Raw genomic sequence first — 1,113,387 nt, forward strand, 5'->3', positions numbered from 1 at the left:
GCTCCTTGTGAAGAGCCAGCAGTTCAGGTTTCACCATCAAAGCTCTTTGCCTCCTCTTAGCATGCTCTGTGCGTCTGGGCCAGACACCAGTCTGTCTGCAGCCCGTTCACACCAGACTCGGGCAGGAAGGAGCTGGAGCACAGCCACCTTAGCTCAGCGCTCACCTCAGGGGCACTAGCCCCGCCTCCGCCACATCCCAGACCCCTGCTCCGGGATGTCTCAGGTCTTTGTCCCACAGTAGGAGAGGAAAAGCAGCCCAGAGGATCCCATAAGAAACCCGTGGTGCAGACAGAACAGCTGATGCTGGGTTCCAGCTCGGGCCTTGCCACTTCCTGACCACGTGGCCGACAGGTCACCTGTACCCTGTATCTGTCCAAAGGAACACAGTTCCCTTCCCTCAATGGCTTGCCCTGGGAAGATGGAATGACAACCCAGGCAGGGCATTTAGCACACAGCAGAGACATTTAGCACGCACGTGCCAGGTCTTTCTGGGGGACCTTGATTCTATGTTACTGTCCACAAAACGTACAGAGTCCCTCCTCTATGCTGGGTCTGGAGACACCAAGGAAGTACAAGTGGTGGCCTTTGGTATCGAGGGCAAGGCCTCAAGTACTGCTTGGAAAGACAAACAGAGCAATGCCCAGGGCCCCAGGGCTGCAAGGAGCCAAAATCTACTACACTGGCCTAAGCCAAGGCGGTAGTGACCAGCCCAGGAGGAGGCCCATGGTGCCCAACGCAGGTGCAGCCCAGCCTCAGAGGGCCAGCCCGGCAGCCCCTGTTCCTCCTCTGTGCTTCCCATCCCGGCAGCCCCTGTTCCTCCTCTGCACTTCCCACAGGCCCCGTGGTGCCTGAGCTGATGTCTCCCCCCGCGTCTCCGGCTGCTGGTTCCCAGCCTGACCACCATCTCAACCCTAATGTTCCAGGGCTTTCTCTTCCCATCTGCATCCCCGCCGGCAGCTCCCTGCAGCCTTTCTCTGTGCTTAGCTCTGTCGCTGGTCAGTCACTTCAAGCTCCAGCCACATAGTTCCAGCAGCCACCTAGAGGTGTCTATGTGGAGGTCCTATACTTACGTTGGCCTGAGCACATGCCGAGCAGAATGAACCATCCTATCTGAAGCCCTAAACGGCTCCTCCTCCTCCAACCCTCCCATCTCTGGGATAGCTCCACCATCTCCCCCTAGAGTTACCCACGCCCCCACCTGGAGCCCTTTGGAATCGCTCCATCTGCAGCTGGACAGTTCTGTCATCTAACTGTTTTCAAACCCGGCCACTATATTCTCTTGTTGCTGCTGTGGTGTTAGTTCTGGCCTCAAGCCCTCTCATTTGGATCGCAGCATCAGCCTCCTAGCCACACCTGCCTCCCACATCACCCTGTCCCGTCATTCATCCCCCACACAGCCCAGATCCAGCCAACAGGACTCCTCCACTTACTCTGCCCTCATTACCCTAGGAATGAATGTTGAGTCCCCACGATTCTGTACCCCTCCCTCCTGCGCCTGGCTCACCTCCCACCGATGCCCCTGCTGAATTATTTGCAGTTCCCCAGACCCTTACCTCTCATATGCCTCCCTACCTTTGCACATGCTATTCCCTCTGCCTAGAATGCTTTTCCCCCATTTTTCTACCTGGAAAACTCCTACTCATCCTTCAAGACCCTGTTCCTGCACCTCCTCTGTGATGTCCATCCTGATGTCTTAGAGGCAAAGGTAACCAATGATTCTCCCGTTCAAGCTGCCTGTGCCATGCACAGGGGACCACATGTCGCTGCATTGCAGCCACCTGTACCTCTCATTAGATTATGTGCTCCTGGAAGAAGGGGTCCATGTCTCTTTTTTTTTTTTTTTTTTTTTTGAGATAGAGTCTCACTCTGTCGCCTAGGCTGGAGTGCAGTGGCGCAATCTCGGCTCACTGCAACCTCCGCCTCCCGGGTTCAAGCGATTCTTCTGCCTCATCTTCCCAAGTAGCTGGGACTACAGGCACCCACCACCACACCTGGCTAATTTTTGTATTTTTAGTAGAGACGGGGTTTCACCATATTGGCCAGGCTGGCCTCAAACCCCTGACCTGGTGATCCACCTGCCTCGGCCTCCCAAAGTGCTGGGATTATAGGCATGAGCCACCACGTCCAGCCCCATGTCTCATTTATTATGCCCTCCTCCACCATTGTATACCCAGAGTGCCTAGAAAAATGGTGGACATCAGCAAATTCTCTCTGGATGAATTCCTTAGAGTGGATGAAGTAGACAGATGAACTAGACTCAATTGCTGAGGAGCCCTAGAAGGACAGACACCACCAATACAGGGCCCGTGATGCCCAGCGGCAGGCCTCCCTAGACACGCCCTGATGCTGGTCCCAGAGAGATCAGACAAGGGTATGAAAGCTGAGCCTTGTCTGGTTCATCTCCGAAGCTGTAGGACCCAACACAGGGCCTGGCTGCAAGCTGGCATCAGTCCATGGTGATGATGGTGGGACAGGAAGGTGAACTGCCACGGGCTGCTGTGTCTCTTTCTAGAACCCAGCTCTGGGGGATGTCAGAGAAAGGGAGGAGGTGGATGGGTCACAAGACCCAACACTAAAATGGCCAGGGGCTTGGATCTCAGGGACTGGAGAACTTCAGAGATAAGTTGATTCCAAACTAGATATGGATAATGCACATAAAAAAAATTAGGAGCATGGCTTGCTTCATGAACATGGGCATCAGAAGCCTCAATAAAGTCTTTTTTTTTTTTTTTGAGACGGAGTTTATCTCTTGTCGCCTAGGCTGGAGTGCATTGGCGTGATCTCGGCTCACTGCATGCAACCTCCGCCTCCTGGGTTTAAGCAATTCTGCAGCCTCAGCCTCCTGAGTAGCTGGGATTTCAGGTGCCTGCCACCTCATCTGGCTAATTTTGTATTTTTAGTAGAGATTTACCATGTTGGCCAGGCTGTTCTCGAACTCCTGACCTCAGGTGATCCACCCGCCTTGGCCTCCCAAAGTGCTGGGATTACAAGCATGAGCCACTATGCCTGGCCAAGAAGCCTCAATAAAGTCTTGAGCAGAGTGAAAGGTGGTCGGGTGCCTAGACCACAGATGGCAGAGGTCAGTTTTCTGGCTATGCCCATTCATCCCTCCCACGTTGCCCTAGGTGGGTCATTTTCATCCATTTGCAGGTTGGGGAGGGGTGTCAGCAGAGGGCAGCACAGGTGGGCAGCTGCCTGGCCCTGAGCTCCCCTCCTCCCCTCGCCCCACACCTTGGGTCATGTTGCTGCAGAGACGCAGGTCTTGGGAATGGTGGTGCGGGAGCAGAGGTCTGGGAAGGCCCTGAGGGCTGGAGTCCTGATGGGGAGGGCACATGGGCAGAGGTTGGCACAGGTTGGAACACCCAAGACACATCCATCCCCAGCTCCTCATCCTTCTCTGGAGCGGACACAGGGTTCTCAACTTCAGCTGCACATTAGAACCTTCCGAGAGTGGGTTAGAATTCCTGTGCCCAGACCCACACCCAGACCAATCAAACAAGAATCTCTCTCTACAGGAGGGACCAAGGAGTCAGTAGTGTTCAAGCTTCCCAGGTGATTTCAATGTGCAGCTGAGAGTAAGAACTCAATTCTGGCCGGACTCGGTGGCTCACGCCTGTAATCCCAGCACTTTGGGAAGCTGAAGCGGGTGGATCATGAGGTCAGGAGTTCAAGACCAGCCTGGCCAAGATGGTGAAACCCCATCTCTACTAAAAATACAAAAATTAGCCAGGCGCAGTGGCAGGTGCCTGTAATCCCAGCTACTCGGGAGGCTGAGGCAGGAGAATTGCTTGAACCCAGGAGGCAGAGGTTGCGGTGAGCCGAGATTGCGCCACTGTACTCTAGCCTGGGCAACAGAGCAAGACTCCATCCAAAGAAAAAAAAAAAAAACTCAGTTCTGAGCTTTCACCACTTCCCCGGTTACATGTTACCAGCCAGTGGAGCTGAGTCCCAGGGAACTATGAATTCCCAGGGGCAGGTGGAAGAACAGACATCAGAAGAGCTCATCCACCAAGGGAAGACAAGAAGCTGAGCAACCCACACCAGCAGAAGCAGAAGTCATAGACCAGCCAGAGCATGAGTTAAATATAAACAAAAGGCATCCTCCAATAGATGTGGGAGGACACTGGAAACATTGCGCAGGGAGAAGTTGTTTGGAATAAGAGCCTGTCAGTTTTGAAATACTGACAGACCTAGAGAGACAAAAACAGATAAGCCAGTAATTGCACTTGAAGATTTTAACACACCTCTCTCAGAAACTGTAGTCAAATTGCCAAAATATGAGCAAAGATATAAATTGTTTGAATAACCTGATTAACAAGCAGAGAACTTTCAACCTGGCATAGATCCCATATCCTTTCAGAATCAACTAAGAACTAAGCCACTAAACAAACCTCAATAAATTCCAAAGAGCCAACATCATATCTAAAACCATCTCTGATCATACAATGAAAAAATAAGAAATGTAAAGCAAAATGATAGCTTTTTAAAACCACACATGATTGGAAAATGCACTACAATTAAATAAGAGGAAGCCATAAGGGAAATTATTAACATCTTGGAGGAAAATAATAATGAAATCACTACATATCAAAATTTGTGGGAGGCCAAGCATAGTGGTTCACATGTAGTGTAATCCCAGTACTCCGGGAGGCCAAGGCAGGAGGATCACTTGAGGCCAGGAGTTTGAGACCAACCTGGGCAACATAGTGAGATCCTGTCTCTACAAAAAAATTAAAAAAAAAAAAAAATAGCCAGGCATGGTGGTGTGCTCCTGTAGTCCCAGCTACTTGGAAGGCTGAGGCAGGAGGACTGTTTAAGCCCAGGAGTTTCAAGTTACAGTGAGCTATGATTGCACCACTGCACTCCACTTGCCTGGATGACAGAAACCCCATCTCTAAAAAATAAAAATAAAAAAATTATGGGACATGATTGAAGCGGTAGAGACAATGAAATTTACAGTTTAAATTTATCCAAAAGCAAGAAAGATTGAACATAAACAAGCTATGCTTTTAACTGAAGAAGATAGGAAAAGAGCAACAAGTAAATGCAAAGAAATAGGAAATAATGATAAAAAGAATTGATGAAATCAAGCAAACAGAAATTATGAACAAAGTCAAAATTTCGTTCTTTGAAAAGACAAAGAGACAAACTTCAGACAAGGAGAGAGAATAGGAAATAAGAATTAAAAGATAACTGCAGATACAACAGTTAACAAGAATATTATTAGTAACCATGTATTAATTACCAAATATGTGGAAAAATATAAAATGTCAAAATTGGTATAAGAAAACTAAACACCCTGGCACAGTGGCTCACACCTGTAATCCCGGCACTTTGGGAGGCTGAGGTGGGTGGATCACCTGAGGTTGGGAGTTCGAGACCAGCTTGACCAACATGGAGAAACCCCGTCTCTACTAAAAATACAAAATTAGCTGGGCGTGGTGGCACATGCCTGTAATCCCAGCTACTCGGGAGGCTAAGGCAGGAGAATCGCTTGAACCTGGGAGGCAGAGGTTGTGGTAAGCCAAGATCGCGACATTGCACTCCAGCCTGGGCAACAAGAGCGAAACTCCATCTCAAAAAAAAAAAAAAAAAAAAAAACACATAGTCCAATTTTCAATCTTTTCCTTTATGATCGTTCTTTCTGTGTCTCGTTTAAAAATCTTTGCCTATCCTCCCAAACCCTTTAAAAAAAAAGTCTGGCTTTTTTTCCTGCCAGTACCTTCCCTGGAAGATGAGTGAGGAAGGGTTTCTGGAGGAGGCAAGGTATTCCCTGAGCTCTAGAGGGGGCTGGACTGGGATGTGTTTCCCAGGGATGGTAAGCAAATGTCAAGGGGGGAGGTATTTCATTGTTCACTGGGCATCAGCAAACGTTTATGGAGGACAGCAGGGGTAGCTTTATGTGTGTCATCACCACAGTCCTGAAGTTAGGGATGCCCCATTTAGCAGATAAGGAAACTGAGGCTCCAGAGAGTGCTCAGAAGCACACAGTCAGACAGGGGCACCTCAGGGCCTCCAGCCCAGGCATGTCCAACTCCAGGCTCCTGGCGCGGCCTGGATTATGCACACCTGGAAGGAGGTGTCCTGTCCTGTGGGGTCAAGGTGAGGATGGCTCATGAGGTCAGACAGGCCCAGTTCAGGGCCCAGCTTAGTCACCTCCCTTGATGTGCCCCTGGGGCTCTGGGATAACAGCAGCCAGCAGCAACCAGGGCTTTCTGGAGGAGGAATTGAGCAAACCCATTACATACTTGGCCTGGGGCAAGGCACACGGCAGGCGTGGGGGATGCAGCAGAAGGCGTTTGGCCACGGGGAAGCCCCACCAGGCCCCTCCAGGCGCAGGAAAGGGGGACTGAGGGTCTGAGGTCGTGTGAGCTGCCTCCTCCTACCTGTCCCCTGGCGTTGTGCAGAGACTCAGCAGCACGCTTGCAATCTGCTTCCAGGCTGAGCACCCGCCCCAGTTCGCTCAAGAGAGCTTCCCGCTGGGGAAGAGGGATGATGTGGGGCCAGGTCTCCAGCACCCCACCTCACTGACTGGGGGGCGCTCCCTAGGGTGGGTCCTGGTAGGGGCCGAGACCACCTCACCTCCTGCAGGCCCAGGAAGAGGCACTTCGCAGCGAGGCAAAGCCCCTTGGAGTCCCATTGCCCAGCGAGAGGGCCCCAGGAGGTCTCTGGCTTGCTTCCTCCCCTGGAACCCGAGGGTCCTGGCACCTCCCTTTCTAGGTTGCGGGGCAGGGTGGACCTCCAGAGCCGCCGTGCACGAGGCCCCTCCTACCGTGCCGCCCGCCCGGGACCCCGCCCTGGGCCCCGCCCCTAAACACGGGTTCGCACGCAGTCTGGCCGCGCGGGGGCGCTCGGCTCCCCAGCCCTCGCTGGGCCCTGCGGGAACGCCCCGGCCGCGCGCTGGGGATGCTCGGACCTCAGCAAACGCGAGGCAGAGCTCCGCGGACTGGCCGCAAATCAATCCCTTGCTACCCACGTGTGTTTGGAAAGAGGCTCGCCCGCTGCGCGAGTCCCCGCCGCGCCCCGCCGGGCTCCCACCCCCTGTGGCGTCCGGACCGCGTGGACCCGGGGTGGCTCCCATAGACTGCGGGGCCCGGCCCAGCCGCACTCGCCTTGCTCGGGAATGCGGGTCGGCTGGAGAGGCCCGAGCAAGCCCCCCAGCTCCACCCGCCCTTAAAGGGTTGGCTTGGGCAGTCACATCAGGAGCCTCAACATTCGCATCCGGAAAATGGGGAGGTCAACATTTCCTCCTTTAAAAGGTTTCTGAGAAATTTAAAGATGTATCACTATTGCCCAGCTTCCAGGCCTTAGGCAAGCCACCTGCACCCCTCCCTGAGCCTCAATTTCCCCTGCTGTAAAATGGGGATAAGAAAAGTCCTCCCCTCAGAGGGCCATTGTATAATAAGATGAGCTTGGCCCACGCTGCTGGGCACCCCCTGAGCTCTCGGTAAATGGAGCTATTGGGGTTATGCCCGCTCAGCAGAGGCCCCACCTGAAGTCCCAAGCCTGTGCCCCAAATCCCACGGGTTGTCATTTAGGGACCCAGGCCCCCCAGTTTGGGAGCTGGTGGCTTAGAGTGGGTGCTCCCTCTGGTCCCTGGCTGGAGTGGGGGACTCTCTGTGCAGCCACAGGTATCTGGGCAGGAGGCTTGGCGGCAGTGCCCCTCGCCTGGCTGCCCTTCAGGGCCCGCTCTGGTTGAGTCACACGGCAAAAACACTCCGCTTTTTGACACCATCCAGAAAATGAAAATGTCCCAGGCGCCTAATCCTTCCCCTCCTTTTGGCAACTTAAACTGCCCTGAAACACAGCCAACATATTGAACGCAGTGTGAGCGTCCACGCCAGAGTGTAGGCCTCCCGCAAAGCCAGCCTTGGGGACTCGTGGAGCAAAGCCTCGTTCCTCTGTCAGACTCTGCCTTGCTAGGTATGGAGTGACCCTGGCCCCCACCAGCCGGCATCTCAGCCGCCTTCAAACCCGCCGACCTGAGGGGCACGCCAGGAACTCTGACTTCCTTCCCAGCCAGGGCTGTGCCGCCCCCGCTCCCCCCCAGAAAAATATTTGAAATGGTCTTTGACTGAAATGAGATTAATCCTCAGTTCCCTGACAGTGTCTTTGGGCATGTGTTTTTATAACCTCCCTTTCAAATGAGAACCATTTGTCGCCGGGAAGCTGGGGAGGCCCTGCCCCAACTGCTGGGCCAGACATCACCGGCACCTGATTGAATGTCACGGACAGTGCGAGGGGTCAGGGCTGAGGTGAGGGCCATGTACTCAGGGCCAACTGTCCTCTGCTGGTCTCTGGCTGGGTCCCCATCTCCAGCCAGTGGCGTAAACTAGAGGATATGAATTCCAACCTGGATTCCCTCTACCACCACAATATGCCCTTGAGCCGGTGGCTTTGCCTCTCTGAGCCTCAGTTTTCTCATCTGTAAAATGGGAGAGATGATGGTCCCATCACCCAGGTGATGGACACAGCCTAGTGCCTGAAGACAATCCACCCTTGATGTTTGACAAGGCTTTTGAACATAACCTCAGCTCCCTCAGAACTCCTGGTGGGAGGGCAGAGTACCCCCAGGCTGGGGCCTTCCAAAGGCTGCAAACGTTCATCCTAAATGTGGTTCGAGTCTCCTACTTTTCCAGACTTGCCCCTAAATGAGAGGCCATCTCTGCAAAGAAGCCGAGTTTCTGATGCTTGCCTAGGGAGAGAGCTGTGCGTAGAGGTGCCACCATGCAGGCTAATTAACTCTCAGCCCTGGCTCGGTGGCCTCCTATCCCGCCACAATCCCCCGCCACCCCCACCACTACAGGTCCTGTTTGAAGTCTGCAACACCCCCTCTCCCCCCTCCCCTTCCTGCCGTCCCTGCTTGCTGAAGCAACTACAGCCCCTTAGGGCTCAGCTGGGAGGGATTTATTGGAGAATTTCAATCATGGGGTCTTGGCTCAAACTTGTTGCTTCCTCAAAAATCTCCCCAGAAGTTAGCTACATGTGAAACTGAGGCATGAAGGAAGGACTCGGATGATCTCAGGGTTCGGAACTCCACTTGGGCCTGTCAGAGAATTCATAGACCCTCACTTGGAGGAAGAGAGCACAGAACAGCAAGAAAGATGCAGGTTCCTGGGACGATGTGGAGGTACCGGGCTTGGTTCACTTTTAAGGAGCTGCTTAGAAATAGTGTTTCAGCTTTGACCACCACTCCCGCCCCCAACCACGACACTTGAGTGCAGGTGTCTGATCTCTGCGGTGTAAGCCCGCTATTGGTCTTAGGGTGGGAAAGTGTGGGATGAAATCCAGGTTGAGAGTCCTGAACGGTAGAATGAGGGACCAAAGCCACGCTGATGTGTCATTTTTCTTAAACTGTGTGGCTTCTCTCCCCAAAGGCATTCCCTGGGCAGCTTTCAGGCTAAGGAGCCCACGCCCTTCCACGGGAGCCCAGCCAAGAAGGGCCCGGGACAGAGGCTCCATGCATGTTTTATTTTCCTCCCTCTCTGGGCAGGGCTGACTCATTCCATTTCTCAGAACGATCTTTGCAATGATGGATAAGCTGAGGCCCCAAATGCCTTGGCTCTGGAGAGAAAAACCATCTTTCGCAGTTTCACATAAGCCTCCCACTTCTTTCTTAACAAGTGCAGAAAGCGGCACAAACAGAAATACCGGGGGCTCCCATGACCAAGGAGATGACTACATCAGGCTGCAGGGCTCAGGAATAGGAACTAGCCGGCCGTGCGGCCCCAGGGCGAGGTGTCCGATTCCCTCCCAGGGTGCTCAGCCAACTGCGCTTTGAAGCCGTGGCTGAGGCTGCCGCACTGGGGAGGAGTGGGACCAGGGGCCGGGCCTCCCCTGCACGATGTCCACAGATTCCCCGAGATAAAGGAACCGCAGCTTCATCCAACTTGTGCTGAATCGCTCTTTTCAAAAGCCCTTTCAGATGGTTTCACTTCTCTGCCCGCTTTGTTGAAAGATGTAAAAATTTCAAACCACCACAAAGTAAACATTTCAAAACCCTCTCTTTTCAAAATCAGTCACATTTTCAAAAATCTCTTGAATTCCATCCCCTGCGCCCCACTTCTTTTGCTGTCTTTGGAGTGTTTTTCATTAATTTAGAAGCAGTCCAGGTAAAGCTGGTGTTTTCGAGCCGTGTTTTAACGGGCGGGAAGTAGCTTTGTTATTTAGTAGATGTATTAGATAAGTCGATGTCTTGTCAAAATCAAGCAGGTTTTCTTTATTAGGGTGAAATCGTAATGAACTCATCTGCTTCTAATATTTATAAAGAGAAGAGAGGCCATTAATTCTACTGCTTGTGAATAAAACCATCTGTGATTTCTTTCCATTTGATGGGTTTTGGTTTTACTATACATTTTTCACAAATAAGCACAGAGATTTTTTGGTGAAAATGTCACATTCAGAATCTCATAAAGAAAGAATGCAAAGAGGGGAAAACTAAATGTTTTGTTAGCTAAGTAATTTCTCACCTTGCAGAGTGGGGAACACTTGAGCCAACGTTAGCACATTAGGTGATAGAATGGTCGTTCCCCGCTAATGCAATCTATGACGTGTGACAAGGCAAACCTCGCCCGTTTTGAAGTTTGTTTTCCTTCGGGAATTACACAGTTCGTTTAACCTAATCTGTCCTGACACTTGAATTATAATATTATGAGCTTCTTCAGGGAAGTAAAACAGTAGTTGCCTGCTTAAAAGCAAAGCAGAAGTTAATAAAGTGGGCAAAATGTCAAGGAAAAAGGGCTAATCGAATCATGGTGTCATTCTCTAGAGAAAATATAGTCAAGTTGTATTTTTTTTTCCAGTGGAAATCTTGGACGCCTAATGACATATTTCTGTCCAGGAAGAAATTTGAACTCTGAAGCCGAACTTGATTAAACCCCAAACCGAGAGACCTTGCCCAATGGGACCACTCCAGGACGTTGACTTCTGGGTGTCGGAGCTTAATTAAAATATTCATCCAGCTGCTCTCCACTCGCCAAGGGGGCCCAGAGGAATTAAACCAATAAGCTTAATTCTATTAGTTCACCTGCCTGTGTACATAGAGATGCGGAAGACCATTTACTGATTCAGAAAAAAATCATCAGACCCACCCTATAAATTCAGCGTCGGCAGCCGTCACTGCAACAGCAACACGGTCCCCCCAGCAAACGTAACATTCAGCAATCTCGACTCCTGTCTCCGAACACACACAGCTATTTTTAAGACTCTTCCAAGAAAACCAAAACGCTAAACGGGTGAATATAAGGATTGATGTGCGCGCGTGTGTATGTTATGATTTATGTGTCGTTTATAATAACATGTAACATTTACTTTGTGCCACAATGCCGAGCCTTTCTCATTCGTGTCTCAAGGAAACTGTCACTTCCACTCTAAAAAGGCAATACTATCATTACCCCCACTTGACAGATGAGAAAACTGAGTCTCCGTGAGATGAAATGACTTGAAGCCCAGAATTCTCAGACCACAGAGTCGGCTGAGCATTTAACCCCTAGTAATGAGGGCTCTACTGAAATCTGGATCTTTGTTTTACATTTGAATTGATGTCCTGTCTGCCATGCACACACCTAGTATAACATTTGGAAGGTACAGAAACTATAAAGTGAAAAGTCAGCCTCACATCATCCCCACCTCAGCTGCCTGTTCCCTCCCCTGGCAGCCACCGCAGACAATTTGTCTCTCCTTCTCCAGTGGAGGCTTATACCAGCCAATGTGGCTATGTCTCTTTTCGTAAAAACAGATATGGAGCACAACAGGTACGCTGTTCTGCAGCTTGCTTTTTTCATTTAATAATATATCTTGGGAGAGTTCTCCATCTTGTTCCTTTGAAGACTACATGTCGTTCCATTCAATAGAAGGAGCACATTGGCCCCTATGGAATTGTCCATATTCAACCATTTTTGACCAGCAAAAAAAAAAAAAAAGGCAATTTCACATGAATTCTGCCTATATACCATAATTGTTTACCGAATCTCCTATGATGGGCATTTGTTTAGGTGGTTTCACATCTTCTGCCCTTATAAACAGTGCCGTGATGAGTATCATTTGCACACACCAGTGGGTAATATCTGTAGGATAAATTCCTAGAAGTACCACTGCCTCTGTAACCCTGGGTAAGTCAAGTTCCTTACCTTAACCCCGAGTGTGAAACGAAGCGGCCGCATTAGATGATTTCTGGAAGCCCCTGGCAGGCCCTATTGTTCTGCAAAACTGCATTTCTCACATTTGTAATTCTATATCATAGCTAGAGATTACTCACCACGACCTTGTGAATATAACCACAGCTCAAGCTCAGGGTCCCCCAAATCACTGTAGAAACAAATGTTTTCCACCAAACACTAACTAACTCCCTGCTGGCCATATTTGTCAACCAGAGAATGAGACATTTCCTGGTGATCAATACAAATGAAATAGAAATCTATCCTGGGTGGCGGCGGCAAGACTTGGTTTTTAATAAGGGAACCTCCAGAGGATATTGCATTCCTATGACAACGGCCGACAGACCTTGATTTTTAGTGTCAGAAGCTGTTTAATGCAAAGGTCTGTGGCCGGGGCCTGGCCAGGCGGTGGGTGGGGGGATTCGGGCTGGAACCAAGTTGGTCCTGAAAGGCTGGTGCAGAAGCCTGCCTGCCACCCCAGCCCACTGCCCATCCACAGCCTGCTGTGGGCCACCTGTTCACGAAGGCAGCCACATTTGCCAGCTGGGCTACGGTGGAACCGGCCAGGCCAGACAGCTAGCCAAAGATGATCCGTAGCCACAGATCTGGTTATTTATGGCTTGCCCGTGGTCCCCAGTGACCGGGCAGCTCTCGGATGACAGCAGTTCATCTTAAACGAGACCAGGTACTTGGGCAGAGGTGGCAGGGAGCACAAACAACCATACTGACAGTCTCTTTTCTGGCTGTAAATTTATCTGGTAACGGAGTGACTCGGAGACACCCTGCATTACTTGCGGTTTGTGAAGTCTTGAGAAGGGTTAGCTACAAACTGCCCGAGACAAACTAGGATATTCTGAAAACACAATTCTCGCCCAAACAGCCGAGACAATTCTGGGTTCCATCTCTTGATTCTTCTGCCTCTTTTAAAATTATCTGCCGATACAGACCAGGGCTGGGAAAGATGGCAGAAACAGGAAAACAGCTGGCATGGAAAGGAGATGGGATCGGCAGTGATTTATTTCCAGCGATGTGATATTTTAGGTTATTGTTGTTGTTATGTGTGTGCAATAAATCATATTTTAAAGTATCTGTTAATAGAGTGTTTTATTCTCAAGGAATAATTCTTTTTTAAAAAATTATTTCAAGTGGGTGGGTTGTTTCTTGAAGTTGAATCCTCAGGTTTTATCAAGAGATGTGACAATGAGAACATGACAAGAAGTGTTTCCACTGGGAATTTCGCTACTTAGAAAAGGTCTTGTCCTCATAAAAAAAAAGTAGAAGAAAAACAAGAAAGGGAGCCTTAGAAGGTTATTGCTTAAAATACTTTGTTTGAATATACGTAAATGTATTTAGGCCTTTGGCTTTTTAACCACCAAATTCATGTTTAGGAATTTTAAGCACCACAATGAGCTTTCTCTCCGAGTTTCCAAAGGCAGCTCTCAAAATCATGTCTACCAAAGCCTTTAAAATCAGGTACAGAGGTCCCCCGAGGAAGGTCTTGGGGAATGATTACAACATTCCTCTGTGCGACACGGTAACACCCGACCCGGCTCGTGTGCACTCTCGGACCCTCTGTTGAAAGCAACTGACTAGGCTGTGGCTTAAAACTAATCTTGTCCTCGGCTCCCTGGCAAGAGGTCAGCAGACGAGTCATCCAGAAGATGATCCCCAGCCAGATCTGAAGGGCTCTGACAATATAACAAGTTGTAAAAGGGCAGGGGAAGGAGGAGAGAGAAAGAAAGAAAAAGAATAAAGGCAAAATTAATTTTCACAATTAAGTATATTCTTTTTTTTTCCATGTAGTTAATTTCCAGCCGCTCACGTTTATTGCACATTAATTATGCATACAGCTTTTGTGCAACTTAAAAAGTGAGGAATGTGATCCTTATTCTTTTATGGAGGCTGTGGCTGCCGTGCCGGAGGCCTCCGCGGCTTCGGGTCAGAGGGGCAGGAGCTGAGTCCCCCTCTGCGAGCAGCCAGTGGCGGGGCCACCTCACCCCCAGCCAGTGCCAGGGATCTTGGATTCCCCCACCCCGACTTTCTTAAAAGTGTTTCCTACAGCAGGGGTGGTGATCGGGGGCCGAGGGAGCCTGGACGATTGGCTGGATGTGTTTCTGGGCCGAATCTTGGGGGAAGGACCCTGAACTAACCCCTCACCAGCCTCTCCGTCAGCTTGCCCTGGCCAGTATCGGTGTTCAAGCCCACTGGCCCAGGCCTGGGTGTGAAAACAGTAATGTGATGAACCAGGCCTTGGCTGGGAGGCATTGGGGGCACATGTCGTTCCTCCAAGCCCCTCTGTGTGCCACAGGATGCCAAAGAGGTGGGAATATTAACTAGGCTGCGAGATGCTGCCCCCAGTCCCAGCCTCAGCTTCCTGATGACCCCCTAAAGGCCTCAGGAAGGGCTGGGCAGGTGGCCCATCTGCTAACATGCTGTGTGACACTAGACCAGTGCCACAGCCTCTCTGTGCCTTCTCCGAATCTGCATGGAAGTTCCTCTGGACACCAGCAGGCCCATGCGTCTCTCTCTGGGAGGGCTACTTGCACCTGACCCCCCTGCATCCAGCTCAGAACCCGCCAAAGAGGACCCTCCTATGTAAACAGATGTTAGGGTTCCCCACTTGGCCCATCCACAGCGTGGGGTGCAGACAGCCCCTTCACCAGCTGCCCAGACTTCAGCCTACAGCACAGACCCAGGAACCGGAGACCCCTCATCCCATCCACAGAGAGACCCTATGGGACTCCAGCACAGTTGTCCACATTGGACCAGGACCCTTGAGCTCTGCTCAGTGCTAGGCTCCCTGTGCCCCCGGGAGCATGCTCTTCCTCCTCAGCCCAGGAGCCAGATCACTTCTTCAGGACAGAGCTCCCACCTGAGCCAGGCTGGGTGATTTCCTATGCAGATCCTAAGCAGACAGAGTTGGGACCCTAACCCAGCCTCGCTGCCCCCACTGCTGTGGGCACTTTGGCTAAGGTGGCTCCCCATCTCTGGTCCAGTTCCTCATCTGAAAATGGGATTCAGAATTGGACACAGAGTTGGGTGGAGCATTGTCTCCGAAGCACCCAGCCCAGTCTGAGTGCCCAGGAAATGGCCTGAGGGGTGGGCACAGAGGCCCATTTTACAGTTGGGGAAACAGATTTTTCAGAGGCAAGGTGCCCTGCGCAGCCTGGAAGTGACAGGGCCAGATGTGTGAAGGCTCCTGGTGTTGTCCTGGGTCCCGCCACCGTCAGCCCACCAGGGTTTAGAACCTAACCCCTGCTCCATCCACTGATGATGGAGACGAGAAGTTAGAAGAGGAAGCTCACGCAACCGGTCCCCCTCTCCCGTGGGGCGGCTTTTGTGGCAGGCTTCCTGAGCCTTCCACACCAAATAAGTGGACGCTCCCAGTCCGAGCTCCCCATGTTCACAACCACAAACCAGCCACCGGGCATCAGCTTCAGAAACAAAGACTGCAGCGAGCAGAGCCAAGTTCCCTCCCACCAGCCAGGCCCTGCAGCCGTAACAGATCCCACCACAGCCAGCAGGCAGAGCTTCATAACCAGGGACCTGACGACAGCCCTGGCCGCCACCCCAACCCCTGACCCAACCGTGGGAGGGGGGCAGGGACCTGGGCCACCTCCTTTTCTGTCTTTTTTTTTTTTTTTTTTTAAATAAAAACTGTTCTCCCAATGGTCCTGCTGGCATAAACTGTAAAACATCTCTCCCGTTCTCTTCTGGAATCCTGCAGTCACTCGAGGACAAACTTCAAAAATAAAATTGTCATCATAAAGAAATCAACCGAGCATAATAATAAACAACATGTTTAACATTTATTACTCTGTGTTCTGACAAACTAAAATGTGAAAACATGCCAAAATTTGGCTTTCATAAAACAATTTCTCATCAAGTTCTTTCCTTTGACAGAATGCCTCTGTTTCCATTCCTAGCTGGTGAGATCTGCTTCAAACATGGTAGCATTTCCAGAAATGGGTCTTGGGTTTGAGACTTGCATGATCCCCAAAGCATCTCTCTGGCTCCATTAGATTTCCTCTGATTGACAATATTCTCTCCTAGTGACAATATTCTGGCTTTCCTAGTCAACAGTAGTGAGCAGTCGGGTCACACAGGGACAGGGTGGGTGTCACCATCATTCAGAAACAGGAGACCTTACAAGGCAGCCAGTCACGGGCACCAGAACCCCGCTTTTTTTTCTCACTGTGGCAAAATACAGACCATGTAACATTCACCTGCTTAACCATATTTAAAAGTACAGTTTGGTGGTATTAAGTACCTTCACGTTGTTGTACAATCATCACCCCATTCATTTCTAGAACTCATTTCATCTTGCAAAACCGAAACTCTGTCCCCACTAAATAAGAATGCCCCACTCCTCCGTCCCCCAGCCCTTGGCAATCTCCATTCCATTTTCTGCCTCTATGAACTTGACTTCTGTAGATGCCTCATATAACTGGATTCGTTCTGCATTGTCTTTTTGTAACTGGCTTATTTCACTTAGTATAACATCCTCCAGGTTCACCGTGTTGTAGCATGTGTTGTAATTTCGCCCCTTTTTAAGGCTGAATAATATTCTGTTCTGAAAGCCCTAACATTACACAGAGCACAGACCCATATTCTGACATGAGAACACCCCAGATCTGCTCTTAGGACATCCATACATGCACCAAAATGCACCCTTGTCCCCTCCAGTCTCTGTGCACATATGAGGACCACCCTCCTGGACCTGTGAGATCCTCAGTTACACCCACAGATAAATGCAGTCACCCTACAGCCTCCATCTGCAGCTCTCACCTGGGCATGCCCCCACGTACACCCCCCATCAGAAGGAGTTGTGGGAGATATTGCAGATTCTTGGGGACATCATAGCTGGAAGATCCAGGGACCCATCTCAGCCCTGGGTCGAGGTGGGGGGATTTTGGCACTTGAACTCCTCCGCTGTCCCTGTCTCTAGGTCCCCTCCACAGGGTAAAGAAAAGGGTTGCTCAGCACTTGGGAAGGCCCCACATCTCCCCACCCAAGCTTAGCTTCCGTGACCCCAAAGGGAGCTGAGGACTTGATCGGGGGGAACCCCAATCAGCCCAGGTCTCACAGAGATTCGAGCCCAGATCCAATCTGCCTGCCAAGCCCCACCCCCCTCTCCTCCGGACGGGGCAGAACTGGAAAAACAGGACCTTCTATGCCCAGGAGCATGAAGGGGGACCCAGGGGTGGCCTCTGGCCTGGGACGTGTTCCCTGTGCACATCCCGAGCACCTACCTGAGCACTACTAGCGTGGTGCTCTGCTCCCCTGAAGATCTCAAACTTTGGAATGGGAGTGTCATTCCATCTTCCTCCAGCTGCCCCTCAGGGGGACCAAGCTCAAAGAAAGCTTTGCGAACAGTAATACAACACAGTACCTCCTCATCTAACAAACGTCTCAACGCTTATGCCTTGACTAATTCTCGAAATCCTTCCCTCTCAAATCACTGTTAATTTTTTTCAGATGATAATGGTGTTGTGGTTAGAGAATATCCTCATTCTTAGAAATGCACACGGAAGTATTTAGGGATGATGCCTGGAACTTATTTTCAAACTTACAGCAAAAAATACATAGCTCTAGAGATGTATCTACACAGACAGATAAAGTAAGCGTGTGACGTGGTTACGTGTCAGCTCTAGGAGGGGCTCTGAGAGTGTTCCTTGTTCTTCCTTCAACTCTTCTGTATGTTTAGATATTTTCATCATACAAATTTGGGAGGAAAAGCCCCTCGCCCTCATCATGCCTGTCCTTTGATTACCCCCTCTCCCTCTGCACGCTGTCATCATGAAGTGACCAGGAATTCCAAGAGGATTTGTCAATGGTAGGACGTGGAAAGAATGTTCTGCCGGGTACACAGGCAGGAATATGCAACTTCCTTCCTCCCAGCAGAGGCGTCGTGTGGCTCAGCCCCGAGCTGCTGAAGGAGCTCTTTAGGACGGGAGCATGAAGCTGCTCCAGGGTGGCTTCCCCACCACACGCCATCCCCAGGGACCTAGAGAGAAACAGGAGGGCTGTCCCCAGACACTGAACAAGAAGGTCTGTCCCCAGCCCTCTCTCTTCAGGGCCTAGCTGTGCTCTGCGGTGTCCCAAACAGCGGTGAAATGTGTGGCACAGAATCCATTGCTCATCAGAACCAGAAACTGGCTGGGTGAGGTGGCTTATGCCAGTAATCCCAGCACTTTAGGAGGCCGAGAAGGGTGGATCACTGGAGGTCAGGAGTTCGAGACCAGCCTGACCAATATGGTAAAACCCCGTCTCTACTAAAAACACAAAAATTAGCCAGGTGTGGTGGCATGTGCCTGTAGTCCCAGCTACTCAGGAGACTGAGGCAGGAGAATCACGTGAACACAGGAGGCAGAGGTTGCAGTGAGCCAAAACCATGACACTATACTCCAGCCTGGGTGAGAGAGCGAGACTCTTTCTCAAAAGAAAAAAAAAAAAAAAAGAACCAGAAACCCTTCCATGAATGCAGGACCATACCTCTTTCACTCTTGCTGTCTCCCCAGCACCACCCATGGCCTGACACACAGTGGGCACTCGGAGTAAATGAAAGCTTACAGCCAATGTTCTCTCTTTTACAAGTTAGAACAAATTTCAGGTCATTCCTCATAGCCTGCCAACTTTAGAGATAAGAGGTGAACAGCCTGCAGTGAGTGGGACCGCGGCCACCCCTGCCGCCTGACCTGGGCGGCTGCAGCTGGGGATGAGCGAGCCGTAGCCGTGAGGAGGCTGAGGAGCCTGGCGGAAAAGCCTCAGGAGTTGGAGGCTGGGATGAGAGCAGGCCAGAGCCAGGGTGTTCTGGAGCTGCCTTTGACCCTAGGACAACTTCCAAGTGAGGACCCTGGGACTGGGACCAGGCAGCCTCTCCCTGGCCGTTCAATGTCTGCCGGCCAGGAAGGAGGGACTCCCCGGACCAGGAGGAAGCACCGGAGAGGGTGTTTGTTTTAACCATCGGAGATCAAAGACAAGTCCTACCGGGCTTGTGGTCCTCCTGGGGTAGCCAGGCCCTTTCCTCTCCTCCTGCCCCAGAGTGGCTAACTCCACACCCCCTCTTCCTTCCAGAGCTGCTGCTCAGGACAGCCAGGGCTCAGGGAGACCTCTGGACACTGCATCCTTCCAGGGCAAAGAGAATGAGGTAGGGATAGGTGTCCAGAGACCTTAGAGCTGAGGCCTTGCTGACTTTATGGCTGTGACCTCACAGAGAGCCCAGTCATGGGTAAGAGAAATGAGAGAGGGATGGTACAGCTAGAAAACTGCCACGTCCAGGGGGTCAGCTAAGGCTCCCCCACCTTCAGGAAGGCCAGTGGTTGAGAGCAGGACCCAGGGATGACAGATTCGGTCCGATTTTGCCTCTGATCAGTGAGCCACCTAGTTCTCGGAGCCTCTGTTTGCTCTTCTGGAAAAGGGGCACACGGGTGCTACTGCCATGAATAGCATTTGTCAAATACTTGGCTCAGAGCCTGACGCAGAGTGAGTGCTCCGTGAGCAGCCAGCGTTCTTGTCATCAGTGTTGTTAGCCTGTGTGCCCTCATGATGTGAGGGACCTCCTGGCTGCTGCGATTTGCTGAGATGCATTTAAGGTTTTGCTTCTACGGGGGGACCAGCAGAACCTGCGTGACGGGCAAGTGGGTCTGGATATCAAGCCCTGCAAAGTGACCTGGGCCAGTGACACCCCCACAGGGCCTGCCATCTCCCTGCCCCACGCGCCCGGGTGCCCCAGGAGGTGGGCTGGTCTCTTTCGCCCAAGGACAGAGGCCGGCGACTTTGTCCCTGCAAGAGCAAAACCACCACAGGGTTCAAAGGAAAAGAGGAAAACCCAGTAACTCGTCCCAGACGGTCTGTCCGCTTTATCAAAGCTGATTTCAGGGAGCAAAGTTCCCACCAGGAGAGGCCACAGCCTCATTAGAGAGTTCTGGGAATGATGAAAAGCCAGGCCGCCGTGCACATCCCTGAGACAATTAGGCCTTGTCCCTCTGCCTTCAAAGGCAATCTCACTGTCTCCGCGCGTGTGTGCGCACGTGAGAGGGTATGACAGTATCTCCGTGTGTCTCTCTTCTTCCTCTTAGTATTTCTTTTTGGCTCTCCCTGTCTTTTTCTGTTCTCTGTCTTTTCCATCTATCCTTTAACCCCTCTCGGTACCCAGGCACTCTGCATGTTTGAGATGATCCCTCTTCTGCCCACTGGGTACCTAGATGTCTAGATGTCCTAGACCAGACAAAACCTGCCCCAGGGGACCTCTCCTTCATGTCCTCAGAGGAGGCCCCAGACACTGCCCCCCGCCACCAGACACCCAGCTTAGCCAGAAGATGGGAATGGTGCAATCACTTCCACGGATTCCTTCCTCTGAACTCTAATTCTCCCTATCATGAGGACAGAATGCAAACTATTCCCCCACAGCAAACTCTGGTTTCCGGATGCCTCTGCGGGATGCAGCAGGGTCTGAGCGGAGATTCTTCTTCAAATCCCGACTAGCAGCCTCCCCCCACCCCCAACCCTATGGAATGTTTCTTACCCACGGCAGGAGTTATAAGCAAGGCAGTAACACATTCCTCCACACCCCGGACGCTGCCAGAGCCTTAGGTTGAGAGGCGTTCTACTGTCCAGAGACACAGACCCATTTCGGGGATGCTACCCCAAACCGATCCACGCCCCAAATGCACGCAACGCAGGCCCGCCCAGGACTGCCCATGCTGCCAGCACCCTGGCCCCTGGCACCATGAAACGTTCCTAGAACAGACAACACCATGTGTGAGATGCAGATTCTCAGATCAGGCAATTATTGGAGGGGATCGGCCTGTTCCTTTAAGTGAGAAGGCAAATTCTACATACTTGTTTTTGTCATAACACCAGAGGAAGCGGGCGCAATATTTTCGAAATTAGAAACAGCCTTGGGTCTCTGCCCCTCGCTGATGGTACTCAGGTATTAATCCATTAAGGCAATCAAAAGAGCTTAAATAAAAGTCTGAAGCCTGCAATATACATGTCAATGAACAAGCGGTAAAACTTCCTGAAAAGGTGATTTCAAAGCCATATTGCCCACGCTTGGCAAATTGCATATTTAATTATTTTGTCAGTCCCTTTTTCTCCTCTAATCTTTGGAGAAAATGCCTTTGACCATGCGAAACCAGTTAGGATAATTAAGGTACGATGGAATTAGGTGTCGGCTGATTTCTCAGAAAGATGCCATCCTCTAACCTGGTATGAGATGTGTGCAGGCCCCAGCAGGCAGACGGCATTGTAATGTCTCCCCTTCTATAGAAAGATCAAAGGTCTTTTGCCCCTTTCAAGATGTTTGTAGAATTTGTTTCCCAATTATCCCACATTTGCGCGCTGGGACATCCTAGTTAACTCTTTGATGGCACCTCTGGAATTGGGCAGTAATTGACATCAAGCCGCACCTCCCGGCTCCAGGCTGCGGGCTGAGATTTCGATCTTGGGTCTGTGTTCAGAGAGGGAAGAGGATGAACACGAGATATAAATGGGGTGCAGGTTTAGGTTTTTCGTCCCTTTGGTTCCAGCCCCACTCTGCACTCAGTGACTGGGACTCCCCTCATCGGTTCAGACTTGGTGAGCACTGGGAAACTCCTCCCGCTCTGATTCTGGTGTCAACTGGGCCTCAGATTTGGCCTTTGCAAAATTTTACCATTTTAAAGGCAAAGCCTGAATGCCTTTGAAGACCATTCTGGAAAGCAAATATATTGAATACATGATTTTCCCACAGAAGAATGTTTCTCCTGGTCCGGGAAGATGTTTAAAAAAAAAAAAAAGAGCCATCAAATATTTGGGAAAAGTAAGAAAAAGTGGTCAAGATTTGAAGTTCTAGTTATGGCATTTTTTTTAAAGCCCATCCATCTGCACACTGATAGTTATGGCATTTTGAAACTAAATGGGATTAGAATAGCACACCGAGGTAGAAGGTCAAATGTTAAAATATTTTAAAGAAAATCTCATATAAAGACTTTTTCTAGTGTGTATTTTATTTACTTTTCATGTTTCCTTTTTTCATGTTCTGTTGATCTTTCTTGACTCTGCAAATATTTTTTCCTGATTGCTTCGTTCAAACAATTTGTCTTCAACATCTTTGTTTTAGCTTAAGAAAGAGTTGCAAAGAGAGAAAGAAAGAAAAAGAAAAGGCTACTGAATCTCTTTATAGGCAAATACAATGACTTCCTTGGAAATAATTTTTTGAAAAAGCTCTCAACAATTTGAAAAATGAAATACCACTGATCCAGGGAACCATATTGCCAAGGCTACTCCAGGAAATTTCTCTGATATTTTGTCTTATTCTGTCCATTTTAACCCTTAAAAATTCACCTGTGTCTTACACGTTTTAAATTGAGGCGATGAGGCCCCAGAGGCATCCGAAGGAAAAGTTTCCCTTATAATGACTCCTGTTTTCCGTATTCTTCCAAGAGAAACCGGAGATCACAGAGGCTGCCTGCCGGCACTGCTACGTTCTCTGCAAACAGCAAACTCGAAAATGCCGTATTTCCCCGATAAATAATTCCTATTCTAAGGGATTCCACCCCCCATTCCAAGTCCCATCCAAAAATATATATTGAAAGAAAACAAAATCACAAGGAAACACATTTTCTACTCTTTGCAGCAGAAAAGGGCTGGTAACGGCTTTTTGGTGTCTGCATAAGCTGAGAGCAAGTGGCTCTAACCTGGGTTTCTGCGGCCAGAGAAGGGGCCTGGAAGGTTCTCCCTGTGAGGAGATGGGGCAGCCCTACTGGGATGCTGCGTAGGATTGCCAGATTTAGCAAATAAAAATACAGGACATCCCATTAAATTTGAATTTCCAATGAACCAGGAATACATATATATATTTTATATATATATATATATATATATTTTTTTTTTTTTTTTTTTCTGAGACGGAATCTCACTCTGTTGCCTAGGCTGGAGTACAGTGGCATGATCATGGCTCACTGCAACCTCCTGGGGTCAAGCGATTCTCCTGCCTCAGGCTCCCAAATAGCTGGGATTACAGGCACCCGCTAACACACCTAATTTTTGTATTTTTAGTAGAGACAGGGTTTCACCATTTTGACCAGGCTGATCTCGAACTCCTGACCTCAGGTAATCCCCCTGCCTCGGCCTCTCAAAGTTCTGGGATCACAGGTGTGAACCACCACGCCCAACCAGGAATAATTATTTTTTTTAAGCATAAGTATGTCCCAAAGGTTGTGTGGGACATACTTATACTAAAAACTTATTCCTGGTTCATATGAAATTCACCTGCCCTGGTGTATGCTATCTGGCAACCCTAGCCTTGGGTTCCAAACAAGGTCCAGCAGGCTGAACAGGGACATCCCAGTTTTCCCACCTCAAAGCAAAATTGAGTCCATGAAGAAAAGAGTGCTTTGTGCTGGGCTGGGAACAATGCTTGCCTGGCCACACGAGCTTGCTGTGTGACAAACTCGTCCCATCTCCTCTCTGAACCCCAGTTTTCCCATCTGTGAATTGGGGGTTGGGTGAGATCTGAGGACTGCAGGAGGAGGGAAGGAAGCATCCCAGCTCTGGCAGCCCCGAGCAAGTCTTTCTGGGTCTCACCGACTCCTCTCTGTGCAAGTCTCCCAGATTACTGACCCCGTCCCTGCTTTATGATAAAGAAGCTCAGGATCCAAGGGAGGAGTGCCTGGCTGGGTCACCCAACAAGCACGCAGACAAAAACACTCAGAAATTTCAGTTGGATTTTTTTGTTAAGCACCAAACTGTTCACTGCAGGGAGAATCGGGACTTTGCAGGTTTCCTTGATGTTTGCTTTACAGTTTACTACTGTGTGTTTTGATGACCTGGGGTAGAGGATAAATTTTTAGGAACTTTGGCCATTCAAAGTCGGGACTTGTGGGCCTGGCTCTCCCCAGCCAGCTTGGGTCCAGGCCTCTGAGATGTGGGGTTTCCCAGACCTCTCACTTCCTGCATTGAGCTTGGGGAAATGGCCTCAGAGGCTCCTATGAGACCTCAGACTGCCGGCCCTACTGGGGTGGCCTAGCCCCTGCTCCACATGGCAGGGCTGGGCGGGCACAGGGGTTTACTAATTCAGATCGTGTTCTCAGAGGAGAATACCACTTCTCAAGGGAGTGTCCCCGTTCCCGCTGCACACAAACCACATCCCTGCCCCAGGTGCTGGTATTGCCCTCCTAGCCAAAACTCAGTTAGGGGCTGCCATCCTGTTTCTTACAGCTCCTCAGAGGATGGTTCTCCTACTGTCCCAGCCCCAACCCCTCCTTCAGCCGGTTCTTCTTCCTATCCTCCTCGACTCCCTCCTGCTGCAGGAGGAATCTTTTTGGTCCTGCTGGGCCTCCAGGGAGACAGGGAACAGCTGGTCAGCATCTGGTGCTCTCCATTAGCCAGGGCCCCTGCCCCCTGGGCCTTCCGCTCCCCGGGCAGAATAATCCTGCTTCCTCTAACCTTTCGGCTGGGTCCCGTGCTCCGGGGCTTTCATCATGTCCTTCATACCTCTGAAGCCACTCCAGGCTCCCTGGCCCTCCTGTGGCTTCTGTTGGGCCCGGCCAGGCGGGCCAGCCAGGGCGGGGGCAGAGGGCGAATGACCCTCTCCCCTCCCAGCCCAGAGAAGCGGGGGGTGCGGGCAGCCATGTCTGGGGAAGGAGGCAGATGTCACAGCTGTGCCAGGTTCCTCCTACTGCAGGGTGAGCCTGAGCTCGTCTTCTGGAAAATGCGGACTGATACCCCTTCTCCAAGGTTTGATAAGAGGATGCCATGTGGTGGTATGGGTAGAGCCCCCTGCCTCTGTTCCAGGCCACCCTGAACTTCTCTTCCCCCATTGGATGACCTTGGATAAATGACCTCACTTCTCAAACCTCAGCTTTTTCACCTGTAAAGGGGTAGTTAGGAAGATTCTAGAGATAAGGTCCTAATGAGCCTGGCCCTGACCCACAGCAAGAGCTGTGCGGGGCTCGTATTTTCAGCGACATTATCGCTGTTTTATTATTAGTCATCCCAGGCCAGGAATGTGCACGCCCAGGGGCTCAGCTGTCCGGCTTTGCTCGACCCTAGAGTCCTGGATTCTGAGCCTGTTGGTTTCCGCTGCAGCCTGCTCCTACCTAGGGAAGGAGGGGCCTGTAAACACGGCCGAGTTAGCTCTTCCTCCTCAACACTTCCAAAATCCATTTGGGGATCTCCTCTTTCCAGAAGCTTCCGAGGCCCCAGTTAGATGTCTCTGCCAGCCACAGGGGCACAGGAGGGCTAAATCCAGTGGCCCTCTCCCTTCTCTCCCTAGCTTGGGTTCCTTTGTGCCACTCCATGAGCAGAGTGTGTGTGCCCCAAGCCGACATGAGCACCTACAGATGAGGCCTGGTGGGCTGAACCATCCACACTCAGCATTTAGACTTGAATGAAAACCAAGCTCACAGAAGCTCCAGCCACTATCCTGGCCTCAGGTCACGTCCCTCAGAGACCCACCACTGTGAAGGTGTCCCAGAAATGCCAGTTGTCTTTTGTCCAAAGATAGCATAAGCTGTCTTTGATTTAGAAGGGATCATCCCATCCCAGCACCCGGTTCTCAGAGGCACCTCATTCTGGAAAGAGCTGCAGAGGCCATCTTGTTGGTCTCCTGCTACTGACCTGGGCCGTCTCCCATCCTCCTCCCCGCAGGCCTCTGTGAACCCCCAGACCCCAAGTCTTGCTCTGCAGCTCACGGGGCTAGGAATGGGCCCTTGGTGGCATCCACGACTCCCCCCTGCCACAAAGCACATCTGCACAGACACCCAGCACGCACCTCACGATTCACTTGGTGATAAAAATTGGAAAGAATCCCAAAGAGAGAGATTTCCATTAAATGCAAACTTCTAATTATTCCTTTAGTCATCTTTTTTCTAGTGACTGAGCTACAATGTATTTTCCTAGCAATTGTTTTTAACATCTCAAAAACTGCCCTTAAGATATGCAAAACACACGCACTTAAGAGAGGCAAGTTCCCTTTTCCCTCTATCTCAGTTATTAAGAAAATAGGAAGTTAAATTTGTTCATAATCACATGTCCGCAGCAGATCATAACAGGGGTCACGACTCCAAAATGAACAAGGAAAGAAAACTAAGAAATAAAAAAGAGAACGCCTTGGCGTGTTTGCGATTCCTGCCAGGGTGTGTAGGTTTAACGGTGGGATTTTCCTGGCATCAAACAGCAGTGAGCCCCAGGCTCCCCACAAGGAGTTCAGAGTCGGACCTTACCTGCGGGCGTCCCGAGGCGCAGGCCGGGCTCAGGAGCTGACCGTGCCAGGGCTGGACCACAGAAGGTGAAGGCGCGGTGCATGGAGGCCCTTTGTGGACAGGTGCATGGGCCCATCTCTCTCCGAGGCGCTACCTGCGGTTTACTGGACGTTTATTAGAAGCTCACACAATATCATGAAGCACCTGCAGGCAATAAAATCCCTTACATGTGTGAGGCCTTGAGGAAATTAACGGCTCCTCCCTGGGGATGCATATTTTGTGAAGATGTTTATTGCAGATGAAGCGCTCCCGGGGCGGGACATTAACAAGTTGTAGAGTGATAAAAGGATTTTTATCCTTTCTCAGTGACAGAAGTAGGAAGAAGGCTTTAACGGAATCTATAAAAGACCTACTTCCTAATGAATTTTCTTAACTCTTTATTAATGGGGCTGGCTGTGTGGAGTCGGGGTCCGTGGTGTGCTGCCCCGTTGGACAAGGTGGGGATGGAGCGGGAGAAGGGGCGCGGGGCCCGTGCTGGATCTAGAGCCCATGAGAGGGCTCCGAGTGAGAATCCCAGGCCCGGAAGTCCATCCGTGAGTCTGCTCCAGTGATAAAGGCACTGCCCCTGGAAACTCATTTGGAGGGCCCTCGGGGTGATGGAGTGAGTCAGGCCAAAAGGCAGGTTCCGAGCCCCACTTTTTAACCCCCTGTGTCCTGCTCCAGCCTGCAGGCCATTACTGAGATGAAAGCCGGGAGAATGCCTTTGGACCACGACTGCGGAATCTAATTGAATTATATGAACGCAGTTAAACGTCTGCTTCAGAGAGGCAGGGCTCACTTTCAAGATTGGATGCCTCAGGAGTTAATGGGCTATTTGAACAATATAGGCCGAGAGCCGAACACAGGTGGGCTGTGTTAATAACTTTATTTAGACTTGCTTTTTTTTTCCCTTTGAGGCGCACAAGCCTTCCATTAATGCATTCATTAGAGTTTATGGGCAGGCTCTGGTTTTCTCCTAATGACACTGTCCAGACCCGGCTCCCAGCTAATTGAGGCCAGCTGCCCGGCTGCCCCGCCCCAGCCTCAGGACCCGGTGTCACCAGGATTAGCTATGGGGCTGGGGCTGGAGCAGTGGGGGAGGAGTCCTGCTTGCCCTCTCCAGTAGGTACAGGAGGGGAGGGGCTGAGGGACACCCCAGCACCACTCAGGCTGGTGAAGGAGCCCAGATGGGTGGGCTGCCATCCCCACGCCCCTTGGGACAGCCTCTGCCACAACCACTGTGGCCCCCTCCTGGTCCTCCTCCCCTTTGCAGTCACACTGATGTTCCAAGAGACCAATCCAACCCTGTCACACCCTGCTGAACAGCCCGCTGTGGCTCCCCACTGCCCTCAGAAGAAAACGCAGACTCTGTCTCTCCATCCAGCATTCTTCTCAAGGGCTCCAGCCTCCTCTCTCGCCTGGTCCTGGTTCCAGATGCATCCCCACCTCCCTCCTCTCTTTGTTGTGGGCCAACAGCCAGCAATGCCTCACCTTAACCCACATGGACCCACCCTCTCCCAAACCTACAAGGCCCAGTTCAAATGCATCCTCCTCCAGGAAGCCTTCTTTTTCTGCCTGAATTGGAATCCTATGAATGTGTGTATGTCTTATTGTTTGCCTCTCCTTCCACTAGGCCATGAATACCTCGAGGGCAGGATCGAGGAGTTTGTTATTAGTATTAAAATAACAATAACACAGCTGGGCATGGTGACTCACGCTGTAATCCCAGAACTTTGGGAGGCTGAGGCGGGCAGATCACTTGAGGTCAGGAGTTCGAGACCAGCCTAGCCAACATAGTGAAACCCCATCTCTACTAAAAACACAAAAATTAGCCAGGCGTGGTGGCAGGCTTCTGTAGTCCTAGCCATTCAGGAGCCTGAGGCAGGAGAATCGCTTGAACCCAGGAGGTGGAGGTTGCATTAAGCCGAGATTGCACCACTACACTCCAGCCTGGGGGACAGAGAGAGACTCCGTCTCAAAAATGAATAAAATAAAAATAACAATAATACACTAGTGGTCAGGGCCCCACTTATGAAGCGGAGGTTGCAGTGAGCTGAGATTGCACCACTACACTCCAGCCTGGGCGACAGTGAGACTGCATCTCAAAAATGAATAAAATAAAAATAACAATAATACACTAGTGGTCAGGTCTCCACTTATGAAGCATTTACTATATGCCAGTTGCTTTATAAGCATTGGCTTATTAAACCGCCACAGCACGCGGAAGGGACGTTTTATTGTCCCCATTTCACAGGTGAGGAAACTGGTGCTCAGGGACAGAACATTACTTGCTCAAGGACACCCGGCTCTACCACTTACCAGCCGGGTGACCTCCCTTCCCCTCCCTGATGACTGCGTCTGTGTGTCTGTATCGTGAGATTGTAGCGGTGGAGTGTGGGCATCGGTCCATGTCAGTTTGCAAGAGCTGCTGGTTACATTTTCAAGAATTAATGTTACAAGCTGGTTGTTAAACACAGCCTTTGTTAAACATTTAAATTATGTAAACTTAAATAAATGATATTCAAATCAAAGGTAATAAACACTCCAAACTCATCCATTCCTATACGTTTACTTCATTTTCCTATCGTCTATGCCCTTGAGCTCATGTCTACTGTATCTGTGTTGGAAATGCCATGTGGTGGCAGCTGTGGCACATCTGTGCCTAACTCCACATGCAGTAACATCATGTTCATAGCTTGAAATCAGCCATAGTAGGAGTATTTACACCATAGACATGGTCAAACTCCACAAATCAGGGCTTTTTTCCTCCAGAGAGCAGGTTGTGAGACGTGTAGCAGCACGTCACCGGGTTATAGAGAAACGCCAAGAAAGAACTCCACCCACAGCTCTGAGCACAGTGCCAGGTACACACTAAGCACTCAATAAAAGTTTGTTTTGATGAAGATTATAAGAGTGATGATGACAACCATGCCAGTGACGTCATGCTCCCCATATCCCCACCCCCAAACCACTCCTACCAGTCCAGGCCTCTATCCTGAGCTCCAGAGCCCCATGGCCCAGCTTCCTAGACACTCAGAATCTCCCCCTGGAGGGCCCCTGGGTCAGAGAATGGCATCTTCATCCCCCACGGCCCCGCCAGCAGCCCAGGCAGCCATCTTGCCTCCTCCACCATTTCTTGTCCGCACTGGGGTCATTCCCTCTCACTGTCACCCATCTCACTCCCTCCCTCCAGCCTGCCCTCCTCCAGATGCCACAATCCCCAAGCATGAGTCTGACCCTGTTACCCTTCCCTGGGTCCTGGTCACCTATGGAAGGTCCGGGCTCCTCAGCCATCATCTGAGGCTCTGCCCGGCCTCCTGCTGCTGCCTAGGAGTACACAGCTCCATCGCCTGCCCATGCCTCGGGTGCACTCTGCCCCAGCCACGCCAAACTGTTCACATGGATGGACAGCATTCTTCCAGATGCTATTCCAGGTACTGGGGCTACAGGGTGGACAAGACAAAATCCTTGTTCTCTTGAAGTTTTCATTTTAGTAGGTTAAAACAAATTTTAATTTAAAAAGCAGCGTGTGTGTGTGTGCATTGTGTGTGTCTAGTATCAGGTGGCATTGTTATTAGGTTGGTGCAAAAGTAATGCGTTTTTTGCCATTAAAAGTAATGTCAAAAAACTCAATTACTTTTGCACCAACCTAATAGCATGGAGAAAAATAAGCAGGATAAAGACCAAGACAGTCACCGTGGGAGTTGCTGTGTTATATGTGAGTCAAGAACAACTTTATTCATTGGTGACCTTTGGGCAGAGACCTGAAGAAAGGGACGGTGTGGATCTCCAGGCAGAAAGAACAGCCAGTGCAAAGGCCCCGAGCTGAGACTGTTTTTCTATCTAAGGAAGAGCAATGGCTGGAATGGAGTGACCAGGTAAATTCAGAGAAACACAGGGGCCAGATTGTGTAGGGTGTGATTGTTCATGCTTAGGACTTTGGAATTTATCTGGAGTGAGCTAAGAAGCCATTAGTGGGTTTTCAGCAGGGGAGTGATGTGACAGACACATTTCAAAAGCTTCACTCTGGCTGCCGTGCTGATTTGGAAGTCCTGGGCAGACCCCAGGACACAGGCTGGGAGGTAGCTACAATTATCTTCCAATGAGAGATGACGATTCTTCTTTCTGGTCTTTGGCTCATGGTATCCCCTTATCCTAGAATGACCCCCCACTTCTCCTCATTATATAAGACTAAATCCAGGCTCACCTCCTCCAGGGAGCCACCTCTGATCTCTCCTACCCAGGTTGGGTCAGGTGGCCTCCTGTGTGCTCCCATAGGCCCAAGCACGCCCCTCTCACTGCACTGCAAGGCCTGTTTACCCACCTGGTTCCCCAATAGCCAGAGAGCAACTTGAGGACAGAGGCTGGGAATCTCTGTCTCCAGGACCAGCACATGATCAGGCACAGAAGAGATGCTCAGAGAGGCCGGGGGCGGTGGCTCATGCCTATAATCCCAGCACTTTGGGAGGCCAAGGCGGGTGGATCACTTGAAGTCAGGAGTTCAAGACCAGTCTGGCCAACTAAGTGAAACCCCATCTCTACTAAAAATAATAATGAAAAAACATAGCCAGGCATGGTGGCATGCACCTGTAATCCCAGCTACTCGGGAGGCTGAAACACAAGAATTGCTTGAATCTGGGAGGCGGAAATTGCAGTGAGCTGAGATCACAGCACTGCACTCCAGCCTGGGCGACAGAGTGAGACTCCATCTCAAACAACAAGCAAACAACAACAACAACAACAGCAAAAGAAACAAAAGATGCTCAGTGAACATGTGTTGACATGAGCTAAAAGATACAGTGATATTTTCAGAGTGAATGTCCTTCCACAAACACTTGTCAAAGGTAAGCTTCTACAGGGTGCCAGAGATTCCATCCCAAACAAAACAAACATGGTCCCTGCTCTTGTGACTCTCCCACTCTAGGGTTGGGAACTTCCAGAAGCTAAGGGTGGACAGGGTAGCAAAAGAGTGGTGAAGAATAGTAAGAGCTGAGGCAGAGTAAATCATGCTGTACCTTTAATGTCATGCTAGAGAAGTTGCAATTTATCCTGTGATCACTGAGAAACTGTTGAAAGCACGTGGCATAGTCAAATGTTTTTAAAAGATGACCCTAAAATGGCACCAGGCCCAGATGATTCTATCAGTTCTCTCAAAGAATAGTGTACATGTAATTTATACTTTTCCAAAGATGAGAAGTTTCACTTATAATTTTGTGAGTTTAGTACAAATCTAATCCCATAACCCAACAAAGACAGCTTTATAAACCCCCTAGATGACTAATCTCATCTGTAAACAGCAATGAGGAAACACCAAATCAAACGCTATCATAGAGAAAGTAGCAAAACATTAAAAATATTGACTGGGCACAGTGGCTCATGCCTATAATCCCAGCACTTTGAGAAGCTGAGGTGGGCGGATCGCTCGAGCCCAGGAGTTCAAGACCAGCCTGGGCTACATGGCAAAACCCTGTCTCTACAAAAAATACAAAAATTAACCAGGCGTGGTAGCGTGCACCTGTAATCCCAGCTATTTGGGAGGCTAAGGTGGGAGGATTGCTTGAGCCCAGGAGGTCAAGGATGTAGTGAGCTGTGATCATGCCACTGCACTTCAGCCTGGATGACAGAGTGAGACCCCATCTCAAAAGAAAAAGAAAAAAAAACATTAAAAATCTAATACACTATTCTAGGAATACAGGTTCAGATGAGGAAAGTCTGTTATCCATCTCGCTTAATGCCCATTCTCAATCTAAATATTATGCAGACTTTGTACTTAAGAGTAAATGCCAGCCGGGCATGGTGGCCACACCTGTAATCCCAGCACTTTGGGAGGCTGAGATGGGCGGATCACTTGAGGTCAGGAGTTCGAGACCAGCCTGGCCAACATGGTGAAACCCCATCTGTACTAAAAATACACAAATTAGCTGGACATAGTAGTACACACCTGTTGTCCCAGGTACTCGGGAGGCTGAGGCAGGAGAATCACTTGAACCCGGGAGGTGGAGGCTGCAGTGAACTGAGATTGTGCCACTGCACTCCAGCCTGGGCAACAAGAGGGAGACTCTGTCTCAAAAAAAAAAAAAAAAAAAAAAAAAAAAGAGTGAACATCGTGGCAGGTATATGAACCAGACCTGGCTACTGAGGAGGATGCCTGTGTGACACAGCATTGCCCCAGGTATGCTGGATGCTGGCGCACTGTCCTTCTCCTTTTGTCCTCATGACACAAACACATTTACATATGGCAGTCCCCCTTTATCCTTGGAGGATAAAGTCCAAGCCACCCAGTGGATGCCTGGAACCTCAGACAGTTCCAAACCCTAGTTGTACTATTTTTTTTTTCCTATACATACATACTTAGGATAGAGTTTAATTTACAAATCAAGCACAGTACACTTGCACTTGGGGGCCATTATTAAGTAAATAAGGGTGACTTAAACACAAGCATTGTGAAATCACTACATTGATCTGATAACTGAGACAGCTACTAAGTGACTAGCGGGCAGGTAGTAAAGGCAGGTAGCGGAAGCTATGTGGATCTGCTGGACCAAGAGATAATTCACATCCCGGGTGGGAAAGAACAGCATGGCACGAGGTTTCATTATGCAACTGAGAAACTTAGGAATTTGGCCGGGCACGGTGTCTCACATCTGTAATCCCAGCACTTTGGGAGGCCAACGTGGACGGATCACCTGAGGCCAGGAATTCAAGACCAGCCTGGCCAACATGGCGAAACTCTGTCTCTACCGAAAATACAAAAATTAGCCTGGCATGGTGGTGCATGCCTGTAATTCAGCTACTCGGGAGGCTGAGGCAGGATGGGAGACAGAGGTTGCAGTGAGCCAAGATCACGCCACTGCACTCCAGCCTGGGCGACAGAGTGAGACTCCATCTCAACAAACAAACAAACTAACTAAATAAATAAAACTTAGGAATGGTTTATTTCTGGAATTTTCCATTTAATATTTTTGAACCACAGTTGACCATGGGTAACTGAAACCACAGAAAGCAAAACTGTGGCTAAGGAGAAGCTGCTGTCCTCGTCTGGTTATGGCCACCCCTGGGTGTAGAGGGTGGTCCTCAGCCACACAGGAGGTTTTGCTGGTTCCAGGACCATAGACTGTAACCCACCAGCTCAGATACTCATGACAGACAGTGACCTAGTAGGAAGTACAATATTGGAAAAATAAGTATTGCTACTTTCAGATGAAGATGTCATTTGTCTGTAAAATCCAAAATAATCATTTAGAAATTATTAAGACTAAAAAAGGGGTTTGGCAAAATGGCTAGTAGTTCGAAAAATAGAAATAAGTAAGTTTTCTATATTTTAATAACAAGCAGTTTGAAAATATAATGGGGAAATCCCACTTATAAAGGCCATTAAAAAGTATTCAATGGGCCAGGCACAGTGGCTCATGCCTGTAATCCCAACACTTTGGGAGGCTGAGGTGGGCAGATGGCTTGAGCCCAGGAGTTCAAGACCAGACTGGGCAACATAAGGAGACCCTATCTATACAAAAAACTTAAAAAATTAGCCACGCATGGTGGTGCACGCCTGTGGTCTCAGCTACTTGGGAGGCTGAGGTAGGAGGATCTCTTGAGCCCAGAAGGTTGAGGCTGCAGTGAGTCATGATCACACCACTGCACTCCAGCCTGGGCATCAGAGCAAAACCCTGTCTCAAAAAAAAAAAAAAAAAAGTTCTAAATGCATAACCAGAAATGTACAGGACCTATAAGACTAACACTAAAAAACTTTACTGAGGGATATAGAAAAACTTTCTTTTTTTTTTTTTTTTGAGACAGAGTCTTGCCCTGTCGCCCAGGCTGGAGTGCAGTGGTGTGATACAGCTCACTGCAGCCTCCACCTCCCGGGTTCAAGTGATTCTCCTGCCTCAGCCTCCTGAGTAGCTGGGATTACAGGCGAGCGCCACCACGCCCAGCTAATTTTTGTATTTTTGGTAGAGACGGGGTTTCACCATATTGGCCAGGCTGGTCTTGAACTCCTGACCTAGTGATCCGCCCGCCTCGGCCTCCCAAAGTGCAGGCATGAGCCATCGCACCTGGCCTAGAAAAGCTTTTAAATCACTGGGGAGAAGTTTTCTAAAACTGAGCATTTTTCTGCTATGAGAAGATTGATTAGTATAAAAATGTCCATCTTCTCCAAAGTAATGAACAAATTTAACACCAGTGCAAACGAAATATCAGTGGAATTTTATTTTTCAACTTAAATAATTCTAAAGTTCATCTGGAAATACAAATGTATTAGAATTACCAATACTTTTTTGAAAAGAAGGATTAATAAGAAGTTTGCCTATAAGATAACAAAACATATTATAAAGCTATAGAAATTAAATCAGGAAGACACTGATAGAGAAAGAGACAAATGTGTCAATAAGAAAGACCTGACCAGGCACGGTGGCTCACACCTGTAATCCCAGCACTTTGGGAGGCCAAGGCAGGCAGATCACCTGAGGTCAGGAGTTTGAAACCAGCCTGGCCAACATGGTGAAACCCGTCTCTACTAAAAATACAAAAATTAGCCAGGCGCAGTGATGGGTGCCTGTAATCCCAGCTACTTGGGAGGCTGAGGCAGGAGAATCACTTGAACCCAGGAGGTAGAGGTTTCAGTGAGCCGAGATTGCGCCATTGTACTTTAGCCTGAGCGACAGAGTGAGACTCCATCTCAAAATTAAAAAAAATCAAAAAAGATAGACCCAAAGACAATGGAAAATAAAGGATAGATTTCAACTCAATAGGGAAATAATAGAATGCTTAATAAACAATGTAGAAATCAGGGGAAGCATTGGGAAAAATAAAGTTAAATCCCTACCTTATGTGAAAATAAATTCCAGATAAAGATGTAAGTTTTTAGGGGGATTTTTTTAATTGCCAGAAGAAAATATTGGTGAATAGTTATACAATATTGAGTGTGGGAAAGATATTTCTAAATATTACTCGAAAAACAAAAACAAGAAAAAAGTTTTAATTGCTATGTTTACATTATTAAATTATAAGTATTAAATAATATTTTTATTATTTTTACATACAACTATTACATATTTGGCATATTAAAATATTACAGTGAGCAAACTAGAACAGAGAAATTCTAAATTGAGGAGAGGAAAGGTATTTGCTAGATATATGGCAGAAAAAAGTGATTATATTTACATATAGATATCTCTTACCAACCTAAAATTTAGTACTAATTTGACAGAGGTAGTTCACAAAAGAGGAAATAAAAATGATCCATATGTGGCCAGGCGCGGTGGCTCATGCCTATAATCTCAGCACTTTGGGAGGCGGAGGCGGGCGGATCACTTGAGGTCAGGAGTTCTAGACCAGCCTGACCAACATGGTAAAACCCCATCTCTACTAAAAGTACAAAAAGTAGCCTGGTGTGGTGGTGCATGCCTGTAGTCCCAGCTACTCGGGAGGCTGAGCCAGGAGAATGGCTTGAACCCGGGAAGCAGAGGTTGCAGTGAGCTGAGATCACGCCACTACACTCCAGCCTGAGTGACAGAGCCAGACTCCATCTAAAAAAAAAAAAAAAAAAAAAATCCATTAAGTGTAAGAAAAGATGCCCAACCTCACAAATAATCAAAGAAAGGCAAATTAATACACAAAGATAGTATGTTTTGCTTATCAAACTGATCAAGATTCAAAAAAATGCTAACACCCAGTGCTAGTGAGTTTGTGAGGAAAGAGGCACTCTCACACACTGCTGGCAGTGGAGTAAATTGGTGCAGCCTCCTGGAAGAGGCATCATACATGAACAGCCCTTAAAATACTCAGACCCTCTGACCCAGCATTTCCACCTCTTGGAACATATTGTGGAGAAATAAATAAGATACATGCACAAAAGAATTCAATGAAGCACCGTTTATAAATAGGCAAAGAATTGGATACAAGCTAAACATTTAGGGAAATGGTTAAATTGTTGCACACCCATCTAAACAGTATTAAAAAGAATGAGGGGGAAGAATCTCTGGGTGCTGACCTGAGCGATCTCCAGACTATAGTTGGGTAAGAAAAGAAAATGCCAACACTACGTATAGCATGTTTGAAGCTGTGAAATATACTTACAGATATTTATGTTCATAAAAATTCTGAAAACATGCCCAAAACGTTACCTTGTGGAGAATATAGCTTTTTGTGTTTTTGAGGTTTTATATGGTGCTTGTATTATTATTTATTTTAAAATGTTAAAACAAAAAAGTTATGCTATGTATGTACATTTATTTTCACATTGGAGACCTGTCAAAAATAATCAGTTAACTAAATAGTGCAAATAATATGATGCCATCTTTAAAAAGAAAAAGAAAAAGAAAGAAAGAAAGAATATAGGCCAGGCGCTGTGGCTCATGCCTGTAATCCCAGCACTTTGGGAGGCCCAGGGGGGCAGATCGCCTGAGGTCAAGAGTTTGAGACCAGCCTGGGAAACATAGTGAAACCCCATCTCTACTAAAAATACAAAAATTAGCTGAGCATGGTGGCACGCGCCTGTAATCCCAGCTACTCGGGATCTGAGGCAGGAGAATCACTTGAACTCGGGAGGTGGAGGTTGTAGTGAGCAGAGATCATGCCACCACACTCCAGCCCAGCGACAGAGCAAGACTCCGTCTCAAAAAAATAAAATAAAATAGAAATAAATATACACACGAATGTCTATGTGTATGTGTATATTTCTCACCTGTACCTGGCTTATCCATTGCCCCATTCCACTCTTGCACACAAAGTTGGGGCATAATAAATATTTGTTGGATACGTTTAAGTGCATATTTCTGGAGTACACACATTCATATCTCAAACGATGCTGGTCCCTAGGTGAGAAGATTATGGATGGTTTTTATATTTTTCTATTTGTTGTTTTCCCTAAAGTTTCCCTAATAAATATGTATCATGTGTCTTACTTTCCTGTTTCCATTATAAAAAAAAAAAAGAAACATTATTTCTCTATGAAATGGATGAGTAATGAACTGGTTAACAGGCTGTGAGGTTGAGGGTCTGGTGACATTGTGGAGGTTGGGGGGCCACCGTCTGCCCAGAACATGCCCCCACTGAAGACCCCTTCTCGAGTCCTTCCCTACTGTTCTCTTGCCCATTCTGAACAATAGCAGACTTGCCTGGAAGCTTATGAAAAACACTCATTGCCAGGCCCTAGCCCAGGATGGCTGACTCCCTGGAGGTGGCCGTGGGCACTGTGGTCTGAAGATCCAAAGTCATATTTCACCCGTCTCCCTTGAACCCTATGCCCCCCGACTAAGCGTCTCACTCTTCCTGGAACAGGCCTGGCCCCTTGCACCTTGGCACGGCAGCTCCCCAGTCTGGGGCACCCTCCCCACTTTGCCCCCCAACACATTTCTACCCGTGGTCACCAACCCCAGGTGTGTCTTCAGAGACACACTCACACCCCCGTAAACAAGGGGGTCTGGAAATAGCCTGCCACTGTCCCGCACTTCAAATCCTGGGGTCTTCAGATCAACTCCTCACCCTGCCTGGACTCCCATCACCCTCCCAGCTCTATTCTCGGCCGATCTCCTGTGGCCCTAAAGCTGCAACTGGTGCTCCGAGTCCATTCTGGGGACAGGATGCTGGAGGGGAACACTCTAGAACCACCCCCTCTTACAGATGTGGTTCCTGATGCCCAGGGAGGCTGGTGCTACCCTGACCACACCCTCACACCCTGCAACTGCTGGTTCTCAAAGGATTCTTACACATTAATAAGAAATCGTCACGCACCCATTAGAATAATGCCAGTCCTCCCTGCTCCCCTAAGAAGTGCATGGCTGGAGGCTTCCAAATCTGCCCAGAGCCTCAGCTCACCCAGGAGCCCCATCTTGGAATCTGGGGAGGAGGAGTCCTGGCTTGGTCCTGGCCCTCAAACTCGGGCTTTCCTCCTTGCCCTTCGCCTGATGCCCTGCATGAAGGGTCTCAAAACCTCTCAACCTCTTAGCATCCTCCTCATCACGCCTCACTCCCAGCAGGTGAGGGCTGAGGCCTGGATGTCCTGAAGACAGAAGTCCAGGTGAAAGAGTGACATTTCCTTTGACAATTGCCCTCCCCAGAGGAGGGGTGACTGAAGGGCCCTGCATGGCTTGTCCTGGACATGCCTCTTTGCAAACCCACAGCTCCCTGGAGCATGGCTGTCTGCCCCTCGTTTTCCCATCTCTACGAGACACCCCCTACCCCCAGTCTCAGCCATCCATGTGGGAGGTGGGAGGGTGCCCTGCAGTGGCCATGGCCAGAGAACACTCCAGGGGGACATGGTTGGTCCTCCTTGGACGTGAACCTACATCAGCACAGGTGTCCCTGGGGTGGGTTTGGTATCTGATTCCTCCTGAGACTCCAGCTTCTGCCCCTGCTGAACGTGGGGTGAGAGTGAAGGGAAGATTGAGGGAGAGGGCAAAGGGATGCGGTAGTGCCAAGGTGAGCCTGTGTCTTGAGTGAAGAGGCCCCATCCAAGGCCTGGCCTCTGCTGAAGTCTGGCTCCTCAGACGTGTGCCCTCAGGCAAACCCCCAACCTGTCTGCACCTCAGTTTCTTCCTCTGTGAAGGGAGCATAGGGATGGTGTATTAGTCTCTTCTCATGTTCTGATAAAGACATACCTGAAACTGGACAATTTACAAAAAAAGAGAGGTTTAATGGACTTATAGTTCCACATGGCTAGGGAGGCCTCACAATCATGGTGGAAGGTAAGGAGGAGCAAGTCACATCTTATATGGATGGCAGCAGGCAAAGCAGGAGAGAGCGTGTGCAGGGAAACTCCCCCTTATAAAACCATCAGGTCTTGGCCAGGTGCAGTGGCTCACGCCTGTAATCCCAGCACTTTGGGAGACCGAGGTGGGTGGATCATGAGGTCAGGAGATCGAGACCATCCTGGCTAACATGGCAAAACCCCGTCTCTACTAAAAATACAAAAAATTAGCCAGGCGTGGTGGTGGGTGCCTGTAGTCCCAGCTACTCCGGAGGCTGAGGCAGGAGAGTGGCAGGAACCCAGGAGGCAGAGCTTGCAGTGAGCCGAGATAGTGCCACTGCACTCCAGCCTGGGCGACAGAGTGAGACTCCATCTCAAAAACAAAACAAAACCAAAAAAACCCCATCAGGTCTTGCGAGACTTGTTCACTATCACAAGAACAGCACAGGAAAGACCTGCTCCCATGATTCAATTACCTCCCACCAGGTCCCTCCCATGACACATGGGAATTTGAGATTTGGGTGGGGCACAGCCAAACCATATCAGGTGGTGTCTGCGTCGCTGGGTTGCTGCGTGAGTTAAGCAGGAATGTCCATGGAAATATGCAACCTGTGCTGGCCCTGGGCGAGTGCTCAGTGCACAGGAGCACCCCTTCCCACCCATCCTTTCCTCCTCCCTCCCCTCCTGCCTTCCCTTGGTCATCTTTTATAATTATAGCAATAATATCCAGTAGCTGTAGCAGTAGTTTGCAGTCTCTGAAGCCCACTTGGGGTCCTCTCTCTTGGCCCCTGCCCTGGAGGCCTTCCCTAGGAGCCTGCTGGGCTGGGAGGGTGGGAATGGTCTGGAACACAGCGGCCCTGGCACTGAGCTCTGGAGATGATGGAAGAAGATACTCAGAGTTTGGTAGGAGACAGAGAATTGAATGGAAGGGAGGATGGTCTAGGCCCGGGTGGGGCAGCTGCTAAGCCCCATGTACCTTGGTTTCCCCGTCCCTGGTCCCTGTGGCAGAATCTTGCTGCCTGCCCTCTGTGCCATGCCCCCTTCAGCTGAGCCATGCAGAGAGGGGACCCCACCAGGGCCCTCCTGTCCTCCCCTTGGCCCCTCCTCTACCCTCATCCCTCCCCACCCAGAGCCAGCCTGCTCCCCTCACCAAGGTGGCCAGTGTCTTCAGGTGAGACTCTCCATGGCATCTTAGGGCCCCAAACAGAAGTCCATCCCTTCACCCCATCACAGGGCCCACCTGCAGCCTGTCACTGGCCACCTCCCCTCGTCCCTGGCCCTTGCTGTCCCACCCAGGCTCTGTCCCCTCTCCTCTCCTACCAAAGCTTCCACAGCCTCCCAGTTCCAATGTGCACCTGGGTCCTGTCTAGAGGTAGGGGCCAGCTGGGTCTGTCTAGAAATAATTTCTAGTCATGTGAATTCTTACATATTTTAAGTAATTAAATTTGAAATCTATTGCAACATGTTCTAGGGTGAGGTGGGTGCTGGAGAAGAAGGCAAAGGGGAAAGGTTCAGCCCAGGCCTCGCTGTCTGGTCCGGGGGAGCTGAAGCCTAAGCTTCTGTTTCCTTCTATTAGGCTGTGATGGGCTCAGGTAATCGACACTCCAGAGGCCAGGAGAACAGATGTGTTGAGTAGAGGTACTTCTAGGATGTGGGCACACAGTGGACTGGTGGGCAGGGCGGGGGTGATGAGCTGGCGTGGAACCCAGCCCTTCCCTGGACCAGATGTCTCTAATGTGCAGGTGGGGAAACCGAGGCACAGACAAGGCGAGTCACTGGCCTGCCACACAGCTCAGGAGCCGGACTTCGGCAGAGACCAGGCCTTGGATAGGGCCACCTCACCCAAGGCACAGGCTCACCTCTGCACCACTGCATCCCTTTGCCCTCTTGCTCAATCTTCCCTTCACTGTCACCCACATTCAGCAGGGGCGGGCGCTGGAGTCTCAGGAGGAATCAGATGCCAAACCCACCCCAGGGATGCCTGTGCTGATGTAGAGTCACGTCCAAGGGGGACCAACCATGCCCCCCTTGACCGTTCTCTGGCCGTGCCCACTGCAGGGCACGCTCCCACCTCCCACATGGGTGCTGAGCCTGGGGGTAGGGGGTGTCTGGTAGAGATGGGAAAACCAGGGGCAGACAGCCATGCTCCAGGAAGCTGTGGGTTTGCAAAGCAGTGTCCAGGGCAAGCCACGCAGACCCCAGGGCCCTTCAGCCACCCCTCCCCAGCCAATGTCCCCCTTTCCTCTGGCCTTCCTGTCACCAGGACATCCAGGGCTCAGCCCTTACCTGCTGGGAGTGAGATGTGGCAAGGAGAAGGCTGAGAGGGTAGGAGGTTTTGAGACCCTCCATGCAGGGGGTCAGGGGAAGGGCCAAGTTCAAGGGCCAGGACCAGACTCCTGGACTGCTAAGACGTAAAGGTGGGACAGGAGCCCCTGTCCCGAGTCAGGCTGGCTTGTCTCCATTCATTCATTCAGTCAGTCAGTTAGTCATCAGACATCCCTTGATCCCCGCAGTCTGCCCAGCTCTGGGCTGGGGACTCATATATAAATGGCAGTGGGTGGGAGGAACACTTAGGGCCGGGGCTTAGGACAAGTCAAAATCCTTGAACAAGGGATGCAGCAGAGGAAATGTCCTCTGCCACCCTTTTCATCAGATTCAGACTCTGAGCAGAGCCAGAGACCTGCCCATTCCACAGGCACCAGAGTTGGCAGCCCAGCCTCCAGGTAGGTGCATGGGGTGGGGGCAGTGGCTGGCAGGAGGTGGGCAGCTGCTCTGGGGGAGGTGTGGGTGCCAGGCAGAGGGTGCACACCCACAAACAAAGAGGCACACCATCACGCACTGCAGGGATTGGGAGCGAGGGGTGGGGTGGGGTGGGGGCAGCAGCTGCCTCTCCGGCCTCCCAGTCCCTCTCTTGCTGAGCGATGAGCAGGGCCGATAGCAGTGGATGTTGGGCCAGCCGAGGGGGCTCACTGCCCCCCCCACAAGAGTTCTTTATCGGCAGGATGCGCCGTTGCCAGGGAGCTGGCTTCAGGCCCTGCTCTAGCCGTTGCTGGGAGGATTATCAGAAAGATTTGAGTCTTTTTAATTAAATCCAAGCGAATGCAATTCTGTGCCTGCACGGAGAAGCCCATTCAGGATCCTGTCACTGCCTCCGATAGCTTTGTCTCAAAGTCCCTGCTATCAGGCCACCAATCTGGCCACGAGGCGGCTGCCCCCATCCCCAGCCTGACAGCGGTGGGTACCTGGGGAGCCAACACATAGGAGGTCCCTTCTGCCCTGCTGGGTGCTGGCCTCAGAACTCCAGGGAAACTTTGCCAGGGGCCAGGCCAGAAAGTCGCAACCCTTCACTCAGCTTTAAAAGTTGGTCTTACCAGCCACAGCACCCAAGCACACGCCCTTTGAGCTTTCACGGGGTGCCAGGTGTTGTGCCCTGGCTCATGGATTCCTCAGGCTGCAACCCTATAGGGAAGCTCCTACTACCATCCCCACTTTACAGATTTGAGAAAACAGAGCCCTAGAGGGACAAATTCACTTAGCCAGGTCCACACAGGTAGTAAGTGGCAGAACTAGGATTTAAACTGAAGTCTTTCTGATTCCAAAGTCTCCACTCTTAATTCCACTCTTTTTTTTTTTTTTTTTTTTTGAGACAGTCTCACTCTGTCACCCAGGCTGGAATGTGGTGGTGCAATCTTGGCTCACTGCAACCTGCAACCTCCGCCTCTTGGGTTCAAGCAATTCTCCTGCCTCAGCCTCCCAAGTAGCTGGGATTACAGGTGCCCGCCATCACGCCTAATTTTTGTACTTTTAGTAGAAACAGGGTTTCGCCATGTTGGCCAGGCTGATCTTGAACTACTGACCTCAGGTGATCCACCCTCCTCAGCCTCTCAAACTACTGGGATTACAGGCATGAGCCACTGTGCCTAGCTTTAATTCCACTCTTAAAGTATCCATGTCTACTAGTTTGAGGGCCAGCTTGGGCCTCCCCAACCATTCCAGCCACCCTCTCACCAAGGCCCCCAGGCTCCATCCAGCAGTCCCACCACTAGCGGTCATCACTCCAACCATAACAACAGCCAGTACGTTCCAAGTACCCACCAGGTGCCAGGTACCTTTCCCCTTGCCTTGTTCAGGCCTCACTTAGCCTCCGGAGGCGGCATCAGCCTCTGCCCCATTCCTGGATGCAGAAACAGAAGCTCTGAGAGGGCTGAGTCAGTTGCCCAACATCACAAAGTCAGGGACAGGTGCCCCCTCCCAGGTTTTCCTGGTTCAAAGCTGGCATTCCCGGCCTCTCTTGTCCCATAGGAGGCAAAAGCCCGTGCCTGGCACAGCCTGGGAATGGGAGGCAAGTCAGGGTCAGGGCTCAGGGGCTCGGAGTTGGTTCATGCTGCGGCCAGAGGACAAAATTAACTCGATAAATAACATAGATATGGCAGGGGGCGGGGTGCGCTCCTTTTAGAAAACTCGGCAGCTCCGGGCACCCATGCCTGTGTGCAGGCTTTATGGAGCTAAGTTTTCATCGCAGGCCCCACATCCTGGCCGCAGCCTTCCTGCAGAGGAGGACACGTGTTCTTTTTAATTAAACCTGTCTGTTATCACGGCAGATTGCTACGAAGGGAGGCCCGTTAGCGGCGCGGCAGCTACTGGGAAACCGCTTGCCACACTGGACACATGGGCCCTGAAACTCTCGACGGGGCCAGCATCCCTGACCCTTCCCCTGCCCCTGCCCCTGCCCCTGCTGCAACACCAGCGAGGAGCTCTGGGCAGGGCCTCTCACGCCCAGCCCCACTATGCACCAGAAGACACCTGCCACCCAGAGCTCCTACTAAGCAGGGGAGCCTCGCACCCCAGGAACACAGCTCTGGGGACAGAGAAACCTGGATGGGATCCTGGCTCAGCCACTTGATGGCAATGTGGTCCCAGGACAGTACCTCAGCTCTTTGGTAATGATGAGGCACAGCTTACGTACACCAACACACCCTGCTTCATGTACACAATCCAACGACCTCCACAAAGGCTCACGAAGTAGGGACTGTTGTCGTCCTCATTTTACAGATAGGGAAACTGAGGCTCAGGAACAACTGACCGGGTTACACCGCTTGAACATAGCTGAGCTAGGATTTCAATGGACCACAGGCTCAGCTTCCCTAGCTAGGAAACAGAGATAATGGTCTTCACCTGGGAACGTGGGTGGGGGTGGGGAAATTATTAATAAATAAGGCAGTGAAGGGCATGGAGTGAGCGTCCATAAATGGCTGCAATTTTTATATGAACGTTGTAATTTAAGCATATGACTGGCCCTTAGCCCCATTTTCCAGATGATGAAACTGAGGCTCGGCCCTCATAGTCCCCTGTAATCCCCCCTCCTATATCACCCCACACCTGGCCATGCCAGCAGCCTCCCCACCACCTTTCCTAATCTTTTGCCTGTCTCTTCTCCACTGGGCACCAGAACAACTTCTCATTCTCTCATCAAAATAATGTGGATTTGGACCCAGCACAGTTGCCATGCCTGTAATCCCAGCACTTTTGGAGGCCGAGGTGGGAGGATTGCTTGAGGCCAGGAGTTCGAGACCAGCCTGGGCAACATGGCAAAACTCCATCTCTACAAAAAATTTAAAAATTAGCTGGGCATGGTGGTGTGTACTTGTAGTCCCAGCTACTCAGGAGGCTGAGGTGGGAGGATTTCTTGAGCCTGGGAGGTCGAGGCTGCAGTAAGCAGTGATCTCCAGCCTGGATGACAGAGGGAGACCCTGCCTCAAAAATAACAAGGCTGGGCACGGTGGCTCACGCCTGTAATCCCAGCACTCTGGGAGGCCGAGGAGGGCGGATCACCTGAGGTCGGGAGTTCAAGACCAGCCTGACCAACATGGAGAAACCCTGTCTCTACTAAAACTACAAAATTAGCCAGGCGTGGTGGCACATGCCTGTAAGTCCAGCTACTTGGAAGGCTGAGGCAGGAGAATCGCTTGAACCCGAGAGGTGGAGGTTGTGGTGAGCAGAGATCATGCCATTGCACTCCAGCCTGGGCCACAAGAGCGAGACTCTGTCTCAAATAATAATAATAATAATGTGGATTTGGTTTTTAGTTAATTATAAAATAAAAGCAGCGTAAGCACATTAATGGACAGAAGATGATAAAAAGAACATAGAGCCCAGGGGCGGTGGCTCACGCCTGTAATCCCAGCACTTTGGGAGGCCAAGGTGGGCGGAGCACTTGAGCTCAGGAGTTCAAGACCAGCCTGGCCAACATGGTGAAACCCTGTCTGTACTAAAAATACAAAAATTAGCCAGGCGTGGTGGCAGGCGCCTGTATTCCCAGCTACTTGGGAGGCTGAGGCAGGAGAATCGCTTGAATCCGGGAGGCAGAGGTTGCAGTGAGCTGAGATCCCACCATTGCACTCCAGTCTGGGTGACAGAGCAAGATTCTGTCTCAAAAAAAAAAAGAACATGGAAATCACCCACAATGCATTATTATTATCTATTGGGGTTCATTTCTTTCTGTCTTTTCCCTGTTCACCCATTCATTCATTCACTGAGTATAGACTGAGTGAGCTCCTACATGTGCCAGGCCCTGTACATGGTGCTGGGGAAGCTGTGGTGGACAAGACTGACCTGGTCCCAACCCTCGGGAGCCTGATGCTGATGGGAGAGATGGATACTAAACAGGCAAGCACATGGGCGATATTGAACCCCACATATAACTGCCACACTGCTCACTCAATGGCCTTCAACAGGGGCACTGACCCAGCTGGGATCAGGGAAGGCTCCTGGGGGAAGTGTCATTACATCTGAGCCTGGAGAGGCATTGATTTTGTCTGCACATCTATATACCTCTGAGGTTGGAGATATTTTTCTAGAACTTCTGGCCATGTCTCTCCTCGGTGCTTGTTACAGCCTCAGGGCACCTGCACTTTGCTGCCCCTCGAACCCTTCCTATACCTCCGCTCCTTGCAGTGGCTGTGTCCACTGTCTAGGATGCCCTCCCCTCTCTTCCTGGGCCTGTTGATGAACTTCTATTCATCCTTCAAAGCCCAGAGTGCTTGTCTCCTCCCCTCTCCTCACAGGAAGTCTTCCCAAATGCCCATCCTAGAATGGCAGGGTTAGTCACTCTTCTTTTTCAATCCCTCAAAACTTTTTTGTTTTTTTGAGACAGAGTTTCACTCCTGTCACCCAGGCTGGAGTGCAGTGGCGCAATCCTGGCTCACTACAACCTCCACTTCCCAGGATCCTACCTCAGCCTCCTGAGTAGCTGGGATTATGGGCACGTGCCACCATGCCTGGCTAATTCTTTTGTATTTTTAGTACAGATGGGGTTTCACCATGTTGACCAGGCTAGTCTCGAACTCCTGACCTCAAGTGATCCACCCGCCTCGGCCTCCCACAGTGCTGGGATTACAGGCATGAACCACTGCTCCCGGCCGTTCAATCCCCCAAAACTTTTGACTATAGCTGGGTTGTGTCTCTCCCACTGGTCTGGGCCTCCAGGGTCCAGCTCAGGGCACTGCCCCTTAGAGTGGGCAATGAGGGAGGATGACCTTTTCCATGGGGTGCCCTGGGATACTACAGGGCTATAAAACCAGCTTCATTTGGCTTGGCAGTGAGGCCTTGTCGTTAGCTCTGGCTCCCATCTGCCTCCAGGGGCATGACAGCCACTGCCTGTAGCTGGGAGGTGGCAGGCTGCATCGTGCATGCTCCTGAACCCTAACTTGCTCCAGGTAGGGGTGGAGTGGCTACACCACCGAGGCCCTTCCCTTCCCCTTGTGCCTGGCTTCACCCGTGTCAGGCCTGCTACTCCCCCAGGCGGGAGGGAGTGTGCAGCAGCCTGGGCACTTTGGTGCCCCCGTCCTCAGTGGCGAGGGTCTAGGTGAATTGAGCTCCATATGGGAGACAGGTCACTCTAATGGCCTAAATTTAATAGCTTCACATATTTGACCAGTAACCGTGTGGTCCCCTCCCACCCTGAGTCTTCCCCCACCATGTGGCTTTCTTTGACCAACAGGATGTTTGCAGATGTGACACAAACAGAGGTTTGGGCATTGCCAGCCAACTCCACTTGCCCCTGCAGCACTAGGATCACTCGCTTTGCCCATCTCATCATGGGCCAATGTCTAGGCAACCTGCTGGAGGATGTGGGGGATATGAGGAGCAAAGCCAAGGTGCCTGGCTAAGGCTGCCCACAACCAGCCAGTCCCCAGCCAAACTGCCGGCTGACCACACATGCCTGTGTGAGCCCAGCCAAGATCAGCCAAACCCATAGACACATAAGATACGATGCATGGTTAGCTTGAATCCACTAAGTTTTAGAATTGTTACCCAGCAATAGCTGACTGATGCACTCCATACCTGTGGTGGCACACAATACAGCCATTGAAAAGAATGAGGCATCAGGAGGCTCAGGTGAGAGGACCACTTGAGCCCAGGAGGTCGAGGCTGCAGTGAACTATGATGGCACCACTGCTCTCCAGCCTGGGCAAAAGAGCAAGACCTTGTCTCTAAAAAAACAAAAATAAAATAAAATAAAAATTTTAAAAGAATGAGGCAGCCCTTTATGTTCTGACGTGGAAAAGTTCCCGGGATATATTAAGATAAAGAAGTTGGCCAGCCATGGTGGCTCATGCCTGTAATCCCAGCACTTTGGGAGGCCGAGGTGGGCAGATCACAAGGTCCAGAGTTCAAGACCAGCCTGACCAACATGGTGAACCCCCATCTCTACTAAAAATACAAAAAAATTAGCCGGGCATGTTGGCACGCACCTGTAATCCCAGCTACTCAGTAGGCTGAGGCAGGAGAATCGCTTGAACCTGGGAGGCGGAGGTTGCAGCGAGCCGAGATTGCACCATTGCACTCCAGCCTGAGCCACAAGAGGGAGACTCCATCAAAAAAAAAAAAAAAGGAAGAAGAAGAAGTAAGGTGCAGGCCAGGCATGGTGGCTCACATCTGTAATCCCAGCACTTTGGAAGGCCGAGGCTGGCAGATCACTTGAGGTCAGGAGTTCAAGACCAGCCTGGCCAACATGGTGAAACCCCGTCCCTACTAAAAAAATAGAAAAATTAGCCGGGTGTGGTGGCTCTCGCTTGTAATCCCAGCTACTCGGGAGGCTAAGGCAGGAGAATCACTTGAACCTGGGAGACAGAGGCTGCAGTGAGCCTAGATGGCACCACTGCACTCCAGCCTGGGCGACAAGAGAGAGACTCCGTCTCAAAAAGAAAAAAGTAAGGTGCAGGTATTGTCCACAGAATGCTACCATTTATATGGAAGAAAAAAAAAGAAATAGCAGGTATTTGCAATCTGTAGACTCTCTCTGGAAATCTCTAAGTCCCCGGTATCAGTGGTTGCTTCTTGGGAGGGGGCCAGGGACCTGTGGACAACAGGGGAATGAAAGAGAGGAAGACAGACCCTTCAAAGCGTTATTATCTTATTTTATACCACTTTTGAATTCTGTACCACATGCTTTTTATAATAGGATTTTTTTTTTTTTTTTTTTGAGAAGGAGTCTCACTCTGTCACCCAGGCTGGAGTGCAGTGGCACAATCTCACCTCACTGCAAGCTCCGCCTCCCGGGTTCACGCCATTCTCCTGCCTCAGCCTCCCGAGTAGCTGGGACTACAGGCGCCAGCCACCACGCCCGGCTAATTTTTTGTGTTTTTAGTAGAGACAGGGTTTCACCGTGTTAGCCAGGATGGTCTCGATTTCCTCACCTCATGATCCACCCGTCTCGGCCTCCCAAAGTGCTGGGATTACAGGCATGAGCCACCGCGCCCGGCCTATAATAGGATTTTAAAAATAGATAACATTTAGGAAATAAATAACCTGTTTTTCCAATATAATGGTTTTACTATTTTTCTTTGGTGTAAAGCTTTGTTATCTATTCACCTGTGTTCAGATCCCAGCCCCACCACTTCCTGGCTCTGGGCCTTGGCAAGGGGCTTCTCCCCAGGAGCCCCAGGTTGGCAGCCCTAGGGGAATGAGAATGACATGCGTTCAGTGCCCGGCACGTGGCGTGTGCTCCCCCGTTCTGATGGCCGCCCGCACACTCCGTTCAGCCTGGAGCCCTTCTCCCCCTGGCGTGGGCCGGGACCACTTCTGGCTTCAGCTGGGACCTTCTCTCCCCTTAGGAGTGGTCCTGACCAGCTCTGACCCCAGGCTTGGCCAGGAAGTCCCCCCATGGAGAAGGGACCTGGGAATAGCGGGCCCCAAAGAAGGAGTCCTCCTCTGAGGCTCAAGTCCCGGCAGCCCCCATCTCTCTGCCGGCATCTGAGGCCCATGTGTGCGCTCTGCTGGCCAGGGGTTTGGCTTCCTTGTTTTATGACTCCCTAATCCTCACTTGGCAGAGAGGAAGTGGTGGGCCCGCCCGGCCGCGCAGAGAGTGGCCAGAGGATCGGCAAAGGAAAGATTCATGGACCATCAGAAGGGCCCTTTGCCTCTGAGGCCGCCCCAGCCCTTCACGTGGAGATAAATCACAGGCAGCAGGGGAAGATAAAAGGTGCGGGGATGCAGGCCCTGTCTTACGAGAAGAAATGTGCTCAGGGGACGTTTCCCTGAACTCCTGCAGAGCTGGACTGCTGACGTCTCCACGGGCCTCCTGACTCGGACTGGAGGGGACTCGAGTCCACTCCTTGTCTTCTCCATCCCATTGACTTTACAAGGCCCATCCCTTCAGGCCCCTAGCATGGTACTGACCTTGAGATGACCCTGAGACCCGTTCCTCACACTTCTTCCTCCGATCCAAAAGATCTGGCTTGGAGGGCACGGGACCTGTGTGGTCACACAGACCCTGGAACTCAGAAGGGTCCTGCCCCGGCTTAATACTCTCCTGTCATTGTGTTGAAATTCTTAGTAATTTTGGAGCGGACGTTCCCACACTTCATTTTGCTCTGGGTCCTGCCTGGCCAGGAGTGGCTTTGGGCATCTAGGTGCCCGTACATCCTCTCCAGCAGGCGCCTACCAGGCACAGTTTGCACATCTCCAGCAACGAGGAGCTCACCTCCTCCTGGGCAGCCCCCCAAGTCCACTATACAGCAACAGAAGCTTGGAGGCCCTATCTCATGGTGGTGACGGGAATGGGTCCCAGGTCACCTTCCAGTCCTGGTGCCCCACTGGCTATGTAACCTGGGGCATGTTATGGCACCTATTTCCGGTCTGCAGAATGAGACTAATATTAGGGCTGTTGTGAGAATGAAACAATGTATTTGGCTTAATTTTGTGCTTAATCAATGATAGCTGTTTTTGTATTTTACTAGAAAAGTCTACCTTCTATCAGATTGGGATCCTCAGGCCTGGCCAGTGGTTAGGGGGAGAAGGTACAAAAAGATGCATAACCACCACCACCACCCACAACCACCACCCCCACCCCCCATTCCCCCCCCCCCCCCCGCCCGCAACACACACAGCCAGAAGCTCCCCCTCTCTTGCCAACCCTGAAGGTCAAACCTGGGCACTTCACCTGGCCGCCACCCTTCAGGTGCCTTGTTCTCTGCTGCCATCTGCTGGCTGGAATGGGGCACTGCATCACAGCTGGCACCAGGCTTCATTTGTCCGGTTAGAAGAGGATCAAATAAATCTGCAAGTGTTTTCTGAGGAACTGCCTGGGCATTGAGGATTTGTCAGTAAACACAAAAGACAAAGTTCCTGCCCTCTTGGAGCTGACATTTCTGTGGGAGACATGGATAATAAGCAAGAAATCCAATCGTGATTTCTGCTAGTAACAAGTACAATTAAAAGAAGAAAAAATTCAGACAGTGGAGAATGGCACTGGTGGACGGTAGGATAAAGTTTGTTCTGGGGCAGGGTCAGGAGAGAACAGGCTGAATGGTGGTCAGGTGGGACAGGAGAGCTCTGCTATCCAGCCAGTCCCACCAGCCCGGCTGCCCGCCCCCCGCTGCTGCGATCTTTGTGACAACTGTGGGCAACTCCCTCTGCTGACCAGGACCTCAGTTTTCTTATCTGGAACACAGGGAGAATCACAGCCACTTCTCAAATTAGTACTGTTGTTTGGATTTAATGGGATCCTGGAGGGGGAAACGTTTTGTGAAGTGTATTGTTCTCGTGAATTATACACTTCGTGTTGTTAGCTGATGCTTGCTATGCACTTAACAGTGCAGAAACTCTGTTAAGCCCTTCTGTGGGTTACCTCACTGAGTCCTTAGGGGCACTGTCCTTGGGGACAGAAGCCTGGCAGCAATGAGGACCGAGGGCCTTACCCTCCTCCAGGATAGCAGCCTGCCTTTCCACTCCCAGTCACCTCCATCCACCCTCCAGTCTTCACCCTGGGGTGAGACGGACCCATGAACAGGACAAGGAATGGATGAATGGATGAATACATGGGTGAATGAGTAAACAGCAAAAAAAAAAAAAAAAAAAAAAAAAGAAACCCCGTCTCTACTAAAAAAATAAGGCCGAGCACAGTAGCTCAAACCTGTAATCCCAGCACTTTGGGAGGCCAAGGTGGCCGAATCACTTGAGGTCAGGAGTTCGAGACCAGCCTAGCCAACAAGACGGAACCCTGTCTCTACTAAAAAAATACAAAAAAAAAGTATTTTTTTAATGATAAGTTGTACTTTATTAAAATTTAAAACTTCTGCTCTGCAAAAGACACTGTTTAGGGAATGAAAAGACAAGCCAGACTTCAATAAAATATTTGCAAAACTTATATCTGAAAAAGTACTGGCATATAAAATACACAAAAAAACTCTTAAAACTCAACACACGAGAAAACAAACAGCCCAGTTTAAAAATGGGCAAAAGACCTGAAGAGACACCTGACCAAATAAGGTATAGAGTTGGCAAACAAGCATACGAAAAGAGGCTGAACCTACCTCATTAGGAAACTGCAACTGAAACAAGACACCACTACACATCTATCAGAATGGCCAAAATACACAATACTGACAACATCAAATGCTGGTGAGGATGCAGAGCATTGGAAACTCTCATTCACTGCTGGTGGGAATACAAAATTATACAGTCACTTTGGAAGACAGTTTGGCAGTTTCTTATAAAACGAAACATACTCTTACCACGTGATCCAGCAATCACACTCCTTGTTGTTTACCCAAATGAGTTGAAAACCTGTTCACACAAAAACCTGCACGTGGGTATTTATAGCAGCTTTATTCGTAATTGCCAAAAGTTGGAAGAAACCAAGATGTCCTTCAGTGGGTGATCAGATAAATAAAATATGGTATATCCAGACAATGGAATATTATTCTGCAATAAAAAGAAATGAGCTATCAAATCATGAAAAGACAGGGAGAAATCTTCAATGCATATTGCTAAGTGGAAGAAGCCAATGTGAAAAAGGCTACATCCTGTAGGATTTCAACTATATATCATTCTAGAAATGACTAAACTGTGGAGATAGGCAAAAGATCAATGGTTGCCAAGGATTGGGGTTGGGGGATAGAAAAGGAAAGGATTGGCCGGGCGCAGTGGCTCAAGCCTGTAATCCCAGCACTTTGGGAGGCCGAGGTGGGCGGATCACAAGGTCAGGAGATTGAGACCATCCTGGCTAACACGGTGAAACCCCGTCTCTACTAAAAATACAAAAAATTAGCCAGGCATGTTGGCGGCCGCCTGTAGTCCCAGCTGCCCGGGAGGCTGAGGCAGGAGAATGGCGTGAACTTGGGAGGCGGAGCTTGCAGTGAGCCGAGATCACGCCACTGCACTCCAGCCTGGGCGACAGAGCAAGACTCCGTCTCAAAAAAAAAAAAAAAAAAAAAAAGGAAAGGAAAGGATTAACAGGTGGAGCACTGGGGGCTTTTAGGGAAGTGGAACAATTCTTTATGATACTATCATGATGGATACATGTCATTATACACTTGTCAAAACCCATAGAATTGCAACACAGAGTAAATTCTAATGTAAACTATGGACTTTAGTTAATAATGTATCAACATTGGCTTATCAAATGTAACAATGTACAGCACTAATGCAAGATGTTAATTAATAAAAGGGAAGCAAAGCATATGGGAACTCTCTGTGTTTTCCATTCAATTTTTCTGTAAACCTAAAACTGCTCTAAAAAATGAAGTCAATTAATTTTTTAAAATACACACTAGCAACAACAACAAAAACTAGCAACAAACACACATCACAAGGCTGGACGCAGTGGCTCACACCTGCAATCCCAGCACTTTGGGAGGCCAAGGAAGGTGGATCACCTGAGGTCGGGAGTTCGAGACCAGCCTGACCAACACGGAGAATCCCCATCTCTACTGAAAATACAAAATTAGCCAGGCGTGGTAGCGCACGCCTACAGTCCCAGCCACTCGGGAGGCTGAGGCAGGAGAATCGCTTGAATCTGGGAGGCGGAGGTTGTGGTGAGCTGAGATCATGCCATTGCACTCCAGCCTGGACAACAAGAGCGAAACTCTATCTCAAAAAAAAAAAAAAAAAAAAAATCACAGGGCAAAAATGAGATTAGGGGCCTGACACTCAAATACTTCATCAGTGACACACATTGATTTGACTCATAATAACTAGAAAATAAATATTTTAAGCAGTTAACAGCAAATTAAAAAAAAAAACCTGAAATGACCAATGTTGGTGTGACAAAGAACACCAGGTGTACATATTCATTGCTGCTCATCTTTTAGAGTAATATGATGCACCTAATAAGGGATCTGAATGGATGTGGCTCACATGCATGGTGAATGGAGTTAGCTATAGTAGCATTGGAGGGGAGTACGTGTTTTGTGTTTCCTACAACTTAGTTCAGCTGGATGAAATATTCCTAGTGTTTCTTGCAGACAAAATCATGCATAAGAAAATGGGAAATTCGAGTAATGCTCAAATTTTCCCAAATGAATAAGTTAATTAATTGTGCCAGAGCAAATTTTGTTTTCAAAGCAGGCATTATCACACAACCGACTCTAGCATTAAAAGGCTTATTAAAACAACAGCCTTTGATTTCTTTCATCAATGTCTTATTGTTTTCAGTGTGCAGGTCTTTCACCTCCTTGGTGAAACTTATTCCTAAGCATTTTCTTTTTTTGCCCTCTATTGTAAATGGGATTGACTCTTGATTTCTTTTCAGATAGTTTGTTGTTAGTATACAGAAATGCTACTGATTCTTGTGCATTGATTTTGTATCCTGCAACTTTGTTTGTTTATTAGTTCTAACAGTTTTAAAAATTGTATTTTTATAGAGAGAAGGGCTGCCCTCACATCCAGCAGACTGTGGGCTCCCATACCAGAGAAACATCATCTGTTGAGCACGACTCTCCCAGGCCAAACCATCCTTGGGATGCGAGGTGAGTTCCTGCGTCCTTTCTCCTCCCCTGTGTGACCGAGACATGCTGCCTACTCCATCTGTGTCTCTGTTTTCTCATCTTTAAAGTGGGGAGAACAGGCAGGATGGCCGGAGGCTTGTGAAATAACAGACGGGAAAGGGTTGTGTAAACTGCGAAGTGTGGTGCACGCACAGCCCCAGTTGTCATTGCCATTGATTGAGCACCTCCTAGTCCGCAGCGCCGTGCTAAGCATTTCTCATACATTTTCTCCTTCTCACCCTCACAACCCTGAAAGTGACCAGCTTGTCCCAGTTTGCCTGGAACTTTCCAAGTTTTAGCACTGAAAACCCCATATCCTGGGAAATCCCTTAGTTCTGGGCAAACCTTTAAAGTGAGAATATTTTCTCCATTTTTCAGCTGAGGAAACTGAGGCTCAGAGTTTCGCTTATCCAGGGTCCCACAGCAGAGAAAGGGCCCAGGTGTGTGGGCTCCAGAGCTATCATCTAGGTAAGGCACGTGGCTGGTTCCCGTGGACAGTGGGAGCCATAGAAAGTTCAGGGCAGTGGCAGGCTCATGTCCAGGAGGTCACTCCCCACCCCAGGCAACCCTGTATTGTCTAGCCATGGAGGTATCAGCCAACAATGCACTGCAGAGAAAGACAATCTGAATGAACAGAAGAATCTGCCAGGGATCCTCCCTTCTTTGTTTAGGTTTCAACTTTGCAGATGCAAATGCTTCAAATAAGTTCAGTGTGGGCTCTGGGACCAAGATACTCAGACTCCATTTGCTTCCAAGTGGCCTGTAGATCTTGTCCCCAGAACCCCTGGTGGGCGTGCTCACAGTTTTAGAGGCCTGAGGGTCCCTGGCAGAGCAGGAAGGGACCACATGCGTTCCTGGGAGGCTGGGCCAGGGATAGGAATGCTCACACTCGGGGCCAGACAGGTTGGGGCAAAGCCTAGTCTGGAGCTTCTGTTGTCAGCCACAGTCCATTGAATGCTCAGTAAGCAAGCCTGTAGAATGCTCTGAATGCTCACTGTGGCTCGGTTGGAAAGGCCTTGTTATACCCATTTCACAGATAGGTAAGCTAAGGCTGAGAAGGAGTATGACTTGCCCCAGGTCACCCAGTGGAAGTACCTGAGCTAGATCAGATAAGGGACCCTCAGCCTTCAAGCCCCACTGTTGGCCTCTATACCCTGCTGCCCGCAGACTCGTGGAGTGACCCGGGCATGTCTGCCCTACACATCTTGGCGGCTTATCTGGAAGACGGGCATAAGAGTCTATACCTCCCAATGGGTTAAAAGGAGTCCAGAGATACTGTTTATAAAGCATTCGGGAGCAATCAGGCTCATGGCAATGAAAAGGATTGGTAAGTCATTCTCATTAATACCCTATGAAGGTGATCTTCATATTCAAGTTCATGATCGTTGCTATGTTTTTGCTGCTGCGGTGCCTGCAATGTCTGGGAGCAAGAGGAGCTATTGATTGAGTACTTACGATGTGCCAGATTCTTTACGTGCATTAACTCATTAGTTCTCACTGCCAGCCTGAGACAGGCACCATTACCAGCCTCAGTATGCAGGTGTGGACACCGAGACCCAGAGAAGGCGCTCGCCATGATCACTTAGCTACTAAATGGTAAGGCTGGGACTTGAAGCCACACAGGCTGGGGCTACATGGGGAGATTGATTCCATGGGATAGAGGCCCCCGGGGGCAGCCGGGACCCCTGGGACTCCTGGCTTTGGTGAGGGGCAGGGAGCTGGGGAGTTCTTGGTGCCCTGAGGTGCCATGGACACCCGAATTGGCCCACTCTTAGCTCCCTTTGGCATTCCTATCTGTTTTCTCTGTAAAGTAGGACGTGAAGCCCCCAAGGAAACCAGGATGCCGAGGTGGAGGATGGATGGGGGCCGGGGTGGGAGAGAGCCACGTTAGCCGAGTGGCCAGGATAGCCTTGCTGAAGGCTGACACTGAAGCCAAGCCCTGCAGCATGCAAGGGAGTTCGACTAGTGAGGAGTCGGCTGGGTGTTCCAGGCAGACAGTGCACCTTGCCCCCAAGCCTGTTTCCCTCTCTGTACAGAGGCAAGGAAAGTGGAATTGTCTCTGTCCTCAGGGAGACCACAGACTAAAGTGGGGCAGAATCCAGACAGCTGGGACTCAGGCAAAAGCCAGGGACACACTTGGCTGGGCAAGCTCAGAGGAGTCGGCATTGACTTTTCTGGGAAGGTCTGGGAGGGCCAGGAAGGCTGCCTGGATGAGGGGACCTGGGAACCCAGCCTCAGGGAGCAGCAGGGGTGGGCTGGGGACCCTGGGAAGCCTGAGGGCTGGGACAGGGCCCTCCTAGGACTATAGCCTATGTCTCCAGTTGAGGGAAGGAGGGACCGATGGGTCTAGGATCCAGGGTGTGGGGCACGCAGCAGGCAGCAGGCAGGGTCCTAACCCACTGCTCTGAACTTTTACCCTGGATGGGTAGGGAAGAAATGCAGCCGGATAGCAGGGGAGGACGGAGGCGATGGCCAGCGGGGCAGGGAGAGTAGGGAAGGGCCACAGATGGGAAGCAGGTGGGGGGGTGGGAGGCTGGAGACAGATGAGGCCTGGACAGGGAGGAAACAGAAAACAAGATGAGAGATAAGATTTCAAAGGCGTCAGACAGTGGCATGGCAGCCGCAGAGCAGGGAGCAGCAACCAGGGCGGGGGAAGGGCAGGGCTGAGGGACCTGGGGAGGGACCAGGGACAGCTCAGGTCAGGCCCCCCCAGAGCCCGACCTGCTGTGTCCCCAGGCACTGTCCCGCTGTATCTGTAGTGCTGTCCTGTCACCAGCCACTGTCCAGCCATGTCCCCAGCCACAGACCCCTGTGCCCTGACCCAGTCTGGTTGAAACTCATGCCTGCTGTTTAGGGGTATGCCTAGTATGTCCCCTGGGTCCTCAGCCAGTGTTTGGCTGATCCCAACCTCTCCCCATGTGTGTCCCGCAGTACTGGCCAGCCTGTCCTTGCCCAGGGACAGTGCTTCTGGCTCCCAGTGCGCAGCGTCCCTGTGCAGTGGGAGGGGAAGTCCAGGTGCACCTAGTTGGGCAGGCTGTGGTGTGGCGGCTTGCCCCAGCCTCCACATTTCAGCAGTAGATAGAACTCGAAGAGAGTAGCCCTGGAGAAATCCATGCCCAGTGGAGTCCCAGGGAGCATTTAGAGGCCCCCTCTAGCTGGGGATCTGGATGTCACTCCCAGACCACCCAGCCTCCTGTGCATGCCTTATCGTAGATGGCCTGCAGGTGGCTCTGGGGACACAGGGACATTCAGAGCCTGCTGTGGCCCCTGACCTGCAGACATCAGCCCAAACCCTCCCACCTCTACCTGCACTGCAGATGCTGGCCCTAGGCGGCCGGGTGGACCCCCAGCTCCACCTCCTACTGCAGAGGCGTTGGCAAGATGTTCGGGTCTCAGGAGCTCGAGTGTCAAGTCAATGGTGGTGCCTGCATCCCATGGGTTGATGTTAAGAATGATGATGGCATGGTCCGCAGTTGGACCTCATTCGATTGGCATATGCCCACCCCCCAACCCCACCATCTCCACAGCTCTACTGGGAATAATGGAGTCTGAAGGACCCAACTGGAGGGTAAGACCAGTGGCATCAGGAACCCAGGGAGGTCTGTGCCCTATGGCCTGGGTTGAAAAACAAGGGTCCAAGCAGCGCTCTTTCTCCCCTTGAGCCAATTTGCAGCCGACCGGCGCTGAGTCTTCAGGGAAATGGGCACCAACCAGCGCGAGGTCCAGAGGCAGGACCACTCTGGACTTTGGGTAACTGTGGGGAGCGTGATGCAGGAAGCGTGCCCAGTGCATGGAGTGGGTTGAGAGTTAAATCTTTGCCAGTGAATCCAAGGTAGTCATGAGTTTTGTTTCTGCGGCAAGTACAACTTGTGCCCAAGAAAATGAGTGCCAAGCTGCGGGTGCAGGAGCATGCAGGCATTCATTGAGCACTTCCATTCCTTGCCATGCACCTGGCACTGTTCCAGGGACACAGCAGTGAGCAACAGAGACCAACATCCCTGCCCTCGTGGAACTCATGTTCCAGGAAAGTGGGGGATGGAGACAGGCAGTGCACAACATTAATAAGCAGTAGGTTAGATGGTGCTGGGTGCTCCAGAGAAAAACAGAGCAGGAAAGGAGGGTAGGGAATGCTGGGGTGGGAATCACTAAGAGGTTACAAATAGGGTGGCCAACGGGAAGTGCCGCCACACAGACATCTCGGGGAGGAGATTTCCAGGCAGCGGGCACAGCAAGTGCAAATGTCCTGAGTACGGTGCCTGCCCAGCACATCCAGGGAAGGAGGCACTGGAGCAGAGCGAGCTCAGAGACCAGTGCAGGTCAGGTCACACGGGGCTTTGCAGATGGTCATGGGACTTCTACTCTCAGTGCACTGGGGCCATGAGCAGAAGTAGGATGTGTGTTGACTTGAACTCTAAGAGACAGAAGCAGAGAAGCCAGTCATGAGCCGTTGCTGTCTCTTCAGGCAGAAGGTGATGGCAATTCGGACCTGGATAGAAGGGAAGTGTCAGGGTGTAGGGCATGCTCTGCAGCTGGAGGTCCTTTGAGAGTCTTGGGGCCCATCAGGCCGGCGTGGGTGGTCTGCCTGCAGCCTCCGACATCAGGGCCAATGGAGCAGCATCCAGAATCTGGAGGCAGCTGGACCGGGGTGTGAATCTAGCCCCTCTACTTCCCAGCGGGCAACCCGGGACAACCCAGTCTGAAACACCTTTAGGATAAAAATCTATGCTCTGTGATATGGGACTGGGAGGGCTTAATCCTCCTCTTTTCTGTGTGTTAGAGCACTTTATTTTGGTTAATGTTTATTGGGTACATATTATTTGCCAGTCATTCTGCCAAACACTTTACATACATTATCTTATGTCATTCTTACTCTAAATTTAACCTTACCCTTGGTCATTTAAATAATAATCTCCATAAAACAGACCCCTGGCCGTGAGGTGCACACTGAGGATGTGTGTGTGGCTCCTCCCTCCATGAGGGTACCAGGACCCGCTGAAAGTCATGGGGTGTGGAATACCACTCAACAGGAAAAAGTAACCAAGTACTGATGATGCCACAGCTTGAATGACTCTCTAGTGAATAATGCTAAGTGAAAAAAGCCAATCCCAAAAGCTCACATATTATGATTGCACTTATATGACATTTTTGAAGTGACAGCATTTTATTTTATTTTTTTATTTTTTATTTTTTATTTTGAGACAGGGTCTCCCTCTGTCACTCAGGCTGGAGTGCAGTGGCGTGATCTTGGCTCACTGCAACTTCTGCCTCCCAGTTTCAAGCAATTCTCCCACTTCAGCCTCTTGAGGTTGGGACTATAGGCATGAACCACCACACCCAGCTAATTTATTTTAATTTTTTTGGTAGAGACAGGGTTTCACCATGTTGGCCAGTCTGGTCTTAAACTCCTGACCTCAAGTGATCCACCTGCTTCAGCCTCCCAAGGTGCTGGGATTTACAGGCGTGAGTCATCGCACCTGGCCAGAAATGACATTTTAGAAAATAATAGATTGGTGGTTTCCAGACATCAGAAGTGGCAGCGTGGGCATACAGGAGGAGGTGGATGTAGCTACAAAAACACCATGAGGGATCCTTGTGGTGATGGAACTGTATCTTAACTGTGGTGGATACACGAACCTACACATGAGACACACAGAACTCTCAGTCTCTCTCTCTCTCTCTCACACACACACACACACACACACACGAATGAGTACAAGTAAAATAGGGGAATCTGAATAAACCCTGTGGCTTGTATCAAGTCAGTTTCCTGGTGGTGATATTGTACCATAGTTTGCAAGATGTTACCGTTGGAGCGAAGCTGGGTAAAGGGCTGTATTAGTCAGTGTTTCCAGAGAAACAAAACCAATAGGATCTCCATATATAAATATACAGAAAGATTTATTATGAGGGATTGGCTCACACAATCTGGAGGCTGAGAAGTCCCACATCTGTCATCTGCAAGCTGGAGAACCAGGAAAGCTGGTGGTGTGGTTCCAGTCCAAGCTGGAAGACCCAAGAACCAAGGGACTGATGGTGTAAGCCCCAATCCAAATCCAAAGGCTCAGGCATGAGGAGCGTCCTTGTCCAAAGGCAAGAGGAGATGAATGTCCCTGTTCCAGAAGAGAGAGCAAACTCTGTCTTCTTCTGCTGTGTTGTTCTATTCAATCCCTCAGCAGACTGCATGGTCCCCTCCCACATGGGTGAGAATGATGTCCTTTCAAATGCTATTCCTTTTCAGAAACTCCCTCACAGAAACACCCAGAAATAATGTTTTGCCAGCTACCTGGGCATCCCTTAGCCCAGTCAAGCTGATGCACAAAATTAACCGTCATAAGTCCACCCCTTGTCAACAAGACATCCATAGGCATCTTCTGAAGCCATATTTAATCTCCAAATAAAAACATTAATAAGTCTATGGTTCCACTGAACACGATACAACTATCCTGTGTACAATGAAAATGCTCTAATCCCTTCCCCAGAAAAGGAGATAAAGTCCTTGAGTGGTGTTTACTCCTCTCCTCATATCCTGTAACTTCAATAGTATGATGTGAAACTAACAATACTTAAATAGTGATACAAAGTCAATAAATCTTATGTTACATGATAAGGGAATAAGAGAGGAAAGAAAACAAAGATATTTGTTTAATATATGCATAAAAACACAAATGTATTCATATCCAAAGAAGGAGGAAATCCTCATGACAATTACAGTTCTTATTTCTCTAACTGGTCATGTGGTTAAACTGGCATTAATAACTACCATCTTCTGCCAGGCACGGTGGCTCACGCCTGTAATCCCAGCCCTTTGGGAGGCTGAGGTGGGAAGATCACCTGAGGTCAGGAGTTTGAGACCAGCCTGGCCAACATGGTGAAACCCCATTTCTACTAAAAATACAAAAATTACCCAAGCGTGGTGGCACATGCCTGTAATCCCAGCTACTCGGGGGGCTGAGGCAGAATTGCTTGAACCCAGGAGGTGCAGGTTGCGGTGAGCTGAGATCGTGCCATTGCACTCCAGGCTGGGCAACAAGAGTGAAATTCCATCTCAGAAAACTACCATCTTCTACTACCTGTTCCATACAACCTTTGCCTTCAGAAAGCATCTCAGCTGGTCATGGTTTTTTACCTGGCGGGGTGACCCAAAGCTTCATTCCTGAAGGATCTGGGCCATTCATAGTCCAATAGATTGGACTATTGTCATTTTCCATTGACCTTAATCACAAGACATGGTAATACTAAGAGAAGGGGTCTCCTGCATCCCAGATATACTCTTTTCTACCTCCATTGTGGAGCAGCAGCCCAGTGTCCCCTTGGTGACCTGGATCAATCACCCCAGCCAACACCATAGCTCATTTCTTTCCCTGTTGACCCAGAGGCACAAGGAGCCCAAAGTAGCTGGATGGCATCTTAACTTCCAGTTCAATGGAATAGTTGTGTTTCCCAGTGGAAGCACTCCTCCCTCTGGAATTAAGACCTTTAGGCCAACAGAGCATAAAGTCTTGGGAAAAGGAAACAAAGTTTTGCTGATGAGTCACTAGGAGTAATGGTGAGTGGTGCCACTCCCACTTCCACTCCTTGATTCTTGGAACTGGAAATGCTAGCTATGGGAGAATAGGACCATATATTAGGCACTGGTTCAAAACATATCCAGCCTTCTGGAGAACCTTGCCCCAGCCCTGCAAGCTATTGCCACCTAGCTGGTGCTGTAACTGAGTCTTCAAAAGGCCATTCCACTGTCCATCAAACCAGCTGCTTCAGGACAGTGGGGATCATGGTAAGACCAGTGAATTCCATCAGCAGGGGTCCATTGCACTTCTACCAGTTCCTTGGTAGAGGCAATGCTGTGTGGAATACCATGACCGTGGATAAGGCACTCTGTTAAGTTCATGGATGGTGGTTTTGGCAGAAGCATTGCCTGCAGGAAAGGCAAATCTATATCCAGAGTAAATGTCTGCTTCAGTATAGACAGAACACTGCCCCTTCCATAATGGAAGCTGTCCAGTGTAATTAACCTGCCACCAAGTAGCTGGCTATTCACCCTGGGGAATGGTGTCATCTCAGGGGCTCAGTGTTAGTCTCTGCTGCTGACAGGTTGGGCACTCAGAAGTGGCCATACCAGATCAGTCTTGTTGAGCAGAAATCCATGTTTCTGAGCCCATGCGTAACTTCCATCACTGCCACCATGGCAACTTTGTTCATGAGCCCATCGGATGATGACAGGGGTGGCTGGGGAAAGAGGCTGACTGGTATCCACAGAACAGGTCATCCTCTCCACTTGACCTCCTCTGCTGAGGTCACCCTTTGGTGAGCGTTCACATGGGATGCAAATATCGTCACACTTTTTTCCCAGTTAGAGGTCTGTCCACATACCTCTTTCCCAAATTTATTTGTCACCAGTGCCCCAATTGTGTTTCTTCCGAGTCCCTGATGATCCAATCAAACCACTGGCTATAGCCCATGAATTGGTTTACAATCGCAGATCTGGCCATTTCTCTGTCCAAGCAAAGTGCACAACTGGTGCACTGCCTGAAGTTCTGCCCACTGAGAAGATTTTCCTTGACCACTGTCCTTAAGGGATGTCCCAGGGAGGGGCTGTACCTACTTTCTGGTGATACCACATGTTGTGAAGATCAGCTATAAATTAGGCCAGGGTCTTCTGTTTCTCTCTCAACTGATCATAAGAAGTCCCCATAAGCCATAGGTGCAGGTTGGTAGAGAGAAGGCAGTGTGGCAGGAGTGGGAACCAAGGGCATTTGGGCCACTTCTTCATGTAACTTATTTGTGCCTTCAGGGCCTGCCTGGGTCTGACTGTGTATATACCACTTTCATTTGATGATGGGGCACTGCTGTGCATATCCAACTTTATGACTTGGTGGTCAGATAACACCCAGTTCATGAAGGGCAGCTCAGGGGTCGCATGGTCACTTGGTGGACCCTGGTCAAATGTCTAGGGACCACCCAAAGCTTAGTTTTTACTAAGGCCCAGTACCAGGCCAAGAGCTATCTTTCAAAACAGAGTCAGTCTCTGCAGATAATGGCAGAGCCTTGCTCCAAAATCCCAAAGGCCTGTGGAGCAAATCACCCATGGGGCCCTACCGAAGGCTCCAAACAGCATCCCTGCCATTCATTGACACCTGGAGCACCATTGGATCTGCTGAGTCGTATGGGCGAGGTGGCAAAGTAGCTTGCACAGCACCCTGGACCTGTTGCAGAGCCTTCACCTGTTCTGGGCCCCACTCAAACTAGCAGCTTTTGGGACACTCAGTAAATGGACTGGAGCAAAACATCCAAATGAGGAATATGTTGCCTTCAAAATCTAAAGAGGCCCACTAGACATTGTGCCTCTTTCTTGGTTGTAGGAGGGGCCAGTTCCAACAACTTTTTGCCTGAGAAGAAATATCTCAACAGGTCCCACACCACCGGACCCCTAGAAATTGCACTGAGGTAGAAGGCCCCCAAATTGTAGTCATATTTATTTCCCAGCCTCCGACACTCTTAACAATAAATCTAGAGTAGTTACTACTTCTTGCTCACTAGGTCCAATCAGCCTAATGTCATCAATGTATGGACCAGTGTATCTTGTGGAAAGAAAAAGTGATAGAGATCCCTGTGAGTTCATTATAACCTAGAGCCGGAGAGTTGGTAGACCCCTGAGACAGGATAGTGAAGGTGTATTGCTGGCCTCACCAGCTGAAGACAAACTGCTTCTGGTGGGCTTTATGGACAGAGATGGAGAAAAAAAGCATTTTCCAGATCAATAGCTGCATACCAGGTGCCAAGGGATGTGTTAATTTGCTCAAGAAATGAAACGACATCTGGTACAGCAGCTGCAATCAGAGTTGCCACTTAGTTAAGCTTACAATAATCCACTGTCATTCTCCAGGATCCATCTGTCTTCTGCACATGCCAAATAAAAGAGTTGAAAGGGGATGAGCAGGAATTACCCCCCCTGCATCTTTTAAGTCCTTGATGGCGGCACTGACATCTGCAATCCCTTCAGAAATACAGTGTTGCTTTTGATTTACCATTTTTGTAGGTAGAGCAGTTCCAATGGCTTCCACTTGACCTTTCCCACCATAATGGTCCTCAACTTCACGGGTCAGGAAGCCACTGTGGGCATTCTACCAGCTGCTAGTATGTCTGTTCCAATTATGCATCTGGAGCTGGGAGAAGAGCCACAGGATGGATTTGGGGACCCACTGGACCTACTGTAAGATAGACCTGAACTAAAGTTCTATTGCTCGCCTGACCTCCATAAGCCCCTGCTCTAACTGGAGGGCCACAGTGACATGTGAGGTCTCCCAGTGACAGTGTCAGTTCAGAGACGGTATCCAGTAGTCCCTGAAAAATCTGATTATTTCCTTTTTTCCAATGCACAGTTACTCTGGTAAAAAGGCTGTAGGTCCCTTTGGGGAAGGCTAGGAGAGAGGTTAACGGTATAAATTTGGGGTTGTGTACATAAATTTGGGGTTGTGTACCAGGGTCCTTCCCCAGAGGGACCCAGCCTCCCTTATTCAGGCTGTTCTGAGTATATAAACTGGCTGAGTGTATAAATCTGGGAACTGATCAAAGAGTCATGACCCGCTGTTTTTATGATGTGAGTAAGACTTTTGTTCACTTGACCCAGAACTTTTCTTCTTATATGAATCTAGTAAGAATTTAGTGTGTTTCCCATCCATTTCATTTCTAGGAGAACCATGATGAACCAGCCAATGCCATAGGCCTGTGGAGTCAGACTATTCTGATAGTTGCTTTGACTCTGCTGCCCATCACAGTAACCACGCCCACCTCACCTTTGGCAGTTGAGTGCTGCCACTCGGCCCCTGCCACCCCAGGATCCAGTTGCTCCCACTGCATTAGGTTTTCCAATTGAGTGGCTGTGGTTCCCACTGTAAGGTGTGGCCTGCAAAGAACAGTGATCACAGAACCTTTCAAAGACACTGGGGGTTCCCTCACAAATTTATTTCTCCAAGGGGTGGTGAAAGGTATTATCTTTGTCTGTTTCTGCTGCTATAACAAAATACTAGCGAGTAGGGTAGTTTGTAAACAATAGAAACTTATTTCTCTTAGCTCTGGAGGCTGGGAAGTCCAAGAGCAAGGCACTGGAAGGACTGGTGTCTGGTGAGGGCTGCTTTCTGCTTCCAAGATGATGTCTTGTTGCTGTATCCTCTGGAGGGGAAGAATGCTGGTCCTGACATGGTGAAAGTGGGAAGGGCAACAAGAACCTAAGCTAGTTCCCCCAGCCCTTTGATAAGGCACTAATCCATTCATGAGGACAGAGCCTTCATGGCTTGATCACTTCCCAAAAGGCCCCAATTCTTAATACCACCATAATAGGGATTAAGTTTCTACATAAATTTTGGAAGGAACATAAACATTCAAACTATAACAGGTATATCCTAGACTCTCCCAGTGTAGATAAGTAGGTCTTAAATGACAAATACACTCTAGCATTCCCATCTCCCTACAACTGTGACTTTCTTTTTTTTTTTTTTTTTTTTTTCCTGAGACAGAGTCTTGCTCCATTGCCCAGGCTGGAGTGCAGTGGCACAGTCTCAGCTCACTGCAACCTCTGCCTCTCAGGTTCAATTGATTCTCCTGACTCAGCCTCCCGAGTAGCTGGGATTACAAGTGCATGCCACCACACCCAGCTAATTTTTGTATTTTTTTAGTAGAGACGGGGTTTCACCATGTTGGCCAGGCTGGTCTCGAGCTCCTGACCTCAGGTGATCTTCCTGCCTTGGCCTCCCAAAGTGCTGGGATTACAGGCATGAGTCACTGTGCCCGGCCAAGACTCTGAATTTCTTCCTCTACATTAAGCCAAAGAAGGTCAGGCATTTCAAGTTCACTCACAGTAGGTCATCTTTTGGTCCATGTTTCAGCTAAGTAACCAAACAAACTGTAAGAGCCCTTTCTAACTCCCCAAGCTGCAACATTAAATGCAGAATCTCAGCTTTAGTGAGCCCATGTTAATAAATGCTGCCTGATCCAACTTTATGTTCCTTCCATCATTAGCTCATACCTTTGATATCCATCCCCATACATGTTCCCCAGATTTCTACTTGTCTAAATTAGAAAACTCAAGTAGTTCTTTTGGAATGTAGCATACTTCATACTTGAGTCTAGTTACAGGTCTAGAAGCAAAGAGGGGTAGTGGGGATGGTATTGTCTTGCAGAGCAACTGCCTAAGGAGGCCATTATCATTTCCACCAGCAATGTAGGGTGAATCCCCTCAGACAGAGGTAGAGCAGCCAACACCAGTGTGGCTAGAGAGGCTGATACCACTGGGGATGAGGATGCCACTGTCCCTAGAGGTGGGGAGGCCATCATTGCTAGGGGTGGAAAGCCAACTTCACTGGGGGTAGGGAGGTCAACGTGGCTAGGGGTAGGGAGACTTCTTCCACTGGCAAAGAAGACTCGAGAATTTGAGAGGCTCAATGTCCTCAGGTTCACCACAGCCTTCCCACATGTCCCCATCCCAACACAGGATCCCATTCTTTCCCAACCAATGCCCTCACTTTAATAGTAAACTCCCTTCAAGGCTGGGAGTTCGATTGGTGCAGTAATTCAGCCAATTACAGGATAACGTTCTGCATTTGATTTTCAGCAATTTCAGCACTATGGCTGCAGGAGGTGAGGTTCTCATTTAGGACACAGTTAGAAGCTCTTATGTCTTTTATGCAGCTCTTGGGCTGGGAATTCAAATCCCTGAGCTCATCCTTTTCTTTCACACTTTGTCCTGCAACATTAGGAGCAGGGAATCAACATCATTATATTCCTTATTTTTCCAAAAATATTTGCAAGTATCATATACAGAGTCACCTAGCTCCTTGCTTCTTGTAAGTGGTTGATTGGGATATTTTGTGTATCTCCATAAACAGTTCTCAGTGCTCTCTCTACTACTAGAAATAGAGTCATTACCATCTTTAAGTGTAATTGGGTTAGAGAGACAATTTCAGAAACCTCAGAACCAATTTAGAAAACCCATCCTTAAAATTCTGTTCCTTGGCCAGGTGCGGTAGCTCACGCCTGTAATCTCAGCACTTTGGGAGGCCAAGGCGGGCGGATCACGAGGTCAGGAGATGGAGACCATCCTGGCTAAAATGGTGAAACCCCGTCTCTACTAAAAATACAAAAAAATTAGCTGGGCGTGGTGGCGGGCACCTGTAGTCCCAGCTACTTGGGAGGCTGTTGCAGGAGAATGGCGTGAACCTGGAAGGCGGAGCTTGCAGTGAGCCGAGATCGGCTCACTGTTCCTCTAGAATCACTTTGTTCCAAAATGGAACTGCTTTGTATCTTTTTTTATTTTTTATTTATATTTATTTATTTATTTATTTATTTTTGAGATAGAGTCTCACTCTGTTGGCCAGGCTAGAATGTGTGATCTCAGCTCACTGCAACCTCCGCCCCTGGGTTCAAGTGATTCTCCTGCCTCAGCCTCCCGAGTAGCTGGATTATAAGTGCCTGCCACCACACCCGGCTAATTTTTTTTTTTTTTTTTTTTTTGTATTTTTAGTAGAGATGTGGTTTCGCCATTTGGACCAGGCTGGTCTGGAAATCCTGGCCTCAGGTGATCCTCCCACCTTGTCCTCCCAAAGTGCTGGGATTATAGGGGTGACCCACCACTGCTGGCCTGTTTTGTATCTTGACTATGGTGGTGGATGCACAAACCTACACATGTGATACACAGAACTAAAGATACACACACACACACACACACAAATGAGTGCAAGTAAAATAAGGGAATCCGAATAAGCTCTGTGGATTATATCAATGTCAATTTCCTGTGGTGGATAGTGTACCATAGTTTTGCAAGATTGAGGGAAACTGAGTAAAAGGTATATTATTTCTTACAACCGCATGTGAATCTACGGTTATCTCAAAATATTAGGTTGGTGCAAAAATAATTGCTGTTTTTGCCATTGCTTTTATGGCAAAAACCACAATTACTTTTGCACTAGCCTAATAAAATGTTAAAATTTTTTTTAAAGGCACAGGATGTCCACCAATGATGATGCCTCAGCTGTTGACACCAGCAGACTCCTGGGTAAGTGATTGGCCAATGGGCCAGTTGTTCACTAAGACTCTTCCAGTTATGACAATAGAAATATGCCATCCAAATATACAAAATAAGCTGTGCTTCTAGTCTCTAGAGCTGTACTGTCAAACAGTACAGTCACTAGCCACATTGTAGCTATCGAACACTTGAAATCTGGCCAGTCCTAATTGACGTGTGCTGTTAGTGTAAAACACACACCAGATTTCAAACACATAGTGAAAATGAAACAATATAAAATAGCACTTTTTTTTATATTGACTACATATTAAAGTGATAACACTTTGGATATATTGGATTAAACTCTCTCTCTCTCTCTCTCTCTCTATATATATATATATATATATTTTTTTTTTTTTTTTTTTTTTTTTTCTTGAGATGGAGTTTCTCTCTTGTTGACCAGGCTGGAGTGCAGTGGCGCAATCTTGGCTCACTGCAACCTCTGCCTCCCGGGTTCAAGCGATTCTTCTGCCTCAGCCTCCTGAATAGCTGGGATTACAGGCATCTACCACCATGCTCTGCTAATTTTTTGTGTTTTTAGTAGAGACGGGGTTTCATCATGTTGGCCGGGTTGGTCTCAAACTCCTGACCTCAGGTGATCCACCCGCCTCAGCCTCCCAAAGTGCTGAGGTTACAGGCGTGAGCTACCGCACCCAGCCAATAATATATTTTATTAAAATGAATCTCACCTGTTTTTTTCTGAATGTGGCTCCAAGAAATTTAAAATTACGTATACTTTCTATATTTCTGCTGGACAGCACTGCTCTAGAGTAACAACAAGCATCTATAATCATCTACGATCATCATCAAATCATTAAGGTCCCAACCAGAATGCACCCCTGGTCTTTGTCTGATTTCCTAAGAACCACCTCCTATTGGCTCTGACGCTACAGAATCCAAAGTTGGCTCTGTGTAGGCATCTGAAACCTGCTAGGCTCACATGGCTTGGTCCCAGGTCACCCCAAAGGTCAAGAAATGACCAATTGATCAGGCGTGGTGGCTCATGCCTGTAATCCCAGTACTTTGGGAGGCTGAGGGAAGAGAACTGCTCGAACCCAGGAGTTTGAGATCAGCCTGAGCAACATTGTAAAACCCCATATTCACTAAAAATTAAAAATTAGCTGGGTATGGTAGCACCTGTAGTCCCAGCTACTCAGGAGGCTGAGGCAGGAGGATTGCTTGAGCCCAGAGGGTCGAGGCTACAGTGAGCCATGATCATGCCACTGTATTCCAGCCTGGGCAACAGAGCAACACTGTCTCAAAAAAAGAAAAAGAAAGAAAAGAAAAAAGAAATGACCAATAGCTAGGTGTGGTAGCTTGTGCCTGTAATCCCAGCTACTCAGAAGGCTGAGGAGGGAGGACTGCTTGAGACCAGGAATTTGAGACTAGCCTAGGCAATATAGCAAGACCCCATCTCTAAAAAAAAAAAAACCTAAATAAATGTTTTAAAAGAAATGATGGATAAAAGCCATAACCACAGTGTTCTTTCTGGAAGATTTCCTCATAGGTGGCTCAGAGGGTCAGGCACAAGCCTCGTTCCCTCTCATCTTGGGTCCCAGCCCAAATGGCACCTCATCAGTGAGCTGTTTTGGACACTCTTGAGCATTCTGGATGCCAACAAGATCTTCTGCCTGTTCCAGTCTTTGTGTCTGTTGTGGCGCACGGTTCTGCAGAGGATCCAGCCGGCTCCATGCAGAGGCCACAGGACAGTGCCTCCGTCGGGTGGGGCCCATGCTCCTCTCACCTCCTGCCTTGGAGCTAACCATGGGACACTGCACAGTAGAACCCACTCTGAGGTCACAAGTATGCAGCCTCGACATTCTAGAAGAGTTAACTTTTTGTTTTGTTTTGTTTTGTTTGAGACAGAGTCTCACTCTGTCGCCGAGGCTGCAGTGCCGTGGCGCGATCTCAGCTCACTGCAGCTTCCACCTCCCAGGCAATTCTCGTGCCTCAGTGTCCCAAGTAGCTGGGACTACAGGCGCATGCCACCACACCCAGCTAATGTTTTGTATTTTTAGTAGAGACGGGTTTTTGCCATGTTGCCCAGGCCAGTCTTGAACTCTTGAGCTCAGGCAATCCATCCATCTCGGCCTCCCAACGTGCGAGGATTACAGGCATGAGCCACCACACCCGGCCAAGAAGAGTTAACTTTTGATCATGAGGGGCTGGTGCCAGTGGACAATGCTTCCGCACCTTCCCCCAGATTGGACGGTACTGAGATGTCCTTCACACAACACCACAGCTTGTCCTGTGGGACTGAGCAGCCAGTTGTCCCTAGATGCAGTGGCCAGCTTGATGCCACATCCCCTTCACATAGAGATGGGGTTTCACCATGTTGGCTAGGCTGGTCTCAAACTCCTGACCTCAGGCAATCTGCCCACCTCCTTTCCCAATACACTCTCCCTGAAATCACACACCCCGTGAAGTGCCTGCACTCACACCTTTGCCTCAGGCCCTGCTTTCTGGGGAGCCCAGGCTAAGCAGAGGCTCTCCCAGGCCGCCTGCTCCCAGCCCCAGCCCCAGCCCCCATTTCCCCATCTCAGCACCTGGCTCACTTTTTTGGCTGGGTCTTTTATGCTCCTAAGGATCTTGTTCATTTGTTCGTTGGCTTCTGTTTTCCTCTCTGCCCAACTAGACTGCAGGCTTCTTGAGGGCTCCATCCCCAATGTCTGAAACCCAGCCTGGTGTGAACTTGGTGCGCAGTAAGTATTTGTTAAAGCCCTGACCACAGTGCCCAGTCCTCTCACAACATTAGACTGAGCCACCCAGCTTCTCTGTTTATCAGCTGGGATCAGACATATTTAGAAGAGATAAACTAATAAGGTGACAAGTCTTTATTCTGGGGAGAGAAGCTGCTCTTTCTAAAACGAGGATATGGCCTGGCATAGTGGCTCATGCCTACAATCCCAGCATTTTGGGAGGCAGAGGCAGGAGGATTGCTTGAGCTCAGAAGTTCGAGACCAGCCTGGGCAACATAAAATAAAAAATAAAAAAATTACCCAGGGGTGGTGGCAAATACATGTAGTCTCAGCTACTTGGGAGGCTGAGGTGGGAGGATCACTTGAGCCCAGGTAGGTGAGGCTGCAGTGAGCCAAGATAGTGCCACTACACTCCAGCCTGGGCGAGAGAGCAAGACCTCATCTCAAAATATATATATATTCAAAAATTGGCCAAGTGCAGTGGCTCACACTTGTAATGCCAGCACTTTGGGAGGCCAAGGCAGGTGGATCACCTGAGGTCAGGAGTTCAAGCTCAGCCTGGCCAACATGGTTAAACCATGTCTCTACTAAAAATACAAAAAATGGCTGGGTGCAGTGGCTCACGCCTATAATCCCAGAACTTTGGGAGGCCGAGGCAGGCAGATTGCCTGAGGTCAGGAGTTTGAGACCAGCCTAGCCAACATGGTGAAACCCCATCTCTACTAAAAATACAAAAATTAGCCAGGTGTGGTGGCGTGTGCCTGTAGTCCCAGCTACTCAGGAGGCTGAGGCAGAAGAATCACTTGAACCCAGGGGGTGGAGGTTGCAGTGAGCCGAGATTGCACCACTGCACTGCAGCCTGGGTGACAGAGCAAGACTCCATCTCAAAAACATAAGAAATAAAAAATAAATAAAAATAAAAATACAAAAAAAAAATTAGCCAGGCACGGTGGTGCATACCTGTAGTCTCAGCTACTTGGGAGGCTGAGGTGGGAGGATCACTTGAGCCCAGGTAGTTGAGGCTGCAGTGAGCCAAGATAGCGTCACTGTACTCCAGCCTGGGCGACACAGCAAGACCCCATCTCAAAATAAATAAATAAATAAATAAATAAGTAAGTAAATATTTTAAAATTGGCCAAGCGCAGTGGCTCACACTTGCAATCCCAGCACTTTGGGAGGCCAAGGTGGGTAGATCACCTGACATCAGGAGTTCAAGACAGCCTGGCCAACATAGTGAAGCCACATCTCTACTAAAAATACAAAAAAAATTTAGCCAGGCATGGTGGTGTGCGCCTGTAATCCCAGCTACTCGGGAGGCTGAGGCAGGAGAATCACCTGAACCCAGGAGATGGAGGTTGCAGTGAGCCAAGATCGTGCCACTGCACTACAGCCTGGGCTACAGAGCAAGACTCCATCTAAAAATAAAAATAATAAATAATAAATAATAAAACTAGGATGTTACCGTTTTGGATCCACCCAGGTAGAAGCTTGCCCTTAAAGATGGTGAAGGTGAACAGAGAAGCACGTATTGAAATTCACCAGTCATCGAGCAGTATGAGCAATCCACGAGCAAATCTTCCTCCCCAGGAGCTTTGATTGCTTTGAACTTTTTAATCAACTGGGCAATCCCAGGAAGAATTCCCAGGCCCCAAGAGCAGGCTGGGGGTGTTGAGGACATGGGCTTTCTTTTGCAAAATGGGAAAGGCTTTCCTTTGCAAAGTGCCTCTCAGGCACTAAGCAGGTGCTGAGCTTCCACAATCTCATTCACCAACCCCACACTGTGGGTCTCTCTGGGGTTGGGGCAGGGATTAAATAAGATAGTGCAAATAGAGTGCCTGGCATGTACATTATCATCATCATCATCTTCATTATTGTTGCCATCTCTGACCCTGAACATTCATTGTCAGACCAAAGAGGCAAGCCCTGATCTTCCTACACAGACCACATCTGCTCCAGAAAGAGTGCACCTAGAATAGCAGCTATCATCCCAGGGCAGTGTTAGCCCCCAAGGCACATCTGGCAATGTCTGGAGGCATTTTTGGTTGTCACAACTGGAGGGAGCGTGCCACTGGCATGTAATAGGTAGAGGCCAGGGACACTTAATCATAAACGCAACGATAGCCCTTCACAAGAAAGAATTAATCAGTCCCAAATGTCAACAGAAACCCTGGTTTAGAAGGTGCAGAGTATGTAAGAAATGTGCCCTCAGCCCCCAAGGGTGTTGTCAGGGCAGTGTGGTGGGGGACCCCAGCAGCCCTAAGCATGACTCCTAGACCCCCTTACCGTGGCTGTATATCCTGGACAAGTGAAATTTCACCTCTGAGCCTCAACTGCTCGACTATAAAATGGGGCCAATGACACCCACCTCTTCAGGGTGCAAGAGGATTAAATGAAGTCATATGTATAAGGGATTTAACTCAGTTCTTTGCAGTCAGAGCTCAAGCAATGGGAAATGTACTGGGTTGAATGACATCTCCCCAAAACTCACATCCACCTGGAATCTCAGAATGTGACTTCATTTGGAAATAGGGTCTTTGGCAGATGTAATTAGTTAAGCTAAAATGAGGTCATACTGGATTAGGGTGGGCCCCAAATTCAAAAACTCATGTCTTTATAAGAGAAAGGAGGAGATTCAGACACAGAGACACACACACAGGGAGCGCACCACGTGACCACAGAGGTGGAGATCGGAGTGATAAGGCCACAAGCCGAGAAACACCAAGGGCTGCCAGCAACTCCCAGAAACCGGGAGAAAGGCATGGAACCGATTCTGTCTTGGAGCCTTAGAAGCAACCAACCCTGCTGTCCCTTTTATTTTGGACTTCTGGCCACCAGGAACGGAGAGTAATTTCTGTTGTCTTAAGCCACCCAGTTTGTGGTACTTTTCATGGCAGTCCTAACAAACTAGGATGAGGGCTGTGGCCATACGATGACTGTCATTACAGTGATCTGTGGCATACCCAGTGGGCATCTCTACAGCACACAGAGGTCTCCATACCCTGAGAGTACTGGCAGGTGTTTGCCCTCCCACTTGCTGCACAGAGCCCTAACACCCATGGTGTACCTGCACCTCGGCACTTTCTCCACGGATGTTGGAGAATGTCTACATCTCCAGGCACCTGGTTGATGTTTATCTACATTCTCTGGAGCTCACGAGGGACCCCTAGGGCCTATGGGATTTGCCTATGATAAGCCATCCTCACTACCAGTATCTGCCACCCCTAGACGTGTCCAGGGTGCCAGCAGCACAGAGAGCGTACCCACAGCACTGCCAGTGTACTGACAGCAGCTCCGCAAGTGTGTCTAAGGAAAGGTGAGCCTCCTGGAGGACTCGCACAGCACACAGCAAGCCTGCGCACACTGTAGATATGAAGAGAACACCGGGGGTGACCCCGTGGAAGGTACCAGTGACCCACAAACCTCATCCTTGGGAAGCAGATGGTGTTTAGAGCACGGAGTGGACCTGTGGAGTGCAGGCTGTGTCTACAGCACATGGTGGCTGCCTGCAGCCCCGGATCACACCCGTGGCCCTGAGAGGATGTCCGCTCCACAGAAATGGCTCTCCGGAACTCCAAGTAGCTATGGCACATGGAAAGCAGAGAAGGAGGAAAATCCATTTGGGGCCAAGAGCTCTGTCTGAACTTTGTCCTTTTCTCAAGCAAAAGAAAATATTATTTCACCCTCTAAAGAGCCACACATAATAACAGGCGAAATGTCAAGACCAATGTTGATATAAACCCCCAAGGAAAACAAACATCTCCGTACCTTCTCCGCCGCCTCCCCACCTCACCCTGCTCGGCTAGTTTAAACAGATCCAGCGGTGGGCAGCGGGGAGGCGGGGAAGCGGGAAAGCCTGCCTGGCTCCCAGAGCTGTGAGAGAGGCCGCTTCGAGTTCAGGACGCTCCGAGTTCACCTACACTGGGAATGCGTAGGTGAGCCTGGCCTGGGAAGGACACACAGAGTAGACCCACAGTTAAGAGATCGGCCCAATGCAAATCCCAGCGTCACTCACTGGCTGTGTGACCTTGGGCAAAAAGCCTGAGCTCTCTGAACCTGAGTGTCCTCATCAGCAATTATCCTCTGGCCAGCCAGATCTCCCTGGGGGTGGTGAAAGGCTGGGGGTGGGCCATGCAGGGAGGCACTGAGGCTGTGTGACTGCATGAATGAGCAATTCCTGAGCACCCACTAGGTGCCCCCTACGGGTCCAGCTACTCCATTGAATCTACCTCATTGAATCCACACAGCTCTGCAGGTGTAAATTATCATTCTTAATTTGCAAGAGGAGAAACAGGTTCAGAGAAGTGAAGGAAATTATTCAAGGCCACACAGCTGGGAAGAAGGGTGAAAGGGCTGATTTTTTTTTTTTTTTTTTTTTCTGAGACAGGGTCTCGCTGTATGGCTGAGGCTGGAGTGCAGTGGTGCAATCATAGCTCACTGCAGACTTGAACTCCTGGGCTCAAGTGATCCTCCTGCCTCAGCCTCCAGAGTAGAGATTTAAAGCCAGTCCTGTCTGGCTCCAAAAGCCTCAGGCGAGGTTGACCTCAATTCATCCAGGACACTGGAAGCCGGGTTCTAGTTCCAGAGTTCACAGAACTCTGCTCCCCAGGATGTGTGTTGGAGAGGAGTGTGTTGAGTGATACTGCCCAGGAGACCCCAAGTTTGGCTCTGGCTTGAAGCCTCAACTGACCAGCCCTTGGCTATTGGTCTTTCCAGCCCCACCCAAGGGGCCCTTCAAACTTTCAGTTCAGTTGTTTCTTTTTGAGATGGAGCCTCACTCTGTCATCCAGGCTGGAGTGCAGTGGCGTGATCTCAGCTCACTACAACCTCTGCCTTCCGGGTTCAAGCGATTCTTCTGCCTCAGCCTCCTGAGTAGCTGGGACTACAGGCGTGTGCCACCATGCCCAGCTAATTTTTGTTTTTTTAGTAGAGACGGGGTTTCACCAAGTTGGCCAGGCTGGTCTTGAACTCCTGACTTCAGGTGATCCACACGCCTCAGCCTCCCAAAGTACCAGAACTACAGGCATGAGCCACCACACCTGGCCCTTTTTGTGTGTGTGTGTGTGTGTGAAGGGAATTCAACAAATATTTTTTGAGCTTTTCCTCCACGCCAACCCCTGAGCTGAGCACAAAAAGACCCAGAATGAAATTCTCCCTGAGTCCTACCTTCAAGAAACTTTCAGTTCAGTGGGGGGCAGGGGCAGCAGACAGACATGACAAGACTATTACAATATCATAAATACTCACTTTAATGGGTGCCTGTATAAGCTCTGAAAAGACCAGAGGAGAAGGGGCCCTGAGTCTCCCAGGGGGAATCAAAGGCAGGTGGCATTTGCATGAAGACTTGAGGAGGGACAGCAGTCGGCCTGGATGGCCAGAGAGGAAGGGTATTGGAGACAGAAGGAGAGGCTCACATAAAAGTACAAGGCCTAAAGGCCAGGCACAGTGGCTCATGCCTGTAATCCCATCACTTTTGGAAGCCGAGGCGGGTGGATCACTTAAGGTCAGGAGTTTGAGACCAGCCTGGCCAACACGGTGAAACCCAGTCTCTATTAAAAATGCAAAAATTAGCGGGTGTGGTGGTGCATGCCTGTGAACCCACCTACTCAGGAGGCTGAGGCAGGAGAATCACTTGAACCCAGGAGGTGGAGGTTGCAACGAGCCGAGATTTCACCACTGTACTCCAGCCAGAGCAACAGAGCAAGACTCTGTCTCAAAAAAAAAAAAAAAAAAGCAAGAGGCATGAAAGCCTGGAGTGTCAGGGGATCTGCACATAGCTCATTCTGCTATGGAGCATCAGAGACTGGCAAGAGAGGTTAATGAACTGATCCAAGATGCCCCAGTGAGAAAGTAGGATTGAGAAGTGGCAGGGGCCAGATTACGATGGGCTTTATTGAGGTGGGTTTTTTTGTGAGAGCGACAAGGAGCCACAAAAGGGATGTGGCAAGATAACACTTGCCTTTGAGAAAGGTCACTCTGTGCCCAGCAGGGAGCAGAACTTGAAGGGGGATGGTTAGAGATGGGAGACCAGAAAGGAGCTAAAAGAATATGGCAGCCAGAATGAGGGTGCTGACGAGGGGTGTCCCAAGATACACAGGTTGAATGGACAGGACTTGGCACCAGACCTGGAGGAGGAGTGGAAAATGGAGAAGAAGGGGAGGAAGTCTGCAGCACGCTCCAGCGTCACACCTGGCTGGTGGCTGACGGTGATGCCTCCCAGGGAGATGGGGGCCCATGAGGAGGCCTGACGGGGAGAAGGCCACCGGGGCCTGGGGAGTGTCCCAGTGAGGACACCAGGAGGCAGCTGGCCATGGAGGTTGGGTTTGAATGCTGGGGGACACCAGTATGGGGACACAGAGCAAAAGAAGAAATGCCAAAATGTAGCTGGAGAAGGAGGAGCCAGGCGGTGGGTCGTAAGCCAGGGAAGAGAAATGTTAAGGGTTTAGGATGAAGCCAAAAAGCCTGGCAAAGGGACCAGACAACTCGCAGGGTGGGAGCAGCCGAGCCAGCCGCCGTTTCAGGTGACAGATGGTAGCAAGCTGCTGAGAGGTGGGGGCGGTGAGGAGGTGGACAAGGGCAGGAGCTGTACACCCCTCTTTTAAAGGCTGGGCAGGAAATGGAAAGAGAGATGGAAGACAGTAGCTAGCAGGAGGCTTGGAGTCCAGGGAGGGTTTTCATTTCCAAATGGGAGACATGAAGAGCTGCTGTGATTCAGAAGTTCAAGTCTGAGTCAGGTTACTGGAGGCAGGGAGGTCCCTGTGGAGGACATCGGGTTGAGGTCTGGAGGCCACTGGGGATGGTGGAGCTTCCACATTGAGACTGGAGGAGAGAAGCTATGAGTGAGAGGGTCAACCTAGACAAGGCGGAGGGAGGCATGATGTGAAGTGAGGCTGGGGGACATCAGCCCCCGGTCGTGGGGGGTCCCCAAGGGCAGGCTGAGGCGTCTGGCCAGGCAGCAGATAGGTGGAAGGTAGATGAGCTTCAGATCCAGACCAACCTGGGTTTGTATCCCACTCGCCAGCTGTGTGACCCCGAATGGTGCCCTCACCTCACCGTTCCCTCATCCCTGACACCAGGAGGGCAGTGGTCCCTGCCCCACGGGAACAAACTCACGAAAGGCATTCAGCGCAGGATCCAGCGAGCAGAAGACCTCGATAAATGTTAGCAAATAAGAATAATAAATACTGAGGGGCTATCGAAGGGTTTTTGAAGCCGGGAAGTGACAAGGTCAAATCTGTATTTTAGAAAGACCTCGCTGGAGGAGGAGGTAGCCTTGGGGAGAAACTAAAAGGTCGTGCCCTTCTTGAGGTATTTCTCTGAAGTCTGTGGGAAGTTTGTAGTGTCAGGTTAAGGATTTTATTGGTTCCATGTTTGGGTTTTGATTCGGCCGTCTCCTTGGGTCCTCCTGCATAGACAGACGCTGGTCTAACTGGTATGTTCATCATTGACCTGGCAAGTCCGGCTCGGTGAGTTGGACACAACAGGGCTTCGAGGTGTATTTCAGTCATGAAATAAACTGATGGGAAAAGTAAATCCAGAAAAATCAATAAATAACATGGAGGGTGGATTTTGGGGAAGGACCTGGACCAGGGCTGGCAGGGCTCAGAGTGAGAGGCAGTGGGCCCCCCAGGAGGGCTGGGGGTGATTCCTTGAGAAATCCGGAGCTGTTCCTCAGGGGCAGCCAGCAGGAATGATTCAGACATGACCGGCCCTCCTCTCCCATCCCTCACAGATTCAGCAGAAAAAGCTTCCACTCAGAAAGGCATTGATACATCTTATTGGAGATTCCTGGGGCCCACGATGAGCCCAAGGTCTTGGGACTGGGTGAAATAGAAGAATGGCAGTAATAACAATAACATTAGCAACAGTAATAATAATAACATTAGCAACGGTTATCGTTGAGTTCTTACTGTATGCCAGCCCTGTGATGAAACAAATACTATTAATAGCCCCGTTTCACAGAGGAGGAGTCTGTGGCTCAGAGAATTACACTGTTTGCCCAAGGCCTCAGCTTAGGTTACAGCCTCTGTCTTGGAAAAGCCACCTACGCTCTGGTCCATCCTGCTCCAGGGACCCTGGCCCGCTTGGAGCTCTGGGCAGCACTTTCTCCGTGAAGCCTCAGGGAGAGTGAATTTCTCTGCTTGTAACTCAGGCACAAAGTAGGAAGAGCCCCAGGAGCAGGTAGCTTCCCTTTCAGCACTCTGCTAACCTGCTGTGTGACCCTGGGCAAGTGGCTTCCCTTCTCTGAACCTTGGCTGCCTCTTTTGCAGGCAAGTACGGCCCAGTGTCTAGTCCCCAGGACTGTCTTTTAGGTTCCACTGGCTCCTGCCTGTCTTTGGCCTAGCACATAGTAGGCACTCCACGGAGGCCCAAGCCCGCTTCCCAGGGCTTCCCTCTCCGGGCCGATTATCTCCATGGAATCCACACTGTGAAAATAAACATGAACTCAAGTGGCCCCGGTCTCCGTGGCAGCCAAGGGGAAGCTCGGTCCCCAGCCCGTGTCTGTTCTAGGCAAGAACAAAAGTTTCCCTGTGAAGTTGCCCCCACCCCCGCTTCCCTTCTGGAACCAGCTGGGATGGGGGTGGGGGATGGAGGGGGCCAGGCCTGGAGCGTGGTGAGCTCAGCTGCCTGTCAAAACCCAGCCCCAGACCAACACCACCCTGCTGAGGCAGGTAGGTGGAGGGCTCCGGGCTCAGGAGCCTTGGGGGCAGGAAGTTGGGCCTGGGGGCAGGATTTGCGGGCTCTAGGGTGGCACTAGGGATGGAGGATGCAGGGATTAGAGGCCAGGGATGCGGAGAGGGGCAGCGCCTGGTTATCCTTGCACAAAGTGCCACAGGGCCCATTCATCTATCTTACACCCCTTTACCCACCAGCCTCCCCGTGCAGAGCCTGACAGATGCCAGATTTGGGGAGCTGGTGAGAAGTGAGCTGGGCCTGGAGGACATGGCAGAACCAGCACGAAACTTGGTATATCAGGGAGGAATGGGCTCAAACTCCGGCTCCGTCATTATTTGTTGGGGACTTGGGCAGGTCGGGGCCCCCTGAGTCTCCATTTCTGCATCTGTCATGGAATGGACGATCTGGCCAAGGACTGGGCAGCCTACTGGGGTCGAACATGAGGCACAGCAACAGGGGGCTCAGACACGTGCCAGCCTAGGAGGACAAGAGAGCTGGGTGACAAGGCAGGGTTCTGAGGAGGAGCAGAGAGCCCCTGAAAAAGGATCTTCCCCAGGAGAAGAGAGCCAGCAACAGTGAGTTGGGTTCAGCCCAGGCTGGGGAGCTGAGGGCAGTGTGGACACAAGGTGGTGCTCTGCGGGGCAGATGGCAGTCTTGACGGCAGTGTGGACACAGGTCTCCTAACGACGTGGAGAGAAGAGGGGCTATGCAGAAGGAAGCCCCGTTTCTCTAAACTATAGCCCTTCGTGTGCCCAAGCTGTCCTGCTGTGGGGCCCCCTAACCAAGCGTAAGCCAGTGACCTTGCCGTTTCCTGCAAGGTCATCAGAGCACAGGAAGTCCACAGGGAGGAGCAGCTCCACGTGGACAGCGGGCCAAGGGGAGCCGTGCGGATTAGTGGCAGCCATCATGACAGAAGCAGCATCGCTTGTCCCTAAGAGGCCAAGGAGGCTCAGAGGCAGCCAGAAGCTGCGAGTTCTGGCATGACCAGTGGTGGTGGTGGTGAACTTTGTTTGGCAGTGCAATGGCAGCATTGGTGAGGGAGGATAGAGGGGGTGTAAAATGCAACCAGAACTTACGTGAAAACCTCAATCACACTGTTTAAAAAAACTGACTTAATGATGGCTCATCACCAGAAGATAGAAATATGGTTGATTTTTGTATATGGCAACCTCACTAAATTTGCCTATTAATTCTAGTTGCTTTTTTGTAGGTTACGATGGATTTTCTACCTAGATAAGCATGTCATTTGGAAATAAACGCAATTTTACTTTTTCCTTTCAAAATCAAGTGGCAACCAGGACTCATCTATGGGTGCATGTTGTCTACCCGCTGGGGTCACCCTGAAACACCTGGAAGAATGAGGCTCTGCAAGGAGCTAGGTCTCCTGACTGGAGAGGCAGATGTTCAGAGCGAGCCAGATCCAGCTTGCTGTCCTCACAGGCTGTTGATGTCAGAGTTCTGGCAATCGCAGTCCCTCCTGTGCTGGGTGATCACAGAACTCATGACGTCAGAGCTGTGAAAGTGTCTGAAGTGGAACAAGATTTAAAGCCCACAGGGCGGGGCTCTCTACTTTCTGTGAAAGACATTTAAATTCTTAATAATGTACTTTATTCAAATATTAAACATTTCAATAAAAATTACACTGTAGGTTTTTCCATCTTTAAAACTTTCAGATTCAGCAATCCTACCCTTAGAAACTTATTATTAGACAATTATAAAATCTGGCAAGCAATGGTTCACATCTGTAATCCCAGCACTCTGGGAGACTGAGACTGGAGGATCACTTGAGCCCAGGAGTTCAAGACCAGCCTGGGTAACACAGTGAGACCTCATCTCCACAAAAAAAATTTAAAAACTATCTGAGCGTAGTGGCATGCACCTGTAGTCCTAGCTACTCAGGAGGCTGAGGCAGGAGGATTGCTTGAGCCCAGGAGTTCAAGTTGCAGAAGGCCACAATTGCACCACTGTACTCCAGCCTGGGCAACAGAGCGAGACTGTGTCTCCAAAAAAAAAAAAATGTAAATATATATATAAAATCCGCAAAGATATAGATTGATGATGAGAATGCCATCACAAAGTTATTTGTACAAAAATAATTTAGAGATCATCTGAAGAGCCAACGAAAACATGGAATGCTATGCAGCCATTATGAATGGCTGTGCTGTACAGATATATCTTTATAATGTGCTTGATTTATATCCAAATGAAACAGGCTACAGAACAGTATTACAGAGTATTCCTATTTTGGCACTTACATAAATACACATATATAGGAAAATGTCTGGAATAAAAATATTTCAAAATACTTACCTACCCCTAAAAGGTGAGATTAAGAATAACCTGAGCCAGGCATGGTGGCTCACACCTGTAATCTCAGCACCTTGGGAGGCCAAGACATGAAGATCGTTTGAGACCAGCCTGGGCAATACAGTAAGACCTTGTCTCTACAAAAAATAATAATTAAAAATAAATTAGCCAGACATGTTGGTGCATGCCTATGGTCCCAGCCACTTGGGAGGCTGAGATGGGAAGATCCCTTGAGCCTGGGAGTTCAAGGCTGCAGTGAGCCATGATCACGCCACTGCACTCTAGCCTGGGTGACAGAGCAAGACCCTGTCTCAAAAGAAAATAAAAATAAAAAATAAAGCAATGTTTTTCCTGATTGCCTTTTTGTTTTATCTGCACTTTCTTGTTTTTCTACAGTTAAATTTATAACAACGATACAAACAACTCCCATTTATTAAGCACTTACTTTGTGCCAAGGGCGTTGTGTATTGAGGGCTTTAGATTTATATGTTTCCTTGTCTACTCCTTTTAACTCTAGGAAATACATGCTATTGTTTTATCAGCCAGGACTGTTTCAGCTGAAAGTGACAGAATACCCAATTCAAACTGGCTTAAGCAAAGAAAAAAAATTCATTAGCTTGTATCAATAGAAAATCATGATCAGCTTCATGCAGGGGCTCAAAACTTATGCACATACTGTGGGTTCTCTTGGTTCTACCTCCTCTATTGCAGCTCCATTCTCAGACAACCAGTCCCACTTGGGAGCAAGATGGCTTTGTAGCAGTTCCTCTAACATCCTCTGACCTCCAAGGCCATGGCAAAGAAGTGTTTCAAGCAAAAGCCTGGAGATTCCTGCTATTGGACTGGCTTGAGTCACATGACCATCCACAGACGAATCTCTGCGGTCAGATGCTGGAGTATTCTGATGGGCTTAAGCCTGGGTCACATGCCCCACTCAGAGTCCAGGAATGAATCATGATTCAGGGTGGGAGAGAATTGGTTCTCCCAAAGGAAAAGCAAAATCATGGTAATGGATGCTAGATGGGGGAAAATAAAGCCATCCACAATTGTGATCTCCAACTTACTGATGAGGAAACTGATAAGCTCGGAGATGGGAAATTGTTTGTTCAAAGTCAAATAAATAGCTTGGTGCAGTGGCTCACGCCTGTAATCCCAGCACTTTGGGAGGCTGAGGTGGGTGGATCACTTCAGCTCAGGAGTTCGAGACCAGCCTGGGCATCATGACGAGACCCTGTCTCTACCAAAAATACAAAACAACTAGCCAAGCGTGGTGGCACATGCCATCTGTGGTCCCAGCTACTCGGGAGGCTGAGATGGGAGGATGGCTTGAGCCTGGGAAGTCAAGGCTGCGGTGAGCCATGATTGGGCCACTGCACTCCACCCTGGGCAACACAGTGAGACCCTGTGTTGCAAAAAAAATTAAGTAAGAGGGCTGGGATTTGAACCCATGTTGTCCAACTCCAAAGACGATAAACTTATTTATGATGTGATCTTGCCTCCCCTGATTATTTGTACAGTAATCACATCGTAATTAATGTAATCATGTCATAAATGAACTTGTTAACAAATAAAATAAAATCATAAGCCTCTGTCAGTGGAATTGTGGTGCATGGCTGCTTAAGGTGCAGGTGGGGTCAGGGCATGCTTGAGACACCCATGCCCAGTGCCTCCAGGCAAGATGATGGCAGCCATCCAGATACTTCATAAGGCCTGGATTATCTTCCCATCAAGACAAGCTGCCAAGAGCAGCCCTGACACCAGCGAATGGCAAGCGCAGCTCAGGAAACAAGAGCAGAAGCTCCAAACACACAAGTTGTCATAATAATAGCTGATATTTATGGGTGGCTTATGTGTTAGGCACTGTGCTATTGATTCCTCATGACTGCCTGCAGAGGTGGGTACAGCAGCTGCCCTGAGTTACAGATGAGGGATCTAGAGCCCACAGAGTGAAGTCCCTTGCCAAGGTCACAAGACCATCTCAGGTGCAGCAGGACTTAGGTGGAGGTCCGACTCCAGAGCCAGCCCTTAATCACATGCTCTAATGACTGTATGATAGTTCCTCTCTGCAGCCAAGAGGAAATTCTAGTAGTACCTGCAAAGATCGGAACTGCAGAAAGCGGTTGTGCTGATAATACAACTCCTAGTATTAAAGGGTCCAAGTAAGACTGATCCCCCCAGGCTGATGTCTTCGTCGAATTTCCCTGGCGTTTGCTGGGGAAGGATTGTGTAATCGAGACTGAGGCACAGCATGCAGCCTCAAAACCTGCTATTCTTCCCATTGTGATTTCAGCCTTAATCTTGAGTTTATAAGTATTTTATGTGGTGAAGAATGTCATCACTGGCAAAAAATAAATCCAACCTCTAAGTAGACGCTTAGCTTTAAAGGGATATTCGCTTAGGAAAATGGTCATGATGCATTGTTAGAGATTTTTTTCATTGCAAACAACAAAGCTATGTAGATGGTATGATCCAAATTTTTTTCTTAAAGGATGTTTATGCAGAAAAAGAACCAAAATAAGCCCAGGCACAGTGGCTCACACCTGTAATCCCAGCACTTTGGGAGGCCGAAGCGGGCTGATCACTTGAGGTCAGGAGTTCGAGACCAGCCTGGCTAACATGGTGAAGCCCCATCTCTACTAAAAATACAAAAAATTTGCTGGGCATGGTGGTGTGTGCCTGTAATCCCAGCTACTCAGGAGGCTGAGGAAGAAGAATCCCTTGAACCCGGAAGACGGAGGTTGCAATGAGCTGAGATTGTGCCATTGCACTCCAGCCTGGGTGACAGAGCAAGACTCCCTCTCAAATAAATAAATAAATAAATAAATATTAAAAAATAAAAAACGAAAAGACTAACTCTGGGGGCTGATATTATGGATTATTTTTATTTTCTCATTTGTGCTTTTCTATGCTTTCCAATTTTTCTAAAATGAAGTATATTGTATTCATAATTTAAATGTTATTAAAATTTTTTACAAAGGTTTGCTAGTTTCAGAGGCACTAGACTTCCATTAACAACTTCAAGCTTTGTTGTTGTTTTTTTAACTTTATTTATTTACTTATTCATTCAACAAACATCCGCTGATTTCAGCTGTGCTGGCTGGGCTGTCGCCCAGTGCGGATCAGATGCAGATTCCTTTGAGGAGCTGCCTTGCAGTAGGTGGGCAGACAGACAGTCCCATACTACAGTTGTCTGCTCAGACAGGATGACCCCATTAGATGTGAGCTCCAGGAGGACAGGACCCTCTGTGGGTCATCTCTGTATCCTAGTACCTAGGATGGGGTCTGAAACAGTTAGGTGCTGCAGAAGTATTTATGAACGAGTAAGTGAAATCAGGGAGACACTTGTTCAAATCCCAGCTCATTGAGTCCCAGTTTCCTCTTCTACAAAAACCAGAGATAATACCTATCCCATGGGGTTGTTTGAAAGTCCAATTAACAATGCCTTGGCCAGGCGCAGTGGCTCACTCCTGTAATTCCAGCACTTTAGGAGGCCAAGGCAGGCAGATCACTTGAGGTCAGCAGTGTGATACCAGCCTGGCCAACATGGTGGAATCCTGTCTCTACAAAAAATACAAAAATTAGCCAGGTGTGGTGGCACACTCCTGTAATCCCAGCTACTTGGGAGGCTGAGGCACAAGAATTGCTTAAGCCCAGGAGGCGGAGGTGGCAGTGAGCCGAGATTGTGCCACTGCACTGCAGCCTGGGCAACAGAGAGAGACTCTGTCTCCAAACAGAACAAAACAAAACAAAATGAAACAAAACAAAAGCAATGCCTACAAATAGTAATAGACCCTTGACAAAAAGCAGAAATAACTTGTTTCAAATTGGGTAGATGATGATGACGTGCAAAGTCTGAGGTCAGGCCTTCCTCTGCAAGCATCAGGAGCTTGACTAGAAAAAAATTTGGTTTATAATTTGGGAGAAGAGTATGTAGCTTATACTCCCATTTCTCTAAGAAAAGTAGAGGCATTAACTTTTAAAATGGAAGAATAAAACAAAGACTTGAAGCAGCAACATTTCTCTAAAGGGAGAGGAAGGAAACAAGGTGGAGGGGGAGACAGATCCTTCATAATATTTCTTGTTTTGTAGACCTGACTTGGAAACCAGGCAAATATTTAATATAATCACATGTGAAATGCTTGGAAAAGAAATTTCAAATATCAAAAGCAGAACAAACGCAAAAGGCTAACTTATGGCAAGTTGGTGACATCACCACACAACAGAAGAATTACCCCAGGTCACTAAAACGCAGTCGTTTTGACTGTCCCTCCCTAATAAGACATTCCCTAAAGAAAAAGCAAAAATAAAGACATAAACTACAAAAGAAAAAAAATAATAATCATACTGTTGGAGCGCTGTGGTCTGCATGTTTGTGCCACCCCAAAATTCCTATGTTGAAACCTAATCTGATGTGGTATTAACAGGTGGGGCCTTTAGGAGGTGATGAGGTCATAAAGACTCTGCCCTCGTGAATCAGATTAGTGCCCTTCCGGGGGAGCTTATTCATCCCTTTGCCTTTGCCCTTGCACCATGTCAGGACAGAGCTAGAAGGCGCCATCTTTGTTTTTTGTTTTTGTTTGGTTTTGGTTTTGTTTTTTGGAGACAAGATCTCATTCTGTTGCCCAGGCTGGAGTGCAGTGGTGCGATGTCAGCTCACTGGAACTTCCACCTCCCGGGCTCAAGCGATTCTTGTGCCTCAGCCTCCTGAGTAGCTGGGATTACAGGTGTGCACAACCATGCTGGGCTGATTTTTGTGTGTGTTTTTTTAACTAGAGATGGGGTTTCACCATGTTGCCCAGGCTGGTCTCAAATTCCTGACCTCAAGTGATCCGCCTGCTTCAGCCTCCCAAAGTGCTGGAATTACAGGCGCGAGCCAAGGTGCCCAGCCAAAGGCGCCATCTTTGAAGCAGAGAGCAAATCCTCACCAGACACCAAATCTGCTGGGCCTTGATCTTGGACTTCCAGCCTCCAGAACTGTGAGCAATAAGTTTTTGTTGTTTATAAATTATCCAGTCTAAGGTATTTTGTTACAGCTGCCCGGATGGACTAAGACATGATAGTACTGGCATTCTTATCTGAGAGTGTGAAGTGGGTCAGACTCAACAGATGAGTTTATCTTTCACTGGGAACTGAAAAGAAAGGGCATTTCTCATGGGAGAAAGAACAGACAAGGCTAAGTAAAAACATGGTAATCCTGAATTTAAATTAGAAGTGTCAATATGAACTTATGATTTTTTAAGCACATTAGTAGACTTTATTTTTTTAGCAGTTTTAGGTTTACAGAAAAATTCAGCAGAAAATAGAGAGTTCCCGTATATCCCTTCATTTCCCCAACCCCCTCCCAGTTTCCCCTGTTGTGAACATCTTTCATTAATGGAGTGCTCTTTTTTAAAGATCAGACCAGTGACATTGCATAATGGCATACATTTGTTACAACTGATACATCAATAATGAAACATTGACTAAAGTCCATAGTTTACATTCAAATTCACTCTTGATTTACATTCTATGGGTTGGAACAAATGTATAATGACATATATCCACTATTATAATATCATACAGAGTAGTTTCACTAATCCCGTGTGCCCCCTGTCCAGCCCTCCCTCCCCCAAACACTTGGAATCTATGGATCTTTTACTGTCTTGATAGTGTTGCCTTTTTGTATAGTTAGAATCATCTGTGTAGCCTTTATAGACTGGCTTCTTCCACCCAACAATATGCATTTAAAGTTCTCCTGTGTCTTTTCATTGCTTGGTAACTCTTCCTTTTAAGCGCTGCATAATATTCCATTGTCTGGATGTACCACAGTTTGTTTACCCAGTCACCTATTGAAGAACATCTTGCTGCTTCCAAGTTTTGGTAATCATAATTTGTGATGCATTTTACCTTTTAAAAAAATGTATTTCTGAGCTCTATTCACTCAAAATGCCCAGAAACAATGACCAACCCAATAGTAATGAGCATTGCATAAAACAAGATCGTGCTTTCTAAATAATATTCCTTACTCAAAGGAGCCAGGACTCCTTAGACAGATGGCTGATTCCAGGTTTGGGGCAGAAAGTGTACAAGATGAGTCTGGGGCACCTTGCTGTTCCAGAAAGCAAGGAAGCCATCAAAGCCAATTGGGGTCAAAGACATCAGGAACCAATCCAAAGAGGTTCTCTCTGGCTGAATAGGATCATTTGAACATCAATAAGAATAAGAATCACAGGGGACTGAAACACATCAAATAGCATTCAGTCCCTATATTCATAATGATACTCTTTTTTTTGAGAGAGGTTGGGGGGTGGGGTCTCATTCTGTTGCCCAGGCTGGAGTGCAGTGGCGCAGTGGCGTGATTTTGGCTCACTGCAGCCTGGACCTCTGGGCTCAAGTAATCCTCCTACCTCAGCTCCCCAGGTAGCTGGGACTACAGGTAGGTGCCCCACAGCTAATTTTTGTATTTTCTGTAGAGACAGGTTCTTGCCAGCCCAGGCTGGTCCTGAACTCCTGGGCTCAAGTGATCCTCCCGCCTCAGCCTCCCAAAGTGCCGAGATTACAGGTGTAAATCACCAAGCTCGGCCCCATAATGATACTTTTTTAAAAATCAATTTTTAAAAACCCTCTTAGGATGCTAGGAAACAAACTCATTATTTGAAAACCGTTAAAGAACTAAGTCTTGCATTGTCTATAGTGTATAAACTGAAAGAGAGCATAATGTGCCTTGGGGTAAATAGTTAATGAGGAGACGCCCTTTTTCAAGTATTCCAGCTAATAAATGAAGAAGGAACATAGAATTAGAGCACCAAATTAGCTGGGTGTGGTGGCACATGCCTGTAGTCCCAGCTACTTGGGAGGCTGAGGCGAGAGGATCACTTGAGCCCAGGAGATTCAGGCTGCAGTGAGCCAAGATTGCACACTGCATTCCAGGCAAGGCAACAGAACAAAACCTGTCTAAAAAAAAAAAAAAAAGCATCATCATTTTGCAATCCTTAATGAAATAGTGAATCTAGGCAGTGAACACCCACAACTACAAACTTCACCCAAAAAAAGAGATCACAAGACATTATGGGCCTCCTGACAAAAGGACACAGCACAATACCTCCTATGAAGTATTGCTGCCAAAAATCGAACCTGAATCTGATCAAGTCTCTAGATCTAATTACAGGAAATTCCGAAGACAGAGGAACATGTTAAAGGACCCCACAGGAATACAAGCAGCAAAATCCAGATTGGGGGAAATGCTGCTGGACAAACAATGGGTTTCTTCCACAAATATTAATAAATGGCAAGAGTGGAGAGGTGGAGAGACAGAGACAGAGATGTGGGGAGAGAGAAACCGTAGATTAAAAGAGACTTAAAACATACATGGCCTTTTTAATAAGATATACAAAACATGTATGAGACAATCAGGGAAATTGTAGACGCTGACTAGATCAATTTGATGATAATTTTTCCAGGAGTGATAATGGCATTATGGCTATTATAACCTTTTAAAGAATCCCTTATCTTTTAGAAATATATACCAAAATAGTCATGGTTGAAATGTTACGGTGTCTAGGATTTGCTTTAAAATAACCCAATGAGATAAGGGTATTGGGGTGGGAAGTAGAGGAAACAAGATTGGGCATGAGTTGTCACTCTGAGGCTGAGTAACCGGTGCATTATTCTACTGTTATACATGTTTGAAATATTCCATGATAAAAAAAAAAAAAAACCTTACCAGAAATAAACATTTTGGAAAGCTCCTTTTCCAAAACAAAGGCAGAGGCAACCAGGATTTCTTGTGCCTCAGATGTTTTTATGTTGTCACCATTGTGTGTAACATGTGGCCAGAGTGAGCAGCAGCTTTCTTCCCAGTATTCTTTCCTTTCTTCCAAGTATGTTGGTGAGTTGGTTCTAAACTGCCTGAGAAGGGGTGAGGAGGAGCCACATGCGATGTGCCTTCATTGGATCAGCCTGCATCCCAGGAAGGACCACCAACCATGGAGCAGAGGGAACAAAGCTGGGTCTGGGCCCCAGCACTGCAGCTGACTTGGCAGGTTCAAGGTAGGAGCACTGCAGACCCAGCTACCTGGGCAGGCTTCTCTCTGGGTCTAGGGTACTCACAGCAGGCATAAATCTTATAGATAAAAGCAGAGTCGTGTGATGATTAAGAGCTTGCTACTTGGGAGGCTTAGGCGAGAGGATCACTTGAGCCCAGGAATTCAAGGCCAGCCTGGGCAACACAGCAAGACTCCATGTCCATAAAAAGAAATAAACAAATAGGCCAGGCACAGTAGCTTATGCCTGTAATCCCAGCACTTTAGGAGGCTGAGGTGGGCGGATCACCTGAGGTCAGGCGTTCAAGACCAGCCTGGCCAACATGGTAAAAACCCGTCTCTACTAAAAATACAAAAATTAGGCGGGCATGGTGATGGGCACCCGTAATCCCAGCTACATGGGAGGCTAAGGCAGGAGAATCACTTGAACCTGGGAGGCAGAGGTTGTAGTGAGCCAAGATCACGCCACCACACTCCAGCCTAGGTGACGGGGCAAGACTCCATCTCAAAAACAAACAAATAAACAAACAAACAAGAGCCTGGGCTCTGAGAGACATGGGTTCAAATTCCAGATCTACCCATCAGAACTTGTGTGGCCGGTGGGCATGTGCCTTTACCTGCCTGAGCCTCAATTTCCCCACTTGTAGATTGGGAACAGTATGAGTGTATTAGTCTGTTTTCACACTGCTATAAAGAAATACCTGAGACTGGATAATTTTTAAACAAAAGAGGTTTAATTGACTCACAGTTCCTTATGGCTGAGGAGGCCTCAGGAAACTTACAATCATGGTGGAAGGCGAAGGGGAGGCAGTCACCTTCACCACAAGGCGGCAGGAGAGAGAGAGTGAGGGAGGAACTTCCAAACACATATAAAACCATCAGATCTCCTGAGAACTCACTCACTATCATGAGAACAGCATGGGGGAAACTACCCCCATGATCCAGTCACCTCCCTCCCTTGACACGTAGGGATTACAGGCCCCTCACTCGACCCGTGGTGATTACAACTGGAGATGAGATTTGGGAGGGGACAGAGAGCCAAACCATATCAATGAGAATCTTCCTTATCAGGCTGTTGTGTGGATTCAGTGTGAGAGTATGTGTGAAGCACTGAGCTCAGTGCCAGGCTGGAGTGATACCCAACATATGGTGATTATTTCTACTGCTGTTATTTTTATCATTGTTAGGCCTAGCCAGAATATAAAGCAGGGCTTTTCCCCAAAAATTATTCCTTAGATTTGACCGCTTAGAGAGTATGCTGTATTATGGGACACATTCCCAGTTACTTCATTTTGACCAATAGAATGCTATTTGGGAAAGATGCATTAGCCTGAAATGGCCTCACTAGATGCTCATTTTGGATGCTAATAGCAGTAACCTGACAAATGGGCTAAAAGAAAGATAAGGTAATTTTGTTGTAGCTTTAGAATTTCTCCAGGGAGTGTGGTCTCCTGCACACAGGGGATGGATATTGTTGCAAACAAGCCTTTTACTGCCCATTTTGTAACACAATAAAAAAGGTGTGCAGATTATGAATTTATACTTACCAGAAGAATAAAAGTAACCTAGTAGCCTAATGTTCAGCAAACAGTTATTTTTGGCTTGGGATAATTTTAGCACCGTGTAAGAATTTGTAACGAACAACTTGGAGAACTGGAGACAGGTGCGCTAGAAAATGATGGACATCTCAAAAAGTGGCCTGGTAATGACAAAGGACACAGATTCAAAAATGCAGGTAGAGGCTGGGCAAGGTGACTCACACCTGTAATCCCAGCACGTTGGGAGGATGAAGCCAGCAGATTGCTTGAGCCCAGAAGTTCAAGACCAGCCTGGGCAACATGACAAAACTCTGTCTCGACTAAAAATACAAAAATTAGCCAGTGTGGTGGCACTCGCCTGTAGTCCCAGCTACTCTGGAGGCTGAGGTGGGATGATTGCTTGAGCCCAGGAGATCAAGGCTGCAGTGAGCCAAGATTGCACCACTGCACTCAAGCCTGGGAGACAGAGTAAGACCCTGTTACACAGACACACACATGCACACAGTTGGTAGAGCACAAGCAACAAACGAAAAAATAAATTGGACTTTGTCAAAATGTAAAATTTCTGTGCGTCAAAAGATACAATCAACAAAGTGAAATGGTAACCCGTGAAATGTTAACCCATGAAATGAGAGAAAACATTGGCAAACCATATACGTGATGAGGAGTTAATATCCAGAATATATAAAGAACTCCTACAACTCAATCACAAAAAAACAAACAACCCAATTAAAGAATGGAGAAAGGGGACCGGGCACGGTGGTTCATGCCTGTAATCCCAGCACTTTGGGAGGCTGAGGTGGGCAGATCACCTGAGGTCAGGAGTTCGAGACCTGCCTGGCCAACTTGGTAAAACCCCGTTTCTACTAAAAATACAAAAATTAGCCAGACGTGGTGGTGCATGGTTGTAATCCCAGCTACTCCAGAGGCTGAGGCAGGAGAATTGGCTTGAACCTGGGAGGCAGAGGTTGCAGTGAGCCAAGATCGTGCCACTGCCCTCCAGTCCGGGCAACAGAGCAGGGCTCCATCTCAAAATAAATAAATAAATAAAGAATGGGGAAAGGGCTTGGATAGATATGCTTCCAAAGAAGATATACAAATGGCCAATAAGAACATAAAAAAGATGTTCAACTTCACTAATCATTAGGGAAATGCAAATCAAAACCACAATGAGATACCACCTCATACCCACTAGGATGGCTACTATCAAAAAAAAACAAAAAACAAAAAACAAAAAAACAGAATGTGGAGAAATTGGAACCCTGTGCACTATTGAAAGGAATATAAAATGGTGCAACCAGTATGGAAAACAGTACGGCAGTTACTTAAAAAACTTGAAAATTGAATTACTATAGGTCTAGCAAACCACTTCTGGGTATATACACAAGATAACTGAAGGCAGGGACTCAAAGAGGTATTTGCACACCCATGTTCACTGCAGCATTATTCACAATAATGAAGCAACAGAAGCAACTCAAGGGTCCACTGGCAGATGAGTGAATAAACAAAATGTGAGATATATATACATAATACACTATTATTCAGCCTTAAAAAGGAGGGAAATTCTGATACATGCTACAACATGGATGACCCTTGAAGACATTATGTTAGGTGAAATAAGTCAGTCACACATGCACAAATATGTACAATTCCACCTCCATGAGGTACCTAAGAGTAGTCAAATGCAGAGACAGAAAAAGCAGAATGGTGGCTGCCAGGGACTAGGGTCAGGGGAGGACACTGGGGAGTTATTCTTTAATGCATACAGTTTGTTTTACAAAATGAAAAGAGTACTGGAGAGAAATGGTGGTGATGGTTGTATAACAACAGGAATGTACTTACTGTCACTGAACTGTACACATACAAATGGTGAAGATGGTAAATTTCATGTTATGTATACTCCACCAAAATTAAAAGATAATAACAAAAAAATGCAGGTGAAGGGTTTGAAATTAAATTGTTTCAGAAACTGCAAGAAAAGGCAATATTTAAGGCCGGGTGTGATGGCTCTCGTCTGTAATTCCAGCACTTTGGGAGGCTGAGGCAGGCAGATCGCTTGAGACCGGGAGTTCGAGACCAGCCTGGACAAAATGGTGAAACCCTGTCTCTACTAAAAATACAAAATATTAGCCAGGTGTGGTGGCGGGTGCCTGTAATCCCAGCTACTCTGGAGGCTGAGGCAGGAGAATCGCTTGAACCCAGGAGGCAGAGGTTGCAGTGAGCTGAGATCATGCTGCTGCACTCCTGCCTGGCGACAGAATGAGACTGTCTCAAAAAAAAAAAAAAGAAAGAAAGAAAAAGAAAAAGAAAAAGAAAATCCAATGTTTATATATATGATCTTATTTTAAACCTATTTTTCAGATTACTGCTATAAACATCCAAAATTACAAAAAAAAATGTAATTTTGCAAGTAGTACCAAACTCGTAAATTTAATATTTTAAGTAGGTATGTGACAGTTTCATTGTCTTGAGTTTTTGAGGGTTTTTATATACTTAAATTGGCCAGAAAATACTTGGGGTTTTTTGTTTTGTTTTCAGTGACAAGGTCTTGCTCTGTTGCCCAGCCTGGAGTGCAGTGGTAACCTCAAACTCCTGGCCTCAAGCGATCCTCCCACTTAAGCCTCTTGAGTAGCTAAGACTATAGATACATGCTCCCATGCCTGGCTAACTTCTAAATTTTTTGTAGAGATGAGGTCTTTCTATGTTTCCCAGGCTGGTCTCAAACTCCTGGCCTCAAGCTATCCTCCTAGCTCGGTCTTTCAAAGTGCTGGGATTACAGACATGAGCCACTGTGCCCAGTCCTGCTGGGTGGGGGGTGGTAATCTTTCAATTACGAAAATACAAAGGTACCTCCTATTGCTTCTGGCATATTTAGGGCATGTATGGAATCATCTCCCATCACCACCAAGCTCTCCCGCAGACACCCTTGGCTCTCTCAGGAAGTCCTGGACTGTTCTGGGGTCCACACAGATGAGAATCCAGAGCTCAGGGCTCCAAGATTCTCACAAAGCTTTCTTTCCTCTCCAATAGGGCACTTCCTAAACGAAGAGAATATCTACTGTTTAAAAAGCTTGTATTTTGTTGCCCCCTCATTTTTTTTTCCGAGACAGGGTTTCGCCATGTTGCCCAGGCTGGCCTTGAACTGCATTCAAAAGATCCTCCCACCTCAGCCTCCTAAGTAGCTGGGACTACAGGCATAAGTCACCATGCCAGGCTCTGTTGCACTTGTTAATATTCTTTTATTCAAAAGTTAAGAGGTGGCTGGGTGCAATGGCTCAAGCCTGTAATCCCAGCCTTTGGGAGGCCGAGGCAGACAGATCACTTGAGGTCATGAGTTCGAGACCAGCCTGGCCACGATGGCAAAACCTCATCTCTACTAATAATACAAAAATTAGCTGAGCGTGGTTGTGCATGCCCACAATCCCAGCTACTTGGGAGGCCCAGGTACAAAAATCACTTGAGCCCAGGAGGCGGAGGTTGCAGTGAACTGAGATGGCACCACTGCACTCCAGCCTGGGCAACAGATGGAGGCTCTGTCTCTAAATAAATAAATAAATGGGAAGAGCTGCTCAAAGAAATGGTAGAAAACATATTTTTTTAAAAGCTCTTGTACTCCCATATCCTGAAAATGCAGTTTTCCTTTGGCAGAGTCTCCTCGGGACTGTCACCTTACAATTGCCCCCACAATGGGCCCCAGTGGGAAGCTGGCCTGTTGTTTTTTGCCTTGAGTCTTTGGCTGATCTACGTGGGAAAGGCATATCCCCAGCTACAGAGCCAGCACAACGTGGACTATGTCATATTCAAGGGTATATGTCCCTTCTCCGTCTCATAGATCCCCTTCTACTTCCTTGACACTGAAGGGCAACCTCCCCGTCACTCCTTTCTCATTGTTCCTGGGTTTCTCTCTGAGACTGCGAGGGCGTAGAATGAGGAATGAAAAAGACATGCAACCCCATCTCACCATGAAGGAGAATCACAATTACGGGTTGCTGAGAACATGTAAGTGGTAGCTCGAAGCTAGCTTGGGAGGTAAAGGAAGGCTTCCAGGAGGAGGTGACCTTTCCATTGAGACAGAAAGGATGAATAGGAATAAGCTAGGAAGAGGGAGTGAAGAGGGCTTTCCAGGTGAAGGGAATGACCCATTCAAAGCCTGGAGGCAGGACAGAGTATGAGCAGCTTGAGAAACAGAAATCAGGCCGATGTGCTCGGCGCTCAGCGTAGCACGGACAGCCGAGGGGAGGGAGGAAGAGACGAGGCCAGGGAGAGGCCACGGGGAGGATTCTAGACTTGGAGGCTTTTCCTGGGTTTGGAAAAGCCCAAATTGCCGAGCTCTTCCAGGGAGAATAACTCAACTGGGCAGATTGTGTGAGCTGGAGCGGAGGTGGAGGTCAGGACGCCAAGATGGAATTTTTTGGCTTTTCTGCACACTGGGGACAGTTGCAGGGCTGTCTAGATCCCACAGAGCTCAACAATATGCCTGACTCACCACCCCTCTGAGGCTGCCCAGCCCACAGGTGACAGTGTCAGGGCTGCGGCCACCCGCCTGGTTCTGCCACTCAGCGACCTTGGACAAGGCCCTCCTACCCACAAGTCTCTTTATTCGTACAATTGTAATGACAGTTATGTCCCAGGCTTACTCTAGGATTCCATGAGATCATTCTAGGTCAGAGGCTTTATTAATAAAGGTTATTATTATTACTATTACTGTCGTTGTTGATGTTTGCAGCCTGGCCCAACTCCTGGGCACTGCTTTGTCCGCTGGTTGCTGGTTCTGTTTCAGGGACAGACACTAGCAAGGCGCAGGGCTGGCATGTTCGCTTTTTTGCGTACATGCGAATCTTGCATTCAGAAGAGCCCCTCCTTCCACAGAGGGTCCAGCGGGGTTGCTTGGGGGACACATTCCAGAAAGAATAACTCTGTGTAACATGAAACCCTGAATCTGGAAACACAGCCTCTATGGGAAATTGGAGGATAAGTTCTGGTCCATGGACCGCCCAACCTCATTCCATACAAAAGGGATATTGAAACCCAAAGGCCTCATCCCTTGGCCTCCAGACTATGGTCTCACCCCTCACCACGGCCTGAAAGATCTTCCTAAAAACCAAACTTGACCGGGACACTGCCCTGTTTCAACTCTTCCATAGCTCCTACTCAGGATCCCCCTGAGGATCAGGTCTACACCCCTCATTGTGACCTGCGATGCCCTGTGGTCAGGCCACTGTCCATACCTGCAGCCACACCGGAGCCTGCTCTGACCCAGCCACATGGGCCTCCAGCGGATCAAGTTCTTTCCTGCTTCAGGACCTCTGCACATCCATGAGCCCTCTTCCCACTCCAACAGGCGACTGCTAATTCTTCCAGATTCAAAAGTCTACGGACTTTGTTAAACTTCCAAATAATAACAGAAAGTAGGCCGGGCATGGTGGCTCACACCTGTAATTCCAGCACTTTGGGAGGCCAAGCTGGATGGATCACCTGAGGTCAGGAGTTCAAGACCAGCCTGGCCAACATGGCAAAACCCCGTCTCTACTGAAAATACAAAAATTAGCCAGGCGTGCTGGCAGGTGCCTGTAATGTCGGCTAATGGAGAGGCTGAGGCAGGAGAATCACTTGAATCTGGGAGGTGGAGGTTGCAATGAGCTGAGATCATGCCATTGCACTCCAGCCTGGATAACAGAGTGAGACTCTGTCTCAAAAATCTAAATAAATAGATAGATATATAAATAAATAAATAAAAGAAAGCAGTAATATTATCCCCACTTTCCAGATAAGCAGACTGAGGCCATCCACCTCAGGCCTGGAGTCTAGCTGGCCTGACTTGAGGTTTAGTTGCAGGAGCCACTTGCAAAATCACCAAGCACCTGGTCACAGCTTCATGACCACGGAAGAGTGGAGGTCACTCAAGAAGAGAGGCAGGTCAAGGAGAACAGGACCAGGGTAGCACAGTGTCACGGCATGGAAGCCATTCTCAACGCATTCAAAATCCAGTTCAGCCACTCAGACGCTGTGGTCTAAGGCAGGACATTCAACCTCTCTGAACCTCAGTTTTCTCATCTGTAAAATGGGGCTAATAATAATACAAACCTCGCAGGTACATTGTGAGTATTGGGGAATGACAGATGAAGTGTCTGGCCCGTGGTGGACACTCAGTGCATGGCATGATGCCACCTTCCCTTGACGCACCTGGGGAGGCTGCACCAGTCCAGACCAGCCTAGCCCAGACTAGACTTGCATCACCCAAGGTTAGGCAGCCAGGGCCTGGGAACCATCCCTGCCCTGTTTTCTGTTTGGGGCTTTGTGTTTCCCAGCGTTTCCTTTGGAAAAAGTCCAGCTTCCTCCCCACTGGAAAGAGGCAGGAGGGGACTGTTCACGCCTGGGTCTGGATGCCCGAGGGAGCCTTGTGGGGAGATGACAAGAGCCTGGGGTTTGGAGTCAGGCCAGTCGGGTTTGAATCCAGGATCTGACCTTTACAACACTGTGTGGCCCTGGGCAAGTGACTTCACCTCTCTGAGGTGCCAATTTCCTCACCTGTTTAAGGTCTCATGATCTCTGCCTCAAAGGGTACTGGATGCAGATGGAGGGGTGGGGTGAGAGAAGGTTCTGGATGCAGTTCCCCACTGTACATCCAGTGATTCCTTTTGGGGATAGGCTGAAGACCAGGGGAGGAGCCAAAGGTTGACAGCTGGAGTGACCAAGACAAATGCTCCCTGGAAAACGGAATCCAGCGGGTGTCCTGCCTGGGATGGAGGTGGGAGAGACAAATTTAGGTCCAGCTTGTCAGCATGCTGCTAGAATGAGGGTCCAAAGTGATCAGACCTCTGATTATTCAGGAGAAAAATCCACGCAAAATTTTCATGCAAAATCTCATGATTAAAGTATGGTAAGGAGTATATAGGATGATTCCATTTATAGAAAATTCAAAACAGGCAAAACCAAGATAGTGGTTTCCTTCAAGGGAGGTGGGTGGTGCCTGGGAGGGAACATGAAGAAGGATTTTGGGAAGCCAGCAACATTCTCTCTCTTAATCTGGGTGTTGGTGGCATGGACATATCCTCTTTGTAATCCTATGCTTCGTGCACTTTTCTACTGTGTATTATACTTCAATAAAAATGCTAGAATAATTTTAAAGCAAATAAATCAAGGCTGCAGTGCTGGGAGGAGAGACTACCTATAGGGGCCAAGCTGAACACATCTGCAGGCTGCCTTCTGACTCTGGGCTGGGGACGTGAGGCAGGCATGGGTGCTCTTGGCCCCTGACACCCTTAGGGGGCAGGTGCTTCCTCAGCCACACAGGAGGAACGCCCATCCTGCCCCACCCTGCTGCCTTGTCCAGAGAGGGCTGGACAGCCACAGCTCCTCTCAGCCAGATCTGCTGCGCTCACATTCTAGAGAAACAGACAAGTTCTGTCACTTAAATGATAAGGTCCCCCCAAAACTCACCCTTATTTATTATAAATTTTACTTTACCAAGAATGCCCAGAGGACAGTAACCAAAAGGCAGACTCAGGCCGGGTGTGGTGGCTCACGCCTGTAATCCCAGCACTTTGGGAGGCCGAGGTAGGCGGATCACCTGAGGTCAGGTGTTCGAGACCAGCCTGACGAATATGGTGAAACCCCGACTCTACTAAATACACAAAAAAATTAGCCAGGCATGGTGGCGGGTGCCTATAATCCCAGCTACCTGGGAGACTGAGGTGGGAGAATCGCTTGAACCTGGGAGGAGGAGGTTGCAGTGAGCCGCGATCTCACCACTGCACTCCAGCCTGGTTGACTGAGCGAGACTCTGTCTTAAGAAAAAAAAGCAAAAGAGGCAGATCCAGTTATGTTTCAAAAAAAAGGCTTCCTAGAATCTGGATTTCACCAAGCCCACCTGCCAGCCTTGATCACCCCCATGAGGTAAACCCAAAGGCTACAAACTCAACTGGTAGCATCACTGGTGCCCAGGAGCCCCTGACATCACAGGGGTCATGGCTGGCAGTGGAATTGCCCCAGCTCCACCCCTCTGCCTGGTCCAGAAGTCTTGGTTTTATTTTTCTTTTCTTTTCTGAGGGCCAACAGGAGATGCACACACCTCCTACATAAAGTGGTACTAACTAAAACAAATGCACATCAAATGCATGTATTTGCACAAACACTCATAAAAACTTTACCAGACACCAAATAATTATAGGAAGGGGCGAACCTTCAATCCGCCGAGCCACAGCATTTTGAAGTGGATTTAAGATAAAGATCAAATAGGATGGGCACTGGCCCCAGCCTCATATCGGGCCCCCTTCCCCAGACACAGGCCCGTGAGATAGAGACCAAGGAACTTTCTGGGTTTTGTGACTCTGTGTCCAATTCATAGAAAATGTCTTTCTGTGAGTTATTCTTAGTGTCTTAATGTGGCTTTTATGGTTTCAAATACGATCCTGGGCCTTCTCTGATCTCACTCTGGTCCTCAGCTGGGGAAGCTCCCGGTTCCAGACAGGCTGCAGAAATAATCCAGCCCATCCATTTGGCAAGAAAGCCAAAGATTCTTGAAGAAAATAAATTTTAAAATATGTGACACCTTGAGAATCCCACATGGTTGCTTTTGATGTAATGGGCTAACACCCCTAATTCTGTTTCCCCGCCAGGGTCCAGCTCTGAGCAGCTACTCGCAGGCCCAGGGTCTAGAGCAGGGCCAGTGGCAAAGGCTGTGCCGGCTGTGCCAGGCCTCTGGGCACTGCCTGGAGGTCTCCTATGCCCAGCCCACACCTGCCTGGAGATAAGCTTCACCTGCCCTGGAGGAAGGTACACAGGTGAGCCCAGGGGGTCTGTTTGCCCTCAAGTCCTGGTTGGAGGAGAAGGAGGGAGCTGTGATTTCCCAAAGTCTTGGTAGCAAGGCCCCTCTTCCATCCAATTATTATGATTACTTGAGACGGAGTCTTTCTCTGTCACCCAGGCTGGAGTGCAGTGGTGCAATTTTGGCTCACTGCAACCTCCACCTCCCAGATTCAAGCGGTTCTCCTGCCTCAGCTTCCCAAGTAGCTAGGATTACAGACACGTGCCACCATGCCCAGCTAATTTTTGCGTTTTTAGTAAAGATGGGGTTTCACCATGTTGGCCAGGCTGGTCTTGAACTCCTGACCTTGTGATCCACCGGTCTCAGCCTCCCAAAGTGTCCATCCAATTATTTACCAAATATGTATAGAGGCCTGGTAGGTGCTGGGTGTTGTGGTGAGCACTTAACGTTTCAGCCTCTCCACAACCCTTTGGGACAGATGAGGAAGCTGAGGTACAGAGAGTAGGGCAGGACCTTCCTGAGGTCCCATGGCCAGATCCTGAACCAGATCTGGGTGGCTCCCCAAGACCTGCTCTTGACCACTCCCAGCCACTGCGAGACCTCAGCACTGGGCCACCCCGCCAGGGCACCGTCTCCCTCAAAGCTCCAGTCCCGAGAGCTGACAGCAGCCTGGGCTCTAAGGGAGCACAGTCTCCTGACCCAATGTGGAGGAATCCCATGACTAAAGACCCAGATCTTGTGCTGGAAAGTCATGGGTCTGTGGCCAGAGCCCCACTGAAGGGGAACCTACAGGAAGGACTTAGGGGCTTTGCTGGGGCTGGCTGTCTCCCCGCTGCACACAGACACACACACTTGTATGCAGCCTCAGAGCCCCAGCTCTGCCTCACCAGCAAATTCTGCCACAAATCCTGTCTCCCTGCAGCCCCTCTCCCATTAGGCTGAAAACCCCAATGGGAGAGAGAACCAGTTCCCAGCCCTGATTCAAAGGACCCCAGCTGGGCTCCGTCCCTTCACTCCTCTGTGTGGGCCTCCACCTGGGTTCAAGGTCGCTGTGAGGTCTCCCACCGGCACAGCAAGACCACAGACATTTGCACCGCGCTGCGGAAAGGTGGCTGTGTTACTCTGTGACGATCACACATGGCCATCTCTAGCTGAGAAGGGGCCTGACCCTTTGGCCCATGTGCCCTGGGGTCCAGCCCCTCTGGGGTCCAAAAAGCATAACATGGTCACTGCTGGCTGGAAAGTTTCCAGCACTCAGTCTCTGGGTGTTCCCGCTCCACTTCCGGAGTCAGTGTGGTTCTCCCAGGACCCTAGACCCGGGGCCACCTCCCAGGAATATCAGCCCCCAACCTGGCCCACTGCTTGGGACGGCTCTTGTCCCCCCAGTCTGGCCGCCTCTCAAGGATCTGAGGCTCGGCAGGGCTGATGGCGCCGGGACAGCGTGGGACGGCCCAGGCTCTCTGCAGCCCTGGCTCTCCGGGCAGAGTGGAATAGAGACATTCGCAGCTCCTGGTCCTTGCCTTCCCACTCCTCCGAACCCGGCCAGGACTGCACCCTGCGCTGCCCTAGATCCGTGCCTCCAGCTAGGATGGTAAACTGAGAGGGGGCAGTGCGGCTCTGGCTCTGGTCAGAAGCACAAAACAGTCCAGACAGCCCGGGGCGGGATGGACAGGGCTGGGTGGGGTGGGGGAGTGCAGCTCATAGAGCCGTGCTCCAGGGATGCAGGTAGCGCAGAGGAGAGGGTGTAAGGCCCTAAGAAGAGGAGCAGGGGGGACTAGGGCGGGGCTCAATGGAGCTGGGGCGTCCGCAGACTGGAAGGAGCAGGGACCCCCGCTCCAGAGCCTCCCTTTCCATTCTCGCTTCTTCCAGTGATTCCGAGCCGCCGACTCAGTCTTTCCCCCAGGTAGAGAGAATCTGAGGCTGTTTCTGCGCTGAAATCCGAGCGGGAGAGCATCCCGGAGCCGCCTGCGTGGAGCGAGCGGCCCCCGCGTCGTGGGCCAGAGGCGCCCGGGAGAATCTGCGGGTCACGGATCGCACCCGCAGGGGCCTGGCGAAGCAAGGTGCCGTTCGCCGCCTGCGGGCAGGAGCCAGCTCTGGGCCTCAGCCCCTGCTGTGCCGTCCAGTCGGCCGCTTATTCGGCAAGGGTAGCGGTGGAGAGGCGCGGGAACCCCGATTGTGCTGGAGAGATCTGGGGCCTCTGCGCGTCTGCGTGCGAGACGGACCCGAGACCGGCCAACTCAGCTGGGAGCACGGGACACGAGGAGTGAGGACAAAGGGCAAGGAACGGGGTCTATAGGGAAGGGGTGTGTGTGTGTCTGTGTGTGTGTGTGTGTGTGTGTGTGTGTGTAGGGGGAATGAATGGACAGCGGGGAAGGCATGCAGAGGGGCCCAAGGGGTGTGGACTCAGCAGCCCCACCCCAGACCAGAGAAGGCAGCCAGGCTCTGGCGTCCACCAAGCCAGCGCCCCTACCTCGGCACGGGCCGTATCGCGGCAGACCGCCCTATATCCGCCTTGGTGGCGTGGGATATGACTGGCAGGAGCGCGGAAGAGGCGCTGAGAATGCATGCGCCCCAGGACAGACCAGACGCGGCACGGAGGGGGGACTTCCCACAAGTCCTCCTGCCTTGAGACCAGGCCTTCGAGTGGTCCGGGGAATGCGCCTCTGGGCACAGCCAGCGGCCCCAGACCGGCACTGGACGCCAATCCGAGTTAGAGAAGGCTAGGAGGCCGGGTCGCAGGGGCCCTCATTCAGCCAAGGAGGGGGAAAGGAGAGCTGTAGGGTAGGAGAGGCCAGGCACAGGGAAGGTGGGGAGGGGATGGAGCCCTGCGCCAGGAGTTGGGGGTGCAGGGCCTGTGACAAGAGTGCACCCTGAAGGAGAGGGAGAGGGTCTGGGCCTGGAACGAGGACTCTCGCCTGCAGGCAGTCGCCCAGCCCCGGTTGCAGGGACGGACCGCGGCCAGCAGAGGGCAGAAAGTGCCTGGTCCGCCCGCCGGCCCCGAGCCCGGCTCCACGCCTCGGGGCTCTGGCTCTGTGCGCCGAAGCCTTGCCCGCCTGGCTTCTCCCTGCAGCAGCCGCGCCCCCGCCCCAGATGCCCGGAGAAGGCGGCTCAGGCCCAGCCCAACTTCGCGGGTCCAGGCCTGGGGTTTCCAGGTCAAGCAAAGAGGGGACCGAGATGTGGGAGAGAAACTCCACATTTACTGTCCACACTCCCCGACCTAGCCACACAAAGGCGCCTAGAAATACACGAAGGCACAAAGCCCCTCACCACACACACACACACACACACACACGCTAGGAGACACGCGAGCACACAGAAGCATTCAGAACCCCGGAGATACGCACAGATACGCAAAGGTGACAGAGACACCCATACAGAAATGGATCGCAGACACAATACAGAGGCTGAGACATGCACAAAGACTTAGGCTCCCGCATGAAGTGATGCGGACACACACCCCAGACACAGGCACGAAGGACTCACACATTCATATACACACAGGTGCAGGGGACTCAGACACAGATCCACAGATTCACCTCTGGGAGTCTGGAAGGTTGCAGGGACACACATACCGTGTGTGCAGAGCCAAGGAGCACACGGAGGCAAGAGCCGCAGAGGCGGGGGCCCGACACGCACAGACACACACAGATACCCACCGACACACACGCAGGTAGGGTGGGACGGGAGCCTCTAATCCTCCACAAAGCCGGGCCCCTCCGCGGGGCCCCGCGGCGCAGGGGGCCACTTCTGACCAAGCCTCCTGCAGGTTCCAAATCCGATCCGCTCTTTCGCCTCCAGCGAGGTCAGGGGACCCGCCCCCCATGCCCTCCGCCCCCGCCCGGCTCCGCGCCGCTGCCTCGCTCCGGGAGGGGCCGGGGCCGCCCCGCAGCGGATCGCGGGGGGGTCAGCCCGCCGCTACCCCGGGCAGCACCCGCCCCCCTGCTCCCCGGTGAGCCGCGCGTCGGTGGGGACCACGGGCCAGAGACAGCCAGTCCGACGCTGTGGCCTCTCGCACCGGACGCGGGTGCCAGGCCCGGCTGGCGCGGGAGTCGGCAGCTCCATCTTGCCAGCTTTCGCGTCCCGTTGCCGAGGTCCACTTTGCCCAGGCTGGCTAAAGCACTGTCCTTGATCCGCGCGTCCCAGGGACCCCTGGCCGGGCACCCGACCCGCCAAAGGACCTCGATCTTGGCAGCCAACCTAATTTCTTCAGAGCCGCTACCCTGGGGCCACCACTCCCTCCTAGCGCACCTCACTGCAAACCCTAGGAGGCCCGGGTCTTGCCCACTGCTCCTGCCCCTGCCCGGGGACCCCTTTTCCAGCCTTAGTTGTCCTCTAAACTCTCGGTCGCCTGAACCCAGGCCTGACCTTCCTTGTCGGCCCAATGTCCCCCATTCTCGATCCCGGGGCCCCAACCTCCCATCGGCTCAGTCCCCCGCCCAATCTCTGCCAGGCCCGGAGCTTTCCCAGACCCCTCACCCACACTCCAGGCTCACTCCCCGTTCCTGGGCCTGGGCCCCCCTTGCAGGAGTCCAGGGCCAGCCGTCCTCGCCTTCTGCCCGCCCCCGTCCTTCGTTCCTGGGAGCCGGCCCTCTCCGCGGACAAAGCCGCCCCGAGCAGGCGCCGCCGCCCGGGGGACACCGACTCAGCCCCCGCGACCTACCTCGGCCGACAGTCGGGGGTTCCCGAGCGGCCACTCCCGGCCGGCGCCGTCCCCTGGCTGAGCCGCCGCGCTCCCCGCCGTCCGCGCAGTCTGGCCTCGCTCGGGGCCACTCCTCGTAGCGCTGGAGCTTTACAAAATATTAATAATAAAGAAGGCAGGGGAGAAAAAAGAAAGCCTTCGCTCCCCAACTCCCAAATCAATTTTTCAAGGGGGTGGAGCAGAGGGATTTGTTTCGAAGGCGATCAAAACTTCTGCGAGGGGCCCGCGGGGCGGCCGGCCGGGCCGGGGCGCCGGGGCCTGCGCTCGGGGCCAGGCGCGGCGCGGGGCGCAGGCCGGGGGCGCGGAGCCCCGGGGCGCGCGGGGGGGCGGGACGGCACTATTTGACGTGGAGCCGGCGGCGCATCCCGGCGCAGGGATACCGGCCGCGGGGTTCAAATGTCAGGAAGTTTCGGGAGGTGAGGCGGCACGTATCCCTCCGCCGCCAGCCCCAGCTCTAAACCCAGCGGCTCAGCGGGCGCACCATGGCACTGGAGTAGCGCGGGGAGCGCGCCCGGAGCCCCGCGGCCCGCTGCGCCCCGCCCGGGACCCCGCTGCGCCGCGCGCGCCCCCCCCCCGGCCCGCGGGGCCGCCCCTGCACCCCCACACCCTCCCCCGCCCGCCGCCGCCGCCACCGCCACCGCCGCCGCCGCCGCCTCCTCCCCGCGGCTCCGTCTGCAGCCGCCGCCGCCGGGCTCCGGGACTGACAAGCAGGTGACAGAGGAGCCGGCGCGCGTGGCTGCAAGTGTCCGGGAGAGCGCGGCGCGGGCTGCAGCCGCCCCGGCCCGCCCGCACGACGCCGGGGCCCGGGGCCAGCGCGTCGCCGCTCCACGATCGCTGGGGGCCGGCGCAACCCCTGCCCTGCGGGGGCCGCGCCTCCCCGGTTCCAGGGCCGCGGCGGCGGAGAGCGGGTGGACGGGCGGGCGGGCGAGCAGCCTGGCCGGCGGGGTCCGCAGCGCGCCCCGCGTCCCATGGATATAGCAACAGGTCCCGAGTCGCTGGAGAGGTGCTTCCCTCGCGGGCAAACGGACTGCGCCAAGATGTTGGACGGCATCAAGATGGAGGAGCACGCCCTGCGCCCCGGGCCCGCCACTCTGGGGGTGCTGCTGGGTGAGTGCGGGGTCGGAACGCCCGAGTGGTCACGGGCGTGGGATGGGACGTCGTCCGGCTGTGGACACGGGCGTCCGGGCCAACGGATAAAGGAAATGGGTTTGCAGGACATGGGGAGGAGGCAGAGACAGGACTCCTGGAGTGAGCGCCAGAGGGCCGCAAGTACGCCTCCGGCAGGCGTCCTGAGGGGACAGGACAGCTCCAGTCGCCACCTACCATCCTTTCCAGGCCTAGGTTCTAGAGCTGCCACTCCGGTGTGGTAGGTGGCGGGTGGCAGGGGTGATAGAGGACCTAGCAATCACCTTGGCGAGCTTGGGAGAGGCGCAAGGTCACCTGGGGTGGGGGAGATTCTAAGAGAAAAACGTCTCCCTGGTCACTCAAACCACAGATTTTGGGGAGATCGGGGATAGAAGACCACGAACGCCACCGTGGGGCGTGTCAGCCAGCGAGCGCCCCAGCCTCACCTCGCCTGTCTTGGTCCCAGCCGGCCACCCTGCGCCGTGCTCGTTGTCATTTGTCTTAACACGGAGCGCAGATTCTCCGGAGAAGGGGAGAGCACAGCGCCGAGCCAGGGCTCGAGGCCCGCGGCCTCTCCACGCCGGAGCCCGAGGACTGGGACGGACTAGCCGGGGCCGCCCGGCCCCTGGCGCGGCGGTCCGGGGAGCGCAGGCGGTGATCCCGGGCGGCCCGAGCCCTCGGGACCGGGGGCTGTGGGCCCGGTGCGACCGGAACGCCGGGGCTGGGCCGGGCGGCGTTGACGGCCGGGCTTTCGCCCTGTGCGCTACAGGCTCCGACTGCCCGCATCCCGCCGTCTGCGAGGGCTGCCAGCGGCCCATCTCCGACCGCTTCCTGATGCGAGTCAACGAGTCGTCCTGGCACGAGGAGTGTTTGCAGTGCGCGGCGTGTCAGCAAGCCCTCACCACCAGCTGCTACTTCCGGGATCGGAAACTGTACTGCAAACAAGACTACCAACAGTAAGCGCTTCTCGTCCTCCTTCCCCGCCACCGCCCGGCACTCGAGCCCGGTCAGCCCCCTGCCGGGCCCGCTCGGCGCCCGCTCTGCCGCCGGCTCTGTGCGCGGCTGGGCCGGGCAGCTCCAAGGGTTCCGAGAGCTGCGTGTTTTGGGGCTGGGGCGGACCAGCCCAGCCCAGCCGGCACTGATGGGGTCCTGGGAGCCTCCGGACGGCCCCCAGTTGCCATCCGTTGTCCCGGAATCCTGCGCTGGGCCAGCCGAGGGATTTGGTGCCTGGGTCCTGGGATATAGGGTCTGGCGCTGCGGAGGCCTGAATTGGGAACCCAAAATTGATTTCCAAAGGAAAACGATGTTTTAGGGAGCCAGGCCTGGCGGACTGCTTCAAGGGCCTGGTGTGTGGGGGTTTGGGATTCCTGGAGCCTGGAGCCAGGAACCAGGAGGTGGAGTGCTGGGACACTGAACGGCCTGAGCGGCAAGGGAGGCCCCCTTTCTGCCAGGCTCCCTGCTGCACTTTTAGTCCCTGATGGAGAGAAAAGAATGTCCATATTCCCCAAACCGTTCCATGCGGGAATTTTGCACTTGCAGTTTTCTTTGGTTGGAGAAGCATTCTAGGAAGAGGACCTTAAAAGGTGGGAAGTTACAATTTGGGGCTCCCAATGGGAGTGAGGAGCTGACTGAGTCAGCCCTCCCCACAAGGCCTCCTTTCTGGTAGGGTGTATTGAGGAGGGGGATGGCCCGCTCTGCCCTGGTATAACCCAAACCTCAGGGCTGAGGCCAGAGATGTGCGTTGAGCCCTTCTTGCTAACTAGTTTTTAGCTGAGACTGGATTCGTATGGCCGGGGTTGGGGACAGATAACAGGACATGCAGGCTTTTTCTTTTGACCTCCTGGGTTTTCTGCCTGGCACTGCAATTGGGAGGGAGGCAGTGAGGAGCCACAACTGAAAGAGGGGTGTGGGGATCCCCAAAGCTCTGTTGCAGACACAGTGGGTGCCTACGAAAACTTTAGTGATGCCAGAAAACCATCCTGGATGAGGGGGCAGAGCGGGTAGGCTGCTTAGGTGGTTTGGTGCTCAGAGAGGGCTGTGTATGCCCAAGCCTCCAGGGAAGGAAAAGGAAAAGCTGGGCTGCTGGTGCCTCGTGGTGAGTGCAACCTACCTGCTCTGCCCAGGGATTGTCCCCAATCCAGGGTCTAGTGGAAAGCAGTGCAGCCCAACTGTTTAACTGAGGCCTGGAAATAGTGCAGGCCAGAGCCCTAGAGAAGGCATCGGATTCTACCCCAAAAGGCTCTGGCTGTGCCTGGTGGTCTGGGGGCTGAGCCTGAGCTGCTTTTTGCACCTAGCTCTTTCTTCCGGCTGAGGGATCTTTGGGTAGGGATTGGCGTCCATTCAGAGGTTCAGCTGTTTTGCTGGTCCCAGAGTGCAGCTGAGGCCTTCCTCTCAGTAGGAAGCACCCCAGATTTAGGCACACTGCCCTAGGTCAGCTTTGTGCTGTGCTCTGTACTAATATGATTCTAGTTCCAGGAGAGGGAGAGGCCAGTCCATTCAGTCGCAGCCCAAGCATAGAGCAGCACAAATTGAATGGGGAAAATAGTTTGGGGTAGATGTGGCTGTGGGCTCTGGGCTGGCTAGAGGAGCCCCTCTGTAGGGTGCACCAGCCTCTAGCCCCCTCCCTACCATGCCCTGCACCCCTGGCCTCACTCTGCTTGCCTGATCCCGAGCTCTGGCAGTGCCACTTACACCCAGTTTAGCCACCAGCCTTGACGACAACACGTGGGGGAAGGGGGCCCAGGAAACTAGAACTGGCCTCCAAATCATTTGCACAGCTTAAAAAAAAGAAAAAAAAAACTTTTTAATATATTGAAAAGACTTATGAATCGCTTGTACATATTCTGCCCTCCCCCCACTCCCCATAATTATTTACGGAGCTTCTCTTTAAAGAAAAGAAAGGATAACCACTGGTTCTTCAGGCACAGCATGGCAAAGTCATGAAATTTCAGCTGGATGTTGCCTTAGAGATGAGCGGCTCACCCCCTCGTCTTACAAAACAATTAAACGTTAAGCATTTGCGACTGCTTTGTCCAAAGTATATTTGTTTTAAAAAGAAAAGGAAAGAGTCACCTAAGAGCCAGCTTCTTCAGTGCAGTCCGGTGTGTTGGGAATGATTTTTGGCACAGGGCAAATCTCAGGTCCGAAGACCTCACTCAGTCTGGATCCTGTGGGGCTGAAGCCTGGGGTGGGGAGTGCATTATTCTAGCTGTGGACAGTTCACTCCTCCTCCCTCATTCCATTTTTTCCAATAACGCCAATTAGGTATCTGCGTTAGGCCGGCCGGCAGGATGTGCTGGGGGTGGGGGGTGGGGTGGTTGTTATCAAGACAATCTTGGGGACAAATACCCAGTGAGTCGTTTCACAGGGAGATGGAGCGCCGCTCCAGGCAGGCAGCAGCCACTGGAAAGGGATGTTCTTTGCACAATAAAAATTTTTTTATCCACATTTCTTTTTTTCTTTGAGAATTGCAGATGCATATTTATTTCATCTGTGCGTAAATGTTTTTCGGACAGGAATCCAAGCAAGCGGGCGCAGAATCGTGCCTTCTTGATTTTGTCGAGTCTGTGCGTCAGCGGTATTAGGAAATTAACAATCCCCCCACCAAACACAACTTCTGAAAAATGTGTCCTCACCCCTGGCTGAGTTGCAGGGCTCCGTCCTTAAAAAGAGGTTGCCATTTTTAGTAAATGTCTCTTCCTCCTTTCGATTTGTTCTCAAAGATCCCAGACACCCAGAAGTGCCAAGTTGTCTTACGCACCACGGGGGTGATTAATTGACACTGGGACACATTGAGCCGAATTTGATAAAAATCGTCTTGTACATCCTTGGCGGGCAGAGCAGAGCGCCGGTCGCGGAGTTTGGGCATTTTCACTCAACTCCAAAAGTCTCTTTTTTCCCCATGTGTGATTTTTGGGGGCTCCTTCAAAAAAAAGAAAAAGCAGCCTATTCGGACAGAAAACCAGTTAGGAAACGGAGAGGAAACGCAGCCTCCCCCAAATCGGGAGCACCTCTCAGCGTCCTCCACCGGAGAACAAATGAAAAATAAGGCACGTTCCCCCCTCCCATGTTTTTTTCTTGGCGCCTTGGCCGAATAGAATTATGTAACTCTTTTCTTGCCGTCTGTCGCTCGTCTGGAAAGGGTTTTTATCCTGAAGAGGTGGAGAATTCCTGGAGGAGGCTCCGGAAGGGGGGAGGGTCGGTGGGAGAGTCCAAAAATCTGTCACAAAATGGAGTCTAATCGCTTGTAAGACAGCTCCCAGGTTTGGCGACCCGAGACCCGCTGGGGTGCAAGCGGGCGCCTTTGTGCACGGCGAGACGCGGGGCTCCGGCCCGGGCCGCGCTCCTACCTCGGCGGCGGGGCCGCGGCGCCCTTCCGCCCGCAGGGCCTGCCCAGGCGGCCAAGCCTCTCGGCGGCACAGACTGCCAGGGCTCCGCCGGGCCCGCCGGGGGCCCTTTGGGCTCGCCTGTCCAGGTAGGATGTGCCTACGTTGGCAGAAGAGAAGCATCGAGGCTTTGATTGAGTTTCACAAAAAGCCCTCTTGAGTCCTGGGGTGAGTTTTTAAAAAATTTCCCCCAGCTGGCTGTGGCTCCAGTGGCCCAACCGCTCTGCCCTGCACATTCCTTTCCTTGGAAGTGTTTACCCCGGGAAAGACCTTCTTGGGAGGCTCACCTCTCCCCCCACACTCCCCATCCAGCTCCCGCGTTCGGGTGTAGCCCAGCGGGAGAGCAGTGAGGCTCCGGCCTTCTCTGGCTACTTCTTCTCCCAGCCTGGAAGGCCTCCCATAGGCCCTCCTGCAGGGTGCCAGTCTCAAGCAGCACCCCTTCCCCAGTGTGTACCCCAACCAGCGAGCCCCCCTGCCCCAACCATCAAACTCACTCAGGGCTGCAGAGCGCCTGTCCTGGAAACTGTCTGCTTGGGAGGAGGAGCCAGGACTTTGCCTTACAAAAAGCTTTCTATGGTGCTGTCTCTGGGGGCTGAGGCCCAAAGGGCTCACCCTGGCAGCCCAAGTCTGGGGACCCTCTGGCCCTTTGGAGGGTACCTCTCCATTTAACCCCAGCACCTTGGCTGTGTGCAAGACGGGAAGCACAGGCCTTCCTGAGGCTGCAGTCCCCTGCTGCTGAACGGAGGCATTATTCACAGTGACTCCTGGCTCACCCTCGACTCCCCGGGCGCTGGGCTGGTGTGGCCTTATTTGTTTGCCCTATTTTTCTTGAGTGGGGGAGGCAGGCTGGGAGGATCTCCTCTAGGGTATGTGATTGGTGACTGTCAACTCTTTCCTGCCCTGTCCATTGGAGCCAGGCTTAGAGACCACACGGCCCTGGCAACTACCTGATCGTTCTCTGTGAAGTGGGGACTTATTCTGCTGGGGGCAAGTATTCTTATAAGGACTTGAGATAAGGTGCCCCAGAGGACCTGGCATCTTGCCTGGCTTGTTATTAATAGTCTGGAAGTTACTGCTGTTACTCTTCTCACCATGAGCATGGCAGGGAATACCTTGTCTCCAAGGACACACACCACACTGCCAACAGGTTCTATACCCAGGTTCCATGGTACACAGGGTTTACCATGAGCCTCTCCATGCAGGGAGGATGAGGAGCACCCTGGGGAAGCCATTGCCTTTCCCTTCGTAGGACACTGTGTAAGTCTTGCCTTCCTCAGCCATGAAAAGAGCTTTAGACTCGGAGTCAGACCTGAGTTCACCTCCCAGCCCCAAGTCTTAGCAGCTGTGTGATCTTCGCTAAGTGGTTGCCCATCTCTGAGCCGGGGCCTCATCAACAAACTGGGGGTGATGATGTGACTTTGCGGGGTGGTTGTGAGGGTTACACAGGCATCTGGTGGAACTTTAATAAATATTCCATTCTCTGGGGGATCCGTTATCCTCTCCTGCGCCTCAAGAGAGGTGAAAAACCTGATTGTGTGGGTGCGCACACATGCCAACTGCATTATCAGAAAGGGCCGCAACAGGGTGGCCAGCTGTGCTGGGCTCTTTCTCCTTTCAGGGCAGATGGAGGGTGGCCGGGTGTGCTGTGCTCTTTCTCCTTGGGGGTAGATGGAGGGTGGCCGGGTATGCTGTGCTCTTTCTCCTTGGGGGCAGACAGAGGGTGGCCGGGTGTGCTGGCTCTTTTTCCTTTGGCGGCAAACAGAGGGTGGTCCAGAGCAACGGTATTTCCACCAGGAAACAATTGGCATCTCCAGGGCCTGCATATACCTTGGAAAAGCTTAATGATTCATATTTGAAGAACTGTTTGTACTTACTGTTTTGTGATTGAAGCCACAGAAAATAAAGCTCAGCCAATGGAGAAGGGGGTAGGTGGAGGAGAGGTCCGGGGGATTTGTCTATTTCTCAGAAGGAAGATGAGGTTTAAAAGGTGGAGAAACACCATTCCAGGAACTCAGAAGGCCCCTCCAACTCAGGCTCTGTGGCCTTGTGAGGTTTCCACCCATGGGTGGCTGGCGATGCTTCTCCAAGGAGCCGCCTTTGTCCTGCGGCTCTGGAGTTTCTAAAAAATAAAGAAAAGGAAGAGGAAAAAAACCAGTCCTACACTGGCATCAGTTAGGCTGAAGGATGGAGGCTACTCTCACCGACATGAGTTATAACTTCCAATTTGTTGGACACCACAGTCAAGCCTCAGCCAGGGGAGAGAGGAAGGGAGGGATAGTCTACTCATCCAAGGAGCCGCGTGTGAGCTGTCAGTCATTTGGGGGTGCCCGAGGACCCAGGGCCCTTAGCTCTCTGGCTGACCCAGCCGGAAGTTCCTCCAGCCCTCTCCAGCTAGGTTCTGTGCTGATGGCAGCAAAGAGCAAAACCAAAATTATATATATTTATTGCCACTGTAGTCAGAAGCGGAGAGACGGTGGTAGTGAGAGAGGGCTAAGGCTGAAAACCATATTTGAAAAAGTTGATTCACGAAGGTAGAGGAAGCAAAGTGGCAGACGTTTGCCATTTCATCAACCGGCTGGTGTTCTCCATTCATGTCATAAATGTCTCCTGTCATTTGATGCCAAAAGCAACATGATTTGGTTCCCCGGTGGCCTATAGGGTTTTTCTCTCTCTCTCTCCCCCTTATTTTTTTTTTTTTTTTGCAGTAAATGTTTATTTGTTAATAATATACTTTAAACAGCCTAGCCTTGACCTCAAGTCTCCTGAAGCATCCATCTTCTCTCAGAAAAATGTTTCAAAGTTTGTGTAATTTTAGGGGGAAGGTGTAACTGACGGGGCAGTGAAGGGCCTGTGTTTGCTTTAACTACTGCTGCGGTGAGGAGTGGTGGGGCATAAGGGGCCACTGTGCTCGGAATGGCAACTTTCTTGGGTTTCAGGCCGGCTGACAGCACTTCCTCTCTGCCCTTTACCTTTGCTTCGCCTGATCAGTACAAATAAATTTCCGCGTGGGCCCTTCCTTTGTTATTCCCTGGATAATATTGTATCCATTTCTGCTCAGCATCTTGACTGGCAGCCGCTGGACCTGCCCTGCTGACCTTGGGGCCCCAAAGGGAGGATGAGGGGCTGGGGATCTGGGGATGTGTGGGTACATTTGTGGGGAGGCTTTGTCTCAATTGGGAGCTTGGCTCGGACCAGCCCTGGACGAATGTCCTGGCTGATGGCAGAGCACCTGGCTGGCCTTGGCATTTGGTGAACTGGGGGGAAGTGTTGCTGAAGGAAAAACCCGGTTCCTGGAGCCTGGTTCCAGAAGAAACAAAGATGTTTGCTTCCTGGCCGGGCCAGTGCTGTGAGAGAGGCTTCCCCGGGAACTGTGGGGAGGTGGCTAGCTGGGGAAGGTTGTGACAGCCACCTAGAGCAACAGCGATGCCCACTGGGGCTGGCAGGAATGAGGAGGCCACCGAGCTGCTGGGTAGCTGAAGATGAGCTGAGCATGCTGAGACACAGGGCCGCCAGGGGTCCCTCCCCCAAGCACCTCCCCGGGAGCTTCAGCAGCAGTGATGGGAGGGGAGGAGCAGCACTGTGTTGGGATGGGACAAGTTGGGTGTGACTGCTGTTCCCCCTTCTCCCGCCTCCTGCCTTCCATGGGGACTCTGTGACTCTTGTCATGTGACTCCTGGATTGCCATAGTACTGGGCTGTTGGGTGTGGGCGCCAGACCAGGACTGAGCTGCCCAGGCCTTTGGGGTTACAGAGGATCAAGGTGCTCTGGGGTGACCTCCTCTAAATGGAGGGGTCCTGGGTGGGGAACATTTTCTCAAAGGAAGAGCAAGCTTGTTGGCAGTTACAGAATGGGGATCCAGAATGTCTCCATCTCCCAAGTGACAAAGGCCAAGAGCCTTTAGGGAAGGACTGGCAGCTCTTCCTGAGCCTCAGTTCCCTTCTCTGTGAAAAGGGGGTAGTAATTCCAATCTTACAGGGTTGCTCTGAGAATAAAGTGGAACAAACCCAGATGCCAGCCAGTGTTGGGCATGCAGTCAATGTATGTTTTCTTCCTTCCCGCTGGGAAATGAGCCGAAGGCAGCCCCGTCTGGCAGGAATGCATTGTCTGTCCTGCGTGGGAGGCCCAGAAAGTGCAGCCTCCTGAACAGGCCTCCCAGAGGGGTCTTGCCCACCCTTCTGTTCCTCACCCAGGTTGGGAGCCTGTGTTTTTATTTTTTTTCCTTTGAAAAGGGCATGGGGCCGGTCTGGATGCCAGACGCTGCTCCTCGGAGCCAAGGCCAGCCTGTGGATGGGCCCTCATTACTACTGAGACACGTAGGTCCCATTTTTTCCAAGAGACTCCTGAGCATGGTCAGTGTAGATGTCACCTTGCAGGAGCAGAGCCTTACTGAACAGGGAGGCAGCCCGCAGTAGTGTCTCTAGAAGGGCAAGGCATTGGCGTTTGTTGAGCCCCTGTGAAGTTCACTCTCTGTACCGTCCCAACCCTGTGGTTAGGGGAGGAAACTGAGGCTGAGCAGCTTGAACAACTTCCCCCAGGCCCAGAGTTACTCTGTAGCAGATTTTTCCCGGTCCAGAGTTACCCTGTAGCAGATTTCCCCCCAGGCGGGTCCAACTCCCAAAGCCGGAAGGGTTCTCTAAGTCCTCCTATACCGACCTTCCGGAAGGTGCGGGCTCTACACTGTTGCTAATCTCCCCCAGAACGCCCAGCCTGGGAGGGGTGGGGAGGGGGAGTCGCTACCCGAGGGCTGGGAGGCAGGGTGTCACTGACCTCCTCTGCGCGGATTGCCCCCTGTAGGGCCAGCCCTGGCCAGAGAAAGAAAAAGGTTAGAATAATTGCCTTCCCCTGGGCGGGAGAGCTTCCTTCGATGTCCGGGGACATGCGGATGGGGCGGCTTTAAGCGGCCTCCACCCGCGCACCCCTCCAGGCCCACCTCTCAGCGGTTCGTGCACCATGTTCTTTCCTGGGAGTGGGATGACACCATGCATAGGCTCCTGGGCTCCGCAGCCGAGCCGCGGGCGCCAGCGGCGGTTGATGAATTTCGGTGTCACCAGGGGTTTAGCCCGGATTTGGGAACCGCGCGCTCTAATACGCGCACACGGTCCTGCCCTTTCTAAAGCGCAGCCCTTTCACCCGGCCGCTGATTTATGGAGGAATTCGATCCTGGGACGCGCTGGGCTGAAGCCCGGAGTCCAGGGCCCTGCAGCAGCCTTCGGGCTTCTCAGCGTTTCGGGACCCTTGGTGGCTCGGGGGCTGGGGTCGGGGTGCCCCGCCAGGTGGGGCCTTATGCTGTCCAGAAAGAGCCAGTGATTCTCCTTGGAGCCACTGCAGGCTCCCGCTGGAGGGAGTAAGACTGGCGGGGAGAGTTGGCATTTTCATTCCTTGTTGAGCACAACCCTCGCCCCTCCCCAAGCCCTCCCGCCTACCCCCTCGGGCTGGCCAAAAGCAGCAAGTTCGGGAGGTTTGTTTATTGAGAGAACAGAAAATTAGGGGTTGCGGGGGAGAATCTAAGACCCTTTTCCCGCCTGAGAAATGTGCAAAGTCCCTCAGCTCCTGGAGGCAACGAGGCGGCCCGAAAGCCGAGTTCCCGGCGCGGATGCTAGGGCCGACCCCAGCCCCCTCCCTCCTGCGCCCCAGCCCGAGGGCGGCGAGTGGCGGGTTTTTTGTTTTTTGTTGTTTTTTTTTTTTGGATTTGGTTTGCAGGGGGGAAATGTGGTTGTATCAATCCACAAATATTTACTCTTAACAGACTTGTATCTGTGGAGATTTCGAACAAAGACAGTTTAGGGGGATTACAAAAACCCTAAACCCCGTTTTTCTCCCGGACTTGGTGCTTTAAATGCCAATTATAGGCGAGCCATATCCAACAGCAACGGGGAAAGGCGAGCAGGCTCCTGGGAGGGAGGTGGGGGGCGAGTCCGGCCATTAAATGTAACTTTTCATTATGAAAAGGATTTCACCGGTTTTATCTTCTAATAAGATTATGTCACGAACACAAGTACCTAGGATGGTGCTGAGTGACAGGGCTCTGTCGTTTAATCAGAGGCTGTGCCGCTCAAACTGCGGGGCCCTTTGTCCCACGGAGTGAACGACGGAAACTTGCCGTCCTAATCCCCTTATTCATGTCAAGCACAGAAAAGAAGCCGAGCACCTTACAACCGTGTCCCCTCCACCCCTTCCGAGGACGGCGGGAAGAGGGGGCTCCGGCCCCGTAGCCCCCTGACGCTTTTCGTTTCCGAGAGCGCTTGGGCCTCAGGAGCCGGAGCGTTGCCGCGGGGGCGGGGGAAGGGGTGGTTTTGCGGGTGCCTTAATTGGCAGCGTCTGGAAAATGGGGACAATGACCCCACGACTAGAGGATGAATGGGGGGAGGGTTAGTGGGATATTTTTGCCTCCTCTGACCGAGAGCACGGGTCCTGCTCTGTCCCCTCTTCCCAGGAAAGGTGGCACTCTGGGTGCACACCCACCACCCCCATTAAAGCGGGATTGACCAGAAGAGAGAGGCCGAATGGAGATGCCAGGCTGGGGCCCTCAGCGGGGCAGATTTCGTTGGATCCCTGGGACTAATGTCGCAGCACTCGCACTCCTGCAGGTCTCCAGGGTTGGCCATTCCCGGCTGCATGCTCGGCCCCTTTCTTCCAAGGGCGAATTCCTTTGTTCGACCCCCACGGAAACCCTCTTCTCCGCCAGGACCGTGGCGCCTTTCTCGCCACCTCCGCCGCCGCCGCCACCACCCTAGTCCCACCGTTTGCAGGGCTTTCTTGCGGTGCCCTGGCCGCGGAGACCCAGCCCTGTCTGCCGACTGGCCCTTCGACGTCGCCGCCGTGCCTGAGCCCCGCTGCCTGCTCGGACAAGCAGAACTCCGGCAGGCGCAGCGGGCGCCGAGGCTCGGGCTTTAGCCGCGGCGCTCGCCTCGGCGCAGTGGGGAGCCGCGGGCGTCGGAGAAGCAGCCGCGCTGTTCCGGGTCGCTGCGCCGGCTGAAAAAACCAAAAGCAAAACCAACACCCAGAAACGAAGCCTGCGTGCCCCCGGGGGCTCCGTTTTTCTCCCCTCATGGACATGGCGGTGGGGAGCTCGTGGGGTTTCAGCCCAAAGGCTCCAGTCAGCGGAACCGGAGGGGGACTTCGGAGGAATTAGTCTCTGATGTCCCGGCTCCTTGGCCTCCTATTAGAGCTCGTAGAGGATCCGCTCTGGAGTCCCCGTGCGCCCTGGCAGAGGTCGGGGACGCCAGAGTGCACGCAGCCTCCTGCGCGCCGAGCCCAGGCTCTGGGCGCAGGGAGGATCGGGCTGAGAGCAGGGTGTCACCTCGTAAAAGCGACAGGCAAGGGCTGTTTTATGGAGAGGGAGAAGGAGCAGGAAGTGATGCTTCCATCTCTGACAGCATAGGGACCGGGAGCTCCGATGGAGGAAACCCTTTCCGGGCAGGATGAGTTAGAGGGATAGGGCAGGGCCGGGGACCATGGGATTCGCTGCCATTAAGTATGGGACGGGCAGGCGAGAGCGGGAAAGGGGACCGATGGAGCCAGAAGCCCTGAGCTCACCTCCCGCCCGTCCTCTCCTGGAGCCCCCTCTGCAATCCCGGCTCAGTCGGCAACCGGCCCTTCCTTCCAGGTCAGGGGTGGGGGAGAGACTTTCTCCCTCGAAACACTTGATACCAACTTTGTTTTTTTGGCAAGAAAAATAAGCCTTGTTTGGAAAGGGGTGGGTGGGGGGCGTCGAGCGAGCGAGGGAAGGAGCGAGGAGGCGGCAGCGGAGCAAACTCTGCGGATTAGGTTTCAGCGCCTCCGCCCCACCCCCAGCCCCGCGGCAGTGATTTGTGTGCGGGGGTCTGTGACCCTGCGAGCATCAAACGGCCCGCGGGAACCGGCCGAGTTCAGAGGGACAGTGGGCCGAAGGGCGGCCTAAGACAACGCAGATGGTTCCTATCAGCCCGGCTGGGCCCGCAGCGTCCACCCGTCCGTCCGGGCTCCTCTGCAGGGAAGAGGCCTTGGTCTTGGGGGAGTCCCCCGCCTGAGCATTGATAAGGGTCTGGACGCAACAGCCCACGCCCAGTCGGCCCCCAGTGGAAAGGAGGCCTCGGAGACTGGTGTCAGAGGGTTCCTTGGCCAGGATGTCCTGACCTCACTGGGCTCAGGAGGAGCCTGATGTGCCTGATCACCAGAGTGGCCTCTGAGTAGGGACCAGCAGGAAGAGAGACCCTCCGGTCTCCTCCCCGTGGCCGGATTACCCTGTCCCTGCCCTGCAGGCAGCTGAGGCTCATCCACGACATAGTGCCCCTCCCCCAGGGACCGTTCTTCCCTTTTTTGTTCAGAGAGGTGCCCTGCCCTGCCCTCAGCCTGCTTGCTTCTGACTTCATTGATTCTATGCAGTGACAGAATGCCCTGCTTCTTCCTGCCAGCTGGAGCCCTTCTGCTTGGCTTGAGCTAACTTTGAGGGACTCTTCTATTTTCTCCCTCCTGTCCCTAAGGGAAAGCAGAGAAGGAGGCTCACTCATGCCTTGGCCCAGAGCCTTGCCTTGGTGCTGGGAGCCCTGCTTGGTCAGGGTGGGAGGGGCTCTTCTCCCACCAGCCCTGGCCTCTGAGCCTGCTCCCCTTCTTTCCCCAGAGCTGGAGCAGGGCTGTCAACCTCAGCAGTCCCAGGCCTCCCTGGCCTGATTTCCAGGGCCTGGCCGCCTGCGTGGCCTCCAGTGACCACAGTTGAGTGCAGCAGGGCTGCAGTCACAGGGACGTTGGGCTGCTTTAGGATATCCCGGCTAAAGGGCTCTTCAGGATCCCAGTAGAAATGGGAAAACCAAGGTCCAAGTGCAGCTAGGACTTGTCCTGTTGTAGCAGAGCAGAGGCAGAAATCCCAAGCTGCCCGCTACCAGGCTTGGGGGCTGTGTGGCAACTCCACAGTCCTTTTGAGAACCCTCGCCCAGACTGGCTTTAACACTGGCCAACTCCGTCTTCCCTGGGCCCAGGTCTCAGGGATGGGAAGGTTCTTCAATCCCAGCTCTTTAAGAGGGGGTGACAGGGGGACCTGGACAATGAAATGATTTTGAGAGTTTTCTGGATAACACGGGGCCACGTGGCTTGGGAATTCTGTCTACTAAACTGGGACCTTGGGGGACAAAAGCCAGGTGAGGACAGTGCCACATCCCACCATCTTTCTTGTCTCTGACTCCCAGACACCCTGGGCTTGGCCCTTCCTGTCTATAGTGGGTCATGGGGAGGCCAGAGGCCTGGCTGGGGACTCAAAGGGCCAGTGGGCTGCTAGGACCTCTCGAGACTCCATCTCCCAGGGTCCCTGCCTCAGGGGAGCAGCCGGCTGGGTCATCTGTGCACGGAAGACACATCTGTCCTCCACATGTTGCAGGCCGAGCAGAGGACATGTGGTTTGGGTTGTGTTATCTTAATCATATTTATTAGCCAATCCTGGGGGAAGAAAGAGTTTGATATTGTTATGATTCGGAAAAGGTCCCCAAATCTACAAGGCGACAGATCAGGAGAGGCCGCCAGCAACAGCCAGGTCTCAGCTGGGTTCAGGACATGGCTTTGGAAGTTCTTTGGGTTGTTTTAGTGCGATGGAATCTCTATGCTGCGAAACAACACTTACCGCTTTCATTTTCCCAAACAGAGATCTGAAGTGAAATTAATTACCCCGCCTTGACTGATAGTTGTTCTGTTGGAGTATGGTTCTAATCCTTATTAACATTCTCTAAAGTCAGGCATGAAATATGACTTTTATACCACACTCTTTGGCATATGTTTTTCTTTTCCAGGATATTTTTCAGGGTATCTCTAAGCCTCACGGCTGTTCATTATTTTTGCCATAGGTCTAAAGTTGCCATCCCCAAAGCCAGTCCCGCACAGAGCACAGCCAAGTGGGGAGGGGGGTGTGGGAGGAATGACACATCTCTGCTTGTGACGCAAATTGCTTCTGATTATAGAGCGTTGAATATTTTTCTCCATCGTGTTTTTATTAAAAACTCCAGCATATTTACACTTGATGGTGTCTTCAATTAGGTTAAAAAAAAAAAGAGCAGGGGTTCCCCTTTCTATAGCAGTATGTAAGGAAAATAGTTATGACCACAAAATTACCATCCAAACCTGGTTCTAGTAAAGCCAGCCCTGCTTTGACAAGACCAGCAGGCTGGGTGCTTTTTTTCTAAGCGTTCCAGCTGCTAGGGAAACAGACCAGAGAGGAAGCCCACAGAAGCCTCCATTCTGCACGGTACTTGGGGCACCTCTCAGGACCTAACACTTCCCAAGTTTGTGAGCCTCAGAAGGAAGCCCAGCTGCATGGGGCTTTCTGACAGGCGGGGCAGACCTGGAGCGTGCACGACAGCAGCAGCAATAATAACGCCAGCTGATGCTTGTTTAGCACTTGTGGTCCATCAGGCACTGCTCTCAGCACTTTCCATTCCTTAATGACACTATGACATGGCTTCCATTATTATTTTCATTTTCAGGTAAGACAACCGAGGCACAGAGAAGTTAAGTAACTTGCCCAAGGTCACACAGCTAGTAAATGGAACCCAGGCATTGTGTCACGAGAAAACTTTCAGCAGCCTTTTGGGAGGATGGAGTCTGGCCTCTGGCTGGGGTTGGTGCCCTGGTGGTGGGCTGGTACTGCAACTCAATGTTGTTTGTTGAAGAAATGGCTCCTAATGAATGGCCAGTGTTCATTTCATGCTGCTTGTGGTAAGGCTTTGATGGGGATTCACTCACTGAATCTTCTTACTGCTCTGGGGGCAGGTTTTATTAATATTATTTCCCATTTTGCCAACATCGAAGCTTGACTTGGGTGCAGTGATTTCCCCAAGGTGGCAAGCTGATGATTGCCAGCTTCAGATGGCACCCTAGATCTTGATGAGACTTCCTAAAAGCACTATGGTTGGCCGGGCGCAGTGGCTCATGCCTGTAATCCCAGCACTTTGGGAGACCGAGGCGGGCAGATCACGAGGTCAGGAGATCGAGACCATCCTGGTTAACACGGTGAAACCCCGTCTCCACTAAAAATACAAAAAAATTAGCTGGGCCTCATGGCAGGCACCTGTAGTCCCAGCTACTTGGGAGGCTGAGGCAGGAGAATGGCATGAACCCAGGAAGGCGGAGCTTGCAGTGAGCCGAGATTGCGCCACTGCACTCCAGCCTGGGGGACAGAGCAAGACTCCGTCTCAAAAAAAAAAAAAAAAAAAAAAAGCACTATTGTTTGCCTGTTTCCAGGTGACAGAATTGGGGCTCAGAGGGGTGAAGCCACACACCTAGGGCCACACAGCCAGTCAGGGGCTGTGCAGCACACAGTCAGCATCTGCAGGTGCCACAACCTGCCCTTGGAACGACTTCTCAGCTCCTGGGAACCCAGACTTGGGGGAGCACCTGCACTGAGCCTTCTCAGTGGATCTGACTTGGCCTGAACAACTCTCCTGGCAGTAGGCAGGGCACATTTCAGCACTGGGGGGAGGGTTGTTATCTGTGACCTGTCTGGTGCCAAACAGGCATGGCGTCATCCCTTCCGAGCCCCGTTTTACAGAGGAGGAAACTAAAGCACAGAGAACCTAAGTGTCTTGCCCTAGGTCACACAGCTAGTGAGCAGCTGATGGGAACCACACTCAGGTGGCCTGTCTTTGGGGCGGTGCCTCTCAGAGAGAGGCTCTGAATCATCATCTTCGTCATCAGTGTTGTCAGCTTTATGCATGACCACCCCTGAGTGCCTTCTGAGTACTTTACAAATACATAGTGAAAGCAGCGAGATTCAGAGAGGGAAGGTGATTTTCCAAGGATTACACCACAGGGTGGGGCCGGCCAGGGTCTGCCCTCCTGCCCAGGATAGTGGAAGTCCATCCCATGGATGGGAGTGTGGCCAGCCCTCACAGGGCCACCTTTACCCCTGCAGTGCCTTCCTGGCTCCGGGCTGCCGGTGCAGCAATTCAGGGCAGGCGTTGTCTGGCCTTTGAAGGGACGGCTGTCTGAGTGTGTCACTTTGAACTGCAAAGGGGCCTGTGGTGAGGGCTCGGCCCCCTCCCACGTGCCCTCGCCTGCCCGCTCCTCCAGCTCTGGTTCTAGTCGGCAGGCCTGGAGCCGAAGGGGCGGGCAGGGCAGCGGCCCCCCTGTGGGATGTCAGCCTGATAAGTGAGCAGCGACAGACCCCTGGAGGAGGATGGAGCTGGCCGCCCACTGGTTGGGCTGTCCCACGTGGCAAGAGTTCAGGCCAGTCCCCGAGGTGCCATCCTCCCACAGACATGCCCTTACGGCTGCAGAGAAACATCTGCCTGAACGTCAAAAGGTTTAAATTAAAATAACAGTAATGATAGTAATAATAATGATTTGTAAAAGGAAACATCTTGCCTTGGGGCACAGGGAGTATCAGGGACCCAACCCTGTGTTCTGCTTGGGGAGTCCTTGTGGCAGGAGGTCAGGAAGAAGAGGTATTAGGTAAGAGACCTAATGCCTATTAGGTCTGGGCTGCTGATTCCCAGGAGTCCAGCTGGGGGCCTTTTGAGTTGCTCAGCTTCCTAGCTCAGCTAGGCCGGGATGGGGCAGGCCTATCCTGCCCTCAGAGAGCTCCCAGGCTAAGTGGGTGGGTGGGGTGAGGTGGGGGTAGGGGCGAGGGCAGAGTTGAGCAGAAATCAGGCCAGCACAGTCCCTGTGCCTGCAGTCATTGGCTCTTGGATTTTGTGACCCCAGAACTGATTCCTTGGGAGGCCGAGAACTTAACCAGATTTTTCACCAGTGCTTTGGAACCTCAGGTTTTACCACTTCCCGCTGTGTGACCTTAGGTTAGAGGCTTTAACTTCTCTGTGCCTCAGTTTCTTCAGAGTTTACTAAGGACCAGATCCCTGCCTCCGGGTAAGGATGATTCACAGAGGGAGCAGATGCCAGTCATCTTTAGGTGAGTGGTTCCTGCCGATTTTATTACTGATGCTCCCACAGTCCTTTGTGCTGGGCCTCAAAGGGGGCCGCCTTTGACCATATGTATTGGGTATCAGCTAGAAAAGGGAATGGTAGGTGCTCAGTTCGTACTGAAAGTATAAGGGTCTAGAGCTGGGCTGGACTCTGGGCTTGGCCTCTTTCTAGCTGTGTGACCTTTGACAAATTCCTTAGCTTCTCAGAGCCTCCACTCCCTTGCCAGCAAAATGCACGTAAAGAACCTACCTTCCAGCTTGTGGGGAGAGCGAGATGAGATGCTGTGTTCAAAGAGCCATACCAGTCCATGGGAGCCGTTTTTCTTAGAGGGAAGAGTTGTGGGCAGGGGCCTCGTTAGTCACACAAGAAGGCAGCAAGAGTGTGTGCCATCTTACCCCAGGCAGGTGTCCGTGAGATGGGAGGCTGCAGCTTGGGGGAGGGCATTCCAGGAGGGGGCCCTGGCAGCAGGAATATTAGGGGTTAAATGGGTGGGCTGGGACAGTGGGTCTGGCGGAGGGGCTGCCAAGGGGCTGCTGGGACTGGAGGCTGCAGAGCAGGGCAGGAACCTGTAACTGTGCTCTGGTGTTTGGATTTTATCCTGTGGGCAGGAGGGAGCCATTGAAGGTTATTGGACAGGGGAGTGACAGGAACTGGAGAGGCACTTTATGGAGCTGATGCTGGCAACATGTGCCTGGGATTAGCCAGGTGGGAGGAGACTATTGCCACCTTGGAGGTGAGGGTAGTCGCGGGAACCAGAGAGGGAACAGAGCACACGGAGGGTCACAGAGGCCTGGGGCTTGGAGCTGGGGTTGCTGGAACCCCAGGTACTCACTCAGCTGCCTGGCTGAGGCCTTGGGGTCCTGAGCACTCTGGGCTGGTCCCAGCAGGGGTGACCCACTTAGCTGGGTCCCTGGAAGAGCCGGCTTGACCTGCCATTGGGCCCCACACCCAGAAGGGCCCTTAGCTTAGTTTAATGCTCTGCTGTCACACTCTTGAAATTCTTAATTTTTGAACAAGTGGCCCTGCCCCTGCCTTTTCATTCTGTGCTGAGCCCTGTAGGCGAGCCCCCAGCTCACCTGCCATTCCCACATGTCTCAGACACTTGCCCACATCAAGGTCTTGCTCAGGCTGTGGTGGTTGCCCAGGAGGCGTCCCCTGGCCTCCATCATCCTTTCTTCTGGAAAACTCCCCCTACTCCCAAGGCCTGGCACAAGAGTCACCGGTTTCATGGAGTCTCTCTGGCTCGGAGCCCCACCCCCATCCTCCAGGCTTGGATCTGTCCTGCAGCACTTGTTAGCCATGCAGAATCCTAGATCTGTGAAGGAACGCGAACTCTCGAGGTGAAGCCCATGAGTCCACATTTCCAGATGGCCCCTGGGGGAAGCCTTGCCTGCTGAGGTATGAGAACCTCTGCCCAGGGCACCTCCGAGCCTGGCACAGGGCCTGATAATTGGTAGGTGCATCTGTGTGTCATGTCATTGTGAATGAATGAATGAACTGTGGTTACCTGTCCATCTTGATGGATGAAGCTCCCTGGGCCTAGTTCATTGCCTGGCATGGGTGGGTGGGTTGCAGCAAGTCTGGCTGCACAGGACAACTGGGGGGACACCTTGCCAATCCTGGGGACTGGCTGGGGCAGGGTTCTTCTCCTTCTTCCTGAAACGTCGGGACATGGGGGCCGGGCTGGGGGATGGAAGGGCAAAATTAGTACCGTCTGGGAGACGGGAAGTGAGCAGAGGCCACGGAGTCCACCAGCACATCCTCCCTGTAGCTCTCCCCTCCTCCGAAAGGACTGCCCACTCCTGACATGGTTATACAGCACGCACATAATTATACAGCATGATGGAAGAAGAGGGTTTGATTGTTATTTCCAGAGCCTTTACCCTGTGCAGCCACTGATTTAAGGATCGCATTATTTCATTCAACCGTAAGCCTCATAGTCTGTGAGGCAGAGTCTGTTATTATCCCCATTTCAGCGATACGGAGACTGAGGCACAGAAAGGGGTAGTCGGCAGTCCAAATTCACACAGCTTTGTGTGACCCCTCTGCCAGCTGGCCTCCGAGATGCCTCGTTCCCCCTGTGGCTCCCGCTTTTGATGCCTCAGGGATACACCTGGCACAGTAGGTACTCAGAGAATGTTTGGGGAAGGCAGGAGGGAGGGAAGAAGGAAGCCCAGCTCACTCATCCAATCGGAAGGACCCCTGCTCCAGGCAGGACTGGAATGACGCCAGGACTCCAAATGAGCAAGATAGTCCCAGCCTGGCCTGCCTGGGATGAGGAGCGGGCAGGGAAACCCAGAGGAGAAGCACCGACTCTGGCAGGATGGGGCATGTGAGGGCACCTGGAAGGCACTGTGGTGAAGCCGAGACTGGAAAGCCTCCTTGCCCAGCAGTGACGGGGGCGCCATGGAGAGGCCTCACTGGGCAGGTCTCTGAAGACAGCGTCAGTTTCATACAGGCATTCCAGAAATACATGTGGAACTTCCTCCCTCCACGCCCTGTGTGGGTATTAGGGAGGCATGGGGAAGAAAACGCTCCAGGTCCTGCCCTCGGCTGCCACCATGGTGCTGAACAGGGTGAGTCTAGCCAAGGGACGGCAGATGCCAGGAGCAGACCTGGTGCACAGTAGGTGTTCAGGGACTGTCCCCATGGAGATTTTCAGTTACCCACCTCCTGCATTAGCCTCTGGTGCCAGGTTCTGCACCCCCCCCCCCAATGCCACATCCATGAGCCACTATCTTGAGTCCTTTGACCTCTCTGAGCCTGAAGTTAGTCATCTATAAAATGGGTACAGCTATTCCTACTGTCCAGGTTGTTGTAGGGATTAATTTTGTAGTGATCAATCCAGGGGAAGGTCCTGCTGCGGGCGTAGCTGGAAGAAGGGGTGCTGCCTGGAGAGGTGGGAGAGCTTTTACCAGGCAGGTGACATTTGGATTCACAAAAGGGGAGGAGGAGGGCTTTGCAGGTGTGGGGTACAGTGTGGGCCAAAGCCCAGAGACATGGAAGCCCGTGGCCTGTTAGAAGCACAGGGCTCCCCTCTCCTTCCCCTCTCTTCTCTGCCCCTGGCTGTCCTCTCACCCTCAAGCCGGTGCCAGAGTGTGGCTCTGCAGATTTGCTTCTAAGCCCTAGCACCTGCTGCATGCCAGCCAGGCACAAGCACCATATGAAGCCTCCTGACATGCCTGGGAGACAGGTGTTACTGTCATTCCCATTTCACAGATGAGGGGACTGACATCTAAAACCCAGAGGCCACTTACCCAGGGCCACACGGCTGGGGAGCGTCACCACCAGGTCTCACTCCAGCTCCTGCTCACCCTTCCCCCAGCCCTCCCACTCCTCTTCTAGTCAGCTACTTGCCCCCACTCACTCATTGCCCACACAGGGAGCAGGCCCGGGGCTTACACAAAGGCAAGGGAGGTAGACCGCTAGGACTTGGAAGACTGAGAACAGCTCCATAGAGGAGGCGGGCACGAGAAGCTTCTGCAAAACCAGTTGCAATCGGAGGAGATGCTATGGCGAGGGCACTCCAGGCTGAGGGCACTGCCTGGGCAAAGGCATGGAGGCTGACAAGCCCAGCCACGCTGATGATTGATGTCACAGCACAGCCACACACATGACCTTTGAGATTCAGGGGAATAACTGTTTCGGAGGAGGCTAGCGGTCTCAACCTTGGTTCCATCACTTTCTGCCACTTACCCTGTTTTTTTCACCTGTAAAATTGTTATTCTAAAAACCCAAATCAGGGGTTCCAGCAAACGAGGAAATGATAGCTGCTAGATGATTAGTAGCCAAGTCTCACCAAATTGCAGCTCAAGAAACTGGGGCTCTGAGAGGTTAAGTTACTGCTCCGAGGCCACCCAGCTGGGGAGTGAGTTGTTTGGATTAGGGCCTGACTAAATAGCACCAAGGACTGAACATCTTAGGTGTCATGGGCTGTGGCCTCTCAAAGGAAAGGAGGGGAGGGCCTGAGGCTTAACTGAACACTTGCAGGCTGAGCCAGAACCTGCCCTGTGGGCTGCCAGCCCTTCAGGGGTGTGCAGGGAGAGGCATCCCACTCTCGTGGCCCACGGACCAGCACTGGGAATGAGTGATGGGAGTGGCAGCCACTTCCTGCTAGAAGACAGCCCAATGAGTTCCCTGGGTGTCCTTCACACTGGAGCCCTCCCCTCTATGACCCTTTTGGACCCAAGCCTTCTGCAGGCCCCACTCTCACTTAGGAGCTAGGACCCCACAAGCAGCTTCCTCCCTTCCTCCTTTCTGATATTTGCTGAGAGGCTGCTGTGTGCCTTGTCCTGGGTACTAAAGACACAAGGCAGACACAGCCCTCCCCAGTGGCAGTAGCTTGTAAAGGCCCTGATGGAGGGAACACAGGGCATTGTGGTCCCAGAGGATAGGGCTCCTCACCCAGACTTAGGGGATGGAAGAGGGCTTCCTGGAGGGAGAGCTGTTGAAGCTGAGAGCAGAGGAATTATCCAGGGAAAGAGGGCAGGAGAGCAGGTTTCAGGCAAAGATCAGCATGCACAAGGGCCTGGAGAGGTCAGGTCACAAAAGGTCTTGAAGTCTGTGCTAGAGAGTCTGGCCTTTACTGCAGGACCCCTGGAAGCCATGAAAGGGTTCTAAGCAGGGGGGTGTCATGTCAGATTTGAGGTTGGAACATGCACTCTGGCTGCTGTGTGGATTGCAAGGGGAGGTGGGGGGCCAGAGAAGAGAGTGGATGGAGGCTGTGGACACAGGGAGGGGGCGCTGCAAGGTAGTGTTCAAGTGTGTGCGCCCTAGTGCACTTGACTGCAAGTACACGTGTGCGTAGGTGTGTAAAGGGGGTGTCAGGGACTTGAGCTGAATGAGAGCCCCACCTTGTCCTCTAGGTCAGGGCTGTCACCCAGCATCCAGCACAGGGAATGGCCCATGGTAGACACTCAGTGAATATGTGCAGTTCGGATCTCGGTGGGCACCAGGCATCCATGGCTGTGTGTGAGTGCATGCAGGCACAGGTATGTGCGAGTGTGTCTCTAGAGATGTATGTGCACATAACAAGTGGTGAGGTGGCATCTCTCTGGCCATCCTCCCTGGGTGGGACCCAGGAAGCCTTGGGCAAGAGGGTAGGCAGCTGTTGGCCTGGTCTGGACTGGCCCAGCCTGGCATAGACACCTTGCACCCAGCCAGAGGCCACCAGCATAAGCTCTGCTTAGCTTTCGTGCCAGTGCTATCAGTCAGGGAGTTATCGCTGCTGCAAGCATACCTGCCTTACTCACTGCAGCTGAGCTGATCACAGGCAGTGGTGGGCAGTGGCACTGTGCTCTGGAACCGGCAGCATCTGGAGAGGCAGGCTCAGCTCCTCCTTGGGGACTCTGGCTTATTCTTCTGAATTCAGATGCCAGAGCATACGGCAGGGGCGGCGCCTGTGTCGGTGTGTGTGTGTCAGTGTGTGTGTCCCTGTGTGTGCTGTGGGTATGTCCCTGAGCCTGTACGTCACCCTCTGTGCCTATGGCTGAGGGTGCCCGCCTGTCACTTTGTGAGCACAGCTCAGGGTGCCCTGTATCTGTGTGCACTGGTGCAGTCAGGTGTGTGCATATGCATTTGTGTGTGGGAGGGGTTGTGGGTGATTCTGTGGTGTGTGGCATCCAGGCTCATCCTGAGGATGCTGTGTGAGTCTGGGTGTCCGTGTGGTGTTGGCCATTGTGAGCTAATGTGTCAGGGCATGAGAAGGGTGTGCACCTGTGTCACTGTGGGCCCTGTGGGTGTGATGTATGGATGCGGGCTGGGTGTGACAGGCAGAGCAGCAGATGGCCAATCCTGGCCTGTGACGTCCATGACCAAGGCTCCGAGAGCCAGCCCAGGTTTCGGCGGGAATTTCCTCTCACCTCTATCACGTGCAGGGGAGGGTGGGGTAATGATGGGTGACTGGCTTCAGGGACTGTGGTGCCTGTCCTCCCACCGCTCTCTGTACTGGGAACAGTACAGTATCCTCCCCTCCTCTCTGTCTTCTCAGGAACTTGGCCCGGCTGTAGCCTCAGGGCCAAAGGGATGGACACCCAGGGCCCCCTCCCACCATGGGCCCTAAACCCGGAGAGGAGGCACAAACCCCACTCCTCCCCCTCCGCAGCCCTGCCTGGGGACCTGCTTTGGCCCATGGCAGGCGGCCTTGTCCAGGCTGGGATCTCAGGGTCTGGAAGCGCCCAGGATGCCTGGGGAAGCATGGGGAGAGGGGGCAGCAGTTCCAGGGCAGGGGGCAGGTTCCCAAAGCCTGAGGAGCTCCCGGCCCAGGTGAGCCCCTCTCTGCTGGTGTCCCTGGCAGGTGGGTCTCGACAGGAATGCTCCGGTGGGGGTGCCCCGCTGCTGTGCCCTCCCAGGTGCGCCTGCCCATCTCTCCCAACAGGTGTGCCCTGACAGGTGTGCCCGGATGGAGTTTCCCTGGGAGGAGCAAGGTGAACGACGGGGCCTCCAGGGCTCCCTAGGACTCCTTGCAGCCTCTGCACCACCCTGCAGCCCAGGAGGCCAGTGCCCTCCCGGCTGCCACTGGCTGCCCTGCCCGCGGCCCTGCCACCCTGGGGAGCTGACCCCGACCCCACCCGGCTCCCCACGTCCCAGCTCGGGGGCTCACAAAGGGAGAGAAGGGAAGAGCAAAATCGCAGAGATTTGTCTTGTCTGGGGCTGACAGCGGAGCGAGTGATTGCCAGGCCCGCTTGGCAGTTTTTAATCATTTTATCTCTGTTCTCGGCTCTCCGGGGAGACAGCCAGTGCTTAGCAGTCTGCTCAGAAAGACCTCGGGGCGCGTGGCGCAGCGGCGGCTCGGAGCTCCCATTATTAGCTGTGCTCTTCGGAGCGCGCTCCGATCTCTCCCGGGGGAGCCGGTGAAAAATTAACACGGGCCGGCGGCGCGGGCGCCCGATGTAACTGTAATTACTCCATTGATATTCCTCACACAATAGCGCTGTCATCAGTCATTTACATAAACTTTCTCTCCCCAGGACGGGCGGAGGTGCCTAATCCTATTGGGCGCTTCCACTGCATGCATTATACATGGCAGCTCCTAGGTGCGGACGGAGGGAGGGGCGGATCGCCGGGCTCTAGGTGAGGAGGGAGGCAAGGAGGGAGGGAATAATTGGGAAGGAGAATTGGAGAGGAGGAGAGAGAAGGGGGAGGAGAGGAGGAAAGGGGAGGGGAAAGGAGAGTTGGGAAGGAGAATTGGAGAGGAGAGAAGAGGCTGGTAGGAGAGGAGGGGAGGGGAGGGGAAGGAAGGGAATAATTGGACAGGAGAAAAGGAGAGGAAAGAGAGGAGGGGAAGGAGAGACAGTGAGGCAGGGGCAGAGCCAGAAGCTGTCTCCAGAGGGTGGGGCCCCTAGATGGGCTGGAGCCCAGTGGGGCTGGGGTCCCGCTTTGCCAGGTGAGGGTCCCTCTGCATCCTGGGGCCAGTCCCTGAGGGCTCGGTAATGGGGCTCCCAGCCAGCCTGCCCCTCCATCATCTGTCTGGCCTGGAGCACGTGAATCTGATTCTCCAGGGGCCTCGAACAAAGCCCGGCCCATGCCCCACCCCTCTACCCGCCTGGAGGGTCTCACCCTAAGCTCCACTGGGCTCGGGCTGGAGGCTCTTCAGCTGCTAAGGAGTTAAAACCTCCCTGGAAATTACCCTGTAACGACCTAATTAAAGACTTCGGGCCACCTACTCTGGGGTGAAAGCTAATAACACACGCCCAACAATAATAATCCCAGCGGAGCCCCCCTGTTATTGCCGCAGCCTGGCCCCTTCCCACCAACCGCGGCTGACAGTCTCCCCTGGCCCTGCCTGTGCAAGCTGTTAGTGACTGGGGAGGGGCAGAGGAGGGCTCAGGATGGGACCAAGGGGAAAGGCCCAGGATAGTCAAATTTCCGTTGCTGAATATTTAATGAGGCCCGCGCGGTTTATTTGGTTGGCCTGTCGATTTTTATTCTTCTGTCAATAGCTTCTCATATGTGGGGCTGTGATGATCTTTAGCAGGGCCTCTCCAGGGACGGCTGCCACTAAATGCAATTATGGATTTTATACCTCAATGTGTTTGATATTTCCACTGATCTAATTTGCAGCCTGGTAGTTTATTGTTTGGCATTTTAATGGCGCTCAAATGCTATGGGAAATTTGATTTCTTTTTATAATTCCTCCTTAATGCAGTTAATGCGGGTGGCGGGATGGCCCAGATTTTAGAGCCCAATGTATAGAAAGAAGAAGGGAGGAGGAAAAAAAGAGAACACCCCATTGTATATATTTAAAGATGTGTCCATTGAAGAGGGAGCCCTTTGGGCCCTGGGTCCCAGATGTCTGCTGCTTCCGGAGCGGGGACCTCTGAGGGCTGGCCTGGTGTGGGGGTGCTGGTGGTGGTACCAAGGTTCAGGCAGAGGGGCCAGCAGGCAGCCCTGTGCCTCAGGTATCCTGAGCTCTGTACCCTGTAGGCCTTGTTATGGGACCCCTCCAAGTGGCTTCAGGTGACTGTCCTACCCGGTCTGGGCAGCTGCAGAGCCAAGAAGGCCAGTCCTTCCACTGGCACCAGTTTTTGTGTCCTGTATCTGAGGGCAGGGGCTGCACCAGTCCTGGGCCTTTGAGGATGGGGGTGATTCTGTGACATGCCTGTCATGTATGTGACAAGTCCTTGTGGGGTCTCACCATGTTCACCAGATGTGTCCTCTTCCCAAGTTCTCAGGCCAGGGGTATCTCTGCCTCTGTACCCACCTGCACCTCTCCTTCTTGTCCTGGCCTCCTTGGGAAGGGTAGGTGTGGGAACATGGCCAGGATAGGCCAGGGCTGATCACTATCCCAGAGCTCGGTTCCAGGCTGTGTTGGTCCTTTTTTCAGGCTGGACTGAGGGCAGACAGGATGCTGGCGTCCTAGAACAAGCTGGAGGCTCCCACCTCTTCAGGCAGTTCCCCCAAGCTAAGCTTCCTGCTTTCCTGACAGTGAGTCCGCAGCCTGGGTGGCCAGCCAGGGGTGGCCTTCTGCCCTCAGATAGCAGGGTGGGGTCAGAGGGGACAGTCGTAGAGCCATATAGCAGGACAGCTCGGGCCGGACTACCAGCAATTGTTCTGGATTTTTTTTTTTTTTTTTTTGAGATGGAGTCTCGCTCTGTCGCCCAGGCTGGAGTACAGTGGCACGATGTCGGCTCACTCTGCAAGCTCCGCCTCCTGGGTTCACGCCATTCTCCTGCCTTAGTCTCCCGAGTAGCTGGGACTACGGGCGCCCGCCACCTCGCCCGGCTAATTTTTTGTATTTTTAGTAGAGACAGGGTTTCACCGTGTTAGCCAGGATGGTCTCGATCTCCTGACCTCGTGATCTGCCTGCCTCGGCCTCCCAAAGTGCTGGGATTACAGGCATGAGCTACCGCGCCTGGCCTGTTCTGGACTTTCTAAAACAGCCTCTGGGGAAAAGGAGTTGAGAGGGACTCCGGAAGCACTTCCAAGTGACCTGCCTGGAAGTGACCAGGGGAAATGGTCCAGGACAAGTACACCGAGTTTCTCCACGAGGCACAGAGCTGGGCAGGCAGCCCGGCATGGGGCCATGTGGAAGGAGCTGTGGGAAACAGCCTTGGGCCTTCTGGGGAGGTCTGTGCAGGCTTCTCTGGCCTGTAGGCCCCGAGTTCTGGTCTGGAAGGTCCCCTTTCCTGGAGCACAGGGGAGCCTGAAGTCCAGGCCTCTGAGATTATAGTCATAATTAAAGCTGCCATTGACTGAACACTCTCTGCATGCTGAGCACTGTACTAAGTGCCTTGCAAGCATCATCTCTCTGCGTCCTCAGGAAGCATAGGTACCATCAGTATCCTCATCTTATGGAGGCACAGACTGAGGCTCTGAGAGTTTTATGTCACCTGCCTGAGGTCATAGCTAATAGCAGGAACAGGACATGAACCCATGTCTGCATATCTTCATGGGCCCTGCACTTAGCCATGGTGCCTGATAGTATGGTCTTCTCGGGCCTGAGCTGGGCTGGGCTGGGTTAGGTGACCACCCCCACCCAGCTGGGTTCCTCCCTGTCTTGCCTCCTCCCGCTTCTGTTCAGCAGCTCAAGTTTCTGTCCTTGAGCCAGTCTCTCCCCCAGAACCCACCACGCTGCTTGCTGAGCTGCACTGGGGAGGCTCTTTCTTCAAGGGGACTCTCTTCTCCCTCCTCCTGGGGGATTCCAGTCTCACCATCTCTCCCAGGTTTCTGCTGGATCCAATCCACCTTCCCACACAGCTGCTGTCCACAGCACCAGCCCCATCCCAGCCTCTTGCCACTCACGCATGAGCAGTTGTGGTCACAGCTGATGTGCCCTTATCCCGGCGAGGCCCTGGGCAGAGCACTTCACCCACATTCTCTCAGAACTCTGTGAGATAGGGACCAGCTTATCCCCATTTTACAGATGACGCAACAGCCTCAGAGCAAACCCATTCCTGCTGGGGTTCTAGCTAAGACTCACAGCTTCCCCCAACAACCCCTTCGAAGCCCCCACCTGGAACAGTTCTTCCACCCCACAGCTCTGTGGTGTGTCTCGTGGCACCTAATGCCAAGGCAGTTTGTGCTCATATGTGTGTCCCTGGCCAGCCTAGGAGGCTGGAGCTGGGTCTGTCCTGCTCGCAGTCTGCCTGCTGCTGCTACAACAGGGCCTGGCACACCCGGGCCTGGGAAAGATTCCTAAGCACGCAGCTGGCTGAGCAGACCAGTGAGTGCATATGTGTGCGTGAGTGAGTGAAGTCCCCAGAGCCTGTGTCTCAAACCTCTCCTCACAGCCATTCCAAGATCTCCTGGCCCTTTCCAGACAGATTGCAGCCCTGATGCCAGGGCTTCAGGTGCTTCACCGTCTTTCTTCCACCCGCCCTGGGTGCTATCACCAGAGCTTCAGCGCCACCCGCACTCCCACTTCCCCTGTCTACACTGTTTCTTCCAGCAAGAATGCTTTTTTCCTTCTCTTCACTGGGCGAACTCTGCTTCTCCCAGGTCATCCCCTGAAGAGCCACCCCAGTTGCCTGGAGGGGCTGGCCCTGCCTCCTCTGGGCACCCCCAGCTGTCCCAGCCCTTGTCATGTGGCTTTGCCACCGTCTCCCTCACTGCATGGGTGTTCCCGGAGGGTGGGTCTCTACTGCCATAACATACACACTGGGGAGGGTCTGCTGAGTGAATGGAGTGAAACAAGGGGGAAGAAACGCTTCTGTTGATCATCTCAGATCATTCTCCTTGTCTTGGAGGCATGAGACAGACTGGCTTTCTGCTCATTCAGAAATTCCCACCCTGGGGTGGAAGGGAAAATGGACTGAAACCCCGTCAGCCCTGGGTGTGGACAGGGACCCCGTCCAGGGATGATGGATCTGCAGCCCGGGAAATCGGGAATCGGCCTCACCCTGTGTCTGGGTGTTAAGTGGACTGCGCTGTCTTCCCACCCCCAGTCAGTGAAATCAGACCTGAATAATCTGATGTTCCACTTAGGAAAGAAAACAGGATTCCCCAGCCTGGGAGGAGCTGAGGCTGCAGTGGGCAGGGGGACAGCTTGCTGGTGTCAGTATGAGCCATCAGGGGCCTGATAAGATCTTCACAGCTTGTTATCCCGGGTCAGGCTGACTTGTGTGCACAGCTGGGGGCTCAGGGTGGAGGCTGGGGGGCAGTTCTCCAGGTAGCTGGATCAGCTCTCAGTAACCTGCCTGTGGTGGGGTGAAGAGCTGGGTACTTTAGAGACAGCTGCAGGAGGAACTGGGGGTCTCAGGGCCTCTGTCTGCCCCTGGGAGCGCCAACTCTCTTTGAGGCTCAAGTGCACCTTTGATAGAGCCAGCAGAACAGATGAATGGGGATGGCATGGTGCAGTGGGTCATGCAGACTCAGCAGTGTGACCCTGGCTCAGTCACTGCCCGCTGTGTGTCCTTGGGCAAGTCACAAAACCTCTCTGAACCTCTGTTGCCTCCTCTCTAACTGGGGAGCACAATCTCTACTCCCCTGGATTGTTGACAAGATTTATCTTGTCAACAGCTAAAGTGATATCCTGTTTGTCCCTGACATAGCTGAGCAGCTCAGCAAATTAGGTGTACATAGCAATCATTCATTATCCCAGCTGGGACACTTTTGGAGCGAAAGAGGATGTCATTAGTAATTATGCTGGGACCACAGGTATAAGCCAGGACTGTCCTGAGCATCCTGGGATCTCTGGTCACCTATCAGTACAGGGCCACAGGGTGTGTCCATGGACTCCCTTGTCTTTCCCCAGTACTTGTTGGTGGTTGAAGGGCTCCTGGGGTCTTAAAAAGGAATTAACTCGAATCAATGCTGTATAACTTTTATAGAGCACTTCTTGCGTGTCAGGCACTGTGTTTTCTCATTGAATTGTCACAGTAGCCCTACCAGGTAGACGCCACTTTTATGCCCACTTTGCACATGAGGAAACTGAGGCTCAGGGTCAAGTGACTTGCCAAGGTCTCACAGCCAGAAAGTGGCAGAACGAGAAGCAGGTCTGGCCAGCTCTGCCATGGGAGTGTCAGTCACTGGCCCGCACTGCCCAGCAGCAGAGAGGAGAAGAGGCCCGGCTGATAAAGGCCATCTGGAGGCCAGGTGGGAGTCATCTCACCCTGCCAGGTAACGGGGCTGGTGGGCCCGCGCTGGTCTCTCCGGGTCCTCGGTGTCCTGCGCCCCCACTGGGGGGCATCTGCAGAAGTCATTTCCCAGGCTGGAGAGTCTCCCCCATCAGCTCAGCAGCTGTCAGGATTAAAGAATGAGATGAGGAGAGAAATCCATAAAGTGCGAGTTTGGAAAAACCTGTTTGTTGGGTGAGCTATTGATCGACCGACCGGTCCTTCCCAAGTCAGTATTTAAGCTTTAATGGCCAACAGAGGATGGTGGGGTCAGGCTCAGAAGAGGGAGGGGGAAAATTCACTCTCTCCCACCCTATTCTTCTCCCGCATAACTGGCTCCCTTCTCCAGGATGGGGGTAGGGAGTGCCCGCCCTTCCTGCAGTCTTAGGACAGTTATCTTTGGGGATCAATTGTTCCCTAGTCTCAGGCTCCTTGTTTCATTCTGCAAAGCCCCATGGCCCCCTGCATTGTGGGATTATAGAGTGAAATGCTCAGAGTGGTCCCTCCATGAAACAGGGCTCGGGGAAGAGAATGGCTTTGCCTTCCAGCTCGGCCGAGTGAGAACTCTACTTTGCCACTTCCTGGCCGTGTCACTGCCCTTCCCTGAGCCTCGGCTTCCCTGTCTGTAAAATGGGACCACCACCCTCGCAGGGTATGTAGTCGGGGGTTGAAGCTGAGGGAAGTTCCTGGCTGCAGCTTCCTTAGGCGGGAGCTGGTGGAAACAGGCGTGTTTCACCTGGGATTCTCTCAACCAAGACAGGCCCTTTCAGCAATTCTGTTGAGTTCCTCAGAATCCCTGCCAAGCGCTGACAAGGACGGAGGGCCTGGGGGCTTCTCCTGCCCTCCCAGCCCACCTGCTGTCAGTCTGCCCTGATAGAGCCCCCACCCTATGGAGGCACTCGGCTCCTCTGTCCCACCTGGCCCAGCGGCATAGGCGTCCTGCCGCGCTGCGTTGTTCCAGCTCGCTTTGAATCGCGTTCATCTGGCTGGGTTCCCCCCCTACCACCCCCCACCACCCCACTGGAGGTCCATGTGGAAGAGCATCGCTCAGACCAGGGATCTCACCTCCCAGAGACCACCTCTCCCACACCAGATGGGCACCTTTCTCCAGAACTCTGCGCTTGATCCCTGGCAGACCCCTTCACTGGCATCTCCCCTGGGTCCAGTCAGCCCTGTGGAGGGACACAGGGAGGACTCAGACCCGGAGCCTGTCCTTGGGGAGCACCCAGTCTTGTCAGTCTTGTGAGGGAGACATACATGGGATCCCAAATCCCTGCTGTATGTATCCCTGCCCTCGGGCCAGGCAGGGAGCAGGGCCATCTCTAACCCACACCTTCTTGCAAGGGACATCGTTCCCAAGCTGAGCACAGACTGAATTTCAACCTACTCACCCCTCTGAGGAGCATCTTGTTCAGTGAACAGCCTATACAACCACATAGGGCAGCCTGCTGGGGGAACAAGATCCTCAGAGGAGAAGTCAACAGTGTAGATCCCTTAAGTCAGAGATGGTGCTGGCAAGGCTGAGGGTGGAAGAACTGCCCTCCAGGAGCCTTGAGCACACAAGGAGGGAGGACAGGGGGTGATGTCTCTGCAGAACCATTCCAGGAGGAGCTAGCGAGGAAGTGGGCTTTGTCCTCGGAATTCATGGATTCCATGTTTAAGAGTTGGAGTTGACTCTCGAGTCCAAAGGGAGCCACAGGGGATTTCCAGCAAGAGAGCTCTGGAACCCCAGCTGCTTTGTGGAGGATGGGGTTGGGGAGAAGCCACTGAGGGAGGGAGGTCAGGGAAACAGCCCCACCGTGCCCCTGAGATAGAAGTCCAGTACGGCCTGCTCTGGCTCTCAGAACATGCTTGGTACCATATCTGCCACCTAGTAGGCACTCGAGAAATACTTCCTGAGCTGATTATTAAACCAGGGGAAAGGGTTAGAATCCTAGCTCACTTCTCCTCATTTGAGGCCTGAGATCTCTGCCTTTTTGGCAGTGTGATCAAGGGCAGAATGTTGGGCTAAACTCTGTTCCTCCTCTCAGAAAACCTCTTTTTGCTCTATGGTGATATGAAGTGACATGTCAGGGTAAAACATGGATGACAAGAGGGAAGTCTGGGTGTCTAAAACAGCAGGAAGGTGTGCTAACCCCTCCCACTCTCATTTATCCGTCCACCTACCTCCTCATCCAGCCACCTACCCGTCCATCCATCTACCTACCCATCCACCCATCTACCTACCCATCCACCCATCTATCCGCTTATCCGCCTACCTGTCCATCAATCTACCCGTCCGTCCATCCGTCCATCCATCCATCCATCCAGCCCTCCCTCCGTCTTTCCATCCATGCAGTAGTCACTCAGGATCCACTTCATACAGACCCCATGTTAGGCAAATAAAGATACAGTGAAACCTACAGGCATCACCTGCCCTCGGGGGCCCACAGTCCAGGGGAGAGGTTGACTGTCCAGGTGGCCAGGTGCAGCCTGCCCCTCTCCTGTGGGGCCAGAGCCAGGTTGCGCCCCTGTAAGATGAGCCCCTCAGCCCCTGGGTTCTACTTCTGGTGGATGAGCAGAGTCTGCCAGAGACTGTGTTCCCAGAACCAGACTCTTGGTCCAGTCAGCAAATCTTTGTCAAGCTCCTGCCCTGTGCAGACCCTGCCCTTTCACTGAGACACAGCAGACAAGGTTCCTGTTCATACTCACCCTCTGCTCCTTGTGCTGGCTCTGGGATCACCAAGGTACATCGAACAACCGGCTCCTAACACTGAGGTCCCAGTCTAACAAGGGGGTAGGGGAGTGGAACACACAATGTGATAGGTGCTCTAGTGTTAAGGTTCAAGGGGTCGTTAAAAGGAAAGACTAACACATTTTGCTTTGGTAGATCAGGAAAGGTCTTATGTAAGAGGAAATAAATGGGATCACTCTTGATCAAATATCCTTTTAAAAATTATTACAAAAGCAATATGGCGCACGCCTGTTCCCAGCTACTCAGGAGAGTGAGGCTGGCGGATCGCTTGAGCCCAGGAGTTCAAGTCTGCAGTGTGCTATGGTAGCACCTGTGAATAGCCACTGTACTCCAACCTGAGCAAGAGTGAGACTCCATCTCAAGAAAAAAAAAATGCTAGGAAAAATTCAAATAATACAGACTGTATAAGCAAAGAAATGAAAGATCCTTCCCCCTACTCCAACCAAGCCCAGTCCTTAAAGATAAACTCCCTTAGAAGATGGAATAACTTCCTCTGGACATTGTTTGACACATTTACATTCTGTTCTACATGCATAACTTTGGGACATGCCGGGACCGTGCTGCACATGCTTTTTGGCAGCTTGCATTTTTCACTTGCCCGTTCCTTTCACCTTGGCGCCTTCAACTCCTCACTGTGCACCGCCACAGCGTTCATTTAACTAGTCCCCTGATGATGGACAGTGGGGTTTGCATCCTGGCCTTTTGACCCCTTGACTTTCACTCAAATCTGCCTGGTTTAAGAATGGTCAGTGGCTCAGGTTGCTGAAGTGTTGTGTGCTTCAGGGGGAGATCTGTGACCCAGCAGTTCCTTCCAGGAAGCCATGCAGGGAGGACTCTTGGAACTGATGGCTCCTGCACAGGGCAGTGTGGAACCCTGGCCCAAGCATGAGGTTGCTAGCTTCTTGGGGAAGCCCAGGGATGTTAGCGCAACCCCAGGCCCAACTCCGCAAGCCCACACTGTGTCCTTTGGGAAATCCGAAGCCTCAAGAGCAGCCAGCCTGGGGCAGTTCCAGGCATGGACTGGGTGAGTTCACAGGGACACAGACCTCTCTCCCCAGAGATCCGACATCTGCCCCCAACCCTCCATCCTCCTGTCCCCAGGGAGCTGCCGTCTGTGCCCTCCCACTCTGCTCTTCTGACCCTGGCAGCTCCCTGGGTGATGGGAAAGGCAGCTTTCCAGCTTGTGACCCTGACTCTATGCACAATGCATTTTTATTTTTTCAGCACGTTGTGAAATTCATAACACCCAGTAATGACTTCCTCACTGAACTGGGAAAAGGGAAGGGGGGAAAAAAGGGCCTAGAAGAAAAATGAACCATGGTAGGTGTGGACTCCATTTGTAACAATATGGAAATTGATTGTTTAGTCAGAGGAATATTTTGTAGTTTGCTTAGCTGTGCTCGGCACTAATAGCCGGGAACATTAGTGAACCCAGGGAATGAGTTATGGGCGCATTAAGGAGGCTTCGAGGCTCCCTGGCCTCCCTCGAAGGCAGGTCCCAGCCCTGCGGGTCTGCCCACCCTGGCACTGGCTCCTTCCTGCCCTGGGAGAACCAGGCCAGGCTCTGTGCTAGAGAAAAATGCAAGCACCATCTTGATGGAGTGCTGGGGGCAGGACCCGGCTTCAAATCTCAACTCCTCCCTCCTGTGAGCTGTGGTACCCAGGGCAGGTGACTTGGCTTCTCCCAGTCTTGATTTTCTCATCTGTAAAATGGTGTTAATTATCCATCTCAGGAGGCATGAGAGGACTGGGGACGATCATTAATATAAAGCAAGGAGCACAGAGATTGGGCATGTTGGTGGCACAGCAAGCTGGATGGATAGATTGATGGACAGGTGCATGGGTGATGACTCTTCAGGTGAAGATGAGGGCTGGAATCTGGGGGATGCTGGGCTGTCCGTTGGAGGCACCAGGGGTGGCAAGGCTGCCTAGGACCATAGAGGTTACCAGGACTGAAGGGGCTGTGACAGTAGGGATTGGAAGTTGGGACCAGGTAATCGGGTGGAGGGAGGCAATGGCTTGCAGCCTTCTCTGCATGTGGGCAACTCCCAGAGGCAGAGCTCCACCCGGATCAGGCCGTGCCGCACGGGAAGCTCTGCTGGTCCTTTAGAAGCAGCATGATCTGAAGTCATGGTCCTCACACCCGCCCATCCGGAACCTGGCCTGCTTGCCTGCTTCCGGTCTTGGTGAGAGGCACCTACCATCTTCCCAGGTTCTTAGGTCTAAGCTACCTGTGTCTTCCTTGGTGCTCCCTCTCCCTCACCTACAGGCTGACCATTTGACCCCCTGACCATCACTCAAATCTGCCCCCTTCTCTCCATCCCCTTCGCCTCCCCTATCCCAGGCCTCCCCATCCCTCCTCTGAACAACTGCATTGGCCTCCTCCTGGCCTCGCTGCCTGCTGTCTGCCTTCCCGGCCCTGAAGTCAGAGTGAACTTTTTTAATATCTGACCCTGTCACTCACTTGCTTAAAAGCCTTCCATGCTCTTATCACCCTTTCAGGGACTCAGGACCTCTAGGAATCTTCCAGAGGCATCTCTTCTGCTTTTCCTCCCTGCGTCCTCCCAGCCCCGTCCCTTGTGTGCTGTAGAACCAGAGTTCTCCAACTCAAGCAGCCCTCGGAATCCCCTGGCAAGCCTGGTCAACTATGGATTGCCACCCCTACTTTCCCAGAGTTTCTGATTTAGTGAGTCTGGGCTGGGGCCCAAGAATTTGTATATCTAACAAGATCCCAGGTAATGCTGAGGCCACTGATGGGGGAACCTCATCTTGAGAACCTCTGTTGTTTTATTTTTATTTTTTTGAGACAGGTTCTTGCTCTGTCCCCCAGGCTGGAGTGCAGTGGTGCAGTCTTGGCTCACTGCCATCTCTGCCTCTTGGGCTCAAGTGATCCTCCCCATCTCAGCCTCCCAAGTAGCTGGGACTACGGGCATATGCCACCACGCCTGGCTAATTTTTGTATTTTTTTGTAGAGACCAGGTTTCACCATGTTTCCCAGGCTAGTCTCAAACTCCTGAGCTCAAGCGATCCGCCCGCCTTGGCCTCCCGAAGTGCTGGGATTACAGGTGTGAGCCACCGAGCCTGGCAGAGAACCACTGGTGCAAGCACAACAAATTTTGTGCTGTTCTCAAACATCAGTTTCATCCCTGCTTGCAAAGCTTGGCACCTGCTGTGCCTGCTGTTGAGAATGTTCCTTCTTCCCCTTCTCAGCTTTGTGAGCCCCTGTTCATCCTCTCCTACATCCCCCAGCAGAGGCAGCAGCCAGGAGCCCCTCTGTTCAGCAGCCTTTTATCTCTGTTTGTCCCACATACTGGGGACTCCTGAGCCCACTGAGGAGGGCTGGGCATAGGAGACTTCAGGTAAGGAGCTTCCTGCCCTGCCCCGAAGTCAGCGGCATGTCCTGGCACGTCAAGCAAGGGACTTGGCCGCCAGGGATGTGGGCCATTTGTAGGGTCACAGACCTCGGTCGTCTTTTCTAGGGACCAGAGGGAGCAGAGGCCTCTGGGAAGCCGAGACCAGAGCCGCAGCTCTGACCGGTCAGCTGAGAGGCAGGCGGGAGCTTCGAGGGGGCAGCCTTGTTTTGTTTTAATCACGGGTGAGATGCTGATGTGGCCCTCCCTGGGGACGATAAAGGGGAGGCCAGCCCCACGGGCGGTGGAGGCGCTTCTGCAAACAGCGAGGGAAATCCGAGTCAGCAGCTGCCAGGGAGAAGGGCCAGTTGTCCTGGAAAGAGGATGTTAATGACACCGGGAGGGCAGTGGGAAAGCCCCAGGCAGGCCTGGTGGCCCCCTCACTCCTGGCCTCTTGGCACTGCCCACCGCTCAGGCCAGCCCCTCTCCCTTCCTGAGGCCAGTGTGGCCGGGGCAGGCAGGAGCCCGCTAGGAGCCTCCGAGCAGCTGGAAGTTGTTGGCCGCAGCAAAACTTGCCGCGCATCCTTTCCGTGGGTGCCCTGGGCGGCCCTCTGCGAGCAGGGAAACTGCTCGCCATACCTATTTTAAACACCAGTGTAATGGTTTATGGCCCATAGAGGGATAATTACGGAGTGCAGAACCCAGCTTTTATGGCCCCTCCTCCCCAGGGCGCACTTAGAGAACAGTATGTGTCATGTAGCCAATTTAGATAATGATTCTGATAAAGATAAACGGAATTGTTTATTATAAGTAATTGGGTCTGCTAAGGCCCAGATGAGGCGGTGATGGGGAAGGACTCCTAGGATGTGGGGACATGGGGACAGGGCCTGGATGGGGCTCCAGGGTGGAGGAGAAGGGCCTTCCCCCCTCTCCCTTCCCATCTCTCTCTGTCTCTGTCTCTGTCTCTCTCTCTCTCCCTCCTTCTCTCCTCGCTGGGGCTGACTGATCCTCCTCCATCCTGGGCAGAGGCTGCTCCTGGGCATAAATAAATCATGGGGTTTTCTGTTGAGTCAGCTGAGTGGGGGAGGCACCTGGAAGGAGGGGCTGAGGGGTGGCTCCAAGCTGCCCCGGGCAGGGCAGCCTGGCCTATCTGTCCCCAGACCCCCAGGGCTGCCATCCTCCTCAGCAGGCAGCTGGCAGGTGCAGGGGGTGGGGCACAGGGGGCGGGGGTCAGCCCAGAGCTGAGACTGCAGGGTTGTCTCAAGGGGACAGTGGCCTCCTGTTGGGGGTCTTTGTGAAGGATAAACAAAACGAAGGCCCTTGGAGCCCACCTTCTCCTCCCCCCGCCCCCCTCCCAACAACACACACACCTGAGACCTCTAATTACGCCTTAGCCCCAGGCAGGGCCGTGGGAACGCTGCCCTGTAACCCACTGCCTGACCCCTCTCCCCTGGGCCCCGCTCCTCTCCTGAGGCCGACTCAGTTCTCACTGCAGGGAGGAGAGGGGTCCCACAGACCCAGATTGACGAACATGGGGTGCTCAGAAATTAGAGCCTCTGAGAACAGGGTCCCTGTCCCCAGCATCTCTGAGATGAGGATCCCACAGACCAGGGTCTGAGCTGCGAGTTCAACAGGCGGGGTCTGCTCTGAGGAATCCAACAAACTGGTGAGTCCCCTTTGAGTAGGACCCTACAAGCCAGGGTCCTAGGTGGAGGATCCCACAATCTAGTTTGAACGGGGACCCTACAAGCCAGGGCCATCGAGACAAAAAAAACCCAAACCGAACCACAAGCCTCGGTAGTGGCCAGAGATGGGGGGGCCTGCCTGCGGTGGGATACTCCAAGGCTTGGGGGTCCCAACAGCCAGGAACCTTGAGGCAGGGTCCTCACAACAGAGATCCAGTGGCCCCTCAGACCCAGGTGGAGGGGCCCGGCTTGGCTGCCTGAGGCTGCAGCTCTCCTGATTGAAACCCAAACCGGAGGAGCTGCCTGTCACGGTGCCTGTGATCCTGTGATCCGAGGCATGATTGAGAGGGGGTGCGGTGGGAGGGGGCTGCAGGCCCCCAGGCAGCCCCTATGTGGAGCAGCAGGAGTCTGAGGAGGAGAAAGAGGTGGGGATTTTCTCTTTCTTCCAGGCCTGCTTATCTGATCACAGAGGAGGGAAGGGCTCCTGTTCAAAGGCAGTCTCCTTATCAGCTGGGGGTTTGTTTGGAACGATAACTGCACCTGGCAGGGAAGCCTTCCTGCAGGTGGGGGTGCGGCCGCCTGGGCGGGGCTGGCTTCAGGGTGTGTGTGTCCACGCGGGAACGTGGCTACCGCTAATGCTACGTGAGTGTGCACCCCATGGTCTTTGTGTGTGCAGGTCTGTCCTCCGTGTGTGCACGTCTCCAAGCCAGTTTGTGCTCCCACCTGTGCGTGACTGTGTGTGTGTGTGTGGGTGGGCACAGAGTACATCTGCCCTCGGCACAGGAAAAAGAAGGGACTCAGATCTGGGCCTGTACTGGACTGGGCACTGCTTGGCGTCCATCATGGTGGGGGTCCCTGCCAATCCCACGCATATCCTGTCTCCAGAGTGAAGTACCTGGAGCCTGTGGGAACAAGGGGATGGGTCAGGAGCAGAGGTAGTGACATCACAGTTCACTTGTGGGCACAGCAGGGACAATGGGGAAGAGGCTCCATGGATTCTGAGGTGTAGCCCCAGGGGGTGTTGATGGAGAAGAAAAGAGCCTGTGGAGAGGCCAAGGCACGGGCCAGATCAGGGGAGCAGGAGGGGCCAGCTGACGGCTGGGCAAGACTGAAAACAAACCCAGCAAAAGGGCCCAGGGTTGCCTGAAGATAGGAACAGAGCGGGGCCTGGGTCTTTTTGTGCTAGGAGCTGATTTAGCTTAAAACCCATCCCCCATCCCAAACCCAAACCCATTCCCCTCTGTGTTTTGTTTTGTTTCAAGTAGTTGCTTTTTTTTTTTTTTTTTTTTTTGAGACAAGGTCTCACTTGGTCACCCGGGCTGGAGTGCAGTGGCACAATCACAGCTCTCTGCAGCCTTGACCTGCCAGGCTGAAGCAATTCTCCTACCTCAGCTCCCCTCGATGAGCTGGGACTACAGGTGAGTGCTACCACACCCACTAATTTTTTGTATTTTTTTTGTAGAGATGGGGTTTTGCCATGTTGCTCAACCTGGTCTCCAACTTCTGGGCTCAATTGCTCTGCCCGCCTTGACCTCCCGAAGTGTTGGGATTACAGGCTTGACCCACCATGCCTGGCCCTAAGTAGATGCTTTTTAATTCAGCTTTTTATTTTGAGATAATTGTAGATTCATAGGCAATTGCAAAAAATAATAGGGAGGTCCCTGTACCCTTTGCCCAGTCTTGCACTGCTGCGGGACAACATCACAGCTAGGACGTCCACATCAACACACAGCCAACTGCACTTAGACTTCTCCAGTGTTGCATGTGTTTGTGCATGGAGTTCTCTGCAAATTTATCACGTGAACATTCCTGGATCTGCCCCCACAGGATCCCTCCTGTTGCCCTTTCATGACCACACTCGGCTCCCTCCCGCCTTTCATCCCCAGCCCCCTGGGTTGTGTTGTGTTGTTTTGTTATTTAATCTTATTTAATGGCACCTCCACCTCCCAGGCCCCCAAGCTGAACATTAGGACATTGTCTTGGTATCTCTCATCTTTACTCCCCACCCCCTGCATCAGGCCAATGGTTGTCCATCCAGGCCTAGACATTCACCCTAGTAATCATTTCTGGAACTCTCGCCTTCTCTCCATTGGACCTGGATTCCCAGCCCCCAGGCTTGGTCTTGCCAACCCACCCAGCACTCACTGCCATACCCCGATCCCCTACAGCTCCACCATTCTTAGGATAAGAATGTGGAATATGCCAATGCTGGGGCCCTACTCATCCCACCAGTCTCCACTCTGTGTTTGTTCCAGCCCTTCTGAGCCACTCCCAAGATGCCAGACTGTCCTGGCAGTGCCCACCCGGGCTTCCTCCTTTTGGGCAGCTCCTGCCCTTGGCGCAGGTTTCAGCTGAATATCCTATCCCGGGAGCCTTCCCTGACACTCTGCTCAGGGTTGCTGCCCCCTGGCTGGGCTCCCACAGACCCCCATGCCTCCCCCACTCCAGCCCTGATTTCACGTATTGTCATGGTCTGTTTACTCAGCAGCCTTCCCCAGAGAGAGCAAATAACTTGGAGGCAGAGACTGTGTCTGGTTTAGTGTGGTGAGCCTGTCTATGAGGTGGGGAATGGGCACCTGAATCTAGTTTGTGTGAATGATGAACTGGTAGGTTGGTGGTAGGTACCAGGTCAGCCTGGCATGCCCACTTAGGGTGGAGGCAGCCAGCCAGGGGCTGGAGCAGGTAGAAGGAGGGACTGTTTGCTTCTCTCTTGCCCAAACTGTAGCCACACATCCCAGAATGGAGCCTTTCCTATGTGCCCTCTGTCTTCTCCCAGTGACTCCACTGCCGAGGTCTGAGCACCTGGCTCTAGAGAAGGAAATGAGGAGCAAATGCTGAGTGCCTGCCGGATGCCAGACTCTGAGCATGCCACAGAGAGCCGGGTGGGCCCATGAGAAGAGGAGAGGGTAGGCTCAGTATCGCTCATCTCTACTCCCCACCCCCTGTATCAGGCCAATGGTTGGCCATCCAGGCCTACACATTCACCCTGCTAATCATTTCTGGAACTCTCCCCTTCTCTCCACTGGACCTGGGCTCCCAGCCCCCAGGCTTGGTCCTGCCAACCTACCCAGCACTCACTGCCATACTCCCATCCCCGACAGTTGTGACATCCAGTCCTGGGTCTGTTGCTTCCTGTTGTGACCTGGGGCAAGTCCCTTTACCCTGTGAAATGGGGCGGTGGTGTTAGGATCTTCCTCATGCACTCCTGGGAGGAGCAAAGGAAGAGGTGATGGGAGTGAATGTGACGAAGACTTGTGCTTTTGCCATGGGATAATCAACTTTTTGGAGGTGCCCAAAGATGCCCTGGCCTGGGGCCACTGTCAGGAGGTTGTCCGCAGCTCAGCCCTGACCACTGCTTGGCTCTGGAGGCCTTGTGAGCCTTGCCCCTCACCCAATGTGGTAGCCCCCTTCGATGGGGGCATCTGAGGTCCTGGCTGCCCTAGACCACCCCTCTAGCACTGGAGGCAGTGGCAGGTGCTGGAGGAGGATGCTGGTGGGGGTGAGGGAGCTGGCCAGGGACACCTGCCCAGCACAGAGGAATTCTGTCTCAAGAGGGAAGACAAACAGACGGGAAGGGGAGCTTTAAGGTGACCGTGTCGTGGAGTGGAATCCCGGCTTTGTCCCCTACTAGCTGAGAGGCCCTCCACGACGTAAGCAGCAAGGAGGGAGAGGTTTCTCCTGTCTTGTTCATGGATGTATTCTTAGCACCCAGAGCAATGCCTGGCACATAGTAGGGGCTAAAAGAAATGCTTGTTGAATGAATGAATCAACCTTGGGTGAATCACTTTGCTAAGCTTCCCTTGGAAATGGAGATACAATGATGCTGTTTGTTTTGTTTTAGGTATTGTTTTTATAACATAAAATTTCACATAACATAAAATTCACCATTTCGAAGTGTACAATTCAGTGGTTTTTAGTATGCTCACAAAGTTGAGTGCTGCTGTTTTGATCATTGAAAGTAGTGCCTGGCTCACAGCTGCGCCATGGATATCGGGTTGTCTTTTCGTTTATGATGCACACCTGCTACTTCCCAAAAGGGTATAGATAGCTTCCAAGAGGAGGCGAAGAGTCAGTCAGGTTCTCAAAAATAAAAGCAGAGGATCAAATCCCTAGAGTGTACTGGGGAAGTATGTCAAATGCCCAGGCCAATCTCCACTGAAGTAGAGGATTAAATTGAACTCTGAGCATCCTAGCAGCCCAGATGGAAGGAAAAATGGGATGAGAGAGAGAATTTACATTGTCTGACCACAGGAGGCTGATGAGTTCATTGGGAGAATTTTTTTTTTTTAACCAAATTTATTTTTTGCAGTTTCCTTAGATGAGGAATGGAAAACAGACAGGTGTCAATGAGCACCTCTGTTGAAGTGAAATATTAAACAAGATCTTCAGGCTGGATGCAGTAGCTCACACCTGTAATCCCAGCACTTTGAGAGGCCAAGGCAGGCAGATCACTTGAGCTCAGGAGTTCAAGACCAGCCTGGGCAACATAGTGAGATCTGGTCTCAGATAGATGATAGATAGATAGATAGATGGATGGATGGATGGATGGATAGATAGATGGATAGATAGATGATAGATAGATGATAGATAGATAGGATAGATAGATAGATGATAGATAGATAGATGATAGATAGATGATAGATAGATAGATAGGATAGATGGATAGATAGGATAGATAGATAGATAGATAGATAGATAGATAGATAGATAGGATAGATAGATAAGATAGATTAGATAGATAGATAGATTAGATAGATTAGATAGATAGATTAGATAGATAGATAGATAGATAGATAGATACATAAATAGATAGATACATAGATACATAGATAGATACATAGATAGATAGATCTTCAGAGGCCATCTCCCCAGGCTCATGGTTTCAGACAGACTAGGACAAAGGCCTCAGAAGCCACCTGGAGGAGGCATTTCTGAAGGCCACTGTACCGAGGAAGGAAGGGATGTGATGCCTCAGGGAACTCTTGGGACATGGGGAGAGGTGGGAGCCTAGCTGGAGGGCGGTGGCGTGTTCCTCCTGCCCATCCCTCAAGCCTTCATGCTCTCAGCAGGTGAGAGCTGAGTTCTCTGAAATATGAGTCTAAAACAGTTAGACTGCAAGGTTTCTCAGGCTCAGCAGGTTGATGTGGTGGGTCAGCTCATGCTTTGTTGCGGGAGGCTGTCCTATGCATGTAGGGTGTTCAGCAGCATCTCAGCTGCCACTCACAGGATGCCACTGGCACCGCATCCCCCAGTCCCTGGCCATCAAAAATGTCTCCAGACATGGCTGAATGCCCCTTGAGGCAAAATCACCTCTAATTGAGAAGCACTGAGTAGGGAAAGACACCAGGCCCTCTGACCTTCTATGTGCCAGACCCCCAAACCTCCCTCTACCCCAGATCTGGCTTTTTCCTATCGCCTGATGAAAGAAGGATTCACACTCTTAGGGGTGGCCCTGGTCACCTAACACTTCCCTGGCCCTACTGCCACCTTTTAAGCAGTACTCGTGCAATTTTTCACTATTTTATTGCATTATGTTCTGAGATTTTGAAAAAGTAAAATAAGTGAGAACTGGGCAAAATAAAAGCACTACTACTAGTAAGAAGAAACATTCTTCCCACAAAGGTAGACATCACCAGCTTGGCAAAGTGAACATAAGACTGTCTGATGGTGAAGAGAAATAATGACATTTAAACACATAAATATGGTAGAGCATAAAATGCCGGCAAGTATCTTTCTTGGTCAGGTGTCTGATATGACGCACAAAATACATGAAATAGGCAAAGCGTATTTGAGAATCTGACCATACTTTCAGTTCTCTGCAAGCAGAACTCTGCTTATATGCAAGTCTGCTCCCCAATGGTGACATGTTTCCAGGATCACCTTATCCTTGGGAGCAGGGGATGCCTGCCTGCATCTGGGGTCAGGACTGGGGTTGGGGGGAGAAGATCCACAGACTTTGGATCCCAGAAGCCTCCTCAGGGAGGCTGGCTTGGCATCCTCACCACAGAGCCCTTGCCATTTCCACAGGGGCACGCATGCCCTGACTCTGCAGCTCCCAGGCCAGAGTTTTGGAAGTGGGAGAATCTTGATGCATCCATTCATTCATTCAGGCAAGCATTCGGCCACTAGTGAGGATTTGCTTATGCGCCAGCCAGCGTATGAGATGAAGAACCTACCAAGAGAAGTCAAGGAACCGCAGGGAGCTCCCAGTTTTGTGAGATCACCTAGGGCTGTCCATTTCTGTGATGCAGGATGTTCCCTGCATGAGGGCACCCAGCCTAGGAGTGAGTTGGGGACTGGACCTGGCACAGTCCTTTGTCTGGCCAGAAGAAGGGGTGCCTGCCTCACTTAGCAGCACAGTCCAGTGTGGGCTAGCCGTCCAGTGATCAGAGTTTGCAGAAGAGGATGGACAAGAGGCCCTACTTAGGTCCTTGCTTGGGGGAATAAGCAGTGGGACGGGGAGGTCTTAGAAGAGGGGCCAAGGGACCTGAGTGGGAACAACCAAGCCGGAGACTCCTGGGTATGAAGGGCAGAGAGGGAATCCCCAGCCAAGTGCAGAGGTCAGGGGTCTGTGTCTGGGGAATGTGGGGGCTGGGTTGTAGGAGTGGGACAGGGCAGGAGGGGGTGAGTCTGCAAAGGGTACCAAATGTCAGGCTTGGGGTTTGGAGAAAGGGAGTCAAGGCTCTAAAATGAGGGAGGGACTTACTAGCTCTGGATCCCTTTGGCCAGGGTGTGGGGAGCAGGTAACAGCAAGCCAGGCTCAAATTCGGCTGGCCCTCCCCCAGGCTGCCAGGCCCGGGGCACCCCTCCTGCTGACCCCCTGCCCTCCCTGCCGCCTGCCAGCCCCCTCCCTCTGGTCCACATTCCCAGCTCCTGATTAGATTTGGGAAGGACTAATTAGATATAATTCATTATCCTCAAAAATGAGATCAGAAATCAGGAGCTCTCCTCAGAAGAAGGTGGCCTCGCCCCTCATCCATCATGCCTCTAAGTAACCAATTTAAAGGCAGGCGGCCGCACGCGGCAGCGTTATTACCTTGTCATAAATAGTTAGGGGAAGGCCCCCGAACGAGGCAGCTTTATAAATGGCTTTTATCACATTAGTTTGCAGTTATTTGTCATCCACTTTGCTTAAGATAAATGCTGAACAAATAATCAAATTATCAAGCCAAAACCTGCGAAAGTCATTTGCATTAATTGCAGAAGGAGAGACCGGGGGTTCAAATTCAGAAAGCCCCCTTGCCCGTATCAGGCCTGGTTTGCTGTGGAGGGAAGGACGACTTCCTGGGGACATGAGAAGTCCATACTGGAGGCGAGAGGCACCCAGAGGCCCCACATAGGATGGGGCAGGCCTGATCCAAGGCTGGGATACAGGGTGGGAGGGACCCTTCAGGGGGCCGAGAGGCGGGTGTTCTGGGGCTGGGGTCTGCCGAGGTATCCTCTCCTTCATGCACGCACAGAGAGGCATGCAGACACATGCAGACGCTCAGACGCACTCACAGGCACACTTCTCACTGTCTGTTGCTGGGAGCCGGGGCCTTTTGTCTAGCCCCAGAAGGGCCCTGTCACAGGCCTGAATGGGCCCCCTTCCCCCATAGAGAGTGACAGCTTCAGGCAACTCATGCCCCAAGCCTGTCTAGTTCTTGTCCTGGCCACCAGTGCTGGGCAGGTGGTGAGGAGGGTCCCAGGCCTGGGCAGAACATGTCCAGGGGCACTGCTGACCCTCTCCCAGCTGGGCTGGGAAGGCTCCCTCCAGCAGCGGCCCCTTAGTGGAGAATGGCAATTTCACACTGTCCCCAGGAGGCTGTCCTGTGCTCCAGCTGGGCCAGGGCTAGGTCGGCCCTGCAGGTCCCCATCCCTCCTCATCCCAGTAGGGCGGGCATGGCCCATCCAGCCTCTCTACACACTCTCAGGCCAGGGCCTCTGCTGGCTCTGATGATGCTGGCTTAGCTTCAGAGGTGGTCCTGTGTGGGGGTGCCTACACTGGCCTTAGAGATTGTCCTGTATGTGTGTCTATACTGGCCTTAGAGATTGTCCTGTGTGTGTGTCTATACTAGCCTTAGAGATTGTCCTGTGTGTGTGTCTATACTAGCCTTAGAGATTGTCCTGTGTGGGGGTGTCTACACTGGCCTTAGAGATTATCCTATCTGGGGGTGCCTACACTGGCCTTAGAGATTGTCCTGTGTGTTTGTCTACATTAGCCTTAGAGATTGTCCTATGTGGGAATGTCTACACTGGCTTCAGAGGTTATCTTGTGTGTGTGTCTACACAGGCCTTGGAGATTGTCCTGTGTGGGGGTGTCTGCACTGGCCTTAGAGATTGTCCTATCTGGGGTGCCTACACTGGTCTTAGAGATTGTCCTGTGTGTTTGTCTACACTAGCCTTAGAGATTGTCCTGTGTGGGAGTGTCTACACTGGGTTCAGAGGTTATCTTGTGTGTGTGTCTACACTGGCCTTACAGATTGTCCTGTGTGGGGGTGTCTATACTGGCTTCAAAGGTTGTCCTGTGTGTGTCTACACTGGCCTTAGAAATTGTCCTGTGTGGGGGGTGTCTACACTGGCCTTAGAGATTGTCCTATCTGGGGGCACCTACACTGGCCTTAGAGATTGTCCTGTGTGAGGGTGTCTACAATGGCCTTAGAGATTGTTCCGTGTGGGGGTGTACACTGGCTTCAGAGGTTGTCCTGTGTGGGGGTGTCTACACTGGCCTTAGAGATTGTCCCGTATAGGGGTGTCTACACTGGCTTCAGAGGTTGTCCTATGTGTGTGTCTACACTGGCCTTATAGTTTGTCCTGGTGTGGCCAAGGCAATGTAAGCTTTCTGTCGTCCGTGTACAACTGCTTGGAGCTGCCCAAGAAGTGACTTCTAAGGCCAGTGTAAATAGTATAGCAATGAATGTGGATGCTGCAGCCAGGTGGCCTGGGGTCAAACCCCACCTCAACTACTGTGAGACTTTAGAGAAGACACTTACCCTCTTTGTGCCCCAGTTTTCTCATCTGTAAACTGGAGTTAGTAGCAGTAGCCACCTCCACTGGTCACTGTGAGAGTTAACTGAGTTAACATTGTAAAAGGCTTGTATCAAAGCCTAGAACATGGTAAACCCATAGAACAGCTTGGAATCCATGTGAGGGGGATTGCAAAGGCCGATGTGAACCCTTGGGGTGCTCTCCACTGAACTCTACTATTTATCTGCCCCTTCCTTCACCTAACAACAGTATTCCCTGAGCCCTTAGCGTGGCTGTGGTGGCAGCTCCAACCAAGCCAGTTGAAGTCAATGCCTGCTGTGGTTCTTGGGTTGGACTCAACACAAATGATGAAAGAGGCAGTGACAGGGCATTTTGGGAGACGCCATGATAGGGCACCCACAGGCGGCTGCTGGAGAGTCAGAACAGGAGTGCTCAACCAGTCAAGGGACCCCACAGAGGATGTCCCTACAAAAGCAACGTCTAAACTAAGAGCTGGGATCTGGGATGGGTAAGAGGTAGCCAGGGGAAGAAGAATGGAAATTTGGAAAACATCTCACATGGGACAGCCTCACACAGGGCAGCCTCTAACCATAGTAGACACGCCCACACACAGGACAACCTCTGAGGCCAGTGTGGATGCCCTGACACAGGGCGACCCCTCAAGCCAATGTGGACACCCCACGCAGGGTGACCTCTCAGGCCAGCGTGGACGCCTCATGCCTGGCCCCCTTCAAGGCCCTGTTGGCTTCTCTCCAGGAACTCTGTCGGGGCCAGAGTGGGTTTCTGAGCAGTAGGACAGACTAGGCAGCCAGGATGGTGCAGCTGCTCTGGGTATGGTGGGCGGAGGGCCACTGTGGGAGGCACAGAGGCTGAGCCGAAGCACATGGTCGCTGTCTGTTTGTGGGGCAGCAGGAGCAGGTTTAATGGGCCAACCCCGGAGGCCATGGAGAGGCGGCTTTCAGAGGAACCCTAGACAAGGGAGGCCCCTCCCTCCTGCCCCAACTGCCCTAGCTCAGCTGGGCCACCAGGAGCCTGGGGCTCTGTGGAGCTCTGTGGGGCCCCGCCCACCCCTCCCCACCTGCCAGTCTGCAGTGTGGCTGCGGCCCGAGTTGAGCAGGCACCTGAGAATGCCAGGCCCCAGTGGGAGGGGCTTGTCCTGCCCCTCTCTATCCTTGGAGCCCTGAGGGTTCCCTGCAAGGTGTGGCCGCTGCAGAGGGGAGGGGGACACCTGGCCAGGCCTGCAGCACCCCCTAGCCCAGTGGCCCCTGCAGCCCTCAGCCGCCTCAATCAGTCATCTCCCTACCCTCTGAACAGCTGGTGCTTCCAGGGAAATTACCTAATGAATCAACAATGCAGGGATTGTGGAGGCGGAACTGCAGCAGGAAGGGGCCTTTCTCCCGTGCTAGGCCCACTAGGCACGGGACACCTGCGGGGCAGCCGAGCCCCCTGCACCCCTCCCCCACCCAGTGCCCTGCAGGATAAAGAAAGCTGGAGTCAGACAGACACAGGGCTGCTGCTCCCAGTCCCTGCTTTGCTGTTTGCCCGCTGTGTGTCCTTATGCAAGTGTCTTCACCTCTCTGGGCTTCAGGTTTCTCATCTGTACAAATGGGGTTAATATGGTGCCTTGTACTTGGAGGCTGTGCTGATTAAGAGTAGTGGCCCCTGTGTGGTGCTTAGCACGAGCCTGGGGCAAGTGACTGCTCAGTACATGGTGGCTTAATAATAATAATGATTATCATTACTATACCTTCTCAGGAGACATTCATTTGTGTATAGTTCCCAGTGATCCTTGTCAGGGAATTCCCTTTGAGCCTCAATTTCCTTGGCTGTAAAGTGGGGCCAGGATCTGTTTGCTTGAGGGTAGTGGCAGGGACTGGTTCCTGCCCCTGGAGACCTCCTGGCTCCCAGCCCAGTCTGGGAGAGCAGCCCTGAGAATTCTGCAGAACCAGTTCCCTGGTCTAGCCATGGGAGGCTCCCACGCCCTGCCCTCGGGAGGAAGGAGGCCTGCTCCCAGGGTGGGCACAGGGGCCCAGAGAGGTATGGGTGGAAGTGTGGGCTGGGCTGGGAGCCGGTGGGCGGCCTGTTGGAGCAGGCCCCAAGCTGGGCACAGAGGGCCCATTGTTGCTGGGCTCAGCCAGGCCAGGCCCACAAGAGCGGCCACCGCTGCCGGGATTCAAGAAGTGTCTAGACAGGGCAGCCCCAGGCCCTGGCCTAAGCTTCCTCCAGGTGGGGCTGTGCCACCGGGGACAGATAGGGAGCCTGGTGCCCTCAGCTCAAATGGGACCCGACAGACAGAGAAGACTGGTGCAGAGGCAGGACTACCCGTCAGGAAGACAGACAAACACAATCCAAACACACTGCTGGCAAGGAGGGTGGCGTTGGCAGTGGTGACTCACTTGGGATCTGGAGAGGAGCTTGGACCTGGGAGTCAGAAAACTCTGGGTTCCAGTCCTGGCTCTATTGCTGTGCAACCCAGGGCAAGCGAATATCCCTCTCTGAGCCTTACTGACCTCAGCTGAACAACCTAAGGCTTAAGAATTTTGAGGCTGGTGCAGTGGCTCACACCTGTAATCACAGCATTTTGGGAGGTTGAGGCGGGCGGATTACTTGAGGTCAGGAGTTCGAGACCAGCCTGCCCAACATGGTGAAACCCCATCTCTACTAAAACCACAAAGAATTAGCGAGGCATGGTGCATGCCTGTAGTCCCAGCTACTCGGGAGGCTGAGGCAGGAGAATCACTTAAACCAGGAGGCAGAGGTTGCAGTGAGCTGAGAACACACCACTGCACTCCAACCTAGGCGACAAGGCAAGACTCTTTCTCAAAAAAAAAAAAAAAAAAGAAAAAAGAATTTTGAGAGCAGAGGGACTTGGGTTCAAATCCCAGCTCTGCCACTTCCACAGTTGTGTGACCTTGGCAAGGAATTTGACCTCTTTGAGCCTCAGTTTTCTCATTTATAAAATGCGGATAATAGTAACCCTTGTCTCTAAATGAGATAAACACATACGATGTTTGGAGTAGTGCCTGGCACCTAATGAGTGTGCAGTAAACATTAACGCCTGCCTCCATTGTTATCACCATTTCAATTTGTTTTGGTTGACACCAGGCTTGTGGATCGCTTGCCAGGCAGTGTCTGGCACATAGTCAACACACGGTACTTGAGAATGCTTTTCCCAAGAAAAGCTTGGCCCTTGCCCTCTCCTTGGCCTTGGTTGCCCTGCTTGGGAAATGGGCTCATCCAGACCAGGCCACCCATGGGGCGGGGCAGCAGGCCAGGCTGTCTTTGGGGAATCCCAGGGCCTCTCTGCCTCCCAGTGTGGGGCTATTTTTAGCCAGGCGGGTAGGAATTGCTGCTCTTATCTCTGCCTGGTATTTTTGGCACATCTTGACTGCCAGGGCTCCTCTGCCCTCCCATGCCAGCTGCACCCACGGAGCCCAAGTCTGAGTCCTGTGCCAGGCTCTTGTCTCCCAACCCCAGCCCAGGGGATACCAGGTGGAGGATGCCTGTCCAGCCAGCCCTCGTCTGCCTCCAGCCACTTCCAGGCCACCCACAGCTGGCCCCAGGTCTGAGGCTGTGGGGGGGGTCTCACATCTGTAAAGGGGAGCCGCACCATACTCCCCTCCCCCCATGCTCTGTGTAGTTTCCATGGCGTGAGCACAAATCCCCCAGCCCTGCACAGAGGAGCCTTGTTTGTTTTGCCCGCATAACTTGGAGACCAAATCACAGGCCCAGGCCCCCCAAGTTACCCCCGCAGCGCAGCCCAGCCCAATCCCCCACCCAAACAGACAGTCAGCCCCAGGGATGGGGGGGAGGCAGTATACCCCTTCCCCTTGAACCAGGCCAAGCAAGGGGCCCTGTGGGCAAGAAGCCAAGAGGCGTCACCTCCAAGTCCCTTCCCTGCTGGGAGTCTCACTCCCCTTGTCTATAGAATGGGAACATGTCACAGAGATAGCGCATGGCCCGTACTAGGTGCTTAATAAATGCACAAGTTGGCCGGGCGCAGTGGCTCAACGCCTGTAATCCCAGCACTTTGGGAGGCTGAGGCGGGCAGATCACGAGGTCAGGAGTGCAAGACCAGCCTGACCAACATGGTGAAACCCCGTCTCTACTAAAAAAATACAAAAATTAGCTGGGTGTGGTGGTGCGCGCCTGTAATCCCACCTACTTAGGAGGCTGAGGCAGGAGAATCGCTTGAACCTGGGAGGCGGAGGTTGCAGTGAGCCAAGATCATGCCATTGCAGTCCAGCCTGGGCGACAGAGAGACTCCGTCTCGAAAAAAATAAATAAATGCACACGTTGTGCAAGTATTTCCTGACCTCGACCAAAGTAATTCAGCTTCCTGAGCCTCAGTTTCTCTACCTACGAAGTTGGGATGAAGGTATCTCTCTCATTGGAGGGGCTGAAGCATTAAACATAGGGATGCCTGTACCGTCCTTAGCGCTGTGCTTGTGTTGGGCAAGTGTCCATTCAGTCCATTCAGGAATTGCTTGTCTTCTTCCTGCCAGTGCTGCTGTTCTTGTTAGTTTTATTATTATTATCCCCAGGTGGAGGTGGAGTGTTCCTCCATGCCTTCGCGCCTCTCTGGCTTCCTCCAGCTCCCTGGAGCTAGCTGCCGGCTGAGCCGGTCCCCCTCCTCCACGGTCCATCGTAACCTGATTTGGGGGGAGGGGCGGTGCAGCCTGGCACGGCCATTGTTGGGCCTCCCCCTGGAGCCGGGGCTGGGGCGGCGGGGGCGGGGCTGCCAGCTGTGCAGTGACATTCCGCAGCCCTGCTAACTGCTGCTCCTGACTCTGGTGGCTAAATTGAGTCTCGGTTTCCTTAAAATGACTATTTATTGCTTTAATGCAGTATTGAGTATTTACTGAGTGTTGGAGAAAAGGCTCGCCCAGTTTGGAGCTCGGCGGCCGCCGGCCAGGGGGGCTGCTCCGGGAGGGTGAGTCTGGAGGAGGCGGGAGGCTCCTCTTACCAGAGAAACAAAAGCGCCTCCGGTGTTCCTTGTGCTGGGCTGCAGGGGCGGGGTTGCCCTGTCTCTGATCTGGACCACTCCTTCCCCTGGGTGGTGTGTCTTTGGAAGGAGGGGCTCACAGGACACCTTCCCACCCGCTTCACCAGCCGTGGAGAATCGCTGGCCTTTGAACAGAGTAGGCACCAGCTGCCCCCTACCAACCCCCCGGGTAGCCCGCTACCTCGGTGGGGCCAGCCCATGCCAGCCCGGGGCAGCTCAGCTGTGTCCCCCTGCATGGAGACCTCCCCACAGCCCCAACAAGGCCAGCGTGGGCCCTCCCCGAGGGCTACACCATTGTCTCCAGGGTGAATGCAGATGCTGACCAGAACCCAGCAGGCAGCATGCGCGGAGAGGCTGAGATGTGCTGGTGAACAAAGATCCGAGGAGGAGGGCTCTTATCACAGCTCCCACGCAGAGGTTCCCAAGCCAGGCGCTGTGCCGAGGCGCTTTGCCCTGTGCCTCAGTAACCCTCAGAACAACCTACCAGGCAGCTTCTATGGCCGGCCTATTTTACAGATGGGAAAACTGAGGTTTGAGAGATTTGCTGAGAGGCACAGACGGGTCTGAACCCAGCTCTGGTGCTCTGCTCACCACCTCCTGGGGGCAGCCCGCTGGAAGATGCTGGGAGCAGGCAGGCTCCCTGAAGGAAGTGCCCATCGAATCCAGCCTGGAAGGATGAAAAGCATTCAGCTGACAGCCCTGGAAGGGCAGGGGGCAGGCCCAGGAGAGGGGACAGGGAGAGCCAAGGCGCAGAGTTGAGGGCACAGACCTCAGGGTCCAGAGCAGCTGAGCCAGGTGATGGAGGCTGATGGCATTAGGGAGAGCCTGCCCTGTTGTGGCTGGAGCTGCAGATCCATTTCTGGAAAGAGGAAAGGGAGGCAGGAAGAGAGAAAGAGGGTGGAAAAGTAAGTGAGGGCAAAGAAAGGAAATTGAGGGCAAAAGGAAGAAGGGAAGTGTGAAAAACAGGTTGTTAAAATAATAGCAATGCTAATAATAACCTCGCTGGCACCATTCTACGTGCTTTACGTACGCGTGTTCTATGTGCTGTATGCTGAGAACACACTGGGTAGTCAGGGCTGCCCCGTCCTGTTGCGTGTAAGTGGAGAGACTCTGAAGACTTCTGAGCAGGCCGTGATGCAGTTTGATTTTCATTCTGAAAGAGACAGGAGACAGCAGAGGGGACAAGGAGGCCTGGGCAGGGCAGGTGTACAGGGATGAGGGCCTGCAGAGGGGCCCTGTGGGAAGAATGCGAGAGGAAGAGGCCTGGGCGAAGGGTTCAAGGTTTCTTCTCTCTCAGCCCTGGGAGAACAGTCATTTCCAGAAGAGCTGGTCAGAGGGAACTGAGCTTAGGGGGAAATGACAAATTGGTCTTTTTTTTCTTCTCTGTATTTCTTATAGATTTTTTCTTTTTTGTATTACAAAATCGTTGTCGCTCGTTGTAAAATAAATTCAGGCAAAGCAGAAGTCAAACAAAATGGGACAGTCTTCATCCGTTCCCCCACCCCTTTCCCAGAGGTGGTCAGTTGACGGATGGGTAACGTTCCAGGCCTTTCCTACAGCATAGGAGCATGTTCTGTGCACATCCACTTGGTTTTCCTTTTGACAGGATCCATATTTCCTCTAAACTGCTCTGCTCTGTACTGGCTTGTCCCACTTAGCAACACGCTGAGAACACCTGCGCACATCAGTACACGCAGATTTGCTGTATCTTGCAGCCACGACGTTAACAGTCCAGGTAATGGGTGAACTTTGATTTATGAACCCATTTCCCTACTGACAGCCCTTTGGGCAGCAGCCAGTGCTTTGCTGTCACACACACCATATATCAGTGAGCATCCTGGTACATATATCTTTGTGCACATGTGCCGCATGACGGGAGCTGGAGTGTAAACACACTGGGCGGTGCTGCCTTGGGGGCATCCACAGAGCAGGCCAGGAAGCAGGCCAGTAAAGGGGTCTGGATCCGCAGAGAGGCTGGGAGCTAGAGGGAGGGGCCAGTGCTATAGATCTGGAGGTGGTGGTTTGAGAGCTTTTGGCATTAAGTGACACTCAAAGCCATAAGAGAACAAGAACCCTGAGGGTCCTGGCATTTAAGAGCAGGTGGAGAACTAGGAACCCACAAGTCTCTGGGGAGAGACCAAGACCGTGTGCCTTCAGAGAGTTTCCAGAAGAAAGGGATGGCCAAAGGTGGCCAGTGGCAGAGGGCAGTGTGTGCTTAGTTGTCCAGCCCCTGGCACAGTGCCTGGCCCATAGTAGCTGCTCAGTAAGCAAGGGCCAGTTAAATAAATCAATCAATGAACGAGACGCTTGGGTCTGGAAGGTGTTGTTTGTTTTCAGCTGAGTGGTAGCTTAGGGAAAGCGGAGGCAGCTGAAAGCAGGTTGATTGAGGAAGGAAGTGCAGGTGATGATGTGGTCACACTGGGTGTGGACAGAGCAGGGCTGGCCAGGGAAGGTGAGAGGGGGGCAGGTTGAGGGACTAAAGGAGCTGAGTGTCCTGGCAGGTTAGGAAACGCAGGGCAGAAGAAGAGCTGCTGGGGAAGTACTTTGGTGTTTGGGGCTCAGGGACAGACACTCTTACTGAGACCAGGGGTCTGCAGAGACCTCAGCATTTCAGGGAAAGATCCCTCTGGGTTGGAAAGGGTGGCTGAGTCAGGCTGCGTCACTTCCTGAGGACAGTCTTGGCCACTCAGCGCTTGCTGTCTCATCACACCTTCACCAGAATGCTGCAGAGGCAGATCATAACCTCCCATTTTACAGACAAGGAAATTGAGGCTCTGGAGGTGGAGTCACGGGCCCAAGGTCACAAAGCTAAGACACAAATACAGAAGCAGGATTTTATTATTATCATTATTATTATTATTATTATTTTGAGATGGAGTCTCGCTCTGTCACCCAGGCTGGAGTGCAGTGGCACCATCTCAGCTCACTGAAACCTCTGTCTTCTGAGTTCAAGCAATTCTCTGCCTCAGCCTCCTGAGTAGCTGGGATTACAGGCGTGCACCACCACACCCAGCTAATTTTTGTATTTTTAGTAGAGACGGGGTTTCACCATGTTGGCCAGGCTGTTCTCCAACTCCTGACCTCAGGTGATCCACCCACCTCAGCCTCCCAAAGTGCTAGGATTACAGGCATGAGCCACCATGCCTGGCCCAGAAGCAGAATTTAAATCCACATCTTTCAGACCCCAAAGAGGCCCCACTCACGTCTTGTCCCCCTAACCCCACATCCCCCAGGCCCTCCTGGGTGGTGCTTGGCAGGGGATGATAGACAGGCAGGGAGAGGGGCCTTCTGGAACCTGGCTCTTTGTATCCACAATTGGGAAAAGCATGCTGCACTTGCCCTTCGTTACGCCATCAAGAATGCTTGACTGGGTGAGGAAACTGAGTCACGGCCAGACTCGTTTGCTGTTTAGAAATGGACACGGAAGCAGCAGCAGGCCTGGAGTCCAACCCTGCCAAGGGGCTCTCTGGCAGCTTGAGCCCTGAGCAGTCCTGGACCTCGAGGGTGGAGGGCAAGGGGACGAGAGGAAGATTGTAGCTGGCATGAGCAGGAATGCAGAAGGGCATTCCATGCGGCGAGGGTGCACCTGAGAGGGCATGGACTACCTGGATGGTGAGGCTGAAACAAGGCCTGGCCGCGAGGGTGGAGACAGAGATGAGGGCTCCTGTAGATATGAGGACTCCTGGCGGATGAGGCCTGGGGCGGGAGCCCTGGCCTCACCACCAACCAGTCTCAGACTGTGGGTGGGTCACTGCCCTCTCTGCCTGGGCCTCCCTGGACTTCTGAGAAAAGAGTTTCCTTCAGGTCTGCATTGTGTATTTGTATGAGCGCATGTGTGTGTGTTCACGTGTGTCTGGGTGTGTCCCTGGGCACCTGCAGCCTGCTTGGGCATCTATGTGGGCCTGGGGGTCTTCGTTTTGATGCGTCTTGTTTGTCCAGCATCTCATGTTCACGTGTGTGAGTGTATACCTGGGGCTTTTGTCTCCTCTGGGTATGTCTGTGCACACTGTGTGTGACCCCAGGTGCCTGTGTGTATGTCTGTATATGGCAGTATGTTTCTCTGTGTAAGTAGGTGCCATTCTGGTCACCTCATATGTATGCACATGTGTTAAGGTGTGTGTCCATGGGATGAGGGCTGGGGTCACTTGTCTCTAGGGCAGGGCAGAAAAGGAGGTCATCAGAGCCCAAAGTTCCTCAGGATCTGGGCAGTCCGCTCCTCTGCCCTTCCCCCAGGATGGCCCCCAGGTACTCCCCGGGCCTCGAGGCAGGACAGGAACCACAGTGGCCATGGTTAGAAGTGGAGGGGGCAGGAGAGAAATGAAGCCTTCTGAGGAGGCTGAGGGCAGGGCTCCTGGGCAGAGGATTGGTGACAACTAGGGGCGAGGTCACCCAACAGACAGCGAGGAGACCCCCTTCGTGGCAACTTTTCCAGAAACCTGGCACTGGGAGGGCCCTAACCCAAATCCCAGTTCCCAAGAGAGTCCCGGCGTGTGCCTCAATCTCCCAGAATATACCAGCTGGGCCCCCAGAGCAGTCACCTGACGCTGGGTCTGAGTGACCCCCTCCAAGGGGCAGAGCCCTGAAACAGCCCCCATAGCCGCCTCCCATGGCCAGACATGTACATACATGAGTGGAGGCGGCAGACCTCCCCACAGGTGGACACGTGTGCATGTGCATGTACAAATGCATCAGCAGTTGTGCATGTGTGTAAATGTGTGAGCACACTCAGCAGCCTGTAGATAGAGTTGTGCACATACGCATCCTTGGTGCGTATGAGTGTGCACGTGAGTGTATGTGGCCAGTATGTGTGCATATGGGTGCAGACGCGCTCAGATTTGCTGGCATATTGTGCTGGCATATGTGGGCATGTGTAAACGGCAGGCTTGGGCGGATGCAGATGGACAGGTAGGTGTGAGTAGGTAGACACGCTTGAGTACACGTATGCACACATATTGTCAACATACACATATGTATTGGCAGGCATGTGTGAGTGGACACGGGTGAGGGCCTAGACTGTTGGCACATGCAATACAGGTGTGCACACATACGTGGTACCTGGGTGCTGTGGGTGGCAGTACAGTCAGTCCTCCCTCACCCTCTTGGATAGGTTCTTGGAAAGTGTGACATTAAGCGAAACCACAGACAGCACGTCCTCAAATAACGTTTCCATATAACAAGGATGAAAAAAGTTTATTTCATTATATGGTGTTTCTCTTAAAGTCGCAGTTTCCAAGAACCCATCCACAAGGGTAAGTGAAGACTTACTGTGCGTGTCACAGGCGAATTATCATGCGTGTGGGTGTAGCTGTGGGTAGGCATGAAGATTGGGAGCCCAGCACACACAGACCTCCCACGCTAGCTGCCACCGCTGTGGTTGTCTGGAGGGGAGTGCAGGACAGATACACAGCCAGGGGCCATCCCAGGTGGCAGAGAAGGGGGCAAGAGAACCATCAGCTGGGGCAGCTCCCCTACTCTTCAGAGTTTGGCACCCGGGCACAGCCCCATGCCCAGCTCACCAGCCGTTGGCAGGAATTCAATCCCACCCCAGTAAACCCAGCTCTGCTTCGCCACCGCCGAGCTCTGAGCTGGGGGGAGGGAACCCCGCTCGGAAATCGGTCATAAATTTCTTGAGATGCTTTAATTTTTTAAAAGCCCCACGTAGATGCTTTGCATTGTGAAAACCCACAAATATCAGCTAAATGAGGTGCGCCAGCAGAAGGCCCGCCAGGCCCACAGCCCTCCCCTCCCGGCAGCTGGGCCTGGGCTCAGCTGGGGCCCCTGGCCTGGCCAGCCAGGGCCGAGGGGCCCATCTTTGTTCCTAGCAGAGCTCAGACTGCAGAGTGGCTGGGTAAATAGTCGCCGCAGTAATCGCAGGCTGATTCCAACTAATTAAATCCTGCGCCAAGAGCCCACTCCAGCCAGTATCCCGAGAGGCCGCAAAAACACAGACACCCCAGACGAGGCACTGCTCCAGGCCGGCTCTGGCTCTCTAATCCTGTATCTTTTGAAAGATAGGCGCGCCCCGGGATGAGGGGTCAGCGGGCCTGCCCTGTGCCGAGCGGTGGAATTTTTCAATAACCAGCAGCTGGGTCACCAGGCACACAAAGGCAGTGTAATATCCTGTGGGCTTACTCGGGGAGAGAGAGTGAGCCAGCTCCCTCCAGGCCAGGGCAGCGGCACCCCACAGCCCAGGCCCCCAGCGGCCCATAGGCCACTTGGCCAGGCCTCCACTCCGCTCCCTCCAGAGGGGCAGAGAGGGAATCAAGGTCGGCAGTCTCCACCACCCCCTTCTCCTGGACTGGGGCTTCCAAGTAAATTCATCTTCCTTATTAAAAACCAGCCTTGATGCTCCCGGGCCCCAGCTGTGGCCGTGATGGGACCTGCCTGGGGCAGGGCTGCTGGGGCCGGGCTCCTTCCAGGGGGTCAGTGGATGCTCCTCACATAGGGAGGCCACACTGCAAGGAGTGAAGGTCTCCAGCTCTGGAGTCGGAAGGACCGGCTTCAAATCCCTTGGGCCTGTCTGCTGGAGGCCATCCTGGCTGGCCCAGTACTGGCTGGTGACCTTGAGCAAGGCACTCAGTTGTACCCTCTGTGGAATGGGATCATGAGTTACAGTTATTAGAGGGACTGAATGAGAGCCAGTGTCTGGCAGCTCCCCCTGCTTTAGTTTTTCCCACGGAATAATGGAGATCAGGGGCCTCCCTCACAGGCTCTAGGTGAGGCAGGGTTTGTGCCCATGCGGGGCTCACACACTGTAGAGAGCTGTCCTTGGCGGGACCTGTGCAGCACATGTGAGAGTGATTAGAAGCTGCAGAGACTCCGTTTATTTTATTTTATTTTATTTTTTTTCCCAGAGAAACAATAGTTGCCCCTCTCCCGAGTCTGGAATGCTTTACACCCCGGGTCTGGGACCCCTCATTTAAATTGGCTGCGAAGGGACAGGCACTGTGAGCCTGGGAGGGGGTTGTTAGGGATGGAAAGCCGGGGCCCAGGAATTTACAATCCGTTACTTGAGGGATGTCCTGCCTCCCTCTCGCCCCATTCAGGCCTTCTCAGACCCAGCATGTGCCGTAAAGATGTCACATGGGGTGCGGGGGACTGAGGAACAGTCCAGGGCCTGTCCTTAGGGAGGGGGGCCTGTCCTTAGGGAGGGGGGCGCACACAGCCCAGGACAGAGTCCTGGCTGCACCATGTCCTGGCCAGCGGAGCCTGGCAGGAGCTTCCCTCCCAGAGGCACTGGTAAGCGGGAGCGTTGGCTTTTATCGCTTGCTGGCCCCAGTGATGCCAGAAGTGAGGCCAGGGACGTGCCCAGGCACATGGCACTGGCACAGGACTTGGTCAGAACGGTGCACCTCTCGCCGCCCACCTGTGGACTCCTCGCCCACACAAAGCAAGAGGCTCTTTTCGGCTTTTGCCCAACCACATGCTGACCTGTCTCTTACTGGGGGCTCTGGCACTTTGTAGCTGTAAAGCTTGGCACAAGGCTCAGTTTTCTCATCTGAGAAATGGGAAGACTCATTCTTCTTGCCTTCCAGGGTCAAGAGGAGATGAGAACTCCAGGAGCTCTGGCCAGAGCCTGGCTCATAGTAGGTATCCATGCTGGGGTCTGGGGGAGCCCCAGACACCACAGGGAGCCCCTCCCTAGGGAAAGGGCATTGAGGGGACCTGTCAGAGTGAATGGGGAGCCACCCACAGAGGGTAGGGAGGGCTCTGCGTGCTGCTGGCTGGACTTTCTGGGCGTCTGACACACCAGGCCCCACAAACAACTCTGCACCAGAGAGCTGGGCAGATCTGAGAGCCACACAGGAGGCCGATGGGGTCAAGCTCAGGGACCAGTGTAGAAAGAGGCTAACCCAGGGCTCCCTCAGGCAGGGGGAGAAGGTAGCTTTTGGCACCATCAGGGAGATGGAGATGGACAAGGGGAGACAGATTTGGGGCCAAACAATGAGGCCAGGGGGGTTTTGAGGGGATGGTTCCCCAGGCACCCAGCTTCACCGGGTCCCCAGGCTCTGAGACACTCCACCTCCGCTCTGGGCAGAGAGGGGGCATCGGAGGCATGGCTAGGGGCCAGCACTGTACTCCCTGGGCGCCTCACCTCCTCCCCGACTCCTGGAGACTCCCAGCCCTTGTCTGGGAGATGAGCATTTAGGAATTTGCTTGTGCAGGGGTGGTGGGAGGGGCAGGGATGGAGGGCGCATCCCCATGGGGAGATTGGATGGAAATGGCCTGCCAGTGTGTGTGTGAGTGTGCGCCTGTGGCGGCAGCAGAGTAAACAGCCGCTGCCCTGTCCTCTCTGTGGCCGTGGCCAGGTACACAGGCCTGTTTGGACAGCTGCCTTGTCTGTCCGTCTGTTTGGGAGATGGGGGCTGATAGATGGGGATGGGCAGACTGTTAACCCCTCGTTGCCTGCACTGCTATGTGCTTCCTGCCTCATCCATGGGGTACGAGGCAGCCAGAAGGTGGTCCTGGCTGTGCCCCCAGCTCCTCTCTAGGCGGGGCACCTCTAGTTCTGAGTCAGGGACAGAGTGAGGAGGGCTCCAGGGCATCAAGAGCTTGCTCCTCCCCCCACCAAGGGAGCCAAGGACAGAGAAGAAGGGGGTCTTCCCCAGTGGTGACTAGGGGCAGAATATGTCTCTGAGTGTCTGGAGCCCTCCTCACTCCAACACCGTGCCCTGCGGAAACTCCTCTTCCTTTATTAAAAAGTCACTGCCAGGCTTTCTCAGGGCTGCTCCTCTTTAGGAACGCCTGCTCCACTTTGGGTGTGGGGTGGAAGAGGTTGGGGGGGCGTTCAGGGACACCAACAACAGGCCCCTGCTGAGTGTGAACAAACAGAGATGGGGCCTGGGGCCACCTGTGGGGCAGCTGAGCTCCATCTGTCTCCTCTTGGGCATCAGAGAGCCTGGTGTGGGGAGATCTCTGACCCAAAGATGAACGGATGCTGTGCTGGCAGTCAGTGCAGTGAGCCGGGTGACTGCCTGCCTGGCATCTCCACGTGGTCCCCCATCTGCCACCCTGTGCTCCCATCTCAGGCAGGGCTCCCCCATCCACGTCCACCAGGCACCTGACAGGGCCAAGGGAGCCACCCCAGTTTTCCCATTCAACCCCAAAGCCCCTGTCCACTTCAGGAACTCCCTACATGGCTCTCTGGTAACCCACCCCCTCTCCCACTCCAGGACCCCAGCCAGGACCCGCTGTGCCTCTCACCTGCCAGGCACCAGCCTGGACCCTCTTAGTGAGTCTCCGCACAAATGATCTTTAAAAAATGTAAATCACTCAAGCCACTCCCTACTTAAAACCTTTCAATGACTTCCCGTGGCTCTTGAGATTAAGACAAAAATCCTTTAAATGGCCCAGAAGGCCATCAACAGGGCATGGGTGAAATAAATTAGGGTTTGCCCTGTAATAAAGGATCAGGCAGCTGTAAAATCAGGTGCTCTTGTCCCGACGTAGAGTCGTCTCCAATTATGGGGTGGGGTTGGCGGTTGTAGAGCATATTAGTGTTTGTATAAAAAAGAAAGTGGACAAAAATCCCAATCAGTCCTCATTACCAAAACAAAACAAAACCCCCCAAAATACACCCAAAACCAGGCTGGGGAGGGGAATGACAGATGCACTCGGCTTGGTGTATGTGGGCTTGTGTATGTGTGATACGTATCTGGAGGAGGGTCAAATGTAAGACCTGGATTGCCTCTAGGGAGGGGACTGATGGCTACGCATGGGGTAGAGGAGGATGCAGAGAACACCCTTTTGTATTTGAACATTTCAGTATTAAATTATGGAATGCATTCCCTCTTCAAAAACAAATTCAATTATTTTTAAGATAAAAAATGTTCAGTAGATAGTGTGTAAGACCCTGCACACTCAGGCAGGCTCCTGCACTCCCCAGCTTCCTCTTACTCCAGGCACCTGCCTCTCCCTTGCAACCCTCTGCACCTTTTATTTCTCATTGATTCTCCTTGTTTCTCAGGACCTTTGCACACAGTGTTTCTCTCCTACCTGGCCTCTCCGTCACCTCCCATCCTTGCCTGGCTGATCGTCCTCCTCTCCCCGTCTCAGCCCAAATCTCTGTCTTCCGAAAAGTGGCCTTCTCTGACTCGCTCCCCACCACAGTCCCCAGGATGGGCTGTCTCCCAGCGGCTTATTCGCTGCTATCCCCAGCACCCAGCACCGCACCTGGCACACAGTAAGCACCGCATCAGTATTTGGGGGAATGGATGAACTGGCAGGAAGAGGAGGATACCCTGGGAACTCCATGCCATGGGGCTTGGGAAGTGCCCACCTGGCCTTTGAAGGATGAGAAGCATTTTGCCAAACTCACAGTGGGACAGTATTCCAAGTAGAGCGCGGACAAGGTGCAAAGACCAGGCGGCTGGCTTTCTCTAGCAACCTGTCTGCCACCCTAGTTCTTCCATGACCAAACTGGGTATATTGAACAAGTTACCTCCCCTCTCTGAGCCTCAGTTTGCTCATCAGCAAAATGGGGGTGTTGGCAGAGACCTTTCAGACCTCTCGGAGTTGCCAGGGGTGGGGTCCGCAGATCCCATAGGGAGGGCTTGCGCACAGTTGGCGCTGGGTAAATGCTGGGAGAACTGCTGCGGGCGAGGGGAAAGGGTTAAAACTAGGCGCTTTTTAATTGTCAAATGACTGCGGGCGATTAGCACTGGCAGCTTCCTCAATAATCGCTCTTCTCTGTACCTGCTGGGAGCTTAATTAAAAAACAAAGAGGCTCAATTTAAAGGCCATTACTATGCTAATGCGGCCGGGCGGGCGGTGATTAAGCGGCTCAGGCAGGCAGCGGGCGGCTGGGGCGGGGCGTGGGGCGATCAGTTACCCACTAAATGGGCGGGCGGTGTACCCTGCCTGTCCCAAAGGCCGAGCCCCAACCTGCCTCGCCTGCCCTTTGCCCGTCCCCAGCCAGAGTGCAGGAGACCCAGGGATGTGGTCCCCTAGATTCTATTCTCCATCCCTAGGAGAAGGTCTCTATCTCTGGCAGGAAATGAGTGGCACCCACACTTTCATATACCTCCTTTTAATTCCCGCTCCTGCCCCCTTCTCTCTGGGCTCCCCTGGGCTCAGCATGGAGTCCTGCTCCTCTCTGGCACCCCCTTCTCAGGATATTCTCTCAGGCCTCTGTAGATGACTCAGCCAGGGGACTCATCTTGCCCACCCACTACTGCTGTGTCTCCACAAACAGGCCATTGGCTAGAAGCAGGTATCAGGCTCCCAAACCTTGGGTCATTTGCTTCCCAGTCCCCAACTACCTTCCCAACCTCCCAAACTCTAGGGAGAGTGTGGTGGTTACCAGCCCAGCTGACCTGGGGCCCCAGCTCTGCATTTCACCAGCTGGGTGACCTGTGTAAGGAGGAGACTCCTACCTCCAGTAGTGGTCACGAGGCGTCGGTGAGGCCCCTGAGTGTGAAGCTCTGAGCACAGGGCTGGGCTGGTTCCCGTGAGTGTAATGTCTAGTAGGAGCGTCTGCCAGCTTTATTCACAGCCTGGGTTCAAACACTCGAGCAGGAGCATAGGGCACGTACTCAAGGGCATTTCGGGGAGGAGGAAGCTTAGTCCAGATCTCAGGAGAGAGACTGGGTAGTAAGGCCCTCCATGACTGGGCTAACAAAGTTGGTGCTATCTCTGGCTGCATTAAGAGGAGCATAGGATGGGAAATAAGGGAGGAGATGGTTGGTCTGCCCTCTGGAGGGGAGAGCTACTGGACTACATGCCTCAAGGGCTTATATGGACAAACTCAGGCTCATTCAGAGGGTGACTAGAATGTGGAGAAACTGCTGGGCATGGTGGCTCACGCCTGTAATCCCAGCACTTTGGGAGGCCAAGGCAGGTAGATCACTTGAGGTCGGGAGTTTGAGACCAGCCTGGCCAACATGGTGAAACCCTATCTCTACTGAAAATACAAAAAATTAGCCGGGTGTGGTGGCCTGCGCCTGTAATCCCAGCTACTTGGGAGGCTGAGACAGGAGAATCGCTTGAATCCGGGAGGTAGAACTTGCAGTGAGCCAGGATCATGCCATTGCACCCCAGCCTGGGCTACAGAGCAAGACTTTGTCTCAAAAAAAAAAAAAAAAAAAAAGACTGCGGAGAAGCTGCCACAGGAGCCTAACCAAGAAAGGGAGATGTCACTGTCTTTGAGTCTCTGAAGGGCAAGAAGGAGCTCACTTAGTCTGTGGGGCCCTAGCTGAAGCTGGGCATTTGAACCCAACATATGACACCCCCCACATCTGTCTCGACCCCATGCTTTTTACCCTGAGCATGTTTTTATCACCTGCCTGGTAAAATTTGTAGTAATAAACTTTGGTAATTTTGTTAACATTGAAAACCATCCATCCTGATCCTGGGGAAAATTTAACTTGGTAAAATAATCCATACAAAATATAACTGACAACGGTGAGACGACCACAGTAAGATGTGTCACTGGCCACAAATTAACCAAAGAGTCCATCAGCAGGATCCAATACAGGCAAAAACCTGATGCTAGAGAAAAGCTTTATGGAAAATTTTTCATGAAAAATAATTATCTCAATGAAAATAATTTTAGGGAAATAATGGGGAAAGTAGAAAATTATTTGACTGTCCTAGAAAGAAAACTGATTTAAAAAATTGCTTTAATGGAGTTTGTTCCAGAAAACACTTGCTCAAAGAAAGTTTATTAGTGTTGTTATTACAGCCCTAATTAAAATGCTATGGTCTATGTACAGCAGTCCAAAATCCCTAAAGTCATAATGGTGGGGTCAAAATATCAGCTGGGTCAGCCACTTGGACACTCTAGTGGTACCCTGGAGATCTGACACTCCGCTCGCATGGAATACCTGCTTTCCCATTCTACCAGGAGCCCCCGAAGACTGTGACCCTGCTGATTCCCCATCACCTAGCACAGAGCTTAGTCATGGTGGCTGCTTGCTAGTGCCTACAGAATAGACAAATCATATAGTGAAAGTTTCAGCCCTTTCAGGAGGAACTGAGTCACTACATGGGGTTTGGCACAGAACAAGTAGCTAAGTATTTGTTGGACGGATGGAGGTATGGATGTTTGTATGGGTAGATGGTGGAGAGGGTGGATGTAGCTAAGTATTTGTGAGCCAGATGGAGGCATGGATGTTTGTATGGGTAGCTGGTTGAGAGGGTGGATGGATGGAGGATGGGTAATATATGGGTGGTGGATGGATGGGTAAGTGGAAGGATAGATGCATGCACACGTGGATGTTTGTATGGGTGGATAGATGGTTGAAGGGGTGGGTGGATGGGGGACAGGTGGATAGATGGGTAGGCAGATGGGCAGATGAGTGGATGTATGGGTGGATGGATGCATGGATGGATGGGTGGATAAATGGATGATTTTATGAGAACAAGAGAGGTATGACCTATCCTCCTTAGCCCAACATGCAAGGTGTCCAGCCTGACCTTTCCTTCTCGCCCACACTCCAGCCTGACCCACTATCTTCCTAACCCTGAAAATGGCCTCCATTTCCTTCATGCCATTGCTGTTTTTCAACTTCTCCCTCCCAGAATGGGCTCTCTGCTTTTCCACCTCTACGCAGAGCCTGACTCTGGCCTCAGACACACACATTGCCATCCCCCAGCCCCAACACTTCCCCCATTGGAATCCTCTGAACTCTTCGAAGGCTCCAGAAAATCCTTCCTGCCCCACCACTCTGCCCTCCACCTGGCTGAGTTTGAGTGTCTTCAGACTGCCATGAAGCCCCCACCCCTTACTGGGCACCTGGCTCTGGGCCTAGCCTATTCTGGCCATGCAGGGCCCCTGAGAGAAATCCAAAGGCCTCTGCCTCCCGTGGCCCGGGGTTTCTCACCTTCCACGTGCGTTGTCAGCCCTCTGGACTGTGGGCGCCATCATCCCCCCCATAACCCTGGTGCCCCCAGCCCAGGCCAGAGGCCCAGCAACTCCGTGCTGATGAAGCAAGTGCAGAGTTGTTTTGGGAGGTGGCCAGGGCAGATGAGGTTAAAGCAGGAAAGGGCTTCAAGAACAGGGAGGCCCAGGAAGCCAAGCACAGAGACTGGGAGGATGAGCAGCAGCTGGGAGGCCCAGTGTGCCAGGCTCAAACCCCAGCTCAAACACTAAGCAGCTGTGTACCCTCTCCAAGCAGCACCTTCCTCTCTAGCAAAGAGAGTGATGATGCCTACCTCGCAGGGGTCTTATAGAGGAGGAGCCCATGGACAAATAAAGCCCAGAGCCTGCTATGTGGGAAACAGTCAATACATCTTAGTAAGCAATAATAACGATAATAATGAATGTTGGATTTGGCAACCAGGAGCTGGCGACCTCAGTGAGAATGGGGGAAGGTACCTGGGACTAGCTCAAACGCTTTGATGAGCAGGTGGGAGTCAGACCAGGAGAGGGCCTGACTCATAGTAGGTGCCAGGTAAACGTTAGATGAATGGGTGAATCACCAAATCATCAAAGGTATTGAATTCACTAGTGAAGGGGCAGAAAGAAGGGGGAAGAGGGTGAACTCAAAGGTCATGAAGTAGTACAGGTAAAGCCCTTCGCACAGCGCCTGGTGCATCATAGCTCACAGCCTCCCTGATGCCCGGTTGGTCCAGGACTTCCTGCGGCTCTTCTAGCCTGGACTAGAGTCCCAAGTTCAGCCAGAAACGATGCAGGGAAGGATGGTCAGAGGGATGTGATGCTCCACCTCCTACCTGCACCTGACCTGTCTCGCCAATGGCAGGAGGGCTCCTACCTGTCACCAGGTAAGGTCTGGTCCCCACAGGAGCCTCAATATCCCCACCACCCATCGGAAGTCAGATCCCCAAAGGTGGGAAACCAGTTGTCAGATGCCAAGCCACATGGACACGGCTGTCCACCCTGTAGCAGTGTGTCTCTGTTAAGTGTATCTGTGTGATTATATCTCTGGGTGTGTCTCCATCCTGGCAGCCCCCACATAGCATCTCCAGTCTGTGCCTCTCCCTGAACTCCAACCTCACACAAGCAGCTGCCCCTGGACCTATCTGTCCACATGGCTGCCTAGAAGGCAGCTCAGACCTAACACATCCAGGGCTGCCCTCCCCGTTCTTCCCCTGCCTCCCCACAGATGCCATGTCCTCTAGTGGCAACTCCGTCATTCCAGATGCTCAGCTAGGAGATCTGGGACTCATCCCCGATGCCGTCCTTTCTCTCGTGTCCTCTCAGGCCCCTGTCTGCCTTCACAAGGCTTCTCCTGCCCTCCTGGCTCTGAGCCGACACCTTCACTGTGCTAACTTCCCAAAGCCACTCCCTGCTTCTCCCTCTAACCCGGTTCCCCCCTACAGGTGCCTAAGGAATCTGGTTAAAATGCCAATCAGAGGCGGACACAGTGGCTCACGCCTGTAATCCCAACACTTTGGGAGGCTGAGGTGGGTGGATCATTTGAGGTTAGGAGTTCGTGACCAGCCTGGCCAACATAGTGAAACCCCGTCTGTACTGAAAATACAAAAATTAGCCGAGTGTGGTGGCAGGTGCCTGTAATCCTACTTGGGAGGCTGAGGCAGGAGAATTGCTTGAACCCGGGAGGCAGAGGTTGCAGTGAGCCAAGATGACGCCACTGCACTCCAGCCTGGGCGACAGAGCGAGACGCCGTCTCAAAAAAAAAATAAATAATAAATAAATTAATTAATTAAATAAAATAAAATGCCAATCAGATCACGGCCCCCCCCCACCCTTCCCAGGGTCCCTATCTCATGTGTTATGTCCCCTTTGCCCCCCAGCTCTACCTGCACCTTGTCCCCATCACTCATCTGCTCCAGCCACGCCCCAGATACTTGCAGATACTTGGTCCCCAGGGCCTTTTTTTTTTTTTTCTTTTTTTTTTTTTTGATAGAGATGGGCTTTGGCCATTTTGCCGAGGCTGGTCTCAAACACCTGGGCTCAAGCAATCTACAAGCCTTGGCCTTCCAAAGTGCTGGGATTACAGGGGTCAGCCACAGAGCCCAGCCTCCCCAGGACCTTTGCACTGACTGCTCCCTCTGCAAGGAGCCACTTCCCCCGATATTGTAGATAACCATCCCCCAGGTGTCTGCTGGAATGTGTGTCTCATTCTTGCCTCTGACTGTCCCTTCTAAAGCTGCAGCCCCATCTTGCTTCCCTGTCTTCACTCTTCTTTGCCTTGTAGTCACCATTCGTCATACTCTGTATGAAATGGATTTATCTACATGTTAAAATAGATGAGTTTTACTGTCCTTCTGCCTGTGAGAATGTCCTCCACCGGTAAGAAGGAACTGGGGGTGGGGGCATTGGGAGGGGTTCTCTCTCTTCTCACTGCTTAGCCCTGCCTCCAGACAGCGCGGCCCGCACATAGTAGACGCTAAAGAAATATTTGTGGGGCCATGTGCGGTGGCTCACGCCTGTAATCCCAATGCTTTGAGAGCCCGAGGTGGGGGGATCACGAGGTCAGGAGATCGAGACCAGCCTGGCCAACATGGTGAAACCCCGTCTCTACTAAAAATACAAATATTAGCTGGGCGCGGTGGCGCCTGCCTGTAGTCCCAGCTACTCGGGAGGGTGAGGTAGGTGAATCGCTTGAACCCGGGAGGCGGAGGTTGCAATGAGCCGAGATCGCGCCACTGCACTCCAGCCTGGGTGACAGAGCGGCACTCTGTCTCAAAAAAAAAAAAAAAAAGAAAAGAAAAGAAATATTTGTGGAATCGCCAAATGTGCATGTGGGCCTCCCTGGCCAGGCTGGCCTGGGATGGCTCCCCGGGCTCCCGGCTGTGCCCGTCCCTCCCTGTCCCTGGCCCGTGACCTCCAGCCCCGGCTGGGGGCTCCCGACAGCGCCCCCGGCGCGGATCAAAGGGCCGAGGGGCCGGCGGCCCCGCACAGCTGCGTCTGCGCCCGGGCCGCAGGAAGCGCAGGGGCAGCCCTCGCTGCAGGCCCGGCCCCGACGCGGCGAGGAGACCTGGGGAGGCCGGGAGGCTGGGAGAGGCCCCGCGAGGCCCGCAGAGCGCGCCCGTCTCGCCGCGCATTCCAGCCGCTTGATTGACGCGCGTACCGGGGCCCCCGCCCGCGGCTCCTGCCGCCGCCCGCCCAGCCCGCGGACGCCGCATCAAAGCAGATGTTTGCAGCTGGTTTGAGTTGGATCCCCATCAACAGGCCCTTTTTTGTCTCAAAATAAAAAACAGCTCCGCCCGGAATGATAAGGACGCGGCAGGCACGTGGGGGAGATGTCAGCGAGTCCGGCAGGGAGGAGGCCGGGCGGCTCCCTCTCTAAGTGACAGGCTGACTCTAGCAGCAGCAGCCGTGACCCCCAGAGTGTCTAGGGTCCTGTCGCCTAGCTCCTGTGAACTGCAGCTCATCCTTCAGCCGGCATCATCAGAGCCCACACCCGCCCACAATCCTAACCTCAGCCACCACACTGAGCGCTTACTGTCCGACATGCTCTACAGCCTGCCATCCTAGGCACCTCGCCACCAGCCTAGGAAGGAGGTGTGACACAGGGAGGTCGATACATTATGATGATTACCCATAAGGTGGGAATTGGGATCACCATCTTTCAAATGGGAAAACCAGTTCAGAGAGCTTGTCCCAAGTCAGGCAGCTAGGAAGTGGCAGAGCCCGGATTCAAATCCATTCCTTCTGCTCCAGAACCAGGTTCTTAGGTATTGTGTTATGTCACCTTTTCCAGGAAGTCCCCAGATAGACTCTTGGTGCTCTCTGTGCCTCTCTGCTTGCCCAGCATGCCCCAGTACCCCATCCAAGCATCTGTCCTACGGGATGAGATTCTAACCCCATGCCCCAAGTCCATGAGCCCAGCCCAGAGTCAGCCTCCATGGGTGTTTGCTGGGTGAATGTGAGAGGGTGTAGCCGGTGGGAACAGAAGGGCTGCAGTTGCAGGGGCCAAACCTCGTGGTCCCCATGGAGGGAGGAGGGTATTTCCAGCAGTGGTTGCTACAGGGGCCGTGGGCTTGGGCATGGAGAGGCCCTGAAGGAAACCAGCCTAGAATCTGCCTGGTCCCCAGTGCGGGGCATACCTATAGAGGGACAGACAGACAGACAGGGAGAGCACAGACCCAACAGTGCAATCACGGGGCTTCAGACAAAAGTGGGAGTTGGGGAAGAGAAAGTTCCAGAGACTTAGACTGGGGAGGAGAAGACAGCACACACCTATTGAGATCCCTCCTGTGCCAGACGCTGGGCCATGCCTTCCCACACGGGTTAAAATCACCGGATTCTCAATTACCCAGGGAGGGACAGGTCAAACCCCCATTTGACAGAACAGGAATCTGAGGCTTGGAGAAGGGATGTGAATCACCCGAGGCTGTGCAGCTGGTGATGGAGGTGTGGGAGCCACACCTGAAGATGGAGTGGGGGCTGACAGAGCTCTTGAGTGAGCAGGGGAAGGAAGGGACACAGGACAGAGGATCTGATTGGCTCCCCTTGAGTCAGATGTCCAGGCCTGGTCCAATCACTTCCGGTCACAAGAGTCACTTAGTACAAACATGGTACCCCCTGGGGTCTTTCCCTTGGTACAGGGGATGAGGGTGCTTTTGGGGTGGGGGACTCCCAGCCCTGCAGGAGGCATGCATGGAACTCCACTGATACAAATTTAACAAACTGGACCCAAGTTGTGTCGTTGTGAAGCGGCTGGGGGCGGGAGGGCAAGTTCACTTACCTTGATACCTGGTGGCAGTTTCAGACCCCTAGGAGCAGAATACCTGGTGTTTTCTTGTGCTACCTGGCTGCCCATTTCGTTTCACACAAGGTTGTTCATTCATTTGACAAACACTAACCACCTCCTCCCTGCCAGTAAATTAGACCCAGTGTCTGATTTCTGGGTTGGTAGGGACCTCAGACGCACAAATAACTGGAGAGTGGCTGGGATTCTGGGTGTCAGAGAAGGCTTCACAGAGGAGGTGACACTTGAATTGGGTCTTCAGGGATGAAGAGGAGTTTAGCAAGAAGCAAAGGAAGGAGGCAGAGAAGCCAGGCCTTGGAAGCAGATGGAATTTTAAGCACTAAGGAGGCAAGAAGGGACTTGCTATGTTCAGGGAGTAGCGAGAAGCCTGGCCACAAGAGCTGGGTGTCACGGGGTGGGTGGGGCCTTGAGTGCCACAGCGAGGTCTTTGGGCTTATCCTGACATTTTGGAGTACTCTTGGATGTTCAGAAATGAAGAGGGTTTGTAATCTAACTTGATGAGGAGGCAAGACCAAACTTTGGGTGTCTCTCTCCTAACCTTCTGCTTTCTCTCTGAAGTGGGAGGTGGCAGTGTCCTGGACAAAGGCTGGGAGTTGCCCTAAGCTGTGGCAGAGGGGCTGGACAGGGTTGCCTTGAGGAGTGGAAGAGGCCTACTGAGAGTAGAGAGACCTGAGTGGAGTGTGAAGTGTGAATTGTTCTGAGAACCCAAGGAAGAGCCACATAAACTGTAAAGGGCAGTGACGGGGTGTAGGAATGGCACCCTCAGAGGGGGGTCGGAGATCTTGACTCAGCAAGGGTGGTAAGCAGGAAGTCCTGGAGAGTTGATAACAGTGATCATGATCACCGTTTATTGAGCCCAGCCCTGTAAGGCAGCCTCTGTCATCATCCCCATTGGACAGATGGGGACAGAGGCTCAAGAGAAGGGACTTGTGCAAGATTCCAGTGCTAGGAAGTGATAGAGCTGGGATTCCAAGCCCAGTGCATGCTGTCTGGACCCTAAGATCTGGGCATGAAGACCTGCTTGGAGAAGCTGGAGTGCTCCCAGGACATTAGGAAGCCAATGTTATTGGACGTGAAAGAATCAGCCATACCCTGTGTGTCTCTGCAGCTGCCAGTGATTTAAGTCGAGACCATCCTGGCTGACACGGTGAAACCCCGTCTCTACTAAAAAATGCAAAAAATTAGCCGGGTGTGGTGGCGGGCGCCTGTAGTCCCAGCTACTCGGGAGGCTGAGGCAGGAGAACAGCGTGAACCTGGGAGGCGGAGCTTGTAGTAAGCCGAGATCGTACCACTGCACTCCAGCCTGGGCGACAGAGAGAGACTCCATCTCAAAAAAAAAAAAAAAGAAAGAAAGAAATTAATCAGATTAGTAATCCATGTTCAAATGCTCCTGAAAAAATTGGCTTTCAGAGTTCTGTTTATTAGCCTTATGAGTTTAATAAATTGAGCATTAAACAAATAAACCCATAAAAACTCAGAGGATATGGAGATATCTTCTCACAGCCTGGGACTCTTCAAAGGAGGGACATCCCTGAAAATGGAATTTCTTACTCCATAATATCAGATGATCCCATGGTGGAGAAAAATGTGTTTGGAAGTGGGGGAGGTGTGTATGGCCGCCCCCCCACCTTCTGGAGGCCGGGCTGATGCTGAGTAATAAGAACTTGAGGTGAATCGGGCCCCAAGTCTCAGGAACAGACAGACACAGGCACGGTACCCGGGGCCCAGGGTAAGGGCAGCTTATGAGCAAAGGCACACGGAGATGCACAGAGCAGGGAGGGAGTATCTGGAGTATCTGGTGATGCTGCTGTGTGACCTTAAGAGTGACCTGGCCTCTGCACCTTTCTGTGCTCGTCTGTAAAATGGGAATGGAAACAGCATCTTCCTTTGAGGGTTCTGTGAGGATTGAATGAGGTGATGCAGGTAGCTGATAACTGAGCATTATTAGTCCTCAATAATGTTCTGAGACTGATAACGGAGCCAGGAGTGCTCTGTCCAGATCAGGCCAAACAAGCTAGAAGGGCTGGCCGGAACCCGGGGTGGTGGTGAGAAGGAGGCACAGCGGGGCCCTGTAAACCCAGTCAGCGTCAGGGAGGCTGCCCGCAGGAATCATGGAGACTCTAGCAAGGGTGAGCAACAAAGGCATTTTGGGCACACACCGAACAAAAGAAATGTGGGGTACCTGGAGTAACTTCTTCATGCCAGCGTGGTGCCGAGGGCTTTAAATGCATCCAGCCCCTGCCAACAACCCCATGGTCAGGGATGATCATTCCCATTTTTTTTTATTTTTTATATATTTTTTGAGACTGAGTCTCTCTCTGTCACCCAGGCTGGAATGCAGTGGTGCAGTCTCGGCTCACCGAGACTCACCTCACCGAGTTGCGGCTCACCGCAACCTCCGCCTCCCAGGTTCAAGCGATTCTCTTGCCTCAACCTCCGGAGTAGCTAGGATTACAGGTGTGTGCCACCATACCCCGCTAATTTTTTGTATTTTTAGTAGAGACGGGGTTTCACCATGTTGGCCAGGCTGGTTTTGAACTCCTAACCTGAAGTGGTCTGCCCGCCTCGGCCTCCCAAAATGCTGGGATTACAGGCGTGAGCTACCACGCCGGCGTGATCATTCCCATTTTATAGATGAAGAATTTGAGGCTCAGAGAGGTCAAATTCCTTGCCTAAAGCCGCACAGCGAGGAAGTTATGGAGGTCGTGCCCGCCACACCTGCTGCTTTACACTGACAACTCGCTACATCTTCATGCTGAGATGCAGGCAGTGTTGTCCAACCCATTGTACAGATAAGTGAGCTGAGGCTCGAGAAGACAAATTACTTGCCCAGTCACCAGCTAGCAAGTGGTGGGACAAGGCATGGAACTCAAGTCCATGTGATTCCAATGCCACCTGTCTGTGGCTGGGCCTGCTTCTCAGTGGCTGGCTCCATAGTCCTCCGTGGTGGGAGGCACGAAGAGAGGGGGAATGGGGGCTCACAGAGAAGAGGGGACCCCGCTGGTATCTCCAACCCCTCCCACACACGCCATTAGTCGCTCTCACCCCAGCACAGTAGACAAAGGCAGCCCCATAATTGGGAGTGAGTATTTCATGCATCCCCCCCGATGTTTTATTGGGTGGAGAGATGCTTGGAGACCAAACGGATGGCGCATTCTGTTTATAAAGTATGCGCAGTTTGTTTTATTTCCCGAGTTTTTGCAATCTAGATAACAGATGATGCCCTGAGTGGCTGGCGCTGCCTCTGTAATGGCGGCACCGAGCCTTTGGAGAAGTATTAATAATAGATTGTGTTGATGAGTTTGGAGAAAGTAGCAATCGACCCCCTGCTGCCAAGGCATTAGCGCGGCTGTTCTGAACACAGCCAGCACTGTGGCTTTGACTGCAAATGCAGGTCACCAGCCCTGCTGCCTCCTCCCCAGCCTAAGAAGATTTCCTCTCCGGGAGTCACCGAAGGTGTGCTGACCCTGGCCTGGGACCCTGGGACCCTGGCCCTCCCATGCTAGCAGCAACATGGCCAGTGTCTGTCCACTCAGAGGCTACAGAGGTCAGGCTGCAGACCTTAGTGTGGCCACTAGGTCAGGTGGAGTGTGGGGAGGGGACAGAGGGGCAGTGGGGGTTGGGGGAGGACCACCCTCCATGTCAGAGCACCGGGTTCTACAAACCCAGGCTCCTTCCTCAGCCCCTCGGTAGAGCTGGACAGCCGGCCAGATGCCTAGGGCCTCTGCCTAAAGCTGTCACTGACAGTTGGGTAGGTTGTGCCCTGAACAAGGGGATTCAGCCAGAGGGCCAAATTACAGCCAAAATCCAGCCCACATTCCCCTTACAGAGCCATGCCCTGCAGGCTGGTGGGGTCCAGCATGCCCGCAGCAGAGCCTGGCCTCAGCCTCAGCTCACCCCAGGCCTTTACTCACCTACTCTGTAAACACTCACGGAGGCCCCCTTGAGGATCAGATGAGGCCAGGTCCTGTCTCATGGAACCCTGGTGGAGATGGTAGAGTTGGGCACCAACAGGGACGTGCATTGTCATTCTGCTGTGATACCCATGTACTGAGTTACATGCTCAGCATCCTCGAATCCTGACAACAGCCTTCAGGAAGGACTTGACATCTCCATTTTTACAGGAGTAAACTGAGGCTGGGGGAAGCTCAGGGGAGCATAGAGGAGACCACCTCCCCAAGACTGGGGCATCAGAGAAGGCTTCCCAGAGGAGGTGGCATTGGAGTTGGGCATTGCAGGATGAGTAGGAGCCTGCCGGGTAGAATAGAGGTGGGTGGCAGGGGTTGCTGGGGGTGCCCCCTGCTGAGTGCTCTGGCCAGCGCCCAGGCAGCATGCAGAGCTCAAAGCGAACCTGCCCACTTCGCCCCACCAGCTCGCCGTGGGCAGTTCTGATGGCAGCTCCAGGAAGGGAGGCAGGCGAGTGCCTCCCATTTATGGCCATTTCTGTTCCAGAACCGATTAGTAGAGAATTGCAGCAGTAATCTGTGCCCGTGATGGCGGGCCATAAAGAGGGATGGGATGTGCACAGCGCTCCCAAGGTGGTGCCCGCAGACATGGCCCGGGGACGCCGGGAATGAAAAATGGTTTTAATTCCCTCCCAGCAGCAATAATTTGATTCTTCATAAATTTTTCCATCAAAGTGTTGTTGAGCTGAGTTCCCACAGAGCAGGACACGTGACAGGGTGGAGGAGTGTCGGGAGGAGCGGTCAGCAGACACAGCAGAGGAGGGGCCGTGCTGCCCAGCCCTCCTGCTAGTGCTGGCCAGGGCCCGGAGACTCCCCCACCCCCACCACCCGCCCTCGTTTGTCCGCAGAGATGATGCGAGATGGGAGATGGAATCACGTTGTCATGTGGAAGCTGGATTAGGCCCAGCCTGGGAGTTGCCTCCAGCATTTATTACCCATGCGACCCTGAGCAAGCAACTCTGCCTCTTAGCACCTCAATTTCCTCATCTCTAAAATGGGGTTAATGTTTGTTCTCTTCTTACAGGGTTGTTGCAAGGATTAAATGCATCTCTGCACATAAGATGCTTAGAGCAGGGCTGGTACTCTATACGTGCTCAGTGAATATCTGTTCATGATGGAGATGCGTAAGCTGAGATGGAGGGATGGGAAGGTGTTAGCCAAGCCAAAGGACAGAGAAAGATGTATGGAAAGGTTGCCATGATAGTGCTCTGGAGAAACTGCAGGCTGTTCTTTGGGGCTGCAGCCTGGGGAAGCAGAGGATAGAGAGGGAAGAGGCGGGATCATGAAGGGCCTTGAGTGCCAGCCTCAGGAGCTCGGATGGTCTCCTAAGGGCACTAGGGAGCCATGGAAGAGTCTAGAGCAGGGAAGCAGCTTGACCCGATTTGTATTTTAGAAAGATCCCCCTGGCTCCTGTGTGTGTGTGACGGCTCCTGTGTGGGCTGGGGTTTGAAGGATTGAAGGGGCCAGGAGCCCAGAGAGTGGACCAGGCAGTTGCTGGGGCAGGAGAGGAGGGGCCCAGGCTGGGCAGTGGGTTGGGCGGGGCTGGGAATTGCTTGGATGTGTTGGTGAGGGAGGATCAGAGGAGAGGCAGACCAGGGAGCTGAGGGAGAAAGGATCCTTTCCAGACAGGGGCTGACCTGGCCCCCAGAGAAAGTTTGAGTGGACCCTGCACACTGCCCTCTAGTGGCCACCATGTCTATGAGCTGGAAGGGCCCTGAGCTGCCACGCCCGGGACAGGTGACTCTAGGCAGGATGCCAGCGCCCACCCCAGGGCCACTGGGGGCCTGTAGGCAGAAGAATAGGGCTGCAGGGCCCTTCTGCTGTCTGGCCCGGTGCCCAAGGAGGGCCTCTCCCTCCCACCTGGGCCTGAGGGCCAGGGTGGCAAGAGGGAGAGGCCCTCGGCGGGAGTGGCCTCTGGGAGGGACTTCTGAGCACAGCCAACACGCCCACTTTGTGCACCCGCAGGCTCTTCGCGGCCAAGTGCAGTGGCTGCATGGAGAAGATCGCCCCCACTGAGTTCGTGATGCGGGCGCTGGAGTGCGTGTACCACCTGGGCTGCTTCTGCTGCTGCGTGTGTGAGCGGCAGCTACGCAAGGGCGACGAGTTCGTGCTCAAGGAGGGCCAGCTGCTGTGCAAGGGTGACTACGAGAAGGAGAAGGACCTGCTCAGCTCCGTGAGCCCCGACGAGTCCGACTCTGGTGAGGCCTGGCCTGAGCTGGGGGCAGGCCTCAGGGACGGGGGTTGCTGGGGTGTCCTGGAGGGGAGTCCCAGCTGGAGAAGCCACCTCCTGCTTCCAGGCCCCGAGCTGCACACAGATGATACATGCATATCCAGTTGCACACGTGCACTGACGTGTCCACCTGTGTGCACATGACACGAACATGCATCCCCCCAGGCACACTACCCCTGAGACCGACGCATCCATACATATAAACATATGTGTGATTACATGTGTACACACAGGCACATAAAATGCATGCAGGAATACCCCTACCCTGAGTATGGATACATGTACACGTATGTGGAGATATGTATTCACATACCCGGGAATGCAAAAGCCACACCCAGGTACACACACACAAGTGTACACACTTAAGCATACATACACATACACACATGACACAGCACACTTGTGCACTAAACACCGATCCACATGGCTGCACATGTTTGTCCACATGCTCACATGTACTGTGGATTGTGCTTGTGTGCACACACACACACCTCTTGTTCTCTGACCCACCCCCCTTACCCTCTCTGCCTTGATGGCCCCCTGCCAACCTGCAGCCCAGCTCCACAGGGGTCTTCACCAGCACCCGGTCCACAGGCTGGGGATGCCTGAGAGGCAGGGATCTGATGTGCCCTCCCCTTCTCAGCCCCCTGGAGCCTTCAGCAGTGAGAAGCAAACAGCCTCGAGCCAGCCTCTGTTTCCCAGCTGAGGGGAGGGGGCTGGGCCCTCTGTGCTGGAGGGAAAGACCCCATTTCCCAGGGAGAAGGACCCTCCCTACTCTGCTCTAGCCCCCAAAAGGACGAGGCCAATTGGAAGCCCTCCTGGCGGACAGGGCAAGCCCAGCCAGGAGTGAGCTTTAAGGAGGGAAAGCCCAGGAGGTGGCTTTGGTCCTTGTTCTTCCTGGGAACAGTGGGGAAGGACTGGAGCAGGAGGCATGGAGAGGAGGTGTCCCGGTCTGCCAGGCCCCATGGGTAACCTGGAGCCCTCCGGCAACAGGATCTGCCACATGGGAAGAGTTTTCCATGGCCAGGGCCTGCGTGGAGGCAGTGAGCCCGCCACCATCTGTCCCTACCCATCCCTGGGCAGGGCACCGCTGCAGCCAGCTCCATGGCTGCCAGCTGCCTGGACTCCTGAGGAAGAGCAGAGGCTAGCAAGCCCCAGCAGAGGGGGTCTCAGTGGGAGGAGATCACCCGCCTCACACTCCAAGAACAGGACTGAAGAAAGGAGACCAGCCCGGGGGGCAGCGGGAGGCCCTGTGGTGGCTGGAGAGGCTTGGTCATCCATCTGGGGCTGCTGGCATTTCTGAGACCCAAACCTGGGGTGGGGAAGTGCCGTGTGTGCATGATGGGTGTGGCCGTAGCACTGGGTGAATGCACATGCTTCCGCACGCTGTGTGTGTCTGTCCAGATGCACGCATGCGTGTACGTTCCTGCCGGTGAGCATGGGCCCATGTGTGTGAATACGCCTGTCGGTTGCATGTGCGAGGGCCTTTGTGGGCTCATGTGTATGTGGCAGCAGGTGAGTGTGCATCTTACGAGTGTGTGCGTGCATATGCTGTGGTCAGAAGCACTCTTGTGTGAATATCTGCGGCGTGTGTCTTTGCTTGCACACTTTCGTGTATGTCCACACAGCCATGTGCACAACCGTGTGTGCACCTGTGTGCCTGTTCCCCAAGTGGGCCTGCCTTCCTGAATGTATGTGCAGCCACATGTACATGTGTGCACGCCTGTGCTGTGGTTGTCCGAAGCGCACCTGTGTGAGTTCCTGTGCAGGTGTACCTGTGGCCCAGGATGAGGAAGTGAGGCGTGTGTGCTGGGGAAGGGACTCGCAGGGTACAGCAGGCAGGAGATGAGGGCCCAGATGAGGCGGGGCCCGTGGGCCAGGGGAGGGAAGGAGACCTTATCCTGGGGTACTGGGGAGCCACGGCAGGTGTCAACAGAGGGGACAGGCTCCTGTCGGGCAGCAGGTTGCCTAAGGGGACAAGGCTGAGGCCCAGGCTGCCCCCGCCGCTTCCTCACAGGCCGGGTTGTGTCCCCCACAGTGAAGAGCGAGGATGAAGATGGGGACATGAAGCCGGCCAAGGGCCAGGGCAGCCAGAGCAAGGGCAGCGGGGATGACGGGAAGGACCCGCGGAGGCCCAAGCGACCCCGGACCATCCTCACCACGCAGCAGCGAAGAGCCTTCAAGGCCTCCTTCGAGGTCTCGTCCAAGCCTTGCCGAAAGGTGAGGGGCAGCCGGGGGGCGGGGCTGAGGCTGATGCCCGCACACCCACTGCCTTTCTGGAGACCACCCCCTGCTCCTGGGGGTAGGGACATCCCTCCATCCTCCATCTCTCCGCACATCCCATCACACCCCTAAACCCACCATCTCCCAGTTGCTGCCCCTGGAGGGCCTGACCTGTTCCACTCTCTCTGGGCCAGGTCCGAGAGACACTGGCAGCTGAGACGGGCCTCAGTGTGCGCGTGGTCCAGGTCTGGTTTCAGAACCAAAGAGCAAAGGTAAGAGGCCACCCCCCACCCCCACTGGCCCCGGGTAGGGTGGGACTAGAGGGAGCAGCCAGAAGACTATGGTCCAGGGGGTGTGGGGCTGGCTGTGCCTGGGGGCAAGGGGCAGCACCGGCCTGAACTGCGCTCTCCCTGCAGATGAAGAAGCTGGCGCGGCGGCACCAGCAGCAGCAGGAGCAGCAGAACTCCCAGCGGCTGGGCCAGGGTGAGCCGGGGCTGGGGCCGGGTCTGGGCCAGGGTGAGCCGGGGCCGGGGCTGGGCCAGGGTGAGCCAGGGCCAGGGCCGGGCCAGGATGAGCCGAGACCGGGGCCGGGGCCAGGGCCGGGGCATGGCCTGGGCCAGGGTGAGCTGGGGCAGGGGCGGGGGCTGGGACCGGGGCTGCACCTGTCCCAGGGCTAGGGACAAAGGGGCCTGGGATGTTTCTTTTAACAAAACTTCTGAAAAGCCTTCCACCAAGGCCATCAGATCCCGGGGAACTTCTGCTTTAAAACCACTGAGACATAGAGAAGCCATGGGGACTAGGGGACCCAGGGAGGAGAGACGGCAGAGTGGTGGCCTGGAGGATTGGCAGAATTTCTGCAATCAAAACAGCAACAGTCTACTCACACTGCGTGCAGACACGGGTCTCAGCCTTCAGCACACCCCATCTCACCCTGTCCTCATAAGTCACTGCAAGGAAGGGTATTGCCATGTCCCATTTCACAGATGAGGAACTGAGGCACTGCCTGGGATCCCTCAGCCAGTAAGGCGCAAAGCTGGACCTCAGCCCCAAGCCTGGAGCTCAAGCCTGTACCTTTAACAGGATGACACTACCCCACTGCTGGAATTCTGCAGACAGAGCTTGTCAGGGCGTGAAGGTCCTGCGGAGTCAGGAGGGACTAGTTTCAGGGGCATGAGTCAGGCCCCCTCATCACTGGGCTTTACCAAAAATCGTGTTTCCACATCAGAATCTCGAGCCAGGGCTGGTCTCCTGGGCCTTCAAGGCCATGAGGGAAGAGCAGGGAGTTCCCTGGGACTGCTGAAGCAGGGGGGGGACAGAGCTGCCTGCACCCTGGTGAGAGGGAGGCTTCTGGGCAGGTGCCAGGGCACCAATGGGCAGGTATCAGGGCACTGGGGGCCAGGCCAGTGTCCCAGGCTGGACTCGGCTTCTAAGGACACAGCCTTAGCGCCTGCTGCTTTCTCGCTTCTCTCTCTGCCCCTCCTGGGGCTGCAGTCACTGCCTCTGGTCTCCCAGCCAGGTCCTGGGCTGTGTCTCACCCCTCAGTGTTCCCAGCTACTTCCTGGAGACAGCCTCCCTGAGAAGGTCCCACAGTCCCCCCAGCTCATCCCAACCCATGCCGTATCCTCCATCCTGCCTCCCTCTACCCCACCCCCACACACACATGGCATGCCCTGCTCCTCCCCACCCTTCTCTACAAATGGCACCACTGTCCGCCCTGTCCGAGCCAGGAATCAGGAGTCACCTCTGACCTCCCCCATCCCACGCTGCTGATCCACTGAGGTGCCAAGTTGGGGAGTGAAGTCTTCTCATGTCTCTCCAACCCTCCTAGGAGCTGTCTCTCCCACAGCCACCTTGACAGAGACCCCACCCTTCCTCTGGCTTCCTCACCCACTGGCCCCAGCCTTGGTCTCCTCCTCCAGCTTTTCTCACCCTCATCTACCAAACCCTCCCACGGCTCCCAGCGGCCTCGGGGACCCCCACCCAGCTCGGCGCCCCAGGGCTCCCCATGACCTGTGGTCCCTCTCAGCTGGTCTCCCCCACACCGACCTCTCTCTCTGGCTCTTGGCCCCGCGTGCTGCACCCTCACTTACCCGGCAGTCTGTCTCCTCCATGCCTTGACCGCCCCTCAGCCTGGCTTGCCTCCCCTGCTCTGGCCTGTCGAGCCCCTGCTGGTTGTTTAAGTCACATCGGGGTGGGGGCCCTTTCCTCCAGGAAGTCTTCCCGGGGCCTTTTTGGCCTGGGTTTGGGACCTTGGCGCTCCCAGATGCAGGGCAGAATCACTATTGCCTGTGTGGGGTCTGCCTCCTCCCTGGATCTCCTGGAGGGGCGGGTGGTGAGAGGAAAGAAGATGGGGAGGGGAGGACTCTGGCTGTTGGTAAGCTGAGTCTGGAGGAGGAGCTGGAGTGTGCACCTGGGGAAGGGGCTGGGGAGTCAGTGTCTGGACAGCTTCAGCCAGAGTGGGGTGCCTGGGGAGTCCCAAGGAGGTCGGAAGGGGAGGCTGCTGGGGTGTAGCTGGGAGGGCGTGGGCCAGGCCAGTGGGTGAAGGCTCACTGTGCCCCCAGAGGTCCTGTCCAGCCGCATGGAGGGCATGATGGCCTCCTACACGCCACTGGCCCCACCGCAGCAGCAGATCGTGGCCATGGAACAGAGCCCCTATGGCAGCAGCGACCCCTTCCAGCAGGGCCTCACGCCGCCCCAAATGCCAGGTGACCACATGAACCCCTATGGTAAGCCGCCCTACCCCCACCCACCTGCCCCAGCACAGCCCCTGCTCCCTGCCAGGCCAGGCAGGCCTGGGGCCAGGACAGCCACCTGCTACCCTAGGGTTCAGGCAGCATGGCCAGCACAGCCCTCCTGCCTCCTGCTGACAGGAAGCGCCCCGGCCCTTCTTGGCCGGCACTAGCCAGCAGGCCACCCTGTCTCTCCATAGCCTACAGGGCAAACAGGGCCCCCAGGAGCCCCAGCCTGTACCCCGGTCCTGACACCCCTTCTGCTCCCCAGGGAATGACTCCATCTTCCACGACATCGACAGCGATACCTCCTTAACCAGCCTCAGCGACTGCTTCCTCGGCTCCTCAGACGTGGGCTCCCTGCAGGCCCGCGTGGGGAACCCCATCGACCGGCTCTACTCCATGCAGAGTTCCTACTTCGCCTCCTGAGAGCCAGCCGGGCGCACGGACGCTTGGGCAGGGGTCTGGGGGGGACCGCCAGCCTCTGCGGCCAGCCTGGCCACCCCCGCCCTGCTCTCCGCACAGCTCTCCGCACAGACTACAGACAGCCATACGGTGCCCTCCCCTCGGCCGGCTGGGCCTGACCACTGTGCCCGTTGGGTACAGCCAGACCGGTAGATGGGCACAGCCTGGACAGGGGCTGTGTCCTGCCCACAGAGACCTTGTCATCCCCAGGGACCCAGAGCTCTCGGACGGCCACTCGCCTCCCAGCCCCACCTCGGCCTCCATCGCCTCTTCCCCATCTCTTTTTTGGGAAGCTTAAATTCTCTCTATTTTTTTAAATGTCCTCTCTGTGTCCATGGCCCTCCCCGCAAGCCCCAGGACAATGGTGTCATGAGGCAGTGACCTGAGAAGCGTGTGTACCTGTGCCCCAGCGAGGGCAGGGGTGGCCCCTGGGGGCAGGCCCACTGCCTGGAACCACACCCCCCTCAGCCTGAGTCTGGAGCAGCAGTGGGGAGGGGCCTGAGGGGGAGGCACTGTCAGGAGGCGGGCTCGGAGCCTGACCCTGGGCAGGCGCAGAGGGACAGAGAGGCACGTGCAGACACATGCACACTCGCAGACAAACCCACGCAAACACACACACAGCTGTGTGGGGACACCAGAAGGGACAGGGATGCTCAGTGGGTCTGTCCTGCCTTGTCAGAAAGGGAAAAGGAGGCCAGGCAGGGGACCCCCCCACTTCTTAAGAGCAATTGGAGAGGGAGGAAGGGGAGAGGAAGAGGCGAGCTTGAAGCATTGGACCCAGTTGTATCCCAGCCTGGGCCCAGATGCGGGCTGCCTGGGCAGGGAGGGCAGCCCTAGGCCCCACCAACTCTAGAGGCAGATGGAGCCCCCAGAACCAGGTAGCATTGGGCCAGACGGCAGAGCCTCCACGTGGTCAGGGACTTCAGAAGCACCTGCTGGGCACCCCATCTGCAATGTGGTCCTCTCCCCAGCCACCTCTGCCTCCCCTCACATACCTCCGGTGACAAGGAGCTCACTAGGTCAGCGAGCCCAAGGCAGCTGTGCCGTCCTGCATCCCAGAGCCAGGCTTCCCCAGCTCTCCCTCTTAACACTGTCCCCCAGCAGGCCTCCAGCTGTCCCTCTAAAAGTGTGGGGCAGGTATCACTTCACCTTCCCACTGATGTCAGCTGGCCAGAAGTGAGCAGGCATATCACCTCTCCTGCTGTGGCACCCTGCCTCTGTTAATGTGGCCGAAAGACAGTGATTTGGCCGAATGACCTTAGAGATTCACCCTGCCCTGCTGTAACTAAATCCCCGGGCCCCACACACAAGTGACAGCTAAGCCACATCTCTTCTCTGTGTATATGCAGGATGGGGGCACTTACTGTTTTGTTTTGTTTTTTGAGACGGAGTTTTGCTCTTGTTGCCCAGGCTGGAGTGCAATGGCATGATCTCGGCTCACCGCAACCTCCATCTCCCAGGTTCAAGCGATTCTCCTGCCTCAGCCTCCCTAGTAGCTGAGATTACAGGCATGTGCCACCACACCCAGCTAGTTTTGTATTTTTAGTAGCAACGGGGTTTCTCCATGTTGGTCAGGCTGGTCTTGAACCCCCGACCTCAGGTGATCTGCCCGCCTTGGCCTCCCAAAGTGCTGGGATTACAGGCATGAACCACCACGCCCAGCCTGCACTTACTGTTTAGACTGAGTGAGGGACCGTGACCTCTTTCCTCTTCCATTCCTTCTTACTCGATTCATTCCAGCCTGTGGAATTTCTCTGCACCCTGATTCAGTGGCCACTGCTCTACTCTCTCCCAGCACATCTGCCCAGTGAGGAGTGTCTTACCTTGGTGTCTTACCTGAGGTGTGTGGACCAGGGTGGCCTCTCCCTGTTTGACATTGGCCCATTCATCCATCCTCTTTGGGGGACACATTCCAATTGCATTTCCTGCCCCCTTCCCCCAGGGCAATTGCAGAAGATTGTGTCCGGCGCCCTGCTGGAAGCCAGGTGCACTAGATCCATCCCCAGCCCCAGTCTGCTCAACTCTATCCCTGTCAGAGCAAGGAGGCTGGGCTGCTGGGGCCTGACTGGTGAGCCCATCCTGTCCCCTGGTGATCACTGTGTCCCCTTGTTCTGGTGCTCACAACCCTGCCTTTAACTCTGAAGTCAAGCCCTAGGCCACCACCCTAAAGTCTGCCTGGTCCAACCTTTGAGCAAGTAAGGATGATGAATGTCCCTTTTCCACCTTTGGGGCCCTCTGCCTGGATCTCTGGAATCCTCTAAGTTCAACCTGTTCTGTGGTTTTGCTTCCCTGTTTGTTGGGGAAATCAGTCCCCCCAGAGTGTCCTGGGCCAACCTCCTCGCTTGACATGCGGGGCTCCTTGCCATGACATGGCTCGTGTCACCCATCGGGCCCCAGCAGCCAGCTGGCCCTTCTGCAGCTCTTCTTACAAACAGCCTCTCCAAGGACCTCAGTTGATGTCCTGGTCCTTCTGCCGCCTCAGCCCACTAGGGTCCGTGACACCATGGGTCCCTTGAGCAGCAGCTGCACTGGCTTCTGAAGAGACACCCCTCTTTCTCCTTTTGCACATGCACCATCTGAATCGTGCCAGGGACATTCTGGGCAGATTCAGGGGCAGACACCCTATCCCCCAGGAGACCTGGCCCTTCTCACTCAGACCCGATACGTTGGAAGGGACATCAGAAGCGGTCATCTCATCTGCCCCTTATTTTATAGTTGGAAACCCTGAGGCAAGAGAGGGAAACAGGCCTGTCCAAGGTCCGGGTTAGTGACAGAGCTGAGCTGAGAACAGGGACGTTGTGCCCCGTTGTCCCCTGTGGTTTGTGAATGACTTCCAGGTCAGGGGGTCACAACTTGTTCTTAGTAAACTTGCCAGCTGTTGGGGTCACATCTTCCCCTTCTGGGGCCTCACAAGTCCCCGAATCCATCCGGAACCCCATGCCAGGAGCTGGTCTAGGGACAGCACGCTTGTGACCCACAGACTGTTAAAGCCAGAAGGGACCTCAGAGAGCCCCTTATGCTGGAGGCGCCCTGTCAGCTGTGGCTAAGGGCCCCTTGCTCTATGCTGTGCCTTGCTGCCCACAGGCTCCCAGACACCAGCGCCCACTCCGCCCAGCCCCGGACTGGGTGTGGCTCACAGATGAACGAGATGCAGGGCCTGCCTTGAGGGGTCTCTCCTAGAAGGAAAGCCAGACTCTCCGGCCCAGCCAGAGAGTCCAGACATGGCAGGGACCCATTTCTCAGATGAGGAGCCTGAGGCTCAGAGAAGGGAGGCGATGTGTTCAGGGCCACCCAGCAGAAGCCTGCGGGGCCGGGCAACCCTCTCCCACTTTATGGGAGGAGCTGCAGCCTTAGCTGGGAGCTGGGCGGGGAGTAGCCAGGACCACCCCTCGCCCCTGCCATGACATGGAACCTTCATCACTAAGGGGGCTGGAGTGGGGAGAGGGAGATAACTCTGGTCTCCAGAGCAAAAGAGAATGAGAGGTGAGCAGGGGGAGTCTTGGCAAAACGCCGAGTTCCACTTCCCTGCTGGGGAAGTCAAGGCTCAGAAAGAGGAAAGAATCGCCCCAGGTAACACAGGGCAGAGGAGGGACAAGAAGCTGGGCATGGCCCCAGCCAGAGCCTCATCCGCCTACTCCGTGAAGCCTGCCAGGTACTCTGCTATCCTGGGAAACGCACAGGGAGGCCACACAGAGACACTGCTCGCAAGGGTCAGACCAAGGTGCCAGCACAGCCTGGAAAGAGCTCAGAAAGGGGGTTGGTGCACGTGGCTGGGCATCTTAGGAGGCTTCCTGAGGGTGGGTAAAGGTGGGAAGGCCCTGGCGCTGCATCAGATGAGCAGGGCCCAGCAGGGACAAGCCTCTTCTCCTTTGGGAAGCCCTGCAGCCTCCTAGCAAGAGGCTGCCTCCCCACTCTGCCCCCATCTGAATGCCCTTTTCATGTCGCACACAGGGAGCCTCGGGAAGGAGGATTGCCTGATGCCTGCCTGGCTCCATCCTTGAGCTCTGGGCACCACCTAGGGTGAGGGAGAGCCTGCAGCTCTGGGGCTAAGTCTGCCCTGGGGGAAAAGGGCTCCATGCTCGCACGCACATGCTCGCACACACACACTCACACCTGGACGCACACGGAGGCTTGCGGACCCATACTCACAGGCACATGTGGCCTGGGGACTGGGGGAGCAGGAAAGACCTCTCCAACATTTGGCCCTTGGAAGGTACGATTGTCAATGAGCCTCTGCTGGTTCCCCCGACCCCACCTGGGGGTCCCATGGGAGCCCAGCCCAGCCAGGTGTGGGGATGGGCCACCGGCCATTCCTGTTTTCCTTGTACAGACAGACTCTCACTGCCCACCCGCCATCCCCAGACACATTTTATTTAATAACTTGTCATTGTTAAATTATTTATTAGCGTTTACCACACCACCACCCCCCACCCTGCCCTCCACGCTCACCTTCCACCTCTTCCCACAACAGCAGAAAATGGAAACAACAACAACAAAAAGATGAGACATCAGTATATTTGTAAATAAACCGACCTGTACACTCCTGTGGTGCTTCTCCTTGGTGGGCAGGGCCCGGGTGGAGGAAGGGGCTGCCCTGGGCCTGGGCCGGTCTTTGCACGTGACATTAGCAGATTTGTTGATGGCCACCAGGGACAGCAGGTCAGGAGGCAGGAGGGCTTGAGGTCCCTATTCTTGCCCAACCCTCCTGTGATTCTCTTCTCTTCCACCCTTGTCTCATCCCAACCCCGAGCCATCTCCAACCTTGAAAGAAACGCGTTCACCCCATCTTCATTTCACTCTATCCCGTTCTCCAACACTTTCATTCATTCAATCAACCAGTATTTGTGAAGGCCCCTTAAGTGCCAGCCACCAGGCTGAGAACTGGGGATTGGCTATCCCTGCTTCGAGGAGATCAACAGTGTGATATGAGCTCAGTTGACGTACAAAGAAACCCTGTTGCCTGGGTACCCAACCTCGTCTGGAGGGTGGAGCATCGCGGAAGGCTTCCTGGAAGAAGCTACATATTAAGCTGAGATCTGAAGTTACCTGGCATCAGGAGGACTGAGAGTGAGAAGGGGTGTCTGAGAGCATTCCAGGCTTGTCCAAAACCTCAGAGGCAGGCAAAATCTTGTGAATCTCCTAAACTGCAAGAACAGCAAAGTTTGAGGGCAGGGCCAGACCATTCAGGGCCTTGCTGCCAAATAGAGAATAGATCCGATTAGATCAAGGTGACTGGATGGAAGCAGGGAGGTCAGTTGGGTCACCAGGTGAGAGCTGACGATGGCTTTGACTAGGGTGGCAGTCTCCGGGGCAGATCCCGGAGATATTGGTGAAGGGGGAATCCAGGCAGCATCTAGGTCCCTGGATCACCGAGACGGGGGCACAGGAGGCACAGGGAGTGGGGAGATGTGTGGTCTGGGCATGTGAGCTTAGGGTCTCCCAGGCATCCAAGTGGAGATGTCCTGGGCCAGGGCTGGGCCAGGGCTGGGCCTCAGAGTGACCAGACGGGATGCTGAGCACCCGGGTCTTCAACCAGGTGGCTGGCCACTGAGGCATGGGATGGATGAGTTCCCCAGAGGAGTATGGCATGGGAGGAGGAAGAAGCTGAAGCCAAACCCTGAGGAATCGTGAGGACTTGGGATGGGATGTGGCTGTGGGGTCTCCAGAGATGGTGGCAGGGATGGGGAGTATGGTGGTGATGGCAGAGACTCGAGGGAATTTGGTTTCCAAGGTGCATTCCTTGAAATTCTCAGGGTGTGTGTGCATGTGTGGACATGTGTGTGTCTATGGAATAGCTCTGTGGGCCGGTTTGCCTGGATATGTCCTGCATGAAGCTGGGGGTCTGCAGGTGTCAGGCCATCGTGCGTGGCTGTGTCTCCTGGCGAGGCCGCATGTCTCTGCACCTGGAGACACGTGTCCCCGATGTGGCAATGTGCTGGTGGAGATGTTTGCATACCCCACACGGCGTCATTGCCTATCTTTGCGTGTCTGCATCTGGGAGGCCTCTGGGCCTCCTGTCCACAGACCTGACGTCCCAGTGTTCTCTCCCTTCCGCCAGCCTTCTGGTTTCTCCCTGGCCTCCTCTCCCCACACCTGTGGCGGGGACCATCCGAAGGCCACCTCTCATCTCTGGATGCCCTCGGGCACCAGCGCCCCCTAGGGGCAGGCCCCACCCTGCACCCTCTTCTGGGCTCGCCATTCACAGCCCGCCCTGGGCAGTTCCAGCTGCCTCCGGAGTCTAACGACTTGGAGGACCTCCGGTTCATGTCCTCCTCTACACTCCAACAACCCCAAGAGGCAGGTCCCCATGTTTCCGAAGGGAAAACCCAGGCTTGGAAGGCGAAAGCGACCAGCCCAGTGCAGCAAAGCTAGCAAGGGACAGCCGAACCAGGGTTCGAACCCAGGTGCAGTTGCAAACTCATGGCCTGGCCACCACCCCAGTTGCCTCCCCAAGACCAGACTCTCTGGCCCTGCGATCCGGTCCTCCAGGTCAGGCCCAGGACCCAGGAGCAAGGAAACTCCTGCCTTCAGAGTGCCTCACTGAGGCTCAGAGAAATCAAGTCGCTCAGCCCATACTGCACAGCACAGAGGCACGATTAATGGGGCTTTCTGTCCAAGCCACAGGCCAGGCTCATGTGAGGAGCCCTCTAAGCTCCACCCTCGCCCATAATGGACTGACAGCTCTCTTGCCTACAGCAACCATTTAAAATCCTGTCACTAAAAAATGTGGGGTGAGGGGTGAAGGGGAGGAGCTGTGCTAATCCGTCTCTCCCTTGTCACCTGCCTGTCTTCTTCCCCTAGCCCAGAAGGAAAAGGCATGGGTTGGCAGAGAAAATGTAGGCTGAGTCCCGGGGAATAAGCGGTCACCCTCTGAACCCCGTTTCTGGGAGCAGATTTTTAATTTTGACTCTGTCACCCAGGCTGGAGTGCAGTGGTGCAATCATAGCTCACTCTAGACCTCAGACTCCTGGGCTTAAGCAGTCCTCCAACCCAAGCCTCCTGAGTAGCTGGAGCTACAGGCACACGTCACCATACCCAGCTAATTTTTTAAGTTTTTCTGTAGACACGGAGTCTCTGTTGCCTACGCTGGTCCTGAACTCCTGGTCTCAAGCAATCTTCCCGCCTTGGCTTCCCAAAGCACTGGGATTATAGGTGCGAGCCGCTGTGCCCAGCCCAGGGGCCAGTGTTAAACAGGATGAACACTAGTGGAATGCCTGCCCCTGCCAGTCTCAGACTTTGGGCCATTGGCCCTCACAACAACTCAGAACAGCTCCTGGCCCATTGCACAGATAGGAAAACTGAGGCTTGGAGAGTAACTTGGTTCCGGAATGATTCCTCCCAGGAATTGGAGGTTTCGGCCATGGATCCTGTGGAGTTGAGAAACGAGAGAACACAGGCAAGGAACATGACTCTGAGGTCACCCTACAAAAACTTATCTTCAATGATTCTGAGAGCCCCCAGTCCTGCCTCTGGAACCCCTCACTGCTGCCGGCCCCTGTCGCGCACCCCAGATTGGAGAAGGTGAGGTATGTGCAGCAGCTGTACAGATTGACAATCAGCCTGGACAGACGGGCATATGGGGGACGGTCAGGAGGAGAGCCACCGCATAGGGCCATGCAATCCCTAGCATCATGTGAGTGGCACCCTGGATGCAGGCAGTGCAGTGGCAGGTCAAAGCCTGGCCTGCAGGGTGGTCAGCTGGTGGAGAGGCAGAGCATTGGGAGAAGGCTGCTGGGTTCCCCTCAGTTCCTCATCAGCAGGGAAGGGAGCACTCGGGGAGCGCTCCCACGCACCTGACACTGGCTGAGCCTCCTGTGTCCTGCCTCACTGACACTTCACAGCCCTGGGGGCAAATGATGTCCATTTGGGAGACGAGGACACGGCCCTCCAACCCCCATTCCTCCCAGGACTCCCTGTCCTCCAGCTGCCACTGGTCTGCCCCAGAAGCCCCCTTTGGCATGAGTTTCCCCTGACTCTATGCCAGGCAGACCTTGACCCCAGGCATTGATGGACACGGGGACTCTGTTCATGGCTTTGACTTCAGAGCAACCCCTGCAGCCTGACAGAAGGGAGACCTGCCCTGGGCTGCTTCTTGCTTTGCCCTTCAGCCCTAGCTTGGCAGACCCTTCCCAGACCCAGCCCACCTGGGCGGAGCCTAAGAAGGAGTTAGGAGAAAGACTTACAGGACTCAACGAGTGGCAGGCTGATGGCTGTGCCTGTTAAAGCAGAGAAAGCCTCCTAAAGGAGGGACGTTCAGGCTGAGCCTGCAAAGATGAGTCAGCGTGCGTGTGGTGAGAGGAGGCGGGTAGGTGGAGCACAGGCTCAGAGGTGGGAGCTGCAGAAGTCTGGGGCAGCAGGGCACAGCCAGCTTGGATTCACAGTCTGAAGGCTGGAGGTGGCAGAAGGTGAGAGCCCCAGCACTACCACGCTGGGCATGCCAGGGTCAGTCAGGTCCTTGGCAGCAAGAGACACTTAACATGTCACAGCTTGTTCTTTGATTTAGCAGGGAATAAAATGAGCACACTACGAGATACTGGAAATGCAAAGGAGTGTATCTATTCTCAAACATACCTATTCGTGGCCTAAAGAGGAATGACAAAAACCTCTTTACCCACTTACTAGACAAAGAAAATGTATATTTTTAATTCCTTAGAGTCCTGGGTGTTCCCCCACCATAGTCTCAAGAGCCTTCATTTCTTCACTGGGAAAACTGATCCCAATAGCTCAGCCACAGCACAGAAAGCTCAGAATCTCGTGGGAACGGGCCCAAGGGAAAGCGGCCCCTGGTGTATCTTCCCTCTGCATCGAACATGCAGGTGGCTTGCTGTGAGGAGCACTCCACTTTCACTCGTCGCCCCCAATCCCCCTCCCCGTATCAAATCTTGGGGCGCTTTGCTGTTAAATCCCTAGAACAGACCAGAAGCGCGTTTGAATTTCGCTACAAACCTGCAGTCACCCGTCAGGCCACGAGGTGGCGATCCGGAGTCAGTCAGGTGTAGCCCACGTGGCCGGCGGAGCGCTGAGGGGCGGCGGGGACTGCGGGGGCTCCTGATCGTGGCCAAAGAAGGCAGGAGCGAGGACGCCGCCTCCGCAGAGGCTTCTGTGAGCCCCGCACTACGTGGGCGCTGCTCACCGAGGACACCGCGGGTTCCCCACGCAACCCTGAGTGGATGGAAGCGCGCATTCCCATTTCACAGCACAGGAGAGCGGGCTCAGAGATGTTAAGGAGACTGCCTGAGGCCACACAGCTGGGAAGCGGCAGGCTGGGGTCTGAACCAGGGCTGGGGCAGTGCAGAGACACATGAGGAGGAAAATAGAGGGAGATAGGCAGGGAAAAACCAAAAACGATAGCAACCGCTTTGGAGCCTTGTTATGCCTGACCCACGCACTCCTCACGCCGACCCGTGCGGCGGGGACTGTTGTCACCCCGTTTTATTGCTGGAGATGGTGAGGATCAGGAAGGCTAAAAGCCTGGGGGGCGCTGCTTACCCGCAGCACCCTGGCCCCTGCCTACGGCGCTTACCCGCAGCTCCCCGAGCCCAGAGGGAGGGCCATGAGGAGGAAGTAGGGGACAGCTGAGCAGCCACCCCGCTACCTCCCACCCCCATCCCCTGAGCTGCCACCTCCCATCCCCACCCGCAGCCCCAGCCCAGCCGGCCTCTTTTCCCTCGAGCAGGGTCAGCAGGCTTAGGCCCTCCCCAGGCCCCAGGCCAGCTTCCCCTTCCCCAGGACCGCCTCCAGGCACATGAGGGGGTCTCCCCGACCAGAGCGAGGCTCATCCATCCAGGGGATGAGCCGTCCCCTGTGGATACCTCCAGAGCAGGTGGATACCTCCTTTAGGCCAGGGAAGCTTCTGCCAGCTTTGTTTCCTGTGACACCAGCCTTCCCTGCCCAATCTCTGAGCTGATGGGCAGCTGTCAGGGGAACAGATACTTGAGCCTCCCGGAACCACAGGGGCCGCGCCAGAGGCGGCATCGAGGCCTGGGCAGTGGGAGCTTGTGCCTGCCAGTCCGCCAGCTCTGAGCCTGGTGGTCAGAGCACCCCATTCCCTGTGACCCGTCCAAAGCTGAAGTCGGGGTCCCTTCTTGGATCATAGTGCAGAGATGCTCTCAGCCATGTTCCCCACCACGCGGGGGAGCCCTAGAGCTCACGGCCAATTCACAGGCAGAAGGAAAAGAGTCAGAGAGAGGGGCGGCCCCAAGGCTTCAGTTTATGGAGGCATTAAAGGGCTAACAAATAAATGGTCAATAAAGCTAGTTTGAGTCTCTGTCACTTCTCACCAAAGAGTCCGGATTAAACCCCACACCATCTCACAGAGTTTTGGGGTGAATAAATGAGATATTTTTAAGTTTCTGGTATAAAAATCAGTGCTCAAAAAAAAAAACAAAAGTAGTAGCTAAAATGTTTCTCAACAGAGCACAATGACTGTCTTTGCACTTTCTCCTTCACATTTCACAACATCACTCCGTCTCACTTACACACACATGGTCTGCGAAAACTCTACACCTCACCTGTGCACGGATTTTGAGCTGGTATTTAAGAGGAGGCATTACTTTGGAGACATTTTTTCTGCAAATTGCATCCAACAGGATATTGTCAAGAGATTTCCTGGGAACAAATGAAAATGATGATTTTTGATGTAAAATACGCAATGGACAACATATATCATCGCTGCAACAGAGGTTCCTGCTATCACAGCCCTCGTGGTCACCAGCACCTGCCTGGTGTGGGGTCTCCTCTGGTCCCCCTCACACACACAGAGCAGGGACAGCTGTGATTTACCCACAGCTGGAACTTGAGTCTGTGCCTCAGGGACAGGCAGCGGGGTACTTCATATGCAACAGAGTTCAATTGAAAAAGTGAATTATTGGCGCTGAGTTACTAATAAGCAAATAATCAGTTTATACCCATCACAAAAATGTCCACAAACAGAGTGATTGTGACAAGGACAGAAAACTGCAATCATGCTCTGCAAAAAAGAAGTGAAGCTGCAATTCTGCAAGAAGGCAACTCATTGCATTTGATCTTTTTGCTTATAAAATGCCCTGCCAACACCTAGTAATAGTGGTAATAACGAAGATGACCACAACGATAATAGCTGCTGGACTTTGAGTACTTATCATGATGGGTCAGTGCTTCAGACATTATCTTTTTTTTTTTTTTTTTTGTTTTTTTAGACAGAGTCTCGCTCTGTCACCCAGGCTGGAGTGCAGTGGTGCAATCTCAGCTCACTGCAGCCTCCGCCTCCCACGTTCAAGTGATTCTCCTGCCTCAGCCTCCCAAGTAGATGCGATTACAGGCGAACGCCGTCACAACGGCTAATTTGGTATTTTTTGGTAGAGACGGGGCTTTTGCCATGTTGGCCAGGCTGGTCTCAAATTCCTGACCTCAAGTGATCCACTTGCCTCGGCCTCCCAAACTGCTGGGATTGCAGGCATGAGCCACCGCGGCTGGCCCAGGCATTATCTCATTCAATTCTCACTCAGAGTTTTATTATTATCCCTGTTCCATAGATGAAGACACCAAAGTTCTGAGGGGTGAAAGGGCTTGTTCAAGTTCACAGAGCCGGTGGACAGCAGTTCCTGAGAGCAGGTTACCAGCGTAAACAAGCCACTCTGCCTGGAAGAAAAGCCGGGACAGACCCAGACAGGAAGAGCCCCAAATTTTCTGCAACTATGCCATTCTGAGGGGTGGGGCAGTCTTCACCAACCCAGGCTCTAAGCCAAGGAGTGCCTTGGAGTGGCCTGAGGGTCAGGGGTAAAGGCCTCTTTACAGTGAGGACTCAGCGGCAGGGCTGGGAGGTGTGGCCCCTCCTAAGCTGTTCCCTGGGCACCAGCCAGCAGGTTGGTTCAGACATGATAAGACAAGAAGAACAGGGAAGAGGGAGACCGATGGCCAGAGAGCCACACTCCTTCTCTTGGCCCATCCCAGCCCCAAACAGGAACAATCTGGGCTCCCTACATCCTTGCCTTGTGCTGTTCAGAGAGGAAGGGCAGAGCTCAGACTGGTCAGCAGCTTGCTAAGGTCACATAACCAAGCACAGATATGAAATGCTTTACAGAGTTGGAAGGGAAGGGAAGAGAATGGGTTCACTTTTTACAGAATAAAGGCCCTTCAGGAGAAGGCATTGGGTAGCGTAGAAGCCTAGAAAGTTGGTGAACAGCTGGGCATGGTGGCTCATGCCTTTAATCCCAGCACTTTTGGGAGGCTGAGACAGGTGGATCGCCTGAGCTCAGGAGTTCGAGACCAACCTGGGCAACATGGAAAAACCCCACCTCTACCAAAAATACAAAAAATTAGCAAAGTGTGGTGGCATGCACCTGTGGTCCCAGCTACTCGGGAGGCTGAGGCAGGAAAATCACTTGAGCCAGGGAGGCGGAGGTTGCAATAAACAGAGATCATGCCACTGCACTTCAACCTAGGTGCCAGAGAAAGACCCCATCTCAAAAAAAAAAAAAAAAATTGGCCAACAGTAGGCAGGTGATATGGTTTGGTTGTGTCCCCACCCAAATCTCATCTTGAATTATACCTCCCTTAATCTCCACGTGTCATGGGAGGGACCCAGTGGGAGGTGATTGAATCATGGCGGGGTGGGGGTGGTTTCCGGTGCTGTTCTTGTGATAGTGAGTAAGTCTCTTTAGATCTGATGGTTTTATAAAAGGCAGTTTCCCTGCACAGGTTCTCTTGCCTGCTGCCATGTAAGACGTACCCTTGCTCCTTCACTTTCCACCACGATTGTGAGGCCTCCCCAGCCATATGGAACTATGACTCCATTAAACCCCTTTTTCTTTATAAATGACCCAGTCTCCAGTATGTATTTACTAACAGTATGAGAACCAACTAATACAGCAGGTCAGGAGAAGCAGGAAGGAGCAGGGATCATCCCATGGGGAGGCCAGATATAGGAACAGATATAGGAGCTGGAATTGGGAGGCTGGACAAGGCCAGACTGGGACCACTAGGGAGCCTGGCCATACTCCTTGGCCCCTTTCCAAATCACTGGAGAAGGTAGAAGCCTGTCCCAGTGTTCACGTAACCAGTCAGCACAGATAGGAAGATGCTCAAAGCCAGGACTCCTCAGGCCAGGACGCTGCTCAGGAGGGATGTCTTACCACTGAGCCGGAAAATATGAAGACAAACTATTGTGATTTTTTTCCTGGAGTTTTTGCAAACAACACAGCAGCTACATATATATATATGTATATATACATGTATATATGTATACACACACACATATATATACACACACACATATATACACACACATACATATATATGTAGCTGCTGATACATATGTAGCTGCTGTGTTGTTTGATACAACAAAATGTATGATTGTTTTATGTTCCTTGGGGAAGGATGTATCTTTCTTCATTAAATATTGTCCCTCTTTGTTCTGTTAAATGCTTTTGGCCTTGAATTCCACTTTGATAATATTGTTGATACTCCTATATTATTTTTTTGTTTACCTTAATCTACTATAGCTTTGTCTTTGTCCAGCCCTTTATTTAACAATCTTTCTTTGCCTTTTTTTTTTATTTCTTATCTTTTTTTAAAAAAAGAAAAGCAGCACAATACTGGAGTTTCTTTTCACTGTGTTATATTTGATACATACACGAAGAAAATATATAATTGATGTAAGTTATTAAGCATAATAAAATGCATACCTATGCCAACGCCAACCATAGGAACTAGAATATTGCCAAAACCATTGAGGCTTCCTGAGTATTCCACTCCATCCCATCTTCCTATCTCACCCCTGAAGATAATCACTATCTTATGTTGTATGTTTATCAATGGGTTGTTTTTATTTATTTATTTCTTCTTCTTCTTCTTCTTATTATTATTATTTTGAGACAGAGTCTCACTCCGTCCCTTAGGCTGGAGTACAGTAAGGCAATTACAGCTCACTGCAGCCTTGAACTCCTGGGCTCACATTATTCTCTCACCTGAGCTTCCCAAGTAGCTGGGACTACAGGTGCACACCCCTGCACTCAGCTAATTTTTTCTTTTTATTTTTCTGTGGAGATGGGGTCTCCCTATATTGCCCAGAGTGGTCTTTAACTTCTGGGCTCCAGTGATCCTCCCACCTGAGCCTCCCAAAGTTCTGGGATTACAGGTGTGAGTCACCGTGCCTGGCCAGTTGCCTTGCTTTTTAAAAAATAACTTCTGATCCCCTAATTATATATTGTTCAGTTTTGCTTGTTTTTGAGCTTCATATGAGTGATATCAGATATGTGCAGTCTTCTGCTAATTTCTTTTTTCCCTCAAGATTGTTTCTAGCATGCACCCACATTGCTGCATTTTCATCGCCACCATTCACTAAGCTATATATTAACGACATTCCATTTGTTTTTGTTGTTGTATTTTGTTTTTGTTTTTGAGACAGAGTCTCTCTCTGTCACCCAGACTGGAGTGCAGGGGCGCAATCTCGGCTCATGAGAATTTATTTTTTGGGTAGAGATGAAGGAAGGATCCAATGTCCTATTTTTCCATGTGGATAACAAATGATCCCAGCACCCTACATTGAATAGTCTAGCCTTTCCTGGCAATCTGAAATACCAATCCCGTGATATGTCAGGTTTCCATCAGTGTGTTTATTACTGTCACATTGTTCTGTTGATCTATTCCTGTGCCAGTCCCACATAGTCTTAACTACTAACATTTTATAATGTCTCTATTGCACTTAGAACCGGTTCTTCCACCATTTCTTCTTCAGGAGTGTACAGCTACTCTTGAGCTTTTTCTCTTCCGTATAGGTTTTAGAAAGTTTGTAAAGTATCTTGAAAAATTCGATTGGGATTTTGATTGACATTGTAATCACTCTTTTGATCAATATCGGGATAATTGATAAAATTATGGACAATTTTAGTCTTTCCCCCCTTGAAAAGAATAAATCCCCCATTTATTTAGGTCTTCTTTAACTTTTTTTTTTTCTTTTTTTTGAGATGGAGTTTCGCTCTTGTTGCCCAGGCTGGAGTGCAGTGGCGCAACCTAAGCTCGCTGCAACCTCCACCTTGTGGCTTCAAGCGATTCTCCTGCCGCAGCCTCCCGAGTAACTGGGATTACAGGTGTGTGCCACCACACCTGGCTACTTTTGTATTTTTAGTAGAGATGAGGTTTCACCATGTTGGTCAGGCTGGTCTCAAACTCCTGACCTCAAGTGATCCACATGCCTCGGCCTCCCAAAGTGCTGGGATTACAGGTGTGAGCCACCATGCCAGGCTCTTTAATTTTTTAACAAAGTTGTATCATTTTCTGTATCAGGTCTTGCACATCTTTTATTAGACTTATTTTTAGATTCCTTTCTGTCTGTTGCTATTTTAAATATTGTCTTTTCCTGGATTGTTTACTTTTATAAAGAAGTATGGAGAAAAGCAATTCAGTTTTGAATATTGGTCTTATATCATGCCACCTTGATTAACTCCTTCATTAATTCTAATAACTCTCAGTAGATTACTTTGGATTTTTCTATGTAGATAATCATATAATCTGGAAGTGATGATAGTTTTGTTTCTTTCTAATCATTATACCTTTTCTTTCTTTCTTTTGTTTTAAACACCTTGGCTAGAACTTCCAATAAAATGTTGATTAGGTAGCTATCAATTGGGATCCTTGCCTTGTTCTATTAAGGGGAATGTTTTTTACTTTTTTTTTTTTTTTTTCTTTTTTGAGACGTAGTCTTGTTCTGTCACCTAGGCTGGAGTACAGTGGCCCATCTCTGCTCACTGCAAGCTCCGCCTCCCGGGTTCCTGCCATTCTCCTGCCTCAGCCTCCCGAGTAGCTGGGATTACAGGAGCCTGCCACCACGCCCGGCTAATTTTTTGTATTTTTTTTAGTAAAGACGGGGTTTCACCGTGTTAGCCAGGATGGTCTCAATCCCCTGAACTCGTGATCCGCCCGCCTTGGCCTCCCAAAGTGCTGGGATTACAGGCTTGAGCCACCAGGCCCGGCCTGTTTTTTACTTTTTACTACTAGGTGTGATTTTGCTAAATTTTGCAACTTAAAAAAAATTCCCTTGTATTCCTAGTGAGATAAAAATTTTAATCATGAAAGGATATTGATTTTTATTAAATGCATTTTTGCACAGATTTTCTCCTTCAACCCACTGTCACTGCATATATTTACACATTTCATGTACATAAAAATAGTATTATATGACATATAGCATGATATTCTAATGTGTAATATAATGTTATATATATAATATATAAGCCATATTTCTGATATTAATATGATGTTAATATATAATATGTATTAATGTTTAACTACCCTCGCATCCATAGTATAAACCCAGTTTGGCCATACATTTTAAAGTGTTTTGTTGTATTCAGTTTTCTACTATTCTTTCGTGATCTTTGCACCTAGGTACATGCATGAGGTTGTTCTGGTTTGGGTGATAAGGTTATATTGGTTTTACAAAGCGAGCTGATGAGTGTTCCCTCATTTTTTTCCTCTAGAAGAGTCTACATAAAATTATAATATCTGGCCAGGCGCGGTGGCTCACGCCTGTAATCCCAGCATTTTGGGAGGCCGAGGCAGGCAGCTCACGAGGTCAGGAGATCGAGACTACGGTGAAACCCCGTCTCTACTAAAAATACAAAAAATTAGCTGGGCGTGGTGGCGGGCACCTGTAGTCCCAGCTACTCAGGAGGTTGAGGCAGGAGAATGGCGTGAACCCGGGAAGCGGAGCTTGCAGTGAGCTGAGATCGTGCCACTGCACTCCAGCCTGGGTGACAGAGCAAGACTCCGTCTCAAAAAAAAAAAATTATAATATTATAATATCTAATCCTTGAATGTTTAAAATCATTTGGGCTTTGTGTTTGTTTGTTTGTTTTTTAACCTTTTTTTGTGTGTGTGAAACAGAGTTTCATTCTGTCACCCAGGCTGGAGTACAGAGGGGCGATCTCAGCTCACTGCAACCTCCACCTCCTGGGTTCAAGCGATTTTCCTGCCTCAGCCCCCCAAGTAGCTGGGACCACAAGTCTGCATCACCACGCCTGGCTAAATTTTGTATTTTTAGCAGAGATGGGGTTTCACCATGTTGGCCAGGCTGGTCTGGAGCCCCTGGCCTCAAGTGACCCATCTGCCTCGGCTTCCCAAAATGCTGGGATTACAGGTGTGAGCCACCATGCCTGGCCAGTGCTTGGTGTTTTCTATGTAAAAAATTTTCTATGTAAAAAATATTTTAACTACCACCTCAATTATGTTTAATGGTTATGAGACTATCCAGGATTTTTATTTCTTCTTGAGTCAGTTTCAGTAAGTTATGTGTTTCAAATAATTTATCCATTTTGCCTGTTTTTAAAGGTATTAATACATCTTTTTCATAGTTTTTGTTACTCCTTTTACTTTTTAAAAAATTGATGGTGGCCAGGGCATGTGGTGGTTTACACCTGTAATCCCTGCTCTTTAGGAGCCTAAGCTAGGGGGATCACTTGAGGCCAGGAGTTCGAGACCAGCCTGGGCAACACATGGACAAAAAATTAGCCGGGCATTGTGGTGGGTGCCTGTAATCCCAGCTACTTGGGAGGCTGAGGCGGGAGAATCACTTGAGCCCGGGAGGCAGAGGTTGCAGTGAGCCGAGATGGCACCACTGCACTCCAGTCTGGGCAACAAAAGCGAAACTCGGTCTCAAAAAAAAAAAATTTCCATGTGATGTTTTTCGTATTTATAAACATATAGGAATTTTTTTATTTGTTGTTTTGTCTTTAACTTTTAACTTAGTTGCATTGTGAGTCACAGAAACATGACCTCTATACTAGTTATTACAATTTGTTCAGAATTACATTATGTTATTTTTGTTGTTGTTATTGTTGTTTTAGTAGAGACGGGGTTTTATCACGTTGGCCAGGCTGGTCTCGAACTCCCGACCTCGTGATCCACTTGCCTCTGCCTCCCAAAGTGCTGGGATTACAGATGTGAGCCACAGTGCCCAGCTGAGAATTACATTATGTCCTATGACCACAATATGTAGTCACTTTTTATAAATTCCCTATGTGTTCATGAATACATTTGTATTCTCTAATTGTTGGATTTAGGATTTTATTTGTATCCATTTGTTCAAGTTTGTTAATTATGTAGTTTTAACCTTATATATCTTTCTTAATTTTTACTTCGAAATATCAATAATTAGAAGAAATATGTTGAACTCTTTCATAGTAATTGTAGATTTATCAATTTTGCTCTGTGGTTCTATCCCTTGCAGCTTCGTATATTTTGAGGCTACTTTATTAGTTGAATTGTTATATTTTCCAGGTGCACTAAAACTTTTATCATTATCAGGAACTTTCTTTATCTCTTATAATAATATTGACCTTAATGACTATTTTTTGATACTAATAAAGCCACTCTTATTTTGATTGGTATTTTTCTGATATACCCCTTTGAATATCTTTATTTTCAGCTTTTCAGCGTCCTTGCATTTTAGGAGTGGCTCTTGTAGGCAATCTATACTGAATTTTTAAAATCTTACATCTGGTAATCCTCTTTTTTTTTTTAACTAAGGAGTTTAGTAGCACATCTACATTTCCTAAAAACTAGTGATAAATGTGGACTTGCATTTGCCATCCAACTTTGTGCTTTCTTTTTAATTCACCCATCTTTTTCATAGTTTTTGTTACTCCTTTTACTTTTTAAAAAATTGATGGTGGCCAGGGGCGTGTGGTGGTTTACACCTGTAATCCCTGCTCTTTAGGAGCCTAAGCTGGGGAGATCACTTGAGGCCAGGAGTTCGAGACCAGCCTGGGCAACACAGGGACACCCTGTGTTTTTTAAAATTTTTAAAAATTTTAAAAAATTAGCTGGGTGTGCACCTGTAGTCCTAGCTACTCAGGAGGCTAAGGCAGGAAGATTCCTTAAACACATGAGTTCAAGTTAATAAAGAGCTATGATTGTGTTACGGTACTCCAGCCTGGGTGACAGAGGAAAAAGAGAAAAGAATAGAAAAGAAAAGAGAAAAGGAAGGAAGGAAGGAGGAAGGAAGGAAAGAAGGAAAGAAGGAAGGAGAGAAAGAGAGAGAGACAGAGAGAGGAAGGAAGGAAGGAAGGAGGGAGGGAGGGAGGGAAGGAGGGAAGGAAGGGAGAGAGAGAGAAAACGAAGGTAAGGGAAGGGAGGAAGGAAGGAGTTAAAATTAATATAAAAAAGGAAAAAAGATTGATGGTTTTCTCTCTTTTATTCCACTTATTCCTGTACATATTTGGTAGTTTCATACTCCTTTCCTATTCTTCTAGTAATTACCCTGGAAATTTTGCCTTGCACACTTAAAAAATTCTCAAGTTAATAATTATCTTACCCTCCTGAATAATGCAAGGTGCTTAAAGTGTATTAACTCCAATCATGCCTTCCAACTTGCATACAACTGATAACCAGTATTTGAGTTCTGCCCTTTTTTGTCCACAAAGTAGACATTATTATTACTGTTGAAACTATTTTATACAGACAATTTTTGCTTAGATTTACCTACATGTTTGCCAACTCTTTTGTCATCATTTCTTCCTGTATGTTAGAATTACTGTTGGGGATCATTTTCCTTTCATTTCCTTTAGTAAAAGTCTAACAGTGGTAAATTCCCTCAGTTTTGGTTCATATGAAGATAACATTATTTTGTTCTCATTCTTTAAAGATGGTTACACTGGTTAGGTGTGGTTGTTCACACCCAGCACTTTGGGAGGCCAAGGCAGGAGGATCACTTGAACCCAGGAGTTGGAGACCAGCCTGGGCAACATGGCAATACCCCGTCTCTACAGAAAATTAAAAAATTAGCCAGCCATGGTGGTGTGCACCTGTAGTCCCAGCTACTAGGGAGGCTGAAGAGGGAGGATCACCTGAGCCTGGGAGGTGGAGGTTGCAGTGAGCCAAGATCACTCCACTGCACTCCAGCCTGGGTGACAAAGTGGGATTCTGTTTCGAAAAAAAAAAAAAAGATAGTTATATTGAGTGTACAAGTTTAGTGTAGGGAAAAGAAAGAGAGATCAGACTGTTACTGTGTCTATGTAGAAAGGAAAGACATAAGAGACTCCATTTTGCAAAAGACCTGTACTTTAAACAGCTGCTTTGCTGAGATGTTGTTAATTTGTAGCTTTGCCACAGCCACTTTGACCCAGCCTAGAGCTCACAAAAACATGTGTTGTATGAAATCAGGGTTTAAGGGATCTAGGGCTGTGCAGGATGTGCCTTGTTAACAAAATGTTTACAAGCAGTATACTTGGTAAAAGTCATCGCCATTCTCTAGTCTCAATAAACCAGGGGCACAATGCACTGCGGAAAGCCTCAGGGACCTCTGCCCTTGAAAGCGGGGTATTGTCCAAGGTTTCTCCCCATGTGATAGTCTGAAATATGGCCTCGTGGGATGAGAAAGACCTGACCGTCCCCCAGCCCAACACCCGTAAAGGGTCTGTGCTGAGGTGGATTAGTAAAAGAGGAAAGCCTCTTGAAGTTGAGATAGATGAAGGCCACTGTCTCCTGCCTGCTCCTGGGAACTGAATGTCTCTGTATAAAACCCAATTGTACATTTGTTCAATTCAGGGATGAGAGTAAAACCGCCCTATGGTGGGAGGCGAGACATGTTTGCAGCAATGCTGCCTTGTTATTCTTTACTCCACTGAGATGTTTGGGTGGAGAGAAACATACATCTAGCGTACGTGCACGTCCGTCATAGTACCTTCCCTTGAACTTCATTATGACATAGATTCTGTTGCTCACATGTTTATTGCTGACCTTCTCCTTTTTATCACCCTGCCCTCCTACTACATTAGTTTTTGCTGAAATAATGAAGATAATAATCAATAAAAACTGAGGGAACTCAGAGACCGGTGCCGGTGCAGGTCCTTGGTATGCTGAGTGCCGGTCCCCTGGGCCCACTGCTGTTTCTCTATACTTTGTGTCTTATTTCTTTTCTCAGTCTCTCGTCCCACCCGACTAGAAATACCCACAGGTGTGGAAAGGGGCAGGCCACCCCTTCAGTTTAGGATGATAATTACTTTGTCTTAGGACTCCAAAGATATTTTTCCATTTCTTAGGGATTTCCATGGTGGCTGTTGATAAGCCACTAGTATTTTGTTTTATTTATTTATTTATTTATTTATTTATCTTGAAGTCAGAGTCTCATTCTGTCACCCAGGCTGGAGTGCAGTGGCACAATCTCTGCTTACTGCAACCTCTGCCTCCCGGGTTCAAGCAATTCTCCTGACTCAGCCTCCTGAGTAACTGGGATCACAGGCACGCACCACCACACCCAGCTAATTTGTTTGTATTTTTAGTACAGACGGGGTTTCACTATGTTGGCTAGGCTGGTCTTGAAGTCCTGACCTCAAGTGTCCGCCTGCCTCAGCCTCAGTTACTAATATTTTAAATGTCATTCTTTTGCAGCCAACTTGTTTCTTTTCTCTGATAGATTCTGAGGTCTTCTCTTACCTTTTGGTCTTCCTCAAGTTTATTACAATGTGCCTAGGTGTGAATTCATGTTTCTTATAAGTTCTGAAAAGTTCTCAGCCATTATCTCTTTGAATGTTACCTCACATTTGCTGTCTCTATTCTTTCCTGTGGGTCTTAGTTATATAGCAGAGCTTCTCATCTTTCCCTCCCCTCTCTCCTAAGTTATATAGCTTAGTTGTAGAGCAGACCTTCTCATCTTTCCCTCCCCTCTCTCCTAAGCATCTTTCGTATTTTTCCTTTTTCTGTGTTGCAAATTATGCAGAAATAGGTACTTTTGTAGATCCATTTTCTATTCGGTTGGTGCAAAATTAATTGTGGTATTGGCCATTACTTTTAATGGCTAAAATCGCAATTACTTTTGCACCAACCTAATAATTCATAATTATCTTTTCAGCTGCGTGCAATCTGCTATTTAATCATCTGATGAGATTTTTGTATCATCAATTATAACTTTCATTTATGCAAGTTCTATTTTAGTTTATTTTCCAATCTTCCTGGACATTTTTGATAGGTTTGTATTCTGCATTCAGAGTGTGTGTGTGTGTGTGTGTGTGTGTGTGTGTGTTTGAATTCATCTTGCATTTCTTTAAATATTTTCTACATAATTATGTTATTTTCTGTATTTGGTCATTGCAACAGCTGAAGTATTAAAGGGGTATGTCTACGCATATTGTTTTATTTGCTGACTCTCACTCATAGCAGCTTGTTTCCGTGTAGTTTGGTGACCACTGATTGTGAGTTCATATTTTGTTGAACTTAATCTGTGGGAATCCTGAGGGCCTACACTGGACTTACATTCCTACTGAGGCATTTGCATTCGCTTCTGCCAGGAGCCAAGGGGCTGCTATTAACCTGGGAGGACTTTAGCCACCTTTAAGTGACTCTGGCACAAGGCAGGAGTCTCAAGTGCTCTCACCTTGCCTCTGCCCTAGACTTAATTTGCCTATTGCAGTGCTTATTTCATCATTTAGCTCCATTTTCTTGTTTCCCTGTTAGTCAACGCTCCATGCTTTAGCTTCAGTTCCCCACTGTCTTGCCATGCTTTTCTTGGCAGAGGACATTTAGTCCTTAGAGATTTCCATTACTCTCTAGGAAGTCCAGCAATGCATTAAAATAATGGTTTTTTATTTGTTTTGTTTTCGTGATTCTTGGGTTTTTTTTTTTTTTTTTTTTTTTGAGTGGAGTTTCTCTCTTGTTGCCCAGGCTAGAGTGCAGTGGCGCGATCTCAGCTCACTGCAACCTCCATCTCTGGGGTTCAAGCGATTCTCCTGCCTCAGCCTCCCGAGTAGCTGGGATTACAGGTGTCCGCCACCACACCCAGATAATTTTTGTATTTTTTTTTTTTTAGTAGAGATGAAGTTTCACCATGTTGGCCAGGCTGGTCTTGAACTCCTGACCTCAGGTGATTTGCCTGCCTCGGCCTCCCAAAGTGCTGGGATTACAGGCGTGAGCTACTGCACCCGGCCTTGTTTTTGTAATTCATGCAGAATCCAGTTATATTTTCATGGGGTGACCTTTGAGAGCCCTAATCCACAATCTTGCCAAAAGTAGAAATTCCATGGTGCTACTGGGATCCCCATTTTACAGATCAAAAACCGAGGCTCATAAAATCAAATATCTTGCGGGAGACCACACAACACTCAGGCTGAGTGTTTAACCAGAGGCTGATGCTCCCCAAATAAGAGGAAATGTATTTTCAGGATTGCAGCCTTGGCCAATGCTCTGGGATAAACCCACAAACTTCTGCTAAGGAAGGAATGAGGAGACCCAACCCAGCCCAGAGTGGGCAGGCCCCAGGCACCCAGCACCAGCTCAGCCAGTCTGCATGGGGCACTCCGCCTGCATCTCCTCCCACCCTGGGAAAGAGCCAGCAGCTCTTCCGGCACTTGGGTTTCCATGGCAACCAGTCACCCTGTGCGATGAGATGCAAAAGCCACAGGCAGTGAGTGGAACATTCCTGAATCCGAAGCCCTCATTACAGGTGGGTCTCCTGCAGCCTTGGGGACAGTGTGAGGGAGGCTCAGAGGAGAAAGAATTTGTGTGAAGGGGTCATGTTCAAACTAACCACAATACTACTTGCTAGCCCCTTTCTTTTTGCCTATACCCCAGTTATGATGGCCCCAGAGTCCCAGGTCCAGGAAAGTCCAGAAACAGGCTGGAGTCAGCCTGCTGCTAGGTCCCACACAATACCAGCTCTGCCTTTTTCATTCAACAACAGTCCCTTCATGCCTCCTCCGGCCAGGCCCTCAGGATCCTCTGACAGATGAGGGTCCCTGCCTGCGGTGAGTTATCTGGCTAGTGCAAGACTCAGACAGGCCCTAAAAGCCAATTACAACCAGGGGACAAGGGAGCACAGAGGCCATGAGAGCACAGAAGAGCGAGTGCTCCCTGCAAGGAGGCTTCCCAAAGCAAAGATATTTGAGCCAAGCCGCAAAAAAATTAGCATGGTAGAAAAGGGAGGGAAGGGCCAGGCGCGGTGGCTCAGGCCTGTAATCCCAGCACTTTGGGAGTCCAAGGCAGGCAAATCACAAGGTCAGGGGTTCAAGAACAGCCTGGCCAACATATAATGACATCTCATTTCTACTAAAAATACAAAAATTAGCTGGGCATAGTGGCGGGCGCCTGTAATCCCAGCTACTCGGGAGGCTGAGGCAGGAGAATCGCTTGAACCTGGCAGATGGAGGTTGCAGTGAGCCGAGATTGCGCCACTGCACTCCATCCCGGGTGACAGAGTGAGACTCTGTCTAAAAAAAAAAAAAAAAGAAAGAAAAGAAAAGGGAGGGAAGGTCATTACAGGCAGAAGGAAGCACAACGCGGTGGGCTCAGAGGAACGAAACAGCAGTGACTTTAGTAAAACAAGGGGAGGGAAGCAGAAAAGGTGACCACAGAGAGGAGCCACAACGGAGCTTGTAGGACACTGCTGTGAACTTGGGCTTTATCCCGGAAGGAGTGGGCAGCCTTAAAAGGTTTTAGGAGAGTGTGACATGGCCTTATTGTCTTCAAAGCATTGAGGATGGATAGGAGCCAGGGAACCCAGCAAAGGGCCCCTTGCAATAATGCAGAAGACAGATCACAGTAACCAACATAAAGGGTGTAGCTGCCGGGATATGAAAGGAAGGGGCGGATTTGGCTGGGTGCCATGGCTCACGCCTGTAATTGCAGCATTTTGGGAGGCCGAAGCGAGTAGATTGCTTGAGGCCAGGAGTTTGAGACCAGCCTGGCCAACATGGTGAAATTCCATCTCTACTAAAAATACAGAAAAAATTAGCCGGGCATGGTGGCGCATGCCTGTGATCCCAGCTACTCAGGAGGCTGAGACATGAGAATCACAGGAACCCAGGAGGCGGAGCCAAGATCGGGCCATTGAACTCCAGCTTGGACAACAGAGCCAGACCCCGTCTCAAAAAAAAAACGGGGCGGCAGACTGGAGAGATGTTTAGAAGGACAGAGCAGCTGGACTTGGTGAGATATTGGGGCAAAAAGGATGATAGCATCAACCTGAGAGGGGACACAGGAGCAGGGAGGGACTAGGGTAGGGGTGGCCATTCAGGCCCCTGCTGGGTCATGTGAAAGTGACCAGTTTTCCTCATACAGATGCTGGGGCTGACCTCCCTGGAGTGTGATATCCAGGACGTTTTCTCTCCAGGTCAATAGAGAAAAAGAATGTTCCAGAGCCTTCTTCAACCTGGAGGCTTCTGGCAGGTTCCAGTCACTCTGTGGGCAGTACCAGTTGCAATCTTGCCCCCGGGCCCCACCCACTCTGCACTGCACCAGCCCTGGCATCCCAAAGCCTCTGCAGGGGGCACCCCAGGCACCTCCAGGCCACTGGCCCCTGCATCTTCCGGAGCAGTGGAACCAAATTTCTGTTCCAGGTACTTCTGTTCCGTGTCGCGTTTCCTTGTTCTGGTTACATGCGTGTCACAAAGTTATGTCTGTGGCAGCTTGCTGTGTAGCCTGGGGCTGAATTAATAAGGAGTACGTTGTAGAGGAATCAAGTTAATGACTGCAACTCTAAGACAGGTGGCATGGGAGTCAGACAGAACCAAGTTCAAATCCTGACTTATTGGCTCTGTGTCTTCGGGCAGTGACTCCTCAGACCCTCCGTGCCCTCTGCTCACCCTTCCTCCTCTCTCACCCCTTTACGGTTCACAGCCCCTCTTCCCTCAGGCCCCTCTTGTTCACACTTATCTCCTTTTCATGTCCCCCTCTCCTCCTTCGACCGCACCCCCAGGCCACACACCTCTCACGCCCACACCTAGGGCAGGTTCTCCACTGTCTCCAGATTGATACTGGTCAGTCACCTCAGGGTTCTGAAGGAAGAGCGCTGGGGCCCAGAGGCCACCCCATGCCCCTCCCTTTGCCTCCAACCCCCAGCCTGGTCTCCAGGCAGGTGCCAGCCCGGGTCGGCCTCGGGGACCTGGCTGGCCTCCCTGGCTCGACTGGAATACTCCGCCCTGACGCAGGTCTTGGGGACACCGATCTGTCCCCAGGGGAAGTTGAGGGTGGCGGTGGCAACTGGGCTTCCAGGCTGGCCCGTATTTCTGCTCCTCTGACTCCCTCCCCCAGCAGTCCCCTCCCACTGCCCACCCCGCTGCGCTCCCCGGGAGCAGGGGAGAGGCGTGGCCCGAGACGGAGCCCAGAAAGGGGGCGGGGCCGGACTGAGACGTTCCGAGGCCAGCCCCGCCCCCTGGGCCCGACAGCCCAGACCCCCTCCGGGAAGGCCCGGGGAACCAGAGCAGGGCACAGGCCGGGCGCCCCTCGGAGTTCGGACGCCCCGGGCCTGACCCGCGCCCGGCCTGGTGGGGCCACCCCTCGGCCGGGGAGGCTCCCAGAGCCAGCACCCGCTTCCTCCCCAGGGCGGGGCCCGGCGGCCACGGGCCAAGCGCCGTAAAATTTAAAGAGGTGAGAGAGACACTTCGCAGAAACCTCAGCGGCGCGGGGAAATGAAATAAGGCCTCCCCCCGGGGCGCCCGGCCCCGCCCGCGCTGCCCAGGCCCCGGGTCATCCTGGAGGGTCCAGGTGCGGGCCCCGCGCACAGCAGCCTCTCCCCGGGCGCGCGAGGCCCCTCTCCCTTCCCAGCGCTGCCCCAGGCACTCGGGGATCGGGACTCAGCCAACGGCCCCAGTCCCAGGCGGAGGCCGAGCTGGCCCGAGAAGCTCTCCCCCTCCAGGGCAAAGAGCGTCCCCTCCCCCACGTGGAAAAGCAAACCCAGACCCCCCTGCCCCACTAAAAACTTGTCCCTCTCCTTTCTCGGTGTCCATGGTGGGTCTGGTTCCCGCCGCTCCCTCCCTCCCCGCACAGTCTGAGACCCCCCCGGGCCACCCCGTCGATCCCAGGTGATGGATGGAGCCTTCAGGGAGCCCGCGCGGGCGGGCTAGGCTCGGGCGGAAATGAAGAGGATAAGATCTGCGAGCAGAGCCGCCTGACACCGTGATATCCGCCTGGCTCGCTGCGCTCCGGGTGATGGATGGGGCGGAGCTCCCCACCCCCCAGCCCCGGAACCTGGCGCCCCTCCCAGAAACACCGCCCCGCTGCCACAAACGCGGCCGCCGGACTCCCAGCCACCGGCGCACTCACGCGGCGCCCCCCACGCATCAGCCTGGCGCGCACGAAGGGAACCGTTCCTCTTCCCAGTCCCCTGGCGCTCGCACCAGGACTGCCCTTAGCGCACACCACACCTTACCCACTCGCCCATCACACAGCCTCTTCCGCGTACGCACATACACATGCATGCAAGCTGCACGCCACCCCTCCCGCCCCCCAAACGTGTTCTTTCCTGAGTCTTGGAGCCACTCAGGAAGAGGGTGTGACTACAGTGAAACTCAGCCCTGGGCGGGGGTCTTGGGACAGGGAGCGGAAGAGCAATTGCTAATTGTGCTCAGCATCTTGTTCGGCCACTGAGCAGGTCGGGCTTGGCATGGACCACGGCAGCTGAGGCGCCAGGACTGTCCGAGCAGGCCTCACCATCAGTGTTACCATGGTTACCATCTTCCTAGCATTATCACTCAGCGACATCATCGTTACCATGGTTACAGGCACTGCATCTCCCTCTTCCGCGTTGCTGCCATTTGATTCCCATCACCATTACCATTCATTCATTCACTCATTCGTGTATCACTCATCCCCTCAATTTATTCATCAGCTGGGGGTACAGAGATAAGTCAGTCAGTCCCCACCTTTGAGAGCGCATAGCTGAAATAGGGGAGGGAGAGAGGTAAGCAGCCAAGAGCCTGGTGCATTCTGTAGAGCCCTGAGGAACAATGAGGCCTTGCCACATAGAGGGCACCAGGCAGGAAGGACCACAGTAAGAAGAAAGGCATGCAGCTGTCAACAGCATCATCGCCACCACGGGGTGCTCCATGTGCTTGGAGGAGAGTACACTCTCTGGGGCGGGCAGGCAGGGCAGTCATGGGCAGGCAGTAAGGAGAGGAAACCGGTTTGGGCCACACCATGAAAGTTTAATGACCCAAGGTTCCTGTGGCACAGTGATTAAGAGCCAGCCTTAGGGAGTCTGAATGAAGGAACTGGACTTGAATCCTGACTTTGCCACCCCCTGGCTTAGGGACTTTGGGCAAGTCATTTCTGCACAGTGTCTGGCACTTTGGAAGTGCTCTGGAAGTCATTGTTTTCATTACTATTCTTTTTCCTAGAGGCCACACTTTTGGCCTCTAGGAAAGCTCAGGTTCCTCTCTTCCCTAACCTACCGCTAAGCCACACCCCTGAGGAGCCAACGTGGGTGGTTATGGCCAAGGGTATTACTGGAGGGTGAATTCTGGGAGTGGAGCTTTCCTAGAACCAGTCCACCTGTGTGTGCCCTCTCCTTTGTTTCCGTGTGGCTGCAGGCTGGAGGACCAGGGATTGTCTGTCATAAGGAAGGAGTTCCTACCCCTGCATATGCTAGGCAGGTAAAGGCTTGTTCCCACTTACCTGAGCCAGGGATTCAACACCATGATTGGAACCCAGGGCCTTAGGTGATTGTTCTTTATCCAGAGTTTCCATCAGAACCACTGCTGGATTTTTTTTTTTTTTTTTTAAATATGTGTGCCTGGCGGCCTGGAAAACATAGTGAGACATTGTCTCTACTGAAAATAAAATAAAATAAAATAAATTAGCAGGACGTAGTGGTACATACCTGTAGTCCCAGCTACTTGGAAGGCTGAGGCAGGAGGATCTCTTGAGCCATAAGGCCGAGGCTGCAGTGAGCTGTGATTGCGCCACTGCACTACAGCCTGGGTGATAGAGCAAGACCCCGTCTCAAGAAAAAAAGAAAAAAGATTTGTGCCTTATTATATCTATCTGATTGTGCCTTCCTTGTCTCTTTTTATTACCTTCTTCATGCCTACTGACTCAGAATTGACTACGGTTTTTTGTTTTTGTTTTCTTTTTGCTTTCTTGAGACGGAGTTTTGCTCTTGTTGCCCAGGCTGGAGTGCAATGGCTTGATCTCAGCTCACCGCAACCTCCGCCTCCTGGGTTCAAGCGATTCTCCTGCCTCAGCCTTTCCTGAGTAGCTGGGATTACAGGCATACACCATGACACCCGGCTAATTTTGTATTTTTAGTAGAGATGGGGTTTCTCCATGTTGGTCAAGCTGGTCTCAAACTCCCGACCTCAGGTGATCCTCCTGCCTCAGCCTCCCAAAGTGCTGGGATTACAGGCATGAGCCACCACGCTCAGCCAACTACTGTTCTTAACTGGTGTTTATTCTGCCTGTTCTCATGTTTACACTTTTACTATAAAGGTACCTGTAAAAACGTAGCATTATTTTGTGTATTTACATAAGTTGTTATAAACTATCATGTATATATTTACCTGAACAGAATCATTCCCAACTTTTCACTAAACATTATTTTCTAGGATTTGTCCACATTGATATATGTAGCTTTTGTTCATTCCTTTTATCTGATGATAAGTAGCCCATTGTACAAAAAGACCTAAATTTCTTTATTTACCCCGCTGTTTGTAGACATACAGACTGTTTTCTGGTTTTGTTGCAATTACAAATGATCATCCTAATGCATGTCTATTTGTGTATTACAGCAAAATGGCTCTGGCACATACACTAAGGAGTGGAATTGCTGGGTGCCGGGGTGTGTATATTGTCAAATTGTATTTCCAAATTGCTCTCCAAAGTTGTTGCCCTAATTTACCCTGCCACCAGCAGTGCACAAATCTTCATTTCTCCACGTCCTTACTAATAGTTGCTACTGCCAGACTTTTAAATTTTTGCCCATTTGAAGGATGTGATATGATATCTTGTTAATCTTTTAAATGTGGGGGTCTTCACCCAATTATGAATGAAGCTGAGCATCTTTTCATTTGTTATGGGAAATTCCTATTTTCTCCTTTTCGTATTTGCTGTTCACACCCTTTGTCTGCTTTTCTGCTGGTTGTTTGTCTTTATCTTATTGGACTGAAGAAGTTGTTTACATAAACTGAGTATAAATCCTTTACATTTTTTATTGTGAAAATATTTTCTCCCACTTTGTGGTTTTAAAATACTTTTGAAGAGTGTTATTTCAAATTTTATTTCATTTTTAGATGACAAAAATAACCGTATATATTATATATTTATGGGGTACAATGTGATGTTTTGATATATGTTTACATTGTGGAATGATCAAAGCAAGCTAATTAACAAATCCATCACTGCACATTCTTAGTTTTTCATGGTCAAAACATATAAAATAAACTCAGTAATTTTGATAAATTTTTTCTGTACTTCAATGGATGTAAAAACTTTTTTAAATTTAGGATGCCTTTATATATAATGGTTTTGGCACAAGGATAGGGAAATAAAACAATAGAACAGAATGAAGAGTCAAATTTATCAGTCTTCAGAGTTGGTGCTTTTCTTCCTCCCTTCCTCCCTCTTTCCTTCCTTTCTTCCCTTCTCTCCTTCCTTTCTCCTTTTATTTCTTCCTTCCTTCCTTCTTTCCTTCTGTCCTTTCCTCTTTCCTTCCTTCCTTCTTTCTTTCCAATACTTAAGAAATTTTTCCCTAAACAAGACCATGAGATATTCTTTAATAATTTCTTCTATTTTATTTTTTATTTGTATTTATTTATTTTTTGAGATGGAGTCTCGCTCCGTCACCCAGGCTGGAGTGCAGTGGTACAATCTCAGCCTACTGCAAACTCTGCCTCCCAGTTTCCAGCGATTCTCCTGCCCCAGCCTCCCGAGTAGCTGGGACTACAGGCACACGCCACCACACCCAGCTAATTTTTGTATTTTTAGTCAAGATGGAGTTTCATCATGTTGGTCAGGCTGGTCTCAAACTCCTGACCTCAGGTGATTCACCCGCCTCGGCCTCCCAAAGTGCTGGGATTACAGGCATGAGCCACCTCACCCAGCTGATTTCTTCTATTTTAAATGCTTTGATTTTTTTTTTTTTTTTTTGCATTTAGGCCTTCAATCACCTAGAATTTATTTCTATATATGATATTATTTCTATATTATATATTATTTTATATTGGCTTTCATATTGATAGCCAATTCTTTCAGCAGTATGTATTACATGGTTCCCCACTTCTGCACTGATTAGTGAAGCTGTCACGGGTATATACAGAGTTTTCTCTGACATATGAAAGTCAGTTTCTGGGCTCTGCTTTTTGTTCTATTGATCTGCTTGTTTATCCTTTGCCCCACCCACACAGTTTTAATGACTGTATCCATATAAGAAATCTTGATGGTGGGCAGATGCAACAGAGACTGGTTAGCTCTTCACTACACCTATTCCCTCTTGTTCTTGGTACCACAACTGGGCTCCATCTCACAAGCTCTCTTGTAAGTAGATGTGGCCACTTAAGTGAGTTCTGACCACTGATGTGAATGGAAACAACATACACCATCTCTAGGCATTGCCTATAAAATCTCCCATGCATGACCCTTCATCCTCTTTCTCTTCCCACTACCTTGATGCAAACAAGCATGATGACCTTGAAAGACGGGATCCCGGAATGGAAGAAGCCTGAGTCTCCAAACTGCTACATAAAGAAAGCTGCCCGCTGAAAAGAAACATCCATTTTGGATTTTACACCCCCTGGAAATAAATTATTATTATTATTTTCTTATTTTTTTATTTTTTTATTTTTTTGGATGGAGTCTTGCTCTGTTGCCAGGCTAGAGTGCAGTGGCGCAATCTCAGCTCACTGCAACCTCCGTCTCCTGGGTTCAAGCAATTCTCCTGCCTCAGGCTCCCGAGTAGCTGGGACTACAGGTGCATGCCACCATGTCCAGCTAATGTTTGTATTTTTAGCAGAGTTGGGGTTTCACCATGTTGGCCAGGATGGTCTCGATATCTTGACCTCGTGATCCACCCACCTTGGCCTCCCAAAGTGCTGGGATTACAGGCGTGAGCCACCGTGCCTGGCCTAGAAATGAACTTTTATTATGCTTGAGCCTGAAATATGTTGAGATTTGTTTGTTTCAGCGGCTAGTGTTACCCTAATACAGCATGGCTAAGTATGTACCTACCCTCCCCCTTGTTCCTCCTCTTTAAAATTGTCTCGACTGTTCTTGGCTCTTATCTTCACAGGAATTTTAAGATCAATTGACAGACTTTCTTAAAAAAAAAAAAGCTTGCTATGTCTTTGGTTGGAATTCCATTTAATTTCTATATTAATTTGTGGGGACTTACTATTCTTATAATACTGAGTCTTTTCATTCATCAACACAGTCCACTTACTTAGATATTAATTATTAAATGTTATTAGATTTGGTTTGATTCAATATTATTAGATTAATATTTATAATTTATTTATATATAGGTCTGTGTATCTTCTATTACATTTAATTATAGTTATGTGGATTTTGTTGCCATTGTAAATTAAATATTTTTCTTTTTTACATTTTATGTCTTAATTGGTTTCTGCTGTTGTATAGAAACCCAATTGATTTTGAACATTTATCTTGTATCTAGCAACCTTGCTAAATTCTCTTCTTAATTCTAATACATTTTGTAAATTTTCAATGTAGAGAATCATATCAAAGATGCTTCCACTTGCTATTCCTTTTGCCTGGAACTCACTTATCCTAGATATCTGTATAGTTCATTTCTTCACAACCTTCAATTATCACAACCTGTTCAAATATCATTTAATCAGTCAGGCCTTCCTTGACCTCCTGTATAAAGTAATACACATGCATACAGTGCTCTTTATTCCATTATTCTACATTATTTTTCTTCTTAGGACTGATATAAATTTTTCGCTTATTTTTGCTTGCTTCCTGCACTAGAATGTAATTTAGTGCAGAAAATTTTTCTGTTTTACTTACTTCTGCATCTCCCAGTGCTTATTTCAATAGATCATTTTTAAATGAATAATATCAAATGTATTATTTCCTTTCCTATCCCTAATCCTGATTCTTCTTCAGTACAAAATCAAAGGGGTTGCTTCTAAGATTTCACCACTTACATTCTTTGCAATAGGTTCACTTTATCTGGTTAAAACATTTTCTTTAATATCAGCTTTGCTATGAATATAGTTTTTCTATAAATATGTAGTTTTCTAAGAATTTAAAATATTTTATTATCATTGCAAATGATTTTTCTCCATCTATTGATATTAAAAATTATTTTTATTTTTAATCTGTTAACGTAGTGAATTGAACCAATAGATTTACTAGTAGTTAGCTATTCTTGTGTTCCTGGGATAAATTCAATTTAGTCTTGGTGTATTTTCAGTGTAAGATTTAAGGTTCATTTTGCCAACATTTTTAAAGGATTTTTACATCTATGTTCATAAGTAAGATTGGCCTGTCATTTTTATTTCTCTTACTGTTTCTTCTAAATCAGATATCAAGGTTATCTTAGCCACAGTATAGATGGATGTGAGGGTTCATTCTCTTTCTATTCATGAAGCCGTTTAAATAAGACAGGAGTTACCTGTTTCTTGAAATTTTGGTAAAGCTCACCTAAAAATAAATCCAAGTTCTGAGGTTTTTTTTTTTTTTGAAACACAGTCTCACTCTGTCACCCAGGCTGGAGTACAGTGGTGTAATCACAGCTCACTGCAACCTCAATCTCCTGAGTTCAAGCAATCCTCCCACCTCAGCCTCCTGAGTAGCTGGGACTACAGGTGTGTACCACCATGCTTGGCTAATTTTTGTATTTTTAGTACAGACGGGGTTTCACCATGTTGGCCAGGCTGGTCTGGAACTCCTAACCTCAAGCAATCCACCCACCTTGGCCTCCCAAAGTGCTGTCTTTACAGGCCTGAGCCACAGTGTCTGGCCGGCCATGAGGTTTTAATTGTAGGTCAAATTCTTAAGTGTTATATAACTGGTTATAAATCTACTTGAATTTTCTATTTTTTCCCAAAGCTGGTATTGATCATTTTTTAGATTTCTAAGAAAGGTTTTATTTCATACAATTTTTTTTTCTTTTTTTTTGACAGAGTCTCACTCTGTCACCCAGGCTGGAGTGCAGTGGTGCAATCTCGGCTCACTGCAACATCTACCTCTCGGGTTCAAGTGATTCTTCTGTCTCAGCCTCCCAAGTAGCTGGGATTACAGGCATGCACCACTATGCCCAGCTAATTTTTGTTTTTTGGTAGAGATAGGGTTTCACCATGTTGGCCAGGCTAGTCTCGAACTCCTGATCTCAGGCGATCCAGCCACCTAGGCCTCCCAAAGTGCTGGGATTACAGGTGTGAGCCACCTTGTCTGGCCTTCATACACGTTTTTAAATGACTTGGCAAAGAGTCAAAGTAGTCCCTTATGGGCACAGCGTGGTGGCTCAGACCTGTAATCCCAGCTACTAGGGAGGCTGAAGCAGGAGAATCACTTGAACCCAGGAAGCGGAGGTTGCAGTGAGCCGAGATTGCACCATTACACTCCAGCCTGGGCAACAGAGCAAGACTCCGTCTCAAAAACACACACATATACACACACACACCACAAAAACAATAACAAAGTAGTCCCTTATGATCCTTTTCATCTTTACCGTATACATCCCTTTGAAAAAAATTCTCTCTTTTTTTCTTCATTAAATTTGCTAGAGGTTGTCCGTTTTACTAGTCTTCTCAGAGAACTAATTTTTTACTTTGGTGGTAATTTCTGTTGCTTCTTTGTTTTCTAGTTCATTTCTCTGTCTTCTTGAGTTGAAAATTTGGTTCAATTGTTGTTGGTCATCTTGTTTTTTCTAATACAGGTATTTAAGGCTATAATGTTCTAAGTTCCACTTTGGCAGAAACCCACACATTTTCTTATGTAGAGCTTTTATTGTTCTTCAGTGGTAAATATTTGTAAATTTTTGTAAGGGATGTTATAGTTCCTTTTTTAACCCACTAACTATTTACAGATAGTCCTGCACTCTAGTTAGCCTTTTATAATTAAATCCTAATTTCATGAGGTCTGCATGATAGTGCTTCTTGGTTACTTTTTTTTCTTCATTTATGTGTTAGAATGGGTTGATTTTTACAAACATTCCACATATTCAGGAAGAGAATGTATATGCTCCATTTGCTACATTCAGAATTCTACATGGATTCTTTACATTAGCTTAATTCTGTTATTTAGTGTTCTATATCTTCTTTATCTTTACTAGTTTTTTTTTTCATATTCCCTCTGCTAAAAAGTGTTAAAATCTCCTAGTATAATTGAGGATCTGTCCATTTCTGCTTAATGCATTTCAGGCTACATCAAGTTCAGTTTTATATGTTCTTGGGAAGTTCTTCTTATAATTAATTACCACCCACTTTTCTTAATAGTTCTCTTTTCCCTGAAGTTTGTTTACAATTAACATTGCTATACCAGCTCTCTTTCTGTTACTATCTACTTACTGTTTGTCTCTTTCCATACATTTACTACAACCCATGTCATTCTTGTAGATGTGTCTCTTGTAAAGAGTACTTATAGCTGATTTTTTTTTTTTTTTTTTTTTTGAGATGGAGTTTCACTCTTGTTGCCCAGGCTGGAGTGCAATGGCATGCTCTCAGCTCACCACAACCTCTACCTCCCAGGTTCAAGGGATTCTCCTGCCCCAGCCTCCCGAGTAGCTAGGATTATAGGCATGCGCCACCACATCCAGCTAATTTTTGTATTCTCAGTAGAGACAGGGTTTATCCATATTGGTCAGGCTGGTCTCGAACTCCCTACCTCAGGTGATCCACCCGCCTCGGCCTCCCAAAGTGCTGGGATTACAGGCGTGAACCACTTCACCTGGCCTTATAGCTGAATTTTTAAACCAATCCGAAAATCTCTGTCTTTCGGTGGGTGGATTTAATTTGTTCATATTTACTGTGACTATTATTTTATTTAGAACTATTTATAACATCTTATTTATGTCTGCATGGGTCTCTCCACTATACTTTTCTTTGTCCCTTATTTCTTTTTTTCTGTCATCCATTGAATTAATCATTTCCCCTTTTCCCCTATTGGTTCATAAATTATATATTCTATTTATATTATTTGAATAGTTATCCTTAAATTTTAACATAATTGACATAACAAAGCCAAGAGATAATAATCGGTATCTCCGTAATAATATGAGGACTGATATTTAATTCATGTGTCAGCCCCATCATCCATATCTTTATTGCCTAGCTTTTAGTTTCACCTTACTCTTTTTTTTTTTTTTTTTTTTTTGAGACAGTCTCCCGCTGTGTCGCCCAGGCTGGAGTGCGGTGGCGCGATCTCAGCTCACTGCAAGCTCCGCCTCCCAGATTCACGCCATTCTCCTGCTTCAGCCTCCCGAGAAGCTGGGACTATGGGCCCCCGCCACCGCGCCCGGCTAATTTTTTTGTATTTTTAGTAGAGACGGGATAGTTTCACCTTATTCTTTACTCTCCCATTAGTTAGTTATGTTTTAGAGCTAAGGCTTACCATATTTTATCAAACCTGAGATTTCAGCAATTGTAAGAAACGCTATTATTTTATGGTCCCCTAAGAAAAAAAGGGGGTGACATCAGCAAAAATGGCAGAGTAAGGTCTTCTGAAAGTTCCTTCCTTCATAAAAGCAATGAAAACACTGGCAACAATTGTCAGAAACAACTCTTACAGAACTCTGAAAATTAACCAAAGGCTTGCAGCAATCTGGGAGTATTAAAAAAAAAAAAAAAAAAAAAAAAAAGCCAACAGCTAAATCTCAGTAAGAACAGCGAGCTCTGTGGCATTTTAACTTTTCCTATTTCCACATCCCCATCCCCAGCTCTCCAGTAGCCTTTTAACTGCAATTACAGTAAAAATCAACAGTCTGGTAACCAGTGGAAGGAACAGAAGTGGTTGGAGCAGTTCAAAGTCCCATTCCCAGAGAATTGTCATTATTTGACTTGTCTGGTGGTTCCACGGAAGATCCCACTTAGAAAGCTGTCTTTATTCCACCTGATTCAGAGCTCACCCAGTGAAAACAACTTTTCTTCAGGCCCATATGCCCAAAACATTAGAGGCAATTGTTGAACATTGGGTGCCAGAGGCTGCCGGAGCTGTTGGGGCAAGCAAGAAGCCGAGCAAAAAGCTTAAAAGGAAAATCTGGGGAGTGAGATGACAATGGGGGGCCTTTTAAAAGCTCCGACGTATCCCAGGGAATCAAAAAAGCTAGACACATCTGTAGGGCTGTGCACATGCTCTGAAAAGATGTGGGAAGGCCTTAAACTGTCACCTCTGGCTAACCTTGAAGCTCTGTGTCAGCAGGAAGTGAAGGCAAAAGCGGAGTTGTACGCTGCCTGTTTGGATGTTGAAGGCATGCCCCAAAACACAGATATACACAAATATAGCCCCTCAAAGAGACTTAGGGACTTATTGGTCCTAGGCATTTAAGAAAATGTCGACCAGGCACGGTGGCTCACGCCTGTAATCCCAGCAATTTGGGAGGCCGAGGCGGGTGGATCACGCAGTCAGGAGATCGAGACCATCCTGGCCAACATGGTGAAACCCCATCTCTACTAAAAATACAAAAGTTACCTGGGCGTGCTGGTGCGTGCCTATAGTCCCAGGTACTTGGGAGGCTGAGGCAGGAGGTTCACTTGAACCCGGGAGGCAGAGGTTACAGTGAACCGAGATCGTGCCACTGCACTCCAGTCTGGCGACAAAGCGAGATTCCATCTCAAAAAGAAAAGAAAAGAAAAGAAAAGAAAAGAAAAGAAAATGTCCGTCCAGCTGTTACCTGGCCCACTAAGGTAACAAATCAGAGATTTCAGTAGCCACACATGACAAGGAATATGTCACAGTAGCCACACATGACAAAGAATATAGACCTTGCAGAATTTGTTCAGAAAAGTCACTAAACAAACAACAAAAAGCTACCACAAAGACAAACCTTGGGGGCAGAAAGGAGAGGAGGAATTGGATTTCCAGAATTGCCACATTAAATTATTTGAAATGGCCAATTTTCAACACAAAATTGAGACATGCCAAAAAAAAAAAAAAAAGCGAGAAAATATGACCCACAAACAGCAAAAAAGCAATAAATTGAAACTGTACCTGTGGAAACCCAGACATTGAATTTATGAGGAAAGCAACTTATATCAGCTATTTTAAGTGTGTTCAAAGAACTAAGAGGAACCAAATCTAAAAACTAAAGTGAAGTATAAAAATAATGTCTTATTAAGTAAAGAATGTCAATATCAATAAAGAGATAGAAATTATAGGAAAGGGCTGTGCAGTATGACTCATGCCTGTAATCCCAGCATTTTGGGAGGCCAAGACAGGAGTATCACTTGAGGTCAGGAGTTTGAGACCAGCCTGGCCAACATGGTGAAATCCTGTCTCTGCTAAAAATACAAAGATTAGCTAGGCATGATGGCACATACCTGTAATCCCAGCCACTCGGGATGCTGACACAGGAGAATCACTTGAACCCAGGAGGCAGAGGTTGCAGTGAGCCAAGATCGTGCCACTGCACTCCAGCCTAGGTGACAGAACAAGACTCCTTCTCAAAAAAAGAAAGAAATTATAGGAAAGAACCAAATAGAATAGTCAAAAAGTAAAATAACAGAAGTAAAAAATTTACTAGAGGGGCTCAATGCGGATTTGAACAAGTGGAAGAAAGAATCAATACACTTGAAGATAGGTCAATTGAGATTCTCTAGTATGAGAAACAGAACAAAGTGAAAAAAAAAATGAAGAAAAATGGACAAAGCCTCAGAGACCTCCAGGACATTATCAAGCAAACCAACATATGTAAAATGGGAGTTCTAGGAGAGGAGTAAGAAAGGGGCAGAAATAATATCTGAAGAAATAATGGCTCCAAAATTTCTGAATTTGATTAAAAATGTTAATCTACAAATCCAAAAACTCCATGAACTCCAAGTCAGATAAAATCAAAGAGATCCACACCTAGACACATTATAAACTATTAAAAGACTATGACAAAGAAAGAATCTTAAAAACATCAGAAGTAGACTCAGCATGGTAGCTTACGTCTGTAATCCTAGCACTTTGAGAGGCCAAGGTGAGAGAATCACGTGAGGCCGGATTTTGAGACCAGCCTGAGCCACATGGCAAGACCCTGTCCCTACAAAAAAATTTAAAATTAGCTGGGCCTGGTGTCCCATGCCTGTAGTTCTAGCTGCTTGGGAGGTCAAAGCAGGAGGATTGCTTGAGCTCAGGAGGTCAAGATTATAGTGAGCTATGATCATGCCACTGCACTCCAGCCTGGGAGACAGAGCGAGACTCTGTCTCAAAACAAAACAAAACAAAAAGTAAAGTGACTCACTACAGACAAGGATCCATAATAAGATTAACAGCTGATTTCTCATCAGAAACCATGGAGGCCAGAAGACAGTGAGATGACATATCAAAGTACTGAAAGAAAAAAACCAAGTCAACCAAGAATTTTATATCTAGCAAAGTTATCCTTCAAAAATGAAGGAAAAATTAAAACATTCCCTCATAAAGAAAAATATCCTAGACAATTTATTACTAGTAGGTCTGCTATAACCCTACAAGAAATAACTAAAGGAAGTCCCTCCAATGAAAGGACTGAAATGAAAGGACACTAAGCAACAATTCCAATCTGCATGAAGAAATAAAAATCACTGGTAAAAGTAACAACGTAGGTAAATATTAAAAAATAGTATAAATGTATTTTTTTGTTTGTAACATTTTTCTCCTATATGATTTAAAAGACAACTGAATAAAGCAATAATTTTAAATCTGTGCTGATGGACACTCAATGTATAGAGATGTAATTTGTATGAAAATAATAGCACAAAGAAGGGGAAGGGGATGGAGATATGTAGGAATAAAATTTTTGTATGCCATTGTAGTCGTATTAATACAAACTAGATTGTTATAAGTTAAAATGTTAATTATAATCCCTAGAGCAATCACTAAGAAAATAAATCAAGTAAGTTTAAGAATGACAAGAGAATGAAATGATACACTGGAAAAATATATTTAACACAAAATAAGGAAGTAATAGAGGAATAGAAGAACAAAAAAGTCATAGGACCTATATAAAACAAATAGCAAAATGGTAGATTTAAATACTACGTTATCAGTAATTACATTAAATGTAAGTGGATTGAGCACTCCAATTAAAAGACAGAGATTGGGAGAACCATTTATTTAAAAAAAAGATCCAACTATATACCATCTATAAGAGACAAACTTTAGATTTAAACATACAAATAGATTGATAGTATAATAAAGGATGGAAAAATACATACCATACCAACATTAACCAGAAGAGAACTAGAGTAGCTATCCTAATATTAGACAAAATAGACTATAAGACAAAAATTGTTACTAGAGACAAACGGCATTATATAATAAGAAAGGGGACAATCCTTCAAGGAGATGTCACAATTACAAACATGTATCAACCTAATAGCAGAGTCCTAAAATACATGAAACAAAACCAGACAGAATCGAAAGGAGAAATAGACAATCCAACATTCATAGTTGGAGACTTTAGTACCCACATTCAATAATAGTTAGAACATCTACATAGAAGAACAACAAAGAAATAAAGACTTGAAAAATACTATATGCCAACTAGACCTAACACACATCAATAGAACACTTCATCCAACAATAGAAAAGTACACATTCTTCTCAGGTAACCAAGAAGTCTCAACAAATCAAAAATATTGGAATCAGCCAGGTGCAGTGGCTCACGCCTATAATCCCAGCACTTTGGGAGGCTGAGGCAGGCAGATCACTTGAGGTCAGGAGTTCAAGACCAGCCTGGCCAACATGGTGAAACCTCTTCTCTACTAAGAATACAAAAATTAGCATGGCATGGTGGTGCACACTTGTAATTCAGCTACTCAGGAGGCTGAAGCAGGAGAATCACTTGAAACTGGGAGGCAAAGTTTGCAGTGAGCCAAGGTCACGCCACTGCACTCCAGGCTGGGTGACAGAGAGAGACTGTGTCTCAAAAAAAAAAAGTATCTATATATATATACACATATATATACATATATATACGTATATATACATATATACACATATATACATATATACACATATATATACATATATACACATATATATACATATATATATACATATATGAATCATACAAAGTATCTCTTCTCCAACCACAATGAAATGAAATTATGAATCAATAACAGAAGAAAATTTGGAAAATTTGCAATGGAATTTCAACAGCACATTGGTCCTAAATAACCAATGGAACAAAGAAGAACTCAAAAGAAAAATTAGAAAATACTTTGAGATGAAGTAAAATAAAAACACAGCATACCAAACTTAGCTAAAACAGTGCTAAGAGGGAAATTTATAGAGGTCAATGCATGTTTTTAAAAAGAATGACCTCAAATCAAGAACCTAAGCTTCCACCTTAAGAAACTAGAAAAAAAATCAAACTAAACCTCCAAAAAAGCAGAAAGAAAAAAATAATAAAGATTAAGATGGAAATAAATGTGATAAAGAATAGAAAAACAACAAAGAAAAATCAACAAAATCAAACGTTGTTTCTTTAAAGGATCAACAAAATTGACAATCCTTTAGCAGACTGACCAAGAAAAGAAAGGATTCAATTATTAAAATCAGAAATAAAAAAAGAAGAAAATGTTACTGATCTTATAGAAACAAAAAGGAATATAAGGGAATACTATGAACAAATTAAATAACCTACATGAAATGGATAAATTTTTAGAAAGACACAAACTACTGAAACTAATTTAAAAATTGAATGTCTGAATAGACCTATAACAAACAAAGGGATCAAATTAGAAATAAAAAACTTTCCACGAATAAAAGCCTAGGACCAGACGGCTTCACTGGTGAACTCTACCAAATGTTTGAAGAAGAATTTATACCAATCCTTTACAAACTCTTCCAAAAAACAGAAGATGAAATGTTACCATGCATTCTATGAAGCCAGTATTATCTTGATACCGAGACACCGACAAAGAAATCACACAAAAAGAAAAGTACAGAACAATATCCCTTATGAATATACACATTAAAGTTCTTAACAAAATATTAGCAAACCAAATCCACTAACATTTAAAAAGGAGTATACACTATGACCAAATGGAATTTATCTCAGGAATACAAGGTTGGTTCAACATAAGAAAGTCAAACAATGCAACGTACCATACTAATAGAATAAAGGATAAAAGCCACATGATCAATAAATGTAGAAAAGCATTTTACAAGAGTGAGATTAACCAAACTCTGATGCAGTGCTTCAATTTTACACTTACTGAAAGCTTTTTAAAAACACCTATTAGAAGATTTATTTTGACATAGATGTTTATCATATATTACTCTCATGAATATATGAGGAAAATATAAGTGAAATCAATGAATTCCTAAAACTTTTCACATTCAGAGTACAACTCTTCTGAAGAATTGGTCAATATATATGTATATTCATATATTCATATCAAAGTATGGAAGGAATACTAAAAAATACAGCAGTCCTTATTTCTGCAATGGGTGACATAGTTATCGTAAGTTTTTTAAATTTCCTTCTTTCAACCACCTATTTCATAGTCCCTTTGCACTCATCAGGCACTCAATTGGTTGTGGTTCCTTGCCTTCTGGATTGACCCAAGCTTTCATTCTGAAGGTCTGTGCCACTAGCAGCCTTGTCTCTATTGGGATGTGGTGGTTCTTCATTAACCTTTATTCCAGGACATGAGACTACCAACAGTACCCCCAAAAGACTTCCTGTATTCCACACATACTCCTCCCTGCCCTTATTATAGAAATCCAAATTCAGGACTGATTTCTGGATCAATCAACCTAAACAGTACAATAAATCCTTCATTGCCTGTTAGTTCATTGGTGTGAAGAGCCCACTGTGGCCAGCTGGCAAACTCAACTTCCAATTTAATGAAACCACATCTATACCCACTAATGAGAGCATTCCTCCCTTCGGAACCAACACCTCTAAACCAGCAGAGCCCCAAGTGTCAGGGACATGAAACAAAAATTTTGCTAGTGAACCACTGGGGTAAAAGTGAAAAGGGGCACTCTCATTTCCACCTATTGATTTCAGGACCTGAATCCTGTTTATGGAACAAATGAGACCACATATTGGTCACAATGATTCAGAGTATATACTGTATCTTAGAAGATTCTGCCTTAGCCCTACAAGATGTTGCCACACACCTGGTGTCATAATTGAGTCTTCCAAAAGCCATATCATTGTTTTATCAGGCCAGCTGCCACAGAGTAATGGGGAACCCGATAAGCCCAGTGAATTCCGTGAGCCAGGAGCCTTCTGCCACACTTACTCATTTTCTGTAAAATGAGTTTTCTCTGGTTAGAAGTGATGTTGTGCAGAATGCAATGACTGTGGATAAGGCTGTTGCCATAGTTTGGATATGCTTTGTTTGTCCCCACAAAATCTCATGTTGATATTTGATCCCCAAAGTTGGAGATTGGGCCTAAATAGGAGATGTTCAGGTCATGGGAGTAGATCCCTCATGAATAGATTAATGTCCTCCTCACGGGTTAGGAGCGAGTGATTTCTCACTCTATTTGTTCCTATGAGAGCTGATCATTAAAAAGAGCCTGGAACTTCTCCTGCCCTCTTGCTTCCTCTCTCGCCATGCTCTCTGCAAATATGGCTCCCTTTCACCTTCTGCCATGAGTAGAAGCAAACTGAAGCCCTCACCACAACAAGATGCTGGCACCATGCTTCCTCTATAGCCTGCAAAACCATGAGCCAAATAAACCTCTCTTCTTTGTAAATTACCCAGTCTCCGGTAGTATTCCTTTATAGCAACACAACACAGACTAAGCTGGCTGTGGATGGTGATTTTGAAAGAAGCATGTGAGCAGAGAAAGCAAATCCACATCCAGAGTATCTATTCCAGTGGCAACAAAGTGCTGCCCCCTTTATGCTGTAAGTAGCCCATATAACCAAACTGCCATCACATGGGGGAATGGGCCCCCCACTGGAGCCTGTGGGGAATGGGGCCATCTTGGGGGCTCAGTGTTGGTCTCTGCTGCTGGCAGGTCAGGCACACAGCAGTGACTGTGGCCAGATCAGCTTTGTTAAGTGGAAGTCCATGTTGCTGAGCCCATGAATAACCTCCATCCCTGCCTACATAGCCACTTAGTTCATCATCCCATACAGGAGTAACTGGGGAGAGAGGTTGACTGGGATCCAGAGAATGGGGCATCCTGTCCACCTGAGTGTTATGATTCTTCTCTGCTAAAGTTGCTCTTTGACGAGCATTTGCATGGACACAAATATCTTCACACCATGTGACAATTTATGTTTATTCACATATCTCTTCCCCAGATCTCTTTGTCATCAACTATCCAATCTTGTTCTTTCCAAGTCCCTGACCATCCAACCAAACCATTAGCCACCTCCTGCAATTAATTTTTATTAATCACTGCAGATCTATACCTCTTGCCAGCTCTCCTTCCAGGAGAAATGAACAATAAGGTGCACTGCTCAGCTCTCCACTGGGAGGACTTCCCATTCCTACTGCTCTTCGGAACCACCCCAGAGTGCGGTTTAGTACTACAGTGGTCCACCTATAGATTGTTCCAGCCTGTCTTGCAGAACCATTTATTTTCCAGTCCAAATGTTTTCTTTCTCAGTTAACTGGTCACTGGGAAACTTCTCATGACTGCACAGGTACAGACTGAAAAGAAGGAGGTAAAGTAGGAGAACCAGGAGTCACTTGTGCCTTTCAGATCCACTCAAGCCCAACCTAGTACAAAACACCTCTGCTTGCTGAGGGATTGATGGGATATGATGATGTGGATACTGCAGAGTTGTCTGCGGGCCCACCAGGCACACAGTGAAGTTGACACAAGCCAAAACTCCATTAATCACCCAATTGCCATAATCCCCTTCTTTCATTGGTTCACCATGTCATTTTGGGTCCCCAAGCATGCAGTGATCTCCAAAAGTCTGGTTCTTTCCCCCTCCCCAGTGTATAGTCACCCTGGGAAATGGCTGCTGGTCCTTTTAGGAAAGTCTAGGAGGAAGAGTCATGATGTATTGAAAAAGTTGCAGTACACACTTTTGGCAGTAGCATTCCTTGTGTTGATTCAAGTCAGACTTCCATTCACCAGACCTAGAGCTTTTTTGCTTATCCGAATCAAGCAAGACTTTAATAATCAACTACCAATGCTAAAGCATTCTTCAGATCAGACCATTCTGGATACTGCTTTGGCTTTGCTGTCCATTATGGGAATCATGCCCACCTTGTCTCTGTTAAGTGCTACCACTTGGTCCCTGCTACCCCAGGATCCCATCATCCTTATTGAATCCAGAGAGCTCAGTTTCATGGCTCATGGCCTCATTTCCCACTGTAATTCCTCTCTTGGAGAGAACTGATACTATGGAACTCTTCAGAGTTGCTGAGAGTCCCCTCATCAATACCAATGCATTGCTTTTTCTTTTCTTTTCTTTTCCTTTCTTTTTTCTGAGACAAGATCTCATTTTGTCACTTGATCATCAAGCTCATTGCAGCCTTGAATTCCTGGGCTCAAGTGATCTTCCTGCCTCAGCCTCCTGAGTAGCTGGGACTACAGGCATGTGCCACCATGGCCAGTTCAGTTTTTTTGTAGAGGTGGGGTTTCACTATGTTACCCAGGCTGGTCTTGAACTCCTGGCTTTAAGCAATTCTCCTGCCTCAGCCTCCCAAAGTGCTGGGATTACAGGAGTGAGCCACTGCACCCGGCCTTGTTTCTAAAACCCTTGGTGAGCATATTATTTCCTAAAACTAATTATTGGTGAGCTAATTATCTCCTAAAGCCTTGATAAGCATAAACTTAGGGCCCTCCTGGGAGACATGGAGAGGGGGTGGGTGAGTAGGACATAAACTATGAATCTCTTCCAGCTTTCTGTCCCTAAGTTTTGGATATCTCCCTCTATAGTATATCAAGGAAGTCATGAAATTTCATCCTCATTCAGTATGGTCCTTATATGGATCCAGGTTTCAATCAACCAACTGAGCAACTGTTAGAGTACCTCTCAGCCACTCAAACTACTGCAATAAATCTAGAGTCTTCACTTATACATTCATATCAATAAATTCAGCCAGATTCTACACCATATTGCTCCCACCAAAATCTGACAGTTAGGGTCCATTCCCATGTTGATACAAGTTGGAGACACCTTATAATTCTTTTCTGTATGTACAATGCCTCCTCATGAGTCACACTTTGTGCTTGATCCCATGAAGCTTACTGGGTGTTGAGTCTGGTTATAGTTCTAGAAGCAATGGGTGTGTATACGGGGTGGGGGTGGTGTAGGTCCTGAGGAAGATGGCCATTCGCCTGTAGGAGTATCACCTCAGGAGAGGCCATTAGAGATTTTCCAGGCAAGTGGTGAGTAAACTCCCCAGAGGGAGAGGAAGGGATGCTTCCACTGACAAAAAGCTTAGTGGGATTGGGAGTTCAATGTTCTTATCTTCATCGGAATCTTCCCAGATACCCCCACTCCAAATTTTAGGGTCCCACTCCTTCTCAATCAATGACCTCTAACTTTAATATGAGACTTTCCAAGGTTGTAAATTCAATCAGCATCATAATTTAGCTACCCAAGGGATTAGATTTAGAGTTTGGTTTTTAGAAATCAACCTGCAGCTCCAGGAGGTGAAGTTTTTTATTTTCAGAGCAGACGGAGGTGCTTCTTGATTGTTTACCCATTTCTTCATCTGAGAATTTAAAGCCCTGAACTCATCATCATCTTCTCCAAATTTTCCAGTGCACTTAGAAGCAAACAACCGGTCGGGCGCAGTGGCTTATGCCTGCAATCCCAACACTTTGGGAGATTGAGGTGGGCGGATCATGAGGTCAGGAGATTGAGACCATCCTGGCTAACACAATGAAACCTCGACTCTACTAAAAATAGAAAAAATGAGCCAGGCATGGTGGCACGCGCCTGTAGTCCCAGCTACTCGGGAGGCTGAGGCAGGAGAATCACTTGAACCCAGCAGGCAGAGGTTGCAGTGAGCTGAGATTGCGCCACTGCACTCCAGTCTGGTGACAGAGCGAGACTCCGTCTAAAAAAATAAATAAAGAAAATAAAGAAGCAACCAACCAACCACTGAATCCAATCCCTGAATCCTTGTACCATTTATTTCCACCAAAATGTTCTATGGCAGTAGTTACTTGGTCAAAGAAAGTCATGCCTTCTGTAGGCCTTGATGCCAAGGGTCTAAAGATGATAATTTAATAGCTCTTCTCCAGCACATTCCATCAATCACCGGCATCCCCTTTACTCCTAAAAGCAGTATCCTTAATGCCTCTATATCTACTCGATGGAAGAACCAAACCACATTCCCATCCTTAACATTCTCTTCCCTGGAAAGCATCATTAGTATCAATAACTGTATCAGTCAGGGTTTGGTTAGGGAAGCAAAGCCACTGTGAGTGTTACAGGATACAGATTTATTAGAGATTAGGCCTGAACAATGTGGGAAGTGAAAGTCATGGGGGACTTGGAGGATCACAGGCAAAGTCACTAAGTCATCCTCCTCCTGATGCATTGGAGGCTCGGCTGGAATCGAAACCAAACACATCGAGCCACTAAAAATGGGACTGCAAAGGGGTCATTGCAGGGAGGTCCATGGGATGCTGTTGCCTCTTGGTAGCACCTCCTCTGTGACTCCATAGTTAAGCATCTTGTAGGGGACACGGAGCTGCTCCTGGTGAACAAGAAGAGCTGGTTGCGGAACAGAGAACAAGGAAGACAGGTTGGGACCCACCCAGCACCTCAGCATCTGTCTGTTACCATACTCGACCACAGTGACAATCAGGGAACCATGGCAACTCCTGCACTTCTTCCAGCCACCTCCTGTCTTGGTCAAGTGTCCCCTGGAAGGAGATTCTGGGAGCGGTAGTTCATAGCTTAACCAAGCTGGCACTAGAACATTGCAGTACAGGGAATATAATGGCTTTAGAGCTCATAAACTTGCAAGTTATTATTTCAGATGCCGATTGAGACTAGATTGCTCTGTCAAAGCATTCTCCAAATGGCATGGAGAGAGAATCTGATGGTCTCAGCTTGGGTCCTGTGTCCACCACTTGTTTAATCAGCTATGCCCAAGGGACATATGTCACATTAGGACCTGTGGCCCTCCCCTGAGAATCAAAAGGGAGTTGGTTCACAGCCCTCAACTGGTATTGTGTAAAATCAAGGACTTTGCTAGAATTTTTGTTTGTTGGTTGGTTGCTTGGTTGGTTTTAGAGACAGAGTTTCACTCTGTTGCCCAGGCTAGAGTACAGTGGCATGATCATAGCTCACTGCAGCCTCAAACTCCTAGGCTTAAGCGACCCTGCTGCCTCAGCTTTCCAAATGGCTAGGATTACAGGTGTGTGCTACCACACATGCCCAGGTTTTTAAAATTATTTTTTGTAGAGATGGAGTCTCATTATGTTGCCCAGACTAGTCTCAAACTCCTGGCCACAAGTGATCCTCCTGCCTCAGCCTCCCAAAGCATTGGGATTACAAGCATGAGCCACACACCCAGCCGGAATTGAGAACTTTGGAGAGCTGCTTACTAATGTGAGGTACCCTGATCACAAAAGAAAGTAGAGGCTGCATAGAAGGAGCTCAAGCTCCACTCTGGGTGCCAGGATGGCAGCAACCAAAGGGAAAATGGAAATCTTCAAAAGATTTTCCCCATGGGCCAGGCACTGAGTTAGCTTCGGAACCAACACAATATCAGCTTTTGTGGAACTTACAAATTAGAAGGTTTTAAGTAGTTGGAGCCTGGCACACAAAAGAAGGGATCAGAAAAGACACTGAGCTTGTTGGTGCCAGGAGACAAGTAGCTTTTCCCATCAACAGGCCCAACAATCCCCTGTGGCATGCTCATTGGGACAACCACCGCCCCCTGCACTGTCACCTGAGAAGCTTACGTGTACAAGCAAAAAAGATTTCCTAAACATCTGTTGCCATGCTAGGAGATTATTCTGTCTTCTTTTAGGTGATGGTCAGTTAGGTGGGGCCACAGCAGGGGACATAGGAGAGGCTCAAGAAAAGAAAGTTTATTACTCTCACAGCTCCTGGAAAGACAGAATCACTGCAGGAGGTTGAGTGCCCTTATCAAGGGTCAGGGTGAAGTGTACAAGAAAAGGTGCAAGGGAATTTCATTGGTGGATTTGAATGTTACCCGGTCAGTCAGGGAGGACAGGAGCCTGCCCTATCACACGGGTCACCTGACAGGGTGCTTTCTGCGCCTGTTTGTGGAGATGTGGAGGCAACAGGAAAAAATATAAAGTTTTTAAAATATGCAATACAGGCCAGGCACAGTGGGTCACGCTTGCAATCCCAACACTTAGGGAGGCCAATGCGGGCGGATCACCTGAGATCGGGAGTTCGAGACCAGCTTGGCCAATACGGTGAAACTCCGTCTCTACTAAAAACACAAAAATTAGCCGGACATGGTAGCGGGTGCCTGTAATCCCAGCTACTGAGGAGGCTAAGGCGGAGAATCACTTGAACCCTGGAGGTGGAGATGGCAGCGAGCCAAGATCGCGCACCACTGCACTCCAGCCTGGGTGTCAGAGCGAGACTCCGTCTCAAAAAAAAAAATTAAAGAAAAGAAAAAAAAGTAATACAGAGATGGAGCAAGGGCCTGGGAGAACGTGCAAAAGAGGAAGATGCTGGAAAAACTAAATCAACACAGTGGTTTTGTGTCCGGAATTGGTGGGTTCTTGGTCTCACTGACTTCAAGAATGAAGCGGTGGACCCCCCAGTGAGTGTTACAGCTCTTAAGGTGGCGCCTCCAGAGTTTGTTCCTTCTGATGTTCGGATGTATTCGGAGTTTCTTCCTTCTGGTGGGTTTGTAGTCTCGCTGGCTCAGGAATGAAGCTGCAGACCTTCGCCGTGAGTGTTACAGCTCTTAAGGCAGCGCCTCTGGAGTTGTTCCTTCCTCCCGGTGGGCTCGTGGGTTCACTGGCTTCAGGAGTGAAGCTGCAGATCTTCACCGTGAGTGTTACAGCTCATAAAAGCAGCCTAGACCCAAAGAGTGAGCAGTAGCAAGATTTATTGCAAAGAGCGAAAGAACAAAGCTTCCACGGTGTGGAAAGTGACCCAAGCGGGTTGCCAATGCTGGCTCTGGCAGCCTGCTTTTATTCTCTTATCTGGCCCCACCCACATCCTGCTGATTGGTAGAGCCAAGAGGCCTGTTTTGACAGGGCGCTGATTGGTGCGTTTACAATCCCTGAGCTACATGCAAAGGTTCTCTACGTCCCCATCAGATTAGTTAGATACAGAGTTTCCACACACAGGTTCTCCAAGGCCCCACCAGAGCAGCTAGATACAGTGTCGATTGGAGCACTCACAAACCTTGAGCTAAACACAGGGTGCTGATTGGTGTGTTTACAAACCTTGAGCTAGATACGGAGTGCCAATTGGTGTGTTTACAATCCCTGAGCTAGACATAAAGGTTCTCCAAGGCCCCACCAGAGCAGCTAGATACAGTGTCGACTGGTGCACTCACAAACCTTGAGCTAAACACAGGGAGCTGATTGGTGTGTTTACAAACCTTGAGCTAGATACAGAGTGCCGATTGGTGTGTTTACAATCCCTGAGCTAGATATAAAGACTCTCCACGTCCTCACCAGACTCAGGAGCCCAGCTGGCTTCACCTAGTGGATCCCGCACCGGGGCTGCAGGTGGAGCTGCCTGCCAGTCCCGCGCCGTGCGCTTGCACTCCTCAGCCCTTGGGTGGTCGATGGGACTGGGCGCCTTGGAGCAGGGGGCGGCGCTCGTCGGGGAGGCTCGGGCTGCACAGGAACCCATGGAGGCGGGGGAAGGCTCAGGCATGGTGGGCTGCAGTCCCGAGGCCTGCCCCGCGGGAAGGCAGCTAAGGCCCGGCGAGAAATCGAGAGCAGCGCCGGTGGGCTGGCACTGCTGGGAGACCCAGTACACCCTCCGCAGCTGCTGGCCCAGGTGCTAAGTCCCTTATCGCCCGGAGCCAGCAGGGCCGGCCGGCTGCTCTGAGTGCGGGGCCCGCCAAGCCCACGCCCACCCGGAACTCCAGCTGGCCCGCAAGCGCCGCACGCAACCCCGGTGCCCGCTCTCGCCTCTCCCTCCACACCTCCCTGCAAGCTGAGGGAGTGGGCTCTGGCCTTGGCCAGCCCAGAAAGGGGCTCCCACAGTGCAGCAGTGGGCTGAAGGGCTCCTCAAGTGCCGCCAAAGTGGTCGCCCGGGCAGAGGAGGCGCCGAGAGAGAGCGAGGGCTGTGAGGACTGCCAGCACGCTGTCACCTCTCAGTTTGAAATCAGTGAAACATGCTCAGGGTCTTCTTTTTTCCCTCTCTCCCTCTCTTCCACTTGCCTTTCTTTCCTTCCTTCCTTCTTTCCTTCCTTCCTTCCTCCCTGTTCCCCTCTCCAGGAGAGATAAGGAGGGCAGTCTGCAGCTCAGTGGTTAGCCGTTATATATTACTGGTCACATATTTTACACTCGGCAGCATGAAAAAAGGGCATAAAACTGCAATTAAATGTCTGAACTGTTGCTATTTTGGAAATTAAAACAGCCTACATTATCCTCGGTGCAACTCCGATTACTGACTCAGTGCTGAGGAGCAGTTATTCCCACCACTTTAACCGACTTCTTTCCCATAAAAACCCGTTGTTAATGGGTCCCCGGGGACCTCTGAAAATAACAAGATCTGTAATAAAGAAATTAATAACATGCAGAGCAGGCCACAGCTAAAAAGCTTTTTAGAATACATTAATGGTTCTGTTCTGAATGAGGAATACTTGTACCCAAATTCCTCCCTCCTGTGTTTGATTTCTGGTTGATGCCAGGGATGGGGGAAGGGGACTTTTTGGCTGCAGTGGCAGTGGGAGGGTGGTCCCCAGTGGTGGGGGGAGTCACCACTCCCCAGTGTCAGCCTCCCTGCAGACAAGGGAGGTGGCAGTCCGGAATGCTGCCCCGCCTCTGCCGTCTCTTCCCTCTGCCTCTCCTTAGTCCTCATGATTTCTCTCTGTCTCCTCTTCCTCTGTCTCTGTCACTTTCTGTTGCCATCTATTTCGTCTTTCTCATTATGCTTTCTCCTTCTTCCTGTCCTTTTTTCTTCCCCGCCCCCACCCACCACCGCGCTCTCTCCTCTCTCCTCTTTCTCTTCCTTTCTGTTTCTTCCTATCTCAGTCTGTCTTTCTTTATGTCTCATCTCTCTCTCCATTGATGTCTCTGCATTTGTGTGTCTTTCTTCGTCCTTCTCTGTCTCACTGTATTCTGTTTTCTCTCTCTTCATTTTACATTCTTTTTTTTTTTTTTGAGATGGGGTCTCAAAAAAAATGGTGACAGATGAGACTCTGTCACCCAGACTGGAGTGCAGTGGCGCGATCTCAGCTCACTGCAAACTCTGCCTCCCAGGTTCAAGCAATCCTCCCACCTCAGCCTCCCACGTAGCTGGGTCAACAGACGCACCACCGTGCTTGGCTGATTTTATTTTATTTTATTTTTGTATTTCAGGTGGAGACAGAGTTTCGTGTTGTCCAGGCTGGTCTCGTACTCCTGGGCTCAAGTGCTGTGCCTGCCTCAGCCTCTCAAAGTGTTGGGATTAGAGGTATGAGACACAGCACCTGGCCTTCATTTCACATTCTGTCCTTCCCTTAGTTTCTCTGTCTGCACTTCAATGCTTCTCTTTTTGCATTTCTGTCTCTTTCTGCTGCTATGTCCCTGATACATACATATGTATGTATACACACATGTATGTGTATGTATGTTTATATATTTGTACATATCACATATATTGTATGTGAGCTTTCTCCTCACCCTTTCTCAATCACCCTCCTCCCACATCTTGGTCCCCTCCTACCCGTCTGTCTGGCCTCATCTCCCCCTCGCTTTTCTGCCTCTTCAAGTTTGAAAGTCATATATTCTATATCTGTTATTTTATTGGTTATCTTTCAACTTTTTTGCCCTTATATTTTTTATTTTTATTTTTATTTTTTATTTTTTAATTTTTTTTTTGAGACAGAATCTTGCTCTGTCACCCAGGCTGGTGTGCAGTGGTGCGATCTTGGCTTACTGCAGCCTTTGCCTCCTGGGTTCAAGCAATTCTCCTGCCTCAGCCTGAGTAGCTGGGACTATAGGCATGCGCCACCACACCCAGCTAATTTTTGTATTTTTTTAGTAGAGACAGGGTTTCACTATGTTGGTCAGGATTATCTTGATCTCCTGACCTCGTGATCCGCCCATATTGGCCTCCCAAAGTGCTGGGATTACAGGCATGAGCCACTGTGCCCAGCCAGATTCTTTTTTATAAATGCCTATTTGTATTGTTCCATAAATGGGGTTCCCTCCTTTATCTCTGTGATCACAACTATCCTTAGTTCAAAGTTCTTTTTTTTTTTTTCGAGGTGGAGTCTCACCCTGTTGCCCAGGCTGGAGTGCAGTGGCGCGATCTCAGCTCACTGCAACCTCTGCCTCCCGGGTTCAAGCGCATCTCCTGTCTCAGCCTCCTGAGTAGCTGAGATTATAGGTGCATGCCACCACACCCAGCTAATTTTTTTTTTTTTTTTTTTTTTTTGAGACAGAGTCTCGCTCTGTCACCCAGGCTGGAGTGCAGTGGCACGATCTCAGCTCACTGCAAGCTCTGCCTCCCAGGTTCACACCATTCTCCTGCCTCAGCCTCCCACATAGCTGGGACTACAGGCGCCCTCTACCACCCCCGGCTAATTTTTTTTGTGTTTTTTAGTAGAGATGGGGTTTCACCATGTTAGCCAGGATGGTCTCGATCTCCTGACCTCGTGATCCGCCTGCCTTGGCCTCCCAAAGTGCTGGGATTACAGGCGTGAGCCACTGCGCCCAGCCAATTTTTTTATTTTTAGAAGAGACGTGGTTTCACCATGTTGGCCAAGCTGGTCTGGAACTCCTGACCTCAAGTGATCCATCTGCCTCGGCCTCCCCAAGTGCTGGGACAAAGTCCTTTTCTGATTGCTCACTCATCTGTTTCCTTGGATGTGTCCCCCACCTGTTGAGCTCACTGTTGCTCTTCACTCTTGGTACCACTGGCACCCTGGGTGTTGGCCGATTCTCAGTTGACACTCACTTTGGAGAAGAGCCCCCAACATATGCTATGGTGGCACAGCCTCCTTCCTGCTGTGACTTTAGCTGCTTCCTTCTTTTAGGGATTCTTTTTCTATTATTTTTATTATTTCTATTATTTTTCTATTTCTATTGCTCAGAACATTCTCTTTTTGTTTTTGAGTACACTTTTGTTTTCATCAACTTACTTTATAAATCTTGTCCTACCATTTCTAGGGTTTAATGAAAGATGGCAGGATTTTTGTGCTCACTTAGTCTCTGCCAGGAAAGCAGATTGCCTGGCCCCTGGGAGTTGAGTGTTTAGCCAAAGTGTCACCCCAAGGCTCGTGCAGACCAGGAGTCTTTGGTGCAGTTCCATCCTCACCTTTATTAATCAGTACCCAGAGTCCAGGAAGGAGCAGCCACAGCTTAGGTAAGGTCGTGATGAACCCCAAGAGACATCCTCAGGACAGCAGAGCATCCCCAGGCAGCGACGCTTCTTCCATCTGCTCCTCTTAGTCTTCTTGTTTCTGTTGTTTTTTCCTCTTCCTCCAGCCCCAGCACCTCTTCCCTGTATTAGTTAAAACTCTGAGGGCCGAGCACGGTGGTTCATGCCTGTAATTCCAGCACTCTGGGAGGCTGAGGCAGGCAGATCATGAGGTCAGGAGATCGAGACCATCCTGGCTAACACGGTGAAACCCCGTCTCTACTAAAAAATACAAAAAATTAGCCGGGCATGGTGGCAGGCGCCTGTAGTCCCAGCTACTCAGGAGGCTGAGGCAGGAGAATGGCATGAACCTGGGAGGTGAAGCTTGCAGTGAGCCGAGATTGCGCCACTGCACTGTAGCCTAGGTGACAGAGTGAGACTCCGTCTCAAAAAAAAAAACAAAAAAACAAAAAAACAAAAAATCTTCTGAGTTATTGTGATTCAAAAAAAAAAAAAACACACACACACACACACAACCTACTAGCTTAAGCAAAAAAGGGGATTTATTGCAAGAATCCTAGAGAAGAAAATAGTGAACAACCCACAGGGGTGTGGCTGAACCTCAATCCCTGGATCCCGGGAGTGGAGTGCTGTGTGTGGGCTTCTCTCCATCTCTGCTCATCCCACCTCTCTGCATACCGCTTAACCCTCCACTCCCACTATACAGCAACTTCCCCTACCCCTCAGCCCATATGTCCACAGGACAGGACCCCTGTCCACCAAGGGCTCCAGAGTTGGCCATGTTACAGCCCGGGCCATCAGGAGAGCCTGATTCAACCCTCACTAGATCCAAGATCCTAAATCCAGGGAAAGAAATCACTGGCTCAGCTTGAGACACTGGCCATGGTAGACATGGAGATCTACCACTTATATCCCCCTTCAAGGAAGAACTTGCTGCCCTACTGCAAGGAGGGGAGTTAGCTGCCAAGCCCTAACTATTCATTCTTTCGGGTCTACCTCAGCTTCGCAGCCAAGGTCATTCTCTTCTTGGGGTGGTCTCAACCAATGACTGTGCAAGACTGTGGTGGATGGGCCCAATACAGGACTCCTCCAACTGGTGATCACTGCTCTCTGGAGCTCTCCACTGGGCGGGCACAGCCTACGTCAGTTTGCATCACCATCTCATGGCTCCTATGCCCATTCCCACTTCCTCCTCCTTTCTCCTTTCACAGGCGTACTTCTCAACAAACTGTTTGCATTCCTAACTCTTTCTCAGTTCCTGCTTCCCTAAGAACACAATCTACACACAGCCCACCCCTTGGCCATCCTCTGAGCGTATGGGATCAGGCTGACATTGCACAAAATAGCTGCTCTCATGGAGATGCATGCTTGGAAAGGGGACATTACCCTGAAAAAGAAGTGCCCAGAACACGCCTTCTCCTGCCCCTCCAGGTCTAGATTTTTATTTATTTTTATTTTTATTTTGGGACAGAGTCTCGCTCTGTCGCCCAGGCTGGAGTGCAGTGGTGCGATCTCAGCTCACTGCAACCTCCGCCTCCCAAGTTCAAGCAACTCTGCCTCAGCCTCGCGAGTAGCTGGGATTACAGGCACTCACCACCATGCCCAGCTAAATTTTTTTGTATTTTTGGTAGAAACGGGCTTTCACCATCTTGGCCAGGCTGGTCTTGAACTCCTGACCTGATCCACCCGCCTCGGCCTCCTGAAGTGCTGGGATTACAGGCGTGAGCCACCATGCCCAGCCTGTTTTGGGTATTTTACCACAATTTCTCCATGTACTCACCAACACCTGCTATTTTCTGGGGTTGTTTGATAACAGCTATCCTAATGAGTGTGAGGTGGCAGGTCTGAATTTTTTAATTGATACAGAATAGTTGTACATATTTATGGAGTATATGTGATGTGTCGATACATGCATACAATGTGTATTGTATGCATGATATCCATCACCTTGAACATTTATCTTTTTTTGTATTGGAAATATGGAACAAACCTAAGTGTCCATCAACAGGTCAATGGATTTTTATTGGGATGGGGGCCCAGCCATCCCCACTGACAGGGCAAGCCTTGGTGTCATGCCGGCTCTGATGAGCTGCCAAGATTACCCTCAGGACCAAGGCACTCACTCAGCTTCCAGAAGTGTCACCTGCTGACAGCTTATAACTAAACTCCTCCCTCCCTGGGAGTTGCCCTTGGCTGGAAGGACCTGCCTCCTCCAAGTTTACATTCCTTTCCTCAGGATGACACACGCTTAGTGGCTGGTCAGTGCAGAGGAGGCCCAGCTTCAACTTAGAGTATCTCTGAAGAGCCCTCCCAGCTTCAAAGCTCCTGGCACAATCAGCTGATGTCTCTGCTGTTCCTACCTGGCAGTTCACCTTCACCCTCTGCCCAATCCTGCTTCCCTTGCTCTGGCTCTTGGGAGCAGGAACGACAAGATAAAGTCATGTGACAGTCTCCCCAAGGGATTCTAGCACAAATCTAAATTTGAGGACCACCGTACTTAACACTGGAGCAGTTCCAGCTAGACTCATTGGAGCCCCTGACTACAGGGAGGTTAGCCGCAGCAGCATTTGAGGCCCCAACCTGACACCTGTGGTCTCTGAACTTCGTCTGGGGAACATATACTCCTCCCATTCCCTGGGAGGCACCAACTGACTCTTGTCTATGCTTTGGTTCCCTGAGGACCTCCACCTGCACCTTGATCACCAGGAGCTTCAAGGGACAAACATTCCTCACCCAGACACTGACCTTCAATCTTGGCCCCCACGGGTTGGTCCTTTGCACACTCCATGCTGTGATTCTTGCTGGGATCCCATGAGGAATGCCCTGCCCACTGCTGGGTCCAGCTCAACTGACCTCCTTCATGAAGTCTTTTCTGATGCCTCTCACCACCACCCCACACAGCTAGACTAGACTGGGCACTCTTTGAGGGCAGAGCTTAGGTTGGATTCTCCTCAATACTGTCAGTGCCCAGCAAGCACCGGGCCCAAAGCAGGCATGTGAATATTACCTGCAAGGGACAGGCCTGGCTTGGCCCCAACAGGATTTGTCTGATCTTGTCCCAGTATTGACTAGACTTCAAGGAGGTATTGGTTCTATTGAAGGTGAAACTGCTCCTGCTGCCTGAATCCCAGGGGCCTGCTTCTGTCCAGGCATGTCTGCCTACCAGCCAAGGTGGAAGAGTCCTAGGTAGCTGGGCCAGGCCCAAAGTAAACCTCAGAGTGCAAGGAGGTGCTCACCCTGCACCTGCATACTTCTGGGAGTGAGCACCTTCTTATATTTTGCTCCCTGGGAAGCTGCTTTATAACAATAACAATAACAGCCACACGGGGCTGGGCACAGTGGCTCACACCTGTAATCTCAGCACTTTGGGTGGATCATCTGAAGTCAGGAGTTCGAGACCAGCCTGGCCAACATGGTGAAACCCTGTCTCTACTAAAAAAATACCAAAATTAGCCAGGGGTGGTGGTGGGCGCCTGTAATCCCAGCTATTCCGGAGAGTGAGGCAGGAAAATCTCTTGAACCTGGGAGGCAGAAGTTGCAGTGAGCCGTGATTGCGTCATTGCACTCCAGCCTGGGAGACAGAGCAAAACTCTGTCTCAAAAAAAAAAAAAAAAACACAAGGCGGGGGATCATCTGAGGTCGGGAATTCGAGACCAGCCTGACCAACATGGAGAAACCCTGTCTAAACTAAAAATACAAAAATTAGCCAGGCGTGGTGGCACAGCCCTGTAATCCCAGTTACTAGGGAGGCTGAGGCAGGAGAATCGCTTGAACTCGGGAGGTGGAGGTTGCAGTGAACCCAGGAGGCGGAGGTTGTGGTGAGCTGAGATCGCGCCATTGCACTCCAGCCTGGGCAACAAGAGCGAAACCCTGTCTCAAAAACAAACAGACAAACAAAACAAAAACAGCCACATGTGATCATGATATCTGGGAAGCAGGTACTATGTTTGGGGCTCTGAGCCACTTGCATTGCAGTAAGTCTAATCCACTCTACACCCCAATGAGATGGGAACTTAGACATCTCCATTTTATAAATGAGGACACAAGGCCCAGAGAGGTAAGTGACTGCCAAGCTGACACACAGATTTGCTCCCAGCCCAGCCTGGCACAGTCATCCTGACCCTGGGGAGGAAGCCATTTCCCTCCACGGAGCTCCATCGTGTTCCCCCAACACCCCTAGACTGTTCCCTCCTCTGAGTCTTTGCACAGGCTATGCCAGGCACCAAGTGAAGTCATCTGGTGCCACGCTGCCCTGAGTCCTTGCAACTGCCCTGTGCAGTGGGTGCTATGGTGCTCCTCATTTTAGAGGTGAAGAAACTGAGTCTCATGGAGGGATGGCGGCTCACCATTGGCCACCCAGGGTGTCGGGGGCAGAGCTGGGAAGAGTTCTCTTCTCCTGCCTCCCCACGGGACTCCTCTGTGAGACCTTCCACCAACCCTCACCTCATCAGGTATTTATGGTTTTGCCCGTAAAAGGACAAGCCACCCTGATAAGATAGAAACGTTTTATGGGGCAACAAAAATATAGATAAAATTTTATAGTGCAAATCAGGGGGAGGAAAGTATTAAGTTCCAAAAACACCTTTAAATTTTAAACAGCCCCCACTGCAGGGTCCCTGGAGCCAAACTTAAGTAATGGATCAGAAAAAGGATAAATCTCCCTGGTCCCCTGTGTGACTGGGGGAGAGGCCTGATCGACAAGCAGACAGCAAAGGTGGGGTGCGGGTGGCGGCCAATGCAGTGCCGGGCCCTGGCGGGCCGCAGTGCGGGCACAGAGCCTCGTCTTTATTGTACTTATAAAATATACATGGCCCTTTATTGAATTGCCTGCTGTCGAAATCTGCAAGAACGTTATTGCCTTTTACTGTCCTGGAGAGAAGCAGAGCAGCAACATCTGTGTAATTTCATAAGATGCAGGAGCCATAAATCTGATTGTGCCGGATATAAGATCGATCGTAAAAAATCACGCATTGAACATGGGGGCTGTTGGGAAGCAGCAGGGGCAGGAGCAGCTTGGGGGGCCCGTTCCGAACCCCGCACCGCAATTCCGGTGGGTGCTGGCCGGCAGGTGCTTTGGAGGAGCAGGGCCTGCTCTGTGGGGCCCTGGGCCTCTGAGGGAAGGGACGCTGTGTCGAGTCAAAACCTTCCCCAAGCTCTGGGGAGACCCACCCACCCAGAGAGAAGCAAGAACCGGAAGGGGACCCAGAAGCCCCTGTCCTTGGTATAGAAGAGAGACGGGCAGCTGTAGACACAGACACACACACCCACTCGCTCACAGGCACCCCTGTGTCAGGGACAGCCCAGGGACACAAAGGCACAAAGGAGACACACCCCCCTTTCACCTCCACCCACTGTGCCCCAGCGGCCTGATTCTTCCTGTCTGTCAAAACTTGCTTCATATCTTCAATTAAAAACTCAGTGATATGGGGCTGGGTGTGGTGGCTCATGCCTGTAATCCTAGCACTTTGGGAGGCTGAGGCCGGCAGATCACTTGAGGTCAGAAGTTCAAGACCAGCCTGACCAACATGGTGAAACTCCATCTCTACTAAAAATACAAAAATTAGCCGGGCATGGTGGTGCACACTTATAATCCCAGTTACTCAGGAGGCTGAGACAGGAGAATCACTTGAACTCTGGAGGTGGAGGTTGCAGTGAGCCGAAATGGTGCCACTGCACTCTAGCCTGGGCGACAGAGCAAGACCATCTCAAAAAAAATTTTTTTAATAAAAATAAAAAATTAAAAACCTCAGTGATGTTGAATACACCTATTGATATTTGGGGGTAGAGACAACCAATAAAACCCCTCTCTTTCCCTCTGAACTTGGAAGCAATGGGAAAGAAGTCACAAAGACAGGTGAAATACCAGCTGGGTGACTGATGAAGCAGATTGGAGAACATGGCTTCCTGAGCCACCCAGTGGGCTTCCTCATGCTCCTCCTGGACTGAATTTGCCTCTTCCACTCACATGCTCCCCATGCATGGGCAGAGGCTTCTGGGGCTGCCTACAGTACCCCTGTCATGAACAGGCAGCAGGCACCCTCCCTGCAGGCAGGCCAATGGGTCAAGAGAGCCCCACAGGGACTGGGAGGGGCAGCTCAGTTCCTACTCCCAAATGCACGGTCAAGTCTCACCTCCCTTGGGGCGGAATCAGTGAGGGATGCAGAGAAAAGTCAGGAGTATTCCTCATGGAAGTATGAGTCCTCCTAGCAACAAGGGGAGCTCCATCCCTGGCCTCTCTCCTGAGATGAAGTCCCAAGAAACTCATCAGAAAATGTGAGAAAATGGGAAAGGTTTGCACAACACCTCTCTGTCCTCTGAATGCCTGTAAATTACTTTTTCCTCTTAATCACAACTGCCCTTGCCCTAAAGTTGTGTGAGAAGAGTGAATTTTTAAAGGGCAGGAAAATGATACCGAGAAAGCAATTGGTTGCTGCCAAGGAGATGGTTTTCCAGCAGCACTGGATTCGTTCTTTGTTGCTGCGTGACAAATTACCCCAAAACATAGGGGCCTGAAACAAAAGCATTTGTTATATCATGGCTTCTTGTAGGTCTGGACTCCTACAAGGTGTGGCTTAGCTGGGTCCTCTGCTCCGAGGTCTCTCAGAGACTGCAATTAAGGTGTTGGCTTGGGCTGCGGTCATCCTAAGGCTAACTGGAGAAGGATCTGCTTCCAAACTCACTTATGTGGTTGTTGGCAGAATTCAGTTCCTCGTGGGATGTTGGCCAGAGGCGCCCTTAGTCCCACCTTACATAAGCCTTTCTCATATGACAGCTGGCATCGCAAAGCACCCAAGCTGAGAAGGCAATAAAGAGGGGATGGCAGCAAGCCAAGTCTTTTGTGACCTAGTTCCAGGCATGACGTCTCATCACTTTTGCCATCTTCTATTCATTAGAAAGAGGTCACTCCCAAGGGGAGGTGAACACCCAAGGGCATGAATATCAGAATGTGAGGTCATTAGGAACCAAGTCAGAAGCTGCCTATTTGCAAGCACTCTTTCTTTTCTTTTATTTTTTATTATTATTTTTTTTTTGAGATGGAAGTCTCGCTCTATCACCCGGGCTGGAGTGCAGTGGCTAGATCTCAGCTCACTGCAACCTCTGCCTCCCGGGTTCAAGTGATTCTCCTGCCTCAGCCTCCTGAGTAGCTAGGACTACAGGTGCGTGCCACCACGCCCAATCAATTTTTGTATTTCTCTCTTTTTTTTTTTTTTTTTTTTTTAGATGGAGTTTCACTCTTGTTGCCCAGGCTGGAGTGCAATGGTGTGATCTTGGCTCACCACAACCTCTGCTTCCTGGGTTTAAGCTATTCTCCTGCCTCAGCTTCCTGAGTATCTGGGATTACAAGCGTGCACCAACATGCCCAGCTAATTTTTTGTGTTTTTAGTAGAGACGGGGTTTCTCCATGTTGGTCAGGGTGGTCTCGAACTCCCAACCTCAGGTGATCCTCCCGCCTTGGCCTTCCGAAGTGCTGGGATTACAAGTGTAAGCCACCGCACCCGGACTAATTTTTGTATTTTAGTAGAGATGGGTTTCACCATGTTGGCCAGGATGGTCTCCATCTCTTGACCTCATCATCTGCCCACCTCAGCCTCCCAAAGTGCTGGGATTACAGGCGTGAGCCACTGCACCAGGCCCTTTTTTTCTCCTTTGAGACAGAATCTCTCTGTTGCCCAGGCTGGAGTGCAGTGGCACAATCTTGGCTCACTGCAGCCTTGTCCTCCAGTGCTCAATTGATCCTCCCACCTCAGCCTCCTGAGTAGCTGGGACTACAGGTGTGTGCCACCACACTCAGCTAATTTTTCTTCTTCTTTTTTTTTTGGAAAGACAGGGTCTCGTTATGTTGCCCTTAGGCTGGTCTCAAACTCCTGAGCTCAAGCAATCCACCTGCCTCAGCCTCGCAAAACGCTGGGATTATAGGTGTCAGCCACCGCACTTTGCCTAAGCACTCTTCCTAGGAGCTCCTCTTCTCCAGCCACAACCAGGACCCAGAAGGATCCCTAAAATTTGTGTTTCGAAGCAGACTACAATGAGAAGGCAGGCATGGTGGTGTCAGACTGATAAGCGCAGCCAGGGACTATGACCAGGACAAGGACTGTGGCCCTAAATTCAACCATGGGATTCTTTACATGAAGGCCTCAGACCTACAATTGGGGTAGATGGTATAGCACACTGTTCTTGTCCAATCAATCAGCCATTGCCAATCTTACTTACCCTTGCCACCATCCACTATAGGCCAGAAAGCTGTTATTCTTTTTCCCAGGCTCTTTTGCAACAGGGATAGCCATGAGATCCAGTTTTGACAATGAAATGTAAGTATTCCAGGTGGCTTCTGGGTAAGAAGCAGCTAGTGTCATCTGCCTTTCCTCTATCCTGCCAGGGACAGAGACATGCTGTCTGGAGTGGTAACAGCTACCTTGTAACCATAAAAAAAGTGAGTGCAAGTTGACAGTCATGAGGAGAGAGAGGCCCACCTGCTAAGAATATTGAGTTAGAAAGAGAGAAAGGGTTTTTTTGGTTTTTTGTTTTGTTTTTGATCTTGGCTCACTGCAACCTCTGCCTCCTGGGTTCAAGTCATTCTCCTGCCTCAGCCTCCTGAGTAGCTAGGATTACAGGCGCCTGCCACCACGTCTGGCTAATTTTTGTGTTTCTAGTAGAGACAGGGTTTCCCCATGTTGGCCAGGCTGGTCTCAAAGATCTCAGGTGATCCGCCCACCTCGGCCTCCTAAAGTGCTGGGATCACAGGCATGAGCCACTGCACCCAGCTGAAAGAGAGAAAGAGCTTTGAAGGCATGAGGAGAGGGTCAACCACCATAAGCAACCACCTTTCTCCATATTTTTACATGAGAAAATAAGTTATTTGAGCCAACGTGCGTTGGGTTTTCTGTTATCTACACAGCCCAACACAATCTCTATCCGACCAATAATGGTAACCAATTGGGGAAAATGCAGCTTTGAAAATGGGTCTCACCCTCTGTGATGCAACACATTGCACCAGTGTACAAAGTTTTTAAAAGAAATGCCCTCCAATTTGGCAGGAGTGTGGGGAAACAATCATTCTTATGTACTGCTGGTGGAAGCATAAATTGGTTTAGCCTTATTAGAGAGTAATTTGGCTATATCTATTACACTATAAAATGCAGAAACTCTGACCTAGAAGCTTTAGCTCTATAAATCTATCTTAAAGAAATAATCACATGCATGTATAACGTGATAAGCATAAGAATGTTTACTGTAGCATTGCTTATAATGGCAAAAATTGGAAGCAACCTATATTTCCATCAGCAGGCCCACAGTTAAATAAGTTATGGTTGATGCCTATGTCACCTAGTATAGTGGGCACTAGCCACATATGGCTACTGAGCACTTAAAGTGTGGTTAGTCCAGGGCCAAGCATGGTGACTCATGCCTGTCATCTCAGCACTTTGGGAGGCCAAGGTGGGAAGACTGTTTGAAGCCAGGAGTTGGAGACCAGCCTGGGTAACAAAGTGAGACACCATCTCTACAAAAAAATTAAAAAAAAAAAATTAGTCAGGTACCCTGTAATCCCAGTTACTTGGGAAATTGAAGCATGAGGATCGCTTGGGCCCAGGAGTTTGAGGCTGCAGTGAGCTATAATTTTGTCACTGCATGCTAGCCTAGGCAACAGAGCAAGATCCCATCCCTTAAGAAAAAAAAAAATAGCTATTCCAAATTGAGATGAGCTGTAAGTGTAAAACATATGCTAGATTTCAAAGACTTAATATTCTGAAAGAATGTAAATTATGTCATTAATAATTGTATATTGTTTACATGTTGTAATTGTAATTTATTGGACACAGTGAGTTAAGTAAAATATATTACTAAAATTAATTCCACTTGTTTCATTGAATTTTTTTCAACGTGGCTATGAGAAAATTAAAATTACATGTGAGACTCACATTATATTTCTGTTAGACAGTGGCGTTTTAAACACAAACAGAAGAGTACTCAGGCTTTAAAAGGGTGAGGTAGGCCAGGCACAGTGTTTCATGCCTGTAATCCCAGCACTTGGGGAGGCTGAGGTGGGCGGATCATGAGTTCAGGAGTTTGAGACCAGCCTGGCCAATATGGTGAAACCCCGTCTCTACTAAATATACAAAAATTAGCCAGGCGTGGTGGCGTATGCCTGTAATCCCAGCTACTTGGGAGGCTGAGGCAGGAGAATTGTTTGAACCCAGGAGGCGGAGGTTGCAGTGAGCCGAGATCGTGCCACTGCACTCCAGCCTGGGCGGCACAGTGAGACTCTGTCTCAAAAAAATAATAAATAAATAAAAAGGGGGGTGCTGAGGTAGATATGAATGTGCACTTAGCAAAATGCCCACAATATGACTCAGTTAACAACACATTTATAGAACTTAAGAATTTTAAGAATTAGTATGATTCCGATTTTGGAAAAGAAAAAAAGTGAGTGTTGTGTGCATCGACAAAGTTGTTTTTTGTTTTTTTGTTTTGTTTTGTTTTGTTTTTTTCAGACAGAGTCTTGCTCTGTCACCCACGCTGGAGTGCAGTGGTTTGATCTCAGCTCACTGCAACCTCCACTTCCTGGGTTCAAGCAATCCTCCTACCTCAGCCTCCTGAGTAGCAGGGGCTACAGACGTGCATCACCACACCCAGCTCACTTTTGTATTTTTGTAGAGATGGGGTTTTGCCATGTTGCCGAGGCTAGTCTCAAATTCCTGAGCTCAAGCGATCCACCTGCCTTGGCCTCCCAAAGCGCTGGGATTAGAGTTGTGTGCTACTGTGCCCCGTCCAAAGTTCTTAAAGGACATACTAAACTGCTAACAGTAGCTACCTTGGAGTGGGCTCAAGGAATCACTTTTCATTTTTTGCACGTCTGTTAACGTATTTCTTGTGTAACTGAAATGATTTTTAATAGGAAAGAGAGAGGAGTAACAGCAGCAAAACAGCGGCTGCTGCATTTTAATCACAGAAACTTGCACATTAGAAACCGGGTTTCTGTAAATACAGAGGGGCCAGTCCGGGAAGAGAAGAACTACAGAGAAGGCACCCAGACAAGGGGACCGTGCCAGGGGACAGCAGCTCAAAGGAGGCTGTCAGCCAGGGTTGAGACGCCACACTTGCGCAGCATCCTGGCGGCACTGCACTGCCCTGCTGTTCAGCTTCAGCGCCCCGGCCCTACTGCTTGTTAAATATTTTGAATCTCCTCCCTGACCTCTAGGGACCCATGGCTGGACGCCACCACCAAGCCCTCTTGAGAGGGACACAAGATATGAGTTTTCTAAGGGCTGCTGTTTAGTAATGCTGCGTGTAGTTCACCCACTTCACTGGGTGACAGACAAAACAGACAAAACAGGCTATTGACAAGGAAAGGAATAAAAAATTGGCAGCGGATATCAAATTTACCATACTAAGTGTGAGAGAGAAAATATCTTTTACAGAGTTCTGGAACTAAAAGGATTCTGATGCTAGAATTATTTTTATTTTTTTATTCGATGCTAGAATTCTTTTTTTTTTTTTTTTTTTTTTTTTTTTTGAGACGGAGTCTTGCTGTGTTGCCCAGGCTGGAGTGCAGTGGTGCGATCTCTGCTCACTGCAAGCTCCGCCTCCCGGGTTCATGCCATTCTACTGCCTCAGCCTCCGGAGTAGCTGGGACTACAGGCGCCCGCCACCATGCCCGGCTAACTTGTATTTTCGGTAGAGACGGGGTATGGTCATGTCCGCCAGGCTGGTCTCCAACTCCTGACCTCAGGTGATCCACCCGCCTCAGCCTCCCAAAGAGCTGGGATTACAGGCGTGAGCCACCATGCCCGGCCTGTAAAGGACAACTCTTATTTGAAGAGCAAGAGAGAGGTTATAGGCACCGCTTAATTTTTGACATTGATAGAACCATAATTTTAAATATGTTAAAATTTTATATCAATAAAACTAGTAGAAAAGCATATATCGTTACCCAAAAAGGGGGAAAGAAAAAGAAGAAAGATCAACGCCCTACAGTACAAGCCAATAAGGAAAAAAAAAAAAGCAAACCACACAACAGTGAAAGAAACAGAAATGTAACCCAAGGGGTGAAAAACAAGATCATACTGTTGCATCCAGAGGGAAAACTCAATTATTAACTGGAAAAATTTTTTTAATGTTAAATTATATTAAAAAACAAAGATTCTCAGATTAAATAGAACAGAAAAACTACTTCCAGTTATTTCCTGATGAGTAACAAACCACTCCAAAACTTAAAACAACAATGAACTGTTATTTCTCATGATTTTGTAGCTCTGGGATGCCAGCATGGCTTGAAGGGCATCTTTTGTTCCACAGGGCATGGGCTGGGCTCACTCATTAAGCTCCATCCTGCGGGCGGCTGGGCTGAGCAGTCCAAGATTTTGCTCACATGGTGCCTCCGTGCTCCTGCACTGTGGCTTCTCTTTCTCCAAGCCCGCCTCACAGTTTAATATTCCAGCCTGAGCTTCCTTAAAGTATTGCTGCTGGTTTCCCCAACACAACCTGAAGTCACCTGACTGCTTAAAGGCTAGGTCCAGAACTGACATCATATCACTTCCTCTGCTTGCTATTGGTCAAGGCAAGACACAAGGCCACCCGTATTGGAGGAGAGGAGAAACAGACCCCACCTCCTAATGGGCAGAGGCATCAGGCACGAGATAGGCACAGGAAGGATTTATGGTGGCTATCTTTTGGAGACTGTCTACCTCAATTATGCTTTACAAGGGATTCCCTCCAAAGTTAAATAATTATGAAAAATCTAAAATAAATATATTCCAGGGAAATCCAAATAGAAGAAAGAGAGTGTGGCAGTGTTCATATTTTCAAAAGTGTAATTCAAGGGAAGGAAAGTGTTAAATGGAACTGAGGGATTTTTTTTTCTTTTTTTTTGAGACAGACTCTTGCTCTGTCGCACAGGCTGGAGTGCAGTGGCACGAATTTGGCTCACTGCAACCTCTGCCTCCTGGGTTCAAGCAATTCTCCTGCCTCAGCCTCCTGAGTAGCTGGGGTTATGGGCGCACACCACCACGGCTGGCTAATTTTTATATTTTAGTAGAGATGGGGGTGGGTCTCACCATATTGGCCAGACTGGTCTCGAACTCCTGACCTCAGGTGAGCCACCCGCCTCAGCCTCCCAAAGTGCTGGGATTACAGCCGTGAGCCACCATTCCTGGCTGGGATTTTTTTAATAATTGTATTGATAAAACACCCAATCATCAAGAAAATATAATAGACATTTGTCTAACACTTACATGAATAATTTCATTTAATCTCATAACAATTATGTGAGGTAAATGCTATCTTTTTTGCCCCATGTAACAGATGAGGAAACTAAAGCTTAGAAAGATTATGTAATTACTCCACCCCTACATATTTTGTAAGGGGAAGAACCAAGATTTGAACCCATGTACCCTAACACCAGAGTTCGTGCTTTCGTTTTTTGTTTTTGAGACAGGGTCTAACTCTGATTCCCAGGCTGAAGTGCAGCCTCGACCTCCTGGGCTCAAGTATCCTCCTACCTCAGCTTCCTGAGTAGCTGGGACTACAAATGCAAGCCACTGCTCCTGACTAATTTTTTTTTTTTTTTTTGTAGAAACAGGGTTTCAAACTCCTGGGCTTAAGCGATCCTCCTGCCTCCTCCTCCCAAAGCATTGGGATTACAGGCATGAGCCACCTCGCAGGGCCCAGAGTTTGTGCTCAATCACTGAGTGGCTGATTAATCATGAATCTGAATCAGACAGATACATGGGCAGAAATACTGAAAAGAATATACAAAGCAAAAAGCAAAAATTGAGGCTGGGCGTGGTGGCTCACGCCTGTAATCTCAGCACTTTGGGAGGCCGAGGCGGCCAGATCACCCGAGGTCGGGAGTTTGAGACCAGCCTGACCAACATGGAGAAATCTCGTCCCTACTGAAAATACAAAATTAGCCACGTGTGGTGGTGCATGCCTGTAATCCCAGCTACTGGGGAGGCTGAGGCAGGAGAATTGCTGGAACCCAGGAAGCGGAGGTTGCAGTGGGCCGAGATTGTGCCATTGCACTCCAGCCTGGGCAACAAGAGCAAAACTCCATTTCAAAAAAAAAGCAAAAATTGAAAAACTAGGAGAATTTTACAAAAGCATGCAGAGTGGGAGATTTTAAAACACCTGACTCAAAATTTAACAGGTCAGATATTTTTAAAATCATGAAGACAATCTAAATAATAAAATTAACAAGATTGTTTTAATATATCTAGGTAGAATTTGAACAGGGAATTCCTTTTTTTTCCAATGCTCACAGAACATATAAACAAATTGATTAAGTAATGAGTTTCAAAGTAAACCTTGATAAATTCCAAACAGTAGAAACTACACAGGCAATTTCAACAAATCAATAATAAAAAGACAAATGACCAAATAGAAAAATGGGCAAAGGATTGAAAGGGACTTTTTTACAAATGAGGGTATACAAATGGCCAAAAATATATAAAAAGATGCTCCAACTTCACTAGTAAACATAGAACATGAAATCAAATCAACAAATACTATTTCTCTTCACCCAAAAGATTGGGGAAAAAATAGAAAGTTGGATATCTGTTGTTGGTAAGAAAATAAAGAGAAGATTTTTTAGAGTTCTAGTGTAATGTAAATTGACATGCCATTTTAAAGAACAATTTAGGGCCAGGCGCAGTGGTCACACCTGCAATGCCAGCACTTTGGAAGGCCGAGGTGGGCAGATTATCTGAGGTCAGGAGTTCGAGACCAGCCTGACCAACATGGTGAAACCCCATCTCTACTAAAAATACAAAAAATTAGCTGGGCCTGGTGGCAGGTGCCTGTAGTCCCAGCTACTGGGAGGCTGAGACACGAGAATCACTTGAACCTGGGAGGCAGAGGTTTCAGTGAGCCAAGATCACACCACAGCACTCCAGCCTGGGCAACAGAGTGAGACTCCATCTCAAACAAACAAAAATAGGCCAGGCACGGTGGCTCACACCTGCAATCCCAGTACTTTGGGAGGCCAAGGCAGGGGGGTCACCTGAGGTCAGGAGTTCAATACCAGCTTGACCAACATGGTGAAACCCCGTCTCTACTAAAAATACAAAAATTAGCCTGGCGCGGTGTCGTGCTCCTGTAATCCCAGCTACTCGGGAGGCTGAGGCAGGAGAATCGCTTGAACCCAGGAGGCAGAGGTTGCAGTGAGCTGAGATCGTGCCACTGCACTCCAGCCTGTGTGATGGAGCGAGACTCCGTCTCAAGAATACATAAATAATACGTAAATACATAAATAAAATAAAGAACAATTTAGAAGTATGCATTAATAGCTTAAGCATATGTAACTATGTCACACACCAATTCAATTTGTAAATTCTACACCAGAGTTCTGATGCTGGCCAAGGCAATGTGCTCCACCACAACCTCTCTGTCCCACTGACTGCCAACTAAAAGATCTGGACAAAATACAAAAAGCACTGCCTGAGGATTCAGGAAATAACAAGTAGATTGGCAAGAGGGGCAAAAACTTGAAGAAAGACCCTAATGGGGTGAGTTTCCAGGGTTGTGTTCCTCTTTTATCACCCAGCTTTGACCCGAGGGTGGCCCAGATCTGGAACTGTGTAGCAGGTGCAGGCAACAAAATCTCCAAGAGAAACCCATCTTCCTGAATGGAGAATTGGAAAAGGGGCCTCTTGTGAGTTACAGAGTGTAGGGTATCTTTTTTTCTCTTTTCTCTCTTTCTACCTGTCCTAAGGTGAGCCAGTCAGAAAGCTACACTATGGTGGCAGGGGTGGTGGCACAGACACCCAAAACCCCCAAAGAAAACCCATCTTTCTTGCCAGATGAACCAGGAATAGGGAGTGTGAGGGGGGAATCCCCCTTGCTTTTTCTCTTTCTTTTCTCTCTTTGCATTACCCTGAGGGCAGCCAAAGCCATGTGGAGCTATACAATAGATTATCTAGTTTTAGCCACCTGTGCTATTGCAGAAGCCAGAAGACTGGTCTAAACACACCAATTAAAAGACAACACTGGCTGGGTGCGGTGGCTCATGCCTGCAATCCCAGCACTTTGAGAGGCTGAAGTGGGTGGATCTCTGTTTTGTTGTTGTTGTTGTTGTTGTTTTTTGAGACGGAGTCTCGCTCTGTCGCCCAGGCTGGAGTGCAGTGGTGTAATTGGCTCACTGCAAGCTCCGCCTCCCAGGTTCACGCCATTCTCCTGCCTCAGCCTCCCAAGTAGCTGGGACTACAGGCTCCCGCCACCATGCCCGACTAATTTTATTCTTTGTATTTTTAGTAAAGACAGGGTTTCACCGTGGTCTTGATCTCCTGACCTGGTGATCCGCCCGCCTCAGCCTCCCAAAGTGCTGGGATTACAGGTGTGAGCCACTGCACCCGGCCTGTAGGTGGATCTCTTGAGGCCAGGAGTTCAAGTCCAGCCTGGCCAACATGGCGAAACTGCATCTCTACTAAAAATACAAAAATTAGTCAAGCATGGTCATGCATGCCTGTAGTCCCATCTACTTGGGAGGCTGAGGCACGAGAACCACTTGAACCCGGGAGGTGGAGGTTGCAGTGAGCCAAGATTGTGCCACTGCACTCCAGCCTGGGTGATAGAAGAAGACTTTGTCTAAAAAAAAAAAAAAAAAAAGACAACATTGTCAGATTGGATTGAACACACATATATACACATTTACACAAGGCCCAACTACATGCTGTCTACATAAAACCCACCTTAATATAATTACATAGATAGATTAAAAGTAAAATGATAGAAAAGGTTAAACCATATAAATACTGATCAAAAGACAGCTGGAGTGGCTATATTAATATCAGACAAAGTAGACTTCAAAACAAGCAATATTACCAGTGACAAAGAGAGATATTACATAATAATAAAAAGGTTAAGGCTAGGTCCAGTGGCTCATGCCTGTAATTCCAACAGTTTGGGAGGCTGAAGTGGTTGGATCTTTTGAGCCCGGGAGTTCAAGACCAACCTGGCCAACATGGTGAAACCCTGTCTCTACCAAAAATACAAAAATTAGCCAGGTGTGGTGGCGTGCGCCTGTAATTCCAGCTACTCGAGAGGCTGAGGCAGGAGACTCTCTTGAACCCAGGAGGCAGGAGGTTGCAGTGAGGCGAGATGGTGCCACTGCACTCCAGCCTGGGTGACAGAGCAAGACTCTGTCTCAAAAAAAAAAAAAACGTTAATTCACCAAGAAGACAGAAAAATCCTAAAGGTTTATGCATATAACAACAGAGCTTTAAGAAGCATGAAGCAAAAACGGATAGAACTCAAATGAGAAATAGAGAAATCCACTATTATAATTGGTGAGTTAAACACTCCAATAGAAAAAATAAACAAAAATTAGCAGGGATATGGAGGATCTGAACATCACTCTCAACCAGTGTGGCCTAACTGAACATTCATAGAACACTCCATTCAACAACAGCAGCATATACATTCTTTCAAGTGTGCGTAAAACATCATAAGATAAACTGTATTCTGGGCTATAAAACAAACCTTAACACTTGTAAAAGAATAGAGAGAATATAATGTCCTCTGACCATAATGTAATTAAACCAAAAACCAATAACAGGAAGCTATCTTTTAAAATCCTCAAATATTTTGGAATTAAATAACATGCTTCTAAGTAACCCGTGGCTCAAAAACAAAGTCTCAAGGGAAATTTAGAAAATGTTTTGGGCCAGGCATGATGGCTCACGCCTGTATTCCCATCACTTTGGGAGGCCATGGCAGGAAGATCACTTGAGGTCAGGAATTTGAGACCAGCCTGGCCAACATGGCGAAACCCTGTCTCTACTAAAAATTCAAAAATTAGCGGGTGTGGTTGCACACCCCTGTAATCCCGGCTATTTGGGAGGCTGAGACAGGAGAATTGCTTGAACCCGGGAGGTAGAGGTTGCAGTGAGCTGAGATCGAGATTGTGCCACTGCACTCCAGCCTGGGGGACAGAGCAAGACTCCATCTCAAAAAAAGAAAATATTTTGAATTTAGTGAAAATAAAAATACTACATATAAAATTTTGTGGGAAAATTGTGGTTGCCAGGGACTGCAGGAAAGGTGAAATAGGGAGTTGCTGTGCAATGGGTATAGAGTTTCAGTCATGCAAGATGAAAAAGTTCTAGAGATATGTTATCCAACAATGGTTAGCAATACTGTACTATTTTATGTATATATAAAAATTTGTTAATACTATAGATCTTAAGCTATGTGGGTGTCTTTAAAAATTTCTTCCCTTCTCGGCTGGGTGCAGTGGCTCGTGCCTGTAATCCCAGCACTTTGGGAGGCCGAGGCGGGCGGATCACAAGGTCAGGAGATCGAGACCATCCTGGCTAACATGGTGAAACCCCGTCTCTACTAAAAATACAATAAATTAGCTGGGCATGGTGACGGGCACCTGTAATCCCAGCTACTCAGGAGGCTGAGGCAGGAGAATGGCATAAACACGGGAGGTGGAGCTTGCAGTGAGCCTAAATCACGCCACTGCACTCCAGCCTGGGCGACAGAGCAAGACTCCGCCTTAAAAAAAAAAAATTTCTTCCCTTCTCTTCTGATACATACGTGTTTTATTACAATAAAAAAGTTGTGAGATGCAGCTAAAACATTGCCTAGAGGGAAATTCATAGCATTAAGTGCTCATATTAGAAAACTAAAGAAAGGTAGCAGACTGGGTAGCATGGCTCATGCCTGTAATCTTAGCATTTTGAAAGGCAAAGGTGGACAAATTGCTTGAGACCAAGAGTTTGAGACCAGCCTGGGCAACATGGCAAAAGTCCATCTGTACAAAAAAATACAAAAATTAGCCAGGCGTGGTAGCACACATCTGTGATCCCAGCTACTTGGGAGGCTGGGGCAGGAGCCTGTGCCCAGGGAGGTCGAGGCTGCAGCGAGCTGTGTTCAGGCCACTGCACTCCAACCTAGGTGACAGAGAGAGACCCTGTCTCAAAAAAAGAGAGAAAGGTATCAAATGGAATATACAAGCTTCCATCTTGCGATATTAGATAAAGACCAAATTAAACTCAAAACAAAAAGGAAGAAAAGTATTATAAGCATAAATCAATGAAATCAAGAACAGAAAAGCAATAGAGATAATCAATAAAATAAAAAGCTGGGCTGGGCACAGTGGCTCACGCCTGTAATCCCAACACTTTGAGAGGCCAAGGCGGGTGGATCATGAGGTCAGGAGTTCAAGACCAGCCTGGCCAAGATGGTGAAACCCCGTCTCTACTAAAAATACAAAAAAAAATCAGCTGGGCATGGTGGTAGATGCCTGTAATCCCAGCTACTCAGGAGGCTGAGGCAGAGAATTGCTTGAACCCAGGAGGCGGAGGTTGCAGTGCGCCAAGATCACGCCACTGCACTCCAGCCTGGGCGACAGAGTAAGACTCCATCTCAAATTAATTAATTAATTAATTAAAATAAAAAGCTGGTTCTTTTTTTTTTTTACATGGAGTCTCACTCTGTCGCCCAGGCTGGAGTGCAGTGACGTGATCTCAGCTCACTGCAAGCTCCGCCTCCTGGGTTCACGCCATTCTCCTGACTCAGCCTCCCTAGTAGCTGGGACTACAGGCACCTGCCACCACGCCTGGCTAATTTTTTGTATTTTTAGTAGAGACAGAGTTTCACTGTGTTAGCCAAGATGGTCTCGATCTCCTGACCTCGTGATCCGCCCGCCTCAGCCTCCCAAAGTGCTGGGATTACAGGTGTGAGCCACCCTGCCTGGCCAAAGCTGGTTCTTTCAAAAGATCAATAATATCAAAAATAACCCAGGGGTTATTTTTACTCATACTTACTCTATGACCTTAAATGATTTTATTAACAAAGAAGAAAGATTACAAATAAAGAAACCAAGCATTCTTCTCAAAAAGTTAGAAGAAGAAAAATTAAAAAGTAGAAAGAACAAATTAATATAAAAGTAGAAACATAAAAGTAGAACTTGCCTAGGTTTAAATTCCAGCTCCACATTTATTAGCTGTGTGCCCTTAGACAAGTCACTTACTAATTTTGTGATTCAATTCCCTCATTTGTAAAATTAGATAATGGTAGTCCCTAACTCATAAAGTTGTTATGAAGATTGAGTTAGTATAGCTTAGAACAGGGCTTGGAACAGAGTAAACACATCATAAATATTTGCTATTATATTTCGCTACTTCTGCTACTATTACATTTTTTATAATTCTGATGAAGAAATGAAAAGAAATAAAACACAAAAATACATCATGAGTAAGATGAGATCTTTTTTCCCTTTTCTTTTTTTCTTTTCTTTTTTCTTTCCTTTTGTAGAGATGGGGTCTCACTCTGCTGCCCAAGCTGGTCTCAAACTTTTGGCCTCAAGTGATCCTCCTGCCTCAGCCTCCCAAAGCACTGGGATTACAGACATGAGCCATAGCACCCAGCCCTAAGATTATATCTTTAAAAGAGAGGGAAAGATACAGAGATTTTTTTAAAATCATAAGTAAAACTATGTTTTTTTATTCTAATAAATCTGAGCTTCTCTAGGTAGACGGAATAATTACTTCAGCAAAATATAAATGACCCAAATTGACTCAATCGTGAGAAACCAGAAATGATTAATAATGTAACAAGTTTAAGGTAAATTGTTAAAGGCCCCAGGCCAGATGGTTTTACAGATGAAGTAGCAAACATTTGACAAACAGATATTGCCTAAATTCCTTAAAAAGTTTTTGAAGTACTAAAAAGCACTAAAATATATGGAAAATTTTCTATCTGTTTAATGAATATTGGATAATCCTGACACCAAAACAAAACAAAGCACAAAAAAAAGAAAACTTTGTTGAAAAATTTCACCTACATGCAAAAATTCTAAAAAATATGTGAGCAAACAGAATTGATTAAAAAGAGTGGCACACTATTATCAGATTTATTCCTGGAAGCAAAGGGTAAGGTTGGTTTCACTCCAGAGCGCGGGTTTTGGAGGTAAACTGCCAGGTGTTGAATCTGGCTTCACTACTCACTAGGATCTAGCTGGGTAACCTGGGTAAGTGATATAACCTCTCTATGGTTGTTTTCCTGTTTGTAAAGTGGAAATAATAATACCTAATTCAAAGGGATGGGAGGAGCAAATTTAAATTATTCATTTGAAGAACTTAGTTACGTATTTGGTACATAGCACTCAACAAGTGTTAGCTGTAAGTATTCATTTAAAAAATAATTTCAAGGCCAGGCACGGTGGCTCATGCCTGTAATCCCAGCATTTTGGGAGGCCGAGGCAGGCAGATCACTTGAGGTCAAGAGTTTGAGACCAGCCCAGACAACATGGCAAACCCCCATCTCTACAAAAATAAATAAATAAATAAATAAAAATAAAAACGAGTAAGGTATGGTAGTTCACACCTGTAATCCCAGCTACTTGGGAGACTGAGGTAGGAGAATCACTTGAGCTTAGGAGGCGGAGGTTGCAGTGAGCCAAGATCATGCCACTACACTCCAGCCTAGGCGACAGAGTGAGACTCCGTCTGAAATAAATAAATAAATAGGCTGGGCACAGTGGTTCACACCTGTAATCCCAGCACTTTGGGAGGCCGAGGTGAATGGATCACCCAAGGTCAGGAGTTTGAGACCAGCCTAGCCAACACGGTGAAACCCTGTCTCTACTAAATATACAAAAATTAGCCAGGCATGGTGGTGCATGCCTGTAATCCCAGCTACTAGGGGGGCTGAGGCAGGAGGATCGCTTGAACCTGGGAGGCAGAGGTTGCAGTGAGCCGAGATTGCGCCACTGCACTCCAGCCTGGGCGACAGAATAGAGCGAGACTCCGTCTCAGAAAAAAAATGAAAAATAAAAAATAAAAACAAAAATAATAATAAATAAATAAATATATAATTCCAAACCCCCTTTATAATGCAATTGGAAATTGGCTTGAGTTCTTCACCCAGCCCAAGTTCTCAAACCGGAATCAACTAAATTTCTCCGTTTCTGAGTGGGGAGAGTGGAGGGATATGGAGAGGAAGGCAAGACAGGGCAGGAAACTCAGATTCAGGGAGCAGGGACCACAGGGTGAGTCCCTGTGTTCCTGGATTCTTCCACGCCAATCTCCGTATATTGGTTTGACAAAATTAGTACCAAATTACCTAGGGGACTGTGGAATTGCCGCTCCTATCCTAGAAGTCTTAGCCAGCCAGTCTTAGCCAGGGCACATCATGTAAATGTCAGTGGTTAAATTAGCTCAAGACATGTTACTCAGAATCTTCCCCATGGATATTTAAGTCATAGCAGCAAACAACCACCAGGAGACAGCAATCTGCCGCTGAAGCAGGGGCACATCAGATGCCACAAACAGACAGACCCTGGGAGCGCGGGGCCTGCTGGCTGCTGGGGCTTCCTCTGCCACATGCAATTCTCTGATCCTGTGGGACATTTTGAACCACACAGGATGCATTGTGGTGGGGTTTCACTATACTAATTTAAAAGAGGAATATTGGCCGGGTGTGGTGGCTCACGCCTATGATCCCAATAGTTTGGGAGGCCAAAGCAGGTGGATGGCTTGAGGTCAGGAGTTCAAGACCAGCCTGGCAACATGGTGAAACCCCATCTCTAGTAAAATACAAAAAAATTAGCCAGGCGTGGTGGCGGGCACCTGTAATCCCAGCCACTCAGGAGGCTGAAGCAGGAGAATCGCTTGAACTCTGGAAGCAGAGGTTGCAGTGAGCAGAGAACGTACCACTGCACTCCAGCCTGGGCAACAGAGCAAGACTCTGTCTCCAAAAAAATCAATCAATCAATAGAAGAGGAAAATTACTGACCATTTCCATAGACATTTAACAACCATTTGATCAAATTGACTTATATTTCTAACTTAAAAAAAAAAAACTCTCAGTAAACCAGGAATTGAAGAAAATAGTCTTACCACTGTAGAAAGTACTTGTCTATTCACCCAACAATTCTTTTTCCAGAAATCACAGCAAACATCATACTTCGAGGTGAATTCTTAGAACAGCAGTTCCAGTACTGCCCTGTAGAACACTACTTAACAGGAGATGTTGAACAAGAAGGGCACATCATGTAAATGTCAGTGGTTAAATTAGCTCAAGACATGTTACTTAGTATATCTCCTTCTTCCACATCTGCAAGGCAAGTCAATGTCAAATTTTCTGATTACTTTTAAAGTAAAGAAACAAATTTGTCTTTGTTTAACACAGTATATTCCAAAGTTATTTGGACCCAGAACACTTTTTGTCCTCAATACTACTATTAGCATCCTCTGATCTGTATTCTTCAAATGACAGTTTTGGAAATATCACATTAGGGTCTTTCTATTCAAGGTAGCAACATTTCAAGGGTGTCTGCTATCACAACTGTCATTTGTCTTTATTCTAGAGGTGCTAGCCACGTGAATAAGATAACCCATGGCATGGCAGAGACAAAATTCTCATTATTTATAGATGATGTGTTTGCTCACCCTGAGAAGTCGAAAGAATAAACTGAAAACCTATAAGAACTAATCACAGCATTGACTATAGAGGCTGACACAAGGTGATAAATATATCAAGATCAATGCCTGTTCTCTACGCCAGCAATAACAGGTTCGAATGCATCAGGGGAACAAAAAAAGAACGCGTTTAGCAAAATAGTGTGCAAAGATATACTCGGGAGTTGGATGAAAGGCATTAAAACAAGATTTGAATCAATAGAGAAATTGATCTTGTTCTTGAACTGTATTGTAAAAGTGTCAATCCTCCCTCAAATAATCTATAAATTTGATGTGATTTCAGTGAAAATCTCCACCGGAATTTTTTTATCTTGAGAGATTGATTCTTTTTTTTTTTTTTTTTTTGAGATGGAGTCTCACTCTGTCACCCAGGCTGGAGTGCAGTGGTGCAATCTTGGCTCACTGCAAGCTGTGCCTCCTGGGTTCACGCCATTCTCCTGCCTCAGCCTCCCGAGTAGCTAGGACTACAGGCGCCCGCCACCACGCCTGGCTAATTTTTTTGTATTTTTAGTAGAGATGGGGTTTCACCTTGTTCGCCAGGATGGTCTCGATCTCCTGACCTCGTGACCCGCCCGTCTCGGCCTCCCAAAGTGCTGGGGTTACAGGTGTGAGCCACCGCGCCCAGCCGAGAGACTGATTCTATAGTTCACCTGGTGCAACGGTTGCACAGAATAGTCAAGAAATTCAGGAAGTAAAAGGAGAGTCATGGGGGGCTTGCCTTACAAAGTTAAATACTATAACACTAAACTAAAATGCTGGTGGACAATATGGCAAATAGACCAAGACAGCTTTCAAAAAGGGCACAGAAATCAAACAGCCATGTTTCTGTGGGGGCCTTAGGAGGTGCAAAGAGTAGAAACCCATTCAGGTTAGTTTAATCAAAAACAGGGACTTTGGGAGAATGTTAGATTATCTCACAGAATCCAAGGAAAAACTGGACAGCCAGACTCCAGAGTGGGCAGGAACCCGGGCCACGCTGAGGTGTCAGCAACACAAGCGTGTGTCCCTCAGGGGACGAGTCTCTGTCCTGTGGTCCCTGTGTCCATCTCCTCTCTTTCCATCTGTGTTTCATTTCAAACCTCAGGCTGTTGATCTGGCTCTCCCCAGCCCAGCTGGTTCATCCCTGATCCCATTAGATACGGTCCGGGGTTCAGGAACTTTCCTCTGGATGGAGAGAAGCATGAAGGTGCCTCCTTAACCACACTTGTTCTCTTCCTAGACACTTTCAAACTCCACTTGGAGAAAATGAACACAGGGTCTCCCCCGACTAACCTGACCCTTCTCCAGGGGTTCTGTATTTCAGAAGATGCCACCATACAACCGGTTGGCCAAGCCAGAAGCCAGAGGCCCCCAGCCCCCTGGTTCTCCCCATCCCATGTGTCCAACTGGCCACCAAGTTCAATTGATTTTAGTTCCAAAATATTTCTAGAATCTGTCCACATTTGTCCGTCTCCACTACTGTTACCCTAGTTTAAGGAATTGTCCTATTTCACCTGGACCATTTCAATAGCCTTTTGGTAGGCACTTTTGCCGTCTGCCAACATTTGCTACATGACAATAGCAATCTCTGCTCACCCCTCAGAGCTCAGCTCCTGGAACCACAGTTCTGATGTCTGTAATTATAATTTTGCCTTTTACAGGATACCACATAAGTGAACTCTATAGTATGTGACCTTTTGAGTCTGGCTACTTTCACTTAGTCATCATATAATAATGTAATGTTTGCCTTCCCTGCCACCATGTGGGCTCTGCGGAGTGAGGGACCATGTCTGACTCGGTAGCCGCTGTCACCCTAGTTTAGCATGGCATCTCTCATCCTTTTTTTCACTATTCTTCCTCTAAGGAGAAAATTTAATTTTAATTTAAATTATCCCGAATGAGAGAAATTAATTAAGTAATTAGAATGCATCAAGCTCTGCCCTTCTATGCCAAATCTTATTCCATTAGAACTAAGGGGTAAGATTTGGTATAGAAGGGCGGAGCTTTGGAAGTGTTTCAGCTCAGGCTGCTGTAACAAATTACCATAGACTGGATGGCTTAAACAACATTTATTTCTTACAGTTATGGAGCTGGGAAGTCCAAGATCAAGGTATCTGGTGAGGGTCCAATTCCTCTTGCAGACAGCTGTCTTCTCACTGTGCCCTCACGTGGCAGAGAGGAGAGAGAGATCCAGTATCTCCTCCTGTTTTGTTTGTTTGTTGCTTGTTTTTTTGAGATGGAGTCTCACTCTGTCAACCAGGCTGGAGTGCCGTGGCGCCATCTCAGCTCACTGCAACCTCTGCCTCCTGGATTCAAGCCGTTCTCCTGCCTCAGCCTCACAAATAGCTGGGATTACAGGCGTGCACCACCACTCCCAGCTAATTTTTGTATTTTTAGTAGAGACGGGATTTTACCATGTTGGCCAGGCTGGTCTCCAACTCCTGACCTCAGGTGATCCACCCGCCTCAGCCTCCCAAAGTGCTGGGATTACAGGCGTGAGCCACCGCACTCAGCCTCTTCCTGTTTTTATAAGGCATTAATCCTGTAATGAGGGCCCTACCCTCATGACCTAATCTAATCTTAATTACCTCCCCACACCCTCTTTTCAGGGTTACCTTAGCAAAGAGCAGGTAGCATGAGAAGCAAAGATACCACAGGGCAGATGCCCAGAGAACAATAGCCCTGAAGGATGCCTGACATGAAGAAGATGGATCACTGAGAAATTAACCATTACTGAAGCATTCACGTTTAGGTTGTGGCCAACTTTTTGTTGTTGCTGTTAGCTGTTTTGCCTTATTTTGTTTTTGCTAGGATAAACACTGCTGCCACGAATATCTTTGTGTAGACAGCCTTTCCTGTGTGTAGGATTATTTTCTCAGGATAGATTCTTAGAAGTGGATTAACTGGGTTAAAGGGTAACACCATTTGTGACTACTGATGTATTTGGCTATGTTGGCTTCCAAAAGGTTATCCATGTGCCCTCCTGTCACCAAAGTATGTGAGTGTGCTGTCATCAGTACAGGCAGTCTTGAGTCTTCTTTTTTTTTTTCTTTCTTTTTTTGGAGACAGAGTCTCGCCCTGTCACCCAGGCTGGAGTACAGCGGGACTATCTCGGCTCACTGCAACCTCCGCCTCCCGGGTTCAAGCGATTCTCCTGCCTCAGCCTCCCAAGTAGCTGGGATTACAGGCCCCTGCCACAATGCCTGACTAATTTTTGTATTTTTAGTAGAGATGGGGTTTCACCATGTTAGCCAGGCTGGTCTCAAGCTCCTGACCTCAGGTGATCCACCACCTCGGCCTCCCAAAATGCTGGGATTACAGGCGTGCAGGCATGAGCCACCGTGCCCAGCCAGCCTTGCTCTTTTTAATCTGTGCTAATTTGATAGGCAAGGAAAAAAGGAAGAAGGGAGGGCGAGAAGGAGGGAAGGAAGGAGGGAAGGAGGGAAGGAGGAAAGGAAGGAAGGAAGGAAGGAAGGAAGGAAGGAAGGAAAGGGAGAGAAAGGAAAGAAGGAAGGAAGGAAGGAAGGAAGGAAGGAAGGAAGGAAGGAAGGAAGGAAAGGGAGAGAAAGGAAAGAAGGAAGGAGAGGAAGGGTGGGCAGGCTGGAGGAAGAGAAAAACAGGCAGGTGAATGGAATCCACAGGAATTGGTGACTGGAGGTGGAGCATGACAGAAGCAGAGAATTCAAGGGTGGGTCTCAGCTTGTCCACTTAGGCACCTGGGATAGACAATTAGAAGGGAGGCTTGACATGAAGGTGCTGAGTTTGGTTCTGGTCTGTGGGTTTGAGGAACCTGTGAGGCATCTGGAGAGTCAGATGTCGATCAATGGACCAATTGTGTCTGCAGATTGGAGGCTCAGGAGAGAGTGCTGCGCTCTAGGAGGGAAGGGCTGCAGTAATAGCTCCTGACCCTGAGGTGGAGGGAGCATCGAGGAAAGTTTCTGGGATGCCAGGGTCCTGTGTCCCATCCTCTCCACTCACCTCGGATTTCAGCTACAGCTGCTGTGGACAGTTCCACACAAACGCAGACTCCTCCATGCTAACAATGTCACCTCCAGCAAACTCCATGTGTCTCTCCCTTGCTCCAACACCATGGCTGTGTGCTCAGCCTGTATTCCAGTGAGACCTGGAAACGCAGGGAGTGGGTGCCCCGGGACATCCAGCTGCCCATCCTCTTGGCAGACCATTCCTGGAGGCTTCTGTACCCTTCACAGTGGCCCTGGAGGAGTGGGGACCCTGCTATAGAAGCTGCGACCTCAGCCAGGCATCCTTACCCCGACTTTTTCTCCTTCCTTCCCTCATTCTCCTTTCCGTCACCCTGCATCCTAGGATCGCATCCCAAGTAAACTGCCTGCACCCAAGCCTTTGTCTCAGGCTGTGCCAGTGGGATGCTGGAGGAGCAGCTGACTGTGCCTTCCCCCTGCCCCATCACAGAAGAAACAGATGCAGTTGACTTGCCCACACCCCACTGCCAGCTTTCCCTCCCTTTCAGTGTCTGCAAGGCAGATGTGTCCCTGGGCAGGGTGTTTGTTTCTTGCTAGGGCCAGCTCTTTTTCAGAGAGATGAGCAGCAGGAAAAACACTTGGTCTGGGCTAGGCACAGTGCCTCACGCCTGTAATCCCAGCACTTTAGGATGCCAAGGCGAGTGGATCACTTGAGGTCAGGAGTTCAAGACCAGCCTGGCCAACATGGTGAAACCCTGTCTCTACTAAAAGTACAAAAAAAAATTAGCCGGGGATTGTGGCACATGCCTGTAATCCCAGCTACTCGGGAGGCTGAGGTAGGAGAATCGCTTGAATCCAGGAAGCAGAGGTTGCAATGAGCCAAGATCAAGCCACTGCACTCCAGCCTAGGCGACAGAGCAAGACTCCATCTCAAAAAAAAAAAAAAAAAAAAAAAAAGAAAGAAAGAAAAAGATAAAAGAAAAGAAGACAGGATTAGGGAGGGGGTTCCTTTCGCATGCAGACCCAGGTTTATCTGCACACATTCCTGGAATCCTGACCCCAAGCCATCTTCACGGAGCCCAGGTTTTTTGTTTTTTGTTTTTGTTTTGTTTTGTTTTGAGACAGAGTCTCCCTCTGTCACCCAGGCTGGAGTGCAGTGGCACGATCTTGGCTCACTGCAACCTCCGCCTCCCGGGTTCAAGAGATTCTCCTGCCTCAGCCTTCCAAGTAGCTGGGACTACAGGCACTTGCCACCATGCCCGGCTAATTTTTGTATTTTTAGTAGAGACAGGGGTTTCACCATATTGGCCAAGCTGGTTTCGAACTCCTGACCTTGTGATCCTCCTGCCTCGGCCTCCCAAAGTGCTGGGATTACAGGGGTGAGCCAACGCACCTGGCCAGAGCCCGGGTCTTTGGTCTCCTTCCTGGAGGATGTTCGCTCCCCCTCCTGGGAGCTGGGGGAGGGCGAAAAATGGACCGCAGGCTTCCAAATTCCAGGGAGAAGCTCTCCTGGCTGGGAATCAATGCCTGGATCTTCTTCCCGCATCTCTGTTGACCCCAGAACTGGGGAGCAGGGCCCCTCTCAAGCCCAGGGGGACACTGCAACATCCCCTGAAGATCTGTCTCCACCCCCACCTCGCAGGCTCAGGCTGCTCACCTGTCCTGGGCCAGCTGCAGCAGCACCACCTCCAGGCCATCCCAGAGAAATGTATTTTCAGAACCCCACAGTGTGCCTGGACGACCTGGTTGGACTGGGAGGCAGGTGACAGGGGCCGGGTTGACACTGCAAGCCGGTGGCCTGCGGAAGCTCACCTCACCTCTCTGAGCCCCTGTAAAATGGGTATGTAACACCTCAAGGTGGGGCTGTGAGGATACAGTGAGACAGCCACACTACACACCTGGAATGCGCCTGGCCCAGCAGGAGCCCAGTAACCAATTCTGATACAGTTTGATGACGTATTTGTTGGCCTAGTTTGCAAAATCCCCAAACATCCAACCATTTCTGAGCCTTATAAAAAGCTCATCAAAGTCCTCACCCCTCCCCCACTTCTTTTCTTTGTCACTTTGGACCTCAGATGCTTGGAACTAGGTCAATCAGGACCGTCAGCTCAGCTCACAATCACTAGAGACCACACGTGGGTCCTCTGGTGTGTTTCTTTTGTTTTTGATTCTTTCACCCACTTTCTCCCACCCACTCCTGTCTCTCTCCCCTCTCCCACAGGCAAACATTGTTCTGTCGTCAATGTGTGTGTGTCCATGAAATCATGGATTGCAGCATTCATAAGTAGCATTTGCAGGACTTTTTGTCTGGCATTACATTTTTACCATCTTCCAGAGCTAAAGCACATCAATCTCATTTATTCCATGGAGCTGCGGCATGCGGTTTCATTACTTGCCTATGTTACCGGTAACCTACCCATTCCTTTACAAGTGGACACTTCGGTTGTTTCCATCCCTTGGCCAGTAAAAATAAATGCTTTCAGGAGGAATATCCTCAGGTAAGTGTCTTTGTCTACTTGTGTGCAAGTTGCTCTAGGGCTTGTGCCTGGAAGTGGAATTGCCTGGGCATGGGTTGCGTACTCTCAACAGTGGCCACATCAGTTCACTGTCCTGCCAGGACCAGAGTTTCTGCGTCCCCGTGTCTTCACCAGCATGAGCCTATCTGATGAGGATCAAATGAGCTTCTCAACACCTCTCTCTCTCTTTTTATTTATTTATTTATATTTATTTATTTATTTATTTTTTGAGACAGAGTCTTGCTCTGTCGCCCAGACTGGAGTGCAGTGGCATGATCTCGGCTCACTGCAACCTCTACCTCCCGGGTTCAAGCAATTCTCCTGCCTCAACCTCCCGAGTAGCGGGGATTACAGGCATGTACCACCATGCCTGGCTAATTTTTATACTTTTTAGTAGAGATGGGGGGGTTTCACCCTGTTGGCCAGGCTGGTCTCGATCTCCTGACCTTGTGATCTGCCCGCCTCGGCCTCCCGAAGTGCTGGGATTACAGGCATGGTCCACCGTGCCCAGCCTCGGTTGTCTTTTTTTTTTTTTTTTTTTTTTTTTTGAGATGGAGTCTCGCTCTGTCGCCCAGGCTGGAGTGCACTGGCGCAATCTTGGCTCACTGCAACCTCCACCTCCTAGGTTCAAGAGATTCTCCTGCTCAGACTCTCAGGTAGCTGGGACTACAGGCACGTGCCACAACACTTGGCTAATTTTTTGTATTTTTAGTAGAGACGGAGTTTCACCGTGTTAGCCAGGATGGTCTCCATCTCCCGACCTCATGACCTGCCTGCCTCAGCCTCCCAAAGTGCTTGGGATTACAGGCGTGAGCCACCGCCCCCGGCCTTTGTTATCTTTGAACACAAGTGGCTCCAATTGCTGATGCACCTCCTCATGCCCCATCATAACATCCATCTACTGTGCTCTGTTAGGGAGGTGACACGTACACTAACTTGGCTATAGCCAGCTGGACAAGGGATGGTGCGTAGGTCTAAAGACAAACCAAGGTGCATGGCTAGTCCCAAGATGGCCCCTCAAACTCCACTCACACAGAAGGTGCCAATCAACTCATCAAAAAGCAAATGCATCAGCCTGGACAACATCGCAAAACCCGTCTCTACAAAAAATACAAAAATTTAGCTGAGTGTAGTGGCACGCACCCATATCCCAGCTGATTCGCTTGGAGGGGTGACACAGGAGGATTGCTTGAGCCCTGTGAGGTCGAGGCTGCATTGAGCCAAGATAATGCCACTGCACTCCAGCCTGGGTGACAAAGTGAGACCCTGTCTCCAAACAACAACAACAACAAACACACACACACAAAAAACAAAAATCAAATGCAGTTTGCTTGCTCACCACCTCTCTTCAGGAAGTCGAAACGTGCAACAAAAAACAGGAATGTGGTTGATTTGGTTTGGGCTCCTGTCCTGAGCCCCTGTTTGCAATCTTCTTGGTTGTCTATGAGACAGGAGGAGGGGCTGCAGTATACGATAAACTAGGGCCTAAGACTGGGCCCTGTCCCCTTCAAGCTCCAAATCCCTGGTGCTTTTGCATATAGGCTTTCAGAGTCATAAGCTCTGGAGTCAGAATATCCTGGGTTCAAATCTCATCTTAGCCACCTGGCAGAGCTGTTGTAAATGACAAGCACTCAGTAAATGCGAAGAGCTTAGCAGGGCTCCAGGCACATACTAAGCCTCGAAAGTGGCAATCTATTACCATTAACAACCCATAACATAAGAGGTATATTCTCCACCTTATGAATAATAAAAGTGATTCCCAGAGAGGCTGAGTAGCTTGCAGGAAAACAGAATTCAAACCCAGGTTTGGGCCAGGCACGGTGGCTGATGCCTGTAATCCCAGCACTTCGGGAGGCCAAGGTGGGTGGATCACTTGAGGTCAGGAGTTTAAGACCAGCCTGGCCAACATGGTGAAACCCCATCTCTACTAAAAATACAAAGATTAGCCAGGCGTGGTGGTGCTCACCTGTAATCCCAGCTATTCAGGAGGCTGAGGCAGGAGAAGTGCTTGAACCCAGGAGGCAGGGCTGCAGTGAGCCAAGAGGCCACCACTGCACTCCAGCCTGGGTGACAGAGCAAGACTCCATCACAAAACAAAACAAAACAAAAAACAAAAACAACAAAAGGCCAGGCGTGGTGGCTCATGCCTGTAATCCCAGCACTTTGGGAGGCCGAGGTGGGCGAATCATGAGGTCAGGAGTTCAAGACCAGCCTGACCATTTTTAGTCTCTACTAAAAATACAAAAATTAGCCGGGTGTGGTGGCGGATGCCTGTAATCCCACCTACTCAGGAGGCTGAGGCAGGAGAATCATTTGAACCTGGGAGGCGGAGGTTGCAGTGAGCCGAGATTGCGCCATTGCACTCCAGCCTAGGCGACAGGGTGAGACTCCATCTCAAAAAAGAACAAAAAAAGCAAACAAACAAACAAAAAAACAGGTCTATGGGTCTGGCCCCTCTATTTGTTCTCGCTGCCTGACTTCATTGACTTCATCCCCTGCCAGGAGCTGGACTGAGTCGAGTACTAGATGCCTTCACAGAGCTCCAGGTCCTGGTCTTAGGGTGGGAGACCAGGCCTCCTTAGCAGGGGTCCCTCAGGGAGTGGGAGGACCAGGGCAAGCCTGGATCCAGGCAGGGCTACAAAAGGCTCCCAGGTGATGGGGAAGGGGGCTGCCTGGTCCTTCTCCAAGCACATTTAGAACCAACCCAAGGGAAACCCCGATTCTGCCAGTGCCGGCACGCCTGGGGCATAAGCATCGGAGATATTAAATATTAAACACGTCGGCTGCCTTCCAAGCTTGGTAATTAAAACTCTTATTTTATATTTTACACAGGATGGACGGGCAGGTCACAGACCGCTCTTAGAGGTTTCATAGTTCCTTGTTCACATATGAAGTGGCTTTTCCGAGGAAAACCTCCTCTCACTTGGGACTCTCGTGCCCTATTTATAAAGTGATTTCCTGGGAGGGAGGCCAGGGAGTGGAGATCGGGGAGGTCTCCGGGCTGTAAGGCCCCAACCAGGAATCCCAGCAGGGTCTCGGGCTTTCTTTCTGCTTCTCCAAAATGGGCCTAGGTTCCCAGGAGACAGCCGAGGGCTCCTCGCCCCTGCTGGAAGGGCAGCCTGGGAGCTGGAGTTGGCAAAAGGGAGGGGACGGGAGGAGCCCCGGGGAGGGGGCGTCTTCCCTTAGCTTTCAGCGCCATCTGCTGGCCGTGCGCTAAACTGCCGCTCCCCCGGAGGCCAGCTAGAGACCAATTTTGAGTTCTGAGCAGGGAGAGAGAGGAGGGGTTCCAGGACAGTCAGGCCTGGAGATTCCAGAAACATTCCAAAAACACAGTTTAGGCTTTTAAATTGTTCACTCAGTCATTCTCCCAGGGTCTAGGGAGAAATCGGACTCAGACACGGATCTCTGGGGACCTACCCCAGCATGATAACCTGGGTGTGCCTGGGGCTCATGGGGGCCTGGGGATCAGGGAGGCCCCTCACCTGCATTCACTGTGTGCCAAGCACTGGCCTACATCACTGGCATTTGTTGTATCACTACAGGTGCGGTGATCTTGCTGCCGTGCTCATTTGACAGATGAAAACACTCAGGCTGTGAGAGAACCCCAAAGCCAGAGGATTCCCTTGATCACTCCCCACCATGGCCAACATGGTGAAATCCTGTTTCTACTAAAAATACAAAAATTAGCCGGCCGTGGTGGCAGGCACCCGTAATCCCACCTACTTGGGAGGCTGAGGCAGGAGAATTGCTTGAACCCAGGAGGCGAAGTTTGCAGTGAGCCAAGATCGCACCACTGCACTCCAGCCTGGGCGACAGAGCAAGACTCCATCTCAAAAAACAAAACAAAAACAAAGAAAGAATGAGAGAGAGAGAGAGAGAGAGAGAGGAGAAAGCAAGCAAGCCAGTGTGAGGGAAAAGGGGTGAGAATGGGGAGGGCCTGAGATAAGACTGCAACAGAAGGTCCAGGGCTACTGGATTTGAACCTGCCACTTTAGAGCATGGGGCTCCATGGAGAGATGAGAGGTAGGGAGGAACACGAGCAGATTTGTGGGGTTTTGGGGGTTTTTGTTTTGTTTTTTGAGATGGAGTCTCGTTGTGTCGCACAGGCTGCAGTGCAGTGGTGCAATCTTGGCTCACCGCAAGCTCCGCCTCCCGGGTTCACGCCATCCTCCTGCCTCAGCCTCCCGAGTAGCTGGGACTACAGGCCTCCCGCCACCACGCCCAGCTAATTTTTTGTATTTTTAGTAGAGACGGGGTTTCACCGTATTAACCAGGATGGTCTAGATCTCCTGACCTCATGATCCGCCCGCCTCGGCCTCCCAAAGTGCTGGGATTTGTGTTTTGAAAATAACCCTCGGGCTGTACGGTGAAGCATCGCAGTGTAGGGAGTAGGGTGGGGGAAGGCTGGAGTCAGGGAACCCAATTTGGAAGCCGCTGTAGTCAGGTGAGAGAGGATGGGGTTGGGGGAGGGGGCCTGAACTAGGGCAGAGGAGACAGGAGTGGAGATAGTGGATGGATGTGGAGATTGAAGCTGGAAATAGAGCCCAAGAAGTACCCGTGGCTCTCATTTCCGCAAAACTGGACACCTGGAGGTGACATTCACTAAAATGAGGCCCACACTTCTTCCACCACATCTCACTGGCCAAGAGCAGTCAAGGGTGGGAGCATTCTCCACCTTTGGTGGGAAAGACCATGAAGTTACAACAGCAAAGGGTGCACATGCAGGGGGACTGAAGAATCAGGGCCAGTGACGCAGTTTTTTGTTTGTTTGTTTTTTGTTTTGAGACAGAGTCTTGCTCTTGTTGCCCAGGCTGGAGTACAGTGGCACGATCTCGGCTCACTGCAACCTCCGCCTCCCAGGTTCAAGCAATTCTCCTGCCCTCAGCCTCCTGAGTAGTAGGACTACAGGTGTGCACCACCACAGCCTGCTAATTTTTTTTGTTTTTATTTTTAGTAGAAACGGGGTTTCACCATGTTGGCCAGGCTGGTCTCGAATTCCTGACCTCAAGTGATCTGCCCTCCTCGGCCTCCCAAAGTCCTGGGATTACAGGTGTGAGCCACTGTGCCCAGCCAGGTGTCCAGAGAGAAAATGATTGATGTTTGAGAAGCCACCTTCCCCTTCCACACCCTTGCCCTGGTAAAGGAGAAGGAGTCTTGCTTGCTGATTCAGCTCTTGGCCGCCCTTCTCTTGTGGGGATTCTGGGTGAATGGTGAATCTCACATAAACAAGCTAGAGGTTAATCTATGTAAAAAAGACTTGAGAGTGAGGGCAGGTTAGGGAGAGAAAAGCTGCTTGGGCAAGGAAAAAGAGTACTGCCTGGCTCCCAGCAGCAACATGGGCCTTATTCCAGCCCTTCCTAAGGCCTTGCCAAATTCCCAGCATTAGTTCCTTTTAATAAGCCATCAGAGGAGACTAGGCTGGGAGTGATGAGACTTGGCATACATTTTTTTTAGAACACTCTGGCTAAGAATAGCTGAGAGGTTCTCAAGGGCAACAGGTAGGAGGGGTCAGGCCATCCTTATCACAATGCTCTAGTCATTAAAACAGTGTGGTTTCAGCACAAGGACAGATACAAAGACCAATAGAGGGGAAGGTAGAACCCAGAAGCAGACCCTCAAACACACAGGCACATGATCCATGACAGAGGGGGCCCACAGAGCACTAGGGGACAGAGAGAGTCTTCAATAAGTAATTTTGGGACGAAATTGAATACCCATGTGGAAAACATGAAATGGACCTCCACCTCCACCATATGCAGCAACACCCATTCCCTGCAGGTCTCCCGGAGGGTCTGGAACCAGGAACTGGAGAGCTATCGGAACCGTGGCAGCTCCTCCGTCCCCAGCCCACTTTTCCTCCTCCCCTCCTGATGTTTACAGAATGCATTTTAGACACTGGGCACTGTGCTAACGGCTTCTTTGCATTCTCATTGAGTCTCCACAACATTCTTCTGAGGCCAGTATGATGACCCCATTTTACAGCCGAGGAAACTGAGGCTCAGCGATTGAGTCATTTTCCCAAGGGTATATAAATTATAGGATGTGGGGATGGGATTTGAACCCAAATAGGCCAGTTCCAGAGCCTACTGTGTTACAGCACCTGATATGTTTCAGCTGTGTCCCCACCCAAATCTCAACTTGAATTGTACCTCCCAGAATTCCCACATGTTGTGGGAGGGACCCAGGGGGAGGTAATTGAATCATGCAGGCCGGTCTTTCCCGTGCTAGTCTCGTGAAGGTGAATAAGTCTCATGAGATCTGATGGGTTTATCAGGGCTTTCCACTTTTACTTCTTCCTCATTTTCTCTTGCCGCTGCCATGTAAGAAGTGCCTTTCACCTCCCACAGTGATCCTGAGGCCTCCCCAGCCATGTGGAACTGTAAGTCCAATTAAACCTCTTTTTCTTCCCAGTCTCGGGTATGTCTTTGTCAGCAGCGTGAAAATGGATGAATACAGCACCCCTTCTGGAAACAGAAGTTCAGTGTGATAGTGGTCTGTGGTATTGGGGTGGGGGGCTTGTGGTGTGGAGGCTGGAAGTGAAGGAGTGGGGTAGGAGGAGCGCCCGGAGAGGGGGGTAGAAGCAGACGATCGAGGGCGTAGAACACCAACCAGGAAGTTTCCCCTCTTTCTTCAGATAGGAGAGAGTGGGAGGATTGGAAAGTGGGAGAGTCACTCTGACTCCTCCACTGCAATTCCCCTCATCACCACTTAGAATATCCCAGGACCCCAAGCCAGCAGTTCTGCAAGAAGGCTGTTAAGACACAGGCCGCTTCCTGCCAGCCTTCTTCCTTGTCTCTTAGGCCTTAGAAGTGGCCCAGTTACATCTTCCCCTCTGTCATGCCAGAATCTGGCCTCACTGGATGCCGCATCAGGGTGAAGTGGAGAACCAGGAGGTAGGCTAGCCAAAGCAGTTAGAATGTTTCAGTTGTGAAAAAAAAAAAAAAGGCCGGGCACAGTGGCTCACGCCTGTAATCCCAGCACTTTGGGAGGCCGAGGAGGGCAGATCGCAAGGTCAGGAGATCGAGACCATCCTGGCTAACACGGTGAAACCCCATCTCTACTGAAAATACAAAAAATTAGCCTGGCGTGGTGGCAGGCGCCTGTAGTCCCAGCTACTCGGGAGGCTGAGGCAGGAGAATGGCGTGAACCCAGGAGGCAGAGCTTGCAGTGAGCCGAGATCGTGCCACTGCACTCCAGCCTGGGCAACAGAGTGAAATTCTGTCTCAATAAATAAATAAATAAATAAATAGATAAATAGATAAATAAATAAATAAATGCAGAAACCTACTTGGATTGGCTAATGCCCTAAAGTGAGAATTTGATATTTCAAACATCGAAAATTTGAAATGCCACTAGGGCCTAGGAGGACCTGGAATCAGGAATTAGAGATCCAATGGGAAATGAGAGGCTCCTCTTCTTCATCCCAAGCCCCACTTCTTTCTTTTTTTTTTTAATTTTTTTTTTTTTTGAGACAGGGTCTCACTCTGTTGCCCAGGCTGGAGTGCAGTGGTGCAATCTCAGCTCATAGCAACCCCCGCCTCCTGGGTTCAAGTGATTCTCCTGCCTCAGTCTTGCAAGTAGCTGGGATTATAGGTGCCCACCACCATGCCCGGCTAATTTTTGTATTTTTAGTAGAGATGGGGTTTTGTCATGTGGGTCAGGCTGGTCTCGAACTCCTGACCTCACGTGATCTGCCCGCCTTGGCCTCCCAAAGTGCTGGGATTATAGGAGTGAGCCACCGCACCTGGCCCTCCTTATTTTCTTAACAAGGGTTCCTGTGGTCACTTCTCTCTGACGTTCCTGCAGTCCTCTGCCTCTCCAGCCACCTGTGTGCAGATGAGCCCCACATCTCTGGTTCTAGCCTGGTCTGCTCTGGAATCTCACACCAAAACACCTCCTGAACATGGCCATTAGGATATTCCACTAGCTCCTCAAACTCAGCATGTCCCAAACTCAACTCAGCCCGCTCCCCTGAACCTGGTCTTCTTATGTTCCTCTGCAGTGGGTGTATGATAGTGCCACTATGATAGTTGAGCCAGTAACCAATGCCAAAAATCAGAAAGTTGCCCTGGACAACTGCCCCCTCACTCCCACATTCACTATTCAGCAAGACCGGTTAGTTCTTTCTCTTAAATGACCTTCAAATCTGCCCTTTCCTCTAAGTTTCCACAGCCACTGCCTTAAACATCTTTCACATGGACAACTGCTGTAGCTTCCTTACAGATCTCTCCCACTTCAGTCTTAAAATACAAAGTAGGTGTGCCACTCCTCTGTTTAAAACCCTTCCGTTACTAGGCTAAAGATAGATAATGGTTCAGTGGGATAGAATTGAGAGCCCAGAAATAAGCCCACACATTTACAGTAAATGGATTTTCAACAGGGGTACCACAACGATTCAGTGGAAGGAAGTTTAGACTTTTCAACAAATGGTGCTGGGACAACTGTATATCCACATGCAAAAGAATGAAGTTGGACCCCTACCTCACACTGTAAACAAAAATTAACTTAAAATTGATTGAAGATCTAAATGTAAGGGCTAAAACTATACAACTTTTAGGAAAAAAGGTAGATGTAAATCTTTGTGACTCTGGATTAGGTAATAGTTTCTCATATATAACATCAAAGCACAACCAGCCAAAGGAAAAATGGATAAATTGGACTTCATCAAAACTTTTAAAATTTGTTCTTCAAAGGACAGTATTGAGAAAGTGAAAATGTCTGCACATCATATATATAAGGGTCTAGTATCCAGAATATATAAGGAAATATTATGATTCAACAATAAAAACACAAATGAAACTAAATTTTAAATGCTCAAAAGATCTGAATAGATATTTCTACAAAGAAAATATACACATGGCCAAAAAGCTCATAAAACGATGCAAAATGTAATTAGTTACTAGAGAACTGCAAATCAAAACCACCAATTGGTGGGGCATGATGGCTCATGCCTATAAACCCAGCACTTTGGGAGGCTGAGATGGGAGGATTGCTTAAGGCAAGGAGTTTGAGACCAGCCTGGGAAACATAGCAAGACCCCAACTCTACAAAAAAAAAATTGTTTAATTAAACAAAATAAAACAAAACCACAATGAGATACATTACACCCACTAGGGTGGCTATAACAAAAAAGACAGGCAGTAGCAAGTGTTGGAGAGGATGTGGAGAAATCAGAAATTTTGTGTTAATATATTGCTGGTGAGAATGAAAACTGGAATAGCCACTATGGAAAGCAGTTCGGCAGTGCCTCAAAAAGTTAAACATACTGTTATCATATGACCCAGGAATTTCACATCTAGGTATATGCCCAAGAGCTCTGAAAACTTATGATGTCCACACAAAAATTCATACATGAATTTTCATAGCAGCATTATTTATAATAGCCAAAATGTGGAAACGATCCAAATGCCTGGGATATTCTTCAGTTCTGAAAAGGAAGTACTGATACATGTGACAACAGGGATAAATCTTAGAAATATGCTAAGTGAAAGAAGCCAGACACAAAAGGCCACATACTGAATGCTTCTATTTATATGAAATGTCCAGAACAGGCAAATCTGAAGAGAAAATAGATTCATGGTTTCCAGCAGCTCGAGGGAGGGAAGAATGGGAAGTGATTGGGTGCAGGATTTCTTTTGGAATGATGACAATGTTCTGGATTAGAGAGTGGTGATGGTTGTACAACTCTATGAATATGCTAAAAATCACTGAATTGTATACTTTAAAAGGGTGAAGCTTGTGGTATGTGAAATCATGTATCAATCTTAAAAAAATAAAACCTTCACTGGCTCCACTGACCCCGAGGACCTTTCATGGTCTAGCCCCTGCCTACCCCTCCAGCCTCATCCCATGCTAGTCCTTCTGTTGATCACTTTGCTCAGAGGAGCAGATCATTAGGATTTTTCTTGAGATTGTGGTTGATGGGTAAGCAGTTTTTCTGTCTGTTGCCTGAATCTAAATGTGTCAGCTGCAATAGCACCTGACTAAGCAAAACCAAGGCTGCTGCTTGATCTCCACCTTCCTGACTCATACAAATTTCTCTTGAAACAAAACCTGACACAGAACCACACAGGGAAAGGCATCCTGGGACATGAAGTTCCAGCTTAGCTAAACGGACATAGTACCAAGCCACCCGGGCTCTTCTCACATACTATTTCCCTGCCCAGAGCCCGGTCCCCACTTCTGTTTTCAGCCACACATTCCTACTCCTTCTTCAAATCTCAGCTACCCTCAGGAAAGCTCTCTGGCCCTTGCTCTATTCCTGGACCGGCCCCTCCTCCGATCTTCCCTGGCCCACTTTATGAGGTCCAGGATGTCCAGTTGAGGAGGTTGTACATGACTCCAAGAGCACAGTTCACACTCCTAGTCATCAGAGTCATCACACACATCCTTAACGTGAATTTCTCCACCAATGGTAGTAAAGTGACTAACGCTTAGGGCATTTCTTTCTTTCTTTCTTCCTTCCTTCCTTTCTTTCTTTCTTTCTTGACAGAGTCTCGCTCTGTCGCCCAGGCTGGAGTGCAGTGGCACAATCTCAGCTCACTGCAAGCTCCGCCTCCCAGGTTCACGCCATTCTCCTGCCTCAGTCTCCTGAGTAGCTGGGAGTGCAGGCGCCCGCCACCACACCCGGCTAATTTTTTGTATTTTTAGTAGAGATGGGGTTTCACCGTGTTAGCCAGGATGGTCTTGATCTCCTGACCTTGTGATCCGCCCACCTCAGCCTCCCAAAGTGCTGGGATTACAGGCGTGAGCCACTGTGCCCAGCCCACTTGTGGCATATTTTTCTAACACAGGTGCTCATAGGCGGTCCTGGGGCTGACCGTAGTCCTTTTGTTTCAGGGGAAGGAGGTACCTGGGCACCAGGCTGTTTCCCTTCCTAGACTGTGGGCCCCATATGTCAAGAACCATGTCAGAACAGCTCGATAGGGGGTTCCCAGCATTTAGCCTAGGGGCTGGTACACAGCAGACACTTGATGTCCATAAAACAAAGGAATGAGTGGATGTCTGGAGGATGAGAGAGGAGTGGCAGGAGAGAGGGCAGGAAGATGGGTGGGTTGGGGGCTTCAGGAACTAGGCTAGAGGCAGAAAGATGAGACAGTACAGAGAGGTAGCTCGGAGTGTGGATTCAGGAGCTGGACCCTCATCCCCATCACTTACCAGCTGTGTGACCTTCAGTGAGTTACTTCACCTCTCTGTGCCTTAATTTGTTGATCTGTAAAAATAGAGCTAAAAATAGCACCTCCCTTGAGGGATTGTAAGACAATTCACTGGGCTAATATTTGCAAAAGATGTAGATAGCAGTACACAAATGTTCATTAAACAAAGAAATACATACATGCATGCATACATAAACAAACACATGAATGAATAAATATAATAAAAAGATGAATAAATTTGTTTCTCTTTCAAAGCCAGGACAAAATGCAGCAGAAGGTGGTACTGGGGTTCCCTATTCGAGTGGTAGGAAGGCAGTGTAGTGCTTTGACTCTGAAAATACATAGGTTTAAGAGCATCAAGACAAATGCCCCAGCTGGCAAGAACCTCTAGACGAGAGGGTATTGCATTAGCATACTGTTAGTTAAGGAGTTATAGCTCTTAGGATACCAGCTTCTGCACAATAAAATGATTTTTAAAACATTTTTAAAACCCGATTAAAACATAATGCTCTGTGTAGTTACTGCCACAAAATGTTTTGTTTGCAAATTACAGCCTAGTGGATTTAATTTACTTTCTGCTGACACCCGTATTAGACATGATGGACCAGGCAAGCACAGCAAGGCTGCAGGCTGCGGAACAGCATTGCACGAATTGGAGCTTGCGGCTCCACCGCGGAGCATCTGTGGAGGACGTGGCATGGCCAGGCCTCTCCACTCCCACCACTAGGTCCTAAGGGTCTTACTAATGGCCTGTCACTATGGTCCTTCCCATAGGATCTCTGCACCATGGAGGGTTTGGGGCTTGGCAGGACACTGTACACTGAAGACAGAGACTGAAAAGGTGATCCAGGGCCAAGTTCAGCCACCTCATTGTTTGCCTGGCTCACACCAAGATTTCAAAAAATCTGAGCCAACTTTTTTTTTTTTTTCAGTGCAGTGGTGCAATCTCAGCTCACTGCAATCTCTGCCTCCCGGGTTCAAGCGATTCCCCTGCCTCAGCCTTCCAAGTAGCTGGGATTACAAGCATGTGCCACCACGCCTGGCTAATTTTTGTATTTTTAGTAGAAATGGGGTTTCACCATGTTGGCCAGCCTGGACTCAAACTCCTGACCTCAGGCGATCCACCCACCTCGGCCTCCAAAAGTGCTGGAATTATAGGCATGAGCCACTGTGCCCGGCCTGAGCCAACATTTAAAAATCAGGAGGTACAGGCTGGGTGTGGTGGCACATGCCTGTAATCCCAGCTACTCGGGAGGCTGAGGCAGGCAAATTGCTTGAGCCTAGGAGGCGGAGGTTGCGGTGAGCCGAGATTGTGCCACTGTAGTCCTGTCTGGGCGACAGAGTGAGACCCTGTCTCAAAAAGGAAAGAAAAACAAAATCAGGAGGTACTACTTTAAAAATCTTGATGTTTTGCTACTCTTGAAAAAGTGGGAAGAACGGGCAACACTGGGCTGTCATTGTCATGGCAACAAAAGGCTGGAGTACGAGCGGTCACGTGTTTTCTGTTTGTCACACTCTCTACCCTTCCCTACCACCGCCTCAGGAATCTGAGATGCACTGAAGTCCTATTTGCTGGTCCATGTGAGCTGTTGTTTTTTCTCTGGGTGGAGAAGTATTTCCAGACTCCATAGATATCATTCCAGTACCAGCAGGAAACAGATGACACATTCAAGTTGAGTAATTGAGGAGAGTTTAGCAATGAGATTATTTACAAATGTATAAACAGGGATTAAGAAAAGCAACAGGGAAGGAATGATTTAGCACCCTGGGGCTAGGAACACTGGGGACTGTTGCCACCCTAAATTTGAAGCGGTGCAGAGAGGGAACCTGGAGAGAGAGAGCTACTGACGGAGCTGAGGCTGGATCAAGGGCTGTGGCCAGCCCACGGGGACTCCACGGGAAGGGAGCCCGGAAAATGATTTTTTAAATGTACTCCTCCTTCCCTCCGGTCTCCCATGGGGATCCCAGGGGCCACACCAGCTGGAAGCTAGCAGACAGAAGAGTCCATATGAATCAGCCCCCCAGACACAGACTTGGGGTAGGGAGGCAGAGAGGATCTGAGGCAAGAGCCAAATGGAAGACAGCCAGCCTATCACATGTCCTTCAGAAGTGGCAGGATGGCCAGGCGTGGTGGCTCACACCTGTAATCCCAGCACTTTGGGAGGCCAAGGTGGGTGCATCACTTGAGGTCAGGAGTTTAAGACCAGCCTGTCTAACATGGTGAAACCCTGTCTCTACGAGAATCACTTGAACCTGGGAGGAGGAGGTTGCAGTGAGCTGAGATTGCACCACTACACTCCAGCCTGGACAACAGAGCAAGATGCCATCTCAAAAAAAAAAAAAAAGAAAAATGGCAGGACAAAAAAATACACATAGAGGAGCCAATATCTAAGGACAAATGAGAGTGCATAGCTTTGTGTGGATGTTAAGAATATGCATCCTGGCCGGGCACGGTGACTCACACCTATAATCCCAGCACTTTGGGAGGCCAAGGCAGGCAGATCACGAGGTCAGGAGATTGAGACCATCCTGGCTAACATAGTGAAACCCTGTCTCTACTAAAAATACAAAAAATTAGCTGGGCATGGTGGCACGCACCTGTAGTCCCAGCTACTTGGGAGGCTGAGGCAGAAGAATCGCCTGAACCCGGGAGGTGGAGGTTGCAGTGAGCGGAGATCACGCCGCTGTACTCCAGCCTGGGCAACAGAGCAAGACTCCGTCTCGGAAAAAAAAAAAGAATATGTATCCTTATACAGTTAATGCGCAAATGTCTACTGTTCTCATTTGCATCACCGACTTTGCCTCTTGGGAAAGCTTGCCTCCCCTTGACCCCCTCATGTCCCCTCTCACCCCACCACACCATGTTTTTGTGCTGTTTCCTCTTTGGGAAATGGATGGGACTTTCCATCTTCAAATGGAAATAGCATTAGAGGATCCTACCCCTCCGCCCCTCTGTGTCCTCTGAGAGGACAGGTGACAGCTCAGACACTGGCCTCCCCTGGACCTGCCCTCATCAACAGCTTGTCCCTTGTTTCTGTTCCCGATGTCAAATAGTATTTCAGCAAGTCAGAGCATCCCTGCTCCAGGAGGAGGGCTCTCCTACAGCCAGGAGAGAAGTTCTGTTCTGGATGCTGGGTGTCGTGGCTCACGCCTGTAATCTCTGCACTTTGGGAGGCCAAGGCGGATGGATCACTTGAGTGCCGGAGTTTGAGACCAGCCTGGGCCACACAGGGAAACCCCATGTTTGTATTTTTGTTTTTACAAAAAATTCGCTGGGAAGGTGGTGGCATACCTAGCTACTCAAGGGGCTGAGGTGGGAGGATCACCTGAGCTGGGGAGGTCAAGGCTACAGTGAGCCATGATTGTGCCATTGCACTCCAGCCTGGGTGACAGAGTAAGACTCTGTCTCAAAAAACGAAAAAAGAAAAGAAAAGAGAAAAGAAGTTCAGTTCCGGGAGCGGGGAAGGAAGAGTCAGTAGCCCCATTTTGGCCCCAGGTTCCAGTTGCATTCTCCAATTTAGATCTACCAGGAATAAAGCTGAAGCCACCGTCTCTATTTGATCTCAATCCCTTATGCCCTGTATTGAGACTCCCTAGCATGACACCCCATCCTGTGTTTGAGGAATTCCCCATTCTCTGAAACTTGGAGAGAGGCGGAACCTACGCCCCACTGTAGAAGCCCAAAGGGCCAGTTTGTTGCTTCCTCGGCCTCCCTTGCACCAGGGAGCAGACGCTGGGCCAGGGTCAGCCAACCAGAGGACTCTGACTCGGCAGCTAGTGGCACATGAAGGCAGTGGTGGCAGCAAGATCTGCTTCCAAAGTAGCAGGGGCAGCGCAGTGCAGACTGGAGGGGACAGGGGATCCAGTTGGCAGCAGCAACCGCACTGGCAACAGTGGTGGCCATGGTGGTGGCAGCAGTGATCTGGCCACCCCAGTTCTGTGGCCTGATTGTGGGTGCGGCTTGGCTGCATAGTCACAGAGCTCGATTTTCCAGCCCTCTTGGGAATCAGATCCTTTTAGTGAATTCTTTTTCTACTGTAATCAGCCAGACTCCATTTCTGTTCCGTGCAGCTTAGAACGTCTACCCAGACATGTGCACACATGTCCCCAAAGCCAGAACCCTGGAAAAAAGAGTGGGTGAGTCCTCCAACCACTCCCCCAAGCAACCACCTCACAGCCTGTGTATCAGTTAAGGCTGTCTTGATTGTAAAGAAATGAAAACAAAAACAAAATTGCAAACTGATGAGCAATGAAGGAAATGTGTTGGTTCACCTGGGTCTGGTCAGGTGAAGCTGGATCCAGATTCTCACCAAGACACTGACTTTTCCCTACCTGTGTTTTATGTCTTTCTTGCTGTCAACTTCATTTCCAGCCCCCTCACACAGGCTCCTGCAACTCCAGCCTCTCTCCTTACAGAAACAAAATAGCTGCAATGGTTCCTGACCTCACATCCTCCCACACCATCCAACAAAAGGGTGTCTCCTCCAGCAGCTCCCCACAACTCCTGGGGTGTCCAGCTGGTCCCACAGCCTGAAGCAGAGCTGCCCAGTTGAGCCCAGCTTAAACCAGCCAGCCCTTAAGTGATCTGCAGACACACGAATGAGAATAGGTAATTACTGTTGTAAGCCACTGAACCTTGCGGTGGATTGTTTTGTAATAACAGTGGGCGGACACAGTCATCGGTGCTGAAACTGGGAGTCTGCCATAATAAAAACCTCAAATATGAGGCATTGGGTTTGGGACCAGGCAATAAGCAACAAGGAAATATTTACAGGGGGCTGGAAAGTGGTGAGAAAACTTATAGGAAACAGGAAAAGGTAGCCTGTGTTAAGTAGTGGGAAACATTTAGTAAAACTCCTGTGTATGAAGATTTGAATGAGAAAAAATGTATCTAATGAAGTTTTAGAGTTGGGAGAAGACATTTAGAGGCAAAATGTCAAAAGTAGGACTTTCTTGGCGGGCCACAGTGGCTCAGGCCTGTAATCCCAGCACTTTGGGAGGACGAGGCAGGTGGATCACCTGAGGTCAGGAGTTCGAGACCAGCCTGGCCAACATGGTGAAACCCCGTCTCTACTAAAAATATAAAAATTGGTCAGGCATGGTGGCACGGCCTGTGGTCCCAGCTACTCAGGAGACTGATGCAGGAGAATTGCTTGAATCTGGGAGACGGACGTTGCAGTGAGCTGAGATCATGCCACTGCACTCCAGCCTGGGCAACAGAGAGAGACTCTGTCTCAAAAAAAAAAAAAAAAAAAAAAAAAAAAAAAAAAAAAAAAGTAGGACTTTCTTGGTGTTAGATAAATTTGAAAAGACACCACTATAAGAAAGAGATGTGCTCAGAAAAGAAATGGCCAATTTCACAAGCAATAATTAGGGAGAATATGGAGTCCAGAAATTGCTAGGTTGGAAAAATAAAAATAATGTCCAACCTCTCCAGACAGTAAAAGATTCTTATATCAAGGCCAGGCGTGGTGGCTCACGCCTGTAATTCCAGCACTTTGGGAGGTTGAGGCGGGTGGATCACGAGGTCAGGAGATCAAGACCATCCTGGCTAACACAGTGAAACCCCAGCTCTACTAAAAAACAAACAAACAAACAAACAAACAAAAACAAGATTCTTATATCAAAATACAATTTAGGGACAAAAATTAAATCAAGGGCATGGATCCATTCAGCTGACAAAAAAGGCTTCTAGAAAGATTAAGAGGTATTAAGGGTATGGTCCCACAAAATTTTAATACCCCTAAAGTGCCAGTAAGTACATTGAGTCTATAAAAAGAAGCACATGTTGAGAAAAATTATAAGTATACCTTTGTCATATGAAGTTGACTGGAATCAAATACATAGAAAATCTACAATGTCTTTGAGGGCTATGTACTGCCAAAAGTGCCACCAGTCTGGATGGAAAGAGGGCAGAGATCTCCCCAACTTTCTTCCTTTTTTTTTTTTTGAGAGGGAGTCTCACTCTGTCACCACTCAGGCTGGAGTGCAGTGGCGCAATCTCAGCTGACCACAACCTCCGCCTCCCAGATTTAAACGACTCTTTTGCCTCAGCCTCCTGAGTAGCTGGGACTACAGGCACACACCATGGCACATGCCTGGCTAATTTTTGTATTTTTAGTAGAGACGGGGTGTCACCATATTAGCCAGGCTGGTCTCGAACTCCTGACCTCGTAATCTGCCCGCCTTGGCCTCCCAAAGTGCTGGGATTACAGGCGTGAGCCACTGCGCCCAGCTGAGATCTCCCCAACCCTCTCTGAGAATGGAGCAACCTGAGAAAGCTGATCAGCCACAAAAAAAAAGTGCATATTTTTCAATGCTATCTTCAAGACATGCTTCAGAATTAAGCAAGGGAGTTGTTGCAAAAGGAAGGATTTCCAAAAGGGCAGAACCAACAGCTGTAGAGAATTGACTGAGGAGCTACTCTCAAGGAGAAATCAAGGGCCTTAATCCCAACATAGTGAGACCTGGCAATATTTGTCCACTGGGATTTTGGAATTGCTATTGACCAGTGACTGACTACTATGTGCCTCCCATTCTTAACTATTTTCAAATGAGAGTGTTTACTGCAGTTATATTATTCCTATTCTATCACTGTGTGAGGCTGAGAAGGCAGACAACTTGTCTTTCTAGTTCGTAGATGTTTTAGAACGCAGAGGAGCCACATCCAGATCCCATGTAGATCACAAGACTCTGAACTTTGATCCTTATGAGGATTTTAAGTCTGGATAAGATTTCAGAAGGTCTTGGGATTGAGGTGAATGTGCTTTGCATGCGGGAGGAATTTGAACAATTGTAAGATGGTGACTCTGGTCAATTGGTTTATTGTTCCCAATCCTTCACCCCTGCCGGTGTACATGCCGGTTTTCATATGACTTTTTAGTTTCTCCCTCAAAAGGTGAAGTGCACTTCCTGCCCTTGACTTTGGGCTATCATGTGACTTGCACTGGCCAAAAGAATATTAGCAAATAAGACATCCACGAAGGTTTAAAATGTGCTTGCGGAGTAGGGCTTTCTCTTTAGCCCCTTTGACATCATCAAGAGATGAGCTTTTCCTGGGTAGCTGCTGTCCCTTTAGCCTGGACCTGCCTAAATGAATACATGTAGAGAAGACTTGGCCCTCAAACTGCAGAGAGAAAAGCCAAGCTCCGCCAGAGATGCAGTTTAAAGCAGAGGATGGACAAATTATTGTTTTAATCCACTAAGTTTGCAGTTATTATTTAGCAATAGCTAACTCTACACTTGCCTCTTGCCGCTGCAGTATGCTGTCAAACTGATTGGTTTATCAGTTGGAAACATATCTGGCTGCAAACAAAAGAAAATCCTCAAAACAGTGGCTTAAATAGGAGGTCTGTTTATTCTCTCTTCTCTAGATAGATAATACATACAGAGAGATTTACAGAGATATCTTTGAGAGATACTCTCTACGATCTATGATATATATATCTCAAAGATATCTTTAAATCTTTCTCTATATTATATATATCTTATCAATTTTGCCTGAGATCTGTCAGGTTTTTTTTGTTGTTGTTGTTTGTTTGTTTCTTTGTTTTAGAGACGGAGTCTCCCTCTGTCGCCCAGGCTGGAGTGCAGTGGCACCATCTCGGCTCACTGCAAGCTCCGCCTTCTGGGTTCACGCCATTCTCCTGCCTCAGCCTCCGGAGTAGCTGGGTCTACAGGCGCCCACCACCACGCCCAGCTAATTTTTCTGTAGTTTTAGTAGAGATGGGGTTTCACCGTGTTAGCCAGGATGGTCTTGATCTCCTGACCTCGTGATCTGCCCGCCTCGGCCTCCCAAAGTGCTGGAATTACAGTCGTGAGCCACCACGCCCGGCCCCTGATCTGTCAGTTTTATTAGTCAATTCAAAAACCTAACTTTGGGCTTTATTGGTCTTCCTTATGGTATCTCTGTTTTCTAATTAATATACAAACTTACCTTTTCCTTTCCTATGTCTTTCCTTTCACTTTCCTTGAGTTTACTTTGTTTCATTTTTCTAACCTTTCAAGTGATTAACTCATTAACTTAGAACTTTCTTCTTTTATCATAATTGTTGGATATAAATTTCCCTCTTAAAACTTTTTTTGCTGACAACACAGATTTGGAAGGTAGTGTTTTTATAATCATTCAATTATAAATATTTCAAAATTTTCATTAGAATCTCTTTTTTAACCTGTTACTTATTTTTCTTTCTTTCTCTTTTTTCCCCTGAGACAGAGTCTTGCTCTGTGGCACAGGCTGGAGTGCCATGGCATGATTTTGGCTCACTGCAACCTCTGCCTCCCGGATGCAAGCGATTCTCCTGCCTCAGCCTCCCGAGTAGCTGGGATTACAGACAGGCATGCACCACCATGCCTGGCTAATTTTTGTATTTTTAGTAAAGACGGGGTTTCACCATATTGGCCAGGCTGGTCTCAAACTCCTGACCTCGTGATCCACCCACCTCGGCCTCCTAAAGTGCTGGGATTACAGGCATGAGCCACCACGCCCAACCACCTGTTACTTCTTTTCTTTTCTTTTCTTTTTTCTTTTCTTTCCTTTTCTTTTCTTTTCTTTCTTTCCTTCTTCTCTTTCTTTCTTTCTTTTTTCTCTTTCTCTTTCTTTCTTTCATTCTTTACCTGTTACTTATTTTCATGTGTGTTGTTAAGTGTCCAAATAGAGACTATTTTGACTGTATTATTTTGTCATCAATTCCTTACTGAATTCCACTGAGGTAAGGGACATAACCCAGGTGATTTTATTTCTTTGAAAATTGTTTGGGTTTGCTTTATGGCCTAGCACACAATTTTTATAACTGTTCTAAACATGTCATATAATAAAATGATGTACATTATCCAGTTCTTCTGTGCAGAGTTCTACCTATATCCCCTCTCAGTCTGTTTGTGCCGCTGTAACAAAATACCTGAGACTGGGTAATTTATAAAACAGCATCCATTTATTGCTCACAGTTATGGAAGCTGGAAGGTCCATAACTGTGAGCAATTTATTGATCAAGGTACCAGCATGTTTTGTGTCTGGTGAGGGCCCAGCCTCTACTTCCAAGATGGCAGGCACCCTGAAAGCTGAGTCCTCCAGAGGGGAGGACAGTGGTGTCCTCACATGGTGGGAGGGATGGAAGGGGCAGAAAGGGCAGAAAAAAAACAGGGTGAACAGCTCCCATGCAGTTCTTTTATAAGGTCATTAATCCCATTCATGAGGGTGGGTTCCCTTATGACTAATCACCTTCCCAAGGGCCCCACCTCCTATATTATCACCTTGGAGATTAGGTTTCAACATGCAAATATTGAAGGGACACATACACTGAAACCATAGCAAATAATGAGTTGCATAATTTCCATATGAAAGTGAATGTCTATTTCTTCTTATAGTTCTATCAATATTTATACAATAGTTTGAAGCTATATATATAGATACATATATATTATATATGTGTATATACTATATATATATATTTGAAATGGAGTTTCACTCTTGCTGCCCATGCTGGAGTGCAATGGCACGATCTCGGCTCACTGCAATCTCCATCTCCCGGGTTCGAGTGATTCTCCTACCTCAGCCTCCCAAGTAGCTGGGATTACAGGCGTGCACCACCATGGTTGGCTAATTTTTGTATTTTTAGTAGAGACGGGGTTTCGCCACATTGACCAGGCTGGTCTTGAACTCCTGACCTCATGTGATCCACCCACCTCGGCCTCCCAAAGCGTTGGGATTACAGGAGTGAGCCACTGCACCCAGCCTGAAGCTATATTTTTATATGGATACAATTTAGAAGTATTATGTCCTCCTGGTGAGCTGAACCTTTTCTCATTATAAATCACCTATTTGTATTACCCATCTTTTGCTAAGTTAGGCCATAGTAACAGCATGATAGCATGAATCATGCACTCGCTCTTAAAGTGCCCACCTGGAAATGATGCATGTTTTATAATACATTAGCGAGGCCGGGCGCAGCGGCTCATTCCTGTAATTCCAGCAGTTTGGGAGGCCAAGGTGGGTGGATCACCTGAAGTCAGGAGTTCGAGACCAGCCTGACCAACATGGAGAAACCCCATCTCTACTAAAAGTATAAAATTAGCTGGGTGTGGTGGCACAAGCCTGTAATTCCAGCTACTTGGGAGGCTGAGGTAGGAGAATCACTTGACCCTAGAAGGCGGAGGTTGTGGTGAGCCGAGATTGTGCCACTGCACTCCAGCCTGGCAACAAGAGCGGAACTCCATCTCAAAAAATAATAATAATACATTAGTGAAAGAAAGCTACCTGAACACATCTACCTTCAAAAATTTCTGCAGCTTACAATAACGGTTAATTTCTCACTTATGTTATATGACTTATGTGTGTCATTTGTGGCACTATCCATTCTTCATTCTATATTCTCTTCATCCAGGGACCCAGGCAGGAAGAATAATCAATCCCATCCGGGACATGCTCTTCTTGTGGCAGAGGGAGAGAGCAATGGTTCTGAAAGCTGTGCTCAGGAGTGCACGCATAACCTCCACTCACATTTCAGTGACCAAGCCTGATATCCATGGGATGGGAAGTAAAGCCTCTCACAGGAACAGCCACCAAATTATTGAAAACAACAATATAAGCTACCACATATTTCTAGAAATGCTTTTTTTTTTTTTTTTTTTTTTTTTTTTTTTTTTTGAGACGGCGTCTCACTTTGTTGCCCAGGCTGGAGCGCAGTGACACAATCTCGGCTCACTGCAAGCTCCTCTTCCTGGGTTCACACCATTCTCCTGCCTCAGCCTCCCGAGTAGCTGGGACTACAGGCACCCACCACCATGACCAGCTAATGTTTTTATTTTTAGTAGTGACGGGGTTTCACCATGGTAGCCAGAATGGTCTCGATCTCCTGACCTCATGATCCGCCCACCTCGGCCTCCCAAAGTGCTGGGATTACAGGCATGAGCCACTGTGCCCGGCCGAAATGCTTTTTGTTTTAGAGTCTATTTATCCAATGTTTTTTGGTTTTTGAGACTGAATCTCATTCTGGTGCCCAGGCTGGATGGAGTGCAGTGACGTGAACATAGCCCACTGCAGCCTCAAACTCCTGGGCTCAAGCGATTCTCCTGACTCAGCCTTCTGAGTACCTAGGACTACAGGTGTCACCACACTGGCTTTTTTTTTTTTTTTTTTTTTTTGAGATAGGGTCTTACTCTGTTGCCCAAGCTGGAATGCAGTGGTGCAATCATGGCACACTGTGGCCTTGACCTCCTGGGCTCAAGTAATCCTCCCACCTCAGCCTCTCGAGTAGCTGGGGCCACAGATGTGTGCCACCACACCTGGCTAATTTTTTTTTTTTTATTTTTTGAAGAGAGAGCATCTTACTATGTTGCTCTCTCAAGCTGAATGTTTTTATTTTTTATAGAGACAAGGTTTCACTATATTGCCCAGGCTGGTTTCAAACTTCTGGCCTCGAGTGATCCTCTCACTTTGGCCTCCCAAAGAGCTGGGATTAGGGGTATGAGCTGCCATACCCATCCTTATTTATCCAATGTTAATATAATTTAACCAGTTAATATAATGTAACCAGCACAGAATCTCTTTTGCCATTCTTTTACTTCGATTTTTCTTTTTTTCCTTTTCTTTCTTTTTTTCTCTTTCTTTGAGACAGGTCTCACTCTGTTGCCCAGGCTCGAGTGCAGTGGCGTGGTCATAGCCCACTGCAGCCTTAACCTCCTGGGCTCAGGTGAGCCTCCCACCTCAGCCTCCCAAGTAGCTGGGATTACAGGTGTGCACCACCACACCATTTTTTGTAGAGATGGGGTTTCACCATGTTGCCTTGGCTAGTCTTAAACACCTGGGCTCAAGTGATCCACCTGCTTCCCAAAGTGCTAGGATTACAGGCGGGAGCCATCATGCCTGGCCTGAAATTTTCTTTAGGTTTGTGTTTTAAACAGTGTATAGCTTGATTTTTTTTTAATCTCATGTTTCCACTTCATCCTCCCAAGTAGCTGGGATTACAGACGCCCACCACCACGGTTGGCTAATTTTTTTGTTTTTGTTTTTGTTTTGAGACAGAGTCTTGCTCTGTCACAAGGCTGGAGTTCAGTGGCACAATATTGGCTCGCTGCAGCCTCTGCCCCCGCCCCAGGTTCCAGAGATTCTCCTGCCTCCGCCTCCTGGGTAGCTGGGATTACAGGAGCACACCACCACGCCTGGCTAATTTTTGTATTTTTAATAGAGATGGGGTTTCGTCATGTTGGCCAGGCTGGTCTCGAACTCCTTTCCTCGGGTGATCTGCCCACCTCAGCCTCCCAAAGTGCTGGGATTATAGGCGTGAGCTGCCACACCCGGCTGCCCGGCAATTTTTCAAGAGTTTCTTGGTATTCACTTGTGCTTTTAGCCCCTTTGTTTTTCTAAGCATGCTTGTTTTATATTCCGGTTCTAAAATATCTAATATCTAAAGCCGGTGTGGATCCACCTCTACTGCTTGTCTTCTCTGCTTATTTCCTCAGGGGGTTTGTGGTTTCTGGTTGTGAGTTCATATTTATTTAGAACCCTATCTGTGGGAATTCTTTGAAACCTGGGTTGCCAGTGAGTTCTTCCAGAGAAGATCTGTGTTTGTTTTGGCCAAATACTGTAGGCACCACCTACCCAGGTTCATTTCAAATTAAAGTGATTGTGGGCTTTTGAACTATGCAAATTATGTGTCCATTTGATAGCCAGACTTTTTGGCCATGAATCCTCCAGGGGAATGTTTTCCCCTTCTGCTCAGAACCAAGGCACAGAGAGACATCTTTAATTGCTGCCCACCTCTGTATGGCAGATTTTTTCCACCATAGTTTATCCTTGACCTGAGGACATATTTCTTCTTGAGTCACAACCTGATGTTGCAATTTGACTCTTATCCTGCCTGCACCCAGGTGAACGCTCCTATAGCTGGTAGCAGTATCAGTGTTTACCTATCTCCAGAGATAATTTTGAAAATATTTGTCAGTACAGGACATGCACAAATGGATCGGAACAGATGCAGACTGTACCTCTGCATAATTTCTGAACAGCAACTGTTTCACTTCCTAGGCTTGTGTTCTTGTTTTCCTCCTAGCTTCAGATAATTTTCCTGACTTTTTTTGCAAGTGTATCCATGCGTTTAAGAGGGTATTCTAAATATTTCTTCTAGCAATTTTATATATTTTGTTGTAGTAATATTTGGAAATATATAGTCCTCAATATTGCCAGAAATAAAGTCCAAGTAAGAAGTTTATTTGGCTCATGCAACAAAACACTTAAGGGTGTCCAAAGCTGGAACTGTGGCCTAATGTCATATGAGACCTAGGTTCTCTCAATCTTCCTGCTTTGCCAGCCTTAGCATTTACTTACCACTTCATAGGTACATGATGGCAGTTGAACTTCCAAACTTCAGGTCTGCTTAGAGGCAGGAATAAAAGTGGCAAAACACTTAAAGAGTATACTCAACTAGGCTGGGCGCAGTTGCTCACGCCTGTAATCCCAGCACTTTGGGAGGCTTAGGCGGGTGGATCATGAGGTCAGGAGTTCGAGACCAGCCTGGCCAAGATGGTGAAACCCCATCTCTACTAAAAATACAAAAATTAGCCAGGCATGGTGGCGTGCACCTGTAGTCTCAGCTACTCGGGAGGCTAAGGCAGGAGAATCGTTTGAACCTGGGAGGCGGAGGTTGCAGTGAGCCAAGATTGCGCCACTGCATTCCAGCCTGGGCAACAGAGCAAGAATTCGTCTCCAAAAAAGAAAAAAAAAAAAAAAAAAACAAGGCGGGGGAGCTGGAGCATACATGTTTGAAGTAGAATCTTTGACAAGCTGTTCTGCATCCATTCCCATTTCTGTGCTTCCATATTTGTTTTCTTTCATTTTGTTTTCTAGAAAAAAAATTTTTTTTTGGTAGAATTCTCTAGGAAAGCTACACTCCTGTGTCCTAGGGCCCAACAACAAGCAAGACAGGCATAACAGCTGGGAAACCAATCAGCTTAAACTGAGACAGACAATATCAAACGGGCATGTCAGGCCCCACGAGAACATCCACCCTAAATCCAGAAGGCATTATGACCACATCTCTTCAGCTGCCTGGATTTCAGGTATAAATTAGTTCTTCTACAAAGAGAGCACTTGGTCTGTAAACGGGTCCAAAGGTAAGAGTCCCACTGCTAAAGACCTATCTCTCTTCTACACTAACATGGTGGGGCAGTGGGGAAGAAAGGGGCGAGAAGAGGTATGGAGGGTTTTGGGAGGGAGTGGGAGAATTGGAGGCTAGAGAGATCGTTTCTGTCCCACCATCTGTGTGACCCCAGTGCCCAGCACAATGCAGCCCACGGAAAGGCACGGTCCTTTCATTGAACATTTACTGAGCATCTACTACATGCCAAAAAGCGGGATGGGTGCTGTGAAGGCAGAAACGGATTTGGAGATAATCTCCGCCAGGCAAACTGAGGTCAAGGTTTTCGTTCGTTTGTTTAGAGACGAGACGGAGAAGGTCAAGGTGTTTTTGTTTGTTTTGTTGTTGTTGTTTAAGAGTCTTGCTCTGTGCCCAGGCTGGAGTGCAGTGGCGTGATCTCGGCTCACTGCAACCTCTGCCTCCCGGGTTCGGGCAATTCTCCTGTCTCAGCTTCCCAAGTAGCTGGGATTACAGGCGCGCGCAACCACGCTCAGCTAATTTTTGTATGTTTTGTAGAGACAGGGTTTCACCATGTTGGCCAGGATGGTCTCGAACTCCTAGCCTCAAGCGATCATCCCCTCTCGGCCTCCCAAAGTGCTGGGATTACAGAAGTGGGCTACCGCGCCTGGCCTATGTCAAGGTTTCAAGAAGGTTTAGAACTCGGTATCTGCTCCCCTATTTTCAACAGCGTAGTCAGTCCCTAAAATTGACCCGCTCCAGACTGTACTGCGCAGGCGCCCACTACCTCCGCGCTCTTTCCCGACGCCCAGCTCCGACGATAAGTCCCGCATGCGCACTCCGCTTTCTCTCTGACGCACCCCCGGAAGCACTGTCAGGTTCGGGGGGCGGGACCGGGAAGCGTTTCCGGGGGCTGAAGGCACAGGCTGAATCTGTTGCGGCAGCGGAGGCTAGAACAGGCCTGCGCCGGCAGCAGAGAGGATCTCTTGGGCGGGGGATGTGAGCGCTGAGCCCTTGGCAGGTACTGCGTGGCCAGGACCACGGGCGGCAAGGGTAGGGGAGGAGAAGTCGGTGGGGGAGTTAAGGGCTCCTCTGCAGGCCCCGACGCTCGCGCCGCTGGCCCCGCCAGGCCCATTCCGTGGACCGGCATACCAAAGCCCCGCGCGGGAGGTTGGGGTCCCGGCGCCCCAGCTCCGAATCCCGCAGTCTTCTGCCCACACGGCGCGCAGACCGCGATACCAAGGCCTTTGGGGCAGCTTCTCGCCCAAGGTCACCCTCGCGGCGGCGGAACTCCGCCGGCCACGGCGCTTAGAGATCCCGCCCCCGTCCGTCCGCTGGCCTTTCGGGGCGTAGGGTGGGCGCGGCTTGACGGCCTCGGGTTCGAGCCACCAATGCCTGAGGCCTGAAGAGCCGAGCTGGGAGAAAGACTGCGCCTGGACTTCGCTGATCTGTTTAAGTAAAACATTCAGCAACCCCTGTTGCTGTCTCTGTCACCTGTTGTAACCTGCCCTTTTTGTCTTTCAGCTAGGTCACTGTCAACCTGATATTTCTCTCCACTTTGTCTTTGTCGGGGTATCTGGATCCTGTTTTATGTCTGTCTCCACCTTGCTTCTGTGTCTGTTCACCCTGTCTCTGCCACTCAGCCCTTACTCTAATTCAGGGCCTGTCAGTCTGGCTTTTTGGCCATCTGTCTGTTTCTCTCTTTCTGCCAACTTTGTTTTTGCCTCTTGTCTCTCTTTCCTGAGTTTGTCTGGGTGGGGCAGGGCTGCCCAGACCTCTGAGCCATGGAAGGTGACTCATGACCCCGTGAAGCTCCCTGCACTGGTGACACTCTGAGTGACTCGACCGCAGTTTGGCCTCAGCTCTGACAGGTGTCGCCCAACATAAGTGTCAGAGTGCAGGAGAGCCTGTCAGGGAGACAGGAGGCCCATTTTAGGGCCAGAGCAGCTTGATGAGTCCTCTCCTTTTCTCGCCTGTGGTTTTTCAGGCCTGTACAGCTTCCCAAATCCCTTCGCTCCATCCACTCACCACGGGATGGTCTCCAGGGATCTCTGGAGCCTGCTCTTTGAGTTACAGCTGTTTAACAGGCCTGTCTACAGGCTAAGAAAGGATCAGACTGAGGTCTCTGGAGCTACTGGAACAGTAGCAGTGTTTCTGGGATAACTGCATGCTTAGTTCAGAGATTGTGTCAGCATTTTCAGTCAAATTATAAGAAACCTAATAATTGGGAATTTATTGTTTGCTTTACAAAAGTACCACGGGAGAAATAAACCACACACAAAAGGACAATGTTGTTTGAGAGCACTTAAATGAAGTACCTAGAATAAACCAATTAAGAGACGGAAAGTAGAATAGTTTACCAGGGGCTGGGGAGAGGAGTTATTGCTTAATGTTACAGAACAGAGTTTTGGGGGATGATGAATAAGGTCTGGAAATGGGTTGTGATGATTGCACAACATTGTGAGTGTACTTCACTGAATTTCAGGACTCTTAAAAATACTTAAAATTGTTAAATCTTAAAGTTTTATGTATATTTTATACAATACAAAAAACAAAAACAGTATTCATTAGAGACTCCTGAAATCAATAAGCTCCTTTTACATGTAATTTTTCAAAATTCATTCTGTAGTTGTTAGGAACACAGTTGAACCTGTGTTTATTGATTCCTACTCTCTTTACAGCAGTGGGTACAGCTGAGGTTCTTAGAAAAGTTTAGTTAAATGAATTTGGTTAAAATCTTTCTCAGGCTTTCTACTTACCTTCTGCCCTGGCTGTCCTCCCTCTGCCTTTCTTGGAATCAGTGCAAGAATCTGCTCCTAAGTAGGATACTTGATAATTATGCTTTTCACAGGAAGAAAACTCATAAGGTTGAAAAATAGCCCTTTTATTATAATGCAAAATTATGTGTTATTTCTTGAGTTTTGTTATAGGGGATGCCTTTGTGGTTTTTTCGTTTTTTAAAATCTCTTATTTAAGCTGTCTATTTACCTTTAAGGTAGTTTATCAAGCTTTCTAATAAGATATCACAACTGAATTACTACTTTATTTAATTGAATCCTAGATGCTGTTATTTCATGTACCACCAAGGAAGAGAGAAACCCTGCTAATTAAACTATGGCTTAATACACTCTTACCGTTTAGACTTTTTATTATTGAAAACACTTTTAGACTTAGACACTAAAACATGGTATCAATGCCTATTCTAATGCTTATATACAAAGGAAAAATAAGAATACATTGGTTAAAGTGTTCATTAAACTTAACATTCCAAGTTCTACTCTTCTGTGCTCTTTTCAATTCAGAGTGTGTCCATATTTTTTCTAGAGTGTCATCCTTTGTGTCATCAAGAACATTGATGAGGACCTCAGCAGTTCTCTATCATTGTCTCAGGCAGTGACAGCTATTAAAACTGCCACCTGGTGATCACATTCTGATTTCAGGAATTTTAAAATGTGAAAAAATGCATGTCTGAAAATTAATTGAAGAGTATCATTTTCATGAACTTTTCTTTTTTTTTCCTTTGTTTTTGTTTTTGTTTTGTTTTGTTTTTTTGAGATGGAGTCTCGCCCTGTCACCCAGGCTAGAGTACAGTGGTGCAATCTCGGCTCACTGCAACCTCCACCTCCTGGGTTCAAGCGATTCTCCTGCTTCAGCGTCCTGAGTAGCTGGGATTACAGGCGCCTGCCACCACACACAGCTAATTTTTGTATTTTTAGTAGAGACAGAGTTTCACCATGTTGGCCAGACTGGTCTCAAACTCCTGACTTCAAATGATCCACCTGCCTTGGCCTCCCAAAGTGCTGGAATTACAGGTGTGAGCCACTGTGCTGGGCCTGAACTTTTCCTTTTCACTCTATTTATATTTGCAGTTAGAATAGGGGCTTTTGTCTTATTTGTAACATATCGAGGAAAAAATATTTTTTAAAATTTGTCGATATGTTGTTAATTTCTTGAAATGAGTGCTGTTTCTGCCTTCTGCTTTCTTGATTTCAGCTTCTTATCCTGAATTGTAATGCACATGAGGGTACAGTTAAAAACATTTCCTTGGCTTTATTGAAATTCGATGGAAGGATGATCGATAAATGGGGGGTTAGTTTCTAGAACGTTACCTTCTCTTTTGAATCTCAGAGAGTTTGCTGTAATAGAATGTTTGTCCTGGAAGTTTTTAAGTAAAACGTTCAGCCGTGGCTTAAAATTGAAGGGAGTCATGAATCAAACTTCATAAAGCAGGTGGCTTGTTTTTTTAAAAAACGTCTTAAGATAGTTTTTACTAAGTTATTTGGCTAAAGTGTTCTAATTAGGAAAAAAATGGAAGAATACTGATTGACAATGGTCAGGAGACCAATAGCACTCTTCCAAAGGATATATTAATTCTGCAAAATTACATAGTCATTGACCATGTTTTCTAGTTTTAATGAATATGCAACAGTAATGGATGAGAGGTATATGGGAATTATGCACTGTCTTTTCAATTTTTTTGAAAATTTAAAATTATTACAAAATAAGTTTGTTTTTTAAAAAAATACAAAAGCAGGAGCTACGAAGTTGCAGAATGGAATTTAATACAACCAAAAATGCCAGTCTTGATTAGTTTTCTTTCTGCCACTAATGTACATCTCTAGTGTTTATTAGCAAATACATATGTACATAGCATCTCTTTCACATTTTCACTGTTACTCTTCCTTCCAGAAGTCAATGTGATTTTAATTTGAAGCAAAACTGAAATGGGTTCTTCTTCCTCATTCTATTCATATTGCTTTTCGATGGCCATGGCATAAGGAACTTTATCCCAGGAATACAGCTTTGCATTAGGTAAGCTATAAACTTGCTCATGATACCATTTTTAAAATTGCTTACTGTAATTTCTCTTTTAGCAGAAATAATAATGTATTTTGTTAAGATTTTTAATTCCTCTAGACCAGAAGATTCTTCCTTCTCTTCTGAAGCGATGTTAGACCTTCTAAGGCCCACCAATGCCATACTTTGCACTGATAGAACATTTAATGTCAGATAAATTTTTCTGCCAAGTGATTTTTTTTTTTTTAACTTAGAAAAATGTTAGATTTGGAGTTATACTGCTGTTTGAATCCTGACATGCCATTTCTGAGATGTGTAACCACCAGCAGGTCTTTTAATTTGAGCTTCACTTTACTCATATTTCAAAAGGATGCAATGATACAGGAGTGTTGCACAATGCAGGTTTACATAGTGTGCTTTGTGAACTCTAAAGCATTTCACTAAAGAGTAGGCATAGGGTATTGGTATTTTTGTACATTTGTGCCAGGCTTTAAATTTACTGAAGCAACATTTACTATGTTTAAATATGCTTTCTATAGTAAGCATGCAAGTTACCATATGCTCTGATTAAAGAAATCTCTGAAGGACTTCACAATAAGTAGCTGGTGGATCTGCTTCCCTATTATATTGCTGTCATCTGTGTTTTTAGGATGTTTAATCGGTGTTTATATCACGTATAAAATTTGACTTAGAGTTCCTCAGCTGAATAATAAATAGTGGCTGTTATTAAACTCATCAGAGTTGGAAGGAATCTTGAAGGTCATCTAGTTCAGGATTTCTTCAGTATGTTGCCCTTCATCTGCGTTTAAAAAAGCCAATAGCTTTTAAGAAGCATAGTGGAACAGGCTGGCATCGGTGTGTTAGTTTTAGAACTGTTGCTATTGGATTAAAAAAATAAAATGCATGTGCAAAGTGACATAAAACTGCTGGTATCTTTTTTTGTTTGTTTGTTTTGTTTTTTTTGTTTTTTTTGTTTTTTTGAGACAGAGTCTCGCTTTGTCGCCCAGGCTGGAGTGCAGTGTCGGGATGTCAGCTCACTGCAACCTCCGCCTCCCAGGCTCAAGGAGTTCTCTGCCTCAGCCTCCAGAGTAGCTGGGATTACAGGTGCCGGCCACCCTACCCGGCCAATTTTTTTGTATTTTTAGTAGAGATGGGGTTTCACCATCTTGGCCAGGCTGGTCTTGAACTCCTGACCTTGTGATCCACGGTCCTTAGCCTCCCAAAGTGCTGGGATTACAGACGTGAGCCACCGCGCCCGGCCCACTAACTGCTGGTATCTTATTAAGGTTTTTTGTTTGTTTGTTTGTTTTTGAGATGGAGTCTCACTCTTGTTGCCCAGGCTGGAGTGCAGTGGCAGAATCTCTGCTCACTGCAACCTCTGCCTCCCAGGTTCAAGAGATTTTACTTCCTCAGCCTCCTGAGTAGCTGGGATTACAGGCGTCTGCCAGCATGCCCAGCTAATTTTGTATTTTTAGTAGAGACAGGGTTTTGCCTTGTTGGCTAGGCCAGTCTCAAACTCCTGACCACAGGTGATCCACCGCCTTGTGCTCCCAAAGTGCTGGGATTACAGGCATGAGCCACTGTGCCCAGCTGTCTTTTTTTTTTTTTTTTTTTTTTTTGAGATGGGGTCTCGCTCTCTCACCCAGGCTGGAGTGCGTGGCGAGATCTCGGCTCAGTGCGACCTCTGTCTCCCGGGTTCAAGTGATTCTCCTGCCTCAGCCTCCCGGGTAGCTGGGACTACAGGCGTGGGCCACCATGCACAGCTAATTTTTTTTTGTATTTTTAGTAGAGAAGGGGTTTCACCATGTTGGCCAGGATGGTCTCCATCTTTTGACCTGGTGATCCGCCCACCTCGGCCTCCCAAAGTACTGGGATTACAGGCGTGAGCCACCATGCCTGGCTTGGGCCATCTTAAGTCTAAGGATGGTCAGCGTGCTAAAGTTTGTGAATGCATTGTATATAATAAAATTATTTAGATTATTTGTGAAAATGATATTCACATTTACTTTCCATACTCTCAAACTATAATGATATTCACAGCCAGGCACGGTGGCTCACGCCTGTAATCCCAGCACTTTGGGAGGCCGAGGTGGGCGGATCACCTGAGGGTCAGGAGTTCGAGACCAACCTGGCCAACATGGTGAAACCCCATCTCTACTAAAAACACAAAAATTAGCTGGGCGTGGTGTCACGCACCTGTGGTCCCAGCTACTCAGGAGGGTGAGGCAGGAGAATCGCTTGAACCTGGGAGGCGGAGGTTGCAGTGAGCTGAAGTGGCGCCACTGCCCTCCAGCCTGGGCGACAGAGAGACTCCATCTCAAAAAAAAAGAAAAAATTATATTCACCTTTTCTTTCCACCTCTTAAGCTATAGTGGGCCTGAACAAGTACTTTGGATTTAAATCTCAATTTTACTGCTTACCAGTTATATGACCTTAAGTTGCTTAGCTTTTTTGTCTATCTCCAATTCTGTACAATGGAAGTAAAAAATACCTATTGAGTGGGTTGCTGTGAAGATTAAGTGAGACAGAACATATAAAGTGCTTTGCATAGACTTTGTACAATGTCTGTATCAAGCAGTTTATATATTTGTATATGTATGTCATAAATAGTAGTTGCTGTTATTTCCTATTAATGATGACATTTTCCTAGTCACTCAGTCATGAAATTCAAAGTTGGCATTGGTACATCAGTTTGCCTTGCATTACTCTTTATTTTATTTATTTCTATTTTTTTGGGATGGAGTCTCACTCTGTCGCCCAGGCTGGAGTGCAGTGGGGTAATCTCGGCTCACTGCAACCTCCGCCTCCTGGGTTCAAGTGATTATTCTGCCTCGGCCTCCCGAGTAGCTGGGACTACAGGCACCCACCACCACACCCAGCTAATTTTTGTGTTTTTAGTAGAGACGGGGTTTCACCATATTAGTCAGGCTGGTCTCGAACTCCCGACCTTGTGATCCACCCGCCTCGGCCTCCTGAAGTGCTGGGATTACCGGCGTGAGCCACCGCACCCGGCCACATTACTCTTTTTTAAACAGCTTTACAGAGGCATAATTCATAAGTAATAAAGAGGTTTTTTTTTTTTAGTATATTCACAGATTTGTATACCCATCACCACAATCTAATTTTAGAACTTTTGTCTCCCCTCAAAGAAACCCAATTAGCAGTTGCTCCCCATTTCTTCTACCCATAGCCACGAATCTACTTTCTGTCTCTATGGATTTGTCTCTTCTGGATATTTCATGTAAATGGAGTCATACAAGATACGGCCTTTTGTGTCCGACATCTTTCATTTAGCATAACGTTTTCAAGTGCCGGCCGTGTTGTCACATCTATCAGTATTTCATTCTTTTTTATTGCCAAACATCCTGTTCTAAGGATATATCCTGTTTGTTTATCCAGTCATAAGTTGATGGAGCTTATGATGGTTTTCACTTTTTGGCTTTGAAGAATAATGCAGTTATGAACATTCATGTACAAGTTTTAGTGTGGACATCATATGTTTTCATTTTTCTTGGGTATGTACCTAGGAGAATTGTTGGATTACTTGGTAACTCTATGTTTAACTTCCTGAGGTGCTGTCACACTGTTTTCCACAGTAGCTGTACCATTTTACATGCCCACCAGCAATGTATGGGGGTTCTAATCCCTACGCATCCTCACCAACACTTGTTATTGTCTGTCTTACTTTTCACAGCCATTTTAGTGAGTGAAAAGGGATGTTTTGTAGTTTTGATTTGCATTTTTCTAATTACTAATGATGTTGAGTGGTTTTCATATGCTTATTGGTTATTTGTATATCTTCTTTGGAGAAATGTCTCTTCAGATCCTTTATCTGTTTTTCAGTTGGGTTACTTATCTTTTTATTATTGAGTCGTAAGAGTTCTTGAGGTATTCAGGATGCAAGTCACTCATTAGTTACGTGATCTGCAAATAGATTCTCCCATTCTGTGGGTTGTGTTGTGTTCACTTTCTTGATGGTATCATTTGTACCTTGTACTACTGTTGTATCTTCCTGCTGACCAGTTCTGTCAGTCTCATCAATGCCACCCCTTTTCCATACCCACTGTTACTTTTTTTTTTTTTTTTTTTTTTTGAGATGTAGTTTTGCTCCTGTTGCCCAGGCTGGAGTGCAGTGGCATGATCTCGGCTCACTGCAACCTCCGCCTCCCAGGTTCAAGCAGTTCTGCTGTCTCAGCCTCCCGAGTAGCTGGGATTACAGGTGTGTGCCACCACGCCCGGCTAACTTTGTATTTTTAGTAGAGACAGGGTTTCACCATGTTGGCCAGGCTGGTCTGGAGCTCCTGACTTCGAGTGATCCATGTGCCTCAGTCTCCCAAAGTGCTGGGATAAAAGATGTGAGCCACCGTGCCCGGCCCCACTGTTACTTTTATTACTACCTAGACTATACTTGTTGAAGTCTTATAATTAGCTTCTACTTCAGACTTTCTCCTGCTTTAGTCCTTCAGCAGATCAACCTTCCTTAACCATGCCTCACAACACGTCACTTAGAAGTTTTCAATGCTGCCCCAATGCAGACGTCTCATTCGGCTTTTTCTAGATTTATCTCCCATCACTCATTGTCACTCGTAGAAGGAAGCACAAGTAATGCTGTGCGTGTCACCAGGGTTAGTCTTGAGTGGAAGAGAGCCGAGGGAGATCTGAAATGGCTTTCTGATGGTAATTTCACCATAATCTAGGATCTTGCCGTTAGTGTGATTGGACCAATAACTCAGTGTCTTCAACATATCATACTTATGATGTACCAAACCCACAAGAGATTAAAGTATACAAACCAGAATGCCATGTGATTTATAATTTTTCTTTCTATGTTAATAAATGAGATTGGCTTGTAGGGTTTTTTTTGTTGTTGGCCAATTTTGATACCAGAGTTTTATATAAAATTTATGAATTTTCTCCTACCCTATTGCCTTGTCCTCTTCTCCCCCTCTACTTTTAACATTTCTAGTTTTATCATATTGTGTAATCCATTGTATAGTCACGTGTAATCAAATATGCCCTGTGCATTTCCGCTTTGGGGAATTTATTGATGTTCTCTGTAGCCACGTATATTATCATTTTTGTAAATGTCCTACAGACATTAGAAAAAGAGTATTATTTGTTGAGTATATAGGTATTGCATTAAATTAGCTTTATTGATAGCTGTCTAAACCTATAGATTCTTGTCCTTTGCCTACTTGATTTATTAAGAATTAAAGAGGGATACTTGTATTTCCTGCTACAATTACACTTCTGTTACTGTTGCCTTATTTTCTAACATTGTACTCTGACACATAAAAGTTCACAGAGTAAACTTCATTGTGAATTATAGGTTTCATCAGTTAACAATAAACTTTCATCCTATCTGATGATTTTTACATTGAAATTTACTTTGATATTAGTATTGTGTTGCTTGACTTTTGTTTTGCCTTTTTTTTTTTTTTTTTACTTTTGACCTTTTTGGTGATAAATTCTTTCCACTTTTCTATGTCTGAAAAAGTATTTTGGGCCGGGCGCGGTGGCTCATGCCTGTAATCCCAGCACTTTGGGAGGCCGAGGTGGGTAGATCACGAGGTCAGGAGATTGAGACCATCCTGGCTAATACAGTGAAACCCTGTCTCTACTAAAAATACAAAAAATTAGCCGGGCATAGTGGTGGGCGCCTGTAGTCCCAGCTACTTGGGAGGCCGAGGCAGGAGAATGGCGTGAACCCAGGAGGCGGAGCTTGCACTGAGCTGAGATTGCACCACTGCACTCCAACCTGGGCAACAGAGCAAGACTCTGTCTTAAAAAAAAAGAAAGAAAGAAAGAAAAAGTATTTTGCCTTCATTTTGAAGATATTTTCATGGGTATAGAATTCTAAGTTGACAGGCCTTTCCACCCCTCCCCTACCTTAATTTCAGTATTTTAAAATGGTCTCCTGTCTCGCATTGCTTCTGAGGTTCTCTGTACACAAGGGGCCTTTTTTTGGTCTGGCTGCTTTTAAGATTTTCTCCACTGATTTTAAGTGATTTGATTATGATGTGCCTTGCTGTAGTTTTTTTCATGTTTCTTGTGCTTGGAGTTTGTTGAGCTGCTTAGGTCTGTGAGTTCGTAGTTTTCATAAAATTTGAAAAAGTTTTGGCTGTTGTTTTCACATATGTATAAAATGTGTGTGTGTGTATTGTTTATATATATATAGTTTTCAATATATAAAACTATATATATATATATATATATATATATATTGTTTTCATGTGTCTCATAGCTTATCACATAAAACTTTTTGTCTTCCCCACGACAATCATGTCTACATTAGGTATCTGGAAGTTGCCTCACAGCTCACTGATACTCTGTTCCCTTTTTATTTGCCTTTTTTTTTCCTCTGTATGTTTTATTTTGGGTAAGTTTTTGTTGCCATGTTTTCAAGCTCACTAATGTTCTGCAGTGTCAATTCTGTTGTTATTCTCATCTCAATGTATGCTTGTTTTTTAAATCTCTAGATGTTTTATTTGGGTCTCTGGCTCTCTTTTTTTTTTTTTTTTTTCAATAGTTTCCCTGTCTCTACCTAACATGCTTAATCTTTCCTCTACTTTCTTGAAAATATAGAATATAGAATTGTCTACCAGTTGTATAAATCTCCTGTCATTTCTGGATCTGTTTCTGTTGATCGATTCCCACCCCCATCTCAGTATCCTGGGTTATATTTTCCTAGTTCTTGGCATGCCTGGTGATGTTTAAATTTGATGTCAGATATGAGTTTTACCTTGTTCGGTGCTGGATATTTTTGTATTATGTAAATGTTCTCAAGTTTCATTCTGGAACATAATTAAGTTGGAAACAGTTTGATCCTTCTGAGGCTTGTTTTTAAGCTTTGTTTGGCAGGACCAGAACTGCATTTTGTGTGGAATTAATTTGTCCCCACTACTGAGGTAAGGCTTTTCTGAATACTCAAGGTTTTCCACTCAGGACGGTTTTCTTCAATTAAATTTATTTTTTATTATTTCACGTTCTCTGGTTCTTTCTCTCAAGGACATTAATGGGCTATACATTGATCTCTCTTCTCTGTTCTCCTGCTTTATCATCTTCTCTCTCACTGTTTTCATTTTCCTGTATTTTAGTAGAAGGTCCCCAAAGTGCCTTCCACATTATCGATTCCATTTTTTTACTGCTATAATTCTGCTGCTTATCGCCTGTGTAAATTTCTGCTCTATATTAGTTTCCTGATACCCTATCATTAATTCAGTCTGCCCTTTTTTTCATATCATTCTACTGTTTTGTCTCATCTTCCTTATACTTTATTCAGAGACTGTGTTTTCATGAAGTTTGTGAAAAACATTTTAAAAATTGTTTAAAATGTACTCTTTGTCTATTTCTTGCCATTTTTTTCTTTTTGATATTCTGGAATATATCCACAGACCTGTGTTGGTTTTATTTTGTTTAATTCTTGAGAGGGAAACATTCTGTTCAGGTCTGAAATTTGCTTTTGGGTCCCTTGCTGTATACCTGAATATTGTTAGAATCAGCTCTTAGTTCTTAAGCTAGAGGTAGGGCCGAACCACATTGACATCTGGGATTAGTTGAGTGGGGCTGGAGCGGTAGGCCTTAAGCACTGTCTGGGGAGCTTGAGCTCTGTGTACTTTCTTTGCAGTTGGTGAAATTGGGATACTAGGACCCGCTGTTGTCTTTGGCCCAACTGGCAAATGATGGCTATGCCTTTACCTCCTTCCTGGGGCTACGGAGCCCCACCCCCTTATGTTAATATTTTTTCGTTCTGCCGAGGCAATGTGCAACCTTTGGTATCCTAATACCACCCACCTCTGAGTTTTGCCAGTCTGCAGGACCTGTCTGTCCTTGGCTTTTAGCTCTGGGACTCCAAGTGAAAGAGTGTTACTGATCCTGTCAGAATTGCTTGGAATAGGAAGTGGAGTTTCAGGCCAGTGTTTCCCTTCAACTTGGCCCCATTTCCACTATATCTTTTTTTTTTTTTTTTTTTTTTGAGACAAAGTCTTTCTCTGTCACCCAGGCTGGAGTGCAGTGGTGGCAGTCACACAGCTCACTGCAGCCTCGACCTCCCCTGCTCAAGAGATTTCCCCTCTTCAGCCTCCTAAGTAGCTAGGATGTCAGGTGCATGCCACCATGCCTGGCTAATTTTTGTATATTTGTAGAGATGGGGTCTTGCTATGTTGTCCAGGCTGGTCTTGAATTCCTGGGCTCAAGTGATCTGCCCACCTCAGCCTCCCAAAGTGCTGGGATTACAGGCATGAGCCACCATGCCCAGCTGGACTGTGACATTTCTTGATTGTCTTTGAAGTCCCCCATAATACATTGAATATAATGTTCCATGAAGTTTTTGTTTTTTTTTTTTGAGACGGAGTCTCGCTCTGTCACCCAGACTGGAGTGCAGTGGCGCGATCGCAGCTCCCTGCAAGCTCTGCCTCCCAGGTTCACGCCATTCTCCTGCCTCAGCCTCCCGAGTAGCTGCGACTACAGGTGCCTGCCACCACGCCCGGCTAATTATTTTGTATTTTTAGTAGAGACGGGGTTTTGCTGTGTTAGTCAGGATGGTCTCGATCTCCTGACCTTGTGATCCGCCTACCTCGGCCTCCCAAAGTTCTGGGATTACAGGCGTGAGCCACTGCGCCTGGCCCCATGAGGTTTTTTAGTGAGCTAATTAATTACTTCAATGACATCATCTAAATAACTGAAACAACAGCTATGCTCTCAGTATAGGTCACAATTGCCTATGAGTTTGTAATAGGAAAACCTGTAGAATAGCGTGTTGCAGGTCAGAGAATATGGAGAAATGCCATATTCACCCAAAGTTAAGGGCAAGGATTTTTGATAGGGCTTGGTTTGAATCTGTGTATTGCTTTGGGTAGTATTGTTATCTTAACAATATTATGTCTTCCAATCCATAAACAACATGGGATTCTATTTATTTGTGCCTTTAATTTATTTCAGCGGTGTTTTGTAGTTTTTTTCTTTTTCTTTTTTTTTTTTTTTTTTTCCTTTTTGGACAGAATCTCCCTCTGTCACCCAGGCTGGACTACAGTGGTGGGATCACAGCTCACTTTAGCCTAAAACTCTTGGACTCAAATGGTCCTCTTGCCTCAGTCTCCCAAGTAGCTGGGACTACAGCTGTGCACCGCTATGCCTGGCTAATTAAAAAAATATATGTATATATTTAGAAACAAGATCTTGCTGTGTCATCCAGGCTGGATTCAAACTTCTGGCCTCAAGTGATCCTCCCAAGTAGCTGGGATTGCAGATGAGAGCCACCACACATGGCCGTTGTGTAGAGACAGGGTTTTACCATACTGCCCAGACTGATCTCAAACTCCTGAGCCCAAGCAATCCACCCACCTCGGCCTCCCAAATTGCTAGGGTTACAGGCATGAGCCACCACACCCAGCTTCTTGAGTGTTTTTGTCACAAAAGGGTGCTGAATTTTGTCAGATGCTTTTTCTATATCAGTTGAGATGATATGTGTTTTATGTGTTTTTTTGTCTTCATTCTGTTAATGTGCTGTGTTACATTGATTGATTTCATATGTTGAACTATCCTTGCATTCCAGGAAGAAATCCCATTTGCTGGTAGTGTATAATTTTTTTAATATGCCACTTAATTTGGTTTGGTAGTATTTTGTTGATATTTACTCCAGTGTTCATAAGGGATATTGGTCTATAGTTTTTGTGTAGTGTTTTTGTCTGCCTTTCATATCAGAGGGCACTCCTGATCTTATAGAATGAGTTAGGAAGTGGTCCTTCCCCTTCAGTGTTTTAGAAAAGTTTGAGAAGGATTGGTGTCAGTTCTTTAAATGTTTGTTAGAATTTACCAGTGAAGACATCAGGTTAGGATCTTTTCTTTATTGAGTCAATGTCCTTGACAGTTATAGGCCTTTAAGGGTATTGTTTAATTTCCACATATTTATTAGTTTTTCAGTTTTCTCTCTTATTGATTGCCACATTCATTTCATTGTGGTTAGAAAAATACTTTGTATTTTTAAAAAGACTCAGTCTTGTTAAGTGTATTAAGACTTGTTTATGGTCTAACACATGATCTATCCTGGAGAATGTCCTCTGTGCACTTGGTGGCTGACGTGTCCTATACAGGCATACCTCATTTTGTGCTTCATGGATATTGCATTTTTTTTTTAAACAAATAGATAGTCTGTGGCAACTCTGCATTAAGGAAGTCTATCAGCATCATTTTTCCTGTTGACTTGTTTACTTTGTGTTTCTGTGTCATATTTTGGCAGTTCTTGCAATATTTCAGAACTTTTCATTATTACATCTGTTATGGTGATCTTTGATCAGTAATTTTTTGATGTTACTATTGTAATTGTTTTGAGGCACCACAAGCCACACCCATAAGGGACAGCAAACTTAGTCAATAAATGTGTGTTCTGACTACTCCACTGACCCACCATTCCCCCATCTTTCCCCCTCTGTTCAGGCCCCCCTATTACCTCATACACAACCACTTGAAATTAGGCCAATTAATAAACCTACAATGGCCTGGTGTTTAAGTGAAAGGAAGAGTCATATGCTTCTTACTTGAAATCAAAAGCTAGAAATGACTAAGCTTAGTGAGGAAGGCATATCAAAAGCAAACATAAGCCAAAAGTTAGACTTCTTGCTCTAAACAGCCAAATTGTGAATGCAAAGGAAAAGTGCTACTCTAATGAACACATGAATGATAAGAAAGTGGCAGCCTTAATGCTGATATGGAGAAAGTTTTAGTGGTCTGGATGGAAGATCATACCAACCACAACATTCCTTTAAGCCAAAGCCGTCAGAAGAAGACCCTAACTCTCTTCATTTCTCTGAAGGCTGTGAGAGAGGTGAGGAAACTGCAGAAGAAAAGTTTGAAGCTAGCAGAGGTTGGTTTATGAGGTTTAAGGAAAGGAATGTCTCCATAATGTAAAAGTGCAAGGTGAAGCAGCAAGTGCTAATGTAGAAACTATAGCAAGCTATCTAGAAAATCCAGCTAAGATAATTGGTAAAGATGGCTGCACTAAACCACAGATTTTCAATGTAGATGAAAAAGCCTTCTATTGGAAGGAGATGCCATCTATGACTTCCATAGCTAGAGAGAAGACAATGCCTGGCTTCAAAAGACAGGCTATAACTCTCTCATTAGGGGCTAATGCAGCTGGTAACTTTAAGTTGAGGCCACTGCTCAGGTACCATTCCCAAAATCCTAGGGCCCTTAAGACTTAGGCTAAGTATACTCTGCCTGTGCTCTATAGATGGCACAGTGAAAGCTTGGAGACAGCCTGATTACAGAATGCTTTACTGAATATTTTAAGCCCACTGTTGAGACCTACTGCTCAGAAAAAGATTCTTTACAAAACATTACTGCTCATTGAGAAGGCACTTGGTCACCCAAGAGCTCTGATGGAGATATACAAGGACATTAGTATTGTTTTCATGCCTGCTAATACAACGTCCATTCTGCAGCCCATGGAGCAAGGAGTAATTTCAATTTTCAAGTCTTATTATTTAAGAAATACATTTTGAGCCAGGTGCAGCAGCTCACACCTGTAATCCTAGCACTTTGGGAGGTCAAGGCAGGTGGATTGCTTAAGCCTAGGGGTCCAAGACCAACCTGAGCAGCATACAAAACCCTATCTATACCGAAAATGCAAAAAATTAGCGAAGCATGGTGTCATGCACTTGTAGTCCCACCTACCCAGGAGGCAGAGGTGGGAGCATCACCTGAGCCAGAGAGTCGAGGCTTCAGTGAGCCACAGTCGCACCACTGCACTGCAGGCTGGGTGACAAAGTGAGACCCCCATCTCAAAAAAAAAAAAAAAAAAAAAAGGATATTTTGTAAGGCTATAGCTACTATAGCTGCTGCTGATAGTGATTCTTCTGACACTCTGATGGATCTCTGGGCAAAGTAAATTGAAAATGTTTTGGAGGCAGCACAGTAGCTCATACCTGTAACTCCCAGCACTTTGGGAGGCCAAGGTGGGTGAATCACTTGAGGTCAGGAGTTTGAGACCAGCCTAGCCAACATGGTGAAACCCTGTCTCTACTAAAAAAATACAAAAATTAGTGTGGTGGCGTGGTGTTACATGCCTGTAATCCCAGCTACTCGAGAGGCTGAGGCAGGAGAATTGCTTGAAGGCGGGTGGCAGAGGTTGCAGTGAGCTGGAATCGCGCCACTGCACTCCAGCCTGGGCAACAGGGCAAGACTCTGTCTTTCAAAAAAAAAAGAAAAAAACACAAAAAAAAGTTTTAGAAAGGATTCACTATTCTAGATGCCATTAAGAACATTTGTGATTGGTGGGAGGAAATGAAAATATCAGCATTAACAGAAGTTGATTCCAACCCTCATGGATGACTTTGAGGGGCTCAAGACTTGAGTGGAGGAATTAATTGGAAATGTAGCAGAAATAGTAAGAAATAGAATTAGAAGTGGATCCTGAAGATGGGACTGAATTATTGCAAAGCCATGATAAAACTTGAGTGGATGAGAAGTTGCTTCTTACGGATGAGCAAAGAAAGTGATTTCTTGAAATGGACTCTACTCCTGGTGAAGATGGTGTGAACATATTGACAACAAAGGATTTAGAGTAAGTTTTTCTAACCTGTGGCCCAGGACAGCTTTGAATGTGACCCAACACAAATTTGTAACCTTTCCTAAAACATGAGATTTTTTTTTTTTTTTTTTTTTTTTTGAGACAGAGTTTCTCTCTTGTCGCCCAGGCTGGAGTGCAATGTCACGATCTTGGCTCACTGCAACCTCCATCTCCCAGGTTCAAGCAATTCTCTTGCCTTAGCCTCCCAAGCGATTACAGTCGCCCACCACCACACCCGGCTAATTTTTGTATTTTTAGTAGAGACAGGGTTTCACCATGTTGGCCAGGCTGGTCTCGAACTCCTGACCTCAGGTGCTTGCCCGCCTTGGCCTCCCAAAATGCGGGGTTACAGGTGTGAGCCACCATGCCCGGCCGAGGTTTTTTATTTTTTAAAGCTCATCTGCTATGGTTAGTGTTAGTGTGTTTTATGTGCAGTCCAGTTCTTCCACTGTGGCTCAGAGAAGCCAAAAAATTGGACACCCCTGATTTAGAATATAAACTTTATTGATAAAGCATCAGCAGGATTTAAAAAGATTGACTCAAATTTTGTGAAAGAAGTTCTGTGGGCAAAATGTTATCAAACAGCATTGCATGCTACAGAGAAATCTTCTGTGAAAGAATCAATTGATGTGGCAAACTTCACTGTTGTCTTATTTTAAGAAATTGGCAGGCCAGGCACGGTGGTTCATGCTTGTAGTTCTAGCACTTTGGCAGGCTGAGGCAGGCGGATTGCTTGAGCCCAGGAGCTCAAGACCATCCTGGGCAACATGGTGAGACCCTGTCTACAAAAAATACAAAAATTAGCTGAACATGGTGATGCTTGCCTGTAGCTCCTTGGGAGGCTGAGGCAGGAGAATTGCTTGAGCCCAGGAGGTCCAGGCTGCAGTGAACCGTGATCACATCACTGCATTTCATCCTGGGCAACAGAGCGAGACCCTATCTTGGGAAACAAAAAAGAAAGAAATTGCTACAGCCACCCTACCCTTCAGCAGTCACCACCCTGATCAGTCAGCAGCCATCCATTCAAGGTAAGACCCTCTACCAGCAAAGGGATTACAACTGGCTGAAGGCTCAGATGATTGTTAGCATTTTTTTAGCAATAAAGTATTTTTAAATTAAGGTGAGTACATTGGTTTTTTTTTTAGACATAATGCTATTGCACACTTAATAGACTACAGTATGGTGTAAGCATTACTTTTATATGCACTGGGATACCAAAATTTATGTGGCTCACTTTATTATGCTGTTTGCTTTGTTGCGGTGTTCTTGAACTGAACCGACAATATCTCTGAGGTATGCCTGTATATGTCTTTATAGCAGGCTTAACTGGTTTATAATGTTGTTCAAGTCTTCTATTTCCTTATAGATCTTCTGTCTGCTTTTTTCTATCAATTCTTGAAAGTGGGGTATTGGAGTCTCCACCTATTATTATAGAACTGTCTATTTCTTCCTTCAATTTTATCCACTTTTACTTCGTATATTTTAGAGTTATTTTGCTAGGTGTGTATATGTTTATAATTGTTATATTTTCTTGATAGATTGAACCTTTTTACTCAACATGATAATTCTTTGTCTCTTGTAACCTTTTTTGACTTAAAATCGATCATTTCTAATAATATAGCCATCTCAGGCCATTTTTTGTTGCGCTTACCTGGAATATCTTTTTTCATCCTTTTGCTTTCAGCCTCTTTGTGTCATTATATCTAAAGTGAGTCTCATGCTCACCTTGGCAGCACATACACTAAAGTGAGTCTCTTGTAGACTGCATGTAGATGAGTCGTTTTTAATCCAGTTACTGACAAGGAAAGATTCACTTTACAATTTAGCTATTTGTTTTCTGGATGTCTTACATGTTTTTTATTCCTCAGTTCTTCAATTATTGCCCCCATCCTACTTTTTATTATTTAGGGGTTTTGGGTTTGTTTGGCAGTAAACCATTTTGATTCTCTTCTTTTTGTGTATGTTTTTAGTTATTTTCTTAGTAGTTACTTTGGGGTTTGCAATTAACATTTTAAACTTTTAACAACTTACCTTGAATAGTACCAAATTAGGTTTAGTACAGTCACAGCAAAGTTATCTCCTGTCCCTTCACCTTCATGTTGTCATTGTCACTGATTATATCTTTATATATTGTATAATATGTATATTAACATAAATTTATAATTATTGTTTTATGCATTCATTAGCCTTTTAAATCATATAGAAACAAAAGAATTATAAACCAAAAGTACAACAATGATGGCTTTTTTTTTTTTGAGACAGAGTCTCACTCTGTTGCCCAGGCTGGAGTGCAGTGGCGCGATCTCCGCTCACTGCAACCTCCACCTCCTGGGTTCGAGCAATTCTACTGCCTCAGCCTCCTGAGTAACTGAGATTACAGGTGCGCACCACCACGTCTGGCTGATTTTTGTTTTTTTAGTAGAAATGGGGTTTCACCGTGTTGACCAGGCTGATCACAACTTCTGACTCAAATGATCCACCTGCCTTGGCCTTCCAAAGTGCTGGGATTATAGGCATGAGCCACTGAGCCCAACCAGTGGTGACTTATATATTTACCTAAGTAGTTAACCTTTACCAGCGATCTTTGCTTTTTTATATGGCTTTTAATTGTCTAGTGTTCTTTTATCTCAGCCTGAAGGACCCCTTTAGCATTTCTTGTAGAGCAAGTCTACAGGTAGTGAACATCTTTAGCTTTTGTTTCTCTGGGAATGTCTTAGTTTCTCCTTCATTCTTGAAAGGATACTTTTGCCAGATCTTAATTGACAGATTTCTTTTTTTAAGCGCTTTAAATAGATTGTCCTGCTGCCTATGGCCTCCATATGGTTTCTGCTTATGGTTTCTGATGAAAAATTAGCTGTTAATTTTAGTGAGGATCTCTTTTACGTGACTAGGAGCTTCTCTCTTGCAGCTTTCAAGATTCTCTATGGCTTTGGCTCTTTCTACAATTTGACTATAATGTGTGTTTATCCTGCCTAGAGTTTGTTGAGCTTCTTGAATGTGTAGATTCAAATCTTTTATCAGTTTTTAGAAGTGTTTGACCATTATATATTTCTTCAAATTGTTTTTCAGCCCTTTTCTGTGCCTCTACTTCTGGAACTCCCATGATATGTATGATGGTGTCCCACAGGCACCTCAGGTTGTATTTATTTTTCTTTTGTTGTTGTTGTTGTTTTTGAGACAGGGTCTCACTCTGTCACCTAGGCTGGAGTATAGTGACGTGAACATGGCTCACTGCAGCCTCAACCTCCTGTACTCAAGCGATCCTCCCACCTCAGCCTCTTGTATAGCTGGGACTATAGATGCATGCCACCATGCCTGGCTATTGTATTTTGGGTAGAGACAGGTTCTCACTATGTTGCCCAGGCTGGTCTCGAACTCCTGGGCTCAAGCGATCCTCCCACCTCAGCCTCCCAGAGTGCTGGGATTACAGGCATGAGCGACTGTGCCCAGCCCATTTTTCTTCATTCTTCTTTCTTTCTGCTCCTCAACTGGATTTTATTTACCTTATCTTTGAGTTTGTTGATTTTTTTTTCCTTCTGCCTGCTCAAGCATGCCATTGAACTCCCTCTTATGAACAAGTAATTTCAGCTTGTATTAGTTTGCCAGGGCTACGGTAACAAAATACTACAGGCTGGGTGGCTTAAACAATGGAAATGTATTTTCTCACAGTTCTGGAAGTGGGCAGTCTGTGATCAAGATGTTAGCAGGTTTGGGTTCTTCTGTGGCCTTCTTCCTCAGCTTGCAGACGGCCTCCTTCTCATTGGGCCCATACAGAGTCTTTTCTTTGTGCTTGTGCATACCTAGTGTCTCTGTGTGTGTCCAAATCTCACCTTATAGGGACGCCCATCATACTGTGTTAGGGCACATCTAAATGGCCTCATTTAGGTTAATCACCTCCTAAAGGTTCTACTTGTAAATATAGCCAGACTCTGTGGTACAGGGCATTACAGCTTCAGTGTGTGAACTGAGGGGCAGCAGGGGAAATGCATTTCAGCCCGTAATGCATCGTTGCACTTTTCAGCTCCAGCTTTTTCCATTTGGTTTCTTTTTATAATTTTTTTTTTTTTGAGATGGAGCATCACTCTGTCGCCCAGGCTGAAGTGCAGTGGTGCCATCTCAGCTCACTGCAACCTCCCGCTTCCTGGGCTCAAGCGATTCTCATGCCTCAGCCTCCTGGGTAGCTGGGACTACAGGCTCGTGCCACCATGCCCGGCCAATTTTTTTTTTTTTTTTTGAGACGAAGTTTCGCTCTTGTTGCCCAGGCTGGAGTGCAGTGGAGCAATCTTGGCTCACTGCAACCTCCACCTCCCAGGTTCAAGCAATTCTCTTGCCTCAGTCTCCCAAGTAGCTGGTATTACAGGCGCCCACCACCACGCCCAGCTTATTTTTGTATTTTTAGTAGAGATGGGGTTTCACCATGTTGAAGACTGTTTTGGAACTCCTGACCTCAGGTGATCCACCCATCTCGGCCTCCCAAAGTTCTGGGATTACAGGCATGAGCCACCATGCCCGGCCCATGCGCAGCCAAGTTTTATATTTTCTGTAGAGATGGAGTTTCACTATGTTGGCCAGGCTGGTCTCGAACTCCTGACCTCAAGTGATCCGCCCACCTTGACCTTCCAAAGTGCTGAGATTACAGGCGTGAGCCACCACTCCTGGCCCCCCCTGCCTTTTTGTTTTTTGTTTTTTGTTTTTTTTTAGACGGAATCTCACTTCGTTTCCCAGGCTGGAGTGCGGTGGCACGTTCTCAGCTCACTGCAAGCTCCACCTCCTGGGTTCACGCCATTCTCCCACCTCAGCCTCCCCAGTAGCTGGGACTACAGGCGCCCGCCACCATGCCTGGCTAATTTTTTGTATTTTTTAGTAGAGACAGGGTTTCACCGTGTTAGCCAGGAGGGTCTCGATCTCCTGACCTCGTGATCCTCACACCTCGGCTTACCAAAGTGCTGGGATTACAGGCGTGAGCCACCGCGCCCAGCCTCCTGGCCCCTTTTTATAGTTTCTGTCTCCTTATTGACATCGTTCTCCTGATTTTCTTTATTCATCATTTTCTTTTGTTCTTTGAGCATATTTAAAACAGTGGATTTAACCTCTGAGACTTGTGATTCTAGTGTTCGTGTTTCCGCAGGGACAGTTTCTAATTCTTTTTCCTGTGAATGTACTGTATATTCCTTTTTCTTTGTATGCTTTTACTTTCTTGTTGAGAACTGGACATTTGGAGTATGATATTGTGGTAACTCTGGAAATCAGATTCTCCGCCTCCTCAGGGATTGCTTTTGTGACTTGGTGAGGTTAGTTTTCTGTTTGCACAATGACTTTTCCTGTTTTGTAAAGTCTGTATTCCTTGTTGCATGTAGTTGCTCAAGTTTTTTTTTCTCTTATACATGCAGCCAGCCTGTGACCAGGTAGATTTCCTTAAATGTCTGGATCTGTGTGTGTGCGTGTATAGATGTAGGTGTAGGTGTTTTAAATCTTGTGGTAGGTGCCACCAGGGAAACCACTGCAGCCTGAGGGGGCCAAAACAAAGCTGAGCGGGTTTGCCAGACTGGCCAAAATGCACAACCACACATTTTTGGAGGACAAGGTCCTTCCTCCACCCCCCTCCTCTTGTATGAGCCAGCTGCGGTGGGAACACAGGCCACCTTCCTGCAGGCTGTGTGTGGCAGGGCTGCGGAATGGGGATTTATGCACACTGATCTCTTCTGAGCTTCAGCAGCCTCCCTTCATCCAGCACTCTCTTAGTTGCTGTGAGTGTCTGATCTGCTTCCAGAGTCCTGAAATCATGATTTTGATCATTTTTTCAGCTTCCTGACTGTATTGGTGGAGGAACCAACCCATGGAGCTTCTGACTCCACCATTTTCCATAACCTCCCTTGTGGCATTTATTTTTTTAGAACTGATTTTAAATGTATTATTCTCAGTCATTTAGAATTCCACCACACAGGCTGGGCGAGGTGGCTCACACCTGTAATTCCAGCACTTTGGGAGGCTGAGGTAGGCAGATTACCTGAGGTCGGGAGTTGGAGATCAGCCTGACCAACATGGAGAAACCCCGTCTCTACTAAAAAAAAAAAAAACCACAAAATTAGCCGGGAGTGGTGGCGCATGCCTGTAATCCCAGCTACTTGGGAGGCTGAGTCAGGAGAATCGCTTGAACCTGGGAGGCGGATCGTGCCATTGCACTCCAGCCTGGGCAACAAGAGCAAAACTCCGTCTCAAAACAAACAAAAAAAAAGAATTCCGCAACAGATACTTGAACTTTATGAAGAAACATAGGTTATTTGACAAACAGTGTTAGAAAAATAGGCTAGCCATTTTGGAGGAAAAAGGGCTGGGTCCCAACCTTACTCTTCATGCCAAAATAAACTCCCATGTATTAAAGGTTTTATTTATTTATTTATTTATTTTATTTATTTTGAGACGGAGTCTCGCTCTGTCGCCCAGGCTAGAGCCCAGGCTAGAGTGCAGTGGCGTGATCTCGGCTCACTGTAAGCTCTGCCTCCCAGGTTCTGGCCATTCTCCTGCCTCAGCCTCCTGAGTAGCTGGGACTACAGGCATCCGCCACCGCGCCCGGCTATTTTTTTGTAGTTTTAGTAGAGACAGGGTTTCACCGTGTTAGCCAGGATGGTCTCTATCTCCTGACCTCACGATCCGCCTGCCTGGGCCTCCCAAAGTGCTGGGATTACAGGTGTAAGCCACTATGCCCGGCCTTCATTTTTATTTTCAAAAATAATTTTGGGCCAGATGCAATGGCTTACACCTGTAATCCCAGCACTTTGGGAGGCCGAGGCGGGAGGATTGCTTGAGCCCAGGAGTTTCAGACCAGCCTGGGCAACACAGTGAGACCCCACCTCTAAAAAAAAAAAAATTAATAATATAATTTTGGAGGTGTGAATGCCCTCCTATATCTGACACAAACCCTGGAGCAAAGAGTAAAAGCAGAGTACTTATTTTATGTAAATTTCATCTTAGCAAAAAAATCTATAGAATCAGCTAACTGAAAAAAAAAAATCGCAACATAGGATAAAGTTAACTTCCTGAATTTACAAAAAGCCCCACAGATCAATAAGATTAATTGCCCAATTTATTTGAAGCAAGGATGTGACTGATTTATAAGAACAAACCACAAATGACCAGTAAACTAAGTACAGAGTGCCAGCCGCATTCATAATTAAGGAAATGCAAATCAGAACAGGAATGAATCATGTTACTTAGGAGATAGACAGACTTTATTTTTCTTGTTAAATGATATCCAGTCTTGGTAAGAGTGTGCTAAGTAGACACCGTCATTGATTGTTGGTGAGGGTGTGACTTGGTGCAGGCTTTCTGGCAAGTAGTTTGGTAATATATATCAGAAAAATTTTTTAAAACATTAGCCAGGCATGTTGGCATGCCTATAGTCCCAGCTACTTGAGAGGCTGAGGCAGAAGGATTGCTTGATGACCCAAGAGTTCAAGGCTGTGTCAAATGCACAGCCCTTTAACCCAGCAATTCCACCGGTGGAAATTAAGCTATAAATATTTCCAAAGGTATGCAAGATAGTTATGCAAAAATATCTATTATAGCATTGCTTGTGATTTTAAAACCCCTGCCAACTGAAATTCTGTAAGAGGAGAACTGCTTAAATTACGATACATCCATATAATGGAAAGCTATGTGGCCATTAAACAGAATGAGTTAGCTCTTTTTGTGCTAATGTGGGAAGATCTCCAAGATATATTAAGTGACAAAAGCTAAGTGTAGAATAAAATGTAGGTAATGAACGCAGTTGAGTAGGGATTTTTAAAGGATGTATATGATTTATTCTGATATATGCACAGAGAAGTTTCTAGAAATATAAACAGGAATTTAATGGTGATTTCCTTTGGGGGAGACTAGGAATAAATGATGGAGAGATTTTTTTTTTACACCTTTCTATAAATTTTTTTTACATGTGCATGTGTTATCCCACACCCCCTTTTTCAAATAGCTAAAAGCAAAATTCTACAGTGGTGAGATCTAGCAGAGAATCTGTTCACCCAGATGTAGTTTCCAGAATTTACATACTTTTAGTCTACTCATTTATATAGTCAACTTTTCTTTTTGAAATTACGAATACCTAAATCATTTATTTCATGATCTATTTTTGTTTTAAATTACTATGAAATATTTTAAGATGTATAAAACGATAAATTAATACTTCACTCTAAAAACACAGTCTTTTAAAATTATTAGTGCCTGATCTGCCATTTTTGGCATCTTAGAGGAGGCCGAGTGATGTGATAAGAAAAATCACATGACTTTAGAGTCATCCAGACCTGGATTCACATCTCAACTTAATAAAAACTAGCTTTTAACCTTGGGAAAGTTACTTAAAATAGCTGAACTTCAGACGATCAAGCCCTACATTTGCAGAGTAATTATAAAGATTAAGTGAAAAAAAGGTATCAGTCCCTAACATATCATAATTACTCAAGAAACCTTCACTTCTTCTCTTGTCATCTCTCCCTATCCCTCGAAGATGACTTTCAGCCTTTGGGTTATCTGGCTCTTTTATATCATACTTAGAAAACTTGGGGCTGGGCACGGTGGCTCACGCCTGTCATTCCAGCACTTTGGGAGGCCAGGCGGGCAGATCGCTTGAGTTCAGGAATTCGAGACCAGCCTGGACAACGTGGCAAAACCCTGTCTCTGCAAAAAATACAAAAATTAGCTGGATGTGGTGGTGCATGCCTGAAGTCCCAGCTACTCAGGAGGCTGAGATGGGAGGATCACCTGAGCCTGGGAGTTTGAGACTGCAGTGAGCTGTGATCACACCACTGTACTCCAGCCTGGGTGACAAGAGTGAGACTCTGTCTCAAAAAAACAAAAGAACACTTGGTAATTTAGCAATGTTTGGATATAGTATCAGAGCAAGGTGACATATAGCAGTGATAAATCGTTTGGGTGGGTTTTTTTTTTTTGCTTTAATTACAGAATTTGGGGGAATTACAGAGTATGGGCAGGATCTCTAGCACAGCTCATCTTGTGTGCCATTGTTAGGAATTGTTTCTAATGCTTGACTTACCCTACAGAATATATTTACAGTAGCAACACAGGCAATGCCTTATTCTTCGTTGTAACTGTCTTCTGATCGACTCTGTTCAGTAGCAGGGACTTACTATCCTCTTTGGTCTATAACTCTTTAGACAGTTTGGAGATCACCAGATAAGAAGCATACCTCACCTTGCAGTTTCATTCAGTTTCATATCCTCAGAAGCTCTTAAAGGGCTAAAATTCTGGCAGCAGCTGGAGAAATCTGCATTGCTCAGGGCCTGAGTGACTGTGCCCCTTTAGTGCTGAAAGACCAAAGGTGCAGTTGTCCTGTCCTCACTGCTCAAGCCCCTAGGCCCCTCACTCCCTGACTGTACTCTAGTCTAATGGTCTCCTTTCAGTTCCTTGCAATTGCCAAATGCATTCCTGCCTCAGAGCCTTTGCATATGCTTTTCCTTGTTCCCACCATTCTGTTCTCCCACCCTCACCACAACCTGTCAAATATCAGTTAAATCTGAAGCTTAAAAGTTCTATCATTTTGAGCTGGGCATAGTGGTGCATACCCATAGACCCAGCTACACAAGAGGCTGAGGTGAGAGGATCACCTGAGCCCAGGAGTTCGAGACTACAGTAGCTATGATGGTGCCACTACACTCCAGCCTGGGTAAAAGAGTGAGACCTCATCTCTTTAAAAAAAAATTCTGCCAGGAGCGGTGGTTCATGCCTATAATCCCAACACTTTAGGAGGCTGAGGCAGTTGGATCACTTGAAGCCAGGAATTCAAGACAAACCTGGGCAAAAAGTGAGACCCCTGTCTCTACAAAAAAAAAAAAAAAATTAATTTTTTAAAAAAACTAGCTGGGCAGCTGGCGCGGTGGCTCACACCTGTAATCCCAGCACTTTGGGCGGCTGAGGTGGGCAGATCATGAGGTCAGGAGTTCGAGACCAGCCTGGCCAACATAGTGAAACCCCATCTCTACTAAAAATACAAAAAAAAAAAAAAAAGTTAACCAGGTGTAGTGGCGGGCACCTGTAATCCCAGCTTACTTGGGAGGCTGAGGCAGGAGAATCACTCGAACCGGAAGATGGAGGTGGCAGTGAGCCGAGATCACGCCATTGCACTCCAGGCTGGGCAACAAGAGCAAAACTTTATCTCAAAAAAAAAAAAACTAGCTGGTCATGGTGGCATGTACATATAGTCCCAGCTACTCAGGAGGCTGAGGCAGGATGATAACTTGATTACCCGAGAGTTTAAGACTGCAGTGAACTATGATTGTGCCACTGCACTCCAGCCTGGGCAACAGAGCAAGACCCCATCTCATTTTTTAAAAATTATATTATTTGAATGGGTATCTTGTTTGTTTTAACTGTAAATATTTACAGTACTTGGTTTTACTTAGGAGATTTGTATAGCTTACAAATCTTGTCACTATGGATTCAGTTCTTTTACCCACAGACACAGAGCCAAAATCAGGAGTTCCACAAGGAGCGGTGGTGAGTCGTGCCTTTGGCAAACTCGCACCTGCAAGCTTTGCTCTAGGGATTGACTCCCCCACCCAGTGGGGCCCATAGACTAGAGGACTTTGTGGAACTTTGGAACTTGTCTTAACGATGGAGGAGGGGATAAAATAAGTTTATCTTTGGGCTGGAATTTGTATTAATTTTTCTTTCTCTTGTAGCACCGAACAAGATTTGTGATGAAATGGAGCCTGGAACAAACTCTTTTCGGGTAGAATTTCCTGATTTTTCCAGCACCATTCTACAGAAACTGAACCAGCAGCGCCAGCAAGGACAATTATGTGATGTCTCCATTGTTGTCCAAGGCCACATTTTCCGGGCACACAAAGCCGTTCTTGCTGCCAGTTCACCCTACTTTTGTGACCAGGTACTCCTGAAAAACAGCAGGAGAATTGTTTTGCCTGATGTGATGAACCCAAGAGTGTTTGAGAACATTCTCCTATCTAGTTATACAGGACGTCTAGTAATGCCCGCCCCAGAAATTGTTAGTTACTTGACAGCGGCAAGCTTCCTCCAGATGTGGCATGTGGTAGACAAATGCACTGAAGTTTTAGAGGGAAACCCTACAGTCCTTTGTCAGAAGCTAAATCATGGCAGTGACCACCAGTCACCAAGCAGCAGTAGTTATAATGGCCTGGTAGAGAGCTTTGAGCTGGGCTCCGGGGGTCATACTGATTTTCCCAAAGCCCAAGAACTGAGGGATGGTGAAAATGAAGAGGAGAGCACCAAAGACGAGCTGTCATCCCAGCTCACCGAGCACGAATACCTGCCCAGCAACTCATCCACAGAGCATGACCGCCTGAGCACGGAAATGGCAAGCCAGGACGGGGAGGAGGGCGCCAGCGACAGCGCGGAGTTCCACTACACCCGGCCCATGTACAGCAAGCCCAGCATCATGGCTCACAAACGCTGGATCCACGTGAAGCCCGAGCGCTTAGAACAGGCTTGCGAGGGCATGGATGTGCACGCGACCTACGACGAGCACCAGGTCACAGAGTCCATCAACACCGTGCAGACAGAGCACACGGTCCAGCCTTCGGGAGTGGAGGAGGACTTCCACATCGGGGAGAAGAAAGTGGAAGCTGAGTTTGATGAACAGGCTGATGAAAGCAATTATGATGAGCAGGTGGATTTCTATGGCTCTTCCATGGAAGAGTTTTCCGGAGAGAGGTCAGATGGGAATCTAATTGGGCACAGACAGGAGGCTGCCCTCGCAGCAGGCTACAGTGAGAATATTGAAATGGTAACAGGGATTAAAGAAGAAGCTTCCCACTTAGGATTCTCAGCCACCGACAAGCTGTATCCTTGTCAGTGTGGGAAAAGTTTCACTCACAAGAGTCAGAGAGATCGGCACATGAGCATGCACCTCGGTCTTCGGCCTTACGGCTGTGGTGTCTGCGGTAAGAAATTCAAAATGAAGCACCATCTTGTGGGCCACATGAAAATTCACACGGGCATAAAGCCGTATGAGTGTAATATCTGTGCAAAGAGGTTTATGTGGAGGGACAGTTTCCACCGGCATGTGACTTCTTGTACCAAGTCCTACGAAGCTGCAAAGGCTGAGCAGAATACAACTGAGGCTAACTAAAAATAGGATCTGGCCCTTGAGTGGCATGCACAAAAATAAACTATGGTAATTAATGCAAATCTGGGCACAGATGATGCGTGCTACTTGCTATTATGAGAGAAGCTTAAAAAAAAAAGGAAGATATTTCTGAAAGACCAGCTCTAAGTAGGCCAATTAAAAAAATCTAATTCCTCAAATGTGTGTGTTTCAGTCCTGGCCTGGAATGGGTAATGGGGTGAGTTAACCCACCGCCCAGCTGGCAAGGGAAACCTTCTGACCGGTTGTGATTGAAACAGGTGGACAGAGACACCTGCACTTGGAACTGGACTCCACTCTCCAGTTCCGTTTCGGGTGGCAGCAGCTTTGGATCACTCATTTTTACAAGGTCATGCTGAAATTTTATTTTGCTCTTGCTATAGATACTTAGGTAATGTGGATTTGTTTTGGTAGCTATTTCACTGAAGGAAGTGTTACTTATATAAAAGCTACAAATAATGTGATTCCTAGGATGAGAAATTGGTTAACAGAGCTCTGTTGTCTGGTTTTATTCTTTCTAAAGGATATTTTAACTAAAACTATGGAGATGCTAAGAGAGTGACTTTCTAAATATGAAACAGATAACTTACGGTACAAGGCTGACATAGTGCCCTTGTCAGTTTCTGTAAGATGCTACTACTGTCACAAGGTGTTTCAGACTCTTGATAGGGCAGCGTTTTGTATTTTAGTTCTTACATTGAGTTTGGACAATTGTATCTAATTGTAATTCTCTAGGGTGCCAGAGATTGGCATTTCTCATTGGTTTGCTTTCCCAAATCCTGTTTGGTTAATTGTAGCCTCTATGCAGTGGGGTCTGCTCTGTGGCTGGTAGACACCAAGCTGCTGTGACTGACCACGGTACCACGGGCCGCCGCAGCCCCTGCTCTGTCTTAGATTATGGTGCTTTACAAAGAGGGTGGTCCATGACCACACTTAGTGAGAAGGAGCCACAAGTTGTGGCTGAGAGTTCCCTGTGAACTTGAGTAGTTCATAGAGTGCTAAGGTGACACTCCACCAACCAAAGTGAGAGGGCAGATAGGCAGGATTCTATGAGTGGTTATACTTAAGGGGGAAAAAACTGCCCAAGAAGAATCTTGAAAATACACTCTTTCAAGGTGGGGGAGATACTCTTTAGAGGGTACACTGAGCTAATACTGCCAGTTCTTTATGAGCGCTGGAATGTGTTTGTAAAAGGAGTCCTAAGTTTAGCAAGGTAGTCTACAGAATCATGCTCCCACATTATAGATAAAGCTGCTTAAACTTACAAGTCCACAAAGCTACGCCGACCAGAAAAAAAATTAAAAAAAACAAGAAAAGCAACTATTCTGAGACCTTTTCTGCCCATCAGTTAGATGATTTAGGTTAAAAAGAAAGGCATATTACACATGCTTTTAAGCTGTGTAATATACCTGAGGTTATCACCAGGGTAGGACAGGGTGCTACTACTATGTCATCTTTTCCACAATCGTACTGGGTTATTTACTTCTAAATAGAAACTTTTTTTCCTTAAAATAGAAATAATTTTTCTTGGATTTGGGGTGAAATTTTATTTGAATAGTTTGGCTTTGCTGTAATGTAATAGACATTGCTGGCAATGGCCTCTGATCTCAAGCTCCTAACACCAGGGTGTTTACTTGTTGAACATTTTCTGGAAAGAGGAAAGAAAATACTTATTTACCAGTTAACTCTTGTAAGCAAGATTACAAACAGGGATTTATTCACAACACTGTATCATTCTCGATATATAAAAAGCACTTTGTATTTAAAACTTTATTATAAATATATATATATTGTTTTTTTTTAAACCTAGAAACTAGATATTACCTCTTGGTTGTTTGCCACATTAATAGCTTCTCTTAGTATTGAAACGTTACTGGTTAGCAGTCTTTTCTCTGTGTACCTGACACGCGTATACAGAGGGGACTGTACAGTCAAGCCTATTGTCTCCTTTTCTTTCACTCATGGTAGAGGCCAGTGGGTTTTAGGTATGATCCTAGCCATTATATTTGAGGAGAAATTGTTCTATTACTCCTACTAATTTCAGTACTAAGGTGGTGATGCCATTTTGTTCTGCCAAAAACTGATCACCCTCTCCCATGGTATTAGCAGAGCATTTTCTGCCTGTTTGGAAGGTTCGATGTCCCGTTTCTCATTGAAGACTATTTACATGATCATTAGGACATTGCGGGAGAAGAGTCTGAGAGGTAAAAATACAGATATTCTGGGAGAGTCGTGGTCCTTCAGTTCTGCTGAAATCAGCATAGTGCCCTTGTCATGAGGAAGAGTTTCTGTTCAGCCAAGAGTGGTGGCACGCTTGGGTGGTAGTTTTGGAAGCAGTCAGTTGTGCTAGGACTTATTTAATATGTTGTGAAGAGAAGAGTGTCTTCTTGAAAGCCTTATGTGTCCATCAGCTACTAAATGTAGAACTTAAGTAAGTTGCTCACATCTGTTCTTTTAAGTTTTTTGTGGTATTTGAGGTTTTGGCAAAAATTGGGATTTTTTTTTATCAGGCAGCCAGAGCCTGTGAGGTGGTAGGGTGTCTGAAATGCTGGCCGTGTTCAGAGAGGCAGGAGAAGGGGATTGCTTTCATTTGAATATTAAAAGTGAATTTTTTGTAAACTCTGGTTTTTACCTTTTTTTCATCCCCACCTTGGGTTGAAGGAATAGTCTCTTCTCTTCACCTCAATATAGCTTTAGAAAATCTTTATCCTTCCTAATGAGTTTGGATAGTTGTGGGTAACATTGTTCAAACAATCTTTCAGGGATCACATCAATGGCCTACAACCAAGCTATTTGTCCCCTACTTTGAGTCTTAACTGTGGTTTTTCTTCAGTCCCCGTGGGAAAGGGCTTCAAGGCACCATCAGTGGTATTTAATATTCATACTTGGGGCCAGGCACGGTGGCTCACGCCTGTAATCCCAGCACTTTGGGAGGCCAAGATGGGTGGATCATCTGAGGTCCTGTTCATGACCAGCATGACCAACATAGTGAAACCCCATTTCTACTAAAAATACAAAAATTAGCTGGGCGTGGTGGTACACACCTGTAATCCCAGCTACTCAGGAGGCGGAGGCAGGAGAATCACTTGAACCTGGGAGGCGGAGGTTGCAGTGAGCCACGATTGCACCACCACACTCCAGCCTGCGCGACAGAGCGAGACTGTCTCAAAAAAAAAAAATTAATACTTATACCACGCTTTTACCTTTAGATACACACATTACAGTAATCCACGTGGTGAAGTGCATGTCACCGTTAACTAAGGAAGGACTGCGGTAACTTACCCTGCAGGACTGTGGGTTGCCTGCAGGCGCTCCAGGGCCCCAGCCTGTTGATTCCGACTTCTAGGTCTCATCTTCCTCTGGTCCCTTTTGGCCACTACTTTAAAAGCTTGCCCAAAAGGATCCCCTCCATTCTAGTGGGCATTTGCTGAACTAACCCGCCCCTAAGGCTGGCTTCTGACCACCAGGGAAAGCTGCTTAGCCTCCGGGGCTCCCTCCTTGAGAGGCTCACACACCCCCAAGCTGCTGTGGAAGTGAATTTGAGACGGAGCAGAAGCTGCAAAGCTGTGCTTTCCCTGGGGAAGGGGATGTGTTGCAGCCTCCTGGGTGGGCGTGGAGAGGGCGCCATCACAACGAGTCCAGGTTTTTGCTTTTGGAAGGTCTCTGATAATTTAGGGATGCTGGAAACCAGCACCGTGTTATCCCCAGTCCCTTCCGTGCCACCAGTTTTGTGATTTAGGTTGCTTTAGTGGGTGACTAACTTTTGTTCGTGAAACCAGGGTTTGTTTGGGGTTTTTTTCTTTGCTACTTACATATTTAAAGGTACAAGTTTCTTATTTCAAATCTCTACTGATAGTGCCCTATGGGGAAATGCTGGAACACATTTTGCAAATGTGACTTTTTTTTTTTCAATTTTTGCTTGAAGCCTGTGTTATGTTAGTTGCTGCTGCCTTCTTTCCTTTTATGAGGTTCCCAATGTTTCGTCCAGAAAAGTACTTTATTTATGCAAGTCAGGTGACTCTTAGGCCACAAAACCATTTGATGATAAACAGATTATCATTAGGTGCATATCTTATTGATATTTTGTGAAATGTTATGCCTATGTTGCAAAAGTTGAATAGTTTTGTCTTTATATATTGCTGTCTTCAGTGTACAGCATGATTTTACTTAATTGAATGTTAATGTTTAATATTTTCTTCTTATAGAAGAGATCATGCTCTTTTGTATGACATGTTTTAATAAATGTTATCTGTCAACTTTGTAAAAGTTTTGTTTTTCACTATGAGTAGATGACCACATCTTGTTTGACTCTGGGTTTTGTCACCTGAGAATACAGTTATATGGTGGTGTTTTCGTAAGTAAATGCCAAATAATCTGATCCAATGGGCAGTGAGTGACTGCCAGGCAGGCATTTATAGTAATATTTTAGACCCCCACTGGCCCCATCGGGTACTTGGGGTGTGCTAGAGGCTCTCTGTGTGCCCCTCTGGGTCCCCTTCCTGCTATGCACTTCTCTCCAGGAAGCTGGCCACTGTGGACCTGTCCTGGCTTCCGGTCAGAATCCAGAGACACTCTGGATGGAGCCTGGCAGAAGAGAAAACAGAGAAGTCAGGGAATTCATTCCCCTGGCTCCCTCCCGCCAGCTGTGGGTTGGCGGTGGCTGGGCTCCTCTGCCAAGGCCCACAAGTCCTGTCAGGCAACTTCTGGGGTTTAGTAGCCACACCCTCCCCTTGTCCCCTCAAGCCAGTCTCAGTCCTGACTCCCTGCTTTTGCCAGGCCTTGGGTACATCACTGTCCTCATTGGAGTCTCTTAAGCCTGCCCACACCCTTTGTAAATAGTCCCTTTATGAAACTCTTCTTGGTCACTCCATCTGAGTGTACCATCTGTCTCCTGCCAGGGCCCTGGCTGATAGCTTAGGTGTCCTCATTTTACCAGTGAGCCAACTGTGATTCAGAAAAGGTAAGTAAGGTACCAAAGGTCGTCCAGCACCCAGAGCGGAGCTGGGCTTCTCTGCATGGTCCACGGCTGGCACGCTGGGCGGTGGGTTTCTCCACTGCCCTCTCATGCCTCCACACACTTTAGTGGTCGTTGGGTCTTTGCTTCGTGTCACTTTGCCCTCTCCTAGCCCTACAACCATGCCCTCGAGAAGCAACAGCGGTGCTCCTTCAAAGGCTGCAAGCGCCGGGTATTTCCTAACAACAGCTCATTACCAGAGACACTGCTTGTTTTAGACCAAACTCAACCACCTTCCCACACAAACCTTCTGTTACCACTGTTTGTTGTGAGGTTCTTCCCCCTCCCCATTGCTGATTTTGAAGCCAACTACAGATTGCCTCAGCTAGCTTAACCATTCTCTGTATGGGGAAGAAGTCATCCAGAAAAAACACTTCTAGCCTTTATTTGAGGCAGGGCTTGTCCATCCTGACCAAGGACAAGTAGCTCAGCCCCTGCAGCATGGTGACCTCTCTGACCCCCACTTTCAGCCCTGCAGAGGACCCCACTGAGGCCCTGGTTAACCAGCCCTGCACACCTGGGAAGCAGGTGTCCCCACTGCACGTGCCTTTCCTCGGGGTGGAGGCCGGTGGGGTTGAAGGAGAGCAGCGCTGCGGTTCTTGTGAGGAGAAAGAAGATGGAGTGGTTCCTTTGTGTTTGGGAACAGAAGGGGGTGGGATGTGAGGGGTGTCACCCACATGGAGCATTTAACACCTGTGCGGTTATTTTGATTCCATCACACTCAGCTCAGGGACTGCTACTTCTCACCAAACCACCGAAGCATTCCTTGAGACAGTCCCCATCCCTGGGCATCTTGGAGGGTGCAGGGCTCTAGAATTTGCCCAGTCAGTGGACCAGTTAGCAGGTCATTGGAAATGAGGTAAGCTTGAACTTGCTGTAACAGTCTGTTATTCCGTAAATGATGTAAAATATGTTCTTTCTCAGTGCAGATAAGTGAAGGATAAGAACGCTGTACCCTTGGTTCCAACTCTTAGGTTCTTTTTAAGAAAATGTTCTACGTTTAAAGTTCAGTGAGTGAAGATGGGTGCGAATAACATTTTTTTCCTTTAACAAGGAAACAGAAAGTGAAGTAGTGGTGGGGAGAGGAGTCTTGGGGACTTTTTCTGAACTGGTTTGACTTGTTTGAATCAAAACCAAACAATTTGCTGGGTGCACTGGCTCACGCTTGTAATCCCAGCACTTTGGGAGGCTGAGGTGGGCAGATCACCTGAGGTCAGGAGTTCGAGACCAGCCTGGCCAACATGGTGAAACCCCGTCTCTACTAAAAATACAAAATTAGCCGAGTGTGGTGGCACATGCCTGTAATCCCAGCTACTCAGGAGGCTGAGGCAGGAGAATTGCTTCACCCAGGAGGTAGGGGTTGCAGTGAGCTGAGATTGCACCACTGCACTCCAGCCTGGGCGACAGATACTCTGTCTCAAAAGAAAAAAAAATTTTTGATTTTAAAATATTGTACCACTTTTAATTTCTTCCAAATAAGCCAAAGTTTAGCATTGCAAGTAGCTTGATGGAATTACAGGAAGAGTCACCATTGTCCTTTGAGGGACTTTGTGGGCTCTATAAAAAAAGATAATTCATAAGCAAGATTGTAGGTAAATACATATTATTTTTTAAAAATGGCTTTTTAGTTAGACTACAGTGATTATGAGATCTATTTTTTCCCCTCATTCCAAAATAAGAAACCAATACAAAAGCCATTAAATGTATTTATAACTTAATAAGATACTATATTACCCCCCAGAGTATTCCGGTCTGCTTAGTGCAACAGCTAACCTTTGTCAACGGAAGCTAAAGGCTTGCCTGTAGAACTGCCACCGTCTTGTTAATTTGGGGTTAGCAATGCTGTGATAAAATCTCACTTATTAGGATTCTCGGGAAAGATCCTCAACTGCACAGCGCTCCACTCAGGATAGAGGGATGCCAATGCTGTAAATGCTGCTAGAATTCCTTCAGGATCTGGCTTAGCTAGAAATTCTAGGCTTTAACATGACAGCGAAGTGACCTTCAGCCAAACTAGAAAGGACTCATTTTTGCTTCACATAGAGCATGTCATATTGTGTGAAATCTCTTTTGTCATTCATAATATGAAGAATATAAGCGAATTTTTCTTGGAGAGAAATTTTTTTTTACTGCAGTTCTATATATTTATTGGACTCTGAACACCCACTCAACTCACTAAACGCCATGCCGACTTTAATAGATATAAGAAAAATTGGGATTATGGAGTAAAAATAACAGCTCTAAGTGAAGATCCACTACATGCTTAACATGTGTTAAGAACGTAACTTGGATTAACTCATTTATAACAACCATGAAGGAGAATTTCCTTCCAGGCCTCATGTAGTGGAAAAGGGTTACAGCCTCCTATTCTGTTGGTGAGATGTTTTTCTTCTTCAGGGAAACCCCTCTGTAAGGCCTTCCTCCTGGGCCAGCAGGGATGTCTATGTCTGGAGTGAGATGCAGACAGTTGTCCCTCTCAGGGCACCAAGGCCAGCTTCTGATGCTGGGAGCAAGGACCTAAGTAGGCCAGGCTGTCCTACTGATACCTGTAGGTGGCAGGTGACTCGCTGGATCCCCCTCAGGCTCTTGCACTGGGCTCTCTGAGGAGAAATAGAGACTCCACCCCCAGACTGTGGTCTAGGCCTGGCACCAGCAGCTAACCCTACTTGAACCCTCAGGTTTAGGAAATACATGTAGAAATTAACCCCAGGAATACAAAGTCCAGTGGTTTTCAAACTAGTGGAAAAGCTTCATCAAGGCCTACTCCAAGGAATGGGCGGGTAAAAGGATCATTGACCCCTCCCCATCCGCTCCCGACCAGAGCAGTTTTAAAAAAGTTCACGTGCCACAGTGACCAAAGGGCTCACTCCTTGCTAGCATTTACATTTCCCCGGGGCCCACTGTGTTCTGCAGCGTTCTAAACGCTTTCCATGGATTAAGACTTCACCCGACACCAACCCTGCCAGGTAGGTGCCATTGCCGTCCCTATCTAACAGGAGAACACTAACTTTCACAGATGTAAGAAACCCAGGCAGCCGGTGCCCTGGGCCCCACTGAGCTAGCTACACGTGCCCTGTTGCTATCTTGTGACTGCCGGCCCAAGGGCCCAGAACGTCAGAGGAAACCCCACTCTGCCTGCTGGTGCCCTAGAGAGGGGTTCTAAAGGCCAAGGGCTTATCTGGGCCCCTGACCATTGCCCTAGTGTTTATCTCCAAGAGACTGTGGGTCTCAACACCAGCAGAACCTGCTTATCTCCACGTTGTTGGGCCCCAAGCTGGCCTGCCCTATTCCCATTTGCTCTGGGACAGCCACTCCCTCACAGCAGCCTCCACTCCACACGTAGTCTTCTGCCCTTAACTGCTCCAAGGCCTCCTCCTAAGCAGATCTGATGCCATCATCTCCCATGTGAGGTCTGCCTGACAGGATCTCAGCTCCTCAGTTTGACCTCCAAGGCCCTTCCAGATCTGACACCAGCCCCCTTGTTGGTTCTGTTCTCTGCTCCCCACTTGGGACCTGGCTATTCTCCTAAGGCTTCTCTTGGCTCTTTCATGATGATTCTGCCTTGAATATTCCCTCCTCCTCTTTTCTATTCACTCCCCTCTGACTTTTCCCCTCCTGGGTGAGCTCCTTTCTATTGTTCTAGGCTCTGCAAAAATCATTGCCAAGACACCTTCCCTGAGCATCCCACCCAGCTGCTTAGCACTCAGTAATCCCATTTCAATTTTTTTTTTTTTTGAGATGGAGAGTCTCCCTCTGTCCCCCAGGCTGGAGTGCAGTGGCATGATCTTGACTCACTGCTACCTCCACCACCTGCATTCCAGCGATTCTGCTACCTCAGCCTCCCGAGTAGCTGGGACTACAGACGCCTCCCACTACGCCTGGTTAATTTTTGTATTTTTAGTGGAGACAGGGTCTCACCATGTTGGCCAGGCTGGTCTTAGAAGTCCTGACCTCAAGTGATCCACCCACCTCGGCCTCCCAAAGTGCTGGGATTACAGGGGTGAACCAGCACTCCTGGCCCCATTTCATTTTGAACTTGGCTCTGCTGTGGCACTTGTCACTTGGTAATTTTGTATATACCATCCATCTTCACTCCCCTCCCCGCCACACACACCCACATGTCCCCTGCTAGACAGCAGGCTCCTCCGAAACAGGAACTATGACTTCATTGTCTGTCCGTTCCTGGCACAGTCCTGTTCCACACTCAATCAATACTGCTGATTTTTTTTTTTTTTTTAATGAATGCAGATTCACTGTTGAGTCTTATCTACCAGTTACAGCCATGAACTTTTTGCTTCCAAGATCTTAGGAAGTACAGGCACACGACAATGTTACGAAGTGCCCTCTTCCAACTGAATGTCACCTAAGTGTTGCCAAAATTGCCTGTTACCTGAGAATTCTGAGATAAGTATGGGTCTTCTTTTCTAAACCAAATGAAAGATTTTGTATCTCAGCAGACACTTAGCTGAAATACTGGACACTGGTTTATGTAAGTCAGGCAGAAGAAGGCAGTGGGATTGATCAGAAAAGGGTTTCTGGTAGAGTCAGCGTGTGTCAAGAGAATGACAGTTGGCAACTAGCTTTGGAGGTAGAACAAATGGAATTTACACATTCTCTATTACATATACCAGAACTATAGTTATAAAAAGTGACTAATTTTGTTGTTAATTTCTGCTGGGAAGCTCGTTCTAGAAGGGCATATTTTCAGTGAGGTTTTGGCACAATCTAAAGCAGATGGTTACATGTTATTTGGTGCTTCATCTAATACTGAAATTTGTGGCAATTGATTAAGGACCGAAAGTTGCTTTTGGACAACTTTCAAATTGTGATTTCACCAGTCTGAGCTTTAAGTAACAGTAGCACGTTGTAGTCAGGAAACACAGAATATGGGCTAGATAACTTAGGAGGTTATACGTAAGAAAAAACTGTTTCGTGTGAATCAGCTCTGAAGGGTATGGCGTGAGCCTGTTCAGACCACCCAAAGTTAGAAAGGGCAGGAGTGAAGTCTGTGACTCACACAGGGAGCTCTGCCAAGGAGGTGCCATGCAGTTCTGCTGGCAGGGGCTTCAGAAGCATCTTAGGACAACTGTTTCCAATCTTTTCAAGTACTGTAGAAGGATGGATATTTATTTATTTATTTATGAATGAAACAGAGTCTTACTCTGTCGCCCAGGCTGGAGTGCAGTGGCATGATCTCGGCTCACTGTAACCTCTGCCTCCTGGGTTCAAGCAATTCTCGTGCCTCAGCCTCCCGAGTAGCTGGGATTACAGGTGTGCACCACCATGACTGGCTTTTGTGTGTGTGTGTGTGTGTGTGTGTGTGTGTGTGTGTGTGTGTGTGTGTGTTTTTAGTAGAGACAGAGTTTCACCATGTTGCCCAGGCTGGTCTCGAACTCCTTGAGCTCAGGCAATCCACCCGCCTCAGCCTCCCAAAGTGCTGGGATTACAGGCTTGAGCCACCGTGCCCGGCCTGTTTTGGACATTAGAAAATTTTGCAGAGCATCCCCTCCACCACATAATAGTTGGTCAAGAAAAATTCAAAATCACAAAACTATTATGAATTTGGTAATGCTTAATGCATTTACCTTTATTCTTCAAAAAAATGTACAATTGATGCCTGTAATCCCAGCACTTTGGGAGGCTGAGGCGGACAGATCACCTGAGGTCCGGAGTTCAAGACCAGCCTGACCAACATGGAGAAACTCTGTCTCTACTAAAAATACAAAAAATTAGCTGGGCATGGTGGCACACGCCTGTAATCCCAGCTACTCAGGAGGCTGAGGCAGGAGAATCGCTTGAACCCAGGAGGCGGAGACTGTGGTGAGCTGAGATCACGCCATTGCACTCCAGCCTGGGCAATGAGAGTGAAACTCCATCTCAAAAAAAAAAAAAAAAAAAAATTGATAAGTAGTAGTGCAAATATATGGGAGACCTCAAAAGTAGCTTTATATCCTTCCAGAGTCTGTTCTTTGGCTTAGTCATTCACTCCTTTATTTACCAAAGATTTATTGACCATCAGTTTTGACTCTGGGCTGGGTCTACAATGGTGATTACCTGTCTTCAGGGGTTGTGAAAATCACTCCAGTACACAAAGTAGATAGGTCCTTTGCTGTCTGTGTCTCATAATTGGCTAAACCTTATGAATCCAGACCTATAAATAAAATTTAACGATCAACTTAAGGAGAAAAATTCTCAAACAAGGCTAACTGTGCTTGGTAACTAGGATGCTTTTTTTTTTTTTGAGACAGAGTCTCACTCTGTTGCCCAGGCTGGAGTGCAGTGGTGCGATCTCAGCTCAGTGCAACCTCTGCCTCCTGGGTTCAAGCAATTCTTCTGCCTCATCCTCCCTAGTAGCTGGGATTACAGGCATGCGCCACCATGCCTGGCTAATTTTTGTATTTTTAGTGGAGACGGGGTTTCACCATGTTGGCCAGGCTGGTCTCGAACCCCTGACCTCGTGATCCACCCACCTCAGCCTCCCAAAGTGCTGGGATTACAGGCATGAGCCACCATGCCCAGCCTAACTGGGACACTCTTAACTGTGAATATGGTCCAAGCTACTGAGCTTAATTGATCTGTAGGACAAGACCAAAGTTAAGGCCACTTCTTGTAATAGCTGTGTAGCTACCTTCAATCACATCTCCTTTGCTGGGCGCTTTCAGTTAACTCATAACTTATCACCTGACTTTGAAAAGGGGCAAAACTTCTCCATCAAAGATTTCTATTTCTGCCTCCTAGGCTTTTCCCATTCCCCTTTTTGAGCAGAACCTTTTTCTTATGTTTCACCTGCCATAGTTCAGCACGTCGACTTCACAAGGGCAGCATGGAAGCTGTAGAATAAATCAGACCCTCAGACAGCACTATCCATCTAGTAGGCAGAGTCATGCTTTCAAAAAACCATAAGAGCCTAATGCTGTGTGCTGTTCTAAGCACTGGAGATACAGCAGTAAATAAAATAGATTTTTTAAATCTGTGCTATCCTGGAGTTCACATTCTAAAGACAGATAAGAGTGGTCCCTCTCCAATGCTAATGAGAAGTACCACGGACTCTCATGTAGGAACGGAATACCTAGGAAAGATGCAGGAAGAATGGGTGGAATTCTGACCTTGGGAAATGTGGATTGGAGTGAAGAAGAGGCCATCCACTGCCAACACCAAAGTATGAAGAAAGGTACGGAGGTGGGAAAGTGTGGAGGTAGCTGTGGAAATACAGTAGGAAAGGTAGGTTGAGGGCCATATTGTTACCATAGTAATGGATATCAATTTCTGAGCATTTACTTATGCCAGGCTGTGTGCTACCTTCCGGATGTGTAATCTCATTAGGTCCATACTACAACCCAGCTTGACAGGTGAGGGGAAACTGAGGCTGAGACAGGTTAAGTGACGGAGCTGGAATTCTGAACTAGGTCGTCTGACGCTAGCACCCCAGCTCACAATGATGACACCGCATTGCTGCACAAGGTCACGAAGGGCTGCAGATCCCAGGCTGAGGAGTGGTGGACTTGATTTCATAGGAGCTCATCAGAGCTGCCAGGAAGATTAGCCTGAATGATAGGATCTAGGACGTGGTGTGTGTGCTGCATTCCCTACGTGGGCTGAGTGACTAATAATAGGCTTACCAAGATGGTCTCCTGGGTGTGGAACAGGTGCCCGGAGGGAGGAGCCACCAGGAGCCCAGGTAGGTCAAGTTCAAAGTCAGTGATGAAATGAGGCAAACCCAACTCCTAGTAGCCTAATGGGGGGCTGTTGTTAGCCTAAGTAGGGCCATCTGAGAACAAGGATTACAGAGGCTCCTAAACCTGGTTTTCTTCCACGGGACTTTTGCCTCTGGCAGTGGTCATGCAACCTTCCAGTCACGTATGCCAGCCAAACTCCAATGAGCAATTCCTTTCATATAATCACGCATTGCTCCACCAGTGTCCTCAGGATGAGCCATGCTCATGCCCTCCTTTCCATGAGGCTCACGCAGGGAAGGGCAGCTGGCAGGGAATGTCAAGAACCCCATCCCACACACATACTTCAGAGGTCCAGTCCTTCATACCGGGAAGGTGGCTGTCCCCGCCCATCCTCATTGTCTCTCACCTGGATGATTGCTCCAGCCTGGCCTCCCTGCTCCACATCATCCTACATATTACTAGCTGCCTCACTTTTTGAAAACCTCATGCTGCCAGGCTGCTCAGAAACCTCCATGGGTTTCCCAGTTCCTGCCAAAGCATACCTACTGTAGACCTATGCCTAGTCCAGACCATAGGCTTAGACTTTCTTTCTGGTTTGTTTCCTCCCCCACTTCTGCATCCTACTTACTCTACTCTCCAGCCAAATCTCATATTCCTTGAACGTTCCCCTGTATCCGGATGTAGGCGTTGCTAATGCTGTACCCATTGGGATGCCCCCTTTGTCCTCTCTCCTCGTGCTAGAATCCTACCTATTAGGCAAAGCTTTTTTTTTTTTTTGAGATGGAGTCTTGCTCTGTCGCCCAGGCTGGAGTGCAGTGGCGTGATCTCAGCTCACTGCAGCCTCCGCCATCCAGATTCACAAGATTCTCCTGCCTCAGCCTCTCGAGTAGCTGGGACTACAGGCACGTGCCACGACACCCAGTTAATTTTTTGTATTTTTAGTAGAGACAGGGTTTCACCATGTTGGCCAGGCTGTTCTTGAACTCCTGACCTCAGGTGATCCATCCGCCTTGGCCTCCCAGAGTGTTGGGATTACAGGTGTGAGCCACCGCGCCCGGCCTGTTTTTTGTTTTTTGACAGGGTCTTGCTCTGTCCCCCAGGCTGGAGTGCAGTGGCACCATCTCTGCTCACTGCAGCCTCCACCTCCTAGGTTCAAGTTATTCTTGTGTCTCCTCCTAAGTAACTGGAACTACAGGCGCGTGCCACCACACCCGGCTAATTTTTTTGTATTTTTAGTACAGACGGGGTTTTGCCATGTTGGCCAGGCTGGTCTTGAACTCCTGGCCTCTAGCATTCCACCTGCCTTGGCCTCCCAAAGTGCTGGGATTACAGGCATGAGCCACTGTGCTCAGCCTAGGCAAGGCTATTTCTAATGCCTACTCCTCTAAGAAACTTCCGATTTTCTAGCACAGCATCATCTGTCTTTCCTTAGAACCCCATAAAGTTTAGGTCGTGTCCTGCACACAGGCATCATTTAGAGCATATTTCTAGTTCTGTGAGGACCAGAGGGCTGTGAGATCAGCTTGCTTCTGTGTTCTTTACAACCTAGGGCCTGGCCCCCAACAGGTGCTTGTTCAGCTGAGGTCACAACGGTCTCCTACAGTCTTGAGACAGGCTTGGGAGTGGCACTAGCAGGGTGAGAGACTGGGGAGACCAAAATACTCCCTGAGATCCAGAGATACCCAATTCCTGTTCTGGTGAGGGCTACAAATATACGAAACTGCACCCTTACTGGTTGTGCTGCCTCTTGTAAATTCAATCATCCAGTAAATACATATGTTTCATTACCAGCCACTCCCAAGCCAGGCAGGACCTGCTTCAGAAATTACTGGGTGTTGGCCGGGCGCGGTGGCTAACACCTGTAATCTCAGCACTTTGGGAGGCCCAGGCGGGTGGATCATGAGGTCAGGAGATCGAGACTATCCTGGCTAACACGGTGAAACCCTGTCTCTAATAAAAATACAAAAAAATTAGCCAGGTGTGGTGGCGGGCACCTGTAGTCCCAGCTTCTTGGGAGGCTGAGGCAGGGGAACGGCGTGAACCCAGGAGGCAGAGCTTGCAGTGAGCCGAGATCATGCCACCGCACTCCAGCCTGGGAGACAGAACGAGACTCTGTCTCAAAAAAAAAAAAAAAGAAAAAGAAAAGAAATTACTGGGTGTCACAGGTCAGCTTTGTCACATTCAAGTTTCTCCCCTCTTCGGGACTGAACTGTGCTGAGCTACAAAGAAGCTCCTGCAGCTCCTCCACCAGCCTGGCCTGCGAGCATCTGTCACAGCTGGCTTGTGGTGCCTGGGATCAGGAACTGGTCACTGTTCACAAGCCAGAATAGTCTGACCGGGCCGTATGACAGCCACCCTCTACCCCTAGCTGAGCTGCTTCTGCACCTCCTGGTCTCTGCACCCTCTCTGCAAATGGAGACCCATGGTCATTCAGGCTGGATTTTTTTTTGGAACTTAGAAAAATGACTAGCTTGGCTGACTTTAAAAACACAGTCTCTTGTTCTTTGAGTCATCTTATCAGGGTCACAAACCTCCCTTTCAGAAGTCTGGACCCCAAATTGCCTCCCTCTACCTTGGGCAGGATGAAAGTCAACTTGTTATTCTACCGAATGCCTGGGAGGCAGCTTGTCCTGTGATCAGAGTTGGGGGGTTGGGGGGATTCTGCTGGGTGGAAGGGCAGCCTCCTTTGTGGTTGGCAGCCCCTCCCCAAATATGACCCTTATCTGCTCCAGGCAAAATTGTTACATGCTCTTACAGATTTTCGCCTGTAACAGCTGCACCTTCCAGCAGCTACTGACCCCTGGCCTCCACCGGGGGTAATGATACGCAACTTGCACAGACAGTGATCCAAGGAAGAGGCCCTGGTTAAGCATTCCCACCACCCCCCGCCCCCCACCCTTATTCACTAGAAAAGGAAGGTTTTCTCTTGGTAGAGTTTAATGACCCCTATGGACACAGGAGAACTGGGCTGAATGCACCATTCTTTCCATCGCACTATTAGTTTAAACTTAAAGAAATTTACACAAAAGCCTGCATTATCATTGTGTGATTCAGTCATGGACCTCAGGATTTCCTGCTGGCCACGTGCACTTTTTTTTTTAGTAACTGAAGTATGATCAAGCATAAAAGCACAAATCATAAATGTACAACTCGATGAATTTTCACAAAATGAATGTGCCCATGTCACCAAGTATCTAGATTAAAAAATATGGAGCTCAAAATTTCCCTCATTCTTCTTTCCAAGGGTAACCTATCCTGACTAGTAGCACTATAGAGTAGTTTCGCCTGTCTTTGAACTCAGTATAAATGGGATCGTAGTGGCCGGGTGCGGTGGGTCACATCTGTAATCCCAGCATTTGGGCAGGCTGAGGTGGGAGGATTGCTTGAGCCCAAGAGTTTGAGACCAACCTGGACAACATAGGGAGACCCAGTCTCTATAAAATAACATAAAAAAATTTTTTTGTGGCCAGGCGTGGTGGCTTATGCCTGTAATCCCAGCACTTTGGGAGGCCGAGGAGGGCAGAGAGTAGCTGGGACTACAGGCACCTGCCACAAGGCCTGGCTAATTTTTTTTTTTTTTTTTAGTAGAGACAGGGTTTCACCGTATTAGCCAGGATGGTCTCAATCTCCTGACCTCGTGATCTGCCCACCTCGTCCTCCCAAACTGCTGGGATTACAGGCGTGAGCCACCACGCCCGGCCTCTGCTGAAGAAGTTTAACGGGAAGAGGAATCCAAAAGCCAAGATAATCAGCAAACATGAAGAAATGCTCCATCCATTTTACTGAAAAGAATCGCTGTCCAGGCCGGGCACGGTGGCTCACGGCTGTAATCCCAGCACTTTGGGAGGCCGAGGCAGGTGGATCACGAGGTCAGGAGATCGAGACCATCCTGGCTAACACCGTGAAATCCCATCTCTACTAAAACTACAAAAAATTAGCCAGGCGTGGTGGCGGGCGCCTGTAGTCCCAGCTACATGGGATGCTGAGGCAGGAGAATGGTGTGAATCTGGGAGGCGGAGCTTGCAGTGAGCCGAGATCGTGCCACTGCACTCCAGCCTGGGCAACAGAGCGAGACTCTGTCTCAAAGTAAATAAATAATAAAAAGAATCGCTGTCCCACAAGTGGGTTTCTGGAACATATTGTTGGTACAAGAGCGATGATGGAGGAGAGGTTGTTGCAGGTGACTCTCCCACTGGGAGAGAGAACGAGGTCAGTTACACCCAGCTCTCCTGGGGTTTCGCTGTTGGTCATCTCTTACAAGTGGACTCTGCCTGTTTGTCAACTGTATGGAAAGGCAAGGTGAGCAGCAGTTTTGAGAGGATGTTGGCATAAGGACCCAGGAAGGCTGGCATGGTGGGAGATGGTCTGCCTACAGGCAGGGTGGTTGGAATGCTGCCTAATCCGGAAGGTGCTAGGAATCTGTGTTCCCTGGTTCCGAGCCATCTCATCCTAGCGGGAGCCTGACCTCTTTTTGTCCTTCCTTTGTTCCTTATTTTAAAACATTTATTGAGCACTTGCCTGTGCCCAGCTTGGTGCTATGCTCAGGGACCATAATGGGAAATAAGACAGTCCCTGCCCTCAAATCGCAGGATGCCCGTGACAATAGGAGATGCTGGTAACTTCTAAGAACCACGAGAGAGCAAGACAAGGTCCCTGTTGTGAAGCTGCTTGTGCCTGACAGTCAGCAGATGTCCAGGCTCAGTGTGATATTTCCCAGGTAAGTTGGGCGTGATAGAGAAGCTGCAGGAAAATAAGACCTCATCTCAACAAACCCCAACGTGGATGTAAGAACTACTATCTATTGCATGTTTATCACATACTAGGCACTTTGTAAAGCACTGTACAATTGTTATCTCCTAGGACTACTCCCAACAACCCTGTGGGATCAAACAATTATCTCCATTCTATAGATGAGGAAACAGAAGCTCAGAAAAGCATCTTCTTTGTTCAGTGAGTTTTGACAATGGAAACTGTCTTTAATTTATTGCTTGACCAGAAGTTGAGCCACCCCTAACTAGACTTCAGGTCTGAAAGTTCTGTTGAAGAGAATGGGTGCAGGTTACCCACTTATCTGAATGTCCTATGAGTACTAGAGGCAGGTTATAGGGAGAGTCTTTTAGTATATTTTTGTCAGCCAAGCCAGGCTTCTGGGCTTGGAAATTAAAAACCTGCTTTGGTTCCAGCCAGGAGGAGGGATTGAAGCAGAGATACTGAGATTCTCTCTGTGCAAAAAAAAGTCATCTGGATGAATTTAACCTACTGACTAGTTTGGCAGTGAGCACCAAGGTTTCTGGAAGTTCTAAAAGCTACTCTCAGGGAGAAAAACGGTATCTTGCAAGCCAGAGAATTAGAAATAAAGGAAGAGCCAAGATACCTCAGTCTTCCTGAGTCTTGATTGACAAGGAAGACATCCTTCCCTTTGAACAGAGACAGCTCTTCAGGCTATGAGGTGGAAGGGAGGGAGAGAGCAGATCGGTTGAAGAGTTTTCTCATTAAGTGGCCAGAGGCAAAGATTCCACAGAGCTAAGCTCCATGATGAAAGGGGAGCCCAGAATGACAGCAAGTCAGGGGTGGAGTGGGGGAGGGGGAGGCTTGAAGGAGGGCAGGGGGAAACAAAGCCAGGGTGCACCTCCACACCGTGCTGCTCCCTCACTGCCCCCTGCATTGCTACCATCTGCTCTGCCCCTCATATGCCAACAGCTCCTATTGACCCACCACCAACTAAGTGCAATGTTCTGCAGACCACTTTACCTCTGCTCTCTCCTGGGATTCTTCTAAGAACGAGCTGGGACAGGTACTGTGACGATGCCCATTTTACAGAGGAGAAACCTGAGGTTCAGAGAGTCTGATTAACTTGCCCAAAGGCTCATGGTTTTTACCACGTGTGCCCAATCTTGGAAATGCAGTGAAAGAAGTCAACTGCCCAGTAACAGCGGAAGCACTGAATGTGAAAACAAGGCCAGTGAAGCTCTGGGCCAGGGATGGGGAGCAGGACTAGAGAGCTGGAACCAGGAGACAAAGGGGATCCAGGAGCTGATGAGGAGCAGATCCCAAAGGAGCCAGAAGAAGAGGACTGATGAGAGCAGGACAAGTAAACAGTCCTCAAGTAAACCCCGGGTCAACATCAGCAGAGAGGAAGATGGTGAGGAAGGCAGGTAATGGTACCGGGGTCCCTGCTCCCCTGACATCCGTGAGTCTCTTCTTGTTTCATAGAGTAAGGCAAGACTAGAAGAAAAGTAAGAATTCCAACTAGTATTAAAACACCCTCACTGGTAATGTATTTCTTCTCCCATTCCCCTTTCCCAGTTTATTTTTCCCATACCCCTTCTCACCATCTAGCATATCACACACGGTTACTCTATGCCTCTCCTTCCCATGAAAGCATGAGATAGCATGTAAACTTAAGAGTATGGACTTTTTCCCCTATCTAGTTTTTTTTTTTTTTTTTTTTGGTGAGACAGAGTCTTGCTCTGTTGCCCAGTCTGGAGTGCAATGGCGCAATCTCTGCTCACTGCAACCTCCGCCTCTCACGTTCAAGCGATTCTCCTGCCTCAGCCTCCCAAGTTGCTGAGATTACAGGCGTGTGCTACCATGCCAGGGTAATTGTTGCATTTTTAGTAGAGACGGGGTTTCACCATGTTGGCCAGGCTGGTCTCCAACTCCTGACCTCAGGTGGTCCGCCTGCCTTGGCCTCCCAAAGTGCTAGGATTTACAGGTGTGAGCCACTGCACTGGCCTCCTGTGTCTACTTCTATATTCACATTCCTTCTAGAGCAATGCTTGGCACTTAGTAAGAGTTCAATAAATATTTGTTGAATGAATAAGTATGCAACAGTAGTTTTCATGACAGGCTCTCCCTGGCACCGTGGGCCTCCCTTGTGCAGCTGGGTCTGTGTGCATCATGGTAATCTCACCTGATTGGGACTCCTTCATTGACTATTTCACAGCCTGAACAAGCAAGGCAAGGATGCATGGGGACTGTAGGAAGCAGAGTTAAAACAGATGCTGAGTACTCTGTTCATGCTCAGCCAGGAAGAAAGGCAAAAGTCAAAAAAGCAAGGTCAGCCAGGTGCGGTGGCTCACACCTGTAATCCCAGCACTTTGGGAGGCCAAGGCGAGCAGATCACCTGAGGTCAGGAGTTCGAGACCACCCTGGCCAACATGATAAAATCCGGTCTCTACTAAAAATAGAAAAATTTACCAGGCATGGTAGTGCATGCCTGTAATCCCAGCTATTCGGGAGGCTGAGGCATGAGACTTGCTTGAACCTGGGAGGTGGAGGTTGCAGTGAACCAAGATTGCACCACTGCACTCCAGCCTGGGCAACAGAGTGAGACTCTGTCTCAAAAAAAAAAAAAAAAAAGCAAGGTCATGGTGATGGTGAATAAATGTGTACATTGCTCAAGACTCATCATACCTCATTAAAGTTTATTAAAAGAAAAAAAGCAAAGACAGACTCTCCCTCCTCCACAGTGCTTGGGACAATGATCTCATAGCCCCCTGGGATTTTTATCCCCAGAGGGCTCCTCTCCATTCTGATTCTCTTGTAAGGAGGAAGGGAATAAAGGACTAGCAGAAGAAAAAAAAAAAAAAAAAGGAAAGAGATTAAAGAGAGACTCCCTCCCCTCCTACTCTCCAGATCCTCACATTTGAAATCTTTAGTGAGGTCTTCAAGCAATCAGATTCCGTAACTTTTATTTTTAAATAGCTCTCAACTCTGAAGAAAGCCCTGAAGTCATGTCTAAGGTCAGTGGAACTATTTGCTCTAGGGAAATTTACTTAGAGGAAAAGGTTCCATCTTCCCAGGTATCTATTTAAAAAGCCTTGGTCATCAAAGTCATCCTGCAAAGCCCTCTGACTTCTGAGTGAAGGCGAGCAATGTTTCTGGTCTCATGTTTGATGGACAGGATGTTGGCTTTAGATTAAACACATGTGGCGGCGTGAATGCTCTTCACGTGCGGTTGGCTCCCTTCACTGAAATCCAGGGTGTGCTCAGCAGGTTTCCGCCTGGTTTCTAACACTTATAGCACAAAGTCACCTCTTTAAACCAGGCTAGATCTTTGAAGATGTCTTCACTTTTCTGACTGCCTGTGAGAAAATGCAATGTGAGTTACATCAGTCCACCCTGAGACATAGATTTCAAGAATGCCATTGATTCTGAGCTATACTCTGGATGTAATGACTGCTTTTGGGGCAAAAAACACACAACCATATTAAATATATGCATTGATTGTAAGTTGTCCTCTGATTCCAGAACAGAAATTCAGTGACATTAGTCCCTGTTTTCAGATGAGTAAGAAAAAGTAAAAAAGATTAAGTGATGTACCCAAGGCAACTTTAAAGACCCCTCCATTCTCTTAACCAGCACACAACACTGCCTACCACGGTACTGTGAGTGTGGTTATGAAACTTTGCAATTAATGGCTCTGATGAAAATTGAGAGGCAATTGCACTGTGTTGAAAAAGTGGGTCCTGTTGAAGGCACCCTTTTTGACCAGGTAGGTGTGTCCTCTGCAGGAACTGGGGTGGAGAGGTCCATGCAGATTTCTTGAAAATCTTTTTTTTTTTTTTTTTTTTTTGAGATGGGGTCTCACTCTGTCACCCAGGTTGGAGTGCAGTGGCACGATCTTGGCTCACTGCAACCTCCACCTCCCAGGTTCAAACGATTCTCCTGCCTCAGCCTCCTGAGTAGCTGGAACTACAGGCGCATGCCACCACACCCAGCTAATTTTTGTATTTTTAGTAGACACGGGGTTTCACCGTGTTAGCCGGATGGTCTCGATCTCCTGACCTCGTGATCCCCCCCTCTTGGCCTCCCAAAGTGCTGGGATTACAGGTGTGAGCCACCGCACCTGGCCTGAAAATCCAGTTTTCTAATGAGGATTCCCTAAAAATGTGGAAGGCATTTCTCTCTCTTCTCACCTATTATCCTTATGGGTCAAGGGAAGCTTCCAGGTAGGGGCTGGTTAGGACCAAGAAAGCATTTACAGTGAGGGGAGAACCAGTCTTAAGGCGTGATACAGGTAAAAGGGGAAGAGAAATGGGGCTTCAGTCTCTTCATTCATTCATTCATTCAGCAAACATTGTTGCCCATTCAGTACCAGGTTCTCTGTAAGGTGCAGGGAAAATGGAACAATAAAGCAGTCCTTGCCCTCAGGGAACATAGACTTAGAAGAAAAACAGGTAGCCTCTCATTTTCTGTTAATCCAAAAAATATTTATTAAGTATCAAGCACTGAAGAAATAGCAGGGAAGAAGTCAGACAAGTTCTCATCCTCATGGAGTTTACGGGCTAGTGGTAGGAGACGCACAGCTATTAAACACATAATTGTACAGGTAATTAATTACCATTGTGATTGTTACAAAGAAGTGCAGAGTGCCAGGAGAGTCAGTTAAAAGTGCTGGAGAACCATCGGGAAACCAGGAGGGCGCAGACCAGGAAGAAAATTACAGAGGGGAAGAACTCCAGAGGCAGCACCTGGGCCCAGTGGGTGTCAGCAGGGCTCAGGTCAGAGAGAGGCAGGACCCGCATGGAAGCTGAACAGGGGAGACAGGCGGAGAGTAGAGAGCAAGTCATCTCTGCAGGAAATGAGGAGTGGCCTCATGGAAATGGGTGGTGGCTCTTGAGACCATCCTTTCTCCCTTTCTTTCCTCCCTTTCCTTCCTTCCCTTCCTCCTTTCCTTTTTCCTTTCCTTTCTTCCTTTCCTTTCCTTTCTTTTTTTTTTTTTTTGAGACAGGGTCTTACTCCGTTGCCCAAGCTGGAATGCAGCGGTGCCATCACAGCTTACTGCAGCCTCAATCTCCCAGGCTCAAGTGATCTTCCCACCTCCCACCTCAGCATCCCAGAGTAGCTAAGACTGTAGGTGCACACCACCACGCCTGGCTAATTTTTGTAGAGAAGGGGTCTTGCCATGTTGCCAAGGCTGGTCTTGAGCTCCTGTGCTCAAGCAATGCTCCCACCTCAGCCTCCCAAAGTGCTAGAATTACAGGCATGAGCCACTGCACCCAGCCTTCCCTTGCTTTCTTGCTGATCAAAAATATTTATTGAGTATGCCATTATGAAAACATTAAATTATTATCTTATTTGCCCACTGAGGTAGGTACCATCCCCGTTGCTACACAGATGAGGAGGCCAAGGCTCAGTAGGGTCAAATGTCTTGCCCCATCTCAGGTCACAGAGGTCTTGTGCAGCTGAGCTGGGGTTTAGACCTGGATCCGCCTCATTGCCTAGCCACAGGATTCTCTACTGCCCAGTCTTGATCATGGAAAGGAAGCTCTTCAAATCACACCCCTCAGCCTCACCATCATCTAACAGGTGAAGAAGAGAAGCTCCGAGGGGTAAACCAACTACCTGGTCCCCATTGCAAAGGCGGTGAGTGTCTGAGGGTTCTCCAAGGAAGTGCTCTCCCTGACCCAGGAGGAATGTTCACCCTCCTCTGCAGAGGCAACCAGGTAGAAGGAACCCTGACCTACTGGAATGATCTGGAAGTCAGTGGACATCTTGGGACTGTTTGGAGAGACAGGCTCCCCCTTCGACGGTACTGTTCAGGTAGTGAGGCAGGTGGCAGGGACACACTAGTGGGTCCTGGTTAGAGGAGGAAGAATGAGGAAACCCTAAATAATTCATATATTTTGTTTAAGGGAGACACATGAGTTACGTGTGTGTATAAAGACTAACAGGTGCCAACAGTCAACAGGTTTTGCCAAACTCTGAGGATTGCCAGGTGGACCAGAGCCAAGTCCTGCAGCTGGACTTCTGGCAGAAAGGGTCCCTTGTGGAGGCCAGAAGGAGAAGTTGGGACCAGTTATAACCTGGCTATCTTGGCTCTCCAAGTGCTCAGGAATTTGGAATCAATGAGAAGCGGAGATTCAGGCCGTATCTGTCCAAGGAGGGGGAGAAGAGGAAAGAATGGGAAGGGAATTAACTTTTATGGCAGACTCACACATGCAAGCACTTCACAGCACCTCAATTAACACATGACACGGTGAGGAGGCTGGAGATGTGTTTTAGCCATGTGCTGTGGAAGAAGAGAAGGCAGAACACAAGTATTGGTAAGCTATCAGCCATCACCCTCACATAGGCTGACCCCCATGATGGGAAGCCCCACACCTTTTTTTTTTTAAGAGAGGGTCTTACACTGATGCCCAGGCTGGAGTGCAGTGTGGTGATCACGGCTCACTGCAGCCTTGACCTCCAGGGCTCACGCGATCCTCCACCTCAGCCTCCCAAGTAGCTGAGACCACAGGCACGTGGCACCACACTCAGCTTTTTTTTTTTTTTTCTCTTTTGTAGAGATGAGGTTTCACTATATTGCCCAGGCTGGTCTCAAACTCCTGGGCTCAAGTGATCCTCCTGTCTCAACCTCCCAAAGTGTTTGGGATTACAGGCATGAGCCACCCCACCTGGCCAGAAAACCCCTTCTTAACTGTGGATTGAAGGGCAACCCCAAACTTCAACAAAATGTGAATTGGCTCATTTCACAAATGCTGCTGGGGAAAATGGGTAACTGTGGAATAAATTAAAATGAGACTTGTACATCACTCCCTAGACTTCTTGATTTCAAGGGAGCTAATGAGTTAAATCATTTAAAACTGCCACAAAGATTATGGGAAAACAGAAACACATATGCACCTCAACTGTGGAGGAGTGACAGTTTTTTAACTAAAATTAGTAGAGACCATGACAATCAGCTAAACAACAAGAACAAAAAAAGCAAGGGGTTGGAAAAATATATAAATGATGAGTTTGGTGACCCAGTTAGGTGGGAGAGTAAATATAAACTATGAGGGAAATACCCAGCATCCAATGGACACACAGATGGCCAACAACTTTGAGACACTTGGCAGAGGAGGGTCAAAAACTCAGGAACTATTTTAGTCTTTATAGTCCTTAATAACATGCAAATATTGTGTCACAGCCAAGAAGACCATAACTCTTACCAACGAATTTAGCAAAAATCAGTTAAAATGATGAGGCCCAAGGCTGATCTGTAGGAAAAACTCTGGGCATAAGAATCAGCTCAGTAGTCCGGAGGAAACCTGACAAGATGATGTATTCCTGTGCCCTGGGTGCACACATATCTCACCCTTGGGGACAGATCTCAAGAAAACAACTCAAGTGCAATAGCAATTCAAGAGTGAGACTACCTGTCTGCCCAGATGCCTGCAGTTATAGGCGGGTTGCCTAAAATCCTATGCTTGGATGTTCTGTTGCTATAAGAAGGCAGAGAGACAAGGGAGTTCATCCCAAGTCTGCCATTTACTAGCTGTGTGACTTTGGATAAGTCACTCAACCTCTCTGAGCCTCAGTTCCCTCTTGTATTAAAATGGGAATAGATCGCCACCTCCTTAGGTTGTGTTAAATGAGGTCATGGCTGTCAAGTGTCTACACAGTGCCCTGCATGGAGTGTTTGACAAAGGGTAGCTGTTGTTATTGGAGGATGACCACTGGACAGATCCTGGAGAGACAGTTCCTGCTTGCAAAGGATGAAGTAACATCAGGAAGTCTCAGCAGCTTTCTATCCTGAAGAGGAGCTGGTATCTTTGCCTCCTAGTTTATTTTTATTACAAAGCCAGAAAAAGGAAAATAAACCTCTGCCACAACTACTGACTCCACCAAAATGCAAAGGGAAGCTCTTCAAAGAGTGTTACATTGGTCTAAAGCTGAGAGGAAAATGCTGGGTGAGGCTCCCACTCCCACCCAACGGTTTGAAGATTGGGGTGTCCCCAAGGGTCTGGAAATGCACATTTTTTGAGGCATGCTGTGTGACATGGGTTTTATAACAGTGAGTTGGGAATTTTCACCTCCGTTTTGTTTTGTTTTTGAGACAGGGTCTTGCTCTTTCACCACTGCTAAAGTACAGTGACACGATCATGGCTCATCACAGCCTCGACCTCCCGGACTCAAGTGACCCTCCCACCTCAGCCTCCCCAATAGCTTGAACTACGGGCATATGCTACCAAGCCTGGCTAAGTTTTAAAAATTTAGATGGGGCCTCCCTATGTTGCCCAGGCTGGTCTCAAACTCCTAGGATCAAGTGTTCCTCCCGCCTCGCCCTCCCAAAGTGCTGGGATTACAGGCGGGAGCCACCTCCGTTTTGAGAGAGAGAAAACTTGCCCAAGGTCATAAGTCAAGAGACCCCCTATGACAGGTCCCCAGAGCCCTGCTGCTAACCACTGCACCTTGCTGCCTTCAGCTGCCCTGCCAGGAGCAGCTCGGGTGCGTGGCAAGCGCCTGAAGAGATGCAGGAGGGAGGGTCTTGGAAGGGAGGGCTGGGCTGGGGGCAGGCCCCCCAGTGCTGGGAGTGTCGAGGGTCCTGGGCTGTCTCCCACCCGTTCGATTCCGGGAGCCCCTGAAACGCGCCCCACTGCACCGCCCTCCTCCCGCCAGCAGGGGGCGCCGAGGAGAGCGCGGGCTGAAGGCAGAGCCGACGCCGCTCCCCGGAGTCGGGACTCCGGGGTCCAGACCAAGGCTGCCGCTCGCCCGCGGCGAGGCTCTGGGACGACAACCGGGCGGGACTCAGGACTCCGGGCCCTGGCGAGAGGTCCGCCGCGTAGCACCGCCACCCCGGTCGGCCCCTGCCCGGAAGCGCGGGCGCCCAGGGGGCGGGGCCGGGAAGCGCTTCCGGGGGCGGGGGGCGCGGGCTGGGGCGGCAGCCGGAGCGGCGGGGACGGGCCTGGCGCCGGCGGCGGCGGAGGGGGCGCCGCGGGCGGGCGATGTGAGCGCGGCGCTCTGGGCAGGTGAGGCACGCTGGCCGGGGGCGGCGAGCAGCGGGCTAGGCGCGGGCGGGGCGGGCGGGGCGGGGGGCAGTCCCCGGGCCGCTGTCCGGCTCCCTCTGGGCGCGGCGGGGCGGGAGCCTCCGCGCCTGGTCAGTCCCGCGGGCAGGCGGCCGGCGCGGGCGGGAGCCGAGGCCGGGCGGGGTCCGGAGGCCCCGGGCACCTGCTGGGGTCAGGCGCGCGCCCCCGAGGGACCAACTGTGCTCGGTCCTGGAGTCCCGGTGCCGCTGGCCCGGCTGAGGGTCGCGTTCGGGCAGCTGCCCTGGGCTCCCAGCCTCAGCCCGGGGTGTTTCGGGATCCCCAGCTTCCGGGCCCCTAGCCCTGGGGGCGCTCCCTTTTGTACGGGGAGGGAGGGCAGATGGTTGAGTTCCCTGGAGAGCCGGCCGGGCCAGGGGTCGGCCCTTCGGGTGGCTGCCAGGGAGCCGCTGCCTCACGCCACCGCCTTCCTCCAGGTAAACAGGCGGCGGCGACGGGTTGCGCTTGGCCCCAGACGTCTCCATGGTCACTCGCGCTCAGTTGGTCCTGCCATTGCGGAGGGCTGGGCTGGGGCTGACCGGGGGTGTAAACAGTGCCCTTCTAGGCCAAGTGGCTGTGCTTTCAGGGCGGCACTCGTCTGGGAGTCTCTGTCTTGAGGCCTTCCGCAAGCCCCTTCCATGCTAGGACTCAGTTTCCCAATGTGATCATTGAGGGTTTCATTTAACTCTCTAAGAACCCTTCTGGCTCTGCCATTCCATGTATGTCTCAAATTGGAAGGGCCGTCCTTGATTCAAAATACTGGACAGTTTCGCTGAAGACTTTGTCAGTGTGGACTTTTTAAGCCACTTACTGCATTTCGTTTCAGACAGGCTTTAAAATGATTTCAAGAAGCGTTTTCTAAACCTCACCTTAATCCTCATTCATCCCTTGCTTTTGTCCCTAGTAGTAGTTAATCACATTCCGCCGAGTTTTTGCATGCAGAATTTTTTGTTGTTTATATTTGCCCATTTTCTCTTTGTTCCCTAGTCCAGGCCCTCTTTGCTTCACATCTGGATTATTGCAACAGCTTCTTAGCTGGTAGCTGACTCCAGAGGTTCCCCCCTCCCCCATCCTTCCTTTATGCTAAAGCCAAACTTACTATAGGAAGTCAAAAAATAGTTGAGTGCTTGCTTGCTTATTAAATGGCAAGACGCTGTTCCATGTGGTGGGAAAGTAGTAGAAGGCACACTTACAGTCTCCAAGCAGCTTTACACAGGATGCTGAGACATTACTTATGAAAAGGTAATTTTGATGAGACAAGGCTGTGTGCTGTAGAATTAAGAAGGAGAGATGGAGGTCACTGTAGGCCGAGTGGTTAGGGAGGGTTTAGTGAGGGGGCGGGATTTGAGCCGGGTGTTAAAGGATGAGTAGCGTTCAGATAGGAAAAGAGGAATCAGGCCCAGTGATCCTATGGAGTTAGTGAATAGACCAGTCTCCTGGCAGAGAAGGTTCATATAGGAGGGAAGTAGGAGGAGAGGTGGGCCGCGGCTAGTTCCTCAACTCAAACACTAGGTCAAAGTTGAAACTACTGAAGGCATTGGTGAAGACGCTAGAGGCCAGGAGATCAGTTAAGAGGCCACGGCAGTTATACCACTGTTCAAAGCTGAGTAGTGGCCTCTTGCCTGCCACGGTGTGTCCAGCCACCGCCCACCCTGTCTTTTCAAGACTCTCCGTGGTTTCGCCCCACCCCACCTACCTGAACCTTATTCTCTGCTTCTCCAAGTCTGTCGCCTGCAGAACTGAGTTAGTTACGGCTTCTTGGGCTTTGCTTCCGTTGTTCCCTCTTCTGAAGCACTGGCCTCCTTTTTCTTTTCTGTGCAAATTCTCCATTTCACTTCCTTCAAGCCCCTGCTGCAGATATACTTCCTCCAGAGGGTGTTCCCTGACTTCCCTGCCCCCATGGCTTTGTGGCACTCGGATTCAGCACTTGTTCCTTGGCTGTTGAACTTGTTCTTGTCCCAACTGGAGTGGGAGTTCTTTTAAGGGCATTGTGTCTTAATACTCCTCTCAGAGCCCTTATAGTATCTAATACTGGGGCTGGACTTCTATAATAGGTACTCAAATACTTCCTGATTTTTGTTGGTAAACAACTTTTTGTTTTGTTTTGTAATTTGCCTTTTTTTTTTTTTTTTTAAGGAGAATCTGTTTTTATCAGCTTTCTGTGTCATATATAAGTGATATGTAATGCTACCATTCAAGGTGGATGTTTTCAGCTTGCTCTCTTAGGGTGCAGAAAGCACAAAACGAATCTTTGAAACTTTAAAACGTTTCCCTCTGATCATGGGAAAAGGTAAAAGTCATGTGATTCTTCATTCGGAGGCTATGGGGAAAGAACAGCCGCTTTGGAATCAGAGACCTGGGTTTGAATCCTAGCAAGTCTACTTACCAGCTCTGTGAAGTTGAGCAATTTATCTAATGCCTCTGAGCCTCCGTTTCTTATTTGCAGTGTGGAGGATAATAAAATCCAATGAACTGTAAACGAAAATGGAACGAAGTAGAAAAATGTGCAGCACCTAGTAACTGCTTAGTACATTTTCATTATTGTTATTGTCATTATTGGGTGTACATTGATCAAGGTGGAGAAATGATAAGCTGCCAAACTGTGTACCTACTGAGTTTTGGATTTCTGCACCTCTGTGTCCCCCCACTTTTGCCTTCCATTTGAAGCACTTGTCTAAAATGTCAGTACCATGAATCTAGTTACGTTTTATTCCCATTAATGTTCATGTTACTTTAGTTTAAATTCTGCTTAATGTTTTTCAAACTTCTTAATTGTGTCTATTTAATGTTTTGTAGCTGACAAACTGCTGAATTTAGCTTAGTGAAGGTCAACTGAACGCAGTTAAATTTCTAATGGTTATTTTCTGGTTGATGTTGATGGCAAGGAAAACCTCATGGAAGAATGCAAGTCAAGGTGAGCTTTTCTAATCCTTTTGTCATAAGAGGCAGGACTTAATGTATTTTCCAGGACCAGTGCCCCTGAAATGCTAGCCAGCAGTAAGCAGATAAGATGCTGTGCCTTACTATTTTTTAGTTATTTGCCTTAAGAAAGCTTATTCTTTTATCTGAAACAAATCCTCTCAATTAATGATTAAAACATGAAACATCTTTTTGCCTACTTCACTGACAGAAGTAAAAATAATGGACATTTTGCAAAGAAATGACTGCAAACCACTTGAAGTACAACATATTGTGACCCCTTAATCATCACAGTGTCAGACCCAGCCTGACTTTGTCTGTGTGGTGGAACATCCTTAAATGAGAATTCTCTTTCTACTCGGAGTTGATCAGTAAGAATCCAGCACCAATAAAAATCCTGCATCTCACCAGTATGCCTGGATTAAAATCTTACTCTTATAAGAGATAAGAGTTCTGAGTCTGAGACTGACAAATCTAGGTCCAAATCCTGGCTCAGCCAGTCATTAGCTGAGTGACCTTGGGTAAGTTTCTCAGCCTCTCTGAGTTTGCTTCCTCGTCTGTAGAATGGGGATAACTGCAGCCTCTTAGTGTCGTCTAGAGCTTACTTACCATACTGTACACAGTAGGAGCCTACTGACTGTTAGTCCTTGTCATTGCTAGTAAAATTAAAGAGGCCATTCCTCTCCTGCTTGTAAAGCTCAGAAGAAGCTTCTGATGATGTTTTGCATTGACTAAAAGACAAATCGCACCCTCTTGGAATTAGTGTATCTGAGCAGACCTGGAGAATGTTAACGCCTTGGTAGGAAATGTAACAGTTTGGATAAAAATGTTCTTTCAGGCTCACATGAATTAATGCAGTAAGAACTCTAAACTTGTTTTCTTTTAAATTAGGATGAGTGCTTCATGAATATCCATCACAGAATGCCATTTTATTTATTTTTTTTTCTTGCATTGGGTTTCAGTAGCACCAGAATGTTTCACACAGCCCTGGTGTTATTTGACTGCTGCTTTCTAAAAGATTAGATTGTAGCTCATGACAGCTCAATTTTGGTTTTAATCTAGACCCAGGCAGAAATACCTAGAAAAGTTATTTTTATATAGTTGTTACTTCTGTTACCATGCCTTTTGTCTGCAGTGCTTCAATCTGTGGTCTTTTTAATGACTTTGTATGAAAATGAAAATTAGGGATCTTCAGGTTTCCAGTGACTGCCAGAGAAAGCCTAGTTTGAGCTGTGTCTCAGGTATCAGCAAATGACTGAAGCCGGCAGGTGCAAATCTGGGTTTGGAATCATGAGCATCTTGATTGAGAATAATGGGTACCTCCTGGTGCCTTAAACAACTTCCAAATTTGTAACTTTCCTTTCTTTTCTTGGAAGTGTAACTGGATATTTTTAAACAAAGTGTAGCATCTTGTGGAGCAAATTAGACTGTTTATGGGTTAGGTTGGAATAAGCCACCTTGCTAGATTTTGCTGTTGGCAGAGATGATCCCACATCTCTGGGGTCTCCAGAAGGAAAAGTTCAGAGCTGAGGGTGCGGCTGTAGTGGCAGTCCATGGATCTTGAGCCACCAGCTTGTTTTAGTTGACATGTACTGAGAGCCTCTCTGCCCCAGACACACTGCTGGGCTCTGGGCACGCAGTCCCTGCCCTCGGAGAGCTCACCACCAGGAGTGGAAGCTCAGCAGTGAGGAGTCTTACAGAATCAGCACATTTCTAATTGTTCAGCTTTTACATTTTTACTTTTGTTCTGGTTGTTGATATGTGGAGACAGTTCCAAGGCTTTATCCAAGAAAGTTGTAGAGGAGATTTTAAGGCCCAGGTGGGTGTTTTGTCCAGATGACATCTGAGAGTCCCTTCTTATTTTTAGGCTCTCTGCAGAATGGGTCAGCAGTGTGAGAGGATGTCATTAGTTTTCCATTGTTTCCTTTCCTCACAGCTTAACAGAATATGTGGTGCAGAATTTTACTTAAAGATACTAGCCAATGGGGCCGGGCGCAGTAGCTCATTCCTGTAATCCCAGCACTTTGGGAGGCTGAGGCAGGCGGATCCCTTGAGGCCAGGAGTTCGAGACCAGACTGGTCAACATGGTAAAACCCTGTCTCTACTAAAAACACAAAAATTAGCTGAACGTGGTGGCACATGCCTGTAATCCCAGCTACTCAGGAGGCTGAGGCATGAGAATCACTTGAACCTGGGTGGCGGAGGTTACAGTGAGCAGAGATCGCACCACTGCACTCCAGCCTGTGCACAGAGCAAGACTGTCTCAAAACAAAACAAAAACAAAACTAGTCAGTGGAAAGGCTTGAGGAGAGGGCTAGGTGAGGATGTTACCCCTTTCATCAGGTGCTGTGTTTCCATTCCTCTTTTCTAGGAGCAAACACCCTTTCTATTCTCAGCCTTCTCTTTTTTTTTTTCCCTCCCTGAGTAACCTCATTTTACCAAAACGATCCTCAGTCAGTACATGGTCACTCCCAAATCAGTATCTTCGGGTCTAATATTTCTCTCTAGCTCCAGCCCCGTATTTCCCACGGCCCCGTATTTCCCACGACCCCGTGAAAAACCTGAGCCCAGCTTGTCCTGGCTGAGCTACGTGGCCTCCGAGTAGACACCATGCCTCAGTCTCCAGGTGCTGCCGCCAGAATTCTGTTTGAGTTCTCTGAGTATTCAAGGCCCTCCACCTTCCGACTGCGGCCTTCTCCTTCCATGGCCTTCCCTGTCCCTGAGCTGGGGCCACTGCATGCTGCCTGCTCTACCCCAGACGCTGTCTGTTTGCACTCCCCTGTGCCCTGTTCCTGCTTTTCCTTCTGTCTGGAGTGTTCTTTTTTTTCCCTTTGAAATGCAAGGCCCTGTTCAAAAATATCTTCCTCCATGAAGTTTTCCTTTGTTCTATTTTGATTTTTTAAAAATCTTTTTGGTCAAAAGTAATCAGCCTTGTATTGTTCCTTGTAGTTCTTTGTTTCTGCCTCTATAACTGTCTGCTTGATGTAATAATTATCCATTTGCAGCCCATCTTTCTCCTCTAGATTCCTTGGTTTAAAAAATTATATATTTGTAGGTACTAACCTACATGTCTTAAAAAAAAAAACTTGTAGTGAGAATGATACAGTTATGTGATTTTTTAAATGCAAAGGTATAAAATAAAGTCTGTTTCCCTTCCCTCTCCTTAGTCCTTCCCCACAGTGACCACCATTAATAGTACCACATGGTTCCTTCCAAAATGGATACCGCAAGCAACATAATATAATTCCTTTACAAAATGTACATGAAGGGAATGACATATATGCATACATATTAGTCTACATCTTGCTGTTTTTGGCTAAATCTTAGCACTCCTTCCATATCAAAGCATACAGATCTACCCACTCTTCTTAATAGCTGCGTAGTATTTCATTGTTGATTATATTTTTTGAAACCAGTTTCCTTTGGGGGTTCTTTTTTTTTTTTTTTTTTTTTTTGCTATAGCAAAGAAAAATTCTTAGTGGTCATTCTCATATGTCTCTCCTACACTTTTGTAGGTCCTATATATTAGTAGGCTTAATTCCACCCCGTTATTTGTGGACCAAAAGGTAAATGCCTTTTACATTTTGATAGATATTACCAAATTATTCATTCCTCAGGACTATACTTGCCAGCTCTTTCAAACTGTGTGCAAGGCTGATGGGTTAAAAATGGTATCTCATTATTTTTTCTTTTTGTATTTCAAACGTCTTTAATCAGAAGTAAATTTTAGCATCTTTGCTTCTTTTTTTGTCGTTTTTCTTTTTTTTTTTTTTTTGAGCTGTTTGTATCCTTTGCCCATTCTCCCATAGGGGTTTTTTTGTGTATGTCACCTAATTTGATTTATAAATTAAGGAATTTGGAAAGTAGTTCTTTGTCAAATATGCATATATTTTTCCTCAGTATATCATTTATCTTTTGGCTTTTGGGGAAAAGGGGTATTTTTTTTTTGTCATATACTTTTATGTTGTCGAATGTATTTGTCTTTGCCTCTGTGGCGTCTGAGATTTATGTCATGCTTGGAAAGGCCTTTATGTCAGTATTATAAATAAATTCACCCATGTTTTCTTTCTTTTTTTTTTTTTTTTTTGGTGATAAGTCTTTTTAAAATATTGGCATAGGAATAGAATGGCATTAAATGGAAAGTAATAAGATCCTCCATACATTCCTTGGTGCTTTATAAGAAATTGGTTAACATGTGACACCTTTGAAAATTCAAAGGAGCTGTGTTTGCCATTGGTGGGCCATGGTATTTTATGTGACCCTCTAATGTTACATATAAGGGCAGTTATTGCCTTTTTGCCTCTTTTACTAACTCAGTGAGGGTGGGGAGCTGAATGGAAGAGCAGGGGCTTGAGTTACTGGTTTCTGTTCACCCTTCTCAGCTTCAGCCGTGAATGTGACATGATGGTCGCTTGCTTTTCCTGTCTTTGTCGAGTGGCTTTTTGTTCTTAAGCCCCTTTGGGTAAAATGCGTTAACCTGGATTGGGGGGTGTCTCTCCCTTGTGTGTTGTTGCAGAGCAGCCTCTTGCTGTCCTGATGCATGGGCGCAGTGATGGATTCTGTAGCTTTTTTGAGTGGGATCTTGCGAAGATGTCAAGCAGCATTACTTACCAAGCCTGTCGTCATATGGTCTCGCATCAGACCTTAATTTTCTTTTCAGCGCATCCATGCCTGCTTATTTCCAGAGCCCCCGCTTTGGCTTTGGACTTTAGGTCTGTGGGAGGAGTGTCCCAGGATGGCTCGTGCGGTCATTTCCAGGCAGTGCCGCTCTCCCTGTGGCTTGTACCCACAGTGCCTCACTGTGTGAGTGGCCTCCTGCTCTGGTTGCCCAGCCGGCCATCACTCCGCAGCGTGTGTTCATTTCTCCCAAAGCTGCTTGCCTTCAGCTGTGCTCACCTTTGCAGTGTGGCTTCCGTGTCTGCCGTCCTCTGGTGCTTTCAGACTTGGCTTCGTCACTGCTTGGTCAGTCCTGGAGGGCCCCTCACAGTTTGCTGTTGCTTTCAGGGCGCCGGTCTCAATGCTGCTTTGAATTCTGTTGAACTTGGGCTGAACCATGTGTCTTCTTGGCAGCATCTGCTCTCTGTGACTTTCACCTTCAAACACCAAAAGGACCGGTTTACTTGAGCCCTAGATCTGTGGTTTCTGATTAATTGAGGCTTTCGCATGTAAAGATAGCTTTTTATTTAAAGCAAGTAGAGTGAGCCAGGGTCCGGGGCTCTGAGGAGGAAAGGGGGATCAAAGCTGTGAATATGAAGGGCATGATACACGGTGGCTGCGGGGCCCACCTGGAACATTTTTCTCCTCATAACCCTTCTGCCAGTGATTCTGGTCTAGAAAAGAGGGAGATTTTGCTCCACAAAGAGGGTGCTTCACTAAACTCCTACAGCTGAAATTGCTTGGTCACAGCGAATATGCAGATGTAATCTTGATGGATATTACTAAAATGCCCTCATTTGCCCTTCTCTATTCTGGGCAGCAATAGGGAGGATGTTTGCCCACCCCCACCCCCCGCCCCATCTCCATCCCTTTCCTTGACACTGTCCTAGGGCAGGAATGTAACACAGGGCAAGCTCGCTAGGAATAAGGGGTTGTTGTATAGGGGCCTAGATGCGCACACTTCAGAAGGGTCCTGGGAAAGTCAGCTGCTTGGATCCTTGGTTTCCTCATCTTTAAAATGGGAGCAATAGTACCTGCCTTAAGGGGCAGGTTGGGAGGATTCAGAGACATACTGCATCCTAAGCCTTATTTACGACATGCCTGGCATGTATCACACATTCAATAAAAGCTGGTCACGGATGGTGATGGTGGTGGAGTGACTCTACCAAGTAAAGGGGGAAGGCTGAGGGGTGTGGCAGCAGGGGCAGTCATCCCCTTTTACAGTAGCCCAGGCTGGTGTGGGGGCAGGTGGGTGCCTGGAAGTAGGAGAATGTCGGTCCTGCCCACATCAGAGGTTATCCTTCCCAGAAGCTACCTGGGAGACCAGTGGTGGCCTTGTGTGGTCACAGCAGAGGCTGTGTGTGAGGTGAAAGCTATTCCACAGGTGTGAAATTATTCTCTTTCTTTTTAAGAAAGTAAGAATTCGGAAGTAAGAAATTAAAGAAATTGAAAGAGCAGAAAGATTGTCTTTCCATTGATTGAATGAACAGAAGAGACCTGTGAAGAAGTTGAGGAGGTGACAATTTTGAACTTACCAAAAAACCATTTCAACAAAGTTCTATACGTGTGTATTTTTTAAAAGAAGTATTTCATATTCTTTTTCCAGTGTAGTTTTTACAAACAAAAACAAAATTTTTGTTAAAATACGTATTGATACTGAAAATAAATCCAGCTTGTATGTGCTTGTTTTTTAAATTAAAATAATAGCAGTGTAAATGTCTAATTTGGGTGTGGTTTTTTTGCCTAGAATAATGTGACAGAAACACCTATGATTAATCTCCTGAATTAAAGAGTTCTGGTTCTGATGGTTTCAGTGAGTGGAATAATCAAATTCATTATTGTTTTCTGAGGCAGCTGCAAACTTAATCTAAATGAAAAACTAATATAAATCACTACTCTGCATTATCAAAAATGAATTCCATTCCCATCTCTCTCTGAGTGGGGAGGAATCTGCATTAAGCCTCTATCAAACTGCAAGACTGGGACTTGTATTCATCTTTGAATTCCCTTTGGTTTTCTGTATGTAAGAGATTGATATTGAGTGAATATTTCCTATAAATGTAGGAAAAATAATTTAAATTCCCAGTCAGTGTGCCATTTAGTGATTGCAATTAAATCTAATACTTGCAGCGCATGACAAAAGGCTAATTTCCTTAATTTGCGAAGAGCTCTGACAAATCAATAAAAAAGGCAAATAAGGGCAAAGGATATGAGTAGGCAGTTCAAAGACAAACTTAGACAAATTGCCATTAAACATGAGAAAAGATATCAACCTCATTTATAATTAAACAAATGCAGCCGGGCGCAGTGGCTCATGCCTGTAATCCCAGCACTTTGGGAGGCCAAGGTGGGTGGATCACCTGAGGTCGGGAGTTCAAGAACAGCCTGGCCAACATGGCGAAATCCTGTCTCTACTAAAAATACAAAAATTAGCCAAGCGTGGTGGCTTACACCTGTGGTCTGAGCTACTAGGGAGGCTGAGGCAGGAGAATCGCTTGAGCCTGGGAGGCAGAGGTTGCCTTGAGTGGAGGTTGCACCATTGCACTCCAGCCTGGGCCACAGAGCGAGACTCTGTCTCAAAAAAAAAAAAAAAAGCAGCGCATCAAAACAATGAGGTACATCTTTCACCTATCAGTTTGGCTGAAAAAGTGAAAAGGTTCCATACCCATTGCTGGCAGCTATGGGGAAGGAGGCCCTTCCCTGTGAACAGATAATTGCTGCTACCTCTTAGAGGGTAATTTGGCATTATCAACTGAAATGAAAAATTTACCACAATTCTGCTAGAAGTTGAGGCTACAGATTTACTTACCTAAGAAAGCCAAGATGTAACTGAGGTGTGTGTGTGTGGAGTGGGGGTGACAGTCTGTGTTTGTAATGGCTATCTTAGTATCAACTGGGAACTGGTTAAGTACGTTGTGATATAGCCATCCATGGAATACTATGAAGTTAGACAAAAATAGGTCAGTGTGTATGTGCTGCTATGGAAAGATTTTTTTTCTTTTTTTTTTTTTTTTTTGAGACGGAGTCTCGCTCTGTCGCCAGGCTGGAGGGCAGTGGTGTGATCTCAGCTCACTGCAACCTCCGCCTCCCAGGTTCAAGCAATTCTTCCTCAGCCTCCCGAGTAGCTGGAATTACAGGTGCGTGCCACCACACCCAGCTAATTTTTGTATTTTTAGTAATCTTGATCTCTTGACCACGTGATCCACCCACCTCGGCCTCCCAAAGTGCTGAGATTATAGGTGGAAAGATTTTAAGGTATATTAAATAAATCTCTTTAAAGTAGGGTACAGAACAGTTTATGCTGATAGATGTTGAAAATTTTCTCTGAAAGAATACCCCAAAACTCCCGCCAGTGATTATCTTTGGGAAGAGGGGCTGGGGGAAAGTTTTATTATTTCTGTTCTATGATCTGAAGTTCTACCATATGCATATATTTTATTTTAAAGATAAAATTAATTAAAAATTGGCCGGGTGCAGTGGCTAATGTCTGTAATTCCAGGACTTCGGGATGCTGAGGTGGGAGGATCCCTTGAGGCCAAGAATTTGAGACCAGCCTGGGCAACATAGTGAGACCCTGTCTCTACAAATTTTTTTTTTTTTTTTTTGAGATGGAGATTCGCTCTTGTTGCCCAGGCTGGAGTGCAATGGCACGATCTCAGCTCACTGCAACCTCCGCCTCCTGGGTTCAAGCGATACTCAGCCTCCCGAGTAGCTGGGATTACAGACGCCCGCCACCATGCCCGCCTAATTTTTTTTTGTATTTTTAGTAGAGACGGGGTTTTGCCGTGTTGTCCAGGCTGGTCTCAACCTCCCGACCTGAGGTGCTCCGCCCTCCTCAGCCTCCCAGAGTGCTGGGATTACAGGCGTGAGCCACCGCGCCCGACCTACAAAAAATTTTTTTAAAAGCTGGGCATGGTGATGCGTGCCTATAGTCTATAGGGAGCTATAGCTATAGGGAGGATAGGGAGCCCAAGCTATAGGGAGGATAGCTTGGGCCTAGGAGGTTGAGGCTGCAGTGATCCAAGATTGTGCCACTGTACTCCAGCCTGGGTGACAGAGTGAGATCCTGTCTCTAAGAAAAAAAAGTAATTCAAAATTGATCTAACTTAGGTGTAGGCCCACTGACATTCCACGCAAGGGAGAAAATCAAGAGCTTCAAGAAACCAGTGAGTAGCCCATGTTGTAAAGCTGCCAGTACAGAGGGATAGAGGATCACATTTGAACTTGAATTGTGCCTACCTAAGAGGCTCTGACCTCCTCTATCCTGGGATCACTGGACCTGATAAATCCACACATGGAGTGTAGAACTTGTGATCGATGATGAGTTTCTCTTCCTTTAGTCTGGTCATATGGCTCAGACTGAAATTAACTGTAAGTTCACTATGTGCCAGTCATTTAGAAGCTTCTTGTTCAAGAGTGTGGCTTGTTAGCAGCTCTAGGGGGGAATCTTTGAATCTCATTGTCACTGTGGAAAGGAAGTGTTAATGTAAGGGAGAGGAGAGCAAAGCACTTCCTTTCTCATATTGCAGAAAAATGGAATCCCACTCTTAGGTGTTAATCATGGCATTCCATTTTTCTCAGTGATTATCTTTCAAGTGTAGTTCTCCACCTTTCTTCTGAGACGTAGATAAGAAAAAAACCACACAGGAGGAGGAAGCCTCATTGGGAAGCCGCTTTCAGTTGTACATTCTATTTCAGAAATGCTCTGTTGCACTCCTTTCTGTACTGGTTTTTGCCCTGCAGTCTACACCTTTAAAAAGCCTGAACCCACCTTCCTTTTGTCCTTGCATTCCAAAAGTCACTATTTACACACCCTGTGTCATGAGAATGCTATGATGAGTAGGTAACATTTGCCTATTTGTTAGGTGCCAGCTGAGTTGCATTTTTATAAGTTTTGCCAATTTGAGAAAGAAGTATTTTGTCTCATGTTTATGCATTTATTTATTTTTGAGACAGTGTCTCACTCTATCACCCAGGCTGGAGGGTAGTGGCACAATCTCAGCTCATTGTAACCTTGGCCTTCAGTACTCGAGCCATGCTCCCACCTCAGCCCCCCAAGTACCTGGGACTACAGGTGCTCACCATCTTGCCCGACTAATTTTTGTATTTTTAGTAGAGACAGGGTTTCACCATGTTGGCCAGGCTGGTCTCGAACTCCTGACCTCAAGTGATACGCCTAACTCGGCCTCCCAAAGTGCTGGGATTACAGGCATGAACCACTGTGCCTGGCCTCATATTGATGTTCGTTTACTGATGAAGTTAAGCATTTTTTTTTTCTTTTCTTTTTTTGAGACGGAGTCTTGCTGTGTCGCCCAGGCTGGAGTGCAATGGCGTGATCTTGACTCACTGCAACCTCCGCCTCCCGGGTTCAAGCGATTCTCCTGCCTCAGCCTCCCGAGTAGCTGGAATTACAGGCTCCCGCCGCCATGCCCAGCTGATTTTTGTATTTTTCGTAGAGACAGGGTTGCACCAGGTTGGTCAGGCTGTTCTCGAACTCCTGACCTCAGGTGATTTCACCCGCCTCAGCCTCCCAAAGTGCTGAGATTACAGGTGTGAGCCACTGTGCCCGGCCTAAGCATTTCATTTTTTCTCTACATGTAAAGGCGATTTTTATTTCTTTTTAAAAGCCTCTGTTCATACATAGTCACGTTTTTCAGTTGTTACATTTGGCTTTTATTGATTTGTGAGAGACTCTGCTGTGTATGTTCTTTTTTTTGAGACGGAATCTTGCTGTCTTCTAGGCTGGAATGCAGTGGCGCGATCTTGGCTCACTGCAAGCTCTGTCCTCCAGGTTCACGCCATTCTCCTGCCTCAGTCTCCTGAGTAGCTGGGACTACAGGCACCCGCCACCACGCCCGGCTAATTTTTTTTTTTTTTTTTTGGTATTTTTAGTAGCGACGGGGTTTCACTGTGTTCGCCAGGATGGTCTCAATGTCCTAACCTGGTGATCTGCCCAACTCGGCCTCCCAAAGTGCTGGGATTACATGCGTGAGCCACCGCGCCCGGCCTCTGCTGTGTGTGTTCTAAGTATTTTTTATTGTTTTCTACCTCGGTGTTTTGTTTTGTTTTGTTTTGTTTTGTTTTTTGCTAAAAAGCATTTTTTAGATATATAAAAGTTGTATTTCTTCTGTAGTTAAACCTACGTTTCTTCTGGTATCTTTGTGTGCTTAGAAAAACCTCTAGAGGTTATTTTGGAGTATGCTGTGAAGAAGGATCTAAATTTATTATTAATTCAAATTCTCTAAGCAGCATCTGTTTCAGTAATTCTCCCCTTTTTACTTACTTGAAATGGCCCATGAGGCCATCTCAGTCTGATTTCTACCTTGAAAACCTCACGTGGCTTCTGTCCTACCCCTTGCGCCTTGTTCCAGCTGTGCACACACTTCCAGCACGTCCTTCCTCCCCAACCCTTTGTACGTGTGATTCCTTCTGTCTGGACAGTTTCCCGCAGCACCCCGATACCCACATGTTATCTGACTAACCTTTAGTTGTCCTTTAGTTCTTATTTAAAATAGCAGTTGTTCACGTAGGCTTCTCTGACCACTCCCCCATCATGAAAGATCTCATAGCTTTTATCATGATTTATGATGAGAGAATTAAAACTCTGATGGATCCCTAGTGCCTGACACTTAATACATACTTAGCCGTTGAATTATAGCCCAGTCATACATTTTGACATCTATAAGTTTGGTTGTATTTGTCTATTTCTAAAATTTCTTTAGTATTCTAAATTTGCACTATCCAGTTTGGTGGCCACTGACCACATGCGACTATTGAACGCATGGAATGTGGTTAGTCCAAACCGAGCCGTGCTGTGTGTAAAATACACATCAGATTTCAGAGACTTAGTGTGAAAAGAATGTAAAATGTCTCAACTTTCTGATATTGATTACATGCTGCAGTGAGGTATTGGGTTATATAAAATATTACTACAATTTATTTAACCTTTAAAAAATGTAACTACTAGAAAGCATTAAATTACACATGCAGTGTCTTATATTTATGTTGGACCACAATGTTCTAGATGAATTTTAAAATCATTTTTTCAGGTTTCTAAGAAAAGATTTCATCGGGCTATGTTATATTTATAAATTAATTTTGGGGGAGAGTGTCTCTCTTTACGGTATTGAATCATCCTGCCAGAAACATGTTCTCTCTCTCTTCATTTATACAGGCTTTTGTCCATATTAAAATGAGTTGTATTTTTCTTGTTGACCCTGTTTTTTGCTTATCTTCCTCCACCCCTAGGTATTTTCTGGTTCCTGTTGCTATATTGTTGGTTGCACCTTATTGTCATTATCTTACCTGTTTTTTATGTATAATTTTTTGAAACCCTCTACTTAGTAGATGCTGATTCTGACATTTTCCAAGTGATTCTCTTGGGTTTTCTATGTAAATAATCTGCATATTATATCTGCATGTAATAGTAATTTTGTCTCCTTTTTAATGGCTACTTGCCTTAATGTTGCTTTGGCTAGAAGTTCTAAAATAATGTTAAGTGAGAGTCGTGATGGCAGATAACCTTGTATGTCTTCCCAGGCATTGATGGGAATGACTGTACTAAAGTTTTACCAAAGTGTGCTCAAGGGAACACTCATTCTTGGGAATATTAATATGTCTACCTTGAGAGAACAGTTCCACCATTAAATGAGTTTGCGAACTGCTGAGTTAAGCAGGATTCTTGTCCGCAGGACTTTTCTGATGGGATATTGTGCTAATGTGTGTTTTAATCCCTAGGAGGTGAGGATATTGGGGCTAGCTGTTGGGCTTGCGTTCTACTAAATGCATTTTGGGAAATGCAGACATCATGTTTCTTTTTTTTTTTTTTCCTTCCTTCCTTCCCCCCTTCCCTCCTTCCCCCGTTCCCCCCTTTCCCCCTTCCCCGCTTTCCCCCTTCCCTCCTTCCCCTTCCTTCCTTCCTTCTTTTCCCTGTTAAGTATACCAACATATGCAGTGTTTCCTTTTTAAGGATGATGTTGCTATTGGTTTGTAGTAGATACACTTTACTGTATTAAGAAAGTATTGTTCTGTTTCTAGCCTATTGAGTATTTTTGCCTTACTCTGAAAGGGCATTTAACTTTTTTTCACGTGCATTTTTGACATAGTATTGATTTGGTCATATGGGTTTTCTCCTGTACTTATTGATGTTGCAAATTATATTCGTCTATTTCTGAACATGTAGACATCCTTATATTTGTGAAACAGCTGTTCTTGGTCATAATATATTATTTTAATAGGTTGTATTTGCTAGCATTTCTGTTAGGACTTTAAAATCTATTTATTTAGATGAAGTAGACAGTTTTCTTCTTTCTGCTATTTGTCATCTTCTGGTATCAGATTTGTGCCATATGAACTGAGATGCTTTAAATGTTTTTACATGCATCTAGAACAGTGTGAACGGCCTGAAGATCATTTGTGCCTTGGCACTTCTGTTTCTTATTTAGTTCTGCCAATTTATGTTATCCTAAAAATATGTTCATTTCATACAGATTTCAAATTGATTTCAATCATAAATCTAGGATAAATAAGGGCACAGTATTCCTCTTCGACTAAAATGTTTTAACTCAAATTTTGATGTGATAAAAAAAAATTCGGACATGATCTAGGCACATTTAACTGATCCTTTCCTGTGAGAGTTTTAGATTTAGTTGCACGTTGTCTTGTCTTGAAATTTAAAAATTCTGTCTGTGATTATGTGCTGTTTTTCTGTATTGGTTATTTTCCTACTGTCTTTGGGCATCATTTGTTTTTCCTTTTCTGACCTCCTGAGCTCAGTCATTTCACTTGTTTTTAGTATTTATTGTTTAATGATAAAAACTCTTAAGGCACTGACTTTTCCTGTTACAGCTTTTCGTTGTTTTTTTTTTTTTTCAAAACTCCCAACATTTCATTTTGAAAAACTTCAAACAGAAAAGGTGAGAAAATTTCACAATAAGTGCCCAGATATCCACCACGTAGACTCTACAATTGTTAACATTTTACTGTGTTTGCTTTATCACATATCTGTCCATCTCTTTTTTGGAGATACATTCTCAAGTAAGTTGAAGACATGAGTAAACTTCACTCCTAAACCCAGATTTTACGTGTTTTCTCATTGTCTAAGTAGTTTTATTCCATTTAGATTTTTTTCTGATCTATTACTTAGGAGGTGTTTACATTTCTGTTGGTCAGGTTTTAAAATATAATTGTTAGATCTGGTTTTGTTGTGTTTCCGTCAGAGGATGGAGCTGGGGCTATATATACTTAAGTAGTTCTGAGCAGTCTGGTGCTGCAGATTTTAGGCCACAGGAAGGAAACCTGTTGTAGGTGTGCCGCAGCTGTGAGCGCTAGTAGAAGGTGATTCCTTTTGATGTGTCCATCACCCTTTCACTCTTGCTGTCTAAAATAACTACTGTTTAAAAACACTGTCTTGGCAGAGCGCGGTGGCTCACGCCTGTTATCTCAGCACTTTGAGAGGCCATGGCAGGCAGATCACTTGAGGTCAGGAGTTCGAGACCAGCCTGGCCAACATGGTGAAACCCCATCTCTACTGAAAATACAAAAACTAGTTGGGTGTGGTGGTGCACGCCTGTAGTCCAGCTACTCAGGAGGCTGAGGCAGGAGAATCGCTTGAACCCAGGAGGCAGATGTTGCAGTGAGCCAAGATCATGCCATTGCACTCCGGACGACAGAGCAAGACTCCATCTGTAAAAATAAAATAAAAATAAATAAAGTAAAATATTGTCTAAAATAACTCTTCACTGGTCGGGTGTGGCAGCTCACACTTGCAATCCTAGCACTTTGGGAAGCTGAGGCGGGAGGATCACGAGCTCAGGAGTTCAAGACCAGCCTGGGCAACATAATGAGACCTCATCTCTAATAAAAAATAGTAATAATAGGCCGGTGTGGTGACTCTTGCCTGTAATCCCAGCACTTTGGGAGGCCGAGGGGAGCAGATCACCTGAAGTCAGGAGTTCGAGACCAGCCTGGACAACATGGTGAAATCCCGTCTCTTCTAAAAATACAAAAATTAACTGGGCATGGTAGCGCATGCCTGTAATCCCAGCTATTCAGGAGGCTGAGGCATGAGAATTGGTTGAACCTAGGAGGCAGAGGTTTCAGTGAGCCGAGATCACGCCGCTGCACTCCAGCCTGTGCGACAGAGCAAGATTCTGTCTCCAAAAAAAAAAAAAAAGTAATAATAACTCTTCACTGAAGGAGACTGAGCATAGTAAGTCTCAGCCGAAGCAACCCAACCCAAAAGAGATATAAAGGTGTACAGAGCTGAAGAGCAAACACACAAATCAAGACAATAATACTGAAAAGGGTTTAGCTCCATTTATTGTATCCAGTGTGCTACAGAGTTGAAAAATACCAATCAGAAAGACACAAGTAAGGCAGAACATGTTTAGACGAATTTAGTTTTGTTTTTGTTTTTTTTTTTTTTTTTTTTGAGAAGGAGTCTCACTCTGTCCCCTAGGCTGGGGTGCAGTGGTGTGCTCTCGGCTCACTGCAACCTCCGCCTTCTGAGGTCAAGCGATTCCCCTGCTGCAGCCTCCCAAGTAGCTGGAATTACAGGTGCACACCACACCAGGCTAATTTTTGTCTTTTTGGTACAGATGGGGTTTTACCATGTTGGCCAGGTTGGTTTCAAACTCCTGACCTCAAGTGATCCGCCTGCCTCGGCCTCCCAAAGTGCTGGGATTATAGGTGTAAGCCACTGCGCCTGGCCTGAATTTAGTTATTTTTCACAAAGTACTTCAAACCCTCAAAAGTACTTGAAATGGGGAAATATTTTTCCTAAAAGGAGACCAATTTCTCAGTCAGAGCCAAAATAGTTCTACTATGTGTAAAATATTTTACTTTTGATCAAGATGAATATTAGGCAATTATGACACTAGGCTAATTGATCATTAGTTTATTTGGCTTTAGGTGAATTAACCAAAACATGAAAGACTAAAACACTGGGAAGAATGCTTCAGGTAGATTTTAGGAGGTATGATAGCCACAATGGTATTGTCATTGTAAGCTTGTGTTTATGCCACTTGTACTTAGTGAGGAGTCATTGGTGAATGATGCAAACTCTCTCTCTCCGCAGAGTACGCTTCATGTCAGTAGAAATGGACAGCAGCAGTTTTATTCAGTTTGATGTGCCCGAGTACAGCAGCACCGTTCTGAGCCAGCTAAACGAACTCCGCCTGCAGGGGAAACTATGTGACATCATTGTACACATTCAGGGTCAGCCATTCCGAGCCCACAAAGCAGTCCTTGCTGCCAGCTCCCCATATTTCCGGGACCATTCAGCGTTAAGTACCATGAGTGGCTTGTCAATATCAGTGATTAAAAATCCCAATGTGTTTGAGCAGTTGCTTTCTTTTTGTTACACTGGAAGAATGTCCTTGCAGCTGAAGGATGTTGTCAGTTTTCTGACTGCAGCCAGCTTTCTTCAGATGCAGTGTGTCATTGACAAGTGCACGCAGATCCTAGAGAGCATCCATTCCAAAATCAGCGTTGGAGATGTTGACTCTGTTACCGTCGGTGCTGAAGAGAATCCCGAGAGTCGAAACGGAGTGAAAGACAGCAGCTTCTTTGCCAACCCAGTGGAGATCTCTCCTCCATATTGCTCTCAGGGACGGCAGCCCACCGCAAGCAGTGACCTCCGGATGGAGACGACCCCCAGCAAAGCTTTGCGCAGCCGCTTACAGGAGGAGGGGCACTCAGACCGCGGGAGCAGTGGGAGCGTTTCTGAATATGAGATTCAGATAGAGGGAGACCATGAGCAAGGAGACCTATTGGTGAGGGAGAGCCAGATCACCGAGGTGAAAGTGAAGATGGAGAAGTCCGACCGGCCCAGCTGTTCCGACAGCTCCTCCCTGGGTGACGATGGGTACCACACTGAGATGGTTGATGGGGAACAAGTTGTGGCAGTGAATGTGGGCTCCTATGGTTCTGTGCTCCAGCACGCATACTCCTATTCCCAAGCAGCCTCACAGCCAACCAACGTATCAGAAGCTTTTGGAAGTTTGAGTAATTCCAGCCCATCCAGGTCCATGCTGAGCTGTTTCCGAGGAGGGCGTGCCCGCCAGAAGCGGGCTTTGTCTGTCCACCTGCATAGTGACCTGCAGGGCCTGGTGCAGGGCTCTGACAGTGAAGCCATGATGAACAACCCCGGGTATGAGAGCAGTCCCCGGGAGAGGAGTGCGAGAGGGCATTGGTACCCGTACAATGAGAGGTTGATCTGTATTTACTGTGGAAAGTCCTTCAACCAGAAAGGAAGCCTTGACAGGCACATGCGACTCCATATGGGAATCACCCCCTTTGTGTGCAAGTTCTGTGGGAAGAAGTACACACGGAAGGACCAACTGGAGTACCACATCCGGGGCCATACAGATGATAAACCATTCCGCTGTGAGATCTGCGGGAAGTGCTTTCCATTCCAAGGTACCCTCAACCAGCACCTGCGGAAAAACCACCCAGGCGTTGCTGAAGTCAGGAGTCGCATTGAGTCCCCCGAGAGAACAGATGTGTACGTGGAACAGAAACTAGAAAATGACGCATCAGCCTCAGAGATGGGCCTAGATTCCCGGATGGAAATTCACACAGTGTCTGATGCTCCTGATTAAGATGGTAAAGAAGTGCACCCAAACAAAGCACATTAATCAATGCATATTTGTGATTTGCTTTGTTGTAATCTTTGGTTTTCCCAACCATCTGGAAATCTCTTGGTCTCTTGGCAGTTTTTCTAAAGTTTCTGGATGGAACACTTCGTTGTGTTTATCCTTTCCCCTGCTCTCCCTCCCCGAAGGAGCTCAAAGCATGAAGGGCAACGCATCCAGGGAAAACACAGGCTGACAGTATTCCTCTTTGGCTGAACTCTTAATCCAAAATCTGCCAGTGATTTAGCTATGCCAACTGGTTGACCCTCCATTCTCTGCCAAGAGGCATACTCTCTCTCATTGTGAGCGCTGGCAGCAGCGCCCTTCCACGGAGGGAGATTAGGATGCCGTCAGCTGATACAAATGGGTAACCTTTTCTAATTTAAAATTCCTTTTAGGGGGTAGTTAGACAATTTATATATATATATAATAAAACTATTATTATATATATAGTATATATACATTCTCAAATTTGATTTTATTCTGGTTGAGGTGAATGTAAGAGGAATATATAATTTAATACAATGTGAACAGGGCTTCTGAGTCTGTCTCATCCCTACCTAATATGTTAGGGTTTTGCCCCTTCATTTCCCTTACAAAAGAATGTTAGTAGGTTTATATTAATCATTGTGTCCAAAAGCAAGCAAAGCAAATCACAGTGTTCACAGCTCTGCTTCATAACAAATACATAAACCAAATGCCATAAAATTTCTTCAACTCTAGTTGGAAACCGTTTGGAATTTTTGTTAGTTGTCCAGCAGGTAAGCTGGATGACCTGTGGTGCTGACCTTTTTACATAGTGTAGTGTTATATTAGCCAACCCCAAAGGAGCAGTGGTTTTCAAGGTTTTTACTGGCCTACAAATCTACCTTCATTCCGTACTGTAGAAACATACATACCAGGTAACTAGATCGAATCACTCTCTATCATGAGTTAGTACTCACTCGCACTTAAGGAAAGGGATTTGTAGTTCTGTCTACAAAATTCTCCAAGCAGTGTTGTGGTTTGTTTTTGTTTTTGGTTTTTTTCTTTCTCTTTTCAAACAGCCAGTTCAGGTGCACAGCAACTTTTTCTACATGCAGTTCCCAGGGAAACTGCAGAACTTAGAATTTGTACTTTTTGTAAAGCTATACTTTATGGGAATTGCAAGCAATATATCTATCTTAGTATTGTGTGTGCTAATGAGAGCCTCAGTGGCTCCCCCACTCTCTCAGTGTTTCCTGCTTAAAGAACCAACAGTTTAAAAGCCCTCTAAGATACTCTGTGTGTCACCAAATCTGTGTGTCACCATTTTTTGGTCATGTGGTGCTATTTTTGTTAAGTGTCTTTTTAGGTCAGTATAGTTGTAGAAAATGTGAAATCTGATGGTAATAATGAATTATAATTGTTATCCTCTCTTGAGTTCATTGCTTGAAAAGAGACCTCAAAAGCATGTGCTGGCAAACACGTTACCGTATGAAAAGATACCTGAGTACTATTTGAATAATGTTTTATTAGTACTTTCGGAAATGTCTTCAGTTCTGTATTGTGTTCACATACACAAACAGGCTTTACAAGATTGCTTCGGTACTGTAAACTCTGGCAGAGAGTGATTTTGTAGGCGGTTTGGTGGTGAGTCTGTGCTGCAGGCTGCCTGTGGGATGTCAGCCTTCTGGTATCTGCCTGAGAACCTGGGCTCTGAGACGCACAACCAGTGCACCTCCATAGGAGAACAGTGCAGCCACCTAAAAGAAAAACGAACGAAGGACCAACCTCAGAGGCTAGAAGTTAAAGGAATACAGAATTAGATGTTTGCTGGTTTTCTGTGCTTTTTTGGCTCCTAAAATACCAATGGTGGATTTGTTTTTGTTTTTGTTTTTTGTTTTGAGAAAAAAAAAAGTCATTCAAGCCCTTTGTGTGTAATAGCCCCCAGGGGTGGCAGCTGTGCAGTCGCATCTCTTTAGCACACAGGATCTGTTCACGTGTGAACTGCTGCGCTACACATCAGTGTTAACTCCCTACAGATTACACTCTAATCCCGCTGCTCCCGAGGAGCAGCTTTGCTAAATCGGGTATATAGTATATGCCTTTTTCCTCGTCAAACTGCCTAAGTAGGGGTTCGTTCTCTCCCTGAAGCACTTGTTCAACTCCTGTTAAAGCCGCGTGCCTCAAGGGGAGGCTGGACCCCAAGTGTTTACCCACTTAAATATGTTCTGGGGTTTCAGGTAAATGTTTGTGGTTTTTTTTTTCCTTACATGAATAAATTTGGTTTTGATTTTTTTTAATTGAATGCAAAAAATTTGTGTTGTGATACAAATTAAATTTGTGACAAGAAATGCCCAAATCCAAGGACATAAGAGGTGAAGCTCAGGGAAGGAACCTCCTTTTCACTCAGGCTTGGGGCCTTCAGCAAGGTCTCCAGAGCATTCCGTGGTATGAGAGACAGTGAGGAGGGAGGGCACCTGGCGCGGGCACCTCCAGCGTCCTGGCTCTTGGCATGTCCGTCTTAACCTTATTTACATGGAGTTCTTTGTATTTGTGAATCTGTTTAACTGGTTTGAGTTTACCAAAGAGTGACTTATCCAAAATTGTCTTTGACAAAAATATCCATTGCTTTGATTGTACAGTTCAGGTTCAAACATTGTAATGGGACTGTTAAGGGGCAGAAAATTGATTGAGTTTCTCTCTAAGAATCATGATTCCACATTTTGCAAGTTCCACTTGCTCCCATTCGTGTTGCTAACACTTTACCCTTTCCACTGCTCGCAGTGTTAAGAATGAATTCTCAAGCCATAACACAGTACTGTAAAGTTCCGCAGGGCTTCGAGGGAGGCAGCGCGTAGGCCAGCACGGAGCTGTGTAGCCTCTCTGAGCGTTCGCACTGTCATGCTTCCCAGGGGTGTGACTGGTGAGAGATTAACTCCATTCAGATTGGGCAGCAGCAATTAATTGTGCCTTGCCGCATGAGGATGTGTCAGGAGGATTAACATGACCACAGAACCGAAACATTCTCTCCCTGAAGTTCACTTCACGTCTCCGCAGACGAAGTACGCTGTGTAACTCCTTAGAGCAACTCTTTTTGGAAAGCAAAGTCCCTATTTCTGTACAGTTTTAGGTTAGGTGTTTCATTTATAACAGATGCAGAAATCAATTAAGATAAAGTGATATGTGAAGAAATCTTTTACAGTAAAATATATCCTGAATTCATATAGGCTTGTTCATAATTGAGTCTCTTCTTGAGCTACCTTTTCAATATTAGACAATGTGAAGACAGTGACAGCGTCCTTTTCTAGAGATATTTAGCCTGTTATTACAAACTGTGAAGACAAAGAATTTTATACTTTTACTAATGTTTGTGGTTTTAAACAGTTATTTTCATTCTAATCAGTTCTCTACCCTCTAATTTCTACTAAAGCTGTAAATACATTTAGAAATTATATTTGTAAATACAGTATATGGAGACAAGTTAATTTTTTGGTCAGTGGAAAAAGCCTCCCAACCAATTGGCCCTGCCTTGGCAGTTGTGTTTTTTGTTGTTGTTGTTTTTTAGTTTAGTTTTTTTTTTTTTTTAAACAGCAGAAAGGATACTGTCGGTTCACTGTTGAGCAGAATATACTGTAGAACGAAAATGATAATTTTTAAATCTTCCAGAGCATGAGTAAATGTCTTTTCTAATGATAGCAAATATAACCAACTCTTTGTTTTTCCCTTAGCCCGGACCATATAGGCCTGCATATTTTGTGTGTGGTTTTGTTTTTATTTTCGTTCTTACAGCCTAGACCCTAGGAAGAATTTGCAGGAACACAAAACAAGGGCTGGGGGGAAAATCATCTACGTGAATGAGCTTTACTTTAAAGAGATCAATGTATTTTATTTTATCAACTTTTTCTCTTAGTTACTGTGATTTTTGTTGTTGTTGTCCTCGTTATTGTTAAATTCTGTAATGGTTTCCTGTGAAGCCTCCACTGAAAGGGACTCAAATATGCAACACCTAAACTATTTTCCAAGGGCACATGCCCCTTGAATGGTGCTTCTAGACTGGTCAGGGTTATTTATTAAATTTTATATATGAAAGTATTGGGGAATTATGTAAATTCTTTATATGAAACTATCTAGTTCATAAATCATAGATTTCATATTACTCAGTGCAACTGAACTAAAAGTTCAGAAAAGTCATTCACATTGTTCCAAATTTGTAATGGTTGTCACATGTCACATGCATCTTTTTCAGTAAGTGCCAGAGTGTTCCCACTGTTTCTGCCCAGTGCTTGACTTCTCGGCCCAGAAGAGAACCTGCTTTCTCTGGTTTCCTTCCTGGGTCTGGCACAGACAGGGCTATTGTAGTTCTTGATCAAGTCCTGGAGTCAGCCTTGCCTGGCTCTCCTTGTAGCAGATTCAGTCCACAGACCTCTTGCTGCCCCTCAGTGACAAGTATGCTGTGAATTCAACCTTTGGACTTGCTGCCCAAGCCTTTGGTTGCTGCCCTGACTATTGTAAGAGGTAAACTTACCTGGTTTGTTTGAGAATGACCATTTTCCTAATGTGAAAACCATCTCTCTCACCACTTTTATTAGTAGGGCTAACATTTTTTTCCGTTATAAATGGTTGAGCAATTTGAATGACTTAACACAGTGTCATTATCTTGCAATATAAACTGGTAACCTCACAACTCCACACTTCATCACCATATGAAGTAAATGAAGCTAGCTAAGCGGATGCTGTATCAACTAGTAACTTGCCATTAAGGATTATTTTATAGCATGAATTTAAGACTATTTATTCAAATGATATTTTACTCTTGTATTCACTTTGTTTTAGATTTGTGACATGAATATTTCAGTGCTGCTTAATTTTGTTCTGAATTCTTGTTTCTTGCTTGTAAATGGCTTTTTTATGGTATAAATAAAGTCAATGGACATTGCTGTTTGTAAATAAAAATGCTGCTAGAGCAAATGTGCTTTGGTCTCCCTCTGCGTGGCCCCCCTGAGCTTCGGTGAGTGTCACTGGCTCTGACAAACATCTGCAGTGTCAGTTTCTGTAATCACTGTTTTTGAAAGGTGAGGGTTTCCTAAGAAGCTCTTGTGCCACTATTGTGCTTGAAAAGGAGAGAAAGAAGTGAGTGTATTTCTGACCTCTTGTGTGGCAACTGCATTATCGGCCTCGGTCTGCACCCAGGCACCCCCAGAATGAATCGCTGGTGAATCCCTGCCCCTCGTGCCTGCAGAGAATATCTCTTGCTCAGTTGTCCACAAAGTGTAGGGTTGTACAGGCTCTTCTGTCTCCACTCAGCCAGTTAACTCCCCCTCCTCCTCCAGGTTCCAGCCCTGGGGCCCCTCTTGCCGCCAGCAGCCCTCCAGGTCAGGCCCCTCTAACATAGCATTTGTTGAACTGTGTTCCTGCTCTTTGGAGCCCCTATTTCAGTTTGTAATTGGGTATTCATTAGCAAGATGATTCAGTTAGTATTTCTCCCTCTAACCTGGAGGCTCCCTGACAGCAGGGAGAAAACTCTTTTCTCTCCCTCGAGTATCCTTAGCACAGGACCTGGCACCACAGTAGGCACTCGGCAGTGTTTGTTGAGTGAATGGGCTAATGCGTGTCTCCCAAAGGGTCGCACAAGGCAGTGTGGCTGGGATGCAGGCAAGATTGACCTCAGCTCCTGTGGGTCTGCGAGGTGACCTGCTCCTTACCCGTAAGTAAGGGCTGCTGTTAAAGCACATTCTCACCAGGCCTCATCTAGGGTGAGATGGGCAGTGAGATGGTGCACAGCAGGAAAGGTACGTACAGGAACCAGCCTCACCTGCTAGCTGGGGGCCCGGGGATTCCCGAGGGAGGCAAGGGAATGATGGAGAAAGTGCATGGGTTGGCATAACTGAAGGTCTGGCTGTCATCCCTGCCTTTGTGACTTTTAGCAAGCCACTTGCCTTCGTTAGCCCCAGTTTGACTCTGGTGACTCTGAAATGTGAGGCAGTGGCTTCTGATGAATTTGCTTACTCCCTAAGGCCGGAAAAGTAGCCCCACATCAAGAAACGGGCGAGCTTCTTCTCCAGCAGGGTTCGAGGAATAGCCCAAGGGGGTGGGGTCCTGGAAAGAGGAGCATCAACTGAGGCCAACGCACTGAGTCGGAGCAGATGTTGTGTAGACCACACTGAACTGCATTGCTGGCAAAGGCCATTGGCAGCCGTTGGCTCATCTTTCATTTGTCCTGATGTCAGACCTATCTTTACTCTGGTTTCTTCCAATTATAATTCATACAATTGTTGGCCAAGCCTGGGTGGCTTCAGGGATGTTTGTGAATATTATAATGTCATAGCACAACCACTAATCCGCAATTGTCTGCTAGTCTTCACCTCTGTTTCCTGGACTATTTCCCTCAAGCTCCTCAATCCTCAGTGGCTGTTTTTTTGGTTTTTTTTTTTTCCTGAGACAGGGTCTTGCTCTGTCACCCGGGCTGGAGTGCAGTAGTGCGGTCACAGCTCTCTGCAGCCTCCACCTCCGGGGCTCAAGCAATCCTTCCACTTCAACCTCTTGAGTAGCTGAGACTACAGGTGCACGCCACCATGTCTAATTTTTAATTATCGTAGAAATGGGGTGTCATTATATTGCCCAAGCTGGTCTCAAACTCCTGGGCTCAAGTGATCCTCCTGCCTTGGCCTCCCAAAGTGTTGGGATTATAGGTGTGAGCCACCTTGCCTAATTTTTTTTTTTTTTTTTTTTTTTTTGAGACAGAGTCTCACTGTATCACCCAGGCTGGAGTGCAGTGGCGCAATCTCAGCTCACTGCAAATTCTGCCTCCCGGGTTCATGCCATTCTCCTGCCTCAGCCTCCTGAGTAGCTGGGACTACAGGTGCCCACCACCACACCCGGCTAATTTTTTGTATTTTTAGTAGAGATGGGGTTTCACCGTGTTAGCCAGGATGGTCTCAATCTCCTGACCTCATGATCCGCCTGCTTCGGCCTCCCAAAGTGCTGGGATTACAGGCGTGAGCCACCACGCCCAGCCTGACTAATTTTTAATTTTCGTAGAGATGGGGTCTTGCTATGTTGCCCAAGCTGATCTCAAACTCCTGGGCTCAAGCAATCCTCCTGCCTTGGCCTCCCAAAGTGTTGGGATTATAGGTGTGAGCCACCTTGCCTGGCTCAATGGCACTTACTAAACATCTCCTATGAGGTTTTCCTTTGGTTTTTCACAGCAGACCTACCTTGCACATCTTTTGTCAGCATATAGGGCTCACAACTTCAGAACACAAAAGAAATGGCAGAGAGGCGACGGTGAAGGAGAGGCATTACAGACCCACGTCAACTTGGGATCATGCGTGGACCCTGTGCTGTGTGGTTGCTGTGCTTTGCCTGGCCAAAGAAGTACAATAAAGCTCACTGCTCTAGCACTCACTGGTGCCTGCAGCACTGGTGTATGAGTGTTTTATTTTTTGAGACAAGATCTCACTCTGTCATTCAGGCTGGAGTGCAGTGGCATGATTGTAGCTCACTGCAGCCTTGACCTCCCTGGCTCAATTGATCCTCCCACCTCAGCCTCCCAAGTAGCTGGGAGTGTGGGCACGGACGACCTCGCCTCGCTAATGTTTTCATTTTTTTGTAGAGACAGGGTTTTGCCATGTTGCCTAGGCTGGTCTTGAACTCCTGTGCTCAAGTGATCCTCCCACCTCAGCCTCCCAAGTAGCTGGGAGTGTGGGCACGGACGACCTCGCCTCGCTAATGTTTTCATTTTTTTGTAGGGACGGGGTTTTGCCATGTTGCCTAGGCTGGTCTTGAACTCCTGTGCTCAGTTGATCCTCCCACCTCAGCCTCCCAAGTAGCTGGGAGTGTGGGCACGGACGACCTCGCCTCGCTAATGTTTTCATTTTTTTGTAGAGACAGGGTTTTGCCATGTTGCCTAGGCTGGTCTTGAACTCCTGTGCTCAAGTGATCCTCCCACCTCAGCCTCCCAAGTAGCTGGGAGTGTGGGCACGGACGACCTCGCCTCGCTAATGTTTTCATTTTTTTGTAGGGACAGGGTTTTGCCGTGTTGCCTAGGCTGGTCTTGAACTCCTGTGCTCAGTTGATCCTCCCACCTCAGCCTCCCAAGTAGCTGGGAGTGTGGGCACGGACGACCTCGCCTCGCTAATGTTTTCATTTTTTTGTAGAGACAGGGTTTTGCCATGTTGCCTAGGCTGGTCTTGAACTCCTGTGCTCAAGTGATCCTCCTACCTCAGCCTCCCAAAGTGCCCTGCCTATGTGTGTATTTTAGGTGTACAAATGAGAGTGAAGGTCATTTTGAATTCTGTTCCCTTTCCCAGAGTGCTAGAAGTAGAAGGGGAAGACCTTTGCAGTTTCCTAACAGTGGGAGAAGGACCTCATGGGTGAGCTACTACCTGGCCTGCCAGTACTGGGGCTCCTATAGTCATCCATGTTAAGTAATCTCCAGTTATGGAAACCAGCTGCCTCCCAAGGGACTCTGTAAATTTGACAGCTTTCGATGAGCCCCAAATCAGCCTCCCTGGTGCTTGCACCCCTGCTCTCTGTTCTATTCCATGGGACCACAGTGTGTTTTAAATCTTCAGTGATGGCTGGGCACGCTGGCTCACACCTGTAATCCCAGCACTTTTGGAGGCCGAGGCAGGCGGATCACAAGGTCAAGAGATCAAGACCATCCTGGCCAACATGGTGAAACCCCATCTCTACTACAAATACAAAAATTAGCTGGCGTGGTGGCGTGCGCCTGTAGTCCCAGCTACTCAGGAGGCTGAGGCAGGACGCTTGAACCAGGGAGGCGGAGGTTGCAGCGAGCCGAGATTGCGCCCCTGTACTCCAGCCTGGCGACAGAGCGAGACTCCATCTAAAAAAACAAAAACAAAAACAAACAAAACAATCTTCAGTGACAATATCCACTCTGTCTAGCCCTCTCTTTGGGCTTCCCTAGGCAAAATGTGTCTCTGGGCTATCGCCTTTTCCCTGGAGTCCAGGCTGTGGGGACAGATTTGCCCTTTCTCTCTGCCCACCGCCCGCCTCCAGTAGGGACCTGTTTCCAACAGAATTTTCTTGGAACCAAGGTGGCGGAACCCATAACTTGGAGGAACACTTCTTTGGCCAGCAAATTACTTTTATGTGACTGTTATTTTAACTAGCCTGTCTCTGCCAGATGATCTGTTCATCACACATCTGGGGCCCAGGTGCTGTTTTCAGGGGTTTTTCTAAATCCTTTTTTCCCTCTTCAGCCCATTCCCTCTCTCCCCTTCCCTCTCCAGATATTCAGGTGAGAATCAGAAGCCAGCCATCACCTTTACTTTGAGAGATCTGGGCTCTGAGCGTCTTGCATCCGAATTTCCCCCAGGCCTCTCATGCCATCCATTCCCTTTGAGAGCTTCCTCCCGCTTTGATCACTGATTCCGCCCGCTCTCCAGGGTGCTCTGGCTTCCTCAGGGAGCTGGGTCTCAGATCCCAGGCGCTGGTGCCACCTCAGGGTGGCACCAAGGCTGGGAAAAGGGTTTCCTGCCTTGCTTGGTTATCACCTTTGCAGAGGGAAGGCACTTGGGCCAGTTGCTAGTCTCACCCTCCTCCTCTTTGCCCTTTCATCACAGTGGCTTTTCCACATTCTGGCCTCTCTCTCTCCTTCTTACCCACTGTGCCCTGGTCAGGCTGGTGGTAAAATGGGAATGTTATTAGGTTCAATAGCTAAACTACTAGTTCCCTTCTTTTCCTCCACTGTGTGTCCCTCCCCCGACCTTCCCCCAGAACGGGCCTCCAGGAACCTCCTGCCACCAGGTTCTGTTGAAAGGCCCCACTTCCGACCGTGGTCAGCGGATGGCCAGCTGCAGGCCCTGTGAGTATTAAAGCCTTCCACCATGAAGATAAAGCCGCAACTCTCTGTGATTGTACTCGTGGAAGTGGTTCCCAGGCCAGCACCCCTACAAAGTGTCAGGCATTATCTGAATAGAATGGTCTGGCCCAGCTGGAAAGGGTTGAGTCGTTCCCTTCCTGGGGGCTCTGTGTGGAAGATAAGGTCCACAGAACCTCATCAACTGCCCCCACAGGGCTGGCAAAGGCCTGGCAACCCCAAGAGATCTCAAGAGGGCAGAGGATTCAGGAACAGGGTATTCTGTACCTGGGACTTGCCCTGGGCACAAAGATGGCCATTCGCTTGGGTCCTGGAGGGCAGAACACAGGGAGAGCCAGTGCATACCTCCTGCAAGTGGAGGCCTCAGCCTAGGGCTGAGATTGCCTGGGGCTAGTTTGGAGGTCCCTTGAGAACTTATATCCTGCTGGAGGGAGGAGGGACCAGAAGAGGCCTAGTCTGAGGGAGGAGGCTCCGCTAGGTGAAGAGAGAACAGGACTGTGAAACAAAATTCTGGTGAATTAAACTGTTAATTACAGAAAAATGAAGACATAAACTAGTTTTTGAAACATTTTATTTATTTATTTATTTTTTTATTTTTTGAGATGGAGTCTTGCTCTGTCGCTCTGTCTGGGGTGCAGTGGCGCGATCTCGGCTCGCTGAAACTTCCACCTCCTGGGTTCAAGCGATTCTCCTGCCTCAGCTTCCCGAATCGCTGGGACTATAGGAGTGCACCACCACACCAGGCTAATTTTTGTATTTTTAATAGAGACGGGGTCTCACCATATTGGCCGGATGGTCTTGATCTCCTGACCTCGTGATCCACCTGCCTCAGTCTCCCAAAGTGCCGGGATTACAGGCGTGAGCCACAGCGCCCGGCCTATTTTTTATTTTTATTTTTTGGAGATGGAATCTTGCTTTGTCACCCAGGCTGGAGTGCAGTGGCATGATCTCGGCTCACTGCAACCTCCACCTCCCCGGTTCAAGCAATTCTCCTGCCGCAGCCTCCTGAGTAGCTGGGACTAGAGGCATGCACCACCATGCCTGGCCAATTTTTTTTTTTTTTGTATTTTTAGTAGAGGCGGGGTTTCACCATGTTGGCCAGGTTGGTCTCGAACTCCTAACCTTTTGATCTGCCCACTTTGGCCTCCCAAAGTGCTGGGATTACAGGCGTGAGTCACTGCTCCCGGCCTAGTTTTTTATTTATTTATTTTATTTATTTTATTTTTTTAAAGGAGTTGAAGATTTACTTGCCTTTGCAGTAGGGAAGATATTAAGGATAAGACCAAAAAGAAGAAATCCTAAGGGGAAAAATAGATTTGACTATATACAATGTAAAATGTGTTTAGTAAAAGCAAAACAAAAAAACCCACATAATTGAAATGTAAACTACACATTTAAGAAAAAAAAACTTTGCGACTTATAGAACAAAGAGCTTGTAAAATTAATAAGAAAAAAGATGACTACTCCCATTTAAAAGGGGAAAGAACATGAAGCAATCCGCAAAAGAAATACTGAAGGCTAATACATGTAATCCATGGTAAAGATGTTTTACCTCACTAGAAAACAAAGCAACAATGAAAGCCAGTTTTCCTACCCATTCAGTTGGCAATACCCAGCATTGACAAGGGTAGGGGAAAATGGGACATTCATATCCTGCTGTTGGAAATATAAGCTGGTGTAACGAGTTCTGGAAGGTAATTTCGTATCATGTTTCAAAATTGTAAATGTATCACTCCCTTGATATAGCAGTACTACTTTTAAGAATTCAATCTAGGAAGATACTCTAAGTAACTGAAGATGTACAAATTTATTCATCCTAGTGTTGATTATAATATTGAAAACTTGGAAACCACTATAATGTCTATCTATAAATCTGGTACATTCCTACAATGCTATAGTAGGGAGTCATTAAAAATAATGTTGTAAGCTCGGCACGTGGCTCATGTCTGTAATCCCAGCACTTTGTGAGACCGTGGTTGGAGGATCACTTGAACCCAGGAGTTTGAGACCAGCCTGGGCAACATAGCAAGACCCCATCTCTACAATTAATAATAATGATAATAAAAGGACTTATACATGTGTAAATAAACTTGTATGGCATGGGGAAATATCCATGATGCACTGTTGAGTGTGGAAAAGCAACTTAAAAAAGAACCTGTGTTGTGTGAGACTGTTTAAGTCAAAGCATACACATGTGGTCAGGTGCAGTGGCTTATGCCTGTGATCCCAGCACTTTGGGGGGCCAAGGTGCATGGATTACTTGAGGTCAAGATTTCAAGACCAGCCTGGCCAACGTGGTGAAACACTATCTCTACTAAAAATACAAAAATTAGCCGGGCGTGGTGGTGCACACCTGTAGTCCCAGCTACTCTGGAGGCTGAGGCAGGAGAATCACTTGAACCAGGGAGTCAGAGGTTGCAGTGAGCCGAGATCGCACCACTGCGCTCCAGCCTGGTGACAGAGTGAGACTCCATCTCAAAAAAATAAAAAATAAAAAATAAAGTATACACATGTATATGCAAGATATGATGTTATATTACATAATGTATAAATAATGGTCTCTATATTTGATACCTATGGATATCTATTTTTTTTCTTTTGGAGACCGAGTCTCGCTCTGTTGCCCACGCTGGAGTGCAGTGGAGTGATCTCAACTCACTGCAACCTCTGCCTCCCAGGTTCAAGTGATTCTACTGCCTCACCCTCCTGAGTAGCTGGGATTACAGGCACGCACCACCACACATGGATCGTTTTCGTATTTTTAGTAGAGACGGGGTTTCACATTGTTGGCCAGGCTGGTCTCAAACTCCTGACATCAGATGATCCACCTGCCTTGGCCTCCCAAAATGCTGGCATTACAGGTGTGAGCCACTGCTCCCGGCGTATAGATATCTATCTTTATTGAATGAGATAATGAGATAGTATATTTCATGAGACAAAATGTAGTAAATACTTTGTAAATGCTGGCAATTGGGAAATGAGGGTGGATAGGGTGGTTGGAGCCAGATATTAAGGTGTATTTTATTTCAAGCTGAGAAATTTGGATTTTACCCTGTGGCCATGGGGAGGCAGTAGAACTCAATTCAACGAACATTTATGGAGTGTCTACTGTAGAAATGTCTAAGTTAAAAAGGTCTTTTTATGGAGAATATTGCTGCAGAGAATACCATTTGCATCAAGGGAAGGTCAATAAATTGGCTCTCCAAGGTAGATTGCCTTGGGAACTTCATCAGGGTCTGGGGCTAGTCCTCAGCCTTGTAGACCTAGAAATCTATCTTTGAGACACAGGGAAAGTGGATCTGAATCTGTCACTGACTTATAGTCACTACATGTAAAACTGACATGCAGAATTAGAATGCCACCATGTTAAATTTCAGAGACCTAGTAGAATGCAATAATCAGACATATTGCCACATTATTTTCAGCCACTTCTAGCAATACTAACATGGATGACTGCCATTTCTTAGACGTTTAATGAGCGCTGGACAATATACTAAGCACTTTGGTTTTTTTGTTGTTTTTTTTTGAGATTGAGTCTCGCTCTGTCGCCCAGGCTGGAGTACAGTGGTGTGATCTCGGCTCACTGCAACCTCCACCTCCTGGGTTCAAGTGATTCTCCTGCCTCAGCCTCCTAAGTAGCTGGGATTATGCCACCACCAATGCCCAGCTAATTTTTGTATTTTTAGTAGAGACAGGGTTTCACTATGTTGTCTAGTCTAGTCTCGAAATCCTGACCTCAAGTGATCCACCTGCCTTGGCCTCCCAAAATGCTGGGATTACAGGCATGAGCCACTGTGCCTGGCCAAACAATATACTAAGCACTTTTCATGCATTATTTCCTTGCATCCTCAGAACAACTCTGTGAGGTAGATACTATTATTATATTCATTTTACAGAAGTGGAAACTGAGACTTCTGGAGATTCAGTTGATCAGGGTTGTACAATATTGAGGTGGTGTGAAGTGGGATGTGCCTTCATAGCTTGCCCTACTTTAGGCTGTATATGTCAATCATGTCCCAAACCTGTGCTAAGCCTTAGGGACACAGTAGTGAGCAAAGCTGACAGCCCAGCCCTCATGGAAGCTTCGAGTTTAGCAGTGGAGAAACATCAGTCACATTAATCACATGGCCAGAATAGCACATAATCACAAAATGCAATGAAGAAAAGGTCGAGGGAACCAGGAGAGCCTATGGCAGGAGGATCTGACCCCATGTGGGAGCCACAGGAAGTGACACTTGAGAGAAACCTGATGGTGAGTAAGTTACTAGGTAAGGGGGATGGCAGGGAAGGAAAAGCATTTCAAACAGAGGGAACAGCACGTGCAAGGGCCTTGAGGCTGGAAGAATCCTGACATATACAAGGAACCGAAAAAGGCCAAAGTGGCTGGAGCACAGGAGAGTGGCCCTAGATGACACACACAGAGGGCCCGTTCCTGGTGTTCAGCTCTGCATTTCCAGTGTGAACCTTGGTGACCCTCTTAATGCTTCTGTGACCAAGCAACCTGCCTTCTTTTTTTTTTTTTTTTTTTTTTTTTTTTTCCCGAGACGGAGTCTTACTCTCTCGCCTAGGCTGGAGTGCAGTGGTGCAATCATGGCTCACTGCGGCCTCACCCTCCAGGGCTCAATCAATCCTCCCAGCTTGCCCTCCCAAGTAGCTGGGACTACAGGTGCACACCACCACACCTGGCTAATTTTTATATTTTTTGTAGAGTTGGGGTCTTGCTTTGTTGCCCAGACTGGTCTTCACCTCCTTGGCTCAAGCAATCTGCCCACCTTGGCCTCCCAAAGTGCTGGGATTACAGGTGTGAGCCACCACACCTGGCTGATTTCTTTTTTTTTCTTTTTTTTTGAGACGGAGTCTCACTCTGTCGCCCAGGCTGGAGTGCAGTGGCATGATCTCGGCTCACTGCAAGCTCTGCCTCCCAGGTTCACGCCATTCTCCTGCCTCAGCCTCCCAAGTAGCTGGGACTACAGGCACCCACCACCACGCCCGGCTAATTTTTTGTATTTTTAGTAGAGACAGGGTTTCATCATGTTAGCCAGGATGGTCTCGATCTCCTGACCTCGTGATCCGCCTGCCTCGGCCTCCCAAAGCGCTAGGATTACAGGCGTGAGCCACCGCACCCGGCCACACCTGGCTGATTTCTTTCTCTTGCCTAGGCTCTGGCTGGTCTCTTCAAGACAGGACTCTGGGACTGGTTTGGTTGTTCTCCTGGTCTTGAATGCACTGCTGCCTCACTTGCCAATGGGAAAGCGCAAGTCGGAAACGCACAGCATATAGCAGCATCATGACTCATGAAATGATCCTCTGAAGTCGATTTTGATGAAATGTGGCTGCCACTTTTACTGATAGGCAGGAATACTAACTTCAAGGGCTGAGAAAGGAATGGCTTTCTCTGACTGCACTAGAGCACTTACAGAAAGAAAATGAGAAGCTTCAGGCTCGAGTCATAGTTAGAGAATCCACGGGCTTTTATGGTGGGTCTGAGTGCATCTCTTCTTTCTTGAGTGTGGGTCAACCTCAGTGAAAACCAGACCCAAACTTTGTGGGCTGCAGAATTAAAATATTAGTTGAACTCACAGCCTTGCCACATTTCTCATGAAAAATTTAGGGCATTGATTTAGAAAGATTGGAAGCCCGAGATCCTGAGAGGGGCATCCAGGCAGACTCAGATAAATCTGAGAATCCCCAAACCCCTGAGTGTCTCTGAGCCTCCTTCCCTTCTGTGGGAGGGACACAGCTTGCCTTCTCATGTCTGAGAGGAAAATTCCTTCCTTGCTTGAAGGCCAGCAATCATCTCACCTGGGACAGTGGCCTTGTATGGAGGTGTCCATTCTCTCCAAGACCCACTCCATCTACCACTTAATCACCCCTACAGTTGTATCTAGCATCAGATTTCAGCATGCTTCAGAATACAAAGTGTGACCTGGAAGAAGATAGTAAATACTACAAAATGATCTTGCCATTTATTGAAATAATTTTGCCATTTATATCACAAAAACCTAAGGAGTGTGTTTGGCAGTGGTTAGACCAAGGAGGACAGAATGCAACACTGGACAGGGCTGAATTTATTTATATGGGTGCTCCGACCGGAGAGCCTGGATTCATTGTGCCAGCTCATGCAGCTAGAAGTGGCACAGTTTGCCAGGTTGCTTGACTGAAACATGGATTCACTGAGGATGATGGGACTCATAGTGACAAAAGTCAAGTGGCAGGCAGCCTTTAAAAACCAGGCAGAGGCTGGGCGCGGTGGTTCACACCTGTAAACCCAGCACTTTGGGAAGTCGACATGGGCGGATCACCTGAGGTCAGGAGTTCGAGACCAGCCTGGCCAACATGGTAAAACCCGATCTCTACTAAAAACACACAAAAAAAGGCTGGGTGTGGTGGCTCATGCCTGTAATCCCAGCACTTTGGGAGGCTGAGGCAGGTGGATCACCTGAGGTCAGGAGTTCGAGACCAGCCTAACATGGTGAAACCTCGTCTCTACTAAAAATACAAAAATTAGCCGGGTGTAGTGGCAGTGCCTGTAATCCCAGCTACTCAGGAGGCTGAGGCAGGAGAATAGCTCGAACCTGGGAGGTGGAGGTTGCAGTGAGCCGAGATCGCACCATTGCACTCCAGCCTGGGGTACAGGGTGAGGCTCCGTCTCAAAAAAAAAAAAAAAAAAAAAACAAAAAACCACACACAAAATTAGCCAGGAGTGGTGGAGCACACCTGTAGTCCCAGCTACTCAGGAGGCTGAGGTAGTAGAATCACTTGAACCTGGGAGGCAGAGGTTGCAGTGAGCTGAGATTGCACCACTGCACTCCAGCCTGGGCGACAGAGGAAGACTCCATTAAAAAAAAAAATACCAGACAGAAGGTGGGCATAACGACCACCATGGGCAGCAAGAACGCAGTGGCAATCAGAATGTTATGACCTATAGGGAATCTCATGGGTGGTTAATTAATCATGGTATCTCCAGGGATGAAACAGGTAGCCTACTGAAGTATTATTTGATTCATCATTATAATAGAGAATATTTCTAATTGTAGAAACCCAACTTGGCCTGGCGCAGTGGCTCATGCCTGTAATCCCAGCACTTTGGGAGGCCGAGGCAGGTGGATCATGAGGTCAGAAGTTCAAGACCAGCCTGGCCAAGATGGTGAAACCCCCGTCTCTACTAAAAATACAAAAAATTAGTTGAGTGTGTTGGCACACGCCTGTAATCCCAGCTACTTTGGAGGCTGAGGCAGAGAATTGCTTAAACCTGGAGGGGCAGAGGTTGCAGTGAGCCGAGATCGCGCCACTGCACTCCAGCCTGGGGGACAGAGCGAGACTCTGTCTCAAAAAAGAAAAAAAAAAAAAGAGATCAAGACCATCCTGGCCAACATGGTGAAACCCCGTCTCCACTAAAAATACAAAAATCAGCTGGGCCTGGTGGCACGAGCCTGTAGTCCCAGCTACTCGGGAGGCTGAGGCAGGAGAATCGCTTGAACCGAAGAGGTGGAGGTTGCAGTGAGCCGAGATCACGCCACTGTACTCCAGCCTGGCGACAGAGCGAGACTCCATCTCAAAAAAAAAAAACCCAACTTAAGTGCCCATAATGGGAAGTTGTAACTTTTCACCCAGTTCTGGACCTAAGCCAGTTCATATCCCTAGAGCCCCATAGTGGAAAGGAGATCAGGTTTCCTTGAGAAAGGATTCTGCAGTACTGGCACCCGAGGTACCTGTAACTATTTACTAAAGTGACTGTGCATCTTTTGAGGAGTACTAGATACTGGCTCTGTCTTGGTCTGTTCAGGCTGCTATAACAAAATACCATAGACTGGGTGGCTTATAAACAACAGAAATTTATTTCTCACTGTTCTGGAGGCTGGGAAGTCCAAGATCAAGGTGCTGGCAGATTCGATGTTGGGTGAGGGCCTGTTTCTCATAGACAGCCATCTTCTCACTAACTTTATGTGGTGAAAGAGGCAAGGCATCTCTCTGGGGGTCTCTTTTATAATGACACTAATCCCATTCGTGAGGGCAAGGCCCTCACGACCTAATCACCTGCCAACGGCCTTCCAAATGCCATCACCTTGGGGGTTAAGATTTCAGCATATGGCTGGACACAGTGGCTCACGTCTGTAATCCTAGCACTTTGGGAGGCCGAGGCGGGCAGATTGCCTGAGCTCAGGAGTTCAAGACCAGCCTGGGCAACATGGTGAAACCCCATCTCTGCTAAAATACAAAAAAAAGTTAGCTGAGCCTGGTGGCATGCGCCTATAGTCCCAGCTACTCAGGAGGCTGAGGCAGGAGAATCACTTGAACCCGGGAGGCGGAGGTTGCAGTGAGCGGAGATCATGCCACTGCACTCCAGCACTCCAGCCTGGGTGACAGAGCAAGACTCCGCCTCCAAAAAAAAAAAAATTCAGCATATGAGGCCAGGCACGATGGCTCATGCCTGTAATCCCAGCACTTTGGGAGGTCGAGGCAGGCGAATTACTTGAGGTCAGGAGTTCGAGTCCAGCCTGGCCAAAATGGAGAAACCCCATCTCTACTAAAAGTATGAAAATTAGCTGGGCATGCTGGCATGCACCTGTAATCCCAGCTACTCGGGAGGCTGAGGCATGAGGATCACTTGAACCCTGGAGGCAGAGGTTGCAGTGAGCAAAGATTGCACCTCTGCACTCCAGGGTGACAGACTGAGACTCTTTCCGCACCACCCCCCCCAAAAAAATGGCCAGGCGAGGTGGCTAATGCCTGTAATCTCAGCACTTTGGGAGGCTGAGACAGGTGGATCACTTGAGGTTAGGAGTTTGAGACCAGCCTGGCCAACAAGGTGAAACCCTGTCTCTACTAAAAATACAAAAATTAGCTGGGCATGGTGGTGGGCACCTGTAATGCCAGCTACTCAGGAGGCTAAGGCAGGAGAATCACTTGAACCCGGGAAGCGGAGGTTGCAATGAGCTGAGATTGCGCCACTGCACTCCAGCCTGGGTGACAGAGTGAGACTCCATCATACACATACAAAAAAATACAAAAAAAAAAAGATTTCAGCATATGAATTTTGGGGGAACATTAACATTTAGTCTGTTGCAGGGTCTAAATAGATGATGATAATTTCTGCTACACAAAGTACCACTGTGGTCCACGTGTCACAAACTAGGGGTTTATGGTGAGTAGGTAAAAAAAATGGAGTTTTGGCCAAAGTCTGTCCCACTGTGGGCCCGGCAGATCCATAGACCACCTATGGTCATTTCCGCAGTTCTCGAATGTATGATTGGAATAGACATACTCAATAACTGGCAGAACCCCCACATTGACTCCCTGATCTGTGGAGTGAAGCTTGTTAATGGTAGGTAGAGCCCAGTAGAAGCCCTTGGAATTTCCCTTCTTTACTAGGATACTTAACCAAAAGTAATACCATTTCCCCACAGAGAATTGCAGAGAATGACATTAAAGACTTGAAATACATTGAAATACATGGGGATGGTAATTCCTGTCTCATTCCCATTTAATTTACCTGTTTGAACTGTACAAAAGGGATAATCTTGGAGAATATCTGTGGATTAGATGTACTGTGGTCTATTTCTACTCATACTTCTGACACCAAATGCATGTTTGTTTGTTTTTTTTTCCATACCAACAACCAATTCTCCAACTTTCTAGACACCAGCTGGGTGTCCAGTGATTTGATTCTATTCCAACACTAACTACTTGGAGTTAGTGCAGACCCCACAGGTTAAGGGTACAGTCCCACAATACTGCCCCTACTCCACATGTCCATCACAAGTCTGGGCCTCCCACACCTCTGACCAATCAGCTAGCAACTGGAGATTCCCACAATCCCCTTCTCATGTTTGACAATTTCCTAGAATAGCTCACAGAACTCAGAAAGGCGCTTTGCTTACTAATACTGCCTTAATGTAAAGTATACAACTCAGGGACAGCCAAATGGAGGAGAACGGGGTAAGGGATGTGGGAATGTTCCTGTAACCGAGCCGGGTCCAGCTGCATTTTCTTGTGGCACAATAACAAGAAGCAGACAAACTAAGAAAGAAGGGAACTTATTGCTGTAACCGGGTACAGGGAGAAGGCTGGAGATAATTCCACCAGACCAACTCAAAGTGTTACAATTTTCTTAGTGCTTATACAGGTTGGGGTTATGTGCCTATGTGCAGTATAGCATTTGCCTAAGTCTATAGGTAACTAATTTTGTTTCAACTAGGTCAGAGGCCAAAAAAATGATTGCTATGTCCAATTAAGGGGCCTCAGTACCTTCAAGACCTGTCTACTGTGGTACCGGAGTGATTATTTTTGTCTTATCTCATTAACAGCTTGGTCCAGAGAGCTGTCTTAGACGGTCCAATAAATCTATTCACACAGCTGCCTCTGCTACCTTGACTCGTCTCGGATTTCGTCGACCTGAGACGGGTCCTGGCACTAGGAATGGAAGTCTGTCTCCATTATTTTGGCTTGCTCCAAGTTAGGGAGAAGCCCATGCAAGGCTCCTACTGACCATATGTTTCATGTCTAGCTTTGATGTCTGGGCACTGATTCCCCTAGGTTTAATTATTTGCTCAATGTTAAGGCAGCTCTGTGGAAATTTGTCTGTGTAACTGGAGTGCTATGCAGCCTGTCAGTTTATGTGATTGTCAAGGAGAATTGTCCTGCCACAGGAAGGCCTGCTCTCTCTGGGCACACCAGCCTCCCAGCACCTTGATGTGTTCAACCTAGAAGCTCTCTGAAGCCCACAGTTTAGGGGACTTTATGGAGGTTTTATTGCATAGGCATGATTGATTACGTCATTGGCCACTGGTGATTGAAGTCAATCTCCAGCCCTTCGCTCCTGTCTGGAGGTTGAGGGTCAGGGCTGAATGTTCCAACCCTCTAATTACAAGATTGGTTCCTCAGGCAATTAGCTCCCAACCCTGATGCTATCTAGGGGCCCACCAAGGGTCATCTCATTAGCATAAACACAGGTATGGTTGAAAGGAGCTTATTATGAATAACAGAAGATGCTCCTCTCACCTCTATCACTCAGGAAATTACAAAGATTTTAGGAGCTCTGTGCCAGGAACCAGGATGAAGACCAAATATATGTTTTGTATTATGTTGCAGTATCTCAAGATGGTTACTTCAATTGCAGCTACTCTCCCAGATATGGAATCTATTGGAGCAAATCAGCATAGTCCTTGGTACTTGGTATGCAGATAGTGATTTATAAAAAAGTCCTTTTACTTTTTCTTTTTTTTTTTTTTTTTGAGACAGAGTCTCACTCTGTCATCCAGGCTGGAGTGCAGTGGCACGATCTCGGCTCACTGCAACCTCCACCTCCCAGGTTCAAGCGATTCTCCTGCCTCAGCCTCCTGAGTAGCTGGGATTGCAGGTGTGTGCCACCACACCCGGCTAATTTTTGTATTTTTAGTAGAGACAGGTTTCACCTTGTTGGTCAGGCTGGTCTCAAACTCCTGACCTCGTGATCCGCTTGCCTCGGCCTCCCAAAGTGCTGGGATTACAGGTGTGAGCCACTATGCCCGGTCAAAAAGTTCTTTTTCTTTATGCAAAATTGCAGGGACCACCTAACATAGTCAACATAGTCAACTTTATACCTTTTTCATCTCGCCTCAGGGCTTCCTCAGTTCTCTTGCCCTCTTTCATAATCTAGTCCACAGAGATCTTGATTGTCTTGATATCCCATAGAACGTCACATTGGTTGACTACATTGATAAATCGTGTACTGGTGTCAAGCATACATGATAAAGCAAGGTCAAGGCCAAGGTGTGATTGATAACTGATAAAGTTACAATGAGCCACTTTTAGATTGTTTGTTACTCAGCAAAAAGAAGAATAGCTCATGGGGAGTCAATATCTTTGGCAACTAAGAAGCTGATACTAGGCTGCAGCTAAGCAGTTTGCAGGACTGATTGTGCAGCTCTATCTATTCTGAGGGGTTGAACTGGGAAGTGTCATACCTCATCAGAACCTGGGAGCAATAAGAAACTGTCTCATGATAACCTCCTAGGGAAGATAGGAAGGTAAGTCTTCACAAGCTTTCCATCTTCTTGTGTTCCAGGAGGATTTCGAGGCATTCTTCCAAGATTCAGGTAAGCTGCCATTCAAGCTTTTTTTTTTTTTTTTTTTTTTGAGACAGAATCTTGCTCTGTCACCAGGCTGGAGTGCAGTGCCACGATCTCAGCTCACTGCAACCTCTGCCTCCTGGGTTCAAGCAATTCCCCTGCCTCAGCCTCCCAAGTAGCTGGGACTACAGGCATGCGCCACCATACCCGGCTCATTTTTTGTAGTTTAGTAGAGACAGGGCTTCTCTATGTTATCCAGGCTGGTCTCGATCGCCTGACCTCGTGATCCACCCACCTCAGCCTCCCAAAGTGCTGGGATTACAGGCGTGAGCCACTGTGCCCGGCTGCAATTCAAGCTTTTAATGCACAGCCTCTGTGGATAAGTGCAAGCTGCCAGAGTGCCATGGAGGAGCCATTCCCCTACAACTGGATTACAGGGCAGGAAATAGCAAGTGTTCAGATGTCTTAGAAAGACACATGTGAGCCAAAGAGTGGGAAATAAACCCCCGAAAGATTCAGGAGCCCACGACCTCAATGAAGTTCCTGAGGATCCAGGGGTTTGGGAGAATGTTGGGATATTCCTTCTAACGTGAAATAAGAATGTTTCACCATACACTGCTTATCATTAAAAAGAAACACAATGCTTGGTGAGACTTTTTGGATTTTGGATACAACATATATTATATTTGAGTCAGCTGCTCTGACCCAGTTACCAATAACCTGTTGAGCTGCTGGTTTTGAGTGGGACCTATAGCAAGAGCTTAAGGTCTGGAGAAATCCAGACTGCAGTGCAAGGTTTTCTGCCACTTGGGCCTTATGACTAAGTAGATTCTTTGATGCTCCAAGTGTGTATGGTTAATAGGAGTGCTCCATGGAGCCTCTGCCAAGCCCCCAATAGTAGGATGCAGACCTCTGCAAAGTCATACCCTTGTCTGTAGACAAGTTTCTCCTTTTGAGAAACATCTCATGTCTTGCTACTGAGCCCTTGTTGAAATTGAACACCCAATGCAGGAAGTGAGTGACTATGTGACTGAACTGCTCATCAAGCATTGAGTATTATCTCATCCACCAAGCCGTAAGGTTGAGCATGGGCAGCAGCAATCCATCATCAAGTGGAAATGGTGTGGCTGGGCGCGGTGGCTCATGTCTATAATCCCAACACTTTGGGAGGCTGAGGCGGGCAGATCACGAGGTCAGGAGTTCGAGACTACTCTGGCCAACATGGTGAAACCCCCTCTCTACTAAAAATACAAAAATTAGCCAGGCGTGGTGGCGCGTGCCTGTAATCCCAGCTACCTGGAGGCTGAGGCAGGAGAATCACTGGAACCCAAGAGGTGGAGGCTGCAGTGAGCCGAGATCTCATCACTGCACTCCAGCCTGGGCTACAGAGCGAGACTCGGTCTCAAACAAACAAGCAAACAAACAAACAAAAACACATACACACACACACATGAAACTCACACCCAACAGCACTATAACTTATGCCTGAATGAAGCTTTATCTAACTCATATATGTTCTCAGTAAGGTCCCGCCACAGCCGGCTTGTGCTCAGGAACACCAGACAGCATTTCAGCGCTATACCTGGGGCCACTTTAATCAGTGCAATCACCCAGGAAAAGCACATAAATATGAAAAATATAGCACTAAATAGATGGAGAAAGGATATTTATTTATAGTACACGAGGAAACAAGAAGACAGAGTGTTGTTTGACCTCAGCCGGGAATGTATATATCGACCGACTCAAATTTTTACTGCTCTGGGCGTGTCCATGAATGACCACAAAAGTGCTGCAAGTATTCATTCTGGGATACAAATAAATTGTAGTGAGCAGGCTAATTCACAAATATGGAACTGGAATCCATGAATAATGAGGATCAACCGTATGTCTGTTTCAGCATGCCTACTTCTGCCATCTGCCAGGGTAGAGGAAGATGGTAGAGAATTTCCACTTCACTGAGAATTGGCCATTGTTTTTGCCAGGCTTCTGAGAGCCACTCCAATAGCTGGATTCCTCACTGGGGTATTAAATCCCTTGTGCTGACCGGGCGTGGTGGCTCACGCCTGTAATCCTAGCACTTTGGGAGGCCGAAGTGGGTGGATCACTTGAGGTCAGGAGTTTGAGACCAGCCTGGCCAACATGGTGAAAACCCATCTCTTAAAAAAAAAGAAAATTAGCTGGGTGTGGAGGTGTGTGCCTTGTAGTCCCAGCTACTCGGTAGGCTGAGGCAGGAGAATCGCTTGAACCCAGGAGGCAGAGGTTGCAGTGAGCCGAGATTGCAGCACTGCACTCCAGCCTGGGCGACAGAGCGAGACCCTTGTCTCAAATAAATAAATAAATCCCTTGTCCAGAGAAAGTGTCCCTAAGTGAATATTTCTTGCTTATCCAATCTCACATTCCAGCTTCCCTGATCAAGTACCCGCCAAATCCAGTCCCAGGGGTACTCCCCTGGCTTGTGCCAGTACAAACTGGTTAATTTTTGCGATTTAGGGAGGGGATCTCTGTTCTCCCTTGTTTGGTCCAGTCTATCCCCAGTCAGGTTACTTTGGGATTTAATTCTAGTTTCCAGCCTGGCAGCCAGGATTGGAAGTGGGGGCAGCACCCACGGGGGCATGTGTTGCCTGTGGCAGAAGAGCCTCTGTAGCATCTTCCAGCACAGCAATAGCTCCAGTCCTAACTCAGCTTGGGAAGCCCAGAGAGGCCTGGGGTACCTCTCATGTAGTCAACATCCTCAGGGATACCCATCCTGATGTCCTTACCCCATGTTTTAGAATCCTTGGTTTACCCCACCAGGGGATCCTGACCTTCACACAATAGACCTTCCTTGCCTGAATATTCAAACATCTCTGGGGCTCTAGAGTGTGGCTTAGCTCTTCCGCCTGCAACTGAATTGTGTCTGTCCTTCACCACCACAGGTGATAAGAGCCTTTTTATAAGCTACCATCCAAGCTCTCTGGTTCTGATGCTTAGCCCTTAACTGCCCCTGAACAGCTCTCAGTCTCTGCTTATCCTTCTGCAACACAGCCAGTCAACTAACTTCCTCTGTCTTTGTCCACATTATTCTCCCTATATTTTTCAGACTCTGGAAAATATGTGCCCAGCACAGCATTCTCCTCCGTGGGGGTCTTTTCCCAGGTTGCTGTCAGTGAAATCTTCAGCATGTGAGCCACCACCTTGTTCCAGGGACTATCTGTGCTCCAGCAGGAGGGTATTCTCTGTGCCTATTGAGCAGTGGGTGAATCATCCCAAATCCACATCTCACCACCTATTTTCACTGCCTATTCCTGGGGCTTCTTGTGTCTGTCCAGGTTCACTAAGGAGCAGGTGCCATAAGAGAATTAAACATGCAAGGATTGGCCAGGTGTGGTGGCTCACGCCTGTAATCCCAGCACTTTGGGAGGCCAAGGCGGGCAGATCACGAGGTCAGGAGTTCGAGACTAGCCTGACCAATATGGGGAAACCCCGTCTCTACTAAAAATACAAAAATTAGCCGGGCATGGCAGCGCACGCCTGTAGTCCCACCTATTCAGGAGGCAGAGGCAGGAGAATCGCTTGAACCCGGGAGGCGGAGGTTGCAGTGAGCTGAGATCGCACCACTGTACTCTAGCTGGGGAGACAGAGTGAGACTCTGTCTCAAAAATCCAAAAAAAAGGGCAAGGATTTTATCAGGGGGAAATGGTTGAGAGAGCCATCAGACTGTGAATCAAGTCTGACCTCAAGTAAAGGAGGGAGGGAAGGGAGTGTGTGAAAGCATCCCATACTACCACACAGTCTAACAAAGCGTCAGCAAGGCTGTTGGGCTGTCTTTGAGCCAAAGATTATCTATCACCAGAGGACTCCGGTTGTCACCCGGGGCCAGGCCTGCCTTAGTATTCCTGCCATGGCCAGTTGTTGGGTGCAGCCCATGGGTAACATGGCTTTGGTGCCAATGCTTTGATGGATTTCAGAGTGCAGAAGCTGAGCCCTTGGTCAAATAACCTCCCTATAGTTGGAAGTCTGCCAGGGGCATACTCATGGTCACTACGGGATTAACTCACTTTTCCTCAGGAGCACCCTGTAAGATAGGTACTCTGGATATTATCTTCTCAGAAATGAGAAAACCGAGGCATAAAGAGCTTTGGACATTTGTCCAAGGCCACATAGATGGGAAGTGGAAAAGCCAAGATTGTTTCCTAGAACTGACCAAATTCAAAATTTTACTCTCAGTCCCTATTCTTCCACCTCCTTCCTGCTTCCCATATTGATGGCTGCTTTCCCTGACGCCCCTTGGTGGCACCTCACCATTGTACCTGTGTGCACAGGAAAAGCACCTGTGTCCCTAATGACAGTGCTCTTTCCTGCACCCTATTTTCTGTCTTCTGATGCCCCCAGAGATACCAGCCGCCAGGATCTGGAGGATACTTTATTCCAGAATCCTTATAACACCTGGGTGTTCATGGCCTCTGAGCAGGAGCTACCTCTTAGGCAACAGAAAAGAGTGGGTTATGGCCTGTATTAGTTATCTTTTGCTATGTAACAATTTTATCCCAAATGTGGCAGCTTAAAATAACACACATTTATTATCTCAATGTTTCTATGGGTTAGGGACAGCTTCGCTAGGCCCTCTTCTTCAGAGTCTCACAGGCTATAATCAAGGTGTTGGCTGTGGCTGCAGTCACATCTGAGGCTCAACAGGTGAAGGATCTGCTTCTGAGCTCACGTGATTATTGGCAGCATTCTGTTCCTTTCAGGCTGCTGGGCTGAGGGCCCCAAATTCTTTCTTTCTTTTTTTTTTTTTTGAGACGGAGTCTCACTCTGTTGCCTAGGCTGGAGTGCAGTGGCACAATCTTGGCTCACTGCAACCTCTGCCTCCTGGGTTCGAGCGATTCTCCTGACTCAGCCTCCTGAGTAGCTGGGATTACAGGCATGTGCCACAATGCCCGGCTTATTTTGTAGTTTTAGTAGAGTTGGGGTTTCACCATGTTGGTCAGGCTGGTCTCGAACTTCTGACCTCATGATCTGCCCGCCTCGGCCTCCCAAAGTGCTGGGATTACAGGTGTGAGCCACCGTGCTCAGCCAAAGTCCCCCCCAGTTCCCTGCTGGCTGTTGGCTGGAGCCTGCCCTCCGTTCCTTGCTGCGTGGTCTTCTCTATAGGGCAGCTCACAGCATGGCGGCTTAGATATTCAAGGCCAGCAAGAGAGTCTCCTAGCAAGATGGGTTACAGTTTTCTGTAATGCAATCACATACCTCCTAAAGCCTTTGGCTCATTCTATTGGCTAGGAGCAAGTCAGGTCCTGCCCACACAAGGGCAGGGACATAATGAGGTGGGCATTATGGGGGCACCTTAGAGTCTGTCTGCCACACCTTCCTTATGGGTCAGCATCTCTAATGAGAACAACTCCTTGAACCTTCCCAAGTTTGGCTCTCCATGAAGTATAAGTTTGTGCGAAGACAGCTGGGTTGAGGCTGGACCCTTGGTGATTTCTCCAGTCCTCCTTTCCTCCTGTGGTTCAAAAGTGCCTTTCCCTCATTGAGAGCGACTCAAACACATCAGATACTATGAATGTGCCCATTTCACCAACACATCACACTTTGACAGTGAACTCTAGTGGGCACAGCTAAGATCCTCTTCACATCCTGTTACACATATTTAAGCATGGGAATGATGGGATTGACCAGACTTTACAATAACTTCATTTTATTTATTTATTTATTTTTTGAGATGGAGTCTCGCTGTATTGCCCAGGCTGGAGTGCAGTGGTGTGTGATCTTGGCTCACTGCAGCCTCCACCTCCTGGGTTCAAGTGATTCTCCTGCCTCAGCCTCCCAAGTAGCTGGGACTACAGGCGTGTACCACTGTACCCAGCTAATTTTTGTATTTTTAGTAGAGACAGGGTTTTGCCATGTTGGGCAGGCTGGTTTCAAACTTCTGACCTCAGGTGATCTGCCCGCCTCGGCCTCCCAAAGTGCTGGAATTACAGGTGTGAGCCACTGCACCTGGCCAACAATAACTTTAAAAAATAGCTTTATTGGCCAGGTGTGGTAGCTCACACCTATAATCCCAGTACTTTAGGAGGCTGAGGCGGGCAGATCACGAGGTCAGGAGATCGAGACCACCCTGGCCCTGTCTCTACTAAAAATACAAAACATTAGCCAGGTGTGGTGGCAGCACCTGTAGCCCCAGCTACTTGGGAGGCTGAGGCAGGAGAATCACTTGAACCCGGGAGGCGGAGGTTGCAGTGAGCTGAGATTGTGCCACCTCACTCCAGCCTGGGCAACAGAGTGAGACTCCGTCTCAAAAAAAAAAAAAAAAAGCTTTATTGAGATATAATTAACCCACTTAGAATGTATAATTCGGCCAGACACGGTGGCTCATGCCTGTAATCCCAGCATTTTGGGAGGCCGAGGCGGGCAGATCACTTGAGGTCAGGAGTTCAGAACCAGACTGCCAACAAGGTGAAACCCCGTCTCTACAAAAATACAGAAATTAGCCAGGTGTGGTGGCATACACCTGCAGTCCCAGCTACTCAGGAGGCTGAGGCAGAAGAATTGATCGAACCCAGGAGGCAGAAGCTGCAGTGAGCTGAGATCGTGCCACTGCACTCCAGCCTGGACAACAGAGTGAGACTGTTTCAAAAAAAAAAAAAAAAGAGAGAGAAAAAAAGAAAAAAAAAGAGCGAGAGTATAATTCAATGGCTTTTAGTATATTCAGAGTTTTACAACCATCACCACAATTAATTTTAGAACACTTTCATCCTCTTCCAAAGAAACTCCTAAGTTGTTGCCCCTAAATCCTCCTCCCCTTCAGCCTTAGACAGCCAATTTGTCTACCCTCCATCTCTATAGATTTGCTTATTATGGACATTTCATATAAAAGGGATCATATAATATGTGGTCTAGCTTCTTTCGCTTAGCATATTTTCAAGGTTCATTCATGTCGTAGCATGCATCAGTACTTCATTTCCTTTTACATTCCATTGTATAGACAAACCATATTTTATTTATCTATTCATCACTTGATAGACATTTGGGTTATTCACATCTTTTGATATTGTGAATAATGCTGCCATGAACATCTGTGTACAAGTTTTTGTGCAGACATATTGTTTCCATTTTTTCTTGGGTGATACGTAGGAGTGGAATGATTGAGTCATATGCTAACTCTATGTTTTCTAAAGTGGTTGTACCATTTTATATTTCCACCAGCAGTGTATAAGGGTTCCATTCTCTCTCTCTCTTTTTTTTTTTTTTTTTTTGAGACAGAGTTTCACTCTTGTCCTCCAGACTGGAGTGCAGTGGTGCGATCTCAGCTCACTGCAACCTCCACTTCCCAGGTTCAAGTGATTTTCTTGCCTCAGCCTCCTGAGTAGCTGGGATTATAGCCACCTGCCACCACACCCAGCTAATTTTTTTGTATTTTTAGTAGGGATGGGGTTTCACCATGTTGGCCAGGCTGGTCTTGAACTCCTGACCTCAGGTGATCCACCCGCCTTGGGAGACAGGCGTGAGCCACCACACCCAGCCAAGGGTTCTATTCTCTTCACCTTCTCACCAACACTTGTTATTTCTATCTTATTTGTTGTAGCCATCCTGATGGGTGTGAAGTGGTATCTCCTTGTGGTTTTGATTTGCATTTTCCTAATGGCTAATGATATTGAGCACTTTTTCATGTGCTTGTTAACCACTGTGTATCTTCCTTGGAGAAATGTCTATTCAGATCCTTCTCTCTCTCTCTCTTTCTCAGACTGCACTTGGCTTTATTGCTTTAAGAACCCTATTATTTCTCGCTTATCACCATCTAAACTTTTCTGTCTTCTTTAACGTTGAACTCCCTTCTTCCTTGCTTCATTTTACTCCCATAGCACTTTTCTCTATCTAGCCTACTACTGTAAATATTGATTTTAATAGCTGCCTTACCCCACTAGAATGTCAACTCCACGAGGACAAGAATTTTTTTCTCTTTTATTTACTGCTGTTTTCTCAGCATTTACAGTAGCACTTGGTGCATAGCAGAGAACCATTAGATATTTGTGGAAAGAATGAATACATCCTTCTGGAAGCATCAAGAATCAATATTAAATGACCTTTTCTCATTTTAAAATTGGGTTTACAATAACTTCTAATATATCACAAAAGAATCTGTGTTCATTAAAAAAACTTAGAAAGTATGCATAAGCATAATAAAAGTATAGGTGCCATTTAGCAAGCGTACATTGCGCACACTTCTGTGCTTGCCCAAAGTCACACAGGTAAATATAATAGTAGCCAATGTTTACTGAGGTCCTGTTAGGTGCCAGGCACTCTTCCATGTATCATCTCATTAATTCCTGCCAACAGCCTGTCTAAAGAGGTTGCTACTTTTATCATTCTCATCTTTCAATAAAGAAACCGAGGCAGGTTGGGCGCAGTGGCTCACGCCTGTAATCCCAGCACTTTGGGAGGCCAAGGTAGGCAGATCACCTGAGGTCAGGAGTTTGTGACCAACCTGGCTAGCATGGTGAAAACCCATCTCTACTAAAATACAAAAATTAGCTGAGCGTGGTGTGTCTGGCGTCTGTAATCCCAGCTACTCGGGAGGCTGAGGCAGGAGAATTGCTTGAACCTGGGAGACGGAGGTTGCAGTGAGCCAAGATCGTGCCACTGCACTCCAGCCTGGGCAACAGAGCAAGACTCCGTCTCAAAAAAAAAAAAAAAGAAAAGAAACGGAGGCACATAGATATGCTAAGTAACTTGCTCACATGCACACAGCTTGCTGGTGGCAGAGCCAGGGCAGAACCATTGCACTACACTGTCTCTTGTTCTCTCTTTTTCCTTTTTTCTTTCTTTCTTTTTTTTTGGGGGGGGGGACGAAGTCTTGCTCTGTCGCCCAGGCTGGAGTGCAGTGGCGCGATCTCAGCTCACTGCAAGCACCGCCTCCCGAGTTCACGCCATTCTCCTGCCTCAGCCTCCCGAGTAGCTGGGACTACAGGCGTCCGCACCATGCCCGGCTAATTTTTTGTATTTTTAGTAGAGACAGCGTTTCACCATATTAGCCAGGATGGTCTCTCTCTCTCTCTCTTTTCTGAGACAGGGTCTCGGTCTGTCATCCAGGCTGGAGTGCAGTGGCGCCATCACTTGAGGCTCACTGCAGCCTTGACCTCCCGGGCTCAAGTGATCCTCCCATCTCACTCTCCTGAGTAGCTGGGACTACAGGCTGCGCCACCACGCCTCGCTAATTTTTGTATTGTTATTAGAGACAGGGTCTGGCCATGTTGCCCAGGCTGGTCTCACACTTCTGAACTCAAGCAATCCTCCCGCTCTGGCTTCCCAAAGTGCTGGGATTACAGGCATGAGCCACCTCACCAGGCTCTTGTTCTCTTTATGCAAAATAATTAAGCACCTTCTTTGATGATTACCGTTTTCTTAATACAAAATAGCAGAAACTTCTCCCAGAGGTCTTTTAAGACACAGGTGGTTTAACTTCTACTGACTCTATTTATTTTCTTTTTTGTTTCTTTTTTCCTTTCATAAGCTTTGGGAAGCATAGTAACCAATCATTCCATATTCATTCATATTACTGCAAAATTACTTTGAAGACTGTCAAAATGATGTTCTATTTGCCCAAGAATCTTTCGGAGTAGGGCAGGTCATAGTACCTCCTCTCTGTGGGAAGCAGAACAGAGTTTTGCTGTGGTTACTAGATTTCCAGGGCTTCACGACCTGGCTTCAATTGTCTTTGCAATTTATTATCCCTGCGACTTTAGCCAAATGACTTAACCTCTGTGCCCACCTCACCGTGCCTGGCACAGAGTAAAGATGTGGGAGCAGAGAGACAGGATCCGGGCTCATTCCCTAGCTTTGCGCCTGTGGGGTCTTGGGCAAGTCCCTTCACCTCGTTGGGCCTAACTCTGCCCAGCTGTAAAATGGATGAGACCCCAGGATCTCCGAGGTTTCTTCTGGCTCTGACGTTCTGGGCTCTGTGCCTACCTCCCAGCTGTGAAGAATGGGCATTAAGGCGATGTCTCGCTCACAAAACCATTTTTGTTGAAAACGATAAATCCCAGGTAGGGATTTAGGGGGGATATTGGGTGAGGCCTGGACGGCCGTGTGGGGAATGAGATGCGCGGCTATTTCTAGGCAGGGGATGGGCGTGGCGGGCGGCGGGCCGGGTGTGCTGGCAGCGCAGCATCCCTGCGGGCGGAGAGGGCGTCTGCAGATGAGCTCGGAGGCCAAGGCCCGGGAGGACCGCGGATGCAGCGGCTGCGCACTGGTACGACCAGCCAGCCGATTTGCGTGTCTCCGCCCCTGCAACGAGCTGGTTGGGGGGCTGTTCTGGTGCCGCGCGCCGATTGGATGAGCGGCCCGCCGCTCAGGCCCTGGAGCGGAGGGTTCCTACTGCGGCTGGGCACCGGCTCCGCTCCCGCGTCTGCCCGCGCTCCAGCTGCGCCCGGCCTGGCCCCGGCCCGGCACGGCGCGGCCCCGGCCTCCGAGCGAAGGCGCCGCTGCCGCTGGGCCGCTCCCAGGGCCATGAGGAAGCGGCGGCAGCCACCGCGGCCCGCGTCAAGGTGACCGGCCGGGACTGCGGCGGCGGGGAGAGCGGCGGTGAGAGGCGCGGCCGACGGGGCGGGGCGGGGCGGGCCCTGAGGCCGGGCCTGAGGGAGCTGCAGGTGTGGGGGGCGGGACCCCGAGGGCCGCCGGAGCCGGGGAGGGGCCTCGGTGCGGGAGGCGGGGCCGGGGCCGTGCCTGCGGGTGCCGGGCGCCGAGGCCTGGCCGGGGTCCGGGGGTTCTGGGGTCCGGGGCCGGGGGCGCGCTGGTCCCCGGGAGCGTGAAGGACGGCGGGGAAGAGGCGCGGGCGCGGGGGGCGGGGCCGGGGGGGCAGTTGGGCGGGGCGCCGCGGCTGCAGGTGCGGGGGGCGGGGCCGGCGGGGCTGCCGTGGGCGGGGCTGCGGGGTGCGACCCGCGCGCCGGACCCGGGGAAAGCACAGGTGCCGGGGGCGGGGCCCGGGGACCTGCAGCGGCGGGGGGCGGGGCCCGGGTGGCTGCGGTGCGGAAGCAGGGCCCCAGGTGAGGAGCGGGCGAGGGTGGGTGGTCGCCCGAGAAGGAAAGGCCGCCCTCTCCGCTGCCCAGGGGGGTTGGGTGGGAGCGCGCGCTTTGGGCTCCTTGCGGATTCTGGGGGCATCCGGGGCTGCCGCTAGAAGGGCCGTCCGTGCCTGCCTGTGCTTCTGCTGACTCGGGCTTGGAGCTCAGCTGCCCTGGTTACTGGCCGGTTGCCTCCCCTATGCTACGCCGCGCCCTAAGTGGGGCGCGCTGTTTTTCGCACCTCAGGGGCTTTCCTGTTGCTGTTGAAGGGGCATGCCAGGATGCGGGGGGCGGGGGGTTGGTTGTCATTGGATGATCGGCTGTTGAAAAATGTGTGTGCTTGAAGAGTAGTGTGAGGCTTGGAGGGGTCCTGGCTTGCTGGTTACTGGTACCAGAAGCTGCTATAGATCTCAGCAGTGCGTCTCAAAAAGACTGAAATGGCAGCCTGGTAAATGGTGAGAGCAGGGATGAGAATTCAGAAGCTTTTGACTATGCTACCTGGGAGAGTTTTTCACCTGTTTCCTTCGTTGCAAAATGAGCATGTTAGTACCTGCCTGTGTGCCTCCCAGGGGCCTGGTGAGGATAGGATGAAACAGTGCCTACTGAGCAAATCGCTGGATAAAGTTATGAGTTTCCTTTTTCTTGTGCCGATGGGCAGGTTGGATTCAGGGACTGGAGAGTCTAAAGAAGAGAGGGTTTGTTTCTAGTTAAGAGGTGAGACTAGACCACTGTCTTTTCGCAGTTTGGGATGAGATTTTGTTGGGAGTTCCCAAAAGACTCAGCTGTGTCTTGGATCGTGACTGCTTCTCCCTGCGAGGCCTCTGAGGGAGCTGCTGCAACGCAGGGAGCAGTGGCAAGTGGAAGCAGAAGAACATTTGTTTGCTGACCTTTAGACCCCAACCCCGGTGAGGACTCTGAGCTGGAACATAAAGCTCAGGCCTGAGGCTATGGAAGTCCCTCTGCCCCCATCCAAGTGCAGACCCCGATTTTATCACATTCCAAGAGGGTCGGGCGCCGTGGCTCACGCTTATAATCCCAGCACTTTGGGAAGCCGAGGCGGGTGGATCATTTGAGGTCAGGAGTCCGAGACCAGCCTGGCCAACATGGTGAAACCCCGTCTCTACTAAAAATACAAAAATTAGCTGGGCATGGTGGCGGGCACCTGTAATCTCAGCTACTCAGGAGGCTGAGGCAGGAGAATTGCTTGAACCTGGGAGGTGGAGGTTGCAGTGAGTGGAGATCGTGCCACTGCACTTCACCCTGGGCGATGGAGTGATACTCTTCCATCTCAAAACACACAAAAGTCCCAAAAAGAAGACCCCCAAAAGAAGGCAATGCCCGACTCCACTGTGTACCCACAGGGGCGGGGAGAAGGAAGCGGGATGACAGGGCTTTTTCTGAATTTCAGAAGAGTGTTGTATACCCATATATGTGACCTTTCAAAGCCCAGTGCCTCTGCTCACTGGTAGTTGACCAGTCCAAACTGTAATGCCTCATACCTTCGTTGCATGGACAGAAGTGAAGGTAGGTGGAGGCTTCTCTGCTAACCTACATTTTTTTTTTTTTCACTGTAGAAGCTGCGGGACTTTTAGGGGCCAGAAACCATGGTGCTGGCCTCCCTCATTACCACTAGTTGGTGCAGTGGTGACCCAGTAGCATTGAGGGGATTAGGCCCTTAGTGGTGCCTGTGCTTGTGTGGCAGGTCCCAGAGGATCTAGAAGCAGCATGTGAGAGTTCTCCCACTCTGTCTTGGCAGAAGCGGTGTTAATGGCTCTCAGAGATTGCTGCTGTCTGAGTGACCATCATGGTCTTTGGGTTAGAAGGAAAGCTCAAACTTGGTGGCAAAGAAGACCTAGACCATGTATTGAATAATGAGGGGATTAGCAACATTCAGGGTCGAGAGAAAGACTTCATTAATGAAAAATACTGCATTTGAGGCTCTGTGATATGGCCCACCTCTTGAAATGGATTTTCCTTTTCAGTATGGAGGGCAAGAGCTCTGACTTGGAAGTCAGTCAGGTCTGTTTGAAACCACAGGCTGCCACCTCCTGCTGAGTGAACCAGCACTACTTCCTTAGCTTCACAGAGCTTTGGTTTCTTTATTTGTAAAGCCAGGATAACCATGCCCACCTTGTGAGGTTGTTCTGAAGAATAAATGAGACAGGAGGGGAGAAGGCACCTGATCCACCTGGTTAGGGTCCTGTTCTGTCTCTCACTGCCTGCCCATCTTTCAACACAAGCCACTCAGAACAGCATGTAACATGCAAGGAGAGCAGGACAGGGACTTCTGAGGCCTCTATTTCTTATATAACCTTGAACAAATCCCTTCCTGTGTCCAGACCTTGGGTTTCTTAGCTGAGTGAGGAGGGTGTTAGACTATGTGATCACCAAGAGTCCTTCCAGCTCTAGCCTTCTGGTTGGCATGCCGTCATATTTTCTTCAAAGGCAGGAGGGAGGAAACTAATGACCTGTTGTTTAGTTCTTCTTTTAAAAACATCTGTCTAGCACCTTGCCTGGCACTTAGTAGGTGCTCACTGAATGCTTGTTGAAAGAACAGATGAAGGACTTTAACTGGAAAGAAGGTGTGGCAAGTTGTCCCTGCTGCTTTTATGCATATAGTTTCTGTACCTTTAACATACATTTTATTTATTGCACAAAAATATTGTAACATTAGTACAATTAGTGAACTTCAACGTAAAAGACAAAAGTTGTTGCATGGTTCCATTTCATCACACATTAAGTTCATTCAATTTTTGTTCGTAAACATACATAATTCTTCTTGGTTGCAATTGTATGTATGTAAGCATTTGGGAAAGGCCCAGTAATAAGTCGTTTCTTTGAATATCGTTTAAAACTTTTTTTTTTTTTTTTAAAGAGACAGGGTCTCCCTCTGTTAGCCAGATTGGAGTGCAGTGGCACAGTCACGGCTCACTGCAGCCTTGACCTCCCAGGCTCAAATGATCCTCCCACCGTAGCCTCCCAAGTACTGCGCCACAACACCTGGCTAATTTTTAAAGTTTTTGTAGAGATGGGAGTCTCACTATGTTGCCCAGGCTGGTCTCGAACTCCTGGGCTCAAGTGATCCTCCCATTGGCCTCCCAAAGTGCTGAGATTACAGGCGTGAGCCACCACGTCTAGCAAATATAGTTTTTATTTTATATTTTGAGGAGGTAAAAAAAATCACACATGGATTTTTTTTTTTTTTTTTGAGACAGAGTTTCACTCTTGTTGCCCAGGCTGGAGTGCAATGGCGCGATCTCGGCTCACAGCAACCTCTGCCTCCCAGGTTCAAGCCATTCTCCTGCCTCAGCCTCCAGAGTAGCTGGGATTACAGGCATGCCCCACCACGCCCAGCTAATTTTGTATTTTTAGTAGAGGGGGTTTCTCCATGTTGGTCAGGCTGCTCTTGAACTCCGGACCTCAGGTGATCCGCCCGCCTCGGCCTCCCGAAGTGCTGGGATTACAGGCGTGAGCCACCGCACCGGGCCCACACATGGATTTTTTTTAAGGAGAGTGGGGGCATAAGTTGTGTCTTTCTTGCCTCAGGTTGACAGTTCCTAGTCCTTTTCCCTAGAGGCAGCCACTGTTACCAGTTTCTTGTTTATTATATATTCTTTCTCTTACACAAATAATAGCATTTTATACATACTGATTACTGCTTCCTGTATCCACTTGATTTACTTTGGACATTGTTCTAACATTGGAAAATGTGTCAGTATGTACAGTTCCTTCTTAATGAATGTTTTTGACTGATATAAGCATAATTTTGTACCTCCACCCCCCACGCCCCAATGATCTTTACTCAGTATTGGTTAGCAGTCATTGTTTAGAAGACTAATAAGAGACATCCTTTGTCCTAGGAAAAAAAGTGGCCTTGGTCCCAGTGAACAGTAGATTAAAGGGCAATCCATGTATCTGGATGCAAGGCAGAGTACAGAAAGAGAAAGGAAAAGAGATTTGTTCACTGGTAATTGAGAACTGATTTTCCATTCAGGCCTTGATTCAAAGTCCAGCTCTGTCACTTACTGGCTGTGTGACTTGGAACAATTTACCTAATCTGTCTGCATCTTAGTTTCCGTATCTGTAAAATAGATAAAGATAATAGTATCTGTTTTTGGGGGTTTTTGTGCAGAGGAAGTGAGATCATGCAATGCAAAGTACATACAGCAATAGCAGGTCATAGTAGGTGCTTAAGAAGGATGAGCTGCTATGTTATTAATAATCTGAAATAGATTCTATTCTTTGTGAGCAGATATCTACTGGACAGTTAAGGGTGAGCCATGGAGAATACCTAAAGTCCTTGCCTTCGAGGTGCTCATATGCTGTGTGTGGAGATCGGCACACAAGCCATTGATTACCAAACAGTATAGTGGGCCAGGTGGTGGGAGGCAGGCATTGTGTGAGGTCACAGAGGCAGGGAACAGTGACTTCTCCCTGGGGTGATTTGGAATGCCTCCTCAGCTCAAATTTTCCCTCCTTTGTGAAACCTACTTAATTTTTCCAGGCACCCTCCTATTTGTACTCCCTTGACTCTCATTCTGTGTGTACCTGGATCAGAGCAGACGTCATGTTATTGCATGTGTGGCTTTTTGCCTGTGTCTCTACTCTGCATAAGGAAAGTCTGCTTTCTTTGCTGCTGGGTCTCCAGAGCTTGACACAGGGTAGGTAGGCTCTTGTTGAACAGTGTGATGGACCTATGCTTAGACAAATCATACTACTAAGTGGTGGCAAATTCTTATTTATACGTCACCAGGTCTCTGGTGAAACCCATTCTCTGGACTCTACTTCACTCCCCAAATATTTGAGTGCTGACTCTGAGACAGGCATGTGCTGTGCTATATGCTGGCTGTAGGCTTTGGGTATGGCTGATGATGCTTGTCCTAAAAAGTCTTAGGGATGGGGAAGAAGGAAATATTTGTTGCAGATGCTGAAAGTCAAGATGAGGAAGCAGAAAAACGGACAAGTCTGGAATGAGCTGCTCATACTTGCTGAAACTCACCTCTCCTTTCAGCAGAAGTATGGCTGCTCTCCCTTGCCTCGGGCTGGGGTTGTGGAGGAGTAGGGCAAAGGAGCTGAGTAGGTGGCTCATAGATTTTAACTCGGGGGAAGAGTTGGTTGGATTGGCTTCTGTGAGGAGTGTTTCTGGGCCTCCTTTTGTAGCAGAGAGTAAACTTGACTTTCTTCAGGTGGGCATTCATTAATCTGCCTTGCTGGGCTCTTGCTTTGGGCTAAACCTTGTACTGGATGCTGGACACATGCAGATGAAGCTTTGTCCCTGCCCTTTGGGATCTCACAGTCAGTGGAGAAGTCACCCACAAACAGAAGGTGACTGAAGGCGATTGGCCATAACAGAGAACCTCTCGCGAAGTGGCCAAGCAGTATCAGGCTCGGGGCCAGGCAGACCCGGGATCATATCCTTCCTCTGTCACAGACAACCTGTGTGACCATGGGCAGGTGTCTTCCCAGCTCTGAGACTTGGTTTACTGATTTGGTAAAGTGGGGATAGCAGTATTACCTAACTTAGGGCTGTTGAAGATTTCAGTGAAATAATGCAGTGCAGTATTTAGCACAGTGCCTGCCAGGAAGCTAATGCTTACAGAGTGCTCACTATTGTAATTATACGTGGTGCTGTGGGAGAACCAAGAAGCACCTCTTGAGCTGTTTCTCAGAGTCCTAGTGATAGTGTCGTGGTCATGGTGAAAGTTAGGTATTGAATGTGAAGGTCAAGTCATCTGAGAAATTAACTCTGAAGTCACCAAGCGCTCAAGGAGTCCTCAGGACCTTCCTCACCAGCCCTGTGGCTGATACTATGGCTCCAGGGCTATAGGCTTGTCTGTATTTCCTCCCCACTTTCTGCATGAGCTCTTCTGAAAGATACATTTCACCTATCATCATTGTGAACACCTTTTCTTTGTCTGAGTACCTGCACTGATCAATTCCATGACTTCTCCCCAAGGAGAGGCATGAGTTGTACTTGTCTCGCCTGTGCTTGCTGAGGAGCACAGAGACCTGAAGACCCAGAACAGCAAATCATTCCTTGGTTTTTCTGTAGAGCTTTCAAATCTGTCATGTTCTTTTTTGCAGGAGATTTATCTCCTGAGCGTCAGAGAGGCAGATAGGGCAGTGCTTAAAACACAGACTCTGGAGTTGGGACACAAACAGATGTGGGTTTGTGTCCTGACACCATCACTCACAAGCCAAGTGGCTTTGAGCAAATGACTATACCTCTGTTTCCTCATCGATACAAGAGGTGAGATAGTACGCGCCTTTGTGTGGTTCGTACAGGGTTTCAGGGAGATGCTACAGAATAGGGCTTAGCAGAGGGCTTGCACATTGTGAACACCCAGGAAATGGGAGCTAGAATAGTGTCCTCTTTTCACCCAGGGTTATAAGATTTTTAGGATGCTTTTCTCAGGGTATTAATGTATTGCCTATGGAAGTTATATGAGTTACTGCACAAGCAATGTGTTAAAACACACATGTACTTGGTGATGGGGGGTTGGGAAGCATGTCCAAGGTGGCAGGTAGAACTCTTCCTGCGTTGGGATTGCAGAGGCAAGCCTCAGCTCCCACAAAGACATAGGGTACTGGTAAGGGAGAGGACGGAGCCATTCTGGGCGCCTTTGTCTCAGGCCCATTTAGGAACTGGGGGCTGCTTCTCGAGTTCTTTCTGTTTAATCATTCCATTATTCCGTGTAAATGATTGGTCTTTAATATAAACCAATAATGCAACGTGATACTTTCCTTCTTCGGGGTTTAAATATTTATATTTTAAGGTTAAGTCAATTTTTGAGTAATCAGAAGAAAGTTTAAATGTTTGGCCTCGACATTCATAGGTTTCTTTTAAAATCATCTGAGATGAAAGGAAGAATAGGGAATGTATTTAAGTCCATGTTTATTGGATACAGTAATTATCACCCACTGTTGTATAAGCCTGATAACTAGGGCAAGGGAAGTTTGTGCTTTTGGCATATTTCTGAATAATTAAATATTGATGGAAAACAAGTTAATAGATTCAAGACAATTTGCTGTGTCTTTCTCTGGCATAAAGTTCGTTATGTGGAATTACAGAGAGGATTAGTCCTCTGTGCAGCTGTTTATTTTTTCCTTCTAGGCACCATATCTCTAACACTTTCAGTCCACTAGCATTTGTAGATTGCTCTCCTACTGGGCTCCTACAGCTCTCTCACTGTGTGCCCTGCCGTAGCATACAGTACAATTGTGCCCACCAGTGACTCCCTCATGACCTTTCTCTGGACTTTACAGAGTGAGAGTCCACATTTGTTCTTGCATATTCAGGGCCTACCCCAGGGCTGGTACAAGGCAGCCAGAATGGTCTGAGCATGCCATTCTCTTTGCTTAAAAGCCTCCAGTGGCTTCTAATTTCTGTCAGAAAAAGACCAAATCATTAGCATGGCCGGTGAGGTGTAAGAATATGCTTTCTAGGGTAATTGCTGGATATGTCTGTCTCCCCTGGTGCAGTACAGTCCCATCAGGTCATGGGCCATGGCTGTTTTGCCCACCAGCAGGTCCTCAGTGCCTAGCCTAGCATGCAGCCTGTAGTAGATGCTCTGTAAATGTTTGTTGGATGAACAAATGGAGTAAATAGTGGGCTCCCAGTGACTGATCTGAATCTATAAAATGAGAAGGTTGTTAGATCTGAGGTTCTGTCCATTATACAATATCTCAACACTTTACAACACTTAAAAAGGTCTCTTCACACTTTTTATTCCAGCCTTATGTTGATTCTGCAGGTAAGTAGGACAGGTTTTGATGTGCGTAGAAGACAATGGAAGCTTAGAGAGGTTAAACACATTGCCCAAGATGTAGCTATGAGAGAAGCTGAGGGTCCTAATGCCTCAAGTGCCTCTTCTGATGCTCCTGGCTGCCTCAAGGTGTGGCTTCTGACACAGTCATTGTAGAAGTCACAGGTGAGATAAGGCAACAGGGCTTCATTGGAAAAAGGTACTTATAATAATTTTTCTTGGTTTTAGATATTTCAGTTTCCTGATAATTCAATTTGAGGAGTTGAATTAAATTTGGAATGATGGGTTTAAGGTCTTGTTTCATGCTTATGGGTCAGAAAATACTGAACTTTCCTGTAAATGGCTAAAGTATAGTAATTATTGGTACCTGTGATGATTAGTTTGTAACTAGGGTTAAAATTTGTGTTCTTGTTGAGGAGACACAGTCTTGCTGAGTCACCTGGGCTGGAGTGCAGTGGCTATTCACAGGTGCGATTATAGCACACTACAGCCTTCAACTCATGGCCTCAAGTGATCCTCCTGCCTCAGCCTCCCAAGTAGCTCCCAAGTGCTACTACACCTGGCTGACAAGCTTTTTTGATAAGATCAGAAGTTACTTGCTGATTGATATGTAGCATCCTTTGCTGTTTTCAGAAGATACTTGTTGTTTCATTTAGTTTATTTCTTTAATGTATCTCTGGCTATATCTGCTATGGGACACTTTGTCAATGAGCATCACTATGGCCTTTGTGCTTATCACATATAGTGTCCATCTATCCTGATGGTTACCAATCATTGAGTCTACTCTTTCCACTTTCCAGATGAGGGTGGAGGCTTTGCTAGAGTTTCATACTCAGGTGCCCTGATTCCCCACCTGACAAAGCCCATGAACTCGAACATGTCCATATGCATGTAACAGTTTCTCAACAGCTGCCTGCAGTTCATGTACTGCTGCTAATAAACCATGCCCATGGTGAAGCATTTATCTCAGATGAAAGTGTCTGCTTCAGGGGCCTTTGTTGACTCTGCAGTGTGACTGTATAGGAAAAGGATGCAAACTTGACTTAGCACACAGCTCCAATATCTAGTCCAGCGTTGGTAGTTAGTTAAGAAAAGACAGTGCCTGTTGTGGTCTGTTAACACAATAATCATTTCAAGGGGTTCTTGAGGACTAAGAGATTCTTGGAACCTAGTTTTATCAACATAGCCAGTAGTACTTGTTGAACAGAGAAGCAGCCTTGTATATAGAAAGATAATGAATATGAAGTCAGAATGCCAAATGTGTCCATTTGCTTTGAGACTCCCACTTTCCATGTAAACAGGAATATCTTTGGTGTTCATGCATCCTTTTTCAGTAGGAAAGCCCCAGTTTTAATATCTGAGATTGTGTTATGAGGCTTAAGTCAGAACAAAGAGAGCTGGCTGATTATAAAGGATTGTACCAATAACTGAAGGTAGCCTTATTCCTTATTCTTCCCTGTCCTCCATAACTACTTGCCTACTAGCCCATCTGGCCATCCATCCATCCATCCAGTTCTTGTCCAGGGTCTACTGAGTGCCAGTGCTATGCCAAGTGTGAGGCCACAGTGGTAAAAAAAAAAAAAAAAGACAGGCCGGGCGTGGTGGCTCACGCCTGTAATCCCAGCACTTTGGGAGGCCAAGGCAGGCGGATCACCTGAGGTCGGGAATTCGAGACTAGCCTGACCAACATGGAGAAACCCCGCCTCTACTAAAAGTACAAAAAATTAGCTGGGCATGGTGGCGCGTGCCTCTAATCCCAGCTACTGAGGAGGCTGAGGCAGGAGAATCACTTTAACCTGAGAGGCGGAGGTTGCAGTGAGCCGAGATCGCACCATTGCACTCCAGCCTGGGAAGCAAGAGTGAAACTCCATCTCAAAAATAAATAAATAAATAATTAAAAATAAAAATACAGATCTGGTCCTTGCTGTCCTTTAGCTTACAGTCTAGTAGTAAGGTTAAATAACAAAAATAATAACAAGTACATAAAAAAGTAATTACATGGGCTGGGTGTGGTGGCTCACACCTCTAATCCCAGCACTTTGGGAGGCCAAGGCAGGCAGATCACTCAAGGTCAGGAGTTCAAGACCAGCTTGGCCAACATGGTGAAACCCCCTCTTCACTAAAAATACAAAAAGTTAGCGGGGCATGGTGGTATGTGCCTTTAATCCCAGCTACTTGGGAGGCCTAGGCAGGAGAATCACTGGAACCTGGGGGGCAGAGGTTGCAGTGAGCTGAGATGGCACCACTGCACTCAGGCCCTGGGAGACAGAGTGAGACTCTGTCTCAAAAAAAAGAAAAAAAAAATTACAGTGCATAGTGTTGTGCACCTATAGTCCCAGCTACTCAGAAGGCTAAGGCAGGAAGATTGCTTGAGTCCCAGAGTTGAGTCTAGCTTGGGCAATGTAATGAGACCAGCCTGGGCAACATAGACGCTATCTCTAAAAAAAAAAAAAATTATTATTATAGCACTGATGTCTGCAAAAGAGGAGTATAAGGTGCTAACAGACCATACATTTAATGGCTTTCCTGCTAGGGGAGTCAGAGACAGCTTACCAGAGGAAGGGGCCTTTAAGCTGACACCTGAAAGATGAATTGAAGCTAGCTAGGTGGAGAGGTGGCAGTTGCATCTGCCATCATCCTAGCTGGGGAAGGAGCATGGAGGACTCCAGATGTACTGGGGAGCCAGCATGGCTAAAGCACTGACAGCAAGGGAGAGACCAGTGTTCATGTTCTGGTCATGGCCTTGTTTCCCTGGACTGTGCCAGAAATAATGGACAAATTATGTAGCTGCTGACTCATTTTTCGTAACTCCCCAGCTGTCACCAAAAGCATCTATTACTGAAACATTACCTGTGGTTTCCAATATAGCAGTTGGCCTTATTTTTATTGCTTTAGAGATTGGTTGCTTCCTTTGCTTCTTGAAGGTGTGGAAGCAAATACTTGGACCTCATTAGTGGTTTTCAATCATTAAGTAAACATTTACTAAGCATGTAATAGGGCTTGACACTGCAGACCCTGCCCTCCGGAGCACCAAGACTTGATAGATAGAAGTAAATACATAATGATAATACAGTGTCATGGGAAGTAGAGTAGTGGAAATGGAAGCTCATGGGACCAAATAAGACTCACAGGCTCTTAAAGATTTTCACTTTTCCAGGTGAAGCAGGATACAGGGAGAGGAAACAGATTGTACAAAGGTACAGAAGCAGGAGGGAGTATGATGTGCTTCAGGGATGGTGGACAGTGTGGTGTTGCTGGAATGTGAGATTTATAGTGAAGGATGGAGGGAAGAGGAGCTGGTTGGAGAGGTGGTTTGGGGTCAGTTCGCAGAGGGACTTGCAGGCAGTGCCTAGGAGTGTAGGTGTTGTCTTGTGGTCAGTGGAGAATCATTCAAGCTGTAATAGGAGAGAAGGATTGTCACTTATAGTCCTGGTGGCAGTGTGGAGGATGATGGTGTGAAAGGGGACTAGAGATTGGGAGCTGAGTGAGGGTTATAGGAATTCAGGAGTGGGATGATGGGGTCCTGGCTAGGTGGATGGGGAGGAGAAGGCAGGTTCAAAAGAAACTGATGTAGAGGCCTCTCCTACTTGGTAGATGGGAGGAAGGGCGATGTCAAGAGTTTCTCACTTGGTGCCATGAGGTGGTAGGACCAGTCACTGAGCTATGAAACGTGAAAGGAATACTCGGTTGGTAGGAGGAAGGTTGTGAATTTGGTTTGGGCCATTTTGAGTTTGGAATGGCTGTAGTGTTGCTTGGTGGAGCTGCCCACTTGGCAACTGGCCTGCTAATATGCAGCTGAGAGAGATCTAGGCTGGAACAGTGGTTCTCACACTCTAGAGCATCAGAGTCCTCTGTAGTGTTTGCGGGGAGGGAGGCTGGTAGTCTTATGTTTAAGGGCTTTCACAGATGGTTCTGATGCCCCAGGAGATACTTGGGGTCATTCTTGCATAGCTGGCCCCTGAAGTTGTATCGTAGGAGAGGATGGGATCATTCAGGAAGGCTGTGTGGTAGTGGATGAGAGTCCCGGCTGAATTGCTGGGGAGCGTCAGCATGAGAGGTGGAAGTGGAAGTTAGGGAAGAAGCAAGAGGAGGAATGGGCAGCTAGGAAGAAAGACAGGAAGAACGATGGTGCGGAAACCGGTGGTGGGGGCACCAACCTCCACTTCTTTCCCTGCAGGGCTTCAGTTTTCTCATTTTTCTCTCTAGTAATTCATTAGGGAATTATTGCCCTGCCGCCTAGAGCTGAACCTTCCGTGCCTCCCATCAACATTTGTTTACACTAGTGTCAGAGCCAGTCTCCCATGAGAGGTTATGCTTCAGTTACCTTTGTTGTCGTGTGCAGAAGACTCTGAAAGAGGCTGTTTGCTGCAGACAGTCTCTACCCCCTTCAGCGCCTCCCAGCAACCTTCTCAAGCAATTCCCTCATGCCTTCTATTGCTGGTCCTCGGGACTAAAATCTCTGTCCCCTGAAACCAGAAAGTTGCGCCCTCCCCCATCTAACATTGTGAGGTTCAGGATGGATCTGCAACCTCAGGGATGTGTGTCTGGGTCCTAGGAAAGGCAGCTGATCGGAACAGCTGGAGTCTGAGAAGATGATTAAAACATTCAGATTAGACTAACGTGATGCATGGGTAGGTATGTGACTTGGGGTTGGGGTGCATCCCTGGTCCACTCTATATCCTGTGCTTGGGTAGCAGGGAAAAGCCTGTTATAGAATTTCTGGAACTTATTGTTGGGGTCTGAGGGTTAGAGTACTTGGGATCTCCTCAGACTGCTGGTGGTGGTATGGGGGGTGGTGTCCTAAATTGGTAAAAGTGGAAGTCTGTCTCCCTGGTAAGCCTAAGTGCCTGACTGAGCTCAGCTTACAGAACCAGGTGAAGAGCCTTTAATCTGAGAGATCCAGTGGGAAACTGATCTGTGATCCGTTGTGTGTGTTGTTAGTATTATCCTCAACCCTAAGACCTTGGAGTGTAGGACAAAGGCACAGACCCAGTTGCCACTGACCCTGGTGCTGAAAGCCACAGCTGAGGAGTAGTGAGAAAGATCAGGGTTAACTTGATGGGGAGTCCTTAATATGAGGACTGACCACCGTGGTGTGATGCCTTTTGCATCTTAGGGAAGGAAGAAGAAAAGGAATTAATGTTGGTTGAGCTGAGAAACCCAAATGCTGGGCAAAGAGAAGGGAACAGATAGATAGAAAGTAGAGGCAGGATGATGAGATATGTGTACCAGTACAGAACATAAAATGCTATTCAGCTCCTATAGAACATAAAGAAATGTTTCAGAATAAGAGGCAGACTGAGCTGTGTTCAAATCCTGCCTTTGCATAAATACTACCAGTGAGGATACTTTTTTTTTTTTTTTTTTTTTTTTTGTGGAGACGGAGTCTCGCTCTTGTTGCTCAGGCTGGAGTGCGGTGGCACAATCTCGGCTTACTGCAACCTCCACCTCCCGGCTCCAAGTGATTCTCCTGCCTCAGCCTTCCAAGTAGCTGGGATTACAGGTGGCCACTACGACACCTGCCTGATTTTTGTATTTTTAGTAGAGACAGGGTTTCACTGTGTTTGCCAGGCTGGTCACAAACTCCTGACCTCAGGTGATCCACCCGCCTCGGCTTCCCAAAGTGCTGAGATTACAGGTGTGAGTCACCACGCCCGGCCAAGGATACTCTTACTGGCTGTGAGTTCTTGGATATGTTACCTAGCCTCTTTGGGCCTCAGTTTTTTCACTTTCTCTCTAATAATTCATTAGAGAATTATTGCACGGATTTGGTGGTATATTTCTGTGGATAAGGTGCTTAGCAAAATATCTGTCACAGAGTAATGATTCAATAAATGGTGATGATAATGATGATGACCATCATGTGAGTACCTCTATAGATATCTCCACTGGACCAAATCCTACCTGTATAATAAATGTTTGAAATGAACAACAACAACAGTAACAAGGTCAGTATGAGATTAGCAACATATGAGAGGGAAAACCAGATCCACTGGCAAAATTACTGGAGCACTGAGAGGATAAAGATAGCAGTGGAGAATCATAAAAACATGACATGATAGAAATGAAAAGGTACAAGGTAGGAACTATTAAGTATGATCAAAGTAGTCTTATTGGCTGTGAAGAAGAGAGGCAAGAGATTCTGAATCAACACCTGGAGGTGATGAGGACAAAATAACCTTAGTCTTTAGTGATGATAAAAATTTTCTTTATTTTTTTATTTTTTGAGATGGAGTTTTGCTCTTGTTGCCCAGGTTGGAGTGCAATGGCGTGATCGTAGCTCACCGCAACCTCCACCTCCCGGGTTCAAGTGATTCTCCTGCCTCAGCCTCCCAAGTAGCTGGGATTATAGGCATGTGCTACCACGCCCGGCTAATTTTTTTTTTTTTTAAGTAGAGACGGGGTTTCTCCATGTTGGTCAGACTGGTCTCGAACTCCCTACCTCAGGTAATCTGCCTGCCTTGGCCTCCCAAAGTGCTGGGATTACAGGTGTGAGCCACCGTGCCCTACTGATACAAATTTTTATTGCCACTTCTACTTCCCTGAGTATTTTAGTGGATAGACATTGAGGGGAAGTGGCATTAGGGATTTATTTTTACTTTTTCAGAGATGGAGTCTTGCTCTGTTGCCCAGGCTGGAGTGCAGTAGTGCAATCCTAGCTCACTGAAGTCTTGAACTCCTTGGTTCAAGTGATCCATCCACCTCAGCCTCCTAAGACTACAGGTATGCGCCACCACTCCTGGCTTAAAAAATTTTTTGTTTAGAGATGGGCTCTTGCAGTGTTGCCCAGGTTAGTCTTGAACTCCTGGCCTCAAGTGCTCCTCTGCCTCAGCCTTCTGAGAATCTGGGATTACAGGCATGAGCCATTGAGCCTGGCTACTGGGATTCTTTACCTAATGTTTGTTTATTTATTTTATTTTAGTTTTTTTTTTTTTTTTTTAAACTCCAAAGCCCCGTTGTTATAATGAGGCTTGTTACAGAGGAGCCTCATATTAAATATGTATTGAATGGGTAAGATGAAATCAATTAATCAGTTCCTGGCTCTTTCTAAAGAAGTTTAAATATAGTAATAATGACAATATTATATCTCCAAATGTTGGCAAAGATTTAATGCAATTCCTATGAGATATTTTATAAAGCTTGAAAAAATAATGATGTTTACCTGGAAAAATAAGTTGGTAAAAAAATAAGATATTTATTTATTTTTAATTTTTTTGAAACAGGGTCTTGCTCTGTTTCCCAGCCTGAAGTATAGTGGCACAATCTTGGCTCACTGCAACCTCCACATCCCAGGTTCAAACGATTCTCATGCTTCAGCCTCCCGTGTAGCTAGGATTACAGGCCTGTGCCACCACACCCAGCTAATTAAAAAAATATTTTTAGTAGAGATGGGGTTTCATATTTAGTAGAGATGGGGTTGGCCAAGCTGGTCTTGAACTCCTGGCCTCAAGTGATCTGCCCGCCTCAGCCTCCCAAAGTGCTGGGATTACAGGCATGAGCCGCTGCTCCTGGCCAAGACAGTTTTTTAAATGAGTGAAATTGCCTTTATTTTTCCAGATTCTTATTCATTTCTACAAATGTTTGAGTTGCCTACTATATAAAAGCAGTGCTAAAATCTTTGTTGAGGGAATATAGAAATGGCTATCTATGTTATATTTTCTCATTTAACTCTTATCACTCTCCTTGTGAGAGAGCCACTTTTGGTTGTGCTATGAGTGAGAGAAAATGCAAAACAACAAAGACATAAACAAGTTAGAAGTTTCTTATGTGCAAGAAGTCAGAAGGTAATTAGGCCAGAGTAGGTATGGAGCCTGCATAGTCAGAGACCCAGGTTCCTTCTAAGTCCAAAGTCACTTCATGGCCTAAAATGGCTGCGAGAGCTCTAGCCTTACCATATGCATTCCAGCCTTTGAGGGCTCCTGTCCAGAAATTTGGCACGATAACTCTTACATCTCATTCATTTAATCTTGGTCTTAACGGCCACAGCTATCAGTAAGGGAAGCCAGGAAATGTAATCTACACTCAGGGAAGCCATGTGTCTACCTAAAAGAAGAAAGGGAGGATGACTACTAGCGGGCAGCCTCATAGCAACATTATTAGTAATTGCCAAAAATGGAAACAACCCAAATATCTACCAGTTAATGAACAGATAAACCAAATGTGGCATATACATATAAAGGAGTATTATTCAGCCATAAAAAAGAATAAACTACTGTTTCATGCCTAATATGGATAAACCTTGAAAACATTCTGAGTGAAAGAAGCAAGACACAAAAGTCCACATACCGTATGATTCCGTCTGTATGAAACGTGTAAAAGAGGCAAACCCAAAGAGACAGAAAGTAGATTCATAGTTGCTGGGCCTCATGGCAGGGGGAGTGGGGAGTAACTGCTGATGGGTTGGGTACAGGATTTCTTTGTAGGGTGATAAAAATGTTCTGGAATTAGATAGTGGCAATGGTTGTGCAACTTAGTGAATATGCTAAAAATCACTGAATTCTATGGTTTAAAAGGTGAATTTTATGTTGTATAAATTATATCTGAATTAAAAAAATAACTCTTTCTTATTAAATTTTAAATGTACAAAAATAAGAAAGATAGACAAAGAAAGAAACAGCCATCATCTCATTGTCAATACCTGGGGTATGTGTCCAGACATTTTTCTGTGTGTCTGCCTCAAAGTTGAGTTGATAGAGGAGCAATGTGTTGGGATTAGCATAGTCCATAAACATGTTTTTTTTTTTTTTACTAGTGCTTCAGAATTCCTCCGTCGTTAGGCTGTTACGTTGGAAACAATACTTGGCCATGGTGGAAACCTTAGCATATTTGGAAACCATAGCATATTTGAAGATCTGGGTGCCTCTTCCAACTCACATTGGGTTTGTGAGCTTGAGAGAGGCACTTAGTCTCCCTGTCCTCATCTTGAAAAGGGGTTGTGGTACTTGGTGGTATCTTTCTTACTAGAATGGCTAAAATGAAGGGGGAAAAAGACAATATTATGTTGGTGAGGTTGTGGAGCAATCAGCTTTCATACTGCTGGTGGGAGTATAAATTGGTCTAGCGACTTTGGAAAATTGACATCATCTATCAGAGCTGAACATATACATACCTTGTGACCCAGCAGTTCCACTCCTTGGTATCAACCCAACTTTGAGACAGACACAAAGAAATACATGTGGATGTGTACCAGAAGGCATGCTCAATCACGCTTCTAGCAGCTCCATCTGTAATACTCAAACTGGAAACAATCCCAGTGTCCATTGGTAGTAGAAGGGATAATACACGTGGTACACTCCCATGATGGAATACTGTAGTCAGTTAGAGTTAATGTACAAGCCCATGAAAACAATCCGATGAATTTCACAAACATAATGTTCATACAGATAGAAAAGGTTATAGACCATACAAGTCCATTTATATAAAGTACATTATATAATGTAAATTATAAAACAATGTTATAAAACATTTTTATAAAACAAAAATGTTGAAACATTAGAACATATAATTAATTTACAAATACATATATACATGTTAGAGGTGCTTTGCTTAATATTTTTTAACTGTTGGTCATGAAGGATCATAAAGTTTGGTGAGCCAAGGCTTGCCACCACAAGAGGGGGCAGTCTGAGCCGAGGCTAGGCTGTGGACGCAGCTGGCTGAGTGGGTGAGCCTCACGCTATTCAGTTGGCGGCCTGTGTTAGGGTTGCTTTCCTTGTTGTAGGATCATGAAATGTGGGGCAGGGGAGGTGGTGGTGAAGCTGGCGAGGGGGCAGGGGCCTGGAACCCAGCCAGAGGGCTGAGAAGAATGAAGAGGAAGCTTGGTGAGAGGACGAAAGGAAGGCGGCGCTGGTGTAGCATCCAAACAGAAGAAAGGAGCCAGCTGGGGAGGCCGGAGACCACCCAGGCTAAGGAAATGGGAGGAGAAAGAGGGACAGGGCATCATCAGGGCTGGAGGGATGACTCCAGAAAGAGGGGCTGGTGAGCAGGTTAAAGCTGCCATGAGGTGGGAGAGCCTTAGGCCACTAGTCTCAACAATTAGCAGCAGGAGGTTCTGGGACCCCAGAGGGGCCAGTGTGACCCTAGCCTTTGGGCAGGGGTTACTGAGCGGGTGAGTGTCTGATGGGAAAGTAGCCTGGGGTTCAAGGGTCAAAGCTGTTCTGAAGATGTTCTTAGGCAGAGAGAAGAACCAAGGGAGTGGCAGAGACTGAGGTTGCCAGAGAAGGGGCTGACTGCCTGACTGGCAGCTGGGAGTGCACCCCAAGTCCAGGGCCTGCCACCAGCCCTGGCTCTCAGTGGATGCCTTTCTCAGAGGTGGGAGGGGAAGGCCAGGTTAGAGGAGGGTCGGGAGGGAGCAGAAGTCACCTTCCCTCAGTGAAGGAGGTTGTGAGGCTGCCCCCCTCGCAACCTGCCCTGGCTGTGCACAGGTGTGGAGTAAGGTGTGGGGTATGGTGGGGGGGTGCTTTGGAACAGCTGCCACGGGAGACAAGTGGCCAGTGAGCTCGTAGCACCTTGTGCACAATGCTTGCGTGTGCCTGCGGGGCGGGGGGGGGGCGTGCCACACCCACCCTCCCTTGCCTTTATACTCTTTTTCACACAGCAACGTGCTCCTGGGGCAGGAGCATTTGTGTCCAGGCATTCCTGAGGTCCCTTCTTGCTGGGTGGTCCCCGAGGCCTTGGCTCGGTTTTTGGCCTGTCAGAATGCATTTTCCCACAGTGTCAGTTTTTCTCTGGAGTTCATTCCCCATTTATACCTTACATGCTTATTTACCACAGCGTGTATCCAAAGCATGATGGGAAAGGAAAATAGTGACCACATAGGATGAATTCTATGATTTTAGGACAGGATTTGCCACCTGATTGGCTAATGATGATATCAAATGTGGATGCATGGGAAAAGTATTTTAACATTTCAAATAATAGATTGAAGTCAGACCTTGTAGCACTGTAGCTGGTCAAAATGACTGAGCTTTGAAAGACAAGTCTTAACCATATGGAACATCAATGTAAATTGAATCATTTTCCCTATTTTATAGTGGCTACTGTTTGGAAAGAGACGTGCTGGGAAGGTATGTCCTATTGATTAGGGGATTATGAAATCTAGCATGTATTCCTGGTAAGCCAGTGCCCCGACCATAGTGAAATGTGCCATTTTGAGTAGGCGGTCGTGCCGTGTGGGCACCCACAGGTATATACTGAACACAGGGGAGCCGGGTGGTGCTGTAGTCAGAGAAACCTCTTGCCAAGTGGAGCCCGATGGGACTGAAGCGCTGCAGAGTGGTTTTCAGGGCATCAGGCAGGCTCCGTGAGCCACACTACAGGGGATGTGTTAGGGGCTTCTTCACCACATGATGCCCTGGGGTTTTCTCTATTGGTTCTCCTGTCAAGGGTTTTTAAACTGTCTTTCTCTCTCTGCCTCCTCCTTGTGCGCACCTCTTTTTGCTACCCTGTCATGCTGTCACCCTTGTGTTCCCATTGGTGTCTGTTCCCCCAACAGCTGGGCTTACTTGGGCAACCTCCCGTCAACCTCAGTCAGTCCCTGTACCTACCCAGAAGCCCCTCTCCTCTCTCTTTCCAGTTCACCTCCCTTCCTCACTTGGAGCTGTCCTTGCTTCAGACCCTTAATCAGAAAGGGCCAGCTCACTGTGTTTGGCCACGGGAGAATGGGGTGAAGCAATGTGAAGACAAATAAGACATGAGCCTTGTCTTTAAGGAACTACGAACTGGTTGACCTCCCCTCCCCACCGCTGTGGACCATTCTTGCCCCCTGAGATTCTGCCCACCTCATTTGGCACCTCTTCTAAGAATGCTTTTCTGCTCTCCCCAGCTCGCGGGAGCTCTCTTTTCCTTAAACTCTCATGACACCGTGGCCCTGGCCACATTCTGCATTGCATCATGCTGCTTTGACCTACTCCGTACCTCCTACCTTATCTCCTTGACTAGACTTTAAGCTCTTTTAAGGCAAGGTCTGTGTCTTGCTCAATGCCTTACACACAGGAGATGCTCAATAAATGTTACAAGACTGAAACCAGCATGGAATCTGTTATGGCTCCCAGCATCCATCCCCTTTGTTGCCATGGCACCCAGGTCTTGAGCTAACAAGAGACTAAGGGAAGAAACAGAGAGTGTTCGCCTGGAAGAATCTTAGATGCTTCAGTTTAGGTAGGAACAGCCACAACAAATGTTAAAAGCTGAAGTATTAACAGTATTTCTCAGATTCTTCTGGTAGCCCCACTCTTCTGTCAACGTGTTTTCACAAAAGAGGCAGAAGGTAAAGTTTCTGATGCATTTCTGCACAGGGGCCCAGTCTTCTTTGATACTGCATGATTAACAACACTGTAAGTAACTCATATAGTACTTAGAAGAAGCATGTTCCCAAAACTTTATATATCAGTGGATTGGTTCTCCTAAGGAGGATGCTAGAAACAACCAGTCTTGGTTTTCTCATATGTTCTCTGCTTTAAACCAACAAAGGAGTAATCTCAGAGATGAGATTTCAGAGACGAGTAATTTCTCTGAAGTCACACAGCAAGGAAATGGCAGAGTTGGATTGGACTCAAGGTCCATCTCTGGCTCTAGAAGTGGAGCTCTCTCCACTGTCTGATTAGAGCTGGATTCCATTAGAAGCACAGCAGCTTCTATGCTCTTGGAGGGGATGGTGGGATCCTGCCAGTCCCAAGGAATCTGGGCTGAATTGGCCCGAGTCCATTCAGCTAGGGGAGGACTGCCTCCCCACGTTGTCACCACAGGGACCAAAGGGCAGAGAATCTGTTTCCATTTCTCTTAGGAAGACCACAGTCTGCTAACCCATTTCACCTGGGCCCACCTGGATGACAGCTGATCAGTCATCCTGAGCCTCAGGCATGCTAAGGCAGCAGGAGCTCAAGCAGTCTGTTGTGAACAGGGAATAGAGAACCTGCACTCACTGACAGGCAAAGACAAGTGACATTGCATTTAAGGACTCTTGGCCATGGAAGGGAGAGAAGGAAGCCAAGCTTCATACTTGCAGCTGTGGCGCTTTCGAGGCAGGATGAATGGAGTGACTGCATAAGAACTTTATAAGGAGAGAACTCCCAAAGAGAGGAGATTAAAGTATATGAGAGGCTTTCTGGAACTAAAAGTCAATGAAGAACTGAAATTAGTAGTTTGGAGGGTCAAAGGGAAAATATTTCATGATCCAGAGTAATAATGACAATAAATAGGAATAATGAAAATGTGAGGTACTTAGAGGCAGCAAGAACAGATTTATGTATTATTATTTTTTTTCCAAAGGAAAGAGAATTAGGCTTTCTTTGGGCCTCCCCTGTGCAACTCTGGAGGCTGGAAGACAGCGGGCTGGTATCTCCAGACTATTAAAGGGAGAGGCCCCCAAGTCCTCTATATACCCAGCCAAGATGTCAGTGAGGTGCCATTGCAAAAGAAAGCCATTTTCAAACACATGAGGACACAAAACATTTATTAAACGTACCTGAGGAAAATATCCAGTGAAGTTCTCTAACCCAAGGACAATGGAAGCGGAGTAGAGATATGGAGACAGGTAAGGAAGGAGTGTAGGAAACAGGAACGGCACTTTTTTTTTTTGAGACATAGTCTTGCTCTGTTGTCTAGGCTGGAGTGCAGTGGCATGATACCGGCTCACCGAAACCTCCATCTCCCAAATAGTTCAGGTGATTCTCCTGCCTTAGCCTCCCAAGTAGCTGGGATTACAGGTGTGTACCACCAGACCCAGCTAATTTTTGTATATTTAGTAGAGATGGGGTTTCACCATGTTGGCCAGGCTGATCTCGAACTCCTGACCTCAGGTGATCCACCCACCTCGGTCTCTCAAAGTGCTGGGATTACAGGCGTGAGCCACGGCTGGAACAGCACATCTTTTAGTGCATGTAGTTTAATCTCAATGGATTAAACCGCTGTGAGTTGGAATTTCTATTACTAAATTATGAAGAGTTCTAAAAATAAAGGAGATCTGTTGTAAGGGAAAACATGATAATAGGTTGAGACTGAAAATTCTAAACCATTTCTCCAATACCTAAGGCTTTGGGAGGAAGGATGAGAGATTGGGGAAACAAGTGCACTTAAACATAGGGCGCACAGAACATGGACACATGGCTATTCATTGTGTTACAGAAGGAGAGATAAGGGTTCAATTTTTACTATTAGAGATCAGAACTTATATTAGGACTAGATTTGGCTGCCTATAATAATACCTGAATGACAATGGGTTTACACCCTCACATAAAAAAGTAAAAATATGGGCAGTCTAGGGTTGGTATAGTGGGATCGAAGACATCATGGACCCATGTTCCTTATATCTTGCCCCTCTTCTATCCATAGCAGATTGCCTCCTGACCCAGTGTGGTTGCTTGAGCTCCAGTCATCACATCCGCATTCCAGGATTCAGAGGAGAAAAGGAGGAAGAAGGATGTGCCCCTTCCCTTCTGAGACACTTCTCAGAAGTTTTACATAGCTTTAACATGGGCATCTCCTTGAATAGAGCTTAGCCACACTGAGCTGTAAGGGAACCTAGGGGTGCTTGGCTAAAGATTGGAGCTAAAGAAGACAAGGAGAAAGAAAGGAACTTGGCCTCAAAAGATAATCCCTACCGGGATGCAAGTTACAACAACAGGTTAAATGACAGAAAGGTCACAAAGATGGATAAAACCAGTGTCAGCAAGTGAGTGGGGGAGGTGGGTGCTCCTTGACATTACTGGTGGGAGTCTGAATTGTTCAGCTTTTGGGGAACATGATCTGAAAATATCTAATGTTAAAATATCTGTGTCTGGCAATCCAGCAGCGTACTTCTGTGTGTCTCTTCTGCAGAAATAAAGCACCAATGCAAAAAGTGGTACATACAATGCCATTTTCTGCATCATTGTTTATAGTGGCAAAAAGGTGAAGAGAAGGGGAGCACCCATCAGCAGTGTTGGAAAGGAGCCAGCTCTCTATAAATTGGCATGAGAGAAGGCCAGGATATATCGTTAGGTTTAAAAAATCTGCTACCCTACCTGAGGAGCTCTGTCTAATCTCCCTCTCTGATGCTTTCTTTGGCCAGTTGAATACTCAACACCTTTTGAAAATGTAAAGTTTTAGGTGGTGTAGTAGCCATAGGCCCTGTCTGTCCCTATTCTGTTAAACCTCCAGCTTCACCATTGACGTGATCTGTCTGGGCCCAGCAGGCATGGAGGCCATGACCCTGGTCTCTGGCATGAGCCCAGCATGGTTACATGTTGCTAGGCAGAAAGGCATGGAGGAATGTGCTCTTGGTGGCTCAAAGTGAGGTGGATGGAAGGGGGAGGGCGTACAAGGAAGGGTGGGTTGATGGCTTCTTATTTGTACACCCCTACTGGGTTTGGCTATAGCAATAAGGATATGTTTTCAAAGTAGGCTTGCTCAGAAAAGGGTTTGCGAGTCATGGAAGCTGTGGGTGGCCACGGCTGTGACAGTCCAGTGAGGAAGATGAACACACACTTCACGACAAATGTTTTGAGTGTTATGGAGAAGTCTAGATGCTCTAAAAGCTGTAGGAGAAGGACCTACCTAGGGTATCACAGGAGATTTCCCACAGGAAGTGACATTTAAATGAGAATGGAAGAGTAGGAAAGAGCCAGGAGTAGAGGAGGGAGGAGGGTTTTAGGGAGACAAACTAGCCCCCGTTTTTGCTGGTGGTGAAAGAAGCAGGCTGGGTGTGGCCAGGGATGTGCCCGAATGACCTTCTGGGACCTGATGTATCCACAGATCTCTCCTTCCTTGGCTGGGCTGTACCTACAGTGGAGCCAATTCTAAGGGCTGGAAGTGGGAGAGGGGGGCAGAGGGTCTGCACTTCAGCACAGAGCATGCTCCCCCGATGGGCTCTGTGATTCTCATTGCTCCCCAGTCCTGCAGGGTCGCTTGTGTCTGTCAAGGCACCTTCTGTCCTTCCAGTCCCTTTGTACTATCCTTGAGCCTTTTGGGACAGCAGAACCAGGCAGCTTGGGTGCTCATGGGGTGGCTTGAGCATCACAGGCTCACTCTGACCTTTCTCCTTTCCATAGTAGGCAGGGGAAGTATTCATTCATTTTTATTGAGAACACAATAGACTATGCTGGGCACTGTGCTGGAAACTGGGGATGAAATAACAGTATTTGAACACATATCCCATGCCAGACACTGTGATCAACACTTATTGCACAGAGATGGCTTCAGTTAAGGAACTTAACACATATAGAGCACTTAGACAAGTGCTTGGCACCCCCAGTACTCCTGAGCGCCAGCTGTTGCTATTAGTTAATCCTTACCACAGCCACATGAGATGGGTACAATCCTATATCCCCACTTTACAGAAGGGGAAATAGAAGCCAAGAGGCACTTGCCACATAGGTGGTAGATGGCAGAGCAGGATTCAAACCCAGGACAGTTGGGCTTCCAAGTCCTGTCCCTCTCTGAGAGTGAGTGAGACAGGCATAGAGGGTGAATGGGATAGACATGACCCTCGCTTTACAGAGCTCTTATGGTTGAGCAGGGAGCAGCCGCATTGGCACGTCAGAGTGACAAGCATTGCAGAGGGCTAAGCAGAGAGCCTGCAGAGGAAGGCCATGGACCCAGGCTGGAGGCCTGTTGGGTGGAGGGGAATGAAACAGTATTCTAGGTAGAGTCCTCTGTGATCAAAGTCACTTCCTGCTCACCTAAGGGATACGTTTCATTTGCCTCTGGGCTTCGGCGAGGAGGTACTAGTTCAGTCGTCTGTGTACAAGCTATTAATGATTAATCATTTGAGTGCAGGGGTGTGGCTACTCATCCAAGCCAGTGTTCTAGGATCTTATCTCCCAGGCAGTCCCATTGAGGCTGACCCCTCCTTTTCCAAGCAACCTGTGCCCTGAGGTCCTGTCACACTTCTTTACCATGTGCAAATAGCTTGGGTTATGAATCTGTGCTGCCCAGCCCGCCTCTCACTCCACTTCTGTTGAGTGAGTACATTCAGATGTCGTGTTGGACTGTTCCATTGCACAGTTAGAAATAAATAAATGAAGCATCATTATAAACCTATGATTGAAAATCCAAGCCACGTAAATTCTGCTACGATCCTGCCACCTGCCACCCCAACATACTGAATAGTGTTTATGTTTGTGTACTTTTCTTCAGTCCCTGTCCATTGGGCAAGTGTGTATATATATATAATTTTTTTTTTTTTTTTTTTTTTTGAGATGGAGTCTTGCTCTGTCGCCTAGGCTGGAGTGCAGTGGCGCGATCTCGGCTCACTGCAAGCTCCGCCTCCCGGGTTCACGCCATTCTCTTGCCTCAGCCTCCCAAGTAGCTGGGACTACAGGCCTCCCGCCACCATGCCCAGCTAATTTTTTTGTATTTTTAGTAGAGATGGGGTTTCATCGTGTTAGCCAGGATGGTCTCGATCTCCTGACCTCGTGATCCGTCGGGCAGATATATTCTTATGCTGTTGTGTACAAAAGTGCATCTTGTCTCTTGCTTCCTCGGCATGGTTGTATGAAATTGAGTAGCTAGGTGATTGGCCACCAGGTGGTGCTGCAGCACCAGGCACCAGAACGGAACCTGGGAACCGCTGTCTTTAAATACCCAGCTCTCTCCCTCTCCCTCTCCCTCTCCCTCTCCCTCTCCCTCTCCCTCTCCCTCTCCCTCTCCCTCTCCCTCTCCCTCTCCCTCTCCCTCTCCCTCTCCCTCTCCCTCTCCCTCTCCCTCTCCCTCTCCCCTCTCCCCTCTCCCCTCTCCCCTCTCCCCTCTCCCCTCTCCCCTCTCCCCTCTCCCCTCTCCCCTCTCCCCTCTCCCCTCTCCCCTCTCCCCTCTCCCCTCTCCCCTCTCCCCTCTCCCCTCTCCCCTCTCCCCTCTCCCCTCTCCCCTCTCCCCTCTCCCCTCTCCCCTCTCCCCTCTCCCCTCTCCCCTCTCCCCTCTCCCCTCTCCCCTCTCCCCTCTCCCCTCTCCCCTCTCCCCTCTCCCCTCTCCCCTCTCCCCTCTCCCCTCTCCCCTCTCCCCTCTCCCCTCTCCCTCTCCCTCCCTCTCCCTCTCCCTCTCCCTCTCCCTCTCCCTCTCCCTCTCCCTCTCCCTCTCCCTCTCCCTCTCCCTCTCCCTCTCCCTCTCCCTCTCCCTCTCCCTCTCCCTCTCCCTCTCCCTCTCCCTCTCCCTCTCCCTCTCCCTCTCCCTCTCCCTCTCCCTCTCCCTCTCCCTCTCCCTCTCCCTCTCCCTCTCCCTCTCCCTCTCCCTCTCCCTCTCCCTCTCCCTCTCCCTCTCCCTCTCCCTCTCCCTCTCCCTCTCCCTCTCCCTCTCCCTCTCCCTCTCCCTCTCCCTCTCCCTCTCCCTCTCCCTCTCCCTCTCCCTCTCCCTCTCCCTCTCCCTCTCCCTCTCTCCCTCTCCCTCTCCCTCTCCCTCTCCCTCTCCCTCTCCCTCTCCCTCTCCCTCTCCCTCTCCCTCTCCCTCTCCCTCTCCCTCTCCCTCTCCCTCTCCCTCTCCCTCTCCCTCTCCCTCTCCCTCTCCCTCTCCCTCTCCCTCTCCCTCTCCCTCTCCCTCTCCCTCTCCCTCTCCCTCTCCCTCTCCCTCTCCCTCTCCCTCTCCCTCTCCCTCTCCCTCTCCCTCTCCCTCTCCCTCTCCCTCTCCCTCTCCCTCTCCCTCTCCCTCTCCCTCTCCCTCTCCCTCTCCCTCTCCCTCTCCCTCTCCCTCTCCCTCTCCCTCTCCCTCTCCCTCTCCCTCTCCCTCTCCCTCTCCCTCTCCCTCTCCCTCTCCCTCTCCCTCTCCCTCTCCCTCTCCCTCTCCCTCTCCCTCTCCCTCTCCCTCTCCCTCTCCCTCTCCCTCTCCCTCTCCCTCTCCCTCTCCCTCTCCCTCTCCCTCTCCCTCTCCCTCTCCCTCTCCCTCTCCCTCTCCCTCTCCCTCTCCCTCTCCCTCTCCCTCTCCCTCTCCCTCTCCCTCTCCCTCTCCCTCTCCCTCTCCCTCTCCCTCTCCCTCTCCCTCTCCCTCTCCCTCTCCCTCTCCCTCTCCCTCTCCCTCTCCCTCTCCCTCTCCCTCTCCCTCTCCCTCTCCCTCTCCCTCTCCCTCTCCCTCTCCCTCTCCCTCTCCCTCTCCCTCTCCCTCTCCCTCTCCCTCTCCCTCTCCCTCTCCCTCTCCCTCTCCCTCTCCCTCTCCCTCTCCCTCTCCCTCTCCCTCTCCCTCTCCCTCTCCTCTCCCTCTCCCTCTCCCTCTCCCTCTCCCTCTCCCTCTCCCTCTCCCTCTCCCTCTCCCTCTCCCTCTCCCTCTCCCTCTCCCTCTCCCTCTCCCTCTCCCTCTCCCTCTCCCTCTCCCTCTCCCTCTCCCTCTCCCTCTCCCTCTCCCTCTCCCTCTCCCTCTCCCTCTCCCTCTCCCTCTCCCTCTCCCTCTCCCTCTCCCTCTCCCTCTCCCTCTCCCTCTCCCTCTCCCTCTCCCTCTCCCTCTCCCTCTCCCTCTCCCTCTCCCTCTCCCTCTCCCTCTCCCTCTCCCTCTCCCTCTCCCTCTCCCTCTCCCTCTCCCTCTCCCTCTCCCTCTCCCTCTCCCTCTCCCTCTCCCTCTCCCTCTCCCTCTCCCTCTCCCTCTCCCTCTCCCTCTCCCTCTCCCTCTCCCTCTCCCTCTCCCTCTCCCTCTCCCTCTCCCTCTCCCTCTCCCTCTCCCTCTCCCTCTCCCTCTCCCTCTCCCTCTCCCTCTCCCTCTCCCTCTCCCTCTCCCTCTCCCTCTCCCTCTCCCTCTCCCTCTCCCTCTCCCTCTCCCTCTCCCTCTCCCTCTCCCTCTCCCTCTCCCTCTCCCTCTCCCTCTCCCTCTCCCTCTCCCTCTCCCTCTCCCTCTCCCTCTCCCTCTCCCTCTCCCTCTCCCTCTCCCTCTCCCTCTCCCTCTCCCTCTCCCTCTCCCTCTCCCTCTCCCTCTCCCTCTCCCTCTCCCTCTCCCTCTCCCTCTCCCTCTCCCTCTCCCTCTCCGTCTCCCTCTCCCTCTCCCTCTCCCCTCTTTTTTCAGTCTCCCTCTCCTTCTTTTTTCGGTCTCCCTCTGTTGCCGAAGCTGGACTGTACTGCCGGGATCTCGGCTTGCTGCAACCTCCCTGCCTCGGGCTCCTGTGACTCTCCTGCCTTGGCCTGCCGAGTGCCTGGGATTGCAGGCGCGCGCCGCCACGCCTGAATGGTTTTTGTATTTTTGGTGGAGACGGGGTTTCGCCGTGTTGACCGGGCTGGTCTCCAGCTCCTGGCCTCGAGTGATCTGCCTGCCTCGGCCTCCCGAGGTGCTGGGATTGCAGACGGAGTCTCGCTAACTCAATGCTCAATGGTGCTCAGGGTGGAGTGCAGTGGTGTGATCTCGGCTCTCTGCAACCTCCACCTACCAGCCTCCTGCCTTGGCCTCTTAAAGTGCTAAGATTACAGCCTGTGCCCCACCGCCACCCCGTCTAGGAAGTGAGGAGCGTCTCTGCCTGGCCGCCCATCGTCTGGGATGTGAGGAGCCCCTCTGCCCGGCCGCCCTATCTGGGAAGTGAGGAGCGCCTCTGCCCGGCCGCCCATCATCTGGGATGTGAGGAGCGCCTCTGCCCGGCTGCCACCCCGTCTGGGAGGAAGTGAGGAGCGCCTCTGCCCGGCTGCCCCGTCTGGGAGATGAGGAGCACCTCTGCCCGGCTGCCCCGTCTGGGAGGAAGTGAGGAGCGCCTCTGCCCTGTTGCCCTATCTGGGAAGTGAGGAGCGCCTCTGCCTGGCCGCCACCCCGTCTGGGAGGTGAGGAGCGCCTCTGCCCGGCTGCCACCCCATATGGGAAGTGAGGAGCGCCTCTGCCCAGCCGCCCCTTCTGGGAGGTGAGGAGCGCCTCTGCCCAGCCGCCCCGTCTGGGAGGTGAAGAGTGCCTCTGCCCGGCCGCCCCGTCTGGGAGGTGAGGAGCGCCTCTGCCTGGCCGCCACCCCGTCTGGGAGGAAGTGAGGAGCACCTCTGCCCAGCTGCCCCATCTGGGAAGTGAGGAGCGCCTCTGCCCGGCTGCCACCCCCTATGGGAAGTGAGGAGCGCCTCTGCCCGGCCGCCCACTCTGGGAAGTGAGGAGCGCCTCTGCCCGGCCGCCCACTCTGGGAAGTGAGGAGCGCCTCTGCCCGGCCGCCCACTCTGGGAGGTGAGGAGTGCCTCTGCCCGGCCGCCCCATCTGGGAGGTGAGGAGCGCCTCTGCCTGGCCGCCACCCCGTCTGGGAGGAAGTGAGGAGCGCCTCTGCCTGGCCGCCACCCCGTCTGGGAGGAAGTGAGGAGCACCTCTGCCCAGCTGCCCCATCTGGGAAGTGAGGAGCGCCTCTGCCCGGCTGCCACCCCCTATGGGAAGTGAGGAGCGCCTCTGCCCGGCCGCCCACTCTGGGAAGTGAGGAGCGCCTCTGCCCGGCCGCCCACTCTGGGAAGTGAGGAGCGCCTCTGCCCGGCCGCCCACTCTGGGAGGTGAGGAGCGCCTCTGCCCGGCCGCCCCGTCTGGGAGGTGAGGAGCGCCTCTGCCTGGCCGCCACCCCGTCTGGGAGGAAGTGAGGAGCGCCTCTGCCTGGCCGCCACCCCGTCTGGGAGGAAGTGAGGAGCACCTCTGCCCAGCTGCCCCATCTGGGAAGTGAGGAGCGCCTCTGCCCGGCTGCCACCCCCTATGGGAAGTGAGGAGCGCCTCTGCCCGGCCGCCCACTCTGGGAAGTGAGGAGCGCCTCTGCCCGGCCGCCCACTCTGGGAAGTGAGGAGCGCCTCTGCCCGGCCGCCCACTCTGGGAGGTGAGGAGTGCCTCTGCCCGGCCGCCCCATCTGGGAGGTGAGGAGCGCCTCTGCCTGGCCGCCACCCCGTCTGGGAGGAAGTGAGGAGCGCCTCTGCCTGGCCGCCACCCCGTCTGGGAGGAAGTGAGGAGCACCTCTGCCCAGCTGCCCCATCTGGGAAGTGAGGAGCGCCTCTGCCCGGCTGCCACCCCCTATGGGAAGTGAGGAGCGCCTCTGCCCGGCCGCCCACTCTGGGAAGTGAGGAGCGCCTCTGCCCGGCCGCTCACTCTGGGAAGTGAGGAGCGCCTCTGCCCGGCCGCCCACTCTGGGAGGTGAGGAGCGCCTCTGCCCGGCCGCCCCGTCTGGGAGGTGAGGAGCGCCTCTGCCTGGCCGCCACCCCGTCTGGGAGGAAGTGAGGAGCGCCTCTGCCTGGCCGCCACCCCGTCTGGGAGGAAGTGAGGAGCACCTCTGCCCAGCTGCCCCATCTGGGAAGTGAGGAGCGCCTCTGCCCGGCTGCCACCCCCTATGGGAAGTGAGGAGCGCCTCTGCCCGGCCGCCCACTCTGGGAAGTGAGGAGCGCCTCTGCCCGGCCGCCCACTCTGGGAAATGAGGAGCGCCTCTGCCCGGCCGCCCACTCTGGGAGGTGAGGAGTGCCTCTGCCCGGCCGCCCCGTCTGGGAGGTGAGGAGCGCCTCTGCCTGGCCGCCACCCCGTCTGGGAGGAAGTGAGGAGCACCTCTGCCCGGCCGCCCACTCTGGGAGATGAGGAGCGCCTCTGCCTGGCCACTCCGTCTGGGAGATGAGGAGCACCTCTGCCCGGCCGCCCCGTCTGGGAGGTGAGGAGTGCCTCTGCCCGGCTGCCACCCCGTCTGGGAGGAAGTGAGGAGCACCTCTGCCCGGCCGCCCCCTCTGGGAAGTGAGGAGCGCCTCTGCCTGGCCGCCACCCCGTCTGGGAGGAAGTGAGGAGCGCCTCTGCCTGGCTGCCCCATCTGGGAAGGGAGGAGCACCTCTGCCCGGCCGCCACACCGTCTGGGAAGTGAGGAGCGCCTCTGCCTGGCTGCCCCATCTGGGAAGGGAGGAGCACCTCTGCCCGGCCGCCACACCGTCTGGGAAGTGAGGAGCGCCTCTGCCTGGTCGCCCCGTCTAGGAGGTGAGGAGCGCCTCTGCCCGGCCGCCCAGTCTGGGAAGTGAGGAGCGCCTCTGCCCGGCCGCCCTGTCTGGGAGGTGAGGAGCGCCTCTGCCTGGCCGCCACCCCATCTGGGAGGAAGTGAGGAGCGTCTCTGCCCGGCCGCCCCGTCTGGGAAGTGAGGAGCGCCTCTGCCCGGCCGCCCCCTCTGGGAAGTGAGGAGCGCCTCTGCTCGGCCGCCCCCTCTGGGAAGTGAGGAGCGCCTCTGCTCGGCCGCCCCGTCGGGGAAGTGAGGAGCGCCTCTGCCCGGCCGCCCCGTCTGGGAGGTGAGGAGCGCCTCTGCCCGGCTGCCACCCGGTCTGGGAGGAACTGAGGAGCGCCTCTGCCCGGGCGGCCCCGTCTGGGAAGCGAGGAGCGCCTCTGCCCGGGCGGCCCCGTCGGGGAAGTGAGGAGCGCCTCTGCCCGGCCGCCCCGTCTGGGAGGAGAGGAGCGCCTCTGCCCGGGCGGCCCCGTCTGGGAAGCGAGGGGCGCCTCTGCCCAGCCGCCCTGTCTGGGAGGTGAGGAGTGCCTCTGCCCGGCTGCCCTGTCTGGGAGGTGTACCCAACAGCTCCGAAGAGACAGCGACCATCGGGAGCGGGCCATGAGGACGATGGCGGTTTTGTTGAAGAGAAGGGGAGGAAGTGTGGGGAAAGGAAGGAGAGATCAGATTGTTGCTGTGTCTGTGTAGAAAGGGGTGGGCATAGGAGACTCCATTTTGTTCTGACTAGGAGAAATTCTTCTGCCTTGGGATGCTGTTGATCTATGGCCTTTCCCCCAGCCCCCTGCTTTCTGAAACATGTGCTGTGTCAACTCAGGGTTGAATGGATTAAGGGTGGTGCAAGATGTGCTTTGTTAAACAGATGCTTGAAGGCAGCATGCTCTTTAAGAGTCATCACCACTCCCTAATCTCAAGTACTCAGGGGCACAAACACTGCAGAAGGCCGCAGGGTCCTCTGCCTAGGAAAACCAGAGACCTTTGTTCATGTGTTTATCTCCTGACCTTCTCTCCACTATTATCCTATGACCCTGCCATATCCCCCTCTCCGAGAAACACCCAAGAATGATCAATAAATACTTCAGAAATTAAAAAAAAAATAAATAAATAAAAAATAAAAAATAAAAAATAAAAAATAAAAAATAAAAAAATTAAAAAAAAAAAAAAATAAATACCCAGCTCTGAGCCATCCTTGTGTGTGGAAGTTCATTTTCAGTTTTTTCCCCTAAATGCTGTGCTGCTTATAAATGTTTTCCATACCTATTTCAAAAGAAACCAGAAAATATTGAAGTGTACAAAAATAGAAAGTAAAAGTGCCATACAATAATGCCTTTAAGAGGCAGTGATATAAACAGTTTAGTGAATATCCTTCTATACTTCTATATGTGTGTTCACATGTGTTATAAAGATTTTAAAACATGTTCAAGTGTCATTTTCTCAGTGAGGACTTCTCATATACCCCCCCCTTTAAAATTATGACTTTGTCTAGTTGGGGGGGGGGTGTTTGTTGGGGAAGGAGGGATGATTAATGGATACAAAGAATAGGAAGAAGATTGGATAAGCTCTAGTATTTGATAGCACAGCAGGGTGATTGTAGTCAGTAATAATTGTACATTTAAAAATAACAAAAGGAGTATAATTGGATTGTTTGTAACACAAAGGATAAGTGCTTGAGGTGACAGATACCCCATTTACCCCGATGTGATTATTACACATTGTATACCTATATCAAAATATCCCATATACCCCATAAATATATGCACCTGCTGTGTACCTGCAAAAATTAAAAATAAGTGTAAAAAAGAGAAAATTATGACCTGTCTCCCACCCTGCCTACTTTTCTCTGCTTTACTTTTTTCTTTATCGCTTACCATGAGCTGGCAAGCCTTATCTTTTGCTGAATGATTTACTTAGTGTCTGTTTCCCCTATACTGGGGGTTTTGGGTTTTTTCTTTACTGCTCTATCCCTAACACCTAGGACAGTGCCTGATACATACTAGCTTTTCAGGAAATAGTTATTGAATGAAAGCATTAGAGTGAGTGTGCCCCGAGTTTATGGACATTGCTCTCTGTCAGGAAGTATTGACCTCCCTCACCTTTTTATCTACCGCTTAGTATCCCATTGAATGAATGTGTTCTAACTGTCTTTACTGGAGCACATTTATGTGGTTTTCAAGTGTTTTCCTGGCTTTTTTGTAGCCAGTGTTACAGTCAGTAGCTTTCCTGGAACATATTCTCTGGTTATCTATTTGATGATTTCCTTGCTTTGTTTGAACTCTGGGCTTAGTGCTTTACAAAAAAATAGCTCATATTAATCCTCACACCAACCCTGTAAGAAAGATGCTGCTCTTAGTTTCTCTTTTTCACCTGATGAGAAAGCTGAGGTTTAGAGAGAGCAAACCCCCTGCTCAGGTCCACCCATCTTCCGAGTGTTGAGCCATCTGTATTAAGGATGTTAATTCATCATCTGTCATGTGACATCACAAACACCCTTTTCCCAGTTTATTGACTGCCTTTCATTTTTTTCGTGATGTCTTTTCCTGTATAGAAGTTTTAATTTTAATGTAGCTAAATCTGCCAGTAGTTTTCTGGCTTTTGTATCACTCTTAGCAAGGACTTTTTTTTTTTTTACCTCCAAATTATTTTAAAAATTTGATCTGTGTTTTCTTTGGTATTTTTCCTTTTTTTGTTGTTGAAGTCTTGAATCCATCAAAAGTTTATCCTTATATATGATATTGAGTAAGATTTTAAACAAATTCCTCCTTTTCCCAAGTGAATAGTAAATAGTTTCATTAACATTTATTGAAGAATCTATCTTCTCCACTGTTTGAAATGTCTCTTGGTTATATGTTACTCCTCACATATACTGGATCCTGTGTTCTGGACTGTGTCTTGTCCTGCAAATCTGTTCCTCTGTTTCTGTGCCATTTATCATTGACTGTGGCTTCCTGGCAGGATAAGACCCTTCTCACTGTAGTTCTTTTTTGAAAATGTCTTAGCTGTTTTTAATTATTCTTCCAGATGAAATTTTAAATCAATTTGTTGAGTTCCAAAATGAATCCCCTTAGGATTTGGAGTGAACTTGCATTTTATTTATAGATTGATTGGGTGGAATTGATGGCTTTACAATACTGTCTCCTTATTCAAGGGAGTGAAATGTCTCTCCTTTAAGTTTTTTTTTTTATCTTTTAGTAAGGTTTTATAATTTTCTTTAAATGATTTTTGTACATTTATTTTAAAGTTTATTTCTGGATATTTTTCTCTTTTGTTAGTGGGCTCTTGGGCCATTACGCTTTGTAGATGGTTATTGTTTGTACAGAGGAAATTGTTGATTTTATAGCTGGATAGATATCATTCATAGATTTCTCTTTAATCCACTTCCATTTGCTTGAAATCTAGAAATTCTTCATAATTTATAGTTCATTGATGTCATCCTTTTCTGTATTTTAATGCTGCAACAGATTTTTTCCTTTTTTTTTTGAGGTGGAGTCTCACTCGCTTTGTTCCCCAGGCTAGAGTGCAGTGGCACAATCTCAGCTCACTGCAACCTCCTCCTCCTGGATTCAAGCGATTCTTCTGCCTCAGCCTCCCAAGTAGCTGGGATCACAGGCATGCACCACCATGCCCGGCTAATTTTTATATTTTTAGTAGAGACAGGGTTTTGTCATGTTGGCCAGGCTGGTTGTGAACTCCTGACCTCAAGTGATTTGCCCTCCTTGGCCTCCCAAAGTACTGGGATTACAGGCGTGAACCACCGCGCCCGGCCTTATGTTTTATTTATTTGGTCCTTTCAGCAGGACCTGGAGAGTGGAAGGCAAATGTGTGGACTTCTCTCATTATCTTCGTAGTCTATTAGTCGAAGTTGATGTGAAAGTGTCATCTGTCCCTGTGCCCTTCTGGCACCTCCAACCCACACCATCAACCCTGCAGTGCTCTCCATGGAATATGGGCTGACCCTGAAGAGCCTTTGAAACTGGGCGCAGGTTTTCCATTTTCCTGCCCCCTGGGGTGTGCCCTTTACTCCTGAAGTCTGTCTCCTACTGCTGCCTAGACTGCTTTCACTCCTTTTCCAACCAGACCTTGCCCACCCTGCCTGTCTCTGTAGACAGCTTCCTTCTTATTTTAAGGGAAGGACCAGGCTGTTCATTATGAAAATTAGGTCGTAGGGCCAGGACTCAATGCTGTTTGTCAACAAGGCCCAATAATGTAATGTGGGTATCCTGTTCTGCCAACTTACCCCTTGCCTCAAGGTTTCTGAGGTACCTCATCGCAGAAGGAACAGCAGCCAAGGAGAACTCAGAGACCCTCATTATGAGCCCGGCACCCCAACACAGGGCCGGGTTGGAGCTGGGTCAAAGCTGGGTTGGAGCAGGTAATGGGCTCGCAGCCCATGAGGGCCTCCCACTTGCCTGAGCTTGATCTGTGTCTGGGTCCCTTACCATCCGCCAGCCAGCAGCAGTGTATGGGACATGCAGGCCTGGTGGGCACCCTTAGGCATGCATGCAGGAGTCAGAGAGGGCTGAGCTCAAGCAGAGGCCCTAGTTCACCACGCATCTCACAACAGCAGTGGAGAGAAGAGAAGGCCTTGAATAGGTGATGATCTTTTGGCACTTAGTGACACTAACGGATGTGGTCCTATCCTGACCTGGCTTGGTACCAGCCAGACCAGTAATGCCTCTGCCTTTGGCAGGATCTAAGAGGGAGGGTAAAGGAGGTCAAGACCCCCTGCTCCCTACATGCCTCCACAGTCCACCTTAGATGGTTTCTGTTTGGCCCACACATAACAGGTGTAAAATACCTGAATGTCAGCACCCAGGGCTGCAGTCCTCCAATAATGGTTTTTCACAGGAAATGTTGAGACCGCTGTTTTTAGACCTGTTCCTAAGGGAGACTGTGGGGAGGGAAATTGGGTGGGGAGGAAGGGTGGGATAGGATATGAGAATATAGAATCCTTAAATTTTTTTTAACTTTTTATTTTGAGATTATTTTAGATTTATAGAAAAGCTGCAAAATAGTACAGAGCTTACATAACCACAGTACTATTATGAAATTAATAGGTACCACACTGTTTACTGAACTACAGAGCTTTTTCAGATGTTACCAGTTTTCCCCACAGTGTCCCTTTTCTGTTTCAGGATCCAGTCTAGGGTCCCTCAGTGCATTCAGCCATTGAGTCTCATCAGTTTCCTCTGGTCTGTGATACTTCCTTAGTCTGTCCAGAAGGTCTCAGCAGAGCCTTAGTGGATGAAATTTAGAGTCTAGTTTTGGTGATTCTATTTATCAAGCCTATAGAGTGAAAGAGTCTCATCCAGCCCTGCAGGTGTTGTTGTAGGTGCCTGGCCTGGCTGGTACTCCCCGTGGACATGAGTCTTCCTGTCCATAGCAGGCACACCAGGAGGCTCCCCACTGCTGCCCTCCTCCAGGTGAGGTATGAGTGGGCCACTGTATTCCTTCCTCCAGTCGCAAGGGAAGCAGCTAACAGTGTCTGACATTTCTCTAAGACTGTCTTTGTCAGGTGTCCTCTCTTTCTCTTGCTTTTTTTTTTTTTTTTTTTGAGATGGAGTCTCACTCTGTCACCCAGGCTGGAGTGCAGTGGCACAATCTCCGCTCACTGCAACCTCCGCCTCCCGGGTTCAAGCCATTCTCCTGCCTCAGCCTCCCGAGTAGCTGGGATTACAGGTGCTCACCACTACGCCCAGCTAATTTTTTGTATTTTTAGTAGAGACGGGGTTTCGACATGTTAGCCAGGCAGATCTTGAACTCCTGACTTCGTGATTTGCCTGCCTCAGCCTCCCAGAGTGCTGGGATTACAGGCGTGAGCCACTACGCTTGGCCTTTTCTTGCATTTTTAATATTTTGCCCTCTGCTAACTCTTTGAGTCTGAGTGCTTAGAAGTCTTCCTCATGCACCTCAAAACCCCCAGCCTCAATCTGCTGCCCTCATCTCTTGCCTTCCCCTTTTTGCTGTACTTGGCCCTGGGAGAGTCAGGACCATCAGGTCCCATTGTGCATCGGGCCTTCCCTGACACTGCACATAGGGTGCTCTTGCCATCATATCCTCAGGCCTGTTCTCAGGTCTCATCCCAAGTGGTTCTGCAGTACCTTATACCGTGGACTGAATTCTTTCTGCAGTTCCTGCTTTCTGCTTCTGTGTGATAAGGTCGCTCCCTGGGGCAGACATCATCTTCTCTTATCAGTCAGGGTATTTCTTCAGCTTCCGTTTGGAGAAGGGGAAGATGCATTCTGTTCTTCTCCAGCTGGGTATGCTTTAGATATAGGAAAATGTACCTTTTTTAGTGTATTGTTCTGCAAGTTATGACTTAGCTTTTGCAATCACTCTATTAAGAATAAACCATAAAGGGACGGGGTGCAGCAGGGAGACTGTGTAAGAGGCTTTCACAGTAGATGGGAGGTTTTGGTAGCTTTGGATCAAGGTGGAGGGATTGGAGGTGGTGAGACCTAGCCATATTCCACAGAGAGGGATTTTCTCTGTCCATGATGGCCCAGGACAGAGACAGTACCCCTTCTAGTTCCAGACAGTGTTGCCTGCTGATACTCAGAGCAAATGTTCCCTGGATCCTGATTAAGATTGAGGGTTTGGCCAGGCACAGTGGCTCATGCCTCACTCGGGAGGTCGAGACGGGCAGATCACCTGAGGTCAGGAGTTCGAGACCATCCTGGCCAATGTGGCGAAACCCCGTCTCTGCTAAAAATACAAAAATTACCTGGGCGTGGTGGCACACGCCTGTAATCCCAGCTACTTGGGAGGCTGAGGCGGGAGAATTGCTTGAACCTGGGAGACGGAGGTTGCAGTGAGCTGATGAGATTGTGCCACTGCACTCCAGCCTGGGTGAGGGAGCAAGAATCTTGTCTCAAAAAAAAAAAAAAAAAAAAAAAAAGATTGAGGGCTTTACAGAGTTAGGAAAAGGAAATGAGGGGTTGGGTTCCTGGCCCGGCTCCTGTGCACTGTGATTCCGAACACACACAAGGGGAAGCTTCACTATTCAGGCTTCCAGAATAGCAGGGCACCTCTGATGCACCCAGGGCTTTTGTGGGTATCTGGTATGTCTGAGGTAGACCACCCTCATTTCTTCACTCTCTCTTTCACCCTCATTTCTTGATGTTCCCTTTAAGCCCACCCCCACAAATATCCCCTGACCTCCCAGTTTCCTAAAATTTGCCTCCTTTCCCTATGGAAGAAATCAGGTCTTGCCAGCTGGTGGCTGCAGGGGAGGATTTTTTCCTCCTTCACCTGTCTTCTGCAGGCACCTTGTTTTGGAAAGGGAGAACCTTCGATTTCCAGAGTAGATTGTAGATGCTCATGTGGGAGATGGGGATGCTCTAGCCAGCCTTTCATAGAGGGTCTAAAAGAAAACTCTCCTGCCAGCCAGAGAATCCTTTCCTGGTTTTCAGAGAAATGCATATTCCTCACTCACATTTGTTTCATTGCCTCACCTTCAAATTGATTTCTTGTGGTCTTAGGCTAAGAGAGCATTGTCTGTGCTCACTCCTGCCCTGGAAGGTGAAGTGGTGGTGGAGGGTGTTACCAGAAACAATAGCTGTCATTTCTTGAATCCACGCTACCTGCCAGGCTCCGCACCAGCCACTTCTACATACATCATCTTATTAATCCTTTCAGCCTCCTGTGAGGTAGGTACGGGGGTAGATACAGGATGAGCATCCCAACTCTGAAAATCTGAGTTAAAAAATGCTCCAAAATCTGAGACTTTTTGAATGCTGACATGATGCTCAAAGGAAATGCTCATTGGAGCATTTTGGATTTTGGATTTGGGGATTTGGGATGCTCAGCTGGTAAGATAATACACATATTCCAAAATCCAAAAAATCAGAAATCTGAAACACTTCTGGTCCCAAGCATTTCAAATAAGGGATGCGCAGCCTGTACCATGATTCTCCCCAAAGGAGGAAAGTGGATGTTGGCCAGGTCAAGCAACTGGCCAAGGGCACAAAGTAAGTGAAAGGTGACTGTTCAGATCCTGGTTCTCTGTCCCCTAAGCCACAGGGAGGAGCCTGGCTTCTTTGACTTGCTCTGTAGCTGCCTTGTTTTGTGCTCCTATCAAGCCTGCACTGCAGCTTCTTACCCTGGTGGGGGTGGGGGTTGAGCTACAGGTGACTTTAAGGCCTCCCCAAATCCAGGTGTGCTCTGAGCCTTGTCTATAGATTGAAGGGTAGGTGCTGTGCATAGCCCCTACTATTACTCAAATATATGTAGCTACTGCAGGGATTGTTAATCCAGAGTGTCGGTGAATTTATCATAGCGTTTTGTTACAGAAGGTTTTTTTCCTTAACAGATGTCAAAAAGAGAACTACATTTTTTTTAGTGTTGAAAGGCGGGTCTCTAGAGTGTGTTTCCCTCTATATTTATATGCCTGTATATCCACATATATCAGAGTATCTGTGTGGGTGTGTGCATTAAGATGCTACCCAACACTGTGAACTGTGTTAACTTTGGGGACAGGGACTAGGTAGGGCCTTTGGGGAAAGCGGACTTTCCTTTTATATTTTATACCTTTTTATCCAGTTTACATAATTCTACTATGCATATGAATTACTTTTCTTTTAAAAATTGAGGCCGGGCACAGTGGCTCATGCCTGTAATCCCAACACTTTGGGAGGCCGAGGTGGGCAGATCACTTGAGGTCTGGAGTTTAAGACCAGCCTGGCCAATATGGTGAAACTCTGTCTCTGCTAAAAATACAAAAAATTACCTGGGCGTGGTGGTGCATGCCTGTAGTCCCAGCTACTTGGGAGGCTGAGGCAGGAGAATCGCTCGCTTGAACCTGGGAGGCAGAGGTTGCGGTGAGCTGAGATTGCACCACTGCACTCCAGCCTGGGCAACAGAGTGAGACTCCATCTCAAAAAGAAAAAAAATAAATAAAATAAAATAAAAATTCAGAAAGTCCTCATCCTTGAAAAGGTTAGGCATCCCTGGGCTGGACTATAAATTTCCTGAGGCCAAGGATGGGTTTTCTCCCCTTCTGCCTCCTCAGCTTCAGCATACAGAGCCTGGGACATGGGGGTGCTTGAGAGCGCCTGTCACAGGATGGCTGCCTGTTTGTGCCGGCCCCCACTTCAGCTCTGTAAACATAGGCGCTTCCCTTCCCCAAGAAGACGCTTTTCCTGGCCCTTCTTTCCATGCTTGCTCAATCTCCCAAGTTCTATCCCTTTTTCCTAGTACCTGTGGAGGATCCTGTCTCTAAAGCCAGCCCTCTTTGCTGAGCACTGCTGACTTCTCTCCTCCACGGATGCCCAGCCCCACATGGCATTTTGGACTCAGTGGTGCCTCCTAAGCTCACTATCTCTCCTTTCTTGGGAGAGAGGCCAGAGGTTGGATGCTGAGTGGTGTAGTTTGGAAGGAGTTGAGGAGGGAGCCGGTAAACACTGGAGTGAGTGATGGCCGTTCCAGTCTGACATGTGCTTACGTGGCCAGGCTCTCTTTGAAAGCCTCCAGATGCTGCTACTTGCCAGGAAAGGAGGCTTGGAGAGTTTGGAGAGGGTCAGGAGGAGGTAGAGATAACAGCATGGCCATCCCTGCACAGGGGGGCCTTTCTTGAACTCCTGGCAGGAGGTCCAGACCCAGAGTAATGGGTGCCCTAGTGGGAAACCTTTTGGCAATACAAAATCTGATGTGCTGTGGCTATGGCTGAGTGTGTGTGTGTGTGTGTGTGTGTCTGTGTGCACACGTGTACACTTACAGTTCATGGAGTAGACCGAACAGTTGTTGGAGGGGTTGTGGCAAAATCCTTCTTTGTTACCTTCCTATTTGTCTTTGTCTAGCTTCTGTGCATGACACAGAAAGGAGGAAGAGACGGCTGCGGAGTCGTGGGAGAGCTGCACGTCCACACTGCGGAAGTGGGCTTGGAAATGGTGTTTGGGATCCATTTTCATACTTGTCTGAAACATTTGGAAGAAATCACTTTCTTGTAATTGAGCATTCCTGGATGTGTGTATTTTCTTTGAAACAACCTCCTTAAGCTAGGAAAAAGTGATTATTATGCCTTCTCAGGAGTGGTCTGCATTGGACTGTCTCATGTTATTTTCTTGGTTTCCTGAACCTGAAACGTTGAAGGAGAATTCTGGAAGATTGGAAGGAAACCAAGGTTGCATGTGGGATTTTCCTTTCCCTCTTCAGGAGTCCCCCCACACAAGACCAGATTCTGTCATAAGCAGAAAAAAGAGATGTGGGATTGTACTGTGGTTCTGATACAACTGCCACGTTCTTAAGAAGTTACATCATGAGAATCACTTTTTCTCCTGCAGTGTTTTGGTTTCCAGGGAGGAATTAGCAGCCAGAGTATGTGTGTGCATGTACACGTGCATGTGTGTGTGCGTGTGTGTATGTGTAAGGTGAGAGAGGCAGAAGGAGGGCAGAAAGAATGGCGTTTTTGGTGCGGTGCAAACTAATTTGCCCAAACTGAAAAAGCTGGTGCTCTCACCATTATGCCAGGCTACCTCCCTGTGTAGTAGATGACACAGCTGATGTAGATGTATAAAAATGTAGCCCCTACAATTTAATTTATCTCTCTGAGCCTCAGTTGCCTCATCTGTAAAATGGGTCTTAATGTATATAAATCCTTTCACCTAACACAAAGTAAGTGTCTGATAAATTGTCTCAATGACAATGATCAGACTGTGTATGAGCTCCTAGAGGCTTGTGCGACTCCCCTGCGCAGAGCAGGGCTTGGGAAAATTGTACAGAGTTTGCTGAGTGGATGAGGGAGTGAACAGGAGGCAAGATGCTGTTGCTATATTGTGGTGTTAGTTCCATCTGTGAAAGGATAAACTCCATGGGGAGTCCTGCCTATCTTATTTGCTGCTGTGTCCCCAGAGCCCATTTAATGTGTGATGGACGTGGGACTGGGGAAGGTGGGAGAGGACACCTGCCACTCATGCCCCAGCATGCTGGTATCCCACCTGTCCCTTTGTTCCCCTGTGCATCCACACATGCCCAGCGCCCTCCACACACTGCCCACACTTTACTTGGAGCCTCTCATTCATCCTTTAAGACCCAGCTCAGTGGTTCTTCTCAGCGATGTCTTCTTTGACCCCCAAAGGCATTGGTCACCCACTTCTTTGTGCTCCAGTGAACCGCCTAGTGGGTGGGTGTTGAATAAACAAATGAATGAATTACCAAGCAGTGTGTGGCAGTTAGGCCCCCATCTACTCATTCATAACAGCTTCAAACTTAGAAGGCATCCTTGGTTCCTCTCTCTTCTTTTCCCCCTGCATGCAGTCCATCAGTAAGTCTTGTCTGTGCAACCTCCAGAACATCTCCTGGATCCATTCCCCATGAATCCAAGCTGCTGCCATCTATTACCTCCTAACTGACTTAACTGCCTCCATTTTGGCCTTTCCAATGTAGTTCTCCACAAAGTATCCAAAGTGATCTTCCAAAACAGTGCCGATCAGATCATGTCACTCCCCTGCTCAACACTCTCTAGCACAGCCAGGCATGGTGGCTTATGCCTGTAATCCCAGCACTTTTGGAGGCCAAAGCAGGTGGATCACTTGAGGTCAGGAGATCAACTCCAGCCTGGCCAATGTGGTGAAACCCCATCTCTACTAAAAATACAAAAATTAGCCGGGCATGGTAGTGGGCACCTATAATCCCAGCGCCTGTAATCCCAGCTATTCGGGAGGCTGAGGCAGGAGAATTGCTTGAACCTGGGAGGTGAATGTTGCAGTGAGCCAAGATTGCGCCACTGCACTCCAGCCTGGGACCTGGGTGACAGAGTGAGACTCTGTCTGTCTCAAAAGGAAGAACCTCTCTAGCATCCCCTCCAGTATACTCCAGATGAAACCCCAGCTCATCACCATGGCCTACAAGGGCATCATGCCCTGGCCCCAGCCTGTCTGTCGACTGCTTCCAGGTGACTCAGCTCCAGCCATGGCCTTCTCCCTCCATCATAAACCTGCTAGGCTCATGTGCATCTCAGGGCCTTTGCACTTGCTGTTCCCTCTGCAAGGAATACTCATATTCCCACTGGTTTGTATGGCTGCCTCCTTCCTAAGGTTTCAGCTCACATATCGCATCTGTAGAGAGTCCTTCCTTGACCATCCTGGCGAATATCATCTTCCACCCTATTTCATTTCTTTAAGGTATTTATCAGTATCTTAAGTTACTTTCTTTGTTATGTGCATTTTCTGACTCCCTATCTAGAATATAAGTTCCGTGGCAGCAGGGACCTTCTATGCCTGCCCACCTCGTGTGCCCAGTGCCTGGGACAGAGGTTCTTGACCAGAGTATCTATGAATTTGGATGGAAAAAATGACATTCATTAACTTTGAACTGAAATTTAGCATTTCTCTCATTTATTAATATAGACAGTGAACCACAGTAATATTAACAGTACCTGGGACTTGGTCACCAGTAGAAATCTCAGACATTTTCATGTCACATAACATTTGTGGGCAACTCAGAATATCTGTGCTCATAACTACTTTGAAATTATGGTAATTATTAGACTCCCCAACAGTTCTTGTTATTGAATACAATAATAAAGATATATATATTCCCTTACATAAAGAAATACATATATTACTACATAACAAATTATTTAAAAAACAATTTAATATATTTTAATATAATTTTTTGGTATAATTTTATGCATTTAAAAACATTTCTATGAGAAGGAGCCCGGAGGCTTCACCAGACTGCCAGAAGGGTCTAAGACACAAAATCGTTAGCAACTGTTGGTTAGGACAGTGTCTAGCATGAGGTAGGGGCACAGTGAGTGAATGAATAGTGTGTGTCTTCCCCTTTCCAGTGAGCCAATGCATTTCCAGGGTCAGATATCCCGTGGATTGGCATGAACTTGATGTTTAGGAACGAGCTTTGGTCAAGGTCTTGTGGAAATCTACTCTAACTGCCTGATGCTGACAGAGAGGCATTTATCGCTGGGCCCCGGGCTGCTCTCCTTTTCTTTCAGACACAGGCTCTTTCTTCAGTTCCTGCCTGTGCATCTGCTTCCTCTCCCTGCTTTCATCCCTCTGACCACACTGTCCCTGCATGGGGCCACTGTCTACTCCCGAGGGTGTGGCACCTTAGCTTAGTTGACCAGCAGAGACTTAATATCTCAGGGTCCTGAGTTCCTAGGAGAACCAGGGGGCACCCTGGTCTAGTCATTCTGGCTTAGGAAGCACAGTTCCCTATCTTCAGGGCCCTACTCTGGGTAGGGAAGCCGTTCTCAGGGAGGGGCTAGGCCAGGCTGACCCCCTCAATGGCAGTCTGCTCCCTGATACAGAACTGGGGGCTCAGCCAGGCCTCAGGGACTGAAGTTGGATGGGTGGGGGTTTCTCTGAGCCTTGAAAAGGACAGTCCGTTGTACTAGATCCTGTACTTTCCTAGCATGTGAAGTATCACTTGTCTGAGAGTCGCTGCCCATAAATTCAGCCATTTCTGTCAGGGGTGAGACATGCCGGAGTCAGACTGGAAACAAGTGCTCCGTCTTTCCTTCTAGATCAGTCCTCCCATGGAAAGCATAATGGGTAACACACTACGGCTGCCATACTTCATCTGTAGGTGGGGTGGGCCACCGTGGGAGGATGGGCAGGTTGACAGGACTCCTGTACTTGGACCCCTGGACTCAGCTATGCTCCCTGGGGAGCCTGGAACCCACTGCTGGTGATCCCCTTCCCATCAGTGGGAGCCCATGGTTTTACAAAGCATGATACTGTTCTTTCTCAAACACTTAAAGTTAATTTTTTGTTTGTTTTAGGAAAAAAGAATAGGTATAAATGAATAGAAAATTGTATGATAACACTGACACCAATAGTAACTGATAATCTTGATTGAGTACTTGCCCTATGTCCGGCCCTGATGGAGCATTTTAAACACGTTTCCTCATCCAGTGCTCACCTGGACTCTTGCAAGAGGCAGTGTCAGGGATGATGAAGAGCCCAGGCCTTGGCATTGACTGACCAGGGTTTGTACCTCCCAGTCCTGCCACTAACTCACAGCAAGTCACGTTACCTCACTGTGCTTCCATTTCCCTGAAGTCTGTAGTCTTTACCTCATGGGGCTGTCGTGACAATTAAATGAGCTAATCATGTGATGCTTTGCCCGGTGCCTTGCACAGCACCTGCACTCATTTTAGTGCTGGTGTTGGTGTGTGGAGCGGAGCCACCCAGTGAAGCTGAAGAAGTGGGTAGCGTGGTGGTGCCCTTCAGGTGGGCAGAGGGTGTGCGCTGATGGCCAGTGACAGAAGAGGGCCTGAGGACTGTGTTGAAGGGCTGTGAGACTTGAGAATTCAGTTGTTAGGAAAGCAGGGAGAGCAAGGCCTCTCGTTTGGGCCAGGCTGAGCAGTTTGAGCTCCATGTCTGGGCTCCCCTTGGGAAGAGCTACAGAGTGCCAGGCACACCCAGAAAGGAGTCAAACCCACTTCAGCCTGGGCCCAAGACAGGCTGGATCCACTCAAAGAGAATCAAGCTGGCTGTCTTCCATTTGGTCTCCTGTGGTGACTCTCTGTTAGGCCTGGATTGAGTCACTTTAATCCTGTTTGAACTGATCTGAACAGGTTCCATCCATACCAGCTGGTTTGTTCTGGCTTAGAACAGACAGGCTGAGTTGGTCAGCCTTATACTGCCTTTGAATCTTGAGCTGGATTTACTTTTAGTCTCAGTTTTTGGTTTCCCATTTTGAAGTGTATGGGTTTTTCATGGGAGTTTCTGTTGGAGGGTCCCAGCCACTCCATCCTGGGAAGCCTTTCCTTGCCTCCAGAGGCTGTTTTCCTCCTCTCAGTGCCGTCTCTTCTGCACTAGACATTCCTCAAAGTTTTTTGCTTATTAATAGTATCCTGGCTAAGTGTGGTGACTCATGCCTATCTATAATCCCAGCGCTTTGGGAGGTGAAGGTGGGAGGATCACTTGAGCCCAGCCTCAAGACTAGCCTGGGCAGTGTAGTGAGACTTCATTTCTACAAAAAATAGAAAAAAATAGCTGGGCATGGTGGCACGTGCCTGTAATCCCAACTGCATGGGAGGCTGAGGATCCCTTCAGCCCAGGAGTTTGAGGTTGCATTGAGCTATGATTGCAGCACTGCAGTCCAAACTGGGAAACAGAGCTGTCTCTTTAAAAAAAAAAAAAATTTATATATATATATAAAATATATATAAAATTTCAAGAGGAATGGGGGAGGGAAGAGTTAAACATGTAAGTTCAGATCACCATCATGAAACAGAGCTGAAGGTGCTTTTTTATTGTAGTATAATTTATATTTCATAAAACCCACCCCTTCTAATGGTATAATTGTATGATTTTTAGGGAATTTTTAGAGCTAACTGCCACCACAATCCAGTTTTAGAACATTTCCATCCCTCAGAAACTCCTGTGTCCTTGTGTAGTCAGTTCTGCCCCTGCCCCTGGCCCACCAGTGATGTGCACTTTTGTCGCTCTAAATTTGCCTTTTCTGGACATTTCCTAAAAATGGAATCACACAGTACATTCCTTTTCATCTGTCTTCTTTCCCCGAGCATGTGTTTTAAGGTTTGTTGATGAGGTGGCTGTATCAGCGCGTCACCTCTCTGTTTTGCTGGGTAGTGCTCCATCCTGCAGTGTGTCGACTGAATTCTCTGTCCGTTTACCAGGTGACGAACATTTGGAGGGTTTGTAGCTTTTGGCTTTTATGAATAATGGTGCTATACGCATTCTTGTTCATGTCTGTGTGGACATATGTTTTCTTTTTTTAGGTAGATACCTAGGAGTAGAATTACTGGGTCATGTGATAAATTTATATTTAACTTTTTAAGAGAATACCAAATGATCTTTCAAAGTGGCTGTGCCATTCTGCCTTCCCACCAGCAACACATGAGGGTTCCGTCTCTGCACATTTTTGCCAATACTTGTTATGGCCTGTTGTTGCTGTTTTCTTTTGTTTTTAATTATAGCCATCCTAGTAGGTGTGATGTGGTATCTCATTATGGTTTCATTTGTGTTTCCCTGATGGCATTTCTCTTGTTAGCCATTCATGTATCTTCTCCTTCTTTTTTTTTTTTTTGAGGTGGAGTCTCACTCTGTTGCTCAGGCTGGAGTGTAGTGTGCAATCTCTGCTCACTGCAACCTCCGCTTCTTGGGTTCAGGCGATTCCCCTGCCTCAGCCTCCTAAGTAGCTGGGATTACAGGCATGTGCCACCACATCTGACTGATTTTTGTCTTTTTAATAGAGATGGGGATTCATCATGTTGGCCAGACTGGTCTCAAACTCCCGACCTCAGGTGGTCTGCCCACTTTGGCCTTCCAAAGTGCTGGGATTACAGGTGTGAGCCACTGTGCCTGGCCCATATGTCTTCTTTTGTGAAATGTCTGTTCAAATCTTTTGTGGAGCTGCTTTTTAAACCTGCACCTGTTGTGGATCTGTGGTTCTTGGTGATGGCAAACATGGCTTCTCTCAGGACAAAAATGACTAACAAATAAGACTTCTCAGCCCGTCTCCTCTCCTTGCTCATGAAAGAGGACTTTGGCCTCTCCAGCTCAGCTGTTTCTCTAAGGAAAAACTTTACCTGACCAGTTCTTTTTTTTTTTTTTCTTTTTCACTATGAAAATTATCAAGCACTTGGAAAAGTGCAGAGACTGGTACAATGAACTCCTCTATACCCTCTTGTCTAGATTCAGCCGTCGTTATCATGCTGCCATATTTGCCTTGTCTCTACTCACATATATTTTGCTGACCCATTTGAACCTAAGTTTTAAACTCACTTTACGTCTGTATGTTGACACACACCTCACTAAGGATAAAGACCTTTTCCTACTTAACCACTGCACTGTTATCATACTTAGGAGAATTGATAGCAAGTCAGTGGTACCCTCTAAGATCCATAGTCAGCTTTCCCCAGTTGATTCCCAAGTGTTGTTTATAGGGCAGGCTAGTTCTTCTGAGTGTTCTTGGGAAGAATGGGAAGGTAGAAGGCTCACAGGATAGGACTGAGGAGGGGATAACTGAAGTGGATATATTGTATTGGAGCAACTTTGAGGGATGAGAGAAGAGTCATTGTCAGCACTGGAGATGTACCAGGAGAGAGCCTGGGTCATTTGGACGTCCTCTTTGGCTGCTTGCCCCTGTTTCTTCCCTTTCTTCCCCTCCCTCCCTCCCTCTCTCCCTCCCTTCCTCCCTTCCTTCCTTCCTTCCTTCCCTCCCTCCCTCCCTTCCTTCCTTCCTTCCTTTCTTCCTTTTTTTTTTTGATGGAATCTTGCTCTGTCGCCAGGCTGGAGTGCAGTGGTGAGATCTTGGCTCACTGCAACCTCCGCCTTCCAGGTTCAAGCGATTCTCTTGCCTCAGCCTCCCAAGTAGCGGGGACTACAGGCGCCTGCCACCATGCCCGGCTAATTTTTATGTGTTTCGTAAAGACGGGGTTTCACCATGTTGGCCAGGCTGGTCTCAAACTCCTGACTTCAAGTGATCTGCCCACCTCAGCCTCCGAAAGTGCTGGGATTACAGGTGTGAGCCACTGTGCCCGGCTGCCCTTGTTTCTTTGACAGCCTACTGCTGTGTGCCGGGCCCTGTGACTGAGGGACCTGGGAGGATTACAGATGGAGTCAATATCATCAGGCTGACTTTTTCTTCTTTTTGAGCTACCTCCAAAGACTGGAGTCAACTGCAATTATCCAGGCAAATCATTTTTCTCAGTGACCTTTGGGCTAGATCTTGCTCTCCAGGACTGATTTTCACATAGGCATCACAGATTCGGCATTTCCTAAATCAAATTCATCATCCTTCCCCCAAATCTGCTATGTCATCTCTGTTCCTTCCTTGAAGAAGGACACACCATCCTTCTGGTACCTCATGCCAAAAACCATCTCATCCTCAGCTGGTACTTCTGCCTTCCTCCACTTCAGTGCCTGGGGAGTCTCTGTCCTTCCTGTCTCTCAGTCTCTTTCCTCTCTGACTTGACTGCCGCAGCCTCAGCTCAGGGGCCCTTCCTTACCTCTTGCCTGGATAACTGCAATCGGTTCCAGTCTTTGTCTTCTCCTCGCCTTCCTCCCAACCCCCTCCTTACTCTCCTGGTCACTTGCCACTAAAAAGCTGTCAGTGGCCACAGCTTTCTGTGTTCAGTGATGTGGTAAATGCTCTTCTAGAGATGTGTGCACTTGGGTGACAGAACAGCTGGCTCTGTTTTGGGTTGTTCAGGCATGATAGCCAGAAGAAGGGACATTTGAGCAGGGTCTTGAATGATGACAGGGTGACAGGGTGGCAGGTTGGCATGAACAAAGCCATCAAATAATGAGATCTCTGCCTCCCTGTGCCTCAGTTTCCCCACATGCAATAGGGTGTAATGATAGGACCTACTTCAGGATTTTTGGGTTAGATGAGCTAATGTATGCCAAGCATGGCATATAGTACTATATGGGGTTAGCTATTACCCAGGTTATTATTGATGAAGAAGTGTGGTGCCAGGGGAACACAAGAGAATTTGCTTGTCTTCTTCACCCTGCCTTTGTTTTAAAAGAAAAATCAAGGCTGGATGCGGTGGCTCACACCTGTAATCCTAGCACTTTGGAAGGCTCAGGTGGGAGGATTGCTTGAGCTCAGGAGTTTGAGACCAGCTAGGCAACATAGCAAGACCCCACCTCCACAAAAAAATTAGTGGGGCGTGGTGGCACATGCCTGTAGTCCCAGCAACTCGGGAGACTGAGGTGGAAGGATCACCTGAGCCCGGGAGGTTGAGGCTGCAGTGAGCCATGATTGAGCCACTGCACTCCAGTCTGGGTGACAGAGCAAGACCCCGTCTCAAAATAAATAAGACAAAGATCACAAACTCTAGTGTCTGCAAGGGCCAGGCACGCACTGAAATGGTCGCACAAGCCAACTGGGGACTCAAAGGCCCTGCTCCAATCCAAGGGGCAGCCGCCACTCAGCTGGCTGATGGTCACCATACAGTAAAATGGGACCAGTATTGCCAGAAAAGTCAGAAATCCAGAATTCTATGTGAAATCTTCCAATTTTTAAATGTTGGTTATTAATTTTAAAAATATTAATATCCTGTACAAGCCCATCAAACTGTATCTGTGGGCCATAGTTAGCCTGAAAGCCACTAGCTTATGACCTTTCTTTAAAGGTCTCCTCTGAGATGATCTGCTCAAGTCTGGTACAACTTTTGCCTGGGGGTGGGGATAAATTTGTTTTGAAGACTGGTTTTTATGAGCCCCTTTGCCTTGCAGGACTTCTCCAGACAGGTTATGTTACCTGCAGAGGCTGCCCTGAAGCTCCCTGTGGCCTGGAGACTATGTACAAGAGGAATGGTCTGATGGCTAGCGTGTTGGTCACCTCTGCCACTCCACAGGTACTGAGGCTGCAAGAATCGGGACAGTGGGTAGAGGGGTCTCCTTTCAGCTAACCCAGGCCCCAGCTGAGCCTTGGACAGCGAGGCAGTAGGGCTCTATGAATACCACCATTCTTAGCTCCTAAGGCCCCTGGCCACGCCAGGCGTGAGATTTGGGAGGCAGTCAGCCCTGAGGATCAGCATGTTTTCTGAAGTCGTTCTCTTCAAAGAAAAACAAATACCTGCCCAGTCCAGTCGTAGCAAGTGCCACATTCCATTTTGGTGGCAAGAAGGGATCAGACCTTTCCCAGGAAAAGCCGCTGCTGATTATAAATAAGTCACACACATTCCGGAATGAAGTCAGACAGAAGTCATTCCAACTGGCCCTGGGTTCTTATTTACCTTGCTCAGTAGGAAATGGTTATAAGGACTGGTGGTCTGCAGTGGCCTGGGCTAGAGCCCCTGCTGTGGGGTTTGGGAGTTTGCTTTCCACACTTGGTAATGGCACAGAAGCATGCAGGAGGAATGGGTGCCATTTGAGGCCCAAGATGCCACCACCCTATTGTGTGTGTAACGCCTGCTCTTCTGACAGATTGGCAAGGCCATACCAGGGTTTGAGCCCACAAGGCCCTCCTCATTATGCTAGGCTTTTGAAGTGATCCTGGGTAACCTGCCAAAAAGTCACAGGAATCAGTTCGTTTCTTATAAACCTTTCAAGAAAATTCAGTGTTTTGATCTCTGGTCCTGAAATCGGGATAGGTTTCAGTAAAGCTGCTGCTGCAGCAGAATTGTCATTACCCTCATCATCATCACCAGTGAATGTATTTGGGGCAGCTTTTGATCAACAAGTCCCCTTGTATGATTGTGTGTATTTGGGGCAGATACAATGGTGTGTCACTGGAAAGTTGTAATACCTGAAATCCCAGGAAGGGACTCCTTTTTGTAACTAGAGGAGTCAGACTTCTATTTCCATTTAGAGTGAAGCTTCTTTCTTCTCTGATCTGTATGTGTATATATGTATATGTGTGTATGTGTGTGTGTATATATATATATATTTGAGTGTGTATATGTGTGTATACACATTATACACATTCACACATATATGCTGTGTATATGTACATGTATGTGTATCCAGCACAAGGTAAGTACTCAATACATATTTTTTGAATAAATGAATGAGCAAATGATGAATACATTTGTAACTGAAGTGCTCAATAAATTTTGATGACTGAGTGACACATTTATACCAACATAGCCCCATAATTTGTTGCTTACTAATACACCAGGCACTTTTTTGCATGTTCCATAGGCATTGTCTAATTTAATATTCACAATAACCCCATCAGGTGTATATTATTATTTTATCCCCGGTTTATAGATGAGGAAGCTAAGGCACAGACAGGTGAACAAGCTGTCTTGGAATCACACAGCTGCCTTGTGGGTGGGGATTCAAAGCTAGGCCTCCCTGACTCTCGAGCTGGTGCTCCTAACCGTGACATTATACCATCCAAAAGAAAATCCACCCTGTCACCCTGATATATTCTGCTTTCTGGAAGGTGGATGTAGAAGTACAGAACGGTTTGTACAGAATCGTCTGCTCAGGATCTACATATGAGACTGGGAGATGGAGTAGACTGCCAATTCCAGCAGCATCAGGAGAAGTCTTTATAACTTTTCAAAAGTTCACTCTGTGTAGGTTCTCCTCAGGGGAGAATGTCCTGTCACTGTGGAACTTTAAAAATAGCCATGCCTGGGCTGGGTGTGGTGGCTCATGCTTGTAATCCCAGCACTTTGGGAGGCCGAGGTGGGTGGATCACCTGAGGTCAGGAGTTCGAGACCAGCCTGGCCAACATGGTGAAACCCCGCCCCTACTGAAATTACAAAAATTAGCCAGGTGTGGTGGCGGGTGCCTGTAATCCCAGCTATCTGGGAGACTGAGGCAGGAAAATCACTTGAACCCAGCATGTGGAGGTTGCAGTGAGCCGAGATCACACCACTGCACTCTTGCCCGGGTGACAGAGCGAGACTCCCACTCAAAAAAAAAAAAATAGCCGTGCCTGAGCTCACCTGAGTCCCCTTGAATCAGCCCTCCTGGGGATGGAGGCAGATTCTGCCAGTTACTTTTTAAGCTTTATTTTATATAACCTGTACTATAGCCATGGGAAGTAGGTTTAATATCACCATTTTACGATGATAACTGAGACTCAGTAAAACCAAGTTATTTGTCTGAGCACAGACAGCAACTGGTGTGGAGCTGGCATTTTAACCAGGCCTGTCTGACCTCAGAGCTCTTAACCACTATGGTATACTGCTTCTTAAGATCATCTTAAGAGTTTTTGGTATAGTAGACTCATTTTAAAATCTTTTGATGACACAGGCCTATCGAAATTTACAGGTTTAAGTTCCTGCTTCTCTTTTTAACCTTACATTTCCAGTTGTTGACTGTTGGTTTCCCTCACTGGCCTAAAAGCACTCTAGTTTTCAGGAAGATTACAAAGTTTTTCCAGATATAGCCATTTTGGAAAGAGTGAAATAAAGAAGAATTAATAAAAGCATATTCTCTAAATCCCAGTCCAAGATGTTGAGGTTAATGGAAACCACAATATCCTTCTTCGTGAGCTGAGACGAATAAAATCATTTATGAACAGGGCACAATTTTTGGGTGGTAAACTTGATTGAGCTTGATGAAGTTAAATTAAAGATAAAGTATATTCAGCATTCTGGGATCCCCACAGTGTTGAGATTCATGAAATCAGCCACATTTGAGGAGTTTTAACTTGCCTTTTTATGGGAGACTCTTTCATATACATGCAGGATGCAGAGTGTCCTTATCACAAAGGACTCTGCTAAATATAACTTTCACACTAGCCTCTAAAGCCAGTTGGTTACCTCTCAGCTCATTAGCAAGCAGGCTTTGAATTCCAAGTGGCCCGCATGATAAATAAGCCTTGAGAGCTACTTTCACATTTTGTGTAACAATTTCCTGCAGTGACTTCAAGTAGGAAAAAGAAAGGTAAAACCAGGTAATGTTTGAAAGACATCATGAAGCAGATTGTCTCCTCAGGCCTCCTAAGACATGCAGTCCTGTTCTCCCTCAAGGAAGATTGGGCTGTAATTTTTTACCCCACCACTAAACCACTGGCCAGAGAAAGTTAGGGTGTGGCAGCTGAAGGTATGTGTTTTGGGGTCGGATAGATAAAAAAGTAAGTTTACTTTCTGGCTTTCCCTTTCATACCTGAGATACCTTGGAGAAGTAACATTGCCTCTACTTCCTTATCTACAAAATGGGAACAATAATAATGTGTACTCATAGGGCACACGTGAGAAGGAAATAAGATGATACACATGCAGTGCTTAACATGGTGCCTGGACTGGGGTAAAGCTCTAATCAATAGAAGCCGTTTTTTATTGTACTATTCCATTGCTCTCCCATCCTCAATTCCGAGGAGGTTTGGGAGGCAGTGATTCCACGTCATATCATTCAGTTGGCACCATCTCTCCCTGCTCTCCACAGGGCAGCAGCAGCTCGGACTCTCTGGAGGGCCAGAGCTGCGACTATGCCAGCAAGAGCTATGATGCCGTTGTCTTCGATGTCTTGAAAGTGACCCCAGAGGAGTTTGCCGTGAGTGAAACAGGGCTGGTGTGGGTGGCTGGGCACCATAACAGGGCACTAGAGGGAGCCACCACTTAGGCTTTGGGCTCAGATTGGAAACATTCTATATGCCCAACAAGAGGGGAGTGTTGAGTAAAGTCCGTACCACCCTTTATGAAATACAATGCAGCATTAAAAAGGGTGCTGTCTTGAAATTAACTACCCTGGAAGGCTGTACGCTATATATATAAAAGTGAAAGGAGCAGACTAAAGCACAGTTTGTGGAGAACGTGCAATTTAAAAAATGCATGTACAGGCTGGGCAAGGTGGTTCACGCCTATAATCCCAGCGCTGTGGGAGGCTGAGGTAGGAGGATGGCTTGAGCCCAGGAGTTCAAGATCAGCCTGGGCAACATAGGGAGACTGCCTCTACAAAAAATGGAAATAAAAAAATTAGCCAGGTGTGGTGGCACACACTTGTAGTCCCAGCTACTCAGGAGACAGGTGAGAGGATTGCTTCAGCCTGGGAAGTTGAAGCTGCAGTGAGCTGTGATCATGCAACTACATTCCAGCCTGGGTGACAGAGGAAAACCCTGTCTCAAAAAAAAAAAAGCATGTACAACACACATATGACATGTATTTGCATGAGGTCTAGATTTTTTGTTTACATATTCATAAATATCTGGATTTATATAGCCAAACATATTATTTACTGTAGTATTTGGTTATAGATTCCAGGTAATTGGAATTTAATTTTTCTTTTTGTTTATGTATACTTTCTATATTTTTATAACAACCATTTTCTACAATGATAAACAATATTATTTGGGCAATTTTAAAAAATATAAATTAAAAAAAAGATATATCTTCAACCAGTGTGTTGCTCCCGGTCTAACTAAGGGACTGTCCCCTGTGGTGGAGCAGTGTTAGCTCCTTGTTTTGCCGTGACTTGGTTTCCTGCTTTTGAACTTTGACAGTAAAGGGAGAATATTGATTCTGGGGTGACCTCAAACCTGATTGAGAGTGTTGTCCAAGCATTGAACTTCTCTCCAGAACCCTGGAAGTGTTTCTAACCCATACCCATGTCTTCTCTACCCTCTTTGGTAAAAGAGGTTTCTTGTCCTCCTGGGTGCCAAGGGAACTAGCTGGGCCCCATGTCATTGCTCTGCCATCATTGGCTTCTTCCATGTTTACTTTGTGCCAGGCCATACCGAGCCTGGCACATGCATCATCTCCTTCAGTGTGTCTGAGAGATCATTTTAAAACCTTCAAACTCTCTAGTGGCTCCCTCCTGCTAGAATGAGACCCAGAGTTCCTCCTGAGGCCTCCAGTACTCTCTATGGTCTGGCTAAGCCGCCTCTTCTGCCCCCACCTCCATGTTCTCCCACTGTCTCTTTCTTCCCCAGGCTCACCTGCATCCTCTGTCCTTTTCTTTTTTCAGTCTTCATGGCTCTTCCTTAGTTGTCTGCTCACTCTGTGTTCAAATGTCTGTCCTTAGGACTTTCGCTGGGCTAAAGTAGCATCTTGCCATCATTATCTTTCTCCTTACTCTGCTCTGTTTTTCTTCATAACTCTTACTACCACCCAACATTACATTATAGAATAATTTTTTTTTTTTGAGACAGCATCTCATTCCATCACTTAGGCTGAAGTGCAGTGGCACAGTCACAGCTCATTACAGCCTCAATCTCCCTGGCTCAAGTGATCCTCCTGCCTCAGCCTCCCAAAGTGCTGGGGCTACAGTTGCATACCACCATGCCCTGCTAATTTTTTTGATTTTTAGTAGAGATGAGATCTCACTGTGTTGCTGTGGCTGGTCTCCAATTCTTGGACTCAGGTGATCCTACCACCTCAGCCTCCCAGAATGCTGGGATTGCAGGCGTGAATCACCACTCCCAGCCTATATAATAATAAATTTTTATTTCATATCTCTTCCACTGGAGTATAAACTTTCTAAGGTCGGGAACTTATCTAACTTGTTCACTGCATTTTTTCCCAGTGCCCAAAATATGCCTGGCTCATAGTAGGTGCTCAAAACATATGTATTGCCTGAAAGAGTTCAATTCTTTTTTTTTTTTTTTTTTTGAGACAGAGTCTCGCTCTGTCACCAGGCTGGAGTGCAGTGGCAGGATCTTGGCTCACTGAAACTTCCGCCTCCCCAGGTTCAAGTAATTCTCCTGCCTCAGCCTCCCGAGTAGCTGGGATTATAGGCGCATACCACCATGCCCAGCTAATTTTTGCATTTTTAGTAGAGACAGGTTTTCACCAGGTTGGCCAGGATGGTCTCAATCTCCTGATCTTATGATCTGCTTGCCTTGGCCTCCCAAAGTGCTGGGATTACAGGCATAAGCCACCGCACCTGGCCAAGAGTTCAGTTTTTACAACAACTCAATGAGTCATATCATTAGCTCCCAATTTTCTGAAAAAGTAAGGATCCAACAGATTAATTTTCTTACATGGATTATATAGCCAGGTATTGGCAGAGCCAAGTCTGAAACTCTCATCTCCTAATTACCCGTGTAATGCTAGGAAGTAATAATAAGAGCAGCTCCTATTTTTGAACACTGATTATGTCTAGGTCTTGTGTTAAATGTTTTACATGCTTTATCTAATTTACTTTTCATAACAGCCTTATAAATTAGGTATAATTATTATTCCCAATTTACTGATAAGCGAGTCAACACTTAGAGAAGAAAGTCGTCTCTTCACACAGATAGTACATGGCACATCTGGGATTTAAAACCAGGGCTGTCTGACACTGTAGACCAGTGATTTCCAATAGAAATACAATGTAAGCTACGTATGCAATTTAAAGTTTTCTAGTAATTAGCCGGGCGCGGTGGCTCATGCCTATAATCCCAGCACTTTGGGAGGCTGAGGCGGGTGGATCACCTGAGGTGGGGAGTTCAAGACCAGTTTGATCGACATGGAGAAACCAGGTCTCTACTAAAAATACAAAATTAACTGGGCGTGGTGGTGCATGCCTGTAATCCCAGCTACTTAGGAGGCTGAGGCAGAAGAATCACTTGAACCCAGGAAGCGGAGGTTGCAGTGAGCCGAGATCGCGCCATTGCACTCCAGCCTGGGCAAAAAGAGCGAAACTCCGTCTCAAAAAAGAAAAGAAAATTTTTCTAGTAACTACATTAAAAAATGAAAGAGGTAAAATTACTTGTAATAATATGTTTTATTTAACCCTGTATATCTAAAATATTATCATTTTAAAATATAAGCAACATAAAATTATTGAAATACTTTATATTCTTTTTCTTTACAAGCTAAGTCTTCATAATCTGATGTGTGTGTGTGTAAGAGACAAGGTCTCACTATGTTGCCCAGGCTAGAGTGCAGTGGCTGTTCACAGGTTGAATTACACCACAGTGCAGTGCCTTGAACTCCTGGACTCAAGCCCTTTTCCTGCCTCAGCCTCCTAAATAGCTCGGACTATAGGCTTGTGCCACTGTACCTGGCTCCAATGTGTATTTTACACTTTATAGTGCTAGCAACATTTCAAATGCTCAGTAGCCACATGTGGGTGGTGGCTACCATATTGGACAGTGTAACACTAGAGCCTGCACTCTTAGCCACAAAGCTGTATTGCCTCTCCTTTAGAGGACGTCATGGATCTCGCAGGCTGATGGCCTAGCTTCTATATCCTATTTATGTATGTTTACTTGTACTTTTAAGAGTCATGTTTTTTAGCTTCATGAAAGAAGCAATAATGAGGCTTAAAAATCCCTTTATAGCTGTTTACCCTGTGGAATGGCAGAGAGTTAGACTGCATCATAGAAAAACATTGCCTAACAGGACTCTTTGGTGAGACTCAGGGCCTGGTTTTCTAGCCTCAGCCATAGGGTATTGCTTGGCTTGCTTCAGGCTGCCTTTCTGAGGCTGGGAAGACTGTATGCAAGGATGGTGAATACTCTTTGAGAATGCAGTGCTAAAACTTTGGCTGTCCTTGCTGGAGCTAGTGTGTCTTTAGCTTACATGTGAAACCAGGTCTCTGGAGTCTTTGGCCTCTGGGAAAGTACTGGAGTGCCTAGGTGTTAGAATTGAACCAGACCAACTGGCATTTTAGTTTCCTGTCTAGTGAAAGAAAAAACCCAGACATGAAAACCCACTGAAAGAATTATTTGAGTGATTCTGGGAAGATGGTGGTGGCAGTAGCATATTTTTAAATTCTCTCTTAATCCGTATTCCCCCCCACTGTGAACATTCAGAACAACTAGATAGCAAACCTTGAAACCTTGAAACCTTGAAACCCATGAACAAAATTGTAGTAAACCTAGGTGACAAGTTATCCTCGTCACCCCCAAAATACAAGTGGTTGAATATATACCACCAACATCTACAAGACCTTCAGGATATCAGCGTCTGTAGAGGAGAAAGCAGAATAAGCACTGGGGTATTTGATAGACTTGAGAATAAGAGAACCCCAAAGTTGTCAATAGGTATTTGCTAGAAAGTTCAGTGGGTCGGGCTGGGAATAGCAGCTGAAATTGGCAGGGATTTTGACTATTCAAATAATGGGTGAGTAGAAGGGGTCTGTGGAATAGCCATTATGACCTCTTGAAACCAGGCAACTAGGGGGTCCCTTCTAGAATGATGCTGCATACCTGAAATTCAGTATGGAGTGGAGTCAAAATGATCAGAAAGGATAGAGATAGTTGTGGCAAAAGATGATCTAAGAGTGTGTGTGTGTGTGTGAGTGTGTGTGAGAGAGAGAGAGAGAAATCTCAAGAAATAGTGGCTATGGTGTTGAACACTACATGAAAGCAACCTAAAACAGAGCTGTGTGAAGTTGGAAAATGTACTCTGAACCATATTGCCCTGTAAAAGCCCAGGAAAACTAATTTTGCATAAAAATAAGCAACAGGAAATTATTGCTGTCAAATCGCATTCAAAGTTATTATACAAAAAAAGAGACAAGAATCCCTATAGACAATGAAAGCATGCCACAAAACAGACAAAACCTGTAACTGTTTATTTTTAAATGAGCTAAGAGATGTTAAGATCACGCATGAAGAACATAAATCAGAAATACGAAAATCTCAGAAATGAGATGACAGAACTTAGGAAAGACTTAAAAATAAAAGAATTCTTTTGGAAATGAAGATTGAACTAGAAGGAACACAGGAACACAGAAACATAACAGGAAATGCCTAAAGGAGGAAACTTTTTCACATGAAAATAAATGAAGAAAGAATAAGACTTTGGGGAAAAGTGACAAATATTCATGATAGCCAAAGAACATCCAACATACAGATAATAGGAATTCCTGAAAGCAGGGAACAAAAAGGCAAGGGAACTTCACAAATAATTAAACTAAAATTTAGGAAAATGTTCATGAAATTAAAAAAAAAAAAGATTTGAAACCACATATTGAAAGAGCACACCATGAAGCCGAGAATGTCAACCCTAAATGGTCAATACTAAAGACATATTTTTTTTTTTTTTTACAAACTACTGGGTTTTAAAGGAAAAAAAATTATTTGGGCATTTAGGCAAAAACAGCAAATGACATATACAGGAAATGATTAGATTACCGTCAGTCTTTTTTGACAGAAACATGTTTTTGCCAAAAGGAAATGGAACTACACAATTAAGGAAAGAAAGAAAAAGTGAGCCAAGGAATTTATAATATATCCAGCAAAACTGACTTTAAAGTATAAAGGACACAAACAAACTGTTGTGAACATGCAAAGGCCTCAGAATCTTATTCCCCTGAGCCCTTCCTGAGGAATCTATGAGAGAATGAATCTTAGATAATGAACATAATTAGAGAACCATCACTATAAAGACAGAGAGCAGTAAACATGCAGTTACTTGTGGAATTAAGACTGAATGAGGGTTAAAGGTAGAGGGTATAGTTTGTAATGAATGTATGCCCAGATGGTAGATATAATATGACTATAGGATAAAGTAAATGAAAACTTACTGGATTCTGGAATCCTAGTATACTCTGTGTCCTTGAGACAAAATAGAAGAAAGGGGATACAGATATAGTACAGAAGAGGTTAAGTAAGTTTTTAAAAATGCCCTGAATTTGAATTGGAAATATTAGTATGAATTCTGCATTGTGGTCTTGAAATAGCATTTCTTACTAAAAGAACCCATGACTTCCAGAGAACTGGTTGATTCCAAGCCTGGGAAAGGACATGTTCAAGATGAGCCTGGTACATCTTCCCAGTACCCAGTGAGGAAGCTGTCAAGGCATAGGAGGGTCCGTGGCAAAACGACTCAAGAGCTAGCTAGAAGAAGCTCCTATTGCCGCATCATGGCACAATTTGAGCTTCAAAAGGATAATAATTGCAAATGATTGAAACTCATCAAGCAATGGGTCACCTTTCGATGATAATGGGACAGTTTATAATCTTAAAAGCTGGTAAATATGAGGAAAGAATCAAGCATTTGTCCTGCCTTTTACTTTTGAACTAACTACACTGGATAACCAAACAGTAGATGAGGGAAAGTGTCTATTAAATTAGTTCAGTTAAGAAAAGGAAAAGAAATGAAAGAATTGCAATATCATCATTTTGTAACCCCAGTGAATGAAAATATCTAAGCAGTGAACATCAATAGCCACTAACATTACAAAAGGAGAGCCATTGTGTGCCTCCTGATGAAGCAGTGTGCTGCCACCTGCGGTCTTGCCAAAGGGATGCACCTGTGTCTGATGAAGTCCCTGGGTCCAGCTGCTGTTTTGCAGGCACACCAAGAATGGAAGAACACATTGACCTGCTCCTTAAGTGTGGAGAACTTATGGCTTGGATTCTTCAGCAGATGTATTACAAGGAATATAAAGGGATGGAGAGAATATTTGTAGATTAAAAGAGATTTAAAAAGTACGTATCGGCTGGTGCAGTGGCTCACGCCTGTAATCCCAACACTTTGGGAGGCTGAGGTGGGTGGATCACAAGGTCAGGAGTTTGAGACCAGCCTGGCCAATATGGTGAAACCCCGTCTCTACTAAAAATACAAAAATTAGCCGGGCATGGTGGCACACACATGTAGTCCCAGCTACTCAGGAGGCTGAGGCAGGAGAATTGCTTGAACCTGGGAGGTGGAGGTTGCAATGAGCCGAGATTGCGCCACTGCACTCCAACCTGGGTGACAGAGGGAGACTTCATCTCAAAACAAACAAAAAGTACGTATCAGGTTGAGCATGGTGGCTTACATCTGTAATCCCAGCACTTTGGGAGGTTGTGGTGGGAGGATTGTTTGAGGCCAGGAGTTAGAGATCAGCCTGGACAGCAGAGCTAGACTCCATCTCTACAAAAAATTAAAAAGTTAGCTGGGCATGGTGGCTTATACCTGTAGTTGTAGCTTCTCAGGAGGCTGAGGCAGGAGGGATCACTTGAACCCAGAATTTTGAGGTTAGCTCACTAGGTATGATCACACCACTGCATTCAAGCCTGGACAACAGGTAAGACCTTCTGTCTACAATAGGTAGGTAGGTAGGTAGGTAGGTAGCACTTATGAAATTTTTAAAAAAGTGGACAGGGCTAACCTGTGATGTATAGGTGTATATACTTGAGTGATTAAATTATTTAAAAAACTTGAAGAAAGTCAGGATAATGGTTACTTTTGGTGGGAGAGAGACTTGTGATTGGGACAAGTCACATTGAAGAACTTCTGGGGTGGTTCTTTTATTCATTTTGATTGTGCCAAAATATACATAATATAAAATTTACTATCTTAAGGTTTTTCAGTGTACAATTCAGCAGTGTTAATTAAGTACATTCACAGTGTTATGTAACCAATCTCCAGAACTGCTTTCATCTTGCGAAATGGAAACTCTGTATCCATTAAACAACTTCCCATTCCCCTCCTCCCAACCCCCAGCAGCCACTACTGTACTTTCTGACTCCATGATTTTGACTCTTCTAGTTACCTCATGTAAGTGGAGTCATATAGTATTTGTCTTTGTGACTTTTCTGTAGATTTGACTTTTTGTTTTGTTTTGAGACAGAATCTCACTTACTCCCAGGCTGGAGTGCAGTGGAGCGATTTCGGTTCACTGCAACCTCCTCCTCCCGGGTTCAAGCAATTCTCTTGCCTCAGCCTCCTGAGTAGCTGGGATTACAGACATGCACCACCACACCCGGCTAATTTTTGTATGTTATATTAGAGACAGGGTTTCACCACGTTGGCCAGGCTGGTCTCAAACTCCTGACCTCAAGTGATCCGCCAGCCTCAGCCTCCCAAAATGCTGAGATTACAGGCGTGAACCACTGTGCCCAGCCTAGTTTGACATTTTTAAAAAATAAAAAGTTAAAAAAGCTTTAAATAAGTTACTGCTAGATTAATTTTCGAAAGGAACAGAACAGTTCCTAGGCCCATCCCCTGACTCTTTTCTAAAATTGCCAGACACGGGCTTTCTGTGGTTCTGTGAGTCAAAGCAGGAATAGATCTTTGGAGCTGATTACTCTGTTCTGTGAGCCCTCCTGGCCATGCCTTGGTGGAGTGGGGTAAAGCCAACAGCTTTTTTTGTTTGTTCATCTGGGGTCTGGAAGACCCTTACACTTAAGGTTGAGGCTGGAAAGAGGATTTAGTCAGCTACTGTTAGAGAGGAGAAATACTACATTTAACATATGCAAAAAACTTTTTTTTTCCCTTTTGGCTAACCAAGTAGCATTTCCCTTAAAAGCCTGGGTTTTTAGAGGGCCCTGGACTAGGAGGAAGGAGGAGATGGGAGAAGGGACTAGGCTTAAGGAAGCCATTGCCAGGTGACTAGCTTGACTGAACATCCTATGTTAATGCTTTATTTCTCAAAATAAGGATAGGCCATTACGAGACTTATGAGTGTTCTCGCTCAGCCCCACTACTGGCCAGATTTGCTTCTTGGAAACGAGAGTGGGAGGCTCCTTGTCTCATGTTTCTGCTGAGGCTGTAACATACCCCTAGAAAATGCCTTTTCTCTCCAGGAAACCAAGGTACCTCTCCTGAGGGAGGGACAGGGTGCTGAGATGGTCCCGAGAGCTGGCTATGAAGTGTGACAGGACCTGACCTCACCTCTTACCACACCCCCATACCCATACTTCCCACCCCCCTTTTTGGTAAAACTGAGTGGCCTTGAGGGTTCAAACTTCTGGGGAAGGATTACTCATCAGCAACCTCTTCAACATATGTTTGGCTTTTTAGTAAAATGGCATGAAATTGATAATCTGATGATCTTTATAAGTATCTGGTATCAAAATATCCTCGCTCTAGACACTGTATCTTTTTTGGTCAGAATTGAAAGGATAGAAATAGAGATTCTTCTGAAACCTCATTATGTATTTCGGACTAGCTAGTCTAAGTCTGGTGACCTCTGTTGTTGTTTGTTTTGAATAAAACACCTGAACACATTTTCTGACTTATGGTCTGAGCAGAGAGCAGAATATTTGAAACTTGGACCATCCAAAATATGTGAAATGTAAGGTCACTGCTTTAATAAATCATCTGGAAATTCAGTAGCAAACCCTAGAACTGGTGGCAGGATGGAAAGGAAGTTTTCTCATTTTCACATTAGCAGACTTTTGGTTCTTTTCCTAAATGACATTGCAAACATCCTGCCAGTTCTCCCGGATAGGGTGTTAACTTGAACTGCAGGGGAGATTTCCAAGGTCCTCTGAGCTTTCAGGTCAAATCTCCTGTCTTTACAAGGCCTTTCTGTTCCCCAGGATGGCAGACTTAATCCAAATATGAGAAGCACTTGGCTAGCAGTCTTGATGGATCTGGCAGAAGAAATGCCAGTCTGTTTGCACTGCTCAGGACATAGCTCTGAGCTGTGGAGCTCTAGGCCAAACATAGACCTATAGGCCTTCAGGGCTTACTGGCCACTCAACACCCAGATTATGAGGGCCAGATACATTATGCTGATGTTAAGAGTCTCCTTGACATCAAGAGGTGTTGGGTGGAACCTGGAGGCAGAAGAGCTCAGATTCCGCTCCAGTGCTTCCTTATTCCTGGTCCTCTCTCCCACCTCTTAGCCAGGCTGATGCCAGCATTTCACCCGTTTCCATGAGGAACACTAGCTCCTGGGAGAGGACAAAGAGGCTCTCCACTGAAGCCAGCTGCATGTTTTCCTCTCCACTCTGCCTGAGGATGGTCTGCTTTGGCCTGTATCCCGTGCTTGTCAGGAACCCAGTGACCTTGGACCACCTTTGAGTGTGTTGCCATTTTTCTCCAATATATTCTTAATACAGGGGTTTTTACTGGCTCAGTGGATTTTAAACATGTTCTTTAGAGCAACCTCAGTGCATGGGTATTCAACCAAATTAATGGTCCCTTATTTGCTAGCTTATGTATTGGTCAGGAACCGTAAGTTCACATGCCAGTACATGAGCCCATCTGTGTGGCTTCCGTTTTGAGACACACACACACACACACACACACACACCCTCCCTCACCCTCACACTCACACACATTCTCTCACACACACATACACTTTCATACGCACACACGTACAACCTCACACACACACTTACACACTTACACTCACACACAGTCACACACACCATATACTCTCACACACTCAGATACACACACACATAAACACACTGTCTTATGTATTTATTGAGCATCTGTCAGGTGCCAGGAACGCTACCTCTTGTCTTGAATTTTCACCGAGATCCCGTAAAATAGGGATTATTGTCATCATTTTCTAGATGTGGTACCTGACTGAGAGAGATTGTGTGTCAAAGAGAACATTGCCGTTAAGTGACAGTGTCCAGACACATACCCAAGCCCTGTAGGCTCCAGAGCCCATTTGTTCCCTGTATCATGTCATCCTGGATGGCCTGTGTTCAATGGACAGAGTGTCTTCTCACATTAAAGGCATCCAAAGGTCTTCAGCTCTCCTCTCCCTGGCGTGTCACAGAGGCATCTCTTAACTGACATCTGGCATCCCATGTGACATGGAGGTAGGTGGATCATGTGAAGTCAGTTCAGTTCATGCCTTGGTCTGAAAAATGGTCAGCATGATGCTTCCTCTTACTGTCACCAGATGAGGTTCTTATGATGGGCGCAGCCTTTTAACCTGATGTGTGTCTTCTCTATTGATGACATTGCTGCCTCTTAAGCCGGCTGTGGTGAAGGACTAGTTTTTTCCATTTCCAGTAATTTGAGGACAGATACTTAAAATGTATATAATGGAAATGTCATGGTCATGTAAAAAATTGCTATGCAAGTTCCAAATGCTTGCTCTCAGCTTCTGTACTTCTCTCATTGTGGGCTGGTGGAATAAACAGTTTGTGGTCCCGTGCTGGTCTGTGGGTGCATCTTGAATAGCACTCTACCATATAATTTAGGGGCGGTATCAATGACTTCAGAAGAAAAATATAATTTCTATAAGCCACAACTTTAAAATGAACTTAATTTATAGTAATAGTGTTTCTGTTTAGCATTCTAATTTTAAATATTGTTTCTACAGCTTTAAAAAATTACAAAAGTAGTTCATGCTTGAAATACAAATTCAAATAGTATGAAAATTTCCAAATAAAACTGTTCCCTTTTCTCCCAGGCCCACCCCCCAAACAACTTTTATCAATTCCTAAATTGAAAGTTCATCTCACATTCAAGAAAGAAGGGTGTGGATCAGGATTTATGAAGAGGGGGAAGGGATGGGAGAGGCATTTCAGAAATGTATCCAATTTTTTACTCTATTCGGTCTTGTTTTTTATCTCAAAGGGGAAAGTATAACTTTTATGAATATATATGACTGTATAAAGTAACATGATAGTTATCTTTGATGTACAGTATTTTCTAAAATTGATTCTCTTTTGTTGCAGAGCCAGATTACATTAATGGATATACCTGTGTTTAAAGCTATCCAGCCGGAGGTCTGTACTTTGTCTTTCTACTCTTCTATTAATGCTATGGGTGGGCAGTGAGGATTTAGTCAGCCACTGTTAGAGTGACTCCATTTCTCAGTTTCTCTCTTGAAGGCTCTATAAATGCATGTTATCGATTTAAACCCCATTCTATTCTTGATGGTGCTCATGTTTTTGAGCCCAGTATTTGGATTTTCCAGACAATGTCTCCTGTCTGGCCTACTCTGGCAGGGCTGGGAGCAGTTGGTACCCACAGGACTCCACGCCTGAGAGTCAGGTCTTAACACCCTCATTCCTTTTCCCAGGCTCCTCCTGCTGAAAATGTTTACTTTCAAGAAGTGATGTGAGGGAACATTTTTCTAGAAAGTTCTCTTTTTGTTGATCCCAGATTCTGGTGGTTGCCTTGTTTCTATTTTTGAAACCAGTTGCCATAGCAAACATGTACCTATTTACATTGAAAGCATATATGGGTCAGGTGTGGTGGCTCACACCTGTAATCCCAGCACTTTGGGAGGCCTAGGTGAGAGGATCGCTTGAGATCAGGGGTTTGAGACCAGCCTGAGCAAAATAGTGAGCGTCAAAAAAAAAAAAAAAAAAAGCATATATACATTTTTAGAAACTGCATATTCAATAAAGGGTAAAAAGTTGATTTTGGCCTTAAAAAAATTCCTGGAAATGTTTGGCAATTGATAACAAGGTTTTGGTTGTTTTACCAAGGGTGTGCGTATGTGTGTGTGCGTGTGAGATCAGGTAAACAAAAATCCATTTCAAAGTAGCTAAATAGGGAGGCTGAGGCAGGAGAATTGCTTGAACCCGGGAGGTGAAGGTTGCAGTGAGCCATGATCGCGCCATTGCACTCCAGCCTGGGCAAAAGAGCGAGACTCTGTCTAAAAAAAAAAAAAAAAAAATAGCTGAATAGGCTGAAGAGGAATTTATTACAAGGATAAAGGGGCACTTTACAGAATTCATGGGGTGAGTTCAGGCACCCAGAGAGCCACCAGGACACAGGCAGTCCCTACTTCCTGCTCCGCTTTTACCTCTCCTTCTCCTGCTTTCTTGTCTGATTTGACCTGATTTGGCCTTTCCAAAGGGCCCACGTTTACATGATCTTTAAGTCACCTCCCCAGACTGGGACCAGCAGATTTCAGTCCAGGCCAGCATAGTCATGTGTCCAGTGCTGGACCAGTCACCTAAGGCCAAGAGAGTATGTGGTCAACATGGGCAAACACTGAGGGACCCAGCCTTGTGAGTGAGGTTCAGACCTCAGAGGAGAGGAGTGTGGTTGGGGAGATAGATCAAAAAGTGCTGCAACTAGGGTGTGAATTCCAGAATACTCTTAACTTAATGCCTTTCTTCTTACAGAACTGTGACTGTCAACACTTTGACAAAGAGCATATCTTAACACAAAGTCACAGTGTTCAAGCCTTCCGAGAGCTGGCACCTAGTCTACTAAAAATTAGGAGGAAGCTAGTACCACTAGCTTTGTTCAGCATTTATGTGAAGACGTGGCAGTTATTTGTATTATTGTATTATTGTGTGTGTGTGTGTGCTTATGTCTGTGTGTTGTGTTCATTAGGGTTGGGGAACAGAGCTTTGTTTGCTTTTTTTGAATTGGCTGACTTCCATTCTTTTTCTGTTTTGTTCTAATGTGGTATGATCCATTTTTTCTAATCAAAAACAACATCAGATCACTACCTCTTGGAGCCTTTTGGTAGAATAGGTGTGTGATGGTTGCCTTAGTTCTCAGCTGAAGCTATTTCTGATTATGTTCTCTGCTTAGCTCTGATCTGGAGCAGTTTAGACATTTAGGGCTTTATTCTTCATCGGAACATCAAGGAGGGCAGCCCACCTGCCGTGAGCCCTGAACCTGCATGTGCCAGGAGACTGGGATCCTTGCCAGGCTGCTGGAAGGAGGGAAGCGGGTGGGGGCTTCTTCCTCTTCAGAGGCATAGCCAAGGCCAGACCAAGACTTTTCCCCAGGGTGCTGCAGTTTGGAAGGTACCTTATCAACACATATCTTAGTTCAAGTTGTGACAAGATGTTAGAGTGGAGATGTTTTGTTTTCAAGACTGTAGTTTGTAGCAGTGGTTCTTAATTGTGGCTGCACATCAGAATCACCTGGACAGTCTTGGAAACATGGGGGTACCCAGAGCCCCCTCCCCAACACTCCCCCACAGACCATTGAATCTGAACTTAAATCTCTTGATGGGGGTCTGAAACCTAATCATCCCTATTTTGTAAAAGTTGCCCAGGTAATTCTGAGGCAGAGTGAGGATTCAGAACTAGTTGCTTTGAGGTATCTGGAGAAACCCCAGACTTGAACATTTTGGATCTATAACGCGTTAGCTAAAACTGGAAGAGTTTGTTCCTCATTGTCAAAACTGTGGTCAAAGGAAGCACCCTGGGAGCTGCCCCAGCTTTTTTGCTGATGTTATTATCATTAGCAGACTGAAAACTGAAAATTTTCCTCTTGGGGATGCCTGCCATGTTGTGGCTGGACCACCCCAGAGTTGGAAGGGCATGAATAAAGTACAATTGTAAGTATTCAGAGGCCAGCATCTGAGAGCAAGATGGGTGCTGTGAGTGACCTAGGCTCCCAGGAGATCAGGAAACTTGTAGACTAGTGCCTTTCAACCCTGGCTGTGTATCAGCATCCACTTGGGAATTCTTTAAAAAAATTACAAATGCCTAGGCTTCAGCCTTAGAGATTCTAAATGCTTTGGTTTAGAGTGTGACTCAGGAATCTGCTTTTGACTGGGCACCCTAGTGGGTTCCCAGTTGGTTGAGAACCAAGGATGTAGTGATTATAAGACCGATAGCAATTTGCTTTGTGAAATCCTAATTTTCTAATTTCTAATTTTCTTATGTAGTGATTGTAAGACTGATAGCAGTTTGCTTTGTGAAATCCTAATTTTCTAAAGATTTTTTCTTGCCTAGTTACTAAGATTACCCTTAATTCAGCCCACAGAGATAAGAAGAAGAATATTAACCATGGACCCTGTAGCCAGTACTTGAACCAGGCCTGTCTGAGCCCTGACCCTAGAGCTCAAGCTCTCAGCCCCTGTTGCATGTGGGTGTAGCCTGACTCCTGCACTGCATAGTGGGCTCTTACCTCTTTTGATGTGGAAACAGCCATCTTACCAGGCTTCCATTGTGTAAGCAATATAGTTTATGAGCCCTTCCTAGGCTGTTCAGATCCTTCACAGCTGGAGAATTGATCCTGGCTGGGTTTAGATATGGTGATTTGGACTTCTGGGGTTGTCCTGGAAGGCATCAGCCACTTCCTAGCTGGTCATTTTTCCACCCTGGCTCAGGTTTCTGCTTTCCCATCATGCTGTTTGCCAACTCTGTGCTTATTAGTGAGGAGTTGGGGGTATTTAGCTTGAAAAAAGAAGGTACCTGAGGGACATGATTCTTGTCCTTGGAGATCTGAAAGACTTTGAGCAAGCTATGCGGAGTTATGGTGAGACCTGGATACTTTTGGATGGTATTCTGGATGGTTCTGGAAGAATAGTGTTCCAGGTAGTGGGATTAGCATGCACAGAGGATGTGGTCAAGGACACTTGCTTTGATGGAGGAGTAGGAGAGATTTGAACATAAAGGCTTCTAAAGCCCTCCCCGCCATGGGGGTCCTTGAGTTTCTGGTGCTTGTCTGGAGGGCAGCTCCTAGTGATGGAGTGGTGGGCAACACCCTTGCCCATGCAGGCCCTTGCCTCTGTGTCCTTGCTTGGCTCCGTAGCCCTCTGACCTAAGCCCTGAATGCCCAATGGCTCACTGTGCACAGGGTTGAAAAGGGGTGGGTGCTGATGTGGACTGTTGCTGGGTGGCCTGGGCTGTTTACATTTTCCTGAGCATTTACTGTGTGCAGGCTCTAGGCTAGGCTCCTTAGATGTAGGGTCTCATTTAATCCTTATCACAATCTTATGACGTACCTGCTGTTACTGTCTTTGTTTTATATATGAGGAAGCTAAAGCTCAGACATGTTAAGTATTATAACTTAGTCCATGATTACTGTAGTAGTCCTCTGTTGCTATGTAACAAATTACTCCCACACTTAGCAGCTTAAAATAATAAGGATTTATCTCTCACAGTCTCTGTGGGTGAAGAATCCAAGAGTGGCTTAGCTGGGTGGTCCTGGCTCAAGGTCTCTCAGGAGGTTGTAGTCAAGATGTTGGCTGGGACTGTAGTCATCTGAAGGCTTGACTGGGGATGGAAAGTCTACTTCCAAGGTGGCTCATGCACAATGCCTGGCTGTTGGCAGGAATCCTCTGTTGCCATGTGGAACTGTTCAGAGCCACTGAGTGTCCTCATGGCATGGCAGCTGACTTCTAGAATGAGTGACCCAAGAGAACAAGACAGGAGCCAGCAAGGACTTTTGTGACCTGGCTCAGAAGTCACATACTGTCATTTGCACAGTATCCTGTTAGTATCACAGATCAGCCCTCTTCACCAAGGAGGGCACTATACAAGAGCTGGACACCAGCAAGTAGGAAGTGGGGGACCCCTTGGAGACTGCCTACCACAGGCCTCAGGTCAGAAGGTCAAATACAGGTAGTCTAACTCCAGAACTTTCACAATTCTGCCTCTGCCAGTGCCCCAGCTATGTGACCTTGGGTAAGTCACGTCACCTCTCTGAGTTTTGGTTTCCTTATTCATAGAGTGGGGATAGTAAGAGTATCTCTGTCATAGGGTTATTTGGAGAATGAAATGAGATAATGCATATAGAGTACTTAGCACAGAGGCTACAACCTAGTAAAACAACATCAACCATTTTTGAATGTGTAGTGCATACCAGGCATTGTGTTGAGCGGTTAAAGTCTTTATTCAGAGTTTACTCCTTTTATTACTATTGTTGTTGTTGTGGCTGTGACTGTGGTTGTCACCCACCAGTGTCCCTTTGTGTCAGTCTCTGGCTTGCCCTAGGATACATGTCTTCCTGCCTCAGCCCCCTGCCCTGCTGTTCTCCTGTCTTCCTGCCTCTCAGATCCCCTTCCTCTCCTTCTTATTCTTTTAAAATATTTCTTCTTCTTCTTCTTTTTTTTTTGAGATAGAGTTTCGCTCTTGTCACCCAGGCTGGAGTGCAGTGGCGTGATCTCGGCTCACTGAAACCTCCGCCTCTCGGGTTCAAACAATTCTCCTGCCTCAGCCTCCCAAGTAGCTGGGATTACAGGCACCTGCTACCACGACCGGCTAATTTTTATAGTTTTAGTAGAGATGGGGTTTCGCCACGTTGGCCAGGCTGTCTCGAACTCCTGACCTCAGGTGATCTGCCCGCCTCGGCCTCCCAAAGTGCTGGGATTACAGGTGTGAGCCATTGCGCCCAGCCCTATTCTTTTTAAACATTTCTTATTGTTAACAATTTTGAATAGATATGTGTACACACATAGTGGGTTTATATAGGAAGAGTGGTAAAATGAACCTTTGTATACCTGTTACCTAGATCCAACAATTGCCATCTTTGCTTCATTTACCTCTTTTTTTCTTTTTATTTATTCCTGGAAATTTTGAAAGCAAATGCCTGACATCCTATTATTTCCCTCCTTCAAACTTCAGATGTAGCTCTTTAAAAAGTTATTTTCTACCATAATCACAATAGCATTATCACACCTAACAAAATTAGCAGTAATTCTTTAGGATCAAATTGGGGGAATTTCAAATTTCCCCAATTGTCTAAAAAACAAACAAAACCCACTAATAGCAGTGACAATTCCAGGGCCTGCACATTGCATTTGATTACTTGTTAGGTTTCTCAAATTCCTTTTGATTCTAGTGTAGTCCATCCTCCCTCTCCTCCCTCATGTGCTTAACTTATTGAAAGGTTAATCGCACTGTGTAATATTCTAAATTGTAAATATTCTGCTTCTCCTTGGTGGTTTAACTTGTTCACTTGTCGCCTATTTTCTTTCAACTAGAAGTTAACCCAAGAGGCTTGATTGGATTTTGGGTCAGTCTTTTTGGGAAGAATGTGTCCTAGGTGGTGCTGGGTACTTTGTATCACATATCACATTAGGAGACACCGAGTTGTTTTGCTGTGTATCATGTGAAGATTTATTGATGGGTACAGGTGGTGACTGTTTTATTCCTTCATTGTAAAGTTCCCCATCTACCTTTTACCTAATTATTTCATCTGTCAATGATCTTTGCCTGAATTGAGTATTTTATTGGGCCTAGCAAAATGGTGACTTTTCTCTCTTTTTTTTTTCCTTTTTCAGAGACAGAGTCTTGCTCTGTCACCTAGGCTCTAATGCAGTGGTGTGGTCATAGCTCACTGCAGCCTCAAACTCGTGGGCTCAAGCCATCCTCTGCCTCAGCCTCCTGAGAATCTGGGACTACAGACATGTGCCACCATGCTTGGCTAATTTTTAAAAAATATTTGAAGAGACATGATATCACTGTGTTGCCTAGGCTGGTCTTGGACTCCTGGCCTCAAGCAGTTATCCTGCGTCAGCCTCCCCAGTAGCTGAGATTACAGGCATAAGCTGCCACGCCTGACTCTTATAGCTGAAATTCTTAAGAAGAATTTTTCCTCATCAGCTAGGGCTACTTGTACATACTTAATTCTTTCCTTTTAATTATCAATTTTCAGAGTTAAAGGTAAGAGCCCCACTTACCTTTAATGGTGACTTGTGGGTGTGTAACTGCTTTGTTTTGTTTTTGGTGAGCAGTCTCTCTCCTCCGTCATAATGAACTTGTGGATGTTTATTATACGTCCTGTGTGTTTCAGTCAGTTATAGTCACCATTCTTTTTGGTACACAAATTGTCCTGTCTTTGACCAGTAGGATCCCTTTTATGTTGGCTCCTGTATCTTTTTAATGTGATCCCATTCATTTTTTATCACTTCCCTGCTTTTTGGCCCAACAAGATCCCCAGGGTTATGTTGTATATTTTCTGCTGCAGACCTGGAATTAGGCATTCCTTCAGGGGGTTTCTTTTAGTGGGGAATAATATTTAGAAACCATAATCTGGGTGAAGACTGCTTAGTATTACCGGGTTGCCATTGCTTTTAGGCCTTTGCCATGGACAGAGCTAGTAAACAGTTATTTTTTGAAAGGAAAGTCATGAATTCATAGGGTAGATGATATTATTTCTCCATAATTCTTCCTTCTCTCCATACTCCTTGTCATACCTTCACTGTGGGTGGTGTATATCTCCCCACCCTATTGACTTTGGGCTTGGCCCTGTGACTTGGCTTTGCCCGTGGAATGTGGGCAGCATGGCAGTGTGCAGATCTGGGCTGAGCTGCTGAGAGGCGTGGCAAGCTTCGGCCAGCTGTCTTGGAACTTCCCTTCTCCATGATGTACCGGTAACTGTTGCTTGTTTATCTTCAGTCCCCCAATGAGGACATTACAGTTGACCTGAACTGACCCGAAGTCTAGATTCCACACTGAGACAAGCCAAAGCCAACCTGGCAGAGCTGAGCTGAGCTGCATCATCTACAGACCTATGAGCATGAAATAAATGTTGCTGTTGTAAACATCTGAGATTTGAGGATTGTTCGTTATACTACATTATCTTGTAAAAATTTGACTAATATAATACTGATCTTTCCAGTTCAAATCTAACATTATAGAGTTGTTACTTAATTCCCTTGATATTTATATATTTTATTTTACAATGATAATTTTGGTTCCTAGCAACATTACTTACTTTTTTATATTATCCCATCATATATATGTAAAATAATTTAAAAATAATAATACCAATATTACTACTAATCAGTAGACTACTGGTCAAAGTTTAACATTTTCTTGCAGTTAGTTCTTTTACTTCTTGTCTCCTCTCTTTCCTACTACTTATACACCCAAGTAGGCCTCTCCCCTGGACTTTTCCCTTAAACGTCTTTGGAAGCACCAGGACAGAAAAGGAGGGTTATGCTAATTTGGTTCTAGAGGGTCTGCATACCGAGATACCCTGTTGTAATCCCAGTACCTGGAACACAGTACATAATAAATATTTGTTGAATGAGTGGAGTGTGAATGGATGCCTGAATGATAGGGGAAGCGCCATAGCAGAACATTATCTGGCTGTGTTTAGGCACACTGCCAAGCGAGGGGGTATGCCAACCAAAGGAGCGATATTACCAGGGTGTCTGTTTTGTGGTATAACCACTTCCCGCAAAGCAAGGGTATTTCCTGGTGAGCTCAGGCTTTTGAAGATTCACATTTCCAAATGCAGTTGATAACTGAGGGTGGAGCTGTGGCTTTTCATGACTTCAGCTGGTTTCTGCAAGGGGGACCACAAAGAACATCCTTTCAGGGCTTAGAGGAAGCCAGGCAGACGGTGAGTTAAGGATTGGCAGAGAGTAAGGAAAATGGAAGTTAAAAATATGGAACCGTAATTGCCCTGTCCCCTGGTGACTCTAACGAGTGACCAAGTTTATCAAAAATTGATGTATTAATGCAGATATGGCTTTGTAGCATAATATCTCACAGCTGTGTTGAACTTAGAAGTTATGGCCTAGAACCCCATTGCCGCTGTGGTGGATTGGGTTGCAGGGTAGATTCCTGGGTGGATTCATGGCTGCCAGGGCTCGGGGCAAGGGCTGCATTGTAAAGGAGGTCTGTCTGAAGGTCCTGGTGGCAGCAGCCTTCTAAAAGGGTATGTTTTCAAGGTGGTGTTTTGTCTCTACCAGAGCTCCTTACCAAATCTGTCTGTCAGTATGCCCAGTTCCCAGCCTATGGAGTTGGGAACTCCAACGCAGCGCAGCAGTATCTCAGAGGCTGGTCTAAATGTCAGAACTGTTTTTGTCATTAGTTTTAACATGGAGCAGCATCAAGGGGGAACTGCTGTTCTTAGAATGTGCTGAAAATGGGCACAGCCTGTGCTTTATTGAGCCCAGGGTTCTGTCAGAGCTGAGCTGCTGGGTCTGTTAAAGCCGCACAGCTTGAAGAGCATGAACTTTGATCTGATGAAGCTGAGGTTAGTCCCAGCCTCACCCCTCTAGCTTGGAGACTTAGGACAAGTCATGTATTTTCTTTATGCCTTGATCTTCTCATGTGTAAAGTTGGCAGGGGGTGGAAATCATAGCTTTTACCTTACAGTGGGCATGTAAAAACCTAGTACGGTGCCTGTACAAAGCAAGTTCCTAGTCACGCGTGGCTATCATTTCACCAATGTATAGTTTGAGTAGGCACTGTGGGTTACAGATGGGAGGTTGTTGCTCAGAATATTCAGGTGATGCCTGTGCAGGAGCCAGTGCCCCAGAGGAGGAGATACCTGTGTAGCAGAGTGTTTAAGAGCATGGTACCTGGGATCCTTCAGAGCTAGGTTCACATCCTGGTGCCCTGGATAGCTGGGAGGCTGAGGTCTAGAACAAGACATACACCATGGTGCCCTAGGGGCCCTGCAAACATCATGTGGGGAACTCACTCAGTCTTGGGGTTGCAACATTATCACTAGGCCTTGAAGGCTGAGAGAGATCATCTCTTATTGGTGATTTGGGGAGTCCCATGGGGGGCAGTTGGAAAGGGAATTTCAGGCAGAATGAATAACCCTTTGAAAAGACAGGTGATGTGCTCAGCAAAATTTAATACTACTTTTGGTGCCTGGTGTTCTTGAGAGAAGAAAAGGAGAACCTGTTCTTCCCTCAGTTCTGTGCTCTGCCAGGGCATCATTGCTATGGATACTGGTGCATGCCAGAGGCTTACCAGAAGTCAGTGTTTCATTCCCTTGCTGACTGGCAGCTGGGTCATGGGTGTACAGTGGGCCTCAGTGTGATGGAAACGAACTGCAGTGGGTACCAATTTCAGTGAGGTGGAAAGCTTTCCTAAGTGCTTGTGTTTTTTCCAGGCTTCTAACTGCCCCTGCCAACATTGTTCCATCTCCACTGTCAGATTTCCCAGTAGTCAGCCCTGCCTTCACTTATTTACTCATTCATCAGTCTACTGTGCTAAATGTTGGAGAGATGATGAAGGGGACCTCGGCACAATCCAACCTGAGTCAGGCAGATACGTAAATAAATAGTAAACAAGAAGTATTCAGGGGTAGGGGGGCTAGCATATCAAGGAGAGAGTGAGGGTGGGGATGGGCAGAAGGCAAGGAACATGTCCCACAGAAGGGATGTTTGAATAAGGAAGCCAGGAGAACGGGGTGGCCAAGAGCATTGCAAAAGCAGAAAGATTCAGTTGCATGTGGGTGTTTGGAGAACAGTGAGAAGTCTGTCATGACGGGAGAAGTGTATCTAGGTCTCTCCTGCAAGACCAGGACCAAAATCCAGAGGATGAATGGCCAGGAAATACAAGGACCAATGGTGAGGTCAGCAGCAAAGGAGGTGGCAAGAAAGAAAGAGCCCCAAGCCTGGTGGGGGCGAGAGATTCAGAGGCCTTGCACTGAAACCTGGACATACACGGCCTGGCATCTTTGAGGAGCGTGGACACATGTCAAGAGAGCCAGGTTGGGCCAGGCAGTTTGAGTTGGGCAGGAGAGGGCAGTGAGGCTTGGAAGGGAGGCTTAGACGTGCCTGACTAAGGAGTTTGAGCTTTATGTTGTTAGCCCTGGGCATTCACTGAGAGATTTAAAAAAACAGAAAATAGAGACAAAGTCTTGCTGTGTTGCCCAGGCTAAAGTGCAATGACATGATCATAGCTCACTGCAGCCTCAAACTCCTGGGCTGAAGCAATCCTCCCGCCTTAGCCTCCCAAGTAGCTGGGACTACAGGTGTATGCCACCATACCCAGCCCTCTGAAGGATTTTAAAAGGGGAGCACCATGGACAGATTTGTATTTTAAGACATTCATTTCACTGGAGACAGAACCAACTGTAGTCAGGGAGACTAGTTAGGAGGATTTTGCAGCAGTCTGCATGAGGCAAGGTGGTCACACTGGAGAGAAGGGCAGGGCCGGATGTTATACTGGTTGTGAGGCTGCTGCGAGGGCCAAGATGAGAGGAAGCAGGCTGTAGTTGTGCCTGGAGAAAAGTGGGCTGTCCACTTAGGGAGCAGAAGGAAGAACAAGGGGCAAGGAAGGATGCAGAGAAAGTGGGCCTAGAGGTAGGAGGAGGCCTAGTTAAGTCAAGCAGGGTGATCAGCAATGTTTTGCCTGTAGGGAGGGAGGCCAGAAGGGCCAGAGACAGCTGATGGCCTGAAAAAAGGCTGAAGGACTCAGGAGGCCAAGGTGGGAGGACCACTTGAGCCTAAGAGTTTGAGGCCAGCCTGGGCAACATAGCAAGACCCCATCTTATCATCATCATCATCATCATCATCATCATCATCATCATCATCATCACCGCTGAAGGACCAAAAGTCAAGAAGAGAGCAAAGCACAGATTTGTTAGGGGAAGAGGAGGGAAGCCAGGAAATAATGGAGGGAGGAGGATTTCAGAGTTCAGGGTCTTTGAGGTGGGGCGGCTCTGGTGACTGCTTGAAGGTGTGATGGCGGTGCCTTTGTGGAGCACAGAAGAGGTTGAGGCATGGGGGCACCCAGAAGTGAGAAGTTTAGTGAAGTGTTTGGAGATGACAACAGGAGAATGGGAGGAGGGGAAGACTCGAGCCAGAGCTACAGGCAAGGGAGCATCATGGTGGAGAGCAGACAACAGCGTGGAGGGGAAGTAGAGGGTCAGGACCCAGCTTGGGCCTCCCAGAAGACAAGCTGTGGGCCTCGACTGTGGGCCTTGGAGGTGAGGAACCAGAACATCCTCAGTATTTATTCCTGGGTTTGAGGCACAGACCAGGTGCTCATTGTTAGTGAAAGGCAGGCCAGGGGTGGTCTGGGTGGGCCTGCTGGTCCTCTCCCTCTTCCTCATTGTCTGTGGCCCTGGAGGGAACCTGCTAAGTTCCTCCTAAGTGTGTTTTAAGGAAAAGGCAGTTCTGGTTAGAATGAGGAGGTGGGAGCAGCATTGACAGAAATGTTTTGGGACAAAGGAGGCATTCTGCAGATAAAATACATATTCCTGTGGGACACTTACTCTAGGGGATTCGATTTCACCCTCCCTTCATCAGGCTGGAGCTTGAGACCTTGAGCTTGACTTGACCAGTATCTGTTGGGTCCTTTTCTGGTTTACAGAAAGGCTGGCCTGCCAGAATGGAAGACTCCTTGCAGAAGTCCACAGTTTCCTCCAGGCCACATGACACGTTGCAGTTCAGGAAAACACTGCCTGTGGGTCCAGGAACCTGACCTTCTGGCCTTTTGTCTGGATGCCGTTTGCCTGCTCTGAAGAAGCGGGCATTCCAGAAAGCCGAGGTCAATGTTGGACGTCAGACAAACCCTGTGTGTCTTTGCTGCTCCTTGGAATCAGTGTTTGGCCCTCGGAGAGGGAATAACGTGGCCAGCAGGCAGTCATTTGTAAAGTGGAAATTGGTTTCGCTGACATCATTAAAACCCCTCTCTCAGGTCACATGCTGGGCAGTTTTCTCAGACCATCTCTCTCTGCTACACCAGCCTAGTCTAATCCACTGCCACCCCTCCTCTGAATGATGGCAGCAGCCTTTTCATGTCTCCTCACATTGAGTTCCATCCCCCAGCCTCCTCTTTGGAACCAGAGACATCTTTCTAAAGCCAAAGTCTGACCATGTCCCTGCCCTGCTTAGAGCCCTCTGTGGCTCCCTACTGCTCCTAGGATGCAGATCCGCCTTCATGCAGCCTCCCAGGCTCTGTGAAATAGGCCAGCAGCAGACCTCCCGACTCTCTCCTGCTCCAGTTCACCACTTTGTGTGCACACCACAGCCTCCCTGGTGTTCACTCCTGTCTCAGCACCTCTGCACAGGTTGTGCCCTCTGCCTGGAATGCTCTGCTCTGCCTCTGGGAGATGATGAGCAGTCAGAGCTCTGAGGTAGTGCTCCTCCTTCTCATGCTCCCTCTCATAGCCGCCTCATACTTCTTACATATGGCACTTTTCACCCTCATACTGAAATATTACGACTTTTAAAAGTTTGAATTATGAATTCAAAGTCTGTCTCCCTCCTGGTTTGTGAACTCCAGGAATGCAGAGATCATGCCAGTACTCTTCATCCCTGACTCCTGTGATCTAATGCAGTGCCTGATGTTGTTTGTTATTTGTCGAATACATTTAGGATGTAGCAGTAGTAATAATACTAAAATCCCTTAAATCCTTTCCACTTCTATGCTATCTGCCTCTCTTTGTTCAAAAAACTGGATTAGGTAGTAGGGGCAGTCTTGGTGTCCACAAGTTGGGGCCAAGGCATAGAAAGGATGGCTCCCAGCATAAGACTCATTAGAGCTATTGTTACTTAGCACCCAAAGGCTAAACAGCTGTCTAATTTGTTACCGCTCTGAGTTCACATTTGTTATTTGCGCATTTTCTAGGAATTGGTCTGTTTTAACAGTTTCTTGTCACAATGGAAACAGAGTAGAAAAGGAATTCCCCCAACTCCATTCATTTCATGGTGGAGATAAAAGTAGGGGCTGGAGTTCCTCTCTGAGCTGCAGGACAAGACCTGCCTGAAGGGTGGGGAGAGGCTACTGGGGCAGGAGTCTGAACTGGCTGCACACACAGGCCAGCAGCACATTTGGTCCAACACTTTGCAACTTTGAGACTCATTTTTTTTTTTCCTTCTTGAGCATGGATATGACATTAGTATTGGTTAGAAACCAAATTTCCTTTTAAGTGAATAAATAACACAAAACAGAGCCTTTGGTGAACAGCTGTTTTCATCCATGGGGACTTGGCGCCTGGTTGGGATTTTTGTCTGCAAGGAAAAGAGGGTTTGTTTGAACTCTTGTCATAGGAACAACTGCTTGATCCCAGGAAGTTTGGGGTAGTGAGAGGATCATAAGTTTTGGAGGCAGGAAGGTCTGCATTTGAAACTTGGCTCTGCTACTCTGTAGCTGTGTGATCATAGGCAAGTTCTCTCATCTTTCTGTGTCTCTGTTTTCTTCTCTGTAAAGTGGAAATGATACCCATCTCATAGTGTTATGATGGTTAAGAAGATTGTGTAAGAGGGGGCCTAGAATGGGCCTTGCACATGGCAGAAACTCACAAATTGTTTCTTAATTTTTGAGAGAAGTCAGGGATGTAATAAGGAGAAAAGCAATAGGCAGCGCTAATAAGTCAAGCTGAGAAGGGCTCTGGGCTCAGCAGTATGTAAAGCTTCCCAAGGGTAGGACCTCATCTGTCATTGCTATATCCCTTATGGCAAGCAGTGAGTAAGCAGTGTCTGGTACATGACAGGATCAATACTTGTCAATACTTGTTTGATGAATGACAGGTGTGTAGAAAAGCATTTCCACCTGTATGGCTTAAAGCTTAAGAGCTTGGGCTCTAGAGAGAGAAGGACCTGGCTTTCTATCTCTGTGACCATGGTCAAGTCACTTAGCCTCTCTGAGTCTCAGTTTCTGTATCAGTAAAATGGAAATTATAATATGACTACCTCAAAAGAATTGGACATGAGGACAGCATGAGATTATTTTCAGTGTTATTGAGGTATAATTTACATATCATAAACTATGCATACTAAAGTCAACAATTTGATATGTATGTATCTGTAAAACCATCACCATCTCAATATAATGAACATACCCGTCACCCCCAAAATTTTTTAATACCTCTTTGCAATCCCTTCCTCCTCTTCCACTCCTTCCACTGTTCTTGAAATTAGGTAGTGTACATCCTTAAAGTTTGTTACTCTGTTTCAAAATTGTTCTGACTATTCTAATCCTTGGCATTTCAATATGCATTTTAGGATCAACTTGTTAAGTTTTACCAAAGAAGTCTGCTGGGATTTTGATTGTGATTGTGTTGAATCTGTAGATCCATTTGGGGAGAATTGACAGTTTAACGATATTGCATCACCTGAACTATGAAACACAATGTAACTCCATGTATTAAGGACTCATAACACAGTATATCACCTCATGTATGTAGGTCTTCTCTAATTTATTTTAGTAATGTTGTATAGTTTGCATTGTATAGGCCTTATACATCTTTTGCCAAATATATGTAGGATTTTCTACACAGATGATGATGCCTCTGTGAATAATGACAGTCTTGTTTCTTTCTGAACTGGATGCTATTGTTTCTTTTTCTTGCCTTGTTGTATGGGCTACAGCCTCTAGTACAGTGTTGGGTAGAAGTGGTGAGTGCAGATATTCTTGGCGTGGTCCTGATCTTAGAAGAAAAGTGGTCTTTACTCATTAAGGATGATGTTTGCTGTTAGCAGTAAGTTTTTTCATAGAGGTCTTTTTATCAGGTTGAGGAAATTTCCTTGTATTCCTAATTTACTAAGAGTTTAGTCTGGAATGGGTATTTGAGTTTTATCAAATGCTTTTCCTGCATCTATTGACATAATCATATGGTTTTTCTTTTTCAGTCTGTTACTTTAGAGAATTACATTGATTGATTTTTGACTATTAAACCAACCTTGTATTGCTGTGGTAAACCCCACTTGGTTGTGATGAATTATCTTTTTTGTATATTGTTGGATTTGATTTGTTAAAATTGTGTTTAGAATTTCTGCATCTGTGTTCATAATGGGGAATATTGATCCATATTTTTCTTTTCCTGTAAAGTTTTTGTCTGGTTTTGGTATCAGCATAATGCTGCCCTCACAAAATGAGTTGAGAAGTATTCCTTCCTTTTCAGTTTTCAAGAAGAGTTTGTATAGAATTAGTATGAGTCTTTCTTAAATATTTGGTAGATATCACCAGTAGAGCCACCTAGGTCTGGAGTTTTCTCTGTGGAAAGTTTTTTTTTTTTTTCTTTTAAATAGAGTTTATTTTTAATAACAGTTTTAGAGTAAAAAGCTTCCACTTTAGCTCCGGTCTACAGCTCCCAGCGTGAGCGACGCAGAAGACGGGTGATTTCTGCATTTCCAATTGAGCTTTGAAGAAAGTAGTGGTTCTCCCAGCATGCAGCTTGAGAACGGGCAGACTGGCTCCTCAAGTGGGTCCCTGACCCCCGAGTAGCCTAACTGGGAGGCATCCCACAGTAGGGGCGGACTGACACCTCACAAGGCTGAGCACTCCTCTGAGACAAAACTTCCAGAGGAACGATCAGGCAGCAGCGTTTGCGGTTCACCAATATCTGCTGTTCTGCAGCCACCACTGCTGAAACCCAGGCAAACAGGGTCTAGCGTGGACCTCTAGCAAACTCCAACAGACCTGCAGCTGAGGGTCCTGTCTGTTAGCAGGAAAACTAACAAACAGAAAGAACATCCACACCAAAAACCCATCTGTACGTCACCATCATCAAAGACCAAAGGTAGATAAAACCACAAAGATGGGAAAAAAACAGAGCAGAAAAACTGGAAACTCTAAAAAATCAGAGCGCCTCTCCTTCTCCAAAGGAACACAGCTCCTCACCAGCAACGGAACAAAGCTGGACAGAGAATGACTTTGACGAGTTGAGAGAAGAAGGCGTCAGACGATCAAACTACTCCAAGCTACAGGAGGAAATTTGAACCAATGGCAAAGAAGTTAAAAGCTTTGAAAAAAAAATTAGACGAATGGATAACTAGAATAACCAATGCAGAGAAGTCCTTAAAGGACCTGATGGAGCTGAAAACCAAGGCACGAGAGCTATGTGATGAATGCAGAAGCCTCAGTAGCTGATGTGATCAACTGAAAGAAACAGTATCAGTGATGGAAGACGAAATGAATGAAATGAAGCGAGAAGAGAAGTTTAGAGAAAAAAGAATAAAAATAAATGAACAAAGCCTCCAAGAAATATGGGACTATGTGAAAAGACCAAATCTACGTCTGATTGGTGTACCTGAAAGTGACAGGGAGAATGGAACCAAGTTGGAAAACACTCTGCAGGATATTATCCAGGAGAACTTCCCCAATCTAGCAAGACAGGCCAACATTCAAATTCAGGAAATACAGAGAACGCCACAAAGATACTCCTCGAGAAGAGCAACTCCAAGACACATAATTGTCAGATTCACCAAAGTTGAAATAAAGGAAAAAATGTTAAGGGCAGCCAGAGAGAAAGGTCGGATTACCCACAAAGGGAAGCCCATCAGACTAACAGCTGATCTCTCAGCAGAAACTCTACAAGCCAGAAGAGAGTGGGGACCAATATTCAACGTTCTTAAAGAAAAGAATTTTCAACCCAGAATTTCATATCCAGCCAAACTAAGCTTCATAAGTGAAGGAGAAATAAAATCCTTTACAGACAAGCAAATGCTGAGAGATTTTGTCACCACCAGGCCTGTCCTAGAAGAGCTCCTGAAGGAAGCACTAAACATGGAAAGGAACAACCAGTACCACCCACTGCAAAAACATGCCAAATTGTAAAGACCATCAAGGCTAGGAAGAAACTGCATCAACTAACGAGCAAAATAACCAGCTAACATCATAATGACAGGATCAAATTCACACATAACAATATTAACTTTAAATGTAAATGGGCTAAATGCTCCAATTAAAAGACACAGACTGGCAAATTGGATAAAGAGTCAAGACCCATCGGTGTGCTGTATTCAGGAAACCCATCTCACGTGCAGAGACACACATAGGCTCAAAGTAAAGGGATGGAGGAAGATCTACCAAGCAAATGGAAAACAAAAAAAGGCAGGGTTGCAATCCTAGTCTCCGATAAAACAGACTTTAAACCAACAAAGATCAAAAGAGACAAAGAAGGCCGTTACATAATGGTAAAGGGATCAATTCAACAAGAAGAGCTAACTATCCTAAATATATATGCACCCAATACAGGAGCACCCAGATTCATAAAGCAAGTCCTTAGTGACCTACAAAGAGACTTAGACTCCCACACAATAATAACAGGAGACTTTAACACCCCACGGTCAACATTAGACAAATCAACGAGACAGAAAGTTAACAAGGATACCCAGGAATTGAACTCAGCTCTGCACCAAGCGGACCTAATAGACATCTACAGAACTCTCCACCCCAAATCAACAGAATATACATTCTTTTCAGCACCACACCACACCTACTCCAAAATTGACCACATAGTTGGAAGTAAAGCACTCCTCAGCAAATGTAAAAGAACAGAAATTATAAGAAACTGTCTCTCAGACCACAGTGTAATCAAACTAGAACTCAGGATTAAGAAACTCACTCAAAACCACTCAACTACGTGGAAACTGAACAACCTGCTCCTGAATGACTACTGGGTAAATAATGGAATGAAGGCAGAAATAAAGATGTTCTTTGAAACCAACGAGAACAAAGACACAACATACCAGAATCTCTGGGACACATTCAAAGCAGTGTGTAGAGGGAAATTTATAGCACTGAATGGCCACAAGAGAAAGCAGGAAAGATCTAAAATTGACACCCTAACATCACAATTAAAAGAACTAGAAAAGCAAGAGCAAACACATTCAAAAGCTAGCAGAAGGCAAGAAATAAGTAAGGTCAGAGCAGAACTGAAGGAAATAGAGACACAAAAAACCCTTCAAAAAATCAATGAATCCAGGAGCTGGTTTTTTTTGAAAAGATCAACAAAATTGATAGACCACTAGCAAGACTGATAAAGAAGAAAAGAGAGAAGAATCAAATAGATGCAATAAAAAATGATAAAGGGGATATCACCACCGATCCCACAGAAATACAAACTACCATCAGAGAATACTATAAACACCTCTACGCAAGTAAACTAGAAAATCTAGAAGAAATGGATAAATTCCTCGACACATACATCCTCCCAAGACTAAACCAGGAAGAAGTTGAATCTCTGAATAGACCAATAACAGGTTCTGAAATTGAGGCAATAATCAATAGCTTACCAATCAAAAAAAGTCCAGGACCAGATGGATTCACAGCTGAATTCTACCAGAGGTACAAAGAGGAGCTGGTACCAATCCTTCTGAAACTATTCCAATCAATAGAAAAAGAGGGAATCCTCCCTAACTCATTTTATGAGGCCAGCGTCATCCTGATACCAAAGCCTGGCAGAGACACAACCAAAAAAGAGAATTTTAGACCAATATCCTTGATGAACATCGATGCAAAAATCCTCAATAAAATACTGGCAAACCGAATCCAGCAGCACATCAAAAAGCTTATCCACCATGATCAAGTGGGCTTTGTCCCTCGGATGCAAGGCTGGTTCAACATACACAAATCAATAAATGTAATCCAGCATATAAACAGAACCAAAGACAAAAACCATATGATTATCTCAATAGATGCAGAAAAGGCCTTTGACAAAATTCAACAACGTTTCATGCTAAAAACTCTCAATAAATTAGGTATTGATGGGACGTATCTCAAAATAATAAGAGCTATCTATGAGAAACCCACAGCCAATATCATACTGAATGGGCAAAAACTGGAAGCATTCCCTTTGAAAACAGGCATAAGACAGTGATGCCCTCTCTCACCACTCCTGTTCAACATAGTGTTGGAAGTTCTGGCCAGGGCAATCAGGCAGGAGAAGGAAATAAAGGGTATTCAATTAGGGAAAGAGGAAGTCAAATTGTCCCTGTTTGCAGATGACATGATTGTATATCTAGAAAACCCCATCGTCTCAGCCCAAAATCTCCTCAAGCTGATAAGCAACTTCAGTAAAGTCTCAGGATACAAAATCAATGTACAAAAATCACAAGCATTCTTATACACCAATAACAGACAAACAGAGAGCCAAATCATGAGTGAACTCCCATTCACAATTGCTTCAAAAAGAATAAAATACCTAAGAATCCAACTTACAAGGGATGTGAAGGACCTCTTCAAGGAGAACTACAAACCACTGCTCAATGAAATAAAAGAGGATACAAACAAATGGAAGAACATTCCATGCTCATGGGTAGGAAGAATCAATATCGTGAAAATGGCCATACTGCCCAAGGTAATTTATAGATTCAATGCCATCCCCATCAAGCTACCAATGACTTTCTTCACAGAATTGGAAAAACTACTTTAAAGTTCATATGGAACCAAAAAAGAGCCCACATCGCCAAGTCAATCCTAAGCCAAAAGAACAAAGCTGGAGGCATCACGCTACCTGACTTCAAACTATACTACAAGGCTACAGTAACCAAAACAGCATGGTACTGGTACCAAAACAGAGATATAGACCAATGGAACAGAACAGAGCCCTCAGAAATAATGCCGCATATCTACAACCATCTGATCTTTGACAAACCTGACAAAAACAAGCAATGGGGAAAGGATTCCCTATTTAATAAATGGTGGTGGGAAAACTGGCTAGCCATATGTAGAAAGCTGAAACTGGATCCCTTCCTTACACCTTATACAAAAATTAATTCAAGGTGGATTAAAAACTTAAATGTTAGACCTAAAACCATAAAAACCCTAGAAGAAAACCTAGGCAATACCATTCAGGACATAGGCATGGGCAAGGACTTCATGTCTAAAACACCAAAGGCAAGGCAACAAAAGCCAAAATTGACAAATGGGATCTAATTAAACTAAAGAGCTTCTGCACAGCAAAAGAAACTACCATCAGAGTGAACAGGCAACCTACAGAATGGGAGAAAATTTTTGCAACCTACTCATCTGACAAAGGGCTAATATCCAGAATCTACAATGAACTCAAAGAAGTTTACAAGAAAAAAACAAACAGCACCATCAAAAAGTGGGCAAAGGATATGAACAGACACTTCTCAAAAGAAGACATTTATGCAGCCAAAAGACACATGAAAAAATGCTCATCATCACTGGCCATCAGAGCAATGCAAATCAAAACCACAATGAGATACCGTCTCACACCAGTTAGAATGGCGATCATTAAAAAGTCAGGAAACAACAGGTGCTGGAGAGGATGTGGAGAAATAGGAACACTTTTACACTGTTGGTGGGACTGTAAACTAGTTCAACCCTTGTGGAAGTCAGTGTGGCGATTCCTCAGGGATCTAGAACTAGAAATACCATTTGACCCAGCCATCCCATTACTGGATATATACCCAAAGGATTATAAATCATGCTGCTGTAAAGACACATGCACACGTATGTTTATAGCGGCACTATTCACAAAAGCAAAGACTTGGAACCAACCTAAATGTCCAACAACGGTAGACTGGATTAAGAAAATGTGGTACATATACGCCATGGCATACTATGCAGCCATAAAAAATGATGAGTTCATGTCCTTTGTAGGGACATGGATGAAGCTGGAAACCATCATTCTCAGCAAACTATCACAAGGACAAAAAACCAAACACCGCATGTTCTCACTCATAGGTGGGAACTGAACAATGAGAACACATGGACAGAGGAAGGGGAACATCACACACCAGGGACTGTTGTGGGGTGGGGGGAGTGGGGAGGGATAGCATTAGGAGATATACCTAATGCTAAATGACGAGTTAATGGGTGCACCACACCAACATGGCACATGTATACATATGTAACAAACCTGCACATTGTGCACATGTACCCTAAAACTTAAAGTATAATAATAATAATAATAATAATAATAATAATAAAAGAACAGTTTCAGATTTCTAGCAAAATTGAGCAGAAAGTACAATGTACTTTCTGTATCTCCTGACCCCGTACATGCACAGCCTCCCCCACTATCAGCATCCTCCCCCAGAGTGGATTTGTTAAAATTGAAGACCCTACACTGATACAGCATCATCACCCAAAGTCCATAGTTTTCATTAGAGTTAATTCGTGGTGTTGTGCATTCTATCAGTTTTGACAAATATATAATCACATGCATCTGCCATTATACTGTCATACAGAATAGTTTTACTATTCTAAAATCCTCTGTGCCCCACCTATTCATCTCTTCCTCTCTCTTAACCCCTGGCACCACTGGTCTTTTCACTATCTCTATAGTTTTACCTTTTCCAGAATGTCTTATAGTTAGAATCATATAGTATGTAGCCTTTTCAGATTGGCTTCTTTGATTTGGTAATAAGCATTTATGTTTTCTTCATGTCTTTCATGGCTTGATAGCTCATTTCTTTTTAGTGCTGAATAATAATTTATTGTTTGCATATACCACAATTTATCCATTCACCTACTGAGGGATATCTTGATTGCTTCAAAGTTTTGGCAATTATGAATAAAGCTTCTGTAAAGATTTATGTGCAGATTTCTGTGTGAACACAAGTTTTCAATGCATTTGGGTAAATACCAATGAGTGATTGCTAGATCATTGTGGAAAGCTTTTAAACCACAAATTTAATTTCTCTAACTATTCAGTTTATCTGTTTCTTTTTTAGTGAGTTTTGGTTGTGTTTTTCATTGAGCCTGTGCATTTTATCTAAGTTGTTAAATTTATTCCCATGAAGTTGTTCATAATATTCCCTTTTTATTCTTTTAATATCTGTAGGATCTGTCATGATGTCCCCTGCTCTCATTCCTCATATTGGTAATTTGTATCTCTTTGCTTTTTTTTCCCTGGTCAGTCCAGCTAAAATTTACTAATTTTATTGATCTCAAGGAGAGCTTTTGGTTTCATTATTTTTTCTATGGCTTTTCTGTTTTCTGATCCATTGATTTCAGTTCATATTCTTTCTTCTGCTTACTTTGGGTTTAATTTGCTCTTCTTTTATAGTTTCTTAAGTAGAAGCTGAAGTCAATTATTTGAGCGCTTTCTTCATTTCTAATGTAGGCATCTAATGCTATAAGTTTTCTTCTAAGTGCTGTTCTAGCTTTGCTCCCACGCATTTTGATATTTTGGGCCTTCATTTCCATTAAATTCAAATGCTTTCTAATTTTCCTTTTGATTTCTTTTTGACCCATGAACTATTAAAGATGTGTTATTTCGTTTCCAAATATTTGAGGAATGGCTAGGTATATTCCTGCTATTGATTTCTTGTCTTGTCTTTTTTTTTTTTTTTGAGACGGATTTCGCTCTTGTTTCCAAGGCTGGAGTGCAAAGGCACGATCTCGGCTCACTGCACCCTTTGCTTCCTGGGTTCAAGCGATTCTCCTGCCTCAGCCTCCTGAGTAGCTGGGATTACAGTCATGCACCACCACCTCTGGCTAATTTTTTTTTTTTGTATTTTTAGTAGAGACGGGGCTTCGCCAGGTTGGTCAGGCTGGTCTCAAACTCCTGACCTCAGGTGATCCACCTGTGTCAGCCTCCCAAAGCGCTGGGATTATAGGTGTGAGCCACCGTGCCCGGCCTCTGCTATTGATTTCTAATTCCATTGTAGTTAGAGAACATACTTTGTATGACTTAATTTAAATTTATTGAGACTAGTGGCTAAGAGTATGGTCAATCTTGGTAAATGTTTGGTGTGAACTTGAGAAAAAAGTAAGTTCAGGCCAGGCATGGTGGCTCACACCTATAATCCCAACACTTTGGGTGGCTGAGGTGGGAGGGTTGCTTGAGCCTAACATAGTGAGACTCTGTCTCTACGAAACAAAACAAAACAAAACAAAACTTAACTGGGCATGGTGGTGCATGCCTGTAGTCCCAGCTACTAGGAGGCTGAGGTGGGGGGATCACTTGAACCCAGGAGGTCGAGGCTGTAGTGACCCATGATTGTGCCACTGCACTCAAGCCTGGGTGACACAGCAAAATTCTGTCTCAGAAAAAAAAAAAAAAAAAGTAAGTTCACACTATTTTTTGTTCTGTTTTCCTTCTTTTTCTGACTTCTTTTTAATTAATTGAGCACACTTCATGATTCCACCTTACCTTCTTTATTGGTTTATAAGGTATAATTTCTTTAATTTCAGTGGTTGGTTTAAGGTTTTTAGTATATATTTTAAACTTATAGTCTACTTTCAAGTGATAATATACCATTTTATGTATAATGTAAGACATTTACAACAGTGTATGTCTATTTACCTCCGTCCTATTCTTTGCAGTATTGTTGTCATACGTTTTTCTTCTAAATATGCAATAATCGGGCCGGGCGTGGTGGCTCACACCTGTAATCCCAGCACTTTGGGAGGCTGAGGTGGGTGGATTACTAGGTCAGGAGTTCGAGACCAGCCTGGCAACATGGTGAAACCCCGTCTCTACTAAAAATACAAAAATTAGCTGGGCGTGGAGGCGCGTGCCTGTAATCCCAGCTACTTGGGAGGTTGAGGCAGGAGAATCGCTTGAACCTGGGAGGCGGAGGTTGCAGTGAGCCGAGATCGTGCCATTGCGCTCCAGCCTTGGCAACAAGAGCGAGACTCCGTCTCAAAAATAAAAAATAAAAAATAAAAATAAAATATATATGCAGTAGTCTCTATATTGTTATTACATTTGCATTAAACGATAATCTGTTAAAGTCTATTATCTTTTAAAGAAATTTTTTAAAATGCATATAATCAGGTACACAAATCTTAAGGCTATAACTCAGTGTATTTTTACAAAGCAAACAAACAATGTAGCCACCATCTGGATCAAGATGTAAAACATACCAGCACCCCAGAAGGCTACCTCATGCCCCCTCCAAGTCATCAACTATGTACAAATGTAACCACGATTCTATCACCATAGGTAGTTTTGTCTGGTTTTGAACTTTATATAGATAGAATCATAAAATATGTACGTTTTGTCTGGCTTCTTTCACTTAACATTATATATGTGAGATTTATCATGTTTTTGTGTGTAGCAGGAGTTTTTTCCTTTCTCATTTTTGTATAGTATTCCATTCATTGTATGAGTAGATCATATATATATTTTTTTCAATAGTGATGGATATTTTGGGTTTCTGGTTTGGAGCTATTATGAGTAGTGATGCCACAAACATTCTTGAACATGGCTTTTGTTAGACATAAACTCCCATTTTTCTTGGATGCAATGTGTGGGAGTGAAATTGCTGGCTGGTAAGGTGTGTGTATATTTAGCTTAATAGATACTGCCAAACTGTTTTCTTTCTTTCTTTTCTTTTTTTTTTTTAATTATTTTTTAAAATTTTATTTTAAGTTGTGGGATACATGTGCAGGATGTGCAGGTTTGTTACATAGGTAATGTGTGCCATGGTGGTTTGCTGCACCTATCAGCCCACCACCTAGGTAAAAAGTGACTGTATCATTTCACGTTCCTGTCGGCACTGTGTGAGAGTTTCAGTTGTCCAGCATCTCTTTCAGCACTTTGTGTTGTCATAAGATGAAACAGTACCAAATGCAGAGTTCACCTCAGCACATTTATCCTCTTTCTGGCATCTTGGGCCCTCAAATCCTGGCTTCTTTGGTTGCCCTTTCTCTTTAAATTGGTATGCTTTTATTATTGTAGTTACTTTATCCAATTTTTATGGTTAGTATCAGTTACTTTGCCGTAGACAGAATCAAAGTCTCTTTCTTTTCTGCCTTCCCTTCCCTTCCCTTCCCTTCCCTTCCCTCCCCTTCCCTTCCCTTCCCTTCCCTTCCCTCCCCTCCCCTCCCGTCCCCTCCCCCTCCCCCTTCCCCTTCCCCTTCCCCTTCCCCTTCCCCTTTCCCTTTCCTTTTTTGAGATGGAGTTTCACTCTTGTTGCCCAGGCTAAAGCGCAGTGGCGTAATCTCAGCTCACTGCAGCCTTCGCCTCTCGGATTCAAGTGATTTTCCTGCCTCAGCCTCCCGAGCAGCTGGGATTACAGGCACCCGCCACCACGCCCGGCCAATTTTTGTATTTTTAGTAGAGACAGGGTTTTGCAGTGTTGGCCAGGCTGGTCTCAAACTCCTGACCTCAGGTGATCCACCCGTCTTGGCTTCCCAAAGTGTTGGGATTACAGGCATGAGCCTGTAATTGTTTTGAAAACAATCTTCTGTGGAAACAAATTATTTTTCTTAAATTATATTAAGGCATTGTTCTACTCTAAAGGGTTGGGATGACATGAAGTGCTACTACGTATGTCTGGGTAATTGCAGTTTTCATGTCACTATGTTATGTCTACTGTTAGAGTGTCTGGAATATGTTCCATTTGAAAGGAATTTATGAAACTGTAACTTACCTTTATGATTATACACATCTTTTTGTGTTTATTTGATCTTAGCATAAGTTGGAAAATGTCAATGAAAAAATATATTGTGAAGCTTACATAATCTTTAGTGTTACTTTCATAAGCAGACATTTAGCCTGCAATAATAGGCTTCTCGTCAATGGTTGCATGACATCTGCAAAGGGAAAGGAGCATCCACCTCCAGAAGATACATAAGGGAGAGGGGACCTTATTTATGAGAAGAAGGCTTGACTTAAAAAGACCGGAAATTTTTGAAAACTCAGGTTTACCCTAATACAACAGCCTTGTTTTGGAATACCCTTCAAAATTGTTTATTGTGTTGCCAAGCAAAAGAAGTCACTCTGGTAGGAGAGAACTTGGTGATGCTGCTTAACTTAGACATGACTGAGCTGAGTTGTGGCCGGGAGCAGAGGAAGGAGATTAAGCAGTTCCTGTGTCAAGTGATGTGATTTCTAGAGTAGCTCACCTGTCTTCTGGTATTTTGAAGCAGGTCGTGGAAAGAATTGGCAGCAGTGCCGTTTCTCTTAAAACTCATTGCATGAACTGCTAGTGATAGTTTTAGTGCAACCTAGCTCCTATTGACATCTGTACCTGCATATTGTCAGCATCCAAGAAGAATTGTTATACTGCAAACCCTTTGAGAAATTTCAAAGTCTTCAAAATGGCAGACAGTTCCTTTGCCAAGCTAAATTTTGACTGAAAGGAATGTCAAGGCTATCTGTGCACAGATGAAGCATCTGCTTTCTCTGGCAATACTTCTGGTTTTGTAGGTTTCATGAGACAAGAAGGCCCACCTGTCACTGTGGCTGGGACTTTGTGTGTCAGCATGCATTGATGTCAAAGATTGCAATGGTCCTGAAAGCCTGCTTTGACAGCCTGTGATTTCATCAGAGCCAGGCCTTGAGTCACTGCCTTCTCAGGAGGTTTTTTTTATGAAATGGAGCAGAACAGAAAGCTGCTTCGACTACGCAGGAGTTCACTGGCTCTCCAAAGGATAAGCCTTGAAGTACCTGACTGAACTTCAGACTGAAGTTCTACTTTTTTTTCTTTGAAAGGAAAGGAAAACTCACAAAACAGAGAAAGAGGAATTCATTCATGACTTGGCTTACTTAACCAGATATTTTTGGCTGTGTGAGTGAGGTAAACTTTTCAATTCACCATTATAGATGTTGCTGAAAAGTGGGCATTTTTAGCCACTCTGCCTTCTACAAGAGGAGGCGTGGGTGGACAAGTCTGCAAACCTTCTCCTGCTGGAAGAAATGTTTGTGCAGCTTGGGAGTGGCAGAGTCATGCTTAGTCTTCAGCAGCAGAAATCTGCAGAGACTAATAGATGTGAATACAGCTTTCGATAAAATCCAACATATCTTCATGCTAAAAACCCTCAACAAACTAGGCATCAAAGGAACATACCTCAAAGTAATAATAGCCGTCTATGACAGATCCACAGTCAGCATCATACTGAATGGGCAAGAGCTGGAAGCATTCCCCTGAAGAACAGGAACAAGACTAGGCTGCCCACTGTCACCACTCCTACTGTCTGCTTTTGAAGGTAACTTCTGCTCAGCAAAACATGAAAACAGAGTATGGATTCACAGTCCTTCTTTGGGGACAAGCCATTCGTGAAGGAAACCTTAACATTGTTTTCCTCAGGGACTTAAGAAAAAAGAAAAGGATACAGTGTTGATCCAGCTGGAAAACCCTTGGAGAATGGTGGCGTTCTTTGACATCTGACATTCACTGACTCTTGTCAGTAGGCTTTGGGAGTGGTGATATAGTATACCACTGCCTTCCTTTGGGAGTCTGGGTTTTCAAGCGTTTGTTGGTATCTAAATTTAAAAAAGTCAGGTTGACCAAATGTCAAGGAGTGTTTCACAATTCCAGTGTTACATTCAATAATAATAATCATTATAACTTTGTTTATTGAATGCTCGTTATGTGACAGGCACTATTCTAATAACTTTCCATGAATTAACCCATTGTATATTTCCAACATTAATATAAGGAAGGCAGTTTTATTATCTTCATTTTCAGATGAAGAGACTGAGGCCCAGAGAAGTTAATAAAACTGCCCAAGGTAATAGGGCTGCTCAGTGGTGGAGTTAGATATAAACCTAGGTGGTCTGGCCCCAGGGTCCACATGTCCACACCCCTGGTAACTGCTCCTCTTGTGCCAGGGTACAGCATACTTTGTGTTATAGTTTTCATTTTAATCTTATTGGCACAATTTGGATTTCTTTTGATTCTTTTTAGGGTGTCGGTATTAACTTTTGTGCATGAAAGGGAGAGAGGGAGAGAGGAGAGAGAGAAAGAGAGGAGGGGAGGGAAAATAATCTCTGAAAAGATTTTTAAAATTTAACTGTAAGATAAATTGTGTACAACATTTCTCATGCCTTGGTTATTTACATTTTACTGGGGAGGGAGTTCGTAACTGTTATTAGGGATACCAGAGGCTCCTGAGACCCAAGAGCAGGGACCACATCTGTGTGTCTTTGTCTCCCATATGCTTAGCATAGTTCTGGGCACATAGTATTTGTTTTGTAATTTTTCATTGAGTATAAAGTTGCTGTACTTAAATAGTTAAAACTCTATTTTCTGGAAAACTTTACTTTTTCCAAACACTTTACTTCCAGCTAGTTGATACAGGATAACACTCATTTGGTCAACAATTAGTTATTCAACGCCTTCTATGACTGGGTGCTCCCTTAGGCACCAGACACACATAGATGCACATATTAGATTGTTAGGTCCCATTCCTGCACATTGCTTGTAGCCTATGGAGGGAAGACATGACTTGAGAAGCAATTTAATAAAGAATGGTAGGGGCTGACGGGGGAATTACACATGCCATAGAAGCACATAGAAGGAGCATCCAGCTTTGTCTGGGGTATGGTGGGGGGCTCAGGAAAGCTTGTCTGAATAATAGTATGTAAGCCAAGACTTGAGGAATGAGCTGGTAAAGGGGAGAAGGAGTTTTTTCAGGCAGAGGGAGCAGCATGTACCAAGGCCTGAGGCAAGAGAAAGCAAGACAGGGAGGGCAGAGAACTGAAAGAACATATTTCAGCATGGCTGGGTCACGCCACAATGAGGCCAGTCACAGATGAGCTAGAGAGCCAGCCAGGGGTCAGGGCCGAAGACCCTTGTCTGACAGGTCAGACAGTGTGGATCATCCGCTGATAGCAATAAGACATTGGAGGGTTTCCCTCAGGGGAGAGCTTTGATTAGATGTGCATGGCTTACAAGGATTGCTTTGGCTGCTCTGTGGAGAACAGACCTGCGAGGGAGAGCAGTTCAGAGACTCTCCTGTGGTCTAGGTGAAAGATGATGTGGTCTGTGTGAGGATAATGCAGTGGACAAGGGTGACCCATGTAGATGCAGGAATGTCTAGGTGCTGTTCTCTGCAGGCCTTGGTGCTAAGGTGGATATGGATGTTGTGAGAGAGGGAGGAGTCAAGGATATCTCCCAAGTTTCTGGCCTGGGCAATTGGGAGACTGGTCAAAAAAAAAAAAAAAAAAACCACATGATATGGGGGTGGGGCGGGTATGTGCAGAATTTGGTTTTGCACATGTTAAGTTGGAAGTGCCTGTGTGACACCTGCATGAGGTATCCTGTGCCAGCAGCATGACTGTGCAGCTAGTACACTTCTTGCTTAAATAGCTGGGCTATTCCATGGACCTGATCTTCATGCCTTCTGGCAGAACTCTAGGTTCTTAGAAGCAGCTGCCCCGGCCCTGTCTGTGGGAGGACCTCCAGGCTTGTGAAGGGATCTGGTCGGGACTGGCTTGCCACCAGAACCTCAGTAGGGCTGAAGTGTCTTTGGGGATTGGGACCTCAGCAGGACCAGGGAAACAAAACCCTTGGTAGAGGCAGCTGTGGGAAAAGTGGGATGGGGTGAAGTTGAATGTCTTAGATTAGATCCCTGGTTGCCTAGAACCCTCCAGAAAGGAAGGGAGGAGTCAGCAAGGAAGCTCAAGCACCTTGTCTTTGGGGAGACTGGTGACATCCTGGTTAGTAGCATGAATTATAGTACAGACGGAGCTGGGTTTGAGATCCTGCTCTACCACAACCAGATATGTAAATCTGGGCTTAACATCTCAAAATCTTAATTATCTCATCTGTAAAATGGTGAAAATAATAGTACCCACTTCATAGGATTACTGGGAGAGTTCATGTGTAATGAATTTAGATCCTGGCTAGAACATAATCAATGCTCAGGAAATGGCTGCTGCTGCTATTTCTTCTCTTCCTCTTTTCCTTCGGCCTTCATTTGCTGTTACAATCGTCACTCAGATGTCTCTCTGATAAGTATGTTCTTGAATCTTGAATCCCAATTCTGTGGCTTTAGAAAGGCTTTAGGAAGGCTTTTTGCTTTCAAAATCCACGCAAGTTCCTAGAGGCTTATTTTTGTCACATATACCATTTTTCACTGCACCACAGTGATGTGGAGACACTTTTGCAAGTTCTTCTCAAAGAATCTGTCATATAGAACATTAGGGAGCCACATAGACTTCATTGAAAGGAAAATTTGGGAGCTGCACTATCAGCTTTAATAGGCACTATAGGCATCCCTGTTTCTGACATACTCATTGGATGCCTTATCATTTTGGGCCCTTTAGCTCATCCCAGCCTCTTCCAGCTTTCCCCGGAATGACTCTTTGTTCCACCCTCATCCTTTATCATGGATTGTCCCTGGGATCATCCATCTCCCTTTACTGGACAGAGCAGTTCAGATTCCCCAGCACCTGTGGCCCAACACACATCCTCCAGTCCATCAAGGGGACTAGCAGGTCAGAGCACCCCCCACCTAACAGGGCCGCCTTTCCTTGAAGTTTGTGGGTATAAATAGCTCCTTTCAGCAGAGAAAGGATCTGATTTCATTATTAATGGTCACGGATATCTTTATTTGTGTTTCTTTGATCTAGGCCCTAGGAGATGAGTCAGTGGGTGAAATCTACTGAAGGGGTTGTGAGTATGGATTGTGGCCTATCTAGGTTGAAACTTGGGCCTTCCCACTTACTGTTCTGTGGCCTTGGGCAGTTTGCCTCACTTTTTTGAATCTCTGAGCCTAAGAGTCTAGGCTGGTGTTTCTCTTCTTTAAAGCTACCACCATCTACTTTGTGCCTTGGAAAAAATGTCCCCAGCATACCTGTGAGATGGAGTACTGTCTTAGCCTCTGCCCTTCCCACTTTCTTGAAGGTTTAGCCCACAGCCCTGGGTTTGTTGATGTTTAACTGCTAACTTCCCTGGAGGGAGGCAGGGAAGCAAAGTTGCACACCAGGAATATCTACAGAGATTCTAGAATTCCATAGAATTGGAAACTGTGCCCCTGGGTCTATGTTTTTTGGCTCCTGACTCTTCCAAGGAGGTCCCTGGTTTCCTGTTTGCTTTCATTTGCCCCAAGAGAGGAGCTTTGCCTTTCCTTCATTGGGCCACCATGCTAAAGGGCTGTGAGAGTAGAACAGTGGGAGGCCAGGTGAGTTTGGCAAGCCAACTTGACCAAACAAGGAATTTGGCCATCCTCACGGGGCAGTGTCATGGAGGCTAGAGGTGGGGAGAGGCTGGAGCCAGAGCCTGGACACCTGGCCAGGCTCTGGTTGTTCATCTCTCTCCTCTTTGTCCTTCCTCATCCCTTTCTCCTGCCTCCCCTAACTTCCTCGGACTGTATTAAGGTGGCTGCCCTACGGCTCCTGAGTCCTAGAGACTGATTGACTTTTTCTCCCTCCATCTAGCTTCCAAATTCATACACAAGGAATTTATTAATTGCCTGGAGGGTTCAGATTCATGCCATTCAAAATGACTGCCTGGATTCCACCCCTGGCTGGGGTTGAGGGCAAGGTACCGTTCCTAGAGATGTGGGAATAGTTGAGAGCCGAGCACTCTCAAGATGCCAGGAATGGGCGCCATTGTCCATCAACATCCACGTGTCCTAATATGTCATTTGCCTCTTGGGGCCCTTCTGGCTCTGAGAGCCCTGTCTGCTTTGATCAGTGCCTTTCATGTTCATATTGTGCTGGCTTCTGAGCAGAGGTCAAGAACATGGCAGCAGGGCTGGTGGGCTGGGAGCCCACAGAGAAGTCAGGGAATTAGTGATGGCTCCTGCTAATTGATGGCCTCAAAATCATCCATGTTAGTGCAGCCTTTAGTTTTACATGACTTGGGTCAGATGTGGGGACACTTGGCCGTTAGGAAGTAAGCTTTACATAGCTATTTGGGTTTAAGAAAGATTCCCCTTATGAGAGAGCTCATTCTACATTTTTGTAACTCTTCCTTTGGTCTCTGATGTGCTGTCTCTTTGTGGGATAAAGTCTGCCTCTGGAGAGTCCCATATATCAGTGGCCCATCTGGGTCTTTTGGGTTCTGTGGAGGCTCCCCTAGACCTCCTCTGGGGTGGAAGGAGTCCTAGAGCTACTTCAGTCCCTTCCTCTGTGGTGATCATAACAGTGTGGCCAAGCCAGGGGCTTTATCTTGGCTGGGCAATGAGGGGGTTTGCCCTGGTGGCTGGAGATGCATAGGGTGTTCCTAGACCGAGAGCCCACCACCCCCCAGCCCGCCTTTTTTTTTTTTTTTTTTTTTTTTGAGATGGAGTTTTGCTGTTGTTGTCCAGACTGGAGTGCAGTGGTGTGACCTCGGCTCACTGCAACCTCTGGCTCCTGGGTTCAAGAGATTCTCCTGCCTCCGCCTCCCGAGTAGCTGGGATTACAGGTGCCCGCCACCATGCCCAGCTAATTTTTTGTGTTTTTAGTGGAGGTGGGGTTTCACCATGTTGGCCAGGCTGGTCTCAAACTCCTGACCTCAGGTGATCTGCCGCCTCGGACTCCCGTAGTGCTGGGATTACAGGCGTGAGCCACCGCGCCTGGCCAAGAGCCCGTTTTTTATGGAAGTGCATTTCCTTGGGACTCTTAGAATTCAGTAGGGTATATTAGACAAATTATATGTCTAACTAGAAAAAGTGCATTTTAAAAGCTTTATTTATATCTGGCTGGTATTTTAATAGCCATGTTAGTAACTTCTGACTAGGTTTGTACCTATATTTGACTGAGACAGTTAGGTTGACTCTCCCTCTCACCCTTAGAAGTTTAAAAAATAAATACTTTTATAGGACCATAGGATTTTACATGCCAAGATTTAGGCTGAAAATCTGAGCATAAAAATTGGTTTGTATGTAACAGGAAGATTAATAGGCAGTTCCTCCCATCCCCTGTCCCCCGTCTTGCAGAGTGGTCCTGGCAGCCCCTGCCTGCCTGTAAATACTTGGGTTTGCCTCATTGGCAGGTCAGCATGGGGCAGGAAGAAGCCAGATTATTTTATGATCCATAAACGCAAGCACCAGACATGATTCGAAATTCATTAGTGTTTACTTGTCATTACAAATAGCCTGTGTTGTTTGCCTTCCGACTAGACGGGCAGACAGTCAGGGCCCAATTGCAGGGTGTGGAGGGCCCTGAAACCCCGACTCTCTTGGGAAATGAGAATTTAAAGCAAAGCTTTAATTTATGGCTGCAAATTGTTTCTTTCTCCTGAGTGTAGGTATTGAGGGTGTGAATCTTCAGATTCAGACTGGCTTTTTCTTCAGTGGAAAATATGAAGTTTTTGGATAAGACCTACTAATAAGTAGTCATCTCATGTTTGTTTTGTTTTAGTCATTTCCCCCTTTTGAATTATAGATAAACTTTTTAAGCAGGGAAAGCTTAAAAAGTTTAAGCTTAAGAAGCCTCAAAATGTTATGCCCAGATACTTCCCTGGGCAGCAGATTTTGTACCATCTCCCCCTGAGCCTGCCCGCTTTACAGAGAGCAGCCCTGTGTCTCGGCCACCCTTCCCTTCCCTCCTTTTGGACCTGGAACACCCAGGGCTTGGGCTATGGCAGGCCCCTGACTGTAGCCCCCTTGGTCCATTTCAGACCCGGGTGACACCACGAGGTGATTGTGAGACTGTGGAAACCCCTAAGCCGCTGCTGTTCCAACGTGGAGGTGGTCAGGACGGGCTGAGCTGTCTCAGCTGCACATGTGCTGAAGCCGAGACTAAGGCAGCTCTTGGAGGCTGAGTGGCATCTGGGGGAAGGCTGGTGTGCAAAGAGCCAGATGTCTGAGGTTTCTGAATGCAGTTGTAGATTTGAATGTAATTAAAGGATAATTCTTCCAAATGATCTTCATGTGGGGCTGGCTTAGGCATTCCTGGGGTCTGCTTGGGATGGTGGCTTCATGTCTGTCAATCACTCAGTTGTTCAGCACCTATTGACCAGGCACATACCATGTGTAAGACCCCCTGCCTGGTATTTCAGGGAACTCGAAGATGAATGAGGAATCCCAGGTCTAATGGGAAAGGTAAGAGATTTACCTAAATAATTATAAGGGTCTCACTAAAGAGGACAAAGTGCTATCTGGGAGGGGAGCCAATACTTCCAGCTAGGACAACACACAAAGCATCCTGGTGGAGCTCCCGTTGTGGCCTGGAGAATTGGTATAATTTGGACACAAGATAGGGAGAAATGGCATTTCAGGTACCAGGAACAGCTTGAACACAGGTAAGGCGGTTGGGAAGAAAGTGGCCATGTACAGGGACCAGTGAGCAGATTAGTTTGATCTAAAGCAAAGGTGAAGGGCTTTGTGGGAAGTAAGACTGGAGAATAGAGTGGCCCCACTATGGCCTTGGTTCTGTGGCTGCTGGCAGAGCAAGTGTTGTTTGGGAGCCGTGCTTCCTTCAAGAAGCTGAACAGGTGGAAGCCAAAGTCCTACAGGTGCTATAGTCACAGCATGCCCCAAACCAAGCCTGATTCTTTCCCCAGAATTCCGCTGTGGTACGCACCCCTGCAATGGCATGCCTGCCCACCCAGTCAGGCCAGAAGCATGGTGTCTGTCATTGACACCCCCTCTCTCTCCCACAGTCTCTGCTCCCAGTTAGTCCCCACACCCTATCTCCCCCTTTTCCACCTGTCTGTCCCCAGTGCTACCCCTCAACTTTGGCACTTATCTCCCAGCGGGCATCTCTACACCCATGTCTGTCCCATCCCACTCTGTTGCCCACTCTGTGGTTTTAAATCTCTGTCCACATCCCTGAGCCTCTTCAGCATCTCCAGTGGTTTCCCCAGTGCCTTTGGGTGATTCCACATCTCTAAGGGGGGCGTGCAGGTAGGAGTGGCTTATCCTTTCCTTCCAGCCATCTTCTGGCCTCCCGACTCACTCTCTGATTCACCTCCTCTGGCCTCCCCACAGGTCCTTGAACCTACCTCCAGGCCTGTGCATTTTCTGCTCTCTGCCTGACATGCTAGTCCCCCCCACTTCAGCTAAGCCAGTCCTTCTTGTACACTGATTGCACTCTGAACTTGTCCTTATGCATTCAGCAACATGTTCATAATTGATGCCTGTCTTCTCCACCGGAAGCCAAGCATTGCCTTGTCACTGCTCTGTCCTCCCAAGCTTTGCACAGTGCTGGGCACAGAGGAGGCACTCCATGAAGACTGACTGGCATTACTGATTAAAGGATGCAGGCAACAGAGCTGGGGAGCTAAGGCAAACAGAGCAGTCCGGGCCTGAGGTTGGGAACACTACCATGGTCTTGCTTCCAGCCTTAAAAAAGGGGTTTCATACCATTGAAGGCTAGTGGCTCAAATGTCCAAAAGGTTTCCTCAGACTTTTAAGTATCCCTGTATAGATCAAACATTTAAAAGTTGTTTTTCCTTTGAGCCTTTTAGGAAAGGGAACTTTTCCTGAAAGAGCCATTCCTCTTGGTCTATGTGCACACCAGCCATCTGTAGCCATCATCAGACAGTACAAATGCCAGAACAGCCCAGCACCCCATAAGATGTTCCACTGCGTAGCCATTGCTGGAATTTATCAAATTCTGGCATTGTTTCCAGGAATCCTGCTCTGTCTAGAGACTTCAAGCTGCTTGTGATCAAAAAGCGAGTTACTGGGATGGGGGAGAAAACTCTTTGGCTGTGAAATGTTGAATGAAATTATTATCTTGACGAATGGAGACTTACCCTGTGCTCCCTCTTGCAGTCTGCCTTGCTGCATACTGAATTCGGCTGGATGCTGCAGGGGGGCCTGGGGGTGGGGGGTGTGGCCCTAGGGTTGAGACAGCCTTCAGTCCCTGTACATCCTCTAGGCACATCATTTTTTTTTACAGCCCCCATCCCCCGCCGCATCAGCCTTTTCTAAGTGAGGTTTGTCCACTCCCTGGTCTCCTGTGTGGTTATCTTACATCATACCTGGGACCTTTGCTTATTAAGAGATCAGGCTCTGGAGTCTGCCATTTACTACCTGGATGCACTTGCATAGTTATTTAATCTCTGTGAGCCACAGTCTTCTCATCCATCAAATGAAATAGTAAAATCTACTTTATGGTCTGGTTTTGAGACTTAAATAAAATAAAGTAGATTTAAGCCCATTATATAGTACCTAGAATGTAGGAAACATGCAGTAACTTATAGTTCTCTTCCTTCCCTGTCTTTTTGTTCCTTTTATAACCCCTGTGGTGCCATTCACTTTGTAGATAGTCACTGTTACTCAAAATACTGGTAGAAAATCATGGTAACGGTGCCTGTCCAGGCTGACAGCACTGTGGTTAAGAGCCTGGGCTTTGGAGTGCAGACCTGGATATGAATTCCACTTTGTCGCTTATTTGTTACATTGACTTTAGGCAAGTTAATTATCCTTTCTGAGTCTCAATTTTAGTTATGTGTAACCTGGGGGCAAGCATAGCCCTTCCTCAGGGTGCCATTGTTAAAAAATTAAGGGGCATAATGTGAGGAAAGTATTTTGCCTAGTGCCTGACATACAGTAAGCAAACTGTTAGCTGCTGTTATTATTGTTTATTATTATTATTCTCAGCCTGGGAACAGGACTGCGAACAGATCTTGAAGGACTCTGTTCGCCTTTCAAAGTGAGGAGGAGCTTGGCGTCCTGGCGGTTGGTTATCTCAGTGTGTTCCCGCTGTATTCTCGTCCTGCCTGGTGAGATTTGGGGCTACATGGTTTGGGTCTCAGCCTCCCCAAGATGGGTCCCAGGTGTAAGATGGCCTAGGTTGCCTCTTTGGTATCTGACCATCTGGTTGTGTCTGCTCCTGACCTGCAAACTTTCAGAGACAGCTTTTTCTTGGGAACATGGAAAACATGTAGGACACTTCATGTATGCCACCCATTTGTTCCCCTCTTCTCCCAAGTTCTTCTCCTGCCCTGGACATCACATCCCTCCCTCCCTGTTCCCCTCTTCTCCCAAGTTCTTCTCCTGCCCTGGACATCACATCCCTCCCTCCCTGCCCCACTTGGAGGCACTTCTCACACCATGTTTCCACCTCCAAAAGATGCACCTGATCCCACCTGGGGTTTAACACTTCTGCCCTTGAATGCCTTTCTTCTCTTCCTTCTCCTCCTTGTTTCTTTTCTTTTCTTTTCTTTCTTTCTTCCCTTCTCTTCTCCTTTTTCCTTCTCTCTTCTCTCTGTCTCTTTTTCTGGAACCTGAGTTTTCCATTTGCATTTTTTTCTGTTCATCTGCTCCCATCTGTTCCCAGCCTCCCTCCTTCCCTGCCATCCCACTGTTTCCTGTCTCCTGCCACACCAGATTGTCTTGTCCAATTTATCCCTGTACAACAGTGCAGTGCCTAGAAGCCCCCAGCCCTTCTTGACTGTCTCTCTCGGACTCAGCCTCTCCATTTGCCCTCGAAACACTGAGAGAAAGAAAAGTGCTGCAGTTGCTCAGTCTCCAGGGGCAGGTCTTACTTAATAACATTTTTATGTAATGCCGGATATATGGCCCCTGCTTCTCTTAGGCTCACAGAATGGGAGAGCTGGGAGGATCTCAAAGACCATCTGGTGCTGCTATATTTTATAGAGAGGAATCTGTAACTCCTGCAGTGGGATGGGCTGACTTTAAGTCACAGAGGGGGTTTAGGACACATCTCAGATTAGAACCCAGGACTCCTGACTTAGGAAGTCCTCATAAAAATATAAAATTGCCAATGTGAGCTGCATGTGTCCTTGTAGGTCTTTTTTTGTATTTATTTCCTTCTACCTATAACCCGAGGCCTCTAACAGTTGCACCTGAATCTACTTAACCCATTAATGACAAGCCCTACCTCCTTTTGCAGGAGTGAGGCATGGAGGTGGGGACAGACTTCAAGCAATGGAGATATAAACAACCTAGGTCAGTCATACGCAGTGTCATCATCTGTTCAGTCTTCCTTCTTGTCCTGGGCTGACCTTGCCCTCTGGTTCTTAGCCGCCTGCCTTGGCTCCAACCTCACTCCAGCCCTTATTGATGGGGCTTCATGGTTTGTCTTTGGTTCTCCTACCTTGACCCCACCTTTTCAAGAAGTACACCTTATATTTCAATGTCACGTCTTTTTACATCAGTTAGAACTGTGTTGTCTTAATATGGTGGCTGTATGTGGCTGTTGAGCATTTGAAATGTCATTACTTCAAATTGAGATGTTCTGTAAATTTTAAAAAAAGACCAGATTTCAAAGACTTACTACAAAAAAGGAAAGTATCTCCTTAAAAATTTGTTATATTTTCTATTGATTACATCTTGAAAAGATAATATCTTGGATATACAGTCATGTGTCACTTAAAGATGGGATGCATCCTGAGAAATGCATCATTAGGTGATTTTGCCCTAGTGTGAACACCATATCGTGTACTTACACAAACCTAGATGGCATAGCCTACTATACATTTAGGTGACATGGCATAGCCTCTTGCTCCTGGGCTACAAACCTGTACAGCATGAGTACACTGAGTAATGTAGGCAAGTGTAATATAGTAGTAAGTATCTGTGTAGCTAAACATAGTTAAACATAGAAAAGGTACAATAAAAATATAATGTAAAAGATAAAAATGGTATACCTATATAGGACACTTACCATGGATGGAACTTCCAAGACTGGAAGTTGTTCTGGGTGGGTCAGTGGTGAGTGAATGTAAAGGCCTAGGACATTACTGTAATACACAACTGTAGACTTTATAAATGCTGTATACATAGGCTATACTAAATCTATAAAAAATTTTCTTCAATAATAAATTAACCTTAGCTTACTGTAACTTTTTTACTTTACAAACTTAAAAAAAAACTTTTTGACTCTTTTGTAGTAACAGCTTAAAACACACACTGTTCAGCTGTACAAAAATATTTTCTTTTTAAATATCCTTATTCTATAAGATTTTTTGTATTTTTAAAATTATTTTTTCTACTTTTTCATCTTTTTTTGTTAAGAGCTAAGACACAGACACACACATTAGCCTAGGTCTACTCAGGGTCAGAATCGTAAATATCACTGTCTTCCACCTCCACATCTTGTCCCACTGGAAAGTTTTCAGGGATGGTCATACACATGGAGCTGTCATCTCCTATCATAATGCCTTCTTCTGGCTGGGCGGGTGGCTCACGTCTGGAATCCCAGCACTTTGGGAGGCCGAGGCAGGTGGATCACCTGAGGTCAGGAGTTTGAGACCAGCCTGACCAACATGGTGAAACCCCGTCTCTACTAAAAATACAAAAACTTAGTGGGGCATGTTGGTGCGCCTGTGATCCCAGCTACTCAGGAGGCTGAGGCAGGAGAATTGCTTGAACGTGGGAGGCGGAGCTTGCAGTGACCCGAGATTGCGTCACTGCACTCCAGCCTGAGTGACAGCAAGACTCCGTCTCAAAACAAAACAAAACAAAACAAAAAAAACCCAAACCAACCAACCAAACAAAATAATGCCTTCTTCTGGAAGGACCTGCCTGAGGCTATTTTATAGTTAACTTAAAAAAAAAAAGTAGAAGGAGTACATTCTAAAATAACAGTGGGCTGGGTGCAGTGGCTCACGCCTGTAATCCCAACACTTTGGGAGGCCAAGGCAGGTGGATCAGCTGAGGTCAGGAGTTACCAGCCTGCCAAACACAGTGAAACCCTGTCTCTACTAAAAATGCAAAGATTAGCTGAGTGTGGTGGCACGTACCTGGAGTCCCAGCTACTTGAAGGCTGAGGCATAAGAATCGCTTGAACCTGGGAGGCGGAGGTTGCAGTGAGCTGAGTTCGTGCTGCTGCACTCCAGCCTGGGTGACAGTGAGACTCTGTCTTAAAAAGAATAATAATAATAATAATAACAATGAAAAGTATAGCAAATACATAAACCAGTAACAGTCATTAATTATCAAGTATTATGTACTATATATAATTGTATGTGCTGTACCTTTATGTGACTGGTAGCACAGCAGGTTGGTTTACACCAGCATCACCACAAACACTTGAGTACTGAGTTGTGCTATAACCTTTCTATGACTACAGCATCACTAGGTGATAGGAATTGTTAGCTCCATTATAATCTGATGGGACCACTGTTGTGTATGTGGTCCATTGTTGACCAAAACGTCATTCTGCAGTACATGACTATATTGAGTTAAATAAAATAAATGGTCAAAATTGATTTTACCTGTTTCTTTTTCCTTTTTTAAAACATGGTATTTGAGAATTTAAAATGTGTGGATTGCATTATATTTATGTTGGACATTGCTGGGTTATAGCCTCATAGGCCTTTCTCAACCAGGATTTCATGAGAGAATTAAGCCTTGTGCCTGAAGGTCCATTGTACATAATGAATGTACCATCTCAGGAGAGTTAAGAAACAGTCACTCAAATCATTTTCTGTGCTCTGTGGTTCAGATAAGAAACTTAGATGAGAAAGGCTGTAGCAACTGTTGTTACTTTTTTTCTGTTGTTGCATGCATTTACCGTTCATTTTTAATTTTATTTTATTTTTGAGATGGAGTCTTGCTCTGTCGCCCAGGCTGGAGTGCAGTGGTGCAATCTCAGCTCACTGCAAGCTCTGCTTCCTGGGTTCATGCCATTCTCCTTCCTCAGCCTCCCGAGTAGCTGTGACTACAGGTGCCCGCCACCATGCCTGGCTAATTTTTTGTATTTTTAGTAGAGACAGGGTTTCACCATGTTAGCCAGGATGGTCTCGATCTCCAGACCTCGTGATACACCCACCTCGGACTCCCAAAATGCCAGGATTACAGGTGTGAGCCACTGTGCCCAGCTGCTGTTCATTATTTTTTATTGCTTACTAATATTCCATTGTATAAATGTACCACGACTTGTCTGTCCATTCTGCTGCTTGACATTTGTGTTCCAGGTTGAGGCTGTTATTTAACTTTGATTTTAAGTTCAAGGGTGCATGTGCAGGGCGTGCAGGTTTGTTATACAGGTAAACGTGTGTTATGGGGGTTTTGTTGTTTCAAATTTCAATTCAAATTCCTGTAGTGTTTCTCTCAATTGTATAATGAGGGCTGTTGGTTTGAGACAGATACTACTAAGCTTCTAAGTTGTTTTTCTCTTTTTTAAAATCTCAAATGAATGTTACATTTTGCCAATTACCATTTCAATATCTGTTGAGAGGATCATATCACTTTTTTATCTTGGAATTATCAATATGCTTATTTGATTACTAACATTAGCTGATTGCTATATTTCTTAGCCAAACTTGTTAAGTTTGGGGATTTTTTTTCCATCACTTTTTGTGCTGTGGTATAAATTATTTGCCATAAGAATTATGTATTCTTCAAAAGCCTGAGAGAACTCACTGGTGAAACCATGTGGTCCTGGAACCTTTGGGTTAACTTTTTTCATTTCTTGCAGGGTTATTAGCATACTCATCAAATATAGAAAAGTTTCAGTTAGTCAAAAATAGAAGGCAGTGCGAAGATTAGGTCAGAGCCTGCACCTTCCTGTGAAGCAGGTACTTCCAAAAATTTCATTTTGTATTCCCAGCAATGGTCAGGATGACCCTGCAGCACATGAGGATCAACATTAAGAAAGATTGAACTGTGCTGAGACACATGAATTGCAATGGGAAAAGTGAGCAACAAGTTAGAGATTGCAGAAAACCAAAGTAATAAATTAAGGGACAAACTACAATTTTCTTCTGAAACTCAGAGCAAAAACAAAGGAAGATGAATGTGATGAATTGTTTCTAGGAGATGTCATGTGTGTATATCACAGGAATTCTAAAAAGGAAGGGTGGGCAGATGTGAGAAAATGTTTGTAATGTATTGAAGACAAAAGCAGATTATAAAACCACAGCTATAGTATGAGCTCAGTTGAGAGCCAGTGTGTGTGCATGTGTGTGCCCCTGTACCTGTGAGTGTGGGCATAGCTACCGTCCTGGCCATGGATGTGCTCTGTGGCTGAGGGTCCAGGCTCCAGAGGCCACAGGCCTAGGTTTAGTCCTGGCTCTCATATTGAACACATATGAGGATTTGAGCAAATTGTTGAACTTCTCCAGCTATGTGCCTCTATTTCTTCATCTGTAAAATGGGGCAATAATAGTACCTATTTCATAGGGGTGTTGTGAGAATTCAGGGAGCAATGGATAAATATATGTAAAATGACTGACATTGTGCCTGACACTTAGAAAGTGTCCTCAGTAAATGTTATTGTTTTTATTGTCATTATTATAAACCAAAATGTAAACTTTAGTTTTCTCTGAGTGTTAAGGTTAATAGGTAATTTAAATTTTCTTCATTGGAGGCCAGGCCCAGTAGCATCTGCCTATAGTTCCAGTTACTCGGGACGCTTAGGCAGGAGGATTGCTTGAGCCCAGGGGTTTAACGCCAGCCTAAGCAATGTAATAAGACCCTGCCAGCCAGGCTTGGTGGCTCGCAGTTGTAATCCCAGCACTTTGCAAGGCTGAGGCAGGTGGATCACTTGAGGTCAAGAGTTTGAGACCAGCCTGGCCAACATGGTGAAACCCCGTCTCTACTAAAAATACAAAAACTTAGCCGGGCATGGTGGTGCACCTGTAATCCCAAGCTACTCAGGAGGCTGAGGCAGGAGAATTGCTCGAACCCTGGAGGTGGAGGTTATAGTGAGCTGAGATCGCACCATTGCACTCCAGCCTGGGCAACAGAGGGAGACTCTGTCTCAAAAAAAAAAAAAGGGCATTTAGATTTTTTTAAAAAGTTCTTCATTGGGCTTTCTGTATCGTGCAGGTTTTCTGTAATGAACATGTATTAGGTCCCTAATTAAAAAAAAGTTTTTCTTCTTCTTCTTCTTTTTTTTTTTTTTTAAAGAGAACATCTGAATGATGTATTTGGAAAAAAACATTTCCCAAGAATATGGAGAAAGGGAATTGAACATAGTTCCCAGTGTAAGAGTGGAATGAACATGTGGCCCTGTGGGCCTAGTCCCAGTTTGTTAATCTTGTAAGCAGAGCTGCTGGCAGCTGCTCTCAGTCCGCTAATCGGGCTCTTTCTCTGTCACGTGGACAGGAGACTGCTCACAGGGTTGCAGTTGGCTGCTGCCCTGCGTTGACAGCCGGTTCTAATTGTGCAGAGCTACATAGTGCTAGGGCTGGAGAAGGAAGGTTTTGGGAAATTTGCATCATCTTCCTGACCCTAAGTCTGCATGTTTTCCAAGCAGATGTTAGCTTGAGGATTTGATGAAACAGTAGTGACTGTAAATGAGTTGTTATTCTATAGAAACTAGTATGACCTGAAAGCTGAGAAAGATGAATTGCTTCTGCTTATTCAGTGAGTACATACATGTGTATACTGACTTCACTGGAGGCACCATTTTTCCACAGTGATCCTTTCCCCCTCTTGTGGTTTGTCTAGCCAGGGGTTCTGGGGCCTTGGGAGGCCCTCATGTTCATTTCTTCCACGGCCCGCCCTGCCTCCTCCCTTTCTCCACACACACAGCCCTTAACGGGTATTTATTTCAAATTACCAAAGTGAGTTGCGCTCACATAAGAAAATGCAAATATCCTGTGCACTTAACCAAACTTGATTCTAGTATAGTAGAAGGTGCTTAAAGGGTTTGGGCCCTCTCTGCCATGCTCTCCCTCATGGCATCAGGGCAATACAGCCTACCAAACCCTCCATGTGAGGGTTTGGGGAGCCACCTCTGCCCAGTCCCTACATTGTTTTCCCATCCCACGCAGAAAAAAAAAATTCCACTCTACCTTCCCTTAAGGCTGGGACCTGGCCTCCCACCCCTGTCCTGTCTCACTGTTTCTTCTCCCACTCCTTCCCAGGCTCCTTCTGCTCCAGCCATGGGCTACCTTGCTGTTCTGATATCCCATGGTGCTCCTGAATCAGGGTCTTGACCCGTGCACTTCACTTCCTTCTGCCTGGGACCCTCCTCCCCTAGATACCTACAGAGCATGCTCCTTCACCTCATTCCTGTCTCTACTCCATGCCAGCTTGTCAGACAGGCCTGCTGAGACATCCCCTCCAAATATTCCTACCTTCATCCTCATTCATGCTTTTTCACAGGAGTTATCATCTGACTTATTATGATTTCTTTAGAAATCTCTCTTCTCCTGTAAAAGGTAAGCACCATGAAAGTAAGAGCATGTTTGTTTGTTCACTGCTGCATTGCCTAAAACATACTTTAATTTTGATGAATAAATGAATGTAGATGTGCTTTATAAACTGCCAATCACTGTTGTCTCTTCCTTTTTCTCTTCCTTCCTCCTTTATCCTTTCGTATCAACCCTTTCCCTTCTTCAAACACCATCATCATCATAATCATCATCATCACCACCACCACCATCATCATCCAAGAAAGAACTAAAGATACCTCAGTCCACTGGCAGCTCCCAGAAGGCTTGGACCTAGGCAGTGTCTATTAGGACTGCAACCTTGGGAAATAAAGCAGGAAAGTCCAGTTGTCCTTTGTGGCCTTGAGTTGTGGTAATTTATGTTCCTGTCTGTCCCTGCTTTGAGCAGACACCAATTTCAAGACCTGGTCTGACTCACTGTGGAACCTTTCCATCACAGTCCTGGCACTTAGATGGCTCTCTCTTCTTCCTTTCCCACTTGCGCTTAATCCCTTTATTCCTCCTCCTCCCTTCTTTTCTTCCATTTTTCTTCCTCTTTCCTCGCTTCCTTGTTCTTTTTGTCTTTCTCTCCTTCCTGTTTTTCTTTCATGTTTCACTGCAGCTGGTCTTGTTCCAGGGAGGGCTTGGGACAGTGCCTCACAGTGAGTTCCCCTCCAGCCGTGAGCTTTTCTGACTCCCTCAGTGCTAACGCTCCCTCCTTCTGCTACCAGGGGACCTGCATGCACTTGATTCTAGCTTTAACAGCTCTCCTGTAGGACAGGTGTGTTTCCCTAAGGTCCAGCTGGTCATGATTTTCACATGATTACTCCATCAAAAAGTATAGAAACAGGGCTGGGCGCGGTGGCTCACGTCTGTAATCCCAGCACTTTGGGAGGCCAAGGTGGGTGGATCATCTGACGTCAGGATTTAGAGACTAGCCTGGCCAACATGGCAAAACCCTGTCTCTACTAAAAATACAAAAATTAGCCAGGCATGGTGGCGGGTGCCTGTAATCCCAGCTACTCGGGAAGCTGAGGCAGAAGAATTGCTTGAACCTGGGAGGCGGAGGTTGCAGTAAGCTGAGATTGCACCACTGCCCTCCAGCCTGGGTGACAGTGAGACTCTGTCTCAAAAAAAAAAAAAAAAAAAAAGGACAGAAGCACCTAGTGGTCATGTGAAAACTGTGTGTTACTTATAAATGTTGACACTGATAGATTATAAGCAGGTTATGACTTTATAAAAATTAGGCATATTTTAGAGTATTTACTCAACTTCAAATTTTAATTTTTACAAGGTTTACAATGTGTAATATGTCATCTACTAAAAATTATTTTTTCCAAGTAATCTTGTACATGATAAATAGTACAGGAAAGCTTATGAAGAAAAACCTTCACCTCAGTCCCCTCCCCAAAGGTACACTCTTTAAACTGTTTTTTCTACTGGTTACTTTTGGAATTTTATTTGGCACACCAAAGCCTGAATTTCTTGTTTCACCAGCTTTGTGTGGTATCTTGTGACCGCTCACTTCCTATGCTTTCCCTCCAGTTCTCCACTGCCCACCTTCTGTTGATTACACTTTTACATTGCCTAATTAATGAGCTTCACCAAACTCATCACATTTTTCCTTAGGTGGACTCTTAAAGTTGAAAACCATCAAACAACACTTACTATTACGGCTACGTAACTGTTACACATAGTCAAGCCAAGTACTATGCCAGGATTGTGTTTCATTCCCTAGTAACCCTGGGCCATTCAAAAGAGAATATGCCTCACAAGACCTGTAGATTTTCTTTTCTTTTAATCCACTGATTGCTTGATACTGGGTATGTATTATATTTTGATTCGTGTTATATTTTTAATTGCTTTTATATTTCCCCAGAGGCTTCCCTTCAGCAGCCCTTTGTCCTGGTCCAGTGTGAACTAGTTGTTTTCCAGTCTTTTGCGCAGTTGTTTTTATAGGACCTTCCTTTGCAATGCTCTATGGTTGGACTCTTTCCTTTTTTTTTCCTTCGTCATATTTATTGAGGTTTAATTACATCCGGTAAAAATCACCCATTTTAGTAAACAGTTTGGTGATTGTGAAGAATGAGTGTTCTCATGTGGAGATCTTGTCTATCAACCCCAAGAGTTCTGTGTGCCCCTTTGTAGCCAGTTTGCCTCCTGTTCCCAGTCCTTGGCAACCAAGGATCTGATTCCTGTCTGTGTCATGTTTACCTTTTCCAGAATGTCATGTAAGTCAAATCATAATACTTTCTTGTGTGGTTTCTTCCACTTGGTATAAAACTGTTGACATTCGTGTACGCTGTTGTATGTGTCACTCTGTCGTTCCTGTTTTTATTGCTGAGTAGTATTGGATTATATGGCTGTACCATGATTTGTTCATCCCCTCACCAGCTGGTGGAAATCCGGGTTGTTTCTAGTCTGGGGAAATAGAGAATGAAGTTGCCATAAACATGCACATACAAGTTTTTTGTGGACATATATTGGTATTGGGTAAATACCTACCCAATGGGATTGCTGGGCCTACCAGTGGGATTGCTGGGGCAGTTGATAAGTGTGTGCCTAACTTGATGGGAAACTGCCCACCTGCTTTCCTAAATGGCTGTTCTGATCTTCCATAGCACCTGGTATTGTCACTTATGTGTGCTTTTTGCGATGATTGAACTAAATGTGGTGTCCATTGTCATTTAGTTTGCATTTCCCTACTGACTAATGACATAGAGCACCTTCCCCTGTATTTACTTGCCATCTGCGCATCCTCCTGGTAAAGTGTATGAATAAATCTTTTGTTTACTTTTTTTTTTTTTTTTTTTTTTGAGACAGTCTTCGTTCTGTCATCCAGGCTGGAGTGTAGTGGTATGATCATGGCTCACTGCAGCCTTGAACTCCTGGGCTCAAGCAATCCTCCTGCCTCAGCCTCCTGAGTAGCTAGGACTGCAGGCAAGCACCACCATGCCTGGCTAAGTGTTTTTGTTTTTTTGTTTGTTTGTTTGTTTTTTCCTAATTTTCTGTAGAGACAGGGTTGCACTATATTGCAGGCTGGTTTCAAACTCTTGGGCTCAAGCAGTCCTCCTGCCTCTCCTCCCAAAGTGCTGGGATTACAGATGTGGTTTACTTTTTAAAAAACATTGGTGTATTAGGGTTCTCTAGAGAGACAGAACTAATTTTGTATATATATAGGATATATATACAAAAGGGAGTTTATTATTAACTCACACGATCACAAGGTCCCACAATAGGCTGTCTGCAAGTTGAGGAGCAAGGAGACCCAGTCCGAGTCCCAAAACTGAAGAACTTGGAGTTCGATGTTTGAGGGCAGGAAGCATCCAGCACGGGAGAAAGATGCAGCCTGGGAGGCTAGGCCAGTGTAGTCTTTTCACATTTTTCTGCCTGCTTTATATTCTAGCCACGTTGGCAGCTGATTAGATGGTGCCCACCCAGATTAAGGGTGGGTCTGCCTTTCCCAGCCCACTGACTCAAATGTTAATCTCCTTTGGCAACACCCTCACAGACACACCCAGGATCAATACTTTGCATCCTTCAATCCAATCAAGTTGACACAGTATTAACCATCACAATTGGGTTGTTTGACTTCTATTGTTGTAACAGTTCTTTATATTTTTTATACAAGTCTCTTTTCTATCAGTTATTTGTTTTACAAAATGTTTTTTCAGTCTGTTGCATTCCATTTTCTTGACAGTGTCGAAGTACATTAGAGGGGTTTTTTTCTAAGTTTTTGTCTCTTTTTCTTCCAAAGTCGTTGTCATTTATTACCTTGGTTTTCCTTCCGTTCTGTTGGCTTAACTAATATGCCTGGTGGCGTGTAGGTGTTGTGACTTTTTTCCCCTGGCTTTTCTCCTGAGGGGAGTCTGCCTGGGAGAGCCAAGTGGCCTGGGCAAGACACAGCAGGTTGTCCGCACTGCAGGATGACAAGGTGGGGACTGGCATGCAGGGTGCAGTTTTCTAACTGTCAGCAAAAGGAGGCGACCTTTATTCTGTGGGTTCCAGCATGGAAGTCTTTAATTCTCCCATCCCACTTTTTGCCTGGGGGTGGATGCTAGCAGGCAGCGGGTGGGGGTGCTGGCTGAGGCAGTGTCCAGTACACTGACCTTTCATTTGTCCTCTGCTTATTGTTCCTTAATAACTCTGAGCCAGGAGCCTCTCTGAGGTCCCCCAAGGCAGCCTGACTTCACCACCTCTGTAGCCCCTTCCTGGCATAGTCTAGCTTGAGACTTTCTGTTTTCATTTAATCAGAATCTGTGCTGATCTCCAGTAATGTGTTGAAATCTCTCATTTGACAAGGGTAGTGGTGCCCTCCACTCCATTCTCATTCCTAGTTTAGGTTTATCTTTTACTTCTGTGCTTTGTCAGAGGGGTCTTGGGAGTGATGTTAGGCAAATGTGTATGTCGGGTGTCATTTGAACATGCAACCCATTTTGAACTTAATATGGCACCAATTGTAGGTGGTTTTGGGTTTGTCACAGACACAGGTGATGGGATCAGCATCTCCCTTTTGAAACTTGTTTTTAATCATGGACTAACTTCATTGTTCTCTCACATATTTGATTCATGGTCTCATTAAGAGTTATAGAAAAAGATGATATTTGATTGTGTTTACAGTGAAATATATACAAATACAAGCATTTGTATTTTGTTAATAACTATTAGGATCTGCTGGAACTGCACATTTTACTGAGGGGAGAACTAGTGGTACTGGATGTGACCCCCACCCACCAGTGGTTGAGGCTTCCCTGAAACAGACCAGATGAGTATTCTCCCCAATTAGCATATCCATAAACTATGGCACGTTTGCTGCCTAAAAGAACCAAGAAGCTTCTTTGCTTCCCTTAGCCTGCTTTGTAGTCTCAGATTGTTCTGAGTTCTGACTTTTCTGACACCATGTAGAGCGTGGGCTCTGGAATCAGACTGAGGTTTGAATCCCAGTTCCAGCACTTACTAGCCATGTGACCTTAGACATGTGGCAATCTCTCTGAGCCTCATAGTCTCATCCATCAATTGGTACCTATCTCATCGTCTTGTTTGTGGATTCAGTAAGTTGCAGCATGTAAGTCCCCTAGCCCAGAGTCTAGCAGGCCATTTTAACACTCAGTAAACACTGATTCTATATATCCCTAAGTCTCTGCCCCTGGAGGAGCTCCCTGTGTATCTGTAGACATTTAAACTCTGGATTCTACTATCCCTTTTGTCTTTTAAGCCCTGCCTGTGTTGCCAGAGGCACTGTGCCCCATTCTGGCCATGGCAGCCCAATTCCTGTACTGGCCCTGACTCAGGCGTGGTGCTCTCAGAAGCCTGCCCAGATTCTGCTTTGGTCTATTCCTTCATGTTACCCAGTTCTCCTCTAGGCTGCAAGCCTGCCGGAGCCCTGGGTGAGGCCTGCAGCTCTGTTCTGGCTGTGGTGAGGATGGGCTCCCATGACTTCTACCATCCACTACCTGTGTGGTCTGGACAAATTAATTTACCTGCTTGTTACGTATTATTTCATTTAGAAATTGGAGGTCAAAGCAGTTGTATCCACCGTGAGGGTTCTGTGAGGATAAAATGAGATGGTCCCTCTGGAGTGTGTAGCACAGTTCCTGGCACAATGTAGGTGCTCAATAAATCTTGCTGGTGCTTCCCTCTGGCTGGGCCTTGGCTCTCATCCTGGCACCACTGGAGTCCTAGTGTCCAGGGACTGCTGTCCTGTCTGCCTCCTCCTTCTGATTCCAGGGGCTCTCCTGGCCTGGGTTTTCAGCCCCTGCACCCACTGCTCAGCGCTGCCTTTCCCTGTGAGCATTATTTAATTTAATAAGCACATTAAAAATATTACAATGTATCATTTTTTTCTAAGCACTTTGCAAATATCGGCCTATTTAATTCCTATAACTACCTTACAAAGGAGGTGCTATTATTAATGCCGTTTTTCAGATGCAGAAAGTCAGGCACTGAGAGTTTAAGTGACTTGTCCAGGGTCACACAGCCAGGGAATCAGCCCTGGTCCATGTAAGTCCTTAACTACTATATGCTGTGGCCTCTCTTTTGTGACCCTTGTGCCCTCAGAGCTCACTCCTGAGACCAGAGCCAGCCCCTCTGCCAGATCCCAGGTGGGTAGCTTTCATGGAATTCTGTTACTCCTGCTTGGGCCTCTAGACCCCCCCGACTTCCACACAAGGAAGGTGTGGGCATCGTGCACCTTTGCTACTGCCTCAGCAGTCAGTATATGTGGTCTCCCGGGGGAACTATAGATAGAGAAGAATTTAGACTTCTTTGTGGGTGACAAGGCATGGAAGTCCCTGAAGGACACGCCAGCCACTCTCTATTATTTGCTCATCTCCTTAGCCCATTCTTAACTCTTGTCACAAGAGTCTAGGCCCTGAATGCCTTACTCCCCAGTCACACCCACTCTGGTCGGGTCCCCAAAACTGGCACTGTCTCCCTGACTGCCTTAGTACTGGGTCACCTATCTCCTAGGGTGTTTTAGAACTCCTTTGGTTAGGTGTGTAATTGTCCCACTAGTTCTTCTGAAGATGATTTATAAAAGCAAATCTGGCAGGTCTTTCCTGTTGTTTTTTTTTTTCCTTCCTGTGAGAGGGTAGGATGGGAAGAGTGGGAGAAACATGGAGGGAGGAGGAAGAAGAAAGCCATTGAGCACAGTGGTGATGTGCTGTTGGCTGGTACCAGCCTGGCAGTGGTCCTGAGGTCTGTTGTAGTGACTCGCCCTTGAGGCAATGCGTTTTCCATGTGGACACGTTTGATGAACATGATTTGGAGATGACTGCAGTGAGAGTTAGGCACACGTGGAAGGGCCATGTGCTGACGCCAGCTTCCTATGGCCCGATGGCCTAGATGCTGTGGGGGTCTTCAGAGAGGACTTGTCACCACTCCCCAGTCTCCTTTCCCAAGGCCTTACCTGATGGACTCCAGACACGGTCAGGGTTGGGCCTTTCTCAGCCCACCTCAAGGCATCTGACTCCCAGACCCCTAAGCACAAAACTGGCAGCTAGTGGAGTAAGCCTCATGGTGGGGTGGCCCAGAGCAGCTTTGCAGGGGCAGCTGAAACCAGTGTTGATTCTTGCTTTCACCTAGGAATGTTTACAGGTGGGAGTATTAAGACTAAGTTGTTTTTGCACAGTTAGGGATTATTTCCACAGTGTCTTTGTGATAAACATTCTTCTTTGTCAGAGTGAATGTCTAAATGAATTTTATGTTGTTATGTGTTTTCTATTTAAGGCAGCTGGTCAGGTACCCCTTTGGTTCTGGGCCCACTGATTTTGAGTTGTCTGTGGGATGCCAAAGAAGGTATGGCCAGGAGGTACCTGGCTATCCTGGACGGGAGCTCAGGAGAGAAACTTGGGCTGGACACAGACATGTAGTTGAAGCCACAACAGTCAGTATATGTGATCTTCTAGGGAGAAATATAGAAGAATGTAGAAGATGACCTTGGACAAGTTGAGGTGGAGATTGTGTCAGAAAAGAAAAGAGCAGCCGGAAAAATAAGACTAAGAGTGAGGGGCCGGAAAGGTGAGGAGACAACAGGAGAACACAGTGTGCAAAGGCAAGGCAGAGGACAACAGATATGGTGGAGGCCAAGAGCGGCCAGTGAAGGGGCACTGATTTCCTAGTTGGGAAGTTGTCTTAGGAGAAGGAACAGTTACAGGGGAACAGGGAGCAGGGAAGGCAGGTAGGAGAGGGGAGTGAGTTTAAGTCATTCTCTTGCAAGGGAGAAGAGTGAGCAGGAGCTGGAGGGGACAGGGTCTGGGAGAGGTGTTTTTTATTGTTATTAATATTAATGGGAGAAACTTAATGCATGTCAAAATGCTAGCAGGAAGGATAAATTGGAGAGGAAGACGTGGAAGGTACAGGGATGACAGAGGGCATCAGAGTAAGGTCTCTGAGAAGGCAGAGGGGTAGGATGGGGGCAGGAAGACAGCGAAAGAAGCCCGTCTTTCATTAAAGCCAGAAGGAGGGAGAGGATGCGAGGACATTTAAGTTTGGTGACAGGAAGTTTTCTTCTCATAGCATCTGTTTTTCCCTGATGAGCATGAGGAACACCCTGGTGACAGGAGGAAGGTCTCAGCAGCACCTGGCAAAGGACTGCACAGGCTCTTAGCCCCCTCACATCCAGTCAGCTCAGCCACGAAGTCAGGGCCAGGGACCGCCTGGGCAAGATGTGGGCCTCAGAGCCCATGGGAAGGGCTGTGCGACAGTCCCTGGGCAGCTCAGTGGCCCACCACAGACACAGCTACCAGGGCCGTACTGAGCTCATCCCAAACTCTTGTCTGCCTTCTAGAATCAGCCTTGTTTCCTCTGGTCAATTTTAACTAAATTACACTCAAATAGGTTCCACAGTGTGGACCTTTTTTAGGCATTAGTGACTGGAAGAGTGTTGTTCTATTACTTCACGTTTTCCTAAACCCACTTAACACGGATGGAATCTCTTGTAATCCTGTAAGGCCAAACATAGAAGAGGAACTGCGCCAAAGTGGTCGGGCCCAGTACTTATTTTAGCACAGATAGAATGGTCTTACTTCTTCTGACATTGTGATAAATCTTCTGCGCTGAATTTGGGAGGTCTTCACACTGAGGAGTGCTCATGCTTCATTCATTCAACAGAGGCTGCTTGAGCATCTACTGCCAGCCAGGCCCTGTGCCCCGCATGTCACCTCCCTTGTCAGGCTCTACCTCCTTCAGTCTCCGTCACAATTCTATGGGGTTAGCTACAGCATCTTCATATTTAGTACTGAAGGAACTGATGCCGAGAGAGGTAATTTGTCTGGAGTTTCCCAGGAAATAAGTGACATGGTCTGGATTCAGAGCGAGATATTTTGGCTCAAAATCCTTTGCTTCTTCCATTTTATCAAAGTACTTCTCAAACATAATGTTTTACTCTGCTGATGTTTTAATTTTAAATGTTACATGCGTTCCAGTGCGAAAGGTTCCTTAGGAAATTGTTAAAACCCAGTAACTCCACATAGAGTTTTTGAATTAGGGTCTTAGAAATGTTCAAACCAAGTAAATTTAGGGAAGATGTATTAAGTACCAACCGGTTCCTGCCTGCATGATATCAGCAAAATGAAAGAGAAATAATAATAGATTTTGTTAATAATTCAAGACAGTAAAGAGAGAATGGTGTGGGAAAAAGAAGATGTTTGGTGTTCAAGCTGAGTCTGAATACTGCCTTGTTGCTTAACAGCAGCGTGCCCCTGGGAAGAGGAAGGCAGGTAACCTTTATCAAGTACCTGTCACGTGCTAGGTGCTTTCCATGTCTTAATCTCATTTAATTGTTATAATGAGCTTCACAGATAAATCTAGTATCATACCCACTTTAAGATGAGAATCTAGAAGTTCTGAGAAGATAAGCATCGTGCAGCTGGTGTATGGCCAGCCAGGATCTGACCCTGGGGTCCACACTGCTCCCTTTCTGGGTGTTGTCTGAAGTTATTACGGTGTGGAAATAAGACCACAGAGTCTGAATTAAATTCACACATGCACACGTGCGTGTGCGCACACACACACACACACACACGACTTCTGCTATTTATTTGAAAATTCAGGAAAAATACAAAGGGAGCAATTATCAGCTAGAAATTGGGCAACAACCATGCCTCAGTCCTGAAACATCAGTTTTATGAGTTGGGTTTTATATTTGATTATAAACCCATACTTTTCCAGGACTGGCTTTGTGATTCACTGGGGAGAGAGGCCTTTGTCTTCACAAACAGACTTTAAAAGGGCAATAATAACATATATTTGCAAAGTGATTCAAGTATGTGTTTTAAAGAGAGGGAGATAGTATACATGTAACTGAGGTAGGTCAAACATACGTTTGAAACCGAACATAGCCTGGGTGCAGTGGCTCATGCCTGTAATCCCAGCCCTTTGGGAGGCCGAAGCAAGAAGATCGCTTAAGGCCAGGAATTTGAGACCAGCCTGGGCAACACAGTGAGACCCTCATCTCTACAAAAATAAAAATTAAAAAAAGAAACCAAGTGCAAATATATGTCATCAGAACAAGAAGAATCATAGTAAACAGCTGTAACTTCTACAACTTAAAGAGACTCATCTCTGCTTTTGAAAAGAAGTAGAGTCACAATATTCATCCAAGAGAAAGAAACCTCTTTATTAAAATGGATGTGGCAAGAATTACATGAGATAACATAGGTGAGGTGCTCTGTCCAGCGCCTGCTGTGTGGGGAATTCTTGCTAAATGGTAGCACCAGTGAATTCTGTTGTCATTGCTGTTACTTGAGTCTAAGTTGTGAGGGTGTGAAGGACATGGCAGGCTCCAGGTTGTTTGTGTTCTCTTGTGTGGGTGACCTTAAGGACAGAAGTGAGGCACCAGGAAGAGGCGTCTCGGCCCCTGGCTGCTTCCTCTGTGTTCCTAAGTCCAGGGCATTCATCTTGTGACCAGGAGCTGCTGTTGCCTTTAGCCAGGCTCCCACCAAGCCCCTGTCTGCAGCTGATTGTCAGATCCTAAGGTGTGTTTGACAGGCGTGGCCCTTCAGATGTGACTGCTAGTGGCCAGTTTTGTCCTGGGCTGTTCCTACTGCTCCCCTCTCTGCTTTCCTAGGAGACCGCTGATCTATATCTATTGTAGCTGCTGGGCAGCTGCCTCTCAGTAAAGATCTTATGAAAACTCTAGGTGAATGGCAAAAAACCAATGTTATTAGTAATACTGAGGCCTGGTAGGAATTAAAAGGCAGTCTTGTAACTTATAGGTGGAGAATTTCAGAATTTGCAACCTTTGCTACCTTTCCTCTAGTCTGTGTCAGGGCTCCACAAGGCACACGCTGAGAATGCTGGGCATTTGGATGATGGCTTCTCCTTGGTCCTTTTTTGTAGCACCAAGTAATCTCATTAGATTGCTCCTATTGTGTCCAGCTTTCATCCCTTGGCTAAGAGCCAGCCTTACTGATAAATAAAATCCAGAGAATTCCGTTCTTCAAATTATAATGCTAAACCTAGTGGAAAAAAAGAGACAAGGCCCTTGAACAAGATATTAAAGGGGACCTTTCCTTCTGCATGCTTTTGGTTATATGAGGGATTGGAGGGGCCAACTTCAGGACAGAATCTGAGGTCATACCAGAAGCTTCTCTGATTGCAGTAGGCTTGGACTGAGACTTTGCCTCACACCAGGAATGGATGATGTCATGTGGCCAGTGAAATCTGAGATTTTTTAATGGAGCCCTGGCATCACAACTATGCGGGGATGAGTTCTGCTGGTTAAAACATTTCTGTGCCCGTCAGACAATTTGCATTGTAAGAAGGACTTCTGGTCTTAGAGCAGCTGGCAGAGTGGCAGTGGATTTCTTTTCGCACAGAAATCCTGGGAAACATGGCCAGAGTTGTGGAGAAAAGTATTCCACTTATCCTCACTTCTGGTAGTCCCAGGCTGTACCGTCACCTACAAACCCAGCCCTCCTCTCCCACCTGCTAAAGATGGGAACAGCCAAGGTGTCAGCCCTTTGCCACCTTCATGCATGCCCATGTTCCCATTTGATGCCCCTGGTGTATTTTGCATCCCAACTAGAATCACTGTTGAAATTCATTCTGTGCTTCCTAGGAACTAGCCAGCTGTGGATGGAGTAAGAAGGAGAAACACAGTCTTGCCCCTAACGTTGTGGCCTTTACCCGGAGGTTTAACCAGGTAAGCAACACCCCTTGCATGTGCCTATCCAGAGAGCAATCTGCTGCTGTCCCCTATAGGCTGCGAGCCCCCCTCAAAGCTGTCTCCCAGGCACCTGGCCCCAGATCCAGCTTCTCTTCCTGAGTCCCCTACCTTTATCCAGTTTTGTGCCATTATGGTCCATTTTCACAGAGCAGGTGGAACTGAACATACCTTTCCTATGCTTAAATCACTTCAGTGACTTCCAGTTTCACTTAAGCTAAGGTTCAAGTACTTAATACGCTTTGCAAGGTTCAGCATGGTGGATCTCGCTTCTGTCCACCCCTCCAGCCTCATCTCTTTTCCCTCCTCCTGGCCTTCCTTCTCTTACTGATATACCTTATCTCTGTCCTGTCAGGCCCCATGTGTGTGGTCTTCACAGCCCAGAATCCTTCCTCCCTGTTCAACTTCCAATCAGATCTCAGCCTGAATGTCATTTCTTCGAGGAGTCTTCCCTGAATCCCCAGCCCACATGAGGTCACATATCCCCACATTGTACCCTGTACTCCGTGTGGTCCTTTATTAATAATTTGTCCTCATGTTGTATAACTCTGTAGTCTCCACCTTCCTTGCCGGGCTGGGAGCCCCATGAGCATGTCTATCTTGTTCATTACTGTGTCCCCCACCACCTTGCCCAATGTCAGGCATATCATAGACCCTCATTAACTGTATATGGAACGAATAGATGAGGTGCTCAGGAAGTACTTTTTAAATTGAATTTTCTTGAATTCCTGATGGCCTGATCCCTGGTCTTGCACTACTTTAAACTGACTTGGTCCAACAAGAACCTGTACTCCAGGTATGAAGATCTGGAATGATGATTGGAGACTTGGATCAGCTGAGGGAGGCAGGGTGTCTTATTTCTCAGCCAGACCTGCATGATCTTCAGGAGAAGGCATGCAAACCAAAGCCCCAAATTGTGCTGTTGACAGATTTCCTTCATTCTTATTTTTCTGGTTTCAAATGAGGCCAGTGGCCTAGAGGTTGTGTAGTATGTATGACTGTCCCTCTGGGTGATGGGGCCTGGATTCCCTTTGGGCCCTCTCTCCAGCTGGGCCTTCTCTCTCGGAAATGCTTGGTCTTGTGCATCACTGTTGCTCAACCCTCTCCAGGCTTCTCCAGCCTTGACCTTCCACCCCAAGTCCAGCAGGATCCTCAGAAAGGCACCAGCTTGTAGTTTGAAGATTGAGGCTGGAATTAGCATTATTATTATTTGATGAGATATAGTAGGAACCAAGAAAGACCTAGGTGCATCTGGAGTAGGGGCTGCACACTGTTTGTTTTGAAAAGAGAAGTTCCAAAGTCTTTTGCTTCTTTTTTCTTTGTTTTGAAAAATCGTCTCTTTTCAACTGAGCTTAGTCTTTAATTAAAAAAAAAAAGTGTGAGAATTTTGTCAGGGAATTCATAGTTTGCTTAACAAAACTATTTGACTGGGAGCCAACTCAGTCCCCACCTCTGACCAGCCACAGAGCTCCCAGAGGAGGGGCTGCTGGGGCTCTGATGTAATCTGCTTTGCATGTGGATGCCAGGTCAACTTGGCAAAGGCAGTGTGGCTTTTTCTGTGAACAATTGTGTTGTGTCCAGCTCAGACCAAGTGATGAAATGAGCCAGAAGCAAAGTCACATTTTTTTCAAACAGTGCTCTGGGAAATGGTCTTCCTGCTGGCCCATCAGCCAGTCAGAGAGCCAGCAGCTCCTGGACATAGCCCTGGTAGCTCTGGTTTGAAAATTGGCCAGAGGCCAGGCCTGGTCAGCCACTGGGGCTGCCTTCTTTGGGATGAACTCGCTGGCGTCCCTTCCTGGCAGAATTTTATGTGTGAGAACAAGACTCATCAGACTCCAAATAAAAGAAGGCAGGTCGCTCACCTGTCTGAGCCTCAGCTTTCTTTTCTGTAACTGAGAATAATAGTAGTGCTCTCCTTGCACTGTTGTTATGAAGAATAAATGGAATATGAAGAGCTTTAGCACAATGTCTGGCATGTAGTAAGCATCCGAATGTTTTGGGAGAAGAAAAGAGAAATGTGAAGATCAGCTGATTGGGAGGAGGTTGCCAGGGGATTTGAGGCTTCTTGTGGCCAAACAGAAACCCAGTGGCTAGTGCTTGCCTGCTTCTCTGTGGGATCTGAGTCTCTTGGGATTTGCTCATAGAGTGGCTGAGATGGAAGAGTTTGGCCAAGTTCACTAAAGGTCTTTTATGAACCAGCCTATGTTACAACCCCAAGGAATACACCGTGTAGCACAGAAGTTCTCAGTCTTTTTTGGGTCTTGGGTTCTTTTGAGAATCTGACAGTATCACATATGAATGTTCCTCTAGAAAACTGCAGAGATATACAAATTTGCATTTAATTTTAGGGTGTTCACTGCCTTCCTGAAGTTTATGTGTGGACATTTATGGGTCTGCGGACAATAGACTGAGAAACTGTGTCTCAGGGAATCCAACAGGCCTGGGTGTGAGTCTTATCGCAACAACTTATTAGCTGTATGATCTTGGGTTGGCTTTTGGCCTCTCTCAGCCTCATAGTCCTCATTTATAAAACAGAAAGAATCATTTCAAGTGGTTTTTGAAGACTAAACAAGAATCATGAATATAAATGGGTTACCCCAGTACTTGACACTTAGTAAACATTCCATGTAAGCTTAAACAAAGGGGCAGAATACTGGGAGCTATGAGCTAAAAGGAAGGTTAAGACCAGACCAACAGGCTTGGGCCTAAGTGCAAGGTTGGGCTTGTATCACAAAGATGCTGAAAATTTTGGAAGAAGTGAAGAGGGAATTGGGAGAAACGTGGTTCTAGTCTAGGCTGTGCTGCTAACCTGCTTTAAGGCCTCTCCTCTCTTTGGGTCTCAGGACCTTTTTATATTCATGGAGATTGGACAGGGCCAAATGTTCCCAACTTTTCTCATGGACACATTTTATAGTTCCTAATAACTGAAACCCCAGCTCAAACTCAGGTAAGCACAAAAGAGAGCTTCATGGCTTATGTATAATAACTAAATCCAGGGAGATACTGACTTCAAATATTGCTGAATCTAGGCAGTGGGGACAGTACCATCTGAACTTGGTCTTGCTCTCTCCACCTCCAGGTTCTGCTTTCCTCTGAGCTGGTTCCCTCAGGTAGCCTCCCCCTGTGGTTGCAGGATGGCTAGCAACAATTCCAGACTTGTATCATATTCCGAGGGCAACCTCAGGAGAAAAGACCTGCTGCTTTTTCAGTAGCTCTATCTGATGCCCTGGAATTGAGACTCAGTGGCTCAGATTGCCCTGGCTTGTGGCCCTTCTCGTTTGTTAAGATATAATCACTCTGACCAGGAAGACATGAAGCTCTGATTGGCCAGGTCTTGGAAACAGGCCTTCCTATGGAGGAGAGGCGGTAGGCCTAGGCCACATGGACTGAGAATGGAGAATGTATTTCCTCAAGGAAAATCAGGGTGTTCTGGAAGGAAGAAGCTACAAATGAGGGCCAGAAAGGAAGACAGATAGTTATCATAGACCTTCTTTTCTCTTGTACTCTTCCAGTCTGCTCTGAGCTGTCTCCCCAATCCATTCTGTTGATACCTTGTCACTCTCAAGTCCTGTCTGCCCTCTGAACTCCCGTGCTCATGAGCCTAGTGACTGTTTCTGCTTCCTCTTGGCTTTAATCGAAACTATTTTAAAAACATTTATTGAGCACTAATGCTGAACTTATTGGGTCAGATAGTATGCTAAGCATTTTACCCGTGCTATCTAATTCAATTTTCACGTGCCTAATGAGATAGATATTTTACACTCACTTCATGGATAAAGAAACTGAGGCTCTGCAAAGTGAAACAACTTGCTCAAATTTACATAGCTGGCGAATTCCTCTGCTTAAGGGGCCTTCTGTTTTTTTCTGAACACTTTTCTGAAAGAAACTTCTGCTTTTCCAAACCTAATTTATCACAGGGCTGGGAGACAATGTTAGCATTCTCCTGTCTTCCACATGCTATCTCTAAACAGTTACTCTTTCCTCATTGTGTAATACTCCCTTTTATATGAGGCTCATAACTCTAGTTATATTCATTTATGTGTTCAGTAGTCATTGACTGAATATGTACTAGGCTCTGTGCTTGTTCAGGGGGTCAACGATAAACAAGTTGTCACCCTTGCCATTGTCAGCACATAGTCGAGTGTAGGAGGCAAACATGATGGAGGCGATTCCAGTCCAGGGGAATTCGTGCTAGGACGGGGAAACCAGAGGAGAGGCATGTGCAGGAGCAAGGCAGGCCAGAGTGGGGTCTGTTCCTTCAATCTGCGTGAGGGATAGGAGCTGTAAACTGGCTGGGCACAAAAAAATATTAGAAGACAAAATGACAGCCCTTGGTGATTGATTGGTTATGGAGGGAAATGACAAAGAAGAGTAAAAGAGGGTCCTCTTTTGGTATTTGGGCAGTCCCATCCTTGAGACAGTGAACACAAAGGAGGAGCAGTTTTGAGAGTTGGAGATGAGTTAGGTTTGGACATGTGGGATGAAGTATGCAGGAGGTCATTGGATATTTGAGTCTGGAAGTCAAGGAAAGGTCCAGCCTGGAGATGCAAGTATTGGAGTCATCTGCATTTGAAGGGCCGGGGTCAGTGAAATCATCCAAGGAGAAACAGAGGCCCAAGTGAGTACCTGAGGATTGCTGATATTTAAGGGATGGGCAGAGGAGAGGAGGCCACACAGGAGGCAGAGAGAGAGCAGCCTGGGAGCAGAACACTCAGTGATATGGAAAGGGCAGTATCTGGAAATCAGTGTTTCAGAAATTAGGGAATGCTACAGAATGAGTCATCTAAGACAGGGCTAAAAAAGAGTCCTTTGATTTTAGCAGCAAGGGCAGTTTTGCAGGGATGTAGCAGGTTGAGTGGTAGATGTGAGGCAATGAAGAGAGCAGGTGTAAGTGATTCTTACAACACTGGCTCCAAGGGGAGCTGAGAAGGGAGTGGCTGGAGAGTGGAGGAGTCAAAGAAGTCCTGGGAGGTGGTTGCATGTTTTTTTCTTCTTTGAAGTGAGCGGAACCTTAAGGATGTGAAGGAGCCAGTGGACCTGGAAAAGTTAAAGATGAGGAAAGAGAGGAAGTACTTAATGAGGTAAAGTCTCAGAAAAGGTGGAAGAAGCGAAGACCTGGGTGCCTCTTCATTGTAAGAGATGAGTCAGCAGAAAGGAAAGGGGCAGATGTAGACCCATTTGTAGGTGCAATACAAGGAAAGTGATGGCTTTTCTTTGTCAGTGAAATGGGAGGGAAAGGGGGAAGGAGTGGGGCGAGAAGATTGATGGGTTTGGGGAAAGTTTGAAAAAAGCTGCTTCACAGGAAAGAAGAGAGAGCTGACTCTGGAAATACAGCAAGACTCTTGGGCAGTGATGGTGGCCTAGATCAAATAGAGATTGTGATTTTCTAAGTGGCCCCAGTGCATGTGGGTAGTAGATGGTTTTCTCTAGTTGCACTTCTCAGCCTAGGAGTAGGTGCGTGGAAGAGCACATGGTTAGACCCATCCCCTTAGGGGTTGGCAAAGCAGATTTTTTGGAAGGATCGAGATGCAAGGGAAGTTAAACTAGTGGCAAAGAAAAGGCTGAAGTAGGCCGGGCGTGGTGGCTCACGCCTGGATTCCCAGCACTTTGGGAGGCCAAAGCAGGTGGATCATCTGAGGTCAGGAGTTCAAGACAAGCCTGGCCTACATGGTGAAATCCCATCTCTACTACAAATACAAAAATCAGCTGGGCGTGGTGGTGCACACCTGCAGTCCAAGCTACTCGGGAGGCTGAGGCAGGAGAATCACTTGCTCTCAGGGTGGAGGTTGCAGTGAGCTGAGATCGCACCACTGCATGCCAGCCTGGGCAACAGAGCGAAATGCTGTCTCAAAAGAAAAGAAAAGGCTGAAGTGACAAATGATAGGGGATTGGTCTGCTTAAGAGGAAAAGGATGCCAAGGAAAAGGGCTGCCAGGGAATCCAGGACATGGTGAGAGGAAAGATCTGACACAGTGGGGGTCAAGGAGAGAGTAAGGACTAGAATGTTTAAAGATTGTGGTCCCAGATGGAACCGAAGTTTTCTGACGTAGAGCAGGACTGGGAAATCAAGAAGAAAGAGGTGGCTGAGGTAGGGAGGTCTAGTTGCTAAAGTTGAAGTGCTCAAGGGATCCGAAGCCAGGGTCATTTGCAGTGATGTTGAAGTTGCCCAAGGAAGAAGGCAGGATTGGTATGGAGAGAAAGATAGCAATCCAGATCCTGATGGCTGTTTACTGTCTCTGCTGTGGAATCATAAACATGGAGCCTTTTCACACGGACTTCTTTCACTTAGCGACACGTAGTTAACATTCATCCATGTCTTTATATTACTTTATATGTCTTGACAGCTCTTTTCTATGTGTATATTCCATTGTATGGATTTACCATCCGTGGTTTGTTCATCCATTCACCTACTGAAGGACATCTCAGTTACTTAGTTACTTCCAGTTTTGACAACTATGAATAAAGCTGCTACAAACATTTGCGTGTGTGTGTGTGTGTGTGTGTGTGTGTGTGTGTACTAAAGTTTTCTTTCTTTTTTTTTTTTTCCCTGAGGTGGAGTCTTGCTCTGTTGCCCAGGCTGGAGTGCAGTGGCACGATCTCGGATCACTGCAACCTCCGCCTCCCGGATTTAAGCGATTCTCCTACCTCAGCTTCTGGAATAGCTAGGATTACAGGTGCACGCCACCAGGTCCAGCTAATTTTTGTATTTTTAGTAGAGACGGGGTTTCACCATGTTCGCCAGTTTGGTCTCGAACTCCTGACCTCGTGATCTGCCCACCTCGGCCTCCTAAAGTGCTGGGATTCCAGGCATGAGCCACTGCACCCGGCCAGATTTTCAGATCAGCTGGGTATATACCTAGGAGCACAAGCTAGATTGTGTCTGTCCCATTTTGTATTCTCATCAGCAATGAATGAGTGTGTGGCTTCAATCCTTGCCAGCAATTGATATTGTCAGCTATTTTGTGTTTTAGGCATTCTAATATGTGTGTAGTAATCTTGGTTTTCTCAGCTTTATCCAGACCACTCTTGGATAGTTACGTCTGGTTCTGGGTGCCTCACATGAGGGGTGAGGGTGGGAATTATCATACAGGAGTGGCATGTAAGTATTACAGTGACTAGAAGAGTAGGGGAAAGAAAACATGTTATACAGGGATAGGTGGAGGATCTGTGAGTGAGAAGACTCAGGGAGAAGGTCATCAAGGTTTTCAAGCAGTTGAAGAGTTCTTAATGGGGAAGCTGAATTAAACATAATCTATGGGGCCTGGTCAGTAAGTGCAGGGCCCAAGGGATGGAAATGGGGAGGCAGTTGGCCTTCTCCTAATATAAGGAAGTTTCTTAACCATGAAGGCTGAGGCAGAGACCAGACAAGGGCTTTATTATGGTAGAACACCATCCAGCTGTCAGGGCAGGGAGTAGATGGGACCTCTAAGATTCTTTCAAACTCTTGGCTTCTAAGAAAACTATGAATGGACTTAGGGGAAATTTGTGGCAAAAGTAGATTTTTTGTAAGAAATAATAGTATTCTTAAACCTGGAGTTTTCTTGTTGTTTGTTTTATTCTTTGATTGTTTTTTTCATGGTTGGTTAACTGAATAAAGTTGTGTCCATAGCTATTCTGTTTTTTTTATAATTCCGCTGTGGCATTTCACAGATATCATAGTCCTCAGTAGCTAAATGCCAGTGCTAGCTATACCACTATAATAGTGTTAATAATAGCTTATGTGTATTAAAAGTTTATTAGCACCAAGACCCACTGGGGATATGCTCCGGGTGTGTTTGGCTCCTTCAGCAATTGGAAATCAATTAATGTAATCCACTGAACAATAGGTTAGGGTAGAAAAATCATATTATTATATCATTTGACCTGAAAAAGCATCTGACAAAAGTCCAGTACTCATTCATAATTAAAAAAAAAACTCAGCCAATTAGGAATAGAACAGAACTTCTTCAACTTGATAAAGAACATCTACAAAAGTCCTTCAGCCAACATCATACATAATGGTAAGACACTGAATACTTTCCCCCTAAGATTGGAAACAAGGCAAGGATGTGCTCTCTTATCCGTTCTGTATAACATCTTACTGCAAGTCCTGGCTAGTGCAGTAAGACAAGAAAATAAATAAATAAAATGTATACAGATTGGAAAGGAAGAAGTAAAATGACCTTTATACATAGGTGACATGATTATCTAGATAGAAAATTCCAAAGAAATCTCCAAAAATACTTCTGGAACTAAGAAATGAGTAAGCAGAGTTGCAGGACACAGGCTAGTATACAAAAGTCAATTGATTTCCTCTAGACCAGCAATGAGGAACTGCAATTTGAAGTTAACAAACAATACCATTTACAATATCACCAAAAAAACCATAAAACTTAGATACACCTCTAACAAAATATGTACAGGTTCTGTTAATGTGGAAACCTCAAAAACTGATAAAAGAAATCAAAGTGGAGCTAAATAAATAGAGAAATATTCCATCTTCATGTGGAATGGGGGACTCAATACTGTTAAGATGTCAGTTCTTCCCAACTTGATCAATAGATTCAGTGCAATCCCAATCAAAATCCCAGAAAGCTGTTTTACAAATATCAACACAATACTGAAAAGGAACAAAATTGGAGGACTCACTCTACCTGATTTCAGCACTTACTGTAAAGCTACAGTTACCAAGATAGCACGGTATTGGTGAAAGAATTGGCCCCATAGGTCGATGGAGCTGATAAATAGACCTACACAAATATGGTCAGCTGATCTTTGATAAAGGTACAAGGGCATTCAGTGGAGAAAGGACAAGTGGTGCTGGAAGAATTTAAATATTTGTGTGTATATGTAAAAAAAAAAATGAACCTAGACACAGACCTAAGACCTTTCCTAAAAATTAATTGAAAATGGATCATAGGCCTAAATGTAAAAGACAAAACTATAAAACTTTTAGGAGAAAACATAGAAGAAAACCTGTATGACTTTGGATTTGTTAATTAGTTATCAGATAAAACACCAAAAACACAATTCGTGAAAGAAAAAATAAGTTGGGACTTCATGAAAATTAAATTTTTTCACTCTGCAAAACACATGGTAAAGAGAATTAAAAGACTTACCACAGATTGGGAGAAAATATTTGCAAAACACATGTCTGATAAAGGACTTGTATCCAAAATATACTCTTGAAACTCAACGATAAGACAATAGCCCAATTTAAAAATGGGCAAAAGATCTGAAGAAACCTCACCAAAGAAGATATGCAGATGGCAAATAAACATATGACAAGATGCCCAACATTATTTGTCATTAGGGAAATACAAAACACTTCATACCTATTAGAATGTCTAAATAAAACAAACAAAAAATCCTGATAACACCAATTGCCGTCAAAGATCTGAAGCAACACAAACTCTTATTCATTGCTGGTGGGAATGTGAAATGAGACACTCAATCCAGCAATTGCAATCCTCGGTATTTACCTAGCTGATCTGAAAACTTACATCCACACACACAAAAAGAACACAAATGTTTATAGCAGCTTTATTCATAGTTGTTGAAAATCAGAAGTAACCAAGATATCATCCTTCATTGGATAAGGTAAATGAATAATAAACCATGGTAAATCCATACAGTGGAATAGTATTCATCCAAAAAAGAGAGAATGAGCTATCAAGTCATATAAAGACGTGGATGAATCTTTTTTTTTTTTCTTTTTTTGAGACAGTGTTTCGCTCTTGTTGCCCAGGCTGGAGTGCAGTGGCGTGATCTCAGCTCACCGTATCCTCCGCCTCCTGGGTTCAAGCGACTCTCCTGCCCCAGCCTCCTGAGTAGCTGGGATTACAGGCATACGCCACCATACCCGGCTAATTTTGTATTTTTAGTAGGGATGGGGTTTCTCCATGTTGGTCAGGCTGGTCTGGAACTCCTGACTTCAGGTGATCCGCCCGCCTCGGCCTCCCAAAGTGCTGGGATTACAGGCATGAGTCACCATGCCTGGCCCGAATCTTTTTTTAAAAAAATAATTTCATGTTTTATTTTAGATTCAGGGTACATGTGCATGTTTGTTACATGAGTATATTGCATGATGCTGAGGTTTTGGAGTATGAATGATCTTGTCACCCAGGTAGTGAGCATAGTACCCAATAATAGGTAGTTTCTCAGCCTTTGCCACACTCTCTCTCCTTCCTCTAATAGTCCCCAGTGTCTGTTGTTCCCATCTTTATGTTATGGATGAATCTTAAGTGCATATTGCCAAGTGAAAAAAGCCAGTCTTGAAAGATTGCATATGGAGGATGCCTTTTCTCTTTTCTTCCTCCTCCTGAATCATTATTGTTGGTTTATTACAAAGCAAAGAAAATGTTCTTGCTAGAATAAATCAAGTTATCAACATGATTATACTTCTACATTTATATTTCCTTTTTTGGCATTCTGGAAAAAGTAAAGCTATAGAGATGATAAACAAATCAGTGTTTGTCAGGGCTTTGGAAAGGGGAGAGGGCCGAATAGGTGAAGCCTGGGTTTTTTTTGTTTTTTTTTTAAGGCAGTGAAACTATATGATATTGTCATGATGGATACATGACACAGTGCATTTGTGAACTTTATAGCGCTAAGAGGAAACTTTAATATATGCAAAATTTTAAAATTCAACTTGGATCAATGTAACACTTTGTTACATTTTGTTACATATAATGTTACAAAATGTTATAGCAGAATGTAACAAAAGAATCTATTATAAATGTATGAACAACCTCACTGAGGACGGGGAGAGAAAACATTGCTGACCTAAGTAAATTTGTAATAGAGTGGTGCCTATAAGGCTAAAGACAAAGGAACTGTATATAAGCACCATACTCTATTTGATAAAGTTGTTTCCCAAGGGGGATGGGTAACAATTCTGAAACCATTATCCCTGTGTACTGGAATCAAACAATGTAAGAATTGGATGAATATAAGAGAGTATAAGGAAATGGGTGGCAGATGGTGGGAACCAAGTTTCTCACTGTTGGAGTGGGAAATTACAGATAAGCTAAGTGTGAGGAGGCTAGAACGACCCATGTGGTAATGGATTACAGTTGGAGACATCAGTATGAACTCATGTTTAGCTTAATACAGATATAGATGGTTACATATAGAAATCTTTACAGATATGTATATAGGCATGGGTTAGTACACACACACACACACATTTCTTGGTTCTGCCGGCTGAGAGTACCTAGAAACAATGATACCCCAGTAGCAGCAAGCATACTTCATACCTGTTTTGTGCTAATCTTGGTTTCTAATACTGTTATTTGATAAAAGGAACCAACGTTCCTTGGAGAAACGACTAATTTTAAGACTAAGGCAAGAAATGTAAAAGATGAGCCTGTTGCATATTGTATTGCCAGAAGATAAGGAAGTGCTCAAACTAACAAACCAAAACAATACAGGGGTTGTGTCAAAGGGATGCAGGAGCCAACTGAAAGAACTCTCAAAGGCCAAAGCTGGAACAATTTGAGCAGCATATAAATAACAGTATTGGATTGTAACCCGAAGTATAAAATAAATATCCATAAGTCTATACTGATATAAATAAATGTGGAAGAATTGACAAATCTCTCATGCAGAAGAATTTCAAATAATCTATGTAGATTAGACCTCAAGAAGGTAGAATGTAACTTCCCACTTGTTAAATATTGGCTGAGCTTAGTGACTTCCTTGCAGAGTTTGAGGTGGTAGTGTAAATCGTGTAACCAATTCCCTATCAATGGGCTTTTAAAAATTGTAGATAGTGCTTCAATGAAACCTGGTATATCTGTGTTTCTATATTTCTGTATTTTTATAAGGTAAATATTCTAGGGAGACTATATCTTAAACATCTTGAAAGATATGTTCAAGTTGTTCTTCAAAATGTTATTGATTACGATTCCTCCAAACAATGTATAAGAGTACCAATGTCTACATGCTCTTGGTACAATATATGACTCACAACATGTATTTTTATTTGCTACACAAAGAGCTTCTATTAATCAATAATAAGAAAAAAACCTGCTTGGGTGACATAGTGAGATCCCATCCATACCAAAAAAAAAAAAAAAAAAAAAGCCAGGTGTGGTGATGCATGCCTGTAGTCTCAGCTACTTGACAGGCTGAGGTGGGAGGGTACTTGAGCCCAGGAGTTTGAGGTTGGAAGGAAAGACGTCCCAGTAGAAAGATAGTTCTTCACAAGGACCTGTGCAGGCAGTTCAGAAGGCAAATAATACAAATGACCTATAAATATTTGGAACAAAAAAAGTTAACTGAAAAAAAGCAAAACAAACAAAAAACACCTGAATAGTCATGAAAGAAATGTGAAATTGAAACTGTGAAATACCATTTTTTTCCATTGAATTAGTTAAAAAAAAAAAAAAAAAAAACTGATAGTAACTGGTATTGGCCTGTGTATGGCAACATGGATCTGCTTCAGCTTGTTGATGGGTAAACAAATAGACCTTTTGGAGGCCACGTTTTTTTACATATACTTTTGAAAACAGGTACACATGCTTTTATTCACTCTACTTTACAGGAATTTATCTGAGGACCTTAATAAAAAGTGTACAAACATATGTATAAAGATATTCATCTCAGCATTACTACAACAAAATTAGAAATAACCTATTCAACAGTAGAGGGTTATTTAAGAAAATGATGATACTTCTCTATGATGAAATACTTGGAAGCTGCTAAAAATTGTAGAAGAATATTCACTTATAAAAATCTTGATACATAATTAATATACACCAATTTAGTTTTAAGAGACAAACATGTTCTATGTAGAGAAAAAAAAGATGGCCAGGCATGGTGGCTCATGCCTGTAATCCCAGCACTTTGAGAGGCCAAGGCAGGCAGATCACCTGAGGTCAGGAGTTCGAGATCAGCCTGGCCAATACGGTGAAACCCCATCTCTACTAAAAATACAAAAATTAGCCTGGTGTGGTGGTGCATGCCTGTAATCCCAGCTACTGAGGAGGCTGAGGGAGGAGAATCGCTTGAACCCAGGTGGCGGAGGTTGCAGTGAGCGGAGATCGTGCCACTGCACTCCAGCCTCGGTGACAGAGCAAGACGCCCTCTCAAAAAAAAAAAAAAAAGGAAAAAAAGACTAGATGGATGCATACCACAGTGTTTATGATGTTGGTCTATATGTGAGACTGAGATTTCTTTGTCTTTTTGTACTTATCTCTTACGTCTTAGTTTTGTACTTATCTCTTATTCCTTGTTTTCTGCATCAAACTTCTGAAGTTAAAAACTTAAGTTTTGTAGTTAGAAAAGAGAATAAAATAAAAAAGTGTTTAAAACTATGCTGATTCTACCTTTGTAATGGCTTCCTTATCTCCCTCTTCTTCCCATCTCCTTCAGCATGGCCCTGGCTCAGACTTCCTCATCTCTCACTGAGACCATTGCATCAGTTTTCTAATGGGTGTCTCTATCCTTGCAAAGGATCTCATCTATCACCCTGCTCAGAAGCCTCTGAAAGTCCCTTTGTAGCATAGTGTTTTAGCTCCTTCCTCTCACCTTGTTGCACCAGTCCTCCCCTCCCCACCACACACCCAATCTGGTCTTTTTCTCCCTCCCCACCCTTATCATCACTCACAGCCCCCACCCACAGCACTCCTGCAACACCAGTGCTTTCAGCCTATCCAGCCATCCCTGGTCATGGAACGTATGGCCACACTTCAGTCTTCTCTTGTTTAAAGTCTACCCATCTTTCAAGGCCTATCTTCTTCGAGAAGCCTTCCTCTATCATTACCTCTCTCATACTTTGATTTACTGTTTGAACTTCTTCCATGGCCACTATTACCAGCTGCCTTCTAATATAGTGATTCCTTAAGGATTCTGCCTCCTCCTTTGGTCACCTCAATTTCAGGAAGGTCTGGATTCCCAGTGCCTGGAGCCCGCACACCGAAGGGGCTTCATGGAACTCTGCTGAATCGAGTTGTTGACTCAGAGTTGCCTCTGCACAACATGGGCTGCAGTTCCAGAGTCAGTGCTTCCACTTTCCATAATATGCCATAAACATGTGATTCTTTGACATGCAGGTGTCTATTAAATTACACATGTAAACTACACATATGAAAATATAAGGTTTGTGGGCATCCCATTAGGTATTTAGAAAAACTTTTTTCTGCAACTGGCTAGTAAATATTTGAGTCTGAACTTAATTGTGGGCAATTCCTTGGAAAAAATGATTCCATGGAAACCCAGTCATGTCCTGGAGGCAACCACAGATAATTACACTGAGAAAACATTTCTATAATACTCCTGCTTAATATAAAAAGCACATTGTTGATTCTTGGTTTCTCTTTCTTTGCTTTCTATTTGAAAAGTGATGGTATTTCAATAACGAGAATACATTTTATTGCAGCAGTAAGCTTGTTTTATTAGCTCTGGAATATCCTTAACTATATTTTTCCCTATAAAGTTTAGGGGTTTTAGATGCCTTGCCTTCTTTTTAATTCTCCCTATGCCCTGTGCTTTGCCTGGCTCTCCACCTTTCTTTGCAGTGCTGTCATTGCACTCTTGGGCATCCGTGTTTCACATAGAACTGTTGTTACAGAAGTGAAACATAAACAGGAAGAGCTAGCCACTTCCCAGCATTTCTTGGCATGAGTCTCTTCCGTTGCATTGAGGTGCCATGTGAGTCAGCTCCACTCTGGTAGATGACTTTCCTGTTCCACCATCAGACACAGGGGTTCAGGCTGTTGCTGTATGTGAGAGGTCAAGCATGAATGGGGTTCTGAACCAAAGCTACCATCATACCCTTTTTGGTGCATGCTGTCTCCAGGAAAACATGCCCTGTAACATGCACTGCTTTGTGGAACTTCGAAAGAGATACTTCTATATCATTTACATTAGGGGATGGGCCTCTCCCAAAAAATTAAATTTGTTAAAATTGTGCAAATATTGATGAATCCTCCTTATCTTAGGGCTGGCTGGGGATGTGGACCTCACAAGTGGTCCTACCAATATGCATGTCGCTTTGGCTGTTTGTCCATCTGTCCCTCCATCCACCCATCATCTATGATCTCCCCACAACTGGGATCCTTCTGAGCAGGAATTCAGTCTGACTCACCTCAGGATTCCTAGCAGCGCTTCTCGAGACTCGTGTCATGGAGGCCCAGCCATCCCTGGGATGATGAGGAAAGTACTGCTTTCTTTTGGCACTGCAGTGTGCACTGGAGACAGGGTGCTGGGAACATGGCCCATTTGCAGGGTTGGGTGCTGTAGAGGAACTCTTTAACTCATGTGACCCCAGGCTGTCCTCTCCCAGTTTCCTGACCTCTTGGACATCCCATAACAGCGGTGGGCAAGGGGGACATTGGTGGTCCAGCAATTAACAACTTTTCTGGTGTGTATGTGTGTATGTGTGTGTATTTGACTCTACAGGTCAGTTTTTGGGTTGTACGAGAAATTCTAACAGCACAGACTTTAAAAATAAGGGCAGAAATCCTCAGCCATTTTGTGAAAATAGCCAAGGTAAGCTTTTTATTATTATTTTTCCTTCCTTTCCCTCTTCTCTCCCACACCTCCTCCCCAAAAATATGTTTCCTCAGTACTTTGGGAGCTGCTTTGCTGTGGGCCTGCCGGGCACAGTTCAAACAGGGTGCTGTGGCTTGACTTCCCCAGGCAGAGCCAGCTGTTAGACCTGCCTGGGTACTCACCAGCCCCCTAGCACCTTGTGCGCAAATTGGCAGCGTGCCCCACACCCTATAATTTTGGTGGCCAGCCGTTCTTCTTACCTGGGCTTTCACAGTCTCTCCGCAAGGCAGGACCCAGAGGCTGCCCCTGGAATCCATTCATTCTCCTACTTTAGATTTAGCCAGTTCTGGGGGTTGATGGATTTTAGTTAGCATCAATGCTCAATGCTTGTGATATCATCACATCCTGCACAATATTGTCAGCAGTCAGCACACCCCACTCACCTCCCACTGAGATTCAGGTCTGGGCCAGATGACTCTGCAGCCCCCCATCCCCACCTCCTGCCCCCTGGCCTGATAGATTCTGTCCTTGTTGGGAATCACCTTTTCCCTCCTCTTCCCTTATCTCTAGGAATGCTATGCCATCCCGTGGGCCATCCTGGACCACTGTCATGCCCAGCAGCCCCTCCCCATACACTGGTTTCAACCACCCAGGCTTGCCTGACTCTCAGCCGCAGCATCATGCTGGCTGTTTCGCTGCTTGCTTCATGTGTGCATGTGTTGTCTTCCCACCCAGGTCCTAGGAAAGCTGCCCTTTACGAGCCAGGCACCGTGCTATGGTCAGCTGCTTTACTGACCTGATCATATTCAGTGCTCACATGATTATTATTCCATTTGCAGAGGAAGGAGAGCTTAGAGAGGTGAAGAGTCCATGCTCAGGGCCCCATAGCCAGTCAGTGGTGGGCAGGAATTGGAGTCGTGCCTCTCTGCCTTCAGGGAAGCTGCTCTGCTGGCTCTCATGGGCAGGTTAAGTGCATCATCTATTTATGTTAAGAGCAATGGCCACATTTACTTCCTATGCATTCTCCTGAAGTACTTGGAACTGGTGCTGGGCTTAATGATATTTGTTGCTGTCAATCAGTTCTGTACTGGGCCACAAGAGAAAGTAGGATGTGGTTCCAGTCCTCCTGGGCTGTCAGTTTGGAAATGTGTTTATGGTGCCCACCCATGGAATCCAAAATGATCCTTCCTTAATCTCTGCCATTTTCTGTGTGGCAGACTGTCATGCTGGCCCTGTGCCCTGGGTCTTTCCTTGTGCAAGCCCCTTCCTTTCTCTGGGCCTTGGTTTTCCCATCTATAAAATGAAAGGGGTGGGTTAGGTAATTTCCAGAGCTGTGGGTTAGATAATTTCCAGAGCCCTTTCAGCTCTAAAAAGAAGTTCTGTGACAGGCATAACAATGCAGATACATAGAATGAAATTCAATTCACTTAGAGAATCTGTTCTTACACACGGGAAACAATTAGAGAATGTTACGAGATGTATGAAATGAAGTATTTAGCTCATGTGGTGAGAGAGAAATTTCCAAGTAGGAACAGAACTGTGAGGACTAAGTATAAGGGCTTTTCCTTTCTTTATGCATTTCACTAGGCCCTACAATGTGCTGGGCACTGTACTGGGTACCAGAGACATGATGGTAGACAAAACTTTGTCCCTGCTCTTAGGAAACACACAGTCCAGGGTGAGAGAGAGGCAAGTAAAAAGCAAGTACAATCCAGTGTGCTACAGATATGCATGGACTTCTGTGGGGGCACGGTCAGGAAAGACATATTAGAGGAAGAGGCAACTGAGCTTGGAAATACTTAAGTGACGGGGGTGGGAAAAGACAAGGCTGAGACTCATATTGTACTGAACTCCTGCCCTGGGACCAGCCACTGGTCTAGGCAGTTGATATGCACTGTCTCATGTAGCAGAAGTGCTGTGATTGCCTTCCACATGTTAAGTATGAGGACATCAAGGCTCAGAAGGATTAGGTAACTTGCTGAAGGACACACAAGTAGTGGGAGCTGGGATTGGGACCAGGTCTTTTGGTTCCATAGAGCCTGCCTAATAACCCAAACTTCATTGACTCCCAAGAATGAGAAATGGCACCCCCGTCCTGTTAGCAAGTTTCTCTTAGCATAAAACCAGGAACAGAGCAGTCGCATTTTTCTGCACTTACACTCGACTGTGTCTCATTCTGTTTCCCTCCATGGTAAGAAACTTGTCTGAGACTGAATTGAATCCAAATGTTCTCACTAATTTGAGGTCTGGTTCAAAGGAACATGGTCAAGTGATGGGGAAGCCCGAGCATTGCCTTCCCAGCTGAGAGGGATTATGCAGATTGGTACCATCTTTCCTCGACCTCTGTCTCCTTCTGGTGTTAAGATAATCATAGAAGACCCACGTTGATGCTGTTGGCACAGTTGGGGTTTTAGTTTACAAAAGCCTGCTGGGACAGTATTCAGATTTGTCTAAAAAAAGAACATAATGCACACTATCAGACCTTACCCCGTGCCACGTTTCTGTCCAGACTAGTCAGCTTATGAAATTTTGCACGTTTTAGATGCAGACTCACCTTTTGACAATTTTAGAGAAAAAAAGCATATGGTTTCTATGAAATCCTTAGAACTATGTTTTCTACATGAGATATTTTTAAGTGTAATTGAATTTCATAAATATGACATTTGGTAACACTTGAGCATGTTTTTGTTCTGTTGTTTATAGCAGCAAAATAATCTATTCCATATCTTTTTTTCAGAAACTTCTAGAACTCAACAACCTTCATTCTCTCATGTCTGTGGTGTCAGCATTACAAAGTGCTCCCATCTTCAGGCTGACAAAAACCTGGGCTGTAAGTTAATCTCCCTAAGTCTATCTGATTTTGGCTATCATTTCATTGGTGAAGTTCTTCATTCCACAGCCCCAGCCTTTCTCTTACTGTCTATACTTTGCCAACAGCAGAGTTACTATGAGTTGATGACAGTTCTGTAGGCATCCTCACTCCGTCAGTGACCCCAGCCCCATTTTGGCACCAGGGAATGGTGAAGGTGCTGACGTGGCTGGGGTCAGAAGCCCCCAGAGTGGATCTTCCTGGACACCACCGTGTCATGTGTGATGACCGGGTCAGCGGCATGACTTCTGCCCTCCACTTGGCTGGAATTTTTCTCTGGCAGGCTCCAAACTGTCCTTGGGAAGGTCTCTGGGCTGATGGTTCGCAGCTGCCCTGGGTCACTAGCCATACCGCTAAGTTTCTCTGGAGAAACCTGTGACCCCCGTGTAGGAAAAAACGGATTTTTTTCCAAAGGCCCTGGATAATTTCAGCTCAGAGGTGGAGTCTGATAGTTACATAATTGAGTCTGTAGGAAAGTTTTTCTGCTGTAAAAATACTTTAAAAATATCTCAGACCTCTTTATCCTCCTTCGCTTGGCACAATGCCTGACATGGGGGAAGTAATTGCTATTTCCATAGCTCATTAGCATTCACCTCCTGGCCTGCCTGATCTGGGGTCTCTCACAGCCACACAGCGCAAGCCTTTCAGGACCTGTTTATATCCCACGGAACTGACAGAAACTGTATGGAATTGTCAGATGTGCTTCTGCAACTCATTTCCGAACTGCTTTCTGCCAGTCTGTGGGGCTGAGCTCTGTTTCCTACTTGGCTGGTTCAAGGGCCTTTAAAATACTCGGGGATTATGTTGTAGGTGATCGAAAATGAGCCTTGTTTCTTTAAATTGCCGTTTTCCGTAGATCTAGTCCTCGCAAAGTAGAGTGAGAAGTTTTAGCCCAGGGTCAGAAAACTGGGTTTGCATTCAGGTGCCATTCAGAGCATGACTTCTGTGCCTCTTATTTTCTTGTATCAACTTGGGGGGGTTGGCCTAGATTCTTGGTTTTCCATCAGTGCTTCGTGGAGTCCCAGAGGTTCCTTAGAGTTGCCTTGGGTGCCACCAGGGGCTGAGAGAGTGGAGAGATGCTGCCAAGCAAGCAGTTTGGGCACTATTTCCACCAGAGCAGCTCTGTTTGTATCAGTTTTATGTACTGGACTTCTGGGTGAATTTCAGCTGAGCAATGGCTTTGGAGGTCGAAAGCAAGTTTGGAAGTCACCGGTCTTAGCAGTTGCTGCCAGCCCTGTGATTCGAAGTCCATCTGACCAGTGAGGCTTTTTTTCAAAAGTTGCTTGGAGATTCTTTTTCAAATGAATTTTCCATTACTTAGATGCTGTTATTGTTTCTTGGACTGCTGGGAGCTGTGTGAGGACCCAGCAGGATGATTTTTGAATCTTCTCATGATGCCTAGACTTTACTGTCAGTAATATTGTAACTCTCAACAATCCCTATAAGCTGTACAGTTGGTGGAGGCAGAGATAGTTAGCACAGAGGGCTGGGGTGTCTAAGGGTCTTGCGCGGAGATACGGTCCACTCAGTGATAGAGCCAGGCCCATGGATGAAGCAATGGTGTCCTCCAGGGGATGCTGTGTACTGCCAGGACAGTGGGCAGCAGCAGGTCACAGCAGTATCCAGGACCACTCTGTTTGGCTTGACAGGCCCTACTCAAGGTGGCTGGGTCTTCACTCCTGTTGATGGTTCTTTGCTGTAATGAAGATAAACCTCCAGGCCAGGTGCAGTGACTCACTCCTATAATCCCAGTACTTTGGGAAGCTGGGGGTGGGAGGATCGCTTAAGGCCAGGAGTTTAAGACCAGCCTAGGCAACATAGCAAGACCTCATCTCTGCAGAAATTCACAAAATTAGCTGGGCATGGTGGTGTGCACCTGTGTCACAGCTGTGCAGGAGACTGAGGCAGGAAGATCCCTTGAGCCCAGGAATTCAAGGCAGCAGTGAGCTATGATTATGCCACTGCCCTCCAGCTTGGGTGACAGTGTAAGACCCCATCTCTAAAAAAGAGAGAGAGATTGAGAGAGAGAGAGAGAAGAAACCTCCTTGGGGAGCCTGGAATGGAATTTGCACCCGGGACCCATTCAAAGGCATGGGCATATTCACCTAGCTCCCTTCCAGGCCATCTGGGTTGTGTTCTTCCTCACACATATGCCAAGATAAAAACATGTGGCAGGCACTGCCCTAAATGCTTTTTCTATCTGTCTCTGTCTGCCTGTCTGTCTATCTGTCTATCTATATTTATCTGACAAGGTCTCACTCTGTCACCCAGCTGGAGTGCAGTGGCCTGAACACAGCTCACTGTAGCCTCAGCCTCTTGGGCTCAAGCAATCCTCCCACCTCAGCCTCCTGAGTAGCTGGGACTACAGGCCATACCAGCACATCCAACTAATTTTTAAGTTTTTTGTAGAGATGGTGCCTGGCTGTGTTGCCCAGGCTGGTCTCAAACTTCTGGGCTCAAGCAATCCTCCTGCTTCAGCCTCCCAAACTGTTAGGATTACAGGTGTCAGCCTTTATACCTGGCCCCTAAACACTATTAACCATTTTGTTCTGACAGCTACCCATTGAGATAGGCACTGTTACTGTTGTCATTTATAGATAAGGAAACAGACACAGAAAGATAGAATGGTTTATGCAGGGTCCCACAGCTAAGTGGCAGGGCTAGGATCAAACCTAAGCAGCCTGGCTCCAGAATCCATGCTCTTAACCACCATACTCCACTGAACAAAAAAGACAATTCCAGCCTACCCCCTGCCAGCCAAAACAAGAGAGGGGTCTTATTTTTTTAATTTTTGTTTTTGTTTTCTCTTTTGTAGCATAAGTATTGCATTAGGAACTTGAAAATAATGTTGGTAGACTACCGGTGCCTCCCGGGCCTTTGGGTCTCTGTCTTGGGTGTGGCTGCTGCTGGGCTGGCACCTGGTTGCTGGAGTGCAGCAGAAAGAGCAGTCAGAGGAGGGCCTGTCAGGGAGGGGATGTGCAGCCAGTGAGCCAGAGAGCTGCAGCAGGACTTTGAAGGCTGCCCTGCAAATGCCTTCTGGCCACTCATTCCTTGGATTGATTGTTTATACCATGGCTTCTGTTGCTCCTATACTTCCCTGGGTTGGCTTCTGTCTTTGCACCTCAGTTGGCGTTTAGCTGGTGGGGAAGAGGAAGATGCCAGGGAACTAAGACTACATGTCACCAAAGAGCAGGGGACTCAGGGCAACAACATGTCCCTGTTCCTATTCTGAGAAACCTCCCTATTGTGTCCTAAGGGCTGAGCCAGGGCTGTTTCCCTGGTTACAGAGAGCCACTTACCAGGGCAAAAGGTGGGTAGATGCAGCATCCTAGGAAATAAGAATGGCAACTGCCACAGTATTGTGTCAGGGAGAGAGGAGGTGATACACACTGTGTGGATTACAACATGAGGTCTCCAAGGTCACTTGTGGGGTAGCTGCTTGTTCTTGGTGAACCCACTATTCAGTCTTTGTTTTAGATCAGACTCTTCCCTCTCACTCACTCACATGTCTTGTTAATCCAAGGACTGCAGTTGGCATAGAACATTTAGGAAACAGAGGGTGCCAAACTCATCATCTTTTTCTTTCATCCAAATCACCCCCAGCCCCAGTGGAATGGCAGACTCCACTGTCTGTATTCTTGATGCACCTGTCTGGTAACAGCACGCAGGGTGGAGCATGCACCAACCCTGCAGTTTTGTTTATAGGTCTGCCTCCCCCTTTTGACTGCATTCCTCATTGATGATGTTGATTTTTCTCTGTATCCTTGGTGCCCAGCCACTATATATTTGTTGTTTGAATTGTATGTGTTGTCTTGAGTTGCATTGCATCCTTCTTTTGCTGTTAATTTCTGGTATGAGATGGCCATAGAAATGTTGCCCAAAGAGAGCTGTTTCCTCTCTGCTCACTTGTCCTTTGAGTTGGGACTGGTGAGACCTCATGTGCCACAGAGTAGGGAGGTGCAGGTGGCTTTGGAAGAACCAGCCATAACATCCCCAAAGGTCAGTGCTATGACAGTTTTTTTTTTTGTAGAGGAGGAAACTGAGGTTGAAGAGGTAGAATGACTTGTTCAAGATCCAGAGCTTGTGAGTGACAGAACCAGCATGACACAGCCTTGTCCTGATGGAATCTATAGTCTGTCTTCTTGGCGAGTATGCTGGATGGCTTGCTAATGGCAAGAACCTGTGAGAGAATCAGGCTGGGCACAGGGCAAGGACAAATAGACACCTGCACTGCTTGGGAAATGGGGCTAGAGAAATGCAGCGAGCACACAGGGCCCGGGGACAGGGCAGGCCGGCTCTCTGTGCCATCCCTGTGGGTTGCACTGAAAGCCTGAATATCTGGGAAACCTGGTGAAAGGGAGTTACAGGTGTGGGAGGATACCTGCCACTTGGCTGCGTCACGGATGACCTCCAGAGAATTGGCCATTAAGCTAGGGCAGGGCATCCTGTTGGCCTCTCCATGGGTGGCTGCTAAGTGCTAGCTGCTGGGTGAGCTGGACAGGACCGACTGACACTGAACATAGGCCTGTACACAGTAGGCCCTTAATAAATGCTGTTTGCTTACACAAACAGGAAGGCTACCATAGCTGGCCTGGAAAAATGCAGATGGGTAATGATTTATCCCAGCACTGGGACCACTTTGGAATATTGGCTCCCTTAAAGCCATGAAACCTAAGCAAGAAGTTGTAGCAGCCATTTCTGATTTCCTGAGTACACATCACCGTGTGGCTGTTATTCATTCTGCAAATCAAACATTTCTCAAATGTCAGGCCCTGAAGCCATAGTCAAGGCCCCTGTCCTCATGGGCTTTCATGTTGGGGAGAATAAACATGTGCCTAGTCTGGCTGGCACAAGAAGTGATCAATAAATGTTTATTGAATACATGAAGTGATCAGCAAGGAGCTGTCAAATTGGAAGAAAAGCGATGCAGAATACATGACAGAGAATGACTGAGTGTCTGCTTTAGTGTGGCGTTAGGGAAGGCCTCGCTTCCCTAGGGTCATGCTAAAGTACAGGCCTAACGTACATTCAGGCCATGTACTTTCAGTCAAGGCCTGAATGACAAAAAGGAACCAGTCATGCCAAGATGAGGGGATGAGCATTCCAGGCAGAGGAGATGGCTGGTGCAAAGCCCTGCACAGGAATCAGCTTGGTGTGAGCAAGGAACTCAGAGGTCAGTGTGGCCAGAGCTCAGCGTGCCAGGAGGAGATGGATGTGAGAGGCAGTGGCTGGGCGGCGGGGCCAATCATGTAGGGCTCAAAGCCCTACATGGTTCTATTCCAAGTGCACTGAAGGATTTTAAATAGGAGGCAGACACAATCTGGCTTCCAGTTGCTCTTTGGTTTTTGTGTTTTTAATTACTGTTGCTACTGTGTGGAAAACAAACTGGGTGGGGGATGGGGACCAAGAGTGGAAACTGGGGGCCTATTCAGGAGGTTAGGGCAGAATTCAGGAGCAAGGGGACGTTGGCAGGATCAGGGTATGGCTGAGGATATGAGAACAGCAGGCTGATAACGGATATGCTGAGGAGAGCTGACAGACTGTGTGCTGGATGAGATGTCGAGATGAAGAGAAGAGAATGAGGGATGAGTCCTAGGTTTTGGGCCTGAGCAACTGAGAAGCTGATGAAACCTTTTCTTTGATTAGAGTGATCTCAAGAGGAGACTGACTGCTTTGTGAGTGATCTAGTGGTATGGAATTCGTGGAGTATGGATGAGTCATTCATTACAGTAATTACAGTCAGGTGCTAGACATGCCACGTGTGAGCATGTACATAAACACGCACATGCCCCACACGTGTGCACACATACGTACATTCTCTTCTTGCTCTGTGCATGTTCCCAGAGTGATTCGCTCTTTCCTACTGAATTGATCCAAAGAGTTTGACTCATTTGCAGCAGCATTGTGAAAATTGAAATTCTTGGCAGGCAGGAAATCACAGCTGATGGGTCAGGAGACCTGGTCTGGAGGGTGGTGACCTGGGAGGGGAACTATCCTGGGAGTGGGACTGTCACTCCTAGATATCAGGGGACACAGTCATTGAGCTCTGCAATTCAGAGAATTGCTCCTTGTACCAAGAGAACTAAGGCCACTTTGCAAATATCACAGGACGGCAGATGTATGACATTCACATACTTTGGAATTCAAAGTCTTTCATCCAGGAAGTGCCCTTTGCCCCCCTTTGTCTGATGCAGTGCCTCAGTAGCAACCCCGTGATGTTGTTGAGAAGGTGGTGATAGGCCTGAGCTGCTTTTTGGAGGCATTTCTGAGCATTTGGTCAGGTGGGAAGTGAGTCAGGTGAGGCGATAAGGAGATGGATGCAGAGGAAACCAACATTTGTAGCCCTCACTCACACATCCTCATCATTCCTCATAGCCTGGCTTGGAACTGCTTCTCAGAAGATCTCAGTCAAATCTGCTGACATTTGCACCCTCATCTTCCTTGACATTGCTACAACATTGGACACTGTTCATAACTCCCTTGAAAAATCTCTTTTCCCTTGGCTTAATTTTCTTCCTCTTGACTCCTTTTGTTGCTATGGATGTGGATGTTCTGCAAGGCTGTGACCTCTCCCCTTCCCTGATCCATTTGCTATCCCTTGGTGGTCTCATCTGCTTGGGGAGCTTCAAGTGTCATCTCCTGTACCCCAGTGATGGCTGGCTTTTCAGTTATAGCCCTGATCTCTCTCCTGTACCCTAGAACCCTGTTCCAGCTGTCTGCTGCATAGATCCCTCTGCTTGCATGTTCCTTTGACAGCTCACACTTGGCGTGTCTGAAATCAAACTTTGGTTTCCAGGAAGATGATGGTGAGTGCCAGAAGACTCTCTTAACAGACTGTGTTTTAGGCTCTTAGGCAATATGGTAGACTGAGAAATAAGCCTCTCCCTCCCAGTCTCCTGCTTCAAACACACAAACACAAATTCTGGATAAAATACAACCAAATTAAAAAACCAACAAGCAAAGCTAAATTAGAAGCCAAGAAAGGGAAGTCACCATGTGTTAAAAATAAAGTGCTCTCAGAGTCAAAACAGCGAGCAGAGTTCAGAGAAACTGCTGTGTATAAGCCTTTGCAGCTGGGAGCTAGGGTTGTAATGCCTGCACAGAGAGGAGAGTCCGGCTGCACACACATGGGGGGCTGTAATTCAGCTACCCATAGAAATCAGAGAGACACGTCAGGTATTGCTGCATCAAAAAGTCCCTCTCCAGCCTAGGAGAGCCCCAAGGGAGCATGAGTGGAAAAACTCATCTATGAGAAATTGTCACCCTAGCCTGAACGTCATGCAGCGAAGGGATCTGAATACATATTACATATGACCTGCATTGGTGTGGGGACCTCAGACCAAGAAATGAGGGGCATGGAGATCGAGAGCGTGGCCTCCTAAATCAGACACCTGGGTTGAGCCCTGGGCCTACCTCTTACAGTGAGGATTAAATGAGTAAATACATGAAAAAATGTTTAGAACTATGCCTGGCTCATATTGAGGGTTTGGTAAGTATTATCTGTTGTTGTTGTTGTTATTATTATTATTATTAATATTTTCAACTCTTCTTGACTATTCTCGAATGGGTTGGCAGAGGCTTCCATCCTTGTATGACAGCGCCTTTTACTTATGGCCTGAACTGTCATCTCAGCTGGTCTCATTGCTTCGGAACTTGCTGTCTCTGGGCCACCCTCACACCACTACTGGAGTGACCTCTCCAAAACATAGCTTCAAGGTTTTCACATCCCTGGTTAAAGATAGTTTTTAGTGTTCTCCCTCAACCCTTCGTCCACCTTGCTAGGATGGGGGCTCTGTGCCATCGCTCCTTCAGAGCGGCATTGTGCTCAGATACAACCATTCCGACACCAGTTTTTCTTTTTGATCTGCCATTTGAGCATTTATTTCACCTTCAGTTTTATGATAATAATATTTTGTCAGCCAGTTTTTAACCATCATGTGGATTTCCAACCCTGTATTTCAGTGATGCCTCTGAGTGAAGGAAAGAGACTGAGCTAGAATGAGAGAGAGAATTGGTCTGTCCTCATGAGTGTTTCTGAGAGAGACTTGCATCTGGGGATGTGGCACATGATGAAAGCTGGTGGGTGCTGAGTGTCTTGCAGAGTGCTGAGAACAGAATAGAGGCATTTTGACATTGGCAGCAAACACCAAAAGATTTCATACCTACTTCCTGACCCTAAAAAACAAACCATAAACCTTTCAGCTGTGGCCAGTGGTACATCTGCTACCACCAGCAACACAGCAACTCAGAGCCCCAAGTCATGTGTGCAAGAGATGCTAGAGTTGGCCTGAGGAATTTTCTGTTAAAACATGGCCATAATCAACTCATTCTTTTCGATTTGCTGTTCATGCTTAGCAGTTTGTGATTGGTACCCTGTTTGCAAGTTGAGCTGAAGTATCTGGAAAAGTAGAATAAGCAGTCAAGATGGTGTTCACATGCCTATGGCATCCAAATGGCCAAGTCAAAACCACACTTTGTCTAAAGGTGAATTTCCATCTCTCCCGTCTTTTCTAGTCTTAATGCAAAGCAACACTTACCTCCACTTTAGCCAAACTACTGTTTCCTTGAACATCCCTTGTGTGCCCACTTCCAGGCCCGCGCCCATGCCTTTTGTGGCCTTGGGGCCTCTCCAGCCCCATCTGTGTTTGTTGAAATCCCTCTAGACTTGTTTTCAGGACTACTTCTTCCTGCAGTTCCTTCTTTGGGTAATAGAGTTTGTTCTTCCCCTAGAGAGCCTTCTCCTATATAGTGTTTCTGATTCTTCCTTGCTAAACCAGGTTGAACAAATGAGATGCATATTTGGTGCCTGACTCTCTGCCCACCGCCAGACCAGATCTGGACCCTGAATGGGCCCTTGGCAAACTTATATCAGGGGATCGATCTCAACCTCCCAGCTCTCTACTCTTGGGTCTTTGTGGGAATATATGCTGGGTTGCCATGGGTGGAATAAAAAAATTAACAACATTAATAGAAATAAATGAGAAAATTGTCCTACAGGATTGTGTATGTATGTGTATATGCATGTGATTGGATACATGTATATATATGTGTGTGTGTGTGTGTAACTGTTTAAGGATTTTTTTTGTTGTTTTTTTTGTTTTGAGACGGTGTCTCGCTCTGTCGCCCAGGCTGGAGTGCAGTGGCGTGATCTCGACTCACTGCAAGCTCCGCCTCCTGGGTTCACACCATTCTCCTGCCTCAGCCTCCCAAGTAGCTGGGACTACAGGTGCCCGCCACCATGCCCGGCTAATTTTTTGTATTTTTTAGTAGAGACGGGGTTTCACCATGTTTGCCAGGATGGTCTCGATCTCCTGACCTTGTGATCTGCCCGCCTCGGCCTCCCAAAGTGCTGGGATTACAGGCCATGCCCGGCCAAGGATGATTTTTTAAAAAGATAAAATCATGACTCATACAAATATAAGATGAATACTTGTCAAAGATTTTATTTAACTCATTGAGTAAGGAGAGAACCAGTAAGATATTATAACCGTATCAAAAGAGAAGCTAGAGTACTACACTTTTATAATCAGGTAAGGAAGGCTAAAATCACTTTAAAAATTGGTATGAAATTAGTCAATATTCCCATGGTGATAATCAGTAGCATTTTATGAAGCATAATTTGCCTTTCTGTAGACAGGAATTATTTATATTACTACATTTTCTACAAATTAACTTCTGTCTGTATAGGGTTTAAAATAGCTTTAGTCAAAGACAAACATGGACAGCTAGCCAGGACACCACTAAATTTCAGTTACAGTTTTTCACTTGTGTTACATACAGTAGTCTCCATTGCATCTAATATTTTATATTAGGTATGTGATTTTGTAGTTTTTTATTTTTCAGAAATGGGTATTTTGCATCCAAAGAAGTAAAAAATTATTTTAAAAATTCCAGTTCATTTCCTTACTGATTCCATACTTAGTCTGCTGAATCCATTGGTCCATAGATTATCCACAACACTAAAAATTCTTTCCATATCAACAGTAGACACTGGAATTGAAATGGAATTTTGAGCCAATTTTAACATATTTGGAGCAACAGTCTCTTTGCTAAAAAATATTTCCATGTATCAAGAGATATTATTCTCTCGAGGCAAGGGAACAAGACACCAAAGTCCTCATAAAGAAAATTTGGAGAAATTTTTTTCTCCTCCATTGAGACAACTTCCAGATTTGAACTGCTTTACTAGAAAGGGGAGTGGTGGTTTGTGATCAGTCAAATACAGGTGCCATATACAAGGTACTCAGAGCATGATGGGAAATTTCCAAAAGCCACCCACTTCTTTAGGTATTTCTCCAAGATTTGTGACCTTCCTGGCTTTTGACCTCATGGTTTGTGAGTCCCATTTACCCTTTGTACCATGAAAATGATTCAAAATTAATAAGCAGGGACTTTGTTTTTACCTTGTAAATTAATTCATTTTGCATATGTGGTTATGGCCCCTTTCTCAGTCCTATGTTGTATATTTTTGCTTTTTAATAGAAATTTTACCTATTTTATTGATATTTTATAAAAATTAGCTCTTAGATTTAGTTATCATTTCTATAGGTTTGATGTTTAGCTTTTTTTAGTTTGATGTTTTGTTTTTTAACATGCCAATTTCTACTTCTACCCATTGATTTCTTTCTCCAGTTTTCCCACTATTTTCTTAGCTTGTTGAGTTGAATATTTAGTTCATTTATATTAGTTCTTGTTTAATAATAAATGAGTTTAAAGCCACAAATTTTCCTCCTAATGTGCTTTTGGCCTCATCACATAGTTTAACGTACAGTATTCTAATTATGTACAGCTTGTAAACAGTCCATTATCTTGGCTTTTATTTGGTCTTTTGCCCAATAATTATTTGAATATTCAAAATTTTCCAAGTAATTGGGTTTTTCAGTTATTATTGTTATTTTTCTCATTATTCTTTTATGCAGCAAATATTTTGGCAGTGTTTCCTCTGTGTCAGGAATCATACCAGATGCAGGGAACAGTAGAGTGGATGCAGCCAGCATGGTCAGCCGCCTCATGGAGTCTATAATTTGTTGAGGGAGACACAAATGTAATCATACAGGCAAGCACAATCATGATCAATATTATGGAAGAAAATCCCAGGGTGCCCCAAGACTTCTAAACTTTACTAGAAGTGAAGCTAGACTTAGTGAAATGTTCTTTAACCTTACTTCCTTATCTCTTTTCTTGAAGAAGAATGGTTTTAGTATCTGTTTGACTCTGGGTAAGCAGACAATTTACTTTCTTTTATGTAGCTCTGATGGTTTCTTCCTGAGGCTTCCCATAAACTCCAAAATCTAAGGGACCCTCAAGTTCAGATGAGGTTTGCAGTTTATGGTTCTTGTAACCACAGCTTAAAAAGTGTGAGTAAATGCTGTTATTTTCTGAGTAAACAAACCCTATATTTAAAAAATTAAACCTAAAAAAATTATTATCAGCATTACATGCACGTGAATTTTAAAAATCACTAAATACTGAAAGGTTTAGTGAAACAACTAACATTCATCACTCATCTCTCCACACCCCAATTATTCCCCAGAGGCGACCACTTTCAGTTTATTGGCTTCTTCTAGTAGTTTCTGCCATATACTTACCAATGGGCTTTTGCTACAGTTTCTTCACCCATCTGCTTTAGACAGCATCTGGTGTCTTCTTTGTATGGTAGATGTTGGTTTAGTTTTCCTGAACCATCTTCTCTTGTTCCACAAACACATTCATCATTATAGTGAAATCAACTTTTGTTAAATGAATATTTGGTGTTTTAATGATTAGGAATGAGTAAATATGCATCACTATATAGTCAAGTAGTAAACTATGAATAACATGTCCTTCCTGGAATATTTTGTCATTTCCCGGGATTTATTTATTTATTTTTTTGTTTGTTTTTGTTTTTGGTTTTGTTTTGTTTTGGTTTGGTTTGTTTGGGTTTTTTTGTTTGTTTGTTTTTTGTTTTTTTGTTTTGGGTCTTTCTGTTGCCCAGGCTGGAGTGTAATAGCTCATAGCTCACTGCAACCTTGAACTCCTGGGCTCAAGCAATCCTCCTGCCACAGCCTCCTGAATAGCTGGGACTACAAGTATGTACCACCATGCCCAGCTAATTTTTTTAATTATTAGTATTTTTTTGAGACAGAGTCTCACTCTGTGGCCCAGACTAGAATGCAGTGGCCCACCCTTGGCTCACTGCAACCTCCGCATCCCGGGTTCAAGCGATTCTCCTGCCTCAGCCTTCTGAGTAGCTGGGATTACAGGCGCATACCACCACGCCCGGCTAATTTTTGTATTTTTAGTAAAGACAGGGTTTCACCATGTTGGTCAGGCTGGTCTCAGACTCCTGACCTCATGATCCGCCCACCTCGGCCTCCCAAATTGCTGGGATTACAGGCGTGAGCCACCACGCCCGGCCTTAAAATTTTTTTTGTAGAGATGACATCTTGCTATGTTGCCCAGGCTGGTATCAAACTCCTGGCCTCCCAAAGTAGTGAAATTACAGATGTGAGCTACCATGCCCTACCCATTTTTCTGGAATTTCTAATTGCCTTAAAAAACTTTTTCTTATCCTATCTACCAGATATCTAAGAAATCCTAAAATTATTTTATATTTATTTTTTATTATATATAATAAGTATGTCTATCCCCTCCCCTCCATGTGCCATCATGTCAGGTTTTTAATCAAGCCTTCTTTTTCTCTGGGGACATCTCTTCCAGGGCTGATCCAATGTGGACCAGTTGTTGTTAAGGCCCGCTATTCATTGGTCATCCCAGAATCTCCCTTTCCTACTCCTGGATTGGATCCACAATTTCCTGTTTCCCATGTCTTACTAATTCCTGGCTTATTCCTGCATTTTTCTAGAGGAAATTCTCAGTTTTCAAATATGTCATGGGAAATACATGTTTAGGGTTTTCTGATGTCTTCTAGTGACCTATGCACTATTCTTGAGAAATCTGATACTGTCTGAGTCTCATTTGTAGGCACAGAAGGGAGCAGATGAGTAAAGTTAACTAGATTTAGCCCTTCTGAATGTCTGTGTGTGTGTGTGGAGCAAGTTGGGGATGAGGCATAGAAGATAGGCTGATCTGCTCTGAGGTGCTGTCCATACAGGCACTTGACAGGCTGGGCAGGTAGGCTGGGCATGGCAGGGAACATGGGCAGTCCCCCAGCTGAGACCAGAGAACCAGTGGCTTGAGCCCTGGGAGCCAGCTTGGCCCAGCCACAGTGTGTGTGAGGAGGACATCCAGATTTGTTTAATGGCTGGCATTGCCAAACAAGCAAGGGGTTCTAGGTTGTATTAATAAAGAATGACCTCCTGAATAAGGGATGTTGAGTGGTCTGCTTAACAACGGAGCAGTTCTTTGGCCGGGCATGGTGGCTCATGCCTGTAATCCCAACACTTTGGGAGGCCAAGGTGGGCGGATCAGCTGAGATCAGGAGTTCAAGACTAGACTGGCCAACATGGTGAAACCCCGTCTCTACTAGAAATACAAAAATTAGCTGGGCGTGGTGGCACATGCCTGTAATCCTAGCTACTTGGGAGGCTGAGGCAGGATAATCGCTTGAACCCAGGAGTCAGGGGTTGCAGTGAGCTGAGATTGCACCACTCCTTTCCAGCCTGGGAGACAGAGTGAGACTCTGTCTCCACAAAGACAAAACAAAACAAACCACAATGGAGCTGTTTTCCAGTAGGTATCTGGTTCTGGTCTGAGTATATATTGTTCATTGGCAAATTTCTCATCCTTACGTGTTCATTTCAAATGCTGCCTCTCTCTATAGCTTTCCTTGACACTTCCTTTCCCCATAATTGATTTACAATAATAATTATTATTATGATTTTAGAGACAGGGTCTTGCTCTGTCACCCAGGCTGGAGTATGGGTGGCGCAATCAAGACTCACTACAGCCTCAACCTCCTGGACTTAAGCAATCTTCCTGCTTCAGTCTCCCAAGTAGCTCATTTATTATTTGTCTGGGTTATCAGTCTCTGTTTACTTACCACATTGCTATACTATATCTCTCTCCTGTGTTGAATCAAGTTCCCCAAAGATATTTGGAAAAGTTACTTAATACTTGTGATTATGAACTGGAAATGGAGGTAAAAGTCGTTGCTCCGTTTTTACCACTGGGCTTTGTGAAGATTAGATGAGTTATATATTACAGTGTCTTACAAACAGCAAGTAGAAGATGGTGTTTTTCCTTGTCCATTTTAGCAGACCAGTTAAGCAGCCATTGTCCTGAACATCTGTGTAGCATCCCCACACTGATATGTCCTGAATTCCCCAGTGGGAAAAGAAAAGTTCACTTTTATTCTTCAACTTCTTCAGCACCAGAACCTTCCTTTCAGCATATTCTTCTGCCTCTCCTTACCGAAGTTCATAAGCTATCACTGCTCCTGTGCAAGTGGGCTGTCTCATGGCTGCATCCTCTGTGGTCCCAGAGGCTGAAGATGAAGGAACCAGGTAGGGCTTGCCCAAAGCAGCCTAGGGTTCCCTAATGCACCAGACATGGCCTGAGTTTGGGAATTGCAGACCAGGTCTCAGGAACTGCACTGCTTCCCCAGGTGCTAGGCAGTCATTTTCCCACTCCTCTCCATTGCATGATGGGGCTTTTGAACACTGGCCTACGTCAGTCTGATGGACATGGTGGGTCTCTTGTTCTAGGTCCTTGCATAGAGCATCAAGGTCTGAAGACCTTGGCCAAAGGAACTGCAACCCAGGGGCTTCTGTTTATTCACCCTATTGGGCTTAGCCATTGACCTCCAATCCCAGAAGCACTGGGCCCTGGCAGCTAGACTCACGGGTGCTGCCAGCATCAGCCTCATGCTTTGCCTCAGCCACCCCTCCCCCAACTCCTCCTTTTAAGCCTGGCCTTTCTGCCTAGGCTTCTTTCCTTAAAGCCATGTTTAGTCAGCCATGTTGCCATTTTCTGGCACTGGGCCTTGACTTGGGACTTTCAGGTTAACCACAGCCTGAGTCCTTAGCATAAAGTCTTGAAAACCAGGAGTTCTGGTTTCTGTTCCTTTCTTTTGAGAAGGCTTCAAATGCACATTGAGCCACTGTTTACATACCAGAGATCTCAGTCACAAAGGATTTGCTTCTCTAGTCTCTGACTAGGGATATCTGTTCATCCTGTATTTGCTTAACTAAGTTGCCCCTTCGATGACTGCATATAGAAAAGAAGGTTGTCTTCTTTTGATTAAAATTACCACACCTAGTATAAATATGACACACTTGACTGGGGGGGATCTGGAGGATATAGCCTGGATTCGAGTGGTGGCTTGGCTTTGTGTACATGGGCATGTGAATTGTGTGGAACTTACTGGGACTTCCAGCCCTGGAGATGGTGAGGAGAGCAAATAGCTGTGGATGCAGGGAAAGAGACCTGGTGTAGCTGTGAAATAACTCTTCAGGTGACCCTGAGCAGTCTGCTTTTCTACCTCAGCACCTTGCTGTTGTAGGCTCTCTGTACCCACAAGTTGCTGTTATGTGGGGGATTCTGACATCATGTAGAACAGTGGGCCAGGTCGCTTTGGGGGATAGCTTCCAAGCGTGAGATTCTGTGACAATGACAAGATTGAAGCTTTCCATCTCTGTGATGTAGGGAAGGCAAACCCTAAAATTGGTGCTTAGCCCTGGAGGGTTCTTGGCTTTGCCCAGGAGAGAATTCAAGGGTGAGCTGGTGGTGGTAGACAACAGCTTTTATTGAAGTGGCAGTGTATAGCAGCAGCAACAGAGATGTTGCTTCTTGTGGTGGGGGGCTTACCCCATAGGCATTGTGCCCAGAGTAGCAGCTCAGAGGCAGGTCATATTTATATGTGTTTTTAATTACATGCAAATCAAGGTGCAGATTATGCAGAAATTTCTAGAAAAAGGGTGGTAACTTTCAGGCCATTGCCATGGAAAGGGGTGGTAACATCCAGGTGTTGCTATGGTGATGGTAAACTGACGTGGCACACTGGTGGACGTGTCTTATAGAAAGCTGCTTCTGCTTCATTCCTGTTTTAGCTAGTCCTCAATTTGGTCCAGTGTCCAAGCCCCACCTCTGGAGTCAAGTCCTACCTCCTACCTCATATGCGTGAAACAGCCTTTTAAAATCCTTAGTTCTGTCCAGGATTTGGCACACCATAGATGTGCCACTTAGGATTTTCCCTTTTAGTCTTCATCCACAGTTATCCACTCTTTAGCTTCTTCTGGTTTATTTATTTTGCTATATTTTCTTCTCATTCTAGCTTTTAAATCGAAAAGACAAGACTACTTTTGAGAAATTGGACTACCTGATGTCGAAAGAAGATAATTACAAGCGGACACGGGAATATATCCGAAGCCTGAAGATGGTTCCAAGTATTCCCTATCTAGGTAGGCGTTTGAATTGGCTTATTATTTTTTAAGAAATCTACTCTGTGCCAAATAAGATGTTTTTACAGTTTCTACCTGAGAAATTTCCAGGAAGCGACATGGCCTGTAGATAAAGAGGCAATTGGTTGGCTCCTTGGGTTGGAACAGGCTGTTGATACTTCCCAAGGATGGAAACCTGGATTAGGGTGATATACAAGTGATGTTCTGCTTTTTATATAAAAGACCTGTGGGCCCCAGGGTTCCCCAGGCTGCAGCCCAGATGGGTCACAATGAGAGTGATAAGACTCTTACTGGTTCATCCACATCCTCCTGAACTGGGGCATGTCAGGCACAAACCCTCTGTTCTGGTTCTCTGGGCATTATTAGTATATTTCATATTTGTACAAATAAAATTATAGTAATGCTTATTAATTTTTCTGGTTAGAAAATAATGCATGTTAATTGTAAGGAATTAGAGAAAAAAGTTAATATCTTTTGTTATCTCACCTAAAGATATTTGCTTCATATCTTATTGATTTGGGCATATCTAAAATATGTATGCTTACTCTATCCTAAAAATGTTATTTTTATCTTAAAAATGTTATCTACTTTTCGATACTATGACTCAGTCCCGTCAGATGGATTTGTCAAACTCGAATCTGCTCTCCAATATTGACCATTTAAGGCAGCAGCCCTCAACCTTTTTGGCACCAGGGACCAGTTTCCTGGAAGACAGTTTTTCCACGGATGGAGAGTGGGCTGAGGAGAGTGGTTTCAGGATGAAGCTGTTCCACCTCAGATGATTACTCTGAGGAGAAGCACACAACCTGGATCCCTCACATGTGCAGTTCACAGTAGGGTTGGCGCTCCTATGAGAATCTAGTGCTGCCACTGATCTGACAGGGGGTGGAGCTCAGGCAGTAATGCTTGCTAGCCCATCGCTCACCTCTTGCTGTGTGGCCCAGTTCCTAAACGGAGTTGGGAACCCCTGATTTAAGATGTTTCTACATTTTTGCTATTAAAATGTCTCAATGAACATCCTTATAACTTTCTACATGTAGTTATGATTATTACCTTGTGATAAATTCCTAGAAGTGTGCACAGCTTCAAAACATATGTAAAAACATATGCCTTTTCATGTATATTTCCAAAATGCACTCCAGAGAAGTTGTGTCAATTTGTACTTTCATCAGAAGGGGATGAAATTGCCTGTTTCTCCCACATTACAAATACTATGCTTTTTCATGGTTTTGTTTTTCCTTTTTCTTTCTTTCTTTTTTGTCTTTGCCAATTTGATAGGTGAAAAATACTTCTTGTAGTTTGGATATCAGAGTTGTGCCAGTTTTATGAAAAAATCTTTTGATCTAAAATAATTCTAATAACAAGAGAAACCAACATTATATAGAAGTGACTCCTGATATTTGCAAGGGATCTAGTGCAATTTTTTGAAGTTACATTTTTGACAATTTTAAAATTTCTTTCATGAGCATTGTTTATTTAGATTTTCTTTCTTTTAATTAAAAATTAATTAGAATATTCTTTTAAAGCCAACTTGGAAAATTTGTTTTTTAGTAGAAAATTGTCGATTTGATCCATTAATAAAATTTTCAATATTATTAGCATAGTTTTTTCTTATTTAATTTTTTGACAATATAGTATTCTCTTATAAATTTGAATCTCTCTCTCTATATATATATACACTAAATACTAAAGCAAATATAACTAAAAATATACTAAAATATAACTAAAATACTAAAGCAAACATATATATGTTATATATATATATGGTTATATTTGCTTTAGTATTTCTAATAGTTTAGTATTTCTCATACTTTGTATTTTTTGTTTTCTTTCTTTTTAAAAATTTACCTCCTTGCCAGAAGTTTGTCTATTGGTCTTTCCAAAGATTAAATTTTGGATTTGTTTTCAGTCACACTGTCTTTCTGCTTTTTAGTTTACTGTATTTTATCAATCAAGGATGTGCATTTTCTTTCCACATTTTAACACTTCTGAAATTGGGATACATCTTGCAATTGATAACAAAGCATTGTGACATTGTTTAATTGGCAGCAGTTTTTCTTAGTGATACATAAAAAAAGACATACTTGATAAAAGGTGACATCTTAAACATAATGAAATATGGACTTTCTATGTTTGTCTCTTATGATTCATCTCTCCTGTTTTCCTTAAGTTGTTTCTCCATTTCTGTTAACTACTAGAGTTGAATTACTGATTTATTTGTGTATATGTTTTTTTTTTTCACTTTAATATAGAAAACAGTTAAGGCTATACATTTTCCTCTAATTACTGCTTTTGTTGCATCCTACGTGTTTTGGTGTGTAATGGTCTCAGTGATATTCTTTAAATACTCCCTATAGTTTTAATTTTTCTTTTATGCAAATATTATTTAAGACAGTGTTTTTTTCATTTTCGAGGGCTTAGGCTTTTGTTTTTATTTTTAAAACAGTTTACTGAAATATAATTAATACATAATCCATTTAAAGTGTATAATTCACTGGTTTTTAGTAATATTCACAGTTGTGCAAACCATCACCACGATCAGTTTTAAAACATTTTTATCACTCCATAAAGAAACCCCACGCCCATGAGCAGTCATTCCCATTTCCCTCTAGCCAACCCTCCTCTCCCATCTTCAGCCTTAGGCAACTATTAATCTACTTTGTGTCTCCACACATTGTCCTATTCTGGAAATTTCATATAAATCCCATCATACAATATGCTGTCTTTATGACTGGCTTCTTTCTCGTAGCATCATGTTTTCAAGGTTCATCCATGCTAGAGCATGATTAGTACTTCATTCCTTCTTATTGCTAAATAATATTCTATTGTACAGATGCACCACATTTTATTTATCCATTTGTTTTTTCAGACACGGTCTGGCTCTTTTGCCCAGGCTGGAGTGCAGTAGCTTGATCTTGGCTCACTACAGCCTGGAACTCCTGAGTTCAAGCGATCCTTCCACCTCAGCCTCCCAAGTAGCTGGGACTACAGGTGCACACCACCACGTCCAGCTAATTTTTTTGTATTTTTTGTAGAGATGGGGTTTCACCATGTTGCCTAGGCTGGTCTCAAATCCCTGAGCTCAAGCAATCTGCCTGCTTTGGCCTCCCAATATCCATTTATTTCATAAACATTTGAATTGTGTCCATTCTTTGACTATTATGAATAATGCTTCTATGAATGGCTTAGGTTTTTAAAAACATAGTCTTCTCTAATTTTTGAGATTTGTTTTGTGGCTTAATGTAAGATCGGTTTTTATACATGTTTCATGGTGCATGCTGGAAAAGAAGGTGTAATGTCTCAAATTAATCTATAATTGCATTGTAATGTTCAAATTATGAATTTTTGACAACTTGGTCTATCCAGAAAGAAATATATGTTACAGTCCCCTTATATTTCTAGTAGTTTCTGCCTTACATATTTAGTATATAGAAGTTTGTAACCATTGTAGATTCGTTGTGAAGTACTCCATACAAAGTTATCTTGGTTCCATTTGTTACTTGCTTTTACTTCTATTGTCTGATATTAATTGTGTGACATCTATTTTATTTTTCATTTGGATTTTTTTGCTAAGTGAAGACATTATTTGTATTGATAGATAATATTTTACATATTTAAGGGTCACGTGGTATTTTGTTACATGCATAGAATGTATAATAATGAAGTCAGGTATTTGGGGGTATACAGCACCTTGAGTATTCATCATTTCTGTGTGTTGGGAACATTTCACGTCCTCTCTTTTAGCTACTTCAAAATACACAATACAGTTTTAACCATAATCACCCTACTCTGCTATTGAACATTGGAACTTACACCTTCTCTCTAACTATGTTTGTACCCATTAACCAACCTCTCTTTATTCCTCCTTCCCACCCACACACACTTCCCAGCCTCTGGTATCTATCATTCTACTCTCTGCCTCCATAAGATCAGCTTTTTTAGCTAGCACATATGAGTAAGAACATGTGATAGTTGTCTTTCTGTGCCTGGCTTATTTCACTTAACATAGTGACCTCCAGCTGCATCCATATTGCTGCAAATGACAGGATTTCATTCTTTTTATGGCCAAGTAGTAAGTACACCATTGTGTGTGTGTGTGTGTGTGTGTGTGTGTGTGTGTATAACATTTTCTTTATGCATTTATCTGCTGATAAACACTTAGGTTGATTCCATATCTTGGGTAAGGTGAATACTGCTGCAATAAACATGCAAGTACAGTACTGATTTCTTTTCCTTTGGATAAATACCCAGAAGTGGGATTGCTGGATTGTATGGTAGCTCTATTTTTAGTTTTTCAAGCAATCTCTATACTGTTTTCTGCAGTGGCTGTACTAACATACATTCCCACCAACAGTGTGTAGTTACCTTTTCTCCACATTCTCGCCAGCATGTTATTTTTTGTCTTTTTAATAATAACCATTGTGGCTGGCCCAAGATGATATCTCATTGTGGTTTTGATTCATTTGCATTTATTTTATAAATCTTTGGTTATAGTTTAGATTTTAATTTTTTATTTTATTATTTTTTTTTTTTTGAGACTCAGTTTCACCCTTGTTGCCCAGGCTGGAGTGCAGTGGCGCCGTCTCGGCTCACTGCAACCTCTGCCTCCCGGGTTCAAGCAATTCTCCTCCCTCAGCCTTCCGAGTAGCTGGGATTACAGGTGCCTGCCACCATGCCCTGCTAAGTTTTGTATTTTTGGTAGAGATGGGGTTTCACCATGTTGGCCAGGCTGGTCTCGAACTCCTGACCTCAGGTGATCTGCCTGTCTCAGCCTCCCAAAGTGCTGGGATTACAGGCATGAGCCATGGTGCCTGGCCGAGATTTTAATATTTTAAGTTGACTTGATTTAGTCATGATTCTTGCAAACAGCATTTAGTTGGACCTTTTAGTCCAACTAAATGAGAAACCTTGCCTTTTAGTAGGGGAATATACCACTCTCATATTTGTTTCACCTTATGCCATAGATTGAATTCTATTTCTTTCTTTTTTTCATGCTTTTGCATCTTTCCTTGTTTTCTTCTTTGGCTTACCATAAACTGCGGTGTCTTTCTTCTTGGTTACTGGCAAATCCCCATCTCAGGTCTACAGATGGAAGGCATGTTGCTGTGCACAGCTCCCAAGTCCATTCCCATCACACCTGAGACTCATCAATTGAGAGACCAGCAACCAGCGTTGATGGTACTACCGTGAGGGTAGCCTAGTGCAGCCCAGGAGTTTCACTAGCAGAGGTGTTCCAGGGTCATTAAGGATGGTCTCTTTTCTCGAATAAGGATGATCATGAGAGCTGCTGTGCATTGTTTGCTTTCTCTGTGCCTAGCACTTTGCTAGGCATTTGAATGCATCATTTCATTGAATGCTCACAATAGCCCAGTGAATAAGCAGGCAGTGAGAGGTTGCCTAAGGTCACATAACTGGAAAGTAACAGAGCCAGGACTGGGCCCAGATGGCCTGGCTATAAGCCCTAAGCTCTTGACACTGCCCTCTCCTGATTCCCCACCCTATTCAGGTCATTATTTTCCTACACACCCTTGTGGTTACCACCTGTGTCCTCTGGCTGTTTATGACTTGTGGGTGGCCCCCATCAGGTACTGTGTGAAGGGGATAAATTATTGCTACTGTTTCTCGTGACATTCCCTATTGTGGGACCACAAAGCAGTGCAGTCTTGGGCTTCCAAGGGCATTGGTCAGCCTGTGCCAGCCCTCAGGCCTCTTGCCCCTCTGAGTTTCTAGACAGATGCAGCCCTCCATGTCTTTGATCACCTCATCTCAGCTGCTGCTTCCTGGCAGGTGCTTCCCAAGAGGCTCCATGGAGGCCTCCATCCTCCTGCATTCTTCCTGCTTCTGACTCGAAGCGAGTCCAGCTGAACTGCTGTGGTCTTATCCCTTCAGCCTTATGATTATTTTCCTCTCCCTTTAAGCCAGGTGGACTACATTTCTCATATTGCATCTGACACATACAAGTCAGAGGGAGAGAAGAGGAGGTGACTGCCACCTGCTCTCTGTTCTTGGGATAGCGTATGAGGGTTTACCATGGGGTGCCATAGTTTGCTTAAAAAAGAATGAAGCAAGGCCTCCTGAGGCAGCTGGGAGTTCCATCTGCATGCATGTCTGGTTGCTTTGGACATACCCTACCCAAATCCAGGTTGTATATTCTTCTCGAAAATGCAACCAGTCCCAGGGACAGATTTGTTTATTTAAAGAGGAATAGTTATATAATTCCTGGAAAGTACAACATAGGAAAAAATATCTGAAACCATTTGTTTTTTCTCTGACAAAGTCCTCACTATAGGTTTTTCCCCCTTAGGGTGAGAGGAGGCTGTTTTCTGGAAGGAACTGTAGGTCAGTCCCTGATATTTCAAGCTGCTTTGTTACTTCTGTTGCTTGAGACCGTGAATGCTGCTTCAGCAGTTATTTGTCTCTAGTAGCAATTATGGGCTTTATTTTTGTAACAGTTCTTTTAACCCTCTGTGGAAGATTGTATATGCTAACTGGGCTCCTGTGACTATTCACATATGTGTCTCTTTGTTCCATGTAAAGATGCCTTTATGTAGTACTAGCCTTTGTTACTAACCACGTGGGTGTGATTCTGACTCCTTTTAATGCAAATTGTAGAGCCAGTTGGCTGTACTTTGGTGTAGTGAGTTCCTGATGAAACATAATTTTAAAAATACTGAGGGAAAAATGTATTACATTTATAAAATAAGACTCTTTGAATCAAAAAGTTTCTTGCAGATTACTTCAAAGTGTGAAAACAGTGTTGAGAAATAGTTCAATTATTTGCAGCTGATTTTATCTGATAGCAGCTCCTTGCAAATACCCGGTTAGATTGGAATGATAACAAAAGCAAGCAAAGAGCTTTGAAGAATGTCTACATCATTTGCTTATAAATAGCTGTATTGATTTAGGGGGTGTTTTGTTCTTACTACTTATTTCCTTCAGGAAATAACTAAATTAGAAATGTGATGGATCTTAAATGGTTTAGAGCTGATTCTAAAAGTAACCATAGCAGTGTGGAAAATTATGATCTCTCAAGGAACAAAAATTAGGTATTCTAACACTTCTGGATAGTAAGAAAACATTTGGAGACATTCTTAGTAAATTTACCCAGACTTCTAACATGTGAAGTAAATTTCTAGAACATAAGTTATTCCTTCAAACAAGCAAACCTTTCAATTTTTCAGAAAGTAAGACTTTATTTGCAAATACAAATTCTAAAGTTTAAAATCAAGACAAATTTTTCCAAATATAAAATCAACAGGGCTAAACTGTTGGATATCTAAAAGGGCTTTCAAAAAGAAGTGATTATTGGTCAAAAAAAGTGTTTACCCTAATGCCCCAAAGCCCCCCAGTCAGACACCACCCCTGCCCTCGTGGAGCTCACAGTCCAGTTGTGATCACCAGCACTGGACAAGAAACTGCAAGTGAGCTGAGCATTATGAAGGAAAAGGCAAAGGAGCAAACCAAGGGGGCCCCGGCTAGTCTGGGGGAACCAGGAAGGGCTTTCTGGAGGGAAGTAGAGTCCTGAAGGATGAATAAGCTGGGTGAAGAGGTGGGAAGTGAGCATTTTACACAAAGATGACAGCTTGTGCAAGAACCCTAAAGTGAGGAAAAACATGTTTGTTAGAAAAACTGGCCGGAGAGTAGTGAATGAGTGGGAGGGTGTCATGTGGAGCAGCTGCAGTGGAAGGGAGGGGAAGATTGCTTCGGGCCTAGACATGGGAGTCAGGAGGGAGTGGGGAGCCCAGGCTCTGACCAACCTAGAAGCAGTAGGGAGCCATGAAAAGGTTTTAAGCAAGGGCATGCTGGGTTGGATTTGCATCGAACACACATCACCTTGGCTGCAGCAAGTGGCTTGGAGGAGGTCAGGCTGGAGGAGTGAAGGCCAGTTAGGGGATCCTGTAGAAGCCTGTGATGAGTCACTGTATTTCAGAAATTTCCAGGGAGGGGGAAGGCTCTTTAAAAGCAGTTCATTTTAGAGCAAAGCCTTGGAGAGACCTAAAACAGTTGTCAGTGAGTATATCCCTTCTACCTGATTAAGACACATAGTATGTCCTTGTACTCTGGTTTTGAGAATCCATTTGTGCATTTCAGCTGTGGGCCCCTTTTCATGCGCGTCCATGTGAAGAGACCACCAAACAGGCTTTGTGTGAGCAACATGGCTGCTTATTTCACCTGGGTGCAGGTGGGCTGAGTCGGAAAAGAGAGTCAGCGAAAGGAGATAAGGGTGAGGCCGTTTTATAGGATTTGGGTAGGTAAAGGAAAATTACAGTCAAAGGAGGTTTGTTCTCTGGCGGGCAGGAGTGGGGGTCGCAGGGTGCTCAGTGGGGGTGCTTTTTGAGCCAGGATGAGCCAGGAAAAGGACTTTCACAAGGTAATGTCATCAGTTAAGGCAAGGACCAGCCATTTACACTTCTTTTGTGGTGGAATGTCATCAGTTAAGGTGGGGCAGGGCATATTCACTTCTTTTGTGATTCTTCAGTTACTTCAGGCCATCTGGGCGTATACGTGCAAGTCACAGGGGATGCGATGGCTTGGCTTGGGCTCAGAGGCCTGAAATTACTGCCTTCTTATATTAATAAGAAAAATAAAACAAAATAGTGTTGAAGTGTTGGGGCGGTGAAAATTTTTGGGAGGTGGTATGGAGAGAGAATGGGCGATGTTTCTCAGGGCTGCTTCAAGCGGGATTAGGGGTGGCGTGGGAACCTAGAGTGGGAGAGATTAAGCTGAAGGGAGGTCTTGTGGTAAGGGGTGATATTGTGGGGATGTTAGAAGAAACATTTGTCGTATAGAATGATTGGTGATGGCCTGGATACGGTTTTGGATGAATTGAGAAACTGAATGGAATAACAGGAGAAAAACAGGTATAAAAGGTTTAAGAATTGGGACGACTCAGGATATCTGATTAGAGAGTGCCTAAGGAGATTCAGCATAGTCCTGCCAGCAAAGATTATTTATTTACTTCAAGAGTTAAGAGTGGCAGTTTGGGGATAGCACCAGGCGATATCAGCTGCGATGGCTTGGAAAAACAGTGTAAACCGGCAGTATAAACAAGAGCAGGGCATGTATGAGTAGTTGAGAACGGTGAATAGGAGTATGACTAGACAGAAGATAGTAGGGATGACAAGTTTTTTTGGGGGGCACAGTGTAAGTTGGTCTGGTGTCTGGAATGAGACTGGGGCCTAATAAAAAGGAGCGTCTATAGAGGAGCTTAAATGGGCTGTACCCTGTAGCATTCCGAGGACAGGCCTGAATTCTGAGAAGGGAAAGTGGTAAAAGTATTGTCCAGTCCTTTTTAAGTTGGTGGCTGAGCTTGGTGAGGTGTGTTTTTAAAAGACCTTTAGTCCATTCTACTTTTCTTGAAGACGGAGGACCGTAAGGGATATAAAGGTTTCACTGAATACTAAGAGCCTGAAAAACTGCTTCGCTGATTTGACTAATAAAGGCTGGTCTGTTATCAGACTGTATTGAGGTGGGAAGGCTAAACTGAGGAATTATGTCTGACAGAAGGGAAGAAATGACTGCGGTGGCCTTCTCAGACCCTGTAGGAAAGGCCTCTACCTATCCAGTGAAAGTATCTACCTAGACTAAGAGGTATTTTAGTTATCTGACTCAGGGCATGTTGAGTAAAGCTAACTTGCCAGTCCTGGGTGGGGCAAATCCTCGAGCTTGACGTGTAGGGAAGGGAGGGGGCCTGAATAATCCCTGAGGAATAGTAGAATAGCAGATGGAACACTGAGAAGTTATTTCCTTGAGGATAGATTTCCATAATGGAAAGGAAATGAGAGGTTCTAAGAGGCGGGCTAGTGGCTTGTACTATAGCATAACCTGCCTTTTCTGGTGTGTGGCGATTAGGCCTGGTGGAACCGCGATCAATAAATCAAACATGATCAGGGTGAGGAGGAGGAAAGAAGGAAATCTGGGGAAATGGGGTGAATGTCAGGTGGATCAGAGAGATACAGTCATGGGGGTCAGGTGTGGTATCAGGAATAATGTGGGAGGCCGGATTGAAGTCTGGGCCAGGAACAATGGTAATTGTGGGAGACTCAACAAAGAGTGAGTATAGCTGAAGGAGCCGGGAAGCAGAAAGTATATGCGTCAGGTATGAGGAAGAAAATAGATTTTGGAAGTTATGAGAACTGTAGAGAGTGAGTTGAGCATAGTTTGTGATTTTGAGGGCCTCTAAAAGTATTAAAGCAGTGGCAGCCGCTGCACGCAGACATGAGGGGTAGGCTAAAACAGTAAGGTCAAGTTGTTTGGACAGAAAGGCTACAGGGTGTGGTCCTGGCTCTTGTGTAAGAATTCTGACCGCGCTAACCATGCCTAGGAAGGAAAGGAGTTGTTTTGTAGAAGGTGCTGGAGTTTGAGAGATCAGTCGGACACAATTGGCAGGGAGAGCACATGTGTTTTTATGAGAATTATGCTGAGATAGGTAACAGATGAGGAAGAAATTTTGGCTTGACTAAAGTAATGGGGGCTGTCTGTGAAGCCTTGCGGCAGTACAGCCTAGGTAATTTGCTGAGCCTGATGGGTGTCAGGGTCAGTCCAAGTGAAAGTGAAGAGAGGCTGGGATGAAGGGTGCAAAGGAATAGTAAAGAAAGCATGTTTGAGATCTAGAAGAGAATAATGGGTTGTGGAGGGAGGTATTGAGGATAGGAGAGTATATGGGTTTGGCACCACAGGGTGGATAGGCAAAACAATTTGGTTGATAAGGCACAGATCCTGAACTAACTTGTAAGGCTTGTTTGGTTTTAGGACAGGTAAAATGGGGGAATCGTAAGGAGAGTTTATAGGCTTTAAAAGGCCATGCTGTAGGAGGCGAGTGATAACAGGCTTTAATCTTTTTAAAGAGTGCTGTGGGATGGGATATTGGCATTGAGTGGGGTAAGGGTGATTAGGTTTTAATGAGATGGTAAGGGGTGCATGATCGGTTGCCAAGGAGGGAGTAGAGGTATCTTATACTTGTGGGTTAAGGTGGGGGGATACAAGAGGAGGACGCAAAGGAAGCTTTGGATTGGGAAGAAGGGCGGCAATGAGATATAGCTGTAGTCCAGGAATAGTCAGGGAAGCAGATAATTTAGTTAAAGTGTCTCAGCCTAATAAGGGAACTGGGCAGGTGGGGATAACTAAAAAGGAATGCTTAAAAGAGTATTGTCTAAGTTGGCACCAGAGTTGGGGAGTTTTAAGAGGTTTAGAAGCCTGGCCGTCAATACCCACAACAGTTATGGAGGGAAGGGAAACAGGCCCTTGAAAAGAAGGTAATGTGGAGTGGGCAGCCTCTGTATTGATTAAGAAGGGGACGGGCTTACCTTCCACTGTGAGAGTTACCCGAAGCTCGGCATCCGTGATGGTCTAGGGGACTTCCGAGGCGATCGGGCAGTGTCAGTCTTCAGCCGCTAAGCCGAGAAGATCTGGGAAGGGGTCAGTCAGAGAGCCTTGGGCCAGAGTTCCAGGGGCTCTAGGAGTGGCTGCCAGGTGAGTTGAACAGTCCGATTTTCAGTGGGGTCCCACACAGATGGGACACGGCTTAGGAGGAATCCCAGGCTGCGGGCATTCCTTGGCCCAGTGGCCAGATTTCCGGCACGTGTAGCAAGCTCCTGGGGGAGGAGGTTCTGGAGGAACGCCTGGCTGCTGCAGTTCAGGCGTTTGGAAGTTCTTGTGTGCTGGAGATGTGGCTGGGATTTGTCTCACAGTGGAGGCAAGGAATTGCAACTTTTTTCTATTGTACACCTTGAATGCGAGGTTAATTAAATCCTGTTGTGGGGTTTGAGGGCCTGAATTTAATTTTTGGAGTTTTATTTAATGTCGGAAGCAGATTGGATAATAAAATGTATTTTGAGAATAAGACGGCCTTTTGACCTTTTAGGGTCTAGGGCTGTAAAGTGTCTCAGGGTTCCTGCCAAACAAGTCATGAACTGGGCTGGATTTTTATATTTGATGAAAAAGAGCCTAAACGCTATCTGATTTGGGATAAAGAAAAAGGAGCATTAACCTTGACTATGCCTTTAGCTCCAGCCACCTTTTTAAGAGTAAATTGCTGGGCAGGAGGGGGAGGGCTAGTCACGGAACGAAACTGTAAGCCGGACCAGGTATGAGGAGGGGAGGTGATAAAAAGATTATAGGGTGGAGGAGCAGAGGCTGAGGAAGAATTGGGACCTAGCTCGGCCTGGCGAGGAGCAGCCTGGGGAGGAAGGGAGAGGTCAGATGGGTCTGTAGAAAAGGAAGATTAGAAAGACTCAGCGATGCTTGGGGTTGGGACTGAGGGGACAGGCGGGAGGGAAAGAAGGAAGATTTGGGACGAGTTGCACTGGGCACAGAGACTAGGAAGGGACTGATGTATAAAAGAATGCCTGGACGTCAGGCACCTCAGACCGTTTGCCTATTTTACGACAAGAATTATTTAGATCTTGCAGGATGGAAAAATTCAAAGTGCCATCTTCTGCATATTTGGAACTACTATCGAGTTTGTATTGGGGTCAAGCGGCATTGCAGAAGAAAATAAGGCATTTAGGTTTGAGGTCAGGTGTAAGTTGAAGAGGTTTTAAGTTTTTGAGAACACAGGCCAAGGGAGTAGGAGGAATGGAGGGTGGAACGTTGCCCATAGTGAAGGAAGCAAGCCTAGAGAAAAGAGAGAGTAGAGAAACGGAGGGAAGGGGTTCGGGGGTTCTTACCTTCCAGAAAAGTGGGAAAAGGGGTTGGGGCACAGAGATAAGAGGTTGGGGCGTGGAAATAAGGGATGGGGCGCAGAAATAAGGGGTCGGGGCATGGAAATAAGGGGTCAGGGCATGGAAATAAGGGATTGGGGTGCAGAGATAAGAGGTCAGGGCATGGAAATAAGGGATTGGGGTGCAGAGATATAAGAGGTTGGGGTGTGGAAATAAGGGATTGGGGCACAGAGATATGAGGTTGGGGCGTGGAAATAAGGGATTGGGGTGCAGAGATACGAGGTTGGGGCACGGAAATAAGGGATTGGGGCGCAGAGATATGAGGTTGGGGTACTTGCCGCTCCTCTAGAAAAGCGGGACTTGCTGCTAAGAGTGAAGGAGAAGAGGTTGAGGGGTACTTGCCCCTCCCCCAGAAAAGCGGGACTTGCCGCTAAGGGTGAAGGAGAAGGGGTTGAGGGGTACTTGCCCCTCCCCCAGAAAAGCGGGACTTGCCGCTAAGGGTGAAGGAGAAGGGGTTGAGGGGTACTTGCCCCTCCCCCAGAAAAGCAGAGAAGGGGTAGAGACAAGGAGAGAAGGGGTTGGGGTACTTGCCCGTTCCCCAGAAAAGCAGAGAAGGGGTAGAGACAAGGAGAGAAGGGGTTGGGGTACTTGCCCCTTCCCCAGAAAAGCAGGACTTGCTGCTAAGGGTGAAGGACCAAGGCAGGCGTCCCTGCGTGGTCTGACACCTTTGAAACATGGGTGAATAATCAGAGAGGAGTCCCTGCCATGATTAAACACCAAGGGAAGGCTGCCTTCCCAGTCCGTGACCAGCGCCGGAGTTTTGGGTCCACGGATAAAACGTGTCTCCTTTGTATCTCCCAGAAAATGAAAGGAATTGAAATTAAGAGAAGGGAGATATTGAAGAGTGGAAAGGAGAAAGTGGTTGAGGGACAGTGAGAGAGGTTGGAGAAGAGCGTAAGAAGAGGCCGCTTACCAGATTTAAAATTGGTGAGATGTTCCTTGGGCTGGTGGGTCTGAGGACCTGAGGTCGTAGGTGGATCTTTTTCATGGAGCAAAGAGCAGGAGGACAGGGGATTGATCTCCCAAGGGAGGTCCCCCGATCCGAGTCGCGGCACCGGGACCAAATTTCATGCGCGTCCGTGTGAAGAGACCACCAAACGGGCTTTGTGTGAGCAACATGGCTGTTTATTTCACCTGGGTGCAGGCAGGCTGAGTCCGAAAAGAGAGTCATCAAAGGGAGATAAGGGTGGGGCTCTTTTATAGGATTTGGGTAGATAAAGGAAAATTACAGTCAAAGGGGGTTTGTTCTCTGGCGGGCAGGAGTGGGAGTCGCAAGGTGCTCAGTGGGGGTGCTTTTTGAGCCAGGATGAGCCAGGAAAAGGACTTTCACAAGGTAATGTCATCAGTTAAGGCAAGGACCGGCCATTTACACTTCTTTTGTGGTGGAATGTCATCAGTTAAGGTGGGGCAGGGCATATTCACTTCTTTTGTGATTCTTCAGTTACTTCAGGCCATCTGGGCGTATACGTGCAAGTCACAGGGGATGCGATGGCTTGGCTTGGGCTCGGAGGCCTGACACCCCTTAAAGCAGAGAGGAAAGAGCAAGCAAGGGTGGGATCAAGCCAAGGATGCGGCAGAGCTGCTGCTTCCCTGAACAGGGATATGAGTGGTGGCCGTTGCCCCCTTGATGGGAGCCGCCACCCTAGGACCAAGGTGCAGTAGTTGCCTTGTCAGGATTAGCAATAATGTTAACTGGCTGTCCCTAGGTTGGCCAGCTTTTAATGCCCAACTGAAAAAATTCCATTCCACATGCAGGAAATCCAGCCTTTTTTTCATTGCCCCTCCCCACGTTTCCAAGGTTCCCCAAGGAGCACTCATTTGTTCCACAGATCCATCCTGGTTGTTGCTCGGTGCCTCAGCCAGCTGCCTGGCCCCAAACTGCTGAGCCCTCCCGCTGGTCCCCTCATGCCTTTCCCAGTTGGACCTGTGTGGAACCAGGCTGCTTCCTTAGCTGGAAAAGGAGGTGTCTGTCAGTACACAAAGCAAAGCTTAAGGCTGGATTCTGGTCTGCCTGCCCATGGAGCAATAGGCCATGTTTCTTTTTCTATTCTGCCCTGATGGCCACATGCTACAGGGGCCAACTTGCTGCCCTCCCCACCCCCGGCCCAGGAAGCCTTTGAACAAATCTCCCCTTCCCTAAATCTAGGCATTCAACCCTCTCTGGGATCCAGCAAGCAAGGAAAAAGCTTCCCTCGACCCCAGGCTCAAACATACTTCCCAGTCAACAGAATGATCTCAAAGACACTATCCCATCCAAAATGAAGGAAACTATTTCCATGATTTTGAAGAGTGGTTAGCTACATTTTGTTTCAAATCTCTCCCTTCCAGAAGGGAAGAGATTGCCTTTACTTTTTCAATCTCCGGATTTGTTACCTTAAAATTCACATTTTTTCTGGGACTCCGTAGTCTTTCTCATTTCTTACAAAAGGCCAGTGGATGTTATTAAAACCCGCATTTTATGAATGAAGGAAAAAAACATAGCTTGACTCATGACTTACCCAACATCATATCCCAGGCGGATACCAAGTTTAACTCAAGATCTCATGCTTACTGCTGGGGTTCCACCCAGCCTTAACTTACGCATCCTCCTTTTAATATCTCCGTCTCCATGGAAATAAACAGTAGAAGGAAAACATGTGGAGGTCAAGAAAGGAGCACTAGGTGGAAAGGCTTGTTTCCCGAATGCTATGCTTTCCAGAGCGGGAGAACCTTGTCCCATTTGTCCCTTCTGGGGCAAAGGGAGGATCTGCAGTCAGCTTTTCTCTGGGTCAAGAAGTTGTGTCTGACCCTGCAAAATGAGGTATGAGCATAAGCCCATTTTGTGCAAGAAAAAGTGTTTTCATGGTAGGAATCTTTATACTCGTTAGGATGACTATTCCTCTTTGACTTCCTTTAGTTTTTTGGATTTCGAATTAGAAACTAACACTAATTACAAAAACTCATGTTTACTGTTTCACTGTGTGATTGCACTGCATTATCTCGTTTAATCCTCCCAACACTCCTTCCTCTGAGGGAGGCATCATTTTTATCTTATTTGCTAGCTGCAAAATATGAACAAGATTCACATTAAAGTTTACACACTAGTAAATGGTGAGATCAGTGCTTGTATCCAGGTCTCACTCCAGTGCCCCAACCACTAACCTCAAAATATGCCATATGTTCCCCAGAACAGGCCTTTAACCTCTGGGAAAAACCACAGCTGAGAAGGAAAGTACTTCTAGGGACTCTTCCTGTGTGGAACAAGGAGACTTCCTGGTGGGAGGTCCTGGAGAAGCACATTGACTCATGGGTGGGGACGGAGTGGATTGAGTGGACACTGGTCTTCTACTGACACGTTCTTATTGTCCTCTTGTACCTGGGCTGGCCCTAATAAAGAAACGGATTAGGACAAAGGAAAGACTGGGGAGCTTCTGCATCCTCAGGACCAACCTGGAGCCATTGGGATGTCTCATGTAGTAGACAGCTCTTCAGATGGCCCCCGATGATTTCTGTTCCCTAGTATTTGTATCCTTGTATAATCTCTTCCCCTTGAGTGTAGGCAGAACATAGTGATTTGCCTCTAACAGATATGACAGAAATAATAGGATGTCCCTTCCAAGATTAGATCATTAAAGACTATCCATTTTATGTTGAGTGCTTGCCCTTTCTACTCTCTTTTGGATCATTCATCCTGGAGGAATCCAGCTGCTCTGTGTTTGGCAGTCTTGTGAAGAGGCCCGTGTGGCATGGGATTGAGACCTGCCAACAACCATGTGAGGGAGTTTGGAAGAAGATTCTGCTTAAAAGCAGCCCCAGCCAACAGCTTGACTGAAGTCTCATCAGAGACCTTAAGCCAGAGACACCCAGCTAAGACATGCCCAAATTCCCAATCCACAGAAACTGCAAGATAATAAATGTTTATTGTAAGATGCTAAGTTTTAGAATAATTTGTCACACAGCAATGGATAATGAGCACTTTGCACAACGTTTATCACTACTCCACATTTATTACTTTGTTGACCAATCTGTATTGGGACAAAATCAACTGTAAAACTCAACACATAAAGGACTATAACATTGGCCTCTAGGGCAGCAGGACGTGCTGGACCCCTCTCGAAAGCTAGTTTTGAGGTGGTGGGATTCGATAGGCTAGAGAGAGTGGTTGCTGCTTTGAGAGGTGATGAGTTCTTGCAGTTCTGTAAGAAAGATGGGTGCCTGGGGATGACTGATTAGGGTCTGAGAGGGCCTGGAAGGTTACCCTTAGGAAGCCTGTTGTTCCCTGATGGAGTGTACAGTGGGCTCCTGAGTACTCAAGGGAAACAAGTATATATCCTTTTTTGTGACCATCCAGAAAGGCATTTGGTGCCCACTCATTCTTTTAAAAACTTAAATATTACAAAAGTAACACATTGCTTGTTGTAAAAATTATTCACACTGAAAATAAGTTTATAAAGTAAAAAGTGAATGTGCCATTCTTCTTCTCCCACTTTCCAGAGGCAGCCAGTGTTTGCAGTGGGTGTGTGTTCTTCCAGACATTCTTATCCACAAATACAAAAGGACGTGCCTGTGGAGGGGCACATATGATACTGTGCTTTTTAACCAAAGTGGGAACATTTTGTATGTGTTGTTTTGCATATGTAAACTGTCATAGATATTGTACAGTGGCAGCAAATCTAGAACTCCCCTGTTCTTTCTGGTAGCTCTTTGGCACCCACAGATGTATGGGCAACGTGTTGGATATCGCCTGGATGAGTGCTGATTTGTCTAGCTGTGTCCCAACTGATAAATATTTAGACTGTTTCTAGTTTTTCCCTTTTACATATACAAGTTAATTATCCCTAATCTGAAAATCCAAAATCTAAAACATTTTGAAAATCAACATGATGCTCAAAGAAAAGCCTCATTGGAATATTTTGGATTTCAGATTTTCAGATTAGGTTCGCTCAACAAGTAAGTATAATGCAAATATTCCAAAATCTGAAAAAGTCTGAAACCTGGAACATTTCTGGTCCCAAGCATTTTGGATAAGGGACACTCAGCCTGTAGTGCAGCGGGGAGCATCCTTATCTGTGTGTCTTTACCCTCCTGTTAGAGTACTTCTGAAACACTGAGTGCTGGAAGTGGAATTGCTGGGGCAAAAACTCTTTGCAACTTTACAGTGCCTACTGCTGGAATGCCCTCTGAAATGCTTGCAGTTATATTTCTGCAAACAGGATATGAGTATGCCTATTTTTTCCACTCTTACCAACGTTAGATATTATCCACCATGTTTTATTTATGCTAAAATGATGGGCACAAGATGGCATTTTTAAAAAAAAATATACATTTCTCTGCCCACCAATTCTCTTGGGCTCTAAGTTAGGCAGCCAGGCCTTCAGGCCTCCTACCCAACTGATCAGCCACCCTCTGCCCTTGCCTCTGCTTCCTGAATATGTATCTTTATTCCCTCTCCCCATGTCCCCAGCACAGGCCTGCACTGCCCTGATTGATGAGGAAAGGCTGCCTTGCTGTTGGGTTCCTGTGGAGAGGAAGCTGACCTAAATCCATCCCCTGCACACTTGCCTGGGCATTAGTCAACCTTCCAGGCTTGGAGAAGGCTGTGTGCTTCTTTTAATCCTTTTCCCTTGTTGAGATGACTAGGGCGTAGGCCTCTGTCATCACATGGCCCCAGAAGGGAATTCTAATTCCACTCCCTCCACATTAACTATCCTTCTAGGCTCTGGGCCATTCCCAGCTCTGCTGAGGCTCAGGGCAAATGTGGCCTGTCTTTCCTCGTCCAAGGAGCCCTCTCCTGGTACTCTGAGCCCTTCAGCTTCAGGATGTGCTGCAGCAGTGGGGAAGGGAACATTCCTTGACCAGCCCGTGGAGCTGGATTTATTAATATCATGACCATCAGCAAGCACAGCATAGGACAGGCAGATGGCCCCCCCACCTAGGAGGTGCCGCATGTGGCAGCGCTGTGGGAATGCCACGCAGATGGGAGAGATTGTCTGCATCTGGGCTCCCATTGTGGGCTGAGCTGGCCCAGGATGGCCATTCAGGAGAGACATGGATGCTTGAATGTCTCAGGGATGGCTGGTATTGAAACATCATGTCCACAGAGGCAGAATCCCAGACTAGGGCTGGTTCAGGCCTGACTCTGAGGTCTGAGAGAGACCTGTAAGCAAGCGCCAGGCCTGGAGGCATGGATATGGGAGATGAGCCACCACTACTGGAACCCAGTTACCAGGTAATGAGGACCAGGGCTTGAACCAGGTAGATTTGGTCATCTGGTGACTGCCAGAGCATCCACAAGTAGGATGTTCGGAGTAGCAAAGCAGGGGGGCTGATGAGTCTATAAGCTGTAGGACAGATGGCAAGAAGAAGAGGAGCTGCAGCCTGGCAAAGGATTGGTAGCCCAAGGAGCTGCGGAACATTCTTCAGCACTGCCCCTTGTTACTCCGTGTCCATTGTTTGAGATAAATTAGGCAGACAGCCATGGACTGGCTTCCTGACTTCTAGGGACCTTCTGATATCAAGCTGCTGCTGCTGCATAGGCAGGCTGGCTGGCCACCTGACATATCCACTGCTATGGGCAGGAGGCTCCATATCACCATGATTCTCAGATGTATTACTGAGTGATATGGGGTGACATAGGAGCTGTAGTGTGATCTCACTTCCTCCCTGGGTATAGAGATCAATGCTGTAGAGGCAGGAGCTCAGGAATCAGACTGACTCGAGTTCACATTCTGAGTGTCAGACTGCATGCACTTGGGCAGCTCACTTACCTCTTTGATGTAAGTTTTCTATTATGTTGAAGAGAGAGTAATTATAGAATCCATCTCGTAGAGTTGTTGTGAGAATTGAAAGAGCCATGCATACTGCCTGGCACATGGAAAGCACCCTATAGATGATGGCTAGTATTAATGCTATCCACATGAAAATACAGCTAAGAAGACCCTATCAGTGAGAACCCTGTTGCCCCCTGTATCCCTATTGAGAAACACAGCATACCCAGGAAGGGCAGAGTACCCAGGAAGAGGCCCATCTGGGCACAGCCAGGTGTCATGTTAGTTAGCCACCTGGCCTTAGAAGGGTTGGGTGTGATTTCTGGGATAGTGCAGGGGTCAGCAGCAGGAAGGGCTGGGGAATAGGATCCCATCTGATGAGTAATGTCTGGCTGGCAAAATATGGTCCTGGAGAGGCTGGTGACCAATAACATCTGGAGTGTAGTCTAGACACCTTTTTGGATAGAGACCCAGCCTGTGACCCCTCCTTCTTTGGGAACCTACTTCCCCTGCTTCTCCCTTGGCACTGCACGCCAGCAGCAGTGTTCCTTCCACCTAGCTCTGCTCCACGGTCAGAGCCCATAGAGTTGGGGTGGATACCCAGCCTGAACTGGGCCAGTTGGATCCTCTATCTGGGAGCCGGCATTGGAACATAGATGTGCTGGCACTCAGATCAGGAGGATGTGAACTGAAAAATGCCATCTGGTGCCATGTGCCAGGACAACTGCAGAGAATAGTCCACAGATGGATGCTTGATGAGAAGCAGAGAAAGAGACCCTGCAGGAAAGGGGAAAGGAAAGAACAAGGGAGAGGAGCTGAGAAAGTTGCTGCCTTGCATCTTGAAGGTTTTCCAGGCAATTTCTGGTTCCTGGCCCTTGTGAGGCCCAGCTGTGTCCCTGCCCGTGGACTTGGGGAGATACCTCGTGTCCTTATGTAACCAGCTTATTAAATGAGCTGAACTCAATCAGGTGTAAGAAGAAACCAACCTCATTTTTTCCCCAGTGTCCTTTTGAGCCTACTCTGTGGACTTTTCTTTTCCCAGTCAAAGCTGAGAACTTAGCAGGTCCTTTGGTCTTTCAGGTACTAGGCATGAAACAGCCCAATCCATTCTAACAATTCCTCATTCCAGACAGTCCAGTGTAGTAATTGCAAGTCTGGACTCCTAAAGCTCACCAGCTGTGGAGGTCTGGAGTGGGGGAAGACAGATGGTCAGCTTGTTTGTTTGTTTGTTTTGAGACAGGGTCTCATTTTTTTTTGCCCAGGCCTGGAATGTGGTGGCATGATCTTGGCTCACTGCAGCCTCTGCCTCCTGAGCTCAAGTGAGCCTCCCACCTCAGCTTCCCGAGTAGCTAGGACCACAGGTACATGCCATCATGCCAAGCTAATTTTTTAATTAATTAATTAATTAATTTTGGTAGAGATGGGGTTCTCACCATGTTGCCTAGGCTGGTTTCAAACTCCTGGGCTTGAGCAGTCCTCCCACCTCGACCTCCCAAAGTTCTGGGAGGCGTGAGCCACAGCACCTGGCTGACACGCAGTCCGCTTCTTCGCTGGATCCTGGCCAGTCCCACTGCCTCCCCAACCTGTCCACTGAAGTTTCTGGCCCGTGGAAACAGGAGAGGAAGAAGGGAGAGAGAACGGCCCATCTTTCATAGCTGTTGGTAACTCAGAGCTCGTGCCCTGTGGGTTTGCTAGATGCTTGTGCAAGCAACCCAGCGCTGCCTTTCACCCTCTTGGCTGCTGCTGCTTCAGAATTTCCCTCCTGGGCACCTCTGACTCAGCTCCTTTGATGGAGTAATGTATAGCTCCCTCCCTGGCTCCTGTACTTCCTGCCCTGCCCCCACCCCCACCATCCAGGCAGCCCTCTGGTCCTAGGAAACCTGAATTTGTGCCTCGGTGGGCTGGCCTTGTGCTGTCAACGTGGTCCCGTCTTCCCACTGCTCTTTGTGCCCCTGGGCCTGAGTCAGACAGGAGTGCTTATGCTGTCCCATGCCAGGCTGTGGGAATGGTCCCTTGAAGTCCCTCTCACTTGACTGAAGGTGGATGAAAACACCCACCTTCCTTGTGGTGGTGGGGACGCTTGAAGGACAGTTCATTCTCCCCTCCCCAGGACCTTCTTTCTATACTTCTCACACAGTGTCAGGGAAGCCATCAGCTAATGCTGGAGAGCCAGTGCGGGGCCATGCCCTTTGCAGGGATGATCTTGCAGCTTTTATGTTGTCCTTAGCCTTTAAAGTCTCAGATAAAACTGAGGCAGAAAGAACGCCTTTTAAACATGTTGTTACACTTAAAAGCTTCCCTTTTTGGCTTAATCTAGTCATGTGGGTTTCTCTTACTGTAACCAGAGTCTTGACAAATCTGTGTGAAACAGATGAGGGGGTCTTGGGAGATCAGAGAGGACACCTTGAACCTCCTAAGAGTGTCTGTGAACTGTGAGCAGGGTACACTCCCATTACCATTGTTTTCAGTAATATGAAGGTTTCTCTTTCAGTCTTGCTCAAATCGGCAAGATTACGGGGAGGGGGTCTTTTTCAGTGTCACTTGCTCAGAAGACATCACTGTCTTCTGGCCCTGTTCACACCAGCCCAGCGGGTGGGTGCCCTTTGTCCCCCAGGAGACCAAGGTATTGGCTAAAACTGGGATGCAGGGGTTTGGCTGGGGCAGGAGAAAGTCTGGGCTTCATTGACTTCCTTCTGGGTCTGCAAATGCAGTGCAGCCACCATGGAGAACTTAGTAATAGTAGGACTCCTGTGATTGTAGGCCTTAAAAGGTCACTGATGGGATAGGAGAGGATGGTCTGGTTGGCAAGTCCCCAGGATGCTGACTGGTTGTCTTTGCTGGCAGGTAGAGCAGCTCACTGGGTACCCAGGCTAGGGTGCTTGGACAGAGCCCTCCTGCCCCATGCTCTTCTTCCATGCCACCAGCTTAGTGAACTGACCCCTACCTTTCATTTTCTCCACATCTCTGATGAGCTTATTCCTTCCTCTCCTTCTGTATAGCCTGGGTGTGTTTGATTAAGATTCAGGCTTGGGTATTGAGATGGGGTTTGGGAGAAATAGCTGGTATCATGACCTGCTTTCATTTGAATCCTAACTAGTTTAGAAAAAGGATGGCTCTGCAGTGTCCAGCATGGCTTTCCAGAGCTCTCTGTTTGGGGTTTTTGGAGCCAAGACCAGTGACCAGTAAGGTTGGGCCTTGTTTTCCTTTGCTCTTGTTCCCTATGTCCCACACACTCCACTCCAGATGTGTGTGGAGGGGTGACTATAGTCTGGGCCAAGATTAAGATATTTTCCTCAAATAGCATTCAGATTCCACTGTGATCCCAACAACTGACTAGGGGCTTAGGAGAAGGGAGTTGAGAACTGTTGCTTGATGCCTGATACCCAGCACCTTCTGGATTAATTGCTACCGGGGTATTCTTACTAGCAGTCTGACTTCAAGCCTCGTTTCCGCCTCTTTTGTAAAGTGAGAATAATGATCCCTCCTTCACAGAGCTTCTGTGAAGGTGACGTAAAACACACATGCGCATGTGCACGTGGACACACACACACGCCTGTTTCTAAGCACATGGTAGGCTTCAGTGCGTATCAGTGCATCTCTCTCTAACTGCAGCTTTACTAGAAAAAGCTATCATATGGTTATGTCACTTGGTCATTAGGTAGAAGGATTGCTGGGGCCCAGGGTATAAGTGCATTTACAATTTTGATATATACACTGGCAAGTTACTCTTCAACAATATGGAGTCAATTTATACGTCCATCCATAGTGCACACGTCTGTCCATTCCCTTGTCAACATGGAGATTGGCATTTTTTTCATCTTTGCCAGTCTGACAGGCAACACGTCATGGTTTATCCTTCACTTATAGCACCTCTCTGATTACTGCTGAGGTTGACATCTTGTTTACTGGCCATTTGTGAGTCTTCTCATGTGTACATGTACTTTGCCAAGTTTTCTGTTACAGGATTTGCATCTTTCTTTTAATTTGAAAGAGGTTTTAGCATAGCATGAATATTCTGTATTTGCTATATATGTTTCAAATATGTTTCTCTTGTTCGATATTTGCCTTTTAATCTTGGTCATGTTTTTTGTTTTGTTTTGTTTTTTGGAAAGCAGAAAATTTGAGTTCTGAAAAAAGTTGTATCTTTTAGTCTTTTCCTTTAGGTTTTGGGGTTTCCTGTCATGCCTAGAATCACTTCCCAACCCACAGATGTGTTTTACAAGGAGACAGTTCTAGCGGCTAGGGTGGAAATTGGATTGGAATGAGGGAGATGGAGACTCCTGGTCTGGAGCCTGGTGCAGTAGTTGAAGGGAGAGGAGATGAGATCCTACGCTAATGCAGGCAAGATGGCTTGGCGTGGAGGGATGGATTGTCCTTGGCAGGGGAAGGGAGAGGTCCTTGTTTTTTATCTGAGCAACTGAGTACCTGGTGCCATTTGGTAAAAAGGGACCAGACCTGGAAGAAAGGTATGTCAGGTGTTAAGTGCACTGCCCGTGAGGTGCTTGGAGGATATCTGGTGGAGACATCCAGGACACAGCTGGATGTGAGGAAGTGGAGCTCCAGAGAGCCATCTTGGTCTGAAGTACTACTGTGGTACTTCTGAGGGTATAGGTGGTAACCAGAAATAGGGTGAGTGTGATTTAAATGATTCTCGTGTGTGTCTTGGTGCCAAATCTCTTCCTGGTTTTACTTAAAGAGGCTCTGATATGGGAGGCCCCAGGAAGGCATTCTAAAACAGTAACACAGAGTGTAGATACATCCAAATAGCACTGATGGCTTTTATTGCAGATTCGTGTCATTACAAGGATAATCTGGGAATATATTTTTTTTAAAAACCCTCCCTTTTATATACACAAAAGATGCTACATGGTACACTTTGTGAGAAATGCTGAGGTAATAGGCACACACCCAGACATGGACAGTACCAAACATCCAACATCTCACACAGCCTGGCCCACGTGCCCACCGGGAAGGATCTCACCTTCTTGACTCATCCCTTGCCCTTTCTTGGCAATAGTCCCGGGAGTGCTGAGGCTGACACTTCGTGGCCAACAGGACTCAGAAAGCCACCGTGCTGCAGTGCATCAACCAAGGGGTCCGGTGACCCCTGATTATTCAACTCCTGAGAAGTGGCCCGTTTTCATTTTTGTGGCACTTGTTCTCCAGGGAAGTGTAGTTTGGAGATGAGATGCGGACTCTAGTCAGCCTGAGAGCGTGGAACCTCTGGTCTGTAGCCATCTGGGGGCTCTGATGATCTGATGACTTCTGTTCAACCAATTATCTCCTGGCCAGATAGGTTATTATTTGTGTGAAGACTAAAATGACCTGTAGGTTAAAGTATGAATGGAAAATACAAAACTGCGAGTACATTATCTATACGGCAGTTGGAGCTTTTGGCCTGGCCTTCCCTTCCCAACCAGAAACCTGGAGCCCGGAGTGTTTCCTACTCAGAAGCTGAGGAATCTCGCCTGGAAAGAAGGGGCTGTGCGACAGAAAAGGCAAGGAGTAGGTAGGCGAGGAGTACAGCAGAGCGGAAAGGGGGCCTTGAACTGCAGTGAGTGGCCAGGGACTGACACACAGAAGGCACTTAATGAATGGTGTCAAATGAAGGGATAAGTGGGTGATGGGTGGTGAAAAGTCCTGAGAATGGGGAAAAGTATGAAAATGGTGGGGGGGGGGGGATTTTGAAATTTGATTAGGTGCCAAAAGGGGTTCTTAAGAAGCTGGGAACCTCTATGTGAGAGATTAGCATTGTAGACATTCTGGAAGAATCCAGGCACACAGATGCCAAGGGTGATCCTTTCAGTTGAGATCACACAGTCTGTGATCTACCCTTAGACTCAAGTAATACAACACTAATGAAATGCTTTTCTCCTAAGAGCAAAGCTGCTGGTGACAGCTTCAACATCTGAGAACTGAATATATGTGTATTTAGGTATCTAAGGCAAACCTATATATGGATCTAGATATATCACATGTGATGTATATCTAAATGCATATATATGTGGTACACACATACGTGCACAAGGGAGGCTCATACACATGTGTATTATGAAGGTATTTTGCAGTTGTGTTTTTATTGTAGAGACTTAATTTATTTAAAGAAAGAGTTGTCTGTAGTCCTGTCCTGTCCTGGAGACATGAGGGGCTGTCTGGTGTGAAGGAAAGTAGGAGGGACAGAAAACACCGTATCGATTCAGTTCCATCATCTGCTGCAGTGACTTCGGAAAACAGAATCCAGCATCCCGGTCCTCCCAGCCTCAGGATGAACTGGTGAGGAGTTGTTCTTTGTGCTGTGGCCAGCGTAACCAGGGTGGGCTCCTGGCAATGGCCATGAGAGGTCAGGAGGGGGAGCTGGCTTAGTGGAAGGTGTTGGGGTTCGGTCGGATCATCATCACCACTTTCTTGAGTGAGTAAGAGCCTCCTCGGAACTCAGCCCAGTAAACTCCGTCCTGGTAGCGGCTCCGGTAATGGCCCCCGCGGTACCAGACTCCGTTGAGGTTGGAGTGGGCACAGGCGTTATACCACCAGCCTCCCTTCTGGTAGTGGGCACAGTTTCCTGAAAGAGAGAAGGCAGTGAGAGGGTGTCTGGGAGGAGGCCATTCTACCTGCGTCCATAGTGCTCAGGGCTTTCAGCAAAGCCCTCTCTGGGAGGCATCTGGAGTAAGAACACTTGAGAGGTGGACGCGTCTCCATGGGTGGTGAGAGGCCATGCTTCAGGCCTGCCTTTGAGGCTCAGTTTTGTAACTAACTAGCTGTGTGATCTCAGAGAAGTGACTTAATCTCTCCCAGCCACTGTATCCTCATCTGTAAAATGAGAATACAAATGACGCCTGCCGCACAGGACAGCTCTGAGGATTGAATGAGGATGCGTACTTGACACTTAGCCCAGGGCTGGGTGCAAAGGAGGCCCCAAGGGAAGTCCACACCTTGTGTTCTGATAGGAAGTGGAGATGGCCTGAGGTGGGCCGGGAGGGAGAAGAGCTTTTCCTTAGGAATGTTTAGAGTTGAAACTGTTGGATCAAGAGTCTCTAAAGAATGACAAAGAAAGTATTTAAGAAGAAATGCTCCTCCTGTCCTCCCTGGCTTGTATTCCATCCAAACAATTTTTTGTATTACTTCACAAAGGAAAGGTATTTCCATAAAACTCTTGGCATTATCACATCATGCTGAATTTTGCTGCCAAGGACAAGCAGTTCAGAACAACAGTAAAAACTGTGGGAAGGTGTGCGCGGGCATGCAGGGGCAGTGCACTCTGTGGCAGGAGGACAGGGGGCCACTATCTGCCAGCATTGCTCTTAGTGAAGGGAGTCCCAACTTTCCTGACTAGGCCTGGCAAGGGGACCCCGTACTCAGGGGAGGGGCTGCTCCAGTCAGGATTGTGGGTTGGAGGGCCCAACAGAGCACGTGGCCGAGGCCGTGGCATGAGGTGAGGAGGTCGTGCTCAGTCTGAGGCAGAAAGCAAGAGGGGAGGTGCAGCCCAGGTTTTCCCAGAGTTTTTCTGGGGGTCCTTCTGGGCCATGATTCTGGGCCACAGGGACCAAGTGGCAGTGTTGGACTGGTATAGCAGGGAGATCCTTGGGCACTCCATAACCAGCCGCCTCTTTGCCAGCGGAGGTCCCACATACCTCCAGGGACAAGGAACTTGCCAGCTACTGATTTTGCTACTGGCTAGATCTGAGTTTGGATCATAGAATACACTTTCCGCTCCCTAAGGAGGTGGCCCTCCAGAAAGGCTGTAGCAGCCCCTGTGTCCCAGGGTCTGACCAGCTCTGAAGGTTATCCTCCTGCCCTGCTCTTCTAGAAGCCTCGGCGGCCCCTACTGCTTCAGAACGAGGGCCTGCTCCTCTTCCAGGGCCCCTTCAGGCCGGGCCAGTTCAGTGTCAGTGGGTGGACAGAGGTGTCTGTGTGATACAGGGATGGGCAGGTCATGTCCCTCCTGTCCCCTGATGTTGGAAGAATTACCCTTCAGAATGTGGCTGCCATGGGGACCTGGCATGAGGATCCCCTCCACCTTAGTATGTAGGTTTCAGGGCCTGCCTGAAGTGCAGGCCATATGTAGGACAGTCTTGAGAGCTCGCTTCTCAAGTGGGAGGGAGTAGCCTTCTGACCAAGACCACATAGGAAATGGAGGCAGGAGGGGACTGGGTTTGCCCTTGAGAGCAGACAGCCTGAGCCTGGAGGCGGCATCGGCCATCAGGTGGTGCCAGCCTCAGGGAGGAGCGTGGCAGACCGAGAGGCCTTCATCTCAAGAAACTGGGGAGGCATTAACTGTGTGGGAGTCTGATATCTGGACTCAGGGCCAGACCATATCTATGTTTCTTCTAATTTTCTGTTTTTTTTCTCTTGTTTTTTGTTTAATGAAGACTTATTAGTAAAGACCTAGATTTGAAGCATGTGATCTTAGACAAATCACTTTCTCTCTCCTATCTGCTTTCCTCTTAATAGCTTCCTCTCAGCACTGCACTAGCATTACATGCAGTAGCAGTGACCATGAAGAAACCCAGTTTGTATGGAGCCCTTGCTGTGTGCCAAATCCTAGACAAAGCACTTTAGGTACATTCTCTCTACCCTTCTCCGTACCCTGCAATGTAGTTCTTGTCCTTACTTCCAGATGCAGAAACTGAGACCCAGGGAGATTTAGCAGCATGCCCAAGGACACATGGCTGGTAGGAGGTGGGGCCAGCACTGGAGCCCAGGTGTGTGGCCCAGAGCCTACGCAGTTGGTTAGCTCTATACCAGGTGCCTTGGACAGAAGTGTTGAGGCCACAGCCTAACATATGTCTTTCTGCATAGGCCCCAGTTGGCCCTGGTACGTGTGATTTGTATACCTCTTTATGTCTCCCCCACCCCATTTTTTTTTTTTAATTTGTAAATGCCACTCTGACCCAGCTTTGTGAAGGGGACCTGTGGACAGGAGAAGGGACCCTCAGGGGGTGGTAACAGGGTCAGGCAGCTTGGCCCAGCTGCTTCTCACCCTGGGATCTTCCCATTTCCAAGCCCTGGAGTCAGGGGCTCTGGCTCTGGTTGACCTCTTTTCCCTACCCCGCACCTGGGTTTGACTCCACTTTTCCTACCTGTGTAGACATCATGATCTCTGTCCAGGGTGGTGAACTGCTTGCCATTGTGCCATGTAAAGGAATCACCCGCATTGCCATGGTAGCGCCCCAGCCGCAGCTTATAATACTCGCTCTCAGGTTCCAGGCGGAAACTGGCGTATTCTGCAAAGACTTTGCGGCCGGACCAGTCCTCCATGGTCACCAGGAGTTTGTAGTTGCCTTGGTTCGTCAGCCAGTAAATGTTCTCCAGGCCCAGCCAGTATTCGCCATCAATGTTCCCAAACCCTTGCTGGGGAAAACCCATGAGAGTGTTAATGTGGAGCCTGCAGCACCTGCAGCCAGCAGGCTTGGCTGTCAGACACTCAGCCCTGGATAGAGGGGCCTGGGAAACAAGCAGAGCATGAAGCAGACCTGGTTCAGACCCCCTACTCCACCACTTAATCTCTCTGTGACTCACACATTATTCAAAAATATGTAGAGTGGCTACCCTGTGCCAGGCATCATGTGAACCCCAGATTCTTTGTTCTTACATCAGGGAGGCTACATTACCTTCCCCACAGGCTTGCTGCAGGAACACATGTGCTGTGGTAGGTGGAGGGCCTGGCTCTCAGTAGGCACGCAGCAGGCATTCCTCAGACAAATCTCTGACCTTCACTGAGCTTCACCTCCTTCTCTAGAGATGAGCTGTGTGTGAGGGTCACATGTAAGCTGTAATGCACCAGATGGGTGTGAGCTGTGACGCATGTGTCCCATCCACCGGGGCTCCCCTCTAGGTCTAAAACCTAGTGGTTTTGTGGTTATTGTTTTTTTTGCATGTGTTTTTGGGGTCAGCAGCTGAGTGATGGCCGCTAAAGTCTTGGGAATCGGTGATTCATTAATATAATAATTATTATTTAGTATTGAGCGCTTGTGATATGCTGGCACTGTTTTAAGAACTTTACATAGGTTGTTTTATTAATCATTATGTCAACTCTAAGAACTAAGTGCTATCATTATCCTCCCTAGTATGGATGAACTGAGGCCCAGAGAGGCTCAGGGTCTCAGAATGCCTGAGGGTGAACCAGGATTTCAACCAAGAACCCAGTCTTAATCATTGCACTGTATTGCCTCTAAGAGAGGAGGAAAGAGTCTCCTCCTCCTAATGTAGGTGGAAGAGGAGAAGAAAGCAGAGACACAGGCTGGTCAGGAGGTGGGGTGGGGGACAACCAGGACAGGAGACTCAAGAAGGGGCATGGCAGAGCCATGTGTGCAAGGCATCATGGCTTCAGGTAGTTTGTGAGCTTCAGTGTCAGAGTCCTCAGCTACAGTCACTACTGGGCCAATTCCTGGCTTTGCAACCCTGAGCAAATTACTCCACACTTTCATCTGTAAGCTGGGTCCATAACAGAACCTCCCTCAGGAGGTTGATACGAGATTAAACAAAATAATGCACGAAAGCCCTTAGCATGGTGCTGGCATGGGTTGGGCACTCAGCAAAAAGAGCCACTCTTGCCTTCCTTAGTACTACCTCTGTTTAGAGGGGGAAGAACAATGTATGACTGAGTTCTGGCAACTTTCCCTGCTACACAGATGAGCATTTCAACTCCCTAGGAACCAGGGAGCCCAGAGGATGAGCCTGGAGTTAGGACTTGAGCATTGCCACAATTCCCTACCAGGACTCTTTGGGGGATTCTCCCAGGGACTGGGAGCCTCTTGGGACTTGCACCTTCTGGGCTTTGAGAGCAGATCTTTCCTCATGGAAACCCCAGTTGGGAGTGAAATACTTCTCACCCCTGGGCCCCCATACCAGCATTTCTAAACTCTCACCCTGTCCTGTGGGGCTGTGGTGGTCTGGTCTACTAACTCTTGTCCTGCAGCAGTTTCTAGCAGCAGGCAGAGGAGGCACTGGTCCTCACTACCCCTGGTGGGTTTACAAAATGGCCCTGTCTGCATCCTTCTTGCCTCAGGTATGTGTGTTGTTGGGGCCGCACAGGCCTGGACTTGGTCAGCATGTACCTCTGAGTGGGCTGTTCTACTGGTTGCTCAGGCCTCTCTTGGGGTGGGCCAGTCACCTTGTGGGCAGCACAGACAGCCCCTGCCGGGTCTCACCTTGTACGTCTCCCAGTTCCTGAAGAAGTTAACAGAGCCATCCAGGCGTCTCTGGATGACGGTCCAGCCCCCGGGGTCGTGTCTCTGGTCGCACCACACCTGCATGAGGCGGTTGGTGTTCTCCGGCTTCACTAGGTAGATGGAACTGGTGTCGTGGCCATCCTCCAGGGCCTGCAGGCAGTCTCTCCATGGGCCTGGGGTCACAGACATACATATACATCACAGACCTGCCTGTCACCAGGCCACACCCCTAGCTGCACCCCAAGCAGGCAAAACCTCTGGTGAGGCTCCAGCTGGGAGCCACAGGCCCACAGTCTGAGGTGACCAATTTTTGTTTTGCAAGTTTGATAAATACTTATAAAGGCAAGAGCCTCGGACTGGGGGGTCAGGATGCCCACACTCCAAGCTCACTTTCTCCTCTCACCCGCCTCACAGTGTGACTTTTGGCAGACTTCTTCGCTTCTCCCAGCCCTCAGTTTCTTCCAACTGTAGAAGGGAGATCAGATTTCCCTCATATAGGGTTGTCAGGAGTTGCTGGAGTGATCTTTTTCAAGTTCATTATATTAGGAAAAAGAGATGTGGACCTACTAAACCTGGCAACATCAGTCAGTGCCTGCAGGCTCTGATGGCTTTGCTTCTGCAAGGAAATTCGGTTCCACTGGATTACTGTTTCTGCGGGCCAAGTGCAATTGGCTCCCTTCAATTCTGACTCCACATCTGCCCTTCCAGTGACAGTGCTTCGTGATGACTGCTGCAGCTTTTACTAAATGAACTTCCACAGTCATGGGGGCCTAGGCCATGCCCAGAATTCGGCCATGTAGCCAGAGACTTTGGGATATTTCTGTAATTCATTCACTGCTCTTCAACTGTGTTTTTAGGGGGCCAGGTTCCCTTTCAGCTCAATCTGTGTGTTTTCCAAAGGAAGCTCAGTGAGGGCCAGATGCTTGGCACTCACGCATTCTGAGGTCTTCCTTGCAGGCTCATAAACTTAAAGGATGATGTCTAGGATACAGCCCAATCCATGGCTCTCTTCTGAAACTGAGACAAGAGGGTTCTGTGATTCTTTGTGACTCCACTGAGCTTGGGCAGCCCAGTCAGAAGGAATGGGTGTTATACCACAGGTCTTTCAGCCCTCACCACCCCTGCCCATCAACTCTGCACTCCCCAGGCAGTTTCTTATGCTCCAGTATTGGTCACATCAGCAAGAAGGTACAAACTTGAGTCACCAAGGGTCTAGACAGGCTGGGGCCTTTCTCACTGATCTGAGGAAGCTTTAGAAGGTCAAGGCCTAGCCATTCACATGAAAATGGCTGAAAGAAAGAAAATCACATTTTGCTTCAGTCTCTTCAAAATATTCCCCATAGGGCTGGGCATGGTGGCTCACACCTATAATCCCAGCACTTTGGGAGGCTGAGGCAGGCAAGGCAGATCACAAGGTCAGGAGATCGAGACCATCCTGGCTAATATGGTGAAACCCCGTCTCTACTAAAAATACAAAAAATTAGCCGGGTGTGGTGGCACGCATCTGTGGTCCCAGCTACCCAGGAGGCTGAGGCAGGAGAATCGCTTGAATCCGGGAGGTGGAGGTTGCAGTGAGCCGAGATGGCCCCACTGCACTCCAGCCTGGGCGACAGAGCAAGACTCCATCTCAAAAAAAAAAAAAAAAAAAAAAAAAAATCCCCACAATGAGACTGGTTAAGGACAAAAGTTCTAAGAAAGTACCATTGTATGTTTTCTATCAATTTGTATGTTTATTCAACAATTGTGTATTGAGTCCCAGCCTCTGCAGATGTGGTGCTGGGCAGAGGAAGCTCAGGGCAGGGTGGGTCCGCTCTGATGCCCTGCGAGGGAGGAGCTGACCTCACTACCTCCTCCCCACTTGAATTCCTGTAGAATCCTGTCCTTTCTCTTTCTGTGTGAGTTGAAGGGAGGTGCCCATCAGTGACAGGTATACTCAGCTTTTCTGGTACAGGTCACACTTCTCAGATTCCTTCCTGGCTGGTGTTTGGGCTCAACTAGTTCACAGGTAATGGTTATAAACCAGAAAGATTTAGGTTTCTGGTCTCTGTTAGACATCTCAGGTGGGCTCTTCCTGAGGAAGAAGCCTTGTGTTTGAGCATTCATCCACCTAGAACCTCACGGGAAGGCAGGGGCTGTCTTGCTCATTCCTTGCTTCCCACTGCCCAGTATTGCCCCGAGAAGAAAGATTGGTTTGGGTGCTGACAGTTAACTCAGGGGTTTCTCCCTTCATCTTCCGGGGAGGAAGGATCTTCTCACCCATTTACCTTTTTGCCAGGCCTCTTCTCTAAGGGATGGGGCAGGACCCAATGCTCCCCACCCCTGGGTAGCAGATGGGGCACAAGCAGCTGCTTCCTTTGCCAGTGCCACTTCCTGCCTTTCCCCCACCACCTCCTCAGTATCCTTCCTGGGGAAGGGGAGGCCAGACCTCCAGAAAGAGCATTTGTGAAGGAGAAAAAGGTTTTGGTTGTGTTCAGCTGAAGCCCCAGGGACGGAGGCAGAGAATGGGAGTCTGTCCCCAACAGCTGGAGCAGAGCGCCGGTGGGCGTGGGAGGCCTCCCAGCTCCTTACCAAGTCAGCAGCACAGGAGAGGCCGTTTGATGCGAATGCTGGTGACGGAAGATCCGGCAGAAGCCTGCAAAATAACGCCCACTGAGAGCGAGCAGCCCAGCCTCTTACTGCACAGCTGCCAGGACTGCTGCAGAATTGTCAGAGGTAAAGGCTGCCTTTGAAGGAGGCGCCACATAGGGAGAGGCTGTGGAGGATGCTGGGAGAGTGGCAGTTGGCCTCATGGCTCCAGCTGGGGCCGCCTTTGTGGGCGCCATCAATGATCTCAGTTTTACCTTTGGCATTTCCAGCAAGGGCTTTTTATAAAGGCAAGTGTTTTTAAATGTTTTGGGGCTACTAGTCCCTTTAAGAATTTGGGGATGGTTCTAGATCCTTTATTCAGAAAAATGCACAGACTCACACAATTCTATATACAGTTTCAGAAGGTAATGGATTCCCAAAGTCCCAGGTTATAAACTCCTTCCTCTAAGAGTCATGACTGAAGTAGTAATAATAATAGCCAGTGTGTACTGAGCATTTCCTATGGTCCTAGCCATGTATTTCCACAGCTGACCCTCCTGACACTCCTGTGAGGTAGGAAAGCAGACCCTGTGGTCATTAGAGGATCCCCTCAAGATTATCTGGTGGGTAAAGGACACAGCAGGTGTATGCACCCAGGGGGTGTCCAGAGCTTACACGCTAAAGTACTCTTCTTTTCCCCCAACAAGAGCGAACTCAAGAGTGAGGGATCCAGGCTGACTTAGCTCTGTGTCCTTAGAACTAATGTTAATCTTTGCCAGTCAGCCAGTGAAAAAAAAAAAAAACATAAAAATTTACAGTTCTTTGTCAAGGTGTAAAACTTTTAAAAATCTTTAATGATTTTTTTCTTCCGTATTTACCTTTTGGTGTTTTTTGCCCATTTTTCAACTATTGTAGTGTCTGTTATGATGTAGAAGAAGTTTTTCTTTTTTTAAAAAAGGCAAATGTGGTAATTCTTTTAAGGCTTTCTAGAATAATGGAGTAGGTATCAAATTGTGTAGAAGTGTTTAGTATTTTCTGCTGTTACAAAAAATGTGCATATGTGTCTGTGCACGGAATTTCACATGACAATCAGGCCCCATTAGCTTCCATCAAAAACACATATTCAGACACAAATTTCCCTTAGAACACTTAATAGACCTCTATGAAATCTCCTGCATTCAAACACATTTCCTTTTCACACATTAAAGGCACCAGTGGCAAAGGTCAGAAACATCAATGATGGATGAAAATTAGTCAGAAAAAGAGTTAACATTGAAAAATTGTCAGCAGTAAAATTATGTGGCTCCCTTAAAATAGCAGAGACAAAACATCCTACTTTGATGAGAAATCCACAACTGTAACATATAAATGATACTGTGAAAAATCTATAGCTGTTCCATATAAATAATGCCCTCATAGGGGGCCAGGCAAGGGTCTGGCCTCAATGGAGGAAGACCTGGCTGAGGAAGCGAGGGCTGGAGGAAGACTCCACACTTGGAGTCAGGAGCCCTCGGCTCCAATCTCGATGGCCTCACCTATGCGCAGTGTGACTTTGGGCAGGGTCCTCATTGAGCCTCAATTTATTCTGTGAAATGGGAAGAGACCATAGCTGTTCTGAGGATGTCATGAACCCAAGAGCGGCCAGCATGGGAGCCAGCTGGGGCAGGTGCTCTGTGAAGATTATCCCTTTCTGTTTCCTTTGATAGATGAAAGCTGACATTTTTGAAGTTGTTCACCACCCCCCCCCGACTAATTCCTCCTCCACACACGTTACTGTATTTGCTTTTCAATACAAGACTAAATGTAAGATGTTTACCGGTAGATGTTTTCCATATATTTTAAAGTCAGAATTTCAGTGGAGAAGGCCACAAAGATATAGTGACATGAAGAATGGAAATCTTTTTTGTCAATGAAACTGAGTTTTCAACATGCAGTGGGCAAAGCGCTCCCTTTGGACCAGTGCAGAGTACCTAGCGGTGTTTAACTTGGCGCCCCTTCTGAGAGGGCAGCTCTGCCCACAGCATCAGGCCAACACTAACTCGGCAGCACCTGGGCTCAGAGTGGAGCAAGTGCCCCGACCTCATCTCTATAAAGACCACATTTACATTCTTGGTGGAGCTGTGGCCAAATGTTCCACGTGAAGAGAAATGCAGCCCCGTGGCTGAGCCGAAGTTCCCTGGAGAAGCAACAAGGATGGGTAGGCACACAGGGTCTGGGGTCAGGAGGCCTCCAGAGGAGGGACATCAGCAAGTGGGGGAGTACCAAGTACACAGGTATCAGCCCGGACCCCACTGCCACACCCTGGTAAGTGTTGGAGGTGATCAGCTTTGGGTGTTTCCTTCCTCCTCTCTGGGGTTCTTGACAGGGATTAGGCACACAAGGACCATGGCCTCCCAGGAAACCAGGACCCACTTGATTGATGGCCGATACAGTGCTTGCTACTCCCAACACAGGGCCTTTCTGGTCAAGCTGAGTTAGAACCGGCACCTAGGCCAGGCAAGCATAACTTCCTATTTCCAGTTGTCTCTCTGTGGGTCTGGGGCAGACCAGCATCACCCTGATTTACCAGTCCAGGCCCTAGTGGAGAAGTGGGCTCACAAACTGCATCAACTCTCAGGGCAGTGCCCCTCCTACTAGGAAAACATGGCTCCGTGAATATCTGACCTTGAGGCTGGGAGCTAAGCAGTGAGGCCTCCGTGGGCAAGAGGGATGCCTCTTCTCTCTGACATGCCTGAGGTGTGGGGGGAGGAGCAGAGTCCTTCCTGCCCACAGCGGGACTGGACCCCGTGGCTGGCCAGCAGCCTGACAGTCCTTTTTATCCCCTGAGTCCAGCCCCAGGTGTCAGAATTTGACCACCTTAGGCCACTCAGAGTACCCTGTGGCCTGTGGGAAATGTTCTGGGGGGCTCTTAGTTCTGGGAAGTCGCTCCTGTGAATATTTTAGTCCATACACAGGCACTAGGGAGAGGCTTCTGTGATATCACTAAGATTCAGTCTGCTTTTCATGAGAACTGTATGCTGTTTTCAGTTACTCTCACTGATGGTCTGTCTCCAAAAAGTCTTCTCACCACTCCCTGAAACATTTTTCTAACAGGAGAAATGACTGACTGTTGAAATTGGATCTGCAATTTCCTACCCAAATTAATGCATCTGAGTGCCACGGCACGTGGCCTGCTTAGGTGAGAGTCCCACCCAGGCCAGCATCAGGACTCACTGGGCACCCCATGAGGGCAGGAGAACAGACACACAGGGTTGGGGGATGGGGTGTGAGGGGTGGCTACAGTGAGGAGCAGTTGTATGGGGGTCTTCGAATCTCATTTATCCAAAGGCTTGGCAAAATAAGATTTTGGTTATGGATGTATATATATTCTATGTCAATCACTGCTTTTCAGCGAACCAGAGTACAAAACAATAACCTAAACACAGGAATAGCTTGTATGGTCCCAAAGGCATTTCAGTTCCTGTAGAACCTCAGAGCTGACATCACACATGTCATTTCTGATCATTCCAGGGAAAAGGTCCAAATGCTTGTGCCTGCTTTCAGGCCGCTTTAGTCCTCAAACGATGGGCATGGTGCCTGGGGCCAATGAGTGTTTCAGGAGTTGATGAAAATGTTTGAGGCCTAAAAAAACTTACTGGCTCTAAAATATGAAAAGAAAACTGCAAAATCAAAATTTATTGTATGTAATTAAATTACTACAAAGTGTGACATCTTGTCAAGTTCATTAATTGTTAAATTTTGTCTTCATTAAAATGTTATTACTTTTGAAAACAATTTGTAGGTTAGATTTTTTTCACTTCCCAAGAATTCCTGAACATGCTTGATGTTTACTGAGAAATGAGATCCAGCCATAAATTAATTGAGTTACTCTTAGCCAAATAATTTTAAAAGCAAAAGTATTAAATCCTTTCAAAATTGTTCCAGTAAAAATTATATTAAATGTGTGAGGTAGGTCATTTCAATGCATGTGATACAGCCTGAGGCCTCTCAAGTAAGAGCTCTTAGGGCCCAGAAAGGGCTTATAAAGGTCCTGTTTCTGCTCGTTTGACTTCGGGAGAAACAGACATTGCAGCACTACTTTCCAGAGGCCACTGTCCAAAGCATTGCGTCACTCTTAGGTTTCCACCAGCGCCGTTGGGCAGGAGGAGAAACGGGCTTTAAAGACATTTTAAAAAAGAGTTTAGAAGGGACTTTGGTGGTCTCACTGTGTGCAGAGGTGAGCAGCTCACCTTGGCTCCCTTGGGGCAGTGGCCAGTTGCACCCAAAGCTTCCTGGGTGAGGGAGGTCTCTGATGTAGAGGTGGGCAGTGCCCCAGGGTTCCACAGGCACACTAATGAGAGTGGCCATGGCTCTGTCAGAGACTGTGGTGCTGTCCTGCAGGCACATCATGGAAGAACTTATCAGACCCATGACTACAATCCACAGATACTGGACAGGTAGCAGTCCCACAGTTGGCCAGCGTATTAACCCTTTCCAAGGAAAGGATCAGCTTCATTGGTTTCTTCTTTAAGAACCTATGTCGGCTTTCATTAGTGACCTTTTAATCTTGCAAATGCTCACGAACCCTTCGTGTACTCTTTTCTATAATTTTACTGGGGCTTGACCACAAGCCAGTTGTATGTGATTTCTGGTATACATTCTTTTTCTTTTTCTGAAAGCAGGACATTTGTCTGGCACCAAGCCTTGTCTTCATGATTTCTTGACTATCACTGGCGGTGATTCTGAGAGCACCACAAGGCCCTTACCTTCCTCATCACCTCCTTCAGGAAGCTTTCCCCAACCCCAGGAAAGCTACTTAATCCTTTTCAGGGTTCCCAAAATGCTTTGTATATTTATCTTTACTGGAATAAAATAAGAATGGTGATGATCATGTATCTAGAGGCTTTCATCTGCCATGTGCTTTGCACACCGTTTCATTTCATCCTCATAAGCCCCTGCACCTGCGAGAAAGCCAAGGCTCAAGAGGATCACACAGCTGGAAAGTGGAGGATCTGGGATTAGAACTCAGGTCCACCTTCTGTGCTGCAGTTATCACACCACATTAGGGTTGTTAGGGATCTGTGTCCCCATAAGACTGTGGGCTCCTTTCAGGCAGGAGCCCTTGCAGGCTCACTCCATGAGTCCCTCAACGCTCTGTGTGCCTCCCTCCATCCTTCACTCCTCCATCCTTCACCCTCCATCCTTCACCATCCTGAGCTGCATCCCCTTTGCTACCTTCATTCTGTGCTTTCCAGCTGAGAACCAATAATAATAAATCCATCTGGAAACAGAGACCCCACAACAGATGATAATCCACATCCAGACCAAACCCTGGCAAAGGAAACCTGCTTTGTGGAAAAGGCTGGACAGTTTGTAGTAGTCTCTCTGCACATTATGTCTGGGATGGTGCCAGATGAGTGGATTTTTTGTTCATTTGGACCCTACTCTAGACATACCATCTAAGATACTTAATTTCAACATTTAGGAGCTATTGTATTTATAATGTAAACAAATTCTCTTAGCAAGATTTTTCTCTGTGTAGTTTTTCTCTATAGTAGTTTTGACTTACTGTATTCAAAAATATCAGGGAAAAGTAACTTTTTTTTTTTAAAACAAAGGATCACATAAATACTCCACGCCCTGTAGCTCCATAGGCTCTTCTTGAGATATGTAAGATGAGGACCATCAGGCTTATTTTCAGCATAATCTTTGACCAGATTCATGCCAGGGAGAGCGAAGTTGAGGCAGTGGTGGTGCGGGGATAATAGGAAAGATCATCTCCAGTGTTCCCATCAAGACGTCTCTGCTGCCTGCATCCTTCACTGATGTGGGTATAAACCACTGGAAGTATATACTTCGTTACTTTTACAAGACTGAGCGTAGTCCATTTTCTGCTGCTATAACAGAATAGCACAGACTGGGTAATTTATAAAGAAAGGAAGTTTATTTGGCTCACAGTTATGGAGGCTGAGAAGTCCAGGAGCATGGTGCCAGCATTTGTATGAGGCTAACTTAATACTACTTTATTTTTTTTGTTCTTGGAGTGGGGGTGGGGGTGGACAGCATCTCAGGATTAATACTATACAAGTTCACCACAACAATCCATTTGTATGACCAGTTAGCTGGCCACAGATGCCTGATCTCTAGGGTTTTCTAGATTTCTTTCAGTTTGCCAAGTACCAATCTTGAGATTTTCAGGCATCAAGATCCCAGATCTCAAGATTTTTTTAACAGTAACAAGTTGATAGTTTATCTCCTATGACCGTAAATACTTTGAGCATTTAGCCAAGTGTCATCTTTGGAAAACTGCCGGAGGAATGGAGGGGTAGCTTTCCATCACACTCAAAAGGCTCTTTGTAATCAGTTCCCCAAGGTACCAGAAGAGGAGGAAGAGAAAGCAAAGCAATAAGGGAGCTGGCCCTCCTGAAACCATCATCCAGGTGGGCCATCTTCCTAGAGTAGATTTTGTTTAGGAAGAAGCTAGCACAAGAATGCTCTTTGAGAAATCGCTGGATTATGTAGTTTGTACTGAATTTGGAATCTTATTTTGTTTAACAAAACCTTTTAGAATAAAAGAAAATATTGTACAGTGGAAACAGCACACGCTCTGGAGGCAGGAGACCTGGGTGGGCTTTTCCCTCAGCCTCTGTGACCGTGAAGGCTGACTCAGGATGGGCAGAGTCACCCTCACTCGCCACGATCACCACACACACCCTGTGCTTCTCCACCTCTCTGCAGTGCTTGGGCCTGGACGCCCAGCCTACTGGAGCTGACCCAGCCACACATGGGTTGACACCTTTTCACCTGATTGTTTGCTTGACCTCCAGAAAGAATGGGAGCTACAACATCATATATTTCTCTGTTTTAAAACATACCATTGTGCTGGGGAACCACAATCGTGTACGTATTTCCTACCTTATAGGGTGGAATAAAATACAGGTGGAAAATCCATCTAGGAAAACACTCTTGTTCAAGTTGTCCATGCCATCCTGGTCATAGCCCAATAGCCCATCTGTTGTGAGATGGGGTGGCTTCCTGCTTGCACTCTTGTCAGTGAAGCAATGTGGGGGCCTCCTAATGTGGTCCCAAGGGAAGGTCATGTCTACTGACATTTATACAGTCAGGGCTAACATTTAAAGAAATCAGAACTTCACACTTAGCTTTATGTTGGAAGACTTAGCTATACATTGAAATGCTGAGTAGAAGGAACCCCAGAAGATATGTCCAGATTTGATAAAAATTAAAAATTAGACTTCAGTTGGGTCCATTTGCTGGGAGTCGGGTGCACATTGTGCTTTCTACTGGAGAGCTCGGCTGGTTCCTGCTAGGCCTGGGGAGGGGGAGCATGATGTTGGTGGGATGGTAGCGACAGTGTTTTGTGTTATTGGAACTATGAGCATTCTAATAACAAATCTACCACCTCTGTTTCCAGAGCTCATTTTAAGGAACTGTTTGGAACGTGGTACCAGGAAGTAGAGATAGAAGGTCAGGAAGTAGAGATAGAAGGCCAGGTCCCTGTGGCAGCTGGGGCCAAGTCAAGCATTCACGGGGTGATTTTTACACCAGTTCCCCTCCAGCCTTCCCGTGGAAGTGTACAGTATCCAGAGTAGTTAAAACATACTTTGGTTTGAGCCTTGGCCGAGCCACTTACTAGCTGTGTACCCTTGGCTAAGTTACTTGACATCTGTGAACCCCAATATCCTGCAAGGTACAAGTCTCAGGATCGATCTCTGCTCTGCCACCAATAGGCTCTGTTACAGGAAGGCCATTCTAGGGGATCTGAGAGGCCCCAATAGTTCCAGTATTTCATGGTTTTATGGCCCCTTCTTCTTCACTCGTTGAGAAATAAACTGAACTGGTTGTATTCTCTTTCTCAGGAGAGAAAACAGCTAAAAGTGCTCACTCCTTTTGGTCTTTAAAGATTAGTTTCTGACAAAGCCCATCTGTGGCAGCTGCTGTTGGCACTGTCCTTTCCTCCCTGATCAGTCTCTGGGATGGGCACTGTGCAGGAGGGCTGGCAAATGTGTGGCTCTGCCTTGGGTGGACTGAGAAACAGTACCAGGCCTCCCAGAACCCAGGTGCCTACTCTATCCTTTGCCTCTTAGAGAATGACCCCTGTAGCCTTCCTCTTTTAATAGCAGCAGCAGGATATGTGGGGGCAGAGGACCACAGACAGGGCCATTTGGCCCAGGCCTCATCACAGAATCATCCTAACCAAAATGCCTTCGGGTCTGGCCAGACCTGAGAGACACAGGACAAAGCCCAGGTGAGGAGCCAGGGAAGCCAGGAGCTGCCTGTGCCTCCTCACTCAGGCTCTCAGCAGGCCATCCTGGCCTGGGGCCACCCTGTTACTGTCTCAGTAAGGCTGGGAACAGGCTTGTGAGTACAGCTTCAGATAAGCAGCCATGGCTCCCTTAGTCCCCTGGGGAAGGGCATGCTGTGGGCAGATGAAGAAAAGAGCACATGGCTCTGAGGCTGCTGAGTGAAAAAGGTTTGGAAGCTGCCAAGGCTCGGGTGCAAAGGTGTTTAATTGCAAAGGTATTTCTGGCTGAGTGATGTCCCTAAGAACAAAGGATCTGTTGGGTAAGAGCACAGAAGAGTGTTTTGTCTTCCAGGATCAGAACCTGCCCCAAGCTCTCTGAACAGACCTGATAAGAATGTTCTCTGCTGATTGGATGCCCTGACTATTCCGTGCAGAGAGACCATCTGTTTTTTCCTCCCAGTTTAGTCCTCAACATCAGGAGAGGGCAGGACCCTCCCCCAGCTGCTCTCTTCCTGGGTTCTGTCTACCCATTCATCTTCCACAGCTAGGCACTCAATCCCAGCTGGCAGCGCCATGTGTGGGAGCTCAGTGGTGAGATGGGTCACAAGAAATCTACTAGTAATGAGCAAGTACCAACATTTGGGGATCCTTGCGTAACAAAAAAAGGATAAATTCTAATGCATTCCAGTTATCTCTGTGATGAAATCACTGCCATTCCCTCCCATGACGGCATGCTTTCTTAAGTGGGAGACAAAAGACGGGCGGGTGCAGGACCCTTAGATACACACAGCCCACACTGGGTTGTGAACACAAAGAAGCAGGAGATTGAACCATTTGAGGTGCCAGGAGTAGAACTGTGCCCCTGGGCCCTTGCACAGACTCATCTCCATCAGGGATCCACTAGTCACTTGGGTTCCCAACTCCCAGGTCTGCCTGGTAAAATCTTACAAATCCTTCAAGATGCAACAAAGAAGTGCCACCTCTATCTAACCTCTCCCTTCCCTCTAGGCAGAATTAATCATGCCACCTTACTGTCCCCCAGGGCACTTAGCACACCAGGGTATCACCACAGTGATCAGACAGCCCAGTTTTCACTGCATTCCTGATTTTAGAAATGTTGGCCTCGACGGATACTCCCTCCCAGAGAAATCCATTGTCAGATCTGATGTGCTGATGTTAGGGACTAGAAATCATGGGCATTGGACGGATCCCAGATGCATTCATTCACCTGCCATCTACCCCAGACTGAGTTCCTGGAGTTCAGGGACCACAGTTGTCACCTGCTGCCCCAAGTCTAGTGCTGCTACCAACATGCAGTAGGGGCTCAGCAAATGCTGGCTGTACTATATGACATAATGTTTCATGCTTGATTGTATTGTATCCACAGCATAACACTGTGAGGTTATGACCCTTGTCCCCATTTTACAGAGGAGAAAATTGAGGCTCAGAAGAGTTAAATAACTATCTCATGAGTGAACAGCTAACCAAGGGGTAAAGCATGGATGCAAACCCAGGTCTTTATTCCTATACTATGTATCTGCCAGCTTAGTTCAAGCCCAGGAATGTCCCGAAATGTTTTGAGTTAGAAACCAGAGACACTTGGGCCAGAGGAGATCTGTTGAGTAACCATTGAGTCCAGCCTGTCTCCAGTCAGGGTTATAACAATGTTCAGCTGAGCCTTTGTTTGGTGCCCAAGGGCACGTTTTACCCTCTTGGTATTCTATCAAGACAAATTAACACACCCTGCCCTCTCTTTCAGAGCTTCTGATTTAAAGCAGACACGTGTACAGATGGAATGCCAGAGCTAAAAAAGGGACTGTTTATTTCAGTCTCCTTGTTTTAAGATGAAAAGACCTAGATCAAAGGAGGCTTGTAGTTTACCGTGGACCCAGCATTGTGCTAAACATGTTTTTTGCAGTATTTCATTTCCTAAAGCGACAGGCACTATTTTAATCTATCCTCAACAGATGAGGAAACCGAGCCTCAGGGGGACAAAGTGACTTGCCTAATGTCCCAGAGCTAATCAGTGGAAGAACCCAGATTTAAATCCAAGCCAGCCTACTCCAAAGCGCCTGCTCTCAATCCTGCACCCAGGCCAGGTCTTTCCTTTGAGGTGCTGCAGTGGATGCTCACCTTGCATTTAGCTCACCTCACGCGCCCTATTTGAAAACAATGCTGCCCTTGCCCTCTGCACTGGCCACCCTCCTGCACTCAGGTTCAGCCCCTCTTTGGAATTAGCAAGAAGCTGCTATTCCCAGTACTGGTGGTTATTTTTAAAAGTGTGAAATAAGTGTAAAGCAGGATATTTTCAGTAAAAGTCTCTCCCTGCTTATACAATGAAGTGGTACCGAAAGCACTGACTTGGAGTAGACACATGGTTCGTTTATGCAGAGATGAATATAGTTCTCATATGGCAGCCCACTGGGAAGGCTCAGGTGTTCTGGATGAACAAGGGGCTGAGCTTCAGGGGACTGGATGTGTGCTGACATTCTGACAGGGGAGCCTCTGGCCTGCTTCTTCCAGAAATGATGATTCCTAGAGTCCTAGAGCATAGAGAAGTCAGCCAGAGATTTAAAGTGAAAAGACCTGAATGCAAATCTAGCCTGAACATCCTAAGCCTATTAGCAAGTTACTCATCCTGTCCACAAGGAGCTCCAGGAGTTAATTATGTAACATACATGGAAATGTCCAGTGCCAGTATCTTGGTTAAGCTTTAAAACCTGCCAGCAATCCCATTCCTCCCCCATAATGGTATTCTGAGAATTGCTATATTGTAAGATGAAACATGTATGTAAGAGCATATGGAAGCATCATTGAAAATTCTAGACAGCAGCAGACTCTAGGAAGTGTGTGGGCTTTAGGAAGGACTCCTTCCCATGCCCAGCCCCTACAATGTGTTTATCATATTCTTAACGTGGGTAATACTTTCTTTTCTTTTGGCCCACTGTTTATTTGGTGAGCATTTACAGAGGGCCAACCCTGTACCAGGCACAGTGCATGAGCTGCAGGGGAGACATTCTCTTCTATCTGCCAACACATGGGATCTCGTGCAGAGCCTAGAAAACTACAGGCCTTGGGTTCTTTCCTGTCAGAAGCCAAAGAGTGTTTGCCCTCTTCTGAAACTCCATTTTTTGGTAATACCTTTGAAGATCCATCTAAGGAATGTGGTTCCCCCCCACCCCTCACCCCACTGGCTCCAGCAGCTCAGCCCAAGGGATTGCTGGGGGATTGTGCATGTCTTTGGCCCGGCTTCAACTGGCCGTGGCTTTTCCCCATTTGTGGAAACAGCCAAGGGAAGCCTGGTGCCTGGCTCTGAGACCCACATTGGAACACGATCCCAGAAGCACTTACCCGACGGCTTGTCAGTGGAAGATGGGAGGCTGGTGAGAGTGGGCATAGTGGGCAGAGGGGGTGGCAGCACCTTCAGGTTCTGGTCACTCTGGATCTCATTGGTAGAGATCTGGTTGATGATGCGGTTGTAGGTGGGTGGCTGGTAGACCCGGGGCGGGGCAGCGGGGGGTGGCTGGGGGACAGGTCTGGCCGAGGGCACCCTCTGGCAGTGCTCCTCAAGCTGCGCGATGATCTCTGATTGGTTGTGGGCCAGTGTGGCCAGGTGCTGGTACTTGTGCTCCAGGTCCTTGTACTTGCTGGCCAGCTGCAGCATGTCGGCTGTCTGGTTCAGGATCCTGTTCTCCAGCTGGGAGAGCTCCAATGCGTTGTCCCGCTTGCGGATGATCTCGTGCAGGAGCTGCATGTAGAGCTGCGTGACCCGCGAGTTCATGTTGCGGCTCTCCTTGCGCAGCAGCTTCACCTCGCTCACAATGCCGCCGTCCACCTCCACCAGCTGCTGCAGCGTCTCGATCTGCCGCTTCTGCTTGAGCAGCTCATTGTTGAGCAGCTCTAGCTCCTGCTTATGCACTCGGTTCTCCAGAAGTACCTCAGGCTCCTTGGAGTTGACGCAGATGGCACCCGTGACCCGCTGCTGGGGCACAATGAAGGTGTAGGTGCACTTGTCCTGGGACTCGCCCGCCCGCTTGTATCTGTTTAGGTAAATGAACTCTCTTGGCGAGCCCTCCTCAGTGCCCTCAAAACCATCCTCCTGGCCTGCAGCAGCTCCCATGGCAGCCAGCAGTCCGAGCCACCAGCATGTCACGCACAGTGGCCTCATGGTCCTTGCAAAATGGTGGTTATTCTTTGTGAATAGAATCTATGAAAGCCTGAAAGTAAACAGAGGGGAGAATCAGTGATGGTCCCACCACTGTCAGTGCCCTGTGCCGTCAGTGATCCCAGCCTTCTCGCCAGGCAGGCAGAGCTTTCCAAAAACTCAGCTTCAGGATGCTGGGTTATGTTCTCTTGGAGTTAGAGAACAGGCAGCCATTCTGGAAGCAAGAGGAGACAGGCAAGCTCCAGCAGAGGTAGAAGGGAAGAGGGAGGGTCTCAGGGCATCTGAAGGCAGGAGGCCATGGCCCTGCTACTTGCAGAGCCAGCTCCAATGCTCGCAGCCCGCTTGCTGAACTCCTGGCCTAGAGCCTGAGAATCATATCCAGGCAGCTTCAAGCTGGGGAGGGGAGGCAGAGGGAGGATTTTCTGGTTTCCCTCCTCTGCTACCTTTGGCTCCTCAGACTGTTGAGTCTCCCTATTCTATACTTTCACACCCCCTGAACTTTCCCCTTGTAATACCTATCACCGCTGTGCTGAATAGCAGTTCTGTTTGATCTTCTCTGTTGGATTCTAACTCCATGAGGGCATGTCCTGTGTCTGATTCAAACCTGTATTCCCAGGATATTGCACTTCGGGCAAATATTTGATAAACGAAGAAATCGTTAGACATGTTATGGAATACATTCAGGGTTTAGTGGATAATGTCAGTGGAAGGATGTGTCCAGTTACATGGCTCTGGTCACTGTGTTAGCTAAGCTACAGAGCCAAAACAGGAACAAACAACTGAGCTCTTCTGAATCCAAATATTTGCAATAGCCAGTGACAGCACAGTCCTGACCACTGCAACGTGATTAAGTTAGAAGGGAGCAGAACACAGAATGTGTCTCCAGATTTGCTTCGCTTCTATTCTTGGACCATTCATCCTTTCACCAGATGTTCATTGAACACCTGTGATTTGCTGGACAGCATGCTAGTGGCTAGGGATACAGCTACCAACAGGATGGAGCCAGCCCCTGCCCTCATGGGGCTTTCACATCATTATGCCATTCCCAAATGCCAGAAAGCACAACTGTCACATGCTGTAAAGGGGTATTACAGGGAATTGACCTAATTGGAGGGTCAGGAATGCTTCCCTGAGAAAGTGCCCTTTACACTGACCTTTGAGGAATGAGTAGGAGTTAAATGGGCCAAGAGGGAGGGGAGGACATGTGCTAGATCCCTTCTCTTGCCCACTCGAGGGCCTTGCTCCAGCAGTCCTCACCATCTCCCCAACATCAGGATGGTTTTCCTATAATCATACGGTTTTTTCTCTCAACTTAAAACCCTCTCTTGACCTCACATCCCCTCTGCAGCTCTTGTTGCATTTCTCTGATCCCCTTTTTAGCAAAGCCTCCAAAGAGATGCCTGCACTCACCATTTCCAGAAAGTTCCTCTCTTCCTGGTCTCTCTTGAGCCCACCCTCATCAGGCTTTGCCCCCTCCCCTTCATTCTAGGTTACTCTAGACAGGATCCCCTGTCTGTTTGCCAGATGGAAGGGCTGGTTCTTGATCCTCATTAATATTTTCCCTCTCACACTGTGGGATACAGTTGAGCTCCCTTCTTGACCTTCCTTTCCAGAACGCCACCCTGCCTCCTGTCTTGCCGGCTGTTCCTCCTCAGAGCCTGTGCTGGTTCATCCTCATATTCCTGTCCTTTCTCTACTGTTGAGGGGGACCCAAAACTCAGTCCTCAGAATTTTCTTTACCTTAGTGATCTCATCCAGAGGTCACGTTGGTGATCACCCTCAAGTACTGATTACATCCGCATTTATTTCTGGAACTCTCCCCAGGACTCTAGACTCATACATACAGCTGCTTTTTTGACATTTCCACTTGACTATCTGCTAGGTATCTCAACTCATCCAGAAATGCACTCGTTTTTCCCCGTATCTCCAACCCAACCTGTTCATCCCAGTTTTTCCTGTGTTCGTAAATGTCCACTCTAGTTGCTCAGGCCGAAAGCCTTGAAGTCATCCTAGACGCCTTTGTTTCTTTCATACCCCACATCTAATTCACCGCCAAATTACGATGCCAGAAATATTCTCAGAGTCCTGTGTCTCCCCACCTCCCTGCCACCACCCTGGTGTAACCCACCTGCGCCATTTACCTGGACTATTGGAGTAATTTCCTAACTAGCCTCCCTGCCCCAGCCTTGCCCATCCTACCTTCTGTCCTCAACTTGGCAGCCAGAGTGGTCCTTTTTAAAAAGTCAAACGGGGTCACTCTTCTATTCAAAACCCCCCAGTGGCTCACCATCTTGGAGGAAAAGCTAGTGGGTCTCCAAGGCACTCTATGATCCGGCCCCCACTTCCTCCCTGGTCTCGTCTCTGACCCCTCTCCCCTTCAATCATCTCCTCCAACCACCTGGTTGGCCTTTTGGTTGTCCCTCAAGTGTTCTAAGCACACTTAGGACTCAGGGCCTTTATACTTGCTGGTCCCTGCCCCCTTCTTCACTGTTTGTTCCCTCACCTCTTTCAGTCTTTGCTGAAATACCACCTTCTCAGTTAGACCCTCCCTGCTGATTTAAGATTGTGACCTCACCACCTTCCCCCTCCAGTGTCCTTATCACCATAAGATACATGCTGTCTCCTCCCCATTCCCTTGAATGCAAGCTGCACGAGGGGAGGGAGGTGTTTGTGTTGGTCACCGCTCCATGTGCAGTGCCTACCGCATGGCCTGAAATGCATAGGAGCTCAATAAATATTTGTTGATGGAATGACAAGACACACCTGCCAACAGCTGCTGAGCAGCTGGGAGTGCTGGAAAGAGAGATAGATTGGGGCAGGGATCCCATGGACAAGTGACTGCCTGAGGAGGTCAGAGCTGCGCAGAGGAGGGCCCATGTGTGTATTTATTAATAACATCCATTGACCAAGGTCTGCTATATACCTGACCGTGGACTAAACATTTTGCAAGTGTTTTCCAATTTCCCGTATTCTCATAATCTCCTTTTAAGGTAGATACTGTTGCTGTTTACATTTTACAGATGAGGAAACTGAGACTCAGTGAGGCTGAGTGACTTGCCCAGAATCAGAAAGCTAGAAGGTGGCAGAACCAGGGCTCGACCCTGGTCTGTTGGATTCAAACCTGCTAACTCTTAACGATGACACAGGCATGTATTTAATCTGGTTTTTACTAGTAAAAGGGTATTAGCATCACTACTTTCTGATTTCACATTAATCTGTGCTAAAATAACAAGTATGACACAGGACCTAAGGATTTTGTCCTCCCTGAACCCCTTTGGGGGCTTCTCCAGTGAGGACCCTGGGTCTGGGCTCCACCTTGGACCAGCCAGTGAGCAGTTACAAAAGAGACCCTGTGCTCCCTGGGGCCTTGCTGAGCTGTTTTCCACTTAAATGACAAAGCCCAAGCATGATTCCTATGGCCTGCTCAGGCCTCTCTGAGGCCAGGCAGAGAAAGGTGTGCTGGAGCTTCTGGTTTGGGCTCTGCTGGGAGGTGGGGCTGCAGTGACGTCAATGGAAACCCAGCTGAGTTTGGAAGTGTTTGCCTGGTTTCCAACGGTGCTTTGGCTGCCCCTGTGCTAGTGGCCACACCCACCCCAGAACAATGGGGAGGAGCCGCCCCTGACCCTGGGCTAGGGCAGGCCTGCTGCGCCACCGCCTTCTTCAGGCTGCTCACCTGAGGCAGTGGGTGACAAATACCTCTCTGTGCCCATGTGGGCGCAGGGCTCCACTGTGGCCAAGAAACTGCCAGAGGCCCAAGAGGCAACCTGGCTGCAAGACAAGGTTGGTTTCCAAGCCTTCCTGGACCTCCAGATTTGATTTGCACTATTTATGGTTGAGTTCTATCCTCTCCCAAACATGGGCTCTCACGGCTCCCCAGCAGAGTTCTTGCCATTGCACTTGAGACCTCAAAGGCTGAGTCTTTTCTGTGAAATGGGGTGATCCAACCCACCTTGCACACTAGGTGAGCAGCATGGAAGCGCATCAGAAGCGGGAGATTGGAATAATGTGTTAGCAATATGATAGCAAGAACAACAAAGCTGAAACAAAACCAACAACAGTGAGGATGCTGGGCGTGGGCCAGGCAGTGTGCCAAGCACTCACACCATCTCCTCGACTAATGCTTGCACAGGGCTTTAGGGCTTTCCAGGCCCTTCACATCAACATTCTCTCATTTAATCATTGCAACACTCCGAGTGACTTAATTAGTGTTATGCCCATTTCTAGGCTGAGGAAACTGAAGCTCAAAAAGGTGTGGGGGTAGCTGACTTTGAGGTCATGTTGCTAGCAGTGGGACCTCTTGAAACTATATTGATTCTGAGTCCTACTGTTATACCTCTGTGGGGCCTAGGCTTAGTGGGGTGACTCGGAACTGATTGGGTTACAGGAAGGAAGGGAAGGAACAGGGCACTGTGCTGGGCGCCTGAGGTACATTGTCCCAGGTAATCCGGTGGGTTGTTATTCACCCCTGTTTTATCAACGGAGACATTGCAACCCAGACAGGTCAGTGATTTGCCCAGGAACACACGGCAGATAACAGCCAAAGGTGACTGAGCCTAGGACTTGGGTCAACCTGATACCAAGGGCCATGCTCCTTGGGCTTCTCTTTGAGCCTCAGAGTCATTTATTTTCCTTGGAGTCCAAGACTCCAACCCCAATTCCTCCCCTCCCCCCAGCATTTTTTTCCCAGTTTGGTGGCTCTTAATGGGCAGTAATAAGTTTGTTTACTTTTGCTCTCTTGATATTTATTCAACTCATTGTATCTCAAGAGAAGTAACACCCCCGCCCCAACCCTGGCATTCCAGCCATCTTAGGACTGCAGAAGAACTCAACTCCAGTCAAAGTGATGCTCCTCACTTTTTTCCTGTGTCCAACAAAGAAAAGCAAATCCAACTGTTTTCCTTGGCTTCAGAATTAAAATAAAAGCAATTCTTAAAATTGCTTTTCCACATTGTATTGTGAGGAGTTTCCATCACGCATGGGTTTTCCCTCCCCACAAGTGAGGCTGGTGTGACTATGCCATGTGACAGCCTTTGTACACTGGGAGGCAGCCTCTCCAGGGCTTGAGTCCCACCCAGTCTCCGGTGGGCTGCCTCTGAATGTGCCCGCTTGGCCTGATGTGGTGGGGCCACACATCATGTGTCCGCATCCCTCTCACCACTGTGGTGCCACAGCCCAAGCAAGGGGCCACTTTGTGGGAAGAGCTGTCATTTTCATGGAGCTGTGTGTTCTGCCCTGCAGCAGAAGCTGCCGGCCTGGGATCCTCTTCTGAGTTCACCCCAAAGGTTAGAAATGAGAAAAGTTCCAGCAATTAAAAGAATAATAACAACAAATTGTCACTATGGCTCAAGCACTTAATATACATTATCTCACTTAATCTTCCCAACAGCCCTCGGAAGGTGGCCTGTTATTTGAGGGCCGCCATGCATGGTGGCCCCACTTGTGCACTGTGCAACTCTAGGGGACACAACTCACATTCATAGTCTTTATGTTTTTTATATTTATATTGTAGCAATTTTCTAATGCCCACAAAGATACTTTTAAGGCTAACAGCAAAGCTTACATTTATCCCTATTTGCAGTTGAGGAAACTATTGAGATTTGAGGATCGTGAGTCATTTGCCCGGATCACAAATTAATAAGTACCAGAGCCACTAACAGACCCCAAAATAACCCCCAAAGATACCATACTGTGAATAAAGAGAAACCAAAGTGCCAAAGTGACTGGAAACCCAAAAGAGATTGTTCTCTGACCCTCTAGGCAGGAGGACGACAGGAGTGCCCTTGCCGTCATTAGGCCTGCAGATCCCAGGGAAGCCTCCAAATTAAATCTGGATCTCAGGAGTTGTTTCGTCATCAGTCCAGGTTGTAGTCCTGCCTGGAGGACTTACAGAACCACCCCCTCACCACCCGTCCTCTGGTCAGCACTGCCCATTGGTCTGTGATCACAGATGAAGGCCAATTATGGGTCCACTCCAGAAGAGGCATCCCAGCACTGCAGGAGGCCTGAGAAGCGGGCCTCTGCCAAGGCAGTCAGGGAATCTGGAACTGCCAGCTGGCCCCTGTCATCGGGGTTCTGGGAAGCTAGAAGCCTGAGCTGTGCTTGAGTGAGTCTGGTGGACCTGAGCATGAATCAAGTTTGTGAAACTATCATCAGGACAGAAGACAGATGAAAACATCAACATTAGCTAGCAGGTGTTCCTACTAAAGCTGTTGAAATGTATGGTGTGCTGGTAGGGAAGTATCCAAACCAGTTGGTAATGCAAGATGTGGGAGGGATCCAGATGAAGGAAAAGGCCCAGCTGATCACGTGACCAGTAGTATTGCTAATAATGGCTGTCGTTTGTTGTGAACTTGGGTGCCCAGCTGTACTCTATCTCATTGGCTTTTAATAGCTCTATGAGTAGGGGACCATACATCCTGGTTGGCCCCGGTTGAGGTCTATTGTCTTACGTAATTATTATTATTATTATTTTGAGATGGAGTTTCGCTCTTGTCACCCAGGCTAGAGTGCAATGGCGCCATCTCAGCTCACTGCAACCTCTGCCTCCCAGTTTCAAGTAGTTCTCCTGCCTCAACCTCCTGAGCAGCTAGGATTACAGGTGCCTGTCACCACACCTGGCTAATTGTTGTATTTTTAGTACAGACAGGGTTTCGCCATGCTGGCCAGGCTGGTTGCGGTCTTATGTAGTTATTAGTAGCACCCCCTTTTCACTCTCAATATTGTCCTGACTGAGCAACAAACTATATGGTCCCATTACCTAAGAGAAAAGTATTATATCTGCATTTGGCAGTAGAGGAAACCCAAGTCTAGAAAGGTTAGATCGCTTGTTCAAGGTCACTTGGAAGTAAATATCACAACTGGGATTTAGCTGTCAGCTGCTAGGTCCAAACCCTGCCTTGCATCAAGATTGTCTCTTCAACCAGTATGAATAAAAGGTGCTTGTTTGTTTAATGGCTGAGATGCAGCTTGCATGTTACTCACGGTTGACGGAGTAAGTAGAAATAGCTTTCAGGTCAGCACAAAGGTGTGTTTTGTTGGATGTTGGAAAGAGCTGCTTGATCACGCAAGTGGTAAGACCCCAAAATGGGCATCTGGGATGAGCAGTGACACCCTCACCTTGGAGAACCTGGTGAAAGGACTGTGCATCGTTTGTCCTGGATGATTCACCATCAGCCCGGAGGCCAGGGAGGGCATATCCAGATCTCCAACTGCCCTCCCCTCCCAGCTGAAGATGCTATGAATCATTCCCCACCAGAAGGCCCCTGGGGAGTCTGGAGCCAATTCCCAAACCCTTCTAGTTCAGCTCTCATAAGACCATTGAATGAACCATTTAGCCATCCATCCAGCCCTCCATCACCCACCCATTTAGCCTTCCCATGCAGCAAGCCATTGTGCATTGCTACTACCTGGTCATGGGTGATGGGGGCCATGAGTCAGAGAAGCAGGGTAAGACAGATTTGCCTGGAGGAGTAGCACTGGGGGGTTCGAATCTGCCTGATGCCTTGGGCTCTTGTGCTTCTGCCATTGGTGAGTTGCTGGCTCCAGGAAGAGTTCATGGAGGAGGCGGGTTGTGGTCACACCATGAGATCATAGGGTAGAGGGGGATGTGGTTAGGGAGTGGGGGAGTTGGTTGCCTTTGCCAGGGGGACAAGGACACTGCTGTTACTTTTTCACAGTGCATTATTTGGGAACCATTTTGAGATTCCCCCAAAGTCTGTGCACTGAGCCCTCTGTGCCAGGAGCCTCGGCCAACAGAGCAGAGGCGGGGAAGAGTCTGCAGGAGCCATTTCAGAGTCCAGCTTCTGAGTTGGCTGCTGCATTTCCGGCAGCGCCTAGTGTGCTCTGGAGCCCTACAACTGGGAAAGCCCTAGACAAGAGGGAGAAGTCAAGGGCTGGGTGGACAGCACTGTCCCAGGGTGGCTTTCTTGGGAAGTCCAGGCCTTGCCTGGAGCTGCTTTTCTGGACCAGGCTGAGAAGTTGGCACCAGGGCCACCTTGGCTGTTTGGATGGACTTGTTCCTCAAACACTGGGACAACCAATTTTTGTGTCTGCCTCACTGATCCCGGTAGCTTTTTGAGGCAGGGGCTATGACTATCCCCATTTCACAGATGAGCAAACAAAGGTAAGGGATGAAGCCACTTGCCCAGGGGCACGGTGCTACCAAGTGGTGGAGCTGGGCCCAGTAACAGATTTGTCTACCCCAGGGCTAGGTTTCTTACCCACACAATCCTAATTGGCCTCCCTGCCTTTGGGTGCTCTCTCCCCTGCAGTCTACACTGCATGCAGCTCCAGGGCTATCTGTCTGATACCCACATCTGATCATGTCAGTGTCCTGCTTAAAAACAGACCTTGTGTTGTCATGCCTCCCTGCCTTTGCATGTGCTGTGCTTCCTGCCTTGAGTACCTTCCCCCACTGTCCTGGCTGATGCCTGCCTGTCTTCCTAAGTTGACCTCACCATGAAGCTATCCATTCAGTGAGGTCCTCCCTCCCTCCTTCAGCTCACAAGTGCAGCTGTGGCTGCTTCCAACCCAACACCCAAGACTCAGATTGCAGTCATCTGGTTATCTCCCTCCTGACTACAGCTTCTTTAAAAAAGCAGGGCCAGGCCAGATTCTTCCTCTGAATACTGAGTATCCAGGATGGCACCTAGGTTACTAAATAGGAATTTGAGAACTTCATTCGTATAACGTATTTCCCAATAAGTTCTCCTCTTCCAGCCACTCTGCCAGGGGCTGGAGGTAGAACAGGAACAAGGTGGGTGAGGTCCTTACTCTCAAGAGGTCCACGGTAGTAGGTGAGACAGACTAGGCATTTGTAATGCAAAGAGATCCGTGCCCAGATAGGGAAACTTGGGGGGCTGTGGGGTACCTGACCTAGCCTCAGAAAAGCCCTTGGCTGGACAACAGAGAGAGGAACGGTGTGGCACCCTGGGGCAGAGAAGCTTGCTTGCTTGAGAGCCTGGGTCTGAGGCTTGCTTCATTGATTCATTCATTCCACAGGTATCTTTCCTGCCTGGCCCTGAGTGGGTATTAGAGATTCAGCAGTAGCTGAGACAGACACAGCCTTTTCCTCACGGAGGTTGGAGTGGGACCACCTCAGGCACGACTTTAAGGATACTTGGAGCTGGGCAGGTCCTCAGGCATCTCTTGAAGATAAGAACAGAGTCTATTCTGGGCTTTTCCTTGGTGGTCTTGGTACTGCCTGTCTGGACGACTAGGCAGCAGGGGGTTGCTGAGGCTCTGGGGCTGCTGGCCCCAGACAGGCTGATTTCAGCAGAGAATGGACTGACACAATAGTTCAGTTGTGAGAGGCCTGGCTCCCCACACCCAACATTTTATTTTTTATTTTTGAGATGGAGTCTTGCTCTGTCACCAGACTGGAGTGCAGTGTCACGATCTCAGCTCACTGCAACCTCCGCCTCCCGGGTTCAAGCGATTCTTCTGCCACACCCAACATTTTAACATTCCTGGGACCAAAATGTGGCTCACGATTGATGTGTACATGTAACAGGCCATCGTAACGTTGGAACCCCCAACACTGTTATGAACTTAGTTATATGGCTTACAGTCCATGTGAAAGAACACAGTTTTGTCATAGAAACTACCCCCAGAATGAGGCTTCTGACGTGACCTGTGTATCACCACAAACTCCAAGCTGCCTGTGGCTGAATAACTCTTCTATTTGGGGTGTTTTATATAAATTCACAAAAAAGAAATGCTATTCAATGAATTGATTCTTTCTTGAGATTTCCACAGTGTGGTTGTCCAGGATGGCAGCAGGCTGGGGTGGAACCAGCACAGGTCTGGGCTTCAATCTTTGCTTTTTGGCCCATGAGTGGAGAGACCGTGGGAGAGGTGCTGCACCCTGACCCCCAGTTTCCACTTCTGTAAGACGGGGACAGCACCACCCACCTTGAGGACCCTCTTAGCTCCTTGTGCCACCTCTTTACAGCTTTCACACAGTTGTGTGTTTGTGTGATTATTTACTGTCTGCCCAGTCCTGCTGGGCTGTGGGCTCTCTGAAGCAGAGCCCCTCCCCCATCTGCCTGCTGTCAGTTGAGACCATTCCAGATTAAATGGGCTGTGATTCAGAGAGGGCAGTTGCTGAATGTACCTGCTTTGGCAGGGCTGCTGTCTGTTATGTTTGTTCTATTGTAGCTACCCGTTGCCATCTCCCTGATGTTTTCTCAGAAATTGCTCATGTGTGGCCCAGTATGGGTGATGAGGACCTGAGCTCTGATTCTTCAGTCCTAAAGGAGCCTCCAAGTATGGATGTAGAGCGCATCAATAGTATCTTAGTCACATGGACCAGTGTTTCCCTGAGGCTCTGCCCCCACTGAGCTGGGGACAGAGTTTCCTGGTGCTGATGTGGTGAGACAGTATCGCAGAGCACCCAGGCACGTGGAAGAAGTCAGCCAACCTGGTTTCGAAGCTCACTTCATCTTGTCACTGACCATATTACCACATAACAGGTACCCTCATAACTGTGCTGAGGTTCATCTCTAAGAGTAACAGTCATGCCTATTTTGCCTCAGAAGTAGGCTTCCATGAAGAGCAAGGGATGCGCTAAAGTCGAGTAAGTCCATGGTTTTCAGAGGGGTTGGTGCAGCATTCGATAGGACAGCAACCAAAGCAGATGTGGCTACTGACGACACTGGGCAGGGACCCAGTGACAGTCAGGATAAGAGAACTTGAGGCGTCTAAACAAGGCACTGAAGTGAGAGGAAGTCAGGGGCTTTGGAGCTAGACAGAGCTGAGTTCCAGTCCCACATAATCACATAACTGTGTGACTTTGGGCAAGTTAACCTCTCGAGCCTTAGTTTTCCCATCTGTAAAATGGGATGCTAAAACTAGAACCTACCTTCTAGGGTTGTGGTGAGGATGAAATGACATAATCTATATGCCTTATTTAGCCCAGTGGGTACTTCCTAAATCACTGGGGGATGGAGGGCCAGATGGAGGAACAGCTTATTTGCTCTGCCCGTGAGCTTCAGCAATAACATGTAGTCCCCTGCTGGACCATGTGCATTACACATTTTTGTCTGTTCCACCCAGACTGCCTCAGTAGTAAGTAGTCCCATTTTTTTTGCCAATCTCATGAAGTCAGTCAGAGCCTCTGCTCAGCCTGAGCTGCCCAGAGAAGACAGTGAGCCACCATCGTTCCAGGCTGGAGCAGGGAAACCTGTGGCTTCAGTAGCCCCAGAGGCCTTGTGCTAGAGAAGCAAATACCTGACGTCACCTTTTCAAAATGCTTCCAAGCGTGCAGGGAGCCCACTGGAACCTCAGGGGGCCACAGGACAGAAGCTCCTCTCCTGGGCTAAGATGTATCAGTGTTGTCTGGTGTAAGATCCACCAGACATGGCCACCATAGTGCCAGACTTGGTGATGGCCATTCCTTGCCTCTTCCTCTGCAACTCCGGGGCAGACCTGACTATGGATCCTCCTGATTTTGTGAGCTTCCCACAGCACTAAGGTAGCTGCATTTTCTTATCCACTATGGTTCTGCTGGGGAGATCAATAGGCAGACAGGCAGTGCCCATGTGGGAAGCAGGATGCCCTTCCTCCTGTAAGGTTGGTATTAGATCCTTTTGTTAATATGTCTGCACTTTTTCTTAGTATGGACTTCTAGGATGCAGGCACACTGCAGGTGGCCCCAAACCCAAGCCCCAGACATAAAGCCCCCCTCTCCTCAGGCTCCTGGAAAGCCCTCCAGTGTGGGCAGTGGTAGTAGCCACAGTATTATCTCTGTCTCGTGGGATTTTCTGAAAACCCTAGCAGGATATGTCCAGAACAGGGAAAGAATTTGGGTCTCTGGCCGGGTGCAGTGGCTCATGCCTGCAATCCCAGCACTTTGGGAGGCCGAGGTGGGCGGATCACGAGGTCAGGAGATCGAGACCATCTTGGCTAACATGGTGAAACCCGTCTCTACTAAAAATACACACACAAAAAAAACATTAGCTGGGCGTGGTGGCGGGCACCTGTAGCCCCAGCTACTCGGGAGGCTGAGGCAGGAGAATGGCGTGAACCCGGGAGGCGGAAGTCCTGATTGTTGTGGTTTGTAACCATCAGTGACCCAAGGTTTGCTCAGGGTTTGCTGAGCACCAGGCACTAAGCCAAGGCCTTCCTAGGCATGGGCGCCTAGCTTTCGTCTAGAAAGCAGTAGGGTGTGGTTGAATGGCTCCGGAGCACACCACTGGGTTCGAGTCCTGGTCCTGGCACTTACTAGCCATGTAGCCATGGGCACATTACTTTACCTCAGTTTCCTCACCTATAAAACCGGGATGAATAATAATGCCTGTGCTATAGGGTGGTCATGAGGATTCTACAAGTTGAGTCTGGCATAGAGTAAGTACAATATAAGTGTTAGCTGTTACTTTCTGGCCATTGTTACCACCTGAGCACTATTATCCCATTTCACAGATAAGAAAACTGAGGTTTAGAAAGGCTAAGTGTTCTGCCAGAGCCATTGGCTAGTAGATAGAAGAGCTGGGATTTGAAGCCAGCTCATGAGGACTGCCCTACTCTGCCTCCATTTGGAAAAATACATGTGGGGAGCATTTGGCCGACTTCGGAAGTGGCATTCTCAATTTTCCCCAGAGAGTGGGGTGAAAGGAGATCCTTTTCCAAGTAACTGAACTGGCCTCTGGGAGCTCTCATAATCCTACAGCAGAGGCAGAGCTGACCCGTGACACACATATCACAGAAGGAGAAGGGAAGGATCAGTGAAGAATTTGTTTGGAAATGTTATCTAATACTGAGTGCTTTCAGGCGACTTGGTATGTGGAGCCCCTGCTGTCCCCTTGCAGGGGTACCAGGGAAGCCACATCCTCCCTGTATCTTGGCCACATCCACTCAGTTGGAGACCCGGGGTACCATCCAGTGCAGCAGCCCCTGGGTGATGCGTCTGTTCCCGTGCTGGGTGCCTCTGCTCTCCTCGCCAGCTGGAGGGTGTGAGCAGAGGCAGCCCAGCTCCTGTAACTCTCTGAGCAGGGGCTCCCAGTGCCTCAGCACAGCGCTTGCCTTTGCCTCACATTGTCCTGGCCTGGGGGCATAGGAATCCAAAGCTTCAAAGTGACTACCCAAGTCCTTGGGCCACCCCTGCCTTCTGCAGCTCTTCAGTCCGCTGCCCTCTAAGCACACACCTACACACACGCACACTCCCAGCTGCCCTGCCGTGCCGGGAGCTGCCGGCCAGCACCCCAAAGGCTCTTTGTCCAAAAGAGGAGAGTGAGGCTTACTCATGAAGTCCTCAAGATGCCAGCCCATGATCATGTGCCCCCAACCACCACCAAGTGTCCACAGGTTCTGCCCCGGACATGCCTTGTTTGGCTCCAAGTGATAGCAGGGAGTGACCCTCTGAGATCCAGCTGCACACAACCCCAGCTGGAGGGTCAGGGTTCTGGAAGCCCTAGCCACGGGGCCAGCGGCTGCCTCTCGCCCCTGCCTCTCATGGCCGCAGAGCTGGCCCCTTACCTCTTCCCTCCTGCTTGGCTCCGGGGCGGCTCCTCACATGCTTCACCCTGGCCGTCAGCGGGGCAGCCTGTCCATGGCCTCTGGAGGGGTTCCTGAGTTGCAGGCCGGTGGCTGCCAAGCAGCCCTGCCTCACTGGGCTCCACTGGCTCTGCCTCCACAGAGGGCTCCGGCAAAGGCTGGGGCCAGGGCTGGCCAGGGGTCCTGCGGGGCTACTCACAACCTGCTTTCCCTCACAGTAGCGTCAGCCGCTGCCTCAGTGCCATGCTCGGCAGGTCCGGGGCTTGGGGTCCATCCTCAGGCCGTCGGCAGCAGCCTCATTTGAACTCCCAACTCCTTTGTGGAGCCTTTACATGCCGCCAGAGGAAACTGTGAGCACAGCCTGACCCTGGTTGGCTGCAGGCGCTTCTCTCCACCCACCAGTGCAAGAGGATCCCCCAGGCCCCAGAAAGGCTCCGGGCCTCCCCTCAGCCCCAGACAGAGGCGGGCCGCCCGGTGATGTCACACGAGCTCCGGCCCCAGCTGGCCTGGCCCCTCCCGCCCAGCCCGCTTTGGCGGCCTCGGCAGGCCCCCTCCTTCCTTGGCACGGGCAGCCTGGCCAGCTCTGCTCCCTGGCCCGCCCTCTCCCCAAAGCTCAGGCAGCTCCCGCGTGCTGCGAGGCGGAGTGTTTCCCCTTTGACTCAGGGAATGGGTTTAGATCCGCTCCAGCTGTGCGTGCAGCCGCGTGCGAGCAGCAGGCAGCGGGTCCTCCCCCGGATGCCTCGTTGGGCACTGCCCGACTGAGCCCCAGGCTGGCGGGCGGGGCATCTCAGCCCAGAGCGCCTCTCCCCATCAGCTGCCCTTCATGGAGGCCTCATTCTCATCTCTAAACCCTGGGAAGGGAGTCCAAGGCTGTCCACACAGAAGCTGTGGCATCGGAGCTGCTCGAAGTTAGCAGGAGGCAGTGGCTTAGGACGGTGGAAATACCACAGGTTGAGGGTGGAGGCAGCACTGGAGGAAAGCTCTGTGACTTTACACCTGAGTGGCTTTGATTAATTCACTTCACCTGTCTGGGCATCCCTTCCATGCATCAGTAAATGAGCTAATTAATATTAGTAGTCTACCTGCAACAGATGCAGCGAGGACTCTGTGAGGTCACATGGGAAGGAGCTTGGCACAGTGTCAAGGACATCTCCTTGAACTGAGCTTAGGACTCTGGAGATGGGTGTATCAAGGGTCTCCTGCTCCCAGAACCTCTGCTTTGTGATCCTCTTTAGCCTGTGTTTTCATCAAAATGTGACTTCCTATTGGGCTCTTCTAGGAACAAACACTGGAACTCCATCAGAGCCCTCAGCATGGAGCCAGCCACATAGGTGGAGCTCTGTGAATGTTAATAGAATCAGAGTAAGAAAGGAGAGGATGGCATTGGACCCCACAATGCATCCTCCAGACGCGTCAGCACTGGCAGCCTGGGAGAAGGTACAGTCAGTGCAGGAGGACAGGCCTGCTGCCGGGCACCCTGCGGGGATACAGAGAGTAGGAGGCTGGCAGGCACCAGGAAGGGAGCCCCAGGGTACAAGTTTGCCCCTCTGCTTCGACAAGAACATGTGAAATATTGGTGGTATCTTTGCTTTTTTAAAAAGGTTTTAGTGATGATGGTGGTGATGATGTTTGGGAACAAATTGGGAGAAAAACTTTAATGGGACTCTCCCTGCCCCTAGGCATCCTCCCTACCACCAGGCATCCCTCCCAACCCTGTGGCAGATTCCTCTTTCAGAGATGGCCCAAGCAATCTCTCCCAGTCCCCAAGGAGACCCTGACACTTCACCCATGGAGCAGTGAGGTCCCTGCTCCTCGCCTTGAACCCGAGAGGGTTTGTGACTTGCTTGTGACCAGAGGAATGTGGTGGAAGTGGCACCACCTGACTTCTGGGGCTGGGAGAGGAAAGGCAGCGCAGTCTCTGCCCTGTTCACCAGGGCACTCTCTTTTGAAGCCCTGAGCCAAGCTGGAGCCTAAGAACTCCAGCTAGAGGCCACACACAGTGTAGGTCCCAGCTGACAGGAGCATCAGCCGCAGACACGTGAGCAAGGAAAGATGCCTGTAGTTGATCCCAGCCCTTAGCCACAGTCACCCCAGATGCTGCATCACTGTCAGCTGTAGAGTCTTCCTGTTGAGGCCCCACACACTGGGGAGCAGAGATAGCCATTCCACTGTTTCATCTCCAAATTCCTGACCCACAGGCCCCATGAGTATAATAAGATGGTGGTTTTAGGCCGCTAAATTTTGGTGGTGATTTGTTACACAGCATTAGTGACTAGGATAGACTCGGGCAAGAGCAGTTGGAGGGAGCCCTTTAGAGGAGCTGAGACAAGTACATTGTGGCTGAGGAGAGAAGATGGGGTCTTGTTAGAGAGGTGGGACTTCATTCCAAAGACAGTAAGGAGCCACTGAAAGGTTTTGAGCAAGACAGTGTTGAGACTTGGTTTTACTTTTTAAAGGCTACATTAGTTATTGAGTGGAGACTGGATTAATGTGAGCTACAGACAAAGTGTCCTAGGACTTTCCCACCCTCTGGTAACATGTCCAGCACAAGCCCCTTGGTTACTAAAAGAAAGTGGTTTTCACTATTCAAAGTTCTTAGGATCCCCTCAGTGGAGGAGGAGCACCAGGGTGTCTTGCCCCATCTGTCTTTGCACACCTCCCGCCTCACTGGTGGCATCGGGCAGTCAGAATTGGTGGCACTGGGCTCTGGGGAGCTCAGGAGTCAGATTCTAGTTCTACCGTTTGGTTGCTGTGACCGCCACTTTCCTCATCTGTAAAATGGGGATGATGTGAGGATCTCCCTCACAGGGCTGCGGGCTGTTGGGAAAATCAAGTAAGATGTGATACGCTAAGTAACACACACTGCCTAGTACAAGGCTCAACAAAAAGCTCTTGTCGTTTCTGTTGCTTCCGTCACTGGGCTGTGAGTACCCTGAGGCAGGGGTGTGTGCGGGCCATGTAGAGCCCTCCTTTCGCGTAGCCCAGTACAGAGGAGTGAATTAACAAACTGCTGGCTGGAGGAGGATGAAGAGCCATGGCTCAAAGTCTAAGGGACCTGTGCTCAAATCCCAGCTCTCTCACTAATCTCGGGCAACTTTCTTATTCTCTCTGAAGCTCTGTTTCCTCACTTGTAAAAAGGGGATGCTACTACTCCCAGGGTTACTGTGAGGATTGAGTAAGATGATGGGGCCGAAGCATTTGGCCCTGCGCCTGGCTGCAGCATTTAGCGATTGCTCAGGAAATTGCTGCTGTTGCTTCTGCTCCTGCCCTCAGACTTCGCCCCACTCCCACCCTGATCCTCTCCAGCACGCTTCTAACTTGGTGACTCCTGGATCTCAGTGTCCCCCTGACCTCCTTGAGCACCGTTCCCACATTTCCACTTGTTTGTCAGACAGAAGCATCATGTGACTAAAGCATTTGAGGAGAAGTGAATCTTCCTTTCCTTTTTATAGTTTTTATCAGGATGAAAAATGCGTGACATTTACATGGTGGTAGAATACAAAGATTCTTCATGTAAATGACACAATTCATAAGAATGATTTCATGTCTTACCACCTTCCTGACAGTTACAGGTTTTTTTCTGTTGGAAACAGTGGGATGGTCTACTGGGAGACTGCGTATATATGAGGAGCGGTGGGTCGGGGATGCAGGTATACTGTGTTGTAGAGGGGTGTACTTGGTTGGGAGGGGGCAGTTTTGCTGTATCTTGCATTCTCAGAGTGCCACCATTATTTGAATCTTCACACATCCCAAAATGATTCCCATGCCCCACCCCACCCCTACCCCCAACTCCCTGCTACCTTCAGTACTTTTTAAATGTCTTTCTATTGTCTTCTGACCAACATTGTTTCTGATGAGAAGTCAACTGCCTTCCTTATTGTTGTTCCTGTATACATAATGGATCTTTTATTTTCTGGCTTCTTTTAAGATTTTCTCTTTATCTTTGATTTTTTAGCAGTTTGACCGTGATGTGACTAAGTGTGGTTTTCTTTGCATTTATTCCATGTGGGTTCACTGAGCTTCTTGGACCTATATGTTTTTACTAAATTTGGGGATATGGGGAGAATTTTTAGCCACTATTTCTTTATTTTTTATGCTCAATTATCTCTCCCCTCTCCTTCTAGAACCCCATTTACACACTTGTTCTTCCACAGGTCACTGAAGCTTCATTTGTTTATTTATCTTTTCTTGTCTCATGCTTCAGTTCGGATCACTTCTCTTTCCTGTCTTCACATTTGCTAACCTTTTATCTACAGCATCTAATCTGCTGTTAATTTCATCTAAAGTATTTTATGTCAGATACTATAATGTTTGGTTCTAGAATTTTCACTTGGTTTATTTTTATAATTCCCATTTCTGGGATTCCATATCCACTGATTCATTCTATCTTTCATGTTCTCAAAATCCTGTGCATATTTATAATAGCCATTTAAAAATCCTTGCCTAATAATTCCAACATCTGGCTCATTAGTGAGTTTGATTTTACTGCTTTTTTTTCTTGATTATGGGTCATATTATCCTGCTTCTTCACATGTCTATAATTTTTTATTGTATACTGGACATTGTGGATGACACATGAAAGACACTCTGTATTTTCTTGTCTTCCTCTAAAGAATGTTGGGTTGTGTTCTAGCAGGCAGTTAAATTACTTTGCCTTCTCTTGTGCTCCTTGGAGTCTCTCTACTTGTATACCGTTTAGGAGTTAGCTAAGGATTTAAAGGGAATTGGCGTAGTAATTTTGGGGCTTCCTCTTCTGTAGTTCTGTCTTTTCTGGCATTTCCCCACTAACTTTCCACCCTCAAAGTCCAACCTCTCCCATCTTCCCAGACAGTAAGACTGCTGTTTTCTGTTTCAGATTCATTCTTCTGTGTGTCACCGTGAACTGGGAAATGCTCTACTGTGCTTTCCTTCTCCACTGATTTCAAGCAGGTCTTTTTTTATTTTTTTAATTTTTTTGGTCCAGAGTTTGTAATTGTTATTGACCAGAGTAGTTGTTCAAAACAGTCCACTCCTCCATTTCAGGAACTAGAGCCCCATATCCCAATTGAATTTGTTTTCTCACCCAAACCTTCTGTACCCCTGCTGCTGTTGGTGCTCTGCCATAAGCCTAGTTGGTTGGTCGTCCTTCATCCAGTTGTCTGTCCTCCCTGTTTCTGATCATAGTCTGTTGGGAAATGTCAACCCCAAGATCCCAGGTTGGTACATCTCAGTGTACCACCTGAGCACTAGAAGATGAAAGAGATGTACTGTCCTCACAAGCCCTGTTGGAGCACCTCATGTAGCTACTTGTGATTTGCTAGACATTGAGCTCAACATTTATAGGTATCACTTCATTTTAAAACCACACGAGTGAAATATTACTATTCTATTTTGCTAACAAAAAAGATTGAGACTTAGCAAAGTGAGGTTCCTTGTTCCAGGCCACACAGCTAGGAAATAATGGGCCTGGGATTAAAATCTGCATCAAAGCTAGGAGGAACACAATTGTCCTGAAAAAAAAAAATTGTGCTTGTTTTTATTATTATCATACTTTAAGTTCTGGGGTATATGTGCACAACGTGCAGGTTTTTTACATAGGTATACATGTGCTGTGTTGGTTTGCTGCACCTGTCAACTCGTCATTTACATTAGGTATTTCTCCTAACGTTATCCCTCCCCCAGCCCCCCACCCCCCTCCCTGTGTCCATGTGTTCTCATTGTTCAGCTCCCACTTATGAGTGAGAACATGTGGTGTTTGGTTTTCTCTTCTTGTGTTACTTTGCTGAGAATGATGGTTTTCAGTTTCATCCATGTCCCTGCAAAGGACATGAACTCATCCTTTTTTATGGCTGCATAGTATTCCATGGTGTATATGTGCCACATTTTCTTTATCCAGTCTATCATTGATGGGCATTTGGGTTGCATCTAAGACTTTGCTATTATGAACAGTGCTAAAAGTTGCTCTTGTTTAATACCAGCATGCTTCTTCTCGTTTTAAGGTCTCTGACCAATCAAGATGCTTCTCACCATCAGTGGTGTGTCATAGTCTAATTGGCAGCACTTTTTCTTTCCTACTAGAATGTGACGCTTTTTACAGTTGATGACTTGTCAGATTCAAGGAAGTGTGGCAGTTTTAGTCATCAAGGCCCCAGTGAGGTTGGCCTGTGGCTGAGGAGCCAAAAGGCAGAGCCCCTCCTCTCCTGGTCAGCTGGCCTTGGAAAGGTCTGGGGGAGTGTCCAAGCATCAAGAGGCCTGTGGAACTGCCAGAAGCCTCCATCAGTCCAGATTTAATAAAACAGCTGCCACTAGACTGAGTGTGAGCCAGCAGGTCCCCTCCTCTCTTGAAGGCGCGTGGTCAGGTCCTGTGACTCTCCGCACCATGCCGGGTGGGGGAACCACATGTTCCCTGGCTCTGGTGAGGAGAAGTTAGGAGACTTGGACTTGTGGGACGATTCTAAGGTGGTGCTACTGTCCAGTGTCACAAAGGATATCCAGGCACCATGGAAAGCCCTTTGAGGACACTGTGACTGTTAAATGCTGGCCAAACAAGTATATCCAAAAGTCATAACAGGATGCATGCTTGGGTACAAAGCAGCTTTGAGAGCCTGTTGTTAGCTCACGTGTGACTTCTCAACTCATTTGCCAGGGGACCGTGAGGACAACACCTCTCCTCAAGTGTGGGTGTCACCTAACAGCCAACAAATATTCGTATTAAGCTCCATCTGAGCACCAGAGTTGGGCTCTAGGTCAATTTGCCCAGAGATAATTTGTTGAGAATTTTAGCTGACTGGTTTTCATTTTGTCTCGTAACAGTATTTTAAGGCGTGTCCATCTCTCTCATACCATCGCTGGTGCATGGCCCCATCCCCAAGAGAGGAGACTGAGGACTGGCACGGTAGAGATTTAATTTTCATTTGCTGGTTTGCTTTGCTTCTTCATAGCAAAAAATTCATAGACGCTTTCCAAAGCTGTTTAAAATAATTCCCATCCAATATAAATTTTTTAAAAATATTGTCACTTCTGGAACATTGTGCCAGACAGGACCTATATCCCAAATAGGAGACAAGGTACTGAGGGCATCTTTATAGTCAGTGGGGGAGGATTCCAACCCTCTTACACAGATACCTGCTGAAATTCCCATTCCAAAGAGCAGCCAAGCTGTTGCTGACCTTGTTTATCTTTCCTGGGACCCAAGGAGGCAGCTGATTAGATAAACAAGGGCTTCTGGCAAAAGACTGATAGAGTGAACCTCTCAGGAATGAGAGCAGGGTGGTGTCACCCCAGATGGAGGTGCTGGTGCTGGACAACAGGGGCTGTTGGCAGAGAGCTTTCTGACTAGTAGGTCTGATGTTGGGGGGTTTCAGGGGCACCCACATAGGCCCTGCAGGGAGTAAAGGCAGCCAGTGCAGGAGGCTTGCTTCAGTCCTGCCAGCCTCCAGACTACCCCTCCCTGGGCTGGGCCGGGTAATCCTGGCTCTGAGGCCAGGAACCCTGGAGGGCAGGGATCTGTTTTTCCTGTCTGCTCGATATTCTTCATCTGCTCCCAGGATCTGCTCTTTGGCACCCTGCCCTGTGCCCAGATGCTGGCTGACCTGTGGGGATTGCCTCTATGGGCTCTCTTACCTTCTGGATTTGGGTTAGGGCTGGCCTGTGGCAGGTGCCCACAGGACGTGAGAAGATAGGAAGCGAGTGAGGACACGTGTGTCACCAGCTCCCTCCCTGTTGGACCATAGGTGACTTGGTTGAGTGATAGGAGTCAGCTAGGCTTGGGTTTGAATTCCACCTCCACCACTTATTAGCCCTGTAACTTGTGAAATTTACCTATCCTCCCTGAGTCTCAGTTTCCTCATTTAAGAACTGGAGATAGTAATATCACCTTCCCAAGATGGCCGGGAGTAAAAAGTGAGACAATGTGAGTACAGATGTCCTAGTGCAATATTGGAGACACAGCAGGTGCTCAGTAAATGCTGGCTTTCTTCCTTTAGTAATTTGGAGCCTTGTTATCTTGGGTTTCTAATACACTTGGGTCCTCTGAAGGTCATCAGTCATTTCGTATCTCTCTGGACAGCTTTCCTTTAAGTTGTCCCTTTTTGGTTTGCACATCTGTCACTGTCCCCAGAACCACTGCCATAGAGCCTGACTACTAATAGTCCTTTAGTCAAAGAAGCATTTCTCTGCCTTTCCTTTGCCTGCAGCCTGTATATGAAGTCTGCTTAACCAAAGAAAAGAATCCTTTTAACATAGTGGAAAGCAAGCTTATGGAAAGACAGTGCATGTATTGACATCCAAAAATAATTCATAATATTCACTGAGCACTTATTGATCCTCGCAACAACCCTATGAGCTACAGTAGGTTCTTTTATCATTCCCCAGTTTTCAGATGAAGAAACTGAGGCTCAAGTTAATGGACTTGTCCAGGGTCACACAATGGGCCAGTGTTGACCTTTGGCCAGTCTGGCACCCAGAAGCCTGCCCTTTCAACCTCTTCATTATCTGTCTATGTGATGGAGAAGGCTCAGCTCTCCAGGCCCTGGAGACCACGTCATTTTATACAGTTGAATTGGCTAGAAAGCTACAGGGTTTTCTCTTTCAACATACAGTGTTTTAAAATTTGTATTCATTCTTGTTATGTTTCTGCACAGACCCACACATGCATATGTGCACTCGCCTCCATAAACTTGGCTAATTACACTATTGGCCGCTCCTTGGTGACTCAGTCGTCTTGAGTAGACTAGCTTGACTGTGGGCTGTGGGGGTGGAGGGCACTGTTGACAGGAGCCCTGTAAGCCCCAGGCAGCCGTGTTTGTTGTTACTTTCCTAGCAGCCTCTCATCCCTCTCCTGATTTGTTGCTTCTCACCCAGCTGAGATTCCAGAAATCTGACAAGAGTTATTTGTAAATAAAAATAACTGGTCACTAAACTAGTCTAAAGGGCTCTCCTATGAGTAAAGTAACTGAGACTCACTGCCTGGACTTGATCACATCAATATTGGGTACTCACAGGCCTTTGGGGCTTGCAAGACCTCTGTTCTTATGTAACAGCCAACAGCCGCCGTCTGTTACATGCTCACCACATGCCTGGCACCGGGGAGGCCTCCTGCATGGATTACGTCATTGAGTTCTCAAAAACGGAGCCTCTCAGGAGAAGTTCTCTTCATCCGTCTTCCATTTTAACTGATGAGGTAGCTCAGGCTCAGAGTGGTGAGGGAGTCTACATCTACGTAGCCAGTAAGCAGCAAAGTCAGGATTTAGACATGGGCCTGTTTGACCCAGAGTCCACACTCTTAACAGACTTCAGTCTCTACAGCTTCCCAGCGGTGCGAGGTTGGGCAACTTAGGGAGGCTCCCGACCCTCATGTCTTCATCTGTAGGATCATCCTGTTTATGTCCAGAACTATTGTGAAGGTTCATGGAGGTGTGTGCTTGAGATACACATAGCAGGCACCCAGTCAGTGGCGGGTCCTTGCACTCACCACTTCAGCCCATCCTAGGTCAGTGGTTCTCAAGCTTTTGTGCTTCAAGATCAACTGAGGGCTTGTTAAAAGTTTGCTGGGCCCCACCCCCAGTTTCTGATTCAGTAAATCTGGGGTGGGGCTCGGGAATTTGCATTTCTAACAAATTCACATGAGGCCCTTGCTGTGGGAACCACTCCTCAAGATAGAGGAGTTTGCCATGAAGGAGAGTCAGGACTGGGCTGGCAGTGACCATAACCTGCATCTGAGAGCTGTTTTGTGAGTGCAGATGCTGGTTACGTATCATGCAGGAAAAACGCGGTTTGGCTTTTTTCAGGCATTTCCTGGGAGCTGGCTGTCTTGCCCTTTCACTCTTCTGAGTGTCATTGACCCTGGGAAAATGTAGCATTTAAGCCACATTGTGATGTCTGAATGTGACACAAGCTTCATTCGACTGATTTCTTTAACACGTCCCTGATTTCCAATTGCTTTCCTGATACAGAAAAGGAAATAAAAGGTACGTTAAAAAAAGGTAATAAATCATTTTGCAGAAATTACCTCTGTGAATTATCTACCACCACCACAACAAAACACCTGAAGCACAGCTCAGACTAGGTATACTTCTGCTTCGCCTTGGAATTTTAGGTTTATTGACACGACGGTGTGATTAGTGTTCTTCCCTCCCCAGCACGCTGTAAGGGCGGAGCAGCCACCTCATTGCCTTTGGGTCTCCAGTGCCCAGCACAGTGCTTGACACACACCAGGGGGTGCTCAGTCAGCACTGCTGTCACACAAATGAGTGAAGGGTGCAGCGCCGGGTACTAGAGTCAGAGGGACCTGGGTTTGAACCCTGGGCCTGCCCTTCCCAGCTGAATGGCCCTGAGCAAGTAACTTAACATGGGCCTCATTTCTCCTTTTCTAAATTGGGGATTATAAAAATAATACCCATATTTCATAAGGTTGCCATGAGAATTAAATGACATAAAATATCCAAAGTGCCTGCCATGTAGTAAGTACTTAATTTTTTCTTCATAATCATCATCAACATCATCATCCTCATCCTCACCCTGCCAGGAAGGCCAGTGTACTGGTATAGACTGTGGGCTCTGGAACCAGACTTTTAGGTCCAAATCCCAGCCCCACTGCATGCTAGCTGTGTGCCCTTATTCATGTCACTTCTCTATGCTTCAGTGTCCTCATCTGCAAAGCAGGGATGAAAAAGCACCTACTTCATAGAGTTCTCGTGACTGTTGAGGACATGTACATGTTAGATGCTTAACTGCGTGGCTGGCACATGGTAAGCATTAACTCTCTCCCCACCACCTTCACAGAGGGGCAGGGAAGGAGCCTGTGGAGAGAGCGGCGTGGCCCCATGAGGAGGGAATGCGAGGAGGAGGCACCATGCACCCTGGGGAGGCTGCCCTGCCCGGTGCCCCGGACCCTCAGCCCCAGCCCCCACGGGGAGAGAAGGGCAGCCTAGCAGAGAGGGAAAGTGGATAAAGAAAGATCCTCAGGCTTCTGACACTGGAAACCCCCTCTTCCTGGCAGCCCTTGGAAGCGCAGCTCAGTCTTCACTGTGAGTTGACAGACTCAGCTGGTTTTGTTTACTCAGCGAGCTTGAGAGCATGCCAAGGTGGCGTCCCCCTCTTCAGAGCCGCCTTTGCCTGCAAATATCACCCCCTTTCTGCTACCTGCCAGCCAGGGCTGTGGGTGGGGTGGACCCAGTAGGGACAAGCCTCACCCTGCCACCCACTCACCCACCGGCCTGCCCTTGCCTTTCTTCCTCTGCCAGGCTCGCTCTGGGCAGCCCCAGGTTTGGCCCTCCTTCCCGGCATTGTCAGGGAAGCTTCCAACACCTCAAAATCCACCCTGGGGGGACCCTCTCCATTTTCTTTAACGTGGAACCAAAACTATCCTGGTTTCTACGTGTGCAGAAATGTTTGGTAAACAGAATGCTTAAGCCGTGACTTGCTGGAAGGGGCAAATCCCAGCTGACACCCCAGACGCTCGGCCTATTTTGGGCCTGGTGTCTGTGGTCAGAGTGTTCATCTTTGGGCCCCCAGCACCCACTGTGGGTGTCAGATGCTCCTTTCCTGACTGAGTGTTGGCCCGGCCTGGTCCCCTGCCCCTGCCTCCCAGGCTGCTGCGGGTAATGCCCAGTATCCACTTAGTAAATGCTCTTGTCCTCGCTCCCCCCCCACACCCCCCGCCGTGAATGCTGTGATTCAGCACACACAGAGAGGAGCTTCACGTAAGAAAGAAAATATTCACGGCCGCCATCCAGCTCCGGCAGGCGCCGGGAGACAGCTGCCGGCTCCTGCCTGGCCAGGATGGGATGGCTGCCCACCCTCCACACACAGGGGGGTCTCTCCTCCTTTGTTTTTTTAAAGACCCACGGTCTCTTTTGGTTGCTAGACTAAATGCCATTTAAATCTGTATTCCAAACACCTCTGATAAGCAGCAGATAAATAGAATCCTGGAATTCGGAGGACATCACCCATTCAACAAAATACATGTTACAGGCCTGCTGTGTGCCTGGCACTGTGCTAGGTTCCTCTGCAGAACTGGGAACAGCCTGGAGGACACTGAGCCAGTGGCTTGGATCCTTTCCCCACCTAAGACCCCTTTCATTACCTCTTCTTAGCTCTGGGTTTTGAAAAAATCTATGAGTAATAATAGCAAACATGCCTACTGTGAAGTTGAGTATGATGTGAAGCTCTTTGTTAATTCATTTCTTCCTGTCCACATGCCTCACCATGGGTATGATGATTCTAATCTCCACTATATAGATGAGGAAACCAAGCCCTAGAAAAGAGAAAAATCTTGCCAGGGTTACAGAGCAAGGTCTTGCTCCCTAAACTGACTCAGATCTTCATTTTGTTTTTTTTGTTGTTGTTGTTTTTTCCTGTGCAATGTATACAGTCTCTGTGAAACATGCTGCTTATATTAAATAAAAATAAATGTCTTACCCCTTTATTTTTAAAAACTCATAGCTCACTGTTCAGAGCTTCTGAGCAGCTGAGAGTAATCATATAATGTCTGTCAGAATAAAACCAAAGTAATGGTTCCCTGCCCAACCCCCATGCTCAATTCCTTCTCCACCCCCTCTCGGGCCCAGTGAGTCCAAGATGGGCACTGTGGGGAAGAGAGAGGGTCCTAGACTTGCAGCAAGTGTAGTGCTGAGATGAGACAGGTGGGCCTGCTGCCTGGGACACTTGAATGGGATGAGCTATAGACCTTCGGCCCACCAAGGAGCATGGAAGAAGAGGGGCCGTGTCCTTTCAGTCCTCTCTCCCTCTTGGGGGAGGGAGATTGACACGTAGCCCCTGGAGTTTGGGTCACATTGAACATAGAAACTGGTGCCTGTTTCTAGTGTAGAGATTTCTGAAAGCAGAAACCCATGGGGTCACGAGGCCTTGGGAGGATTTGAGGATCTGGGAAGAAGTGGGCTCCAGCCTCTCATTCCTGTCTCTGTGGCCCACATGGAGCCAAGAAGTTACTGTGCTTCCATGGGACAGAGGCTGGAGAGGGGCTGGAGCTGTGGCTAGCCAGGTGGCTGCTGTACCAAGCAAAGGACACCCAGCCCAGAGAAGGGGCCAGGGACATGTGCCCCTGTGGCAGGGAAAGATTTGAGTCCCCTTTGGCAATGGAGGGGCCAGGGCAAAGCCAAAGACAACCTTAGGAGACCCAGATCACCACCTCTGTGGGGACCGGCTTGACAGGAGCCACCTACATCTGAGAGAACCAGACTAGGGGCCCTCCCCACCACTGATGGACAACCCCTGTGGGAGCAGATCTTGCTTGAGAGAGTGGGCCCCAGCCAGGCTCTGCTAGAGTCTGTGAAGGGGGTAGGGGAGGAAGTTTACAAAGACAAAGACAAGGGGACTTGGTAAAGAGCAGAAGTCTATCCTACCTCCTCCCAACTCCCAGAGCCGTAAATAACTGTGGGGAAGGGCATGCAAGGAGAACAAAGATGAACTTTGAGTTGCGTTTGAGTCAAGTTTTCAAATAAAGAGAACCAAGTGTTAAATCCTGAAATGAGACTATTCTAATAATGGAAAGTGACTGCAAAGTTACAGAATCTGGCCCAGATTTCATTTAGGGACTTGCTGCCCAAAATTGGAAAGGGGAGGCAACATAGCATAGTCGGGGAGTGGGTGTTGGAGAGAACGAAAGCATTTTGTGTTTATACCCCTGGTGGATCCAAATTCCTCAATAAAGTAGTAACGACCTCAGCCATCCAGTGACCCCAGGTTGTGAGTCTGTGGTCTGGCCACCTGAACCTCCACAAATGCCCGAAGGCCCAGGGTTACCCAAGGAGTCTCTGCACACTCTCTGAGAGAAGTGGCAGGAAGGGGCAGAAGCACCCCCTGAGCTCCAGCTGGCTGCAGCCCAAAGGGGAACCCAAATGCATTAGACCTGCCGGCACTGCCAGCCAGGGAGGGGGAGGCCTATGGCAGCAGAGATGATTTGGTGAAGTGAGAGAGTGGGAAAGAAGAAAGCAGGAGCTGAGGCAGAGAGCCTTGTGAGCATTGTGGAGCACCCACCCTCTTCCCGGGACCCTGCTGGAGGCTCCCAGAGGCTTCCTCCTCCACCACTCACTCACTGCAGAAGTGGAGTTTGCCAGCTCCCTGCATGGGACTATGTGCCTTGGGAGAGCTGTTCAGCCTCTCTGCGCCTCACTGTCCGGGTCTATGGAACAGTGATTAAAACAGTCTGCTCCTAAGGTTGTCATCAGGATACAGTGAGCAGAAGCACATAGAGTCCTGAGCTCAGCCCTGGCCCCCACAGGCATTCCACACTTGCAAGCGCTCCCCACCATCACCTCACCTTCATCATCTCCTCATTGTGATCACACAGGACCTGGTGCATACCTGGTTTTCTGGGTGGGATGCCTTTGTCTTAATGATTAAGGGTCAGGGACTAGATTCAGGTCTGCCTCACTCCAAACCCAAGCTCTTTTCTGCCTCTGACCACATGGAGTCAGTGGGTGCTAACACTGCTCTAGATTCTCATCACCACAGGCTCTGTTCTTGTCAGCAGGGACTCAAGACATGGGAACCGGTAGACTCAAGTGTAGAGGCAACCTCAGTGGTGGCTGGGAACAGATGGCCACAGGAATGACCCACGTCAGAGATTTTAACCTCAGCCTTGGGAGAGGGGTATATTTTTAACTATCCCACAATTAATAGGAAATGAGTTTGACAAAAAGCTGAAAGTATACATGGGTAACTGAGATAATGGCCTGTTTGACAAGGTTGCCTAAGGGGATGGCTGTTCTTTTTGCCCATCTACCACCTGATTGTAGAGAAGGGCATGCGACCCAGCTACCCCAGCCACGGCCTCAGACTAGTGCCCCACCCGGGCCACAGTGTATCCTGTCCCTCCACCCTCCAGACTAGTGGCCCACTCTAGGCCAGTTGGAGTCCTTGCCTGGATTGTTTGGTTTTTCTGAAGCCAGGGGAGAGAGAATCTCCCTTCCTTGATCGTAGAACTGTCAGGATGACACCACAGCTGCCTGTAGCTGACCTGAGCCACATGGAGAGGCTGAGTGACTGGGGGGAAGTCACTCCCTGAGAGGGGCAGCAATGAAGAGTGGTGAGAGCAAGACGTGCAGGCAGCAGGTCGCCAGCTCTACCCCCCACTCCACCCTGCCAGTGGGGCTGTCCTGGGATGCAGCTGCAGCCCTTGGTCCCATGAGCCATTTCAGGATTCTTGCAGTCCTGTTCCCTTTTGAAGCTGGTTCCAGTTGAGTTTCTATCACTGGAAACCAAAAGATTCTGACTTATACATCTTTTTCCCCCTTCTTTCATTTAAGAAGTATTACTGAGGTGGAGCAGAGCCTGTGCTGGGCACTGGGGAGATACATGGCGTGAGTAGAGCAGGTGTGGGCTCTGACCCTGCTGGACCTGCAGCCTGGTGGGGGCATGTGTTGAGCAGGCAGCATGTAGAGGCTAAGGGGTTAGATGGATATGGCCATTTGACCTTGAACAAGTTGTTTGATATCTCTGAGCCCAGGTCCCTCATCTGTAAATGGGGTCCAGGGAGATAATACATGTTGAGCTCACACATAGCCCTCAGAGAATGGAAGCCACTAATATCAGTATGATTAGAGTCCTTCAATTACAAAGTGACTGATTATCACAAAGGAGCGGCCAAGGGCCTATGAGAACCTCAAATGGGAGAGCTAACCCTGTCAGAAGGCAGGAGGGCTCGGCTCTGCAGGGATGCTGTAGGCCATGGCCGAAGAATGAGGAGGTCTCCCCGGGTAGCGAACATGTGCTCATTTCCAGACTTATGCTCTATGTGGTGTAGAATTCCAATCTCTGGAATCAAAATGTTCTCAAATGTTAGAGCTGGAAGTTCCAACCCCATCGTTTATCAGTGAGGAAACTAAGCCACAGAGAAAGGCAGCAATTTGTCCGTGACTGCATTGTCAGTAAGGAAGAGCTGGGAAGAGAGGCCAGAACCCCAGGTCCTGCTCAGCCTGGTAAGTGCTTATTGAGCACTGTGGCCATCAAGCCACCAGTGTGAATGAGGAGTGCTCCAGGGTTCCCAGAGTTTGGATGACAGAGGGCAAATGGGCTTCACTAACCACAGTGACAGTGCGAGAGGCAGAACCCTGAACCATCCTGGGCACACACCACTCCAGGGAATAGGTGTTGGGCAAGCTCACAATTGCTGCACATACTCTATAGAAGAAACTCCTGGAAAGAAAAGGCCCTTGGTGCCAGTCATCAGCTCTGCAGAGCCACAGAACCCTGTGGAGGTCAGCCACGGAAGGACAGAGAGTCTAGGTCCACATCTCCACATGCCTTGGCTAGTTGTGTGACCTTGGGTGTCCCAGAGTCTCAGTGCCCACATCTAGGAAGTGCCTGCCTCAGAGAGCTACGTGAGGACTCCATGGAGCTCATTAATGCAGAAATAGCCTGGTGTGACATCCATCAGGAGCTCAGCTCATGGTAGCCATTCTCACTAGTTTATTATTAATACACTAGGGTTACCGTTACTAGGGGGTAGATAGCTCTCTAATTGGCAGTAATTTTTAGTTCACACTGAATCAGAATTCTTCACATTCCTGTTCTGGTCCTGTCAGAGATGGGGATTCCTGGTTTGAGATTTACCTGATTCTTCTATCTCTCCCTGTAATTTGCTGCCCTGTGATTTGGCCCCTGCACCTCAACTCTGTCCTTAGAAGGGATGGAAGATGATCCTTCCTGGAAGCCAGGGACAGACCTCAGGGCCAACAGTGTGTTGTCTGGGCTCGCGCTGCCTCAGAGGAAGGTTTGGCCAGAAGGTGGGTCACGTAGTCCTGTGCTGACACACAGCAGACCTAGTGAGGTATGAGTTGACAAGCCACCCATGTTCCCACCTCCAGAAGCTGCTGACCTGCTATTCCTGGGCCACTCTGACTAGTGAGGCTTCAGGAAGTTGTGAGTGCCAGGTCCGAGGCAGACTCCCAAGGTCAGGCCACCCCATCTTCTCCTCTTCAGGAATGGGGCCTCTTGTTCAGCAGTGGCACAAACATTCATGAACCCAACCCACCTTGTGCCCAGCTGTGCCAGCTGAGATGCCCAGACAAACAGGACCAGTAGTGGAAGCTTGTCAGGAGATGGTGCCCAATGACCAGTGGCATGATGACCCAGCACTTGGAGCATCTGCCTTGGGCTCTGTGAATAGCAGCTGGGGTGGGGGTGTCAGCATCAAGGGCAAGGGGAGGAGAAGCAGAACCCTCCTTTGCAGGGCCCTGGGCCAGTAGAGGTCCACCTCTGACAAGACAGGCCTGGGCCCTAATCCCAGTCACCACCAGTCAGGCGTGTGGTGTGGGTGGTCTCCCTGTGCCTCGGCCTCCATGTCGGTAGAACAGCTGCTGAGAGGAGTCAGTGAGGTAACACAGTGTTTTCCCAGACCTCAGGCATCTGTGACCACCTTTGCCATTTCTATTAACTTTCTTGCTCAGTTTTTCTCTTGAAGTCTATTTTATTCATAGTCTGAGTTCAGGGGTTTGATGTGCCATGGTTTTTCTAATGCTTGTTAAGAATAGATACAAATCACTATTCCCGTGCCACCCACCCGTGCCACCCACCATCCGCTCAGTGGCGTGTGTCCACCCTTTGGGAAACACGGAGATGACACGTGTTGATGGCTTGTCACAATGCTTGGCATCCAGGGAATTCTCAACACTGGTCAGCTTTTGTATGTTATTATTATTGTTGTCACCCTTATCACAGCAGTGAGACTGTGGGAGGAAAGAAAAAGGGAGCTTTGGCTGTCTTGTTAGGGCCAACTCCTCTTCTTTACCAAGGAGGCCAGTCCTTTTCCTTTTACCAGTTTTCCTCCTGCCTTGAGAGTTGACTTTGGGGCACCCTGGAAGGCAGTGCAACAGGTCAGTCTCTGGCTGATGGATCAGATGGACGTGCTGTGGCTGCCCATTCCCAGACCCCAGAGCCGTCTGGGCACTTGTGTAAAAAGATAGCTCTGATTATTTGCAGTCAAGAAAGGCCTGAACGGGATGTACCCGGGGGCCAACAGCCCCTGTCTACCTCCTTAGATCTTCATGAAAGACCTCTGGGGGGCACCCAGCACTTAAAACAGTGCCTTGGTGCCCACCTGGGCTGGAATCCTTTCCACTTCCACTGAAGGATGAATCCCCTGGGGTCTTCCACCAACAGAACATTCCACCAGGACCACATGGCAGCATGTGATTAGCTTGTACAGGTGTGTATGTTTATGCGGAGGACACACCTAAATCCTAAGAGCAGTTACTTCACAGTGATGGTATTACAGGCAGTTATACTTCTCATTATACCTTTCTATATTCTCTAGAATGACCATAAATGCCCTTTTAATTGAAAAAAAAAAGTTTCAACCTCCCCCCAAAAAAATCTGGTAGAGACATTTAAGATACACAGAACAGCATGGAGCAGCCATGGAGTCCACGCTGGAAGAGACTTGGGTGAGGGTGGAACATGGAGGTGACGGACAGCCTGGCTGTGCTGCAGAGACAGGCCCTGGAGAGATGGAAGGGTGGAAACCCTGGCAGATCAATAAGGGGGCAGGGGCAGGCAGCTAAGGTCATTCATTTAGGAGTCAAGGTGCCTGCAGGGCTGAACAGCAGGGAGTTGGGGGTAGGCAGCTGCTGGGAAAGACCAGGCCCCAAAAGGAGTGGGAGAGGACCCAGGTGGGTGACGTGGAGAGGGCTGTCCAGGGAGTGGAGGGATGGCCTTTCTGCAGCGGTGGAGATTTCCTCCAGCAGCGCTGGGCAGCTGGTGCAGCATCTGGGAGACTCCTTCTGAGGCCAATGCAAAGATAGGGCTTTGCTGGGTAGTGCCAGGGAATGCCAAGGGTTGTGGGTGTTTGTAAGATTGGGATTCAGGCGGTCAGCCATACAGTAAGATGTAAACTCTGACTGAAAAAGAGGGAAGAAGTAAACTCAAGTTTGAGATTTTTGTGCCAAACTGAAATTCCTGCCTACTTAACTTCCAAATATTTTAAGTTTTAAAGGTCCTCCAGCCAACAGTAACGCAAAGCTGCCTCCCTCCCTAGCCATCTCGCTTTCCTTGCTCAGAAGCACCCTTGGGGGTTTCCAGCTCAGGCACAGTCCATGCCAACCAACACACTGACTGCTGCCAGAGAACCACGTGTGATCTCAGGCCAGTGGGTCCCAGACTTTGGATTTCATGGGCAAGGGAAGCTTCAAAATGAAACTTCAGAGACTCTCACAGGGTTGCTAGTGTTTTTTTAATGGCAAAAAAAAAAAAAAAAAGAAAGAAAGAAACTATCCTTATCATTTCCTGGAGAAAGGAACATTTTAACACCTACAATGTAAGCAGGGCGTAGTCTCAGAATAAAGAATATTTTTTCCCAAGTAAGGACAACTGGCAGGCTTTTGCTAATACATTTTGAAAGGTTTTTTTTAAGTATCTTTCATTTTAAATATTTTAAATATAGAAAATTGAAATGTAAATTTTTATTGCATGTTTTACTTTATATGTAAATGAATCATTGCTATAAATTTGTCATTTGGGGTTATGTATTCAATAAATTATTCAATAATAGTATGTTTTCAATAATCATGTTATTGAATATGTAACCCCATTCCACTATAGTACTTGGTGTTTTCCACATTCCGTTGTAAAAATCCAGCCTTGCATAGGTCTGTTGATAATGACAGGAGCAACACTCTAAATGGTAGTTGCTTCATTTGGAACATTCTGGGAGAAAATACAAGTGGCAGGCTAGCAAAGGCTGTGGGCAGTCCTGCCCTGCGGTCTGAGCTCTAGATGCCTTGTCACATCATAGAGAGCAGGAGATGCCTCTAAGAGGGCGTTAGGGGATCCATCCTTACAGACCAGCCTCATATGCAGATGTATGGGAAGCCCTGGTCTCAGGTTGCAACAGTAGGAGTAGAGTGTCTAAGAAAAGGGAGGTGATCATCCACTGTGCACTGTGTTCATTGGTGAGTGCCACACTATGCTGCGAGTGGTCTGTGAGATGGGTCAAACTGCAGACAGCCTAGAATGCCAGGCTAAGTGATCCCACCTAATTGTTTGGATGAAGAGGACTCTGGAGGCAGTTGGAGGGGTGGGCATGATGGGCGCATCTGGAGGGAAGCAGAAGCCAGAGTGGCTAGCAGAGAAGCACCATGGAGTGTCCAAACAGGTCAGATTGAGTCAGCAGGTCCATGACTCCCTCCGCAGGAGGGCCTCCAAGCTCAGTTCTCTTGGGTTGCAAATAAGACCCTGGAATCACAGCAGGACCACAGACATTTTACTTGCTGCTGGCTCAGAGCACACAATGATCAGCCAATTAAATAACTGAGAAGAGGGTTGTGTAGTTAATTGCCTGGCATTTTGAGAGGAAACCACCGTTCTTTGAGCTTGTTGACTCTTTATTTATATTTACATTATATACATTTGTGTGTGTATGTATGTATGTGGTTATGTTGCTACTTTGATAATAATTAAATCTGGACAGTAAATATCAATTATTAGAAGAAAGTTATATCTTAATGATTAATCAGGTAGTATGTGGAAACTACCTCAACAATGATTAATCTTTTTTGAAATGTACAAACTGTATAACAATGCTGTAAAATTTTTTAAAGCACTTAAAATTCCACTATTCCAGTACTTTGTGGTTCTGTATTTTTGTTAAGTAGTTATTTTAATTTCCTTAGCTATTTCCCTATTGTTTGACATTAGAATGTTTCCAAGTTTTTGTTTGTTTTCTTTGAACCACTGTAGATTTCCCTGCAATAAATACCCTGGTGTGTAGAATATTTTCCCTTCTTTTAGAATTATTTCCTCAGAATAAGTTCCTGGGAGTGCAACTGCTGAGTCAAAGCATACCGATATTATTCTGGCTTTAGAATCCCTGATACTTTCCCAAAGGGTTGAACCAGCTCACCCTGCTCCAGCAGTGTATGGGTTTCCCGATTTCACCACAACCCTGCTAGCTTTCACACTGGTCTTATTTTAAATTCAATGATAACTGGATTTTAGATGGCGGCTTTTATTTATTAATTTACACCTCTCAGTTCTCTCCATTGCTCTGCCCAGAGCTCCTATACTTTTTCTCCATAGCTCCGTGCTGTGATTTGATTGACGTCTGCCTACCCTCCAGACATGAAGCCCTAATCAAAGAATGATGACAGGGCCTAGACATTCCTCCTTGTTTATGTGGAAACTACCTCAACAGATTTTAAGAAAGGGCAGTTGAGAGATGTTTAAACTATAAATAGACTTGGTGACACCTCTTATTTGGTCAAGGTGGTCCCAGTAATGAATGCAGACTCTGTGCTTCTGGGAGTATGTTTATGTCTCACTTGAATTCTAGAAGACATCAGAGTTAACGTTAAGTCATGATGTATAATTTAAGACAGAGATGAAAGAGTTCCCACTGAAAACAACCCTTCTTTCTAGGTGCTCCATAATTACCAAGACAGAGGTCTCCATATAGGGGCAGGACTCCTCGTTGGAGAATGTCTGAAGAAAGCTGAAGGCAAGCCCCTTTGCTCTGCCCTTGCCCTCCCCTTCTGGGCACCTGGAGAGCTGGCCACAAGCACAGCAGAGGATGGATTAGGCTGTGGGAGGGGCAGCCTGAGTGAGACTAGCCCCCGGATCCGCTCTTTGAGCCTCTGCTCTGAAGTCATCTCCGTTGTTGGTGCTGAAGCCTGGAACCCTCAGCCTTGTTCCTTCCCTGCCACCTCCTTTTCTCCTCTCCACCCCATGTTCTGAAAGCTTAGCCCTGAGGCCTGAAAATGGAGCTGCTTCCCTGGCTCAGAGCCTTGGCTGTCCCCCTCTAACAGTGCTTTTGACCCATCAGGTGACCGCTGGATCCCTACCCAGCATTAGCTCCTGGACCCGTCGTACCCCAGCAGTGGCCCTCATGGACGATTCGTGCAGGAACACATGAAATCTGAGTTTCCCAGAGTGTGGGCATGCACTACTTTCGGTCCTCATGATTTTAGATGGCATGGTAGATAACCTTACTTTGATAGCTAAGTATTTATCTTAATGTGATTAACACATCAAACTTATGATTTTACTCAAAAAGTTGAGTAAAAAATCATATAGTGTAACCCAGCAATTGTACTCAGGGTATATACCCAAAAGAAAAAACACATGTTCAAACAAAAACTTGTACATGAATGTTCATAACAGCACTATTCACAATAGCCAAAGCATGGAAACAACTGAAATGTCCACCAACGGATGAATAGATAAATGAAAAGTAGTATATGCATACAGTGGAATACCATTCAGCCATAAAGGCAGTGAAGTACCGATCCACGCTACCACACTGATGTACCTTGAAAACACTAACTGAAAGAAGCCAGACACAAAAGGTCTCATATTGTATGATTCCATTTATATGAAATGTCCAGAATCAGTAAGTCCATAGAGCCAGTAAGTACATTAGTGGTAGCCTAGGCTGGAAAGAGGGGAATGGGGAGTGATTGCTTAATGGGTGTAGCATTCCATTTTGAGGTGAAGAAAATGTTCCAGAACAAAATAGTGATGATAGTTACACAACAGCATGAATGTAATAAATGTCACTAATGGTAAATTTTATGGTGGGTGTATTTGGCCACAATAAAAAAAATATAATAATATAGGTACTATGTTGGCAAAAATCATGAAGGTGATATGTGAGTAAGGCAAAAATAGCCTTACAGTACATAAAGCGAGATAAGAAATAGAGCTGCTGGGCCGTGACACTCCAGCTGGGTTGTATTTCATTGTTGAAATCCACTTTGCTGGAGGGAGGACCAGCTTGACTTTCAGTGTTTACAGGAGGACAGCTGCTCCATGCCTGGCACTGAGTTAAGCACTTCGTTGGTATTATCTCACTGTAGCCTCACAGTGGCCCTCCAAGGGAGGTCCTCTTATTCTCCCTGTTTTTTAGAGGAGGAACTCCAGGCCACAGCACTGGTCAGTGGCAGAGCCAGGTGGGCACGCCTACCCTCCAGGCCTTGTGACGACCTGCATCTTTTCACCCAGGGTTCTTCTGAGGTATCCCGGTTGGGTTGTCACCTACTGGTGATATCTGCTACCCTTATGTTTTCAAAAATGGGGCAGTTACTTCCCTAAACTCATTTGTTGACTATTGGAGGACCTAGAATTCTTCCTCATGATGCCTTCTTTCCCAGGGTTAAGTAACTCCAAGGGACCAAGCCCTCCATCTTTCTGACTCAGGCCGGGGAGGGCTGCATGGAGGCACAGCAAGCCTTTTGCTCCAATTCTGCCTTTACTCTGAGCAGTTCTTAGACTAGAAGTAGAGCCCCAGAAGATGTGGAGCTCTCTGCAGATGCTTTTGAACTCTGATACTATTCTAGGCAAAATAATTCCTATTCAATGAGATTTGAGGCCTAGCCCTGCCACTTACCAGGTCTGTGGCTTGAGACAAGCTTCCCAACCTCTCTGACCTTTCGTTTCCTCATCTAGAAAATATATATAATGGCATTTACATAAATGGAAGACTGGATTTACTCTTTGTTGTTCATATTATTCCATTTTAATTAAGTAATTATTCATGCAGTTATTTGTTTACTGTTTGACGGCTCTGCTAGGCAGTAAGTTGCACAAAAGCAGGAACCGTATTGGTTTTGTTTCCTGCAGTATCCGCGGCATGGAGAACATGGTGGATTCTCGATACGTTATCTATTTTTTAAAGTTCAAACTTTTATTTTAGATATGGGGGTACATGTACATATTTGTTACACGGGAATATTGCATGATGCTGAGGTTTAGGGTATGAATCTCATCACCCAGGTAGGGAGCATGCCACCTAATAGGTAGTTTTTCAGCCCACACCCCTCCTCCCTCCCACCTCTAATAGTCCACAGTGCCTGTTGTTCCTGTATTTATGTCCACGTGTACCCTGCGTTTAGCTCCTGCTTATAAGTGAGAACATGCGATATTTGCTTTTCTTTCCTGTGTTAATTTGCTTGGTATTATGGCCTCCAACTATATCCATGTTGCTTCGAAGGACATGATTTCATTTTTATGGCTGTATTATTCCATGGTATATATGTACATTTTCTTTATCCAGTTTACCATTGATGAGCACCTGGGTTGATTCCACGTTTTTGCTTTTGTGAATAGCGCAGTGATGAACATGTGAGTGCATGTGTCTTTTTTTTTTTTTTTTTTTTTTTGACTCAGCGTCTCACTCTGTCATCTAGGCTGGAGTGCAGTGGTGCAATCTCAGCCCACTGCAACCTTGGCCTCCTAGATTCAAGTGATTCTTGTGCCTTAGCCTCCTGAGTAGCTGGGATGACAGACATCCACCACCATTCCTGGCTAATTTTTGCATTTTTAGTAGAGATGGGGTCTCACCATGTTGGCCAGGCTGGTCTCAAACTCCTGATCTCAAGTGATCCTCCTGCCTCAGCCTCTCAAAGTGCTGAGATTACAGGTGTGAGCCACCGCACCCAGCCTAAATGTGTCTTCTTGATAGAAATGATTTATTTTCCTTTAGGCATATACCCAGTAATGGGATTGCAGGGTTGAATAGTAGCTCTATTTTAAGTTCTTTGAGAAGTCTCCAGACTGCTTTCCACAGTGACTGGACTAATTTACATTCCCACCAACTGTGTATGTGTTCCCTTTTCTCTGCAGCCTGACCAGCATCTGTTGATTTTTTTAACTTTTTAATAATAGCCATTCTGACTGGTGTGAAATGGTATCTTACTGTGGTTTTGAGTTGCATTTCTCTGATGATTAGTGATGCTGAGCAGCTTTTCATATTTGTTGGCTGCTTGTATGTCTTCTTTTGAGAAGTGTCTGTTCATGTCTTTTACCCATTTTTTAATGGGATTATTTGATTTTTGCTTATTTATTTGCTTAGGTTTCTTACAGATTGGTTATTAGGTCTTTGTCAGATGCATAATTTGTGAATATCATCACCCATTATGTAGGTTGTCTGCTTACTCTGTTGATAGTTTATTTTGCTGTACAGAAGCTCTTTCGTTTAATTAAGTCCCACTTGTCTATTTTTGTTTTTGTTGCATTAGTTTTTGGGGACTTAGCCAAAAATTCTTTGCCAAGGCTGATGTCAAGAAGAGTATTTCCTAGATTGTCTTTTAGGATTTTTAATAGTTTAAGGTCTTACATTTAAATATTTGATACATTTTGAGCTCATTTTTGTGTACAGTGAGAGGTGGGGGTCCAGCTTTAATCTTCTGCATATGGTTAGCCAGTTATCCCAGCAGCATTTATTGAGTAGGGAGTCCTTTTCTCATTGCTTGTTTTTGTCAGCCGTGTTGAAGATCAGATGGTTGTAGGTGTGCAGCTTTATTTCTGAGTTTTCTCTTCCCTCGATACATATTTATTGAATAAAAGAATGAATTAATGCCTGAGAAACACTTAGCACGATGGTGGGCACTCAGTAAATGCTAATAGATGTTAGTCACTGGTGGTGATGTTATCGTTATCATTACTATTGGTGTATTAAAAGGCATTCACACGAAAACTCTGATTCTCAAAACAGCCTTGCAAGGTTGGAGTTATGCTCATCTTGAAAAAATGGAAATTAAGATTCAGATAAGGTAAATACATTAACTTGCCCAAGTCCTTTAGAACTTACAGCGAAGTCTGTAACCCAACATTGCCCTAAACTCCTCCTCAGTAGGTATAAAACCCTGAGTCCCTTCGCATAGACCAGGAATTGGTAGCACTACTGATATATAATTATACTTTTTTGAGCACACATGTCTTGGAAATAAAACACATTTTGTGGGAGACAGCACAGTACCTGTGGATTTGGTGTATGAGAAGCTGCGGTTACCCAGAAGATAAGCAGAATTCCCAGGCTGCCACCCCTGCCCAGACTGCAGCTGGCCTCCCAAGCTGTGAGCCCCCAGCCTGGGATTCTCTCTGCACACCCAGGTGAGGGCCAGTCAGGCTGGATGTGGGGCTCCCATGGAAGAGAGGAAGGACACAGGCACTTCTTCAGTGCTTGGCCATTGTCAGGCCCATGAGGGGAGTAGGTAGCGTCTGTTTTTTCTCACTGTTGTATCCTGTGAGCCTAGCACAGAGCTTAGCTGAGAAAGTGCTCAGCAGTTACTTGGTGAATAAGCAAATGAATTAATGACCGAATGAATGAACAAACCCGCTGTGTGCCAGGCACCATGTTGGTTTGCTTATATGACCTCATTTAATGCTCAGCCTGGACACATGAGGTGAGAGCACATGAGGTGAGGCTCAGAAGGGTGAGGTTGTTTACTGAGGGTCACCCAGTGGAGTGGGTGTTCAAACCAGGTCTCCCTACCTCCTGTGCTACCCCAGAAGGTAGGGAGGGCTCCCAGGCCACGGAGAATCCCCTTCCCCAAACAAGAGAGCCCATTTCACCTCTGGCTGTAATAGAGGCTCAGAGAGGAGGCAAGGGCAAGGGAATAAGTTGTTCTCAAGGCGGTTGCATGCTTTTTCAGCCCTCGCTGTGGATGGAACAGAATGTGGGGCTGGAGGAGGGAGAACACGTTGGAGAGGAGTGGAAACTAAGGCCTGGATCCTCGTTTCTCTGCAGTCTGGGCCTGCCATTTTCTACTTATGTTATCACCATCACCCTAACCTTTATTGAGCAGTGACCTCATATACACCTCATTCTGTCTACACCTCCACATGAGGGAGGCACCGTTGTTACCCCTGTTTACAGAGGCCAAAACTGAGGACCAGAGAAATTGTTCTGGCTGAGGAACTGTCCTGAAGCCACAAGTCAATGGCGGCATCCCCCCCACCCACCGAGACCACCTGGCTCTAGAGCCCCACCCTGTCCAGGCTGGCCTGCAGAGGATTGCTTGGTCCTGGAGCAGCTGCTGCTATTGCAGAGTGCAGCAGGCCTCCTGGTTCTGAGTCTAGTTCATCCACTGGTTGACACTGGTGTCTTATTGTTGTCTTCCAGTGTTGGAGCTGAGAAATCTCAGAAGGCTTTGTTGTGAGGTCCATGGTAGGGGTGGTGCTGACACCAGGATCTTACTAAAGGAAGCGTTTGGCTCTAGAGGCCTGAGCCCAGCAACATAGTGGAGCTGGGCACCATGAGCCTGTTCAGTGAGATTTGATGGGCTATGAATCAGACTTGTCTTCCTGAGCTCGTGGTAATCCACTTGGAACTAAGTCCTGTTCTGGTCTGGAGATGTTTCCAATCCCCAGCAGGACATCTGCCCCCTCTGAGGGCGAGGCCTGTGAGCCTACCCTCCAGGACTGGATTAAAGATCATAGAGAATGGGGACCACACAACTCAGCTCCCAGTGTGAACACAAAACAGAGGTTCATGGCTGACAGGTGGGCCCCTGGAGTCTACCCAGCCATGGCCAGGAGGTTGAAGGAGCAGGGTTTGTGGCCAGCCAGACCTGGATTCAAACCTCGGCTCCTCCAACTGTGGGCCAAGAGACCTTGGGAAACTCACCCTACCGTTCGGAGCCTCAGTTTCCCCACCTGGATGAAGAAGGTCATGATGCTTTCCTTGGAGTGCTTTTGGTAGATGAGCTGAGGAGATGGCTCAGGTCAGCCCATGTGGCAGCACCCCTGCCCTGGCTCAGCAGCTTCACACATTCACATGCAGTCAGATAAGGCCAGGATGGGAAGGGCAAGCTGAAGCAACGCCGTGGATCAGGGCCCAGACTCAAGAGTCAGACCTGGGGTGCAGTGTCAGCTGTGCCACACACTAGCTGTATGATCTTGAACAAACAACTTAGCCTCTCTGAGCCTCCCTTTCCTCTTCTGTAAAATGAAGACTCCATGAAATTGTACAAGTGCTGCTCAGCCCAGAGCTTGTGACCATGGTCACCATTCCCAGCATTCTTTTGCCTGCAGGCTCCCATTCTCCCACCCCATGCTCTGAGGCAGCTCTCTTGACCCAGGAGCCTCATTTGAGCCCCACCTCTCCCAGTGCCCCTGTTTGTGGGCTCGGGGTCACCAGGGGCGAGATCACTGTTAGGAACCCTCACCGAAGGAGAGAAGCAGGCCTTTTCCCAGACCAGTACCCATTGCAGCCTTTGAAGAGAACACTTCAAATTACTCCTCTTTCACCATTGCTTTAGGCTTTCCAAGCTCCAAATGGGCCTTCTTACTGGTGTCCCTAGGCTACCTTACCACCTCCCCTCACCCCACCCACACAGCTGCATCAGGTGCAGCCCGTGCAGAATGGGCATTTGTATTCCCTTCATGGCCAAGTATAAGCTCCTGCTTCCTGCATTTGTGATGCTCGTGCTCAGGGAGTTGGCATGAGGCATCCTCATCCCCATCTCAAACTGGACTCAACAGAGATGCCCTTTCCTGGGCTCTTACAACTGGATTACTAGGGTAGCCTCACTACCGAGCCCCAAAGAAAGGTGTCCATCCTCAGAGCTCACCAGATGGGATGCAACCGTGAAAGCCACCCAAGTGCTTGCTTTCTGCCCCAGGGGTTTGGGTGGCATCTGCAGAAGGAGTTTGTGGGCTTCACAGACCGCTGATGAGGGAGTGTGGCTACAGTGGGTGTGATCCATTAAGAGTGAATTCAGGGCTGGGCACAGTGGCTCACACCTGTAATCCCAGCACTTTGGGAGACTGAGGCGGGCGGATCATGAGCTCAGGAAATCGAGACCATCCTGGCCAACATGGTGAAACCCCGTCTCTACTAAAATACAAAAAACAATTAGCCAGGTATGGTGGCACACGCCTGTAGTCCCAGCTACTCGGTAGGCTAAGGCAGGGGAATCGCTTGAACCCAGGAGGCAGAGGTTGCAGCGAGCAGAGATCGCACCACTGTACTCCAGCCTGGCAACAGAGCAAGACTCCGTCTCAAAAAAAAAAAGAGAGAGAAAAAGAGTGAATTCAGAAGTTGACAGCTGCTGCTGCTGCCGGTCTGTGATGGTGAAACAACCCCATAGATTTATATGGAAAAGAAAAATGTACGTTGACCAGAATTTTATGGCATCCAAAATCCTATCTCTTTGGGTCTTTATATCTAAGTACCATAATTACTAAGGGAAAATATTGTTCTTAAAAAAAAATCAAAGCAATTGACATATCATCAGATGTCCACTAATATTTCATGGGTAAACAGTCCTTCCTGCCTTCTAGAAGCTCCTCCTCCCACAGGGAAGCAGGTGGGAAGGACAGTAGCTACCACACAGCATCATAGCTGGTCTGGTGGAGTGTATAATTCAATTACAGCGGAGGGAAAAGGGAAATAAAGAGGGTCAGGGGTCACTTTTATGGTTTTTTTATTTTTTATTTTTTGCTTTTTGTGTTTTGCCTGAGTCTTTGCAAGAGTTTTTTGTTTTTAATTCAAGTGTTTAGCCAGAATGGGTCTAGGAATAGATTTCTTTCCTGGAACCTAATAAACTCAGAATGTATCTAGGGATATATCTCTTTCCTGGAGCCTGATAAACTCTGAGTTCTATCCCTAGATACATTCTGGCTAACTACTTGAATTCAGGAAAAGACCCTTCTCTGTGTCATCTCTCTGTTCTCAGGCCCCTGTATCCCCTTATGTTCTTTCTTCCCCTTCTTCCCCTTCTCTTTTCATTGGCACTGAGGGAGAGCTTGCCAACCTTGCCTACCACATCCGTGATGCAAATCTCCACAGTATCTGCCTCACTCCTTATTGTTTAATTTTTTAATTCTTCTCCCATGTTTTTAGTATTCTTTGATTTTTTTTCATATCTCATGCATCTCTCTTTCCATCGCATCCACCTGCACCTGCAGTTTCATCTTTGACAGTTCTCTCTTACCACAGAAGCCTTGTCTTCTTGTACTGTATTCAAAAGAAAAGCTGTTTGAACTTTCTTCCAGATCCTGGAATAGACTGTGTGGGGAGGTGTGGTCTCTCTTATCCCTCTGCTTCTCCTACATGCAGTTCAAACTCATTACTTGGAAGTATTCTTTCGCATGCTCCTTTTTGGATTTTCTTTCCCCCGAATGTACCCTTGAATGTAGTAAAATCTATTCAGCTTTGGGGTTTATTAATAGGCAAGGCGTTTAGGCTTCCCTCCAGGCACACTCCAGTTCTTTTCTGGAAGTAGCAATCTGCAAATGAATGTGAGAAGATGGTGGGCAAAGGGGTGAGTCAGAGCATTCTAGAACCCGTCCGATCAGCTCCTACTGGGCAGTGAGTGTACTGGTCATTGGCCCAAATTTTCTGGTTTCCATAGTCTTGGATCACTGTGTCTTGGGAAAAGCCCCAGGAGATATGAATTATTTTGGTTTCAAGAGATAAGGTGTAAATCTGTTCAATTTCTGTCCTGTATATCTGCCCTATAGTATATTAAATTTCTTAGATCCTAGCACTAAGGCTGTCTGTCCATAAGTCTTAGTTGGTAAGGAGATTTTTAGTGGTAAGTCAGGGAAAGCTCTGTGAGGGGCTGCCTAGTCTCTTCTGGAAGGTTTCTAGGAACTGGTCTGTACTCCCATCTCCTCCTAAAGCTTCAGGGATTTTTTCTCAAGTAACTTCATTGAGGGCCAACATTATCCAGATAATCTGCAACCCTTTCACATGCGTTATCTGCTTTCCTCTTCAGCCCTGTGAGAAAGTTACAGGTACTATCTCTATCTCCCAGATGGAGAAAGCAAGGTTCCAGGAGTTGAATAACTCACCCAGAATCACACTGAACAATAAGTGGCAATGCCAGGATTTGAACACAGATGCCTCAGGTTTTTGTAGTTTTCGTATGTTTCCTCCAGTGTATGTGTTGAGCTACATGTGAACATCACATATGACATAGTATATGTGAATGTGGGTTCTGCAGTCAGACTATCTGGGCTGGAATCCTACCATTGTCACAGAGTGACCTTGGGCAGATTACTTAACATCTCTGGAGTTGAGGAGAGTAGCTGGAGCAGGGGGAGAGCAGATAAATGAACTCTGTGAATGCTAAAGACATAGCTAACCCACTTTTGTCTCACTCGTCTCTTGATTCCTTTGAGGTCTCTCAATGGCACCTGAGGATGATTCCCCCAAGTACATATATGCTAGAGGATTACTTTTTTTTTTTTTTTAGGCAGTTTCATGCTCTTAACTGTTTGTGTAATTAATGCCTCTGTTGAATGTCCCTCTCCTGCCAGGCTGTGTGCCTCATGGGTTCAGGGACTGTGCCTGTCTGGTTCTCCTGTATACCCCTGTGTCTAGAATGTGGGAGGCCCTCAGTGAGTATTTGTGATGCTAAGGCCCTTTCATGATGGCAGCACACATCACTGAGTGAGCTGGTCCCTAAGCACATCACCCTGTGCCCTTGCAGCTTCCTCTCCCCACAATGACCTGCCACCTTCCTTCAGGGTCCTTGCTTCTTCTAATTGGTCAGCAGACATGCTTTCCTGCCACTTTGGCCTGTCTGTTCCCTGCAGAGCATTCTCTGATGACGTAGCCAGAATGTCCTGATGAGGGGAGCATTGGCCACAAGGCCTGCTGGTACAGCAGAAAGGGAAGTCAGAGTTGAGTAAAACTGGTGCTGGAGAACCAGTGCACCAATTGGTGCAGAGCAGAAGGATGGGTCTCAAGGAGGTGACTGGGAGACCAGAGTCCAGAGGGTCAAGTTTCTTGGGTCCTTTTCCAAGGGAGTTGAGTCTCATGGGCAGAGGAGAGGCAATACAAGGAGAGTAGGTGTGGGTGGGCCTTCCAATCTGAAGCTGACCTCAGCCAGTGACGGCCGAGGCTCTCCCCTACCTTCCCATCCCACCCCACCACACAAGACCAGACTAACAAGAGCACTGGCTATTCCATCACCTGCTGCTGGCAGAGCTGAGGGCTGAGTGCTTGGCCTGCCCTGGGTGAGATTGGCTCCCAGGCTTGGTGGGAATAGCGCTGCCTACAGACCCTGACCAGGGCGTTAGGGCTGCAAGAGGCAGGGCTGCTGCTGGGCCAGCTGGATCTGGCCAGGTCAAGTGCCTCGTGTCCACAGGGTGTCCTGGAGAAGGGTGGAGCTCACAGAGATGGTTCCTGCCATGGAGTAGGAGGAGCCCCTGCCCACTGAAAGCCTGCGACCTCCCCATGAGGACTCACATCTTCTCATCTCTGTTGAGAAAGGCAGGGAGAGATCAAAATACCTGAGCCTGAAAACCACAAATAAATTCACAATCAGATGCCTTCTTCCTTCCAGAGGGCCCAAGGAACCTCTCAGTATTTCATTTCAGCAAAATCAGTAAAGAATTTACTTTAAGGAAGTGAAAATCAGTTTCGATCTAGCTAACCCTCTGAAAATCTGTTGCTTGTTTTCCAGAGAATGCAGGGATTGGTGATTGAGGTTTAGAATGTTGTCTTTTGTTACACAGTTTCCATTGAGTAATGAATAAAGCTGACAGTTTTGCATCTGCCTCCATTATTATTTTTGTTATACTTAAAGACTAGGCACAGTGTGGTCACAGATACGCGAGTGCATTAGTGGAAGTGGAAAATACTTTGGCGACTGAAGCGGCTGTCTGTGATCTCACTCTCTGGCTGGGATCCTGGTGGCCTCGGACGTTCGGGGAGCCTTTCTGTGCACAGTAGCAAATCTCTGAGCCAGGGTTGGAAAGACAAGCTCAAGAGTGTTTTCCTTGGCACATGGGCAGCCTCGGTTCTACCCAATATAGAGGCAGGTTTCTAAGGCTTTCACTGGGGGAATCATCTTGCATTTCCTTTTAGTGACGTTAGCTCCTCTGGAAGCACTTTATAGCACTCTGAGAAATATGAGTATTTAGCTTACAGATACCACAGTGTGGGGCTGTCCCTTAACAGAGTGGCTGTGGAGTAGGGTGCCTGGCAACCGCAGCCACCCTTCCACTGAGCAGTAGAATTTCAGAGGCCAGGTTGAAGGGAGTCGTGTATGTTCAAATAAAGATTCAACATGAGGTCCATTCATTTCCCTAGCCATTTTCTGAGCCCCTGCTCTGTGCTAGGCTTGGTGCTGGGCCCTTGAGCATGCAGAGATGGTGGATAAGGCACAGCCGTTGCCCTCGATAAATGCTGTAATCGAGGAAGGGACAGTGTGCTGCGAGCCCAGGAGGAGCCAGTTAGCAGCCAGGAAGGAGAAAGAGGCACAGAGGCAAGGGGAGGAAACCCCTCTGCTGAGGCTCAGAGGCATGAGACAGAGGGCACATCAGGGGCTGCATGGAGGGGCTGGCATAGTTGGGGCATCACATGAGACGTGGAGGAAGAGGCTGGAAAGGTCGTGTGGAGCAGAGCCCAGAGACCTTGGATGCTGTGCTAAGGAGTTTTCACATTGCCTGTTGGGATGGAAAGCCACTGGGTATTTTTAAGTGGGTGAAGAGCAGGATCTAATAGGGTTTGAGAAAGATCACAGGGTATAGACTGGACTGGAAATGGAGAGACCAAAAGCAGGGAGATGTATGAGGGGATAGGAGGCACTAACAGATTGGAGTCAGTGTCTGTAGCCTTTAAATCTAAACCTAAAGACCAACCAGGGGCTGAGAATGCTCGGAAATTCTTGTGCTTCACATATTGCTCTCCTTCTCCCTGCCAAAAAAGTGTTTGCTTCTTTAATAGAAAGAAAGAGAAAGAAAGAAATATCTTGCTTTTTTTTTACTTCTAAAACTGTAGTATATATTCATAGCTAAAGGTTAAAATAATATAAAATTGTATAAAGCAGAAAATAATCCTGCAGTTTCATACCCAAAGATGGCTGTCGATGACAGATTGAGCAATGTATACTCTGTGTGTGATCTCTCTATTGATACAGGTATACCTGATGTTTTTCACTTGAAAACATATCATGGATATCTTTCCGTGTCAGTTCTTAGAAATATATTTTATCCTTACAATAGCTGCATGATGTTCCGCTACTTGGATATAAAATAATTTATATAAACCATGTGTTTTTTGTATAATTATAAATTACAAACAATGCTGCAGTGAACATTTCTTATTAATGTTTGCCAATTTGTAGTAGTATTGCTGTAGAGTAAATTTCTAGAAGTGGAATTACTGGGTCCTAGAAAACACATTATTTGACATCCAAATTGTCCTCCCAAAGGTTTCTATCAATTTATGCTGTAGTCACTCTTGTATAGTGTGACTTTTTCCACACACTCATCAACACTAAATATTATCAATTTTTATGAACTCTGTCAGTATAAATGGGAAAAAATATCTTGTTTTAGTTTGTAATTCCTTGATTATTACTGAGTCTTGGGAATCTTTCACATTTTTATTTACATTTATACTGTTCCACAAATTGCTCATCTTTTATAACATTATTTGCATTTATTGTAGAAGCTCTTTATATATTAGGACTTGACTGTCTTATAAATTGCAAATATTTTTCCTACTCTGACATTTGTCTTTCAGCTTCATGTATGGTGTTTTATTTGATCATGCAGAAGTGTGTGGGTTTTAAGAAATGGACCCCAATGTGTCAGTCTTTTTTTAATGGTTTTGGGTCTTATGTCACACTTAAGCCTTTGCGTACCTCAGCATTATAAAATTATTCTCCTGTATTTTATTCAAGTACTTGTATTATTTAGATTTCAACTCCCTAATTTATCTGTAATTTATTCTGTTTTAGGAATGAAGTAGAGATCCAGCTTTATATTTTTCCTAATCAATAATCATTTGTCTCAATATCGTTTATTGAAGGATTGCTCCTTTTCCTATTGATTGGAAATATACCTGCATCGTATACTAAATTTCTATATCTCTATGTATGTATTGCTGGGCTCCCTTTATTTGTCTAACTCTGTAGCAATACTATACTGCTTAATGACTGGGCATCACAGCACATTTTATAACAAGCCCCTCTCTTCATTCTTCTTGTTAAAAATGTTTATTTTCATACATTTCCTCTTCCAAGTGAACTTTGGAATCATTTCAGATATGAAATGTGTATGTTAATTAGGCAATAATTGACATCCTTGCAATGTTGTGTCTTCCCATCTAAGAATATTATACATTTCCTTATTTATTTACATCTTTCAATCCTTCAGATATTTTTACTTCATTAGTTTTTACCTGAATTACCAAAGTGTTACATTCTCATTGCAACAACTCAGATACAAAGAGATGTAGATAAAAGGTTTGTATTCTTAAGAATTGTGCGTTTATTTAGTAAAATGGATGCTTTGGAGAAGGATTAATAGGCCCAGGATATGTGTATACTTGATTTTAATAAATGTTATATATTATTTTTCTATCAAATATGTTTTATTCGTATAGGTCTTACACATTTCTAAGTTTATTCCTAGGTGTTTTATAGTTTTGCTGTTATTGTAAATTGCCCTTTTTTCCATTGTGTTTTCTAGCTGATGATTACTGTTATATAAGAATGACATTGATTTATGTATATTTATTTTGAAGTTAACTTTGTTATTCTAATAGTTTTTCAGTTGATTATCCTAAATTGTCTAATTATATCACTAATGTGATAACTAATCATATCACCTGCAAAAATGACACTGTGATATGCATCTTTAATATTTATTCCACATTTGTTGTCTTGCTTTATCACATTGGCTAGTGCATTCAGCATAGTGTTAAATGATAGCAGTATGTCAGATATTCTTGATTTGTTCCTATTTAATAGGATTTCAATATTAAGAACATCGTTTTAATTTTCTAATATGTATCCTTTATCACATTAAGGAAGTCTATGTCTAGCTCAGTGCTTTATCAGGACACGCCAATGAGTTTTATTTGATAATGTTTTATTTGGAATCCCTGCATCTTGATTTATTAATGTGATTGGTCTCTGTTTTGTGCCACCTCTGTCAGGTTTGGGTGTAATGGTTATGCTAGAATCATAAAATGAACTGCAGCTATTTCTGATTTTTCCTGTTCTGGAACAGTTAAAGTAACATTAAGTTTTTCTTTTATGGTTTTATGCATGAGTTCCTTAAAATCATCTAGATATTGTATTTTAATTATGTTAGATTGGTGCAAAAGTAATTGCAGTTTTTGTGATTAAAAGTAATGGCAATTACTTTTGCACCAATCTAATAGTATCTTTCTCTATTATTAATATTTTTCTCTTTATTAGTAAATTAAAGTTTTTTGCCTCTTCTTGAGCGAATTCTGAGAAGATATATTTTCCTACTAAGCATTCATTTCATCTAGATTTTCAAATATGTTACCATAAAATTTACACATACAACTATTTTAACATCTCTTCCATATTTGAAATCATATCCCCTCTCTCATCCCTAATATTGTTCATCTGTGTCTTTTTCCTCAGTCGTACATACCAAAGGATGTCCATTTCATTGATTTTCTCAAAGAACCAACTTTCAGTTTTATTTATCACTTTGCTAGACTGTTGATTTTTTTTAAATTCATTATTTATGCTTTTATATTTTAAATTGTTTTGTTGTTTCTTTTTTTTTCTAGTTCTATATAATGAATACTAAGTTCACTTTTTAAATGTTTTTTAATTATTAATATAAGCATTTGAGGCTGTGGACTTTTCTCTCAGTGGTTACTTGGCCTTGCATCATTGTGGATAATTTTGATATTTTAATTTTAGCTTATTTTTTCATCTCAAAATTAATTGGTAAGTGTTTTTTCTTTCCCAAATAATTATTTTTAAAAATCTGTTTTTACCCCTGGGACAGAGAAGGGGGTGGAATTGCTCCAGATGCCCCGAAGCCACACAGGTTATGAGTGTGGGAGGTATAATTTCCCCAAAAGGAAATCGAGGGCTGTTTCCAAAATAGGGAGTGGGTGTTAGGCAGAAAAAAGTGTCAGTTTCTTCTCTATTCCCAATTGTCATTGAAGGGTTAAATGAGCTAGTACATGTAATATACTCAGCACAGTGTCCAGCATGAAAAAAGGCCAATAACAGTAACCAGATGCATGCCCTCTCCTCATGCCCCTTCTTACTGCCAGTCAGAACCCCAGTGCACGCTATGCCATCCATTGCACTCTGGGGGAACATTTGCAAACAGTGGGTTACCTCTTTGTGCCTGTACATTACCAGGCAATCCCCAGGGCATGAGGGGATCTATAGTTGTGTCCTCATTTCACCTTGGGGAGCAAGGAGGTGATTTGGCTTCCCTGGACTTCAGGATTCTGTCCAGACAGCAGGACTTTGCCCACGTGCCTTTGTGATTCATGAGCCACAACCCCAAGTCATACACAAGGCCATGTGCTCATCCAGAAAGCGTGGCCTCTGACCACCTGCCATGTGACTGCCTGCGCCTGCCCCCTTCTGCAGACTGAGGAAACTGTCTCCGTGACAGTAAGCTTCCAACAGCTTTCACAAAAGAATACTCTCTAAATGAGGATTTGTTCTGAAGCCCTGTTTTGCTTGATGGATATTAATTAGCAGGTGCTAGTTAATACTCACAGTCTTCCCCATCTTCTCAGGGAGCCTGGGCCGCCTGCTGAGATCTCGTCATGCAGTAGATGGAAATGCTTTGTGCTCTCTTAAAGAGAGCACACACATCCTAATGAGCTGCTGCTCTGTTATTTCATTTGGAATTTATCAGGACAGTTTATGTGATCAAACCACACAAGTATAGTTCTGCATGCCAGCACTCCTCAATATTGAAGTTTGAAAGTGATCTTTTTAAGGCAGAGCAGGAGAACATGGAAAAAAGTCTTTCATCTCAAACTTTGAAAAAGGGAGAGAGAGAAAATGGAAAGTATAAGATGGAAATGTGGCACATTTTATGCTGTAGAAGGTTTTTTTTTTCCCCTCAACACAGCAGAATTTTCCTTATTAAAAAGATAGCTGTATGAGAAAAACCAAAACCAGACTCGGGTTGGAAGTGAGACGGGGTGGCGATGGGAGAACAAGGGAGCAGTGAGTCTCTGGGCTTGTGGGAAGCCCTGGTGCCAGCCGTGGGCTTTGGCTTGGGGAGGCTGCAAGCGCCCAGCTTCAAGCAGGCTCTGGGCCATCGAGCATGGGTGTCCCTCAGCTTCAGAGAAGGTGTCTGTTCAGAAGAGCACCTCCTTTGTCAGCCTGGCACTCCCTCCTTGGGGCCAGGTGTCCTGTGGACACCTCTGGTGGGGAGCCTGTATTCACTGTCAGGAAGCAGGTTTGGCCACCTGCCCTTGTGTTGAGGCCAGCCCAGCTGCGGAGGGCTTCTGGAGCAGAACGAGCTGAGAACTGCCCACTCTGGTCCTGGGGGTCTGCCTCACCACGGCAGTCTGGTTGGCACTCATGCGGCAGCTACAGCAGTGTCACCAGGCCCTGTGTGGGGCATGGAAGGAGGGAGCAGAGCCCAAGCATGGTCTGGGATCTGTCTCAGAGGAGGTCCAGTCTGCGGGTGGGCATGGCCATGGGGCAGATGCCAGCTGCCAGCAGTGTCCTGAGGATTGGGGGAAGACAGGCCACAGCAGGGGTCCTCACACCCCCAACTCTCTGCTTGGAATCCTCATCCCTGTGCCAGCCAATGACTTCCAGCCCCCAGCCTCCAGCCCCTAGCACTGCTGTCTGTCCCAGATCTTTGGAGTCAGGCAGTCCTGAATTCAAATCCTGATTCTCTCACTTGCAAGCTGTGTGATCTTGGCCAACTGAAACTAAGCTTCAGTTTCCTAATCTGTAAACTGGTGGGGAACAGGAGTGCCTTCTGTACAGGGTCACTGCTACGGTGCATGGTAAACACAATACCTACCTTCCCTAGAGTAGACAGTGGCTGTTACTGTCAGGGTTGTTTCCCCCAACAGGTCTGCACCTCTCAGCTTTGCCTGGTCCCTGGCACTGTCCAGCCCCAAGGCAGCCAGGGCCAATGGCTGATCCAGTTACTGTCCATCTTCATAAGGCCAACATCACAATATCATCTGCTTTGGTAACTCTGTGTAAATAGGAATAGGAGCTGAGATGTCCAGCTGTGCTGTCCCAGTCCAGGTGACAGCTCCAAGCACTGGTCCAACTGAGGGGTGGCCACCATGCAGTCGGCATCTGGGCGCCATCCATGGTTGTGGCCAACCTAGCTGGGCTCATTCCTCCCATGCTGCTGCTTCGAATAGGGCCAGCCGTAAGGTCAGCTCAGCTTCTTATGCACTTCAGTAGTCCAGGCCCCGGACTGGGAGACTCTTGTAAACCACTGTTATTACCCTTATTCACAGTCAAGGAAACTGAGGCCCTGGGAGGTAAAAAGGCTTGCCTAAGGCTACCCAGCTGGTGAGTGGCAGAGCCAGGGTTCTGAGTCTCCTGGATCCGGGCCCCACGTTCTCTCACTTATACCACAGCTGCTTGTCATGTGGCAGAGCTGGAAGGACCCCCAGGACTGGGTGGGACACTGATGATGGGACCTGGAGGCTGACCAGACTGACCACAGTGGACATGAGGGAGGTGGAGAGTAGCAGGTGGTAGATGGCACAGGGGAGGCAGCCACAGTAGAGTCATGAGCCCTTTTGGAGAGTGTTGACCCCATAGGGGAAATCAGGCAGGGACAGCCATAGCCTGGGTTCACCTATGCCCCTATCTTGCCTCACTGGCTGCCATACACCAGAGAGTCTGGCTGGAGTAAAAGAAGAACCGCCCATAGACAACCTGGACAGACCTGTGCTCAAATCCTGCTTCTGCCACTTCCCAGCTGTGTGGCCACAGACAAGCGGTATTCCCAGTGCACTCTCAGCTTCAGTTTCTTCCCTTATAAAATCACAATAAAACCTCCCTGACAACAGCATTTTTCTTATGAATCGATCATCTGGGCAAAGCTCTTCGTTTAGGACCTGGCACACAGTATGTGCTCGGTAAGCATTAGCTCTCGTTATCATCACTTGACTGATGGTGGCTCTCTCTTCAGCTACAAAACGAGGGGAACATGTGCTTCATAAGGTTATTGTATGAGTTAAATAAAATGTGCCTTCTCTCATGCATTCCTTTGTCAGCCAGCGTTTACCAAGCAGCTCCTGTGTGCTTGGTTGTAGATGCTGGAGATTGAGCTCCTGGAGCAAGACACACTTCCTGCCCTTGAGGCGTTAGGCCTGATGGGGAGTCAGATTTAAAATACACAAATGATGCAAACAAGTGTCTGAGTGCGGTTATGGGGAGTGCCAACTACATGTAGAGCTCAGCACTGTGCCTGACACGGTACAAGTGGAAGGTGGTTATTCTTAAGATTTCATTATAGTTTAGGCTTATACATATCTCTGTTGTGGACTAATATAGTACTGAAAAGATTTCTGTGGATTTGTGCGGCGTTAACTGTAGGAGACTTGCTGCTTGTGCTGTGGTTTTCATTGTGGGAGTGAAAGGCTATTTATATGGAGGTTCTTTCTAGGCATTGCCTAGGCTCAAGGTCTCCCCACATCATTGGAGCCAGGAGGCTTCCTTTTGAGGGGTGCTCTACCCAGTCCTCAGCAGGTATGGCCTTGGCTCACACTCCTGGGTCTTGAGGAGTAGGCAGGTGTGGGCATCTGCACATTTTGTAGAGGGGAATTATGAACTCTGTGGGCCTCAGTTTGCAGAGCACCACTCAGGGATCCACCTCCAGGAACCCAAGAGGAGGCCCGGTGTCTGGCACCTGTCCTCACAGGGCAGCACAGGGTGCACCTTTCATGTTGAGAGTGTTACTTGAGAAAAGGCAACTCCCTCTGTGTTTCTGATGACCAGTGGGTGGGAACATGGGTGCAGCAGCCTGATAGACCTGGGTTCAAATTCCATCACCCTTGCTGTGAGGCCTTGGGCAGGTTTCTTAATCTCTCTGAGCTTTAGTTTTCTCCCCCTACTTTCCAGGGTTGGTGGCAGGATCCCATGAGACAGGAGGGAAGTTTCTGTCTTGGATTTGATCCCCAGGGAGCAAGTTGCCTTTCTCCCCATCCTACTCTCCAGTTTATCTGCTCCTAGGCTGAGCTTTCACTCTGCCACACTGAGCTAGCTGGGCCGAAGTCTGCACATTACGTCTGGAATAAAGCTGCCCTATGTCCCACATCTCTTCACTCCCTGCCATGCACTAGAGGATGCTTTTTGTTGTGGTTGAAGCAGTAATAGCGTTTTCAGGATTGCCGTTGCTGACACTTCAGGGTGGTAACTGAGTTACGTTTTTTTTTTTTTTAATTGTGCACATGTACCCTAAAACTGAGTTACATTTTTAAGAGGGGAGAAGAAAAACAAGGTGAAGAGAAAGAATAAATCTGTGGATTCAAACTCACCAAACTTGGAGCTTCTCTACAAGGGAAATTATTTCTAATTATTAAAATTTTGGAAACATGGTACCACCAGGAAGAAAGGAAGTGGAAATGGCTCGTGTGAGAAGCATTAGCATATGTTTCTGTGATTTAACAGTTTCCCGTAACAATATGCATCTATTTTAAAAGCAGACGAATGACTCATGGTATCTAGCACCAGTGCTCCACTGTAACGGCAGGAAGTGTGTACCTTGGAGGAGGCAGGCTTGGGTTCGACTCCTGTCTCTATCATTTACCAGCTGCATGACCTTGAGCAAGTTACACACCCTCTCTGAGTTTCCTTTTCCTTCTCTGTAAAATAGCTTGTTAGAAGGATAAATCAGATAATGAACATATAACTCTTAGTGCAGTGCTCATCTATCCATGCACAAACCCTCACAATTTTTATATAATTAACCAAGTTAATTCCAATGTTTGTAATAATTCTTAGTTGTTTAATAGTAAATTTTTAAGGCTGTAAATTTCCCCCTGATTACCACTTTGGTCAGAACCCATAAGTTTTGATATGTAGTATTCTCCTTGTCATTGTCTTCAAATAGATTCTTCAAACAGATTTTTTATTTTTTCTTTGACCTAAGAGTTACATGAGTGTGTGTGTGCATGCGTATGTGTTTTCAAATGGTTATTTTTTTTTCTATATTTATTGTTAAATCCTAGATGTAGTAAGGTCAATGAAAGTAGATAATATAGCATTTACTTTTTAGGACTTACTGAGGTTTTCTTTATATACAATCAATTTTTGTACTCCATGGGTACCTGAAGAGAACTATATTTTCATTTACAGAAAACCAAGCTTCTTGTTATTATTATTATTATTATTATTATTAGACAGAGTCCTGCTCTGTTGCCCAGGCTGGAGTGCAGTGGCCCGATCTCAGCTCACTGCAACCTCTGCCTCCTGGGTTCAAGGGATTCTCCTATTTCAGCCTCCCGAGTAGCTGGGATTACAGGCGCCCACCACCACACCTGACTAATTTTGTGTTTTTGGTAGAGATGGGCTTGCACCATGTTAGCCAAGCTGGTTTTGAACTCCTGACCTCAGGTGATCTGCCTGCCTTGGCCTCCCAAAGTGCTGGGATTACAGGCATGAGCCACCATGCCTGACTTTTTTTTTTTTTTTTTTTTTTTTGAGACAGAGTCTTGCTCTGTCACCCAGGCTGGAGTGCAATGGCACAGTCTCAGCTCACTGCAGCCTCTACCTCCTAGGCTCAAGCAATCCTCCTGCTTCAGCTTTCCAAATAGCTGGGACTACAGGTGTGCACCACCATGGCCAGCTAATTTTTGTGTTTTTTGTAGAGACGGGGTTTTGTCATGTTGCCCAGGCTGGTTCCGAGCTCCTAGGCTCAAGCAATCTGCTCACCTCGGCCTCCCAAAGTGGTGGGATTACAGGCATGAGCCACCATGCTCTGCCCCAAAACTTGTTAACGTTGTTACTGTAATACTGTATCATTGCATTAATATATATGTGTATATGTATATATATATGTGTATTATGTATACATATATGCTTATATAAATTCTAGAAAAGACATACCAAAGCCTCCCTCTATGGTTGTGTTTTTGTTGAACTCACTTTTCATTTCTAACTTTTTTATACTATGTATTGTTTGATGTGTTGTTTCTTTATGCATAGAAATTTGTAACCATTAGATCTTCTTGATCACCTGGACTTTTGTTTTTTAGAGCAAGCACTCTTCCTTGCTTTGCTTAATGTTTTCTGCCTTGAATTCTGCTTTATGTCACTTCCCCTGCCCAACTCTACCAGTGTGGTGGGTACAATAGCAGTGCTCCTGGAGGGCAGCTGAAAGGACGTTCCATCCTTGGCCCATGCACATCTCCAGGTGGTCTGAAGCTCGGCCCTGCAGCTAGTCAGCCAGCTGAGAGCTGTGTAGTGGCTGCATAGCCAGCGGCCCTTACCCTTCCCCAGCCAGGCAGTTTGTCCTCAAATCCCCTCAGCTTATCACTGGCCTGTGATGGATCTTATTAAGATCCTTTTAGACATAGGTTTGATCTTCAAAAGCTTTGCAAACTACATGTTACTATTTCTGTAACATAGCCGTGTTTTTATTTCACATCTTATTTTCTTATTAAGCACTATTGGCCAAATTCTGTAGCTTTAGAGGGAATTTTTTTGTACTGAGAGCTGTTGCTTTTTTAATTTTTTCTTTTGTTTCTTAGTTAATGTATGGTGAGGTAGGGGTAGGGGAACAAATAGACAACTAGACAGCTGGGGAAATAAAGAAGAAACTGAATTCAGCCCAAATGGGTGTTCTCCTGGACATGGCACCTTAGACCTATTCAACTTCAGCAGTTGGTAAGAAACACAAGTATTCATCCCTTTCATGTCCTGTTATTTTCTAGTTGGGTTACAGGTAAAAGCCTTATTGCTGGAGAGTATTTGAACTAGAAATGCTAAAATCTTGCCAGCATACATTTTGGTTGTTGCTCAGATGTTTGATTTATAGTTGGGCAGTGCTGTGTGAAAAAATTAGTAATCAGGATTGGAATTAAAGTCCAAATATTATCTCAGTTTTCCATAAGTCACCCTTTATATTTTTTAGCAGATCAGTACTATTTTGTGCTATTTTGTTCTGGTTTGTGGTAAGCTCGTTCCATCATGAAATATCTTCTTTAATTTTAGGAATCTATCTTCTGGATTTAATCTACATTGATTCTGCATATCCTGCCTCAGGCAGCATCATGGAAAACGAACAAAGATCCAATCAGATGAACAATATTCTTCGCATAATTGCTGATTTACAAGTTTCCTGCAGCTATGGTTAGTACCCTTGTTAGAATTGTGAAATCTTATGTCATTGAAATTTGGGTCTTATCAGTGAGAAAGCTCTAGAAACCAAAGAACTACAAAGTTCCTCATTTTAATATCTCGAGCATCAAATATGTACTAGATCCTTTTATACATAGGTTTGATCTTCAAAAGCTGTGCAGACTAGGTGTTACTATTTCTGTATTACAGGTGAGGAAATTGAGGCTGAAAACAGTTTAGTCACTTGTCCACAATCACGCGTCTAGTGAGTGGCAGAGCCCAGGTCTTTCTGGCTCCTGGGTCATTCATTCATGAAGAGCTTTCTGGGCAGCTCTCCTCCAACAAGATTCGGGGATCAGGCTTCATTGTTCTGTGACTCTGCCGTCTCCCATAGCCTCAGAATCCTCCACTGGACTCTGCATCCAGCTGGCAGGTGCAGGATGAGAGAGAACCATACATGGGTGGGTTTTATGGGCCAGGCTTGCAAGCAGTGCAGGCCACTTTTGCTGACAGGGGCTAGGAGATACAATCTAGCTGTGGGCCTAGGAGAAGGGAAATGATGTGGTAAGTGACTGGCCACACTCTGCTGCACATGGCCAAATCCACAGTGTGCCCATGATGGTGGGTGTGTAAGAGGGATGGAGAAAATCGTTGGAGATGATGTCAGAATGCTGGATGGGCCATCCATGTGGGGATTGATTTCACCCGAGAAGATGGCAGACTTGGGGTGTGGAGCTTGACTATGAGCCAGGTGCTCAAGTCTTCTGGGAATTGGCACTGATGAGCAGGCGGTCAGTCAGCGGAAGTCAGCTGTGAAAAGGGGGTGTGGTGCATGGGGGGGTGGGGCTCTAGGCACCTGCCTCTGGGGAGCAAGGCTTTCACAAGAGGGCAGAGGAGTAAGAGTCTGGAAGCACCAAAGAGGGGTGGTAGGAAGGAACCCAGCCTCACTTGCTGTGCGTAGGCTGTGAGAAAATCCACAGCCTCCGTTTGGGAATGTCACAGGGAAGCCAGGGTGGGTTCACCGAAGCAAGAGCCCTGCTCACCAGCCCCTCCACAGCATCCCCAGGCAGGGTGGAGGTTCCCACACTTCAGGGCAGCTTTCCTCTGACAGGAGGGGTAGGAGGCACCTGTATTCCCAGTGCAGATTTCGCCTGGCCCGGGCCTTCTCCAACACAAATACATTGATACTTGTTGTTCCGCTGGCCAGCAGAGCAACCACAGACATGGGCTTCAGGGTCAGATGGACTCCGGTTCCTATTCCAGCTTTGTCTCTTGAAAAGTCACTTTCTCCCCTCGAAGGTTTTCTCATGCATGAAAATGGGGATAGGATTCATGCAGAGCCCTTAGCACAGTCCCTGGCATTTCATGAGAGCCCAGCAAATGCTCTCTTACCACTGTTCACCTTCACCTGCGTCATCTCCACCATCAGCTTTGTAAAACAGGTGTCATCCTCACTTCAGAGAGAGGACACTGAGGCTTCAGAGAAGCAAAATGATCTGCTCAGAATCTCGCTATGAAAGGCCAGAGCTATCGGGTGCTCATGCTGCACCTGGACGCACCTCCCCAGGAAGCTAGGGTCCTTCCTCACTCTCTTTTCTGCTCCTCTTCACGACCTCCTCTACTCCCTCCACCTCTCCTCTTGGCTTATTCTGTCCCACCCAGTGGCCCTCTCAGAAGGAGTGCAGTGACTGTGAAAGTCTGCAGAGAGCAGCTGACACCAGTCCTTCCAGAGACGGGCAATACCGTGTGGCAGAAGCCTTCCGTCACCTGGAGTCCAAACCCAGCTCTGCCCTTCTCAGCAATGTGACCTGTGCAGGTTGCCACAGTTTTTTCCTCTGTGCAATGGGGATATTGTTTCTCCCACGTGAGGCAGGTGTGAAGGTTAACAAAGATGACTCCTATAAAATTACCTGCTGCAGAGCCTGGCACAGGCATGTTCAGGTGCCTGGACCCCTCCCTTTCTTCCTAGGATGCAGTAGCTCCAGTCACAGGCCAGCTTCTGGGTTAGGCCTCCACACCTGGCTGGACAAGGTCTGTTCATTCATTCTTGAATTCATGTCACACAGCTGGTGGGTAGATATAGGAGGCTTGCCCAGTTACCCCAATGGAAACCTGTTTTAGGGCACAGACACCTGGCTCTGGTCTGTTCTGGAGGCCCGGGAGCCATCTTTCCCCAGTCCCTGATATCTGAGTGGAGGCGCAGCTCCTCCTTCCTGGCTAAAAAAACATGGTGGCCTCAGAGTGTGGTGACTAAGGCCCAGTCATCTGGGGGGTGCTCCTTGAGGGCAGAACTCAGGCCTGATGATCCCTCTGTTCCAGTGGCCAGCACAGGGCCAGTCCCCAAAGAGCATCAGCAACCGATGGAAGAGTGAATGAGTCTCAGTATCCCGGGAGCATCTAAAATCATGATTTCTATACTTCTCATCTGGGGGCCTAAAGATGGGGAGAGCCTAAAGTTTCTGGATGTGGTCCACCTTTTGCAGATCACCTCACCACCCTGCCCCATGTGCAGAAGTACCTGAAGTCCGTACGCTACATTGAAGAGCTCCAGAAGTTTGTGGAAGATGACAACTACAAGTAAGTCCCCACCTACTCCTGTGTCAGTTAGGCCTCCCAGCCCCACTTTTGTCCTTAGTGCTCAGGTCCCTGCAAGTGGCCTAGCCCTTGTTGGGACCAGTGAGTAGCCACCTGCAGGGCTTATCAGAGTCCACGGCAGTAGCGCCCAGGCCCCAGCACACACAAGCACACGCGTGCAGTGTGATCTTTGACCTCACAGCCCCACAGTGGTGATGTCTGAACAGCTCTCATACCCATCTCTGCCCCATCCTCATAGGCCCCCCAGTTCAGAGTAAGGTGTTGTGTTAACTTCTCAGTGTGGCTTTCCCACATGGTATGGATAATATGAACTTGGACCCCACAGCTGTGAATGGCACAGGCATGATGCTCTGGTTCTCACAAGTGACTCCCCCACCCACAGTGCTGGGTGGCAAGGCAGCTTCTAGCCATATCTCCAGACCAGCAAACAGAGTTCTCCAAGAGCCTGTTTCATGGATGAGACAGTTCCTTATAACTCTCAGCTCTCTACAGTATTCAAGGCCCTACCTCCTTCCCCGTAGAGCCCCTGTGGAGTAGACCCAGTTCTCATAACAAACCCATGGGCCCTTTGGCCTCATCTTCCACTAACCCTGCTGAGGCTTTCAGTTCTTTATTCATTTGTGGCATCTGGGAATTTATCCAGCATTTCTATGTATTTGGAGGGAAAAGAAGGATTTTTTCGTGTTAACCCTGTCTGCCATACTGCTTGGAAGTCCTCTTGGCCCATTTTCAGCTTGAGACTAAGAACCTCAGTACTTTTTCATATGACCTGGTATTAAGGCAAGTCCCAGCCTTCTTGTAATCAATCATTTACCACTTAAATGTCAACTTCACATTCACGGATGGTGCCCGACTTAGGATGGTTCAACTTAACGATTTTTCAACTTTGCAGTGGTGCGAAAGCAACACACATTCAGTAGAAACTGTACTTTGAGTACCCATACAGCCATTCTGTTTTTCATTTTCAGCACGGTATTTAATAAATGCCATGAGATATTCAACACTTCCTTATAAAATAGGCTTTGTGTTAGACGATTTTGTAAGCTCTTGTAAGTGTTCTGGGCACATTTAAGGTAGGCTAGGCTAAGCTATGGTGTTTGGTAGGTTAAATGTATTAAATGGATTTTTGACTTGTAATAGTTTCAACTTATGATGGGTTTATTGGGATGTATCCCCATTGTAAATTGAGAAGCATCTGTATTCTTTTAAATCTTATCTTATGATGGCTTCCAATATGCCATGATTCCTTGGAATCTTGTTATTCCAGTGTATGTTTTCTCTCTTCCAGTTTTGTGTCTGTGAATTTAATTAGCCAGACTGCACGGTCTTCATCTAAGTTAGTGAAAACTGTAGAGAACTGTAGCCACAGAGACAACCCCCACGTTACGCACAATTCGCTCACCAGGAAAGACCCTAAGGGGAATGGATGTTCAAGCAGTGTCCCACCTGGTCAGCTTTACAGGAGTGGTCTGCAGCCGTGGCTGTGAACCAGTCACCTGGGAAACTCTAACCATCCAGATGTCTGGGGTGGGGCCTGAAAATCTGTATTTTTTCAAAGCTCCCTAGGTGGTTCTAATGATCTTTTGGAACATAGACATAATGCTTTTAGTTGTTTTATATAATAATTTGTTAAACTATAATATGAAATTGTGATCTATTAGATAATAGTAACAACAATAGATGAAAGCCAGAGATTACCATTAAAATTATGCTTACCACAAATCAAGTTCATTTTATTTATTTACAAAGCATTTGCTTTTCCTGAAAAGAATGCCCTGGAGTACAAAATTATTCCCACTTAGTTTCTGGGATAATATTTTCCAGTTACGCACCAGTATTGTGATAAAGGAGACAGTGGTTTTTCATTAACACTAATATGCTTTAGAGAGAAAAATGGCCTATAAATACTTCTGACCATGAGGTAATCTTTGGACAAGCTGCAAATCATGAGTAATTACTCCTTCTACTTTGAAGGAGTAACGCCCCAGCACCTGATGCTAAACAACAGTCAGCCTAGCTCTTTGTTGTGGTCAGAGTGGACAAACCCAGGGAGGAGGCCTGCATTCTCACCCCCGGCCCTCAGACCATCGAGGGAGTTCCTCCCCAGGGAGGTCCTGGCTCCAAGGGGCAAGAGATGGGCAGAGCCTGTGATTCTGCTTGAGGAGCCACATGCCATGGCCCAACTCACATCTGGAGGCTGGCTCCTCACCCACAAGGATGCAATGGCTTAGTTGTTACATTGGTGGCATTGCATTGCTGACGTTCTCCCCCATCTGCTTTGGAGATGTTATGCCAAGAGGTCTAACCAGTGCTTTATTTCCCACAGCCTTTATTCTATTTTATTTTACTTAAGAAAAATTACCCAATTTCCCATTACCTAGAAAGCATGACCATTAGCATTAAATGAACATACTTTTGGACATTTTTCTATGCATAGAAAATGTATATATATATGTAGGGAAGGATGGATAGATGGATGGATAGAAGGATAGAATATTAAAATTGGATTCTACTACACTAGCTATTTTTAATTTAAGATACTAATTTTAATTTCATTTTAATTTAACCAGAAAAAAACTGAAATGTGAAAAAAAATGCTGCTCTTTAAATATTTATTTACCAAAAGAGAGATTATTTTCCAAAAGAGCCTTCTAAGATTAATAAAAGAGGGCCGGGCACAGTGGCTCATGCCTGTTCATGCCTGTAATCCCAGCACTTTGGGAGGCCAAGGACGGCAGATCACCTGAAGTCAGGAGTTCAAGACCAGCCTGACCAACATGGTGAAACCCCGTCTCTACTAAAAATACAAAAATTAGTCGGGCATGGTGGCATGTGCCTGTAGTCCTAGCTACTCAGGAGGCTGAGGCAAGAGAATTGCTTGAACCTGGGAGGCAGAGGTTGCAGTGAGCTGAGATTGTAACAATACTGCACTCCAGCCTGGGTGACAGAGTGAGACTCCATCTCAAAATAATAATAATAATAATAATAATAATAATAATAATAATAATAATAATAGAGGTCAGGAAAAACATTAGGAGGCTTGAGTCAATAAGTTTTATTTTAACTAGGTTTCCATTGTGAACAGTGTCAGCCAACTCTGGTTATGAAAGATGAGAAAATATTAGCCCTCTCCCCCTTCCTTAACTAACTTCACCTCACCAGTTTCCAACTTTTTGTTAGTTATGTTATTATTACCACATTGTCCAAGCCTATAACATAAACAGGTTCAGGAATCGTAATTCTTACTGTTTAGTATTTTTAAACAGATTCAGTTTTTACCACCTGTTGTTTCTCCATAGTTTCTCCATTCCTGGAGTCTTTATTTTAATCAGTCCCTTATTTAGCTGCATTTCATCAGGAAGTAGGTGCCCCTACCTACTGCTCCACCAAAATAATAAAAGTGCTCACAGGGCCCGCATGCCCTGCCTTCCCTCAGGGAAATGCCTGCATTGGACTGGACCCAGCCTTGCGGGCTGCCCTCCTTTGCTTCTTTCCCTCAGCGCTGCAGGCCGTGTGCTGTTGTCTCTGGCTTTGGATGTTGCTGTAGAGAATGAGCCCGTCTGATTTTTTTTTTCCTCGTGTTAAGGATCTTGTCTGCCTGGTAAGTGAAGAATTCCTTAAAGTTCAAAAGCTTCATAAGAGAATGCCTCAGAGTAGAGGGTTCTGTACCAGATTTCCCCAGACCATGGTGTCGTCATCTTTCTTCATGGCAGAAGAATTCCTTTTGTTTATATCTTTGACTACTTCTGTGCCATTTCGTGGCTTCTCTCTTCCAGGGATTCCAGGAATCCGTGTTGGATGCTCTCTGCCCATCATAGCCATTCGCTTCTTGCTAACAGCGGCAATCTCCACCTTGTTCATCAGCTGTCACTGGGATTGTCTATTTCTACTTAGGTATTCATTCAGCACTCTCTTATTTCAGTCCTGGATTTGTTCCCCCTAGGTCTTCAATCTCCTTTTTTCTTCTCATTCCTTTATTTTAGCATCTCATTTTTCAGGTTTTGTTTTACTTGTGTTTGTAATAAGTTGTTCCACTGCTCTAAGCACTTGAGGGGATTTCGTCTGCTCCTGGGGCTGCCTTCTCGGTTGGGCCATTGGGCAATGCTCGCCTGTTCTCTTTCCTTCTTTTGCAAGAGGATGTTGGCTGTATTGCCATACCATTTGAGAGGCTCTGTCTGGATGTTCCATGGCTATGATTTGAGGGTGGGAGAGATGTCTGGCCCTCTTCCCATGTGTGTGAGAGGGGAACCCCTTACTGCTAGCTGGGAGGTCCAGGGGTTTTAGTCTTTCTCCTCTTCTGTAGCCTGGGGGAGTAGAAGGCTCAGGCTCTGTGGAGGCAGTAAGCAAGCAGTCTGTTTCACATATGTGTGTTCTGGCAAAAGGCCTATGTTGGAGTTTCCTTCACCTCGTTGGGGAGCTGTATCCCATTCCAGAAAGAGATACCCTCAGGTTTCACATCATGCCCCATGGAGCCTTCATTTCCATCAGAGGAGCTGCCATGCTCTCCACCTATTTCCTTAGCATCTGGTGCCATTCAGCAGAGGGAACCATAAGGACCCCCACTCAGACCCAGTGAGACCTCTCATTGGGCTTGACAGGAGCCATGCCATGATGCAACTCTTGGTCTGGTTTCAGAATCTTCTTTTTCTTTCCTTGACTCTAATTCTTTGAAGTTCATGGCTTTAAATTATGCCCCTTCCGTTGTTCCGTTGCACCTGGTGAGTTCTTTCACTCGTAAACTTTTATAATTTTTTGTTGGTTTTGGGAGGAAAGGGAGAGTCTGGCATCTAGTCTCACTCTGTCATTTTCACCCAGAAGTTCTTAATCAGTGCTTTAAAAAGATATATTGAAGGGCCAGTCCTCATAGCATGTCTGTTGCCTTGTCCCTTTCTAAGGGCATCTGATGATGGGGAGTGCAGTGTAATGATTAAACACTCCGGTTCAGAGGCCACATGCGGTGGCTCATGCCTGTAATCCCAGCACTTTGGGAGGCCAAAGTGGGCTGGTCACTTGAGCTCAGGAGTTCGAGACCAGCCTGGCCAACATGGTGAAACCCCACCTCTACTAAAAATACAAAAATTAGCCAGGCATGGTGACACACGCCTGTAATCACACCTACTTGGGAGGCTGAGGCATGAGAATCGCTTGAACCTGGGAGGCAGAGGCTGCAGTGAGCCCAGATCTTGCCACTGCACTGTTGCTTGGGTGACAGAGCGAGACTCTGTCTCAAAAAAGGGGAGGCCGAGGCGGGCAGATCATAAGGTCAAGAGATTGAGACCATCCTGGCCAACATGGTGAAACCCTGTCTCTCCTAAAAATACAAAAATTAGCTGGGGTTGGGGACGCACGCCTGTATTCCCAGCCAGCTACTTGGGAGGCCGAGGCAGGAGAATCACTGCATTCTAGCCTGGCGACAGAGCAAGACTCCATCAAAAGAAAGAAAGAGAGAGAGAGAAAAGAAAGAAAAGAGAGAGAGAAAGAAAGAAAGAAAAGAAAGAAAGAAGAAAGAAAAAGAAAGAAAAAACTAACTCTGGTTCAGGGTCACACAGTCCTGGGTTTGATCCCCTACTCTGCCACTTGCTAATCCTATGAATTTGGGGAAGCTGCTTAACCTCACCACTCCTCAGTTTCCTCGTCTAGAAAATGTACTAGTTCAGAGTGAACACATCTGTGCTCAGTAGACAGTAGGCCACACTCAACTCCTTTTCACTTTGTCCTTCTTAACCATTGTTTCTTGGCTGTGGAAACCCCCTGGAGACCTCAGAGGGAAGTGACTGTGATCTGGAGCAGATCTCACAGTATTCCTGGCTTCTGTGACTATAGTAGCTTTTCCCAGCCCCAAACAGGTTCCTGTGTGGTAAACCAGAGCTCATCTGATATTATGAAAATCTTTGTTTTCAGACTGTCGCTCAGAATCGAACCAGGAAGCAGCTCTCCAAGACTAGTCTCTTCCAAGGAAGATCTTGCAGGTATCGTAGCTACCTCAAGTGGGAGCAAACCCACTTAATAGCCTAACTGTGGCTGCCAGAGTTGGCCTTGACTGGGGAGGCCAAGGGCAAATCAAGTTTGCAGCTTAACAGACTCAGCTATCCCTGTTCACAGCCCTCCTGCACCAACCTGCCCAGGCTCCTGATCGTGCGGGACTTCTGTGGTTCCCCTCTGTGCCGGGGCTCCCTGGAAGAGCCTGAGTGTTAGAGCCTGGGCCTGAACAGCCCCAAGAGAGGCAGGATCAGAGCCCCGAGTTGGGAGCACACACAAGGTAGAGAAAGCCCCAGCATCTTCTCCAGGCTCTCCGGACCCTTAGCGGGGCTGCTGCCCAGGCTTGGGTTTATGTGCCCTGGAGGGGTGCGGAGGATGCCCAGGGTATTTGGTGCCACCAGATGCAGGTGGCTCATCAGACTTGTGAAACACACACACATACACTGTCCCCTAGTGATTTGAGCCCAGGCTTTGCAGTCAAGCCCGAGCTCCGCTGTTTCCTGGCTTTGTCGCTTTACCTGTAATCTTCAGTGGCCTCATCCACAGAATGAAGATAATATGATGACTTACCTTCTCGGGTTGTTGTGATGCCTGAGTAAGCTCATGCCTGCCTGTAAAGTGCTCTGCTCACACTGATATTATGAAAGTGCGCTCAGTGTTGGCTGCTTCATCGTTATTATTTAATGGTTACTTTTTACTCATATTCCAACTGACTCTCAGCGACAGGAGCTGATCTCCACTGCTGTCCAGGGAGAGGTTGGGGGCGTGGGGGGTCAAGGGGAACCCAACAGCACTTCCTCCCCCTGGTTTGCACTCTAGGTCATACCACCCTGGATTCTAGGCCACTGCAGTCTTGGACAAGTGATGTAACCCCTTTGGGCCTCATTTTTTTTTTTTATCCTATAAAATGGGATGATGAAACCCTCCTCCCAGGAACGTTGGAATGTCAAAAACAAAATACTATTTGGAAGGCACTCGGCTCAGAGTCTGATGTGCCGTGTTTGTAAGGGGGTGGCTGCTACAAGCTGCTACGTGGTGCCACACCTCCCCTAGCTCGTTGACTTGCTCAAGCCACTCTCCCCACTCTCTGGTGCCAGGCCAACCTCTGTAACAGCTCCTGGTGGACACAGGACCACAGAGCCCATAGGGCCAGTGTGGCAGCCTCTCATGAGCCCCACCCAGTAAGGCTCTGCCCTGATTCCTAGCGGGGGACTTCGGGCTGCTTGCCTTTTCCAGCCTCTCCTGGCTACATTGTACAAGCCGGACCCTGCCTCCAGCACCCCTGGAGGCCTCTGGTATCTTAGAGAGACATGCTGCTTGATTCTTGGGGCCTCTGGAAATGCTGTTGTCTATACCTCAAGACAGTTCTGGTGGAAGCTTGATTTTCACAGGGTTTCCATAAGCCCAGTATTAAAATATCTCTTGCAGTCTTCCAAATCCATTGCCTTCCATACGTGGCAGGTGACCCCCAGCAAGGGTGGCCAGAAGGAAAGCTCCTAGTGCTGGTCTTGTCTCTACTTTGTCATTTCTGCCATTCTAGAATACCTTCCCCCTCGGTCAGCATTGCTCCTTTTAGGTGCGCAGTCACCTACAACTGACCTGTGGGGGACAAGGAGGGAGCAGGGCAGGGTTCCTATCAGAAGACTGTAGGAGACAGCAGTTGTTTAGAGCTACGGAAGGAATGCTAGCAAAGACTAGCCTGTGGCATCAGGAGATAGTGCCAGAATTCTGGAGCAAAATGAAAGTGGTGGTCTGTCCTTCCGAGTCCCCTCCAAATTAGTGTGAATAAGAGGCCTGTTTGGCCTTTGCAGCCTCTTCAGTTCAATAGCCTTCACAGGATGAGCCACATCCCTGGACTTCTCTAAATGCCAAGAAGTCTCCATGCCACACTTGCTGTCCTTCAGACAGCTCTGGAATACTCATCTCCCGGTGCCCCTTCCTGCTGCCTGATTCCATGCTGGAGCCACTGAGCAGGGAGAGGTGGGAGGGCCCAGGTCAGGCACAGGATGGTGTTCGCCTTGGTGTGAGTCAAGTCTGCCTCTCCCTAGTGGCTCTGTCCATCCACAGGCCACACTCTAGCCTCACCTCTGCCTAAGAGTAGCAAGGCCTCTGTGAAGTTCTCCTCCCCAGGCCCCTCGCTCGAGCCTTAGACATTCTTCCCCTTGTTTTTGTGGTCTGCTCCTGCTCATCCTGTTGGGCTCAGGGCGGCCTTTATTTCAGCTCTTGGCTTCTTTATGGCACTCACCACAACTTGTCATTATTCTCTGTCTGGTCACTGGGCCCGACTCATTCCTCTTTGGATCTTTAGCACCTGGCATTATGCCTGCCCTTTGTAGATGCTCAATTTTCGTAGGGTTTTTGGAGGAGAGAGATGGATGGGTGAGTGGGTGGGTGGGTGGATAGATGGGTGGATGAAGAGCCAGGCTGCAGCTCTGGGTGAGCCCCTGGTATACACTAGCCCAAGTGTGGAGGAGATCCTGTTGCTGCAGCCTCACGACTGAGGCTCAGAGGGCTCTCCTCCTCCCTGGTGCCTCCACCCTCACCTCCAGCCCAAGCCCTCATCTGCCAGCCTGGCTCTCCCTAGCACCAGCCATTCAACACGCCTGCATGCTGCTTCCTGCCAGGGCAATGGCGACAGAGGCTTCCTCTTCCCCTCCAGGCATCTATCTGACCCAGCTGGTCCCTGCATTTCACCACCATCTGCCCCACTATCCCCTCCCTGAGGAAGAGCCCAGGGCCCTGCCTCAGCCTCAGCCTCAGCCCTAGCCCCCAGCCCAGGTCTGCGCTGAGCAACACTGGCTCCCCCTGCTAGGGTTAGGGAGAAGAACAGGAGGTTGCAGACCTGGAGCCAGGCTTAGAAAACTAAAAGTGCTAATTGGGCGCCTCAAGAATGGGGTCACTCACTGGGCCGTGGGGCAGGAAAGGAGGCACTGCATTTCCTGGCCTCTTTTGACCCCTGACTGTCCTGGAAGTCAGCTGGGGAGCCAGGAGCCAGCCCTGGCCCAGCCTTCTCAGGTACAGCCTCCTTTCCCACGATCCACCCACACCTCTACTTGGCTCTGTTGTTTATTAGCCATGTGAGACCAAAAACCAGCAAGCCAGCCAGCCTCCAGCATCAGAGCCCTGGCAGGGGACAGAATGGACCCCAGATGGTTCACATGAAGAGACTTTAATGAACAGAACCAATAAAGCATGGCAAGGCACCCATGGGCCGGCCCAGGGTCCTGGGGTGGGTGGAGTCCTAGGCTGAAGGGCATGGGGAAGAAGTGTTACCAACCCCAGGGATGGCTGAGTTCTGGAGGATGATTGGCTGTGCAGGGTCTGTGGGCACGGAGGGGGAAGCAGGAGGGAGCAGAGAGAAATCCCTGGCCTCTCTCTCCTCCAGCCCTCAGTCTGCCGCCAGAGCCTTTCATTGGCCAAATCCAATAGAAAGCTGGGGGCAAGGGGTCCAGGAGATGGATCTCAGGGGGCAGCCTCCCCCGACCAGAAGTGGCAAGTGGGCAGGGCAAAAAATGCAACTGAATTGTGTGAACAGACTACTCAGCATACTGCCAAGCCTCAGTGTCTCCATCTGTAAAGTGGGTATAAAATCTTCCTCCTTCACAGGGTTGTGTTGTTAGCACAGTGTGCAACATAGAACACACGTGTTAGGTGGAACTTGATCATGGTGATGTGATTATCATAACTGTCAATATTGTGATTCTGCCTCCATCACTGCCTCAGCCTGAAGCTTTTAGCTAAACATCACTGCCTCGGGGAAGCCTTCTCCCCACTATCACCCCCACCCCCGATCAGGTCAGGCCCTGTAACAACCAGGCCCTGGCAAACTGGGGGACAAATCCACCCTCTGTTTTCATATGGGCACAGCCACCCCTCTTTGGTTGACATATCACCTGTGGCTGTTTTCATGCAGCAGTGGCAGAGTTGAGTGCTTGGGACAAAGACCCTGTGGCCTGCAGAGCCTGAGCTATTTACTGTCTGGCTTTTACAGGCACATGCTGGCCCTGGCTCCTTCCTGCACCTGGCCCTCATGCCCCTCTGTGGCACTTCCTTCTGCAGTGATGGCACAGTTAGTTGTGTGCTTATTTGCCCATGTCTGTCTGCTCCGCCAGACTGAAAGCCCCTTGAGGAAGGGCCCAGTCTAGAATTCCTAGAGCCCAGGACAGAAATCCCTCCGTCAGCCACAACTCTTCAAGCTGCTTACAGGGTCCTGTAGGCACCTGGTCCTCAGAGGCAGCTCCAGAGTGGGCCGACTGCTGACTCGGCACAGCCTTGGGAGAAGTGCTGATGCCGGCAGTTTTCCACAGCAGAGCAAGCCCCAGCTCATAGGAGTGTTTTCAACCAGTTTTCCAAATCCCTGGCTTCAGCCCTGGAAGCAGGATGTGAAGGTTTTCATTGATCACCAGAGGGTCGAGGAGTGCCTGGAAGGCTTCAGACACACTCGGGGGTCCCAGCTTCCCACTAGCAGCCTCAGAAGACAGAGAGTGGGTGCTGCTGCAGCTGTGCGGTGGCCTGGGGTCCTGGGGAGGGTGGGGCCAGAGGGGCAGCTCCGAGGAGGCCTTTCTGGACCTGGCAGCCAGACTGAGCTGCGTGGCAGGAGCCTGACCAGACTCAGGGACAGGAATGTGCCTCTTGCAGTCCCAGGAATGGGAGGAACGCAGGCTTCCCCGGCTCCTCAGGAGGGGGTTTAGGCTTCAGCTCAGTGCCCTTTCCAGTAGGCACATCCCCCACACCTGCCAAGGAGAGGCCCTGAGACATGTTCATTCATTCATTCACCCAAGACTTCCAGGCCAAGGACTTGCTGTGAGCCAGGTGCCCAGCAAGAGAAGGCAAGAACCTTCCCCCTAAAGCTCACATTTTAGTCGGGGAAACAGGCAGCAAAAGCTGCCAGGGGCAAGGACGGACACACTGAGGAGCTGAAAGGAGGCAGTGGGAGCAAGACCAATATGCCGGGCGGTCTCTCTGGACCTCTTCTAGGCAGCGCCCATGCCTCTACCCCTCTACCCAGCCCACAGTGGCCCAGGTCTCTCGCCCTTTGAGGCCTTGATTCACGTCCGAAGTGGTCTGTGGGCTGAGGCTGCCCTTTGTCTCTGGGATGGTCCCTGTTGCCCACAGAGAGCTGGCCCCCACTTTCCACCCCTGCAGAATGACTTCACAGGCAGTTCCACACCAACAAATAGGCTGTGAGAAAGGAAATGGAGAAACCTTCTCAGTTTCTGTGTCTGTGGAGAAAAAAAAGGCCAAGAATGCCACGTTTTCCATTTTCCCTCCACATGTAATGTTTAGTTTCTATAAATGAACTAATATTTTCCTGGAGAGAAAAAAATCATAAAGAACGTTGACCCCCAGAGAGGGCAAGTAATGTTTGTGTGTACTTTGGAACTGGTGAAGACATTTCCAGATTTTGTTAGCCCTGCCTCCACGTGGCTTTACCAACTGACAGGTTTTCTCAGAAGATTCCTGGGCAGCACCGCGAGTCCAGGAAAATCTTCAGCCTTGGCCTCTGGTTTCTGTGCTCGCACTGTGAGGACTGCTCTCTGACACACCTGTGTGTCTCCCTGTTGTATTGCCTGGTGGTAGAAACCACCTCTGGAGTCAGGCAGAGCGCAGTTCAGAGCCTGGCTCCAGCAGTTCTTAGCTGTAGGCCCTTGGGTCATTGGTTTGATCCCCCTAAGTCTGTTTTCCTATTGGAGAAATAGGAATAGGAATCTTCATACAGACATACTTCACAGGGTCTCTGGGGAAGTCCCCTTAGTCCAGCGCCTGGCATACACTCACCTCTTGAGAGTGTTAGCTCGTGGCCTCCCAGGCGGGCTCTGGTGCCGTCCAGACATCGGGGAGTTGGTAGGGGGACAGAGAGAGCTCCCGCTGAGGCACTCACCAGCATACCAGTACTGCTGTCACTCACGAGCCACCCCAGAACCTAAGGGCATGAAACAACCATTTTATTACATGCATAGACTCTGTGGGTCAGGAAGCTGAACAGGGCTCAGGCTGGAGCTGGAGTCACCTGGAGCCATCTTCACTCACATGCTCAGTGCTTGCTGCCAGATGGGGCTTGGGCTACAAGCGGGAGGCACAGAACACTTACCTGTGGCCTCCCACTGTGGCCTGGGCCTCCTGACAGCATGGCAGCCTCAGTATTGCAGCCTCCTGCAGGGCAGCTGGCTTTCACCCAGAGCAAATGGCTGAGGAGAGCAGGGTAGAACCTGAATCACAGAGCCCTTCTGCCAGCCTCAGAAGTCATGCAGCCTTACTGCTGCCACACTCTGCTGCTCAGGGCAGTCACGAAAGCCTGCGGGTCCAAGGAGAGGGACTTAGACCCTACCACTGAATGGGAGCAGCATCAAAGACTTTGTGGACAGGTTTTAAAGCTGAGGTTTTAAAACACCTCAGCTGTTCCACAGGAGGGAAACAGAGGCTCCAAGAGTTACATAATACCAGTCATAGCAGCTGAGCTGCATTGAGCATGTACTGTCTGCCAAGCACCATCGTAAGTACTTCTCATGTGCTCACTCAGTGACCCTGACACAGACACTGTGAGGTGGGGCCAGTGTCATCCCCATTCTATAGGTGAAGATGCAGGTGCTCGCACAGCCTCATGCATTGAGGAAGTGGCAGAACTAGTTGCCAAGCCCAAGGCTCTGGACAGCCTCTGGGCTCTGTCCCCACAGCTCCATGTATCCATATAGTGCAAGTAGGCATTACATTGGCATGCCCTTGACTTTCCTACAGTCACTTTTGAGTCACACATTGTCCCCAGTTGGTCCTCAGAAGGCAACTTCCATATAAGAATCAGAACTCCAAACCTGATCTAACTAACTCTAATCTCCTTGTCACAACCTAGTTGGGGTGCTTCAGGCCTGGCTGCTTGTGGCAAGAGAGGAGGGGTATTTGGCCCTTCTCCCTCCCTAGGCCTTTCTCCGTCTCTTTGGCCTGTGGCAACTGGGGGAGAGGATACAGTCGTAATTGGAGCATAGGGTCATATGAGCCACATCGAGGCAAGGAGTTGGCCAGAGGTGGGTTTGAGTCTCGCCTCTTCTGCTTGACCTTGATGTCAAGGCTGCTGAGATGAGAGACTCAAGAACAAAGGAGATGTGAAATCCCAGAGTAATGGGCCACAACTGGCCTCCTATCCCTGGAGCTCCTCAAGGAGGGCCCCTGCCGCCCATCCATTCGGAAAATATAAATGGGCAGCGAGAGTATGTTTCCCCTGCAGATCTCATGTTTAGGGGCCAGGTGTGGTGGTTCATGCCTGTAATCCTGGAACTTTGAGAGGCTGAGACAGGCAGATGGCTTGAGCCCAGAGTAGAGTTTGAGACTGGCCTGAGCAATATGGCAAAACCCCATCTGTTTAAAAAAAAAAAAAAAAAAAAAAATCAGCAAGGCGTGGTGACTTGTACCTTAGCTTCCTGAGGCCCTCACTGGAAGCAGATGCTGGCAGCATAATTCCTTACAGCCTGTAGAACCATGAGCCAGTTAAACCTTCCTTCCTTCCTTCCTTCCTTCCTCCCTCCCTCCCTCCCTCCCTTCCTTCCTCCCTCCCTCCCTCCCTCCCTTCCTCCCTCCCTCCCTCCCTCCCTCCCTTCCTCCCTCCCTTCCTTCATTCCTTTTTTTAATTTTTGACGGAGTCTCGCTCTGTCACCCAGGCTGGAGTGCAGTGATGTGATCTCGGCTCACTGCAGCCTCTGTCTCCTGAATTCAAGTGATTCTCCTTCCTCAGCCTCCCCAAGTAGCTGGGATTACAGTCGCCCGCCACCATGCCCAGCAAATTTTTGTATTTTTAGTAGAGATGGGTTTCACTATGTTGGCCAGGCTGCTCTTGAACTCCTGACCTCAGGTGATCTGCCCACCTTGGTCTCCCAAAGTCCTGGGATTACAGGTGTGAGTCACCACGCCCAGCCTAAACGTCTTTTCTTTATAAATTATCCAGCCTCAGGTATCTCTTTACAGTAATGCAAATGTACTAATACAGAAAATACCCCACTCCTAGTACCTATTTTCTGTATTAGGACATTCTTGCATCACCATAAATAAATACCTGAGGCTGAGTAATTTATTTTAAAAAGAGGTTTAATTGGCTCCCAGTTCTGCAAGCTTTACAAGCATGGCACCAACATCTGCTTGGCTTCTGGTGAGGGCCTCAAGAAGCTTGCAGAAGGTAAAGGATGAACAAGCATGTTACATGGTGAGAGCAGGAGCAAGAGAGCCAGGGGTGAGGAGAGGGGAGTTCCCAGACTTTTAAACAACCAGACCTCACATGAACTGAGTGAGAACTCACTTATCACCAAGGGGATGGTGCTAAACCATTCATGAAGGATCTGCCCCCGGATCCAGTCACCTCCCACCAGGCCTTGCCTCCAACACTGGAAATCACATTTCAACATGAGATTTGGAGGGGGCAAACCATTTCACAGGGCCTTCTAGCTGGCAGCCGATATCGCTGATGCTTCTTCTCCCAGGCACTTTCATGGGTATTTCAGAGATTCCCCAAGTCCCTTGACCCAGGCAGATGCAAATCTATTTTGGGGACCCCTGCAGCCCCTTCCCTGCCTCCCCTGCAAAGTCTGGTGCCCACTGCCAGCTTCCTGATGCTTGGGTCCCCTCCAGCCCTCAACTCTGCCAGCTTTCCTCACATGGGCCACCTGGGTCCACAGGAGGCCATACCTGTCCTCATTCTAACAGACCTGTGAGCACAAAAGACCTGCCTGTGGCCACCGCTGTCTTCTGGCACAGCCGTTTGGCCTCGTCAGGCCTAAGTAAGGCACAGCAGCTCCCCTGGGTCTCCTGACTGCTAGAGACATAGTTCAACCTCCACAGGGGTCTGTGGAGACTCCCCCTAACTATGTGTGAGAAGAAAAAGAGAACAGCCAGGGGCAAGTGGTAGGCCCTCTTTCCATGTGCTCCTCTCTCTGGAAACATACTCTCGCTGCCCGTTTATATTTTCGGAATGGATGGGCGGGAGGGGCCCTCCTTGAGGAGCTCAGGGATAGGAGGCCAGTTGTGGCCCGTTACTCTGGGATTTCACATCTTCTTTGTTCTTGGAGTCACCCATCTCAGCAGCCTGTCACGTCAAGGTCAAGCAGAAGAGGCGAGACTCAAACCCACCTCTGGCCAACTCCCTGCCTGGATGTGGCCCAGCTCCTCACGAGTACCAGCGGCTCCCCCAGCATCTGCTGCTCTGCGCTCCCCATGGCCTAGGAATCTGCCCTAGGATGGGTGATTGGATGCCATTTGCAGAAAGAAATGATCAAGGTCAACCAGGTGCAGTGGCTCACACCTGTAATCCCAGCACTTTGGGAAACCGAAGCAAGAGGATCACTTGAGCCCAGGAGTTCAAGACCAGCCTGGGCAACATGGCAAAACCCCATCTCTACAAAAGTGTATAAATTATCTGGGCATGGTGGCATGTGCCTACAGCCCCAGCTCCTCAGGGCTTAGGCGAGATCGCTTGATCCCAGGAGGTGGAGGCTGCAGTGAGCCATGATCACGCCACTGCGCTCCAGCTTGGGTGACAGAGCAAGACCCCGTCTCAAGAAAAAAAAAAAAAAAAGGAAATGAACCAGGCCCTCTAAATGATGTGTGAGACAGCTCTTGGCTGACAGCGAGAACTCGTGAGAGCTGCATGTATGAGAAACAATGTGTGTGAATGTGAAAGTGACCGGCTCCCAGGCTCCACTGTGAAACCTGGCCAGAGAAGGGTTTCAACACAGACTTTCTGTGCAGAGGGTCCCCAGCATCCTGGAGAGCCACAGGGTCTGGCAGACCTGGAGAGGGCCTGAGTCCTTGGGAACCGGATTCTCAGCCTGGCCAGGAGAAACACTGAGGACACTGAGCCCCTTTCACATTAGGCGAAAGTCACCGTGTGCACCAGAGGCTCAGAGTGGTACCTGCAAGAGCACCCGGTTGCACGGTCGTCAAGCCCCCTCCTCCAATGAGAAAACGCAGGCTCCAAAGAATGAGACTGGACTGTGAGCTCCCAGCTCAGCGTGGGGCAGAGGCTGGACTGGAACCCAAGTCTTGTGACTCCAAGCTGAGTAGTTTCCCCTCTGCCACAGCTGCCTCCCATTAATTTCTGATGTGCGATACTTGGAAAGTGCCCCTGTGAGCGGCAGCAAGGCTGCCAGGCTGCTTAAATAGGGCAGTGCTGTCCCAGGCAGGCCACTTGGATGCTGCCGGAAATCCGTGGGAACGAGGCTTCCCATCCCAAACACATGTCTTCCTCAGCAGCCATGAGCACTGTGCCCATCTACCCAGTGGCCTCCAGATATCAATCCCAAAATGAACTTCTCATCGTGTCCCCAAAACCTGACAGTACCAGGGATACCACTCCACCGACGGTCACCCCAAGTCCCCCTCCCTCCATACCCCCAGCCTGTGGTGTCAAGTCTTGGCCACATCCGGTTGCTCTCCAACCAAAGCAAACTTTCTAGGGTACACATCTGAATGCATCAGTGCCCCTTCCTAAAAATCTCTACACCTTCCCCTCATTGAACTCCAGGCTTCTTCAAAGGCCTTGCTCTCTGTCACCCCAAGTCTGTGCACATGTTATTCTGTCTGCATCCATCACCGCTCCTACTGGAGCTCTTGCACCCACCTGGACATCAGGCCCTCCAGGGGTCCCCTCTGTGTTCTCACGTGCACCGTGCTCAGGGCTGTCCCGTTGACTGGCTGCTCAACCGGGCAAGTTCCTGAACTCTTCCCCCATCAGGTTCTACAGCCTAAAAGTGAGATAGCAACAGTACTTGCATGGCAGTGTTAATGTGTGGCTTAAATAAGATCAGGTGTACAAAGCATTTATCACAGTTCCTGGCACCTTGTAGATGCTCAGTAAATGTTAGCTGCTGTCATTATTACCATCATTATTGTTGTAGTTATACTACTGGTGTAGTTGTTGCCTTTACCGTATTTATTATTGTTATTATTCTCATGTAAAAGTAGATGTCTCTCCTGGTGTAATTACCTGGCTACTTCTCTCTCCCACACTTGACTGGAAACTCATCTTTCTAATCCAGTGTAGTATCTCCAGCTCCTGCCCCCAAGGTCAGGACTCAGGAAAAGTTTGTCACGTGAAGAAGGGAGGGATGCCGTATGGCTTACTCCTCACAGGGAGGCTGTCAGTCAGGGTCACCATTCCTGTTTCGCAGATGTAGAATTCAGGGTCAGAGATGTGAGGTGACTTGCCCAAGGTCACTCAGCCTGCAAGTGGCAGACACAGGTGGGGGACCAGGCCTGTCTCCCTTCAGATCCTGAGTCTTTGCCATCACTGTTCATCGTCCTGTGCACTCCAAGGCTGTTGTTAGGAGGCTCTGGGCTCCTTTCTCTTCCAATCAATGAGTGGTCTGTTGGGCAGCCTGTTGCTTTCTTGAAAGAAATGTAATGAAAACCAGATATTTTTTCAACATGATATCTCGTTCCCCACAGAGACTGTCAGTTCTCATATGTTCCAATAAAACTGCTAAAGAAACAGCCACTTAAAGAGCTTTAAAGATTATTCATGGAAAAATTATGCTGAGGAAAAATGGAGCAATCCTCTGAGATAGTCAAGCCACATGGTCAGTTTTTCCAGCTGTCCGTGCCATATCGGGGCTGGCAGCAGGAACTGCACTCTGCTCAGCCAGCCCAGAGCCCTGGTGCATTATGACCACCCACACCCTTGCCCCTGCCCCGGGACATGGAGAAACAAACTTGCCAGCCACCCAGCTCACAAGCAGTCCCAGAAGACACGTGTCCCTGGTGCTGTCACGTGGTGGCCACCCCAGGCTTGGCAGGGCAGGAACATGAGGCCTTTCAGTAGCAGAGGGTGTCACTTACTGGCAGAGAGGCCCCCCATCCCTGGGGCCTAGTTGAATGGGAATTCTTCTGCTTCCGCGTCAGACCCAGGCTGTTGGTCAACAATGCAGAAGAGGGGAGGAGCTGAGACCCAGAGCAGAGAGAGCAGCATCAGCTTTGAAACGGTGCCCAGGGAGGCTGCAGGCTCTTCTGCTGGGCCCCCCACCCTTCCTCCAGTTGGGTCAAGGGGCATCTGAGGCCAGGCGTGCCTCCCAGGGCCATCCACAGCCAAAAGAAGAGGCAGCAGATCCGGGCCTAGTCCTGGAAGGAGAGTCAAGAATTGAATGGAAGAGACCAAGGGCAAGTCCAGTGGGTTTGGGAGAGACTGGACATGGGAATCGGAGCTAGAGGCAGGAAGCACACGGAGACAGACAGGAAAAGGAGTCAGGCAGGAGTGAGCAGGAAGGGCTGAAGAAGTTACCAGAAGAGACTTGGAGCCTCCGCGTCTCACTGCACCCCTCCAGCTGTGTGACTGCAGAGTGCCTCTGAGCCTTCCTTTAAAATGGCGATGATAAAAGTTACTAACCTCATAGGAATCAAAGAACAGGACTTGGAAGTGTTTACTCAAGTCTGGCACACAGTGCATATAGATGCTAGTTCCCATCACCTTCCTTTCCTCAAGGGTAGTAACTGGGTCTTACCCACTACAGACTTCCTGGAGGAAATGTCTCCCGTTTACTAGATCACTTCAGTTATGGCCACCGTGTTCCTCCTTCCTCATGTTCGGACCAGCGCCCGACCTCTGAACAGCTAGCCTTCCTCCCCAGCCACCGCAAGAGTGCCGCACACCTGGGATCAAGTCCTGCCTCCAGCGTGCAGTAGCTCTGTAAGCCCCACTTTCTGATCTGTAAAACGGGGCTACTAAGAGTTTCCACCTCAAGTCTTGTGGCACAGATACAGAGCATAGCGCCGGGCGCATTACGTTAGATTATAATTATCATCATTATTATTACTGCCACAACACCAGGTAGCCTTGGGTTCCACTCCAAACCACAAGGGAGGAGCAATGCAATTTGACCTTTAGAAAACACTTTCCTGAGTCAGGGTGGGAGCCAGAGTGACTCAGGCAGTGAGACTGTAATCCCTCGCACACGGCTGCTGATAAACAAGACAAGACCCACCCTCTACATGGATTTGTTTCTTGAGCAATATGTGCAAAACCAAAACAAAGCAGGATGGTTTTCATTCTTCCTTTTCCTTTCTGGAACAACTGCACAAGATGTTTCCTTCAGAACAGCCTGCCTGTATTACAGCAATTTGAGCAGAGTTTCTTCCCCCGGGGTGCACAGCAGAATCACCTGGAGAGCTTTGGCTGACTGCAATGCCCAGACCCACCTGTGGCCCACGGAATCAACCTCCAGGGGTGGCCCAAGAAACTCCATTTTTAACACTCTCCAGATGGTTCTGATATATTCTTTGGTTAAGAATTAGAGCCTTTTTTTTTTTTTTTTTTTTAGACGGAGTCTCACTCTGTTGCCCAGGCTAGAGTGCAGTGGTGCGATCTCGGCTTACTGCAACCTCCGCCTCCCGGGTTGAAGTGATTCTCCTGCCTCAGCCTCCTGAGTAGCTGGGACTATAAGTGCCTGCTACCACACCCAGCTAATTTTTTTTATTTTTTAGTAGAGACAGGGTTTCACCATATTGGCCAGGCTGGTCTCAAACTCCTGACCTCGTGATCCGCCGGAGCTTCAAAGAAGCTGATGCCCACATGGAACCCCTTGCGGGGAAAATGCACAGATACAAAAGCTTAGCTGCACTTTCAGTCCTCTATACACCTCCTGGGTTTGTGAAGTCTAGGCCACAAACCTTTCCTTTAGAGTCATGCCTCTCCAGTTCCATTACGGTGGATTGGTCTTTCAGATCCTGTTCTTGAGATGCCATCTGAAAGCAGGAACTGGGGCCCTGGAGAGCCTCTCCTCTCTCCTGCCACCAGGCTAGTTTATTTAGGCAGCTGTGCCAAGAGGCAGTGTCTGGTGGTGGGGTCTCTTTGTTAAGGTTCTTTGAACTGCAGCAACAAAGACAGACTGGCTGACTTCAACCAAAAGAGGACCCATTGGGCTGGTTGCGGTGGCTCATGCCTACAATTCTAGCACTTTGGGAGCCTGAGATTGGTGGATCACTTGAGGCCAGAAGCTTGAGACCAGCCTGGCCAACATGGTCGCAAAACCCCGTCTCTACTAAAGACTAAAAAACCCTGTCTCTACTAAAAATACAAAAAAAAAAAAAAAAATTAGCCAGGCATTGTGGCGTACACCTGTAATCCCAGCTGCTTGGGAGGCTGAGGCAGGAGAATCACTTGAATGCAGGAGGCGGAGGTTGCAGTGAGCCAAGATGGCACCACTGCACTCCAGCCTGGGCGACAGAGCAAGACTGTCTCAAAAAAAAAAAGAACCCATTGGCTCACAGAATCCAGGGAGGGCTGAACAGCCAGGCCAGGGACACACTGGATGTCAGGAACAACTGAAAGAGAACTCTCTTCCACCTTGCTTTATGGCCTCACTCAGTGAGGTTACTTTCTTTTTCTGTCACCACAGATCAGATTCCCTCACCACAAGCAGGGAAACATGGCCATTCTTAGTATCTAGGTTTTATTTCTCGTTCGTCAAACAGAGTTTGTCCTCAGATGCTTTCTAGGCTCAAATCCAAAAATCCTGGGGAGGGTATCTACTCGTAGACCCATCAGCTGGGGCCAGAGCTGAGGCCGCTTTGGACTGGCATTGCCTCCCCTGTCTCCATCAGTGGGAGGGGAACGTGCTTCCTGAAAAGGTACTGGGCAGGTGGTCCCAGGTGTCTGCTCCATGCACCCACAAGGCCTAGACTTGAACCTAACCCCATCGCCAGCCAGGTCCTAGATGCATGCTTGGTGCCTACCCACTGAGCTTCTACTACTCTACTTGCAAGTTGAAGCTAATAATACAGACCTCAGAGGAGTGATGTGTGGATTAAATGTGAAGGCACTACAGGGTCAAGGCAGACACAAATGACACACTCAAGTTGGGTGGTTGGAGGAGAGTTTCAGAATGGGGCTATTTACAAAGATGTGGGCAGAGTGTGGGGACCCCAAAGGACAGCTCAGTACCCCAGGGTTAGAAATAGACTGCCACCTCTCAGGAGTGACCCCACAGGGAGAGAGCCAGAGGAGGCAGTGCCCCAGCCTGCTCCCCGTCAGCCTAACCCAGCGAGGAGTCAGAGGGGGCCAGGGAGTCTACTGACCTAGCCCCATATGCAGCCCCCGGGTCCACGGCACAGGGTGCAGAAGGGTGGAGGACAAATCTGGAGGGGCAGATGGAGATTCCAGCACAGCACCTGGCACAGAGTAGGTGGCCACTATTTTTAAAGTAGTCTCACTTTAAATAATGAAATAGTTAATGCATAGAGAATACCCATTGTCCTCATTATCCGTATCTAACAGCAGTTAACATTTTGCCAGGTTCACCACATATTTCTTTAAGTATTAAGACTACACATGTAGGGAAGGCCTCTCACCCCCATCCTGCCTCATTTCCCTTTCCTCCCTACAGTTACTGCTGTGCTGATTTACATTATTCTTGTGCTGGTTTTGCGTTTTACTGCATATATACTTGTGTGTAAACATATATACTGTTGTTTTGTGTGTTTTTAGAAATTTGACCTAAGTGGCATAATGCCATAAACATTCTTTTGCTACTTACTCTCTCCACTTAACATAAGTTTTGGGTCTTGTTTGTTTGTTTGTTTTTTGAGACAGGGTCTCAGTTGCCCAGGCTGGAGTGCAGTGGCATGATATCAGCTTACTGCAACCTCTACCTCCTGGGTTCAAACAGTCCTTCCACCTCAGCCTCCTGAGTAGCTGGGACTGCAGGTGCACACCACCGTACTGGACTAGGTTTTGTATTTTTTTTTAGAGACGGGGTTTCACTATGTTGCCCAGGCTGAAACATAAGTTTTTGCGATTTATCTATATTGATACCTGTAGATGCAGTTTCTTCTCTTTGTAGAATTTGTTGAGTAAATAAACCACAGCTCATTTATCTATTTCCCTACTGATTGGCATGTAGCTTGTTTCTGCTTTTTTGCAATGACGCACAATGCTACCTTGAGCATCCTTGTATATATGGCTCCTCGTGTATATATGGAAGAGTTTCTCTAGAGTAAAAACCTAAATTAGAATCACCAGGTATAAAAGGCAGGGCATCTTCCTTTATTCAGCATTGCTCATTGCTTTCCAAATATTTTACCTTCATATAAGCCCCAAACTAGAGTTCCTGTTCCTCCACCTCTGCCAGTGCAATACATTGTCAGGCTACATTTTTTTTTTACCATCTGTTGTAATAAAAAGATATCTCCTTTTACTCTCATTTGCATTTCCATTATTACCAGTGGGGTTAAGCGTCTTTTCTTATTGTTACTGGCCATTTGGAGACTCTTCCTTGAATTTGCCTTTCATATCTTTTGCTTGTTCTCTCTGTGTGGTTTGTCCTTTCTTACAGATATTTGAAGTTCTCTGTATATCTGGAAGCTAATCCTTTGTTGGTTTAGGGGTGACACATACCTTCTCCCAGACTATGATTCACCTTTTAACACTGATTTTGATGTCGTTTTTGGTGGGTTGTTTTGGTACAGACATTTAAATGTTGTCAAATTTATTCATCTTTTCGTTTAGGATTTTTGTTTTTTCTTTCTTCCCTTTCCCCAAGATTATAATGACTGTCTCCTATTTTTTTCCCAGTAGTTTTGCTTTTCGCATTTGTGACATTAATCCACTTGCTTAACATAAGGCAGGACTCTAATTTTGTCTTTTTCCACATGGAACCCAGTAATTTTGCCCCTCATCCTGAAAAGTTCCTCCTTTCCCCACTGACTGATAATGCCGCCACCATGAGGAAGCAGGTCGGGCTCTCACTTTGTATTCACTGAACTGTGTCTGTATCCATGCCCAATACCACACTCTTTGAATACTACTGCTTTAGGTTTTGTTCTGCCATCCAGTAGGGCAAGTCTTGCACTGTTTTTCTTCAGAATAGTCTTGGCTACTTTGTCCCTTTTCTTTTCCATCAGGAATTTTTTTTTTTTTTTTGAGACGGAGTCTCACTCTGTTGCCCAGGCTGGAGTGTAGTGGTGCGATCTTGGCTCACTGCAAGCTCCGCCTCCCGGGTTCACGCCATTCTCCCACCTCAGCCTCCCGAGTAGCTGGGACTATAGGCACCTGCCACCACACTCGGCTTATTTTTTGTATTTTTAGTAGAGACGGAGTTTCACCATGTTAGCCAGGATGGTCTTGATCTCCTGACCTTGTGATCTGCCCACCTCGGCCTCCCAGAGTGCTGGGATTATAGGCGTGAGCCACCGTGCCTGGCCTCCATAGGGATTTTAAGATCGGCTTAAATGGCCAGGTCAGGAAGAACTTTGAACACCACGTCATGGATGATTTCAAGCAAGGCGGTGACATGGTCAGCTTCACGTTTTTCAAATGCTTGTGAAGCTGTGCCTGGGTTAGATTTTAGAAGATCAGACTGGAGGCAGGAAGACAATAAAATGTGGGGGCCCAGACCAGTCAGTGACAAGAGAGGTGGGCAGGGAGGGGCTGTGCAGAGTCTGGAGGCCATGGTGACTGTGCAGCAAGTGAGGAGGGACAGGGAGGAGAGAAGAGGCAAGTTGCTGTATGGGAGGAGCCGAGGGCGGGCTCCCATTCCAGGCCAGGCGACTGGTAACCCACAGTGCCTCCAGCCAAGGCTGGAAACAGGAGAAGGAGTTGCAGGCTCAGCCTCAGCTATGCTGCACTTGGTGCATCTTAGGAAAGGGCAGATGGAGGGATAGTGCCAAGAGGTGGATATATGGGTCTCAGGCTCAGAAAAGAGGTCTGGGCCAGGCCTGGTGGCACCTTCCTGTGGTCCCAGCTACTCAGGAGGCTGAGCTGAGAGGGTTGCTTGAGCTGGTGAGCCGGGGAGGTCGAGGCTGCAGTGAACCATCATAGCATCACTGCGCTCCATCCTGGGTGACAGGGCCAGACCCTGTGTCAAAAAAAAAAAAGAAAAGAGGACTGTAGTCAAGATTTAAGAGTCATCAGCTATCCAATCAAATAAAAAACAGGAGCCAAAGAGGGAGGCCTGTGTGGACACCTCCAGCATGAGGGGTGTTAGAGGAAAAGGAGGAGCTTATGGAGGAGGTGGTGACAGTGATTGAAGAGGCACAGGGAGAAGCAGGAGAGTGTGGCATAGCGCCCACCAAGGAAGGAGGGCATTTTGAGAAGGAGTGACCCTGAGCACCAGGTGCCAAGGGCTCTGGGAGGAGGCCGACGAGCCTTCACTGATTTGGCAAGAAGGAGGTCAGTGGAGGTCATTAGGTACAGAAGTCAGAGCTGAGTGACTGGAGGAGCACAGACCTCCATTTGCTGGGAAAAGATCCAGTGAAGGACCTTGGCTTACAGGAAAAGAGAGACTAGAGCTTGCCTGTAGGCTGGGGGAAGGAGCCAGAGAGAGAAGGGGAAATTGAGGCAGTGAATTCTCAGAGGAGACTGGTAGGACCTGAGAGAAGAGAAGGGCCCCGGCCTGGCGGGAAGGCCAGTGTGAATGGAGGTGTGCATGGCCACTGCAAGGGTGGCTGTGAGAGAGATCCCACCTGACAACCAGTGTTGTCACTGAAGTAAAGAGTGGCAGCATTTGAAAGGGTTGGGGTCTTGGAGTTGCCTGGGGGCACTGAGGAAAGAAGTGACATTTTGGAATGTTATTGAGAATAAGAAAGTTGGCTAAGGCTTAATAAAGGGATTGGCGGGGGCGGATGAAGGAGAAGGTGCCTGTGCAGAATGGGGTTGGGAAGGAGAGGGGACAGCAGAGGAGACAACTCGTGGGAAGTGAGCACTCAGCCGGCACAGGAGCTCAGAACTGGAGGTGATGCAAGTGCCCTTGCCTCCTGAATCTGCCAAAATGCCAGATGGGCCAGACTTCCCACAGTATGCGGGCTGGGGGTGTGGGTCATTATTTTGGACATTAAGATGACCCAAGCAGGCTGGAGGACATGGGAACCTGTAGGCCACTGGTGGGTCTGTAGGGCCTTGTGTTGGAGGACCTGGAGCTCTGGGTAGGCTTGGGCTTTATGGGTCCCCCCAGGAAAGTTCTCCAGCCATGGCCAGGCAGCCACCCCCTTGATCTGTTCTGCATTTGATGTTCTCTGCAGGAAGCAGCTGAGCCCCTTTGTAGAGTCACTGGTTCCCACCCCCAGTGCCTGGCCCAGATAGCCAGAGCTCGGCAAGCCTCTGGAGTCAAAAGACCTCCCTTCCCAAGCCACAGAAACTAAAGAGTGCCACAGTGGCCAGGGCCACATTCCTCCAGACATAGCTGAAGACATGGCCAGCGTGAAGGATTTGGCCTCAGTCTCTGTGTATTGTGCACAGTGAGGTTTGCGCCCCTAACTCCCTGGCTCTGGTGACCTGTTAGCCCCATGACTGGGTTGAGAAGGACATGGTAATAATTACCATAATAAATTAAGTATGAGGGCTAAACTATGAAAGTCTGCGTACATTACCTCATGGACTTCTTCTGACCACCTGCAAGGTGAATTGAATTATTCCCACTTTTCAGATGAGGAAACTGCGGCTCAAGGGTTATGTTCAGTAACCTATCCATGGTCCCAGGTAGTAAATGAAAGACCTAAGATCTGAACCCTATCTGTCTAGCTGTGCTCTTGCCCCTTTTTGTTTAATGAGTACATAGAGTCCAGAAAGTGGCTGTGTAAGAGCTCAGGGGTAAGGGAATGGACTTGGTGTTAGAAGACACACTTTTTTTTTTTTTTTGAGACAGAGTCTCATTCTGTTGCCCAGGCTGGAGTGCAGTGGCACAATCTTGACTCACTGCAACCTCCACCCCCTGGGTTCAAGCGATTCTTCTGCCTCATCCTCCTGAGTAGCTGGGATTAGAGGCGTGTGCCACCACACCCGGCTGATTTTTGTATTTTTAGTATAGCAGGACGAGTTGCAGACAAAACTCCTCAGACACCACATTGAAGAAGGAAGAGGTTTTTTATTCGGCCGGGAGCGTCAGCAGACTCGTGTCTTAAGAGCCGAGCTCTCCGAAAAAGAAACTCCTAGCCCTTTTAAGGGCTTACAACTCTAAGGGGTCTACGTGAAAAAGTCATAATAGATCAAGTAAGCGTGAGGAACGTGACTGGGGGCTACATACATCAGCTAACAGTACAAAAAGTTTTACAGTGCTTTCTCATACAATGTCTGGAATTTACAGATAACACCAGTAGTTTTGGTCAGGGGTTAATATTATTATTATTTTAGCCACCAGGGCCAGGTGGTGGTGCCAAGGTCGTCTAGCTATTTATCTTCTGTTTCTTTCCAACTTTTTGCTTTCTCCCTTTTCTCCTGTCTTACAAACTAGGGAAAAGAGGAGGTTGGGGAGAAACTGAGAAGGACAACAGGAGAAGTGGTAGCCTCATACCATATTAGTAGAGATGGGCTTCCACCATGTTGGTCAGGCTGGTTTCGAATGCCTGACCTCAGGTGATCCACCTGCCTCGGCCTCCCAAATTGCTGGGATTACAGGCATGAGCCACCACACCCGGCCTAGAAGACATACTTTGAAGTCTCACCTCTGTTGTTCACCAGCTGGGTGTCCTTGGATAAGTCATGCCATGGTGAAGCAGGGCCAAGACTATCCCCATGTCCATCCATAGTGCCCTCCCTTTGGCCAGGACAGCAGGACATTGACCATCCTGAGAGTTGGTTGTCAGCCTTGGGAGTCAATAACTATATGGAGAGTGAAGGATCAATATCTAATGAGTAGGAAGCTACAGAGCTCATATGAACCTTGCCCCACCTGTGACAGCTGGGCCAGTTGCTGTACTTCAAACCCGGGGCCCACCTCCACACCCCAACCCAGCCTGCGCAGCCCCTCACCCTCCCATCATAACCCCCGTTGTTGCTCTCTCTGCTCTGTTTGCAGGTCCCTCTGCTGGCTCTGGTTCTGCGAGGTTCAGCCGGAGGCCCACCTGTCCTGATACATCTGTTGCTGGCAGCCTCCCCACACCTCCAGTCCCCAGACACAGGAAGAGCCACAGCCTAGGCAACAAGTGGGTGACTGAGCAAGCCCTCCCCCCGGGCTTCAGACCGTCCTGCACATGGGCCTGGGCACAGTGCAGGGAAACACTTGCTGGCTGGGTCCCTCCCCTGCCCTGTTCTGGGAGTTGCTGATGAGAGCTCTTGGAATCCTGGCCAGTGCACTTTCCTGAGGCTGGTGTGAGCTTGGGAAGAGCTGAGGGGCACTGTGGCAGCACTGACTCCACACCACCGACAGGTGTCTCAGGCTCAGCAGCTGATGGAGGAAGGGTGCAGGGAAGGGCAGGGAAGTAGCCACCAGTGGCATTCCAGAGAATCTGCCCAAGCCCAGTTAATGACTCATGGAAAACCCCAAAGTCCAGTGGACACCAGTGACTGTCATCCAGGGCAGTGTTCAGTTTCTCATGGCATCTGCCTACAGAGCAGTGAACCCGCTGGCTCATCAGTCCTGTGAGGCCCATAGCTGGGGGACATGCGTGAGCCCTCGGCATGGCTAGGGCAACTGTGCGTGTGTCTCCAGGGCATTAGGCACAGGCTTCTGAACAGATGAGTCCCTTCCTTCCTTCCTTCCTTCCTTCCTTCCTTCCTTCCTTCCTTCCTTCCTTCCTTCCTTCCTTCCTTCCTTCCTTCCTTCCTTCCTTCCTTCCTTCCTTCCTTCCTTCCTTCCTTCCTTCCTTCCTTCCTTCCTTCCTTCCTTCCTTCCTTCCTTCCTTCCTTCCTTCCTTCCTTCCTTCCTTCCTTCCTTCCTTCCTTCCTTCCTTCCTTCCTTCCTTCCTTCCTTCCTTCCTTCCTTCCTTCCTTCCTTCCTTCCTTCCTTCCTTCCTTCCTTCCTTCCTTCCTTCCTTCCTTCCTTCCTTCCTTCCTTCCTTCCTTCCTTCCTTCCTTCCTTCCTTCCTTCCTTCCTTCCTTCCTTCCTTCCTTCCTTCCTTCCTTCTCTCCCTTCTTCCCTCCTTCCCTCCCTCCCTCCCTTCCTCCTTCCTTCCATCCTACCTACCTACCTACCCACTTCCAAGGCACAAGCTCAGCCCAGCCCAGGCAGGCCCTGGAGGAGCTCCAAGGCTGGGGGAGAAAGAGTTGCTCTTTGAGTGTTAAGCAGCCCTCTGTGCTAGACACTCTGCATATGCCTGTCAAGCATGATCTCCCTGAGTCCCCATGCAGGCCTCTGAGGTGGGTCCTATTATTACATATTTTGAGAACGAGTCTAATGAGGTTCAACAAGGTGAAGTTCCTTGCAGTGGTGGAAGAACATCAGAGCAAGGGTGTGGACCCGGTGCGTGTGACTCTAGGAGCAGACATCCTGGCCACAGGCCCACTGCTCACCTGTGCGGCCTCATCACTCACAAGCAGCATCTGCTCACTCGAGCCTCATAGCGACCTGGGAGATGGGCAGAGCAAGTATTGTTATCCCCATTGGATGGATGGAGAAACTGAGGCTCAGAGAAAGGATGTGACTTGCCCAAGGTCATGGCATGAGAGAGGACAGAGCCTGGGCTGTACCGTGGCTCTGGGTGGAGGCCTTTTTCCTGCAGCTGCACCATCAGCTCCAGCCCCAGGCAGGTGTAACCACTGTCACTCCATAGATAAGGAGCTTTGCCTTCTTTCTTCCTTTCCATTTTCCAGTATGATGTGTCAGTTGAGTGTAGTTGAGAGTAAAAGTGCGACATTCCCATCGGAGAAAGCAAGGCACCTACTGGACGACAGTGTCCTAGAGTCCCGCAGCCCCCGAAGGGGCCTGGCTCTGACCTCCTCCTCTGCTGTCACCAATGGACTCTCCCTAGGTAAGCGTCTCCAGCCTGCACATGATAGGCTGGTGGGCTGTAGGCCCAGCGTGTGCTCCGTGTCTGTCTCTGTGTCACTGTGCCATGCCCAGTGGCGCTATCATTCTGGGGGACCCAGTGGCCCCTCACCTCCCTGCAGAAGTGGCTGCCTGCAGGAATCGCCCAGACCCAGGGAAACCCTTGTTTCCTAGCTTCGTGGGCTTCATGAAGAGCCCTGGATCTGTCCTCATCCTGCTGGTGACATGGCAGGCAGGTAGAAAAAGCAGCCAAACACATGCCTGAGACCAGCTGCCATTGGCTGGCAGCTCCCCAGACCAGACTGGACCACAGTCAGGCTTCTGTCCCTGAGGGATCATGACCCACAGGGCCCCGCAGGGCAAAGCAGGAGAGGCAGCCAGGGAGGGTAGCTGGGTGGCCACTGGGTTCTCATTGCGTACTTGTCTTCACAATGGGAAGCTAGAAGGAGGGAGGATGAAAAATTGATGTTCAGGGATGAAATTGCATCACTGAGTGTCAGCCAGACTTGGTGCTTATGGCAACAGAAGAGACAGAAATTGTGCTGCTGAGGCTGGGATAAGAAGAACTTGACATTAGGACTCAGGCTGGTGTTGAGCTCTGGTTGTATGTCCGTACCCCTGCAGTGTCCAGGTCAGCTGAGGACAGGTGGGCACCGCCCTGTTATTACTGCTGTCAGGCCAGTGTGCTCTGATGCCTGTTGCCTTTCATTGTGCCTATGCCTCTGTGGTCTGTGTGTCTGTGTGTCTGTCGGCTTCCCTTAGCAGGGAGTCCTCCCATGGCTGGTGGTTAGACCAGTTGCCGAGCTGGGAGTTGATCTTGTGAGGACTGCAGAGCAGAGGGCCCAGAGCATGGGGGTGGGGGGCGGGAGGGGACAGGAGAAACAGGCAGGAATCACTCCCACATCTCTGTGAAAGCAAGTCAGTCTCAGAGGGCGTGGGCAATATCAGTCCAGGGGTCGCTGTCTCCCACGCCCTGGAAGTCTGACAAGCATGTTCTGTGTCTGCCTCTGTCCTCAGAGGAGATCATCCTGTTTGGAGCCAGTCGGGGTTATACAACGGCTCAGGACAATGTGTCCAGGGTTACGAGGTGTGCCTTGGGAGAAGAGTTCCAGGTCATGCATGGGGAAAGGCTGGGTTGAGCAAAGGTGTGCAGGTTTCTTCCCAGAGACGCAGCTGTGCTGGTGGGTGGGAGTCCTCTAAGAAGGCATCAGAGTCCACAGTGTCCACATTCTTTGGTCATGGGACCCTCTTCCTTGGAGTGTCCAATGGGACCTGGGTTCTGAGGAATGCCCTCTGGGAAATGCCGGCCCAACAGCACTCAGCTGGGCGGCAAAACAGCTGTTTTATATCCAGAAAACTTTGTGAGCTGCGCCTGAGTCCAGGCCTTGCTATTCCTGAGACAGAAAACGGAGTCAGATGCAGAGCTGTCCAACGTCCAGACAGGAGATCATAAGGTTGTTTGGTTCCCGGCTCCTCAAGTTGGGGAATTGAAACTGTTTTTCTGTTTGAGGCCAAGAGCCCTGATTAAGTGGCCATGTGTGCATGTGCCCTGTTGGGAGCTGGGCTGGTCCTCCCCTCTGTGATGAGGGCCATTAGACAGATGCCAGGGGGCCTGGGATCTCTTCCCTCTCCCTTTCCCAGTTCTCGGCCTTGGTGCTCTTTCAGGCAAAGAGCACTGAACCTCAGAGCCTCTGAGGTCTGAGAGACAGTCCAGAAGCATTGCACGTGGATGCTTGGGTGAGAGGAGAAAATCTCTCCTTCAAGAGGGCTTAGAGAGCCCGGGAGAAGCAGGGTCTCCCATTCAGCCCAGAGGGACAAGCCTGAAGGAGGAACAGGTAGCAAAGCTGTGGGACCCAGCCCCTCTCTGTGACCCCACTGGCCAGGGGTCTGCAGGGGCTCTCCCTTGAGGCTTCTGTCTAATGCCAGGTAGCTGCACTGTGACCAGCGTCTAGTCAAGTCCTGACCCTTGGGGAAGAGGAAGAGGTGCTCATTTGGCCTCACCAGGTGAGGCCTGTTCTAGTCCTGGCTTCACTTGGGCCAGAAGGGAGGCAGTGGTGGAGCCAGGTCAGGCCCAGAAGAAAGCCTGAGGACCCAGACCCCAGTGGGCCAGTGGGCAGTTAGCTGTGGCCCCCGGGGGCAGTGGGAAGTAGTAGAGGACCTGCCTGGAACAGTGGTTCTTTGACCCTCCCAGAGCAGAGTTACAGCAAAAACTCGAGTACGTTGAGGCTCCCAATGTCAGGAAGCAGTTTCTGTGGTACTTCTGTGAGCTCAGGGGGCCTGGGCCCGGTGACCCAGGAAAACAGGCCCCTCTTCTGTGAAGCCGTTGTGCTCATTGACCTGTGTTCCTTTTCCAGGCAGTAGTGAGAGCTCAGAGTTTAGTGAAGAGATGTCTTCAGGGCTGGAAAGGTGAGTGTGGCCTCAGCATGGCCTCCCTCCCAGGGGTGGTGCTCAGGGCCGAGGGAGCCCAAGACAGGCCCCGGGCAGGGACGGGCCCTGCCCCACCCACCCTGTGAGGCTGCTCTGTGGCTCCTTCAGCAGTCTGGCCGGGGCAGGGCTGACTAGGAGGGAGGATGGAAGAGCAGGATGGTTGTTGGGGCCCCAGCCCCCATGCTCTGAGCAGCCCCACGCCTCTCCTGATCCAGGAGGTTCTTCCTCCAGCACAGCTGCAGGAGGCCTGTGAGTAGATTTGGTCGGAAGTGTGGGTTCTTGAAACCGAAAGCCTAAGAAGTGGCCTGTTCTTGAGATGGGCATGTGGCTCCGCCTGGTGGGGTCTGAGAATATTGCACCCTAATGGCCTCGGGCCTTGGGTATTTATTGACCCCCACCCTGCTAGGCACTGGTGACAGGGAAGTGGCCACAGCCTCTGCCTCCCTCGAGGATCCCTCTGCCTCCCTCGAGGATCCCTGGGCCTAGGGTTTGGCTCCCTGGGAGAGCCTGTCTGCCAGGGCCCCAGGCCTCCTGCTCAGGAATTCCCATCGCACAGCTCCATGTACTGGTGTTTTCCTGTGCCAGACGCCCGGTGATCTCTAGGAAGGCAGGGGATGCTGTGAAGGGGGTGCCCCCACAGCCATGGCACCACCAGGGGTGAAGGGCATCATGGTGACTCAGGGTTTGAGGGGAGGCAGGAAACATCCAGTGACACAGAATGTCTAGGAAAGGCAGGTTTGCACCAGTATCCGGGGCCCTGGGCACACACACACACGTACACATGCATACTCACATATACACACATGCCCTACACACTCACATATACCCATGCACACACTGTACACTTGAACTCACCTATGCTTGCAGTCTCACATACACAGGCACACGCTCACACATGTGCTTGTGTATACATTCATATAACCACACTGTCACACATGTGGGTGTATACACTCACACATGTACATATGCATGCATGCATGTACACTCTCACACATTTGTGTGCATAAACACTCATATGCATACATGCACACACACACACTCCTCCTCTGGCGCTGAAGCTTCTCTCCTCAGTCTTCATAATCATAAATTGGCCAGAGAGAAGATAGGTGCTGCCTAGCAACTCCTCCCAGGGCAGAGGGGCTGCCTGCTGGTCAGTGCTCTTGGTTGAGCATGGCCTGTGCCAAGCACTGTCCTGGTGCTTTGCATGCATGGATGTACCAAATCCTCAGCACTCCTGCACAACAGCCATTCATAGTGTCCCCATTTTATACATATGGAAAACAAGGCTCAGAGAGGTAAAGTGACTTACCTGCTCCACACTCTGGTATGGACAGAGCTGAGCCACACCCAACAGCCTCCTGACCACTGAGCCACCTCTTCATCACTGCTCCACAGCTTGGCCAGATACGGGGACTGTCCCATATTGGTCAGTCAGTCTGTCTGCCTGTGAAACCCAAGATGGGGGTTGGTGGGGGAGTGACGATATGCCAGCCCTCAGAGGCTCTCTCGTTCCCCTCCCCGGCCATCTGGGTTGCTCAGACAAATGGGCCAATAGCTTTCACCCTGGGAGCCACCCCGGCAGTGGGGAGGAGAACTGGACAGGCACAAGGGCAGACTCTAGAACTCTCAGCATCAGTCAGGGGACTCCTGGGGACACCCTGAGGGAGATAGCTTACAGGCAAGCCAGCACCTCCCCTGGCCTCAGGCCAATGAGAAGACATCAAATGGCAAACAGAGGCACAGATCCTGAATAGCAGCTAGACCTGGACCTGTTGTTCATTCGTTCATTCATTCTTTCACTCGCTTATTCCTTCATTCACTCACTTATTCATTCAGTAGCTGTTAAGCAGCTGCTCCCTGCCAGACACCACACGAGTTACTGAAGGTGTAGCAGATATAGTTCCTGCTAAGTACTCATGACTGAGATTAGAGCTTCTAGGAAGGAGGATGGTGAGAGAGAATTCCTTGTCCCAGGGAGATGATGCTGTTTGCAAAGCTGTCATGATCACTGTAGGCCACAGCATTTCATAGCATTTAGATCACTATCCATCCGAATGTCTAGAATAAGTGATTTTGGGATCTCTTCCAAGCACTGGTCTCATGGCTGGCGCAGATGCCCGGCTCTGCCTCCAGCAGTCTTGAAACATCCCTGCAGGGAGGATGTCCTGTTTCTCATCCTCTGAGGGTGGCTTTTGGCGCAGCCCCACTTTGGGGAGCAGGAGGCCACCTGCTTTGGAGGATGCCAGTGGGCCTGCGATGTCTGCTCCAGTCAAGACCCAGGCCCCGTGCAGTCCTGATGAGCAGATGCCAGCTGCCCCTTGGCCACCAGCCTCCGTCTCCATCCTGCACTGCCTCTTACATTCCCTGAAATAATCCACACTCGCAAAAGCACAGGAGCATTCTGGACCTTCCTGGAGAGTCCACAGGAGAGTTGGAGGGGAAGATTGACCTCTTGCAGCTTGAAAATCTTCATTGCCTGTGGCTCTTTTCTTTCAGTTACTCACCTTCATGCTCTAACCTGGGTCTTCTCTATTCCTGACCTTCATGGGCCCGATGCTTAGCTCCTCCAGGTCCTCCATCCACTCCCAGCTCTCACCCAGGCCAAATCCTCCTACTCTAATGGGGAGCAGACTCCCTCTTCCTCAGAAGACTGAGTGTCAGCGTGCCTGGGCCCAGAGGCCAGCACCTGCCCTGAAAGAGCTTCCCCTCCTCGGAGACCCCACCAGCTGTTCCCTGCAGATGCCGTAAGAACACAGCTTTCTCTGCAGGTCACAACTCTTGAGCAGACAGAGGCCGTGGAGCCAGAGCCAAGGGTGCAGGGGAGGCCTGGGCCACTCAGAGAAATGAGGGTGTGAGAGAAGAGAGGAAGAGGCTTGGCCGTGGTGGGGGAGACAGCATTTCGCCCCACAGCTCTGAAGCGCAGGGGCCACACTCTTCTATTGAAGATTGCCACCAGCCCCCTGCCCCTCAGCCCTGGTAATAAGCCTGCCCAGACTAGGAAGAGAAATAGAGCCAGATACCAAGATGAAAGACAGGGAGACCCCAGGCCAGTTCCTCCACACCACACACACCTCTGGTGGGTTGAGGGCACATCTTCATCACCAAGAATGCCACTGTCAGCAGGCAGGCAGGAGTTTCTATTGTCTGGCCAGGGGTGAGACTCTGCATGCCCGTCTGGTGAATTTGCCTTCCCTGAGTTTACACACATAGATGTCTCCTCTTTGGGTAGTAGCCAGAGTTCAGGCTGCAGATGGCCAGTAGGTCCCCAAAGTGTTTGGCCATAAAGAGCTTCCACACGGGAGCTGGAGCCCACTGAGGCCTGTGGAGCTGCTGTACTGCCCTCGGTGGGAATGGGTCTGTTCCTACTGGACTGTGGAACGAGGGTGCAGAGAGCAAAGGGGACACTCTTCTGCTCTTCGTCCTCCTGTCTCCTCACCCATGTCAGCCTTGGCAAGGACACAGGGCCTGTGGGGTTGGGGAGGCACAGTGAGATGCAGGGAGGTGTTTGTTAGTCACTTCTGAGCTCCCAGGCTGCCTTAAAGACCCTCCCCTACCCTCGGGGCCCAGAATGAGGACAGGGTGGTGGTCCTGGGCCAGGGCCCTCAGGAACCAGAGAGCTATGGGCAGGGGTGGGTCTGCTCTTCTCTGTGACTCCACCTAGTATCCCTGGTCAGCAGTCTTCCTCACCTCATGCCGGGGAGAGTAGGGGCGAGGAGAGAAGGGGGGGGCCTAGCACACTCTGCTCTCCCAAGGAGGTGGGGAGGCGGCTGCAGGGCAGCGGCCACAGGGCATTCAGTTACCTGGAGAGGAGGGCTGTGGGCTTGTCAGGATGATCTCCAGCCAACCTCGGGCCCCTTGGAAACCAACAGGGAAGGGAGCGTTTAGTCAAGAGCAGTGGTATTGGATAACAGATGCCTTTTTCTGCCTGATTTGGAAAGCAAGTGTTGGCACTAAGATGAAAACAAGAATATCAGCCTATGAGTTAAAGGATTTTAAATGAGGTGTTTTTAAAAAGATGAACAAAATGGATTGTAGCGGCGATCATGTGTGTATATATGAAAATAGAGTCTCACTCATCCTGAGTATTTCTGGTCTCTAGATTTATTGAGTGAGTTTATTTTCCCTGTATTCTTCAGATTTTCCACAGTGCGTAAATGTTTCTTTTCTACCCAGAAAAACAATTAACATTTAACTGTATAAAAGAAAACATAATCAGAAATGATTACTGATCAGTTTTTAACAATTGAAGTATGAAAGTGCCACAAAGTTGATTACGAAACCCTTGGCCACCATCTCCCCTGGTCGGAATCACCTGGCTCTGTGGAAGGGCCTTCTCGTGTGAGGCACAGGCTGTAATACAGGTCGTGGGAAGAGTAGGGGATGGGGGGGTCCTTGGAAGGCCCAGGGTGAGAGGAGGCCCCTGTAGTGGGTGAGGGAAGTGAGGCTGGGGCAGGGTTGGGGGGGCACAGTGCACAACCCTCTCTGAAGCAAAGCCCGTTCCTCTTCCTGCTCTGGAGGAGGTGAGGGAATGGGACAGAGCTCAGAGTCTTAAATAAGTCCTGTCAGGGAAGCAGTTGTGCAGGATGCAGTGGGAGGCTCCAACAGGGCGACCTGCATCAGGCACCAGGCTCAGAGGTGGCTTCTGGAGGAGGGGATGGTTAAGCAGCAGCCCAGGACATTTAGGGAAGAGGACCCTAGAGAGCCCTCAAGGCAGGACCTGGGACCTGAAGAGGCTGTGGGCTGTGAATCATGCACCAGGCTGGGACAGATGGCCCAGGGCTTGGTGTCTGTAAGAGTCTCGTACAGGAGAGCTGGGCCCCATGGCAGGTCCTGTTCTGTGGAGTTCTCAGTTGACCTCCACAGTGAAAGGCACAGCCAGCCGTGCAGGGGGACCTGAAGTCAGGACCACTGATCCTCCCAGGCCCTTGGGCAGCTCTCAGTACCTCTGAGCCTCCATTCCTCAGCCCTGTGATGAGGCTAGGCACAGTGAAGATCTAACACATAGGTGGAGCTACCACATCTGAGGAACTGATTTAGGGACTTTTTTTTTTTTTTTTTAGACAGAGTCTCACTCTGTTTTCCAGGCTGGAGTGCAGTGGCACTGTCATAGCTCACTGTAGCCTTGATCTCCCAGGCTCAAGAGATCCTGCTGTCTCTGCCCCCCAAGTAGCTGGGTACAGGTACACGCCACCATACCTGGCTAGTTTTTTTATTTTCATTTTTCAACAGAGATGGGGGCTCACTGTATTTCCCAGCTGGTCTCAAGCGATCCTCCCACCCCCACTTCCCAAAGTGCTGGGATGACAGGCAGGAGCCACTGTGTCCAGCATGAGTTAGAGAGTTTTATGAATTTCCCTCGATAGGTACTACTTACCACCAAGAAAGCAACCCAGGGGTCTAAGGCTGGGTAGAGGGAAGAAAGGTTTCCTCAAATGCAGTTCAGTCATCATGGGAGGGATGGACCGGAGTGATGGCAAATTTCTACCAGCACCTGGTGGCCTCCAGGATGACACTAGACTGTGGGAGGGCCCCTCTAAGAGGTCGCTGCAGACAGTTGCCCCCCAGAGTGCTATGGGGTGGTGCTGTAGGGCGTTCAAGGAGTTGGGTGATGCAGTTTCTGCCCATGTGAGGTCTACCTGTTCGTTTTAGCTGGTGGGATCATCCGACATCCTTAGGGAGGCACCAGGGAAATGCAGTCATGGTGACAGAGCACCAAGTCTCCTGCCCCAAAAACTGAGTTTTAAAAGACACTTGTTTCCTTCTTTGAGAAGATCAGAGGACCCTGGTAGATGCCCAGGTCTGCCAGGTCGCAAGGATGCCTCTCAAGCCCCAAACTCTGCAGTATTTTGAGAGAGGCAGGCCAGGCTCTGAAGGCGATCCTGCAGGTGATAGATCCCCTCGGCTGCAGCAGACATGCCAGTGGCCATTCTCAGGGTGACTGCTGCAGAAGACCTCACTGTCCCCCACACCTGTGGCTGAGGCCAGGATCCCAGGCTCTCATTCTTCCCCTGAGTCTGGTGTCCTCGGGTTCATTCTGCTGCCTGGTGCCTGGCTTCAGTGCTCTGGACACTTGGCCTGTCTCTCCTGCATGAGACTCAGAGACACTGAGCCCTGGGCCACCTGTCCCAGCTTGGTGCATGACTCAGCGCCTGCAGCCTCTTCAGGTCCCAGGACCCCCCTCGAGGGATCACTAGGGTTCTCTTCACCAAATGTCCTCTGGGTGGCAGCCCAGTTAGACAATTTGCCAGCTTCTGATTTGGGTTTCCCTCCGATATGTGATCTCTTCCCTCACTCCCTTAGCTCCAAACACTAAAGTCTGGCAATTGAGGCTCCAGCCAGCAGACTGAGAGAAGTCTGCAGAGAGAAGAGTGCACAAAGAATCCCTGGCCTCTAGGGGCTAGGGCCTTTTGCTTGACTCTGTTTTCGAGCCCTGCCAGGCAGCTGCTGCTGCTTCATGGGTAGCTGAGAAATCTCTGCCCACAGCTTCTCTGTCCAATATCTACAATTCCTCCAGAGTCAGCACCTAGAAAGCGGGCAGGATGCTCCTTCCATCTTGTGTCCATCCTTCTCTGTGCATATCTGCTTTACTCCTCCCCACTCTCTCTCAGACAAGATTTCTGAACTTCTCAGTGCACAGAGGGGAAGATGGATGATGCCTCACGGCATGCCTCATGGCAACTTGGGATGCCTCCCAAGTTTACTTGTGATAGTTTTGCCCAGCCACTGAGCCTCACTTGCAGCCTCTCAGATCTGGTTCCTAATCACCAGGAGAGAAGATCTGGCGTACCTGGCTTGGATCACTGGTGTTGCCCTGTCCACTTAGCTGTCAGAAGGATGGGGACATACAATACAAATGTGGTTCCTAGGGACCCACTTAGTGAATCAGGGACATTGCCCAGAGAAGAGTGGGTGGCCCATAGAGAGCAAATGTCCTTCAAAAAGTGCTGCTAGAAGGGACATCCCAGGGCCCAGCAGAATTCAGGGTAGCAGCTTCCTGCCTGAAGATGAGGGTGAAGCATCAGAAAGTGGCCAGCATAGGCCATGGCCTAATTGGATGGCTTCCTATCCAGGGTGTGCAGGCGCAGGTGGACACTGCTGATCAGTAGCATCACCTGGACCCTTCCACATGTGCACTGCTACCCAGGCTCTGTGGACTTGAGGCTGGGGCTCTGTGTACAGAAGATAGGGGAAGTATATTAGTCTGTTCTCACGCTGCTAATGAAGACATACCCGAGACTAGGTAATTTATAAAGGAAAGAGGTTTAATTGACTCAGTTCAGCATGGCTGAAGAGGCCTCAGGAAACTTACAATCATGGTGGAAGGCGAAGCAAACACGTTCTTCACATGGTGGCAGCAAGGAGAAGTGCTGAACAAAAAGGGGAAAAGCCCCTTAGAAAACCATCAGATCTTGTGAGAACTCACTCACTATCATGAGAACAGCAGCATGGGGGTAACCACCCCCATGATTCAGTTACCTCCCACTGGGTCCCTCCCATGACACGTGGAGATTATGGGAACTACAATTCAAGATGAGATTTGGGTGGGGACACAGCCAAACCATATCAGGGAGGGATCCTACTTCTACTAAGACCAAGATTACCAAGGCTTCAACATAATTATTTCCTGGGGAGGTTGCTCCCCAAGCTCCTAGCCCAGAAACAGGGACTTAGGGCTTTATGAAATGTAAGCCCCAGGATACCTACAACCTAATGTGTACCTAGAAAATGATGGAGTGAAGATGGCCTTTCAGACCTGCTTGACTAGTCTGAATTCTCATGATGCTGTTGGCCCAGGAAGTGCCTTGGCCACTTCCACCTCAATAGCACCACCTACTCTGCCTCTTCCCAGTGTCGTGATCTCGGGCAAGTGACTCCACGTCTCCAGGCATCAGGTTCTTTATCTATAAGGTGGGGATAATAATAGTGCCTACCTCACAGTGTTATATGAATAAATGAGATGCTGAGCGAACCCTGCTTAGCACATTGCCTGGCACCCATTGTCTCATCACCACCACCACCACCATTACCACCATCACCATCCTCATTTCATCCTCCCACTTTTACTGTCACCACCACCACCACCATCACTGTTATCCCATCATCTCATTGTCCCGTCATTATCATCATCCCAGGACCCCATCCTCCTGCTCATCATCACCTTGTACACCCCTTGGGACTGAAGTGTTCTACTTTGTTGCCAGTCGATGTCTTCCCCAGACCCAGGTTCCCACAAGCTCCTGGTCTGGGCAAGCCTCAATTGCCTGTTGCAGTCCTCCTTCTGACTCCACCTAAGATCCCTGAGAGGGATCTTAGTCAAACGGCCTTCCTAGGACACTGTGTTCAGCCACAGGTTCTCAGAATGACACTGGGAAAGGTGTCTGTGGTTCTGGGCTATGAGCCCCTATGTCAGTTACCAAAAAAACAAACAAACAAACAAAAACTATGATTTCTGGGGTTCCTCTGACACCACCACCCAATCATTTTGCATTTTCTGGCCCTGAACATTTAAATAACAAATTTTCTCGAAGCAGGGACATTTCCAGACACTTTCAGGTTGTCTGGTTCCAGTGGCTAAAGATCCTAGCTCCTCTATGCTGATGCTGGCCTGCCAGGCAGCCAGAGTTGCCCTGCCCAGCACGGTCCTCCCCCAGCTCTGGAGGGCTCACCTGGAGGGAAGGCTGGCCACTTCCACCCTGACTCTGTGTTCCTAAAGGCTGGCCTGGGGAAAGGTCACACTGGTGCCGCCCTTCAAGGCCTGGGGTCGCTCCCCGTGGCTCCAGAGAGAGCAGGCTCTCACTTCCATAGCCTGGAGCAGCCACCCTGGCACAGGCCCTCCACCCACACCAGAAAATGAGCCTCCCTTTGTGAACACTTGAGTCTATCTCTAATGACAGGCCAGCAGGGTGGGACAAGTGGCTTCACCTCCTTGAGCCTCAGTTTCCTCATCTAAAACTGTGAGAACTGGGCCCCTCTCACAGAGCTGGGCATGCTCTTGTGTGAAAGCATGTAGTTGGCACGTGGCGTGCAGTTGAGAAGAGGCAGCTGCTCTTCAGTGCCAGGCAGCAACTGCCAGGAGACTGCTCCACTGGGGCCACCAAGGGACCAGGAGACCTGGGAAGTGGCCCTATCCTGGGAGATCCCCAAGCCTAATAATCTTGTGGTCATTCGGTCTCAGGCACTGACAAATCCCAGGCAGCGTGAGTGCAGGTGGGGACCCAAAAGTAGAGGTGTCTCTGAGAGGATAATGCCAGAAAGGGCCCCCACAGTGGGCCCCGTCCCAATGACAGACCCCACCATGTTGACGCTGCTGCCTCTCCCTTATCCTGAAAGGCCACAGTGGGCCCAGTCCCTGTGACAGACCCCACCATGTTGATGCTGCCGCCTCTCCCTTATCCTGAAAGGCTGCATCTCACAGTGTGGTGAGGAACTTGGGCTGCAGAGTCAGACAGTCCTGGGTTCAAGTCCTAGCTTACAAGGCTCATGCCTTGGTCAAGCAGATTCACATCACTGAGCCTCAGTTTCCTCATTGTGGGGAGGGTAAGGGTGCTTTACACAAAGCTTCGGTGGCAGTGCGAGTGCACTTGATGAAGTTGCAGGGGCGTCAGAGCATGTGAGCGCTCACTACCTAGTGACTGCTTGGTCTGTCAAGAGCCCACCCAGAGACCCCTGGTGTCCCTGTGCTCCCCGCCAGTCTGCTCCTCACTCCTTTAGGGAGGACATGAGGAAAGGCTGCTTATGAGGCTAGCCTGCTTGGAAGATGCTCGTTTCAAGCTCTCCATCAACAGATGTCAGTTCCTTCAAACATCTGTGAAATACGAAGCCACGCACTGTCTCACGCAAAGGGAGAGAATGATGGGAAGAAGGTAGCCGCGCTGGCCACCGTGCCCTGTCTCAGGTACTGTGGGAACTGCGGACGGTCCACTGCCATCACATTCTCCTCAGGTAACGGGGAAAAAGACTCATGAGAAGAAAAGTGGCAAAGGGGCCAGGGGCCCCGGCTCTGGGAAGGGGGACTCCATCCTCAACTCCCAACAGTCAGCAGCTCAGAGCTGGAATCCAGCCCAGGTGAGGAGGAAACATCCCTGGATGGCAGACAAAGCCACAAAGGATCTCACTGCAAGAAAGTCCATTGTCAGACCCTGCTCAGAAGAAATCCCCGGTTATGGCTGGAAGAAGAGCAGCCCCGGAGGCAGCCGTGGCCAGTTCCCCTGAGCAGTGCTGCTTCTGCATGGGCTCGGGACCTGCCGTGCTAACGCACTCACTTGCGAGGTGCCCAGCATGTGGTGCTGGTAACAGTGAAGTTGGTGACTGTTTGACTTGTCCAAAATGAGAGAATCATGGTTATCTGCATGAGTCACGTTGACTTGCTGCACTCCACCCCTCTTTCTGAGAGGGAGGTGGCCATTGGGCCAGTGGCCTGGGAGTTGAGCACACCAGGGTCTCTCTTGTCTGTGCTACAGCTCAGTATGGGTGGTGGTGGGGTCAGTCTATGACCACCCTGACACCTGTTATGTTAGAGGACTGGGGGGCCAAGCACATGCTATGGTACGCCGTCACCCAGAGAGGAGGAGCCAATGGGCAGGAGGCTCGGGGGCCTGGAGCAGCCGTCCCAGCTAACCATCAGACTCCCACCAGCCCTGAAATTGGGCCCCTGGACAGTGGACCCGAGATGGCCATCAAGAAGAGCTCCTTCCTGGGAGGAGGACAAAGGCCCCTGGGCAGGTACGATGTACCTGCTGCAATGTGTGAGGGCGGCCCCACACTACCCACAGGTACTGGTGTCACAGAGCAACATGCAGCAACCTACGGCTGACCATGGAGGACTGAGGGGATCTTACGAAGGAACTCTGGGCCTCATCTGACTTTACTAAGTTGATTACATTGTTGTCTGGCCAATGGGCAAGAAAAGCTGTGGTCAGAGAACAGGCCATGCCTCAAGGGTGGGGAGAAGGTTGGAACATCAAGTGGATACGGGAAGTGAGTCTTCTAAGACAGAGAGGCTAAAGGAGAAAGAGGGTGCCTCCCCGCAAAGAGGCTGAACAGGAAGCTGCACGTTGCCCTGGAAAGGCTCACTGCCGGGGAGTGCAGGTGAGAGGAAAGCCAGAGGGACGCCCACGGAGCAAGCTTGGAGCATGGACTCCTGGATGCTGCAGCAGGTCACAGAGCGAGTTTGCGGGGGCCTGGCTGGAGCCGCAGAGGAGACTGTCCAGTCAAGAGCAAACAGAAGGCTCCAGTTGTGTCCTGGTGAATGACCCCCAGGCCCAACATGCAAGGTTGCCCACAATTCTGTGTGCACTTTTCATGTGGACTTGCCATGGACTATCTGGGCTGTACAGTGTTTGCTATGAAACATCTCAGCGCCATGCTGAGGCAAGTGGGTGTGCCTGGATTTTAATCATGCTCTTGACACTGGAAAAAGGGTGAACACTCAATAAAAAGTTGAAAGAATTACCCGGAGACTTGGAGACTCTGAGGGGTGCTGTGTTTACTGGCCTGGCAGCTCCAGGTGTGCTTGTAGTGTGGCCGAGGAGGCTGGGGAGGAGTTGGGGAGGGAGGGAGGGAGGTTGCTCTGCAGGGCTTCCTGAGCTAACTGACTATGTAGTCCGGGGTGCTCTTGCCTCCTTCAGGAGCATCTGGTCTTTCAAAGCTGTTGCTAAAATTTAACCCTTTTCCTCTGAAGCAGGGGACGTCTCTATGCCACCCTGGGGCCCAACTGGCGGGTTCCAGTTAGGAATTCTCCCAGAACCCGGAGCTGTGTCTACAGGTATTCATGTGTTCATGTGTTCATTTGTTTGACACATAGCTTGTTATGTGGCCTTTTGGATGCCAAGCACTGTGCTAGAGGCTGCCGAAAGAAACAGACACAGCCTTTGCCTACATGAGGCTACTGCCAGGTGCACTGGCTGTCCCAGAGGAGGTGAGGGGCACTCAGGAAGAGGAGCGGGAGCTTACTTGGTTCGGGAGCTCAGGGAAGGCCTCCCTGAAGAAGAGACTGGAAGAATGATAGGAATTCGCCAAATAATTGGAAGTGGAGGGGCAATGAGAATGCTCCCAGCAAAGGGACATCATGGGCTGTGAGGCAGGAAGAGGTGGGTTGGTTATTCGAGTGAAGGGAAGGGAGTGTTGGAAGGAATGAGAGAGGGCACGGACATGAGATGAGCTGGAGCCACATCCAGCATCTAGCATCCAGCAGGGCCGAGAATGGTGGCTCAGACCTTAAAAGCGACAGGAAGCCATGAAAGGGACTTGCTGTGGGCGAGTGGAGGAGAGGAGAGGGGGAGGGTGGAGGCACTGGCCGGTGTGGACCCAGGAAGGCCCGTGGAGCGCACTGGGCAGTGGCTCGAAGGAAGATCCAGTGGCCTAAAGTGTAGTGGGATGGCTAAGATGGATGGTCAGACATATTTAGTACCTGATCCCCAGTGCATCCTTGGGATTGATTAGGTTGCAGGGGCATCCGAGAGGAAGAAAATCCCCGCTTTCTGGCTGAAGCAGCCAGTAGGGGGTGGTGCCATTCCTGGGGCATGGGCAGATCTGGAGCTCAGGAGGGAGGTGTGGGCTGCCATGCCCTTGGACGCCTTCATCTGTAGGTGGTACTTGAGTCCCCAAGGGAGAGGGTGAGTGAAGAGCCTGGGAAAGATGTGGGGAATGGTGCGTGTGGGCTTGCGTCCCTCCTGTCACTCCACACCACCTCTTCCCTTCCTCGCTGCTCTCTGAGGCTCCTGCCAACACCAGAAGGAGGGGCTGCTGGAGCTGGGGTTTCACAGGCACCAGCTCTTCAGGTGTGGAGGAGCCCACACCAGCCCCAGGGAGCGGCCAGGCTGTAGCCGTGACAAAAGCATCCCTTAGGATATGGTGGGGGTGCTGATCAGGGCCTGGGTTATGAGGAACTTGGTCACCAAGCCTGGAGCTTTGCAGCCCCAGAGAGACGGGTATGGGAGTCCTTGGCGGTGGGCCCTTCATGTGTGTTATCACCTGGCCCTCCCCTCTGGGCCTTGCCCTGCGCCGTTGAGTCTGGACTGCTGGGACGTCATGGACTTGGTAGTGGGGCACCTGTGGTCCCCAGTGAGTGAGAGGGTGCTTGACCTCAGCTCCTCCAGGGCGATGTCTGACTGGTAGTCTCTCCTCAGCCCCACCGGCCCGTGCATCTGTTCTCTGGGGAACTCCGCAGCTGTGCCCACCATGGAGGGGCCTCTGAGAAGAAAAACCCTGCTCAAGGAAGGGCGGAAGCCTGCGGTAAGTACAGACCCACATCCACCGGGGCAGCAGGAGCTTCCACATCTGTAAATAGTGCCCGCTCCTAGAGGTCTCAGCAAGAAAGTCACATGCGTGGCAGAGGCTCTGCTTGCAGTGGGCATGCAGTGAGCTGAACTCTCAGGAATTATACCTGACACTGCCATAAAATGAACAAAGGAAGGGCTCCTTGAGTAAAGGAGCAAGAGACGGGAGGGAAGACGCCTCCTCTTTTGGTCCTAGGTGGAAGTTGGCATTGCCAGGGGGTGGTGGAGGGCCAGGGAAGAGATGGGGCCTGCACTGACATTGATGGGATGGCTGGGTCTGTAATCAGCCAGGGATCCTCCACCCCCATGACCCCTGGTGGCATCACTCAGCCTCCCCTTCCTCTGTAGCTGTCCTCGTGGACCAGGTACTGGGTCATACTCTCAGGATCCACCCTCCTGTACTACGGAGCCAAGTCCTTGCGGGGCACAGACAGAAAACACGTAAGTCCCTTGAAAGGACTCTAGTGCTGGGACTTCCTCTAGTGGGGAAGGGACCTCTGTGAACTGTGGAGGATGGGGGTGGGAAAGGGATCTATGTGAACTGCGGAGGATGCGGGTGGGAAGGTGGCAGGGGAGGGAGGGAGCCTTGCCTGGCCCAGGTCGGCCTCCCTTGTGGAGTGGAGGGCTGGGCCTGGGTCTCCGGATGTGTTGTTGCTCTCCTCCAGTATAAATCCACACCTGGCAAAAAGGTTTCCATCGTGGGCTGGATGGTGCAGCTGCCCGATGACCCCGAGCACCCAGATATCTTCCAGCTGAACAACCCTGACAAAGGTAGGCAGCAGGCCAGAGCTAGCGCCTGCAGCTGCTCTCTGCCCATTTCCTCTCTTGCACAGCGTGCATTTTGAAGTTATTAGGTGCTTTTGGGGCTGCTGCCTTCCCTTTGCTTTAGATTCTGATGTTCATGGGGTCCATGCTAGTCCACAAAAGCTGCATAGATCATGGTTGGCATGTCCATTGAGCAGGGTATGAGGCACAGGGTGCTGGAATCCTTGTTGCAGCCTTACCTATGGCTGCTGGGGCCCATCACTCCAGGAACTGTAGTCTTACGGTCTTGGAATAAATAGGCTGGATGAGGCAGGGCCATGAGGCTGGAAGGGTCTTGGCTCTGGGGAGATTTCAGGGATCCCCTCACATGCCTGTGCCATAAGACTCTGGCAGTGTCCAGATCCAAGGCCAACTCAGAGAAGAACCCTTTTAACTTCCCAAAGCTCCAGCCTTCTCTAGCTATCTCCCAGTTCCTCCCGGTTCCCACTTCATGATCATCCTGGGAAGGAGGAGAGATTCTGGACGCCATCCTGTCCAGTAGCCCTGTCTTCACTGACATTCAGAACAGACTATGGTGGGTCTCCTCAGTAACCCATGTCACATGACAAAAACCCAAAATTGCCCGGGTCAATTGGATTCCAACCAGGCAAACTGATTGGGGCTGGAAAATCCCCACGCATTTTCACACCTTAACAGGAATGTTCTACTGTAGGGTTCATGAACACACAAATCACCTGGGGATCGGTTAAAATTCAGATTTGGATTCAACAGATCTGGAGGTAGAGACCAAGATTCTGCATTTCCAACAAGCTCCTGGGCGATGCAGACGGCAGTGCTGGTGGGGAGACTATGCCTTGAGTGTCAGGCTCTAATGTTCTTAGCTGAGAAGCAGAGAAACAAAGGGAGCCTCCGGGAGCCCGGAATGGGGAAGAGATAAATTGCCAAGTACTCTGCTCCGTGTCTGAGTGACTGAAGCCACATTTGTTGCACACATGTGGCAGTGTGTCCTGAGTTTGGATACCATTTGAGTTTCTTCCTCCCTCAACAGTCTGGACCAGATTAGCAGTGGTTTCTTAAGGAAATGTGACACAAGGGGTGGCCAGGGTCCATGGATAGAATTCAAGAGGTCTGTGAACTTGGGTGGAAAAAAAAATGCATCTTTGTTTTCAGTTACTTGTGACTCCTTCAGTTATGAGTATAAGCATCCAACAACAAAAATGTTAGCAATACCTGTAATTTTATCTCCAAGAGGAATCACATATTGTTACAGACATTTCAAAATGTCACTTATGCTCATCTCTTTGAAATTACAGTGCAGTATCAGACCTGTACTAGATCTGGTTTTAGTGCTTAATATAGAAGCACCTATAGAATTATACCGCTGGTTTGTTTTTTAGTAGTTTAATAACTGTATCTGAGTATTATTGATTTCCTTTGTATTTTATACATTTGGAAACATTATTCTGAGGATGGTCCACAGGCTTAACCAGACAGCCAAAGGCACCATGGCCCCAAAATGGTTAAAAACCATGGTCCAAAGAGACCACTGGAGGGAGCCCTGGAGGCTGCTTTCTCTGCATGTTCCAGCTCACCTGGGGCCGACCTTCCCAGTTCAGTTACCCGTGTTTACATTTCTCTTTATGCCACAGTCACCAGCTGACCCTCCTACGTGGCCCTCTTCTTAACTCATGGTTTCTCTACCCATCAGGCAATGTTTACAAGTTTCAGACTGGTTCCCGATTTCATGCAATACTGTGGCACAAGCATTTGGATGATGCATGTAAAAGCAACAGGCCTCAGGTAAAGTCACCAAAATCCTGCTTGTCACCTGAAATATCCTCTCCCACCCTTCGAACTAAGGGTCTTTAGAAAACAGGGTTCCCTTCTTTCAGAGCCCATTAGCCACACTCTCAGTTACCCTCTTCTGATCAGCATCTTCCCTTGAGACAAGGCACCCCCTTGTTCAGCTTAGAACTAAAGCCCAGCTCCAGACCAGAACTTTGAATCTGGTTCCTGTGTCTTTCCCACAATAGGAAATGCCACAGAAACACCCACTGGGGGATGATTATGAGCAGCTGTGATATCACCCCAGGATCAGGTTCTAGCATCTATTTAGGTCATCCCTGCCAAGAGCTGACTTCATGGGAATACTCCAGACTCACTAAAGGGCCTCCCTGCCCCACAACCCTTGGGAATAATGCGGCTAGCTAACTTACTGACAGCCAGCCATGGGCCATGCAAGGCTGCTGGTGAAAGGGGGTCCCTAGCTTCTCAGTGTGTTTGAACCAGTGGGATCTGTCTTGACATAGGCCCCCTGTGGCCTGCTGGGCCTGGCTCATGGTATGGCCCCCTCCCCTGGTCGCCCCCAGCCGTCCCATGAAGGGTGTTATGCGAAATGTTTCACATGCAGGAATTGGCTGAATTCTCCCAACATCCCTGTGAGGTAGATTCTCTTACTGTCTCCGTTTTATGCTGAGGGTCCTGAGGCTCAGAAAGGGGCAGACACACATTTAAGGTCCCACATTAGTGAGCAGTGGAGCTGGGATTGAACCCAGGTCTGCCTGACTCCCCCAATTCTCTGCTTGTTGCCCGTGAGCCCTCCTGCCTCTCCTGCCTCCACTTCCCTGGTAACCCCTGCAGCTAAGCAAAAGACTGGAAGCACATCCCCAGCTGTCCAGGCTTGTGAGAGAAATGGCTACCTGAGCCCTCAGCAGCAGATGGGGGCGGGCTGAAGCCTCCTGCTCCCTGGGGGTCAGGTGGGCAGCATTGACGCTCCTGTCCCTAAGTGTCCATGTGTGTTTTCCCCAGGGATCAGCCAGAGGAAGAGCAGGGGAAGCAGGAGTCCTCTCCTAGCCCATCTTGGGAGGGCTAGGCGCATGGCATAGAGGGTGGCGCTTCAAGGAGGACAGTTAGGGGTAGTGCCTGGGAGTAGACTCAGCAGGCCCCTTGCAGGCAGCAGCTCTGAAGTCTGGGGGACCTCAGCAAAGGCAAGTTCATACCAGGCATTTGGGTCCAGGAGGATGGGGACTTCATGGTGCCACACGGCACAATCACAGACTTCTTGGTCCCTCCAAGTGGTTCTGGAAGCTGGAGGGAGGTCTCTAGTGACAGTGACAGGTCCTAGGGCTCTGTGCTCAGCTCGGTCTGTAACACAGATGAGGACAAATACGAGAAGCTGATTGAAATTATAGATGATAAGAAGCTAGAAAGCAGAATTAGCAAGTTCTCAGAATTAGTCCTCGACCAACTAAAACAAGACAAGACCAATACAAGAATAAACATGAGGTGCCACAGGGAGGTTCCAAATAAATTGCACTTGATTCCCTTGACTCACCTGTCTGACTTCGGGGAATTTGTCCTAGGGATGTGCTCACACATGTGCTCAAAGATGTGTTTAAGAATGTTCACCGCAGCATTGTTCTTGATAGGAACAAAATCCTGGAAGCCTCTGTGACCCTCAGGGGGTCCCTATTATGTGACACTTGATAGTTATTAGAAAGAGGCAGATCAGGGCAAAAACATTTGGAAAGGATGATCTCATCTGTATAAAAGTTCTAAGATGATACACAAGAAATGGTAATTCTATAGTTTCTAGAGAGCTTTATGTATAGTTTATACATTGAATAAATGTAATTGGCCATCTGTATGACAGGAAGACAAGGGTTTTGGTTGGCAGCCATCTCAAGGTGATGCCTTGAGACAAGGTGCCAAGACCTGAACAAGGCTGCCGCCGCCCCAGCTTGCATTAAGAGAGGAAGAGCATCCTGGCCTCCTCCACACTGGTCACACCATGTGTGTCTGGGGTCCCTCAGTAGCTCTGAGGGCCGCTCTCTAAAAGCACAGCACACTGAAGCTCACCTACCACACACAGGAAGCTGGAGCAGCTCCAGGTCCAACAGGAACTGACAGCCCCGAGGTGGCCCACCTGGAGGGTGGTGCGGGGAAGGAGGCAGGGCCCTGTGCCTGAAGCCTGGGCACCATGGTGGCCCCAGTCAGGAGCAACAGTGGTAGCCCTGAGTAAAACCCATTGTCCCTCTTTGGAGGAGCGGCCAGAGGATGACAGTAGCCCCAGCAGGCAGCAGTGCCTGGGCAGGCTGATCCAGCAGAGCACTAATGGGTCAGTTTCATGTATTGGCAAATGTGGAGTAGCATGGCAAGGCTACAACTTTTAAGGATTTTTGTCTGATTTTCAGACCTGGAGGAGGGGATTTTTCTTCCTACTTTTCCCCTTTTTTATTTCTAATTTACTTTCAACCAAATACTCCCACTCTGTGCTATATGTAATAATAAAAAGTTGACAACAACTGAAATATTCAACAGCAGAGGATGATTTAAGTGAATCACAGTACATCCGTGTGATGGAATGCCAGGAGGGTGTAAGAAAGAGTGTGACAGAAATGCATCTATTCACGAGGAAACATCACAGTGACTAGATTGATTTTCTATTCTGTGGAACTGCATGTCCTAAACTTGTTTTTATTAACACTGAATACACTTAAACCTTATCTATAACATATGTATAGCTATAAACAACAGCAATAAAACACCTTATTGCCACCATGCGCCTAACAGCAGAGCCGCCAGGGCCTTGGAATGCTGTCCCTCACCGTGGCCTCTTCCTAATTAGGTTTCTCTCCCTCCCACCTGTGCCCCAGGACCACTCTCCTGATTTGTTTGCTGATTATTCCTTTAGAATTGCAGGTCACATACTTGATTCCTTCATGTATTGTCTGGGGTGCATTTTTAAACCATAACGATGCATTTTCTTGTGTCTTGCTTTTCTCCTATAACATGTTCCTAGGATTCATCTGTGTTACCACATGTAGCAGTCATTCATTTATTTTTACTGATTTTGTTTTTATTAGTTCTTCTGTTGGGCATCCCAGGACTGATTTTCCGCTTTTTTGCTATAGTGAACAGTGCTGCTCGTGACCATTCTTATAACTGTCTCCTGGTACATGGAGATGCATTTTTTTCCTAATTCATCGTTTGACCAAACTGACACCAAAATGGATTTTTTTAAATGAAATTATTTCTAATCAGATCCTCCCACAGCAGTGCTGAGGGAGGAGGTCTGGGGCTGAGGGCCTGTTGGCAGCTTTTGGGGGTGGCAGAAACACTCTGAGCTTGGGGCTAGTGGTCCCGCCAGTAAAGGGGGCTAGGATCTTGTCCTGGGGGCAGAGCTGTGGGGAGGTCTTGGGGTTTCTGATATCCCCGAACTGACTCTTTCTCCCATGCTTCCCTTTGCCAACTCCAGCCACCCACCCTCTGCACACACCTCAGGCCTTCAGGATTTCTCTCTCTGCCCCAAGCGCAGTTTGATTTTCACTGAAGGAGATAGGCTGAGAGCGTGGGCTCTGGGTTCTTAGCCCTGCTGCTTACTTGCTGTGTACTGAACCTCTCTAAGCCTCAGTTTCCTGTCTTTGTAATGAGGACGATCCCAGTGCCTGCCCCACGGGGTTGAAGTGAGGACTCAAGAACGCAGTGCATGCGGTGGATTCAGAGCTGCCACTTCACATGGGGTGGCTATTGTTATTGCCATACCCTCTCCCTACCCAACCTGCTCATTCCCAGACTCATGGGGAAAGGCCTGTCCCTTCCCCTAGGGACCACCCCTTGTCCTTCTCTGAGGTCGGAACTTTAACAAGAGGCTGAGCTTTCTCTTCTAGGTACCTGCAAACCTTATGTCATTTGAGTAAGTCTCTGCAGGACGTGGCGTGACTTCAGAGGCTTCTGGGAACCCAGGCTGGGCCTGGTGGTGAAGAGCAGTCCTGGGCACAGGCTGTGAGCCAGGGTGCTGGGAAACTCACAGCCGGACTCAGGGGACACGGCCTGTGGCCTCACCATCCCAGACGGCTTCACCGGTGTGGGATCCACCTGTCAGTCCCCAGCGACTCTCACGACACTCATTCTGCAGCACCGCCTCTTGGGGCAGTGGTCAGACCCCAGACTGGACACCCCGCTCTCCCTCTCTGGGCCCACCACCTGCATCTGCGACTAGAGAGCACCCAGCCCACGTTGGGTTCTCAGTGCTTTCTACTGCACAGAGTGGACAGTGCTAACTAACCTGTGAGAGGGGCCCGAGAGAAGGAACAGCTGTGGAACAGGCTTTTTACACCCCAAGTGCACGGGGTTGCTCGCCCACAGGGCTGCCTCAGATTTTGTACAACCCCGAAGCGTCCTCTGCGTGTGCGTGCTGTACGTATGTGTGTGTGAGCGAGTGTGAACTCTTCAAGAAACATGCATTTTGGCACAAGACTCGTGACATCACACACTTCATTTGTTTTGAGGCCCTGCTTTAACCTTAAGTTATAGCCCTGTCCACCGAGGAAGGTCAGAGTGAGAGCCTAGATTCCTCCTGTGTTAAGGGTCCCTCGCATTCTTTTACTGTAAACAAACAATGCCTTAAATTGTGTCTTGTTTTCTGTTCCTATGGGTGCTATTCATCTGGAAGGCCTGCTTCCAGGCCTCTTTGCTGTCAGCCCTTCTGAGACAGGACCTGGCTTCAGGACTGTGGACTGGGCTGCTGGCCTGCTTGCTTCCTCCCTTCCCCATTCCTAGCAGGGCCTGAGGCCCTCCTTTTCTCACCCTTCCCACCATGTCAGAATGGGAAGTTGTGACATTGCAGCTCCAACCGACGTGCTCATAGTGATCAGCTGTGCAGGAGCCATGAGGCGCCAACCTCTCCCCGCAGGGCAAAGCCTGTGCCCCCATCATCTCACCCCTTTGCCTGCACTGCCAGAGTGGGGCCCACCAAGATTCCTGATCATGACGGGAAGCTGAGTGACCCTGAGGCCTTAAGCTTCCCCAGTCTTGGCCCCAAATGCAGTCACCAGCAAGTTTTCCATTTTCCAAGTCCAAGGGCACAATTGTTGATGACCGTGTGACAACAGAGCAAAGCCCCGGGGAGTGAACAGTCCAACCTCTGCATTCAGTTAGGAACTCTTCACGTGAACCACATCCTTATCTGTCACCTTTTGTCACATTTTAAAGTGACTTTTATTTTGCACAAATAATTTTTATTCAAAATAATAAATCATTCTGTATCACAGTATCTTCTCTTCCCCCTTCCCGTTTAGTTTGGATAGCCTAACTCTGAGAAGTTAACCCTTAAACAGTTTTCTGGAAGAGACTGAATTTCTGGGTCCTTGCAGCTGTGATGGTTTCAGAGCTCAGACTAATCAGGCATCAAGCTACCCTCAAGAGTTTCTGGGCTGGATGCTTCAGAACAACATCGACACCAGTAAACTGTAATAGGTCTGTTTCAAAATGACCAAAAGACCCACCACTGTATTTTGACCAAATAATGACAACTTCTCTAGAAATTTGAATGGCTTGGTGTGAGGAAAGTAGTTGTCACCAGGGCCTCATTTTGTAGTTGAGCCTTACAGTGCTTAGTATTTCATCTTCTTTTTGAGCAAAGACTAGAATACTTTCCTTCTAAGAGAAACTCCCAGGTGATAAAGTTGATGCCATCAAACCTTGACACTGGGTGCTTTGCACACCTACGCGGATGTTGCACCTCATTCTCCCGATGACTATTCAAATCAGCATCTAGAGGCTGAATGACAATGCCAAACACTCCACCTCTGATCAGAACCATGCAGTGTTAACACTTTAACCTACATTGAATCTGATTCTGCCTGTTAACTTTTAAAAAGTCGTAAGTTTGGATGAAAGTGCAAGATGTGGAACATCAACTACCTATTTTCCTTGGGTTTTTCCACTCTGCAAACTGTCCTGGTTTTTCACATCAATGAAGTATTATAGATGCCAGTCCAAAACCTCAGAATTTCAGGCACCACAAAAACAGGTAATTTTCTATCCCTTATAAGTTTGTCTTTTCTTTCACAAGCATCTCTTAGCCTAATTTGAAATAGCACAATCACAATTCAAAATGTTTAGTCTTCTCACTAATTGAGTCTGCTTCCACATCCTCTCCCAAGAACATTCTTAGCTCGGACTCTTGAAGAATCTCTTTAGATTTTGTTGGCAAAAGCCTTATAGAAGCAGTAAGAGCCTTGACCACACCGGAAGAGTCCTGGAGCGAAAGCTGGAAGACACTCAGCTCTCTAAGCAGGGGCTCAGCCAAACATGGGCATTAAGTGCTGCTTGTCTTCCCAGTGTTGGTTTGAACCCTGTGAGCCTGAGACAGAGAGGGCCAGGCACCAACCACAGGGCGGGAAAGTCCATGGGTGGACCCTCCCCCTGGAGGGAAGCATTTCTAGTTTTTGCTCCTTGGCTGTCCAGAGTGTACAGATGTTCATAAAGCCATTGAAGGGATTATTTCTTGCATGCATGTGCTGTATTTTTGTAAGCAAATGGATCATGGCACCCCAAAATGAAAGTTATAGAAAGCTGTCTACAACTGTGGAGTTGGTAGCTGGTAACACTGTTGTCCCAAGAACAACTCACCTCTCTCCCTAGGACTAATTTTTGTCTCTCTCAGTTGAACATGTTTTGTCATTCAAGATCAGTCAGGTGCATTCTGGCAACTGACATACTTGATGGAGGACTGGTTCGGTAGAGAGCAGTAGAAATCTTGTTCTAACTGTGCCCAGTGAGAGACTTTGGCCCCCTCCCTCCCTATAAGGCTGTGGAACCTGAGGAAGTAGATACTTGAAGAGATTCTGCTTAGGAAGAAACTCACTCTCTTTTGCCAGTTGAATTTATAGAGCATTTTTTTTCTTACCAACATGGCCAGTATCATCTTACCCCCACCTCCCAAGCCCCAAGAGGTGTACCTTTTCGGATGCCATTTTACAGGCGGAAATGCTCCATGGAACAGGAAGCTACTTGCAAGCAACATCTGCTCTGTTCCTCAGGTGGGGCCCAGAGCCCTTCCCCAAGACTGCTGATGTCTGTAACCACTGGGGAGCACTGCCAAAAATACAGCTTTCTGGTTTGTGAGCCCGTAAATGACTTAAATCAGCTTTACATCATTTTTACATATCAAGTGGTTTCATGTTAAAAAACAAACTCCTAGTCCTTTAGAAATAACAGATTCTCTGCACAAAACCACCCATTCATTCATGTATTCATTCACATCACTAGCAAGTGCTGCCTGTGCTAAGAACAAGTCAGATCTGATCCCTGCCCTCATGGACCTGACCACTCAACAAACAGTCCCCACCACACCTATCTCCTTAGGCAAGACCTTGCCTCTCTCCTAGTCCTGAGTATAAATCCTGTGCATAGATTCCTCCAGAAAGGCATCAAAAGGCTCAACAGACTGAGTAGCCTCTTGGTCTGTGAGTTCAGTCGCAATGAGGATGAAGTCACTATCCTAGAGGCTGCTTGGCCCAGAAGAGCCAGGCACAGAGCTGCAGTTGGGCACACCGAGGATTCCAAAGGTGGAATGAGAGAGTAGGGTCAAAATGTCACAGTATTTGCTCCATAGGTTTTGTTTTTAATTTCAGTGTTAAATACAACTACAGTGTGAGCGAGAACTGCATTTTCTTGGGTGTTGAGAACTTGTACCATGGACTTGAGACCGCCTTTGCAGCCCTATGCTGCACAAGCGTATACACCCCCTGGGCAGCCTCAAAACCCCGCTTACAGCAGCAACACAGGAGATCATCTATCCATTTTAGAACCATTAATCTCTTTATCCATTGCTGAACGACTGTGACTATTCAGTAATGAAATAATAGTAATTAATTTATTAGTATGGTATAATCTTTAATAAATTTCGTGCCAAAATGCATGGTTTTCCACTTAGCATTCAAAATGTTGCATAGAGAGTAGTTTTCAATTTCTTATGTACTCTTCGAAGTAAGTTGAAAATCAGTTTCTACATCTTAATTCGTTTCCTGTTAAATCTGTTGCACTCTCCTGGGCTGTCTTTTTTTCCAGCAGACCCCTGCATGCAGTTGTGTAAGGACTTTCTCTAATTCTTGTGAATTGTCTCACCCGCAGTAACCACTGAACATCAATCAGCCCTCCATGGGGTTCTTTAGATTTTTGGTGAAGTATTTTGTTACCTCAGTCTTGTATCAAGTTGCTGTATTTTTCAGCTTGTTACATTGATAATAATTATTTCACTAATTAAATAATGTACAAACATCTTTGTTTACTTTGAAATTAAATGTGTTTTCCAATGAATATTGCTCAGTTTATTAAAGTCACACACATTCACTTAGCAAACAGTTGCTGTTTCAGATAGATACAAAGGAGGCATGGGGTGCCCAAAACTCAGCTACGACGTAACCAGAACATAAAAACCATGCAGGAGCAGCATCCTCAGGAAGGGACAGGCACTCCAGGGTGAGAGGCAGGAGACCTGGGGATGCTTTAGAGAGCAGTGGGTATTTGGAGATTGAGTTCAGAGGTTGCAGAACACATGAAGGGTGGGGGCAACGGAGACAGAAATGAGAAGGAGCAGGATGAGGCTGGGAAAAAGGAGGCAACCTGATCTGAGTACAAGTTTTGCGGGACTAATGGGATTTAAGTCTGAAAAGATATGTTGGGAGGACTTCATTATGTTAGGCAAAAATCCAGAACTCCACTATACCTCGCTTGGAGAAAAAGGAAGGCTGTCTTAAAAGGGTTATCTCATGGAAACCTGAGGGGAGGACCAGGGGCATCTCTAGAGGGGCTGGAAGGAGAAATAGAAAGGCCTCCTCTACATCTTTCTCTCAGTGCTATCTGGGCAGCCCCTTCATTCTCTCACAAAGTTCAGGCCTTACCAAGAAAGAACCTGGAAGTCATTAAGGAAGTGTGCACCAGGGGGTGATGTGATCCAAGTTGACTATAGGATCCCCTGGCCCAGACTGCCTCAGTTTCCCAGCCAGTGCCTTCCAAAGCTGCAGTGGCCAGTCCCCCAAGCACAGGTTCCTCCCAACAAGCACACTCCTCGGGCTCTGCTCCACCATCCCAGTTCCAGGCCAGCATGGCCACACCTCCCTAACTACAACAAAACCCCGCTTGCCGAGGTAGCCCTAGCTTACCTCCTCCTCCTGATTTAGACGGCACGGTGGCCCCAGCTTTACCCAGATGGGGTCGCTGCCCTCAGTCACAGTGCAGTGTTCAAGGGCCCTGAGAAGAATGCATTTGACTTAGCGAAGTGGGGATGGGTTTGGGGGTTGTCACAGTTGGAAACTAACAGTCAAGACTCGAACCCACAACTGATATCCTGCAAAGCTCCAGCCCCTTAGCCTCAAGGCGTCAGGCGCCACAAACGGCCACCAGGAGACAGCAGTACCTCCCCCTTGATGGATGGCGGGATCCCGGAGCCAACGCAGACCGGACGGGGGAATGCCGCTTTAGCCCCGGGTGCGGGCATCTACCCAACGCGGAGCCTGCGGGCAGGCTGGGCGAGGGTGCGGGAGGAGGTAGTGGTTGGGCGGGGCCACCGAGTGCGGGCGGGGCCTCTCGCTGCTGGGCGGGGCTGTGGCGGGCCCTGTCAAAGCAGAACTGAGCAGGCGGTGGAGCTGGGTCTGGCCCGGGCACGGAGTGGGGGCTTCGAAGGGAAAAGGCGGGGCTCCTGGGGGAGCCAATACCTGTGGGCGGGACATGGGAAAGGAGGGCCCGAGGGGCGGAGCTACAATAGAAAGGGCCAGGAGGTGCTGAGGCCAGGAGAGGCCGAACTCCAAGGGACGACGCTCGAGGAAGCAGAGGTTTGGGCTGAGGGCGAGGGCCTTGGGCGAGCTCAGTAGTGCAGGGGTAGGTGAGCGGGGCTTGGGTCTGTGCCCAGGGGCAAGCCGCAGGAGGGGCGGGGTCGTGGACGGGACAGTCGAAGTTAGGGTGGGCGTTTTGGGCCTGTGGGCCCCGCAGAAGTGCAGAAAGCCGGCGGCAAGAACCCTGCAGGGCTGGCGCGGGAGGGGCGTTACCAGAGCGCGGGGCGGGGCGTGGGCGGGGTGTGGGCAGGGCCTGCTCCGGGCTGAGGGCGCGGGGGAAGCAGAGCTGGAGTTGGGAGCGGGGCCGGGGCGGGGCCTGTAACAGGCTGCGCGGGCACGGGGCGGGGCCGGGCCGGGACCCGGGTGAGCGATCGCGGGGCGGGGCTTGGGCCCAGCGGAGGGTGCGGGCAGGCTGGAGTTCGGTGCGGGGCTGGGGCGGGGCCTGAATCAGGATGAGAGGCGCGAGGCGGGCTGGGCCATGGCTCGGGGCGGGGCAGGGGCGGGGCAGGGGCGGGGCCTGGGCCCAGCGAGGGGCGTGGGGCGGGACGTGGGCTGCGGCGCGCGAGCCGAGCGGCCGGCCGAGGCCCGAGCCCACCCGAGTGCGCCCGAGCCCGCGGCCCCCGCCCGGGGCGATGGAGCCGGAGCCCGGCGGGGTGGCCGCTGCGCTCCTGCGGCAGAAGAGGGCGGCGCTGCGGCGGAGGGGGTGCAGCTTCGAGAGCCCAAGGTACTGCGGCCGGGGAGGGGTGCGGCCGGGCGGGGTGCCGGCCACGTGGGGGGATGGCGATGTGAAGGGACAGCGGGGCGAGGCCGTGGCGTGGGAAGGGTCGGCGGAGGTTCTGAGGAGACCGGGCGCGGAGCCCGGGCTGAGCTGCCGTGGGCTGTGGGAGGGGCCGGGCAGTCGCGCGGGAGGTGCAGGGACGGGTGTCGGGCGTCCAGAAGCGTTGGTCCAGTGGCAGGCCCCGCACGCCCGCGGCTTCGGCGGGGCATGGGCTGAGGAGAACGTGCCCTGCCCACCTCTGGTAAACCCTCAAGGGCAAGGTCGGGAGCTCACTCCTCCGTGCACTGGAGGCTTCCTTCCGGCGCCTGCGTGCCCTGGCAGCCGCACACCTGCTGCCTCCGCGGCGCGGCTCGCCCTGGCGCCCGCGGTCCCCGCGCCCCTCTCCCTCGCGACGCCGGCCTCTGCCCGGGCCGCCGGCGCCCCTCGGCTGCTCTTCCCCCGGGGCCTCTCACGGGACGACCGCCGCCCGGGCGCGTGCCCTCCCTCAGCTTCCCTGGCATTCCCTGAACTTGGAACGGATTCTCCTGCTTCGACGTCGCTCAAGTCGGCCCTACCATTTTCTCAGGTCTTGGAGATGACTCCAACGTCCTCTCAGCCACACCTCCCGTCTCTGTTCTGACACCTCTGAAATCCACACCCCAGCCGGTCGCGAAAGGGGTCTTCCTAAAGCCGTGACTGTGCCCTTCGCGGCCAACACCCCTTGAGGAGCTCCCCATCACCCGCAGCAGTGGTAGGGACCAGAGTGGGGGACAGAGAGAGAGAAGGATATGGACTCCGACCCGCACTGAGTCCAATAAGAGGGTTCCATTGCTAGGATAAAAAGCAAACTAACCAGGATCCTTAAGATGAGGTGCGGGGCCCTTGACTTGGCCTTTTCACTCCATCCTCAGTTCTTGGCATTCCCTGCCTCACCCTTGGCGCTCCAGCAGTACTGGTGAGCCTGGCATATAAGCATCGCGGGGGCAGGGAACAGAGCTGTCCTGGTCACTGCTGGGTGCCCAGAGCTGGCTCAGGCCTGGCCCATGGGACATCAACTGTGTGTTGTATGAGTCAGTGTCTGACCCGCTGGTGCTTCCTCCCTTGTGCTGCACCGTTTCTCTTCTGAGCCTTTATTCATATCACACTCTTCTCTCTACTTAGAATTTCCATTCCTTTCCTCTCTGTATACGCCCACCCCTCCTCCTTCGGAAGTCTTCCTTGAACCCCAGATTGAGCTCTTTGCTGTATTAATAATCTGTGCACCTGTCTTCAAGTCCACATAACACTGCGTGCAGTTACCCAGGTAGTATGTCTCCCCAACTAGACTTGGAGAACCAGACAGATACGGTCTCTGTGCTCGTGGTGCTTACATGCTTGTTGCTGGAGCATGAAGGATGTGACAAACTGAACCAAGGGATGAGGCTGAAGAGACAAGCCGGAAGCTGGATCCCTCAGGCCTGAAGTGGAATTCATGGAGCAGCGCTGTCCCATGGAACTTTCCGCAGTGATGGAAACCTATAATCCATGCTGTCTGTTATGGTAGCCTCTAGGCACCTGTGGCCATGCAGCACTTGTAATGTGGCTAGTTGAACTAAGGAACTGAATTTTACATTTTATTTAGCTTTAATTAATTTAAATAACCGCCTAGGACTAAAGTCTACCATATTGGGCAGTGCCAGTTTAGAAAATGTTTTCCTTTGAATTCCCACTTTTATTACCCTCTCCTTTGTCTTCATAACCTTACACCTGAAAGACTAATGATTTCCTGGCCTCCAGAGTTTTCTTATTCTCTATTTGATACTCCATGACATTATCTTATCAGCTGTAGGATAATAATGATTATCATTTTTTCTGACTATAAAACTAATTTGTGAGCCAGGCACAGTGGCTCATGCCTGTAATCCCAGTACTTTGGGAGGCCGAGGCGGATGGATCATTTGAGGTCAGGAGTTTGAGACCAGCTTGGCCAACATGGTGAGACCCCATCTCTACTAAAAATACAAAAACTAGGCGGATGTGGTGGCGGGCGCCTGTAATCCCAACTACCGAGGAGGCTGAGGTAGGAGAGTTGTTTGAACCCAGGAGGCAGAGGTTACAGTGAGCTGAGATTGCACCACTGCACTCCAGCCTGGGTGACAGAGTGAGACTCCGTCTCAAAAAAAAAAAAAACAAAAAAAACAAACTAAACTAATTTGTAGCTGGGCATAGCGGCTCACACCTATACTCAGTGCATTGGGAGGCTGAGGCATGAGGACCGCTTGAGGCCTCAGGAGTTCAAGACTAGCCTGGGCTGCATAGCAAGACCCCATCTCTACAAAAATTGAAAGAAATTAGCCAGGCATGGTGGCACATGCCTGTAGTCTCAGCTACTCCAGAGGCTGAGTCAGGAGGATCACTTAAGCCCAGGAGTTTGAGGTTACAGTGAGCTGTGATTGCATCACTGCACCCCAGCCTGGGCAACAGAGCAAGACCCTATCTCAATAAAATAAAATGAAACTAATTTGTGTTTGTGAGAAGAAATCTGAAAATCAAGAAGAATATAAAGAGGATAATTAAATTTTTATTTACCCATAATACCACTAGGTATTAACTAGCCTTTTTTCTTAACTATGTATGGGTATATTTATATTAATGTTTTAACTTGCTTTTCCACTTAATATAGTGTAAGGATTTCCACACATCCTTAAACATTTCTGAAATCTATTTTAAATTGCTGCCTGGTATTCTGTCATATGGATATATTACCATTTATTTATTGGACACACGTAGTTTACTTACAGTTTTTCACTCTTACTAAAGATGCCGTAAATCCATGTGCGTTTGTTTAGCTATGAAGAGGTCAACTTTTATAAAGAGGTCATCATAAATTTATAGAAGTGATGGGAGTTATTGGATCAAAGAAAATGAACATTTTAAAGCCTTTTGAAGCATAATGCTAAATTGCTCACCAGAGAGTTGTACCAATTTATAGTCCCCCAAGGGCATATGAGTGTGCCTGTTTTCCCCCACTCTCAATACTAGGCATTATCATTTATAAATATTTGCCAAAGTGGTACCTTGTTTTAATTTGAATTTCTTTGTTTCATAGTGAGGTGAAATACTTATTTTTATGAAATATAGATGCATACACTTTGTCTATTTTCCTTTGGAATGCTTATGCTTTCCTTATTGAATTGAAGTACTTTTTATTTATTTATTAAGGAAATTAATTGTTTGGGTCAAATATATAGCAAATACTTTTTCCAGTTTATTATTTGCCTTTTTCTTCTCTTTATGTTAATGATAAAGCTTTTTTAAATTGTGGTGGTTGTTTTAAAGTTTAGTCAGATCTTCCTCCTGTTTATGTTTGTTGTTGTTGTTGTTGTTGTTTTGTTTTTGTTTTTGTTTTGTTTTTTTTTTGAGGCAGAGTCTTGTTCTGTCACCCAGGCTGGAGTACAGTGGCTCAATCTCGGCTCACTGCAACCTCCGCCTCCCGGGTTCAAGCAGTTCTTCTGCCTCAGCCTTGAGTAGCTGGGATTACAGGCGCATGCCACCACACTCAGCTAACTTTTATATTTTTTAGTAGAGATGGGGTTTCACCATGATGGCCAGGCTGGTCTCAAACTCCTGACCTCAAGTGATCCACGCGCCTCGGCCCCCTAAAGTGCTGGGATTAAAGGCATGAGTCACTGTGCCTGGCCGTGTTTATGCTTAAGTAAAAGTGAATTCCTTAACTTAAAACAGATAAATGTTCATCTATACCTTCTCCCCCTATTTTTGTTGCTTCGAAAAACTACCTCCTTAATTCATTAATCCAAATTACCTCACAACCCTGGCTGTGTGTCAGAATCACCTGTGGACCGTCTTAGCCATACAGGTGCATATGGGTGCCCCTGCTCCAGGCCTGTTGATTCAGAAAGTCCAGGGTGGCACTGGACCTGTGGATGTTCAGAAAGCTCTGCAGGTGCCTCAGAGGCAACAGTGTCTGCCTCAATTGTGGGCCTGTTACCAGATTAGCCTCCCTTATCCAGAGTCCTTAATTCTTTCTCATTTACTGTCATATCAATTTTATTTATTTATTTATTTATTTATTTTTGAGACAAAGTCTCACTCTATTGCCCAGGCTGGAGTGCAGTGGCACAATCATAGCTCACTGCATCCTTGAACTCCTGGACTCAAGCGATTCTCCAACCCCAGCCTCCCGAGTAGCTGAGACTACAGGTGAGCGCCACCATGCCCAGCTAATTTTTAAAATTTTGTGTAGAGACTTGATCTCACTTTGTTTCCCAGGCTGATCTCGAAATCCTGGCCTCAAGCTATCCTCCTGCCTCGGCTTCCCAAAGTGCTGGGTTACAGGCTTGAGCCACCATACCCAGCAGTTTAAATGCCTCATGTTTAGGGCCTTTCAGAATCTGGTTTAGCCATATTTACCTAAGCATCTTGTTGGCTTCAGGAGAAGAAAGGCCTTACTTTCACTTTGGCAACTCTGTTGGCTAAATATCTGATGTCAGCTCTGATAACTAGCTAGCCTGCAGACACAGCAAATGTCTGTGAATGTAAAGGCGAAGGGAATAGCCCAGGCATTAGGCCTCCAGGCAGAGGCAGTGAGAGACTAGCTGGGAAACCTGGAGGCAGTAGAATAAGACACTTATGCTGGCCGGGCGTGGTGGCTCACACCTGTAATCCCAGCACACATTCTTGCCTAGATGTGTTTGCCATCATTTTGTAGGAAGGCACATCAGATAGTGTTAAAGAACAAGGGCTTTGGAGTGAGACAGACTTGGGTTCAAGTTTCTGTCTTTTCACTCACCACTTGTGAACTTGGACAAGTTGCATAACCCCTCTGAGCCTCGGTTAACTCCTTTATAAAATGACCTGCCTCAAAGTATTCCTGTCAGCTTTAAATGAACTAATTTATGCAAAGTGCTAAAAACAGTACCTGGCACAAAACTTTAGTAAATGGTAACTGCTCTGGACAAAAATGACAAACATTCAGCCAGGCATGGTGGCTCATGCCTGTTATCCCAGTACTTTGGGAGGCCGAGGCAGGCAGATCACCTGAGGTCGGGAGTTCGAGCCTGACCAACATGGAGAAACCCCGTCTCTACTAAAAATACAAAATTAGCCGGTGTGGTGGCACATGCCTGTAATCCCAGCTACTCAGGAGGCTGAGGCAGGAGAATCACATGAACCCGGGAGGCGGAGGTTGCAGTGAGCCAAGATCACGCCATTGCACTCCAGCCTGGGCAACAAGAGTGGGAAACTCCATCTCACAAAAAAAAAAAAAAAAGACATTTGCATAAAAATTCTTCTCAACCTTTTTCTCCCCTTGCCTGATTGAAACTTCAGCTTTGCCTATTCAGTTTTCCTCCTCCCCTGCCCCCAGAATAAGGTTCCACTTTGCTTTGTTGCATTTTTGAGCTGCAGATTTAGGAAGAGAAGAGGTGAGGAAAAGGACAATAGGTACCTAGGAAAATGGTTAGATGGTTAGGATTGGCTGAACAAAACTTTTAGGGGTGTTTAGAGGCGAAACATACGGGAAAACCTACTTTGTGTGAGGGAGACTAATACAGGCAAACAATATATATATTTATATATATGTATGTGTGTGTGTGTGTGTATATATATATATTTTTTTTTTTTTATTTTTTTATTTTTGAGACAGAGTCTCGCTTTGTCGCCCAGGCTGGAGTGCAGTGGTGCGATCTCGGCTCACTGCAAGCTCTGCCTTCCGGGTTCACGCCATTCTCCTGCCTCAGCCTCCCTAGTAGCTGGGACCACAGGTTCCTGTGACATTGCCCAGCTAATTTTTTTTTTTTTTTTTTTGTATTTTTGATAGAGACGGAGTTTCACTGTACTAGCCAGGATGGTCTAGATCTCCTGACCTTGTGATCTGCCCGCCTCGGCCTCCCAAAGTGCTGGGATTACAGGTGTGAGCCACCACGCCCGGCCAGGCAAATGATCTTTTAAGACATATATCTGTTGTCTTTTGTCCCTTTGCGGTGATCAAGAAATTGATGAACCAGAGTTATTTTAAATTATTTTCTATTGCTGAGCCTTGTCATTTTGGCTGCAATATTTCATAGAAGCCAAACCACATATGAGCTACCACATTAACAGGGATATATATTAGTAGGATTGAATTTGTGAGGTAAATCCTGATGATCAAATAATCTCAACTTTGAAGGAACTTTAGACATCATCTAGGTCAACTGCTCAGACAGTGCTTCTCAAAGTGTGGTCCCTGGACAAGCAGCATCAGCATTCCCTAAGAACTTGTTAGAAATACAAATTCTCAAGACTCACCCCAAATCTAGTTAGTCGAAATCTGTGGAATGGGGCTCACGAAACTGAGTCAGATTGCTAATACAGTCCTCAAACAGAGCATAGATAGGAGGAGGGCTTCTTAAAACACAGTTGTCTGGGCCCCACCCCCAGAGATTCTGATTCACAAGGTCATCAGTGGGTTCTATGAATCTGTGTTTTTAACACACTCATAAGTAATGCCATACTGCTGGCCCAGGGACATACAGTACGTCGAAAACCAACCCTCTGAGTAATACCAGAATCTTTCCTGCAACAACCTTTGTAGTTGATCATCTGGCTTCTGTTTCTTACATCTAAGGTCCAGGAGCCCACCACTTCATAAAGCAAGCCTTTTTAGTATTGAGCAGCTGCATTATCTTTCCCTGAGAGTGAAATCAAAGCTTGCCTCGTTATTCTTGCCACCCATCACTCATGATGCTCTCATGGCCACTTGCAGTACCAATGTTCATAGACTGATTCCAGGTGTAGCCTTAATTGTCAGGTGGCTCTTACCCACTTGTAATCACCATTGAACCCTTCTCCTTCAGCTACTGAAGCAGGAGTAGTAACTCATCAACATCCTTTCTTTTTGTCTTTTTAAAAGACAGAGTCTCACTCTGTTGCCCAAGCTGGAGTATTGTGGCATGATCATAGCTCACTGCAGCCTTGAACTCCTGGGCTCAATGATCCTCCTGCCTTGGCCTCCTGAGTAGCTAGGACTACAGGTATGCACAACTACTCCTGGCTAATTTTTAAATTTTTTTGTAGAGATGAGGTCTTCCTGTGTTGCCCAGGCTGGCCTCTAACTCCTAGGCTCAAGTGATCCTTCCACCTTGGCCTCTCAAAGCACTAGGATTATAGGCATGAGGCACCATGCCTAGCCTGCATTAGCATCTTTCCTGATTGGCTGATATCAGTGCCTTACCAGTAGTTAAATTTTATCTTAATATTGTCAAAAGCTATGAATGACAAGCAAAGGAGAGTTCTTGGTTCCTGCAATTGCAAAATGCTGGGGTAGACCAAGCGTTGGGAAAAGATGACTCCAGGTGCTCAAATAATGACATTAGTAGTCTTCATCTTCTGGGTTGACTTTATTCTCAAGGCCTCATCGAGGCAAAGAAAGTTAACTACTCCAGACTTACTTTCAATGTAGGATCCCAGCAGAAATATAGGGCTGCTTTCTCAATAATTCTAGCATATGACTTGGCATGGTGGCTTGTGCCTGTAATCCCAAAATTTTTGAGTCCAGGAGGTCGAGGTTTCAGTGAGTCATGATTATACCACTGCACTCTGGCCTGGGTGACAGAGCAAGACCTTGTCTCAAAAGAAAATAAAAAATAAAATAAAAATTAGTTGGGCATGGTGTTGCATGCCTGTAGTTCCAGCTACTCAGGGGGCTGAGATGAGAGGATCACCAGAGTAGGAGCTTGAGGCTACAGTGAGCCAGGATCATGCCACTGCACTCCAGCCTGGGTGACAGAGTGAAACCCTGTCTCTTAAAATAACAATAATAATTCTAGCATATGTCCCTGAGTTGACATTCATTAGCTCTCTTGGGTTCCGTGGTCATCCTTGAACCAATTGCTTTGGCTAGAAGGGGGTGAAACATGCTGATTGGCTGGGCCTGGTCATGTGCTGAAATCTTCCATTCACAAAGACCAAGAGGTAGCAATTTCTCAAAGGAAAACCACAGTGCTATTACCAGAAGAAGGGAATTGATATTGAGTTGGCAGAAAAAAAAAGTCATTATATCTGGGATGCTTTTCCAAAATATGGATACCCAGATGCCACCCAGGGCCACAGAATTGGGGTTTCTGTATTTTTTTTAGTTTTTGTTGTAAAAGACTGCCTTAGTTAAGTGGTTAAATTATGCTTGCTAAGTTTAGCCACTGTGGGTGCAGAGCCCTACCATAGACAGAAGATTTTGAATTACAAATGGAAAACATATTTTCTACTTTCCCAAATATTGCTCTGTACATGGTGGTTTCCTTATTAGTAATGCACAGAACCCACGCCTTGTGAGAACAAATCCAATGCCAAGACAAATGCTTTCTTGTTTCTGAATGTTGCTTTCCAGGCCAAGATAAGTTCAGAAAAGAGCAGTTATCCATTATGCGTCGGGGTGCCTCCTTTTCTTCTTCCTTATGTTTCTTGGGACTCTTAGAGTTTGTTTTTCTTGTAGTTTTCCAGACTTTCTTTTTTCCAGGTAGTTTTGTGAAACAAATATTTTAATGTGAGCTTTTCTCACAGTCCTCATTCCTCTGTGTTACGTTATTACTCTTTTTGTTTGTATCAGCCCTTAAGTATTTAATCACAAATAAATCTGCTGCTGTCAGTTTTCTTTTGGAAAAACAGCAGTCTTCTTGGGAAAGACTATTAAAAGCTGTCTTGTATTGGGCTGACATAATGGGCTGTTAGGGCCAGCAGGAGAAAATTAATTTTCATATTATGTCTGTTCTCCTAAGAGCAGAGAAAAAACAACTTTTATTATTCACTAAGATTTTAAATTAATGCAAACCAGCTTCCTTTCTTGGAGGAAGACAATAGTCAAATTAGTTTTGCTTTAGAAGATTAATATGAGAGATTATGCTTGGTTGTCTGGTTTCCAGAGTTAAAGATCTTAAGAGAGATGAAGTCTGACAAACAGTGCTATAGGAAAATTATAAAAGATTTGTCCTTTACAGTGAGACTCACGGCTGGTTTTCCTGGGAGGAGAAGTTCTACAGCGGCATGCAGAGATATACAGAGGCAGAGAGTCTAGAGATGTGGGAAAATAGAAACCCCACATCTAGTTGTCTCTAGAGCTAGGATCTTAGAGGGCAGTAAGCAAGTATGAGTTAGCAATGAGGTGTGACTGCCCAAAGAGATTTACGAAGAAGGCTATTCACTGTAGGATTGCTTGTTGCCCTAGTCCGTTTGGGCTGCTAAAACAAAATCCTTTCGACTGAGTAATTTATCAACAACAGAAATTTATTGTTCACACTTCTGGAGGCTGTAAAGTCCAAGATCCAGGTACCAGCAGATCTGGTGTCTGGTGAGGGCCTGCTACAGCGCCTTTTGTGTCCTCATGTGGTAGAAAAGGTGAATAAGCTCTCTTGGGATTCTGTTATACAGACGCAAAAGGACATATTCATGAGAGCTGAGCCCTCTTGTCCTAATCGCCTCCCAAAGGCCCCACCTCTTAATACTATCACGTTGGGGATTAAGTTTCAACATATGAATTTTGGAGAGACACAGACATTAGACCATAGCACTTATAAAAGTTTTTTTTAAGTCCATCAGAAGTATGTCAATATAATATGAATAATCTGTTAGAATTTATATTTCTGCTTGGAAAGATACCTAGCATATACATATGTGTTAAGTGAAGAGAAATAAGCAGCTTCTGGCGATAGCCAGGGTACAGAATTGCATATGTAATTTAAAAATTCTAGTGGCCAAATTATTGAGAAAGTTTCCTTTTTTCCCATACTGTCTTCAAAATCTAGTATGCATTTTACACTTATACCACATCTCACTTCAGGCTAGCCACATTTTAAGTGCTGAGTAGCCACCTGTGGTTGGTGGCTGCCTTAGGACAGAGCAGATATGGATGCTCAGGTAGGAAACGTTTGAAAGAATGCACCAAGGTTTTTGTTTTGTTTAGCTTTGTTATTTAATGTGACTGTGAATCACAGTGAAATAGGGAAACATAAAAATTTTGTGGAATAAAGGGATATCAGGAGATGTTAGGAAAGAGAATCACTACAGAAACTTTATTAGTCAGGAAAGGTAACCTGTGATTTGGTAGACTTTGATTAATTGTTCATATAAATCCCAAGTGAAATGTAGACTTGAGACTTGAATGTGAAATCATTGTGTCATGGATACATAATGTGACTGACATTTTTTATTTGGGGGAAATAAGATTCATATAGTTTTTTTTTTTTTTTAAGAAAAACGAAGAGGGAATGATTTTCTGTGTCATATGTTGATAGGTCAAACAAAATGAAGAACTAAGTGTTGATCACTGGGTTTAGCATCATTGGTCCATTGGTGGCCTTTGACGAAACTGTTTCTTTGGAGCAGTGAGGGTGAAAATCTCACTGGACTGGCTTCAAGAGATAATGAGAGGAGATGATTGGAAACAACGACTATAGTCAACTCTTTGCACAGGTGGAGGGAATGTGAGTTGAAAATTTGTTTTTGTTTGTATGTTTTTGTTTGGGTTTTTTAGCTCTTGTTTTATAAAGATGTTTATATCTGATGGAAGTGATCCAAAAAAGGAAAAAATCAATATGGGAGAATAGTGTTTTACATGAAAAAGAAAATTCATGGAGGATATGACAGCTGCCTTACCACAGTTGACAGGGTTTCATTTACAAAGAAATTAGGCTCACTCGGCATAGGGCCCTTGGCTAGACCTGAAATCACAGTGGGTATGAGGTATATTAAAACTGGTTGGACTCAGTACCTGAAAGTACATTCCTACAGTTAGTTCTGCCCCAAGCTAGGATGGCTTACTGTAAGGATCAGTAAAAAATGTTATTATCGGAAATGTCAAAGCATCTATGAGTTAGACTAGTATTTCTCAACTATTTTGTTTTCTGCACACTTTTGAATATAATTTTTGGTAACAATCTTGAAAAGACTCAAAACAATTCTAAGCAGGTCAGCACCAGTGATAGCACAATCACACTCCAGTGTAACAGTGACCTCAGAAGTATTCTCAATTAGTGTGCTGTTAGACATAGGGTCTCCAGACCTATTGTCTCTAGACCAGACAGTCCGGAGCACAGTGGCGTGATCATAGCTCACTGTAACTTCGAACTTCTGGGCTCAAGTGATCCTCTCACCTGATCCTCCCACCTCAGCGTCCTGAGTAACTAGGACTAAACATTTTGTAGACAAGGTCTCACTATGTTGCCCTTGCTGGTCTCAAACTCCTGGCCTCAGTTCCCCCTGCTTCGGCCTCCCAAAGTGCTGGGATTACAGGTGTGAGCCTCCACACGACCCTAGTGTGCTATTCTTTTGGTTGCTCCTCAACATTTCTTTGCTGCTTGAGCAGAAATACCTAGTGCTTTGAGCAGGCTCTCTTTTGTTCTAAAAGACAACATTCCTATGTATTCCAGTAAAAATATGCAGTCTATTTTTGTTGCCCACTGGAGGTTACCCATTAATTCTGCCAGAAGAAGAAATTTGTGCCCTACTCTATGCTTGGCACAGGATCATTTAAACTGTTAAGCTCACAATCCAATCTGACAGACACTAAAAAAGGCACATCAGTTAGTAATCTGTTGCAGACAGCAGAATCCACTCTACCCAATATAAGCAGTAAGGGATGTTGTACTGATCCAGGGAATTAAGTGTGTACAGGTTTGTTGGAAGGGCTGGAGAGCCGACTGCTGTCTGAGCTCCCAGGACCACTCTGCTCTGCTGTCTTCAGGAAAGGAAAGCTGCCACATCATGTCAAGAAGCTGATCAATCAAGAAGCAAGGAGCTCCTGGCACCTTGACTAACTACAGACCCATGCTGCCTACTCTGCCTGGATCCCCAGAGCCACCACTGCTACTTCAGAAAGCTGGAGAATCAAGAAGCTGCTGACTCTAGAACCATGATACCCTTGTCACTGTCTGTAAAACCATGATACCCTTGTCACTGTCTGTAAAACCATGATACCCTTGTCACTGTCTGTAAAACCAGTGGTGTATCCTCTCTTGCACCACTGACTCAGTTCCAAGTCAGAGTCTCTCATGAGTGCATCTGACTTGCGGAATCTAAATCATGTCCAGAACTCTAACTGCAAAGGAGTTGAGAACATTAAGTTTTAGCTTTCCAACTTTTGCACAGTGGAAGGGTACTGAAGTGGGTATTGAGCAAGTCATTCCACAGTATCTGCCACAGACAGTATTTTTCTCCAATCATAACAAAAATAAATGAGACATATTGATGGAAAGTTGGTCACACAGTAGCCAAAGGTTCCCTGTACATGGGTGTGCTGTTGCATAGCTGGCATGCCCATGTGGGAACCACCTTATTGGGTGAAGAGGTAAAAATGGGCAATCCAGCCTCAGTTGGGTGCTTGAGGTAGACTTTCCAACCATAAGTGTCAGCGATTGCATAGTTTCAGCACAAATGGAAGTAAGGACATAAATATCTGTCTTGCATTTTATGACCAGAGAAAAAAGTGTCTCTAGAAGCACTGCCAGCCACTAAGTATTCCCCAGTGTCAGTTCCATAGATCAAGCCTGGGTTGATGTTTTGCAGATGGATTGTCTTTGCTCCTGTGCACTTGTCACAGTCCTCACAAAGCAGCTGCCTATCAGAGACTGGTAAAGCAGTGGAGCAGGTTTCCCATTCGCCTGACTGAAGCCAGCAGTGACCTCATTCAGGAAAGGCCAGATCAACCTGACATGTTCTCCCTATGCCAGACGAATATCTTTCTAATGCTTTTGGCATTCACATAGTCATGTATTCATTCAGCAGCTGTTTGTGGAGACCGCTGTGTGTTAAGTGCTTGGGATACACCATGAACAAAACAGATGAGGTTCCTGCCCCCTCATGGAGCTGACATTCTAGTTGAGGGAGATAGACCATGTCCCAATAAACAAATGCGTAACTAGGATGACTTCCAATAGTGATGAGGGCTATGGAGTAGGAGGTGATAGCATATAAGGAGTGTGCATGGGAGGGGGCCAGTTTAGATTTGGTGACAGGGAATCTGGTGTCCACTCCTGATTCGTCCACTGACAGCCGGCTGCTCACTGTAGCCTCCCACTGCGCCAGCTCTGCAGGGGTTGCTGCTCACTTGGTGGCTGCATCACTCCAACCTCAAAAGCTGATATTGGTTTGAAGACCTGCAAGAATGATGATTTATGCCTGGGTCCAGGTAGTTTTCAATGAACAATCAGAACAAGGAGTGTGCAAGATTAAGGGTGCAAGTGAGTGGGTGTAGCTCCCTGAAGCTTCCCATGTTCCCTGTGGGATATGGCTGAAGGTCAGTGATCAGGGTGGTGAAGTGGCTGCCAAGTTGAAGGAGCCAAAACTGAGATCTTGTCCTTTCTGCTGTTGTGCTGCATTCAGGGGTCTTCCTACTAACATTTGAGATGCCTTCTGGGCACAGTTGTGTTCTTCCATGGTCTTTTTTTTTTTTTTTTTTTTGAGATGGAATTTCGCTCTTGTTGCCCAGGCTGGAGTGTAATGGCATGATCTTGGCTCACCGCAAACTCTGTCTCCCGGGTTCAAGCGATTCTCCTGCCTCAGCCTCCCAAGTAGCTGGGATTACAGCCATGTGCCACCACCCCAGCTAATTTTGTATTTTTAGTAGAGGCAGGGTTTCTCCATGTTGGTCAGGCTGGTCTTGAACTCTCGACCTCAGGTGATCCACCCACCTCAGCCTCCCAAAGTGCTGGGATTATAGGCGTTAGCCACCACACCCGGCCTTTTTTTTTGTTTTTTGTTTTTGTTTTTTTTTGAGGACAGAGTCTCACCCTGTCATCCAAGCTAGAGTGCAATGGTGTGATCTCAGCTCACTGCAACCTCTGCCTCCCAGGAAGCAATTCTCCTGCCTTAGCCTCCTGAGTAGCTGGGATTACAGGAGCACGCCACCATGCCTGGCTAATTTTTTTGTATCTTTAGTAGAGATGGGATTTCACCACGTTGGCCAAGCTGGTCTCGAACTCCTGACCTCGTGATCCGCCCACCTCGGCCTCCCAAAGTATGGTCTCTTTGAGACTTCATAATTAGGCCTCATCAGGCCTGGGTGTGGCTGCCACAGCTAGAGGGGCCCAGTCGAGCTCCCAGACAAGTTCTCTGGACTGCTGTTACTTCCTTGTGACCTTGAGGAGAGGCCTAACTGTGAAGTAGGCTGTGTTTCTCTCTACCTCTACCCCCATCCCTTTGGACTCAAATACTAAGACGCAAGGCACATCTAGGGCTTGGGAGTCACAACACAGGATGGGAAAACTGTAAACTGTATGCTTCTCAGGGCTATCCTTTGTCAAATAGGAAACCACATACATACAAAAACACTTTCCATAGGAGAGCTGCTCAGGGATACCCCGATGTCCTCTCCTACAGGTCCACTGCCCCCAGAAAGCACCTCCACACGGAATCATCCTTTCTCCTACCTTATTCTGGGATATTTATCCTAGAGCCTTGTGAAATCTGCCTATTGCAGTATTTGACGTTTTGAGAGAAGCTTTGTTCTCCTGGTGTCTTATTTTTCATCTGCTCCCTGTGGAAACCTCCTGATCTGTACTCCTCATCTGCCCAGTGCTGCCGTTTCTCATAGGTCCTGTGCTTGGTAGTCTTGCATGTTCATCTTTGACTAGAAGCAGCTCTCCTGGGTCGTGTACCTACTAATAATGTGGGTGGAACCACCTAGACTCCCTCCCGCTCTATCTGAGCAATGGTTGGATCTTCTCTTTTAGAACCTGAGCTTCAGGTCTGGCCTCAGGAAGTGGGGAGGTTACAGAGGCAATAGGAATGTGCCATCTCTTCTTACCAGTCCCACATTTTCCCATCGGTCCACCCAATTCCCTGTTCCTGTGCTCTATCTGACGCCCCTGGCAGGGCTTCCCTTGAATTTCCAGCCTTCACCCCCACTTCAAGGCAAGACCCTCTGTGGGTCAGTGTGATTTCCCCTGACTTGTCGTCTTTCTTTGGGCAGGTTCATGTGTACTTTTGGTTAATATCTTTCAAGAGATCTAAGTGGTTCCTAAGACATACTTATCCTTCTCTTCTTCAGCCTGTCCTCAGAAGGTCACACTTTCTCATTAGGAAGCTGGGACAGTGAAAAAAACAAAGAGGAAACCCTCTGCCCAGTCCCACCCTTGCTGCCAGTCCTCACCCCTCCAAATCAAGCCTGGCCAGGCCTTCAGGACACGTCAAGTCATTTCCCTCACATTACGGGAGATGTACAGACTCTGAATGATCTCTTTCGGTTTGTCTACACTTAATCATATGTAGCAGATCTCAGAGTTCTAGCATGGAGTTTGGCCACTCTCTTGTTTCAATAAGTTGTCTTTATATATTGAGCTATTTTTTGCTTTTTTTCCAAGAGTGCCAAGGAGTTATTATGCAAATGAGTACTTACTCCACTTCTTTCCAAGTTCTTCAACTGCTATATATTTTAAATAGTGAGAAGATAAAGGTAAAACATGTCAGAAGGTTAAGAGGAACATATTTTTTAAAATTAGAAAGGACTAGAAAAGATAAAAGAAATGAGTAAATTGATTAAAATTAACAGTGATGAGACAAAATCTGAACAGTTTTAGAAGTCAGAGAATTAGATGAAAGTGCAAAAAAAGAACTCTAAGAGTAAAGTATGGCAAAAAGATAAAATTAAATGAGAGAAAAGGTTTAAAAAGGCTAGCCTTTTAAATTTTTAATAAAATCTTAAAGATTAAAGGGCTAGAAAAGAACATGGTAAAACAATTAAATCATCAGTATTTAAAGATTAAAAAGCTAAAAAGAATGTAAACAATGTATTCGGTAATATTCCAAATTAAGGATGCATGTATATTTACTGATGTAGAAAGATGTATAAGACCTCTAGTTTAGAAAGAAAAGCAAGTCACAGAACATTGTGTAGTCCGAGCATATATATTGCATAAAGGTTTGCAGATAGAGAAAAGAATGGTAGGAAGCCAAACTACTGAAGTGGTAGGGAGCTACTGAAGAGGAAAGGGAGTGGGGTGGGGGGTGTCATGCACATCGTCAGCCAGTCCCCTTAGGTGCCCTCAGGTCCCTTTACCATTTCTGTGCTCTTTTTCCCATCCTGAGTGCCATGCACCGCCAGCACTCACAATGGTGACTCGCAGGTGAACTGCCTTTGCACCCTTGCACCCCACATGTGTAGACAGCTTGAAGGATTCACTTGGGCCTTTACATCACCCCATCCTCACTCCCACCCTGTGGCCCTCAGCCAGTGACTGAGGCTGCAGGAAATGGAAGCCTTGCCCCTTGTCTCAGGTGGGGACAACTCTGAGATGTCAGTTACCTTGAGCAGCAGTGTCCAAAATATAAAGCAAGCTACATATGTGACTTTACATTTTCTAGTAGCCACATTAAAATTCATTTTAATAAGGGGCTAAGCATGGCACTCATGCTTGTAACCCCAACACTTTGGGAAGTCGAGGTGGGAGGATCACTTGAACTGAGGAGTTTCAGACCACTGTGGGCAACATAGGACCCATGTCTATACAAATAATGTTTTAAAAAATTAGCCAGGTGTGATGGTGCACACCTGTGGTCCCAGCTACTCGGGAGGTTGAGGCATGAGTATCTCCTGAGCCTGGGAAGTCAAAGCTATAGTGAGTTATGATTGTGCCACTGCACTCCATCCTGGGTGGCAGAGTGAGACCCTGTCTCAAAAAAATTTTTTTTAATTAAAATTATTCTAACAATGTATTTATATAATTCAACATGTAATCAGTGTGAAAAATTATTAATGAGATGTTTTAAATTCATTTTTATTTGTACTAAGTCTTCAAAACCCAGTGTGTAACACAATTCACTTGGGATGTCCCCATTTCAGTTGCTCAGTAGTGGCTAGTGGCTACCCAGTCGGACAGCTCAGCGTCAGTCACATGGAAGCTGTTCCTCCACAGGGCTCTGCCTGAAACTGAAGTCCCACTGGGTTTCTTCTCGTTCCCTGTCCTGCTTCCTCCACTCCCTTATCAGTATCTTTTGAGAGCACTGCTTAATAAATCTTTTGCATACCAGTATTATCTTTGTAATTAAAATAAATCTGGGAGGTTCAAAAGAAAATGTCTCTCATCCCGAAGCCCTGATTTGTTATTTATTTGTTGGTGTATCACTAAGGTAGCCGTAAACTCTAGTGACACTGGGTTTTAGAAGACTCGGGGCTCCTTTGGGTAAAGAACAACTGATAACAGAACCCTGGTTTCTTGTGCTTTGTCATAAGTGGGCGACATGAGCCTTTGATGTCTATCTAGTTGCTGCCAAGATAAGTGGCCTGAAGCCAGCCTAGGGTGAGATTACCTAGAAGTCTGGGTCAGGTATGCAGCATGTGGCCTCTTGGGCCCAGGAAAGGCGATGGTGGAAGCCAGGTCATCATTTATAAGAGGAATACCAGAGGCACATGGCAAGAGAGAAGACAAAGGGGACAGGTAGGAGGTTATGTGAGTCTTGAATCCTTCCTGTATTAGGCACAGGTCATTAGAGTGACTTTTTTGAGATTTTTATTTGTTTGTTTTGTTTTGTTTTGTTTGAGACAGTCTCTGTCACCCAGGCTGGGGTGCAGTGGTATGATCTTGGCTCACTGCAACCTCTACCTCCCGGGTTCAAGTGATTCCTTTGCCTCAGCCTCCCAGATAGCTAGGATTACAGGCGTGAGCCACCATGCCCGGCCTGGTTTGTTGTTGTTGTTGTTTGCTTTTTAATATGCCTGCAGCCTTGGGTCTAACTGGCACCACTATAGAACCTTCTGAGTGGCCAGTGCCTGTCTGATTCCAAGGCCCCAACTTGTGTGGAGTCGCTTTTCTTGGTCTCCAGCCTCACAGCACTCCCTTCTCATGTACAAAACCTTTCTGAGCCATTACGCCTTTTGTCTTTTCACAGTCTTTCTTTCTTCCTTTTTTAAATTCACTTGCAACTCCAGCCAGAGATGTCACGTTTCTTAAGAAGACATTATAAAGAGTCCCCTTTGACCAAAGTGTTATATAAGATTGCTTTTTATTTTTCCATTTCCAAGTAATTGGATTTTGCTGGCTTGTTTGTCTGTCAGTTGAGGTAGAGGTGAGTGAAGAGCCCTGCTAATTGGCTCAGAAAATAATTCCAGTCAGAAGGAGCGTGATGCCTGCATTTCCTAACAAAGTAGCCCCATCATCCCACAACTGCCTTTTCCACCTTCCTTGATGCATCATCGGAGAAAGGAGCAGACACATCTCAGGAATGCATTTCCCAGTTTATTCCCATGAACAAGCCATTTATTAATTCAGCAAGCATTTACTGCTTATATATTCTATATGCTATTACTCTTGAACTGTGGGCTCTGGTCCTTGTCTCCAGTGTTGTTGCCAGTCTAGGCCCTTTTTATGGCTTTTCTTGGATTTTTAAATTAGAAGATAAACCAAGTGCTCCTGGACTACCCCAGTGATGGCCATGAAGTCCTACCACCAGTGATTCTCCGAAAGCATTCTAGACATAGCTTCCCTTACCAAATTCATACTGCCTTTCTCTAAACAAGTTTGTGATTGTTCAAATGCTCACTGGGCCTCCTTTTACTTTACACTCCACTGACTTAACTGATTGCTGAGGGATGTAACAGGACTTGGATGGTTCCATGGCCCAATGCTTCCTTGGTGCAGTAAGGTCATATGTGGTCTTGGTGGGGCCCCTGGGTCTTGAGGGTGCTTCAGTGTCACCCTCCTCCTTGCTTACCAGTGGGGCTGCCCTTTGGGAGGAGGGTAAAGCAGGCCAGGGATTGGCCTGCTGTTCTTCTCTGTCTCTTAGTGCCTTTCCCAACTCTTCTGCCTCAGGACAGCTGCCCAGCCTCCAGGCCCACTGATGGACCCGTTAACGAAGGGGCCCTGTGGGAGTCAGATGGCACAAACCATTCTATGGAAAGCAAAGTCGTCTCTCTCCTTCGGCATCCAGCCCCTTCAGACATGGCCAACGAAAGACCCTGAACTAGAGTCCCAGGTCAACCTGTAAGTAAGTAAAAGAAGCATCATCTCAGTTTTGGTTTATGTTCACTATAGCTTGAAATCCCTTAATGTTAAGAAGAATATACTTTTTACTTCTGGGGGGATAGTGGGGAGGGAGAGAGGAGTGGATGTTTGGTTGGGAGACTGCATTTCTGTTCTTATTTGTGTATTTAGTAATATTTATTGAGCACCTACTCCGTCCAGGTCCTGTGTCAGACATTGTGAGCAAAATAGATTCAGTTATTGTCATCAGTGGGCTTGCAGCGCATGGGCAGCTAGCCTTTACTCAAATAATCACACAAATAAATACTAACAATTTGTAATAAGCTCTATGAAATGTGCTTCCTTGATTCAATAAACATTTACAGAATGCCTTCTCTGTGCCAGCAACCTACTGGGGATATTAGAGAATAATACATTTTACCTACCTTTGAATATAAATAGTATATGGAAGCAAAAACATTCCAATGTAATACAAAATAAATTTTAATAATAACTAGAATAGAATTAATACATTAGTAGACTCTAAGGCCTATAGGGTGATAACTGTGTTTTTATATTTACTCCTGAATCCCCAGGCCTTTGTTATGGTGTATGATAATACTTGGATGAATGAATAAGTAAATGAATAAAGATGATACAAGAGAGGGGTACTTAGCTTTCCAGGGGGAATCAAAGGCAGCCAGATGCAACAATACGGTTGACTTCAAAACAAACGAGATGCTTCATCAATTCAATGCAACAAATATTTGTATGCTTACTTACTGTACCCAGTGCTTTTGTGAAGCTAGTTCCTAGATAGGGACATGGATAAAGTCCCACCAGTGGGACTTTAAAAATCATTTATGCCTGAGACCTGCCCCTTGAGATTCTGACTCAGTGGATCTGAAGTGGGTGAAGGAAGACACTTTGTCTGCCCTCAAGGAACTCCCTACTTATCCAGGGAGACAGACAAGTCACCAGGTCACGCCAGTGATGCTGGAGAAGCAGCGTGAATAATGTGCTAAAGGAAGCCATCACCTGCTGGAGGACAGGGAAGAGAAGGGATAACAGTTGAGCTTGGCCTTGTAGGATGAGCATTGATGGGGCAAGAGAGAGGGAAGAAGATCTCTTTAAAACGAGGATGCCACAAAGCAAAGGCTCACATGCATGAGGCTGTGTTGATAGGCAGTAAACCAACAGTTCTTAACGCGGGTTGGACGTGAAAATTACCCAGGGTAGCTTTAAAAACATAGAAGTCTGCCCTGCCCCTCCAAAATTCTAAGGTCTAGGGTGGGACACAAGAACTCGTATTTTTACAAAGCTCCCCAGGTGATTCTCACGTGTGGTAAACGTTGAGAAACGCTGCTTTTAAGAAATGTAACCACAAATAAGTAAATACAAAATAATTATGAAGCACCTTATATGCCTAGCTCAGGGGCCTGAACCTTACATCTTAAGCAATGGGCACCATTGACAGCTTTTATGCACTGAAGAAGTGATGCAGTTTGGAACGTAAACGGGTCACATCGTTTAGATAAAATCGTGATGGTCAGTTCTGTGGTGGATTCTTAAGGGAAACTAGCGAAGCCAGGAGTCACTGTTGGCTTTTCAGAGCTTCCGCACCTTCCAGAAACTGCCTCTCAGGTGAATAAGATATTGAATGTCTCCTGGATCTGAAATGGGAATTTCAGATTTCAGGTGATACTGAATTATCTGAGCAAGATGGACCCGGTAGTCTCGCGGGTCCTTGGTGGCCCCAGCGCACTGCAGAGGAGGGGAGGGAACCCAGGGCGTCAGCTCCAAAGGTGGGGCGGGTGGGTAGCCCCGTCTTCCCTCTTTATCACTAATTAGGAGAAGGAATTTGTGTCCGGGGGGGTTTGGAGGTAACCCGAGGACGCTCAGCGCTGGAGCTCCGGGCAGGAGTTAAAGTACCCACAGCGGAGCTGGCCAGCGCTGCCTCCTTTCCAGACTGCAAGGCCCACAGTGCACCGCGCGGATGACGTGTAACAGGGGCGGGCGGGACCGCTGGAGAGCCTATGAGCACAGCGGAAGCACCCCGAGGGCCGCCTTCCGGCCCTATTGGTGAATCCGATTAGGGGTAGGACCGAGCCCTGGTGATTGGCGGCCGGAGGGATGTCAAAGCTGCCACGCGCACGTGGGTGGAGGCTGCGGAACTGCGATTGCTGCCGGGTAGGACGAGGTAGTGTGCACACCTCCGTCCTTAGGAAGGAGCCCAGCGGCAGATTCTGGACTTGCGTGGCCTCACCCGCTGATCTCACCCAGCGGCATGTAGAAATGGGTGGAGTCAGGCCTTGCTCTGGACCCCAGACTTACGGGCCGGACTTGAAACCAAATTGCAAGGCAGCCAGAGACTGGGTTCCCTGGAAAGATGCGTCTTTAAGAACCACTACCATTTTGTGGGCCGCCTATTCATTAACTCCTTCATTGAACAACTATTTATTGATCACCTGTGTACCAGGCACCTTGCCCAAGCATCCTAAATGCATTTTCTCATTTATTCACAAAACCCCAATGAGATAGGTGCTGTTATCTCCACTTTACAGGTAAGGGTGCGGAGGCCCAGACTTTTCTGGGACGCACAGCTTGGAAGTGACAGAACAGGGATTGGACTTCGGTCTGTCTGGTCCAGTGTCCATCTCTTAACCTCAGCGCACTCAGGCGTGCAATCAGGAGAAAAATATTTATGGGATGGCAGCGTCCACTGCTGTCCAGTGAAGTATATATAACAACAGTCCAGTGCTGAACACCAATGAAGTTGACCAAGCACCAAGTTGGGTCTTACACTAGGTACCACAGTACCTCAAAGACCTACTTTGAAGTTGGTGCTTCTTAGGGACTGGTGGGCAATGAGCCTGTGAAGGGAGACAGAAATCAACCCATTGGGGAGTGGGAGCCATTGGTCTTGACTCTGTAGAGGGGGGCATAGCATGCTCAGATTTGAAAGTTGGAAAGATAATTGGCATCAGTAGGCAACTGGATTTCAGTAGGATGAGGCTGGTGGCAGGGAGACCTATCAGAGCAGAAGATATGAAGGTAGATGTTAAGAGTTCTGATGAGCAACAGGAATGATGGGATTGATTTGGGAAGTATTTTGAGAAAGATTAGAGTGGATCTGGTAAGCGTATGGGTTGTGGGGTGAGGAAGTGAGGCTCAGAGCTTCAACTCAGGGAGTTGAGTAGTTGGTGTTGTCATTAATAAGACGGCACTGAGATGAGAAAGCACAAAATATAAGATAGAATAAAGCAAAGGTCATGTAGAAAATGATATCAGGGGCCAGGAGCGGTGGCTCATGCCCTTAATCCCAGCACTTTGAGAGGCCAAGTTGGGTGGATCACCTGAGGTCAGGAGTTTGAGACCAGCCTGGCCAACAAGGTGAAACCCCGTCTCTACTAAAAATACAAAAAATCAGCCAGGTGGGGTGACATGTGCCTGTAGTCCCAGCTACCCGGGAGGCTGAGGCAGGAGAATCACTTTAGCCCAGGAGGCGGGGATTGCAGTGAGCCGAGATTGCGTCACAGCACTCCAGCCTGGGCAATAGAGTGAGACTCTGTCTAAAAAAAAAAAAAAAAAAAAATTGCTGTCAGGGCTGAAGAAGAGTACAGTAACATCTTTGGGAACAGGAGGCACTTAGGAAAGTCTTCTTGGAGAGAAGGTGAAATGGACCTTGAGAAACGAGTAGATCTTCCTTTTTTTTTTTTTTTTTTTTTTTTGCATCAATGTTAATAGGCAGAGATTGGGGAGGAGAGGATTCTAGATGGCGAGATTGGCATGGCAAAGGTACAAAGCAGGGACACTCTTTCAGTGCATTTTTGAGGAATAACAGCTGTCTTAGTTTGCCTCTTGTGTGGTGAAGTAGTGAAAGTCTGGAAAGTCAAATTGAGGGACATATTGTGCAAGATGTTGTACTGAATTCTGGAGTCATTGGGAGGTGCTGAATGGCTTTTGAGACAGGCAAGTGGTGGTTTGATGTCTGCTTTAGAAAATTAGTTTCACTGTTGTGTACACTGAAGAGCCCAGTTACGGTCTAGACTAGTGAGGGGCTTGTTGGTCGTAAGTGACAGAAACCCAACTCAAATTAGCTTAGGCCAAAAAGAGAATGTATGGGTTCATGGAACCCAAACTAAGAAAAGGGACGGATCTGGCTTCAGGGCTGATTAGATCCAGGGCCTCAATGCTGTCAAGTCAGATGGTTGTCTCCTATTCCTTCACCTCCTTTTCTCTCTTTCCCCGTGCTTCTTGATGCCTGCCAGCCTCCCTGTCTCCTACTGTCCATAGTTTAGTTTTTGATCTTTTGAGGAAAGTTGCCATGTGTTTGAGTTTGTCACCAAGGCATTAAACAAATATTAGGCAATTTTGTGATTTAGATATTTTTTAAAATTTTATTTTTTATTATTTGTTTTTAGTTTTCATGGGTACATAGTAGGTGTATATATTTATGTGATACCTGAGATATTTTGATACAGTTATGCAACATGTTATAATCACATCAGGGTAACTGGGGTATCCCTCGCCTTAAGCATTTATTCTTTGTGTTACAAATAACCCAATTATACTCTTTTAGTTATTTAAAAATGTACATTTCAATTATTTTTTACTATAGTCACCTTGTTTTGCTAGCAAATACTAGGTCTTACTCATCTTTCTATTTTTTCGTACTCATTAATTAAAGCTTCCCACTACCCCCTGTCCCCTATTATCCTTCCCAGCCTCTGGTAGCCCTCCTCCTACTCTCTATCTCCATGAGTTCAATTATTTTAATATTTAGTTCTACAAATAAGTGAAAACATGTGAAGTTTGTATTTAGACCCTTTTTAATAGCTTTCAGAAGATTTGAAATACCTAGTTTGCTCCTAAGTGTAGGGCTACTGTATTTTAAAACAAGTGCCAGAAAGTAAGCTTTTAATTTACTGTTAGGAGGAATTCTATTCCCCTGCCCTTGTGTCTCCATGAGAAACTTCTGCTGTACTCTCATGGAGGAGAGAGGTTGGAAGGGCGGCTGACTCGTCCCCTGCCTCCTTTCCTCTCTCCCTTTTGGGATCTGGTTGCCCACAGAGCTTGTGTGTTACCTCGCCTCCTGTTTCTATGTGGAAAAACACACCCGAGTCTTCTAGAGGTAGGTGTGGGGGCCCATCTGTTTCCATTCCCCTGTTGGAGCTTGACAGTCCTGAGACTATTTCCCTTGCAGCCGACCTGGCAGGTGTCTGCCTGTCTGCAGATCAGACTCTCCCACAGGAAGGTTACCCCAGGGCCTAAACTTGTGGGAAGTAGTAGGAAGCCCATTTGCTTTTGGACTCAGCTTTGTTTGTCAATGAAACACTGACAGCAAGGAAATTTCTTACTTTCTTTTTCTTTTTTCTTTCTTTCTTTTTTTTTTTTTTTTTTGAAACAGAGTCTCACTCCATTGTCCAAGCTGGAGTACAGTGGTGTGATCTCGGTTCACTGCAGCCTCCATTTCCTGGGCTCAAGTGATCCTCCCACCTCAGCCTCCTGATTATCTAGGACCACAGGTGTGCGCCACCATGCCCAGTTAATGTTTTTGTGTTTTTGGTAGAGACATGGTTTTGCCATGTTGCCCGGGCTGGTCTTGAACTCCTGAACTCAAAGAGATCTGCCTGCCTCAGCCTCCCAAAGTGCTTGGATTACAGGAATGAGCCACCGCGCCTGGCCAGTATTTTGTTTTTCATTTGCCTGATTCCTGGCACTAGTTCCCAACTAATTCCAAAAAGACAAGAAAGGGTTGGTGTATTAATAAGTTCCCAAAGCTCCAACGACTATGAGACAGGTGAGGATTTTTGGGCTGGGGCTGGGTTTTCTTTTTTATTTCCTTTTTCTTCCCTGTCTTAATAGAGTACCTGGCATGTAAAAAGTGCTTACTATTTGTTGTGTGTAAGTTAAGGGTACTAGAGTAGAGATGCCGGTTAGAAGGCCTCTGTAGCAGTGAAGGTCTGAGCTAAAGTAAAGAAAGTAAAAATGGAAAGGGGAGAAGGGGCAAGAAACTATGACAGGGTGGAATTCTAGAAGTATTCTCATGTGCAAAATGGCATATACAAAATTATGGACCAGGTGCAGTGGCTCACACCTGTAATCCCAGCACTTTGGGAGGCTGAGGTGGGTGGATCACTTGAGCCCAGGAGTTCAAGACCAGCCTGGGCAACATGATGAAACCCCATCTCTACCAAAGATGCAGGAAAATTAGCTGGGCATGGTGGTGTGTGCCTGTGGTCTCAGCTACCTGGGAGGCTGAGGTGGGAGGATCGCCTAAGCTCGGGAAGTTGAGGCTGCAATGAGCCGTGATTGTGTCACTGCACTTCTGCCTGGGTGATAGAGTGAGAACTTGTCTTAAAATAAATAAATAAATAAAAGATTATGCATTGCAGCATCATTAGTAATAGAAAATATTGAAAACCATTTAACTAGGGGCTTGGTTAAGTAAAATATGGTATGTCTACTCAATATAAGAAAGAATACAAGAGGCCCAGGTGTGGTGGCTCATGCCTGTAATCCCAGCACTTTGCGAGGCCGAGGCGGGTGGATCACCTGAGGTCAGCAGTTCGAGACCAGCCTGGCCAACATGGTGAAACCCCGTCTCTACTAAAAATACAAAAAATTAGCCAGACGTGGTGGTGGACGCCTGTAATCCCAGCTACTCGGGAGGTGGAGGCAGAAGAATCACTTGAACCCAGGAGGCAGAGGTTGCAGGGAGCCAAGATTGCACTATTGGGCTCTAGCCTGGGCAACGAGTGAAATTCCGTGTGAAAAAAAAAGAAAGAATACAAGAGCTTTTTTGTTACTGATTTGGAAGGATTGCTGAGATACATTAAATGAAAAGAACAAGGAGTGGGATTGTGTGTAGTGTGCTACCATTTGTGTAAAAAAAGGGGAAAGGGGAAGATGTATTTCTTTGTCTTTTAAATACATACAATACCTCTGGGAGTTACGCAAGAAAAAATAAAGGTTGCCTGTGGGGAGAGGAAATGGGGGCTGGGAGGCAGAAGATGGGGAGACTTTTTCCTGTACAGCCTTGTATACTCTGAGTTTTGAACCAACTGAATGTGTTATCTCTTTAAATAATAAAATACAAATACATAGATACAGTCATACACGTTTCAAAAGCAACGTGGTGGTGGGAGCAGTAGCAGGCCTGGTGACTGATTAGATGTGGGATGTGAGAGAAGACATGGGAGATGACTCCGAACTTTGTAGCTTGAGTGACTGGCAAGAGGGCAGCCCCTCTGCTAACAGAGTCAGGAATGCAGGAATGGTAGTAAGTCTGATTAGGGGCACATGATATTTTGGGGGCTGCTGGGGTATCCATGGAACCATGTTCAGTATTTTGAAGTCTGGGTTTGCAGTTGGGGAGAAAGATTCGAGTTGGAGGTTTGGTTTGGAGAGTCATTAGAACAGAGCTAATATGTGAAGACTCGGGCACAGTCGAGATTTTCAGGGAGGGAGGTGGACTGAATTGAAGGGAGAGGGATGTGGATCTTCACCATTCAAGGTGACACAGAGTTAAGGATGCTGCTCATAGACTGCAAGCACAGAACAGAACTCGTTTGTTGCTGCTCCTTGTGCCCTAAGAACAGGGAGGAGGATGGTCTCGCTCCCTGCCAGGATGTCCTGGCCCTTTTCTGGATGCCCTGCTCACTGTTGAGCTCAGCATCCCCTGCAGGAATAACTGCTAAAAGTAATCATTTTTCCTCAAGGAGGTTATGCCATTACTAAGAATTCTATTCCTTTGACTATTACAGTCTTCGGGTCTTTCAACTTTCATGTTCCTCAAGGACCAGTAACCCATTTTTGGTGCTAACCTCATCTCAAAGTACAGTACAGCACACCATAAGGGCACACTATAAATAGGGATTAGATAGTATTACTATTTTTAATCAGTGCTTTTAGGAGGCAAAAGGCAATTGTTTGGGCTGCCCTGCCCTAAATTCACCTTAGCCAGCACTCATTTTTATAAATCTAATTTTGTCCTTAGAAACAGGTTGGTTGTTTTCTTGTCATCTCCTATAGTAATAAATGTTCTTAGTTCAAATACTTTTGCTTCCTATATTTCCGTGAGTTTGGCTTATCTATTATTTTGCTTTCTTTGAAGAACATCCCCCCTTCCCTCATCACTCTCAATCACCATTGATTTCATAGTTTTTTTTTTTTTCAGGAGAGTATCTCAGAATCAGAGCAGCTTAGTGAAGTAAACATTTTAGAAAATCTTTCAAAAATATAGTTTGACCTTAAAAGCACAGAGTAAGTTGCTTTTCTTCCACTATGTGGTCTGAATGTGCCTGAAGAAAAACAGAGCACAGATAACGTGGAGTGGACCTAAATTGGTCCAGAAATTTGGAATACAATATACAGACCATTTGAAAAGTAGCTCTGTGCCTCCCAATCCGTTAAGGCAAAATTCATGTCAGTTCCACAGCATTTATTTTTATGTTTGAGACTAAGAATTTCTCACGTATCGGTATTGGCAATGAAAGGGATCAGAATATGCCACCCCAAAATACACCACTTTGGCAAAAGGATTATTTTGAGCTGAAGGCAGTTGAAAAAAAGCAGACACAGGAAGAACTCTCTGCCCTTTTTCTATCTGCCTAAGAGCAGGGCATAAATTTCCCCTTGTGAAGATACCCCTCCCCTTAACTGCACCAAGAGGAGAACAACACTTATCACCAGAGATGGAGATAGAGATGAGACAAACCCCACTAAATAACCTTTAACTACCGTTGGTTTCCCCCACATATACCTTCCAGTAAGTTACCAGCCCTAGAAACCCCAAACCCTTTTTCCTTTGTCTAGTCATTTCCCCACAGTTTATCACCCTTTGTCAAAATAGTATATAAGCCCCCCAGTGTAAGTGCCTTTTTGGATTTTTATTTGTTTTCTGTGGAACCTTCCTGCATGTAAAATTAAACATAACACTTGTATACTTTTTCTCCTGTCAATCTGTCTTTTTCCAGTTAAATTTGCAGGCCTCAGGGAAAGAACTAAGAGGGTAGAGGAAAAATTTTTCTTCCCTCATGGTTATGTCCCTAAAGCAACAAAATTGTAGACTACAGCAAATTCTGGCTTGCCCCTAGCCATCTACAGAGACCTTTTTTCTTCTCTGTTGTTGATGAGAAGCATGAATACACAGCCTGTTTATTCAAATATTTATTGTGTAAGCTGGACACCACAATAAGTGCTTCATACGTCTTTTTTCATTAAATCCAATGGGAAGGCACTATGATGATAAATATTTGTTGAGTTAATTCATTAATCAAACCATCAAACCCCATTATATAGTGTAGGAACTGAGGTCCATGAAGGCGATGTTTATTGCCTAAGATCAAGCAGTGAGTTAGTGGTGACTCAGACAGGGCTAAGTAGATACCAAGCAACATTTATGCACGTATAATTTCTCTACACATGTATTTAAGTTCAGAGTTCATATTTTCTGTATGTGATCTTTGTTTTGGAATTTTTTGTTGAGCTATAATTTACATGCAATAAAATGCAGATATCTTAAATATACAGTGGGATGAATTTTGACAGTTGTAGCTGATTGATTTTTTAATGTTATGGTGTCAGTCAGTTCCACTTAATTGCATTATCTATATATTGAGAAACATCAATCTCTAGACATGGGGAATGTCATCGTGAACTGACAGCTAGTGAGCCATGTCACAATTTAGTCATTGTGATTGCTCCCACAGTATTTTCTTTGTTCACTTATATTAGTGGCATTGTATTAACCCCTGAAATGAATTTTTTGAGATGAACCTGAGGCAACATTTATAGCATTTTTATGTCTGACTCAAAAACAAATTTCATGAATATGCTGTATAAGGCAGTTCACTTCAGCTGTTAGTGGAATTGTGAGCCGAGGGATTGTCTCATGGGCTTGACCCTACAGAAAGTTATGAACTGGTCTGTGTGTTTGCCCTGTCCCTTCTTTAGACACTTCCCCAGTATGGCGAGCCTCACCCTCCCCTGTTACTCCCAGCCTCCTTTACAGAAGGAAAAAAACCAAGGGGGCATGATGGCTCTCCTCAAATATTTGAGATATTTGAAGGGCTTTCCTATACAAGTGATTTTAACTTGTTTTATATGGCCCCAAAGGACTGGCTGGCTTGCTTGCATTCATTCACTCTTTCATTTAACAAAACCCTACTAAGAACTAAGTCTGTACCAGATAGTATGTTAGGTGCTTAGGCTCAGTACTGAAAACAGGGAACCCATTGTGAAGCTTAAATTGTAGGTGGGGAGGCGGGTGTTAATCAGATTCCCACTCTGTAATTCCTAGTTTGGGAGGGAGAGTCAGGAAGAAGGAGGAGTTTGGAGGGAGCATTCTAGGTGCTAAGGGCAGCTCAGCAAATAGAAGGGAATAGGAGAAAGGCAGTATGGCTGGAGTGCTGAGCGGGGAGTGGTGCCAGACTAGGCAGGTGGTTGGGGGTGTAGGAGTAATGGTGAGGAAGTTAAGAAAAGATGAAGGGTGTAGGTGTAGGACCAGCTGGTGGAGATAAAGGTGTGATGGATTTCAACTCAATATAGAAAAATCTGTTTAACAGGAAGAAGGGAGGACCTGGGTTGTGGGGGTGTTTCTTATCACTGAGAGTGTGCAAGTAGAGACTGGATGGCTATTTTTCAAGTATCTGGTAAAGGATACACAACTGCAGATAAAAGATTAGACACTAGAAGGTCCTTAAGTCTCTGGACCTGGAAGTCTCTGAAGTCTCTTCTAACCCAGTGAAAGAGACAGAGATGAGATGGCTTCATGGGATTTTGTAGAGAAGATACCTTTCATTGGCATCTGGTGGGTGGGAAATGAGTTGGTCAGCGTCTCTCAGGGTAACTGTAACAAAATCACCTATTAAATGTATTTTAGTTTAAAATGTAGGTGCTTGGATCCCATTCCTGAAGATTCTAATTGAGGAGGTCTGGGGTAGGAACTGGACATTTACTTATTTAGATGAAAAAAATTATAAAGCAAACTTTGAAACTTTTGCATGGAACAATAGAGACTCTTTAGGAAATCATGATGGTGAAGGATTTCTTAAGTCAGAAAAACAAAGACCATAAAGGAAAAGATTGAAAATGTCTGCATTAGAATTTGAAAACTTATGCATGATCAAAGATATCAGAAACAAAATTTAAAAAGAAAAACACCTATCTGGAAGAAGACATCTGTAATTTGTTAACAAAAAATGAGTTGGTATTCAGAATATACAAATAATATCTACCAATTCTCACGCCTGTAATCCCAGCACTTTGGGAGGCCGAGGCAGGCGGATCACTTGAGATCAGGAGTTTGAGACCAGCCTGGCCAACATGGTGAAACCCCGTCTCTACTAAAAATACAAAAATTAACCAGATGTGGTGGCACATGCTTGTAATCCCAGCCACTCAGGAGGCTGAGGCAGGAAAATCGCTTGAACCCGGGAGGTGGAGGTTACAATGAGCCAAGATCGCGCCACTGCACTCCAGCCTGGGTGACAGAGCGAGATTCTGTCTCAAAAAAAAAAAAAAAATCTACCAATTAATTGGAAAAACACCAATAACATACAGAAAAGGAGGGGAGCAAAAGATTTGGAATAGGCAAATCATGGAAAAGGTAGCCCAAAAGGCCAATAAGCAAAGAAAAAGATGTTCAAGCTCTTGAGCTATCAGAGGAATGCAAATTAAAGCCGTACCTCAGTGAGACACCATTTCATACTCTTCAGACTGGCAAAAACTAATACCTGACAATCCCAAGTGTTAGTTAGACTGTGGAGCAACTAGAATGCATATGCTGCTCATGAGAGGGTAAATTGGCGTACTCACTTTGGAAAGCAAATGTGACACTATGTAGAAAAAATAAGAGTGCACACATCATGACCTTGCAGCTTCACTCCTGGGTATGGAATCTAGGGATATGATTGCACTGGTATTCAAGGTGGCATGTAAAAGGATGTTCATTACAGCATTGTTTAAACATTGGAAACAACCAAAATGTCCAACAATAGGAGAATGGAGGATATTGATGCAGCAGGATATCATATAGCAGCTAAAGTGGGTGGGTTAGAGCTCAGGCATCACCATGAACAAATCTCAAGAGCAAATTGTTCAGCCAGATGAGCTAGTTGCAGGAAGATATGCATGGTATAGTATTTACTTGTGTAAATTTTTAAAACATGCTAAACAATGCAGTATATTGGAAATGAGTAAGTACATAGTATAAATATAAAACTATAAGCAGGCAGTATAAGCCCAATTAGTGATTGTTTCAGGGGAGGGAGAGATGTAAATTGGGTCAGGAAGAGGTACACAGGGGTTTTAAGTATATCTGTAATGTTCATTATATTATTCTTCATTATTCTGTACCTTGAAATATTTGATAATAAAACAAGTTAGAGACAAAATTCCAGGTGATTCTGATACACAGCTAGGCTTGAGAACCAAGATGTAGAATCAGTGCTTCTCAGATTTCAATGTGCATATGAATCCCAGGGAAATCTTGTTAAAATGCTGATTCTGTTTCTTAGGTCTGGGGTGGGTCCTGGGACATTGCATTTCTCACCAGCTCATATCAAAAGACCACACTGAGCAGCAGAATCACAATGACCTTGGTGTTCTCTAGGAATCTCGCTACCTAGGGACTGCAGAAACACCTGTTCCAAATAGTAGGCATCCCTTCAAGGTCTGGGCACAGCTGGGGGCAGATCTTGTGAATCCCAGCAAGGAAACCTTATGAACCTGGAGAGATAGACTTTCAAGGGATTTCCCCAAAGAAGTAGCTCTGCAGGTGGTTAAGGGAGGTATGCCACAACATATGTTGCCTACTGAATTATTTTCCTTATATTAAGTTTCCGTTTAATACAATTTGGTCATGCATTTATAGATCCCACATGGAGTGATGTTTCCCAAACTAAATTATACTCTGGGCTGGAAAACCCTCAAGTCTTGACCTTACAGGAAAAGAGAAGCCAAGGTTGCTGTCACTGAAGAATTAAGAAAGGAGGGAGCAGGTGTGCAAAACATCGTACTTCACAGGAACCACTTAGTAATGTTTCCCAGGTTTCTGGATGATGGGTCTTGAGCTGAGAAGAGTGTGACAGACCTCCCCGGCTTCTGCTGTGGGCACCCACACCCGAAGACTGCATATGCTACTGACGAAGGGGATAAAAAGAGGCTGTTTTACAGTTTGCCAGATTTGCTATATACATATTGTGCTTTGCTTGCACAATATTTTTGTTCCTGTGAAGTCCTGTGTACTTTGTGTCTTTCTTTCCCACTGCACTGTAAGCTCTATGAGAGCAGGGACCACATATCTCAGGTTCAGCACCTGGCACAGTGCCTGGTACCTTGTAGGTACTCAGTAACCGTTTATTAAGTGAGTGAAAGAATTTTCACTCAGATACGGTATTTTAAATTAAACTTTTTATTTTGAGATAATTATAGATTCATGTGCAGTAGTAAGAAATAACACAGAGATATCTCATGTACCCTTTACCAGGTTTCCCCCAGGGGCAGCATCTTGTGTAACTATAGTAACTATAGTACTGTATTGCAAGCAGGAAATTGATGTTGATACAATCCACTGATGTTTAGATTTGCCCAGTTTTACATGCAGTTTTATTACATGTGTAGGTTCCTGTATTTACCTGTATTCACAGACAAGATACAGAACAGTTCCATCCCCAAGGGCTCTCTCATGTTGCCCTTTTATAACCACACCTCCCTCCATCCTCCCTCTATAATTTGGTCATTTCAAGAATGAATCATACAATTTGTAACCTTTTAGGGTTGACATTTTCCATTCAGCATAATTCCCTGGAGATTAATCCAAGTTGTTGCATATATCAGTAGTTTGTTCCTTTTAATTGCTCAGTAATATTCTGTGGTGTGGATGTACCACAGTTTGTTTGACTGTTTGCCCTTTGAAGGACATCTAAGTGGTTTCCAGTTTTTGGCTGTTATCAATAAAGCTGTTTTGAACATTTTTGTGCAGGGTGTTGACCATACATTTTCATTTTTCTGGGATAAATGCCCAAGAGTGCAATTGCTGGGTCACATGGTAACTGCATATTTCACTTATAAGAAACTGCCAAACTGTTTTCTGAAGAGGCTTAGCTTAGAATTTTATAGTCCCACTTGCAATGGATGACTGGTCCAGCTTCTCCACTTCCTTGCCAGCATTTGGTATGGTTACTATTTTTTATTTTAGAGATATGATAGTAAAGGCACTGATAGAGATCATTATTGAAAGGAATCTTGCAGTGAATTGCCACAAGTCTTTATTAATGCTAGTGAACCACATAAATTTCAGGGGCACATGTCTGCATCAGAAACTTAGTGGACACACCGATTCTGTAGGAGGTGTGCTTTCCAGAATTAGAGAAAAGAGAACTAGAATGAGAAAGATGACTGAAAAATGGTAAACAATAACTTCAAATGTACTTGAAAGTATGTCTGAGAATGTATACTGGCAGTTGTTGGGGGGTGCAGGGAGAAGAGAAAGGGAAAGAAACCCACCTGTGTTCAAGTAGAGCAAATGTAGTAATTTATTCACAATTAATTTATTCAACAAATATTTATCAAGTGGCCTGTTATGAACCAGGAACTCTATAAGGTACCTCAGGGCATGGTGATGGCCAAGACAGGTAAGATCCATGACAGTTAGAATAACTAGCATTTATTTAGTGGCTACTGTGTGCCATATGATCTCTTTCAGTCCTCCCATGGAGACAGATATTGTTTTAATCCCCTGTTGCAATGAGGAAACAGGCTCAGGGAGGATAAGTAACTTGTCTGAGGTCACGGTGGTCATGTGTGATGGAGCCGAAATTCAAATCCAGGAGTATCTAACCACTTTATGGTTGGTGGATCTTGCTAAGGGATGGTAAACTTAAGATCCTGGTACGAGGAACACGTGGTATTGTACCCCCAGAAACACAACAGGGGAGCAGGGAGCTGTCTGGAGAGTCAGAAGAATCAAAGTGCCCTGATTTCCTGGGTCCCCTTTTGTTTTGGAAATCTTTCTGCTTACTTCCTACTTCGTATGTCTCAAAGGCCTTCAAGGGACAGAATTGTTCCATTTCATTATTAGAAGTTAATGTGGGCCAGGTGCAGTGGCTCATGCCTGTAATCCCACCACTTTGGGAGGCCGAAGCAGATGGATTGCTTGAGCCCAGGAGTTTGAGACCAACCTGGACAGCATGGCAAAATCCTATCTCTACAAAAATATGAAAATTATCTGGGTGTGGTGGTGTGTGCCTGTAGTCCCAGCTACTTGAGAGGCTAAGGTGGGAGGATTGCTTGAACCTGGGAGTTGGAGGCTGCAGTGAACTGTGATGCTGCCACTGCACTCCAGCCTGGGCCAAAGAGTGAGACCCTGTCTCAAAAGACAAAAAGAAAAGAAATTAATGTCATTGCATCCCTGCTTTTCTGTGGCACTTTACTTATCTTCAGGAGGAGAGACAGCTGGTCCCTTCTGTGCAAGAAGCTATTCTAGCACCTGTTGTTAGGAGGCCCTGGGCTCCCTACAAGCCTAAAACTACAGTCTGGCACATGGTTTAGCTTCTCTGTCCCTCAATAAGGAGAATCCCTTCCATCTGTTTCTTACTGTCTGCCTATCGTGGAGCAGGGGCTGAGGCCTTTTCCTAGAGCTCCTGACTGTTGGTAGGCTTCTGAACAGCTGCCTGTTACTTCTCACAAATTCTCTCTACTGATCTAGGAAGAGTCTCCCTTGTCACTGTTGCCCTTAACTCTTCCACCAGGCCTGGCCACTGCTGAGGCCTGGCCTTGTGGGGTCTGTGGTGAGGTCAGCACTAATCTCAGTGTCAGTTGAGTGATGACCTAGATCTCTGAGTTTGGCTTCCCCTAGGGGGCTGGCTGACTCCTTTTCTTTCCTTATCAGTTTTAACAACTCTTGACTCTTTGGAGGAGGTTGTCCTGCTTTCCAGGAATGTGACTTACATCATGGAAATCTGTCTAGCTTCTACGTGGAGCTGGAAATCTTTGCTCTCATCCCAGGCCATATTTAGAGATTTAACATGGAGGTCCTCAGCTCTGTTCATGCCTGTGAAGTGTGATTCAGCATCCTCACATGTTAAATTGCCAAAGCAGAAGGGTTTATATTTAGAGCCTGGACCACGTTGCCTGTGGGAAACTTAAAGTTCTTTTTGGTACTTGCCTTGTTCAGGTCACTTCCTCTAGCCAGGTTTCAAAGTCTCTTCCCCTTGTCATGACAACAGGGGGTCCCAGGTATTTTCTAGGTGAGGTCAAACTGCTAGGCCAATGCTTTTAGGGGGGAGATGTAGTGCTGAAGCATGATGCCATCCTCAGCGCCGCCCTGGGAAGCCTGTTGCTTGGCCCTGGGTCTTCCTTACTGCTACCTTGGGATAAAAGGCAAAGCATTTTATTTAAAATTATTTTAAAGTTTAGTAATCATTTATGCCAACTTTCCAGGTCCCTTTCTAAAAACCTGAGAGGCATTCATATTACTAATAAGAGCTGGCTGGATGTGGTGGCTCATACGTATAATCCCAGCACTTTGGAAAACTGAGGTGGGAGGATCACTTGAGGCCAGAGTTTGAGAACAGCCATGGAAACATTGTGAGACCCCCCCATCTCTACAAAAAAAAAATTTTTTTTTAATTAACCAGGCATGTAGTCCCATCTACTCAAGAGGCTAAGGTAGGAGGATCGCTTAAACCCAGGAGTTCAAGCCTGCAGTGAGCTATGATTACACCACTGCACTCTAGCCTGGGCAACAGACATTGTGCTTAGAACCTTTTTCTGCTTTTTCTTGTTTATTCTTTATAACCCTGCTAAGTAGATGATATTTTCAATTGCATTGTACAGATGAAGGAACTAATGCCCAGAGAGGCTGAGAACCCATATCTGTGACTGAAGTGCGTGCTCTGAGGGACTACATTGCATCTCCTCCCATGGATAGAAACCTGTATTAAGTTAGCCTTGTCCTTCCTTATAAAGAGTGCTACAAAATGGTTAACAGGTTTCCCAGGATACCTGAGTCATCTGGAAAAGGAGTATGTTTCAAAGCATTGTTTGTGGACCACCTGCATCAGAATTCCCCTGGCTGCTTGTTAAAATCACGGATTAACTGACTTACAACCTCTCGGAATAGGGCCAGGGAATCTGCATTTTTGCAAAGCTCAGACTCTAAAGTCTGAGGAACATGTCCTCTGACATGGTGTCAGAATTTTTTTCACTGACACACTAATCAGTTTCTGGGTAGGCCTAAAACCAACAGTAGGGATTCGGGAGACCATACTACAGGGATTGGCAAACTTTTTCTTTAAAGGGTCAGTTCGTAAATAATTTGGGCTTTGTGGGCCATATGGGTCTCTGTTGGAGCAATTCAACTCTACTGTTGTAATCCAAAAGCAGCCATAGACAGTTCATAACCACTGGGCATGGCTATGCTCCAATAAAACTTTGCTTTCAAAAACAAGCAGTGGGCTGAATTGGGCTGTAGTTTGCCAACCCTTGATCTAGAGTCATCCTGGCCCACCAGCCCTCTGACAACCCCTGTTTGTGGAACTTATTCTTACACTACTGTCTATTACCTATGGAGAGCTATATCAACTAAGATAAAATTGCCTAATGTAACAGATAAACCCTGAATCCTAGTGACTTAAGGCAATAAAAGTTATTGCTCACTCATATCAGAGCCCAGTGAGGCTACTCCTGGTTAGAATCTTCTATGTGGGCCGGGCGCGGTGGCTCATGCCCGTAATCCCAGCACTTTGGGAGGTCAAGGCAGGTGGATCACCTGAGGTCAGGAGTTCGAGACTAGCCTGGCCAGCATGGTGAAACCCCATCTCTACTAAAAATACAAAGATTAGCTGGGCGTGGTGGCGGGCACCTGTAATCCCAGCTACTTGGGAGGCTGAGGCATGAGAATTGCTTGAACCCAGGAGGTGGAGGTTGCAGTGAGCTGAGACTGCACCATTGCACTCCAGCCTGGGCAACAAGAGCGAAACTCTGTCTCAAAAAAAAAAAAAAAAAAAAAAAAAAAATCTTCTATGTGGTCATTTAAGATCCAGGCCCCTTCGTATTGTGGCTGTATCCCTCTTGGGCCGCAGAGTCCTCTCCATGCAGCTGGCAGATGAGGAAAGAGACCAAGGTTTATTCATGGGAAGGTTTTTTGTTGTTGTTGTTGTTGTTTTTGAGATGGAGTTTTGCTCTTGTTGCCCAGGCTGGAGTGCAGTGGCACAATCTCAGCTCACTGCAACCTCTGCCTCCCAGGTTCAAGTGATTCTCCTGCCTCAGCCTCCCAAGTAGCTGGGATTACAGGCATGCGCCACCATGCCTGGCTAATTTTGTATTTTTTTTAGTAGAGACAGGGTTTCTCCATGTTGGTCATGCTGGTCTCGAATTCCCGACCTCAGGTGATCCGCCCCCTTCGGCCTCCCAAAGTGCTGGGATTACAGGCGTGAGCCACCACGCCCGACATTCATGGGAAGTTTTTATGGGCTGGGTCTGGTAGAGGTGCCCCTCATTTCTACCCATATTTCTTTGGCCAGAGCTGTTATTGTTTGGGATCCAGAAACTGATTTCTCAAGTCCATGAGGCGTTTGGTCTCTAGATTCATTCTGTTTTCGTCTATCTTTGCTTGAAACCCCTCCAATTCTTTCCTGGGATTGTCTCTTCGTTGTGAAGAACCTTGCTAAGTTCAGCCAAGAGGAGCCAGTGCTCAACTTCACTCTGATTGTTTCTAGCCACTTTCCCTAGAGCTGCAGGCTTGCTGAGTACATGGTCCACCTTCTGAATGACTGCAGGTGTAAGTTTTACCAAATATTTTGCTATCATCTAATATAGATTTCTATCTTTCCAGCCTCTGAGATCCATTTCCTCACTGGCTGCTGCCTGCCTACTACTTTAGGTTGCTGCTATTGCGGCACCCCACTGCAAGATACCTACTTCTGTATTAGTTCAGGTAAAACGGCAGCTTTAACTAGTAGACTCAAATTCTACCTGATTAACACAACTAAATGTTTACATTTTGCTCACGTCATATTCTAGTACAGATGTTTTTTGTGGTGTAGCCTTCCATACAGACGTTCTTCATGGTGTGGTCTTCCCTGTGGTCAGTCAGAGACCCATGTTTTTCCATCTTGAAGCTCTGCTCTCCTCCAGGTCTCTACAGCCTCTCTGTCCAGCTGGCCACAGGCTAGGAGATCAGGCACATTTCAGAGAATGTGCTGGAAGTGATGCATATCCATCACTTTGGCCTATATTGTCTTGGCCAGAGCTCAGTCGCATGGCCACACATCCTGCAAGAGGGGCTGGGAAAGGTAGTCCAAGCCCAAGACAAAAGGAGAACAGGTTTTGGCATGCACATAGCAGTGGCTGCCTTGTAGGCCAGGACTCTGGACTGAGGGAATAATGGCCAGCAGGGAATAATAATGACTCATTAGTGGGGGTGGCAGTGGGCAGCCTGCCCTGATAGAAGAGGTGCTGTCAGGCATTAGCTAGTATGATTCAAAAGATACACAAATACCTTCATTAATGCAGTAAGCATTTACTGCATGTCCACTATGTGCCAGGCAGTAGGCCAGACACTGGGGCCTTAGGAGGAGAACAAAGCTCCCCTTGGAGCTCTGGGCGAGCCACTCTACTCCTAACCCTTGTGCTGGAGGCCTAGAGGCCAGAGAGCCTGGGAAAGGAAGAGGGAAGTGGCTAGGTCTTTTTAACTTGGCTGGTTTGAATGCCTCCTACAACCCAAGAAATGCAGCCCATATAAGTCAGCCTGGTTCCCACTATTAGCAAGCATCCCTCTGCGGTATATTGAATGAAATGTAATATGAGGGAAGGGAGGGCAACACATAGTGGACATTCTCTTTATAGCTCACTCCCTGGTTGTTTTCTTAGGACGTTGTTTTCCTTCTGTGAGGCATCTAAGGAAGGTGGCGGGTCTAGGATGTAGGGTTATGTGTTTGTGTCTGGCTGCTGGTAAAGTTAGGGAATTGGCACCGTGTCTCAGAACCCCCTCAGCAGAGCTGATGGCAGCACAGGGAGGACCCAGTGCTCCACATCCTTGCTTTTTTCATGTTATTGGCTATTCATGTTAGAAGCTGTTGCTGTTGATTTCCTAGTGGGCCTGGCTGAAATTGAAGTGGCGGGTTGAGCTCTGGGCAGACATAGCATTTAGTCAACAGCCATTGGGCATCCGCTGTGTGCCCGATCTCTGTCCAAGTCCATCGGCACTCCTCTCACTGGAGCGGCCAGTGATGCGGGCTCGGTAACTGATATGTAGGGCAATGGCAGTAGCCTCCAGGAAGGTTTTCAAAATGAGCTAAGAAAATGGGCATAGAGGACATATTTACTACAGATTGGAATAGACCACGGAGGGAAGGTTTTTATTCTTTTTTGGAGATTTTTGGGTAGAAAATCATATCACTAGAAAGAAGCAAGAATGTAGCCTGGGTAATATCTGGAACACTTTCAAACTGCATGCATTGATGTGTTGCCCATTTTCAGCTAAGAGAGGGAGGACTACAAAAGGTTAAATTTCTCATATAAGATTAATTCAGCCATCTCTGTGAAATGGTGGAAGCAGAATACCATTAGACTCTCTAATCTCATTTCTCTCATGCTGTCTTTCTTGGAGCCTGTCAAACAGTGTCCTGGCAGAGAGTCAGTTCTCTGGTTGCTAAACATCAGAGTCAGTCTCTTTCTGCATGTGCCAAGAGGGCTGTAATTTAGAAAATGCAACCCACCTTTTAAGGAAGGATGAAAAGGTACTAAATGCACCTTTCTTTGCATGTTAGATCCCAAATGTTTTGAATATAGTAAACATGTTATTCCTATATAATTTTATTTTCTGTTATCGTAGAGTTATTTGCATGACATATTAGAATCAAACTTATTAAAACTGTTTGTATTTTGTGGATCCCATGTGGTTTCATGAGTATTGCTTGGGTGCTAAATATACTAATAAGATTTGTGCCTTTTGAGTGTGCAACTGTGTATTCAGGATGAAGACGTAGTAACAATTTTGCCCTTGTTTTAATTACTCTTCAACAACATGTGATTTTTGAAATCTGATTTAAGCCTTTTTGGGGGGTGGGTAGCTGCTGCTATGTAAAAAGCTGAATATACTTGGACATTAGATTTTCTGTTAGTTCTGGTCTTTTTTCATATTGCCACATAAAAATCCTAAATTAAAGGGGGGCAGGGGGTGGAGCCTACCAGGATTGTGAAGTTTCTTTCTCTTACTTAAAATATAGCATTAAATAATGCTGGTTATTTTTATGTTGCATATTTAGGACAAAGAGGCTCTCTTAAACGAAAGATAATTGCAAGATCCGGTTCAGCAGCTTTGTCCCTTGCCTCAAGTTTACTGCAGGGCTTCTCTCCTCTCTGGTTATACAGAAATGAAATTATAAACCACCAGTAGCCTTGGAAATTTCAGTCGATTCCAAATGACTAAATATTTAATTCAATCATTGCCTATACTTCCAGGGATGACTCTGGCATTTGCTTTTTATTGAGGGCTCCATGAAAGCCAGGCTCTGCAATGGCTGCTGGGGACTGTGTCTGTTGCAAGGAGGCTCCCCTGCAGTGAGGAGCCGGGGCACTGCAAGTCTATTCCATAGCAGCCCTTTTTGCAAATGGTAGTTGATTTTTGCAGAAGGTTTGTGGCCAGATCGCTATGTATAATACTGATGAAGCATTTTTGTTCCAGCTCTGTCTCGGAAGACCTAGGCTGTAGACGTGGGGATTTCAGTAGGAAACATTATGGATCTGTGGAGCTGGTAAGTTTATGCTGTCTGTTCAGTGGTAGTACATTAATTTAGATTTAGAGACCATTGCCAAGCTCATCAGATCTTTTGTTGTATATTTACTGTTAGACCATGTGGGTACAGTATAAGGATTGAATTGGAATAAATAACTATACAAAGGCTATGATAATTTCATCATCTTTATCTATTTGTTTTTATTGTTACACTTTTTAATCTTGTCTTCCAGTTTGCTAAAAACTGGTATTTTTCTCTGTGTATATAATTAAATAATTAAATAAAACAACTTATGAATTAAGAAAGGTGGCATTTAGCTTATATATGATCTTTTTCCTAAAAGTTTATAAATCTAGCTTTCAAGGTTTAAATATTATTGAAATACGTATTCTGATTTTCTGTATGTTTGCTTTCTGGGTGTGTGGTAGGAGTTAGAATATTTATGAGAGCTGTTTTTCCCATTAAAAGCATATTGGTTGGACTAGATAAATGACTATTATTGATGATCAATATTTGGAATGAAAATATCTACATTTTCCTTAACGAGAGACATTAGTGTTTGTGCTATGATTTTTAAAAATTGTATGTTTTCATCTTAAAAGGGCCATAATGAAAGCATATAATAGTCTCAATATTTTTTAAAGATAGAATGTGATTTTTTCCAATTACATGAAAATCTGAACAAATTTTCAGAAAAGAAATGTGCTCATAAAATTATATTGATTATTATTTAACACTATTAATGACATTGTCTACTATTTCTATTTATTAAAAATGAGTTGCTTGTATCTATTTGTGTAGTAACCAATTTTCCCCTATTAATATAAGCTGCATCCTTGCAGAGTTTAAGTAGTAGAAAAATTTATACCGGAGTTGTGTACCAGTGGCGTTCTGCTTGAACTCAAGCATATATTATAGACTTGACTGTGTACCTAGCCTGGAGCTGGGTATTCTTGAAAATATAAAATGAGTAAAAGATATGGTCCTTGTTCTTAAGGAGCTTACTGTCCTCTGGCTGGGCAGATAAGACACATAAAATATCTGAAGAATGAATTTAGCCACATAAAAGATACCTCAGTTGATTCAGTCAACACCTGTTCTGTCTGTCACTGGTGACACCACGCCACTTAGACCACCACCTCCCCTGAAGGAGCAGGTGCATAGCTATAAGTCAGAGTAGGAATTGGTACTGTGAAAGAGATGCATGCAGAGCACCACATGCATGGGGTTCAGAGAAGGGAGGGATCACCCATTCTGGCCAGGGGTCTCAGAGACACACCATGGAAGACCTTGCAGAGAGCTGTGGGATGTGGGTTGGTGACAGAGAGGATAGACAGTAGGTATGAGCTAACAGTATGATTCCTGGCAATGCCGTGTTCCAAGGCAGTGAGCAAATGGTCCTGCCTAGCAAAGAGCTTTGTAATTACAAAGCAAGCAAGCTTTGGAATCAGGTAGGCCTGGGTTCCCATACCAGGTCTATTTCTTATGTTTGTGACCAGTCAGGTTACTTCTCTGAACCTCAGTAATGCTGAAGAACATGTGATCTGAAGTCATTCTTGTTTCATCATTCACTAATTGTATGATCTTGGACTTCCTTTAGCATCAGTTTTCTCATCTATAAAATGGGGATATTTGTGTTATCTACCTTAGAGGGTTGTTATGAGGATTAAATGAGATCATGTACATAAAGTACTTAGCACATAAGCACAGTTTATGTTAACCAGCTGCAGTCATAAAGACAAAATTCAGTAGCAAAAGTAGAGCCTTGACTGTCAGGTGAACACTTTGGACTTGGCCTAGCAAGTAATATGGAGCGCTTTTAAACAGTGAAAACATTACTTGGGGGAGATAACATGGGTGTGAAAGATGGACTCTTTAAAGATGTGGGGAAATCACAGAATATCAGAATGGAAAAGTACTTGAGAGCAGTGGTTCTCAAACTTGAGCAGACATCAGAACTCTCTGGAAGGCTGATTAAAACATAGATTGCTGGGCCCTAGTCCCAGAGTTTCAAATTCAGTAGATCCAAGGTTAACCTACAATTTGCAATTCTAACAAGTTCCCAGATTGATATTGATATTACTGGTCCCAGGATCACACTTTAAGAAGCTCTGCCTTAGAGGACCTCAGCTAGGTCATCAGTTATCCTCGGCCTGATGAGGTATCCAATTGACCAAACATTCTTCAATCCATTTGTTCACATTTTTCCTCTGGGGCCATGACTGTGTGTATGTGTATTTGTAGTTGACTTCTTAGAATATTATAAAATACATTTTAAATATATTTAAAAATTCCATGTATAATCTTACCTTGCAACAACTGTTTTCATCTCCTTTTGGTACCTTCCAGTCCTTATAGCTACAAACCTCATTTTTATATTGTTATAATGAAATTATATATTTAATTTAATTTTGCATTCCTCTTTTTCCATTTATACTGTATTTTCTAAATGTCTTCTTATATAGTCTTCAGAGTCATATTTTAATGGGTACATGATAGGCCAACATAGTGATAAATGATTATCTGTGTAAATTTTGTAAAATTAGGTTGTTTCTCGTTTTCCCGTATTAAAAATGACATGTGTGCTGGTGGTCAGAAAGGTTGGGAAAAGTGAAATGAGCAGAGCTCCGTTCTTGTTATCTGAGGATCTCTTGAAATTCTGACTGCAGTGTTTTAAGAGGAGAGTGATGTTTCCTCTCACTTCTGAACAACAGAGTATTATTAAATTACAAACCATTATGTGTTGCAGGTTTATGAAAAAGTGAGTTTGACTTTTCTTATGCCTGCTGTGATGAAAATTGTTGGGAACCCAATAAGTGTTGGGCATCTCGGAACTCAAACTTTCCAGAAAGGCATCTAAGATTATATAAAACTGAAATTTTAGCATGAACTTCTCCTGACCTTGAACAAGTCACAAGTCTTGTGAAGAATGAAGCTTGGCCATTCATATCAGTAATAAGAGAAGACTTAGGACTTAGTTCTCTAGGTTTCCATCCTGCATTAGTTTGGTGATGAGAAGATGGAAACCCAGATCTTGACAGACTCGTGGGAGAACTACCTAGCATTCTTTCAACACATATTTATTGAGGGTCAGCCATGTGTCAGGCACTGTGCGAGTCACTGAGAGTGAGGGGAGAGAAGCAAAACCATTTTTCTGCTCTCATGGAGCCTTTGCTTTAGAAACTAGCAGGCTCACACTGTGTCCCCAGGCTGTGTTGTATCTGGATCTCAGCTGTTTCCCTGCCTTAACCAGGGATTGTTTCCTTGTGAAGAACAGAGATCCGTTCAGTCTAGGTCAAGTATAAAGCAATTCACTGAAAGGATATGGGTGAATCTCACAGAAGGGAAGTGCAGCTGCGCCTCATGTGATGGAAAGCCAGCAAGCCACTATTTTCTCTTTCTCTCTGGTCCATATGCTTTCTTGTCTTTACATTTCTCTGTGTCTGTATCACTCTCCTCTCTGCAGAACAGCTTCTTCTGATGGCACAGTTGCCTCTCTCCAGCTCATTTTTCCCAGCAGCCAGAGTGGTGTTTTCTTTTTTAGTTTTTTTTTTATTGTGGTAAAACAGACAGAACATAAACTTTGCCATTTTAACTATTTTTAAGTGTACAGTTCAGGGAGCGTTAAATACATTCACATTGGTGTACAGCCATCACTGCTATACACTTTCAGAATGTTTTCTGTCATCCCAAAATGAAACTCTTTATCAATTAAACGCTGGATTCCTATTTGGCAGTTCCTCAAAAAGCTAAAAACAGAGCTTCCCAGCCCCAGGTAACCTCTATTCTACTTTCTGTCTCTATGAATTTGCCTATTCTAGATACCTCCTATAAGTGAAATCATACAATATTTGTCCTTTTGTATCTGGTTTTATTTCTCTTAGCATAATGTTTTCAAGGTTCATCCATGTGATAGTGTGTATCAGAATTTCATTTCTTTTTATGGCTGAATAATATTCCATTGTATGGATACACCACATTTTGTTTATCCATTTATCTGTTTTGTTTGTTTGTCTGTTTGTGAGGCAGGATCTCACCTTGTCACCCAGGCTGGGGTGCAGTGGCACAGTCATGGCTCACTGCAGCCATGACCTCCTGGGCTCAAGTAATCCTCCCACCTCAGCCTCCCAAGTAGCTGGTATTACAGATGCATGCCACCACACCTGGCTAATTTTTTTGACTTTTAGTAGAGACAAGGTCTCTCTATGTTGTCCAGGCTGGTCTCGAAATCCTGGGTTCAAGCAGTCCTCCTGCCTTGGCCTCCCAAAGTGCTGGGATTACAGGCATGAGCCACTGCACCCAGCGTGTTTATTGATTCATCTGTTGATGAACACTTGCGTTCTTTCTACATTTTAGCTATTAAAATTAATGCTGCTATGAACACTGGTGTACAGATACCTGTTGGAGTCCTGCTTTTGATTCTTTGGAGTATATTAACTAGGAGTGGAATTGCTGGATCATAAGGTGATTCTGTTTTTAGCTTTTTGAGAAACTGCCAAACTTGTTTCCACCATGGCTGTGCCGTTTTACATTTCCAGCAGTAATGCACAAAGTTTCTGTTTCTCCACAATCTTGCCAACACCTGTTATTTTCCATTTTTAAAATAATAGTCATTGTAATAGTGTGAAGTGGTATCTCATTGTGGCCTTGATTTGCATTTCCCTAGTGATTAGTGATGTTGAGCATCTTTTCATGTGCTTATTGGCCACTTGTATATCTTCTTTGGAGTAATGACTATTCGAATTCTTTGTTCATTCTTGAATTGGGTTTTTGTTTTGTTTTTTGTGTTTTTGTTTTTTGTTTTTTTTTGCTGTCAAGTTGTAGGAGTTATTTTTATATTCTGGTTATTTGTCCCTTATCAGATGATTTCCAAATATTTTCTTCCATTCTGTGGCTTATTTACTCTGTTGACAGTGCCTTTAATGTACAAAAGTTTTTAATTTTGATGAAGTAAAATTATCTATTATTTATTGTGTTGTCTATGCTTTTGGTGTTATATCCAAGAAATTATTGCTAAGTTCAATGTCCAGAAGATTCTCCCGTATGTTTTCTTCTAAGGCTTTTATGGTTTTAGCTGTCTTTGAGCCATTTTATGTCTTGGAGCCATTTTGAGTTCATTTTTTCTATATGGTGTGAGGTAAGAGTCCAGCTGCATTCCCTTGCATGTGGACATCCAGCTTTCCCAGCACCAGTGGTTGAAAAGACTGTCCTTTCCCTATTGAATGGCCTGGTACCCTTGTCAGAAATCAATTGACTATAGATGTGAGGGTTAGTTTCTGGGCTTCCCTTCTGTCTCATTGGTCCATATGTCTGTCCTCATGACAGAATGATGTTTTAAAATGTTGACAATACAATGTCTTTTCCTTCTTAAAATGTTTCTTCAGCTGTTCATTGTACTTCAAGGCCAGACCATGTACCAAGCCCTACAAGAACCTATGTGATCCTTACCCTGCCTTTCTCTTTCACGCCACTTCCTCACTGTGCCTCAAATGTCTGGCCTTATCCTGGTCTCTGGAACACACTGAGCTCTTCCCTGTCTCAGGACCCCTGCGCTTACTAGTCATTCTTACTGATGGATTCTTGGGGCTTCTCACGGCTGATCTCAGCTTAAATACCATCTTCTCAGAGGGGCCTCCCCTGACCATCCCATCAACATTAGTTCCTTCCTCTGCTATTTTCTAACTCAACATCCTATTTGTTTTCTTAGCAGTGCTTATCACAATCTATATTCATTTCATTTACCACTTAGTTACTACTCTGTATTGTTCATTGTTTTATTTCTAGAACCTGGCACAGGGCCTGGCACATACTAAGTTCTTATAAATGTTTTTTTATTACTGAATTGATTTCTGGCCCCCCAATCCCCATGGTTTACATGGGTTACAGCTCTATTGGCCACTGTGGTCTCTTCATTCTTGGATCCTAATTTCAAATTCCAAATAGAATACTATGGATTGTTTCCTCTTTGTTCAGGTATCTATCCCTGATTCAAACACTTGTGCTCAGGGTAGTGGGGTCATAGACTATAAACATGGCTTTTGAGGCCCATCCCCTCAGCAATGTTTGTGGACAGGGCAGATTTTCTCTGGAGATGATATAGACAAGTCAGTTTCAAAGAAGGGCGTGAGCTGAGCTGGAACTCCCAAATGTGTCCGTTAACATTCCTTCATATAGCGAGAATTTAAAAGCTCAAACTAAAAGCACTTAGTGAAAATTTCTTCCTCGGCTGATGGACTCCCTTTTCTCTGTACTTTTTTAAATATCATAAATAAAGATACAGATTATGAACTCCCTAAAAATAGGAATAATGTTTATTTGCCACTGTATCTCTAGAACCAAGCACAATGCTTAGCATTAGTTACTTAGTAACTATTGATTGAATGAATGACTGATCCAATTTGGTTGAAATTAGAGAGTGGCCTAACCCATCAAAAATAAATAAAGGAAAGAGAAAACAAGCCTCTTTGATTCCCCCCTCAACCAATATACTTAGGCTCATTAGCTGGCAGTGCATTTCATCAAAAGCATATGCCATTTTTCTTCTTGATGAATTGCAAGTCTTGTCTCTCATGGCAGCATTCTAGGCAAGACACAGCTATCACACCATCAACCATTCTTCATCACTTTATATTGAAATCTGTCAGAAAAAGCACAAGATTGTTTGTAGCTTTTATTGATCTTTTTTTTGGCCTTTAAACTGGATGGCTAGGAAATTGATACAGTATCAATGATAAATTGTATGGGCACAATATAGACCTCTCCCCTCCCCAGCCCAGCTGCTGACTCTCATAAAACCCCGTATCTTGATACTTCTGGGTAAGTAATGATCTACTGGTGATTTCAAGTCAGGATAAAACAGGGTAGTATATTGTCCATTCCTTTTTAAGCTTGTTTCTTAATGACTCAAACCTGCATTTAGATGAGCCGCATGCATGCTCCCCTGCTATATAGGTAATAAATATATAAGTGCTTCTCTATACAGATAGCATGATTTCGTTGTCATGAACTCAGGGTAGCCTCAAAGGGTATCTGGCTGTACTGTCTAATAACTATCAAAAGAACGGTTGATGATGAACTTGCTTGGCATCTGCAGATTTTAACATTTGAGGACTGTTTGAGGGCATTTGACTGTTTGAGGACTCTTGAAGTCTTGATATGTAGTAATTTGTATTTTTGTTCAGGCACGGATTGGAATTATACCTGTGGGACTGTTGTAAAGAAAGATGATGCTTTGCTAATGAGTGATTTAACTGCCTGTCCAGCATCCCTAACACAACTCAGTTTTGTGCTCTATTCAGGGTTAAGTAGGGTTTTCACTTTCAAAGGCGTTTTATGGGAGAAATTGTATTCTATCTAGTATTATCAAACTGAGAGATTAGTGAGAGTACCAGCATATTTCCCTCAGGAACATCAAAACATCAAGACTTCAGCGTCGTACAGCTAAAATCATAATTTTGACAGATGTTCTTTAAAATTTATCTGGCTTATATCTGTGTCTCACATAGCAGGCCAACTCTTTTTTTTTTTTTTTTTTTTTTTTTTTGAGGAGTCTCACTCTGTCCCCCAGGCTGGTGGCTCGATCTCGGCTCACTGCAACCTCTGCCTCCCAGGTTCAAGCGATTCTGCTGCCTCAGCCTCCTGAGTAGCTGGGACTACAGGCGCACACCACCACGCCCGGCTAATTTTTGTATTTTTAGTAGAGACAGGTTTCACCATGTTGGCCAGGATGGTCTTGATCTCCTGACCTCGTGATCCACCTGCCTCGGCCTCCCAGTCAACTCTTGTGGATACCTCCAGGTACAACGTATATCAGAACATTCACCAACAAGTTAACATGTTTTAAAACTATGGATGGTGCTTTTTTGATATTTTTACTGCCTCTGTTGGTGATTGGTAGTGCTCACTTTTAAACTTTTTCGGACCAAAATTATTGTAACCATTTTCTGTGATGTAGAATTTTGAGACTTTAATAATTACTTTTTATACATTAGAATGGAATCAGAAATCTTTTATTATGGTTATTATTTTATTATTTTTATTATTAGTTTCAACATTTTATTGAATGCTTACCATGTACCAGTCTCTGTTGAATACTTTAGATGTATTTACTTATTTAATCCCCACAAAAAACCATATGAGGTAGGCATTATTTGATTAGGCCACACACTGTAGATGCTCAGAAGACATTTGTGAATATTAAATGGATTCCCATTTAACTGATGATATCAGAGCAGTCCCACAGCTAGGAAGAAGCAGGAGTGACATTTAAACCCAGGTCTATCTGCCTCCGAGAGCCCCTGCGCTTAATCTCTTCGCCTGCCAGCCCATGCTCTTAAAGCCCTGCTGTGTATAGTGTTTCCTGAGAAAAGTAGGTTGATTGTTAGAACAAATGCCGCTGTCCTTAATCAAAAGCATAAAGTAGCTCTGCTTTAGGTTTCCATTCCAACATATAATTTCAAACTATTTTTCGTCCAAATCTTAACAAAAGCTTGCTGTTACGAATGTCCATAAGGAGTTATCCAAAGACATGCCCATGCCTTAAATGGTTTAAATTTAATTCCTAGATCAAGCCCAACCATAAGTTAGCTACAAACACTTGGCCTGCCTTTGTTGGCCCCTCTCAGACTTGCTTTTCTTGACTTGTACCATGGCATTATGCCTTTAACCTGCATTGATGGACAGAGTGGAAAGCAGCCAGACAGATCTTGGTGGTGCGTTGCTTGTAGGATGCTGCTAAGAATTTTATGTTCGTCATATACAGAGTCTCCTTTAAAAAGACCTATGAGAAAAAATTTTTCTCAGGAACAAAAAGTGCCATGCTTCTCCTGAGAAGCTGGTTTGTTGTTAACCTTATAAGCAGTGGGAATCCTGTAAATGAAAGGGCTTTTCCTCTTTGCATTGGCTCCTAGGAAGCTCAGAACTCCATTGTGGCTTATCTCTAACAGTCTTAAAGGACTTTATAACATACATCCTCATCTCATTCTCTTGTTTTCAGTTTATTTACCTACACTTGATTTTTCCTTGTTCTGAGTGTGCTCAGTGTCTCATTTTATCCTTTAAGTAAGATATATTTAAGTAAGCTGCTTTTAAATCCTTTCTAAAAAATAAGGTAGAGCATAAACATAAAAGTATTTCTGTATCTAGCCCTTAACAGCATAATCCTTCTGTCTTCCATTGACAGGTAGAATAACTTTGATGCTTGTCTCCTCCCTACCCTACTTTTTGATACAGTATGATTTTATGACCTATTTTTCTAGGATCAACAAAACTTGGGGAGAATTAACACCACCTGACCAGCCATTTGGTGACCATATTGAGCTCCGAGTGCTGTGTTAATGACATGCATAGGCGGGGCACAAACTGTAACAAATCCACCAGCTGAACACATGCTGTAATAAGAATACCAGACAACTTCTCCAAATTTTCCCAGACAAAATCAACCTTGGGAAGAGCCACCTCAGTGATACCAGACATCAGCATGCTCTGTAGTTTAAAAACCAGAGTTACAGGCACCCCACTCCCTCCTTTCTGAGTCCTGGCTTCCTCATGCTCTCCCTAGAGGCCACAGGAGTCTCCCATTCCTGTGCCACTCAAGGCTCTCCTCCTCAGGGCAAGCCTCTCTGCGCCTCTGTGCTGCTCTCCTGCAGCCACCTTGGCGTGGCTCACAATCTCAGGCTCCTCAACCTTATGCTGGTATCCTGGGAGTCTCTGTTCTTTGACTCCAGTAGTCTCCAACTGATGGGATATGGTCCCCTGGTGTATATGAAAACACTTCCAAATTTTGATCAATGTATAATAGTTTATTTTTCATATAACCAGAATTACAAACTGTGAACACGCCACTTACCTGGTTAACTCTTCAGCAAAGGAAATTGAGTAGAGCAGTTTTCTACCTTGATTGTGGTTTCATACACTCAGGAGGCAAAATTCACATAAGTCTCTAAACACGCAGACTTTCTTGGTGTCTGTTTGGTTACAGCCGTTGCCTTGCATACCTTACTTGTACCAGATCATTCTCTGCCCTGCATCATGGCTTGTCGTGTGCCCACCTCAACTTTCAGATAAGCAAGACCAGGCTCAACAGTATGCATCATCTGTTGTAACAGGAATAAATTTTAAACTTGATTAAAATGTATAATGTAATATACTTTTATGTACTGCTCTTAGCAATAGAATATATTTTGTTTTCTCAAAGTTGCTTTTTTCAGGACCTATGTTTTCTTCTGAACTTATGCAGGCCTTCCCTCAAAACTGTGGTATTCACGTGCCATGAACATGCATAGAGTTCGAAAACCACTCTTTTACCTCTTTGGGGCTGTTAAAGATGAAGAGGAATTTGGTGTTTTTGCCAACCTTTCCCCACATGGGCTGCGGACTTTAAGAGCTCTTTTTTTAGGCCCTCAGAGGAAAATCTAGCCTATTTAACTTATTAACTGCCCCTTGGCAGGCAACTTGGAACAAATTTCCCTGGGGTGCAGGATCCAAGAGAATTTGAGGCTTCATCAAAGTCTGTCTTGGTGCCCTTAAGATGAAACCCTTGTCTTTCAGCTTTCTCCTGTCTCAGGGCAAGTTTCTGTTTTCGTAGGGCACATATCCATTCCATGGGTTAGAAGAGCTTTTGGCCCTGTTTGTTAAAGAGGAGAACATCTGTGGGTTCTGAAATTTGCTTCCCTTTTATATCACTAATCAAATTTAGGGAAAGTCATGCAAAAAAATCCAGTGTAGCTTGCCGTGATTGGCTTACCATAGATGGCTGGCTCATGGTGTCACACTGCCACTGTTAGTTGAGCTGTAAGTAATATTTTTATATTGAACTATTTTACCCATGTAATTAAAGCAGTTACTTTGGGTTCTTTTATGTGCAAGAAAAGGATTGTATGCTTTTTGGCCTCAACTTTTTAATTGGTCTATTGCAGTTATCATTGTGTTGCAGTCTTTTAAAATATAATCTCAAACTGTGCGTGCATAATAGATCTGAAGGCTTTTTAATTACTTTGGGAGTACATTTCAGCTATTCTCTAAATTCTCTTTTTGCTCCTTGTAATGGTTCCACAGTTTCCCTTCTTACTTTCTCCTTTTGATGCTTCCTTTGCTTGTACTCCACTGAAACTGCTCTTGCCAAGGTCACCAAAGATCTCCTTGCTACCAAATCCAGTTGGCATTCCTCAACTCTGCCTTTTTTTTTTTTTTTTTAACATTTTGAATCGATTGATTGATTGTATAGATAGGGGTCTCATTATGTTATCCAGGCTGATCTCGGACTCCTGGTCTCAAGTGATCCTCCCACCTTAGCCTCCCAAGGCAAGGCTGGGATTACAGGTCAGTCTTCATCTTACATGACAACTCTGTAGCCCTGTTAAAATTTTTTCCTCTCTTGACATCTCCATACTATCAGCTTTTCCTCCTGCCTCCCTGCTTCACCTTCTCAGAATTTTTTTTTTTTTTTTGATCCCTTCTCATCTGCCTGGCCCTTAAATGTTGGTGCTCTTCCAGATTCTGCCTCCGGCACTGTTTTTACTATATATGCTCTTTCTGGGTAATCTTTCCCTGTCTTAAAATTGGTGACTCCCAGATCCATATATTGAGTCCAGATTTCTATCCACAGCTTTCTATGCATGGGCCCATTTGCCTAAATGCCCACTGGCAATCTCTCCTGGGATGACCCATAGGCAACTAAACTGCAATATGCCCCAAGCTGAATTCACCCTGTCTCTCTTGTGCGAAACCACTGAGTGAATGGCACCATCTTCCTTTCAGTTGCTAATTCCAGAAACCAAGAAATCACACATAGCCATGTCCCAGTCTCTTACCAAATCCCATTGGTTCTATTATATATTCTCAATGGATTTCATGGCCAGTTGCTCTTTATTCATATCACTGTGTACAGCCAGTGTAGACAGCCTTTTGAGTGCTTTGTGTGTGTAAACTACATTTCACAATGACCTAATGAGGTGGGAGTACTGTTATCATCCCCCTCTTACAGATGAGTTAACTGAGATTCAGAGGGGTAAATTAACTTGTCCAAGGTCACACAACTGGTAAGTTGTAGGGGGTGTCCCCCAACTCCCATCCACAATAGGTTATATTTACTTGAAAGATCCATGATCTTGCTGCTGTTACAGGCTGCTCCAGTGCCCCTCAAACTTGATTATGCATAAAAATCACTGGAGCAGTTTGTTTAAAACCCGTGTTCTGATTTGGCATATCTGGAGTGGGCTGAGTAGTGTGCATTTTTTACAAGCTTGCATTTTGAAAGTGACTTTTAATTCCTTATGTGTTTCTTATTTAGACTCTTGAAGAAATACAAGTAAGAAAAGAACAGGATGTTTGCTTCTATGTAGTCCTTCTTTTGTGTGACATGGTATCATTTCCTCTTTCCCTGAGCTTCTGGCACTTTCTTTTGCTCTCCCTGACTTCTCAAAAATTCCATTTAACAAATTCTTGATAAGATTACATCTAGTTTGTCCGTGTCCTCAGATGTAATTAACCTAATCCTGGGAGCTTTGATTTCCTTAATGCTGTAAAGAGTACTTTCCCTAATGTACAGCTCTGGCAACATCATCCTTATGCATTCAAGCAAACAAATTCCTGCTGTAATAACAACAGCAAACCTTCAGCATCTCTTTTTTGCTTATGAAATAAAGTGGGTAGTCTTTAGCTTGACATTCAAGGCTTTCTGCAGTCTTGCTCCAACCTATCTCTGAGCCTTACTTAGCTCATGTGGCCCATGATCCAGCAAATGGGCCTTTACCCACCATTGCCCAGGCCTGAGACTTCCTCATACTTTTTCATCGTTCTAGAATGCCCTCTTGAAATATGCCTCTGTTGAGTCTCATTTTTTCCATGCAGCCTTACTTGATTCCCCACAATTGTTTGCATTTCTCTATGGTACCTGTCATATTTTACATTGTTATTATTTGTGGGCATTTCTTACCTGTCCTAGTAGGCAGAGATTATGGTGCTTTTCTTATTGTATCCCCAGCAGTACTTGGCTCATTGCCAGACATCCACAAATCAGTTAGAAGATCAGTTTTGCCAAAAATCTCTCTAATAAATTCTTTTTTCTTAAATTTTTTATATTCATATTATTTTGTGTGTGTATGTGCATGTGATGCTGATATACTTTTTAATATATTTTTCTGATTATGAAAGGAATACATAGTCATTATAGAAAATTTGAAATATACTGAAAAGCACAGAGAAGAAAATTAAATTCATATGTAATCCCACAAATAATCATTATTACAATTTAGTACACATCGATTTAGTAATTAAATTTGTATACAAAATGGGTTTATGTATTTTATTGGGCTTCTTTACTTAAAAACAAAGTATATTCTTTTTAGGCATAAAGTTGTCTTTCGTGAATGACTTCATCTCCTTATATCCAAATCTCTTTTTTCTTCTTCATGTGTAATTGCATTGGCTATGACCTCCAAAGCAATCATAAATAGCAGTAGTTGCAGGTGTCCTTGTCCCGGAGTTTCAGGTAAGTTTTTAAAGCTGTACATGAGGGTATCTTTTCTTAATCATTACATATATGAGCATGTCTCTGATTCATAGCTTTCACAAGAACAATTTTACCTGCTTTTAAATGTCTGAGTCATCACCTTTTTCCTTTAAAACTTCACAAATGTTGATCTGTTATTGTGTTAGTTTCCTAGGCCTGCTGTAAGAGTTTATCACAAACTGGGTGGCTGGGTCACTTAAAACAACAGAAGTCTGTTCTCTTACAGTCCTGGAGGCTAACAGTTCAAAATCAAGATGTAGCAGGGCCATCCTCCCTCTGAGGGCCCTGGGGAAGAATCCTTCCTTGCCTCTTCTAGTTTCTGGGGTTGCGGCAATCCTTAACCCCCTTTGGCTTGTAGCTGTTATCACTCCAGTCTCTGCCTCTGTTATCACATCACCTTCTCTCTGTGTCTCTGAATCTGAATCACCCTCTCTTTTTCTCTTATAAAGACATGAGTCATGGGATTTAAGTCCTACCTGAATCCAGTAGGACCTTATATCAACAAATTACATCTGCAAAGACCCCATTTGCAAATAAGATCATATTCTCTGGTTCCAGGTGGACCTGAATTTGGGGGGGACACTATTCAACCAGTACAGTTACCTTTTGCTCTTTAGTGTTCTGAAGAGAAATCTGAGCCAGTTCCAATTCAGTTTCTTTCTTGGTGACCTTTCCTGGCTGGGTTTTTCTTACTTTTTTTTTTCTTTTCATCTTTCATTTTTTACATGTTTCCCATAATTTATCTGCACCTTTCTATTTTCATTAATTTTCCTTAAAACATTGCACCTGTGGGATTCTTAGATCCAGTCCTTTAATCAAGGATGAATATTTTCTTCTGTTATATCTTTGATTATTGCTTATTTTTTCCCCTAAAACAGTAAAGAGAATTTTCTCTGTCCTCCATGACTGTCTTTTCTGTCTTTTTATTTTCATTTTGTTTTGTTCCTTTCCATTCTATAATCAGCATCTAAAATGATGGAGATATTACTGGTTTAGTTCTCTAAAATTAGCATTTTGTTTTCCTCCTCCAGTGAAGATTTTAATCCTACATTTGCATTTTTTCGTCCTCTTTTATCTCACCCACTTGCACAAGGTTTCTACACTATTGCAAAGAGCTCATGTCTTCTGTCTCCCTGAGGACAGCAATGGCTATTCTGAAATTTTATTTTGGTTTCATAGTAAAGATGGTTAGAGGTATGCTTCCCTCTTTTAGTTTTCAGGATTATGTGTAGCATTTTTTCATAGCCCCCATGTTTTTTTTGTTTTGTTTTCGTTTTTATTTTACTTCAAACAAAAACAAAGAGCCATTCAAACCTTCTTTTTTTCAACATTCAGAATGTATAACTGGCTCTCAGCTATCATTGTTCATTTGGGACTGTAGCTTCTCTGAGTTAAACAACTGGATGGCTGGAGATTATACAAAGCTCCTTGATCAATTTCCAGGGTCTAGTTGGTGTTTATCTTATAAAGCTCTGCTGGAGTGAGATAGGATATTCTCCTGTGCTTGGCTTTTTGCTGCTCTGTACCAGTGGCTCTAGAATTTATACATGACAGGGGCTTAGGATCTACCAGTAGCAGTCTGGCTGAAAGAGGCGTATTGAAGTAATGTTTGCTTAGCTCTTTACATAAGCCTGAGAAAATGCCAGCTGTCTAGATCAAAAAACAGGATGCAGATTGTGAAGAGGTTAAATCTCCCCCAGCCCCTTGGCATGTTGGGGAAACTAAACTCCCTAGGATGCTCTGCCCTCAGGACTCTCCATGTCTCACTCCCTACCTGGGGCGCTTGGTTTATGAGGACTGCATTCTCTAAGATGGACTCACTCTCCCTCCCTACTTCTTGCCCAGTGTTTTCTTGTCATGAAAAAGAGGTGCTTGTACGAGTGAGGCTACCTCAAAATGCAGTGCCCATGCAGTAAAAAGATGATTCCTAGTGTTTTATTCTTACTCTTTTGAAAGACCCAATGTCTCTTAGCTAAAATTAGATGGTGTGGGGAAGATTAAAGTGCCTTCCAACCTTCCATAATTATCACAGATTTGTTCTGTTCCAAGCAACAAAGCCAGTCACCAAATACATTTCTCGATTCTTCTCCATTGGCCATATAGTAAGTAGAAAATGTCTTGATATTTTGGACATAGGATTGCCAATCATTCCTTCTTAATATTCAAAGGAGTTGTCATCATTTGTGGTGAATTTTCACAAGTCTTTTACTGGGAAATGGAGTATCAGGGACTACTATTCAGATATGATTTTAATTAGAAAGCCAAGACAGGTGTATTTTGAGCTGGAAAGCTACATGACAGTGCTCATCCTGAATTGCCTCATGTTTCTCAGTAAAATAGCAGAAAGGTCATCTGTTAGGAGAAAGGGTGTTTCTGTAGTGGTAACGTGTGACAGATAAGGTAGAGGATGTGATGGGAAGTAAAAAAATAATGGCTCAAAAGATTGGATGGTGATGAGGATCTAGCCATAGTCAAATAGCATGAGCATGTTGTAGGCCTGGTCAGATGGAAACTCTTCTTTGAACACAGAAAAAGAGTGAGAGTTCAGTTGGCAGGGGGCGAGCGAGTGACTTGACTTAGTGGCGTGAGGAGGAGTGAGCAGCATGCAAGATCTGTGGGGTGGTAAGTGCAGCCTGATTAACCACAGATCCCCAGATAGAACCCATGCCAAAAAGAGCCCAAGTGGGTTATGAGGTAGGTCCCATGATGCCACAGCTGTGCCAGTGAGAAGGAGAGGATGCTGTTGGAGTTAGGAATGGGTGGCAGAGCCATGGAGTTGGGAGGTATTCGATTTGAAAGGCAGAAGAATATGAGCTCAGGCTGTCAGATCAATCATAGTGATGGGTGTTGAGTTTGCTGAGGACAGGGGCCAGGAACAAGGATGATAAGAAAAGTCTGAGTCCAGATCCAGGGCCTTGGTGGCTCTCCTCCAGCCAACATTTATCCTCCTGGCTGGGGAATCTGCCTGCCACCTCGTTGGTTCTATATGCGCCATGGTGCTCTCAGCACCCCAGCTGCCCAGCTGCCCAGTCACCCAGATCTCCCTGTCCCCCGGCACAGGCAGAATAGGATCAAGGTGAGGAGTGAGAGGAGGAGAAAAAAACCTACCCCTTCCCCCTACTCTGGTCCTCACACTGGCTGCTTCTCCCTTGCCTTTCCCTGCAGGCACAGAAGTGGACTAAAGGAGACCAGGAGACAGGCCCCAGGGCAGCACTCAGCAGTGAGGGGATGGCTCATTTTACCCATGTTTATGCCTTTTCTCACCCCCTCTTTTTGATGCAGACATTTAAACTTTTCTTTCTTCCTTTCTGAATAGTAGTACTTTCTAAGTCAGGGATGTGTCTGTGTCTTTGTCTGTCTGTAATTTGCATGTGCAGGGTCAAATGGATCTGCTTTCTTGACCAGTATTTGCAGTTTAAATAAACCAGCTTATGTTGGAAATCATTTCTCAAAGGTCCTGTACATCTTCCAGAATAAATTGCATTATAGCAATGCAACCTTCCCCAGTTCCCCCAGGCAGAGTTCGTCTCTCCAGTGTCTGTCCCCTGTTCTTTTGTCTGTTGTTATGGCATTTAACCAGGTTGTATTGTGATTTATCTGATTATATGTATGTGTGTCTCTCACTCCCTCTAGGATTTGCAGTCCTCTAGGGCAGGGATCATGTTGGATTCATCTTTGTCCAGCAGTTAGTACAGGCCCTGAAAAAAATGGTTTCAGTAATGTTTGCTAGATGGACAAATATTTAAACAGATCTTCCAAGAGTTTAAATGTAGCATAAAGTGGCTTAATCATGCTAATCAGAGCATTTTATATTAATCACTATCATATTATAATATATATTATAGCATTATAACATTTATTGAGCACTTATTATGTCCAGTTACTATTCTAGGCTCGTTATACATTTTACATTATTAAATCCTCACCACAAGCCTAGAAGTAGGTACAGTCATTGTCCCCATTTTAGACATAAGGAAACTAAAATTTAGAGAGGAAAAATTAAGTGATTTTCCCAAGGTCACACGGCTAACAAGTATGGAACTGAGATTTGAACCTGGTCAGTTGAGCCCCAAAACCCATACTCATAACCCACTCATTTCAAAGAAAGGGGATCTAGGAGAAAATATTACATACTATGCTTAAAGATGTACTTTACATAAACTTTTTGAGTTTTTTTTCTAAGTGAAAATATTGTTCCTGTGGTTTATATGCCTGAATGCCAAGTACACAGTGATGCTGAGCAGATATCATAGGGAATACCAGCACTGATTCAGAATGGAACGAGCACCAACCCAATGAAACAAAGCAGTGAAATAGATGAGGAAGTGCTTTTTGTTTTTGAAAAATTACGTATTTGTATTAATCTAAGAAAGATCCTCATTTAATAATAATTACCTACAATTTGAAACTAATAATGTTTTTATTTATAGTTAATAACATTTTATGCTTTCTATTTAAAAAAAATAATTTGTTAAGTTCTACGAACAAGTATTCTTGCTTGGATCTTATTTTTTTTCCTGAGATAAAACATCTAATATATTGAACACTGTTCAGTGTTAAATGAAACAGTTAGTTTTGCTGAGATTAGACCAAGGCCTCTACTCAGGATGTTAAATCACATGAATTTTCACTACTTAACTAACTGAATGGGAAACCAATTTGATTCGGGTCACCCAGAGCTGCATGAATGTCCAGCATGTCATTATACATAAAAATATGTATAATTGGACAGAGTTGTGGCCCTGTCCAATAGAACTTTCTGCAATTATGGAAATATTTTTATCTGTGCTGTCCAGTGTAGTAGTCACACATAGCCACTGAGCACTTGAAATGTGACTAGTGCACTCAGGAACTGAATGTTTTTTATTTTAATTAAAATTAAATCTAGGCTGGGCACAGTGGCTCACACCTGTAATCAATCCTAGCACTTTGGAAGACCTTAGCAGGAGTATCACTTGAGACTAAGAGTTCGAGACCAGTCTGGGCAACATAGTGAGACCCTGTCTTTACGAAAAATAAAAAAGTAGCCAGGCATGGTGGCATGTGCCTGTGGTCCCAGCTACTTGGGAGACTGAAGCAGGAAGATTGCTTGAGCCCAGGAGGTCAAAGCTGCAGTGAGCCATAATTGTGCCACTATACTCCAGCTTGGGAGACAGAGCAAGACCCTGTCTCAAAAAATAAAAAATAAAATTTAATTTAATTTAAACAAGGCTGGTGGCCACAGTATTGGACAGTGCGAGAACTCAGAAGGAATAACTCACAGTGCCTGGCAGATCTTAGCCAAATGATCATTTAAGTCTTTTTTTGTTTGTTTGTTTGTTTCCTTTTTCTCCCTCCTGGGCACGGTCTTCCTCAGAATCTGAGTATTTGGTGTATGACCATAGCAGAGATGTAAGACCAAATAAAGTTAAAAAAATCCTGTCCTCTTTTCTTAGCATTAGTGATGTTACACATACATGTTAATACCCTTTTCATAAACATTTCCATCAAAATGAATGCAAAAGATCTGGTGTCTCTTCTCGAAGGAAACTGCCCCACTTTTCTGTGAGTGTGTGGCTCTTATGTGGCTCTCATGTGGCTCTCGTGTAGCTCTGGTGTGGAGCATCAGATCCTTCACCTCCTCAGAAGATGTTCTGGGCCAGGGCTACCTTTGTGGGGCAGTGTTCTGACAAGATCTTCAGTTTGCAACTAGCTTTTGGTCTACTCAGATTTCTTTCTTAAAATAGTTTTCATTGTGTATGTTTTCCTAGAAAATTTGCCATTTCATTGAACTTTTTGATGATATTGGCATAATTTCATATAGAATGAATGAATATAATTTCATTCTCTTAATCTTTTAGAAATCTCTTTCTTCTTAGTGATTCTATTTTCTTTATTATCACTATATGTATTTGTCTTTGTTCTTTGCTTTTTAAAATCAGACTTGCCTTGGAATATCTTGGATATGTTAATCAATTATACTATCTTTCTAGTTTTGTAATTTCTGCTCTGATCTTTTATTGATTCCTTTCCCCTGCTTTCCCTGGGTTTATTTCATTGTTCTTTTTTTATCTTCTAGTGGTTAATGCTTAGTTCATTGTTTTTATCCTTTTTTGTTTAATAATAAAAGCATTGAAAATGTGAATTTTTCTGTAAATATAGCACCTATCACATTGTGTGTTTTCATATGTACTGTTCTTATTGTTCACGTCTGAATAGTATCTAATTTTACTATTCCTATTTGACTCAAGAATTTATATATGTACATATGCATATATAAATTTATATATGCATATATGCGTATATACATATATAAATTTATTTATGTATGTATGCATATATAAATTTGTTTATATATGCATATATTTAAAGAAATGGGATATCACTGTGTTGCCCAGGCTGGAGTGCAGTGGCTATTGATAGGTGTGATCATGGCACACTATATCACTGAACTCCTGGTCTCAAGCGATCCTCCTGTTTCAGCCTCCCAAGTAGCTGGGACAATAGGCACAATAGGCTGAGATGCATATTTTCTGATTTTCAGTTTTTAAAATCCTTTTGATACTAATTTCTTATTCAGTTGCATTATGCTAAAAATGACCTGTACAGTTTTATAGAATATTTTAGAAGTTTTTTATTTTATATTGTTCTGTAGAACTTTTTCTTGCTTTTCTGGGCCAGACATGGTGGCTCATGCCTTGGCACTTTGGGAGGCCAAGGCGGGCAGATCACCTGAGGTCAGGAGTTTGAGACCAGCCTGACCAACATGGAGAAACCCCGTCTCTAATAAAAATACAAAATTAGCTGGGCATGGTGGTGCATGCCTGTAATCGCAGGACGCTGAGGCAGGAGAATCGCTTGAACTCAGGAGGCAGAGGTTGCAGTGAGTCGAGATCACGCCATTGCACTCCAGCCTGGGCAACAAGAGTGAAACTCGCTTTTCTTTCTTTTCAATATTAGGTTGGTTTTTTTAAAGTTTACTAGATATTTTTAAAGGTGTGTATTCTCTGTACCTTGATACAGTCAATATATGTCTATTAAATCATGTATATTAAATTTATTATTTGATTCCTCTATAAATCCTTACTCATTTTTGCCTTGACCTGTCAGAGAGAAATGTACTAAAATTTCCCATTACAATTATAATTTTATAAACTCTTCTTTCTAGTTATAATAGTTTTTGTTTTATAATTATATGTTGTTATTCATTACATAAATGTTTATAGTTACATTTTGGAGATGGGTGGTTCTAATTATCCATATAAAATAACTTTTTTTATTTGATGCCTTTTTCTCCTAAGTTCTGCTTTGTGATTTTATTATTCCCTTACTTTCTTTTTGTCCCAATTTGCCTAGAATATTTTTTACTTTGCCTTTCTTTTTCATGATTGCTTTATTGTATTTAATATATTTCATTTATGTTACCGATCAAGTCTTTTTTGTTTTAGTAGGGAAATGTAACCAATTCATATTTATTAAAACATCTGTGCTGTTCTGTTTACCTTTAGGAGAAGTTCCAGGCTCCTCTTTATCCACTTTCTCATTTTCTCTCTCCCTCTCACTCCATCCTTCAGGAGTGCAGATCTGGATTGATCAGATTAGATAACATCTTACTAATTACTAAACTCCTGAATAGACAGAGCTGTATTTGCAAAGGTCAGAGCACACATGTAAAAGTCTCTTTTCTGGACTCTTCTCCCAGAAGAATAACAAAGGGCTGGATGCATTCCAGTGTGAGAGGAGACCTAACCAACTCCCTCCTCTTTGCTGGCTTTGTAGGGGTAAGATCTCAGACTGCCTTGCTGTCTTCTTTCTTTCTGCACCATGTAGGCTGATCTACTTTCACTAGTAGTTCTCCTTTAGTCTTGGTCTCACTCTTTAGTAGAGAACCTTGCTAGAGGGGGTAGTTAGTGTAGGAGATGATTTGTTTATTCCTGCGTTCTGTTCTCTGCCCAAGGACCACTTTCGTAACACCCCAGTCCATTCTTTATACTTTCTCCCAGATATGTTCTCTGTTTTTCATAATCATTTTCCTCTATTTATCTCAAACTGATATTCTGATTTACTCTTTAGGGGCATTTTCTTCTCAGTATCTAATTTTTGGTTCACCATGGTCACTACGTTTTGAAATTCAATAATTACACTTTTCATCTGAAAGCTGATTATAGATTGTCCCATTTTCATAGATTCAATATGCTCCCAAATTATTACCATAATTGGAAACTTTCAAAAAATTCCTTGTACTTTTTGTAGTAAATCTGTTTTGTAGAACATTTTCTCTGATATTTCAGATTTTACATTTTATACTACGAACTTATCATAGGATCAGTGATTATTCTCTTGATTCTTCTTTATTGGGTGTATTAGTTGGCTTAGAATGTCACAGTGCAGTAAAAAACAACAAGTTTATTTCTCTCTCATATACAGCCAGGAATTCTAAGTGGGTGGTGGGTCTGCACCACACATTCAGGCTCAAGAAAATCTGCTGTCTTCAACATGAATTTCCAGGATCCCTCTGGTCACTGGGGTTCTAGCCAGTGGAGAAGGAAAAAGTGCATGGAAGAGGTACCTCCCCTCTCCTAAAGGGCCTGGGTCCATAAATGTACCCAGGTGAGCTTTGGCCCACCTTCAAGTGGAATTAATTCAGTCAAATGGCCACCTCTAGGGAAATGGGGTCTACTTTGTGTCCAGCTATGATTCTGCACTGTGACAAATGGCGAGAGTGGATTTTGATGGCAGCTGGAGCTCTGTACCATCTGAATGAATTGAGGGAGAGGGCTTCTAGGTTGTGCAGTTTTGACATTTAGATGGGTTCTGATAGAGATTTTGTCATTCCTGAGCCCAAATCTCCCAAAAAAGGAAAGTGTAGATTTTTTATAGTTGTAATTGGCCAGATCAAAGGTTTGTGAGGATAATAGAAAGAAAATGGACAGAGACAGCTACCTGATAATCAGCTTTTCTACTGTGTTAAAAATATTTTTTTCCTGAAGTGTTAGTTTTTTCATTCCCTAGTTTGCTGGGGCACTTTCTCCTTTCACAGCAGCTGATGTACTGGTCTTCATCAGGCCCCAGCCACCACAGACCCCTCTGCTTTAGTTAGCAAGCTGTGTGAGCCAGCCGGGGTTGGGGGGCACTGAGACTGCCACTCTGTGCTGGCCCTGAGTGTGACAGTAGGATCTCCTGCCCACCTACTGCCCTCCCACCCATGCTCTCCTCAGGCAGGTCCTGCCAGCGTGAGCTCAGGGTGTTAGTGTGAACCTGCGTGGTTTGATTAAGTTACTGCCCAACCGACTCTCCCCAGCCTATGGTGCTTCCGGTTATCTGGCCTGCCCTTCACTTTGGCCTTTCCTTCATGATAGAGCTGGTAGAATTTCTTTGACATTTCTTGCATGATTAATGAACCTTCTCTGCTTTCCAGGGCCAGTATAGGTCTTACCCCTGTTTTTATATCCCTTTGGCCATTTGCAATAGAAATTTGGCATTCATCTATTCCCATATTTCTTGTTTATGAATATTTAATGAGATCAATACTATGTCAGGTGTTATGCTTAGCTCTGGAGATGCAGTGGTGAGAACAAGTAAATGTAGTTGCTGTCTTTTTGAAGTTTGCTGGAGAGCAGAGAGAGCGCCTGAGGAAAGACAGGTGCAAACCAAGTAAACACACAGAGAAATGTAAATCACAACTCTGCAGAGTGCCCCAAGAACTGACCACAGGGTCATCTTCCCAGGCAGTGGGTCAGGGAAGGTATACAGAAGGAGGGGGACTTTGGTGGAACTGAAGGATGAGTAGTAGGGTTTTTTAGGGGAAGGTGAGAAAGGAGGGCCTTCCAAGCCAGGAAGTCCCAAGCATGTGTCCTTCAGTGAGAAGAAGTGGGGATGCTGGAATAGAGGTGGGATTGTGGCACAGTCATATTTGCAGTTTGCGTAATCACCAGGGCCTGCAGGCTTCGGTGTGAGGAGCCGCTTGGAGAGGAGCAGTGGTAGATGGGTGTCTAGACTCAGTAGGAGGTGGTTGTGGTCATCAAGGTGACAGATGATGGTGACTTGAATGAAGATGGGGATGGTGAAATGGTAAAGGTGATAGTCAAACCCATTAGCATGAGCTCTGTCTTTATGGATTTCATGAGTTCAAAGGGAGCTGAATTTCTTTTTACCATCAAATCGTTAAATTTGTTCTTCCTTTTTTTCTTGAACTTTTTAAGCAAGACAAGCAATATGCTTCTTGTTCTAAACTCAACAAATGAAAAGAGCATTATTGTGTATGCCTGTGTCTAAAATATAGTGTTTTATGATGTTCAATTTATATTTTTATATGAATTAATGGCTATCAGCTCTTCTCCCAAGCCTTCGACTCCTAGATGAGACTAGTTATAGTCAGGACTGTCTCTAGCAACCTCTATTTTAAGTAAGGGGAGTGTGTGTCCCACGTCTTTATAGACCTATGTCAGACATTATTAATTGATCATAGTGCTCTTTTCTTGCCAAGTCCAGATGTCATCTCAGAATGCTTCTCCCAAAGCCCTTGAGGCAGCCTATACGAGTAACACTCTACCTGAAATCTACTTGCTTTTGCCTCTATTTTAACAGTGAGTAGAAACCCACAAAGAAGCTGTTGATGCTGAATCCTCTATACTTCCCCTGTGAAAATGGCAGTGACCCTATGATATCTAAATTTATCTTTCTCTTGTACTTTAAAATTGGCCTCTGTAAAGTTAGAGACAGTCCACCAGATTACCCTCACTTCTGACACCAACTACTACGGCGTTCAGGAGTCCCCAAGACCACTCTCAGGTTTGATAATTTGCTAGAAGGACTCACAGAATTCACTAAAAGCTGCTAAGCTCACTTATGGTTTATTACAACAAAAGGTTACACATTAAGATTAGCCAAGGGAAGAGGTGCATGGGACAGAGTTCGGGAGAGTTCCATTGCAGAGCTTCCCATTGTCCTCTCCTGATGGAGTTGTAGACAGCATTAACTCCTCCTGGCGATGATGTGTGACAACATCAGCACCGAGAAGCTCACCTGAGTTGTGGTATCCAGAGTTTTTAGCAGGGCTTGATCCCGTAGATGTGGTTGACCACCCACGTGGCCGACCTGAGCCTTCACCCCCTCCAGAGGTAGAGCTGTTACTGTGTGACCCAAAGCCCTCACTATAAATCAGTGTGGCTCAGAGCCCCTAAGTAATCAGACACTAACACAGGTCATTCCCAGGTCTTAGAGATCACCTCCCAGAAGCTGAGGGCAAAGGCTAGACCTCTGTTTGGACAAGTTGAAATTCATGACTACACAGCCTCTTGGGCTCATCCTCAGTTTAGCGAATAGTGTAATGATCTGATGTCATCAAAAACATTTGCTTTTAGAAATTATTTTGCAGGAGAAAGATGAAATATAAAAACTGAACCTAATCACGGACATTCTCTGGAAGATGGTTAGGGAGGGTGGTGGTTAGATGAGGACAATGGGTTTCTGGGGTCTGGCTACCTCTGTTCACATCCCAGCTCTACCTGTACTAACTAGTTAAGTGACTGTAGCCCGTTATTTTACCCTTCTCTGCCTCAGTTTCCTCGTTCATAAATGAGAATAATAATAATACCTACCTTGTGTTATTATGAGAATTAAACGAGATAATACATATTAAGAGCAAAAGAATGCATGGCATTCAACAAATACCAGATACTGTTTTTATATTTATCGTAGGAAAAATTTATCAATCTCTTTTAAATAATTTTCCTTGAGAAAATTCACTGGAGTTTTTCCCTAAATTTTTTTCTATTAATTTTTATACCATTGTATCTCTTAAGCACTAGTGAAAATATGAGGTAACCATCTTTCCTGAGAAATCACATTTCTGTTTTGCTGAGAGAGCTCTCAGAGAGGTGAGAAGTGCCCCTCAGGGCAGATGCGTTTTGATGAGTCTGCTGCAGATCTTTGTTGCAAATTGTGGGTAGATTTAAAGGCTAAAAAAAGATGTGTTGCTTTCCCAAGTCACTATTGAGAAAATCTAGAAGGAGAAAATAAGTTAAATCTTGAGTCAGTAATTTTGGACTCCAGTGCCAAGCCCCGGTGTGTTCACTCACCTCTTTCGAACATTGGGCCCCTTGGAGACTGTCTATTTGCAAGCATCACCTTGCCAGAGCTAAAACACAGTCTGCCTGCCTGGGGAGGGACTAATTGGACTTTTGGAAACTGTTTAAAACTGAATGAAGCACAGGCGCTTTCTCCGATGATAGTAGAGCCTTGAGTTCTTGCCAGCCATTAATTGTTCTTTAGGCTTTCCTGTGAAGGCGGCTGAACTTGAGAGTTGGCTTTTGGTCTTGCCATCTGTGAACTGCCACTTGTCCACATGCGGTGTGTATTAAGATTGTTTTTGCTGGGAGCATCAGTATTGGAATGTGTTCAAATTAAAATGTGATGCTCTTGTTTTCCACTCTTGCAGTTTAGGCATTCCTTACTCTTGGGTTCCCAAGGACAGTGGGAGCCAACTGTATGAGTACCTGGCTGATAGAGCTTTAAAAAAACTGTTAGCTTCTAGGCTGGGCACTCCAGCCTGTGTCCTTAGATGTGGCTTACTTATAGGATAGTTACATACATATAGAAGAGACATTGTAAATGCTTCCTAATTGAATGCTTTTTCCCCCTTAGCTTATTTCCAGTGATGCTGATGGAGCCATCCAAAGGGCTGGAAGATTCAGAGTGGAAAATGGCTCTTCAGATGAGGTAAGGAAGCCTCCCCACTTCCTGTAATGCCACCAAGCACATGATTATAGTGCTTGGGATATAGCAGTGAAAGAGTTCTGGAAGAGGTAAATAGAGCTTTTCAGAGCTTTGCTTGAAACAAATGGAAGGGAAATGTCAGTATTCTGGCATTGAAGGTGCTATTCATAGGGTGACACATACCCTTTAAAAGATCTATGTTAAAACCAGGTAGACACAGGAAGTTGTTCTGCCAGCAGTGGGACCAAAGACAATTCTGCCACCCTCTGTGAATGGCCCCGAGTCCCAGTACTTCCTCTGCCAGGCTGATCAGCTTGGCACAGCCATCTGAGCAGTGCCAGGGTCCAGGAAGGAGATGCCAAAAATTACTGCAATGACAAAATGTCACCAGGAAAAGAGGCTGGTACTGCCTACTGCTCCTTGGGCCACGCCTACTTTCTGGGCTCTCTGGGTCTTCCTTGCTACAGGCCACAGGGACTCACCTTGCTTTTTTTTTTTTTTTTTTTTTTTTTTTTGCCACTACCCTCTCTATCCCACGGGGTCTACCCTTTAAACTGCAAAGTATGGCAGAAACTCCCCAGCCTTTTTCTTCTTTGCTGCGTTTTTGCACGGTAGCTCATCATAGCTCTAGTTCCCTGACCCTGACCCTGGGCAAGGACCCCAGCCACCCTGAGCCTCATTGTTTTTCATCTGTAAATTAGAAACTGTCTCAAGATTATTGCAAGAATTCAGTGAGCTATGTTTGTAAAACTCCTAGCACTATGCCTGGCACATAGTAAGCTTCAGAAGTGCTAGTTATGATGCTATTGATGGTTATTGTTATTGTCATCACTGCCACATTGCCAGTTTTCTCCTGACCACCTCCTAATGCAAATTCTCAGTGAAGAGCTATGAATTTAACTTGAAAGCCCATGACATTTGGGAAGTGATTGCTCATTTTCACCCTTGGCCTTAGCCATATACATTTACCTGAACCTTGCCATTGACATGTTAGCCAAATGGAGGCTGAATACCCCTGAATAGGTACCCACATACTTCTCGTTCAGAATGATGTTCGCTGACCCACATAGAAGAAGGAACTCATGGAGAATTTTGCTTCTGAACCTTAGAAACAGCCCTCTCCAAATGGCCTGGCCCCTGGGACTAGATAGCCTCACCACCACAAGCTCAGGCAGCCAAGGGTTCTCAGGAGCTAAGCCAGGCACAGAGGCATTGAGTTACTGCTCTCCAGTGCTTGGAAAGCTAGCGGCCACCATGCTGAGTTTCTACTTTGAGAGCCCATGGAGGCTGTATACTTTGAGACATCTTTCTGCTACCAAGATTTTGCAGAACTTCAGCCCAGCCTGAAATGGACAAACCAAACTAGACTTTGCCACCCTACGTAAGCACAACTCTGGCCCCTGCCGCATCCAGTGTCTAGAGGAAATACACACCTCCCAGGAAAGACATCAATGGGGCCTTCATGTGATCCTTAATCACCATACACTTGGCAGTCAAACACTGCTCACCTGGCCCTGCCATACACCAGAGGATAGGTTCTGGGACCCAGTCAGGGGTTAGAAATGACCTGTGCTTGGGTCATGATCAGGAGTGGCTTAAGAGTCAGACTTCCCAGGGTTCAAATCATGGCCCTACAACTCACCAGCAATGTGGCCTTGGGCAGTTCAGTCGACATCTTGGGAACAATCTGGGGGAGTTACTGATTTCACAAGTCATTGCAGTCTGTTGTGTTCAAACTCAGTCTGTCTCAAATTGCTTCTCTGGAAATATAATATCAAGGATCGAATACTGTTTTAGGTTTTATTTCCACCAAAACTACTGAGCATGATGCTCCATTGGAGCACCTTGGCTGTTTCGTATTGGTGGTCTTCAGTTAAAAGTTTCTGGCCAATGGTACTTTCTAGCCTGATAAAAGACCTTATGGGCACTTGACTTCCAGAGGGAAAAAACAGCTGGCTTGCTCTGAATTAGTTAAAGCAGTTAGTGCAGTAAAGGACTCACTATATATAGTTGCTTAAAAATTCTCAAACCTCTGAACAAACAAATTGCAAATTTTGTTTTGGGGTTATTTGTCCTTTTATTATTCAATTGTAAGAGTTTTTTATATAGTCTGGATAATTAGACACTTATCAGATATATGATTGGCAAAAGTTTTCTCCCATTCCATGGGTTATCTTTTCATTTTCTTGGTTGTGTCCTTTGAAGCACAAAAGCTTTAAGATTAGATCATGTCTAGTTTGTCTATTTTTTTTTCTTTCACTGCTTGCACTTCCGTCGTCATGTCCGAGAAACCATTGCCTAATCCAAGGTTGCTTGGTCACTTTTTATAGTTTACTGTTCCCTTGAGATAATGTCAAATTTGTCTTTTATTTCTTTAAACGTAGTGTAATGGTTTTGTCATCTGCGACCGAGAATTCCAATATGTGAAGTTTTTGTGGCTGTTGTTTAATTGTTTTCCTCTGGCCTGTGCTCCTCATGTAATGTGCTTCTTCATGTGCTAGGCTGCCTGATTGTGTGCTATTTATTGTTCCTGAAAATTACTTTTTAGGAATAATATGAGGCCTAAGATGAGTTGCTTTTTGGTAGGTAGGATTTATGTTTGCTTTTGCCAGATACCTTTAAACCAGATATCCAGCTTGAGACCTTTTAAACTACCAAAGTGCTGCAGATTACAGCTACAGATTTATGTGAAAGCTGGCTTGTGGTCACCACACCTCAGAGACACTCCCCTGCTCAGCTCTGCTTGGTGCTGTGACAACTTCTTTGTAGTTTTCGGTGGTGGAAGTGGTTTCTTCTGATTCCCTCTTCCTTGAGTGTGCAGCCCTTTGGGATCCTAGCATAATGTGGGGCAGGGCTCCTATTGGACTTGCCTACCCCAGTGGGTCTTGGGATTTGACTCTTTGTCCCCCACGAGGTCACCAAAACCCAAATTCAATTTTGCTGGGATTGACAAACATCCTCAAGCCAAAAAGGACTTTCATGCTGCATTTACCTTTCTGGGTTCCCACTTGCCTTTCAGTTTTAGTTGGCAGTTCCTACTATCTGGTAAGCACTCCAGTGCTTTTTTCCCACCCCTCCCTCTGGCCAAGACAGAGTCTTGCTCTGTCACCCAGGCTGGAGTGCAGTGACACTATCTTGGCTCACTGCAACCTCCGCCTCCTGGGTTCAAGCAATTCTCCTGCCTCAGCCTCCCAAGTAGCTGGGATTACAGGTGTGAACCACCATGCCTGGCTAATTTTTGTATTTTTAGTAGAGACGGGATTTCACCATGTTGGCTAGGCTGGTCTCGAACTCCTGACCTCATGATCTGCCAGCCTTGGCCTCCAAACGTGCTGGGATTACAGGCATGAGCCGTTGCACCCGGCCTCCAGTGCTTTTAAGGAGTTGATTTTAATATTCTTCTAGTACTTTTAGTTTTTTCAGTGGGAGGGTTGATCTGAATAACCTAGCCTGCCATTACCAAAAACATAAGTTATATCGGGAGTGCTTTTCATATAATATGACAAAACATTCATTCAACTGGCATTCATAGGGTCATTTCCTAGTGCCAGACAGGCTGAGCCCTGGATGTAGGATTGAATAAGCCTGCTGAGGTCCCTGCTCCTAGGGGCCTACAGATGGCGGGGAGAGCCATCAGTAACCAATACAAACACATAGAAGGACTGCAAATTTTGGTAACTACTGTGGCAAAAACAGAGGACCATGGTGCAAAGAAACAGGAAGAGCCCTATTTAAGATGGGGTCGTCAGAAAGCCCTTACCAGCGACAGCCAGTGAGGCCGAGCCTCTGAGCAGTGCTTCTCAGACTGTCCATCTTTTTAATTTCCAGTCAGTTGCAGGAAATTAAATATGTGGTCCTACTCTGCATAACTAATACACAGAATCCACCTTATGCAACTCATCAAGGAATTGGATATCATCCAGATTGGTCTGGACTGTTTCATGAGATGAATCCACTGAGCATGTACTTATATGCCACAGGCATGTCAGAACACTGTAAAGATTTCTTGTACACCTTGTCATGGGCTAGTAAACAGTTTGCAGATTGGCATCCATCAGAAAGGACCATACTTTCCTGCCTTAGAGTTCATCTGGGCCAATCCCCTTCCCAATGCATGAGTTCCTGCTTCAGCTTTGCCAGCAGTTAGCTGATCTGTTCCTGCTTGAGTATATCTCCAGTAATGGGAAACTTGATACCTCCTTGATAGGACATTTTTCCTCCTGACACCAATCAATTCTGACACCAACTGAGTGTCCTACAATTCAATTCTCACACCGACTACCTGGAGTTAGCGTCAGACTCCACAGGTTTAAGGGCTCAGTTCCACAAGACTGTCCTCATTTCAGAAGCCAGTCACAAGCATTGGGTCCCCAGGTTACCTACATTCCACATTTCTTACCAACTTGGCTACAAAGTCAGGTAGCCATTACCACAGCCTCCTCCTCAGCTTCCATAACTCCCTAAAATCACTCACAGAATTCATGAAAGCACTTTTTTTTTTTTTTTTTTACTATTACTGATATATTATAAAGCATCAGTCCCCAACCTTTTTGGCACCAGGGACCAGTTTTGTGGAAGACAGTTTTTCCACAGACCAGGCAGTGGGAGATGGTTTCAGGATGATTCAAGCACATTACACTTATTGTGCACTTTACTTCTATTATTATTACATTGTAATATATAATGAAATAATTATACAACTCACCATAAGGTAGAATCAGTGGGAGCCCTGAGCTTGTTTTCCTGCAGCTAGACGGTTCCATCTGGGAGTTATAGGAGACAGTGACAAATCGTCAGGCATTGGATTCTCATAAGGAGCACACAACCTAGATCCCTCGCGTGTGCATTTCACAGTAGGGTTCATGCTCCTGCGAGAATCTAATGCTGCTGCTGATCTGACAGGAGACGGAGCTCAGGTGGTAATATAAGTGATGGGGAGTGGTTGCAAATATAGGTGAAGCTTTGCTCACCCACCACTCACCTCCTGCTGTGTAGCCCAGTTCCTAAGAGGCTATGGACCAGTACCAGGGCTTGGTCTGTTATAAGAGTACAACTCAGGAAGAACTAAATGGAAAAGATGCATAGGGCAAGGTATGGGGGTGGTGGCATGGAGCTTCAATACCTTCTCCAGTTGTATCCATATTTTCAGTACCTCAATATGTTCCCCAACATGGAAGCTCCCTAAGCCCCATGATTTAGGGGTTTATATAGAGGTTTCATCAGGTAGGCATGTTTTTTTTTTTTTTTTTTTTTTTTTGAGACGGAGTTTTGCTCTTGTCGCCCAGGCTGGAGTGCAATGGCGTGATCTTGGCTCATTGCAACCTCCACCTCCTGGGTTCAAACAATTCTCCTGCCTCAGCCTCCCAAGTAGCTGGGATTACAGGCACCCACCACTGCGTCCAGCTAATTTTTATATTTTTAGTAGAGACAGGGTTTCACCACGTTGGCCAGGCTGGTCTGGAACTCCTGACCTCAGGTGATCCGCCCACCTCGGCTTCCCAAAGTGCTGGGATTACAGGCATGAACCACCATGCCTGGCCAGGTAGGCATGATTAATTAAATCATTGGCCATGGATGACTGCCTCAATCTTCAAACCCTCTCTCACCCTGGAGGTTGGGGTATGGGGCTGAAAGTTCCAAGTTTCCAATCAAGGCTTAGTCTTTCTGGCAGCCACCCCTGATCCTGCAGCTATCTAGGAACCCCCTGAGAGTCCCCTCCTTAGAACAAAAGATGCTCCTGTTACCCTTATCACTCAGGAGCTCTGTGCTAGGAACCACTAACAAAGACCAAATACGTATTCCCATTATACCACACCCCTAAAGCAGTTAATTCCATTTTTCAGAATCTCTTAATTGCTAGAAAGGTCTTTTTATTGAACATAATTCACCTGTCTACTGTATTTTCTTTTTCTTTTCTTTTTTGAGACATGGTCTCCCTCCCTCCGTCACCTAGGCTGCAGTGCAGTGGTGCAGTGATGGCTCAAGGAAGCCTCGACCTCCATGGCTCAGGTGATCCTCCAACCTCAGCCTCCTGTGCAGCTGGGCCTACAGGCGCAGGCCACCACGTCTGGCTAATATTTGTATTTTTTGCAGAGATGGGGTTTCGCCATGTTGCCCAGGCTGGTCTTAAACTCCTGGGCTCAAGTGACTCGCCCACCTCAGCCTCCCAAAGTTTTGGGATTTCAGCTGTGAGCCACTGAGCCCAGCCTATATTTTCTTTTTTCTTTTTTTCTTTTTTAATACAAGGACAATTTTAATCCTACATTTTCCTATAGTATAACAGCATCCATTGCTAGCTATCTATGAATTGAAACTGCATTTGCTAAGAACTGTGAACATTAAGAAACTTTACATGAAGTCACATGTGTTGATATAGGCACATAGACACCTTCTAGCACCAACAGAATACATACATAACACACACCGAATGATCTTGATGGATAAATTTGCTTCACCAGGTAATTCTGTTTAGTAAAATTCAGTTAATGCAGAATCCCATTTTTAAAATTTACATCTTTGTTACACATTTTTTATTTTTAAAAAGTCATTCCAGATTGTAATTTGCATGGCAATAAACAGTGGCTTCATGGATTCTAAGTTTCTTAAAGCTGTCTATAGCAATTTAAAACACAAGTCTTCTTTTCAATTTGCAGCACCTGACTTAGAGTTTAAATTCATCGAACGTACTCATTAAAACTGTTCAGTTTCTCTAGTGAGAAAGACATCTTTCAATTGCTGTTTCCCAAACTATCTGTTGAGCATGGGTGTATATTGTTTTTATTTGGTTAATAGAATTACTCACACAATTTATAGCCAGAACAAAAACCTCTAGCCTCTCTGAATGGCCTTCCACTCAAAACAGTGATAATAATAAATGTCTAAAATGTATCTGGGGTCTGCCCCAACTTGATATCACCAAACATGTTTCCAAGTTTTTGTTTTTGGTTTTTTGGGTTTTTTTTGAGACGGAGTCTTGGCTCTTGTTGCCCAGGCTGGAGTGCAATGGTGCAATCTCGGCTTACTGCAACCTCTGCCTTCTGGGTTCAAGCGAGTCTCCTGCTTCAGCCTCCCAAATAGCTGAGATTACAGGCACCTGCCACTATGCCCAGCTAATTTTTGTATTTTTAGTAGAGACAGGGTTTCACCATGTTGGCCAAGCTGGTCTCAAACTCCTGACATCAGGTGATCCACCCACTTCGGCCTCCCAAAGCACTAGGTTTACAGGCATGAGCCACCACGCCCGGCCTGCTTCAAGGTTTTCTTAGAAAATATGGTTTTTAACTCTATGCATAATACTCTACCACGTGATATACCATCACTTCTTTATTTCCCAGTTGTTCATTTCTATCATTTTATACTTGTAATTTTTTATATTATAAATAATATTGTAATGAACACTTTCATCCATAAGTTTTATACGAGACTGGTTATTTCTTTAGAATAATATCAAAGAAGTGGCTTACTGGTTCAAACAGTACATGTGGTTTTAAGGCTTTTAATATAATTTACTGAATAATCTCCAGAGTAGCTCAAAAAAGTCCTACCAACAGTATGTTATTATGCCTCCAGAGTCGACTTTCTAACAGTGAAGCAAATTCAACCACAAATGTATTAGATTCTCACCTATCTCAAGATTATCACATCAAAGAAGCAAGAAGATGTATTACTGGTGAGGAAGCCAAATTCAAATTCTTTAAAAAAATTCACTCAACTTTAGATCTGTAAAATAGTCAACAGAAATGCTTCCCACAAAAAGTCTACAGGGCTTTTCCAAAAATAAAGTTAAAAAGAGAGAAAGAGAAAAGTCAGGCCAGGCATGGTAGCTCACGCCCATAATCCCAGCACTTTAGGAGGCCGAGGCGGGTGGATCACAAGGTCAGGAGACTGAGACCATCCTGGCTAAAACGGTGAAACCCCGTCTCCACTAAAAATACAAAAAAATTAGCCGGGTGTGGTGGCGGGCACCTGTAGACCCAGCTACTCGGGAGGCTGAGGCAGGAGAATGGCATGAACCCAGGAGGCAGAGCTTGCAGTCAGCACCACTGCACTCCAGCCTGGGCAACAGTGCGAGACTCCGTCTCAAAAAAAAAAAAAAAAGAAAGTAAGAAAGAGAAAAGTTAGTACCAAATGACCAAAATTTTTTATTTGACTAAATTCTATTCCATGCATAAGCGTGACAGTCTCCCCTGTTTATCTGACTTTGGCAATAAAAAAAACAAGCAGCCTTGTACAGAACAGTGAAAATGCCAAGGACGAGGGTAGTCTGCAGTTTTACTGTAGAACACATATATACTTTATTTATTTATTTTTTTTTTTGAGACAGAGTTTCGCTTTTGTCACCCAGGTTGGAGTGCAATGGTGCGATCTTGGCTCACTGCAACCTCTGCCTCCCAGGTTCAAGCGATTCTCCCACCTCAGCTTCCTGAGTAACTGGGATTACAGACGCCCAGCTAATTTTTTTGTTTTTGTTTTGTTTTGTTTTGTTTTTTGAGATGGAGTCTCGCTCTGTCACCCAGGCTGGAGTGCAGTGGCGTGATCTCAGCTCACTGCAAGCTCCGCCTCCTGGGTTCATGCCATTCTCCTGCCTCAGCCTCCCAAGTAGCTGGGACTACAGGCGCCAGCCACCACACCTGGCTAATTTTTGTATTTTTAGTAGGGACCGGTTTCACCATAGCCAGGATGGTCTCTATCTCCTGACCTTGTGATCTGCCACCTCGGCCTCTCAAAGTGCTGGGATTACAGGTGTGAGCCACTGCGCCCAGCCAATTTTTTTGTATTTTTAGTAGAGGTGGGGTTTCACCATATTGGCCGGGCTGGTATTGAACTCCTGACCTCAGGTGATCCACCTGCGTCGGCCTCCCAAAGTGCTGGGATTACAGGCATGAGCCACCATGTCTGGCCATATATACATTTTTTTTAAAGGCCTGTCTCCCTTTGGCCATATCAAGATTAAGCTCAGGTCATTAAAAACAGACAGATTTTCGAAATCACTTCTTTACTTCTCCAAGATCTTCAATGCTGTCATCATTTACCTCTGGCCAGTTTTCCTGAATAACATCAATTACGTCATCTGTAAAGTCTTCCTGAATGATAATTTCTTCCTCTTCTGTTACTGAGGCACCACACAATTTTTGAGCAAAAATCTTTGTGCTTTTTTAAGATCAGTTTCAAAAGTTAGAGGCCACACATTCATGTTACATGTTTCTTCTCTGCTCTGGGAATTTTGGCTGTGTAACCTTTTCTGGTATGGCCTTCTTTTCTTTGTTTTATTTGACCCCTTTCACCTCTCTTTTGTATTTTCTTCTCCTCTTCTGCCCCTGCTGTTCCTTGACCCTCATTAATTCCAGCTTCTTGTTTGGGTGAGTTTTCTTTTTTTTGTTGTTTTTTGAGACGTAGACTGGAGTACAGTGGTGGGATCTCAGCTCACTGCAATCTCCACCTCCCAGGTTCAAGCGATTCTCCTGCCTCAGCCTCCCGAGTAGCTGGGACTACAGGCGTGTGCCACCACGCTTGGCTAATTTTTGTATTGTTAGTAGAGATGGGGTTTCACCATGTTGGCCAGGCTGGTCTTGAACTCCTGACCTCAAGTGATCTGTCCCCCTTGGCCTCCCAAAGTGCTGGGATTACAGGCATGAGCCACCACACCCGGCCCTGTTTGGGTAAATTTTCTACAGTAAGTTTTGCAAATTCATTTGGAAAATTCTTCTCTAACCATTGTCTACATTTAGCAACATTAGGCGTATATTTACAGTAGCCTGTTGGTAATGAACAGACTCTACAATGAAGGACTCACAGTGGGCAATCAGCATCTAACTCGGCCCTGTTCCGTAGGTCTCCTTTGCACTTGGCCCCATTGGATTCAGAAATGTCTGCAGCCATTTCACAAACCCAGGTGGTTCCCTCCACTATTGCCAGTTGAAGCGACACATGGAACTATCATCTGTATTTTCCACTCAGAGATTCTATTTATGTTCTCCACAGCCCCAGACTGTAAGTCTGAGCCCTCTTCAATGTGACATCTGTTGTTTTCCTCCTAAGACACAGGATCAGTTCCATCATTGTCATCCTTATTGCTGTTTCTTGGACACATGTAAGGTTGTTAATGAATCTTTTGGACTGAAGTGCTCAGAACTGAACACAGGGCTCTGGGCATGCTCCACACAGCCACAGAGTGGAGCAGGCTCATCCCCTTCCTTGCTGTAGACACTCTACCTCTTTTTATGGACCCTAATAACTCATTATGAACCTACAATATGCTACTTTGCCCACCCCCCCATCTTTTTCACATGTGCTGGTGTTTAGCTGTGGGGCAGCACTATGATATAATGGAGACTATTTTGGAGTCAAGCAAACCTGGGTTCAAACCTCAGCTCTACCACTCTATAGTTTACAATTCAGTGTCTCTGTGCCTCAGTTTCCTAATGGGTAAAATTCCTTATACCATCTGACCTTGTCCTTCAGTAATTTGTATTTTGTATCTAACTGTAGGATCTTGCATTGTCTACATTGAATTTAATCTCATTAGTGTGTCTCATAATTCCTAATTGTCAAGACTTTTTGGTGACATCTTGATTCTGTCACCTGTCCTGTTAGCTAACCCACTGAGCAGCTTTATTTTACCTTCAGATGTGCTTGTCTTGCCATCTGTGTGCTTATTCAGATTATTAATTAAAATGAGTGTGACCCCTGGGTGGATCACTGGGGACCTCCCTTACAGCTCACTTGTATGTATCAATTAGTAGATGGTGCAGCAGAGGGGACAGTCTTTCAGCTTTTTACAAATCTGTCTTCCTTAGCATTGGGAGGACTCTTTTTTTTTTTTTGAGACGGAGTCTTGCTGTGTCGCCCAGGCTGGAGTGCAGTGGCGCGATCTCGGCTCACTGCAAGCTCCGCCTCCTGGGTTCATGCCGTTCTCCTGCCACCATACCTGGCTACTTTTTATTTTTTAATTTAATTAATTAATTTATTTATTTCTTGTAAAGACAGGATCTAACTATGTTACCCAGGCTAGTCTTGAACTCCTGGCCTCAAATGATCCTCCCAACTTGGCCTCTCAAAATGCTGGGATTATAGGCATGAGCCACTATGCCCAACCCAGTAATTTTTTAATCATTAAAGAAAACTCCTCATATTGACAGTTGGTATTCAGCATGCCACTGCCTCTGGAGTCCCATCTCTCCCTCTGAGATGCTGAGCGGCGCCTTGCGCCTCCCTGTGGTGTTCCATTCTACACTTGGCAGTGTTCAAATCTCTGGGAGGCAGACAGATGCAAGTGCTTCAGAAGCCTAGAGCATGCAGGTCATTTTCCATGCCTTTGAATCCCCTTGGAAATCTGGTAAAACCCGTAGACCCCTTCTCAGAATAATGTTTTTAAATACATGAAATTAAATACATAGGATTACGAAGGAAAACAGTTGTATTGAAATAATTATCAACATGATTTTTGAAACCTAATTTATGATACAGTAATATATATGATTTTTAAATACATTAAATAGGCCAGATGTAGTGGCCTACGCCTGTAATGCCAGCACTTTGGGAGGCTGAGGTGTGCGGATGACTTGAGGTCAGGAGTTCGAGACCAGCCTGGCCAACGTGACGAAACCCCGTCTCTACTAAAAATACAAAAAGCAGTCGGGTGTGGCCGGGCGCGGTGGCTCACACCTGTAATCCCAACACTTTGGGAGGCCGAGGCGGGCGGATCACAAGGTCAGGAGATCGAGACCATCCTGACTAACGGTGAAACCCCATCTCTACTAAAAATACAAAAAATTAGCCGGGTGTGGTGGCAGGCGCCTGTAGTCCCAGCTACTCAGGAGGCTGAGGCAGGAGAATGGCATGAACCCAGGAGGCGGAGCTTGCAGTGAGTCGAGATCGCGCCATTGTACTCCAGCCTGGGTGACAGAGCGAAATTCTGTCTCAAAAAAAAAAACAAAAAACAACAACAAAAAACATTAGCTGGTGTGGTGGCACACACCTGTAATCCTATCTACTCGGGAGGCTGAGGTAGTAGAATTGTTTGACCCTCGGAAGCAGAGGTTGCAGTGAGCCACTGCACTCCAGCATGGGCAACAGAGCAAGACTCCGTCTCAACAAAAAATAAATACATTAATTAATTAATTATAATACATTAAATAATAAATCTAGCAGCAGGCCTCATAAATACTGTAATTTTGAAAGTGAAAGAGTGTAAACAGTATTTTGAGATATCCGCAATCACTATAATGAATTCTGAAAATATCTTTGATTTTTTTTTTTTGTCAGCATGGTTACCAGGACTGTCCATTCTATAGTTTTTTTGCATATATTCATAACTGAATGAAACACTAAATTTTAGTTAGAACTTAGGGAAAATAAAGTTATATTTGTTTTGCCGCATCCAAGTTTATGCCCCGCTCTCTGTGCTGAATTCTTTTAGAACTGGCATAGAGCATTGTTTCTCAAAGTTCAGTTTTCATCAGAACTACTTGTTAAACAGATGCTGGTGCCCCACTCATAGAGATCTTAAGGAAGAAGTTTACAGTGGGCCCCAGAGTGCACATTTTAACGAATTTAAGAAGCATAGAACTAAGATCTTTGCTGTTACATAAAAGAAGCTTCTCTGTGCCATCCATGCATCTCTTGGAGGCCCCAGAAGTTTAAACGTCCTGATGACAGCTTAAGAGTTTACTCTCTAGGCGAGAGAGAAAGACGTTCATGCCAGTGTTGCTTTTAGTAGAACAAAGAAAAATAACTGTGATAGGCAACTGATCAAGCACAATAATGTGCAATTATGCAGTGAATACATGGAGTTGTTATGATGTAAATACATATTTATTAATAGTCATAGTGGGAAAATGTGATACCAAATAGTATGCTTATTATGATCTCTATATATGCAAATGAAAAATTGTGGAACAATACACGAAAATGTAATTTGAAAATACAGGTGATTTTTGTTTAACCTTTGTTTTCTAATAAGGCTAATAAGTTTTTTTTAGTGTATCAAGTAAATAAAAGTTTAAAAAATACTAAAAAATAAAAAAATAAAGAATTTACTCTCTAGGCTCTGCTCTAGCTTTCTAGGATCCAAGGCTTTGGGACCATGACACCAACCACTGTGGAGTCTGGCTGAGGCCAGCTTCCTTGGCTGGACTCCCTGTATGTCTGGTCAGCTGATGCCTGAGGCTGGCTGGTGGGTCATGCCATTGCTGCATGCCCTGCAGTGGCATGGTGGAAAGACCTGGAGACCAGGAGTACTGCCAGTAGTTCATGGTTATAAAGTAAATAACTGTTGATAATGAATCATGCAAAAATCCTACAAGGAACAAAATCCAATGATATGCTTTCACCAAAAGGTCAAAACTAAGAGGTAATATCTTGAATAGGTAATCAAAATTAACATCACCACTGAGGAACAGATGGGTATTTTGAAATATGATAAGCTGAGGACAAACCTCACTTACATGGTATTCCAGCCAAGTCTGCATACCCTGAATCTAACTGGGGAAACATCAGACAAACCCAAAATGAGGAGGGAATATGCTGCATTCTTCAAAAATGTCAGTATCAGACACAAAGAAGGAAACTATAGACACTGGGGCCTACTTGGGGGTGGAAGGTAAGGATTGAAAAATTACCTATTGGGTATTATGCCGATTACCTGAGTGACAAAATTATCTGTTTACCAAATGCCTGCAACACACAATTTGCCCATGTAACAAGCCTGCACACATACCCCTTCAACCTAAAATACAAATTGGAAAGAAAAAAAAATAGTGACAGGCAAAAAAAATGTCAATGTCATAAAGACAGAGTCTGTGGAAATGTTGCAGATGAAGGGAGTCTAAAGAAACACAATGAAGTGATCCTGTACTGAAGAGAGAAAATGCTTAAAATGACATTGTTGACTCAATTGACAACATTAGAATACAGATGGCATCAATGTTAGGAAAGTTGATAAAGCTCTACTGTGGTTACGTAAGAACATAGCCCTACTCTTGCGAAATACACACTGAAGTATTTAGGGATGAAGGCTATTATTTTACATCTGAGTCTTAAATGGTTCAGAAAAAATATTGTATATGTGTGTATGTTTGTGTGTGTGTTGGGGGTTGTGAACAAATGAGCCAGTGGGGTAAAACATTAACAGTAGGTAAATCTGGTAAGTAAAAGGTAAACATGGTTTTTTACACTGCTTTTATTTTTGCAGCTTTTATATAAATTTTAAATTATTTCCAAATAAAAATTCATATGTATGTAGCAATAGCTAGTTTTTTAAAATTCCAGAAAATCTGATAAAAGCAAAATAATACTAAAATTTTCACCTATGTTTTTACTCCTTAATAGGCTTAAAAGGCAGGACATAAAAAAGGACACAGAAGATGATGTAATGGTTAAGATAAAAAAAGAAAAAAGAAGAAACCTCTGTAATTGGAACTGGTTTCAGTTCCAGCTCCACTATTTATTATCTCTGTAACCTTGGGCAACATATTTAAACTCTCTCAGTCTCAATTTCCTCATCTGAAAGTAGGGGGATTAAAATAGAATCTATCTCATAAGGTTGATGGGTGGTTCTGGAGATAATGCATATAAAATGCTTAGCCTAATACTTGGCATTTAGCACTCTCTCAATGCATGTCAGTATTTCCAGAGCAATGACAAGGACAGAGAGCTTCCCATTTCATTTTATAAGGTAATTTAACCCTGAAAGCATGACAGAAATACAAATAGAAAGGAAGACTGTAGATCTAGCACACAAACAAATATGATACATAAATCATTTGTTAAAGTCAAGCAGTATATTAAAAGAATACTATACCATGACCTAGTAGGGTGCATTCCAGAAATGTAAGAACCTTTCAATGCCAGAAGAGCTATTACTATATTTATTATTCATTCATTACATTACATACTGTGATTCCCCCCATTTAACCTGTTCTCTCAATAGTTGCCCCCCAAAAAAAGCTTTTGGTAAATTTAATTTTCGTTCCTGAGAAAAGCCTCTTTGTAAACTTTGAATTGAAGGAAACATCTTCAGCATGATAAAGAAACTGACCACAGACGTCTAGTAAATCTCTAGAGGCATGTCAAAGTCAGAGAGTATGTTCCAGTAGTCTGTCTTACATACGTGGCACGATGGAGATGTCAACAAAGCTGCAATAGAGTGACATCAGTCATGCGGGAAAACTGACATCTAACACAGTCTCAGCCCAGACCATGCAAGATTCAGACATTTACTGTAAACAGTAATTTAATGCCTTATAAGGATTGAGAATGATAGAGTGTTCAATAAGTAGAACTGAGTTAATTGATAAATGATTTGGGGAAAATTGATCCTTACCTCAGAGCATACATCAAAGTAAATGATAAGGAATGAACTATAAAAATGAAACATCTAAAAGAATATAGAGGTAAACAGTTTCATTAATGCTGGGATGGGGGACTTTTTGATATTAATTAGGCAAAAGCCCTAAAGGGAAAAAAAATGAAAAATTTGCTTATGTAAACATTTTGAAACATCTATGTGGCCAAAAATACCATATAACAAGTTTAAAAGCAAAAATTTGATCAGAAGAAATTATTTGCAATCTATTTCAAAGATTTCACAAAAGAATACAATAATCAGAAAACTTGGGAGGCCAAGAATCACTTGAGGCCAGGAGTTCGAGACCAGCCTGGCCAACATGGTAAAACCGCGTCTCTACTAAAAATACAAAAATTAGCCGGGCAAGGTGGCATGTGCCTGTGATCCCTGCTACTCAGGAGGCTGAGACAGGCAAATCACTTGAACCCAGGAGGTGGATGTTGCAGTGAGCCAAGATGGCACCACTGCACTCCAGCCTGGGCAACAGAGTAAGACTCTGTCTCAAAAAAAAAAAAATACATTTTGCCATTAAATTGTAAAGAGGCAATGTTGACAGTATAGGGAAGATGGTACCCTCAGCCATTGCTGGTGGAACTATAATTTTGTATCAGTCCTCCTAGATGTCAGATTGGCATTGTGTTGCAGATCCTCGACAATGTACATACCCTTTGACAAAGAAATTTAACTTCTAAGAATTATCCTAAAGAAATAATTGAACAAGTAAGTATGCAAACGTGGAATTAGAAGGGATAAATTTTATTTACAATAACAAAAATTAGAAGCAGCCTAATTGTCCAGTATTATTAGTTGTATCTATATAATAAAAGAGTATAGAGCCAATAACATAGGATTATATTTATTGGCATGTAAAACAGTTATTGGCAAAGCAAGCCACAAAACTGTATATTCAATATAATTTCATCTTATTAAGAAAAATACATATGTATATGCATGGGGAAAAAAAAAAACAGAAAAAAACCTACCAAAACATGGATGGATTCTAGATGAATTGTGCCTGTTACAGGGGTAACAAAAAGAAGGGGGTTCCTCTAGGGGGCACCAACTCCCAAATAATGTGGAAGTTTCAGCCCAGAAAGGAGAGGTACTTGGTACCCATTTTAGGAATAGCTGAACTCACCGGTTCACTGGTTATTTTTCCTACACCCCAAAGGACTCCTGGATGCTTCCACGATGTGAATTTAGACTGGGTGTCTTTTCTAATGAGAACATGCAGCCACAGCCCTTGGGTGTATGCTTTTAACAATGATTTTTCTGGTTCTTTGGCCTCTGGTTCATTACCAGCTTCATGTTTACTTTCTGAATAAGCCTCTTAATGTCACAACTTTGTTCCATTACAGAATGCAACTGCCCTGCCTGGTACTTGGCGAAGAACAGACGTGCACTTAGAGAACCCAGAATACCACACCAGATGGTATTTCAAATATTTTTTAGGACAAGGTAATTATGCTATTGTGGTGGTAGGGAAGAAAGGGTATTCAAAATGGAAGTTAGTGTTCATATAATTTCTGGTATCCTATATGAGTGAAACTAGCCATTTTAGGAACACTAACATCAGGGCATTTCACTTCAAGGTCAGTAGTAAGCTTTGTAGGTTAAAAGATTCAATTCAGAGTCTCAGCCCTAAGAGTTTTTGCTCATAGTTTCCTTTTTTTATGGACAGTCATTTTTATCCCTGGAGAGCTAAAGATTAGATCATCTGAAAAAGTGATTTGAGAGATAAGATGAATTTTCCAGGGTGGAAAAACAACTTTAGACCTAACAAGGCAGTTGCCCTGTCTATATTGGGTTTTGAATACTTAGTTCAAGGCAATGAGGGAGATAATTGGTTTCCTGAACTCCAGAGCCTGTATAGAACTAGAGAGACATTAGACTGTAGACTCTGGCATCATTCATACATTCAACCATGAAAAGTATTTATCACCTTCTACATGCCAGGCAATGTGCAGAGCAATGGGGATACAGTGGCAAAGACACTCATGATATGGGTTTGGATCCTTATCCTGTCATTATTAATCAAAGGACCTTACACTAGCTACTCTCCATTTCTCTGAGACTCAGTTTTCCTTTCTGTAAAGTGGAGATATTACGAGTGCATATCTAGTAGGTTTGAATGGAAGTTTCAATGAGATATGCAGGAATAACACTAAGCCCAGTGCCTGGCACATACCAACAGCTCAGTCATTAATAGCTATTTACATTTAAAGTGAAGGGCTCAAGTGAAAATATACAGAAAGGTGGAAAACAGGAGTGTGGTTAATGACAAAAGATTTGGACAATGGAAGAATAATCACTATTTTGGGATTCAAAATGAGTTAGAGAAATTGCTTCTCAGGCTAATGTATTCATTTGTAGATATGATGCTTGAATGATGAAATGAGAGTGAGCAGACCTAAATGATGCCTTTAAAGAAATCTGACTGTGTATTATTGTAAGAAGTTCCTTTATTTGGCCAGGCAAAGTTTATTGGTGTGTGGGGGATATAGAAGCAGTTATTTAAAAAAAGGAAATCAGCAGGAAAACTGTCTTCTTCCCAAATGCTTGCAAGTAGTGCTCAGAGCAGTGAGGACTTTAGAGAAAAATGGGGCCATGAGTTTGGATGCCTTCAGGTGCAGTAACAGAAAACCTGACTCAAACTGGTACAAACAGTAAAGGATATAACAAAAAACCCAGAGTCAGGGCAAGCCCCAGGGTTGGGGGATTCAGAGGCCCAGTAATGTTAAGGACCCAGGCCTTTTCCCTTTTTCTGCTTCCCCATCCTTAGTGTGGCAACTTGGCCCTTGGGCTGGCCCTGTTCAGGGTCACAAGATGGTTTCAGGAATTCCAGGCATCACTTCTAGACTCCACCAGGTCCAGAGGAAGAAGAAGGCCGTATTTAGGAGTGAGGAAGCCTCTGTAGAAGCCCCTTGGCAGATTTCTCCAGTCTCATTGGCCAGAATTTGGTCACATGTTCATTCCTGATCCAGTCACTAGCAAGGGGAAGAGGAATACATGATCCCCCGAGAGAGATCAGGGTCCATCCCAAGCTGGCTTTGGGATTATTGTTCCCTGAGCATGTGGGAAGGGCTGGACACCACCTGCAGTGTCCTCTACCATCTGTGACTGGCAGGATCAGTTGCATTCTCACTGTTCTAAACCTTTCTTTTCCAGTCCATCAGAACTACATTGGAAACGATGCAGAGAAGAGCCCTTTCTTCTTGTCCGTGACCCTTTCTGACCAAAACAATCAACGTGTCCCTCAATACCGTGCAATTCTTTGGAGAAAAACAGTAAGTATATGGCTCATACTTGAAGCAAAATTTATGCATCAGTTTCAGGAGATAACTCCTGTGCTGTGGAACTGTGTGCCAGTTTCTTCCAGGGCATGCCTCATAGTCTTCTCGTGATTCACCTCTGAGAAGTTGACAGTGCCTTTGCCCAAAGCACCTTATTTTCTGCACCAGGAGACTGTTTTCTGGCTTGTTTTAAAAAAAAAAAAAAAGACTTATTTATGTTTGCTAATTACAGCATTCTAGTCTCTTCTGGTTTAAATATTTTCTTTGGGATGACTCTCTCTCTTCTGGGCAAAGAATCAAGCCTTTCCAATTTTTTTGCCTCCTACTGCTCCTCTTGCGGTTGGTATTTGTGCACGTGGGGAGAGGGCTTATGAGACCTAATGATCACAGAAGAGAACTGTGGATCCACGTGGGCACTTTGTCTGACTTCCGTTGTGGAGTGACTGATCCAACCTCTGAACTCGTGACCACGGAGTTATAATTGATTCCTCTGGCTCTTTTGGGTCATTGGAAAGCATCTGCCCCTGAAACCCATGGTGCCAGCTATTTGCCTCTTGTTGTAAAGTCACTCCTTGTCCTGATCCCAGGTCTCCGCTAGTCTCTGAATCTCTTAGAAGCTCTCCATCCCCTCCTGGGGCACATCTGCTATGAGCCATAGGTCAGATGTGAAGAGGCAGGACCATTGCCATAGGCCTGCATGTGTCATACTTCTGGTCATTAACACTTGCAGCCACTGAGTTGCTACCCTTCACCAAGTTCAAACCAGCTGCTGCCTGGCTTAAGATTCCCATGCAAGGCCATGCCCAGGAAGGGGCCTCTGGTTCAAATGCTCTGAGGTGCCTCCAGGTCTTCCCTTGACAGATTACAGCATCCCACAATGCCTTCAAAGCCTGTCCTTGGCATGGGGGCATCAAGGGCCCTGGCATCCACCTCTTGGCCAGCCTTTCTTCCTTCCCCCCTTCCTTCCCCCCTTCCTTCCTCCCTTCCTTCCTCCCTTCTTTCCTCCCTCCCTCCCCCTCCTTCATCCTCCCTCTCCCTCCCTCCCTCCAAGGCAGGAGAAGGTGGGTTTCCCCCTTCTTCCACTTTTCTGGAATGGACTTTCTCAATGTCACATCTTCTTCCTCCAGGAAGTAGCAATCACATCCTCACTGAGATGGCTGCCATGTACGAGGGGAGAGAGAGTGGGACAAATGCAGGGGGAACATTTGCTTATTTTAATTTCCAAAGATACTGTCTATATGACATTATAAGTTGTGATAAGCACTCTGAAGACAGAGAATGACAGAGCATGCTGCAGGAGCCCTGCTTAGATGAGGCAGTTTAGGGAAAGCTCCTGAGGCGGCGCCCAGCAAACAGAGGCCTGAAGGATGGAAGGGAGCCAGTCATTTGACGAGTAGAAGGGGAATCAGAGAGTGTTCCAGGTAGAAGGAGCAACAAATGCAAGACAAACAAGGGTTACTCTAATACCTGGTATTAGAGAAGCCAAGGAGGTGGAATTTAAACCCAGGACTGCTGTGAAGGCAGCATAGGGGCAGGGCATGATGAGAAATGCCAGTGCCTTCACCCAACACCTCTTCCCTTGGCCTTCAGTTATGTGCCAAGAACAATGAGAGGGTTCTCAGCTGTTGATGGAAGTGCTGAAGGGAGAGAGCAATTGAGAAATCAAAACTGAGCATTGGCACAAGGGGTCAGTTATTAAGCCCCTCTTGGCCTAAAACTAGTGCTAGAGGCTATGGGAAGTCCACAGAAATATGTGACTCAACCCTCGATTTCCCAACTGCCAGCACACATCTTCTAGGTTATAAAGCAGTTAGAAAACTAGCTGGGCCCGGCACAGCGGCTCATGCCTGTAATCCCAACATTTTGAGAGGTCGAGGTGGGAGGAGCACTTGAGCGCAGGAGTTCAAGACCAGCCTGGGCAACGTAGGTAAACCTTGTCTCTACAAAAAATAAAATAAAAACTTAGCCATGCATGGTGGCTTGCACCTGTAATCCCAGCTCCTTGGGAGGGTAAGGCAGGAGGATGGCTTGAGTCCAGGAGTTCAAGGCTGCAGTGAGCTATGATTGTACCGCTGCACTCCAGTCTGAGCAACAGAGCAAGACCCTGTCTCTACAAAATCAAAGTAAGAAAGAAAGAGAAAAAAAAAAAACTAGCTAAACATATAACTCTACACAGTCTTGCTTATCTCTACTGTGTTTCTTCTAAATACACAGAAATGGCTCACACAAATAAAATATGAAAAATGATTTGTACTTACTGTAAAAATTCTATCCAAACAATACAGCAAGTGAAAAGAATCCAACTACTCAGAGATAATCACTGCAACAGGCTTCTAGACATCCATCCATGTAGACACACACCTGCACACACACACCTGTTACACAGGGTAATCTTCGACGTGCACTTCTGCATGCTTGCTGTGCTCACTGGGTGTTGCCTGATACATACATGCACTTGACTCTACCTGTGCATTTGATATTTCCACTGAACACAGAACCATTTTACTTGAACATTGACTCTGGAAGCTACAAAAGGGAGGAGATGAGGAAGAGCTTTACCAGTTTGTGTTGAAGAAAAACACAAATCCACAATCCCGGGAGCCCTGGGTTTCGCACCCACATAAGCAGCTCATGAAGGTGTCACTGTCACCCAGTGCAGCACTGGAGCCCTCTGCTGTTCCGCACATTCCCCCCGAGCTGCCCTTGGCTTCTCTTTAAAACTGCCTTTGGGCTGGGCATGGTGGCTCATGCCTATAATCCCAGCACTTTGGGAGGTCAAGGCGGAAGGATTGCATGGGACCAGGAGTTTGAGACCAGCCTGGGCAACATAGTGAGACCCTGCCTGCTACAAAAAAATAAATAAATAAAACTGCCTTTGGTGTGTTGGGTAAGAAGAAAAGGTAGACAAGGTAGGATCTGAGCTAGAGGGGCAGATTCAAGACCATCTCTTAGACAGGGGATGCAGTGTAGGCTGGGGCCAGTTAAAAAGCAAAGCCACAGAAGAACTCGGGTTTCAATGGGAAGGACCTGTAGAATCAGAAAACGTGTATTTCTATCTTAATATTCCTCTATAACTGGAAAAAAATTTAATCTCTGTGACACAAACTACAAAAAGAAAAGCTCAGCCCAGTTTCCTTGGCTAATAGAGAACCCATAAGAAGGGCTCTCTCTAGTGCAACTTCTCATCCTCGGCTCCAAAGACATCCTCCTCCCTGGCCTGGAGAGGGGTGAGAGTAGCAGGCCTCCAAGGATGTAGGCATGAAGGTTTTGTTTATGCAAAGAGACCATGGGCTTGGAAAGCTCAAAGAACTCCTCTCCCTTGCCATTGTTCAGAGCTTGGACACATGAATTGGCAGATGTGTCCCAATAGCACAAGAAAAATCATATTTCTTTGCCCGTTCCCTAAAAGAAATGTTCTTACCCTTCTCTAGCCATTTGTGATGACACTTTTATTACTAATCAAAGTCAGGAAGAAAGTTTTAAATGTGTGGTATATGATAATCCCTTTTGCTAACTGTGCAGTGTGAACCTTTGTGGATCCTAAATCTATGTCACCTCTTCTTAGACGATTAGGAAGAGAGTAGCACTTATCTGTTCTGGGTGGTGTGGACGTGAGACTGAATCAGTTAGGCAATTCTTCATTTCCTTTTTAGTCAAAATATATTCATTGAGTATTCCTATGAATGAGTCACAGTTGGTACTCATTTAGGAGAAAAGAGACTTTAAATAAGAAAACACAGATAAATATAAAAGTGTGCATTATGAAAACCTCTCTGAAAGATTCAGGGGATTTCTAGTTCAAAAAGTTTTTGACTGGGAGACTTTATTTTTGGGTCCCATTGAACATGTGGAGACTGTTGTCTTATGGTCTTTGAGGCTTATTTGATGCTTGGCTCAGAGACCAAATTCCCAGCTGGGCACGGTGGCTCATGCCTGTAATCCCAGCACTTTGGGAGTCTGAGACAGGCAGATCACTTGAGGTCAGGAGTTTGAGACCAACCTGGCCAACGTGGCAAAACCCCATCTCTACTAAAAATTAGCCGGGCGTGGTGGCACATGCCTGTAATCCCGGCTACTCAGGAGGCTGAGGCAGGAGAATCGCTTGAACCCAGGAGGCAGAGGTTGCATGAGCCGAGGTCACACCACTGCACTCCAGCCTAAGCGACAGAGCCAGACTCTGTCTCAAAAACAAAACAACAACAACAACAACAACAATGAAAAAACAAATTCCCTTCTCATCTGGTTCAGATGGCTCAAGTGCTCTCCATAATACCTAAGACACTGAACACCTATATGTTGAAGGCCATGCTGAAATCCACACATGTTGGGGTGGAGAGATCCTGGAAGTTGCTATCAAACCTGAGCAAGATTGTTTTCAGTCATAGAATGTGTTTATTCATATACATGCCCCTTGAGGAGAAAGGAGAAAGACTGGGCATGGCTTTCTTTTGAATGACCAGAGAGGCTCTTTTGGAGAAGGAAGTTGTAGAACTTGTCACTGATTTGATGTTTGGACTTTTCCAGGGTACCCAGAAAATATGCCTTCCCTACAGTCCCACAAAAACTCTTTCTGTGAAGTCCATCTTAAGGTGAGTTCTAATGGGTGGAAAGCCCACACATGGATTTGGAGCCCTTTATACACTGTTTTTGCCTGTGATCATTGTGATGTTACCTTTCCATTGTCTTGAGACTTGACTGTGGGTGAGATGTTTTGCTAAGCACTTGACATGACATGCATCACCTCGTGTAATCATCTCAGCAACCCTGTAGGGCAGGTGCTGTGACTGTGCCATTTTATAGATGAGGAAATGGAAGTTCAGAGAGAGAAAGCCAAGATCACATAGCAAATGTGTAGTGGAACCAAGGCCTGAGTCCAGGTCCAACTGATTTTGAGCATTGCTCTTAGGCATCTCTCCTTACTGCATTAGTTGCCAGCTTCTTTTTTCTTGCATGCACTCAGATACTTTCGTTTTATAAAGATAATCAAGAAATATTTTTCCTTCCATTTTTCTACCTTGAAATAGAAACCCAGATGTCAGCAAAGAATGTACTTATTCTTCGCCAGACAGAACGTTAAATGGATGGAACATCTGGCTGCTCCCTGCTCAGCCGCCTCTCGTGCCCCCACCCTCCCACCTCCCTCTCATCTCTCTCCTTTGCTTAGGTGGCAGCCTCCCCAAAGGAATGCCGCCACTTGGATCCAGCCTGTTGCTTTGTTACCAGCTAAGACGTTACATCATAGTTATGGTAGCTTCTGTTTGTCAGGCACTGTGCTGAATGCTTTATGAGCGTTCTCTGAGTCAGTCTTTAAACTAGGTCCGTGAAGTATATCTATTATTATCTCCACTCCACTTATCAGGAATTGGAGCCTCAGAGAGGTGAAGGGATCTGACAAAGGACTCACAGCTGGTAAATCACAGAGCTGGAGTCCATGTGACTCCAGAGCTTGGGCTGTTTAACCACGAATGCCCTATCGTATGAAGGACAAAGCTTATCTCAGAGCCCTAGTGATTTCCTCTCTATTCGTCTGCAGCTACATGGTGGTAGATGTGTTTCCAGTGTTCCCCGGTGACACGTAATAGCTACAATTCATGCTTACCAAAATGGCTCTAACAGTGACAAACTTGACTCTATCTGTTGAGGACTGCATCTGGCTGATTAAATGGCACCAAGGCCAGGCGCAATGGCGCACACCTGTAATCCCAGCACTTTGGGAGGCCACGGCGGGCGGATCATGAGGTCAGGAGTTCGAGACCAGCCTGGCCAATATAGTGAAACCCCATCTCTACTAAAATACAAAAATTAGCCAGGTGTGGTGGCACACACCTGTAGTCTCAGCTACTCGGGAGGCTGAGGTGGGAGAATTGCTTGGACCTGGGAGGTGGAGGTTGCAGTGTGCCAAGACCATGCCATTGCACTCCAGCCTGGGTGACAGAGTGAGACTCTGTCTCAAAAAATAAAAAAAAAAAGGAACCAAGATTAAGAAGTGAAAAATGTTATATCCCACTTTCAAGCTTAGTTTGGTCTCCAGATAGCAGACCTTTTCCTGTCTGCTCTGTGCCTTCTGATTTTTCTTCTGAGCGGTTCTAAAGCCTGAGTTAAGCCTCTCCACCAAGAGGCTAACATTGTTGCTGAGCACTGAAATATCCTGCTGCTTTCAAGGAACTATAAATCTTAATTTGCTTGGAGAGTAATACCTTAAATTATACTGGTTGAAGATTTCTGTGAATTATTTTTTCTAAAAAGAAGTTTACTCTAGCTCCTTTCTTCTTTATGTTTAAAAACTAGCCATTTCATTTGTTATAATTTCATTTAGTTGTATGAGCAAGTCTTAGCTTTTCAGTACACCCTCATAGCCAGAGCAAGGTACAGCAAGATTTTAAAGATATGACCAACTACACATTCTACAGTTGCTGCCAGCAGAAGAAAAGATCTTCTTTTGTTACAAGAATGAACTTGAAAACTTAAAAGGAAATTAAAATATAAATACTATAGAGTCACATAAGCCTAGATGCAAGTCCTGGCTTTGCTTTTTACCAGATCTTTATCCTGTTATTTAACTTCTGAGCTTCAATTTCCTCATCTTTAAAATGATGCTAAAATAGTACTTGCCTCATAAGGACTAAATGAGACAGTTGATGAAAAGCATTTATCACAGTGTCTGGTGTATTGTAAGTAGTCTAGAAGTTCGTTATTATTTTTAACTTTCACTTATAAATATTGGAATATTAGCTGAAAGGAACTTTAGAGATCATCTATTTCAATCTCCTTGTTTTACCTCTATAGGAACTTAGGTTCAAGGGAATTTACATTGCTTGTCCAAAGTAAAACATTTTTAAAAGTCTTGTTAAGGATGGTCTTTTGCCCTGTGTGGCATAAAAATTTCAGTTAAATCTTAGTTACATTCATCACTTTTAGTAAATAAAAATAAGAATCTGGAAGAATAGCCAAGGTTACCTGAAACAGATGTTCCTGATTTCTCTCTCCCTCTCTTATGAGTATCACTAGTAGCCAGTTATATAAGTCAGGTACATGTGGTGTTGGTTACTTTCATCTGTTTGTTCATTGATCACTCATTTGTTGATTTGTATCTTCTGAGTGTCAGGCCCTTTAGGGAAAACAGCTGTGATTTTCTAGAAGCTACTTTTTAGCTTCTCTGAAGAACCAAAGCTTGCTCTACATTATTTAAGTTCCCAGCATGCTGCAGCTCATCCTGTCCATTCTATTTCAGTGCCATGAATCTGGACAAATTTGAGAAAGGCCCCAGGGAAATTTTTCATCCTGAAATACAAAAGGTAACAGAAAATTTTATGCTTCCTAATTGTACAAAATTGATTACAGTGTTAGGATAGAACTGACAGGTCATCAGTAATCCTTAGGCTAGGATACAAAGCCAAATCACCTATGCAACTTTAAAAAAATCATCATGGGAGAACTTCACACCTAAGGTTCTGATTTGATGGGTGTAGGGTAGGGCCTGGGTATCTGAGTTTTTCAGAAGTTCCTCAAGTGATTCTGATGCATAGCCACTCCTGAGAACCGCAGAACTGTCCTCAATCCACGAACCAATAGGGTGTACATCAGAAAAATCTTATTGGCTTGAAAGCCACCCTTTTTACTGAGTAATATAGAATTGTGTGGAATGTTAAAGAATTTTTTTTTTTTCCGAAATGGAGTTTCGCTCTTGTGGCCCAGGCTACAGTGCAATGGTACGATCTCAGATCACAGCAACCTCCGCCTCCCGGGTTCAAGTGATTCTCCTGCTTCAGCCTCTGGTAGCTGGGATTACAGGCGCCCGCCACCATGTCCAGCTAATTTAGTAGAGATGGGGTTTCATCATGTTAGCTGGTCTCAAACTCCTCACCTCAGGTGATCCACCTGCCTCAGGCTCCCAAAGGTGCTGGGATTACAGGCGTGAGCCACCACGCCCAGCCCGGAAGTTAAAGAGATTTTTAAAAAATTAATAAATACAAAATGTGGTTGATTGAGCTCTTACTCATATAGTAGACTGCGCTGGCTACCATCGACGATAAAAGGTATCCAGAAACCCATTCCTGTTTTCTTAGGTCTTACTGTTAAGGGAAAACAGTCTGCCTTGGGAGAGAAAAAAATTTAGTCATAATTTAGGTGATGGTTTATCAGAAAAATGTCAACCAAACTTTTGTCTTGTAGTTATAACCAATTTAGCTTTGAAACTTACAAACACAGCCATCACTAGTAGTGTGCCTGTCATGTGTGAAGCTGAGATTGAAGTAGTTGGGTACGCCAGGGATGGGTGACAAGAGAAGAGGCTGGAGAGGCAGGCTAGAATTCTATCCAGGAGGCATCAGGGAGCCAGTAGAACCTTTAAGCAGGGAGCATCATGCTCAAATTTGCTTTTAGGTAAATAGCAAGAGGAGGATTGATTTGGAACATGAACAATCTTTGCTTGCATGTCTTTAAAATACGGTTAGCTTTTAAAATAAGGTTATCAACTCTTGGCTTACCCTAAATATAGAGAGTTGTGAATTCTCATATCTTTTGATGTAATTTTTAAAATAGTATTTACACCCAGCCTCAACCCCAGACAAAACTCAGGCAAAAATGGGTATGTTAGGTTAAACTGTAAGCGACTTTAAGCCATCCAGGCTTATTACAAGTGATACTTTATAGCAAATTTTAAAACAAACTAGAATTATAAATATGTCAGTACCCATGTGTCCTTATTACTTCAGTCACACAGGTTATTATTCCTAATCCTTCTTTAAGCCTTGGTCTGATCCCCCACACCAACTCTGCTTCCCAGACACGGAGCCCCAAAACCCACAGAGCCAGAGCTCTGTGATGCTTCTTTCTGCCTCTCGCTACTGAGCCAGTTCCCTCGGCAGAGCTCATCTCTGCTCAGTCATCCCTGTCTGATTTTTCTAGGAGAGGAAAAGAAAATAAAAAGATATAGCAGCATTCTGCCTATTTATATCACAACTCTGTGCCTGTTTTTACCAAACAAAAGGTACTTTTATGCTTTCCTACATTTGTATTTTGGCTTTTTTCCCCTTAACAAAAGGAACCATTCGTGAACTTTCCCCTTGTCCTCTGTGTGTGTGAGTGTGCATGTGTGTGTGAATTTGCACGTGTGTGAGGCTCAGAGATGCAGGGTGAAGGCTGTCATCATATTTCTATAGATTTCCCTTAGGAACAGTTGAGCAACAGGCTTTAGGTAGAGAGGAAAGAGTTCTTAAAAATGGTAGGAGCCAGAGAGTAAACAGAAAGTAAACCAATTGTGTTATAAAGAAGGCATCTTTCCACAAAGAGGGAAGGTGGCTGGTGCTGTTTTTAAATGTTATTTGTCTGTTTCTGGCTGCTATACTGTAGTAACATTTTCCTTGACCAAAATCCAGAAGCAATGTGTGATTAAGCTAGCTTTAAATGGGTAGAGAAAAAAGGGTATCTGTGTGTTTCTTCCCACTCCTACCCATCAAGTTTGTTTCCAGATAGTTGCGATATGTTTCCTAAATGACCAGGTATTTTATAAAAACCGGTAGAGCTAAATTTGATTTTTAAAACATTTCTAGGTTTAAAAAGTGTTATGTAAAATCACTCTCCCAAATCTCATATATATGAAAAAAATCAGTGTCAACCTCAAACTAATAATTAGAATCATGCATACATCAAAAGCAATGCCAGTAGGACTGTATTGAGAAACACCATTACTAGCCAAAATTATACCTTCTGGGCTAAAATTACACACTAGAAAGCAGCAAAAAAGAGGACTTCCGATGCTCACAAATTCAGGAACAAGAATATTTTAAAAATCTGAATTGTGTTAAGTGGGACATTGGCAAACCAGGGCAAATTGCAGGACTATTCGCTTCTGAACAAATGTAATCCAAAATAAAGAAACTGCAACATAAATGTAACCTGACAGCCTATGACATCCCTCCTGCCTCTACAGCTGAGTGTTGAGACTCTAGCCCTGAGCTCAGCCGGGACTCCTGTTGCAAGGCTCTGATTCCTTCAGTCTAGCCCACTGAGGAGCAGCCTCTATTACCAGGCCAGGGACTGGTTGCAAAACATCCCAGTCCTAATGCTTGCAGGGCTAGTGGCAATTGAGAAGCTGACAGGTGTGACCCTTTTCTTATTCACCACAGTTAGCAAGGAAGGAGCACTGGCGTGGGTGTTAAAAGGACTGGGCATGAGATTCAGAGCTGACACTTACAGGCCACATGACCTTAACTGGGGATCCAATTCCTCCACCTGTGATTCAGGAACAATTAAACTGCACCCCCCATAAATATATATATATATATACACCTACTGATGTACCCATAAAAATTAAAAATAAAAAAATTAATAAAAACCGCAAGGTGTTGAGGAAGATCAAAGTAAACCATGGAAAGAGAGAATTTTGTAATGACATATACAGTGACATGCAAACATAAAGTCCCAATGTAAAAAATGTGTAACATAATTTTATTTTTTCCCAGAATTCAGAAATAATACCGCCAGGTGTGGTGGCTCACGCTTGTAATCCCAGTACTTTGGGAGGCTGAAGCAGGAGGATTGCTTGAGCCCAGGAATTGGAGACCAGTCTGGGCAATATAGTGGAACCCCATCTCTACAAATAATACAAAAAAATAGCTGGGTCTGATGGTACACGCCCATAGTCCCAGCTACTTGGGAAGCTGAGGTGGGAGGATTGCTTGAGCTCATGAGGTCGAGGCTGCAATGAGCCAAGGTCACACCACTGTGCTCCAGCCTGGGGGACAGAGCCAGACCTGTCTCTTTAAAAAAACAAAAAAAGAAATAATAAAATAATAAAGATGGCTGAGTTCTGAATGAAAGAGGCTTTCTGTTAAATAAAATGGAGGTTTGTATGCCTCTTACAGTTCTTTCAGAATTGCCATGTCTCCAGTTGACACAGCTCTTCCCCAGAGAGTCTTGGGCCAGGAGGGTGAGGGTCCCTCCAGCCTCCCTGCCTCCATCCTGACCCTCGTCGCCTCTGCACTGTCCCCATGGCTCACCTGGGCCATTCCTTCCCCCTCCGTTCAGCCACAGGGTCCCTGTCAGAGCCTTGGCTTTGGTGTCCGCTTATCAACCAGAATCTACTTTTTTAGAAGTTCTGGAAAAGATGGGACTTCCTTGTAATAAGTTTACAAACTTTTATATGGAGTGACTGAGAACGAAAAGGAAAGTAATTTAAGTTGATTAAATCTCCGTTGTGTACCAGGTCTTCCACACACACTGACAGTGATCTTCACAGGGGTTAAGACAGAAGGAAGGAGAGACCCAAATAGATTAAATGACTTGTGCCCAAACACAGTTAAGAATGCGACAGCAGGGATTCAAAGGATTGTTTAGGTTTGCTGTTCCATGCTGCTCTTATGAGATGGTCTTATGGGGAAAAAGATCCAAGACTCTTGGCACCCACCTTTGTCATAGTTGTTGGGGTTTTTTTCCCCCAAACAAAGCTCCTATAACCAATTTTTAAAATTATTTTCAAAATGTCAGTGTGAGAAAACCGAAGCTTGGCTTTCACAGCAAGTCAAAATGAAATAATTACTGTTATGCCTGGATGTAACTTTTAAAACTTTATTTGACAGGACTTGCTGGTTCTTGAAGAACAAGAGGTGAGTAATTCTATGGAGATATTTGCACCTGCTCTGCCTCCATGTTTGTAAATATACTTCTCTATTCACTGTGAACCCAGCCTTTGCTTTCAGCCAGATCTCCATGTAGATTTGCACAGTGGGACACATTGCATGGAAAGAACTTACTGGCATGTATTTTTAAGGTATATTTTAGAATTTTCTATGCATCTAGCTATAAAGCTATGAAAACAATCAAACTACTTAAATCTGCTTGGAAACATTTAATGTGTTAAGCTTATGATCAGGATGAGTAATGAGGTTTTAATTTTCATTAGAGTGTTTATGCTTTATTAGGATGCTCTTAATATACAAAATGCTGAATTTATTTGCATGTTGCCATTCCCTGTTGCCCCCATTAAAAATATAAATATATTGGATTTTCTAAGTATATAACTAACATAGGGAAATATCTAAAATATTGTCAATAGGCAATGGAGTAAATAAATTATGGTTTATGTATCTTATCCCTCTCAGTAAATAGCAGTATCTTTTGTCTTGTTGCTCAGGCCAAACTTGGAAAAATCCTTAATCCACGTCTTTCTCTCTCATCCTATATCTAACCTATCAGCACATCCTGGTGACACCTCTTCATAAAATATCCCTAATCCAAACACTTCTCAACACTTCTACCACAACCACTCTGGTGTGGGGATGCCTCCCCATCCTCTCTTGCCTGGGCTCTGCAGACTGTCCTAACTCTTCTCCTGGCTTCCACTCTCACCCTGTCTTCTGGTTTCCAGATAGTAGCCAGTTGTCCTTTTGAAACATGTGGAATCAGGTCATCTCTCTGCTCAAAACTCTAAACGCTTCCTGTCCTGTTCAAAGGGAAGCCCCAGATCCTGACCCTGGCCTGCTGGAGCCTGCATGATCTGGCCCCTCTACCTCTCCAATCATCAGCTCCACACCAACCATACTGAATTCCTTATTCTTCCGTCTCCTCAGAAAGAGCTTATAGTTCCCACTGCTGGGGATGCTTGTCCCCCAGATGTCCTCACTTAATCAGGACCTCTGCTCAGAGAGACCCTCCCTGACCACTCTGTCTAGAACAGTACACCCTGCCTCTCACCCTTAGCCTCTTTGATTTTTGTTAATGCTGGTATTTTCATTTGTGTGCTTATTATCTGTCTCCCCCATGAGAATAAAAGCACCATGAGAGCGGAGACCATAAGCACCATGAGAACAGAGACTTCTTTAATTTTGTGTTCCCAGATCCTAGAACAGTAAAAATAGAAGGTATAGAGTAAATATTTGTTGGTTGAACAAGTGATTGATTGATTGATTGATTGAATGAATATATTATGAAATGCTATGATGCCATTAGAAAAAATAAGGTAGTAACACAAAGGATAAATGCTTGAGAGATGGATACCCCATTCCCCATGATGTGATTATTACACATTGCATGCCTGTATCAAAACATCTCATGTACCCCATAAATATACCTACTAATATATAATACACCTAATATATAATACTAATATATAATACACCTACTATGCACCCATAGTGCAAGAATGAGATAGAGTGCTATGTCTGAATGCTTGTGTCCCCCCAAAATTCATATGTTAAAGCCTGCCTACCGATGTGGTGGTATTAGGAGGTGGGGCCTTGGGAAGTAATTAGGTCATGAGGGGGGAGCCCTTGTGAATGGGATTAGTGCCCTTATAAACAAGGGAGCTTGTTCGCCCCTTTCACCACGTGGGTATGTAGCAAGAAGGCACCATCTGTGAACCCAGAATATGCCCCGCCCCAGACACCGAATCTTCCACTGCCTTGATCTTAGACCTCCTAGCCTCCAGAACTGTGAGAAATAAATTTCTGTTGTTTTTAAGCCACCCAGTCTATAGTATTTTGTTATAGCAGCCCAAATAGACCAAGACATAGACCTTTACTTATTGGCATGGAAAGATTGCCACCACATAGTATTTACTGAAAAAAGCAACTCACGGGACATTATTTATGTATAATCCCAATTATGTTTTTATAAACAAATATTTGTATGTATATTCATTCATTCATTGATTCAACACATACTTATTGAGCTCCTACCATGCATGTACCATGTACTGTTTGAGGCGTTGGGGATACATCAATGAGCAAGACAAGGTCCTTTCTTCACGGAGCTTACAGTCTGGTGGGGTAAGACAAGCTAAACAAGTAAACAAACAAACAGAAACATGGTAAGACCAGTAACCCCAAGAGCTGTGAAGAAAGTAATGCACAGAGGTGGGGTGTGCAGTGAGGGGGTAGGTTTTTTACATTGAACAGAGAAGGTTTATCTGAGGCAGTGACACCTCAGTTGATTCTTGAACATGTGGATGTAAATACAAAGAAGGGGCTGAAAGGATGCACCCCAAATTGTTGGTGGGAGTTATTTTTGGGCAGGACAGTGGAACTGGGTTGGGATGCAGCAGAGAGCAGGCAAAGGGAGATGCCTGCTTTTTTATTTTTTAAGAGAGGGTCTCACTATATTGCCCAGGCTGACTTCCAACTCCTGGGTTCAAGCGATCCTCCCGGCTCAGCCTCCTGAGTAGCTGGAACTTCAGGCTCATACCACCATGCCTGACTACATTTTTATCCATATTTTGTCCATCTTAGATTCATGCTTGTTGCAGGAGAATTTATGGACTTCACGTGTAATTTGTAAAAGGCAAAAAGTAAAAAAATCACATTTCTGGTAAAAATTTGAAAAAGTAAAGAAATACACAAAAGATAAAAGGAAAAAATCACCTGCAGTCACAAAGATGACTGCTACTAACATTTTGGTATATATGTTTGTTACATTTTATATAAAATTAGGATTATATATAGCTTTTATATCTCAAAATTACTCTGTTCATTAATCCACAGATATTTATTGAGCACCCACTGAGTGCATGCATATGCCTGTTGTAACAAACAAACAATAGAGAGAATGCACTGATGGGAAATGTGAACACTCCCCCTGCCCTGACTTCACCACTTTTTCAGGGGCTGGACCTTGAAAGAACACCTGTTCACTGTTCATTGCATCCTCCTCTGCTTTTTTTGAAACTCCCAAGTTGTGAAAAATAAGTTGCTGATCTCTTTATTTTTCAATTTTATTTCCTTATTAAGGGGATATTAGCTTGAGGCAACACTAGTCACTTGTCATGACATCTTGAAGTGTGAACAATGGCCATGATCCTCCAGAGCTTCTCTGAGAGCTGTGTGGCGAGGCACTCTATTTAATCCTGCTGCTTCTCAACTGGGATAAATTGGGAGCATTTATCCCAATTCCAGCCTATTCTAGTGGTAAACTATTAGCTGCAAAGATGGGCAGGTAATCCAATAAAGAATACTAGTGAGGCTCCCGAAAGGTTAGCACTCTGGTAAAATGATGTCAGTGTCCTGAACCCATGTTTTGTTTGCTGCATAGAGAGGCACCCCCACAAGAGAACATGGCATCCCAAGCTGTACTACACGTGGAGAGAGGAGAGATGTGTAGGAACCTGTGGAACCCTAAAAATATGGAGGCGTTGCCTAAACAAGAGTAACAAGGAACCAGGGGTGTCTCATTTTGAATAAGGCCAACATTTCTCAGTTCCAAAAAATTCTTCTGGAATCATTGGGACTTTAGTTTCCCTCATAGTTTGTTTTTCTCAGAAGAGCTATAATTCATAGCATACTACTGATTTCCAAGAATGTGACTGCCTGTTAGTCTGTAATCAGGTTGAGTTTTGTCTTGTAAAATTTAGAACTTAGAAAATTTAAATTCCATCCAAGCAGGAATGACAGCTGTGACCTTATCTGTATGTTGAATGTCTGAGCAAGACTTACATCCTGAGAAAACCAGTACCTGTGAATTCTCTCCAGCAGCACCTCCCTCCAGGGACCCCGGTCTGGCCTTGAGACCTTGAGAGCTCTGAATGGCTGGTTAAAATATTATCTGTGACAGTCCACTTGCACCAGATCAAACTATCCCCTCCTAAAATATGAAATACCTCATTATAATGAGCCATACCTTGATTTCTGGAGATAGGTGAAAACTGTTAGTCATGGACCTAATTTGGGAAGTCCTGGACACCATATTACCTAAATGAGGCTGTATAAGTAGGTTCAAGTACTTAACAAGTACTTCCAGTCTTTCTGGAATCTCCACCTGAAGCAGGAGGAATTCATATAATTTATCGTTTAAACTGGGACGCTTTGAGAGTAATTACTAATAACATCAGGACAACAGATAAAACAGATATAAGCTAGGGCTGTCTTGGCAAACTTGGACACATGATCTCCCTACCTTGAAGATCCTACACCCTTGGGTGCACAGGTACTTAAAAGACCCCCATCATGCAACCCTTGCTGCCTTACAGACTTTGCTCTTGTCTGACCCTAATAACTTGTGATGAAGACTTGACAAGACATTGCAAAACCAGTCTTTCTGGAGTCTCCACCTGAAGCAGAAGAGGTCCTCAGCAGGGGTATGGTAGCATGGTGCCAGTCTCAGAGCAACCCTATAAAACCTTTTAAAAGCATTGGCCAGTGATCAGGTGGTAGTAGGCCCCATCTCTGCTTGTACATCTCAGTTTCACTCGAAACTTTTCAGAGAAGATTATGCCATGATATTGGAAAGAATGCTGGATCAAAAGTCAGAAGACCCAAGTTCCAGCTCCGGTCCTACCTTTCACTTAGTTCCAGCCATGCGCAAGTCCCTGTCTTCCCTGTCCTGTCTTAAAATAAAAGCATGGACTCAGTGGACTATAAGGTCCTTTCTGGTTTTAGCAGGCTGTCAGTTTATGGCTCAGAGTTATGGTCATTGACCTAGTCCTTCTTGCTAGCTGTCAGCTCAGCTGGGCCTGATCCTGGGCCTCCTGACAGCCTCTTGGTTTTTTCTCTAGTCTAGTGGTTCTCAAAGTGGGGCCCCTAGGCCAGCCGTATCAGCATCACCTGGGAACTTGTTAGAAATGCAAATTATCAGGCCCTATCCCAAACCTACTGAATTGAAAACTCCTGGGGTGGAACCCAGCAATCTTTAGTTTAATAAGCCCTTCAGGTGATTCTGATGCCTAGTCAAGTTTGAGAACCACTACTGTAGTTCCTGCATTATTATTCTAAGAGGATCATATGTCAGACCCCAAATTACTGTAGGTGCTTTTTAAGGGACCCTTGAGACATGTGCTTACTGTCATCACTTCCAAAACAGAGAAAGAAAAGTTACAAACCATAAAACTCTAAAGTAAATAGAGGTCCCTGGAAACATTCTAAGAAATTTATCAAAAGCTAGTTTGTAAGGAAGCAGTAATCATTTGGAGACGTCGTATGAAAAATAAGTTGTTTCTGACAAAGTTTCTTTTCTCATTTATTATGCATACAGTCACTTATGTCATGAATATTTATTAATCTTTTCCAATGTACTATGGTCAACACTGGGGATTCAATGGAAAGAAAACAGTGTATGATTTCTCCTGCACAGGACTCAGGTTCTAGTGGTAGAAACAGATACGCAAGTTCAATAAAAGATTTACAGAGTGTAAATAGTGCTTCGAGGAGAATAAACAAGGTTGTCTGATGGAGAATAACAGCAGGAAGGAGGGTGGCTTTATGTGGGGAGATCAGGAAAGGCCACTCTGGAAATTGACACTTGAGCTGAAACCTGCATGATGGGAGAGAGCCAGTCATCCCCGGAACTGTGGAAGAGTTCCAGGTGGAGGGGTCAGTTTGGGAGTGTCCTCTCTCTTCCTGTATAGAAAACCACTGTTAGTGATGAGTGTGCATCTCAGGTGTGTTGGGACAGAAAAATGTTCGGATGCACAGCCTTAGAACTTGGATTTTCAGATTTTTAATACTCCCAGATCCAGCTATTCTGAATCCTGGCAATCGCCTTGACTTCCTGCCTATGACCCATTGGCTAGTGTGCTTTAAATATCTTTGTCCCTTGTCTACCCTTAATTGACCACCAAGAATTTCTTCATCTAGTGGTGGGTCAACCAACCTTGTAGAGGTTGATTCTCTTCCAACATTTGATTTTGTGTTTATTATGAAATACTTCAGGCGTACAAAAAAAAGTATGGAGAATAACATAATGAAGACCTACAAAACCACTACCGGCTGGGCATGGTGGCTCACACCTGTAATCCCAGCACTTTAGGAGGCTGAGGCAGGCGGATTTCCTGAGGTCAGGAGTTCGAGACCAGTCTGGCCAACATGGTGAAACCCCATCTCTACTAAAAATACAAAAAAAATTAGCCAGGCATGGTGGCATACGCTTGTAATCCCAGCTACTCAGGAGGCTGAGGCAGGGGAATTGCTTGAACCAGGGAGGTGGAGGTTACAGTGAGCCGAGATCACACCACTGCACTCCAGCCTGGGTGACAGAGTAAGACTCTGTCTCAAAAAAAAGAAAGAAAAAAAAAACACTACCCAATTTAAGGAAAAAAAGCATTAAAAATATGATTGAGTCCCTGTTTACGCCTCCCTGACCCTGTTCCTCTGTCTTCCTCCCTTCCCTGTGGAAGCTGCTATTTATCATTTCCACCAGATCAGAATTAATTCGGTTTAAAGTTGGAGATGGTAGATTGCACATTTGTACCAGCTACTGCTTGCTTGGCTTGGGCTTGCTTTTTTTTTTTTTTTTTTTTTCACATCTGTTTTGTGACTTCTTCAGATTGAATATCTTTAGGAATTGGGGAAAATGAGCTTTTAGTATAAATTGCCTATAATTTTCATTTCTGTGTCTAAAAGAGTCCACAATATATCAGCCTGAGATTATGTTAAGCTTTGAATTACAACGAACTCTTCTTCGCTGACTGGGATTTGGACTATTGCTCATGGGTTGATTGGAAGATGGTGCCAGGCCTATGAGTTCCTGTGGCCATTTGTTGGAACCCTGTTTTGCCACAGAACAGAACTGGTATCCTAGAGATGCCATTAGTAATGAAATTACAAATGAACTAATTCATAAAGGCATACAGTCTCATCTGTAAGCTATAAATACCTACAAAAATGAAGGAATGGTTGTTGTTAACATTGGTCAAAACCCGGATGGATGGGAGGAAGGGATCCCCCGACTGTCCATCCTGGTGACTGCCATTGTGCTAAGTCACGAACAGCACATCTCAGAACTATATGTGCTGTGATGATAAAATTAACTGTAACACCTTTTGTTATTATCCTAAGGGCTCTGTGAATTTCAAGTTTGGGGTTCTTTTTGCCAAAGACGGGCAGCTCACTGATGATGAGATGTTCAGCAATGGTGAGTGATCTTCTCCTGCTCTCTGCTGCCAGAGACCCTGTCCTGCCTTGTTGCATTCTTGCCAGTTGGAGCTTAACTTGTCTGTTGAGTTGGAGTCTTTAATACGAGGAGATGGTTTTACACAATTTTTCGTGAATTTTGTAGGGCAGTTTTGCCCAGTTTCATTCATTTGGCAAATATTTATTGACCACCTCGTTTTTACCCAGTCACTGTTCTGGGCACTGGAGAGACAGAAGAGCACATGGGATTTGGAGAATTTGGTTCTACACAGTCCCAAGAGCAGTGGAAGATTTTTCTGTGGTTTTTATGAGAGGAAGAATTATAAGATGGCATCATCTTCCTAATATTTAGCACTTTTCATGTTAAATACCTGCTTATTCTGAACGCAAGCAGTAATAACATTTTTGTTTTGCAATATAAACACCTGTGGTCCCAGGCTGGCAGTAGTAAGCTGGGTTCATCTGATTCTGCAGTTTTCCTTTCCTTGGAGTCCTGGGAATTGTGGGGCTTCCTCATGGTCCTCAAGAAGAAGGAAATGTGGCTTACCCATGCTGTTTACCATGCATGAATCGGCAGAGCCTGGTTAATTCTCCAGCGATTCCGGTGCATAGTTAGAAAATGAGGACTTGTTGATGCCCATACTTTCCTCATACTCTACCTCTTCCTGCAGAAATTGGAAGCGAGCCTTTTCAAAAATTTTTAAATCTTCTGGGTGACACAATCACTCTAAAGGGCTGGATGGGCTACCGTGGCGGTCTGGATACCAAAAGTAAGCCTGCCTCTTGATCTATTCTGTTGTAATTTGTATAACTTTTGTAAGTCAGCCTGACCCGTGTCTGAACTTATACCAGAGATGGGGGAAGGGATAAATGAGAGAAGACTGGAGGGAGGTGAGCGCCACACCCCGTTCAACATAGAGTCATGGACCTGTTTGGCACTTCCATTGAGCTTCGTAAAACTAAATCAGCCCTCACAGCCCTGGACAGTGTCAGAAGTCCTGGTCTGCCCATGAATATTACTGCTCAGCACCATCTGTGTGCCAGGACTCTGGGGATATGAAAGTGGATAAACCAACATGGGGTCCTCCTTTCTAGGAGCCTGCAGTCCAGGGGACATCCAGCAGATGTTATGCAGATAATTATCAAATGGTTTAGCACTAAGTACAGAAGGCAACTAAGAAGAAAAAGTACAGAGTGCTATGGGGCACTTTGCCTAATCTGGGGAATTAGGGAAGGCTTCTCTGAGCTTTTTTGAGACCAGAGGGAGGGGCGAATCGGAGTAATTGGAGGGTCTCGAGGGGAGAAGAGAATTCCAAGCAGAGAGAACATCTGTGAAGACCTTGAGGTGGAAAAGAACATGTTGTGTTCTAGAAACTAAGAGATTTGTTTATGGCTGGAGGGAACGAGGCACTGAGAATGATGCAATATGGCCTGGAGTAGGAGAGGGGACATGACCCTGAAGGGAGTTTTGAGGTTATAAGTCTGCATTTTATTCTCTGTCATTAAGGGGTTTCAAGTAGGGGAGTGGTGAGATTAGATCTGTACCTTTGAGCAGATGGGGGAGGCAGAGAAGCCTGCTCTCAGAGGCTGTGGCAACAGTCCAAACGAGATAGGGTTGCCTTGGGAGAGGGCCACAGGTCAGAAGGGAGACAGGGACTAATTCAAGAGCCATTTTCATGGTAGGATTGGCAAGTGGAGGATGAAAGAGGAGACAGTACTTGAAGACACTTCAGGGTTTCTGCCCTGGGTAACTGGGTGGGGTTGGCACCAGCATTGAGATTGGAAACACCTGAAAGGAAGCATTTTGAGGATGGGGGCCTGAGTGGGGAAGGTAGGTAAGATTACAAGCTTAGGTTTGGAAGTTCTTTCACCATCTCATTTTTGTGTAGCATTGCTAGCTTTTCCCTTTGTTTCTGTTTTGTTGTTTTTTTTTTTTTTTTTTTGCTTTATTTGATCTTCACAGTCAGTCTTTGAGGTAAGTCAGGCGGCGGGTGTGAGGCCCTTTTGGCCTAATAGTGATAGGCTTTGAGTGCAGGTCCCCTTACCCTCTGGGAGCCTCATCTTCCCACCAGCCCACCATGGCATCACGGATTCTGAATTCGGGAGAGCTAAGTGTGCCCTAACTGACAGATGCAGGGGTGGGGGATTGGGCCCTAGTTGTCAGGCTCCAGCTTCACTCGAACACACATAGAGTGCACAAGGTGAATTCTTCAATGCCTGCCACTCATACCCCCGCTGCCAACCCTCAGCGTCTCCGATATGGTCATAACAATCATCCACTGAACGCTTGATACAGCCAGGCATTCTGCTAAGCACTTTGCGAATATAATCTCATTGAGTCTCCCCAATATCCCTAGGAGTTAGATATGACTTTTATCCTCATTTTCAAATTAAGGAACTGAGGCTTAGAGAGAAGTGAGGTAACTTGTCAAAAGCCACATAGCCAATGACAAATTGAATCCAAGTCGGCCTCATTGTAAAGCCTTTGCTTTTAATCACAAACAATTCTGTCACAAATACCACTTCCTTTTGGTTTATGGACATAATTGTTTGTGTCATCTTGTGTTAATTTCATCCCGTACCTCCCACAGCAACTGCAAGGCAAGGAAGCTCAATACTCTCCTCTTTAGCCTGGACTTCTTATGACCTCCTCCATTCTGAGGCAAGGCATGAATCGGACAGCAAGTGAGCTTAGGGAAAGAGGAAGAGGCCTTTCCATGTGGGGGGTTGCATCAAGTGGAGGGTTGTTGCTTCCGTGCAGGTGGATAATCCAAATATCTTTGAGAATGTCCTGTGTACAGTATTTCTCTAGTCTGCAGATGAAAATGCTTTCCTTTTGGCTTGAATTCTCTGTGCTCACTGAATGCATATTTGTATTTTGCAGATGATACCACAGGGATACATTCAGTTTATACTGTGTACCAAGGGCATGAGATCATGTTTCATGTTTCCACCATGTTGCCATATTCCAAAGAGAACAAGCAGCAGGTACATGTGAACATACCAACCATCAAATAGTGATGTGAATGTGGAGAGGGCACCATTATGATTCCATGGAATTAGAGGCTATGCCAGTTAACATATGAGCTGAACTGCAGCCACCAATTTAGGGATGCTTTTGGCGGTCTGTATTGGAACTTTCAACAAATCTTAGGAAGAGCTATTCTCACTGGTGCTGTCACCTTAGAGAAATATGGGGTCAGAGATAATAATGTGCATGCGTGTGTATGTGTAAATATGTATAGGTATTTGTGTGTGTGCGAGTGCAGTTTCATAGACTCTTTTTTGTCTCTCTCTCTTTTTTTTTTTAATATATTTGATTCAAACATTCTTCTATCCAACATGGACTCTTGAGAGATTATTTTGTATAGGTGTTACCTTTTCTCTGTGCCTTCTCTCAGTGTGCCTTGTGTCTTGTCAAAATGAGACTATCCAGGACATATCATAAGTGTTCCTGTGTGATGGCTGAGAAGTATTGTTTTCAGGTCACTGCAGGAAGTTAACACTGAGTATCTACATGGGCTGTACCAGGCTGGGAAAAAACCTCTATCTAAGATACTCCTCACCCACCCCAGAGCTTGGCCACTGAGACAGGAGCAGAGGAGAGGGGTTGGAGAGCAAGGGCCTAGGCTGGCAAAACATGAGAGGCCTGAAGTCAAAGATGTCTGAAGTTCAGGGCTCTGTCATAGTGGCTGTGGTTTGTTATATTGGGTTATGGTTTTTTAACTCTGTGAATATGCCATGTTTGAGAGTCTTTCTCAGTGATGTTATTTATGCTCACTACAGGTGGAGAGGAAACGCCACATTGGAAACGATATCGTCACCATTGTGTTCCAAGAAGGAGAGGAATCTTCTCCTGCCTTTAAGCCTTCCATGATCCGCTCCCACTTTACACGTATCCTGGGCCTTTGTAAATGCTCCAGTGTGGCAAGGTGTGGTTCAGCCTCATTGGACTTCCATGACCCTTAAACCAAATCTTGTCATGGACTTGTTTTGTAATGCTAGCTTTAGACCCACTTTTGGGGAATTTTACCTAAGCATTGTGTATAGTTCCCCCTTCCTCTCTCCTTCCATTTCAGTAGTAGATGGATTAATTCTCAGAGAATTCTTGACTCCTGAAATATGGTCTCTTTCCTCAGGTAGTCTACAAAATGAGGAAAACTTCCTGCTATCCTTCAGTCATAAATGATTTAGAAGAATTATAGGTAGTGAATTCTCTGAGAAATTTGCTGTAGGCATAAAAACTTGCAAGTTAAGATGAAAGGCCAAAATAATTTTTCTTGTTGATTTAAGCCCTGGTAATAGCTGTTGTATTACCATCTCTTGAAATTTGAGAAATGATAGAATTAATAGTATTTTTATCTGATTCCCCTAATCCCTGTTCAGCTCATATTGCTGGCAAAGTCCAGCAATGGGGCTGAAGCTTCTGCAGTATCTGAGCTCAGCTCTGCCAGACAGGCATGGGGCATGAGCTTGACCCGCCCAGCAGACACTCAGTTGTGGCCCTGTTGCTCTTGGTCCCAGACCATGACAGCAAAACCCAAAGTTGGTGGCTCTACTGGTTGTACATAATAAGCAAAATGGCAACAAATCAGCATTTCAGAATAAATTCTAGTCGAGTTACTCATTTCCCTGGAGGCTCCAAGTAAACATGTTTGGAGACAGGCCCACGGTGACTCATTGCATCTGGAGACTTGGACTTGTTCCTTGTGACATAAAAATAGAGGATGGAAGTAAGTGTTTAAAAGTTAACAGTTTCCAAACTTTCTTCCATGAGGGTAGGGAAGGAAACGATATGCAATTGCACCTTGGTTAGAATTTTCTTCCCTTTTCATCCCTGCTTTCTGAGTAATATCTGCCCCTGTCCCCTGGGATTTAGGACTAATATTTCCCCTTTCTAGAGGTGATTCTTCTTGTATAACAGAAAACTTCTCCAACTTCACAGTGGAAGCAGTGGTGAGGTGACTGTTCAGGTGATTGAGAGGTAGTCATTATTTTTTAGAATTTCCCTGAGTTATACGTTTTAGATTTGGGGCTTGGCACATTTGTTCCTGAAAAGGGGCAAGCAGATCATTAAGGCAGATTCATTCCAGGAAGCCTAGAAATGGAGACACTAAGGAATTGATGGCTCCATAGCCCTAGCTAAGGAAAGCAGGGGTTGGGAGATGGTGGGTGGAGGTGGAAGGGGAGGAAGAAGAGTGGGAGAAAGGAAGAAGCTGGATGGATTCTTTCCTACTATTTTAGACTCCGCAAACCCCAGCACAAGCTAAGTAGATTCTGCTCAGAATCTGCCACCAGCTACAACAGGCTTGTTTTGTTTTGTCTACCAAACCCAAAAGGAGAGAAAGGGAAGGTATACAGCAGAAACATTTAAATTGCTTTTCCTTTCCAAATGTGTGAGATGAAATGTATTACTAATTTCCTATTGGGATCTTGTTTGTACTTCCAGGCAAGGGAATGGCTCTTTTTGCTTTGCTGACTGCTTAGTTGTTTAATAGCTATATTTCTATTGCTTTTCTGACAGCTTTGGAGATTTAAACCTTTTCCCCAAAGAATGCACATACAAACTTTGAACCTACTCGTGGGGCCCTCACGTAAGTCTCCCTGGGCTGTCTCTTGGAAAGAAATATGGGTTCTGTCCCAACCTAAGAGTGATAGGTGCCCTAAGCACAGAAGCACTGGTCGAGAATGACTCTGCACAAGGGATTTTCAGAGCGCAAGCTGTCAGTTGTGAGCATCAGTGTTGTGATTAGTTCCCTTAACCATCACCACAGATATATTTGCCTTAGTGAGGTACGATCAACAAAATGACAATTACAGGTAGGTAATGACTTTGTCTCGATGCTTGTTCTAATTCTTATGCTTGTTAATTTAGCATTGATTTTTACAAGACTCTTGATATACATATTTCTTGATTGATTTAATATGAGTGCCCTCACCTTACAAAACTTTCTTCAAGGCCACCGTCTCTTCAGGAAACATTTACTCCATCCAGTGTTGTTCCGTGCAGGAGACCTAGGGGTCAGGGTTAGTTTGATATTTTATTGTACTTTACCATGGGAACAGGTTTGATATATTTGATCTTCATCCTTTCCTAGTCTACATTCTTGCCTTCTTATCTTTCTGTTCTCAAATATCAATCTGTTAAAAAGTATTATGTTGTAAAAAGAACCTGAACTTTGAGCCAAATAGATTTGAGTTCGAATCCCAGTTCTATCATTTATTTGAGGCTTTGAAAAAAATGTTTTATCTTCTTGGAGCCTCAGGCCTTCTGTGTAGAATGAAGGTAATGACACTACTCTGGCAGGTGTAGTGACAATCAGAGGCAATACTGTATCTTAAAATACGAAGTATGATGCCTGGTATGCAGCAGGTGCTCAGTGATGGCCATTACTCTTCTTCCTGGGTACCTGGCTTGATGGGTTGGACCATGAAGGATTCAGGAAGACCTGGTCTCTACCCTCAAAGCACATTGACTAAGCTGGAGGGGAAAGCGAGGTAGTGGCCTCAGCTCTGGCAGACCAGAGAAGGCACTCCTGGCTTGGAACAAATATTCCTGACACATCCCATATGCAGCTGGATAAATGGAAGGACAGAACAGTGGTGTATTAGTTCATTTTCATACTGCTAATAAAGACATACCCAAGACTGGGAAGAAAAAGAGGTTTAATTGGGCTGGGTGCGGTGGCTCATGCCTGTAATCCCAGCACTTTGGAAGGCCGAGGCGGGCAGATCATGAGGTCAGGAGATCGAGACCATCCTGACTAACACGGTGAAACCCGGTCTGTACTAAAAATACAAAAAATTAGCCAGGCGTGGTGGCAGGTGCCTGTAGTCCCAGCTACTTGGGAGGCTGAGGCAGGAGAATGGTGTGAACCCGGGAGGCGGAGCTTGCAGTGAGCCGAGATCGCACCACTGCACCCTAGCCCAGGTGACAGAGCGAGACTCCGTCTCAAAAAAAAAAAAAGAGGTTTAATTGTACTTACAGTTCCACATGGCTGGGGAGGCCTCAGAATTATGGTGGGAGGCAAAAGGCATGTCTTACATGGTGGTGGCAAGAGAAAATGAGGAGGAAACAAAAGCAGAAACCCCTGATAAGCCTATCAGATCGCATGAGACTTATTCACTATCATGAGAATAGCACAGGAAAGACTGGCCCCCATGATTAAATTACCTCCCCCTGGGCCCCACCCATGGCGTGTGGGAATTCTGGGAGATACAATTCAAGTGGAGGTTTGGGTGGGGACACAGCCAAACCATATCAAGTGGTAATATTAATTCTATAATATTCTCTACTTAGGCTGAAAATATTTTCAGAAGAGAGCGTACCACTCTTTGGCCCTCCCTTGCCAACTCCACCAGTGTTTACAGACCACCAGGAATTCAGGGACTTTTTGCTAGTGAAATGTAAGTTTCTGTTTTGAAACGATTTTGCAACTTGTTCTATGTCAGAATACATTTCTCCAGATTCTCCCAGGATGCTGTTTAAGGAAATGTCATTGTTTAAGCATTCCATGCTCCATTAATTCTTTGCACAACATGTGTTTAGTATTCTGGTCATGTTGTGCATGTTTTCTCCTATGTTTTCATCCCCACCTTCCATCCTGCCACCTGCCTTGAAGCTTCTCTACACTCATCCACTAAGGACCCTCGGGCCTCATTTGCCCTTCTGCCCTGTGTTCTGATAGAGCCATTGCTGAATCTCTGCTTGTATATGTATCTGTATCTGTCAGAGAGTGGGATGTAGGTGGGGGAAAGAGTGGTTGTGGGTATATGCTTAGGGATAGGGAGAGTTGTTGGGGAATGTGTGTGCACACTTGTGTGAGTGTATATGTGCACCCATGCACATGTGTGGGAAAGAGAAAGACAGAATGAGAACATAATGTGTGTAGACCGTGACTGCCAGGCATCACTTGCTGGAGCACATATTTTCACTCTACTGGTAATACCCAAATACCTGACTCTGAGGCCACATCTCCTAAAGCACAAGAGCTCTGCGCATCCTTCCTCAGGGCACTCCTGGGAATTATTTCTGGTAGTCCCATGGTGGGACTGGGTCATTGATGATCAGAAACAAGTTACTCGGGTTCATCTGCCACAGCTTGCTAGCCGCACGCCCTGGCAGGGCTGCTCGGTCTGTGCCCTCCGTGAAGATACTGCTTTCCAGCCTCCTGCCAGGTATGCTGGGCATTGCAGCTGCTTTGCTGGCTGCCTCCTGTCCCCACCCGCAACTCCTCCCCACTACAGTCTTTGCCTAAGTCTGTCACTGTTGCCATGCAGCTCTGAGACATCTAGAATGCCCGTCTCTTCTCTCTGTCCATCCTGGTCACCTGGCCTCAAGGAAGCATTGACTGAGCCCAAAGCCTCACTGAGTCCTACATGGACAAGTGTTACCCAATCTCCAATCTTAATTCTACTCTAGTATTGGCCCAAGTTAGTCCCTCAGGCCAGGGCAAGGGACAGGCACATGTTGTCTCTCCTCTGTCTTCCTGTCTCCCCAGTCACTCCTTCACAGTCCCAAACATGACTTCTCCTGCACAGAAACAGTGCCAAGCATGAGTGTCAGTTCTAGTCACCAGAAACATCCAAGTCCTGGCCGGGCTGTTTGATACCCTCTCTTCCATAGGAAACCCCTCCCTTCCCTTACAGAGACCTCGGCATGATTCCACAACTTTCTCCTGGAGAACAGAGACGTGAAAGACACCTTTGCTGAGGCTCCCTCTGCTTTCCAGCTGGGCTCCCTCTCTTCCCAGCTGGACCACCAGCGTTGTTACCTCCCATACTCCAACCTACACCAGGGTCCATGGGTGATGTCTCCCTCAACACATTAGAGGCAGCAGACACTGCAAACCATGTGCAACAGATGATTTTGTCTATCCCTTTCCAGTGTTTATACTTATTATTTCAAATGCTACAACAAGGTCCCAAACTCAGATGCCTGGAGAGCCAGGCAGGGAGCATGAGCAAGTGAGGCGGGCTGAGTGGAGGACAGTCAGGAGTGCTGGGAGCTGTGACACACTTGAGAGCGTGTGCTTACTCCATCCAGCTGAGGCCTTTCAGAGCATGCACCATGACCAGGGTTGCCAGATACTCTGAGTTTTCAAATCAAGCCAGAAAGCTGAAATTGTATGTGAAATTGTCCGAGTCTCATGTGTTCAAGTCCAGAGGATCAGATAGAGAGCAAGAAACGGATCTGAAACAGAGTCAGCAGCAGAGTGGGTGTAGCTACTGGAAGCTGAAAGGGTGTTGGCAGCATGGGGCTCAGGAAGAGAGCATTCACTGTAGGGGGCCTGTGGCAAGGAAGGGGCCACTAAAGACCTGTAACCACCAATTAGAGATCACTCAGCAGCACTAGGGACCCAGCTTATAAGTGGAGCCAGTCAACAGGGGACTTTCATCAGCATTGTCAAAGACTTGGGGTGAAATGAAACAAAGGGTTGGGTTGATTTGACGTTGAAGATTTGAAAGTAGAAACAGCAGAAGAATGCAGGCTCAAGGTGATGGAGAGGGTGTGTTGAGGAGATGGAGTGTGGGGCCAGGAAGGACCAGGAGGGGTTGGTGCACTGAGAGGACAGGTAGCAGCTGGGGGATCAGAGGGTCTTGGAATTCCAAAGTGGATTGAGCAGTGAGGTTGAAAACTCCGAGATTACAGGAAATGGCATTTCAACAAAAATCTTGACCTTTTCCTTTATTCAGCCGAAACGAGGCTTTAAAATGGATTGTTCCAAAGTACTAAGCAGAAAAAAAAACCTCAAACAAAAAAATTCCCAGTCACAGAACTAAAGAAAAGAACAGACATGCATAGTTTCAATTCTTGTGTGTGTGTCAAGAGATATCTTGTAATTCACTTTTTAACTTGATTTATTTTAGTAATTAATGGTGAAAAAGCCACTTTGGAAACCCCAACATTTGCCCAGAAACGTCGGCGTACCCTGGATATGTTGATTAGATCTTTACACCAGGATTTGATGCCAGATTTGCATAAGGTAATTCTGGGTCCATGGTCTTCTTTCCTTCTTATGGTGTCTGAGTTGAGAACACAAGTCCTCAACTCAGCAATGAGGCCCTGGTGAGAAAAGCATAGGAGGCGCCTTGATCCTAGCTGTCAGGACTGTGCTGTGGCCACCATGGGCTGACAGTCTCTCATTGTGACACAAGAAGGAAGGACATTGGGTTTCCATACACAGGAATCCGATTTCCAGAAAGCCAGGGCCTGTGGAAATCAAGGTGCAAACCAGGGACAGGGAGGTTGGGTATCAATCAGCAATCTCTGGAGCATTGAAGAGTGTTTTTTTGGGGGGTGGCTGTTCTTGGTAATACTACTCAGCATTGCCAGTCACGTGAGCTGATAGGCAGGCAAAAGTGGGATTTTAGAAAGACATAGGGTGCTTTTTTTTGGAGATTTATTGGCCAGCCCCATATTCAGGCACTGAAACAAGCATTCCCATTTACTGAAGACCCAGACACTTTGTAGGCCTGAGGCATAGCCACACTGATGAGACCCAACACCTTTCTGTCACTTCAGGTGCACATGTGCTCTTTTCTTTTTTTCTTTTTTTTTTTTTTTTTTTTTTTTTTTGGAGACAGAGCTTCTCTCTTGTTGCCCAGGCTGGAGTGCAATGGCGTGATCTCGGCTCACCGCAACCTCCACCTCCTGGGTTCAAGCAATTCTTCTACCTCAGCCTCCCAAGTAGCTGGGGTTATAGGCATACACCACTGCACCTGGCTAATTTTTTGTATTTTTAGTAGAGACGGGGTTTCTCCATGGTAGTCAGGCTGGTCTCAAACTCCCAACTTCAGGTGATCCACCTGCCTTGGCCTCCCAAAGTGCTGGGATTACTGTCATGAGTCACTGCACCTGGCCGACCAGCACCATTTTATAGGCACTCCTTGACTCTTGTCTGGTCGGTGTACCCCAACTACTCACAGGGATTGGGCCAGGCTAACCCCAGGACCCTAAAGAGCAAACCTTAATTGGTAATCTTCAGTTCCCTAAGGTCAGGGAAGATACAGAGAGGGTACCAAGATGAGTAATGATGTCCTTCAAGATGAATAATCATATCCCAGCTGAAGCATCACTGCCTGAGCCAGGCTTCCCTAGCCCCCCAGCTGAAGCCAGGTCCCCTGTTAAATGTTTTCATATACTTGCCACACTTCCCTTTCATAGCAGTGATCACATGTGCTAAACATGTCATTACTTAATCTGTCAGTCTACTGTCACAGAGCACAGTAGACTCTGTGCTCCACAAGGATAGAGACTATGTCTATCACATTCCTAAAATCTGGCAGAGGACTAGGTGCTCAGTCGGTACTTGCTGATTGAATGAGCGTACCCCATTCAGTGACTACAGTTTTAAAGAGAACTAACATTACTAGGTATGCACTAGGCACTGTGCGAAGTACCTTACATGCATTGCCTCATTTAAACCTCATAACACACCTAGGAGACAGGTATTAACCACACAAAGACACTGAGATTCGGAAATTAACTAATTTGCTCAAGGCGACCCACAGGGCTGCAGATTTGCACAGCTCTAGGGGTACTGTTCTCATAGAATTCAGTTTGTTGTGTTCCAGGGGGTGCTGCTGTGTAAGATTGGCATCCCAGAGCTGTGCAATGTGGTGGCCCAGGTCACACTGTTAGTAAGTTAGTAAGTGATAGAGCTGCAGGTCTGCTGATTTCAAAGCCATGTCCTCAGCCCCCATGTAATGCTGGCTCTCCACCTAGTGACTGAATCTAGTATCTACCATGGACCTGGTACACAGCAGGTGCTCCATCGATGCTTATTGAGTGAATGAAACAGAAGGTAGAAATAGGACCATTTGGATAAATAGTTTTGTGCACTATGAGAAGCCAAAAGATGAGACTTAACAACTGTTTGTGGAATTCATAACTTGTTTTTCTTTTTTAGAACATGCTTAATAGACGATCTTTTAGTGATGTCTTACCAGAGTCACCCAAGTCAGCACGGAAGAAAGAGGAGGCCCGCCAGGCAGAGTTTGTTAGAATAGGGCAGGTGGGTTTTCTTCTGAAACCTTTTCTGCAAGACATGTAGTTTTGAGTTCCATCCTAACCAGATGGCCCACGTGCAAAGACTTTGTTTGCCTGCTGCTGTAGGAGCTCTGTAATTTCTCTTAGGATTGTTGTGGCAACCACGAGTGAGATTTTTGAGAACCGAGTAGGTGCAGTTCTCTGCAGGCATCACTGAGAGAGCAGCACTCTGCAGAGGTAGGAATGCTACTGCCTCAAGGCAGGTAGCCACAGGGTCCAGCTCTGGGCCCCCCTCTTCCAGAGAGCACAGACCACTTGCCTGCCTCCTAGGAATTTTCTGAAGAGTGAGGAGCCAATTTGGGAAATGCCCCTTAAACCCATGACTGGCAGGAGGAAGCACAGAGTGGCAGTGGCACTCACAGAAGACTTGAATTACCACCCTATGACTTGGAAACAATCCAAGTCACCACCAAGTTAGGTGGTGTCCAGTCATCCCCTTATTCCAGGTATTGGAGAAAATCACTCTCCCTTTGCCCCGCTCGCATGTGACACTGGTATTTCTCAGTTCCGGGAGGCGACACGGCTGTCTGCCTTGATCGCACATCACAGCATGGAGAAGGAGGAGTGCCCTCAGCTGCAAATAAGGTTCTGGCCCAGAAGTAGAAAGCTGGACAAGGCAGGTGGAGAGAGGAAAGCCATGTAATCAAGGGAAGCTTAGTTACAAGGTTCTCAAACATTGGTTCTTGTTTAAAGATACCCAGACTTTATTCCCAGAGATTCTGATTTATCAAGTTTGAGGAGGGACCTGAGAATCTGCATTTTTTCAATGCTCATGGTTTATAAATCACAGTAACGATATATTGATTAATTGAAATGACAAAATGCATTTGGATAATTTGGGTTGGGACATTGTCATTAAGGCTTCACTGTGTCCAGCTAACTTCAATTCTTGATTAACAAGTCAGTAGAGGAACCCGAAATGTTAGCCTGCAATTACTCCTGTTTTATTAAATTTTTGTCAAATCACAATTGTTTATCCTGCTGTACTTTTGCCGCCTGGTAAACTTTAATAGAGATCTCTGTTCTGTAAGGCACTAAAACTGAAATCCATTGTGAGAGGGGATGCTCCATCAAGCTTGGCAGCTTCAGGGATCTGTAAAAAAGAGGTGAGTTCATGATACTTTCAATTTGAACTTTGAATTCCCCTTTTCCTTAATGAAATGATTGAGATTATTGGAAAAATTTTGAGAGCAGAAGGAAGAAGAGCATGTCTACTGCAGAGTCCTCAGGGAAAGCCCTAGATAAAACTGAGTGGCCATTTAGTGAGAGCCTCTGTGTTGCCATGGTATGCGCATGCCTTCACCTGCTTCAGTGGAGCAGAGCTGCTGGAGGACCGACCTGGTCAGGCAGGCCAGGCCCCACAGGGCCTCTCAAGCTTTATGTGCATACACATCACTTGGACACCTTGACCAAATGCATGTTCTGATCCAGTAGGTCTGGAATGGGGCTGAGAGTCTGTGTTTCCAACAAACTTGCACGTGGTTCCTGTGCTGCTGACCACAGACACGCTTTAAACAGCAAGGCTCCTGGGCAGTGCTGCTCAAGCTTTAGTGTGTATTGAATTCACCCCCAGAGTTTCTGATTGAGCAGGTCTGGGGTGGGACCTGAAAGTTTACAGCTCTAATGGCTTCCCAGGTGATCTTGATGCTGTTGATTAGAGGACCACAGCTGAAAAACCAATGCTTAATCTACAGTTCACTCAGCCAGCCAAAAAATTCTTTGGTTATTTATCTACATCCTGTTCCACTTTCCATGGGGGTAAAAACTAGGTGATCATCAAAAATAGAACAGATAAAAATACACAAATTATATTATGAATATGATTTTGTATTGTAGAACAGTACCCCATGTACTTAATTATATCTGCATTCAGAATACATAAAAGTTAAATGGGACAGATTTACAGCACATCACCAGAGAAGTGTCCATTATAAAAGCAAAATAATTATGAATACATTTACCTTACTGATAAAGGTATAGATGATGTGAGCCTAAGTGCTTTAAAGTCTGGTTTCAGGAAAATGATGAGCTCAAAATATAATTAACCCTAAAAACCACAACCAACTTCAGACAAGACTACTGGAAAAGCATCCTTCCCAAAGGCTGCAGCAGTTCCAGTGTCTGCTTGTTCCCATGCACAGTAGGAATTTACTGTTTCCAAGCACGTTATAGATACCAGATTCCAGTAAGATTTAATAAGAAGTTCTTAGGCTTATATTAAATACAGAAGTCTGTGAAACCATAACTTGTTCACCAGGTAATAACAAAGAGCAAGCATCCATTGTTGAGGTCAGTACTTATAACCCACCCGTGGGCCATAGACCACCTCAGAGAAACTCAGCTCCAGAGGGCCCCATGGGCTGCTGCTATGCAGTTGGCTCTGCAGAGGCCAGAGTCCCCTGCTGTTCCCAAGGGTGTTCTGTACCCAGAGAACCCGGCTTTGCCCACCTCTTCAGCACTCATCATTTCATGAGCTGTGGTCATGTTCTTAGAGAGAGCCCAGGAAGTCTGCACTTAGACATGAAAGCCTGGAGACCACATTCTCATCCGGTGGAATCCACATGAAGGCTCCCCCATGGAAGGGAGTCCAGGGCAATGGCAAACACTGTCTGTTGTCAGACCAGAGCAACTGTGGGACCAGATCTGAGTTTGCTGCTGACACTGCACACCCCAGTATTCAGCAGTTCCTCAGACCTCACATGGTCACTGGCACCCATGTAAAGCAATGGGCACCCTGCATGCACCCACCCATTAAAATGGGGCCGGGTGCAGTGGTTCATGCCTATAATCCCAGCACTTTGGGAGGCTGAGGCAGGAGGACTACTTGAGCCCAGGATTGGAGACCACCCTGGGCAACATGGTGAGAACCTGTCTCCACAAAAAAAATCAAAAAAATTAGCTGGGCATGGTGCCTCATGCCTATGGTCCCAACTACTCAGGAGGCTGAGGCAGGAGGATCACTTGAGCCCAGGAGGTCAAGGCTGCAGTGAGCCATGTTCACACCACTGCACTCCAGCCTGGGTGACAGAGCAAGACCTTGTCTCAAAAAAAAAAAAAAAAGTTAAAATGGCATATATATGCAGCATTTGAGTACAATTTTGGGGGTTTCACAGACCTCCTTGAGACCTCTGTGGATCCTGTAGGGCCCTTGGATCTTATGGGGGAAGAACTTCTTTCTGCCTTAGTGTTCCAAACTTGTGTCTTCTAGGCAGAAAACATATTGTTACTAAGAACTGGTTGTTCTGTCTTGATGTTACCTAATGCTGATGTCTGTGTCTTCTCCCTGTTGACATTTATATTAACTTTGCTTTTTTTGTGTCCTTTTGGTGTAAGTCACAAACTCAGAATTGCCAGAAATTTTCTTGGGGAAATGCCATTTCAATTAATGACCTGCACTTGCTTAGCCTTTTTTCTATTGACAAAATGTTTTCACATTCTTTAGGGGATCTTTTTAGAACATCACAAGTTCCATCTCAGCAATTAGAATATTCTTTTTGAGGCCGTGCATTTCCTAAAGGGAGAGCATCCTTTCCTTTTCTAAGAGAGCAGTAACACACAGTATTTACCCTCAGCCCTAATGCCATTTTCAAAGGTGGTCCTCAGAGCCCTTTGCTTTACCTTGGGTATGCGAGTGCATGTTTGCCTGGGTACTTAAGAACACACCTACATGTGCACACGCAGGCTCTACTACAGCCCCAGGTGGGACATATCAGGCCCTGATGCCTGATTGAGAGTAAAAGTGAAGATATAAGACTTCAGCTTGGGCCCAAGAATCTCCACAAACTCTTTGAGCCTCATCCAGTGCTTTGGAGGGAAGCTAAGAATTCTGTTGAAAATGTCCACAATTCTGGTGTGACTAAGATCATGGTACACAATGCCTCCTACTCCACACATCCACATGTGGCTCTAAGGCTCCCCCTTTATGCCTGAGGTGGAAATGAACTAAGAAGAGTTTGCTTGGTATAGATATGTCATGCGGAAACCTGACTAGCTCTGTTTACAGCACTTGCCAAACAGATGTTATTTTTTCTTTAAGATTTTGTATCTTATGTGGGTCAATAAGCATTTTCACGTGAAAACAATATCAACCTTCTAATGCATCATGTATGTTTTACTAATTTGCTGAATCAGCAACACAGGAATCTGACTTTTTTATAGAATTATGTGGGACTTCCTTTAATGATGAACTAATATGAAGTCTCTAAAACAGAGGCACCATTTGGCCCAACTCCCAGGTGTTAAAGCAAAATGCTTCCTTAGAAACCATTACGAATGCGTCAATTGCCCCTGAGAAACATTATAATACGGAGACAGGTTATGGTGCCAGAAACCTGTGAATTCACTCTTTTCCTGTTGCATACGTATTTGAAAGGAGACTTTTCTTCCTAAGAAAGGTAATTGAGTCCAGACCCCAGGGTTTGGAGTGACTCCGCTCCCACGGGGGTATCTGTGTTACTGTTTCAGGTGTGGTACTGTACATTTCCGTTTGGTGGGCTGCAGTGTATTTTTTCTGGTGCACTTATCTTCCGATCCTTGTATTGCCTCACAGCCGTGGGAGCCCCAGTGTTTCTGCAGTAATTTCCCTCACGAAGCCGTGTGTGCAGATCCCTGGGGCCAGGCCTTGCTGGTTTCCACTGATGCTGGCGTCTTGCTAGTGGATGGTTAGTGAGTAGCTGCTCCTACAAATGTCTTTTTCATATAACTTGTAGTACTTCTAAGATGAGTGACCACCAACCAACTCCCTTTGGGCCATAAATGTGTGATCTGCAGAGAGTTTAGCAAAGTTTTATTTCCTTATGAAATTAAACCCTTGTTTCCAGGGCAAGCAGAGGAAATATACTCTGAACCAAGCATGCTGGAGGGTGGGCCCTAAGTTCTCTTCCCAAAATATATGATGGGACCGTTTATATCAAATGACCTGCAAAAAGAATCTCCTTTTCAGCCAATACTTATTATCACTCCAGCATTTTACTTTAAATCAACAAGGATACATTATTTAGAACCACTGTCTCTGGGACATTCCCTCTCTCAAAATCTTAAAAAAAAAAAAAAAAGATTTCTGATTCAAAAAGTACTAATGTCCAAAACAAACAATAAGAATATAAGAATCTTAGATAACCCATTTTTGATGGATATAGAAACAAAAAGATTTTGACAAGGAGACAGATTCCAGCTCAATATAAAATCACACATTCTGACAGCCAGATAGATCAGCCTGCCTGGGGAGTTAGTCAGTTCTCTGTCGCCACAGATCAGCCACCGTCGCCCAGAGAGGGTGCAACTTCAGAGCAGGTGTAAACTCAAGGACAGTGTGGTCCCTTCCATCAGGAGTCCCCTTTAGATTATTCCAGACCCTGAATGAATGACGGAGGAGCTAAACACTAGTAACAGGTTGTCTCCTGGGCTTCAGAGGGAGCCGTAGGCACAGAGACAATGTCTTCAAAGGGCATTTCCTCGGACTGCCCAGAAACAGCTGCCCAGTGTCTGGTTACCATAGTGACATTTTGTGAGAATCCCAAAGCCACCACTGTGAGAATGACATAATGGCCTAAAACTGTAGCATCTTCCCATCCTTCAGTACAACCTATACGTCCTCCCTCCGACGCTTACTGGGCACATTTACCAAGCACCTGCTGTGTGCCGGGGCCCCATGCCAGGTGCCTTCTGAAGCATGATAGGAGATGTGAGCCATGCTTCATAATGGATCTATTTCTGACCTTATCTGTTATTTTTGATATGTGTTTCAATTGTGTGCCCATAGTCATTGTATCTATAAGGAACTTAAGGCAGATAATTTAAAATTCATAAATTTATAATTTAAATTCAGTATGTAATTTTTGAAATTACAAAATGATTGGAAACTGATCTTAAAGAAAACTCAACCTCTATGAGCCTCGAGTTTCTCTAAATTGGGGATAATTTTTTAAGATGCTGAAAATAGTTTATAATGATGAAAATTGGTGAAACAGAATGGGATGATGATCACAACTAGAAGGAGGGGATTGTAGGGGCTAAATAAAGTTATCTGTATTAAGTGTTTATATAGTGGTTGGCACATAGTAGTAACTTATTAAATGGCAGCTATTATCTTTACTATGTCTCTATGAACTTGCTAAGAGGTAATAAAATCCTTCCGGGCACAGTGGCTCACGCCTGTAATCCCAGGACTTTGGGAGGCCAAGGTGAGTGGATCACAAGATCAGGTGTTCGAGACCAGCCTGGCTAATATGGTGAAACCCCGTCTCTAACTAAAAAAATACAAAAATTAGCCGGATGTGGTGGCGGATGCCTGTAGTCTAAGCTGCTCAGGAGGCTGCAGCAGGAGAATCACTTGAACCCAGGAGGCGGAGGTTGCAGTGAGCCAAGATCGCAGCACTGCACTCCAGCCTGGGCAACAGAGCAGGACTCCATCTCAAAAAAAAAAAAAAGTAATAAAATCCTTAGATCTTGCCAAAAGTGAAACAACAACAAAAAAAAAGAATGCAAAAAACAGACTTTAGAGGTTTAGTGCAGTCTGTTAGTTTTATTGATGAACAAGCTGAGGCCTAAATAAATGATGTGAGTTACCCAAGATCACAAAACTGGTTAGTGGCACATCTGGAACTAGTACCCAGATGTGATTGTTAGTCCAGGGCTCTTTCCACTGAACCAACTACATTATATTAAACTCTACCAATGTCTCTAACACAGATTTCCAAAAATATAGCCCTGGGCAAATAATTATGAAAAATTTTGTGATTTAAAGAATGTTCACTCCTTCCCTTTTGCCCTTTTGGGAAAGAGAAAGCATGCTTCATAATGACTATTCGTAAGCTTGCCTAAAACCAAAAGATTCTATTTGAGTTGCCTCTATTTTTTTAAATGCAAAATCCAAACCAAAATTACCAAGTTCCTTTGTGAAATTTTTATCTTAAGGATCCAAAATTTAATGGAAATGTCAGATATAAGGAGTATTGTGATTTGCCAGGAAATTCTTTCTTCCAAATTTGAAGGAAGTCGTCTTCGACAGGATGGTGGGTGTAGCTGTTTACACCCACCACTGGCTTAGATTTATGATTTAAATTAGTTTTTTCATGTCCTTATTGTACAATGATGCTTCTGTTTGTTTTTGCTTAAAAAAAAAAAAAGAATCTTCAGGGCCTTCTTTATATTTCTTGTTGTGCTTTTAAGCCACAATTCTCTTATTTCTTTGTTTACCTTTTTCTTGTCTACATTTAATCATATTATGAAATGTTTCCATGAGTGAATCCATCCATTTTGTTTTGGACTGAGTTCCACTCTATCCCATTAGCCTTTGCTTAATTTCATTAGACGTATCCCTTGAGAGTCTACTCCTTTCAAGGTCATTATTAAAAATCAAGACCTTTTGTATCCTAAGTTAGCAAAACCTACTTTGAAAGGAAACTAAATACTGATTAAATATGCTCTCGCCATGTGTTTTGGTTTTGCCGTAACAAAAGCTGGTTCTAAAAGATTGTTCTTCATAAAGAGATTACAGGAAGGAAAGCATTGTCATCAATCAGTCATTAAATCCACCTGTCACTCTGTCAGGTCCTTGCCTCCTCCTCCTTCTTGTGTTGTATACAAACCTGTTCAGCCATCTGAGAAAGACTGGATGGAGATTAAGTGCTAATTCACTCTGTACACAGCTCGGCAGCTGTACAGTGTATACCTCTGTTCCTATGTAAAATGAAGGGCCTCTGTCATTTATTAATTCCTTGGAGTTCTGTTGCTGCTGTGGTCACATCTCTATCCACTGGGATATGGGGCTGCTCCAGCATCCCATTTTATGTTCCAACACTGGTGAGGAGCATGACTTTGTCCTTGCACAGGCTTGGGCTCCACATGCTGGAGGTGTGACCTCAGACAAGTTATTAACACCAATCCTCAGGCTCCTCCTTTGTTCAATGGGAGTATTATAAGTTCCTACCTAATAAGGTCATTGGGACATTTTATTTAAACATATGAAACCCTAAGCGTTAGGGTCTGGCATATGGAAAGCCCTTAGTATATGTTACCTGTCCTTGCTGTGACTGTTCTTCTCCCACAAATGGAATAATTGTAGTTATTTAGCCAACTATGATGATGGGTATGAGGGTGATCGTCCGGTGTTTTGAAAAATTAAGTCTGCCTCAGCGGAAGTACAAAGACCCTGAGAATTAGTTCCATTTTGTGGGAGCCCAGGGTAGAGGAGGAAGAAAAGTGGTTGATGAGCTATCATAAAATTTACATTTGCCCCAATAATTGAGAGGAACAAGAGACAAGCCCTAGGTGTAATACTAAGCTTAGCTTAGTCTGTGCTCTGACAAATCTGAGCCCTCAGAGGCCTGCAGGAGTGGGAGCTCCTCTCCCCACTGTGGGGGCAGTTATTAATCCTGATGGTGAAAGCTCTGCTTCCTCCTGGACCATCCAGGAAGGGATGAATTCCCAACCACACTTAGATTTCTGGAAAAGAAAAGATCCTCGGGGCCCCTTGCTCCTAAATTTTAATTAAACCCAACCCCACAGCAGAGCATTTGCAGAATAAACGCAGGTAAAGAATGAGCCAGCCACTTGTCCTGCCCCAAATGTCTCCACCATCCCGGACACCTCTGCCTTGCCCTGATTCTGCCATCCATCTCAGAACAGACCCTTTTTGTTTACAGAACTGAATGGAACAGCCTTAGTAATTCTTTTAGCCCCCTGTGTCCTCAGGGCCCCCAGGAGCAAAGTAATTGTTAGCAACTTAGATTCCCAGTAAGTAACCTCAACAACAATCCTGTGTGCAATGTCTTGAACCATCCATTTATCGGAGATTTCCCTGAGCATTCCCACTTCAGTTTGTTTTTCCTGCTGTTTTGGCAATTTAGTTAATATTTCTCTTTATTTATGTTTTCATCTAAAAAGGAGATTTCCTATTCTGTTGGGAAAAAATACTGAAAATGTATAGGCAAACTACTATTGCTACAAACACGGGACATGTTAGGGTAGAGTGTGTTTGTATTTATCTTAAGTCCAAAAGGAAATTTTAATTTTGCTTTCTTGAGGTATATACAATATGACCTAAGATATAATGCAATTTCAAATATTACATAAAAATAAAATACTTGAGAAAAATGGCTGCTCTTTTTTTTTTTTTTTAACTTGGTGTTCAGGCCTTTGGTACAACCCTAGTAAAAATTGGTATTGAGAGATGTTGCTTTCTCTTTGATGAACACAAATAGCGTTTTTATGCCTCTGCTGCTACGCCCCCTATATAGAGTTCAGGATATAGAATTGCCTATGGGAAGAAAGCATCCGTACTTCTTTCTGAGCTAGGAGGAGAATAGTGCTTGAACGTATTTTGTAGAGCTTATGAAAGCCCTAGAAGCTGACTTCCTTCCTTGCCTAGAGATAACTTGGGTTCAAAACTACCCACAGGCACGTTTGGTGGGTTCTGGAAAGCGTGGGCTGGGTTGCAGTGATGGGTAACCGGGTTTCCTTTTCCAGATGACCTTCCATCAGTGCCCGTGTTTGACAGAACTCTGCCAGTGAAGCAGATGCATGTGCTCGAGACCCTGGACCTTCTGGTTCTCAGAGCAGACAAAGGTGGTATCCCCTGCCGGGTGGCATGCTGTGGAGGAAGGAAAACAGTTGCCTTCTGCAGCCCACACCACAGGTCGCCGGGGTCTGACTGCATAGGTTCTGCCAGCTGTTTCCTTTCCTGATGCCCAGTGCTTGGGATCCCTCAGTGGCCCCTTTGTTCTCTGGGGAGGGAAGCCATGAGGGGAAAGGGGTGCATACATAATTGCATTGTCAGGTTAAAGTGGTGTGGGGTGCCTCCTGAATTCCAGAACACTTCCAATCCTAGTTTTTCTACACAGTCTGCCCTTGGAGGCCCTCCAGGTTATCTTACTTTTCCATTTAATCTCCTCCTCTGTCTTTTTTATGTCACCAGGAAAAGATGCTCGCCTCTTTGTCTTCAGGCTAAGCGCTCTGCAAAAGGGCCTTCACGGGAAGCAGGCTGGGAAGAGCAGGTCTGACTGCAGAGAAAACAAGTTGGAGAAAACAAAAGGTGACTTGATAGACTGGTAGATTCCATTCAGTTCTTTTTTTTTCCTCAGGCTGCCCAGATTTTACTGAAAATAAAAATGAGTAGGAATTTGATCTTATTAGTTTGTTTTTTGTTTGGAAACATCACAAAAACAGCATCACTGTTTCCATAAGGAGCTTGAAAGCTAGACAAACACATTGAGGACTAGAAGAAATTCTAGGCCTTGCATAACAGGTTCTAGAGATGCATTAAACTCTGTTAGCAAATCTGTTACTGAAGAAATGTTTAGACTTTGGTTCCCGGAGCTCTGATTACTTTAACTGATATCATGTAGTAGGTATGAAGTTAAGTTCACAAGCTCTAGAATATAGGAAATAGGACTTTCTTTCCTTTCCCTTCCTTTTTCCTTTCCTTTTTCCTTTCCTTTCAGCAGAGTCTCATTCTTGTTGCCCAGGCTGGGGTGCAGTGGCACGACCTCGGCTCACTGCAACTTCTGCCTCCTGGGTTCAAGCGATTCTCCTGCCTCAGCCTCCTAAGTAGCTGGGATTACAGGTGCCCGCCACCATGCCCGGCTAATTTTTGTATTTTTGGTAGAGATGGGGTTCCACCAAGTTGGCCAGGCTGGTCTCAAATTCCCGATCTCAGGTTATTTGCCCGCCTCGGCCTCTCTAAGTGCTGGGATTATAGGCGTGAACCACCGCACCCAGCTGGGAATAGGACTTTCTTAATTTTCCTGTAACTCAACCTAATTTTAATATCTAGTTTCCGTTTTGCCTAGTATCAGAAACATTCTTAGTCCATTCACTGAGTTATCCTTAATTTCCAGGGTTCTTAGGTATTGCCAAATTGTCAAGGCCTGGTGGTTTCCACACCCCCATGTCATGTGTAGGGCATCATTTCTTTCTCCTCCCAGGCTGCCACCTGTATGCTATTAACACTCACCACAGCAGAGAGCTGAGGATTGTGGTCGCAATTCGGAATAAACTGCTTCTGGTCACAAGAAAACACAACAAGCCAAGCGGGGTCACCAGCACCTCATTGTTGTCTCCCCTGTCTGAGTCACCTGTTGAAGAATTCCAGTACATCAGGGTAGGTTTGCTCTTTAAATCATTTATCTCCCAACCAAGTTGTCTTGAAGCAGACTCTGTCCTTCCACCCAGAGTTTGTTACCCACTGAGGTTGTCCCACTGTTTAGTAGCCAACTAGGGAAACCCTCATCTCTGGTGCCCTTGTTTTCCCCGGAAGACTAAAGCTAAAGCTCATTCATTCCAGTGAACATCTACAGGTGCTGTTCTAGGTACAAAGGACACAGCGATGACCAAAACAAAGTCTTCTGATGGGGATTACTTTCCAGTTGACAGTTAACAGAAATAAGCAAATAAAGCTATGATGGCTGGCGTAAAGAAATACTAAAATTAAACATAGAGGAGGGCCAGGGAACAAAGGATAATGGAGCAGGGAGTTGGGAGATTCTGTTTAGAAAGAATGTCCCAGGAAGCCCTTTCTGAATAGGTTACCTGTGAGCAGAGATCCAAAAGAAGTATGGGAGTGAGTGATGAGGGTATCTAGGGAAAGGATATTCCAGGCAGAGGGAGCAGCCAGGCAAGGGCCCTGAGGTCCTGTTGAAGGCACAGTCAAGAGCAGAGGGAACAAGGCAGGCAGGTCAGAGAGAACTGGAAATATACTCTTGAGCCCTCAGGCCATTGCAAAGACTTTGGCCTTGACTCTGAGTGAGATGGGAAACCATTGGAAGGTTTGAAGCAGAGAAGTGGCACGTTTTGAAAAGATTGTTCTGGCTTCTGGGTAGAGGGGAGCTTAGGAGGCCAAGGGTGGAAATAAGAAGGCCTGCTACGAGACCAGTGCAGGATCCTGGCAAGAAAGTTTGGTGGCTTTGGTAGCAGGAGAGATGGGAAGAAGCAGTGGGCAATGCTTTCCTGCTTGCCTCAGTCAGCAGGATTTGCTGGGAGATTGGAGGGGAGCCTTGTGAGAGAAACCTCCTCCAGGCTGAAGTTCCCTTCCTGACGTCACCATCTCTTATCTTTTAAAGACTAGGGTACATTAAGTTATAGAATATATCTAGCATTGGCCATTAAGCTGGAGTATTTCTACTGGAGAGCTGAGAAGGTTTTTTTTGCCCGGAGTTAAAGCCTTTTGAATTATGCCTATCAATTTCTGCTAATGTCCAACTTCAGGGGACAGAGCAACATGACAGTTAAGTTAAAACACATCTGCTAATGTTCAACTTCAGGGGACAGAGCAGCATGACAGTTAAGTTAAAACACGTTAAAATCTTGCTCTACTTAAGTGTTAGCTTTCTTCCTACAGTGATTTACTATTTTAATGAAGATTTACATGCAGCATATACATTTATGTAATATGAGCACTGAAATTAGATCTCCTGAGTTTATATCTTAGCTCTACCCTGTGTAAACTTTGTGATTGACTTTTAAGTCTCAGTTTCCTCACCTGTAAGACAGAATAGTAGCTGTACCTACCTTATAAATAGGATTCAATGAGAACAGTGCCTAGCACATGTTAAGTACACAAATAGATTAGTTAGCAATTATTAATACTATTACTGAATCCCAGGACAGGACCAGACGACGTAAGGGATAAAGCAGACCATACTGTTGATTGCATTTTGTTTAATTGTTTCCTGGCCTTGACCCTTTCCAGTAGACAGAGGCCTGAGTCTTGAGGACAGGTTATGGGAAGGAGATGTCTGATGTGACCCCTGGCACTCCTCTCTTGTCCCTTCTTCCCTGTAGCATGGGGCTCTGCAGGAGCCTGGAGAGGGTGCCTTCTCTGTAAGGAGGGAATGGGCAGTGGAGCTTGGCATGGAGCTGACTGCTCTGTTCTCACCCCTGTCTCTTGTATCCTCACCAATCACACAGGAGATCTGTCTGTCCGACTCTCCCATGGTGATGACCTTAGTGGATGGGCCAGCTGAAGAGAGTGACAATCTCATCTGTGTGGCTTATCGACACCAATTTGATGTGGTGAATGAGAGCACAGGAGAAGCCTTCAGGCTGCACCACGTGGAGGCCAGCAGGGTAAGCCAGTGGTTGTGGGGACAAGTGAGAATCAGAAAAGACTAATCATCGTGTATTCTAACCCTGAGATGCCATGATTTGGATTTCTTTAAAATTATGTACTATTCATCAAATCAGTATTATGTGATTCACTATTTAGACTGAGCCATGTGAAGTTGCCATTTTTATAGGTCAGAATGGTTCTATCTATTATCATGTGACTGTCCCGTTTGCCCTGTTTAGTTTTCAGATCTTTCCTTGCCATTCCATTCTTCCGAATAAAAGAGATATGAAAAGGCTGGGCGAGATGGCTCACGCCTGTAATCCCAGCACTTTGGGAGGCCGAGGCAGGAGGATTGCCTGAGCCCAGGAGTTCAAGACTGGTCTGGGCAACATGGCAAGACACTGTCTGTATTTAAAATTAAAAAAAAAAAAAAGACATGAAGAGTCAAAAGGCTGAATATAATAACTAAATAAATGAGAGCATTTGTTAGATGATTTGTCCTGGGAGGGTCCTTGGAGAATAAGCTTGACCTCTGAGGCACTGCAGGCTCTCATCTTGGGGACTGGGTGTCCAGGGTGGGTACCGCACCCTCCCTACCTCCTTAAAAGCCCAGTAGGAAAGGAAGAAGGAGTGGAAACCCATTAGGAGAGAGTGAGCAGGCAGATTTGCCCTGAGAGTCTACACCCCTGGCCTGATGCATAGAGAACAAGGATGTCCTAGTGTGGCACAAAATCTAGGGCCACCCAAAACTGCACTCATGTTCTCAAGGTGACTGTGTGGGGTTTGAACCTTGGCGCCCACTGGACAGTGGTGAGCACTCACCACCCTGAGACCTGGCAGCCTGTCTGTCACTGGAGAGCGTTCAACACTGACGTTAGCAGATCACAGAGCTCTTCAGCCCACGTATGTATCTCTGTGAGGCAGGACAAGGCCTGCTGTCAGTGAGCCACTGAGGTCTGCAGCGTGCAGTGCAAGCCAGTATTCTGGCTTAGGTACTGAGGAGACCACAGAATGGGGATGTCAGCCCCAGGGAGACTGTAGTTCCTAGTGAGGGCTTCCGGACCCACAGGCTACCTCCAGTCCTGTTCAGCTACATCAAAAGACTGCAGAATTCTTCCAATTATGCTTTACAACTTGTATTAATTGTAAATATGCTCTGTATAAATATTAAAATTGCTAATTACTGTTTTAGGAAGACTTAAGACCTAATTAGAGCAAGATTTTAAGAAACAGAAAAATCAGAAATAGAAAACTGTAGTTGTGATTAGGAGACCTTCTTGTCTTCAGCTATTATTGATCATAGAGTGGTCTATCATTTCTCTTATCTATATTGGTGGTGGCCAGACTTGTCTGCAATTGGAGTCATCTGAGGAGTTTGAAAAGCTACCACTGCCTGTGTTCCTCCTCCAGGGATTTCCTGGGTCTGGGGTGTGGCATGTGTTTGGGTATGTTTAAATGGTCCCCAGATAATTGTAATATTTAGCCAAGTTGGGAATCCCTGGTATATTTCATTGCTTTGCAACCCTGGCTGTCATCCCTTGGAGAGCTTTAAAAAGATCAGTGTCTGACCCCAGGCCAAGCCAATTATATCAGAATCTGGGGGTGTGTGATAGTTGAGAACCAATATTTTTTTAAGTCTACCCCCAGGTGATACTAATATAGACCTAGGAGAAGGAGTGGGTCCTGAAACTTCCTAATTTAAAGCTGGGAGGAATGCCGCCCACTCCCCCCACCCTCCGCCCCCCACTGCCTGGGCATCCCTGGACCAGCATGTCTTCCTGCCCACTGACTTCTGAGGAGCTGGGCCCTGATTTGTACTTTAAAAGTTCTCACCCCCTTGGCTGGGCACAGTGGCTTACACCTGTAATCCCAGCACTTTGGGCGGCCAAGCTGGCGGATCACCTGAGGTCAGTAGTTCGAGACCATGGCGAAACCCCATCTGTACTAAATATACAAAAATTAGCTGGGTCTGGTGGCACACGCCTGTAATCCCAGCTACTCAGGAAGCTGAGGAGGGAGAATCGCTTGAAGCCAGGAGGCGGAGGTTGCAGTGAGCCAAGATCGTGCCACTGCACTCCAGCCTGGCGACAGAGTGAGACTCCGTCTCCAAAAAAAAAAAAGTTCTCACCCCCTTCTTCCTTCTCAAAACTGTATAAGCAGCCAAACAAAGCAGAAATGCCATGGTGCAGCAGGTCCTTGTTCAATCAGTCCTTTTCCTGGCAACTAGTTTCCTAAGACTTAGCCAGCTTTTGCTAGTGGAAAAGTCCTCACCTCATTTCAGAGAAACTTTCTGACAAGTTCTATTTTAAAATAAATCATGCTTAAGTGGCGAAAATTATGCAGTTTACTTACTCATCAGGGTAGCTATAGAGAATATCATTTTATTAAATTTCTTTTAAATGATGGTTTTTATTATTTACCTATATTTAATGTCCTATAATTCATTATAGGATTTCTTTTTCCTATGATTTGTAAAGACCCTGGATAAATTGGGTTAAAAAACATTTTCTTTGATGACTTCTATGTTTTGTTTTTTGGATGGCTGTCAGGAACGACTCTCAAGTTTTCTGTCCTTTCTTCTATGTGCTTCTTAAAAGACAAATATACAAAGTTTTTTCCTAAGAGAAAAAAAAAATTATTTTTTTTGTTGTTGAGACTGAGTCTCGCTCTGTCACCCAGGCTGGAGTGCGGTGGTGCGATCTCGGCTCACTGCAACCTCTGACTCCCTGGTTCATGCAATTCTCCTGCCTCAGCCTCCCAAGTAGCTGGGATTACAGGCACGGCCACCACGCCCGGCTAATTTTTGTATTTTTAGTAGAGACAGGGTTTCACCATGTTGGCCAGGATGGTCTCAATCTCCTGACCTCGTAATCCCGCCCACCTCGGCCTCCCAAAGTGCTAGAATTACAGACATGAGCCACTGCACCCAGACAAGAAAAAAAAGTTCTTAAGGAAAAAAGAGGAAAAAAAAACCCTTCCCTGTTTCCTGGCTCTGAGAGGATCAGCGTGTACAGCCCTCCCGTGGTAGAATGGCGGCTGCACGGCTCCCAGCAGGCACACGTGCTTAGTCAGATGCACTCACTCATCTTTCAAGGAGGGTACTGTCTGACTGGGGAGATGAGCCCTAAGAAAATGAAAAAGATAATGAGCTGTATGTTTTCTAATAGCTGGTTAGAAATAGGCCTTGGGGGAACAGGACTAGCTTTTTATCAAGATGTTCCTGCAGCTCAGCACCAGGGCAGTGGGGACAGCAGAGAGAAGCTGACACAGCCTAGGTCGTTGGAATTTCATTTCCATTCCGTCTACACTTGCTGCCTGCCCACTTTCACGGGCACCAGTGTTAACTGGGCAGGCCTCGCTTCCTGCTCCCATTCCTCCTCTCTTAGCCAGGACCACTTGATCCCTATTTCAGGCTTCTACCCGCCCCGGGTTCTATAACAATCCTAGCTCAAGAGAGGAAATGTTTAAGAAGCACTAAAGCAACATTCTGAAAGTCACTGTCAAGTTCACTGTACCAGTGGGCCTGCTGTGTGACCCACTGCCGCTGCTTTAGCCACCAGCACTGACCTCGTTCCCAAAACCAAGTGCTCCTCTAGGGGGAACTGCAGGCATGGCCATGGGATCTGGGTCCCTGGTTTATGGGAGAGGCTCAGGTCCTCATCTTGACATCTGCCCAGAATCCAGTGGTTCTCAGCTGGGGGCTGAGCCCAGAATCACAGGGAAGGCTGAAGGCAGAGCCAGCTAGGGGAGGTACAGTTCCTACTTCACTTGTTACAAGTCTGTGTTTTGAATTTTTACAACCACCATATATTATTTGTTATCATTTTAAAATACCAATAAAATGAACTACTTATTACTTTTTTTTTTTGAGAGAGAGAGAGAGAGACAGGGTCTAGCTCTGTCCCAGGCTGGAATGCAGTGGTGCAATCATAGTTCAATTCTCCCTCCTTGGCCTACCAAAGCACTGGAATTACAAGCGTGAGCCACCATGCCCAGCCAGAACTACTTATTTTAATCAAACTTATGAAATAAAGATTTAATGCGTATGTCCTGCACCAGACCTGCCATATCAGGATGTCTAGGAGCAAGAACCCCGCCAGGCCCCTGTCCCAAGGTGGAGACAGACACCTATATCAAAGCATAAAATAGGTCTCATTGTGATAAGTGTTAATAAAGGTCTTAATAATAAAGTGCTGTGGCATGCCTGAGGAGGAAGTGGTTAAGGGTTAAGTCCAAGCCTGTTCCTGAATCCTGGCCCTGGGGCTGAAGCCTGCCACCATCTGCCCTGCAGCCCAACTCTCTGAATATTGCCACGTCTGTCTGCCTGTCAGCACAGCGTTGGAGCCCCTTGGTAGACTTACTTGATGCCAAGTTACCCCCCTGGTGTCTGTGGTCATTGTGCATAGATCTTGGTCTAAAAGGCTGCCTGAACTTCCTCCATACGTGTCACCACTGCCACCCTCCCTCACCCCACCCCAAACACACACACAGGCCTTATCTCTAAGCTAAAAGGCTGTCTAGATACACCTTTCCCACTGCAGTCAACCCTCCCATAATTGTAATAATTGTGGCCACCACTGAATGGCCACCTCTGTGTACCAGGCCCTGGGTCAGAGCATGTCATAAGCGTTATGTCTTAGAGGGGCTCTTCATTTCTCCTTTTTTTTTTTTTTTTTTTTGAGACAGAGTTTCGCTCTTGTACCCCAGGCTGGAGTGCAATGGCGCGATCTCGGCTCACTGCAACCTCCACCTCCCAGGTTCAAGCGATTCTCCTGCCTCAGCCTCCCAAGTAGCTGGGATTACAGGTGCACACCACCACACCCGACTAATTTTTTTTTTTTTTTTTTTTTGTATTTTTAGTAGTGACAGGGTTTTGCCATGCTGGCCAGGCTTGTCTCGAACTCCTGACTTCAGGCCCGCCTCGGCCTCCCAAAGTGCTGGGATTACAGGCATGAGCCATCATGCCTGGCCCATTTCTCCATTTTTATTGAAAAGGAAACTGAAGTCAGAAAGAAGTCAATTATTTACTCCAGAGCACACAGCTAGTAAGTGGCAGAGGCAGGACTTGGACCCCAGCTGGCTGACTCCAGAGACCATGTTCCCATAGCTGGTGGGGATAGCAGGTCCAGCCACAAAGCTGGTAGCACTCAGCCCCTCCCGTGGAGAAGCTCCCAGTCTGGCAGAGCAGACACGGTGCAGTACGAAGCCTCTAGCTGAGATAGTGAAGTAAAACTAACATGTACAGGGACATCTGAGGAGGAAGTGATTCTAAGTCAAAGTGGTGGGGCCAGGAAGGCTCCTTTCTGGGGTCAGAGGGGACTCCAGGACCATCCTTCATGTAATATACCCATTGGTGCTGGTTCCTTATCTAAATAAAGATATCAGCCAACATTGAGCATTTACCAAGCTCCAGGCCTGTGCTAGGTGCTTAGATAAGTTACCTCCTGGAGTCCTCAAGCCAGTAGGCCTAGATACTCTTATTTTCTACCATCTTACAAATGAAGAAACTGAAGGTCTGAGAGGGGAAACAACTGGCGTGAGTACGCACGCCTCTGAAATGATAGCGCTGGGATTTCATTTACTCACTTGTCCATCCGATGAGTTTATTCTATCCCTGCCACCCGCCAGGCCCTGATCTGGATGCTGAGGGGCCAGCAGTGAGCAGCACAGACAGGCCTTTGCGTCATGAGCCTTAGATCTCATGGGGAGGGGAGCCACAGGGAACAAACAGACAAGAGAGCACCAGAGGGTGAGGCACGCTCTGTAGAGAGCTTAAAACACAGGGCATGATAGGAGCCATGGGGATTATTTGGGGTTTGACAACCCCCAGGTCTGTCCAATGCCAGTGCTGGAGCTCTTGGCCACTGGTCCTCACTGTCACTCCCTGCTGAGCTCCCGCAACTTTTGGTTGAGGCATTTGCCCCATTATACCTTGTTTTTTATACTTATGTGCTTTTCTGTTTTTTTTTTTTTTCTTAAGGGGTCAACCTCACCTTACTCTTTTCTGTATCCTAATGGCACCGAATACAGTGCTAGATAATGACAGATGGGAGAGACCTGGGGATTCCATTGGAAGGGGCACCCAAGCCCAGGCAGTGGCACTGGCTGAGGATGGGGCCTTGGCACCATAATGAGACCATTTAGAGGTGAAGGCTGTGTTCTGGTGACACCAGTGAAGAGGAGGGTCAGCCAGTGCACGGCCAGTGGGAGGAGCACAGTGTGGACGGAAGGGCTGGGACAGAGGAGCCAGCAGGAGCCCACAATATGGTGCTCCTGCAAGGAGGTCAGGGCTTAGCCTAGAACAGCAGCAGGGGCACAAAAAAGACACCTGAGAAACTGTGTGAAGAGGCTGCTGCTGGACTTGGGTTGGAGGTGGCCCTGAAACTTTGAGAATAGTTATGCTAACAAAAAGGAGGAGGTTTAGAAGGAAAGCTGATTGTGTGGGAGATAAAAAGCCAATAGCCTTCACTGAGTGCTCATCATGCATGAGGCCCTGTGCTAAAATCTCTGCCTTGTCTCACTGAATTCCCATTACCATCCAGCAAGGTCCATGTTCTCATTAAGCCTGCTTTACAGACGAAGACCTAAGGCCAGAGGCTAAGCCATTTGCCACACACCACAGGGGCAGTAAGTGGCCTAGACAGGGCTTGATCTCCCGTCTGTCTGCCCAGTCTGCGCCCCTCCAACCCTCCCACCCCCAACCCACTACCTCCTGCTTTTAATGACTTGGATGTGGAATCAGTTGCATCTGAGAACAAACGACATAGTCTAGGGGCTGCAGCCCTGGGGAGAATGTGTGCCTGAGCCCTTGGATTTAGGGTTTTGAGTGCAAAGCAAAATTTGGAGCTATAGAAGTGGGGTTTTACTAAGGAGAGAAGAGCCAAGAAATTGAAGAATCATCTGAGGTGGGAGAGACGGCAGGAGGCAGAAGATGTCACCCATCAGAGGCTGCAGAGGGCAGGATGGACAGATGAGCAGTGGCCAAGGCCTTCGGTTGGGGAGAAGGAGATCTTGGCTGAGCTCAAAGGGTGGTTTTCCTGGAAGCACGGGAGGCCAGGCTCTAAGGGTTGAGAACACAAGTAAGGAAGTGAAAGGAGAAGGAGGCTCTTAGAGGGCTGGAGTTTTGAAAATCAAGAAGGACCAAGGACACCATCAGGTTGAGTGCCCTCCTCTCAAATGCAGAAACTGAGGCCCAGAGAGAGGAGTTTGCCCCAGACCACGGAACTAGGTGTTCTGACACCCTTTTCATTGCACCATGCTGCCTCTCTTGACATCAAGAACAGAGAAAGAATAAAGTGTGAAGACATGCCGTGGCGATTTTAAGGTGCACAGACTTTATCTGTTGGAGGCAGAAGGATGCCTCGCTGGAGGTACGAGAGCGGTAAGGTTGAAAGAGAACCAGAATCTTAGTTCAGATGTTGGCTGTGGCGTGTACCAGCCAAGGGACTTAAGTGACTTCACCCTGAGCCTCACTTTCATCTTCTGTAAAATGATAATTATACCATAATGTCAATAATATTAGGTTGATGCAAAAGTAATTGCGGTTTTTGCCATTGGAAATAATGGCATATAAACCTGAGGCATTTCAATAGAGAGAGGAGACATACCAAACACAGAGCTTCTCAATGGCTATGAAAAGATGATGAGAAAGTCCCAGAGAAGAAAGAATGGAGAGACTTTTCTTTCTTTTTTTTCTTTTCTTTTCTTTCTCACTTCCATTGTATTATAATCCCAGCCCCCGATGTGCATTGTGGGTGCTGGTGGGGCAGACATGACCCTATGGCACCTGCATCACAGAGGGTCATGGCCCCTGCAAACGCTCACAACTTGAAAAAGTCTTTTCACAGGGTCAGCATCCAGCCTGCCCACTACCGTTGCCCATTATCATTGCAGGTTAATTTTGTTGCAGCTATTGATGTGTATGAAGATGGAGAAGCTGGTTTGCTGTTGTGTTACAACTGTAAGTTAAGGATGTGCTTTTATCTTTATTTGCTTGAATGGACTGTTTTTTTTTTCTGGGCAATTTAAAAAGATTGTCCTTAGATTTACCCAGTGTATCATTCCTGGGTTTGTAATTGCCTTCCAGGAAGGAACTGAAAAATACCTTCCTCCCTGCGTCTGCCACTGCGCACCAGGCCTCTTGGTGACACAGTGCAAGAACTGGCACTTGTGGTGCTATCTCCAGGATGCGCCAGTAATGACAGTGGCTTCCAGTTAGGGGGCCCTTACTGTGTGCCAGGTGCTGTGCTCGGTATGCTGTGGTCATTGTCTCACTTGATTCTCACAATGAATGCCCGCAGCAGGCTCGGTTATTATCCCCAGTTTAGAGATGAGGCAGCTGAGGCCTAGAGAGGTGAACTCATCAAGGTCTTGTGGCTACTAAGCAGCAGGGCCAGGGTTTGCATCTGGTGCTCTCTTGACTCCAGCACCCACAATTTTAACCACTGTCACTATTCTACATTTTGCTGTTCCTCAGGTATTAATGAAATCAGCCTCAACCCAGGGTATCCAGCCTCAGTTGGGCTAGTTTGGATTAGGTGGCAGGGTAGGTGTTGGGCAGACCAAAGGTATCAAATGGGATCTTTAAGGATTTTCAGCATTTCAAAAGCTAATATTATAATACATTTTCATAAAAATGATTTCTTAAGGGTAAAAGAAAAGAAGTAAGCTATTTTCCTAGATAAAGCTGCCCAGTCTAACAAGACATAAAACATGTTTTTCAGCCTAGGATTTTATCAATTTAGAGTGGTGATGCTGAGTCAGATGTTTTGGTTAATTAATCTTTGATTAATAAGTATAAGAAAGCTAATTATTAGTAAAGAAGGTTGTTTTATAAACATCATCTTTCAAAATTCGAGATTTATGGGGAATAAATTAGGAGAAGGTGATTGAACCTCTTCAACAATAAATTGCTCTTTGGGGACATTTTATGCACAGAACTATGCACCCTCCTTAGAACAGTGGGTCTTTAATGGCCCATGTGATGAGAAGGGCCCCATCAAGGCAGCAGGAACGGGCCACTCTCCCACACCCCATGGGCCAGGCTGCTGCCGCTCCTGCTGCCCTGCATCCCCAGGTTTATGGGGACAAGGAGGGGGTGGGGCTGCGTGGTAGAAGTCACTTCTGTAAGAAATTCACCTTTCTAAAGTATGCTCTTTTTTCTGAGACATCTATGAGAATAACTTGTGGCAGAATGTTTTAAAAACTGATTTGGATTTTTTTTATCCTTTAACTGTGTGAAAGGATGGAAGGGATTTTAGGTGGAAGAGAAGTTAAGAACAGAAAGATAGAGCAGGTTTTTAGAGTGGGGGAATTAATCCCAAACAAAAAGAGGGCATGGAAACAAATGTGGATGCTATGGGCTCTGTGCCAGACTTGCCAGTGCTGACTGGAACAGGCCGGGCTCCTCACTCAGCGGCTGCTGCATCAGCTGTGGTTCCCGCAGCCTCTGGGTCTCACGGAGCCCTTCCTTGGGAGTTCCATTTCCCATGGCTTTGCTCATCTTCCGGCTTCAGGCTCTGACTTCATCTCAGGATGGGATGAGTGTGTGTCTGTTTTCATAGATCCACTACATCAGAAGTATCTTTACATCTCTGTATCTTTACATCTCAAGGTCAAGGCCCTGGCAACCTCAGAGGTTCCCATAGCTTCAGTCTTCCCCAAACCATGCCACTTCCTCCCATTTCTTTGGGTCAGGAATCTGGCTTTTGTTTTCCATATTTCTTTTTCCCAAGACATTGGGAGGCATCTGGTGAACAACACCAATAAAACAGTTCTCTCCCCACGGTCATCCAGGTCACTTCTCTAACTCATTCCTGCACACGCAGCACACGTGGAATTTGCCTGTTTAGTCTATGTTCTTGAGTTGATCTCAGACGCCTGTACAATAAACCCCCTTTTCAACAAGGTGCTGCAGAATGATAATGCTCTCCCCAAAATTTGAAACTGATTTGTATCATTGAAGTTTTTTTCTGTATTAAAAATAAAGCAAAATTAAAAATAAATTTTATGTGGAGGAATTTTTATCTCAGATATGTTAAAGTTGAAAATATTTTATAATGGAGATTGCAACTTTCAGTTATGTGTTATTTGAAAAAATATATATTCACTTGGTAAACTTTAGGGGAAAAAATAGTATAAATTGTTCAATATGCTACTAATGTTGGGTTTTTTAAATAATTAAACTCTATTTTTATTACCAGAGTCTGTCTTTAACTGTTTAAAAAGACAAAGAAAAAGAAAACTTGGCTTTGCCCTTAGCGCCCAGTAATCATTCACCTTTAATGCAAGTAATTTCAGTGCTAACGGCAAACTCATGTGTTTGCTGATGATGCTTTAAAGATAATCATGCCAGGAAAACTAGAAAAGCTCGCATAAGTGCCCCTTGTTTTTGATGCGATCATATTTAACCTCACTAAGTCTTCACTTCCAGATAAGTAATAGTAAGAATACAAAACCTGCTTCTTACAACTGTTGTAAGCACTAAGCAGGATGATACCTGTAAAGCCCATAACACATTGCCTGACATGACAGGATTTTATTTTCCCACTGTTTATTCCAGAATCATCAGAGTATTTATTCAGAACTCAGTTTTTTAACCTTCATTAGGCTTCCTTTTTTTTTTTTTTTTTTTTTTTTTTGAGGTGGAGTTTCGCTCTTGTTGCCTAGGCTGGAGTATAGTGGTGTGATCTCGGCTCACTGCAACCTCCGCCTCCCAGGTTCAAGCAATTCTCCTGCCTCAGCCTCCTAAATAACAGAGAGGCGACAGGATCCACAAGGTTGAAGAGGAGCACTCTGGCTGCTGTGGGGCATTCGCTGAAGGAGTAGGGGCAGGGAGACCAGGGAGAAGGCGACTGCGTATGTCTGATGAGAGGACAGCAGTGGGACCAGAACTACAGCAGTGGAGATGCTGAGAAGGTCAGGTCCAAAATACATTTCCCCCTTTTTTTTTTTTTTCCAGATAGAGTCTAGCTCTGTAGCCCAGGCTGGAGTGCAGTGGCACAATCTCGGCTCACTGCAACCTCTGCCACCCAGGTTCAAACGATTGTCCTGTCTCAGCCTCCTGAGTAGCTGGGATTACAGGCACGTGCCACCACACCCGGACAGTTTTTGTATTTTTAGTTAGAGACGGGGTTTCACCATGTTGGTCAGGCTGGTCTCGAACTCCTGACCTCAGGTGATCCACCTGCCTCAGCCTCCCAAAGTGCTGGGATTACAGGTGTGAACCACTGTGCCCACCCCGAAATGCATTTCAAATATAAGGGCTAAGTGCAGTGGCTCACGCCTGTAATCCCAGCACTTTGAGAGGCTGAGGTGGGCAGATCATTTGAGGTCAGAAGTTCAAAACCAGCCTAGCCAACATGGTGAAACCCCATCTCTACTAAAAATACAAAAATCAGCCAGGAGTGGTGGTGCGCGCCTGTAGTCCTATCTACTGGGGTGACTGAGGCAGGAGAAGCTCTTGAGCCCAGAAGGTGGAGGTTGCAGTGAGCCAAGATCGCACCACTGCACTCCAGCCTGGGTGACAGAGCAAGACTGTCAAAACAAAACAAAACAAAACAAAAACATTTCAAATGTAAGAACCAAGATCCAGTACTCATCCCTCAAATCTGCTGCTTCCCCTGCCTTCAGCTTCCCAGCAGCAAGCACCAGCCTTCCACGGCAACACGGTATCTTCGTGCAGCTTTCCTGTTTACACTACTGCTTTTTTATTAAATGGTGTTCAGTTTAAAAAAAAAAAAAAAGAACCAAGCTAATTTGCTGATGAATCAAATTTGGGATGTGAGAGGAAGACGAAAAAAAAAAGAAGACTCTGCAGTTTGGAGCCTGAGCAGCTGGGAGAATGGAGAACACGGCTTCCTGAATGAGGAAAGCTCGGCCAAGAGCAAGTTTGAGGAGAAGCTCAAGAGTCCAGCCTGGACCCATCAGTGCCTTCCTGTACCCCCATGGAGATGCCCAGTGACCTGGATGTGCAAGTCCAAGGCACTCAAGAAGGAACTGTGCCTGGAGCTCTTTCATTAGCATATAAATGATGTTTAAAGTCATGAAACTAAAGAAATTACCAAGAGGAAGGGAGAGACAGAGGTACCAGCAAAGTAGACTGAGGAAGAGTGCCCGGAAAGGCAGGGATTACCAGAAGCCTGCAGGAAGGAGGGCGTCCCCACCTGTGCCCCCGCCAGAGCAGGCGAGGCCTGTCTGAGAGGGACCCTTGGACCCAGCGAGGTGGAGGTCATTTGGAAGACAAGAGTGGGCGTCTCTGGAAAGCAGGGGAGACACTTGTTCACAGTGGTTGTGAGGCAGTGGGAGAAGAGAAAGCAGACTGGGAGCACAGATGACTCTTCAGAGACTCGCTTTAAGGGAAAAAGAAAGAGGCTGGGTGTAATAGCTACAGGAAGGGTCTCTTTTTCTGAAGTGTGGGATAAATAGTGAGTTTGTAAGGCCATGGGGGAAGCTCCAATAGGGAAGGGAGGACTAGTGGTGCCAGGGAGAGGGGAGAATTGCTGGAGCAAGTCCCTGCATCTGTGGAAGCCATCAGGACACAGCAGGAAGAGGAAGGATTGGCCACACCTGAGAGCATCAGAGCCACAGGCAGCCGTGGCAGTGGCCCAAGGTGTCCTCTCTGGAGCATTTGTTCTCTCGGGAAGTAAGGGCTCCCTGGACTGTGGTTAGCTTTTTGTCTTAATTCACTGTGTCAGATACACAACTGTAAGACACTAAGATAACTGTTTTACAAGGCACAGTGGTCACATCAAAGGAGTCCCTAAGCCCGATGGGCCAGGACATTCCAAAAAGATTCGACATGGTGGGAGAGGTACTTGTTTCTAGAGCTTCCGATGGCGCTGTCACCTCCCCTGTTCCTGCCCCGCAGCACAGGCCTTGATCCGAAGCTCCAGCTTTCTACACCTCTCTCTCCCACGGAAGTGGGAAATATCAGGAGTTTAAAAAAAGAACTGTTAAACTGTACAGGATTCCATATGACAGGATGCCATTGAAAGTGTGCTGCCCAGAGAGAAGGGAACAAGGAAGCAGATGGCATGAAAAGAAAAGAAAGGGAGAGCCTCCTTCAGTGAACCACAAACACCCACAAGGCCAGACCATGGCCCAGCTCTCTGGCCCGGACCCCAGGACCCAGCTGGCACAGTGCTTGTGTCCATAAACTTTGCTGGACTGAGCCAAACCTGTGCCCTGTATCAGAGAGCCATATCAGAGGCAGATCTATTCAAGGACACTTTCCTGTCCCCACCTTTCTGACATTGCTGTCCACTCTCCTTTTCAGACTTCCTTCTCTCCCAGCTTCTGTCCCATCCTCTTGCTTTCTTTCTGCCCCTCTGGCTCTCTTGTCTCAGTGCTGTGCCGTTCACAATCTCTTCTCCAGTCACCCCTTAAACGCTGGCATTCCAGAGGGCCCTGTCCTCGCCTTTCCATCTGGCATGCTCATTCTCCCCTGCAAGCTTGATGGCCAGTGTGCTGCTGCCTCCCAGTCTCTCCAGTCCACACCCACTGCTGCCTCCCAGTCTCTCCAGTCCAGACCCACTGCTGCCTCCCAGGCCTCTCCAGTCCAGACCCACTGCTGATCTCTGCACCAGTGCGTCACACTCCTTACTGTACAGCCCACTTCAGCAGCTCAAGGGCACCTCGGACTCAACCTGTCCACCCTGAACTCAAGATCTTTCCTTCTCACATGTGCTCCTCCTCTGATGTGCCCCACCCCAGTGCAAGGGCAGCACCCTCCACCCATCAGCCAAGCCAGAGACACAGTTGGCACAATGGACTTCTCCCTGCCTTTACTCCCCATCTCCAAGCTGTCTTCCCACACAGCTCAGATTCATTCCAAATGGCCTATCTTTTATGGACCAGTCACTCCTCACCTGGTCAGTGTACCACGCGTGAAATTTCTTGGACTTTGGCTCCGTCTTAGAGCAACCCACCTCTCCCCTCTACACTGCTGCTGGAGTCAGCTTCCTAAAACCCTAATGCGATCCTCTCACTTTCCCTAGCCAGGACTCCCTTCCCCAAGCCAGCCTCTGCCTCCCTCTGCCTTCCTTCACGTAGGAAATCCCTATGTGACTTCCAGAGATTCCTGGAGACAGGAGAAGGTGTGCCCTGATTCTGTGGAAAACACAGAAGGAACTGGTGCAGGCTGTGTGCGTCACAGTGTTGGGTGACAATGGGAGCAGCTCACCAGTCTTGTTCTGAGCAAGAGGCTGAAGATCGAGGGATACATTCCCCATCTGTTTACCTGCCAGCTGTGCCTTGGTTCAAGGCAAATTTTATGTAGAATATAAAATGCTATTACAGAAAAAGTGTCGTAAGACTTTATTCAAGATTTTCAATGTCATAGTTTTTGATTTCTTCATGACAAATATATTTTAAATGTTTTTTAATCAAGTGAGTCACATAACATTATATCATTAATGTGTTATATATTTTGTTATCACATATAATTACATAAACAAATTTGTCAATTGAACAAAATAAAGAATCCAGAAATAGATTTACACATATTTGGTAAATTGATTTTTGACAAAGGTGCGAAGGCAATTCAATGGCAAAATAAGAGTCTTTTTTAACAAATGATACCGGAATAATTGGATAGACATATGCAAAAAAAATTTTTTTTAAGACGGAGTTTAGTTCTTGTTGCCCAGGTTGAAGTGCAGTGGCGCAATTTTGGCTCACGGAAACCTCCGCCTCCTGGGTCCAAATGATTCTCCTGCCTCAGTCTCCCGAGTAGCTGGGATTACAGGTGCATGCCACCATGCCTGGCTAACCAAAAACTTTGATCCATACCTCACATTCATTCATTCATTCATTCATTCATTTTTTTCAAAGCTTTCACTCATTTATTCAGAATATATAAATAAAGAAGTACAATATGTCAGGTATTGTTTTAGAGGAGGAAGACACTATCCTTGCCCATCCCCATCCCAGGATTCTTGACACATAAACAAATTGGTGCAATGTGCTATAGGAGATGTGTAGGGGAATAAGTACCAAGAAAGAAGCCATGAGGTTATGGGTGTTTCTGGGGGTGGGGATACAAGAAGTGTTTCCTATAGGAGATAATGGTAATATGTGTTTAGTCTACTATGTATTCTTAATCTGTATTTGTAAAACAATGGTCCACATAATGATATCTGACTTGTACAAAATATCTTTTAGGGAAAATAGTAGTTTTTATGCTGGCAAATTAAAATTATGTAAGAACTCTGGGACCCCTTAAGTTTTCCTGGGTCTGTCTTACTTTGTAAATTTTAGCTCTACATAGTGCAATATATGTTTTATCTGAATGTTGAGACACACTAAGGAACAACACACTTCTTTTTGCACAGACTGGTGGCAACAGCTTTGGAATGTGTTTATCAAATTAAGAGACAAAAACACAAAACGCTACAATTCAAAACTGGCTTTTTATTAGATCTGCTACTTTGCTTCAAACTTTAAACTATACCCAGATAATGCAAGAAACAGAGAAGTACTAGTTGCAGAAAACCCTCTGTGTTAATTGCCTTTTGGGAATTTTAACATTTGAATATACTTCCCAATGTGGAAGCATGGAGTCAGGGGTGGACTCCAGAAGATACAGGGGCCTACCTAGCTGTAACCACATTATTATGAAGAACAAAATTACAGCTGAATTAAATTTTGAAGGCTGTCCTTGAGAATATGCATAGAAAGTTGTATGTTACCTAATAGATAATTTGTGAGCCTGATGTCATTCAAAAGCCAGAGAAGAAATATTCAGGCTAAAACAAAACTTGCTACTTTCTTAGAACAAAGAGAATGTACTTCTTGTTGGGAAGCTAAATCCTAGGAAAGGGAAAACAAATACTCCATAGATTGCAAGTCCCAGAGAATTTTAAAGTGAGTAAGATCGAACCACCAGATGAACCAGGGACCTTCCTAGAGAACCAAAAAGAAGCCTCAAGTATTGCTATTGCTGTAGCGTACAGGCATCAGAGTGGGTGTTTTAGTGAGTTAGGTTGAGATCAGGTGGCCTACATGAGCTCTGGGAACCAAAACAACAACATAGGAATATAGGTTAAATCTGTAGGTGGTGCTATAACTTTGAGTGGCTGAGTTCAAGGTAATTTACAGTGATTTGGTCCTAGATGCTGTTGTACTGGCACCCACCCAGCCTTTTAAAAAGATAAAATCTCACACCTGTTTTCCCAGCACTTTGAGAGACTGAGGCGGGAGGATCTCTTGAGGCCAGGAGTTCAAGATCAGCCTGAGCAATATAGTGAGAACCTGGTCTCTAAAAAAAAAGAACATCAAAGCCTAAAAGTACAAAAGAGGTCTTTCAGGTTGCAGAGATAAGACATGATCCGTCACCCTTTTGGTGGAAGAGTGAATAAAAATATTGGCCACTTTGATTTTGCTGCTGTTTAGAAAGACTCCTGGCTGGGCGCGATGGCTCACGCCTGTAATCCCAACACTTTGGGAGGTTGAGGTGGGCAGATCACTTGAGTCTGGCCAACATGGTGAAACCCCATCTCTACGAAAATTACAAAAAATTAGCTGGGCATGGTGCTGCACACCTGCAATCCTACCTACTTGGGAGACCGAGGCACAAGAATCACCTGAACCCAAGAGGCGGAGACTACAGTGAGCCAAGATCAGGCTACTGCACTCCAGCCTGGGTGACAGAGTGAGACTCCGTCTCAAGAAAAAAAAAGGAGGCTGGGTGCGGTGCTTCACGCCTGTAATCCCAGCACTTTAGGAGCCCGAGGTGGGTGGATCACCTGAGGTCAGGAGTTCGAGAGCAGCCTGACCAACATGGTAAAACCTCGCCTCTACTAAATACAAAAAATTGGGCGTGGTGGCGCATGCCTGTAATCCCAGCTACTTGGGAGGCTGAGGCAGGAGAATCACTTGAATCCAGGAGGCTGAGGTCAGTGAGCTGAGATTGTGCCATTGCACTCCAGCCTGGGCAACAAGAGCAAAACTCTGTCTCAAAAAAAAAAGATAAAAAAAAAAAGGAAAGACTCCTCTCACATCAGATTTAAAAATTCATTCAAAATGCATCATAAAACTACATGAAAAACCTAAAACCTAATAAAAACTTCTACAAGAAAGCATAGAAGATATTTATGAGCTTGGATTGGCAAAAATTTCTTAGATATCGCACCAAAAGCATAATCCATAAAAGAAAAAATTAATACATTGAACATCAAAACTAAGAACTTCTCTTCCTTGAAAAACACAAGCAAATGAAAAGGCAAGGCACAGACAGAGAAAATATTTGCAAATCACCTATCTCATATAGGACTGGCAAAGGGAAAATATAAAGAACTCTCAATAATAAGAAAATAACCCAGTTAAAAAGAGGGCAAAACACTTGATCAGGTAGTCCATCAAAGACGATTTACGGATGGTAAATAAGCACATGAAAAGATGTTCAATATCATTAGCTATTAGGGCAATGCAAATCAAAACCACAATGAGGGCTGGACAAAGTGGCTTATACCTGTAATCCCAACACTTTGGGAGGCTGAGATGGGAGGAACACTTGAGCCCAGAGTTCAGGATTAGCCTGGTCAGTATCGTGAGACTCCATCTCTACAAAAAAAAAAAAAAAAAAAAAAAAACTTTTTTAAAAAACTACAATGAGATACCACCACACAACTATTAAATGGCTAAAATGAAAACAATTGCTCGTAATCAGTGTTGGTAAGGATGTGAAGAAAATGGCTTTCTCATGTGTGGCTGGTGGAAATGTAAATTGGTATAATCACTTTGGAAAACAGTTCTTCAAAAAGTTAAACATTCACTCGCCATATGGCCCAGCCGTTCCACTTCTAGGAATGGATGCAAAAGAAACGAAAGCACAGGCTGGGCACGGTGGCTCACACCTGTAATCTCAGCACTTTGAGAGGCCAAGGCAGGCAGATCACCTAAGGTTAGGAGTTCAAGACCAGCCTGGTCAACATGGTGAAACCCTGTCTCTACTGAAAATGCAAAAAAAATTAGCCAGGCATGGTGGCAGGCACCTATAATTCTAGCTACTTGGGAGGCTGAGGCAGGCGAATTGCTTGAACCCGTGAGGCAGAGGTTGCAGTGAGCCAAGATTGCGCCACTGCACTCCAGCCTGGGTGACAGAGCAAGACTCTGTCTCGAAAAAAAAAAAAATGAAAGCATATGTATGTCCCCATAAAGATTTGTATCCAAATATTCATAGCAGCATTATCTGTATTAGCCCAAAACTGAAAACAACACAAATGTCCATTGTGGAGGTTTTAAAATATGTCCACAAGTTCTTTGATACTTCTTCCCTCAAGAGGTGGAGATCATTCCTCTTCCTTTGTAGGCAGGCTGGACTTAGTGATTCCTGTCTACTGAACAGAATATGGTAGAAGTGAAGGTATGCAACTTCTAAGACTAGGTCAAAAAAGGCATTGCGACTGCCTTATTGTTCCTTCTTGTGTCACTCACTCTGGCGAAGCCAGCTGCCATGTCCTGAGGACACTCAAGCAGCCCAGGGGAGAGGTCCTTGTGGTGAGGAACTAAGTCCTCTGCCAAGAACCATGTGAGTGCACCATCTTGGAAGCAGACCCAAGTCAAGCCTTCTGATGACTGTAACCTCCAATGACATCTTTTTTTGTTTGTGAGAGTCTTACTCTGTCACCCAGGCTGGAGTGTAGTGGCGTGATCGTGGCTCACTGCAACCCCTGCTTCCTGGGTTCAAGCGATTCTCATGCTTCAGCCTCCCAAGTAGGCTGGGATTACAGGCACACACCACCACGCCCGGCTAATTTTTGTGTTTTTGGTAAAAACAGGGTTTCACCATGTCAGTCAGGCTGGTCTCGAACTGCTGACCTCAAGTGATCCACCTGCCTCGGCCTCCCAAAATGCTGGGATTAGAGGCGTGAGACACTGCACCCAGCCTCTTAACATTTTTTTTCTTTTTTTTTTGAGACAGAGTCTCGCTCACTGCAGGCTCCGCCCCCCGGGTTCACGCCATTCTCCTGCCTAAGCTTCCTGAGTAGCTGGGACTACAGGTGCCTGCCACCTTGCCCGGCTAATTTTTTGTACTTTTAGTAGAGACGGGGTTTCACCGTGTTAGCCAGGATGGTCTTGATCTCCTGACCTCGTGATCCACCCACCTCGGCCTCCCAAAGTGCTGGGATTACAGGCGTGAGTCACTGCGCTCAGCCAGCCTCTTAACATTTTAACATCTCTGAATTTAGCGTGCATCTTATAATTATAGTCGACAGCTTTCTTTCTTCCTTTCTTTCTCTTTCTTTCCTTCTTTCTTTCTTTCTTTCTTTCTTTCTTTCTTTTCTTTCTTTCCTTTCTTTCTTTCTTTCTTTCTTTCTTTCTTTCTTTCTTTCTTTCTTTCTTTCTTTCTTTCTTTCTTTCTTTCTTTCTTTCTTTCTTTCTTTCTTTCTTTCTTTCTTTCTTTCTTTCTTTCTTTCTTTCTTTCTTTCTTTCTTTCTTTCTTTCTTTCTTTCTTTCTTTCTTTCTTTCTTTCTTTCTTTCTTTCTTTTTCTCTCTCTTTCTGGACGTTTTAAATGATGTCTTATTACTTTTGCCAGAAAAACCGTTCATCTTTTATTCAGTGACATCCTAGATTCAATGAAATATGGTAAGTTTTGAAATCTAGGTAAGAAGAACAATTTTGTAGTTGAAAATAAATTCCTAAAATTGTCCTAAAAAATGGCAGAAAACCTGATTGAGTCAGTAAGTATAGAAGATATTGGAAAGTTTTTTAAAAACTAGCCTCCACAAAAGGGTCCCAACCTTCGTGGAATTTGGGACAAGGACAATCCAACATCACTGCAGAATCTAAGAAAAAGTTTGAACAAATGGACAAATATACTATGCTACTGACTGGGAAGACTTCATCTTGCAAAGATGTATATTTCTCCTCAGATGAAATAAATTAATGTGATTCCAGTCAGAATCCCAATTCTTTTCTCTTTATGCCTGGCATGTAGTAGGCATTCCATAAATATCTGCTAAGTGATTAGATGAATGATTTGCCAGAAAATTTTTTAAAAGATTTGTCATGAAGGATGATTATTTCTTTAACATTATAATTTATTGCAAAGCTACAATAATTAACACAGTATGATGCTGGTGCAAGAATAGACAAGCCACTCAATACAACAGAATAAAGTCCAGAAATAAACTCAACTATATATAAAATGTATATGATGAAAGTAGCATTTCAAATATGTAGAGACATGATGAATTTTTTTAAAAATAACGTTAGGACAATTGGACAAACTTTTGGAAAAAGTAAATATATGCCTCTGTTTTTAGTTCTAAATAAATTGAAAGTGAAATATAAAAAGTCAGTGTCTGAAATTTATAAAGGAAAACATGAACCACTGTGTACCAAGTCTTAGCGGTGGAGAGAGCCTTTCTAAGGACGACATTAAAGCAGAAGCCGGCCGGGCGGGGTGGCTCACACCTGTAATCCCAGCACTTTGGGAGGCTAAAGCGGGCAGATTACTTGAGGTCAGGAGTTCGAGACCAGACTGGCCAACATGGTGAGACCGCATCTCTACTAAAAATACAAAAATTAGCCGGGTGTGGTGGCGTGTGCCTGTAATCCCAGCTACTTGGGAGGCTGAGGCAGGAGAATTGCTTGAACTCGGTGGGGCAGAGGTTGCAGTAAGCTGAGATCATGCCATTGTACACCAGTCCAGCCTGGGCAAAAGAACCAGACTCCGTCTCAAAAAAAAAAAAAAAAAATGCAGTATCCATGAACAAAGTTTGAAAGATCTGATTACACAAAACTTAAAATTTCTATGCCAAAAAGAACCATAAAATTAAAAGAGAAATAGCAAACTGGGGAAAATATGTGTGTTTCCAAAAGGGCCAATATCATTAGTATAGGCTGGGCGTGGTGGCTCACGCCAGTAATCCCAGCACTTTGGGAAACCAAGGTGGACAGATCACTTGAGCTCAGGAGTTCGAGACCAGTCTGACCAACGTGGTAAACCCAGTCTCTACTAAAAATACAAAAAATTAATCAGGCATGGTGGCACACGCTTGTAATCCCAGCTACTCAGGAGGCCAAGGCACAAGAATCGCTTGAACCAGGAAGGCACAGGATGCAATGAGCCAAGATTCTCGCGCCACTGCACTCCAGCCTGGGCAACAAAGCAAGACTCTGTCTCAAAAAAAAAAAAGATAATTAACATAAAAAGAGATCTTACATATCAAAAAGATAAAGACGGTCGGGCACTGTGCTCACACCTGTAATCCCAGCACTTTGGGAGGCCGAGAGGGCAGATCACCTGAGGTTGGGAGTTCAAGACCAGCCTGACCAACTTGGAGAAACCCCGTCTCTACTAAAAATATAAAAATCAGCTGGGCGTGGTGGCACATGCCTGTAATCCCAGCTACTCAGGAGGCTGAGGCAGGAGAATCGCTTGAACCCGGGAGGCGGAGGTTGTGCCATTGCACGAACCCGGGAGCTGAGATCGTGCCATTGCATTTCAGCCTAGGCAACAAGAGTGAAACTCCGTCACAAAAAAAAAAAAAAGATAAAGGCATGAGCACCCATTAAAATATGAGGGAAGGATATGAGCAGATAATTTACAAAAAAAAGAAATCCAGTTACCCAATAAGCATTGTTAAAAGATAAACTTCGACACATTAAAATTTTTAAGAGTTTGAGCAGTGATATATATATATATACTTTTTTTGTTTTTTTTAAATTGGAGTCTCACTTTATAGCCCAGGCTGGAGTGCAGTGGTGCGATCTCAGCTCACTGCAACCTCTGCCTCCCAGGTTCAAGTGATTCTCCCACCTCAGCCTCCCGAGTAGCTGGGATTACAGGCCCCCACCACTAGGCCCAGCTAATTTTTTTGTATTTTTAGTGGAGATGGGGTTTCACCGTGGTGGCCAGGCTGGTCTCAAACTCCAGTGATCTGCCCCCCTTGGCCTCCCAAAGTGCTGAGATTACAGGTGTGAGCCACTGAGCCTGGACAATGGTGATTTATTAATCAGGCAGCTCCAAACCTGAGGGAACAAAGGGAGGCTTTTATAAGGTGAATGCAGAAGCAAAGCAAAGCAAGTATTTGATTTGCTAAAGTGGAGCAGTAGCTTTACTTGGCTCATTCCAATGGAAAGTCCCTGGTTAGAGGTTAGTTGACGGTTTCTGCTTGGCTCCTAGAATATGACCTTTTACACTGAGTTGAGTTTTGGTTTGCTTATGTAGGAACTCACAGCACTGGGACCACCTCATTCTAATGGCCTTGCTATTATTTTAACATCGTGGGAAAAACTGTGCCCCACTGAGAATTTTAATATGCAAATTATCATTGTAATTATTTGGTCACTCAGACTGGCTGAGACTGTCAGAGTCATGGATTCTGGCACCCTCTCTCTGCACTGCTAGAAGTGGTCTAGATGGTACAGCCTTCTGGGGAAGAAGCTGGCAGGATGTGATTTTAAATGGACACAGCCTGTGTACTCACAGGCAATTATTTTAAGACATAATCAGCAAACTGTGAATAATGAGTTCTTGATTGTCTGTTACAACATCATTTATAAAGCAGAAAGTTTTGGAAACTAAATGGAAACAGGAGGAAACTGGTAAAGATGTTTTGTTACATTCAAATACTGAAATGCCATACAGTGAGTTAAAGTTATGTTCTTGAAAAATGCATGGAAGAAAATATACAATATGGTGAAGAAAGCAAATTATATTTTAAAGTCCAATTCTGTTTTTCTTTATAACATTTATCTTGCTTATTCATTCTGAATAAAAATACTTGAAGGAGAAATACCAAAATGCTATCAGTACTGGCCGGGCATGTTGGCTCACACTTGTAATCCCAGTGCTTTGGGAGGCCAAGGCAGGTGGATCACTTGTGGTCAGGAGTTCGAGACCAGCCTGGCCAACATGGTGAAACTCCATCTCTACCAAAAATAAAAAAATTAGCCGGGCGTGGTGGGGCACACCTTAGTCCCAGCTACTCGGGAGGCTGAGGCAGGAGAATCTCTTGAACCCAAGAGGCAGAACCCAAGAGGCATAGGTTGCAGTGAGCCAAAATGGCGCCACTGCACTCTAGCCTGGGTGACAGAGCAAGACTCTGTCTCAAAAAAAATATATATGTGTGTGTGTGTGTGTGTGTGTGTGTCAGTATTCCTCCCTGGGACATAGGGTTACAGATGATTTTTAAAATTTTCTTCTTTATGTTTTTCTTTGTTCCTCAAATATTCTACAACAAAACACAGAAAAAAATAACGAATCTCGTAAAGATGTAGATATAGATACAAAGTATTTAACAGTAAATAACATTCTGAATAAAATAAAATCATGTGACTTACATATGACCCAGCAATCTATACAAAAGAAATGAATATATGTCCACACAGACTTGTACAGGAATGTTCATAGCATCTTTATTAACAATAGCAAAAAGCAGAAACAACCCAAATGCCCATCAAATGGTAAGTAGATCAAAATGTAGGCTATTCATACGGTGGAATATTATTTGGCCATAAAAAGGAATGATGCACTGACACATGGGTGAGCCTCAAAAACATCGAGCTCAAAGAAGCCAGACACAAAAGGCCACATGTTGCATGATGCCATTTATATGAAATGTCCGGAAAAGGCAAATCCACAGACACAGAAGCAAATAAGTGGTTGACCAGGGCTAGGGGAAGAAATGGGGAGTGAGGTTTCATTTTAGGGTGATGAGAGTTCTAAAATTAGATCATGGTGATGTTGGACAACCCTGTAAATATGCTAAAATTCATTGAATTGTACATTTTATTGTATTTTTTTGAGACAGTCTAGCTTTGTCGCCAGGCTGGAGTGCAGTGGCGCCATCTTGGCTCACTGCAACCTCTGCTTCCCGGGTTCAAGTGATTCTCCTGCCTCAGCCTCCCGAGTAGCTGGGATTAAAGGCATGCGCCACCATGCCCAGATAATTTTTGTATTTTTAGTAGAGACAGGGTTTCACCATGTTGGCCAGGATGGCCTCAATCTCCTGACCTCGTGATCCGCCCACCTCGGCTTCCCAAAGTGCTGGGATTACAGGCGAGAGCCACTACACCTGCCCGAACTGTACATTTTTAATGGATGAATTTTGTGGTCTATAAATGATCTCAGTAAAGCTGCTATTTTTAATAATTAAAAAATAAAATTGGTTTCATTATTTTTCAAACAGTAAACATACTAATGCAGCCAAGACCCAATTGCAACAAAACTCTATATCTACAGACTCATCAAGTTGCTAATTATATCATGTTTTCTTCCTTTTTTTTCAGAAATTAGAAATGTGATTCTAAAATGTAGGTGGGGACGTTTTGTGAACTAAAATGCATTAGCAGAATCCAACATACTGGTCTTACATGTCATTATCTCTTCTCAGAGTAACACTACCATCTTTACCTCTACCCTCTGTAGACAGTTTTAAACATTTAAACGAATGAAATTATACAGTATGTACTCAGATATCTAGCTTCTAGCTTTTCTTTTCTTTTTTTTTTTTTTTTTGAGATGGAGTCTCGCTCTGTCACCCAGGCTGGAGCGCAGTGGCGTGATCTCGGCTCACTGCAAGCTTCACCTCCTGGGTTCACGCCATTCTCCTGCCTCAGCCTCCTGAGTAGCTAGGACTACAGGCGCCCGCCACCACGCCCCGCTAATTTTTTTTTTTTTTTTTTGTATTTTTAGTAGAGATGGGGTTTCACCGTGTTAGCCAGGATGGTCTCGATCTCCTGACCTCGTGATCCTCCCGCCTGGGCCTCATAAAGTGCCAGGATTACAAGCGTGAGCCACCATGACTGGCCGCTTTTCTTTTTTTGCTCAGTATTATGTCTGTGAGTCATCCCTGTTGTTGTGTGTCAATAATTAACATTCAGATGTTTATTAACATCCATTCTTTATGATGTTAATAAAAACTCAGGCTGGCGCGGTGGCTCACGCCTGTAATCCCAGCACTGTGGGAGGCCGGGGCGGGTGGATCACTTGAGGTCAGGAGTTCGACACCATCCTGGCCAAATGGAGAAACCCCGCCTCTACTAAAAATGCAAAAACTAGCTGGGCATGGTGGCGGGCGTCTGTAGTCCCAGCGACTTGGGAGGCTGAGGCAGGAGAATCGCTTGAACCTGGGAGGCAGAAGTTGCAATGAGCCGAGATCTCACCACTGCACTCCAGTCCAGGCAACAGAGCAAGACTCCGTCTCAAAAATAAAAAATAATAATAATAATGATAGTAACTCAGTCTTTCATTGAGAAAGAAATGCATGGCTAAAACATGATGGTTTGGGAGGCCGAGACGAGAGAATTGCTTGAGCTCAGGAGTTGGAAACCAGCCTAGGCAACATAGAGAGACCTTGTCTCTACTGAAAAAAATAAATAAATAAATAAATTAGCTGGGTGTGCTGGTGTGCACCTGTAGTCCCAGCTACTGGGGGATTTAAAGTAGAAGGCTCACTTTAGCCTGGGATGGGGAGGCTGCAGTCAGCAGTAATCATGCCACTGCACTCCAGCATGTGTGACAGAACAAGACTCTGTCTCCAAAAAAAATTTTTTTTAATTTAAATTTTAAAAATGTGATGGACCTCTGTAATAAATGGGGCCTTTGTTTCTCCATGGACTTTCTCACTCTAAGAGGGTCTGAACCATGTGGACTTGTGTTTAGAGCTTGCAGCAGGCCAGGAACAATGTACTTGAATGAACTTTGTGTTAATCTAATACTGGTTGAGGTTCACCAAGAGGATACAAGCGTATGGCTTCAAGTCCTCTTGAATAATAATAAAATGTTTGAGGGTATCTGGCTCCCACCACCCTTGTCCTGAATGAGGCTCAAGGTGTGATCTGCCTCGCAGGAGGGCATTCTCCACCCAAGGGCTGCCGTCAGGTGTCCCTTCTTGACCGTTCACAAGTGTGGGAGACAGTAGGGCATAGGCTCTGCAGTCACACAGACCTGTGTTCAAACCCTGCTTCCCCCACACAGTGCTTGTGAGACTTTGGACAAACTACTTCGCCTCTCCTAACCTCAATTTTCTCATCTGTAAAGAGAGTGTAATAATGGTATCTACTTTGTGAAGTTCTACAGATTAAATGGGATAATGGCTTTAAAGCTCAGTGCCTGGCACATAGTAAATTCTCCCAAAACAGCAGCTCTTATTATTTGTGGTAGTAATATTATTCTGGCTCAGAATGCCTTTGACCCTAAGTATCCAGCATCATGGCGGTATTCATACTGGCTATTTATAAAGAACTAGCAGATAGGATACTATTCTCGTTGCCTGTTTTTCATTTCTTTAATTACAGTCATCTAAGTGTTGTCTCTAACAAAAATGAGTTGCTGTTGTTTTCATTGCAGACAGTTGCATCTATAAAAAGGTTTGTCCCTTTAATGGTGGCTCTTTTTTGGTTCAACCTTCTGCGTCAGATTTCCAGTTCTGTTGGAACCAGGCTCCCTATGCAATTGGTAAGAAAAATCTTTATCATAACGCTTTTTCCCTTCATAGATATGTCTGAACTATTGTAAGCAAATCCTATGTAAGCAAATCACTGGCTTACTGCGAAATTGCTATAAATTATATGCGTATGATGAATATTCACAGCGTTCTTTTTCTTTTTCTTTTATTTTTGTTCCCCTTTTGGGACTATTGTCTTCTACTGTTCCTCCTAGTTTCTCTCAGTGCCTGAGCATGTATGCATTTGAGAACAATTAAATGTCATTTTTCAGTACTTGGTTATCATTTCAGCACCTCAGTTCATTTCTGGGCCTCACTTTCCTTTTTCTAAAATTCAAGTGTAAGGTCTCCAGCCTCAAAATGCTGACTGACCTCGGGAAGAAGCACAGTGCTTTCAGGGCCATTGGTATATGTTTCATAGAAACTCAGGTACCTGCCTGCCATTAAAATGTCAGGACGTGAGCGGCGATGCTTTGTGTTTGTGATTCAAGATCCACAACTGGCCATTGCCTTTTAGGAGTCAGATCAGAGCCAAGAATGTTCCAGTTCATTCTTTTGTCCTCACAATAAAACTATGTGTTAATAGGTCCACAGGACAGCATTTTGAGAGGAAGGCAGAGGGACCAACCTAAGATCCTGGGAGGACCAGTTAGACTTGATGACAGATTAGATCTGTAGAGAGGAAAGGGAGGTTTTGAACCACGTTGCTGGAGGGGCTTGAAAGTCATGGCTGGAGGCATAGATGTGGTAGGCACAGTCACCAGGAAAGCCAGGAGAGCAGATGCGCTCATCCATGGAAAGAGTGCAGAGAGAGCCAGTGCGAAGAAGGGGACGACACGAAGTGCCAGGAAGAAAGAGGTGTGCCCCAGGGCAGGCACAGTGCCTGGAAGCCAGTGTGTCATCCAAATCATTTCAAGCAGAGGGGCCAGCCCTTAACAAATAACTCAGCAAACCCACTGATCCCGAGGGACACTGCGAGGGCCAGTGAGGAATAAAATGCAGCCCCGGCTCAGACGTGCAGCTGGAGGAGCACAGGGGAGGAGCGAGGAGCACTGAGGGACACCAGGGCTGGGCCTTGAAGAGAGACCAAAGGGAAAGGTCCCAGGCAGGATGGCCTGGGCCTGCAGACAGAATGTCAGGGTGGCGTCTGAACAACAGAAGGGACTCCCCACAGGACTTTGGCAAGTGAGCTGCCTCACTGGAAGATCAGGCAATGGGGTTTCCATAGGGGAAAATGGCAGCAAGCATGGTGACAGTGCACACCTCCCGGGAGGCGCAGTGTGGCAACTGAGGGGAGGCTGTCTTAGGAGCCAAGGCTACCTTAGGATCAGGGCGACATGCACATGTGAAGGAAGGAGAGAAGCAGCCAGAGGAATGAGAGATGGAAGTTTCTAGAGAAGTGAGTGTGACTGTGACACAGTCACAGCCCCTTCGCGGCCACCAAGCCAGCAGCTGGGAGGTGACACTCCTGTTCCCTTGCAGTCTGTGCTTTCCCATATCTCCTGGCCTTCACCACCGACTCCATGGAGATCCGCCTGGTGGTGAATGGGAACCTGGTCCACACCGCAGTCGTGCCACAGCTGCAGCTCGTGGCCTCCAGGGTGAGTAGGACTGGGATTTTATCTCTGAGTGGTTTGGGGGAACCCGGCACTGTGAGATTTCAGGTGAGCACAGAAGCTGCCTCTTGTCAAGTTAGGCTGATGAAGACCTGTGTCAGAATGCCAGCACAAGATGGAAAGCCTGAAACCAACTGATCTGTTGGGTTTTCATGTGTGATTTCTGTGGGCTTTCAGAACACTCCTTAGCTTTGTTAATAGTCATTCGGTGCTGGTGGCAGCTGGGGAGCACTAAGCTGAAAAGAGATATCCCCGATCAGAGACTGGGTCAGTTATTCATGTCACTGCTGCCCTGGAGGACAGTCCAAGTCTAGAAAAGTCAGAGCTTGCAATCGTTCTTCCTTTCCCACCCTCTATCCTCAATTTGAATTCATAGCCTATGAAACATGGCTAACTGATTAATCCATGCCTCATAACCCAGAGCTAGGGCAAAACGGAGGGATGCAGGAACAAAGATGCCTTCCAAGATGTCTTTTGTCGCTGGCATATAATCTGGGGGGTCTTGTTCTAGTCCCCTCCCCTGAGTCAGGCCCACAAAGTCCTCCCCAGCCCTGCCAGACTGGGCTGGCTCCCCCGCTGTGTCCCCTGTTCCCTTCCCTGGTCCTGACATCCATCACATTTGGTGGTAGGTGACTGCTTATTTGTTCATCTTTGCTCCTGCACTGATGGTTCTGTGAGAGCAGATGCCATACTGTCTTACCATCATAGTACCAGTGGTGTGCTCAATGCTTCGGTCCCGCAGTGCTCTGGAAAACGTGTGTGTGTGCACATATGTGCATATATGTATGATATGTGTACATATGTGCATGTATGTATTATATGCATGTACATTAGTTGATTGTAAATAGCTTACAATTTACAAATAATAAATATACAATGCTGTTTATCATAAAAATCCACTTAGCCAATTGGTTCTTACGAAACGTTTTTATTAATATCTGCTGAACTCTTGTATCCATAGCCAACATACAGTTGCAGTTCAACCATGATTTTACACTTGGAGTTATATCTCAATCCACTCATTTTTTTCCCAATGTTTATTGTCATTTAATCTGATAGGTAATCTGCTGTAAAACTATTTTTCACCCTCATACAACTCATAGTCATTAAACTGAAACTTCTTTCAGCTTCTGTACCAGGCTAAACACACTTCCACATTTCTTGTTCATTACTAGTACTTTCTCCATCACTGTAAGTCTAGACAATCAACAAAACAACAAATCAAAGTCAAACTGATAGTCTTCGCTGCATTCCATGGTGTAAAGAGTCCCTCCATGATTGATTTCAAGCTCCCAGTGTGATGCCACTGCAGGTGGTGTTGGGGAGACATGCGTTATCCCCCATGGTGCAGTATCTCTCCCCCAAGCCCCACACAGACACTGTTGGTGTCAATAACTCCAGAGCAGATGTAATAGTAAGCACAGTCAAATAATTAGGAATGGCTGAATTTGGATATTTAGGGCCTTTGTTTATGTAGGTTTGTATAATTTAATTTCTAATCATGTGTGTTTAACAGCCAGTTTGCAAAATTCCTGAAAATTGGATCTCATAAATCACATCCAGCACACCACTGCTGTTAGCACCAGCACTAGCGCATCATGGGTGTGCATGAGTATCTGCTGGATCAGTGAATGAAGAATCCATTTCCCCATCTGCCAAATGGGCCTAACTGAATCCCTAAGATCTTTCCCGTTCTAACACTCCAGGTGCCTGAGATTCCTGTTAGGGAAGTGTGTGCTGTGTTTGTGATTGCAGAAGATGTGTGGTGGAACACTGACTGTTTTCTATTGTGGATCAACAAATAGATGATGAAAAGTGGCGGGGAGTGGAATACTCAGGAAAAGTGTAACTAGCCACACTGGGCTTTCCTCCAGAAGGCTCCCTCCATCCCTCGCCCCGGCATCCCGCACTGCACTGCATGCTCCAAGGATGGGGACCAGTTGGAGGGTTTGCAGTGATGGCAGGAGGGCCAGTGGATGCAAGGCCTAGAACACCAGGCAGCCCGGTAATGCTCTCTCTTTCTTTCTAGTCGGATATATACTTCACAGCAACTGCAGCTGTGAATGAGGTCTCATCTGGAGGCAGCTCCAAGGGGGCCAGTGCCCGAAATTCTCCTCAAACACCCCCGGGCCGAGATACTCCAGTATTTCCTTCTTCCCTGGGGGAAGGTGAAGTCCAAGTTTTACTGTTTTATTAATATTTGTAATCCACTCTAATTTCTCTAGTTCATTGTCTAATATCTACATGTGATTACTGTTTAAAGAAGTTACTATTTAAAGCCATTAAAAAAAGAAACCAGACGAGTGTGGTGGCTCACGCCTATAATCCCAGCACTTTGGGAAGCCGAGGCGGGCGGATCACCTGAGGCCAGGAGTTCAAGACCAGCCTGACCAACATGGTGAAACCCCATCTCTACTAAAAATACAAAAATTAGCCGGGTGTGGTGGCACACACCTGTAATCCCAGCTACTTGGGAGGCTGAGGCAGGAGAATCGCTTGAACCTGGGAGGTGGATGTTGCAGTGAGCCGAGATCACGCCATTGTACTCCAGCCTGGGCGACAGAACGAGACTCCGTCTACAAAAAAAAAAAAAAAGAAATCTTGCAGTCTGAATACATGGTTGTGTTCTTAAGAAACCTTGTGATAACAACAATAAAACTCCATTATAAAAATAATAAATAAATAAATAAATAAACTGGGCTAGGCACTGTGGCTCACACTTGTAATCCCAGCACTTTGGCAGGCTGAGGCAGATGGATCGCTTGAGCCCAGCAGTTCAAGACCAGCTGGGCAACATGGCAAAACCCTGTCTCTAAAAAAAAAATACAAAAACTAGCTGGACATGGTAACATGTGCCTGTAGTCCCAGCTACTTGGGAGGCTGAGGTGGGAGGATCATCTGAGTACCAGAGGTCAAGGCTGCATTGAGCCGGGATTGCACCTCTGCACTCCAGCCTGGGCAACAGAGTGAGACCCTGTCTCTACAAAAACTAAAATTAAATTAGCTGGCTGTGGTGGCATGCACCTGTGGTCCCAGCTACTCAGGAGGCTGAGGTGGGAAGATCACTTGAGCCTGGGAGGTCAAGGCTGCAGTAAGTCATGATTGCATCATTGCACTCCAGCCTGAGCAACAGAACAAGACCTTGTCTCAAAAAAAAAAAAAAGTTTCAGTGGGGAGGAGGGAGTTAAAGGCTATAGAGTTTCCAACTTGCAACAGCAGTTATTTTTCCTTCAGGGCTGTTAACAGTAGTGGGTTTTGAAAGCTAAAAGAATAGAGTCATCAAGCCTAGACATTCCCCAGCACATGCAGTCTTTCACTCTATCTAGCTTTGCCAGCGAACCCCAGAGGCCTCTGCTGTGGTTACCTCATCGCTTTGAACACAGCGCTTTTCATAAATTCTTACCACATCACTCGTCTTTATTGCACACAGTTAAGATAAAGCACAGAATTCCCCAAGCAGGGCAGCTTTTTGCTTTTCTTGTCTAGTCTTTTTTCCTGTGCCGTCACGAGTGCGTTTTACCTAATTTACACATGAAAATGCTCTTAGAAAATGCAAAGCCATCAGGCACCCTCAAATTAGTGCTCCCGGCCAGCCCTCCCAGTGGGACATTACAGATCAGTGTGTGACATAAAGTCTTCCTTCATGCTATGTTAAGGAACAAGAAATTACTCTCTTGTAAATAATATGAACTTTTCTTAAAGTTCTGATGTCCTTTTTGAAATCACATTTCAGGTGAAATGCAATCAAAAAATCTGTACAAGATTCCACTTAGAAACCTCGTGGGCAGAAGCATTGAACGACCTCTGAAGTCGCCCTTAGTCTCCAAGGTCATCACCCCACCCACTCCCATCAGTGTGGGCCTCGCTGCCATTCCTGTCACGCACTCCTTGTCCCTGTCTCGCATGGAGATCAAAGAAATAGCAAGCAGGACCCGCAGGGAACTACTGGGTAATGGTTCTCAATCCTGGTTTCCACTGTCTGTGAACAGACCAGCTGGTTTTATCTTTGGATATGAATTGTCCTCAGAAACAATGAGTTTAAAAGGAAAGTTTCCTTTTAAGAGGGGATTTTTAATAAGTTCTAATACATCTATACCAAGGAATACACTATAGTGTAGCCGCCAGCAGTGATGTTGTTGATCTCTACTTACTGGTGTGGAAAGCTGCCCAAGCCAAGTGAAGGGGGAAACGGGCAGTTTATCAAACACTATGTCTAGTCTGATACCATTTTTAAAAATAAAAGTACCAATCTATGTATGATTTCCTAGAAAGGTGTCTAGAAGGATTTATATCCCACAGTCCTCAGGCAACATTTTATGTTGGTATATCCCAAAGTGGAAATGTACCATGTTTTTACACGTGTGTGTTCAGTTCCCTTATTACTTCTCCCAGCCCTAGACAGTGGGGGCAGGTCTGTGGATAGAACAGATGCAAGATACGTGTTGAGCTCTTTTCTCTCAGTATAACTATGGGACTGGGCTCACACCTGTTATCCCAGCATTTTGGGAGAGGCTGAGGCAGGCAGATCACTTGAGTGCAGGAGTTCAAGACCAGCCTTGGTAACATGGTGAAACCCCATCTCTATAAAAAATACAAAAAAATTAGCCAGCCACGGTGGCATGTGCCTATAGGCCCAGCTACTCAAGAAGCTGAGGCAAGAGAATCGATTGACTCCAGGAGGTGAAGGCTACAGGGACCCATGATTACACTACTGCACTCCAGCCTGGGTGACAGAGTGACACCCTGTCTTGAAAAAAAAAAAAGATGAGAGGCCAAACCAGAGAAACATAAAGCCCCTGATAAGTGTGAAAAGGTTAGACTGTTAGAAACCTTTTGTTCAGATTTGTGGAAACAAAATAAGGAAAAATGGAAGTGACATGTTAAACCAGGAGGAACTGGTTTGAAAACTTAGATTGGGACCTGCATGAACGCTGGCCTGAGCACACCCCTGCCCTGCAGTAATATTCCCTGAACAACTGCAGGAGGGGATTCAGGCCACCTGACAGGGCAGGACTTGACACTAACAAAGTCCATTGGTTTTTCCAGTTGGTGCCTTCCACTGTGTTTTTAAAATAAATGTATTGCTATTTTGAATGCAGTCTTCCATATCAAAGCTTGATCTGCCCACCACTGTTTACAAACCACTGAGCTTTTGCAAAACGGAACCTCTGAATTGGAGAATTACAGGGTTATCAACGGTAGGACTGTAAATCATCTGTCCTCATTAGGCTCTTTGAGTCGAATTTTTTTGCAAAGTGTGTATGCTTTATAATCAGAAAAGAAAAATCTTCTACCAACAAGAAAACCAATCATTTGAAAATATATATTCTATCATCTTTCTTCCTGACTCTAGCACAACAATGCACCAGTTCCCAACCAAGAAAAAATCAGGGTCTTTTCTGTTTCCGTGGCAGCCCTGTGGTAGTGACCCTCTGACCTATGATTCTCAATCCAGGCCTCTCGGATGAAGGTGGACCCAAGTCAGAAGGAGCACCAAAGGCCAAATCAAAACCCCGGAAGCGGTTAGAAGAAAGCCAAGGAGGCCCCAAGCCAGGGGCAGTGAGGTCATCTAGTAGTGACAGGTAAAGAAAGGGAGAGGCCCCTGCTTGGGTGGTGGACCTATGAGTCACAGCACTGCCCAGGAGGCCCCTTCTGGGGATTGATAATGCCACTAGTGTCCCCTTTGGCAGCTACAGCAGAGGACCAGCAGCCTGTTCCTCTCTGAGGGTCCCCAGACCCTCAGGCCTGCCAGGGAGGGATCTAGACAAATGGGCACCCTTACCAGCAGTCAAATGCTAATTCAAATATATTGAGACCTGGCCAGGCACAGTGGCTCACGCCTTTAATCCCAGCACTTTGGGAGGCCAAGGCGGGCAGATCACCCAAGGTCAGGAGTTCGAGACTAGGCTGGCCAACACAGTGAAACCCCATCTCTACTAAAAATACAAAAATTAGCCGGGCGTGGTGGCACATCCCTGTGGTCCCAGCTACTTGGGAGGTTGAGGCAGAAGAATCGCTTGAACGTGAGAGGCGGAGGCTGCAGTCAGCCAAGATCGTGCCACTGCACTCCAGCCTGAGCAACAGAGCAAGACTTCATCTCAAAATATATATATAATATATATTTTATATTTATATATTATATATATAATATATATTTTATATTTATATATTATATATATAATATATATTTATATATTATATATAATATATATTTATATTTATATATTATATATAATATATATTTATATTTATATATTATATATAATATATATTTATATTTATATATTATATATAATATATATTTATATTTATATATTTTATATATAATATATATTTATATTTATATATTTTATATATAATATATATTTATATTTATATATTTTATATATAATATATATTTATATTTATATATTTTATATATAATATATATTTATATTTATATATTTTATATATATTGTATATTTATATTTATATATTTTATATATATTGTATATTTATATATTTAATATATATTTTTTGTATTTGTATATTTAATATATAATATATATTTTATATTTGTATATTTAATATATAATATATATTTTATATTTGTATATTTAATATATGATATATATTTTATATTTGTATATTTAATATATGATATATATTTTATATTTGTATATTTAATATATGATATATATTATATTATATATTTAATATATGATATATTTTTTATATTTATATATTTAATATATTATATATTTTATATTTATATATTTAATATATAATATATATTTTATATTTATATATTTAATATATAATATATATGTAATATTTATATATTTAATATATATAATATATATGTAGAGAGATAGAGACTGTTTCCTCACCAGATTGACAGAGAGTTTTTAAAATCAAAATGTTGGCTAGGCATGGTAGCTCATGCCTGTAATCCAAACACTTTGGGAGGATGAGAAGAGAAGGTCACATGAGCCCAAGAGTTCAATCCCAGCCTGGACAAATGGTAAGACCCATCTCTACAAAAAAAAAAAAATATATATATATATATATATATATTAGCTGGGTCTGGTGGCATGTGCCTGTAGTCCCAGTTACTTGGGAGGCTAAGGTGGAAAGATCACCTTCCTTCTGGGAGGTCAAGGCTGCAATGAGCCATGATCACACCACTGCACTCCAGCCTGGGTAACAGAGCAAAACCCCCGTCTCAAAAAAAAAAAAAAAAAAAAAACAAACAGTAACACTGCAGGGAAACAGGTGCTCTCTATGCAGTAATGCAGTACTGGTAGCACATACACAGTCCAGCCTATCTGAATGCCAGGTCAGCATCACATGTCAGTGAACAGTAGTTAAGTCACACTGATTCGTCCTATAAGATCTCTGTTATCCTTCAAGCAACATCACACGTGCTCCAGTGTGGGGAGTGATAGTTCGTATGTCCAAGCTTCATTCATTCACTCAACACACATTCTTGGAGCACCTAGGACTTAGTTGGGTATTAAGATATGGAAAGGACTAAGCCCCCATCTGTGCCTTCAAGGGGTTCCCAGGCCAGTGGCAAAGACCAACAAGGGTCCAGAAAATTACTGCATTCCAGCATGGCAGGTGATGTGTAAGGAGGGTTTCCATCCAGCCCACACCTGGGGCAGGGAGGGTCTCAAACATCAGGGGAGGCTGAGCCTCCTCTCCGAAGTCATAACCTGACAAGGCCCCTGCCTTCGGGGACTTTGCATTCTAGTGTGGGAAAACAGACAGCAAACCTGTAAACAAGTAAGCAAATAAAATCATTTCAAATAGTGACAAGTGCTACAAAGAAATTGAAAAGAAGGGATGGGGCTGGCACATAGAAGGTCTACTCTGAGAGAGGGGTCAAGGAAAGCTTTTTGAGGAAATAGCATTGGGATAGGCTTGGAATGAATGGTAAGAAGCTAGGGGAACAGCCCTTCTGACAGCAGCGACCTCAGGGCAAGGGCCTGAAGCATGGCCAGTTAAAAGGCAGGAGGAAGAGTGGACAGGCTTAAGCATAGAGAACGGAGCCAGGAACTGTGTGAGGCTGAGAGTGGGCAGCAGCTGGGCCAGGTGGGCTTTTGCAGGCCAATGAGTATTTGTGGAATGCGTTAACTCCCTGAGAAGTGGAAACCAATATTGGTCAAATTAATATGCAGCTATTGAGAGAGTCCTGAGGAGCTGGAGGAAACAGAGGGAGTCAGGGGTGCCCTGGGAGGCTGGAGGGGTCACAGGCCTGGTCCCGGAACCTTGGCTACGAGTTTCAGCCTGATCCTCAGGCCCTGGGCACCCATGGGAGGGTTTTAGGCAGGGTGACATTATCTGGATTTACACTTTAGAAAGGTAGGTAAATAATGCCTCACAAACACCTTCCATGTGTCACACACTCGGCCTTTAATCCTCACAACCCCCTGAGGTGATGGGGGTGGCATTCCAGCACTTCCCCACCTCTACCACGTAACAGTGAGGGTTTGGGGAGCCAACTCATGAGCTCAGATGAGCAGGAAATTGCCAGAAAAAAATAGGCCCAGTTCCGTGGTACTCCCACAGATCCTCTTACAGTGACTTGTCTCTTCTAGGATCCCATCAGGCTCCTTGGAAAGTGCTTCTACTTCCGAAGCCAACCCTGAGGGGCACTCAACCAGCTCTGACCAGGACCCTGTGGCAGACAGAGAGGGCAGCCCGGTCTCCGGCAGCAGCCCCTTCCAGCTCACGGCTTTCTCCGATGAAGACATTATAGACTTGAAGTAACAGAGTTGAAATCTCATTTGCCATCTTTAGTTTTCTTATGGAGGTTTATACTCTTTAAACAGTTCTGATGTAATTTCTCAACAAAATGTGGCTTTTAGCCTGTCAGTGATCTACTGGACCAAACCTTCTGCACACTCGGCCAGTTCCCTCTCCAATGTCCGGTGCCGTCTTTCCTAGCCTTTGTTTCTTTCTGTTCAGGAACCATCAGTCCCCTTGTAATAAAGGTGGTAGATTTCAATGAGGTTTTAGATTGAAACTTTGAATAAATCAAAAATATTCATTCTTATTTACTGCAACCTTCTCATATTTTATATACTTAGATGGAAAATTATTTTTTCATTACAGTTTTGATTTATGTCACATAATGTGTTTCTTTTATAAAGAAAAGTCATTGCTTTTTACCTTTATTATAAGTAAGTTTTCTTTCTGCACCTTTGGCCACGGTTGCTGTTTCAGTTCACTGTGATTGGAACCAGCTGCATTCCTGCCTGTAGACTTCTAAGAAAAGTTGAATGGTTAGATCTTAAAGCTCCTCCTTCTTCCCTGCATCTCATGAAAAATATTAAGGCACAGGAGCTTGTCAAAAGCCTTCAGATTATTTTGTGTGGTTTTATTGTTACTCTGCAATAATGTAACCAGAGAACAGCTACTCCTTGTGGTGAGAAGTATTCTCATTGTAATCCCAATGCTTTGGAAGGCCAAGGTGGAAGGATCCCTTGTGCCCAGGAGTTTAAGGCTGCAGTGAGCTAAGATTGCACCACTGTACTCCAGTCTGGGCAACAGAGGGAGACCCTGTCTCAAAAAAAAAAAAAAAAAAGAAAAAAAAAAAAGAAAGCATTTTCAAACTCCTCCTTCTTTTTGAGTCCCCCTCACTCTTTCACATAACATGATATGAAGATAATAATTTGGTTTATCTGCCTTTCCTGGCTCCCTCTCCAGTGTGAGCAGAAAGAAATGTGGACTGGGCCAAGTGCAAAAGAAATAGTGAAATATCAGCTACTAGCCAAGGGGAGATCCAGTTTCACTAGCACTGTTTGCAAATATTTTAATCTGTGTGAAGAAGGTATTTGACCTTTGGCTTTAGTCTAGCCAATTCAATTTTATTCTGTCTCTTCCTACTTAGATTATTCATCAAAAGAAACTTCCTGTTACCCCGTTAAAGCAGCTCAGAAGAGTTCTTCTGCAGGCCTTCTTTTTTTTTTTTTTTTTTTTAGACAGAGTCTCACTCTATTGCCCAGGCTGGAATGCAATGGCACGATCTCGGCTCTCTGCAACCTCCGCCTCCCAGGTTCAAGCCATTCTCCTGCCTCAGCCTCCTGAGTAGCTGGGATTACAGGCATGCACCACCACACCCAGCTAATCTTTGTATTTTAGTAGAGATGGGGTTTCACCATGTTGGCCAGGCTGGTCTCGAACTCCTGACCTCATGATCCGCCCGCCTTGGCCTCCCAAAGTGCTGGGATTATAGGTGTGAGCCACTATGCCCGGCCAGCAGGCCTTCTTTGTGAGTGTGGAGAACTGAGTTTGACAGGACCTTGGTCTGACAGATTTTATAGAAGTTTGGGTCATACCTCCTAGTGGGCCTTGCACACTGTGGGGAAAGTTCCCCTCTCTGTCTTTTGTACAAACAGATCAGCATGATAGCCCAAGCTGAAGGTTGCTTGGTTCATCTTTGGCAGAAGGCAAGAGGCAAGAGTAGTAAAGACAGTGCTTTTTAGGTATACCCAGATGGAGCTGTTTATAACCAAATGTGTCTGCTCATATTCTTTGCAGCAGTTAGCATGCCCATTCTTCTTTTGTGTTTTTTATGCCCTTTTCCTATATAGGGGGAAAAAAACACTGTGTCTCAACCCCACCAACAGTTTAATGCATTATGTTTTATTATTCTTGCTTTTCAAATAAGGAAACAGGCTTAGAAAGGGGCAATGGTTTGAACCTGCAAGTTCTTTGACTCCAGAGCCCTTGCTTTCCCCACGTCTGCCATGCAGAGCCAGGCTAAGTGCCTTGTGTCAGCTGGATCTGGCTGGTGTTTTTCATGTTAAACTAATTTGTAAGCTTTATGAGCTTGTATCTGTGTTTTTCCTTTTTTTCCTGAAGTTTCTTGCTTCACAGTATAGCATAAAAAACCCCAAGGACTATTTTAGAGCATTCTTCCAAATCAGCAGCATTAGAGCCACCCACAATTTGACAAGAGTCACAGGTCTGAGGAGTGACATAGCAAGGGCAAGAGGTGGACCCTACTGATCAGGCTGATGGTGTTTTGCCTATGAAAAGGGGGCAAGAGGCTGTTCTGGCAACATTATTTGTCTACAAAGGCCAAGAAGTGAGTTCTGCACACTCACGGGAAGGGAAGTCATCGGCCACAGGGTAGGAGCATCCTGCCTACATAATCTTTTCTGTGTACCCGACTGGCTGAGTCACACAGAAAATCATCTAACTGCAGTGTCAGCCTATGGAGTTTGAGGCATTGATCCACTCTGCAAACACCAAGTGCCTCCTCTCCAGAGGAGGTCATGTCCATTGGGGGAAGGACGGAAGTAAACAGGGGATCACAAAGCAGTGATAAATGCTGTGATAAGAATACACATCTAGTGCTCGAGTTATCAAGCATTAGATTCTGTGGGAGTACAGAAGGGCAGTTGCCTAAGTCTTTAAAGATAGTCTTGTGGTCAGGATTGAAAAATGTTGGTTGCTAGAACCATCAGGTGACTGCAATATGTCAAATGACTATCTTCATCATACCGGTTAGCCTCGGAGTGCTTCACATGTCTTATATACATTACCTTGCTTCACAACTCTCCTGGAAGATAATGGTCATCCGCACTTAGAGATGAGGAAACACAAGGCCCAGAGAGGGATTACAAGCCAAGCCTCTTACTCCCATGCCCTGGCTCTTTCCAGAATTACACCAGCATTCCACCGCAGCTGCCTGCACCCAGAGTGTTGGGTATGAATTGGGTACAACTGGTGAGATCCAACAGTGCCTCATCATTCGACTTGGGTGCACACGGGGAGAAGGTGGCATTAAAATCCACAGGGAACTCAAAATATGGAGGCAGGTAGATGAAGATTCAAGAGTCAGGACTCCCTGTGAAGTGAGTGACACTTAAGAGGGGGAGTGGAGCCCAGATTTGTCACACATACGGCGTGGGGGACCCCACCTACCACTGGTCCTCAGCACCTGGAGACCCGAGCCTTCAGCAATCTGGGAAGCATGAAAGTGGGTTTCGGTGCACAGGGCCACGCCTCCGCCGCCAGCAGCCCAGCGGGAGCGTCTGACCAGTCTCGGCCTCCGAGAGGAGAGGGAGGCGGCCCAGGACAGTCTGCTTAGAGGCTCTCTCCCCTGCAGAGCTGGGCCCAGGCAGCGGTCAGACGCCTCCAATACAGGCCCCAGGGCAGCGATTAAAGCGGGGCAGGAACTGCAGACCTGACCGTGCAGGACAGGTGCAGCTTCTCGGAGTTGGGGGCGGGAAGTCTCGGGCTGAGGCCCACGTGCTTCGCCTTCGCCCCGCCTCTACCCTCATTGGTTGAAGCCAGATTGAGAGGCGGTGCCAGAAAAAAAACTCCTCCCTCCAACCTCATTGGCCAGCTCAGTTCTGAGGCAGCTCTCTGGCCCCGTCTATGGGCTCCCACTACACTCCAGTTGGGTGGATGTTCTCCCAGACGGAAACTCCGCCCCACCTGTACCTTGGGCCGCTCCGCCCTAGGGGCGGTTCCAGCGCGCTGCGCTAATCGGCTCTATGCTTCCATTGGTCTGCTTTAATGTGAAGGGCGGGTCCTAGCGTATTCGCTAGCCCTGCCTTGCGTTCCTATTGGCTGCTCCTGCTCTGCGGTTCCGATCCCGCCCAGCACCGTCCCCCGCCCCTCGCCGCCGCCCATTGGCTGCGAGAGGCCGGTGCGCGCCGCACTCGCCGGGCCGGTGGCGGTTCAGGCGCCAGAGCTGGCCGATCGGCGTTAGCCGCGGCCATGACGCCCGAGGACCCAGAGGAAACCCAGCCGCTTCTGGGGCCTCCTGGCGGCAGGTGAGCTCCGGGGAACCCGGGCCCGGACGCGGCCTCGCCCTCCCGCCCCTCCGCGTCCGCTCCGCTCACCCTCAGCCCTGTCCCCCCAGCGCGCCCCGCGGCCGCCGCGTCTTCCTCGCCTCCTTCGCCGCTGCCCTGGGCCCCCTCAGCTTCGGCTTCGCGCTCGGCTACAGCTCCCCGGCCATCCCTAGCCTGCAGCGCGCCGCGCCCCCGGCCCCGCGCCTGGACGACGCCGCCGCCTCCTGGTTCGGGGTGAGGCCCCGGGCTCGCTCCTTCAGCCCTGGGACCCCGCGCCCTCCTCTCGGGACGGGCATCGGGACCCTCCGCCCCCCACCCTTCCCCTCGGGACACGCATCGGGCCCCGCCGCCACCACCTTTCACCACGAGATGGGCATTGGGCCTCTCTGCCCCCCATCCCTTCCTTCGGGACGGGCATCGAGCCTCTCAGCCCCCACCCCTCCCCTCGGGACGAGCACCGGGCCCCTCAGCCCCCACCCCTCCCCTCGGGACGAGCACCGAGCCCCGGCTCCTTTGCCTCTGAGCCCGCGGGAGGTGGGCGGAGGGGGAGGATGGGCTGCGGCTTCGGCGCCCCGCCCTCAGCAGCCGCCCACCTCCAGGCCGTCGTGACCCTGGGTGCCGCGGCGGGGGGAGTGCTGGGCGGCTGGCTGGTGGACCGCGCCGGGCGCAAGCTGAGCCTCCTGCTGTGCTCCGTGCCCTTCGTGGCCGGCTTTGCCGTCATCACCGCGGCCCAGGACGTGTGGATGCTGCTGGGGGGCCGCCTCCTCACCGGCCTGGCCTGCGGTGTTGCCTCCCTAGTGGCCCCGGTGAGTGTCCCGTCTCGCGAGTGTCCTGTCTCGCGGCCTGAGACCGAGGAGGAGTGGGACAAACCGCTCCCCAGGCCTGGGGGCGCGGCTCCCCCTGGCGGGACCTTCTGGGTGCCAGGCTTGAAGTCCCTGCGTTATCTCGCGGTCCCTCCCGTCGACCCTGGGAAGGATCCTGCTGTTCTCTCCATTTTACACTGAGGTCATGACATGCAGTCTCGGAAAGGTGAAGTCCTTTGCCCAGGCAGGGTCCACAGCTAGTCAGAGGGGAAGCAGTTGCAGGAACCCAGGGTTGTTCCACTTAGCCGTGCCCCTCTTTTGCTCTACAAACCTGCGGTTGATCCACAGGAGCCCACTCCCTACATTTTGGTTTTCATCCCTGGCTTCGGGTCAATGACTGCAATTAGCAGGAAGTTCCTGTCCTGATTTCTCTTGGGGCAAAGGCTGCTGGCCTCTGTGTTCCCCTTCCCTTCTCACAGGCCAGCCTCTCTGGCTTCCCCATCTTCCCCCTTTCCCCCTCCTGACTCAGGCTGCCCACTTGGGAGCCCCGAACATCTGGGTCAAATCCTGGTTCTGCCACTAACCTGAGCAGAGTGCCTCCCTGGGCCTCAGTTTCCTTCTCTGGAAAACAAGGATTATGGCATTAGCCCCTGAGGTAGTGGTCAGGATTCAGTGGGACTTTGGATAGACAGCCCCTGGCATGGCTTGTGGAGGACTGGATCCTGACAGCTTGGTGACCCGTGAACTGCCCCCAGCCATGGGCTTGGACAATATCTCACCCAAGTGAGGTTGAAAGCAGCCGCTCAAGCCCCTCCCTGGGTGCTCATTTCACCAACATTTGCTAACCGGCAGCAGCAGCTGGACCAGAAGAGGGTGGGGAAGAAGCTGGGCCTTTTATGTCTTTGGTTTTTTTAACTGGGCAGAAACACACCTGTGTTAGGGGCCTAACCTATGGAGTAACCTTAGATGCAGGGGTGAGGGCCTGGTGGCCTGTGGGCCCAGGAGGGAGCAGTGGCAGCCACTGGTAGTGACCGAGGTGGAGAGTTCGTGCTTCTGGTCCAAGGCCACCACTCAAAGCGTGGGCCCTGGGCTAGGATCCTGGGTGGGTGTCACGTGGAGCTGGTTAGCAAGGTGGAATGTTTCGCCTGTCGAGACCTACAGCGTCGAATCTACGTTTTATCCAGGGTGTCTGTGCACCTTGAAGGAAGGCTTGAGAAGCTCTGTGCCCACCGCCTCTCGTCATCATGTGCAGCCCTCTCCGTTACCCTTAATCCCCTTTAAACACCTGCCACAGATCTTTCAGTGGTGGGGACCTGGGGATGGCTCTGCTCACCTAGGCAGGTTCCACTAAGGGGCCTCAGGGCCTGCCGTAACCCCATGCAAGGACTTTCCTCAGCTCTGAATGGCTGAGACCTTTCCGTTTTAAGAACTCTTGGAGCCCGAGTAAAGCTTCATCTTTTTTTTTTTTTTTAATTTTTTAAATTGTAAAAATTTTTAAAATTTTTATTTATTTTTGAGATGGAGTTTCGCTCTTGTTGCCCAGGCTGGAGTGCAATGGTGGGATCTTGGCTCACCGCAACCTCTACCTCCTGGGTTCAAGTGATTCTCCTCCCTCAGCCTCCTGAGTAGCTGGGATTACAGATGCGTGCCACCAGGCTCAGCTAATTTGGTATTTTTAGTAGAGACGGGGTTTCTCCCTGTTGGTCAGGCCAGTCTCAAACTCCCAACCTCTGGTGATCTGCCTGCCTCGGCCTCCCAAAGTGCTTGGATTGCAGGCGTGAGCCACTGCACCCAGCCGTAAATCCTCATCTTATTGCTGGCAGGTCTACATCTCTGAAATCGCCTACCCAGCAGTCCGGGGGTTGCTCGGCTCCTGTGTGCAGCTGATGGTCGTCGTCGGCATCCTCCTGGCCTACCTGGCAGGTATAGTTGTCATTATCTCTGGCTTCCCGTTTGTGGTCATGTGGCCATTTTACAGATGTGTAAACAGAGGTTCAGTGAGGTCAAGGGACTTGTCTGAGGTCACACAGCCAGTGCCCAACATGCCAGGCTCACCTTCCTGGGACCTTGGGATAGGTGAGTCTTTTGTGACGGAGTCTTGCTCTGTCACCCAGGCTGGAGTGCAGTGGCAGCTCACTGCAACCTCCGCCTCCTGGGTTCAAGCGATTCTCCTGTCTCAGCTTCCCAAGTAGCTGGGACTACAGGCATGTGCCACAACACCTGACTAATTGTTTGTATTTTTAGTAGAAAGGGGGTTTCACCTTGTTAGCCAGGATGGTCTTGATCTCATGACCTCATGATCCGCCCACCTCAGCTTCCCAAAGTGCTGGGATTACAGGTGTGAGCCACCGCGCCCAGCCGATAGGTGTGTCTTATGACTGAGCTCCAGGGAGAGCTGGAGAAGGTGATATCCTCATCTTTCCTGAAGCCCCCTCTAGGGGTGTGGGAAGGGCTGACTGGTTAGGTCAGTACCTTACTGTGCAGTGACAAACCAGAGGGCTCCAGAGGTGGGTGGGTCCCTGTAAAAATCTTCAGCCCAGGCACGTAAAGGGCTGAGCGAGTCCTCCTGAGAATGTCAGTGCCGGATTCACCACTTCGGCGAATTGCAACGTGAAGGAGGCCGGGTCCTAGGGACCCCGAGGGGCAAAGTTGGGCCAGCATGAAGAAGCTTCAGGAGACAGGTGTGTTCTCATTAGAAAGAGGCCAGACTTTAGAGGCCAGACCCAGTGGCTCACACCTGTAATCCCAGCACTTTGGGAGGCAGAGGCGGGCGGATCACTTGAGGTCAGGAGTTCGAGATCAGCCTGGACAACATGGTGAAACCCCATTTCTATTAAAAATACAAAAATTAGCCAGGCGTGGTGGTGGGCACCTGTAATCCCAGCTACTTGGGAGGCTGAGGCACAAGAATTGCTTGAACCCGGAAGGCTGAGGTTTCAGTGAGCTGAGATCGCACCACTGCACTCCAGTGTGGGCGACACAGTGAGACTCTGTCTCAAAAAGAAAGAAAAAATGAGGGCAGGCTTCAAATCTGACCATCCTGGGTTTGAGGATAGCCTCTCCTACATGCTGTGTGACCTTGGCCAAGTCACACCACCTCTGGAAGGCTCAGTTTCTCTGTCTTGAAATGGGCATAACCTCATCTAGTCCAGTACCTGTCCATTAAATTAAGTGACACATGAAAAGTGCCTAATAGTGGGCTCCAAATGAGAATTTTCAAGCGATGACTTGAGAACCATGGGGATCATCGGGGTAGGAGGCCTCAGGGGCCTGACGGGCTATGGCCTGGCCCAGGACACAAGCCCTCTGCATCTTCAGGGCAGATGATACACAGGTCTTTGGTGTTTCATTTTTACCCACTTAACCACCCTAACAAATTCAGAATCCTGCCAGCGATCTAGCTACCTTGGGAGACCTGAGTAAACCAAAGCCCCCACTGTGTGCAGGTGTTGACATTCATCATTTTGGGGACAGGTACTGGGTGTCCACCCACCCGTGGCACTATCTTCAGCTCATCTTAATATGTACTTATTGCTTCTCCTGCCTTTCCTGATCAATTTCTGTGAGTTTCGATCCACTGTGGTGGGTGAACTCTGATAACTCCACAAAGTGACATGATGGTGACACGTTTGTTTCACACTGGGGCAATCATGTTCCAACAACTAGACTTCATAGAACGATTGTCTGCACCCCCAGCACAGAAGAAAAATAGGGACATCATGGCTATCTTAGAGGTATTTTTCCACTGGGAACCAGGGATGGGTAAGCCTTGGGCTTAGGAAAAATTAATAATTAGAGCAGCAATGCCCTAGACTCATTTATTCCAGGGCCCCTTTGTAAGAGAACCTTTTACCTTTATATAAAACTAGGTAATTCTGCACTTATGCTGTTCTTCATATGTCAAGATAGCAAAATCCTCTCACCTCCTTACTTTCATGTATACTTTGAATAGATAATGCATTCAAATGACTCAACACTCAAGTGCCAGAGTGGAGAGATGTCCAGTGAAAAGCTTCCTCCGCCTCTGTCCCTTTCCTGTCTGGGGGAGCCCCCATTGCCTGTTTCTTGGTAGCCTTCAGAGAGTCTGTTCATATGAGGGATATGCATATTTATCCTCCCTCCCCCACCTCTTCTACAAATGGTGCCACATCATACCATGCGGACACGCAGCAAGCACCTCATCCTTTGTTTTGTGGCTACATAAATGTTTTGCTGAACAGATGCAGCCTAGTAATGTCCGCGTTGTCCTACCCACCGTCGCTTCCGCAGCTGGTGTGATTGGCCCGTGCCATGTGCCTTCATGAACAGTTGTGATAATGGCAATGTCAGTAGCAAACACCAGCGCAGATGTGCAGAGGCAGTGAGGCCCCATCTCTGAAGCTGAGTCTTTGAGGCTGGCAAGGCCCAGGCTGGCTCACCCTGGCTCTGATGCCAGCCTCCCCCACCCACCCCCCGCAGGCTGGGTGCTGGAGTGGCGCTGGCTGGCCGTGCTGGGCTGCGTGCCCCCCTCCCTCATGCTGCTGCTCATGTGCTTCATGCCCGAGACCCCGCGCTTCCTGCTGACTCAGCACAGGCACCAGGAGGCCATGGCCGCCCTGCGGTTCCTGTGGGGCTCCGAGCAGGGCTGGGAAGACCCCCCCATCGGGGCTGAGCAGGTGAGAGTCTGGGAGGCAGAGCTGACAGGAGTGGGACAGCAGTCACGGGAGGGTAGCACAGCCTGTTCCCAAGGCCACACTTGGGGGGGCGGGGGACAGGGAGGTACCTGTCCACTCTTCACCCTCAGCAAGGACAGGCCCAGTGTGTCCTGTCTTTGAGCAGGCCAAGACAGCTAGAGCCCCACGGAGCTGGGCCCTGGCCTCCAAAGTCACCAGCAAAGCCCGAGCTTTGACCCTTACTGTCCCAGGAAGAGAATGGCCAGGCCTGGTGGGGGATACAGAGGCAGAGCTGAGGACTTGGATTTAACAAGGGAGTTGTAAGGCAGGGTAGAGGGTTAAAAGTCTGGGTTTTAAAGTCACCCAGGCATGGGTTTGAAGCCCCCACGCTGCCCCTCACTTAAGCCTTAGCTCTTCACCTGTGACGTGGGAGTCAGCACATGCTTCACAGTGCTGGGTGGGGCTCAGTGGGTGAAAGGAAGGCGGGGCTTAGGGAGGAGGGTGGAGCTCAGTGGGGAGAGTGGGGTCAGCGAGGAGGATGGGTTCAGTGGGGAGGAGAGGGTCAGTGGAGAGGGCTATAGGAGGTGCTCAGCTAGGGCCAGGCCCAGACCTGAGGCAGGTGCTGGATGTGTTGGTGGTGGCAGGGATGAGGGCAGCAGCTTGCTCTTTGCCCAGATTACCTCTTTGTGGCTCCCCCCACCTATCAGGAAGTACCCTGGGCAGGTGAGGGTCATCTCACCTGACACATGGGGAGGCTGGGACTTGTCTGCACACCTGAGGACACAGGGGGTGCTGGGATGAGGAGCCGAGATGTGGGAGTCAGCACTCCCCAAGCCTTAGGACAGTAGACCCACAGAGCGGGGCCGCTTGCGGGAGGGGAGAGAGAAATCCTGATGGCCATTATCCGTCAGAGCAGAGCTTCCACCTGGCCCTGCTGCGGCAGCCCAGCATCTACAAGCCCTTCGTCATCGGCGTCTCCCTGATGGCCTTCCAGCAGCTGTCAGGGGTCAACGCCGTCATGTTCTATGCAGAGACCATCTTTGAAGAGGCCAAGTTCAAGGTAAAAGGGCCCTGCCTGGGCTGCCTCGTCCAGCCCCCACAAAGATGGAGCTTCCTCCCCAAGCCCAGGGCCCAGCCACCCAGCACAGGCCTGGAGAGGGAGGGAGCCAGCTCTCGGCTGGCCCGCCTGACCTGCCTGGGCTCTGTCTCCCCTAGGACAGCAGCCTGGCCTCGGTCGTCGTGGGTGTCATCCAGGTGCTGTTCACAGCTGTGGCGGCTCTCATCATGGACAGAGCAGGGCGGAGGCTGCTCCTGGTCTTGTCAGGTGAGTGTTCACCCCTGTGCAGCCTCCCCGCCATGGGCTGGAGGGCCTTTGCCAAGGCCACCACATTGCAGGAGGAGGACAGGGAGCATTTGTGATGACAAACATCATGGACTAATGCGGTCATGATTTGACAGCAGCTCGTCACCAAGCACTCACTGCAGGCCTGTCCATGCTAGTGGCACTCCCACACCACGCCTTTAACCTCTGTGGTGAACCCACCAGAAGGCACCGTCACAGCCCCAGCTTATGATGGGAAAACTGAGGGCCAGGAAGGTGAAGTGACTCAGAAGTTTGTGGGTCCTTCTGGACAAGTGACTTTACCTCTCTGAGCCTCAGTCTCCCTCTCTGGGAAGTGGGGGTAATGGCAGTGCCTCCCTCAGCGCCATTTTGAGGAGTGGGAGTTGATCCACGTGAGGCCTTCAGCAAGAGCTGCGGCCCGTGGACATTGGTACCCAGCAGCTGCTGCAAAGATGACTGTCGGGGCTGAGGGTTACCCGCTGCTGCTTCTGCGCCGTTACCTCCCATTTCCTCGGCCCAGAGGGTCTGCTCCAGGAACTTTTTGCAGTTCGCTCAGGTCCAAGGCGGTGTGGCTGCCACCCAGTCAGGGCTCCTGTGGCCAAGATGCCAGAACACCAAGCTGGCCGCTCTCTGGGAGCCGGGCCTGCCCCTCTCAGAGGCATCCAGGCCATGCTGCTGCGCCCTGGGCCGTTCCCCGGGTGCCCCGCCCACTGCTACCCTCCCACCTGCAGGTGCGGTCATGGTGTTCAGCACGAGTGCCTTTGGCGCCTACTTCAAGCTGACCCAGGGTGGCCCTGGCAACTCCTCGCACGTGGCCGTCTCGGCGCCTGTCTCCGCACAGCCTGTTGATGCCAGCGTGGGGCTGGCCTGGCTGGCCGTGGGCAGCATGTGCCTCTTCATCGCCGGTAAGGGGGCCTGTGGGAGGCTGGGCGAGGAGTGGGAGGTGAACCCCCGGCCCTGCTCTGGCGGCTCCCGGCAGGTGGGGTCTTCCCCAGCCTCACCTCTGGTCTCGTAGGTTCCAAGCTCTGCATTTCTAGCTCTGACCACATGCAGCTGCTGAACTAGGCCCCTCTGCGTTCCTTTCACTTAATCCCCTGAGCCGCCCTCGAGCAGGCCCCATTGTGACCCCATCTCAGAGACAGAGCCTGTGCCTGAGGAGGGAAGAGGCTGGCCAAGGCCTTGGCAGGAAAGCATGGAGCTGGCGGGACCACACTGGGATCCAGGACCCCACAGCCCCACAGGCTGGGAAGCTGGGTCTCTTGGCTCTGCAGTGAGCTGAGGAGCCCAGCCCTGCAGGCCCTGATGCCTGTCTTGCCTGTCTCGCTCCCACAGGCTTTGCGGTGGGCTGGGGGCCCATCCCCTGGCTCCTCATGTCAGAGATCTTCCCTCTGCATGTCAAGGGCGTGGCGACAGGCATCTGCGTCCTCACCAACTGGCTCATGGCCTTTCTTGTGACCAAGGAGTTCAGCAGCCTCATGGTGAGTGCAGGCTCCACCAGCATCACGTTCGTGCAGGCTCCACCAGCATCACGTTCGTGCAGGCTCCACCAGCATCACGTTCGTGCAGGCTCCACCAGCATCACGTTCGTGCAGGCTCCACCAGCATCACGTTCGTGCAGGCTCCACCAGCATCACGTTCGTGCAGTCAGCCGAGAAGTACTTTCTAAAACCACTTGTATTGCAGAAGACCCAGGGTTGTGGCCTTACATGCAGCCTGAGCCCCACCATGCCTGGGCCACTGGCCATCTTGGGCAAGGCGAAGTGGAGGCAGATGGGCTGGGCCAGATGGGGAACCCAGGCTGTGACCCCTTGGGAGTCCTCTGCCTGTCCTGGCAGTCAGACAGCACAGCTGCCCCCTCCCCTTAGTGAACGTCAGGAAAGTGGGCCTTCAGCCTAAGGTCTACATGGGAAGAGTTGACAGGACTGGGCTGCAGCCCCACCCTGGCTACTTCCTTGCTGTGTGACCTTGGGTATGATGCTTACCTTCTCTGAGCCCGCTTCTCTGGCTGAAACTGGAGGATAGTAACAGCAGCTTGCTCTTAAGGCTGATGGGAGCATTAATTCAGTTCATCCTGTTGCTGCCTTCTCACGAATGGACTGGCACAGGTGTGGTCCCTGTCCTGGGGCTTCCCAGCCAACAGAGAGACAGTTCTGGGGTAGATGATCTGGTTGTTTGTTAAGTCATTTGTGCCCTCCAGGTCTCCTGGCATGTGCCATGTCCAGGCCCATTCAAGGCGCCAGGGAGAGCAATGAACAAGATGGACGGGGTCCCCTTGATGACAAGGACGGGAAAGGCCATGGCAGTAGTAGGGGAATGAACCCCAGTGGGGCTGGGTTAGGATGTGGCGGGGCGGGTCAGTGAGGGGCCAGCCTGGAGTCTGTGCAGAGTCTAGGACCCGCCTGGGGAGCACAGCGGGGGGGCCGGGCCGATGCCTGGGGGTGGAGATTACTTGCTGCAGCTGGGAGGGGATGGGCAGCAAAGGAAGAAGGAAAAGAAGCCAAGAAGGAGGTGACAAAGGACCTAACAGTCCTTTTTTAGGAGAGAAAATGTCCAAGAGGCCAAGAGAAGGCCTTCAAGGAGGGAGAGATCCAGGTCCCAGAGGACCAGGAGCTGAGAAGCACCTTTTTAGTTCTGACACGTGGGAGGTCACAGTGGTGGCGGATGGCAGGGACGGGTTCTGACTGAAGGGGACGGCTCACTCCTGCCTCCATGCCACTAGCCCCAAGAGTCCCCATGTGCTCCTGGGGCCATGCTCGCTTTGCCCTGTCTCACCCATTTCCACCACACTATGAAAGAACCCCCCGGGGGCCTCAGGGTGGGGCCAAAGCTGAGGGTGGAGGGTCGGTCCGTGGGCCCTGGAGTCAGACCTGGAGCAGGAGCCCAGCTGTCACTGGATAGCGGGTCTCTGGCCTTGAGGCAGTCACTTCATTGCTGTGAGCCTCAGTTTCCCCAGCCATATGACCTCGGTATCTTGTACAGTGCTTGGCCCAAGCCCCCAGACTGGATGCCAGACTATCCTCCATATCCCAGAGCTGGGTGGAGACAAAATGGGTGTGGCCTTGGGCAGGGCAGGCTGGGGTCAGGGGACTGGACCCCCTGGTGGCAGAGCTGTCTCAGTGATTGCGTGGGGCCTCCTGATCTCTCCCCGCGTCCACCTGTGGCCTTTCCTCTCTCTGCAGGAGGTCCTCAGGCCCTATGGAGCCTTCTGGCTTGCCTCCGCTTTCTGCATCTTCAGTGTCCTTTTCACTTTGTTCTGTGTCCCTGAAACTAAAGGAAAGACTCTGGAACAAATCACAGCCCATTTTGAGGGGCGATGACAGCCACTCACTAGGGGACGGAGCAAGCCTGTGACTCCAAGCTGGGCCCAAGCCCAGAGCCCCTGCCTGCCCCAGGGGAGCCAGAATCCAGGAGCACAGCCCCTTGGAGCCTTGGTCTGCAGGGTCCCTCCTTCCTGTCATGCTGCCTCCAGCCCATGACCCGGTGCTAGGAAGCTCACTGCCTCCTGTTCCAGCTCCCGCTGCTGCTCTGCGGACTCGGGAACACCTTCGAGCTTTGCAGACCTGCGGTCAGCCCTCCATGCGCAACACTAAAGCAGCAGAAGGGGAGGTGGGCCTCTGGGATCTTTGTCTTCCGGCTGGAGGTGCTTTTGGAGGTTGGGTGCTGGGCACCCGGTCGGTCCTCTCACACGGCTGCCTTATCGGGAAGGAACTTTGTTTGCCAAATAAAGATTGACACAGAAAATCAAGTCAGTGTCTCTGGGCTTTGTGCAAGCTCAGTTTGAAAAGGGTTTATTCCCATCACTTCCAGGACTAGACGCTGCCCAGGACACCCTGTGGCTTTACTTGCTCATGGTCAGCCAAGCTTACCCTTGGCACTAACAAGTCATTTCTGGCTTCTTCCTTGGGCTCAGTTCCCTGGGTCATCAGCCATCAAATCTTGTTGAGTTTAAAAAATAAACAGCAAAAAAAAAAAAAACAAAATCTTTTGTTCTGTTTAATGGAGCCAGAAGTCTTTTATAATTTTATTATTAATTAGCTAATATGTGTTCATTGTAGGGAAATTAAAAAACAGATTTAATATCATTTTTATAGCTGTTAACCAGCTGCTAGGCACTTTACAAATATTAACTTATTTATTTGGATAAACAATGATAAAACTATTTACAGCCACCCCTTTCCGGAGATAACATCTCTGTTGGGATTTTGTTCTGCCAGGCACAATGGCTCACACCTTTAATCCCAGTGATTTGGGAGGCTGAGGCAGGAGGATCTCTTGAGCCCAGGAATTCGAGGCTGCACCACTGTACTCCAGCCTGGGAGACAGAACGAGACCCCAACCCCACCCCAGCAAAAAAAAAAAAAAGATTTCAGTTCTATCTTGAAAGACCTCACTTCCAACACACATGCTGTCTAGCAACACTAAGTAGAGGGGACCATTCTTTGCATCTCACATCTGCTTTGTCCACTTCCCAGACCTGCAGCCCCAGCGCCTGCCCACCTTGGCATCTCCCATTAAGTCACATAATGAGGGCAGAGAGCAGGGGCCTGTTTTTGCGGACACTTGAAATACAGCATGGACCAGGCAGAGCAAGGCGCCGGATCAGATCAGTTCCAGAAGATCTGCAGCAGCTGCTCTGATTTCAGTGAAATGTGTGAAACCATGCACAGGACTTTGGACAACTCTCAGCTGTAGCAAATCCAGTTTCCCCACGGGCCTTCCAGAAGCAGGGTCCTGTCTCCGCGCAGGAGCATCTCCTGTGGCAATGGCTGCACCTCGGCATCCGCATTACCAGTGCTCGCGTGGCAGTCCACTAATCGGGTGAGAACCATATTGCTTTTTGCATTTCAATGAAGTAATAGTAGCAATTTATCAAGCACTTTTTTTTCCAGACTGGTATAAAATTGTATGTGCTTCTGTAAACCATTTAACAATAAAAGTAAAATGCAAAGGGGAACCGGGCACGGTGGCTCGTGCCTGTAATCCCAACACTTTGGGAGGCCAAGGTATGTGGAGTCAGGAGTTCAAGACCAGCCTGACTAACATGGGGAAACCCTCGTCTCTACTAAAAATAGCAAATTAGCTGGGCATGGTGGCACATGCCTGTAATCCCAGCTACTCAGAAGGCTGAGGCAAGAGAATTCGCTGAGGCTGAGGTGGGAGAATCCCTTGAACCCAGGAGGCGGAGGTTGCAGTGAGCCAAGATCGCGCCACTGCACTCCAGCCTGGGGGACAGAGTGAGACTCTGTCTCAAAAATACATACATACATAAAATAAAAATCATTAGAGATATATTCTCTTTCCAGCAGCTTTGTGCCTGGAGGTTATGGATGTGGGGCTCTCGCTGCCCTCTTGCCACCGACTGGAGCTTCAGACTGAAGCTTAACATGGGCCAAAGCAAGCATGTAGGAGAGATGGGGAGGTTGGGGGAGATGATGGGGAGGTGGGGGAGATGATGGGGAGGTGGGCGGAGATGATGGGGAGTTGGGGGGAGATGATGGGGAGGTGGGCGGAGATGATGGGGAGTTGGGGGGAGATGATGGGGAGGTGGGGGGAGATGATGGGGAGGTGGGGGGAGATGATAGGGAGGTGGGGAAGATGATGGGGAGGTCGGGGGAGGTGGAGATGATGGGGAGGTGTGGGAGATGATGGGGAGGTGGGGGCAGATGATGGGGAGGTGGGGGGAGATGATGGGGAGGTGGGGGAGATGATGGGGAGGTGGGGGAGATGATGGGGAGGTGGGGGGAGATGATAGGGAGGTGAGGGAGATGGGGAGGTGGGGGAGACAATGGGGAGGTGGGGGGAGACGATGGGGAGGTGGGGGGAGACGATGGGGAGGTGGGGGAGATGATGGGGAGGTGGGGGAGATGATGGGGATCTGGGGGGAGATGATGAGGTGGGGGGAGGTGATGGGGAGGTGATGGGGAAGTAGGGGAAGAGATGGGGAGGTGGGAGGTGATGGGGAGGTGGGGGAGATGATGGGGAGGTGGGGGGAGATGATGGTGAGGTGGGGGTAGGTGATGGGGAGGTAGGGGGAGGTGATGGGGAGGTGGGGGGAGATGATGGGGGGGTGGGGGGAGATGATGGGGAGGTGCACATCAAAATGTGAACAGTGCTGCCCTGCCACTTGACCTTTTGAAAGCTGCCTTGAAAATAAGTTTTCTGGGTCCAAATGATCCTTTGCTCAAGCAAAGCCACTGATACATGGCTTTAGGTGAGTAATATATAAAACCCAGAGCTTATGAGTGCAGGAAGGAAGTATTCACAACATTATGGTTATATAAACATCGTTACTGTAAACCTAATGAAATGGACTTAAAGACATAATCCTATGTCAGTCAGCCTGTGTTACTCAAAAAGGAATATTCTAAGCAGCAATATAAAATGGATTTTCTCTTATACTACATCAGTTAATTAAAATAATGCCAGATTTGTGTTTGTACCTTATTTAGGACATGATAATATTAGATTTCTTTTTTTCCTGCAGTTTTGTTGTTGTTGTTGTTTTTTCCTTCTTAAGAAACACGTCATTTTCTTCGCCATATGACTGAGGTCTTTCCCCTTTGTAATATGCTAGCTGTTGCATGGAATCCATTTTTTTCCTCCTTCTGACCTGTTGTTTTGGGGGACCTGCTGCAAAGCTGTTTTCTTTTCATTGATTCCTGGGTTAATTTCTCTGCTTCTTGGTTCCACACCTTGCTCCTTGGATTCCATTTCTTTTTTTCTTTCTTTCTTTTTTTTTTTTTTTTGAGATGGGGTTTCGCTCTTGTTCCCCAGGCTGGAGTGCAATGTCTCGATCTCGGCTCATTGCAACCTCCGCCTCCTGGGTTCAAGTGATTCTCCTGCCTCAGCCTCCCGAGTAGCTGGGATTACAGGCATGCACCACCATGCCAGGCTAACTTTTTGTATTTTTAGTAGAGACGGGGTTTCACCATGTTGGCCAGGCTGGTCTTGAACTATTGACCTCAAGTGATCCACCCACCTCAGCCTCCAAAGTGCTGGGATTACAGGCGTGAGCCACCGTGCCCGGCCTCTTGGATTCCATTTCAATTTGCAGGGCTACACCTTCACAGGGCTACCATGTCTGATATCAGTCATTTTTTCAGGACAGGTACAGAGGGAGCGAGTTTCTGCATGCCTAAAAAGCCTTTATTTTACTATCACTTTTTTTTTCTTTCTTTTTTGTAGAGACAGGGTGAGTCCATAGCGTAAAGTGAAAGCAAGTTTATTAGCAAAGTAAAGGAATAAAGAAAAGCTACTCCATAGAGCAGCCCCGAGCGCTGCTGGTTGCCCATTTTTATGGTTATTTCTTGATTATAGGCTAAACAAGAGGCGGATTATTCACGCCACCCTTTTTTAGACCATATAAAGTAACTTCCTGACATTGCCATGGCACCTGTAAACTGTCATGGCGCTGGCGGGAGTGTGGCAGTGAAGACGACCGAGATCACTCTGGTTGCCATCTTGGTTTTGGTGGGTTTTGGGCCGCCTTCTTTACCGCAACCTGTTTTATCAGCAAGGTCTTTATGACCCGGATCTTGTGATGACCTCGTGTCTCATCCTACGACTTAGACTGCCTTCACCACTGGCATTGGCAATGCAGCCCAGGAGGTCTCAGCCTCATTTTACCCCGCCCCTACTCAAGATGAAGTTGCTCTGGTTCAAACGCCTCTGATACCATGAGATTTTGAATCTCGATACTTTCTTCTGGGAACTTGTTCTACTCTTACTTCTTCATTCTCACATCCCAGCCCCTGATTTTCTCTGTTTCCTCTTTCCGAAACTTCTAGTAGACATTGTACTTCCTGGCACAGTATCCTCCCTCAATTTTTCACTTATGTACTCTTTTAGTGTCTTTGTATCCTAGGAATTTTTTTTTTTACTTAATCCTCTAGCTCTTCTACAAAATGTTCTGTTTTGTTAATCATGTTTAACATAATTTTGATCCTTTTATTGAGACCTATCTTGGTGAATGTTCCATGTGCAATTGAAAAGAATATGTACTGTGCTGTTGCTGGGTGCAGTGTTCTATAAATGTCACTTAGGTCAAGTTGGTTAATAGTCTGCTTCAGGTCTTCTGTATTAATCAGGGTTCTCCAGAGATTAAACTAATGGTGTGCGTGTGTGGGGGGGGGGGGGTGTGGTGTATGTGTGTGTAGAGAGAGATCTATATAGAGAGAGAAATAAGAAATCAGTTCACGTGATGGCCAAGCACGGTGGCTCACACCTGTAATCCCAGCACTTTGGGAGGCCAAGACAGGCAGACCACTTGAGGTCAGGAGTTCGAGACCAGCATGGCCAACATGATGAAACCCTGTCTCTACTAAAAATACAAAGAAAATTAGCTGGGCATGGTGGCATACTCCTGTAATCCCAGCCACTTGGGAGGCTGAGGCAGGAGAATCGCTTGAACCTGGGAGGCAGAGGCTGCAGTGAGCCGAGATTGCACCACTGTATTCCAGCCTGGGCAACAGAGACTCCGTCTCAAAAAAAAAAAAAAAGAAAAGAAATCAGTTCACATGATTATGGAGGCTGAGGTCACAAGATCTGCAGGGTGAGTTAGCAGCTGGAGGCCCAGGAGAGCTGACAGTGCAGTTCCAATCCAAAGGCCAGCAGGCTGGAGATACAGGAAGAACCAATATTGCAGTTCAAGTCTGAAGGTAGGAAAAGACTCATCCCCACTCAAGATAGTCAGGAAGCGTTTCCCCTTACTTTCGTTCTACTCAGGCCTTCGAGGGATTGGATGAGGCTCACCTACATTGAGGGGGGCAATCCGCTTCACTCAGTCTACTGATTCAAATGTTAATTTCATCCAAAAACGCCTTTACGGAATAATATTTGACCTGTCAGGTTGACACATAAAATTAACTATCACGTCTTCTAAATCCAGGTTTTCTGTCCACTGGTTCTGTTGATTACTGAGAGAGGGTGTTGGAATCTCACCTCCGCATGTGTATTGTCCAGCTCTGTAGTTCGTTGGCCTTTGTCTGGCACTTTGGAGCTCTGTGCTTAGGCACCTGTGCATTTAGGATTGTACCGTTCTCCTGATTGCTCCATCCTTTATCATTAGGAAATGGCCCTCTTTATCCCTGGTACTGTCCCTTGTTCTGAGGTCTGACCCTGTCTGACATGAAAATCACCACTCTGTTTTGGCAGTAATTTCTAATACTGTCTTATTCCCTGTGCCTTTTTATTTTATTTATTATTATTTTTTTAATTTTCCTGGTTTCCTTGGTATCTTCTAAACCTGTGCCTTTTTCGTTGCATCCTGTGCTCTTCTTTTAAATGGCTTGCCTGTTTGTTTGACTTTCTCTAAGGATACATATTTTCACTTTTTAAATATCAGCTTTAGGCTGGGCACAGGGGCTCACACTTGAAATCCCAACACTTTGGGAGGCCAAGGTGGGTGGATCATTTGAGGTCAGGAGTTTGAGACCAACCTGGCCAACATGGCAAATCCTTGTCTCTACTAAAAATACAAAAATTAGCCAGGCGTGGTGGTGCATGCCTCTAATTCCAGCTATTCGGGAGGCTGAGGCAGGAGAATTGCTTGAACCTGGAAGGAGGAGGTTGTAGTGAGCTGAGATCACACCACTGTACTTCAGCCTGGGCGACAGAGCATGACTCTGTCTCAAAAAAAAAAAAAAAACACCTTTGATTTAGGCATTATTATTTACTTAAGTAAAATTCAATAATTGTTAAGTATAAAATCTAATGACTTATGACAAATGTATACAGTCATGTAACTGTCAGGCCTCTGAGCCCAAGCCTGCACGTATACATCCAGATAGCCTGAAGAATCACAAAAGAAGTGAAAAATGGCCAGTTCCTGCCTTAACTGATGACATTACCTTGTGAAATTCCTTCTCCTGGCTCAGAACCTACTTCACTGAGCACCTTGTGACCCCCACCCCTGCCCGTAAGAGAACGACCCCCTTTGACTATAATTTTCCACTACCCACCCAAATCCCATAAAAGTGCCCCACCCCTATCTCCCTTTGCTGACTCCTTTTACAGACTCAGCCTGCCTGCACCCAGGTGATTAAAAAGCTTTATTGCTCACACAAAGCCTGTTGGTGGTCTCTTCACACAGACATGCATGACATTTGGTGCCATGACTCGGATTGGGGGACCTTCCTTGGGAGATCAATCCCCTGTCCTCCTGCTCTTCGCTGCATGAAAAATCCACCCACAAGCTCAGGTCCTCAGACCAGCCCAAGAAACACCTCACCAATTTTAAATCGGGTAAACGGACTCTTTTTACTCTTCTCCAACCTCTCTCATTATCCCTCAACCTCTTTCTCCTTTCAATTTCGGCGCCACCCTTCAGTCTCTCCCTTCCCTTAATTTCAGTTCCTTTCCTTTTTCAGTAGAGACAGAGGAGACACTTTTTTTTTTTTTTTTTTTGGAGACAGAGTTTTGCTCTGTCACCCAGGCTGGAGTGCAGTGGTGCGATCTCAGCTCACTGCAAGCTCCATCTCCTGGGTTCACGCCATTCTCCTGCCTCAGCCTCACGAGTAGCTGGGACTACAGGCACCCGCCACCACGTCCGGCTAATTTTTTTTTTGTTTTTTCAGTAGATACGGGGTTTCACCATGTTAGCCAGGATGGTCTCGATCTCCTGACTTCATGATCCACCTGCCTCAGCCTCCCAAAGTGCTGGGATTACAGGCGTGAGCCACGGCGCCCGGCCCGAGACACATTTTATCTGTGAACCAAAAACGCCAGTGCCGATCATGGACTCAGGAAGACAGTCTTCCCTTGGTGTTTAATCACTGTGGGGATGCCTGCCTGATTATTCACCCACATTCTAGAGGTGTCTGATCACCATGGGGACACCTGCCTTGATCCTTCACCTTGGTGGCAAGTACCACCTCCCCTGGGTGGCAAGTACCCGCCCCCACCTCTGTGTCTCCACCCTCTCTTTTCTCTGGGCTTGCCTCCTTAACTATGGGCAACCTTCCACCCTCCATTCCCCTTCTTCTCCCTTAGCCTGTGTTCTCAAAAACATAAAACCTCTTCAACTTTCCCCTGACCTAAAACCTAAGTGTCTTATTTTCTTCTGCAACACCACTTGGCCCCAATACAAACTTGATAATAGTTCCAAATAGCCAGAAAACGGTGCTTTCAATTTCTCCATCCTACAAGATCTAGATAATTTTTGTCGTAAAATGGGCATAGTCTGAGGTGCCTGACGTCCAGGCATTCTTTTACACATTTGTCCCTCCCTAGTTTCTGCTCCCAGTGTGACTCGTCCTAAATCTTTCTTCTCTCCTGTCTATTCCTTCAGTCTCCACCCCAAGCTCTAAGTCCTTTGAATCCTCCTTTTCTTCGGACCCATCAGACCTCTTCCCTCCTCCCCAGGCTGCTCCTCGCCAGGCTGAGCCATGTCCCAATTCTTCCTCAGCCTCCGCTCCCCAACTCTATAATCCTTCTATCATCTCCCCTCCTCACACCCGCTCTGGCTTACAGGGGGAAGGTAGGCAAGGATGGAGTGAAATGCAGGGCAAATGTCTTAAAGGAAATGAGAGGTTCTACGAGGCGGGCTAGTGGCTTGTAACCTACATGGAAGAGGTTATGAAAGGATGACAGAATGGAATGAGCCTGTGAGAGTGAAAGGAGGTATTTCCTTGGTCTAAGAACCATTTGCCTTGAGTGGGGAGGGATTGATAGGTAGAAACTTCAGTGGGAGAGTAAGTAGGCGTGACTGATGAGAAGGAGAAAAACTGGCCATGAGGGACAGAAGTAGGAATAGTGGCTGCTTCCTTTTCTGTCTTATCAGCATAATTGTTGCCTTGAGCAATGGAGTGTGAGGCCTTCTGATGGCCTTTGCAGTGAATGACTCCAGCTTCCTTTGGAAGTAAAGCAGCCGTGAGAGGAGTTTTTATTAAAGAAGAATTAATGATGGAGGACCCTGGCGTAGTAAGGAAACCTCTTTCAGCCTATATAACGCATGGTGGTGCAGCTATTTCCAACTTGGAGCTATATGAATAAAGTCACCATAAGCATTTGCATACAAGTCTTTGTGTGGAGTGGACTCACTGGGTCATGTTGTATGTTTGTTTAAGAAGCTGCCAAACTATTTTCCAAAGTGGCTGCACCATTTTGCATTCCCACCAGCAGTGTAGGAGAGTTCCAGCTGCTCACATCCTCCACCACACCAAACCTGGCATTCACTATGAGGAATACAGCTACTTGCACGCTTTTTCAAAGTTGTCTTCTGTTCTGACTTCCTCTGGGATCAGTTGATCTGCTTGTTTATGTTGGGCCATCTCTTTTATGCTGCTGGTTTATCTCAAATATCTGGTGAGCTTCGGTTGTCCATATTTAGGAATAAAGAACTAGGCAGCTTAACTGCAGCAGCTGGCATAAGCCTTCCCCCTCCCCCACCTCTCTACCTATTCTATGTTGTGTTACTGATGTGTTCATTTCTATACATCTCCAATGTCATTTCAGTGGGATTTGGCAAGGGAGAAAAGTAGGTAAATGTGTAAGTTTAATTCACCATCTTGAACTAAACTTTCTGCATCATTTTAATAATTACTTAGTATTTGTTTGCCTTTGGAGTTGTGGTGCCTGGCAAAGACAGGTACTCAAATATGTTGAATGTAGGATTATTTCATCATATAAATATATCAGAACTGAAGTCAACTCCATATTAAATACATCAGAACGCCAGTTGATCCACATTTACGTTGTTTCCAGTTTTCTGCTTACTGCTAATTTTGCTATTATATAGATATAAATTTAGAGGAAGATGAGAGAGACAATAGCAGCATCAAAGAGGAGAGAGGGGAAAACAATGGCACAGAAGAAAAGAGAGATGATGGAGATGAGTGACAGAGATGGAGACAGAGGTGATGGCGATGGTGGGGAAAAGGGAGATGATGGAGTTGGAGATAGAGATGGTAGAACTAGAGATAGACCTGTGCCAGCCAGGCATGGTGGCTCATGCCTGTAATCCCAGCACTTTGGGAGGCCGAGGCAGGCAGCTCACAAGGTCAAGAGATTGAGACCATCCTGGCCAACATGGTGAAACCGCGTCTCTACAAAAAACAAACAATTAGCTGGGAGTGGTGGTGTGTGGCTGTAGTCCCAGCTACTCGGGAGGTTGAGGTAGGAGAATCACTTGAACCAGGGAGGTGGAGGTTGCAGTGAACCAAGATCGCACCATTGCTCTCCAGCCTGGCGACACAGCAAGACTCTGTCTCAAAAAAAAAAAAAAAAAAAAAAAACAAGAGAGACCTGTGCCTAACTGAACAGAAACTTCCACAGGAGGGAACATTAGAGCATTAGAGGTGTCACTGCTGGCCAAGGGGTATACATTGTCAAAGCTATTACACCCCAGAAGGTTACACACGGGCTGTGTCTGAAAGGGATCCCTCATCTCCAAATCAGTTATCAGGGAGTCCACACCATGGACCAAGGAAGAAGACCCGAGACAGGTTCATGCACACATTAGGTGTCTAATGACTGGGACAGCTGTTTTGCTTGATACCTCAGGCCACACGGGGCTTGGGCAAGCAGCCTAACCTCCCTAAACTACAGCCTCTGCTCGGGACACCCACTCTCATCCACCTCACAGAAGACTGGTCTTTGTCTTGGATGACTTCTCCAACTGGGGCTTCAGGCCAGAGGCTGCTCCCAGCTCTAGCTTGGCTGTTCTCCAGCCTCTGCAAACCAGGGCTTGCAAAAAAAAAAAAAAAAAGAGGGAAGGCAGGAGGATGTGTCAGCCCCCAGGCTACAAGAGAGATGGTAAACATGTGGGCAAGGAACATGTCACTGTGGCTTCAAACTCTTCCTCAGCCTCTCTCCTTTGCTCTCTGCTGGAGTCTGCATGGAGGGTAAGAGTCAGTGTGCTTAGTTCCAATTCTGGTTGTTCCACTCCCTGCCTATGTGATGTGGATAAGTCACCTGACCCCTCTCAGCCTCTGTTTCTTCATCTGTAAAATGGGCATCATGGCACTACCTCCCTCATGGAGTTGTGAGGATGAAAGGCAAGAATTATGTAAAGCACCTGAACCTGGGGATGGGACAGAGTAAGTGCTCAGGCAATGGCCGCTGTTGTTACTGGTGCGAGTGCGGGTGGGGCGGGGGATGTGGTGAAGGTGCAGAGCTGTGCTAGGCGGGTGGGAGACCCCGGGGGGGTTCATAAAGGGACATTTGAGATCTTCAATCATTTTTCTCCTTATATTCTATTTCCTACCTCGCCCTCTTGGCAACTCCCACCCACACCACCTGCTATTGCTACCAGTACCCACTTACCGGTGCCAGTAACAGGATTCATGCTCTTCAGAGGTCCCTTAGTTTCCCTTTAAGCCTTCCCATCAGAGCACAGAATGCTTCGCGGACCCAGAGCCAGCCCCCGTTGACCATCTTGTAGGGGCCCCAGAAGACCAGCCTGGCGCCATCAGGAAAGGATTATGGAGAGGAGCACCAGATAGAACAGCCCCAGGGGACAGGTGCAGCATAAGCTTGCTTTACCCAGCCCAGGGCCGAAATCTGCACGGCCCACGGACGCCCACTACCCCCTTACACCATCCCAGCTCCTGCCCCAGAGTAACTTGGCTTCTGCAAACCAGAGAGACTGGTCCCTGTTGCCCCCTGGGGACCAGGGGTGGAAGTGCATCAGCTGGAGCAAGACACACTCGGCTACCTCCTGGTGGGCGTGTGCGGGATCCCAGGGCTAAGCCAGCAACCCTGTAGTGGCCATTGGGGTTGGCACCTACTGAGCCTGGGGCTGTGGGCAGAATCGCACCAGCTGAGGTGTGACGCTCTCTGCCGCTGCCTTGCGGCCTGGGCAGGATGACACTGCCTCTGGTCCCCAACAGAGTGGAGACTGATTATGGCTCCAAAGCTCATTCAGCCTGCTGGACAAGGCAAGATCAGCCGAAGGGGGTGAAACCTGCTTCTGCTTGGTTTCTTTTGTTTGTTTGATTGTTTTTGAGACAGAGTATCACTCTGTTGCCCAGGCTGGAGTGCAGTGGCGTGATCTCGGCTCACTGCAATGTCCGCCTCCATGGTTCAAGCGATTCCCCTCAGCCAACCGAGTAGCTGGGGTTACAGGCGTGCACCACAACGCCCAGCTAATTTTTTGTATTTTTAGTAGAGACAGGTTTCACCATGTTGGCCAGGCTGGTCTCAAACTCCTGACCTCAGGTGATCCGCCTGCCTCGGCCTCCCAAAGTGCTGGGATTCCAGGCGTGAGCCACCACGCCTGCTTGGTTTCTGGCTCCTTCTGCTCCTCTTTCCTCTGTCCCTTCCAGACCACACTCCCAGAGGGAGCACAGATCATGGCCCTCAGACTCCATCTCCCAACATGCTGCTGTGACAAGCACTAATGGCCTCCAGAAGGGGAACCCAACTTGCCCCCAAGGACACCGGGGGTGGTGGCATGGGCGCTGCCACCTCACATGGGACCCTGTGTTAGGGGGGACACCCGGTAGGGTCTGGTCTGGCTTCCTCTGCTGTAGCTAAGTCACTGCCTCAGTCCTGCTGTCCTGACCACCCACGAGATGATGGGTCTCAGTCCCTGGGTCATTAGGATTCTGTCGATGTGCCAGAGGTCCCACTGTTGGAACACCTGCTATGCACGGACTTTCACTGGGAGACCAAGGCACACCTTGCTTGACACCAGATGAAATGACCCAGACCTTTCTTGGTCTTTGGGGAGCAAATCTAGGAGAAAAGGACTTAGGGCAGGTCAGTCACTGAGCAGTGAGACAGGAAAGGCTCTGCGGGCTTGCACAGAAGGGATCATTGTGCCTGAAGCATCCGCAGGGGCTTCCCAGAGAAGGCTTCGAGCCCAGCCTTGATGACAGAAGAGCAGGCCAGGAGACAAGAGAGGCACCCAAAGGAAGGGAACAGCACATATGAGGTGTGACACAGCAGATGCCGTGTACAGTTTCTGCAAAACTTGAGGCTCCTCCTCCCAGCCTCCTTGGTGACTTCCTCTGCATTGGCCGGACTGGGGCACTGCTGAGATGGTGCCACGCATAGCTGACCAGGCGATAACAGGATGATGGCAGCCATTGGCGGACTCTGGTCATCAGGAAATTGAGGCCCAATTGTTGCCTTAGCAACTATGGCTAAGGCAGGGAAAGGCTGGGGTTGAAATTACAAATTTGTCTGACATGCTGAAAAGAAGGGCCAGCGACACAAGGGTAAGGTCCTCCTTATCTCTGAGGCCCCACCCCTCAGAGCTGAGGCAAGGACGGAGCCTTTTTCTTAGTTACAGACATCACACACTAGGCCGAGGACAGTGGCTGTGCCTTCCTGATCACTCAGGAAAAAAGGAATGCCAAGCTTGGGTCTAGGGGTGGTGGCATGGGAGGAGTACTGAAACAGGCACTTGGAGAACCCATGCCTGCCCTGGGGGAACATCATTCATTCACTCTTTCAGCATCTGACTACCTACCGTGTGTCAGGCAGTTGTAGACACTGGTGATATGGTGGCGGCAAAGAATACAGCACCTGCTCTAATGGGAATTAGCTTCTGAAGAGAGGCAGACAATAAGAAGAAACAAAAGAAGTAAACAGCTCACACCTGTCAGCCCAGTGCTTTGGGAGTATTTTTTTAAAATTAGCCAGGTCTGGCCTGGCGTGTTGGCTCACGCCTATAATCCCAGCACTTTGGGAGGCCGAGGTGGGCAGATCACCTGAGGTCAGGAGTTCAAGACCAGCCTAGCCAACATGGTAAAACCCCGTCTCTACTAAAAATACAAAAACTAGCCGGGTGTGGTGGTGCGTGTCTGTAATCCCAGCTACTCGGGAGGCTGAGACAGGAAAATCGCTTGAACCCGGGAGGCGGAGACTGCAGTGAGCTAAGATCACGCCACTGCACTTCAGCCTGGGCATCAGAGCAAGACTCCATCTCAAAAGAAAAAAAAAAAAAATATATATATATATACACACACACACACACACATATATACACACATATATATACATATATACACATACGTATCTATATATACACATATATAGGTGTGTATATATATACACGTGTGTGTGTGTATATATATATGTATAGGCCGGGCACAGTACTTTATGCCTGTAATCCTAGCATTTTGGGAGGCCAAGGCGGTCTGATCACCTGAGGTCGGGAGTTCAAGACCAGCCTGACCAACACGGAGAAACTCTGTCTCTACTAAAAGTACAAAAAATTAGCCTGGCACGGTGGCGCATGCCTGTAATCCCAGCTACTTGGGAAGATGAGGCAGGAGAATTGCTTGAACCCAGGAGGTGGAGGTTGTGGTGAGCCAAGATCGTGCCATTGCGCTCCAGCCTGGGCAACAAGAGCGAAACTCTGTCTAAAAAAATAAATAAATAAATAAAAAATAAAATTAGCCAGGTGTGGTGGTGCAGACCTGTAATCCCAGCTACTCAGAAGGCTGAGGCGTGAGGACTGCTTAAGCTCAGAAGTCCAAGGTTGCGGTGAGCTATATGAGTGGCGTGCCGCTGCACTCCAGCCTGGGTGACAGAGCAAGACACTGTGTCTAAATTAAGAAAAAAAAAAGTAAACCAATCTATGTGAACTTATTCAACAGTGGAAAAATGCCAAAAGGAAATAAAAAGTCACCATGGGAGCGGCAAGGGCTGTTACTGTACAGGGTACTAAGTGAGGGCCCCTCCTGAGACGTATGCTCAGACATCATGCATGAGAAGCGGCCAGCCTTGTTAAGTGCTGCTGGTCACGGCCCCGCAAGTGCAAAGGTCGTGTGGCAGGACGGAGGCTGGTGTGACCTCTGAAGCCATTAAGAGGTCAGTGTGGCTCTGAGCAAAAGGAGAGGCAGGGAGCCGCAGCATGTGCTTGCGGAAGGAAGTAGCTGCTTGTGGCCTTTCCTATGGCTCGTTTATTTTCTTTCCTTTTTTTGTTTTTTTGAGACAGAGTCTCACTTTGTCTCCCAGTGAGCTCTCAGCTCACTGCAATCTCTGCCTCCCGGGTTCAAGTGATTGTCCCACCCCAGCCTCCTGAGTAGCCGGGATTACAGGTGTGTGCCACCACGCCCAGCTATTTTTTTTTTTATTTTTAGTCGAGATGGGGTTTCACCACGTTGGCCAGGCTGGTCTCAAACTCCTGACCTCAGGTGATGCACCTGCCTCAGCCTCCCAAAGTGCTGGAATTAAAGGCGTGAGCCACCACACCTGGCCTCGGCTCATTTTCTCCACAAAGCCATTTCCTCTGAGTCAGTGATTCTCAAACTTTATAGCGTTATCAACTACAAGGATTGTCAAAACAGAGGCTGCTAAGCCCTGACCCCAGAATTTGTTTTATAGGTGTGGAGTGGGACCCCAGAATTTGCTTTTCTAACAACTTTTAAGGGGGATGCTGCTGCTGCTGGCCTGGGGATCCCACTTTGAGAACCACCACATTATTAAGGGGACAGGACACTGATTGCTTATGACAGCTGAGAGGCAAGACAGAGGAGAATCTCTTTTTTTTTTTTTTTTTTTTTTGAGATGGAGTCTTGCTTTGTTGCCCAGGCTGGAATACAGTGGTGCGATCTCGGCTCATTGCAACCTTTGCCTCTGGGTTCAAGCGATTCTCCTGCTCCGCCTCCCTGAGTAGCTGGGATTGCAGGTGCGTGCCACCATGCGCAGCTAATTTTTGTATTTTTAGTGGCGGCGGGGCTTCACCATGTTGGTCAGGCTGGTCTTGAACTCCTGACCTTGTGATCTGTCCACCTCAACCTCCCAAAGTGCTGCGATTACAAGTGTGAGCCACCGCGACCAGGATGATCTCTCTAAGCAGTGTGTCTGTGCTTCAGGACACACAAGGGCCAAGTTAGGGCAGCCAGGGCCATGACCCTTTTGGCTGCTGTTGGGAGGGGAGGGGTGACACTTGCTCCTGGATGCTCTCTTATCTCCACATACGCTATATCAGCGGGGTGGGGTGGGGACAGCCTGAGGCTCGCCAGAGCTTTCTTGGGGGCCCTTCTCCCATCTTCCTTCTGCCACCTCAGGCCTCCTCAACACAGGAAGCCAGACAGAAGGGCAAGTTTGCCTCATTCTGGCCTCCTGGTCCAGGGATATGAAACACTTCCTCTTCCCTAAGTGTCCTATCCATCCCAGTCTGGTTATGCTTCCTCTCCTCAAGGTAACAAGATTTGTCTGACAAGAAACTTCTCTCTAGCCACTTGAGCCCAATTCCTCTTCTCAGGAGACGGGGTTCAGGACTCTTAAGTGTGGGAGGAGTACATCAGCAACACTGGGAACATTTCCTGATCACGGATTCAATTCTGAAACGACCAAGGCAGTGAGTCTAGAGTGAGGCCAGGTATCCCCCAGTGATCCAAAAAGCACTCTGGATGCAGCTTTTCTGAGAGCTGACAGGTCTGGGATACCTCTGCCAGCCTCACAGCCAGCTGGATCCTAGATTCCTGGTATCCATTCACTTCCATCTGGTTTTCTAATGCCGCTGTGGTCAGCAGAATACCACCCCCAAAGATATCCATGTCCTAATCCCCGGAACCTCTGAATATGTTAGGTTACATGACAAAAGGGAATAAAACTGCAAATGGAATTAAGGTTGCTAATCAGCTGGCCTTAAAGATTCTCCTCAATTAGCTGGGTGAGCCCAGTTTTAACCATGAGGGTCCTTAAAAGTGGAAGAGGGCTGCGGAGGAGAGAGAACCATACAGAGAGCAGCAATGGACGGACTCTGGCTGAGGTTGCTACTTTGAAGTTGGAAGAAGGGGCTGCGAGTCAAGGATGCAGGCAGCCTCTGGAAGTTGGAAAAGGCAAGAAAAGATTCTCCCCTGGAACCTCCAGAAGGAATGCAGCACTGTCGACACCTTGATTTTAGCCCAGTGAGACCCACTTCAGACTTCTTACAAAACTGTAAGCCCCAAACTACAGCTGCCCAAGGTAGAGAAGGGCTAGCTCAAAGACATTTGTGAGTGTGGCTTCTCCGATGGAGCCAATCCCATTAAGATTCATAGGAAGACCCACAAAATTAAGAAACTTACATTGGCAAAAATGCCACCAGCTGTGATTGAAAGGGACAGAGACAAGACAAAATGGAAAGGGGCCTTAGAATCCCCATACTCACTTATTTCCTGGGTAACCCAGTCCCCTCCCCTTAACGACAAAATGCCTATAAAAAGCGGTTGATCATCGAAAAATTGCTTGAGAAGTAATTTCCAACGGGCTCGAGGGAAAGTCCATTGAAACATCCCCAGCCTGCAGCAGGGAAGCCCTTAAGGAACACAGGATTCAGGAACCTCCTCCCGCAGAAGTGCTGATCAAACACTGCCCCTGAAATGACAAGCAGTTCCCGCCGGCCGATAGGTTTTTGTATTTTGAGAGTCCCAGGCCACCCACTCACGGCTGTCCTGTTCAGACTGAGGGACCTCTGATTTCCTTTAGTCTTCCCAAACTTTTAGTACGGCTCAAGAGTACCCTGAGAGTGGCTGGGGATTGCCCCGCGTGGAAGGCCAAGGAAGGACAGGCGTGCCGTGCGCAGGCAGCAGCGGAGAAGAAACCAAGCGCCTAGCGCCTGCGAATATCGGCACCCCAGTAAGCGCAGCGTTCCCAGGATCCTTCGCGGCTAAATCACTTCCTGTCGCCGAGGCTCCGTATCGTTGGATTCTGGTGGACTTTAAAGACGTGTACAACAAAAAAGCACGATGGATAATAGATTCCGAGAGCAAGCACAGGCGGAAGCCTCTCTGGGAAGTACAATCCCTGAGCGTGTGTGTATCATAAACCTGGCGGCAGGAATGAAAAATACTTTGGCCAGAAACAGAGCCCCACGGCGACTTCTGGGAAATGGAGTCCGGTGCGGCCGCCGCGGGGCATGTGCGCATGACCGGAAGTGGCGCCAATCAGGCGCGTCCCTCTGGCGCCGGAGCCAGGACCTGGCGTTGGGCAGTACTTGCACAGCGGTTCTTGAGCTTTCGCGGTTGCCGGTAGATTGTTGCCAGTTGCCAGTTGCCAGTAGTTTTCTGGAAAGCTGGCAGCGGCTTTTTCACCGGGTTCTGCTTGAGGCCGAGCCAAAGAGTGGCTGTGACTCGGGAGACGGAGTGGAACACCCGGCTGGGCAGGCCCGGACAGCTTCCGCGACCCAGCACCGCAGGATCAGACCGTACCTCTACGGGGAGAGGCTGGAGAGGAAGAGTCCAGCCTGGGAGCCGTCAGAGCAGCCCTACAGAACGGGGTGGGGGCTGCTGTAGATAGACCCTTACGCCCAGAGAACTGCTGGGAGGCTGTGGCGCGAGGCGGGACTCAAATGCTGGAGGAAGGAGGTGAGGAGTGGTAGAGGGAGCGATTGTCAAGAGATCAGCTGCTGCTTCTTTTGCCCACGACTGCCGCTGTGTGAGCCGAATCAGAACTCTCTTTATCTCTCGTACAGGTAGTTGGAGACAATCATTTTTTCTTTCTTTGCCCATGACACAGCCCCAGGAGATCCTGAGAACATGTGCCCCTACAATCCTTTTTTGAGTAAAGAATTCGGGGGGCAAAAAAGTTTGAGGACCTCAGACCTGCGTGATTTCTGAGTATTGTACCACGTACCCCAGTCTGCCCAGATGGACCAATGACAGTGGAGAGTAGGGAGAAGTGGGTTCCTGAGGACTCTTCTGTCACTTTTCTCCTTCTAGCCCTTCTCGAAGCAGCCAGGAATGCCTGGAAGCCCGGGAAAGTTTGAGGGCAGGCCAGCCCAGTAGGCTTGTGAAGTTGTGGAGGACAGGGGAATTTGCAGTTAGAAGGCACAGGTTCTTGTGAAAGCTGTGAGGTACCAGCCAGGTCTCTTAACCTGTGTTTCTCCATGGAAGAAAGGACAAAATAACGTTAACTACTTTGTTTACCTCTGAGAATTGTAATTCTCAAGTGAAATAACACTTTTGAAAGCACCCTGAATGTGGTACAGAACAAATGTGTAAGCAGGCAACCTCTTTTGAGTCTTAACCACCAACACCTCTGCTGTTCACCCCTAGATCAACTGTATTTGGTCTGTTACTCTACAAGTGCAATTTTACATCCAGAATTTGGTGCTGTCCCCAAGATCAAGAGATCCTTGTATTTGTTTTTTGTTTATTTGTTTGTTTTGTTTTGTTTTTGAGACAGAGTCTCGCTCTGTCGCCGAGGCTGGAGTGCAGTGGCGCAATCTCGGCTCACTGCAACCTCCGCCTCCCAGGTTCAAGCGATTCTTCTGCCTCAGCCTCCTGAATAGCTGGGACTACAGGTGCCCGACACCACGTCCGGCTAATTTTTGTATTTTTAGTAGAGACGGGGTTTCACCATGTTGGCCAAGCTGGCCTCAAACTCCTGACCTCAAGTGATCCACTGGCTTCGGCCTCCCAAAGTGCTGGGATTACAGGCGTGAGCCACTGCTCCTGGCCAAGAGATCCTTATATTTGGTCTTGCACTTGAAGAGTAGAGAGTGCAATTTCACATCCAGTATTTTGTGTTATCTTCCCCAGAGACCTGGGAAAGCAGAGCAGATGGGTCGTCATCTTCCCCATACTGCAAAAGAGGAAAGGAAGTGCTGTCAGGTTAGATAACGCTCAGTAACAGAAGGTCTGTCCTAAGATCAGGATCCAGATATATTTATTTATTTTATTCAGATATCATTCACATACCATAATATTCACCCTTTTAAAGTGAACGATTCAGTGGTTTTTAGTATTTTCACAAAGTCTTGCAACCATCACTATTTAATTCCAGAACATTTTTGTTATCTGAAGAAGAAACCCCATAGCCTGTAGCAGTCACTCCCCAGTCCCTCATTTCTCCACAAGTCCCTGGCAACCACTAATCTACTTTCTGTCACTATGGATTTGCCTAGGACATTTCAAATAAGTGGACTTATAATATGTGACTTTTTTTTTTTTTTTTTTTTTTTTTTTTTTTTTTTTGAGACGGAGTTTTGCTCTTGTTGCCCAGGCTGGAGTGCAATGGTGCGATCTCAGCTCACTGCAACCTCCGCCTCCCGGGTTCAAGTGATTCTCCTGCGTCAGTCTCCGGAGTAGTTGGGATTACAGGCACCTGCCACCACGCCCAGCTAATTTTTTGTATTTTTAGTAGAGACAGGGTTTCACTATGTTGGCCAGGCTGGTCTTGAACTCCTGACCTCAGGCAATCCACCGGCCAATATGTGACCTTTTGTGTCTCGCTTAGCACATCATTTTCAGGGTTCATCCAGGTTATAGCATGCGTCAGTACTTCATCCCTTTTTATAGTAGAATAATATTTCATTGTATGGAGAGATCACATTTTGCGTATCCATTCTTCAGTGAATTTTTGTGTGTGTGTACGTTTGATTTCTCTTGGGCATATACTTAGAAGTGGAATTACTGCGTCATACAACCCTGTTTAATCTTCACAGGAACTGCTGAACTTTTTCCACTGTGGCGGCATCATTGTCTATTCTCAGCAGTGTATGAGGTTTCCAGTTTCCTTACATCTCATCAACACTTGTTATTCTCCCATCTTGTTTATTATAGTCATGTTAGTAGGTGTGATGTGTTCTCTCATTGTGGTTTTCATTTGCTTTTCCCCAATGACTAATGATGTTCAGTTTCATGTAGGGAGTGGCTATTTGTATCTCTTGCTTGGAGAAATATCTGTTCAAATCTTTTGCCCATTTAAGAATTTAGTAGGGCCAGGCGCAGTGGCTCACACCTGTAATCCCAGCACTTTGGGAGGCCTAGGCAAGCAGATTACTTGAGGTCAGGAGTTCGAGACCAGCCTGGCCAACGTGGTGAAACCCCGTCTACTAAAAAAAAAAAAGTTAGCCAGGCGTGGTGGTGCGCGCCTGTAATCCCAGCTACTTGGGAGGCTGAGGTAGGAGAATCGCTTGAACCCGGGAGGTGGAGGTTGCAGTGAGCCGAGATTGTGCCATTGCACTCTAGTCTGGGCAACAAAAGCGAAACTCCGTCTCAAAAAAAAAAAAAAAAAAAATACACACAGAAAATTATGTGCTAAGCCAGCATTTCAGCCTCCCAAAGTGCTGGAATTAGAGGTGTGAGCCACTGTACCCAGTCAATAACTAAATTCTTTTTTTTTTTTTTTTGAGGCAGAGTCTTGCTTTGTTGCCCACGCTGGAGCATAGTGGCGTGATCTCAGGTCACTGCAACCTCCTGGCTCCAGCCATCTTTCCACCTCAGCCTCCCAGGTAGCTGGGCCTGCAGGCATGCGCCACCACGGCTAATTTTTGTATTTTTAGTAGAGATGGGATTTCATTATGTTGCCCAGGCTGATCTCGAACTCTTGGGCTCCCTAAGTGCTATGATTACAGATGTGAGCCATTTCACTCAGCCTCTTCACTTTCTTGACAGAGCCTGTTGGAGCACAAAGTTTTTAATTTTGAAGAAATCCAACTTACCTATTTTCTCTTTTGCTGCTTGTGCTTTTGGTGTCATATCTAAGAAATCATTGCCTAATCCATCCTCTCAAAGATGTATGGTTTTCTTCTAAGAGTTCTACCCCTTTTTCTTTTTTTTGAGATAGTGTCTCACTCTGTCAACCAGGCTGGAGTGCAGTGGTGTGATCACAACTTGCTGCAGCCTCGACCTCCCTGGTTCAAGCGATCCTCCCACCTCAGTCCCCCAAGTAGCTAGGGCTATGGGTATGCACTACCAAGCCTGGATAATTTTTGTATTTTTAATAGAGACGGGGTCTCGCCATGTTGCCCAGGCTGGTCTCAAACTCCTGGGCTCAAGCAGTCTGCCCACATCAGCCTCCCAAATTGCTGGGATTACAGGCATGAGCCACCGCACCTAGCCAAGAGTTACTTCTTAACTTCAGGTCTCTGATCTATTTTGGGTTAATTTTTATATATGGTGTGAAGTGAGACTCTCTGCCCAGCCCTCTTCTTTTCATTTAAGCAAATGCCTTAAATTTGCAGAGTCACTTTCTCCAAAGAACTAAGTAATAGATAATCTCTTTAAACTGTATACTTATGTGCTGGGCATTTGCCGACTGCCTTATCTGTATGTTCCTTTTAATCTTCACAGCAGATTATCCCTTACAGGGGATTATCATCCCCATTTTGCAGATGAGAAAAATGAGACTTAGAGAGATTACGTGATTTGCACACTGCTGCTGAGTGGTGGATCATGGATACTTGAGAGTCTGTGAACACTCTAATGCCTCCCTACATCTGAGTGAGTTGATGGAATTTCTGAGGTAGGAGGGAATGGAGAAATTTACATCACACTACAGGTCTGCAGATTCAGCCCACGTGCCCTGATACCTGCTATGTCCCCTCTTCACAGTGAGAATTGGTGACTTCATAAACTGCTTTTAACATTATTAGTTTTTTTCTCTTTCTCTAGTACTGCCTTCCCCAGACCCTGCCTTTCCGCAAGAGGAAAACACAGGAGAGGAAGGAATGGCTGCTGGTCTCCTCACAGCTGGGCCCCGGGTAAGTTGGAAATTAACTTTGGAAGGCATCCTTTTCTTCCCCCCTAATATTAATGGTAGGGTTGGCTTGTTTTTTGTTGTCATTGTTTTCTTTCTTTCTTTATTTTTTGAGACTGAATCTCACTCTGTCGCGCAGGCTGGAGTGCAGTGGCATGATCTCGGCTCACTGCAACCTCCACATCCTGGGTTCAAGCGATTCTCTTGCTTCAGCTCCCAGGTAGCTGGGATTACAGGCACGCACCACCACACCCAGCGAATTTTTTTGTATTTTTAGTAGAGGTGGGGTTTCACCGTGTTGGCCAGGCTGGTCTCGAGGTCCTGACCTCAAGTGATCTGCCCGACTTGTCCTCCCAAAGTGCTGGTATTACAGGTGTGAGCCACTGTGGTTGGCCTGTTTTATTTTTTTTTGAGACAGGGCCTCAGTCTGTCACCTAGAATGCAGCGCAGTGGTGAAATCACGACTCACTGTAGCCTCGACCTCCTGAGCTCAAGCAATCCTCCCACCTCAGCCTCCTAAGTAGCTGGGACCACAGGCTTGTGCCACCATGCCTAGCTAATTTTTTTTTTTTTTTTTTAAGTTTTGTAGAGTCAGGGTTTTGCCACGTTGCCCATTCTGGTCTTGAACTCGTGGGCTCAAGCCATCCTCCAGCCTTTGCCTCCCAAAGTGCTGGGATTACAGGTGTGGGCCACCCCACCCCGTCATTGTTGGTTTTGTTTTGTTTTGTTTTTTACAAGTTTTCTGCAATGAACAAAGTAATTCATGTTCCCCACAGAAAACCTGGAAAATAGAGAAAACACAAAAAGTTAAAAATCACTCTTAATCCCACAAAAAGATGGCACCTAACATTTTGATTTGTGTCCTCAGTCATATTCTCTCTTTTCTTTCTTTTTCTTTTTTTTTTTTTTTTTTGATGGAGTCTTGCTCTGTCACCCAGGCCGGAGTGCAATGGCACAATCTCGGCTCACTGCAACCTCCACCTCCCAGGTTCAAGCGATTCTCCTGCCTCAGCCTCCCAAGTAGCTGGAATTACAGGTGCACCCTACCACGCCTGGCTAATTTTTGTATTTTTAGTAGAGATGGGGTTCACCATGTTGGCCAGGCTGGCCCGGAACCCCTGATCTCAAGTGATCTACCCGCCTCAGCCTCCCAAAGTGCTGGAACTATAGGCGTGAGCCACTGTGCCCAGGTCATATTCTCTCTTTTCTATATTTTTCCCAAAGTGGGTTCATTTTGCTCTGTAATGTTTTTATTTCCACTTATCAGAATTCGATGAACATTCTCCCATTTCACTGGGTATTCTACCAAATCATTTCTAACACATTCTTTTTTTTTTCTTAAATAATTTCACCTTACTGTTTTAGATTCAGGGGTACATGTGCAGGCTTGTTAAATGGTTGTATTATGTGATGCCAGGGTTTGGGGTACAGATGATATACCATCACTCAGGTAGGCAGCATAGTACCCCATAGGCAGTTTTTCAGCTGATGCCCCCTTTCCTCTCTCCTCCCTCTAGTAGTCCCCAGCGGTTTTTGTTCCCATCTTTGTGTCCATATATACTTGGTGTTTAGCTTCCCCACTTATCAATAAGAACATGCGGTATTTGGTTTTCTGTTCCTGCATTAATTCACTTAAGATAATGGACTCTAGATGCATCCATGTCACCGCAAAGGACATGAGTTCATTTTTTATGGCTACATCGTATTCCACATGCATTTCCTGTTCCACTTGTATGTGTTCTTTATCTAGACCACCATTGGCAGGCACCTGGGTTGACTCCATGTCTTGGCTGTTGTGAACAGCACGACGAGGAACATGCACATGCAAGCGTCTTTTGGTAGAATGATTTCTTTTCCTTTGAGTATTTACACAGTAATGGGATTGCCGGGTCGAAAGGTAGCTCTGTTTTAAGTTTTTTGAGAAATCTCCAAACTGTTTTTCTGGAGTGACTGAACTAATTTAGTTAACTTTGCCATCAGCAGTGATAACCTTTCCCTTTTCTCTGCAGCCTCGCCAGCATCTGTTATTTTTTACTTTTTCATATTAGCCATTATTTCTGGTGTGAGAGAATATCTCATCATGGTTTTGATTTGCATTTCTCTGGTGATTAGTGATGATGAGCATTTTTTTCATTTCTTTTTTGGCCACTTGTATGTCTCTTAAGTGTGTCTGCTCATGTCTTTTGCCTGCTTTTTAACGTGGTTATTTGTTTTTTGTTTGTTGCTTTAAGTTCCTTATAGATTCTGGATATTAGACCTTTGTCAGATGCAAACTTTTGATTATCTTTTCCTATTCTGTCAGTTGTGTATTGAGTATGTTGATAGTTTCTTTTTCTTTTCTTTTTTTTTTTTTTTTTTTTGAGACAGAGTCTCACTGTGTCACCCAGTCTGGAGTGCAGTGGCACAGTCTCAGCTCACTGCAACCTCCACCCCACCAGGCTCAAGTGATTCTCGTGCCTCAGCCTCCTGAGTAGCTGGGATTACCACCAGACCCGGCTAATTTTTGTATTTTTAGTAGAGACGGGGTTTTACCTTTTTGGCTAGGCTGTTCTCGAACTCCTAACCTCAGATGATTCTCCTGCCTTGGCCTTCCAAAGTGCTAAGATTACAAGTGTGAGCCACCACGCCTGGCCCTAATAGTTTCTTTTGCCGTATAGAAGCTTTTTAGTCAGGTTCCACTTGTCAGTTTTTGTTTTTATTGCAGTTGCTTTTGAGGACTTAAGCCAAGAATTCTTTGCCAGAGCCAAGGTCAAGAAGGGTATTTCCTTGGTTTTCTCCTATGGTTTTTATAGTTTAAGGATTTACATTTAAATCTTTAATCTATCTTGAGTTAATTTTTGTAGATGGTGAAAGGTAGGGGCCCAGTTTCACTCTTCTGCATATGGCTAGCCAGCTATCCCAGCACCATTGATTGAGTAGGGAGTCTTTTTCCCATTGCTTGTTTCTGGGGGCTTTGTTGAAGATCAGGTGGTTAGAGGTGTGCGGCTTTATTTCCTGGTTCTCCTTTCTGGGTCTATGTGTCTGTTTTTGTCCCAGTGCTGTGCTCTCTAACACATTGTTTCTTTCACATAGTCCTGTGAGAGTAGGAACTGTCCTTTTTTCTTGACTAGGTAATTAGCTATTTATTTTCATTTTTAAAGTTTGCTCTTGGATTTCCTTGTCAGTTCTGCTCTTTATTAATATATTTTTTCTTTATTAATCTTTTGCTTCTGCTTTCCTCAGGTTTATTTAAAAAAAATTTTTTTTTTTTTTTTTTGATGGAGTCTGACTCTGTCACCCAGGCTGGAATGCAGTGGCGCGATCTCGGCTCACTGCAAGCTCCGCCTCCCGGGTTCACGCCATTCTCCTGCCTCAGCCTCCCGAGTAGCTGGGAATACAGGTGCCCGCCACCAAACCTGGCTAATTTTTTTGTGTTTTTAGTAGAGATGGGGTTTCACCATGTTAGCCAGGATGGTCTCAATCTCCTGACCTCAGGTGATCCGCCCGCCTCAGCCTCCCAAAGTGCTGGGATTACAGGCGTGAGCCACCACGCCCGGCCTAAAATTCAGTTTTTAACTTCTTGAGTTGAATCCTTAACTCACCTTCTTCCTTGTTTACATCGAAAGTTTTTGGCTGTGTATTTTTTTTTTTTTTTTTAGATATTCCAAAATTATTATTTTGCTTTCTTTATCTGCCCATTTGGCTGGTCTGTGCTTTGTGAGGATGGAGTTTGTGTCTCTTGTCAACAAAAAATGCCAGCACAGTCTGATTGCAGGGTATAGGGTTTGATAGCTCTGTCAGCTCAGCCTTATTAAATTGCTCCATCTTCCATATCTTTATTCTTTTTGTTATTTATTCACTTTGGGCTGACTGTCATGACTGGGTTATTTTAACATCTCTCAAAACCCTAATATTCTAAATTTCTCTTTGCATTTCCTGCAGCTTTTTCTTTATGTATTATATATTTTTGTTATTTGGTTCATGACATATCTTTATAATGGATATTACTTTCCTGATTATTTTGAAGTTACACAAAGATTTTAAATATTTTTTAGTTTTTTGTATTTTTAGTAGAGACGGGGTTTCACCATGTTGGCCAGGGTGGTCTTGAACTCCTGACCGCAGGTGATCCACCTGCTTTGGCCTCCCAAAGTGCTGAGATTACAGGCGTGAGCCATCGTGCCTGGAATAAATATTTCTTTGTTTTGAAAGGTGACCCTCTTTGTTCCACTGAATGTACCTCTCGGTGTGATGAATGGATTGGAAGAGCAGGTAAAATCAGAGGCCCGGAGACTGGTTCCAATATGGGAATTGTTGCTGGTTTGCAAGGCAGTGGTAGGGGAGTGGAAATAAACGGGTGAATTCTCATGATATTAGGAGGAAGAATCAATAGGGATTGATGCTGCGGGAAAGGAGAGGATAACACCCAGGTTGCTGGCTTGGCCATCTAGGTGAACAGAGGCCCCATTCGCTGAGCTGGGAACAGACAAGGAACAGCAGGTGAAGATGGGTTTCTCTGTTGCATTTTCTTGAGTTTGAGGTTCCTGTGGGGCCTGACCAGGAGATGATTTCTGCCTTAGGTTAATACCGTGTGTTATTTCCTGATTCATTTCTTCCCTTTTCATCTGGCTACCCTTGTCCTCCCGCCCTGTACCTAGCAGAGGATGCGTTACACAGAGTAGGTGCCGCTTTATTACGTGAACAGCTTCAGCTGACCTGTGTGCCTTACAGCTCCTGCCCAGAGTCTCCTAACTCCAGATCTGTGTTTTCACCTGTGATAGAACATCTGCACCTGGATTTCCTATGGCCACCTTAAACTCTGTGGGCCCCAAAACAAACTAGTTACCTTGCTAACAGACCCCTTCTTCTCATGTTTCTTCTCTTTGTGATGATACTGTCACCTGTCTGGTCTTCCAAGCAGGAAACATCTTTGATTCATTCTCAGCTCTTCTCTCACAAAGTTCATTTCTGGCCTTGCATCTAGTCCCTCTCCTCAAGCAGGATCCTCTCTCAACTTGACACTGACACTGTTGGAGTTCTTAAAACCACCTCTCCATGCCTCCATCTAACGACACAGTTGCCTTCCAGCAGCTCCCTGTTGCCTGAGGGATAAAAGCATCATGTTTATCAAGTGATTCAAGGCTTTTTACATTCTGACCTCAACAACCTTTCTGCCACCCTTCATCCCCCCACCCAAACTGCCTGCCATTTCCTAAACACACGAGGACTGTGTCGCCTCCATGCTTCTGCTCATGGTGCCTCTCCTGCCTTGGATAGCCTTCTCTTGCTCCATCCGGGAACCTTCTCCTTCAAGGCCAGCTCAGTAATTGCCTTCTCTCTGTGGTCCTCCCTCCCTGGCTTTTTGTTCTCCTGGCAATTAGTCTGTCTGTTTCTTTGACTTGTGCTACATTTGATTGTGCTCATACCTGGCTCTCCTGCTGTACTGGGTGATATCTGCATTCACAGAAATATTTGTTAAATGTTCTGAAAATTAATCTCTCACATTTCTTTGATAATTTGTACCTGATTCTTCACTGTATCAACTCACATTCTAATTTCGCTCTTTCTGTATTACCTCTTCAAGTCCCAAGCACCCATTAATTTTTGCCCAGTTACTTCACATGCACACACACTCTATTTATACATAAAGTGTATTTATACATAAATGTGTGAAGACAAGAGACAGTGGTGTGTGTGTGTGTGTGTGTCGAATTATCATAGTGTTAGGCACTGCAATGCTGGTGATCAATAAATGCTTTCTCTGTTTTTTGAGACAGAGTCTCGCCACGTCACACAGGCTGGAGTGCAGTGGCGCGATCTCGGCTCACTGCAACCTCTGCCTCCCGGGTTCAAGCAATTCTGCCTCAGCCTCCTGAGAAGCTGGGATTACAGGCACGCACCACCACGCCCAACTAATTTTTGTATTTTTAGTAGAGACAGGGTTTTGCCATGTTGGCCAGGCTGGTCTTGAACTCCTGTCCTCAAGTGATCCGCCTGCCTCACCTCCTGGCCTCCCAAGGCGCTGGGATTACAGGCGTGAGCCACCGCACCTGGCCATTTTCTTCAACTACCCAGAGACCTGAATCTTTTCAAAGACTCTTTTCCAGCTCCCCCAAAACTGCCAACGTTAACCACCCCTATCACCCTAGATCCTAAGGCCACTGGCAAGATGAAATGTGCTTGTTTTTTCAGGGATCCACATTCTTCAGCAGTGTGACGGTAGCTTTTGCACAGGAAGGGTGGAGGTGCCTCGTGTCTACTCCACAGGACAGGTTCAAGGAGGGGATACCAGGAAAGTCCAGGAACCTTGTCTTACTAGGTAAGGAAACTGTTTCTTTAAGATTTAGAATCACTCAATTCTGAAAATCTGTGGCACTGGCTTTCCAGTATGTAGGGGTTTCTGACTGCTGTGATGTACCAGAGGGATGGTGTTTATTCCTCTTGTTCTCTTGGGGAAGGTCTCTGCATGCCCACTTGGCAAACAGGCAGTTTACCTTTGCTTTCCCCAAGGCTGCACCTCCCCATTCTCTCATTTCGCAGGAGGGGTGGGGTAACACTCAGGTCATTTCCTCTATATTCAGTATGTTTCCATCTTCCTAAATTGGGGACTTGGGAGTTTAGCTTAGCTCCCTGGCTTGACCCCTCCTTGAGGCTGTTTCCTAGCTCCTTCCAGAAATGTTTTATGTAGCCTTGGCATGGCTGGGTGAGGTGTCTCACACCTGTAATCCCAGCATTTTGGGAGGCCAAGGCGGAACAGTCACCTGAGACCAGCCTGAGGAACACAGTGAGACCCTGCCTCTAAAATTAAAAGGATGTTTAAAAAGACCTTGGCACCATGTCTCTTATGTACTGCTATAGCCCCTGGTGCAGGCACCAAGTAAGTGCTCAATAAGTATTTGTTGGCTGAATGAAATGAACAGTCCGACTGGCCTGCTTGCTCTCCCCTGAGTTCTGGGTGGCTGCTCATACTTACTTACAATTTCTAAAGCATGTTTTTTCCCCTTGAATAGGACTTCCAGTTTCCCAGCCTGGCATGAACTCCCAGTTGGAACAAAGGGAAGGCGCATGGATGCTGGAGGGCGAAGACCTGCGAAGTCCCTCTCCAGGTACGTGAGCAAGCACTTAGCCAGTGGGAGTCTTGGGAGCAAAAGCACCTCTAAATCACACATGAGTGCATTTGATTATCATAACAACTGTGAGGTAGGTGCTATTACCCCCATTCTACAGATGAGGAAATGGAGCTGAGCGAGGCTGGCTCACTGGTTCAAAGCTTCACAGCTAGATAGTGGCAAGGCTGGGATCTGAAGCAAGCTCTGTCTGCCTCTAAAACACACTCTTCCTCACCTCATCCTTACAGAGGCTCCCAGGGCCGGGAGGTGTCTGGGGGCACGTGTGATGTTCCTGGCCTCTAAAGAGCATCCTTCCTTATTGTTGGGAAGCAAGAGTCATCTTTGCTGGCACATTCCCTGCTTGGGGTCTCCCTCACTGAGGATCCTAGGTGCCACCTTTACTCATGCCACTGTGTGTCACAGCTCCTGCTGCCACCGCATCTGGCCCCTTCATTCATTCTGCTCCTCCTTTCTCACTGCGTGGCCATGCCAGAATTTTCCAAAGGGCTGATACTAAGAAACTCAGGGAAAACAGAAGGGAAGGAGACCATAGTTTCCACTGCATCTCTCTTACCACCCATGAACAGCTGCTCTCTCCCCTCATCTCTCTCAGCCTCTGCCCTGGTGCCACCTCTGGCAGGGCCTCAGCAGCTTTTCCCTGGGGACCCAGTCACTTTCGATGTTTGAGACTTAAGACATCAAAGGTACAAATGAATTAAACCACTTTGAGGTGACAACATTTGACATGTTTCTAAAGATGCAGCCTGGGCCGGGTGTAGTGGCTCACGCCTGTAATCCCAGCACTTGGGGAGGCCGAGGCAGGTGGGTCACCTGAGGTTAGGAGTTCAAGACCAGCCTGGCCAACATGGTAAAACCCCGTCTCAACTAAAAATACAAAAGAATTAGCTGGGCGTGGTGGCGGGCACATGTAATGACAGCTACTTCAGGAGGCTGAGGCAGGAGAATCAGTTGAACCTGGGAGGCAGAGGTTGCAGTGAGCCGAGATTGTGCCATTGCACTCCAGCCTGGGCGACAAGAGTGAAACTCTGTCTTAAAAAAAAAAAAAAAAAAAAAAAAAAGAAGATGCAGCCTGTCTATTTGTTGCTTTATTTCTTGAGTTATAAGTTATTGCTGCTGATAGGGCAATGGGCACAAGCCCCTGGAGCATTCTTTGCATGGTTCCCTGGAGCTGCCTCTTCTTCCCATTTTACCATCCTCTAAGCAGCCTGTTGCATGTTACCTCACCCTCGTGGCATGCCCGGCACCACTCCTGCTTGTTGACACTGCCTGTGGCAGGGAGCCTCCCTGGCCCTGCTGCTTCCTTCTCCCAAGGCCTCCGCTGCCTGGGCATCTCTGTGTTCTACACAGTCTATACAGAGGACTGAAGTCCTCTGTGGAGCTTCAGAAATTGAGAGCAGTGTTTAGTGGCGAGGGGAACAACTGCATTTTTCTGGGAAGAGTGTTCATCATAGTCTCAGAGGGGTTCAAGACCCTGAAAAGGTCGCTGTATTAGTTTTTTGGTGCTCTCATAAGAAATAACCACAAACTGGGTGGACTAAAACAATAGCAGTTGATTCGCTCACAGTTCTGGAGGCTAGAGGTCTGAAACTGAGGTGTCAGCAGGGCTGGGCTCCCTCTGCAGGCTCTGGGAAGGATCTTCCCTTGCCTCTTTCCAGTTTCTGGTGGTTGCCAGCAATCTTCAGCATTCGTTGGCTTTTAGCTGCATCACACCAATCTCTGTCCCTGTCATCATGTGGCATTCTCGATCTGTGTCTGGATTTCCTTCTTTTTAGGGCATTAAAATACCCTAATCCAGTATGGCCTCATTTTAGCTTGATTACATCTACAAAGACCTTGTTTCCAAGCACAGACACATTCTGTACTTTGAGGTTGACATGATGTGGGGGCACTGTTCACCCCAGTACAGTGGCCCCAAAGGTTAAAACCACCACATCATTAGAAACAGGAGTTGGAAAGGGGCATTTCCACCAAGAAGGTGCTCTGAGGCAGCAGTGTAGGGCAGTAGAAGCAGCTCTTGGTGTGGGTGCCCCTGAGCAGAAAACCACAACCTCTGCCCTTACGCACAGCAGGAGTCAACATAGGAGACTTCTGCCAGCAGAGAGGGCTGAGGTTTTCCCCCACACACCAAGCAAGCAGACACCATCTACCTGGAGATAGCATCGGATCCCACTGGTTGAGGGCTCAGTCCCACAAGGCGCCCCCTGCCCCTTCCCACTAGTCGCAAGTCCAGGCCTCCAGAACTACACTGGCTTCAGATTGGGGTTCCCATGACCCCCCTTTAGATTACATTAATTTATTAGAGAAAGGACACAGAACTTGGGGAAGCACTTATTTTAGAAAAGATGAAGATGAAGAGATGCATGGGACAAGGGGTGGGGAAGGTGCAGGGAGCTTTCATGCCTTCCCTGGACCGCCACCCTGCAGGAGCCTCCATGTGTTCAGCTCTCTGGAAGCTCTCTAAACCCTGCCCTCCTGGGCCTTTGATTCATTGGATAGGCGTGATTGAAACACAGACAGCATGTTGAGATGAGATTGGACAGAAAGGGCCTGATTGAACACCGTAGACTGAGTGGGGACACCTGGCAGGGCCTGTCTGTGCAGATTCTTCCTGGCCTCTGCAGCATTCCTTCCTCCAGGCTATGGGGGCAGGATCTTCTCTGGAATGGGGGTCGTGTGGCCCACAGTCAGATTAGAGTCCTGCTTGGGCAGGTGAAAGAAGGGCAGTGGGAGGTCAGAGAGAGAGAGATTCTGTTTCTGAGGCCTAAAGTGCTCTTGTGTTTTAACAAAAGACTGTAGCAATGGCTGGGCACAGTGGCTCACGCTTGTAATCCCAGCACTTTGGGAGGCCGAGTTGGGCAGATCACCCGAGGTCAGGAGTTTGAGACCAGCCTGGCCAACATAGGGAAATCCCATCTCTACTAAAAATACAAAAATTAGCTGGGCATGGTAGCACACACCTATAGTCCCAGCTACTTGGGAGGCTGAGGCACGAGAATCGCTTGAACCCGGGAGGCAGAGACTGCCATGAGCCAAGATCGTACCACTGCACTCCAGCCTGGGCGACTAAGCGAGACTCTGTCTCAAAAAAAAAAAAAAGACTGTAGCAGTGGCTATGGGAGTTGTGAGCCAAGAACTGTGTGGGTGAAATACACACACACGCACGCACGCACACACACATATACACATATATCTCATATCTCAGTGAATATGAAAGACACATACTCACAATCCCTGCTTGCCATGCATTAACTACATGGATTCCAGGCACACCACTGAATTATGTAGTCATGTTTCCACATACGAAAAATGTAGATGATAAAATCTTTCTTATTTCACCAATTAACATATATATGAAAAAAGTTGTCAACTGTAGAGTTATGTAAGCTATATGATAGTGAACAGAAGTTGTCAGGGGCAAGTTTCCACTCTAGCTATTAGAGGAGCTCAACATGGCCTCTGCTGTAACTCACAGCATGTCCTGGGCATCACTATGCCTCTGAGGGCTGGGTTTGGGCCCTGGGTTATTCTACCCTACCCCTCCCAAGTGACAGACCCAGGAGTTGAAAGTGCCATTCTCCCTGCTGCTCACTTTAGGGACTTTTGTGGTGGGTGTTAACACTTTTGCAGACCCTGCTAGCCAGTTCTACTCATTCTGATTCATTGAATTATTCATCAATCAGCAAATGTGCCTTAAGCATTTGGTACATACCTGGCATCATTTTAGCTGCCATGGGTAATATGTATCCCCCTTGTTGAGCGGGGATGAGGACATAGTCTCTGCTTACATCTTCGTGAAGAACATAAACTGAGCAAACAATAACTAATCTACTTTTTTTTTTTTTTTTTGGAGACGGAGTCTCATTCTGTCTCCCAGACTGGAGTGCAGTGGCGCGATCTCGGCTCACTGCAAGCTCCACCTCCCGGGTTCACGCCATTCTCCTGCCTCAGCCTCCCGAGTAGCTGGGACTACAGGTGCCCGCCACCGCACCCAGCTAATTTGTTTGTATTTTTAGTAGAGACGGGGTTTCACTGTGTTAGCCAGGATGGTCTCGATCTCTTGACCTCGTGATCCGCCTGCCTCGGCCTCCCAAAGTGCTGGGATTACAGGCGTGAGCCACCGCGCCCGGCCCACTAATCTACTTTTTATGGTGATGAGTTGTGTGAAGAAAATAAAGCAGCGCAAGGGATTAGTGACTGGGGCACAAGGCTGAGTCGGGAATAGAGGGGAGGGAGCTGTTTGGGAGCTGACGAAGAGAGAAGACTCTTTGGAGGTGACATGGGAGCCGAGATCTGAAGGAAGGGGATGAGCCAGCTGTGTGGAGGAGACCTAGGAGAGGAACATTCTGGGCCACAGCATATGTTGAGACCTTGATGTGGGAATGAGCTTGCTTAAGGACTAGAAGACCTGAGTGGCCGGAGCTTAGTAAACGCAAGGAAGAGTGGTGCGCAGGGGACAGATTGTGTGGGGGCACTGGAGCCATGGTAAGGCGTTTGGGTTTTAGTCACCTAAGAAAATAAGCCATTAAAGAGTTTTGATGCAGGGAAGGGATGAGATTTATGTTTTAAAAGAATTCAGCATTTGGCAATTGACACTGGTGAAAAAGAATTCAGCATTATGTGTGAAGAATGGACATTCGGGGGTCAGGCATGGGAGCGGGGAGGTCAGTTAGGAGGCGGCTCTTGCAGACATGGGAATGTGAGGTGATGGTGGCCTGTAAGAGAGGGGTCAGGACATATTTTGGTGTTAAAGCCAACAGGACTTGCTGGTGGCTTGGATGTGAGATGTAGGGGAGGAGGCATTAAGGATAACCCTAGGTTTTGGCCTGAACAGTTGGGTAAGTAGGAAGATTAACAAAGGCGCTGGGTTAAAAGGGAGATCAGTAGCTCTGTTTGGGGTGTGTCAGGCCTGAGATGTCATCAGATAGTCTTCTACTGGAGCCAGCACTCGAGAGAGGTGAGCTGAGGGACAGGCCATTTGTGAGCATCACGTGGTCCTCTGAATTGCCCCTTCTTCCCATGGCTTCTTGTCACTCTTCCTCTCCTTTTAGTTTTTTTTTTTACTCAAATAGATGGTCTGCTTTTAAAAACTGTCAAACCCATAGATGATCGGACTCCAAGTTACACAGAGACGCTCTCAGCCTGCAGTGGGGGCCTCTGTGCTCTTGGTTGACTGGGGGCATTGGTGTGCACTTGCAGTTCTGAGGGAAGCCTACTTAATGCTTTAGGATGGTTTATAAGGAGAAGGTCCAGAATAACAAGAACCACGCAGTAGCACTTAGTGTGTCTCAACTACCGTTCTGGGTCCTTTATGTGTCTTAACTCATTTAATCCTCATGGTGATTCTATGAGGGAGCTGCTTTCACAGGTGATAAATCCAGGGTTTCAAAAGATTACATAATTTGCCCAAAGTCACGGAGCACGTAAGAGGTGGAGCCCAGATTTGAACCCAACCAGTCTGGTTGAAGACTGTGTATAGAAATTCAAGGAAACGGTCGGGCGTGGTGGCTCACACCTGTAATCCCAGCACTTTGGGAGGCCGAGGTAGGTGGATCACTTGAGGTCAGGAGTTCGAGACCAGCCTGACCAACATGTTGAAACCCCATCTCTACTAAAAATACAAAATTGGCTGGGCGCGGTGGCTCACGCCTGTAATCCCAGCACTTTGGGAGGCCAAGGTGGGCAGATCACAAGGTCAGAAGATCGAGACCATCCTGGCTAACAACAGTGAAACCCTGTCTCTACTAAAAATACAAAAAATCAGCCGGGCGTGGTGGCGGGCACCTGTAATCCTAGCTACTTGGGAGGCTGAGGCAGGAGAATGGCGTGAACCCGGGAGGCGGAGCTTGCAGTGAGCCAAGATCGTACCACTGCACTCCATCCTGGGTGACAGAATGAGACTCCGTCTCAAAAAAAAACACAAAAAAAACAAAATTAGCCGGGTGTGGTGGCGCATGCCTGTAATCCTAGCTACTTGGGAGGCTGAGGCAGGAAAATTGCTTGAACCCGGGAGGTGGAGGTTATAGTGAGCTGAGATCGCACTATTGCACTCCAGCCTGGGCAACAAGAGTGAAGCTCCATATCAGGCCAGTCGTGGTAGCTCATGCCTGTAATCCCAGCACTTTGGGAGGCCGACCTGAGGTCAGGAGTTCACGATCAGCCTGGCCAACATGGTGAAACCCTGTCTGTACCAAAAATACAAAAATTAGCCAGGCGTGGTGGCGGGCGCCTGTAATCCCAGCCACTTGGGAGGCTGAGGCAGGAGAATTGCTTGAACTCAGGAGGCGAAGGTTGCAGCGAGCCAAGATTGCGCCATTGCACGCCAACCTGGGCAACAAGAGCGAAACTCCATCTCAAAAAAAAAAAAAAAAAAAGAAAAGATATGGTAAAAATACAGTATAAAAGATAAAAAATGGTACACCTGTATAGAGCACTTACCATGAGTGGAGCTTGCAGGACTCTGGGTGAGTAGGTGAGTGAGTGGTGGGTGGATGTGAAGGCCGAGGGCACTGCTGTATGTAGACTTTAGAAACACTGTGCACTTAGGCTACACTAAGTTTACTTTACACATTTTTCTTTGGGAGGCTGAGGTGGGTGGATCCCTTGAGCCCAGGAGTTTGAGAACAGCCCAGGCAACTTGGCAAAACCCTGTCTCAGCAAAAAATACAAAAATTAGCTGGATGTGGTAGCACGGGCCTATAGTTGCAGCTGCTTAGAGGCTGAGGTGGGAGGATCACTTGAGCCCAGGAGGTCGAGGCTGCAGTGAGCCTCCACTACCACCGTGCTCCAGCCTGGGCAACAGTGAGATCCTGTCTCAAAATCTGTGTCTCTCTGTGTGTGTGTGTGTGTGTGTGTAGTACTATTTTTTACTTTTTAAATTCTTGTTAAAAACTAAGAAACTCACACATTAGCCTAGACCTGACGGGATCATGTGTATCACTGTCTCCACCTCCACATCTTGTCCAATTGGAAGATCTTCAGGGGCAATAACAAGCACGGAGCTGTCATCTCTAAGATAACAATGCCTTCTGGAAAACGTCCTGAAGGACCCGCCTGAGGCTGTTTTACAGATAATTTCTTTTTTAGTGGAAGGAGTACAGTGTAAAATAACTATTAAAAGCATAGTATAGGTTGGGTGTGGTGGCTTACACCTGTAATCCCCAGCACTTTGGGAGGCCGAGGCGGGAGGGTCGCTTGAGTCCAGGAGTTCGAGACCAGCCTGGCCAATGTGGGGAGACCCTGTCTCTCCAAAATATCAAAATTACCCAGGCATGGTGGTGTGCTCCTATAGTTCCAGCTATTCAGGAGGCTGAGGTGGCAGGATTGCTTGAGCCCAGGAGGTTGAGGCTGCAGTGAGCTGTGTCTGTGCCACCGCCCACCAGCCTGAGTGAGACTGTCTCAATTAAAAATATATATTAAGTATAGTAAATATATAATCTGGTAGCATAGTTGTTTATTAAGTATTATGTGCTGTACTTTCATATGACTGGCAGCACAGTAAGTTTATTTACACCAGCATCACCACAAACATGAGTAATGCGTTGCACTACGACATTACGATAGCTTTGAATTCAGTAGGTAGTAGGCTCCATTACACTCTTATGAAAGGAGGTGGCTGGGCATGGTGGCTCACGCCTGTAATCCCAGCACTTTGGGAGACCGAGGCGGGCAGACCACGAGGTCAGGAAATCGAGACCATCCTGGCTAACACAATGAAACCCCGTCTCTACTAAAAATACAAAAAATTGCTGGGCGTGGTGGCGGGCACCTGTAGTCCCAGCTACTCGGGAGGCTGAGGCAGGAGAATGTCGTGAACCCGGGAGGCGGAGGTTGCAGTGAGCCGAGATCGCACCACTGCACTCCAGCCTGGGTGACAGAGCGAGACTCCGTCTCAAAAAAAAAAAGGAGATGAGTCATCAAACCTGTGTGTGTAAGAGCGTGGCCAGACTCCTTGAGCCTTTGGTATTCCTTCCACCAAGGGAACACAACAGCTTTTCATTTTTTTTTTCAGGCTGGAAGATTATATCTGGATCACCACCAGAGCAAGCCCTTTCTGAAGCTTCATTCCAAGACCCACGTGTAGAGATGCCCCCTGGGGATTCAGACCACAGGACCAGTGACCTTGAGAAGAGCTTCAATCTGAGACCAGTCCTGTCTCCGCAACAGAGAGTACCCGTGGAAGCGAGACCTCGCAAATGTGAGACGCACACCAAGAGCTTCAAGAACTCGGAAATCCTGAAACTTCACAGAGCAAAACCATATGCATGTAATGAATGTGGCAAAGCTTTCAGTTACTGTTCTTCCCTTTCTCAGCATCAGAAGAGCCACACTGGAGAGAAGCCCTATGAGTGCAGTGAGTGTGGGAAGGCCTTCAGCCAGAGCTCATCTCTCATTCAGCACCAGAGGATTCACACTGGAGAGAAACCTTACAAGTGCAGTGAATGTGGAAGAGCCTTCAGCCAGAACGCCAACCTCACCAAACACCAGCGAACCCACACCGGAGAGAAGCCCTACAGATGCAGCGAGTGTGAGAAAGCCTTCAGTGACTGCTCAGCTCTTGTTCAGCATCAGAGAATTCATACCGGAGAGAAGCCCTATGAATGCAGCGACTGTGGGAAGGCCTTTCGTCACAGTGCAAACCTTACGAATCACCAGAGGACTCACACCGGGGAGAAGCCCTACAAGTGCAGCGAGTGTGGGAAGGCCTTCAGTTACTGCGCAGCGTTCATTCAGCACCAGAGGATTCACACCGGGGAGAAGCCCTACAGATGTGCTGCGTGTGGGAAGGCCTTCAGCCAGAGTGCAAACCTCACAAACCATCAGAGGACTCACACTGGGGAGAAACCCTACAAGTGCAGCGAGTGTGGGAAGGCCTTCAGCCAGAGTACCAATCTCATAATCCACCAAAAGACCCACACCGGGGAGAAGCCATATAAATGTAATGAATGTGGGAAATTCTTCAGTGAGAGCTCAGCCCTCATTCGACATCACATAATCCACACCGGGGAAAAACCTTATGAGTGTAATGAGTGTGGTAAAGCATTTAACCAGAGCTCATCCCTTAGTCAGCATCAGAGAATCCACACAGGCGTGAAACCCTACGAATGCAGCGAGTGTGGGAAGGCCTTCCGGTGCAGCTCTGCCTTCGTTAGACATCAGAGACTCCACGCTGGAGAGTAACTAGGAACATGGTAGAAGTGGAGAGAGTCCTGGACATGCCGACTCAGGATAGATGGGTGAGGATCTGAGAAATGCTAAAGGCTTGAAAGCATCTGAAGACATCTAACTTAGAGTCTGCAACCCAGAGCCACATGGAAAAACACCTTCAATAAACTGCCACTATTTCACATGCTGTGTGTGGATGCTTAGCTCTCTAACACCTTCTTTCTGTAAGCATCAAAAGATGAGGGCTCCATTCAATTGCAGGTTTGCCTTTATCCAGACAGTGGGCCAAAGCACTTTATTTGGTAAGCATTCCAGAAACCTGAGTTTATTTGGAGTAAGTGACCAAATCAATGAGTAAAGAACTTGGCTCCTACGTCAAAGCCAAGTCTTTGGGCAATGCTGGCAGTTTCTCCTCCAAGTAATGAGTGAGAAATGTGAAAGAACTCAGAGTGTTGGCCAGAAATGATTGAAAGACCATCAAATTTGGGGCAGGGGGAGGAGTAAATACAAGTGAGAAAAGGGATTCTAGAGCCACCTATGAAATGCCACAATCTCCTTGAGGTGGGGAACATTCCTTGATGTTCCAAAACAGAGAAGCACAGCCAGGCCCAGCCTTTGTAGAGCTTGTTGCTGTTAGAGCCCACCCAGGCAGATCACAAGGTCAGGAGTTTGAGACCAGCCTGACCAACATGGTGAAACCCCATCTCTACTAAAAATACAAAAACTTCCGGGTATGGTGGCATGTGCCTATAATCCCAGCTACTCAGGAGGCTGAAGCAGGAGAATCTCTTGAACCCAGGAGGCAGAGGTTGCAGTGGGCGAAGATCGCAACACTGCACTCCAGCCTGGGCGAGAGTGAGACTCCGTCTCAACAAAAAAAGAGCCCACCCAGAGGTTACTGGTGTTGAGTAGAGCGTGCTGCTAATGAACCGAGAGGCACATCCCTTTCCATGGAGAATAGGAAGCACCGAGAATGGGGAGGTGTGTGACAGCCATGCTGGACTCAGAGGCAGGTGTCATAAACTGCCCCAGGCTCCTCATTCTCCCTTCTCCCTCACGGGAAGAAGTTGTGTTCCCCTTGTATTAGAGATCCAGATTTTTGCCTTTGGCCTGCTTACTGTCTTATTTACTGTTTCCTTGGTGACTTGGTAGTCCCTTCTAGGACACTGGAATGCTTTTGTGCCAGCCCCTCACTCTCATCACCTAGGCTGGAGTGCAGTGGTACAATCATAGCTTGCTGAAGTCTCTACTGCACCCTCCTACCTCAGCATCCCAAGTAGCCAGGCACACACACCACCACACCCAGCTAGTTTTTTGGAGAAAGTGTCTGGCTGTGTTGCCCAGGCTGGTCTTAATTCCTGACCTCAAGGAATGCTCCTGCCGCAGCCTCCCAAAGTGCTGGGATTACAGGCACAAGCCACTGTATCCGAAATAGAATCCTCTCCCTAACTCGGGGTCCAGGTAGTTAGTCCTTTCCACTTAAGGCAGTTCTCCAACCTGAGGTGACATAAAAGCACTGACCTAGGGACACTGGCAAAAACTAATGTACAAAGAAATGAGTCATATAGGGGAAATCAATTTCTCTGGGCTACAACTTCCAACTCACTTTACTCTAGTACACAGAATCCTCTCCCAGGCGGTGCATCAAGCTGCTCAGGAGTGCTTCAGGGTTCATCCCAAAACAAAAGGGAGTGATGAACACAGGCTCTAGAAAGTTCATCAGAAGAAACAGAACTGTGGGAAGATGAGACTTGAGAAAGGTGAGACAGCAGAAAAGCCACGTGAGTTCAGAGAAAAGGTTGGAGTAAGTTTACAGTTACTTCAACAGATGACGCGAACCTCACTTTCACAGGACCAAAGGATTAGTCCAGGACTTGGAGAGTGGTCAGGTCAGTGGTTCTGAGCCCTGGCTGTGCACTGGAATGGCTAGCAAAATGGGTCCTGGGCCCCCAACCCACTCATAACTTCAGTTGGTCGGGGATGGAGGCCTACACTCCCCATGTGTTCCAGTTTTCTGTTAGAGCATTTCTTGGGAAAGGCTTCATGATAGTCTACAAAAAGTGCTTCCTGGCTAGGCATGGTGGCTCATGCCTATAATCCCAACACTTTGGGAGGCCAAAGGCAGGCATATCAAGAGGTCAGGAGTTCAAGACCGGCCTGACCAACATGGAGAAATCCTCTTTACTAAAAATAAAAATTAGCCGGGCGTGGTAGCACGTGCCTGTAATCCCAGCTACTCAGGAGGCTGAGGCTGGAGAATTGCTTGAACCTGGAAAGCAGAGGTTGTGGTGAGCCAAGATTGCACCATTGCACTCCAGCTTGGGCAACAAGAGCGAAACACTGTCTGAAAAAAAAAAAAAAAAAAGGCTTCCTTTCTGAGCTCAGCCCAGCCCATACAGGGCAGTTTTGTTACCCACCACAAGGTGCTTGTTACTTCTCCACAGGTTCTGCCACCCTGACCCCACTGACCACCCCACAAAGGAGCTAGCTCCCTCAAGGAAGACGCCACACCAGAAAATCCACCAGTTGTCAAAAGATCCTTTATTGAAATATTTTCCTTTGTGCTTAACTCTGTGGGAAAGAAAAAAAAAATCAGTAAAAAAGAAAGTTTAAAAGGATTATCCCACCCCACCAGTAACCATTTCTAAAACTTCCCAGCTTATCTCTGTGAATACACTGGGTGGCCCCCCTTTCACCCCTATTGTAACAATGAAAATGTCACTTACGGCTGGGCATTCCACAGCACCACTATTGATGTCATCTATGATGTCATGAGGGTGGCGGCCATCAACATTACAGCCCACAGACTGGGCAGTCCCCAGGATCTCTTTAATGGTTCCTTTAAGAAATGGTGGCATTGGAGGTGCTGGTTCAGTCCCTCACAATGCGCAGATACTGGGGAATACTGAAGGGGTTCATAGCAGACAATGGAAGGAATGAGGTTCCCGCTCCCCTAATACAGAATACAGAGCTCCATCTAGTTCCATAACCCGGAATGCAAAGCTTCCATGGGTCCTTGATGCCCAGATTAAACACATCCAATTTACAATCCATCCTTTCAGTCCCAGAAAACTGCACCCCATCTTGGGTCTCACTGAGCACCCTTCAAGTAGGAAGAATGTTATCACTCAGTGAAAACACAACTACAGTTACGGCGGTTACATGTTGTCCTGCTCTTACCAGAGAGTTCTCTGGCTAAGGATCGGTGCCGCATCTGTCGAGCAATGTTGACGATCTCATCAAAAGTGATATTCCCACTGTGTTTAACTGCAAAAGAGAAAACAGCAAAAAGCTTTGTTAGAGTCTGAAGCCAAAGCAGATCATGTCCTTCATTTCGTTTCTAGGCTGTTCCCATGCTTTCGGCACAGAGTCATCCACATGAAGAACAACCCTGTTTCCTAAGCTGGGGTTTACTATCAGCTCACCACTGGATTGCACCAGCCAACAGAGACCTGGTCAGGTGCAGTGGCGGGTGGCTGAGGGCAAAACCAAGCCTTCACATGGCAGAAACTGTTTTAGAGAAATGACAAGCTTAAGTTGCCAGGGACAGTTAAACTGCCCAGTACCTGCCAGCTGTATGTGGTCTCCTGATTATAGGTCATTGTTGCTGACATCTTCCTCCCACATGCACTGATTGGGGCCTGCCCCACACAGGGACTACATGGCACTTTTTTTTTTTTTTGAGACGGAGTCTCACTGTCACCCAGACTGGAGTGCAGTGGCACGATCTTGGCTCACTGCTACAACCTCCACCTCCTGGGTTTGAGTGATTCTCCTGCGTCAGCCATCTTGAGTAGCCAGGACTACAAGCGAGCACCACCAGGCTAATTTTTGTATTTTTTGGTGGAGATGGGGTTTCACCATGTTGGCCAGGCTGGTCTCGAACTCCTGATCTCAAGTGATCTGCCCGCCTCAGCCTCCCAGAGTGCTGGGATTACAGGTTTGAGCCACCCAGCATACATGGCACTTTTTGATACTACCTGGCTCTAGCAGCCTTAACCATATCAACACCCAATACCCATGTCAACCCCAGGTTTCCTTTAAGGGAAAACAGCCACATATATCAAACATCTCACAAACCATTACCAAAAACAAACTAGGGAATAGACAACTCACTGTTTTTCTGTTTCTTTCTGTCTCTTGGTGGTTCCTTGAGGGCTTTGATGATCAGGGCAGAGGCAGAAGGCACCACCTCAATCTGCAGAAGAGATTCTTGAGTGAATACTCCACCTCCATTGAATACTGCCACGCATGCTGGCTCTCAAAAATCATGGCCACACACTGTCCAAGTCTTTGCCCTAGGTCCATACTCTTGACAAAGCCTCCCCAACAAGGTAAAATCACTCTCAGCTCACCACTGGTGGCAGAAACACTCTCCAGGAATCCCAGAGAGTTGCTACTTCTGTCCCCCCACCCTTCTCTCCCGAAACCAAGCACAAGTAAATACCTGGGCCTGTCTGTTCTGAATGGTCAGTTTCACTGTAATCCTCAGGCCCTTCCAGTCACCTGTTGCCTTGGCAATGTCATCACCAACCTTTTTTGGAGACTAGAAATAAAGGCATGTAATCAACATGGTGTCCAGAGGTGAACCACAGCCTTGAAACCTGCCCACCACTTCTCACTTGGCAACAAAGGAAGCCATCTCAAGTACCTAAGGGCACCTTCTCAATCAGAGCACAGCTATCACCATAGCATAAATTGGGGGTTGGGGTTGTCTTGTCCAGAACTGTAAACTGCAGACTTGGCCACAATGTAACCTAGACTCCTTCCTAAGTGCCCATGTGCTTAAGGAGGGAGATTTTCAGCCCTGCTGACATTAGAATCACCTAAGGAGCTTTCAAAATACTAGGCTCCCATGTCAGACCACCCACGTCCATCTGCCTGGATAGAGGTCTGATTATTTGCTACTCTGAAATTCTTCTCTAGTAATCCTTAGCCTCAACAGGAGGCTAAGTGTCCCTTAAGTGCCAGCTAACGGCCAAGGAAGAATAGTTAAGATACAGGTTTAAAAAGAGCAATGGGGAAGAGCATTTGGGGCAGGGGACCACTGTGCAAGGATCAAATAAAGGCCTAATGAAATCCAGGAAAATCCAAGAGGACAGAATGACGCGGAAGCCAGCAGTTGCTCAGCAGGCATGAGACACAGCCTGTCACATTAACTGCTAGATTTACATCTACAACACAGCTGGAAACGCTCACTGGATCTTCACCCACACCCCATTTAATCTTCCCAACAATGCCATGCCCACTTCCTGACGAGGAAATACAGATATTGGCTGCCCAGTCACTAAGCCACTCCTAACTTCAAAACCCCCTTGGGCCCACCCCTCAGGTACACCAAAGCAGCAGTGGAGACACATGGAGCTAATTACAATTTAAAGGCACCGGGTTCGATTTTTCACACACGATCTTCCTAAGGTACCTAGTACTAGTTCAGTGGCTCAGGCCTACTGTGACAGTCCAAGCCACGACAGCACCTCTGGCACAGTCGTGACTCCACGGGCCGGCGCTTAAAAAGTGAAACCAATGTGAGAAAATGCCCCTTGGAGGGGATAACGTACCAGACCCAGGGGGCCGATCTTGGGGGCCAGGGCAGAAGTGGCACCGACTTCACCTCCGGTGCACCTCAGGTATACTGGGAGAAAAGAAGAGTTAGTGTCTCTGCAGAGGGAGCCCCCGAGCCACAGCCCTCTCAGCGTCTTTCCGGGGCTGGACATACCACCCTCTGCCTCTTCTCGAAACAGCACAGAGGGCGAGGCGGGCCACCCGCTCCTCCCTCGGGTGTGGGCAGCTCCGAAACTCACACCGGGGAGGCGTGGAGAGAGCCCCGTCGCCCGCGAATCCAGGCCAGTGGGGCGAAACGCCCGGAGACAAGCCTTACCCTAGGGCGTGCGGGCTCCCAAGCCGCCACAGGTGGTCCAGTCCTCCCTCCCCACCTACACGTGAAGAAGCTAAAGCCCAGAAAGGCTGAGGCTTGGCCGGGGCGGCGCAGCACCGGGAAGGCCTCTAGGAGGCATTGGCTTTAAGAGCCCCATACGGGGAAAGCTTTGCACACGCGGCGGGGCCGAGGGAATGCTCCATCCCGCAGCCCCGGCCACAACTAGAGCACGCACCGACTTTGATCTCGTTGGGGTCGAACTTCGGCGGCATGGTGGAGGCGGCTGGTGTCGGATGAACCCGGATTCGGGACGACCGAAGAAAGTTGCACCTTGGCCTCCTCCGAGCCGAAAGCCGAGAGGCCGGAAACCGCGCAGACAAGCCGGATATAGGCCGGAAAACGCGGCAATCGCGAGAACTGTCGTCACTGCCCAGCCTTCCAGAGACGCCCTTGTCGCCATGTTTGTTGTGGGCAGGCGCCTGAGGCTGACGGCTGGCAAGCCGGGCACCGCGGTGCACTGAAGCTAGAGATTCCGAAAGGGGGTTCGGGTAGTTCGCTCCGGAGAAGTCTGAGAAGAGGGGTTGCTCCCGTGATCCCAGGCCTAGCTGTTTCCCATATTCCTTTATCGTGAGTGTCGCCCCGGTCCCCGTCAACCAATCCCAGAGCCCCGCCCCTCCCCTGAGGGGTCCATAGTCCCATTCCGAGACCCCAGTACCGCGGCGACCCCTGCTCCCTCGAGCACTTGGTGTGTGCACTTTAGTTATCAAAACAGTCTATTTATGTGGAAATCCAGTCCCGCTCTTCATTCGGAGAGTCCGCGGTTCCTAGAGCCTCAGACTTCGTCATCCCGATCTGCGTGACTTTATGAGATTCTGAGTTTCTGTCCCCAGCACCTGCCTTTGAAGGAGACCAGACTCCGGCTCCGCCCGGCCCGTGCCGGGTGGTCTGCGGCCCCGAGTCGGTGACCAAGCCCTCCGAGTGATCGGCCTGCCCTCGGGTGCACCCGCGGGTCCCAACGTGGGGGACCCCTCCATCCGCAAAGCCAGGTCAGCCACTGCCCACCCCACCCCAGGAAATATGGGTGTGGCCCTCCCCCCGCATCTAGGCTGGACGTCGGAGAGGGAGGGACAGGCATGTGGGGCAGCCTGGAAAGAACGGATCTTCGGGGAGGGGTGGGAGAGCGATGGTGGTTGGGAGGAAGTGGGGAGGGCTGCACCTCAGGAAGGGGGTGCAAGAGGGTTAGTGACTGGGGAGCAGAAGGGTAAGTGCTGGTCATCAGGGACGGATGGGGGAGGGCTGTTTTCAAACCATTCCCCATCCTTGCAGGCAGGTGGGGTGACAAGAGGGGCCTGAACTGGCTCTGCAGGCCTGGCTGCCTCCCCAGACAGCCCCGCCCCCATGGGTGCAGAGCTGCCATCCCTGCCCATCCCTCTGAGGACTGGGTGTATGTCTTCTTCAACTGCATCTCCTCCCATGACTATCTTCTCCCTAGCTCCTCTAGTAGGCCTGAATCAATGTTGCTTGCGTGTGGGGTGCTTTGTGGCTAACATTTATTGAGCGCTCATGTGCCAGGTACTGTACTATGGGCTTGACATACATGAAGTCATTGGATCCTCACAGAAGCCAGTGTGGGTAGCATGGTTACTCACACTTTACAGATGAGGAAACTGAGGCTCTGAGAGGTGAACCAAGGTGACCTCTGCAGTTGTGGGTGGCAGATTTCGGATTCAAACCCAGTTCTCTTTCATCCCAAAGCCTGTGCTGCTCACCATGCACTTCCCTGGGTGATTGCTTCCTGGCTCATTGCCATCCCTTATCCAGCTCTGGTATCTACAGACACTGTGCAGGCCCTGGGCAGGCAATGAGCACCTGGCTCTGAGTTCAGGACAGTGTACTTCGTGTGTGCCAAGTTATGTGAGCACCAAGCAGTCGGGCAAATCCCACAGGTCAGGACTTGAGAGACCACGGTTCCAGGCTGCAATCCAGGCTGTACAGCCAGGCCGCTGAACTTAATAAGCATCTGCTTCTTCACTTTATTTATTTATTTATTATTTTCTGAGACACAGACTCCCTCTGTCACCCAGGCTAGAGTGCAGTGGCGTGATCTCGGCTCACTGCAACCTCTGCCTCCTGGGTTCAAGCGATTCTCGTTCCTCAGCCTTCCAAGTAGCTGGGACTACAGGTGCACATCACCACGTCCAGCTACTTTGTGTATTTTTAGTAGAGACGGGGTTTCACCATGTTACCCAGGCTGGTCTCGAACTCCTGGGCTCAAGTGACCCACCTGTCTTGGCCTCCCAAAGTGCTGGGATTACAGGCATGAGCCGCAACACCCGGCCTGTTTCTTCACTTTAAAAAGGGATATGGTGAGAACAAAATGGAATAATAACTGAGAGTGGTAAGCTGAGAATTGCTTTTTAATTTGTATTCACCACAGAGGTCTCTTTGGTCATGATGTAGTTGAGCTCCCTGAGGTCCTGGCTGGCTCTGGATTGCTCCTGCTGATCCTGCTCTGACAGCGTTTGGGGGGCTAGAAGTGATTCATTGGCAGAGTCTGTTAGAGTCCTCAAAGAACAGCCTTGGAAAGCGCCTGAGGAACGTCTCTTAAGTTTCCCTAGAATGGGAAAAGGATAATGCCAAGGCCTCACTATTGGTCGGTGGCAAATGTGGGCCCCAACCCAGGTCATCTGGCTTGTCTGTCTCCACCTCATCCTGCTGCTCAATGTTTAGTCAACAAAGAACAACTAGTACTGAGTGCCTGCTGTGGGCTCAGGACACAGATGGAAGAATTAGAAAGACACAGCCCCCTGCTGGGCACGGTGGCTCATGCCTGTAATCCCAGCACTTTGGGAGGCCGAGATGGGCAGATCACAAGGTCAGGAGATCGAGACCATCCTGGTGAACACGGTGAAACCCCATCTCTACTAAAAACATAAAAAATTAGCCGGGCATGGTGGCGGGCGCCTGTAGTCCCAGATACTCGGGAGGCGGAGGCAGGAGAATGGCGTGAACCCAGGAGGCAGAGCTTGCAATGAGCCGAGATTGCGCCACTGCACTCCAGCCTGGGCGACAGAGCAAGACTCCGTCTCAAAAAAAAAAAAAAAAAAAGATGCAGCCCCTGACCTCATGGAACTCATTAGAAAGATGTGGCCCCTGACCCCATGGAACTCACTAGAAAGACACGGCCCCTGCCCCCATGAAACTCCATGAAACTAGGAAGACGCAGTCCCTGGCTCCATGGAACTCAGTAGAAAGTCCCTGCCCCCGTGGAACTCACTGGAAAGTCGCAGCCCCTGCCCCCATGGAACTCACTAGAAAGATGCAGCCCCTGCCCCTGTGGAGCTCACTAGAAAGTCGCAGCCCCTGCCCCCATGGAACTCACTAGAAAGACAGTCGCTGCCTCCATGGAACTCTCTAGAAAGACCCAGCCGCTGCCTCCATGGAACTCACTAGGGAGACACAGCCCCTGCCTCCATGGAACTCATGGTCCAGCAGACCAGCTGCATGCTCTGTGTTACTGCACTACCTGTCCCGGGTGTTGGGGGCTGTGACAAATTCCCCAGTCCCTAACTTCTCTCCTGTGCCCCAGGGTCCTGAAGATCGCTCTGGGAAAAGGGAAGGATGCCGCTCTTCTTCCGGAAGCGGAAACCCAGTGAGGAGGCTCGGAAACGCCTGGAGTACCAGATGTGTTTGGTGAGGGAAAGTGGGTTTCCTCTAACTCTATCCCATCTTTTCCTCGGTCCCCATGGAGTAGGCCTCCGCACTGCCCCCGGCAAGCCGTGCTCCTTCCCATCTGCCTCTCCCACCCACAGAAGAAATATCTGACTTAGGACCCAACAGATGAGGCCCCCTGTCAAGGGTGCTTCTCCCCTGTAGGCTGAGCGCACTGTCATTGCTTTTCAGTTCCTCATCCCTCTGGGCCTCAAGCTCCGGGAAAGCAGGGGTCATTGGTTCACCTGCCAAATGGACCAGTGGAACCAGATAGTGTCTATGGTCCTTTGCAGCTGCTTACATTTATGTTCTTTGCCTAGCTTGTCCACTCTGCAAAGATGTTTTGTCTTAATACTTTTTAAAAATTCTTTTTATCCTTAGGCAAAAGAAGCTGGGGCAGATGACATTCTCGACATCTCTAAATGTGAGCTCTCAGAGGTAAACTGAGCATAGTGTTGGGCTGTGAATTGGAACTGTCCCGTTTTCTTGGATCATGTGTCCCTAGGAAAGACAGAGGTGGCCTGGGGCTTTAGAAAGGCCAGAAGCTCTAGTCACGAGATGTTTCCTTAGATTTTGTTCTTGTCCAAAATAATTGAAGATGATCCTTTGGCCTCAATATAACGTAGTCTCCAAGAGTCAAGGAGTCTAGGTAGAAAATGTACCCACAGACTCCTAGGTTGCTGGAAGGGCCTGGCATTCTCCAGCCCCTGAAGTGGTTCACAATGGGGACAGGGTGGGTGGGGCAGGGCAGTCTCCTGCCAGCTGACTGAGGGAAGGGCTGGCCACAGCCCCAGCACTACTGCTTGCCAGCCTTGCCCCTGGGCTCAGCACTGCCGCCTGCTGTGGCGTTTTGCCCTTGTTCACCTCCTGCCTGTCTCTTCCTCACGTGAATGCCACTCAGAGAACAAGCTAAAAACTGGCAGGAGGGAGACACTTCTTCTTCTTTATCTTATCTTAGATTCCATTTGGAGCTTTTGCAACATGCAAAGTTCTGCAGAAGAAGGTAAGGTGGAGCTTCATCTTCAGAGACTTTCTTATTGCATGTCTGCTTGTTTGAACCCACAAGGGACTTTGAGGAGCTGTCTTCCCAGCGTAGACACCTCTTTTGTCCTGCTTCTTATGCTCTTGGCCTGCAGCAGGTGTTTTCACAGATAGGAGAGTAGGCTTTGGTGTTGGACCTTCCTGTGTCACATTCTAACTCTGCCCTCACTGGCTTCATGACTTGGGCAACTTCCTTAAACTCTTACTTCTCAGTGTCTTCCCCTGTGAAATGAAGACATCCATAGTTCTCCTTTCTGAGGTACTGTGAGAATTAAATGAGTGCTAGATAGCTAGATAGAGATAGAAATATACTGAGTGTACATGCCTGCCACGTAGTAAAGGCTTATGAACCCCGGTGTTAGTAATAATAGAAACTCACCCCTTTTATTCTGGTCACCCAGGGAAGATTCCGAGGGGAGTGAATGATTTTTCAGCAGAGCATTGCAGCTTTGAATGCAGATGGGTAGAAGCACTCTAAGTGAAGTATCTAAATGAGAACATGCAAAAAAAAAAAAAAAAAAAAAGTGTTCCATGCCAACAGACTAGTGAGCCCCTTGGCACTGGAAGTTTTTTTTTTTTGAAGACGGACGCTCTGCTCCATCACGCAGGCTGGAGTGCAGTGGTGCAATCTCGGCTCACTGAAACCTCCGCCTCCTGGTTTCAAGCGATTCTCCTGCCTCAGCCTCCTGAGTAGCTGGGATTATAGGCGCCCACCACCACCACGCCCAACTAATTTTTGCATTTTTAGTAGAGATGAGGTTTTGCCATGTTGGCCAGGCTGGTCTTGAACTCCTGACCTCAAGTGATCCACCCGCCTCAGCTTGCCAAAGTGCTGGGATTACAGGTGTGAGCCACCACGCCCAGTCTGTGCTGGAAGTGTTAGGCAGCAGTCGATGCCTAAGAAAAATAGCAGTAGATTGGCCGGGCGCGGTGGCTCATGCCTGTAATCCCAGCACTTTGGGAGGCTGAGGCGGGCAGAGCACGAGGTCAGGAGATCAAGACCATCCTGGCTACCATGGTGAAACCCCGTCTCTACCAAAAATTAAAAAAAATCAGCTGGGTGTGGTGGCACGCGCCTGTGGTCCCAGCTACTCAGGAGGGCGAGACAGGAGAATTGCTTGAACAGGGGAGGCGGAGGTTGCAGTGAGCTGAGATCGCGCCACTGCACTCCAGCTTGGGCGACAGAGCAAGACTTGGTCTCAAAAAAAAAAGGAAAGAAAAAGAAAAATAGCAGTAGATGACCTGGACTGAGCCCTGGCCCCTCTACCAGCCCTGGACGTTTTGCGCATGAGCTTTTATTTAACATCATGGCAGCCCTGGGAGGCAGGCACTTTATTATTCTCTATTTTCCACATGAAGACGCTGGTGCTGGGAAGATTATGATCAGGATGGCTGCAGGGGGATCCCTTCTCAGATGGAAGGAAGATGTAGACCTCTAAGGTCTCTTTCACCCTTGAAGATCCAGGTTTTAAGGAAGGGCATCAGATTCCCCATTGGGAGAGTTCATGATCCTGACCCGCATCCCCTGTCGTGGTGTCTGGGAGAGCAAGATGGTGGGGCGTGGCAGGGTGCTGGGCTGGCTCCCACGCCCTTAGCCTGCCCTGCCTGCTGCTCTTCCTCAGCCCAACATGGCCGCACATCTCTCCACACAGGTGCTGATCGTCCACACAAATCACCTCACTTCGCTGCTTCCCAAATCCTGCAGCCTCCTGAGTCTGGCAACCATCAAGGTACTGGGCCCTCCTCCCAGGCAGCTGGGGCTCTGCATGGGGTTCCAGGCGGCAGCTGAGCGCCTGCTCCCTTTGGGCTGCCTCTTGTATGTCAGAGGGGCCTAATCTACCAGTCAATCTGGGATTTGATCAGCATGGTTTATTGGATACTTCTGTGGGCTGTGTGTGGGATAGGGTGACAAAGATGACCAGCCACAGGCCCTGTCCCTGGGGAGTTTACATGCCAGGAGGAAAGCCAAGTGACAGCCTCATGGCGAGTCAGCTAGCAGAGGGCGAGGAGACTGACGGTCCCAGGCAAGAAGGAAGAGGAGGGACGCCCAGGTGATCTGGAAGGACTCCCTGCTGACTGTGAGCTCCTCCCCGGACGGGCTGGGAGGCATTCACAAGATGTGGGAGATGTGAGCTCAGGGTTGTTGTGTACAGACCTGAGCTTGGGAGAGTGGTATGCACCTTCAGAGGAGGCCGGCAGCACAGGTGTCAGCCCGGCAGCACAGGCCCAATCTGTTATACTATATTGTTTAGGGAATAATGACAAGAGAAAAGCCTGTATGTGTTCACTACAGATGCTTTCTTTTCTTTTTTTTTTTTTTTTTTTTATATTTTGAACCTGAGTTTGGTTGAATCCATAGATATGGAGGGTACCTGTGTGTGCACATGTATAAATATTTCTCCAAGGCCTTTTTTGTGCATTTTCATTTTTAAAAAATTAGCAGCCAGTCGTGGTGGCTCACACCCGTAATCCTAGCACTTTGGGAGGCCAAGGCAGGTGGGTCACTTGAGGTCAGGAGTTCGAGACCAGCCTGGCCAACATGGCAAAACCCCGTCTCTACTAAAAATACAAAAAAAACCAGCAGAGCATGGTGGCATGTGCCTGTAATCCCAGCTACTTGGGAGATTGAGGCACGAGAATCACTTGAACCCAGGAGGTGGAGGTTGCAGTGAGCTGAGGTCGTGCCACTGCACTCCAGCCCGGGTGACAGAGTGAGACTCTGTCTCAAAATAAAATAAAATAAAATTAAATTAAATTAAAAATTAGCAAGTACAGTTAAGCAAAGGGGGAAACATCTATAATTTTACACTGTGGAGTACCACTATCAACATTTTATCGCATATTTGAAAGTCTTACATATTTATACAATGGGGTGTTTCTTTTTAACATATTAGTATCTAGGCATACTGTTTTATAGCATAGTTTTTCAGTTAACAGTAAAAATAAATATACATAAAATAAGAAAATGGTATAATGGTTTGAGAAGGAAAATGAGGCAGGAATGATCAACACTGAGTGGGAAAGGAGGGGCAGGCACTCTGTTTCTGCACTGGGGGTGTGAGGTGGCCCCAGCCCCTCCTCAGCGCTCTGGAGCCCGGAGTCTGAGGGACTTTCTCACTTGGAGACTCACAGGGGTCTTCCTTCTGCAGGTTCTAGATCTCCACGATAATCAGCTGACAGCTCTTCCTGACGATCTGGGGCAGCTGACTGCCCTCCAGGTAAGGCTGCAGAAACAGAAACCCACCTCGGATGGCCCTAGTGAGACCAGGCAGTCACTCAAGCCTGGAATGTTCTAGCTGGGCTCCAGCCAGTGGAAGCAGGCTGCACTCAGTGCCAGCTCCACCCTCCCCTTGGCTCTTTGGTTTTTTTTTTTTTTTTGAGGCAGTGTCTCACTGCGTTGCCCAGGCTGGAGTGCAGTGGCGCCATCAGAGTTGCAGAGGCAACCTCTGCCTCCTGAGTTCAAGTGATTCTCCTGCCTCAGCCTTCCTAGTAGCTGGGATTACAGGCATGTGCCACCACTCCTGGCTAGTTTTTATATTTTTAGTAGAGATGGTGTTGTGCCATGTTGGCCTGGCTGGTCTCGAACTCCTGACCTCAAGTGATCCACTCACTTTGGCCTCCCAAAGTGCTGGGATTACGGGTGTGAGCCACCACGCCTGACCAATTGTACCACTTTGAGCCACAATAAATACCTTGTTGTAGGACTTTTTGTATGTGTATTTTTTTTTTCTCACTCTTGTCACCCAGGTTGGAGTGCAGTGGCACCATCTCAACTCACTGCAACATCTGCCTCCCGGGTTCAAGAGATTCTCGTGCCTCAGCCTCCTGAGTATCTGGGATTACAGGCACCCGCCACCACACCTGGATAATTTTTGTATTTTCAGTAGAGACTTGTTTTCACCATGTTGGCCAGGCTGACCTCAAACTCCTGGCCTCAGGTGATCCACCCGTCTTGGCCTCCCAAAGTGCTGGAATTATAGGCGTGAGCCACTGCACCTGGCCAGTAGGTGTATTTTTATAGAATTGCTGCATTCACTAATTTGTAACTTTTGGATACCTGACAATAACTCATAGCATCCTTTGGTTCATCAGATATTCATCTTATTATTTTTAATGGCTACTTAGCTTTCCATTGTATCATTTTTTGTTTGTTTGTTTGTTTTTTTGAGATGGAGTCTTGCTCTGTCACCAGGCTGGAGTGCAGTGGTGTAATCTCGGCTCACTGCAATCTCCACCTCCCGGGTTCAAGCAATTCCCCTGCCTCAGCCTCCTAAGTAGCTGGAATTACAGGCGCCCACCACTATGTCTGGCTAATTTTTTCTATTTTAGTAGAGACAGGGTTTCACCATGTTCGCCAGGATGGTCTCGATCTCCTGACCTCGTGATCCACCCACCTCAGCCTCCCAAAGTGCTGGGATTACAGGTGTTAGCCACCGCGCCTGGCCCGCATTGCATCTATTTTTAATGGTTACTTAGCGTGTCATCCTGTTGGCCTCGCTCGCCTCGAGGTGCCACCTTTTGGAGGGAGCACAGCTTCAGAATCCAACAAGCCCTGGTTCAGTCCCAGCACCACTGCTGGCCTGAGGCCTTGGGTGGATCACACAGCCTTAGGGCAGCCTTTTCCTTAATGCCAGGGGAACTAGAGCCTCCTGTGCTGCCTCCCCAGATCCCCAAGTCTGTAGTCCCCTTCTCCCTCCCTCCCTGATGGTGGGGCTGCTACTGAGCATTTTGTGGTCAATATAAGTGCTGGAAGCTCAGCCAGAAGGGGTTCAAGGCCTGGCTATGCTCTCCTGAGCACATGACTTCGCCACCCTGAGCTTCGGTTTTTTCCTATCTCCAGCGGAAACTTAAGAATTTCTGTCTTCCTCAAGGGCCAGTAGGGGGAGATAAGGGCTTGTGTGTGTAGTGCCTGGGTGCCCTGGCCCGGCAGGGCGAGGGGTGCAGGGGTCATCACTGTGGTCTGTGTGTGGGTTCTCGTGTCACCTCTTCCTGTTTCTTTCTTTCTTTCTTTTTCTTTTTTTTTTTTTTTGAGACGGAGTCTCACTCTGTTGCCCAGGCCGGAGTGCAATGGTGCAATCTCAGCTCACCGCAACCTCCGCCTCCCGGGTTCAAGCGATTCTCCTGCCTCAGCCTCCCGAGTAGCTGGGACTACAGGTGTGTGCCACCATGCCCAGCTAATTTTTGTATTTTTAGTAGAGATAGGGTTTCACTATGTTGGCCAGGCTGGTCTTGAGCTCTTGACCTTGTGATCCACCTGCCTCGGCCTCCCAAAGTGCTGGGATTACAGGCATAAGCCACTGCGCCTGGCTGCCTCTTCCTCTTTCTTAGGTCTTAAACGTGGAAAGGAATCAACTGATGCAGCTCCCGCGTTCCATTGGGAACCTGACCCAGCTCCAGACTCTCAATGTTAAAGGTAGGGACCAAGAAGCCATGTCCATGTGACCCTCCATCAGCTCTGGGCCGTCCTGGCCGGGATCCACAAGCTGCCCTGCCCGGGAGCCATTGAGCAGGAGGGCAGCCAGTCTCCAGGGGGTCACTGTAAATGGACTGACCCGTGCTGGGTCAACTGTCTCCATGGTAACCAGAAATAGGCTGTCTGGAGGGTTCCTGTGGCTCCTCAGAGTCAGGGCCGTATGGCTGTATGGGGAGGCGGGCAGCTGCGCCCCGAGCCTCAGTTACTCATATTTATAATGGTGAGTGTAGTGGACTGATGGGGCGAGAGCTCCTAAGGAGCCGCAGTAAGGTTCTGAGCAGTGCTTCCACCTCCAGCGACACAACAAGGCTCCTGAGGAGTCCACTGGGCAGGCTGAGGGCAGTGGTGCCATCCCCAGTTTACACACGAGGAAAACCAGGCCTGGGAAATCAAGTGTGACTTGCTCAAGACCACCCCGTGGGATGGTGACAGAGCCAAGACCACTGCACAGGCGCCTTACCCACAGGAGCACTCGGCTCGCCACACCCAGGTCTCTCCCTTCTCCTGGCTGTCTTTCAGCACTTCCTGCAGAGTGCCTCTGTTTATCAGCTGTAACATGAGTAATGAGAACAACAGTGGTGCCCCATTGCTCAGTCATTACAGCGTGAGGGGCCCTGTGCGGAGGACCTCACGCATCATCTATCTGAACCTCCAATCTCCCCGTGTTCTTATAAGGCTAGGTGGCAGTGTCATCCCCATTTTCCAGGTGAGAAAACTGGCACAAGGAGGCAAAGCCAGTTGTCTAAAGTCTCTTGGCTAGTAATTGGTGGAGTGGGGACTTGAACTGGAACTCCACCTTCTTGAGCCTACGAAACCTCAGAGCCCGGGATCTGGTGTGTGCCCCAGAGGTCAGAGTGGCTCCCAGCGGGCATCAGGCAGGAAGCTGGTGATGGGGATTTGGGGTGTTGAGCTGTGCTATTGGGGTCTCCGCAGACAACAAGCTGAAGGAGCTTCCAGACACCCTGGGGGAGCTTCGAAGCCTGCGTACCCTCAACATCAGTGGAAATGAGATCCAGAGGTTGCCGCAGATGCTGGCTCACGTTCGAACCCTGGAGGTAAATGGGAAGCTGTTCTTGCCTGGGGTGCTCTCTGGCCTGCCCACCTCCCTTCTCTCCCACATTACTGAGTGCCTTCTCTGATCTCATGGTACCAGGGCCACACAGAGATCCCAAGGCATGGTCCTTGGAGGCTTGTAGAGAGGCCAATGTGTGAACATTCGTAATTATATGACTTTTGCTGCCATAATAGAGGCAGAAAAACATGCATTAAGAATGAAGAAGAAAGAATGCTGAATCCAGAAGAGGCTGACACTTTAAGAAAGTTGTCGGTGGGGGAACAACACACTCTGAGGCCTGTCGGAGGGGGGTTGTGGGGAGGGAGAGCATCAGGAAGAAAAGCTAATGGATGCTGGGCTTAAAACCTGGGTGATGGGACGATCTGTGCAGCAAACCACCGTGGCACATGTTTACCTTTGTAACAAACCTGCAGATGCTACACATGTACCCCTGAGCTTAAAATGAAAGTTGCAGGAGTAAAAAAAAGTTAACAAAAAAAGTAGTGATATTCAAGCCAGACCTTAAAGGAGGAATAAGATTTCTGGGCTGGGTGCCGTGGCTCACGCCTGTAATCCCAGCACTTGGGGAGGCCAAAGCGGGTGGATCACTTGAGGTTAGGAGTTCAAGACCAGCCTGGCCAATATGGTGAAACCTGTCTCTACTAAAAATACAAGAAATTATCCAGGCGTGGTGGTGCACACCTGTAATCCCAGCTACTCGGGGGAGGCTGAGACAGGAGAATTGCTTGAACCCAGGAGGCGGAGATTGCAGTGAGCTGAGATTGCGCCATTGCATTCCAGCCTGGGCAACAAAGCAAGACTTTGTCTCAAAAAAAAAAAAAAAAAAAAAATTCTGAGCAGACCTGGATAACAGGGGCAGCCCAGGTGCAGGAAGGAGGCAGGTGGTGGGAAGCACAGATTGTCTCAGGGAGGGGCGAGGAAGTGACGTGGTTGAAAGCTGCTGAGCCTCTGTGATATGGGGCCCAGAAAGCTGGGAGGGAGAGAAGGAGGTAGGGAGCCATCGGGATGGGGGTTCAGAATTATCCAGGCCAGGGGAGTTCTACAGGCTAGAAGTCCAAGATCAAGGTGTTGGCAGGGTTGGTGACTTCTGAGGCCTCTCTCCTTGGCTTGTAGGTGCTGTCTTCCCTCCCTGTGTCTTCACCTCATCTTCCCTGTGTACATGTCCGTGTCCAAATTTCCTCCTCTTAGAAGCACACCAGTCATATTGGATTAGGGCCCAGCCTAATGACCCCTTTTTAACTTAATTACCTCCTTAAAGATGCTATCTCCACATACAGCCACATTCTTAGGGATGGGGGGATTAGGATTTCCACATAGGAACTTGGGAAGGGGACATAATTCAGCCCATGACAGACACTGACAGGGGCAGCTGCTCAGGGAAAGTGGCTCTCACAGTCATGCTGATGAGGTGGCTCACCTTTATCTGGGGCTTTCTAAGACTGGACATAACCTGGAATCGCTCTGTGTATCGTCATAGAACTCTTGTGAGGCAGATACTACTGTGTTACTTTGTAGATGAAGAAACTGAGGCACAGACAGTTTAAGAAGCTTGCCCAAGGGCCACGCAGTCACTGACAGCAGAGATCGTTGTAAACCAGGCCGTCTGAAGCTGACGCCTGTGCTCCCCACCTCTGTATGACTCGGCTTCTGGAACAGGGACTTCTCCATTCATGGTGGCACGCAGTCTGGCCAGCATTCCGGAGTGGCCTGGAGTTGACCCCACTCTCAGCCAGCCCAGCCTGCCGAGCAGAGGTGTCTGTGTCAGAGTGGGTGGGTGAGCACAGAGACAGCAGAGGAAGGACTGACCTCACAGCTGGGGCCCTCCTGCCTGAGGAAGGGCCGGCTGGGGAGACGGGCCAACATGGCTTGTCCTCTCTGCTGCCTATTGGAACTTTCTGCAGTGATGGAAATGTTCAGTGACCGTGCTGTCCAGAGCGGCGGCCGCTGGCCATGTGTATCTCTTGAGCCCTGGTGACCGTGCTGTCCAGAGCGGCGGCCGCTGGCCAAGTGTATCTCTTGAGCCCTGGTGACCGTGCTGTCCAGAGCGGCGGCCGCTGGCCAAGTGTATCTATCGAGCACCTGGAATATGGCTTGTGTGTGCAGCCAAGAACTGAAAGTTTGATTTCATTGAATTTTAATTAATTTATATTTAAATAGCCATGGGTCCTTAGTGGCTACCATTTTAGAGAACACAGCTCAGAGCATGTTCCCAATCCTGAAGCCATCCTCGACATCTAGTACGAGTTCTGTACACTTCAATTTGTTTTTTCTTTGAGACAGGTCTCATGCTGTCACCCAGGCTAGAGTGCAGTGGCTCAATCATAGCTCACTGCAGTCTCAAACTCCTGGGCTTAAGAGATCCTCCTCCTCAGCCTCCCAAGAAACTGGGACCACAGGTGTACCCCATCACACTTGGCTAATTTCTTTATTTTTTGTAGAGATGAGTTCCCACTATGTTGCCCAGGCTGGTTTCAAAGTCTTGGGCTCAAGCAATCCTCCCGCCTTGACTCCCAAGTAGGTGGGATTACAGGCGTGAGCCACAACACCCAACCTGGACACTTCATTTTATTTTGATTCCTTTAAAAAAAATCTTTTGAGTTTCTTGGTGGTACCTCGGACAAACCTTCTTTTAGGATGAGATAACCATTCTGAGTTCAGGCCGTACTGTGGGCAAGATCTTCTTCAGGTGTCACGCACGCCACCCGCCAAACAGCCCACCAGATCAGTAACACTGCCTGTTTGGCTATGAGGAGACCACAGCCCCAGGACACTAAGGGGCCTGATTAAGCAAACACACAGCCAGCATGCAATGGGCCAGGATCAGAAGCCACAGCGGTGTCTTTGGCACAGCAATGTCCAGTCACTGCTCCTGCTGCCCACAATGAGAATGCTCTATAATCTGTGCAGCCAACATGGCCACCCCAGCCACTTGTAGCTGCTGGCCCTTGAAATGTGGTGACTGCAACCAACCATGGACTCAAACTTTAAATCAGATTTATTTTCAGTTACTTAAAATGTAACCATAAATGGCCACACGTGGCTTGTAGCCAGCATCCTGGTATAGCCCACAGTCCGTGCCCTTAAGCTACCACGCTTTACTGATGGTGACTAAGAGCACCCATGTGGGGTTCATTTGCTTCCAGGTATGGGGTTTTCTGCTGTTGGGCCCTCAGCATCTGGGCGGTCAGTTCCTCTTCCCTGGGGCAGTCTCCCACTCACCTGTGCAAAGCATGTTCACTCAACACCCACCATGTGAGGGCTGGGCTGGCCAGGGCTGGGGGACCTGAGCCACCCTTCCCACCCAGCCACTTGTGTTACAGCAAAATCAGAGCTCCCCAGGCCTTCTCCTTTTCCAGGACTCCCCTGATACCCAGGCATAGAGGATATCAGTGCCTGCCAGCACTGGGATTAGAGGGCCTGTGGGAAGTCAGAGGTTGGCAGGGGGATGGCTGGGTCCAACACAACTCACACCGTGGATGGGGCAGTTCTGTGGCTGTGAGCTGAGGCCCCTGCTTCCTGGGCTTCAGAAACACGGAGGCATCTGCATGTGTGTGCCGATAAACATTTGTCATTACATAATTTAAAAGTCATACTGTATATTGTAAAAAAAAAAAAAAAGTGCAAATATTAAGAAACATTTCTGCCAGGCACAGTGGCTCAAGCTTGTAATCCTAGCGCTTTGGGAAGATGAGGTGAGTGGATCACTTGAGGTCAGGAGTTCAAGACCAGCCTGGCCAACATGGTGAAACCCCATCTCTACTAAAAATACAAAAATTAGCTGGGTGTGGTGGCGCGTGCCTATAGTTCCAGCTACTCGGGAGGCTGAGGCAGGAGAATTGCTTGAACCAGGGAGGCAGAGGTTGCAGTGAGCTGAGATCACACCACTGCACTCCAGCCTGCCACAGAGCAAGACTCTGTCTCAAAAACTAATAATAATAATAGCATTTCATGTAGATAGTAACCCAAAATCTCCTTTTAGAGGAAACCACTTTAAGTTTGATAGATATTCCTCCAATTTTTTTCCATAAAATATTAATGTGAAAGTGTATGAATGTATTATCTAACAAAGGAAGACTCATATATATATATGAGTCTTCATATATATATATATAAAAAAATATATATATATATTTTTTTTTTTTTTAAATACAGATGGGTTCTCGCTATGTTGCCCAGGCTAGTCTCGAACTCCTGGGCTCAAGTGATCCTCCCACCTTGGCCTCCCAAAGTGCTGGGATTACAGGCATGAGCCACCACACCCAGCCAGTGGAATCATATTCTATATGCTGTCCTATAACTTCCTTTTTTTCACTCACTTATGTATTTATCCAAAGTGAACTGAGAGGCTGGGTGCATGACTCATGCCTGTAATTCCAGCACTTTGGGAGGCGGGCGAATTGCTTGGGCCCAAGACTTTGAGACCAGCCTGGGCAACATAGTAAAGTAGGACCTTATCTCTACAAAAAATACAAAAATTAGGCATGGTGGCATGGTGTCATGTGCCTATAGTCCCAGCTACTCAGGAGGCTGAAGTGGGAGGATTGCTTAAACCTGGGGAGGTTGAAACTGCAGTGTTCGTGCCACTGCACTCCAGTCTAGGCGATGGGAGTGAGATCCTGTCTCAGAAAAATGTAAAAAAGTGCTTGCTGCTGTTGTAACCAAGCGAGTTATAGAGAAACACCACACTTTGAGACAAATTGAGGAGTCCTTTTTTAGCCGGCAACCGAGAGGCAGCTAATGCTCAAAATTCTCTCGGCCCCGAGGAAGGGGCTAGTTTTGTTTTTACACTGTGGTCTAAATAGGGGAGGGGGGAGTTTAGCTGAAGCAATTTTTACGGAAGCAGAACTGGCAAAAAGTTAAAAAATTAATTGGTTACAAAAGCAGTTACAAAAAATAAACAGTTCCAGGTGCAGGGGCTTAAACTATCACAAAGGGATAAATGCAGGGGCTTTGTGTGCCATCCACTGCGCATGTCCCCAGGAGCTGCTGGTGCAGCTCGCCTCAATATCTTATCAGTAAGTGCATTCCTGGACGTGCTTTGAGTCAGTTTACACTAGTTATGCCCTTAAGGGAGGGAGGAAAGGGGGCTGCAGGTGAAGAAACTAAAATGGAGTCTGTCCGGCTCTCTCTCTGCTAGGAGAGAGTCACTCAGGTTAAAACAAGGTAGGGTATCACGCTGCCTGCCTACAGTCATCCCAGGCACTGGGAACGCAGCTGTAAGTAACAAGACAGCTCAGCCACCTCTGCTGTCAGGCCCTGCCTGCTGGGTGGAGGTGACAGAGAACACACAAATTGATAAGGAAATCGCGTGGTCTCTGGTTGCGTTGGTAGTGAACTGCACAGTAAAGCGGGTTACCCTTGTGTCTGCAGATGCTGAGCCTCGACGCCTCGGCCATGGTCTACCCGCCGCGGGAGGTGTGTGATGCCGGCACTGCAGCCATCTTGCAGTTCCTCTGCAAAGGTAAAGCCAGGCCACTGCCTCCTCCCCTCACTGAGGAACTATGACCCCCACGGCCACCCTGTGCCAGCCCAGGCTGGGGAACAGCAGAGACAGAAATGGCCACAGTGCCTACCTGCTTGGAGTTCGAGGTCTGGCAAGGGAAACAGGCAAAACCAATGATTACGCAGGGAAATAGTTACAGACTGTGGTTATGAGAGTACAGTGGTGCAGCTGATTTAGGTTGGGGCCACAGGGAAGGCCTGTCTTTGAGAGTGTGGCTCCACTGACACGGAGTCATGGTTAAGATATAGAAAAAGCAGAAAGCTGTCCCGCCAGTAGGTGCATATGGAAGGGCCTTGATGGAGAGTTTCACAGAGAGAGGGTAAGTGTAGCTGGAGGGAGGAAGCAGAGAGAAGAGAGATGGGGGAAGCCAAAGATAGTGCCCGGGCCCAGTGTCCAGTGGGAGAGCATGTGGTCAGTCATTAGGCTGCAGAGAGGAGAAGGGATTGCAGGAGGAAAGGAAAAGTGCAGGACAGGGGACCAGTTAGGAGGCTGTCAGGGTCATGTCAGGGTCATCCAGGAGAGACGCGCAGCAGAAGGAGCTAAAACCCGGAGCCAGCACTGGCTGGAGGCGGGAGGAAAGCAGGATGCCCTGTCAGGCTGCAAGTTCTTAGCTAGTGGTTTTGGTCACCTGTGGGACTTTCAGAATGCAACCAAGACACACATGCCTATGACTCATCATGGCCATTGCAAAACAGTGGGGAAGGATGGTCTTTTCAATAGCTGATTCTGGATCAACTGGATGTCCCTGTGGAAAAAATGAATTTTAACCTCTTCCTTAAACAGGAAGCAGGCAATACTCATTATAAAAGATTGGTACCTTAGATTTAATTAAGGCCAGACATGGTGGCTTGCGCCTGTAATCCCAGCACTATGGGAGGCCCAGGCAGGAGGATCTCGAGCCTAGGAGTTTGAGACCAGCCTAGGCAACATGGTGAAACCCTGTCTCTACAAAAAAAAATAAAAAATCAGCCAGGCGTGGTGGCATGTGCCTGTGTTCCCAGCTACTTGGGAGGCTGAGGTGGAAGGATCATTTGAGCCTGAGCTGTGGTCATGCCACTGCACTCCAGCCTGGAGCAAGACTCCAGCAAAGCAATACCCTATTTCAAAAAAAAAAAAAAAGGTTTAATTAAAATCAAAATTTCTCTTCCTCAAAAGATACCATTTAGGGAAAGAAAAGGAAAGCCATAAAGTTAGAGATGATATTTGCAATACATATATATCCAACAGAGGACTGGGATCTGGACTATAAACAGAAATCCTACAGATCCACGAGGAAAAGACGTTAGCAAAAGACTTGACTAAGAATTTTTACAAAAGAGAATATCCACACGGTGGCTCACACCTGTAATCCCAGCACTTTGGGAGGCCAAGGTGGGCAGATAACCTGAGGTCAGCAGTTTGAGACCAGCCTGGTCAACATGGTAAAACTCCATCCCTACTAAAAATACAAAAACTAACTGGGCATGGTGGCAGGCACCTGTAATCCCAGCTACTCAGGAGGCTGAGGCAGGAGAATCGCTTGAACCTGGGAGGCGGAGGTTGCAGTGAGCTGAGATTGTGCCACTGCGCTCCGGTCTGGGTGACAGAGCAAAACTCCATCTCAAAAAAAAAAAAAAGAGACGATATACAGATAAAAAACAGTATCTGAAAAAAGTACACAACATCATCTTAGTCAATGGGAAAATGCAAATTAAAACTGCAAAGAGATACTTTGACACACCCACTAAAATGGCCAAAACTTTTCAATGGAAAAAAAAAACCAAAAAACTTCCTGCTGACAAGTCAACCAGAAATAAAAAACAAAAAATAGGCCAGGCGCAGTGGCTCACGCCTGTAATCCCAGCACTTTGGGAGGCCGAGGTGGGCGGATCATGAGGTCAGAAGATCGAGACCATCCTGACTAACACAGTGAAACCCCGTCTCTACTAAAAATACAAAAAAAATTAGCAAGGCGTGGTGGCGGGCGCCTGTAGTCCCAGCTACTAGGGAGGCCGAGGCAGGAGAATGGCGTGAACCTGGGAGGAGGAGCTTGCTGTGAGCCAAGATTGTGCCACTGCACTCCAGCCTGGGAGACAGAGCAAGACTCCATCTCAAAAAAATAAAATAAAATAAAATAAAATAAAATATAATGGCCAAAATTGAACTGGTAATACCAAGAATTAGCAAAGATGTGGAGCAATGGGAACTTCCATATACTGCAGGTGGGAATGTAAAGTGAAAATTACCTTAAAAATTATTCTCAATATCTACTCAAGCTGAACATTCAAATATCCTGTGACCCATGAGTTCCATTCCTAGGTACATGCCTGTATTAGTCTGTTCTCACACTGCTATGAAGAAATTCCCAATTTCTATGAAGAAATTCTTTATAAAGAAAAGAAGTTTAACTGACTCACAGTTTCACATGGCCGGGAGGCCTCAGGAAACTTACAGTCATGGCGGAAGGCACCTCTTCACAGGGCATCAGGAGAGAATTAGTGCCAAGTGAAGAGGGAAGCCCCTTATAAAACCATCAGATCTCATGAGAACTCACCCACCACCATAAGAATAGCATGGGGGAACTGCTCCCATGATCTAATCAACTCCCGCGAGGTCCCGCCCCCAACACGGGATTACAGTTCAGAGATTTAGGTGGGGACACAGAGCCAGACCATGTCAATGCCCAACGGAAATGCATATGAATAGATGCCAAAAGCCATGTGCAAAAATGTTCATAGCAGCACTATTTATGCCAGTCCAAACTGGAAGCAGCTTTAATGTCCATCAGGAGTAGAATGGATAACTAAACTGTTTTATACTCATGTGTGGATACCACACAGCAAGTGGAAAGAATGAGCCACTGCTCCTTTCAACAACCTGGATGAGTCTCACAAACAATGTGGAGTGCGAGGAGCCAGACACAAAGGAATATGTGCTCTTATCAGTCACCACAGAGCTTTGAACCAGCACTGGTTCCTGGTCATGAGAGTGTGTTCACCTTTAAACATTCATCAAGCTCTGCATGAAGATTCTGTGCTCTCGGCCCAAAGGCAGTGAGTTATCTCAATTGATTGCTCACAACCAGTTACAGATGTAAGTCCTTGTTCTACTTTTTCCCCTCTTCTCACCACTGCACTTGACTAATCTTAAAAAAAGAGAGAAAGACTTTGTGCTCTTTTCTGTATGTATGTTATATTTTACTTTCAAAGTGGAGGGGGTTGGCTACAATCATAGCCACCAGGCCACACATATGCAAATTAGCATCTTTGAGCAACAGGTGATTCCAATATAAACGCTGACCAATGGCTGAGCTAGCTAGACCAAAGCCTTTATTTTCTTTAAAAAGATTCTGGGGCCGAACAAGGTGGCTCATGCCTGTAATCCCAATATTTTGGGAGTCCAAGGCGGGTGGATCGCTTGAGCCCAGGAGTTCAACATGGGCAACGTGGCAAAACTTCATCTCTACAAAAAATGCAAAAATTAGCCCAGCTTGGTGGCACACCTGTAGTGCCAGCTGCTCGGGAGGCTTAGGTGGGAGGATTGTTTGAGCCTAAAAAGTGGAGGTTGCAGTGAGCCAAGATTGTGCCACTGCACTCCAGCCTGGGTGACAGAGAGAGACCTTGTGTTAAAAAAAAAAAAAAAAAGATTTTGGACTGGGCGCGGTGGATCACCTGAGGTTGGGAGTTCAAGACCAGCCTGACCAACATGGAGAAACGCCGTCTCTACTAAAAATACAAAAATTAGCCAGGCATGGTGACGCATGCCTGTAATCCCAGCTACTCAGGAGGCTGAGGCAGGAGAATCGCTTGAACCCAGGAGGCGGAGGCTGCAGTGAGATGAGATCTTGCCACTGCACTCCAGCCTGGGTGACAGAGCGAGACTCCATAGAAAAAAGAAAAATTAGCCACCACGCCTGGCTAATTTTTGTATTTTTAGTAGAGACAGGGTTTCGCCATGTTGGCCAGGCTGGTCTCATACCCTTGACCTAAGGTGATCCACCCACCTTGGCCTCCCAAAGTGCTGGGATTACAGGTGTGAGCCACCACACCCAGCAAGAAATAATTTTTTTTTTTTGAGACAGAATCTCACTGTCGCCCAGGCTGGAGTGCGGTGGCGCAATCTTGGCTCACTGCAACCTCCACTTCCCTGGTTCAAGCGATTCTCCTGCCTCAGCCTCCTGAGTAGCTGGGATTGCAGGCGCCCACCACCACACTCAGCTAATTTTTGTATTTTTAGTAGAGACGGGGTTTCACCATGTTGGTCAGGCTGGTCTCGAACTCCTGACCTCGTGATCCACCTGCCTCAGCCTCCCAAAGTGCTGGGATTACAGGAGTGAGACACCATGCCTGGCCAAGAAATAATTTTTCAATTTACCTAAACTATGTAGAAGTATACATATATACATAAAATTTGTTTTTTGACTTTTTAAAAAACATTAAAGAGGCTGGGTGTGGTGGCTAACGCCTATAATCCCATAACTTTGGGAGACCAAGGCTGGCGGATCACCTGAGGTCAGGAGTTCGAGACCACCCTTACCAACATGCGGAAACCCTGTCTCTACTAAAAATACAAAATTAGCTGGGTGTGGTGGTGCGTGCCTGTAATCCCAGCTACTCAGGAGGCTGAGGCAGGAGAATCGCTTAAACCCGGGAGGCGGAGGTTACAGTGAGCCGAGATTACACCACTGCACTCCAGCCCGGGTGACAGAGCAAGACTCTATCTCAATAAATAAATAAATAAATAAATAAAAATAAACATTAAACCATAAAAGATATCATGATGTAATTCTATGCCTTGCTTTTTTTTCTCTCAAGAAAAGTCTTGGGTATTTTCCTGTCTCATAATATGGTTTGAATGTCCCCTTAAACTGGTCACAGGATTTCATGTGGTGGCACCCGTAGCTTCGTAGCCATCCGTGTGGTGAACTTGGAGGGCATTTCCAGTTTCCTGCTGTTCTAAACATTTGAACCGACACCTCTCTGTTACCGTGTGCACTTTCCCCTAGGGTGAGTGAGAGGGCATGAGCACCCTAGGGTGCCTGGGAAGAGGTCCCACCAGTCTCCATCCCATGAGGAGTGGCTGGAAGGACCTCTCTCCCCCTTCACAACCTGCATAACACGCAGTATTTTCTTAAAGAGTCTGCTAATCGGATGGATAACAAGAGAGCCCATTATTATTCTAATGTCACTTCCTTGATTCTGTGAGTATTTTTCATACGTCTCCTGCCCATTTTTAGTATTTCTTGTGACGTGACTGTATCCTTCCCATGAGGGGAAAAAAGATAACTTTGAGTACATCAAAACTTACAACTTGTTTACCCCGGAAGGACACCATCATCAAAGTTAAAAGACCAGTTACCACCTGGAAGAAGATAGTTACAACATATTATAGACCTAAGGTTATTAACTACAATATATAAAGAGCACCTACAAATCAACAGGAAAAAGACGAACAACCAAATAGGAAGTGAGTCTAAGGTATGAACCCTTTGAAATTTTACAGGCAAAACTACACATGGCCAGAGAAGGAAAGCATCTTGCCCAAGGTCTCACATTCAGGGAATTATTGGTAGAGCTGGATCTAGGACGCAGGTTTCACTTATTATCTCAGGCTTTTTCATCACCTCATTCTCACTTGGATGGTAAAGAGGTGGAAGGTGTAGCCAGTACCCATTGACTCACTCCACTGACATTTACTGAGCACCTGCCACATTCCAGGCCCAGGGCTAGGACTGGTGAAAAACGCAGAGCGCCCAGGCTAGGGAAGAGGAGGGCAGTGGCTGAGTCAGGGTGGGGCCGGCTGCCCTGGAAGTAGGAGCGGGTGTCTCTGGGTACCTCAGCTGTCTCCTCCCTCCTGGTCAGCTTGTGTCCCCTCTCTTACAGAGTCAGGGCTGGAATACTACCCCCCTTCTCAGTACTTGCTGCCAGTTCTGGAGCAAGATGGAATCGAGAACTCTCGGGACAGCCCTGATGGGCCCACGGACAGATTCTCAAGGGAGGACTTAGAGTGGCAGGTAAGACAAGCCAGCCTGCTGCACGCATACGTGTGTGTGTGCGCGTGTGCGTGTGTGTGTGTTGAGGGAGCTGGGAATGGAAGGGGGCGGTGGTTCAGAGCTGCAGCTCCCAGATTCCTCCATAGAACTAGAACTGGCCTCCTGATGAATTGAACTGCTTTTTCAAGGCCTGCTGTGGCAGCCTCATCCCACCAGCTTGCCAAGCACAAGCTGTGCCCTGCTGCTGTCTGTTCCCTGAACTAACCACGATTCTTCCCTCTTCAGGGCCTTTGAACAAGCAGCTCCCTCTGTCTGGAGTCTCCTCACTCACTTATCTTATCCTTCAGTTCTTTTTTTTTTTTTTTTTTTCCTTTTTTTGAGACAGGGTCTTGCTCTGTCACCCAGGCTGGAGTGCAGTGGTGTGATCATAGCTCACTGCAGCCTTAACCTTCTGGGCTCAAGTGATCCTCCTGCCTCAGACTCCCAAAGTGCTGGGATTATAGGCATGAGCCACCATGCTCAGCCTCCTTCAGTTCTCAGTTTAAACATTACATCCTCTGAGAAGCTCCAGTCGAGGTCAGGTCTCCTGTTGTGTGTTCTCAGAGTGCCCTGCACAGTTCCTTGGTAGCACTTATCACAGCGCTAAATTGATGAGGAACTCTATGGGAAATGATCTGTCTCATGTCTCTCTCCCCTGCTGAATGAAGCTTTGTGAGAACAGGGATTGTGTCTGTAATGTTCATTGCTATCTCTCAGCAAATACTTCTGGATCAAATGCTACTCACTGTCTGGGACACACACCCACCATGCTCTGGGTCTAGTGAAGGAGTCAGACAGGCACATGTGTGAGCACCAGTGACACGCTGGCCCTGTCAGGTCCTGGCGATAAGCTAGCACAGGACGACACAGAGGAGGAAGCTCAAAGGGTTTGCCACATTAGCCTGGGTGCACCCTCTGCCCCCATCCCCAAGGCTCACGATCCAGGGTCCTCTGCTGGCCGATGGATGGGGGAGGCCATCACCAGGCAGGAGTGCCAGCTGCTGGGCGTTTGGCTTCATATCTTCCACTGACTCTTAATCTCTGGTTCCTAGATGCCACCCTTTCCCGTTTTCCACTGCTGCTGGGAATGCATTTGGGATATTATTATTATTATTATTATTTTACAGTTCAACAAGAATTAGAGAGGGAGGAGAAGGCTATGTGGGAAAATTGTGCCAGCTCATGTTCTCAGAAAATATTTGCAACACTGTCACTTGCTAAAGGATTCATAGATTGAGCACAGAAAGAAGTCGTTCCAATCAGTAGGAAGAAAACTATCCCAATAGAAAAAATATTGGGAGGCCGAGGCAGGTGGATCACTTGAGGCCAGGAGTTTGAGACCAGCTTGGTCAACGTAGTAAAACCCTGTCTCTACTGAAAATGCAAAACTTAGCCAGGCATGGTGGCGTGCACCTGTAATCCCAGCTACTCGGGAGGCTGAGGCACAAGAATCACTTGAATCCAGGAGGTGGAGGTTGCAGTGAGCTGAGATTGCGCCACTGCACTCCAGCCTGTCCAGGTGACAGAGTGAGACTCTGTCTCAAACAAACAAATAAACATTTAAAAATGCCAACTTTGCTGGTAATCAGAGGAGAGGCATGTAAGTTAAAACAACATTGAAATACCATTTCCTTCCTCAAGATTGGCACACATTTTGACATGACAATTTCTGTTGGCCAGAGTGTGGGTAAACAGGTGTCCTCATAAACTGCTCTTGGGAGAGAAAATTGGTATCACTACTTTGGAGGATAATTTGACAGTAGATGTCAAAAAAAAATTTCATTATTTATATATTTATTTTGAGACAGAGTCTCACTCTGTTGCCCAGGCTGGAGTGCAGTGGTGCAATCTCAGCTCACTGCAACCTCCGCCTCCCAGGTTCAAGCAATTCTCCTGCCTCAGCCTCCCAAGTAGCTGGGATTACAGGCATGCACCACCATGCCCGGCTAATTTTGTATTTTTAGTAGAGACGGGGTTTTGCCATGTTGGCCAGGCTGGTCACGAACTCCTGACCTCAAGTGATCCACCCACCTTGGCCTCCCAAAGTGCTGGGATTTAGAGGTGTGAGCCACTACACCTGCCAGATGTCAAAAATTTTCATGGGCACAGCCCATGATCCAGAAGTTTTGCTTCTCAATGTATACCCAAGAGAAATGCTTGCATGAGGAGACATTTGCAGGAGTGTTTATTGCAGCCTTATTTGTAGTATTGGATGCCCCCCAAATGTTTGTCAGTGAGAAGGGGCTGCCCCTGGGTCATGTGCACACCATGAGATGGAGCATTAGAGCCTCGGCTCGCCGGGACGCAAGGATTAGTGAAAAGGGCAGATTGCAGAACAGGATGGGCTAGTCTATTTCCATTCTTATGTTTAAAAAGAAAACTCAATCAGCACCAGCCTGGGCAATGTGGCGAGACCCTGTCTCTACAAAAAATACAAAAAAATTAGCCAGGCATGGTGGCATGTGCCTGTGGTCCCTGCTACTAGGGAGGCTAAGGTGGGAGGATGGCTTAAGCTCAGGAGGTTGGAGTTTGCAGTGAGCCAAGATTACGCCACGCACCCCATCCTGAGTAACAGAACTAGACCCTGTCTCAAAAAAGAAAGAAAAAACTCAAAACAAAAAAAGGAAACAGATAGGTAGTTGACAGTGGCTGGAGTGGGAAGAGGATTTGATGATGAAGTGGCATGAGCGAATTTTCGAGGGTTATGGAATTGTTTTCTTTTTTCTTTTTGAGACAGAGTCTCACTCTGTCGCCCAGGCCAGAGTGCAGTGGCGTGATCTCAGCTCATTGCAACCTCTTCCTCTCAGGTTCAAGCGATTCTCCTGCCTTAGCCTCCTGAGTAGCTGGGATTACAGGTGCCTACCACCACGCCTGGCTAAGTTTTGCATTTTGTTAGTAGAGATGGGGTTTCACCATGTCGGCCAGTCTGGTCTGGAACTCCTGAACTCAAGTGATCCACCTGCCTCAGCCTCCCAAAGTGCTGGGATTACAGGCGTGAGCCACCGCGCCTGGCCAGAATTGTTTTCTATCTTGACTGTGTTTAGAGGTTACAGAACTCTATGCATATATAAAGATTCATAGAATTGTTCACTTATATTGGGTGAATTACAGTAAATAGATTATACTTGATTTAAAAATATGTTTATATATGCACACAAATACAAATATATTTCTTTCCCAAAGTCACAAATTATATATGTACAGGTGCATGCCTTGGGCCTGATAATGACAATTACACCTGACAGGAGGTGTGGGATGGGAGGGGAACCAGGGTTAGGCTGGAGTGGTTAGTAGGTGCTTTAGGTTTTTTATACCATGTTTCAAACTTTTACAAGGAGAATATATTGAGATGTCATCTGTATAATTGAAGATTAATTTTAAAATTATATTCCTACCATTGGTATAGGAAAAATCCTATTTATAGGTTGCTGCTTTTATAATTCAGAGACTGATCCTGTTCTCTGAGCAGGATAACTAAATAGAAGGACCATTAAAAAAATACTTGTGTTCCGGGCGCAGTGGCTTGTGCCTGTAATCCCAGCACTTTGAGAGGCCGAGTCGGGCGGATGCTTGAGCTCAGGAGTTTGAGACCATCCTGGGTAACATAGCAAGACCTTGTCTCTACCAAAAATGCAAAAAATTAGCCAGGCATGGTGGTGCGTGCTTGCAGTCTCAGCTACTTAGGAGGCTAAGGTGGGAGGATCACTAGAGCCCAGGAGGTCGAGGCTGCAGTGAGCTGAGATTGTGCCACTGCACTCCAGCGTGGGCAAGAGTGAGACTCCATCTCAAAGAAAAAACTGTGTGGGCCAGGCGCGGTGGCTCATGCCTATAATCCCAGCACTTTGGGAGGCTGAGGCAAGTGGATCACCTGAGGTCAGGAGTTCGAGACCAGCTTGGCCAACATGGTGAAACCCTGTCTCTACTAAAAATACAAAAAATCAGCTGGATGTGGTGGCGGATGCCTGTGATCCCAGCTACTCAGGAGGCTGAGGCAGGAGAATTGCTTGAACCCGGGAGGTGGAGGTTGCAGTGAGCCGAGATCACGCCACTGCACTCTAGCCTGGACAACAAGAGTGATACTCTGTCTTAAAAAAAAACAACTAACTCTTGTGTATGTATGTATTGATGTTTAATTACATCAATAATTAATTAATTAAACACCAATAATTACATTATTGATGTTTAATACCTGCTCTTTGTTATAAATTTAAACAATACAGACAATTACAAACCAAGTGAATGTCAACCCTTCCACCCTACACTCCCGTTGCCTGGAGGTAGTCATCGTTGACTGATTAATGACTGTCCTTCTTGACCTTTGACTCAATACCTTCACCCATATGCTCAGAGTTGAGTTTTCTTGATGATGTTTTTGCAAAAGTAGAATCGTGCTGCACACAGGTGAGGGGTCTCATGCATTCGCCCCATTGGCAGTTGTGTAATAGTCCACCGTATGGATGCACCGTGACTTACGGACAGACATTGATAGATGTGTGAGTTATTTCCAGTGTTTTTGCTCTTTTGAATAATTCTGCAGGAAGTTGTAGCCACACCTTTGTGCATTGTGAGTATTTTGGTGGACTGGAACTGGGTGCTGTAGGTGTGTTAGACAGACATCCATGGGCATCAGATATCCCATTTCCTGCTCTGCTCTTCAGACCACCATCCCTGCTTAGGGCTGCATCCCAGAACTGGCTTGAAGAGCCCCCTCCTATGGTGCCATGCACACAGTGGCAGCCCAGGGGTTCTCATCAGGTGTCCACTGGAACCACCTGGTGCCCTTGATCAATGCGGATCCCCTCTTCCCCCGACCCCACCATTCTGAGGCAGTGGTCTGGGGTGGGCCAGAGTCTGTATAACATCAGGCCGCCCGGGGATTCCTGGTGCCCATGCCAGGGAGAACCACTGCTGCCACCCTCTCTTGACCACTGTCTTTTTTTCCTCCCAGAACAGGTTCTCAGACTATGAGAAGAGGAAGGTAAGAAAATGCCTTTACCCTTCTGTCACTCTTTTCTTATTAAAGATCTCAACTCAACTCGTAAAATATTTGAGAAAATGACTTCTTCCCAGCTCAGAATTAGAGGTCACAGTAATGCCTTCCTCTTACACACACGGTCTGCTGCATCCTCACGTGCCTCAGGTGGGTGGTAGAGCACCCATGGGACAGGTGCAGAGACCGAGGCTCAGAGGGGTTGAGCCCAGCACCAGGCTCTAGACTACTAGCCTCTTCCTGTGAACGGCTTGTTTTATTACAGTTGGGCCCTGGAGGGGAGTGGGGGTTGCTCAGCATGAAGACCTGGAGCCTGCACTGTCAGTGTTGAGGGGTGGATTCTCCCCACTTCTGTGTTCTAACTCCCCCAGGGCCTGTGCTGACAGTCACCAGGATCTGTGTCTTGCAGGAACAGAAGATGCTGGAGAAACTCGAGTTTGAACGGCGCCTGGAACTGGGGCAGCGGGAGCACGCCCAGCTCCTTCAGCAGAGCAGCAGCCAGAAGGATGAGATCCTTCAGACGGTCAAGGAGGTTTGTGAGCCGCCTGCTAGGGTCCAGCCTGGCTGCACCCCCCAGCCAGTGGCCTCCTGGCTTGGGCCAAGGTCCCTGGGATGTGGAAAGGCAGTGGGATGACGCTGTCACTTCCTTCTGTCCCCCAGCACCTGGGAGGGCCCTTAAAGATCACCCAGCCCAGCCTCCCCGTGTGCAGATGGACACTCTGTAGCCTACTGGGAGGAGCTGGCCCGAGGTCACACAGAAAGGACTGGCAAGGCAGCGTGGGAAAGCCAGCCTCCTAACCCCAGTCAGTACCCATCACGGCATCTGAGGGGGTCCCAGGGGCTCAGGATCCCTACCTCCTGCTGCAGGAGCAGTCCCGGCTAGAGCAGGGCCTGAGTGAGCGCCAGCGCCAGCTCGACGCAGAGCGGCAGCGGCTGCAGGAACAGCTGAAGCAGACGGAACAGAACATCTCCAGCCGGATCCAGAAGCTGTTGCGGGACAATCAGAGGTTGGGCTCTGCTCCTCGGCCCCAGCCCCAGAGTCCTTCCCCATGCAGTCCCCTGAGGAGCCGCCTCTGCCCCTGCCCTGGGCTTCCCTTGTCAGGATCCAGTCTGGGTGCTTCAACTGGCACCAGCGTACAGAGAAAAGAATCTGACCCAGGCATTACAAAGTCCGGTTTCTTAGCATGAGACTGCTACCAGATTGGGCCTGTGGCCTTGGGCAAGTGTTTCCCCACTGGGCCCCAAGCTTCCCATCTATAAAGTGAGTGGGTTTGACAAGATAGTTGGGATCACACCCTGCTCCAGTATTTTGGGTTCTACGTAACCCGTTGCACTGAGGTCAGCTATTCACCTGTAGTGAGATTTGCCTTAACAAACCCTGTGCAAAGTAGGAGCTACTAAGAGCGGATCTTGATGGGGCTGGGGAGACATGGTGCCAGAAAAGCCTGAGAAGTCTAGTGAGGGGGTCCACTGCAGGATGATTCCAGAAACAGGCTCTAGCCATATGCCCTGCTGCTTCCAGGCCTCCTTTTTCTAACCCTGAATCACTTGTTCCTCCCTCACCTGTCAGTTTCAAAAGTACCTGCATGAGTTCAGGAAACCGATCACTTGTTGGGTGCTTCTTATGTGCCAAGCTTGTTACATCTATTTCCTGATTAACTCTTTACAAATGCACCAAGAAGCTGGGTTGTTTTCGTTTTGTTTTGTTTGAGACAGTGTCTCGCTGTGTCACTGAGGCTGGAGTGCAGTGGTGCGATCTCGGCTCACTGCAACCTCCTCCTCCCAGGTTCAAGCAATTCTCTTGCCTCAGCCTCCCAAGGAGCTGGGACTACAGGCTTGCACCACCACGCCTGGCTAATTTTTGTAGAGACAGGGTTTCTCCATGTTGACGAGGCTGGTCTCAAACTCCTGACCTCAAGTGATCTATCCACTTCAGCCTCCCAAAGTGCTGGGATTACAGATGTGAGCCACCGTGCCCAGCTGGGTTTTTTTATTCTTCTAATTTCATAGGTGAGGAAACCTGGGACTTGAGTGGTTTCAGTAACTGGCTAAGAACCCAGAGCTCCTAGATGGTGGAGCTAAGGTGCCCCCAGTCCATTTCCTAAGCCCCTCTGCACAGCTAACGCGGTGAGACAGGAAACAGGCCTGCTGGTGACTGCCGGGACCTTTTATGATTTTCTCCACAGACAAAAGAAAAGCTCCGAGATTTTGAAATCGCTGGAAAATGAAAGGTAAGTGTTCTTCCAGGGGAGGGCAGCAGTTTTTTTTTTTTTTTTTTTTTTTTGAGATGGAGTCTTGCATTGTCACCAGGCTGGAGTGCAGTGGTGCAGTCTCGGCTCACTGCAACCCCCAGCACCCAGGTCCAAGCGATTCCCCTGCCTCAACCTCCTGAGTAGCTGGGACTACAGGCACATACCACCACCAGCTAATTTTTTGTATTTTAGTAAAGACGGGGTTTCAACATGTTGGCCAGGATGGTCTTGATATCCTGACCTTGTGATCTGCCCGCCTCGGCCTCCCAAAGTGCTGGGATTGCAGGAGTGAGCCACCGCGCCTGGCTGAGGAGGGCAGCTTTGAGGAGAGAATGTCTTGTGATTCTCCAGAGGATTATGCCAGGACATTTCGCTAAAGCTATAAGGAGATTCACCTCCTTAGACGATATTTAATTACAAAGAATCATTGCCTTCAAGTTCATTAAAACATGTACACTCCTGAAAAACATTCAGAGACACGAATAAGGCTAGATATATAATGTCCAACTATTTTCCTAGTATAAAAAGTTCAGGCCAGGCGCAGTGGCTCACATCTGTAATCCCAGCACTTTGGGAGGCCGAGGTGGGCGGATCACTTGAGGTCAGGAGTTCAAGACCATCCTGGCCAACATGGCAAAACCCTGTCTCTACTAGAAATCAAAACTTAGCCAGGAGTGGTGGCAGGCATCTGTGGTTGCAGCTAAAAAAAAAAATTTTCAGAAAAAAATCTACATTTCTGGAAAGAAAAATTATTTAGTTTACATAAATTATGTACGGAGGAATAACCTGCAGCCATTAAATGTCTTATTGAATAATATTTCTCATTAAGGGAAAACATAACATATTGCTAATGGAAAAAGTGACAGGCTATATTTATAGCAGAATTTTTAGTGTATCTTTTTTTTTTTTTTTTTTTTTGAGACAGAGTCTCATTCTGTCACCCAGTCTGGAGTGCAGTGGCGCGATCTCGGCTCACTGCAAACTCCACCTCCCAGGTTCAAGTGATTCTCCTGCCTCAGCATCCCGAGTAGCGGGACTACAGGCACATACCACCAGGTCCGGCTGATTTTTGTATTTTTAGTAGAGATGGGGTTTCACCATGTTGGCCAGGCTGGTCTCAAACCCCTGACCTCAAGTCATCTGCCCGCCTCAGGCTCCCAAAGTGCTGGGATTACAGGTGTGAGCCACCGCACCCGGCCATGTGACTATTTGTGAAGGAAATATTTAAAGAACATTTTGCTAGGTGCCAACTTACCTTCCCAAAAACATTCTGCCAGTTTACACTCCTCTTAGCAGTGTAGGAAAGTGCCCATTTCTCCACCACCATCACCATCACCAGCAGTTACCAGTTTTCTTAATGTCAACCAGCCGAGTAGGTGAAAAGATTTTACTTTCTTTAGTTGCCACTAATGTTAAGCATCTTTCCAGATGTTTATTGATCACTTGAATTTCAGCATTGGCTATTTGCTTCTTTTGCCCATTTTCTAAGGGAGTGTCCATCTTTTTACACAAGATACTCAAACTATAGGCTGAAGGTGAACAGGGCCCCAAGGGTTGCTTGTGATGTGGTAGGCATCCAGAGAGCCCATCCAGGTGTAGGTTGCCAAATCAAGGAGGCCTTCCTGGAGGAGGTGGTGTTCATCTGCTGGGATTCCCTGTTGGAAATGTTAAATTTGCTGAATGAATGGACGGATTTTTTTCTAGAATAAGAATGGAACAGTTGATGTCCATAACCCAGGAGGAGACTGAGAACCTGCGGCGACGTGAGGTTGCCTGTGAGTTTCGGGATGGGGAGCTCGTGAGCATGCTGCCTGCTGGCTGGGCTGGCAGGGTGGATGGCCCTCCCTCTGTTGGCCACACATGGAGGGCCCTGAGTGTTAGCCCTCGAGAGGGGCAGTCAAGTCCTGCCATGGAGCACAGGCTCTGGCGTCAGCCTAGATGTGGATGCAGAGTCCCAGTTCAGACACCCACCATGTGACCTTAGGGACATTACTGCTCACTGCTCCCCAACTTTTCCAAGCCTCGGTTTTCTTAGCTATAAAATGGAGGAAATGGGCCAGGTGTCGGGGCTCATGCCTGTAATCCCAGCGCTTTAGGAAGCTGAGGCTGGAGGATCACATGAGCCCAGGAGTTCAAGGCTGCAGTGAGCTGTGATCACACTACTGCACTCCAGCCTGGGTAACACAGCACGACCATTTCTCAAAAAAAAAAAAAAAAAAAAAGAAAGTCCAAACGCCCCCAAATAAAGGATTGTTTAAATAAATGTTGGTGATCCATGTGCTGTGGCACTCTGCAGTATTAGCATCCCATTAGCATGTTATCATGGGGAGTGTTCATAAAAAGTGGGAAGTGGGATGATACCATTTTCATTTTTTTAATTGTAAAATATGCACCATGTAAACTTTACCGTCTTGATCACTTTATTTTATTTTATTTTATTTATGTTTTGAGACAAAGTCTCGCTCTGTCGCTCAGGCGGGAGTACCGTGGTGCGATCTTGGCTCACTGCAACCTCCACCTCCCAGGTTTAAGCGATTTTCCTGCCTCAGCCTCCGAGTAGCTAGGATCACAGATGCACACCACCACACCAGGCTAATTTTTGTATTTTTAGTAGAGACGGGGTTTTGCCATGTTGGCCAGACTGGTCTTGAACTCCTGACCTCAAGTGATCGCCTGCCTCGACCTCCTGAAGTGCTGGTATTACAGGCGTGAGCCACCGTGCCTGGCCTTCATTTTAAAATATATTAGTTCTGTGGCATTATTGTTGTACAACTGCCACCACCATCCATCGCCAGAACTTTTTCATCTTCCTCAACTGAAACTGTCCCTAGTAAACACTAACTCCCCGTGCCCCGCTCCCCTCAGCCCCTGGGAATCAACATTCTACTTTCTGTGTATGGATCTGACTGTTGTAAGTACCTCCTATATGTGGAATCATACAATATTTCTCCTTTTGTGTCTACCGTATTTCACTTAGCATAATGTCCTCGGGTTCATCCATGTTGTAGCATGTGTTTGAATTTCTTTCCCTTTTTTTTTTTTCCTGTTTCTTTATTTCTAAACACTGGCCCACCAGGGAAAAATTTTCTTCCTTTTTAATACTAAATAACGTTGCATTTCCTGTATATGCCACATTTTCTTTCTTTCTTTTTTCCTTGCTCTGTCACCAGGCTGGAGGGCAGTAGTGTGACCATGCTCACTGCAGCCTCCACCTTCTGGGCTCAAGCAATCCTCCCACTACAGCCTCCCAAGTAGTGGGGACTACAGACACACGCCACCTCACCTGGCTAATTTTTTTTTTTTTTTTTTGAGATAGGTTCTCACTCTGTTGCCCAGGCCGGTCTCAAACTCCTGGGCTCAAGCAGTCCTCCCACCTTGGCCTCCCATAAGTGCTTATATTACAGGTGTGAGCCGCCATGTCCAGCCTCTACATTTTCTTTATCCATTCATCTATCAGTGGGTATTTGGGTTGTTTCCACTTTTTGACTGTTATGAATAATGCTACAAATTTGTGTGTACAAATATCTATTCTAGTTCCTTCTTTCAATTATTTTAATTTTTTGATTTTTCTTTCTTTTTTTTTTTTTTTGAGATAGGGTCTTGCTCTGTTGCCCAGGCTGGAGTGCAGTGGCATGATCTCAGCTCACTGCAACCTCTGCCTTCCGGGTTCAAGCGATTCTCCTGCCTCAGACTCCCAAGTAGCTTGGATTACAGGCACCTGCCACCATGCCCGGCTAATTTTTGTATTTTTAGTACAGACACAGTTTCGCCATATTGGCCAGGCTGGTCTCAAACTCCTGACCTCAGGTGATCCACCTGCCTTGGCTTCCCAAAGTGCCGGGATTACAGGCATAAGCCACCACGCCTGGCCTATTTTAATTTTTTTAATTCCTAAATGCATAAAAATTGACTAGAAGAATATATATCAAAATAGAATAATATTTCTGGATGACAAGATCACAGGAGATTTTATGTATGTGCTATTCGGTGTTTTACAATTAGCCTTCCAAGCATACGTTGCTTTTATAGTTAAAAAGAACAGGCTGGGCGCAGTGGCTCACACCTGTAATCCCAGCACTTTGGGAGGCCAAGGCGGGCGGATCACGAGGTCAAGAGATCGAGACCATCCTGGCTAACACAGTGAAACCCTGTTTCTATTAATAATACAAAAAATTAGCCGGGCGTGGTGGCGGGCCCCTGTAGTCCTAGTTACTCGGGAGGCTGAGGAGGAGAATGGCATGAACCTGGGAGGCAGAGCTTGCAGTGAGCTGAAATCGCACCACTGCACTCCAGCCTGGGTGACAGAGTGAGACTGCATCTCAAAAAACAAAACAAAACGAAAAGGAACAAAGGGTTTTTTAAGGTGACTATCAGGTAGGTAACCAGGTGAGGCCTCAAGGCCTTTTCCTCAGTTCCCGTGGAAATCCCTGCTGCCTCCCTGCCCAGGCGCCCCAGGAGCAGGCGCCCCAGGAGCAGCCACCCCACTCAGCTGTCCCCACCTCATGTTCCCGCAGCCGCCATGCAGCAGATGCTGACTGAGAGCTGTAAGAACCGGCTCATCCAGATGGCCTACGAATCTCAGAGGCAGAACTTGGTCCAGCAGGCCTGTTCCAGGTAAGGTAAGGAAGAGGAGTCCTAGGTGAGGGAGCTGGGGGAGCTGGCTCAGGACCCAAGACCGTGGGATGAGAGCTGGACACTAAACCTCCCGCCCTGGGCCACCCCAGCCTCTGCTCTGCTGTTAGGGGCAAGTGATGGCTGCTCTTCCTGAGTTTTCTAGCCGGATCCATGATTCAGCATTGGGCTGTGTTAAAGTGGTAACAGTCACTCCCATTTCTTGTGCACTCCCTGTGTGGCAGGCACTCGGCTAAGCGATGAACCGCATTCGCTGATTGATTTTAGGAGGGACTGTATTGTTATTAGCCCCATTTCGCAATCGCAACTCAGGTTCTGAGAAACTGTATAACGCACCCAAGGAAGCACAGCCAGCAGGTGGTGGAGCCAGGATTTGAGCCCGGCAGAGGGGAGGGGTGTGCTCTTGACTGTGGTACACTCGTCAGTGTCTGAGGACCCCCACAGTTGGGGGTGGGATGCCCTGGAGGGATAAGTGAAGGGGTTGCTTTCATGCTGATGGCCGTTCTGGGGTCCGGCTCCCTGTGCTCACTGGGCACTGTGGGTTTGTTAGAGGTTCCACAGGTGCCCAACAGAGCCAGTGGGGAAAACTCAGTCAGTGCTCAGGAGCCCCAGACAGGGACAGGCCAGCAGCCCTGGATGCCCTGTTTCTCCTCCCATGCAGGTGGCTGGCACAGCTGCCACCCTCCAGGGCACCTGGACTGTGCGGGCCTCCCCTGGGTCCCTGCAGATGTGGGAATTTCTCCCCCCGTCCTGATATGTGACACTGTGCTTAGGAGTTGCAAGCTCAGGGGTCAAACAGACCTGGATCCAGGTCCCACTTCTGCTTACTAACCGTGAGGTCTCAGGCGAGTCTCTTTCCTTCCCTGGGCTTCAAATTCCTTATCAGGTAAATCATAGTACCTACCTGTAGAGTTGGTGGAGAATTTGATGAGTGTTGATGAGCATAATCTCTAGGGCATAAAGGTCCAATAAATACTTGCTATTGTTGTGAAGCAGGGACCTCACTGGAAAAAAATAATTGCTATTATGAAATAAACAAAACCAAGATGGTGGCTGGGCGCAGTGGCTCACATCTGTAATCCCAGCACTTTGGGAGGCCGAGTTGGGTGGATCACCTGAGGTCAGGAGTTCGAGACCAGCCTGGCCAACATGGTAAAACCCCGTCTATACTAAAAATACAAAAAATTAGCCAAACATAGCAGTGGGCGCCTGTAATCTCAGCTACTTGGGAGACTAAGGCAGGAAAATTGCTTGAACCTGGGAAGTGGAGGTTGCAGTGAGCCACGATCACACCACTGCACTCCAGCCCAGGTGACAGAGCAAGACTCTGCCTCAAAAACAAACAAACAAACAAGATGGTGCCAAAGCACAGACATACGTGAGGCTGCAGGTTCTTGTGCCCAAATCAAGGGCTGCTCCCTGCTCCCTGCCCAGGGTGAGAATGCCGGGAAGGACAGCTTTGTCACACTTCGGTGGCTTACCACCCATGGGAGTCAGGAGCTCCCCACCCATGGAGGTGGCTGGGCAGAGGCAGGCATCCACTTCCGGGGGGTGCTGTGGAGGGGATTCTGGTGGCGGGTTGGGTGAGAGGACCTGGAAGCGTCTCTCTCCCAGCTCCCAACTCGATCCCCTTCCCTCCAGGCCAAGGGATTCAGACAGACTCAGTGTCTGTGGCCCACCCAGGGCCCGGCTCCCAGCAGGTACTCCATGAGTGTGGTCCACTGAAGAAATGGTTATGTTGATCTCTTCCAAGGGGCCTGGCACATAGTAGGTGCTCGGGAAACGTTCCAAGAATGAATGAATTTGATGTCTTTCTGGCAGCATGGCCGAAATGGATGAACGATTCCAGCAGATTCTGTCGTGGCAGCAAATGGATCAGAACAAAGCCATCAGCCAGATCCTGCAGGAGGTGAGCCCTCGCCCAGGGCCTGAGGGTGGGGGCTCGGGAGGGAGGTTCAGGAGCCAGGGCAGAGCGCAGAGCTCCACACAGAGCCCTTCCTAGACAGCATGTGGGACCACAGAGGTTTGTGACCATAGAAGTGTACAAGTGATCAGGGTGAGGGATAGAGAGAGGCTGAGTGGGGGGCCCGGGGTATGGTCTTCTGGTCACTAAAATCCACAGAAGCACCTCCACCTGCTCTCTGGGAGGCTCCTACCCTCATCCTGTAAGGACTTAAGTGGCGGGAGGTGATGGTGACCACACCGTGGAGGTCAGGCCACAGAGGACGCTGTGGGACCTCTGGCCTCTTCTCATGTCCAGACCTGCTGTGCTGCTATCTACTCTTCCATCTCTGCGGTGCTCAGGAGGTGCCTGGCAGGGCCCTTGAGTGGATGAAACAAAGGGCCCCTGTGACCTCCTCTCCTTCGGTGTCCATATTACTCTGTTTAGCGTTTTTGTTTTCTTTTTTTGAGATGGAGTTTCCCTCTTGTTGCCCAGTTTGGAGTGCAGTGGTGTGATCTCAGCTCACTGCAACCTCTGTCTCCCAGGTTCAAGTGATTTTCCTGCCTCAGCCTCCCAAGTAGCTAGGATTACAGGCGCCCACCAACACCCCCAACTAATTTTTGTATTTTTAGTAGAGACGGGGTTTTGCCACGTTGGCCAGGCTGGTCTCGAACTCCTGACCTCAGCTGATCCACCCACCTCGGCCTCCCAAAGTGCTGGATTTACAGGCATCAGACACCGTGCCCGGCCTGTTTAGCTTTTTCTTTTCTTTTTTTTATTTTCTTTTTTTTTAAGACAAGGTCTTGCTCTGTTGCCCAGGATGAGTGAAATGATGTGATCACAGTTCACTGCAGCCTCAAACTCCTGGGCTCAAACAATCCTCCCACCTTTGCCTCCTGAGTAGCTGAGACTGTAGGGCCACCATGCCTTTATTTTTTATAGAGACAGAGTCTCCCTATGTTGCCCAGGCTGGTCTCAAACTCCTGGGCTCAAGCAATCCTCCTGCCTCGGCCTCCCAAAGTGCTGGGATTATAGACATGAGCCACCAGCCTGTTCGGCTCTTTCCTGCAGCCCAGTGGGAGTCTCGCCACTGCCTCCCTTCTTCCCTCGCCTTTCTCCCCTGTTCTCTGCGTGTTTGTCATCCCACCCTGCTCCTTTCTCCCTAATTTCAATCTCTGTTCTAAAATGGTTTGACTTAGTATCTGTGGAGCTTGTCTAAGGAAAATTCTCCATTTCTCAGAGGAGGCATCTGCCTTGTGGTTAAGTGGGGCTCGGGAGCTGGATAGGCTTGGTGTGTGTCCCAGCGCCGCTGATTCATGCCTCTGAGTGTCACTCCCCATCTGTGAAGTGGGGCAGTAAAAGCACCCCCATGGTCCACTGTGGTGGAAACTCAGGGTGTGATGCCAGTAGTGCATCAAGTAGAAGCCGCCCGAAGTGAGCCCCTAGTATCATCTTAAGGTTTACACAAGTGAGGTGACATCTTCTCCCTCTCTCAGAAAAAACCTATCCGTTAAGGTGCTTTGTATACAGCTTTTTCTTTTCACAGGGATGGGGCTGCAGGGAAAAGTTTGGGCATGGCCCCTGCTGAGGACTGGTGGTCTGTGTTGCAGAGCACGATGCAGAAGGCTGCGTTCGAGGCACTCCAGGTGAAGAAAGACCTGATGCATCGGCAGATCAGGAGCCAGGTGAGCACTGGGGCTGTGGTCCCTGGACCTGACCTCTCAGAGACTTGCAGAGTGGCCCTCCAGGGCAGCAGGTTGCAGCAGTTGAGGTTTGAACCCCAGCTCCTTGGCTTGCTAGCCCAGCAAGAGGTCGAGGCCTTGCCCTCAGAACCTTCCTTTGCTCCCAGCCTTGAGTCGGAGCTGCTGGGAGGGTGCCTAGAGGCCTCCTATTCCAGGGTCTGGCAAGGGTCTTGCCAGCGAGGCGGGTCTCCACCACGCCTGGGCCAGGGAGGGCGGTGCTGATGTGTGACTTTGACTGCTCCGGCTGCCTCTGCTGTCCGTGCTCCAGGCAGGACTTCCCCACTGGGAAAAGCAGCCAGTGCAGGCCCCAGCGCTCCTACAGCTCAGACAGACAGAGGAGTCTCGGGGGCATATAGTATTTCCCCCAGAAGAGGGCAGGGGAAGCTGTGAGCCACCATGGTCCTGATGCCTGCTGAAAAGTGACCTCGGCCCAGGAGGAGGCGGTCCTCCTCGTAGACCCTCCCTCACGTGACAAGATACCCTCCCCCTCCCCCCACAGGCCGGCTGCTGACCTTTGAGCTGTCCTTGGGCAAGCCCACCTATGTGGCCTGGTGGCCACCGCCTGTGAAGTGGGGCTGGGGCTGGGGCTGGGGCTGGGGCTGAAGTGAGTGTCAGGCTATGGGAGCGCTCCTGCATCATGTTCAGCACACTGAATTTTGCATTTTTGCATGGTTTTTTTCTTTCTTTCTCTATTTTTCTTTCTCTCTTTCTTTTTTTTTTGGACCAATTTACCTTTTTAATTTCCCTCTTTGATTTCAATTCCACATTGCCGGACATGAAGCTCATTCCTCTGACCAGGGGTTGGTGGTGTCATAGGGACTTAGCGATGAGGATCACAGGGTCATGGGCACAGGATAGAGGAGTACTGGCTGCGGGGTCTGACCCCCACCCCCGCCCAGGGCTAAAATCCCCTAGACACACCCTGGAGAGTGTGCGAGGGCCCCCGACATTCTCACTGCAGATGGTTTTGACCAGGTCAGCTGTTGCCCTTAAACCCTGAGCTGGGGCATCCCAGAGAAAGGGATCTCTCCCTTTCCTGCTCTGTGTCCTTGGGCAAGTGACAACCTCTCTGAGCCTCAGTTTTCTTGTCTATAAAATGGAGACAATAATACCTCCTAACAGCCAGAAAATTGATGAAATATGATACATCAAGTGTGCAGCACAGGCCTGGCACATAGTAGGTGCTCAAGACATACCAGCTACTACTACCACTGTTACTCAGTCACTTCCATTACCCTCTGCTCTCCCCTGCAACAGCGATGCAAGGGACAAGAGAACTTGACCAGCAGGAGGCTGGGTGATAGCTCTGTCTGTGCTTTACTCTGGCCTGAATCCCCAAGGAAAGCCCCCTCTCCACTGCACAAGCCTTTATCCTGTGCGCACTCTAGGACAGATCCTGTGCTGGCCTCTTGGTAAACGATTTTGGCCACAACAAGCACGTCCATGACCCCAGGAACGCGAGGCCGTGAAGGAATGAATTCTTGTTCAAGCCCCCTGATGAGGTTCCCAGGCCTGCAGGTTCCCCTCATTCCAGAGCCTCCTCAGCCTCCCCAGAAAGGCTTCTTAGACCCACTTGGTCACCAGAGAGTAGCAGCACAAAACTGAACTGTGGTTAATGTGAGTAAAAAAAACCCCTGTCTCGTCTTCTGTTTAGATTAAGCTAATAGAAACTGAGTTATTGCAGCTGACACAGCTGGAGTTAAAGAGGAAGTCCCTGGACACAGAGACACTCCAGGTATGTAGGGCTCCCTGCCCCTGCCCTCCTTCACGTGGTGAGACCCCTACCTGGTGCTCCCTCCCAGCCCCTGGCAGCCACTCACCAGCCCCTGAGAGTCAAGGGCTTCCCCAGCAGACAGAGGGCAGAGCTCCTCTGTGGCTGTGACACCAGAGAACACCCCTCAGCCCCAGAAGGCCCAGTGCAGGCCAAGGTTAGAGGTGGTCAGCCTGTTGCGAGGCAGGAGGGTCAGAGGAAGGAGGGTTTCATTGCCAAGGCTCCCCCGCTCCATCTCCATCACTGCGTTTCCTGTGCTGGGTGCGGGCCTGCCACTGAGCTCCTGTCTCTCTCTGTAGGCCGTGCTTTAGGCCCCCGGGCAGACATCCTCCAGGGCTGGAGCTTTTGGGTGTCCCGGGTTGTCTGGAGGAGAGAGCCCAGCCACATCTGTGTAACTCCCTGCAGGCAGCATCTCTGGGGCTCCAGCCCGAGAGTCTTGCCCACACAGATGAGAGGGCAGCAGGGACTGGCAGCTGGCGTCCTGGACTGGATGCCTGGGAGCCAGGTGTGGCCCGGCACAGCCCTGCTGTGCAACTTTGGCAGGTGGGGAAGGAGAGGCAGCCCTTTCCCCTCTCTGAACCTCAGCCTCTCCAGCTGCAGACGGAGGGCTGGATGGGGTGGTGTGTGAGGACATGTGCCTGTGCCAGGAGTTTGAGCAGAGCCTTCGGTCTGTCACTGTCCCTGTGTCTGTTCTCAGTGGAGAAGTCTCAAGCCATCCCATGGACTCCTCAGTGCAGTGAAGGGTCTGGGGTCCGGATCCCTGGTCTCAGGTGCACCGCAGGTGTGCTGTGTGCCCTTAGACAGGCCTCTGCTCCTCCAGGCCTTCTTCCCCTACTCCATAAGATGGCAGCGGTCCTCCAGGCCCAGCCTGTGCCATCAGGCCATCGAAGAAGGCTGAGCTAGCAAGGGAAAGCCCTTTGTGAGCCTTGAAATGATCTCCAGAGATGAGGGGACTGGGGCTGCTCTCAGAGAAGCTGCGGCCATCATGCCTGGCGGGTGCCCTAGTCCCTGCCCACAAGTGTGGCAGGGCTCTGGCTGTCGGGGCCCCCATGGGGTTTCCAAGAGCAGGCGCGGGAGTGAAGCAGGGACCCCAGGCTCTGGTTTGCACGCACCTCCATTTGTGTGGGGCCCCACACCACTCCCCGCCATTTGCTTCTGCCCATGTGCTCTGTTGTCTGGGAGACCAAAGGCAGGCACCTGTGGCTTGTCATTTCTTTTGTTTGATGTTTCTTACCATCCCATTGTCATCAGTCACCAGGATCCCATGCCTGACTTAACCCCACAAGGAAGAGAGATGCAGGCTTAGGGGAAGGGGGGCAGAAGGGCCTCTTAGCTTTGTCCCCCAACTCAGCCTGGAGGCACTGGGCAGAGAACCGAGTGAGCGGGAGGCCAGGCCCTTCTCCATCCTGCCACCGCGGGACTCCTGCGCTGCCGCCAGCTCACGGTGGTGCGGGGTGTGGTCTTGTTCGCAGGAGATGATCTCGGAGCAGCGCTGGGCCCTCAGCTCCCTGCTCCAGCAGCTGCTCAAAGAGAAGCAGCAGCGAGAGGAAGAGCTCCGGGAAATCCTGGTATGTGTTTGGCTTCTGTGCTCAGCATCACACACAGATTTGCTTTTTTTTAACAGACTTGCCATTTTTAGAAACACCTGTTATTCAAGTAAGAGTTATTCATCAAAGAAAAACTGGAAAGTACAAAGGAAAATAATTGCATTTCCAAGCGTTATCTCCTGCCATTTTTTGTTTGTTTGTTTGTTTGTTTGAGACAGGGTCTCACTCTGTCGCCCAGGCTGGAGTGCAGTGGCGCAATCTCAGCTCACTGCAGCCTTGACTTCCTGGGCTCAAGCGATCCTCCCACCTCAGCCTCCTGAGTAGCTGGGACTACAGGCATGTGCCACCATGCCTGGCAAATTTTTTTATTTTTGTAGAGATGGGGTTTCGCCATGTTGCCCAGGTTGGTCTCCCAACTCCTGGGCTCAAACGATCTGTCTGCCTTGGCCTCCGAAAGTGCGGGTTTTACAGGCATGAGCCACCGTGCCCAGCCTCTCCTGCTGTTTTGATGCATATCTTCCAAACATTGTGATGTATCTTTATAGCTGTTCGTGTATGTGCCTTTTAAACATGACATGCTGCATACCCTTTTCGAGCAGCCTATTTCCACACATTCTTTCAAGTCATGAAACTATTCCTTGAAGTCCTTTCTCAAGGCTGTGCTTGGCCCCTATTGTTGAGTATGTGGATTACTTCTGGTTTTTAAACTTTTCTAGGCAATGCTCTCCGAATGCCTTTGTAGTCAAGTATTCGGGAACAGCCATGAGTATTCACTCCAGACAGGACTCACTATGTCCAGGGCAGGCCGTTTGATAAGCTTTTGGCAGGAGTGGCCCAGCTGTCCCCTGTCCCCTGATGGGTTTGACACTGGCACATTTTCAGCGTGGCAGAGGCCCCCTTGAGAGTGTCTCCTCTAGACCCAGAGGGCACCCAAGCAATGAGGACAGAGGCCAGGCTCACCATCTGGGGTGGAAAAGACCGAGTCATTCCTGTGTCCCTGTGAATGCACCAGACGCCCTCTGAGCTGCGTCCTAGACCGGGCCCTGTGCAGGTTTAGAAGAGAGAGACCAGCTTCTTCTGGAGCCCTGAACAAGCCAAGTGGTGCCTATGCCCATCAGAGGAACCTGCCTGTTCCTCACGGTGCCCTACTGCCATCTCCTACGCATCAGGTTACTTTGCAGATGGTGCTTTGGCGCTGTGCCGTAGCAGCCAGGTACTGTGGCTGGTGCTCCTGCCCTTGTAGGCCTTGGGGGTCACCACCAAAGGAGGAAGCACTGCCCCAGCAGAACACAGCCCGTCTGGCTCCTGGGTGCTGGAAGAGAGGGGCTGCAGCCCGGGAGGGCCAACGACGGAAGGGAGCAGTGGGCATGGCCAGGTCCAGGAGGAGCCCCCAAAGGACAGTCAGGCCCAGCAGGGATTGGGAAACGCTTGTGCTGATCCCATTCCCCATGTCATGCCAGCCTTCACTGAGCAGCTCCGTTGTTCTGAGCATGGGCTCTGGAGCAAGACAGGCCTGGGTCTGATTCCTGGCCCCACCCTGGCAGGTTACTCATCACCCTGAACCTCAGCTCCCTCACCTGGGAGGTAGAATCTCCTTCACGGAGTTGTGAGAATTAATGATGGCATCTTTAGGTGCACAGCATGGTCTGGCACATGGTACTGTGAACATGTCAGCCACGCCTGTTGTCACTGTGGCCGTTATCAGCATCGTTTGTTCACTGCTGTATTCCCAGCACCTCGAACAGTACTCAACGAAGAGCTATCGAATGGCGGAATAAAAGAATCATGTTCAGGCTGGGCGCGGTGGCTCACGCCTGTAATCCCAGCACTTTGGGAGGCCGAGGCGGGTGGATCATCTAAGGTGGGAGTTTAGGACCAGCCTGGCCAACATGGTGAAACCCCGTGTCTACTAAAAATACAAAATTAGCCAGGTGTGGTGGCGCATGCCTGTAATCCCAGCTACTCGGGAGGTTGAGGCAGGAGAATCACTTGAACCCGGGAGGCAGAGGTTGTGGTGAGCCGAGATCGCGCCATTGTACTCCAGCCTGGGCAACAAGAGTGAAACTCTGTCTCAAAAAAAAAAAAAAAAAAAAAGAATCATGATCAATAGCACATTGATCGTTCTTTGGCTCCGTCAGACAGTGAAGCCCACTCTAGAAGCTGAAGGTGTCCTTAGCACCTGTATCCCCCTTTCCTGGCACCCAGGAGGCAGCCCGGGCTGTGTAATGCTTGTTCTCCCACAGGCAGACAGAGGGGGTACCTCCCAGAGGGAGTGGCAGAGTGTGGTACCAGGTGGCAGAAGCTCAGGTTCAGGTGCTCCACCTGACCAAGTGTGTGGCGTCGGGCAGGTCAGCTGCCCTCTCTGAGATCGTCTCAGCAGTAAATTGGAGAGAGTGATGCTTCCTGCTTTTCTCATTTCTATAAACTATAGACAATAAGCGGGTGGGAAAGTTCTCTGTAAAATAACTAAGTGCCAGCTGGTCACAGTGGCTCACGCCTATAATCCCAGCACTTTGGGAGGCCGAGGTGGGTGGATCACTTGAGGTCAGGAGTTTGAGACCAGCCTGGCCAACATGGTGAAAACCCCATCTCTACTAAAAATATAAAAATTAGCCGGGCATGGTGGCACACACCTGTAGTCCCAGCTACTCGGGCACTCCAGCCTGGGTGACAGAGCAAGAGTCCATCTCAAAAATAAAAGTACCAAGTGCTGTCCACCCGCTCAGAGGAGCATAGTTCATAACTATCATTTTTGTTTTGTTTTGTTTTTTTGAGACAGAGTTTCGCTCTTGTTGCCCAGGCTAGAGTGCAGTGGTGCGATCTCAGCTCACTGCAACCTCCGCCTCCCAGGATCAAGAGATTCTCTTGCCTCAGCCTCTCGAGTAGCTGGGATCACAGGCATGCACCGCCATGCCCGGCTAGTTTTGTATTTTTAGTAGAGATGGGGTTTCTCCATGTTGGTCAGGCTGGTCTCGAACTCCCGACCTCAGGTGATCTGCCCACCTTGGCCTCCCAAAGTGCTGGGATTATAGGCGTGAGCCACCGCGCCCGGCAACCATCGTTATTACAGCTTTTATTACCTTTTGTGACTAACATTGCCTGCTTCATTCCTGGCAGACGGAGTTAGAAGCCAAAAGTGAAACCAGGCAGGAAAATTACTGGCTGATTCAGTATCAACGGCTTTTGAACCAGAAGCCCTTGTCCTTGAAGCTGCAAGTAAGGACTGGCGCCTGCCCCGGCCAGGGAGCCCCGGGGACCTCCTGCCAGAGGCGCCTGTGGTGCCTCCACCATGCTCTGCCTCTTGTTACTTTTCTGGTGACTCTAGCATGCCAGATCCTGTGCCAAGCCCCAGTGGAGACAGAAGTGAGAGCAAGGGAGTGTTCATTCTGGTGAGGGGAACAAGGCACTGGTCACTGCTGTGCAGGGCAGAGACCACTGAGCCCACAGTAGAGCAAAGCCTGTGCTGGGAGCCACTGTCTGTCCAGCACCTGCAGGGACAGAGAGGCAGTTGAAACAGCCCCCTTTTGGTGGATGTTCAAGTTGCTTACTATTTTCAGGTTTGCAGACAGAGCGGCAGTGAACCCCTGGGCCTATCTATCTCTGTGTGTCTACATATGAGTTTTTGCAGGAGAAATCCCAAGTACATTCTATGTATTATGTTATGTATATTCAAACCCTTCATGTCCTGTTGTAAACAGTGGGTTCTTTTTTTCCTTCCGGCTCATGGTACACGTTTCTGCCTTGCAGGAAGAGGGGATGGAGCGCCAGCTGGTGGCCCTCCTGGAGGAGCTGTCGGCTGAGCACTACCTGCCCATCTTCGCGCACCACCGCCTCTCACTGGACCTGCTGAGCCAAATGAGCCCCAGGGACCTGGCCAAGGTGGGCAGCAGCTGTCTGCAGGGAGGGGAGGGGCGCGCAAGGCCGCTGTCCTGACCTGCCGGGGGTTGACCTGCTCCTTGTGTAGTCCTCGTTGAGGCCTGTCCTTACCTAATGGCCCAGGGCCACCTTGCTTCCAGATGGCCAGAACACCCGCCCATCTGCCCCAGCCGCCTGTGTGTGCCCTGCACACTGTCTCACTGGGAAATCCTGGGGAGGTGGGTCCTGTTGACCTGCTCAGACTGGATCTTCAGACTGGAGGGACAAGACAGGCCCTGGGGGATTATCCGATCCAGCCTCTGCCCTGCCTCATGGTATCACAAACTGTCGTGGCCACAGCACTGCCTGAGCCCCTGTTCCTTTCTGGGCACAAGCTGAGCTCTTTACAGCACATTAATCCACTTATTCTTCAAAACAGAATAATCATCGCTGTGCCAGCTAACTTTGTAGCACCTGCACCTGCTGGGCACCATTTTAAGCACTTTTTGTATTCAAACTCACTGAATTCTCCCAGCAGCCCAGCAGGGTACATATCATTATCATCTTTCAGTTGAGACCCAGTAAGGCAATAACTTGGCCCAAGGTCACACAGCAGAGTGAGGTCTCTACCCCAAGCAGTGTGGCCCCAGAGTTCGTGTTCTTTGCCATGAGACTGTCCTGCCCCTCCCTGGACAGATGCAGACACCAGGGTCCGAGAGGACCGGATGGCACTGAGGGTCACAGGCCGTGCCGCTAAGGCTCTGGAGGCTGAGGGACTGTGGGGCTCATGTGCTGCTGCTGCTTAGTGGCTTGGCCTCCAAGACTTCTCTCCTCCCCCACCTAGTGGGGAAGTGGCTGAGGTGTGCAGGTGAAGCCTGGCACTGGGAAGCAGTTGCTAAACCATAGCTGTTGCTAGTGCTGGTTTCCCTTTGGGCCTCAGTTTCCCCCCAACCCCTGCCACACTGATTGTTGGGCTGAGGCCTGGGGAGGTTGCCCTCACAGCTATGGTGCCGCATTGCCTCATCCTGACCGTGGGCCCCGCCAGGCCCCGGAAGGCTTCCATATTTCCAGCAGGAGGTGTCGACGGTCCTGTGAGCCTGGGCCTGTGCCAGGTGGCTCACACCATTTAGCAGGCTCCCGCCCAGGCCACAGTCTGCACTTCCTTGAACTGTCACAGGTGGGTGTCTCAGAAGCTGGCCTGCAGCACGAGATCCTCCGGAGAGTCCAGGAACTGCTGGATGCAGCCAGGATCCAGCCAGGTACCAGCACAGCTCCAGCCTCTTCCGGGCAGGGTTCCAGCCGTATTTGTGGGCTCTGGTGGGGACAGTCATTTGCTTACATTTCAGGATGAGTCCTGAGGGCTGGTTCTAGCCTCTGCTGGTCAGTAAGGTTCCCTCCCAAGGAGCAGGCTTAGGGATCAGTGAGCCCGTTTCACAGATGGGAAAAACAGGCCACCTAATTGGGAGAACAGGAGACCTCCACGTAGCAGTGGAGGGGCCCTCCCAGCTCCCTGTCCCATAGCCTTCCCTTAGTCCACCCTACAGACGCTGGGATCCACACACTGAGGGACTTTGGACTAGAGGCCCGTCCCCAGGGCCTGCAGTATGCCCAGTGCTGGGCCTGAGGCATGCCTGTGGACGTGGAGAGATGTCCACAACAGGCTGTGAAGGGGCGAAGGCAGGTCGTGAGGCCCGTGGGGAGAAGGGGCAGGTGTGGAGTCTGGGGTCTGCCATGTGCTGAGCATGATCTGGGAGCCCGGCACCTGCCCACCGCTGTGCATGAACCACATTGCGGAACCTCTGGATCCACCCCGTGAGGAGGCACTGTTGTGGTCCTCATTTTCAAGATGAGGAAATTGAAGCGCAAAGAGGTTAGTGTGTCCACTGTCAGGTCCCACTGCTGGCACATGGTGGAACCACTGGGCTTGCCTGCCTCCCTGGGGAAGAGGTGAGGGGCCAGAGCGGGGGTGAAGGAGAGGGCAGACTTGTGCTGCTGGGCTGGGCAAGGCTCTGGGGAGGGCATTTTTAGCCAGAGCCAAGGAAGAGGCGGAGGAGCTGAGGTGAAGGTGGAGTTCTGGACTAGACCTCAGTGGGGAGGCCCCAGGGCTCCAGGGGTCTGGGCTGACTGCAGCCCCAGGATAGCTTCAGGCACCAGTTTTGCAGCCACTTTTACTCCAGAGACATTGACTCAACCCCTAAAAAGTCATTAAACTTCTTAGCTTTTTGATATCAAGTCATGTGCAGAATAGGCCCCTTCTGGATATTCCTGACCCCCCAGCTCTCAGACTGGAGATCAGAAGAGTTTTCCATCAGGAGTTGGGGTCACCCCCGGCAGACAAGCCTCACGTGAGCAGGAGTCACAAACAGGTGCCCTTTACCCTGAGCGGGGTGCAGTGCCTCTGAGCCCAGCAGTCCTCAGGACTGGCTGCTTCTCACTGTTTGAGTCATCCCTGGAGCAAACAAGCAGGTTCTTCCTCTCCATAGCAGATCGGCCATGAGGATCTGTGGCCACATGCAGAAAACGGATGCCTGGGCTGCTCAGGGCTTCCTGCTTGTGCCCATTGGCAGGGGAAGGGGCCATGGTGGGATCCGTCCTCAGTTCCAGAAGGCAAGGGAAACCCTCAATTTCCTAGCAATTCTCTTATTACTCCCAGAAATCGGTATACTTTATATCAAATATAGAGGCTGGGGCCAGGTGTGGTGGCTCACACCTGTAATCCCAGCACTTTGGGAGGCTGAGGTGGGCGGATCACCTGAGGTCAGGAGTTTGAGTCCAGCCTGGCCAGCATGGTGAAACCCTGTCTCTACTAAAAATACAAAAATTAGCCAGGCGTGGTGGCGTGCACCTGTAGTCCCAGACTCAGGAGGCCGAGGCAGCAGAATTGCTTGAATCCAGGAGGCAGAAGTTACAGTGAGCCAAGATCATGCCATTGCATTCCAGCCTGGGTGACAAAGTGAAACTGTCTCAAAAAAAAAAAAAAGGAAAGGAAAAAAACAAATATAGAAGCTGGGTGCAGTGGCTCATGGCTGTAATCCCACACTTGGGGAGGCCTACGCAGGAGGATCACTCAAGCCCAGGAGTTTGCGACCAGCCTGGGCAACATAGGGAGACCCCTTCTCTACAAAAAATAAAATAAAATTAGCTGGGTGTGGTGGTGCACACCTTAGTTCCAGCTACTTGGGGGGCAAAGGTGGGAGGATCGCTTGAGCTTGGGAGGTCGAGGCTGCAGTGAGCCATGATTGTGCCCCTGCACTCCAGCCTGGAAAAGAGTGAGACTGTCTCAAAAACAAAACAACAAAAAAATAGAAAAAATTAGCAAGGCGTCATCCCAGCTACTCTGGAGGCTGAGGTAGGAGGATTGCTTGAGCCTGGGAGGTTGAGGCTGCAGTGAGCTGTGATCATGATACTACACTCCAGCCTGGGTGACAGAGCAAGACCCTGTCTAAAAAAAAAAAAAAAAAAATATATATATATATATATATATATATATATATATATATATATGAATGCCCCCTCAAAAGGGTAGTTTGGGGGCAGCACTGATCCCCTTAGAGTGTCTAGTGTTGTAACAGCTTTTAAAAAATCGTTAGTTTTGGCCGGGCGCAGTGGCTCATGCCTGTAATCCCAGCACTTTGGGAGGCCGAGGCGGGCGGATCACGAGGTCAGGAGATCGAGACCGTCCTGGCCAACATGGTGAAACCCTGTCTCTACTAAAATTAGTTGGGCACGGTGGCGTGTGCCTGTAGTCCCAGATACGCAAGAGGAGAGGCTGAGGCAGGAGAATCACTTGAACCCAGGAGGCGGAGGTTGCAGTGAGCCGAGATCGCACCACACTGCACTCCAGCCTGGCGAGAGTGAGACTTCATCTCAAAAAAAAAAAACTTTAGTTTTTTCCTGTTATAAAAAACAATGCTTGTAATTCAAGACGTAGAATAAAGTGAACCGTGACCAGGAAGGGAACAAGGGATAGAGTCAAGGAAGTGGGTGGCTCACGTTGCATGATAGAAAAAGAGACTTAGCAGCCAGGTGCATTGGCTCACGCCTGTAATCCCAGCACTTTGGGAGGCTGAGGTGGGCAGATCACCTGAAGTCAAAAGCTTGAGACCAGCCTGGCCAACATGGTGAAACCCCGTCTCTACTAAAGATACAAAACTTAGCCTGTCGTGATGGTGGGCACCTGTAATCCCAGCTACTCGGGAGGCTGAGGCAGGAGAATTGCTTGAACCTGGGAGGCAGAGGTTGCAGTGAGCCGAGATTGCACCACTGCACTCCAGCCTGGGTGACAGAGCAAGACTCAAAAAAAAAAAAAGAGAGAGAGACTTAGCATTTTGTAAGGGCTGCTTCTGATGTCTTAGCAGGGGATGCTGGCTCCAGGGCAGAACAGCCAGCATGCTGGGGACTCTGTGGGGCTTGGGGCAGGGGAGCAGCCTTGGGGGACCTCTCATTCTGCTCCCCTGGGTCACCTGATGGGCAGCAGCCCATCCTGTCTCCTGGGCAACCGGGTGGAGAAGCCAAGAGCTGGCCCTTTACTGAGAGCTCCTGCCCCAGGGATCTGAAGCTGCATCACCAGATGGCCACGTGGCCCTGGGTTGAGTGACTCCCCATCTCTGAGCCTCAAATGTCTCATCTCTGAAAGTGCCAAGCCCTACTTGCAGGGTGGCTATGAAGGGTCCCGGGGACATTAGAGATCAGAGGACCCACTTAACAAGCGCTGCGGCCATCCCTGCAGAGAGAGACTTCACTCCCATTCTGCAGACGGGAAATGAGGCTCAGAGAAGAGAAGAGAGTGTGTGGCAAGGAGAGCACTTCCCTCAGATCTGAGAGCAGAGGCTCCCCCACCCTCCAGCTCACTCACCATGGGGATGGGCAGGGCCACGATGAGCCCCTAGGGGTTGGGGTCAGCGGAGATGACCCTGGCTCAGTCTGTCTATCTGGTCCCCACAGAGCTGAAACCACCAATGGGTGAGGTCGTCACCCCTACGGCCCCCCAGGAGCCTCCTGAGTCTGTGAGGCCATCCGCTCCCCCTGCAGAGCTGGAGGTGCAGGCCTCAGAGTGTGTCGTGTGCCTGGAACAGGAGGTAAGTCCGGGACCCTCCCCACCCGCCTGCCTTGCCTGTGGCCACCCTCCTCAAATTCTCCAGGTACAGGGTTGTCTCTGAACGTGTTTTCTCCAGTTATCTAAGTAGACTGTGCTCATCTAGAAAGAATGCAGGAAATAAAAATGACCCCCGGTCCCATGACCCAAATGTGAGCCGTGCTCACATCATTTTCCGGACCTTTTTCTTTTTGTTCCTACTTAATAAATACATTAGGAAAAAATTTCCCAAATCATGAAATATCAACAACATGATTTACCCTGCAGAGGCTTTAGAAAATCATCTTTTGGCTGGGCACAGTGGCTCACACCTGTAATCCCAGCACTTTGGGAGGCCAAGGCAGGTGGATCACCTGAGGTTAGGAGTTCGAGGCCAGCCTGGCCAACATGGTAAAACCCCATCTCTACTATAAATACAAAAATCAGCCAGGCGTGGTGGTGGGCGCCTATAAGCCCAGATACTTGGGGGGCGCCTATAAGCCCAGATACTTGGGAAGCTGAGGCTTGCTTGAACCTGGGAGGCAGAGATTGCAGTGAACCAAGATCCCACCACTGCACTCCAGCCTGGCAGACAGATCGAGATTCCATCTCAAAAAAAAGAAAGAATCATCTTTTAAAAATTCATTAACAATTATTGTAAAAATTACACAGAGCAGTGAATGAAATACAAATCCTCCTTTGCCTCCACTGAGGGATCCTACTTAGAAAAGCAGCCATGTTTGCAGTTTGATGATTCCAGGGTCTCCAGTTGACCCGACTCATGCCATGATATGGATGGACCTATTGGTTCCAAATATAATCCCTGTTCTGGGGCCCTTGGCATTCCAGACAGCTTTGAGCGGAGCTTGGATCAGTTCCTGAAAGCAGGAGATGCTGAGGCAAAGTGTGGTCCTGAGTCAGTCAGTGGCTGCTGCTCCGGGTTGGGATCATTTGTAGACTGAGGAGTTCAGGGCCTGGGCAAGTGCATCAACAAGAAAGAAGCCTGAACACCCTGCGTGCCCTCTGGCAGGGGCCGGCTGAATAGGCCTCTGTCGCCTGTCCAGAGCGCAGGAATATAATCCCCAGTTTTATTTAAGAAAGAATCAGTTGGGGCATTTATATTTTTTACAAACTATAGAGAAATAGACAGCAAACTGCTAACAGAAGGCCTAGGTTACCCGTTTCGGCCATGCCTGTTCTGTTTCTGTGGTGTTCAAATGCCCGAAGGCCCCACTATCAGGTGTTTATGGTAAAGATGCTAAAGAATAATGAAGGGGTCCGGCACGGTGGCTCACACCTGTAATCCCAGCACTTTGGGAGGCCGAGGCGGGCAGATCACTTGGGGTCAGGAGTTCGAGACCAGCCTGACCAAGATGGTGAAGCCCCGTCTCTACTAAAAATACAAAAAATTTAGCCAGGCGTGGTGGTGCACGCCTGTAGTCCCAGCTACTTGGGAAGCTAAGGCAGGAGAATCACTTAAACCCGGGAGGCTGAGGTTGCAGTGAGCTGAGATCACACCACTGCACTCCAGCTTGGGCAACAGAATGAGACTCTGTCTCAAAAAAAAAAAAAAAAAAAGAAGGGCCCGGGGCCTGGGACTCCTGGAACCCGGTAGGGCTGGCCACATGCTCCCGCTCTCCCTCCCCAGGCCCAGATGATCTTCCTCAACTGTGGCCACGTCTGCTGCTGCCAGCAGTGCTGCCAGCCACTGCGCACCTGCCCGCTGTGCCGCCAGGACATCGCCCAGCGCCTCCGGATCTACCACAGCAGCTGAGTGCTGCCCGCCCACCTGGGCCTGGTCCTAGCCCTGCCTCGGCCACTGTGAGCCCCGGGCTCCTGCTCAGCCTTGCGCCAGCCAGACTCGTATGAGGTTCCCCCCTGCCCTGGGCCCCTTCCCCGCCACCCAGGAGCCCCCATCCTAAGCTCCAAGCACGTCTGGGCCAGGCAGAGGCGCTCCTGATCCATGACACCACCAGTCTGAATGGTCCCGGGGGCTGGGGCTGGAGAGGCCGCTGCACCACCACCCGAGCCTGGGAGCCAGGGTCCCAGCCTAATCACGGATCTGCTGCCTCCCAGCTGTCTTGACTGAAGGCCACCGCCCCTGCAGGAGCTTGGGTCCTCATCTGGGGGCCATGCACAGTCCTGTCCCACTCTGCATGTGGGAAGGGAGCAGGAGGGCCTGGCTGGGTGAGGGGAGGCCTTCCTGGGAAGGCGTGTGGTGGAGGCCTGTGCTCACAGTGGCACCAGCACCCCTGGGCCTCCCTCTCTGCTGCTCCCCAGAACCCTGGGGCCCTCCTGCTCTCCACAACTGTCCCTCCTTACCCCGTGTAGCTCGATCCGAAGCAGGAGTGTCAGTAAACCTGTCTTCAGCGTGCTTCTGGCCTGAGTCATCACTGGGTGCTCATGGGAGCCCAGGGAGGGGAGGGGACGAGGTCCGGGGATGGGGCTCGGGCAGAGGGCAGCTATTCTCGGGGAAGGAGCCAGGAGTGCACCGCACCTCAGTCGAGAGGAGAGGTCAGGTAGGGCCATCTTGAATGTCGCGTTATCCCAGCGCCCCCTTCACAGGTGGAGAGACCGGGGCCCAGAGGCAGCCAGGGCCGGTGATGGCTGCGGCCTGTGCCTCCATGAGCGGAGGAGCCCTGTATGTTCTGTCCATTATCCCAGCGAGGCAGCTGAGGCTGATGGGGGTAAATGCCCACGGTCTTGCAACTGGGACATGGTGATGCGGGGTTTGAGGCCCAGAAGCATCCTCACCTTCAAACCCGTGCAGTTGTGCAGGCTGGTCACTGCACAATTCTTGGAGCCATATACACTTGCACTCGCTGCAGAGGTCCACGTTGATTACGCATTTTCTGGCAGACGGTGTTGAGCCAGGTGCAGCCTCTTCCTTGGGCTCGTGGCAGGCCTGCTCAGAGCACCTGGGCTCTGCCTCCAGCTCACTCAGTGATCCTGGCCAGTGTTTGGGCCCGTTTCCCTATGCGTTCAAACACAGGACGTGGTGCAGCCCTGACCGGCGGGTGGCCTCCAGGGGGCGCCGAGTGCTTGCCCCAAGTACAGCGTCTGCAGAAGCAGGCAGGAGAGTTCAGGTCCTGGGGTGGCAAAAAAATCCCTACGCCTGGGCCTGTTTCCCTCTCACTGAGACCATCAGTCCTGTGCACTGAACGGGGCAGGCGAATACCCTTTGTCGTGTGAGTCATTTCCCAGGCAGGAGCTGGGTGGCCTTTTCCCACCCACAGTTCCCACTCAGTTCCCCCTCCTCCCAACACCCTCCTGGGCTCAACTCGGCCAAGAGGGGAGAGACTGAGGCAGGTGGGGCTACCTCCTGGAGCGCAGTGCTTTGCAGATCTCCTTACGCTCTCACTGGGGCCCAGGGAGGCCTCATGGAGGAGCTCGAGGCTCAGTGACCTGCCAAGGACAACAGCAAGGGACAGCCGCATCCCTGGTCTCCGGCCACACAGCCCTGTGTTCTGTACCTCAGCCCTTGTTGACCGAGGGAGGCCCAGGCCCAAGCCCTAGGCCACCATGGACAGGCTGGCACCAGGGAAGCCAACATCCCCAAGGTACTGGCTGCCACCCCACCCAGTAGGGACATGTTTTTACCCATAGATGGGGCAACCCACCCCCAACAGCTGCAGGGGCTTGAGGGTTGTTCCTGTGCCACATAAGCTCGGCCCAGGTTCCCTACCTTCCAAGGCCTCAGTTTACACATTGGTGAAATGGTGATGACGACTGTGTCCACTTTCTAGAGCTCTCTCGAGGCTGCTGTTCCCGCACACAAAGTGCTTGGCCCACAGTGAGCGCTTGGTAAACAGCAGTGTGTGATCGGGAGCGTTGAAGGAGCCGGCATCACTGTTTGGATCCAGCCCGAGCCTGGGCCCACCCTGCTGTGGGCACCCCAGGGCCGTGAGTGGCCTTGAAGCTGCTGCCTGCTGCCGTCCCTCTTGGCCTCACCATCACCCAAGGCTGTCCGAAGGGCAACCGGCACAGGTCTGGCTGAGGAAGCTGCCTGAGCTGCCACCAGAAGGCAGGTCACCTTGGACAAGTCCCTTCTCGCTGAGCCTGTTTCCTCCTCTGTAAAATGGAATAAGAACTCAGATCATAAACATAGAGGCACTCAGTCAAGTGAGAAGCCCAGAAAGCTGAGCCATATGGGGGCCTAGACACAGACCCAGCCCAGGACCCCTGTCCCCTACCCCAACAGCACCACTCAAGGCAACTGGCTTTAAATAAAGCGTTTATTGATTAGTAGAAGCATGAACAGTGTGCATAATATTTTCAATACAATATCAGGGAGGGATGATGGGAACCCCTCAAAAGGCACTAGAGGCGCAGATCTTCGGGACAAGAGGGAAGAGATGCGCCAGAGACCAGGGCTGGGGCAGCTGGGGGTCCCTGAGTGCCAGGCGCCACCACACGTCCTGTGGGTCAAGGCCCCTCTGGGGAGCAGGTCTAGGGCACGGAGGATGCAGGGCTGGGAGGGGACCCCCCACCTCGGGGACCCTGAAGGAGTCCATTTCTGCCCTGCCCCCCGCAAAGCAGCAGGGGAGGGGTCCTGGGGGTCCTGGGGTGGGGGATGCCAGGCCTGGGCCCATCCTGGCTTGACCCTTGTCCCAGGAACAAGCAGCTGAGGAGGGACGACAGCCAAGCCCAGAGTGACTCACAAGGACATCCAAAGAAGGGACTGGATTTTCAGAGGGAGGTGACTTGGTGACTGAGAGGCAGCAGAGGTCAAACCATAGCCTGACCCCAGACCCTCAGGGAGGGCCCACCCAACCTGTACCCCTCAGGAGCCCCGTCCGGCTCCCCGGGCAACCACTGAGGACCTCGGGGTGGCCCGTAGAAGACAGAACCCAGCCCCACTACACCCCTCACTCCCGCTCCATCCCCAAGCACCAGAGAGACGGGGACCAGAGGGAGACCTGTGGGCCAGGCGTGCGGGAGGGAGGCAGGCTGGGGCCGGGAGAAGGGGATACACAGGCCCATAAAACCTCAGGCTCCCCATAACCCTCACTCAGCCATCTCACTCACTCACCCACCCACTCCCAGCATCCCCCAGGATGGGGGTCCCCTCCTTCACTCAGGACACTTCCCCTCCGCAGACCTGCATGTTCTGGGCCTTTCTCATTTCACCCCAGGCCCGCCCACCCCATGAGGCACCCCCTAAATCTCATCCCTCCACCCAGCACCCCCAGCCTGGCTCCAGCCTGAAGACCCCCTCCTTCCCCTTCCCTCCAGGACAGTGGGGAAAGCGAGGCTGGGTCCACCCCTAACTGCGGAAGGAGCAGGGTCAGGAGGACAGTGGCGCTCCTTCTCCCAGTCCTGGCCCAGCCAGCTCCTGGGTGAGTGGGCGGGAACCCACTGGGCTCACACCAGCTTTCACCTCCCTCTCTCCAGGAAGGATGGCAGCACCCATGAAGGGACGGAGGCCACAGAAGAAGGACAGAAAGGGAGGGGCTTTCCAGCCCCCCAGCAGTGTCCAGCCCTTGGCACAAGCAGGAAAACCCCAAAACCAGCCCCTGCATCTGAGATCATCCCACAGAAGAGAAAACAGGGAGCAAGAAAGTGTTGACTGAACCCAATAAAGTGACTCAGGTGGGCCCGCTCCCTGGCGGTGCCACACAGCCCTGCCCTGCCTCCACCCACAAGGCACAGACCAGGGTGCCCTCCCCAGAGCCGAGCCTGCCTGGGTCCGGAAGGGAACGGCCTGTGCTATGTGCAGCAGCCAGGGACCCACTGGCCTAGAACTCAGTCTGCACCCCTGCGCTGTCTTCGGTGGTGGTGTGGAGGGCGGGGTGGCTGCTGGGGCTGGACACCTGCTCTCCAGTCTCCTGGTCGCTGGGCTTGGGGGGCCCAAGGTCCACAGCCTTTCCAGGCAGATGCTGGAGGGGTGAGGCAGGCGGCGAGGAGGCCTCGGGGGCGGCCTCGGGCTGGGGACTCTCCCCAGCGGGGGCCCCGTTGAGCAGGGGGCCAGCTGGCGGGGGGCTTTCAGCCCGCAGACCTTGGGCCAGCAGGCCTCGGATCTCAGTGACACTGTCCGGGGACGCAGGTGGTGGTGACTCAGGGCTAGCCTCAAAGGGCAGCCCTGCCTCCTCATCCTGGACCACGGAGACCACCTGCTTAGCGCGCCGTCGCTTTTCCGAGAGGGTGGCTGCCTCCGGGGTGCTGGGGCTGGGGCTGCCGCCCCCGCCGCTGTTGCTGTACTCCTCGCCCCAGTCGATGGGGGCGCCCTCGGCCAGCAGGTGCAGGTTGGGGTCGCTGTTGTGCATGACCATGCTGTCCCGGTAGAGGTTGTGCTTCCTCTGCACCGCGGCCTCCTTCACAGCTGCAGGGCCACAGGAGAAGGGTCAGGACACAGCACCGATCCCACAGCTGCCCCTGTGCTGGACTCTGCTCAAAGGAGACCCAGCTCATCGCGCCGTGGGGGTCTGTGATTGGGATGTGACTCATTCCAGGCCTCATTGCTAAAAGCAGCAAGGCTGTGATGCTAACTCCAGGCCCAGGCTGGTGACCACATGTCATCTAATCACTCATCTGACCCTCCCAGCAAAGCCAAGGACGCGAGAAGAAACTAAAGCACAGAGATGCAAGGCTAAGGCCGCTCCTGAGGCCACACAGCGAACAGTGGGCTTCACCCAGCCCCCAGGTGCAAGTCTGGGCTTTTCTTTGAGCCTTAGCTGACCCCCTCAGATGCCCCCCGCAGCATCCTCCTGGCAACAGTCCCCACCCCGGGACGGCACCCACCCTGCAGGATGTCCTTCATGACGGTCTGCAGCACCACCTCCTCGTATGTGTTTTCCACCAGGATGAACCTGGCAAAGTCCTCGAAGATCAGCTCCTGGAACCGGGGCAGCTCCTGCCCGGGTGGGGTGGCAGAGATGAGAGGTCAGGGCCAAGGGTAGAGGGAGGTCTGTGGGCTCCATCCCCCAACTTAGGGCCCAAATGGCTGGAGCAGGTGGGGGCTGCTCACCGACTTGCAGGTAGGGGCCAGCTTCTTGAGCAGGAACGGGATGCTGATCTGCAGCAGCGCCTCCCGGAAGAACCTCTTCCGCACGGAGCTGCTGTCGTAGTCGTATTTCTGCAGGGAGCAAGGGGGTCGGGGGTCTGCAGGTCAGTGGGCTCCATTGGCCCTGAGGGTAGGACGAGGCCAGTGGTCTGACCCAAGCCTCCGAGTCCTCATCCGCACAAGAGGACCATGGTGCCTCCTTGCAGGGACAGCAATCCTGGTGGTGGCCGGGGATGGGGCTTGGGGCTCGGCCTCGCCTAGGACGGTCTGGGGCAGGGCGTGGGGCCACTCACCTTCAGCACCCGCTCCAGGACCCGCTGGATGGACTTGCACAGCTCCTCCTTGGTGGGCCCTTTCCCCAGCTCCTGGTGCAGGAGGGTCTCGAACGTATACACAGCATTGTCCATTTGCTGCGGGGCATACCGCGGACACGTGAAGCCCCCAGGGTGACCACAGCCCCTTCCTGGGTGCTGCTGAGGGGTCCTCATCCTCAGCCAGCCCCCCACCCCAAGGCCTGCCAGGGAGGAATGGTGAGCGGTCTGTGCCCACTCACTCATTTGCCCACTCACAGCGCAGCACGCTGGAGCAAGTCCCTGCCTCAAGGCAACAGGAAATATGGGAAGGGGCCTGGGGGCGCAAGGAGACCTGGGAAGTGAGTCAGAATTAGCCAGGTAGGCAGAGGCACAGATGTTCCCAGCAGAGGAGGAGAGTGCGTGCCAGGCAAGTGTGGCTACGGCGTGATGGGATGGAGCAGAGGGGACCCCCCCTGGGCGAGGGGGCCTGTGGAAGGCAGTGGGCAGGGTGTGGGGTGGGGGTCGTAGCCTCAGGTCTACCTCCCGCATGTGGATCTGGGCTCGCTGCTTGAACACAGATGTGCTGGACACATCAAATCGCTGCTGCAGCCCGTCCAGTCGCAGTGACTCCATCTTCTCATAGCAGCTCTGCATCTTCAGGGGGTGGTACGCCAGCCGGGACAGCTTCTCCATGTACTGCAGGGGGCGGGGCCGCGGGGGCTGAGCGGGGCCGTCCTATGGCCAGGCAGCACCCCCCACGCACTTTGCCTGGGTCCTCGAAGTCCAGGCCCTGGGGCTGGCGCCTGCTACCAAGGATGGCCACCTGGTGCTCATGGCCACAAAGGTAAACCCAGGAGGGCCCAGGACAGAAGCATGAGGCTCTGAAGGCACGGAGGGCGCAGTCCAGTGGCACAGCGCTGTGGAGAGGCAGCCTCGGTGCCGGGAGAAGGCTCTCGTCCCTTCTGAGGTGCTGGGTGACCTTGGGCAAGTCATTCACCCTCTCTGAGCCTCAGTTTCCTCAGCTTCAAAATTGGGAGAGAGCTTTCATGCTCTCCAAGGTCCTCTCCAGGTCTCAGATTCTGGGATTGTTATGGTCTGTGGACTCCCCATTTCAGAGTATAAAGGAGGAAACTAAGATACAGGATAAATTCGATCTGACAACTACACGGGCTCCAGGCAGCCACCCCAAGATGGAGACTGTGGAAGGACGTTCACCCCGAGAGCCAGATCACTGAGGTCAAGTAAGGGCAATGGCTGTCTCAATTTGGAGGGTGCGTGACTTGTGAATTCTGCCTTATCGATCTCATTGCTCCACCTGAAGCCTGCTCATCCCTCTCCCCTCCTCTCCTCTCCTTCCCTCCTTCCCTCTCTTCTGTTAAATTCTTTTCTATTTTAGCACCACTCTTGGTTTCTAAAGGCTGATGGCCGGGAGCTAATGTTCCCTCTTTCCTCTAACTGCAGGCCCCACGAGGACTCCAACAGCCCTGGCCTCACGGCCTCTGCCCCTTGTCCCCGGCAGCCCCTCCCCGTCTACAGGGACGGCCTTGGAGGGGAACGGCTGCCCTGAGTCACACAGCCGGGGCCCTCTGGGACAGACCAGACCTACTCTCAGGAGACCCCCTCCTAGGGGCGGTGCCGGCCTCACCTCGCCCAGCTTGTCAATGCCGCCCTCGTTGATGACGTTCAGGTTCATGTCTGTGACCTCCTTGAAGAAGACATCTCGCACCTCAGTGAAGCCCTGGCTGGTGGGGACCATCAGGGCCTCCAGGATGGATGGGATGTAGGGCTGGACATGGTTCCGCACGCACACCTCTGCCTTGGGGAGGATGAAGGCTGTGCCCCGAGGGAGCTGGGTCAGCAGGGGCTCCCCAAGGAGCACCTCCCAGCCATCCCAGAGCCCAGGTGCTGGAGGCTACTGTATTACTATTATTTTTTTTTGAGATGGAGTCTCGCTCTGTCGCCCAGGCTGGAGTGCAGTGGCACGATCTCAGCTCACTGCAACCTCCACCTCCCAGGTTCAAGCAATTCTCCTGCCTCAGCCTCCTGAGTAGCTGGGACTACAGGCACGCGTCACTGTGCCCAGCTAATTTTTATATTTTTAGTAGAGAGGGGGTTTCGCCATGTTGGTCAGGCTGGTCTCGAACTCCTCACCTCGTGATCCACCCACTTTGGCCTCCCAAAGTGCTGGGATTACAGGCGTGAGCCACCATGCCTGGCCTATTATTATTTTATTTGAGACAGGGTCTTACTCTGTTGTCCAGGCTGGAGTGCAGTGGAATAATGAAAGCTCACTGCAGCCTCAAACTCCTGGGCTCAAGCAATCCTCCCACTTCAGCCTCCTAATATTATTATCATTTTTATTTCAACTTTTATTTTAGATGCAGGGGGTACATTGCAGGCTTGTTCCATGGGTATACTGTGTGACGCTGAGGTTTCGGGTAGGATTGATCTCATCACCCAAGTAATGACCGCAATGCCCAAAAAGTAATTTTTCAGCCCTCTCCCAACTCTCTCTTCCCATCATATTATTATTGTTATTAATTTTTGAGACAGTCTCATGTTGTCGCCCAGTCTGGAATGCAAAGGCACGATCTCAGCTCACTGCAACCACTGCCTCCCAGGTTCAAGTGATTCTCATGCCTCAGCCTCCCAAGTAGCTGGGACTACAGGTGCGCACCACCATGCCCGGTGAATTTTTTTTGTATTTTTAGTAGAGACAGGGTTTCACCATATTGGCCAGGCTGGTCTCAAACTCCCGATCTCAGGTGACCCACCCACCTCAGCCTCCCAAAGTGCTGGGATTACAGGCATGAGCCACCGCGCTCGGCCCCCATCAATACTTTTATTACTATTATTATTTTAAGAGGCAGGGCCTCACTATGTTATCCAGGCTGGTCTCAAACTCCCTGGGCTCAAGCGATCCTCCTGCCTTGGCCTCCCAAGTGCTGGGATTACAGGCATGAGCCACCGCACCTGGCCAATATTATTTTTAAAGAAAACCACTGGGGGCAACATTAGCAAGCTGAATGATTTCAGAGAAATAGTGGATAAAGATGAGAAATCCATGCAGGAAAAATGACAAGGTGTTCTGAGATTGGACCCTGATCTTTCTGAAACCATGATGGCAAAAAACTAAGAAAACTGCCATCTGACAAGAGATTAATAATCAGAAAATATAAGGATCTCAAACAAGTCTACAGGAAAAAAATCCTAGTAATCCAATTAAAAATGGGCAAAAGATTTGAATACACATTTCCCCAAAGAAGACATATAAATGGCAAAGAGGCATATGAAAGGTACTCAACACAAAACAGGCATATGAAAATGTACTTGACATCACTGATCAGAGAACTGCAAATCAAAACTACAATGAGATGCCACGTCACCCCAGTTAAAATGGCTTTATCCAAAAGACAGGCAATAACAAATGCTGGCGAGGATGTGGAGAAAAGGGAACCTCCGTACACTGTTGGTGGTATGAAAGGAAAATATCTTAGGCCCCCAGAATTACGAAGCTAAAGGGAAAAGTCAAGCTGGGAATTGCTTAGAGCAAACCCACCTCCCATTCAAAGTCACCCCTCCGCTCACTGAGATTAATGCATATCTGCTTCCCTCCTTTGGAGAGGCTAATCATCAACTCAAAAGAATGCAACTATTTGTCTCTTTTCTTCCTGTGACCTGGAAGCCCCATGCCTCCATTGAGTTGTCCTGCTTTTCCTTCAAGTTGTCCCGCCTTTCCGGACTGAACCGTGTTCATTTTACATTTTTTCTTTTTTTTTTTTTTTTTTTTTTTGAGACATGGTCTCACTCTGTTGACCAGGCTGGAGTATAATGGCTCGATCTCGGCTCACTGCAGCCTCTGCCTCCCAGGTTCAAGCAATTCTCATGCCTCAGCCTCCTAGAGCAGCTGGGACTACAGGCATGCGCCACCACATCCAGCTAAGCTTTGTATTTTTAATAGAGACGGGGTTTCACCATGTTGTACAGGCTGGTCTCGAACTCCTGACCTCAAGTGATCCACCCTCCTCAGCCTCCCAAAGTGCTGGGATTACAGCTTGAGCTGCTGCGCCCGGCCCATTTTACATATGTTGATTGATGGCTCAGGTTTCCCTAAAATGTATGAAACTAAGCTGTGCTCTGACCACCTGGGCACATGTCATCAGTTCCTCCTGAGGCTGTGTCACGAGTGCGTGTCCCCAACTTGGCAAAATCAACTTTCTAATTTAACTGAGACCTGTCTCAAATTTTCAGGGTTCACAGTGGGAATGTAAATTAGTACAACCACTATGGAGAACAGTTTGGAGGTTCCGCAAAAAACTAATAGAGCTACCATACAATCCAGCAATCCCACTGCTGGGTATATACCCAAATAAAGGAAATCAGCCCATCACAGCGATATCTGCACTCCCGTGTTTGTTGCGGCTCTGTTCACAATGACCAAGATTTGGAAGCAACCTAAGTGTCCATAACAGATGAATGGATAAAGAAAATGCGGTACATATACACAATGGGGTACCATTCCGCCATAAAAAAGAAAGAGTTTCAGTCATTTGCAACAACATGGTTGGAGCTGGAGGTCATTATATTAAGCCAGGCACAGAAAGACAAACATTGCATGTCCTCACTTATTTGTGGGATCTAAAAATTAAAGCAAATTGACATTTTGGAGGGGGCCTCCCCTGTGGGAGCAATAAAAAAGGTAAAAACAAACAAACAAATAAACAGAAAACAAAGCAATCGAGCCCATGGAGATAGAGTAGAAAGATGGTTACTAGAGGCTGGAGAGGGCAGTCAGGGGGCGAGGGGGAGATGGGGATGGTTAATGGGCACAAAAAATAGAAATGTCAGAAGCGTTTGAATCAGAGCAACTGTATCTTAAATAGGAGCCGGGTAAAATGAGGCTGAGACCTCTTGGGCTGCACTGCCAGACGGTGAAGGCAGTCTAAGTCACAGGATGAGGTAGGAGGTCGGCACAAGATCCAGGTCATAAAGACCTTGCTGATAAAACAGGTTGCAGTAAAGAAGGTGGCTCAAAACCCACCAAAACCAAGATGGCGACAAGAGTGACCTCGGTCGTCCTCACTGCTACACTCCCGCCAGCGCCATGACAGGTTACAGATGCCATGGCAACGTCAGGAAGTCTCCTTATATGCTCTAAAAAGGGAGACATGAACGATCCACCCCTTGTTTAGCATGTCATCAAGGAATAACCATACAAATGGGCAACCAGCAGCCCTCATGCTCTGTCTATGCAGTAGCCGTTCTTTTACTCCTTCGCTTTCTTAATAAACTTGCTTTAACTCTATGGACTCACCTTGAATTCTTTCTTGCTCAAGATCCAAGAACCCTCTCTCGGGGTCTGGATCGGGACCCCTTTCTGGTTACAGAATGAATAAGCCCTAGTATTTGATAGCGCAACAGGGTGACTATAATCAATAATAATTTAATTGTACACTTAAAAGTAAAAGAGGCTGCACAGGTGTGATGGCTCACGCCTGTAATCCCAGCACTTTAGGAGGCCGAGGCGGAAGATCACTTGAGGTCAGGAGTTTGAGACCAGCCTGGCCAACATGGTGAAATCCCATCTCTACTAAAAATACAAAAATTAGCCAGGCGTGGTGGCACGTGCCTGTAATCCCAGCTACTTGGGAGGCTGGGACAAAAGAATCACTTGGGCCTGGGAGGCAGGGGTTGCGGTGAGCTGAGATGGCACCACTGCACTCCAGCCTGGGCAACAAGAGTGAGACTCTGTGTCCCCCCCAAAAAAAACAAACAAAAACAAAAGAATATACTTGGATTGTTTGTAACACAAAGGATAAATGCTTGAGGGGATAGATACCCCATTCCCCATGATGTGATTATTACATATTGCATGCCTGATCAAAACATCTCATGTACCCCATAAATATGCACACCTACTATGTACCCACAAAAATTAAAAATGAAAATAAAATAAAATAAGAAAACTGCCAGCCCAGAGGTGTCAGCAGTGTTCTGCTTAGCTAGAAGTAGACAAAAACTCCTTTAGGATGGGTCTTGCTTCTTCGTTTGAACAAAAAGAACAACAGCAACGAAAAATCCATTAGTAGATTCAATGAGGCTCTTGGTTTTACAAAAACTGGGCTGATCCTCTCTGGAATAGTGTGGCTGGCTCTGCATAATTATTTAAAAGGCTTCTTCCTTGTGGGTGGGGACCATCTCCAGAACATTCTGACCAAAGCATTTTCACCCGAGAATATTTAGATGTCCACCCCCATCCCAGCCCAGCTAATGTTTTTATTCCACATAAGAAATGTCAACTCTCAGTGTCCTATCCAGCTGTCAACCAATACTCAGGATCTGGCTAGTAAAGAATAACCTACAGGAGACCAGGTGCAGCCACTCATGCCTGTAATCCCAGTGCTTTGGGAGGCTGAGGCAGGAGGATTGTCTAAGGCCAGGAGATCGAGACCAGCCTGGGCAACACAGTAAGACCCCCTTCTCTCTCTCTCTTTAAAAAATTTTTAAAAGAGACAGAGTTTTGCCCAGCCAAGACCCCTTCTCTACAAACAATTTAAAAATTAGCCAGGCGTGGTGGCATACACCTGTAGTCCCAGTTACGCAAGAGGCTGAGGTGGGAAGACTACTTGAGCTCAGGAGATCATGCAGTGAACCATGATTGTACCACTGCTCTCCAGCTGGAAGACAGAGTGAGATTCTGTCTCTTAAAAAACAGGCCGAGCGGCCAGGCGCGGTGGCTCACGCCTGTAATCCCAGCATTTTGGGAGGCCGAGGTGGGCGGATCACGAGGTCAGGAGATCAAGACCATCCTGGCTAACACGGTGAAACCCTGTCTCTACTAAAACTACAAAAAATTAGCTGGACATGGTGGCGGGCGCCTGTAGTCCCAGCTACTCGGGAGGCTGAGGCGGGAGAATGGCGTGAACCCGGGAGGCGGAGCTTGCAGTGAGCCGAGATCATGCCACTGCACTCCAGCCTGGGCGACAGAGCGAGACTCCGTCTCAAAAAAAAAAAACAACAGGCCAGGCATGGTGGCTCACACCTGTAATCCCAGCACTTTGGGAGGCCAAGGCAGGTGGATCACCTGAGGTTAAGAATTCGAGACCAGCCTGGCCAACATGGCAAAACCCTGTCTCTACTAAAAATACAAAAATGAGCCGGGCAGGGTGGCGGGTGCCTGTAATCCCAGCTACTTGAGGAGCTGAGGCAGGAGAACTGCTTGAACCCGAGAGGCAGGGTTGCAGTGAGCCAAGATTGTGCCACTGCACTCCAGCCTGGGCAACAGATCAAGACTCCATCTCAAAATAATAATAATAATAATAATAATAATAATAATAATAATGGCTGGGCACAGTCGCTCACATCTGTAATCCTAGCACTTTGGGAAGCCAAGGTGGGTGGATTGCTTGAGCTCAGGCATTTGAGACCAGCCTGGGCAACATGGCAAAACCCTGTCTCTACAAAAAATACAAAAATGTGCTGGGTGTGGTGGCACGTGCCTGTAGACCCAGCTATTTGGGGGGTTGAAGTGGGAAGATGGTAGAGACTGCAGTGAGCTAAGGTCATGCCATTGCACTGCAACCTGGGCAACAGAGTGAGACCCTGTCTCAAATAAAATAAAATGAAATTAAAAAATAAGTAAAAAGAACGTCCCATGGGAAAGTGACAATTGCTAAAACTGAGCTCTGCAGATGTGTTATGGGGACCAAGCTGGTGAAAGGATCCCATCTGGCTGGGAAGAGAAAGGCGTACAGGCTGGGCACAGTGGCTCATGCCTCTAATCCCAGCACTTTGGGAGGCCAAGGCGAGCGGATCACGAGGTCAGGAGTTCAAGATCAGCCTGGCCAACATGGTGAAACCCCATCACTACCAAATATACAAAAGTTAGCCGGGCATGGTGGCGCGCATGTGCCTGTAGTCCCAGCTACTCAGGAGGCTGAGGCAGGAGAATTGTTTGAACCCGGGAGGCGGAGGTTGTGGTGAGTGGAGATCGCACCACTACATTCCAGCCTGGGTGACAGAATAAACTGACCTGGGAAAGCTATACTTGCTGAACGTAAATGTACTTTAAAATGACACATGGTAAAAATCTGTGACGAGTCAGAGATGAAAAGAAGGCTTGAACCTCCAGAACAAAAATTTTTCTCTTCAAGATCTGGGCTTTTAGAAATAATAGCCACAAAACAACTCACAGGGGTTGGAGTACCACAGTGCAGATTTGACCCTAATTCTTACAAATGATCAATGAGCAAGTCATTGTCGTGAAATTTACATGGATCATGAAATAAAAAGGAAGTCCACCTTGGCCCCTGGAGGGCCTGTCGAGCATGGGGGTGGCTGCCTACCTCGGATCTTGCTGGCAAGGTGCTCCTTGGAGGTGATAATTTGGTCCATGTCGGTTCGTATGACGGCCTGCATGGCCGGCTGCACCTGCTGCACCTTGGACAGCACCTCCTCGAAGCGCGCCTTGGCCTGCTCGTACACCATGCGGTACACGGCGTCCGAGATCTGTGGGCAGAGCAGCTGAATCGGCACCAGGGCTGAGGGCACTGCACCAGCTGCAGGTCCCGTCCCCGCTCCAGGGCCCCAGGCCCACCCACCTGGATCCACTGCCGCTGCCGCTCCTGCGGTTTCCCCTTCAGCCGCGGGCTGAGCTCTGCCTTCAGCTCGGGGCCCAGCTCCTCCATCACCAGGTTGCTCAGGATCTAGGTTAAGGAGGCACAAGCCAGGCCAGGGGCTGGAGAGCGCTCAGCTGGCCTGTTTCTCTCTGCATTCCCACAAGCCGGGCCGCTCCAGCCCCCACCTCCTCTGTGACTGGCCCATTGCTTCACCCTCCCCGCTGCCCTCTCTCCTGAGCTTCATTCCCATGGGTCCCAAGTGATCTGCTTGGGTGTCCTGTAGGATCCTCAGACTCAAGGGCCAGCCCCAGGGCCTTTGCACAGGCTGCCTTCCCTACCTAGAATACCATACTCCCTCCCTGCTTTGCCTGCACATGGAAGTGTACATTTATTTGCCAAATGTCTGTTTCTCCTGCTATACAGAGAGCTCCCTGAGGGCCAGGAATGTGTCCACATCGTTTCCAGCTGCACTCCACTGCCTCATCCAGGGTAAGTGCTCAGATGCCCAGTAAGTGATGAATAAGACAGCGAGTATCTCCACATGCACTGGCCCTGCACTTGTCCAAATCTAAGCATGTCATCTCCTTCCACACCGGCAGCGCCCCAGAGCCCCATCTCTGTACCCCGCCCCCTGCCCTCCCCTGCTGGGTCCTTGGGTGACTTCTGAGGTTTCCTCACCAGCCTGTCTGGCCTCACCTGCACCTCGTTCCCACACAGCATCTCCCAGGTGCCATACAGCTCCTTGGACTGTCGGTACATGCGGATGGCATCTGTGAACGCAGGGCCCTCCACCTTGGAGTCCTCAGGGATTCCTGCCCAGGAGACGGAGGGAGAGAGGAGGTCAGCAGATGGCCCAGTGGCCTCTACCAAGACCAACTGACAACTGACCAGAACCCCCCCCCCGTCAACACACACACACGGCATGCACCTCAGGAGGGGCAGCTGGGACCCTCACTCCCCTCGTCATCCGAGCAGTCATGGTTGTATCTGATAGGCAAAAGCAGTAATGACCCCACCACCAATAGCGACAAGGCAGCCCCCCTTGCCTCCTCCTTAGCTTCTGAAATCCTCCCAACCACCCCAAGACCTGGGCACTATCATTCACCTTATTGCTTTACAGATGATTACAGATGAAGAGACAACCGGTTAGGGGCCAGGCCACGGACCCAGGGTCACAGAGCAGGGAGTGGCAGAGCCAGGACTAAAAGCTCCCATCCCATAAGCAGCCACCCAGAATGGCCCTAGAGGCACCCAGAGACCCTTGTTCGAGCCCCAGTTCCTCCCTTACTGCTAGATCAGGGCCCTTCGAACTTTGCCTGGAACAGGCTAGGCAGTAGATATTCTCAGCCCGGCAAGCCATAAAACCCCTCCCGCAATGCTCGCCTCTACAGTCACAGCACAAAAACAGCCATGGACCATCCAGAAACAAATGAGCGTGCCTCTGCTCCAATAAACTTTGTTGACAGAAACAGGCAATTGGCTGATCTGGGCCCATAGGCCATAGGTTGCAGGGCCTGGTTCTAGATCACTGAACCCGAAATGGCCTGTTTCCTCTTCCGAACAATGGAACAATGGCCTCACAGGTCCACTGTGGGGCTCCCTGGGCCACAGTGTAGGGGCAGGAGATCAGGGCCCAGCACTGCCCTGCGCCACACTTTTTATCAATAACTGAGGAGCCAGCTGCCTGCCCCACTGGGCCCGGGGTCTGTCTTGTTCACTGCTGAGTCCAGGTCAGTAGCTGGCACAGATGCTTGAATAACTTTGTTAAAGAATGAAGCCGGGTGCGGTGGCTCATACCTGCAATCCCAGTACTTTGGGAGGCTGAGGTGGGGGAAATCACTTGAGGTCAGGAGTTCGAGACCATCCTGGCTAACATGGCGAAACACCATCTCTACTAAAAATACAAAAATTAGCTGGGCGTGGTGGCAGGCACCTGTAATCCCAGCTACTAGGGAGGCTGAGGCAGGAGAATCGCTTGAACCCAGGAGGCAGAGGTTGCAGTGAGCCAAGACTGCGCCACTGCACTCTAGCCTGGGCGACAGAGTAAGGCTCTGTCTCAAAAAAAAAAAAAGAATGGAACGGTTTACTATTAATAACAGCTAGAAAAACACCATTTCTGAATTTTTGTCATTGTTGGTGCTATCAGTGGCCCAAACGCCAGCAAGGTGAACCCCTGAGTGAGGCATGGACCTCCAGATTCAGTGCCCGGGAGGCAATTGGCAGGAAGTTGCAAAATCTGACTTGGGGTAAGAAGGTGGTCAAACACCACCGAGCCAGGCAGCAGGCTGACTCCCCTGGCCGCGTGCCTCTGACCGCCGCATCCCCAAAGCCCAGGAAGGGGAAACGGAAGCCTGTGCATCAGAAACCCAAGGCTCCCACTGCTATGACTATGGGCTGAGTCACCACCAGCAGAGAAAAAGCCCCTCTCTGGGTCCCTCCCCTCCCCACACCCAGCTGACCACAGAAATCACTGCCTGTCGGAGCCAGGAGGGAGCTGAGCAGGGGGAGGCCCAGCCCTCATCCCTACAGGGCAGCTGCCTGGATGGGGACGGGGGCCTGTGGGAGTCTCACTCCTGCATTTCAGGGATCTGAAGTCGGGCAGGAGTGACAGGAGCAGGGCAGGGATGTTCCAGCCAGAGCAGCATGCAGAGCCCTGGGTGGGGGCTGCCCACCTGGGCCAGGGAAGGAGTTTCCCCTGCCACCCCACCCGTCTCTCAGAAGGGCATGGTCTCCTAGAAACCAAGTTTTGACTGGAAAATCTGGACAGTGCGTTACCTGCAGGCTCTCCCACAGGGAGAGGGAATTTTCATCCTGCACGCACCAAGTCAGGTGTGCAGGGCAGGCCTGCTTTCCAGGTAGCAAGAAGGTGAGGCGGAGGGCTAGGACAGCGGGAGGGAGGCCGGCCAGCCTTGACCCTTGGGATTCTCTCTTTCTGCACACCCAGCCGCTGAGTGTGACAAGTTTCAGGGTCACCCCTCCTGAGCTCTTCCCGTGAGCCTAGCTCTTAGGGGCTGAAGTGTGTCTCCACACCCCCCAAATTCATATGCTAGAGTCCTAACTCTTGGTACCCCAGAAGGTGATTGTATTTGGACCCAGGGTCTTTTTTTTTTTTTTTTTTTTCTGAGAAGAGTCTCGCTCTGTCGCCCAGGCTGGAGTTCAGTGGTGCAATCTTGGCTCACTGCAGCCTCCACCTCCCAGGTTCAAGCCATTCTCCCGCCTCAGGCTCCCAAGTAGCTGGGACCATAGGCATCAGCCACCATGTCCAGCTAATTTTTGTATTTTTAGTAGAGATGGGGTTTCACCATGTTGGCCAGGTTGGTCTCAAACTCTTGACCTCAAGAGATCCACCCACCTCAGCCTCCCAAAGTGCTGGGATTACAGGCCTGCGCCACCACACCAGCCCTTGGTCCCAGAGTCTTAAAGAAGTAAGTTAAACGGAGGGGATGAGGATGGGACCAAATCCAATACAACTAGTGTCCTTAAAAGAATAGTACATTTTGGCCAGGCGCAGTGGCTCATGCCTGTAATCCCAGCACTTTGGGAGGCCTAGGTGGGAAGATCACGAGATCAGGAGATCAAGACCATTCTGGCTACAAAAAATTAGCCAGGTGTGGTGGCACATGCCTGTAGTCCCAGCTACTCGGGAGGCTGAGGCAGGAGAATCACTTGAACCTGGGAGGCGGAGGTTGCAGTGAGCTGAGATTGTGCCACTGCACTCCAGCCTGGGGGATAGAGCAAGACTCTGTCTCAAAAAAGAAGAAAAAAGAAAAAGAAAAAAAGAAAAGTACATTTCTCCTTGAAAGAAGAGAAAACACAGGCACACAGAGGCATGACCCTGTGAGGACTTAGGGAGAAGGCGGCCAGCCACCAGCCAAGGAGAGAGGTCTCGGAGAAACCAGCCCTGCTGACACCTTGACTTCCAGCTGGGAGAGAACAGATTTCTGCTGTGTAGCCGCCCGGTCTGTGGTATTAGTTATGGCAGTCTTGGGAAACTGAGGCCCCAGCCCTGGCTGAGGCTGCACACACATCAGCTCGTTGAATCCTCAGCTCACTGTGCCCTACTTTTCTCAGGGAAAGAACTGAGGCTCAGAGAGGCAGTTACTGCTCGAGGCTACTCAGCTAGTGGACGGCAGAGCGGGGCTTGAACCCAGGACCAGCTGACTCTAGCCAGACCTGGAGACCTTCCAAGAAAGGAAACTGCATTCCTCACTCCCAGGCAGCAGACAGAGGGGGACCACGGTCAGACAGGAAGAAGCCTTGACCTCTGCATCCCAGGCCAGCACTGAGGACCCGGCACAGCCAGTGCCCCAGCTGCCTCCTGCCACCCCCAGCTGCTCCAGGAATGCAGGATGTGAAGGGGTCCCTGGGACTGCTGGTGTCCGCCCAGCTTGGCCTCCTTCCCCCCACCCCCCACTTCCTGGCAGCCCCCGGAGTGAGCAATTCCAGGCTCCACAAATTCCAAGCCCAGCCTCCAAGACGGAGGAAGCAGAGAACTTTCTCACAGTCCGTGGGGTGGAAGGAAGGCCTGAAACCAGCGTCGTCAGCTCCCGCCCTGGGGAGAAGGGGCCACCCAGCAGGACACCTTCCTGGCACAGGACACCCCTTCATTCCCTGGCCCAGCAGCTCTCCTGGGCCTCCCTCTGGTCCACTGCACCCTAGAATCAAGAACTCCTCCATGACCTCCCCACTGAGTGCTCACTGTGCGTGCCAGGCTCACGGCCAAGTGCCCCACCCAGACCAGCTCCTCCCAATCATCTCTCGAGCTCAAGTTTATCATCATCCCCACTGCACACATGGGGGACTGAGGTGGCCCTTCCCCACCTTGTTGTGTGCCCACCCCTTCCCTGTCTGGCGCAGGTCACCCACCCTGCCAGGCCAGGTCAGCCGTTAGCCTTGGAAACCTGGAGAGATGGCGCCAGGCCAGGGGCTGGGGAGGCGGTAGGGCCCTGCGCCAGGCAGCCAGAGCCTTGAGTGCCTCCACCCAGTCCCAGCCCACAGTCCCCGGGACCTGGGAACAGGAGGCCCTTTGTGGGCAGCTGGGCCCAGGTAGCAGGGGCTGGCCTGATTGAAGACCTGGTTCCTCCTGCTTGGCAGATTCCAGACAGGGCAGAGGTGGCTCTGGAGAGGTGAGCAGGAGGGGTGGGGTGAGCTGAGTCCCGCGGCAGCAGCCCAGAGGCCACTGGCGCCCACTCCGTCCCCTGCAACCTTCCACCTCTGCACCATGTGGCACTGTGCCCAAGGGTGGGGCGGGGACAGGAGCTTCCCTCAGCCCAGATCACCTGCAAGCAGTTCAGTGTCCAGGACTGGGTTGTTCCTTCCCCAGGGGCAGAAAGACCCCCAGGGACCCACCCTCACCTCGGAAGACCATCCTCAGCCTTTCTGTTCAAATTCCTTAGAGGCCTTCAAGGCTCTTCCAGACCTGACCCCAGAGGCCCCCCTCCAGCCCCATTTCAGGTCACCCCCTCCCTGCTTCAGGGCCTCGTGTAGTTCCTCCTCCGGGCCTACCCCTACCACCTGTGGGTCTCCCTTGGTGCTGGCTGCCTACCTCTGCCTGGAACATTCCCCCCCCTCCTCTATGCAGGATGTGAGGGGCCCTGGGACTTCTGGCATCTCCTCCTTCAGGTCTGGGACTTCTCCTTCAGGTCTCTGCTGAAGCTGAACCATAACCTCCTCAAGGGAGCCTGCCCTGATCAACCCCTCCCCCAACACACACACGCGCTCCCGGGGTGGCTCCACCGAGCACCCAGCACAGCTGTAAGCCATCGCCCCAGCGTCCTCATCTGTCTATCATCTGTCTCCCCTACCGGACTGCCAATTGTAGAAGGGCAGGGAATGTTTCTTGCTCCCTTGTTGCACCCCCAGTGCCTAAATCTGGGCCTCCTCAGAGTAGACACTAAAAATGTTTGTTGAATAAATGAGTGAGCTGGAAGAGTCACCCCATAAGTTTACAGATGAGAGCAATGAGGCCCTGAGGGAGGCAGTGAAGTTTCCAAATCACCCTGCAGGTTGATTATATCATATCATATCATATATCATATATCATATATATCATATATTTCATATATATCATATATATCATATATATCATATATATCATATCATATATATCATATATATCATATCATATATATCATATATATCATATCATATATATGATATATATCATATCATATATATCATATATATCATATCATATATATCATATATATCATATATATATCATATATATCATATATATATCATATATATCATATCATATATATATATCATATATATCATATATATCATATCATATATATATCATATATATCATATATATCATATCATATATATATCATATATATCATATATATCATATATATCATATCATATATCATATATCATATATAATATATATATCATATATATCATATCATATATCATATATCATATATAATATATATATCATATATATCATATATATATCATATCATATATATATCATCATATATATCATATATATCATCATATATATCATATATATATCATCATATATATATCATATATATCATATATATATCATCATATATATATCATATATATATCATATATATATCATATATATATGATTAAAAAAAAATCTTTACCAAGCATGAGGTAGACTCTGAATCCTCATAACCCCCTAAGACACACAAGGCATTATCCCCACTTTACAGAGCCTCCAAGTGGTAAGTAAGTTCCCTAAGGTCACATAGCTGGAAAATGGCAGAATCAGGATTGTGACTTTGTGACTCAGGGTCCAAGGGCTCAACAACCACACCCCTCTGTGAATAATTTCCTACTTTTTTCCTGAGCAGCACAAAACTGTTTTCGTCAAGGAAGAAGACTAAGGGTGGTATTACATGGTTTCTTATAACCCCAGAAGGGAAATTAGAACAGCCTGTAGAGCAGGGTTGCCACACCATAGTCAGCCACTAGGTGTCACCATTCAGCAATAACCCAGGTCCTGCCCCTCCCTCCTACCGCCCGCCCCTGCACCCACAGGCCACTCACCATTGTTGCAGTGCCGGATGCAGTCCTGCAGCACAGCCTGCCACTTGTCCTGCTCAGCTTCCGTCATCATGCAGAAGTAGTAGTGACGTGCATAAGGATGCCAGAGGATGAGCGGGAACTGTGTGGGGCACTTGAGGATGGGGGCACTGCCCGACTTTGCCGTGGTCCCTGCGGAGACAGCGCCTGCTGAGCAGCTGCCCTCTGTGGTTGCCCTCCACTAGAGGATGGCAGAGAACTGATCCCTTGGCATCAGCTCTGAGGTCAGGCTCAGGCCCAGAGAAGGCCAGCCTGTCCCAGGATGACCAGCGAGCCGGGGGGCGTGGAAGCAGCCTTCTTTCTGGCTGTGTCCTCCTCAGCCCAAAACCTGAGTCCAGCATCTGTGTAGACTCATTTCTTAGAGTGGGTAATAAGTCACATCCACCCCACTCTTGGGTTAGGTTTTAAACTCTGTGTAAAGCACAAACAACACAAGGTCAGAGCCCCCAGGTTCAAGGGTCAAGCACTATCTTCTTGGGTTTCCCTTCAAATTTCGGCTGTGGAGGCCAAAGTGTGGCTTAAGTGCCCACATGGGGAGGGAGGCATGTGGGGAGGAACAAAATACAGCAAAAGGAATTTTTCCCTCCTTCGATTTCATTCTCAAGGATATGTAAGATCCAGCGAGATAACTGGTCCTGGGCTGTGACCCTGCCACTGTTGTTAATGATATGACAATAACAGTTCTTCTTTCTTCCCTGGCTCTGGGTTGGCCTGCGCCCCTCCAGGGTCCACACAACACCCTGAGGGCAGTCCTCTTAGTGCCTGTGCTTTGTAGACACTGAAGAGGCTGAGATTCAGAGGGGAGAGTGACTCACCCGAGCAGACACAGTGAAACAAAGCCAGAATCACGCTGGAATCCAGGAATGCTGCTGGAATCCAGGAATGCCGCTGGAATCCAGGAATGCCCAGGCCCTCCATCACCACAGAACGGAGGCATGACTCTACTCTCAAGTCCCTGGGGCACGACCTGCCCCCCAAGCAGGCATGTCCCCTGCCCTCTAGTTCCCAGGGATCATCAGAGAGGCCAATGTTGTTCCTGTAAGGCTTCTAGGGAATTTCAGCCAAGGTGAAACAAAAGCAGGGTGCCAAGAAGAGTAACTCCTGACGAACACAGTGCTGACCCACAGGTTTATGAGGGAAAGTCACTGAACATCTTCCAGGAGGCTCTCAAGGACTTAGGGAGATAGGAAAGGCAAACAGTGAGGTCCCCATCCACAGCTCTAAGCCTAGTTGGTCTCTCCGCAAACGTGGGGCTGAAAGCAATGGGCTCAGGGCCACCCCTCCCCTAGCCAGCTCCAGAGGCCTGTGCAGGGCATCGTGGCCTGGGATGGGTGCTCCTTTACCAGGTAAGGAGTTGCCAATGAGCTCCAGGTATTGGTCCACGGAGGTGAGGATTTTGTAGCCTGCACTGTTGATGACGGCTCGTGGTGGGACCTGCCGCTCATAGGCCTGAGGGAGGCAAAAGAGAGGGTCCCTGAGGGTTAAGGGTGTGGCAAGCCCGAATGCCACCTGGCTTCAAGGCCCTACTCAGTGTGGCCGAAAGTGGGGAGGAGAAGGGGAAGGAAGAAGAGGAGGCAAGAGAGGAAGAGAGGGGAGAATGTCACTATCATGGTGATTGGGGCAGTGTGGCATCCACAGCAACCTAGACCCCAGCTATGGGCTCAATTCCTGGCTTCACTGGGCAGTGTCTGTGTGATGCTGAGGATAAAATTCCTTAAATGCCTAAACTTTAGCTTCTTCTTCTATAAAACCAGGGAATCAAGAATATTCAGGGTGGGGAAAACATTTTAAAATAAAAACAAAACCAGGGTAATAATGATTCCTGCCTCACAGAGCCATGTGAGGATTGAGTGAGATAATCTGCAGTGCCTGGCACACAAGGACTCAGCAAGCTTGGCCGAGGTTGTTGTTCTTACTGTTGCTACTGCTGCTATTGCCTCTGTTCCCAGCAGATCCACTGGTTAAGCATTTCTTACATACCAGGCCCTGTGCTAAGGGCATTGCATGCTTAATTTCACAGAATTTTCCCAATCCAAAAGGCGGTTCACCCACAACTTCACACAGTTGGGAAGTAGCAGATATAGGACATGAACCAGGGCTATCTATCTCCAGAGCCTGGGGTATTTGACCATTACCCTGAACTGCCCCCACCAATTTCCTAGGTCTGAGCATCACACAAGTGTCCTCTGGAGGAGAATTAGGTCTAGAGACGTACACCAGTAGCAGGGGGCAAAGCAGTTCTGATGGAATAGCTCATATAGCAGGGCTACCATGCTACTCCCTGCCACTAGGTGTCACTATACAACACAGTTCCTGAAAGTAGCTCAGAACCTGTAGGGCACTGATTTGCAAAACATGGTCTCTGATCTTCAACACCACCCTAGAACTTATTAGAAATGCAAATCTTTATAGGCCGGGCGCAGTGGCTCACGCCTGTAATCTCAGCACTTTGGGAGGCCGAGGTGGGCAGATCATGAGGTCAGGAGATCAAGACCATCCGGGCCAACACAGTGAAAACCAGTCTCTACTAAAAATACAAAAATTAGCTGGGCATGGTGGCGCACGCCTGTAGTCCCAGCTACTCGGGAGGCTGAGGCAGGAGAATCACTTGAACCACGGAGGTGGAGGTTGCAGTGAGCTGAGATGGCGCCACTGCACTCCAGCCTGGCGACAGAGCTAGACTTCATCTCAAAAAAAAAAAAGAAAATAAAAGAAAAAAAAAAGAAATGCAAATCTTGGCTCCCAACCTGAATCAAACTCTGGGGGAAAGCCCAGCACTGTGTCTTTCAGCAAGCCCTTCAGGTGATTTGGACGTGCTACCAGTTGAGAACCACTACTCTGGGGCACGAGGTTGTTCTTGACTTTATGTTGCTCTAACATTGATCTTCCCTGAAATACAGGGCCCAGGCCTGTCCTTCTGGCTGCTCTGGAGAAATGAGCAATTGAAGAAATGAGGTCTGTGGCTCAACCAGGTGGGGCTTCCCTGAGGGCTCGGGGAAAAGATAAGGCACAATGCTCCCATAGGATGTCCTTCTTGGACACCTACCCACCCACAGGGCAGGGGCAAGCCACAGCAAGGAACGGCCAGATTGTGCCTCCAACAGCTCTCTGTGGCTGTTGAGGATGGGAGGGTTTGGAGGAGAGGCAGGAAGCCCAGTGAGGAAGGAGGTGGCAGGAGGAATGCCCTGGAGCCAGCTGAAGGGACTGAAGAGAGATTAGGAGGTATGGGGAGGAGTGAGTGACAGTTGGTTATGAGGGACAGAAGGAGTCAGCGATATTCCCCAGAGATGAAGAATGAGCTGCTGTCCAGAGAGGGCACCCGGGGCAGCCCAGTTTGGGGGAGGGGAGGGGCTGAGGTTGTGCTCTGGCCCTGGTGACTGTGTGCAGGCTGTGACGGTGGCGTCTGGGGCCTAAGTTTCCGAGTGGGGGGAGGGGGCACACATGGAGAAAGCGGGGAGGCTCAGTGTGGCACCCGGGGCCAGGCCTCACCACTTTGTTGTCGTAGAGCACCAGCCCGTAGTTGTGGGGCACGAGGCTGAAGCGGTTCCTCCACTTCTTGCTGTCCTCCTGGTACTGGAAGAGGTTCCCCGAGAAGATGATGCGCTCGTCCAGTGGCACCTGTGGGCAGGAGGTGGTGAGGAGTGAGGCCCAGGTCTGGGGGGGTGGTGCTCCCCATGAAGCTGATGGCCCAGCCAGCAGAGCCTGTGTGCGCACCCGCTGCCTAGCATGTCCTCCATTTTGGATCTCCCCAAGTCCTCCCAAGGCCTCTGAGGCCGGGCTGCACCTCGTCCATTCTGCAGATGAGGCGTGAGACTCGGAGCCGTGGAGGGGCTCACCCAGGGTCCAGGCAGGGTGGTGATGCCAGGACTTGAACCCAGGACAGGCACTGATGCAGGGCCTGGCCACAGCCAGGCTCTCCCTCTCCATCCCAGCCTTGGGCAGTCACAGCTACCTTGGAAGGGTATGGGGAGATGTTTGCTCCCCACCCACCTACAGCTACAGCACTGGTGCCCCGAGGTCGCTCCGGGCACAGGGGACACACCCACAGGCCAAGACTGCGAGGGCCCCAGTGCCGGGGCAAGTCTCTCCCCAGCTCTAGGCTTCTGTTTCCCCTCAGGGCAATGACAACTTGAACAGGGTGGCTCCAGAGAGCCTGTCAGCTCTGATGGCTGATGAGACGCCTCCCTAAAAAGGGAGGTGGGGAATGGAGGGAGCCTCTGTCTGGGGGTGTTTGACGTCTGACTCGCGTCCTGGCAGGCTGGTGACCCACGTGGGCTGCAGAAGCGCCTGGACCTTCCTACAAAGCCCTAGCTCTGCCTGACTCACCGTGTGTCTAGTCACTTTGAGCATCAGTTTCCTCATCTATAAAATGGGAACAGTAAGAGTTGGCACCTGACGGGCAGGTGCATAATACACACACCGCCATGACCACTACTGGTAGGACTCAGCGTCTGTGACAGCCTCCAATCCTCAGGGACTGACTTATCTGGGGATGCGGAAGGAGAAGGGAGATCTTTAAACCAGGGTTGAGGGCCCAAGCGGAAGCTATGGCCAGGTGCGAGGCGTCCTGAGCAGACAAGCACCAGGAAGCTTCTGGAAGGAGACAGACCACAATGGAAGAGGCTTCGTCTTGGATGGGAGGGAACCCAGGGGAGTACAGTGTTCCTCTGCAAATTCTATTTGCTCTACAATAAATAAGGTGCCTTTTGCAAAAAGAAACATTTCTCAGATGCAGTCATGGGGAAAGGGTGATTGCCATCATGCCTGCACCTTCCTGGCTTTCTGGCTCTGCCCTGGCCCATCCCTGCAGTCCCGTCTCCTCTTGACCCTCCACCCCCTTCACCATGTCCCCCTCTTCACAGCTCCCTCCCTGCTGCTCTTCAAGGGGAAACACAAAACACTCCTGGAGAAGGAGAGCCCATTGTGCTCACACAATAGGACCTGCAGGCTTCTTCCTACCGGGGATAAAAATATTTACAGGAAAAGAAAATGGTTCCCCTACCACCCCCACACACAGTGGGCTTTGCCCAAGTCACAGAGCTGCCCTCAGCCATCTATATATAAACTGCCCACACCCAGCTCAAATCCCTGTCTTTTCTAGAAAGAGCAGACAGAGCTCTCATAACACCCTAGCAAAAGGCCTCTGGTTTTCGTCTTCATCCCTGCTTAGGGCAGGAGCCCCGGGACACGAGGACGGGCACTCCGGGACAGGGCCAGTCCTAGCAGGAGGCTGTGCAGAAGCAGGCTTGTGGCCCAGGCAGGCTCAACAACCCCCACCACCCAGTCCGCCCCCAGATCCTGGGGAGCTCGCAATGGGTGGCTGGCTGTGGGTTTGGGTTTTATTTTTAAGACTTCCAAATGGCAGAGTCGTGTTCAATTGGAAGGCCTGCAGGAAATGAAACAGAACTCGACAGCCCAGGCAAAATGTTTTAGACTCTGCGAAGCTCTCCAATGCCTCGGTCAGAGAGAGCACAGGCCCCAAGGTCAGACAACTGGGACTCCTGTGTCAGCACCACCCACCGCCAGATCCTGGACAAGCAGCTCCACATCTCTGAGCCTCAATGTCTATATCTGTGATGCAGGCATCATCATAGCCCCTCCCTCAGAGTGGGGCCACGGGGCTGAGCAAATAGTAAGGGCACAAGATAACTGCTGTTTTAGCCGGGCGCTGTGGCTCACGCCTGTAATCCCAGCACTTTGGGAGGCCGAGGCAGGTGGATCACCTAAGGTCAGGAGTTTGAGACCAGCCTGGCCAACATGGTGAAACCCTGTCTCTACTAAAAATATAAAAAATTAGCCAGGTGTGGTGGTGGACGCCTGTGAGCCCAGCTAGTGGGGAAGCTGAGGTATGAGAATCGCTTGAACCTGGGAGGTGGAGGTTGCAGTGAGCCGAGACTGTGCCACTGCACTCCAGCCTGGGCAACAGAGTGAGACTCCGTCTCAAAAAAGCAAAAAAAACAAAAAGACAACTGCTGTTTTATTATTCTTATTTCTGTTGTATTATTATTTTATCATTATTATCACTATTTTTATTTTATTTGTATTCTATTATTGTTTCTAATAAAAACCACTGTTGTTTTGATCACCACTGGTGATTAATATTATTTCTAGTATTATGATGTTATCGTAACTTTGCATTGTGATGATCGGTTTCCTGAGTGGCAAAATGAGACCAAAGATACTGCTTTTCAGGGATTGTGGGTGAGTGATCTCATTTCACTCTCCTTGCTTACATGTTGCTATTTTTCTACAATAAATATGCACTCCTGCCTCCCCAGACTTAAATGAGGCCTCACACAGAGGAAATGCTTCACGCCCTCAGCCAGTGCCCACTTGTCTTGGATTATAGGGACTTGGGCTGCCCATGACATTTCTTTCCAGACAGGGGAGCCATTCTGGCCCCGCTCACCTGGGCTGCGTCCAAGGCCTCCTTTTCTTTCCTTTCCGACCACACAGATACGCACCTGCCAGGCACCCAGGCCGGGCCACAGCTGGGCCCCTCTGCCGCTCTGCTGCCACAGGGTCAAGAGATTACCATGACACTGGGGAAGAGGCAACCTTTTCTGGGTCCAAAAGCAAAGGTGATGCTCTGAGCAGCTCCAACACACGGTCCTGACCTCCCTCCACCGGGCGGGTTGCAGTTACAGCAGAAAGGGCCCTGGGCTGGCCCTGCCTCCGCCATCCTGAATGAGCCACTTAAAGGCTCAGCCTTGGCCAGGTGCAGCAGCTGAGGCCTGTAATCTCAGCACTTTGGGAGGCCAAGGTGGGAGGATCTCTTGAGTCCCGCCCCCGGCCCCGTGTCCGAGTCAATCACAGGTTCCTCTTCCCAGAAGGCTTTGCCAGCCCCCTCTGGCCCACACTGACCCTCAGGCTGGAGCCAGGCAGCTTCTAATCCCTCACTCAACAAATATTTCCTTAGCAAACAGCATCCTACTATTTATATCATAGCAGATGATGATGGAGCCAGTGACAGCACCTTCCCTGCTTCAGGCACAACCACCCTGGGAAGGAGATGTTCTCATCCCATTTGACAGATGAGTAAACTGAGGCTGTTAGTGGAGGAGCTTGCCTTGAATTGGAGACTGTCAAGACTCTAGAGCCCCAGCTCTGACGGTGGAGGAGGTGAGCTAGGAGGAGTCACCCACGGTGACTGAAGGGGTCTCAACAACACGACCTGGGTTACCCACCTATTCAGAAGTGGGAAGGAGGCTAGGCATGGTGGCTCACGCCTGTAATCCCAGCACTTTTGGGGAGCTGAGGCTGGAGGATCACTTGAGCCCAGGAGTTTGAGACCAGCCTGGGCAACACAGCAAAACCCCATCTCTACAAAAAATGCAAAAATTAGCCTAGAGTGATGGTGTGCACCTGTAGTCCCAGCAACTGGGGAGACTGAGGTGGAAGGATCACTTGAGCCAGGAAGGTTGAGGCTGCAGTGAGGCATGATTGCACCACTGCACTCCAGCCTGGGCAACAGCAAGACCCAGTCTCAAAAAAAAAAATAAACCGCGCATGGTGGCTCACACCTGCCTGTAATCCCAGCATTTTGGGAGGCTGAGGCGGTCAGATGGCTTGAGGTCAGGAGTTTGAGACCAGCCTGGCCAACATGGTAAAACCCCGTCTCTACTAAAAATACAAAAACTTAGCTGGGCGTGGTGGTGCATGCCTGTGGTCCCAGCTACTCGGGAGGCTGAGGCAGGAGAGTGCCTTGAACCTGGGAGGCGGAGGTTGCAGTGAACTGACATTGTGCCCCTGCACTCCAGCCTGAGTGACAGAGTGAGACTCTGTCTCAAAAAAGAAAAAAAAATTAATTTTAAAAAAAGAAGCTGGGGAGACCCTTAGAGGCCATCACAGTAACAATGGGAAACTGAGGCCCAGAAAAGTAAAGTCACTCCCCCGAGGCCACATGGTGAAAAGTAGCAGAACATACTCGAGCCCTCCCAGCACCTCTCACCTTGCGCCAGAGCAGCTGGGCCTGTGGCAGCCCCGTGCCCTCAATCTCATGGCGCATGCTGTTGAAGAGAGCCACGCCATACTGGTCTTCATAGAACTGGAGGAACTCCGTCAGGATCTTCCCGGTTTTTTCTGGAAGAGAAAGACAAGCAGGAGCGTGAGGTCCTCAGGGATGCTGATGCATTGCGATCCTTCCCCTAGGCAGGAGTGGCTGCAAAGCCGCAAATTCCTGCATGTGGAATTGTTTGCACAGGCTCCTCACGCTCATCTGCACTGCATTTCTGGCCAGAGCCCCGCGTTTCCTGTGAAAACCAACTGCCTTGGAAAGGGTGAACCTCCAGATGGGAAAGTGGGCAATGGCCATAGACAGAGAATCAAACAAATGCAAACAGAACCAAGACTCCATTTCCTCTCGTCACACTGGTGGGGACGTGCAAAAACAGGCCATGTCACTCAGAGCTGGGGGCGCCAGGAATGGGGACAGCCATTTCGGAGGGTGGGTGTCTTGTCCTTGGATGCTCCCACCTCTAGGAATCTACCCCCATAGAACAATTCGCAGGAGGACACAAAGGCGAATGTACACTGAGGCCATAGGGGGGAGCAGCTGAATGTGATCTCTAGGGATGATCTGTATACATTGGTTCACCCAGGTCAGTAAAAAGTAAAAAGATGGAGCGGGGCCGGGCATGGTGGCTCCCAGAACTTTTCAAGGCCAAGGCGGGTGGATCACCTGAGGTCAGGAGTTCAAGACCAGCCTGGCCAACATGGCAAAACCCTGTGTCTACTAAAAATACAAAAATCAGCCGGGCATGGTGGCAGGCGCCTGTAAGGCCAGCTACTCAGGAGACTGAGGCAGGAGAATCACTTGAACCTGGAAGTTTGGTGGAAGGCGGAGGTTTCAGTGAGTCGAGATTGCGCCACTGCACTCCAGCCTGGGCGACAGAGCGAGACTCCATATAAAAAAAAAAAAAAAAAAAAAAAAAAAAAAAAAAAAAAGATGGAAGGACCTATTCGGATAGGTGCCAACAAAAGGAAAGGGCTCATGCTCCATTAAGGAAAGAAAGCAAGTGACAGAGTCACCTGTTGACTATCAGCTCATTGAAAAAAAAAAAAAACTACTTTCTGGCCAGGTGCAGTGGCTCACACCTATAATCCCAACACTTTGGGAGACTAAGGCAGGTGGATCGCTTGAGCCCAGGAGTTTGAGACCAGCCTGAGCAACACAGCAAGACCTCATCTCTACAAAAAATACAAAAGTTTGGCCAGGTGCGGTGGTTCACAGCACTTTGGGAGGACAAGGTAGACAGATCACCTGAGGTCAGGAGTTCGAGACCAGCCTGGCCAACATGGCAAAATCCCATCTCTACTAAAAATAGAAAAATTAGCCAGGCATGGTGGCGGGCGCCTGTAATCCCAGCTACTCAGGAGGCTGAGGCAGGAGAATCACTTGAACCCAGGAGGCAGAGGTTGCAGTGAACCAAGATCGTACCACTACACCCCATCCTGGGTGACAGAGCAAGACTCTATCTTAAAAAAACAAAACAAAAGGCTGGGCGTGGTGGCTTAGGCCTGTAATCCCAGCACTTTGGGAGGCCGAGGTGGGCAGATCACAAGGTCAGGAGATAGAGACCATCCTGGCTAACACGGTGAAACCCTGTCTCTACTAAAAAATAGAAAAAATTAGCCAGGCGTGGTGGCGGGTGCCTGTAGTCCCAGCTACTCGGGAGACTGAGGCAGGAGAATGGCATGAACCCGGGAGGCGGAGCTTGCAGTGAGCGGAGATCGTGCCACTGCACTCCAGCCTGGGCGACAGAGCAAGATTCCGTCTCAAAAAACAAAACAAAACAAAACAAAAATTAGCCAGGTGTGGTGGCGTGTGCCTGTATTCCCAGCTATTCAGGAGGCTGAGGTGGGAGGGTCACTTAAGCCCAGGGAGGTCGAGGCTGCAGCGAGCTATGATCGTGCCACTGCACTCCAGCCTGGGCGACAGAGCAAGACCCTGTCTCAACACACACATAACAAAACCAAAACTCCTCCTATTTGTACATATAGATTACTTAGGGTTGGGTGCATGGAGGAGGTCTGGAAGGCAGCATGCCAGGCTGGGAAGGCAGGACCTCTGGTGTGGGAGTGGGGAGCGCAGAGTGAACTTCATTTTCTGTTTATTTCCTTTTATAGCATTCAAATTATTTTATAATCATGATTCCTTTCATAATAAAAAATAAACATTCTAAAATTAATGCCTCTACCAAGTGAACAACCTTGCTGCTTTCACTGGCCATTTGCTCCTGTCTTCTGCACGGTTTCTGAATAGAGGTGAGTGCTATGGCCTTGAGGGCAGGCCCAGGCCACATCAGGCTCAGCACGTGTGCTCCTGGGCGCCCCCATGTTCAGATGAAGGAGGAGGCCCAGAGAGGGTCTCGGACCCATGAGGGGAGAAGCTTCCTGGTCCTAAGAAGCTGCAGCTCGCGTCCCGACTGGGATTTGTGCTGGCCCGCTGTGCGGCTCCCCTCTCTGGGCCTTGGATTCCCCCCATGCACTGAGAGGCTGCATTCGATAACGGACAGGCCCTGCCATCTCTGACAGTCTTGGATTCCAGGTTTCAAAGACCTGGTCCTTTCTCAAAAGAGGAGCTGGCAGGACCCTGCCCCTCCCGGGGCCAGTCTCCAGGTACTGAGGGCACCTGGCTAGGATGACATTTCATTCCATCCTCTCTATAGTTCTGTGAGGGAGAACCTGTGTTATCCCCACTTTACAGAGGAGGTAACTGAGGCCCAGGGAGGTTAAGTCACCAGCATAAGGTCACACAGCCAGTGGGTGGTGGAGCTGGGATGCAGTCCTGGGTCCTCGCCAGGAGGTGGTGGCCTGGGAGGAGGGCTGAGAGGGCAGGTCACACGCCATGCCTCACAGCTCATAACCAGGGTCCCAGGCACGTGACCTTCCTGGGTGTCTGCCCACACCCCGGGCCCTGCCTCAGTGATGGGGATGGGGGGATGCCCCCCAACCCCTCTCCACAGACCCTGTCCCTCCCTGTACTCCCCTTTCCTGGAGTGAGGTCATGGCTGTTCAGATTCCAGTTTGGGGGGAGGAAGGGGAGAACAAATGAGGAATTTGCTTTGAATGCCTATTTTTTAAAAACCATAAACAACCAGAACTCTCTCTGAGACCATGGGAATTGTTTTGAAAAATGATGAGGCAGAGGGGGCAAATGGAAGAGAGTCATACGTCGGGGCTAATAGAGAAAAGAGGATGGAAGCTGACAATAACATCAGTACCATGGTTGTCATGATCATAGCCACCATTTGCGGAGCATTAAACCCGTGCTATGGCAGGTTTTATGTATGTGAACTCAGAGAATCTCCATGAGAACCCCAGGAAGCCAGTGCTGTTGTTTTCCTATTTCAGGGATGAGGAGTCAAGCCACGCACCCCACAGGCATTCTATCAGCGTGGTCGGCAGGATGGGCAGGCTTGGGCCTGCAGGTCTCAGGGGTCCTTTGGCCATGGCTCCAGGGCCCCCAGCCAGCCCCGGTGCACCCAGCCCACAGATAGATCTCAAAGGGCTGGAGTCTGCCACCCTGGCCCTCAGGGAGCCAGGCCCTGGAGGGAGCTGCCATTGCTGTGAGGACTCGAACACGGGTCTGCCTGACCGCTGCCCGGACAGCACAGTCCAGATATAGAGTCCAGGCAGGGAGGAGCTGGGTTCAGAAAGGCCCCTGGGCTGGGCTGGGGAGGACACAAGAGGGCAAGACTGAGCCAGGAGAAGGCCCAGGCATGTCCCACCAAGGGACAGTTGAGGCCCAAGTTGGGCAGGCTGTGGACCGGAGAGGAAGCTGCAGGAAGCTCTGAGGGAGGGAGACATGGGAGTGCAGGGACCCGCTGCCTGTCAGGGCGGGAGCTGAAGGTCAAGGCTGAAGGTCAGGTCCCTGGGCCAGCGCAGTGCTGCCCACAGGCCTAGGGCCTCAGGCTGAGGGGACCCAGGCAAGGGCCAGGGGTCCAGGATGCAGTTCCCTCTAGGTTTGTCACGTTGGCCCCAGGTGGGGCCAGAGTCGTTCACTATCCAGGCTTGCTCTCAGAATTCAGGAGCCAAATGGGTTGGGTAGGGAGGGCCAGGAACTCTGCTGGGGGTGGGGCGGGGTCTGGTCTCCTTTTGCTCACCACTGGATCCTGGGCACCGGGCCTGGCACAAGCAGATGTCGGCAAGGGGAGGAAGAGTGGGGGTTTGGTCCAGCAGCCAAATAGTTACCAAGTCCAAACAAGGGAAGGCCGTGGGGCAGGCATCGGTGGGGTACTGAGGGAGCGCCATGCTGCAGGTAGGGGGACGGCATTAGCAAGGGGTTAAGGACCTTAAGGACGGAGCCCAGGCAGCACCAGGAAGTCAGCCCCGCTCAGAAGAAGGGTGGTGACCACGGGACAGCTAGAAAGGGAGGACCATGGGAAACAGGGCCACGGATGGCTTCTTGGCAGGGGTAGCCCCGAGCACATTCTTGAGAGATGTCCTCAGCCAGCATGGAAGGAACCGCCACGTGCTTTGTACAGAGGAAGTAACCCAGAGACGCAGAAGATGAGGACTCGGGTGCTGGGGACCCCAGGTGTGGAGGCCAGAGGGACCCAAATGGCCAGCAGCACTGGGAGGGGGCCAGCCTGGGCAAAGGGCTTGCAGGAGCCTTCCTGGCTGGACCCTGCTGGAAGAGGACCCAGGTGGGCACTGCAGCCCTGGCGGGGGCTCAGCCAGAAAACTCAGCCTGGCCACGGCCTCACCTGCTGAGCTCTGGGACTGCAGCTCAGGCAGGCCCCACCCAGTACCCCACTTTTCCTTCTTGCTCCCTGCAGTGGCTCTCCCCCTGGCATTGTCGCTTCAGGATTTTACAACTCAAATTCCCATGCAGCGTCCCGGCCTGGGTGTCTGTGGGGGTCCTGAGCCCGGGCACCCCTCTTTCCTCCATACTTGCCCACAGCAGCTCTTTCCATTTCCTGCCACAGCCTCTGGAGACACCACACGCCACGGATTTGGGGCAGATGTTGGACAGGGCCTCCAACACTCAGGCTTACCACCCTGTTAGGGGAATGTGAGCCAGAGAGGGTGAGCAGCTCAGCTGAGGTCACACAGCCAGTTGGAAGCAATCAGGTTCAAGCCATAGCCGGCTGCATGCCACCCTCCTGGTCCTGGCTCTGGCCATTGTCTACAGGGCCCCACAGGCCCCCTACCTCCCCTTAGAGGGCAGAGAGGAAACTGGCTGTGCCCCCATCTACAGAGGCAGGAGTGGCCCGCAGGTCCTGGGCCCAGGAACTGGGGGGCTCCAGCTGGTGGTAGCGATCACTCGCTTCTGTGAGCTACAGAGAGGCTGGGGTGGGGTGGTCTGAAGGTGTGTGCCAGCTTCGTCACTTTCCACATTGTCTCATCTATTCTGCCTCCCTGCACTGACTCAGCCCCAGGTGCTGCTAGGGGGGAAGGCAGGGGATGGAGCGGGGCAGGACTCACAGAGCCTGCCCTGCAGCCCCAGGTGCCCAGCCTCCTGGTGAGGAGGTTGAAGTCAGGACCAGAGTCCCCGCCCCGCCATAAGCCAGCCCTGCAAGCGCCTGGCTCTCAGAGCCTCACATTCTTCATTTGTAAATGGGCCTCTCCGAAGCCGTTCCCGAGCTCTGAGCTCTGCAGGACCAGATAGCGTTTGAGGTGCTCAGCTCCAGGCCTCCATAAACGTCACTGTTAATCATCACAGTCCTCAGCTGAGAACAGCAGTCATAAGAGACTGTTTGAAATGTTTATTAGCAGTATAACTTTTATAGTTTGAAATAATCCAATAAAGATTTGTTTTCTGAAGAACCGGGACAAGAATCACAAAATAATAATGATAATGATGGGAGGCCTTCCACAAACAAAGATAACAGACGCGGGGGAGCCAAGGAGGACAGCAGGGCCCTGTGTGTGATGCGGGTGGGGGGGTCCCACCTGACCGTGGCTGGGATCCCCTGGCATAACCCTCAGCCTCTGCTGGCGCCCAGAGCCATTGGTTGCCCCCTTTTCGCCTTCTGCCAGTGGGAGGTAAGCCCACGCCCATCAGACACAGGGCGTTCTTTGCCCCAACACACACCATTCTTCAAATGGCCCAGAGGTGAGTACAGGGAAATACAACCCTCACTTTACAGCTGTATGAACCGAGGCTCAGAACAATTAAACAGCTCAGGAAAGGCCACTGTGTCAGTCCACAAAACCTGCCAAGGCCCCTCGCAGAGGTTGTCACAAAAGGCACCTGCCTGTAGGGGTCCCAGTTCCCTTCTTAGCCCAAGAGGGCAGCGTGTGAATTCTGGGAGTGGAGTTGAGTCCTGGTCTGTGCCCAGGGACCTCAGGGAGCCACTCCCACCCCAGGCCGCTGTCTCCACGTGGTGTCTCCATGGGTAGTGGGCTGCATCAACCTCTGAAGAGGCCACTTTTGGGGATGCAGGTCCAGAGCAAAACTCAAACGCACACTTGTGGGTTTGTTGTGGAGCGAGAGTCAAGCCTTTCAGCAAGTTGGTTGAATAAGGGGGTGCTCTGTGGATCTCAGGGGGGCTCTGCTCCCCATATGACTGGAACCCTGTCTCCAAGGGCTGCATCCTATCGGGCTATTGAGGGTGACTGAGAAGGACCCCCTCACAAGCCAGTCCTCCTAACTCTGCCCCTGGATCCCCAGAGTTTGCCAGGGATAGGTGCCTATCCACTGACAACTTACTGCATGCTCCACAGCCTGTTTAATCCTAACAGGTATTAGTATCCCATCTGACAGATAAGAAAAGTGAGACTCCGGCTAAACAAAGCGGCTGCCACCCAGGAAGGACTCAGTCAGTGTCACATGGCTATTTAGAAACGCAGTTGTGTGGCCGGGCATGGTGATGCGCACCTGCAATCCCAGCTACTCAGGAGGCTGAGGCAGGAGAATCACTTGAATCTGAGAGGCAGAGGTTACTGTGAGCCGAGATCGTGCCACTGCACTCCAACCTGGGTGACAGAGTGAGACTCCATCTCAAAGGAAAAAAAAAAAGAAATGCAGTTGTGCGGCCGGGCACAGTGGCTCACGCCTGTAATCCTAGCACTTTGGGAGGCCGAGGCGGGAAGATCACTTGAGGTCAGGAGTTTGAGACCAGCCTGGCCAACATGGTGAAACTCCCTCTCTACTAAAAATACAAAAATTAGCCAGGCGTGGTGGCGGGCGCCTGTAATCCCAGCTACTTGGGAGACTGAGGCAGGATAATTGCTTAAACCTGGGATACGGAGGCTGCAGTGAGCTGAGATTGCACCATTGTACTCTAGACTGGGAGACACAGTGAGACTCCATCTCAAAAAAAGAAAAAAAAAAGAAAGAAAGAAATGCAGTTGTGATCACATCTGGAATTCACTATATACTTAAAATGGATAATTTATACAAAGACTGTGTATTAGGGACATCTCATAGTAAGAAAAATTAAGGATCGAGCTGACTGATCTTTTGGGAATGATAGATATGTGGAAAAATACAATAAAGATCTAATTTGGGTCAGTCAAAAAAAAAGAAAGGAAGAAAAGTGAGGCTCAGAGAGACTCACTGACTCACTCAGAGACACACAGCCTGGAGGGGAAAGAGGTGGGTTTTGGACCTTGTCTCCCACCAAAGCCTGCACAGAGCCCCACCGCACAAAGCCTCTCATCCCAGTGACCCCTCACGAGGACCCGCAATGCCGCTTTCAAAGCCCTGGTTTTCCACTCTCTTGTTGAGTTCTTGCCCAATCCCAAGAACGAGGCAACACAAGGCTTTACTATCCTCATCTTACAGATGAGGAAACTGAGGCTCAGAGGGCAAAGTGACTTTCCTGAGGCCACAGCTGGCAAGTGTCAGAGCCGGGACTGATGTCTAGGGTTTCCAGCTCCACTGGCCCCTGTCGGGTTGGAGCTGGTGGAGAATCATCAGACCCACTGGAGCCTTACTTCTTCATCCTCACTGGGTCTTAATATTCCTACCTTTAAAATGGGAGGGTGGGTCCCTGTCAGCTCAGCTGACCGAAAATCTCAACGACAATCTAATCAGTGCTGCCCTGGCCCCAGCAACTGACTGGGATGCTGGCCTCAGCACCTCCTGTGAGCTGCTGGTGAGTCAGCTCTGACCAGCAGCTGATCACAGCCCCCTTAGGCCAGACAAAATGACCAGGGGGAGAACTAGGCACCCCCCACCACCTGCAAACAAGGCACCATTTCTACATGGACACACAGGCTCTGGGTTCAAGTCCCAGCTCTGCCACCTATGAGCTGTGTGGCCTTGGCTAAGGCACTTCCCCTCTCTGAGCCTTTATTTTCCCCTCTGCAAAAGGGCACAACAGTATCTGCCTGACTAGGTTATGAGGACAAATGGGCTACTAAGCATGAAGCCCTTTACCCTGGCAAGAAGGGGGCACGTCACCAATGGGGGATCCTAAGAAGTGCCTCTTGTCAAGGTTCCTCTAACCCACAGTGAGGCCCTTGAAACAGAGGCTGAGCACGCAGCCTGGCCCACCCCAGGACCAGCTCCAACAGCAGCCAAGGCAGCCAGTACGTTAATTAATCTCTGATTTTCCAAACTGACAACGTTAAGGGCCACGCTACTTCCTGTGCAGATAGCGAGGCTGGGCAAGAACTGGGGAGGCCCCAGGGTGGCCTGGAGGCTTGGGGAGCTGGGGGATGGGGTACCAGGCCCACTGTGCAGATAGGGGAACTGAGGCTCAGAGAGGAGAGGAGGCTTGCTGAGCTCAGAATGGAGGAAGGAGTCCAGGGGTTCTCAGAAAATGGACCTAAAAAGGCGTATCCCGGAGGGCCTCGAATGCCAAGCTAAGGAGTTCCTTCTTTGCCTTCTCATGACGCTCCCCAAAGCCACTACGTGCCGCACCTGTGCTAAGCATTTTGCTTGGACCCATGCCCCCGATTCTTCAACTCAACCTTGGGCCAGGTGGTATTGGTACTGGCAGAACATTTCAGACCAGGTGGCCGAGAACTGGGTTCCTCTGCCAAATCACTCTGCTGAGAAGAGGCAGAGGTAGGATCTGCACCCTGGTCCCGACCTGGTGCGTAAGCCTGAAACCCTGTTCCACACGAACGGTGGGCCCAAGAGGAAGAAGGTCATTTCCAGCTGCGACCACATCCAGCTCATGTCCACCACGGGGGCTGCACGCCGGCGCCAGCCCTGGTTTGGCCCAAGCGGAGGGCGCTATGCCAGACCCGTTCCTAGCTCATCCGGTCTCTCCAGTGGGCTCCAGGGACACACCTCACCCACTAGGCCCGGCTCAGTTTCAGGGTTTCAGGGCTGAGAGGTTTGCCGACTGAAACCAGGCAGGTAGCAGCACCCTGTAGGGTGGGGCGGGCTCAGAACCTGCCCGCCTGGTTCCCAGGGCATGGGGAGCAGCTCCAGCATGGGGAGGTGGGGGAAGGAGGGGGGTGCCGACCCCACCCACCCCAGAGCCCAGGGACCAGCAGAAGCAGAGTTAGGGCAGGGACTCCATTTTCCCAGATCTCAGAGTTGTCCAAAGCACCACCATCTCCATCATGTGCCTGAGACAGCAGGGAGAGCTTGGGGTCCAGAAAGGTGGTGACAGTCTCCTAGGGCCACACAGCATGTCCAACAGAGCTGGGTTGGCATAGACCAGTGCTTTGCCCAGGACCTTTCTACTCGCCCCCCGCCTACTGTCACAATCAACACACAATAGCAGCAGCCACTTGTCAGCACCACCTCTGTGCCCAGCACAGCACTGCACATGCACACTCATTATTTCATGCACTGTCCCCACTTCCCAGAGGAGAACAGTGAGGCTCAGAGAGGTTAGGTGACTTCTCCAGGGACACACAGCTTGTAAATGACATGAACTCAGAACAGGGAACCAACGTTTGGGCAAAACCATCTCACCTCTGGCTTCCACGCAGCACCAGCCCGTGGGTGGCCTCCATGAGAAGGGCAGACACAGGGCTCCTGCTCAGGACCTGTAATCAGGTGGGAAGCGGGGGGTGGGAGGGATAATGACAGGCTCCATCAAGCAGCAGGAGGGGGACCAGCAGCCCATCCACGAGAAGAGCCTGAGCCAGCAGCCAGAATCTGGCAGGCCAGGGAGGAGGAGGACAGCTGAGTGTCCCCCACCCAATCAGTTCCTGTCCAGAAGGGGGACCATGCCAGAAAAGGCAAGGGACAGATTCAGAGTCCCTCCATGAGCCATCCCTGGAAGAAGGGGTACAACGGCAGACCCCTGGGACCCCGCTTCTGGGCCTGAGAGAAACAGGGCCTATGGGATTCCCACCCCCACCGCGACCTGCCCCCTAGCACAAGCCCAACAGGGTGAGGCAGGCTCCCCAGTGCCCAGGGGCCAGTCAAGTGGCCATCCAGCCTGTGCCTCTATTCACTGCCCCCCAGCCAGGCCACTCCCGTCCTGTGCCTGCCACAGCCACCGAAGTCCTGCCTACTCCATCCTGGCTGCCTCTGATCCTTCCCACACACAGGGGCCACAGGGGAGTCGCCCAAAGCTTCCTGGCTCAGAAACCTTCCAGTGGTACAGCTCCTACTGCCTCTGGGATGGAGCTGAGCGCCTCACCATGCCCGCAGGCCCAAGTCATCTAGGGTCTTGCAGAGGCTGCTCCCCATGTCTGGAATACAGTCTTCCACCAAGCTCACTCCTCAGCCCGCCACCGTGCGTCTTTCCCCTGGAAAGCCCCAGGCTGGGTGGGAGCCCTCCGCCTATTCCCGCAGCCCACCGCTGGCTTCCTGGTGGGTAAAGGTCTGTTCCTCATGTGGCTCCCACAGGCAGCACCCCCGGTCCTGGGGCAGGGCCTGGCACACAGTGGAAAAGGAAGGGAAGCCCACAGCAACAGGCCAGAAGTGGCAATCTCAGGCCAGACACATCCCCAAAAGAGAGCCACCCCCAAAAGAGAGCCACCAAGCCACTGAGCAATAAGCCCCCACACACCCCGGAGATTCCTCACCACGGAAACGGAGGCTGACATCCGAGCAGGCCCTTGGCTGGGTCCTGGGGATGAGGAAATGTATGCTGTGCTGTCCTTCCTTGGGAAGGTGGCTGCCAGCGACATTTCCCCCGCTGCTGGCCTCAGGTGCCCTGAAGGGGCCCTTGGCTGCATCACCCTTCCCTGAGGCCAGTTTTGTTTTGTTTTGTTTTGTTTTGTTTTGTTTTGTTTTGAGACGGAGTCTGGCTCTGTTGCCCAGGCTGGAGTGCAGTGGCACGATCTTGGCTCACTGCAACCTCTGCCTCCCAGATTCAAGAAATTCTTCTGCCTCAGCCTCCCGAGTAGCTGGGATTACAGGCGCCCACCACCACACCTGGCTAATTTTTTGTATTTTTAGTAGAGACGGGGGTTTCACCATGTTGGCCAGGCTGGCCTCAAACTCCTGACCTCAGGTGATCCACCCACCTCAGCCTCCCAAAGTGCTGGGGTTACAGGCGTAAGCTACGGTGCCTGGCCCCGAGGCCAGTTATTAACAAGGAAAAACCTCTTCCCATAAAGACAGCACCCCTCAGCACGCCAAGGCCCAACAATGACAGCCGTGTGACCCTGCACGTGCCAGCCCTCAGCTAGGGACTTCCGGTGCGAGATCATTCTCGACTCTCAAAATGGCCCAGGGAGGAAGGCTCTGTCTCCACACCAGGAACGAAAAGGCACCGAACAGTTAGGGAGCCCTCCTACCCCAAAGCTAATGGGTGTCACGCTGGCTGGGGACACCTCATGCCATCTGACATAGACCCGGACAACAGCTGCAGGAAGTGGTACAGGAATCACCCCCGATCAAGACAGAGGCTGGAAGGTCCAGGGCCTCGTCCCAGGTCAGCCGGCTGTCAAGCAGGGAGCCAAAATCCAAGCTGGGGTGTGAGCCCAGGCTGGCTGAACCTAGACTCCACGGGCCATGGAAACATCTGGAAGATGGCTGCATGAAGCACTTTGTAAAGGATCTCTCTGGGCTCTGATGGCCCCAAGAGACTATGGACTCACCTGTCACCACACGCCTGGCACACTGAAGCCCACAAGCATGTTACACAGAATCACATCCAAGATCCGCAATCTCAGCCCCACTCTCCTTCCCGTCCCCACACCCTGGGCGTCTCTCGCCTCCATTACACATTTCCTACCTCACATCTTCATCCACGCTGTGTCCTCTGGCTGGACCACCCTTCCCTTCAATTCCACAGTTCACAATCTTAGCCAGACTTTCAAGGCCCTGCTCACCCATCCTCTCCTCCATCACACTGTTCTTCAGTTCCCCATTTGCATATAATTATAATCATAATTGCAACATGAGCTAATGCATGTAACAGTTAGCTCTGTGCCAGGCACAGAGGCAGATCCCATATATGCTAAAAATTATAGTCAACATTATTTCATTTAACCCTCACTGGGACGTACTGCCAAACCCATTTTATGGATAAGGGATCTGAGGCTCCTGAGAAGTTAAGTGACTTTCCCAATATTACACAGGTAAGAGCAAAACTGGAATGTGAACTCAAGCCTGCTTCTGTTCACTGCTCAAACTGTGACGGAAGAGAGAAGAGCTAGAACCATTTGCTGACTCTCTGCTGGGACATTCCTCGCTCGACTGGCAGCTTACCGGGTTGGAATGGTATCTTGTTCACTTCTGTATCCCTGGTACCTAATATGGCACTGGCCTTGGGAGAGGAGGGTGGGTTTCTCACAGAGACGGGTATTTCTGGAGCCATGCTTAAAACAAGAAGCAAACCCTGAGCTCAGAACAGCCTCTCTGGGCCTCAGTTTCCTTATCTGTAAAATGGGTATAATGTCATAGTCCCCCACTACCACCTCACAAGGTTGCTGGGGTGGGGGGCACTCAGGAGATGCTGGCTTTTGTTGCTAACACCAGGATAGGGCTGGGTGAGCCCTATAAGGGCACATGGCTGTTATCTTTTTCTTTTTTTCTTTTATTTGTTTAATTAATTAATTAATTTTTTTTTTTTTTGAGATGGAGTCCCCACTCTGTTGCCCAGGCTGGAGTACAGTGGCATGATCTTGGCTCACTGCAATCTCCGCCTCCCAGGTTCAAACGATTCTCCTGCCTCAGCCTCCCAAGCAGCTGGGATTATAGGCATGTGCCACCACACCCAGCTGATTTTTGTATTTTTAGTAGAGACGGGGTTTCACCATGTTGGTCAGGCTGGTCTCGAACTCCTGACCTCAGGTGATCCACCCGCCTCGGCCTCCCAAAGTACTGGGATTACAGGCGTGAGCCACTGCACCCAGCCATGGCTGTTATCTTGGCCTTTGGTGCTGGTAGAATCCCTGCCATGGCACATTCCCTCATTCATGGGCCAGCCACATACTCCTAACAGGCCACTGGACCTGGGAAGGGACCTCCAAGATCAAGTCCAAACTATCTTTTGGACAGATGGGGAAACTGAGGCTGGGGAAATGGGGAAAAGCTGCCCAGGGTCCCATTGCCCTGTTAGTGTCCCAGCTCCTCTGAGACCATCTTGGGGAGAAACAAGTGAATGGGGCTTTCACACCCAGCGAACCCAGGTGAACCGCAACCTCAGCCCCTCAGCTTCCTCCTCAGCGGAGGAAATTTGGCCTCTGGCCTTGGGGTCCCATGTCTAGAGTGCCCTCCTAGCGTCCACCCCTTGTGCCTGGCCAACTCCTCTTTCTCCTCCCCAGGCTCAAGTGCCACCTCCTTGGAACCCTCCTTCCAGATAAGTCCCAGCCTCCCAGGTCTCCACAGCCTCCCCGGCCTCCACTCCCACAGCCCCTGGCCTGCTCCCCGGCACTCCCCTCAACCACAGTTAATGCCTCATCTGAGACGCTCCCCGGACTGAGACTGCTCTCTGCTGTCTCCCCAGGACCAGGCTCCCGCCAGGCCCAGGGGGGTGCTTGATAAACAAGTGCCGAACAAGTGTCAGGTCACCCAGCCTCAGGCACCAAACAGGTCACCAAGGAGGCCATGGCGGGCTGGGACGCAGTCTGAGGGCACAGGCCGTCTGGGTCTCATCAGGAAGGCAGGTCAGGCCCAACAGAGCCAGGAGTCAGCTGGGGTTTTTCACAAGGCTGCCTTGAAAACTCTTCTCGGTTGGCAAATATTTAACCAGGGCTGGGCCACAACAGGTCTGGAGGGGAAGGGTGAGCTCTGAGGCAGGATGGCTGGCAGGAGAGGGCGGGGCTGAGGCGGGATCCCAGAGAAATGTACCCAAAAAAACGGGTGACCAAAAACTCGCCCACTGGGGCTGCCCTTTCCTTTACACCTCGAGGCCGCCTGGGTGGGAGGCAGTCCATTCCCATCTTGACACAAACAGAAGGAAACAAAAGCCCTCTCATCCCCTCCTGCCCCCACCCCGCCTGCCTGGCAGCGGCCCCAGCCCACAGCCCACAGTGGCAGCTTGTTCTGGGAGCCCAGGATGAGGCATGCCTGCCGTCTGGGAACACAGATCCTCGCTGGGAGGGCAGCCCAGGGGGTGCCGAGGCCCCCAGCAGCGTCACCACCCAGAGCAGGACCCACACTCCAGGGGGTGAGCACCCAAGGCTGCTGTCCTGCGGCCCCCTGGGTGAGGCCACGCCCGAGGAGGAGGCTGATCTATGACAGTGATTGTGTAGACACGACCCTCCTTTCCCCTCACATGGAGTCACCCATTCCTGTTGACTTTTTCTCAGCAACGTCCCTGGCCTTCATTCCTTTCTTGTTATCCTCACCACCCCCACAGGAGCCTGAGCCTTAGCCAGCCACCTGTCAAAATTGCCCCAGGCCCCAGAGGAGCATCCCCACGCCTGTCCACAGGTGCTCCTCATACCCCTTCTCTCAGTCATGTCCAGGGCCGAGGCTGGACTGGGAACCCAGGGTGCTCTGCTGTGGCTCATGGACATTGGCAGGTGTCCCCCACGGGCCTGGACACCTGCCCTGGGCCTGAGAACCCACCACCAATGTTCCCCTCAGCGTCCAGCCTGGTGTTGGACCTTGAGATATGCAGGAAGAGCCTGTGGTCAAGCCCTTCCCCCAAGATGTCCCCAGTGTCACCACCCAGCCCCGCCCCATCAGACAGGTCACAACCACCGGGGCAGGGCTGAGGACAGGACCCAGCCCAGATCCCATGTCCTCCATCAGCCAGTGCAGGCCAAGCCAAAATGGCAGATGTCAAGACGAGTCACCAAGTTCAGGCGAGGCTCTGAGCCTTCATCACGATGGCCAAGAAAGGGTTTATGTTGCCCTCACTCATTCATTCAGCAATCCTGGCCATTGGGTACTCAGGAGAGAGTACCCTAATGAGGGTGGCAGATTGTCAACAAAAACTACAATTACTAGGAGCCCCAACTTGGAGAAGCACAGGAGGTCACAGGAGCCCAGGAAGGCGACTGACCCAGCCTGCAGGGTCACGGAAGCCTCCCAGAGGGAGGTAGCAGCTGAGACACGAAGAGTCCCTGCTAGGGGAGGGAGGACACTGGGAAGGGAGTGTGTGCCAAGCAGAAGACCCAGGAAAGGCCAAGATTTGGACAGGCATGAAAGAGTTAATCCATTCCACAAAGATTTATCAGCACGTCCTAGGTCAAGAAGGACCCTTCAACAGTGCAGTGTCAAGGTCCTGGAACCAGATCTCAGTTCAAATCCTAACTCCACCCTTTGCTGGCTATAGGACTTTGAGCAACACATGGCTCAGTTCTGTCTGAACCTCTGTTTCCTCAGCTGTAGCATGGGAGTAACAGCAACCTGGCCAGGCGCGGGGGCTCACGCCTATAATCCCAGCACTTTGGGAGGTCACCTAAGGTCAGGAGTTTGAGACCAGCCTGGCCAACATGGTGAAACACCGTCTCTACTAAAAATACAAAAATTAGCTAGGCATGGTGGCACGTGCCTATAATCCCAACTACTCGGAAGGTTGAGGCAGGAGAATCGCTTGAACCTAGGAAGCGGAGGTTGCAGTGAGCTGAGATTGCACCACTGCACTCCAGCCTGGGCGACAGAGCGAGACTCCATCTCAAAAAACACAACAACGACAACAAAAATCAGCACCGCCGGGCACAGTGGCTCGCGCCTGTAATCCCAGCACTTTGGGAGGCCAAGGTGGGCAGATCATCTGAGGTTGGGAGTTCGAGACCAACCTGACCAACATGGAGAAACCCTGTCTCTACTAAATATACAAAATTAGCCAGGCGTGGCGGTGCATGCCTGTAATCCTAGCTACTCGGGAGGCTGAGGCAGGAGAATCGCTTGAACCCTAGAGGTGGAGGTTGCAGTGAGCAGAGAGCGCACCACTGCACTCCAGCCTGGGCAAAAAGAGCGAAACTCCGCCTCAAAAACAAAAAAACAAACAAAAAAAACCCCAGCAACTTTACGATCCCCCATCTTGCAGGGTGTCATAAGGATTCAATGAAATGAATAAACCCACAGAGCCTGGGCAAATGTGGGCTGGTGTTATCAATGGCAGGGATGGAACCTCTCGAAGGAGCTCCATCTGTCCCACTATTGGTGGCCAGGACATGAATGGTCAGGGTGCCCAGTGGCATCTCCCATTAGTGCTCACGGCAGTTCTCTGTCCCATGTTTCACGCCACGCAATGGGAACCAGCAAAGGGCGACTGGAACAGCACCTCCCTGGTCCCTCAGCTGGTGGGTCATGAGATTAGGTGACATGCTTGGGGTCCAATCTTTCTGGACCCTCATCCCTCAGGTTAATTCATCAGGAAGGAGAAGTGGAGCGAGAAACATCAATGAAGACTTCTGAAAGCCAACACCCAAACGTACCGCACCCCTGAGAACCTCGACCGACCACGGCCCCCCTGCTCTGCGACACTGGCATGGAGAACACTCAGGCCTTGCCGCCTCTCCCTTAGCTCCTGCATCCGTCACCAGAGATGCTGGTTGGGAAAATTAAGGGCCCTGAGTCCTCGTCCAGCTCTGCCGCCAACTCATGTGTGGCCCCGGGCAAGTTCTGGTCTCTCCAAGACTCTGCTTCCTGCAGGCAGCCTTATGTGGTGGAGAAGTCCAAAGACCAACAGTGCTTTGTTGTCGCCAGTCCCTGAACTCCACGAGGGCTTTCCCGCTGTCTTGTATTTGTACTTCTCTTTTTTTTTCTCTTGTCTTATTGCATTGACTAAGTCATCTAGATGGATGCTAATGAAAATACCTCTAGGGTTTCAACATTAAGTTTCTCAGACTTGCTTGGTATGTGATGAATGAAGCTGTGACGAGCTAAGTACCACATAGGGGCTGCTCAGGGAAAGGAGGGAGGACTTCGTTCCTCTCCCCAAACCTTAGAGTTGGACAATTCCCTGGAAAACAGATGCTGGGGAAGCGCAGCCATAGCCACGCCCTATTGCCAAACAGAGCCCATTCTCAAGTCATCCACAGAAGACAGACAAGATCCCAGCAAGGGCTTTCTAACTGCCTCAGATGCCCAGGATAGGGGACCCTGGTGGGTAGGGAGGGCCTCATCACTGGAGGTGTGTAAGCAGAGGCTGGAGGGTCAAAGAGCACCCACCTCCAAGAGTTGTTGTGAGGACTAAATAAGATGTGTGAGATGCACCTGTCACCCCGCCTGACTCCCAGGAAGAGCCCAATAAATGCCAGCTTCTGTTCCAATAAGAACTAACAGCTAATAAGTGCCAGTCACTGTGGCCCAACCCCAATGGAAAAGGACTAAACTCGATACACAAACCCCACACATCTCATCAGCCAAGCACCCTCTACTGCTAATATCCTTTCCCTAAGTCCAAGTCAGGTTCTTCCCAAGCTGCCTCGTGACCCCTGCTCACCCACCACTCAAACACACATGTGTACGCCCACATGCATGCACACTCACACTCACATGCACACCACACACATGCACTCACATGTGCAGGCACACACACACACGCATGTACACTCACACACGTGCATCCACTCACACACATATGCACGCTTACACATGTGCACACACGTGCATGCTGCTGCCTGCAGCTTCTGGCTCGCAGGGTCCTCTCAGCGAGTGGGATTGGGGAGGGGGGATTCTGCCTTCTCAAAGCCAGGAAGGGAAAGAAGGGGAAGAAGAGAACAAGAAAGATGAGCCAATATGAAAATCCACTCGTGTGCTTGCTGCTGGGCCAGAGGAAACCCAGTCCCAGATTGGAATGCCAGGGACCCTTTACATGGATAGAAGGAAAGTTTATTCAGATAACAAGACTCCCTTGGTCTGTACTCTAAGCTCGGCCAGCAGCAGGTGCAGGGCTTGCCCCACCCTCAGGTCACCAGCTGCAGGTGTCCTCAGACTCCAGAGGGGGCCAGAAGGGGAGGTGGGAGAACGACTCCCCTCCCAGCCCTGCCAGCCTCCCACTCTCTGTCTCAGGTGCCTGCGTGACCCCATTTGTGCTCACTGAGAGACCCTGCACAGCCAACAGCCTCTGTGGTCTTGGTCCACTTCCCCGGGGGAGTCCCTTGAGGGTGAGTGGGGACCACCTCAATGTCTCCCCATCACTGGCCAGTGAAATGGGGTGGTGATGCAGGGCTAAGAACACTGGGCCCCGAGTCCAGGTACCTGACTGCTGCTAGGTGACCCTGGACAAGCCCCTCACACTTCCTGGCTCCCTGTCTCCTCCCCGTACCGTGAAGGGACTGGACACCATGGTGCTGGACCCTCAACACCCTGATGCCCTCCACCTGGGACATGAGAAAACGCTCCTTCCCAACACATTGGGAAGCTCAGAGGAGCCCACCATTAAGCCTTGATCGAACTGACCTGAGTCCTAACTGCCAGCCTAGGGTGCTGAAAAGCATTGTCCCTGACTGTTGCCAGCTCGCTCACACAGGTCACACCCCTCTGTTAGTCATTAGCACAACTTTGCTTTAATAATTCATTGTTCCATCTCCATTTGTCCTAGGAGGGCAGGGACCCTGTCTGTCTCACTCATAACATATGCCCAGCATCTAGCACAGCACTTTGCACAGAAATATTTATCCCCTGACTATGTGACATTAGACCAGAGCTCTGCAGTTCAGTCTCCCAGTCATGTTAAGACACCAGAGGAGGATGGCGTATTCCCAGAAAGGTTAACTCCAGCCTGGGGACAGACACTTCCCAGCCCCCAAGGTCCATATAAACCAGGGCCTCTCCAATCCCAGTATGGCCCAAGAGGCAGGACCCTTCCTGCAAATATACGGCTGGGTTTGGGGCTGGGCCAGGCCAAGGTCACACATCAGCAGCCAAAAAGGTCACTACCTCCTCATGGAAACTAAGGTGGTCACCTAAGCTCAGATCCTTCGTGTCCTCTTCCTGCTTGGATCCTGTCAAATGATCCGGCACCTGCAAAGAGCTGGGAAACCAGAGCTGGCGGATCCTGCACTTCAACCCCCTGTCCCCTGTGTGCTGGGCCGGTGAGAGGCCTGGGTCCGCCAGCCACTCCCCTGGGGCACACATGTCACTCTGCTTCTGTGTTCCCATTAAGAAAAGGGAAGCCAGTGATCCCCACACCACAAAGGGACAGATAGAACGGCACTTTGAAAAAAAAAACTACCGGCTAGGTGCAGTGGCTCATGTCTGTAATCCCAACACTTTAGGAGGCCAAGGTGGGTGGATCACCTGAGGTCAGGAGTTCGAGACCAGCCTGGCCAACATAGTGAAACCCCGTCTCTACTAAAAATACAAAATTGGCAGGGTGCTGTGGCTCACGCCTGTAATCCCAGCACTTTGGAAGGCTGAGATGGGCAGATCACCTGAGATCAGGAGTTCAAGACCAGCCTGGGCAACATGGTGAAACCCTGTCTCTACTAAAAACACAAAAATTAGCCCGGTACCGTGGTGGGCACCTGTAATCCCAGCTACTTGGGAGGCTGAGGCACGAGAATCGCTTGAACCCAAGAGGCAGAGGTTGCAGTGAGTGGAGATTGCGCCATTGCACTCCAGCATGGGCAACAGAGCGAGACTCCGTCTCAAAAATAAATAAATAAATAAATAAATAAATACAAAATTAGCCAGGCGTGGTGCACATGCCTGTAGTCTCAGCTACTTGGGAGGCTGAGGCAGGAGAATTGCTAGAACCCAGGAGGCGGAGGTTGCAGTGAGCTGAGATCACATGACTGCACTCCAGCCTGGGCAACAAGAGCAAAACTCTGTCTTAAAAAAAAAAGAAAGAAAGAAAGAAAAAGAAAAGAACTACCACAGTGTCATGCACATGGGAGCTGCTGCCAGGCTGGCAAGAACCACAGCACCGATCTCTGGGAAGTTTTGGTTCCCTCAATGCCCATGCTCTGTCTACTCTGGGCCTCTGCAGAGCTGCCCTCTGCCTGAAACTCTCTCCTCCTGTATCCTTTGTGGCTCACCTTAGAGGTTCCCTCCCATGAGCTCAGCCAGCAGCAGGTGCAGGGCTTGCCCCACCCTCAGGTCACCAGCTGCAGGTGTCCTCAGCTGGGCCTCCCATGACTCTCCAGGTCTGGGTTAGGGCTGCTCCCTGGCTCCCAAAGATGCCCTAAGCCCCCACCTCTGCTGGCGTGCCATGCTGGGCCTGTCTTCCCCAGACAGGGGTCCCCAGGAGGGTGAGGAACATGGCCGCCTCCCCATCCAGCACCCCCAGTCCCAGCACACAGTCTGACACTGAGCAGAGATGGCTCTCAAACCACATGGAATCAATGGATCAATCCCATTCATTGATTTAAGCTTTCCAACACAGCACTGTTTACAACAACAAAAAATAGAGCTGGACACCATGGCTCATGCCTGTAATCCCAGCACTTTGGGACACCGAGGCAGGAGGATCACTTAAGGCCAGGAGTTTCAGACCAGTCTGGATGACAAAGTGAGAATCCATCTCTACAGAAAATTTTTTTAAAAAATTAGCCAGCCATGGTGGCACAAGCCTGTAGTCCCAGCTACTTGGGAGGTTGAGGTGGCAGGATTGCTTGAGCCCAGGAGATTGAGGCTGCAATTGGCCATGATGGTGCCACTGCCCTCAAGCCTGGGCAACAGAGCAAGATGCCATCTCAAAAACAAACAAACAAACAAAAAAGAAAAATATAAAAAGCCTAACTGCCTGGCAATAGGGCTTTGGCTGAGGAAGTTAAAATACAGACTATTGAGGCGTAATGGAATATTCTTTTATTTTATTTTTTTTTTTTGAGACAAAGTCTTGCTCCGTCACCCAGGCTGGAGTACAGTGGTGTGATCTCGGCTCACTGCAACCTCTGCCTCCCGGGTTCAAGCAATTCTCCTGCATCAGCCTCCTGAGTAGCTAAGATTACAGGTGTCTGCCGCCACCACCACACCCAGCTAATTTTTGTATTTTAAGTAGAGACAGGGTTTCACCGTGTTGGCCAGGCTGGTCTCCAACTCCTGACCTCAGGTGATCCGCCTGTCTCAGCCTCCCAAAATGCTGGGATTACAGGCATGAGCCTCCTCGCTCAGCCATAATGGAATATTCTGTATGCATTCACAAGGAGGAGGCCCACTACCCACTATTAAGGTAGAAGAACAAATTATGTATCAGGAAGGTGCCTGAAAGTCTTTTCTGGGTGGTAGGATTATTGGTGATTTTCATTTTCTTCCTATTACTTATCTGTATTTTCTAATTTTCTTTGACCACTAGCTATTGCTTATGTAACAAGAACAATAATAATAAAATGGGAAAAATAATAAAGGGGGAAGACTGGGGAAGCTCAAAGTTGAAAGGCCAAGCCTCCAGAGCTGTGAGATCCTGACCTTTGGCAGATGCTGGCAGGTGGGAGCCACAGTGGGTCTGAGGGGGAGGTCAGAGCTCACCGCCAAGCAACCTGATATAATACCATCCTGGCCATCAAGTTCAGGCTGCTGAGGCTCTTCCAGGAGGGAAGGAGTTCCCTGGCTGGGGACTGAACCCCAAGGACAGAAACTCTTCCTGAGTATTTGCTGTGTGCCAGGTACCAGGGGTGGCCCTGACATAAAGCTCACTACAACCCTCTTGAAGGTAGCTGCAACCATCCCCATGCTACAGATGGGTAACGAGAAGCAGAGAGCTGAGGTCATCATGGGGACAGGCGGAGGGGAAGCCCTAAACACAGCAGAACGGGGTCTTCGTGCTCAGCCTCGTGTACTGCATATGCTTCTGGCCACCCAAGTTCTATGCCAGGTACCGGCATCCTGTGCATATTACCCTGGGGACCTGGAGCTCTCTCTAGCCTGGAGCCCTATCTTGCTCAGTTGCCCAGGCTGGAGAGCAGTAGCATGATCCAGCTAATTGCAGCCTCAACCTCCTGGGCTCAAGCAATCCTCCCACCTCATCCTCCAGAGTAGCTGGGACTATAGGCTTGTGCTACCATGCCTGGCTAATTTTTTTCTACTTAGCAGGGACACCTCCGGACTGGAGGTCTAATGGGTCATAGGCTTTCCCAGTTGGATGGTATCCAACCACTCCTCACCACCCCAATGCCCCCACCCACGCCCGGCCTTCAGCACTCATCACGGAGAGAGACTCTTTATTTGTGGAATCCATCTGCCATCTCTGGGCTAAACTACCACAATCCTATCTGCTCGCAGCCACTGGGGGCTCAGAGGCTGGGCACACAGACAGAGCCTACCTAACACAAGTTTGTTGCTCTCCTTGCCCTCATCACAGAAATTGAGTCCTCATTCTAAAGTCCAGCTAACAAGTGTTCATGAGAAGGACTCCCCATTCCCCAACCCCTCTTCCTGGCACTCAAGGCTGTGCTCAGCTCCCCGCCTTGGATAAGCAAGGGTCTATGCCAGGCCATGCCCTCCACTCACCCTTACCCCAAGTCTGCTGGTTAAAATCCCTCCTGTCCTCCAAGATTCAGCTCAAACACCCCTCTTTCAGAATTTTCTCTTCCCTCTTCCCTGCCCTGGAGCCTGCCGTGTGCTTGCAATCCCCTTGGGGCTCCAGTCCGGCCAGCATGGCTTAGATTCTGAAGTCAGACAGGAATCAAATTGTTCCACTAAATACAGTCAATATGGTTATTCTTTTTTTTTTCTTTTTGAGACAGGGTCTCACTCTGTCACCCAGGCTGGAGTGCTATAGCACGATCTTGGCTCACTGCAACCTCAGCCTCCCAAGTTAAAGCAATCCTCCTGCCTCAGCCTCTTGAGTAGCTGGGACCACAGGCGTGCACCCCCATGCCCGGCTAATTTTTGTATTTTTAGTAGAGACGGGGTTTCACCATGTTGGCCAGGCTGGTCTCAAACTCCTGACCTCAGGTGATCTGCCCACCTCAGCCTCCCAAAGTGCCGGGATTATAGGTGTGAGCCACCAAAGTGCTGGGATTACAGGCCTGAACCACTGCACCCACCCAGGTTATTCTTTTTTATTTAATCCACTCACTGTAAAAAAACAAAAAACAAAAATCAGGAGAGAATAAAAAAATTTAAATAATCCATTATCCCGCCACTCCAAAATAACCTCTATTTATATTTTGGTGAATTTCTTTCCTTATTTTGTTCTATGCCTATACAAACATACACACTTTCAGACATACAAAACTGAATCATCACTTTTAATGGCTTCATATTATGCCATTGAACAATGCCGGTTAATACATTGTTTCCATTCCATCCCCCATGCTGTAAAGTAACCATTTTGTTACCTAATGGGGTACATTCTAGATGTGAAATGTTGGGGTGGGTTTCTCCCAGGGCTTTGGGTCACCTTTCTGCTGTCCTGTGTATTGGTGGAGGGAGTGGGAAGGGGGACGACCACCCTTGCCAGCCCCCATTTCCTGCCTAGCCTTTAGAAGATCCCAATACTTTAGTCACAGCGGTTTCTGTCTAGGGACACACAAAGGAGGGATTTCAAGACAACAAACCCAGCTCTCACTGCAGTTCCACAGTCCCCAGGCTAAAACCCCAAAGCCAGCCCACCCACCCAGAACCATGGGGGGCCAGCGGTGGACCCTGAGCTTCCTGAACAGCACTCCTTAGTGGGGAGCAGCAGCTCACGTCTGTAATCCCAGCACTTCGGGAGGCCAAGGCAGGCAGATCACTTGAACAGCACACCTCTAAGACGGGTGACGAGATCCTGAGGCCCCAGGTGGGCACAGGACTTGCCCCAGAGCTGAGCCTGCTCCCTTTCCCACTCGGTGGGCTGTGTTTCCTCTTCTGTGACAGGAGAGCAAACCACAGGCACTGCTGGGGAGATCTCAGGACACGTGAGCTCCCAGGGAAGAGTGGCCATTTCTTTATAGCAATTCGCCCTCTGGTAATGATTTTAATTAATGACTGAGTGGTAATTGTTCCGTGTGTCTCCTGACCAGACAGGAGCTCTACAAGGGCAGGGCCCAGGTGAGCTTGACTGGGCTGTTTCAGCCGCACCAGCTCAGATCCAAGCCCTGGGTAGGCCCTCAGTGGGTGCCCACCCCAAGCCTAACACAGGGGGTCAGTGGGGCCACCAGGACCAGGGCCCAGGTGTCCACCCCACCCTACCCCCACCCCTCCATCCCTGCCTGTCATGCTCAGAAGCTGCAGAAGGGCCAGGAATAGAGAGGAACCCAGAGAGAGAGCCGCCCTTCCAAGAAAGACTCTCTACCCGCCTCACCCTCGGGGCTCAAGGACAAGAATGAAGGGCTCAAAGCCAGTGAGTCACGCTTCGAGGAATACAGGCAGGAGGAAGGAAGTTGTGGATGGCCACATGGCTTCGTGCCTGCAGGTCTGAGACACGGAGGGGCCCAAACCACTCCTTCCACAAGGGCAGGGGGGAAGTCACCACCCCAAGCCCCTCCCACATCTGCCCTGCCCCTCTGTAACCAACCCCCACCAACCATACACACACACATTCTGCACCTACCAGGCCCTTCATCCAGAGAGCTTTGGGATCCCCATGCTCCCAGGATGTAAGACCTTGCAATGGCATTCATTCATTCATTCATTCATTCCTGCTAGGGAACTAAAACAATCTGCACTAATAAATGTTCATTACAGTTATTGACTCCTCAGCATTTCTTATGCTTTCCACACATAATTTAATAACCTTTACAATCCTGTGGAGTAGAAGTATCATCATGCCCATTTTACAGCTAATGAAACTAAGGCATAAAGCATCACGGCACCTGACCTGGGGTACTTGTTCAGCTGCTGGTGGAGCAAGTCTGAGCTGTGAGGCCACCTGTCCGCCTCAGGGGAGCCCATGGTGAGTTAGCCCTCAGATACTCATATCACAGATGGGAATTAGAATCACAACCATGGGCTGGGCGTGGTGGCTCAAACACCTGTAGTCCCAGCACTTTGGGAGGCCAGGCAGGAGGATTACTTAGCTCAGGAGTTTGAGACCAGCCTGGGTAACACAGGGAGACTCTGCCTATACAAAATATAAAAATAAATTAGCCCCATGTGGTGGTGCACACCTGGGGTCCCAGCTACTGGGGAGACTGAGGCAGAAGGATTGCTGGAGCCTGGGAGGTCAAGGCTGCAGTAAGCTATGATTGCAATACTGCACTCCAGCCTGGGCAACAGTGCAAGACCCTGTCTCAAAAACAAAAATGAATCACAACCATGTGAGAAGGGCTACAGGTACACACGGGTGGCCAAGGGGCTGTGGGAGCTCAGAGGAAGAGCCTGATCCAGCCTACCAGGAGTGGGGCTACTGGCTGCAGGGCTTGGTCTGTGACGGCATTTCAGGGTCTGGGCTTGACCTCGAGGGCACAGGACAGCCTGGAAGGGTCAGTCTGAAGGAGGGTGACACATGGTTAGTAGCAAGGTCACTCTACTACCAGAGGCTCTTATCCAACCCCTCCATTGAACCATGGGGGAAACTGAGGCTTGGAGGAGAGGCAGGAGTTCACCCAAGGCCACAGAGGTCTGAAGCAGGACCGGCCTCCCATCTACAGAGCCGGACTCCCAGAAGCCACACAGGGGACTGCAGGCAGAGGGGAGGGAGGGGGGGGGCTCAGCCCCAATTGCACAGGAAGTCTGCCAGGCTCCACCCGGGGGCCTCCAGGCAGGGCAAGCTGCCCAGCCCCCAGCCTGCAGGGCAGGCACCAGAAACAGCTCCTCTCGGATTCTGCCACAATCTCAGCAGGAAGACAGGAAAGCTGAGCTGGGCAGCCTGCTACAGTCGGGCCAGGATTGGAGGTTTGGCCTCCCAGGACCAGGCCGGCTCTCAGGTCACTGAGAAAGTCACTCCTCTGCTCCAAGAGGGGCCCCTGCCTCTGGCCAGAGAGAAATGAAGAGTTTCTGAGATCCCAGTTGGCCTCGGGTCAGGGTGAGTGAAAGAGCTCAGTGTATTCAACCAGTTGGCTCAAATCTTTCCCCATCCTGCCACCCTCCTTGAGAGATGGGGTGACCTCCACTCTAGAGATGGGGAACTGAGGCCCAGAGGAGAGACGCCCCTTGACCAAGGTCACACAGTGAGCTGTGACTGTCCCAAGCTGGGCCAGGAGGGCTGACCCCAGGAGAGTCCTAGGGGGTCAGCCCCTACCTCCTTGGAAGAAAGGGCTGCCCCTTTCCCCCTCCTCTTTTCCTGGCAGCCTGAAATATAGGAGTGGGGGTGGGAGGGGAGTGTGGCTTTGGCTTTTTAAGTCCAACACAGCCCCTCACTGTCTGCGCATAGGCAGGCCTGGGCTGTCTCCTTGAACACAGGCCCATCTGTGAGGCCCGCACAGGGCTTGCTTCTCTCCCAGAGAGCTTGTTTGTTTACCCAGTTTTCATAATTATAAGTTCTGCAGCCCCACCCGGCCCAATCATTCCTTCCCTCACTATCCCTTGCCGTCTGGGGCCCTGCACGGGTGCGGGGGGTGGGAGTACGAAGTCGGAGAGGGAAAAGCTTCATGCTGGGGTCAAGGCCCTGGGTTCCAGCCAAGCTCTGGTGCCCCTGAGAGCATAGGCATGTCCCATCCTCTTCCTGGGCCTCAGTTTACTCGGGCATGAGAAAAAGGAGGGGCTTGGTTAGAGGAGCTCATGGGGTCCTCCAGGACTAGGAGGAGGAAGGATCTGGGCCTCAAAAAGAAAAGCAGACACTTCTCATCAGCACTTCAAAAATCAAGGCAGGGCTGAGGGAGGTGCGGTAGGGTGAGAGGCACACACCTCCCCCAGCCCACCAGGCCTGCCCGCCCCAAAGCTCAAACTCAGCTCTCTTTTCTACCCTTCGCCTCCCAGAGAGCACTGCTCTCAAAAAAAGCAAAAACAAAAAGCCAAACAGAAGTGCAATTGTCAGCTCCCTCCTCCTCTAGATGCCTGAATCACCCCTTAAATCTCTGACAGGCCAGGCAAACGACACACAGCTTCCCTAAGAACTCAGCTAAAACGCAATTGCCATTTACTAAGCACCCTGCACAGGCCAGGAACTGCGCAGTGCACCTCCCAGAACCTTCACCCACGCCAAAGGCAGGGAGCACCAATACCATCTTAGCGACAACTGGACCTCCAAGGAGGAGAGCTGTGTGCTGAAGGCCACACAGCTTTCAGTGGCAGAAGCATACTGCCACCAGGTCAAGGCCAGACACGCTGCCTCTTGAGATGGGCCGACTGAGTGCTGAAACCAACATACACTCTAGGAAACATAAAGATCCATGGGCTTTGTAACATGAGCCACAGCACATCCAGCTTGATGGAACCTTCTTGGCTGGCATGAGTTCCATGAGATCAGGGCTCATGTCACTGGTTTGTCCCCAGTTCCCAGCTCAGGCCAGGAACAGGACAGCTTTCAGAGCAAGCTCTTCCTTCAACAGCAAGATGGCCTCCTGCAATGTGGAGATGCTGCACCTGCTCTGTGCCTTCAGTGCAGCCCAAGGCCCACAGGTTCCTAAGAGGTCACAGCTGGAAGGGCATGCCCGTTGCACAGATAGGCAAAGTGAGGAGGAGGCACAGAGAGAAGGAAGGGCTTGTCAGAGGCCTCCAGGCACCCATCCTGGGGAGCCTGCCTCCTAGTCTGCATCCACCAGTGGTTCCTAGCAGGTGGAATAAATCAGAGGTGACTGGAGTACGAGTGGGTGGGCAGCTTCTTCCCAAGGGACTCCTCTTCTAGAAGGAGCTAAGCTTCACAAATTCGGCTGGACACAAATAGTTCTGCTCAGCATGGGGCATGGAAAAGACGGACGGCAGCTGCAGTTGGCTTGGCCACAGATGGGCAGGTGGGAAAGTGGGGTCTGCACTTTGCAAACCACAGTTCATTCTTCCTCCCCTCCTGGATGCCCAGTTACTCCCTGGGCCCCCACCCCTGCACGTGGACCCTCCACCCAGCACCCTGACCCACACCCAGCACTTCTGATCTGCAAGAGGAGGGCCTCCCTTGGCCAAACGGTAACAGTGGATGAACCAGGAGCCGATGTTCCCTAAGCACAAAGAGCTAAGGCCACATCATCTCGCCGACCCTGCACAACAACCTCAGGGGCCTGGGATACTGTTGTGTCCACTTTACAGATGAGGAATTTGAGGTCCAGAGAAGGGAGGGCAGCTGCCAAATGACAGGGCAGTCCTGACAGCATCTCAAACCAGGTCCTCTGACTTCCGGCCCCTTTCTACTCTGCCCTTGGAGGGGAAGAAGCTTCTCATTTTCAGGGCTGCCTGGGAAGGGACTGAGTTTCCTGTCGCGAGACCAGTGGTTGAAGGTCTGCCTTGATAAAACCACCTACAGAATCCAGACAGGTTTCCCTGCAGCCAAGAGTCATGGACATCAGCTCGCCCCAGCCCTGCACAGCACCATCACTGAGGCCTGGCCATGCCACCCCCCTGTACACACATGTCCCTCACTGCACCCGACCCCCACCCATGCAGGTCCAGTCCCTCTCACCACGGGGTTCACCTCCTCCCATCCACACTTACTCACAGCTGACCCACCGGTGCCACTTCTGCCTTAAAATGCCTCCAAGGCCTCCCCAGGACCCTAAGGACAAAGGCCCCTCCTCGCCAAGACCAGCCTTTGTGGTTCCCTCTACCTCCCCCATCCTGAATCCCAGCAGGCTGGCCCACCCCAGGCCAGTCTCCCTTACACCTTTCCAAGGAAGGCCTTTCCCTTTGGGAACACTGCTTGCCCTGAGGAGGGACAGCCAGCCAGGAAGCACACGCAGGCAGGCACCATGTGATTGTGCAGCTGCATGTCCCTGGTGCCCAGCACAGTGCTGGGCACACAGTAGGTGTTCAATAACTATTGATTGAATTAATACAAGAAATAAGGACTACGTGTGTTGGGGGCCAGAGCTCACCACACCCCTTGATGGTCTCACAGGCATGCACCTCTATTTCTACATAGAAGCCACCAGCCCTGCCTTTGGAAGGCATCTTGAGACCCCTACAAAAGGGTTTTCAGAGGCAGAGAATTCCCAAGAGTAGATACTGGCCTTGAGGTCACAGACGGGGAGAAAAGGCACAGAGAGGCATGGCCTTTGGGTCCAGAGTCACACAGCAAGTGGTCAATGGGACCAGGCTTAAGGCTTACAAGTCTAGTTCTTGACACATGGGTGGGTAAGGAGGGGACATGTTCCCATCCATCTTCTCACCCTTTTCCTCTGTGCACTGCCAAATGCCAGGCACAGAGTGGATGCTGCTGCGGACTGACTGATCTTGCTGGAACCACAGTCCCATCCCACCGCCCTCCAGGAACTCGCTGAATACCCCAGGTATCCAGGGCCATAGGCTGGTGCTCCTCTGACCTTGGAAGGGAAGAAGGTTCTCATATTTAGGGCTGCTTAGCAAGGGAGTGGGTCACGTCAACTTCCTGGAGCACATGGCAGGGAGCAGGGGATGCACGAGGCCACAGACAGACCAGACACATCTCCCTGGGTGTCAAGTTAGCTCAATAAAGTCACAATCATAACAGCTACCACTCACATATTGTCACCTCCCACCAACACTGTTCTGCACTGACCAGGGGACTTGACCCTCATACCTTGAGATGACAGAACTATCATCCTCATGTAAGGAGGGCTCTGAGACTCAGACAGGGTGACTGACTTGCCCCCAAACACCAGTCCATCCAGTGGCAGAGCCAGGACTCAAACCCAGTCTGACTGCAAAGCCTTGCCCCAAAACCTCTGGGCTCCCTGCTTCTTCAGGCTTACCACCCACTACGTCACCAGGCAGGCCCCTTCACCTTCGTGGGCCAGAAGCAGCGCAGCTCCAAAAAAATGGGACCAGTCCCAGGGGGTGGACACTTCCTGTTCTTCCAGTTTTAAAATTTGTGAGATCAAAAGATTGTAGCCTTCCATGACTCAGGCCCTAAGATTCTACCAGGAGAAGAAAATGGCTTTGCTCCACCCTCACGGGTTTTAAACCTAGGCATCTGCCCCAACTCCTTCCTTAAACCTCTGCCCAGCAGCGTCTACAGAATACCCTTCTTCCTCCAGCACACAAGTGGATGGGGTGGGGTAGGGGAAGGAAAAAGCAGTGCAGGAATTTCTGCAACCGCAGGATGATGCTTGCAGGAGCCCGGGGCGGAGTGAGTCATGAGCTCTGCCTGCGGGGAAGGAGGAGGGGGGCGCAGGGAAGGAGAATGGGGCTGGTCAGAGGCTGTGAGTCTCAGACTGAGTAATGACGGGTGGGATAGATTTGTGCAACCTACGGGAGGGAGCCTGACACAAGCTGCTCTATTCCCACTCGGCTCCTCCTCCCACTTCCTCTCCCAGCCTCCAAAAGCTTACCTCTCTTGGAGGCCTTTTTCACAGTGTCCCCCTGCCCAATCTGGGCACCACGGACAACACAGTCATAGCAGAACGTGGTTTAAATAGCTAAGGCCTTGGACTATCCGATCCAGGCCTGCCACTGAGGTGCAGATTCAATAAGATAATACAGACAAAGGAAGGCTTGGCACATAGCAAGTGCTCAGTTAAACCGTTGCTAATGTTTACAGTTATCACTCCGAGCCTGATTACTGCCCCTCCCTGTTCTATCAACCATGTCTTCAGACAGAAAATATATCCATTCCTACACACCGCAGGCTAGACCGTATGGCCACACACCCAGAGGCCATAGTCATCAGTCCCCGTCCCCAGTACACAGGCAGCCCCTTCAAGCCCACTAGCCCCGAATGATGCTCAGAGATGTCAGGAAGGAGCCTCCCTCTAAATGCCCAGGTTGGTGGAAGCAGAGCACGGGAAGAGTTGGGCTGGGAGACGAATCGGTCTTCGACAGGGAAGTTGACTGGAGCCAGAAAAGAAACACACACAGTGGCTCTGTTTGCGCCTACAAACCAACATGGGAGAAACAACCTCATGTCCAGCATTAGGGAAAAAGCTGGGAAAATGTCCCTCTGTCCTCAAATGGAATAAAATGCAGCCTTTGGGGATGCTTCCAGGGAGGTTTTAATAACCTGGGAGAGATGTTTATTATAGATCACGTAGTGAAAGAAGTGAGACACAAACTTGAGTCATGGTCCCGGCAAAGCGTAATGATCGACACAGAAGGGAAGTACTCCCAGAGGATGAAGTGGTTATCGTAGGATGGCAGGTGAGTGGTTCCTATTCCTGTTTTTCCGCTTCACTCCTCGGACAGCAGGGAGGGCAGCCATGGCCCAGTGTGGGTTTAGAAAGGTCTCTTTGGCAGTGTGTGTGGGAAGGACTACAGGCTCCGAGGAGGCTGGAGCAGCTCTGAGTAGGCGAGGCCGGCACTCAGGCCCCAGCAGTGGGAAAGGAACAGAGTCGGGGGGACTAGAGGAGGCTGGATGGAGGGGAAGGCAGGGTCAAAGCCAACAAAAGCATGTTATGTAAGACCCAACAGAGAGACAGCATCATCCCCAGACGCTTCGCCCCCAGGGCCTGATCTGGACCTTGGCTAAGGGCAGCAGCCCAGGCCCAGGCACTGCTTCCGGCCAGCCCGGTCTCTCTGCAAAGTCCAGGGGAGCAATGAGGAAGCCACACAGCAGGGTGAGGGGTGGCAGAAGGTGGAACCCCTCCATCCCTTCACTCTTGGCATCTACAGCCACTTCCCAAATGTTGAGAGGTAGATTTCTTTTTTTTTTTTTTTTTTTTGAGACAGAGTCTCACTCTGTCACCCAAGCTGGAGTGCAATGGTGCGATGTCATCTCACTGCAACCTCCGCCTCCTGGGTTCAAGCGATTCTTGTGCCGCAGCCTCCCAAGTAGCTGGGACTATAGGCACGCACCACCAGGCCTGGCTAATTTTTTAGTAGAGACGGGGTTTCATCATGTTTGCCAGGCTGGTCTCAAACTCTTGACCTCAGGTGATCTGCCTGCCTCGGTCTCCCAAAGTGCTGGAATTACAAGCGTGAGTCACCGTGCCCAGCAGAGAGGTAAGTTTTTAAAATCACTTTGGAAAAAGGCATTATTTGTTTTGCTCAATAAATAATTAAGACACCCTTCTTCTCATATCTGATTGTCAAAAGGATGAAAATGCTCAATGCTAAGGTCCATCTTGGCAGGAGAGTGTCAAACGCCTGCTGCCTTCTTAATGGCTATGTGTCCGTCTATCAAAAGGTGACCCAGGCAGGGCGTGGTGGCTCACGCCTATAATCCCAGCAATTTGGCAGGCCAAGGCAGATGTATCACCTGAGGTCAAGAGTTCGAGAGCAACTTGACCAATATGGTAAAACCCCATCTCTACTAAAAATACAAAAATTAGCCAGGCGTGGTGGCGGGCACCTGTAGTCCCAGCTACTTGGGAGGCTGAGACAGGAGAATTGCTTGAACCCAGGAGGTGGAGGTTGCAATGAGCCGAGATCATGCCACTGCACTCCAGCCTGGGCGACAGAGTGAGACTCTGTCTCAAAAAAAAAAAAAAGGTGACCCAAGAGTTCCATTTCAGGGCCTCTCTGACACTGGAATATTACAGAGGGTTTGTACCAGCAGGTTCACGCAGCACTGTGAATACTAGCAAAATACTGAAACAACTCAAATGCCCATTCACAGAGGGCTGGGTAGACGAACCATCCATGCACAGAAATGAACTCACCAAGAAAAGAATGAGGTAGTCTTGTGTGTTCTGACACAGAAAGATGTCCACCAATTTACCAAGTGAAAAAAATCAAACCACAGAAGCATAGAGTAATATCTCTTTTTATAGGTTGGGCGTGGTGGCTCATGCCTGTAATCCCAGCACTTTGGGAGGTCAAGGTGGGTGGATCACCTGAGGTCAGGAGTTCAAGACCAGCCTGGCCAACATGGTAAAACCCTGTCTCTACTAAAAATATCAAAATTAGCCGGGCATGGTGGTGCACACCTGTAATCCCAGCTACTCAGGAGGCTGGGGCAGGAGAATTGCTTGAACCTGGGAGGTGGAGGTTGCCGTGAGCTGAGATCTTGCCACTGCACTCCAGCCTGAGCGACAGAGTGAGACGCCATCTCAAAAAAAAAAAAAAAAAAATCTGTTTTTATAAACCAAGCTATTATGAGCATGTACAGAGAGAGGTAGGTTTGGAAATGGTTACACACCACACTTAAGTGACTTCTTCTGGGAAGTGGGATTTAAGGGAGAAAGATGGAGGGTGCTTTCATGTTTTATTTTACCCTCCTAAATTGTTTGTGCATGCGTTACTTTTGCTCAGGCAATCCTTCCACCTCAGCCTCCCATATAGCTGGAACCACAGGCGCACACGACAATGCCCGGCTAATTTTTTGTATTTTTACAAATACAACATGGGCTTTGCCATGTTGCTCAGGCTGGTCTTGAACTCCCCAGCTCAAGCAATCCGCCCTCCTCAGCCTCCCAAAGTGCTGAGATTACAGGCGTGAGCCACCATGCCTGGCCTGTGCACACACTACTTTTGCAATCAGACAAAATGTTCAGTGGTTGCCTAGATTTAGGAGGGACTAGGAGGAAACAGGAGTGACTACTAAGGAGTAGAGGATTTCTTTCAGGGCTGATGAAAATGCCCCAACATTGATGGTGGCAATGGTTGCGCAATTCTGTGAATATACTAAAAATCACTGAAGTGTACTCTTTAGGTGGGTGAATTGTATGGTAGGTGAATTACGCCTTAATAAAGCTATTATTTTTGGCTGGGCGTGGTGGCTCACGCCTATAATCTTGGCACTTTGGGAGGCTGAGGAGGGTGGATCACCTGAGGTCAGGAGTTCGAGACCAGCCTGACCAATATGGTGAAACCCCCGTCTCTACTAAAAATACAAAAATCAGCCGAGCATGGTGGTGTGTACCTGTAACAGAGGGCTGAAGCAGGAAGCAGGAGAATCACTTGAACCCAGGAGGTGGAGGTTGCAGTGGGCTGAGATTGTGCCACTGGACTCCAGCCTAGGAGAGAGAGTGAGACTCTGTCTCAAAAAAAAAAAAAAAAAAAATGTTAGTTCATGGGCTGGAAGTTCACACCTGTAATCCTAGCACTTTGGGAGGCCAAGCCTCCCAAAGGAGTATTGGTTGAGCCCAGGAGTTCAAGACCAACTTGGGCAACATAGGGAGACCCTGTCTCTCTCTCTCTCACACACACACACACACACACACACAAATTAGCACGGCATGGTGGCGCATGCTTGTAGCCCCAGCTACTTGGGAGGCTGAGATGGGAGGATCACTTGAGCCCAGGAGGTCGAGGCTGCAGTTAGCTATGATGATGCCACTGCATTCCAGCCCGGGTGACAGAGCAAGACTCTGTCTCAAAAAAAAAAAAAAAAAAGATATTACTCCAAGGTTGCAGGCGTTATATTGGGACCTTGAGCTGGCTTCAGTCTGGGGGAGATTTGTGGGGAAAATTTGGGATTGTTAGGCCCTCAGAGCTGAAAGGGACTTCAGCCATCGAGTGGCCCAACCACTTCGGTTCACAACTAGGGAAACTGAGACCCAGGGAGAGGAAGTGGCCTGCCCAAGGATCCTCAGGCCTCCCAGATCCCAGGCCAGGGATTCTTCCTCTCCGCACACTGCCTCGTGTAAGGAGGCAGGAGTCATCCTGCCACCAGCACCGTGGGGCTCCTGGTATGGAAACAAGCCTCTGCTTGCCAGGGGCTTTGAAATCCCAGGATGAAAGGTGCCGTGGCAGCAAAACAGCACCGTGGCCGGGAGCACACTTGACCTTTGCCAGGACTTGCAGGCAGGCTGGCATTCACCTGCTCACCTGCTCGGGGTGGGCACAAAGCTGCAGGTCAAACCTTGGAACCCTAACAGGCCTGGGAGCTCAGAGCACTGTGGGAAGGGATGTCTCTAACTCTGACATTTCTACTGGGGCAGAGAACAAGGCCTCAGGTAGGGAGGGCTCTGGAATTTTAATTGCCAGCTTTGAGAGTACCTACTGCTCCTTGGGTGGGGTGAGGAGGGTGCCTGGATCACTGGAGGCAGCAAATACACGCCCTCATTCCCTTCCAGCAGAGATTTCAAAGGCAGCTCACTTCCTCTGGAGGAGACTGGGAGGCTTCCCGGCTGCCCCCTCCCAACACCCCACCCCCCCACATCAGGAACTCCCCTCAGGTGAGTCTGGACCAGGAATTCGAGGCATTTAAAGAGGATTATAAATAGCACTGAAGTGTAGAGAAGAGAGAGACCAGCAGGCTCTGAGTGGGCACAACTTTTCTTCCACCCAGCCTGGTATCCAGAAAATAAATCCAACCCTCTCCAGTAAAGGACACTTCACCTTCTGTGGTCTCAGTCCCCTCCCCTGTAACCTGCAAGGGGAGAGAGGGTGGGCTGGCAATTCTCAGCCCAGGAGACGGGAAGACAGGGAGGCCCAGCACTGAGTATGGGGAGAGGAAAAACCCCACCGAACGCATGGCACACCCCATCCAGGCCCCTCAAGGGGCCTCAAGAGGAGGTCCTGAATGGAGGGACTGTTACAGAGCCCCAGGAGCTTGCTGCGACAGGGAGGGGACAGGAAGACTCCGCCCTGGCCCTTCCTCCTCCCAGAGTCCAGGCCTGGTAGGACAAGGAGGCTTTCCAGGACTTAACCCCACGCTGGTCAGAGGCTAGAGAGGGTCCGATTCATTTTCACATCACCCCAGTCACCCCTGTGCCCAGCCAGCCCCAGGCCTGGCACAAGGGAGGGACTCTGGCCTTGGGACTTGGCCCAGGACCACAGTCACTTGGCAGACCTCCCCAGCACCTCCCTGGTGCCCAGCATGGGTGCGGCCCTGGAGACAAGGAGTTAAAGGACACCTGGCCACTGCTCTCAGGGCTTCCTGCTCTCAAGGGAGCGTAGAGAACACGGTGGTGAAATTCTACGGGACACAAAAATAAGTGCAGGCGGACGCGGTGCTCAGGGCCCACTAGACAGCGAGGGGCGACCCACCTGAACCGTCACCCCAGGTACAAGTGCCTCTCCTATGCCAGGCCCTGTGCTAAGCAAGCCACATGAGTTACTTCATGTAAGCCTCCCAACAACTCATTAATAAGGAAGAAATCACTGACCCCATTTCAAAGAGGAGAAAACCAAGGTGTACAGGACAGATGTCTGGGAAGCAAATACTGGGATTCCACCCAGGGCAGCTCCACCAGCCAGGAGAGATCGGCCAGAGAGGAGTTTCTCAGGCAGCCGAGATCCTCATCCTATCTCACCCTTCTCCAGAGTCTGTGGGGAAAAGGAACCCAGGCCCCCGCTGCAGCTCCGGCTTCCCCAGGAGCCTTGGGGATAGCTGTCCCTGAGAGAAGTGGCCACTGTGCAGTAACAGGCTGAGAGCAGGGTTGGCTGAAGAACGGGGTTGAAGGGGCTGGCGACTGGCCCTGAGGGCCCCCCACTCTGGTGACCGGTCCTCTGGCCCCTGCTGCTGGCAGGGGAGGCCTGCTGTCTGCGCCAAAGGACATGCAACCCCACCGCCTCCGGGGCGCCCCATCGATCCCGGGCCCCACTCCCCAGGATCAGTCCCGGGCCTTCATGGGCCCGTCCTCAGGAAGCCTCCGCCACGTGTACCAGGGCTGGGGCCCGGCGGAGCCGGGGACGGGACGGCTGGGGAGGAAGGTGAGCGCGCGCTCGCTGGGTCTGGGAGATCCCAAAGCCGGTAGCGGATGGGCTTGGAACGCTTCTGGGCGGGGACAGCCAAGGGTGGGCAGCAGACTGCGACCCCTGCCCCAGCTCGGCCAGGGGTCGTAGGCTGAGGGTCCGCCAAGCCCGGGCTCCGAAAGGGTTCCGGGAGAGAAGGGGTTCCGAGTCCCCTGGAGCCGGGAAAGGTGGCGCTCAGAAGAGCGCGGGAAGGGGCGCCCAGGCTCACAGGGAACGAGCTCGGACGCGGGGCACGCTCCCTGGCAGCTCCCACCCGCCCGGCCTGACTCCCCCGAGCCCCCGGCCCAGACTGCTGGCCGGGACGGGGGCGTGGTCCGGGGGTTCCGGCGGGACCCTGTGCGCGCGTGGCGCGGCGCCACCCTCACCTGCGATGTGCTGGCGCCGGGCGTCGTCCAGGTGCGTGGACAGCACGTCCCCCATGGCCAGGAGGAGTCGCGGCCCGATCCGGCCGACGCCGCCGCTGCTGCCCGCGCTGCTCAGGCGGACGCCGCTGGCGCCATGGAGCCCGGCCCGCCCTGCTTCCGCCGCTCCCGCCGCTCCCGCCGCTCCCGCCGCCCGGCTGCGGCTTCCGCTCCGGCTCCGCTCCCGGTCGGGCCCCGTCCCTCCCGCCGGCCGCCTTGGCCCCCTCCCTGCCCTCGGCCCTGCACCCCGGCGCCCCGCCCCGCCCCACCAGACCACGCCCCCGCAGGCCAACCCCGCCCCCTCCCCGCCCGCTGCCCTGCACCCCTGCGCCCGCCGCGTCCTACCCCGCCCCGCCCCGCCCCGCCCTCGGTCCTGCACCCCTGCGCCCCACCCAGCCCCTCCAGGGCCCGCCCCGTATGCCCCGCCTCCTCCGCTGCCTCGGGCGGGCGGGGCACAGGGGCCGTGGACGCCGGGACCGCCCTGGAGAAGGAGACAAAGAGAAGGTCCCAGAAAGGGAGACCGCGGAGAGGCTGTGGAGAGCGCACCCTCCCTGTACCTAAGCAGAGAAAGAGACGGGGCTGGTGGGGGCATCTGAAAAACTGGGGGTGCTCTGGGGGACTCCAGCCTGAGTGTCACCCCCTCCCTCCCCTCCCCAACCCTGCCCGCGCGGGAAAAGAATCGCGCCGAGGAGGATGTGGGGCACTGGCAGGGGACGCCTGGACCTACGGGCCAGAATTTGGCGTTCTCCCCCTCCTCTTCCCTGAACAGTGCGCCGTGCCCCCCCAGTCCCGCCCGCCACTGCCCGCGCTCAGGAAGTTCCCTGGCCTTGATTCGACCTGCCCCAGAAGGTGTGCCGGCCGGTCTTGCACAATAGCTATAGGAAGGGGGCGGGGAAGGCTCGGGCCCGAAGGCACCCCCGCCCCAGTGCCAGGCGGGCTAGCCTCAGGCCCAGCATATGGGCATGTCACTCGGGAGGCGGCTTGGGGGACAGAGCAAATCAGAAAAGGAAAAAGCAGTAGCACAGTAGCACTTTACAGTTTGCAAAAGACTACCAGAATCAAAACCCGGAGACCGACATGCACCAGCCTATGGGGCTGGGCATGGGTGGGTCGCAGTGCCAGGGGAATGTGTTTCAGTTTCAGGACCTCCCAAGCTGGCAGGGGAGACAGTCAGGTTAACCAGTGGGATCCCCAGATCTCAATCCTTCTTTGGCTGCTGGTGCTCAGATCTCCTGATCTGCATTGGGACAAGGCCATCCACTTTCTGCTTGTTGACCCCTGGTAACTAAGCACTCACCACTTCTCTCATGCATTTCACGCTGTTATTGGACAGCTCTTAGTGTAACTGTGGCATAAGGCAGGAAGTGATAATGATAACAGTTAAATTTGCTGAGCACCTGTACTTCAGGCCTGTGCACACCACAGCAGGTAGGTTTGAAATGGATTAAAGTGATGCAGGCATTCATTCATGCATTCAGTCACTTACCAGTCATTCAGCAACGGGTGGTCAACACCTGTGTGCCAGGCCCTCTGCTAGATGCTGGGGGTGAAAAGAGGAGGAAGCCTAAGCTGCCCTCCCCTCTGTGACCCTGGACAAGTGGCATTACCTCTTTGAACTTCAGCTACCTCATCTGTCAAAAGAGAATGATGCTTTTGGGGGGAGTGTTAAATGATATCACAAAATGCCCAGCATAGTGCCTGGCACCAGGGTCCATCATCTCTCAATAAACAGAACGTGTCATTCTATTATTCATAGTCCCTGCCCTCAAGAGCTTAGAGAAGCTTGAGGAAAGAGCAGAACATTCTGTTTTGAGGAAAATCACAGAGGGGGTAGGACCAGAACTGGAAGTTGAAAAACAAGACTTTTGACAGCAGATACTGAGAAACAGCATTCCAGGGAGTGGGGACAGCATGGGCAGGGGCCCAGCCTTGAAGGGCAGGATGCATTCATGCGTCAAAGAGTCATCATCAGGTGGAGTTGAAGTCATGCTGGTAGGGATCACTAGTTTCCTTTTATAGAGGTGGAAACTGAGGCCCAGAGAGGGAAAGTGACTTGCTAAGGGCACAAAGTGAAGCAGAGGGAGAACCTGGCCAAAGGCCAAGTCTCCTGGCACCCAGTGTCTGATTCTCTCTGAGCAACCAGAAGGAAGTGATGCCGATAACCTCTTTTCATTTTTCTCATAGCCCAAACTGCAGGGTCTGCTCTTCCCAGGGAGGAGCTATCTGACATCTGGACACCAGAGGCCTCTTCTTGGCTGGGCTGGAGGCCTAGGCCGGAGGGGGGGGTTAGAGATGGGGCCACAGTGGCCTTTCCCCCACCTTCGTGGCACACCCAAGCCTGGAACACCCACAGCCTGCCTACCATGTGAGGCCCCTGGCCCAGGGACGGGTTCCACCCTGGCCCAGGGTGGGACCCCAGATGGGGAGGCAACTTGAGCATCCAGAAGGTCTCCTCTTGCTTTGGAGAACTTCTGTCACTTGTCACCTAACCCATCTGAGCATCCATGGCCTCATATGTGAGAGACACATGAGATGCAAGTGGAAAGGTGGCCGGGCGCAGTGGCTCACGCCTGTAATCCCAGCATTTTGGGAGGCCGAGGCAGGCAGATCATGAGATCAGGAGTTCGAGACCAGCCTGGCCAATATGGTGAAACCCCATCTCTATTAAAAATGCAAAAATTAGCTGGGCATGGTGGCACGTGCCTGTAGTCCCAGCTGCTCAGAAGGCTGAGGCAGAAGAATCGCTTGAACCCGGGAGGCAGAGGTTGCAGTGAGCCAAGATCGTGCCACTGCACTCCACTCCAGCCTGGTGACAGAGCGAGACTCCATCTCAAAAAGAAAAAGAAAGTGGAAAGGCATTGTAAACAGTAGGGTGCTATGCACACATGTGAATAGCTCTCCGCACATCTGGGGCCGGTCCCTGACAATTCAAGATTCATTCATTTCACACCAAAAAAAAAACCTGCCTTGTCTAGGGGTGGAATGAAGGAGAATTGATGGCAAAAAAAAATCTGGAGAGAACTTTAGGGGGATAAAAATGGTCCTATGTCTTGACTGAGTTGTTGGTAAGAGAACATATTTATCTAAATTTCTCAAACTGTACAGATGCATCAAATGGATGCATTTTATTATATCAAAATTATACTTCAACAAAGTTTATTTTATTTTTATTTTTGAGACAAGGTCTGTCTCTGTTGCCCAGGCTGGAGTGCAGTCGTGCAAACATGGACTCAGTGTAGCCTTGGCCTCCTGGGCTCAAGGCATCCTCCAATCTCACCCTTGGGCTACCACACCCAGGGTGTTTTTCATAGAGAAAAATGTTTTTCATAGAGATGGGATCTCACCATGCTGCCCAGGCTGGTCTCCAACTCCTGGGCTCAAGGGATCCTCCCGCCTAAGCCTCCAAGAGTGCTGGGATTACAGGTGTGAGCCACCATTTATTTTAAAGTGAAAAAATAAACATGCAAGCACCTACTATGTGTTGGATGCTATTCTAGGTATTGGGGATATATCAGTATGCAAGAAAGTCACGGTCCTCATCTTCATGGACGTTATAGTCTTATGAAAAAATACATCAAATAAATAACATGACTTCAGAGAGTAATAAACATTAAGATGGGATAGGGTGACAAGTGGGGTTGGGGTGGGACGCCATCTAGGAAAGTGGTCTAGGAAGGAGGAGGAGATGATGCCTTGGGACCTGATTGGCAAGAAGGAGCCTGCTTGAAGAAGGTTCAGGAAGAGCTGCCATTTATGGAGATGGACCACAGACCAGGTGTCACACCAAGGACTTTTCTGCCTCCTACTGTCCTCACAGCTACTGGCGTAGGAATGATAAAGCCCATTTTAGAGTTGAATACGTTGTTGTGAGGATTTTTTTTTAAATGATATTCAGGCTGAGCACGGTGGCTCACACTCGTAATGCCAGCACTTTGGGAAGCTGAGGCAAGAGGATCGCTTGAGGCCAGGAGTTTGAGACCAGCATGGGCAACAGAACGAGACCCCGTTGTTAAATAATTTTTTTAAAAAATTAGCTGGGCCTGATGGTGCATGCTTGTAGTCCCAGCTACTAGGAGGCCAAAGCGGGAAGACTGTGAGCCCAGGAGTTTGAGGCTGCAGTGTGCTATGATCTCGCCGCTACATTCCAGCTTGGGTGACAGAGTGAGACCTTGCCTCTTTATATATATATGTATATACGTATGTATATATAGTCCATCGTATGCATACAGCAATCCTTGTTCAAACACTGGAACAGGTAGGCACAGAGAAGGTGTGACAAGTAAAGGCGTGAGTGTGAGCAAAAGGAAGCAAGGTGAGTCCTTGTGGGGCCCAAGCCAGATGGCCGATTTAGGACTTCCCGCAGGGAAGGAGGGGTGGGCCCTGGCATGGACTGGTGGGACCCCAGATGGGGAGGCAACCTGAGCATCCAGAACAGAATTTGTTGGGTTGTTTTTTTTTTTTCACTCTGGAAAGATTGTAAAGCTCTTTAAACATTCTAACTCTCTCTACTATATGTTAAGAAATCAATTCTTGTAATAAAAAAAAGTTACAGTCTTTGGGTGGGGAAGGAATGAAGTTATTTGCCCTTTTTTTTTTTAAGGAAAGAAAAATAAATATAGTCATCAGCACTACGAAGGATTCCAGGAAGTTTGACATCAGAGAATTTCTCAACTCTAACGTGCTAGAAACCCCTGCCCTCACGCTGGAGGCCATTTTGATGTCCCCTTGTTACTTTTGAGTAAATGGAAACATCTTTTCACACATTTAGTGGCCATTTGTGGGTTTTTGGTTTTTTTTTTTAAATTTCGAGACAGGGTCTCGTTCTGTTGCCCAGGCTAGAGTGCAGTGGCACAATCTCTGCTCATTGCAATCTCTACCTACCTTCTGGGTTCAGGCAATTCTCCTGCCTCAGCTTCCCGAGTAGCTGGGATTACAGGCACCCGCCACCATGCCTGGCTAATTTTTGTATTTTTAGTAGAAATGGGGTTTTGCCATGTTGGCCAGGCCAGTCTGGAACTCCTGACCACAAGTGATCTGCCTCCCTCGGCCTCTCAAAGTGCTGGGATTACAGGTATGAGCCACCGCACCCAGCCTGGCCATTTGTGGTTTTTAAAATTTATATCCTCTGCCTGCTTTTCTGTGGGAATGTCTATCTTTTTCTTATTGATTTGTAAGAGCTCTTTCTATAGCAAGGATTTCTGAAATCTGCAAGGTGGAGGGATATCTGTTCTTTTTCTAGGACTCTGGATGCTGTCTCTATTCACCAGGGGCTCCCACTCCCTTTTCTTGTCTCAGGCCCCAGAACCTGGTGGAAAATGCCAGGGCTGTGGACAAAGGGGGGCAATGGTCTACATCTGGAGCAGAGAGGAAAGGTTCTCCCTGCCCACCTGCTGGGCCTGCCGCTGTTGAACAGAGAATGCCACCTACAGCTGCTGACTCATCAGGCCTTTCTCTGGAATTGGCTTCTGCCCACTGCCTCCCTGCAAAGCTGCCCCGCCCCTCCCCTCCCCACCACACCCTCAAGCATATTTGGAAGCAGGGACCCAAGGGCGAAGAATAATAATATTTGGCTTTGAAAGGGAGGGTTGAGACGGTCAGAGCCAGAGCTTGGACCGAGACCCAGAGAAGGAAAGCGATTTGCCCAAGAGCATTCCTCAGAAGCCCAGCCCAAGACCCCTTCCTAGTCCTGTAGGAAGAAGGAGGGGCCCTTTCTCTCCCCATGAGTCCCTCTCCCTCCCAGTTGGCACGGAGTCCCAGCTCTGCTCTCCCCACGAACCTGTCAAACCTGAAATAGACCAGGAGAAAAAAAACAAACACCTCCAGTAAACAGCAAGGAGTGTGAATGAATCAGGATCTTGTTTTTAAGGAATATCATGTATCTACCTCTGTTTACCCAGTTGGCATGGCCCATTGTGCAGAAGGGACCCTGGCACGCAGCCCAGATCTCCTCTCTTTATTAACTGTTGGGTGGTGGAAACGTCCGCAGCTCACAGCCTGTTCCGTCTGTCACCTGGCCTCAGGCTGCTAAACTCGCTCTCACTCCTTCAGTGGCCAAGCTGTCACCTCTCCCCAGCTCCACTGCCACCCCAAGTCCAGGGAACCGGCCTCCCTGCCTCCAGCCCCCCATGCATTCCTCACTGGGAGCCAGAGGAATTGTTGTAAACACAGATATGACCTTGCCATTCCCCCACTTCTAACCTTCTGGGGCTTCCACTGTCCTGGAGAGAAAGTCAGACTCCAGACATGGCGCTGGGGGCCCATGCCAGTCTCTCTCCCCCACTTCCCCTCCTCATTCTCTAGCCACACTGAGATTTCACATCCTCAAACTAGCCCTGCTCCATCCCGCCTCAGGGCTTATGAAATATGGACTCTTATTTATTTATTTATTTATTTTTGAGATGGAGTCTCGCTCACTCACCCAGGCTGGAGTGCAGCAGTGGCGCGATCTCGGCTCAATGCAACCTCAGCTTCCTGGGTTCAAGCAATTCTCTGCCTCAGACTCTCAAGTAGCTGTGATTACAGGTTCCTGCCACCACGCCTGGCTAATTTTGGTATTTTTAGTAGAGACAGGGTTCTACCATCTTGGCCAGGGTGGTCTTGAACTCCTGACCTCGTGATCCACCCACCCCGGCTTCTCAAAGTGCTGGGACTACAGGCGTGAGCCACTGTGCTGGGCCCTCTTTTTTTTTTTTTTTTTTTTTTTTTTTTTTTGAGACAGAGTCTCGCGTGCAGTGGCGGGATCTCTGCTCACTGCAACCTCCGCCTCCCAAGCTCAAGCGATTCTCCTGTCTCAGCCTCCTGAGTAGATAGGATTACAGGCACCCGCCACCACGCCCAGCTAATTTTGTTATTTTTAGTAGAGATGGGGTTTCACCATGTTGATTAGCCTGGTCTCAAACTCCTGAGCTCAGGTGATCCGCCCGCCTTGGCTCCCAAAGTGCTGGGATTACAGGCGTGAGCCACCGTGCCTGGCTGTGTGAAACATGGATTTTTTCCCCCCATCTTGCCCCACCAAGCAGCATTCAGCCTTCAACCTCAGCTAATTACCCTTCATCAGAGAGGACATTTCTGCACCCCGCCCCCCAACTAGGTCAGGCCTGCCATTATTATCACCCCCGCCCAATGTCCTAAACTCCTCCTTTGTGGCAAGCATCACATTCAACATGATTTTGTGTGTGTGCAATTATCTGTTTAAATAGATCTTTCTCTCTGAGGACCAGGACTGTCCTCCTTTGACATGACATCACTAGTGTCCGTCGCAATGGGAGCTTGAGGGAGCACGTATGATGTGCAGAACGCTATCCTGGGCACTGGAGGGGAACGTGACAGTGAGGAACCCACCTGGTCCTTGGGACCTCACGGGCTTGTTCATAGACCTATACCGACATGCTCATGCCTGCAGTGGCCATGTCACACCATGGGGTACAAAGTCCCTTCCACAGTGTGCATCTGGGCCTCTGCTAGTGTGCAGAGCTTCTGCTTGCAAACTTCCAGGAAGGGGGTGCCTCACCGCCTTCTCAGGTCACAATTCCGTGGTTGGATCCAACAGCACTGAAGTCAGGCAGGGGGCCGCTGAAGTCCCAGTAGACAGGCAGGGAGTGAGAAATAACTTCAGGATGATAAAGATAACGGAAGCACCCGTTCACTGCAGGCTCCTGTGCTCAATTCAGTGCTTGGTAGCTTCTGCCTCATTGAATGGTCACCACAACTTTTGGGGGACACCCATTTTACAGGAGAGAAAACTGAGGCTCCATGAGGTGTAAGTAAGAGATGAGGATGAGATCAGGCACAGTGGCTCACGCCTATAATCCCAACACTTTGGGAGGCTGAGGCAGGAGGATCACTTGAGCAGGAGTTTGAGACCAGCCTAGGCAACATAGCAAGACCTCGTCTCTATTTGTTTGTTTTTTTTTTTCCAAGACAGACTCTTGCTCTGTCACCAGGCTGGAGTGCAGTGGTGCCATCTCAGCTTACTGCAACCTCTGCCTCCTGGGTTCAAGCGATTCTCCTGCCTCAGTCTCCCCAGTAGCTGGGATTGCAGGCGTGTGCCACCACATCTGGCTAATTTTTGTATCTTTAGTAGAGACGGGGTTTCACCATGTTGACCAGACTAGTCTCGAACTCCTGACCTTGTGATCCACCTGCTTCGGCCTCCCAAAGTGCTGGGATTACAGGTGTGAGGCACCGTGCCCAGCCTCTATTTTTAAATAATTTATTGCTATTTTATTTTAAAGTAACAGATGAGGCCAGGTGCGGTGGCTCACGCACTTTGGGAGGCCGAGGTGGGCGGATCACCTGAGGTCGGGAGTTTGAGACCAGCCTGGCCAACATGGCGAAACCCCATCTCTACTAAAAATACAAAAATTAGCCAGGCATGGTGGTGCACATCTGTAATCCCAGCTACTCGGGAGGCTGAGGCACAAGAATCACTTGAACCAGAGAGGCAGGGGTTGCAGTGAGCCAAGATTGCACCACTGTACTCCAGCCTGGGCGACACAGCGAGACTCGTCCACCCCACCCCCCAAAAAAAATTAAGAGATGAGGATGAGACCCATACATAGCTCTTCCTACTTCAGAGCTGCAATACCCCCACACTTCCCACACCATCCTCCAGATCCAACCCTACGAGTTCAGCTCTTTCTCAAACACAAAATGGGCTTCTCTGCTATACCTTTTTTTTTTTTTTCCAGGGATAAGACCTCTTGCTCTGTAACCCAGGCTGGAGTGCAGTGAGTTGATCATGGCTCGCTGCAGCCTCAAACTCCTGGGCTCAAACAATCCTCCCGACCCAGCCTCCTGAGTAGCTGGGACTACAGGCATGCACCACTACACCTGGCTTTAATTTTTTAATTAAAAAAATGTTGGGCCAGTCGCAGGGGCTCACACTTGTAATCTCAGCACTTTGGGAGGCTGAGGCAGGTGGCTCACAATGTCAGGAATTTGAGACCAGCCTGGCCAACACAGTGAAACCCTGTCTCTACTAAAAACACAAAAAAATTAGCTGGGTGTGGTGGCGGGTGCCTGAAATCCCATATACTTGGGAGGCTGAAGCAGGAGAATCACTTGTATCTGGGAGGCGGAGGTTGCAGTGAGCTGAGACCGCGCCACTGCACTCCAGCCTGAGAGACAGAGCAAGACTCCATCTCAAAAAAAAAAAAATTTAGCTGGGCATGGTGGCCTGTGCCTGAAATCCCATCCGGGAGGCTGAGGCATGAGGAATCCCTTGAAGCCAGGAGGCAGAGAATGCAGTGAGCCAAGATCCAGCCCCTGCACTCCAGCCTGGGCAACAGGGCGAGACTTGGTCTCAAAAAAAAAAAAAAAGTGGTCAGGCGCCATGGCTTGCGCCTGTAATCCCAGCGCTTTAGGAGACCGAGGCAGGTGGATCATCTGAGCTCAGGAGTTCAAGACCAGCCTGGCCAACATGGTGAAACCGTCTCTACTAAAAATACAAAAAAATTAGCTGGGCATGGTGGTGGGCCCCTGTCATCCCAGCTACTCAGGAGGCTGAGGCAGGAGAATCACTTGAATCCGGGAGGCGGAGGTTGCAGTGAGAGTGAGCTGAGATCTCGCCATTGCACTCCAGCCTGGGTGACAAGAGTGAAACTCTGTCTAGAAAAAAAAAAGAAAAGAAAAGAAAAAGAAAAAGAACCCCTTGTCAGTGGGTGCTGTAGTGCCTCAAGCCTGTGATGCTTTGGGAGGTCAAGGAGTGAGGATCCCTTGAGCCCAGGAGTTTGAGGCTGCATTGAGCTACGATCATTCCGCTGCACTCCAGCCTGAGTGACAGAGCAAAACCTCCTCTCTAAACAAACAAACAAACAAAAAGAACCCTGTGTGCCTTGTGTCCTGGGGACTTGTGCACAAGTCTTACCTCCCATCCACCCCATCCTCCAGAGTGAGAGCCCCAGAAGGAAGGGACCGGAGCTGGCCCAGTTCCTGACTCCTAGCACGTCCTTGAGAGCTGTTTGCTGCTGAGCCAGTGCCGGACAGTCACTCCCAGTTCCTCTAAGGCCAGCCGGGTGGGGTCTCGGGCCCCACCACCTCCCTCCCACCTCTTCCACGCTAGACTTTATTTCCTGCTGGGCTGCAGCTGCCCCTCACCAGCTGGTGACTCAGAGCCTGGGCAGGATGGCAGTGCCGATTGGGCCCTCGCAGCCCTCTGAGCCTTCTGTGACTCAGCTTGTGGTGAGGCTGCGCCCAGGCTCCTGGGTGGGGCATCTCCACCCCAGCCTGGACCTCCTTCCTCTCCCCTTTAGGTCTTGCTGATTTCTGTCCTCCAGGTCTTCTCAGTAGAACGAGGACAATCCTGAATTCAGAACATATTTCCTGAGTACTGAGAGTGCCCGGGAGAGGGGGGCTGAGAGCTGGCTCCTGCCCTCCTGAGAGCACAGTTCCCTGGGCAGGAGCAGAGAAGGCCCAGAGGAAGATAGGAGGGAGGCAGGGCAAAGGATGCTGTGGGCAGAGCCCAGGGCTGGGCCGCAGGTGAGCAAGGACCACTGTGTGTTAAGGACTGGTCAGGGACCTGGGAGCAGAGAGGTTACGAGGACTGGGCCTTCCCACCCCACATGGTGCCTCCGTGAGAATTAGCAAAGTCAGTGAAAACAGGCTGGGACCTCTTGTGCCAGGGCCCCAGCTGGCTTGGCAAGCGCAGTGTGGGCTGGATTCAGCCCCCATCACCCAACGCATTTGTGCAGGGAGCCGAGTGAGGAGGCAGGGATGGTGGCGCCTCCTAGGGGACATTTGGAAATGTGTCTACGGAGGTGTTTTCATTGCCACTATGTCTGGTGTTTGTGGGAGTGGGGGAGTGTGGGGCAAAGGGAGGGTTATTGGCATTTAGTGTCTGAAATCCAGGGATGCTAGGTGTCCTGTCAAGGTGGCTGGTCCTGCCAAGGGATGATGAAATATTCTCTCTACTCCCAAATCCAGGCCTGAGACCCCTCTGTTGTCCAGTTACATCGTGGAGAGGACCATAACAACTGTGACCTTGTGAAATTCTTCCCAGTGTTCTAAGCGGGTTTTTTTGTTTGTTTTTGTTTTTGTTTGAGATGGAGCCATGGCTGGAGTCCAGTGGTGCGATCACAGCTCATTGCAACCTCCACTTCCCGGGTTCAAGTGATTCTCCTGCCTCGGCCTCCCGAGTAGCTGGGATTACAGGCGCATGCCACTACACCCGGGTAATTTTCGTATTTTTAGTAGAGATGGGGTTTCACCATGTTGGCCAGGCTGGTCTTGAACTCCTGGCCTCAAGTGATCTGCCCGCCTTGGCCTCCCAAAGTGCTGGGATTACAGGTGTGAGCCACTGCACTAGGCCGAGCCTGGTTTTCTACCTGTGCTACCTACTTTCTCCAAGGATGTCCTGCTCTGGAAATCGTCAAGGGAATGCCTTTTACCTTAAAGTAACTCCCCTTCCTCCCTGTCAGGTATCTTTGCATAACTCTGAAGAGTTTTGAAGATGCAAAGTCCTTCCTCTCTGCCCATCCAGGGAAGCTTCTGGCCGCCCTCGGGGTGAGTGGGCAGTGGCGGGCGGAAGTTCCTCAACTTCATTACAGCTGTGAGGCCTCGGATTGGCTCTCACCACTCTGGGCATCCACTTTTGTAAAATGGAGACAGTAATTTCCACTCTCTTGGTTATTTAGTAGGCTGGCAATGAGGGCATCCGCGAATGGCACCTGGCCCACTCATCAAATGGCAGCTACCCTCTCTCATGATGATTGTCAGCGCCTAGTGTGAAAGATGGGAAGGGTCTACATCGATTCTTTTTTTTTTTTTTTCTTTAAGAGATGTAATTGCCCAGGCTGGTCTTGAATTCCTAGACTCAAGCCATCTGCCTGCCTCAGCCTCCTAAAGTACTGGGATTACAGATGTGTGCCCCCAAGCCTGGCCTGCACTGGATTCTCATTCTGATGTTACAAGGTGGATGGGGCCATGACAGAGGTTTGAGCCAGCAGGGAGGGTGTGGCACGAGGCCTGATGGCTTCTCGGAGGAGGAGGTGTTTGAACTAGGCTATTGGAGACAGAGCAGATTCACCAGATTCACTGGGAAAGTAGCTGTGTGTGCCAGGTGCACCAGCTGGGCTGCCAAGCGCTGATTTGTAGAAATTCTCTGGGGGGTTCTCTGAGTGAGGAAGAAGGATCCATGGGGCCTGGGCAAGGCTAGAAGTGCCAGCCTGGGAAACAGGCTCAGGAGTACAGTTTCTTCCTTTCTTTTTCTTTTACTTGTTGAAGCCTAATTTACATATATCAAATGCACCAGTCGCAATGAGTTTTAAAAATGTTTTGGCAGCTTTATGTAAGTATAACTGACAGATAACCTGCACTCATTCAAAATGTACAATTTGACCGGGCACGGTAGCTCACGCCTGTAATCCCAATACTTTAGGAGGCCGAGATAGGTGGATCACCTGAGGTTGGGAGTTTGAGACTAGCCTGGCCAGCATGGTGAAACCCCGTCTTTACTAAAAATACAAAAATTAGCCAGGCATGGTGGCACATGCCTGTAATCCCAGCTATTCAGGAGGCTGAGGCAGGAGAATCGCTTGAACCCGGGAGGCAAAGGTTGCAGTGAGCAGAGATTGCATCATTGCACTCCAGCCTGGGCGACAAGAGTGAAACTCTGTCTCAAAAAAAAAGTACAATTTGATGATTTGGGGCAGATGTGTCCATCCATAGAACCATCGCCACAGTCAAAATAATGAATATATGCATCACCCCCAAACTTTCCTCTCTCCCCACGTAATCTCTCCCTCCCTCTCATCCCACGTAATCCCTCCCTCCCTCTCTCCCCACGTAATCCCTCCCTCCCTCTCTCCCCACGTGATCCCTCCCTCCCTCTCTCCCCACGTGATCCCTCCCTCCCTCTCTCCCCATGTAATCCCTCCCTCCCTCTCATCCCATGTAATCCCTCCCTCCCTCTCTCCCCACGTAATCCCTCCCTCCCTCTCATCCCACGTAATCCCTCCCTCCCTCTCTCCCCACGTAATCCCTCCCTCCCTCTCATCCCCACGTAATCCCTCCCTCCCTCTCTCCCCACGTAATCCCTCCCTCCCTCTCGTCCCACGTAATCCCTCCCTCCCTCTCTCCCCACGTAATCCCTCCCTCCCTCTCATCCCACGTAATCCCTCCCTCCCTCTCTCCCCACGTAATCCCTCCCTCCCTCTCTCCCCACGTAATCCCTCCCTCCCTCTCTCCCCACGTAATCCCTCCCTCCCTCTCTCCCCACGTAATCCCTCCCTCCCTCTCGTCCCACGTAATCCCTCCCTCCCTCTCTCCCCACGTAATCCCTCCCTCCCTCTCGTCCCACGTAATCCCTCCCTCCCTCTCTCCCCACGTAATCCCTCCCTCCCTCTCATCCCACGTAATCCCTCCCTCCCTCTCTCCCCACGTGATCCCTCCCTCCCTCTCTCCCCACGTAATCCCTCCCTCCCTCTCATCCCATGTAATCCCTCCCTCCCTCTCTCCCCACGTAATCCCTCCCTCCCTCTCATCCCACGTAATCCCTCCCTCCCTCTCTCCCCACGTAATCCCTCCCTCCCTCTCATCCCCACGTAATCCCTCCCTCCCTCTCGTCCCACGTAATCCCTCCCTCCCTCTCGTCCCACGTAATCCCTCCCTCCCTCTCTCCCCACGTAATCCCTCCCTCCCTCTCATCCCACGTAATCCCTCCCTCCCTCTCTCCCCACGTAATCCCTCCCTCCCTCTCTCCCCACGTAATCCCTCCCTCCCTCTCTCCCCACGTAATCCCTCCGTCCCTCTCTCCCCACGTAATCCCTCCCTCCCTCTCTCCCCACGTAATCCCTCCCTCCCTCTCGTCCCACGTAATCCCTCCCTCCCTCTCTCCCCACGTAATCCCTCCCTCCCTCTCTCCCCACGTAATCCCTCCCTCCCTCTCTCCCCACGTAATCCCTCCCTCCCTCTCTCCCCACGTAATCCCTCCCTCCCTCTCTCCCCACGTAATCCCTCCCTCCCTCTCTCCCCACGTAATCCCTCCCTCCCTCTCTCCCCACGTAATCCCTCCCTCCCTCTCTCCCCACGTAATCCCTCCCTCCCTCTCTCCCCACGTAATCCCTCCCTCCCTCTCTCCCCACGTAATCCCTCCCTCCCTCTCTCCCCACGTAATCCCTCCCTCCCTCTCTCCCCACGTAATCCCTCCCTCCCTCTCTCCCCACGTAATCCCTCCCTCCCTCTCTCCCCACGTAATCCCTCCCTCCCTCTCTCCCCACGTAATCCCTCCCTCCCTCTCTCCCCACGTAATCCCTCCCTCCCTCTCTCCCCACGTAATCCCTCCCTCCCTCTCTCCCCACGTAATCCCTCCCTCCCTCTCTCCCCACGTAATCCCTCCCTCCCTCTCTCCCCACGTAATCCCTCCCTCCCTCTCTCCCCACGTAATCCCTCCCTCCCTCTCTCCCCACGTAATCCCTCCCTCCCTCTCTCCCCACGTAATCCCTCCCTCCCTCTCTCCCCACGTAATCCCTCCCTCCCTCTCTCCCCACGTAATCCCTCCCTCCCTCTCTCCCCACGTAATCCCTCCCTCCCTCTCTCCCCACGTAATCCCTCCCTCCCTCTCTCCCCACGTAATCCCTCCCTCCCTCTCTCCCCACGTAATCCCTCCCTCCCTCTCTCCCCACGTAATCCCTCCCTCCCTCTCTCCCCACGTAATCCCTCCCTCCCTCTCGTCCCACGTAATCCCTCCCTCCCTCTCGTCCCACGTAATCCCTCCCTCCCTCTCGTCCCACGTAATCCCTCCCTCCCTCTCGTCCCACGTAATCCCTCCCTCCCTCTCGTCCCACGTAATCCCTCCCTCCCTCTCTCCCCACGTAATCCCTCCCTCCCTCTCGTCCCACGTAATCCCTCCCTCTCTCTCTCCCCACGTAATCCCTCCCTCCCTCTCTCCCCACGTAATCCCTCCCTCCCTCTCTCCCCGTGTAATCCCTCCCTCCCTCTCTCCCCGTGTAATCCCTCCCTCCCTCTCTCCCCGTGTAATCCCTCCCTCCCTCTCTCCCCGTGTAATCCCTCCCTCCCTCTCTCCCCGTGTAATCCCTCCCTCCCTCTCTCCCCGTGTAATCCCTCCCTCCCTCTCTCCTCGTGTAATCCCTCCCTCCCTCTCATCCCCGTGTAATCCCTCCCTCCCTCTCATCCCATGTAATCCCTCCCTCCCTCTCTCCCCATGTAATCCCTCCCTCCCTCTCTCCCCATGTAATCCCTCCCTCCCTCTCTCCCCATGTAATCTCTCTCTCCCTCCCTCAGGCAACCACTCTTCTGATTTCCATCACTACAGATTAGCTGCTATTTTCTAGAATTTTATAGAAATTGAATAATATAGTATTACTCTTTTTTGTCTAGCTTAAAAAAAAAAAAACTTTTCATTATGGCTGGGCACAGTGGCTCATGCCTGTAATCCCAGCACTTTGGGAGGCCAAGGCCGGCAGATCACTTGAGGTCAGGAGCTCGAGATCAGCCTGGCCAACATGGCGAAACCCCATCTCTACTAAAAATACAAAAATTAGCTGGGCGTGGTGATGTGCGCCTGTAGTCCCAGCTACTCCAGAGGCAGGAGAATTGCTTGAATCCAGGAGGTACACGTTGCAATGAGCAGAGATAGTGCCACTGCACTCCAGCCTGGGCGACAGAGCAAGATGCCGTTTCAAAAACAAAACCAAAACAAAACAAACAAACAAACAAAAAACAGAAAAAGACAAATAAAATACTTGTGAACATTTGTGCATACCTTGATGAGGTTTTAATCTGTATATATAGGTGTATAACCATCACCCAGGTCAAGACATGAAACATTTCCCAGACCCAGAAAGCTCTCCTGTTTCAGGCCATATTGCTTCAACTATTTTGACTCTTATCACAATAAGTCAGTTTAATTCCATTTATATTAAGTTTATAGAATTTCATACATATGTAATTTTTTTTTTTTTTTAGACAGAGTCTCACTCTATCACCCAGGCTGGAGTGCGGTGGCGCAATCATGGTTCACTGCAGTCTCAGCCTCCCCGGTTTGAGCCATCTTCCCACCTCAGTCCTCCTGAGCGATCTTCCCACCTCAGTCCTCCCAGACTCAAGCAATCCTCCCATCCTCTCAGCCTCCCGAGTAGCTGGGACTACAGTCATGCACCAGCATGCCCTGCTAATTTTTTTATTTTTGTACAGACAGGGTCTCACTATGTTGCCCAGTCTTGAACTCCTGGGCTCAAGCAATCCTCCTGCCTCTGCCTCCCAAAGTGCTAGGATTATAGGCACCAACCACCATGCCCAGCCAATAACTTCATATAAATGGAATTAAACTCCTTGCATATGATTTCTTATGGAAAAAAATGGAATTAAAGAACAACGCAGGCCAGGCACGGCAGCTCATGCCTGTAGTCCCAGCACTTTGGGAGGCTGAAGTGGGTGGATCACCTGAGGTCAGGAGTTCGAGACCAGCCTGACCAACATGGTGAAAACCCACCTCTACTAAAAATACGAAAATTAGCCAGGCATGGTGGCGCATGCCTGTAATACCAGTTATTCTGGAGGCTGAGGCAGGAGAATCACTTGACCCCGGGAGGCAGAGGTTGAAGTGAGCTGAGATTGCCCCATTGCACTCCAGCCTGGGTGACAAGAGTGAAACAACGCTGTCTCAAAAAAAAAAAAAAGAAAAAAAAGAACAATGCAATCTATTTTTTTGTGTCTAGCTTTTTTTGCATCACACTATGTGTCTGTGATTGACCCATGTTATTGCCTGTATCAGTAGTTTGTTTCTTTTATTGCTGTTTAGTGTTCCACTGTACAGATTCACCACAAGGTGTTTACCCATTCTCCTTCTGATGGACACTTGGGTTACTTCCAGTTTTGGCTATTATAAATAAAGATGCTATGAACATTTGTATACAAGTCTTTTTATGGACACATATTTTCATTCTCCTGGGTAAATAGCTAGGAGTGGAATTTCTGGTTCATAGAGGAAGTGTTCTTATTACTAGAAACTGTCAAACACTTTTTAAAAATATTTCTACCATTTTACACCCTCACAAACAATGTATGAGAGTTCCAGTTGCTCCACATTCTTGCCAACATTTGGTATTGTCAGACCTTTAATTTTAACCTTTCTGGTGATGAGCAGTGGTATTTCATGGTGGTTTTGTTTTACATTTCCCTTATGACTAATGACTAATGTTGTAGACCATTGTTTCATATACTTACTGTACTTAAAAAAATTTAAGCTTTCTGGGCCAGGTGCAGTGGCTTACGCCTGTAATCCCAGCACTTTGGGAGGCCGAGGCGGGCAGATCACGCGGTCAGGGGATCAAGACCATCCTGGCTAATGCGGTGAAGCCCCGTCTCCACTAAAAAAAAAAAAAAAAAAAAAATACAAAAAATTAGCCGGGCGTGATGGTGGACGCCTGTAGTCCCAGCTACTCCGGAGACTGAGGCAGGAGAATGGCGTGAACCCAGGAGGTGAAGCTTGCAGTGAGCCGAGATCGTGCCACTGCACTCCATCCTGGGTGACAGAGCAAGACTCTGTCTCAAAAAAAAAAAAAAAAAAAATTAAGCTTTCTGTTATTTACTTAAAAAGTAAAACATGCTGTGCATGCTTTGCAATCCCAATGTTTTGGGAAGAGGCCAGTGTTTAACACAAGAGGCCAGTGTTTGACATAAGCCTGGGCAAGATCCCACCTTTACAAAAAAAAAAAAAAAAGTCTGGTATGGTGGCAACTGTAGTCCCAGCTACTCAGGAGGCTGAGGTGGGAGAATCACTTGAGCCCAGGAGTTCAAGGCTGCTGTGAGCTGTGGTCGTGCCACTGCACTCCAGCCTGGGTGACAGTGAGATCCTATCTTTAAAAAAAAAAAAAAAGTAAAACATGCTTAATGTAAGACATTAAGACATCGGCTGGGCACAGTGGCTCACACCTGTAATCCCAGCACTTTGGGAGGCCGAGGCAGATGGATCACGAGGTCGAGAGATGGAGACCATCCTGGCCAACATGATGAAACCTCATCTTTACTAAAAACACAAAAATTAGCTAGGCATAGTGGCACACACCTGTACTCCCAGCTGCTCAGGAGGCTGAAGCAGGAGAATTGCTTGAACCCAGGAGGCGGAGGTTGCAGTGAGCTGAGATCACGCCACTGCACTCCAGCCTGGCAACAGAGTGAGACGCCATCTCAAAAAAAAAAAAAAGACGTCTAACTACAGAAATCTATAAAGTACAATAGAAACATTTTTACCTTATCCCTCCAATTTCACTCATTGGTATTAGCTAACAATAATTTGGTTATTGGTTTATTATATAGCCTTCCATATATACATTTTTCTATGTCTACAAAAACAGATATTATTGCATACACACACACAGAGCTTACATTTTCGTAACCACACACACACAATGAAAACCTCTTGTTTTTTATTTTTAAATAGAGATGAGGTCTCACTTTGTTGCCCAGGCTGGTCTTGAACTCCTGTGCTCAAACGATCCTCCCACCTCAGCCTCCCAAAGTACTAGGACTACAAGCATGAGCCACTGCGCCCTGCCCCCCTCTTGTTTTTATTGAGCATATACTATATGGAGATTTTGAGCAAAGGGATTGACATGCATCTTATCACTGAAACTGTTCAATAACTGTAGCAACTGGATGAGGAGATTGGAGCTTAGAAAGGTTAAGACAGTTGCCAAGGTCACACAGCTCACAAGTGGCAGTGCCCTCACTTGAACCCAGGCCTCTGACATCAAAACCACAGGTTGATGAACTGAGATGTTCTCTTCTTGCAATCTTAGATTCACTCACTGTTTCTTTTCTTATTTTTATTTTTAGACAGAGTCTTGCTCTGTCCCCTAGGCTGGAGAGCAGTGGTGCAATTGTAGCTCACTGTAACCTTCAACTCCTGGGCTCAAGTGATCCTCCTATTCCCAGCCTCCTGAGTAGCTAGGACTACAGTGCACACCACTGTTCCCAGCTAATTTTACTTTTTATTTCTGTAGAGATGGGGTATCACTATGTTACCCAGCCTGGTTTCAAACTCCTGGCCTCAAGCGATCCCCATGCCTTGGGCTTCCAGAGTGCTGGGATTACAGGCCTCTGTAACCACAGCACCAGGCCTTCACTCATTCTTTCATTCATTCAACAAATATTCTTTGAGCCTTCAGAGCCACAGATGAGCTGAGGAGCCAGCCAGGTAGACTGACTACTAACATTTAGGAGAAGGGGGGTGTGATGGGAGAAGTAGGGGGAGTAGCCCTGACCCAGGGCCTGAGTCAAGAAAAGGTCCTAGAGGAAGGACCCCTGAGGGATGTGTAGGATGCCCAGGGGAGGAGAGAGCGTCAGCTGAAGAACCTGTGTATGCGTGTGTGTGTGTGTGAGTGCATGTGCGTGTGTGTGAGTGTGTGTGTGAGTGTGTGTGCGTGTGCTTGTGTGTGTGCACGCGTGTGTGCGTGCGTGCATGTGTGTGTATGTACAGTGCCTTGTTAGGGAGCCCAGTCCCTCTCCAGGGTGCTGGGGTCAAGTGGAGGCAGGTGAGGGCCGGCAGCAAGACCCTAGGACCCTAGGGCCACCTTAAGGAGTCTGCCTCTGTCCTCAGGGAAACCCTGCAATGGCTAGAGTGACAGTTTTCAGATTCTAGGGTTTCAGGATTTAATTTCTTTCCCTTCCCCTCCCACAAGATTTTGCTGCAAGGAGCACAGTGTCCTGGTGGCTCAGAGGCCACCGAGGCACCCCCAGATCCCCACCCGCTCCCTGGGCCTGCAGGTGGACTGTTGACCCCAGCCCTGCTCCAGGATTCAGGCTGGCTCTTTGGTCATAAAGGACCCCATTGCCCCCTGGTGGTGGCTGGACACAGCTGTGGAAGGAATTCCAGACTCTGCCGGGGTGAAATGGGGACAGGTCCTGCTTCTTGCCTAGACCTCCCCATGTCTGTCACCAGCATCCCTACCCAGGTGTTCAGTGTGGGCTCACCCTGGAGCCCCCTCTGTCCTCTCTTTTCTTTTCTTTTTTTTTTTTTTTGAGGCAGAGTCTTGCTCTGTTGCCCAGGCTGAAGTGCAATGGCGAGATCTTGGCTCACTGCAACCTCCGCCTCCCGGGTTCAAGCGATTCTCCTGCCTCAGCCTCCCAAGTAACTGGAGTTACAGGCATGTGCCACCAACCCAAGCTAATTTTTTTTTTTTTTTTGAGACAGAGTTTCGTTCTTGTCGCCCAGGCTGGAGTGCAATGGCGCAGTCTCGGCTCACTGCAACCTCTGCTTCCTGGGTTCAAGCAATTCTCCTGCCTCAGCCTCCTGAGTCGCTGGAATTACAGGCACATGCCACCATGCCCAGCTAATTTTTGGATATTTAGTAGGGACGGGTTTCACCTTGTTGGCCAGGCTGGTCTCAAACTCCTGACCTCAGGCGATCCACCTGCCTCAGCCTCCCAAAGTGCTGGGATTCCAGGTGTGAGCCACCACACCCTGCCTAATTTTTGTATTTTTTGTAGAGACGGGGTTTCACCATGTTGGCCAGGCTGGTCTCAAACTCCTGACCTCAGGTGATCCACCTGCTTCAGCCTCCCAAAGTGCTGGGATTCCAGGTGTGAGCCACCACGCCCAGCCTAATGTTTTAATTTTTAATAGAGATGGGGGTCTCACTATGTTGCCCAGGCTGGTCTCAAACTCCTAGGCTCAAGTGATTCTCCTACCTTGACCTCCAAAAGTGTTGGGATTACAGATGTGAACCACTGCGCCCAGCCCATAATCTTATTTTAGTAATTGACCCAATAGTGCCCTTTGTAGCATTCCATAGTGCAGGATCTAGTTAGTCTAAGATTAGATATTGCATTTAGTTGTCCTGTCTTGTAGGCTCCATCAATCAGGAACACTTCAAGCACAGCCCTTCTTTGCTTTTATGAGTACAGTAGTGGTTCTCAGCTGGAGGCAAGTTTTCCCTCCAGGGGACACTTGGCATGCCAGGTGACACTTTGGGTGTCCCAACTGTGGTTGTATTACTGGCATCTAGTGGGTGGAGGCCAGGGATGCTGCTAGATACTCTATAGTGTACAGCACAGTCCCCTGGACAACCAAGAATATCTGGACCAAAATATCAGTAGTACTAAGGTTGAGAAACCGTAGACTAGAGTGATCTTTTACAAACGTTAATCACACCCCATCACCTTCCTGCTTAAGTCCCTCCAATGGCTTCCCACTGCTTTCAGGATGAAATCCAACCTCCTCATGGCCTACTAAGCCCTGTGTGACCTGGCCCTAGACCTCCTTGCCTCCCTCCCTCCCCTTTGTTCACTGTGTTCCAGCCACATCAACCTTCTGTTGGTTCCACAAACGTGCCCAGCTTGCTCCTACCCCAGGTCCTTTGCGCTCCCTGTTCCCTCTGCCTGGAACACTCCTCTCAATAGCCATTTGGTAGATTCCTTAGTATTCATGTGTCATCTTAAATGCCCCTCTTCAGAGAGCCTTCCTGACTACCCACTTATTCTCTCCCATTATCCCCTGCTTTGGTTATTTATTTATTTATTTATTTATTTATTTATTTATTTTTGAGACCGAGTCCAGCTCTGTCGCCCAGGCTGGAGTACAGTGGCATAATCTTGGCTCACCGCAATCTCGGCTCACTGCAATCTTTTATTTAGTTTTGAGACCGAGTCCAGCTCTGTCGCCCAGGCTGGAGTACAGTGGCACAATCTTGGCTCACTGCAATCTCGGCTCACTGCAATCTTTTATTTATTTTTGAGACTGAGTCCAGCTCTGTCGCCCAGGCTGGAGTACAGTGGCACAATCTTGGCTCACTGCAATCTCCACCTCCTGGGCTCAAGCGATCCTCCTGACTCAGCCTCCTGAGTAGCTGGGATTACAGGTGCACGCCACCATGCCTGGCTAATTTTTTTTTTTAAATAGAGATAGGGTTTCACCATATTGGCCAGGCTGGTCTCAAACTCCTGACCTCAAGTGATCCTCCCACCTTGGCCTCCCCAAAGTTCTGGGATTACAGGCATGAGCCACTGTGCCCAGCCTGCTTTGGTTTTTTCATGACTCTTTTTACTCTATCTGAAATTATCTTGTTTATTGCTGGTCCTCCCTTGCCAGAATGAATGCTGCATGGGAGATAAATCTTTAGCCATTTTCTTCATGGCTATATCCCCAGCACCTAGAACAGGTCCTAGCACATAGTAGGCATGCAGAAATATTTGTTGAATGAATGCATATGGCCGAATGACGATGAGAATGGGCTTTGAGTCAGGCAGACCTCGAATTAAATCATTGCTCTGCCACTTACCAGCTGAGGGACTTTGAGCGAATGACTTAACGTCTCTGAGCTCTGTTTCCTCATTTGTATATGAAGGTAAAAGTGGTGTCTCTATCACAGGGGTGTCTGTTGATCTGATGAGCTAATGCTTATAGAACACTCTGTCCAGGCACATAGCAAGTGCTAGATAACTTATTATTGTGTTTCAAAGATGAATAAAGCAGCAGGTATACATGGGCACTGGGCTGAAGCCCATCCAGGCTCTTTCTCTCCCATAATCCCAGATACACTCCTTCCCTTGGCCATTGTAACTCTTTATTGCATTTGCAGGTGTCTCCTTACTTAACAGCTGTGTAAGGGCAGACATACTCCCTGAATGTTTAACATAGCTGCCTGCCAGGAGGGAAGGGAGAAAGGGAGGGAGGGAGGGAGGGAAGAGTGAAGGAGGGAGGGATGGGGAAGGAGAGAGAGGGTAGGGGAGGCGGGGAGGGGGATGAAGGAGGGCAGCTGGGCTGATGTTCTTGCCTATAGTCTTATGGAAGAGGTGAGGTCCTCTGGTGAGATGGCAGTACTGGGATGGGGGATGAAAATTCCAAGTTTTGGCAAGTTGCAGAATGGGAAGTGAGTGAAGTACTCAAAATTTAGGGTGCAAAATTTTAGGGGGTACCAAAGACCTCAGTAATCGAGACAAATAATTGTTTAAAATTCAAAATTAGTCCAGGCACAGTGACTCACACCTGTAATCCCAGTACTTTGGGAGGCTGGGGCAGATCACAAGGTTAAGAGATCGAGACTATCCTGGCCAACATGGTGAAACGCCGTCTCTACTAAAAATACAAAGATTAGCTGGGCGTGGTGGCAGGCGCCTGTAGTCCCAGCTACTGGGGAGGCTGAGGCAGGAGAATCACTTGAACCCAGCAGGTGGAGGTTGCAGTGAGCTGAAATCGCGCCACTGCACTCCAGCCTGGCGACAGAGTGAAACTCCGTCTCAAAAAGAAAAAAAAAATTCAAAATTAATGCAGAAAAATTCCATGATGGACAAAATGTCAAAATTTTAACCCAAACCAAGATTAGTAACAGTGCTGTGCTGAGCCATATCGGAGCCTGATGCGGGGGAAAAAAAATAATGATTCCATCACCCGAGTCCTGGCCCTCAGGCTCCTGCTGTTTCTCCTGACAATCTGCAGGTGGCGCCTGATTCTGGGAAATAATCTCCTGCTGGGTCCGTTTTCCAGGTCTGTGGAATCAAAGTAGATGCTCTTCTGGCTGGACAGTCATTCTGTGATAGACGATCATTCTGAAATCACAGATAAGACTCTTTCCCTCTCTGGGTCTCTGTTTTTCTGCCCGCAAATTTCATTTCTAGCTGGAACATCCCAGCCCTGAGTCCTCATTCATCCTTATTATTCATGCCACATCCTTGGGCATGCGGTTGTTCTTGTACGGGTGAAAGTTAGCTGAAGTGAACTTATGATAGAAAGATGAATGGGAGAGAAAAGTATACAATTGTATTTAATGTGCAAAGCACAGGGGAATTGCAGAAAGACCACCTAATAGCCCCATGAGGTACAGACACTTAAATATCCTTCTTCATAGGGGAAGCAGGAGATGGGGGATCTAGGCAATTCTTTTTTTCTTTCTTTCTTTTCCTTTTTTTTTTTTTTTTTCTGAGACAGAGTTTCACTCTGTCACCCAGGCTGGAGTGCAGTCGCACTATCTTGGCTCATTGCAACCTCCGCCTCCCAGGTTCAAGCGATTCTTCTGCCTCAGCCTCCCTAGTAGCTTGATTACAGGCACCTGCCACCACACCCAATTAATTTTTGAATTTTTAGTAGAGTCAGAGGTTTCATCATGTTGGTCAGGCTGGTCTTGAACTCCTGACCTGGAGTGATCTGCCTGCCTTGGCTTCCAAAGTTCTGAGATTAGAGGCGTGAGCCACCATGCCTGGTCTTTTTTCTTTTTCTGAGAGAGTCTCGCTCTGTCACCCAGGCTGGAGTGCAGTGGCACAATCATGGCTAACTGCAACCTCTGCCTCCCAGTTCAACCTCCTGCCTCAGCCTCCGGAGTAGCTGGGATTACAGGTGCAGGCATCACCAAGCCTGGCTAATTTCATATTTTTAGTAGAGATGGGGTTTTGCCATGTTGGCCAGGCTGGTCTTGAACTCTGACCTCAAGTGATCCACCCACCTCGGCCTCCCAAAATGCTGGGATTACAGGCATGAGCCACCGCACCTGGCCCATTTATTTATTCTTTTAGTATCTTTTTTCTATTTAATTAATGTCAGGCTTCATTTTATTTTCCCCCTCTTCTTTTATTTTATTGCTGTTTTTCTAATTTCCTAGGCTGAATACTTGGTTCATTTATTATTTATTTATTTATTTATTTATTTAATTTTGAGACGGAGTCTCGCTCTGTCGCCCAGGCTGGAGTGCAGTGGCATGATCTCGGCTTACTGCAAACTCCGCCTCCCGGGTTCACGCCATTCTCCTGCCTCAGACTCCTGAGTAGCTGGGACTACAGGTGCCTGCCACCGTGCCCGGCTAATTTTTTGTATTTTTAGTAGAGACGGGGTTTCACCGTGGCCTTGATCTCCTGACCTCGTGATCCACCCACCTCGGCCTCTCAAAGTGCTGGGATTACAGGCGTGAGCCACCCCGCCTGGCCAGTTCATTTATTTTTGGTCTTTTATTAAAAATGAAAGTATTTAAGGCTGTCAGTTTTCATCTGAGTACTGCTTTAACTGTGTCCCACAAGTTTTAGTATGAAGAATTCTTTTCATTTCCTTTTTGAGATTTTTTTTTTTTTGGAGACAGAGGCTTACTTTGTCACCCAGGCTGGAGTGTACTGGCGTGATCTTGGCTCACTGCAACCTCCGCCTCCAGGGTTCAAGCAGTTCTCCTGCCTCAGCCTCCTGAGTAGCTGGGATTACAGGCATGCGTCACCACACCCGGATAAGTTTTGTATTTTTAGTAGAGATGGGGTTTCACCATGTTGGTCAGACTAGTCTCGAACACCTGACCTCATGATCCGCCCACCTCGGCCTCCCAAAGTGCTGGGATTACAGGCGTGAGCCGCCATGCCCGGCCTCCGTTTTGAGATTTTTTAAAACAAAGGTATACTGTTATTACTTGTGTATTAAAATGTAGTGAAAAAACTGCATAGAACTCAACCCCACTGTGGTCCAATTATACCATTGCAGGATTTCTCCCGCAGTCGGAGGGAAAACCCAGGAATGAGGAATGCTGATGGACATAGCAGTATCAGAGAACTTGATCCTGTTTCTCAGAGAGGAAGACAGACACTCTTAGCATAATGAGGGTCAAAAGTTGGGCCAGGCTGGGCACGGTGGTTCACGCCTGTAATCCCAGCACTTTAGGAGGCTGAGGCAGACAGATCACTTGAGGTCAGGAGTTTGAGGCCAGCCTGGCCAACATGGTGAAACCTCATCTCCACTAAAAATACAAAAATGAGCTGGGTGTGGTGGCACATGCCTGTAGCCAGCTACTCAGGAGGCTTAGGCAGGACAATCGCTACAATCCAGGAGGCAGAGGCTGCAGTGAGCCGAGATCACACCACTGCATTCCAGCCTGGGTGACAGAGGGAGACTCTGTCTCAAAAAAAAAAAAAAGAAATTGGGGCCAGCAGTGTCGATAATAGGGGATCTCATACCAAGAGAGCAAACGGCCCAACATTCATCTTCAGGGTAAAGAGGTCTGGTTAAAAAAAAAATGTGTATACACACACACACACACACACACACACACACACACAACTGAAGAAAATGCCAAGGGAAAAAAAATGTAAGCTATAACCCCAGAACACAAAACATATTGCCCTTCACCCCTCCTCCACGGGACCTGCCAGCAGAAAGACTGGGGGTATGGCAGGGTGGTGGGGGCGGGGGGTAGGGTATGTTTGCAGTCTTTCAGTGAAACAGGGCAGAGAACTGCTCCTTTTTCTTTTCTCTCTTTTTTCTTTTTGAGACCGGGTCTCGCTCTGCCATGCAGGCTGGAGTGCAGTGGCGCCATCACAGCTCACTGCAGCCTCGACCTACCCAGGCTGAAGCGATCCTCCCACCTCAGCCTCCTGAGTAGCTAGGACTATAGCACTGCCACTCCTGGCTAGTTTTCATTTTGTCTTGTTTTCGTAGAGACAGGGTTTCATTATGTTGCCCAGGCTGGTCTCAAACTCCTGGGCTCAAGCAATCCACCTGCCTTGGCCTCCCAGTGTGTTGGGATTACAGGCATGAGCCACTGTGTCTGGCTGGAGAACTGCTTCTAAATATGCCCAAACAACTCTTCAGTTCCTGCATTTGTTGTCTCGGAAGGCAGCAGCATCCTTAGGCTCCAGGATGGGATGTCACAAACAGATGTCTTCATTTTTATTTTGTTTAGCTTAAGTTGTGTAATTGTGATTTAAGCTGGTTTGTTTGTTCGTTTTAAGGCAGAGTTTTGCTTTGTTGCCCAGGCTGGAGTGCAATGGCGTGATCTTGGCTCACAGCAACCTCCACCTCCCAGGTTCAAGCGATTCTCCTACCACAGCCTCCCAAGTAACTGGGATTACAGGCTTGTGCCACCACGCCCAGCTAAGTTGTGTATTTTTAGTAGAGACGGGGTTTCACCATGTTGATCAGGCTGGATGGTCTTGAACTCCTGACCTCAGGTGATCCACCTGCCTTAGCCTCCCAAAGTGCTGGGATTACAGGCGTGAGCCACTGTGCCCAGCGTTGTTTGTTTTTTAAGACAGCATCTCACTCTGTACCCAGACTGGAGTACAGGGGCATCATCATAGCATCATAGCTCACTGCAGCATTGAACTCTCAAATTCCTGGGCTCAAGCAATCCTCCTGCCTTAGCCTCCCAAGTATCTGGGACTACAGGCTCACACCCCCATGCCCCACTAATTTTTTATTTTGTAGATACATGGGCTCTATCTCGCTATATTGTGGAGGCTGGTCTCCAACTCCTGGCCTCAAGTAATCCTCCCGCCTTGGCCTCCCAAAGTGCTGGGACTACAGATGTGAACCACCATGCCCTGCCCAGATGTTTTCAGATGGTTGGGGATCCATTCAGCAAAATAGCTGCTATTTTTGTTTGGTTTGGTTTTCCTTTTTTTTCCCCTGCCCTTATTTTTGTTTTGTGTATTAAACGTCTGCCTAAACATCACCTCCATGTACCCAGGACTTGGCTAGGATGTATTCATAGGGGATGTATCAACAGGTGGGGGAAGGGTTATAGCCTGGCAGGAAGTGAGGGAAGCGTTTGAGGGTTAAGCAGACAGAGCATCGGCTGGGCATGGTGGCTCATGCCTGTAATCCCAGCACATTGGGAGGTGGAGGCAGGTGGATCACCTGAGGTCAGGAGTTTGAGACCAGCCTGACCAACATGGAGAAAAAAACCCCATCTCTACTAAAAATACAAAATTAGCCGGGCGTGGTGGCACATGCCTGTAATTCCAGCTACTTGAGAGGCTAAGGCAGAATTGCTTGAACCTGGGAGGCAGAGGTTGCAGTAAGCTGAGATCATGCCATTGCACTCCAGCCTGGGCAACAAGAGCGAAACTCCATCTCAAAAAAAAAGAGAGACAGAGCATCAGAGGGGGGAGTCCCTGTGAAGTGGGGGAGGGAGGCCCACATGAGACCCTGCATGGGAATGCTCCAAAGGTCTGGGCAGTAAGCCCCAAGCTTATGGACAATCAGACCAGAGACCCCAAGCCTGCCTCCACTGCTCAGCCAATGACAGGCACCTGAGATACCGCCAGGGTGGCCGCGGATGGTGAGGAGGGGAGCCAGGGCCCCAGCATGAGCCCCTTTGTCTACCTGCTTCCTGACTTAGGGGAGAGCTAGAGACACCCACTGTGCTTCAGGACAAGGAGCTCAGGGCCCAGGTTATGTGTGCATGGGAAATGGGGAAACTGATGTCCAGAGAGAATTGACTGCCCCGGGTCACCAACAGGGCAGGGCCAGACTCGGAGCTCAAACTGCCGGCTCCCCAGAAACTAGGAGTCCTGCTCAGACTGTGGGGAGGGCTCTGGGCCCTGATTCTGTGGGGCGAGGCGGGGAGGCGCTGCTGTCAGGGAGAGGGGTGAGAGGGGAAAAGCGGGGGTGGGGAGACAAAAGGAGAGGGAGGGAGGGAGGAGGCTGGCAGGGCAGACAACCTGTGTTTAATGTTGAGTTAGCGGGAGGCGCCTCTGCTTTTCGCAGCAAAATATAGGCAGGTTGTAGAGGGTCAGTGATCCTCTCGCCTTGACCTTTCAAAGCTTTGGAATTACAGGTGTGAGCCATCCAAATTGTTGAAGCTTCAGGTCCCAGAAAACCTGGATCCTTCCTGGCTCCGTGGGTGGCTAGGAAGACGGGCGGCCCATCATTAGATCCAGGGAGCATCATGGCAGGGTAAGATCCTGACTTAGGAGTACTTTGCCTTCTCCGGTTATGACAGGGCACCCTGGGTGTCCTCATCATCCGCCCCCAGCACCAGTGTCTTGTAAAGAAGACCTAGAAAAGCTTTCAGTAGCCTGAGGCTGTCTTTAAGAAAAAGAAAACAAGGCCAGACACGGTGGCTCATGCCTGTAATCCCAGCACTTTGGGGCCGAGACAGGTGGATCACTTGAGGTCAGAGTTGAAGACCAGCCTGGGCAACATGGTGAAAACCCATCTCTACTAAAAATACAAAAATTAGCAGGGCGTGGTGGTGCACCTGTAATCCCAGCTACTCAGGAGGCTGAGGCAGGAGGATCGCTTGAACCCAGGAGGCGGAGGTTGCAGTGAGCAGAGATTGCAGCACTGCACTCCATTCTGGGTGACAGGGCAAGAGTCCATCTCAAGCAAAACAAAACAAAACAAAACTCCAAATACAGAATTAGGTACAGGGCCTTGGAAGGAGACATGCCCTTCGAAGGAGTACATCTGTCTCTGCTCAGAGCTAGCTCTGGTTTCTACTTCCTCATCCTCTGTAACCCAAGTCCCACCGCTTCCTGATGGGAAGGTGGAAGCAGCAGTAGCAAGGGCATGGATGTAGGGTCAGACGAACCTCAGCTAGAAATCTGGCCAAGCCACCTCCTGCGTGACCCAGACAAGTCTCTGAATTATTTAAAAATTATTATTATCAGCTGGGCGTGGTGGCTCACGCCAGTAATCCCAACACTTTGGGAGGCCGAGGTGGGTGGATCACCTGAGGTTAGGAGTTTGAGACCAGCCCGGCCAACATGATGAAACCCTATCTCTACTAAAAATACAAAAATTAGCCGGGTGTGGTGTCACGTGCCTGTAATCCTAGCTACTCGGGAGGCTGAGGCAGGAGAATCACTTGAACCAGGAGGTGGAGGTTGTGGTGAGTCGAGATCATGCCACTGCACTCCAGCCTGGGTGACAGAGCGAGACTCCACCTCCAAAAAATAAATAAAATAATTATTATTTATTTATTTTTGAGATGGAGTCTCGCTGTCACCCAGGCTGGAATACAGTGGCGTGATCTCGGCTCACTGCAACCTCCACCTCCCAGGCTTATGTGATTCTCCTGCCTCAGCCTCCCGAGTAGCTAGGATTACAGGCATGCACCACACACCTTGCCAATTTTTGTGTTTTTCTTAGAGATGGGGTTTTACCATGTTGGCTGGGCTGGTCTTGAACTCCTGACCTCAAGTGATCCGCCTGCCTCGGCCTCCCAAAGTGCTGGGATTACAGGCATGAGCCACCGCACATGGCCATTATTATTATTTTAAATTTTATTTTGTTTAATTTTTTTCTGAGACAGGGTCTCGCTCTGCCACCCAGGCTGGAGTACAGTGTCGTGATCACAATCATGGCTCATTGCAGCCTCAAACTCCTAGGCTCAAGCAATCCTCCCACCTTAGCTTCCTGAGTAGCTGGGATCACAGGCATGCACCACCACACCCAGCTAATCTTTTCATTTTCTGTAGAGATGTTGGGGGGTGTCTCATTATGTTGCCCAGGCTGGTCTTGAACACCTGGGCTCAAGTGATCTTCTCAAATTGACCTCTCAAAGCTGTGGGATTACAGGTGTGAGCCAACACATACGGCAGCCTGTATTTTATTTATTTATTTATTTATTTATTTTGAGACTGAGTCTTGCTCTATCACCCAGGCTGGAGGGCAGTGGCGCAATCTCCGCTCATTGCAACTTCCACCTCCCAGGTCCAAGTGATTCTCCTGCCTCAGCCTCCCAAGTAGCTGGGACTACAGATGCACACCATCACGCTCAGGTAATTTTTGTATTTTTAGTAGAGAAGTGGTTTCACCATGTTGGCCAGACTGGCCTCGAACTCCTGATTTCAAGTGATCCTTTTGCTTCGGCCTCCCAAAGTGCTGGGATTACAGGTGTGAGTCACCACGCCCAGCCTGTCCCTGCTTTCTTGAAACCTCAGTTTTCTCCTCTGTAAAATGGGCATGCCTATATTTACCTCCCCAAGACTACTGTAAAAATTATATTATGCATAGCACTTAGGACAGTGCCTCACGTATCATAAGTGCCCAATAAATGATATGTCTGACATATCATATACATTCCATATATGATTATAACAATTATCCAAAATGGTTTCAAGCTTTGCTTTTAATGGCACTTCTTCCAGGAGGCTCTTCAAAAAAAAAAAAGATCAAAGTATAATATACATGCAATAAAATACATAATTCTTTTTTTTTGAGACGGGGTTTCACTCTTGTTGCCCAGGCTGGAGTGCAATGGCACGATCTCGGCTCACTGCAACCTCTGCCTCCTGGGGTTCAAGCGATTCTCCTGCCTCAGCCTCCTGAGTAGCTGGGATTACAGGCATGCACCATGACGCCCGGCTAATTTTGCATTTTTAGTAGAGACGGGGTTTCTCCATGTTGGTCAGGCTGGTCTCAAACTCCCGACCTCAGGTGATCTGCATGCTTCGGCCTCCCAAAGTGCTGGGATTACAGGCATGAGCCACTGTGCCCAGCCAAAATATATAATTCTTAAGTGAGCAGCTCCATGAATTTTTACATAAATATGCACCATATCACCACTACCCACATCAAGACACAGAGCATTTCCAAAGTCCCTCTCATCTCTCTTCCCAGTCAATACTCTTCACCCTCCATCCCCACGAGACACTAATTATTCTAATTTCCTTAATAGACTGTTCTTAAAACTTCATATGCATGGAATCATAATGTATACTTTTGTGTCTGGCTCAAAATGGCTCTGAAATCTAGACAGGCAACAGAGCTGTGTGGGAAGGAGTCCAGGCTTTGGGCTCAGAAACACCAGGCTCAAGTCCTGGTTTGGCTTGGAATTTGCTACATTCATGCCCCAGGATGTGTCATGTCTGTTTCCTCACCTAGAAAATGCGTAGAAATCATCATGAGGTCTTGTGCTGCTGGGTGCAGTGTCACCCACCTGTAGTCCCAGCTACTCTGGAGGCTGAGGTGGGACAATTGCTTGAGGCCAGGAGTTCCAGGCTGCAGTGAGCTATGGTTATGCTTGTGAATAGCTACAGCACTCCAGCCTGGGCAACATAGTGAGACCCTGATCTCTAAAAAAAAAAAAAAAAAATACATATATATATATATATATATTAGATATTGTGCATGAAGCACTCAGCACATAAGAGTTCTCAGGAAGTGGTAGGTGTTATTCTTTTTTTGTTTTGTTTTGTTTTTGAGACAGAGTCTCGGTCTGTCACCAGGCTAGAGTGCAGTGGCACAAACTCGGCTCACTTGGCTCACTGCAACCTCCGCCTCCCGGGTTCAATTGATTCTCCTGCCTCAGCCTCCCAAGTACCTACAGGTGTGCGCCACCATGCCCAGCTAATTTTTGTATTTTTAGTAGAGACGGGGTTTCACCATATTGACCAGGATGGTCTCAGTCTCCTGACTTCATGATCCGCCCACCTCGGCCTCCCAAAGTGCTGGGATTACAGGCGTGAGCTACCGCACCACCCAGCCAAGAGGTATTATTCTTATTCGTCTCAATTACTTTCAGCCCCTCCCATTCCTGCCCCCAGGGTAGGACTCCACAGTGTCCAGCCTGAACTCTCGCACCAGCCTCCCAGGGGCCTCCCACTCTGGTACCCTCACCTCTGTTCCAGCCTCCACTCTGCCACCAAGTGGGTTGTGCCAACATGAACATGCCAGATCACAGGTCACTGGGCCTTCCTCACTCATGCTGTTGCCTCTGCTCAGAATATTCTCTGCTTCCCACGCCCCTCCTCAACCTGCAAATTCTAGCTCAGCTTTTAGGTTTCAACTTTGCCTTTCCCCAAGAGTCCTTTCGAGGTCCCAGGCTGGGCTGCATGTCCCCATCTGTCCTAGATCTTCTGTTGCACCCCTGGTAGAGTGCTCAGCCCTGCGTTACTGGAAGTCCCCGAGGGCGTGATTATGTCTATAAGTTCAACCTGGAGTGCTCGGCACAGGCAGAGTGCCTGGCACACAGCGGGCGTAAGCAGGCAGCAGGACCCCAGGGATTCTAGGAATTTAATCAACTTGAGCAATCAGCCTGCTTTACAGCCTTCCTCCCTGCGGCCGGTTCCTCCCCAAACCCTGTAGGATTCAGCCACCTTGTTGGTTTAAACCAGCTCTTGACAGACCCTGGCAACTTACAGATGAACTCAAGTGAACTTTCCTCATTAGCACACTGAAGTCTCCACCCTGGAGGAGCTATAGCTTCTTACCCTAACACCAGACTCATGTGCTGGCATGATGACACACTGACTCTGCGCAACTGGGACCCCTCCTCTACATGCCACAACGCACCCTCTCCTCTCTCTGTCGCCCCCTAAAACCCTCCTGTCACTTTCCTTCAGGGAGATACTGCTTTGGAGAATATTCCCTGTGCCCTCCTTACTTGCACCAAGTAACAAAACTCCTATTAATCAAAACCCGAGTCTCATGGTTACTTACCCAGGTGAACAAACACTGGTGTTTTATTTTTGTTTGTTAACACAGGCATATGATAACTATTTATTGAATGTTAAACAGATGAATAAATAAATGCCACTTTTTTTTTTTTTTTTTGAGACAGAGTCTCCCTCTGTCACCAGGCTGGAGTGTAGTGGCGCAATCTCGGCTCACTGCAACCTCCACCTCCCAGGTTCAAGTGATTCTCTTGCTTCAGCCTCCCAAGTAGCTGGGACTACAGGCACGTGCCACAACGTCCAGCTAATTTTTGTTTTTTTAGTTAGAGATGGGATTTTACCATGTTGGCCAGGATGGTCTCGATCTCTTGACCTCGTGATCACCTGCCTCGGCCTCCTAATGTGCTGAGATTACAGGCGTGAGCCACTGCACCCGGCCTTTTTTTTTTTTTTTTTAAACAGAGTCTAGCTCTGTCACCCAGGCTGGAGTGTAGTGACACAATCTTGGCTCACCGCAACCTCTGCCTCCTGGGTTCACGCCATTCTCCTGCCTCAGCCTCCCAAGTAGCTGGGATTACAGGCACTTGCCACCATGCCCGGCTAATTTTTGTATTTTTAGTAGAGATGGGGTTTCACCATGTTGGCCAGGCTGGTCTTGAACTCCTGGCCTCAGGTGATCCACATGCCTCAGTGGGCAGAGTGAGCCGAGTGAGCTGAGTTTGTGCCACTGCACTCTAGCCTACCGACAGAGTGAGACTCCATCTCAAAAACAAAGCAAAACAAAACAAAACAAAAAAAGGAATAACACCTACCACTTCCTGAGAACTCTTATGTGTGAGTGCTTCATGCACAATATCTTTTTTTTTTTTTTTAAGAGATCGGGGTCTCACTATGTTGCCCAGGCTGGAGTGCCATAGCTATTCACAAACATCCCAAAGTGCAGGGATTACAGGCATGAACCACCATGCCTGGCCTAAATGTCACTTCTATATTTGAAAACCTTCCATGGTTTCTTATGGAGAGAGAAATAAAGTCCAAACCACAACGTACTGCATTCCACTTCTGTCCTTATCTCTCACACACCAGGGTCTAAATCCCTGCCCTATCATTTATTGGCTGTGTGACCCTGGACAAATGGCTGTTTCTTCATCTGTAAAATGGGGATAATAATAGTAACTACCTCATAGGATGATTGTGAGGTTGAAATGAGTACATACATGTATACTCATTTGAGTATATATATATTGAGAGAGAGAGAGAGACAGAGTCTTGTTCTGTCACCCAGGCTGGAGTGCAGTGGTGCCATCATGGCTCACTGCAGCCTTGATCTCCTGGGTTCAAGTGATCCTCCCACCTCAGCCTCCCAAGTAGCTGGAACTACAGGCATGTGCCACCATGCCTGGCTAATTTTTACATTTTTTATCGAGACAGGGTTTTGCCATGTTGCCCAGGCTGGTCTCTAACTCCTGGGCTCAAGCACTCTTCCCACCTCGATACCCTGAAGTGCTGGGATTATAGGCCTGAGCCACCATGCTCAGCCCACGCCCTGACTAATGAATAAGTCAGTTTATTATTGACTTTTTATTGTTTTTATTTATATTTATTTTTTTACATCCTAACATAAATTGCTGAGATATTGTTTTTCCCTCTAGAATGTCAGCTTCTTGTCCACGGTGATTTTTCTCTTTTGTTCCTTGCTGTATCACCATTGCCTAGATTAATGACTGGCACACAGTAAGTGCTCAATAAATATTGCTAAATGCCACTACACCACACTTTCTTTGCCTATGCCAGAGGTGCCCAAACATCGCAGCTTTTATGTCTCAGTGATTTTTTTTCATAGCAGTCCTAGGTCAAAAGAAATAGCTAACCAGGGCGGGGTATGATGGCTCATGCCTGTAATTCCAGCACTTTGGGAGGCCGAAGTGGGAGGATTGCTTGAGGCCAGGAGTTCAAGACCAGCCTGGGCTACATAGAAAGACCCTTTCTCTCCAAGGAAAAAAAAATACCTAACTTCTGTTTCCTCCCCCTCTCCTTCTCCCTTTCTCTCGCTCCCCTTTTCTTTGCCCTCTCTTTGCCCTTCTGCATTGGATGATGCAGCAAGAAGGCCCTCACCAGATGCCAGTATCTTGATTTTGGACTTCCCAGCCTCCAGAACTATAAGAAATTTCTGTTATTTATAAATTACCCAGTCTATGGGATTCGTTTTAGCAGCACAAAATGGAGTAAGACACTATGATTACTTAGTTAATGGGATATGTGTGCTTTCTTGGCATCTTGGAATCACATTAGATACCAATTCTTTCTTTCCCTTCCTTTCCTTCCTTACCTCCTTCCTTCTCTTTCTCTCTCTCTCTTTCCCTCCCTCCCTCCCTCCCTTCCTTCCTTCCTTCCTTCCTTCCTTCCTTCTTTCCTTCCTTCCTTCCTTTTTGAGACAGGGTCTTGCTCTGTCACCCAGGCTGGAGTGCAGTGGCGAGATCATGGCTGACTGCAGCCTGAAACTCCCAGCTCAAGTGATTCTCCCACCTCAGCCTTACTAGTAGCTGGGACCACAGGCACACACCACCATGCTCAGCTAGCTTTTATTACTATTATTATTTATTATTATTAGTTTTTCAAGATGGAGTCTTGCTCTGTCACCCAGGCTAGACTGCAGTGGCACCATCTCGGCTCACTGCAACCTCTGCCTCTCGGGTTCAAGTGATTCTCCTGCCTCAGCCTCCTGAGTAACTGGGATTACAGGCGCACATCACCACACCCAGCTAAATTTTGTATTTTTAGTACAGATGGGGTTTCACCATGTTGACCAGGCTGGTCTTGAACTCCTGACCTTGTGATCCGCCCACCTCAGCCTCTCAAAGTGCTGGTATTACAGGCATGAGCCACCGAGCCCGGCCTTTTTATTTATTTATTTATTTTTGTATTTTTTTTTTATTTTTTTACATCCAAGTAGTCAGTGAATAGCTAGCTTTTGTATTTTTCCCAGAGACAGGATTTTGCCATGTTGCCCAGTCTGGTCTCAAACTCCTGGACTCAAGTGATCCTCCTACCTCGGCCTCACAAAGTGCTGTGATTACAAGTGTAAGCCACCACACCTGGCCAACACTCTCATTTTGTGTTCCACATTGATTTTCATGAGTAATTTGTTATTTTCTTCTTCTTCTTCCTTTTTTTTTTTTTGAGACAGAGTCTCACTCTGTTGCTTAGGCTAGAGTACAGTGATGCAGTCTCAGCTCACTGCAGCCTCAACCTCCCTGGCTCACACTATCCTCCCACCTTAGCAGACTCCCAAGTAGCTAGGACTACAGGCATGTGCCACCACGTCTGGCTAATTTTTGTATTTTTTGTAGAGATGAGGTTTCGCCATTTTGCCCAGGCTAGTCTCAAACTCCTGAGCTCAAGTGATTCTCCCACCTTGGCCTCTCAAAGTGCTGGGATTACAGGTCTGAGTCACCTCGACCAGTTGAGTTATTTGCTTCTCTTTGTTAGGGAAGCAAGAGCCTAGGAGAGCCACATTTTAAATTCAGCTCCATCCTGAAACTAACAAAGCACATTTCTTGCTGGTCACGACCCATAGTCATGGGATGTATATAGTTTAGATGTACCAATACTCATAACAATATATGCTTTCAAGATAATTATAGTTATGCTTTGATGTACTCACACACTAAAATGTTAAGGATAGTTTAAATCAACAGAGTAATAAATTTTGTCATGCTGTCTGCTCACCCGCACGTAGACACAGGCTTGGCTTAGCTTTTACATAGACAAGACCCCTTATAAGGAATAACTTAAACAAAGACAGGGCATTCTTCCTCTTGCTTTCTCCAGACACCCCCCTGACTGTAATAGAGTAGCTTTCTTTTTCCTTTTTCTTTTTTTCTTTGACATGGAGTCTCGCTCTTGCTGCCCAGGCTGGAGTACGATGGCGCTATCTCGACTCACTGCAACCTCCTGGGTTCAAGTGATTCTCCTACCTCAGCCTCTTGCGTAGCTGGGATTACAGGCACATGCCACCATGCCTGGCTAATTTTTGTATTTTTATTAAAGACAGGGTTTCACCATGTTGGCCGGGCTGATCTCAAATTCCTGACCTTAAGTGACCCACCCACCTTGGCCTCCCTAAGTGCTGGGATTACAGGTGTGAGCCACCACACCTAGCCCAGAGTAGCTTTTAATAAACTATGTCTTCTCATTGCACTCTGCAACATGTCTTGAATTCCTTCCTGGGTGAGATGCAAGAACCCTCTCTTAGGGTCCGGGTTGAGACTCTTTTCCAGTAACATTATCACATCGATTGCTGAAAACCCAGTATTACAAAGATATAATACCACAGAAAGCAAGATTGTAGAGCTTAATGTTGAAATTGTGTACTGTTTCCAGCTGGCTGTTTTCACACTGTTCACCCAAAGATGAGTAGAATTGTGTTTCCCTCCAAAGTTTGAAATATTCAGCTGGGCCAGTCATGGTGGCTCAGGCCTGTAATCCTAGCACTTTGGGAGGCCGAAGCAGGTGGATCACCTGAGGTCAAGAGTTCAAGACCAGCCCGGCCAACATGGTGAAACCCCGTCTCTAGTAAAAATACAAAAATTTAGCCAGGTGTGGTGGCGGGCGCCTATAATCCCAGCTACGCAAGAGGCTGAGGCAGGAGAATCGCTTGAACCTTGGGGGCAGAGGTTGCAGTGAGCCGAGATCATACCGCTTCACTCCAGCCTGGGCGAAAGAGCAAAACTCTGTCTCAAAAAAAAAAAAAGAAAAAAAAAAAGAAAAAAATATATATTTGGCTGGGCACAGTGGCTCACACCTATAAGCTCAGCACTTTGGGAGGCTAAGGCAGGAGGATTGCTTAAGGCCAGGAGTCCAAGACCAGCCTGGGCGATATAGTGAGACCCTGTCTGTATAAAAATACAAAAAAAATGGCCAGGCATGGTGGCTCATGCCTGTAATCTCAGCACTTTGGGAGGCCGAGGCAGGCGGATCACAAGGTCAGGAGTTCAAAACCAGCCTGACCAACATGGCGAAACCCCGTCTCTACTAAAAATATAAAAATTAGCCAGGTGTGGTGGTTTGCGCCTGTAATTCCAGCTACTTAGGAGACTGAGGCAGGAGAATCGCTTGAACATGGGAGGTGGAGGTTGCAGTGAGCTGAGATCGTGCCATTGCACTCCAGCCTGTGTGACAGAGCAAGACTCCATCTCAAAAAAAAAAAAATTAACTGGGTGTGATGGCATGCACCTATAGTCCCAGTTACCCAGAAGGCTGAGGTGGGAGGATCGCTTGACCCCAGGAGTTTGAGGTTGCAGTCAACTATGATCATCCTGGGTGACAGAGTGAGATCCTGTCTCAAAAAAAAAAGATAAAGTAAAAATTTTAAATATTCTATCATGCTCCTGTAAACGTAGTGTGGTACACAAGGGTACCTCTATACATAGTTTGGGAAGCATGGGTCTAGTCTTTTTTAAAGATGTTTTATTTATTTATTTATTATTTTTAATTGACAAATAATATATATATATTTTTTAGATTGAGTCTCGCTTTGTTGCCCAAGCTGGAGTGCAGTGGCACAATCTCAGCTCACTGCAACCTCTGCTGCCCAGGTTCAAGTGATTCTTCAGCCTCAGCCTCCCAAGTAGCTGGGATTACAGGCATGTGCCACCAAGCCAGGCTAATTTTTGTTTTGTTTTGTTTTGTTTTGTTTTGAGACGAAGTCTCGCTCTGTTGCCCAGGCTGGAGTGCAGGGGCGCAATCTCAGCTCATTGCAACCTCTGCCTCCCAGGTTCAAGCGAGTCTCCAGCCTCAGCCTTCCGAGCAACTGGGACTACAGGCATGTGCCACCACGCCCAGGTAATTTTTGTATTTTTAGTAGAGACGGGGTTTCACCATATTGGTCAACCTGGTCTCGAGCTCCTGACCTTGTGATCCACTCTCCTCAGCCTCCCAAAATGCTGGGATTACAGGCATGAGCCACCTCGCCTGGCCTATTTATACTCTTCTTAAAAAAATTGGATTTCGGCCAGATGCAGTGGCTCACGCCTGTAATTCCAACACTTTGAGAGGCCAAAGTGGGTGGATCACTTGAGGTCAGGAGTTTGAGACCAGCCTGGCCAACATAGTGAAATCCCCATCTCTACTAAAAATACAAAAATTAGCCAGGCGTCATGGCGCACGCCTGTAATCCCAGCTACTCAGGTAGCTGAGGCATGAGAATTGCTTGAGTCTAGGAGGCAGAGGTTGCAGTGAACCAAAATCACGCCACTGCACTCCAACCCGGACCACAGAGCAAGACTCCATCTCAAAAGATAAATAAATAAATAAATAAATAAATAAAAATTGGATTTGAACCCTTCTCTCTTCTCAGCCTCTAGGCTCAGCTGAAATGCCAAAATGGCCAGAAACAAAACATATATGAACAAAACAGATTCCCCAGTTGGAATGAAAACTCTTTCCTCTGGGATTTGACAATTATTTATTTATTTATTTGTTTGTTTTTTAGACAGGGTCTCATTCTGTCTCCCAGGCTGGAGTACCACGGTGCAACCTTGGCTCACTGGAGCCTCGGCCTCCAGGGCTCAAGCGATCCTCCCACCTCAGCCTCCCAATTAGCTGGGATTACATGCATGCACCACCATGCCCAGCTAATTTTTGTATTTTTAGTGAAGATGGGATTTCAACATGTTGCCCAGGCTGGTCTCGAACTCCCGAGCTCAAGCAATTAATCTACCTCAGCCTCCCAAAGTGCTGGGATTATAGGCATGAGCCACCATGCCCAGCCTTGATAATAATTTAATCTGTTGAAAGGTATGAATTTTTCTGTGATACCCAAGATGTAAAAAATGCCATATTTCTTTCTTTTTTAATTGGATAAAACCTGCTTTAAGCCCCCACTGGCTAAGGTCACTGAAACTTCTAATGTCTGGCTTTTTTTTTCCCCCAGTGACTCCTCTTTGTTCCTGGGCTTGTACCAGGACTCAAGGGCTTACACAGTCTGGGCAAAATTGAGCTGCCCACATCAGCTGCTCTCAGAAGCTTCTACTACAGGGCTTACCAATCCAAGAAAAAGGGGCTGGCCCTACTGGCTATATGCACTGCCCCAGAGCCTGGCTAAGCAGAAGGACCCCCTCTTTGGCCCTAGAGACTGAAGTCCTAGTGCTTGGTGCCCAGGCATTTACACCATCCCCACCCCTAGTCCAAAGCCCTGCTCACCAGGGGACTTTATATGAGTGGAGGAGCATCAGTGCCTTTCTGGGCATCTGCTGCTCCTTCTTCTTGCCCTTGGGGGAATCTGACCTCTCACTTTGGGAGGAAGTATTCCAGTTCCTTAGAGTTTACCTGCAGGTAGTGTGGGGATGAATGTGGTCCTCATATGTGTTTTGTTTGGGCAGTGTGGCGTTATCATCTTTTAAAATGCAGGGCACATGTTCTCAGGATTTCCTGGGGCTGTGTTACAGGTTAAAAAAAAAAAATCCATTGCTGGCCTGGCGCAGTGGCTCATGCCTGAAATCCCAGCACTTTGGGAAGCCGAGGCGGGAGGATCAGTTGAGGTCAGGAGTTTGAGACCAGCCTAGCCAACCAACATGGTGAAACCCTGACTCTACTGAAAATACAAAAACTAGCCAGGTGGCACACACCTGTAATCCCAGCTACTCTGGAGGCTGAGGCAGGAGAATCGGTTGAACCCGGGAGGCACAGCTTGCAGTGAGTGGAGATCATGCTACTGCACTCCAGCCTGGGCAACAGAGTGAGACTCTGACTCAAAAAAAAAAAAAAAAAAAAAAATCCATTGCAACACCTAAACATTGGGAGATGTTACGTAGTTTCTACATTCTAGACCCTCAGTTGCTGCAGGGAAACCACTGAGTGGAGCTAAGCAAGCACTACTCTGGGCAAGTCATGTGCTCTGCAGCTGGCTACTATCTGTGCTATTACATTACCCTGGCCTCTGCGGTCCCTTGAAGTTGAGGCCCTCTCCTGGGCTTTTGAAAACAAAGCCTTTTTGATACTGCAGTGTGGCCTCAAACTCAAAAACGGTTAATTCACTCTTGAGTGCAAGGATGTCTCAAACTTAAGTACTCCAGGCCCAGCCGCTCTTTGTAGATGTATGCATGGTAGTTGGGGTGGGGGTGACAGCGACAGAAACAATTACTTTTCATTCTTGCCAATGAATCTAGCAGCAAATAAGCGGGACACAGACTGAACTCTCCATAACCCATACCTATCTATTTAGCAGTGATTTAATTCAGCCTGATGATGTGTCATTTTTAAGAAGGATATTAATAGCTAACATTCACTTGAGCCTTACCAGGTTCCCAGTCCTGGATAAAGTACCTTATAAATATTATCTTGTTGAATTCTTTAGAAACTGCTCCTAAAGGAGTGTCGCAGAATCAAACGGCCCAAAGGCCAGGAGGAGGGGATGTGGGTGAACACAGAACACCGCAGCTGATGATGCAGCTTAAAAGCAGAAGGGAGGGAGGTGCAGCCCGAGGCTGTCGGAGAAGCGGCCCAGACTGGCCCCAGGGCTCTGCAACAGGCTCCAGGTGTGCAGGGGGGACAAGCTTGTGATACCGCGTGAAGGACTCAGTAGGTCCGGTGGAGGGGTGGCCTCTTTCCCGCTGGTTGGCTCCATTGCTATTTCTGTCTCCTCGTTCTCGGTCTCTCCAGGCCGCTCCCTCCCCATCTGTCCTGATCGCCAGCCTCTCCCCCGCTCCTCTCCGCAGCGGTCGGCCCACCTGGAGCACTCCCCGCCGCCACATGACCTGTGCGTAAATCGCAGTACTCTTCCCATCCCAGCGCCAGGCCAGCACCCGGCTCTGCGGAGGCTGCAGGCCGCGCATGCGCAGCTGTGGGCGCACCTGCGCGCCCGCTGGCTGGTGCAGCCGACCAGCCCTGCGCATCCTGCGGCTGCTACCCCGGCTGGCCCTGGCGCTGGGCCTGGGCCGGGGGCGCGGACCCGCCTGGATCCAAACTCCCGAAGGTGCTGATTCTCTTTGCTGATACTCTGCCAACGACCTGTCCACACAGCCAAACCTCACCTTAGGTCTGGGCACTGGGGCTGCACCCTGGGCGCTGGACGTTCTCCCCTGGTCATTGGCAAGTCAGAGTCCTGGCTCAGCCGTTAGAGCTGTGTGACCTTGGACAAATGACTTGATTTCTCTGCGCCCCAGGAACGTGGAGATAATAATAGCACCGACCTCACAGGGCAGTAGTGAGAATCCAGTGAAAATTCATGAGAGCTTTTTTTGCACAGTGCTGGCATGTATCAAACTCCCAGTAAATGCAAATTAAGAATACAGAGCAAAGGGTAGTATTGTGTGATAGCTGAGGGAGTATTTTACCCTTTCTTTCTTTCTTTGAGAGGGAGTCTCGCTCTGTCGCCCAGATTGGAGTGCAGTGGCGCCATCTCGGCTCACTGCAAGCTCCGCCTCCCGGGTTCACGCCATTCTCCTGCCTCAGCCTCCCAGTAGCTGGGACTACAGGCGCCCACCACCACGCCCAGCTAATTTTTTGTATTTTTAGTAGAGACGGGGTTTCACTGTGTTAGCCAGGATTGTCTCGATCTCCTGACCTTGTGATCTGCCCGCCTCGGCCTCCCAAAGTGCTGGAATTACAGCCGTGAGCCACCATGCCCGGCCGTATTTTCCCTTTCAAGTGGATCGTTTTGCTGGCTTCTCAGTCACCCTGGGAGAGAGGCCTGGAAGTTTTATTTGTCCCCGTTTCACAGATGGGGACACAAGGCTCAAAGATGTCAAGAGGTCTCCAACCAGGTCTTGGATGCCAAATCAGCGCTCCCAACCTGAATTCCTGGGTGAATTCACAGTCTGTCACCCCGCTCTATCTTCCAATCATGCTACTTTAAAAAAACATCCATTCTGATTTTTGTCATTCCCAGTGAACATCTCAGGTACACATCTGCAGGAAAGGCTTTTTTTTTTTTTTTTTTTTGGTCCTTCCTTCTACAGAAAATAAGAAGCTACTATATATTATTTGCTGTGACCTTTCAGAAGGTCCCTGCACACGGATCCCAGGCCACCAAGAAGTCCTGGATCCCTGCATCCAGGCCTACCCTGGGGGCTCTTCCTCCAGCCCTACCCCTCAGGCTTTCTCCTCTCTAGTCACAATGTCCCTTCTCTGTTCCTGGAAGAGCCAAACTCCTTTCTGCCACTGGGTCTTTGTACCTACTGTATATCTGCCTAGACACTCTCCCAGGCCCCTCTTACCACCATTTTCCCATCTCAGGAAGCCAGCTCTGACTGTACCCCAGCCAGTCCACTGGGCCAGGTGCCTTGCTATCCACTCTCACAGCCCCTTCTCCATCTGCTTCAGCACTTGTCAGAACAGTCACTCAATGCTGTAACACCTTGTTTCCTGTCTGTCCCCTCAGCTAGAATACCAGCTCCTTGAGGGCAGAAATTGTCTCCATCTTACCCACAGCACATGGCCCAGACCTTGGCCACACTCAATAAATGCTTGTTGACCCACTGACTGGATGAGTGACAAGAGGAGCCCTTGGCCATTCCTACTCCTTAGCTGCTAAGGAATTTTCCAGCTTCGAATTTATATTTTCATGGCAGATACAGAAACTGTGGAGTCTCTGCTGATATGTGCCAGCTGGCGAAGGAGGAAGCATGTGGCATTACCAGTGCATCCTAGGTCTCCCCACGTTTATACACTATCTCCTCCTCCAAATACGCGCAGGGGCTATCAATATGTTTCCTGGGCAAAAGGCAAGGCCCAGACATAGAGAGCTGACACATTAACGCCTCCTCTCTCTCTGAACCCATCTGAAAGTTCTGTTGGCGGTAGATTGGGGTGGTGGTGAGAAGATGGTCAAATCTGCTTGACCTGGGGCTGGCAACTGAAGTAGGACATGTAGCCTCTTGTCCTGGCTCAGCCACCACTGGCTTCTGTGACTTTGGAAAATTCCTCCTTAGTTCTCAACAGGTTTTTTTTTGCTCAGTATAAAATAATGGTTCAGAATTCAGATCCTAGAATTGGATCTTTCCTTTGTCATTTACTAATAAAGCACTTATCCACTCTGAATCTCAATTCTTCATCTGTAAAATATTATTACATGTCTTAATAATATGAAGCTTAAAAACCTAGCTCAAATGTATTCCAAATATTTAATGAATATTCACTGATTTTTACTACTACTAGCTCTCTTATTCTTTTTTATTTTTAATTGGCTCAATTTGTGTTACTTTGAAGCCAAAAGCAAGCCCTCCCCCATATTTCAAAAGTAGTGTCTGAGACCAGCCTGGCAACATAGTGAAACCCCGTCTCTACTAAAAATGCAAAAAATTGGCCAGGCGATGGTGGCGGGCGCCTGTAATCCCAGCTACTCTGAGGCTAAGGCAGGAGAATAGCTTGAACCTGGGAGGCGGAGGTTGCAGTGAGCCAAGATCGCGCCACTGAACTCCAGCCTGGGCGACAGTGCGAGACTCTGCCTAAAAAAAAAAAAAAAAAAAGAAAGAAAAGAAAAGCAGTATCTCCTATTAACAAAGAAAGTCGAGGAAAAACTGACCTGGGACCGCTTTAATAAATACGGACTCCAAGAAGGAGATACTGAGACCAGAGTCGGTTCCACAGTATATTCGTATCAGATTTGGGGCTTAGAAACTTCTAAACTCTGAGCGCCCATAAGCAGGATGAGATTCTGCCTTGTACATGGTTGTAGCTCCAGGGGACAGAATAACGACTTACACATAAAAGTGACAGAATACTGAACATTAGCTAACGGATGCTATGCTGCCTGAAGGTAAGTCTAGTGCTATTTCCAATATCTCCGAGACTTGGTTTTTTCATCGGAAAATGGAGATTAAAAATAATGCCCATAGGTATGAGCTAAGAGGAGTGTAAACAAAACAAAATAAAAAGCAATGCCCAATGATTGGAGGATTTGATGAGATGATGCCCGTGAGGTGCTTGGCACGGAGTTTGACACAAGAACTCAGTGTTGGTGAATGCACGAATGCAGGTACCCAGCGAGAGGGAGGTGCTGTGGGTGGATTCACCCTGGCTTCGCTGCGGCTGGGA

At 48.0% G+C, this 1,113,387-nt stretch overlaps 12 protein-coding genes, 4 long non-coding RNA genes, 1 other non-coding gene and 1 pseudogene across 68 annotated transcripts; 10 read left to right on the top strand and 8 right to left on the bottom strand.

The window, feature by feature from the left end:
• Positions 1–15,939: 15,939 nt before the first annotated feature.
• Positions 15,940–19,364, bottom strand: LOC134759760 (uncharacterized). Of its 2 annotated transcripts, none has more exons than XR_010136476.1 (2): positions 19,146–19,364; positions 15,940–16,349 (listed from the first exon to the last, which is right to left on the bottom strand). It is a non-coding gene; the product is annotated as an uncharacterized LOC134759760 (long non-coding RNA). The 2 variants fall into 2 exon arrangements; XR_010136477.1 differs by lacking the exon at positions 19,146–19,364 and adding an exon at positions 16,944–17,890.
• Positions 19,365–60,220: 40,856 nt separating this feature from the next.
• On the bottom strand, positions 60,221–70,582 carry LOC129048018 (uncharacterized). Its single transcript, XR_008510003.2, has 4 exons — positions 69,968–70,582; positions 65,134–65,531; positions 64,366–64,503; positions 60,221–60,450 (listed from the first exon to the last, which is right to left on the bottom strand). It is a non-coding gene; the product is annotated as an uncharacterized LOC129048018 (long non-coding RNA).
• A 15,863-nt stretch (positions 70,583–86,445) lies between these two features.
• On the top strand, positions 86,446–96,781 carry LOC129048019 (uncharacterized). Its single transcript, XR_008510004.2, has 3 exons — positions 86,446–87,051; positions 89,936–90,103; positions 95,283–96,781. It is a non-coding gene; the product is annotated as an uncharacterized LOC129048019 (long non-coding RNA).
• Positions 96,782–105,982: 9,201 nt separating this feature from the next.
• LMX1B (LIM homeobox transcription factor 1 beta) lies at positions 105,983–189,850 on the top strand. Of its 4 annotated transcripts, none has more exons than XM_054520634.2 (8): positions 105,983–106,207; positions 106,995–107,181; positions 182,359–182,591; positions 184,641–184,843; positions 185,041–185,118; positions 185,263–185,329; positions 187,408–187,572; positions 187,847–188,095. In XM_054520634.2, the coding sequence occupies exons 1-8, from the start codon at positions 106,069–106,071 to the stop codon at positions 188,002–188,004; spliced, it is 1,230 nt and encodes a 409-aa protein (XP_054376609.1). In that variant the 5' UTR covers positions 105,983–106,068; the 3' UTR covers positions 188,005–188,095. The 4 variants fall into 4 exon arrangements, with proteins under 4 accessions (XP_054376609.1, XP_054376610.1, XP_009243138.1 ...); XM_054520635.2 differs by having other exon boundaries at positions 105,984–106,207; positions 187,408–187,551; positions 187,847–189,850; XM_009244863.3 differs by having other exon boundaries at positions 105,985–106,207; positions 184,662–184,843.
• A 108,390-nt stretch (positions 189,851–298,240) lies between these two features.
• Positions 298,241–331,168, top strand: ZBTB43 (zinc finger and BTB domain containing 43). 3 transcript variants are annotated; one of them, XM_002820220.5, is made up of 3 exons: positions 298,241–298,425; positions 302,094–302,216; positions 325,461–331,168. In XM_002820220.5, exon 3 carries the CDS (start codon positions 325,484–325,486, stop codon positions 326,885–326,887), a length of 1,404 nt encoding a protein of 467 aa, XP_002820266.1. In that variant the 5' UTR covers positions 298,241–298,425; positions 302,094–302,216; positions 325,461–325,483; the 3' UTR covers positions 326,888–331,168. The 3 variants fall into 3 exon arrangements, with proteins under 3 accessions (XP_002820266.1, XP_054376612.1, XP_054376611.1); XM_054520636.2 differs by having other exon boundaries at positions 298,288–298,860; XM_054520637.2 differs by lacking the exon at positions 302,094–302,216 and having other exon boundaries at positions 298,286–298,425.
• A 22,035-nt stretch (positions 331,169–353,203) lies between these two features.
• On the top strand, positions 353,204–378,524 carry ZBTB34 (zinc finger and BTB domain containing 34). Of its 7 annotated transcripts, none has more exons than XM_054520641.2 (4): positions 353,521–353,819; positions 356,179–356,296; positions 362,370–362,473; positions 372,035–378,524. In XM_054520641.2, the coding sequence occupies exon 4, from the start codon at positions 372,045–372,047 to the stop codon at positions 373,557–373,559; it is 1,515 nt and encodes a 504-aa protein (XP_054376616.1). In that variant the 5' UTR covers positions 353,521–353,819; positions 356,179–356,296; positions 362,370–362,473; positions 372,035–372,044; the 3' UTR covers positions 373,560–378,524. The 7 variants fall into 7 exon arrangements, with proteins under 7 accessions (XP_024108565.1, XP_009243139.1, XP_054376616.1 ...); XM_063714440.1 differs by lacking the exon at positions 353,521–353,819 and adding an exon at positions 355,521–355,672; XM_009244864.4 differs by lacking the exons at positions 353,521–353,819; positions 362,370–362,473 and adding an exon at positions 353,240–353,331.
• A 27,258-nt stretch (positions 378,525–405,782) lies between these two features.
• On the top strand, positions 405,783–719,095 carry RALGPS1 (Ral GEF with PH domain and SH3 binding motif 1). Of its 18 annotated transcripts, none has more exons than XM_063714444.1 (20): positions 405,789–406,013; positions 456,259–456,380; positions 459,874–459,981; positions 471,722–471,772; positions 527,342–527,425; positions 542,830–542,919; positions 545,660–545,752; positions 562,005–562,131; positions 664,853–664,990; positions 667,462–667,555; positions 673,475–673,542; positions 694,309–694,435; positions 696,042–696,199; positions 698,571–698,622; positions 710,324–710,407; positions 711,771–711,876; positions 712,269–712,361; positions 712,586–712,691; positions 714,394–714,485; positions 718,355–719,095. In XM_063714444.1, the coding sequence occupies exons 2-20, from the start codon at positions 456,324–456,326 to the stop codon at positions 718,382–718,384; spliced, it is 1,758 nt and encodes a 585-aa protein (XP_063570514.1). In that variant the 5' UTR covers positions 405,789–406,013; positions 456,259–456,323; the 3' UTR covers positions 718,385–719,095. The 18 variants fall into 18 exon arrangements, with proteins under 18 accessions (XP_054376620.2, XP_054376633.1, XP_054376629.2 ...); XM_054520647.2 differs by having other exon boundaries at positions 405,901–405,976; XM_054520645.2 differs by lacking the exon at positions 718,355–719,095 and having other exon boundaries at positions 405,783–406,013; positions 714,394–718,185.
• Positions 586,354–621,990, bottom strand: ANGPTL2 (angiopoietin like 2). 2 transcript variants are annotated; one of them, XM_002820224.5, is made up of 5 exons: positions 621,213–621,990; positions 606,926–607,791; positions 592,747–592,940; positions 590,677–590,947; positions 586,354–588,158 (listed from the first exon to the last, which is right to left on the bottom strand). In XM_002820224.5, exons 2-5 carry the CDS (start codon positions 607,740–607,742, stop codon positions 587,959–587,961), a joined length of 1,482 nt encoding a protein of 493 aa, XP_002820270.2. In that variant the 5' UTR covers positions 607,743–607,791; positions 621,213–621,990; the 3' UTR covers positions 586,354–587,958. The 2 variants fall into 2 exon arrangements, with proteins under 2 accessions (XP_002820270.2, XP_054376639.1); XM_054520664.2 differs by lacking the exon at positions 621,213–621,990 and adding an exon at positions 609,939–610,259.
• LOC129048020 (uncharacterized) lies at positions 610,341–619,662 on the top strand. Its single transcript, XR_008510009.2, has 2 exons — positions 610,341–611,519; positions 612,506–619,662. It is a non-coding gene; the product is annotated as an uncharacterized LOC129048020 (long non-coding RNA).
• A 3,451-nt stretch (positions 719,096–722,546) lies between the features above and the next one.
• On the bottom strand, positions 722,547–724,783 carry LOC129048021 (uncharacterized). The gene is made up of 3 exons (XM_063714108.1): positions 724,767–724,783; positions 723,635–724,566; positions 722,547–722,976 (listed from the first exon to the last, which is right to left on the bottom strand). Exons 1-2 carry the CDS (start codon positions 724,781–724,783, stop codon positions 723,852–723,854), a joined length of 732 nt encoding a protein of 243 aa, XP_063570178.1. The 3' UTR covers positions 722,547–722,976; positions 723,635–723,851.
• On the top strand, positions 724,244–891,566 carry GARNL3 (GTPase activating Rap/RanGAP domain like 3). 8 transcript variants are annotated; one of them, XM_054520665.2, is made up of 31 exons: positions 724,941–725,027; positions 735,323–735,511; positions 743,831–744,001; positions 765,678–765,747; positions 791,864–791,938; positions 808,640–808,739; positions 810,450–810,568; positions 815,099–815,163; positions 817,806–817,869; positions 822,154–822,180; positions 829,336–829,411; positions 830,082–830,180; positions 832,295–832,398; positions 833,197–833,305; positions 835,185–835,230; positions 836,711–836,817; positions 839,281–839,396; positions 841,323–841,427; positions 842,494–842,568; positions 846,012–846,123; positions 850,931–851,029; positions 851,379–851,495; positions 852,388–852,563; positions 854,369–854,527; positions 862,404–862,470; positions 880,814–880,921; positions 882,393–882,511; positions 884,556–884,694; positions 886,260–886,475; positions 887,982–888,108; positions 891,109–891,566. In XM_054520665.2, the coding sequence occupies exons 2-31, from the start codon at positions 735,462–735,464 to the stop codon at positions 891,278–891,280; spliced, it is 3,189 nt and encodes a 1,062-aa protein (XP_054376640.2). In that variant the 5' UTR covers positions 724,941–725,027; positions 735,323–735,461; the 3' UTR covers positions 891,281–891,566. The 8 variants fall into 8 exon arrangements, with proteins under 8 accessions (XP_063570512.1, XP_054376642.1, XP_024108048.3 ...); XM_054520666.2 differs by lacking the exon at positions 724,941–725,027 and adding an exon at positions 730,973–732,070; XM_063714442.1 differs by lacking the exons at positions 724,941–725,027; positions 735,323–735,511 and adding an exon at positions 724,244–724,303.
• LOC100431530 (density-regulated protein-like) lies at positions 800,923–801,814 on the bottom strand (annotated as a pseudogene).
• Positions 891,567–895,139: 3,573 nt separating the features above from the next.
• Positions 895,140–905,862, top strand: SLC2A8 (solute carrier family 2 member 8). Of its 8 annotated transcripts, none has more exons than XM_054520671.2 (10): positions 895,144–895,302; positions 895,392–895,554; positions 895,920–896,126; positions 897,947–898,046; positions 900,582–900,778; positions 901,692–901,835; positions 901,991–902,099; positions 902,849–903,022; positions 903,450–903,772; positions 905,297–905,862. In XM_054520671.2, exons 1-10 carry the CDS (start codon positions 895,247–895,249, stop codon positions 905,432–905,434), a joined length of 1,611 nt encoding a protein of 536 aa, XP_054376646.2. In that variant the 5' UTR covers positions 895,144–895,246; the 3' UTR covers positions 905,435–905,862. The 8 variants fall into 8 exon arrangements, with proteins under 8 accessions (XP_024108049.3, XP_054376646.2, XP_063570516.1 ...); XM_063714446.1 differs by having other exon boundaries at positions 903,450–903,751; XM_003777454.5 differs by having other exon boundaries at positions 903,450–903,595.
• A 17,072-nt stretch (positions 905,863–922,934) lies between these two features.
• Positions 922,935–943,932, top strand: ZNF79 (zinc finger protein 79). Of its 5 annotated transcripts, none has more exons than XM_063714441.1 (6): positions 922,951–923,469; positions 927,395–927,483; positions 931,836–931,958; positions 933,651–933,777; positions 934,469–934,564; positions 942,597–943,932. In XM_063714441.1, exons 5-6 carry the CDS (start codon positions 934,492–934,494, stop codon positions 943,763–943,765), a joined length of 1,242 nt encoding a protein of 413 aa, XP_063570511.1. In that variant the 5' UTR covers positions 922,951–923,469; positions 927,395–927,483; positions 931,836–931,958; positions 933,651–933,777; positions 934,469–934,491; the 3' UTR covers positions 943,766–943,932. The 5 variants fall into 5 exon arrangements, with proteins under 5 accessions (XP_002820273.1, XP_063570511.1, XP_024107911.1 ...); XM_024252143.3 differs by lacking the exon at positions 931,836–931,958 and adding an exon at positions 927,115–927,245 and having other exon boundaries at positions 922,951–923,362; XM_024252142.3 differs by lacking the exon at positions 931,836–931,958 and adding an exon at positions 927,115–927,223 and having other exon boundaries at positions 922,951–923,362.
• A 2,344-nt stretch (positions 943,933–946,276) lies between these two features.
• RPL12 (ribosomal protein L12) lies at positions 946,277–949,998 on the bottom strand. Its single transcript, XM_009244872.4, has 7 exons — positions 949,864–949,998; positions 949,312–949,385; positions 948,198–948,296; positions 947,867–947,948; positions 946,931–947,017; positions 946,477–946,589; positions 946,277–946,321 (listed from the first exon to the last, which is right to left on the bottom strand). The coding sequence occupies exons 1-7, from the start codon at positions 949,898–949,900 to the stop codon at positions 946,316–946,318; spliced, it is 498 nt and encodes a 165-aa protein (XP_009243147.2). The 5' UTR covers positions 949,901–949,998; the 3' UTR covers positions 946,277–946,315.
• On the bottom strand, positions 947,094–947,223 carry LOC112135037 (small nucleolar RNA SNORA65). The gene has a single exon (XR_002916353.3). It is a non-coding gene; the product is annotated as a small nucleolar RNA SNORA65 (small nucleolar RNA).
• Positions 949,999–950,056: 58 nt separating the features above from the next.
• Positions 950,057–1,002,620, top strand: LRSAM1 (leucine rich repeat and sterile alpha motif containing 1). Of its 2 annotated transcripts, XM_024252146.3 has the most exons (26): positions 950,057–950,255; positions 950,519–950,674; positions 953,218–953,321; positions 953,721–953,777; positions 954,298–954,342; positions 956,033–956,110; positions 957,530–957,598; positions 959,709–959,793; positions 960,787–960,908; positions 966,299–966,389; positions 972,293–972,423; positions 977,390–977,419; positions 977,841–977,963; positions 978,299–978,438; positions 979,618–979,662; positions 981,388–981,458; positions 984,198–984,297; positions 986,137–986,224; positions 987,868–987,942; positions 989,654–989,734; positions 991,243–991,338; positions 994,435–994,533; positions 995,065–995,196; positions 996,350–996,431; positions 1,000,117–1,000,250; positions 1,001,895–1,002,620. In XM_024252146.3, the coding sequence occupies exons 3-26, from the start codon at positions 953,250–953,252 to the stop codon at positions 1,002,018–1,002,020; spliced, it is 2,172 nt and encodes a 723-aa protein (XP_024107914.1). In that variant the 5' UTR covers positions 950,057–950,255; positions 950,519–950,674; positions 953,218–953,249; the 3' UTR covers positions 1,002,021–1,002,620. The 2 variants fall into 2 exon arrangements, with proteins under 2 accessions (XP_024107914.1, XP_054376651.1); XM_054520676.2 differs by lacking the exons at positions 950,057–950,255; positions 950,519–950,674; positions 953,218–953,321; ... (5 more) ...; positions 960,787–960,908; positions 966,299–966,389 and having other exon boundaries at positions 972,312–972,423; positions 977,395–977,419.
• A 1,843-nt stretch (positions 1,002,621–1,004,463) lies between these two features.
• NIBAN2 (niban apoptosis regulator 2) lies at positions 1,004,464–1,078,464 on the bottom strand. 3 transcript variants are annotated; one of them, XM_024252150.3, is made up of 14 exons: positions 1,078,175–1,078,464; positions 1,031,180–1,031,310; positions 1,026,718–1,026,846; positions 1,024,572–1,024,677; positions 1,023,193–1,023,360; positions 1,016,857–1,016,972; positions 1,016,143–1,016,247; positions 1,015,888–1,016,050; positions 1,009,188–1,009,375; positions 1,008,083–1,008,238; positions 1,007,543–1,007,659; positions 1,007,214–1,007,321; positions 1,006,988–1,007,099; positions 1,004,464–1,006,568 (listed from the first exon to the last, which is right to left on the bottom strand). In XM_024252150.3, the coding sequence occupies exons 1-14, from the start codon at positions 1,078,188–1,078,190 to the stop codon at positions 1,005,985–1,005,987; spliced, it is 2,199 nt and encodes a 732-aa protein (XP_024107918.1). In that variant the 5' UTR covers positions 1,078,191–1,078,464; the 3' UTR covers positions 1,004,464–1,005,984. The 3 variants fall into 3 exon arrangements, with proteins under 3 accessions (XP_024107918.1, XP_024107916.1, XP_024107917.1); XM_024252148.3 differs by lacking the exon at positions 1,078,175–1,078,464 and adding an exon at positions 1,068,271–1,068,535; XM_024252149.3 differs by lacking the exon at positions 1,078,175–1,078,464 and adding an exon at positions 1,060,908–1,061,134.
• Positions 1,078,465–1,113,387: the final 34,923 nt, after the last annotated feature.

This window comes from Pongo abelii, chromosome 13 (genome assembly GCF_028885655.2).
Source record: "Pongo abelii isolate AG06213 chromosome 13, NHGRI_mPonAbe1-v2.0_pri, whole genome shotgun sequence".
Classification (NCBI taxonomy): domain Eukaryota; kingdom Metazoa; phylum Chordata; class Mammalia; order Primates; family Hominidae; genus Pongo; species Pongo abelii.

Excerpts from the sequence above, each read along its gene's own strand:
- LMX1B (XM_054520634.2), top strand. The coding sequence starts at position 106,069 with ATGGATATAGCAACAGGTCCCGAGTCGCTGGAGAGGTGCTTCCCTCGC. Across the intron at positions 184,844-185,040 it reads CGTCCAAGCCTTGCCGAAAG|GTCCGAGAGACACTGGCAGC; the intron begins GTGAGGGGCAGC and ends TCTCTGGGCCAG. Across the intron at positions 185,330-187,407 it reads CTCCCAGCGGCTGGGCCAGG|AGGTCCTGTCCAGCCGCATG; the intron begins GTGAGCCGGGGC and ends CTGTGCCCCCAG.
- ZBTB43 (XM_002820220.5), top strand. The coding sequence starts at position 325,484 with ATGGAGCCTGGAACAAACTCTTTTCGGGTAGAATTTCCTGATTTTTCC.
- ZBTB34 (XM_009244864.4), top strand. The coding sequence starts at position 356,277 with ATGGAAGAATGCAAGTCAAG. Across the intron at positions 356,297-372,034 it reads ATGGAAGAATGCAAGTCAAG|AGTACGCTTCATGTCAGTAG; the intron begins GTGAGCTTTTCT and ends CTCTCTCCGCAG.
- RALGPS1 (XM_054520645.2), top strand. The coding sequence starts at position 456,324 with ATGTACAAGAGGAATGGTCTGATGGCTAGCGTGTTGGTCACCTCTGCC. Across the intron at positions 527,426-542,829 it reads TTACCCGGAGGTTTAACCAG|GTCAGTTTTTGGGTTGTACG; the intron begins GTAAGCAACACC and ends TTGACTCTACAG. Across the intron at positions 711,877-712,268 it reads AGGAAGGGCGGAAGCCTGCG|CTGTCCTCGTGGACCAGGTA; the intron begins GTAAGTACAGAC and ends CTTCCTCTGTAG.
- ANGPTL2 (XM_002820224.5), bottom strand. The coding sequence starts at position 607,742 with ATGAGGCCACTGTGCGTGACATGCTGGTGGCTCGGACTGCTGGCTGCC. Across the intron at positions 592,941-606,925 it reads TTCCACTGACAAGCCGTCGG|GCCCATGGAGAGACTGCCTG; the intron begins GTAAGTGCTTCT and ends CTGTGACCCCAG. Across the intron at positions 588,159-590,676 it reads AGATCATGATGTCTACACAG|GAAACTGTGCCCACTACCAG; the intron begins GTAGGAAAAGTG and ends TCTCTCTTTCAG.
- GARNL3 (XM_024252280.3), top strand. The coding sequence starts at position 724,936 with ATGGAGCCGGAGCCCGGCGGGGTGGCCGCTGCGCTCCTGCGGCAGAAG. Across the intron at positions 765,748-791,863 it reads ATTATGGATCTGTGGAGCTG|CTTATTTCCAGTGATGCTGA; the intron begins GTAAGTTTATGC and ends TTTCCCCCTTAG. Across the intron at positions 862,471-880,813 it reads TTTGCTGTTGTGTTACAACT|ACAGTTGCATCTATAAAAAG; the intron begins GTAAGTTAAGGA and ends TTTTCATTGCAG.
- SLC2A8 (XM_063714445.1), top strand. The coding sequence starts at position 895,247 with ATGACGCCCGAGGACCCAGAGGAAACCCAGCCGCTTCTGGGGCCTCCT. Across the intron at positions 902,100-902,848 it reads GCTGCTCCTGGTCTTGTCAG|GTGCGGTCATGGTGTTCAGC; the intron begins GTGAGTGTTCAC and ends TCCCACCTGCAG. Across the intron at positions 903,023-903,449 it reads CATGTGCCTCTTCATCGCCG|GCTTTGCGGTGGGCTGGGGG; the intron begins GTAAGGGGGCCT and ends TCGCTCCCACAG.
- ZNF79 (XM_002820227.4), top strand. Across the intron at positions 933,778-934,468 it reads CAGGAACCTTGTCTTACTAG|GACTTCCAGTTTCCCAGCCT; the intron begins GTAAGGAAACTG and ends CCCCTTGAATAG. Across the intron at positions 934,565-942,596 it reads CCTGCGAAGTCCCTCTCCAG|GCTGGAAGATTATATCTGGA; the intron begins GTACGTGAGCAA and ends TTTTTTTTTCAG.
- RPL12 (XM_009244872.4), bottom strand. The coding sequence starts at position 949,900 with ATGCCGCCGAAGTTCGACCCCAACGAGATCAAAGTCG. Across the intron at positions 947,018-947,866 it reads CAGAAAGAAACAGAAAAACA|TTAAACACAGTGGGAATATC; the intron begins GTGAGTTGTCTA and ends TCTCTTTTGCAG. Across the intron at positions 946,590-946,930 it reads CTTAGCCAGAGAACTCTCTG|GAACCATTAAAGAGATCCTG; the intron begins GTAAGAGCAGGA and ends CATTTCTTAAAG.
- LRSAM1 (XM_024252146.3), top strand. The coding sequence starts at position 953,250 with ATGCCGCTCTTCTTCCGGAAGCGGAAACCCAGTGAGGAGGCTCGGAAA. Across the intron at positions 977,964-978,298 it reads TCCTTCAGACGGTCAAGGAG|GAGCAGTCCCGGCTAGAGCA; the intron begins GTTTGTGAGCCG and ends CTCCTGCTGCAG. Across the intron at positions 996,432-1,000,116 it reads TGCAGCCAGGATCCAGCCAG|AGCTGAAACCACCAATGGGT; the intron begins GTACCAGCACAG and ends TGGTCCCCACAG.
- NIBAN2 (XM_024252148.3), bottom strand. The coding sequence starts at position 1,068,325 with ATGGGGGACGTGCTGTCCACGCACCTGGACGACGCCCGGCGCCAGCAC. Across the intron at positions 1,026,847-1,031,179 it reads CCCAGCTGCTCTGGCGCAAG|GTGCCACTGGACGAGCGCAT; the intron begins GTGAGAGGTGCT and ends TCCTGCCCACAG. Across the intron at positions 1,016,973-1,023,192 it reads CATCCGGCACTGCAACAATG|GAATCCCTGAGGACTCCAAG; the intron begins GTGAGTGGCCTG and ends TCTCCTGGGCAG.